Source organism: Phocoena phocoena, chromosome 6, assembly GCF_963924675.1.
Source record: "Phocoena phocoena chromosome 6, mPhoPho1.1, whole genome shotgun sequence".
Lineage (NCBI taxonomy): Eukaryota > Metazoa > Chordata > Mammalia > Artiodactyla > Phocoenidae > Phocoena > Phocoena phocoena.
The window spans coordinates 66,651,458-67,804,890 of NC_089224.1; the positions used below are offsets into that span (position 1 = coordinate 66,651,458).

The window sequence follows — 1,153,433 nt, forward strand, 5'->3', positions numbered from 1 at the left end:
CAGTCATTGGAAGTTAAGAGAGACACCCCCGCCTAAATCAACAAAAAACAAGAACATGGAAATGAGGAGCTGTTTGGATAAATGCATTCTTTCCACTTACTGTGCACCAAACTCAACTTTAAAAAACAGTTAAAAGATTGAAGCCATTAAAACCTGCCTTAGTTAGAACATTATCAAGAAGCATTTAAAGAATACTTCATTTCTAATACTGTCTTATTGGTAAAGTACCTTTAATTTTGCCAAAGCAATTTCATATCTCTTTCTCACAGGTTTTAATTATAAAAGCTATCTTAACACTTTACACATTTACATACAATTTCCTCCATCACCTAGCCAAGAAAATTTCCACCAACATTGCATTTTTTAACACAATATACATATGGCCATTATTTTTCCTTTTTTTTTTTTTTAATTCTCAAATGTATTTTACATCCTGGTTCCTTTCTTCTGACTCATACTCATTTATAGACTTTCACATTTCTATTCTTTCTAAGACCCATTGTTCTTCCTCTCCTTTCTCACTTGAAAAATATCCATTAATGAGTAGCAAAGAAAAGCATCTTGGTATAGGACAGCCTGGAGGCTTTGGAGCCATGAAGACCTACCTGTACTTGGAAGCTGGCTCCAATGCCTACCTTGGACTAGTGACAGAACACCTGTTTCTATTTCAGCATCTGTAAAGTGGAGATAGTAATGGTATCCGCCTCACAGGGTTGTTATGGGGATTAAATGAGATGATGCACGCTCCAAAACAGAGCCACCCTCACTCCTCCCTTTTTTTGCCAAGTACTCTCAGGATCTTTTTATATTAATATGTTAATACCAGCACTGGTTGAACTCCATACCCTGTGCTCAGTAGATTATATATACTATCTTATTTAATCCTTACAACCACTATATAAGTCCTGGTATCATCTCCAGCTTGCAGAGGAGGTATCTAAGGCTTAAAAAGAAAATCAAGTCACTTGTTTACTCAAAGTTACATAGTGGGTAAGCGGCAGGACTGAGACTTGAGCATCCCCTTTCCTGTTTCAGAGCCCGAGCCCTGGTCTACTGACTGCCTTCTTGCTGAATTTCTGTATCTGACTGACCTCCATATCCTTCTTTTGGAGAGATCATATTTTCCTTCTTGTTTTTAGATATATTTTCTAACTTTGGTTTTATATTGGTCTTATCACCTCAAATATTTTGCCAAGCCAAAATGGATATAAACAAATTTAATACTGAAATTAAATTTATTTTTTGGGTACAAAACCTGTCCCATGAGTTCCCGTCTTTAACTTTGAATTCTGTAGCCACTTTCTAACATTGTAGCAATCTTGCCTGCAAATCCATTGACTCCTTAAATCATCTTTGAGATTGCCTGGCATTTTAAATGTCTTGTATCATCCTTCCCATGATGTTTTCACGCTGTCCTTGTCCGTTGGGTATCTTTTTCTCTCCAGAACCATACTCCCTCCTTACCAATCTTAAAACATAGGCAGTAGAAATTCAGAATTTTCTCTCCCATTCTATCTTTTTCACATGGAAATGGAATAATGGAAAATTATTCTAAATTCATCGGACCTTGTGCAATAGAGCCTGACTGAGTTGTTGATATTTGACTTCTGAGGCTTATAAGCCTCTTCCTCCTGTGCCCCACATCTGGGCAAGTTGACAAGACAGCTCAGGTGCCCCCTCCTTCGATGCCAGCAGGTGGTTCAAACCTCACAAGCCCCTACCCACCTGCAGAAAGCTTCACCCTGACCTCAGCCCCTAACCACAATAAAACCCACACCACTCTCCTCTCCTTGCTCTCAAGTCATTTTGAATAAACTTGGGGCCTCCTCTGCTCTCTCCAGAAAGTCTTGTTATATGAACAATAAACCTTTCCATACCTCTTGCTGTGGTGGAGGCATCATTAATCTTGACATCTGAACCAAATTTGGGGCAGAGGGTCCATTCTGTTCCTGCAGAGTCTCCACAACACCTTGTACTGAAGGAAGCCTTGGTTCTTCTTCCTCTCATGAATCGCCTTCTGAATTTGCTACCTTATAATATTTGGTACCCAGAAATTGCTCGACTGCCTCACTGCTGTTCTAATGGTGACTCTTAAATCTCCCTTGAGCTCAGGGTATCTCCTGATTCTTTTCCCCTTGTTTTCTTAGTGTAGACCAAAAATTCTCACCAACCCATTCCTTATTTTGTACTTCTTTATTACTAATATTATTCCCCCTTTCTTCTGTGTTTATGCTTTTCTACTTTGGGTTGCCTCTTGCTCCAGTTTCTGTACTGTACTCTTTATTCACTTCCCACAAGTATTACCGAATGCCAGACATGATCACACAGAAGCAGACAGATTTACTGGGAAATGAGTATTTCCAGTCATGGTTTCACAATTTTTCAACCAGCAATGACTCTTCTACCTTAACAAACAATGGTTATATATGTAGAGTGAAGGTTACAAATACTGCTTATAATTATTGGAAAGTTATACTTTAAAAGTCATTTATTTTCAATTGGAAAGGTAATATATGTATATGGTACATATATAGTAGACAAGGAAGGCTCCCTCTTACCTCAGAGTTCCCCCCCCCTTCCCCAGAGGCAATCACTGTGACAGTTTATTAGGTATACTTCCAGAAGATTGCAAAGCAAACATTTTATATGTACATATATGTATGTGCATATATGTATGTGTATACGTACATGTGTATATATGTACATATACATACAAGCATATTTTTAAATTATACTTTTATATATACTTATAGATACACTTAAAAAAAACCTCACAAATAGAAATATGTGTTACTAATGTGGACATGAGAATCAGAGAGCTTGTCTATCTTAAATTCTGTGTCCCCAATGCTCAGACACTATCTGGCATTTAGAAGGTACTCAATAAATAGTTTTTGAATGAATGAATAATGCTATTCACAACATCTATCCTGAGAAGTGTCCCATATCACACGTACGTTCTACCTCATTCTTTTTAACAGCAAATTTTATTCCATTTTCTAAATTTGTCATAATGTTTTTAATTGAGGCTGCGTGATGGATATTTAGGTTCTTTCCAACCTTTTCTTTGTAGCAGATTAAATTTATGACAAATAATCTATGCAATGCTTCTCACATGTTGCTTTTACACTCTGATGCTTATAACACTTTTTCAGGAATATGCCATAAAAAACTAATCATCCTATTAGAGGTTTGGGGTTTTCTGTTTTGAAGAAAAGCTGCTTAAACGTGAGAAAAATACCCAATAGAAAATGTGGAACGTGTTGACAAACAGGCAAAGTGGCATCCCTGACTGAAAAAAAGTTTAAGTAGTTTAGAACAAAGCAGTTGCTTAAAATTTTTTAACTTGTAAAAGCTCCCTGGGGCTTCCCTGGTGGCGCAGTGGTTGAGAGGCCGCCTGCCGATGCAGGGGACACGGGTTCGTGCCCTGGTCCGGGAAGATCCCACATGCTGCGGAGCGGCTGGGCCCGTGGGCCATGGCCGCTGAGCCTGCGCGTCCGGAGCCTGTGCTCTGCAACGGGAGAGGCCACAGCAGTGAGAGGCCCGCGTACAGCAAAAAAAAAAAAAAAGCTCCCTGGAATGAACAGATGTTATCTATCTGTGAATTGACCGTAGAAGACAGTGTTTTGTTTGTTTACCAGTTTGCTCTTGGACAATTTACTAGGAATTAAAGATTAATAACTGTAAACAATGAAAGTATTGCTTACATAGCAGAATAGGTATAAACAATTTAAAACAACTCAAATATATTAGATTGAGAGGAACAAAAAAGTCTGGGAGGGAATCCCTGATACATTAAAATTACCACCTGGGTCCCGGACTCCCTCTCATTCTGGAAAAAACAGACCCTAAAAGAACCGTTGGTCAATGTAACATTGCAATGCTGTTTGATTTATAATGGATAAACTAAGTAACACAGTCTAAAAAAATGTGAAATATACTTGGAAGATGCAAAATGGAGAATCTCACCAATGTGCCCTCCGAAGAAGGAAACTTAAGAACTGAGAGATTGATTCCCCATAAATGCCTGATTCACAGAACCGAGATGATCTCCTGACAAACGAACATCCGCCAAGAATCTCTCTCCATCCTCAGGGCAATGAACTCACTGCTTGGACTCTGGCCGGATGCCCCCTCTTTGCACTCCCTGTCCATAAATACAGCCCATCCTAACCCTCAATGGACTGGCCTGTAGCTTGCTGGAGCATGCATTTCCCAAATTGCAGTTCCTCTGCTATTCCTGACTCAATTTCTAGTAATTCAAGTTTGCCTTAGTTTACCTCTTTATTTAGGTTGACAAAGTTATATCATTAGAAGCTAAATTTAAACTAGCTGAGACAAATTAGGCAATTCACTTACACACAATTGGGAAGTACAGGGTGAAACAGGCTCAGCTGTATCGAAGGTTTCACATATCCTCAGGGTTCACTCAGGTTCTGCTTCTGAGCTCTTCATCCTCTGTACGTTTGTTACCTCTTTTTCTCCTGCACACACAGTTTTTTCATGCAGCCAGGAAAGATGGCCCTTCTCCGTCCCAGACTCATACAGTCCAACTTAGCAAATGCAGCAGACAAGCACTTCTTCCCCAACATTGTTGGGGCCAATCTGAATATCTGGGAGAGACAAGGTATGGAAGCCCTCAAAGGATGCGGTTGGGTTGGAGGGATGCTACATGAAGATAAGGTCAAGCTACTAAGAGCTTCGGGGCAAAGACAAGAGTAAACAGAAAGCTGTAATTTCATGATGCTGTGTGCTCAGGAGCCCAGAAGAATGAGCAGCCCAATCTTTGTTTTTAAAAATGGACTCAACCTTCCATGGTTAATAACAGTGTTACCTCATCTGAGTAAATGCAGTCTTTTGACCTTTATACTTCAATTCTCTTAAGTGCAACATTTTCTCATGAAAAACTGTATAGTAGTTTACTCAGCCCCTTTCCCCCCCTTCCTCCCACCCACCACTCCCCCATCTCAAGAAAAGAAAAGAAGCTTATTCTGACTTTCAAATGAGCCACATTTTCTAGTCTATTTCCCCAGAATATGTTGACCTTATTGTTTCCATTGTGTTTCTGTATATGTTATCATCAAGATTTCAAATAGTATTTGGGGGGATGGGGGAGCACAGAAGCACCGGGGAAAAATAAATAAAAGCCAGTTTCAAAAGTAAACTTCAGGCAGCCTCATTTTGAAATGCCTTTTGGAGAACATGTAAACTCTCAGATATTTAAATTGGATGACACAAAATGTAAATATTCAAATGTTGAGACATTCCTTCATGGGATTCTGAAGAGAAAAAAAATGATAAGACTGAAACATGCATAAAGGATGACTCGTTTAGGTAAATTTCTCAGAGGCCAACTGGGATTTCCATGGGTGGTGATAACAGAAAATTAGTTTTTAGCATGCCCAAAGCTGATTACCCAAGACCAGCAGAGAAACACAGAAAGTGATTGTAGGCTTTTAAAAAGTGACTTTGATTTCTATAGAAAAAGAAAACATTTTTAGCTGCTACCAGAGGTACTTAGGAACAGTACCTTTCACGTCAATGCTGATCTCGACCCAGAAAGATAGAGAATAAGCGGTTTAGCATGCATTTATCCCTGGCTCCCTTAAAAATGGGGGAAGTTAGCTGGAATCTTGGGCGGCATAAACACTACATAATGAAATTAATCAGCGCATCCTAGAAAATAATAAAAGCTTGGAGAAGCTACAGACAATTTAGCACTTCCTCTCTGGGAGATCTGTCTATTTATAACTGTTATGCAAAAGAGTAAAAAGTCTGGCCTCGGCAGGGGTCTAAAATCTGCAGGAACCTCTCAGAAAAGACCCCAGTAGAGACAAGGCGCTGAAATCAAGGGGCTAAAGGGAGTAGGGAAGGGCTGGTATCCTGTTGCTTTAGGAAAATGGGGAAATTCTGCCAACACTGATGGTTTGCAGCTAGTAAAAATGCAAAGAAGATACAAGATCCTAAGGTTTCTCCTAGGACTAACAGAGAGCAAGCGTATTCTAAAACTGGTCAAATATGGTTGTTGAGAGCTGGCCACAGAAGAAAACCTGCCTGCTCTGAGTCTCCAGGCGGTGTGGTATTTCTGCCTGAGAACAACACAAAGGTCTCTCAGAATAAGCAAATCGAATTCGGTTTGGCTTTGTTATTACCACTCAAACACAGGGCTGTGGCCCTTTAAATCCTGCTCACATGTGTAACATTTTGCTTAGTTAGTTGCATTTAATAGATTTTTACTTTATGAAAGAACTATAAACGGAATGGAAGATATGTTGGACTCACCCTCCAATTATTTAGGCTCATTGTACCTATTTATAAAATTTACGCAGCCAGAGCTGGCCAGGTTGCATATAGTCTCCACCAAAATACCCATTCTCAGAGGAGAAAGGAGAAAAAAATCTGCAGAGCCTCTACCCAAGACACCCTACTGTCCCTGTTAGGGGACTGCCCTTTGCACTATGCAACAGAATACTTACCATTAGTATCTGAACATCTCACCTACAGAGAAACGTGACAGTGACAGTGGTCTCACTGCACAGGAATCCTCACATGACAAAGAGATCACAGGGCCCCTTGAAAGAAGCATCTCCTCAGATGCTTTTTTATAAACTAAATAACAAGGGAGGCCAACGACAAAGGCAGTGTTCTAAGGCATTGCTGATTAAATATCAATTGAAACCTATGATAAAAAACAAATCTGAAATAATTACTTAAAAATAGGTATATAACCTAAAAGCTTAACCCTAAAAGCTAGTCTTGACCACTAACTTGGTGGCTCTTAACTAACAGACAGGCAGAGCATCTAGAAAGAAACATGCAGCCTTAGCTGTGCCAGGTTTGCATTTCAAACCTATCACAGACTTCACTGAAGTTAAAGAAAAAGGGTGGAAATGGAAACTTCAAAACTCAAGCCTTCAAGAGACATTTATTTTGATTACTTAAAAAATGCAATCCAGTGAGCACCATGTCTCATATTTAAAGCTGGTCTTTAACAAATACTTAAATAAGAAATAGCCTAGAGCCTAGATAAGAGCCTAGCCTAGAGTCTAGAGCCTAGACTTTTTCTGCAAAGAGCCAGATGGGAAATACGGCTTTGTAGGCTGTACAGTCTCTGTCACTAATCCTCAACACTGAAGGTGTGTGACAGCAGCCATAGACAACATGCAAATAAAGTGAGTGGTTGTGTTCCAATAAAACTATTTATGAACACTGACACTTGAATTTTAAATCATTTTCAGGTGTCTGATATAAAATTCTTTTTGATTTCTTCAACCATTTAAAACTGTAGCAGCCATTCTTAGCTTGCTGACTCTATAAAGACGGGCTGTGGATCAGATTTGACCAGGGGCCATAGTTTGCTGACTGCCACACAAACACCACCTGCCCATTCCACTTCACATTCTTTTGTAAACAAAACCTAATGTAAGAAAACGGGACCCACCCATGAGAGAGAAACCAGGTGGTAACCCCTAGGATTAATGGAAGGCCATGTTAATTCTAGGGGTGAGAGATGGAGAGAACAAATATTTCTTGAAAACCTAGTACTGTGTTTAAGTCTTACTGATTTACTGCTCACAACAATACTACTACATTGTGTGTACTAATGTACTACTAATACTATAGTATTACATGTACATGCACACCTTTCATAGTTGAGGAAAGTGAGACTGAGAAAATTTAAGTGCCTTGCCTCCACCTGGTTCCCAGGTAGGGTTTGAACATGCGTTGGTCTTTTCAGAAAACCTTCAACGTGGTATTGTGACCTGGGAAGAACTGAGTTGATAGTGAAGATGGGAAGAACAAAAGCTGCACTCGGAAGAGATGAAGCTTGAGAAGCAAGAGCTTCGATGCCGGGGTGACGAGAGCACAGCAGCTCCAGAGGCCACCCCAAATCAACCCAAACCAACGGGAGGATGTGACCCCCCAGCTTGGCCTGCCATGGTAAGAGAGGCAGCCCAGAAGCAGACCATTAACAAATCGAATTTAATTAAGGCCAGACCATATAACAAGTTAACCCCAGTTGAAGAGCTAGGGCTTTAATGTTGCCGCTTTTTACAACTGTAATCTATATTTACTTTCTAGAAACTTTAGAAAAATACAGATAATATAAAAATTGCCCATCGAGATCATCACGTTTAACATTTTTGTGTAATTTAAATTCTTCTAGCCTTCTTCCTTTATGTTTTAAAGTGGGACTACGCTGTTTGTACCACTTTGCACCAAATACATCAAGAACATGTTTCTGTGTCATTTCTCAAAGTCTAATTTGCAAAACGTCCCCCAAAACAAAGCAAACTGACCATAATCAAACAGGTTTGTGCAATTCTGCAGTGTCAGAACCTCAGATGTTAACAATGCCTGCTTGATTAGAGCAAATGTTTACAAAATTCTCCACTGGAGAAACCTGGTTCACCTTGCCCAGAGTATCCCTTATTTAACTTATTTAATCATGGAATCCTTCTATAATGTAACATTTGGAAAATTAATGTTCTACAGAATATCCTTTGGTGAAAAGCTGTTCTATATCATTTGTAATGGATGCACCATATTCCACTGTTATTTAAAGAGTTCATTTGAGGGGTTCCCTCGTGGCGCAGTGGTTAAGAATCCGCCCACCAATGCAGGGGAGACGGGTTCAAACCCTGGCCCGGAGAGATCCCACATGCTGCGGAGCAACTAAGCCCGTACACCACAACTACTGAGCCGGCACTCTAGAGCCCGAGAATCACAACTACTGAGCCCACGCACCTAGAGCCCGTGCTCAACAAGAGAAGCCACCGCAATGAGAAGCCTGCGCACCGCAATCAAGAGTAGCCCCCACTCGCTGCAACTAGAGAAAGCCGGAGCGCAGCAATGAAGACCCAATGCAGCCAAAAATAAATAAATAAAATAAATAAATTTCTAAAAAAAAAAAGATTCATTAGAACTAAATATTGAGATTGTTTTCAAATTTTCACTATCATAAACAATACCACCATTTACATTTTTGCAACTTAATCTTTGCAGACTTTCATGATAATTCCTTGGACATGCAATTGCTTGGTCAAGGATATGAACATTCTTATAGTTTTTAAGAAATGGATGTTATCATTTATAGAATTTTGTTTTACATGAGAAAGTGAATGCTACATTTCACTTTTATTTCACTAATGATTAATACTTAGACATTTAATCAGGCAAATTTTTACTAGGTGCTTTATATTCTGTGACTATGCTAAAAGCAACATGTATTGATTTTACAGAGCAACTGAAACTCATACACGGCTGATGGCGGCATCTACTAAAATGAATACATGCAAACTCTATGTATTAGTATTCTACCGCTGCATAACAAATTACCACAAACTTAAAAGCAAAATCATTATTAGCTCACAGTTCTGTAGATCAGAAGTCCGACCCAGTGAGGCTGAGTTGTCTGCTCAGGGTATCATAAGGCTGAAATCAAAGCGTTGGGAGGACTGACTGCATCCTCATCTAGAGGCTTTGGGGAGAAAGCCATATCCTATTTGTTGGCAAAATCCAGGTCCTTGAGTTTGTAGGACTGAGGTCCTGTTTCCTTGCTGGCTATCAGCGGAGGGCCACCCTCAGCTCCTAGAGACTACTTTTCAGTCCTTACATGTGGACCCCTGTATCGTCAAGCCCCCAAGGATGCAGCAAGGATCCCTTGCACTTCAAATCTGACGTGCTCTTCTACTCCCGACTGGAGAAAACTCTTGCTTTTAAAGCAGTTGGTGTGATTATATTAGGCCCACCTGGATATCTCCCAATAAAGCCCACCTGGAAAATCTATCATTAGGGCATGGATTCTTGGGGGCTATTTTTAGTATTCTGCTGATGGCCTCCTATGACTTCAGCAGTTCCAGTCTTAGATATATACCCAACAGAAGTGAGTACATATGTTCACCAAAACACATGCACAAGATTGCTAATAGAAGCACTATTCATATTAACCAAAACCTGGAGAAATTATTCAACAACAGTTGTGGAATATTCTTATAATTGAATACAGAAATGAAAGTGAACAAACTACACCTACTTACAATGACATGAATGAATCTAATAAACATAATGTAGAGTAAGTAGATAAATGCGTTTTGTGGGAGCAAATGGATGGGTACCTAACCCAGCCCAAAAAGTCATAGAAAGCTTCCTGGGGGAAGGTACAGCTTTCACTGCAAAGATTGGGGGAGCGATGGAGGAAGGGGAGGAGAGCACTGAATTTTAAATTTAAAGAATAATATGAACAGAAGTAACACATCTGTAAAAATTAGAAGCAGATGGGTATTATGAATGGACGGCAAAATAGTGGGGAAAAAAGGTGTGCCTAGCAAATTTGGCAGGGATCAGAACATAGAGAACCTTGAAAGCCATATTAAGAAGATTGACCTTAATCCTGTAAGTGATGGGGACACGGGTGGTCCTTGTGAAAGTAAGGACATGGACAGTTTATATTTGGGACACTGACACTGCAAAGTGGAAGATGAAGTTAAAAGAGGAAAACATCGAGGAAACTAGACTAGTTAGGAGGCTATTCAAGGAATACAGGTGAGAGATGATGGGAGCCTGAGTTAGCTGGAGGGAAGAGGAAGAGGGACAATATAAGAAGCATGGATGCCTCATACCCACCTCCCTTCCAGACATCTCTTCTTAAAGTCTTAAGAACATTTTTATAGTTTTAAAATTCTTATGGCCCAACTGTTTCCTAGAAAACATGTACCAATCTGGATTCCCACTAACAATATGCCCATCTCCCCCAGTTCTTGACAAAATGGGTGCTTTATATTTTAAATCTTCACTAAATGCATAGGCAAATATAACTGTACCTCATTTTTTTTACATTGTGTTTTTCATTGAAAGCATGGTGAACATTTAAAAATATTTATTGATTTTTTGTCAATAAATAAAGTGTCAATTCATACCATTTGCTGGATTTTTCTAAATATGTTTTTTCATATTGACCTGTAAGAAGTTATATATATTAAAGTACTAACCCTTTTTAAAAAATATTTATTTATTTTTGGCTGCGTTGGGTCTTTGTTGCTGCGCATAGGCTTTCTCTAGTTGCAGCGAGTGGGGGCTACTCTTCGATGCGGTATGCGGGCTTCTCATTGCAGTGGCCTCTCTTGTTGCGGAGCATGGGCTCTAAGCGCGCGGGCTTCAGTAGTTGTGGTTTGCGGACTCTAGAGTGCAGCCTCAGCAGTTGTGGCAAATGGACTTAGTTGCTCTTAGTTGATCTTCCCGGACCAGGGCTCAAACCCATGTGCCCTGAATTGGCAGGCAGATTCTTAACCACTGTGCCACCAGGGAAATCCCAATACTAACCCTTTTGAAGTGCATTTTTCCATATCTATATCTTTTAATTTTGTTTAGGGTAATTTTTCATTTATAATAGTTTCACACTATTAAATAGTTAAATCTATTAATCTTTCTGTTATTGGTTTCTACCTTTAGATTTGTATATTTGAGTTCTCCCCCAAATCATGATATATGAATCTTCACCTATATTTTCAAGTGCTTTAATCATTTTATTTAAAGCTTTAATAGATATAGGAGTTAATTTGGTATATAGTATGATGTACCTTGATTTTTTTTCAGATAATCAACTGGCTAAACACAATGGATATTTCCTGTTTTCCCCTTTGATCTGGAATGTCACTCTTATAAAATATATTAAAGTATTATGTCTTTAAAACAGGCTGTAGTTCCTGGTAGGGCAAATTCTCCCACTTTTCTTTTACAAAATATTCTTGACTATTCTTGTAAGTCAGGGTTAAACTAGCTTCCTACAGTGAATTGAGTCGTTTCCCATCATTTTCTATGCTTTATGTTTTAACAGTTTAAATTCTAAAGAAAATATTGGTTCCCTAAAGATTTGAAAGGTTTTGCCTATAAAATTATCTGGGTGCTGAAATTCTCTGACATTTGTCAACTCCTTTTATAGATTTTGGTCTATACTGTGCTATTCATCAAAATTGTTCTCCTAGGAAAGCCATTTAATCAAAATGTCCAAAATTATTAGATCATTATATCTATAATCTCTCTTTTCATTCGTAATATCATGCATTATTTAGATTTTCTATTTTTCTTGTTTTGCTTTTCAAAATTAACTTTTACTGGTATTTTCAAAGATCCACCTCTTGGGTTTATATGTCAATCTCACTTTAATTTTATTCTCTCCTCATGCTTTTCTCAGATTTTGCTCAATTTCTGGCTTCTTGAATTGATTGTTTTATTTGTTCATGGATAATAATAAAAACATATCAGGCTCTGAATTTTTCTTCTAAGTAAAGCTTTTGGGTATATCTTGGATATACAGTTTTCACTGTTTTTATTGACTTAAATGCTGATTATAATTTGTATTTTCTCTTTGATCTAAGAATTAGGACAAATTTTAATTTCTGGTATTTTAAAAATTATCCTTTTATTGTGAATTGTTCACTTTATTGCCTGGTGGTCAGCAAATGTAGTCTCTAATATGTTACTTACAGTCTTATTATATCATATTTTTGTACACATTCCATGAATATTTGAAAAGAATATGCATATTACCAAAATCCTCTTTTTTGGATAAGACTGTAGTTTTCATGAAATTCTCCTGCTGTTTTTTGTTTGTTTGTTTTTTATTTTTCTTTTTATGTATTTTGATGGAATGTTACTAGCCACTGTTACATCTTCAACACAGAATGTGCCCGTATAAAGTAATCCCCTCTTTCACCCAGTTTTTTTTACATTAAATTCCATTCTTTTTTGTTTTCAGTATGACTACTGCTGAATTATTTTTTGTTGGCCTCTGCCTTGTTTATCTTTACCAGATGAAGATAATCCTTGTCATTTCATTTTAGGTGAGGCTCTAGTGAAATATGCGCACGTGCGTACGCGCACACACACACACTTTCATATTTTGATCCAAACTGAAAAATCTAACTTTAAATAAGGAGATTTAGGTGACACGTGGATTCTAATTTCCTTCTTATTTTGTTTGGTTTTCTTGTGTCTCCTTTCTTTTTCCTATCTTGTGCTGTGTATTGATCAAGGCTGTTTTTGTTTTGTTTTCATTTTCTACAAATTGTGCAATTTGTGATTTTCCACCTCATTTATCTTCTCCCTACCCAACCAGAGGTCTATTTCCACTATTCTAATGTACTATTCCACTATTCTAATAAGTCACCAATAACCTCAAATACCTAAATACTGTGGACACATTTCAGTACTAGTCTTACTCCAGACCCCAGTGACATTCAACGCAATTGATTACTCTGCCTCCCCAACTGCCCCTTATCCTAGGACCCTGCAGTTTTCTAAGTTTTGTTACTTCTTGAGCTAACTTTCTATCTCCCCTCCCCTCTGTTCTAGACTCTAACCCTCTCTCTATTCTACCACAGGTGATCCCATTTCTGTGGCTTCAGTTACCATCAGACATGATTGTGACTTCCAAATCTCCAGTCCACACCACTTTTCTGAGCTCTAAACTAGTATACACAATCGTTGTTCTCTCAACATGTCCACGTGATGTCTGACGGGCACATCAACCTCAACGTGTCCCCGGACGAGTCCATGACTTTCCTTCACACCAGCTTTCTCCTTTCCTCCACCTTATCAAACTTCACTAACCTGTTGCTCAGGCCATAATAACCTGAGGGTCATGACGGGACCTTTTCATCATTCACCCCTGACATCCTAACATCTTCAAGTCCAATGATTCTGCCTCAGAGGGGTTTTTGGAACTATTCACTTCTTCCTACTTCCACTGGTCCAAATAACCATCATTTCTTGCCCGGACAAATGCTAGTCTCCCTGCTTCCACTCTTGCCCCTCTAAACTCCATTTTCCACCCAGCACCCAGAAAGAGCTTCTTGAAATATATATCTGATCATAACCTTCTTCTGCTTGCAAACTTCCATAACACTGCCCGGCCCTGCCCTTAGAATCAAAATCAAACATCACATTGTAACCTGCAATACCAGGCCCCGTGATATGGCCCGTGCCAACCATCCCTACTTCCCATCCCCTCTCATCTTCCTTGTTTATACTCCAGCCACCCCACCTTCCTTGAGTTCCTCCAAAATCCTGATCACCGTCCTGCCGAACTCCTCGTACTGGCTCTCCTCACTCCCTCTACAACTGTAGGCCTGGCTCCTCCGTGTCACCCAGGTCCCAGCTCAAATGTTTAAGTCCCCTCAGGGAGACTCAATCTAAAGGAGCCTTTCCCCAACACTCAAGTCACCCAACTCTATTTCCATCATAATTCTTATCACCATCCAAAATCACATGGATAATTTGTTTACTTGCTTATGTGTTTCCATCCACTAACACATAAACTCCTTGAATGCAGAGAGCTGGTACGTTTTTGTCACCTTCCTGTCCTCAGTGACAACAATGTGTGGCACTAACAGTTGCTCAATAAAATGAGTCAAATGCAAATAACCTGCTGCAGGCATAGACAGATGGAGGGTTGGATTCAGCAGATCCAGATTTAAATATGGTCTATACCACTTACTAGATGTATCTTTTAGCAAGTTAGTAATTTCCTCATCTGAAATATGTGGATAACAATGGTATCTTCTGTAAGGAGCTGTACAGAGCTGCTGAAAAGATAAAATGAGAAAAAAGTCCTAAACACTCGGCACTGTGACTAGCATACAATAAAACCTTAACAAACACTAGCTAGCTAGTATATATCTATACTAGATTATACTACAATGACAGGTTTTAGATTCTCTAGACTAAATTACACACACACACACACACACACACACACACACTTTGGTATTCATCTTCACTTGGTTTAATGGGTCTATGGTTTTGCCTTTGAGACTTCAACTTGTGTGTTCTTATCAATATCATATCTCAAGAGAACAATCCGAGTAATATCCTCTGACTAGTTCCTGGCACACACCAGAACAGTTATGAGCTTTATAAACCTCTTTAAGTGATTTACCTGAAATATAAATATTCCCCTCCAGTATAATAAAGTGATTTCACGTGGCCTCCGTTCCATCTACTTCCTCAGAGGTCTGTGAATAGTAAATACACACAGGTCTACACAAATATCTCACGTGTTGAAAGGAGGCCTAGGGTAAATCATCTTTGCACTCATCACAAGTTAAAGAAGTAACCCCCAATATGACAAAAACATGCCCCTTTTACAACACATAATGGCTGGAACAATTCAATCTTTATCATTTATTATTTTTATTTGGACAACATATATACATATGTACAAAATACCTACTGTCAGAATCCTCTTTTATAATTTCATTTGATTTACAAAAACGGGACAGCAAAATAACTTAGGTCACTAATACTGTACAAAAATAAAACTGATTAAACAGTTGTAAAGATCAGTATCTTACAGTGTTACAGATCATTCATCTGTTGTGAAAGAACATCTCAATCTATCCAGAGTGATGAGTACTGTGCTTAATCTACCTGCAAACTGACAACGAGTCAGTTTCTGTAATTATAACTATACCAAATGTAATTCTCAAAAGAAGCATGATGTAGGGCTACACTTTAAAGCCACGGCATCGTTCCACAGTGGTGAAGGGCTTTCTTCTTCCCTAACCAAGGAGAGGAGTTATCTTAACTCTAAAACTATTAAATTTTCCAGAATATGACAGCTACTTACAGTATTAGATAAAACAATTTTTCTTTCTTTTGAAACACCTGCAACAGTCTTTCAAAAAATTCAGTTTGGTTAAAAAAGTAAACAAAAATTACTATCCTCCACTTGGATTTTTTTAAGTTAAATCCATGGTCTTTTTAATATAAAAAGTAATTGTTTCATAGTTTTAGTGTTCAACGAACTCTAGTAGTCCTATTTGAACCATATCTTGATAGAGTAAATCTAATTAGAATGCTGGTTCCTGTTTTGTGACATGTTAAAACAGGATTTATCACAAGGAATAAAAAGCCTTGAGTTTATACGTTATGTTACTATAACATATAAGAGAATATCAAATGTGTGTTCTTCAACGACTTGAAAAGGCAAGTAGCAACTTTTTTGGGGAAGTAAATTGTGCATTTTTTTTTTAAAACAAGTTGCTGCATTTACAACCATCTAAGTGCTGGACAAAAGCCACATGTAGATTTACTCCTGAAACTACAAAGATTGTCTTTCACTGACTTTGCTTGGTTTTCCTTCATTTCGTTCTGTGAGGGAAAGATGAGTTTGTACAAGTTAGTGGGTTGCTAGGCAACGCCAAACTCCTCACTCACTAAAAGGCAGCATGCAGAGGGTCACAAGCAGAACCATTCCATGAGTTCAGTAAGAAATAGGCAGCCTAACCTATTTCATATGGAAGAACAGATGTCCTTAAAACTTATTTTGGACACAGAAATTAAAATTTGGTTTAAAATAAGCGTTTCAAAAATCTGAAACAGAGGTAGAAAGTGTTCTTTATTTTTCCTGACATGTTTTCCCGTGAGAAAACACTTTCCTTTTTATCCCATGGACTGCTCCCAGTCCCTAATGTTAAAAGCAGTTCTCTTTACAGAACTACTAATACAACTACGCTGGTTAAACAAACAAAAGAAAAACACCGTGCTAGTGATGGCTACTGTACTGGAAGTTGGAGTCAGCTGTGACCCATGCCGGCTGCAGGAGCCCACACTGGTTCTGAACTGGAAACAAGCATGTGTCAGGTGAAATGATGAATTCACCCCAGGTTTACACAACACATCTCATAGCACACGTATAAACTAGAGTGCACCATAACTCCCTGTTTTAAATATCAGATAAAATTGTCAGAAAACGTTGTTTCTGATGAAAAAGAAGAATATGTAAACATTTCCCCCACGATCACTGCTGACTCCCCTATTTGAGGTTTCTTCTCAACGATGAAAACTCGGTTCATTTTTCTGACCACGTAAAGGCCAAAATTAAGTTTTCAGGTAAATGGCATATTATGCATATAGTGGTTGAGGCCATTTTAGACCCCTGGATACGAGATCTTATAGTGGTGAGGCTACTGATGTGAAAGATACAGTGTTGTGTTTTCATTCCTATATGTTCCATGTGCCTTCCTTCTCCAAAAGGGATGATTTTGCGCAGTCTCCTCTGAAATCATCGTGGTATCTTCCCTTAGCGCTCACTACTTACAGGGGTATGTTATTTTTCTTTTCACATTTCAGCTCCCTTTTCCTTTTACGTAACTCTCGCACCTGTTAGTGGAGGTTCTGTAGGAACATGGGACGGTAACCGACAAACCTTTTCCCCAAAGAATAAATGTTTCCAGAGCTAGTTACTGTTATGCACCCGTTCAAATAAAACCGAACAGAGTCAAAGCCCTCGCCCTTTGTGGCATTACGGTACAATAAGAAGAGGTTAATTAAAAGGACCGGAAATTTTGGAAAAGTTAATGGAGTTAAAATTGTTTGTTCTTTTTTAAATTAAAAAATATATATACTACCCTCCTTCTCCTTCAGCATCTGTTGTATATATTCTGCCCTCACATCTCTGCCATGATTTCATAGGGAAACGTGTATACTGTAAAATAAGCAGATTATAGCGTGGTTCCAAACAGAACGTCTGCTTCTATCCTTAAAGCACGTATTTAACTTATTCATCCTCTGCGTTAGAAAATAAAAGTGCAGCTTATGTTCAAAAAGTACAATTCATACAAAGCAAGGTTTGAAAGTTCTGTACTTACAGTAACCTTTCAAAGGTGTGTCTTGATTAGTATAAATTCATACTGCTTACCCATTGGCTATAAGTAACTTTTGTGTTTTCAAGTCTTTAGATGACAGATCATGCTGGAGTAGATGTGCTCTTGCTTGCATAAAGACAGCTGTGCTATGGCGTTTCGTATCTCAAAAGGTAACGTGATTCAAGAGAGTGGTTTTGCTAAAGAAACTGAAGCACACTCGTCATTACATTAAAAGGTAAGAAAACAATTCTGAGAGACAGCAAGCAGAAAGGGCCCAGAATCACCGCGTGATGCTACAAGTCAACTCACCCAGTCAGACATATGTACACCAGTGTTGAATCTTTAAAATTCTACCCCAGTCTTGGCTTTAACCCCCTCCCCACACCTGCCACCCCTCCACCCACCCCCAGAAGAAAATTAAGGAGAGGAAAAAAAAAAAAAAAAAAGCATTTATCTTCCCTCCAACAGTCAGAGACGGTTCAAAGTTGCCTCTGCAAGGGGGACCAAGTGTTGACTTTGATCTTAGGCTACAATGTGCTTTTTAAAAACAACGCAGGGAGAGGAAAATTAGACTAGTGACCAAAGAACAGCGACTTCCTGTGCTGGCAGCGCGCCTCTTCTGGGCCGTGGTTCCCACCTGTCTGTCTGTTCGCTGGGAGTAGTTCGTCCTTCCGGGTCCGTCCCTCCCTGGCTCGGGTGGGCAGCACCTCACAAAGGGTTGGCCAGCGCCTTTTTGGATCGCTTGATCATGCTGGGGTGGAACTCCGTGTGCCGCCGGGCGTGCTTGGTCAGGTGGTCGCTCCTCATGAAGCGCTTCTCACACAGCGGACAGCGGAACTGCTTCTCCCCCGTGTGGGTCCGGTAGTGGCGGGTCAGCTCATCGGAGCGAGAGAACTTTTTAAGGCAGTCTGGCCACGTGCAGGGAAAGGGCCGTTCACCTAAAAGAAGAGAATCAGGGATACAGGTTAAAGAACGTGTAACCGAAATTCTCCAGGCTGGTCCTGGTCAACCATCCCGATGACTCAGAAAATAACTCCTTTGTGTTCTGGGCCGAATTGTGTGCCCCCCATTCATAGGCTGAAGTCCTAACCCCCAGTACCTTAGAATGTGGCTGTATTTGGAGATAGGGTCTTTAAAGAGGTGATTAAGGTTACATGAGGTCATGTAATCTAATGACTGGTGTCTTTATAAGAAGAGGAGATTAGGTCACAGACTCGCAGAGGAAAGGCTGTGTGAAGATGCTGGGAGAAGATGGCCAGCTACAAGCCAGGGAGACGGGCCTCAGAAGAAATTGACTCTGCCAACACCTTAATCTTGGACTCCCAGCCTCCAAAACAGTGAGAAATAAATTTCTATTGTTTAAGCCACCCAGTCTGTGGTACTTTGTCATGGCAGCCCTAACAAAGTAATACCATGAAGAAATTGCTGAGAATCATCTTCTCTAGGTAAATGAGCTTGCTATTTGTACCCAATGGATCCCCAAGAGCCTTGGAAACTATATTTTCCAGTTTTTGTCTACACGGTTGCTGGTTTCACGAGTTCTCTCCGAGGAGTCAAAAACCTTAGCCCTTTGCTAAACTTCCTGGCATTGTACAGATGGAAGAGAACTGGGGCATCTAATCCAACCAACCTCCCAACAGAGGCAGGCATCTCCCCTTAAGCTCCTGAATGTTTGGCCACCCAACCTCTGCCTGAGCAATTCCGGTGGCAGAGCCCCTTAGCTGCCAAGGAAGCCTGCTTGTTTCTGAGCATCCCTGTAATAAACACTCTTATTGATGTGAAACCTGCCTTCCTGCGAAGGCCATATCTTAAGTTATATTGTCTTAACACTAAAAATTAGTTTTTTCCCTCTGCCACATAATAATCCCTTAACTATCTGAAGACTGCTATCGCGCCATTCTCTAATCTTTTCTGGTCTAGTTGAAACAATCCCAGTTTCTTCCATATTTCTCATAAAAGAAGAACTCACATAATTCTAAAATAATAACATAAGCGCAGGCACAGCACTAAGGGTTTCACACGCATTACCTCACTGACTTCCTACAGGACACCCCACGGAGGTGGCCCATTTTACAGAGGAGGCTTAACACTTGTCGGAGTTTCCACATCCCTCCCATTACGGTTGCTCTCCTCAGATTCACGCTATTGTCTCCCCGTCCCACTTAAAACGCAGCTAAGCCCCGCCCTCCAGACATGATCAGGCCAGCACTGGGGGCCTCTTGACCCCTGCATTGGCAGGGGAGAGTCTGTGTCCATGTTTGTTGGGCAGGACACACACAAGCAGAAAGGCAGAAAGAGCTGCTTAAGATCAGAGTCTTGCTTGCTCTTCTTGTGAGTGACTGTCACCACCCACCAGCTCTGAGCACCTGCCTACCTACTCCTCACACCTTTCCAAGCACAGCCCAAAGCAGCTGCTTCACAGACTCAGGACACAGACTCTGGTTTCCACAGAACTCTCCAGACACTCCTTAGGTAGGTGTGAGGAGGGAATCTTTTCTCACTCCTGTTCCCACCTTCCTGGAACCCAGAGAGAGGCTCAAAGGGCCTGGAGCTGCCCAGCGTGGTGCACCTGAGTCATCCAAACATGGTTCTTTTCCCCCAGCTTCTCCTAACCTGTGCCAGAGATGTGAAAACACAGATAATAACAACAAACACCTCTATCACCTTCATGACTAAGGTTTTACTTGCTGTTCTCTAAGCAGAGATATGGCCATCATGCCACGTACAACCTACCTGATCTTATGGGAAACGTGATGTGGGCAAAACAAATTTGTATAAACAGATTCACTATACACAGGTCTAAGTATAAATATTTCCTCACTGAGCTCTAAGCTGAAAAGCTACAGCAGCAAAAGGCAATAGCAAGCCGGTGAACCCTGAGCCCTACCCAAGGTGGATGATGCACAAGGATACTCAGAGGGCCAAAAAGAGAGGGAGAGGAAAAAAGGAGCTTCAGACTGAACCCTCTGAAAAATCCAATGACATGGAGTTGAAAGCTACACTTTTGCAACTTCTGTTGGATTAAAAAGCATTTTTACCCAGTTCAGCAGAACTTTTGAGCAAAAGGCAAAATGCAGGTTATCATAACCCAACAAGGTTAAGCTTTGCTGGGCAAGGACGACATCCCGTCTGACCTCCGTGCTACTTGTGCTGTCAAGCATTTAGTAAAGGCCTCAGCTCTGTGCGTGTGTGCGCGCTGAGTCTGCTCAAACTCCAGGTCACGCAGGTGACCAAATCCTGCTCAGGAGTTCCCAGACCACAGGAATATTTCCGGGCTATTTCTGAATCAGACTGCAGCCAAGTCCTCACTAACCCAAATGAAGAATCTATGGGAGAAGTGTTCTTTAAACATGTTATGTTAAAAAATATAATGAATAGTTAGAATTCATAGCGTGATAAGTTGTAAAAAAAAAAAAAAACAACAGACCCAAAACCCCTGTCTGTTGTCCCTTTCCTGAAGGCCTCTGTCCACTGCTTGATGATTTGGTGGGGAGGAAAGCAATGACAAGGAAAAGTTCTGTGTTTTCTCAACACTTGTTAGGACAGACACCCATCAGATGTTGTTTCCTTGAAGGAGTGGTAACGTGGTTTAGTTATTCACTGGCACATGTTTCTTTCAAGCGAGTCATGAGGGGAGATTAATTTATTTGAACGGATCTGTGTCCATTGTGGGAAAAATGGGTCAGAAGACCACTCTACTGTGTGCTAAGACTGGAAAAGAAATAAGGCACCCCTTGTTTTAACAAGATGGAAGTGATAGTCAGTGGAAAATCGTCATGAAGCCTGAATCAGCTGCATGTACTGGAGATCTATTAAGCATTTATATGCTTATGATTTACAAAGATTTCAAGTGTAATCAGGGTCCATTCCCATTGGGTTCCCTTTCGGTCTAGCTTATGGCTACACACTCTTCACTGCCCCTCACAGTTGGCATGTGATTGTTCTCATTGCTTCTAATCCAGGTGCTGTCATTGACCTAGCATCCTTTTCCCTGAGTGCTTCAGAGACACAGGGCCACCCACAGAGCCCAGAGCAAATAAGAGCCAACCGTAGCCTTTGTTAGATTCATATAACGTGTATAATTCAAGCTTACAGTTTCCAAGCGTTTAAAAATAGACCTATTTGGAAGTGAGCTGCTGGTCTAAAAGCTCTAGGATCATTTTGATTTTTCTCAGATCCTTTGGGAAAGCATTAGGGGCTTTTGGTCAATGATCTAAATCAGGGGTTAGCAAACTATGGACCATAGGTCAAATCTGACCTGCTGGAATAAACACCATTCCTATACTTAGTTTTTACCAAATGGTTGAAAAAAACCGAACAGTAACATTTTGTGGCAGGGGAAAGTTATATGAAATTCAGGTTTTCATGTCCGCATACAGAGTTGCATTGGAACACAATCATACTCATTGTTCATGTATTACCTATGGCTGCTTTTTCACTACAACAGCAGTGTTGAGTAGTGATAAGAGATCGTACGGACCACAAAACCTAGAATATTTACTATCTAGTCCTTTATAGAAAGTTGGCTGACCCCTGATCTCAATCTGCAGGCCTGAATTTCTATCTAGTGTACACCAGAATTTGTAATTCCAAATGTCTTCAGGAGCCAGACACATAAGAAAAGTGGGTGAAATGCCAAGTATATTAGACCATGGATTGTAGAGGAATCTGGGGCCAACTGGGGAGTGCTTTCCACACATAAAGGCATTCAAATTCGACACTTGATGAAACACTGTGCCAGCCAAGCAGTGTGTGTTCAGGGGACCTGGATTCTTCTTGGGGATTGCAATTTGCAGCCCTTTGAAATCATCCACCTCTTTAACCCAGTGGAGAGTTTGCATACAACCTATACTGTAGGATGCATTTCCACATGTTAGTTAATGATAGACACATATTAAGGTATCTAGAAAAAAATACGTGTTTTTTTTTTTGCGGTACGCGGGCCTCTCACCGCTGTGGCCTCTCCCGTTGCGGAGCACAGGCTCCGGACGCGCAGGCTCAGCGGCCATGGCTCACGGGCCCAGCCGCTCCACGGCATGTGGGATCTTCCCGGACCGGGGCATGAACCCGTGTCCCCTGCATCGGCAGGCGGGCTCCCAACCACTGCGCCACCAGGGAAGCCCCAGGCCCTTCCTTTCAGCTCAAGGCTAAGGCCCCCAAAAGAATGGTTAACCTTCTTTATACAGAACAAATCATATGGTAAAGCAACTATCAGTTAAAGAATATTTAAACTTGTCTTTCGTATTAATGAGAGAGTTACCATCCTCCTGGGGGAAAAAAATAAAAAAGAACAGACATGTACTCCTGCTTTATTTCTGGCCTTCACAGGAAAACACACCCAGAGGCAGTGACACAATAAAGTCTGCTTTACTGGAGCAGAGCTGGTAACAGCACAAGTTTCTGTGCATTCTCATTATTTATATACCACTTCCCTTCCCCTTCAGCAACAAGCTCAGCGCCTCTCACTGACAGACTCAGCTCTGAGTATAAAACATACTGGATCAAAACGGCTACTGAACACTCCATCAAACGTGTAAAAGGCTTTCTTTGCAGAGACAGGTCAGGCCTCCAGAACTCTCCTGGGTCTCCAGTGGGTTCAAGAGAAGCAGAGGGGGGGGCCTTCTGGCTATGCACTCGCTAACTTGATGGCTCATTGCTTTTAAGGAGCCTCCACCCTACCCGGTGATTAGTTGATGATGTCAAGTGAAGCTTATTCTTTTCGGTAAAGTCGTGAAGTGAACAGTGGTGAGCTTTCCATATAGAGGGAGAATGAGGACAAGTACGGGGATTACTAACTGGATATATCCAGCTCTGTCCAAGTTCCCCAGAGCTCAGATGGACAGCCATTGCAGTCCTGGCCTAGGGTCTCGACCCTCCCCCTCCCCCCTCTGATCCTCTCTCTTCCCCTCCCACAACTCCATAGAAGAGCCCAAAATGGGCTAAACTTAATTGGGTTTAAGAGGGTTAAAAATACCAACTCTGAAGCTTCCACTGCTTTGAGGAAAAGTAACCCAATCTAGTAAAACAAATCTAAGGGAATTGGGTCTCCTTTTCAAAATAGAACTCTAAAAATGTCAATTAATAATCATAGCTTCGCACAGATGTACAAAATCAAGGCTGTTTCTTGAGGAAAAATAGTGTTTTTCTTAATTACAAAAAAGCAACTAGGATTCCAGAGATAAAAGGATAATTTGATATTGGAAAATCATAATGATATTACATGTCATTTAATAGGTTAAATTCACCCCCACCCACACTCATATCTTGCCTTCATAAATGCAGAACAATATCTGATAAAATTCAACATCCATCCCTAATAAAAGCTTTTAGGAAAACAAAATAGTTCCTTAACAGGATAGAAAATATAGATTCAGACCTTTCCCCAGCAGGGTCAACAGTAAAATGAAGGCCGCATTCCCACGGAAGTCAGGCAAGGCAGGAATGGACTCCTGCCCCAATCACTGTAGCTATTTAACGTTGCTCAGGAAATGCTGGTGAGCGCAACTAGATAACAAATTAAGAAGTAAATTGTGGGAAGGAGGAGGCAAAATAAGAATTACTTGCAACTGATACAACTTCCTATTTGGAAAGTCTAAGGTGACAAAAATTAAAAATGCAGAGCAGAGACTGGCACAGCACTGTAAATCACCTATACTTCAATAAAAAAATTGAAGAAAAAAATGCATTCATAGGTGTAAATATACAAAAGAGCAATGGTTTTCTTATATGCTAAGCATAGTCAGTCAGGATAAGCCCACCAATAAAGTTCAGGGCCTGCATGAAGAAAATCATAAAACTATGATATGAAAGGAAATGAATAAATGGGACATTTCCCATGTCCCATTGATGGCAAGACCCAATGTTCTGAATATGGCAATTCTGTACAAATTCATCTATGAAATTAACACACACCATAGAAATTCTTTTTTCTTGAACGTAACAAAATTATTTCAAAGTTCATTGGGAAGAATAAATACCCTCAACTTGCCAAGACAATTTTGGAATAGAACAATAATAAATGAGCACTTGCAATACCAGTTATTAAAATGTATGATTAAAGCTGCAAAAATTAAGATAGTGCGATACCAGCATAGGAAAAGACAAATCAGTGGGGCAGAGTCAAGTCTGAAGATAAACCCAAGACTACAGGGATGGGCATTTCAAATCAGTGAAGAAAAGAATGTTTAATTCAATAAATGGCATAGATATCTGCTAAAAAAAAAATTAAATCTGGATCCCTACCCTTATACCTTACACTTAAATTCCAAATGGAATTATTTACATTTACTGTACATGTAAATGTAAAAAATAAAACCATAAAGGTAAAAGAAAATATAGGTGAATATTTTTAGAATCCTGGAATAGGGAGAGACTTCCTAAACATGAAATCAAAGGCAGTACCCTATTTGAAGGATAGTTTTAAAATACTTAAAAATGTTAAACTTCTGCATGGTAAGATACATATACATACACATATACACACACACACATAAGTAAAAAAATTTAAGAACCAAAACAGTGAACGAATAAAGGAAATTGCAGCCTATGACAAAAGGTTAAAATCTGTGGTACAGAAAGGACACTAGCAAATCAAAATGAATAGCCCAACTTAATAAAATTGGGCAAGGATGCAAACAAGTAATCTATAAAATAAGAAATACTAACATCCAATTAATAAATATATGAAAATATAGTCAATCTCATAAGTAATCAAAACATGCCAATCAAGACACCAATGAAATACACATCAGGCTGGTAAAAGTGTTAAAAAGTATGTTCATATACCTATCATTGATGGTGGCATGAGGAAATAGGCATGGGTGGAAATTAGAATTGTTCCAGGACCACCTGGTAATACATTTGTCCAGGAATTATTTGTGGTAACAATTAGGGAGGAACACAAAAATATACAAGGATACCAACATTGTTTATAAAAGGTAAAGCTTGGTGACAACCTAAATGTCTAACAATAAAGAACTGGTTTAATACTTTAGTGTTCCATACAGTGGAATAATATGTGCCTGTTAAAAAGGTACTAGATTATTCTATACAGAAGATGTTAGCAATACACGGCTAAGTGAAAAGAGCAGTGCATGATCTGCTGTGTATGTGTGTGAACTTCAAAGGAGAGGAAAAATCCTGGAAGAATATGTGCAAAATATGAACAATAGTTATCTACAGGTGAGGGGATAACCTCTACTTCTTTTTGTAATTTTCCCCTATGTTTTCTGAGTTTTTTAAGCAAGTACAAATTTCTTTTATAACGAGAAGTCAGAAAAGTCTTACACAAAACAAAGGTAACAACTGTTTTGATGCATATGAGTTCAAATTTTTCCACCAATGGATTGATCAAGATCTGATTCCATTCGAGGGGTGGGTAGTTTACACTCTATTGAGAAAGAAACTCCAGTGTCCGAGACCAAAGAAAGGCAAAGAATCCTTCTGCTTCCTTCTCAAACTGTTAGAAAGTGAGAAACTTTCAGAGTAAGCTACATGTGTTTTCTCACTCCTCCCCCACCTCCTCCTCTCCTTTTTCCATATGTGAAAGGAAAACGGCCCTTGAGAAGAGACAGGAATCTCCCTTCAGATACCAAGTGACACAGGCAGCGATGGCAGGGCTGCCCCACCAAGGAGCAGGCTCCTTAGGAAGCAGGGGGAGAAAGAGGCGCAGATACACAAAGCCCAGAGCCCAGCGCAGTGTTCCTGGTGGAGCACCAGCCCACACAGTTGCCGCAACCCGAAGCCATTGACACCGCACTGTCCATTATCATCGGTCCTCCTTCCCCATGGGAAAGCAATGCTAACCTGCAGGTACAAAAATGTGAGCTTTGCTTTACTGCTTTTCATTTCCACACCCAAGTGCAGAAGCACCCATACACTTGCATCGTCTGGGTACAGCCAATTCTACATTTCCCTGCATAAATCATTCCAATTAATATCAAACTCAAAAATCAAGAAATTTAAAAGCCTCCTGTTCGCCAGAAATGTTGCTACTACCTACACAGGTAGATGTCCTAAAAAGATAAAAATTCTTGATAGCTTCAGAAGAATCCTGCCTGAATGCCATCCCATCACATTATGGTTTGCTCTTGGCCTCTCTCTCTGAATCCCTCTTGTGATTTGGTTTCCTTTTACATTTCATTTGTTGATACAACGGACTCACTATAGAGTCTGGATGTGAGATTTTACTTCCTGGTCCCTCTGATTATCTGTGGAAAGCAGCCTGTTTCCATACTTGAGGTTCTGAACTGGGAAGTGGGTGTCCGTAACGTCTGCAATGCAGTACTTCCTCACCGGAAGCTGGTGCCTAGCTATTTGGAAGCAAGCCTGTCTGAATATTGCTTGTACATTCCCAACCTCAACTGATCTGTGAGATGGCACATGTGCCAGGACCTCAGAAAGGAAGACAACAGACAATAGAGTCTTGACTCTTTAGGTTCTCAACCCAGCAAGAGATATATCATCATGCCTTGATGTCTCCATTACCTGGCCCCCAGCTCAGCAACTCTGAAATGGCAGAGACGTAAGGTGACCTACCCACGTCCACACAGCTAGGTCCAGGCCCAGATTAGCCAATTCCCACGACTGCATTCCTCCTCCCACCCCAGCCTGTACTGCCTCTGCCCAGTTCTTTGTGGAAAAGAGAAATAGTAAATAAATAACCTACTAGGCACTAAACATTGAACAGGATATGTAAGTTTGATGGCAAAGCTATGCTGAGAACGTAGATTCTTTGAATCTTTGCATTCTGGGCTATTTTTATGACCACCTTAATTCAAACCCATCCTGTTTCAGATGAAGCCAACTCAGAGAGCCAATGACTCGCCCAAGGACATCCTTAGAACCAGTTTTCAAATTCTAGCTTCAGTTCTGAGCACTGAACAAGATTAGAGGTGAAAGCAGAACACAGGCCTTAACTAAATGTAGAGACAGCCTTTTTCCGTGTTTTTCTAATCCTCTCACTCCCAGGCCCTCCTTTCCAGATGCATTGCCTCGGGGAGGGAAGAGACAGTTTAAAACAAGTAAGTTGCTGCTAAGCTTGAGGTTTCAAAATAGAGTTTTAAAAATGTAAAGCAGACCCTGAAATCCTCAAATTCTCTTAATTTGCCAGAGCTTCGTAGCAAGACCTGAGCTATAGGGAGAGAAACTGGAGGAGCTGTGTTTAGGGAACAGAGGTCTGAGAAGTGCAAGCGTTCTGGACTCTCCTATTAGAAACAGTCTTGGGCAGTCCCAGAGGCTGACCACTGCTGCCTGGCCCACGGCATGCCTGGAGCCTGTCTGAGCCTCTCTAGGGAAGTCGCCACACACACCAGGGCACCTGAGGAGCTGGGTAGCCACGCTGAGAAAAGGGTCTCAAGTGTTTGCCTAAGTTTCCACCCCTCCTAATGTTTCATCTGAGGACCAGGACCCAAGCTGGTATATGGCACCCTGGGGGAGACCAGCAAGGTCAAAGGATGGCACGCAACACGGACAGCCCTTCCATGATGCCGGAAGAAGAGGTGAGGCTCTTGCCCACCAAGTAGATCACTCCCAGGAGAAAGAAAGGCAAAAGGAGAGACATAGAGAACTCTGATTTTGTGACTATGTACCCAAAAGAGAATAAAACTTAACACAAAAGAGACTGAGAGACCCCAAATTGCCAAGATAAAGTTTGTCCACCAACAGCAGAAATGGTGGGGAGGGCAGGGGGGCTCAAGAGAACTCAGTTCTCTTTGGCTCAAAAAAGACAATGAGCAAACCAGGAAGACACAGGAGGCTGTTGTCTGGTTAGTGGATGCCTTCTCTACCTGCCACCCAGGTCACGGCACTCGCAGTGACCCAGAGTGACTAGTGACGGTGCTCCAGCATCAGGTTTCCAGCTGTTTCTCTCTGGGCTCAACCTCTGTACACTGCTGGCACGAGAGGAAGGCTGCGATGACCACAGATCCTACTCACATATGCCACATGCGCCATCAACACATCATTTTTCCAGCTTTTACGGAGTGAGCCACTAATTCATACAGTCTGGTGTTTGTCACCAAAGACCACAAAGAACGGCAGGGTTGAGCTGTCCAGCTCTTACCAAACAGCCCCTGCCTGACTCCCTCAGGCCTCCTGGGGCAGGCGTTCCTGGACAGCGCTTTGAAGTTTGGGAGCAAGCAGGGCACTGAGAAAAAATGACTCAGGTCAGAGGTACAGACTGTGTCTCTTTCACGCTGGGAACCCCCGCTTCGGTGGGTAATGCTCAGCAGACAAGCATCTTGTGGCTGGCCATGGGTATGAATTGCAACACCCAAGGGGGAAAGCAGCTGTTTGGTTGTCATTCTGCTTATTTTCATTAAAACAGCAATGGTACAAAAATACTGTAGAATTATGACAGCATACAGATTTAAGTCATTTTTATATGTTTTTTTAAGTTATTTTTAAGATCTAATTTTTGCCTCTTACGATTTATTGCAGTGTTTTTGTTGGGCATTACGTACACCGAATAGATTTCTGAATCCCATTGGGAACCACCATATAAACAGCTCATCTTTGTAAAGACAAGGCCTCTCTCTATTAGCACACAAGGTGACAAACGTTCATGTAAACACAATTCATTCCTCTGGGCATTAAAATAGACGACTGGAATTAAGACCAAGTGAACGGTGCCACTGATCACATTGTTGCCGCTATACGTGTTCCGTGTGAGGTTTTGGGTACTGGCTCCTAGAACATCCACTGAGCAGGGCCTATGGGGCTGATCCTGACGATAAGAAATACGTGTTGAAATAATCTATCTTTTACAAAGACTATTTAGTATACAGCTATCTTATAGGTTGAACTCCAAAGAGAGTTCAGAGCTCTTTCTCTTCAAAGGGGAGAAAAATGAGAGAAATTGTTGTCATACTAATCTGTCTCTCATTTTGTCAAACTCTGCCTTTGGGAATATCCTGTCTGTAGTTCTAAATGGGTGGATCGAATGAACAGCTGTTGGTTTTGCCTGTCTGGCACCTATTGCCTCTTTGGGGTAATAAACAGCACACCTTGAATTTCCTTTTGGAAACCACTCCTTCCTCACTCTGAGTTTACGTAATTCCAGGTGGGCGACCCCACACCCCAGGCCCAGAGGTTGGATGTGACCCAGCTGTGCCACAGTGACTGAGTTCAGGGACAGGCACAAAATTCTGTGTTCTGAAGCCGGAAGCCTGGGACTTTTGCTGGAATCACTAGGAAAGGGGAACTGTCTTTCCACAGGGCTTGCTGAATTGGCAGGATGGGAGTCCGAACTGCTGGCAGCTATCTTACCACCGGTTCAGAGACAGCCTGCCGGTGAATGAAGCCAAAGCAGAGGAGAGCAAGGCTGGGCCAGGGAGAGAGGAAGGCACTGACCGCCTGTATCCAGAGATCCCTAACACTAGAGTGACCCCAAAGGCGGTGGAAATGGCAACCTATAAAGTTCTCGTTTTTACTAAGCCAGTCCAAGTTTGGGTTCTGTTCCTTACAACCAAGAGGCTTGATTAAAACAGCTGTGGACCCACAACTGGGATCTTTTTCAATTGGAAGGATGAAGGTTCTGGATAGCTACTGGAAAATACAGGATAGGTTTGGCCAGGTCCATGATTTCTGAAGGTATTCCTCACCAAGCTTCATAAAAACAAACCAGAAGCCAGAGCTAGAACCCAAGAGTAGAGACAATGGTGGCTTTGGGGCCAAATCCAAGAGAGCCATGCAAAACACAGGGTCTCTTACTACTGGCAAAAACCCAAGGAGTCCTCGTCAACAACCGTTCATGGTGCAACTCCAAGCACCTAGAAACACAGTAGGAAAACTTCAGAGTAACCTTGGACTAAGTTAACTACCTCCAATTCCTCCCATAAAATGAGAATAAGAGTACCTTCCTATCACATAGGACTTCTGGGAGTTTAAATGTAACAATGTGTGTAAACCATTTGGCTTGGAACGTAATACATGCTGGATGCTTCATTATTATCACTATCAATAGCATTATTACTAGCATTAATAATTTATAATTATTATTACTATCAATACTATTATTATCCACAACATTCACAGTACCTGCTGTCAACATCTAGCACACCTCTTTGCATGTAAGAGTTACTCGATAACAAGTATTTTTTAAATGAATGAGCTGCTGCTGGATTAATGTGGAACTGTAAACAAAAATTCTAAGCACCTCAAGGGCTTCTGGCCAACACATGTAGATTATTTTTAATTGTAATATTTAGTATATGGAGACACTGTGCTAAATGCATTAAATACCTCATCTGAATTCAGTTTCATAAAAACTATGAATATATAATTACTGAACTCCATTTTACAGATGGGAAAACTGAGGCTCAGAGAGTTCTCATAATTAGAAAGTGGCAGAGGCAGGATTCAAACACAGGTAGGAGGGACCCCTAGGCCGGTGTTCTACTGGCTCTACCTACTGCCTCCCTGCTGAAGGTAGAGACCTCTCTGGAGACCCCTCATCTTCAAGTTCCTTAGGGTGGGCTGGTTTCCTTCTCACAGGCCTTACTCTGCTTTTCTGACTGCCTCTGTCCCGTCAAAGCTGGCTCCCTGGAAGGGAGAGATGGTAAAATCTCCATCTCTCTGATGAAAGAGGATCTGTAAGATTCCTTCCAGTTCTTAAATGTCCATAATTCTCAGGCAGAATTCTTGTGCTTTTGTCTATTGCCTGCCTCACTGCCCCACTTCGGTTCAAGTCAGGTCCTCTGGGAGGCACTTCTAAAACAACGGAGACTCGCCATGGAAAAACGTTCACACTTTATTTAATACAAAATACTGCTGCCTGCTTTTCAAATCCTTGTCATTAGTTTTGTATGACTTAAGCTCCAGTCTCTTTATTTTAATCTATTTAAATAAAGTCCTCACTTCAAAAAAAACAAAAAAAGGGCTCCATCAGGGCCGAATTCCATTCTGCTGTTCAAATTTGCGATCATTTTCAATTTTGGTTAAAAAAAAAAATTCACATGCCCGGTGGTCCTGGGCTTAGATGGTGAGCTTACTGGTTCTTGCAGCTCTAGAACCTTTAGATTTCAGATCCAGATGTTCAATTCTCATCTCAAGACTCGAAAGGCTGATAAACTGAGATTACAAGGGAAGCCTGCGGGTGCACCATGCACCGTTGTAAACATGGGCTTTAAGCACAAATAGAAAGGATGCCTTGGAAAATCCCACGGATGAAAAATGGATGCCTCTCACTCCCTTAGTGGGAAAGGCATTCTCTATGAATAATAACTAACGTTAGTCCTATTATTTGCTGAGGGGACCGTGTGAGGCTGGGATAAGACAAATGTCTACTCCTGGCCTTAATGCACCAAAAAGGTATTAAAGTTTCGGGAGGGCTCCAGGAAGGGAGGAGTAGGAAATCCCACAAGCAATGGCCTTGGCCGCTCCCATAATAAAAGGGCAGAGCTCCCCCCCACCCCCACCCCCACCCCGACTGACTCCACCTCTGCCCTTTCACTCCGTTAATTTGGTTAATGCAAAGCAGCTCTTTAAACCAAGGTTAAAACAAAACAAAAAAATGTTAACCAGACTGAAAAATCCTCAGGAGACCATGGGGGAAAGGAATCCAAACCTAAGAACTGCAAAGAATTCAGTGAAGGAAGATCTCCATTTGGCTAAGCTCCAGCCTGGAGCACTTCAACTTCCAAGGACCCCCATGTCCTCATTGTGCTGCTGAGGAAACTGAGGCTCTGGTAGCTTCTACGCTCTGCCCAACGTTATGTGCCTGCCAAGGCAGAGAGCCAGACTTTGAACCCTGGTGGTGTGCTTTCAAACCCTCCAGAGCACCCCCAATGCTTCAATGGAACAATCCTTATCTATCTGAGAGGGTTTAAAAAAAAAAAGTATTCACTTTTTTACAGACAAAATGATGGATGTGATGACCTCTCAAGGTCACTTCCAACATCCAAATTCTATTCTTTTGATACTAACAACTGCTTACACCAAATGCTCTGAGTTGGGCTTAGGCCTGTGACTAACTTCCCAACAAAAAGTGGGCCAGAGCAAGAGGCAGGACTGCTCAAAGACCACAGCAGAGGATCCCATTTCTTTCCCTTTTTAACTGTCTGTGGGCTTTTCTCCTTCCTTTGCCCCTCCTTTTTGCATGTGTTGCATAGAAACAGAAACTGCCTTTGTACCAATTACTAGGCACTAATTTACGCTCTTCAGTGGGCACGGGACTTGCTGGAGAAACATTAGGAAAAGGTGGGAGGGTCGGACGTGGGGGAGGATTCTAGCAGCAGAGGCCTGGAATGCTGCAAGCTCTTTCTCCAAGCCTGAGAACAGACAAGAGGAGGAAAGAAAATTTAAAAAGTAACTGGAAAAAATTTTTGGAAGACTAACAAAATTGACAAAGCTGGCTTTTCTTTTTCTTTTTTTTAAATCAAGTATGCTCACGATCACAAGGCATTCTGAAATCAAGATGATGGTCAAGAAATCCGACTCTAACCAGGGCACGATGTCAGGTTGCTTTAGGGGCTCCTGAACGAGTGAATACTGGGAAATCACCCACCCACTTTTTTTCTCAATGAGCTTATTAAGGAAGACCATTGTCAGCCGCTTTCCCAATATGTCACATGATGTTTCTCCCTGGGAAGTTAAATCGGGGAATTTCCCACAGACATTGCAGAATGACTAGCTCCTAGGATAAGCGTCAACAGTTGAGCCAGGAATGTATATCTGACCCTTATGTTCAGAGTCTCAAGAACTGATTTCCCTCAGGTTACATCTTTGCGTCTGAAGGTAATAGGGTGTTACCATCAAAACAGCACGCTGTGGACTCTGGTACCTCCCTCCCTGACCCAGGCTCCACTTGCATTCCTCCCCTCTCTCTTCTCACCACTCACAGATTTGAGAGGAATATCACGGGAAACAATGGTTTCACTCTGTAATTCTACTCCACTTGTATTTTCTGTTGTGAGACAGTAATCCCGCCAGCAGCAGCAGTTCTTCTAAGGCAACCCCGCTTTGTCTTGCTAGGGCAGCTAGGTGCAGGATGATGAAGGATGGGGCGGGGGAGGGAAGTGAGGAGGGAGCAACTGGTCCTTCCTACCTCCAGGACTAGGAATAACGAGCTGTTAGGCCCCCTCACAGGCCTCAGTCCCCAGAGTGAGATTACAGCAGTGAGCTGGGGCTCAAGCAGCTGTGGGCCATCTTTCCTTGGAAGCAAGGGAGTCTCTAGCCTCTTGTCTGAAACCCAGAAGCAAACCCTGCAGGACATCCTTGCAATTCTTAGACTCCTATCATCCTCCACAGCTAGAGCCCGTTTGCAGTCCTTTGCTCTCATTTTTTCCCCGACAGGTTACATGAGCCTGGGTCTAGACAGTCTCACTGGGGATGGGGACGGGGGTGAAATCGCCCCCACAGGGCAAAGATTGGCTCTTTGGCAGGTTATAAAAGTCTTAAGCTATTACAATGGTTTGTGGCCTTATAAAGGGGCACAGTACATAAGCAGCTCTACAGTATATCTGTGGTACTAAAATGTCACGGAGAGGACAATTATAGGGGAAAAAATGGCTAATCTCCTTAGGGGAGAGAAAGTGGAAGAAAAGGTGGCGAAACGATGATCTATGCAGGCCCCACTCAGACTTAATTGTAAATACATCTTGGATGAAGCATGTCAGGCTATGAAATACCACTCTACATCACTTTGGGAAGCATTATGGAAAGAAGAAGGGGGCAGAGAGGTGGTTTCCTTAAGGACCAAGGCACAGGGCCTCCCTTCTACTCAGGAAGAGAAGAGCAAGTGGGAAAGACTGGGCAGGGGCTAATTCATGGGCTGCCCAGAGGCCATTTCAACACCCTGCCCTGTCCCTCAACCCCTGCCTCCTGGGTAACGGAAGTGGGTCCTTCTCATACCTCTGATGGTACTAGACTCTCCCGAACCAAAAAGTTGACTCCAAAGCTTTTTGTAGCAATTAAGGAAGAAGAGTTCATGAGGCACAGAGCAGGCCTGGCTCCTGTATAAGCAAACTTTTAAAACTTTAGTCTCAGGGAAGGAAATCCGCCTGAGTTAGAGCTAGCCAGTGATGGATGTTGCTAGAGGGGCCAGAAAATCTATTTCCTGTTTGGAGGATAACTTCCATGGTGGGAGCTACCCAGGTCCCCTCCACCAGATATTCTAGGTAGCCCAGAGAAATGTTCAAACAGGATAAAGAGAAACAGAAGCAGCCACTGCTGGCTGCTTTTGCAGCTCTTGTCTTTCCTTGTTTTTCATGAACTTCTTTCTGCCCTATTAAAAAAGTACATTGTTTTAAAATTTTTCCCACAAAACTGGGGTGTGCTGATCGGGATTTAGGGCTTTCTGGTTTGCAGAATCCTGTAAGTAGTGCCCTTAAGCTCAACCCATCGTCACCATTTGGGGACAGCTGATTTAAGTCCCTCCAAAAAGATAGTAAAATTGTACCTGGCATGGAAGTAAGGCCTAAGGTTTCTATCACTGCGATGGCAACCTAGCATGACTCTACATCAGCTGGTTCTGATGACTTCTGAGCTGGAATTTGGATGCTGTTGTTTACCTCTCCAAAAGATACCCCCATGTGTGTATGTGTGTGGGGGTGTGCCTGTGTGCATGAGCAGGGTGACCACAAAGTTAGGAAACTTGGGATAATCCTTTTTTCTTTTTTCTTTTCGTGGTCCTAGAGAGGCTGAGGGGACGTGGGAGAGGGTCTGGGGAGTCAGTGGGTTTGGGTGTGGGTTTGTGGAGGCCAATTTGGGGTGTGTGCTCAGAGGTGGGGGATGGCGTGTGGATGCAGGGTGTGCCAAGATAAACTTAAAGTGGGTTGCATTTTCAAATAATAAGCTCAGTATGTTTTCAGGAAAAGTACTCCAATGGGTCTAATACTTAATCAGAAACAATACACTCTTAAGTGTCCAAAAGGTCTGGAGACAGAAAAGTTCATATTCCTTGTACTTTTTCTCAGATTAACCATGGATCCACTGCTTAAATTTTAGAGGTACATCACCTGAGAAGGTATCTGATCTAGAGGGTGAAGAAAAACAAACTGAACACAGTATTAGAAAATGTAAAGTACTGTACTACTTAAAACTAAGTTTCTTCTATGTTTCCTGATTTTCAGCTCTGCCCAGTACACACAAACTATTATCTTTGCACAAGAATCCAAGTTCAGAGATAGTACCCTATCTTGTGTATTAAGAAACTGAGGCTCAAATAGAGAAGAGACTGCAAACTTAAATGCCAACAGAGACCATGTAAATGATTAAAATAAGGGACACTGCCTCATATAAAGAACGGTCAGTTCAAGCCAATTGTTGCTGGGCAGGAATTCAGACGCAGTATTGCCAGTTCATTCGATTTTTCCAGAGAAGCCAGAAATCTGGATTTGTGTGGAAATCCTGATTTTTCCATGTTAGTAACAAAATCTTTACAAACCCTGTGCTAGTCAAGCCAAACAAATTTGCAAAGCAAATTCAGCAGCAGACCTCTAGTTTACAAACTCTGACTTCAAGGAAGTAGGTTAACATCTCACAACTGGGAAACAGAAGGACAAGTCAGAACCCACCTCAGTCCACCTCAAAGGGGTCTTTTCTCTTAGGATACTCTAGAAATAACTGTGCTGAACTAAACACAATTTTAAGAGGCTCAACTTCTAAAGCCACTGGTTCTGGGACTTCCCAGGTGGTCCAGCGGTTAAGACTCTGCGCTTCGATCCCTGGTCAGGAAAGTAAGATTCCACATGCCATGCAGCGTGGCCAAAACAAATAAATATATAAATAAAGCCACTGGTTCTATAAAAGTGGCATCTGTATGAGACTCTAGGAGGAGAGGAGCAAGCAGCAGGAGGGATTCTGGTTGGGCCACATTGTGCAGGGGGGGTGTGGCTGGAATTTTAGTTCTTAAAAAGTCTTCACAAAATACAGACATTCCAATTGCTATCTCTTGGCCATCTTCTGGGTTTAATACCAGCAAAAAATAGAAAAATTAAAAAAAAATTTTTCAATCAAGATGCTACCCCACCCTAAAGACAATCTAACTGGAAGCTGAATGGGAAACTTCCAAATGCATGAGGCCTCCTACGAGTCTCTTATTTAGAGTATCCCTTGCACACACCTTCTCTAGCAGGATTACACTTCTGACAGTCTTTACAGAGGCTGAGGTTTTTGTCCAACCATGTCCTAGCATTACAGAGCCCCCAAACATAAATAAGACACCTGCAATTACCACATCATTAGTTTCAAAAGACTGACTGTAGCATATAAAATGGGATTAACACTTCACTTCATTTTCCACTCTGGACTGTGTAAAAGGTTCTCCTGAAACAACTGAGCTCACTTGCCTCATGGAGAATTAAAGAGCAGCGTGCGTGCACGCACACATAAGCAGCCATTTCTATATGCCTGAGAAAATCACTCAGCAGAACGGCCCAGAATGCTCTTCTGAGTTGGGCAGACTCAGGGAGCTCACAGAGAAGCTCCGCAGGCCTCCCCAACTGCACAACTGGGCAGCTCCCTGAAGGAGAAAGTGCCTTTGCTCAAGGTGGCAGTGGGTGTCCCTGTGAGCTGAACTCTGGGAACATGGCTGACACAGCCAGGCCCGCCCAACAGCTGTTGGTGAGTAACACCCTCTGGTTAATATACCCCTACCTCACCCTGGGAGCCACGCTAAAGGTCACATCCCCCAAGACAGGCACATCAACCTTACAGACACAAACTTTAAAATGTGCTGTTTTACGGCAACCTAGATGACAACCGCAAAGAGAACCTGATTTTGCATTAACCATGAGGAGGATATTCAGCTTTACTCCTGTGCCAGCAGCCACCTCCACAAGAAGCACTTTCCAAAGGAAATAAAATATGAGATGCAGTTACGTGGCCTCTCTTAAAAAAAGCAAAACCAAACCATACCAGCCAATGATCATTTTGAAACCACAGGCCCAGGGCCTCATCTTAAAAGTACCAACAATTACACCAAAAAACGACAATACTTTCCAAGTAACTCCAACAACCTCCTCTTAAACATGGTGTTATAGGACAGAGGGAAAGGAGTTCATGAGAGGACCAAGCACTGTGCTTCCTTATCAGAACAGCAGCTGTTAAAGGAACCTTACTAAAGATGGGGAGACAGCATGGTCAAGTGTGAATGCTTTCCAACTTTTTCTGAATATGTTAAACAGAACCAACAGAATTGGCTGACCAAGGTTCCTATAAGTCTCCAAAGCCCATTTTATACTGCAGATGTCTTACCAGCCACATGCATCTGATCAGCCCTGCCTTTGGCTCTCCCTGGGAGAGACCCCTCCACGGGGCCTCCAGAACATCCCAACGTTCATTATCAGCCTTGACCTCCGGCAAGAACCACACCTCCTCACCAACTGCTCTATTCTGGGTGGCGGGTGCGACCTAAATCACGTGGGAAAAAATCCACTCTGAAATCTCATTAAAAAAGCTAACTAGTTGTGAAGTTAACCAACCATCACTTGATCAAACTTCTCTGCTGCCTGAAGCAGTGTTATTTTAAACCTCTCTGGGGACTCTTGGCCAAATTTAAAACCACCTTGGCAAGCCCTGAAAAGTAGCAAGCATACAGCTAACCGAGCCCTTAGTCATCCCTAAAAGGTTCCATATAATGTGCGCCGCTTCTCTCCAGGTTTCGGCCACTTCGCGGCAATCCCACAAGACAGTAAAATAAAAGATACGCCATTTGACTGTGCCCCCCAACCCCCGCCAGCGTCTGTCCAAGTGGGGTGGCCCCAGAGTCGCCGGGTGCGGGAGTCCTGGGGGGGGGGCGGGGCGGGACAGGGGAGGGGCGGCACCACTCCCCATGAAGCCACGCACATAGGCTGGCACTGGGCACTCACTCTGCCCGCCAGGTTAAGGCTCTCCGTGGCTTCTAGAGGCTGGGGACGATTAAGGAGTGAGCTTTCCGTCTCTAACCGGTTCAATCATTTTAAAGAGTTAAACAGCATCTCATCCTAAGTATTTGCACCCTTTCGGCCGAGCGTGGTGTCCTTTAACGCCCAGGAAGGCTGCCCGGCCAAAGGTTAACTAACCCGAGAGTTGGGTGGGAGAGGGAGACGCCGCTAACCTGTATGCACTCTGTAATGGGCTTTGAGATGGGAGGATTTTCCATAGACTTTCCCACAGCCACTGTAGGGGCACTTGTGCCTCTTTTCGGAGGCGTGTTTCCCCTTCGCAGCCACTCCAGGGTGGAGGAGGGAGAGCGGGCTGGGCGCGCTGCCAGGATCCTGTCTCTCCTCCGGGCTGTGGGAAGGACTCGACCCAGATTCGGTGGTCACGTCGCTGTCGGATCCCATATCCTCATCTGGACTCTCCAGGCTGTCGCTGCACACCGAGGGGGTCTGGATGGGTCGGTACTTGTTCAGGTCCAACAAGCTCTTGGCGATGGTGACCAGCGTGCAGTAATCCTTCCAGGTGTCCCCCGGGTCACCATGCTCCTTGGTCACCTCGCGCTCAGGTAGTCGCAGCCGCTCGGCGTCCGGAGCGCCCCCATGCTCCGGCACCGCAGCGCGGTTCGAAATGGAAACCAGACACTGGGCAGCCACGAAGTCCATGTAGGCGGCCGCGGACATGGTGCGGGCGACAGCAGCCCCGGAGGCGCGGCCAAACTTGGCGGTGGCTGCGGAGGTTCGGCTCGCCGTGCCCTGGCCTCGGACGACGAGCGCGGCGCGGCGCGGCGCAGCGGCCAAGGGGGCGGGGGCGCGGGGCGCTTCCGACTCGCAGGAGCGCCGAGGCGACCTCAGCCCCTCATCTTTACGTAACCGGCAGCGCCTCCGCACGCAGCATCCACGGCCCCGGGCTCCGCCGCGCTGCCGCCTCTCGCCGCCTCCGGCGCCCAGAGCCGGGCGCAATCCGCCCGACCGGCGCGCAGTCTGCTCCGAGCCGGCTCCCCTGGAAAGATGCCACACGTGGCGGTCGTCGCAAGTTTATTCGACCGAAAACGCCCCGAGGCGCTGGGAGAGGAAACTGCAAGAGAGGTACACGCCCTCGGCCGCCTTTTCAGTCGAGCCAAAGCCCTAGGACATTCACCCAACCACCCGGACGTGGGTGGCAAGGGCCGGACCAAGCGCCAGGTCTAAGAGACACTTTTCCCCCAGTCCACTGACGGCTTCTGAGCCCCTGCTCTTGCCGGTCCGCACCGTTCCGGCATTCTCTCGCTCAGTAACAATTTCGCAGAATCCCATCACGTCACAATCCAAATCCCCTCCAATTGGCCAGTGGGGAGGGTGATTCAACTCTGTTTACTTTCTTCCCCTGCCAGTCAGAACAGCCTTTCGGTGGAGAGGTGCGTCTAGAACTGAGGCGTGCGGCCAATCCGACAGTTCTGTTTCGATGCCTCGTGCTACCTCTACAGCCTCGAACGCTGACATTTAAAAGGGTAACAGCCGGGAGGCTGGAAAGGAGCAGCCGCGCATCTCTGGGAGTGTCTCTCAACCCCTTAGCCGGTCCGGGCCTCTTGGCTCACGTTCCAGCTTGCGGAGCTGTGGGACACACCTTCCCTACTCGGTTGTGTTCCTTCTTACGACAAAAGAGAACTTCAGTTTCATTTTCCAGCTCGCAAACAGTTAAGTGACTTCCTGCAAACGCTACAGTCCCAGCAACCAGTCTTCCAATCAAAAGTAAGTTGGTTGATGTCAGTGACATTGGCTCAGCCAATCAGAAGGGCATTCCGAAGGCCAGCGCTGCACACTTGTAAACGCGAAGAGCTGTAGTGAAACTGAACACATCCTTGTACTTTGTGTTGCTGATGGGAAAGTCGAGATATGTATGGGAGGGCAGTGGTGATAAATAAATGCAAAGTGAGTCAATAATTTAAAAAACAACAACTAAATATGCCAGGCCAAGTTGCTCAAGAATCAACACAAATGAGAAAGCATCAATTCGTTTTTCCATTTCGGGATGCAGCATACTTTGGGGCAGATTTTTAATAATTCTTCCACCCAATACATTAACTATGACTAATTCATCTTAAAAATGCAGAGCTGACAAACGTTCTGTTTTAAAGCATAGTCCTTCTTCTGTCTGGCTAGTCTCACTTTGAAACGCTTCATCTTTTCTTTTGTGATACCTCAATTCCTCTCCTTCCCTCGTGCAATTTATTCTAAGGAAGCTGTTTTTGTTTTGTTTTGACACTATTGCAACCTCCCTAAAATAAATGGAGACAAAAATCCCTGCATAACTTTTAAAACTTTAACAACAACATTCTTAGCTCATTTTCTTTCCACAGACTCCTGTGGGATGTTAGGGCGTGTATCCCTTCCGTCACTTAACAGATACGAAGACTAAGACGCAAGAAAGTGACTTGTGACAGAACTCCATTGAAAACATAAATCTGATTCCTAGCTCTTCGGGCTTCACAACTGAACTCTTTGGTTTTGTGAAATATTAACTCTGCTTAACAGATTCTTAAGAACTGGAACCAGCCAGAGATCCTTAGCCATTGAATATTGTGGCATTACTTGATCAACAATTAGTATGACTCTTAGAGTCTGATTAACTATGTTTGCCTCTCCCTCTGTAGGAATGATGGGGTTGTTTTCCATCTTGATAGCTGAGAAAAGAATCTAGGGCCAATGTCTCTTCCAGGAGGTGTACTATCCGCAGAATTGATTAAAAATACATTTATTTTCCTAAGTGGGTGTGAGGGATACCTGTTTCTATGTGATGTAGATCCAGTGAGGTCTAACCATACCCCCCACTGGCTATTAGCCTTTGTTAAGGTTTGGGAAAGTTACATCAGGTTCTTGGTCTCTAAAGGAAGGGTCTCAAATTTATCCTTCTAGTTTGAAGTCTACTGTAGTTTATTTCGACTTTGCTTCTAAAGTGGTACAGAAAGATCCTGCAGTAGGTGACTACACGGGAAAGGGAAGCTTAGAAAGGGGGTGCTGGTCAACTAAGAATATCATTGTCACCATCCTACTAAGGTAGGTGGTAGGTACATGTAAAGTGAAGCCATCTTAGAGTTCTTGTATTCCAATCCCCTTAATTTTAGAAAAGAATTCACTGAAGCCCAAGGGAGTCTGCCTACTTCATGATTTTTCTGGGACAAACTCTGTCCCCAAGGATACAGTATCAGTTAGAAATTTCACATTTGCTTGCCTCTTTAAGGTCCACCACAAATACCAGCAGGATCTCTCCAGGACTCCCATGAGCACAGCCTATACAGTCTCTCAGATTTGCATTGTAACTGGCATTGCAGTGGGCCCCTTCAGAGAGCAGAAAGCCCTAGAGTTAACATCGGGGTTATTCAAAAAAAGAAGGAAAGTTTGTATCTTTCCTTGAAGATTGTAATCCAGGAACTTGAATAAGTCAATCATCACAGGTTTTTGTGTTTTTTTTCTATATAGACTTACTTCTTGCCCTCTTCTCTTTAACTCCCTTTAATTTTGTTTGGACTGGACATAAACCTTGAACTCTTCCAACTCATTCATTTCAGAGCTATACAAGAAAGTAATAAAATACAACTCAGATTTCATTTACATGAATTTCTCTCACACACTTAAAAACGTAACTACTACTTGATTTAGAATATCTTTTTAAACCCAACAATTCTAGAACTGTAGACTGCTTTCTCCTTTTTCTCCTCTTCCACGTATTCACTCTCCAGATATTTATGTTTCTGTCGGTGAGTTAGGCATGGGGGAATACAGAAATGAAAAGGCAGTCTGTCCTCAATGAGGCTTATATGTTAAAAACAACTATAGATATAGATAGATATAGATATCTCACGAGTAATAATTCCTACATCAGGATTTTTTCTTGTGTTTTCAACAATAGGATTTCCTTTCTGTACTAGAGTGCATATTATAATTTAAACCAATTAATGCTGTTTTGCCAGCATGTGGTTGTCCCAATTAAAATTCTGGCAAAACAAATTATCCCAGATCAATGTGAATCATTCCAAATTGCAATGAATAATTTATAGTAAAGTATATATTATGCCACATAAATATAAGAAGTCTGTTTTCCCCAAGTTAATCTTTGTAAATACACATTTCAAATCCACACAAACCAACCGGGAGGAGCACGGGCATTCGAAGACTAGAACTGTGCTTACAGTTTGTAAGTATGCATTTTCCTCCCTAATTTCTGCCTAAACCTTGGCTTTATTTTCCCAGTTCTCAAGAACAATGGCTTGTAGCAAGAACATCTAAGTCTGATTTTCTGTGCATCCTAAAGTTTTTATTATCATTATCACCCTCCTAAGAGGCAGTGCCTACAGTGAGCTGATTTTCAGCTGATTTTCAGTTTAGGCCAGCAAGGGGCAGGGAAATGGCCTCCAGGGCCTGAGAGTGGCTGTGTGACCTTAGGCAACCTCTTAGAGCTACGTCCTTATCTGAGAATTAATGGGATTAGATGAATATATCTCTGTAGTCCCTTCCAAACTCCAAATACTCCAGGGGTCCTCCCTCCAACCAAAAAATTCTAGGCAAGACTTGGGTTCTTTAAACACCACCTCATCTGCTGTGCATTTACAAATGCAGCTCTTTAGGACAGGGAAGGTGAGAATACCTTAATTCAATATTTAATTGGCTAGCAGACACAAACATAAATTCGTCCCAAATCCCTTAAATCCTTTATTCCTTAATTTCTTGTTATAATGCTGCTTCTTTCTTCAAACCGGTTTGTGGAAAGCGAGTGGGGAGGGGGAGGGGTCACAGAATCCCACCCTTTTTCCTAGGCCAGTTTTCCACCCCAGCTCTTAGTGAGATATTTCCAGGCACACGCAGACCATTCCCAGGCCCCTTCCCTGGAGGTTTTAATTCAAATGGAGGGAGCTAATCACCTGGAGCTTAATCTAAAATGCACATTGCCCAGTCTCACCCTTGCCCAAGGCTCAGGGACTTTTAGGTTAAAATCGCACTCTGTAGGTAGTGGGTTCCAACGCTGGCTTTTCTCCCTCTTTCCTGCTGGGAGGCGTGGACGGTGCTGGGCAGAGCTGCCAGCCTCCCGGTTGGAAGGAAGAAGAACAGATGGCCCGCTGGGGGTAGGGGATCACGTGTCGGACCTCACTCTGGGCTGGATCCAGACTTCTTTCAGGACCCAGGTCCTTCGGCTTCATTGATCCCACCAAGTCATACAGGGCATATTGGGGGGCGGGGGTGCAGGAGGAGAAGCAGTATTTATTTTAGTGAAAGCTGGGTAATTAGGGGAAGGTGGCAAGTTTGGGGAGAAGGGAGGCGGCAAGAGGGGCTGAAGGGATCGGGCTTCCAACAATGGCGGTGTGCCTGGATTTGAAATGCAATCAGGTAAAGCCCTCCCTATCTGTTGTAATGCCCGTGGCCATAACGACAGTTAACACTCAGGTGCTGGAGAGGGAGGGGGCCCTCCGGCCCGCGCGAAAACTTGCACGACGCCCTACTTTGCTCTCGCTCCACTTAGCAGCCTTCCGCAAAACTCCAGGCCTCTCCTTTGCCGAGCCGAAAGGCCACCCGTTCATGCATATGTAGGAGGATAAGTTTAGCTCTCAGCCCCGCGCGCTCGGAGGAGCCCCACGCCGCGCGCACGGTGAATCACCCGAGCTCGGGGGCGGGCGCTCGGCTGGGGCCGCAGACTGGCGGGCGGCGCAGCCACTCGCCGGCCGCGCGCCCCGGCCTGGCGTCGCCCTTTTAAAAAGTCTTCCGCGGGCGGCCGCCGCAGCAGCAGCCGGAGGAGGCGAGTTCATCTGAGGACAGTCCCAGTTCTCAGAAATCCCTTCCCTGCTGGAACATCAAGCTCCCTTTACTGCAGTTGAACAAACTGCCCTAGATTAGGGGATGAGGAACCCGCCCCAAACTCGTGCAAGAAGCTCTGGGCGCCCGCGCCCGCGTGAGCTAACCTTGAAATTAGCCCCTGCACCCGGTCGGGAAGGGGTGGGAGTGGGCGGAGGCTGCTCGTTGGGCCCTCACGGCCCAAGCCCTAGAGTTTGCGCCCTCTGTGCGTATGGCCCCCGTTTCATAACTCTGGCGGGGTTGCATTAAAAAAAAATTCCCTGGGGGAAGACAAGTGTGTGTGTGGGGGTGGACTGGGGGGAGGAGGCACCTTCTCCATCACCCACGCCCGCGAGGAAGAGGAAAACCTGCCCTACGGTCCCCTTGGGAACACTGCGGAGTAGGGTGTCGGATGACATCAGCTTCTAAACATAGCCCGCACCGCACCCCAACTCTGAGCGCCGCGAGCTGGGCTAGCGCGGGGGAGGGGGGGAGAGCGGGGGAGGCGTGTGCTGCCGGCCGCCGGCGGGTGGGGCGGGCCGGCTAGCCAGGCTGTGCGGGAGGAGATGACTTTGCAGGAATCGTGCTCACGGAGTTTGCAGGCAAGCCTTTCCCGCGGTGGTCGGGCCACTGGATGCTGGGGCCACGGGGTTAGGAAACATTCGTGCCATTCCGCGCTCTCCCCTGCCCCACAAAAGCCACACGCACGCACGCACGTACGTAGCCCTTGGATCTAAGCTGCCTTTGTTTATATAAATCAACCCATCCCCCAGCTGTAGCCGTAGCGCCGGGCTGGGTCGGTCCGGGGACCCTCCGCGCCCTCCAGCCCCGCGCCGGCCTCCAGGCTAAGCCTGAGAGGGGGTCGGCGGGCCCTCCCGGTGAGTCAGATGGGCTGTGTTTCCTGTAGTTGTTGTGGAACAGTTTGTCCTTTTTAACCCCCCGCCCTCCTCCCCCGCCCCCCCCCCGCTCGGTCTCCACCCCCTTGGTAAATATAGCGCTCACGTTTCATCATCTCTTTGTCCAACGAGCGCTAGACACCCCGGCCCGCGGCCCCCGCCGCCTCCCTCCTCCTCCCGGCTCGCGGTTACCTCACATAACCCCGCGCGGGCAGGCGGCGGCAGCAGCCTGCCCCGCGGCCCCCGCCAGCCCTGCACCCCAGCGCTTCCCGCCGCAGTACACTCCAACCTCCCTCCCATCCCCTCCCTTGCTTCCAATTCCCACTTAAGTTGTGTCCCCAGGCCCTCGTCCCACCCCCGACCCCCGATACCCCCGTGTCGTGGGGACCGGGTTGAGAAATGTGCATGTGTTGGAAGGGAGACACTCCTTTTCCCATCCCCAGGCGGCACCCCACGCCCAGGCCAGTACTGGATCTTCCACTCACCACCCATCCTCCCCCTTCCCAAGGCCGCCCCCTGTTCCCCTCCTGAGCGCAGGTGACAGCTGCTTAGACAGTGTCTGATTCACCGACAGCTGAACCAGCTACGAGTACTTAGGGGTGGGCGCTTCGTGAACCGTCTCCCTCCCACCCCGTCACCCCAGAGGGGGAGTGGGCTGGTGGGTCAGGAAAGGCAAGGTGGGTGGGTAACAGCCGACGAGCGCTTGCTTACTGTTTGTTCCCTCTCTCCCTTCCCCTCCCAGTTTCATTTCCACATATACAGCCACCCACCGGGGACCGGAGGCGGCTGGTGTTCTCTGAACGCAGGGAACTGGCTCTCTCTGTGGTCTTCTGTTTACTTCCCTCCTCTTCTCCCCCTCCCTCGTCCTCGCCCCGAGCAGCTGGGAAACCTACAGCAAAACACTGCAGTCATGAGACTTCCCTGGACTCGAGCTGCGGCCTGGGTTTGCCCTGCCCTGCCTTGCCCTGTGTCCACTTGGGGCACTTTTTTGTCCTGGAAAGGCTCTTGGGGCTCCCCATCCAGGAATGTGGCAGAGGTCTCCCTCCCTCTTCCTCTCCCCTCTTGGCACCAGGTATCGTCCTGTGGGGGCCCTGCCGGGCTGCCTTTTGGGCCAGGGCTCTGGGCCACTGCCATGAGTGGCCACCTGTCCAGGGACAGGTAGTGAGAGAGCTGACGGTGTGTAGGAATTCGGCATCCAGGATGCCCGCAGAGCTGGCTTACTTGTTATCACAGGCTCTCCCGTTCATGACAGGGTGCCCAAAGTTCCCTGCTGACCAAGGTTTCAGGCAGATGCCCGAAACCTGCTCCCAGGGACACACCCTCCCCATAGGGAATCTGGCAAAACCTTCCCTTTCAAAGCTTGCTTCCCAGCGGGGAAGAATTCAAGCTCTCTCCCTAAGGAAGCTGAATGAACAAAGAGCTCTGAGGAGGCCATGAGGGTTGAGCTCTGGGTGCCGCCTGCCTGAAGTTCACCCCATTTAAAAACCACCGCTTCACCACTGCTCTGCTCCACTACCATGGTTACCAGTTCCCTGTCCTTCCGCAGCACAAATGTTGCACAGAGGCAGAAACAAACGACGGCATTTTAAATGTTCTTTTAAATATCCAAAACACTGCCTTGGTATTTTGGTAGCAGAGAAGAGAGAGTGAAAATCCTGACAGTTCCCTGGTTTCCTTCTGACCCTGTAACCCTGAATAAATCACTCACCCTGGCTGGCCTCTCAGAGCCAAAGGAGGGAAGGGAGCTTATTGAGATACTAGAGAGTAGAATTCAGAAGAGCAGGTCCACCTACACCCAGAGAATTAATACCTGAGTTAGACTAGTTCTGCCCTCCAGCTGTAAACCCCCAGCTGCTCTGAAGTACCTGCCATAAGACCATACCAAGCCCTGCTTGTTGCTATGTTCTGCCACATCTCTCTTGTGCACCACTGCCCCCCCCCCACCTGCCATTCCCGGAGATTCTAGCATCTGACAGCAGAGTTCCGCACCTCCACCTCATTCCTGCTGACATTTTCGGTGAAGTTAGCATCCTTGTAGAATAATGACCCAACTGAAACCCTAGTATCTAAACTGCAACCATATCCCCTTCCACCCTACTGTCATGTGGGTACCCTGGACCTTTGCATCACCAAATAACAGCACCACCGCTGAACTGTTCATTTCTAGCATCCTGTTCCCTGATCAACAGGTCTTTCCCTTCCAGCTTATTTACTCTAATAACCCCATTTGAACAATTCTTTGCCCCCATTTTGACCTCTAATCTACTTTCCCACTGTTCTTCATTGCCCTTATATTCTCATACCTCTCCTTCGCACATTAGGTTTCATAGTCATCACTATATCATCCCTTTGCATACACTCCTCACTTCCTTGTTCCTGGGACTATCACCTGCCAGGCAAAACCCTGATTCTGTCCAGCTTAACACGCTGGACAAAAATAACAGTGTTAACTGTTGTCACTAAATTTATGATCATAAATCTCAAGTGGGCTCTCAACACTGCCCTTCTGCATTTCCCTAGTCAGTTTACTTTCCCACACTCTGAAACGACTGCATTGCACCTCTATCCTCAAATATCAACACCTCTCCCCTTCCCCACTCTGAGCTGAAAAATTTACTTCTCATTTCACTGAGAAAAATAAAAGCAATTTTACAAGAACTACCTCATCTTCCCACCCCATGGCTTCCATCCTACCTGCCTCTGCTCGACTCTGCCTTCCCTCCTGTCTCATGTATGTAGTGTCCCTGCTCTTATCTAAGGCAAGCCCTTCCATTTGGCACCATGGCCCCTTCCCCTCTTGACTATTTAATGACTGCTCCTGAAATTATCTCATCTCCTGCTCATCAACTGTCCTCTCCTAAATAATTCACTTCAACACAAAAATATGGTGTACACCCTCCTGTCTTTATATGTACACATATGTCCCTTTAGCCCCATATTCCCCTCTACTATTACTCTAATTTGCCATTTTTCCTTGGCTGCAAACACCTCAAAGTTGCCTGTATGCCCACACCTCCTATTGTCTCTTGATCTCATGGCAATCAGACTTTCACCCCCATCAGTTCACCAAGACCACTCTTGTCAAGGTCACAAATGACCTCCATCCTATGAAATCTATTGGACAGTTATTTCACTTCATCAAAGAAGAGTGGGCTGCGAAGTAAGAGGAAAACAGGAAAATATGGAATCCTAGAAGCCAAGAGAAATTGTTTCAAGGAAAAGAGTTTAATTAATTCATTCTTAGTCTCCTTAGAGGGACTCTTTTTCAGCTCTTCTCCTGGCTCTCTAAGAACTGGCATGCCCCAGGGCCCTATCCTTTGCCCTTTTCTACATCTATATTCTCTCTTGGTGACTTAATCCACCCTGAAGACATTAATACCTTCTATATGCCAGTGGCTGCCAAATTTTTATCTTCAGTCCAGACCTGTCTCAAACATCACACTTGACTAACCATCTATTCCTCACCTCCACTTGAAGATCTAACAGGCATCTCAAACTTAACATTTTAAAACTGAACTACTGAGTATAGCACAGGGAACTATATACTGAATATCTTATAATAACCTATAATGGAAAATAATCTGAAAAAGTATATATATGTGTATAACTGAATCACTTTCCTGTACACTTGAAACTAACACAACATTGTAAGTTAACTATACTTCAATAAAAAGAAATAAAATTGAACTACTGATTATTTCCCCCCCAAAAGGCTCAATTCAAAGACCCCACCCCCCATCTTAGATAAAGGTACTCCTGTGATTCTGATTGCTCAGGCCAAAAACTAAGGAGTTATTCGGATGCCTCTCTTTAATCTATACCCCACAGCAGATCCATCAGGAACTCTTGTCAGCTGTATTTTCCAAATACAGCCAGAATCTAGCACTGCTATCACCTTCATCTCTTGTATAGATAACTTCAGTGGTCTTCGGCTGGTCTTCCTGCTTCCACCCCTGCCCTGGTTCCTTTTCTCAACACAACTGCTAGAGAGCTCTTTTAAAAACACACGACAGGTCACATCTCTCCTCTGCTCAAAACTCCACAGTGATTCCTGTCTTAGGGTGACTGCCGAAGTCCTCACCATGGGGACAGGGCCCATACCATCCACCTGAAAGGTGGCTGTCTGACCTCCTCTCCTTCTTGCACCCCCTGCTTCATTCCGCTCCAGCCACCCTGCCCACCTTGCTCAGCTGGGAGCTTTCCAGCCACATTCCTGCCTTAAAACATTCGCAATGGCTCTCCCATCCACCTGGACCCTCTTCTCCAAGATCTCTGCCTGCCTCACTCCCTCACCTCCTCCAAGCCTTGGCGCCAATGTCCCCTTCTAAGCAAGGTCTGCCCTGGCTGTCCTATTTGTAGTTGCAACTCCTGCAGTTGCCCTTTTCTACATTGTCTTCCCGTGGCACTTATCATTCCCACATGCTACATACTTTGCTTATTTGTTATATTTGTTGTTTATTATCTGTCTCCTACTAAATACAAGCTGTTTGTTCACTGATGTATTCTTAGTGTCTAGAACAGGGACTGGCAGATAATAAGCTCTCAGTAAATTCTGCTGAATGTAAACAGGGGAGAAACAGCTGTAATTTTGTTTGAACCTTGCTATATACCAGGCACTCCAAAATACACTCTTGTGTGGTCTTAGTACTCCTGGTTTATAGATGAGGAAATTAAGGTTAGGAGAGAATCAATGACAAATCCAGGCTCACACGGTGGCGAAGCTAGGATTTTAACTCAGTACTCTGAATCCAGAGCGCATGCTCTTTAGCACTCTATTATCGTGCCCTTGTATATGTAGAAGCTGTAAGGCAACAGTGAGTTCTTTCAGCTGTGGCGAAGCACATTGTGACGTATGCAGATGTCACCTGAGTGTGTGGCAGCCAGGTGGGTCACACAGGCTCCTCCCCTTACTCTAGACGCGCGTGCTGAAGGAAGGGTGAGGGTGATGGGCAAGGACATGGCCATGTATTTAGCTTGCACTACAATATTTTGGCTACTTATGAAGATGCTGAGCATATTTGTAGAACAGAGGCAGCATGGTGCAATAGATTTGTTTCTTGTTCACCCTGTATTTTGAACAAAGACTGACTGGAGTCTCTTAATTCAGGACCCAGGTTGCTGGAACAGCCACTATTTGGAACATCCAAGTCATAGTTTCTAATTACATCTCATTTGTCACATCTCATCCATAAAGGGAACAAGAAGAACCATAATCCTTCCATGTGCCCAGATGGCAGAGAGCTAGAAATAGTTGTTGGGCCCATGTCCAGTATTACTGACTATGCTTTTTGTTGGACCAACCCTCTTAATAGATACCAACTATAACTCTGGATAAAATATAACTGGATAAAATTACCTGAGGCTCCTGAAGAGTGAACAAAAGCAGGCAGATAGTGGAAGGGAGTTACATTTGGAAGAAGGGAATGACATGAGGAGAATTTCCTGTTTATTATGGCTTTTAGCTTGTGTGTAGGTCCCAATTTGCACCATTTACAGTGGCTAAAATACTGACAGAAAGGCAACAATCTTACTAGCTTAAAGAGCCAGGGGATAAGTTTTGGGGCACCCACAAATGCTGGTAAGTAAGGGAAGAAACTCCAGAAAAGAGAGAGCTAGAGAGGAGGAGCCCCAAATTCTAGGTATAAACTCTGCCCAAATCTCTGGCTGATCGCTGAATCATACATGCATGCGACAGACTACAAGCACCCCAGGTAAAAAGACACAAGTGACCTGAAATCTGAGCAGCCACTCACTGTAGGGGAAATGGAGTTTTGCCGTTTGAGTTCAGCCAAGTTAACTGTTCACTTAAATGAAAAAAATCAATACTCTTTAGAGGAATATAACAGAATCCACAGTCTTTACAACCTGTTATCCACAGTATCCAGGGCATATTCCAAAGTTACTTGACGTATCAAGAAACAGAAAAATATGACCCACTCACATCATAAAAGACAGTCAATGGACAACAACCCCTGGATAACTCAGATGTTGCATATTGCAGATATGGATTTTAAAGCAGCCATTATACTCATGCTCATGGGCAGAAAGAAAAATATGCTTGTAATGAATGGACAGGAGGTCTCAGTAGAGAAATTGAAACAAACAGAAAAAATCAAGTGGAAATTTATAGAATTTAAAAACAGCAGGTAGAAATGACAAGAGCCAGTGAACTTGATGATATCAATAGAAATTACCCAATCAGAAGGCAGAGAGAAAAAAATGGGAAAAAAAGAGCCTCAGGGATCTGTGGGTCAATATCAGAATATCTAATACATGTGTAATTAGAGTCCCAGGAGAAGAAAGAGAGAGAATGGGACAGGCAATATATTGGAAGAAATAATAGTGAGACGTAAATTGACATATTCAAAAAGGTCAGTGAACGGTAAGCAGCATTAATACAAAGAAAGCCACACCTAAGACATCATAGTCAAGCTCCTGAAACATGAACACAAAGAGGAAATCATAAAAGCTGCCAGAAAAAAGTCATATTGTATAAAGAGGAAAAATGATTTGAATGCCACTGACTTCTCATCAGAAGCAACGAAGACTGGAATACAATGAATGACATCTTTGAGGTACTGAAAGAAAAAACTCCAGTCAAACCAGATTTCTACATCTAGTTAAAATATCCTTCAAGAATGAAGGCAAAATAAAGATAATTTCAGATGAAAGGAAACCAAGAGAATTTGCCACCAGCAGGTCAGCACTACAAGAAATGCTAAAGGAAGTTCTCTGGGATGAAGGAAAATCAACTCTGATAGAGACTCAGCTCTTTAGGAAGGAATAAAGAGAATCAGAAATGGCAAATACGTGGGTAGATATGAAAGACTTAAAACATTTCTTTAAAATACATATTAACTATTTCAGGCAAAAATTATAACATTGTCTTGTGAAGTTCACCATAATGTATGTGTGTACTACATACAATAATTATAGCATAAAAGATGGGGGAGGGTAAGTGAAGCTCTATATTACAAGATTTTAAAATTTTATGTGAAGTGGTATAATATTAACTCTAAGTAGATATACTGATGTACAGGAAATTAATGACTACTATGGTATACCTTCCCAAAGAGTTCACAGTATGGTGGAAGAAGACATATGTCCAAAAAATTACAACATAGTGTGGTATGTGCAAACAAAACAGGTTGTACAAAGACAAAGACCTCTGGGATTCCAAGGAATCAGTAATCAGCCCTCCTTGGGGGGTAGATAAGTAAAGGCTTCATGGTAGAAGTTATATTTGAGCTGGGTTGTGAAGGATGATTAAAAGACGAGAGGAAGAAAGGCATCCCACACCTGGCACAGATGTGAGGGCAAGATGGTGCAGAATGTGTTTGGGGCACCAAGAGTCGTCTAATTCTTCCTCTGGGAGTGGCAGGAACTATGAACCTGTCAAGAAGGGCCTCAAAGAGAAAGATAACTGTAGGGTAAATATGGAGGATCAACTGAGGCAGAGAGAACCTGGAGGCAGGAAACTAACTGAGAGGTGATTACAAAGAGAGATGGTCACAAAATAGCATCAGCCAAGCTTAGTAACCAACTGAATATTAGGAGGAGTCCACAGTAAGCCCCAGGCTTATGAATGTGGGGACTGGTGCCATTAACTGAGATAGAAAAAAAACACTGGAGGAGTGAATTTGAACATGGGGGCAGAGACTGGAGTAATTAACTTAGTTTTGACACTTTGAGTGTGATGAGCCTGAGGGCCATTGGGTGTCCACCCAATACCAATTCTCCCATTTCTTGGGAGATGGCAGAGTCTGGAAGATCTTCATGCATTCTGTGACCATGAGGGAAGCCAGCCACAGGGTGAGTCGGACAGACAGAAGTCAGATCAGAGAGTTGGAAAGGAACTGGGGTCTTTGATCCAGTGAGTTAATGACTCAAATTGACCCTAAAACTTATACAACCTGTGAATTTTCATGGTACGTGAACAAATAAGTACTCTATTTTATAAAGCCAGTTTTGTTATGGTGTTTGCAACACAAAGAGCCCAAATGATCTATTTAGACAGAGGTGGCCAGTAGGCATTTGGAAAGATAGGACTGGATCTCAGAAGAGTCTTAGGGTTTACAGAAGTCAATTATACGTCTAGGTTGAGACTGGTGTTATGGTAGTGGATGAGACTGTCCAGGGAGCAAATGTCAAGGGAAAAGAGAAAACGATGGTGTACATGCTGAAGTGGAGAACAGGAGAAACGGTGTGCCTCAAGAGCCAGAGGGGGACTTCCCTGGTGGCGCAGTGGTTGAGAATCCACCTGCCGGTGCAGGGGACGTGGGTCCAATCCCTGGTCCAGGAAGATTCCACATGCCACGGATCAACTAAGCCCGTGCGCCACAACTACTGAGCTGGCGCTCTAGAGCCCGCGAGCCACAACTACTGAAGCCCGCATACCTGCAGCCCATGCTCCACAACAAGAGAAGCCACTGCAGTGAGAGGCCTGCACAAGGCAACGAAGAGTAGACCCTGCTCGCCTCAACTAGAGAGAAAGCCCGCGCACAGCAACGAAGACCCAATGCAGCCAAAAATAAAAATAAATTAAAAAAAAAAAGAGCCAGAGGAAGAGAGGGTCCAGAGAAAGGGAGTTGTTGCCCATGGTCAAATAGGATGGGGACTGGATTTAAAAATTAAGAGGTGATGGGGCACTTTGGAGAGTCAGACACTTCACTTCCTAAACAAAACTACCCCTCCCCTCTCCTTTCTGGCAGAGATCCCTTGATCTCAGAAAAAGCAGGCCTATCTCTGCTCTGGAGGTGGGCATGTGACTTGGTTCTGACAACTGGGTGTAAGGAGGAGAAATTCTGTTCATTGAGGCATTCAGATCCCCTCATACAGTTGTGTGAGGGTAGGATGTTTAGATCTGTTATGACCATGAGAAGAAGGCCAAGAGGATATCTGAGACCAACCCAGAGCCCTGTCATTGGTTAAGTGCTGAACTGCTAGCAGTGACCTACTTCTGGGCCTGTTTATGAGGAAAATCATAGTGTTTGTGTTTAAGCCACTGCCAGTTGGATGCTCTGTTATTTGCAGCCTAACAGACACATTTAGCAAGAAATGTTTCAATAGATTAGGGGCACATGAATCAAACGCAAATGAGCTGAGGTGTGAACTATAGGTAAACACATATCATCAGAGCCTATGGTGTGGTTTTGCAAGAAGTTGGAAGGTTAAGGGGAAAAGCAGATGTAGGGGTATATGGAGGGAAGGAAAGATGATCGGAACATTTTTTCTAGATAGCAAATACTTGAATACGTTTCATCGAGGAGAAGGAGGGAGTGGTTAGGCACAAATTTAAAATATATGAAGGAGGAGATCACCGATCAAACAAGGTACAGAGGGAAAAGTGTCTCGAGAGCCCAGAAGGAAAAAGTAAAGCTCTGTCTTCCTTTGAGGCAGAAAGAAGACTGTGAGCCTGGTTGAAATGCGGAAGTTTAGAGGTGGAAAGAGGAAAGCCCTGGGGAGTTCATGCCTGTTTTCTTTGTGAAGTAGAAACAAGGTAATCTGTGCAAGGGACATGATGGGGAATGTGACAGAGGCCACGGGGAAAGTGGCAAGGGTTTGGAACACCTGTCATCAGAATAAGCCACCTTACTTATATCTCCTCGCACCGTGCCTGGCACATGGCAGGTTCTGTCTGCTGAAAGAATGAATTGACTCAACATGAGTAATAGGATCGTTAAACAGCAACAGCTGCCCAGCTGAGATGGTAAACCATGCATTTGTGGGGCTTTCTTAGTAACTTTTATTTCTTGTTACGCAACGAATGTATTTTCATTGTAAAAGGGTTTAAAAATACAGATAAACTCAAAGAAAAGAAATAAAAATTAATCATACCCCACAAACCCAGAGGTAACCGTGGTTAATATTTCAGTATATATTGGTTTTGTCCTCTTTATGCACAGCTATACATTTAAAAAAAATAAAAGCGAGATCAGGCCATACATATTTTTGTATAACCTGTTCTTCAGCTAACAAGTCAGCTGAACAATTTCAGCTAACAATTCTATGAATGTTTTCCACATTATTTTACATTCTTCTACCTTATTATTTAAAAGAATTATCTTTTGAATAAGTAAGCATTCACATGGTTCAATTTAAAAAGTTTAAAGGGATATGTAATGAAAAAACTCTTCCCCAACCCTGTCCTTCAGCTACCTAGTTACCCTTTCCAGAAGCAACTAAGTTTTTTTTTTTTTTTTAAATCCCTCCGGAGATATTTTATATATATTCAAGAAATACACATATCTTGCCCACATTTTTACACAAATGGTTATATCATAGCAGTGTTCTGCATCTTGCTTTACAAACTTAATAATATATCTTGACGATCACTACAGATCAATACATACAGTTTCCTCACATCTAAGGACTGCCATAGAATTCTAATACAAATGTACCTTAACGAGTCCCCTGCTGCTCAGCATTTAGGTTACTTTGGGTCTTTTGGAATTTCAAAAAAGACTACTTTAAATAACCTTCTTTCACTTTGGAGCAATACACTCGAAGGATAAATTTCTTAGAGTGTAATTCTGGGTTAAAAGCTACGTACGTGCATTTGTAATTTTGATAGATGTCAAACTGCTCTCCCTGGAGTTTGTACCATGTACATGTACAAACTCCGTACAGCAATGTATAAAAGTATAAACTAGCAATGTATAAAAGTGCCTGTTTCTCCACATCTTCATCAATGAGTCGGTTAAAAAGCTGTTTGACCTTTGCCATTCTGATTGATAAAAATGATATTTCAGCCTTTAAATTTTCATTCTCTCATTAGAGGTGAGGTTGAGAACTTTTTCATATGTTTGAGAGCTTTGGATGTTTCCTTTTTTAACCCATAGCTATTGTCCATTTTCTTTTGGACTGTAGGCTTCTTCCCTCTAGAGTCTTTTTATATTAGGATATTAGCCCTTTGTCTTTGGTATGAATCACAAACATTTTTGGCCAATTTGTCATTTGACTTTTATCTTTGCTTACTGTGTTTTTGCCATGCAGAAGTGGTTTTTTTGTTATTGTTGTTATATTTATCAGTTTCTTATACTTCTAGATGTAATTTCATAATTTTAAAGTCCTTCACCATTCATATTATAAAATAATTGTCCCATGGCTTCCTCTAGAGCCCTTATGATTTCATTGATCAATTTTAAATGTTGTTTTTTTTTCTGGTGTACTTTGTGAAGTATGTACCCGATTAAAATTTTTCCAGATGATATCTAGCTATTCCAATCCTATGTTTTGATTTTATTTTTTTAAAGATATAATCATGTCATCTCTGAATAAAGAGTTTTTCTTCCTCTTTTTGAGCTTCATACCTTTTATTTCTTTCTCTTACCTCATTGTACTTGCTAAAAAGTCTAGTAAAATGTTGGCTGAAGTAGGGGGAGTGAGCATCTCTGCCTTGTTCTTGATCTTACCTGAGAGCAAACAGGTAAAGGACGAGCTGGCTCTGTGTTGCCAAACTGCTCTCCACAAAGTTTATGACAATTTGAACTACTTTGCAGTATATGGAGTTGCCTAGGAAACCATAACCATTAAGTATGATGTTAGCTGTAGGTTGTAGATACACTTTATCAGATGGAGAAAGTACCCTTCTGTTCCTAGTTTGTTGAGTTTTTATCATGAATTTTGAAAAGTGCTTTTTCTACATCTATGGTGATCGTGTGCTTTTTTTTGGCCTTTATTCTGTTAATGTGGTGAATTATATTAATTTATTTTTGAATGTTAAGTCAACAGCATTTCTGGAATAAACCACAGTTGGTTATAATTTATTATCTTTTCAAATACTGCTTGGTTCTATTTGTTAGTACTTTGTTAAGGATTTTCATATTATTTTCATGAGGGATATTGATCAGTACCCCTCCTACTGGTCTTTCCCTGTAATGTCCTTGCTATGTATTGATCTGAGATACCTCTTCAGTCATATACTAAATTTCCATAAATGTTTGAGTCCATTTCTGGATTTTATGGTACATTTTGTTTCATTAATATTTGTCTTTCCTACCTCATTATCATTAATGGATGCATTGTTGGATATCTGGGAATTGGCTTTTTCCAGGGTTCTACTACTACAGACAATGCTGTAATAAAGAGTATTTTGGCTAGATCTTTTCCCACTCCATGATTATATACTTAGTATAAGTCCTTAGAGGTAGAATAGCTGGGTCAAGGGGTAGATATAATTTTAAGAATTTAGCTACTTTTCAACCAGTGTCCCATCAGGAAAATAAAAACCATGGTAATTGTTTCCATCAGGGTACCTAATTTAAGGAATAATTATTATTGTTGGAAGGACTGAAGAAGCAAAAAGGGGAAGGTGAGATAACCCCTACATTAGTAACTGCAAGAAGCCACTACCAACACCAGGGTTACAGGAGCAAACAGGAGGAGGTAGTGTTGCCAGAACCCAGGACACTCTCCCTGCGGACACTGATGAAGACTTGTACTTAACTGTTGAAACCACTCACGCTACTGCTAGAATCACTGCAGGATGCAGGAACCACAGTCACCACCACTGCAGCTGCTGGAACCAAGGGATGCTCCACTGCTTCTGGAGATGGAGCCAGAAGCAGAGGGGGATACAAATGCCTTCTTCCTTCCTGCCTTTCAGGTGCCCCTCCCACCCCACCAATGCCTCCCATTGACTGAGCCCAATCAGAAGCAAGATGGCAAAGAAGTCTGGAAAAATAGTTTACAGAGTCCAGCTCCATGTGATACAGAGACACAAGGCCAAGCAAGGTCAGCTTCATGGCCATTCCATCTGTGCAGCTGCACAGGGCTTCATCCTTAGAAGAGCCCCATGCTGTCACTCTATTGAAATTTGTGTTGAACAAACAGTCTAGCAGTTTTGTTTTGCACTGACCCTGCAAATTATGGATTTGGTTCTGCAGAGCCACGGATGGGCAAAAATGGAGCTGACAGCAAAGAGGAAAATGCCAGGACTGCTATGTGTTGCCAAATTGCTCTCCACACGTTTATATCAATTTGAACTTAGTACTGTAAAGAGGTGTCTGGGAAACCAACCATAAATTAGTTACAGCACTGATAGGCAAGTTCCTAAGTTTCCCCTAATAAGTTCCTAACAGTTCCAAAAGCAGAAAAGTTGTCGAACTAGTTCTCTGGCCTCTCAATTCAGAGAGTCAGATTAGTAACCACCTTTGAGATTTGGTATGTAATTTCCCTACCTCACCCCTTCAAGGAGGAAACAGATCTGACTGGGGAATGTGTTGACTGTGATAAAATTCATTATGTAATTGCTTTAGTATTTGCATATCTGGTCTATCATTACATTTACCTTTTATTGCTCTTCTTTCTATGTCTTGGAGCAGAGAAAAGGGTGAGTCAGATACTCAGCAGCAGTTGGGGTTTTGTGAGGCTCAGCAGGCCGACTTCCAGATGCAGAGCCTCTGGACATGCTCCTGGATGCAGACTGCAGTCTGCACATTGGCCCTGAATAACCCAGCAACAGTATGGGAATGGGGGAGGTGGTCAGAGAAGGGCCTTGAGATTTTGGTATGGTGGTTACATTACAGCAATGACCAGAGCGTGCCATGTCACTGAAGGAGGTGGGCAGGTGATGTGGAGAGGAAGTAGAGGGACCTCATAAGGAGCTCAGAACCAATGCTCCAGCCCTTTAGGGACCAAGAAGAGGCCACTTTGGGATAAGACACTTTCAGATATACGCCCCCTATAGTCTCCCCTTGTCTGCAGGGGATACATTCTAAGATCCCCGTGGATGCCTGAAACTGTGGATACTACTAGACACTATATATACTGTATTTTCCTGTGCATACATACCTATGATAAAGTTTAATTTATAAATTAGGCACAGTAAGAGATTAACAATAACTAACAAATCAAGAGAAAAATGATAACAATATACTCTAATAAAACATATGTGAATGTGGCCTCTCTCTCTCTCAACCTATCTTACTATACAACTTTAATGCATTTTCTATCTGAACTAAGCACTTATCAGGCACTGTGGCCGTAACTTTTGCAGTTTGAAGTGCAACAGCAAAACTAGTACAAATTTCTTTTTCCTTCTTCGCAATTTCATGAATACAAGATTCGTTCTCAACCATAGACCTTAGCAACGTCAGCAAACGATTTTTAAAAATCGTATATTTAACTATTAAATCACAAACTTCCACCTTTTCACTTAAAGGAAGCACTTCTGGCTTCTCTTTGGCATATCTGAATGGCCAGCATCACTACTCTTGTGCTTTGGGGCCATTATTAAGTAAAAATAAGGGTGACTTGAACACAAGCACTGAGATACCACGTATGATAACCAAGATGGCAGGATACTCTGGACAAAGGCATGATTCATAAATCAGGTGGGATGGAGCGGGACAGCACAAGATTTCATCACACTACTCAGAATGGCACAGAATTTAAAACTTATGAATTGTTTATTTCTGGAATTTTCCATTTAATATTTTTGGACCCCAGTTTACCGTGGGTAACTGAAACCATGAAAAGCAAAACCTTGGATAACGGGGACTACCGTACCTGCTACAGTTGTCTGAAATGTCCTCCTTAACAATCCATTCCCTGAGCTAGAACATGGAGCCCATAAGTAAGTTTTTACAGTTACTCATAAAGGAAGCAAGTCATTCACTCATCATTCATTCATTTTTCAATAGATTGGGCCTCCATATATGCCAGCATTGGCACAAGGGATATAATGGTGAACAGAACACACATGACTACTGTCTTCCCAATCCTATGTTCTAGAAGTGGGGGAGGTGGGAGAGGGGGATAATCAATTGCAATACAGTGTAATTAATGCTATGACAAGAGGATTAAAGGGTGCTACAAATAAAACATAATAGGGTCCTTCACCTTGTCAGAGCATCAGAGAAGGACTGAGAGCTAAGCTGAGTAGGATTTAGGCAAGCAAGGAGGGGAACTGGGTGGAAGAACGTTCTAGGAAGAAGGAATAGCAAGTATGAAGGTCCTGAAGTGAGAGATCAGGCTACATATAAGGAACTGAAAGTAGTGTAGCCTGAGAAGGCAGGGGTGAAGAGAGGTGAGGCTGGGCAGGACGGCATGGGTCAGATCTTAAATGGCTGTGAATACCCATATGGCTTTTATCCTAAGGGCAATGGCAAGCCATTCAGGTCTCTATCCAGGAAAGAGACATAGACTTGTATTTTAGAAATACCACTCTGCCTGCAGTCTAAAGAATGAATCAAAAGGAACCAAGATTAGAGGAATGGAAATGAGAGTCCAGGGAACAGATGGAAGTAGCATGGAATAGGACCATGGCAAAGGAATGGAGAGAAGTAGGCAGATTCTGGATACAGTTAGGATGAAAAACTAACAAGACTTGGGAACCAGGTTTGGTGGAGAAGGGCAAAGGAGAGGGTAAGGATGTCTCCTAGGTTAACGGATTCAACAACTGTGGAAAGCAGATTTGTAGGTGAGGATAAAGAATTAGGTTTCGGGGGAGCTGACTTTGCAGTGTCTGTGGGACAGTCCAGTGGACAAGCCTAGTAGACAGCTGGCTAATTATTAGCCACTAACTCCTCACCTTAAATTACTTTATTACAGATTAACAACCTAGTTAACTTAAAGTTCTAAAGGAATAGGATACATGTACTTTTGTTTTGCTGAAGGAGAGAGGGCTAAGTAAAAGCCCTGAACTATCTCCTACCTCAAATTCATATGCCCTCCTAGAGTTCATCCTCCTACCTCTGGCTGACCTAAACTTTCTCCTTGAATCTCTAGTATAGCACTCTCTCATTGCTTTCCAAGTTGTCTGTTGACTCACCAGTGTCCTTTATCAGATTATGAGTTTGAAGCAGGATCTCTGTTCAATTCATCTTTGGATTTCCAATGCCTTATAGGGTGCCCTGAACAGGGTATACCCATCTCTCACTCAATGACTTTAATTTGTACTGAAAATTCTGCTACTATGTGAAAAGCTATTACATGAAAAAAAATCTCTATTCATTTTAACGGGAAAAATTGTGTTGTATCCCATCCCAAGATACCAAACAACTTTACAGATAAAGAAAAATGTATCAGTTGAACAATGAAAATAAATTTAGTTAAGTAATAAACAGCAATTTGAAAGCTAAATCAATACAATTTATACATAAAACAATGTATTAAAGGCTTACTGTACTTCTTTATCTTCTTTCTTGTTCAATTTTTCAACACTTTGGAGACTTTTGCACTTACACGGGGTTAAAAATAAAATTATAGCATAGAAAAATACCTCTATGGCAAAATAAAAGTTAAACATGAGAGTGCTTCGAAATATATGGAAATAGTGCATGCACTCAACAGGTCAAAGAGTCATAGATGCTGCGACCTCTTCAGTCCTCTCATTGGGCCCATGTACACAAAACAAAATGTTTGGAGTTTATATAAACATGGCTCACAATTTAAATTGGTTCCAAATAATATTCCCTACAATAAACCTGTGTCAAGAAAATTGGTGAATGGGTTTTTTGCTTGAAACCCCAGTGAAGAAATATTACTTCTTGTTCATTATTTATTTAGTAAGGTTTTGAGTGAAAAAGTTGTTAATATCAAAAATAAAGTGGTATGACCCAGCAATCCTACAGCTGGGCATATACTCAGAGAAAACCATAATTCAAAAAGACACATGCACCCCAATGTTCATTGCAGCACTATTTACAATAGCCAGGTCATGGAAGCAACCTAAATGCCCACTGACAGATGAATGGATAAAGAAGATATGGTACATATATACAATGGAATATTACACAGCCATAAAAAGGAACGAAACTGGGCCATTTGTAGAGACGTGGATGGACCTCGAGACTGTCATACAGAGTGAAGTTAAGTCAGAAAGAGAAAAACAAATATCATATATGTGGAATCTAGAAAAATGGTACAGATGAACTGGTTTGCAAGGCAGAAATAGAGACACAGATATACAGAACAAACGTATGGACACCAAGGGGGAAAATGGCAGGGGGTGGTGGTGGGATGAATTGGGAGACTGGGATTGACATATATACACTAATATGTATAAAATAGATAACTAATAAGAACCTGCTGTGTAAAAAATACATTTAAAAAAGGAAAAATAATAAAGTGGTATAACTTTTCAAAGGCTGGGATGGTGAAAAGTTGTTAATATGTAAAAGAAAACATGGAAGTTGAATCAATAAACGAATAACTGTAAGGCTCTCTGTCAGTAGGAACCCTTGTTGTATGAGAGAAGCCTGAGAAGACTGGGGAGCAGACGATGGTGGAGGAGGTGAAGGAATGCCCAGAGGAACATGGAGAATTCCAGCCACCATTTATTGACCATTTAGTACATGTTAGGTGTAGTGACAAGATGATCTCATTTGAGACTTCATTCTTCCATCTTGTCATTTTGCGGAAAGCTGTATACTGTTCAATCATCGGCCTTTTTCAGTAGTATAATTCCAATGACTCAAATATTTTCTAGGATAGTACTAATTTCAAATATTTTGTTCTATTGTCAGATCATGTGTTTCATACTTTGGAAAATGTGGTGCTCACAGGGAGACTATAAAGACCTGGGACAGGGTAAAATAATTTTTTGGTGTGAATGAAAGAAAGGAAGGAAACAACTGTTGGCTGGTATACTTTGGGGTAGAATATTTAACTGTGGGGTGTCCTTACTGCTATGCACACAGGTTTTTGTGTCTGTTTTAGAATTAACTAGAAATATATGAAGTAAAGAAGACTAAACTCTCAGGCTTTAAACAACATCCTAACCACTGGCTCTTACCTTAAGTCCTGGCCTCCTTGGTTACAAAGTTGGAAAAACGGGAATCTGGGGTGAATGAATGAGTAAGGAATGGAGGGTTCATTCCACCTTATATTTTACTTCATTCATTTATGATGATTCTTCTCCAACTTTTCTACCAAAATATCCTAATAGGCCAGAAGAGTGAACCACTGAGATTCTAAGGGCTTGCCACAAAGAAAAACAGCCATTTCTTGTCATTTCTTTGAAGACTGGTGTTTTATTATAACGACTCAGGAACTTTGTATTGATGCTACATATCTATATGTATTTTAATATAAAATATAAAAGTTTTTTTTTTGTACCCAAATGTAATGGTAAAATTGTCCCCCCAGAGAGACTGGTTACATAGTACTTATTCAGTGGCTTTATGTGTAGTTCCCACAGCCATCACTGCCACATGACCACATACTCCTAATTAGGGTGCATATCCTTATGAGTTCAAGGGTAAATTGATCTTTGGAGTTTTGTTTTAATAATTTAAACATGTGTTTACTTACCAACAGTATGTAAACTCTTTTCTTTGACTGGAAACCTCAGGGAGGATCTCTCTACCAAACAAAGGGATCGTTAAGCAGTGGGGCAGCTGGGGTAAAGCCTGTGATGGCCACTATCACTTCCAATGTTGATCAGGAACACAATTACTGGCAAGGCTAAACAAATGCACTCCCCCCACACACAAATTTAGGGAGAATATGTGGGACAACACCGAAAGTTGTGAGCCTCCAATCATTAAAAACTCTACAAATAAAAAATGTTGAAGAGGATGTGGAGAAAAGGGAACCCTCCTACACTGTTGGTGGGAATGTAAACTGGTGCAGCCACTATGGTAAACAGTATGAGGTTCCTCAGAAAACTAAAAATAGAGCTACCATATGACCCAGCAATCCCACTCCTGGGCATATATCCAGACAAAACTCTAATTCAAAAAGATACATGCACTTCTATGTTCATGGCAGCACTATTCACAACAGCCAAGACATGGAAACAACCTAAATGTCCATCAACAGATGAATGGATAAAGAATATGTGGTATATATATACAATGGAATACTACTCAGACATAAAAAGGAATGAAATAATGCCATTTGCAGCAACCTGGATGCAACTAGAGATTATCATACTAAGTGAAATAAGCCAGAAAGAGAAAGACAAATACCATATGATATCACTTATATGTGGAATCTAAAATATGACACGAACCTATCTACAAAACAGAAACAGATTCACAGACAGAGAGAACAGACTTGTGGTTGCCAAGGGAGAGGGACACAATGGGGGATTGGGGTTAGCAGATGCAAACCATTATATATAGGATGGATAAACAACAAAGTCCTACTGTATAGCACAGAGAACTATATTCAATATCCTATGATAAACCACAATGGAAAAGAATACTAAAAAAAAGAATGTATGTAAATGTATAACCGAATCACTTTGCTATACAGCAGAAATTAGCACAACATTGTAAATCAACTATACTTTGATTTAAAAAAATTTTTTAAAAAGAGCATATGGGATGGGGAAAAATAAAATAATATTCACAAAAAAAAAGCTGCAGGCCTCCAAACACAGATTTTTTTTTTTTTTTTTTTTTCAAACACAGATTTTGAATCAACATTTGGAACAACATCCCTGTCCCTTCCATAAGGGTTAAATTTTTCCATGTAGACAAAGGCTTTTGTGTTTTGAGGCTTGGTATAAGAATTAGCTGGAGAATTCTGTAAAGATTGTATTGTAAGTTCATCCTCCAATCAGCATCTTTGCTCCAATGATACCGATGATAGATAAAAAATAAAATGAGAAAATAAAACTACATAGCCATGCTCAAAGGCAAGATAAACATTTGTTGATCAGAAATGGAGCAGAAAGACAAATAGTGAATAGGCCTGAAGCAGCAGGCCCTGGGTCCAAATCAGGCAGAAGCAGTGAAGAAAGTTTTTGCTTGAAGTGGGGCATTCAGCACACTTAATTAGATGTGAAGAAAGGCTCAAAATAAATATTGTACTTGAGAAAGTAAAGAGAAAATAACAGAGTAAATCCAAAGAAAGTAGAATCAAGAAAATAGTAATTATAAAACTGAAATTAAGTAAGACAGAAAACTAAGAAACAATATAGAGTCTCAACAAAGCCCAAAACTGATTTTTTTTTTTTTTTTTTTTTTTTTTTGGCCACACTGCATGGCATGTAGGATCTTAGTTCCCTGACCAGGGATTGAACCCACGTCCCCTGCATTGGAAGGTGGAGTCTTAACCACTGGACTGCCAGGGAAGTAACCCAAAACTGACTTTTTGAAAAGTTTAATAAAATAGTCAAATTACTGGCAAGATTAATCAAGGGATAAAAGAAAAATGTATAAATAAACAGTATTGTGATCATAGCTATAGACACAGATTTAAAAATTCACAGGTGATGAATATGAGCTAGGTTATGACACTGTATTTTAAAACTTAAATGGAATGGACAATATGCTGGAAAAATATAATGCACCAAAAAGTGAATCAGGAAGAATTATCAGTAACTATTTAAGATACTGGCTTAGTAATTTTAAAAATCTTCACTTAAATGACACTAAACTCAGATAATTTTACAAACAGGTTTTACTAAATCTTTAAGAAACAGATAATTCCTCCTGTACAAATATTTTACAGAACATCAAAAGACAGGAAACTGACTACTTCGTTTCTTAAAACCAGAAAAAATATCTTTAAACCTAATTTCAGAAATGACATACCATCCCATCTGCCACATTACCATTAGAGGTACATCACTAGGTCCAGCCCACACTAACGGAAGGCATTACACAAAGGTGTGAATACCAGGAGGTGAGGATTACTGGGGGCATCTTGGAGGCTGGCTATCACAATCAGAATATAGGAGAAAATGTTCATAATTATCCTAATAAATGAAACAAAAACATTAGTTAAAATTTAAAGTATGTTCATGATAAAAGACTTAAATTAGGAATAGAAGGAAAAGTTTTTACATTAATATAAAGTACATTCCAAAAATCTGTAAGAAACATGATACTTAGTGGTGAAATTCTATAAGTAGCAGGTATACTTTCAACAGACTTACAGAAATCAAATCCTATAAATCATTAGTAATCAGCTAAGATATGTAACACTAAAAGATTCCATTCAAAATATCAAACAAAATTGTAAGGTACTTAAGGTTCAATATATGCGCAAGACTGTTCTAGAGAAATATATAAAATGTGTCAAGAGACATAAAGGAAGATCTGAATAAAAGGAGCGATAAACTGGTTTCATGGATGGAATGACTAAATATTTTAAGGATGCCAATTAGTATAAATTGTTCTATAACTTTAAGCCATTCCAAATAAAATCCCTGAGGTAGCTTTGAACAGTGTCAATTTAGCTAGGCAGGAACTCTGTTACCCAGACTTACCTTCACTGAATGGTCCTAGGTTAGGATGAGCCATAGGAAAAGTCTGCGTGAAGATTGGAAGGTGGAGGTAAAGCAGTAGTAATTTTTTATGCTCTGAAGTTCTGTCTAGGGCCAGGCCCTTTTGCAACTCATGAGGTAGCAGCTGCACCAAGTCTGTTGACAATTCTATGGTGAAGGGTGCCAGCTTATCCTGAAAATCATCTGTATCATGGAGGTTGGGGGCAATGAGAGAAAGACACAGGTTTGCCCTTGTGGTTTCCTAATTGTCTCTGCTCCATCCTATTTTTCTTGTTTCCCTACTACTGGCCTTGTTGACTTCAGGTCCAACACCAGACACAGCCCTAAAAAAAATCCCTATTCTGTATCATTCATAGTGGTTGTGTGTTTCTGATCAATTCCTAATTAATGCAACTCTTAACTAATGCAGTCCCAAAGAGGCATTTCATAGAAATTGACAGGCTGATCTGAAAATTAATTTGGAAGATGAAGAGGCCAAGAACAAGCTAAGAGAATTTTGAAAACTTAAAGAAGGTGGGTGGCGGGAGACTTGCTCTAGCAGATATCAAGACTTATTATACAGCTATTTAATCAAAACAGTATGATACTGGTGGAGTCTAGGCAAAAAGACTAATAGAACAGAACCGAGAGACCTTAAAGACACACAAACATACATGAAAACATAATATATGATAAAGGGGCATTACAAATCAATAGGGAAAATGAACTATTCAACGTTGCTGCTGTGGCATTTGGATATCTTATATGAGAAAGAATTAAAATATATCTCTACATTCCATCATACTAAAAAAATACATTCTAGAATATCTAGAGCTCTAAATATAAAAAGCAAAACTTTAAAAAGAATTATAGTAGACTATCATTTAGGATAAGGAAGAATTTCTTAAACAAAACAAAAATTACAACCATAAATGAAAAATTAATAAACTTAACTATACTAAGAAAAAGAAGAAACTCAGTCTAAGTGATAAAAGACATCAAAAAAACAGAGTAAAAATACAATTATATTTTGGGAGAAGACTTTGCATTACACACAATATACAAAAGATTAGCAAGAAAAAAAAAAAAAAACAACCCCAAAACAAACAAAAAAAATCCCCAAAGGATTAGCATCCAGAATACACAAAGAACTCCCATAAATACCTGAGAAAAAACCTACTAACCAAAGAAAACGGAAAACAAGAAAAGAACACAGACAGGAAATGCATAGAAGATGCTGACCTGAAGGGGAAGATGCTCAGTCTCACCAGTCATCACAGAAATACAAAGTAAAATTAAAATGAGATATTATCTCATACCCATCAACGAAAATTAGAAGTCAACAATTACAGTGAGGGTGTGGAGAAAAAGGAAACCTCACACACTGTTGGTGAACATAAATTGGGAGGACTGTTACAGGAATAATTTGGTAATATCTATGAAAGTTGGAGATATATATACTCTACCACCAAGCATATATCCTAGAGAAACTCTCACGAGGATCTTATTGCAGCGTTGTAGCAGCAAAAAATGAAAACCAAAAGTCTATTAAAAGAAAAATGAATAAAAAAATTGAGGGCTATTCAGATAAGGGAATAGCATACAACAACTAACCGAATAAATTAGACCTGTAAGTAGCAATATAAATGAATCTCAAAAGCATAATGTTTAAATTTTAAAAAGCAAGTTTCAGGATCCTATGTATACTATCTTTTATGCAAAATTTAAAAACACCCTCAAACAATGCCAGCTACTGTTTATGGACGCATATATATGTAGTAAAAAAATAAATAAAAAGATAGATTTAAAGGGTAAACACGATTTTCCTGATTGTGGTTACTTCTCAGGAAACAGGATCAGAGAAGGGTCCAGATAAGTTTCCAAGTGTAGATGTAACATTTAGAATAAAGATTTAAAGCTAATACAGTAAAGTATTAACATTTATTAAGTCTGGGTGGTGGGTACTATGGCTTATATTATACTTTCCTATGGTTTGACATTTTTCATAATTAGAGAAAAACAAATACTAGTGGTGCTACGGACTGAATGTTTGTGTCCCCCCAAAATTCATTATGTTGAAGCCTTATACTCAAGTGTGATGGTATTTGGAGTTAGGAGTCTTGGGGGGGTAATTAGGTCATGAGAGTGCAGCCTTCAGGAATGTGATTAGTGCCCTTACAAGAAGAGAAACAACAGAGACGATCTATTTCTCTGTCAGGTTAAGGATACAGAGAAGGCAGCCATCTGTGAACCAGCAAGAGGGCTCTCACCAGGAATCAAATTGGCCAGCAGGGCAACTTGATCCAGCCTCTAGAACTGTGAGGAAAAAAATGTGTGTTCTTTTTTTAAAAGAGATTTTTATTTTTCAATTTTTAAAATTTTATTTATTTTTGGCTGTGTTGGGTCTTTGCTGCTGCACGCAGGCTTTCTCTAGTTACAGTGAGCAGGGGCTAATCTTTGTTGCAGTGCATGGGCTTCTCATTGTTGTGGCTTCTCTTGCTGCGAAGCATGGGATCTAGGCGCACGGGCTTCAGTAGCTGTGATTCACAGGTTCTAGAGCGCAGGCTCAGTAGTTGTGGCGCACAGGCTCAGTTGCTCCGTGGCATGTGGGATCTTCCCAGACAAGGGATCGAACCTGTGTTCTCTGCATTGGCAGGCGGATTCTTAACCACTGCGCAACCAGGGAAGTCCAAAATGTCTGTTCTTTAAGCCACCCAGTCAGTGGTATTTTGTTATGGCAGCCCGAGCTGACTCAGACAAGTAGACAACCTGTGATTCCCCTACACCTGACTTCTCCCAGAGATGTAAGCTCTGCAGAGAACCCTGGCAGGTGGTCTGATTTTACATCCTGAGGACTTGCTCTGCACACCAGTCCAGAAGGCCTTCATGTGATCTCCCTGTAGCTTCCTTGGCCCAGGGCTGTGTTGCTATGGTCAGCACACAGGCTGACATGACTTTCCTCTCCTTGCAGCCAACAAAACTGCTATAACCTCCCATCTCTATTCCTACTGCCTCAGCTCAAAACAATCTGGAACAGAGAACTGTCTCCTTCTCCACCTACCATCTACCTGGCATGTGGATTCCTTCAAAGGTAGATATCTTATTCTCCCCTCTTTGCCTTTTCTTCTTCTCCCTTCTCTGTTTTTGCATTTGCTTCTCTAGTTTCCACACATGACCTTATTGTTTCACTGTGCATCCACTTTGCTCTCTCTGGTCTGTCCCGGTGCTCCATTTTTTTGGATCTGTTTCCTCTGTGTTTCTGCCCATTTGTTCCCTCTGCAGTTTCCCAATACATGTATGTGAAGACTGGTGAGAGTTTCCCATCCACAAACCAATGGGAAAACCACAGGAATCTCTGAGTATGAGCATTACATGGACAGAAGCAGATCACAATAAATTGCAAAACAACTTCAGCATTGTAGAATCTTAAAACCCCCAAGACAGTAGCCACTGAAATTCCATATATCTAAGTGAAACTTTATTCAAGGCTTTCTTTCTTTTCTCTCTTTTTTCTTTGGCCGCACCGAGTGACATGTGGGATCTTAGTTCCCCGACCAGGGATTGAACCCATGCCCCCTGCAACGGAAGCACAGAGTCTTAACCCCTGGACCGCCAGGGAAGTCCCTCAAGGCTTTCTTAAGCTTTCAGTTCTATCTAAGGCATTCTACTGATCAGGCCTAAGTGTTTCCCTTCAGTTCACTAGGTTAGTGGGAGTTGGGACAAAGATGGAGTAGAAGGCTAATATAGAGGTTCTCCCAGGGATCTACAATGATTATAGGAATCTTCTTTGGATCAGTAAGCAGTGGTCTTCAGCCAGCTCTTAGCTTCTAGCTCCTTGAGTCTAGTGTTTGCAGTTGAAAGGTTTATGACTTTTGCCTTGGAGGCACCTTCCATACTGCAAGATCTATAATGGGGTTTTGGATTTGACTAGAGACTAAAAGAATCAACTAATCAGATAAAATTTTATCTTGGTGTTAGGCTGATTTCAATAAATTATAAATTGAAGTAGCCACAAGTAGGCCATCCATGCAGCCCAAGTTCTATGAACAGTGGTTTAAGATGTCAGTATTCTCATAGTTCATATTTCCATGCTGGATCTAATGGAAATTTTACTCAACACAGCCACTTAAGAGGGAATAGCATGTGAGTTATTTTAAAAAGACAGTCTGTCTTCCCCTAACACTTTTATCACTTTGGTGTTTTATAAGCATCTCTGTCACCTGAAATAGAGGCAAGCATTATCACTCTCATGTCATGGATGAAGAAATGGTGCACAGACATTAATTGACTTTCACCTTGCAGGGCAATGGCTGAGTCATTCAGTGTCACAGGTCTCCTTTTTGCTGCTTATTCTATAGGACAGCATCACCTCGTGGTCAGTGAGTTAAAACTGCTGGGCTCTCCTACAGAGGCAGGCAGTCTGCTGGTGACCTTGAGCGACTTTCATTCTCTCTGGATGCTCATTTTCTTGCTAGAAGTCTGGACAACGAACCCATACTTCTGACTGTATCTTTCTTTTTTAAAATTAGGAATGACGGATTGCCAGTGAATCAGAGGTAAGGGATTCCATACATTTAAGCACAGAACCTCCAGGTTGGAAAAGACCTAGAAAGGGCAGCTGTCAGGGTGGCCCTGAAATTTTGCTTTACAGGGAAATTAGTGAAGGAGTTTAAAAACAAACAAACAAAACAGATTCTTGAGCCCATCCTACTGATATGGAAAATACCAATATGAGGACCAGAATTCTATATTTAAAAAATCACTCCAGGTAGTCTGGTGCAGGTTTAGAAACCATGGCTTAAGTGGAAGCCCTCCAAGTGCACAGGAGAGGGGACACGGTCTGCAGCTGCTGAGGGTCAATGTGCAGTGTAAATAAATAAGCAGGGGATCAGAAATGCGACCCACTTAAAAGCAACTGAGCAGCTGAAAAGATGGACTGGGCAGAGGTGTGGAAAACCCTGGAGTCTGTTTTTGCCAGTAAGTCCTCCAACTTAAGTATGGAAGGAGGCTGAAAAGAGCCCCAAATGGAGTGAGGCTCAGTGTTGACTGGCTGTGTGATATGGGCAAGCCATTCCCCCTCTCTGTGCCTCAGTTTCCTATATGTAAAATGGGTCCATGGACTTGTTGATCTATAAGTTGCTCCTACGACATTTTGAGATTTACCTAATGTCCTTTTCGATGTGAACATGCTAATTCTAAATGTTGTCCAGTATCCTAATCTTTTAATATAATGCTTTGTGGACCCAGTGCTTGTCCCACTGTTTTCAAGTCCTGGGTGTCCCCGAGCAGCTGAATGAAAGCTGTGCTCAGCCTCTGAGTCAGTGCAATTGCCCACAGAACTCAAAGCATTCTAGGATGGCTTTCTGCCACCTTAGGCTGGAAAATCAACCTCCAAGAAGGCAAGTTCCAGGGAAGGGAGGCAGAAGCCTAGACTGCAAAGGCATTTGGAAGAAAAGGTGGTTTGGTTTGGAGGAAGGTAAGTATCCTGCCACACACCTCTGCCTCAGGTGAGGGTAATTCTATCTGCTGCTTGCTGATTCAGAAGGTGACCAGAGAAGGTTCCATCAACTGGCAAAGACTGAATGCTTTCCAGTGACCATGCTCATCTTACCCCTGGGTCATGGCTGCTCTTGGCAGGAAAAGCGTGTAATGGTTATAGTTGCTGGCACCAGTGTTAGCTGCTCAGGCCCAAGCTTGGCCAATGAGAGGAGGCTTAGTAGAGAGAGACTTGCATTAGGAGAAGCATCTTGGTAGGCCAGAAATGATCAAGTGTTCACCCTGACTGGAAAGGAACCAAAAGAGAACAGTTTAGGTAAGAGAACCCAAGGCTGAGGAGGCAAGTGCTAGGTTTTATAGGGTTTTTGTTAGAGTCAACTAAATTCAATGGAGAAAACATCTGTTGGGCATCTACTATGTATCTCAAACTGTGCCAGGATTCAGGAATTCAAAGAGAAACAAGACAAGGTCCCTTTCTTTAGGTGTTGTAGAGAAGTTTGTAGAGAAGTTCTTGTAGAGAACTTGTACCTTGTAGAGAAGTTCTCCATAAGAACAGACACAACATATCATTCTAGTGGTGAAGCCATGGCAAGGGAGGAGCTTATAGGGTCTCAGGCAGCAGGAAATGAAGGCAGATAAGGTGACATCTGAGTAGGACTTTGCTTGGAGAAGGGAGTGGACAGCCTTCTAGGCAGAGACAAAATTAGCAAAGGCAAGAAGGTACAGGGAGCAGGTTGGAGGTGCGGGGGCCCTAGGTACACTCGGGAAAGAGGAGGGTGGAGAGGTACAGCTGTAGACCCAGCTAAGGAGCTGGGCTATGTGTGTGGAGGGGGACTTTAGCAAAGGGGGTCTCTTATCATAGTCATGTTTGTGTTTCAGAAATATTGTTCTGGAAGCAGTACAGAGGATGAGGGGGTGCAGGGCAAGAACAGAACCCGAACACGTATTAGGAGGTCAGGGAAGAAAGGCAGCAGTAGAGAGGCTGCGTCAATTTTGTCCTGGGTCACAGAATGGATCTGGTAGCTGTCTGGATGTGGGCGGTGCATGAGAGGGATGCACAAAGGCTCGTTCTTGGTTTTCTGGCTTGGATAATGGGTTCTGGAGAAACCACTTCTCTCCCTCCTTCCTTCCCTCCCCTCAGTCTGTATCAGTTGGGCTGGGAGGGATCCCACTTTCTGCTTTTATAACAATCATCTAACTCAGAAGCAGGCAGTCAAGGGACACAGTTTAAGGTACAGGGAGTTCTTAGAGGTGCCCATAAGAAGAAAGTACTTAAAAATAAACTTTTGGGGCTTCCCTTGTGGTACAGTGGTTGAGAGTCCGCCTGCCGATGCAGGAGACGCGGGTTCGTGCCCCGGTCCGGGAAGATCCCACATGCCATGGAGTGGCTGGGCCCGTGAGCCATGGCCGCTGAGCCTGCGCGTCCGGAGCCTGTGCTCCACAACGGGAGAGGCCACAACAGTGAGAGGCCCACATACCGCAAAAAAAAAAAAAAAAAAAAAAAAACTTTTGTAAACTGTTTTTAGGGACTGTGCATTATATGGACTATTAATCTTGAAAACAAAATACATAAATAATTGTGAAGCACTCTCACATACTAAGAAGCGTACAAAATAGGAATGAAAACTCTGTGACTGATCACAAAGCAAATTTTGATGCGGCCATCATGCTGGGCAACACTGCCAGCACCCCAGCAGCCCCTTTCATGTCCTCTTGTCCTGCCACCTACCACTCTCCCCTGCAAAGAGAACCACTCTCCTCATGAAAGTACTTTAAAAAAAACCATTTGCAAATTTGCAAATTAATATGACATAAAAGCAAATCTTATTTTCCCTTTTCCAATACAGGTTAATTTTTCTTCACCTTAGTCTGACTGACTTTAGGGGTCCTGAAACAGTTATTTGGTTCAATACCTACAGTAGTTGCAAAATTGTGATCTGGGCTGCCTGCTGCCCTGTGTCTGTATAAGCTAAGCTGTGGTCTTGATCAATTAATCACCTCTGTAACTTTTTGTAGCTGATACAACTGTGAGTTTACACAAAGTCCATTTATCTTGACAGAGGCATTTGCTTCTGTGTAAACAGTGGTGAGTACCAAACCATTTAAAGGGAGGGAGGAGAAAAGAAAAGAAGTCTGGAATCCTAACACTTACTTATTTAGGTCCTGAGTGTCTTTATAGGCTTGAGGAGCTGCTATTTTGTTTTGTTTTGTTTTTTAACAGGCTCTTAGAATTACCGGCTCCAGCCACCGCTGATACATCCGACACTTTCATTCATCGCAGAGGGAGTTTTGTATGGAGAGAGGGTCTACCTAGAGGGAGAGGGTGGATGGCGCAGATCTTTGGTCCACTGGAGCAAGCCAGGTCAGGAAAGGGGCAGGCAGTGGAGCAAGAGGCATTAGGAAGATTTGGAAAGACCCCAGAATTGGCAAGAAGGCAAGCAGCCCCTACCCCTCTGCCATCCTGAAGGCAGGTTGGGCCAACCTCTCCAAGTTCATGTCAAGGTTTACGAGGGTCAGTGTGTTTGTGCTGGCCTGGACATTTTCACAAATTGCTCTGTAGTTGTTTTTATTAGTTTTATTCCAGCTGTTGCTCCAGGGCCCTTCTGGCAACCAGGCCTTCCAGGCTGGCTTGGAATCACTTGTTAATTGACTCAAGTCATGAAAAGGTGCCATCTGCTTTGAACTCTTGCCTGTTCCAAGGCTGGACAAATCCCAGGCATGCACCGTAGGAAAAGCCATGATGAGGCTTACACCTCCAAGTTTGCAGTGCCCAGCTCTGTCTGGTCAGGTGTTAAGTGCAGGGGTGAAATGCGAGCCCAGGGTGATGGGTTTGAAGAGTAAACAGGCCCTGAGACTGTGTTTCCTCCTGGGTCCTAAGCGACACCAGGCTTGGGAGGAGATTTCACAGCATTCCTGTCAAAACCCTGCAGTTAATAGCATCATGATGTCCCAAATAAACTCACAGATATCAGTTACTCCCTGTGTTTTCACTTCACACCAACTCTCCACAGATGCGTCTCCACTTGGGAAAAACTTGGGAAGAGGCCTCAGTGAGATTTTTCCTGTGAAGCTATTTGTTTTATCTCACTTCAGAGAAAATAAGAAAAATCTTAAGGAGGTTTAGAAGAAAGGCCACCTGATGTAAGTGATGTGTACTGCTGTTGAAATACTTTCTCATTTCATATATATGATTTAAAAGTTATGGCAAGGGCAGCATCAATGGACCAAAATATTTATTGACTTTTGTGAAATATCTCCCAATAGTAGCATTTTTAAAAAGTGTTACATCAACTGTAGTGTGAAACTGACTTCTACCTCCTCCAGTACGATGTGTAATCAGACTACCTCTCCTTGATAAATTTTGATGCTTTAAAATGGACCCAAGTTCAAGCATACCTCTTAAAGTTATACCTTAAAGAAGGGGGTCCAGTGTGCTGTTATTTGTTGATCAGGAGAGATGAGTCACTAGTGGAAATCAGAAAATAGAATGTTCACTAAGGTTAGAAAGATTGCCTCAAGATGCACCACTAGTGCAGGGTGTGGCAGGTGGGGAGTAGTGACAGACGGAGGAAGAATGAACAGATTTAGGAGACATATCAACCAAATGCCGTGTGTACACCCTGTGTGGATCCTCATTTGGACAAACCAAGTGTAAAACAAAACATGAGACAATTGGAGGAAATAAGACAGTGACTGGATACTTGATGACGTTAAGGAATTCTTTAAAAAAATTTTAGGCATAAGAATGGTATCATGATTATGTTAAATAAAAAGAGTTCTCAACTTCTCATCTTTTGGAGATATGTATTGAAGTGTATACAAATGAAACGATACGATGTCTGCAATTTCTTTTAAAATAACCCAAAGGGTCAGGGTGAGGGTTAAGTGTATGGTGAAGGAAGGGAGGCAAGCGATGAAATGCAGTTGGCCTTGAGTTGATAATTGTTGAAGATGAGAGATGGATGCAAGAGTTCTGGGTTTACTGTATTATTCTCTCTACTTCTCTATGTTGAACATTTCCATTATGCAAAGTTAAAAGTGAAAGAACTCAGTGGGCTCTTGGCCCTGTTAGCTTTCTTTGGTAGGGGAGGGAAAAGGTATTAAGGATTTCCTCTCTAATTGGACATACAATTTTTACCTTTATTAAATTTAGAGTAAAGAAATCTCATTGGGGGGGACCTTGAAGATGGCGGAAGAGTAAGACGCGGAGATCGCCTTCCTCCCCACGGATACACCAGAAATACATCCACACGTGGAACAACTCCTACAGAACTCCTACTGAAGGCTGGCAGAAGACCTCAGACCTCCCAAAAGGCAAGAAACTCCCCACGTAACTGGGTAGGGCGAAAGAAAAAACAGAGACAAAAGAATAAGGACGGCACCTGCACCAGTGGGAGGGAGCTGTGAAGGAGGAAAAGTTTCCACACACTAGGAAGCCCCTCCGCGGGCGGAGACTGCGGGAGGCAGAGGGGGGAGTTTCGGGACTGCGGAGTAGTGCACAGCGACGGGTGCGGAGGGCAAAGCGGGGAGATTCCCGCACAGACGATCGGTGCCGACCAGCACTCACCAACCCGAGAGGCTTGCTGCTCACCCACCGGGGCGGGCGGGGCTGCGAGCTGAGGCTCGGGTTTTGGTTTTGGACGGAGCTCAGGGAGAGGACTGGGGTTGGCGGCTTGAACATAGCCTGAAGGGGTTAGTGCACCACGACTAGCCGGGAGGGAGTTCGGGGAAAAGCCTGCACCTGCAGAAGAGGCAAGAGACTTTTTCTTCCCTCTTTGTCTCCTGGTGCGCGAGGAGAGGGGTTTAAGAGCGCTGCTTAAAGGAACTCCAGAGACGGGCGCGAGCCGCGGCTGAGGGCGCGAGCCCCCGAGACGGGCGCGAGCCGCGGCTAAAAGCGCAAACCCCAGAGACGGGCGCGAGCCGTGGCTAAAACCGCGAAGCCCAGAGACGGGCGGGAGACGCTAAGGCTGCTGCTGCCGCCACCAAGGGGCCTGTGTGCGAGCACAGGTCACTCTCCACATCCCTCTTCCGCGGAGCCTGTGCAGCCCGCCACTGCCAGGTTCCCGGGATCCAGGGACAACTTCCCCGGGACAGCGCACGGCGGGCCTCAGGCTGGTGCAACGTCACGCCGGCCTCTGCCGCAACGTCACGGTGCCTCTGCCGCCGCAGGCCGGCCCCGCACGCAGTGCCCCTCCTTCCGCCATCCCCCAACCCCCGGCCTGAGTGAGCCGGAGGCCCCGAATCAGCGGCTCCTTTAACCCCGTCCTGTCTGAGCGAAAAAACAGACGCCCTCCAGCGACCTACACGCAGAGGCAGGGCCAAATCCAAAGCTGAGCTCCTGTGAGCTGTGAGAACAAAGAAGAGAAAGGGAAATCTCTCCCAGCAGCCACAGAAGCAGCGGATTAAAGCTCCACAATCAACTTGATATACCCTGCATCTGTGGAATACCTGAATAGACAAGGAATGATCCCAAATTGAAGAGGTGGAATTTAGGAGCGAGATCTATGATTTTTTTCCCTTTTCCTCTTTTGGTGAATGTGTACGTGTATGCTTCTGTGTGACATCTAGTCTGTATACTCTAGCTTCCACCATTTGTCCTAGGGCTCTATCCGTCCATGACTTTTTTTAAAAAATTCCTTTTCTTAATAATTAAGTTTAATTGTAATAACTTTATTATACTTTACCTTCGTTCTTTCTTTCTTTCCTTCCTTCCCTCCCTCCTTTAGACAACGAATCACCCCAAATTGAGGAGGTGGTCTCAGGGAGCAGGATTTATGATTTTTCCCCCTTTACCTCTTTTTGTGAAGGTGTATGTGTATGCTTCTGTGTAAGATTTTCTCTGTATAGCTTTGCTTCCAACATTTGTCCTAAGGTTCTATCCATCCCTTTTTTTTTTTCTAAATATTTTTTAATTCAATAACTATATTATACTTTATTTTATTTTTACTGTATCATCTTTCTTTCTTTTTTTTCCTTCTTTCCCTCCTTCCTTCCTTCCTCCCTCCCTCCCTCCCTCCGTTCTTTCCTTCTTTGCTTCTTTCTTCCTTCCTTCCTTTCCTCCTTTCCCTCTTTCTTTACTCATACTTCTACTAATTCTCCCTACTTTTTCTCCCTTTTATTCTGAGCTGTGTGGATGAAAGGCTCTTGGTGCTCCAGCCAGGAGTCAGGGCTCTGCCTCTGAGGTAGGAGAGCCAACTTCAGGACACTGGTCAACAAGAGACCTCCCAGCTCCACATAATATTAAACGGTGGAAATCTCCCAGAGACCTCCATCTTAACACCAGCACCCAGCTTCACTCAACGACCAGCAAGCCACAGTGCTGGACAACCTATGCCAAACAACTAGCAAAACAGGAACACAACCCCACCCATTAGCAGAGAGGCTGCCTAAAATCATAATAAGGCCACAGACACCCCAAAACACACCACCAGACGTGAACCTGCCCACTAGAGAGACAAGATCCAGCCTCATCCAGCACAACACAGGCACTAGTCCCCTCCACCAGGAAGCCTACACAACCCACTGAAACAACCTTAGCCACTGGAGACAGACATCAAAAACAACGGGAACTACGAACCTGCAGCCTGCAAAAAGGAGACCCCAAACACAGTAAGATAAGCAAAATGAGAAGACAGAAAAACACACAGCAGATGAAGGAGCAAGATAAAAACCCACCAGACCTAACAAATGAAGAGGAAATAGGCAATCTACCTGAAAAAGAATTCAGAATAATGATAGTAAGGATGATCCGAAATCTTGGAAGTAGAATGGACAAAATGCAAGAAACAGTTAACAAGGACCTACAAGAACTAAAGATGAAACAAGCAACGATGAACAATGCAATAAATGAAATTAAAATCACTCTAGATAGGATCAATAGCAGAATAACTGAGGCAGAAGAACGGATAAGTGACCTGGAAGATAAAGTAGTGGAAATAACTACTGCAGAGCAGAATAAAGAAAAAAGAATGAAAAGAACTGAGGACAGTCTCAGAGACCTCTGGGACAACATGAAACGCACCAACATTCGAATTATAGGGGTTCCAGAAGAAGAAGAAAGAAAGAAAGGGACTGAGAAAATATTTGAAGAGATTATAGTTGAAAACTTCCCTAATATGGGAAAGGAAATAGTTAATCAAGTCCAGGAAGCACAGAGGGTCCCATACAGGATAAATACAAGGAGAAACACGCCAAGACACATATTAATCAAACTGTCAAAAATTAAATACAAAGAAAGCATATTAAAAGCAGCAAGGGAAAAACAACAAATAACACACAAGGGAATCCCCATAAGGTTAACAGCTGATCTCTCAGCAGAAACCCTACAAGCCAGAAGGGAGTGGCAGGACATACTGAAAGTGATGAAGGAGAATAGCCTGAAACCAAGACTACTCTACCCAGCAAGGATCTCATTCACATTTGATGGAGAAAATAAAACCTTTACAGACAAGCAAAAGCTGAGAGAGTTCAGCACCACCAAACCAGCTTTACAACAAATGCTAAAGGAACTTCTCTAGACACGAAACACAAGAGAAGGAAATGACCTATAGTAGCGAACCCAAAACAATATATAAAATGGAAATAGGAACATACATATCGATAATTACCTTAAATGTAAATGGACTAAATGCTCCCACCAAAAGACACAGATTGGCTGAATGGATACAAAAACAAGACCCTTATATATGCTGTCTACAAGAGACCCACTTCAGAACTAGAGACACATACAGACTGAAAGTAAGGGGATGGAAAAAGATATTCCATGCAAATGGAAACCAAAAGAAAGCTGGAGTAGCAATTCTCATATCAGACAAAATAGACTTTAAAATAAGGACTATTAAAAGGGACAAAGAAGGACACTACATAATGATCAAGGGATCGATCCAAGAAGAAGATATAACAATTGTAAATATTTATGCACCCAACATAGGAGCACCTCAATACATAAGGCAAATACTAACAACCATAAAAGGGGAGATCAACAGTAACACATTCATAGTAGGGGACTTTAACACCCCACTTTCACCCATGGACAGATCATCCAAAATGAAAATAAATAAGGAAACACAAGCTTTAAATGATACATTAAACAAGATGGACTTAATTGATATTTATAGGACACTCCATCCAAAAACAACAGAATACACATTTTTCTCAAGTGCTCATGGAACATTCTCCAGGATAGATCATATCTTGGGTCACAAATCAAGCCTTGGTAAATTTAAGAAAACTGAAATTGTATCAAGTATCTTTTCCGACCACAACGCCATGAGACTAGATATCAATTACAGGAAAAGATCTGTAAAAAATACAAACACATGGAGGCTAAACAATACACTACTTAATAATGAAGTGATCACTGAAGAAATCAAAGAGGAAATAAAAAAATACCTAGAAACAAATGACAATGGAGACACAACGACCCAAAACCTATGGGATGCAGCAAAAGCAGTCCTAAGGGGGAAGTTTATAGCAATACAAGCCCACCTTAAGAAGCAGGAAACATCTCGAATAAACAACCTAACCTTGCACCTCAAGCAATTAGAGAAAGAAGAACAAAAAAACCCCAAAGCTAGCAGAATGAAAGAAATCATAAAAATCAGATCAGAAATAAATGAAAAAGAAATGAAGGAAACAATAGCAAAGATCAATAAAACTAAAAGCTGGTTCTTTGAGAAGATAAACAAAATAGATAAACCACTAGCCAGACTCATCAAGAAAAAAAGGGAGAAGACTCAAATCAATAGAATTAGAAATGAAAAAGGAGAAGTAACAACTGACACTGCAGAAATAAAAGAAATCATGAGAGATTACTACAAGCAACTCTATGCCAATAAAATGGACAATCTGGAAGAAATGGACAAATTCTTAGAAATGCACAACCTGCCAAGACTGAATCAGGAAGAAATAGAAAATATGAACAGACCAATCACAAGCACTGAAATTGAAACTGTGATTAAAAACCTTCCAACAAACAAAAGCCCAGGACCAGATGGCTTCACAGGTGAATTCTATCAAACGTTTAGAGAAGAGCTAACACCTATCCTTCTCAAACTCTTCCAAAATATAGCAGAGGGAGGAACACTCCCAAATTCCTTCTACGAAGCCACCATCACCTTGATACCAAAACCAGACAAGGATGTCACAAAGAAAGAAAACTACAGGCCAATATCACTGATGAACATAGATGCAAAAATCCTCAACAAAATACTAGCAAACAGAATCCAACAGCACATTAAAAGGATCATACACCATGATCAAGTGGGGTTTATTCCAGGAATGCAAGGATTCTTCAATATACGCAAATCTATCAATGTGATAAACCATATTAACAAATTGAAGGAGAAAAACCATATGATCATCTCAATAGATGCAGAGAAAGCTTTCGACAAAATTCAACACCCATTTATGATAAAAACCCTCCAGAAAGTAGGCATAGAGGGAACTTTCCTAAACATAATAAAAGCCATATATAACAAGCCCACAGCAAACATCATCCTCAATGGTGAAAAACTGAAAGCATTTCCACTAAGATCAGGAACAAGACAAGGTTGCCCACTCTCACCACTCTTATTCAACATAGTTTTGGAAGTTTTAGCCACAGCAATCAGAGAAGAAAAGGAAATAAAAGGAATCCAAATCGGAAAAGAAGAAGTAAAGCTGTCACTGTTTGCAGATGACATGATACTATACATAGAGAATCCTAAAGATGCTACCAGAAAACTACTAGAGCTAATCAATGAATTTGGTAAAGTAGCAGGATACAAAATTAATGCACAGAAATCTCTGGCATTCCTATATACTAATGATGAAAAATCTGAAAGTGAAATCAAGAAAACACTCCCATTTACCATTGCAACAAAAAGAATAAAATATCTAGGAATAAACCTACCTAAGGATACGAAAGACCTGTATGCAGAAAATTATAAGACACTGATGAAAGAAATTAAAGATGATACAAATAGATGGAGAGATATACCATGTTCTTGGATGGGAAGAATCAACATTGTGAAAATGACTCTACTACCCAAAGCAATCTACAGATTCAATGCAATCCCTATCAAACTACCACTGGCATTTTTCACAGAACTAGAACAAAAAATTTCGCAATTTGTATGGAAACACAAAAGACCCCGAATAGCCAAAGCAATCTTTAGAACGAAAAAAGGAGCTGGAGGAATAAGGCTCCCTGACTTCAGACTATATTACAAAGCAACAGTAATCAAGACAGTATGGTACTGGCACAAAAACAGAAAGATAGATCAGTGGAACAGGATAGAAAGCCCAGAGATAAACCCACGCACATATGGACACCTCATCTTTGATAAAGGAGGCAGGAATGTACAGTGGAGAAAGGACAGCCTCTTCAATAAATGGTGCTGGGAAAACTGGACAGGTACATGTAAAAGTATGAGATTAGATCACTCCCTAACACCATACACAAAAATAAGCTCAAAATGGATTAAAGACCTAAATGTAAGGCCAGAAACTATCAAACTCTTAGAAGAAAACATAGGAAGAACACTCTATGACATAAATCACAGCAAGATCCTTTCTGACCCACCTCCTAGAGTAATGGAAATAAAAACAAAAATAAACAAATGGGACCTAATGAAACTTCAAAGCTTTTGCACAGCAAAGGAAACCATAACCAAGACCAAAAGACAACCCTCAGAATGGGAGAAAACATTTGCAAATGAAGCAACTGACAAAGGATTAATCTCCAAAATTTACAAGCAACTCATGCAGCTCAATAACAAAAAAACAAACAACCCCATCCAAAAATGGGCAGAAGACCTAAATAGACATTTCTCCAAAGAAGATATACAGAATGCCAACAAACACATGAAAGAATGCTCAACATCATTAATCATTAGAGAAATGCAAATCAAAACTACAATGAGATATCATCTCACACCAGTCAGAATGGCCATCATCAAAAAATCTAGAAACAATAAATGCTGGAGAGGGTGTGGAGAAAAGGGGACACTCTTGCACTGCTGGTGGGAATGTGAATTGGTTCAGCCACTGTGGAGAACAGTATGGAGGTTCCTTAAAAAACTACAAATAGAATTACCATATGACCCAGCAATCCCACTACTTGGCATATACCCTGAGAAAACCAAAATTCAAAGAGAGTCATGTACCAAAATGTTCATTGCAGCTCTATTTACAATAGCCAGGACATGGAAACAACCTAAGCGCCCATCATCGGATGAATGGATAAAGAAGATGTGGCACATATACACAATGGAATATTACTCAGCCTTAAAAAGAAATGAAATTGAGCTATTTGTAATGAGATGGATAGACCTAGAATCTGTCATACAGAGTGAAGTAAGTCAGAAAGACAAAGACAAATACCGTATGCTAACACATATATATGGAATTTAAGGGAAAAAAATGTCATGAAGAACCTAGGGGTAAGATAGGAATAAAGACGCAGACCTACTGGAGAACGGACTTAAGGATATGGGGAGGGGGAAGGGTGAGTTTTGACAGGGCGAGAGAGAGTCATGGACATATACACACTAACAAACGTAGTAAGGTAGATAGCTGGGGGGAAGCAGCCGCAAGGCACAGGGATATTAGCTCGGTGCTTTGTGACAGCCTGGAAGGGTGGGATGGGGAGAGTGGGAGGGAGGGAGACGCAAGAGGGAAGACATATGGGAACATATGTATATGTATAGCTGATTCACTTTGTTGTAGGGCAGAAACTAACACACCATTGTAAAGCAATTATACCCCAATAAAGATGTTTAAAAAAAAAAAAAAAAAAAAAAGAAATCTCATTGGGGCTCTTCCTAATCTTATGATTCTTTGATGATATGATTCTGTGAGATTGTGATCAGCTGCTACACCGGTCACAGCCGTCATCAGTGGTTGCTCCACACTAGGGTTGGTGGAGGCGGAAAAGGAAGGGATTACTTCCCACTGGGAAGCTGCTGGTTTTTTACTTACAGGAAGTCAGGGACCTTGTGGTGGGGAGATGTGAAATAACAGAATGTTATGCTTTGGGGCACTTATATAAACGTGGGTCAGGAGAATAGTTGTAGCTTGTGTAATAAAGCTCATTTTAAAGAAACACAATATCTTAGGCTCAAAAATAATTCGTACCTTGTAGTGGATTTCCAATGCTATCACAACTGTATCAGTTACCCATGTCACGTAACAAATTCCACCAAAGTTTAGTGGATGAAAGCCACAAACGTTTATTACCTCACAGTTTCTGAGGAATCAGGAATCTGGGCCCCAGAAGACACGCTCTTGTCCCCTAACAGCGCTCAAGCAATGGCTGGTAAGATTGGGTCTATAAATCTCCCAGTCCTCTCATCTCTCAAGTGTTCTGGTGCTCTACTTCTTGGGTTCAGCAGTCTTTCTGAATGAGTCCACCCTATTTCTCTACTTCCTGTTTTCCTTTCAGGGGTCAGCATGTAAGAACTTCTCTGCTTCTAGTCCCTGGTGGGGTATAAACATGCTAGTTACCGCTGGCCAGTCCCAAAATCACTCTGTGCTTGTGGAAAGCTGGACAGACTGTGGCTTGATCTCTGGACATTCATTCATTCAGTAAGCCCTCACTGGACACCTACTATGTGCCTATCTTCATGTTAGGTTTTGTAATAACAAAATGAATGAATGAGTAAATGGCCTCAAAAGTTTTGCTTATTAGAAAGCTATAAATAGCACCTGAGTTTCAGGACATGAACTTTTTGGCTCTCTGCCCTTCATACACAGTTAAACTGAGACTAAAGGAAAGAAAGGCCTTTATTCTTTTACCTGCTGTGTTGTTTTAAAATTTTACCAAATGTACAATGCTCAGAAGAAACCCAGACAGAAAGATATCTATGGTGTCTAAAAATGTACAAATCCATCTCTCTAAGAGCCATGGTCAGGTCAGCAGTCACACCTCCGTCAAGGGTGGGATGCAGACTCTCAACCCTTTAACGTTTTTAAAGCCACCACATATTATGTTTTAGAACGGTTTTACCTACCCAAGAGTAATGCTCACTGGCCCTTCTTCAGAAGTTGTGCAGTCTTCCACGAGAGACATTTAATTTTAGTTAACTGAATCAGCCATTTACTTTGTTTTTCTAAACCCTCCAACACTCTCAGGCAATCTGAAGAAATCTCTCCCCAAAGGAAACCGTACTTTTGGACACTTCATGTAAGCGCTTTCCACTGCTGCATTCAGCAGGTCGGCGGGGGCAAATCTCAGGGGTTTGCTGAATGTCTGGCACAATGGGGTGCATAATAAATGCTCCTAAATTCTTATTTGACTAATGGCTTGATATAAATCTCATTAGGGCTTGGACTGTGCCTGTGTCCCCTGTACCTAGTGCCTCATACCTTTTAGGTGCTCAACCAAAATGCTGAATGAACACATGAGTAAATCTTACTGGGAACTAATGAGCTTTGTAAATCCAAAAGTCTGCTCTTAGGTCAACTCATTTGATTCCTTTCTAGCTCTGGGCAGTAAAATAAAGCAAGGTTATGACTTTAGGGTAATTTTGCTTATGTTCTGCATCCTTTTTGGGAAGAGGGGGAAAAGGTTATCAGGCAGAGGCACTGTTTACCAACCACCAATCTGACCTGCCGCCCATCCTCTATCCTCGGGAAGTGCCACTCCAGCCAAGTCACTGAAGAGAAAAACAAAAACGAAAAAACAAAAAAAAAAACCCCCAGGTTTCATTGTTACTCCTTCCCCTCATGCAAGAGCGCCATGACTCAAAATCCAGAGGAGTGGCCCAAGGGGCTGTAAACAAAGTGAAACTAGAAAGTTAGGACAGAAGACGACTCTGGAAGAAGAGCACCATTTCTGAGCCATTCTTGGGGACCTCCACTGTCACCTGAAGCCTGGCTTGTGTCTTGGCTCATGCTGGGGAATGCTTACTCCCTACTCATGATGTTCCTTCCATGTGGAGGGCCTTTTATTATGGCAACATTCCTGGCCTTTCCATACCCTTTTACTCATCCCTCCCAGGAGAGGCTAGGTGACATAACAGAATGATGAGTTTGAGACAGCGAATTGAGTCTTGTGGCTCAGTTTCTCCCTATCCTTGGGACTGGCCGGCCGGCAGACAGCCCCCATTCTGCTCTGCTCCTGCATCGTCTACATAGAGCAGCCTTCGCCTCGGTCGGGGTTTGTAATCACTCAGTGCTGCCTATGACTGGGTGAGTTAAGTCTGCCTAATTCTGGGATTCAGCATTAGAAAGCTCATTATTACTGCACACCCCAGACATATCTTCCCACCCAGCCTTTCTGAGTAATGTCTTAGTTTCGGCTGCTATAACCAATTATCATAGACATAAATATCAACATTTATTTCTCACAGTTCTGGCGGCTGGGAAGGTCCAAGATTATGGTCAGGTTCTGGTGAGGGCCCTCTTCCTGGTTTGCAGGTGGCTGTCCTTTCTCTGTGTCCTCACATGGCATAGGACAGAGAGAGGAAGCAAGCTCTACCATGTCTCTTCTTATAAGGACACTAATCCCATCTTATATCCCATCCTCATAAGGCCCCGTCTCCAAATACCATCACATTGGGGATTAGGGTTTCAACATGTGAATTTGGGGGGCACACAGTCAGCCTATAGCAAGCAATAAAGATGGTATTTTCATCTCCATCTCCCTAACTCCTCTTTTTCTTGATTGGTTCCAAACTTGGGTGAGGAAGGGATTCCCTCAAATAACAACAGCTGAGGTCTAGTATTTGGGTGTAGGGGTGCTGATGTGGTTGAAAGGACCAGGGACAAGCAGACAATGTTTCTTTGGTTCAGTCTTTAACCAGTTTGCATGGAACAAATCCCAGTTTCTTTCTTTGCGTGCCTGCATCCAAGACTGCTATAGCACATTCCTATAGTTGTCACTCCCTCCCCTACATGAGCTGTAACACTCCACTGTTGCTGTTTTGATGCAGCTGCTGCAGACATTTTTTCCCCAGCATCCACCATATGATAACATGATCAAAGAGAGGGGGGAACTGTAGGAACACAGAGCAGGAAGAATGGGCAAAAGCACTCCAAGGAATAGCCCTCTAGGCATCCTTCTTTAAGGCAAACTGACTCTTCTTCAACAAAGCAGATACTCTGAGACTCATGTTTCATTAGGTTAAATTTTTCCAATAAGGCATCTTGGTTCTACATGCAAATAAAAATCTTCTGGAGCCAATCTCAATAGCTGAACGGGCCACGTCTGAATCTGCTATATATATGCAATAATGCTATATATAATAATATACAATAATGCTATATATACACATATATCTTAGGATTTAACACTACAGGTGAATATACATATGCACAAAGAAATATGTGTGTACACATACATTTGCTACATATAATGTATGACCTGGAGCATCACCCTCCTGCTTCACTACCTGAATTTCACTGCATAGTAAGTATGGTGGAGGCTGTGCTGTATTGGTTCCTTTAGCTCCAAATAGCCAATGATTTATAGGTAGCCAGAAGAAGATATGATTGGAGGGAGAAGGTGGTGAGGTTTAAAGAAATAGGAAATATGACAGTCCTCATTCACTGGAGAGCTATGTGTTATGCAATTGGCAAAGGACAGGGGTTCAGACATTCCAACTGAATGCACTGCCCATCTCATCAATCAGCGCAAGAATGATATAAGAAACTATGGTCAGTTTTGCACCCTTCAAAAGAAAGGCCTTTATAGGTGTGACAGCTGTAAACAGAGTTAGTACTGGGGGGGGGGGGGGCGGGAGAGAGGGAGAGAGGAAGGGAGCGGGGGGGTGGGGGAGAGAAAGTATGGGGGAGGGAGAGAGAGGAGAAAATATGCTGTGTGTGTGTGTTTGGCAGCCTTTTGCATACTGTGAGGGACACAGTGGTGGACCAGCCATGGACCCATCCCAACTGCTTGCCGTCTCCGGCAAGGGAGGTCAGCTATAGGCTCAGGAGAAACCGCTCCCTAAGAGTGGGACAGGTAAAGTGCTATGGAATTTGATAAACTAGAAGTAAAATATAAAACTTCCTTTTTTAGTCAACAAGCATCTACCAGTCAGATTCCTTCAGGGGAGGGCCCTATGTAATTCATGTTTGGTTCTCTCACCTTGCTTATGCCACAGAAGCATGATGAATATTTACTGCATGTACTGGCAGCACACATTACTTACAAAACATTGCACTTGAATCCTGGTTAGGCAGGGACATACTGAGAGAACTTTTTTTTTTTTTTTTTTTTTTGCGGTACGCGGGCCTCTCATTGTTGTGGCCTCTCCCGTTGAGGAGCACAGGCTCCGGATGCGCAGGCTCAGCGGCCATGGCTCACGCGCCCAGCCGCTCCACAGCATGTGGGATCTTCCCAGATCAGGGCACGAACCCACGTCCCCCGCATCAGCAGGCGGACTCTCAACCACTGCGCCACCAGGGATGACCTCAGAGAAGCTTTTGTGCTCATCACAACTCTGTGCTAGAAAGATCTGATTTGAGACGCTTAAACTGCGTTTCTTATGTATTTACCTTGATCCTTTGTGCTTTCTGTTTTCCAGTTCCTACTCATCCAAGCTTTTTCTTTCTCCAAAAACATTCAGATGGCTTAGTTTGATGGAACTGTGACTGTCTTACTAGAAACACAGCACTTTGCAGAGCTTGCACAAAGAAATATGTGTGTACACATACATATAAAATTATATATACATGTACATATTATATATACATAATTGTATATTATATATACATAATATATATATATACACTCTGTTGTGATGTGTTCAGAATCATACATAATATACATAATTATATATACATATACATATATACATGTATAAAATTTCTTTTACTGTCTACCAGTGGCAAACTGACTGTTTCCCAGATACAGGAGTCTAGGCCTTAAGGCTGGAAAGAACATTCTTAAAGTGGGAGAAGCAAAATGGCTCTAGGCTCCTGGTGCACATATTATGCTTTGAGCCATAGCTATTGCTGCTATTATCACTAATTAAAACTACTCATTTAATGTTCATGGCAAATCTCCAAGGTAGGAATTGTGACCTGTAATCTACAAAGGAAGGGACACCCAATTTGATGAAGGTTCTATCACTAATAAAAGGCAGAGCCAGTATTCAGACCAGACTCGAAGATGTTTTCCTTTGTTGAATGAATGATTTAATGAATGGATGACTGGTGATATCACGACATGCACCAGCTGGACTTTCACTAGGAGTTGACCTGATTGTTGATGTTCTGCAATTCTTTTGGTTTCCCCCAAATGTTGGCATGATTCATTATCTAAATTCAAGGTAAGTTATCTGATGGGTCTAAGTCACGATACTCTGGTAAGTTCATGAAGTCGCTTCTTAACTAAGCATTTTAGTGAAAGAGGCACCATCAATCAGTGAACACATTTAACTCTTTGTATGTTGAGACCTAGGTGCCCACCAAGGTGAATTTATGAAAAGTTGGCATTCAGATACTCTCAAATGCTCATTTTCACTGTTCCTTTCCCCATTCTAACATGGATAATATGTAGCAGCACTGAGTAAATTTAAGCTCTCCGGGCTCTCTCCTCACTCATGTGGAATGAATGAGCCCAAGGTGAGCACCCAGGAGGCCATGGGGAAGAAAAAAAGGACTGGGGTGGTTTATATCTTGGAAGTCAATGTTTGAAAAATGAGGAGTAACTTATGACTTTTATTTAGAATTTCCTCATTCTTCCTCTTCTTGTTCTGTCGATTTTAAAGTCCTAGGTGTACTTTGTTGTTTTTCCTGATAATACAGGCAGCTAAAATGTGTATCATCCTTAAGGACTTACAGATGAAACTCTGTGGGAGGTGTCATTACTGTCATTTACAGAGGTTCTAAGAGTCTCGGTGCCCAGTCTGGTCCACTGGCTCCAAGTTCAGGGTTTCTCTAGAGTCGCAGGGTGTTCTCCTGGGAGCCTCTCCTCTCTTCCCTCCACCCTCACTTAGGGACTGTCACTTGCTTTGGAGGAGAACTCTTTTTTTTTTTTTTAATTTTTGGCTGTGCTGGGTCTTTGTTTCTGTTGCAGGGCTTTCTCTAGTTGCGGCGAGCGGGGGCCATTCTTCATCGCGGTGCGCGGGTCTCTCATTGTCGCGGCCTCTCTTGTTGCGGAGCACAGACTCCAGACGCGCAGGCTCAGTAGTTGTGGCTCACGGGCCCAGTTGCTCCGCGGCATGGGGGATCTTCCCAGACCAGGGCTCGAACCAGTGTCCCCTGCACTGGCAGGCAGACTCTCAACCACTGCACCACCAGGGAAGCCCTGGAGGAGAATTCTTACGTAGAGTTCCTAAAGCTTTGGATTTTCCAGACTGTTCCACAGCCTCTGAGATCAGATCACAAGAGTTTGCCCTGAAACACACACAGTGATTTCTGTGCTAGATACTGACTTTTTGGTATTTCCTGCTGGAGCTCTGTCTGGGTGGAGTTCTTTTTGGAAGCACCAGAGTTTTCCTGTCTGTGCAGTTGATTTTGAAAGCCTTAAATAAACTCTGTTGTGATGTGTTCAGAATCATAACAACTCATCAACTATTTATTAAGCACCTACTATGAGCCTGCCACTGTTGTAGCAGCTGGGGATACACTGGTGACCTCAGCAGACCCTGCTTTCAAAGAGCTTTCAGTCGGGTCCAGGACACAGATTAGTAAACAGGCATTTGCCCTCCACGTGGTGAGTGCCATGAAGGACAAAGTCCAGGGTGCTGGAGGTGGGAGGTGCGGTGCAAATAGCAGGGGCTGCGAACCCAGCCTTGGGAGTGGCAGGGCTGGGAGGGGCGGGGGACGGGGGTTGGGGGGGGGTGGGGTGCCAGAGGCTTCGCAGAGCCGGAGCTGGCTAAACTGTATCCTAAATATAAGAAATCAATTTTTATAGAATCTGTTCTCAATTATCTGCATGCAAATAGATGATTCCACTTGGTTTGCAAGAAAACTTTTTTCAAGCCTGCTTTTCAATGGCTTGAGTATCTCAGCTCCCTCTAGGTACACTGCATGTTAACACAGAGGCACCAAATCTCACAAGGTAGAGGCACCCACTGAGAGAGAACTTGTCTGAAGGAAGGTTTGGGCCCAGGTGAAACACTGCATTTCCTGCTTGGAATGAGGAGAAGGGAGAAGGGAGGTCAGGCAGGGAAAGTGAAGTGCTTTCCAAGCTTCCAACAATTCAGGTCTTTATAGGGAACTTCATTATTTCACCTGAATTGTATTTTCAGGAGGCCAAGCAGGCATATCTCTATTCAAATACCAGATAGGCAACAAAACACATTCTAGAGCCACCAGATGTAAATGATTCGTGGATTATCCCCTTTTTAGATTCTCTGGGCCATTGTTCCCCTCCATTGGTGCAAATAATAATGACCAACTTCTTGCCAAAAGAAAAAAATGGGGAGGGGGTGGCAGATGGGGAGCAGTACAAAGGCATCTGCATGTCTGGCCACATGGAGGTCCCTGAGACTGGTCTTGGATCTACTTCTGATCCCTTGGTCAGGCAATAAAACGCCTATTTGATTTTGAATAAACTTTACTAAGGTATAATTTACATGCAGTAAAACACACCCATTTTAAGTATACCACTCTGTGAGTTTTGACAAATGTATACACTGGTGTAATCAAGACATGGGACATTTTCAACTCCTAAAAGTTTCCTCACGCCTTTCTGCAGCTGCCCCAGCCCCTGCCCCAGACCCTGCCCCAGGCAATCGCTGACCGGCTTTCTGTCACCACAGATTAATTTTGCCTGTTATATAATTTCCAACATACGAAATCATACCATACACATTCTTTTGCGTCTGCTTTTTTCACCCAGGATAATAGTTCTGAGATTCATTCTTGTTAGTGTATCCATAGTTCATTCCTTTTTATTTAAAATGCCGCTTTTTGAAGTAGCAAACAATTGTTCGGTGTACCACTTAGGAAGATGAGCAGAGCTAGGAAGTCCCTCTGGTATAAAAATTCTATCAACTTGTCCGGGTAACGCAGCCCTGAGAATTGCATCAGCCTGGTACAGATCTCATTTAAGAAGTAGCCAGGCACGTAAATTTTCAGGAGTCCAGAAGGACAGGGAGAGATGCAGCCTCAGTGAATGATGGGACGTATTACAGAGGATGACGGGGCTATTTGTTCAGTTCTATTATGAGCTCAGCGAAATGTGACAATCCTGGGAAATATAAATATATAGTGCTATATTTATACATGTGTTTGTCTCGGGAGACCTGGCGGGGAGTGGTGGGTGGTAGTGCTTCCTTCGGGATTGGAGCAGGCAGAGATGACTGGGCAGAGTAAGCCTGTTCCAGGCCACATCAATGCCTAGTTAATAAACAAGACTTACAAGGAGAGTATTTACTGAGCACTTACTATGTGTCAGGCACTAAGCTCTGTTCCTTATATGCGTTGCTTCCTTTAACCTGTGCCTGTATCCTGTGTGGCAAAGGCTGCCAGTGCTCTGCCCGCATCCCTTCACAGCCTTTCCCCGTATTCCTGCACACTTATCACCATGTGCTATGCTCCCAGGAGCCAGCACCCTGGCTCTGTGTTGGGGGACAGTCCTTGAGCTACTGGAGCCACTCTTGCTTCCCAGCCCAGAGAGCAGAAGTGCCTAGGATTTTACTGGTAACGAAACAGTGCAGGGGGACAAGTGCCCCAGCTCCCAGTGGCACCTATCTTGTCTCCAGTTCTCCCCTCCGTGGCATTTTGCTTCCTTCTCAACCTTGCTTGGCCTCCTTCCTTTCATGTTCCCGTTCTTCAGCTTCTCTAGCAGTTTCCCCTGGGGACACTTCCCAATAAACCATGTTCACATGAGTCCTTATCTCAGGATCTGCTTTTGGGGACCCCAAACTTAGACTGTAAAACTTACTACCACTGTTTTATGAATGAAGAAACAGACTGTCACATACACACACACCATCCACACTCCTTTCCTGCTCTCCCTCCTTGCCTCCCTCCCTTCCTCTCCCTCCCCTCCTCACTTCACCCCCCTTCTTTCTGTTTCTCTTCTCTCTCTCTCTCTCTCTCTCTCTCTCTCTCTCTCTCTCTCTCTCTCTCTCGTAGCTATCTCCTACTTATCCTTGAGCTGAAGCCTTGAACTTCACATTCTCAGGCAGCCTTCCTGGCTCCCCAGTCTCAGTGAAGTTCCCTGCTTATGCTCTCAGAACCATCCTTTGTAGCACTTATCTTGATTCTCAGTTTACAATGATCTGTGTGATTATTTCACTAATGACCACCTCCCCTGCCAAACTGCTGGCTCCAGGTCAGGGGCCCTGTCTCTGGTGCTCTTAGTTTTATCTCCAGCACCCTAGCAGAGTTTCTAGAACATAATAATGGTCCAATGAATATTTACTGAATGAATGAATGAGTTGAAGTTCCTTTCAGATGCTACCTGGCCTCTCAGATACTGCTCATCCTCCTAATGGGCCAGAAAAGCATAATGTATAACGTTAAGAGTGACGAAGGTCTCCTGCCCAATTCTGTTCTTCTGGGTAGTGAGGGAAGAGCCATATCCAGAACAAGGTGAGAGTACTTTGCTCTAGGGGACCAAAATTTAGCACCAACTGTAGAGCTGAATCTAGAGGTGGGCCTGGAAGGCTAGGTAGAATTTGAATGGATTATTCAGAGGAAATTTGAATACTATTTTAAAGAAACACAACGTCATTTAAAAACACACACATTCTTGGATCTCTGTACTTCTTAACAAAAGTACAGTTAGTCCCGAGTTCTCATTAGGAAGCCGATAAGCATCTATTTCCTTCTACTCCAGCAGTGATGATTCCCCTGCTACATAAAATTTGCAAACTGCTTTTGGAAGCATTTATGGAGAAAGGTGCCATATGAATGTATGAGATTATTGAAATAATTGCTGATTTAGAGATTTCCCATGTGGATACTTAAAATATACCCAGGCACACACATACACTCACACCCCACACTCAGGGTACTTTCTGCTCTGATCAGCAGGGATAAATTCTCCTACCTGACAGGTGACTGTAAATCAAGAAGTGTGTTTTAACAGTCACCAGCTCTCTGCTTCTGTGTGCTGCTGTCTCAGGCAATCCTTCACCTCCTGGGACATAGGACCTGAAGGATCTTGGCACTTCTCTGCACGGCACATGGGGAGGGGGTGCTTAGCAGCCAGGTAAATATTGACATGCTGTACATGAGCAGTGAATATAAACAACTCAGGATATCCTTAGAAAAGTTCATCTCTGGATCCACCTTCTGTCTCACCAATAGGTAAGAAAACAGAAAATCATGAGTTCCCCAGTTTTTTTCGCCAAATTAAAACAAAATAGTTTTGCAACAATATAAAAGCTGGAAAGTATCTGAGAGTCAATAAATGCTGAAGAAATAGTTTTGACAGTAAACACATGTCCTTATTTCCACAAACACTGACAACTGGATTAGATTACTGGACTTGCCCCCTCTCACCCTATCCCTCAAAATCCTACCCATCAATGTTTGCTTGGATTAGTGCCAATAAACCAGGCTGTTCTTGTCCAGTACCTTTGCACCTGCTGCTCTCTGTGACTGGACTGGAACACTTTTCATTAATCCAGGTGGGCTGGGGACACTTTCTGATATTTCAACACCTGGCCCCAGATTAAAGGATCACCTTTAATCTCCTTTATGAAGCTCTTCTTGACAAACTCTCCCACAGCTAGAATTGCCACTTTATCCTGTACAAATGTGACTGCACATATCTATTTAACACAAACACGACTGGGCTCGCTTCAGAAGTTCTGGCTCACACTCTGCACGGTTTGAGGCCATAATCAACACTTCATTGCTACTCAATTGCCCCCTTGTGACCACGCAAGTCACCTCCCAAAGTATTTTGAGTAATGTATATTTTACAGAAATGCTCACAAGGGAGAAAAGTGGAGGGCTTACATTGAACACCATATGGTGAAACTTCATAAATATCCCCATTAAAAATCTCCGTCATTCCCAAAGCCTTTTCTTGCGTTGCCAGCTGCCTTATCCCCTCTATCTCCTCCACTTCCATGCTCCTCCCACTCCTGGATTCCTCACCACCATCCCAATTCCGGTTAGCAGACTAGCCATTTCAGCCCTTTCTGCTTCATAAATGCACATCCTTGACATTTTAGATCCTATTCATCAAACAAAGTATCTCTTTGAGATCAATTCTCTTAAAAGGCAATGGTAAAAAACCAAACACATTTCTTCTTCCACTAAAGACTTACAGGTGGGAATCAAGCCTTATCTACCTTTGCAATTTCTATGCAAAATATTTAAAATATTTGTGAAATGAAAGAATATAGCCATAGATTAAAATCCAGAAAGTTCCACTGTAATCATGGTTTTTCTCCTGTTTAAAGATTTTTTCATGGCTTCTCAAAGCAATGCTTTGGCCAACTGTCATTTCCCCCTGACTTGAGCACTCTGCCCAGCTGTGATGGGCCCTTTCCCCTCAAGCCCACCCGCATTCTCGCCTTCAGGCACTCATTCGGTGGTCTCTCCAGGCCTGGAATTACCTATGCAGTTCATGAGCGTGACTAGTGGTGCATTACCCTCACCCTATTGAAGGCCAAGGTGGATGCAACTGGTCTGCTCCTGTGGGTCCATCCAAGGCCTTCACTCTTCAAGGTTCAATGCAGGCCTTCACTTCCTAAGGATACGTCACTGAGGTCTCTGGTCCAGGCATAATACTCTCTTGAGTCCTTAGGACATGGCTTGAATGCATCCGTGCCAATGGCACTTCATCTTTCAGGCTTTCATTGTTTGGAATTTGGGGCATGAAGCATTAAGGCCATCCCTCTTCCTAGAATGTGGTCATTAACAGGTCTATATACCAGATTTTTCAGGTTTTTCTCCATTTCCAGACTCGTGGTAGGTTTGTACTTATCTAACCTCTGAAGTTATGTGTGGCTGTTTAATTTGCTTTGGCTAAAGAAATATGAGCAGAACTGACATGAGCCCCTTTAGGGAAGAAGCTCTCAGAGGAAGAAGCAGTAAGAGCTGGTGACTGGTCTTCCCCCCGACACTGGTGGCTGGCAATGACTGAGATATCTAGTGGACTGTCATGGAAGTCTGATAGAGGACCCAGCTGATTCACAATGGGTATGTGGTGTAAGAACTAAACTTTGACTGTGTTATGCCATTTAGATTCAGAGGTTGTTTGAATAATTAATAACATAAATAAAAATTAAATAATTGTGTGTTACTGCAGCACAATCTATCCAATCCAGACTATGAGTTCCTTGAAGGCAGCGCTCATGCATAACTCAGCTTTCTATCCCCCAGAGAGCACAGCACAATGCCCAATGCATGTTCAATAATTATTGCTGACTGATTACATACACTGAGATAAAGTAAAATATCAGAGGTTGGACAGTAGGACTTGGCGTCAGAACTTGGAGACTTCCGTCTCTGAAAAACCAAAATCAATGTACACGATGCTTCCAACAGTGTTCTAAAAAGATCCTTGCATACAGGGAGGCAGACTAGTATAATGAAGGGAACCTGGGCTTTCAAGCTGGACAAACCTGGGTTCGAGTGTGAGCTCTACCATATACTTGACTGCATGACCTTGGGCCAGTTATTCAAGCTCTTTGACTCTGGGATAACATCACTAACTAGCACACAGGGTTATTATGGGGATTAAATGAGAGAATGTGTGTAAAGCACCTGGCATATAATAAATGGTCAACTAATGTCACTCTCTTAGGCTCTCCTCCCATCAAGTATGTGTGGGTGGGTATGAACTTGGAACCACTTCCCTTCACTTCTTCTGTCTGAGATCTTGGTTACTTGCCTAAGTCCCTGGATTGATTTAGCTTGGTCTAACTCAGATCCTCAGGGTTTTGCTTTTGCTGTCCCACGCACACTCTGCCCTTCTGAGAAAGTCCATCTGCAACTGGCTGGAGTTGGCAGGAGCCCTTGGCAAAGGAAGTCCAATGGGGGGAAGTGTTTTTGTGACAGGCTGTCTGCTGCGAAAATGTTAAACAGGACCCTTGGTGAGGTGGGTATAGTCAGGGAGGTGATCTCTGTGGGGGAGAGAGAATTCAAGACATCATGGTACGCAGTTCCAGGGAAGCCCCACCTTGGCCTGGGCCTGGCTCTAATGTCAGATGATTCTTCTACTGAGCCCTGGGATTGTTTCAGTGATGGCAGCAGGGAAGTCTGTGAAATGATCTGCAATGACTGACTCCTTCCCCACGCCGGGGCTCTGCTGTGGTGCTCAAGGGCTTGCGTTTTCTTGAACTCCTGGCTCAATGAGCCTTGTGTTTACAGGTTTATGCACTGCACCTGACTGAGTCCTTGAGGCCACCCCCTCCCCCGCATCCCCAAGCAGAAGCCGTGATGTGGCATGACCAACCACCCCAAAGGTGCTTGTGTAACTTGTTGTTCAAAGTCTTGGCAGGAGCTCTGGTCCTGAAGTGAGAAAGGGTGTTTACATTCTGGAAGAGCAGTCTCGAGAAATGTCTTGCATCAAGGCTATTCCCGACCAATCCCTGCCCCCCAGCAGCTTTCTCTGTGGGATGGCTGTGACAGCCACAGAGGTGGTCTGGGACATGGAAGACATGAGCCTGAACATGAAGGAAGGTCAGCTGTGAGGAAGCATCCATCAAGCCCCACGGCAGCCACTGCCCTGTGTAAACTCCATCCCTGGTCAGGGGAGGAAGCTTCCTGAAGACAAGTCTTTTCTTGGCCCGGTGCCTGCTGCAGTGCCTAACACAGAGCACAGTGCTGGGTACAGGTGCTCAACAGACACCCAGTAAGTCAATAAATTGTGAACTACGTGGGCAAGAAAACATTCGAGAGGACACATTGGTGGAAGTTCTCAACTGACACCCCAGTTAACAGCTTTCTCTGAACAGTACTTAAATTAATAATAACAATGGTTACTATTTATTAAATACCTACTCTATGCCAAGCAAAGGCATATATTGTTTCCTTAAATTCTACAATAGTCAATAGTTCTACGAAACAGGGATTTCTCTCCCCGGTTAACACCTGAGGGAGGGCACAGTGGAGGAGACTCACAGGCACAAAGTCTGAGAATCTCATCTGAGACCACAGAGACAGTAAGCCAGGATTCCAAATCCCTCACATGCACGGAAGCCCCTGCATTCCCACTTGCCATTTCTCTATGCTTCTCCCCCCTACCCCTGCCCAGTTCCCCATCTCCGGGTCCTGCAGCGTCTGCAGGAAAGGGTGACTTTAAAGGAGGCGTGGGGCAGCGATTCTACTCCCCTGCTGCAGGCAGTTGTGCATTCTCTGTTTCTTCCTCTAGCAAATAGGTTGAATCCAGCATGGAAGGAGCACTGGGTTAGCAGCCCCATTCCAGATGTCTGTTTCATCATCCTGAAGAACACCCACCCACGTTCAGGGCCTTCTAGTACCTCAGTCCCTCAGCCCTCCTGGAGAACCCCCTCTCCTCCCCTCCCACCTTCCACTGCTGGCACATACAGCTTCTCTTTCCTTCCTCCGCTGACTGGCTTCAAGGCCAGGTTTTCACTTCACGAGAACAACCTTGCTACAGGTATAATTCTGTAGACAGTCCCTGGCACCAAATATGCACTCAATAAATATCTACTGAATTGCATGCTAAATTCTAGACAAAAGAAGAAAAGGCTGCAGATCCAGAAAGAAAACTGAAAAGCTGAGGGGGTGGGGGAGGGGTGCAAACACCAACTTGACTCTTTCCTTTCGTCGCCTCCCTCCCCCTTAGTAGGGAAGCAGCCACGTTATTTAGTGTTAATGCTGCCATTTGATTACAGTAACATCCAAACAGATTGAAAAGCTCCAATCAATGCCAGAGCAGAAGTGCACACTCAGGGGCCTGTTTCCTTGGAAATGTTTCAGCTATAATAACTCTCCAAAGAGAAATATCCAAACAACTTTCCTGACCCTCTGGAGAGAAGAAATAACAATTGGACAGAAAGTCGTGTGTGTGTGTTTGGGGGGCGGGGGGCGCATGCATGTGTGGCTGCACCTTCTGCGTGTCCTGTCCACGGGGTGCCTTTAACAGCCTGTCTATTCAAACGCTGGGGCCATAGGCTGGCGGCGCAGTGCCTGCCGCGGTGGCTGAGATCACGCTGTTGATTTTGTTTTACAGAGAGCAGCCCAGCCTGTTGTGAAGAGTACAGAATGTTCTCTTCTGTGAACTGAGCTTGAACTTTTCCAACCCACTTTGTTTGAGGAATCATACAGACACAGAGGGGAAAAAACAGGGAAGATAACCCCCAAATTGTTGAAATCATTGTGTTCTCTCTGATTTTGGCCCTGATCATTTGCTTTTCACTGCTCAAAATGAAAAATCCCAAGCATTACAGTTCTCGGAAGAACAAGATGCCTGTGATGTCCTTTCTCTGAGTCAGTACTCCAGCTTCCACTTTGGAAAGGAACAAGTCTGTCACCATCTCTCCTAGATTTCTTTCTTTCTTTCTTTTTTTCCTCTTAGGCATTCAAGGGACAACAACAATAAAAGATATTTTCCTGTAGGGAAAGGAAAGGCCTCCTATGCCTGTGACTTCTTTCAGGTGTTCAGGCTATCATGATGTTACAAACAGTGGTCCCCAACTTACTGCATGGCCTGAGAGAATTGATAGTAAGGGTTCTGAGTCATCTGCCTCCACGTAAATCACCAACTTGAGACACAACCAATGCTTGGTAAGGTGGTCTGAAATTTCTCTTTGAAAACAATCTTTGCCTAGTCTTAGGGCCGAGCCTCAAATTTGGGGGCACACTGATAAATGGTTTAGGGGGTCTGCTTGGAGGATCTGAATGTGAGACCTCTATAGGATAGGCAGCAGTTTTCCAACTTACTTTTTTTTAATAGTAGTAGATTCCTTTCTTTATACTATAATTAACCAAAACTCACTGGTAAAGCAGAAGAGTACAATTCTGTGAGAGCTGCGTGTCTGAGTCTTCTACTTATGTGTGCACATGTGATACTGGTCAAGTCATGCCTTGTAAAACTCAGCTGGTGAAAGGGGCTTGTCTTGTGTACTTACAGAGTCATTCCTAAGTGTCCAGTGCTACACTGCTATGCCAATCAAAGACGTTCTCTTGCATTCACAGCTCCACCTCCTACCTCATAGCTGAGGGGCTGCTGTCTTGTAGCTCTTACTCACTGCTCACTGCTGGCAACTGGGAGATTCCTACAAGAATGTCTTTATTTCTGAAATGATGCTAGTTCCTGGAGGGTCCCTGTGATCTTTTTTTTTTTAAAGTCAACATGCCATCAGAATTTTGGTTGATTAGTTCATACATTCTATAAACTCCCATTGAATACTTGGTATGTTTAAGTTATTAGATGGGACTTAGGGGTTGGGAGATGGATATGTTCACTGCCTTCAGAGAGTTTGTTGTCCACTGGAAGAGGCAGAAATACACACACATGCACACACACACACACGCACATAATACTGTATACGTATGTAATACAGAGGAGGTTGATGTTATGTCCAGCGGAAGGACAAGGCTATAAACTGTGAATGTAGAGCATCACAGGAACAAGATGAGGATTCTAATAGGTGGAAGTTGGGTCATGTGCAGTCTAGACAGCAAAAGAATGAAATCATGGATTATCAAGTAAGAAATGATGATAGGATACGGTTCAAGATGGCAGAGTAGAAGGACGTGGGCTCACTCCCTCCTGCGAGAGCACCAGAATCACAACTAACTGCTGAACAATCATCGACAGGAAGACACTGGAACTCACCAAAAAAGAGACCCCACATCCAAAGACAAAGGAGAAGCCACAATGAGATGGTAGGAGGGGCACAATCACGATAAAATCAAATCCCATAACCACTGGGTGGGTAACGCAAAACTTGGAGAACAATTATACCACAGAAATCCACCCACTGGAGGGAAGGTTCTAAGCGCCATGCCAGGCTTCCTAACCTGGGGATCCGGCAACAGGAGGAGGAATTCCCAGAGAATCAGACTTTGAAGCCTAGTGGGATTTGATTGCAGGACTTCGACAGGACTGGGGGTAACAGAGACTTCACTCTTGGAGGGCACACACAAAGTAGTGTGTGAATGAGGACCCAGGATGAAGGAGCAGTGGCCCCATAGGAGACTGAACCAGACCTACATGCTAGTGTTGAAGGGTCTCCTGCAGAGGTGGGGGGTGGCTGTGGTCACCGCGGGGACAAGGACACTGGCAGCAGAAGTTCTGGGAAGTACTCCTTGGTGTAAACCCTCCAGGAGTCCGCCATTAGCCCCACCAAAGAGCCTGTAGGCTTCCAGTGCTGGGTCACTTCAGGCCAAACAACCAACAGAGAGGGAACCCAGCCCCACCCAATCAGCAGACAAGCAGATTAAAGTTTTACTGGGCTCTGCCCACCAGAGCAACACCCAGCTCTACCCACTACCAGTCCCTCCCATCAGGAAACTTGCACAAGCCTCTTAGATAGCCTCATCCACCAGAGGACAGACAGCAGAAGCAAGAAGAACTACAATCCTGCAGCCTGTGGAACAAAAACCACATTCACAGAAAGATGGACAAGATGAAAAGACAGAGGACTATGTACCAGATGAAGGAACAAGATAAAGCCCCAGAAAAACAACTAAATGAAGTGGAGATAGGCAACCTTCCAGAAAAAGAATTCAGAATAATGATAGTGAAGGTGATCCAGGACCTTGGAAAAAGAATGGAGGCAAAGATCGAGAAGATGCAAGAAATGTTTAACAAAGACCTAGAAGAATTACGGAACAAACACCAAGAAGAATTTAAGAACAAACAAACAGAGATGAACAATACAATAACTGAAATGAAAAATACACAAGAAGTAATCAATAGCAGAATAACTGAGGCAGAAGAACGGATAAGTGACCCTGAAGACAGAATGGTGGAATTCACTAACACAGAACAAAATAAAGAAAAAGAATGAAAAGAAATGAAGACAGCCTAAAAGACTTCCGGGACAACATTAAACGCAACAACATTCACATTAAAGGGGTCCCAGAAGAAGAAGAAAGAAAGGACCCGAGAAAATATATGAAGAGATTATAGTTGAAAACTTCCCTAACATGGGAAAGGAAATAGCCACGCAAGTCCAGGAAGCACAGAGAGTCCCAGGCAAGATAAACCCAAGGATAAATATGCCAAGACACACAGTAATCAAATTGACAAAAATTAAAGACAAAAATTATTAAAAGCAACAAGGGAAAAATGACAAATAACATATAAGGGAACTCCCATAAGGTTAACAGCTGATTTCTCAGTAGAAACTCTACAAGCCAGAAAGGAGTGGCATGATATATTTAAAGTGATGAAAGGGAAGAACTTAGAACCAAGATTACTCTACCTGGCAAGGATCTCATTCAGATTCAGCAGAGAAATCAAAAGCTTTACAGGGCTTCCCTGGTGGCACAGTGGTTAAGAGTCTGTCTGCCGATGCAGCGGACATGGGTTCGTGCCCCGGTCCGGGAGGATCCCACATGCCACGGAGCGGCTGGGCCCGTGAGCCATGGCTGCTAAGCCTGTGCATCCGGAGCCTGTGCTCCGCAGCAGGAGAGGCCACAACAATGAGAGGCCTATGTACCACAAAATAAAAAAAAAAAAAGCTTTAGAGACAAGCAAAAGCTAAGAGAATTCAGCACCACCAAACCAGCTCTACGACAAATGCTAAAGGAACTTCTCTAAGTGGGATACACAAGAGAAGAAAAGGACCTACAAGAACAAACCCAAAACAATTAAGAAAATGGTAATAGGAACATACCTATTGATAATTACCTTAAATGTGAATGGATTAAATGCTCCAACCAAAAGACACAGGCTGGCTGAATGGATACAAAAACAAGACCCATATATATGCTGTCTATAAGAGACCCACTTCAGACCCAGGGACCCATACAGACTGAAAGTGAGGGGATGGAAAAAATATTCCGTGCAAATGGAAATCAAAAGAAAGCTGGAGTAGCAATACTCTTATCAGATAAAATGGACTTTAAAATAAAGAATGTCACAAAAGACAAGGAAGGTCACTACATAATGATCAGGGGATCAATCCAAGAAAAAGATATAACAATTATAAATATATATGCACCCAACATAGAAGCACCTCACTACATAAGGCAAATGCTAACAGCTACAAAAGAGGAAATCGACAGTAACACAATAAAAGTTGGGGACTTTAACACCTCACTTACACCAATGGACAGATCATCCAGACAGAAAATTAATAAGGAAACACAAGCTTTAAATGACACAAAAGACCAGATAGATTTAATTGATATTTATAGGACATTCCATCCGAAAACAGATAACACTTTCTTCTCAAGTGCACACAGAACATTCTCCAGTATAGGTCACATCTTGGGTCACAAATCAAGCTGTGGTAAATTTAAGAAAATTGAAATCATATCAACCATCTTTCTTTTGACCACAATGTTATGAGATTAGAAATCAATTACAGGAAAAAAAACGTAAAATACACAAACACATGGAGGCTAAATAATACATTACTAAATAACCAAGAGATCACTGAAGAAATCAAAGAGGAAATCAAAAAATACCTAGAGTCTGTCATACAGAGTAAAGTAAGTCAGAAAGAGAAAAAATTACTGTATGCTAACACATATAAATGGAATCTAAAAAAAAAAAAAGGTTCTGAAGAACCTAGGGGCAGGACAGGAAAAAAGATGCATACGTAGAGAATGGACTTAAGGACACAGGAAGGGAGAAGGGTAAGCAGGGACGAAGTGAGAGAGTGGCATGGACATATATACACTACCAAATGTAAAACAGGTAGCTAGTGGGAAGCAGCCACATAGCACAGGGAGATCAGCTTGGTGCTTTGTGACCACTTAGAGCAGTGGGATAGGGAGGGTGGGAGAGAGACACAAGAGGGAGGAGATATGGGGATATATGTATATGTATAGCTGATTCACTTTGTTATAAAGCTGAAACTAACACACTATTGTAAAGCAATTATACTCCAATAAAGATGTTAAAAAAAAATACCTGGAGACAAATGACAGTGAAAAGACAACGATCCAAAACCTGTGGGATGCAGCAAAAGCAGTTCTAAGAGGGAAGTTTATAGCAATACAATCCTACCTCAAGAAACAAGAAAAATCTCAAATAAACATCTACCCTTACATCTAAAGGAACTAGAGAAACAAGAACAAACAAAACCCAAAGTTAGTAGAAGGAAAGAAATCATAAAGATCAGAGCAGAAATAAATGGAAACAAAGAAAACAATAGCAAAGATCAATAAAACTAAAACCTGGTTCTTTGAGAAGATAAACAAAATTGATAAACCTTTAGCCAGACTCTTCAAGAAAAAGAGGGAGAGAACTCAGATCAATAAACTTAGAAATGAAAAAGGAGAAGTTACAACAGACACCACAGAAATACAAAGCATCCTAAGAGACTACTACAAGCAACTCTAGGCTAATAAAATGGACAACCTGGAAGAAATGGACAAATTCTTAGAGAGGTATAGCCTTCCAAGACTGAACCAGGAAGAAATAGAAAATATGAACAGACCAATCACAAGTAATGAAATTGAAATTGTGATTAAATATCTTCCAACAAACAGAAGTCCAGAACCAGATAGCTTCACAGTTGAATTATATCAAACACTTAGGGAAGAGCTAACACCTATCCTTCTCAAACTCTTCCAAAAAATTGCAGAGGAAGGAACACTCCCAAACTCATTCTACGAGGCCACCATCGCCCTGATACCACACGCAGACAAAGGTACTACAAAAAAAGAAAATACAGACTGACATCACTGACGAAATAGATGCAAAAATCCTCAGCAAAATACTAGCAAACAGAATCCAACAACACATTAAAAGGATCATACACCATGATCAAGAGGGATTTATCCCAGGGATGCAAAGATTCTTCAATATATGCAAATCAATCAATGTGATACACCATATTAACAACCTGAAGAAGAAAAACCATATGATCATCTCAATAGATGCAGGAAAAGCTTTTGACAAAATTCAACACCCATTTATGAAAAAAACTCTCCAGAAAGTGGGCATAGAGGGAACCTACCTCAACATAAGAAAGGCCATATATGACAAACCCAAAGCAAACATCATTCTCAATGGTGAAAAACAGAAAGCATTTCCTCTAAGATCAGGAACAAGATAAGGATGTCCACTCTCACCACTATTATTCAACATAGTTTTGGAACTCCTAGCCACGGCAATCAGAGAAGAAAAAGATATAAAAGGAAAACAAATTGGAAAAGAAGAAGTAAAACTGTCACTGTTTGCAGATGACATGACACTATATATACAGAATCCTAAAGATGCCACCAGAAAACTACTAGAGCTAATCAGTGAATGTGGTAAAGTTTCAGGATACAAAATTAATGTACAGAAATCTCTTGCATTCCTCTACACTAATAACCAAAGATCAGAAAGAGAAATTAAGGAAACAATCCCATTCACCACTGCAACAAAAAGAATAAAATACCTAGGAATAAACCTACCTAAGGAGGTAAAAGACCTGTACTCAGAAAACTATAAGACACTGATGAAAGAAGTCAAAGAAGACACAAACAGATGGGAGAGATATACCATGTTCTTGGATTGAAAGAATCAATGTTGTGAAAATGACTATACTACCCAAAGCAATCTACAGATTCAATGCAATCCCTATCAAATTACCAGTGGCATTTTTTACAGAACTAGAACAAAGACTTAAAATTTGTATGGAGACACAAAAGACCCCGACTAGCCAAAGCAGTCTTGAGGGAAAAAAACGGAGCTGGAGGAATCAGACTCCCTAACTTCAGACTATACTACAAAGCTACAGTAATCAAGACAATATGGTACTGGCACAAAAACAGAAATACAGATCAATGGAACAGGATCGAAAGCCCAGAGATAAACCCACATACCTATGGTCAAGTAATCTATGACAAAGGAGGCAAGGATATACAATGGAGAAAAGACAGTCTCTTCAATAAATAGTGCTGAGAAAACTGGACAGCTACACATAAAAGAATGAAATTAGAACACTCCCTAACAGCATACACAAAAATTAACTCCAAATGGATTAAGACCTAAACGTAAGACTGGACACTATGAAACTCTTAGAGGAAAACATAGAAAGAACACTCTTTGACATAAATCACAGCGAGATCTTTTTGACCCACCTCCTAGAGTAATGGAAATAAAAACAAAAATAAACAAATGGGACCTAATCAAACTTCAAAGCTTTTGCACAGCAAAGGAAACTATAAATAAAATAAAAAGACAACCCTCAGAATGGGAGAAAATATTTTCAAATGAATCAATGGACAAAGGATTAATCTCCAAAATATATAAACAGCTCATGCAGCTCAATATTAAAAAAACAAACAACCTAATCCAAAAATGGGCAAAAGACTTAAATAGACATTTCTCCAAAGAAGACATACAGATGGCCAAGAGGCACAGGAAAAGCTGCTCAACATCACTAATTATTAGAGAAATGCAGAGCAAAACTACAATGAGGTATCACCTCACACCAGTTAGAATGGGCGTCATCAGAAAATCTAACAATAAATGCTGGAGAGGGTGTGGAGAAAAGGGAACCCTCTTGCACTGTTGGTGGGAATGTAAATTGATACGGCCACTATGGAGCACAGCATATAGCTTCCTTAAAAAACTAAAAACAGAATTACCATATGACTCAGCAATCCCACTACTGTCATATACCCAGAGAAAACCATAATTCAAAAAGGCACATGCACCCCAATGTTCACCGCAGCACTATTTACAATAGCCAGGTCATGCAAGCAACCCAAATGCCCACTGACAGATGAATGGATAAAGAAGATGTGGTACATATATACAATGGAATATTACTCAGCCGCAAAAAGGAATGAAATTGTGTCATTTGTAGAGACATGGATGGACCTAGAGACTGTCATACAGAGTGAAGTAATTCAGAAAGAGAAAAACAAATATCGTATATTAATGCAAATATGTGGAATCTAGAAAAATGGTACAGATGAACTGGTTTGCAAGGCAGAAATAGAGACACAGATGTAGAGAACAAACATATGGACACCAAAGGGGGAAAGTGGGGCGTGGGGTGGTGGTGTTGGTAGGAGGAACTGGGAGATTGGGATTGACATAAACATAATAATATGTAGAAAATAGATAACTAATAAGATTCTGCTATATAAAAAAATTAATTAATTTTTAAAAAGAAACAAATCATGAAAAGGGAAGGTCTTTGTGGTTAATTGAATTGTGTACGCTATTTGGGTAGTAATGAGTAGTTCTTGTGGCTGAGCAGTTATTGCTAGAGTATGTATGAAGAAGCAAAAAAAAAAAATAGATTAAGCCTAGATTGGGGATGTCTACTTTTTCATCTCATGCCCACAGCTAGTCTTTCTTGCTGAGTCTGTATGAAGCCTCAGAATCTTTCTCAGTGCAATTCTCCAAAAAGCCACCACTCATCAGCTGGGATAAAACCATCTGTCATTCTTTGCTTGGGCCTTAAATCCTATCCTTACACATCTGCATTTTATTTTGTTGTTCTTGGGAAGTTATTGCGTGTTTCTAAGAATCAAGAATCAAGATGATATGAGTGAATGACATGATTCAACCTGGGTTTTTGTAAGGTAGCTGATGGCCATGGGAAGGATCCATGGGAAAGGTGAGACTAGAAACCATAGGAGATCAGTAAGAAGACTACACAAATCATCTAGAATGGTGTGAGTGGGAGGGAAAAGTGGGTTGGACAGATGAAACACTGGGGAGGTAGAAGTGATAGGACTTGGTGATGATAGAGGAAGGAAAGAAGACTTGACAATACTGAGTTTTCTCATTTGGGTTACTGAGAGGCAAGAGGCTGCTATGGTCTGAATGTGTCCCCCAAGATCCATATGTTGAAATACTAGCTTTCAAAAATGATGGTGTTAGGAGATGGGGTCTTAAGCCATGAGGGTGGAGCCCTCATGAATGAGATCAGTCCCTTAGAAAAGTGACCACCACCAAGAGGGCTCCCTAGCCCTTTCCATCTTATGAGGATACAAGAAGTCTGAGACTTGGAAGAGGGCCCTCACCCAATCATGCTGGCACCATGACCTTGGACTTCCAGCCTCCAGAGCTGTGAGAAATCTATTTCTGTTATTTATAAACTATTCAACCTGTGATATTTTGTTATAGCAGCCTGAACAGACTAAGACTAAGACAGGGGCCAAGAGAAGAAATACAGGAAGAGCTTTTTACTTTTTTTTTTTAATAAAGGGAAGATGATACACTATGCTTCAGATAGGTTGAATATGAGGGATATGGGACATCTTATGGAGAGAACTCGAGCCATCATTTGGAAATACATGTCTGGAGTTAAAAGCTAAAGAAGTAATTCAGGATTCAGCCACACTAAAGGAACCACTGAAAGCCTTGGGAGTTGATGTTATCACCTAGAAAAAGAGCTATGCAGGTCACTTACAGACCTGTGGAAAAGAGGGCCTGATTATACCTTGAGAGATGCTTACACCAGCGGAAAAGCATCCAAGAAATAACACAAGTTTTTTTTTTTTTATTCCATTAGTCTTTTATTTTAAACATCTTTATTGGAGTATAATTGCTTTACAATGGTGTGTTTAGTTTCTGCTTTATAACACAGGTTTTTAACAATATGGGGCACCATTCGTTTAATCTTCTACTTGTGTATCTGATTCTTCTTTAATATAGAAAAGTGACTCACCTGGATGTTACCTGTTTGGTGTCTGTCTGAGAATTAAAGAAAAAAGGTAGTTTTCTCTTGCATATCCTTTAAGGCAGTGTTTCTTATGCTACCGTTGGCTGATCATGTCCCACAATAAGAAATACATTTTACACATACATACTTAATTATGTAACTAAAACAAAGGGCTTTATGGAACAATATCTGCCTGAATCTTCTGCAATTAATGCCATTTTCAATTTTATTCTATTCCATTAAAAAAAAAAGGCTGGTTGGGTCCCAGTAAGTTGATATCACAACTGCTAATATATGGCTAACTGCACTGTGAAAGACACGGGGATTAAGGGGCTATGGTTTCTAGAAATCCACTCTCCCTCTAGTGGTTGGCATCTTTCAGGAGAGAAAAGAGCGTACTAGTCTCAGCTCAGCCTGAAGACCCCTGGAGAAAAGCTTAACTCCATCTCCAAAGGCCTCCCTTTCCTGTAAGGATTTTTAGCTTTGGGAGGAAGCCTATGGTGAGTTCTACCAGCAGTGTTGCTTGTTTGGTTCCCAGATGCAAATACGACTATTACTACTGCTGCTGCTGCTGCTGCTGTTGCTAATAATAATAATGACATTTGAAAAAAAATAAATTTATTTATTTTATTTATTTTTGGCTGTGTTGGGTCTTCGTTGCTGCATGAAGACTTTCTCTAGTTGTGGCGAGCGGGGGCGATTCTTCCTTGTGGTGCGTGGGCTTCTCTTGTTGCAGAGCACGGGCTCTAGGCGCGTGGGCTTCCGTAGTTGTGGCACGTGGGCTCAGAAGTTGTGGCTCGCAGACTCCAGAGTGCAGGCTCAGTAGTTGTGGCACACAGGCTTAGTTGCTCTGTGGCATGTGGGATCTTCCCAGACCAGGGTTCGAACCTGTGTCCCTTGCATTGGCAGGCAGATTCTTAACCACTGTACCACCAGGGAAGCCCAATAATGACATTTATTGAGTCAGGCACTTTACATAACATTGTTAACACAATTCTCATAATAAGCCTCTGAGGAAAGTACAATTGTTACCTCCATTTTACAGATGAGAAATACTGAGGCTAAGGGACATATGCCCCAGATATGCCCCTGATCATCCAGCCAGTGAATGGTGAAGCTGAGATCCAAACTCAGCTTGCAGAATAGCAAGTGACAGTAAGCTATACCTTCTTTGGTCTACCTGGGCCTCCATGTCATCGCCATCAGTCCCTTGTGTGGCAGGGCTTGGTCTTTTCTCACGGCACTTGTTACTCCTTCTCTCAGTGGAGCCTCCATGTGTTTAAAAATTTCTTGAATATAATCAAACATCTGACATGCATTCAGGAAGTGGAGGCAGGAAAGGTAGCAAGAGAGAAAGAGGAAGGGTGGAGCAGGTTGATGAATGGACTTCTGAGGCTGGGTTGCAAACAGCTATCTGAAAGGGTAGAGGCCAGATCTTCATCACCTTTACCTGGTGACAGTGTCTGGACTAATTTCCCGCTTCCATCTTCACCTCTGACAATCCCTCCACCCTCCCCATCTCCACCAGGCTTATCTTTCCAAAGCAGCACTGTCATCCTGCTTCATGCTTCCTGCTGACACTGCCAGCTCATCCTGTCCCAAACTGAATGCTTCCTCCCTCCCTTCAGTGCTACCCTTCAATGCTAACCCTTCTCACCCCACCCTGTGTCTACTCTGCAGATGGCCAGTCCAGACTTGCACCTGGCCCCACCCACTATTTCCCCACACAAAGCTCAGTCTGGCAAGTTGTCTCTCTGTCCCTGGATGCGCGGGGCTTGTCTGATCTCAGTGGCTGTGCCCCCATTGTGCCCCTGCCTGGAATGCACCTCTACCTCTCCCCCTCTCTATACCTATCCATCCTTCACGACCCAGTTCAGATCTTGCCTCTACCCCCGATCTCTTCTTTTATCTTTGCATCTTTGCTTTTGTATCATCCATTTAGGAACACCACTAAATACTGTAGACTATTTAAATGATTCATGTTTATACTGTTATCCAGATTCATTCATTTATTCATTTTAAAACTATTTATTATTGAATTGCCTATTAAGTTTCAGACACAGGAAATTCAATGACAATGAAGGTCAGAAGAGGTGTCATAACTCTAGCATCCACAAACAGGGCCAGCAGAGTATAGTCCAGAGTTGTTGTTTTTGATACTCAGCTTCCATTCACCTTCTAGGAAAATACTCCAATTATCTTTTGGGCACCTGCTTAAGTATTGGTCCATGTTGGATGAGCAGGGCTGACCTCCCCACCTTGAATGAGGAGTAGGCATATGACAGAGGCCAGTCCAGGCCAGTGAGAGAACTGCATTTCCCTGGTCATAGCTATTGGTTCAGAGATGGTATGTAACTCTGGCTAGGCCACTGGAAATTAACCCCAGGTTTTTGCTAGAACTATCCAAGGATACTAAGCTGGTTGAACCTGAGCCAGGAACTTCAGGCAATTATTACTGTCACCACTTGTAGAGGGCATGTCTGAAGATGAAGCCAACATGGAGGAAATCAGAGTGGAGGGATGGAAAGCGATTGATTCTGGATGACATCTCTGAGGTACTTAGATCCAGCCACTACTGTACCTTAACATAATACACTATCTCGTTTAGGTCGGTTTCTGTTAAGATTCTGTAACCTACAACTAAAAAGGTTTCCCTAATTAGCCTAGACTGATTCCCATTCCAGATTAGGTTGGGTTGAGGGTCAGATCAAAGTGAATCTATTGATTTAGCAAGACTAAATGGGTATAGAGGAGCACTGCCTTTTTTCCTGTATAAATCCTTCCCTCATCCCAAGGCAAAAGAAATAAAAGCAATAATAAGCAAATGGGACCTAATCAAATGTAGAAGCTTTTGCACAGCAAAGGAAACCATCAACAAAATGAAAAAACAACCTACAGAATGGGAGAAAATATTTGCAAACGACATGACCAACAAGTGGTTAATATGCAAACTATACAAATGTCTCATACATACACACATACATACACAGGAATATTACTGAGCCATAAAAAAGAATGAAATTCTGCCATTTGCAACAATGTGGATGGACCTAGAAGTTATATGCTTAGTAAAATAAGTCAGATAAAGACAAATACTCTATGTTATCACTTACATGTGGAATCTGAAAAATAAAACAAATGAATGTATATAACAAAACAGAAACAGCCTTACAGGTAAAGAGAACAAACTAGCAGTTACCAGCAGGGAGAGGGAAGAGGGGAGGGACAAGATTGGGGTATGGGATTAAGAGATACAAACTAGGGCTTCCCTGGTGGCGCAGTGGTTGGGAGTCCGCCTGCCGATGCAGGGGACACGGGTTCGTGCCCTGGTCTGGGAGAATCCCACATGCCGCGGAGCAGCTGGGCCCGTGAGCCATGGCCGCTGAGCCTGCGCGTCCGGAGCCTGTGCTCCGCAATGGGAGAGGCCACAGCAGTGAGAGGCCCGCGTATCACAAAAAAAAAAAACAAAAACAAAAACAAACTACTGTGTATAAAATAAATAAGCAACAAGGATATATTGATAGCCAGTATTTTGTAATAACTTTAAATGGAGTATAATCTTAAAAAATTAAACACTATGCTGTATACCTGAAACTAATATAATACTGTAAATCAACTATACTTCAATTTTTAAAAAGCAAAAAAAAAAACCCAAACAACTTTCCAAGTATTTATAATGTGCTGTAGTTTGTATGATCTGACCAGGTCCAGGAAAAAAAAAAAAGCTAAATCCAGTCTGTTTAAACAGGTTATCATTGCTTAGAATTTACTTTCTATATGCCATAGAATATGATTTTATAATAAAGAAATTTGGAAAAACTTTGTGTTTTTTTGAATTGTCATGGGAGGGGGGACATCTTCACCTTGCCCATTCCACAGGACTGCTGTGTAGCCTAAGTGAGATTATGAAGCAGTGGCGGTGCGGGGAGCAGTGCTCTGTAAACCGGGACTTGCAACCTCACACACCTGCCTGGGGCTGGGGAAAGGCAGGTAAGTGCCAGCGAAGCGCAGGATACCAGGCAGCCAGGAGCACAGGCCTGGGCTGAGGCAGGAGTCCTTTCTCAAGGGAAACACTGACCCCACTCTGGCTGATTAATGACAAGTGAACCTGGTCTTAATGTTGCCACAACTTTGGGAGAGAATATACACATTAATATTTGTATGCAGAATCTCTCAGTGTTAAGAACACTGAATGCCAAAAGGCACATTTGAGGACCAGATCATCATTTTATGAACTCTGAAACTGTACAGAGATGGGAATCTGTTTAAAATCAGGTTTCTTGTTTTTTAGTAAATCACTCCATTTCTACAACTTACTTTTATTCCCATCATTTTATGGATTGACTCCTCTATAGGCTGCTTTGCTAGGGGAATAAGCATTCTCTATTCTCACAGGCACTAGAAAACATATTAGTTTGTTCTTTGGGAGTTTCCTAAGCTTTAAGGAGTTGACATGCTAGGTGGGGAAGATGGCCTGGGCAAGAGCTCTGAGCTGGAAGGAATCGTACCTGCTGTATTAAGTGGTTTTCAGTAGTCTGGCAAACCTCTGAACCAAGCTGGCTGGTCCAGGGTCAGGGTCCCTGGGATGGGTCTTGAGGCAAAAGGGAGGAGGGGAGTGTCATGGAGGAACACGGGTCCTGCTCACAATGGTCCTGCTTGTGTCCGGTAAACAGTATCAAGAGAGGCACGAGGGGGCTTCCCTGGTGGCGCAGTGGTTGAGAATCCGCCTGCCAATGCAGGGGACACAGGTTCAATCCCTGGTCGGGGAAGATCCCACATGCCGCCGAGCAGCTAAGCCCGTGCGTCACAACTACTGAACCTGTGCTCTAGAACCTGCGAACCACAACTACTGAAGCCCACGCTCCTAGAGCCCGTGCTCCGCAACAAGAAAAGCCACCGCAATGAGAAGGCCGCGCACCGCAACGAAGAGTGGCCCCCGCTCGCTGCAACTAGAGAAAGCCCACACACAGCAATGAAGACACAATGCAACCAAAAATTAATTAATTAATTAATTTAAAAAAGAAAAGAGAGGCACCAGGTAGAGAATATTTAAAGTCAAAGGTAGGAGATCACTGAGAGGAGACTGGAGTTTTGTCATGGGAAAAGGAGGTGCTGAGAGTTAGATCTGAGTGAGACTCATTTGTCTTCATGCTTTTAGAAGCTGCTAGATTTTGAGATGAAATTTTGCCTGTGGAACCAGTTGATAAACCTACGGTGCTCCCTCATTCTTATGACTTTGGAGCATGCAGAGGGAAAGGAGAAAACCACTGTTTGGACATAAATGTCCTTAATAGAGTTCAGGAGTGATATGAGAAGCTATTAAAACATACAAATGTTAAGCTGATTTATACTGAACTGAACCACACCTTCTGAAGCTTGTTTTCCCACACTTTCTTTGAAAGTATCCTTAGTTCCTTCCCATACACATTGCACAAGACCGCCTGTAAGCCCTCTCGAGTGTGGAGAAACAGCAGAACTCCTCAAACAAAAACCAAAGAAATATCAAAAGGTTGTAAAAGCAATTTCTTCAAGCTTAAGACATCATATCATCATAACATCTAGAAATTAACAGAAATCAGGAAAGAGGATTTACTGTGGTTAATCCCTTTGTAAAGCAAATGTATCAGTAGCATGTGTAGTCTCACCTAAGTTTTTGTGTTTTGTGGATCTGCTTTTGGGTTTGCTTAAGGTAGGACACACCTGTGTCCTATCAACACCTCTCCCCCAAAGTGAAGTGACTTTGAAATGAATGAACACGAGTAATTAATTACCACCATCATCAAATTTCCTTTCGACACCATACTATGTGGGTTTTCTATTTTGTGTTTGGAGTCAAATAGAGTCATAGCACATTAGAGTAGAAAGGGACTGTTGATATCCTTCATTCTGTCCTCTTCAATTTGCAGACAAGGACACGGAGGCCCAAAGAGTTAGAGAGATACGCCCAGGGTCACATGATCAAGTAGTGGCTATAATGACACTCTTGGTCTTACCCAACATCCAGTCCCTACTTCTTTCTTTTCAACAGAATTCCAGTTTTGGCATCTATCCTTCCCCAGTGTGACTCAGGGATCACCAACGTGACACCATTTCCAGATCCAGGGTAGATCCTGGTTAGTCTAAACCAATCAATGCATGGCATGCTCCTGGCAACCACTACTAATCCAGAGGGGAGTACATGACCTATGGTGCACCAGTAAGACTGAAGGAGAGAAATTATGTCGTTTGCTTGGCGGAGAAGACTCCTCCTGCATGGAGCCTCCATTACCATTGAAAGGCAACTTCTCACCATCAGGGATCAATCTGATGCAGGTGTCCAAGCACAATTAGAGCACGGCTCAACCTCTACTAAGTGAGTCTGTTCATTATACCACACAATTGCCTCACAATTAACTAGTAGCTTAGGCTGCTCTGCTGGCATCTGGGCAAAAGGAATTTTTCCAACTTTTCCAGGCTGCTGAGTAGAGGTGGTGAGTAGCCAAAGAATGGCACTGAGGGAATTTCTGTAGTTCAGTCTTTGGCCACTGAAACCTTATGCCGGTCCCCAGTGCTGTGAATGGCACTGTCTGCATTTGCATATGGCTAAGGGACAAAAGAGGAAAAAACTACCTGACCTAGGCAAGATATTTTAGTTGCAAGTGACAGATAATGCAATTCAAGCTGTCTAAATAATAAAAGAAATACATGGGCTTAAGTAAAAAGGATCTTGGGCGTGTGACTCACCTACAGGCTCAAATGCTGCCACTAGGACCCTGCCTCTAGTCACTTTTTGGCTGTCCTATCACTCACACTGTCTTTATTTATTCCCACATTCCACACGGGGGTAAGACTGCAGCCAAAACCCCCAGGCACACCTTCTCGCCTGCTCAGGACCAACAGAAAAGAGATGGGTCTTTCTCCAGTCTCAGGTGAGGCAAATGTCTTAAAAGTTGGAGTGCCCAGTGCGAGGTAGGAACCCTTCGCTCCTCAAGGAGAAGCTCCGGGTTTTGAGTTCCTCAAGGAGAAGCTCCGGCGGGTCGCGGCGCTAGGGGGTGGGGGTGGGATTTATGGCGAGATTGTGTTTCAGCGTTTCCTACCTGCTTCCAGGCGAGTTTCCTCTCATTTGCCCGATGTGAAGGGGTCGCTCCGCCAGTTTTTAAGTTTTTCTCAGAGGAAATCCTTCCAAACTTCGAATTTGGTGGGTCCCCGACGAGCTCAGGTCTTCTCGCTTCGCCATCTTAAACCCAACCCCTATGCAAATATATTCTTGACTCTCATTGGCTCTGGTTGGATCACATGCCCTTCCTGAACCAATCACTAGGGCAGTGCCCTGAAGAGCCGGACCTGAGTTACAAGTCTCTCCCTGGATTGAAGAAAGTGGACTGAGAATGGCAGCAGACACCCTGGGGGAAAATTACTGTTCTGTTTACCCAGAAGACATGCGAATAGGTTCTCGCTGAACACCTCAATACCTAGAAGCTTTTCTAAATGTGTAGATTTTTTTTGGTTTATATTGTGCAAAGAGCGGAGAATTTGAAATCAGAAAAATGGAGATTTCAGTCCCGGCTCTCTGAGTCTTTCTGGTCTCCCCAATTGTTAAATGGGAGAGAATACCTTTACCCAATTTGATCCCTGTGTTGTCCTGAGGCTTGAATGAGATCCTGTATAGGAAAGTACTTTTACAATAAATGTTAAGGGCTAAATCCAAATGAGGGATTGTCGTTGTTATTACTATTATCTTTTCTGAATTTTTCCCACTCATGCTCTGATGATGCAATGCTCTTTCAGGCAAGGCGTGGAAAGTAAATGCATCATCAGCAACTAGAAAGAATTTGGCCAGGGTTGCTATAAGCATATATACAATCTCTGTGAGAATCAGAAATAGACCCTTTCCTCCATCTCTGAGTGGTGCAGTTTCCAGGGAACATGGCTTGGCAGGAGAATAGGATCTTCATGCAGAGAAAAAGCCACCCCTTCCCCTAGGTAGACACCTGCATGCTAGGTTGCATGGCTTGGTGAGGGGAAAGCACACTGGATTTCAACTGTCCCTGCCCCGTTGACAGGAGCGGGGGCAGGCAAGGGTGGAGGGTTGTTCTGTGCAGCGCACAACCTGCACAACTGTACCCTGTGGACCTGACTTTGGTGATGAACCATTGAGGAGGCTGAGCTCTGAAAGCCTAACTCATTTTCCTGGCAAAGTTCACCTAACCCTCTAAGACCATTTATCAATTTCCCCTTTTCTGCACATTTTCACTTCATGCTGAATGCAGCAGTCTGTGCTGTCTCTTTTAGTTAACTACCCACTAGCAATCCAGATTCTGCTGGCTTTTCAGATGCTCACCGCATCCCACTCCAACTGCAAGGAAGAGAATCCTTCCTTTTAAACCGTCCTGATGAGTGATGTTGCAGAGGATAGCTAAGCCTTTAAAGTGAGCACAGCACATTCTTTGCCCACAGTTGTTTGTTGCTGGAAAGTCAGATGCTGATTTCTCCGAATTGCTCAGGAAGACGGGATGCAAACACAGGCAGCTTCACCTAGATTGACCACCCCTGTTTGCTATTCTAAATCCTCCTGGTAACAGCAACTCCGGAAAGAAATTATTTGAACTAGATCCAGCCAGCCTCCAGGGAGCCGGGGAATGCCTTTGTGTTACTATGAGTGAAGGTCTTCCTATTCTAAAAGATTATCTTTCTCTTGTGTGAAAGACGGATAGTTAGAGCCAGCATGAGCTTGCAATGTTGTTGTGACCGTGTTGCCCCTTTCACTTCATCCTTGGTATCTTTTGGGGCACCTGAAATTACAGAAACTTTCCAACGCGATGTGAGCCAGGAGTAACTGGTCACCATGACATCGGTGATGTGGTTTAGGTAAATTGGGTCTCAGTTTAAAGCATGCTCAGGTGTCTTTTGCCTAGAAAACACCTTTGCTTGACACTGCTGTTCTTCCCTCATCCCTCTTCTTTTTTACCCAGAAAATAGCCTGGTGCGCTGCCATTTTCTCACTGTCTCCTTGCCTCTTTTACTTCCTCCTTCCTCCAAGTAGATGGTTTTTCCATTTGTCTCCCTCTCTCCACAGATCCATTCTCTGCCCCTCTTGGGCTCCTCTGCTCTGGGGTTTCTGGTTGGTTCACCCAATGGGAGGCATGGCAGGAAACTGGAGGGTGTGAGGGCTGTGGGATGAGGTGTGGGCTGCCTCTGACCCTCCATGGCAGCCTCATGAAGGCTCTGGTAGAGGCTGTGTCCCTCTGCAGCCCCAGTTCCTGGTGGGAGGGGTTCCTCCACGGCTCCAGTGTCACCACCCCCTCTCCTGCTCCTTCAGGCACAAGGATGGAAACAGCTTCCAGCAATCATGAGTCTCTGGGTGACTCATTATCTCTTTCTGGCTCCTTTAATCCTGCCTACACCTTATAAAGCCCCTTCGTGAAATTCTTTAGAGTCCAACTTTTTTGAGTGTCCATCTGTTTCCTGCCAGGACACTAACTATACAGCCTTCGTCCTCGCCACTCTTCCAGAAGAGCTCCCTGGCTGGTCACCAGGGACACTCAAAACAGGTACCCAAGAAAACCTCCCTGCTCTTCTCTTCTTTTTAACCCCTTGTGCTTAGGTTATTTCTTCCTCTTTATCCTCTCCTCTCCTAGATGCTACCCTATCCTCCTTTTCTTCTACCTTTCCACTCATTCTCTGATAAGAACTACTCTAATTGTTTCTTAAGTGGTCCTCTAATTTCCATTCCATCCTGCCCTATCTGGAACATCACCATTAAAAAATAATATTCCCAAAACCCCTGGAAACAATTTATGCAGCAGTCTCACTCGGGATGGAGACGTTCTGGAGAGCTTCCATTTGCCCCTCTTGATCAATTCCTCCTTCTCCTTCGTGCTCTGAGTCCTGGGAGACAGACCTTTAGGGAGGTAGCAAAGGGCTCCCTTGTCCTCTAGCCTTTCACTGGGCTCAGCCAGTTAAGAATCACTGGCAAGGACTCTAAGGGCAGGAGGAAGATAAGGTTGCGGTATTCATCTCCCAGGCTGCCTCCCAGATGGCCAGATGGTCAGCAGTGGCTACATTTCGCTCACATAGACCACAGGCCCCTGCTGGGTAGCCCTTTCTACAGCCACACCTACTTTCTCGCCTTTGGACCTCTGGATGCTAGCATCTCCCTGCTACTTGCTAGGCTTAACTTGCCCACCACTTGTAAATAGTCCTGTCCTATTAAACTCTCTTAAATTACCTCCATTTGAATGTACCATGTGCTTCCTGCTGGGACCCTGACTGGTCCTGAGGCCCCAGTCACTGCTGTCAGTCAAGCTCTGCAGACTTTCCCTCTCCTATCACTGAGGGAGCTCTCATTGTGTCCTGGTCATTTCAATTTATCACCACTTAGGTCCAGTCTGGTTAGAAATTTAACCTCATCTCTGACTTAATTCTCATCTCTTCTCTTCCCCTCAGGAATAGGGACCTGAGGGGGAAGGCATGGTGTACTCTTTCCCTTCCTGCCGCCTCTACCAGGCATCTCCTGTATGCAGGTGCTGGAGGAAGGATGAGGAAAAGGTACGGGTCTCTCTTTTCATAACCAACTGCTGAGATAGTTTGGTCTTTCTGCCAGTGTCTCTGGCTAATGGAGGCTGTCTATGGAGCAAGAGTTCACATGCTGATTCTTGCAGGTTGGGCTAGGTTATGCTGTGGTAACACATCATTCCCAAATTTAGTAACTTACATCATTAACGGCTTACTTCTCTTTCCTGCTACATGTCCACTGCAGGCCACGAGAAGCTCTGCTCACCCGATCACTCAGACGCAGGCTCATGGGACAGCCCTCACCTCCAACACTGTCAGAGCCTACGACGGGAACAAGAGCTTGCAGAAGATCTTACACCAGGACTGAATCCGGAGGCCTGGAATGACTTCTACTTGCATCTCATTAGCCAGGACTGGTCATGTGGCCCCACCCAACCAGAATGGGAACAGGAAGTACAATCTTACCACGTGCCCAAAAGGAGTGCCCTGAACATTTGCACATTTGGGAGCAGCACTGATGATTACAACAGGGCACCCGTGTGAGTTCTCTAGAAGATTCAGCATGGCCTCCTTCTCTGGCAAGGAGGGTCAAACTCCTGGCTGAAGACCACCGTCCCTCCCCTCACATTACTGGAAGTATTACGTTCCATGGCATCTTCCTTCTGGATCTCCTCTCCTCACAGGCAGCCCTGGGTGACTGACAAGATGGCTGAAGCCCAGCTACTGTTTTTTAAAGAAAAGTATTGTGGTCAAATATACAACATGAAATATGCCAATTTATTTTAAAGTATACAAGTGAGTGGTATTTAGTACATTCATAGTGTCGTGCAACCATCACCACTATCTAGTTCCCAAACCTTTTTTTTAAGCATCTTTATTGGAGTATAATTGCTTTACAATGTTGTGTTAGTTTCTGCTGTATAACAAAGCGAATCAGCTATATGTATACATATATCCCCATATCCCCTCCCTCTTGCGTCTCCCTCCCACCTTCCCTATCCCACCCCTCTAGGTGATCACAAAGCACCGAGCTGATCTCCCTGTGCTATGCAGCTGCTTCCCACTAGCTATCTATTTCACATTTGGTAGTGTATATATGTCCATGCCACTCTCTCACTTCGTCCCAGCTTCCCCTTCCCTCCTCCCCTGTGTCCTCAAGTCCATTCTCTACATCTGCATCTTTATTCCTGTCCTGCCCCTGGGTTCTTCAGAACCATTTTTTTTAGATTCCATATATATGTGTTAGCATACGGTATTTGTTTCTCTCTTTCTGACTTACTTCACTCTGTATGACAGACTCTAGCTCCATCCACCTCGCTACAAATAACTCAATTTCATTTCTTTATATGGCTGAGTAATATTCCATTGTATATATGTGCCACATCTTCTTTATCCACTCATCTGTTGGTGGACACTTAGGGTGCTTCCATGTCTTGGCTATTGTATATAGTGCAGTGAACATTGTGGTCCATGACTCTTTTTGAATTATGGTTTTCTCAGGCTATATGCCCAGTAGTGGGATTGCTGGGTCATATGGTAGTTCTATTTTTAGTTTTTTAGTTCCATACTGTTCTCCATAGTGGCTGTCAATTTACATTCCCACCAACAGTGCAAGAGGGTTCCCTTTTCTCCACACCCTCTCCAGCATTTATTATTCGTAGATTTTTTGATGATGGTCATTCTGACCAGTGTGAGGTGATACCTCATTGTAGTTTTGATTTGCAGTTCTCTAATGACTAGTGATGTTGAGCATCCTTTCATGTGTTTGTTGGCAATCTGTATATCTTCTTTGGAGAAATGTCTATTTTGGTCTTCTGCCCATTTCTGGGTTTTTTTTTGATATTGAGCTGCATGAGCTGCCTGTATATTTTGGAGATGAATCCTTTGTCAGTTGCTTCGTTTACAAATATTTCCTCCCATTCTGAGTGTTGTCTTTTCATCTTTTTATGATTTCTTTTGCCGTGGTTCCCGAACCTTTTAATCACCCCAAAAGTAGACCCTGTACCCATTAAGCAGTTACTCCCTATTTCTCATATCCTCTAGTTGGTAACCACTAATCTGCTCTCTATGAATTTGCCTATTCTGGGTATTTCACATACATGGAACCATACACTACGTGACCTTCTGTGTCTTAAGCACAGCTACTTTTGGAGGTGTCCTGGTGACCACGGGAAGCCCAGGCAGAACTGTGGTACTAAATGGTGGCCGTGCAGGTGCCCCACAGCTGCCTTCTCTCTCCACCTGCTGTCACTCAGATTTCCTTTTCCCTGGCTCAGAGGGAGAGCAGCACCCTGCTGCCTAAGCAGGCAAAGGATGGCTGCCTCCCCATCTTCCAAGTGCCTCAGTCTCTATGGGAATCCCTCCCAGACACCGGTGGGAGGTGGGGCGGGGAAGAAGGCGTGTCCCTGCTACACGGAGGAGGCAAAGCCACTGTGTCCGCATCCCTCCTGACCCCCAGCCCCTCCCCAGTGGAAGTGCTTATACAGCTCTTCAAAGTGGGGGGGATTAGAGTGGAGCCACAGTTAATCAGTTGCGGAAGAGTGTGGTATCTGGCCCATCTTTTTCCTTTATTTTTCACAATATGTGTTACTTAACTGCTGTTGTTTTCAGCTGTGGTCCGAGGCCAATCCTGCTGCAACAAGAAAGGCCCTAGTCTGATATCTTCTTATACATCATTTTGATAATGTTCCTCTCGCTCCTCGAACTTCCATATCTCACTATTATGAATGGAGAAATTCCAAAGGCTTGTCTTGGCATTCAAGGCTCTCTTTACCCCCCCACCCTTGCCCCTCTGCCCCAGTTATCCTCAATAGGATAGGTCAAAAAGCAGCCCCAGCCCAGAGTGTATTCCTCCTTGGCAAACTCCTCTGTGTGCTGTGCCCAGCTTTGTTTTTGTGTTTCTGGTTTAGTTTGTTTCAGTGGGAGGGACTGACTTGTGCCTTGGAGGAATTATTCCCAGCCCTGGAGAAATGCCTAGCCCAGACCTATGGCCACATCCCAGTGCAGTCTGACCTTTCTCAGGATGGCCTAGAGCCACCCTAGACCAGAAATTGCCCTTGGTCATGCAGGGACTTGGAAGTGGGCATGCCTGGTGCCTGCTGCCCCACAGCCTGCAGGGGCCAGGTGCACTCTGTCTCCTTTTAGGGTTCCAACTAGCCAACTAGGTCTCCCTACGTCAGACCAGGCTGGCAGCATTCTGTGTTGAGGCACTCTGACTTTTGCAAATCCCTTGCTCCCCTAAAAGTGAAGGCAGAGGCTAGAGGCACAAGGTGTTTCAAGAAAGTTCGCCACACTCCAGGCTTCCGTAAGGCCTATGACTTGGCTTGCATCCAGGTGAGGGTGGCCCACTGCCCTCTGTTGTCTAAACATTATCTCTTCACTTCAATAATGCTAAACATTATTCCCCTTCACAAAGACTTCTCACCTAGACCTCTATGGCAACTCTCCAAGAAGCGCTCTTCCTCTAAATTCTCCCCTCCAATCCATTCTCTCTGTGGCTGCTAGATTCATTTTGCTAAAGCCCTGTCATATCTTGTCATTCCTCCACTCAAAAACCATCAGTGGTTCTTATATCCTGTGGTATAAATAATTAGTTTGTGTAATCAAGGTATCCCGTGCTTAACTCCAGAGGGTACAAACCCCATAAATTCTGCCACCCCTCCCTGAGTGCAGGCCTGGGAGCTGAGGAGAAGGAGGGACAATATGTCATATCCCACTCCCAGTTCTGAGGGGTGCCACTTGGGGTGCTGGTTCTGGGATGCTCCTGCCAGTGCCAAACACCCTTTACATTTGGGACCCCCTCTTATCCTAGACTTTCCATCAGGCCCTCTAACAACATGACTTATATGTACCAAAAAAGGGAAGTTCTAGATGAGATAAGAGTAAGCCGGTGATGGCTAGTTCTTGGCACACATGCTATCACATTTCTCCTCCCCTACCGATAGCAGATGTGACTAATCCACATTTGCCCAGTGAGTCCAATGGAGGCCTCAAAAAACCTTTTCAACACTACTGTACGCAGCCCCTACCAATCAACTGAACTTAGCAAGTGAGATGCAATCTGTTACCCCTACACCCAGCTCTTCCAGGGAGTGAAACTTTAAACCTTGTCAAGATGGATACAAAAGACACAGACAGGCCGCTAAAGTGGACCCACAAGTGGCCAGGGGCTCACTATTGTGGGATAATTGTATTATTTTGAGTTCTAACCACAGTTTTCCCCCTCATTTCATTATGCCCCTAGTCCTTCCCTGAATTCAGGCTAATGACATTCTGCTTCTAGTCTCTTGGTGAATGAATGACTCTGAAAAGAGTCTAAACAGACTTTTGAAACTCCTGGCAGAGATGGTACTTTGAGAAAAAAAAAAGAGAAAAGCTTAAGTTTTGGAGTTTCAAAAGCATGTGTCATAAGGGGACTCAGAGCACAGAGAATATATGATGAGTAGAAAAAAAGAATGAAAACAGGCAAAAAGGGAAAAGCTCTTCAAGAGTGGAAGTCAGAGTGGGGAGAAGAAATATGGGGAGAGGTGGGCCTTTGGGAAGAATTTCTGTGCCCTGCATGGCCTTGGCCCAAGTCTGGGGGAGGAATGATGGCACCCCAGGTAGTTTTGAGAAACTGAGGCACAGGGCATGAAGGTTGAGCCCAAGGAAGTGCCCTGCAGAGTATGGAATGTGAAGGTCCTCAGACAAACCCTCTGAGTCTCTTGAAGCCCAGGATAGGGTGAGAACTGCAGCCTGGACCCTGTGCTTCTGAGAGTAGCATAGACGAAGCTCAGGGAGCCAGTGAGCAGGGGGGACCAGAACAATATGGCAGAAGATGGTGGGGGTGGGGACCCCTCTGTGATGCCAGCATGGTGGATGATGACACGGAGGACCTGGCGACACCTTCCCCTGAAATCCTGGGAGCCCTAAAGGAATGCGGATCTCCAGGAATCCTGAACTTACTGAGATTAAAGTCTTGCCATTGGGCAGAGTGGGAGCTGAAAAGGGGAACTTAATCACAGAAAGGAGAGTTATTATACACTGTGGGCACAGTTTAGCTGCTATCTGTATGCGTTACACATAGAAAGGCTCTCCTCAAACAATGAGGAGGAGGTGACATTCTCTGGCTCTTGACTGTGGCCTGGGAAACATACCAGTGGTCTCTGGTAGGAAGCGTCCAGCTCACGGCAAGGCTCCCCTGTATCTGTAGTACTGGCTGTGGATCTGGTCCTGCACTCCAGGAAGGAACGGCTGTACAGCCTTGGAGAAGACGCAGGGATGGGCAGCGGTGAGAGAAGCAGGAAAGTTGGTGGGGACAGTGCTGACTCCCAATACAGCTGTGTAGTTATGACTGTGGCCTGGAATGCACGGCACTGATAGGAGATTTAATCAGAGTCGGCAAGGTGAGGATTTAATCCATGAGGGCCCCATGGATTGGTCGTGAATTCCTGGAGCACTGTAGATATATAAACCAGGCCGACTAAATAAGATTGGAGGGAAGGAAAGATTTTATGGCTCACAGAAGGTAGTATATTTCTGGGCCTGTTAGCCCTGTAAGAATAGGCAGGTTGGAAATATAAATATTTTAAAGAAGGGGCTAAGTTAGGGCTTCTCCACCTTGGCATTATTGGCATTCTGAGTCCGGGAATTCTTTGTTCGGGGTGGGGATTCTCGTCCTGAGCATTGGAAGATGTTCAGCAGCGTATCTGGCCTCTGCCCATCAGAGGACAGGCGCTCCTCCCCCACCCACCCCTGTTCTGATAACCAGGAATGTGTTCCTCTGCCCATCAGAGGACAGGCGCTCCTCCCCCACCCACCCCTGTTCTGATAACCAGGAATGTGTTCCTCTGCCCATCAGAGGACAGGCGCTCCTCCCCCACCCACCCCTGTTCTGATAACCAGGAATGTGTTCAGATAGTGCCATATGTCTCCTAACATGCAAAATTGCCCCCAGTGGATTAGTTTAATGTTCTCCTCAAATGCAGCATAGACTAGGGGGTCATACAAAAAGAAAGTGGGGTCTATAGTCCAGTAAGTCTGGAAATGCTGAATGAAAACAAGCTAAACAGAGCATTTTATTTGTAGGGCTTCTCAGGTCTGCAATATGCTGTCGGATACATTAAATCTCCAAGAGGGAAGATGTGGCATTAGCGTGCATTCAATACATGCTGGGCATTGCTTTTAGGTACGTTCATGGGCTGTAAACACAAGGGTTAATAACAACAAACGTGTCATTAGTGCTTTACAAGTTAAGTGTTTGCCAAATAGATTTTGCATTTTCCTTATCACAATTCTCCAAGGTAGGTATAATTATCCCTTCTCAGAGGAGAGAGAATTGGGACTCTCTCGATTAAAGTATTTGCCCATGGCCACCCAGCCAAGAGATGGGGAGACTGGGGCTGGAACAGATTTAGATTCTCAGTTCCATATTCTTAACAGGGCTCTGTGCGGCCTCAGGGGCACGGCCCTGCGTTCCTGAAATGAATGTTTAGCCAGGGTCAAAGCACATCCTCACTCTTGGGGACACGGACTCCTTTATATTACAGTTCTCCTGAGAGACATTGTTAGCTGCATCCACATTTATGCGGGCAAACAGGGGCTTGATGGAAAAATACTGGCTTATCTGTACGGTGAAGAAAGTTTCTTTTCATTCCAATTCCTATGTAAAACTTTTTTCTCCTTTCTGAAAATGAGAATTATATAACTGTGTTGTTTTATTTTTCCTTGGTTGCCAGGAAGCTCAGATTCAAACTTTCCATCTTGTCTGACAGTCTTGTGCCCTTTGCCTTTGCTTCTATTAATCATGTATTGTATGTACTTTTCTTTTTTTTTTTTTTTTTTTTGGCTGTGTTGGGTCTTCGTTTCTGTGCGTGGGCTTTCTCTAGTTGCGGTGAGTGGGGGCCACTCTTCCTCGTGGTGCATGGGCCTCTCACTGTCGCCGCCTCTCTTGTTGCGGAGCATAAGCTCCAGACGCACAGGCTCAGTAGTTGTGGCTCACGGGCCCAATCGCTCCGCGGCATGTGGGATCCTCCCAGACCAGGGCTCGAACCCGCGTCCCCCGCATTGGCAGGCAAACTCTCAACCACTGCGCCACCAGGGAAGGCCCTGTATGTAGTTTTATATGGTATGAACACTAACTCAAAGGCTTTGTGGATAAGAAGGGATATAGTAATACATATAATTAATAAATGGAAACTTTTCAAAATATCCACCCCTTAAAAAAAACCCCACATTCTTTAAAAATGGTTCCACCTGATTTTATTTTCCTATTATATTGGAAAGCCCATGTGTGGATTGCAGCTAGGAGCAGTTACACTTGAGTGAAAGATAAGTAGCCATCTATATGGGATGATTAGTTTTTTTAAAAAAAAATCAAGCTGTTATTTGCATAGTGTTCTGGGTTTACAAAGCCTTTGCATAGACATTCTCTTATTTGATCTCATCACCTGGCTTCTCTGAGAGCTGCAGCAGTACCATTAATGACTACTCTCATTTGACTGCTGATGAATAAACCCTGGCTCAAATATTTTAGGTGACTTATTTTTGCTTTCTAATGTTACTGGCCCGGACCAGCTAGTGGAAGAGTTTAGGAGTAGATCTGGGTCTTTTGCCTCCAAATGGGCTTGGTCTTGAGCAGGGGTGGCAAATCTGTTATGTGTAATCCACGCATCCCTCCCTTCCCTCTGTCCCCGCCCAGACACACTCCAGGGGCCGAGAGGTGGCAGTTGCAGCCCCAATTGATCTCAGCTCTCTTTTCCCATTGAGCTCAACCCTAACCAGAGTCCTCAACACAGTGCCCCAAACATACCACCAGTGACATGATACAATACATCCCAGGACTAGACATTTTTTTAGAATTTTGTTAAACTCAAAAAATTCTCCAGTTGTATGATTGTATACTAGATTAGAAACCCAAGATCATCAAACATGATGGATTTATCTGTAGCATCTGCATGACAACTTTAAAAGTAGCAGTGTGTTAGTCTGCTTGGGCTGCCATAACAAAATACCATAGACTGGGTGGTTTAAACAACAGAAATTTACCTCTCATAGTTCTGGAGACTAGAAGGCCAAAATCTGGGTATTGGCCAACTTGGTTTCTGGTAAGGGCCCTCTTCCTGACTGGCAGACAGCCCAGATTCTCGCTGTTCTCACGTGGCCTTTCCTTAGTGTGTGGGCATGGAGAGACAGAGAGAGAAAGATTTCCCTTTTCCTCTTCTTATAACTCCACAGTCCTATTGGATTAGGACCCTAACTTTATCACCTCTTTTAAACTTATCACCTCCTAAAAGCCCAATCTCCAAGCACAGTCACATTGGGGGTTATGGCTTCAACATACGAACATAGGCAGACAGTTTAGTCCATAGCAAGCAGATATGTCATTTAGGAGTAATTTTTATTCCCAAGGTTCATTCCAGTCTGGATGTGCTAACTTTTAAATCAGCCATTACTAATGGACTAAAAATAGCATAGCCAAACACCTTGAGCAAGTATTATACCTTAAAAAAAATCTGGTTGCTTCAGCTACATGGCACTGAATTCCCTTCTTAGCTGAGACTTGGAATCCTACACTCACAGTAACTGCAAGTCTCGCTCTGGGTCCAAGATTGTGACATAGGCCAATATTACAGGATAGTAGCTATAGAAGCTGTTTGGGAAGAAGGAAAAATGTCTTCTTAAAGGATGACTCAAGCAGAACCCAGTTCTCTGTCCTCATGTACTCCACAATGTCAGGATTTTGGTTTAAAAACAAACCATTCATTTCTCCAAAGCCTTGCCTTGTGTCTGACTTGCAGAATAAATTAAGAGCGATTAAAATCAACATCCTCCTCATTGCATTGTATTGTTCATCATAAATTTGCTTCCTTTACTCTGGTTATAGATGATATAAGATCTCTATTATCATTGATGAAATCACAGCCTAGTGTTCTTCATCTAAGGATTGTTTGTTATTTAAGGCCACGTTCTTGTTCTTTTTGATCCCATTTTCTTAATTTCATATACATGTGCTAGAAAATGACCAAATGAAAAAGGAATCTTTGGACCATTGATTGACAATCATGGATCATCCTGTTTCCAACCTTTCTCTCTTTCTCTCTCTCTCTCTCTCTCCCTCTAAGTATAAGGGATCCTGAGCCTTGCACGATAAAGTCACAAATGGAACTAAATTATGCTGAGCAAAAATAACTTCTTTTACTGAGAATTTCCCAGGAGTTTTGATATTTTTGACTCTTACTCACTAAATATGGAAAACATTGAGACACCATGAGAAGCAGGGGAGCTGTTCTGCTTTTTTTAGTCCTTCTTTTAAGAAATCATTTCATCCCTTTAATGCTGTGTTCACAATATATCAGAAATCCCGTCCCTGTACAAAAGTCACAGCCCTTGGCATGGTCACAGTTTCTGGAGATGCTCTCTGAGCTTCCTTTTTTTTTTTTTTTTTTGCGGTACGCGGGCCTTTCACTGTTGTGGCCTCTCCCGTTGCGGAGCACAGGCTCCAGACATGCAGGCTCAGCGGCCATGGCTCACGGGCCCAGCCGCTCCGCGGCATGTGGGATCCTCCCGAACCCGTGTCCCCTGCATCGGCAGGCAGACTCTCAACCACTGCGCCACTAGGGAAGCCCTGAGCTTCCATTTTTATATAAAGAGTATATATTTTTATATATATTTTATACAAAGGATTTATATACTTTTATATAAAGAATATATATGAATTATAATTTATATTTTCTAATGGTCTGGGTGTTGTCCAACACATGGAAATGATAGAAATGGACATTTCACAGCATCTTTCTTCTTTAAGGAATCAGGTCCCTTTGGACATAATCTCCTCTGTCTCCCATTCAACACAGGTTCAAAGTATTATCCAAATTCAGGGGGTGCATCAGTGGAAATATGGTGGAAAGTGTATATATATATATATATATATATATATATACACTTGTGTATAAGGGCTAGGGAGGGAATTTTGTCCTTCCTCATGCTTGTGTAAGATGCTTCCTTATGAAAGAAAGACATGATCAGAAACTTCAGGGTTTATTTTGAGGATATGATTGTGGAAGTCAAGAAGAGGTGGAGCAATGTGAGCAGTTAGGTGGCTCAGCTTCACTGAAAATGGACACACTGTCAATAATCCTTAGGACTCATTAAGAGTTTTAGCAGTTTGACAGAGATGTCAATCTAAGAGCAACCTAGTAACCTGCAATACTCCTGTTTCACATCTTCCCCTGGTGCCATTTAATGCATTTCTCTATCCCTTGTGGCGCATGGTGCGTGCAAATTTATAGTTAGACACAGACATTTGAGTAGATTTTCCTCCTGCCCCCTCCCCCACGGCCCCCACTCTTCCTCCTCTTCCTTTTCTTGGCTAAGACTTCAGAATTGTTCTTGTATTTCTGTTTGGTTATTTCTCCCTTAGGGTTTGAGCCATTGATATTGATTGCCTGGATACATGAATTCATTGGGGTTGCAAGATGGTAGCAGTCTAATTTTATCCTTCTTTACTGGCTGGAACACATCTATGAAGAGAAACTTTCCCACGTCAACTATTTGGTTGCCTTGACATACAGCTCCTTTGGAAAGCAGAAAAAATGCTTGATTCTTTCCTTCTATTTGTTATTTTTCAAGATAATGAGTTGGCTCATTAGCATCTTCCAAAAGTAATCAATGATGATGTTTAAAAAAAAGTCACTATGAAAATATAGATATAAACATATTTGTTGTGTTTTCAATCTCTTAGTATCTTTATCTTTATTGATTGCCAAGTTCTCCCATTTTTGACCAATAGGCTGGTCCTGAGTCTTTGGTATCCCAGTGATCTTTGGGAAATTCCTTGCTTTCAGGTATGACAAAATGTTCTAGGCTCATCTTGTACACTTCTGGCTTCAGACCAGAATCAGCAATTTCTCTAAGTCAGCCTGGTTCCTTATAGTGGAAAATGATCTTTAGACTTCACCGTCAGGGGTGCCAGAGGAGTTCGTTAACACTGGCCTGGTCATTGTTTCAAAGTTTTTTAAGAGACAGAGATAGGGAATTTTAATTTCTGTTTTAAAGACACATTATGAATTCAAAGTGAAATTTCAAATTTAAATTCAGTTCTACAGGGTTTTAATTTATCAGCCTTATGTCTGTATCTCCTTTCTCTCATGTTAAAAATTATGATTTCTAATGATACAATATAACTGCTAAATTGCTTTATTCTTGCCCCTCTCAGTCTAAAAATAAAAATACCAACACCACAACCAATAATTTATAATGACTAAAATAGGGTCTTTCTTTTTTTTGCAGTTCTATATCATGAAATGATTTAGATTAGTTCATCTCTATGTGGTTCTGCCACCAACTAGACATATGGTTAGGTTTATTTGCTTTATTCTGCTTCTGACTTCTCAGGTTGTTTTTGTATTATATTAACTTTGTTGTAATTATACAAAATAGTAAATAGTTCCAAAGTTAAATCTACAAAACAAAGGTATATTCAAGGAAGTCTAGCCTTTTTCCTGTTCCCTCTACCTATTTCTTCCTCTGTCTATAGGTAACATTAAAAACTTGTTTTATTATTCCATTAAAAATTATAAGCAAAAAAAATTATAAGCAATGTGCATATATCTACTTATATCCTCCTACTTCTTAGATAAATGAAGTCTACCATACACACTTTTTCCCCTTCTTGTTTTTTTTTTTTTTGTATTTAACAATCTATCTTGAAGATTATCCTGAGTAGCATATAGAGATATTCCACATTCCTAAAAGGGCATATTTTTCACTGTATTCATGTACTAACCAAATCTTAACAGTCTTCAGGACCACAAAGGAAAAAACAAGACCCTATTAGAAGAACCTTCCATACACAATTGCTGGAACTGTCAATTGTTGCAACCACTTTGAAAGGCAATTTGACAAAATCCGAAACAGACAAAAGTGTTCTGGCTATAACTCAGCAATTCTCTCTCTAGAGAAACTTAGTGTTGAAGGTGTACAACATCGTTCATACTAGTGTGAATAAAAAAAGAAAACCCTCGGCTTCCCTGGTGGCGCAGTGGTTGGGAGTCCACCTACCGATGCAGGGAACGCGGGTTCGTGCCCTAGTCCGGGAGGATCCTGCGTGCCGCGGAGCGGCTGGGCCTGTGAGCTGTGGCCACTGAGCCTGCGTGTCTGGAGCCTGTGCTCCACGGCGGGAGAGGCCACAGCAGTGAGAGGCCCACGTACCGCAAAAAAAGAAAACCCTAAATGTCCATCAAAAGGAGAATGGCTAAATTAAATCATGATATATTTAAGTGATAGAAAACTATATAGCAATGAAAAGGAATGAATTAGTTCAATAACAACCATACAAAATCTATGGGATGCAGCAAAAGTAGTTCTTAGTGGGAAGTTCATAGTGATACAGGCCTTCCTCAAAAAACAAGAAAAACCTCAAATAAACAACCTAAACTACCACCTAAAAGAATGAGAAAAAGAACAACAAGCAAAACCTAAAGTCAGAAAAGGGAAGGAAATAATAAAGATCAGAGAGGAAATAAATAAAATAGAGGTTAAGAAAACAATAGAAAAAAATCAATAAAACCAAGAGCTAGTTCTTTGAAAGGGTAAACAAAATTGACAATTCTCTGGCCAGGCTCACCAAGAAGAAAAGAGAGAGGACCCAAATTAGGTCAATATAGAACAACAAAGATTTCAAAAACATAACATTAAATTTAAAAAAAACATGATAGAATCAATCCAGTAACATCATTTATGAAAAATTAAAATCTATGAAATAGTACTGTACGTCATGTATGGCTACATAAATAGATAGTAACAGTATTAAAACATGAACAAACATCTTTTTCTTCCATGAAAGAAGGGAACAGAGAGTTGTACTTTGTAAATTAAAGTGGTTTTATAGTGTTTTTCTCTCTGTTTCTCTGCTTATTGCTCTGCCTTGCCTTTCAGCTTTCCCTGATGATTTAGGATTGACTGATTGATATTTTCACTTTGACTCATCTGTGCCAATGGGCACCAAGAAAAAAGTATTGACCGTGCTGGGCAGCAATGCACCCTGGGGGACCAGGGGGAGGAAACAATGGTAGCTAAAGTAAGACAGAACCCCAAGGCCATAATTACTTGGTTACCTCTGCAACTTTCCAGAAGGAAGAATATTCTTGTATCAACATGTCAGATCTGTCAAAAGTACACCAAATCAGCTCCTGAAATTGTGAAATATCAGTTACAGTGTTATGTGTTCTATGACAGTGTAAAGTGCAAATTTTCATCATTGTAGAAGACAGAAGCAAAAACTGAGCCCTGGGCAATGTTAGGCAGGAGCCACAGTGTTTTGGGTTGGGGGAAACAGTCTTACTTACACCATGAGAAATGTGATTCAGAGCTACAGGACACAAACTGGCAGCCCACAGACATTTTTTGTTGAAACTGATTTCGAAAAAATAATTTGTTGAATTTTACTGAAAAATATAAAAAAATGTATTATTGAAAAATTTGTGAACATTTAAGTATTAGAGAAGTAGGTGAGGGAGATTAAGAGGTACAAACTTCCAGTTGCAAAATAAATGAGTCATGGGGATGAAATGTACAGGGTGGGGAATATCGTCAATAAGTATATAGTACCTTTGTATGGTGACAGATGGTAACTAGACTTATCATGGCGATCATTTTGAAATATTATCTAGAAATATCAAATCACTATGTTGTGTACCAGGAACTAACACGATGTTGTAGGTCAATCATACTTCAAAAACAAAGAAACAAGCTCATAGAAAAAGAGATCAAATTTGTGGTTACAAGAGGTAGGGGGTGAAAGAGGAAAGGGGGAATTGGATGAAGGTGGTCAAAAGGTACAAACTTACAGTTATAGGATAACTAAGTACTAGGAATGTAATGTACAACATGATAAACATAATTAATACTGTCGTATGTTATATATGAAAGTTGTTGAGTGTAAATCCTAAGAGGAAAAAATCATCACAAGGAAAAACTATTTTTTTCTATTTCTTTAATTTTGTATCTATATGAGATGATGGGTGTTCACTAAACTTACTGTGGTCATCATTTCATGATGTATGTAAGTCATATCATTATGCCATACACCTTAAACTTACACAGTGCTATATGGCAATTATATCTCAATAAAACTGAAAGAAAAAATATTATTTGAAAATGTATAAACATCTGTTTTGGAAGATTTCACATAAAAAAAAATTCCAGATTTCTAGAATTTATTGAAAAGAAAGATTTAAGAGAAAAGCTTTGGTACCACGGGGCCCAGGGTATAGTGAAGTGGAGAGCCGTTGCCTGGAGGTGCTGCCCCTTTTAGGTGGAACATGTGCTCTCCTGCTAACCACAGTCCCCACCTGACAGTGCCACTTATTTACATTACCTGCCTGATTATCAGATTGGTAATGCCTAGTTTAGGGCAGTAGACAATGGCATTTGTATTTTCCTCCTAACACCTTTTCCTCCCTCTTAACATTTTAGTCATGTGTTTCCAAACTAAATTCAAATTGAAACTCAAAGGGTGTGCAAGACAGGGCACCTAGGGCCTCACGATCCTTCCTTAGGTCTTTGTGTTTGGGGGAGGGGGCGTTGGACAGTGTGATTCAATTAAAATTACGATCGGAAGGTCCTAGAAACCCTGCTTCCTCAGTGGCAGGAATATGACCTTAGAGCTCATTCTTGGTCCTATGTAGCTGTGAAAGATGAGTAGGAATAGCAGGGTGCACCAGGCCGCCAAAAATAATTTTCACAATTCAGAATGCAGACCACTCTCTAATATTTATAACACCCACAGAAACAATTCCCAACGAACTAAGTCAAATTAAGGATTCCTGCTCATCTAGTGAGAAAATAGATTAGAATGCGTCCCAGACTCCGTCCATGCCTATGGCATGGGGATGGGGCGGTGGGAGGGTGAGGGCTCCCCAGGTGGTCTCTGTCAGGAGAAAGGGAGGCCCAACAATAGGCTCAGATAGGTCATTCAACCAAGGGACTCATTTCTCCAGGGCAATCTCTCAGAAGATTTCCTATTCTATGCTGTGGGCGGAGGTGGGTTCACATGAGTCAGTGCAGATTGAAAGACCCAGATATGGCTGGACTAAGTAGAACACTTGTAACTATAGCTAGACTTTTTCCAAAAAGTGGTCGCATGCATTACGTGAACCTAAGGATGTCGGGAAGAGATGATCCAAGGAATATCCACCACCACCACCAGGTTTCAAATTTCACTTTCTATCTCTGCTTCCTTGCCTGCCCGACATCCCATCATTAGAGTCATTCTTTGTATTCAGGCACTATCCCTAGGCATATCTCTTCTTATATAAATATCTTTTGGAGAGGCATTTAAAAAGCTTTAAAAAAAATTACTGCATGTGCCAGGCTGCTTCTTATGCATAAATTCATGCTCAAGGTTACATAGCTAGTAAGCGGTCACCAGGATTGGAGCTCCTCTAACTCCAAGTTTATTGCTCCATGCAGTGATTTTCAGTGTATGATCCTGGGACATCTGGGGGTCCTGGAGACTATTTCTGTTGATCTGTGTAATCAGAACTATTTTCTCTTTTTAAATTATACTTTTTAAAATTTTTATTTAATTAATTTATTTTTTGGCTGCGTTGGGTCTTTGTTACTGTGCACGGGCTTTCTCTAGTCGCGGCGGGCGGGGGCTACTCTTCGCTGTGGTGCGCGGGCTTCTCCTTGTGGTGCCTTCTCTTGTTGCGGAGCACGGGCTCTAGGCGCGTGGGCTTCAGTAGTTGTGGCACGCAGGCTCAGTAGTTCTGGCTCGCAGGCTCTAGAGCACAGGCTCAGTAGTTGTGGCTCATGGGCTTAGTTGCTCTGCAGCATGTGGGATCTTCCTGGACCAGGGCTAGAACCCGTGTCCCCTGCATTGGCAGGCGGATTCTTAACCACTGCGTCACCAGGGAAGTCCCAGAACTATTTTCATAGTAATATTAAGACAGTATTTGCCTTTTTTACTCTCATTCTCTCATGATTGTATGGTGGAGTTTTCCAGAGGCTACATGATAGGTGATATCACAGTGAATCAAATGCAGAAGCAGATTTGAGAATCCAGTTGCCTTCTCTTAAGCCAGACATGAAAGAGGTTTGCAAACATAAAACAATGCTGTTTTTCTTTCTTTCTTTTTTTTTTTTTTTTTTGGTTTTTTTCACTTTGGAGCTTTTTGGAGTCCTCAGCAATTTTGAAGAGCATAAAGCATCCTGAGATCAAACTATCTGAGAACCACTGCTCTGTGGCATAGCTGGTGTGGTGCCTAGCCATCTTCATCAGAGTGTTGGCTGAATTCCTTTTTCCTGAGATAGCAGTAAGAAAGGCACTGGGTGTGGGAGTGGGGTGGGGAGAAGGATGGCCTTTGTCCAGGGAGGATGCAGACTTAGAAATGAGAAGATAGCATGAAGGTCTTCAGGAGAAGGAGCGGGTGCAGAGAGGGGAGTCAGGAAGAGCTAGGAACGAGACTTTGTCCTTGCGTGGGACTGATCGTTGGTTATTGTGATGCAGTGGCAGGAATCAAGACCTGGTTCAGAAGACTTGCTGGAGCAAAGCCACTTAGAAGCGGTGTGACCTGGGCAAATCACTTATCTTCACTGGGGCTTTAATTTGCTTGGCTGTTGGTTGAACTAGATCAGGATTTTCAACCCAGGATTACTATAGAATAATAGATAATAATATGTATAGCAGTAATTAAAGATAAAATAAGAAAGTTGCAAAGTTTGTACACATTTACTTAATAAAAAAATGAAAGCAGATTTAGCACTGTCTCCTATCATAATGTCACTCAACTCATTGGAGTTCTGATGTGCTCTCCTGAATGAGACTACTGCTGGCACAGAATGGCTTAGCCCAGGGAGCATAAGTCATCATAGCAGAGAAGAGAGGCAAAGAGCCATCGAAAGAGGATAGCTTAGTAAGTTTCTCTTTCAGCTCAAAGTCTCCAGAGGCTAAAACAGTGTTTGATGCCCATCCTGTTGACACATGTTCTTAAAGAACAGAAGAGGGACATACTTAGAAGGAGGGTCAGGAGTTATCGGACTACTAGTCACACAGACCTGGGATTATTTCTCAACTCTGTTATGTGATATCTGCGTGACCTTGAGCAAGAGATATAATCTCTCTAAAAGGGGGATAATAATGCCCACCTCCTAGGGCTGTGGTAGCTGTTCAATGTGAACATGTGTCAAACTGGCTGGCTCAGAGCCAGCACTCAGTAAACACTGGCCCTCTTCTCTTTTATTGAGAGTAGGCAAACAGAGAACTGAAAGACAGCACATGGAAAGTTTGTCTTTTTTCGGTGTCTCTTGATGAGAGGGGGTGCTGCCTCAGAGGAGTGAGATTAGAGGACTCAGATGCTGAGTAAGAGGGGAAGCAATCTGGCAATGCTGTATCCTGAAGCTGCGCAGGTATGGAGATGCCATGTTGGTGGCCGCTTCCTTCCTGGCGGCCACATGGGAGGTCTCCTCACTCATATCTGCCCCCCTGAGTCTCACTTCCTGGGAGACATCATGGATGAACCACAGCCAGCAAAGACTCTGCTCCCCATTTATCAACTCTGGCTTGCTTAGTGGAGCCATTTGCTTTCCAACAGGTGAGTTGGATGAAATGGATTACATATTGTCAAAATAGAAAGCAATGAGATGTTCTGGTCATTCTTTTGTGATGTGGAAGTGGGAAACATTTAAGCATTTCACCTTAGCTTCACAGCAAGCTCAGGAAATAGATATTCATGACTCCAGGCCTCTCTCCCATTTTACTTATTGACTTTAACACAAAAAGTGCCTTATTCAGGTGTTTTAAAAAAACGACTTTCTTGGCACAGAAGTATTTAGAGAAGATAAACACTGACTAAAACTAAACATCATTTTACAGTACTTTATATAAATATATGGTAGGCAGCGATCTGAGAAGTGGTCTGATCTGGGCCAGACATCTGAGGCTGTGCAGGGCCAGTGTTCAACAGTGACACCCTGTGACAACAAGAAGTCATGGCAGCGGCAGACTGATCAGACCTAATTCTCACCTCACTTGAGTGTGAAAGTAGGACTGATCCTTTGGATTGAGTAATTCTGGAGGGAGGGAGGGTGCATTTTGCAATCCGCTATGTAATAATTGATTCAGTCAAGGGCTGTATCAATGGTTACTAAAACCATTAGGTGAAAGGTCGGTGGGGGAACAGCACATTCACGTGTTAGCTAAGTATCACCCCACAGGTTGCTCACGAATTGTGGAGGTAAAATATATCTTTACATTGGAGAGATCTGGTGGTCAAACTTAGCACTACTATTCCTAGCAGAAACACCTGGCATTATGCGTTTCCTGGTGTGGTGTGAAAGTATGTAAGATACTTGTGAAGTATTCCTGCCATAAATGTTTAACCTGAATCTGATAAAGTCTTTAGACCAAGCTTTCAGTTTCCAGGAAATAAAGGGGACAGAGGAGCATGAACAGGACAAAAGGAAATAATCATACAAATTTAGAGTGTGGGGCGTTCTGTAAGACAATTGGCCGGGACTCTTTGAAAAGTCATTGTCGTGAAAAATTAGTGTTTGCTGGGGCCTTGCTCTAGGCTAAAAGGCTAAAGAGATATGTCAACCAAATGTTATGATTTGGGGAATAAAAATTAGCCACAGAAGTAATTTGGAAACAATTGGGGAAATTTGAATATGGACCAGATATTAGATGGCATTAAGGATTATTGCTAATTTTCTTAGGCCTGATAATGGCATTGTGGTTATGGAGGAGAATATCAGTATTCTTAGGACGTACATTTTGAAGTGTGTGTAAGTAAGTGTTTCAATTATTGCAACTTACTTTCATCCAGTTTTGGAAAATAATATATACAGAGAGAAAGCACATAGAGCAAAAGGTCAATAATCATTGAACATAGGTAAAGGGTATGAAAGTCTTCACTGTCCTGTACTTTCAATGTTTCTGTATGTTTGAAAATTTTCATAGTTAAGAGTTAGAGGGAAAAAAGAGGGAGTGGGAGACTCAAGAGTTGTAACTTGTCTCAGCTAACAAGATGTGAGGGTTCAAAGAGATATGACAATAGTTGTACTGCATGTTTGTGGAACAGCAGCTCATACCGCTTTAAAAAAAATAGCAGACGAAGCCTGTTCACTTAGAATACCCGACAGAGAGGAAATCTAGTTACGTGTCAACTCCATAAAGTCACGATGAGAAAGGCTGGGTGCTTAGATAGGGGTGGCTTTCTCATCAGCAGACAGTTCTTCATGAGGTGGAGGCAGGAAGCCTGATCTCAAGACATACTGAGGTAACTGAGGAGACCATTGGTGAACCCTCATTTGCAGGCAGAGCTTCCAGTTGGAGGGCTGGGGAATCTGTGGTTTGCCGGAGACTTGAAAGTGCACAGATGGCTTGCACTGCCTTCATCAGGAATAGATTGACTGACTTAATTCGGGATCTTTCTGTATCGACTTCAGTGCATTTGTTCAGCAGCTGTGGGGGAGGACGGGTGAGCGCCTGACGCTTGCATTATGGCTCATCCAGCTGTCAGCCTGATTTCTTCTGCAGACAGATGTTTCAAAATGACCCTGTGCTCTCTGCTTTGCCAGGCTCCATGGAGTCTCAGAACTCTAGAGCTGGAGAGACATTTGGTTCTTAACCTGGGTTTCAGAGAGTCTTCCCTTGGTGACTCTGGGTGGCTTTCAGGGCTTCCAGGAGCCCCTTTAAACAGTCTCCCAAATCTAAGCTTTTTTCCCTAAGAAGGGTTCCTAGCTTTCAATAGATCCCATAAGTGGTTATAATTCAAGAAATTTAAGAGCCACTGATCTGGTCCAACTTCTAAGCTCCACATAACAGACAAAGAAACCGAGAGAACAAATTAGGAAAAGAAGCAGTTATTAAAATTTTTGGAATGTCTGTATACTTTATAGGACTGACCTGGTTTTCTCCCACTGCAGACTGAGCTAATGGCCCGGTAAAATTGGTTGAATGAAACAGAGCCACTAGGGAGCTTTTGCTGTCAGCATAGAAACCCCAAATAGCAGAGACAAGTCTGGTCGAAAACCTTAAGAAGGCAACATAATTTAGGAGCAGCTCCTGCAGTCTCTGGAAGCCAGAGTCATGGGGGGAGACCAGTTAGGTTCTTTTGTGTGGATTACATTTGATCTCTGAGAGAAACTAACATTAAGAAAGATCTCTGTCAACAAATTCCATCCCTCCACCCACCTCCTTTCCCACATGACCCCTCCACCCACTGTCTTAAAAAAATGTGGGTCCCTTGGCAGGATTGACATAAAAGAGGCAAAAGAAAGCTTGATTTTCCTTTTCTTTTTTTGGCTGCACTGCCACGTGGCATGTGGGATCTTAGTTCCCTGACCAGGGACTGAACCTGTGCCCCTTGCAGTGGAAGGGCAGAGCCCTAACCACTGGACCGCCAGGGAAGTCCCTCAGTTTTCTTTCTGAAACAGAGACAGCACTCTATTTGATGAAGCACTGCTGTGCTTACCAAATAAGACAGAAAGTTTCTTAATTAAACACTGAGAAGGATAGGGGTGTGTGTGTTGGGGGGGGAATTATTGGAGAATAATTATAACTAAGAGCAATGTCATTTAAGTAATTTTTGAAAGGCTTCAAGCATCTGGGTCCTGGATAGAAGGGCCTGGTGGGTCCTGAGGCTGCCTCATCTCCCCATCTCAAGATCCTTAACTTAATCACATCTGCAAAGCCTCTTTTGCCATATTAGGTAATATGCATAGGTTCTGGGGATTAGGACGTGAGCATCTTGGAGAGACCACTATTTAGCCTACCACACGAGGAATTTAAAGACACTGATGTTTCTAGACCCCAAAGGTGAACTACAGTCATGTCCCAGGAAGAGTCTAGAATTTTTCTGTTTTCCATAATTGCTTCTGTCTCTGTATTCCTTGTTTCTGTCTTTCTCCTCAGACTGACTTCCTCTGCAGCTCAGCCATATGTTGGAACATGATGGTAGACAATTCCCGAGTCTGTAAGTTATGGTTTCACTAGCCAGAGACTGTCCCCACCCCTACCTCTATTCCAAGTTCCCAAGGAAAAAGCTCTGATTGGCACTCTTGGGTCAATGTCACCTTTCGCCAAAGATGTAGCCAAAACTGTGGCTGAGGGAAAGGGTACAGCTCTTCCACATTGTATAAAACAACTGCCAGCAAGGAGGCATCTCAAAGGATGCTCAGCTGGGCACACAGTAAAAAAGAATCCTCTGGAAAGGATGACTAGTTATTCACCGGGGAATTAAGTTAGAGGTTGACATTTCAAACAGAATGTGCCAGCACTTGGTCAAGTGTTTTTCAAATAGTGAGTATCCATGAAATGTTTCTGGAATTAGGAAGAGTTGTGAAATTTCTTCAAAGTGTCTTTTTATCCAGGGGGTTTTATCTCCTTTTGCCTGGAATCCTGCAGTTCTTCTGACTGTACCTGTCCTTCCTCGGCCATGCCATATCTTTACATGTCACATTTTCGCCCAGAATTCTTCAGTCACTTTCTTTTTTATCTCAGAATAAAGTCCAAACTCTAACCTGGCATTTATGTATAAAATGCCGAGTCACCTTTTCCCCATTTGGGACAGGAGAATAATAATGCCAGATTCACTGATGAACTGAGAAGATTAAGTGAATATTAGGGATTGTTATCCTTTCCCACAAATCTCCAGCGTGAACCCTCTGCCCTTTCAGGTTGGCTGCCCAGGGCTCTCCCAGTGAGTCTTATGTGTTCTCATGGCTATGCGTTTGTTTTGCCTGGGACTCCAGCCCTGGAAATACCTGACCCTCACCTCCTATCTTTTCAGTCCTGCATATTACTTTGGGCCCTGCTAGGCTACAAATACTCGTTCTTACCTCTTACTTCTAAGGGCATCTCTCCTCTATTCTGTGCAGAGTGTCAGAGTACATTACGTAGCCCAATAGCCCAATTTCCTGCCCAAATGTGAAAAACATCCACACGTTGCCTTCCTGGTGGCCATGGTGCTTCTACATGAACACTTTTAGTGTTGATGAGCTAAACTTGGGCTGCTCATCCCGTTTTTTCAGCAGCTCTAATTAAATAACTGCAATGTGTAATTATCTTTTTAGTCACGACAGTCTTGCCTTTTTAATAAAATTTTCAGTTCTTCCAGAGGAACAAAGTACCAGCTGGAAAGGCATTGATTGTACTTGTGCCTACAATTTCATGACATTAGTAGTTAAACCATTGCTACCACTTTTCTTTTCTTTCACCTTCACCATTTCTTGCAGGGAGAGGACTTGCCATTACAGGGCTTGTGATTATTGTGACCATGCCTAGAGCAGAAATAAGGCAAAGAAAACCCTCTTGATTGACGTCTATTTTTTTTTTTTTTTTTTTTTTTTTGGCCACAGTGCACGGCATGTGGAATCTTACTTCCCTGACCAGGGATCGATCCCACTCCCCCTGCATTGGAAGCATGGAGTCTTAACCACTGGACCACCAGGGAAGTCCCTGGTTGATGTCTATTGATATTTAAACCAACTTCACTTAGGCCACTTTAGATTAAACAGTATTTGAATTCTTGAAAAAAAAAATTCTACTGCAAAACTTTTACTACTTTCTCTCCCTTTTGGTGTATTCTTCCAGTCTTTTTACTATTTATATACAAATATATCCATATCTATACACTTGGTTTAGTTTTTATAAAAACTGGGATTACACTCTACATGCTGCTTTGTATTTCCTTTTAAAAAGACTTAACAATATACCAATGACACTTTTTCATGTCAATGTACAAAGATTTAATTATTTTTAATGGCTCCATGCGGTGGCACAATTGATCTATATTTTTCTCCTATTGATCAACATATTTCCAATTGATTCTTGAATTCTGATCTCTTTACCTTAAAAGATATTAAAAAAGATAGGTGTGTGTGATAGTGTGACCATCACAGTCCTATTCACAAATTCACCCAGTGTTAAGGGTTAAATTTTGCCACCCCAAAAATTTATACGTTGAAATCTTAGCCTCTAGCACCTCAGAATTTGACCTTATTAGGGAATAGGGTCATTGTGCACACAATTAGTTGAGATAAGGCCATACTGGGGCGGGATGGGCCCCATACTGGTGTCCTTCTAGAAAGGGAATATTTGAATACAGACCACAGGGAGAACATTCTGTGAGGATGAAAGTAAAGGTCAGGGTGATGCTTCTATCAGCCGAGGAATATGCCAAAGATTGCCAGAAACTCACCAGAAGCAGGAGAGAGGCCTGGAACAGATTCTCCCTCACAGCCCTCAGAAGGAACCTATTCTGCCAATACCAGATCTTGGACTTCCAGCCTCCAGGTCTAGTTTCAATACATTTCGGTTGTTTAAGCCACCCAGTTTGTGCTGTTCTGTTAGGGCAGTCCTAGCAGATTAATACAGTCTGTAAAAAAAAAAATTGTTTAGTGCCTGAGGTAAAGAATATTGGGGCAACAGTTCATGAATTTGAGTGAAGGCCTTTCTAGGGTGTCTGCATTGTGTCATCATGTCTATCCGATGATATATTGTAAGATAATGACTGTGACACAGCCCAAGGCTTCTGGGAAACGGTTCATACTATAAAAAAGTAATGTGCTGTACGTTAGGGCAGGGGCCAAGTTAACGACCAGGAATCAGCCATGATGAAAAGGAAATAATTACTGAGAACTTTCCACAGACAAGGGTGTGGTAATCCAGACCTTTCTATGGTAAGCTGTCTTCCGGCTTTTAATCTAATTGGGTAATGTAAAAAAGGAAATGATGATATATTATCTCTAGAGAATTTAGTCTTTTTCTACCTCCATTAACACGTCCTTCAAGGAAGCCCCACGTTGGTCTAAATTGGAGATTTTGGCAGCAAATGATGGTTGACCTGATTTTACAGGAAATCTGAGGGCACGTGATTGAATGTTGTATGTGTTACATAAATGTGCAGAAAGCTATGCCAGCCATTCCATTTTCAAAAAATTGACTAGACAGAGCCAGTGGGAAATGTAAAGATAAAGGTGCTCACTGGAACAAAGCCTCATTCTCAACATCAGGGTCCATGCTGGAGGTGCAGCCCGTGAAGCTGGGGCTGCTTAGAGGTTCTAACCAGGATGAACCACTGTAACATTTGGGTGCTCATCAAGTTAACGCTCCCCTTACCTTTAAAAATTGTGAATCACTATATTGTACGCCTGCAGCTCATACAACAGTGTACAGTAACTGTGCTTCAATGAAAAAGTAATGTCCCCCTCCTCCTACCGACTAGTTAAACTCCCCTTGTTCTTCAGGGCACATTCTGGTGTAGCCTACCCCATAGGGCCTTCCTTGCCCTGAGCCACAGAGCACTGTCACTCCTCTGAACCTATAGATTCTTACTTTTCATGCTCTATTTCTTAGGCGGCGAAATGGTAATTACAAAACAATATATAATTACACTTTATTACAGTTAGATTTAAAACTCCACAGGGGCAGGGCCTTTGCCTGCTTTAGTCACCTCGGCACACTACTGGGCACGGAGTAGGTGCTCAGCAAATATTTTTTAAAATAAAAGACTGTACATATATGTGTTCTGCAATTTCTTTTCCCACTATTATTTGAAGTGAAAATATTTGTGCTGGACAACAACACCCCTTCTCTGCTGGCTAGATATGACCCACAGACCACCAGTTGCAGCCTCTGCTCTACAAGTAATTTATGGAGCCCACGGCAATTGTCTCTCTGTACCCCAACAATTCTTGGCATGAGAATGGTCGAGATCACATGGCGGCAAATAAATGCACAAGGAAGTCCAAGTCATGTTTTGAACTACTGAGTTTTTTTTTTTTATTGCAAAACATTTGTTACAGATATTTCAGAAAGTTTCTCCTGTAGTATCTGCCAACCTTTGCTTTGAATTATATATCTAAATGAACAAGCTCAAAGTGCACTGTGAATCCAATAAGAGACCTTTAAAAAAGAACAATTCCTCTAAGGATTTATATATATTTATAATGTCGATAGATATGCAAACCACTGTCTATCTATACACAAAGAACGAAAAGATGTATATATCTTTAAGAAACCCAACTGCAAAATTGTTTATAGGAGTTCATTTAAAAATGATATTTGAATAATTTTCCCCATTATAAACTATGGTTAGAACGTTTACAAATGAGAGTCTAAGTTCTGTGTTATGAAACGGCTGTGAGTACAGTACACTGCATGGACTGTTCTACACAGCAGGAGCAGCAATAAAAACTCAGGTCAGACACTGAAGTGACAGGAAGCGGACAAGCCTCGATACAATGCTACGGTACTCTTCTTCTGAATCTCCCTCACAAAGATCCTGAGTTTAGGTACAGAATGATGCAGCTAGCAAATATACATGCACATATCATTTGGGAGAACAGAAAGAACCCTGAGTAGGGTGAGTTTCTTTCCCTCCCGCCTCCATTCTCAGTGTATTTTGTGTATATACTCACTAAATTGGAATCAAGAATATGATCCTGGTTGGCTCTGATTCAGAGGTCCCAAACTATTGCCTCTGGGACTGAAAGCTGCTGGCAGACACGTTTGTTTGGCTACCACAGTGTTTGCACATCTGAAAGTGAATGTCTTTGCAGCAGGACACATGTTCTCCCGTGCCCTACAAACCCAACTCCTTCCTGTTGTCTTTCGCCAGCCCAGTTGACACATTCGTGTTCTGGATCCAGTCCCGCCACATATTTGAGTTTGCAACCCCACAATCTAGATGCAGATGGCTGGTGCTGATGACATGTGAGAAGCTGGGGTGAAGATGTGAGGGTTGGGATTCAGACAGGCAAAGAACGGATGAGGCTGATGCAAACACCAGCCAAGTTAGGAGCATGTGGGGTAGAGCTGCGGGGAGGATGAAAAGTCACTGGGAAGGTGAGGGCTGGACAAAGTCTGAATGTCTGTAACCACTGTTTCAGTTTACTGTGCCAGTGTCCAGAGGGTATTGAGGTAATAGAAGCAAGAGTCAACTGGTCTGGCAAAAAACACCTCGTGCTGGGCCAAGAGAAAGGAAGAAAGTTAAGGGGGTGAAGAAGGCTATGCATCCAGGCACAAGGCTGAACACCCCTCTGTGTCCCACAGCTCTCAGCAGCCTGCCTGCTCCAGAGGAAGGCCTGGGTCAAGGTTGGCATTGATGCTCATCAGAAAGCCTATGGCCTTCTGGCCACACATGTCCTTTTCACTTCCCAGCACACAACACTGTGTAAATAGGCAATAGCCTGAAGGTTTAATGGGGCCAGCAGACTAGGTAAGTTAGGGGAGGGAAAATTCACCTCACTCTTACCACCGTCGGGATTACTTGGCCACCGAATTCCTCTCTTAGATGACATGTAGAAACGGTCATGTGTTGATTTCATTATCAGCGATCAGTGCAAGGAATTCATCAGAGAAAAGGTAACACAACTACATTCTCAAACGAATTACAAAAGAAAAGGAAAAAAAATCTTGTTTTCCTTAAATCAGAACCAACCCCTCATTTGGTTGACTCTAATCTGAGAAAGAGACTGTTTGACAGGTAAAAAGAAGCGAAAGCTTAGGCCAGTGCAGGCTGAGAGAAAAGTTCTCTCTACTCGTTGAGAAGCCATCATTTATAAGATGTGTAAATTGTGCAAATTGGTCCCTCTCTTGTCCAGATGTTGAATGGCTTCTAACAATGAAATAGTGATTTCCTTACAAGGCAAACTCTTCAGAGTCACCCAGTGCTCAATCACACACCCAGTCACCCATCTCCTGCCCTCCCCTGGGCCAGGCTCACATAGAAGGTGAAAAAAGCCCCAAGGCAGGAGCGTGGTCATATGTTGTCCACTGGATTCATTCATACTGATATGTGGATTTCTACACTGTCGCGAATGGACTTCTCCCTCTCATCCCTGTTTTAGCAATTTGCACCTAATGGCTCTAAAGAATCAGAAACATGTCTTTCATATATCACAGATGCACCAACACCTAGACCGTGGTAAACCCAAGTGGTATTGGCTAGCTATATCCAGGTCTCGCATAGCTATAGGCCCTGTGGTTAATACTTTAGTCCATATTATTTGTTCAGAGCTTAAAAAAATAATAAAAAATCCTTGGTTGCTTTTTTGTTTTCAATTAAAAAAAACTGGACATAATCCCCAAACAGTGTAAGAAGCCCGATATTTTGAGTGAGTTCCTAAGTGGTTTAAGTGTCACAGCAGGCAACAGTAAAATGCTAAGTGCCTTTAAAAAGTCAAAAGAAAGGCATAAAGCAGTGCATGCATTTTGTTGCCACAAAATTAAGACTGGATTTGGAGCGGGATTACTTCATTTAAGTCACATTACTATTATTAAAGAATAGTGAGCTATAATGCAATATCTAGAACAAGGATATAACCACCTACACACTAGCATCACTTTACCTAGAAACAAACATATCAGTGTTACTACATGAACATATTTATAAAATACTGTACACTGCTTCCACGTTGGGTTAGCAGATGTAAACAAACACCTAATTCAACTGGAGCTTAAAATACTATTTTCAGTTCATTTGTCATATAGTCTTTTGTATAACATGCCAGTTTGTCTTTCACAGAATCACAACTTGCCTACCACAGCTCACAGGGCTGGTTAGAAGATGCACATCAGCTTATACAAATATTTTACAGTGGTCTACGGGAATGTGAAAAACATAAAGCAGATCAGGAACAAAAGTGCCCATTTCATGAGGATGCTAAATAACATGGAATTGGGAACATCATTAATCCTTGCAACATGTGCTTCTTTATTGAATGTTACAGATTTGTAAATGATTATAAAGCTGTCCTGTAACGTTCATTAATACAACCACATGCTACAACTATGCTGAGTTAAACACAGGTTACATATATGTTTACATGTGTTTTATAATACAGCATTGCCCCACACACACTGAATGGTATAGCCTATAGATATAGCATGATCGATGACTGGATAATATTTATTATCATTACAGAAGTTAAACAGCCTAAACATTCAGAAAGATTAGACTGTACAGCCTCAGAAACTAGAATAAATGTGCTATCCAGTTATCTACCATAATATTATCTATAGAAACCATCTTTTAGAATACATTTGAAACATTCAGAAGAAACACATTTTGTGTTCTTGCAAGTACATTTTTCTCATTCGATTATTCTGATATATATTTTTTAAAGGGGAAACTTTCAAAGTGCTATATAATATCCTAGACCTGGAAGCTTAGACTTAAAAAAAAATCCAGTTCTGTAAAGTGCTGCATTCTGACCCCTAATACACCTTCTGGCTGGAGAAATACTCAAACTAGTCACGGCAATTACACTCAAGCTTTCCAGCTTCACTGAAATCCATTAAGGAGGGGGTTTCTAAGTATAAGTATAAAGTATGTTGGTTAATCAGGAATTTCCATGGTCATTTTCATTAAACATCCTTACTTTTTTTCTTTTTCAAAAGGACTGAGTAATTTAGAACAAATCATGACATATAGTAGTATACAAAAATTGGCACCTTAGAAGCACATGATTAAACCAAAGCTATTTACTTCCTTGAGCGCTCTATGACTTTATTTACATTCCTCAATAACTTGCTGCTCACGGGCTGCTTAATTCACAGAGACAGGTAATTAACGTCCCCTCGATCAGGGACATGGTGAAATAAATGAGCTGGACACAAGCTGACTGTACAAGGCCACAGAATCAATGCCACATCGGTGTGCAGAACACCCAGAAATGGAAAGAAATGGATGGAAGCATAATACACATGTAAGTGCACAGGAAAGAAATGGCTCATGAAAGTTACACAGGTTGTGTTTAAAGTCACTTAAATTTGGCTTATATATTTCACACACTTCACAAAAGATGTAAGAACTTCATTTTCATGCACAACAAAAGGACCAGGTAGTCACAAGGTCAGGGCTGTTAAATACTTTGTTTCCCAGGTTCTGCTCGGTTCTCTCCAGAAATCACGATGAATGGAAACACTCATGCTCATAATTTCTTTCCCCTACTTTCAATCTGGTCCAGAATGAGGCCCTGGAGGTGCTGGGATATCCTGCTCTGTGGTCAAAGAGTAACGATTTCACCTCCTTCTTAGATTCCTCTACAGATTTAGAGAGGCTTCTGGCTTTGTAAATGTGCTCCATACGTAAAACCATCAAAGTGTTAGGATGTAAGTACATCAAACTAGCAAAAGCTCATCTAAGGAACAAAAATAACAAAATCTTGGTTCAAACTCTGGTGCTGAGACTTGGCCTTCCCGAGAGTCACCGAGGAATGGTCTTGAAATGTCAAGTGCCTATTACAACTGCGTTGATTATGAACAAACATGGTTCCTCCTCCTCATTATCAATCAATATGGAACCAGGGGTGCATGAACCCTTTAAGGTATATTGCAACTTTGCATGTATGTACATTTTTTTCTGGGAAGCGGGCCCAGAGCTTTCATTAGACCCTCATAGAGATTCGTGACTCAAGGAAGTTTAAGGGCAACTGATCTATTCTCAAATGTGTGTTCGCTGAGGGGGAAATAGCCAATATGGAGTTCAATAAAAATTTAAGTGTTTCTAGAGCAATTATATATGAGGGACTCTGGTGACTTATTTCTTATTCACTTAAATCCAAGGAGTGAAGAAGGAATTCTTTAATTCTTTATATGTGGCCACATCATTATCTCTACAACTGAAAAGCTTGTTCAGAAGGTTTTGGGTTTTGTTTAAATATTTAAAGGCTAGAGATTTTGTCCATGTACTTACTTGATTTCACATAATGAGACAATTTGGAGTTCATAACTACAGAGAAACAAAAGAGCCAGGTAGTATTTGGGGTCAGAGACATTAAGTCCTTTTCCTTAAAGATCTTTGTTCACTTTGAAATCAGTGATCCAAATAGGAATCCAAAGATTTCTTTATCCCACTTTAAATCCAGATTCGGATCTAGAAACGTATGCCTATATTCTCGAGTCCATAATACTATCTGGCTTAGACTGGCTTGTCTATTCTGATTGTACTTGGCATAATCGCTTTGTGTAGGAGAAACCAGACTAAATGAGACGTCATGACAGCAAGTGCTTCCGCACAAAAAGGGGCAGAGGGAAGATGGTGAGTCATGTTCTAGTTTGGTACAAGGAAAAGCTGAGGTCATAGGGATTTAAAAAATTCATAATTTCAACATCTGTCAAAATTTAACATAATGAACTCTTTCAATGGAACTCCTTGGATATTAAAAAATCCTGGTTATATCTCAAGGTGATAGAAAAGTCCAAGCCTTTTAAGAAAGCTCTATATGACTGTTTATATACTATATATTAACATGTCTCCCTGGGTAAATGCATATATATGTATATAAGCAGCATATACTACAGAACTCTTTACATGTTTATTTGTTTTCTATTTTAGTCTACTGTATCTTTTTTATAACTCTGTGTATAAGAAAAATATTCATGGTATGCCTGCAACTGATGGCTTGGGTTGATACCAAACTCCCAGTCAATTCTAAGGTTATTTATGGTTTTGAAACTTCCTTAAAAAGTGCTTTGGAACATCCCATAAAAAAGATACCAGCCCTTGAAAAACTCCAATTAAATTTATGCTGAGCTCAGATTAAATGGCAAAACTCTAGGTATGAAAATATCTACATGTAACCAGATATTCATATACAAAATGCTCGCGTGATGAGTGGTGCGGAAAATTGGCAGTTACATCCTGGAGACATTCAGAAGACATGGTAGACTCATACAAATGATGAAGGTCACACAGCAGCATCACACATGACATGGATGATGAGAAGATAACAGTATCCCATATGGCAGTTTTAGGTGAGTTCTGCCTACTATTTTTTTAAGTTCACTATTACATATTCAGTGAGTGGCTTCACTGATGACAGGTGAGATACAAAATAAATTAAAATATATAAAATTATTTAATTACATTCATCCTGAGCTTGCTTGACTACACTTGAATGCCCACTGTTTATAATAAACCACTTGACATCTGTTTTTAACATCAATTCTTCTTTCATTTTGATTGCAATACAAAAAGGCATTTCTTTTCCCTTTATTTTCTTCAAAAAAGATAAAAGTTGTGGCACCAGAAACGAATATATAAGAGACAGGTGAACTATGACTGTTACCTTGTTTTTTCTTTATAATGATCAATTACAGAAGTGTTGGCATGAGAAGGATGTGGGACGTTAGGTAGAACTGCTTGCTGCCGGCTTATACTGAATAAAAAGGATGCTCTTCATCAGTCACCAGTGATGGAGCCAATGTGAAAAGAAAACAGAATTGAAAGTTTAGAATATCTCATTTGTATGCTGGCTATTCTATTTTATTTTTGCAATTTAGCCCTGCATCCTAAAACTCTTGATAACGGTCAGAAATGGAAAGATGACTCCTGGCACGGACAGTGCTTGAAGCCCCATTCATTCCCAGAACTCATGGCTTTCTGAAGTGACTAGTGATACACATTCATCTCAACCCTTCTTCTCCCTCTTTCCCCTCCCTGTCCATCAAGTGTGAACATGACTTAAATCCCATGTTTGGCACTGGGCCAGAACAAATGCTTTCTTGATCTCTGCCCAGAAGTCACCTTTGAATTAACACCTCCCAAAGCAATATTTGTTTTGCTCAGCTAAGGATAAAGCAGATAAGTTTCAAGAAACGGGAACAGGTGAATTTTGGGGAGAATTTTAGGGCTGGATTCTTGAGCCTCCTGCAAAGCTTACTGGAAGGTTTAGTTGTGTTTGCTTTCAAAGCTGTGGAAAGCGGATGTTCTGGAGAGTCTCCTCATGGACAGACTGTCCCCTCGGCCCTCTGGCTTGGAGGACTTACTCCTCTGGAAGGGATTTCTCAGGCTTGCTGCGTTCCGCTGCCTGTCGAGCTTGTCACTGATGGAGAAGCTCTTCCTGGTGTGTGCATATGGCACACTTGGCTCCTCTGCTGAGTAGCTGCTGGCACGCTCTAGCTTGGGAACTGTGATGTTGTTGGACAGGGTTCTGTCTGAATAATCACCCTCCTGGGGGCGTATTGCAATGGTGGCTCTCCGGCCCTTGGCCTCATTCTCCTCACTGTCAGAGCTGGGGTGACTCAGTTCTGCTTCTCGTTCGGGATGGCAGCATGATGAGTCCTCCACTTTTCCTCCAAGATCTCCTGGGAAGGTGGCTCTGTCAGCAATCACTTGAGGGGCATTGACACACCTTGTGTCAATACAGTCTGTAATACTTGTGTATTCTGCTGTTTTCACAGGCACCCCAATGTTGGCATAATAGCTCCTCAAAGGAGAAAACATAAAGCTGTGAGATTTCACGATGGGGGCCTCTTCTAGAAGGAAGGGGGTGGTGGCTAGGTAGCGGCTACTTTTGGAACGCTCGATGGTGTGGTACATTGGAGGGTCAGTGTCCCACAGGTTTTGGCATTCTGGGTGGTGGGTATAGTCTGAAGAAAAAGATTTAGTGTCCATGGAGGTGATGTCCTCGAAATCAGTGTTCCGGCTTGGAGGTCCGTCTGTGGGTGCAACAGTTGCATAGGCACTACTTGAAGGAGCTGTGGAAGATACTGGAGCCGAAAAGCTTGGCTCTCCCAGCCCAAGGATGTTCATGGAATTGTCCAGAGGGTCTACATCACAGTGGAGCTCATCCATGGCAGAGACATAGATGTCTATACATGAAGACGGTCTCCTGGAATCAGGAACAATGGCCAAGGTGTTTGCAGGGGCTGCAGGAGCTTTGGATTCTTTTGCTACAGAGTGGGAACTAGTAGCCCGGTGTAGGCTCAGGGACCTTTCTTTAAGAAGACTCTCCAACTTTTCTATCCCACCTTTGTCTTTCATACTGACTGAATAGAAAGAATGGCTTCGCATACGGGGCATTAGGGTTGGAGAAGTTGGGGACAAGGTCTCCTCACCTGCAGGATCTATACTCTCTTGGAGCTTGAAGGTGTTCCCCTCCTGGCTGTTGAAGCTGCTCTGGCGGACAATGTAGGCTGCGTCTGTGCAGTCTGAGGAGGTCCGCGAACGGATTTTGTTGGACTCGGCCCGCTCCAGACCCGTCAGGCGCTCCAGGGCTGTAGCCATGCGCCCGATGAGGTCCTCGAGCTGCGCCAGCCGGATGTCCACGGTCTGGAGCGAGGCCCTCATGCAGTGTTCCCTCTCGTTGACTTCCTCCAGCCGCATGGACATGTTCTCCACCCTGGGAGGGAAAAGAAAGCCAGTCACTTGGGGCTGGTTTCTCTGCGGGAGGCTGGAGAGCACAGAGGGGATCAGAGTTGCGCCCGGACTCGGTGCCCTCGCTGTCCCACTGGAGGGAAACTAGGGGGGTGGGGACGAGAGGACGGCAGTGACCCTGTCACTGAGAATGACAGAATCTCCACCTTCTGGAGCTGGAAGAGGCTTTAGAGATTATTGAATCCAGCTGTTTTTAGCTACTAAACCCCTTTTCCCTCAGTGAAAATTAATGCTCAATCCCAATAAATAAACACCAAAGTTGAGTAGTAGTTCTTGAAGTAAAGTGGGCCAAAGTCCCACCTTTTCCCACCCTCCTGGCTTCGCTGTGGCTTGGGGCAGGGTTCAATGACCTAAATAAGTATTAGGGTGTTGGCTTATCAGTCACAAACAAAATGAGAATGTTACATTTGGATAACTTTACCCAGACTTTTGTAGTAGAATTGCAGAATGTAGCTATTCTTACTGCAGTGTACATTTAAATTTGTATTCTATGGACTGGGATTATGTTTATTTTGCATTTATATAATAATCTTTTGCTGTTGTTGTTATTCAAAACAATCCTTTTAGAATGTAGTGCCTCCAAAGGAACTGATATAGTACTGTCACTGGGTCACCTGGAGCTGATCTAATTTAACCGAATCCTTTCATTAATAAAGGAAAATCAAACATCAAGAAATTCAGCCAAGATTACATAGAGTAATTTACGGTAAATTACTCTGGAGTGGCTATCAATAAATAAATAGTCCTATTCCTCTGTCTCTGTCTCTCTGGGTCACAGATGCTTTATATTACAGTTATTTCTCCAGGTCTTGACCCTCCCCACTGGAAATTCTTAGGTGTGTGACCTGTCTCATATTCCTGTTCCCATTTCTGTGTTGCCAGCCCAATACATGCCAGGTGTCAATAAAGGGTCACTGAGTCAATCACCGTGATGAACTTGATTTCAACTGTCCAATAGGTTGCCTGGCCATTTATTTATAAAGACAGAGACCACACATTTAAAATAAAATTGTGCCATATTTTCACCTGCTCAGATTAACTTGGAAAGGACAAACCAAAGCCAAGTTTTGGTTTGAGCTCAAACTTTCACTTTTAGATGCCCAAAGGCAAATCTTTTGGAGAATCTAAATAAGATCCATTCACAACTTTTTTGGGGGGCATAAAGATACTTTTCCAATACTTCCAATATGCACAGCTAATCACTGACTGCTGACCCTTAAAAGGAACATGGCTGCATGCTTTACGAAGAGCGGTGGGCATCAGAGCTGGGTCCCTCCAGCTGGTGTAGTGGTGGTAGTGATGGCGATGGTGGGTTGACAGTAGCAGTGCCTCTATCAGAGAAGACTGTACGTTTCAGTGCCAGAATGAAATGTGAGGCATGTGGTCCCCCTCACTGAGGAACCTGAGGCCTTTTAAAAGCCTCCTCCTCTGCTGCTGTAGCCTTGGGGCCCATTTCTGCCTCTCTTAGCAACAACCTCCCAACTCACTCTACCTACTCTGCTCTTTTACCTCTCAGCTTCCCTTCACTGGTCCAAGGTTCTAGACTGCTCTCGAGAGCCCTGCTTTGGGAACATTTTTTTCTTTTGCTCCTTCCTGCTGCTCCATAGCCAATCCAGAGCCTCCCGGGGTCCAGGCACACTCTGCCATCATGTCCAGGTGTATTTCCAGCAGACTTATAAATCAAGCAATTCTGTGTCTGGCAAACACAATGCTATTCATCCAGCTAACACAGATGATTCAGAAGGAAAATTCAACTTTCCTCTGTTTCACTTTGTTTTGTGGTATAAACATAGCTTGAGAAACAAATTACTTACAATAATAAGTTTGTGTGTCTTACAGACTTACAATTCACTTCTTCACCATCTAGCCCATGGAGTTTTCAAGTATTACAATTTCATTTTTTTTTGTAATTCAATAAGCTTTGTGTAAGTGGACAAAAATACTTCTTCATTAAAGTCAGGAGAAGGACAGATGGTACATTTCTATAGAATGAGGAGTTTTGTTTGGCATACCCTAGGTACTGGGTCCACCTAGCTTTCTAGTGTTGGCAGAGTAACCAAAGGCAGTATAGTTTTCTTCCTCCCTCTCCTGCCCTTTCCTGGAGCCTGGTGTATACAAGGTCGGTATGGAAAGAGATAAAGATGCTCTCTGAGCATAACTGCGTGCGATCATTAGTTTGAGCATGGTGAGCTATCTCCCTGCACTGTGGGGACCCTCCCCTCCCTGCATCCCACCTCGCTTTAGCACCAAGATCCAATACTGCAGAGAAAACTAGCAGGTGAGAGGTCAAGCTAAGGCACCAAGAGGCAATTGAAGACTAAGGACTTGGTTGTGGGGAATAAACGGAACCCAGAAACTAAGGAGCCCAAGAGGATGGGAGGAAGAGAGGGGAGGTACAAGGAGGAAGAGGGTCGTCCAGGAAAGCAAGGAGGTGCCCAGTAGAGCCTCAAGAGCAAAGATAAAGAAGCATGGCTCCAGGGGATGGAAGTAGGGGAGGAAAGCCTGCTAGAACAGAGCCAAGGAGCTATTCTTCACCAAATCTTAATTCTCCTGTGGGCTCTGAGGTGCTTTGGAATGTAAGATTTGAATTTAAAAAAAGAAAAAAAAAAAGGACTGTTTGATCCATTTCCTTTCAGAATTCTAGATGTGTTTAACCACCTAATTATATCATCAATTAGAGCACGGATATAACTGATAGGGGTTTAATGTAGGAGTTATAAAAGAATAAACGTTCCTAGAGTCAAGTTTACATATGCTTGTTCCATAAATAGAGTACTTCTCTTAATCTTTAAAAAAGAATTCTTGAAAAGTTATTTGCAAATGGGCATGCATCACAGATAAAAATAGGTCTGAGGAACAAACCAAGAGTTTCAAGTCATGATTGCAGTTTCTAGGAGCTGACTCTGGTCAAATAAATCAGGAGATAAAATGGAGATAAGAATTATAAGAACTTAAGGATCAGTAAGAATTCTTAAGGAGATAGATATGGGAAGTGACTAAGTAAGAAAAGAAAAAGGAACTGTGGAAAGGAAGATGTTGTATGAAGGAACACTTTATTTTTCTTTCCTTCTTTCAACTCTCCAGACCTTGCATGGCTTATTTCAGAATAACTCACAAGGCAATCACAATAGGGACCCAGCAGAACCCTGGAAAGATGTGAGGTGGCTCCTGTTCCCAGGAGGCCAAGAAAGTGACAGCCAGGAGCCCATTAGAGAGGACACAATAGGCTGGTGAAACAAACAAACAAAAACCAGGTAGTAAAACAACCAGCCTCTAACAGCCAATGTGATAAGGAAAAGGGCATTCAAAAGAAGATTCTGGTGGCACAGAAAATTTCAACTTCAATATGTAATTTCTTAAGGATTATTGTATTACCTTCTAGAAAGTCATCTTCTTTTCTGATAACCTCAAAATGTAGTTAAAGGAAATATGGTAAAAGGAAAAAGAGAACTGGCAGACCATGCCTGCTCTAAATTTCAAATATTCCCTGGAGTGCCAGCAGTAGAATGGGTGTAGGATGAAGAGCAAAAACAATCCCAGAACACATGAGCCCAACTGTGGAGACTCTTGCGGGGCGGAGGGGGGCAGCGGGGAGGGTATACTGACACACGTTTTCAGATCAAAGGCAATGATGCAGAGCAGCTAAAGCAAACTCTTGCTTATCCACAGACTGATACCTAATTTGTGAATTATTTAAGTCCTTTAGGGTCACCTACCCTTCCCTTTGGGCCAGTTATCCTTCTCACTAACTCTGGGACCAAAAAAAGGGAGAAAAGTTTAAATTTGGTTCTATCAATGGAGATATCAAAGATCAGTTTTAGAAAAAGTCATGGTGGCAAGTGGGTGAATTTCATTTTTTTTTGGCTTACATTATTTTTTGGATTATTTATAAATTTCATATATCCTAAGTTATTCCTCTCTCTTTGTTATGAAAAATTATAAGTTGTATATGCTATTAATAGTCATTGTCTAATACGTTTTAGATCCAGGTGAAGTGAAAAAAGGGCATAGAGCCCATTGGTTTGGGAAAGATAATGTTAGATTAAAAGATGACAGCAAGGAATAATGTATATCCAGTAGATTAAAAGATGACAGCAAGGAATAATGTATATCCCAGTTGCTCCAATTGTTACTGTCAAGGAGAAAATTCAAACTGAAACTTCTGACAGGTGCGGCCCTGCGGGTGGGGTGATGGTGAGGATAAACTGGAAGCTCTAAGTTAGGGGTCTGAGAATCAAATGCCTATAGAAGGGTAGATCAAGTGAGTAGGTGAAGCAGGCAAGGCGTAAGAGAACAGAGGCAAGGAGTCTGTGTCAGCAGAGAGCACACGCAGTCCAAAGGCATTTGGAGTGAATTTTAACAATCATTGCAAGCTCAACACAACAGCCCTCTGTGGGCAGATGCTGCCCATGAGCAATCAGTTTGCAAATTCTGCTTTAAATGAGTTAAAGGAACCAGAAAAGAACTTCCATCTCTGATCAACAGAAAATGTACGTGACCCTTAAAAACCAAAGGGAAGTAAAAAGAAATGCCAGGGACTTCCCTGGTGGTGCAGTGGTTAAGAATCCACCTGCCAATTCAGGGGACATGGGTTCGAGCCCTGGTCTGGGAAAATGCCACATGCCGTGGAGCAACTAAGCCCGTGGGCCACAACTACTGAGGCTGCACTCTAGAGCCCGCAAGCCACAACTACTGAGACCGCGTGCTACAACTACTAAAGCCTGTGAGCCTAGAGCCCATGCTCCATAACAAGAGAAGCCACTGCAATGAGAAACCTGCAAACTGCAATGAAGAGTAGACCCCTGCTCACAGCAACTAGAGAAAGCCCGCGTGCAGCAACGAAGACCCAACGTAGCCAAAATAAACAAATTAATAAAAAAAAAAAAGAAAAGAAATTCCAGGAGACTGCAGATAGGAAATGTTTTTTCCTGACATTCAACATTCCTGGATTCTAGGAATTATGGGAGTTTGACATCAATTGTAGGCAGCATTACTGAATGGCTTAGTCGCAGGTAATTAAGCAGATGGTATCTTTTGAGTACTTTAAAGAGATAGGATTAGTTAACACGCAACTACATGGGCTCAATGTTAATCTTGTCTCTCTTTTGATAGTCTAGACTAATAGAGAGAGACAGATGTATAATACTTTTGACGAAGTACATTGTGATTTTGGCAGGGAGGATGACACACTGGAGTGACTAGAGAAATATGGACACCTGGCTGGCTGATTAACCGATGGGCCGATGTCATGATGAGAGGTAGTTTTTGGAGTCATGCAATATCTTAGTTCTGTCTTGGTTCGCCTGATCTGTGCTGGTGACATTTTGGTGGATTATGTTGAAGGCATAGTAGGTATGCTTAGCAAGCAAACAATGATAGAAAAAGAATAGGATGAAAAATTAATAGACTGATGATAAAATCAGGATCCAAAATTGTCCTTAAAATGCGAGAATAATGAGCCAAAGGGGGAACAACTTAAAGAAAAATTTCACAGCGATGAATGTTAAGTCTTGATTTTAGGTTGAAAACAAACATTTCACAAGAAGAGGTTTGAGGATATTTGAATTAGCTCACGTGAAAAAGCCCTGGTTTTAATTAACTGTAGTCTCGCTCTGAACCAAAGACGTGACTTGGCTGCTATGACTGTAATGCAATCTCATAGCAAATAAAATGTATGGATCAAACAATAACTACCAGTTACTGAAAGCATAATATCTCATATATGTTATCTCAATAACTTTTAAGATTCTACAGTTAGGTATTAATACTTCATTTTACAGATGGGGACATAGGTTCAGAGGAGTTAAGTAACTTGTTCAAGGTCACACAGCTAGTTACTGCAGAATTAGTATTAAAATCTTTCCATTATACTGTGTTCTTTCTCTTGTAACATGAAAAGAACTGCTTGTTCTATTGTACTCTATGATTATTAGCCTAGCATATAGCAGATGACAAAAACAGTAAATGAATGAATAAAGGAATTGAATCTAGGCTCTAACTAAAACACAGAATTAAGTTCCATTTAGAGACCACATTTAAAGGGTGACGTTGACAATTTAAAGTGCATACTGAGAAAGTGAGCAGGGTAGTGGGAGACCTGCTGTATGCATGGTAAGTGGTTAAAAGATCTTGGGATATTTAGTTTAGAAAAGACAAAGCAAAGTGGGGAGATGATAGTGATCTTCACCTATGTAAAATACTTTCTCAGAGAGAAATGAACTTAATTTTTTTCTGTATTTATTCATAAGGCTGGTATCTAAGGCAATTTCTCCTCTTTCTAGGAGGTGCTCAAATAGAGGCTGAGTGTAACGACTATGCATTCTTTCAAAGCAAAGTCCTTATATCCCCACCCCTAACCCAGGCCCTGTTCAGTACCTGCTTGTCAAAGTGCTGTTGGTCAGGTGTGGGGGAGAAACACTGCTTTGGGTACAAGTAATCTGTATTCACTGACCTCCCGAACTTATTGTGAATGTAAGGTGCTGAATTTTGTATGTTCCACAGTGAATAATTTTGCACCGTCCTCTCCTACTTTAACTTTTATCTTGTCCATCGTATTCTATTCGTGGTCCCCAAAGTGTGGTCCAGAACCAGCATCAGCATCACCTGGGAACTTGTTAGAAATGCAAATTCTCAGGCCCCACCTTAGACATAGTGAATCAGAAACCCAGAGTGGGGACGGATGCCCAGCAACCTATGTAGTAACAAGCCTTCCAGATGATTTTCAGGCCTTCTAAAGTTTGACAACACTGAGTTAGATGTTTCTGGTTGTTCCTGCCTTGGTGTACACTGGAACTCAATGAGACTGTGTTTTCTGAGGACAGGGCCCTGCCTTATTGCCCTTACAGTAAAGGTCCAGTATGCATGTACTGAAACAGAACTGAACTAGTTAAAGGATGATGAGCACAGAATTTGATGGAACAAACTCCAAGGATTGGTTATCTTCAGCCAATAGTCAAAAAATCCTCAGAAAAGAAGCCAGTCACCAATGTTGCTTAATAGCTTAGAAATTTGGTTATTTTAATATAATTATCACCAGCTAGATATTGTCCCAAATAAGTGAGGGCACTGGTTACAATCAATTAGCTCATTATATTCTGGAACTGTATTGCTTTAGATACATCATGGTCATTGCTATATAAAAATGGGAAAGTCAAGGATTTTTCAGGATCAAGTTCCTCCAAGGTGTTAATGATCTCCTGAATATTGTATTGAACCCTATACATACCATTTGGTGACAAAAATATGATTTAATAATGATCCATTTAAATAGACAATTATGGAAGTATCTTTGGATTTCTAAAAAGATTCATGCAAATAGAACATGTATAAATAAATTGTATTTTAAAGGTAGTAGCAGGGGGAGAAGCATGGGGCTCACTATGTGAAAAAACCCTTTTCCCAAGTTTTTAGTAGAGCAAAGAACCAGCTCTTAATTTTTCTGATTTCAAATCTCTGTATTGAGGTTATCTAATATGAAGAGAAAATTATAAAATATTTTATTTACTATATAGAATGTGCACAGTTAACTTATGTAAATTTAACATATGTATTCAAATGTGTGTTTATACATATTTATCTATTTATCACTCTATCCACCTATCTATCCATCTAGCTAGCTAGCTAATGTACAACAGGACAGGTGATTTCACATGCCACTCCACTTAGAAAGGACATGGCCTAGAGAATGTGTGAGATTGGTAACATGGACCCACTCTTCCCTTGGTTGATTCCCTTATGCACCTCGTGGTGCTTCTATTGTGCTGAGTATAATCCTAGTGTTTAAAGATGTTATTTTTGGGTACATTTACAAATGCAAAACAAACCAAAACTACCACCACCAACAACAAAAGCAAAACCTCAAATAAACACAGACAGAAGCAACAGAAGCAGAATGAGGCCCGGGTTTAAGTTCACTTCTCTGGCACCTGGGCTTGGCCGAGAACTCGTCCTGGTCCTCTAGGCCAGTGTTACTCCAGGAGATCAGCTAACGCCTGGGACACAGGGAGGGTGGGCCTGCACGCTGTCCTGATTTCTGGGAATTGTTCATCTTGGTCATGCTCTGAAGGGTGGGGCTCTGTAACCACCCACAGAAGAATAGGGCCTTGGGGAAGAAGTCTCCTGGAAGCGTTTGTAGGTGTGGGGTGAGAGCCTCAGTTGGAGGTGCTATATAGCTCCTTTATGTTTCCATCCAAAAGGAATTGGTGACAAGGTCACAGTTTACATGCCCTGGTGTCTGTAACTCTCATTCTAGTTCCCCAGAAAGAAAGACAAAGACTTCCTTGCATCTTAACACTCCTTCCCCTACCTTTCTTTCCTCCCAGGTCTGTAGTTTTCTGAATCCAAAAAGCATTTCAAACATATGCTTTGGAAATATGTCTGAGCAATGGACAATGTGCCCACAGGGCACAATTTTCTGGGAACCACATGGCTATATGTCCATTAATAAATAGCTTTTTCAAGGCCTCAGCATGAGAGAGATCTTTAGATTTGCAGCTCCTTCCTCTGTTTGCTGGAAAATTGCTTCGTACCATATCATCATAAAATGCTCTATTTTGCAATGACAGATGTGTATAAAATCTGTGCATGGCTTTAAACTTTATTAATATTGGCTGAGTACCTATGGATACAATCACTCAATAGCATATGTGTATATACTCACTTATATAGACTGCATTCTTTAAAGAAATAAAGGGCCAGTGACAGAAAAATGCCATTTGTGTAATTTCTACAGAGCCACTAGAGAAAATGTATGACATGGGTAAGCAGATAAAATGTCATTTCATGAAAACTAGAGGCAACTGACTCAAAACTTAGAAGTCTGAGTCATATATCATCTGAAGTCATGAGTATATCATCCTTTTCCCATTATTTATAATTTGCTTCTGCCATCTTTGTATTGAAAGTGCTTAAAATTTAAAGTTACACTAATGCTTTGTAACACTTGGGGTGCTCTTTAGAAGAGTAGTTCCTAAATGCTGGGTTTTGAGCGCCAGCCTGGAATGAAGTTTGTATTAGTCTACAGCAAAATGGGGAAAATAAGAAAATGTAAGTTCATTTACATAAACTTAGATTTATTAACCTTAAAGGATTCTCTTCTCTTCATTTTAAGATTTTTTTTCTTACAGCCCTACTGGTCTACAAAACTATTTGGCCAATGAGATCTAAAATTATATAGTAAGTAAGTAAAAAATCTGCCTTTATTTCTTTGCTTTTATCTTGTTCTATAAGAAGAAAAAACAAAACAATTGAAAAAAAAAAAACCCTCAACCATTATTCTATCTAATTCACAAGTCTCTTGCTATTGTTTATTCAGAAGGTATTGGGCACCTATATAAGCCAGGCACTAGGACCATCCTCACCTCTGGAGAAGATGCTCAGTGATCTACATGAAACACAAACTTGATGGAGAGCCTTGAGTTGGGCTGGGTCTCTCTTGGTTTATGTCTGAGTCAGAACTTTCCAATTTCTGGTCTGAGCCAGCAACTCTTGCCCTGTCCTGGACTCAACAATCTCTAGTGTCCAGGAAGGCGGCTACTACTGCCTGCTGGAGAAGTCTAGGGTCTATAAGTCTGGGACTTTGATCTACAGACATTTCAGACAACATTCTGTTCTCTCATAAGCTCGATGATTTCTTGGACAATAAAAATAAGCACAACGGGGTCTCTGTTTTTTTGTGGCCCTGCAAACAAAATCAATTGATAAGGCATGCCATGGTATAAAACAACCCCAGGAGGCATGTACCCATGGGAACACACCTTTCTGAAGTCACTCGTATCCTCTCATCATTGGACGAGTTGAATCGGTCATCCTTTTCTCTGAAATATTCCTCTATGCACTGCTCTTCAAAATCATGTACTTTCTTGAGCTCATCATCAGTTATGAAGAGCTCTGTGGAAAAGAAATGAGAGATATGAGGCAGAGAAGTAAAAGCGATGGCACCTGACTTGTGGGTCAAATGACATTCCTAATCTAACTCAAGGTTAGGGAATGGGGCCCAGATTCTTCACTGAGTCTCAAACTAAATCCAAATCTGGCAACTTGTGTCACTGTCCTCTTTCTCTGTGTTAGATTCATTATGGGTCTCTGAAGCTCACCTGAGTACACCTGGTTTACTGCAGAGACCGGTTAGAATTATATATATTTTAAGGACAAAAATTAGCTAAATAAAGGAAAGGGAAGCTATGCAGAGAATGGAGGTTTCTTAAAAACTCAACTTCTGGGCTGAGGAGTGTGGCAGACAGACATTGTTCATTCACCTTACTAAAAGCCCTTTGCAACCCAAGTTCCCTTTTCCCTCTTCCCACAACTGAGACTGGAAAGCCAAATACACATTTCCAGTGTCCGTTCAAGCTAGCAACAACCATGAGACCCAGTTTGGCTCAAGGAACAAAAAAAACCTGCTGCAGGAAAGGGTTGTGTATTGAGAAGAGATTTTGCTTTCCTGATAAACTATAAGTATGTGGCTGCTTCTTTCTACCTTTTTTCCCCTTCATGCTTCTTTCTGCCCTGAACATGAATGTGATGACTGGAAGTGCAGCAGCTATTTTGCTACCATGAGACAAGACAGTGTGACAAGGAATAGCTGACTTGGGGTCTTTGACCTCAGTGAGTCATTGTTGAGCTCTGGGCTATTTATTTACCTTTTCACTTTTTGTTGTGTGAGAAAAGTAAAACGTTACATATTTGTGTTACTGTTAGTCTGGTTTTCTATTTATAGCTGGTAAACAAATTCATAACTGATTCAGTGGTAGAAAGAGCCCAGTGGAAATCTGAACCTTTTCTCCCCCTGAGCTTTCTACTTGCCTAAATGGGTGTTTCAAATGGAAATAGTGAATTTTGGAATTCTTAACCCCTCTCCAACTTTCCAATTTTAATGTCTCGAAAGAAGTCAGGCATTGCTGTGTCAGAGAAGTTGTTAAAAGTTTCAGACTTAGAGAAGCAGTTGATTATTAAGTGGCTTTGGTTTCAAACTTTAGTTGCACTAGTGATCACCTGGAGGTAATTCTTGGGCCACAATCCTAGAGGCTCTGGTTCAGTAGATTTAGTGTAGGTGGTCTATCTGACACACTTTGAGAAACCACGGTAGGTTGCTTGTATGGGGGCTGGATTCCCAATGGTTCTTAACTGTGGGTGGTACCCAGGGGATATTTAGGAATCTGCAGGAGCTATTAGTATTCAATGTGTGGAGGCCTGATGTGCTAAATCTCCTGCAATATGTGGAACAATCCTATATAATGAAGAATTATTCCACCCCAATGTCAATCTAATCTCCTTCCAGAAACACTGGGCTAGAAGGTGGTTGGTGGAGGGTCTTTTTTTTTTGTCCTTGGAATCATGGAAAGCAGGACTGGTTTCCTCATGAAGCCATATAGGCATAACCCTTAAGGCTTGGGAAATGTTTAAGACCTAAAAACATGATAGATCCAAAAATGACCATGGAAAATCAAACTTAGTCACCTACAACTCAACTCATGTCAGGATGCTTAAATTATATATACTGCAGCATTGGGAGCATATTAACATGGTTGATATATCTTGTGGTGGGATGTCTGTAAAGTAAGAAGCTTAGAACCTATGAAGGTGCTAAAACAGCCCTGCTGGAGCCTGGTTTTCTCTCACTAAGAAAGGTGTGAGGCTAAGAGTGCTCGCTTTAAGCCTCTCCTGTCTCCCTTCCAGCACCATTTCTCATCATGCATACCCTCCCATCCCTCCCAAGTCTTTGGAGCTGTGGGCAGGAAGCAGGAGGACCCAGGTGCCCAGTGGTCCTGCACGACCACCTATAGACGTGGTGGGGATTTCTGCTCTGCAGTTGCGGGGGGTTGTCACTCAAAGCTTACTCAGGCCATAGTCCCTTTCATCTGGGTCACTCTCGTGTTTTCTCCATCGGCAACACAGGTGCTGGAATATCATGGTCATGTGGCTGAATATGATCAGAGGTGGGGGCAGAACAGGCCTTTCATGGAAAGTCATGATGAGCTGATACCTCTGAAACTTCCACACTTGGTTGGATATTGATTTTACCTCAAAAAATGTATTGCTGAAATAGAGACCAGAGAGAATCAAGTGAGGAAAACCCCTGCTTTCTGGAGCGTCATGCCCCGCTCCTGCCTCAGTCTCCCTACTTCATTCCAAGGGCTCTGAAGGACCCTCTTACTTAAAGACAGCGATGAGGAGGTTGACCAGCAGGATGTTTGCCACTAGGAGGTAGCAGGCCATGATGGCCGGCACGATCCAGGCTCCTGTCTTGCAGGGAGGCAGTTGGATTATTTTACCATCCTCTCGAGTCTCATTCTGTCCACAGGGAGCTGGAGGAAGCAGCACAGGTAAGATGTCAGAAATCGTGTGGCTCTGTGATAGAAACCACAGACTGAGTTGAAGGAGGGGTTTTTACATGAAGGAATAATACAGCCATCTCAAAACAAACAGAAAAAGGAATTCCAGAAAAGCCAAAACAAACAAACGAAAGCTTCATGAATATCTCTAGGGGCTGTCTCTGCAGAGGGGAGTTGGTTCTGCCAGTCTCCCAAGTTGTCATCTGACACGAAAGAGGTGGGTGGAGCCCCCTGCTGGCTTGCCGAGTCCCTGGGGCACTTGGTGTCCCCCCCCCAGGAAGCCTGGTGAAGGCCTTCCCAGGGCGTACAGAAGGGGCAGAGTCTCACTGCCCCATCAAGTTACTTTCAAAATGTGCTGTGGAGGCCAGAAGCCGACAGCTGTAAGAGCAGCAGCCTCGAGGGCCTATTGACTTGGAATTAACACGGGGCAGCTGTTAATTGCTTCAAGAAACAACCCAGGGACTCTGAGTTAACGATTTGCTGTCTCAGTGTGGAAGGAACGAAACACGGCAGCACCTCGGGAAGTATTTAGGGACTGTTGCTCAGTGCTCCTGATGGATGGCATTTCATGGGGAGGGGCAATGAGGGGAGATGGGCCAGGACCCTGGAGCCTGTAGCCACCTGCTTTTTTTCCTGCAGCATTTCCATTCCAAAAATGTGCTTCCAGGGCACAGGGAACAAAACCCAACTGCATTGAATAAATGGGCAAATAGAGAAAAATAAAACATCTGACTGCACAGGGACCATGTGGGGATCTTTAAAAACTGCCAATGCCCAGCTCCACCCCAGTCAATTGAAACAGAATCTTTGAGGGTGGCCCCGGCATCAACATTTCTTTCAAAATTTCCCAGGTAATTCTCAGGTGCCACTAACATGAGTCTACTGAACTAGAATTAGTCTAGAAACATTATGTGATTTTTGACATGCTCTGAAGTCCAAAATACATCTCAATTTATGAGGGTTTTAGTAATATCAGGACACCAAGACTCTGTTTTTATAGCCAGAAAAAGATGGCCAAAGTGCTTCCTTTGGACCAGCCTGTAAGATGATCAGGTGTTGATGGACTCAGATGTTCTCAAGGAGCCGGCATCTTTTTTGTTGTTGGCAGCTGTGGCACTATGCACCCAAGACAGCCCTGTGAGAGGTTCTGATCATTTCCTCCTTTGGAAGGAAAACCCAACGATAGAGCCCGCATTGGCTCCAGGATGAAGTCCAAGCTCTGAGGGCAGCTAACCTGGTGCCATCTCTTGCTACTTCCCACCTCTCCCTCTGAGCACAAACTGGACCAAGTTTCTTGCAGTTCCTAGAACTGTCATGCCCTCTCTTACTTCCTGAATTTTTTTTTTTTTTTTTTGCGGTACACGGGCCTCTTACTGCTGTGGCCTCTCCCGTTGTGGAGCACAGGCTCCAGACATGCAGGCTCAGCGGCCATGGCTCACGGGCCCAGCCACTCCGCGGCATGTGGGATCCTCCTGAACCCGTGTCCCCTGCATCGGCAGGCAGACTCTCAACCACTGCGCCACCAGGGAAGCCCTACTTCCTGATTTTGAGCCATGCTTCCTCTTTCGCTTCCCAAAGGCCCCCTGACACCTTGCTCCCCCCACTCCCATGCTTCACCTGGATGAATCCTATTCACTTTTCAGTGCTTACTTAGCTTTCAGCTAAATTTCTGCTCCTTTCCAGCTGGGACTGGGATAGGTATTGACAAAGATCCTCTGCTTGACCAAACTCCACTCAGGCAGGCTCTTCTGAGCTCTTTTGTGGCCTCAACTTGTGGACTTCCATGCTTGTCTCTGCATGAATCCTGCTAAGTACGTTTAGCCAGAATCCCCATCCTCAATTTCTAATCACCATCGATATCTAATCAGTTTCCTCATTCTCCACTATCCTCCATCTGAAGTCTGATCACACTGGTCTGTCTTCAGTAAGAATCCATTACGTCAGGTAAGCCAGAACCCCCCTTACTCCTGATGTTTCCTCTTAGTGAACTTCTATCCACTGACCCACACCCAGCTCATGGCTATAAATTTCCTTTTTTTTAATTTCTTCACTCAGAGTCGAGCCCAATCTCTCTCTCCTATTACAGAACACCACTGCAGTAGTCCCCCTTGAACAAAGTCTTCCTTACCATTTTTACCAAATGTCATGAATAATTTTTTCTTTAACAAATAATCTTTTCTTTAGTAATTTTGTCTTCCATGTAATCCCAGAACTCCCTTTGCTTGCCCCTTTGGGGGGTTTCTCAGCACCGTATCACTGCTGCCAACTTACTGGGCTCTGTGTCCTACATAAGATTTCCAGTGGTAACATGTCTCTTCATGGTTTCCAATTACCTGGCTCAGTGCATACACATAGCACATCTACACATATCCACACATGAGAACTGTTGAGTGAATAAAGATCATTAAACACAGTTTGGTTGTTGAGCACTAACATTCCCCACAGCTCTGCAAGCCTACTCATGATGGACAGTTCTAGCTCTAAGCAGTTGCTGGCTCCTTCCTTAGGTTCTTCCCAGAAATCCTGCCCTTGGTCTGGCAAGAAGGCTTCTCAGGCTCAACCAGATACCTGGGTCTCTGACACCCACTTGGCTGCAGGCCTCATGGAATGGCTTACTTTGCTTTTCTCTCCTCATGAAGCTTGCCCAGCCACCCTACCCCCTTCCTCCTGACTTGACCTCCCTTGGGGTTGTCACTCCTGCGCTGCCCTTTTCTTTGGTTCCTGCTCAGATCTCTATGGGGAAGCCGACAAAGAGCAGGAGAAAGAACTGCTTGGGGTAGGGTACAAAGTGCACACAGTTCTTACAGGTGTGATCCCTGGTTTCCATTTAATAATGTCATTCTGAGATTTCTCTTTACATTCTGGGAGAACGTAAAATAAATTTGTGAGGGGCAGAGCTCATCCAGCTTTTGACGCTGTATTTAGTGAAGATGCAGACACTTCCTCCACTAGAGAAGAAACCTTCTTCCAGCCTAGAGAAAAACCCAGGGAGAATAGTAGGTGCTCGCTAGTTTCAAGTGGCCCATGCGCATTTCCATGGGTCTTCAGATAGTGTCATTAACATGTCTCTAGATCTCTGCTTTATTCCCCTACTAGTTGGAAAATTGGACCAACTCATTACCTTTATACAAGATTTGATTTGATTTGATGTCATCATGATTGGCTCTGGGAACTCTCTGCCAATTCTTTGGGTATTAATTTATTCCACCTTCCCCCACCTTTTTTTCATCCTGCTTTTATAGAAGTAGTATTACTTTAGTGGTTAGGAACATGCATTATAATCCGGCAGACCTGGGTTCAAATCCCAATTCCACCATTTTCAAATGATGCGGCATTAGCTTACTCCATGAATTTCAGCCTCCTCATCTGTAAAATGGGGTAGTATTAGTATATATGGGGGGAGATTGTCAAGATCATTAAATGAGAATGCATGGAAAGCACTTGGCTCAGTATCTAGCATACAGCACTTAATTAACATTAGTTGGTGTCATGACTGGTATTGTTATTTTGTAATTAATAGACTTGAAGCGTCTCAAGGTTAGGGACTATGTCTTATTCCTCTTTACTTTACAATCACTAAGCATAGCACTTATTCTACAAACATTCATTGAGTGGTTATAATACGCTGGGTACAGGAGATGCTGGGGATTAAAGAGACAGTCCCTGTTGCTAAGGAACTCACAGTTTAGTAGGGGCACAGAAAGGGAATAGAACATTGCATTTAACGGGTGACGTGAGCTCTGCTGGGGGCTCTGAAGAAGCACAGCAGAACTGCTGCAGTCCTTCTAGCCTCGGTCACACTGAGCAGGCTGGTACTCAGGATGAGCCTTGAGGACTACCATCTAGACTCTACAGCAACACGTGCAGTATAAGTGAATTAGATGACCCTTGTGATAATGAAAATAAAAACGAATCAGTAAGAAACAGCCTTCATTTGGTAATATCAGCAAAGAGGCAGTGAACATTATAGGCAGCAGTTAGTGCAAAACATTGCTTTGTAATGGCTCTTAGTCGTGTCCTTGCTCAGAGCATTTATCTGCACTAGAAAGTGCTATGACTCAAACTTACAGATGTCTACCCCTGATGGAGATGAACTGGGGGCCTTAAAGCCCTGACAAGCAGATTTTGGGATAAGTTATCTGTTATAACTTATATAAGTTATAGTACCAACCAGTATCTGGGGGTTCATATTCCCAGGGAAATACTCCAGGGCACACAAACCCAAGATGGCCCACAGGTGGATGTTTAGGAATGTGTGGGCTGGTGGCTGCCGTTGCGCCTCCTCCTTCCCTGCTTTGGAACCTAACACGAGTGGTTTTTCTCCCAACCCTCTTGCAAGAAGTAAATGCACAGTCACCACCACCCTCATACCAAGTGACATGTTGTCACCTCCCTCAGTGCAGAGTGCCTCTGGTGGATGTTTGGTGGTTCCACCTGCCTAGTATATACATTTCCCCTTCCTCTGCTAAGAGCATCCTGGTTTCCCTTTGTGGAGCTATTCCTCCCTACTCTCAGTCCATGAAGTTTGGGTGAAATGAGCTGCATGCAGTTCCATATTGAGGAAATTAATCAGTGTATTTTATCTCCTGATTGCAGTGATTAGTTCAGGGATGGACATGTGATCCTAGCCTGACCAATCAGAGCCAATGAGCATAAACCTTGGGACTTTTGCTAGAACTTGTATTAAAGAGAAGCTCTTTTTACAATGCGATATAAGTCTACCAAGCAAAGAGAGCCTGCCCAGGAGTGACTCCATCACAGAGAAGAGAAACAGATTCCTGATCCAGCCATGCCTAAAACCAGAATTCTTCAGTTATATGAACCATAAAATTCCTTTTTTCCTTAAGTCAATTTGAATTGACTTAAGGAAAAAATCAAGGTTGAATCACAGTTTCAGGGTTTCAGGAGCCAGAGGCTCTGTTGCTGTTTTTCTTCCCCAAACATAGAAGAACTTAAGGGGTCTACCACTGCTCAATACAGTCACCCTTGCCTCCCTGTCCCCTGTCCACAGTCATTAAGGATGTTGATATTTTGTTTATACCGCTCCTGGGAGGCAACATCTGGAGCCTTGGAGTAGCATGAAGAGATTGGAAGAGGCAACTGGCAATGTGAAATCTGAACTGACATCAAGGTTGAATCACAGTTTCAGGGTTTCAGGAGCCAGAGGCTCTGTTGCTGTTTTTCTTCCCCAAACATAGAAGAACTTAAGGGGTCTACCACTGCTCAAAGCTCAATTGTCCTCTGACTCAGAAACTAATGATACAGATTATCAAGTCAGTAGGGTAAACACACTTGGGAAACTGGCCAAAGTTTCCAGCTACTCCCAAAGTGAAGAAAACCTTGCTCTAGAAGCTGATCATAGATAGATGAGGCCAAAGAAGCCCCGGTGTGTGTGGGGGTGCGGGTACAGAGTGTAAAGGCTACATCTATGCAATTATGGCCAAATGAGAAGGGATCAAACATTTGTTAATGCAGATTCTCTACAGTTTATCTACGTGGGTCACAATGACACATCACAAGGCAGAAAGTTGGAAGTGCATTAACGAGTAGAAGTGAAATGGATGACTGGGCTCTAGAACAATGATAGGTTGTGCAGTTATAATCCAGCCAGGTTATGCAGATCAGAGTAAGAAAGTCCTCCCTTTTCTGTACATGTTCTGGAGAGCAGCCTTCCAATGGCTGAAATTTTTTTTATCATAAATTTTTTTAATAACTAAAATAAGGGTCAACAGAATCCCTCACTAGAACGTAAGCTTCATGTGGAAAAGCATTTTTGTGTGTTTTGTTCACTAAAGAAACAACAGCTATAACACTGCCGGGAACATAGCAGATGCTCAATAAATATTTGCCAAATGAATGCAGGCAGGAATATCACATACTGTACATTTGACCTGCAATGTCAGGCATTTCTGTAAAGGTTATATTCGATCAATTTCACTGGGTCAGTGTTTGTTTTCCTATTTACTTCAAGATCTTAAGTGCCACCATGACCTGCTAATATGAGATGGTTCCTGTAAGAGCAAAAATCTGAAAGAGGGGAAAAAATAGATTCTTGATTATTTGTTTTTGCAATTAACTTGCAAAGGAACATGCCTGGCTTCGGTAAAGGCTATAGAAAATCTCCCTTCTGAATGCTGTTGCATAAATCTCCATGGCACACCAGACACAACACCCCATCTTAAACTCACAGCAGACATTTGGTAATCAATCATTACACTCTTCTGTCAGGTTGTACCTTAGAATCCTTTTTACGACAAAACTCCCCAAAGCACGACTAATCAACTGAAGTTGATGCAAGAGATGGAAACTTTCTCTTAGTTCTTTCAAAAATGAGAACATGAGGTCTTGGTGAAAGATAATTTCTATACCTCTTTTCAGGATCCTCCTTATGCCCGCATGGCCTGGCCTTTGCCCAACCTATACTACCTTGAAGTTGCCCAGGAACGAAAATGGGTCAAATTAGACATCCTGCTTTTCTTAGACCCTGACACTTTTTTTTTTTTTTTTTTTTTTTTTTTTTTTTGCGGTACGCGGGCCTCTCACTGTTGTGGCCTCTCCCGTTGCGGAGCACAGGCTCCGGACGCGGAGGCTCAGCGGCCATGGCTCACGGGCCCAGCCGCTCCGCGGCACGTGGGATCCTCCCGGACCGGGGCACGAACCCGTGTCCCCTGCATCGGCAGGCGGACTCTCAACCACTGCGCCACCAGGGAAGCCCGACCCTGACACTTTTGATGAAGGGCCACCTACATAAGTCCTGGGCTCCTGGACACTGCCCACTGCCCATTTTAAAAGTTACCTTTTAAAATGGATACTTCTGGGACTTCCCTGGTGGTGCAGTGGTTAAGAATCCTCCTGCCAGGGCTTCCCTGGTGGCGCAGTGGTTGGGAGTCCGCCTGCTGATGCGGGGGACGCGGGTTTGTGCCCCACTCTGGGAAGATCCCACATGCCGTGGAGTGGCTGGGCCCGTGAGCCGTGGCCGCTGGGCCTGTGCGTCCTGAGCCTGTGCTCCGTAGCGGGAGGGGCCACAGCAGTGAGAGGCCCGCGTACCGGGGAAAAAAAAAAAAAAAAAAAAGGCTCGAGAAGAATCCTCCTGCCAATGCAGGGGGCATGGATTCAATCCCTGGTCCGGGAAGACTCTACCTGCTGTGGGGCAACTAAGCCCATGCACCACAACCACTGAGCCTGCAGTCTAGAGCCCACAAGACACAACAATTGAGCCCGTGGGCCACAACTACTGAAGCCCGTGTGCCTAGAGCCCACGCACCGCAATGAAGAGTAGCCCCTGCTTGCTGCAACTAGAGAAAGCCCACGTGCAGCAACAGAGACCCAACACAGCCAAAAAAACAAAACTAAATTAAAATGTATACTTCTAGTGGAACTGCTAATCCTAGTTTGTTATCCACTAAAGTGAAGGACAATAGAGATTTGGAATAAACAACTGTGGAAAGCATAGCGTGTGGCAGTCTCCGTGCTGTGTACTTCACACCAGCCATTGCACTTAAGCTTCCTTGCAACTCCATAACAAATGTATTATCCTTGCTTCATAGTTGTAGAAACATGCACTGAGGGGTGCAATGCCTTATCTAAGATCACACAACTAATAAGGGAATATGCCCGAACCATTCATTCATCCATCCAAAAAATAATGAGTTTCTGCTACGTGCCAGTGGGAATTGGCTCTGGAGATGCACTTATGAATGAAGCAGAAATGGGTCCTCCTCCCCTCTGACCCCAAAGCCTGTACGTATGCCTCTCTATCTCATACAGCCTTTCCAATGTAATATTGCTACTACCTATCACAAGCTTCAGTGTAAGGCCCTGTGCTATGAGCCTTACCTATATCACCTTATTTTAATCTTTATAATACTTTGACATGGTGGATTTTATTGCCCCATTTAAAGGTGAAGAAGTGAGGCTCAGAAAATTTTAGTATCTCTGTCAGTTATTTCAGAGACGGTAAGAACAGAATCAGGATGTCCACGCAAACCTGTTCAACTGTAAAGTATCTTTTCTCTCTGTGCCCCTCTGAAGGAAGAGCCAACATGGGGTTGAGAGGAATCTCAACTATGAACAAATGTAAAGACAGATTGATAGACATCTGCATTTTTCTTGTTTCCATCAACACGAATAAAGTCTGAGCTGTTCAGATCATGTACAAATGTATAGAACACTAAAATTCGAAGTGTGGAGAAAGAAATTTGATTCATATAATAGGTACCAGCTGTAGGCACCCACATCCCAAAGATTAAGACACTTGCCCTTTTGATTTTATCCTACAAGGCACGGGGAAAAGAAACATTTGTTTACTTAATACACATACCATACTGTTTCCAAAAAGCATGAGAGATTAAAAATGAAACACTAATATGTGATATAATGAGCATCATCTTTAAAAATATGAAGAAGGATATTTCCAGAAGATCATCTCTTCCTCACCTGGCTGAAGAAACGTCTCAATAGCTTATTCCAAATCACAGGCAATGGAATAAAGTGCTTAGTTAAACATATGACTACATTTATCCTATTTTTTTTAAACAAAGGATTTTCAACTAAAAATCCATCCTGAAAAGTTAAGGAGACAAAGAGGATTTCCCCACCTCATTTTGAAAATCCATACAGTTTGCCATGGAGGATTTAGAATGCCATTACACAGCTCCTATGGCTTACTCCAAGGAACCAGATAGCTCTGCCTTTTTGGCCTTTTTCCTGACACACTGCTTTCCCTGGCAAGAGAACTGGAGATGCCTCCTTTTGTATGGCTATATCTATTTAGAAGCTCCTGATCTAAGAGTCCTGGATAACAGTACATCCAGGCAGAAGTCTTCTTTATGTAAGTAAGGGGGTCTTTCTGTTTCTTTTAATAGTCAATGTCCTCTAGAAATGGAGGTCAGGAAGAACAGAGGTAATTGAATACCAGGTAAGCTCCAACTTTGTAGAGTCAAAAGCACCACCCACCACCTCTTTTACTTCTTTTGTGGTTCATTTCTTTTCCCTTCCCCTGCCCTAAGTGTTGGGCAAGATGCAAGTTGGTAGTGACATGGTACAAAGGCAACCATGAGAAAGGAGTAAGAGGTCTCAGTTCCTCCATCTGTGAATGGAGGGGCTTGGACTATTGATATCCCCTACAGTGCACTGCCCACACAACTCAGGAAGTCCAAGATGATTGTGGGATACAGGAACAGCTCACTAAGTAGCACTGAATTGGATAGTGAGAAAGTGATGACCTTTTCAAGCCTCTTTCCATCTTCCTGACTCCATCAGAGAGAATGCGTCAGTTTGAGGATAATATTTCTTTAACACTTCCTTCACATCTGCTAAACTTCCTTTTTAGTAGAGACTGGGCAGGCTGAAGGCTCAAGCATCTGGACAGAATTTCCTAACAATGCGGTGTTTTCATTCTGTTTATTTTATGCTCATTTTCTATTACATCAAATCACTCTGATTTTTCAACTTACGGCCATGATGTAAATTTTTTTCTTTTTCTTTTTTTTTTTTTTTGCGGTACACAGGCCTCTCACTGTTGTGGCCTCTCCTGTTGCGGAGCAGAGGCTCCAGACGCGCAGTCTCAGTGGCCATGGCTCACGGGCCCAGCCGCTCCGTGGCATGTGGAATCTTCCCAGACCGGGGCACGAACCCGTGTCCCCTGCATCAGCAGGTGGACTCAACCACTGCGCCACCAGGGAAGCCCAATGATGTAAATTTTTTAAAATAGATTAATTTAGGTTTTAAAATTGAGCCAACTGAACTAAAAACATTAAAGAGTGGACAGATGTTACAAAACAGTGAATGGTTTATGTGACTAACTAAAGGTTGGGAAATGCTAGATGATCTCTAAGCCCCATCTAGTCCAGACATTTTATTACTCTATGAATCTAAGAAGAGGAGCAGAAGACCAGAATAAGCCCCAGGCTGGATTATCTATCCCAGGAGCTAACTGTAGGGCACCTATAAAAGCTGTATTCTTTTTATTCCTGTCAGAAAAGCAAACAAATACCTAGCCCCCACTGCACAACAGAGAACCCAGCCACCACCAAGGGGGAAAAAACTCACCAATGACAGAGCCTCTAACTCTTCACAGGGTTAGGGTTACACATGCTCAGCTTTCAGCTATTTAGGAAACACAATTAAATTAATAAGCTTTGTTTTTTAATCTAGTGAATCAGAAAGCAGGATGTACAACTACTGAAGCCTGCATGCCTAGAGCCCGTGCTCTGCAATGAGAGAAGCCACCACAAGGAGAAGCCTGGCATCGCAACAAAGAGAAGCCCCTGCTCACCGCAACTAGAGAAAGCCTGCACGCGGTAACAAACACCCAATGCAGCCGCTCCCCACCCCAAAAAAAGAAATACATATATATATATATATATATATATATATATATATATATATATATATATATATATATATATATGAAGCAGGATGTTATAAGCCTAGATATGTTGTGTGTGAATTGTGGGCGGGGGAGGGGGGAAGGGGAGAACATCCAATTCCCTCTGTTATCTTGGTTCTGTGTTTTAGTTATTCTTAACTTCTAGCTTTACCTAGAGACAAACATGTCATTTATTTGCTGTTATTTGAGAAGGATTCAAAGTTCCAACCTTGGTAGTTCATTATTTGGGATCAGGAGTTAGTATCAGTAAGATCCTATACAAATTTTGCCGGCGAAGGATGTGTATCTATACTAGCCTGTTGTACGTGTCAGTGAATTTGTTGCCATGATGCAGCAGATTGATTGCATTTAATAGCTCCAATTTCTCTCTCTGTATCCAACCTCCTTTGCCATGTGAGTTGAGAGTTTCATTTCTTTCAGTAAACAGATAGGATCTATTTCCTTGCCCCTTGGTTCTGAGTTTAGCCATGTGAGTTTCTCTGGCAATGGGGATGTTAGCAAGTGTGACCCATATAGAAGCCTGGAAAAAACCTTGAGTGTTTTTGTTTCCACTCTTCCACTTCAGCCATCACCACGAGGAACATGCTTGAGCTAGTCTTCTGGAGGATGAAACACGGGAGCCTCTGCTCCCAGTCATTTCTGTTGTGGGAGCTAAGGTTGTTTTGGATCAGCTGACAGCCAGCTGACTCCCTGGCATGTGCCCAAGCCCAGCCAAGACAGCAGAACCATCCAGGCAACCCACAGGCTCCTGAGCTCAATAAATGCTTACAGCGTTAAGCCACTGCCTTCTGGGGTGTGTGTCAAAGATACCTGATATACATGCTCCACTTCCCTTGACCTGCTCACAGCTAGAAGAGGTAGCCCTAGGTCACACAGGTTAACAAACCCTTTCCTAATTTCTTCATCTTCCCCCCTCAATTCAGATCAAATCCCATCATTACCCAAGGAGCGAGGAGCAAATCCATTGAATGACCAATGGCGAATCAGACTTGGTTTTTAGAAATTAAACTGAGATGCAGAGACTTTAATTAGGTGATGGCAGGTACTTAATTGAAGATCATATAGAATCAGACCAAGTTAGGTCACTTAAAAGTAAAGCCAGGGACTTCCTTGGTGGCGCAGTGCTTAGGAGTCCGCCTGCCAATGCAGGGGACATGGGTTCAATCCCTGGTCTAGGAAGATCCCACATGCCACGGAGCACCTAAGCCCATGCGCCACAACTGCTGAGCCTGCGCTCTAGAGCCCGCAAACCACAACTACTGAGCCCATGTGCCACAACTACTGAAGCTCGCACGTCCTAGAGCCCATGCGCTGAAACTACTGAGCCCACATGCTGCAACTACTAAAGCCCGCTTGCTCTAGGGCCTGCGTGCCACAACTACTGAGCCCGCATGCTGCAACTACTGAAGCCTGCACGCCTGGAGTTTGTGCTCCACAACGAGAGAAGCCACCGCAAGGAGAAGCCCATGCACCACAACGAAGAGTAGCCCCCACTTGCTGCAACTAGAGAAAGCCTGCAGGCAGCAACAAAGATCCAACACTGCCAAGAAAAAAAAAAAAAAGGAAAGCAAGCCATCTGAGAGAGGAAAGGGGAAGGAAGGGAAGGAAAGCAGACAGAGAGCTAGAGAGCAAGAGAGAATGAGAGAGATGATTGATTGATTGAGCCTGGAAAGAAGTAGAAAGAAGAGCAGACGAGTGGTCATGTCTTCAGATTCTGGCTTCCCAAAACAACTTCCAGCTTCATTTCCAGTCAGTTTATGTCATGCTTTGTTTCCTGTCTTTGAATGTTTTTGAGGTTTCCTCTTAGACACTTACAGTCAATCTTTATTTAATCTAGTTTGAGTGGGTTTTGTTTTCTTGCAAGCAACGTTTCTCTAGTTGAGGGCACAGCCATTAACACCTTAGAGAGAATCAGCTTCTCAGGTTGGTAGTTTCATCAGAGCAGGCCAAGATCCAGCAGGCTGGGAACTTATGGCAATTAGGGAGGGGGCCGGGGGAAAGGGGCCCAGGGAAGGGTCGGAAAGGTGGGAATAAAAAGCATTTAACTTACAATTTTACAGAGGGCTCATCTCATTCCTTTTGATATTTGCCTAAGCAAAATAGGATTAGATAAGCTTTTTTCTGCTTCAAACCAAAAACAAAAACATTCAGAGAAGAAGTGAAATAAATGATTTACTCTCCCAGATTTTGTGCTATGTCCACTTCCACTGTAACTCTTGACTGTGACGCTCTTGTACCAACTACTCATGTTGGAAGAATACACTCTCCAGAGCTACAAGGGCAGAAACAGGTGTCCCTTCCATCCCAGGTGCAGGGAGTGTGATTCCCTTCTCATTGCCTTAACCGGGAAAGGCTTCCCCTGTGGGTCCATTCTACCTGAGCCACCACGCCTCACGTTAAGGAACACGCTTCTTGTTTTTGTTTAAAAAGGGACTGCATAATTTTTCAGAAACCCATATATCTGTCCTGCTGGCTGTATGAAGAGGGAGGAGCCAGGGCCTTCTGTGAGAGGGAGTGTCTCATGAAAAGAAACTAGCAAGCTGACCTCAGGGCTCTTTGCACTGAGAAGGATCAGTCTAGCGAGCCAGGCTATGCATATCTCTGTGCGGATGTACATCAGGGAAACTAGGCTGGACCAGCTCCATGGAAATGATCCACAGCTCCTGCCAGCTCCCATCGGATTGCACCCCCGGGATTACAGGACATAAAGGGAAACAATCAATGTGGCCCCTAATATTCAGGAATGTGCTTGTAAGCAAACACAAGCTCCTGCTGACATTATTTACAAATCCCCTGGTAAGTGACAGATAATGCAGGAAATCCATGTGTACTCAGAACTCACGCTCCTGGCTCAGCCTCCTGGCACACAGCCCTCTTGGGGTCTCTCCTCCCCTTACTGCCCCCTCCAGAACCCAGGCTCTGTTCTCCCTACCCTCTCTCTTTTTACTTTAAGGCCCCTCTGCCCACTTGTCTCTGTTTACTGCTAACACTTCAACTCCTGCTCTTCAAACAGCAAAGAATCCGGACCATAGTCAGTTTGTGTTCTACTTAAACCTCAACTGCTATGGGCGGGCTCAGATTCCAGGGCCCATCACTTGCTGTCATGCTGTGAATAGGAGTCCAGCCGTATGCAGAATATAAACATTACTATTATTATAACAAACGATTGGGTGACAGTACACCCTCGTACAGTGGACTGCCAACCTTTTTCTTTCCCAGAGCAACGCTAGTACACGTCAGTGAAAATAAAATAAACACTTCTACCTTGAAAGATTTATCTGTTAAAAATAAGAAAATCAGATGCCAATTAAGTGGAGAAGCAGGGTGGGAGGAATAGAAAGGAGCAAGATGGGAAAGGCACTTCGCTGCTAATTGTGGTTTGAATATTTTAAATAATCTCCTTGTTGTACATTTCCTGTTTGGGGATCTATCCATAAGTGACCCATCTTATTAAATCACTCTTTGAAGTCACTAGACACAAGCTACTAATCTTGGTGAGCTCAGTTTGAGTCCTAGACCTGACATTTGCCATCTATGCACATCATAGAGTACGTCAATTAAAATGTCTAAGCCGGATAAAATAACAGTAATGTTAACAGAATATAGTAGTAATAGAAATAATATTAATAATGATGATGATACATGCCCAGACTCCCTCATCATTCATTCAACAAGTATTTATGGACCCCCTATGATGTGCCAGACACTGTTCTAAGTGTTTGGGATACACCAGTGAATGATGCATCAAAGATTCCCGGTCTTCTTCAGCCTGCATTGGGAGAGGTAGGTGGACAGAAAATAAACAGCAGCATCAAAAATAAGTAAACTAAGTGGTGTGTTAGAAGGTGATAAGTGCTGTAGAAAAAAAGAAAAGTAAGGCAGGCCAAAAAGGATCAGGCAGGCGTGTGGGTGCCTGGGAACAGGCTCCCGTCTTGGATGAGGGAGTTAACCAAGCAGCAATCTGGGGAAAGGGTGTTTGAAGCTGCTGGCAGGGCTAAAGCAAAGGCCCTGGGGCAGAAGTGCTCCTGTTGTGTTCTGTGTCTGCCCTAATGCAGAGGAGAGCAGAGAAGAGAAAAGAGTGCTGAGGGGTGGAGGGAAGTCGAACTTCATGTGGGGCCTATGGAAGGACCTCCCAGGATCCAGTCAGATAATAAGGCATTGCTATTTACTGTAATCCTTATTGGCTTTATTAAAGAAGCTGAGTAATTCCCCTTCATCCATTCCGGCTCCTGTTGGACGGTTTTTTGATTTACTCAGTAAGCCCTCTCTTCGTTATTTCTGTTTTTCCCAATAGACTCCCGATGCCCTTAAATGAAATAGGGACCAACCCTCTGTCCCCAGGTGGTGAACTGAAGGCAGCTGAATCCTGGCCCTCCACAATCTGCAATGAACGGTAGCTCTCAGACTCCCTCTGCGTTCACCTACCATGAAGGGATGGAAAGCTAATGCGAACAGGTGCCTGGGCTCACCCTTTCTCTCAATCCTACCCACGTCAACAGCTATCCTCCCTTTATCGGTCAAACAAGCAGCCTGCTGAGGGAAAGCTGATTTCTAATCTAATTTGAGCAAAATCAACTTTTATAAATAGGAGAAGTCCTCACAGTATGACGCTTGGGAGAGGGAACAAGGTTCTCACTAATGACTTCAGAGCACAATCCAGCTTTTCTCATTGCTGCTAAACTCCTCAGTGGTTGCTGCTTAGTGCAAACTATTTGCTGTACCTGGTGTGTCAAAGAACAATAAGCTTGGGGACAGGCAAAGCCCCTTTGTTCCTTAAGTATCCTAACCTTTCCCCGAGGCAGGAAACCTAACCAAAGGCTGTAGTCAGCAGTTAGTCTGAAAAACTTCTAGGCAGTTTTATTCAACAGTGTGCCTACCCACCACAAAGTATATGCAGAGAAAGGGTGGATTTAAATTCTCATTTCTTTTCTTTGTGAAGATACGAAGGTTGTTACTTCTTTTTAAAGTGAAATAGATGGTTTATATAAAATCTGTATTTTTCTCCTGTACCTGGACAAAACTCACACATACAAAGATGTTGCTTTTTTCCACAAATGATCAACTGAGTTGACCGTGTTGATTCATGTATTTGAAAATTGGATGGCTTCACTTTGTCACTGCACAAAGTACAAACTAGTGACATGTGAGAGCCGACACACACACACACACACACACACATTTTTTAAAAGTCTTTCCCAATTTTAATAAGCTTATGCCTCACACAGCTCTACTCTAAGCAATGCTGTGCAGTGGCATTTCCTTTGGCCAAGTTGGTCTCAATAGACCTGTGGGAAACTCTGAAAACTAAACCAAAAAGCAGTATAAAATTGGCTAGTTTCTGGGTCCTACACAGAAAGGAAACAAGTTGGGCTTTTTCCACTGTATCCCTTGCCTAATTGTGAAACAAAGGCTGTTCTCTGGGCTCTGGTGGACCAGCTTGTGGGTTGCAAACTTGGGGAGTTTGTAAGTGAATGTTCTGTCTTTCTTTTTCCGTATCTTATACAACTATTTAGTAAAAAGAGGATGGTTAACATGCAGGCTCTGGGCTGCATGCTCAATGTTGACAGCAGGAGAGAGAGTGGAGAGAAAAGGAAGAAAAGCTAAAAGAAAGTTATGGGGTAAAATCCAGCTTGATTGCTAAGTTAGCTAACAAGATGTAAAGGAACAGTCTCCTACATGCATTTAATGTATGACCTGGCTACAATCAAGTCCCAGTGCAAGATGCAATTCTACTTAAGATGACGTAAAACCAATGTCCGGTGGATTGAGTGTGATCATTGTTCCTTGGGGCCACAACAGGACATGTGGACTTGGACAGACATAAGGCAGATGGCCAGGTTTTTCACTACAACTTTGCAAAGAACAGGGTTGATATGGATCTGATGAAACAAGTTTCAAACTCAAGTACAACAAGCATTTATAATTATACAGCAAACAACTGTGGTTACAAACACCCTAGAGATGGGTGTATCAGATTCTATGCTAGATGCCTTCATATATATTAGCTCATTTGTCATGATAACAAACACATTTTTTAAAAGATTATTAAGATTATGGAGGCTGATCATAAGACAAAGTGGTGGAAACCCTGCAAGAAACACATTAGAATTTCCCGCCCATTCATTTATTTTTTAGAAATTTCATTTGACAATCAATTAATAAAACACTTGCTATATTTTAGGCATTATTCTGCATGCTTTATAACTTTCAGCTCACAAAAATACGAGAAAAAAATAAGGTGGTGTCTTAGCTCAAACAGCCATAAAACAAAATACCATAAACTGGGTGGTTTATATAACAGACATTTCTCACAATTCTGGAGGCTAGGAAGTCCAAGATCAAACAGCCAGCTGATCTCTCACTGATCCCCAGTGACAGTCCTCAGCTTGGCTTCAGATGGCTACCTTCTCTCTGTGTCCTCATAAGGCAGAGAGAGAGGAAGAAAGCTCTCTGCTGTCTCTTCTTATAAGGGTCCCACCCTTGTGATCTCATCTTATTACCTTCCAAAGGCCCCATCACAGTCACACTGCAGGTTAGGGATTCAACACAAGAATTTTGGGGGGACACAATTTAGTCCATAACAGGTGGATTCTATTATGTCCATTTTATAGGTGAGTAAACTGAGGCGCAAATAGGCAAGTAACTTGCCCAATGACACACAGCTAGTAAGAGAAAGAGACCTCAGAGCCTGGATTCAAACCTAAGATTCCATCATCTTAACTACAGCATTGTGCTATTTCTCACGGTGAGGGAGTTGAAAGTTACATTAGAGTCATGAAGGTTTGAATGTCCAGACATCTGTATTTAGACTATCCTTGTGTTTCATTCTTTTGTCTGGGTCAGTGGCTCTCAAGTGGTGATGTCCATAAGTAATACTCTTTCCATGTTATAAAGACTTTTGAGAGTAAGTTGGACCAGAAGTGACTTTTGGCCAACATGCTTACTTTAGAACCACATCTGTGTGGATAATACATTCAGTGTAAATGGAAAATGTATATTTATCACCACAAATATAATGAAAGAAATTTAAAAGCCCAGTTTTTATTTTATTTATTGTCCAGTGGTGCCTTTGAAAATAAGTAAACTAATATTCTTTGGAAGGGGTATGAATAATTCCAGGCCAGGAAATATCATTTTGAGTGCCCTGGGCAAGGCGCTTCATCCCACAGGCTTGAAGACTCGATTTAAGCCCTTCTTGGGCCTCACTTATCCCAGTTAACTGTGTAAACAGTCTGTTTTTAACCCATGGAAACAGAGATTTCTCCATTTCACTAGAGTGTGTAGATGGGCCCAAGAATAAGCTGTTTGCTTAGGCATAGCTGTTTACACCCACCATGACTGATAGCTTCATTTAACATAGTAGTGTTGGGTTTGCAGTAGAATCTCTGTTGAGAAGAAGCTGAGGACCAAAATAGTGTACAATCAAGGAACAAAACCAAATCTTGTTTTGCTATGTGTTATAAAGAATAGACTATTATTTCATATTACTAGGTGAGTGAAGGAATTGGCTATACTGATGGTTGCCATGGATATACACTGCTCCAGCTGATACAACAGGAATCAGTGATGTCGAGTTGAGGACTATCAAATGAAGGGATTTGGCTTTACTAACTGGTGGAAGTCTGTGTGTCAGCATCTGAGACCAACAGAGGTGTTCACAGTCATGTTTATGTGCTTCAAAATACAAGAGAATTGCCACTGTTATGGCAGGTACACAGGGCCAAGTGGGCAGAGTGGTGCCAATAATAATACAGTCCTTGCAGTCTCTTTCATTTAATTAAATGTTCACATGAATTAGTTAATAATTTTTTTATACTTATGCCTTGTTTAGGCCTGGCTCTAGTCTAAGTTATATTTCTGCAGAACTGACCCAGAATATTGACCCACAAACAATGGTTCATGGGACTTAATTTACTCTATTTTGAGATTTAAAGAGATAAAGTTAAGGATGTTTCCATATTTTTGTAGATTTGGTGATCTGAATTATTTAATGCTCAAGATTTAAATTACTTTAGATTCTTAGACTCTTTATTCGTGTGGAATCGTCTTGCTAGGCAATCCATAGCTAGCCTAATTTAAGATATTGTACATGTAAAAATAATAAAACAGAATTTTAAAATATTCTGTAATTCAGATTTTTTTTTTTTTTTTTTTGCTAATTTGATTCATCTGATAGTTAAACTTAATAGAGTTGTAGGTCATATTATTAAACGATACTTTAAAAAGTTAACTTGCTGGGGCTTCCCTGTTGGCACAGTGGTTGAGAGTCCGCCTGCCGATGCAGGGGACACGGGTTCGTGGCCCGGTCCGGGAAGATCCCACATGCCGCGGAGCGGATGGGCCCGTGAGCCATGGCCGCTGAGCCTGTGCGTCCGGAGCCTGTGCTCCGCAACGGGAGAGACCACAACAGTGAGAGGCCCGTGTACCGCAAAAAAAAAAAAAGTTAATTTGCTGAAGAGCAACATTTGGGTACTTTTTTCTTCTCTGCCTAAGAGAATCTGGGTGTAAATTAAGTAGACCGAACATCGGGCCATTATGACATGACTACTAACTGTTTGATAGAGTAGATCCAAGCACCAAATGTCCACTGAATGGCCAGCCAATCATTTAAGAGTAGGAAGAAGCTAGCCACTTGCAAATAAAATACTTGATTCCAAATATCTCCAGCATAGAAACATCTGAAATACCTTCTGTAGTCCATCTTCCAATCCTTCACATTATGTTTCTCTCCTTCTGTTCCATTATCATTCATTCTCTCTTTTACTTCCTTATTTTTGAAGAGATTATGAGGTCAATTTTCTATTCCATCAGAATAACAATGTCATTCATTTTGAGCCGGCCAGAAAATACAATGTCTCCTTCTTGTGTGTCCTTCCAATGCAAAGCCCCTAGCAGCTGTACCGAGGTTTGACAGGAAAAGACTCTCCTCTCCAGATTATTGGGTGATTATCATACCTACCCTCAAGAGTATTGATGCAAAGATAAATGAGTTGTTGATAAATGTAAGACTTTAGACAGTGCCAGGTACACAGTGTGCGTTCAGTAAGTGCTGGTCATGTCTATAAGAGGCCCTCTAGCTGGTAGTCTTCCAGTCTAGACTCCTGACCCAGCTGCCAGGGTTCAAAGTTCAGCTCTGCCTCTCAAAATAGCCATACACTTTAGGCAAGTTACTTATTCGGTCAGACCATATGAACTTTCTGAGAGTAGATCATTTTTGACCTACAATAATGGCAGCTTCACAGGGCTGAACCTAACATGAACATAATATTCTCTGTGCCTCAGTTTCCTTACCCATTAAAAACAGAGGCAATGGGCTTCCCTGGTGGCACAGTGGTTAAGAATCTGCCTGCCAATGCAGGGGACATGGGTTCAATCCCTGGTCTGGAAAGATCCCACATGCCACGGAGCAACTAATCCCGTGTGCCACAACTACTGAGGCTGCACTCTAGAGCCTCCAAGTCACAGCTACTGAAGCCCCACATGTCACAACTACTGAAGCCCGCATGCCTAGAGCCCATGCTCCGCAACAAGAGAAGCCACCGCAATGAGAAGCCACCGCAATGAGAAACCCGTGCACCGCAACGAAGAGTAGCCCCCGCTCGCCGCAACTAGAGAAAGCCCGTGCATAGCAACGAAGACCCAATGCAGCCATAAATAAATTAATTAATTAATTAATTTTAAAAAGAGGCAATAACCCTACCTCATAGGATTGTTATGGGGAATACATGAGTAAGCATTCATAAAACACGTGGGACAATGCCTGATTACAGAAAGTGCTATTTAAGTATTTACTATTATTATTTTTATTACCCTCACATCTCATTACTGCTTGACACAAACTTTTCCCAAGAATAGCCTGCTTCTGTCAATCAGCCTTTCTGTCTTGCCTGCAATGCCCCTCTCCCTCCTTCAAAGCTTGGTCTCAATTCATGTGATCGACCCCCCCACTCTATTCCATTTCTGCCATGTCTCTTGGCATTTGTTTATTCACTAAGGACAAGTTATTTTACATCAGCTGACAGTGGTTCCCACGTTGTCTTTTTCTTCTTCATATATTGACCCCGGAGTGTGGGGGTCCAGGAAGGTTATGACATTTCTCCTGTTTTAATTGTATCTTTTCATGTGATGATTATTTTATATCTTTAGAAAAATTAAGTGATCTTTTTTTTTTTTTTTTTTTTTTCCTGGTACGGGGGCCTCTCACTGTTGTGGCCTCTCCCGTTGCGGAGCACAAGCTCCAGACGCGCAGGCTCAGCGGCCATGGCTCACAGGCCCAGCCGCTCCGCGGCATGTGGGATCTTCCCGGACCGGGGCACGAACCCGCGTCCCCTGCATCGGCAGGCGGACTCTCAATCACTGCGCCGCCAGGGAAGCCCTTAAGTGATCTTTAAATGTGGGACCCCTAATGTCTTCCTATGTTTTTTAAAGAAGACTTAAAAAAAACCTTGAATAATGGACATCCACATGCCAAAAGAAATAAACATTGACCTAAATCTCACATCTTATGAAAAATTAATTCAAAATGGGTCACAGATCTAAATGTAAAATGTAAAACCATAAAACTTTTAGAAGAAAACACAGGAGAAAATCTCTGTGACCTTGGATTGGGCAAAGATTTCTTAGAAATGACACCAAAAGCACAACCCATAAAAGAAAAAAAAACTGTTAAACTAAACTTCATAAAATGTAGAACTCTTCTCTAAGAAAGACATGGGTAGGAGAATGGAAAGACTACCCACAGACTGGGAGAAAATATTTGCAGAGATAGATCTGATAAAGGACCTGTGTCCAGAATATATAAAGAACTCTTACAACTCAACAACAAGAGGGCAAACAAGTCAATTTAAAATGGGCAAAAGATTTGCAGTCACTTCACCAAAGAAGACCTATGGGTGGCAAATAAGCACATGCAAAGATGCTCAACATCACTAGACACTAGAAAAATGCAAATTAAGACTATAACGAGATATCACCACAAGCCTATCAGAATGGCCAAAATAAAAATGAAACGAAGAGGAAGAAGAACAACAAAAGTGACAATACCAAAGAGGATGCAGAACAATCAGAACTCTCATACATTGTTGGTGGGAATGTAAAATGGTACGATCACTGGGAAAACAGTTCGGCAGTTACTCAAAAAGTTAAACATAGAATTACCACATGACCCAGAAATCTCGGTCCTAGGCATTTATCCCAGAGAAATAAAAATTTATGTTCACACAAAAACTTACACATGAATGTTTACAGCAGCGCTATTCATAACTGCCCCAAACTGGAAGCCACCAGAATATCCATCAACAGGTGGATGTGATACAAGCAAATTGTGATACATCTATACAATGGAATCCTATTCAGCAATAAAAAGGAATGAACTAATAATACAAATTATTGATATGCAACACCATGGTTTTACTTTCAAGGGCATTTTGCTGAGTGAAAACAGCCAGTCTCAAAAGGTTACACACTATACGACTCCATTTATGTGATATTCTGGAATATAGTTGTCAGGGATTGGGGTCAGGGGGAGTCTGATACAAAGGAGTTTTTTGGGGGTAATGGAATGACTCTGTATCCTCATTGTGGTGCTGGTTACAGAAATCTATGCATGTATTAAGACCCACAGACCTGTATACAATCACCACTACCAAAAGCAAATTTTATTTATTATACACAGATTAAAAAAATATAGCTCCTTGCTTATTTTGATCCCTAGATCTACCTTGGTCAATAAAGCAGAAACCTGAAAAAAAAACTTGAATAATTTTAGGTTTATAGAAAAGTTGCAAAGGTAGTACAGAAAATTCCTGTGTACCCTTTACTCAGTCTCCTTTAATGTTAAGGTCTTACTCAACTATTGTGCATTTGCTGAAATGAAGAAATTTATATACATTGGTATATTACTGTTAACTAAACTCCAGACTTGAGTCAATACTTGATCAGTTTTCCACTAATGTCCTTTTTCTCTTCCAGGACCCCATCCAGGATGCTACGTTGCATCTGGTCATCAAGTCTCCTTAGTCTCGTGGTTTGTGACAATTTCTCAGTCTTCCTTGTTTTTCATGATCTTGACAAAGTTTTGAGGAGTACTGGTCAGGTGTTTTGAAGAATATCACTCAATTTGTGTTTGTCGTATTTCTTTCCCCTCATGATTAGACTGGGGTTATGAAATTTAGGGAAGAATACCACAAAGGTCAAATGTCTGTCTCATCATATTCTACTGAGGGTAAATGACACCCACATGACTTCTCACTGGTGATGTCAACCTTGATACCTCCCTGGGTTATTTAACAAAGTAAAATTTTTACACAGAACTCTCGACATATTAAAGTTCCCAAGAGACTCTTCAAAGATAGTAAGTAGCAAAATTCCTAAGATCATAGTATTTTGAATTACCAAACATGCTTGTTCAGTTGTTATCAATCTTATCAGACCCAACACCTCTTTTTTATAATAAGTATTTTCTACTGCCTCCTTTACTGCTCTGAAATGAAATTTATTGATGGCATAATTTACCTGTATGCATAATCAGAAAAACCAGAAAAATCAATATAATGTCCTAATTTTAAAATAAAGGGAAAATAAAAAGGCAAGTGATTTATAATATAATAATAAATATTTCAATATATAAATGCTCAGGTCTGACTATTCCACAAGCCACAGTGAAGTGGTCAGATGCTTACACCTACATGAAGAATCTCCACGTATGAGACAGACACAAATGTAGACTGACAGACGACTCAAGTATAATGGGCAGGATTGTCACTGGTGAGTTGATTTTCTAAAAGGGTGAACAACCTTTGGGAAAGTTCCAAAGCAAACAAAATACCACTGCCGTCAATCTTCATGGTAGTTTCATTTCTGGAAAAATTTACTGCTTATTAAAAACATGCAAAAATATTGTATCTTTAAATGTAAAACAGAGCTAGGCTCAGATAATCATAACCAGGTTTTTCACCTACATGAATGCCTGCAGGAACTCTGGAAAACTGTGTGGGACAGAGAACAATGCTTGATTGTGGGAGTGTCCTGTATATTGCAGGACAGGGGCCCTCCCTGGCCTCCACCTACTGAATGCCAGTGCTCCCTCCCCATCAGGGAGGGCAAACAAAAACACTCCTCGAGGGCTTCCCTGGTGGCGCAGTGGTTGAGAGTCCGCCTGCCAATGCAGAGGACACAGGTTCGTGCCCCGGTCTGGGAAGATCCCACATGCTGCGGAGCGGCTGGGCCCGTGAGCCATGGCCGCTGAGCCTGCGTGTCCAGAGCCTGTGCTCCACAACGGGAGAGGCCACAACAGTGAGAGGCCCGCGTACCGGGGGGGGAAAAAAAAAAAAAAGCCAAAAAAAAACACTCCTCGAGGGGCTTCCCTGGTGGCGCAGTGGTTGAGAGTCCGCCTGCCGATGCAGGGAACACGGGTTCGTGCCCCGGTCTGGGAGGATCCCACATGCCGCAGAGGGGCTGGGCCTGTGAGCCATGGCCGTTGAGTCTGTGCATCTGGAGCCTGTGCTCCACAACGGGAGAGGCCACAACAGTGAGAGGCCCACGTACCGCAAAAAAAAAAAAAAACAAAAAAAAAAAACAAAAAAAAAAAAACAAAAAAAAAACAAAAAAAAAAACAAAAAGAAAATATGGAGGCCATGCTGCCCTGTCAAGACCACCACTCATCTAGTTTAAGTCCAATCAATTCAGTCCACAGCAAGGGGCTGGGTTTAGGTCCACGTAGCCAGCATACGAGGGCAAAACAGCCTGAAATTCAGGTCTGTGCTCCTGTTCTGCATGATCTGGTGCTTGCTGAGCCCTCAACAGTACCCATGGTAACTGCTGGATTGATGCTGATTGATCGAATCATGCAATTCACGTCACACACACAAACACACACTTACATAAGCATGCACACATATATACACCACCACAACCACCACTATCATTACACTATAGCTAAATTCCTGTACCAAACCCTTCAAAGATTTTCCATTAAATGCAAGAGAAAACTCATATCCTTACACTGGCCTAGAAGGCCCTGGACAACTTGACCTTCATTTGCTCTTCAGTTTTTTTTCAAACTATATCTTCCCCTGAATGTTATGCTTCTACCATGCTGGTCTTCTCCCAGTTACTGACAAGAATGACCTCCTTCCTACCTCAGGGCCTTGGCACAGACTATTCCCCCTCCCTGGGTTCTTCTCCTGCTCGTTGCTTGGCAAACTCCTACTTATTCTGCATAGCTTACCTCAAAAAGTCACTTCCTCAGAAAGCCTTTCCCTGAGTCTCCGTGTCTGATGTTCTCATATTACCTCTATTTCTTGAACACACACTTAACAGAGCTTATGATTAAGTATCTGTGTGATTCTATGTTTGTTATCTGATGCCCCCACTCAGATTTTACTCATTACTGTACCCCCAGCACCCATCATAACGCCTGGAACAGAGTAGGTTCTAAACATATGCTGAATCCATGAATGGATGAGAAATTGTGTTAGCTGTCCAAAATGACTTTTGGGTTGGCTAGAAGGCAGACACGATAGGGCAAACAAGATCGTGGTTTTTCATTATGATCAGTAACAACAGAACCTTGGTTCTATTTTGCTGTAAAGAGAGACAGGCATACTATTATTTGAGACAGATTGTTTTGGCTTAACTGTTTCAATGGGCTTTGTTTGAAAAGAACACAGTGGAATAGAGGATGCTGGAAAGCACCTTGTTGTTTGGATGACTCAAGGCTCCTGCACCTATTTAGAGCTGGCTTCCCTGCTGGAAGGGAACAGAGGCTCAAGCAACAGATTTGCAAACTTTGGCTTTATAGGACTCAACCCTACAAGCAACCACACTTCATCCTTTCCCTGTTTACTACCAATAACACCTTATCTCTGATTAGTCCTTGGTACTGTGCCTTTTAAAGTACAAATTTTGGGACTTCCCTGGTGGTGCAGTGGTTAAGAATCCACCTGCCAATGCAGGGGACATGGGTTCGAGCCCTGGTCCAGGAAGATCCCACATGCCGCGGAGCAATTAAGCCCATGCGCCACAACTACTGAGCCTGCACTCTAGAGCCTGCAGGCCACAACTACTGAAGCCCGTGCACCTAGAGCCCATGCTCCGCAACAAAGAGAAGCCACCGCAATGAGAAGCCCGCGCACCGCAACGAAGAGTAGCCCCCGCGCGCTTCAACTAGAGAAAGCCTGTGAGCAGCAACGAAGACCCAACGCAGCCAAAAATAAATAAGTAAATAAATAAAGTGTAAATTTTGTTTCATTCTTTCCCAAACTTCCAGTCCTTTGGGTATCTCCTTCATTAATTTGGCACATCTGCACCTCACCAGGGTTATTATTCATTAATGTTTTCTTTGAACACACCACACCTTGACATTGATGCAGATTTTAGCTTCATCATAAACACTAATATGCATGAACTCCTGTATTTCTTGGGCTTATTATACTCATTGGGGAAAGACTGCTCTTTTTCTTAACAGTGTTCCTGGGGGGAGGTTTACCAAGCCAGACCTCCTTACTGTCCTTAATTTGTTAGGAATACTGAAGCATAGAGAAGTTCACTAACTTGCTCAAGGTCACAGAGTTATCAGAGGTGACAGAACTGGGATTCAGAGTGCCTGGTTATTGGTTCCATCATGGGCTGTCCCTGCTACAGTAACTCAAACCATTCTTAACTGAGTTCTACACGCATACCAGGCACTCATGTGTAAATGTGAACTGCTATGGGACTAATGATCACTCCCCAAAGCAAACTTTTCTGTAAGACTTTTTTCCCTGAGTATGTTATACCCAGTGCACAGTGCTGGTATCTCAGGGCTAACACTTTTAGCTGCCTCTTCCCAGTTTGTAATCTTCTGACCCATCTGTGAACACGTCTCATTTACAAGTGCTGTATTCTTGTTTACATTACTAAGATGTTCACAGTTCTGATGATGGATGCTATCTGAGATACTCATAGTGACAGGTCGATATCCTCTTTGGAGGTACAATGTGTTATTCATGTGGGTGTCTAATTCATCCACGATGGGTGCTTCTGACAGTGTCCAAAGTATCACCATCCCAGTGTCGAAGCAACCCTTCAGTGAGGCCAAAGGATGGCTCCAACAGTGGAGGCAGCTCCCTTCCTGATCCCGGAAGCCACCAGCTTCTGGAAGATTCCTTACCCTCCTATCAGCACATGGTGGAGTGCTGTTTCCTGAATGACTGCAGAGTTGCTGATCTGTTCTTAAATCCAGTCCCTAACTTAGAATTAAGCCACACATTTGAACCCAGGATTTCCAATATGGCATGTTATACCAAACTGAGCTGCTTTAGATCTTAAACTCTAGTCACACTGGCATTCTTTCTGATCCTAGTTAAGCACAACTAATAGATCATTTTTACCACATGTCTTTTGTCCTTGCTGTTCCCTCTGTCTGGAATGTTCTTTCTCCAGTTCTTGCCACACTTGCTTTCATCATTCATATTTCAATACAACCTTATCACTTCAAGGTCTTCCCCTGACCATTCTATGTAAAATTGTACCCTAATTCCTCACCCCAATGACTCCCTAGCCTACTACTTGGATTTATTCTCTTTATGGAACCTATTACTATCCCAAAGTATCTTATTTGTTTACTAATTGTCTACCACCCTCCTGCCCCCAAGAGACTATAACTCCCACTAAGGGAAAGGTGAGGTCTCTCCTGTGTACAACTTGCTCTCCAGGGCCAAGTAGAGCACTTGATAAGCGGTTGCTAAGTAAATGAATGCATAACTGTGGTCCCGTCACTGGAGCAAGGTGCAGGGGAGAAAAGGGGCCTGTGGAATCAGATGGAAGCAGCCTTCTGTTACAAGGTAGAAATGAGGGCACTGACTTAGCAGTTAGACAGGTCTGGGTTCCAATTCCGCCTCTGCAACCCTGGCTGTGTGCCGTAAGGAAGTTATTTAATCTCTGCTCTTTCTGTACATCAACAGTAAATCAGGATTAAGTGGGTTGCAGTATATCCTGTGCCTGGTCTGGTGCCAGCCACTGTAATAGGATCTCAACAAATGTTAATTGACTTCCCTTCACCTAGAAATGCCAGAAGAAACCCATGATACTCATGACACAGCCTTTGTAACACACCTGACAGCTAATAAAGCACTCAGGCATCCTTATATTTAGTACAATCTGCTTAAGTGCAACTGCCGTGTATTTTTCAAAAAGCAGTGACATTTTCGACATTTGGTTATCTTATGTAGACTCCTGACAGGTTGTATAATCTTAAATCCACTGAAAAGAATCTAGTCTTTTAGTGCCTGACCTGTTTGATGGAGACGTCCCCCACCCTGTATATTCAATTACTCGCTGTATAATAGAACCGCATGCGCCATACACAGTCCCTCCGGTCATTGAACACTACGTTCCTCAGGTGGCATCCGTGACTTTGAAGTACTTGTCAGCAACTGGCTTTCCTGCAACCGTACTGCAACCACTTAGTTCACAGTGGCGTTTTACTTCTAAAGCCCTTGTTCAGAATATTAAAAAGGGCATGCCACACACTCTATTCCTTTGCTTTAAGGACTGTGATTTTGTAAAGCTGGATCCTGTGGTCTACTCAGGAGAGAGTCACTGGCTCCAGCACAATGTTTAAAAATGGTTTTGGGTTTGGTCCAGTGGTGTTAAGTTGGTCAGTAACTGTAACTACTGAGTCTGATCATGGGGAGTGTGGTTCTCCTTCCTGCTTCATCTCGGATGATGAGCTAGACTGATTGAACTGGACAATTTCACAGGACTTCTGAGGTCACTGAAGCCACTTTCTCTGGTCATGCAGGATGATCCTTTCCTATTAAAAAATCACTGACATCTCTCAGATAAAAACTTGGGAAGTGTTGAAGTTTGCTAGATTTTACCTGGATCAGCAAAACAGGTGGTGAATTCTGAATGATAAGAACTCTGGGTTCTCCTCATTCTTCACTGCAATGGTAGCTGGGTTTATTCCATCCAAAACTGGTCCCCAAGAACAGGTGATGGGACCTACTGGTGTTTGCTAAAAGTGGCTTGTCATGTTGACCATTCTGACACCATAATTGCATGATGTCCTAACTTGGTCTTTGGTCTGAAGATCAAATGAGTGAGCAGAGTGGAGAGAGATGTGAAACTCTGTAAGCAATGGCAGATGGGGGCCTAGAACACTGTTCCTGGCATCAGGTTGTAAGGACTTGGGATCTTTTCAGATCTGTCCTTTAGGACTTTGCAGATGTTGACGGCAACTACCTTGTGCCATTTTTTTTTTGAGAAGCAACAATAAGTTGAATTTTGGATTCTAATAGACCAGGTTTTCTCAACCTCAGCACTACTGACATTTTGGGTTGGAAGATTTTTTTGCTTGGGAAGTTGTCCTGTGTAGTAGCATCCCTGGCCTCTACCACTAGATGCCAGTAGCATCTTTCGAGTTGTGGCAAACAAAAATACTTCTAAGCAGTGCTAAATGTCCCCTGGGGGTGGGGCTGAGGGCAAAATTGCCCCCAGTTGAGAACCAGTGAGGCAGACCTAACTGTGGGAGATCCTGCGGTCACAAGAAAACTTCTTTGAAGGTATTCCAGCTTCTGTTGGCTTTCCCGGGGCTTTTTTAGACATTTGAGTTTCCTGGGAAATAGATTTTTAATGGACCTGAAGATAAATAAAGGATGAACTAAAGGAAAAGGTGAGAGAGGGTGGTACCTGAATGCATGTGACTCCTCTCCTCTGTCTTCCTCTCTCTCTTTTGCATCTGTTAGTCTCCTAGCAGGGAGAGGTGGGGTGTAGGTGAGGAGAAACCTGGCTGAACTGGAGAAGCAGGAGTTGGGAACTCCAGCACCTGCAGCCTGAACTGGGGGGAGCCTGAGGCTTTTGGAACTTCAAGTAGTCCTGATATTTAAATTCAGGCATCAGCAATTTATTGCAGACAGCAGAGAAGATGGTTTTTGGAGGTAAGCCGGGCATCTGCCAGGGCCCTTGGCCAAACTGCAAGGTAGGCATAGCTGTTTCTGCCACCAGCTCTCTTTCCGAGCCTTCCACACACCCCGCCTCACTTTCCCTGCCCTCCAGGCACACAGTCGCCTCGTGGTGCCCTCTGGGTGCTCAAGGTCTGCCTCGCCCTGCGTTGGAGCCATCTGCTTCCTTCCTTACCTGCCCCCATTTTAACTTTCCTCCCCTGAATGCTGATTTCAGCTTTTTTGGGGGGTTAAGATGAAAGATTCAAATACTTCACACTAAGGGGAGAAGAGTCAGTAGGTTTAACCCATTCAGGGGATGTTCTGACTCTTCGAAACGTGCTATTTCTCTTTTAAAAGACATTTTGGAACAAAGGGCTTTTCTACGGCTCACCGAGCTTCCCTGAAATGAGCATCATGGTTGTATACTTTCCAGCCACAATATCCCCACTGGCATTCACAACCTGCGAATTCCATAAACTACAGCCTTAACTTAGAAATGAGCTCCACACAAGGTAAGCTGTGCATTTCCCATAAGAAAAGATTCAAATTCCTTAGCCTGTCATACAAAGGCTTTACAATCTACCTTTCTAACCTCTTCTCCATTCATTCACTCAAATATGGTGAAAAAGATGGACACGAACCCCGGCCTTCACCCTCCCAAAATGCATATAGTCCAGTGGGGGATACACATAAGAAACCAGAAAAAACCAATATGGTGCCATGTGTTAACCCAGGGTAGGTAAAGGAGGCTTGGGAGCACCTTGTAACGGGGATTAACCCTAACTGACCGGTCCAGGGAGGGAGTCTCACTTCTCTGCTATCTCCACAAGCCTACACCTGGCATACCTTGTCACCTCTCTCTAGCTTTGTGCATGATGGTCCCTCTGTCTAGAACGCCCTCTTATGATCTGTCTGGGAAACTCTTAATACCCTTTATGATCCAGCTTAACTGTTACCTCCAGGAGAATTTTTCTGGCTGTACTTTGTCTTCTCTTGTTTTTCTGCTTCAACACGTCCCCCTCACCCCACCCCCCCTCAAATAAAAGTATGTTCTTTCCTTTGAGCTAAGTCCTTATACATCACATCTATGGAAATATATATCATACTGATTTGTTTACTTGTCAATCATCCCTATTAAACATTTTTCGAAGCCAAGGCAATAATGTATGTTTCTTTTTAATCCCCAGCTCCTCGCACAGTGCCTGGCACACAGAAGCGCTCAGTACATGTCACTGAATGAATGAATCCATTCTAACTAGAATCTAGAAAATGTGATAGCAGCCTGTCTGTTTTATTCCTTTTTATATTACATTGTGAGATATATCATATATACAGAAGAGTCCATAAAACATATATGTCCAGTGTAAAATGAAAACCCATGTAACGACAACCCAGGTCAAGAAATAGCCCCTCAGGGCTTCCCTGGTGGTGCAGTGGTTGAGAGTCCGCCTGCCGATGCAGGGGACACGGGTTTGTGGCCCAGTCCGGGAAGAGCGCACATGCCGCGGAGCGGCTGGGCCCGTGAGCTATGGCCTCTGAGCCTGCGCGTCCGGAGCCTGTGCTCCGCAACGGGAGAGGCCACAGCAGTGAGAGGCCCGCGTACCGCAAAAAAAAAAACAACAAAAAAAAACCAACAACAAAAAGAAATAGCCCCTCAGGTTTTAACTCATCAGTGGATGTCATCTACTTGAACTGGGTGTGTCACCATGGCAAGGACTCAAAATTCTATACCTGATCTGAAGTTACTGGGGTCTTCTGCCAAGCATGCCCTCATCTTGAACCCCAGGCCTGATACTCTAGACACCAAATATCTGGCTGAAGGCCAAGCGATTCAGTCAAATGTCACTTGCCAGACAGAGTCTGAAATCTAGCAGCAGGAAGCTCTTCACTCCACTGGACAGTATCTTGTAAAAGATCCTGAGCACCTAACTTCCCCTCCTCACTGAGGCTGCAGGCTTATTTGGATTCTTGTCACATCTGAGAAAAAACAATTAACATGTGAATCTTGCTGGCCCTGTCTGTTAATAGTTAACCTGTGTGGAGGTCAGTCTATTTTTTGGTTGCTGTTGATACAGATCAGTTAAAATCTTGCCACGTTATCAGAAGGGATGTACTCTGCTCTGCTTTGAGTGGAAATCAGCCATCTGCCTCGTTGCGTTTGGTCAGGACACTGTGCCTGTGGAAAGGCCCGTAGTTACAGGATGCATGGCAACCACCTCCAGTGTGGCACAATGTGGAGCTGGCAGGGCTCTCTGTTTGGGTCTCATCCAGCCCCACTGCTGGGCTCACACAGCTCTCTCTTCCTTCCTCAGCTGCCCTCAACAACCAAATGCCTACCCTCTCTCCCTCCCTTCTTTCCATCCTCCCTCCCTCCCTCCATCCCTCCTCCCTTCTCTCCCTCTCTTCCTTCCTCTCTTCTAGCTACCCAACAATCAGTCTCTGCACAGAGTCTAGAATGATGACTTGTTCAATAAATATTTCTTGAATGTGGCTGTAATTCTCTTCTTGAATACAAATTCAGCTAAACTGCAGGAAGTTATCAACTCTAGGATCCCATTTGAGTTCACTTTTCTCTGTGTGTGTGTTTGAAGCATGAATCCATGATCACTACATTAAACTTAACCCAAATTTTAAATTCCTTTATAATAAACTTTTCATCCTTTCAATTGAAAATTTTCAAATTCCTTTATATGTATCATTGAAATCTTTTTTTTAATTATGTAAAGCAGGTAACAACCTTACTTTCTTTCTATTCCTTACGTCAAGGGGTTTATTTCATGCACCAACTATTTTCTGAGCACATACTTTGTGCCAGACAGTTTGAGATGCTGAGGCTACAGTAGGGAACAAGACAGATGTGTTTCCAGCTCTCACAGAGCTGCTGTTCTGAAGGATTTTTATATACTAGAACTGAGCTGTCCCATAGGGTAGCAATTAGCAATGAGCAGCCCTTTAAATTAAAACTTCAATTAATTAAAATTAAAGAAAAATTCAGTTTCTCATTCACACCGGCCGCATTTCAAGGGCCCGCTAGCCACGTGTGACTAAAAGTGCAGGACTAGATCAGTTCCACCATCACAGAAGATTCTACTGGACAGGGTTATTCTAGAAGAACTTGCAAGACCTACTACCATTCTGAGACTTTAGGAAATCCCTGCAGCAACACCATGAGACGATTTATTATGATTCCTACACATTTCCTTTGAAACACAGAGATTACATCTAGCATGCCTGGCGCCAATAAGTTTATTTTATTTGGGACATCCTGTTTTTACTTACAAGATGGTTAAATCAGTGTGGTGGGATAGCATTATGAAATACTCATTCACATTTCCCGCTTGTTTTGCAAGCAGGTAATGGCTCTGTATCAGGGAAGGAGGGGTCGCAAGCCACAACCCAGAGACAGCCTTTGAGTCTCTGGCTGCTTCTGTGGTCCGGATGTAGCAGCTCTCAGGACTTTCAAGCATTTGTAGAAGGGGTAACAGAGAGAGGAATTTGGGGAATAGATGAAATTACGCTGGCGGGAGCAAGACTGGAGGGGAGAGGAAAGAAATGTGTGTCTGTGTGTACGTGTGAGGGTGTCTGGGAGTGAACGCCAGCTTGCATGTGCTTTGTGGGCGCAGGCTGCGTGGTTTTCCTGGCAGTTCTTTTGTGGGTAGCAGGACCCCAGAGGGAGCAACTGTCTAGGGTTTGGGACTGTGGGGAGACCTCATAAGTCAGCTACACTTGGAGGGTCACACTGACAGGCATAATGGACATTTTAGCAGCAAACTGTGTGGACAGATTACTCAAAACTACAACGTGCTCCCACCCCCAACATTAACCCACCTCAGGGAAGGTAGAGAGGGCTGAGCCTGAGGTCATGATTCTTCCCCAGCATAAGGGGTAGGTGTTCAAAAGAGAAATAAGCAGAATTATAATAAAAAATAAAGTTGATTTTCTGGCAGCCTCTCCATCTGTGATCTGGGAGCCACACCCATTCCTCAGGCACCAGAGCAATCTGTCCCCAACACAATCTTGGAAGCCTGAGCAATGGCCACTCTAGTCTGCCTCTGAGACCTAGATCTCATCAGCCTCCTCTGGCCTCTTATGCTACTAGGGCTCCAGTCTCCAGCTGCCTCAAAACTAAGGAAAAGTTATTCCCACCATACCTTTCTTACCTATGATCCTCTATATCTGCAATGCAAACTCCCCTGGTTAACTATCCTGCCTTATGCTACTGTCCTCATGTGATGTTGTGCTTTCTGCCCACTGAATTTTCCCATTTCTCCCTTTCCCCAGAGCCTTCTGGAAAACACTTACCACTGAACACAAACTCCTCTGCTTTCTTACACTTATCGTAAGAACAATACCCCATATTCTTGGCTTAGCTAAACCCATTTTGTAGGAAGACACCACCTCCCTGTAACCTTCTCAAATGGAAATCCCACATTTCCGCTCATCTGCCAGTGTGGTTCCCATAAGTAGTGTGTGCATTCTCGCTGACACTCTTTGCCTCTTCTAGACCACTGTTGTTCACTGCTGTGCAAAAAGCCCTTTCTCCTTTGGGTTTCAGATCATCCTGCTCAAAGTCTTCCCGTCCACCCCCTCTCTTGTCATTATCATGGACACTTCAATATCTGTAAGTGACAAACACAGAAGAACCTAGCTTCACGATGTGGGACCCTGATTCCAGCATATCCTAGAACCCATTCTTATAGCCACTCCTGGACCTTCTCATTATCCTAAATTGTTCCACCTCTCCATTTTGAATGCCCGTCTACCATTCTCTGACCACAGCACGTTATCATCACTACTCTCAGGATCCTTAGTCCTCAGTGCCCTTGGTGTTCAGGTTAGAATTCTAGTCCTTTGATTATTCTTTTTTCCTCCTAGGTACTTACCAACATTGTACCTTTATTTTCTTCATCCTCCATCCTAGACCTTATAATGCATAACTTTAAGAACCCTTGCAAGCCTCTTCAAAATCCCTAGGCCCCTTTCTTTCTGCTGTAATGGCACAACAAATCTTCAATCTTGACTTAATCCAACTATTTGTCTTTCCTGATCTGGGCTGCTGAGTCTTGACTGAGAAAACAGACAACCTAACTATGCAAAGAGGCAGCCCTAAGCAATTCTTTGATATGTATGGGTCAGTGACTTTCCTGAGGGGTGATTACAAAACAATACTCTTCTTTTCCAAGCCTCACTGCATGGACACTCCCGGGCCATACATATACAACACTTCTCTCCCTCCCTTTTCCCTGGTAAATGCTTTGCCTTGCTACTCATTTACTCTTAAATCACTGTAATTGATTTTTGCACTCCCCACTGAAATGCAAATTCTCTGGCCAAAGTCACCAGTGACTTTCTAAAGGTCAAACTGAATGGACTCTTTCAAATATTCACCTAGTTGCACTCTTCTCTTGCATTTGATACTGCTGACTCCTCCATTCTCAGTGTTCTGCTCTGGCCTTCTCTTCTCTCTCTACTTGTGCTCTCTGGGAAGCTCACCCATTCCCATGGCTTTGACTGGTGGTAATATTCTTGAACCCCAAATCTGTATCTCCAGTCCAGCTTTTTCTACTTAGCTCCAGAGTTCTATATACAAAATAGTCTTCTTCATAATTTTTTTGGAATTCCAATGGAAACTTCAAGCTCCATCCAAGGCCAAATGAACAAGTCCCCTTCCCCCCACAGTTAATCCTTCCTGCTCCTCTATCTCAGTAGATGACAGCACTGTTTAGACTGAGCCAGAAACCTTGGAGTGAACTTCATCTCCTCCATCTTAAATCCTCTTCCACTTCCCGCACTCCCACCTTCTGCACCATCTGACTTCCATCCAGGTCCTTCTGACTTTACCTTCCTGAAGTTTTATGCTGCCTATCTTCTCCATTCCAACTGCTACCACATTAGCTAATGTCCTCCCACCTTCCATCTCCATCCCTTTTATGGACCCTTTACATTTTGCTTGATAGCTCCAACTAAAACATGTATCATATCATGGTACTACCCTGAGCAGGGAGTATAACTCCGCTAAGATCTATACTCCTGTCTCTCTTCAGACCCATCTGTCCTGCTTCCTGCCTCCTGCCTCTCACCCTGCAGTCAGCCATATTAAACTACCTGCTGTGCCTGGAACTTTCCATGCTAAGTCTCGGTTTGGAATGTCATTCTTCTCCTTCACACCCCCCCTGCTCCCATCTGTCTAGCAAATATCTACTTAAATTTCAGGGCTCAGCTCAACCTTCCCACTCTTTGCAAGGCTTCATCTACTGTGCTCCTCCTTTCACCCCAGGAAGAACTGACTACTTTCTTTCTGGGGCTCCATCTCCACATATATGGACCACGTCAGTCTGTCTCTCCTGGACTGTAAATTCCTTGAAGACAATGTCTCTGTCACATGCATCTCTGTACCTCGATGTTCAGCTCATAGTAGGAACAAAATAAATATTCATTGACTGAGAAATGAACAAATTAAAAATGGAGCCTCACCTGTGAGCAAAGGCTAAAATCAGCATGATGACAGTGGAACAAATGTTGGTTACAATAGTGAAAGGAATCGTCACAACGGCCTGTCTGCAGATAGTTCTGCTGTTTGTAAGCCCGCTAACCCTCAGGTTGCATTAGTAAACAAGTTGGGTGGGGATTCTCTAGAGTGTAAGCTGACTTTCAGGGACAGAAAATGGGGGTGGTGCCTCATATTGGCTTACTTCCTTAGCAATTTGCAAAAACAAAACCCAGCAAAACAATACCCCCTTTCCCAAAAGTTGGCACAGGCTCGAGTTTGTCTTTTCCAAAATACTTTCCTTCGTCAGGGAACACTCCCCACGCCACAGCTGTCAGGCATAGTGTGCTCTGAATCCATTAGAGAAGGTCAGTCCTGAATACCAAACAGATGCAGAGCCCTGAGTTTCCAGAACTGGAGTCTATGGCTTGAAATGCATAACAATAGTCATCTTCTGTGTTCTTGCTGTTCTAAGCTTCACCGTAAGTAGGCATATTTTAGAGACCGGCCTTGAGCTATCCTCATTTCCACACCTGAAGTGAGCAACAAATGATTTGAGACAGAAAAGTAATACAGGAGAATGTCTGAGCTTTACATGCCCATGCATGCTCCTTGTTTCCTGACAAAAACAACACTTTAAATCCAGTCAACATCACAGAGACAACAAGCCTATAGAGTTTTTGAACCGCAAAACTTCAGTACTAAATAAACAAATGAGCAAAACCAAATCAAACCAAACAACAACACAAATATCCCTCTTACTCCAGATAACCTATTAATTTCAGACGGAAAGGCCCTAGGCAATAAGGGAAATAAAATGTGATCCATGCACTAGGTAGGTTGGATAGTTAATTTAGGGAGAATAGAAACGGCTAAATAATAAGTTGTCATGGTAGAAAGTAAGTTTTGGACATTCTGCTTCCACATTACTAACCAAACTTGTGAAAATACTCAAGAGAGACAGAAAAAAAGGACTAAATTTAGATGCTGATTTAATGTATTCAAGAGCATGATTCATTTTCCCCCTGCCCTGGTACAGCCTGGGGAATCTGTGTGTATGGCAGGCAACGCAAAGATGCCCTGTAAATAAAGGGAAGTCTCATTCATTCAGAGGCTCGAGGAAGCTAGAGACACCCCGTTTTCTCTGCCAACAGAGGTGAACTTCCAAGCACCTCACACACAAAAACGTAGAACCAGATTTCTCAGCTGGCGAAAATCCATTTAATTTTAGCTTTGCCCCCACCTTGGCATGAATGTGCTGGAAATTTATTCTGCTGCTCCTCTACTCTTAAGTGGCTTTTTTCCCCTCAGGCTCCAGTGGGATCCTGACCAGCTCTCAGAAGCCATGCAACATGGGTCATTTAATGAGATGCCCAGAAGGATATCATCATTCAGTAGCAATGCTTTTAGCAACCTGGAGCCCAAATCCCCTCACGGTAGCCCAGGGATTGGGTCTTAGAGAGCTAGTATATATAACATAAATATCTGAGATAATTTTGGGCTATTTGAAAAAAACAAAAACCAGAAACCCACCAATCAGACAATGACAGCAGGTTCAATTCCCATCCATTAATCAGGGTGTTAGGCAAAGTGTCTAGAAGAGCAGATCATCACTGTTCCTTCCTGAGCTTCATTATCTGCTATTTCCAAACACATTCTTGCACTCACTTCTGCTCCCAACACCAAAGCAAATGTTTTAGCCTCTACAGATAATTAAGATTAAGGCTAGACTATCGTTTGTGTTAACCCAACTTGGCTTAGAGGTCAAAGTATATGTCATTTTGTAAATTTACATTCTTTTTTTTTTCTTTTTTCCTTTTGCTTTTAGTCTTTAAGCACATTTGGAAAGTAACCTTAGAAGTCTCATTCTAGCTTTTTTGGCCTTATTGATAGTCTCTGGGTTTAGGACTAACTACAAGAAAAAAATGGAATGTATATTAAAAGTCTGTAGTTGGGTAATATTGCCTCCCAGAAGTGAGGGCATTAAAGCTGTCCTCCCTTCTGAGGTGTGAGACAGATGTTAATAACCCACCCTGAGGGCCCCATTATACAGCCATATACACTCATCTTAATTAAGAAAGATTATTTCTGCAAACATGAAATGGGTTTGACAATTTTGCAGCTAAAAACAAGAAGAGTTAGACATGGAGCGCGTGCGTTACGTTAGCAATGAGCTGCTCTGAGAAGGTGTGCGAGGATGGGCAGCACTTGGAGAGGTCCCCACTGGGCACATCCACACGATGAGGCTGGTGGACCCTGGGCAGGGCTGTGGGTCCAGGGGGATATGAGATCCAATCAGCCTGAACACATGCTTCACAAACCAACCTGCACACGGCACAGAAAGGAGGCAAGACACCGCAGGGCAGCATAAACGATTTGTACCTTTCTCAAATAGCTCGGTACTTGGGTCTCCGGGGCAGTTCTGAATGTCCGGGCAGGGCCATCACCCAATCCCCCTTTGGCCCACTCAGTGCCATGACATGAAGACCAAATCATTTAGAGGACAGGGATGTTCAATGACTTTGGCCAAGTGTAATGACAGGTTTGGGGGCAGCGTCCTATACCCATTTGAGAAAGGACAAATACTCTTTAACACTCTAGACAGAAAACTGGCTGATTTAGCTTAGAACAGTGGCCACCATTGCAGCCAATTTCAGAATATCAGAAAGGAAGGTAAGTGGTCGGGGGGGAAGGGTGTCATGAAGGTTACATCCATCCAAGGCTGAGTTGGCTACATACTGGGATACGTGGGATATGGGATAGAATTTATTCTCACACACAAAGAGCACCACAGATCTAATTAACAATGTGGGAAATCTCTATTCATACTTCACTCACACAAAACACTGCACTTCCATCTCCAGGGTTTTTTCAAGTTCTAAACTACAATCAGCCCTTCTTTTAAAATAACAATAATAGAATCTCTGATTCAGCCAGATGGTGGTGTTTGTTGCACTAGGCTGGGTTCACAGTACAACATCAATAAATGGCCACTTGTAGACGGACGGACGGACAGAATCCCACTCATAAAGCACACCTACACCACCCTCCTTCTCCCATCCCAAAATGTTGCACTGTCAAAAGACCCATAGGGGCTTAATTTCATTTGGGGAAAGAAAGGAAAGATAGAAAAAGTAAAATAATGTAAGTGGAAAAGCAATTTCTTGGGGAAAAATAGTACATTTAATCTCTGAGGAGAACGATCATAGGTGGGCTTTTTAAGTGTTGCTTTGCCTTTAGGGACCATTTGAAAAAAGGAATTCAAAAGAGTTTTCCCCAGTCCCTGGAAAGCTGTCTTGGTGAAGGCTGCACATTGTCAAAGATATTCCAACTGGGAGATGGAGTTAAAATTCTTGCTCAGTGAGATGGCTAAGTCTCATGAAATGAGTATTTGTTCCAATTAGGTGTTCCAAAAAACCTTCTTGCCTCAGATAACTCACTGTGAGAAGGAAAGAGTATTTGTTCAAAACCCGTCATGGAAGGGAAAATGAGAGACTGGTGTGTTCTGTGGCCAGCGTACACATGCTCTTCACAGGCCTGTAGGACTCACACTTTTTGGTGCTTTGTCCTTACTTTCCTGGTCTCAGTCCTACCTGGGACTGGCGGGGAGAGGGTGGGGCGGGGGAGATGCTGACTAGTTTCTGTTCCTGTTCTTAATAAGCTATACTACCTAGTTATATAATCCTAATCCATGTCCATAGTCCAGAGCTCAGATGGCTGGCCTGTCAGCAAAAAATGTTAGAAAAATGTTAATTCAACAATGTTGGAAGGATGTTATTTCTAGAGCTAAACTCCTCAGGGAAAATGAGAAATGGCTGCTCCTGGGATTCAACTCCTCCACACTGAAAGATATTTCTTTCCTGATGCTTTCTTCCCAAATAATTTCCCAGTGCCTGGTGTGCCCTGACATTTGATCCAAATAAAATGCTGGAACAGACTCCTAGGACACAACTATCTTCAAACTCTATACAAGAAGGGTGTTTATTACAGAGAATCAGCATCTATTAGGGCATGAAACATCGGGGGCCTGCTGGCACTCGCTCCTCACAATGAATCACTTCATGATATAGATACTATATTTTTTTCTGGCATTTACAAGCAAGCAACTCATTTTATAACCTAAGGCATTTTCCATACTTTGAGGCAATGAATACTAGCTTTTGAGTCTCAATAGCACATAATTTAAGACAGTGGGAAAAGGAGCTGGAGAATAGTTTCCAGTGCAAGGAAAACACCATGCAGATGTTTGCCCTCTTGAATTCTGATGGCGAAATCGAGAATTGTTTATTTGTTCTGAAGTCAAACCCAAGGAATTTATTTTTTAAAGGCTGGGGGCTGGGGTAGGGTGGGGAGTAGTGACATAATATACTCCTAATATTGAAATATTCAACACACGGCCCTAGGATTTTGAATCCCCAAAGAATTTAGACCTTTTTAAATGGTTCATTCTTGATCAAATTTGGCACAACAGATGTCACAGAAAGGACATACCTGAAAAAAACACCCGAGAACTACTTTGCTAAAATTGTATATTCACCTTCTGTAATTGTTTTTTTTCCTCCAAGATAGCAAACTAGGAATCAGTCCTCTATCTTGAGCCATTTATTGAAAACAAACAAATAAACTTGGAAAAGATATGACCCAAATGAAGTTAAATACCTGACTTTGGTGTATGAGAATCATAAACTTGCTTACGGTCTATCTGGTCTGCAAACACTTCCCCATAAATCATCCAATAGGGCATGTAGAAGATGTTCTTGGCCAATTTCCATGATGGCTCCTCGTTGGGAAACAGGATGGCTTGCCTGGCGACCCCAAAACTCATCAGCACCACCAGCATGATGATAACAAAGTACATCATGTCTATCATCTGGAAGGGTGGGAAAGCAGAGGGAGAAACAAAAGAAAACCAGAATGACTGAGTATTCCTGTGGTGCTGACATTGAAGGAAACCTTTGAAGGAGGTGCACTTTTGAGACTGCTGATAAGGGATGTTGACATAGGGAGCTGTGTTCAGGTAAGAGAACACTTGGCCTTTTGAAGCCAACGTCCATACAAGCTTGTAACTCAAAAATCATTTAAAAAAAAAAAGAAAGCACATGCACAGTAGAACCCCTCCATCTTCCATTGTTTTCTGTGGGACCTAGTCAAGACTAGGCATGAGAGTCATATAACACAGAGGCTTGAGTCTTTATATTAATGCAGTACTAACTTTTTTTCTGCTCCTGGGAAAGGCAAATGCCCTTGCTGGGTCTCTTTCTTCTTAGCAAAGCTGGAATTGAGATAGTTGAACTATTTCAACAACTATTGCAATGCTGTAAATTCCCTAAATTCTGAAAGGCTTATGGAGGGCTGAAAAGCTCAAGAAAATAATCATTTGTTAACAAGGCTAGGACAACCCAAATATCCAACTTATACCATCTTATTCTTGTGGCCCCTACCTCATTGCATGGTATTCTATCACAAACCAGTCTCTCAGAGAACCACTTCTGTGCTTTCTTCTGCAGTGCACCCTATCAGTTATGGAGGGTGTTTTTGTAGGCATTAGAATCAGGTAGCCTAATGGCCCATTCCTGTGTTTGCTGCTGAAATGTTGGATTTTCATCTCGACATGTTTATAAAATTCTCGACTCCATTCAAGTACAATGTTATCTCTTGTTCCTCTTTATTCCTTTCTTTTTTTGCTTGTTTTCATGATACATGTTATCTGGGATCTGTTTCTCACATGCCAAATTACTTTCCTTTTATCACTGAAAGTAGATGAGGATGTACTAACTATTATTTTGCCTGGCCAGAACCCACTGCCTCCTTCTTTCAGAAACAGTTCCCACCCACTTTGGCCCTAAAGGTAGGTGTCTTTTCCAGGCTGGGTTAATCATGGTACCTTGCCCTCTGGCAACAGTGACAGGAGGTAGGCATGTGACACAGACATGCCAACCAGAATTCCTTCTTTGGATTTTTTTTTTTTTTAACTGAAGCAGGAGAGAGAAGCTCCCTTACTCTCTCTGTAATGATGTGAATTCAGTGTGTCTGAGGCTGAGTCTCCCACTAGAGAAACTGACCAGAGTGAATGAAGCCACTATTCCAGAGAGAAAGAGTGTGCTGTGATGGTAGTTGGGGGCCTGGCTGCAGTAGCTTTTAAGCCCAGTTCCATCATGCCCTGCTGTAAATCAATCTACCCCTCCTGGGCTTAAGCTAGTTGGAGATTGGTTTCTATCCCTTACATAAAACCACCTAATACAAAAGACTATCTTCCCTTGGATACCAAATTTCCTGAAGGAATGTCCATCCACAAAGAAAGACTGATGATAATTTTATCAATAGTAATGAAGGCTTTAAATTAGTTTTAAAATTTTATTTTGCAAGAATACGTTTCATGGTGCTGGTTATCGGAATTAAAACATTACAGCCTTCCTGTATGCCTTAGGACACTGGGGGCTCAATACATTTTAGGCCAGTTAATCAACTTTCAAGGCAACTTAAAAATCTCTCAAGTATTGTCTGACTTTGAAACTAAATAAGAATCTCTCAAAATTTGATGTTCATTTGTATTTGTTCACTGTCCTTAAAAATATGTGCTGGTTAATTATTCTTTTCACAACTTAGTGGCCTCAGAACTCTCTTAAAAGTAAACAAGCCAGCTGTGCTGAAACAGTTTTATAGGGAATGTGGGTCAATTTCTCATCCTCTCTCTCTCTTATAAAATTCTTTCATCATTTATTTACAAAAAGTTCTATTAGTGAGAAAACACAAATGGGTCCTTCATGTTATATTTATTTAGACTGATGAAAAGGTGGGTGGGGAGAGGAAGGTGTATACTTATGAGACTTAGGAACTAGTCTGACCCAAGAAAACTCAGCCAGTAAATACAGCAACTGTTCTAATTTCTCAGGACTGTTCTCATTCAGCTTGATTGTAATATCTATTCAAAGGGTCAAAACAACCAAAGAAACATTGTTCCCAAACACTCAACTTCATACATTTCAAAAGCGTCTTAGCTTCCATACAAAAACTGGTATCTGTTGGAGTGAACTGCAGAAACAGGACATTATTAGTGAGAACTGGGTCTGGCTACCTCTATTTTTATTTTTTATTTATTTTTAAATTTACTTATTTAATTTATTTATTTTTGGCTGTGTTGGGTCTTCATTGCTGCGTGCAGGCTTTTTCTAGTTGCAGTGAGCGGGGGCTACTCTTCGTTGCAATGCGTGGGCTTCTCATTGCGGTGGCTTCTCTTGTCGTGGAGCACAGGCTCTAGGTGTGCGAGCTTCAGTAGTTGCAGCACACGGGGTCAGTAGTTGTGGCTGATGGGCTTTAGAGCACAGGCTCAGTAGTTGCTGTGCACGGGCTTAGTTGCTCCGCGGCATGTGGGATCTTCCCGGACCAGGGATCAAACCCGTGTCCCCTGCATTGGCAGGCGGATTCTCAACCACTGCGCCACCAGGGAAGCCCTGGCTACCTCTGTTTTTAAAGCTAAATTGTCCAATTGGTTCAATATGAAGAGAGCTGATTGTGTCTCATTCTTTCAAATATCCTTTGGTTGGTTTCTATAGAGGAGAGTATATACTGTAGCGGTTAAGTATGTGTCCTCAGGTGTCAGAATACCTGAGTTTTCACCTTGACTCTGGTAGTAAAAACAACTAGGTGATCTTGGCACGTTGCTTGGTCTTGTTTATTTGTAAAGTGGGGATAATAATAATAATGCATATTATTTTTGTAAGGATTAAATGAGATAATGTGTGAAACACTTAATGTGGGTAGTTCTCAGTGCAAGTTTATTATTAGAATTGAAAGGAGGTCAGGCTGTGGAGTCAGATAGATAGGAGTCTGAATCCTTCCTTTGTTCCTTGCCTAGTTTCAGTTTGTTCAATTATGAAATGAAGATACTAAAACCTATTTCATGGGGTTGTAATGATGATTGACAAGTCTGACATGGTATTTGGCACATAGTAAATGAAACCTATTATTGTTGTTTTTATTCCACATTATATAAGTGAGCTTAGTGCTAGGCTTAGAGACCCATTGAGAAGTGGAATATGAAGAAAAGGGTTGGAATTCCATTAAGTGATTCTGGATCTGAAGATTAATTGGAATCATACTTGATCAGTATTGAGTCCAGGTACTTCAGCAGCCTGCAGTCCCTAGACCACAGGGCACAGTGAGTTACTTGGCTGTTTAGTACTTAACAGGGGCTCTCTAATGTTGGGGGCTTTCGGTATAACCACATCTGGGCATATTTTGTTAAGCTTCCATCCTGGCAGTCCATCCAGCTCACTGATAATTTCCATAGGCAGTTTACCTACCTTCTGGATCAGTGACTCTATTACTGAACTAATTATCTTAAAAGCCCCATGAAAGCAAACAAAGCCCCCCAATATACTCATTTTCTACTTATGAATGACTTCACTAATCAGTCAAGAATAAGTTAGAATGTAGAAAAACTGCAGTACAATCTCTCTTGCTCACTCCACGGTAAGGTTTCATTCTCATCAAAACTGGGGATAATTATGCCATTATTAAAAAGATAGATATGAATTTGAAAATAATCTTACTGCATTAGTGTGACTAGTTATTTCAAGTATTTAAATGTGACTCAACCTCTTAAAACTAATATATCTGGCTTGTTTGGGTCTTTCCCAATTTTATTTATTGAAATAAGAAAAGGTAATGATCAATTAAGAAAAACAACCAATCAGATAATGTATTCACCTAATGTACTGGTTCTCTACAGAGGGCAATTTGCTCCACAGGGGACATACAGCAATATCTGGAGATGTTTTTGTTGTTGTGAGTGTTTGTGTGTGTGTGTGTGTGTGTGCGTGCACGCTCATGCACACACGTTACTGGCATCCAGTGGGTAGAGGCCAGGGATGCTGCTAAACATCCTATGATGCAAAGGACAGTCCCCCGCCCCCCAATGAAGAATTATCTAGTCCAAAATAGCAATAGTGTCAAGAATGAGAAAACTTGGCTTAATTTTGCAGCTGTTATAGTCCTTCACTTTCATTGGGTCCATTTGAGAATATATTTGAGAATTTCACATTTGAGAATCTCATAGATGTCTGTCCCCTCTGTCCAGAAAATTCATACATCTACACATTTTTATACATAAATTGTGTGGAAAGCCAACAGTTCCTCTCTCCTAAACCTCTTCTATAGACTAAGTGGAGACTCTGCTTTTAGATGTGGAAATTTTCACCACCATCTCAAATTCATTACTAAAGTACAAAGATGATGTAAGAGGTAGTGTTATACAGTAAGATACACATTTGTTTCCTACTCAAAAACCCCCCAAATGAACTGGGATTCAGCTTTGGGTAAGTAACTCAAGCTTATTGAATTCAAGTTTTTCCACTCTAGAGTGGGCTTTGTGATATTTTCCCTAAACAATGCTGGTTTTATAAACACCAAGCTTTTGTACAAAAGGATTAGGAATAGAGCAAATAAGTATGCTCACCGATTTTTCCTTTTTCCATTGTACTTTAACAATGGTAACAGATATAATTTATCAACTACCTACTGTGAGCCAGACACTGTTGACCACTTAACCTGTGTTATTTCTAACTATCACCACAACCTGAAAAGATATGCATTTATTATTACTACTTGGAAATGAGTAAACTGCATCTCAAAGAGGTTAAATAAATTGCTCAAGGTATTATAACCCTTTCCTTTTAGATTCAAAGTCTCCCTCTCTTCGTAAGAGTTTGCCAGTGCTTTTGTAGGAAGAGTTTTTGTTATTTAAGACTCATTTTAGTAAAGTTACATACATACACACACACAAAATAATAATAAATATTGATTTGCTGACTGAAAGGTAAGCAGTTAATGATGTAAATAGTAAAACCTGAGTGAGAATGATGAAGGATATCTGTTGACCAACTGTTCAACTGTTTCAAGAGCTGATACAATGGGAGTGGAGTGGAGGACATTAGGAATGAGATTTTTCAGTAAGAGCTGTTTGCCATAGTAAAATGGATGTACTTGGCTTTTCCATATATGCCCTGTAAAGGTTAAGTAAGGGGACACACTTAGAAAATTGGGTAACTGATAAAAAGCACTGAGCATCAGACTCTGATTCTTCCTCTAGTTTGGAGAGGGGGCTGATTTACTTGTGCATTCCCAGGGTTACACCGATGCTGTCCCGTGAGGGCTCAGTCTTTATGGAGAAAGTCTGGAAACTAGTGTATGGTCCAGGAATACCAGAACAAGTCCACAGCCATATGTGGGAAGCATATTAACTTGGCACTTGGGATTCTTTTTTTAAAAGAATAAGATAAGTAGGAGCATCATTCTGGAACCTAGTTTTCAACAGATATCATTCTCCAGTAATGTAACAAAACACAAAATATATTGACAGAACTTAATGTTCAAATCAAACTCAACCTAACTCAACTCAAATAAACTATGTTTTTTTCCCTCTCTGTGTAGAGAAAGATGTTTTTCTAGAACTTCATTAAGAAAAAAGGAATCTAGGGCTTCCCTGGTGGCGCAGTGGTTGAGAGTCCGCCTGCCGATGCAGGGGACACGGGTTCGTGCCCCGGTCCGGGAAGATCCCACATGCCGCGGAGCGGCTGGGCCCGTGAGCCATGGCTGCTGAGCCTGCGCGTCTGGAGCCTGTGCTCCGCAACGGGAGAGGCCACAACAGTGAGAGGCCCGTGTACCTCATTAAAAAAAAAAAAAAAAAAAGAAAAAGAAAAAAGGAATCTGTTAAAAATTTACAGTGGAGATCCATACCTTCTCTGATATAAAATGTTAACTTCTGTGTGAAGGCTTCCCTGACCAACCGTCTCTTTTCTATGCTCCTGAGGTATTTTATATATAACTCTGTTACAGCATTCTCACACTGTATGGTAATCACTTCTCTCTTTCTCTCATCATCTACCTTATTAAATGAGTGTCCTTATATACCCAACTCCTACCCAGGTGCCTGGCACAAAATAGATGATGTTTATAAATATTTGTCAGTAAGTGAATGAGTACGTGATAGTTAATCCTCCAGTTATGAATTAATAATATATAGATGTAATCAAACTTCTGAACACTCAAAAGGAATTAAAAAATAAAACACCCCCAGGGCCATCTCAGACATTGAAAGCTGACCCAAATGAATTATTTCTCTCTTCCTATGATAACCACTCCTTCTCTGAGAACTTATAACATGGAATCAGAGGACCCTGCTTACCATTTTTCCAATCATCATTACATATGGGCCCAAATACTTGTTCACGCCGAAGATGTCTAATAGACGAATGTACCAATAAATGATGTTCACACAATAGATGACCCTCCCGTCACTCCTGAAGGGCTGGTCTTGGAGACGAAGGATCATTCCAACAGAGAACAGAAGGATGGCTATGAGGTCTGTGACATTCCAGTACTCTTGCAGCCACACCTTTACTTTTTGTAGCAATTTCCCTGGCTCTGACATCAAAATCTAAAAGTCAGGAAAGAGAGTGGGGTTAGGTTTGATTTCTGTCTATATTTTCAGCCCAGTTGCAAAGTGCTTGGTCTGTTAGCTGACATCAGTAGCTTGTTTTGTCTACCTGTATCTACTCATCTGGATGGCCTAAGCTTAGCTCAGTTGTATATAAGCAATTAAGTTTGTTCCTTTGGGATGCCTTACAATTCTAAGACATGCATTAGGGTTTTGCTATAAAATTATTGATTCCTAATACCCTGCAAATCTCCAAAATCCTCCTTCATCTCAGTAAACGGTATCACCATATTGAGCTACTCAGGCCACTAACTTAGGAGGACTCCTTCATTCCTCTTTCATACCCATATCCTCTGCATCAACATGTCCTATTCCCTATATTTCCAAATACGACCTAGTCCAACCACTTCTCACCACCTTCACTGTTGCCACTCTATCCTAAGCCCCATTACATTGCCCAGATGATTGCAACAGCCTTCCAACTGGTATCCCTGCCACCACTGTTGCCTGACCAGCCTCAATGTATTCTCTGAGCAGCACACAGAAAGACCTTTAAAAGCCTAAGCCGTGAGCTGGGTGGTGATTACACAGTTGTATGGGTAGGTAAAAACTCATCAAGCTGTACCCTTATGAGTTGTTCATTTTCTTACTGGTGAATTATACCTCAATTTAAAAAAGAGAGAGACTTGAGAGACATATGAACAACAGCAGAACTAAAGCAAATTGTGATAACTGAATATTTAAGCCTTCTGATGGCTTCCATTACGAATACAGAAAGATCCAAACTCCTTACGGTGGCCTCATTTCACGTCCCACCATATCCTCCCCGTTCACTACCCTGAGGCCATAGTGGTTTGCTCTTAAGCATAACAAATCCATTCTATACTCAGGACATTTGCACTTGTTCCTTCTGTTGGGCATTTTCTTCTCCCTGATTTTTACATGTCTGGGTTCTCCTTATACTCAAGGTCTCCACTCAAATTCCCCCTTCTTAGAAAGAACTTCCTTGACCACCTCCCTGCAGTGGTCTCCACACGCCCAAGCCACTAATACATTATCCTACTCTATTTTTTGAAGATTTTTATCACTATATGGAAATCTTCTGCATGCATGTATACGTGTGCGTACATGTACGCATGCCAGTCTAGCTAGCTAGCTATCATCTATCCATGCATCCCTCTCAACATCCATCCATCTCTCCTCTCATCTGTAACTGTAAACTTTGAGGACAGACCCTTTGTTTCCCAGGCCCTGCTACATAACAGACACTCAAGAAATATGTGTTGACTGTTGCAGAGACACCTCATAGCAATTCCCCACTCCCTTGTATATCTTAACTGCTGGGTGGTGCTCTGAATTATCTTAAATCTAGAGGGGCTTTTTGCTGCTCCACACTCTATGAAATGAACAGTTGGATAGCAGGAGTTGACACCCATTCTGCACCACAGGATGTGAGGAACCTGGTGAGGCTATACAGTAGGGCTACCTTCACGAATCACTTGTGTTTGCCTCTGAGACTTCCACCTCTTCAAGCCATGACCCACCCCTTTCCCGACTCAGGACCTCTCAAAGGAGAGGAGTGCAAAGACTGGGGCCAGGTCTAATCTACAGCTATTTATTTGAATCCTCACGGTGCCTTTAATAGCTTGCCCTGGCCTGAAACATTAAGGAAGGGAGGTTTTAGTGAGTCAGGACTGGGGCTTGGAAGGCTGAGCAAGATACCAGAAGCCACGTGGCAGCCTCATTCTTCATCCTCTAGTGCCTCATTCCTAAACCCTATACCTTAGCATGCATCGGAATCACCTGGAGGGCTGGTGAAAACACGGTTGCCTGGGCCCCAGCCCTGGAGTTTCTGCTTCAGTATGCCTGTGTGGGGCTTGAGGATTTACATTTCTAAAAGCTCCCAGGTCATGCTGGTGACCACAGGTTGGGAGCCACTGTCCTACCCATGAAGAATTCCTGCAGCAGCTATTGTCCTGATGGCTTCCCACCCAGGCTCCATCTTAACTAGGGGAAAAAACCTGTCTGAGCACAAGCGTATGTGCTGAGGTGGGGAATGCCTTAGAGTTTCTCTAACCCTTTGCCCACACTCGCCTAAGGTTTATAGTATATATGTATATATATTTTAAATGAAGTATTTTTCTGAAATCTCAACATAAAAAGAGATAAAAGCAGAGTGGCTGGGGTGAGGTCTCTCTTAGGATCCCAAGGATCCGGGGAGCGTCTCAGTTTGCAACCTCGCGGGGAGTGGAAAGAGCCGTGGGCCTAGGGCCGTGTCAGTCGGGTTTAAGACCCAGCTCTCCTCTCCAGCTGTGGGATGCAGAAAAATTGCTCAATCCCTGGGTCTTGGTTCCCATACCTGTGCAGTGGAGATGTCTTCACAGCGCGCCATCTCCCTCACGAGTCGCGGGGAGGAGGCCCCACGTGAGAAGCTGTCTACCCGCAGCCGGGGGCAGTTACGCGCTATTACGTGATGACCGGGCTTGTTTGGCTGACTGCGCGCAGAAGTACGTATGCCGGAAGGGGCGGGCCCCGGAAGAAACCACAGAGCCCGCCTATGTCCCCGGAGGCGCGGGAGCCTACAGACTTTCCCCTGTTTTCAGACTCCTGCGTCTGAGGTCTAGAGGGCCCGCGTGCTGTGAGGAGGCACCAGGCGGGACGCTCGGCGCCTGAGCATGTCCTTAATGGGTTCAGGGACGTGGGGTGAGGGGCCAGGGCGCAACCTCATTGGGCCGAAGGGAAGGTCAGATACTTCGGTGGTCAGTGCCTCCCGCCCCACTGCTTCCTCGGAAACAAGGACTCTTGGTTGACCCCCCGCTGACCCCAGGCTCCAAAGCCTGCTCTCCCCGCTGTTATATGCCGCCTCAGGAGAAATGGATAGCCAGCCTGGAGATTCCTGGCAGCCCGCCGGCTTGGCAGCCTCTTCCAGAACAGCCCGTGGAGTACAGACTGCTCCCTGTCTTCTTCCAGTCTAGCCCCTGGAGAGATTCCAGTCTCCCTGCTCAAGTCTCTCCCTTTTCTGCTTGTCCTGGGGGAAGGAATAGGCATCTGGGCTTTAAATCACAAAGCCAGTGAGCTGGCGCTGCACAGCAACAGAGCCCTCAGCAGTTGCGGCCTCAGTTCTCAGAGAGCTACACAAAGACCATAGCGAATTTATTACTGTTTTCAGTTTACAAATGGGAAATGCACAACAGTGGTCAGGAAGTGGAAGGCATTATGAATGGGAAAGCCTAAGAGTAGACAACTAGTTGGAATGAGGCAAAGGCAGCCACTTTAAAAAAAAAAAAAATCCAGTCCCTTATAAAATGGGACTCTCAGGATAGGGGCATGCTGGTTAGAATTTAAATATCCCCAAAGCAGTTAAAAAACCCAAGGAAGGGCTCTAAATATTTATACATGTTTGCTTTTTTAAAAAAAATGATCCCACTTTTTCTCTGGAGGAGAACATTCTAGAGCTACGCCCTAAGATAGTAAGGCCCTTTTAACCTGTCTTAGTAATGAAGGCAAGGGTGAATTTGTGGGTTTGTAGGAATCCTTTTTTCTATGGAGCTCAATATATTTTCCTACTCACTGTAGTACAGCAAGTAGGGTTGTTCCAGAGCTCTCGAGAATGCAATGGACTTGACAGGGAGTAAGAAATGCAGAGGAATCGTTATAACTTACAAGCCTGCCTCCCCAGTGGGCTTGGGAATGGGCTTTGGGAGCTTGTTGGGCAGAGTTGCAGAGCCCTCTGGTGGATTATTGCTTGACTACATTTATTCTAATGGCTCTGAATCTGATGACCCGAGGCTAGCTTTGACTTCAAGTCACAGGAGGGTGGCATTTTGATGGCTCCTTTTATGCGATGGCGTTGGGGGGAGAAGAGAGGGACCCACATCCTCAACCTGAAGGACAAGAAATATGCTCAATTCACTTAGGGCTGGTAGAGAGGCTGGTGCCCAGCAGGGACATAATAAATGTTGAGAAGGAATAAACCAGGGAATAAATTAATGAATGAAAGCATAGTTCCTCCTAGAGCTGCTGAAATGCATTTGCAGAATCATAGGTATTGGTGGACTGTGTCCAAAGAGACACAGAGTAAGGGGTTGCAATGGGAGTTAAAAGTGGAAAATTTAAAGATTAAAAAAAACTTTCTTAAAGTAGAAAAAATTTTAAGTCATGTTTATCAGGACGAGGAAAGAGAGGTGTAAACAGTGTTGAAGACAACTGGAGGGTTTCTTGGGGTAAGAGATAACTCTAGCAGAAAATAGACTAGATCCCAAGCATGCATGGACTGACAACCCTATAAACACACACTGAAGCCTCCCAGGTCTGTCAGCAGCTGTGGAAGCCAAGTCCTTTATTTCTGTGGCAGTGTTAGAAAAATAGTTTCTGGATCCCGAGTGTTCCATGATCCCCTCTATCCACAGATGTAACTAACCACTGTCTTTCTCCTCTGTTCTCTTTTATGAAAGCAGTTACCTCTCTCATCTTTTCTATTCCCAGGGTGAAAATATAGGAAATGACGATCCATTCCTGGGTGGAAGGCCAGCGCTCCATCTTCACTAACACGATATAGTTGAAGAGCATCAAGTATCCGATGTACGCCAGCTGTAAGGAAACACAATACAGTGCTCTGGCTGCGAAGACCTGGGAGCCCTGCCCTTGCGCCAGGCCACTGTGAGTCAGGACACAACAAGGTCAGCAAGCAGGACTAGGAATTCACGACGACATGAACTTCTAGGCTCTAAACGATCAAAAGAATTTTAAAAGACTGTGATTTTGAAATAATTCGATATACAATCTTCCTTTTGATCCCTGCGTGTCTCTGTGTCCCAGTACTTTGCTTGTACCTACGTGTCATGATGCACCATTTTGTTTTGCAATTCCCTGTTTCTTGTATTTTCTTGGCTAAAAATGGAACCTCTTCTCTCAGGAGCTGCTCTTGCTCATGCATGAGCCTTGGGTCCTTCAACTAGGACAGCACAGTGAATTTTTGCCTAATGAATGCCAGGTAGATTAAATGTCTGTAAGAAGGAAAGGCAGACACATGCTATACATGTAAATTGGTCAAACCGACATAAATAATAGCCCGGAATTTCTTGGAGCCCCACTTTAATTCTCTTCTATGTTAATGTCTTCTTTTTTTCTCCTATCTTAATGTGCTTGGTTTGGCGGTGCCCTGGGAAGGTTTTACCTCTTATCCCAGGCACTGCTTTCCTGCCCTATCCAAGCTGGGATATTCCTTCCTGGTTTCTGCTTCTTTGAACAAAACAAGAGAAGACAAGCAATTTATAGGAAAGAATGAGTCTGTAAGGCCGACTGTGGCCTGGAGTAAGGTTTAATCCTCAGGAGGCACTAGCACTGCAGGTTGAGCCCTTATGGAACTAGCTGAGTTGCTGGATGTCCCAGGAAAACTCCTCAGCGTTCAGGTTTGGTGAATGTCACTGGACAACTCAGGTATGTCTAGATGAGTGGAGTATAGGAGGGCTAGTGAGGTTCTTACATAAGGGGCTGAGGAGCCTCTGGAGAAAAATACTCATCCTAGGGGCAATGGCATAGAAGTTAAGCCTTTTCTATGCAAGGCTTCAGGTCAAGTAAAGTACTTGCTGCCTTTAGGGGCCTCAGGGGCTGTGAACAGGAACTAAGAATGAATTTATTGAAATCTGCACTCTTTGGAGCTTAGGTAGCAAAGAATAGGATATAGTGTGGGCAAAAGGATTGAGACCTTGAGAATTTTGGAGATACCGCATGATTCTGGAGCCCTGGAGGCAGCTTAGAAGGTGGAGAAAGATGCAGCCTGGCTGGGAGACGGGAACGGGCGGCCCTGCAGAGCTAGAGAAACATTGCTTTCTCTACTAACGGACCTCTTTCCTTCCCTTTTTCTTTTTTCTTCCGCTTTTTTTCCTTTTTTCTTTTCCCCCCTTTTCTTTTTCTCTCCCCTTTTCTCCCTCTTTTTTCTTCTTCCTGTTTTTAATCCCTTTTTCTTTTCTTCTCTCCTTTTTCTTCCTGTTTTATTCCCTTTTCCTTTTTTCTTTTTATCCTCTCCCCTTTTTTTACCCTCCCCTTTTCCTTTTTTCCTCCCTCTTTCCTTTTTTCTTCCTTCTTCTTCCCTTTTCTTTTTTCCTCCGTTTCCTTCTTTTTTCTCCCTTTTCTTTTTTCTCCCTTTTCCTTTTTATCATCCCCCCCCTTTTTTTCTTCTTTTTCTTATTTCTTCCCCCTTTCCCTTTTTTTTCCCTTCTCATTTAAAAAATAAATGAATACATAGGTCCTTAATATGAGTCAAAGGTACTTTCTGAGACACTATTACATTGACGGATTTATAGACACAGCAATATAACTTTTCATCTCTTGAAGGGTGGGCATATATCAGAGTTGAATTGAGATCACGTATGAAAGTGAGAGGGCAGCTGCATAGATGCTGGAGTATCAGCAGGCCTCCTCCCCCTCCTGAGAGATTCACTTTGGTATACACCCCCCCACCCCACCCAAGGACCACCATTTATAACCATGCCTCAGTTCCTACCCCACCCCCTTCGGGATCATTAGCATGTTGTGAAAAACCTCACCTGAAAAGAGTCTACTCAATGTGAAATCGTGTAGGATGGTGTTTAGAGTGTAATTCGTTTCATATGGTTCCTGTTTACCATTATACACTGGCATCCACTCTCTAGTCCCTGTGAGTTCTGTATTTTACAAAACACAAGGAAAGGACTTCAGTGGATAAACGGTGAAATATGCTCTTAGCCTCCTTCTGACCTGAAATCCTTCTGTCTCTCTAGTTGCTTCCTTCTCCTTGTTGGACCAAATTCCACTGCTTCCAGTAGGCCTTGTTAACTGCCCAGGTTTTGTCATTTTACTCAGTTCATTACAAAACATTCCAAAGCATTATCTTCTCTTGTCACAGGTAGGCCCAGTGACACACACACAACTCTTCCAGAACCTCTTCATTTTAGTACTTAAATAACTCCTTCAATCTGCCTCTCTCCTCTGAACACAGGTCTAATGTACTTGTTTGGCAGAAGGACTAGTGTTTGGTGGAAGGAATGTAGACGCAAAGTCAGTGAAACTTGGATTTAAATCCTGGCTCAAGTACATCCCAGCTGTATCTTTTTGTGTAAAATCACTTCGCCTGCCTGGGCCTCCCTTCTGTGAAATGGAGATGTTTGCTACCGACCCTGTAGAGCTTTCAGAAGAATGGGGGAGGGGAATATGCATCTACCTCCTGATACAGTAATAGAGGCCCAATGAATGATGACTGATATTATTATACACCTCTTTTTTCAAGAAACTTCTGTGCCTCTCGCCTCCTCTTACCTCAGTCCTTCCTTCCTTTTTTACCCCCACTTAACTACTCCTACCTCTCTTCTTTTTTCTTTTTTAAATTGACCTCATTGCTTATGCCTCCTCCACGAACATCCTTTTTAGCTCCTGCCTATTTTTTAAATGAGTTACTCTACAATGCTTTTCTTTCCATAAACAAGCTACAATATAATATTTTGGGACAACTCTCAAAACACGGACTTCAAACATGTTTCAGTGGTACAACAGAGGACTGGATGCTGCCTTGGAAGAAACCTATCTTAGAACTGCTAACATTCATGGGGCCTTGCTGCAGATAACCCTAACATGACATGCTTTAATGTGTGTGTGTGTGTGTGTGTGTGTGTGTGTGTGTGAATATATAGTCACATATATACACACATATATATTCTGTAAGCTTTCACAAGCTGTGTGTAGAATGCCATAGCTTTGAAAAGAAACAGAACCTTGTGATTCTTAAGTTAGTGGGAATCCTATAAGAATTTGTATTTTATTTGCTTATATATTTTATAAATTTACCATTAACCAAGGTGCATGACTCCTCAAGTATGAAATGCAAGCACCAAAGCCTGCTGAAGCTGCCTGGGGATCCCTGGTGGGGCCTGGCCATTCCTCGCTTCTTCCCAGGCCTTTTCCTACTGCCACTAGAGCGTGGAGGGGCCCATCGTGTTAGCAGAGGAAGGAGTCTGTTCCTGCTGGAGAAGCCCAGAGCACACCCGGTGCCCTCTGACCTGGCACCACTTTGCACCTTGAATTGGCATCCTCTCCAGCTGGGCACTTGAAAGAGGCCCTCACCACAAACTGGTCTGGGAGCCAGTTGGATCCCTGCCTCCTTTCTTCTTGGAACAGAAGAGGACTCAACCTGCTCCTCTGGAAACTTGCTAAGACACCGAAGTGAGGTTATGTGGAAGTGAGGTGTGTCCTACCTTTCAGAACCTTGGGAGTGTAGAAGGGGATACTTTGGGAGATCAAGTTGGGAACTACTCTTATAGAAAAAAACACAACCAAAAGCAAATTGGCCCTTTGATCTAAAGCTGCATTTTACTGTTAAGCATCTCTGGGGACTTTAAAGATTGACATTCCGCATCTCCATTTACTTCTTTGAGGCTTTGTCAATACCTACGGATTTCTGAAAATCATTGTGGAAACACAATCAGACATGACTGGAGCATCCAGTCTGATGGGTTTGTGGAGGGTAACCCAGTCAGCCATGCAGAAGGGAGCTGGACACGTGGGCCCCACTTCTCAAAGGGACAGCCTTACAACCTGCAGTATATGGTACAAGAAAAGCAGTATGCCCCAAGCTTCCCAGACCACAAGACTCACCTGGGAAGCTTGTTAAACACAAACGCTCGGGCTCCTCCCTGGAGATTTCATTTAGTGGGTCTGTGATGGGGCCAGGAATTTGCATTTCTAACACAATCCCTTATCATCATGGAAGTTTTGGAAATACCAGGCTGAAAACTCAGCCCTTTGTCTAGGGCAGTGGTTCTCATCCCTGGCTACTCATTATAACCACTTGGGAGCTTTGAAATATCCTGATGTCCTGGCTGTGCCCCAGAACAATGTCAACAGGATCTCCGGGAAAAGAACCCAGGCATCTTTCTAAGTAGATAAACGTATAGATTAAATATAACTCAGGTTGTCTTTTTTTTTAAGCACTCCAGGTGATTCTAATGCGTAGCCAAGGCTCAGAACCACTGGCAAGGCATCTGTGATTTAAAAACATTCTTGGCTAATAAATTGCCTCAGCTAAGTAAATGGGGACTAGAGGAATCAAGGAAGTAAAATTAATACTGAACTCAGACAAAGAAAAAAAGAGATGCCTTGGAAGGGTAAGAGATGCTAGTATTCTATTTGTAAAGGTGATAGATAATTCTTGATACTACTACTGGTTTCTTTCATGCTCTAGATCAGGAGTCTGTAAACATTTTCTGTAAAGGGCCAGATAATTTTTAAGGCTTTGTGGGCCAGATGGTCTCTATTGCAAGTAATCAACTCAACAGTTGTAGCACAAAAGCACCCAGACTATAGGTAAATGAATGAGTTTGGCTGTATTCCAGGAAAACTTTTTTATGGACAGGCGAATTACATGTGAATTTCATGTAATTTTCACGTGTCACAAATTAGTCTTCAGTAGATTTTATTTCAACTCTTTAAAAATGTAAAAAACTTTCTTAGCTCACGGGCCACAATAATGGGCAGTGGGCTGGGTCTGGCCTGTGAGCTGTAGTTTGCCAGGCTCTGTCCTAGACAATTAAAGCAGTCTAATATAAGAGAAAGGTAGGTATTCAATAAATGATAGTTTAACATTGTTGCCTGGGTGGCTGAATAAAACACTGACCTTTGCTCTGCAATGGGACCAGCCTAGGAATAACAAGTTACATTTATATTGTGCTTACGTGTTCCAGGCCCTGTTCTAAGTGCTTTACATATTTTAACACATTTAATCTTTACCAAACCTTATAAAGTAGGTACTATTACTATCCCCATCTTAAGAAAACTGGGAACGTAGTGCTAAAGTAACTTGCTTAAGGTGACACAATAATAAAGAGGCCCAGACGGGATTTCTACTTAGGCTGTCTGACTCTAAAGTCCATGCTTGCCACCACTCTGTTGTTTTCTGCAAGGTAAAAATAGTGTATATCTGCATAGATAAATAGAAATGATTTCTGCATGCCTTAGTTATTTTTTGGGGGGGTGGGAAGGAATTTTTTTAATGCTAATAAATTTAAACTTTAAATTTTTACTTCACTGAAAAGATCATATTTGTATTTTAATAATTTCCCATCCTCTTTGAAGACCAAACTTTAAAGTATTGGTTTTCAACTTGTGGCAGTTTTACCCCACAAGGAGACATTTGGCAATGTCTGGAGACATTTTGGTTGTCCTACTTGGGGGCTGGAGACTGCTACTGGCATCTAGTGGACAGAGGCCGGGGATGCTGCTGCACATGGACAGCCCTCCTCAACAAAGAATTATTCCGCCCCACATGTCAATCGTGCAGAGGCTGGGAAAGCCTGGCTTAAAGCCAGTGTTGAGTGTTAGCATACAGGACCACACAAAAAGGACCTCATCTGGTCATTTGCGTCATCTCAGCCTCAGACTCAGATTATCCTGTTGCTGACTCAAGTGACTGGTGTGGAGCTGGTTGTGAAAAAGGCCAAAAACACAGATGCACTATCTTTCATCTGGCACAGCTCCACCATTGGCTGGAGAGCAGCACAGACGACCTGGGTCAAAGCTCACCTTAAGCTTAAAATATCATGAAAACCAGGGGCAGACGGGCCATTTCTCCCATATGAGGAGGCTATTTCAGGGATAATCTTTTATCTTGTGGGCAGAAAATATTTGCAGGGTGTGCTTACTGGACAGTATTTGCTGTGATTCTAGGTTGCTTTGCATGTTTTTTGCTGCTTTGGTTTGCATGGTGTTTAACGGTGTCAGAGCAAGAAAGGTTGTTTGATGACATACCGGATTGGGAGTAATTACACACTTCTGATCCCCATCTTTAGTGGTTTTCCTTTTAACACTCTGCTCAGCCCTTACCCACCAAATGTCCCCACAAACCCAGGGCTGGTGTCTAAAATGGGCAACTCTGATCCATTGCTCACCCATCCAGAAAAGGGAAGCGTTTTGTAGAAGGACCTCTACTTCCCTTCTAGACTAGACTCATATTCATCTCACCTCTATTCTGCTAGTTCTCACTTTTACCATTTCCTTTCTTTTCTGCAAGGAGGAGAAATGTAGAAGCTGTGGAAGCTGCCTCACAAACTCCACAAATCTTGCAAAGCTACAGGAAAAAGCAAGGTCACAGAGCCATTATTCCTGCCTGTATGGTCTTTATATAATGACTTGTAGAAGAAACCACCCAGGTGTGTGAGAAACTGACATTGGCTCTTTGTGGCCTTTTCTCCTTTAATAAAAGGAGAAAAGGAAAGATGCTTACAGTGTAGAACCAGAACTTCACAATGGGTGCATTGTAGAATTCATAGATTTTTCTGCCCAGGGGGATTAACCGGTGTCTGCTCTGAACTTCCTCTTCATCCTTCTTCCTGGAGGACTCCCCGTTGTTTCGTCCCAACATTGCCTACAGTGGAAGAGAACCAATACCATCACAGCAGGGTTCTGCAGAACATGTTTCAACATGTATCTCATTTTATAGATGGGGAAAGTGTGTTCATAGAACCTAACAGCTTTGTTCAGGGCCCCCAGAGATTTAGAGATTGTGCCTTCCCTAAGTGTGCATTTGCATTATACATAGAATCTATGTATCCTTTCCCTGGGATGGAAGGCCTTAGGGATATTTCTTGACCATTCTCTTCTCTTCCAACCTGGAACCACTGGAAGATGAGCTGTTGGAAGATACCCAGAGTTCTGAGAGACAGAAAGAGCGTAACCTGGAAAGGCCAGGAATCTATCATTCCTCCCAACCCCTCTCCCCCTTTATATATCGTGAAACAGGCAGGTCTGGGTTCTCTACTCATGCTAACGACTCTTAAGTCAAGGGTAAATTGGACTAGTAATACCTTATTTATCCAAAGGCGTTGAATATTCAAGAGGTTAAGTTATCTGTAGTGCCTGAACTTAGGAATGTCTACCCAACTCCTAGGCATATGCCTCAGTTCCCTGATTTCAAACCCTGTAAAGCCTGAATTACTGCTGGTGCTAGTTTGGTGATTCCTGGGCACACTGCCTTCCTCTGTGTGGCAGAGTCAACCAGATGGGACTGGAAGTCAGGGCTGACCAGAAAAGGCCCTCATCTCCCAAGTTATTACAGGTCTCCTTAAGAATTCACTATTTCCTTCTCATTTCTGACAGGAGAAGCAGCAACAACACTTAAACATCACAAAAAAGGCAGAACTTGAGAAAAAGCGGACACAGAAAGGGACTGGGTCCTACCCTGGACACTTAGAATCTGTGGCACCTTGGGCAACTCTTTTAACCTCTCTGGCACCTTGGGCAACTCTTTTAACCTCTCTGAGACTTAGTTTCTTTAACTGTAAAATAAGGGTAGTAACAGCACCTGATAGAGGGTTGGTTTACAAATCAATCGGCATCTGGAACGTAATAAGTGCTCGGTAAAGATTAGCTGGTCTTTAAAGTGAACTAAGACTTTCTCGGGTACTCGTGACTGAAATGATCTAGTTGGGATCTCTCACAAGAAAAAAAAAGTACGATATTAGGCACCTATTACAGCACAATTTCTTGGCTTTAATTCTTTCCATATTGTTCTAAGCAAGGTTAGTTCTACAATGTTTGGGAAATGAAATTTTTATTAAGTGTGAGAACAGGGTAAAACCTTATAACTACTGAAGACAGATAAGGATTTGGGAGAAGAAAAAGTATAGGAATATGGGTTTAAAGTTGCAGATCTAATTACCAAAATAATTTACCTTGAAGTTGATAACAGAGACAACAACTAGATAATTCTGGTTTCAAACTACCTTACCCACAATATAGATATATTAGTTTCAACTATTTTTGTCATTGCCTCAAATATCCACTTTACTCAAATATGTAACAATCAACAAATGATTTACCTGTAACCATAGGATTTCAGGAAAGGGTAACATCCGTTCCTTTATGGACTCTCTGGCTGGAAAAGTACCTTGAACTAATGAATAGGTAAGATTCCATACTATGGCCCATCTAAGAATTTATTTTGATCAGTGAGCTGAGTCAATCTTTGTGATGGATATAGCACACTAGACAGCAATAGGGTTCTATACATATCGATCATCGACCTCAGGAAACTCTGAAGTTACATGATATTTCTCTTCTATAATTTATAATATATGTAACATAATTATCCTACTTCTATTCTGCTTATTTATATGCTCAATAATACAAGACCATTTGGGTACACAATTAGATGAGAGTAAAGGCAGCTTGGAGGGTTTTAGGCAAATTGGAGAATGGCATCTTGGGGTAACCTCTAGGGACGGTGGCTTTCCCAACAGAGTTGTAACAATGCCCTGGGTCCGTGGATGTGTTGCTTTATTAGGAAAAATTCAAGACACTTACCTAGCAAGGCAGGTAAAACAAAGTGAAAAACAGATCAATCTATTTTGCCTTTATTGTTCAAAAATATTTCAAAGTGAGTGCATTTTTAAGAGGCTTGTCTTTCATGGTTTAAGTAAAGCATTTTCGACATTTCATTAATTCCAGCTTAAGCAGCGTAACTTGCTGATTTTGTTGATTTCTTTTCCCAGTAGTCAAACATTTCCTTAGCCTACATTTCTTAAAGCAGATTGTAACAGGGTCAAATACAGACATGACTACACGATATGGATTTCAGAATCTTTGCTGGCTAGACACAGATGTCAAGTCTGGGAAAGATCCTTTGAGGTGAGCTAAGCTATTAAAGGCTACTAAAGTGAAGCAAACTTAGGCTGATATTTCATGTATAATTTTGGAAGAGCCAAGGGAAAAGGTTCCATTCCAAGAGAGGATATATTGGTTTAACACAGAAGCTCAAATATCAATGCTATGAAGGGAGTGGAGTTGTCAACAAGCTGTATTCTCCAATCCTGTCTGGGGTGAGCTGAGACCAGTGGTCCAGCAGTAACAGAATTTGTCATTAGGGTCAAAGAAAGTGCCACCTTAAAAACAAGTGCTGTCCAACCCTGACTTTGCCAGCCCATAAGTCCTTTCCTTCCTTTCCTTCTCCCTGCTGTTTCAGCCTGTGGAGACTCAGCGCAGGCAGTAATGCTGTTGTGATGTCTTCTACTTGGGTTCTCAGTAGACAATGGCAGGGGCTATTTGGGAAGTAGACTGCTCTTAGTCTAGAGATGCATCTTTTATTGTGGCTTCTTGAAAGATCAGATCCTCAAAACTCTGGACTGAGCAGGACAGGCAGCTGCCTCTTTTGTTACCTTCCTTCAGACCCACCAGAAACATACTGCTTTAGCTTCTGGCTACTTTCCTAGGTTCCTTCTTTGAGCCTTCCTAGGATGTACACCAATGTCAAGGCCATGTCATACTTGACACAGGAGGCCCATGCATCCCTACTGGATTCTTTCTACTACGTGGTGGACCAAACCAGCTGAACTCCTACATTTGAGACTAGGAAGAAATTCTTTGCATCCCTTAGCTTTATCAGGTAAAAGCATGGCCAGTGGAGTCTGCATGCCTGGGTTCTAATCCTGGCTTTGCAACTAATTAGGTGGGTAACCTTGGACCATTTAACCTCTCTTGAGTCTCAGCTTCCTCATCTATAAAATGGTATAACAATAGTACCTACCTTGTGGGCTTGTTGTGAGGATTCCATGAGTAAGTATATGGTTAAGCATTTAGCACCATTATAGCAATATTAGCAAACCTCTACCATATGCTAGGCACCAGTCTACATTAGTTACATGTACACTTGTTACATAGTTTACATGTACCTGTGAGCTAGTAATAATAATAATGTCATTATTCCCATGTTAGAGGTTAAGAAACTGTGCCCAAGGTCCCACAGTGAGTAGGTGACAGGGCAGGATTCTGGCTCCAGAGCGCACACTCTTTACCCCTCTGCTGAAGCATTCAATAAAGATTTGGTATTACTACTACCAACGTTTCTGCTAATGATCAAGATATCATTTCCTATCCTTGAAGGGGTTCAGAGGCAAAAATTATGGTAAGTTCTTTAGGCAAGACAGCCATTTGATCCTGTCATAGAGGAAAGCAGACTCCTCCACTAATTTATATAAGGATCCTGAAACTGACAGCAAACATAGGACTTGAACTCAGTGAGTCAAAAGCAGTGAATGATTAATCAATCCAAAGAGTGGTCCGATGCATAGCCTCTGTTGTACTTGGGTCTGGGAATGTGCCTGCAAATAGATCTTTAGGAAGGACCTACTGAAGGAAATAGTGTTTATCTGGAGGAAAATCAATTCGCAGGGTGGTCCCACTTAGGATAATAATGCCAAGCCCTTTTGTCACCTGAGCAAAACCAATTTTTGTTTTTTCCCCAAACAGCTTCTTCTGGCTCGTCACAGTAATTGGTCAGGGTGGTGGGGAGGGTGGGGGCTATCTAGGAAGTCCTGTGGAGCTGTTGCCTTATGTCTCCAAAGCTCTGAAGCCTTGTTTGTCCCTTTAATAGCATGTGATGTTTTTAGACTTTGGATACAATCCAGTGGTAGTCATGCTGCTCCAGCAGGGGTTGCAGGAAGCTGTCCCATGCCCAGCTGCCCCATTCCCCCTACAGAACAAACCATCCATGCTCTATAATTATACCAGGAAGAGCTAATAAGAGCCTTCCATACAAACCCCAAAATTCAATTAGTGCTGTATTTGTGAGCCTGACCTCGAAGACAGATAAAGGCTTAGCTTCTGATCAGCACAACGGCTCCAGCTCAGTGGAGCCAGCTGCTCCCAAATCAGATTCCCTTTCCTTTTTCGTGTGCTAAGACTGCCACATCACCTGTTGTTTATAAAGTATCGCCTGTTTGGAAAATTCAGGGTGTCTTGCTTCTGAATTTCATTGGGTTGTTGAGTGCCACTTACCTGGATGAAGGATTAGAATCAGTCCCTTTAGTTATGTTACTTGTGCACAGAAAGGACACTTATTTTTTCTTGGCTGCACCATGCGGCATGTGGGACCTTATTAGTTCCCCGACCAGGGATCAAACCCTTGCCCCTGCATTGGAAGCACAGAGTCTTAACCACTGGACCGCCAGGGAAGTCCCCAAGAGGACACTTTTGTAATAACTTGGTCTCAATACTTAAATGAAAGTACCTGGTGGGAGGCTGACCTCAACAGTTATTAAATCTTAAGCCATATCCATGGGAGAGGTGGATTAGGGGTTCTCCCCTCTGACAATAACTGAATAGTTTTTTTTCTTACTGTCAGTTCCATGTCCTCTTCGTCTTTTTCCTTCGTGGGCTTCTCTGGTTCTTCTTGCTCCTTCTCTTGGAGGTGAATTTCCTGGGCCTGAGTCATATAGGGCATGTCATCTTTGTTCTTGAACTCCAAGCTGAGAATTGAAGGAGGAAGTAGAATTCCCAGAATTACCTAAAGTAATAATAATGATAATAATAATAATCACATTTAAAGGATTCAGATAAGGGTGGTTGCTTAGAATCAGAGAGCCTGGGGGGTGGGGTCTGTGTGTGTGTGATGTGAGGGTGTATGAGTGTTGGGTGTGCCCACAGTGGGGACCTGAATAACAAAGAAGATCCATGCTAAGAGGGTCACTTCTGCCCACATGACTGGGAACTGTTAACTGTTAACTCACAGTAGCTCAGTCTGATCTTGGAGAAACAGAGCATCTTACCCAAATAAATCTTATCCAATTAACACCTACTTTGCATGAGGGAAAAAGAGGAAAAAGATTCTACCTAAGGCAAAAATGGGAAAAAATTCAGATTCCCATTTAGTCACTTGATGGCACTTTGTGAAATCAGTTCATACTTATGTCCATTGGCATTTATTTATTAATATGCCAAGTGGAATTGATTATGTGTCATCTGGTTATCTCTGTAAAAAATACTGTCCTAAGCTGACCTTGAGGAAGTCCATGTAGGAAAACTGTATTCATTTTAGAGCATCCCCCAGCATTTGCTACTATCCAACAGAACCCCCCGCACGTGGGCTCTGTATCACTATGAGAAGCCCTCTGCACAAATGCCCCAGGAGGCTCAGCACTGTATTTCTCTCATTATAAACCACATGCTTAAATCTCCACGTGATGACACTAAATTCACTGGCTTTTCTCATGAGAGGGCAATAATTTCATTCTCTATTTCCAGGGACCAAGTTTCTGAATGATAATACTGACATCTGATTTGTGTTTCCTAAATCTTCTCTCACCTCTTTCCTCAGTCCTAAAATGGTTCTGTGTACAAGGCTTCTGAATACAACCCTCCCTGAAGAAAGTATACCAAGGTGAGGGGCTAAGAGAGGCCATGAAGGATAAGTAAAAATGATTCTCAAGTAATGAGGCAGGGACAGTCTGTGCTCGAGTGCCCAGGGACTTGAGAGCAGCTAAGGGAAAGGGGAGAGTGGTGACCCTGACTAAGGGTGCCTGGCAGGCCTGGGAACGCTCAGGTGGCATGCCTGGCAGTCTTCAGGGGACATGACACCCTGTCCTCAGAGCTGAGAGCCAGGCTTGGCATTGTTTGCAGTGTAGTGATGGAAGGCCCATGACCCACTTCATGGAACCCTTCTGTGACCCTGGGCCAAGAGCCCACAGAAAGGGTGGAGTGGGGGAGGGTTGCTGGTTCAATCAGGGTGGCCTCAGCAGATTGCTCTGGTCTGGTGGCCCTTTTGATTTGGGCTGACCTCAGAGTTACCTAGAGCAGGTAGTTCTAGGTAAGTATAAGCCTGGCTGGCTTCAGTTGTAACAGCCACAGACTCTAAACAGATAAAGCATTTTAAAACATTCTTTCCATCTTCCCTTCCCATTTTTTTGGTCTTTTAAAAAATTCTCTCAGTTTAATGTTTTGCTTGTAAAACACTGAAGAAAACAAAAAATCAAAAGCCATTTATTATCCTATTTCTTATACTTTCAACCCCAGGGATAACCACTACAAACAATTTACTGTGTATCCTTTCTATTTTTTTAATAAAAAGATGAAGTTGTACAAATAGAACTATACAGGTACATGCTTTAAAAAAACCAAAGAAATGGACTCAGAAATTGGTCTGCAACTTGTTTTCCTTCAATGAAGAACAGATCAGGATTATTTAGCAACATCTTTACATATAAATCTATCTCATTTTTATTTCATTTAAAAATTTTCTAAAGTACAGATGATAAGAGCCAATGTCTCTTTATGGTGCCAAGGAGGGGCCAAGGCGTTCAGGCTCACATGGAGATGAAAGGTTGCCTAAGTAAGTGTCTCCTGGTGCAGCATGGCTTGTGACAGAGCAAATGATACCTCCTATGGTACCTCTGTGTGACCATCACCTTGGATCTTCTGAGAATATTACTGTCTAGGCATGCCATCTCTAAAGGTTCTGATTTAGCAGAACTTGGGGTAGGCCCTCGTCTCTGTATTCAAAAAAAACAACCCATTATACAGAAGATTCTGATGCACAGTTGGGGCTTAGAACCACCCTCCTGAGTTAAAAGAATGCCCACTACCACTGCAGATTTGGCTTGGAAAGCTCCCACCAGCCCTCTGGCCCTCATAGCCAACAGGGCCTTCTGGACTCACTGACCTTGAGGCCTGAGTTCTTGCGCATCCGGAGCCGACCCATCCACATGTCCGTGAGCAACATCTGGCTGCATGTGTGTGCGATGAAGTCACGGTGCTTGGCAGCTACTGCGAGCTGCAGGCATGTGGCGTTGCTCCAGTTCTTCAGCTCATACGTCAGCAGTTTCATGGCCAGCTGCTCATCCTGCTTGTAGGACTGGTCTAGGAGCTCCACGGCCAGTTGGCCAAAGTCCCTGAATGAGAGAATGTGAGGAACTGTCTTTTGGCCATCTTGGAGACTTAGATGATGAAAGTGGGGACCCACTGGCCAAGCCACAAAGGGTGGTTGCTGAGTGGTCTAGTTGTTCCTTATGGGGTCTAGTCTGTTCATTCATTCATTCAGCCAACACCCATTAAGCATCTACTGTGTGCCAGATACCATGTTTAGAACTGGGGGTGTAAGTCAAATGAAGCACAATCCCTGCACTCAAGGCCCCCAGTTCAAGGCACATGGATGTGGAAGGCAGACCCAAAACTCAGAGTGCAGTATATCTTCTTAAATGTGACAGACCTCAGTTCAGAGCTGGGCCTTGTCAACCACAAGTGTGTGATCTTGGACAGGTTACTTAAATTCTCTGAGTCTCATTTTCTTCAGGTGTAAAGTATGCATCATAAGGGACCCACCTCTTGAGGCAGTTGAGAGGATGAAATGAAATCTATGTATCTGTATGTACCTCTGTATCTAGCACTGTGCACTGTAGATGTTAACTGTTTGTGTCCGCCCTCTGTGTGCACCATTGGGTTGATTCTGTCTCCCCTTGAAGTATTGGACAGCTCAAAAAACCTGTATCTGGGGACCACCTTCCCTTCTCCTCCCCTGACCATGCCATTTGCTAGGCCGTCCAACCTGGAGTTGTGGTTCAGCTCCTGGGAGATGTCATCAACCATGTCGTTCTCGGAAGCCTCGTGGGCCATGGCTTTGCAGAGCTTACAGGCCACCAAGGCCTTGGCCATGGCCTCCTCGCCGTGCTGCCAGAAGAACAGGGCCATCTTCTGCCGCTTCATCAGGACGGCCCACACCATCAGCTCATGAAAAGGGAAAGGGAAGTGGTTGATCTCAGGGTCATCCAAGTCAATGTCCACCTCTTCTTCACGCTTCTTGGTTGTCTTTCTTCCTCGCCTCAAGGGAACATCATCCTGTAATTTTAGGGAAAAAACACAGAGATGGAGTTAGAAATGAATCCACTCAATTCAGTAAATAGTTCTTGTATGTCTTCTACTGGCCCAGCTCTGGAATAGATACAGAAAAAATGAACTGTCTTTTTCCTAGCTTCTATTCTAAAAGAACTCACAAGGCCCTGAATGCCTAACTTTAAAACAAGTTATAATAAATGCATAAGCACAGTCCTATGGGAACATGTCAGTGTTATACTTTAATTTTAGAACAGTATTTTTTAATGGGCCTTTTTCTTTTTAACTTTTGTCCATTCTTTTCCTCTACAAGTAGGGTTATTTGTACCTCATGATGGACAGCACTACCCTTTCCACTGAAAGGACAAGGACATCCTGTACTTGCAATTGGATATACGATAATAACCACATGAACAGAAGATGGGAGACAGATAATCTATCTTGAGTTTCTGAATACTTCATTAGATGCATTTGTGAAGAGTTTCTGGTCTTTGGATCTGTTGCCATTTGTAAACATCCATGAATACATTTCACTTACTGGAATTTATATGCTTTCTTGGTTTTCAAGTCAGTATTTAAAATAGGATTTATTTTTTTGTTTGCAATGCTAATATAACCCCAAGATAGAATTTTCAAAGCTACCGTGACCTGCCCCCTCAACACTGGAAAAAATTTCACCTCCTTATTTTAGAATCATGTACTAAGCCCTACCACTGGAATGACCTTATATGTATATATTTTGAAATGTGTAATAAAGAGAATAAACAATTGACACTAATAATTTGAGCAAACACTTACCTCCATTCCCAGCAGTTTCAAGGCTTTGGGCTGTTAAAAAAAATGTTATGCACATAGTTAGATTTCTTTATAGAGGTAAGAAAAGAATCCTAATGTATCTTAAACAGGTAATGGAACAAATCTATTGTACCATACAGCATGTATTCATTTCACTAAATAAAACACCACAGGGGAACTCTTTATAGAAATTCTAAGAGAATTAGGGATTTAGTGATTTTGGTGAATTACAGAAAATTAGGAAACTGGAGAGGCATAATGAGATTGCCCAAAGGTAGAGCCTGCAGGTTTATAATCTCTTTTGTGGACCAAGATTTCTTCCATCATCCTAAAACCATCCCGCTAGGCCGACCTCTCCATGACATCAAGCACTTGAGTGAACAATGAGACATTCAGTCAAACTATGAGATGTTTCCCAAACCTCTGAAAGACCTCTATTATCTGGAGACTTGGGATATTATTCAGAAATACTATATGTTGAGATGCTTCATGCTGGCTATCTCTCTTTGCTGCTGTCCAGTAGAGCAAGGGTGAGTGGGACCAGAGGGGCATGTGCTGGCGGCAAAAGGCACTCATGGCATGGAAAGTGTAAGCACACACGGTAGCACCACTGGTGATGCTGGGGATGTGCAAAACAGGCACAGACCAAGACGGAAGAGAAGGCAACTCAGCAAATTATAGAACCAGATGGAACTCATATAGATAAAAAGCTTTGGGGGGGTCCTCAATAATTTTTTATAAATAGATCCCAAGAGCAAAAACCTTGAAAAGTGATGTGGTAGATAATAAGATTATTTGAATATAATTACTATTCTCTGATCATTAAGGTTCACTTTTTTTTTTTTTTTTTTTTTGCGGTACACGGGCCTCTCTCTGTTGTGGCCTCTCCCGTTGCGGAGCACAGGCTCCGGACGCACAGGCTCAGCGGCCATGGCTCACGGGCCCAGCCGCTCTGCGGCATGTGGGATCTTCCCGGACCGGGGCACGAACCCGTGTCCCCTGCATCGGCAGGCAGACTCTCAACCACTGCACCACCAGGGAAGCCCAAGTTTCACTTTTTTTAAATGAGAAAAATTACTTTTTTAATATACAAAATGACTTATTTAGAAGTTGAGCATGTCATCTCAATTCATAGCATGTAGAAAAGCTAAAAAAGGATCACTTTCAATGCCAGTTTCTGGTTTGAATTGGATCTAGTGAGGAAAAGAAAGAAGTGTAACACCCAGTATATTCCTTTTTTTCTTTTTTAAACAGATTTGATGGCAGAGGGAAGAAGAGGCAGGGCAATTGCCTTGTCATCTGATCTCCCCCTTGGAGATGACAAAGCAGCCACACTCCAAATCTACTGCACACTAGTCCTCCCCAGAGTCCAGGAAATGGAATTTGCTGCCAGCCTCACCCTCTTGGGGCCAAAGAGATTGTGGTAGAGCGTCCGGAAGCGCTTTCGCGTGTAGTTGCAGCGATAAGCCCCTCCCATCAGGTACTCGATCACCAGGCCGATGTCTATCAGGCTGATTCTGTAGTCTGGGGGCAGGTTCCCCTATCACGGAAGAATGGAACAAACAGACACATCCAAAAGACAGCATGGTTTACTAGGGATTCTATTCCATGTGTTCTGTAACTATTTTACAGTAAAATAATAATAATAATTTAAAAAGAAACATATGAATGTATTATTATTCTGGTTAATCAATTCACCTTAAAATAGATCCAACCGAAACCTGGATATTCTCGCTTGGAAAGAAGACATAAGTTAAATAAGAAGATGCAGTAATCGTCGGCAATAACAGAAAATCAAAATATTTATTCAAGTCTTCAGCTGGGGAGAAAAAAACACCAGTGTAGCAGAAAGAAACACAAGGCTAGATATGGCAAATTCTACCACTCCCAGCCACTAGGAACTATGTCCCCCAGATACTCCCCCTGGACCCCCTCGCTGCTCTGCCTCTGACCCAGGCCTGTTACTGTCCTCTTGCTGATCATTTATTTCTTCACACTCACTGAATGAAGACTCCTTCCAGAAGACAATTGTGATTACCAGGGACTGCATCAGGTGAAATATGCTGAGAGCTCAAATATCCTTTATACAAAACTTCTATTAAACTTTTTAAAAAATTGACACCTTTTCAATAAAAGGACAGCAAGATGGATGTCATGACAAAGTCCTTTATGAACATCCCCTGTGTTTAAAGAGAAAGAGGGGTGAAATAAGAGAAGTTTTATCAACAGAATATTTATTTTCTCAGAATTAAAGAGGTTTTTCATATTTTCTTTCAGAGAATGGTGCTTCTTAAGGACCTAGAGCTATGGTATAAGTTTAATGTTGTACATATAGATGCAAAAACAAGCGTTTTTATTATTATCTGCTCATTACTGGTTTCTACTTCAAAAGGGAGCTCTATAGGGTCTGAGGAAAATCCTTATTTTGTTAGGTCAAGGAAGAATTAGTTCTGTTTGTGGGAAATTCTGAGCTCACAGTGAGTTCCAAGGGGTACAAATGATCAAGTCTCACTGTCTGGTTTAGTTACCTTATGCAGAAGTGTGCTCTATACCATGAATGGCAGGGGTACCACACCGTGTTGGAAGCCTGGCACACTGCATTCTTAGATACATTTTGGAGGGGCCTGAGGGCTTTGTCCACTTTGGGGTTTGTCTTTAATGGAGGATCCATCCAGGATGCTGTGTGAGATTCCTGCCACTTCACAGAAGTGGTTCATAATAGTGGTGGTTTTCCAACTTTGTGGCACCTGAACCATCTGAGGAACTTGGTGACAATGCAAAGGTCTGGACCCTATCCTGCTTCGAGTATGAGACTCTACGCACTTTATGAGCTGTCCACGTGATTCTGAGGTCTACTAAGTAAAGTTCAGGTGGGATTATACAGCAGAATTGGGAAATTCATAGTATATGAAGATATCATTATCTCTAGGAAATTAGCTTATGTAGTTTTATTAACTGAAGGTAGGTTTTCAGTTATCCTTATCAGCTTTCCTATGGTCAACAGCAATCACTTGAAAGGGCAGGATTACAGGTGGCTCACTGTATCCTGCCATCAAACCTATAACTTCATATTTTTAATTGTTTTATTTATCTTTGTATTCCCAATGCCTGGTGTATGGTAGGCATTCAATTTTTTTTTTTTTTTGGTCAAAAATGTGAATAAGTAAAACACTGAAATTAATGTATTTGGGATCAAGCCTCAGTTTGGGGTTCTTCAGTATTATGTTCTCAGTAACAACTAACTAGTTACAGTTTATGAGTCACTCCTGGGTGGGAAATCCCCAGATATCCTCTGGTTATCAAGAAAGACCAATTGTCTGACTTCTTTAAAAGGGAACTTAGAGAAAGATTTATTTTAAGGTAGTAACTTTTTATGTATTGTCCTTTCCATAAACATTAAACTGAATCTAAAAACATTACCTGTGCAACACTTTTTCTCCATTATTTTGGGCAGGTTAACAAGACTGCACTTTCTGTATTGTCTGGCTCTTACTGGACGGTTAGGCGAGGCTATTATTTCAAGAGTAGAAGAGCCCCAGAGCTTCTCTGGGCACATCTGGGTCAGCCTCATCTCCTGTGCATATGGCTCCTACACGGATGACCTCCAGAGGAGGCTCACCTCATCTGTGCTATTTTCCTTGGCACTGTGAAGCTGGCTGCGAGTCAGTTGCTCTGGACTCTGTCCATCCTTCACAAATCATCTACTTTCCCTCAAGCCCTCAGTTTTCTTGCCAGTAAAAGGGGCTGAACTCCATGCCCTTTATGGTTTGTAATGCTCAAGTACCAGGTTTCAGAAAAATCCCCAAAAGGTTTATTGCGATGCTACTGAACAACAATCATAGTGGGTCTATGAATTTGTGCCTATTTTTAGTCTTGTAACAATTTTCCAAATTTAAAACGTGGGTAATAGTGAGCCTAACACCTGTATATTTCCTTTTGAGAAACCTATGTGTGAACATCAGTTTGAATTCTAAGAACAAGAACCAATATTGCCTGAAGACCAATACTGAATGGCAATATTTATGCTTTTGAGGTCTCTGTAAGCGTGGGTTGTCAGGAAAGTGATAATAGTAAAATTCAAAATAAACAAAAATTTTAGAGGGGCAACACTTTTTACAAATGTTCTGCAAACATTGGCAACATTGTTTTGCAAAATTTTATGCAAATTCATAAAGGGCTGATAGGCTTACATACTACCAAAGAAGGTGCTAGAATCTTCTTTTCCTAGAAATTTCTTATATAAAGCTTGATTATTTTGGAGTGATTTTTGTATGATCTGGTCTGAAGTAGGAGAAAAGATTCTGTGAGCTTTGAGTGATGGCCTGAAAGGAACTGGCCTGATTTCTGTTTGACTACAAGGGGGCGATGGTCACCTAATACAAGGCAATGAGGGTTCTCTCTCTGTACTTCAATTCATGCTCTGAAAACAGGCAATGTGGACATAGTTACTTCTAAGGTCCTGTCTGTTTCTAAAGGTCCAGTTGTTTGATCACTACCTGGAAGGCTGCTCTTATTTCTATGCTGCCAGGTCACTGGGCAAAGACCCCTGTCCAGAGCTTCCAGAGTTGATGCAGTTTCTAATAATCTGCTGGAATTTGGTTAGTAGAGATGGAGGCTTAGAGAAAAGGGAGGGTAAAGGGTTAGACAGGGATGGGCTTGTGCTCATAACATCCACCTCCTTTAAAAAAAAGCAGAGAAAAATGCCTCCTCATATTCCACAGGTAATGTCCAAAAGCCTCTGGAGGAGTCTTCCTTTGCTTGTCTCCTTTTCGAATAGGAAGTCAATATACTGCAGTAATATTCATTCTGCCTGCTGTTTCTGTTATTCCCTGCTCCCCGTTTTTGGTAATTACTTTGGTAACTGGTAAAGTCTGAACACTTATTTCCCATTTCATGCCTTAACAACACATAGCAAGCCACAGGATTCAAATAATTTGATCCACAGAGTAAAATAGAGAGGCTTGGATCCATGGGTAAGTAAATTTTACAACTTGAAAACATTGTCTCCTTTTTTTTCATGCCATAAGATACTACTCTGAGGCTAAATTTTAATCCATGCCATGCCTAAGGATGTCTTTTAATTAAAAGAATAACTTAAATTCACTTATTAGATCTGTTCTTCTAAATGCACTCTGGTTTTCAGATGTCAGCTCATGATATCACTATCAGATTTCAGCTGTTTAGGAAACTTTTTTTTTTTTCTTTGAAACTCATAACAAGCCTTCAAAGAATACTGTTTCCTTCTGATGTATGCAAGGTATAAAATGATAGCTGGTTGTAAGATTTACCAAGGGAGAGTGGGGAAAAGACCAACCTGGTGAAAATTCATGAGAAAAGAGGACATTCCCTCAGTGTTCGGCATGGCAGTAGACTGGGCAACCAATCTTTTAAAAATTAAGAATTTTGAAAATTTGCATGAATTCAGCAGATGGAGTTATGAAAATGTCCTTTTTTTCCCCCAAAGTGTGTCCGAAATGCTTTTTCTTTAAAATTCGGCAAAGCTCTGGGTCTTGATTTCCATATAACTGAATTTTAAGTTATCATAATTTCACCACTACTCTTAATAATACTCAAATATCACCCTTCTTTGGTAGGGAGGGATAATTGAGGCAATCTGAAGTATTAGTACATTTAAGAAAGAAAAACTACTACTTTAAAACATACAGAGGCACAAATTGAGCAGACAGTTAGCTACTAAAATGGCAAGTTAGATTTCATGGAAAGCGGACAGACTCAGGCCACTCTGGTTTAATATGAGAGCATTGGTACATCCAATGGATTTATGCACAAGAAAGGTTCAGGGAACTGGGTTGGCTGATATTTTAAATTTCTGACTGATACTAACTCTACCTCATTGCTCCTAGATTGCTCCCTTGATATAAATAATTTAAGGTTTTGAAACTAGCTTGGGAGTAATTCTCCACGTTCAGTTCTGTTGGTTTCAAAGGATAGTTGGACTTGGAGATATGCTGGTTAACTTAATGATGGTCTGATAATTCCTAACTGCATTCTCTGGGTTCATTAGTTATTTACATTTTATTTTACAGACATATTATCAAACACTACGTTTAAGGTCCCGAACTGTGTTTCTAATTTTTGAACAGCATTCGTTTCATACTAGGGCTTATCACTTACTGATTAATTTTTGTCATAGATTAAATCAATTAACATGTACATAAAGTCCTATAACCATAAAGCACAAAGCACATGCTAATTATTATGTTCCTTAATTTTGAAAACCGTTTAAACTGCCCAAGATTTTCTTAGCATTTTAAATCTAGTTTTTGTAGATTTTGCATATCTTATTGGCATAAACTGTGAGGAAGATGTTTACCAATATTAATTTCTCTCTCATTCACTTCTTAAAAAAAACACAAACAAAAAAACCTCATTTTTAGCTACTTTCATCCATAAAACATAGACACTTACAGCTCCTTTGGCTACCATTGTTATTCTTTCTTGCTCTCCAATAGTCAGACACTCACCTTTATCATAGAAATAAATGGAGTCTGCATTTCCTGCCCCTATTTCTTCCCAAGGGAAGAAACTAAACATAGGCTTTTGTTTCTCCCAACCATATTAGCAGTCTCTTTTCTCAAGAAAAAGAATAAATTTTTCCTAAGCCATTTCAGTACTCTCCTGAATGATTTGTTATTTTTTTCCCGCTACTAAATTAGTAAGTAGATGAATCCTCGTATAACTATATTCTTGCTCTGGTATTTGGATCACACTTGAAAGAAAAATAAAACTGCTCCTAACTGATAGTCCTCCCAAATTCTTACCATCCTGTCCTGTCTTGTTAGTCTATATTATTTTTGAGGTATACCTTTAGCCAAGAAGTTAAAGAAAACCCTACCTTAAAAATACTCTACATGCCTTCCACTAAATGTAAGCAAATGTAAGAGGCAGCTAATGGAACTTCAGAAAAAAGAAACTGATATGCAAAGCAAAGTCCTACGAGGAAGAGAACCTATTAGGAGAGATTTCAATCATTTATATTCATTAAAATCTAACTGCAAAAATCTCTTTGAAAATCAGGCAAGACATTGAGAAGCTTGGTGATGGAGGTAGATGAGTGACTTTATATGAAGGCTTGGCCTGCCCAGTGGCTGGGACTAAGGGACAAAGGCACACAGCTGTCTCTTCAGAAAGCCTCATAATTCCTTCAGTGACACAGACTAGATTAAGGTGAGGGGGATATTTTACTTATTATTTTAGAAAACCTCAAAACATTTTGAGTTTTGAACATGAGCAACAAGTACCTTGGCAAAGAATACATGTTTGGTGTGTACATCTAATCTTCTGAGATACTTCTGTTTAGTTTCCAGGAAATTTTATGCCAAGATAAATTAAACAAAATAGGAAGACGTGAGGAAAAGAGAAGTGGGTTTGTTGAGGGCAGGTATGTTTGTGGCTTGAAATGAGGCAGACCATGGAAAGGTGTGATCTTGGTAAAATATACAGATGGCATAGCATCTATTTCCCTTGCTTTGAAAGAACTACAGGCTTCACTCACTCACACGGATGAGAAATTTTTCAGTAAGGTTGTGCAGAGATGGGAGTAAAGTTCCCAAGGGCCTACAGAAGGAGGTTTTTTAGTACTCTTAACTCATTATCAGCAAAGGTCCAGCTGGTTAATAGGTACATTATAATCAGCCCCAGGGCCTTTCGAAGGAAAAATTAGTAAGTGGCTACAGGACACCTAAAGGGTAGTTCTAGCCTATGACTTCCTATGAGATGAAGGAATGGCACTCTACTTTTTACCTCACTTTGTAGCTTTCTCCGAGTATGTCCTATGGAATTTGGCAAAGAATTGCTACCAACTGGTAGGTGGATATACCTGTGTATGTGTGTGCGTGTGTACATGTGTATGTGGTAGGGGAAGCGTCACCATTTATTTTATCCTTTGGTGTTAAAACATCACTTTCTGGGAACACTGCCAAGTGTTCAGAACTGAAGCTACCTCGGAAAGAGATTTTATGGGGCAGAACAAGCACTTGGTTAAGATGAGATGTAACCTCCCTTTGCCTCATTTTTTCTCATCTATAAATGGGGATAACACTATATAGTAAAAAAAAAATAAAATAACAACTCTACTTCATGTATTTGTTGTGAAGATGAAATGAGCTAAGACACATAGAAGGATTAGTGTCACATACCTAGTCATCACTAAATCCTAGGTACCATTACTTATGATTATGATTATTCAAGGATTTGAGTTCTAATTCTAGCTCCTTACCAACCACTCAGTACAGTTCTCACCTCCTTGTGTTTCAACCTCCTCATTTTTAAATTGGGCATAAATCTACTAGATCCAAACCAACTGGCTTTTTCCCCCATCAAATTTGATGATGAATGTGAAAAAATATATTGGAGAAAATAAAGTGTTAGCAGAATGGAACGTATATATATGTTGTAGTCTCTGTTTCTCTGAGACTTTTTGAGCTACGCTTACTATATGCTCTGTGTCATGCTAGATGTGGCGGTGATACACTGTATCAGGAGCTAGTAAATAAATATACCTTTCATGGTCAGCTGGATAGCATGGAAACGAGTTCCCCAAATAGTGAGGAGCACATGAAAAAATACAGGTAATGGCATAAATCCACAAGGCATGGGGGGAAAGCCTAGGGTTCCACTACCCGAAAGCATTATGTCCAATGAAAGCATCTAAAACCACGGAGACTGGCGATAAAACTGCAGCTGCATCATAAGCAGAGATGTCAAAGTTAAACGACATACACACACACTGTGTCCTGAAATGAGAGGGTCTGGCAGGGACAGGAATACTCTGGCAGCTCATGCAAAACAGGCACTTTCTAATCACAGGAAGCAGTCAAGACAGGGCCTCCGACCTGCAGTCGCGAGGGTTCTTACCTTTTTGACATCCCTGACCAAGTGGTACAATGTGTTTGAGGGCCCATGTCTCTGAAAACAATAAAGAAGAATCAAATGGTTTTGCTAGTCAGGGGCTCTCATTGGCAAGGCAACAAGGATCTGGAAGGAAGGGTTCTGGCTGGCGGAGGGGAAGTTCATTAAGATGAACCTTGTTCTAGTTGCTCAGTTGTATCTGTCTTTTCTAAACAAACACAGTGGCAGGTTTTTGGATTGTGGCTCCTCAAGAAAAAGCATTTGAGGTTCTAGATTCAAACTTTGCAAAAGAGGCCATCAACTCTGTTGACAGCTGGGCTAAAACATCATTCAAGAGGCTAGCTGTAGGGGGAAGCAGCCGCAAGGCACAGGGATATTAGCTCGGGGCTTTGGGACAGCCTGGAGGGGTGGGAGGGGGAGAGTGGGAGGGAGGGAGATGCAAGAGGGAAGACACATGGGAGCACATGTGTATGTATAGCTGATTCACTTTGTTATAAATCAGAAACTAACACACCATTGTAAAGCAATTATACCCCAATAAAGATGTTAAAAAAAAAAAAAAAAAAAGAGGCTAGCTGTGCAGCAGGGGGAGACAAAAGGGCCAGTTTACTGCATTAGAACTACAATTTGGCACAGTGCCAATCACAACTTGTTTATTACCCATAATGAATGAGAAACTGGCTAAAGCAGGGTTTGGCAGAATTTTTCTGTAAATAGCTAGATGGTTAGTATCTTAGACTTTGTGGGCCATACAGTCTTCATCGCAACTGTTCAACTCTGACATTGTGCAAAAGATCCTTACCGTTGCTTAAGGTAAGAATAAAGTGAAGTGGTTTGCCATTCTCTTGTCTTTCAGGAACAGGAATATCAGATGAAACACAGGATGCCTAGTTAAATCTGAATTCCAGACAGCCAATGAATAACTTCTTTTTTTGTTTTAATTTTCATTCATTTTATTAATTCTTAATGTTGAACATTTATTTGTCATATTGATGGCTTTTTATTTTTTTAATTTGTTTTTACTTTTGGCTGTGTTGGGTCTTTGTTGCTGTGTGCAGGCTTTCTCCAGTTGCAGCGAGTGGTGGCTACTCTTAGTTGCGGTGCATGGGCTTCTCACTGTCGTGGCTTCTTTTGCTGCAGAGCATGGGCTCTAGGCACACTGGCTTCAGTACTTGTGGCACGCGGGCTCTAGCGCACAGGCTCAGTAGTTGTGGTGCACGGGCTTAGTGGCTCCGCAGCATATGGGATCTTCCTGGGCCAGGGATCGAACCCCTGTCCCCTGCATTGGAAGGCGGATTCTTAACCACTGTGCCACCAGGGAAGCCCTGATGGCCTATTTTGTATTTCTTTTTAGTATTCATGTATTTTTTATGTATCAAATTAAAAGTTTTAAATGTAACTATATCTCTTAATCTTTTGATTTACAGCTTCTTTTGCTTTTATGTTTCCTCATCTTTTTTAAATTGAGGTATAATTGACATATGTTAGTTCCAGGTGTACAACATAGTGATTCGATATTTGTATATATGGCAAAATGATCATTACAATAAGTCTATTTAATATCTGTCACCATACGTAGTTCTTAGATTTTTTTCTTGTGATAAGGACCTTAAAGATCTATTCTCTCAGCAACTTTCAAATATGCAATACAATATTATTAACTATAGTCACTGTGCTGTATATTACATCCTCATGACATTTATTTTATAAATAAATTTGGAATTTTGTACATTTTGACCAATAACAATGAATAATTTTGAGTATGTCTTGTGCAATATGTGAGACATACTAAAAATTATTTGTTCTTTATCTGAAATTCAAACCTAACTGGGAATTCTGTATTTTTGTTTGCTAAATCTGGTGACTGTATTGGAAGCTCTTGAACAGTGATGGCAAATCCTTAAGCACTGCTGGAACACATTCAAGTATTCAAGACAATCCCTGTGTACCGCCTCAACTACTGGCCCCTTCAGGCGGACATACTCATCAGAACTCTTTTTCCACTAGGGATGCAGTATTGTGTAGGGATTAAACAAGCAAACTCTGGAGTTAGAATGCCTGGCTCCAAACCTGACCCTGCTGCTTACCAGCTGTGACCATGGGCAAGCTGCTTAACTGTGACTCAGTCTTACTATCTATAAAATAAGGATAATACCACCACTTATCTGGTAGGGCTGTTGTGAGGATTAAATGATGAAATGTTTATAAAACTATTAAAATAGTGCTTAGAAAATGTTAGCTATTCTTATCACTGAGGCCATTCACTGTTCCATATTCCTTTTCAACAGAGTACTCTAGGGAACGCTGATTAGACTTGACTGGAGTGATGAAATCTATTGGCCTTTCTTGATCTATAACTTTCCTACTTACTTCTTTCCAATCATTGGAATAAATCACTCTACTCCCTTGATTCTCTAATTTATATGAAGGTCATTCAACTCTGTGTTTTCATTTACTTATTTTACTGAAAACCCCATTATTATTTTTTCCCCAGTTTTATTGAGATAAAATTGACATGTAACATTGTGTAAGTTTAAGGTGTACAGTGTGATGATTTGATGCTCGTATATATTGTGAAATGTCTACCACAATAAGGTTAGTTAACGTATCCTTCACCTCACTTAATAATCATTTTGCTGTTGTTATGGTGAGAACATTAAAGCTCTGATCTCATAGTAACTTGCAAGTGTACAATATAGTACTGTTAACTACAGTCACAATGCTGTATATTAGATCCCTGAAACATATTCATCTTATAACTGAAAGTTTGTATCCTTTGTCCAACATCTCCCCATTTCCCCCGCCCCTCGGCCCCAATTTTTTTGAGGAACCTCCATATTGTTTCCTATATTTTGTTCCCTTGTCTAATATTAGTTAACTGTATATGCATGAGTTTATTGCTGGGCTCTTGATTCTGTTCCATTGGTCTATGTGTCTGTTTTTATGATGATACCGTACTATTTCGATTACTGTATCTTTGTGATATAGTTTGAAATCAAGAAGTGTGATGTCTCCACCTTTGTTCTTCTTTCTCATGATTTCTTTGGCTATTCAGGGTCTTTGGTGTTTCAATGCAAATTTTAGGAATGTTTTTTTCTATTTCTGTGAAAAATGCCACCAGAATTGCATTGAATCTATAGATGGTTTTGGGTAGCATGAACATTTTAACAATATTAATACTTCCAGTTCACGAACATGAGATATCTTTCCATTTATTTGTGCCTTCTTCAATTTCTTTTATAAATGTCATAGTTTTTGATATATAGATCTTTCACTTCTTTGGTTAAGTTTATTCCTAGGTATTTTATTGTTTTTGGTGCTGTTATAAATGGAATTGTTTTATTTCTTTTTCAGATAGTTCATTGTTAGCATACATAAATGCAATTTATTTTTGTATGTTGCTTCTGTATACTGAAACTTACTGAATTTATTAGTTCTAACAGATTTTTTGGTGGAGTCTTTAGGATTTTCTGTATACAAGATGCTGTTATCAGCAAACAGAGACAATTTTCTTTCTTCCTTTTCAATTTGGATAAAAAATTTTTATTGCTTTTTCTCCTTTTATTTTGGTCTAATTTCTCTGGCTACGACTTCCAGTACCATGTTGAATAGGAGTGGTAAGAGTGGGCCCAATTTTCTTGTTCCTGATCTCAGAAGGAAAGCTTTCAATCTGTCACCATTGAGTATGATGTTAGCTATGGGTTTGTCATATATGGCCTTTATTACATTGAGGTGTGTTATTTTTATACTCAATTTGTTGAGAGTTTTTACCATGAAAGGATGTTGAATTTTGTCAAATATCTTTTCTGCATCCACTGAGATGATCATGATTTTTGTCTTTCATTCTATTAATGTGATGTATCACATTTATTAATTTGTATATGTTGAACCATCCTTGCATCTAGGAAGACTCCCACTTGATCATGGTATACCATCTTTTTAATGTGCTTCAATTTGGTTTGCTAGTATTTTGTTGAGAATTTTTGCATCTATATTCATCAGGAATATTGACCTGTAGTTTTCTTTTCTTGCAGTGTCCTTATCTGGCTTTGCTATTATGGTAATTCTGGCCTCCTAAAATAAGTTTGGGAACATTCTCTCCTCTTCAATTTTTTTTGAAGAATTGGAAAAGAATTGGAGTTAATTCTTTAAAAGTTTGGTAGAATTCACCTGTGAAGCCATCTGGTCCTGGGCTTTTCTTTGTTGGGAGGTATTTGATTCCTGATTCAATCTCCTTACTTGCTATTGGTCCACATGCAGCCTTTGCTGATGGAGTGTACTCATGTAGCTGCAGGGTCTTGCAGTTCTAGGGTCTTGCATTTCCACAGCCGTGGCGGTGTGTGTCAGGCCAGCAGTGTACAGGTGCACAGCCAGAGGTGCTAGCTTTCAGAGTGTGCACAGCAGTGGAGGTCAGCCATGGGGGTCTAGGCTGGGTTCGTGCAATTGTGTAGCCACAGAGGCCTGGGCTGGCTGCTGGTGTGGACCCCAGGCGCCAGCAGGGGTGAGGGGAGAGGGAGTGGTGAGGGGCTTGGGTGACTGGTGTCTATGAACGCAAGTATCTGTAGAGCAAAAGCCAGTGAAATCTGCAGGGCTCTGTGGCAGCTGTGCTGGCTATTGGTTTCTTCACTGGTGAAAAATGCCGGGGTCCTCTGCAGAGCAGGTCCCTGGGAACCGTGGTTACTCAGCCGTCAGCCTGGCTCATACTGTGTTGCTAGCTATCACAGTATGTCTCAGCTTTGCAGGTCTCTGGGCGGGGTGAAACTGAAGTGTGTCCTTTGTACAGTGCCCTGAAAGGCTCACTGGCTCTCTCTTTTCCAGTGAGGGGAACTATTTCTAGCTGAGGAGCTTCCTCTTGGCACAGAGCTGTGCTGCCTCAGGGGACAGGGTGATACAGACACAATGAAGCTGTTCTTCCTCTCTTTTTTGTGTGGTTATTTTCAGATATTTTTTGTTCCACTGTTTTGCTGAAGTTTCTTAATTGAACTCCTGAGCTCTCCTAGAGCTGTCTTTGTCTGTGGATAGCTGTCTAATTGTTGATCTTTGTCGGGGGGGCGGGGGATAGAGGCTGGGTCTAACACTCTGCCATTCTGGCCTATTATTACTGAAAGCCTTAGTATGCGGAACTGAGAAAAATCTGCAGAGAAAACAGAAACGTGGGGTCATTCCACTAACTTGTTTTCTACTTCCAGCAGTGGGAATGTTACAGAGCCAGGGTGGCACCAGCTAATACCTATCACTGGCTGGGGACAGGCCAACAAGCTCCATCTCATTAGTGCTGTGGGTGGTGGGACAAAGAGGCACTGTGACAAATGAGGGGAAAACAGTTTCTGAGAAAGAAGCTTTGGTTCAGTACTGGCTTCTTTCTTTACTTAGAAATTTTGTTATCTTGAATAAGCCAATTCTCTTCTTGGCCTCAGTTTCCTCATCTGTAAAATGGGGGAAAACAATATCTACTCTTTAAACTTCATTGTATTTTAGTGAGTATCAGCTCAGAGCTGATGTACTTAACTCACTGGATACTCTCAACAACTTCATAAAGAGTAGGTTTTCTTTTGATTACTTCTTGGTATCCCTAGTGAATGAATTAACAAATCATTATAAAACAAAACAAAAAAAATCTTTCTGGGTAACTCCAAACAAGAGGTTTTTACATTTTATCCTATTATAGTGGAATGAATGAACTTTATAGCTCTGAGGATAACAAGATGGTGCAGGATAATCAGCCTCCTTTGATGCTTGGAGTTAAATCAATCCTCCTCTGCTGATTGCCTCAAACACCCTCTGGGCTTACAGAATAAAGTGTGTTCTAATTTCCAGAGCCGTATGCTTTTGTGCAAGAACCTGAGAACATTACCCTTTTGGTGATCACGTAACTTTCTGCTTCTTAGATGCTGACAACTGAGCAGTTAAAACAAGTGGATTCTTGGTGACTTGGTGTTTGTTGTCTATACAGGTCTAAGGGAGCATTTGTGGAAAATGATCCATGCATTTGGAGGGGAGGGCAGGGACTCACAGACATGTGGGGGGCAGGAGAAGGTAAAACAAACACACACAAAAAGTAGAGAAAATAAAATGTGCCTTAGCTTGGTCCTACCGTATTGTACAATTCCTCTAGTCTGGAGATGGTGAGAAAACGGTGCATGCTTACTCCATTCTCTATGAGTAATTTCACAAAATCCACTCTGTCCAGAACTAGGGCATCCAACATGGCTTGCTCCAGAGACCCCACCTGCAAATCAAGTCAGAGTTAGTCTGACCCAGGGTCTAAGGATGCAGTTCTCTGGCATTCTCCTGAATAGTTTAGAAATGGATGCCTTTGACATCTGGTAAACCTTCAGCACCCCCAAGAACATGCTGGCAAGAGTTTCCCAAACCCACTTCTGGGACAGTCACACTCTCTCCTATGTTCTGGGGCTTGTCTTTGCAAACAGAACACAAGGATCTCTAGTTCCAAAAGCTACTTCTTCCTTGAATCTCTTTTTTTGTTCTAGATTCTGAGAAGGTGCAAGGGTTTACAAGGCTTTCCCTCTTCCAACTTTCTGACCAAACTTCTACAAAACCAGTGAAGTGCCAGAGTGAGTACTTTACTGTCTTCACTGTCATCTTCCTTAGGCTCTAAATTGGACTCCTGGCTGACCTGAGAGGAGGGATCCTAGTAAACAGACCAGAAAGAAGGCTGTTCTTTTTTTTGTTAGTTAAGTGATACTACCTTGTCTCCACCTCGCCCATTTCTACACAGAGGCCCAGTAACTATTTAGGTCATTTGGTCTGTTTACTAGGGTTTTATTTAACTTCTTTCACAAAAATTTCCCGGTGTCCAGATTCCTTGACAAATCTTTCCACACTAGTAATTCATTTGCACTAAATGAAGCCAGGGTTTCAATCCTAGGCAGAAGCTCTCTGGGGCAGAGGAAGGGTTAAAAAAGACCTGTACATGAAGGTGTTGTCCTGCAGTGATTCCAGGCACAGAAGTCAAATCCCAGACTGTTGGCTGCCTCCTGGGCATACAAGCATACACCACCCAATGGCCAATTTTCCAAGTTTTTATTTTTGGTAGAGCCAGTTGACGGAAACAAACCAAGAACAGTTATATAAAGCTTTCGTTGACTCTGTATTGTTCTTGAGTTCAGGGAGGACCTGTGCTCAGCCTCCAGGACCAGATGGCACCGGCACGTGGAAGCCTGCTAATTCTGTATCCTAAGGTGCGACCCAGCCCCACACCAGCATGGGGTGCCACCACATGGCAGCAGAAACCTCCGGGACAACCAGAAACAAACTGCTAACTCTGCTCCTTACTTAGTTTTAATTAACACAATTTTGTCTTATATATATTTTTTCAGGCATATAAAAGAAATGGCATTAGTTGCAGCTAAACATAGCTATCAAAGGCCACTCAGAGAGATGGAAATGTTTGGAACATTTGGAGCTGTGCTTTGCCATATCTTCCACCAGATGACAGTGTTTTCCTAAATATAAGAAAGGGAGCTGAGAATGAGGACAGCTACAAAGGAACATTTCCACCCTAAAGAAAAAGCAGCGGTTTCCTGAGCCGCTCTCAGAGATTCCTTAAACAAATACCCTTGCCCAAGCAAGTGGGCTTTTCAGGGGTGACAACGTATACTCTACCGGCCACTGTTGCCCATAAATAAAGATCTGGCTGCGGGCGATGTCGACTCTGTTCCAGGCTAAAGCTAAGCTCAGTTGGTCTGGGGCCGAGGCATTGGCTCCTGTGTGTAGATAAGTAGGAGAAAAGAATGAGAGAGAGAAAACAGCACTCAGTTATTATACCAAGAAGACCCACTCCATCGCTCTCCCATCCACCCCCTCTTCCTGGAGAGCAGACCAGGCTGTACAGCAGGGGTTCTTATACTTGGCCCTACTGCCATTTTGAGCAGGATAATTATCATGTCCTATATATTGTAGAATATTTAGCAGCATCTCAGGACCCAGTAGATGCCAACAGCACCTCCCCCACCAAGCCATGACAACCAAAAATATCTCCAGACATTGCCAAACGTCCCCAGGAGTGAAGGGAGACAATATTAACCCAACTACTGCTCTACAGCTTTGCTAGTCAAGGTGTGGTTCACAGGGCAGCAGCGGCAGCATCACCTGGGCACTTATTAGAAAGGCAGAATCCCAGGCCTCACCCCAGACCTACTAAATCAGAATCTGTATTTCAACAAGATCCCAGGTGATTCCTATACATGTTGAAGTTTGAGAAGCCTGCTCTACAACACATTTTGTTTCTGCTGGCCAATCACTGGTTTCAAGGCATCATTTGAATTATATATTGCATGGTGATGGTGCCCTTGTCAAGAAAATGAGCCAGCTTTAACACTCTATTGAAAAAGAGTTAAGAGGATCTTTTAAGACAAAGGCAAACAAGTGGCTGAGGTTTACTTTGATTTGTGAGTAGAAACCACTGAACAATTTTTCAGTTTCCCATTATTCTCCAGACTCTGTCACTAGATCTGCACTGTCTACATGTGGCTATTTAAATCTAAACTAATTAAAATTAAAACTTTAATTCCTCACTCATAGTAGCCACATTTCAAGTGCTCAATAGTCGCATGTGGCTGGTGGCCTTTGAATTGGACAGTGCAAGTAGAGAACAGTTCCATCATCACAGAGATGGTTTACTGGGACAGAGCTGGTCTAAATCAATGTATCCTGTCCATAAATGCAACCTGCCAAGCAGCGGGATGTGAGATTGAGAATGAAGAGAAAAATGGGCTACAGTCAGAGGATCTGAGTCTGCCATTTCACTGCTGTGTGGCACTGGACCTCTCTAAGCCACTGTTTTATCATCTGTAAAATGGGGACAATAAAAGTTATCCTGTTGGGCTTCCCTGGTGGCGCAGTGGTTGAGAGTCCACCTGCCAATGCAAGGGACGCGGGTTCATGCCCCGGTCTGGGAAGATCCCACATGCCGCGGAGCGGCTGGGACCATGAGCCATGGCCGCTGAGCCTGCGCGTCCGGAGCCTGTACTCTGCAACGGGAGAGGCCACAACAGTAAGAGGCCCGCGTACCGCAAAAAAAAAAAAAATAATAAAGTTATCCTGTTTACCCAGCTGAGATGTGAGACTGAAATGGGATTATATAAATGAACTCACACGTGAACAGGGTTATTTCAATTCATCAATATCCTTGGTGCAATGAGCAAGACACATCCCTAAATATTTGCCAGACTTCATGCTGCTGGATGTCCCACCTCCAGGGGAGCAGGATAAAGAGATGACACTCTTTCCTGCATCAGATGTTTTCGAATGGCAAAGTATTAGGCACATCCACATGTTATCATATGTAATGTCCCAAATAATCCTGGGAATTTGGTCTTACTGTCTCCATTTGACAGATGATACTGAGGTCCAGAGAGGTTAAAGATCAAACAGCTACTAACAGAGGGTAAACAGAATAAGCATTCATTATGCCAGAGGTGAGATTCAGACTCAGTGAGTTTTCCCTTCATTTTGTCCCTGCTGATTCTGATGTTTGTGAAGGAAGGAGGGATGGAAAATGCTGATGCTGCCCATTCCTCTGGGTTCTTCATCAGCGGAAGCCCAAAGCAAGGAGCTGGGGATATGGCTGCTGTATCAGTGATTCCCAATCTCTGCTGTACATTAGAATCACCTGGGAAGGTTTTAAAATATCCCTGTGCCCTGGTTGCACCTCAAACCAATGGTATCAAGGTGCCTTGGGTGGCGAGCCAGGCGCAGATAGTTTTTAAGATCTCCAGTGTTTTCGATGTGCAGCCGAGTTGGGCCACTGTGCCACACGTTTCTTTCCTCCGCTTACCCTTACCTCTTCTCTCTGGGCTTTGAGATAATGATGTGAAGAATTAGGTAAGTGAAGTGTTCTCTAGATGACCCCTTCTCAAATTTGAGCATGCATAAGAATAATCTGGAGAGGTTTTTAAAACACAGATTCTTGGGCCCCACCTCCAAAGATTCTGATTAAGTACGTCTGGGGTGGGACCTGAGTCTCTGTATTTCTAACAAGCTCCCAGGCGATGCTGAGGCTGATGATCTAGGGCCACCCTTTGAAAAACAAGGCCCTAGAGAGCTGCAGTGCTATGTTCCCTTCATAGGTCAAAGGGTCAAAGAGCATTTCTATTCTGGTGTCCAGATATTGATGGGTTCAGTATAAATCACATACTTGTAGTAAATTAATTAGGAATTAGATTAATTGGAATGATAAATATTAATTCAGTTTACATAGGGATTTTTCCATTAAGAAAAGTATTTCTTGTCTCCTCAGATAACAGCAGGGACTGCAAGCTCATACCAGGGTAACTGACATGCATAAGTGATAAATAGGAATGTGTCAGAACGTACTGTCAACATTTTGAAGGAGAATGAAAAATGAAGGCTCAATGGAGTTGCATTGGGAAAGGTAGCACTTTATGCTAACTTCCAGCTAAGGAAGCTTAGCTGCCCTATTGGTCCTTGCTGACCTGCTGTAATGGTTTAATCATTCCCTTGCCATTTGTATGCCACAAATTTGTATGTCACCCAAGTCAATAGTAGCCACACAAATCTGAACAAGAACACATAGCAGAAAGCAGTCATTGAGGTCAACGTGAACTGCCTGAATGTAATCAGGTAAGTGTCAAATGAAAGCATGAAACTGATGAGTCTTGACTTTTCAAAAATTGAAAATATATCACTCAAGATTGGTGCTGGGTGACAGTTGGAATCAGTGGTTCTCAGCTAGGGTAACCAACCATTCTAGTTTGCCTGGTACAGTCACAGTGTTAGCACTGAAATTTCTGAATCCTGGGAGACCCCTCAGTCCTGCACAAACCTGGATGGCTGGTCACCCTATTCTCAACTGTGGTTGAACACTGAAATTTCCTGGAGAGTTTAAAATATACTCATGCCTGGGATGTATCCTCAGAGATTCTGATTTAACTGGTCCTGAGCACTGCAGTTTTAAAAGTTTCTTAACAGCTTTTAAGAACTAGAGGTTCTTAACGTCATTTACACGTTAGAATTGTGAAGACAAGGTTAAGAACCTCGAGTCTAGATATTATATGGTCATTCATTCACTCATTTATTTATTTATGTATCAATTCAAAGATATTGACCTCATGCCTTCTCATATGGCAGGCACTATGCCAGTATGAAGACCAAGGTGAATAAGACAAAATCCTTTGTCTTTTGAGAGCTTACATTCTAGAGAAGGAGAGAGGTCTGTAATTAAATACACTATTTCATGCAATCATTCATTTATCTGCTCAATAGATATTTACTGAATACCTTTGGTGCCAGGAACTGTTTTAGCACTGAATGTCTGGTGGTGAACAAGATATCTAAGGTTACTCTTTTCACATAGCTTACTACTTACTTCTAGTGGAGGAGTGGCACCCAGAAAATAAATGAATAAATGAATTAATAAAGAGTGTGTGTAAATGCCATGAAGGAGCAGAACGTTCAGAACGTGTAAGTGCTATGAAGGAGCAGTGTCATTCCCAGGATATATAGGACCTGTGTCTATATAAAAAATTTGAGTCATTCCAAATCAAAGTGGCAGCAACATTCTGGTAACCCATTTCATATGATCCCAGGACAAAAGTATTGTGCCAGTCAGCCGGAGTGATCTGCTGGCCAGGCTGCCCTCCTGAAACCAAGGCTGGACATGGAGTCATTGGATAACCTCATAGCACAAGTCTGGGAGTACTTTGGGGCATCTGGTTGATCCTGTATGGGAAACAGAAGTTTCAAAAATGCCCTGAAGTATTGAAATGGATCTGGGGTCTATGCAGGTCCTGATGTCAGCTCAGTCCCTACCCTCCCCACCGTATGGTACTATAGCCCTAGCTGGTGCGGGATCCCTGGTGGCCATGGAGAAGGCCCTTGAAAGCACAGGTCTAAGGATAGTACTGATAATGATCAGGGTGGTGGAGCTGCTCTGTTAAAATGAGTGAACAGGAGACCCGCCGGAGAGTAACACTTGAATTGAGACCTAAATGATTAGTAAAAGCCATCACGTGAAGAATTGGGGGGAAAACATTCTGGGAAGAGGAAACATCAAGTGCAAAGGTCCTGACATAGAAATGAAAACAAGTAGGTATAAGACATTAAAATATGGTTTTATTATTTCCTCTTTCTGCAGGTAATCTTCCCTGCATAAGTAATAGCCACACCTGGTTTTAAGGGATTAGTTCACTAGACAAATGAGAGGAAGAAAAGTGTTCTAGCAAAGCGAATCATGTATGCAAAGATTGGGGAGTTAAATAACTCAGTGAATTTGGAAAATTCATGGGATTTTCATTGAAGATGAACATTGAAGATTCAATGCTTGGGGTATAGTGTGAGTTAGAAGCAGAGAGAGATGAAGCTAGAATAGAAAGACATAAATAATGTGGAGGAGTTTTGTTTTATCCTGAAGTCATGGAGAAACCACTGGAGGACTCTGTCTCAGAAACAACGCAGTCAGATTTATGACTTAGGAAAATCACTGGAGCAGTGTGAGGATGGATTGGAAGAGCAGTGGACTGGAGAAGCAGTTAGGAAAGTTTTGCAGCATTCTAGGAAAGGGATAATGAGAACCTGAAGAAGCAGCTTTGATGGAGGGATATTTAGAAAGCAAAATTGATAGGCTTGGGTAAGATTTTAAGTGGGGAGCAAGAGAGAAAGAGAAGTCAAATATGTTCCCCTGTCTCCAGCTTGGGAACCCAACTGAGATTGGCAATGCAAGATAAAACAAGCATTTGGGGGCAGAAGAATTTCATTCTTTAAGATGTTGAGCTTAAATGCCTGTGGTATGTCCAGGTGGGAATGACCAGAGGCCACTAGATACTGAGGTCTGCGGCAGGGGAGGGGTCAGGCCTGGAGATACAGATTTGGGAAACATTAGCATGAAGGTGACAAGAAGAAGACAGCAGAAGATGGGTAACTGAAAAACCAATACTTAAAAAGTATGAAAGTAAAGCAAATGTTTAGAAAGAAAGCACACACACACACACACAAACAGAGAGATAGGAAGAGAACTGGAGATCATGGTGTCCTAAACTATGGAAAGAGAAGTTCTCAAGAAAGAGGGGATGGTCATTAGGGCAAATTCTGCAAAGAGAGCAAGTGAAAAGACTGGTCTTCCTTCTTCACAACTCTTCTCATTACTGAGCACTAGCTTATGCATCTATTAGTTTATTACTTACTTCCTTCACCAGAATGTAAACTGCAAGAGGTCAGGGACTGAGTCTTCTTTATTCACTGTTGTATTCTTAGAGTCCAAAACAGTGCTTGGCACATAATAGGTGTTTAATAACTATTTTTTGAATGAGTAAATGAACCCAAACGTGTGCACTGAATTTGGCAATTAAGAAGTCCTTGATGAAATCAGTGTGTGCACTGTCAGCAGAGTATGGGAATGGAAGCATGTCTCCTAACTCTTCCCTCAAGGAAATTATGATCTAATAAGAATGGAGGTGGAATGGAATAAAGGAGAGATATGACAAGTATACAAATCTCTGTATCAAAGAACAAAGCGGTAAGTTCTGTAAAAGCTATACAAATAAGTCTAGAGCACTTCTTGTCAGTTAAGTCAGAGCAACTTTAAGGAGGAAGTAGAATTTTCTGAGAGATGGGGAAGGATGACGGAGACCTGAACAAATGGAGTTTGTGGTAGGCTGAGTGATGCCCCCATCTCTCAAAGATGTCAACGTCCTGATCCTGGGAACCAGTGAAGCTGTTACTTTATATGGCAGAAAAATTTTGTTGCTGTAATTAAGATTTTGAAATGGGGAGATTGTCCTGGATTATCTGATGGGCCTTATGCAATGTAATCACAAGAGTCCTTAGAATAGGAACATAGGGGGATCATAGTAGTAGGACATGTGAAAATGAAAGCAACAGTGTGGATTGATACAAGGTAAGAGCCACAGTCAAGCAATGTAGGCAGCCTCTGGAAGCTGAAAATGGCAAGGACATGATTCTCCTCTGAAGCCTCTAGAAGGAATATAACCCTGCTAACACCTTAATTTTAGACTTCTGGCCTCCAGAATTACGAGTATATTTTTGTTATTTTAAGCCACTAAGTTTGTGGTAATTTGTTATGGTACCAATTCTCAAACTTTAATGTGCATATGATTTAGCTGGGGATCTTGTTTAAATGGTGATTCTGATTCAGTTGGTCTGGGGTGGGCTCCTAATTATGTTTCTCTAGACAGCAAGCATTAATTAGTTTTCTATTGCAATCATGATAAAATTAGTGCATGGACCCTTTCTCCCTTTCCTTTCCTCCACCATTCAGTTTTACAATAAGATTGTATTTTTAGTGTTTTACTCTGTGCTGTCAAATACGCTTATATTTCTTTTACTAATACTTGAATTGTGTCTTAAATTATGTTCCTTAGGCAAAAGGCATAGATATAATAATGGGCAAAAAGCCTACCAACTTTACCTTCACCCTTTTTCCTCCTGTTAATTTTTTTTGTTGTTATGTAAATGGAAAGTAACATTTACATTCTGTTCTGTTACTCAAATTCCCATTTTTATTTTTAATCTTAGTTCTATTAGATTCTAGTATCAATGCTCACAATTAGTGATTTTACCAACCAAGCATCTCTTGGTTGGTAGCTTGAATTCTCCAATAGTTTTTTTTAAGAGGAACTTAAGGGAACAATACTTCCAGGGTTCTAGACCGTTTTAAACTGTTTTGTTTTGCTTTTTCAGTAGTCATTGTAGTTGAATGACATTGGTTCAATATAAAATCTATTCCTCTATGGACTCCTGGCATTGAATGTTACTGTAAGAAGGTCTGAGGCCAGCTTGATTTTCACCTCATAAAAGACTTGATTACTTTTCCTGGTGGCCCAAAGTATCTTTTATTTTTCTTTGACGTTCAGTAACTTTACTAGGATTTTAAGTGTGGGTGTTGAGGATTCTGAATCCATTTTTTCCCTAGCATAACACGGCCCTTTCAATATCCAGGTCAAAGTTTTAAAAATTTTGAATAAAAAAATTCTTAAATTATATTTTTAAATTAAGTAATTATATTTCAAAATATTTGTTCTGATCCGTTATTTTGGTTGTCTTCTTTGGAGTCACCAAGTATGTTTATGTTGGATCTCTTTTCTATCTTCTATAAATATTTTCCTCATTTCTATTCTTTGTGTCCTGCACTGGGGTTTTCACAATGTGTATCTGATCTTGTACCATTTTCCATTTCTTCTGCAATTCTGTGATAATTTTATTTTTTTCCCCCTTTACTTTATTCCTGAGTGCTATTCACATTTTATCTCCTCTTGCTGCCTCACCTACTCTTACCTGAATTTTGGTATTCCAACTCTGAAGTATTTCTTCATAGATAAGTGCTTCATTGAGATTTAATTTTTTTAAAGTTCATGGTAAAGTATTTACTCATAATGTTCATCTGTTCCCTGGAAACATTTTTATAGAATATTAGTCTTCTGTGAATACATTTTGCTCTTTTGTTATTTTTTTCTTAGAATAAATCTGTATGCTAATTCCTTTTTTATTATTTATCATTTAGTGAGTTGGGTTATAATGGGCCCAGGGTAGCATTCCAGGCCAGTTATTACTCACAGCTGGAAGGTTTTCTTCCCAGCTACCATGAAGGAAAACTCTCTCCTGCAAACATGGCTTATCTGAATAATTCCATATGTGGCTCACCTCCTCTACTTATATGTACTAAGTCAGGAACAGGAGGGTCTCCTGCCACCATCCAACTCCATCTTGTTCTTGCACATGCTGTTCCAGACAAAGGAGAGAACTTTGTACCTTAGGGTGTTCCTCACATCTAGGAATTACATTTTTGTTGGTGCTTTCTGAGGACTGTCACTGCTGGTTTCTCTCTCCTCAGCTTTCACCCTTTCCTCCTACAAATGTCCCACATATACAAATATTTTGGAATTTTTCCTAGTTTACCAAAAATGGAGTTTGTTTGCTGTTGTCTTCCTTTTTCATTATTGATTTTTGAAGCTTTCTAGGAAGATAATGATAAATTTATGTTGCCAGGTCTATACTGGAAGTCCTGAAGGATTTTGTAGGTAGAAGAGTGTTTTGATCAGATCTTTGCACTAGTAGTATTCCTCTAACTGAAGCATAGCAGATGGATAGGAATATGTTCAACAAGAAGCAGGAAGATCCCTTAAGAGGCCATTGCAATAATTCAGATAAAAAGTCCTGAAGGCCTAATGATACTGACTGAGCAAGGAGGGAAAAGAAGGGATAGACATAAAGGAAATTATGATGGTAAAAATGTCCAGAATTAACAAGAATTTGCTCGAACAAAGGGAGGAAGAACTTGATGAAGGCTCTGAACCTCGATAGCCAAAAGGATGGCTGTTATATGAACATAAATGGTAGAAATTAGCTTTTTGGGCAAAGAATTTATTTTCATTTATTTATATTTATTTTTATGATAATTAATTTGATTGAATTTGACTACCAAGGGAGCAGGGAGGGAAGCTAGGGTTGGAGGTGAGTCTGGAGGTTATTCATGCAGATGTGCTGTTTAAAGTTATGGTACTTTTAAAGTTTGACAGAGGCAGAGTGAAGAAGTAAGAGGGTTTAATGAAAGAAACAAAGGAGTAGTCAGAAAGGCAGAATATTCAGTATCTCTGACACCAATGAAAAATAAAAATAACTGCCATCATATATACAATTACATGCTAGGCATTTTATATATACTATCTCATTTAATGCTCACAAAGATCTGTACAGTGAATATCCTTATCCCCAGTTTGCAGATCAGAAAACGGAGGCTCAAAAATTTTGTAAATAGAATATGTAGCTAAGCTTTTTGAGATTTTCAGAACTATAGTACTTACTTTTTAAGGAATTAAGAGGGCTCCTGGAAGTTGTAAAAAAAACAAGAAAGCAGAAAATGGCTGTCTTCCCCATATCGAGAACTTTAGAAAACATCTTGTCAACATGTAGCTTCATGTCATGAAATGAACATATTTCCAACAAAATTGGAGAAGGTAGGTGCAGAACTGTGTTGAGTATTTGTCCACTCTTTCTTACCTTGATTTTGAAGGATCTCTACTCACTAAATGTTATTCATAGTACTTACTACTAAAATCATTTTTAATTTATTTTTTAAAATAGATTTTCTTACTTTGGGGGAAGGGAAACAAGACGACCTTGTTATATTTATGATATGACAGTGAAAAAAGCTTTTTCAAGTATACTCAAATAGATTTATTTTATTCAAATTTTTATCCCCAGTCCAAAACACTTTGTGAGCCCCTCTTATGGGTCAAGAACTGTTGGTTGAACTAAACTGAACACAATGTATTAACCCTCAAAAATTCCATCCCTCTTTCTTTAGGACATACCATATAAACCACCCGAGAAAATGAAGACATGATGCTGTTCAGCCTTTGGAATAATTTTGAATCTGTCAATGTCAGTATGAGCGGAAAACAAAACATGGTGTAACATGTTTTAAGATTTATTATAAGTCCTGTGTTAACAGTTTGTGTGTCTGCTGCTCTGATTTTAAAACACATATGTATATAGATAGAGAAGTTGGCATAAATTTTGTTAAATAGAGCAACTATAAAATTTTAAAAAAAGAAAATAGAGGCTCAGAGAGGTGGATTAACTTGTAGAACTAGGCTTTAAATTGAGGCCTTCCCTCAAAATGGAAAAGAGTTGCAGTAAGAAGAGGATAAAGACGACATCATCAAGTCACTGAAAGCTGTGTGAATAAATTGGCTGGGATAGAATATGGAATGTAAGAATCTGCAGAGTGAGTAAGTCAAGAATTTAGAGTGAGTGGAGGGTGAGGAATGCTAGTAGAAAGGCAGGCTACCTTTCAGAGTTTGATGGTTAAATGAGAAAAGTAGGATGCTTCCTTGAGGGTCCTGGTGCAGAGGAGCCAGGTCTTCTTAGGTGACAAGTACCCGGAGCGTGTTTATATCAGAAGGGAAAAAGCCACTGGTGAGGGAGGCATTGAAAATGTAAGAGGAAAGAGCAAGTGTGTGATAGTTGAGATCCTGGAGAATGGACGCCAGGGAGTAGTTGGTTTTAGCAAAGAGAGGTCTTCAGGGAGAGGAGGAAAAGCAATGAGGCTGAGTGAAGAAACATATTCATGAGAGGAAAAGAAGAGAGCTTAGATGAACCTAAATACTGTAAGTTAAGTAAGAGGGGATAACATCTGCTGTGAGTGAGAGGAAGTGGGGACTTGAAGAGAAGGAAGGAACATGGAGAATGTGTCTGAGGCTGAGGCTTAAAGAATGAAGCAGTTTTGGAGCAGAGTTAGAGCCCACTTGAGGTAAGGCATCCCAAATATGTCATGGCACCAATGGGTACGTGTTGCAGGCAATATTTATTTAGGGACTTGAGCATCACTATTAGGGAAAGTTTTGTTTTGTTTTTTATTACCCTGAGGGTCACTAAACACTTCAATGGGTTGTAAATAGAGCTGTGGACTCTCTTTGGGAGAGTTTCCAAATAAAAATGTTGGGTGAGTCATTTGACCTGGATAGTTAAGCATGGATAGCTGATGGACTGGGTGGTGGTGGGAGAGGGCAGGAGGTACTGACCTTGCAAGGTCTTAGTAGTGCATTGATTCTGTGATATATAGGATGATGCCGCCCATCCCTATATTAATTGAGGAACATTTCTTCTTGCTGGGATCTTTGGGCCTTTCCTTGTCTTATCTAAAGAATCTTGTCTGGATTAAATATTCTTCCCAGGAATTCTATTCATTTCTATCAATTTACTTTACTGGTAAGTTTTGCAAGTAAATGCAGTAAGTCAGTGAAAACCCATCCATCCATTCATTTAAAGACTTCAGATTCTCTACCTACATGAAAACCACAAAGGTGGAAGAAAAGTAGTTGAAAGGCCCTGCCATGTGACTTGGTTGCTAGGATACACCTTCAGTTATCTCTCAGAGTAGAGACATGACCTAGCCTTGTGAGCCTCTCTTAGGAATGCAGCTGCTATGTTGAGAAAAAACAAATTAAAGGCTTGAAACACACACATATAAAGTATGTGAGGTCTGTGGATAATTATTCTTTGCTCTATTTTCTTGCCTTGAATGATAACTATCTCCTCTTGGTAAAAAAAACTTCAGGTAGACTCCCAGGAGAAAGTTAAAAGGAATCAGGAAAAATTGGATTAACTTTAGCTGAAGAAATTCAGATTTGGCTTGTAAGAGAAAACCCAGACAGCTGAGTGAAAGAGCCCTTTGTGGGGAGATGGAGTTTTCTTTCTTGGTTTATCTTTAGTAAGTAAGAAAGATAATAATAACTAATATTTCTTTCATGCTTAGCTTGTGCCAGGCACTGTTTCTAAGTGTTAATGTATTGAATTCTCACAACAAGCTCTGAGGTGCCATTATCCTCATTTTACAGATGAGGAAACTGAGGCACAGAAACTTGTCCAAAGTGAGATGGCTAAGAGGTTCAGAGACGAGATTCAAACTCAGGCAATCTGGTTTTAAGAGCTGAAATTTTCTTTTTTCTGATTCATAGAAATTTAGAACATCATACCTACAACAAAAAGGGAAGTAGGCAAACAGGTTTTTGCTTCCTTTATCACAAAATAACCCACATTGCATTAATGAAGTAAGCCAGAATATTCTCTAATGCCCTATGATTAGGTCCAAAATTGACAGTAAAATGTTACTTAAAATTCACAAATCAGCTTCTTTAATTATTATTATTATTATTATTAGTCAAGCCATTTGGGCTTGAGGTTTTATTTATTAAAAACATCTTCCCCCAGTTTTAATGAGATATAATTGACATAAAATGTTGTACTAGTTTTAGGTGTACAATATAAATTTTGTTAACATCTATCACCTCACATAGTTACAAATTTTTTTCTTGTGATGAGAACTTTTAAGATCTATTCTATTAGCAACTTTCAGATATAAAATACAGCATTGTTAACTAAAGTCACCATGCTATACATTACCTCCCAAGAACTTACTTATAACTGGAAGTTTGTACCTTTTGACCACATTCACCCATTTCACCTACCCCCATCTCCCACTCCTTGCTGAAATTCTTGATGTCTTCATTTCACTGCCTTTAAGGGCTGACTTTAGAGAAGAGAGCTGGATCCCCAGCTGTTTTCATTTACTCAACAGATTTTTATTGAATTGCAATTCTCCATCAGCCTTTCTTTTAGGCCCTGGGGAAAACAAGGTTGAACCAAAGTTTCTACTCTCAAAGGGAAAAATATATATATATATATATATATATATATATAATAAATATAAATAAAATAAATATATATGTAATCTCCTGAGTCCTCCTTTGGATTCTATTATTGAGTCTCTTATTTTGGATAGAGTCCTCAGAAGACTACCTAAGAGTCATGCCAGTTTTTGAAGTGACCCAAAATGAATTCAGTGTTCTTCATTTCCTTTGGAACAGAAAGGATTGGTCCGCAATTGGGCTCCAACCACTCTACCCTACCAGCTCCATTCATTTCAATTATCCCACCTCTACTGCCACCCCTTCCTGATAGTCATAAATAGGAGTTCTCCATTTGAAAGTCTCATGCTGAAACGGAGCAGGACCCTATGGTCCTTTCCCCACCATGTCCACTGCCTGCCTTTCGTCTGTAGAAAAACTTTAGTCAAAGAATAAATTTAATCAGAGAAGTGAGAAAATGCAGAAGCAAAGGAAAACAAACAGGACAAAATAATACAAGTTTAGTCATTAAGGGACTTCCCTGGTGGCACAGTGGTTAAGAATCCGCCTGCCAATGCAGGGGACACGGGTTCGAGCCCTGGTCTGGGAAGATCCCACATGCCGCGGAGCAACTAAGCCCATGTGCCACAACTACTAAGCCTGCACTCTAGAGCCCGTGAGCCACAAATACTGAGCCCGCGAGCCACAAATACTGAGCCTGCATGCCACAACTACTGAAGCCCACGCGCCTAGAGCCCATGTTCCGCAACAGAGAAGCCACCGCAATGAGAAGCCTGCACATCGCCACAAAGAGTAGACACCGCTCGCCGCAACTAGAGAAAGCCCACGCACAGCAACAAAGACCCAAAGTAGCCAAAAGTAAATAAATAAATTAAAAAAAAAAAGTTTAGTCATTAAGCAAAGTCAAGGACCTTTATTTTAGTTCCTCCTCAAGGGCTATAAATAATATTCTGAGCCATATCCTGTGAGCTGTTTTGTAGATACTGAAACCCCCACCAGGTAGAAGAAGTGAACTACATGATGACTGGACTGTAGCCATGACATACGCTGCCACAATTCTGAGAATTGGGCTCAAAGAAATGGAAACAAACTGACCAGGAACTGAAGACTAACTTTACTGAAAACATCAAGATGACACGGATCAGACCACAGCATGACCAACTTCAAGAGGACTGGCAGAACTGACTGTGCTGTTTCAGCATGTGGCCCCCTCCCTCCGCCCATAAAAGCTCTTGCCCCCTGATTGTCAGTTGCAGGGAGTCGGCCTTTGGGCAGGACTCCACCCTACCCCACAGTTGCTGGCCTCTGAAATAAAGCAAACTTTCCTTTCCACCAGCCTTGCCTCTTTATTGGCTTCAGAGGGACAAGCAGCCTGACCCCACTTTTGGATGAATACTTATAGAACAGTGACTTAGATGATATTTTTGTAAAAGGATTCTCTTTTGCAAAAGGGCTTATTCTTTCCTTAATTAGGAATGTACAAGTGTGTCTAAAGTATGATACAGTTCAAAAGATACAATTTACAAATACATTGTAAGGAAGGTACTGATTGGATAAAATGTTGCACACCTGTACAGGCAAAAGAAACCCTGTTTGGACATTCTTATATCCTGTTTATTTGGAGGCTCTGATTTTCAGTCTTAATAAGATTTTTAAAAAAGTATCTTCTTCTTATAGACTCACAGACTTGGAGAGCAAACTTGTTGTTGCCACGGGGGAAGGGCGGGGGGTACGGATGGTAGTTTGGCATTGACATGTACACACTGCTATATTTAAAATAGGTAGCCAACGGGGACCTACTGTATAGCACAGGGAACGCTGCTCAATGTTCTGTGATAACCACAATGGGAAAATAATTTGAAAAAGGAAAAAAAAAACTATCTTGATTTTAAATTCCTCTGAAAAAATAATTGGCATACTATTTATTTTGCTGTTTATTCAATATAATAGGCTTAGTATTCTGAACTGAAGAGGCGCATTTCAAATGCTGCCTCTATAATAAAACTTCCCCTGAACCCGCAGTCTCTTTCATTTGTACTTTTATAGCATTTTGTTTACATTTTACATTGGGGTGTGTACTCTACCGTATTTTAAGACTTTGAAGACTTCGTAGCACTTAAGATAATGCCTTATAGTAGGTGCCCCAGTGATTAGGCTGTTTATCCCTGATATAACCTGGGGGGCTTGGAAATGTTACTTATCCTCCCAAGACCGAGTTTCTTCATGTTAAACAAGGTCAACAATATCTCCCTCAAGGGATTGAGGATTAAATAGAATAACAGATGAAAAAATTGTTTTGTTAAAGCACTGTGCAAATATTTTGAGTGTCTTACATGTTCCTAACAATAAATTTACCAGGTTAATAATAATATTTTAATAATTTTATCAGGTTAATAATACCATTGCCATGTAGACACTCCTGGATGGAGAACAATTACCACACAGAATACCAACTGTATAGTGAAACAGTAATTCTCAGAATTAAGTACTGAGGTCCCTAAATTATCAAGGGCTTACATATATGTCAGAGTTGCCAATGGGTGTTAGGAGTGGTTTTACAAAAAAGGATCTTCCAGTCTCCTCACTGGAGGATGAAGACGCCAGCCACCAGCATGCTAGGAACCAAGTGGAGGGTGAAGGGCTGGGGTCTCAGCATCCAATATCTATTAATTTATTTAGCACCCCCATTGTCAGTTCTATAGCCTAGCCCTCACCTTGCACCTGGTATCTCCTGGTGCAGAGAACATGTTTTACCCTCTTCAGAGAATAAATCTTTGATTTTTGATTGGAGAGGGTTTTGGAGTGTAGGGGAGTCTAGGGGAGCGGATATGGCATTCTGGCTACTTCTTTAAAAAGGCTCTGTGTGCCCCACTTTTCTGGGCCTTTTGAAGTGTAAGTCAGCTTGGTATTAGCTTAGTATTCAGTTTTCTTTGGTGTGTTATTTTCCATTCTTACATTAGCTTTTCATCTTCCAGGTCTAGAAATGGCTTACACCACTTCTGATCACATCCCTTTGGTTGAAGCACAGTCACATGGTCCCGACCTCTCTCGAAGGAAGGCTAGGATATTTAATCTTCAGTGTGCAAGAAGAGAAATCAGTGTGGTGAACACAGAATATTGTTCTGCTCCAATGCTTTTAATAAATAACCAGGGCTTCCCTGGTGGCGCAGTGGTTGAGAGTCTGCCTGCCGATGCAGGGGACATGGGTTCATACCCCGGTCCGGGAAGATCCCACATGCCGCAGAGCGGCTGGGCCCGTAAGCCATGGCCGCTGAGCCTGCGCGTCCGGAGCCTCTACTCCGCAACGCGAGAGGCCACAACAGTGAGAGGCCCGCGTACCGCAAAAGTAATAAATAAATAAATAACCATTTACTCTTGTTTTAGAGGGATTCAGTGGAGACTAATAATAGTAGATCCACGTATTCAGTGGACCATATTTAACTAGGAATCTGTATTTTTTTTATACATCAAGGAAAGTTTAGCCACCATTTATTGTTCAGAACATGTAAAAAATGGGGGTAGTCCTTAATATCTGATCCTGGCCATAGAGGCTTAGGATGCAGAGCAAGTGTTCTGGACTCAAATAACTTGAGTTCATGTCCAGACTCCATCAATTTCTAGCTGTGTGACCTTGGCCAAGGCAGCCTGCTTGTGCCTCAGTTTCCTCAAGTGTAAAATGGCTAATACTGATAGTACCTGCCCCACTGTAGTAGTGTGAGAATTAAATTAGTTAATGCTTGTACTATAGTAAGTGCCATATTAGTTGTTATTGTTGCATGTTTTACTATTGTTATCACTATTACTTTTGTTATTAATGTAAACTATTCATTTTGGAATCATGCTCTTACCAATCTGCATGGTTATATAATTCAGAATATTCAATAAGTGATTTAACTAATGGCTGATTCATTGCTCTCAGGCAAGTCAAGGAAGAAAAGGTATAATTCTACAGTACTGCTGGGCAGTCGGCAGTGATGATGTCTTCACAAGCTGAGAGCTGCTCAGGAGCTTTGGGTTTGCAATTAGCTTAATGTGCACGTGGCTTTGTTCCCGTGCCAATCCTGATGCATGAGGGAGCTGCAGAGTGAAAGGTGTTTACCTTTTGTGTAACAAGAGGCCAAGGATGACATGTGCCTCCAGAACTGGCTGCATGATGCAGAGAAGGAGTAACAGACCCGGACATCTGCAGACCTGGATCCCAGTTCCCCTTTGTCTGAACATCAGCAGAGGGCTCTCCCTATCCTAGACCTTTACGGTTCTATCCAGCTTTGTAGTTCTACAATGAGACAATATTACGGACACGGTCATAATCTTGAAAATCTGCTACAAATGGCCTGCCACAGCTGCAGACCTGGGGGCCGATGTTCACAGTTCTTGCAAGCATTTGAGCCTACTACACATTGTAACTTGTACTGCTGGTGATTATGGCCCTGGAGCAAAGAACATCGTACTCTCATCTTCTGATTAGAGACTTAAGTCCAGGCCCCACTCTCTCACTTACTACCTACATCAAAGGAGCCGAAGAAATCACTCTCTCCTATGAGTTGGCACCAGAACTCTGCTTAGGAAGGAGGCTGTCTTTGTTTGTAAAAATACCCTGCAAAGCTGCTTAGGGTAGATGAGCCCTTCAGGGCCAGGGCCAAAATGTCAGAGAACAGGGATGAAATGCTCTGTTTGAAGGACTTTGTTTTACTCTTAGAAGGGAGCATGAAGAAGAGAACAGTGGGAGAAGAGGGGGAGAAGACTGTGAGACAGTGTGACATTGGGGAAGTCAAGGGTGAAGGATCCATGGAAAGTCCCTGTGTGAAATAGCCAAAGGATGTCAACATTGGAGATGCCTGCTGTGCATTATTGAGAACTTCTCTTCCATCCCTACCTACTTTTTTAGAAAAGTCTACTATGTCTGTTAAAAGCTTTGTGTAAGTGAATTTTGCTTTTTGTTTTGAAACTGTGGCAAGGCTGAGTTTTACATTTTGCCTTCTGTGATGAGAAACAGAAATAACACATGTGGAATCAGGAACCTGAAGGCAGGGGTGACCAAGAGAACTCACATCTTTCAGGAATTTGCAAAAATCCTGGGGAGGATGTGGAGTTTGCATTTCTGTGGATCACTGAGTTGAAAGGTTGGAGTCCACTTCAATGAACTTTCAAGGGGTAAGGAGGCCCAGTTTATGTCTAGGTTGTTTATATGACTTTGGCCAGTGACTGATGGGCTTGGGACTAAACTTCACTTCTTTCAATCAGTGGACATTTATTGAATGCTGAGTGTATGTCAAGCATTCTTCCTGGTATTGGGATATGAAGGCAAAGAAGACATAATACTTTTCTTCCGGAAACTTCCTAATTGGAAGGTGGGTGTTGTAATCAGGATGATCACTCTTCCCAGTTTAACCTGGACATTCTTGGTTCATTCTGCTTGTTCTGTCATAATTATCTATACCTCCCACTTTCATGCCCCAGAAGGCCCAGTTTGGAGATAAATAAACTGGCAACCATTCCACAGAGTTGTTATAAAGATTAGATGATAAAACATGCGAAAATGCTTTGTGAATTGTAAAACGTTACACAAATAAAAAGATTAAGAGATTTAAGTTCTTTTATTGCATTCTCCTATTAGAGACAAACAGAAATGTCCCAAATTGCTATCTACCATGGTCTCTATTATTGCTCTGAGATCTACTTGGATATGCAAGAAAATAAACTTGCCAGAAAATTAACTTCATTTTAAGGCAGCTTAGCATGTGCTCAACCATTTTCAAGATTAAATTTCTTTTGTGGTCTGTTCTGGTTATTTACATGTATGCTCAAGGGTGTTGTTTTTTCAAATTTATGTGTCCTTTCACAATTAACATATTATGATTCTGTTGGATTTTGGACATGGGGGACATCCTAATCCCCTAGGAATTTTTAAAGCCTGTTTTAGAAGGGGAAGAGTATCAACGCATTAAGTGTTCAGTATTTACCATGAAGAAGGCAGAGTGCCTGCCCTCAAAGAGCTTCCACTGTAACCATCTCATGCATCCCTTTTAAACCAACCCACACGAGAAAGGTACAATTTCCCTTTTCACAGTTAAGGGAACTGAGGCATACAGAGGCTAAATAATGTGGTCAATTCTACAGCCAGCAAAGAACTAGGAGATATATATATATATATATATATATATAAACTTATCCCAAAGCCTGTTGATCATTTATTCACGCATCCAACAAATATAACATACTGAATACTGACGGTGTGCCAGGCGCTGTGTATATGTGTATATCGTCATGAGTAAAACAGATGCGGTCCCTGTCCTCATTTCTAGTTTGGCATCATCATCATCATGACCTGTCCGACCATCTTTTATTAAACAGAACTTTCCAGGTACTGTTAAGTGCTTTACTTGCATTATTAATTACAATTGTTACAATGACTGTAAGTGAGGTATGATAATTATCTCAATTTTACAGATTGGGAAACCAAGCCTCAATGAAGTAAAGCAATTTGTTCAATCAGGGAGTAGCGATGCTTTGAGTATGGCTGTAATTCTTACCATTATAAGGCCCTTTACTGGTGGTCTCACTGTGGTAAGTACTATTCTGAGGGGTTGGGGTGGTAGTGGAGGATGGGGTGGATGGTGTCTAGTGGGGAAAGCCTGGGACGATTTGGTCTTCCCAGAATCATTTTTTCCTAAGGGACAGACTTTGGTCTTGGGGAAAAAGTGTTAAGAATCTAATCTCCTTTAAAATTTTTGGCAGAAATAATCAAGTACAGACAATTAAAACTGAAAAGGTTATAATGATTAGAGTAATAAATAACAATATATAGTAAATAATATTCATAAATTGCATATTTAGGTCTACCTGAAGTGAACTGCATGAGAATGCCTTGGGAGAATGTCTGAACCCTGATTAGTATTCATTCGACCTAGTTTCCATTTTTGTCTACTGAGTGAAGAATTTATTCTACTAAGGTGCATGAGGTGCTTGCATGTGAGGTAAATATGACACTCTTTGACCCTCAGTACTTCTTTTAATACAACTGCAGAGACGTGTATATTTTTTAGTTGCTTTTGGTCTTCTCAGCACTCTTTCCTCCTCTACTTTCTGGCTACAGAACCTCTTTTTTGTGTTGCTGGGAATCTATAACTCTGAGACTCAGATGAAGCTGATCCCATCTTGTATTTCATGCTTACAGGGATTCTCCCATCTTATTTGCCACGGTGATGAATTCAGGGATGGGCACTGAACCAAGGCAAGCAAATCCAAATGCTCCCTGGGACTTCTCATTGTAAGTACGAGGAAAGATGGCTCTTTTGAATTGGGGTTTGCTCAGTGGATTGGATGTGAGCTTGGCACTACTGATCGCTGTTTTGCATAACAAGTGTACAGACTAACGTCTAAGAAATGGAGTATAGACCCTGATGACACCAGTTGAGTCCTGCATGCTACTCTGCCTGAACTCACTTCACCCTCAGACTTCCTGGCTGTGTGAACCCTTTTATTTCTTTTTGTTTGAACTAGGTTGAACTGTGTTTCTATCACATGTAACTAAAAAAATTCCTGGTTAAGTCAATATTTCACCAGAGGTCTAATCTTTAAAAATAAAACAAGTGTCAGACTATACTTTTTCTTCCATTACATTAGGTTAAATTGTGGGCATTCTAGTTTCATCATGAAGATACTGTGCGTGCAGCTAAGATCATCTGGCAGCTGAGGGCCCTGGTAGGTGTTCTGAGAGTTTTAAGGAAGTAGATGTCCTGATCTGTTATCACTCGGATACCCCTGGAGTCAAAGGGGCAAATGCCTGAAATCTCTGTGGCAGTGTAGAGCCAAGAAATCCTGGATGCCCCAAAGACTCATACATGTTTGTAAACAAAACAATAGAAGTGAGGAGACCTGAGTTTAAGGCTTGGCTCTGCCACTGATTTGCCTAATGATCTTGAATGTCTTTTAGACTCTTTGGCCTCAATTTCCAAGTTTGTAAAATGCAAGGGAGTAGCAAGGTGAAAGAGGGTATTGTGGCTTCAGGGTGGCTTTGGGATGAAGTAATAATAAGAGGCCAGTCGCAGACATAGGTCTGGGGGGCCCATGCTAAGGTTCTAATGATCATGGCCAATCTGCTCCGTGACATCTAAGTTAAAGATTTGGCTAAAGAGGTAAAATGAACCATCAGGAAACAAGTGCATTTTGGGGAGCCTGATTTACAGTCAAAGGACACAAGGAAGATTAAAAGTGGTCTCATACAGAGAAGGGCTTAATAATACTTTTGTTAAGAATCCACACTGTAAAAAATACTGGGTGAATTTCATCTCTACCTGAAATATTTCACTGTTCTCCCACAGTTTACCCCCATGCCCTTTTAAACCTAAAATAAATATGCCACACATTTTGACTTTGGAGATATCTGGGACAAAATTTCATCTATTTCCATTGCGTAATATTTAATAACTTTGCATTGCATATAAATGATGAAAGTGTCAACATGAATGTCTTTTTTGGCCTTAATAAAGCTATCTAAACAGTTCTGGGTTAAAAAAAACAATATTAAAAAGAAAGCAATCATGCATGTGTTGTATTAAGCTGCCTACACACAGAAAAAAGGGTGGGAAAGATGGAACACATAATTAGAAATAATTTTTTAATTTTCAAAGCAGAGCCACAGTAAATTCCCATAAAACCTATTCATTAATCATCCAATTTTAAGCAAAGACAGTTTCTCAGTAAACATTCTAGGGTGTTAGTTACTTACGAAATATATCTGGTGCAGAGAATTATTGGACAGAAACTACTTTAGAATATATGTCAAAATTTTTGTTTTAACAAGGATTAATTAAGCCATTTAAAAATGAGTTATTTAGCAAGACTAATTGTGTATATCAGTACTAGTTTGTGAAAATAATTCTGCATTTTCTAGTTAATAGAGTTGGAGGGGCATGCATTCAAAAGTAGTTTTAAAACATTAGATTTTACCCACCTTTATTTCAAATTTAGAGTTTTTTTTTAAAGTACAGTTTTAAAGCAAAATGACTCTGAAAACAGTGATTTTCATTGTTTCGTATGATCTAATCTAATCAATAGCATTCTTACTAGAAATTTTTTCTAAAGTTAGAACATATTGACTATTTCTTTTGGCATTTGAATTTTTATTTTAAACTTTCTTCTTTATAGTCTGAACAAATTAACAAATACATACCTTAAAAAGAGTTCTTTCTCTGCTTAAGAATAGGTAAGTAATTAATTAGTTTATTAATTACTGATAGCAGTACTTATGTCTGAAGAAGTGAACTGTATAAAATAAAATGGTAATTATCTCTGAAATGATTGTATAAGTCCACAGGACATTTGATTTCCTACAAATTGTTTTCTGTTAGTTCTGTATTCATTACATGTCTTACTTAGATTCCCCAGTGGTTTTTTTTTTTTTTTTTTGCTGTACGCGGGCCTCTCACCACTGTGGCCTCTCCCGTTGCGGAGCACAGGCTCCGGACACGCAGGCTCAGCGGCCATGGCTCACGGGCCCAGCCGCTCCACGGCATGTGGGATCTTCCCGGACCGGGGCACGAACCCGTGTCCCCTGTATCGGCAGGCAGACTCTCAACCACTGTGCCACCAGGGAAGCCCTACATTAGCCTTTTAATTCATATATTTTTATGATTGAATGGACACGGATGAACTGTAGTACACTTAAATTTTATGAAATTGAGTCACACTGTAACAGGTCTATTATAGGGGAATTTAATAGCATTAAGAATGTCTTATAACAGAAGCCCTTATGTTATCAATAATTGGATGTGTCATGGTATCATTTGGAATTATATCCACTCTTAGGAGACATAAGGTTGCTGTGTTAATCCATTTAAATTATTTTTGCATTCTCTGGACGTAGAAACTCTTTACCTTTAAGCAAAGCTGTCAGGATGGCTAAATCAATGTCCTGGTGTCCTTCTGATCCCATCCGAAATACTGTAATCTGAAATTTGAGACAAGGTGACCATTAGCAATGCATTTTTTCTCTCAAGAGAAATTAAATCAATGAGACCATATTTGAACACAGACTATCTTAATATCTATAAGGTAGATTCTTAACCACAGGAAAAGCATGCATACCAAGAATTCAATTAGAGGGGTCTGCAACTCATTAAGAGGGAGATGCCTCAGTAGCCTCCAAACAGAAACCAACTTAAGATAACTCATTGATTATGGTTACAATCTCTGAAACCAGAGACCAAAGAAAATGTCCCCTTCTACCATTTCAGTTTTAAAATTAAAACTTTCCAGATTTGAAAAAAATGTGTAAGCTATAATTTAAACTATGAGTTGAGAAATTAAGTGTTTAAAAATAGCTAGTTAGTATGCCCTTCAGTAAGTGGCCCCACTATGTATGCATGTGTGTGTGCCCCTGTGTGTTTTTGTGTATATACACGTGTGCAATACAGCCATCACTACACTCTCTCCTCAGCAATAGTTATTCAAGGGTTTCAATATTGTGATGCCTCTAGATCCTTCAATCCTCTCAATAGCCTTAAACTTTCTTGAGAATGACTTAGTATCCAGGTTGTAAGAATGAAAAAGCACACAATAAAATAACATTTTTTCCTCTTAATTCTGGTAAGAAAAGTATTCTCTGGGGATGAATGATGGGGAGGAGAGTACAGATGTAGCAGTGAAGGGTTAATACAAGTTGGGTTAATATGAAGTCCCCACATCATGCTTAACAATAATGAAGATTTTTTTTCCAAGTCAGATGGAAGCTACTTAAGGAAGCCAAAAGGTTATTTGAATATATACATTGGTTGAATTACTACTGTGCTCAACTGCTTTAGACTTCGTTTCTTTATCTGTAAACTGGGAAAATAACGGGGCTTCCCTGTTTCTAACCACATAGGAAGTAAACTTCGTAGGATTTGCTAATGTATAATTCTAAGTTTTGCCACCATGATGAAGAGAACAGGTACCTAGAATCACGGTTAAACTGTCAGTTGCCTTAGAAATCCTCTAGTCCACTATCCAGAGACAGAGTATCAGCATCAAGTTAGAAGAACAGCTGTGACTGGAACCAAGAGCAGAGATGAGAGGTAGTTCTTCTCTGTTCTGAATTCAGAAGTGCCTTAATTGGGAAGAAAACTTCAGGTCCACTGGAGAAAGAACCAAGGAGCAGAAGTGGAATTTTGGCTAAATCTTCAACTCTTTAAGCCAGGGCTGGCTAGGGTTTGAAAGGTATTACCGTGTGCTGAGCTGGTAGCAAGCTGTGGACTACCAGGATAACATCTCTCATTGTTTTAAAAGAATTCAGAAATTAGGCACCAAACGGAATTCCTTAAACATCTGACCTACTTGTTCTGCAGATGCCTAAATTTCACTGCCTAATTAGAGATCCCATTTTAGATGCAAATTCTTCCAAGGTAGCAAATAGATAAATTTACCCTGAAATATAAGAGTATCAGGTTTTCTTAGGAACAGCTTTGAGGAGGGGAAAGGAAGGTTTATAGTGTGGAGCTGCTAAAGGATTTCAGGGTGGGGGTGGTGGAGATGTAGATATGTGTGCTGTTGTTTGTCCAGGAGCCTGAAATAGCATTGTACTCTGGGGCTTCACAGATTTTCTGGAAAACTGGTGTGGAGGGGATGGCTGTCCACCTGTCTGTGGCACCCCATCCCCATGGTGTGCTTAGACTGAAGTACCTAAGGATCCTAGAAAGAGGGAGAGGAAGCACCAAAGGGAGGCTGGAGGATCCAAAGATGAAATTTATTTCATAATTTTCCCTTGCGTTGACCTGAGATATTATGTCTCCATTACTCTAAACTTTTTTTTTTTTTTTTTGCGGTACGCGGGCCTCTCACTGTTCTGGCCTCTCGCGTTGCAGAGCACAGGCTCCGGACGTGCAGGCTCAGCGGCCATGGCTCACGGGCCCAGCTGCTCCGCGGCACGTGGGATCTTCCCGGACTGGGGCACGAACCCATGTCCCCTGCATCGGCAGGCGGACTCTCAACCACTGCGCCACCAGGGAAGCCCTACTCTAAACTTTTTAATTTGAAATTAAAATTTAAAAAATATCAATTACTCAATTTATATGTCTTTCTCAGGAAAAAAAGAGAAGTCAAACAAAAAAACCAGAGTCGTCTTCTCCTACCACCCCTGGTGTTGGCAAAGATTCAGAAAACCAGGTGTTCTTATTCTTGGTGGGGATGTGAATCGAAATAGTAGTTTGGAGTATGATAGATTGATATAAAATTCCTTGGTTTTTATGTATTATTCTTTAACAGCAATTAGCAAAATATTATTTGCTAATATTTTATTTAGCATCTTTTCAACTATGTAAGTGAGGTTGGTACATGTCACCATTCTTGCCTAGTTTTGGTATTAGAGTTGCACTAACTTTTCAGTATGAATTGGTAATCTTTTAAAATTTACTTATGCCCTAGAACGGTTAGCGTAACAAAGGAATTCTCCTTCCGGCATGTTTAGTAGGATGAAGCATTTTTAAGGATAGATCACTGATCATCTTTATAAATTTTTCAACAGTTACTAATCAGTTTAGATTTTCTGCTTCTCCTGGACTCAATTTCATATATTCTCCTATGTAATCAAACATTTCATCTAGATTTTCAAATTTATTGGTATACAGTTGTACACAGAATTCTCTTATTACTTAAAAAATCTCTTTTATGTATAGCATTATATGGCAGCTTTTTTGATTCCTCTTTTTCACTCCATCAAAATCATTGTCATATCAAAGAATCAGGTTTTCATTTTATTTTTTTATGATCATAACATACTTTATCTACTGTTCTTTTTTGATTTGTATTTTATTTTTTATACAGTACTTTATTAGTTATCTATTTTATACATATTAGTGTATACATGTCAATCCCAATCTCCCAGTTCATTCCCCCCCTCCCCCCACACTTTCCCCCCTTGGTGTCCGTACGTTTGCTCTCTACATCTGTGTCTTTATTTCTGCCTTGCAAATCGGTTCATCTGTTCCATTTTTCTAGATTCCACATATATGCGGTAATGTACAATATCTGTTTTTCTCTTTCTGACTTAACTTCACTCTGTATGACAGTCTCCAGGTCCATCCACGTTTCTACAAATGACCCAATTTCATTCCTTTTTATAGATGAGTAACATTCCATTGTATATATGTACCACAACTTGTTTATTCATTCATCTGTCGAGGGGCATTTAGGTTGCTTCTATGACCTGGCTATTTTAAATAGTGCTGCAATGAACACTGGGGTGCATGTGTCTTTTTCGATTATAGTTTTCTCTGGGTATATGCCCAGTAGTGGAATTGCTGGGTCATATGGTAATTCTATTTTTAGTTTTTTTAAGGAACCTCCATACTGTTCTCCATAGTGGCTGAATCAATTTACATTCCCACCAACAGTGCAAGAGGGTTCCCTTTCCTCCACTCTCTCCAGCATCTGTTTTTTGTAGATTTTCTGATGATGCCCATTCTAACCAGTGTGAGGTGATACCTCATTGTAGTTTTGATTTGCATTTCTCTAATAATTAGTGATGTTGAGCAGCTTGTCAAGTGCCTCTTGGCCATCTGTATGTCTTCTTTGGAGAAATGTCTATTTAGGTCTTCTGCCCATTTTTTGATTGGGTTGTTTTTTTAATATTGAGCTGTATGAGCTGTTTATATATTTTGGAGATTAATTCTTTGTCCATTGCAAATATTTTCTCCCATTCTGAGGGTTGTCTTTTTGTCTTGTTTTCTTCTTCTTTTTTTAAAAATTTATTTTATTATCTTTGGCTGCCTTGGGTCTTCATTGCTGTGAGCGGGCTTTCTCTAGTTGCAGCAAGGGGGAGTTCCCTGTGCTGCAGTGCGCGGACTTCTCATTGTGGTGGCTTCTCTTGTTGCAAAGCATGGGCTCTAAGCACTTGGGCTCAGTAGTTGTGGCACACAGGCTTCAGTAGTTGTGGCTCGTGGGCTCTAGAACACAGGCTCGGTAGTTGTGGCACACGGGATTAGTTGCTCCACGGCATTTGGGATTCTCCTGGACCAGGGCTCAAACCCATGTCCCCTGCATTGGCAGGCAGATTCTTAACCACTATGCCACCAGGGAAGCCCCTCGTCTTGTTTATAGTTTCCTTTGCTGTGCAAAAGCTTTTAAGTTTCATTAAGTCCCATTTGTTTATTTTTGTTTTTATTTCCTCTACTCTAGGAGGTGGGTCAAAAGGGTTTTCATTTTATTGACCAATATTATTATTTAAATTTGAAGTTACTATTCCCTGCTCATTCATTTCTTCTACTTTTGCTTCCTTAAGTGCTCTTTTCCTAGAAGTTGACTTCTTGGTCAATTTATTTTCATTCTTTCTTATTTCTAACAAATACATTTAAGATTATGTATCTCACATGTTTTCATATGCATTATGTAATTTTCATTCACTTTTAAATATATGTAATTTATTTTCTCTTACTTAAAATTGTTTTTAATATTAGAGTGTATATGTACATATATATGTAACATTTTGTAAATGTATTTTTTTTTTGAAAAAAGTGTTTATTCTCTATTTGTTGGGTACAGAGTTCAATAGTATATATAGATTAATTTTTGATTCAAATACTCTACATATTTACTTCTTATTTCTGAGAGGCATGTTAAAATCTCCTATTTTGATTATACATGTCACAATTACTCCTTGAAAGCAAACACTCTTTGCTTTGTATGTTTTGAAGCTTCTTATAAATGTATAAAAGGTTTGTGACAATCTGTTCTTGGTAGACTGAACTTTTAATCAGCATATAATATCTCCTCTTCCTATTTAATGCTGTTGCTTTGTATTATATTTTGTTTTATATTAATATTGTAATTGTCACACATACACTTATGGAGGATTAGGATTTGTCTGGTATATTATTCCATCTGGTTATTTGTCACTTTTCTGTGATCACTTTGTTTTAGGTGTGTATCTTATAAACAGCAAAGCTAGATGTTTTTTCTAAAGTTCAAATAAAATCTCTCTCTGAAAGGCAGAAAAGAATTCAGCTACGTTTAATATGATTATTGACTTTTTTGTCTTATTTCTTCCATCTTTATGTTTTCTGTTTTCTAGATTTTCTTATCATTTCCCTTCTACCCCTTTCTTTTCCTTTAAAAATATCATATATTGGGCTTCCCTGGTGGTGCAGTTTAAGCATCCGCCTGTCAATGCAGGGACATGGGTTCAATCTCTGGTCTGGGAAGATCCTATGTGCTGCAGAGCAACTAAGCCCGTGCGCCACAACTACTGAGCCTGCGCTCTAGAGCCTGTGAGCCACAAATACAGAGCCTACATGCCACAACTACTGAAGCCCACGTGCCTAGAGCCCATGCTCCACCAACAAGAGAAGCCACTGAAATGAGAAGCCCATGCACCACAATGAAGAGTAGCCCCTGCTGCGGCAACTAGAGAAAGCCCGTGTGCAGCTATGAACACTCAATGTAGCCAAAAATAAAAAAAATTAAATAAATTTAAAAAATCATATATCTGCATAGACAATACATACACATGGCAAAAAAAATCCCAAGAGTATAAAGAGATATATGGTGAAAATTAAGTATATCACTTCTGTCTTCAGTTTTCCAGTACCCCTTGACAAAGGCAACCAGTATTATTAGCTGTAGAGATGCTCTACACATATATGGACAGAAATGCATATGCCTCCCTTTCAAACAAGTGGTGGCAAGCTTTACATAGTAGTTTATACTTTGCTCTTTTACACCTGACAATCTATCCTGGAGACCATTCCATTGAACCATGAAGAGATGTGCACCCTTATCTGCTTAGTGCCTAATGTTTCACTACATACCTGTACTTCTATTAATGAACATGTGGGTTGTTTCCAATCTGCTGTCATTATTAACACCACTGCAGGGGATACCCTTGTGCACACATGGCTGAGTATACCTGTAGGATAAAGTTTGTAGATATAGAATTTCTTGGCCCAGTTAATCTGAGAGAAGCTCTTTAATTCATTACTCTGATTCTGCTCCCAGGCCTCTCCTGTTTTCTACCTTTATTTTGATCCTGTATGGTAAGTGAAATAACTTTCAACTTCAAAGTATATATTTTTTCCTATAATTGGAAACTCTAGTTTCTATACCACCTTCTTTTATTTTTAATTAGACTATAGAGTTTATTTGGATTTCACCAGTTTTTTTAAACAAATTTATTGCAGTATAATTGCTTTAAAATGGTGTGTTAGTTTCTGCTTTATAAAAAACTGAACCAGCTATACATATACATATACCCCATATCGCCTCCCTCTTTTGTCTCCCTCCCACCCTCCCTATCCCAACACTCTAGGTGGTCACAAAGCACTGAGCTGATCTCCCTGTGCTATGTGGCTGCTTCCCACTAGCTATCTGTTTTACATTTGTAGTATAAGTCCCTGCCATTCTCTCACTTCATCCCAGCTTAGCCTTTCCCCTCCCCATGTCCTCAAGTCCATTCTCTACATCTGCGTCTTTATTCCTGCCCTGCCCCTAGGTTCTTCGTAACGTTTTTTTTTTTTTCTTTTTACATTCCATATATATGTGTTAGCATATGGGATTTGTTTTTCCCTTTCTGACTTACTTCACTCTGTATGACACACTCTAGGTCTATCCACCTCACTACAAATAACTCAATTTCGTTTCTTTTTATGGCTGAGTAATATTCCATTGTACATATGTGCCACATCTTCTTTATCCATTCATCTGTTCATGGACACTTAGGTTGCTTCCATGTCCTGGCTATTGTAAATAAAGCTGCAATGAACATTGTGGTACATGACTCTTTTTGAATTATGGTTTACTCAGGGTATATGCCCAGTGGTGGGATTGCTGGGTTATATGGTAGTTCTATTTTAAGTTTTTCAAGGAACGTCCATACTGTTCTCCATAGTGGCTGTATCAATTTACATTCCCACCAACAGTGCAAGAGGGTTCCCCTTTCTCCACACCCTCTCCAGCATTTATTGTTTGTAGAGTTTTTGATGATGGCCATTTTGACTGGTGTGAGGTGATACCTCATTGTACTTTTGATTTGCATTTCTCTAATAATAAGTGATGTTGAGCAGCTTTTCATGTGTTTGTTAGCAATCAGTATATCTTCTTTGGAGAAATGACTATTTTGGTGTTCTGACCATTTTTGGACTGGGTTGTTTGTTTTATTGATATTGAGCTGCATGAGCTACTTGTAAATTTTGGAGATTAATACTTTGTCAGTTGCTTAATTTGCAAATATTTTCTCCCATTCTGAGGGTTGTCTTTTCGTCTTGTTTATGGTTTCCTCTGCTGTGCAAAAGGTTTTCACTTTCATTAGGTCGCAATTGTTTATTTTTATTTCCATTTCTCTAGGAGGTGGGTCAAAAAGGATCTTTCTGTGATGTATGTCATAGAGTGTTCTGCCTATGTTTTCCTCTAAGAGTTTGATAGTGTCTGGCCTTACATTTAGGTCTTTCATCCATTTTGAGTTTATTTTTGTGTATGGTGTTAGCGAGTTAGGGAGTTCATTCTTTTACATGTAGCTGTGCAGTTTTCCCAGCACCACTTATTGAAGAGGCTGTATATTTTTCTCTCCTTTATCAAAAATAAGGTGACCATATGTGCGTGGGTTTATCTCTGGGCTTTCTATACTGTTCCATTGTTCTGTATTTCGGTTTTTGTGCCAGTACCATACTGTCTTGATTACTGTAGCTTTGTAATATAGTCTGAAGTCAGGGAGCCTGATTCCTCCAACTCCGTCTTTCTTTCTCAAGATTGCTTTGGCTATTCAGGGTCTTTTGTGTTTCCATAAAAATTGTGAAATTTTTTGTTCTAGCTCTGTGAAAAATGCCATTGGTAGTTTCACAGGGATTGCATTGAATCTGTAGATTGCTTTGGGTAGTACAGTCATTTTCACAATGTTGATTCTTCCAATCCAAGAACACGGTATATCTCTCCAACTGTTTGTATCATCTTTAATTTCTTTCATCAGTGTCTTATCGTTTTCTGCATACAGGCTTTTTGTCTCCTTTGGTAGGTTTATTCCTAGGTATTTTTTTCTTTTTGTTGCAGTGGTAAATGGGAGTGTTTCCTTAATTTCACTTTCAGATTTTTCATCATTAGTGTATAGGAATACAACAGATTTCTGTGCATTACTTTTGTACCCTGCTGCTTTACCAAATTCATTGATTAGCTCTAGTAGTTTTCTGGTAGCATCTTTAGGATTCTCTATGTATAGTATCATGTCATCTGCAAACAGTGACAGTTTTACTTCTTCTTTTCCGATTTGGATTCCTTTTCTTTTTCTTCTCTGATTGCTATGGCTAAAACTTCCAAAACTATGTTGAATAAGAGTGGTGAGAGTGGGCAACCTAGTCTTGTTCCTGACACTAGAGGAAATGGTTTCAGTTTTTCACCATTGAGAACAATGTTGGCTGTGGGTTTGTCATATATGGCCTGTATTATGTTGCGGTAAGTTCCCTCTATGCCTGCTTTCTGGAGGGTTTTTATCATAAATGGGTATTGAATTTTGTCAAAAGCTTTTTCTGCATCTATTGAGATGATAATATGGTTTTTCTCCTTCAATTTGTTAATATGGTGTATCACATTCCTTGCATTCCTGGGATAAACCCCACTTGATCATGGTGTATGGCCCTTTTAATGCACTCTTGGATTCTGTTTGCTAGTAATTTGTTGAGGATTTTTGCATCTATGTTCATCAGTGATATCGGCCTGTAGATTTCCTTCTCTGTAACATCTTTGGTTTTGATATCAGGGTGATGGTGGCCTCACAGAATGAGTTTGGGAGTGTTCCTCCCTGTGCTATATTTTGGAAGAGTTAGAGAAGGACAGGTGTTAGCTCTTCCCGAAATGTTTGACAGAATTTGCCTGTGAAGCAATTTGGTCCTGGGCTTTTGCTGGAAGATTTTTAACCACAGTCTTAATTTCAGTGCTTGTGACTGGTCTCTTTATATTTTCTATTTCTTTCTGGCTCAGTCTCGGAAGGTTGTGCTTTTCTAAGAATGTGTCCATTTCTTCCATTTTATTGGCATATAGCTGTTTGTAGTAATCTCTCATAATCCTTTGTACTTCTGCAGTGTCAGTTGTTACTCCTCCTTTTTCATTTCTAATTCTATTGATTTCAGTCTTCTCCCTTTTTTTCTTGATGAGTCTGGTTAATGGTTTATCAATTTTGTTTATCTTCTCAAAGAACCAGCTTATAGTTTTATTGATCTTTGTGACTGTTTCCACTGGTGAAAGTGGGGTGTGAAAGTCCCCTACTATGATTGTGTTGCTGCCGATTTCCCCTTTTATGGCTGTTAGCATTTGCCTTATGTATTGAGGTGCTCCTATGTTGGGTGCATATATATTTACAATTTTATATATTCTTGGATTGATCCCTTGATCATTATGTAGTGTCCTTCTTTGTCTCTTGTAATAGTCTATATTCTAAAGTCTCTTTTGTCTGATATAAGAATTGCTACTCCAGCTTTCTTCTGATTTCCATTTGCATGGAATATCTTTCTCCATCCCCTCACTTTCAGTCTGTATGTGTCCCTAGGTCTGAAATGGGTCTCTTGTAGACAGCATTTATATGGGTCTTGTTTTTATCCACTCAGCCAGTCTATGTCTTTTGTTGGAGCATTTAATCCATTTACATTTAACGTAATTATCGATATGTATGTTCCCATTACAATTTTCTTAATTGTGTCGGGTTTGTTATTGTAAGTCTTTTCCTTCTCTTGTGTTTCCTGCCTAGAGAAGTTCCTTTAGCATTTGCTGTAAAGTTGGTTTGGTGGTGCTGAACTCTCTCAGCTTTTGCTTGTCTGTTAAGGTTTTGATTTCTCCGTCAAATCTGAATGACATCCTTGCTGGGTAGAATAAACTTGGTTGTCGGTTTTTCCCTTTCATCAGTTTAAATATGTCCTGAGTTTCTGCTGAAAGATCAGCTGTTAACCTCATGGGGATTCCCTTGTGTGTTATTTGTTGTTCTTCCCTTGCTGCTTTTAATATTTTTTCTTTGCATTTAATTTCTTTTTTATTAATTAATTAATTTATTTTTGGCTGTGTTGGGTCCTCGTTTCTGTGGGAGGGCTTTCTCTAGTTGTGGCAAGCAGGGGCCACTCTTCATCGTGGTGCGTGGGCCTCTCACTATCGCAGCCTCACTTGTTGCAGAGCACAGGCTCCAGACGTGCAGGCTCAGTACTTGTGGCTCATGGGCCTAGTTGCTTTGCAGCATGTGTGATCTTCCAAAACCAGGGCTCGAATCCATGTCCCCTGCAGTAGCAGGCAGATTCTCAACCACTGCGCCACCAGGGACGCCCTGTATTTAATTTTTGATAGTTTGATTATTGTGTGTTGGCATGTTTCTCCTTGGATTTATCCTGTATGGGACTCCCTGTGCTTCCTGGACTTGATTAACTGTTTCCTTTCCCACATTAGGGAAGTTTTTAACTATAATCTCTTCAAATATTTTCTCAGTCTCTTTCTTTTTCTCTTCTTCTTCTGGGACCCCTATAATTTAAATGTTGGTGTGTTTAATGTTGTCTCTGAGGTCTCTGAGACTGTCCTCAATTCTTTTCATTCTTTTTTCTTTATTCTGCTCTGCAGTAGTTATTTCCATTATTTTATCTTCCAGGTCACTTATCTGTTCTTCTGCCTCAGTTATTCTGCTATTGATTTCTTTTAGAGAACTTTTAATTTCATTTATTGTGTTGTACATTATTGTTTGTTTGCTCTTTAGTTCTTCTAGGTCCTAGCGAAAGCTCTCCCAGAGAACTCCATCTCAATGCTAAGACCTAGCTCCGCTCAGTGCCCAGCAAGCTACAGTGCTGGACACCCTATGCCAAACAACTAGCAAGACAGGAACACAACCCACCCATTAGCAGAGAGGCTGCCTAAAATCATAATAAGGCCACAGACACCCCCAAACATGGACCTGCCCACCAGAAAGACAAGATCCAGCCTCATCCACCAGAACACAGGCAAGAGTCCCTTCCACCAGGAAGCCTACACAACCCACTGAACCAACTTTAGCCACTGGGGACAGACATCAAAAACAACGGGAGCTACGAACCTGCAGCCTGCAAAAAGGAGACCCCAAACAGTAAGATAAGCAAAATGAGAAGACAGAAAAACACATAGCAGATGAAGGAGCAAGATAAAAACCCACCAGACCTAACAAATGAAGAGGAAATAGGCAGTCTACCTGAAAAAGAATTCAGAATAATGATAGTAAAGATGACCCAAAATCTTGGAAATACAATAGAGAAAATGCAAGAAACATTTAACAAGGACCTAGAAGAACTAAAGATGAAACAAGCAATGATGAAAAACACAATAAATGAAATTAAAAATACTCTAGAAGGGATCAATAGCAGAATAACTGAGGCAGAAGAACGGATAAGTGACCTGGAAGATAAAATAGTGGAAATAACTACTGCAGAGAAGAATAAAGAAAAAAGAATGAAAAGAACAGAGGACAGCCTCAGAGACCTCTGGGACAACATTAAATGCACCAACATTCGAATTATAGGGGTTCCAGAAGAAGAAGAGAAAAAGAAAGGGACTGAGAAAATATTTGAAGAAATTATAGTTGAAAACTTCCCTAATATGGGAAAGGAAATAGTTAAGTGCAGGAAGCACAGAGAGTCCCATACAGGATAAATCCAAGGAGAAACACGCCAAGACACATATTAATCTAACTGTCAAAAATTAATTACAAAGAAAACATATTAAAAGCAGCAAGGGAAAAACAACAAATAACACACAAGGGAATCCCCATAAGGTTAACAGTTGACCTTTCAGCAGAAACTCTGCAAGCCAGAAGGAACAGGCAGGACATATTCAAAGTGATGAAGGAGAAAAACCTACAACCAAGATTACTGTACCCAGCAAGGATCTCATTCAGATTTGATGGAGAAATTAAAAACTTTACAGACAAGCAAAAAGTGAGAGAGTTCAGCACCACCAAACCAGCTCTACAAAACATGTTAAAGGATCTTCTCTAGGCAAGAAACACAAGAGAAGGAAAAGACCTACAACAACAAACCCAAAACAATTAAGAAAATGGGAATAGGGACATACATATCGATAATTACCTTAAATGTAAATGGATTAAATGCTCCCACCGAAAGACACAGATTGGCTGAATGGATACAAAAACAAGACCCATATACATGCTGTCTACAAGAGACCCACTTCAGACCTAGAGACACATACAGACTGAAAGTAAGGGGATGGAAAAAAATATTCCATGCAAATGGAAACCAAGAGAAAGTGGAGTAGCAATTCTCATATCAGACAAAATAGACTTTAAAATAAAGACTATTAGAAGAGACAAAGAAGGCCAGTACATAATGATCAAGGGATCGATCCAAGAAGAAGATATAACAATTGTAAATATTTATGCACCCAACATAGGAGCACCTCAATACATAAGGCAAATACTAACGGAAATCGACAGTAACACATTCATAGTAAGGGACTTTAACACCCCACTTTCACCAATGGACAGATCATCCAAAATGAAAATAAATAAGGAAACACAAGCTTTAAATGATACATTAAACAAGATGGACTTAACTGATATTTATAGGACATTCCATCCAAAAACAAAAGCATACACACAAGTGCTCATGGAACTTTCTCCAGGATAGATCATATCTTGGGTCACAAATCAAGCCTTGGTAAACTGAAGAAAATTGAAATTGTATCAGGTATCTTTTCCAACCACAATGCTATGAGACTAGGTATCAATTACAGGAAAAGATCTGTAAAAAATACAAACACATGGAGGCTAAACAATACACTACTTAATAATGAAGTGATCACTGAAGAAATCAAAAAATACCTAGAAACAAATGACAGTGGAGACACGACCACCCCAACCTATGGGATGCAGCAAAAGCAGTTCTAAGAGGGAAGTTCATAGCAATACAATCCTACCTTAAGAAACAGGAAACATCTCAAATAAACAACCTAACCTTGCACCTAAAGCAATTACAGAAAGAAGAACAAAAAAACCCCAAAGTTAGCAGAAGGAAAGAAATCATAAAGATCAGATCAGAAATAAATGAAAAAGAAATGAAGGAAATGATAGCAAAGATCAACAAAACTAAAAGCTGGTTTTTTGAGAAGATAAACAAAATTGATAAACCATTAGCCAGACTCATCAAGAAAAAAAAGGGAGAAGACTCAAATCAATAGAATTAGAAATGAAAAAGGAGAAGTAGCAACTGACACTGCAGAAATAGAAAAGATCATGAGAGATTACTACAAGCAACTCTATGCCAATAAAATGGACAACCTGGAAGAAATGGACAAATTTTTAGAAATGCACAACCTGCCAAGACTGAATCAGGAAGAAATAGAAAATATGAACAGACCAATCACAAGCACTGAAATTAAAACTGTGATTAAAAATCTTCCAACAAACAAAAGCTCAGGACCAGATGGCTTCATAGCCTAATTCTATCAAACATTTAGAGAAGAGCTAACACCTATCCTTCTCAAACTCTTCCAAAATATAGCAGAGGGAGGAACACTCCCAAACTAATTCTTTGAGGCCACCATCACCCTGATACCAAAAGCAGACAAGGATGCCACAAAGAAAGAAAACTACAGGCCAATATCACTGATGAACATAGATGCAAAAATCCTCAACAAAATACTAGCAGACAGAATCCAACAGCACATTAAGAGGATCATACACCATGATCAAGTGGGGTTTATTCCAGGAATGCAAGGATTCTTCAATATATGCAAGTCAATAAATGTGATACACCATATTAACAAATTGAAGGAGAAAAACCATATGGTCATCTCAATAGATGCAGAGAAAGCTTTTGACAAAATTCAACACCCATTTATGATAAAAACCCTCCAGGGCTTCCCTGGTGGCGCAGTGGTTGAGAGTCCGCCTGCCGATGCAGGAGACACGGGTTCATGGCCCGGTCTGGGAAGATCCCACATGCCGCAGAGTGGCTAGGCCCATGAGCCATGGCTGCTGAGCCTGCGTGTCTGGAGCCTGTGCTCCGCAACGGGAGAGGCCACAGCAGTAAGAGGCCCGTGTACCACAAAAAAAAAAAAAAAAAAAAAAAACCCTCCAGAAAGTAGGCACAGAGTGAACTTTCCTTAACATAATAAAGGCCATATATGACAAACCCACAGCCAACATCACCCTCAATGGTGAAAAACTGAAAGCATTTCCACTAAGATCAGGAATAAGACAAGGTTGCCCACTCTCACCACTCTTATTCAACATCGTTTTGGAAGTTTTAGCCACAGCAATCAGAGAAGAAAAGGAAATAAAAGGAATCCAAATCGGAAAAGAAGAAGTAAAGCTGTCACTGTTTGCAGATGACATGATACTATACACAGAGAATCCTAAAGATGCTACCAGATAACTACTAGAGCTAATCAATGAATTTGGCAAAGTAGCAGGATACAAAATTAATGCACAGAAATCTCTGGCATTCCTATATACTAATGATGAAAAATCTGAAAGTGAAATCAAGAAAACACTCCCATTTACTACTGCAACAAAAAGAATAAAATACCTAGGAATAAACCTACCTAAGGAGACAAAAGACCTGTATGCAGAAAATTATAAGATACTGATGAAAGAAATTAAAGATGATACAAACAGATGGAGAGATATACCATGTTCTTGGATTGGAAGAATCAACATTGTGAAAATGACTGTACTACCCAAAGCAATCTACAGATTCAATGCAATCCCTATGAAACTACTAATGGCATTTTGCACAGAGCTAGAACAAAAAGTTTCACAATTTGTATGGAAACACAAAAGACCCTGAATCGCCAATGTATTCTTGAGAAAGAAAAATGGAGCTGGAAGAATCAGGCTCCCTGACTTCAGACTGTACTACCAAGCTACAGTAATCAAGACAGCATGGTACTGGCACAAAAACAGAAATACAGATCAATGGAACAGGAGAGAAAGCCCAGAGATAAACTCATGCACATATGGCCACTTTATCTTTGATAAAGGAGGCAAGCATATACAATGGAGAGAAAACAGCCTCTTCAATGAGTGGTGCTGGGAAAACTGGACAGCTACATGTAAAAGAATGAACTCTCTAACTCCCTAACACCATACACAAAAATAAACTCAAAATGGATTAAAGAGCTAAATGTAAGGCCAGACACTATAAAACTCTTAGAGGAAAACATAGGCAGAACACTCTGACATAAATCACAGCACGTTCCTTTGGACCCACCTCCTAGAGAAACTGAAATAAAAATAAACAATTGCGACCTAATGAAACCTAAAAGCTTTTGCACAGCAGAGGAAACCATAAACAAGACGAAAAGACAACCCTCAGAATGGGAGAAAATATTTGCAAATTAAGCAACTGACAAAGGATTAATCTCCAAAATATAGAAGCAGCTCATGCAGCTCAATATCAAAAAAAGAAACAACCCAGTCTAAAAATGGGCAGAACACCTAAACAGACGTATTTCCAAAGAAGATATACAGATTGCTAATAAACACATGAAAGGATGCTCAACATCACTAAACATTAGAGAAATGCAAATCAAAACTAATGAGGTATCACCTCACACCAGTCAGAATGGCCATCATCAAAAAATCTACAAACAAGTGCTGGAGAGGGTGTGGAGAAAGGGGAACCCTCTTGCACTGTTGGTGGGAATGTAAATTGATACAGCCACTATGGAGAACAGTATGGAGGTTCCTTAAAAAATTAAAAATAGAACTACCATATGACCCAGCAATCTCACTACTGGGCATATACCCTGAGAAAACCATAATTCAAAAAGAGTCATGTACCAAAATGTTCATTGCAGCTCTATTTACAATAGCCCAGAGATGGAAACAACCTAAGTGTCCATCATCGGATGAATGGATAAAGAAGATGTGGCACATATATACAATGGAATATTACTCAGCCATAAAAAGAAACGAAATTGAGCTATTTGTAATGAGGTGGATAGACCTAGAGTCTGTCATACAGAGTGAAGTAACTCAGAAAGAGAGAGACAAATACCATATGCTAACACATATATATGGAATTTAAGAAAAAAAAATGTCATGAAAAACCTAGGGGTGAAACAGGAATAAAGACACAGACTTACTAGAGAATGGACTTGAGGCTATGAGGGTAAACGGTGACAAAGCGAGAGAGAGGCATGGACATATATACACTACCAAACGTAAGGTAGATAGCTAGTGGGAAGCAGCCGCATAGCACAGGGAGATCAGCTCGGTGCTTTGTGACCACCTGGAGGGGTGGGATAGGGAGGGTGGGAGGGAGGGAGACGCAAGCAGGAAGAGATATGGGAACATATGTATATATATAACTGATTCATTTTGTTGTGAAGCTGAAACTAACATACCATTGTAAAGCAATTATACTCCAATAAAGATGTTAAAATGAAAAAAACAAAGTAGAACTACCATATGACCCAGCAATCCCACTGCTGGGTATATACCCTGAGAAAACCATAATTCACATAGAGTCATGTACCACAATGTTCACTGCAGCACTATTTACAATAGCCAGGACATGGAAGCAACCTAAGTGTTCATGAACAGATGAATGGATAAAGAAGATGTGACACATATATACTATGGAATATTACTCAGCTATAAAAAGAAACAAAATTGAGTTATTTGTAGTGAGGTAGATGGACCTAGAGTCTGTCATACAGAGTGAAGTAAGTCATAAAGAGAAAAATAAATACCGTTTGCTAACACATATATATGGAATCAAAAAAAGAAAAACAGTTCTGATGAACCTAGGGGCAGGGCAAGGATAATGACACAGACCTAGAGAATGGACTTGAGGACACGTGGAGGGGGAAGGGTAAGCTGGAACGAAGTGAGAGAGTAGCACTGACATAGCTAGTGGGAAGCAGCTGCGTAATAGACGGAGATCAGCTCAGTGCTGTGTGACCACCCAGAGGGGTGGGATAGGGATGGTGGGAGGGAGAGGCAAGAGGGAGGGGATATGGGGATACATGTATATGTACAGTTGATTCACTTTGTTATACAACAGAAACTAGCACAACATTGTAAAGCAATTATACTCCAATAAAGATGTTAACTTTAAAAAAAAGAAAAAAGAAAATGGTATAAAATATGTATAAGCACTGTATAAATGTAGGTTATTGTTTTCCTTGCTACTCCTTTCTTTGAGGATAAATATTACATCCGTCACCTGTTCTGAGGCAAATTGACAAAGACAGTTTTCTTGCCAAGACTAAAAATAAGACACAAGAGAGACTTGGTGTTGCCCAGGAGAACACATATGGCTATTTAAGTTTGCACTTTCCGAGAAAGCTAATAAAATGAAATAAGTACTTAAAAAAAAAAAGTATTACATATTCATTTGGCTGGAGCACTGTAAAGGGAAGGTAACTAGTGAAGGAAGGTTGGGGCCGAGTTGTGAACCGTCTTCAGTGTTAAGGAATTTGGACATAATTCACTATGTACTAGGCTTTGTGCCAAGCACTTTATATATATTACCTTGTGAATCTTCACATCAATGCTGTGAGGCTCTGTGAGATTAGATTAGTACCCAACAGCACTTAGCTGGTAAATGGCAGAGTCAAGATTAGATCTCAGATCTGCTCAGCTCTAAAGGCTATGCTCTTAGCCTGCTAGGCTATCTTGCTGAAGTCAAATACTGCTGGATGCAAATTAATCTCAGGGTACAAACTGGAGGTGAGGCCCAGCTTCAGGGCTGTTGCAGCAGGTTTAAGGTGAAGTAACAAGGGCCTGGATTAGGATATGGCTGTGTGATGGAGAAGAGGCGCTGTGTGAGGAACATCAAGAAGGATCACAAGGTGGGTTGATTTTCAGGGGTCAAGAGACAGGAAGAAATCAAAGATGACTCTTAATTTTTCAGCCTTGGTGCTGAGAGCATGGGGCTGATCTTAAGAGAAACAGAAAAGCCAGGGAAAGTGAAGAGTTTTCCATAACTTCTATTCTTTTTGATTCAGAAGTTGAGTATTGGCCAGGGCAGCACACTACAAGGTAGGGGGTGATTTTAGACAGCGCTCTGCCGGGCAGTGAAACCAAAATGAGTAGAATCTCTGCTGCCCACATGCCCTCGAAATCTTCCCACTGTAAGCCAAAAGATGAGCTCTTGGTTAAAATGCCTTTGACTAGAGCTACACCAAAGCCCTGGGGAGATTCTGAAGAGTAGGGAAAGGGAAGGATTTGGCAAAACTTGAGGCTATCAAGAGCTTTGCAGGTTATAACTGCCACAGAGCAATGTGTATGTATGTGGAGATACCCAGGACTGAGAAAACAGAAGCTCTCATCAGGTTGCTCTCTTTAGAGAGCAAAATTGGAGGCATGTTTTACTTACATTCTATCACGACAGTAAGGAGATATGTGCACGTGCACACACATACACACACACACAGTGGTTTTGCGAGTCACATGACTTGGCAATATTAAATATGCTAACTGCCGCCCCAGAAAACAACTCTGTACAATTTAAGTGTGGTTCTCTTGGATGGAAGAATGTACCTTTCAACCAGCATCGCCTTTCCCACAAATAACCCTCAGAAAAATGTTCAGCTTTACATTTACCACTTTCATCAAATGCTTGCAGTTTTTACATATTCCTGTTACACTGATTGTACAGTTATATGATGATGTCTATCTTATTTGGAGATATTAAAGAATGATGAATTGTTCTATAGAGGTGAATTTTCTAGTTAAGTATGGGTTATTGCTTGACACCAAATGAAAACAAGTTAGTTCTCTTGGATGGAAACTTTTCTAAAATGGAACAGACACATTTGTCTTCTTAGACAACATTAAATAAAATGAAAATCCATTTATTTTTGGTGTGGCTTTGTGATGCTCTCATTGACTGTCAGGAAGGTAGCACTACTTCGTCCTATCGAAATGACCTCAGACTGTTCATGTTCAGAGTTCATGTATCTGCTATTTATTGGTTCCTCACTCCACAGTCTAACTCTTCTCAGAACCATCCTTGAGGCATAAAGGGCAGGAGAACCAGACCAAAACTGAACCGAAGAATGGTGGTTTCTGTGGCATTTAGTGCTTTTGACTGTGTGGGACTTAGTGCAGACTGTCTGATATTAATGACAGCATTCAAATAACTCTCTTTTTTCATTTCTTATTTCCTGGTTCTGCATAGTTGAGGATTCTGTATAAGAGATCTTCAGATAAATTAGACTTTGTCATACTTTTAGCAGGAAATTTTTCTAATTAATTTTATTTGAACTATTTCTGCTAATCCCTACTAGGGAGTTAAGAATTGAACACGTCTAGCCTCTTAAGGAGAGCAGTTGCTAAGTGACATTAGCACATCTGCCTAAGGTAAGAATAGAAGAAAGCTCTTAATCATAATACTAGCAGTTGTAGTGTGTAAGCACTCCTCTAAACATTGTACATGTACAACTCACTAATCTTCCCAATGACCCTCAGTATTATTATTCTTGTTTTCCAGTAGAGATCCCTGAAGCTTAGAAAGGTAAAGTAACTTATTCAAAGTCACATAGCTGGAATTCTCATGGTGTGTGCTCAGACACTACTGTTGAAGGCCTCGCCGCTCATTCTGCTGGACGATTCATCAGAGTTCCCTGGATTTTATGGAGGGACAGAAAGAGAATGAATGGAAGCTGCACTGAGGTCAGAGGTAGTGTCCATATTTGATGTTGATGAAAGAGACAGCATTACTATTCAGTCTTGAACCTCCTCTCTGTTGCTTCAGCAAGAGCACTTACTGATTGTCAGCTATGCAAACAGATTTTTATCATTTATCATCAGCTCTTTTAGACTTTGCTTTTTAAATAGAGAATTTCCTAGATGCCCCAAAGTAGAAACAACATGGAATAAAGCAAGCTGCTAAAGAAAGTCAAGTTCCCAAAAATAGGCTTGATAGAACAGCATGGAAAGGCATATATTTTTAGCTAGCAATTATAAAGCTACTGCATTAAACTGAAGTAACAGTGGTGCAAAGTAGAATGTAATTATTTTCTGTCTAGCACCTGTCTTTGAGTCTGTCACTTCGTTATTCATTTCTGGACATCAGTGAGAGATATTTCTCTCCTTTTTAATCTCTTCCTTATCAGTCAATTGCAGCAGAACATCCCTTAGCTTGAAAGTTATGTATGGAGAGATGCATGGGAACATTCAAGAAACATTCAAATGCTGAGTCCCTCTCTCATGCAAACACTGCATTTCTTTCAGTTATGTTTTTAGCCTCCCCTTCTCCTTTCTTCCTCATTCCTTCTCTCCTTTCCTTCCAAAAATATTAACTAGGAGCCTTTAAAGGGCCAGGCACTGTGCAGGGACACACACACACACACACACACACACACAGACACACACACACACACCACATACACACATATTTTCTAGATATTTGTTTCTATGGAATAGGAACTGTAGCTAGGTGAAGCTCAGTTCAAAATTTATAACCTTAAATACGGCATCATAAGAGTAATTTTATTAGTTAAAAAAGCAAATATAGTTCTTAGATGATGAGAAAAGTGCACCTGGGAGTTTTTCTGGCCATAGTTGTTTAAAATAAGAAACAATATAACATATTAGCAGCTAAATGAAGCTAAATTTAGATGTGTGAAAAAATTACACAATTATGTACTACTCAGTGGGTCCCTGAAATTGTGAATAAAAAGGAAATCAGTGGGTTTATAACCAGGTACAATGGATAATTCTAATCCCTTGAAAAGAAAGCAGGTTGTATTTTTATTCACACTTCAGAAAAGAAAAACCTAGTTTTAACTAAATAGTAGAGTGTGTTTGAGGGAATGACACCATTAGTGGCTCTCCATAATTATGTCAATAATCTGAAAAAGCACGTAAGGCCAAGTTTACCCCATATACAGATACCATAATTCTAAGGGTCTAAGACTTGATAGAACTGTGGCAGCCCTAAAATAAATTGGGCAACAGGAAGAATTTTTTTTTTCCAAAAGAAGAAATATAATGTGAATGACAAATCCTTTAGTTATTCAAGACAATATTTTATCAAGTATCTCACCATCTTTTAAAAAAGGCCACCAGAAACATGACCACCATGCTACCAGGAACTAATGAGGAAGACAGCCCACAGCCACCAGCATGCCTGATGTTGCAAAGGAGGGGCAGCTCAGGAACATTTCTCCAGGTTGCTTGGTTTTTTGAGTCTATCTGTCAGGCTAGTTCAATTCCTCCAAGAATTCCCAGATGTGACAGGCAGTCACCAGCTTTGCTGGGCATGACAAGTTCCATTTCAAGGAGTTCAGTGTGTATTTTCAAGTAGACTGGCTGCTGTTATGGGCCCAGTCAACTTCAGGCTTCAATTGCTTTTCAAGCACTGCTTCACTGAGCACACTCAGCAATCACAGAACCACCCAGACCAGTGTGACAAAGGCTGGCAGAGAACTGGAAAGTCCCTTAAAGGAAAAGCATATTTTAGCAGCTTTCTAAATCAAGCACCCTAAACATACCTTTTTACAGTGACTGATCCTATACCTTCTGATATGGACAAGGAAAGGAGGCATTTCTGGAACTGGGATAAAATCCAGGGAGAAGACGTCCTCCTTGTCTTTGGTGACTTACTTATGCTGACTTGTGAGAGAATATTAGACATTTCTGCTCTCTATCTCAAATTTTTATTAGGCTTTACCTACAGTTTCTAAAATAGCCAGGTTTTAAAAATTTACAAATGTTTTTACTCGGCATCAAACAAAAGAGGTTGAAAAATGGCATCCTACATTTTACACTCACACGAAGTACACATATTAAACACACACACTCACTATGCAAATGGAATTTTCCAGAACTGTCCCTATTTCAAATGTTCTGCCCAGTTTATAGCTCACATCCAAGGCCACCCTGTCTAGATTTTAGTTCTGAAAATATGGTTTCTGGACCCATATTATCCACTATTACGACTCCAAGAGAGAAAGTCAGATATTGAGTCAACAGATATTTTCTGAACACCTTCTTCAGATGCAAGGTTGGTGTTTTAATTCAATATCTAGTGAAATCAGAAGACTTCTATTACGTGGGATATGGCATATTATTTTTTCCTGGTTTTCCTTACCAGCACATAATGGACTAATTGCAACCCTCTTTAGTGAAAAACAAAATGCATAGAACCTTGCAGGAAAATGGATTTTTGTAAGTTTCAACATATAATAACATTTATTATTATGTAACATCATTGTATTGTGACATTTGACAGTTATCATATAAATAACGTTATAGACAATGTAATATAATGATATACACCCACATAATATATTAGGCCACTTAACTGGCTCTGTGGCTTCAAGCAAGTCATCTAACTTTTACAAAACAACAACACTAAAAATATCATCTTCATAGGTTGTTGTGGGAAAAGTGAATTAACACGTGTAAAGCAGTCAGAAAAGAACTTGGCATATTCTTGGAGAAACTGAACTGGCTTTACAGGTGAGCTAAAAAAACCAAACCAATAAAAAGGTAAGTGCTCAGTAAATGCTGTTGCTATTATTGTTATTATTTAAAGTCCTAGTTTCCTCATCTGTAAACTGGATGGGTGGATTTAATCTTGACGATCCCTACAGTTTCTTTGTTTTGGTGACCTCTGTTAAAGTCCTTCAATTTTCTATGGAGGGACCAATATCCTAAATCAGTGGATCAGGTTAACATTTAACACAAATGAAAATTTACCCTGAGGTATTAAGAGCTCATGGCAGCAAATGGAAGCATAAGAATAACTGTTTTGGGGCTTCCCTGGTGGCTTAGTGGTTGAGAGTCCGCCTGCCAATGCAGGGAACACGGGTTCGTGCCCCGGTCCGGGAAGATCCCACATGCCGCGGAGCGGCTGGGCCCGTGAGCCATGGCCGCTGAGCCTACACATCCGGAGCCTGTGCTCTGCAATGGGAGAGGCCACAACAGTGAGAGGCCTGCGTACCGCAAAAAAAAAAAAAAAAAAAAAAAAAAGAATAACTGTTTTGTCTTGCTCCATGCAAATAACTTCTGTTTGTTTTTTTATAATGCCAGAATGATGAAATGATATTAAGCAGGTAATTTCTCCTGGGGGCTTAAAAACTTGTCCTAGCTTTGAATGCTTTGGGATCCAGGAGGAGACAGGCCCAGCTCAGCTTTAACAGGGAGTAGAACAGCTTGTCAACTGGTTGTTTTAGCTCCCTGGAGGCTCGCTTGTGCTGATACAGTAATTTTATGTTATAAATCTGGGAGAATGTTTGGACAGGCTGATGGCCAGTTGTTCCAACAACTGCTACTGTAAATCCTTCATTCCCCCAAATGGTTGCTCTCTTTCTCAAGTATCTTCCTAAGCAGAATAAATGCTAGTCATGGGGGCTATAAACTGCTTAAAATTAGGCTTTGAGCTAGTGAGTATGTCCTCTTTTGAAAAAGAGATTTTTTTACCTTACATTACCCTGTATTTAGGCTCCACCAAAATCCAAGGGCTATATTTATTGCACCCAAATGCATTAAAAAAAAGTATTAAAAAATCCTGGTGAGAGACAAAGCAGTCAGGAAGGTACAATTTTTCTAGGGAACAATAGTCCAGAGAAGAAAAAAAAAGTTGCTATTCATCAGTAGTTTGATTTCAATGGCATTTTACAAAATCAACCACTTCCAATCAGACATAGATTTACTGGAAATACCCCTTTCAAAAACAAAAGGAAAAGAAAGACAAAAAGATAAATAGAGCATATATGAGAGAAAGAATGAAAGAGGACTCTCTTTGGTGGTTCAAACTGGTTTCTAACATTGTCCCTGATACAGCTTTCATTGAACATAAAGCATATACTGCACAGTGACCCAAGACCTCTTCAATAATAGGTCACTGTTTTGTTGGTCAATAGCTGGTATGTAAGTAAGCTTGCTGGCTGTATTATACCCAGGAAACAGGAAGCTTACAATGGAACTTTTACCAGGGCCAGCATTATAGCCACATTCACGGAGAATGCAAAATCAAACAAGGTAGGACTGGCAGGGGTACATCAGTGAAAGGCTGCATTCACCACAGATGTCAAGTACAAGCTGGGTCTTCATATTTCTTTTTGTCACGCCATTTCTTGTTATGCTGTGGCTCCTTCACATGGACTGTCTATTTAGGGGACAAAAGTTCTCTAGTAGGTTATATTCCATAATGTCTAAGAATCCATGACACTCGCCAAGTCTGCAAATTGCCCAATAAACTGTTTGGACATTAAGTGGATTCAAATTAATTGTATTATATAAACTTCACAAGTGAAAAGGGACAAGTAGTAAAGGTCGTCTCTACATTATCCTCTGTTCAAATGCTGGAATATTCAGTACATGCTCATAAACAGCATTCATGTGCAATGTTAATGCTTAGGAAGGGCTTTGTTAAGCAGAGGTGGGGTTGGCATGTTTCTTAATCCAGAAGATTTTTCAAGTGTTCTCAGCAGGGTCATAACACTGATTAACAGGATGACCCCAAAATTTATACTTGCCAAGGTGGATCCCCTACTCAAAGTAGTTTTGAGAATCATGGTGGAGAACCATGGTAGAAGAAGCTGCTAGTAGTACTGAGTCATGTATCCTTATAACCAGACACCTATTCTTTTCTAATAGCATGGCTGGGGGACTTAAGTGCACTATCCATATCTTTTCCCAATAAAACCTAACCTAATGTTTTCAGTGGGGAAATCTCACTGTAACATAATGAATAATTTAATTCTAAAAATGTATACTTATGAATGGTATGAGAAATGCCAATATTTTAATGTTAAATGAAAAATTTTACTTTAGAAATATATGCTTAATTACAACTGTATTTGAAACAAAATAAATCTAAAAATTTACACATAGAAAAAACATAGAAGGAAACAATAAAAGTCACTGGTGCTTGTGGGGCTGTGGGTGATAGTTTTCCTCCTTTCATTTTTTGGTGGTCTCTAAATTTTCTATAAAAAACATATTTTCAATCAGCAGATATTACTTTCACAATGGAAGAAATAAAATCAAAACTACATTAAAAATTAAGTTTAAGATGATTGTTCACTGAGAGATGTAAAATTAATTTGTAAAAAATAAAAGAATTTGAAATATGAAAAAGTCTTTCTTTGTAAATGAATCATAGAATTAAAAAAAAGCAGTGCCAGAGGGACCTAGAGATCATCTAGATTGTGTGTTCCATCTGATCAGGTCATTTTAAGGTGAGACTTTTAGGCTGGAGAGTTGAAAGTCTGTTCTTCTCACATTAGAAGAGAGAAGAAGAAAAAACACAAGATTTTTATTCAAACAAGTCTGGATTCAAATCTTAATGCTGTTCCATAACTCTGTGTGCCTTGGGCAAATTACTTAACCTCTCTCAACTTCAGAGAGGGAAGGTGACAATAATGTCAACCTCTGTGTTTTTCAGATTTAAATGAGAGGAAAATATATATACACACATGTATATAACTGCTTAATCATTAAAGCACCCTCAAAATGGCAGCTTTTAACATTATCATTATTATTTGACTTCTTTGATTCCTCGGTGGCCCCCAGGCCATAAGTATTTTGATGCCATTTCTCTTGGGTTTAGAAGAGAATGAAGATAAGTACTGAAATCTCTGTCCTGTGTCTCCGGTACTGGATAGGATAAATATTTAAGGTCATGGAATATTTTTTTAATGGACAAGTTATTGTGATATCATCTCTTGATCTCCATTGTCCTCCAGCTTCTTCCCCACTTTTTCTTTTCCCTTATTTCAAAATTCCTCACATAGCAGTTTCTACTCACTGTCTCATTCCTTTCAGTCTCATTCTTTTTTTTTTGCGGTAGGCGGGCCTCTCACTGACGTGGCCTCTCCCGTTGTGGAGCACAGGATCCGGACGCACAGGCTCAGCGGCCATGGCTCACGGGCCCAGCCGCTCTGCGGCATGTGGGATCTTCCCGGACCGGGGCACGAACCCGTGTCCCCTGCATCGGCAGGCGGACTCTCAACCACTGCACCACCAGGGAAGCCCTCATTCTCTCTTGAATGTACCCTATTCATAGGATTTTTGCCCACAACGTCACCAAAACCATGCTCCTTAAGGCCACCAGTGTACTCCATCTTGCTAAATCTGGTGGCAGACTTTTAATACTTATAGTACTTGATGCGTTAAATGCACAAGATCATACATTTATTATAATATATATTTCCATGTCTTTATTTTATTTTGTCACCAGCAAAGCCCATAAACAAGTCCCCGGAAATAAAAACAGAATCTGGGTAATAAAGTCTAACCTTTTTTTCCTTTGTGCTTAGTCTAGTGTCACTTGCTCATAGGGTGCCGCCGGCAGAGGCCTTGCGCCTGGCCCTTCAGGCCAGAGTTCCTAGCGCCGAACGTCGGGGCTGACACCTCAGCTGGGCAGGCTGTGTGCAGAGGCGCTGCGCCCGACACTGCAATTCAAGATGGCGGCAGTGGGCTGTGTGCAGAGGCGCTGCGCCCAGCACTGCTATCTGGAGCCAGAACAGCACAGCCCCGCCCACCTACCAGAACTCCGCTCCCTCCCAGATGAGACGATCCCTATAAAGGAGTTCCACCCACAGCCTGTCAAAAGACCGTGTATTCTAGAGCGTGAGCTCACGCCTCTCCATTCTCTGATCAAAGAATAAAACTTTGCTTTGCTTCTGCACTGAACACGGTCTCAATTGTATTGGCTCAAATGACATTGGGCAGGAGGACCTTTGTTGGGGCCAGACTCGAAAGGGTCAGTACCAATTTCTTTACTATTTCTTCCCCACTGGAATGTAGGCTGAAATGAGGACAGGTACTGTTGTATCCCTAGCCCCTAGAATAGTGCCTGGCATGTGGCAAGCATACAATAAAGGTTTGTGGAATGAATGACTGCAAAAGTAGTCTGTTGAGCAAAAATCTATTGCAGGTAACAACAGACTGCCTTTCCCTGAAGGAGACCCTGAGGAGAATGTGAATGTATGTTCCAAGCTGAAGTCCACCCCATGGATGCCGTGGGCAGTTCCTGAGCACATTCTGGACTTCTGTTCAGTGCTTATAATTTGTTGGTATGTGTAATGATTTGGCTTTAAGAGGTGCATTTCCCACTTGGATTTTTCTGCAGTGAGCTTCAGTTGCAAATGCCCATGTTTATGTGTATATGATGTATGCTGTGCCTGGCATCTGCTCTGCTTCCTGCCCCTCCGTGTGCCTGTGCCCACAGGGCATCTGGGAGCTGACTGGCATGTTACAAGGGTTAGAAATTCTCCTCTCTGAGCTCTCTGGTTTATTCTATTGGGGATGAGAAAGCTACCAAGTATTCCTAAGCTGGCAGAGTGACAGAATCAACCCACACAAGGAGATAAAACAGCTGTAGTGGAAATGGAGAGCTTCCGAGGACCAATGAAAGAGGAAGACAAAGAGCTTATGGCTCATGGATGGCAGATGGTTGAGGTCTGGTTAGGAAATGAGTTGTTGAGAAACATTTTATCTTAGGCTGAATTGGAACATGGGCATTTAAAGCTATGCATAGGCTAGTGACAGTCCTAGCAATCTCAAAGTTTATCTGTGTCAGGATTGGGGTCCTCTCCTTCAACACCCTGATCCGTTTTTTTTTTTTTTTTTGTCCACAGTAGAACTTGCAAGTTGGTTCTTGCAAGCCCTGAGTTTTGGGGATGCTGGTGGGGGTGTTATCTGGGCCCTGTACCCTTTCCCCAGAGCACTCAGCCCTTCCAAGGGCATCTCTCTGAAGCTGCAGGGGCTGAGTATGGTGCGTTGAGGTCTGCTGCATTGAGGCTCTAGAAATATAGGTACTAAAAGAGGAGATTTCCATGACTGGAAAAGGAGCTTGCCATTCAAAGTGGCTTTCTGACTTCAGTGTTTCTAAAGGCACTATCTGGAACAGGGATTACTTCCCTGTGTCTCCTGTCAATGGATGTGCATGTTTTTGGCAATGTGAAATGGGGGCATGGGGGGAAGGAATGAACAAATAAAAGGAGAGGAAGAAAGATAAACGAGAAGCACTGTTGTTCAATTCTTTGGAAAGATTATTCATCCACCCCAATAATCCCTCTTTTTTCCTTAGAGATAGTGTCACAGAGTGAAAAGAGCAAAAGCTTTGGAATTAGATACATCTGTGCTTGAATCCTGACTGTTTCATTATGATGCTGGCTTAGGCAAGAAACCTAATTTCTCAAACCTTAATTTCTTAATCTGTAAAATTGGAGAAATAGTATCTATCACATAGGATTGTTTTGAGTCTTAAATGAAATATGAGCAAAGTGCCTAGCATAGGGTTTGAAATAGAGCCCACCGTAAATAAGTTTAAAAAATTATAAAAAAGGGTGGGGGGAGAAAATACAGCATCAGACATGGCAGATGCAGGCGTTGTTTGCTAATGTATTCAGCAAACATTTAAATGGAGCATCTACGTTGTATCTAAAAATGTGTGACTCGCTGGGCAAGATGGATATGCCTTCATCGAGGCTAAAGTTGCAGATAGACAAAAACACATGCAAACATAAATAAATGAGAGAACTGTCAAGTGTGATAAATGCTAACAGGAAACAAATAGCGGAATGAAAGGGGGAACTGCTTTATACAGGGTGTTCGGGGAAGGCTTCCTGGAGGAGGTGATGGTCAAGCTGAGAATGAAGAATAAGAAAGCACCAGCCACACGAAGACTGGAGGGAAAGGTTTCAGGCAAAAGGAAGGATATAAGCAAATGTGTTGAGACCAAAGAAGACACAGGGGTACTGAAAGAAGACCAGAGTGGCTGAGATGAGAGACCAGTGCTAGAGCAAGGAGAGAAAAACAGGGTGAAAATATTGGTAGTCATTCCTCCGGAAAATCTTTTTTGAGAGTTGGCCACCTCCTGCCCCTAAAGACTGTGTTGTAAGAGATTTCTCCCTTTGGTTATCATTCTGTCCTCTACAAGTATGGAAACGAAACGATGCCATTTGGTTGAAGTGCAAGTTTGCCCAAATGTTTGAATCATTAGTATTTGACTGTTTCTTAGTGTCGTTAGATGAGAGGATGGTGGGGTTTTGTTAATACTCTATGCTCTGCTGCTCTCCACAACAACCAAAACTGTCCCCCCATTAGCTCAATAACAGAATTCCTCCAGCCCATTTCCTGGGGAAGCCTGGCAAAAGGACTCATACTCCAGACTTTGCATTCATGTAGCACCTGCTGGAACCTGCTTGGTGGAATTTGTTTTTCCCCTGACTCAGGTCCCCTTGGAGGCCAACCACTGCCACAAAAACTCAAACTCCATTTCTTGGCTCCCAAGTCAGCCTGCCTCTACCCAGAGGGCTGAGAGCTGTAATGCTCCTCCCCCTGGGTGGAGGCTGCCCCTCCTCCCACCTGGAACTTTATTTCACTCAGATCTGGAGGCTCTGTGTTCCCTGACCTTCAAAACCAGAGCAGTAGACTTTGAACAGGTGACGACAGTAAGGTAGGAGTGGTAGGAGGAAGCCTGATCAGACCACTTGCTAGCTGAGTGACCTCTAGTCACTCCAAGCAACTTTTCTGTCTGTAAAAATAGGGATGGCATTATTTGCCTCTGCTGTAGGGAAGATAAAATTGCAAAAAGCAACTGGCAAGCTAGGGATGAATTACTCCCTTTCCTCCCTCCTCTTCCACTTCCCTCCTTTCTTCCCTTCCCTCCACCAGTCGGCGACGCCTTGAGCCTCTTGTCTTTTATCACTGAATGGCTCGTCGCTGGCATGTGCAGACAGCCCATGATGTGGTGTGAGACCCCAACAGTCATTCTCACCACTGTTATTAGTCATGGCCGAGCGCATGGAGGAGGATGTGATCACAACATCTAAAATCAAGTCAGTTTGGGGCCAGTTTTACTTAATAATTTTCTCTTTCTCTGCCCAGCCCCCCACCAGGCCTGCTCTCATTGTCTCAGGATACTTCATTTGCTGGTATCTTTGAAAAAGGAGGAGTTTCACATAAGGCAACTTTTAATTTATTTCACAGGGGTGGGGTCCAGACATCAGCAGTTTTTAAAACTCCCCAGTTTTGATTCTAATGTGCAACCAAGGTTGAGAATCACTATTAAGTGGTTTCTTAACACCCCAAGCCTCTATGCTTCTGTGAACTATGTATCTCTGTTTCTATGAATTAAAAACGAGAAGAAGTAGGGTAAGGAAACTAACGTGGCTGCCATGGGCCAATGCTAAGGCCCACAAGGACAGGGGAAGTGTTAGTCACATCGCTAGGGAATGAAGATGACAGACCAGCTCCAGAACAAGGCCTGAGCACTGGCCCTACAGTTGATAGCCATGTGCTGACAACAAACAGTAGAAGTGGGCTGAGAATAAAGAAAATACGAAGGCCAAATGAGAAGGAAAAAGAAAGGAAGTATTATTTAATGTAAAGGAGGAGATTAGTGGGTAAAATATTTAAATTCCCTTTAAGGGAGAAGATGGTCAAGTAAAAACCCAAAGATAAATGATAGAGATAATAGTAGAGTGCTCTTTATGCAGTGTATGTTTGTCTTCTGATTGGGAAAAATTTTCTCAGGTCAAGGTTTGGGTTTGGGGAAGGCAGATCATGAATTGGGAGAATGATATATTGGGCAACATGTGATCAACACCAGGCTAATGGCCCTGCCTGAAACCTTGGAATTTGATGAATGTATTCATTTACTGAGCCTCACATCTAATAAGAAGCATAAATACTAATATAGAAGAAAGTGTGGGTGAATGAGATCAAATGGTAGAAGGTATTTTATACACATTGATTAGCATGGAAGAGAAAGCAGAAAGTATTTGGTTTCAGAAACCTGGTTTACAAATAATCCACACATATAAATAGCCTCTCTAGCTCCTTCCCATTTATCCCCCCCACCCCGCAACCCTCCACTCCCCTCTTCCTCCTGCAAACACTGTGGGTCAAAACCAAAACTTACATGTTTGAGTAAAATCGTGGAATCAGAAGTAGAGGAAGTGTCTTACACTGTTGGTGGGAGTATAAATTGGTGCAGCCACTATGGAAAACATTATGGAGGGTCTTCAAAAAACTAAAAATAGAGTTGCCATTTGATCCAGCAATCCCACTCCTGGGCATATAGCTGGACAAAACTATAGTTTGAAAAGACATACGCACCCCTATGTTCATAGCAGCACTATTTACAATAGCCAAGACATGGAAGTAACCTAAGTGTCCATCAACAGATTAATGGATAAAGAAGATGTGGTATATATATATATACAATAGAATATTATTCAGCCATAAAAAAGAATGAAATAATGCCATTTGAAGCAACATGGATGGACTTAGAGATTGTCATATTGAGTGAAGTTAAGTCAGAAAAAGACAAATACCATATGATATCGCTTATATGTGGAATCTAAAATATGACTCAAATGAACATATCTACGAAACAGATACAGACTCACAGACATGCAGAACAGACTTGTGGTTGCCAAGGGGGATGTGGGGTGGGGAAGGGAAAGATTGGGAGTTTGGGGTTAGCAGATGCAAATTATTATACATAAGATGGATAAACAACGAGGACCTACTGTATAGCACAGGGGACTATATGCTATATCCTGTGATAAACCATAATGAAAAAGTATATAAACTGAGTCACTTTGCTGTACAGCAGAAATTAACACATTGTAAATCAACTATATTTCAATAAACTTTTAAAAAAAGAGCTGTGACAAAAAAAGAAGTGGAGAAAGGGAATAAGCTGGGAAACACCTATTTTGGAGAAGTGATTTTCAAACTTTAGTCCTATGATCTTTAGTTGAATGAACTGTTACTGGAGAAGGGTTACAGAACTAAGATGAATTTAAAACAGAGAAAGGGTGGGCTGGTGTCTGTCATATTCAGCATGTTTTTTATTCTTGCCTTTACGCATCATGAAGATGCTGTAGGAAGCAGAGTTTGGAAATGGTTTGAATATGACAGTTGACATCAGAAGATTTCAAAAAAAGACTCAACATCCTACCTCTTCATTACCCTTCCCACCTGTATTTCCCCCTTCATTTGTTATAGTACCTTAAAGTCCCCTAATCAATAATTCCTTTGGTTCAATAAGTTTCCTCTATTGGAAGCTCAAGTATGTTACGGAGGTCAAAGAGCTATCATTCCTGCTGCTGGGATTCCAGGTTCCCAGACAAGATGCTCTGCAGGGAGGACTTGGAATTGTAGGAGGTGGGAGATGGGTCACAATGGAGGAACAAGATGGGGATGTCCCAAAGAAGGGAATGACAATCTTTTCCTTCTTTCCTACTACATTTCTTGGTTTCTTGTTCTCAGACTCTTTATAGCAAACCAGAATTTTGCTAAATTATTTACATTGCTTTATGAGAAAATGGATTCTGGGTTGTAAATAGATCCTTGGATCACAGCCCATTTATAAGCTGATGACTTCCTGAGATGCATGATTGACTGTTTTGCATGGAAGAAATTACATGTACAAACTCTTATTGAGAAATGTGGAGGTTCACACATTTAAAAATTTCTCAGAGTTTAAATGTTTATCCAAATGGGATTATCTCTGAGGAACTAAAAGGAATGTGAGACAATGTTTATGGCTCCCATGATTCTAATTTGGTTGCTGCCATGGAGAGGTCTCTAATGTAGTGGTTCTTAACTCTTTGGGTTATTTGTACCTTGGGGAATCTGAGAATTGAATGCATTCTTTCCATGAAAGGCGTACACACACACAGAGAATCTTATGTGTATTTTCAGGGGATTCGCAGAACTCCCTAGAGACTTCTAGTTGTTCTTAAACACTAGGCTAAGAATTGTTAGCCTATTGAACTCAGGGAAAACACTAGCCCATGTATTCCTATTTACAACAGAAAAAATCCTATTTGGGAATAGGCTGTAGGGTAGGGGTGAAGAATCCATCCTGGTGCTTGTAGAGCCTACTGCATTTAACATTTGAGAGAGGATTCAAGAGCTTGCACAAAATACAGAAAGATGTATAAGGCACAGTCTTTTTCCTCAAAGAAAATTAGGTATGGAGAGGCTAGAGTATAAGGGACAAGAGTAGTAGTACTGGTAGCTGTGCCTGGAAAGGAGGACTAGATCTGGATCACGGAGGATCCTGAATTCTAGGTTAAGAAACTGCACCTTAATTCTGAAAGCCAGTATGTTCCAGCCTACAGTCATCCTTGTACAATCTTCATCTTTTGGCCATATCTATATCCCAACATGACAATTAGATCTTTTTTTCAAACTGATTCCCCTTTAAAACTTATATTTTTAAAGGCTTAATATATACTTATATTTTGCATTTTATTGTAATCATTTCAAATACATATGCAAAAAACTATATCTCCTAAAATAAAAATATGAATTTGCATTCTACCTAAAATGATCTCATGCAATCAGCAGTAGGTATTCTTCACTTTGGGAAACACTAGAGAGTGCGATGGGGACTTCTGAGTGGGTGGGAGGTTATGTTATGAGAGATGCTCTGTAAAAGGAATCCTTCAGCAGTTGAGTGTCAGTTGGAATGGAGAGCCTGGCGGTGGTGAGACCAAGTAGACACCAGCCTTAATGTATATTCATCTGAATTCATTCATTCACTCACTCATCCATTAAACAAAGATTTATTGAGCATCTGCTACATATATGCTATGCTACTAAGTACAGCTAGGGATGAGTGAGAATAACGAATTGAACAGAGATTCTGCTCTTAAGAGTTTACATGGGAAGTTAGAGATACACATAAATAACTTAAGGTATAAATGATAAGTACCACAAGAGAGTTGCAAATAAAAGAGTGAGGTGTCTTCTAGGTGTGTGTGTGCACGTGTGCATGTACATGCATGTATTTGCATGTGTTTGGCAACTGGTTACGTCTAAAGAGAGGGTTCTAAACTTGAACAAATTCAGGGAAGTAGGAAATAAAAAAATGACTGCAAGATTAGTTTGGTTAGTGTAAGGGGTCCATAAAAAAGTGATGGAATGTAAGGCTGGAACTATAAGCAAAACGTTATACTTCATATTCGAATGATTGATGTGATTGGTTCTCTGCTCCAGCAAGAGTACCTGGCATTACTATATAGCAGGGGGTCAGCAAACCACAGCTTGTGGGTCAAATTTGGTCCATGGCCTGTTTTTCTGTGGCCAGTAAGCTGAGAATGGTTTTTATCTTTTAAAGGTTTGTTTAAAAACAAATAAGCAAACAAACAGAAAAATTATATGACAGAACTGCATGTAGTACACAAAACCTAACATACTTACCATCTGCCTCTTTACAGAAAAGTTTACCAACCTCTGCAGTGTATAAAATGGATTGTTGGTGGGATACTGGATTAGGGGAAACCATGTTAATAGGGAAGAGTGATAGGAAAGGAAGAAAGGGAATGTCTGAGAGCATGGACTTTGGAAATGAAGGAGCCTAGAGGAAGACAAGGCTTAATATGTGTAATTTGGGAATTGTCTCAAAATGATAACTGAAGTCAGAATAAGGAATGAAAGCGGAAAGAGCCAAGAACTGATCTTTTTATTTTTTTGCGTTACGTGGGCCTCACTGTTGTGGCCTCTCCCATTGCGGAGCACAGGCTCTGGACGCACAGGCTCAGTGGCCATGGCTCACGGGCCCAGCCGCTCCGCGGCACGTGGGATCTTCCCAGAACGGAGCACGAACCCGTGTCCCCTGCATTGGCAGGCAGACTCTCAACCACTGCGCCACCAGGGAAGCCCCAAGAACTGATCTTTGATAAACATCTTTTTATAGTGTGGGGAGGAAGAAGGGGAACTAGCAATAGAAAGATATATGAACTGTAAGAGAAATGGCAAGGAAACAGAATCTACAGAGTCTAACATCACTGACTCCTCAGGAATATAACTTAGAAGAGGGAAGGGGAGTTAACAGCATCAAATGCTACAGAGAAGTTACTGAAAAGGACACAAACCTGATGGCCTAATATCTTTGCTTCAGTTTATTCCATTAGCACATTTCTATGTCCTTGGCTTTTCCTTGCCTTGAGGTGCCCTACCCAAGTGAGAATGTGATGATATTGAGATGCTATAGCTTCAGCTGCTAGGACATAAGAGTGACCTATTCCTTAAATTTAGCTTCTCAGGTTGCACGTGTCCATCATTTTCCAAAGAAAGGTAGGTAGCAGGTCCCCTCCAACTCTCCCCAAACTACCTCTTCTCTATACCTGTAGACATCCTTGGTAGATTCTTGACATCTGATGTCTTTAAAAAATCAGTTTATCTTCATTCTTGTACATCCGGAATTGACTAGAGATGAATAAAGAGGTTGCCCAGTATGACTGAAGACCTAACTGAATTAGAACCAATGACTCAGCTTTGGGAGTGACGGCTTGGACTCTCAACTAGGAGCAGGACAAAGAAAACCACACTTCAAAATATGCTTCCACATGGATGATCTCAAGAATTTGATCTCAGACTAGCAAATTATGGAAAAGCTTGGCATTCAAGTTTGATATGAATAAAGTGACGGTGGTGGGGGGAGGGGAGGGTGACTGTATTCGGAGGTGGGAATGGAATTTAAAGTCTTGGATTTTAGAGCAGCATCAGGCTTGAGTGGAGACATGATCCTCGGGTGTGACTGGGAAGTGGTGGCCAGACGAACAGCACTGGCCCCTAGCAGGTCCAACGGCTGGGAGAGAAGGGTAGCAAATTAGAGGAGCCATCAGTGTGTAAGTGGAAGTAGTGAACTAGGAGCCAGGCGGGTGCCATCCTCCACCATGACTTGTTTAGGGCCACACTTACCATGGGGCTTACACTGCTGAGTCTGACCGAGTACCCCATCACTATGGAGTGTCAGGAGCAAAGGTACTGCCCAGCCTGGGACTGGTGGGTTGGAAGTGGTGATGGGGGGAGGTTTCTGCAGGAGCTCCAAGAGGCAGGAGGTGGCACTGTCCTCTGGAACTAAAAGGCTCTGTGGTTTCTACACACGCAATCAGCCTCAGAGTACGCTATGCCACTTTTCCTGTCCTCATGTTCTTTATGACCAGATCCCTCTTGAGAGGAAGGAGGTGGAGGGCCACTGATCCCTTACATTTGCCCCCAAATTACTATACTGGCTGGGGACAGTTTTTATTGCTTTGCTTTAAATTTTTTCCTGAATAACAATGATGGAATTTCGCTCATGGCTTGGTTTCTAGGGGGATATATCTTCCCAGAAGGTGATAGGATTTCAGGTGTTTTGACCCAAGTTGGGAAGTAAGCAGAGGAGAAGTGAACTTCTTCAAGAACAATATGAAGTTAGTAGAAAGCACTCACACAAAGGGCCCATCAATGCATATTTTCCATAAGGTCACACAACCCAGAGGCCTGGGTTTCACAAGCATCTATAGTGCAGATCTTTATGACATAGTTAATAGGATGCTGGGATGAGAAAGATGTACGATCAGCTCTAGAACCAAATCCCTAAGTTGAACTTGGCAATGAATGGTTAGGTTGACCTCAGGATATGACATCCCACTTCATTTGTAAAGGAAATCAAAAGAAACTTGAAGAGGAACCTTCCTTCACTATCGGTGGAAATGTAAACTGGTGCAGCCACTATGGAGAACAGTAAGGAGGTTCCTTAAAAAACTAAAAATAGAACTACCATAGGATCCAGCAATCCCACTCCTGGGCATATATACCCGGAAAAGACAAAAACACTAATTCAAAAAGAAACATGCACCCCAATGTTCACAGCAGCATTATTTATAATAGCCAAGACATGGAAGCAACCTAAGTATGCCAAAGAAGATGTGGTATATATATATATATATATATATATATATATATACACAACGGAATATTGCTCAGCCATAAAAAAAGAAAGAAATAATGCCATTTGCAGCAACATGGACAGACCTAGAGAATAACATACTAAGTGAAGTAGGTCAGTCAGAGAAAGACCAATGTCATATGCTACCACTTATACATGGAATTTTAAAAAATGATACAAAGGAACTTATTTAAAAACAAAATAGACTCACAGACATAGAAAACAAACTTATGGTTACCAAAGAGGAAAGGGGAGGAGGGATAAATTAGTGATTTGGGACTAACAGATATACACGACTATATATAAAATAGATAACCAACAAGGACCTACTGTATAGCACAGGGAGCTATATTCAATATCTTGTAATAACGTATAATGGAAAAGAATCTGAAAATTATATATATATATATATATATATATATATATATATATAAAAACTGAATCATTTTGCTGTACACCTGAAACATTGAAAATCAACTGTACTTCAATTAAAAAAAAAGTTGCAAAGAAACTCTGTACCTAATACTTGATGGATTAAATCTCCAGTGGGGGAATAAAAACTCTAGACTACCTGAGAAAAGAAAAGAAAAAAAAAAGCAACTTGCAGGAGGTAAAAGTGAAGAGGAGCTCCCTGTGCAATGCTGCTGTGTGTGCTAAACCAGGCGGCCTGGAGAAGGTACCTGGGCTCTGCAGCAGGACAGACCTAGTGTGGCTCTTCCTGGCTGTGCGCACATCTCCTCACCTCCCCAGCCTCAGTTCCCTCCCCTGTTTCTTTCTTTCCCTCCCTGAGAAAAATAATGCCTACCTCCTTCCACCTCCTTTCTAGAGCATCTAGTACTGTCCACACACATAGTCCTTCAAAAATGGAAATTATTTAAATTACATTTATGATTTTAAAAATCCTAATTTCTGTCCAGATGTGGATGGAAATCAGGACAACTTACTGCTTGTTAAGATCACATGTCCTTAGCCTAGAGCTAGGGATACCTCACGTTTCTTAGAATAAATATCTCGCATGAAAATGCAGCTGACCTTACAGCAGGGGTCATGATTAAGCAACAACATAATTATCGGACAGAAAGAATCCCAGGGAACAGCCCTGTAAAATACCCAGAAAAGTACATTCAGCCTCATTTGATTTTATGACTTCTAACTGGTTCCTAGAATTTTGAGCCTGACTGCCTTTCTAGGAAACTTGCAGGACTGCTGAAATGCATAGCTCTGGTAAGCTTTCACAGTCATTGGCCTTACCATTGGAAAATCCTTAATCCTCAGTTAGGAGAAAATCCCTGCTGCAAGCATGCAGAAGCTCAGTTCCATGCCCTCCTTGGGAGTGCAGGAAGCACATGGGCTGAAGTGCTGTGAGCTAACTGCCTCCGAGATGGGAGGACGCCAGTGGCACTTTCAGGATTGGCAGAGGCTCTGCTGGGACACCAGCGGTCATGACTGTGAACCCAGTCTGCACGTGGGCTTCTCTCTGCAGGGCGGCCAGACTACTTAGATTGGATACTCAAGGATTAGAGGTGTTGCCCCATCCTCCTCACCTCACTCCTCTCCTCCCAAACCTAGAAGCTGCTGAAAGGCTTTTCACAAAGGCTGTGTGATGCTTTCTGGAGTTGGATCTTGTTTATTTGAATCAAATCTTTCTTTTCCTAAATATTTAGTTCCTTAAACTCAGAAACTGCCTCCTTCCCTCCGTCCTGGCAGCCTCAGTGAGCACCTGTGCGTGCCAGCCACCGTCACATACACAGGGACACCATCGTGAGCAAGACAGTTCCAGCCCAGGCCCAGGGAGCTATAGTCTAGTGGGGAGCTGCTTGCAGGCAGCTCTCTCTAGTTCTTCTCCTCACCACCTACCTGCCTGTGGTTGAGCCTTTTAGGGTCTGGCCCTGGTGCCCCTCTGGAGGAGCTGTGCCCCCCTACGTCTCCGGAGATAATCACTCCAGGATGCCTACGCAGACTTTGAGATCGTCAAAGCCTGAGTGAGGCTACTGCTCAGGTCTGAACTGCTCCTTCGCCTCCCATCAGCAGGTGGGCTCACATGGCCTTTGAGAATAGTCTCCTCTCACTGAGGCCTACCTCAAATCGACCCAGAGTGGGTGATTCACTGCATTTGCTTCAATGAGACAATTTCTGAATAAAAATACTTCCCACAGAGATGAAATACCAATGATTTTTTTTTTTTTTTTTTGGCGGTACGCGGGCCTCTCACTGTTGTGGCCTCTCCCGTTGCGGAGCACAGGCTCCGGACACGCAGGCTCAGCGGCCATGGCTCACGGGCCCAGGCCCTCCGCGGCATGTGGGATCCTCCCGGACTGGGGCACGAACCCGTGTCCCCTGCATCGGCAGGCGGACTCCCAACCACTGCGCCACCAGGGAAGCCCACCAATGGTTTTTAGTCTAGTTCCTTATTTATCAGGTGACTTTAGGCTTCTGTAAGGTGAGGATAATAACTGTACCTCTCACATTGGGACAGTCACCCAGATCACGTGAGCTAATACATGGAAAGATCTGGCACCCCGCCTACTCCTTCAGTGTTAGCTCAGGTTATTTCTGTGCACCGTAACAGAAGGTCTCTGTGCTGACACACTTCTAAGACATTTTCCCCAGATGTAAGAAATGTTTCAGTAGTTATTGAAGGACACTTCGGAAATTACAGAAATTCCCACCCTTCCTTGGCTACGTTTCTCCATTTTCCACCTGTACAGATGAACAGATCAGCCTGGACCCTGTGTCACTAAGATCATTGATACTAAGCACATCAGTGATTCATGACTCACAAGTCAAGTGAAACTCCAAACCTAACAGAGTATCAACTGAAGCATTTTCCAAGAGGAAAACCCATGTTCTCTCTTCACCTCATTGGGTTGAGGCAATCGGAGCATTCAGGTGAGCTTCAGTAGCAAATGATGCTAGAACCCTGCTGCCCACACTTCATTAGATCCAGGCAGAAAAGTTTCTTAGCTACTGAAGGGAGGAAGCTACAGGGGCCAGTGGAGGCTGAGGATGGTGGTGAGCTTGGCCGGAAAGGAGAAACAGTGGGTGTGTGATTCAAGAAAATGGTTAAACAGACAGAGGGAATGTGGGGAGGTCTCTGCCACCCATGGACACAATGTTACCTACCAATTCCTTCTTCTTCATGCACTCCATGAGGATGATGAACAGGTGCTGAGCTTGGGTTCGAGTGTATGTGAAAGTCTTCTGGATGGTCACCAATAGCTGGTCTCTCAAAGATTCGTTTATAAGTCTGCAGTGAAAAAATGTTGAAAGCGGGTTAACTCAGCTCCTATTTAGTACATATTTCTGACAAATATAGAACACGAGAAAGCATTATGAGGATTTACTTTAGATAGGAGTTATTTCTTCCCATATTTTTCTTCTATAGCAGTTATTTTCATTGTGATAATTTTTTTTTAAAGTGCGTTTAAAAATAAATCCATTTCAACATCTCAGTACCTAAATGAGTAAAGGAAGAAGATGGATTTAGCTCTTTTTTGGCTCTCCCTTTTTTCTTTCATATGGCATATGTCTAATTCCCTCTTGCTCAAGTGTTGTTATCAAAAAAATACCTTCAATTAATCCTTTGCATCTTGGTAAAAATTTACTATTAATATATTACTTATTTGAAGGAGATTTAAATTTCACCTTCAGGTCTAACTGTGGAAAGAAAAATTTTGTCTCAGTAAGGGATTTCTGAGTATCAGTGAGGAGAAATAGGACTTATGTTTCCTCTAAAATCATTCCGTGAAGGTAGTAGCTGATCTGGCCCACAATTCAGGTCCTCACTATTTATGTTGAACTTTTGCTGTGTTGTGTGCCAACAACAGTCTGACCCATAAAGAGGTATTATATTGACTACTTTATTTAAAGATAGTTTTCGTATTATAGAAGAGTGAATTAAAACAAGGAAGGTGCATCATATCAAGTTAAAGCTCAATTATCTCTTGCATGTGGACGAATCGCAATTAATTTTAACTCCTTTACCACGAGCCTGGTGAGAACTGGTCTATCTCCATCAGCCATCAAATAGCAGGAAAGAAAATTCACTTTGTATTAACAGATACTATTCAAAATCAGGAAGATAAAACTTCTCTTAAGGACTAATTTGCCTAGTACTTTACAGTTTACAAATTGTCTTCACACATGAAGCAACAACAACTCCTAGATAAAATAGTATACTATAATTATTATCTCATTTGGCGCCTACAGAAATTTGATAGACAAGAGATCTGTCCAATTCAGAAGGGAAGGATATTTTAGCCAGAAAGAGCCAGATGCTTAAGGTCACTCAGAAAACAAGTGGCACAGTCAAAACCAGAACCTAGTTCTTCTGATTCCTCGTCCGGTGCTCTTTCCACTACACCATGCTGTCTTGTATTACACCTCGCAATACACCACTGCCTCTCTTTATCACTGTGGCTACTTGAGCAGGAAATTATAAAATTTCCTTGTTTCTTGAAAGAAAGCAAGATGAGAGGCTTGAGAATGTCTTCATATCACTGACCTGCTGTGCCCCAGGATTGTGTGAAGATTCACCTAGACCCACGAGGCTGGATATTATGGTGGCCCTACTTTGAGGCAGCTGCACTCCCCATGATAGAATTATACCAAGGATCCTGGAATGTCACTCACCCTGATGGAGGATTCGGTTACCCTTTTGGCCCCCCAGGAAGATTTATATCATGAACATATACATTCAGAAAAAGAGAATGATCCAGATAAAGTTGAAAAATGATACCAAATCCTCTCAAGATTACTGAATTATTCTGGAGAACTCTGTACTCTTAGTTGTGAACCACTCTGAAACCATCCATTCATTCATTCATTCAACAATTGCTTAGTGATGTCTATTTAGTGCCAGACACTGTGGTGCATGCCAGGGCTACAGGGATAGATGAGATATACACGCTCACAGCCTTCAATGGGCTTACACACCAGTGGAGTAGAAAGACACGATCCAGCAATTCAACTATAACTTACAGTGGTCAAGAAGCAGAGAAGTTTGTGACAGTTGAATACAATCTAATCTAAGGGGTTCGGGGCAGACTTCTTTGAGGAAGTGCTCTTTTATCTGAGACTTGAAGAATGGAGGAGCATTTAGCACTTGAAGTGGGTGGGATGGGGGTGGGGCTGGGGGCTAGGTAAGAGCATATTTGGCAAACAAAACCGCATGAATAGGACTAGTTTGGAGAAAATAAAGAAGGCCAGTATGGCTAGAGAACAGAGAGCAAAAGAAAGAATGGAACAAGATGAGGCTGCAGAAGGGGTAAGCAAGGGCAAGATCATGGGAAATTTTCAAGACTGTGTTAGAGATTTGGATTTTTATCCCGCAGGCAAGGAGAACCATTGAAGGATTTAAGTTGGAGAGTAACATGATTACATTTGTGTTGCCAATTAATTTTCTGTAAGAGTCAAGACATGAGCACTCATACCTGGGCATGTGTCTACTTGACAGTCTAGAGGTTTTTGCAATATCAAGTGCACATAAATGTTGTACATGATTAACAACAGAAAAGACTCTCCTGATTAGCCACTTGATAGATCCAATCACTCATCTGCAGGTGTTTAATTTTGACAACAACTCAAAATTTGTTTTCTATTGCCAAACATCTGTAATGAAATCCCAGTTCCCTGAGGTCATTAACGGTTTGAGGGATCTGTCTGTCACTTGTACCCAGTCTGTCACTTTGTAACAATTCAGAAATGATGTACAACTCAGCTGACTGTGGGCTTCAGTGGCTAGGAGAGCTGAAAGACACTAAGCATCTTATACATTTTAGTCCAATTTTGCAACTGACTGAAATTGTGGCTTTGGTTAAATCATTTAGCAACAAAAACCATGGATTCTACTTCTAGAAGTACAAGAATTCTCTAGGTTGGTGTTTTCCAGAGTGTAGGAAAACTGTCACTGCTGGAGCTGAGATGAATTTAGGTGGAACAAAGGTGATTTGGTCCTTTCAAAGCATTAGGTTATACTCAGTAAATATTAAATAACTGTTATTCCTGGTTTACTTCTTTTTCTGTCCTGATTGCATCAAGACGAAAATTTCATTTTTGATGCTTCTTTGCCTTTCACAGCTCACAAACACAAATCCCCCCTTTTGACAGAGAAATGACAGGTTTTAGGTCCCACACTCTTTGCAGAGAGTTTAATAATATTGTTTTTAAAAAGATACTGTATAATGGTTTGATGTGTTCATAGTGCAGCAGTGTTTATGACACACAATGGGCGTCACAGAGATAATCTTATTTGCTCTTCGTAACAATCTGTGAGAAAAGCAGGTATTAATTCCATTTTGCAGAAGAGGAGACTGTGGCCCAAAGAGGTGAAATGATGTGTGCAAAGTCACAAAGCTTGCTCATCCCAGTGCTTCAGTTGGGTCTACTGAATTCAGCCTTCCTTCCATGGTGTTGCTTTTCCTGATTGTAATCTATAAATATGCCTTTCACTTTCCTACTCATCCGCACTGGAGGTAGACATTTGCGTGTATATGGTGTAGGAAATTGCTTTTTCTTTTAGTTACACAGAAAATATCTGAAGGAAATCAGACACGTTTGGAGAAGATAAGGGGAAACTGGTAAATGAGGATAGCGAAAAAATGCATTTAGTGCACTGAAGATTACATTTGCTTCTTATTTTCTATGCTGACCTAGATTATTTCCATTTGGCACAAATTCTTACTGTCTTCTCCACTACACCTTTCTTATTTTGTGACTATACTCCTTATGATACTGGGAGGCCTACTTTCTTGAAATTATTACTTTCCTAGCTCTTCTCATATTTTTTTCTGCACAACACTGGAATGATTTAAAAATCTTGACTGTTATATTTAATCATGAACAAAAAATAGAAATAAGCTCATTTTAGATTTCTTTTTATGGCACTAAAATAGTGACTGAAAATTTCTTGACACCAAAACATGGTCATAGTATTATGTAAAGTTTTAGTTTTAGAATTGGGTCTTTGACAAAGGGGTGCCTATTTATGGAAACTGTTAATTTGTGGTTCCATATGTACTGATGCTATTTTTGGTACACTTCAAATTAGAAGGCTTTCTGATTATGAAGTGTAGTCATTGAAGTGAGGAAAATCTCTACACTACAGCATTCGTGTCTCCATTTAAATGCTGTACTTGTGATCTGAAGCTTTTCAGATGAGTCACAGAGTTATCTGAAATAGGTCAGTGTTCATCCAGTGCTCAGAGTAACCAAAACTTCCCACAGTTTGCTACTAATATTCTGTTCAAATGCTGGCAATTCAACCCACATGTACATATTTTTCTCAAAATGAATTTATCTGCAATATCAGAGTTTTGTTCCTAGATTTAAAAATTGGAAAACGCATTCAGAATTCAATGGGACTCAAACAGCTAGGCTTAGGCTAATGGCTTTTGAGGAGAGGAGCCCTTCTTATGCCCCCACAGACACTCTCTCTTAACCTATTCAGATACAATGTGAGAAAATTTTACTTGTATAAATAAAAACGACTGTTAATAATACCACTGTTTGGTACTTACAAAACATCATTTCCCATGGAATCTCTAATGGTCTAAAAAAAAGAAATTTGCTTCAAACCAAAGCAAAGTACTAAATACAACATTAGGGCACAGAAAGTCTACATGTCTTGTCTAAGGTCACAGAGACTGGTATTTTTCTTTTTTTCTCTTCCCTTTCTCCTTCTCTTTCTTCTTTAGTAAAAGTTATCAGTTCTTCCCAAATGGCTGAGGTCACAAGTAGCAGCATGACTCTTCCCAGAGAGGCAGGAGAGCATCATGAATAAAAGCCTCATGGTCACCAGGGCCAGGATGTCTGGAGCTCAAATGTCACTTCTAGCTGTGTGATCTTGTGCAAATTACTTAGTATTTCCAAGTCATATTTTTTGTATATGTAAAATAGGAATTATAATAGTACTTATAGACTTGTGAATGTTAAATGGATTAATCTTTGCAAAATGCTTAGAAAAGTGCCTGACACACAGCAAGTCCTATGTAAACGTTTACTATTATTAGAGCTCAGTCCTACAATGCTCCTTAGGAAAGCGTCACTGACCAGCCCTTCTTGTCAAGTAGCACAACCAGTGGCCAGGGCCTCTGTGTGTAATGCAGAGCTCTCCCCTGGGATCAACAGTGCTCTGCATACCTGGAGAGCCCAGCGGTATAAGGACACTCCAATCCTTATACCACTGGGCTCGCCAGGTGTGCAGTCAGAGAAATAACTTTCTGACTTCAGAGAGGTCAGAGATCACCATTCTTTCTTACATTTGAGACAGAGATACTTAGATTTGGAGGTTTAATTATAATGGAGCCTTGCAAACATCCCATGCAGGCAGCACCTAAACACTCGTTCACTCATTCATTCAACGAACAATATTGTGTTTACTATGTGCCAGGCACTATGCTAGAGGTAGAGAGATGAACACTATTCAGTCCTAGCCTCAAGGAACTCACAGGATCGTGTGTCAACATACTCTGGTCATTTAGTAATAGGTAACACACCCCAACCTTAGCAATGTAAAACAATATTTATTTATTGTGTTGATAATCTTGTGGGCCAAGGATTCAGGCAGAGGTGACTCATGCAAATGGTACTAACAGATCACTAATTGGTTTCTTCCCTATGTCCTCTACTATATTCCCCACCGTGTTGATTGAATGGTTCTCTTACAAGGCAAATAAGATTCTATCATATCCTTCTTAAAACCCTGCAATAGCTTCCCATCACTAGCAAGATAACACCTCAACTTGCATATGGCATTTAAGGCTTCTCATGGCCTCTCTCCCAGCGAGGCTCATCCCCTGCAACTCTCTCACACATATTCTATAAAATGCTATTATCGCCCAAACACACCAGACTCTTGCATGCTTCTATGCCCTTGAACTTGCTGTACCTGCTGCTTGCAATGCTCTCTACATCTGATCCTGTCACTCAGGCTCATCATTCATAATTCAGCTCCAAGTCCACCTCCTGTGTGAAAGTCTCTGATTACCACTCTCTTGATGTTCCCATAGCACTGGATACATATTAATTACTACTATTATTATATTGTATGGGAATCATTTATTTACATGTATGTCTCCCTCCAGTAGATTATGAACTCCTTGAAGGAGTGAATGCATCTTCACACTTCCTGTACCTAAGCTCTAGAAGAGTACATAGTTCATTGTTGGTTCTAGAAGCATATCTGTGGACTGACTGAGTGAATGTGTAGCTGCCTACTCATTAGCTACTCTGTGACAGCTAACCAGGTGGTCTTCCCCATTCCCCTTTGCTCCTCATGCTGGGATGGACTTCAAACCTATTTGGGAGAATGAGAGAAGTGGCACAGGGTTTTGCCCCTCGTCCCCCAACAATCTGATTTTCTTGATCGTTTTTCATTCAATCAGATCCATCTCTAAGAAATATTCTAGTTTTTCTTTAAACACAAAGGGTATTTAGAAATGAATTGGCCACCAAACTCAATAATCTATATTTGGTTCTACTTCTGGAGACTGTTTTCCCCATTTGAATTGCTATGTAGCTCATCAGGAGGAGATGCATATTCACTGTGTCTCCCCCATAATGCTTAGGGCAATGTCTTGCCCATAAAAGTGCTCAATAACTATTTAAAGACTTTAAGGATTTCAGTGATATCAAGATAATTCCTTCACATAGATCTTGGTGTTTTTTTATGGAAGTAATTGTATCACATAAAAATCAACTCACTGTGATAAACTATAATGGAAAAGAACATGAAAAAGAATGATTATATATAACTAAATCACTTTGCTGTACAGTAGAAATTAAAACAAATTGTAAAGCAACTATACTACAATAAAATAAACTAAAATTAAAAAGATCAACTCAACATACATCTACAGTTTTTCAACTAATTCCATGTCATACATAGAAGGCGTGAGATCAGTTTTGCAATATTCTATAGAAGATGGAATGTTATAATTAAAGCACTATGATATGGTGCCTTTGGTTGGAATCCAGTTCTTTCATTTACTAGTTGAGGGACCTGAGGCAGGTTATTCAATCTCTTTAAGCCTCCATCTCCTTATCTGTTGAAAGCGGGTAGAATGTCTTTGTAGGTTGATGTATTTGGAAAAAGATAAGGCATAGAAAGCACCTAGCACTGTTCTTGGTACATAGTAGGTGTTCAGTAATAAGCAGTTTTTTCTTATTATTAAATACCCCAGGGGCTTTCGCACCTGCAGGGAATCCCAATGATGTGCCCAGCTCAGGGCTGAAGCAAGGTATTGCATATGCAAATTAGCTGGAGGAGACCAATTCTATGGAGGAGGGAAAAACTGCAGTATTTCTATAAAAGTTGGATGGAGCAGGTCTGTGAATGGGATGGAAAAGGCTAAAATTTTTTTAAATTAATTAATTTTATCTTATTTTATTTATTTATTGGCTGCGTCGGGTCTTCGTTGCTGCGCGCGGGCTTTCCCTAGGTGTGGCAAGCGGGGGCTACTTTTCGTTGCGGTGTGTGGGCTTCTCATCGTGGTGGCTTCTCTTGTTGTGGAGCATGGACTCTAGGCACACAGGCTTCAGTAGTTGTGGCATGCGGGCTCAGTATTTGTGGCTTGCAGTTTCTAGAGCGCAGGCTCAGTAGTTGTCGCACACAAGCTTAGTTGTTCCGCAGCATGTGGGATCTTCCTGGACCAGGGCTTGAACCCGTGTCCCCTGCACTGGCAGGTGGATTCCTAACCACTGCACTACCAGGGAAGCCCAAGGCTATAATTCAAAACCACTTAGAAGGGTATCAATGAAGAGAGTTCATTAGCTCTTGTATTATGTTCATCAATGTCATGTAAAAACAAACAACTGATGCTAAGATAACCTAAAACCACTACTCTAGATAATTTTATGTCATCTTGAAGTCAAACTGCTGTTAGTATCAGAACTGTTACTTGACTATGACCTCCTCCTGAAGCTTATATTTTGATATTTCTAGAGTCTGTGTGTTCTAGGAAAAGTGCTAATCCGAAAATTCTATTGAGGAATTTGAAGTTCAGGATAAAGGAATGATACAACTTCAGAACAACCACTTTACAGATGAAGAATCTGAAGCCTGAACAGGTAAACTGACTTGTTAAAGATTACATAGCTGAAAGCATCAGAGCTGGGCTTAGAGAACAAGAGAACAAGAAGGAATAATCTTTGAAAATGAATTATACTAACCTAAATACATAGGCTCAGCTCAGTGTAGTAAAGTTAGTGATTTGTTTAAACGATTGGATACAAGAGGAGATTTCTTCTGTTTTATCCCTGAGACAGGATGTTATGTATCTTATATGTGAGAAGACTGAGTAATGTGATTTCAAGGGTCCACTACTTTCTCAGAGTTACTCCCTTAACTTAGCAGATGTCCCAAGTTCCTTTTAAAATTAATTAAAAGGCAAATAACTATTTTGCTCAACAATTAGAAGGCCTAACGTGATATTTCATGTTAAACTACTTAGCTATAATTGACTGATGTTGATGTTTTTCAGGAAGCACTAGTTGGATAGAAAGTTGGGGAAGATGTGAATGGAATGTAGAAAAGTGACCAAACTACTTTGCCCAAGTTTTACTGTGGATCAACTCCAGGTACAAATGGCCTTTATTAGCTAAGACATGTTAGAAATAGTACCTCTCATCTTGTTTGAGCATCTGGCCTAGAAAAGTTGTTCACCTGGGCTTTTCCTGAGGGTTTCCATCTAGCAACGTGAGGTAGTTAGACGGATCTTAGAGAAGCTGCTTATAATTGGGCAAGATGCACATACATTGATGGTACAGTCTGCTCTCTGGCAAATTTCACCTACCATTAACCATAGAGTGATGTGTCTTACATTCCTTTCTTTCTACTTACCTTCCGACCTACCTACCTATTATCTATCTACCTACCTACCTATCTAATATCTATCTACTTTTTAAAACCCACTCTACAATCCTGAGCCAGATATAGTAAAACAGAAGGCTTAGATACACATACAAAAGGAAACAGAAGGTAGGTGGTGAGGTAGGGTTGAGAGTGGTGCTAAGAGAGGCAGTTAACACCTATTATAAGACAAGCTTTGTGCTGTGCATCTTGTATTTGGCATTTCATAAAGAAAGACAGATTAACCTAAGAAAATCCTAACTCTAACTCCTCGGATGCATGGACTACATGTTATATTACTTACGTACTCCTTCTCTTAGTGTTCACGGACGTGCTGTAGACAGAGGCTTTTCCTCTGCCTCCTTATCTTGATTCCCCTCACCCTTCTCCTTTTCCCCATAGTGTATCACCTTCTAAAATGTTCTACAAGCTTATTTATTATGTGTATTACTTATTATCTATCTAACCGTGCTAAAATTTACAATGTAAGCTCCACAACAGAAGAAATGTTTGTCTATTTGGCTCACAGGTGTGTTTTTGCCCACACCTAGAATAGTGCCTGGAACATGGTAGGTGTCCAAAAATATTGAATGACTGAGTACATAATGTTGGTTGGATGAAAGAATGTAATTTAAAAATGAAGGGAACAATTTCTAATAACATTGGAAATCTGTCAGACCTTCAAGGGTTCCTAGTGTGGTAGAATCCCATTACAGAAATGCCAGAGCTGTGCGAGCTATTAGCCACACGTGGCAATTCAAATTTAAATTTATTACAATTAAATAAAATTTAAAATTCAATTCCTTAGTCACTCTAGCCACAATTCAAGAGCTCACTGCCTATCTGATTGGACGGCAGAGATACAGAACATATCCATCATCACACAAAGTTCTATTGGATAGCGCTGCTCTTAAGACAGAGGTACAAAATCCTCAACCTTAGGGACTAGCAGGACATTAGGTGAGAAATCCTGAACAGTGTTGGCTGCATCTCTCCAGTTCCTATTCTTCTCTTTGCCTTTGGTTATGAATGTGCCCAAGAGTAGAAACTGAATTGTTGCCAGAGGATATGGGGACTGCCACATGGTCAGGTAGCTTCTCTGCTGCCAAAACTGTAAGGAAAACACATCCTCTGATTTCATTCCAAGTGAAATCCCATCAGTGAATATTGCACATAGCCAGGCAAGAGGAATAATCAAACTTTTGTTGTTTTAGGCCCTGTATGAGAGACAGAATCAGAGCTGGACTGAGATGTGTAGGCTCCTCGGGCAGGCAAAAAAAAACTCTGGCACCTCTTCAACTGACATGCTTTAAACGTTGGTCCAACATTTAATTCAAAGGAGAAGTTAACCAGCATGTGAAACAAGAAGGAGAAGATGGAAGCTGGGTGCAGCTTCCTCTGTTGCTCGGAGTAACTCAGCTCTGGGGCAAGTAAACCTCCTGCAGTTCCTGGGGCCCATTTTCCTAGGAGGCAACATGGTACAGCTGCTACGAGCAGAGTTTCCAGCCCTAATCTTCCTAGGCAGACCACTCTCTAGCTGTGCGATACTGAACTTTCCTAACCTTTCTCTACTCAATTTCCTCATTTATAAAATTGAGATAATTATCATAGCTACCTCACAGCATTTATGAAATAAAGTGTCTAGATCAGGCTCTTGCATGTAGAAGCTTTAAAAAATAGTAGTTTCAACTCCTCAAGTATGCTATTGGGGGGAGGGTCAGGGGTGTGGAGGAAAAGGGAGTGGTAAATATCACTTCTCTTTCAAAGTCCTTTGTCAAAGTATTCCTTCTAACCCTATATCTTACTCTATGAGATGTTGGGGCAAATATAATTTTCTCTCTTTTTGTATGTATTCTGTGATGAATTAGTTCCTAACTTTTTGAAAAAGTTATTCTTTTTTCTAATACATTATGCATTGGCAATTGCACTTTGTCCCTCAGTCTGGCTCCAAACAGCACCACCCCACAATAAAGAGCTTCTTGTCCCTCATATCCTATGCATTATGCTTGTGTGAAAAGGCTCATATCATCAGATAATTTAAAGACTGATGTGATTCACAGTGTTGATAAAAAAACTGAGTATTTCTTAAGTATCTTTTAGGCAGATAAGGTTCTTATTTTTCCCCTGGTTTCATAATTCAATGTGCTACTTGATGCGTGCCTGGTAGCGATATACGCAGGCTAGCTAAAAGATTTTGTTTTTATTCAAGAATAAGAATAGACATCCATGGTATTTGGACTATAAATTTCCTTCTTTGCATCATTGCTAATTTACCACAGTAATCTTTCCAGAGTCCAGATGTGGCCTCAGAATCACTCTCAACACATCATCCTAGGAAGCCACTACTGGTTGATTATTGTTGACACTCAAGATGAAAACTTGTCATCCCTCTACCAGAGATAATAAATCTCAAATATACTGTCAAATGGTGAAAACCAATAAGACCATAGGGTCAAAGAGCTCCAAATTTTAGGCCTGTCTCTAAGACACTGAACTGTAGTTTCCATGGAGTTAGAAGAACTGATTCTTTATTGCTTACTTAAGACCTTTAGGGGGTCACTGCTCATGGACAGACACTTCATTTACATTGAATAAACCCAGAAAACACAATGAACATGTATATTAACTCTAGGATGGTTGTCCAGCAATTAGGACAATAAAGGACAGGCTTTACTGAAACTGAATGGAGACTTTTCTAGTTTGTACTTTTCAGAAGTACAAACTTGAGTTAACCTTGAAGTCCTACTTTAATGCATCTTTAGTGTTTCTCTGGATGAAGAAGCTTTTATAAGCAGGTAGTTACCGCTGTAAATAGTTTTCATAAATCCTGTGGCTCATAATCAACATCTGAGAATTGCATGGGGAATCTGAGTGAAATCCATTAAGAACATTCCAAACATTATCTATTATTAATGATCACTGGGTGAGATGTTAATACACTGTATTTTTAGCAGCTGCAGGTTCTAATGTCAGCCAGGTTGATTCAGAATTCATTTCCTCTAAGGTAGAGGGATTAAATACCAGGAGAGTTTATTATCTGCACCTCACCCAGATAAGTTTTAAATGTATTTGTGGGTTTTAAAGCTCTCATGAGAGAGAAACTATGCATTGGACTTCACAAAGAAAAATTTCCTAGAAATTAAGTGGGTAAAGAAATGTACATGGACATCTCATGCTAAGGCAGAGAGGCCTATGGCAGCAAGCTGTGCTTGGAGAGCAGTGCAGGGGGACAGTTCAGCTGGGTTTCAGGTAAATGGAAGTTTCACTGAGATGGCTCTAGAGGGACGCTGGGGCCAGAATGCAAAGAGTCCTGAGTTTAAGTAAAGGAATGTGGACTTAACCTGTAGATTAATGGTCTTCAACTGGGTTCTACAAAGAAGCCCCTGGAATTTTGAGGATGAGCTCCAGAGCTGCTTCAGAACTGCTTTAGTGGGTGAGAACCAGGCAGAGAGAAGGAGGCTAAGCCAGAGATTCTCAAAGTATGGACCCTGGGCCAACAGTACCCATATCTCCTGGGTGCTCCTTTGAAATGCAAATCACATGGCCCCAACCAGACTTACTGAATTAGAAAATCTGTGGTGGGGCCTGGCAATTCATTCTAAGAAGCCCTCTGGGTAGTTTTTTTTAATGCTAATGGTTTTTTAATCTTTTTTTTTTTGGCTGCACCAGGTCTTAGTTGCAGCACCGGGGATTCGCTGTGGCATGCTGGATCTTTTTTTAGTTGTGGCATGCAGACTCTAAGAAGCCCTCTGGGTAATTCTGATGCAAGGTAAAAGTTGAGAACCAGTGGTCTAGGCCTTCCACCCCAGCTTCAACAGAGTAAACCTGTGTCTTGTCTGTTTTATAAATGGCACTTGTACCACAGATTTCATTTGAGAAGGGGTCCAGGGGCTTTAAAGAAGTGAAAATCGGGACTTCCCTGGTGGTGCAGTGGTTGAGAGTCCGCCTGCTGATGCAGGGGACACCGGTTCGTGCCCCAGTCCGGGAGGATCCCACATGCCGCGGAGCGGCTGGGCCCGTGAGCCATGGCTGCTGAGCCTGTGCGTCCGGAGCCTGTGCTCCACAGCAGGAGAGGCCACAATAGTGAGAGGCCCGTGTACCGCAAAAAAAAAAAAAAAAAAAAAAAAAGAAGTGAAAATCAATACTAGAGGCAAGTGGGAAATTGGGACTCTTAAATGGTTATCCATTGCAATTGTCAAGTTAAAGGAAAGTGAGGTAATACCTTTTAATTCTGAAGTTAGTGGCCCCAGTGACTGTCAGTGGCTTCTCAAACATCTGAGAGCCATCATTCACAACCAACTAGCATCACTTCACTTTTAAGTACTATTGCTTTTCTCATCTGCTTTTCTTTCTCTTTTTAAATTGTTCATACCTTTTGAACTACTCAGAAAATAATTTTCAAGAGAAATAGGGAGGTGAGCTGAATAGCTTTAAGAAATCCATATAAATAAAAATACTAACAGAGAAGTCTCCCAGTCCTGTCTAAATGCACATTTTTATGCTGTATGAAGAGCTATAGCTTGCTCTTCAAGGGAAGAATTTTCAAGTCTGACAGATGTTTGGAACCAAGAACAGCTGTGATAAAGAACGAAATGAGGAGATTCATGCTAAATACACTTTTCAAGTCAATTGGGTTCCAAAGACAAAGTTTGGCAGAGAGTACAAAGTGCTTGTGGTAACAATGCAATGACTTGTGTGAGTAGAATGCACATGAGGCATAGAAAGTGAAGAAGCTGTTTTTGGAAACACCAGAGAAATATAAAGAGAAATCTAATTTTTATAAACTTTAAAAGAGCTTCTGCAGCCTCACAGATATTGAGAACAGACTTGTGGTTGCCAAGGCGGGGGATGGGGGAGGGATGGAATGGGAGTTTGGGATTAGCAGATGCAAATTATTATATATAGGATGGATAAACAACAAAGTCCTACTGTGTAGCACAGGGAACTATATTCAGTATCCTGTAAATAAGCCGTAATGGAGGAGAATATGAAAAAGAATGTATATACATATGTATAACCGAATCACTTTGCTGTACAGCAGAAATTAACACAACACTGTTAGTCAACTATACTTCAATGAAATAAATTTTTAAAAAGTTTCTGAAAGTGTGGTCCATGGACCACTCTTATTGGAATCATCTGGGGTTTTGGTTTCAAATACAGTTTCCGGCACCCCAGCCCAGCTACTTTTTCTTTCACTCTCCAGATGATTCTCAGGCATGCTGGAATGTGATAACCACATGCTTATTCTGAAAGTTTTCTATATAACAAGTGGCCGAGAGTTAGCTAAGCAAATCTCAGGGGAACACAACTGGTACCTCTGAAGTCTTCACTTTCATTGATGGGGTATCTAAAAGTTCTGGGCAGTGATTCCCTAAAAAGGATTTCTTTGCGGTAATGGATTACCCAGCTCTGTGTTTTTCTCATGTTTGCTCCTTATGTTCAAGACCACATTTTCCCAACTTGGAGTTGAGCAATTCTAAAGTAAATTTAATCAATGTAGAGAACTTATCGGCCAATTTATATCAATAAAAGTTTTCACCAGTACTTTCCTCCATGAACTATCTAGATTTTTTTTTAAGTCAATGCTTCATTCTCTCCATGTTGGCACACATGGAGGGACCAAATTGCAAACTCTAAGGCAAAAACATTTATTTTATTTTGCACTTTCCTAAATAAATGAAGCTACTCTAGCCTTGTGGAACTTGGACACAATGACTTAAGTATCCATATAACTATATATTTATATATTCCACAGAGGGAAAAATCGCAGTAATACTCTCTTTATGAAACTTTCTCCATCTACTCCAACCTCTGCCTCTTTCTGCCTTTTAGAATTCAGTAACTAACAACTAGTTGAAAATTATTTTCTATTATATTATTTCAAATGAGATTATACCTCTCCAGGAAAGGCCTAAAACAAGCATTCAAAAAATACCTGGTGACTGATTGATTTGAAAAGTGAGGTTATCAGTCCTACATGTAAGTTTTCACTTAAAATTTAAACACACACATACATACACATATTATTATCATTTATATATAAGTATATATACTTAATTATATAAAATTAAATTTTATAGTATTAAATTAATATATCAATTAATTTCATTACATTGAATTTGAGTATATATAAATTCAGTTTAATAATATCTATCTATACACACACACCACCACACAAAACACCATACTGTCTCATATAATTTGTCCCTTTACCAGCTTTCCTTCAATCCTACTCAGATTGATTCTTTTTTCTGTGTTGACATGCATAAAAGAGGTTCGTATGTTAGCTTTTCCTTGATCATTCATACTGACCCTCACTTTATAGTTTTTGATGGAAAAGGGGAAGAGAAGCAATAGAGTTATTACATTGCCATTTTGGGGACAATTAACAAAAATGTTTCCACTGAATAGATTCTCATGAGGAATGCCACACTCAAGTGCTCTGTGCTCTGGTAACACTTTATACATTTATCATAGCATACATGACCTTCTAGCTATCTGTACTCATGCCTGTGTTGGATATCTCCATTTAATCTCCAAAGTCCTCGACAGTGCCACGTCCTGCCCGTCCTCTAACAGTTAAATGTTAACTTGGAAAACAGTTTACAAAACCAGCACTTTTTTATAAATAAAGCCACCAGTAATCTGTGCCTGTACAAGATGTTTCCAATTTTTCTTACTTCCCTTCTGAGGTCACAAAACAGAATCCAGTTTTGACATGCTTTTTATAGAAAATTCTAGAAAAGAGACAAGGCAAGATGAAATTAACAACAAATAAAATGGACACTTGAAGTTGGCATGCCTGCTATTGGTTTCCTTCCTTCTCACTTGACATTCCCATTATGTCTAAATCATGCTGGAATACAAACCATCGAGATCAATTACTTTCTTTCAGCAGATCTTACAGAGACAAATGATAGGCCTGCGGCATCCTTCAGCTTTAGCTGGAAATCTCTTGAGCAGCAGAAGGAAAGAGTGGCCACCACACAGAATGATATGCCCTAGGGAATACAGTCTACACCTGGGGTTCTATTTTTTTTTTTTTTTTTTCTGGTACACGGGCCTCTCACTGCTGTGGCCTCTCCCGTTGCAGAGCACAGGCTCCGGACATGCAGGCTCAGTGGCCATGGCTCACGGGCCCAGCCGCTCCGCAGCATGTGGATCTTCCCGGACTGGGGCACGAACCCGTGTCCCCTGCAACGGCAGGCAGACTCCCAACCACTGCGCCACCAGGGAAGCCCAACACCTGGGGTTCTAAAATGACTAGTTTTCTGGTGACTTTCTCCTGTCCTTGGTCATTTTGATGTGTATTTGGAGAGAAACAAACTTGTCACATCTCTGGTAGGATACAGTTATATAACCTGAAGCCATGCAGCAAAATTTTCCTTCTTCATTTCTACTTTGTGTTCCATTTATGCCTTTATTTCAGCTAATCCAAAAATGTAGGGACCCTATTAAGCTCCCTTTAAACAGGTAAATCAGACTTTTATGTCAAATACAATATTTATCTCCCGTATTCAAGAGCAAGGCTTTGCTCATTTATTCTTCACAATACCTGATGCAAATTCCACTGGCACATAAGGATGTGACGTCTATTGGTGTTTGCCCCATTAATAACTTTCCAAGTGTTATGACTACTTAAAACTTTAAGGCTTTCTGTTACTGCAAGTTCTGCTTCTTGCCTAGGGTATCTAAAAATGGTAAATCCGGAAGATTATTTTTGGGACAAACTTGTCAAAATAAACATAAGCACTGATAATACAATTTGGATGAATGGGGGTAATCATCTCAGGACTCACATTCATTCAGATGTCTTTTTCATGCTGATGTTTTTCATCTGTGGGTCATTGCTCACTAATTGATAAATGAGGGGCTAGACCACATTTCTCTGCAATCTGAGACTTGGGTTGACAATTATCAAGCAAAGTAATCTCTGACTTCAACTTCAGAAACCTACAGCCGGAAAGGTGCTCCTGACTATGGGTAATGCTGGTCATCTTGGTTAGTCAACACAGCAAAAAACGGGAATCCTAGTATTTAAACACTGAGGTACGGCCTCCCTGGTGGCGCAGTGGTTGAGAGTCCGCCTGCCGATGCAGGGGACACGGGTTCGTGCCCCGGTCCGGGAAGATCCCACATGCCAGAGGAGTGGCTAGGCCCGTGAGCCATGGCCGCTGAGCCTGCGCGTCCGGAGCCTGTGCTCCGCAATGGGAGAGGCCACAACAGTGAGAGGCCCGCATAAGGCAAAAAAAGAAAAAGAAAAAAAAAAAAAACCTGAGGTAACTGAATCTAACGCTACTTAGATAGCATCAATCTATTTATGTCTGCAGTGTTGAGTCATTTGTGATTCAGAAATAATATTTGATAATATTTCTAAAGCAATGAAATTAGGTAGGGAAAGTGACTTGTGACTCATTCTAAACTATGACAGATGAGAAATAGAAAATCCAATATGTCAATAAGGAAAAAAACAAAATTTGACCATTTCTTTCTGGTAGTATAGTCCACAGAACAGAGGTGGGGAGAAAAGATAAAAATAAGAATTTAATTGCAATTGTCTCCTAGTCTATCCAAACCCATTTGCATTGGGAGAGATACAGTCTGACTTTTTCTGCCTCACGTAATCTCATCGACACAAGTTAATCAGTATTTCCAATGATAATTTGCTTCTAGAGTGATTCCCTTTCAAATTCATATTCTTGGAAGGTAGTTAATAACAGGGAATTTAAAGTCAAAATATCAAGTTCACAAAAGTTAAACTACAGGGCTTCCCTGGTGGCGCAGTGGTTGGGAGTCCGCCTGCTGATGCAGGGGACGCAGGTTAGTGCCCCAGTCCGGGAGGATCCTGCATGCCGCGGAGCGGCTGGGCCCATGGGCCATGGCTGCTGGGCCTGCGCCTCCGGAGCCTGTGCTCTGGGACGGGAAAAAAAAGTTAAACTACAAAGTGTGTAAATTCTATTCACTCCTCTAGGATTATAAAATTGAAAAGCTTTATAGCTGAATATAAAAATTTATGGTGCTTGGGCCTATACTATTTAACAACTTATAAATGAACTTAAAATTTAAAAAATCATATTTAAATTACCAAAGTAACTGAAAAATAAGTCAAATCCTGATTCATGTTTAATAAACAGGGTATGTATATTTCCTATGTTCAATAGTATATGTACGATCACACACATTTATTTATATAGACTTGTTTATATGAACATATAGTTATGCGCTTATATTTATTTGCAGTGAAGCATGTCTCAACTCTGTTGGACTTTGTTGAAAATCAAAGAAGAAATCCTTATTGATGAATGAAGTCCAGGTGGGCCATTTTTCCGGAGCATATAATAAAGCACACTAATGATTTTTTTTTTTTTTTTTTTTTTTTTTTTTTGCTGTATGTGGGCCTCTCACTGTTGTGGCCTCTCCCATTGCAGAACACAGGCTCACGAGCCACGGCTCACGGGCCCAGCCGCTCCGCGGCATGTGGGATCTTCCCGGACCGGGGCACGAACCCGCGTCCCCTACATCGGCAGGCGGACTCTCAACCACTGCGCCACCAGGGAAGCCCACACTAATGATTTTTAAAATTGGCTGCACGTGTGTGGCTGCACAACTTCTTACCAAGGTAAATAAACATGATTAATTCTGGCAGTTATTCAGAAGGCACACAGAAACATTCTGAATGCATTTGATCATGTTAAACTTATAACTGCTTTCCTGAAGCAGAGCGTATTTTAATCATAACTTTAAAATATATACATATATATTTAGACTGGCAAATATAATACTCTTTTTAGTCTTCTATATTCTTAATAACCATTTCTAAATGTTTCTGAAAATTACTGAAGTTTTAATTTTAATAATTCCAAAGATATAAAATTATGTCTTAACTCTTTATCTTCACACTAGTTACACGCATGAAAGGGCATGGTATTTCTGACTCTAAATTTTGGAGTTGAAGTATGATGGTCTGGGTGTGAGAAAGAAAAGAATCTACATGATGTAGAGTTGATCAGCTTGGATGTTGGGTTACAACCAGAAATACATTGATTTTACCTTTTTTTGAATATACAGAATAATAAAAAAATTAAATTATAACAGAAAGAGGAAACTGAAGGCAGCTTAAGTATACCTATATATTTAAAAGACAGTATCACTGAAGTACTATATGAGAAACACTAGGGCACATACCACAAAACACATTTCAGTGAATTTTTATAATACACCAGAAATGGCCTGGGATCATGGGCTGTGTGGCCTTGGGAAAGCACTTAATTTCTCTGTGTATCTCTCCCCTAGGTTAAATAATATATAGAGTCTTACCCAGCTCTAAAATGTATAACATTTCTCCTATATTAAAACAGAATCAGGAAAAGCAACTTATCAGAGATTTTAATATTTTTCAAGGTACCCAACCCTAGAGAATGACAAAAAACAAGCACTAGGTCCAGACTTTCATTGTATATAGACCTGGAAACCTGAAATGCTGAGGTTTCTGAAAACGAAACGTGCATTCTGAGTGCAAACTTGTATCTACTTTTTAGGGATACAGCAAAATAATTGCAAGCACTAAAAAGAAAAGCAGCAAAGCTAAAAACAGTGTACATTCTCTAACCTATTTCTGAATAAAGAACCAATTGCTATATTTAAATCAATGAGAACTATGGCTAAAAGCAAAGCATAGTTGAGGATCTCGAACTCTTTTTGGTAACAGATATGCGGACACATAGGCAAATGTGACTGATATTCACTATTAAAGAAGAAGATAACAGTAACTTCATTGAATTTGCCAGTAAGCAAACTCCAACTTGGTGCGTACAAAAATTAGCTTTTTTTCTTTTAGTATCAAAAGCTTTAACAGGGCCTAAAGTCACGGTCAATGTTTGCAATGTTAAGCTGAGAGTCTTATGTCTCCAACCGTCTTCCTTTCGCATGTCTAAGTTCATGTACTAACCAGGGAAGTGTGCTGTTTTAATGGCTCACCCAGAGTGCTGGGCTGCTGGCAAAGACAAGAGGAGGACTGGGGACAGAGAGGGTATTAAGCTGCCATGCCGAGTCTATTTTAAGTCAGGCTGGGTGACAGAGAGGTGGAGGAGGGAGTGGCCTGAGTAGGCAAGCTCACCTGTTATTACTATTATTATAATGATATGCTTGTCTACTTACAAGACTTGCTATGAACTCTTTGGGGGTAGGAATAGCTTGTTATTCTTTTTCTTATCTTAGTGCTTGGCACCCAGTAGACACTGTATATTTATGAAAGGAATGAATAAAAGACCCCCAACTCCTTCGGGGTTTCTTTCTCCCACTACTTTCGTGTGTTAGGAGAACTGATTAGGTTACGAAGTTCCTTATTTAAAACTTCAATTGCTCCCTTGAGTTTTCTTCCTTAAAGTCATTCACACCTTCAGATGAATTACTTTGATCTAATCACCTGCACGAGTGCCTGCACTTCAGGATTCACTGAGGGGGATCTCAGATTTGGGGGGGAGGGCCATGAAAGGAAGTCCTCCATGGGGTTGGGTACTTTGTACTGTTGAGAGCAGCATCGGGGGTTGCTAGACCAAGGAAAGTGCGCGAGGGGCTCAAGAGCAGGTTACACAGGACAGAGTGGTTACCATTACAGAGAATCTACTTTCCAAGCCAGTCTAGAGGGATCTGATGGGACAGGCCACCAAATGCTTTTGTAAACATTTAGCATTTGTACACACATGGCAGCTTGGGGAAGGTGGTATTTGGAGGTCAAGCCTGGAAGCTGCACATCCTATAGCTTCTCTAGAGTTACTAACCTGTACTGTATGGTCCAGGTTAGCTGTGCTTCATGTGTTAAAACCCAATTCCTGTTTCTCCTCAGTGGGAGGAGGACAAGAGAGAAGGAAAATGAAGAGAACAGAAAGGAGACCACATCCTATGACCCCTCCATTCCCCTAGTTCTCTGTATCATCAGTGTGGACTAGTAGAGCTGTCATGGAATTGCCCACTTCACAGGACATGTAGAATATGTTTCCCTGTTCTTCCCCACCTCCCTCTCATGCCAAATGATCAATCAACTCACACCCTCTCTTGCAAGCTTGGAACACAAGCTTAGCACTCACAGGTCAACTCTGGGGCCTAGAAAATTACCTACCCGCCTTCTTCTGAATATTTATGCCCAAATGCCAAGATGTCGGATGCCCGTCCACTCCCATCACAGACAACAACTGGCACGGGAGGGGTATCTCGAAGGTATTCCAAGACAATTGAGATCACATTGGGTCCTCCTTCCACAATGAGTGCCACCACTGGAACGCCTTGACCGATTCCTGCATTAAAAAAGGAAAAGAAAAGGAAAAAAAGAGAAAAGAACACAAAGCCAGCAAACCAAAGAAACAAAAAGAGAAACAAAAAGCACAAACTAAAATTACTGAGCATGGGGGAGGGTAACAACATATGAAGGGCTAACATACAGAGCGAAAATGTACAGAAAACCCTTCAGCAGAATTTTCCCACTAGAAAGTCCATTCGACTCTGCCCTCTTCCCGCAACTCCCAGGGCGCCGGGGTTTTAAAGAGCTGATGACTATACCTCACAGGGGAGGCGTAGAGTGAGGAGGGTGGGAAAGGAACTGGTTAGTAGAAGAACTGCTGGGCCAGCAGCCAAAAGACTGGAAGCTAAATGTGATCTTAAGCAAGTCTCATATGGATCCAAGGGTCAGTTTCCTATATGAAAAATGGGAAGTTAAAAAAATGCCACCTCCCTGAAGTCATCACAGTGCTAAGAAAATGCCTAAATGGTTCTTATTATTAAAGACTACCAAAATCAGCTGGGGGCATATTTTAACTTGTTGAATCAACCAGTGGCAAAATTAGGGGTCTATCTATTTCTGACCATAGGTGATAAGCTTGATTATGGATTCTTAACACTAGAATAGTTATAATAAATTACTCAGGAGATATGGCATCTGCCCTCTGCCATTACTGTGTCCTTCACTACTGAGGAAGGTGCCAGGCACACGATGGGCAAACATTTTCTGAATTCAGTTGAATTAAGGGATCTCAGCTATTTATGCTGAGCCATAGACATTGCTGTTTTCAAGTAAAAAGTGCCCTAACATCAACACTTATGTATGTTCAACCTAACAGAGTAAAGAGAAGTATTAAAAACAAATGTCCATGAGAGACATGATGAGAAAGAAATTAAATTAGTTTTCAAGTGACATCTCAAGTATCATCGTTCATTGAATAAGTTTTTTTGCTCAATTTGGTACCACATTGTATTTTCTCACTCTATCCTCTCAGAATAGTTAGGAAATTGGGCAGTGTCATAAAAATGAAAGGGTTTTATAAGGTACACAAAGCAGTTATCTTAAAAAAATAGAGTCAAGATTCTGTACCACTTCTGTAAATATGAACTGAAAAAAGCCCTTAATCACCTCAGTTCTTCCTTCCTCTTCCCCCTTCTGTTATGGTTTTATCTTTTATCTAGAAACTGCTTCCCTATGAGAAATAACAGTTTGGCGTTTGATTTCTTGCTCCATTAGTAAGAGATTTTATTAGACTTGTGTGACCTGTTTTACTTCTAAAGTATAAGTACATCAGTCTCCTAGGGCCTTATCTCTTATAAGTCAGTGTTTTTCATGGTTTGATTTTCATCTGTAAAGAATGGTCCAAAATGCCAGTTACACAAAAAAAGAGTGCTGTTTTAAATCTACATTTAAAAAATGTAAGAAAATAACAACTGTTGATTAAGGCAAGAAGCCAAGATTTTTTTTTTGTTCCCCAGAAGGAACTGGGAGAGAGGGATGACCTGTAGCCCCATCAGAGTTTTCTGTGAATGGGGAGTTTTTGAGAATTACTCCTTCAAACCCAAGGAGACGGAAGTAAAAGGTCATGCTGTTCTCCTTTGACCCAGAAGCTCTAATGACTCAGACAAAAGGCCACTTTAAAGCTCTGTTGGGGTGTCTATGAAGGAGACACTTTCCCACTGCTATTGTTTATGAGGATTAAGTAAGTTCCTGTTGAAAGGCACGTTAAAGATTAAGGGCTAACTTGAAATGTTAATACAGCACACTTCTTTTGGAGGAGAATTTTCTGACATAAAAAATACCCACCCCTATATGGATTTATGTTCTAATGTGCCTTGGAAAAGAGAATCTTTTCCAAGGCACATTGAAAGTTATTTTATAAAGTATTTTATGTTTAAAGTTTAAACATACACTTAAATGTTTAAAGTGATTTTATAAGGTATTTCCAAAATACTATGCTTTTTAGTTTTTCCCTTTGCTTTTCTTTAGCACATGCTCTCATATTGTTTCATGTCAAGGAACAATATGCTATACCTACTGTTTTATACCAAAGGATATCATTTAGACTATTTCTAGGATCTTCTAAGAGAGGCCTTGGCCAAATTCTGATTCTTGAGCACTGATTCTATCAGTGGATCTTTACTCCTACTCACAGACCAACTGTGACCCACTCATGAAGGAAGAAGTCATAGAATGGATCTTCTAGAATGTTCCAGTGATCCAGAGTCTACCAGACAATAGGCAAGATGGCCGGAAAACTCTCCTCTCTTTGAGAGGAAACACAGGTGCAAAGGATCAATTTTCATAGGAAGATTTGAGAGCAATAAGCTGTCAGTTATATTTATCAATAAATCAAATTGTTATAACCTCTAGAAATACAGAAGCATTTAGATGGTCAGATTTCCTATATTTGGAATGAAGCTGTAATTAACTGAAATGATGAAAAGAACTACATTAATTCAGATATATATTCCAGAGCTAAAAACTGGATGGAGTAAAGTATCAAAATATCATCTATTTTTTCATAAACTGAATATATCCAATATATCTATGCCTCTAAATTCTCTCCCATTTCCTTTAGTGATAATATATGGAAATTTGTTCCACAGACAATGAAAAACCCTTATAGCCTAAAACGTAAGCATTTTTTATTTTCTTAGTTATAGGTGGTAGAGAATCAGGCCGTGCCTAAAAATATGCTTTGTGTAAATTAAACATGCCAATATATGGATATATGGTAACATTAAGCCTTTTTGTCAACACACACACACACACACACACACACACACCCATCACACATATTACCTTTTTTCTGAGAAAAGAAAATGATATCAAATAATTAGTAATGACCTAAAGCAATGGTTCTTAGCCTATTTTTTGGAGACAAGAATCTTTGAAAACTTTTGTGAATCTGATGAAAGCTAATGATCCTTTTCCCAGAAAAATAAATGCTCATAAGGACAATCACAAAAATGTTTCTATGCATTTCAAAAGTTCATGGATTCCTGAAGCCTATTCGTAAAAATCTTGCTAATGGACCCTTACAAAGCCCCACCCTAAATTAAGAACACTGATATACAGGTGGCCCTCTGTATCTGTGGGTTCCACATCCACAAATTCAACCAGCTGCGAAGCGAAAATATTTGAAAAAAATTCCAGAAAGATCCAGAAAGCAAAACTTGAATTTGCCGGGCGCTGGCAACTATTTACATAGCATTTATGTTGTATTAAGTATTATAAGTAATCTAGAGAAGATTTAAAGTGTACAGGAGGATGTGTGTAGGCTACAATGCAAATACTGCACCATTTTATAGAAGGGACTTGAGCATCCACCATTTTGGTATCTGTGGGGGTGGGGCTGGAACCAATCCCCCAAGGATACTGAGGGACCACTATATATGCAAAGAGCATCAGTTTGTGTTCTTTTATGAAGCCCACTGAGGCCTCTGAGACAGGTTCTAGAATGGGTTTTCAAACAAAACTCTATGTCCAGGGAAACTATATCACATTCTTACTACCCAGTTACAGTGACTGGCCAAAGTTTCCAAGGTGAAGCACTGTCTATAGGTTATTTCTCCTCCCATCCTTCATTCCTTTCTCTCTTCCTTGTTTTTCTTTATCTCTTCTGTTCACATTTTCTTTTCTAAATTACATTTTAGACGTAGGATATTAAAAAAAATCTCTAGAGAAAACCACAAATTTACAAATCTGTAGCATATGACATCATTAGTAAAGAAAAAGCATTTTAAAAGACAAGAATGGTATATTCTTTATTAGTGAAATAAACATTTTGGGAATTCACTGCAGATCCAGCTGGATTCATAAGGACCACTACCATTTTCTTTATGCCCACAAAAAAATTTAACATAAATTCCTTTGAAGAGCCTCACAAGTGTAAGTCTTGCTCAGCTGAAACTACTGACCATTCATAAAAAGTAGTTTAGATTTATAGTTTTAAAAAAATATGACTTCTATTATCACCAAAACGTTCTCATTTTATCTAGGCCCCTCAGAGATCTTTTTGGTCAATACTTGTTCTTTTGGTTTTGGGGAAAGTAGGCTAATTCCTTAGTTGATTGCAATAATTTTTCATTTTCTACTATAACCAAAAACTTCTTAGAGATTTCCATTAGAATTTAATTTTAGAGCAACGCAGAGTTGCTCCCTCAGGAAGAGGCAAGATGTTTGCCACACTTTTTAGTTTTTGTAATTTTGGAACTGGAAGCATTATAGCCTACAAAAATGTGAGCTTGAGTAACGGACTTAGCAACTACATTCTAGAGGATTCCAAGTTGACCTCGGGCTTTCAAATTATAAATTGAACCCCAGTTAATGGTTCTTTGCAGAAGATAACCTCTTAGACGTTTGTCCCATTTTGTTATGACCACTATGCAGTTAAGCCTGGGCTTCCAATAATTCAAATATTGTCAAAATTGGCGTAAACAAAGATTGGGTTGGGTGGTGTAAAGAAGGAGGTGGCAGGGAGAGAAGAATGTCTTAAAATTCTGAAAGACCTTTTTCTTCTCTCTCTTTCTGCCAACACGAGACTATAATCTACGATCAGTTCAGCCACTTGTAAAAATATTTGGTGTATTGTAGTGAAATGCTTGGATAAATAGATTTTTTTTTTTTTTTTTTTTTTGCAGTACGTGGGTCTCTCACTGTTGTGGCCTCTCCCGCTGCAGAGCACAGGCTCCAGACACGCAGGCTCAGCGGCCATGGCTCACGGGCCTAGCCGCTCCGCGGCATGTGGGATCTTCCCGGACCGGGGCACGAACCCGTGTCCCCTGCAACGGCAGGCAGACTCTCAACCACTGCACCACCGGGGAAGCCCCGGATAAATAGAATTTTGATCAAACCAAATTAATCCTTTGGTTTACTGTCAACATCATTATATATGATCTAAAATGCCAGTGGGCCTAAGGAATACTTTTTTTGCTGTCGGAAAACGGTTTGTATTTACATGGAGATGGAGCACAGAAGATTGATATTCAGCTAAATCTTAATGACCAAAGCCACAGATCACGTGATTATTGCAGTACAGGTCATTTAGAAAGGAGGCTTCAAACATTACGTGAGCAATGACTTCTTGAAGATCTTAATCACTTTGAGAATGAGTGTGTCAGTGATGGGTAGGTATTTCTGTTTACCAGCTAAAGCTCTTTAGCAATGACATGAACACAGTTAACACACTGGCCTTGCCAGTTCTGGGATTATGCGATTCTTGATGATTTAGAAGTTTGTTTGGAGAATGCATATGCTTTCAAAGTGTGCATACAGTGAGAATTTGTCAATATATTTTATGTTGCAAAATTTTAAATTTATATTATTAAAATGCGTATATTATTAAAAAGCACTGGGCTTCCTTGGTGGCGCAGTGGTTGAGAGTCCGCCTGCCGTTGCAGGGGACACGGGTTTGTGCCCCGGTCCGGGAGGATCCCACATGCCGCGGAGCGGCTAGGCCCGTGAGCCACGGCCGCTGAGCCTGCACATCCGAAGCCTGTGCTCCGCAATGGGAGAGGCCACAGCAGTGAGAGGCCTGCGTACCGCAAAAAAAAAAAAAAAAAAAAGCACTGAACATGTCCCCTTTATCCCGTTTCTCATTTGAATAGTCTGGTCTTTGATTCAATGGTTGACTCGACCAATAAATATACTGGTCACCATCTCCTGTATTTGGACTAGAATGGGGCCATAAAAACTCACTAACCCCTTAAGATCTTATATTTTACAAAAAGAACTTTATACAGACCTGGGGGGCATTAACAATTACTGTAGTGATGGGAGAAGAAGCAGTCAAGTTATTTACCTCATTTTAATGGGCACCCGTTTACTCTCTACTTGAGAAATAGTGGCTGAAGTTTGCATAATACCACGGCTTTTCACAAATAGTTTGAGAATTAGGTTCTTGCTCCCCTTAATGAATCTCTTCTATGGTCTGCAAATTGTGGGATGGATTTATGAAAATTAAATAAAGCTGGTAATCAGCTGTGTTTAACTGACAACACTCGATACTATTCTTATTTATTAAGTTTAAGGCGCTTCTTATAATTAGGAAGATTCCCAGAACATGAATATTCAGGTACAACTGTAGAATATTACTGTATAGAAAGACAATATTTTAATATGCTTTATTTTGGCAAAAAGAAACGTGATTGGAAATCTTAGAGCTACTAAGGAACAGAGTGAGCCCAAGAAAATATCAAGGAATGACATAAGAAAAAAAAATGCATCTCATTTTAACTAGAATGTCTCTTCAGCCTTCAATGGAAGCAGATGTTTTAGATATTGCCTTCATGTTTTAGAGATAGAATACATTATCTATTCAAGACAACAGAACTATTACTGGAATGTGCCTGATCCCACTTGGAAATGGGTAATAAACCCATTCATTTTAGCAAATCCTGATGATGTATTCAATTGGTAAATGCCAACCCCAGTTCAAACCAATTATGTATATCCTTACTACATTTTTTTTGCCACTATAATTCTGCCCCTAAATGGATTAGAAAAGCATTTGGAAATATAAAATACTGCACAAATTATTAAGCAGTCAAAAGGAAACCACATGCAACAAGATGCTTCAGTTTTAGACACTTTTGGTTCTCTAGTGGGGAAGAAATTCCTTGAAAAAGGACAGGGGTCTTTCCCTGAGGCATAAATTTCCAACTCATTGGAGGACTAGGCAGGGGTAAAAATAAGGCAAATTGCTTAAATGTCTTTTCCTATCATCACCAATCCCTATGGCAACTCCCTTGTCGATATTGAACTTAACAGACCCCATCCATACACAATCTTTCCATATTTAAAGCTAGTGCCAATATTCCAGAATAAACATACATGTATATTTTATCTTGGCAGTTAAAATCTCAGTAAATTTGGCTGAAGATATGAGGTTGTCAAGACGTTGAAGATATAGAGTTTGAATTCATGGAAACACCTCTCTGAGACAATGATAAAAGACCGAAAACAGATGGTGCATAGCATTTCTTACCCTGGGGACTAAGAATGTTAAATCTACTGAATTAATATGGCCCATCCCCTTTTTTTCTGTTTGTTTTCAATGCATTTTTTTCTGTTGTTGAACCAATCTATTTTTCGCATTATCAATGCTGCAGGTATTTTCTTAGGAATTCAGTACCAGCCCCCACCAGAGGACTATAATTTTGGACACTGCCTTCTTGCTTTGCTTTCCCATGTAGCGATTGAAGGCCAAAGGCCAGAACTGGGGGAGTGGATTGAATGTAAAAATCTTGAAAGCCAACCAAAGAGGTCACTGTGGCATGTGTACTGGCAACTCCCATCATGTCCTCTCTATCCATACCCGCCTATCAGAGAACTGAACTGTCCGCAGCACAGAAGGGCAGGCTTACTTGGCATCTTTCAAAGCTGATTGGAATGGAGGTAGATTCCAGACCTGCAGTGGGCCAGATTTGCCTTCCTGCACTTTGAATGGAGACCTTGAACCTCAGGTGAGTAACTGGGAGGGACTGGGAGGGCATGAGTACTTGGGGAGTAAGCCTCTATTAGTGGTGGCTCTGATGGGACCATGTCAGGGTGAATAAACAAGCAAAGAAGTCTGTGTGCAGGAAGAAAAGAAGGGAACTGAGTGCATCACAGAGGAGAGATCACGTGGCCTGAGTGAGAGGGAGGGAGAGAGTGTGTGTGTTTGGGGGTGAGAGAGAGTGAGAGTGGGAGAGAGAGACGGATTTATTGCCTGGATTATTAGCGACTTTTCAGTTCAAGATACAGTCACTTGGCTGTAGTTCGTAGAGTCCCCTATAGATCAAAGGTAGAAAAGTTTTTTCTGTAAGGGGCTATATAGTAAATATTTTAGGCTTTGTAGGACAATGGGCAAAATAGAGGACATCATGCAGGTACTTATATAACGAGAGAAAACAAATTATACAGAATGTTTATGGACGAATTGCAAAACACAATTGAATACATTCTTTTTTTGTACTACAGGTCTACTAACGAGAAAAATGGAATTTTCAGATGGAGGCTGAAATTTGAATTTGATGTAGTTTTCATATGTTACAAAACTATTCTTTTATTTTCAAACATTTAAAAATGAAAAAAACATTCTTAGCCCATAAGCCATGTGAAAACAGGGTGGGCCATAGTTTGCAAACCTTCCTCTAAACACATTTCTCTTTATCAAAAATACTCCTTTATATATTTTGAGTGAGTTTCTCTTTATTGCCACCAAACATTCCCCTCCCTAGCCTCACCTCTGCTGACTCCAAGGAAGTCTTCACCTGTCCTTAACAACATGGAAAGTCCTCAGATGCTCTTTTCTCAGCCTGAGGACCCTCGCAAGGAGACAGTAGTTGAGGGCTCTTTGTAAGAGAAAAATGGAGGATAGCAGAGATTTTTTTTTTTTTTTGAGGTAGGGCTTTTCTTCTTTTAAATTTATTTTATTTGTTTTATTTTTGGCTGCACTGGGTCTTTGTTGTTGTGCGTGGGCTTTTCTCTAGTTGAGGTGAGCAGGAGCTACTCTTCGTTGCAGTGCACGGGCTTCTCATTGTGGTGGCTTCACTTGTTGTGGAGCACGGGCTCTAGGCGTGCTGGCTCAGTAGTTGTGGCACACAGGCTCTAGAGTGCAGGCTCAGTAGTTGTGGTGCATGGGCTTAGTTGCTCCGCAGCATGTGGGATCTTCTGGGACCAGGAGTCGAACCCGTGTCCCCTGCATTGGCAGGCGGATTCTTAACCACTGCACCACCAGGGAAGCCCTGAGGTAGGGCTTTAAGAGGCAATATTCAGTTCTAAACTGGGTGTAAGCCTACCATCTACACAGTGTCAGGCAGGCCTTGATTTTGGAGCTTAACTGATGCTCATGTGGGAAACCTGGTTACCAGTCATGGTGAGCTGCTCTGCTTCTCTCAAAGAGAAGAGGACTCACTCATGTGGTCGATCAAGGAACTTCACTCAGACAGCAGAAGGGATTCAGATGGTCTTCAGAGAGCTCTAAGCCCAAGAGCAGAGAGAGCAATCGTCCTCTGTGAATACCCTTGGCTCCTGGAGAGTGGCACCCTCTTCTATAAGCCAGCCAGCCTGGGACATGTGCTTGCTCCCCCCCTGGCAATGTGGGCCCCAAGACTGGGGTTTTGCCTTGATTTCAGTGGACTTTTCTGGAAGCACTTCTTCATGCAACACCACGACCATCTCTGCCCTATACTCTGGAAGCCTGGACCTGTCTCACTCAGATGATGACTCTTTTCTTTAGATCATGGGCTGCCTGGCTGGAACTGGGCTGAACCTGTCCTGTCCTGATCTCTGACTCTGATTCCCAGTTCCATGACTGTCTCTACCTTCATTTATCTGCTGCTTCCTGTTGACCCCTACTTTTTAACTCAGCATGGGTCACTCTAGTCTATTGTACCTCCTTGCTACTGTAAACTCTGACAGCATGTCTAGACATTGTACTACTAACATGGTAGCTGGAACTATGCACATCCTAGAAAGGCGTAAATACATCTTGATATGACTTGATAAACAAACAATATATTTTAGAATTCTACACAGTGTCTAATACACAGAGTTGGCACACAATTCATAGCACTGTTTTGAGTAATGAGTTATTTGTCAAGTACTTAGAACAGAGTCTGGCACTTACTGAGAACTATATGGTTAAACAAATATAAAGATTCTTATATATATTTATTAGGTTTGTAAAAGGTTTCTATTTTAACTGCATAAATGATTCATGACGACAAATGCATTTTATGGATTTAAACCAAAAGTATGCTCTGACAAATAAATAATTTGTTACACACTTTTCCAAAGTTTGAATATTCTCTCATGCAGACCAGTAATATGCTTAGGAAGGCACCTTTATCTCCTATCCAAAACACTAAAACTTTCTGCTTTGGGGTAGGTGATCTTTTTGTCACTCCCCCGATGTCTTCTACCGAGGGGCCTCTCCTCAGTGCTTCAATCAGCTTAAGTCTTTTGAATTCTGTGGGTTGGACAAAGATGTAAATGCCAAATAACAAAACTCATAAGTTGACTCCAAGTATATTACATGCTAGTAAACAAACTTAGCTTTTGACTTAATCAATGGAAAACAGTTATTCCCTCATGGCCAGACAGCTCTGATTAAAATGTTCTGCTATTAACGTCCGTATGTTTCTAGGACATCCAAGCAACAATCCACGTGAATCGTTTCAAAAGAAAGGGAACGGCCAATGGCATGGGCTGTAAGGCAAGTATTACTCTCAGAAAAGGAAAGAGCCAGCGTTTTTTTCTTTGGGGCCATTGTTTGCAGGCTGAATGTTTTAATATAATTGATCTAAGTCTACAAGAAAACTCGCCCAAACAAAGCTACAGTCTTCTTAGTTTCTGCTCTGTTCAAAACCCACATCAAAAGGCATCCTTGCCTTCTCAAATGTAAGGTAATCAAAGTGATTCTAACTCATTTTACTTTATAATTCCTTCCCCACACTCCCCTATAAATGTGCCAGGATCTAGGTCCACAGCTCGTACAAGATTCTTTGGCTCCTTGGCAGAATTAGTAAGCAGCAGAGCAGCCAGGGGAATTATGATTTGGAAAGACCTAGCCCACAGTGCAGGGCACGGCTGGGTAGGAGAGGTAAATGGTAAGAGGGAAATGTTGCTGGTAATGGCAAAATTGTATATTAATTTGCCCTTCCAAAATAATTAAAAAAAAAAAAATCTCTGCGTCATTTGAAGGAGACTGCAATTACTTCTCCCTGCACCAAATGTGAAAAATTCTATTCCCTCTTTAAGGCATGTTCTTTTTGACTTACTCTTTCTGGAGAACTTACATGCATCCTGCAGTTCCCAGGCTCAAAGTCTTCCTTAGGCCCCTCCCTTTCACCCCCACCAGGCAGAATTAACTATTCTCACTTCTGTGTTCTTATAGCATTTGCTTGTCTTAAAAGCCCATGCCAATGAATATACTTTATAAATTTGTCAATCAACTACTATGATATCAAGGAAAAAATTCTCATAGTATCTTACATATCTCTTGAAGTTTTCTCTCATTAATTTACATGTTTGGACATCTCTTTTCTCTGTAGGTAGGTTTATCTTTGTATCCCCAGCATATCATAGAGTGTTCTACATGTAGTTCACTAAAATTTGGGGTACAGAAGGAAGGCAAGATACTGAATCACCTCAAGTATATCCTGATTGCTCATAGGTTATATGACAATGTACTTATTTCTATAGAAATTTTCAAATGTTTTATGACATAAGCAATTTTCCCTTAATCAACTGACCTGAGGTCCAAGGCACTTAGATCTGATTTAAATTCTCCTGAAATCAGGAATGATGCCAAATGCCCAGTTTCTGTGCTCACTGGTTTTCCTGTGGGCTACTGAGATTGCTTCCTAACTGATTTCTCTGCCTCTACAACAATCATCACATAACTGCTAGTTATCATCTGTAAATACAGTCTTCTCTGTAACAATATTTAGTGGGTTCCCATTGCTTATAGATAACAGCCCAAATAATTTTGCATGAGACAAGGCTCCCCATGTTCTGGACCCAACCTTTATTCACAGCCTCATCCCTCTCTCCAGAACTTTCTGTTCATTCTGATTCTAGTCTCATCCAGACTATCTTCCTTATCCTCCATCTAGGACTATTTTTAAATTTCCCTTTAGCCATCCTAATTTTCAGAGAGGAGTATCTTTCCCTACTCTTGGTTTCATGAGGAGGAATTTTTCCTAAGAAGATCCTTGGGTTTTCTTTGTTTTTACTCCTTGGTAGATTTGAGAATAATAACTGGATTTGCCCACTCAGTCTCGCTCTTCTTTCTCTTGGCATCTTCCTGCCTGCAGGAAGCCTGACATCTCCCAAATCCTCCAGGGCCCTGTCCCTGCGGGTGTATGTGGTGGGATGGGGAATGAAGGCTTACTGTGGAATTCTGCCTAATTCTGGGGAGTCAATAATCCCACTTGGTCAACAGTCTAAAATCCATGTCTGCTAACTTGTCCCCCAACTAAAAATGATATTCTGAGTTCCATCAACTACTTCTTTTATTTCTCAAAGTGTTTAGAACTTGGATGAGGAAAAGAGGTGCTATTTCTTGTAGCCCCTCAGAAACCCTAACTCAATCTGCAAAGTCCAGTTCAAATGTTACTAATTCCTGAGGCCCTTCCTAACTCCCTCAGGCAGTATTAATTATTCAATCCTTTGTAGCCCCATTATTTATTTATTTTTCTATATATCCTTTGGCAGTTTTTAAATTCTGCCTTGCTTTAATGAAAGTTTCATCCACTACATTGTAAACTCTTTGGGACAGAAACACCCACACCCCTCTTAGACAACATTCTGGTTTCCATAGTGCCTCATACTTAGAAGGTAGTTCAAATAAATGCTTGTGAAGTAAAATTAGAAGGTACAATGCCTAGGGTCTATACCTTGGGACTAGCACAGCTGAAATGACATGAATAGATGTTATAAGGGGACTAAGTATCATACCTCAATACTACTGATGCAAACTGCTGAAAGTGGAGATGACAGCCATTTAAGTGGTCCCTGGTATCCTTTTACAGGCCTTCACTACTGGCCTTAGTGGTGGTCAGAGACCAAGAAAAGAACACGCTGAGTGACCTGGGTGGGTGCTCACACATTGCCTTGTCCATCTGGATTAAGTCTGCAAGAGTCCAGATTCTTAGGAACTTGAATAGCCAATTACAGTTCAGCTGTCTTGTACTTTTAAATTGAAGCCTTATTATTTCTCAGAATTTGACCCAGCTGCAGTGACAACGTGTCCTGGACACCGGGGAGAAAGACGCGAACAAAGGTTTACACTCTTCCCCTTGCTGGAAGGATGTCCGTGAAAGCTATTATTTCCTCCAGTTGAAATAAATAGGGAACTATATGACTGAAGTAGAAACCTAATTCTGTTCTCTCTGAGGTGATGGATACGTTTTAGCAGCTAACTTGCTGTAGGCCAGGAGTGACCTTCATTCATCACAAAGGTTATTAAAGTTATTAAAATAACTGACTGCCATTATCATGTATGAGACAAAGGAAGGGTACTGATTATTTGGGAGCTGGTAATGGTATTTAATCCAATTTCTGATCAGCAGTTGGGAAAAGCGATACATTTTTATTTGATTACCTGGCATCTTTTCCAAAAGATAATGTGTCCAATCTGATCAAATTTTCACTGTTACTAAATCTTCAGTGAGAAATATGGTGACAATGTCATGGGAAACCTTCTTTCCTCTGGTGTCAAATTTCCATGTGGAGGGCTCCATTAATGTGACACATCTAGCCCCTTGTCCTTCTCTTGTCTCTATATATAGAATTGAGTAACCTGGTTGGTGGTGACTAATGTCCATGTTCCTTGATTGGATAGGACGAGTCTACTAAAAGTCTCTCAGTGAGGAGGATTTAGCATCCTTTTTCATTTTCCTCTATGGACCAGTGCCAGTCAGTAATATTAGTAAAACTGTTTCTGTAGACCCAAATTTCTCCTCTGGTTGGCTGTCTTGAGGGCTGAGGTAAGCAGGCAAACCCATTTGGCCCTCACAATAAGTCATTATGTTCAACTACTTCATCATTAATAAAGTGATATTTTGAGCTCCATCTGCCTAACTCCAGTGTTCAACTCTTGGTCAATTTGAATATTGTCCTGTCAAGAGTGAGTTATAATTTACTCGACTTCCTCAAGCTCCAACACCATGAATTACAGTGCAGTCACTTCTGTTTCTGGCATTCATTTTGCAGCAGCATCTAACGAACTTGAACCTCTGGTTCAAGTTTGTGAACGTGATCTTATTTTTTAGACGCAAATATGGCCTCTTCTGAAAGACAGTTTTTTCTTAATGTCTTTACAGCTCCTTGAAAGGAAACAACAATTGCCACAGATTTTAAAAAAGCTTATTAAAAATGGAACCCAAACAAGGGGGCTTATGAATTTCTGGGCTGCAGTGAATGATTTCATGTAGTGAAATCCACTCGGCCAACTGACTGAAGACAGTTTCTTATTCCTGTAGGGGAAGTAGCGGCTACGAAGCACCCACCAGGTGCTGGGCACTCAGCCAGGCGAGTTGTATATGCTCACTTAATCTGCTCACCAACCCTATGATAGAGATATTATCATCCCCATTTTACAGTTAAGTAAATTGAGGCACTGAGAGTAAATCACATGTCTGAACAGGGTTTCAGAGACCTATTAGGAAATTCAGAGCCTGCACTCTGCACTCCACTGGCTTGTCTCTCACTAGGGTGACCAGGTGATTTATCATACAAAAACCAGGACATTCTTGCAAGTGAAGAGGTCATCATTAATAATTACTCTGGGATGACAAGGATCAATATAAACCAGAATTATTTAGTTTTGGACAAACCTGTACATATGATCACTCTAGGGTCTCAAACTCGTTTCTAGCAGATTTTTAAAAATAGATGCTAATTCTGGATATTTAGAAAGGGGCCTGAGTTTGTTCACTGTTCCTTTGTTCACCTATTCATGGCTTAAAAAGACTAAGACTCACTTGTTGCCCCTCTCTGATTCTTGAGATCCAGTTTCTAGCTCCATCTAAATAAATCACAGCTGTTTGTTATCAGAGATATTTCTTCTTCTAGCCACACAGAGGCATGAAGCTCCAGGGAAGGATTAGATCATTAAGCAAAGGAAAATAGCAACAACAATACAACAGCACCTGCATAAATCCTGTAGGGGGAAAAGATCAATTTAAAGTTTTTCTCATGTTCTAGCATATCCTTGATGGAGTTGGATATAAATGCCTTCTACTTTTCTCTCTTATAAATAAATGTCTCATTACATTCTATCACTTAAGCACACTGGAGTGTCATGATGAAGAATCAGAGACAGTCAAGGCCCAGGGGCATGGGGGTGGTTACCCTCATTACCCTGCTCTGTTGAGTTGGTGTGAAACAGCTACTTGAGTTATTCCTACTGCTGCCACCAACAGTCATTTGACATCAATACTCAGTGGTAATACTATCATTCTCGTAAATGGGTTATCCTAATGTTACAGGAAGAGTGTGGCACTCTAAGGACTGCTCTTAAAATCCTGATTCTAACGTGCAAAGAACTAGTTTGTGCATTGAAAATTATCACAAGAAGCGGTGTGTGGAAATGCCCATTTCCAGTTCTCAGCTCTTCTTACCAGTGTGTGCTCTAGTGGGATGGCTCTCAAGCCTAGCATCCTCCAGAATCACCTGAAGGATCAGCTAAAATACACACTGCTGGGCCCCACCCTCAGAGCTTCTGATCAGTAGGTCTAGAATGGGACTTGAGAATGTGCATTTCTAACAAGTTCCTGGATGATGCTATTGTTGCTGGTCCACGGACCACACTCGGAGAACCAACACCCTAGCATAAAGCTGTAGGGAGTGGAGACTTTGCACCTGTGAAAAGAAGTGAAATCTAAGACGTGTCCCCTGGAATAAATTAAGATGAAAGCCCATGGTGTAGGACTGAAATGTCCCTGTTATACTTCTCATAGTCTATTGAAGTCTGACTAGGAGTCAGCAAACATTTTCTGTAAGAGGCCAGACAGTAAATATCTTCAGCTTTGCAGGCTAGATGATCTCTGCTGCAAGTTCTCAACTCTGCCACTGTAGCATGAAAGCAGCCAGAGACGGTGCATGAAAGATGGAGCGTGGACATGGCTATATTCCAATAAAGCTTTATTTACAAAGACGAATAATGCACTGGATTTGGCCCACAGGCCATAATTTGCCAACCTTTGAGTCTAACTAATGTGATAAATATGATTCATATATTGCAACATCTGTTAGTATGTTGAGCCCAAGTATGCCTATGATCAATGAGAAACCAACCAAGCTGGAAACCTGTGTCAGCCATGCACTGACACCTGTTTTAGCTGCATGTGATTGGTTGACTATTGCCCACACCGGAAGATATGCACTCTTCTTGCAATTCAACACCTACAACCGTTTAAAAACCAATGGCTCAAAAAAAAACCAATGGCTCACCACTTCATCCTAATTCAACAGGGGTTTCACTGCACTGCTGGAAATTATGTATATTTAATTTACTCTCTACTTGGTACTTTGCCTAAAAGTCAATAATATCTTCCTGTGTAGCGGGATCATTGATTATCAGTTAATTCATATTTCATTTTAAATTTGTTTTTTCTTCTCCTTATTTCCAAAAGGCCCACTGGGCTGTCTTTTCTCACAGGAGGTTTACGCTGGTGGCCTGAAGATAAGCTCTCATGATGGTTTTTGTTAAAGAACTAAGCTCGCTGATGCCCTGAAGAGGAGGAGGAAAAAGACAAGTGTATTTGAGGGGGAGAGGTTGAAGCGGATGAGATGGGGAGGAAATTATCCAACTCCTGGAACAGGCAGAAAAGACTCTCAACATCCCTGATGGTCAGTTCCCGGGTCTCTCCTTACTTGTCCTGTCAGCAGCATTTGACACAGTTGGCCACTCCTTCCTCTTGGAAATATGTTCTTTGCTTGGCTTCCAGAGAGCATTCTCCTCTGGTTTCCCTCTCACTTCACTAGCTGCTCCTTCTTTATCTCCTTTGCTGGTCTCTCCTCTGATAGAAGGACCGTCTCGAAGCTCAGTTCTTGGTTCTCTCCTGTCCTGTCCTCTCCTCATACACTACCTTGGTGATCTCATCCACTCACATGGTTTCATATACTGTTGACACACAGACAACTTCCATGTTTATAATTCGAGGCCAAATATCTCCACCGAACTTCAGTCTCACATGACCGTGCCCCTCTCGACGTCTCCACGCGTGCTCTGAGGCCTCTCAAATCTGACATGTCCAAAGCTAAGCTCCTGACATTGTCCCATCCCTGCCATCCCCATCCCCACAGTCTTCTCCAGACTGGAAAATGGAAACTCCATTCTTCTACTGATCAGCCTCCAAAATCTGGAACCATACCCCATATCCAATTTGATGGTAAATCTTGCCTGGTCTACCTTCATATCATAGTTCAAAGTTGACTACTTCTCACCTCCTCAACTGCTACCACCCCTAGTCTAGTTACCATCAGCTTTGCCAGCTTTGCCTGGATTAGTGCCATTTTCTCTTGACTGGCATCTCTGTTTTCATTCCTGCTCCCAATCTGGACGACTCTCAACTCAGCAGGCACCGCGAGTCTATTGAAACATACAAGACCACTCATTCCTTTGCTCAGAACTCCACAAGCTTCCACCTCCCACAGAGTGAATGTGAAAGTCAGAGGCCTTACAGTCCTGCCTGGCCCTGGCCCTTGTTTCCTCTCTGGCCTCCTCCGCACTCCTCTCCTACTCTTCCGTCCACGTGGTCACACAGGCCTCCTGATGCTCCTCAAACATGCTGCCCACATTCCCACCTCAGCGCCTTTTTAATGTTGTTTCCCCTGCTGGAAATGGTCTCCTCCAAAACATCACACAACTTGCTCCCTCATTTCCTCCAAGTCTTTACTCAGATGTCCCCTCTTCAGGGAGTCCTCCCCCTACTCTACTGAAAATTGCAGCCCCTTCCCTGCACTTGCCTTTCTGCCTTCTTTGCTTTTTCTCTCTCACCAGCACTTATCACTATGCAATACACTATGTATTTTACTTGTTTGTTCTCTGTCTCCTTCCACTCAAATGTAAGCTCCTTAAGGGTGGGATTAGCACAGGCATCTGGTCTGAGGGGGCTGCTGTGAAGTGCCTTTGGGGTGCTGAGTCGGGGCTGCAGAGCCCTGGCCACGGGGATGCCAGCTGCAGTAAAGATACAGCTGGCTTTACTCAGCCAGGCAGCACCAGAGCCTTCCACCCTGGAGGGACCAAGCAGGCTTGGGCAGTTGTTTTTATCAGTGGTCACCCTGGCTGAGGGAGGTTAAAAGGCTCTTATTCAGTTTTCCAGGTACACCATAAGCATGAGAGAGGAGGGTAGGGAGAGAGAGAGGACAGTGGGGTGGGGAGAGAAGAGAGGAGAGGAAAGAGGGAGAGAGGTGGGAGGAGAGGAGAGGAAGGGGGGGGGAGAAAGAGAGAGAGAGGAAGAGAGGGGGGAGGGAGGGAGCGAAGGAGGGAGGAGGGGAGGGGAGAGAAGGGGAGAGGAGAGAGGAATATGGGGAGAGAGGAGAGGAAGAGGGAGAGAAGAAGAATGACAGAGAGAGGGAGGGAGAGGGAAGGAGGGAGGGGGAGGAAGGGAGAAAGAGAGAGAGAGAGAGAGAGAGAGAGAGAGAGAGAGAGAGAGAGAGAGAGAGGGAGAGGGTGGGAGAGACCTAATAGATAAAGATTGAATTTACCAAAACTAGATGGAAAGGGGGCTTGGAATTGGATTTATTTGAATTAAGGAAAATTGTTACTATGTGACATTTCCTACATACCTAAGTTTATGAACAATAATTCATACTCATAACAACGGTTCTTATTACTTGAATAATGGAAATAAATAAATCAATGGAATAAAACAAACCCTGCTCCACTCAAACCAAGAAAACAGGACAGAAAAATGGAAATACAGGGTGTAATGAACTTTCCACTTCTCCCCAAACTCCACCATGATTTCATAATAAATTCTGATGTGAACCAGAGTCAATATGCACTTCCTGTGTTCTCCCTTTGGGTGGACGAAATGCTGCTAATGAGGAAGGGTTCAGCTCAGATCTTTCTGATGACCAGGAAAGCTGACTCTTCAATCCTCAGCCCTCTGTTTTAGCAAAGGTGCACCTGTTTTTCCACCCTGCCTCATTCTACCAGGAATTGCCCACAGAACTCCATGTGGACCCAGAGACGTCAAGGCTCATTAGCCAACAGACCTGTTGATTCCTCTGCCTGGGATTTAGGACTTGAGTGTTTGCCTGCAGGGTTGCAGGCATGTGGGACTCTGCGAGGCTTGTGAAATCTGGCCTCCTTGCAGAACAGGGACAGCCTGTTCAGTAAGGGTAAGAGTGCTTGTTGCTTCAGTGATGGATGCCAAAAAAAAAAAAAAAGAAAAAAAAAAGCTGCATGCTTATTTGGCCAGTATTAGGGCATAACATCTCTATTTTTCTCCTATTTCTCCGGGCTTAATGATCTTAAGCTGAGGGTTCAAGTTAAAAGATTTTTATTCTGTTAAAACTTATGACAACTTTATTACTGACATTTTGGGAGCACTACTTCTAGTCATTTTCCTAGCCTATATGAAATATAGGCTTACTTCCACTAGTTTAAATGGCTTGAAATGATCCAAACAGTATTTTCAAAGGATGGGCAAATTATTTTAAATCCTGGGAAGGGGCTTTGAAGGGCCCTATGACAATTGCCCTGGTCTGACACATCTCCAGTGAATTAAAATCTCAGCCTGCTTTTTTAAAAGACCCCTAGAGAATGAGATACCTTATCATCTCCAAATATATCCTACTGTAAAATTGTTGATTATGGCAGAAAAGTACTCAGTCAGCACAAGTTTTCCCATCTATTTTATGTTTGTCTAACTTTCTAAAGTTAGCTATGCACTTCTACTGAATGGCTGATCCTAATGTAGACTGTAAAGCAGCCATGGGCACTTATCACTTTAGATAAGTGCAGAAAAATCAATACTTATTTCTTTTTCTGTGTAAATGGAAATAATGAAGCCATGATGGCATTTGCTGCTACAAAAATGTATATCCTAGACTCTCTAAATCCACAAGATAGAAATGATTTGATAACAAGCACAAGTCAACAGAAATGCAGTCAAATTTCCAGAATAAACGTTTTTATGGCCATGACAGTTGGAAGTATGCATGATGGTCTTTGCCTGTACACGTTCCTATTTATTTATCCTCCCTGAATCTATGTATTATTGTTTTATTATGTGTCCTTTCTATATAACTTTTAGTTTCTAAACTCTTCTATTACATTTTTACATCAGGCTGGAAATGAGAGTTAAAAATAAGGCCAGAAAACCAAATATTGATGTTTACAATAAAAATTTATTGAGCACCTACCTACCTGCATGTGCCAGGCACTGTGCTAGATTTTCAGGATGACAAAAGTGAGTATGCCTCAGGCTCTGCTCACATGGAGCTCACAATCTACAGGTGATGAGGGAGAAGGTGCAGGCAGACAACCGCTCTACCAAAGAGGCAATGCTACAACACAGGTTTATACAGAGTGCTGTGGGAACGGGGGTTATGTGGTGAATAACTGAGCCTAAGAGGATCTCGTGTGTGTGTGTGTGTGTGTGTGTGTGTGTGTGTGTGTGTGTGTGTGTGTGTGTGTGTGTGTGTGTGTATGGTTTCTGGTAGTATTTCAGAAAAAAGATTTTCAAGCTGAGACTTAAGAGTGTAGGTTTTTGCCAGTAAGTAGAGTTAGGTGAGGTTGGAATTTCAGCAAATGTCAAAATGGGACAAAAACACATCGAACAGGGCATGTCCTTTAAGAGAAACTGCAAGTAGCTTGGAATGGGTGGGACATAAGGTCCACAGGCATTAGGAAGGAGAGGAAAGCTAGATAAACAACAAATGAGAAGATATGGAAGGTCTTCCGGTTAGTGAAACAAGGAAGAGACTGAGTCCCACCAAGAAAGTTGCCATCAGAAGGACCTATTAGTTCTGACCAGCAACTGAGACCAAAATGCCAGTCAAACATTTGCAACCCAAATCTTTCTAATCTGAAAGGAGATCTCAGCATTCTTCCCTACGTGTAAAAGAACCTAAGTCTTATCAGAATGGTGGACAGTTACCTGTTTCAGACTCATTTGTTTACAGGAACTGTCCCAGTCCCTGAACAGAGAGTTCCAATGTGGAATGGGGTTTCTTCCTAAAAAAGAGAGAGCTCCTAGCTTGAATTGGAAAATAAGTCAGATAAACAAGACAGGCAAATACCAAGAAACAGGTTTCATTAAATTTGTTCTACTCCTTCAATATTATTCTTTTGACTCCGTTATCTTCTTGATTGACAAGGTGACTTTTCATTAACAAGCGTGGCAAACAGTTCAGTGTCACAGCCAACTTCTGTCAAGCCACTTTATAAAATGAAGAGAGGGCAGATGTTTAAACTGTAACTGTCTTCTTCACACAACCTATCCTTTGAAGGGAAAATTCTTTAAAAGGCAGAAAAACTTCAAACAACACATTCAGTTGAGAGCATCTGGAAAATGGCAAGTTATCACAGTCCAAAGTTAACGGATCATGAATTTGATATTTGTATTTTGGATGGTCTTCTACTTGATTGGTTGATTCTACCAGTAGTAAAAAGTCTGAATGATTAGGCTGAACATGTTACAGCATCCAAGGAAGACAATGAGATGTTCCTGATATACATGTAACCTGCCCAGAGGAAGTTTAACATCCTTTCCAGGTCACTTGATTTGAATCCAGGGCTGTCAGTCTCTGAGAATATAAATTCACTGTTTCTTACTTCCAGGGCTCCCTGGATGAAGCTCTGCTATGACCTTTAACTTACAGAGTTGTTATTTATCTCATGGAACAGTTATGAGCTCAATGATGGAAAACTTCAGGTCATGGTTACCCCAATGCATTGGATGATGGTGCAATGATCAAAAAGATGCCAGTGATGACAATTGAACGTCCCTTTGCCTTCCCAGCCTCCTTCATATATTCTCAGGCATAGGATGACAAAGGGAAGTCCACGAGTCACATGAAGAAAGACTGTAGCCATGGGCACACGATCAGGAGCTCCTCTGTTTGTCTTCACCCCTACCGCCCATGCCACCACCCTGTCCTACTTCCTCCTCCTCTTGTTCCTGTGAATTCCTCTACCATCTTGCCACTAACCACTGTCCTCCACCCAAAGTTCTGCTGACGATTATTCCCAGCTGAACCAATACTCAACCCGTGTCTGACACAGAGTTTGTGTTCAAATAGCTGTTGAATGAAATAATGACCCCCAAACCCTCAAAGGTAACAAAATTTTAGCGGAGTGTCTTTTTGAATGAAATAATGCTTCCTTATGTGGGGTGAAAAGAGCAAGGGTTTTGGAATCTTATCAGCCTAGGTTTGTACCTGTCTGTACCACTAACTGGATATAAAACAAGGGCTTAACTACTCTGAGATGCCATTTCATCTACTATAAAGAAGGAAGATAATAATTCCTACTTTGAAGGGTTTTTGTGACTATTGAAAGAGACAGTATATATGAAAATGCTAGCACAGTGCCTGGGATATACTTGGACCTCAATAAACGCTCATTTCTCTCTTCTCTGTCTTATGTGGTATTATTAAGATGATAAATAATAGGGAGTAATTAATCTCTGGTGTGGTTGGATGTCTTAGAAGAGATAAACAGCAGTCACAGGGAGAGATAGTGTTAGGAATTTGTAAAGGAAATGATTATTTCTATGGTTAATTTTCTTGGTTGGGGTTTAAGAGGAAATTCATGTTGTCCATTAATTATACTTACCAATTGGGTCTAATTGGCAACTACCCCAAAATGAATAAAACAAGCGGGAATCAAGAGAGAAAAACGGCAGGCATCCTGTCAAAAAATAAAATCTTTGAAATTTCTACAACCCAATGGTTGGATTCACATTTTATTAAAGCAGACCAATCTCCCAATTTATAAATTTACACATGTGATGGCAACCCAACTGCATATTCAGACCTATGCAAAGCATCAAACAGCACTCTGTACCAGCTATGCCTTGTCTCAGGGCTCCCTCAGATAAACGGGTCCTTAAAATCAACATTCCCTTTGCTGGAGGACACAGCCTTCATTATTCTGTTTCAGCCTAGATAACTGTTGTAGTGGTTAAAGGGTTAAATGAGTTAATCCATGTTAAGTGCTTGTAACAATGCTTGGCACTTACTAAATCCTCAAGAAATGTTTGTTTTTGTTATACTAATTATAACAATAATTATGCCTTCCAAGGCTGAATAAATACTGGACTCCTCCCTCCCTCCCTTTAAAAACTTTTTTTTTTCTGATTTCTAGAGATACATGTCTTATTCTCAGGTAATTAGCTACTTCTGACCTAAAAGAAGTACTTTTTCAGAGGCTAATGTACTTTTCTTTTTAAAAGGGAATTGAAACCAATGCCAATGTGTCACTCAACATAGCTCATGTTATTTACTGAAGAGATCCCCACATTTCCCTCTCTTCTCTCATGGGCCAAGAAAATGACTAATTAGATAGACAGATAGATAGAACCATATATATATCTATATCTATCTGTCACATATTATCTCTATCATATACCTCTATCTATCTATCTATCTATGTATCTATCTACCTACCTACCTACCTTTCTATCTATCTTCCAAAAAAAAGTCGTCAAAGACATTTCATTATAACAGGTTTCCTACCAATTCTGGCTATTCTATCCCAAACTGGGAGAGAAATTTAATGGTAAATAATGTCTCTGGAGTTGTTAACTTACTAACAAGCTAGTTTTAGGCTAGATGACTCAGGCAGGATCTCATTTCAAATCTAGGCCTCAGGAGAATCTGCCTCTGCCCCTTTTTGCTCCTTCCCTAAAATAGCATTTACAGAGGGGCCCAGATCCTTGAGTTAGGTCTTCTAGCCCTAGTGTCCTAGAATCAAGCCAGACTTCTAGAGCAGCCACAGCTTGGGGTGGTAGTTGTTGGTTGTTGGTTGGGCAGGGGATAGCTGGTTGGTGAGAGGCATAGTAGTGTCTCACCCCATTTTTCATAAAACATCACTTGGTAATTTCCTCAGTGCCCATAACTTGGCAGGGCTGCCTCTTCATAAGAATGTACTCATTGGGGAAAACACAAAGCAATATCACTTGAAGCACAAAATATAAGGGTTGTTTCTTTTGGATTATCAATAGTTTGCAAAATAAGCCAAGGAGGGTCTAGGTCCTGGCAGCCGAAGAGTGTGGTAGGTAATCGTCGTCAGCGCAAGGGTCATTTCGTCACTGGGAAGGGACAGCCCTTGCCCACAGTGATGGTGGCTAGCAAGATGAACAAAGATGCGCAGATGAGAGAAGCAATTAACCAAAAGTTGATAGAAACTGGAGAAAGAGAATGCCTCAAAGAGTGGCTGAGAGCTAAATTAACTGAATGTGGCTGGAAGGATCAGTTGAAGGCACACTGTAAAGAGGTAATTAAAGAAAAAGGACTAGAACACATTACTGTTGATGACTTGGTGGCTGAAATCACACCAAAAGGCAGAGCCCTGGTACCTGACAGTGTAAAGAAGGAGCTCCTACAAAGAATAAGAACATTCCTTGCTCAGCATGCCAGCCTTTAAGATTGAATTAGATTGTGTTGTTTTGTGGTTTTATTTCTGAAAGTAAAACTTGCCAGACTTCCCTGGGGGCACAGTGGTTGGGAATCCGCCTGCCAATGCAGGGGACACGGGTTCGATCCCTGGTCAGGGAAGATCCTGTATGCCGCGGAGCAGCTAGGCCCATGCGCCATAACTGCTGAGCCTGTGTGCCTAGAGCCCGTGCTCTGCAGCGGGAGAGGCCACTGCAATGAGAAGCCCGCGCATCACAATGAAGTGTAGCCCCCACTTGCCACAACTAGAGAAAGCCTGCACGCAGCAACGAAGACCCAACGCAGCGGTGGGGTGGGGGGGGAACTTGCCATCAATTAGGAATCGATTTCCCAAAATAAAATCCTTTTTTGTATGATGGTATACAGTTTTCAGTAATGATGCATACAATTGTATTGATTTTTCCCCTAAATGTGTTATTTTAATAAATATCTCATAAATTAAAAAAAAAAAAAGTAACAAGCCAAGAGTAACTACTGTACATTTTCCAGAAAGTTACTAATTAGCACCTTCCTGAGAACATAAATTCAGTTTGGGAGCACACACCTCCCCAGGCCACTCCACCACTTTGTGCAACAATTAGACAGCTTGTTAAATATTAGGAGCAAAACCTCAAAGAGCTGATGACACAAACCCTCCTGGAAATTTACCACAAAAGCGCTTGTTTAAGGAACCAAGCACAAAATCGGCTTAGCTGTGTCTTTCTTGCAGACTGAACAGCACACTGGTATTTTTAGTTTCTTGCTTTCCCCCCACAGTTACCAAGTCCTAATGAACAAAAGTTAAATGACATTTTAGTGCAGATCAACCAGATTTTTGCCTATTTGTTGCATGGCTAAAAATGGAAATGTCTGAACATCCAGTGTCTGTAGATTGTGATTCCAATTCTCTTGATACTTCCTTGCTTACCCTTCAAGATGCAGTGGAGAAATGGTCTCAAGGGGAAAAACTGGAGAAGAAAGGGCTAAGGATTTTGCATCAAATACGTTGATATCCTAAGTGCCCTGCTTTTATTCCTTGCTCAGGTGCCTGGAGAACCTTTTCCTATTTGAGTTCCCCTGGTGCTCTGTTAAACAATAAGAGAAGTACCTCCCAAACTAAGGTAATGACAATGCTGAGCAAAGAGTAGCAGTTAGGAGTTTGGAGTCGTGAGTTCAGGTAAAAGCTGCGCCAGTTAATTCACTGTATGAATTTAGGTAGGACACTTGATTGACCTTTTCCAAGTGGGCTTTCCTATCTGGAAAATGAAGGCAATGAACTAGGTGAAATATATATATATATATATATATATATATATATAAAACCAATGATAATATATAGTTATGGATATATAGAATCCCATGAGTATGAATAGCTCTGCTTCTGCCCCATCTATATATCTATATCTATGTATACACAATAATGTTCCATTTACCATATTACACTATATTCTACCTTTACATCATTCTATTAAGGGGGGTCAATAAAAGGGAAACAATGAAACATCTATATCTTATCCTTATGATTTTGATGATCACGTTTCCTAAAAAAACAAACTAAGCCTAGTTCGCATATAGACCTTATTTATATTTGCAGCTGAAATTTTGCTTATGAAGATAGGAAAAACAATTTAATGACAGCAAAATAAACGTATTTAGACCACATGCTGTGCACTACCTTTCTAAATGTTGAAAGCTTTCACCCGCATGGCTTGCAATCCATTGCCCACATTCCATCTGTCAAAATCTTCCTGAGAATACCTTGACTACACCGCCCCCATGAACATTCCATCCAGAAATGCTTTCTGTCTGAATTCCTGTTGTATTTCGTATCATTCAAGGGCATTTGACACTTGCTGCTGTTTAATGCAGCCCTTTGCATATGAGAGCCCGTGGAGCACAACAGTTGAGGCATGGATGCAGGCAGACTTCTTGGGTCTGCCACTTTTTAGCAGTCTGACCTTGGGGGCTATTACTTGACCTCCTTTGTGCCTCAGTTTTCTTTTTGGCCAATGGGAATAATAATGGTACTCACTTCATAGGGTCGTTGTAAGGATTGAATCAGTTATTCCTTGTAAAGTTTTAGAATAGCACTCAATAGCTAGTTATTGCTAACTTATTTGTAAAACTCTAAGTTCTTCAAGTGCACAATTATGTCTTATTTATCTTGCCACCTCTATAGTACTTTATATATTGTAGGCACACAAGCAAATACTGGTGGAGTAACAGAAGAACTATCAAGGGGAAAATAACAGAGGGAGCGATCACTACTTATTTTAGATGACAGATATTTTGAGTTCTCGTTCCTGCCATATTTTGAAAAGCTGACGAACTTCTGACATGTATTTTGGCTCCATACAGAGCATCTAAAGAGTACAATGGAGTCAAGAATATAGTGGGAGCCATTTTTTCCAGTGTGAGTATCACAGACAATACTCAACATGAAATGGCTGTTGAATGAGCTGTGTGTGAGCCTACTCCATCACAGGGAGTAGGATCCAGGGAGAGGGGAGCTGGACTTTGGGGTGCCCAAGAGCCTAATAAAAGGAAAATGAACAATTTAGCTCTACTGAATTGTGCTCATGGTAGAGGTATAGAAGTAGGGCATTTTCAGGAGCCCCATTATACTAGGCTACCTGGTTATGGCTAAGGATTGGGAATAAATTTAGGCTATTTTGTCATTTACCAACTCCAAACAGGGAAGATAATTTTGGCTCTGATTCCAGCCACTATCAAATATAAGATTCAAACCTGTTATGTTGTCTTATTGGTTTATACACATCCTTTATATGATTTGAGAATATTATTCTCCATGGCATGTCTTTAACCAGCCTCTTCCATTAGGTCTCCTGACTTGACTCTTTCCTTTTGTCTTAGATGAAGCAAAGAATTGCCAGCAGACTCAGTGAGCAAGAGAAATCAAGGTGTGTCAAACACAGCTGGTCAAGAATGATAAACATACACTTGTGGGAAGAAAGTACTGAACATGGATAGGCTGACTACTTCCAAAAAGTTTTCTTCCTTCATCCATCCTTCCTCCCCCCTCCCTCTCTCCATTCCTCCTTTTCTCTCTCCCTCCCTCCTTCCCTTCCTTCCTTCCTTTTATAAAAGCTATATTTGGTCATTGTCAAAAAACAACACTGAGAGGTTTTTAAAAGGTATTTAGCGGAAAATGTCAGTTCTCATCTTACTTCCCTTACCTCAAGTCTCATTCTCTAGAAGCTATAATTGTTCATCTGTGTCCTTTAAGATATTTTGTAAGCATATATACACACACACACATAATTTAAAATAACATAAATGTGATCATAAACACACAGTTCTACTGTTGTACAATAGGATTTAACTTAAAAAAAGGACATAAAAACTACCATTGGGTATCTTTCAATAGGAGCCCAAACAGAGCTACTGCATTATTTATAATAACTTCACAGTCTTTCACTGTATGTCTACATATAATTTAATTAGTCACTTATTGGTGAATCTTTGAATTATTTCCATTTTTATTACCATAAACAATATGGCAATAAATATGCATAAAATAAATCCCTAGAAGTAAAATTACAGGGCCAAAAGGTATGTGCACTTAAAATTTAATAGGGGTAGCCAAATTATCTTCCAGATAAGGTTGCCCACACTTGCACACCCTCCCGTACAGATTTCCATACACACTTATTGACACCAGATATTTTTAAATTCTGTTTTTTGTCAATTTGATAGGTTAAAAAAATTTCATTGTTAAAAAAAAAAAATTTCATTGTTGTCTTAGCTTTCATTTCTTTAATTTTTTTTTTTTTTTTTGTGGTACGTGGGCCTCTCACTGTTGTGGCCTCTCCCGTTGCGGAGCACAGGCTCCGGATGCGCAGGCTCAGCGGCCATGACTCATGGGCCTAGCCGCTCCGCGGCATGTGGGATCTTCCCGGACCGGGGCACAAGCCCGTGTACCCTGCATTGGCAGGCGGACTCTCAACCACTGCGCCACCAGGGAAGCCCCATTTCTTTAATTTTCAGTGAGGTTGAGCATTTGTATTTTCTTCCCCAAGATTTTCCTCTTGATATACTTTGCCCATTTTCTTACAGGATTCTCCTTTAGGATTTGTAGATGCCCTTTGCTTATTATGTAAATAAGCTCTTTGTCATGGTTGCAAATATTTTCTTTGCTTTCCCAATTGTTCTTTGAATTTATTTATACTATTTTCTAATGGGGTTTCTAAACATTGACTCTATTTTCTACAGAAACTTAGTTTGTCTGAATGGAAAAGTCACAATAGCTCTGAGTTTGGTACTATAAAAAGATGAGGGAAAAAGGTATAGGCAAGGCAGAAACAAGGCCAAGAAACTGTTCTATTCAAAGAATACCCAGAGAGGAAAGGCAAGGTTTATTTTTAAAGTGCCGGCCTGTGGTTTCATTAAATCTGTATGGCAATAGATCCTCGTAGGCTTTATTCACTTAAGATAGAAAAGAAACCCCAACTGCTTTTAGCTCTATCTTTTTGGTTTTACTGAGGAACATAAGCTAAAATCAAAAGAAAAACTAACTAGGGGTGGATCAGTAATACACATGTATCTCAGTCTCTAAAACAAGGTGACCCAGCTCACCATTGTTAAGAGAAGTTCTACTAATTAATCTTTTTATAACTGTCAGTGTCAGGAAATACTCTTAATTATATATTTATAGGCATTCAGAAGGTTTCAAGAGCCTTTCAGCTGTATCTTGCCAAATTATTACTTATCGCTTAGGGGTTATAAAATGTAGGAATGTCAAACTGGATAACTGGTATAAAACAGCTTTAAATCCCTCACAAATGCATCTGCTTTCCAGGTCTCCTCAAACGTTTCCTCAACAGAGTCGGAGGATGCGCTGCTGCTTTTACTCCCTAAGATGGGTTTCTCGTCCTTTTTCCCCAACTGGGCCAAGGCCCAGTTACAACCTTTCCCCCTCAGGAAGGATTTGAGAGGCGAGCAATCTCCATTCTCCTGCCTGTTACCAAGAGTACAGTCCTGTGTAGGTCACATGAGAATTATTTCCTAGGATTTATCTTTGAAAAATTAATATTAAGTACAATATCACAGAAACACGGAACTGAATCTCTTCTATTTATTTTTAATATTTAGGCATTTAAAGGTTACAAATGATGTGCAAGAAAACATGTGGCTATGGATCCATTATGGAATGTGTACAAATTATGCATAGTAGAGCCTATGCAATTACTTTGAGGCTAGGAGGATCTGTTTGAGTTAACCTAAAAAGTTAACTAAACCAGGATGGTCTAAAGTAATGTATATAATTTTAGACAGCTAGTCTCAATCCCATTTCAAGGGGAAATTACAATTTCCAGAACCAGTGGAAGACTCTTCAGCTACATATCACTAAGAAACACACACATGAAGAGTGAAAGGGCATGATATGAAGCATATGCTACAGGAGTCATTTATGGACAAAGCTACTCAATGAACACACTAGAACATGTAGGTGTACCTTATTTATGAATGGCAGGTATGTTTTACCTCATGTGCCAACTCCAGCCAATTCTTAATAACCATCTGTAATGCTATGCTGGAAAGGTGTGACAAAAAGTGCTGGCTGTACCCTAATATCTATTTTCCTCCTTCATAGTGATAGAATTTTAGCTGTATGCCCAGGATAAAGACTACATTTTTGAAGCCCCCTTTTGCTAGGTGTAAATATGTGACCAAATATTGGCACATAGGATGTAAGCCAAAATCCTGTATATGACTTCCTCATTGTGCCTTTAAGGGAAGAGGTTATGACTTTTTCCTGATTCCTTCTGAGCAGAATGTAGATGTGACAGTGAGTTCCCGCAGACCATGAAAACAGGGATGTGCAGAGCAAAAGAAAGAAGAAATCTGAGTCCTCAACATTGTGAGGCTACCACAAAAGGCCTGGACTCATGTTCAGAATAACACACGCATAAGGAATAAACTCCTGTCTCATTGAGGCATCCATTGTTTTGAGTCATTGTTACAGCAGCAGAACCTGTGTCTTAATGAATGCAAAATGGTCCTGAGCTATAACAAGGCTCAGTGGGAAAAGTGTCCCGCTAGGTCTGCAATGTCAATAGTGGGCAAGGGACCCGAAGGTTCCATGCCAACTCTAACCTCTTACTGTATGGCTATCCAACTTACTCCAAAATGGAAAACTTTCCAAGGAAACTCTGATGTGACTCATACCTTAGACTTTCCCTTTGTCATATGCCTCCCTCTCTGTGCTATTGTTGACACTTAGGCTTCGTCTCTCTGTATTTGGTATAAATACAAAGAAATGAGACATACTTAACAGTCATAATAAGAATAAAATTTATGTAGTATTTATGATACAAATTATTTATTTATATATAAATGACTACAATCCTTTAAAATAGCCTCCCAGGAAGCTACCTGCTTATTTCAATAATGCCGCTGTTGCTAAAATATTTTTGGAATTTTTTGGAAACTGTAAATTCACACATTTCTTATAATAATATGACTGGGTCAAAATCACTAAAATTTGTTTCATGCCAAATCAGCAACTCTTTATTGAGCACTTACTATGCATGACATTAACTCTAGTTTCGGTGTCGGAGAGGTTGGTAAATAGTAAGGATTTAATAGTAAGGATGTCAGTAGTATTCTTTAGATAATCTATGTCAAATTTCCAGGGTAAGTTGGCTTCATAATTTAACAAGAGAAAAATACTAATACGTATAAGGGGTCTATTACAGTCCAGGGAAATGAGAGACATATACTAGAAATGAAATGTGAATTTTTAAAAAGCACTGCTTTATGGCATTTTACATCATGAATTTATTCATTCACTCAAGATTTATATTACTGCCCTGCTCCCTTATTTCCAACATAATTCTCAGTAATATATAGATTAAAAATTAGAGGTCTCTTTGTATTCAGTTTCAAACGCTTTATTCTCCTAGAACCTTGGTTTATTAAAATATTCCCTTGGCAATGAATTCTAGTTAGTAGGCTCTCCAGGGGCCTGCAGGTAAAGCAACCACATTTCTGGGCTTCTGTTTCTACCCCCAAATCAGCTAATAACAGTGGACTGTAGGATTTCTCTGAACATCAAGGACAGTAGAGCCCCCAGCATTGGGCACATTTCTGGAGTCACTGAGCCTGAAACATACAAAGCAGTGGTGCTAAGAGCAGGTGCTGCCGAAATGGAAATTCTGATTTACTTCTTGAGTCAGTTCTGCCTGTTAAGCAGGTCAGTGTGTCTCTTCAAATGAAAAACTTCCTTACAGCCATTATGGCAGAAAGGTCAATTCAAGTCCATTTACAGTTTTCAAATAAGCTGAGAGCTCTAACACAGACGATGACTTTGGTCCTCACCCAGAAGAGAACTGATTCAGAGCAAATGAAGTTGGATATAAGGGAGAACTTCCCAACAGCAAGGGATGTTAGGATCTGAAGGACATGTCAGGGCTGACATCCAGCCTATGATGTGGATTGAGGACATTAAAGTCTTCACAGGTTGTTCAATATTTTAAATCTCACTGCTGGCTCACGATTGCCGCTTTTTCTACGTCTTTAGACTAGGACAGAGTATCTTGGAAGTGTGTGGCCCTGCCACATCAGGTGTGGGCTATTGGAAAGATTTGGGGGAAAAAAAAAGAAAAACAAAACTCAAGGAAACATACAGGGTAGTGTTTCCTAAGGGATGGATTGGCATTTGGTCCAGGCAATTCTTCATATGAAACCGTCCTGCACAAGGTAGAATATTAACATTCCCTCCTCCTCTCTGTGTCATTTGGGAGCACCAGAAATTGTATCAACCAAACCCCTCTGATATTTTAAAATACCTCCTACGGGACGCAGTGTCACCTTAGTTGAAAACTACCACAGCCATGTTTAAGAATTATCACCAAAAAATGGTGGTAATGGAACAAGGATACAGTCATGAGTATTTTTTCTGATTATGGAAATTTCACTGAAACAAAATGCTGTAAATTGATGAGTGTCACATCACAAAGATGATCTTTTTAAAATAAAATGTCCTGGAACCCAGAAGACTTTATCACTCTATGGATTAGCCTGTTCATGGGACCCCTATACCAAACAACTCAGTGGAAATCAGAAACATCTGTTCCCATCATAAAGCATAACTTATCAGGGATGACATTCGGTGCTACTGGGTGACATTATTATCGTTATTATTTTTTGTTAATTTGTGTGAGTAAGCACACAGTCATATATAAATTGGTGTACTGGCTGAGGGACTGCATAACAAAACACCTGTTCTTTTTTCCCAGAGAATTCTAAATAGCAATATCCTCAAATACCAGATTTGATTGTGTTTTATGAATTCTGTGATCATTTCCGCTACTTGTTTGCTTAGAACTGCCAAGCAGATTTTAATCTACTGCTTTAGAGAAAGTATTCTTTGTGGCTTCATTAGATGAGGCTATGCTCAAATGTCAGTTGTTACTCTGGGGCAAAGAAAATGCAGAGCATCAAATTCTCTTTCAAGGAAACCCTGACAGTGGCAAAAGCAATGGTTACAAAAATCTAAACCTACTCAGACATCCCCATTCATTAGTACTGCAGAATGGGTGTATCTATAATGACTACCATGGGGACAGAGTCTCTTAGACTAGATTTAGTCTGACATAGATTTCACTTTATAGTATGAAGATGACAAAGTTGGAAAATTCTAGCCTCATAATGAAATTTCCTACAAAGTTAATGTTCACAAATTAATTAAGATATGTAATCCAAATAAAACTTTGCATTTAGCCAAACCTAAAATAAAATTCAAACACAATGGAGTATAACACTTTCATCAATTAGAGCCCAAAACAAACTAGATTTCTGTCCTCTTCCTCCAATCTGCTTTTTAAACAAAACAGTAAATTATAAGAAGGAAATCTGATATTGGCCCAAATCTAAACTTGACATATAAATCTTATCTTATATATTCGGGACCAATTCATATTTAGCCCAAATTCTAACACCTCCACCAGAGTTCTCTGCAAACTTAACTGACATTCATAATGATTGCTCCAAGACACTAGAATAGCTTGACTCTCTAAAGAAATATGAAATTTTCTCCATTATATTCTTCACTCAAGCAAGAGGAACAACTACAGTTTAGAATATATTTTCAACAATAATGAAAAAACATGAGTTTTCTGTTTATTGCTGCAATGATCAAGACTTTAAATCAACTACTCTTTAAGAAGTAATGTTAATAGAGGCTTGATAATATGTTTCAGAATATAATTTTGAGTCTCATTTTTTTTCTTTGGACCCTTTCTGTAACCCCAGAGATCCATGGCTTTTCCCTAACAAGCAGAGACAGGTTCGCTTTGTGGTAAAGATATTCTGACAGACATCCTAGACTCTGATGGGCTTCGAATGAAGGTCTGGATCTCAGGTTGGAATCTATGGCAGCCCATCAGGCTATATCAACACAGAACATGGTTTCCCACTAGGGGACCGCTGTGCCACCGAGAAGGCAGGAAGGGATTCAGTGTTTCTGAACTGCCACATGCCAGAATCCTTTCATAGTTGACTCATTTAATCACCACACTGTGAAAAATTATCATCCCTGGTTCACAGACACAGAAACAAAGTCTGAGAGAAATACGGTAATTTACCTAAGGTCACAGAGCCATGAAGATCTGAACCCCCAGGTCTCCCTGTTTCTCTCAGCTTATACCACTGGCAAGAGGCAAAGCCTTCCTTTTTTCCCAAAAGTTATGTTCTTCCCTTTAAACGCTTCCAAGAAAGCCACAATTGCTGGGGGTTTTTCTAATCTCCCTTTTTAAGAACTGCAAGGTAATGTTTTAAATATTTTTTGGCCAGCTTAGTGTAGAATTTGGGATAAGAAAAAATGATTATCAAAATTTTAGATAAATTTTAACATGTGATAACATAGTTCTTAATTTTTATTTTTTTGAAAGAATTGTTAAAGGATACCTGGATCAGTATTTTCCATTATGTTGCTACTAAGTTAAGGAAATACTTTAAAAATCTACCTTGTGTGTGGGCCACGCCAAGTTAAAGAAATGCTTTGGTGCTGAAATATTTATAGATGAAGTGATACACTGTTTGGATTTCTTTCAAACTTACCCAGTGGAAGATGTAGGTGGTTATATACATAGAGGAAACAAGATTGGCTACGGGATGATAAATGTAGAGTCTGGGTGATAGTTACGGGGGTTATTATAATATTCTCTAATTTTTTTGGAAATTTTTTAAAAGCAAAAATGTATGCAGAAAATATGCTTGGGATTTTATAGGTTCATCAGGCTACTTACACGTTACTTTCTGGAGCAGTCCCTTGGTATTCAGTCTTTCTGGAGCAGTCCCTTGGTATTCAGTCTTTCAGGTAACACGTGTTTATTGAACAGCTACTACGTTCCCAGCATTGTGCTAACTTGATTCAACTTATATGAATATGTAAACAATAAAATAAATATGAGGAACTGCTTATTATGAACCTTTGTTTACTTAAATGGTTTGAACTTAACATATGTAATGCTTGGCAATAGTAACTAAAGGTGTGGGTCACCTTTGATAATTCTCTTAATCACTTCTCTGCACCTTATTCTGATCTTTTGGATGAATGATTTTATGTTCTCGTGAATGGGCACAGATGTGGGTGGGAAAGCACTGCTTTCATCCAGACACTGACAATACTCCTGGGATATAGGTATAAAGAGTACATATAGCCTCACTCCCTTGCCTCTCTCTTCCTCTTTTCTACTTGCTTAGCAAAATCCCAACAGGCTCTCAACCCAAGTCTCTGCCTATTCTACTACTCAAGGTGAACATGCCTGGAAAAAAACACACATCCCTGATGATTCACACCACTGCAAATTTATGACCACAAATATCAAGTGGGCAGTCCTACATTTCCCTAGTCAGCTCACTCTCCCAGGCTCTACACTTGTTTTTTCTTTTTTCTCCCTAATCTTCTACACCTCTTCCCTTTCCACACTCTTAGCCAATGACCTCCTGTATTATTTTCTTCAGATATAGAAAGCATCTATAAAGAACTACCTGATCTTCCCAGCAGAAAATGTTCCATCCCACCTACATCTGCGCACATAAACTCTGCCTTCCCTCCTGCTACCCAGGATGAAACTCTTCCTGTTCTACCTATGGCCATGTTCTTCATTTGTGCACTGAATCTCATCGTCTCCCTCCTTCTCAAGGACTTTGTCTCAACTCCCCAGAGATTAGTCCTCAACTCCCTTTTCTGTAAAAACTTACTCCTTAGGGGCTCCCACTAGCCCCATTCTTTGAAGAATATACTCGTGTCTGTAAGGATGACTGTTCAGCATCCTTGATGTGTCTATTCCTCCCCCTGAATGCTCAACTCAGTAGCAAGTTCTCTTGAGCTCTACCTTCAAAATGTATCTTAGGACCAATATCGTATGATTCTACTTATGTGAGGTACCTAGAACAAATTCATAAAGACATGAAGTTGAATCATGGTTACGGGGGCTGAAGGGAGGGAATAAAAGTGTTTAATGTGTACAGAGTTTCAGTTTGGAATGATGAAAAGTTCTGGGGATGGACAGTGGTGATCATTACGTAACAATGTAAACGTACTTCATAGCACTGAACGGTATACTTAAAAATGGTTAAACTGATAAATTTTATGCTATATATATTTTACCACATTAAAAGAAAGATCAGTTAAGAAAACAGATATGTATAAATTTGAATCCAACTGCTTTTTATTACTTTTATTGCTGTCACCCTAATTCAAAACACTGTCATCTCTCACCTGCATTACGGCAATAGCCTACTGAAACATCTACCTGCTTTTAATCTTGCCCCCTGCGTCAGTTGGATCTCTACACACAACAGCAGAGTGATGTTTTAAACCACAAGGGAGATCCTATAACTTGCCAGATCAAAACTCGGTCAGAATAAAGTTCAACTCTTTACAAAGGTCATACTCTTCATCAAATACCTGGGTCTTTGTTCCTGCTTTCACTCCCTCCAGAATGCTCTTTTCAGAGCTGGCTCCCTCACTTCATTCAGGTCTCTGCTCATATATTACACCATACCCAATCATCTAATCTAAACTATCCTCCCATCACACACATGTGCCTGCATGCAGACATGTGCACCCATGACACATACATATATCCCTTCCTCTGCTTTATTTTTCTTAACAGCTCTCTTACTACATATATTTGCCTATTTACTTATTACTCTGTCCCTCTTGACGTAAGCTCAATGAATTATCCACTGCTGCTTTTCTAGACCTTAACCATGACTGGTACATAATAGGAGTTCAAGAAATATTTGTTTGCTAAAGGCATGATGGGGATTGTTTGAGGCTTTGCATGTTAAATTTGAAGTTTAGAAAATTTCAGATGGAAGAGTGTTCCTAAGTGGCTCACGTCGGAAAGGATTCTCCTTTAACAGCAAAGAAGTCCTTCAGTAACCAATGACAACGCTTCAGTAAGGACTGTTAACAGCAAGAATGAGTGGAGGGAGGGGAGAGTTGAGATAATGGATGCCAGAGTGCTGAGAAAAGTCTAAGATGCTGGTGCTTATAATATTTTATTATTCATAATTGTCATGTTGATGAGAAAGGGCTTAAAGTTCTCTTGAAAATATTCTTCAGAAGATTATGCTATTTATGCAAGAAATAGACTTGTGGAAAGAATCCTATGGTATGCATGTCATCCCTAAGTGATGAAGAGGAATGGCACTTTAATGAGTAAAATGCTGAGTGTATTCAGACACCTCCAGGGTCGTGCTAAGTGTAATAGGTGGTGATAGTATTATTGTGGTATCCTGGTGGAGGGTCTAATTTCAGGAGGCTAAATTGGGGTTTCCCAAAATTGAGTTCCCCTGTTGTATTTTAGATTTCTTAGACTTTTCAAGAGGGAAATTAAGAAGTAGGTGAGATTTTTAGAATTGCTATAGAATAAAATTTTATTTTAATAAGAAGAATTACATTATCACTAATTATGATATAAAGAAAAAAACAGTGTTCAGATTAGAACAGAGAGTTACATTAAAGGTCTATGTTCTTAGTTCTGCTGTTTCTTATTTTAACCAGGTCAACTTTTCCTCCTTTTTTCTCAGTCAGCCCTATTCTGGAGACTTCCAGGTTCTCAGTGGGCACTTCGCTTTACTGCTAACTGAATGGAGATCTCAAGGTCCTGCTCTACTTCCGGAGCCTGGGCCACTCCTTAAGCTCTGAGGCCCTCGCTGCTCCTTCCCTGCTTTGTGGGGTGAATGCAGTAAAAAGAGAAGTAGAACTAATGACTTCTGCGTCTGACTTGGAGGGCGACCTGCAATCTCCATGTGCCTGTGATGGAGGGGGCCCAGGGACATGGGACTTTCAATGCTAAATCTGAGAAAGTCCCTGGGAAACTGGGACAAGTTGGTCACCCTCCCACTACTAAGTTCAAGGATAGAACTGGTAGAAGAGCTAAGGCATGGCATCATTCACTACAGCTTGTGGCAAATTCTTGGCCCTGAGCTTATAACTTCCTGTGACCTCAGGGATCTCCTCTGGGCATCTTTAACCTTCTTCTTCTTATTTAACTATTTGTACTGAATGGGAGTCTGTGGATTCCTATTAAGCCTCAAATACAGTCCCCAAAACAAAGAGGAAAATTGTGTTTATAAATTATGACGATTGCAATGACTATTTGCCTCTCTCTGCCGCCATCCTGTTCCAGCTACTATCACTTAACCCAACCTAGGGGCTCAGCCTCTACCCCAGATCCAAGGCCTAATCCTGTTTGTAGACTCGGAACATTTTAGGAGTCTCAAGCCAGCTTCTCTGGCCTGGTGCTTCAGCTTGGAACCTGGGTCTGTGTTTATCCCCTACATTGTGCCCTAGACCCTTGACTGGGATTTCACTTGGCAACGTGTTTGCATGCCACTACCTGCCTTGATGTGCTAGCAAGGGTCCAGTGTCACACGAGTGGCATGAGGCATGTGCCTGGGGTCCTGGCTCCTCCAGCATCCCTGATGACCTGACCACCAGCCTTGGCCTTCTCCTGGACTCTATGCTGCTAGGCTCTGCTCCTCACGGAGGCCCGGCCACTGTCTATGAGCCTCCCCTTCAGGGCAATCCCCACGCATAGCAACTCTGTGAGCTTTGGAGACAGGTGCTTCCCCAGGCACAAAGGTTACAAAACAATGTCCCCTCTGGGATGACTAATTAGAAAAGAGTATCCTTTCCTTGGGCACCTATAAGGCACAGGGCTTGGCAGACAGAGCCCTGGCTGGGTTTTAACTCCTGCTGGCACCATCAGAGCTGGGTGTTTAAACTTACAACCACACACCTAGCTCTCCTCCTAACACTAACAAATACCTGGCCCAGCTGCCACCAGGACCTGGCACAATGGCATGCTTTGTGTGTCTGGACAAATTTGGTCTCACTATTGAGCACTGAACTTGACCCTGCATTTGCTCTTTGTCTACCCTGCTCCCATCTTCTTCAGCTTTCAGGTTACTCCTATTTAGGCTCATTCTTAACCTGCTGGTGTAAAACAAGTAATGCTGTAGCCTATAAAAACCTAAATGGATAATATTAATGATATGAGTTTTGTCCTTCCTGTCAAATATTATAATAAAATTCAATTTTAGTTTAACAAAACCTACCACCCATTGGCTATAGTGCTTTGTTACTTTGGATCTCTGCTGGTTTCTGGATGGATTTTCTACTCTTTTTTCCCCAAAACATGTTTACCTTTGGGTAATCCTGTGTTTTCTCTTTCCAAAGATAGTTGAAGATTCTTAGAAGAGAGTTTTCTAATACAATGTTGACTTCAGGCCTACACCAAAACCTATTATTCCAGAATTCTCTGTGAAAAAGATGAAGGTATGAAACTTGACTGCTTCAACAGCAGTAGCTCCTAAAACGTGGAACCAGAGAAGAGAGTACAGGAAAGAGAAGTTGTGGTCTGATAGGTTGGACATCCTAGCTCTGGGAGGAAGGTGGCAAGAGCAAGGAAAATCCATTTGGGACAGATGCAGAGAAAAGACTGGAGATGAGAAAAGCCATTTGGACAGGCTGAATCATATTACACTGAATTTTTGAAAGCTTATCAAGCCAAAGAGAATCTTTTGTTGCTTGGAATTGCAGGCTTTGAAAGTTTAATCAATTAAATCCAAGTTTCCCTGATGGAACATACAATTACCAGAAAGCTTGAGCCTGCCGCGAAGCCATGTGTTACTTTGTGAAAACAAATTGAATTTTATTTTGTGAGGAAGGTCAGTAGATTATTTTCATACCTCTACCACATTTAAATGCAAGCCACTGAGTGTTCTGGGGAGCGTTGCTGTTTTTACAATGCTACCTTCTCATAGTTAAATGGGTACACAATAAATACTGCATAGAACACATAAGTACTTAATAGATAATTTCAGTGTAACTATGGGCTAAGTATTATGTGGTACCCATAAATACACACATATATCTAAATATATAGGTATCTAGAGACAGTGAATGAATACATACATAAAATTAAGAGACAGAATTAAAGTTTTATCAACATGGTTACACATTATGCTTTAGTTTAGACAATGTCAGTTCCCTTGAAATGCCTTCGCACAGCCAGATCTATGCTAAGATCAAAACCTGTTTTTTTTTCTTTTCTTTAGCCACCAAAAATAGCTTAATAAATAGAAAAAAAATTCTCCAGGGTGCTTTTCCTCCTTCGAGTATTGTGTAAAAGATGTAGAAAAAAGTTTGGAAGGAAAAGCTTATCTGCATTTATAAACCCCAGACAGGGTTGAATTTTTCACACATAATAAATGAGCTTGAGTCCACTAATTGTGTAAACACTTATTGCGCCTCCAATCATCCTCCTCTAGATGACTTCCTCTAATTCTAACCACTGGCCCAGTAGAAAGTGATCTGTGTTCAAAATCTGCTCAAGTTTTCTCACTTTCAGCCTATTTGAAGGCTGAGTGGGAACAGTAGCCAACTTACTTGTATTTATCTTCTGGAGTGAAATATGCTTTTCCAGTTGTCTCCTAAGTTTCACCTCTGCTCCGTACTTTCCGGTGGTCCCATTGTCGGCCAGAATGAAGTGAGAATGCATGCTGTTGAGAACAGTGAGCTTGCTCATGGGATTGGACATGGTCTGATATGGCCGGACAACCTGCAGAATTTCAAAAAAAGGGGCAAAAGTCAGAGAAAAGAGTGAAAAATATGAAAAGGAGAACCAGACAGACAGGAATGAGAGAGAGAGAAGGGAAATCAATTCTTTGGTACAGTGAAAGGATAGTCTACATCCTCCTCCTAATACTGCTTTGGGTAGAAGCAAGATTTACAGTAAGTGTTCCATGAATTTTCTGGATTCATACAGAAATGAGAGTTTGTGCTTTCACTGTACTCAAAAACTGGCAAGTGAATGTCTGTTTCATTTTGAAGTTGACTGCTTATATGCTGATGAACCAAAAATAATTTTTAAATTTAGCTATTTTGTTTCTTTCTTTCTCCTCTCCTTCATGTCCATACATCTAATAGGCAGAGAAGAGCAACCATGATTCTGGAGTACAGTGGAGGGTGGGGAGTGGAGGGTGGAGAATGGGGTCGGGGTGATCTTCTTTGTCAAGCCCATTCAGCAATCTGAAGGTCTGTTATTTAAACAGACCTTAAGACACCTTAAGGTGTCTTATTAGACACCTTAAGTGGAAATGCTGAATGTAAAATAACTGTATCATGATATAAATAAAAATCAGGCTCACAATGTTCATCTCTGTCTTAAATTTTTGTTGTGTTATTTTAATTTCATGGTGAATCAGACTACCTGAAACAGAACAATTCTTAGTATGGTCTTTCAGACTTTTGATCTGAAAAGAAAAACAAAACCTATTGTGTACCAGTTGCTTTATATACATTATCTATACTCCTTGCAACAATCCTGCAAAGTAGATGTTGTTATGTTTATTTTGTAGATGAAGGAACAGAGATGGAGATTAAGTAGGTTTTACAAGAGTTTACCACGCTCAGAACCAGAAATCACAACCAGGTCTGCCTGATTCCAAAATCTATGCTTATTCATTCCCCTTTCCCAAACTGCTTAGACACAATGGAAACAAGATGATGTGTTGGAAATCTACTCCTAAAACATTTAGGCAGAAATTTCACTCAAGACTATGAAAAGGAACATTTAACCAACTCACTGTTACACGGTGTCCATACAGTTATTTCTGTACTGTATCACTGAAATTGACAAGACAGAAATAAATGCTAAGGGACTTTTACTTCTGTGCCTTTATGCAGTGTATACATTAATTATAGAGTTGAGATGCACTTGTTCATTTTAAGTATATAATAACTCATCAGGCAAAGCTGTAGTAAGATTAAGTAGTTTGCTAAAGGAATTACAAAGTGATTCAGTAAAGACAGCATCAGTAGAAAAGATCTCATAAAAGTCATATTTTACACCTTGATGCTGATTCAAAACCCCACATTTCTGTATGCCTGGCAAACAGAATCTACTCAATGAATAGTGAATGGATTAATTCAAAAGACTTGAGACAGACATGCTTTTATTAAAAGTTGAAAAATAAAAACCCCCTCTTATCTGAATTGTTTGGGAATTGATCTAATCTAAATTTAAAATGGGTAATTCTGAGCTTTTGAAATATCTTTCAGACCTTTTAATAAATGTCCCTATTTGTTAATATACCATTAATATACCATTAATTCACAGCTTATTCTAGATGGCTCTCATTTATAAAGGAAGCCTATAAATTTGTGATTATTGTTTCCAGTAATCACATGGAGCAGTGTTCAATTACCCCTTTGTCTAGATGAGTGAATGAGAGTACCCCCTGAACTACAGAGAGAGTGGTTGGCTAACCCCATCCTGAGTTCTTTATCACTGGAAGAGTAGGTTGCTTGTGGTTAAAATTCCCATTTTGCTATTACGCATTTTTGATCATAAAACATTCATTCTATAACAGAGTGCAAGTTAATAAATATTAATGCTTTGTTGAAAAAGGCTTAGCAGAAAGACTTTCTCCTATTCTTAAAGTACCTCTGCACTGTACTTTTGGATAAAAGAAAAAGCTTTAGGTTACTGTTTTCTCTTTCCTAACAGCAGTTCCCCAAGGCTCCATGCCAAGAAGAAGGGAACCCCAAAGCAGTTCTCTGAGGGACATGGGACAGTGGATTTTCTAGAGGTTAAACTATTTGTGATGGAGAACTCCAGACACTTGTTCTAGATGAGATACGGGGCACGTTTTCGAATTCTTGGGAGCTTAATTAAAGACCACCAGTGAAAGTGATGTTTTCAAACAAATAAAGGAGTGAAAATGATTCTGGGTCAACCTGACTTAATCACCACAATCTGAGAATAAAAGAACATAATTAAATCATCTGACTATATTCTATATATCTGTTTCCCCCACCACAGGATTCTAAGGACATTGGTGCTTCAGCCTTCTGAGTTTTGACCTTCGTTTCTTGTGAAACACAGTGCACCAGCTCTTTGGGAATACGGTACATTTGAATTAATCATGATAAGAGGATCAAGTTTACAGTGTCACTCATGAATTTTAATTTCTTCATCTTACTGCTCCCCATTTCTTTGGATCTTATGTTAAAGTAAGTTAAAGGTAGTTATATTTTGCCAGGGATTTTTTCTGCCGAATAATGGAGGATATAAATCCAAAAAATAAGTTAAATGTCCTAAATTATTTTCCAGTCATCATTGGAGGAAGGTATGTTGAATCCTGGGACAATCATGAACGTTTGAGGCATGGAAATCTCTTTGAATCCCAGTTCTGTCAATGGCTGTGTGAATCTGAGTCTCACATTTTTAATCTGTAAAAGAGAAATGATAAAACCACTTACCTCATGGGGGTTAGATGAGATTATATGTGCAAAGTACCTGGCACCATGCCTGGCTCCTAGTGGGCAATCTACAAATGTGAATTTCTTCTCAAGTCCTGCTTTATCTTAACAACTATAAACTGATTTTCCAGTTGCAAACTAGTGGCCAAAATGAAACGATGGGAGACAATTCAGTCACTTTTGTTTTTACACAGGGATTTAAATCAATCAATATGAGTAAAGAAAACAAATTTATCAGTTGCCAAAATATGCAAAGTGGTTTTTTTTGCATGTCCTCCTAGGTCATTTAAGACGGTGATATTCTGGAAATATTTGTTGATTAACTGCAAAATAACTTCCCAAATACTTCAGAGGAATGCATTTTGGTCTAACTTGTCTACAAAATACACTTAATATTCTTCATAACAAACATACCAGCAGTCTATTTTTGTTCAAGTTACAATTTGCATTTCTACAAAAGATTTGCTGATCTTCCTGTTAAGTTTTTCAAATAGAAAAAAATAATGCCTTTGTATCACATGAATACAAATGAATTTTTCCTTCTGACAAAATTTTAGAGGTAATGTAAAACTTTTATTGTTAAGAGCAAACATAAAAAGGACTTTTTTGGAAATGTGTGTGTGTGTGTGTGTGTGTGTGTGTGTGTGTGCATGTTTGCATAGCAAAAACAATTGTGACCTGTAGGTATACAGATTACTCTAGCACGTTTCTCAGCCAGTGTTTCCTGGGAGAATCAAGCCCTAATGCTCTGCAGTATTCATTGTATGTAATGGATCACCTTCTCTCCTAAGAATATAGGATGGTCCACGTTATGTACCATCCTTGAGAGAACTGAGAAGAGAGTCATTCAAATAATTTTCTGTGTTTTGTAGCTCAAATGAGGAATCTGGGTCGGAAAAGACTGAATTGTGTCTGAAAGGACTACATATCAAGTGATCTTTCATGATTGGTAACTACATTGGTATCTATACCTAGAAGGGAAATCTGCTTAGAAATGGATTTTAGATACTTAGTATTTCACTCATTAATCTATTGTACACGCTTTGTATTGGCTGACTGGTAAAGCTCTGGTTCTAAGGCCTCTGTGTACCTTGACTTTGCAACAAAGAGGGAATGTAATAGAAGCTGTTCAAGAAGTTAATGAGGTGGAGGGCCTTTATATAAGATATTTGTAGGGCCATTATCATTGCCAGGAGAGAACCGATCTAGAGACACTGTGGAGAAACTGAACATCATTCGTGTGTTGGTGCAGCGTGCTGCGTTTATTTTACTTGGATGGGCTGAAATCGATCATTTGGGTGCTGATCTAGGACATCTGCTGGAGTTTTCCTAGCTATTTTCATGCATGTTCTGGTCTCACCCAGGAGTACTTAGTAGGCAGTCAGGAGATGGGACTTCAAGTTCTAGTTCCCCTAGTTACTTTTGTGAACTTGGGCAAGTCTTCAAATTTATTCATTCATTCGTTCACACACCCATTCAGAATTTCTCTAGGAAATGTACGTGATAAGTATTGGACTGGCTTGAGGAGACATATAATCTTGCATCTCAGTAATATCTCAAATAAATATTCAAAATATATTAATCAAAAGAAACTTTTTGGAGGGTGGTTTTCTCATCTGTAAGGTAGAGGATTTGACTATAAATTCTGAAGGCTTTCTACCTCTAAAATTGAGTCTGTACAGTCTGTATTAAAAAATACATTTGCCTTTTCCAAGTTAGCACAGAACAATGACCTTCTGTGTGTGCTGGCCACAAAAAAATTAGTTCGCTCATATCTTGGGGTCTCCTCCATTTTGTGGTGCTTTCCACGACGCAAGGGCAGTTTGGGTATCTGTGACTTCTTTCCTGAACAGAATTGAATTGAGTTAAATCAGGTTTCTGAGTCATCAATCACAGGCCTTCTGCAATCCCAGACATTATTACCTGGTGAGGTGTATGTCAACCTGCTCCAGGCAATACCAGGATAGGGGATGTGTAGCCCACTGAGTCATTCTTTCCCTCCTGATAGCACCATGATTATAATTTAGGCAGGAAGAAAAAGCATTCTTTGACTACTTACTATATGCCAGGCACTGTGATAGACACTTTTACATGGATTAATCCATTTCTTGCTTATTTTAAAGACAAAACTATAGAGGCTCAGAGAAGTAAAGCGTCTTGACAAGATCTGCCCCACTAACCTCACTGTTTCCTATAAATTGCATGTAGACCTTAAATTCCTTTACAGGGCAGGGGACATTTAGAGGAAAGACAGAGGATCCAGCCTGATTTTAAATTTATAAAGGATATTATGGTTGGTTTTGCTGCTGGACATTTTTGTCAGTGACTCAGCCGGGCATTAACATCCTGCTGACAGCTGATCAGATTATTTCCAGATGAGTTCTCCAGAACTGTATAGTAGACAGAGGTCAGGAAAGGCACCAGCAGGCAGCAAAATGGGGTTTGTGCTTTGGAGAGAGACACACAAAAGGAGTAGCAAGGTACTCTTCAGATCAGGCATGTGTTTCTGGGAGGGATGAGGGTATACTGCAGAGAAGTGGGAAACAACCTGTGTCTGAGGTAAAGAAACAAGGGGACTGAGAGAATGAAATAAAAAAAAGAAAGGCACTGTGTATCCTCAAAATCATAGCAAGGCCTGAGCTAGAGAGAACACTGGCTTGTTGTTTCCTATTCAGGCAGCTCAGCTGCAAGTCTAGGTATGAGGCAGGGTCATATTGAAACCCAGATGCTGACTCTCAGCTCAGCAATCCAAACAAGAAACCAGCAAACCCAGGGATCCATCTCTAAAGAATGCCCAGATACTTTAGCTGCATGACTCCCACTCAAATCCACAGGAAAACAACTGCATCTTTTTGCAGCACTTTGAAAATGTGTTCTTCACCTCACGGGCTGTAGAGCTGCCCCGTCCACATTTCAGGCTTTCTGCTCGAATAGGCTCGCCTCCCTCTGCCCTGTCCTGAGGTGAACTGTGTACCATTCAGATACAGGGCCTACTGTGGGAAAAGGCCTTGAGTTCTGAAAGGGGTTACTTGCTTTAGAAATCACCATGTATCAGTGGGGTGATTTTAAAATTTGTTCAGAAATTCTTTGAAAACCTTCCTTTAGTCTGGCTGGATTCAGTGACACATTTCTAAGCAGAATAAAACAGAAGTGATGGTGTGTGGCTTCCAAAACTAGGTCATAAGAGGGTTCCTCTTCACTCTCTCTTGGATCACCTACTCTGGGGGGAGCCAGTTGCCATGTTAATAAGGCAGCCTCCTGGAGAGATCCACATGGTGAAAACTCCTCCCAATAGCCACGTGAGTGAGTCATCTTGGAAGAAGGTACTGTAACCCCATTCAATCCTTCAGATGATGCAGCCCCAACTGACATCCTGACTGTGACCTTATGAGAGACCCCAAGCCAGAACTACCCAGCTAAGCCACTCACAAATTCCTGATCCGCAGAAACGGTGATATAATGAATGTTTAAAGTCGTTAAGTTTTGGGGTAATCTGTTATATGGTGATAGATAACTAATATAATACTGCATTATTATTATCTTCTTGGAGACTTCAAAACATATTCTCTTCCCTCTACTCTGGATTCACTGATGCATCATAATTTCATGACCTCCATTCTGCCCCATTCTGGTCCTCTAAGCTGCCTGGCATTCCATCCCTAGGCTCTGATCAGGTCTGCTTCCTATTCTACACTGGGGCTATGACTACCATCCTCCACGTTCCTCATACGTCTGACCCCAAACACTATCTCTCCTCATTTGGCAGATGATCTGACTCCTGTGTTTACACATTTGCCAGCTGGATGACCCAAGGCAGGTTATTTACCTTCTGGTCTCAGTGTCTCCATTTGTAAATGGAGATTAATAATGATTATAACTACCTCACTGAGTCATTTTTAGGATTCAATGAGATATAAAACTCATGAAATGATCCACATATGAACTTAAAAAAATGACAGTTGCTCTTATATGGAGAAGTAATATTGCATAATAGGTAAGAATGATCTGGGGAACTGGATGGCCTAGGTTTACATCCCAGCTACATAATTTATTAGTTATATAACATTGGGCAAGTTACTTAATCTCATTGTGTTTAGTTTCACCATCAGTAAAATGGGAAGGATGAAAAAAAAAAAAATGGGAAGGATGATAGTGATACTAAAAATAGCAACTTCTGAGTGCCATTATGAGGATTAAATGACTATCTGTGTAAAGTGCTTAGATGGATGCCGATACTTATTAAACTCTACAATTGTGTTGATATTATCATTGTTATTATTATTTCAGTGATAAATGATAAACCTCCAGCTAAACTTCAAAATCCTGCCATCAACTCTGCCTACATATTCTTTCGTCGTCTCCTTCGGTTACAAGGGTACAGGTGGTTAATCTCCCCTTTAGCTCTGGACCCCATCACCTCAGGGCCACTCTAGGACTTATTTCATTAATTATCTCCTCTCCAACCCTAACTCCATTTCTACCATAAACTTATAAACAAACTCAGGTCTCTCCAATCTTGAAGAAAAAAATCCCTCAAATTATGGCTCCCTTTGGCTACTCATGTCCCTTCTCTGCATCCCAGACAAACCTCTAAAAGGTAGTTTCTACTTGCCATCTCTACTTCTTTTTTTCCTCCTCAACCCATTGAAATATGGCTTGATCCTCCATCATGCTTCTGAAACAGCTCTGACCAGTGATACCAATGATGTCTGTCTTGATCAACTCGATGAACACTTCTAAGTCCTTCTCTCCCTTAGACTCTCAGTTGTACTTGGCATTGCCCTTCACTCAGTCCTTCTAAAACACAGTCTTCCCTTGGCTTCTAAAACACTCTCTGGTTTTGCTCCTCCCTCTTAGCCCTTTCTCTGGTCTCCTTCGCAGGCTGCTTTTCCTCTGCTCAACCGTTAAATATTGGCTATCACCAGGATCCGGGATACCATCAGGCCCTCCTTTTCATCACTCTACATACTCTGCTGTATGTAGTGATCCATCCACTGCAGTGGCTTTAATTATCATCTATATGCAGACATCTTCTGAATCTAAGCGGGTAACCAGATCTTTCTCACTATCCTGCTGGACATTTTCACATAGATATTTCAAAGGAACTTTGAAATCAACATGTCCAAATCCAAACTCAACACTGTGTTTACTGAAACTGTATTACCCATGCAACTGAATGTAGCCCTGAACCTGAGTGTGGTCCAGGTTTAGCTAGCATTGGCTCCTTCATGACTGTAAAGACTTGGGTGGGTCTCCCTGTCTCAACTTCTCCTCTCACATCCTCTGAATATATCGTATCTAACCTAGTCATAGAAGTCTAATAAACTCCATGTAATAACACTCCTGGGAGGTTTTCTGAGCTTACAGTATGAAGTCACATTTGGCTTGCATCTGAAGTAAATGAAAAATGTACTGAGTTGAAAATGACACTAGAATTATCAATTGCATTATTAAACTTGATTTTTCTTGGCTTAAAATATAAAAATGACATCAAAAGAACATTTGCCAATTAAATGTAACAACTCTTAAAGGTTATAAAATTCTGAGAATATATCTATACCTTAGGGAAGACAGAAGATATTGAACGTCAAGGTAATTTAATAACCACATAAGATGATGCTTTGGAAATCTACCTTGTGTTTTCATCCCCAGGCTAAAATGAAAAGTGCTTTTTCTTGTGATCATGCCTAGATTTTTCATTTGCCATGTGTTTTGTTAATCTAAATTTGGGAAAAGACAAATCATAAAGGCTTCAGAAACTGTTCAATTACTTGAAACAATTCTGGTCAGATTGTTTTCTAAAGCAAGAATCTAAGTCTGAAATGAGTCATATAAAAATCACAGTTCATTGGAATTTCTTTCTTGACTTAACACTGGTGACACTTTCATAATCATCATTCCAGATTGAGAGTATTTAGGGACAAAGAAAAGGGCTCAGGTCACTCTCATTGAGTCTACTTTTGAGTTTAATTTACAGGCATAAGATATCTGCCAGTATCTCAACTAACAATAAAAACATAATATCATTAAATATTTTCTTATATATCACTTGGCATACTATTGGGTTGGCCAAAAAGTTCATTCGGGGTTTCCCATAAGATTTTATGGGAAACCCCGAATGAACTTTTTGGCCAACCCAATACTAGTTAAGAGTACGGGCTTTGGAGACAGTGGATCTTGGCTTAGTTTTTTTTTTTTTTTTTTTTTTTATGGAATAAAACATATCTCAGCAGGCTAATATATACAATCACAGAGAGCTTCCTCAAATACGAGCTCAATAAATTACAATTCCTATTATGATTATGCTCATCGAAGTTGTATAAAATAGAGCAAATGTTTTTCAACTTAGAGATGAAGAAATCAAATCTTATAGAGTTTAAGTGACATGTCAAGGCCTTATGTTCATGCAAAGTATTATGTTAGTGGTTACCATCAAACAAAGAAAACAATTTAATCCCTATTTTTGAGGAGTTTTTAATTAAGTTGGGGAAAAAGACAGTTGTGGGAGAACTACCATCAGGCATACGATATTGTGGGTGAAGTCAGGGAAGCTGTCTTGGTGGAAGGGAGCCTTGAGCTTAGTTTGATGGAAGTACAGGATTATGGGTTGCCATAGAAGAGAACAGCAGTAGGAATAATATGGAGACATCACAGAGGTAGAGTTAACCTTAAGAGCTGAACAATATTCGTTTTCAGGTCTAATGGCAGGGCAAAAGATTGTTACTATCTCAGTATTCATAGCATTATTCTTCACCAAAGTCTGTTGTTTTTAACTATTAATTGAAAGATTTGGTTAAACAGAGTTGAAGGTATTTAAATTTAAAGAATCAAGGCTAGTTCTATCACTGAGTTGGGAGGATCATGCATCTTTCAAAGGGGTTACAGAAGAGCCTCTTCTCATTCCACATTTCTTTGTCTCCATCCCCAATGTGTAGAGGCTTCACCATCCACCTCCCAACTTGAGCTGCTACATAAGAAAATAGTTTTATATTCAGATACTTGGTTAAAAAATCCCTCGACTATAGTTACTATAGTATGATCAAGCTCTGTAATACGAGTAGAGGTTAAGTTGTGGTAAAGTTGTGAACCAGATATAATTTATCATTATATTTTTTCCATAATGTTTATTTTCCCTGAAGCCTGAATTTCATCATGGTCAATCCATCTCCTCAATATTTATTGAGTACCTACTATGTGTGTGGCTCTAAGTTGAACTCAGAATCCAAAGATACATGCCTTATATCTTTAAAGTCTAGTTAAGAGATCAGATTTGAAGGGAAGTACATTTTTCAGAATATCTAGAAGCACACCCTAGGACAAATTAATCTTTCTTCTTTATTTTTAGGGCTAGTATTTGCCTTTATGGTGTCATTCCAAAGGTATATTCAAATTCTAAGATGAATAGCAACTGTGATGTCTACTACTTCTATCAATAAAATAACTCTAGTAGTACTTGAATTTTCAGCTTCTAAAAGTGCTCATCTGAGAGCCAGCCCCACAGAAATAAAATGATCTATATTTTCTATTGGTTTGGATATAAATCTACTGTAATAAAATATCTGGCATAAGATATAGAGCCTTTCTTTTATCCTTATTTTTTTATTTATTTCAAGTAAATTTCCTGGATTTCCCTTGACATTTACTTTGTGCCACTTCAATCTTATTCTGGAACATAGACACAGACTTGACCAAAAATGCAACAATCCTATTTTTTCAAATGATTGCATTTTGATAGAATTCTGAAGTGGTCAGGATTTTTAATAATATGTTGGTTGTTTTTCTCTGCTACCTGATGTCTGATCCTGTAAGGTTTCCTTTTTGATGTTTATTACATGTGTGTTTGTTTATATAAAATGGAAGAAAAAGGATAGAAGGTATTAAATCAAGCTAGCTATGGAAATTATTGTAACTACTTAAGAAGCTTACCAGACAACACTTCTGTTTTAATGAATTTTAGGGAGATTTTTACCAGTGACTACATATTTCATTCAAATATTTCTTTTTATGACAGCCTAACATCATATTCCTTTTAAATTATCATTTAAATTATACATTAGAATAATAAACACATATTTAAATGTCCCTCAAACTATGTCATAAATCCTGTATATCAAAAACAGCACTTTTGGGAATTCCCTGGCAGTCCAGTGGTTAGGACTCTTTGCTTTCACTGCCGAGGGCCTGGGTTCAATCCCTGGACAGAGAACTGAGATCCCACAAGCCACGTGGTGCAGCTAAATAAATAAATAAATAAATAGAAAAGAGGAAAGAATCTATAGGAAAGAGAAAATCACGATTGGAAAGTGAATCACCTAAATAGGTCAGTACACAGATTAAAAAAAAAAATTAAATTAAAAAAAACTCACAAAAAACAGCACTTTTGCTCCAAATAATTTACAACTTGAAAAACAAACTCTTATTATATAAGAGTCTGAGAAGTCCTATGTGTATTGTGGTTTCCCAATTTTGGGGGAAAAGCATGCCAGAGTGGTTGAAATTCAATAGATCTTGGTCAAAGATTTACTAAAAAATGAAAATACAATTGTTTTTCCTGTGCTCTCTACAACCTGCCAATTTTACTTCCTCTTCTCGGTCTCTCCACAAGTTCACTTGGATCTTTGTGAGCCATGGCTTGCCTTTATTAGACCCCTGTGAGCAGGGACAATGAATGTGCACATTTTATTGAACTTATAAGTGGCTTTTTCGGCTCCCTGAACTTGGATCAAGACTAGTTTTGAAATCAGACAATGTAAGTAAGTCCCGTTGGCAAAGGCATATGTAAGTTCCTATTGGCATAGAACAGGTAAGAAATACAGGGAGAAAGAAAAGAAGAATGAAAAAGAGGAGCACATGAGGAGGTGAAAGCAGAGAAAAAAAGCTAGAATTGGAGGAAAATGAATTAGGGGTGATTCACCCAACCCAGCAAGGCAAGTAAATACAATATAAGTATTGTCTTTCCACAATCATACAGAAATACAAGACAAACAAAATGACACAGAAAGGCAGTAGGCCAGCATTCTCTGCAAATGATTAGGCAACTGAGGTAATTATATGGTTACTCTATCTTGAATAAAGAAATAATCAGCCTTCATTTATTCATAGTTCATCTGCATGAGAAAGTTCCAGAACGGTTTTCCCCCCACAAAATTGAATAATAACAACTCAGGTTTACAAGAGAGATGCTGAAACTATGAACATTTAAAAATGACTTCTGAATCATCACGACATTTTAAATAGTTAATTCATTTGTTAATAAAATGAACTATTAGATGCTCTTGGTATTAGGGGGCATTTTAGCATATTCTAATTCTTTAAGAACTGTATTTGTTCTAGTTCGCAACTGATATATACTTAAAAGCCAACTTGGAATCTAAGGCAAATATTAACCCAAATACATTCCATCAAAGACTAGTCCCAGATACTTTGAAAAAATTAGTATTACTTTTCCAGTCGGTTCTGCCAACATAACACTTTGGGAATTGCTGCTTGAGATATTCAATTTTTGTATGATACAAAACAGCAAGTACATTTTAGTTAAGAGAATATTACACTGATAAAACTATCTCATTCCTTATTCTACATATTCTGGATAAATTCGTGTTTCTACATGTAATTTGGTAGCATAGATATGGACATTTCTTATCACTTAAAATAAAGTTATTTATCACTTAAATAAAGTTCTGAAGGATTCAAAGAGTGTTTATTTACTGCTTCCATTTCATGATCTTTGATTTTTAAATTCAAAGTATTTTGCATTGCATTTTTAAAAATTGCACTTACTGTGTTGCACTGAAATAAGATGGTTTCATTATACTGCAACACAATAGAAGAAGCAGTTTAGGACCAGTTTGATTAAAAAAAAAAAATTTTTTTTTTTTTTTTTTTTTTTTGACTCAGACAGACTTCATGTTACTTAGAGAGAACTGCGAAGCACATTTATTACTCTATGCCAGGCCTTGATTGGGAATGGAGGATTGTATTGATCTGATATAGAGAAGCATTGATAAATAATTAATTGCTAAAATTACTGGGGACAAAAGAAATAAATAATGCATGGCAATCTGTGTACACAGTCTAACTCATACCAGTGGAATTTTGGAAAGTATTACATAGGGGAAAAAGTCTGGTTGTTAGTAGGAGAGAAAAACCCTAGAAGGTAGGTGGGGAATGACCTGTTTGTGGTTTTAAACAAACGAAAAAGAGACCCTGGAAATAAGACAGTGGCTCAGAAAAAATAGGACCAAATTCTCTCTGGCAAAACTGTTGATTGATTGGTCAGTGTGTGGCTCCTGACATCAGAACAGGAAAGAGAGGTTAACAACCTGCTGAGTTTGGTCAAGGGCTTCTGAGTAGCTCCAGAGCAGGAAATAAAGATCCCAACTGTGCCACTCCTCACCCAAGCATTTAGCAAAAGAAAGGCCAACCAGGGAAGCCACAAGTTTGAATGGAAAGAATCTCCCTCTGTAGCCTCCTGTCCTAGGTGAAGGGCACTCAAATAAAGAAGTTGGAGACCTGGGATGAGGAAAGTCCTCATTTTATGTATCAGTCAATGAATTCATGCTGTTAATTAATCTTCACATAACTGTGCCAAGAACACTTACAAAATTTGATGGGTGATAAAAGACCATTGCTTGATTCAAACCAAGAGGGTAGTTGATAAGTCTTACTTAGGACCTTTCCTAATCCTAAGAACTGACACGGACTTCACATAGATAGATTCTGGAAAATAAATAGTCTCCCATAACTATTCCTAACATCAGTTTCATTTTGGGAGGTGGGGACTGCCAGAGTAATCCAGTATGCAAAGTTTGAATTCTAATTTTATTTTACTCTTTTGATATCACCTCTATGAGAAGTCACATACAGGGAGCTCCCAGGACTTACATCTCTTCCAATCAGGTCCTCCTGGTTTTCCACAATTCCCCAAGGGGCGATACCTATGGTACATATCTTCCCTCGAGACTTAGATGCATGATCCTTCAAGGCATCTCCAACATGACGAATAACACCTAAGAGGAAAAAGAGAAGTATTACTCTTGCCTTTTAAAGCAATTACTTTCCATTGATCTAAAGGAAATTGTGGTAGCTGTTTTTCCTAAGATTAAATGCACTGAATATAAAGTTTTGACACATTTCTACACGAACTACACGTGTTCAGGAGAGAACATAAACTTGCAGCTCTAATGCCAGATACATTTGCTGGACTTGTATATGAACTCTAGTAATACATTTCTTATTCTATCTCATATGGAAAAAAAGATGTATACAATATCTATAAAAAAAATAAATACAGGACTTCCCTGGTGGTCCAGTGGTTAGGGCTCTGCACTTCCACTGCAAGGGCCATGGGTTCGATCCCTGGTCAGGGAACTAAGATCCTGCAAGCCACGTGGCCAAAATAATAATAAAACTTCATTTATAAAAAAAGAATAAATACGATACTTTAAACTTAGAGAATCTTTTCTTGTATTATAAGTATAATGACATGTTACTATGACTAAGTACTAATACCGTGACAATATCCTATAAAAAGCATCATAAATAATATTATATTAAATCTATACCACAGTTTGTGTATGAGTTAGAGTCAGCAAATATTGTAATTACTTAGCTCAGATTTTGTTAATCTTGATTTCAACTTCTTATTTATGGACACATAATGTGGAGACCCTGCTTGTAAAGAAAATGTTGACATATTCTGTGGAAAATTTATGTTAAAAATACATAAATACACCTTTTTAGACATCATTCTAATTATTTTCCTCTTCTGTCATGATGGCCTTCCCATCACCACGCCTTTCCTCACCATAGTTAAGAGTGAGAAAATTCAGTTTACAAGATGGTAGGGAACTACCTTTTATCTTTTAATAAACCATTTAAATAAGATATAACTTCTAATCTTTTAACTTCTCTCTCAAGTGATCATTTTTATAGAAGATATAAAATACATTCTCTAAGAAAAGATGCTTCCATTTATACTTTAAGGAAAATTCCACCCATTCTTCAAGGAAAAACTCACACCTAGTTCCATCTCCTATATGAAAGCTGAGTTGAATTTGATTTCTTCTCCATTTGAACAGGGTTGCAGTTTGTATATTTTGAATAGTTCAGTATGTCACTGAACATATTCTTCTTTGGTTCATAATCACATGTGAGGATGTCTCTGCTCAGAGTAAACTCATTTAGGGGAAGGTTGGAGATCAGCGTCTTACTCTCTTCAGGTGCCAGCACAGAGCGAGGGCTCAGGAACTGGGCACCACTGAACTAACTAAGCACACAAAACACACCAGGCAATTTAATCACAGGAGACAACAGACATGTGTGAACAACTCAATTCTGAAATATTCATAAGATCAAACAGAAAGAGCCTCCTTTAAAAAAAATCAAATAACAGAGTAGTGTAAATAGCCACGAATCCATGCGGAGCTGTGCTGGGAGCATTGGGAAGCATATCAATTTCACTTACTATCTCATCTATGGATCTTCTAAGAGAAAGTACTGATAAAGAAAACCAAATACAAGAGTAAAGGTGTGAATATTAGTGTTAAGTTTTTTCCTATTTATATGCAAAACTCATTTGGGGTCCAGTCCTGGACAAGAAGGTTAACTTCATGGTAGCCCCTCCCTCCATCTGCCACAATTCCACCTTCACCTTTTACCCAAGCTGAGTGTTCAATCGAACACACTTTGAGTGTTGGATTGAACGCTATGCCTGGAGAGAGGCAGAGGTGAACTCTTTGGTTTACAACATTTACGCTGTTAATTCTTCCTTTGATATTGGATGCATTTCACAAAAGAAGAAAAACAATAAACAATGTTCCAAGTTCCCCCAAACAGAAGATTGGTAAGCATTTCTTTTAGAAACCTTTGAGTTGATCTCCACAGGAGATGCAGGTTATGCCAGGAAAGCAAAAGACTGAATAATTATAGGCGAATGATGCCTGTTAAACTGTGAGTTAAAGTTGGAGCTTAAAGCCTGAACAGCCACGAAAGAAAACTGCTCTGTAGATATTTGATCATCACAAAGTAAACAGTAAAGAGCCGGCTGAGCAGGTCATTCTAAGATCATGTCACTATACAGACTGAGTCAGGGTTTCACATGACAACGATGGGCACGGCCAATATGCAGATTTCGCTGTGTAAATGAACCTATATTGTTGTGAGCTGAATGTTCACAACTTCTAGGTATGGAGGAGAATTCTGAGTGCAGGTCTCACTCAGACATCATCTAAACTACAAACAAATGAATAAACAACATTGAGATACATTTTATTTAAAACTAGTTGGTCCAGGGTTATGTTCAGCATGTCCCACTAACTTCAAATGTGTCCACGTGTGCAGACTTTGAGTCTTGAAACAAGTCTGAATTAATTTACTGCAGCATTACCTGTCTCTTCCAATTGGCTCTTCTGACTCAGGCTGGGGAAATATATCAAAACATTTACGGCATCCATTCCATTATCTGCTGCACATTCCTAATGCTCTGCAGATAAGCACTTAACTCTAAGTGGGTTTGTAAGAATTGATTTGACAGCCTGCCTGGATCACAATATAGAAACTCATTTGGCAGGTAGAAAAAACTGCTCGGAGTTCAGAGTGGGGTGTGTCTTCTGTTGGTGCAGAGTTGATTCAATGAAATACTTTAAATAGTAAACACGTGTTACTCCAGACTTTGCTGTCACCCCAGATGGAAAGGGCATTCTGCAAACTCTAAAGCTATTTGCATCAAACTTAAAATCACTTAAAGAACAGAGTCTCCAATTTACAGCAAAAGTTATTCCTTAAAAAATTACTGGATGCCTATTTGTCAAATTGAGGTATTGAAAATATCCTGTGAAATTCCACTAGTGGTGTTTATAAATTCTGTAGTCGAGTATTAAATATCCCAATCTGTTTCTTAAGTGTAAATAATTCTTCTTGGTTGAGAAATGACAGTACAGTTATCATTTAGGTAGAGGAAGGAGAGAGACTCAGTGAAAGGAGCAATAACCAGCAGGTGTGGACACACAGGTGTAGGGGCTGAGGTGGGGGAATGTAAATATATTTAACCTCAGGAGAAAATGACCTTAGTCACAACATTCTCGTGGCCTTATGTTGTCCTTCTCTGTCCCACTTCCAATTACCTGTGTTAACACCTCCAGTGAATATCCATGCTCCAGTTGTCATGGCTGCTTTGATGAGACCTTTCCCAAAGACTTGCTTGAGTTTTGGCTGGAGTTCAAAGTTCTGTAGGCCCCCATGAACTGAGATGAGAAGCTTGGGAAGCTCCAACTGCCATTCCTTGGTCATCAGGTGTAGGAGGAGATCAGGTTTTGTATCGAAAGATACTCGTACGTACTAGAAGAAGGACGACCATTGATTAGGGAGACAGGGCAGGGCTGACTGTGGCTGCTTATCTTTACTGATTGCAATGATATGTATAGTTACTTGAAGAAAACGTCTTATAAAAACTAGATTTTTTAAAAGGGGCAAATCAATTGCTTTACCAAAAGAGCCTTCTAGACAAAGGGATTCACCATTTTAAAAGGTTTACTTGAAATTCTGAATGACTACAAATTTTTAAATTATTTAACTTTCTAAAATGCAGTGTAAACACAACTTTCCCTGGGATGGGTTCTTTGCTCAAAGGAAATCGTATTTATATTTTACCAACCTTAAAATCTGTGCAACAGTTCAAATGTTGCTAACATTTTCAATATAAATAATCCCTCTATACCAACTGGACCTAGATATGACTGTTTCTGTGACCCTATTATTTTGAGAGGTTTTGAAAAATTCTACAGTTCTACATAATGTAACAAGAACTTTAAAATATGGTAACAGCTGATTATATTTATTTAAATCTAAAAATAACTGCATACCAAATGTTTTCTTTATCTTTCAAAGAAAAGTGACAGAAGTCATTCCAATTATTTTTGTAGAATAGTTGAAAAAAATTGAAGTGCATAGCAGATACCAAGGTATTACCAGATGCAACTGGAAATAAAGTTATGATAAGTATATATAAATAAAATGCTATAAATACATATAATGATAAACATCTATATAACTATATATATATATATATATATATATATATATATATATACACACACACATACTCATTTAGGTCTTTAATTATATAAATATTCCATTTCTAGCTGGAAACAACTAGAATATTGGGCAAATGCACCTGAAAGCCTTTTGAAATGTATTGCTGAGCTGGCATGAAAAGAGAGAATATTCAGATACCTAAACAAAGTAGAAGCTGGAATCTCAGGAGCTAAGGAAATACCAAAGCAAGCTTTGGCCTTGAGGCTTTCTCCTGAATCCTGGAGGACCATGAGCATCTGCTTTGGTAGCTTAATGCAGTATGGGGGTGCCTAAGGAGAGACCCCACATAAAGCTGGGATACTTCAAAGGGCTCCACTCTCAAGTGTAAGGAAGAAAAATAAATAAGGCTGATGGTCAGAAGAATAGAGCAAGGAAACTTGCCTGCCTCAACCTTGATTCTCAGCAGATGGGAAAAAAAAATTCTCCTCTGGTTATTTATAAACAAAAGTGGGTCCTCATACAGGTTCTGGTCCACATTCACACTCTCAGTGTGGTTTGAGAAACATCAGAGTATTTAATATAAGATGGTGCTGGTGGGGTAATGGCTCCAGATAACTCTCAGAAGTAAATGCAAATTCTCTGTGGAGGAATACATCATCAATCCAGGTCTCAAATAATTCCCATGGGAAAATAAGCATTTCATTGTAAAAAAATAAAATTACAAAAGGAAGTAAAGCAACATGAATGAGAACCAAAAGACAATGGATAGCAGAAGATCCTCAAAGATACTGAAATGTTCAGAGAGAGAATATGAAATAGTTACATTTAATATGTTAAAAAACATAAATGAGAAAATTGAACATATGAATAAAGAACAAGTGATTATAAAAAATGATCACATACATTTGAAAAAGAGTAAAAAAGAACTTCTAGAAATTAAAATATAACATTTTAAATGAAAAATACAGGGGATAAATGAAACTACAGATCAGACATGTTAACTATAGATCCAGAGAAATAAGCCAGATGCAGCCTAGAAAAATAGAGGAATTGAAAACATAGAAGAAAATTTGAGAATTTTAGAAGACGTAATCAGAATTCTAGATAGAAATAAAAGAGATAATGTGGAAGAGGCAATACTTGAAGAAATATTGGTTGGGAATATCTCAGAATTACTAATTCTCAGATTCAAGAAGCTCACTGAATCCCAAGCAAGATAAATAAAAAGAAACCCCACGCACAGATACCTTATAGAGAACACCAAAGGGTAGGGGGAAAAGCCTTCAAAAGGAGCTAGAAAAAGACAGATTACCTACAAAGAAACAGTCATTAGACTGATGGCTTACTTTCAGCAGCAACAATGGATGCCAGAACAGTGTCTTCAATTTGCAAAGAGAAATTATCTGTCAGTGTAGAATTCAGCAAAAATGTCTTTCCAAAATGAGAGCACATTATAGACATTTTTAGACTACCAAAACTGAGAATTTACTTCTAGCAGACTTCACTGAAGGAAATTTTAAGATATATGTAGCAGGCAGAAGTTACATGATCCCAGATGGATGATCTGAGATACAAGAAAGAACGGTAAACAAAGATATTAGCACATACAGGGTAAATCTTAAAAAGCACTGGTTGTAAAATATAAAATGATAATAGTGTCTAATATATGGTGGAAAGGGATAGAACTAAAGCACTGGATAATATAGCATATAAATTAGGGAGTAGTAATTAGAGTCAAAGCATTCTAAAGTTTATATATTATGTGGGAGAGAAAAGTTTTAATTTTTGGAATTTGTGAAGTATTAATGTTGAAGTTACATAACCACAAAAAGAACAGACTTGCATGTAATCATACAAACATATGCTTTTGGATGTATAAATAAAAAAGGTTATGCAGGAGATGACAATTTATTGTAATATTTTTTGGATCGGGGAGACCCCACTGTTGCAAAAACCTTAAAAATTATATGTCAATTCTTTTGTTAAAGTATATTTTAAATATATTTAGCAGAAATGTGAGGCACAGACATACAAAATATCAAAGTAGCTTGATAAATTAAGCTGCATAATCAAGAAATACAAAAGAGCTAACGTTTCTCATATATATATACTAGAAATCCAAAGAAGTGTTAGAATCTAACAAGCTGGTTCTATATTGATTTAATCTACTCGGCAAAAATCAATTCCAGAATGGAAAGAGTAAAGGTTGGCAATTTTAGCTAAGTACATTATATCAAAAGAATTATATCACTTATTTTACATTTGGTAGTGTATAAAATAAGTGATATAATAGCTAGTGGGAAGCAGTTGCATAGCACAGGGAGATCAGCTCGGTGCTTTGTGACCACCTAGAGGGGTGGGATAGGGAGGGTGGGAGGGAGGTGCAAGAGGGAGGGGATATGGGGATATCTGTATACATACAGCTGATTCACTCTGTTATACAGCAGAAACTAAGACACCATTGCAAAGCAATTATACTCCAATAAAGATGTTAAAAAAAAGAATTATATTACTTATATCAATAGAATTTAACTAGAGTTTACAATGTGGGGAACCACATATTTTGTACACAAACTCTCATGTAGAGGGCAAGAACTTTCAGATATCAGCAGAAATCTTCAACAACAACATGTGCTTTTTTTGGAATTTGTGAAGTATTAATGTTGAAGTTGCATAACCACAAAAAGAATAGACTTGCATGTAATCATACAAACATATGCTTTCGGATGTATAAATAAAAAAGGTTATGCAGGAGATGACAATTTATCATCCAGCCTTGGGGCTGGAGAAAGGGTACTGCAGTGGTAGAAGCAAACACAAGGGTTTCTTAAATAAAAGCTTTTAAAATTATCTATTGTTATATTTATTATCCATTGAGTGACTGTTTATAAGGAAGCTATCTGTATAATGAACGCTATAAAATAAAAGAATAAAGTGTTTTCTGTGCCCCTACACTGAACTTATGCTACTTAAGTAATTAAAATTTGGTAGCTTTACTAGATTAAATTTATACCATTTTGAATAATTCTAGAAAGGGATATTTAGTAAAATAAACTAGAACTGAGACTCACAAGGCTTCCAAACTATACAAACCAAGAATGTTCATTGTGGAAGATGCTAAGAAACTGCTTCTCAAATTATTCAGTAACTTTATTTCAGTATCACTTTCTTATTCCTTCAAAAAACCCCAACTAAATAAGAATCCATATTCTTCTAAGGTGAGATATAAATTACACTTCTAAATATAGAAAAACATCTAAAGTATAAAAATCCTCCTAAAATTAAAAAATCCTTCTAAAATCCCCTTGCAAGCCTAGATAGTGGTTCCTAAAATTTCTGAAGAACTGTAAAGCTGTAGTCCCAATGATTAGAGAAGGCTTACATGAGAATAGTAAAATGTTTTGAAAAACAAGAAAAGTAGTGTGATTATGGCTTTTGGAACTTCAAGATGCCTCACTGAGCAATCCTACCTGCACGTTTCATTTAGCCAGGTAAATAATGTGAGATTCTGAGCCACAGGTAGTGTCTGGGAACCGACACACATACATTACTAATTAACTCAATGTGAAGAGATATGGCAATCATACTAAATCACTACAGAGATTGTGTAATAATTTTAGTATGTGTAACCTAGCTAAATAACATATCATGGGGACTTCCCTGTGATCTAGTGGGTAAGACTCCACACTCCCAAAGCAGGGGGCCTGGGTTTGATCCCTGGTCGGGGAACTAGATCCCACATGCATGCTGCAACTAAGAGTTCACATGCCACAACTAAGAAGCCCGCATGCCACAACTAAAGATTCCACATGCTAGCAATGAAGATATTGCACACATCGCAACTAAGACCTGGCACAGCCAAAATAAAATTAAAGAAAGAAAAAAAGAATATTAAAAAATAACATATTATGGAGTTCAATTATTTATGGTAATTAGTAATAATAATCTTAATGCATTTTTAGGAATAAGTCTCACTTGGTAAATAATTCCCTTTGGGGCTTTTAAAGTTACAACTTACCAATAAGGAACCCAATTTACTGATCATGTAAGCAGTTCACTGGAAAGTGACCAACGAATCTAGTGAATATGTTAAAATTCCTTTTGAACTAGCTTCATCTTTTTCCTAGCTAGAAAACGAAGAAAAGCTTGCTGGTGATCACGAAACACTTGTTACTCAGTTAATAAGTGCTCCAGTGGGGGAATGAATGAATGACCTTAGATCACCTTGTCCCTGGTTCTCTGTCTTACAGATGAACAAACAGAGGTATTCAGGGTCTGGCCTGTGTAAGGTCATGTTGCTCATAGGCTCTCTGTGCATATTTCTCTCTACTCTCAATTTCTTAACTACTGAGAAAAAACCCCAAACCTACAATCAAATCCCTTGTGTTCCAGGTACATACATACTGTGTGCTTTACATGCATCATTTCATGGACTCCTCCCAATTACGAGGTTGGTGGCATCCACATTTACGGGGGACAGGAAAGAACAGTAAGTTCAACAGCTGTTAAGTGGTGATGACAGGATTCACACCCCAGGTCTGTCTGACTCCAGGTCCTTGCTCTTGACCTCAAAAACATAAATGCCTCCTCTCTCCTTACTTCTCCTTTTCCTTCACTTACAACCAAGCAGTCTGCGAGTCCTAACGATCCATTTCTCAAATGGTGTTCTCATCCAGGCCTTTCCTTCTATTGCTTCAGTTGTTATTTTAAGAATAAATAAGAATGTTCTTTATTAGGATGTCATTTGGGGTTGTGGAAACAGTCCTACTGGTTCCTCTAACCCTGTGTTCTCAATGAGACACCAACAGGCAGATTTCTTTCCCCAATTCCTTTTTGATCATATTATTTCTCAATTCAAATAGTTACATCATACATAAACTCCCATTCTGCCTGTCACGGTCCCCACAATTTGGCCTTACCCTACTTATTTAAGAGGTGTTCCCCCGCTTCTCTCTGTATTTGGCTAATGTTATTCCCCAAGTCCTAGAAAACCCAGTCCCTCCCCTTTCATCTACATAAACCATTCTTGTCTTTCAAAGGCTCTTATTGACTGCTCCTTGGAATGCAAGCTCATGTTGACTCAATATAACTCTCAGTCAAACTCAGTCTAATATATATTTTTTTCCTGTTGTTTCTTGTTTGTGTCAGTTTTATCTCCCATTTGCAAGATCTTTGAGTGGAGGGATCATGTTTGGTCTGACCTACGATTTTGGATAAGCCTTTCAGTACTGGCTATGATGTAGTTACAATCTTAGAAATAAAAGGGAGTTTAGAAATATCTTAGCAATCATGGGAACTAGAAATACTCTATTTCAGTTTTTCTGCTTTACAGATGACACTGAGACCCAGGGAAGGTGAGTGACTGGGAGTCAGAATTAGTTATCTAGTAATTAACCACTCACCTAACCCATTATTAATGCTACTGTTACACTGAAAACTCTAGGTTGAGCTGTGCTTCTCAAACTTTAACATGCAAAACTCACCCAGGGGACCTCAAAAATGCAGGTTCTGATTCAGTAGGTATGAGGTGGGACTTGAGGTTTTGCATTTCTAACTAGCTCCCCAGGGACCACAGGAGTAGCAAGGATTACAATTCTTCCCCAGACCAAAGATTCTAAGTGGTGTGTCTAGCGTTTATCACTGGGTCCAAGGGAAGAAAGAACACTCAATATTTTACACAAAAATCAAAGAGAAGAATGGAGGAAATAATGGAAAATTACTCAGGCCATGAGAAGTAGGAAAGTGCAGCCACTGATAAGCTACTCAATTTCAACTACCTAATTTTTTTTCACCAGGACTAATTCTTATACAAAGGAACACATGATTAATGACAGCCCACCCCTGATACCCAGAAACTGATAAATAACATAAATACTGGGTGTCCCTGTTCCTTTAATGTTGGCCATTATTTTAGATTTATTTTTTCCTTCCCTTGGAGAATAAAAGATTTTTTAAAAAAGGAAGCATTTAAATGAATCAATTTGTTACTTTTTGTATGTTATTGTTTAGCAGCTCAAGGAAACAGTTTAGGGATAAGAGGATAATTAAAACTACGGGATAAAATGACACTTTATGATTACCTGGAGATTTCAGTTTTTAAATTATATTCTTATACCCATAAGAATCAGGTTATTCAGTAATTCTCCCAGTGCTTGTAATATAACAGTTAACTCAGGTGCTGAATCAGCAGCTTCAAGGTCATAAATGGTTGTACCCAGAGCAATTAATCAATTCCTGCTCAAAGGTCAATGTGATTTGAAATTAGGAGCTATTCTGGTTGTCAAGATAAGCAATTTTGACTGTCCACTTGTGAGCTCATTAATTGCCAAGGGATCACCTTACAAATAACAAGAAATCTTCCTAATGTGTATATTAAATTTTGTTACCTGGGCAGTACTCTGATGTGGTGATGTGTGCTCCAATTTACAGGTTTCCCAATCACGTGTGGCATCACACTCTAGCAACAGTTACAGTACTGGCACTGTAAGTCATTTGATCAGTTTGAGACCCTCTCTTGTAAAATAAGGGTGATCCTGACCACCACACCGAACACTAAAGATTAAATTCTGGGAAATGCCTGGAACGGCAGAAAAATCAATATATGTAAATTGGATAAGAGTTGCAAGCACTCACATTATAAATGACTTCTGCATACAACAGGATCCAGATAACTTGCCGTTAGCTCTTTAATGTCCCCTTCAAAGTAGCCCTTTGTTTCTCAACTCTGAGCTATCTGACGAATGACTGGTGCAAGTTATAAAAAGTACCTGTCCAGAGGGGAAATGTTACCTCTGTCTGGCTACCTATCCTATCCTTCTCCCTCATGCCCTTAGCTCCTTAATTTTAATTTCTAGAAATAAATTGAGCTCAAATGAGTTACCCATGCCTGCACTGCCACCATTAGTGCCCCTGGCTGGCAGCAGAAAGCCTGTGTGATGAGCTAATGAGATTCAGAGGAGCATCTAAAGAATGTACTGTATAAAACAGAAGTTAGCTCTACTTGAAATAGTACTATTTGATCTATTCTTAGGTGCTTTGGAGGCCAATGCATACAAGCATGATTTTCACAAAAACACGTACTTTGAATTCCAAACCACAAACTTACAAATGAAATTTTGCAAGTGAGACTGTAAGAGCAAACTAGAGCTTTTCTTTTGTTCGAATGGCAGAGGGCTTTGGTAGCTAAAACTCTTGAGTTTTTGCTTTTTCCAGTTGCTAAATTTACTTTTGTTTAGCAGGTGATTTCACTGCAGTTTCTTCTAAAGCCACTCTAACCTGCATCATCATTAGAAATGTTACTATTCACTTGTCAAAGTAGAACTCAACTTTACTATGGCCTCACTGCATTAAAATTGAACTGGTAGAGAGGTGTCACAAACCAGACAGTATCCTTCCCTTTACAACATCCAGGGCGGGTGAAGGCTGGAAAGTGGAGAAGCAGCCATCACTACTTAGAATAGGCTGGGGTTGTTTAATTTAAAATAATAATAATCTTCCTTTGGTATTCTGATCTTGACTTGCTGTGGAGCAATTTGTCTCTGATAATTACTCTCACATTTTCAGCCCTAAATTTTTACTCACATCATTTTGCCGAGCTTTTTAAATGAAAAGGGAAGATATTTACAGAACAATAAATCTGGTTGCACTCTAGGAAATGGTAAATGACAAATCTTTCTAACTCTCACTGTGAAGCCATCTTTAATTTGGGGAAATAACCAAATTTATTTTAACAGTATTTTCAATGCCTTTCTTCCAAGCCTGTAGTGGGAATTTGTCCCATTTTCCTTTCTGTTGAGATCTGTGACAAGCATCATTTCATTTTCTAATTCTCTGTAGCCCCATTTTAAATGAGTATTTTAAATTAAAGTTGTGGCCAAGGAGAATATGTTGCATCAGACTGCTGAGACCATTTTGCTGATATCAGCTTTCCAAGACCATGGAGCCGTTGGTTTTGCACCAAATGTTTAAATGTTATGGTGGTTTAATGTATGCAAAATTTCCCTAGAAAGAAAATATGTGGGATGCAAATGTAAGGTGTCACTGTTATTGGATTCCTAGTTTGATGACCTACAAAACTTTGGGAGTGAAAATGCCATTGTAATTTATTCTATATTGTTTTTGTGGTTCTTCAATGTTAGATAACAGGTGGTTCCAGGTGATGGATGCTGATAAGCCAAAGCTAAAGGTTTAGAAATAATATAAAACTTCACTGCGCATATGACCTAGTTGCAGGGGTACTCTGTGAATTTTCTGCCAGAATTGCTTTTGTATAAAATTTTCTAGAACAAGATGAGTTTCTTGAGGAATGTCGGTTCTTCCTTCCCTATAGGTCTGTGACTGAGATCAGAAGTTTAAGTGATATTGATACATTCTAGTTTTATTCCCAGCTTCAGAAAGGCTTTCCAAAGGTACTGCCAGTCTAATGGTCTAGAGATTTCAAGGTGGCAACTGGAAAGCAACAGAGCAATTACAAAACCCCTCAAAAACCATACCATGCTATATAAAGCTTCTTAGTTAGCTATAGTCCAGTGATTAGCTATTTTGTTTTGTGAACTGGGATTTATTTAATGTATTTTGTGCATGTCAGTCAGTGATTCCCAGATCAAATCTGCATAATGCAAAGAAAGATAATTTTTAAAAAATCAGATTTAATCCTAAAGCATTTTAAGAGTTATAAGGTTGTAGATGTCATGCAGCTGACAGTCTCCCCACCCGCCTGAGTATCTCCTCAGTTTTACCTACTCTCTCTCACACACTCTCTGGTAATGCTCAGAAAAGAAGGCTTACATCCCGGCTGACTCAACAGTTACAGCTCTAAGTGTGAAAATGAAGTACAGGGATAATTCTCTAAATTATACAAAAACTGTAATAAGGGGCTCAACCTGATCTAATAAGCTGAGTAAACAGCAAGGGAAAACCCAAAGAGAATTATGTGGGTGACTTGAGAAGTTTAAATACAAGTCCTTAATTAGGTTATACTTACCTGGTCTCTAAGTCAGCTCAGCATTAACTGGAAGAGATGATTAGTAAGCAAATAAGAGTCTGTCTAATTAAGTCCAGCACTGCTTACTTTTCTAAATAATTTAATAGACTCAGCCCCAGATAAAGAAGAGTCTTTGAGAAAGGACCCAACAATGTCTGCGGTTGGGCCATTTTGGTATTGCTCTCTCAGTCAGTTTTAAAAGTTACCTGGAACCCAGTCTAGTAAGAAAATGCCTAAACCAGAGCTTTAGTGTCTTAGTACCTTCTTCCTTGGTCCTCATGTTCTGGTTTTTATGAGGCATCTGCATGAACTGCCAGCTTGTTTAACAGCCCAGGAATGGATTTGGGGGGGCATGAATTTTTTGGTAAGATGTGGCTTGGTATAGAGAAGAGAGAGGAAAGAGAATCCTTCACTTACTGTCAGCTCTGAATGTCTCTGTTCTGTCACAACTTCTTTCTCCGTCAAGTGTGAGAGACGCTGGTTTCACTGCTATCTCACTGGGGTTTGTCAAGTCTGAGAACTGAGGACAGAATACCACAGAGTCCTGGGAAGGGCTCAGAAAATGGCTCCATTAACCTAGGATATAATTTTACAGAGAGCTCTTCCTGCTCACAGTTTTTGAGTGTAATTAACCTCATCAAATACTACTGATTTTATATTTCTATTAGAAAGTTTTCAAAACCCTTATAAAGAGTTAGAAACATAATAGTAATTAGCTTCCTTTCAAAACATCTATTATAAGCTGCACCAGGAATACATGACAGAGAAGAAACAGAACTGATGGAGAGTGCTAAGGATCCTGAGTTTGAGAACTATCTTTGTCAAATAATTGGGTGACTCTCAGAAAATAATTTAACGTCTCTGGGCTCGAGTTGCCTCATCTATAAAATAGGTAGAGAGATTGGGATTATTCAGTATTTTTTAAGCCTGGCTGAACAGTAGATTAACCGGGCTAACTTTTCAAACACTTTGGGGACTTCCCTGGTGGTGCAGTGCTTAAGCATCTGCTTGCCAATGCAGGGGACACAGGTTCCAGCCCTGGTCTGGGAAGATCCCACGTGCCGCGGAGCAACTAAGCCTGTGCACCACAACTACTGAGCCTGTGCTCTAGAGCCTGTGAGCTACAACTACTGAGGCCGCAGGCCACAACTACTGAAGCCTGTGCACCTAGAGCCTGTGCTCTGCAACAAGAGAAGCCACCGCAATGAGAAGCCCACGCACCGTAAAGAACAGTAGCCCCTGCTCACCGCAACTAGAGAAAACCTGCGCACAACAACAAACACCCAATGCAGCCAAAAATAAATAAATAAAATAAATAAATAAAAACACTTTGGATGTCCAGGTTCTATATCAGACCAATGAAGGAGACTCTCTGGGAATGACTCCTGGGCATGGGCATTGGCAGTAGCCCCACAGGTTACTGTGAGCCTCCAAGTAGAGAACCACTGCATTGATCCCTCAAGGGTCTTTGGTGATCAAAGTCCTGTGACATCATGCTGTACTGTCTATGTGGTAACAGAGATACATATGTGAGATATGGTTCTCACATAGCCCACCACATTTTAATAATGAGTCCCTTTTCTCCAACTGTATCTTCTACCAAACTACGGCAGATTCTGCCTCAAACTGTGTCCAGATCACATTGGCATTTTGAAGACCTAAGTGCTTTATTTTGGGCTGTCTTGAGGGGAAAAGTTAATGTTATATCTTATTTTTTAAAAAATTAATGAAGGTCAAAGTTAATCTGCCCTCTAGAATTTTTTGACCACTTTGTTAAAAATCATTTCAACTTTCAAATATTCTTGTCAGGAGAAGGGGACCAAAGACATATTAAGTTAGTTGACCTGTTTCACTTCAGTCTTGGTGAATATTTAACCATGGCTTCCCCATCTAGACACTGGCACTCTTTAACAGACAGTAGTTGCTGATTTTTCCCTTTGATGAACTGCATGTTGGTTTGTTGGAGAGAACAAGAGGTAAAGAAGGCACAGGTTGGCACAAAATGACTGTCCTGCCTGATAAAACAAGTCATCTGTCCTATGGATAACTCCACCCCTTTGTCTAGACAGGAGAATCGGAATAATTCAAGGCCAAGTATCCAAAGTGGACCAAATGCTCATTGTGCCTAGATGAACAGTGGGGACTCCCACTTGTTAAATATTGGGTTGTAATAAAAAAGAAAAAGTGGTCCTCATTTGGCAGGTTAGACTCAGAAACAAAGGTTTCCCCTTGAAGTGACTGCTCTGAGACCACCCAGGGCAGGCGAGACCTAGCCTCAGTGCCAGCTTCATGGTCGTGCCACCAGCCCAGTCACACTGCTCAGAAGGGCAGTGTTCAGGGTTTAATGTTCTGCACTTGCTGTCTTGAAATTCTTGACAAATTTACCCTTGAATCCGTGTTTTGTTAAGTGAAGGCTGATGGGACAGTGGGGCATGTGCAGAGGGCCTGGAGCCTCGGCTCACACGTCATTCACAGTCGCACGTCCTACCTCCTGCTGCCTCGCCAGAATGGGATTTCATTCATACCTGCTCCTGCCTTTAGTGTCCCTGCCAGCCTAGCCTCCCCTCCCCAGCCCTGCCTGGGGCAGCTGACAGGGCTGTGTTCCATCATTACCCTCCATCTCTGGCTGGGACCTGGGTACAGGCAAGGGCAGGGGCAGGGTCGGGCATGTGGCCTGTAGCACTGGAGGGCAGGGTAAGGATGTCCTTGCCTTGGCCTGGCGGTGCCACAGTGGGTGTTGTGGGCAACTTTGTGGGGAGCCTCCCCCACTGGATACTGAGCACTTCCCAGTGTGGAGATGGCAATCCATTGACGGGTTGGGGCTGTAGTCATGGGAAAGGAGCATGGATTTCCCTACTCCTGCTGAGGGCCTATATTTTCATTTTATACTGGGCTCCACAAATCATGTAGTTGACCTTGCCTAACCTGACTGCCAACAGACAGCTCTGGGCTGGACAGAACTATGTGGGGCCTGGGGAGGGCTGTCAAGGTTCAATGTCCTAATGTGTTCACTCTTCTGGAACAGAGCGAAAGATCTAGCTGTCTCTTCAAGTTTTTCCTCTACCATTAGATACCATAATATACACATATCATATAGTAGCTGTGTGACGTAGGGAAAATTACTTAACTTTTCTGTGCCTTAGTATGTTATTCTGTCATGCAGGAATAATAATGCTAGTGTCATAAACATGAAATATACAAACACAGATAAGTACTTGGTACAGTGCTGGGCACACAGTAGATGTTTAATAAGTTTTAGTTGCCATTATTATTGCGACTGTCATTATTATTTGCTACAGACCCTGAAAACAGTTGCAAAAGTATCTTGATTGATACTCTGAAGGACACATGTTCTAGTAAATTTATTTGGAGATTCAATCTCCAGGGCTCTTAAAAATTTCAAATTCACTAGAAATTTTTAGGAGGGGAAAAATTTCAGGTAGAAGAAAATTGTATAATGAGAAGGAATCTTGGCTTTGTCCATCATAAAAGGCACAAATGCCACACCCACAGTAGCTGTCTAATTTTTGAAGTCTACAGTGAGTAGAGAGGATACCAGGTAACAGCTCATTTTCCATTTTGCTAGAATAAGTGGATACAGGAGCTTGACTCAATGCAGAAGTCAAAGTGTATAATGTGGTGGTTTACAAGCCACATGTCTCCAGTCACTGATGAGCTGGTGTCCACAGTGGTAGCCTCCAATTAGTGACTGTCACTAACACCAGTGTATGCAGCCTGGTACTCCTGTGGAAATATGTTAACATATCTTCGGATTCCTAGGAAGTAAACAAAGCTGCTTCACTGTGCCGTTACTATGATTTTCATAAATATATTGAGCACTAGCTGTATACCGGTGATTTTATATTCTCTCTAATCCTTGTAACCATCTCATAAGGAAAACATGCCCACTTTATAAATAAGAAATCTTGAGGCTCAGCTAAGTTAATTGGTTTAGCCAAGACTTTTTTTTTGCGGTACACGGGCCTATCACTGTTGTGGCCTCTCCCGTTGCGGAGCACAGGTTCCGGACACGCAGGCTCAGCGGCCATGGCTCACGGGCCCAGCTGCTCCGTGGCATGTGGGATCTTCCTAGACCAGGGCACGAACCCATGTCCCCTGCATTGGCAGGCGGACTCTCAACCACTGCGCCACTAGGGAAGCCCTAACCAAGACTTTTTAACTGGCAGAGAGAGTGAGTGTTTAGACACAGTTCTATATGACTTCAAGATTATGCATTTTATTTTAATTGATTGCAAAGCCTCTCCTGTAACTACAGTAAGTGAACACTTAGTGGAAGTGATAACATAACAAACATTAACTTAGCTTTAACACCAGGTACTCTTCTAAGCACTTAATATATATTGACTCACTTAATCCCTGCTACAGCCCTATAAAGCAGGAATTACTATCCTCATTTTGCAGATGAGTAAACTGAGGCACTGGGAAGTTAAATAAACTGGGCCAGATTTTAAACCAGTAAGTGACAGGCCAGACTATAAACAAAGCAATGTGGCTTCAGATTTGGGGCTTAAGAACTAGGTGAAGAAATCAGAACTTCTTGAATTATTATTATTATTTTTAAAATTTTTTAAAGGAATTCCTTTATTTTTATTATTTATTTTTGGCTGTGTTGGGTCTTTGTTTCCGTGAGAGGGCTTTCTCTAGTTGCGGCAAGCGGGGGCCACTCTTCATCGCGGTGCGCGGGCCTCTCACTATCGTGGCCTCTCTTGTTGTGGAGCACAGGCTCCAGACGCGCAGGCTCAGTAGTTGTGGCTCACGGGCCTAGTTGCTCCGTGGCATGTGGGATCTTCCCAGACCAGGGCTCGAACCCGTGTCCCCTGCATTGGCAGGCAGATTCTCAACCACTGCGCCACCAGGGAAGCCCCTCTTGAATTATTTCAAAGGGTTAACTGAAAAATTATGACTTGACTTTCTAAAATAATATACCAAGATATGCACCCAAATGTATGTCCTTCAGAGTATTAATCAAAATATTTAAAAAAATTTTCAAAGCCTGAAGCAAACAATAATGATGACAGTAGTACAAATAGCAGTTAAAATTAATTTTACATCTATTATGTGTCCTGGCACTGTGTCAGATGACTTACATATGCCATCTATTTAACATTTATAATGGTAGTATTATTATTCCTAGATAACAGAATAAATTATTGAGGCCCAGAGAATTTAATTGATGTTTCTCATGTCACACAGCAAATATATGATGGTTCTGGGATAAACTTAGACTCTCCGCATCCAAAACCCACGTTCTTCACTTCCAAACTAGTACTCCATTCTTTCAGAATTTTTAGTGGTGGAAAACTTTATCTTCTGAGAACAGACCTGATTTTTAAAAACTAGCAGAAGCTGTTTGTGACAAAGCCCTAAGTTTTTTGAATTTTAGGTACTCAGGATTAACTTCTGATCAAAAACATCATTTGAAGAAAATACAGAGTGCTTTTCTCTTGTGATCTATAAATTGTCTGAAAGCAGTCCCCAAAACTCGTTCTGTGCACTCGTGCATCACGGTAATTAGAATCTCCCTAGGTGATGACTTTGGAGGAATGCTCTACTTAAGACCAAATTTATGCTCTATATTTGACAGACACTGCATAGTAATGAAGGAAATAATGGCTAAAAGTTCACCATATGCCTCTGGGCTTGTGGCACCATGCTTACAGGCATCATTTAAGCACCCTATGAAGTCACTGGGTATACTACTCTATAATGATTATTGACCGCTAAACCACTTCTTCATCTGCAGCACTTTTCTTATAGGGAGAACTTTCGTGACTTTTAATTAATGCACGGTTCCAGAGGATCCACACTGCATATGGTTCAGTCTCATACTGTGAATGGGGACTGTATTGAATTGGGAACCCTTAAGGATCTTGTGTGGGCATATCCAACTCTCAAGTGGATGAGGTAGTTACCAAATCTTCATTTCCCTTGGTTCTGTCCAGGTCAAGACTACCTAACCCTTTCTTTGTTTTCCCCAGGCCTTTCTGGGGGTTGCACATAGCATCCTCCTTTTCAGTATATTGCTCAGAATTAATTTTCTTAGGGAAGAACTGTGAGAATAGCTTGGTCAGCTATTCTTGGTGAAGAAAATACTGCAGTGGGAAGGGGGGGATGGGGGAAAGGGGAGAGAAGAGGAAAGAGACAAGAGAGGTGGCTTTATTGCACATTTTTAGACTGTAACTGGTGTGAAATGACTTCCCCTGCATTTTGCAGTATGCTTCTCTAAGAAAAATGTCCTCTCCAAACTCAGAGAACTCCATGGCATGCCTGAGAACAGTCACCTCCAACTGCTCCACCCTCAACTAACTAACTCTCTCTCAAAAGTTAGAAGCAAGCTTGTTGGAATACAGCATTTCTAGAATTTCCAAAAACACATGGTAGACTTTTCTCCTGGCAAAATCTGTCAGCCAAGTAGGGAGAGGTCCATGATGAAAGCTAAAATTTAGAAGCAACAGGGCTTCCCTGGTGGCACAGTGGTTGAGAGTCCGCCTGCCAATGCAGGGGACACAGGTTTGTGTCCCGGTCCAGGAAGATCCCACATGCCGCGGAGCGGCTGGGCCTGTGAGCCATGGCTGCTAAGCCTGCGCGTCCGGAGCCTGTGCTCCGCAGTGGGAGAGGCCACAGCAGTGAGAGGCCTGCGTACTGCAAAAAAAAAAAAAATTTAGAAGCAACAACTCTTAGAAGTAAAATTTGTATACTTCCTAATGCCTCCTTTCCAAAAAAAAAAAAAAAAAATGCTTTTCATATGGAGCTGTTCTATTGAGAACATTATTGAACGCAGCTGCTTGAAGAAAAAGCACTCAATTTGGATGACAAGATCTCTGTTAGAACAGGGAAGGAAATAGTCTGGGATGATAATTTCTACCTTGAATTGAGAGAAATGCTAGTTACCAACAGAATGAAACAGAGACCTAAAGTTAAGATATTTTTTACCAAAGGAGTTAGAAAAACATGTCTCAATGGATGAGACCCAGAAAATAAAATAATGAACAGTGGATAACTGTAGAAAAACAAGAGTCACTGTGTCTGATCTCATACTAATCATTTCAAAACTCCTGAGAGGAAGGTTTGCCCCATTTGACAGAGGAAAAGCAGAGAGGCACAGGAGCAACACAGTTAGAGCAGGTCACCCAGCCAGGAACTGGCAAAGCTGGGATTCGGCCCAAAGACTAAATCTCCAGCTCTTCACCATTCCTTTGCAGGACTTGAGATAGAATCTGAGAAGTGACTGAATGGTTTCTGATTACCATGGCTTTGTTGGAATGGCCGCCTCCTTGGAACTCAATGGTCCCAAAAGCATCTGTGGGGCTGAGTTGAGTGTGCTTGCTGATGGACCACTTCTCAGACTGGATGTCATTTCGGGAGAGGCGACTTTCATTTTTCTCATTCTGAAGAACTGAGATACTGGGAGTGAGGCCGACATGCTGGCCTATTAAACGCCCGCAGCAACACCTATAACATAAGAGGTCAAAGTGAACCCCTTGTATTAGTGACAACTGTAATACACATTGAAGGCAACCTGCTGGAGAAACCTACAAACCGTAGCAAGCCAGCAAGTCAGTTTTCAGGTGGAAACCATAATGTGTCCATACCTGGCAAATGGTGAACTCGGGATTTACTTGACATACATTTCTTTTCTTTTCTGGCCCCTCCACATTTTCCTCTAGCTGTATAGGCTGTAACATGCCTCCCATCCTTCTGCACCTACCACCTTTCACATCTGCCACACTGTTCAGGATTGGAACGAAAAGAACGAATGCCATGTAGATTTTTCTACTTCTCATTCCTCCCATCTATCAAATCTTGCACGAAGGACATTGAACAGCTTTGAGGGAAGAATTTTAACAGGTACATTTAAATAAGGACTCTCAATCATATGTGAGTCACAACCTAACTTGTCTTTTCCCAATTGACACTCTCTGGCATATATCCAATTCTGAGAATGAAGATCTGCAGCTGAAGTGTTGTTGAAGAAACAATAAAAAAAGTATTCACAAGGTATTTGAAAACAAAATTCGCCCCTCATATCATGAAAATGTCCTTCATACTTTACTACTAGCACTGTTATGACTATTAGCAATAATACTGATACAGAGCTATCATTTATTAAATACTAACAATGTGACATTCATTTTATGGGTAAAATATTATAGTTTTGAAGGGTAGGTAATTTGTTCAAGGTTATACAGCTGGTCTATATGATTCCAGAGTTTATATTTTAAACTACTCCATTATACTGCCTTTTCATAAGGGCATTTCCAGACATTCATATGTTACTTTATCCCAAATGCTTCCCACTTTATATACTGTTGTTCTTCAGGAAGGTAAGTAGAATATTGGATAGAAATCTATCCAGTGATTGGATAGAAATCTGAAGGTCTGCAGTCTAATTAGTAATCTGCTAGGAGTATTTCCTTTAAAAGTCTCTTTTTCACTGTAGCAGAACATTTTGGTAAAAAGTAAGCATTTTGATGAAATGCTGGAAAGGGAAAACCGGTAACCACACTAAATATATATATATATATATATATATATATATATATATGTATATGTGTATATATATATCCCATTCATATATTTTTTATATATATATATATATATATATCCCATTCCTATAGACAGTGATGAATTCCCTTCCCTATGGTGTAGCTTTTATTTTGTACAGGCTCTCAGAAAATTAACTGCAGGCGTGGCATATTACATGGTGTGTATGTATGAGATTGCTTCAAAGATGTCCAGCAACAATTAAAAAATGATCTTTTAACATTTGTTCTCTTGCAATGGATAGTGACTGCTATCATATTTTTGTTCCCATAATTGCTACTTCAAGTTCTTGCTACATTACAGAGACAGCAAGATTACCTATGGGGGTCTTTGGTGCTGGGTATGATGTGAACACATTCTCTTTTATAAAATGCTCTTTCTATCCAGGACTTCTGAGCCTGAAAAAAAACAACAAAAAAAGAAGAAAGGTGAACATAACATTTAACCATTTTTGACTAGAAAGCAAAATTTCATAATCACTTAAGAGACTAGTGTCTCATAAACTGAATTGAAATTGTGGTTACTTCACACATAAACACTGCATATAACAAAATCAATTATTACCAGAATCTGCTGGTTAGGTTATTTAACATTATAATATGAGAGTTAAAGGAAATGACCATAATAAAAAATGTTAGTAATGAAACTATATACAAGTTCATAGTGACTTTTGAAGAACAGAAAAATAATGCTATTTACAGAGAAAATGAAAGCCATGGAGCAGGCTGTATAACCCTTTAGTTAACAAGTATTCAGTGGTAGGAAGAAATATATCTAAATAAGCATACGGTTTTCATGGCTGACACTTCCATTATATTTTCCTTATAGAAAGAGAGAAAAACGGAGAGGAAATTACATAATTCGAGCCCTAATCCATCACCATGCTTTTACTAAAATCCAAATTAGCAGTGCTTGAATATGGAGGGGAAGAAAGGAAATGGAAACATAGGAAGATAAATGTCTTCATCACAGTCCAAAATTTCACAGGTAATGCCTTTGGAAGGAAGATACCACATATTTTGGCAACCGACATGCCTTTCAGCATAGCAAACATGGCTTCTTAGAATGAACACTGTTGGGACTGTCCACCCATAAGCCTGGCCACTGAGATTGGGCTCCCAGAAGGATAAAGGAAGTTTCAACAAACTGTACCATCTTTGTTCCAAAGCAGTGTCCATCCTTCATCCCTTAACCCCTTTTTTTAGCAGGATTTGAAACAGTAGAGGAGCCTCCTACGAAATCCAGTAAGCTACTCAGAAGATTCCTTCTCTAAGCGCGTGTTTAAGACAGAAGTTGCTAGAGTAACGTGTAATGTTATATCTACAAGGTATCGTCTTCTCTCTAACCCAGCATCAGGACCAAATTCCTACTTTTAAAATATACAGGACCAAAGCACAACTAAGCTGTTTACCTGGCCTGTCCCAGTGACCAGTTAACTGTTACAAGCCCCTGCTAGTTGGCTGTAATTGATATTGACTCTGCCAGGGACCCAAATGTCTGTATAAGTTGTGCTAAGGTCTGGTTTGCCCTCAACACCTTAATATTGCACCTGCCTCCTCTCTCACAGTGGAGTCTATGCAAGCATGTAGCACAGAAGGAAGAAGTTGTCTTATATTCATGACAAAGCACATTTTAAAAGTAGCAACGCGGGGGATGCTTGAGGGATACAAAGGACCTACATCCTGTTTCAGTCATGGTTACAATCAGGTTGCATAATTTCTGAGTGTATAAACATTGTCCACGTGAAAAGGAGCACCCACCCTGCCAGAGAGACCCCTGGGTCCAGGTAGCCCTCTGCACCCTCACACCACAAAACTAACATTTGCAGTCATTTGTCATCTAGGCGTGGAAAAAGCCCCAGTGTCTATTCTTAAAGATTTTTCTTCTCAAATACATAGGAAAAACTAGTGGGTTCATCTTTGCAGCAGAAATGAGCTTAGCAGCATAGATAACCAGTCTTTATCTTCGTAAAAAGCCTGTAAGTTAAACTATTCATAGGCTGTGATTTTTCCTAGAAACTGAATACTTTCTTTGATAACATCTCTTGGCAGATAGATGGTAAAAATATTCCTCACTGGACATCTGAAACCAACTTTTCCTTCACCTTGGGGAGCAGAAAAGGGAGAGCATACTTTCCCTTTTTTTGTGGCCCACGATCTGGGAATTTCAGGGAGTGCTGATCAATACTCATTGAGAGAAAGCAGGAGTGGCAGTATCATGTGTAGACAATGACGTTTGCAGTTAGAAAATGTTGTCGTGAATGGGATTCTGCAGCTTGGACAAAGTCATACAATTTCTCTGATCCTTGGTTTTCCTCATCTATAAAATGGGCACAAACATAATGCCTGACACAGAGTTGTTATCATTATTTAGGTACCAAGTTTTCACCTCAAGAACAGGGACCAGTCCTAGGTTGGTCTGGTACTACAAGTTCAGATAAAGGGTTAGATGATATTACTATGAAACTGCTGTAGCAGATCTGACCTACATTGATTTCACTTTGCACTGCAGATGATATGCTCCCAGAAGGCCTGGCTGGCCACAAACAAGGTATACAGAAAAGTTATTTAACTTTCCTAAGCTTTTTCTATAACATGAGGGTACCACAGCTACTTTGGAGAGTTGTTGTATTAATCAAAGCAAATGATTCAGAGAAAGCACCTGGCACATAGTAGGCACTCAGTAGGTAATAACAACGCTTAACCTTTATTACAGGTTCATCACGTACCTGGAATTGCGCTGTATACGTATTATCTCCATGGAGCCACACAAGAAGCCCATGAGGGAAGTACTACTATTATGTCCATTTTACCAATGAAAAAATTGAGTCAGAGATGCAGCAGATTAGAAGACAGAGTTTGAACGTGAGCAGTCTGACTCCAGAGTTCACACTCTTACCCACTCTACTCAACTGCCTCTCCAAATTAGGTGTTATTGGTATTAAATACCCTAGATCTGGGCAGTGCCATCTGGGCTTGCCTGGGAGTGCCTTCTAGAGGCATGTCTGGGAACCAGTTCATACCTGCACCTTTCCCCTCCTTATTTCCCCCTTCCAGTCCCCACAAGTGGGGTAATGAACACTCTGCTCTCTGTTCCTCTCTCCTTGGGGTCAAGGATAGAGGTGGGACATTAGGCAGACATCAGAATATAAGAAAGACGTAAAAGAAGGGGGGGATCATTATAACGGCTACCCCAAAGAAGTGTAATCACACAGGACTCCCAACTTGAGAATCTGGGGGCCACAACAAATAGATTAGACTTTCCAAGGGCACCTCCATTATTTCTCTCACTCATGGATCCTGGTTTCAACTTGGAAGGCCCTGGAAGGTGTGTAATAAGAATGACTGCATATGGATTGCCAACTTGTTTGTTAGCCTTTAAGTAATCTGACTTATGTACAGTTTAGCAACTTAATCACCTTCTCAAAGGTGAAAAGCTACCTCACTGTCAGCAAAGGGATTGAGGGTCGGTTTTTATTTCTTATTATTAGCAAACTAACAGTTTCTCTTGCAAAGGCATAGAAGATTGGAGGGGGGAAAATGTAAAAAAATCTTTCCATCATTCATAATTGAGTTGGATTCTCTTTTTGAGAAGAAAAGCATAATATATAATAGGAAGAGTGCACGTATAGCACATGAATTAGGAATTCTACCAAATATCATGCACAATTTACTATGATTTATTGTGGGCTTTGCTTTATTGTGCTTTTATTCAGTCTTCAGTGTGGATGGATATTAGATTTTTAAAATCATTTTCTTGGAGAAGGCATATTCGATGTATAATCATGATTTAACTTGTTCCCTAAACTAATTCCCTTTTCTTTTGTTCAAAGGCTTTGAACTACTCTGTGTGAAGCTTTATAGTTGGTTGCAACATCCAGCTAAGTTAGCACAGAATGGCTATCCTTATTGTTAGAAAGAATGAAACAGTTTTGACATGCCATATTTCTAGCTGACCCTTTAATTCTCTTCTAACGCAAAACTTCAGCAGCATGCCTTAAAATCTCTTCTTTCTAAACATGCTTTGGAGGGCTCATGTACTCTTAGAAAAGGTGGCTTCTATCAGCTCTTAGAAAATCTTTTCTAAAGGTAGAACAGTCACATCACCATGACTGAGTTTGCGAAGGGCTATTTTCTTTCTTGTCTTTCTGCATTATCAGTCATGTGTGATGTGTAATAGGGAACTGTTTTTCAAAGGCTAATAATTAAAGGACATCTTATTCAAAACAAAAATGAGAACATTCACATTTCAAGAAAAGTATAATAATAACTCTCAAAGAATAAAGTACGTATGAATTTTGAAAGTCAAATGTACAGTCAATAAAGCATCAAAATAATTGGAACTGAAAAAAATATTGTTTCATTTAACCAGGTTTCAACTCTTTTTCACAAAGACTCTGCTACAAACATTAGTCTCTCAAACTTCTTTGACTCTTCTTACCACCCACTCCCCATTAGCTACAGAATTAAGACCTTCTCCGGGCAACAACGACAAGTACTTACATAGAGTATGTATTAAATCTGTCTACAGAAAGTCTCAGAAACTGCTACTGCAATCTACCTTTAGCAGGGCAACTTAACAGGACACCAATCCAGTCCGGTAATTGCAACATTAGAAAAAAAGAGTCCACTAACTTTATAGGAACAAATTACAAGCAAAACTTTACTACATCCCTCATTTTGAGACTCTCAGGTTTAAAAGGTACACTCTGCCCTAATCAGAACAAAACACCAAAGACCCCAAGGTACTGAACGCCTGTGTTCATTTTTACCTTTTGCTTTCCCTCAACATCTCCCTGGCATTCCCTGGGTCTTCCTCTAGATCCCCAGATCCAGTATTGGGAAGTTGAACAAGAAGAAAATGAGCTGAAATCATTTTACCTGAGCATTGACTCTGGGTGGTGGCAAAGGCAGTCCCACGAGCGGCTCTTGTTGCTTTCATTTTGCTGTGTCTGGGGCTGGTCATCCCGTTAATAATGCTCTTATGACCGCCCACTGGAAAAAAAGTCACTTGCCCGGCTCTTCCCCCAAGAGACGTTTCAAGTAAGCAATGAATTTGGGCAGATTAGCCCCTTGGAATGTGCTGCTTTGGGATTAGCCTCACTAAGAATCCCATGGACATTCCCTCGCAGCCCTCAAACACTGCTTGATTTGAACATCTAATCTGACGCCAGAAGAAAAACAAATCCCCGGAGAGATCGGATTTAACTGGCACAAGTCCTGACAGGCTCTCCCCCCTTTTCTTTTTCCATTTTCAGAGAGAAGGCTTGTGAAAGTGTGATAAGGTGTTCTGAGTTCTGAAAAGTTCAACTTTGGAAAGCAAATCCTTCTAAAGAAACAGTATATTAATGCTCCGAGTGGTTTGAACACACAAGCGGCATTGTTCATTCCTTCCCAAAGGATGGAATGATAGCATTTCTTTAAAGAGGAACTGCTAAAAACTCTGAATGTTTCAAAAGGATAGCTGGGTCCCTGAATGTGAGCCCAAGGAGAATAAAGCTGGGGTCTGTCAGTAACCTTCCACAACTTCTGAGATGTCAATAAATAATAATAATAAAACTGATCACACTTCTTATCCTGCAGCCCCTCCCCCACTACTGTAAATGTGTGACTAGAAACCTACACTCCCCTGTTCCCCTATTAAAAAAAGATGAGCTGGGACTATTACAGCACATGGATGCAGGCTGAAAGCAGTGGCATTGTGATGTGTTTATCTGGGGCGGGTGGAGGGCAACTTAGAGGTTTTGGCTCACACAACACAAAAGGGCTCTTTCAAATATCTTGCAAGAGTAAGTTTTTTAGATAATAGTAGTTCTTAGCTAGATAAGTGAACGAACTGGGGAAGAAGAGAGCTCAACTTTCAACAAGGCAAAAATACTTTTAAAGAAGTGACTATGTGAACACTTCATCTCCAAAAGACTTTTCTTGCAGATGGAAGTCAGAGCTGAGAGGTGTGTTCATCATCAACTCTGCGGGCTGTGAACCTCTGAGGGCAGTGTCGTTTTGAGCTTCATTTTCCCACAATCTCCTGTCAAAGCACCTAGTATGTGTTATGTGGGCACTCCCTGAGAGTCACAGTGGGAACTGGGTGACTTATTTCTAGCTTGGATCAGATCCATAGCCTTCTCCCTGCCTCTCTGCTGTTTCCAGGATGGATCTCTTTCAAACTCTCCCATCTTCTGGCCTCTCACTTACCAAGGTTTCCCCGGAGACAAGGGGCAACAAACTACTTAGTGACTTTCAAGTGAGGAAACATTACAATAAGCAAAATGCAAATGAATCATCATCAGACTGAGCATTAGCATTAAACATGAGATGGAGAAGTCCCTTTGACGGTCTTCAGGAGCTGGCTGCAGAATAATACGTAGTGACGGCCTTAGTAATGAGGATACCCATCCTTCTATGCAGCTGTAACACTCCTATGCATTTATTCTTAGGGAATCAACAGAGATGTGAACACACAAAGATGTTCACTGCAGCATTATTTATAATTCAGAAAAACTGGAAAAAAATGAAAATTAATGGGAGGCTAATTAAACTATGGTTCATGCTGTTTGATGACCACAATCAGGTTTCAGAAGACTATTTAATTACAAAGAGAAATATACATTTTCACATTGTTATGTGAGAAAAGCAGGACAAAATTGTAAGTAGAGAACAATTACAAATTTTAAATAGATACAGAGATAACTGGGAATATACTAAAGTGGAAACTGTAGCTAATTTTTATTTTCTTCCTCTTGCTTTTTTATATTTTCCAAAGTTTTCTTCTGTAACCATATACTTATAGTCATGAAACGAGATTCTATGTGGTCAGAAGATTTCCAGATTTTTTTTCCAGCTGTTAAGCTCGACCTTATGATAATGGGAAGTCACTAGGAAAGAGTAGTTCAGGAAGTGACTTAGGAAGAGCTCAGTTAAAAGAGGGCTCAGTGGGTAATATTTGGAAAGGGACGTTCTGTAATGTACAGGGTGAGTTTCCTAGGGTATAAAGGCAGGAGAGAGCGAGCGAGCGGAGCAGGCAACGGAACAGAGAAGAGGAGGAGGAGATGGAAGAAGACCGGGGTGGGGGGGGCGGGGCTGGCTGACAGGCAGGCATCTGAGAGATACTGACCTAGTAGTTTAAGAAATATTTGAAAAATCCAGCTTTCTCATCTTCCTTCTTCACTAGATACTACTTCAGTTCCTCATCTGACTTACTTTAAATCTTGAGTTCAATCAGATCCATACTGAGTCTTTTAAATATTGACCATGTATATTTTTTTAGCCTTATTCTTGCTAGTCTTACTCATTTTTTGTTGCTGTTTTCCTTTTTGCTTATTTTTCCTTCCCAGAGAGAAATATCTGATAGGGAAAAGAATATGAGGCACCTTCTATGAACTTTACACCAAAGACAAAAATACTGTCACCAGAACCACGAGCATTCTATGTCTATGTGAACAAGGAAGCCTGAGGTAAAATCAGCACAGCATTTCTTTCATATGAGGTCACAGATGATCTTCAGGACTCTTTGATTTAAGAAGGTAATTAGTTCCAAAGAGACTTGTAGCTCTGGGCCACACTGTCCACACAGATCTTTTAAACTCCTATGCATTACCCAACAATGCAACTCCAACTCCTGACAGGATATATCACCATCTTGTTTCAGATGTAGTTTAGAAAGAATATATTTTGAATACTAACAAGAGGAAACCACAGTGTAATGCGAACTGTGGTTATTCTTCACTCCTATCTTCATGTAATGGCAGATTACCTTATTCTTCCAATTCATCGTTAAGAAAAAAAGATCACACTTGAATAGAATATACTAAAAAGTTCCCACTAGTACACAACTCAATTTTAAAAAATAAAATCAGATTTTCTACAAGTAGAAACTAGACTTTGACATGGATGATTTGTATTCATTTTTATAAAGATGTCCAAAGCATTCCTTTCTGTGATGTCCACATTTAATAACAACAATGACAACAAGAGCATGATATAGAGGAGGGGTCAGTGAACATTTTCTGTAAAGTGCCAGATGGTAAATAGTTTAGGCTCTCTGTGGGTCACATGGTCTCCATCACAACATTCAACTCTGCTGTTGCAGCACAAAAGCGCTCATAGGCCAGATATAAACAAATGAGCATTGCTGCATTCCAATAAAACAGGCAGTGGGCTGGAACTGGTGTGTACTGGTCAGCCCTTGCTGTAGAGAAAGGGGGTATGTCTGATGGGGCAGCAGTGGCGGGGGGTGATGGTCCTAAAAACCAGGCTTCCATGGCACCACCACTAGCTTGTCTTGGCTCTTCCTTAAGCATGTCAGGCAAGTTCTCAGGTACTTTTACTTCTGTTGTTCCTTCTACCTGGACAGCTCCATCCTCAGATTGCCCACAACTTGCTCCATCAGCACATTAGGAACACTGACAGGCCCAGACACCCCATCTGAAGGCACACCTGTGTCATCATTCTCTACTCTGTAACTTCCCTCTCTTTTCCTCACAGCTCTTCACATTACCTAGCACTATGCCATGTGTTCATGTATTTATTTTTTGTCTATTTCCTCCACTAGAATGTAAGCTCCTGAGGGCAGCGATTTTATTTTGTTACTGCTGTCACCCCAGCACCTAGAACTGTGTTTGGGATGTGGTCAGCATACATAGGTGACTTAGGGACAACATTTGATTTACTTGTACATCAATTCCTCACCTGTAAGATGATGACATCAGATGGACCTGTGTTTCCTAAAAGTGGTACCCAGATGCATTTTTCTTTTAACAGTTGGATTTATAATAATATATAATATTTAAGCAATTGCTAAACCTGTAATTTAATAAATATTACTGCTTGGTGACATACATTTTCTTTTGTGGAATTATGAAAAAATGAATCCATCAAAAAATTTAATAAATTAGATTAAAAATGATTTGCAGATAATGATGGTACCACGTAAGCAAATGAAGTTTGGGAAACACAGGACCAATTCCTCTTAAATGTCCCTTTGGCTCCTTGTTTTTATTCTAATGCATGAAAGTAGATGTATTGTGTTCTCTAATATTCAGAATTGCCCTTGACCTATAAAGTAAAACAATGCCAGTGGAACATGACAAAGCCAGCTGCCTCTGGAGCATAATACCACCAACATGGTTTTCCTAAAACAGTCAATCAGGACACCCCCTGGTCAATACCCTTCTTTGGCTCCCCAACCCCAACAAGATCAGATCAGTTCAGTATTTAAAACCTTTCAGGATCTGCCTCTGAAACTATCTGTTCAAATCTCTCAATCTCCCTCTAAATCTTTAAATACATTATGCTCCAGTACACTAGATTATTGATTCTTTCCCTAATGCACCATGCTGTGCCATACTCCTCAACCTTTGAATATGCTGTCCCATTTGCCTGGAATGCTAGGTTCCTCCTTCTGTACTTAGTAAACACCTGTTTGTTCTTCCTAACTCTGCACAAAATATTGTATTCTTTGACAAGCTCGGTTGGCCACTGCCAGACAAAATGAATCACCACAACTACTGATCTACTTCCATACCTAGCTCACACTTCCATTAGGAGAAAAATCATATAATTTTATAATTATTTGTTTTCATTTCAAGATTTATAATCACCCACTGCCAATTTCTGCTGCAAACACACAGTACTCTGGGTCTATCATGGCGTAACTAGAGTTTCATAGCCTTGCCTAGGACACTCTCCTTCTTTTTCTATTTTTAACATTGTTTCTGCAGAAATATCAATTTCTCATTCCTAGTTAGTCATCTTTGGGGAATAATTCTTTGTGGGTTATTTATACTAAATTATTTTAATTACTATAATTAGTATATAAATTATTATACAAATTATTTGTACTAAAATCCTCCTTATAGCCCCTAAACTTAAATCATATACACCTTAACATAAAGTTAAATTAGATTATATTTTTATCACTAGACTTGCAAAAAATTCAATAAACTATGCTTTATAATTATAACTGAAACATCTTTTTTCAGTAGGTCATGCTGTGTAAATTACACTTAAATACAGGCAGAATTTTATACAGATGTACTATGAATATATACAAATGTTAACCTCATAGAATATTTGTAAACAATTTAAAAATATATTTCATGTTTCTTTGGAAAATTGTTTCTTCATTATGAATCAGTTAATTATTGCTTGGCAATAATATATTACATTTATAAAGTATTCTACAGTTCACAAATGCTTCCAAACATAGTATTTTATGCAATACTCACAATAACTCTGTAAGGTAGGTATTATAAAATTCCATTATGCAAATTAAAAACTGGGGTCTACAGAGGTTTAGTCTCATTCCTAAGTTGTACATCAGCTATTGGCTTAGCCTGATAGAGCCAAAGCACTTGTACTTCCATAGGGTACAGTGGGTACAGAGAACCCTGCATCCTCTATATTCTATGACTAACCTTATGAATGCTGAGTCATCTTTTTCTTCTTTGTGGTGGGATAGGTGCATTTTAATCATTATGATCTTAATAGAAATATACACACTTCATCAAGCCTAAAAGACTACTGAAAAATTGAAATGAGGACACAGGCTTCTATTTCAAAAGTATCCTAATTATGATCAAGGATTAGACATCTGTTTGAATATAATAGCTATTTCCATACATGGTGACATAAAAACTTAAAAGCTCCACACATACTTTTAGCGACTTCACTGCCTTCATTGACCAAAAAACATACCTACATTGGAGCCAGCTCTATAAAACCGGTGTACATCTTAAGAAGATAATAATAGGATAAACTTCACCCAGAGAAGGAGGAAATGAAAGACAAAATTATGACTAACAAAATTATAAGACTGAGATTTGACATGTTCAAGAGCTAGGAAGTTTAAAATGATGGATCATTTGTTAGAAAGCAGCAACAGTGTGACAATGCCAGCAAAGAGCAAGTCACCAGGAGGGCTTTTTATATTCCTGGAGGCCACATACATGGGAAATACAACCTTCTTTTCTGTCAAATAAATGTGGAGCTGGGGCAATGTAATGTCATCCTTTAAGTCCTTAATTCTGTTTAGCTTTCACAATTCATTCCCGCATCATTCCGATTTTGTCAGGAACCAAAGAAATGTGCTGAGTCATGAAATTGGAACATTCTATGTTATGTTGAAACGTGGAGTTTATGTGACAAATGATATCATAGATTCAGAGGCTGATTTTTATTTTGTTTGCCTCTTTTGCCCTGGAAGGATGAAGATGCTAAGAAGAAGGGGACAATGGATAAGTAGCTGTACTTTTATTTGTAATAGAGTTCTCATATGAGGATTAACTACTTAGGAAATCAATGTCTCTCTCTCGCTCTCTCTCTCTCTGTCATTTTTATTATTTTTAGTTTCTTTATCATCAGTCTTAATTACCTTAAAGTATTTTGGGTACAGAAACAGACTCATCTTAATCAATGAGTGATTAGTTCAGTTCAAACTCTTTATCCTCACAAAGTATAGACTTAAATTTGGTGCAGGATTTTATTTCTGAAATCCTGATTTTCTTTAACCATTCAAAGGCAGAGCCTAGTGGAAGCATGACTGATTAGGGGGTCCCAAAATATGCATCCTAGCCATGTCTTGTTGACACCTAGTCGTGTAAACTTGGGGGAGGACTTAATCTTGGTGATCTCATGGTCAACCCCAGCTCTCAGAGCTGAGGATTCTGGGAATCAGAACCTGACAGCTTTGTCATTAGCTCCTCATTAATGTGTACAAAATAGATGTAGAGGTTTTTTTTTTTTTTAAATAAGAGGGAGGGGCTTCCCTGGTGGCACAGTGGTTGAGAATCTGCCTGCTAATGCAGGGGACACGGGTTCGAGCCCTGGTCTGGGAGGATCCCACATGCCGCAAAGCAACTAAGCCCGTGAGCCACAACTACTGAGCCTGTGCGTCTGGAGCCTGTGCTCTGCAACGAGAGGCTGCAATAGTGAGAGGCCTGCGCACCGTGATGAAGAGTGGCCCCCGCTTGCCACAACTGGAGAAAGCCCTCGCACAGAAACGAAGACCCAGCACAGCCAAAATAAATTTTTAAAAGAATAATAATTTTTAAAAAAAATTTTTAAATATATTAAAAAATAATAAAAAAAGAGGGTATTTTAATTTTTCCAAATTCATGAAACCACTATTCTTTTGACAACAAATGAAAATGTAGCAGAGCACACAGTTTTGTGCTTACTGAGCACAAAGCACATAAGGAGATTTGAATTAATAAGTAATCCCTGAAAGAATTCTCCCCAGACTCCAACCATTCTTTTTTTTTTTTTTTTTTTTTTTTTGCAGTACACGGGCCTCTCACTGCTGTGGCCTCTCCCGCTGCAGAGCACAGGCTCTGGACGCGCAGGCCCAGCGGCCACGGCTCACGGGCCCAGCCGCTCTGCGGCATGTGGGATCCTCCTGGACCGGGGCACAAACCCATATCCCCTGCATCGGCAGGCGGACTCCCAACCAGTGCGCCACCAGGGAAGCCCCCAACCATTCTTAAGAATGCCCCTGGTTTAGCAATCTGGCACACGTGTCAAGTCCTAATTCTGTTTCAATAAGACTTCAAGTATTATTAAGACATTACTGCAATTAATTAATAACTTGACATTTCTATTTCTGCTATTGAGAGAGTTTTCAAGACCAGAACTTGGTGTTCTCTTGCCCTGATTCCCAACCAAACGATAAATCAAATCTTGATGGTCATTCCGGTCAGAATATGCAGAGTCTGCCCATGATTTGTAATTTTTTTTTAACCTAACAATCAAGAATTACTGAACTGGAGAAACTGAGGCCAAATCAATACCATTTTTATCATCAGAAGTAAGTTATAAGCAGATAGGTCCAGCGATGTAACTGTAAAGCTATTCCTCTCTCTCTCTGGAAATGAAAAATTATTAGGTATTAAGGTAATGCAGCATAAATGTATTTCTGTCTGATAGTCATCTTTCTCTGTCAAATTACTAGATTGTTAGGTAGAAAATAAAGCCATCCACATAAATTCAGCCTCTGGTTATGTTGTACTAATATGACAGTTTTAAAGTGGTTCAAGGTTATTAGCTTCCATATATTGTCTATGCCTTTCCTTACATACTCCCTACCAAAGCCTATATCTTTTTGATTTATTCTTACCTTAGTATGTTAATACAAAAAATTTCTCTGAAAGATTTCAGGTCCTGGAAGATACTAATACATTTATTAGCTTTCTTTAAATGTATTAATTTAAATTTGATGCACATAGAAATGAACAAAAATTCAGAAGTAGGTATAAAAAATGTTAGTAGGTAGTGCAAAAATATAGATTTAGTTTCCAAGTTGTATTCCATTGGATGGCAACATGATATTTTCCTCCTGTTTTCTTACCACCTCACCCTTACTCTGATGTAAAGAATTCCATTCTTTGGATATTTGATGCCAAAATGAAATTCTGATAGCAAAATTCTTCTGAAGGAAGCTATATTAGTAAAGCTATTTTAAAAAATGGACTGTGCTGGCTTTCTAATTGGTCCCTTTAATTCATTCTCCACCCAGCAACAAGAGTGTTCATTTTTTTTCTTAATTAATAGACTTTATTTCTTAGAGAAGTTTTAGGTTTAAAGAAAAATTGACCAGAAGTATAAAGAGTTCCCAAATATCCCCTCCCTCTACTTATCCCCATGGTTTCCCATATTATTTAACTCCTTGCACTGCTGTGCTACATCTATTCCAAATGACGACCCGATACTGATATATTTCCATTAACTAAAATCCACAGTTTACGTTAGGGTTCACTCTCTGTGTTGTACAGTTCTATGGTTTTGCCAAATGCATAATATCATGTATCCATCATAGCAGTATAATATAGAATAGTTTTACTGATGATCATTTAAAATGATGTATTAGCTCGTGGCATTCCATCTCCCTTACTCCAAATCACTCAGTGACTCCCAGAATAAAATCGAGATTCCTTAGCAGGCCTCAGAGGCCTTGCACAGTCACATCCCAACTCACTACCTCCAGACATACCAGCCTTCTTTCAGATCTGCAACTTCTCCACATAAAAGAGATGGAAGAGTAAAAATGTCATGATAGAATTTACTCTTTAATTTGAATACTACTTTTTGAGGGGATACAAATAACATTCATGATCTGGGTGGAGGGGGTTGTGGATCATCTGATGTCTGCATTTCGAATGTAAATTTTCGTAACACAGATTTGTTTAATTTGATAATGTAGTTTATTTTAAGATTCCTGTTTGGCACATGAGAGATAAGTAGATAATGATTTTGGAAGTCATTAGTAAAGACGTTAATCACTGGAAAATCATGGAGCAGAGACCAAGTATCCTGATTCATCTATTAACTTAAACTTCAAACCCTAAGTTTGCAAGAGATCTTAGGTCCTTTCTCCAATATTTAGTAGAAAACTAAGTAAGTTCTTCTGGTGAATGACACCTTGTTTCTAGCTGGTGAGATAACTGCAAAGGAAAATCATAAATACACACACTCACATGAAATTCCTGACTCTGGGATGCGATCCCTTTCATTAGAATACTGTCTATGACCAGTCATTAAAACTGCCACTACAGGTAAAGTCATAAAATATACTGTAATACTGACTTTCACTCACACACACACAAAATAATAATATATTTTTGCTCAAACAGGTATTTCTTTTCCCTTTTACTTTTTTCTTTGACATACTAATATGTATACTACTGTTAAATACTGCTCTACCTGAGGCCATTGTAGATGAAGAAAAAGGACGAAATATGAGACTCACATTAACATACGTGTGTATGTGTTCTGTCTCTCTTCAGATCCTAATGTTATTTAAAAGTCAGTTAGTATGAACGTGGGCATGTATTTCTACAAATGTACAAATCTAATATTTCACAGGGAGAACCAAGTAGAGAAAACACCTTCCTGTGCTTACAGTTCTAACACAGAAGTCTTTAAACAATCATTAAGCATAAGATGTAAACAGAAGCTTAGTCATACAACTGCTAACTGTACTTCATTAAAGTTGATGCTACCTGGAGCTCTGACTCCAGCCATTACATGGACAATTTGAAAATGGGCAATCAGAGTTGTAGTCCCTTATTTTTAAATGAATTCTCACAAGCATTCAAGAATATCTGTTGAACACGAACCTTGTACAAAGTTCTTTTAGTTGATGAGGTGGTACAAAACTTTACAAAGACCTCTTATCTGTTTTTAAGTTTATGCTGTGTTCTAGAGCAAAGCTTCTCAAATGATTTGTGGTGAAGGACCATTTTAAAATCTTTTTTCGATCTGTTACAAACTCATAGTTTTGTAAAATGCCATGAATCGATTATGCACTTGGATTTTGTGGCAGTGGCAAGTTGCTCTAAAAGTTTCCAGATGTTTACTCTCAATTTCGCTCCTCTCATCATTCACAAACAGCTCGTGGGCCAGCATCAGTTTGTGTACCATAAGGCACTACTCAATGAGTTGTCCATGGACCAGCAGCATCAGGGAACCTGTCAGAAATGCAGATTCTTAGGCCCCACCCCAGACCTACCGAATCTGCATCTGCATTTTAATAAGACCCACAGGGGAAAAGCACTGTTCTGCAGGGAAATCAATCAGACGAATGAAAGATTACAATAACATTTAATAATAGCAATAACAGCAAACAGGTTTATAGCCCTTACCCTAAGTATGCATACACTGGTCTAATTATTATCATATATCATCAACTAATCTGATCCTCATAACAAACCTGTGAAGTTAAGTGCTTTTATTATGCTCATTTTGCAGGTAAGGACACCAGATAGAGTTTAACCATCTAGTTCAATGTCACACAGCTAGGAAGCAGAATGTAGGAATGAGAATAGCTTCAGGGACATGAGAGAAGTTGAGACTGACTGACAGGGTGCTCAGATGTGGGAAGGATCAACTTTGGACAGGACAGGTATCTGAGCTGGGTCCGGCACATATCTGGCATTCCTAGCATACAGTAGGCACTTAAATGATTTTGGTTGCATTTCACTGAGTTACATAACTTTTGTCCTTCCCTATTTCCATAGTTTCAGGGAGGTGGTTTCAATTTAATTACCTGTTCGCATAACTCTACACTTTTTAAGATTCAGCTCAAATTTTTCTTTCTTCTCCTACTTCCCCTGTATCCAACTCTACAGTGAAAGTGTTTGTTTCCTTCCTTGAGCTTCCCTATACTTTGTTCCTTCCTGGCCCATTAACACCTTCTGTCCTGATTAACGATGTGCAGCTAGCCTATGTCCTCAGGCTCATGTAGGGAAGGGACCACATCTATTTACATTTTTACCTTCCTTCTTTCTTTCCTTTCTTTCTTTTCTTTTCTTTTCCTTCCTTCCTTCCTTCCTTCCTCCCTCCCTCCCTCCCTCCCTCCCTCCCTCCCTCTCTTTCTTTCTTTCTTTCTTTCTTTCTTTCTTTCTTTCTTTCTTTCTTTCTTTCTTTCTTTCCTCCTTCCTTTCTCCCTTCCTTCCTTCCTTCCTTTCAACATCTTTATTGGAGTATAATTGCTTTACAATGGTGTTAATTTCTGCTTTATAACAAAGTGAATCAGTTATACATATACATATGTTCCCATATCTCTTCCCTCTTGCGTCTCCCTCCCTCCCACCCCTCTAGGTGGTCACAAAGCACCGAGCTGATCTCCCTGTGCTATGCCGCTGCTTCCCACTAGCTAGCTATTTTACATTTGGTAGTGTATATATGTCCATGCCACTCTCTCACTTTGTCACAGCTTACCCTTCTTCCTCCCCATATCCTCAAGTCCATTCTCTAGTAGGTCTGTGTCTTTATTCCTGTCTTACCCCTAGGTTCTTCATGACCTTTTTTTTTTTTTTCCCTTAGATTCCATATATATGTGTTAGCATACGGTATTTGTTTTTCTCTTTCTGACCTACTTTACTCTGTATGACAGACTCTAGGTCCATCCACCTCAGTACAAATAACTCAATTTCATTTCTTTTTATGGCTGAGTAATATTCCATTGTATATATATGGGCCACATCTTCTTTATCCATTCATCTGTCGATGGACACTTAGGTTGCTTCCATGTCCTGGCTATTGTAAATAGAGCTGCAATGAACATTGTGGTACATGACTCTTTTTGAATTATGCTTTTCTCAGGGTATATGCCCAGTAGTGGGATTCCTGGGTCGTATGGTAGTTCTATCTGTAGTTTTTTGAGGAACCTCCATACTGTTCTCTGCATAGTGGCTGTATCAATTTACATTCCCACCAACAGTGCAAGAGTGTTCCCTTTTCTCCACACCCTCTCCAGCATTTATTGTTTCTAGATTTTTTGATGATGGCCATTCTGACTGGTGTGAGATGATATCTCATTGTAGTTTTGATTTGCATCTCTCTTCTTCTTGAATCCCAAGTGCCTGGTACCTCAATAAACCTTTGTTAAAATAATATAAAGTTACCAAGAAAATAGATCGTTCAGCTGCAGGTGGAACATTCTTTTAGATATTCATTGCTCTCTATTTTCCTAACACGTTCTGCACCAGAACCTTAACATGAACTGTCAAACCTTAAAATACTAGCAAAATATAACTGTCAGACGTAAAGCATTGCCACTGAGTTGACTGATTACACTGATCACATGCCCATACACACGGTGTTTGTGCACAGAAACACACACACACACTTTTTTTCTGTTGGAATCTGGTAGGCATGCACCAAGTTCTACTTTTACCAGTTCTATATTACAAAAACATGCTGGAAAGCACTGTAAAGGGAGAAATATATAAAAATGTAAGTCATCTCCACCCTTCCTTTTGTTGGCATTATAGCTTGTTAGTGCATTTTAAGGACAATGGGTTCATAGATCATTCTTGAATGCTTGGACCTTCAAATTAATATTCTGTAGTCTAAGGATAAAAATCTTAGAAAAGTTCTGGATTGTCAAATGCTATTTTGGGGTTGCGTAGTCTTTTCTTAATGTCAGTAGATGTCATTATTTAAATTCAGCCATTTGTTAAACAGTATAATTGCCCATCAATTATATTTTACCACTGAATTTAGACATGTTATACCTCCCCTCTGCTCAAAAATTTTCAAGTCTTAGAAACTACAGGCTGATGAAGATGATCTGAAAAATAATTTTAGTCAGCATAATTCAAAATAATAGAGAGGATCAGAACTTTTACTACCTAGGTAGCTTTTAAATGATAGTCCTTGCTAGATTCTGTTTTACCCAGATAGAAAATTCTGCATTTTATACCTTAAAAAAATAAAACCGTGCCAGCAGAATCCTAAATGGATAGATTTTAGTTGGCATTTGCGTGTGTGTGCCCTGGACAGGCTTAAATGATTAATTAGTCCATAAAATTGAGGACAAAATCCTGAAATGCTTTGTTCAGTTTATTTTATGGCTCCCTTTCCTTGTTCTTAGGTGCACAAATCCTACCCTCATCTGTACTGCACTGCTCATTATTTAACATTTAAGAATTAACTGATGAGTTCCTCATGGCATTGTTACTATCAACTTGAGCTTCTGTGCCAGATATCAATACAAATCACTTGGAGAATATCTATGTGAATCCTAAACCACTCAATTAGTGATTCTGTTCTAACAGTCCTCCTTTACCTGGACTGCTTAGAAAAAGAAAGAGGAATGAAATGGTAGCCTGCTGGTGTTCCCTTCTATGACTGGGGACAAAGCATTCCATTGCCTCCGTTTCTCCTTTTGCAAACCTAAAGAATACTTCTCTTATTACCTCGCAAGGGACTGTGGTCTGGATTGATAACATGATGACAACCTTGGATTCTTTAAATGTCATATGAAGACTTGTTACACAGAATGCTGGCTTGCTGTATGCAGGATAGAACTTTCTTTTTAAGCTTTCTTTTTATGGTAATAGGTGGTTGAATTTAAGCAGTTCTAAATTACATTCTTGCTTGACTTATACCTAAATGTCAATTTTCTCTGGATTAAAAAAAGCACTATATGAATTCATGTGACAAAACACACAGACACAACACACACAACCAACTATTAGGAATTTTCTAAGATTTAAGTAACATGGAATTTGATTACACAGTGCATTCTGGGGCTCAGCCACAGCAGGCTACAGACACCAGGCAGGCTGATTACGACTTAAGCATTGTTTCAATGTGATTTTGCAAAGGATTTCATTTAATGCAGATTAGTAAGTTTATTAAGCTGTTGATAATTGAAGCCTCTTAGGTTCAGTAGGTACCATCCAGCGAGGCATATTAGTGGGGTTTAATTTGTTGCTCTCAAATAGCAAACAAAGACTTAGCAGAATAATTACATCTCCTCTGTGGACTAATAAAAGGCGACATCACATTGGTGCTTTTGGCCATTTCTGCATTTTTGCAGTCTCTTTTAGAGCACTGCCTTTGGAGTTTCCTGCATCTCTCTCAAGTGACACCAAAACCCATCACCTGTGAATTATGTTACTTAGAAATTAAGATTAGTTACATGAAATGTAAGCCATGAATGGAAAGATTCACGTTAGAGCAAGTTGTGCTCTCTCTACCTTAAGTCAGAACTTTTCCACTATTTCCTAAAATTTTCTGTCTATTCCCTTGTCCAGATTGTAAGTACCTCAAGGGTGGGGGCCGTGTCTCTCATCTGATTCCTTAGCAATTAGTACCATATCTGGCATATCGAGGCACTCAGTCTGTTTGCCTAAAAAACAATGAATTATCTTAAATAATCCAAAGTATGCTCTAAAAATAACATTATCACCAAGTTTTCGAGTTCTAGGAAGTTAGTCTTAGCCAGAGTATAAAGTTGCTGTGTTAGCCAAAAGACTAAGAGTCAACATATGAAAGAGATTGTACGAAAGAGTAAAATGATGATTTATTACCCAATAGATTCTTGGACACACAGAGCATTCAGCCTGTTAGTCGACTAAATAAATTAACTTAGTGTCTTGACATGACCCAGTCCTCACTTTACTTGATTTGGTTACACGCGTTTGGTGTCATCACAACATGAAGAGACAGAGGCCTCATTCCTCTGGGACTCCTAGGTCTGCCATATTTCTAACAGAGTCACAAACCAGACAGTGAAAAATGCTACACTGGGGGAAGGTGATATAAATAACATTTCTTAACAGGAAATGCCAAAGCTGTTTGGAATGGTTAGAAATAAGTTTCTAGAAATAATTTTGGTATTCTTTCTCTTCCATTCCTGGCTATCAGATTATTAGCAAGACTGCAGGTGTGGAGACTCAGGCCTTAGGAATCACTGCTGGTTTCTGTTTTCTCCATTGGCTTTATAGCTACTTTATTTTTTCAGAATGATACCTGAACTTCAAAGTTAGTGAGACATTTTGAGTATTCTGGAACATAGCACCTTCCTCAAAATTAGTTTTAAACTTAATCCCATTCCTATGTCTCCCACTTCATACGATTGATCATGTGAGGTCTACCTTGACTTACTGGTAAGGTTCTCCCTTGCAAGTGACTTTGCAAGGATGTTTGGCTGCAGGTCATGGCGACTGTTCCCAATGACTTCACAACATCATAAAGGGCAGAGAAGAATGAAACCTGATTCTGGTCCTTCATTTGAGTGAGCGGTGATTTTGTTTTAGACTGGGTACCGTTTAAACCATGGACCCATTCCTCAAGACAACATCACTAGACATATATGTTCCCTATAACACTTAATATGATAGTAACAAACCTCAAAAGGATAGATATATAAGAGTGCTAAAGCATGGATTATAAAGAAGTGCTCAAACCAGTGTGCTTCCTAGAGATCTCAGTTAGTGCCTGCCTGTCCATATGTAGCCATTTTTATCATGATACCATATCCTCACCTACCCCCCCACCCACCATGGTCATAACTAAATAGACCAGTGGTGGTGCCTGACATCACAGCAAAAAAGTCATAGGCTGGCCACTACCTTTGACTTATGAAGGACCTCAAAGGGAAGCTGATCAATCATAGTCCTTTTCTTAGAAATATGAACTTAGAAACTCAGAGAAAATGAAGCCAGGAACCATAGGGAACTAATGCAGAAAAGTCTTGAGGCAGAGAAAGCTCCAACTAGGTAACAACACTTAGGTATAAGCAGAAATTCAGAGAGGGAAACACGTGCATTATCAGAGTACTCCACAGTGCCTGTGCAGTTAGAAGTAGAAACGCTGTGTATGAGAGAGAAACAAGGTAGCCTAGGAAAGACAGAGAGATGGGGAGAGTAGTCCTGCTTCCTGAAGATTTTCCCATTCCAATTCTAGTCAATTTCTAGGCTCACAATAATTTCTTCTTCCCTAACATGACTTGAGTGATTCTCATTAGAACAGCTAGGAGAGGTAACAATAAAATCTTATGAGCCAAAAGATACCAAAAAACCTTATTTTTTCATAGTTCACAGATCCAGCTCTCAAGGGCTGTATCTCATTTGCTCTACCTGAGCTCCATGGTGGGAGAAACTGACATTCAGAGAGGGAGATATGACTTGCTCAAGGTCACACCACTAGCAACTAGCAAAGGCAGAACTAAAGCCAGTTCTTCTGATCCAGACACCTGTGCAATCCAGTCCCATCACACTACCCCCTCCACATGGAAGGCAGAGTCAGCTGGCATCTAAAACAGAGTATTTTCATCTCTGAAAAGGGGCTGATTTGTAGGACAAGTAGAGAGAGGCTGACACATTCTGCTTGTATCAAGGACAAAATTCTAGTTGTTATTTTGCTTTTGGAAACAGTTACAGTGTTAGCTCTGACAACCATGAGTCTTGGATGTCCCAACATTTCCCTTAATGGGATTCAGCTAAAGGAACTTAATGGGTGGGCCAAAATGTGCCTTCGGTATTTTAAATAAAAAGAAAAGACACATTTCTCATTTTCACCAAGAACTTTATTGAACAACGTATTCACCCTTTTGTTCCACTACCTTCTGCCATTTTTCAGGCAACTTCATAATTCCATCTTCCCAAAACTTTTTATCTTTTTGAGCAAAGAACTGTTCCAGGTGCCTTTTACAGTCTTCCTGGGAATTGAAATTTTTTCCATTAAGATAATTTTGTAAAGACCGAAATAAATGGAAATCCGAAGGTGCAATGTCTGGTGAATACAGCGGATGAATCAGAACTTCTCAGCCAAGCTGTAACAGTTTTTGCCTGGTCATCAAAGAAACATGCAGTCTTGCGTTATCCTGATGGAAGATTATGCATTTTCTATTGACTAATTCTGGACATTTTTCGTTGAGTGCTGCTTTCAGTTGGTCTAATTGGGAGCAGTACTTGTTCAAATTAATTGTCTGGTTTTCTGGAAGGAGCTCATAATATAGGACTCCCTTCCAATCCCACCATATACAAAACATCACCTTCTTTGGATGAAGACCGGCCTTTGGTGTGGTTGGTGGTGCTTCATTTCACTTGCCCACAATCTCTTCCGTTCCACATTATTGTACAGTATCCACTTCTCATTGCCTGTCACAATTTGTTTTAAAAATGGAACATTTTCATTACATGTAAGTAGAGAATTGCATGTGGAAATACAGTCAAGAGGGTTTTTTTTTTGCTTATATGGAACCCAAACATCAAAGCGATTCACATAACCAAGCTGGGGCAAATGATTTTCAACACTTGATTTGGACATTTTGAGTATGTCGTCTATCTCCTGCGTAGTATAATGTTGACTGAGCTCAATTAATGTCTTAATTTGATCACTGTCAACTTCAACTGATCTACCCAACTGTGGCGGTTCATCCAGCGAGAAATTTCCAGCACGAAACTTCGCAAACCACTTTTGACGTGTTTGATCAGTCACAGCACCTTCTCCATATACTGCACAAATCTTTTTTTTGCGTTTCAGCTGCGTTTTTGCCTTTCTTGAAATAATAGAGAATAGGCCAAAAATGTTGTTTTTCTTTCATCTTCAATATTAAAATGGTTACATAAAAATTCACCAATTTTGATGTCTTTTTTAAAATGCACGCTGATATGACAGCTGTCACATACAACCTAACAAAATTGCTTCGAATGAAGTTAAAGATAACTAAGTGCTACTAAAGCCATCTTATGGGAAAAAACCAACGAACCTTTTGGCCAACCCAATAATTTTCGGCATTTGGGTAGTTGTTTTCTTGGCTATATTGAAAAACATATTTTGGGGATCTTAAGAAATCTAGGGACATGTATTTACAGTGAGATTCATCCCCTTTCAGTCTCCATCCTTTGCTGTTGTTCATAATGAAGAGCTTCCTAGGGTGTTTTCCTGTATTAGGGGTTGTTTACAGTGATCACTTGCAGGGACAATGCCCACATGCAAACTCTTTAATTTGCTTTTTTACAACTTATTTTATACATTCTTTCTGTCTTACAAAAGTTGTGCTAATTCACTGAGGGTCCTTTGGAAAACAGTTACACAAAGAGAAGAAAATATACTGTTACCTCTAATCTTGACTCCCACCCACAGAGAACTCTGATAACATGTTGGCATATGTTCTTGGTGGAAAAGTATAGGATACCCCAGAAGCCTACAAGGCAAATGTCTGATTTCTCCCTGGGATACAGTGACCTGGTGAAAGCATGCAGAACTGAATTAAGCATTCATCTGAGAATGTGCTGACCAGGCATGTGAGGGCAGAACTAGTGATGGCCCCAGTATGGGGCAGAGTGTGCAAGTGGCATGCAGCAAAGGTGCCCCTTATTACAGGAGAGATGTGGCATTTTATACAAATAGTTCCTGTATACAGAGGACATAGCTATGCCTTTGTTTTTGCAATATCCTAAATATGCCTGATTTATGCCCCTGCTTCACAGAGCTGGGGGACACGTATTTTGCTAATTTAAGTGATGAAAAAAACTAGGATAATCTTGGAGATAATTATAAGCATTCTGATGTATTAGAAAACAAGTTTAAGAATCAATGAAGTGGGGGCTTCCCTGGTGGCGCAGTGGTTGAGAGTCCGCCTCCCGATGCAGGGGACGCGGGTTCGTGCCCCGGTCCGGGAAGATCCCACATGCCGCGGAGCGGCTGGGCCCGTGAGCCATGGCCGCTGAGCCTGCGCATCCGGAGCCTGTGCTCCTCAACGGGAGAGGCCACGACAGAGAGAGGCCCGTGTACAGCAAAAAAAAAAAAAAAAGAATCAATGAAGTGGAGCTCCTGCTAAAAATTATTCCAGGAGTTTGTGAAAAATGTACATTATGGTCCCTTGTTCATAGATTATGCATCTGTAGGTGACAGTGGGTCTCCAGCATCCCAATTTTAAAATAATAACCACAGTTAATTCCGTGAACTACTGTCTGAGCAACACTAAGATTTCCTCTCGGCCACTGGTTGGAATCTGAGTTTCTCGAAGTCGGCTATTTATGTTTATTTGCAAGATGCCAAACCCACTGCCACTGCCTTGGTTAAGTCCTCTCTCTCACTCCAACACCATTACTCTAGGTTTCCTAACAGGCCTCTCTGTTCCCCACTCCCTCACCCTCTTCCATCCTTCACAGTGCCATAAGAAATATCTTCTTAAACCAGAATTCTTTAACCTCAGTAGTGTTGACACATGGGGCTTAATAATTCTTTGCTGGGTGTGGGTACTGTCCTGTCCTTGTAGGATGTTTAGCAACATCTATGGGCTGTACTCACTAGAAACCAGTAACATCCCCATCCCTGGTTGTAACAACCAAAATTGTCTCCAGTCATTGCCAAATATCCCTTTGGGGAAAAGCAGACCGTGGTTGAAAACCAATGCTCTTAAACCTTAGGTCTCTTCTTCTATTGTCTAAATGTTTTACCATGGCATTCAAATACCTATGTGATCTGCCTCCAAAACATGTTTCCAGCCGTGCCTACTGCTAAACTAGTCAATGATCCTTGCTCTCCACCAAACTAGGCCATTCTAGTTTACCCGATATCAAGAACCATTGATATTCACAACTCTGTACATTAGCTTCTGCTTTTTCTCAAGCCTTAAGCATCCTTTTCTTTTTTTGCTTGCTTTCCCAGGAAAACCTGATATCTTCAAAGCTTAGCTCAAAATCCACCTTCTCCAAAGTTTTCTTGATTTTCCTAATTATCTCTACTCCTTCCTTGTGTGTACTAGTTTTTTTTTTTTCTTTTTGCCTCTATCTAGAGCTTATTTATTCAGACTTGTCCCACAGCCAATTTTTTGCCCTTCTCTTCCCCTCCCAATTGCAAAGACCAGAATGTATTTCTTCCCAAGTCATAAGCACTGAGCATAGGGAAAGCACAAGTTGGCCCTTAATAACTGCACAAATGAATAAAAGTGACATTTAAAGCACACCACAGAGAATAAAAGTTTTTTAATCTATATGTTATAACTGACTCACCAAGAATGATGGAAACGAAATTAAATGTGTGTGCTATAGACCTACAGCATTACATTTTTAGTCAGGATATTATCCATCAACATTTTAGAATATTTAATTTGCAGTAAGCCCTTAACTAAAGTTAAAATCAGTAAGAAAAAGTAACCAAACTACTCATAAGCAGCCCAAAATTAAACAAAACCAGTCCCAGACAAACCCATGAGCAATGCTCACTTTAGTGTTTTCCTGCTTTTAATAGATATAAATTATACCTGAAATCACCTTTGAAAAGCACTGATTCAGTAGGTGCTACGTTAGCATCTTTGGTAGAATTATTACAAAGGGAACACCCAAGAAGTTCTAGGTTTTAGGAATTACTCTATTAATGGATTAACAATCACAGTAATTTACAACAATTAGCTTGTCTCCATTCTCCCCTCATTGCCCTGTGTCCTTACTTTATGTTGTATAACAAATACATCTAGTTGATCCTAAACACCCAATCTCAGCCCAGATCTAAAGTGCCTATTTTGACCACCTTAGCTACCCTGAACTCAGAAGGAGGAGATGGGGACAACAGCTCAAGGGTGAAATGAAGACTACTGAGGAAGATGGTGGTGGTGGAGGTCCTTTGAGAGTTTTTCTTTTTACCTGTAAGGTGTCTTTATTTATCACTAATAACTGGGAGAAGACAAAACCAAAACAAAGTTTTAAAGGAGAGTCATTCTTCTAAATGGAAATCTGTAACTGCATTCTGCCTAAGTTTACCAATATATACTACCTAACTCCTAAGCCATTTGGAGTTCTTTCATATCACCTATGCCCAACTGATCGGGCTCCTGCTTAGAAAGAAAGGGGTCTGAGGATATGAATTCAGGTGACTTAGTTTACATTGTTCCAGGTCTTATTAAGTCCAAATTGTGTCACATCTATACACAGTCTTCCTCCTAATTTCAATGTTGAAGTTACAAAAGGAAAACTGAAGATTATTTAAGTGTTGGGAAGATCTTCAAAGAGCTAATTATTCACTGTCTACACTGTTACTCATCTAAAGTGCTAATAAAACTTAGTGGGAATCAATATAAGGAATATAAACATAAAAATGCTTTCTCTTCCATTTTTAGAGCATTTTAGAATATACAGTGATACAAATCTAACAGGTATAATTTTATACTATAATATTCATGTCAGTATAAATGCCTTCTTTTTATGAATTATTACAGAAGAGAGTTTCCCTGAATATCTGAAATGACAAGAATAAACTTCTGGCAGGAAACTATAAGTTTCCCATTTCAGTAGTTATAATTCTTCTCATTTACGTTACATGTGGGTGAGTGAGGCAGCTCATACAAATCTCATATTTTATTGATATCTGGTTTTCTGTGTGTTTCAACATCTGTTTTTCAACTATCAATCCATTTATTCCTTACCACCAGACACTGGTTTCCTCCATTATATCTATGTACATAAACACAACATATTTAACTCTCATATGCAAGAAGACTTACATTTGGGCAGAAGCACAGATATTGTAAAGGTCTATAAAGTACCGTGTTCCTTTCCCATAACCATTATATGATGAAAAATAATGTCAACAACTGTGCAACTGCAGTATGGGAAGTGTGAATGCCCTAACTGGTCAACTGGACCAGAATGATGAGTTGTTATTTTTTTTTTAAACCAATGTCACTTCTAATCTATTACAATGGTAATGAACAGCCAAGCAGCCTATTTCCCACGGATATCTTCAAAGCTCTACAGATTGCCATTTGAACCATTCTTTAATTGCATCTGGCACAGATTGTAGCATGCTCCATAGAACCAAGAAGGCATATTATTAAGATTTGCCTTTCCCCAAATCACTATAATGATGAGGCTTTATATCACTAAAGGAAGCTTAGCTTCAATCTTTACTATGAACTATTATAACCACTTAGCACATAGTAGTTGCCTGAAAACTTGAATTTTTATAACAATATTTTCATTTTTAAAAATTTCTTATTGGGCTAATAGGAGTTGAGAGAGTACGTTTTGCTTTTGTGTGTGTGTGTGTGTGTGTGTGTGTGTGTGTGTGTGTGTGCGGTTTATCCAATCTTAGATGTAAAATTTTCTGGATAATTAAGATAAAACTAGAAATAACCAGATAGTATATATTCTCCAAAATTTTGCTCAGAAAATTTCTCTCTGATTAGGAGATTTTATTTTTGAATTTATTTTGCCATTGACAAATACATGTTTTGCTTTCAACTTTTGCTTGTCTTACCTCCACTGTTAATGTACATTACATACCATTTTAAACAATTTCTGTGATAATTGGAAGGGCTGGATGTACCTTACCCTCCCCTTCTGAGGTTGTGACAATCCACTAATATTTTTGTCTAGCTACTTTGGCTCAGCAGAGACACTGACTTGACTCCTGGGCCTAGGATGAGAAGAGGAAGGAGATATGGTTCCCTTGTGCTGACCTTTGCTTAAGTTAAGGAGTGATGATGTCTGTTCTGGAATGGGAAGAGACTGATCAAACATGGAAGATTGAATATATGCAGTTTTCCTGGTTCTTCTTAAATATTCTCCTACAATGACAGTAAAGGAACAACAACAAAGGCATAGTCTATGAGGACAGGAGCATGGAGAAGGAACTGGGAACACATGAAGGATGTCAACAACATTTTTGGAAGCTTCAAAGTAGATGAGTGATAACTGATTTAGCTGACGAGGGACTCTTCCAAGCTAAGGGACTGGAAAGCGTGGCATAAGCCAACAACAAAGAAGCTGATTCACCCTGCTGAACCTCAAACAAGCTTAGAAATAGAGACATTGGGGTATTTTTGAAGGCTGGGATGTGGGTGGGGTTGTGAAGCCAAGCCCACAGGGATAATTGGTTGAAAATATTTAAAAGAAGGAGCCAAATTTCCTCCTCCACTCCACAGAGCCAGGAAACTGCCCCTGTCCTACCCAGGCAGAAGACCAGAGGTATATCTTTTGAGAAGTTGAACCTCAGAGGATTGGGTTCTGGGGCACAGCTGAAACAAGGCATGAGGCACCAGATTGAAAACAAAAATATTGAGTGAAAGTCTACAGACAGACCAGTGAGATCCCAGAAGTTCCTTACCTCTCTCAGCTACACATGGGCAGACTGGCTGAATATCCTCACCACCCTCCCTGATCACTCTTACTCCATTCTGTACCCACTTTTAGGCAGGACATTGGAGGACTTTCCTTTGGAAATACTAAAGAGCACCAAACAGAGACCTAATGATCTTGATTTTGGGGGGTCTCTCCCAACAAAATATTGGGTACCCACTGAAAAGGCCATCAGTCAAAAAAATCCCACCTCAGTACAAATAATTTCCAATTTGCATTTTAGTGCCTCAGTGTTAAATATAATAACAGCCAGGGGTTACCAGGACTTGAAGAAAGCCTCTAATATGAAAGACAGAGACCATCAAAATCAACAAAGGAAACAGTGCTGAGAACAAGGGGAATGGGTATAAACAATAGTCTCAGAGAGATAAAGAAGCCCCATGCATGAAAGGAGAGAGATGATAACAAAGGGCATTTCAAAAACATCAAGGGATTATTAGAAGCTAAAGATATGACAAAAAACCTTAAAAAAAAACCTAAATAGAAGTGCTGGAAGATAAAGGTAAGGTTATTTCTTAGTAAACAGAACAAGAGGAAACAGGAGAAAAAAATAAGAAGATCAGAGAATCAGTAGTGAAGGTTTGCAGAAAAAAATAGAGAACACTAAAGGAGAAAATTATCAAAAATCAATATAAGAAAAGCTTCCAGAATTGCAGAACATAAATTTCCAAACTGAAGGAGCCACTGTGAATGAAAATGGACCTACACCACAGTATAACACTGTAGAATTTCCAAAGACTGAGAAAAAGAGAAGGTTCTATAAGCCTCCTGACAGGGGAAAGTGAGTTTCATAAATAAGATCAAGAGTCTGAAATCTAGAAAGTGGTGGGAGTTACCTCAAAATTGTGAGTGAAAGTAATTCTTAATCAAGTGTAAGAATAGAATAAAGGAATTTTAGGATCTAAACTATCTCAAAATTTAACCTGCTATGTACCCTTTCTTAGAAAGCTACTGGAAAATATGCTCCATAAATATGAGGAAACATGGTATGAAAGAAACAGGGGACCAAACATGGGATAGGAGCAGAGTGAAGTGAGAGGAGGATGGAAAAATCAAGGGCCAGGTTGAAAAGACAGCTACACAGCACATACAGGACCAACCATTCCAGACTAGGGCAGAAGGACAGATGGGGAAAACTGGATCCAGACATTTTACAAAGCTGCTGAGGGTACTGGAAAACCTGGCTAGAAGTACAAAGAAAATCATGCATATGAAAACAACAACAACAAAAACAAACAAACACATATAACCTTAAATACTGTTCAGGAAACAAGGTTTCATAATCTTGCTTGTCTCGGCAGTGAACAAAGTTTGCATATTCATAAAAAACACTGAATATGGATTGTAAAAAAATTTATCAGTGGTCTTTTGGGAGTAAGGGGGAAGAGGAAGTGTATGTTGGGGAAGGAGAGTAAAATAGCTAAATCCTATCTTTCAGGGTAAAAATATCTACTATGAAAAATAAAAAATGTAGACATATAAGCATGTTATTTACAAACAAAGATAAATATCAGGAAAAGACGCTAAAAGAGTGGAAAGTGAATGGGAAGCACAAATGTGGAGTGGGAAAGGGACTCAGTTTTGGGGTTAAAGATCTTGTAGTTCTATTTTATTTTTTAAGCTATGTAATAAAATTATGTAATAAGAATTAAATGAACAACTACAACAAAACTTGAGTAGGAGGTTGGATTGTTAGTTATCCTTCCAGCTCCCCCAGGGTCATTATTAAAACAAACCGGTATTATCTATTACAAGCCCCTGTGTTAGGCAGTCTCTTAGGCACTATTTCATTCAATGCTAATGACAATTCCATGAGGCAGGCATTTTTGTCCCCACATCCCAGATAAGAGAACTCAGGCTGAGTTCCAAAGGCTTGTCCAAGGTCAGAGGGCTAGCAAAGTCACACCCTACCATAAGCCTTTTTCACCCTGAGTTCCATGCTCTCATCATATTCTGAAGTTACATTTAATTATATATGGAAGCTTGATTCTAAGAAATTGTTATGGACTGCATGTTTCTTCTAGCCTTCATAGCGTTTCATAATAAAGTGGACATCTAGATGATAACTTTAATCCTTCTTTGGGGGAATTTCTTTATAAAGGAAGAGGGAAAAAAAAGCAAGATGTGAGAGGATTCTTTATTTTCAGAATGTATTATCCACACTATTTTAACATCTTGTGCCTTAAACTTTTGAAAGACTATATTTAGAAATTAATTTTTCATGGGAGTAGAGAATTTACTTTTTTAGCCAACAGGGTAGTATACACTATAAAAAGTAAAATGAATTAATAATACTTAATAACTTAAGTTATAGAAGCCACTATTATTGTCAGACATTAAGCTAAGCATCTATAAATTGGTGGAAATACCTACAAATAGGGTAATTTGCTTTCCTTCCTTTACATTAATGGGGTCAAACCTTGAATTCTGAGATTAAAGATAAAGCCAATTTCTGATATTTGATTAATTTCTGGGCAATAGTCTTAGCTATTACTGAGATTGTGTCACTTTTTATTTTTTAAATAATTTTAAATAATTTTAAATAATTTTAATTTATTTTTTAAATAATTACCTTCAAAGAAATTCTATGGTTCAATTCAATTCTGGTTACTTCAATCCTTTATGCTTTTGAAATGAAAAAAAAAATCCCAAATTAATCCACTGTTCCTTCTTCTTTAGATTCAAGCTTTGTATTGGCCTATTTGGCCTCAAAAAAAGGGATCAAAAAATTAGCCTATCTGTAAACATTTATGAAAAACTATCATGTTCATGGATGGGAATCTATTCAAGAGATCTATTAAACTTAGAGAATCTATTTCTGCATGTAGGTCAAGGGTTTCCAATTAAAGAGATTCTTCTAACTCTTAGTCAATACCAAGATATAAGTGGTTAAAACTGGTAATTGTCATTCCAACCATAGTGTGTGGTGGAACAGAAAAAGGAGACAAGGGAACCCTCCTACACTGTTAGTGGGAATGTGAATTTGTGCAGCCACTATGGAAAACAGTATGGAGGTTCCTCAAAAAACTAAAAATAGAGTTGCCATTGGATCCAGCAATCCCACTCCTGGCATATATCCAGAAAAAAACTATAATTCAAAAAAGATACACCCCTATGTTCACAGCAGCACTATTTACAATAGCCAAGACATGGAAACAACCTAAATGTCCATTGACAGATGAATGAATAAAGAAGATGAGGTACATATATACAATGGAATACTACTCAGCCATTAAAAGAATTAAATAATGCCATTTACAGCAACACAGGTGAACCTAGAGATTATCATAATAAGTGAAGTAAGTCAGAAAGAGAAAGAGAAAGAGAAAGAGAAAGACAAATATCATATGATATGTGGAATCTAAAATACAATACAAATGAACATATCTATGAAACAGAAACAGACTCACAGATATAGAGAACAGACTTGCGGTTGCCAAGGGGGAGAGGGGTGGGGGAGGGAAGGATTGGCAGTTTGGAATTAGCAGATGCAAACTATTATATATAGGATGGCTAAACAACAAGGTCCTACTTTATAGCATAGGGAACTATATTCAATGTTCCATGATAAACCACAATGGAAAAGAATATGAAAACGAATATATACATGTATAACTGAATCACTTTGCTGTACAGAAGAAATTAAAACATTGTAAATCAACTATACTTCAATAAAATTTGAAAAAAAGAAAATAACTCAAACAACAAAAAAGAATACTATAGTTTTCTTGTTCTGATGTTACCTTCACATACCTAGAAAAGTCACTTAATTACATGACCATATATGTCAATAAATAAAATTGAGAAAATACCACCCACTGCAACTACTTACAAGGTTATTAATATGCTGCAACATGAGATGGCATTTTAAACAAACACAGGGCACCATCTCTGCACAACCTATTCTGAAAAAGAGGCAACACTGATGATCTATTTCCCCAAAGGACAGTTTCCTGTACCAGATCGCTATTACAATATATTGATGCAGATATTGCCTGGGATAGCAGTAACACATTGGCTAATGAAACTACTCCCCATAGGTCCTCCAAATTGGAAGGGCTGCATAACCATACTGTCGATATTTGCTTGGTGAAGTCACTTAGACCATACCAGCAGCTTGGGTCAAAGAGCTGGCTTTGTGACAAGCAACCTTGGTCAACTTTCCTAGCCCAAATTTTCTCATCCATAAAAAGAGATCCCTGTTTGCATCACAAGGTTTTTGTTAGGGTCAAATTAATAAAGAATATGAATGTGTCCTGTACAGGAAGCTCTTTTATAAATGGTAAGGTACCAGAGAAATATAAGTTATAATGATATGACTAATACAAATAATAATAGCACAGCATAAATATCAAGATGCCCCATGGTGACCACCAGCAGCTTATGGTATATTATGGATATTTTCATATCCATATGAAATAACTTTGACATTAAAAGTACACCTCTTAGACGTGGAACAGTTTTGATAACTTTGGGATTAAAAGTACACCTCTTAGACGTGGAACAGTTAGGGCCCTATAAACTTATTTACTGAAAAGGGAAAAGTAATTCATGCAGCTGGAGTCACATTACTGTGCTAGCAAAGCCACCAGCACCACCCCAAATCCCACACGTGGTCAGATTAAAGGGCTAATGGTAATTAAAGACTGACACACAGTGAATAAGATTAATATTAGAAAAGGATTACATCAAAAAAGATTTACATCAAAGGATTCTTTCTTTTTTCTCCCAGAAAGGCCTGGGATATGAAAGAAGTCTTACGCAAAGCATTCTAAGCCTCTCAGTTATTTTAAAAGAAGCTGAAAAATATGACAAGGTAAGCACAATTTTTCTTCTACTGGAAAATACCAGAAGTTATAATGTGTGTAAGGCTTTATCTCACATATAGGAAATAGCACTATATTGGAGGGAAAATTGGGTCATGGCTACGAACTTGGGAATCTTGTTTCGAACAGGTAGAGGACAACACATACAGCAGACAGAATGAAAAAGTGTTCATAAGCCATCCCACCAAATTTCAACACTGATATGTACTCCTTGTTGAGCTACAAAGATGTAAGTTTTCTTGTATGGTATCATGTGCAAATGAAGTGGATGCATGTCTATGTTTGCACGTTAACAGTCATCCAACTATGATGTATAGCTTTAGAATACACACACACGTCAATCAGGAATATCCAAAACCAAAATAAAAAAGATATGCAGAAAATTACCATAGAAAAAGTCTACTTTGCTTTACAGTAGCTTAAAAGTTGGGAAGTAACTTCATGATAGATAAGCACAGGTCTCTAATTTAAAAGTGAGGAAAGAGTGGTTCTTCAGAATCACAGCACCAGAATGGGAAAGGAGTTTACAGACCAAGGAGCTTGGTAAGCTGCAGGGACCCAGGATTTTCCTTCCAGAGTTGTTTTGAGGCTCAGACGCCATGTATGTGAAGACGCTTTGGTAACTGTTACACAAACAAACAAAAGGGAACATTTTCAGTGGCGCTGTCCAGTGACACTGTCAGCTAGGAGCAGTCAAGCTTAGGACCCAGCTGAGTTTTGCCCTGAGCTATAGGGTGAATGGATACCTGGGCAAGGGGGACCACGGGACACCAACTGGGCTTCCTGGGACTGAACCACTTTGGTTTGCTATATTCAGTGTTTGCAACTCATGGAATATCTCTCTATAAATCAAGGTCTGTGCCTTTGGTACAAGAGCCAGGGATACTGTCATCACTTTTCATCCATTTATTTATTCAACAAATGTTCCTTGTGCATCTACCATGTACCACACACCATTTCAGGAACTTGGTTATATAGTATTGACCAAGAAAACGTTGAACATGAGAATAAAATACAAGGTTAGGTGCACTTGAGAATTCTGTAAAGAATAGAAAATGTGGTATTAGGCCTCTCCAGGGCCCTGACCTATTATCTGTTTGGGCCATCATATAGAATTGTGATAACATTACTAACATTTAAATAAGAGTACTTGACATTTTGCTACATAAATGTTAGAAACATCATGTCAATACTACTTCCTAAAATAGACCTTCTTGAGGGTCTATATCTTCAAGAAGCTTACATCTCAGGGCTACACTGGTTTAACAGGACCCATGAGAATCCTAAATGAGAAAAAGAGCACAAATTTTAGAGTCGCAGACAACATCGGCTTGAGTGCTGCCTCTACTGGGTGCTAGGGCCAGGCCTCGGGGAAAGCCTTATCTTTTCAGAGCATCTCCTCCTGAGTCCAGGGAAGATGACAAGAGTCCCCAGCTCTAAGGTGAACTGAACATCAGATGAGATATTAAAGTGTCAGGTGCTATATAAACATTAGTAGTACTATGACAATTCTGTATGCCAGTCCAAACACAGGCAGATCTGAGCTTTGCAGAGATCCAGGGCTGCATTTTCTTCTTTATGGAATTCTGAAGTGTACACCACCTTGAATTGTGTTCCTATGTTTTGTTTTTGTTTTTGTTTCTGTTTTTGTTTTTTGCGGTATGCGGGCCTCTCACTGTTGTGGCCTCTCCTGCTGCGGAGCACAGCCTCTGGATGCGCAGGCTCCGTGGCATGTGGCATCCTCCCAGACCGGGGCATGAACCCATGTCCCCTGCATCGGCAGGTGGACTCTCAACCACTGTGCCACCAGGGAAGCCCTGTTCCTATGTTTAATGCTTATTAACTCTGCAAAAGCTTTTTAAAATCCATAATATTTTCTACAACTGGGCAGGACCAACCACCTGGCCCACTCTGAATAGGCCCCTCTATCTACTAAATAGCTTATGTGCCACGGAAAATCTAGAGGAACATATTAACTGCCCAAGCTACTTGAAATGAAACTACATAATTAATATCTGGATGGAATTCTAATTTTTCTTCTCCTTCACATCTGATATTTTAATTAGAATGATCTAATACTACAAACATATCAGTTAGAGATGACTTATGATAACTCCCAGTGTTTATATAAACAAATGGATTACAGAAAATTCCCTGAATTTTTTAGGCAATTTTCTACTGAATATTATATATGTATTATATACATGTTGTATATATCATACATATGACATGTGTTATATATTCTAATATGTATTTTTATATAATATATGTGTTATATATATTCTAATATGTATTTTAAAAACACTATTTGTGGATAAAATATGTCTAGGATAGTTTCAAAATAATATTAGGAAGGGAGAAAGTGGGTGGTGGAGTCACTGAAGCAAGATTGGCCATGAATTGGTAAGACTGAAGCTGGGTGATGGATAAATAGGGGCTTATTGAATATAGTATAATCCTTTCTATACTTCTGTGTATGTTTAAATTGTGCTAACCTCTACATTTTTAGGAAAAACTCACCATTTTCAATGAATTTACCACACTACAAGCTATTTTGGGGGAATCTGCACTGAGGATATATTTTAAAGATAGAGAAGAAACTTAGAAAGTTAAATAATATTTATACCTTACAAAAAGAGACAGACCATAGACTAGCCCTCAAAATGCCCCAGAAACTAAAAGGGATAATCTTATAAGAAACACATCTGGAAGTGATAGCAAATTTGAGTAGAGACAGCAAAAGTATTAGATAACCCTAAATTAAGAATGAAGGGATTATCCGGAGAGTGGCTCTGGTGAAATTTCATCACATAGGGAAAACATCCCCTCTTATAAAATGCATTACTGGTCAAATGGGTCAGACAGCAGGCGGCCTAAATGATCAAAAAGAAACTAAAACAATTATAATTGATGAGTCACAAGAAAGATAATTAGAAATTAAGAATACTTTTGGAGAGAAAGATGAGATGAAGGTCAATACCTATAAAAAGAGATAAAGATTAGAACAGCAGCATTTCATAAAAAGGTTTAGGGTTCAAAAAGTACAAACTTCCAGTTATAAGACAGTTAAATACTATGGATGTAATATACAACAAGATGACTATAGCTAACTCACCTCTATGATACATAAGAAAGTTTTTATCCTGAATTCTAAGAGTTCTCATCCCAGAGAAAAGTTTTTTCCTTTCTTCCTTTTCTTTTCTTTTTATTGTAGCTTTATCAGAAGATGGATGCTAGCTGAACCTATTGTGGTTATCATTTCATAATATATGTAAATCAAACCATTATGCTGTATGCCTTAAATTTATACTGTGATATATGTCAATCGGTTATTTCTCAATAAAACTGGAAAAAAAGATATAGTTAAGAAAAAAGGTTTAGGGTGTTATCTTTTGTTTTGTGCTAACCTCTATACTTTTGGGAAAAACTCCCCATTTTCAATGAATTTACCACACTACAATGTTTTTGCCGTGTAAGGTGTCTGCACAGTGGCAAATTTTAGGGATGTGTACTTCTATCTGCTTGTCATGCCTTGCTGGAGTAGGCTACACAGGATAGTTCTATAGCCTAGTGGAAAGTGGTGATTTAATCTTACAAATTTATTTAGCTAAATTGATCACTCAAAGGCTAAAACCCTTCACAATATACCAGGGTCTGGATGAATTTCCTACTTCAGCTACACATACTGATTACATTAATTAGATAGCTGCCGTAGCTTCAATTTCTTTTATAAGATACAGACAGTCACAGAAAATAAAGAACCAGATGCTAGAAGACAAAAGGACTCAAAAGTGAATGTACATGAATTATTACACAAAAGTACTAATCGATTTGTGAATGGATAGAGACAATGAGTACTTTCAATAATAAAAAACAAGAAAACCCCACAGAGCTGTTTAATCACTACTGATGTTCATTGTGCAGTAAGATATTTGAACATTTATTAATAAAAGCCTAACATGTTCATTGTATGTCATTCTTGGATTGAATTAGGCAGATTTTAATTAAAAGATTACCACTAACAAACAACAATGATGAGATTTGTAGGGACTAATGCCTAAATCACAAGATTTATGTTTTATTAAAACCAATTCCTCTAGCTTACAATAGTGCTCTACGTGCCAGAGCAGTGTAAAGAACTTCCTAACACCAAAGAGCATTCTAGAGCTAAGCAGACCTTCTAATTTTTTTTGACAGGTGAGAAAACTGAGGTGCACAAGGGAGAGGGTCTAGTTCCAAACCTGATATCCATTGAATTTTTTTTTAACAATTCCTTATGAAGGTCTTTGATTATATTGGACAGTTGCTCCAGAAAGCTCCAGCAAGTCTTGGGGTTAAAAGCTCCAAAAAGTCTAGGCTGAGTTTTGAAGAGGAAATTATTTTCCCAGAGGTAAATTCCTAGAAAAGTTAGATAATCTGTAGGTAAATGTCTCCAAATAGGAGAAAGAACTGATTATATTTAGTGAAGGGAAGACTCAGAGTATGTTAATGGTTTGTAAAATTAAACAATGGTTTCTAAAGACAATTCTCTTTATTACTGTGCACCAGCTCACTGGCCATTAATAGCATCTCTTATGAAGGTCAAGGAGAGTCAGATCAATTACAGCAAGGCTGAAGCTGTCTAGGTAGTTGTCATTAAACCAGAGATAATTCAAGACAAAATAAAGCACCACTCCAATTTCTGGAGCTTTTCTAGCTCTGGGGATACCCCTCTTGAATAAGATCCCTGACAAGTGCTACAAATTGAGCAACTCATTAGAACAGTCTTTATTTTGGTATTGAAGGAACCCGAATTCTCACTCAACAGCTCCCAATAAGTTTAAAAGTAAATGTTTTTGAAAGATTTACTTGTTTTTTCCTCTACTTCTACCAATTTGAAAGCAGCCTGAGGAGAACAGAAGCTTCTGAGAATTTGGACTGACTTACTAGGAATGAAGGTGGTCCAAATGTCTTTGGGAAATGTGTGCCTAACTGGCAAGCTTGTTACCAATATGCAGCTTGGACAATAGAAATAAATGCACTATCCCTCTGTAGGAAACAGTCAGAGAAAGGAACAGAGCCAAGGCCAGTGCCTGTGTAAAGTGTTCAGAGAACCTGAAATTTGATGCTTCCAGAGAAAGGAGCAGGGCAGGGAAGACAAGAGCAAAGACAGAGACATCAGTGGTACTGGAACGGAAAGCAATAGGGCAACCAAAATTGAAAGAGGGAAAGAAAGAGGGAAAGAAAGATTTAATTTTAAAGCATAATGCAAACTACCATCACTGAGTGTAAACCTGTTACCACATTTTGTTGTAGCCTTAAAAGATGACTTGTCATTCCTGGAGGTAATCTTACAGTTACTGTTTATTTATTAAAACAGGGTCTCTCAGGCGATCTGATCAGATTCTTCAACAGATCCTCATTGCCTACGGATTTGTGTCCAAACTTCTTATCATTTGAGCTCTCTTCCATCTCTTTCTTTCCTCACCTTCCACTCAGTCTCCACTTCACACCTCACACTTGAGCCACAGAACCACTTCCAAAACCCTAAACTGCTTATATTGGTTCATGTTCCTTGGTTTTTCTTGTATTGTTTGCTGTGCCCAAACTGCTTTTTGTCCCTTCCCCTGCCCCCTTATGAAACTACTGTCTTGCAAAACTCAAATATGCTATACAGTAGGTCCTTGTTGCTAACAACCTAGTTGGGAAAAAAATTTGTAAAATAGATACATGTATATATGTAACTGAATCACTTTGTTGTACACCTGAAACTAATACAACATTGTTAATCAACTATACTCCAATATAAAATAAAAAGTTTAAAAAAACTCAGCTAAATCATTATCTCATCTATGAAGATTTTCCTTACCTATACCTCAGGGAGAACTGATCACACACTCTTTTGTGCCCCAATGCACCCTATAGATGCTTAGACCATAGTAATGATTCCACTTTATGGCATTTGCTTAATTGTGTGTTTATATCTACAAGACTGTGAACTTCTCTGGGTTAGGAACCCTCTTTGCTTTATCACTGTAGAAATAGTTCTTAGCATCCTGTTTGCATATAGATAAGTCACTTAATGTTTGAAGAATATATGAATGAATGGATCAATCAACCAATCACTGGATAAATGTATACTTGAAGAGGCTGGTTTTAATTATACTACTGCAGCATGAAAATTGCTTTAAAATGTCTGCAAAGAATATAAAAACTAGCGCTGAATAAACTCTCATTATCCTTTTTTCCTGGACAGAAGAAATATTTCAGAGAATCTCAGGGGTGGAAGGACCCTTAATAAATTCATCAAAAAAGAAAAAATCCAGTTCCAATATGGAAATCATAACTTTAATGATATAGATAAAATCAAACTTATTGGAGGTCAAGAAATAAATTTCTAGAAAATCAAATGATATAAGGTACAAGCATGGGTCATGGTTCAAAGATTTCTTGCAGAGATTAAGAAAGTAAAAGGAAAAAACAACAGAGTAGCGAAATTTGGAATTCAAGGGCACAAACAAGGAATAACAGAAGAAAATGGACACAAGCATTATAAAAATAGGTTATTAAAATTAAAAAGAGAAGCAAATTAAATACTTTACCTCAAAAAGCACATTCTATATGTTATACCAAAAAATTGGGGAAGTATCCACAAATATCTTTTAGCAAGAATTTCTAGTGTTTTCCCACTATAAGTGGATCATTCACTTGGATCAACCTTTATGCAAACACTCTTCTCATTTTTCTCCAAGTCAAAGTTACTATACAATCTGACAGGGATTCTGATTCTGCTCTAAATTGTGGTCATGGTCATAGGCCTGATAATGAGTGAGAAGGGTCAATCTAGAGGAAGAATCTGTGTCTGGCCTCACAGGCAGGCAACCACGCTACTTTCATAAGGGAGGTTTCCCTTCTGGGCCAGAGACTCTATGAATACTTATGTCTTTGAAGTTTATAAAGAGCTTTTAAAATTATTTTCTATGATATTCTCAGGGAGAAGTAGAGGACAACTTTTCCCGCATCTGTGTTCAACAGAAATCACTGATTGGTTTGCCTTAACTGTCCTTTGTTTCAGTACTATATACATACTTCCTTGTTCCACAAGGAACAGGATAGACTAAAATGAAAGTGGCATGAAAAAAGAAAGAAAAATAAGGGTGGAGACCTAAAATGTAACCAGGAATTAGGCAAAAATGCATAGTATAATGACCTACACAATTGTTATGAGTGTGGATATGGTAACACAAATTAAAACCAAAGGAAACACCCTTGATCATTGAGCTCAAAGGGCACATTCATTAATGACCCCATAAGCATTTCCAGATACTACAGAGTCAGTCCTTAGAGAGAAAATCCCCTTGAGGCAGCTCCAAACACCATCAAATAATATGAAGAGGAGGCATGTTTACTTTGTATGAATAAAATTATCAAGATGTAACATTCAGCTTTTTTTTTTTCCTTAACAAGGTAGGTTAAAAAATTTGACTTCGGTTAACAACATGGTAGATGTTGTGTCCATGGTGGTAAAACATTTTATGGAATTTGAAATATACCGTGAAAAGAACATACTTAGGAATTTTATTATATATCCAGAAATATATTCAACAAATAAATTGAAAATAAAATTTAAGCATTAAAAATTTAAAAAATTAGTTGTTTATAATAGGAGAGGAGCAGCAATATGTGGAGCTGTGAATAATTATTAGACTTTGACAAGTTAAAACATTTGAAGCATCAAAGGTTTAATGTTACTTAATGGCACAGAAGAACAAAAAGAAGGCGAGTTTTGTTTCTAAGTTATTAACTTCCAAGTTACTATTAATTAATGAATGACCCCAGAGAACAATTTATAAGCAAGTTCATGAGAGCATATATTTGTAAATTTTAAACCAGCTGAGGATGTTCATCATCATAATTATGTTTCTATTAAATGTCATTTATTGTGCGTGTCGTAGAATTAGGAAAGATGACATGGGCAGACACCCGTAGCCACACAAAGCAGTCTTTATGTTCTGACATTCTTTTTTTTTGGTCGGGGGGTACGCGGGCCTCTCACTGCTGTGGCCTCTCCTGTTGCGGAGCACAGGCTACGGACGCGCAGGCTCAGCAGCCATGGCTTACGGGCCCAGCCGCTCCGCGGCATGTGGGATCTTCCCGGACCGGGGCACGAACCCGTGTCCCCTGCATCGGCAGGTAGACTCTCAACCACTGCGCCATCAGGGAAGCCCTGTTCTGACATTCTTGTTCTTCGGTGGTTAGGGGAGGAGTCACATAGAATGTGAGAGTCCACATTGAATATCTAGCCAGCAACACACAGCAATTTTTACGTAATTCTCCTTTACAAGGCCTGCTTCTCTCCAATATGTCTAGCTAATAAGAAACAAAATTCACCCCACTGGTGAGCAAATAACACATAGCAAAGGCAGGATGAGAGAAGTTCCAGAAGCAAATAAGCAGATTCTTGCAAGGCTGGTCATGGCTCCAGCTCCAGTTCAGGCATGCCCCTTCATCTCAACATCCCTCACACTCTGCGAAGCTGTGGTTATGCTTGACCTCACTGCACTCAAGATCTGGGATGCCTCATTTCTTTTGTGCCTGATACTGTACATATTCAATAAATGCTGACGACTGAATGGGAACTGGTTACGATCTATTTTGTTACTCTGTGGGCCACTTATTTTAATCTCGGGGAGCATAAGGGAGGGACACAGATTTCAAATTCTGCACAAGACACAAATTCATTGCATCTGCATGAGACAAGTTAGGGTTATAGCTCAGTTCTTCTTCCAATCTTTCACCTATTATTTGAATAAGAATCATGTCAGCTGCTTTCTTCCTTCTTCCAGAGAAGTTACAATAAGCAAAACGCAGGCCATTCACTCGTTGATTCAGTTTTTGAGGACATTTTCAGCCCCAGGCATTATACTAGGTGCTGGGAGTTCTAGATGAATGAATGAACAAGTGAATAAATATGTACCTGTGACTTGCACTAGTGATCTTTCAGGGGAAGAGAAAGTTGTTGGCTTGACTGTTATTAGAATAAGTCACAGAACCTTTTGAAAGAGCTCACGGTGTCATGGACAAATAGCAGAGTGACATAACCTTGTTCCAGCCTCCAGTTTACAGTCTGGGCAGAGGTTGCCCAAGCACATAAGATGGTTGTAATACAAGCATAGTGTGTCCTGCTGTAAATGTAAAAGAGGAAACGAAGTGGAGGGGGATGTGAAGATGTTATCCACGTAGCTGGCCAGGGGAAAATTACAGCCGGAACTCTTTCCCAGGAAGGAATTCAGAAACCAAATCCACTACAAAGGAAAGATGACTCCGTGTTGGTTTGTACCTTACTGTCCTTTCCTGTGTTGAAACGTTAACATTTTCAGATATAATGGGTCCTTTTTCCAGGTCATGAAGCACAGACAATGTGCCGGAGGCCTGAACAAAGTTGGCGTATCAGCAGGGTTTTGCGCTTAAAACAAAGATCTGAGCTTTCCTGGTTGTTTAAATGAGAGCTGGGGCATTAATACGCAGTGAAATGACTGACACATTTTGTGTGGGGATTAGCTCCATTATATGGAAATGCCACGTTGGCACTCCTACACTAACATCCTGGACCTCGTAAAGTGTGAATGGAGGCTTCATCCACCTCCCCCAAAAGATAATTTCCCTTAAAGTACTCTGTTAAACGTGTTCCTATTAAAAGGGTACTATTTTAAAAAAAAAAGGGAATTTGGCAAAAAGAAAGAGATCACAATGAGGAATCAACATACTTTTTTCCTTAACAAGGGAACTGAAAGACATTTACTTTTTTTGTTGTTTATTTATCATGAAGAAAATGAAAAAGCAAAATGGTGCATATAAAATACTAAAGAGTGATTTAAGGTAAACTCTACCTACAGAATATTGTTTATTAGCTAAAACTACTAGACAGGGCAAGGATCTATTAAAGTTTGCCATGGTTTTGGTTGTATTGCTTGCAAACAGCAGGGTTCTTCATATATAAGAGGTACATGATAAATGAGTTTGTTTAAATATTGTTCAATTAAAAGTCCATTGTGTATACTCAAGAATAGAAAGAACATGTTTTCTCTGAGATACAGAATTATGTAGGATTTGAAGTTATCATATATTTTCTTTTTTGCTTATTTTTGAAATTAATTAATAAAAATATAAAGATTCTTTACTTTTCTGGCAAACCTGACCATCCAAAACACAGTCCCAAGCCATAATAATATTTGTTGGCTGAATGAATACATGTTTGATAAAAAATAAACTAAGAAAGTTTTCTGAAAAGTTACTTCTTTCTGATCAACAAAGTGCAAATTAGGTGCTCAAGGGCCCACCTTCTCTAATTTACTACTTAAACCAACAAGTGTAATACATATTGTGGTTTCCAAAAGCCCAGCAGATTAGAAACAGCCCAGGGAAGAATGTGAAGGAGGAAGAGGGGTAAGAAGGACGGAACTCAGAGGCAGATAAGAAGTAATCTCAGAAAGCGGAGCAACCTGGGCCCATCTAGGGATGGGGTAAACGGCCAGCATATATTAATGGGCCTGGAGCAGCAATGCCTTTCAACACAAAATGTCACAAAATGACACAGCCCTCAAGGAAGGGCTAAATTGGGTTTCACATACTCAGTTTGAAAACACATATTCACAGGGTAATCGAATAGACTATCTTCTCTTCAAAGGTGTTGAAATGAAGTTTTGCTAATTTAAAGACATTTTAAAAGAAGACTTAGAGAGCTTTTAATTGACAATTGGCTTTTTTTGAGATTAACAAAATTTGAAAGTAGCTTTTCTAAAATTTTTGCTTATATTCCAGAGTTTAAATTTTTCTTATGGCTGGGGAACCTTTCCTTGTAATGAATGATCCCTGAATCTCATAATATCTGCTTCATTCACAGTGTGGTTTAATGAAGTAGGTAAGCAAAAACTCAATTGTTTTGGTAGGTTTCAGGATATCCTGGGGAGGTGCTAATAATCCTGAAAAGCCATCTCGAGAGCATCGATAACAAACAGACATGGTTCCTGCCAATCACTAATTATCCATTTTCCTCCACTAGAATTTCTAAGTCTACAAAAATAATGTAGGTCATATTCTAGAGTAGTATTTTCAAATTTATGCCTTTTATAGCATTATTCCCACAAGTTGTTTCTTAAAATGGTTCTGAAGTTAAGTATGTTCAAGATTGCAGTACACTGTAATCTCCTTCTGGAGATGCCCAATACACGTGGACATATTAAAGAGCATAAGTGCTGCAGTAAACAAGCTGTTTAACTTTGTTTAAATCAACATTTCCGAAACAAATTAAAAGTCCCTCTCCTCTTTGTTTACAGACCAGTAGCAACTCTTAATATCTTGCAGAAGGTACCAAAATGCCTGTGTTGGAATTTTCACTAAGTGTCATTAAAACCAGCTGAAGGGAATGGCCTCTATTTAACTGTAACTATACTATTTTCTCTCAATAAAGTATATTTAATTACTAGGAAGAGTAACATACCACTGTGCAAATAGACCAACAAGATTTATAGCCATAAATAGAAGCTACAACATTTTATAAATACCTGGACATTAAAAATGCAATGAATAAGCATTTGTCATCTTTGTGATTAATAAATATACCCAAGGGATGATCAATACCAAGACAAAGCATCCTCTACTTCCTGGACCTAGCTTCTGATAAAGGAATCATTTTTTGTTGGAGAATCCTCTGACTTCTCTCATCACAAACAAACTAACAATAACAGCTCACAGGAAGACAGAATACAATTGTGACTTTGTTCTTCCTTCATAACGTAAAGAATCTTTTTTTCTGAATATTTATTTCTGTAATAATATTTAGGGGGAAAGGTCTTGTGAATCAGCAGCTCTTTCCTATTGTATAAAAAGAATCCCAGGTAGTAGCCAGGGATTTTGGAGTTTACATCTATCACAGAAAAGAGATGAAGAGGTACAAAAGAAAAGAAAATCTTAAAATGGGAATGACACATAGTTTCATTTTCTGCCATGAGCCTGTGAGGGGGCCAGCTGCATGATTCTTCACTTGGCCTGGGCTCTGAGGAGAGGGTGGAAATCAAAGGTGAAGAGGGCTGGTGACCTCTGGCAGGTGAAGCTAGTGCCATCCCTTTGTTAAGTTTCAGGGAAGTAAATGCCAGAAGTGTTTGGGGGAGTTTCTGGAAGTTTGGGGAAGAATCCTCCAGGTTGAGAAATGGTTAGATGGGGATTTTATATATTCAGTTACAGTGGATAAGAATGATGCTTTAAAAAAGTTCAGATACAAGACAGGAAAGGTAGGGTAACTCTGGGATAAATAATGAATTCAATTGGACTAAAACATACCCAAATGTATGAGTTCTGTATACATTTACTATTTACTTTTGAAATTTATATTTCTTTAATTATAGCAGAGCTTTTGAAAACAATAAAATTTTACTCAGATAAATACAGTTGATTCTTGTTAGTCATGGATTCTGTATTTTTTAATTAGCCTACCTATGATAATTTATTTGTAACTCCAAATCAGTACCCATGGCACGTGTTCACAGTCATTCCTGTGCAGAGGGGCAAACACTTTGACTTGCCTGACATGTGTGTTCCCAGCTGAGGTTGAACAAGATGACTCTTGGCTTCCTGTTTCAGCTCTCATACTGTATACTTTTCACGGTCTATTTAGACACTTTTTTTACATTTTTGTGCTTTTTGCTGGTGATTTCTTTATTTAAAATATTCCTCTAACATTATTCCTAAGTGTCTTCTAGTGTTCTTGAGTATGCAAAGGCTGTGATTTGCCTTACAGAGAAACTGTGTATTAGATAAGCTTCATTCAGATATAAGTTATAGTGCTTTGGCTGTGAATTCAATGTTAATGAATAAGCAATATATATTAAATAAGATGTCTTTAAACAGAAACACACATAAATCAAGGTTATGTACTGATCAGTTGATGAAAATGTTATGAGCAGAGGCTCACAGGAAACTAACACTGTATTTCCCCTAGGAGCAATGATCCCATATTTGCTAATTCAGTGTTCCTGGTGACTTTACAGAAAATAATTACAGATAATGAGAATCAACTGATTAAATAATATTTAATTATTTAATACAGATAGGGAGAGTTTCACTTCAGGCAACACTCCCACCAAGAACAACTATATGAACTGGACAAAATATACATCAAGTTTTGAAGGCACTGGAAAGCTGTGAAGGTAACAAGGACTTGTGGCGCCAAGGTCCAGGACAAAAGGGAAGCCCATAGAAGCAAGCACAACAATACTGAAAGAAACTAAAGACCTAAACAAATGGAGGGATACTCCATGTTCACAGACTGGATGATACAAACTTGTGGAAATGTTGAGTCTCCCCAAGCTGATTTGTATTCAATGTGATTTCAATTAAAATCCCAGGGCTCCAAATAGTCAAAACAAGCTTGAAGAAGAACAAATTTGGAGTATCCACACTAGCATATATGAACACTCATTATAAAGTTACAGTAATTAAGGCAATGTGGTACTGGCTCAAGCATAGACAAATAGACCAATGGAATAGAACAGAGGTCCAGACACAGACCCTCACATATGTTGACACTTAATATATGACCAACATGACACCTCAGAGAAGTAGATAAAGGACAAATGATGCTGTGTTAACCACATATCAATATGGGAAAAAAAATACCCTGATCTCACATCATCAAATGACAATCTCAGCTGGATTGTAGATAAAAATGTGAAATGTGAAATAAAGCTTTGAGAAGACAGTCAAGTACCTTTATATCTTTGGAGTAAGCAAAGATTTCTTCGAACACAGATCATAAACCACAAGCAAGACTGATTCATTAAAATACATTGAAAATATGAACTTCTGTTAATCAAAAAACTCCATTATAAGAAGTCACGTAATGAAGAAGATATCTGTAATACACATAACCAATTAAGTTTACATATATAAACTCTTTTAAATCAATAATCCAGTTTCCCTAAAATCAACCCTGAGGGAAAAACAAGATAATGCTTTATTGGGGGGTTATAAGTCCAGGGCAGCAAGAGTAAAGGAAAATAGGGAAGAGAGGCAGGGAAAAAGGGAAAGCAAATACCTAGCTACCCCACAGCCTCATAAGAAAACCTAGCTGACTGCTCAGTTTCCAGAGAGGACATAAATACCTAGAGTATGGAAAGGAGGGAAGGAGAAGAATTTGCATGCTGGTTTCCTTCTAGCTCATGTCTTTCACTGTCAAATTTTTATATTTCCAGATTAATTCACTTGGCCTTTCTAGGGAACCCCTAGGGAGGTGGTGGGAGAAGCCAGATCCTCCATAGTTTGGTAGGGTTGGGATTGGGAACCAGAATTGCTGTAGCCCCAGGCAAGGTGGGCATGAGGGAGGCCATGCTGAAGCCCAGCCCTTATTCTGGGGAAGCCCTAGGCAGTCTGTGGTGTTAAGAAAAAAAAGCAACAGCATTGGCAGCTTGGGCTGTCCACTGATCAAGTAGCTAAGGGCCCAAAAAGTTGGGGTTAGAAGGAGTGAACTGAGTGGAGGGCAGATAAATTGGGTTCAATATACAATCTAATAGGAAAGGTGGCAAAGGACTTGATGAGGTCCTGTGAAGATATCCAAATGGCCAATAAATATTAAAATATATTCAACCTCATTTGTCATTAGGAAAATGAAAATTAAAACCACAATGAAATACCAGTATATTCCCACCCTATGGCTAAAAGTAAAAAGATGGACAATATAGAGTGATGATGATGATATGAGAATGAAACCCTTGTATGCTGGGTAGAGTATAAATTGCTACAATTTTGAGTGTAAATTGATATAACTACTTGGAATTTCTACTAATTTTGAATATATGTATTCCCTATGACCCAGCTATTCCATTTCTAGGCTAATAGCAACAGAAATGCATACACATGGTCACCAAGGTATGTATAAATCAATGTATACAGTATCATTATTCATAATAGCCCTAAACTGGAAACAACTCCAATTTCTATTAATTAAATTAATTGTGGCATGCTGGCACAACAAAATACTATACAGCAGTGAAAAAGAATAAACTACTACATGCAGTATGGTTGACTCTCACCAATATAATGTTAAACAAAATAAGTCTTATGGAAAAGAATACACGATTCCACTTATACAAAGTTAGAAGACAAGTAAAACTAATCACGGTATTCGAAGTCAGGATATGGTTATCTTCAGGAAAACGGGTATGGATAGTAACTGGGAAGAGGCAAAAATAGAACTTTTAGTGTGCTGTCTGCACCTGGTTGGTAGTTACTTGGGTGTGTTCACTTTGTGTCAATTTATTGAGATAATATACTTTTAGTTTATGTGCTTTTCTACTTGTTATACTTTAATTTTAAAAATTTCTAAAAATAGGGCTTCCCTGGTGGCGCAGTGGTTGAGAGTCCGCCTGCCGATGCAGGGGACGCGGGTTCGTGCCCCGGTCCGGGAAGATCCCACATGCCGCGGAGCGGCTGGACCCGTGAGCCATGGCCGCTGAGCCTGCGCGTCCGGAGCCTGTGCTCCGCAACGGGAGAGGCCACAACAGTGAGAGGCCCGCGTACCGCAAAAAAAAAAAAAAAAAAAAAAAAAAAATTTCTAAAAATAAAACTTGGTAAAATTATAATTGGAAAAATACACCTTAGAAGCTGAATCTTTATCACTTTTATCACTTTCTACTCACTTTTTAACTTCTAGAAATAAAGATTCTGCCATAAAATGCAACCAAAATTGCCAAGCTAAGAATAAGAGTTACCAAATAATAGCTGCTCTCAGCAGTTTGCATACACTTTCTATTTCTATCTTTAAGAAAGTTCTACAAAGTAATTAATAGTATTGTCTGAGCTCTTAACCACTGCAGTCACTGCCAAATGCAATAGATGGCTCTCAGCCCTAACCTGTCCTTGATTTTGTTGCAGCAATGGGAACAGATGACATCCCCCTCCTTGGTGTTCTCATATGTAGACTTCTATTACACTACCTCTGAAGTGTGTTTCAGGAATGGTAGTAGTTGTAGTGAATGTTAATGAGATGTACTGTGTCTGAAAAGTGCTCTGTGGCCCAACACGTTAAGAAATTCCTAGATTATATAACTTGAACAATTTTCCTTACGAGAAGACTCCTTAGATGGGGACTCTTCCAGGAAAGAATATATCCTGCAGCATTTGCAAACTTATTTGACAAATGAACCCCATTTGACATCAAATCATAGGAGTACTGTCCAGCAGCAATACTTTGGGGAGCATTTTATTAGATCAGTTACTCTTGGTTTTTCTGGCCATTCTTTATTGGTTTCCTTTGCAAGGTCCTGTTTTTCTGACCACCTTTGAAACACTGGTGTTCCCTAAGGCTCCCCTGGATGCCAATAGTCTCCCCTCTGTTGTTTACTTTTCCACTCACCACCTAAAAGTCACCTAGTCCTACTGATTCTAGTTTTAATTAATTAATTAATTTAAATTTTATTCTTTCTTTTTTTTTTTTTGGCTGTGTTGGGTCTTCATTGCCGCGCACGGGCTTTCTCTAGTTGCAGCAAGCGGGGGCTACTCTTTGCCGCGGTGCGCAGGCTTCTCATTGCAGTGGCTTCTCTTGTTGTGGAGCATGGGCTCTAGGTGTGCAGGCTTCAGTAGTTGTGGCAGGTGGGCTTAGTAGTTGTGGCACACAGGCTTAGTTGCTCTGCAACATGTGGGATCCTCCTGGACCATGGCTTGAACCCATGTCCCCTGCACTGGCAGGCGGATTCTTAACCACTGCACCACCAGGGAAGTCCTGATTCTAGTTTTTCAATTTGTCATGAATCTGTCCTCTCCTTTTGGTTCCCATTGCCAATGCAACTGTTTTAGTTCATACCTTCATCTCTTCTTCCTGCAGAACAGCAACAGCCTCCTAGCAAGCCTCATCAAGTCCCATCATCCCATCTCCTCATTTGCTTCCCTATGACTAACAGGTATCTCCTGAATACCCCTCACCACCCTCACCATCCCTTTTATCCCTTCTGGCCATGGCTAGACCTAGCTTGGAGGGACAAGGGCTGAGTAGCCATGAATGAGGATTGAGATACAAAAATAAAGGAGTTGGCTTGGACTTGAGGAAACAGAATGATGTCTAAACAAAGAGAAGAGTTAGAATAGAGTCAGAATAGTCAAAGTGGATTCCTCCATGACTGTCTCAATCAGAAGGACAATCTTTATGGACAATATAGGCAGGAAAAGTCAAAGAGAGGAAGAGGAGGCAAATAAATATTTAAAAGGATTAATGCAATCTTCCCTGAGAATCATTATATTAATTTTTAGTTTTCCAGGAACTTTTAAATTCTCACTTAGTATTTTTTATCCCAAAGGTTAAAAGTTAAGAATGTTTTCTAGAGGTTAAACAGTTTCTCAAAGTTAAAACCACAAAACAAAACAACTCTTTCATGGGTAAAATATTATGTTTGGAAAAAACATTGGTACCTGTTAAAGAATTAAAAACAGCAATTCTAAGGTGTTCTACGAAATTCTAAATAGTTGCCTCGACAGGCTTGATAGAGCAAAGTAACCTCAAACAGCTAAAACAAATTGGAATTTCTTAGTCTAATTCCTTAGATAGAATAGATAGTGGGTGAAGAGAGTGAGGAGAGACCAGGGCAGCCCAGCAGAGTAAATGTAAAAACATGTTTGGGCTGCTTATCTGAAAATCAACAGAAGTATTCAGAAAATACTGCTCAGTGAAAGGAGCAGCTGATGGGAAGCCAAAACAAATGTGGACATTGCCCCCTAACAAGTGTTTGAGATCGCAAACTTGGAATGAAAGCCTGGAAAAAACAATAAATAATGGGAAGGAAAAACAAGCTGAAATGCAATGGGCACCAACTCTGCGGCAGTCACCCATTATGCAAGGTATTTTAGGTTTGCCTCTCTGTCTCTCTTTCTGTCTGTTTCTTTCTCCCTCTCTCTCTCTCAATCTACTTTTCAGGTTTACAAAGTAATTGCAATAGCACACCACAGCTAGAGAGAAGCCCACGCACCACAACAAAGAGCACGCGTGCCGCAACGAAAGATCCTGCATGCCTCAACAAAGATCCCATTACCGCAGCTAAGACCAGAAGCAGCCAAAAATAAATAAATAAAATAAATAAATAAAAAAAAAATAAATCTTTGAAAAAAACCCAAAGTAATTGCAATACAATTGACATTGAATAAACTACACATATATGAAATGGGTTTTGACATATATATACAAGCATGACACCATTACCATAATTATGATAACATACACTTAACCATTCTCCAAAGTTTCCTTCTCTTCCTTTATAATCCATCCCTTCCCAGGCAACCACTTGTATACATGGGTATCCTACTTATGAGAAGGCATCCTGTAAAATAAAATCTGGGTGGGTAACCTATAAATGTAGAGTAGATATATGTTTACCCTCCCAATGGTGAAATTGTCAAACCCAAAACAAAATGGTAGAAACAGCCATTTTTTCCCCTTTTCAAAATTTGTGAATGAGTCACTTCCATGTATTTGGTTTTTTTCTCCAGGCCTCTGTTTCTTAGACATGTTTCAGAGGTATGAACTATAAACTTCACCTGTACACAGAGGTGTCCCAATAGTCTTATTTGGTTTACGTAGAAATGATTTACTGTATTCTCTGAGGTTAAAAGTCTTTGGGGGTCAAAAGTCAGTGCTAGAACTAGTACAGAGTATAGTGACCTCCTTTTCCCTGGATTGGTGAAGATCACCCCTGGATTTCACATTTTTCACATCACCACCACTAAGAGTGGGTTAGAGGGAGATATTAAGTAGGAAAAAAGGTCATCAAGTTCATGTACATTTATTTACAATATTCAAATTCAAAGGAAAAGAGGAAAATAGCCACTGCTAAAATTTCCATGATTTTCTATAGCAGAAAAAGACACAAATGGGCTTCCCTGGTGGCGCAGTGGTTGAGAGTCTGCCTGCCGATGCAGGGGACACGGGTTCGTGTCCCGGTCTGGGAAGATCCCATATGCCGCGGAGTGGCTGGGCCCATGAGCCATGGCCGCTGAGCCTGTGCGTCTGGAGCCTGTGCTCCTCAACGGGAGAGGCCACAGCAGTGAGAGGCCCGCGTACCGCAAAAAAAAAAAAAAAAAAAAAAAAAAAAAGAAAGAAAAAGACACAAATAACTAATAATCAATGATTTAAAAAAATGAATAGCTTAGTGTTATCGAGTATTAACTATTCTAAAGCAGGAGGCATAACTCTCCCAGACTTCAGACAATACTACAAAGCTACAGTAATCAAAACAGCATGGTACTGGCACAAAAAAAGACATATGGATCAATGGAACAGAATAGAGAGCCTGGAAATAAACCCACACACCTATGGTCAATTAATCTTCAACAAAGGAGGCAAGAATATACAATGGGAAAAAGACAGTCTCTTCAGCAAGTGGTGCTGGGAAAGTTGGACAGCCACATGTAAATCAATTTAATTATAATACACACTCTCACCATATAAAAAAAATAAACTCAAAATGGCTTAAAGACTTAAACATAAGACATGACACCATAAAATTCCTAGAACACAGCTTAGGCAAAACATTCTCTGACATAAATCGTACCAATGTTTTCTTATGTCAGTCTCCCAAGGCAATAGAAATAAAAAGAAAAATAAACAAATGGGACCTAATAAAACTAACAAGCTTTTGCACAGCCAAGGAAACCATAAACAAAATGAAAAGACAACCTACAGAATGGGAGAAAATATTTGCAAATGATACAACCGACAAGGGCTTAATTTCCAAAATATACAAAGAGCTCATACAACTCAATAACAAAAAAACAACCCAATCGAAAAATGGGCAGCAGATCTAAATAGATATTTATCCAAACAAGAAATACAAGTGGCCAATAAGCACATGAAAAGATGTTCAACATCTCTAATTATTAGAGAAATGTGAATCAAAACGACAATGAGGTACCACCTCACACCGGTCAGAATGGCCATCATTAAAAACTCTACAAATAATAAATGCTGGAAAGGATGTGGAGAAAAGGGAACCCTCCTACACTGTTGGTGGGAATGCAAGTTGGTACAGCCACTATGTAAAACAGTATGGAGGCTCCTCAGAAAACTAAAAATAGAGCTAACATATGACTCAGCAATCTCACTCCTGGGCATATATCCAGACAAAACTCTAATGCAAAAAGATACATGCACCCCTATGTTCATAGCAGCACTATTTACAATAACCAAGACATGGAAACAACCTAAATGTCCATCAACAGATGAATTGATAAAGAACATGTGGTACATATATACAATGGAATATTCAGCCACAAAAAGAACGAAATAATGCCATTTGCAGCAATATGGATGCGACCAGAAATTATCATACTAAGTAAAGTAAGCCAGACAGGGAAAGACAAATACCATATGATATCACTTACATGTGCAATCTAACATATGACACAAAGGAACCTAGCTATGAAACAGAAACAGACTCACGGAGACAGAGAACAGGCTTGTGGTTGCCAAGAGGCAGAAGGTTGGGGGAGGGATGAAGTGGGAGGTTGGGGTTAGCAGATGTAACCTATTATATATAGAATGGATAAACAACAAGGTCCTACTGTATAGTACAGGGAACTATATTCAATATCCTATGATAAACCATAATGGAAAACAATATTTAAAAAAGAATGTATACATATGTATAACTGAATCACTTTGCTGTACAGCAAAAATTAACACTTTGTAAATCAACTATACTTCAATAAACAAAGTATTAACTGTTCTAGAGTAGAATGTGTGGTGTCCAGTAGCACCAGCATAAAGACAATAGGCTGTTACTAGACCAATGGATGAATCAGGCTCTTTTAGGTTTAAATCTGATTTCCTAAGTCTCTGTGGTATTCTGAGTATCTAATTGTCTCTCCCAAATTTCCCAGGAGTAAAATATTGACTTGTCTATCAGTCTTAAAAACATAAAACATGTCAAGCTTACAAGTTCTTGCTTTCCTCTATGTGATGGCCAGTGACCACATCTAGACCCCAGTGCACCAACATGTTCTATTGCGCCTGAGAAAGACCAGGTCAAAGAATAGAGAAATAAAGTTACAGATTTCTCACCATGTTCCCTGGGTAAAATAACTTAGATCACAGTCTTTAATGATGGCTGCTAAACACCATAATCTGTATCTCTTAGTCACTGGAGGTATAATGAGAAAAAAGCGGTGTCAAAATAAACTTCCTATAGAGACAGATGCTGAAGCAGAATAGACATGTGCAGTGTGATGATGAAAGGGCAGGGATCAAGCTGCGGTTACAACTAAATAATGACTATGCTTTTAAAAGTGTGTAAGAATGACTTTACATATTTCTTTGTAATTTTCAAAACATTTAGACCCTCAAGAAAGGAAATGCCATTAGAATATATTTTAACGATTTCTAGTCTTGAAGAAAGTGGTACATCTACAAAAACACCTCTGTTTCAAGTTAAATGGGGCTTGCGTTTGTTTTGAAATCTTCATTCCATTTTGTTGGAACTGACCACCACTACTCAAGCATTTAAGTGACTGTCACTTGCTTTGTTCTAGGACTTGGATATGGATGAGCCTGTGATTCTTCCTTCTTGTATATGTTTTCATCCATCCCTCATCCCCAGAATAAAATAGAAACCCTTTATTTTAAAGGCAGATCAGTGCAGTAAAACCCTTAGTCTTGAGCTAATGAAGGAGCACATTGGCTTGGGCATTGTACAAACATAAAATGATGCCATTTGGGGGATGCTCAGAGAGGAGCACCTACTGGATAAAGAGAAAATCAAATATTTCGAGAGAAAAATCAGCTTTGGGTGTACAGATTATTCATTTGGGCAGTTTTGAGTTTAAAGAATAAATTTCCTAGGTCCCCACTTAAAAATTATGGTGACACATGCCGCGGAGCGGCTGCGCCCATGAGCCATGGCCGCTGAGCCTGCGCATCCGGAGCCTGTGCTCCGCAACGGGAGAAGCCACACAGTGAGAGGCCCACGTACCGCAAAAAAAAAAAAAAAAAAAAATTATGGTGACAAATATGTAATAATTGTTGTATAGTAAGATGATGCTCATGTTTTTCATATGAAGCAGATTTATATTGTTCTACCCAAATTAATGTAGCATTTTCTACAGAAAACCTAAAAACTGTATTATAGATTCAATCCACAATTCATTCAGTCTCTTTGTTCCTTTCCACTTCCATTGCTATTCATTAAATATGAGCCTTCATTGCCTCTTTCTTGGGTGGTTACAATAGTCTCTCAATGGAGCTGACAATAGTTTCTCAAGGGAGCTGTCTGTCTGTCTCTCCACTGCCTTCCCCTTTCCAATTCATCCTACAAACTATCCTTCCCAAAGAGTAACTTTCCTAAAGCACCAGGTTATCACACTCTCAGTGAAAAATCCCTTAATAGCTACTCGAGTATCTGCTAAGAAATAAGTCCGAACTGCTCAGCATGGCAACCAAGGCTCTCCATCATCAGGTTGGAATCTGCTCTCCCAGCCTGACCAGTCACTTTTCTTCAGGAACCTGATGCCACAGTCAAACTGAGCCCTGCTCTAGAAACATGCCCGGCCTCGGCAAGTGACTTCATCATGGGACAAACCCTGTCCTGGCCTGGAAGGTCTCTTACCCTCCACCCAAACCTCATTATGTATGTTTGTTAGCTTCTTGAAGGCTAGCTCAAGTAGAATTATTTTCATCACTTTCCTCAGCCAGAATTAATCTTACACCTGCCTGCATTCCTGTGCTATTTTGTTCATTTCCCTATTATAGTACTTATATTCTACCTAATCTTTTATTTATGTATGTCCATGACTGATATTTAGTTGTAAAGGTCTAACTTGATGTTCATTTGTCCATCAACTAATGCAGATATTTTTGTGTATATGGGGTCAAAAGTACAGAACGGGCTCTCCCCAGGTTTGACTAAATTGACTTCAAGAATACAGTTTGCTTTCTCTAATCTGTCACATCAAGTCCAAGGTTAAAAAAACCTGATATAATAGACAAAGATATTTACTGTGGATAATAAATTATCCCATGTTCATCATTTGGTGATTACTCAAGAAGGGTAAGGAGCATGTCTTTTTTATTACTTCGTTCCTAGTACCTGTTATAAGAGAATTCAATTCTTGTTAGTGAGAAATCAATAAACTTGGGATAAAAGCTTTTCTTCCCCATTGACTACAAGCTTCTTGAAGGCAAAAATTGTGCCCTGTTCTTATTTGTAGCCCTCGCAATGCCTATGTGCCTTGCACATAGTAGGTGGTTACTAAAATTTTGTTTCATCATTTAGTGAGTGGGGTCAAGGCTTTGAAAAGTCTATTAGTTTTATGCAGTGGTAATGAAATAGGAATAATGGAAATAATGAAATGTGGTAATAGAATAGAAACAAAAAATAATGGAAAATGACAGACCATTTTAAAATGTCAATAATTTTGGAATTTTAAGTCTCCTCTATCAAACTTCTGGCCAGAACTCTAACAAGGAGCTAAAACAGCTGATTTTGGCTTCTCTATATTTTCCTAAAACTACATATTTGTTAATATCAAAAGAGTGATGAAATACACCATCAAAAAAAAATCTCTGAAGGTTAAGAGTAAAACACATGAAACCTCCAATCTAAATAATCAGACATCTATCCTCAACAGTTTCATAAATAAGAGGAAATATTTATATTCCCAAATATAAAAAATGCCAGAGTATATTTATTTATACTGAATAAATATGAAATGCTTACTATAACATCTTTACTTCTTATTCCATCCTGAACTGATGAAAATTTTGCTGTAGACCAATACTAGGGATTCATTTTTAGCAGACCCCTTAAATACAGGTTGCACACTCTTAGTTCAATATTCCTATTCTCTGTGGACAGAGAAGTGTTGCTGTTAAGAGAAAAATAGGCATCAAACACAGATCCAAATCACCTTTTCTTAGTTCTTCCAAATGTTTGATTGCCTTCCCTACTGATTTTCTATTAACAAGTAGATTCATTTCTCTTACATCTGTGTCCTCATCATTCTTTGCCTATTTTATTATTAATTGAACGAATGATTATACTCTTCTATACAAGATATTCTAGTCTCTCTCTTCCAGTTTTATCACAGTTCTCATTTTAAATTATGTTTTCCACAATGCACTTAAATAAAATTTTATAATCTGCTTCTCTATTCTATGCTACCTCTAGATTAAAAGGTAGCAGGATATTAAAAGTGAGTACTTCCTGCCTCAGTTTTGCTGAGCTCTAAATGCTGAATTATAAATAACTGCCAACTTCCTTCACATTGTATAGCAAAATGCTAGCTCATCAGTACAGCATTTGCAAAGAAGCAAGCTCCAGATTGGTACTGTCAGCAATTATCCAGGCCTCCCACTCTCACAATCTACGTAGATCAATATTAAACAGTCCAAGAAACAAAATATTTGTGGGGAGGGTGTTGAGGTGCTTTGACAATTCTCCACTGGGAAAAGAAGGTTGCTTTTTCCTTAGCCAAGTGATAGATCCAAGTGGTTCAATGAGCAGCCCCCTAGGAGAGTTTGGTAAGTGTCTCTTGGAAGGAAGGCTGGACAGAGAGGGACTGTTTCAAACACTAGCAGAGCCAAGGTCTTCTTGCTCTGTCTTTCTCTCTCTGGTTCTTCTCTCTTGCTTTCTCTGATGAAGCAAGCTGCCATGTTGTGAGTAGCCATGAGGCAAGACCCATATGGCAAGGAACTGAGAGCGGCCTTTGTGCAACAGTCAGCATGAAACTGAATCTTGCCAACAACTACTTGAAAGAGCTTGGATGAGGTTCCCTTCCCAATAAGGCTTTAAGATGAGACAGCAGCCCCAGCCAACACCTTGACTGTGGTTTTGTGGGAGACTCTGAGCCAGAGAAATCAGCAAAGTCATACCTGGAGTCTGGAACCACAGAAACTGTGAGATAATAAGTGCTATTGTTTTAAACAACTAAGTTCCAAGATAATTTGTTACATAGCTGTAGATAACAAATACACTTGGGAACCAACTCTGGACCCCATGAATGGGATCTGGTCTGAGAGTGTCTTAAAAAGGGATCTCCTTGCAGAAGAGCATCTGGATTGATGAGTGAAACCCCCCAGGAGAGGGATGAACAGTGGAAGAACAAGATACTAGCAGGGAATCTTAAGTAGGCAGCCAGAGGAGGAAAGACACTGCCTGAAGCAAAGGAGTTGGAGAGGACCTTGGTAAGTTGGGGTGGAGGGTATGCTGTAAAGAAACAGCAAAAGTATCCCATGAATGAAAAAGTCTGTATTGTCCAAGCATTATACCAGAGAGCACTGATGCCAAATTGCAACTGTACCAGTCACGTAATTCCCTGGCCACCTGGGCTTGACTGTAACGGGTGTAGAAACAGCAGCTCAGGGACCAGAAAGCTAGGCAAGATAGGAGGGAAGAATCCTCTAACCATGCCCCTTTCCTGCTGCAGGTTTCCAGCAGGCCTGAGCTACTACATGGGAAAAATGTTCACTCCAAATAAGCTTTTAAGTTTTGATACTTGACCAGATGAAACTGGAATTATCTGATAATTTGCTTAGGGTGAATCCTTAAGTGCTTGAAAATGACCACAGGACTTTTTATTACCATAAAATGACTGATGAGAAGGTATGTATCCTGCCTGACACTTTGTCCATGGTGGGGACCAGCAGATGCATGAACTGAGTTTACAGTCTTGGCACTGTTGATGGTTTGGGCAGAATAAGTCTTTGTTGTGTGTATGGGGGGCTGGGGAAAATATCCTGTGCAACGTGAGATGTTTAGTAGCATCCCTAACCTCCACCTACTAGATGTCAATAGCATCCCCCCTGTTGCGATAGCCAATAATGATTGGAGACACTGTTAAATGTTCCCTAAGATGGGGTGCAGGATCATCCTTAGCTGAGCACCACTGGTTTAAAAGAAAGGAGCAAAAAAAATAATTTCTGTACTTCTACCTTGCCAAGCCCAGTTTGATCAATAAGCTGGTTATGGGAATCAGATGGAGAAAGTAGAGGGTAACTCACTGGCTCTACAGGACCTTGCCTCAAGGAAGTTCTTAGGAAGTGGATTTGCCATCTGGCAATAAGAACTCATAGAAGATACATGTCTATGCATGGATTGAAAAAATGTTTTCTGACATATAACTCTTAAAAGCTAAGCAACCTTTCCCCTTTGCATTAACTACATTCCTTTATAGTCAGTTCTTGGCAAAAGAGACTCAATTCTGAATACATACCACCTCTCCAAATCCTGGCCTCAATCACACACATGTGTGATGCATCATGTTATTAAGGTTTGACTTGGACAATAAAATATTAGGTCTCAAAAAGAAGTTCAATTGGTGTGCTGACTGCACAGTTCTGCACATTTCCTAAAAATTATTGAACAGCCACTTAAAATGAATTAATTTAATGTTAGGTAAATTATACTTTGATAAAGCTGTTAAGGGGTTTAAATAGCAGGAAGTCAGCCCTTATATTTTTGCATCTCTGCAGGTCTTCTAGGTATTTATTCGTTCTACTGTATTTGACGATACGTAATACTTTGCCTTGATTACCATTTTTTCCACTAAATCACTGCTTTCAGAATTTATTACAACTCCTTGAACTTAGCTTGTGGCTAAACCCTCACACACTGATACTGCACTGCTGAGAAAATTTCATTTTGAAGAATTGGAAAGGGAACCGGTCTGCTCATTTTTATTTGATTTCAGTTATTGCTGGGCTGCTAGGTGGTCTCAGGCTCGTTTTTTCTCCACATATTGAGCTTAGATCTCCAAAAGGTTATTTTTCAAAGGGAGATTTTGCAGGTAACCAGCATGTTATATAGAATGTAATATTTGGGGCCTGAGGAAAGAGCATCGACTCTGTAAACACATTCCACAAAAGCTCACCTTCTACGAGCTCAGCTGAAACAGTGCAAATGATCTGCTTGGCAAAGATCATGTCCACCAAGAATAAAAGTGATTGGTCTTTCTGACTTTGGCTTTCTAAATGGATTAGACAATTCAGCCTATGATAATCTATGTTACCTATCCAGGAACAATTAACTGGAGCCTAAAAATTTCTTATTAATTTGACAATTTGAGTAAACTAATTAATGAAAAAGAAGCCAGGAAAACCTGAAGGTAAGTGTTATTAAGATAACGACGTGTTTTCATTTTCATGGCATTTTAAACTTTTCAGTACATGTTCATATTTACTATGGCAATTATGCAGGTTTTGTCCGATTTTAAGATGATGGAAGGGACACAAAGAGCAGATGAATTCATCAGGATTACATCAGGAAAACACTAGCCAGGATTCAAGCATTTGCTTCCTGGTCTGCTCCAAGGGTTTCTTAAAACACATTTACTTTTTCTGATAACAAATTAATTCATGTTAATTGTAGAAAAATATGTAAAATATAGAAAGTGCAAAGAAAAAAAAGTTACTCATCATCACCTGTCAGTGATGAGAACTCAGTCTCTTATGCCAAGAAATGACCATAAAGTAATGTAGCTAGTACAAAGGGAAAAGGCCTAAGTTCCTAAAGGTCATATGTCAGAAAATCTTTGTTTTCAATCTGTGCATAGATATGTATCTCCTATGAGTTTTTCTTGCCAGATGTCCAATCCACTTCCCAAGAACTTCCTTTAGGCAAAATCCTGGAGAGCCAGTGAGTTACTCTCCACTTCCTCCATTTGATTCCTATAACCAGTTTAATGATCAAACTGGGCTTAGTGTATGTACAAGCACAGAAATAACTTTGTAATGTTTTTACTACTTGTCGTTAAACCAATGGTTCTCAACCAAGGGTGATTTTTGGCTCTCAAAGGACATTTGGCAATGTCTGAAGACATTTTTGGTTACATCTGGGGGAAGTTCTACTATCGTATCCAGTGGATAGAGGTCAGGGATGCTGCTAAATATCCTCCAACATAGAGGACAGTCTCCCAAAATCCACAACAAAGAATTATATAGTCAACAATGTCAACAGTGTTGATGGTGTTAACAGAGATAACTGCTGTTGACATCTCACTGAGTGTCCATCAATATCTTTTTTCCTCTCTTGATCCCTTCTTTTCTTTTTCCTTCCAAAAATTATAATCACGCTGGTCATTCACATTCAAATCCCGTATTTTTTTACTTATAATTAAATTATAAATATTTCCTCATATCATTATTCTTCAAAATGGGATGTTTAATGCTGCACACTATTCTATCATGGGACTTACTCCTTACTGATATTCATCAGTTTGCATTTGCAGTATTTCAACATCATAAATAATGTTAGTACGAATGTTCTTGACCATAAATCTATTTCCACGTCTCTAATGATCTTCTTTGGATGGATTCCTAGAAGCACAATTACTGAGTCAAACTAGATGAATGTTTTTAAAGCTCTTCCTCTTCTTGCCAAATTGCTTTCCCAATTAACAGTCTCTCCAGCAGTGTATCAGAATACTCAACAGGCCTGCTCTGCTTCTACTGCATCTTGCTGAATTAAAATTTGATATGCTAACACTAACACTTATATCTTATACTCTAATGTGACTTAGAGGGTACAAAGCACTTTAACAACTATTCTTTCAGCTGACTAATGTAAGGTAGGAAGCTTACGTACTACTACTCACACACCCCAAGACCCATATAAGGAGCTCTTATTTTAAAGAAGTGATCTCAAGGTTACATGGATTAAACAAAAACAAAACCACCAAAAAAACAAAAACAAAAAAAAGATGAAGAAGGCTGAACCAGAACCAAAATCCTATTTTCACTCTGTGCTCTTTCCACTGAACCATAAAACGTCATTATCATTGAAATACCACAATTGCCAGTTCAAAAGATGAATTATTTGAACATGGATATGCATACACTTGAGCCAGTCAGGGATTTTGGTCTTCAGATTCTCCAACACTTGGCTAACATGTGTTTCCCTACCTGTCCCCTTCCAGCAGATGGTGCTGTCTTTCCAACATTTAAATTTGCTACACAGCAAATTTATAACTTGACTGATTTGAGCAGGCCTGCGTAAGGCTGTTCAATGAAGTCTACTTTGCGCACTGATATTATTGAAATTGCTCACAGGTCCAAAACTGAACCTGAAAATAAGACAGCAGACTTCAAATACAAAACCAGTCTTTGCTCAGTGTTTAAAGAAATGTGTTTTCGGGGGTACTGAGGGCAAATAAACGATGACTCACCACCTCATAGCAATGATGTATTAAACCAAACCTTTTTCCTAAAGACACATAGGTAAATGTTTTTGGGGAGGCAGTGGGAGTCAGAGGTGGGTCTTAAACAGGGTAGTTATAAAAAGATTACGAGTCATTATACAGACTGTATTTTTCTTATGATAGCTTCACAGAAATGTTGGTGGAATATGGACTGGATGGCTGGGATATTAGCAGTGACTCATTTTCCAAAATAATTTAATGTTAACATGGAAGAAGCAGCACAATATGTCCTTTTAGGCAGCACAATGGAGATAAATTTCTTACTGTCAATACAGGTTAGAAGTTCTCTTCAACACAGTTAGGATTTGGAGGAGAACAGCACCTTTCCTGTTTAGTGTGGAACCAAGGCCAGTCTCATTTCTCTGAAAACAGCGTCAGTTTAGGTGAGGGATCAGTTTCAGTTAGGCATTTTATGATCCTCTCATAACTAGAAAAGAAAAAGGCTTTGAAAAAAATGAAACAGCTTAAAGCTCCCCCCACCTTTAAAAATCAATCTATAAACAGCATATCTCAAACAACTATTATTAATACACACAGAAAAGTCATCCTTCTTTCAAGGAGACCAAAAATGGTCCATAGGCTGCTGGTATACAGACTGCCGACCAATAATATTGACAAGAGATCACCTATAATGGTTTCCTTCTCAAATCTGTAACTTGACAAGAAATGGAAATAAATTACAAATGTGGGTTTGGGGGCTTGTGTGATCTTCAGAGTGAGGTGTCCCCAAGACCAAAGTGAGACAAAGCATTTGTAAAATATTTCAAGTCTAGCCCAAACTAATGTATTTGTTCATGAAGTTATCTGTATTTATTTGTAAAGGCTTGTGGTTATATAATTCAGAGATACTACTGTATGTACCATATTCTTTTGCAAAATCACATGACTACATGTGATTCCATAGAGAGACTCACCAGAAGATGAAAGGTAGGCTCTCCCAAAAGGCAGCATTTGAAAAACAGGCAGGTAGACAGCAAAGGCAGAGCTACGTTTTAGATCTTAAAACACCCTGGAAAAAAAGCTACAACTTTTTCTTCATGTAGTACTGCTTCAAAGAAACATAGAGGCACTTTTTAACTCACCTCACATCCTGGTCTGGGACTTCAATAATAGAAGTTAACAACCAGAACCATTTTTCTATGACCTATTATTTTTAAGCAGCTTTTGAAATTTTTGTCGTAATTTACTTAGTCTTCTGCACATCCATCTGATGCTGTGTTGCTCCTAAACACACTATAACTGGTGGGAAATATCAGTCCCAAGTGTGCTTAGGGAAGGCATTTTAAGGACTAGATTTTCAAAGTTGTCAGCATCCTTGCAGATTTGAGATCGCAAATACGCACACTGCAAGAACATGTCAACAAAATCTTCCAACCAGAGGAGACCTGTGTTGACAGCTCTCCCTACTGCAGGCAGTGGATTTAATTGGAAAATTTCCAGCTTAAAGGTTAAGTGCTAACCTGAAAATGCACCACATCTAAGGAAATTACATTTCAGGTAACATGAAAATTTATTCTAGTAGTCTCCACGACTGTCATAGTTGAAGGGCTCAGCCTTACTTATCAGGGTTTTATACTATAAGTTATTACTGACATACTGAAACATTTTCCTGTTCATCATCACTTTGTATCTGAATTTATTGTACTCTAGTTCTTTTCAAGGGATGTTGAGGGGGCCAAAGAAAAGTTCTCTTATTTGGAAGCTTGAGAAAGAATGTCTCCTTACATTTTATGGAAATTCAGATGTACTTTCATGCTATTATGCTCTGCACATAAGAGGTGAAAATACATTACGCGGCACATAAGACATTACTGAATGCTCCCTGAATGATACTGGTAAATGCCATCCACAAAGTAACTGTCGGACAGTTCTGTAGGCCAACAGACAACACTTAATGAAATTCATAGCATGAGAAAAGGTAAAGGAATCTTAATGAAACTAGGAAAAGCTTAAAGGCATCCAAATCTTCAGTTTTAATTTTGTAACTTAGAAAAGTACATTAAGGTTTTCTCATGGAGATAAAAGAAAATATGTTTATTATATACTTTCTTGGGCTGCCAGCTTCCAATGGTTGGTTTAATGATCTCTGCTATTCGCAAGGACTTTCTGAATACTTTCCTCCTGTATTCTTCCTTTCAGTGTTTCTCCAAGGCTTGGGCACAGAGTCTGAGGTGCCCCATTTTATACATAAAAGGGAGATCTGGCAATGTCACAGCACCTGATAGGACCTGCCAGCCAGAGGGCTTTAGGGCAAAACCCTGAAAGCAGGCACAATCAAGTGGGTCTCTTGTCTCCTTTTGGGTATCGTCCATTCCCCCCTAATTTACACTATTTTGTCTATTTTTAGCTTGGGAGCAGCTTTCTCACCTCCCACTAATTAACAGTTTCTAATAGCATTTAAATGCAGTATTTTTCTTTTTATGAGGAGCTTTCCTGAGACATCTCTTAATTCCAAGATAATGAATACACTGCTTGGAAGTGTAGGAACTATTTTGGAGCCTTTAATTCTTTCTGAGTTCTTATGACTTCAAACAAATTGCTCCCATTTTTGTGGGTTATCTGGATATTTAGCTGTTAAGGCAAAATTGGAAGAACGTGAGCTTCGGGGTCAGCGAGATACAACTGGGATGAAATGCCTTTTTTTTTTTTTTTTTGTAACTTACTAGGTATGTGACATTAGGAAGGAGCTTTAATATCTTGGAGCCTCCGTTTCTTCACCTGTGAACTGCAGATAATGCTATCTGCAGGATTGCAGGCTGAAGCTCTATTAGAGATATTCGGACTTGTCTGAATAAACCAGGTCTCCTCACCCCTTTTAAAAAATCACCTTCTCTCTTCAATTCTTACTAAAAGGGTGATCCTAGGAACAGCTGGATTTCATACAGGTGATCTCGACCCTCTGGCCAAAGTGAGTGGAAACCTGACACCAGGAGAATGCACCTAGGGATTAAGTACGGCCTATTACAGAGTCTTTCTTGAAAATTCAATCTAAAACACACATGCCAAATATAGTTGAGACAATATGGAGCACTGGAACTCTGTGACACTGACTATCAAGTGGGGTTGCCTCTCTATTTACTTCACTGGGTCTGGCAGCTGGATCCAAAGGAAACAAGGCAAACCTGAGCCACGGATGACAGGAGGCTCTGAAAAACATGATCTCAGAGAGATGTGGGAGAACAAAGCAGGTACGTGGCAAGATGATGAAGCGAGGATCATGCACCCTCATGAGAGACCTGGCTGACCTTTGCTCCTTGCTCTTGGGTATCTGAGAGGTTGCCCTGACACTTAACCATCCCCACAGGATCTAGCTTGAATGTGTTTCAGTAGCTTGCAACCAAGCTGTCCCTAAGAAAAGCCCTCAGTTCCTGTTCTGGCACAGCACAATATATGATAAAAATTACTATGATTCCTAGTTGGCCAGCCAACAATGGCTTCCTCCACATTCCAGGAAAGACCCAGCACATGTACAGGAAAGAAAGGATTCTACATCCTTGTGGTTTTTCTAGCCATATTCACAAATGGTAGAAAGTAGCCTCTTGGTTTACTTAGTTGATATCTGATAAGTTCCAAGAGTCTTCAAGCATTGCCTTCTTTTTTGCATCATCTCTTAAATATAATTCTTCCTCATACTTTTTCATGTCTTTGGAGGCTAAGTTATACGATAATAGTGTTTTACAAAATCACAGGTTCTGGATGGCCCTTGAAGACAGTTCTAGCCAAAAGCGTATGTTCCACTGGGTCCTGGCTGAGTTGCTATGGCTGGCAATGATAACTGGGAAGTCTATTGTTAATACGGTCAGGGAAAAATTGCTTCCTCCCACGGTTTTCTGGCACAGAACCCATATCTTACCAAGAGCTTCTCCAAGGGCTTGAACATGCTTAAAGAATTTTTTGTGTTTTTTTTTCCTTAGGACGCGCTTTTGCTGTCCTCCTCCCCAGCCCCTCGGTCTAGCCTTTCTTCCCTGTATACAATCAGAATTAGCCCTCAATATTTCAGCTCTTCAGTCTGTCTGGTACAAGAGAAATTGTGGAAACTTAAGTATCAACCAGTGGGTGTACATATGATTTGCTCTTCACAACAATTTTTTGAGGTAGATATTTTTATTCTCATTTCACCTGTGCAGCAACTGAGGCTTAGACAACGTAAAAAGAGAAAGTACAGATTCTGAACATAGTAAACGGTGGAGTTGGGATGCAGTATCCTTGGTTTTCCACAGTTTCTCTTTCTACATTTGTTTAAGGGTTGTGGGAGAAATGAAGAGATCCACAGGAGACAATGCAGGACAGGGGTGGGGTGAGAAAGAACAAATTAATAGATAGAAATATAGTCACATTTGTAAAGTACCTAGCATAATGCCTTACACTGAAAGCATACAGAAAATGGTAGCTATTTAGTATTATCTTTTTCAAAACTATAGTTCAAGAATTTGTCCATGTTGTCACTTAATGCAGATTATGTAAGTTCCTATGTGAGGATTCAGCAATGCCATGGAAATTGTTTCTCTGAGTGAATTTTTATACTTTCCTTTATCATCATTATGTTTTTCTTACAATTGTTTTTTGATTATTAAAAAATAACATGTATATGATTGACTTATTTCATTTATTTAAATCTTAACATTTAAGCCACAGTGTGTTAATATTTGAATCCACAATAAACAAAAAGTTAAGGATAGAGCAGAGCAGCACACATTCTTATTAACATTACATTAGGAGGTGTTAAGGAATGAAATGCAGGATTATCAAGGAGCGATGAGGTCCTGTGACATAACTGCGTGGCTGTTTTCTTGTAATGAAATATGATTTCAACTCAATTAACTTAACTATTGAAAGTGGTTTCCATAAATACTTTGGCAAAAGCAAGAAAACTGTTCATTTTAAACAGTCACTAAAACCAAGACAAAATCTTGCCAATGTGTTTGGTTGAGATGTGGGAGTTGGGAGCAGGAAAAGCAGAATAAAGGAAACTAGCTGCAGGAAAAATACAACACACACATTTATATGTATCATATGCAATAGTCAAAGCAGAAAAAATGTAGATAACTTTGAATATTGGGGCTCCAATAACCATATTTTCCAAGCTCTGGATTGGATAAAGAAGCATAATATTCACTTTGCCCCAAAAGTAATTTTTTTAATGTAAAGAATTGTTTTCTGCCTTTTATGAGTTTTATAAGGATAATAATAAGCAAGGCAGCTTTGGGAAGACAATGTTCAGTCTCTGAAGAAACTTATACTCAATAGGGTTTCTGGTGTAATGATAATTATAGTAAATGCATTTAAATGCATGTATAAGTTATACATTTTAAGAATAATTAGAAATGCATTTGAAAAAACTGTAAGAGTAAATTTTAAAAACTCCTATTTTGTGATTGCACTCAAGAAATATAAAAATGCAAAGGTTATGTAATTTTAAGACAGTGTATTCAGAATCCATTAAGAAAATGCACAAAGAAAACAAGTCCATAATTAAGAAATAAGAATGGCTTCATAAATGTGAGCTCTTGATGACTAAAACTGATTGGAGACAGAACCCAGAATATAGAGCTATAACAACAATAAGAGCAATAACAACAATAAAATGAAGTCTGAAGAATACATTTCATTTAAAGACGTGAAAGGCAGGATTGATCACTATTTCACTCTTTTTGTTTTCTGTGCTATAGTTTTTTTTTTTTTTGCAGCATAGAGAATGATCAGAAAGAAATGGAAAAATGAGCTCTCTAAAGAAATGTGTATTTTCTCCAAATGACAAACCTTTTAATATTTTCACCAATGCTTTTTAGATTTGTAAAAAAACCTTAAAATCAAATTTTTGTAATAAACCTTGAAGCTTGTCTATCCCATATATTTGGGAGTTTCTAGGATAACGAGCATTAAATTGAACATTCTACTTGATGCATAAACCTTTTTTTTTTAAAGCTTTTTAAAAATATTTATTTATTTTTGGCTGCATTGGGTCTTTGTTGCTGTGCACAGGCTCTCTCTAGTTGTGGCGAGTGGGGGCCACTCTTTGTTGCGGTGCACAGGCTTCTCATTGCGGCGGGCTTTCCTGTTGCAGAGCATGGGCTCTAGGCGCACGGGCTTCAGTAGTTGTGGCTTGCAGGCTCAGAAGTTGCGGCTCTCGGGCTCTAGAGCGCAGGTTTGGTAGTCGGGCGCACGGGCTTAGTTGCTCCGCCACATGTGGGATCTTCCTGGACCAGGACTTGAACCCATGTGCCCTGCATGGCAGGCAGATTCTTAACCACTGTGCCACCAGGGAAGCCCGCATAAACTCTTTTACTAAATTTAATTCCTAAAGTTACGGAAGCTACAAAACTGCATTCGCCGGCTTCCACTGCTGTACCAACATGCTGGGTAATAAAAAAACTTCCCCTGGCTGTCCAAAACATGTATTTGTCAAAATCTTTTTAAAAGTGTACCAAAATCCTTGGAATACACAAAGCAGTATCAAGATGTGCTGAGTCCCAGGTAGACTCAGGAATAAAAAAGAAGGCACAGTTGAAAAATCTACAATATGGAAGGATAATGAGAGGATTTGTCAAGAAAACATAACATTTGATGATTCTAGGATTATGCCTGGGAAAATCAAAGAGCATTTCTGGTTTGCTTTATAAGCATAAGTGACAATATTAAGGAAAAAAATAGGTGTTGGAATCAGCTAGACTTGGGTTCAAACCCCAGTTCTATCATAAGCAATTTATTTAGTCTTTCTTAGCTTCAGTTTCCTCATCACTAAATAGGAATAAAGTATGATCTCAGGGCTTCCCTGGTGGCGCAGTGGTTGAGAGTCCGCCTGCCGATGCAGGGGACACGGGTTCATGCCCCGGTCCGGGAAGATCCCACATGCCGCGGAGCGGCTGGGCCCATGAGCCATGGCCACTGAGCCTGCGCGTCCGGAGCCTGTGCTCCGCAACGGGAGAGGCCACAACAGTAAGAGGCCCGTGTACCGCAAAAAAAAAAAAAAAAGCTCTCATATGGTTGTGAAGATTAAAATAAACAATACATGAAATATATATGATGTATGCATTAAATGTACTTGCAATACACTTGTAATATGTTAAGTGTAACTTGCAAAGTTATTATGATGGTAAATTTGGGCTATTTAACTACTCTGAGTATCAGTTTTCTCAACTTCTTCATCCTAAAAATGAGGTATTAATAATACCTACCACCATAGACTTGGAAGAATCAAACAGGATAATGCAGGTAAAATGACTACTACAATAAAATTCCTCTTTCCCTCAGAATAAATGTCAAATATCTTTGTTTCTTTTGCCTGTGTGTGTCTGTAATGAGGAGGTGTGCCGCTGAAGTACATGGGAAATGTAATTTACATGTAACTAGTGGGAAATTTAACCTGAGCTTTTATGAATTGTGGCATACAATGAATGACCAGAGAAAACAACTGGGTAATCATGGGCTTATATAAATTTTGTAGGAGAGACACTGGCAGTCTAGAAGACCTTTCCCAAGGTATCAAGTTCTCGGAAAATGAAATGCAAATCCTTACAAAATCCTTCATAGTTGGACCCCAATGTACTTCATCACCTCATCTTCCATCACTTTCCTATGCCCTACTTTGCAACTACACCACAGTCCCCATCCCATCCCTTTCCACCCACTGCTTCTCTTATCTACCTCATTAACTCCCACCCACTCAATGGAAATATGCTTTCCTATGAAGATTTCTCCAGGCAGATATCTTTTCTAGGCTTATAGAACACTGACATTTTGAACATACCCCCATTTTAATACTTACTGGGTTGTATTTAATTAGTCTGTTAATTGATTTGCCTTCCCCACCAGACTTTGAGCATCTCAGGGGTAAAGGATTCAATCCATTTTTGGAACCACGTTAGTGCTTACTCCAGGCTAGGTACCATGGTGCTCAATAAATGTCAGATGAAGTAAAGAATGAATCCTGGGGATAGTTTTAATGGCAAGGCTGACTTGCACAATTATCTAACATATATATATATATATATATGAAAAAGATACCATCTAAACAGAAAGTTGTTTACACTTTACAGGTTGCCTGTAAATATACCTAAACTTTGGCCTGTGCATACTGAAAATGCATGATGTTATTCATCACCACTTTGCTGCACCTACTTTGCATCTTTCCCTCACCAATGTGTGTCCTACATATTTGTCTGGGTCACTGGCCACTAGGAACTCTGACAGACTAATTATATCTCATAGTCTGATTCCAAGAGTGGGTAGACACTTAAATGGTTTCTGGATGAGACTCAAACATAATCTTGTTTATATTTGTGAACTTTTTAAAAAGAAAAAGATTTTCCCCCCAAGCATGATAAACGCTCCACATCCTAGTATCTTTAGGTATGCTGCTCATTCAAATCAGTAACCCATTTCCAAATTTCCTCCAGCGTGCTTCAAAGCTACAAAGATTAGGAAAAGGAGTATTAGCGGTCCAGTTATTGACAGAACAAAAGGCCTGCAAATACTTGTGCATTTATGCACTTCCCTTCCTTCAAAAGCTTTCTGATAATGCCAAAGACACCTGGCATTGCTTTAGCAATAGGATTAACTTTGGCTGCAAAGACATAGGAGAGAGAGCTTTCTTGGGGCGACTGCGCCATGGAAGTAACTTTATAATTTCCAGTCTTCAGCCTCCAAGGGTTTAAAACTTGATTGTATGGCATAAATGTACTGTAAGTTCAATAAATGCAGTAAATGAGTAAGTAAATAAATGCCTAACTGTACCAACCTTCAAATGTGAACAACAGTATTGCTTTGCTTTGATTCGATATTTAGGAACTTCTAAAACAAAGCAAAACAAAAACTTCACTCAACCCCATTCACTAAAATCTGTATGAAGACCTCCAGCCACAGAATTTTCCATTGAGGGAGAGAATTATGTCCATCCTCTGTGAAATTTGGCAAAGAATGAAATTCTGTACCCTATAGCTCTTGACAGAATGTTTAATTAATCCTTTGGGATCAGACAAGGAAATTCAGGTTGAACTGGTAGAAATGGGACACCTCAGCGGGAAAGCAACTGATATATTCAGAGACCACTAATGGGTTAGCGGAGGAGTGGAAATCAGAACTGATAATAGTGTGATCACTACTAGGCTGCTGGGTGATTTGCCTAATGGTTCAGATGAACTGAAAGCTACAACCTTTACCCCTCAAAAGTATTCGTGAGACTTCTGTATCACACAAGTCTCCTCCTATGCTTAGAGTTCTGTTGACTCAGTAAACAGATTTTCATTATGACTCAATGAGATACACAGTCCACCCTCATTATCCGAGAGTTTCATGTCTGCGGATTCAACCAACTGCAAACTGGGTAGGTTGAATATGTGGATGCAGAACAGGGGGATATAGGACCAGCAGACACAGAGGGCCAACTGTATTCATAGTACTACGTAAGCCGTTTTATATAGAAGACTTGAGCATCCACAGATTTTGGTACCAATCTGTGGGGGATTGGCTTCTGGAACCCATCCCCCACGGATACCGAGGGATGACTATGCTCTTTGCTCAGGACGACAGTTGTTCTTATAGGTGAAGTAAACTAAGACCAACCTCATTTGTACTCAGCTCAGCTAACTCCAGACTTTAGCATCTAAGAGGAAATTTAAGTAGGATTTCTGTGCCATAACTCATATGTCAAGATCTTCCAGCCTTTAGCTTCCCAGACCATACAAAAGATACATGTCTTATCACCAGTTTTTAATCTCTACTATCTCAAAAGCCTTCGGAAACAAATCAGCCTGTGGCATCAATTACCATACTTTTGTTCAATATTAACACAATGAGGAAATATGTCATGAGCTGAAAATAGTTTTAAAAGAATTAATGAACTTGTTTTATTATACATTTTGATGAAACTTCACCACATGGCATGAGTTGATGAGATAACTTCATAATTATACATTTCAAAATGAAAAAGTTTTAAAAGTGGTTAGTTAAAAGTGGATAGATAGGCATAGAAACAGGCACTAAGCTTGGAATCAGACTTAGTTTTCATGTTATTCTCTCGTTTCTCTTCTCAGCTTGGCCACAAACTATCATCTTTGGGCAAATCTGTTAGGTACCTCTCCCTCAGCGTAGCCATCTCTAAATGACAAGATTTATTTATGACTTTAAAATCAATCTTTTGAGGATCTAAATTGTAGGAACTATACTGGAATCAGTAAACATGGTAATTTTTTATATTCTGTTATTCCATGACATCTTATGGAAAAACCCGAATGAACCTTTTGGCCAACACAATATTTAATTTCATTCTTGCTAAAATAACTTTGCAACATATTACAGACAGAAATGTCCAAAGTTACTGGGACATTACAAATTTTCCTGCGAACAAAGAAACCAAACCAACCAAACAAAAAACCCTTAAAAAAATTCACTAACAACATTCTTGAGTTAAAAGAAACTGAATACATAGCATAGTCCATTGACTCTTTTGTACAGAAACTTCACCAGAAAAGAAGCCTCAAAGTGTGACTGACTGAAAATGTGGCCATCTCTAAACAGAAATTTGAATGTTTACCAGGTGGACTGTGAAATCCTCTTTCAAAGTTCCTGGGGCAGGAGGGCTCCAGCAATTGTATCCGTGAGTCCTTGTCACTCTCGCAGGTCCTGCAGAAATCAGCTGAGAACCTAACTAGACTCTCAGACTAAAAGCTATCAATGTTTTGGGAGGGGGTTGCTTCTAAAGAACTCCCTTTACAATTTAATAAAGTTCAGAAATTTGACCTCTTAGTTGATTTCTGAGGATTTGTTCTCGAATATGCTACTTTCCTATGAGAAACCTCTTCTATGATAATTTCTCAGTATATTCTGTCCAGTAAGTAAGCAGAAATTGGAGACCACTTTCTGGACTTCTAAATGTTCTGGAGTGGGGAAGAGGACCTGGGGCTGCATCACTATAATGGTGTAAGGGAGGGCTGGGCAGAGGGGCTAAAGTGCTCTGTGATTTTTGTTGTGAGTTTTGAATTGATGGGTGAGGGTGCATCAAAAAATAGAGATCTGGACAGATTCTAAAACAGCAATTCAAACATGTAGTAACCATGTCATCCCCACTTCCTCAGGTTCTGCTCCCTTCTCAGTTTACTGAGCCCTGAGCCCACTCTACTCAAGGCACCTATGACTCTCTGTTGCTAACTCCTGCATGCTTTATGGGAGTTACCTTCTATGAGCCCTCCTCACATCTGCCCCTGCTAACCGCAACTTCCTCCTGGGTGCTCTCTCTACCTTTGGTAAATATGTCTCCATTTAATCATGCTTTTCCTTCTATCTCTCTGCTGATTCTTTCTCATTCTTTGCAGATTACCTGGCCTCTGAACATTCTTTAAATAGTGATGCTGCCCATTTTCAGCCCCCTTCATATCATGAAATGTTGCCAATTATCAGTAATATTACTCCTTTCTCCCTCTACCAAGGTGTCTCAGCAGCTGAAATTCCACCATTAGGCATTTGTTTCTTTATGGTTTACCTTGTGTAATGCAATAACTTATGCAAGAGATACCTTATTAAACTACTAATGGGTTAAAGTACACCTGCTTTTCAGAGCCATTCTCCTCTGTGAAAGGTGGAGGCATCACAAATAATGGCTATTTCAAAGCAACTAAGTAAGAAGGGGAAGTGAAGAGTGAAAGGGTGGCACAGAACACTAAAATGAGTTTTGTTTCCTTTACAGTTTTGTTACCAAAATTCTCACCAAAGTTATTGTCTTGATGATAGAACTTTTCAAAGTGAGCAAGAGTTTCCACCTCCTCCTGCTTTGCTAATTACCCAAGAGTCCCTGAAACTTCTCTCAGAACTTGATAGTACTTCCCCCCCTTTTCTCACATACGTTAATTATTCAGCAAGAGTAATGAGTTATCACTTGATTTCAGCAGCAGAGCAAATATTAGTCAGCCCAATTGCTTAAAGAAATACAGGATCTGAAAAGCTGCAGAGAGATTTACTTTAATGATTCAAGGAACAGTTTCTTAAGATAAATCAACAAATCCCTAATTGGGTTATAGTGATCAGACACACCCACAAGGGTTGATTTTGCCAGTGAAAGACTGGAAATAAGCTCAAAATGGATTAAAGACCTAAATGTAAGGCCAGAAACTATCAAACTCTCAGAGGAAAACATAGGCAGAACACTCTATGACATAAATCACAGCAAGATCCTTTTTGACCCACCTCCTAGAGAAATGGAAATAAAAACAAAAATAAACAAATGGGACCTAATGAAACTTCAAAGCTTTTGCACAGCAAAGGAAACCATAAACAAGACCAAAAGACAACCCTCAGAATGGGAGAAAATATTTGCAAATGAAGCAATTGACAAAGGATTAATCTCCAAAATTTATAAGCAGCTCATGCAGCTCAACAGCAAAAAAAAAAACAACCCAATCCAAAAATGGGCAGAAGACCTAAATAGACATTTCTCCAAAGAAGATATACAGACTGCCAACAAACACATGAAAGAATGCTCAACTTCATTAATCATTAGAGAAATGCAAATCAAAACTACAATGAGATATCATCTCACATCAGTCAGAATGGCCATCATCAAAAAATCTAGAAACAATAAATGCTGGAGAGGGTGTGAAGAAAAGGGAACACTCCCACTGCGGGTGGGAATGTGAATTGGTACAGCCACTATGGAGAACAGTATGGTGCTTCCTTAAAAAACTACAAATAGAGCTACCATATGATCCAGCAATCCCACTACTGGGCATATACCCTGAGAAAACCATAATTCAAAAGAGTCATGTACCAAAATGTTCATTGCAGCTCTACTTACAATACTCCGGAGATGGAAACAACCTAAGTGTCCATCATCAGATGAATGGATAAAGAAGATGTGGCACATATATACAATGGAATATTACTCAGCCATAAAAAGAAACGAAATTGAGCTATTTGTAATGAGGTGGATAGACCTAGAGTCTGTCATACAGAGTGAAGTAAGTCAGAAAGAGAAAGACAAATACCGTATGCTAACACATATATATGGAATTTAAGAAAAAAAAATGTCATGAAGAACCTAGGGGTAAGACAGGAATAAAGACACAGACCTACTAGAGAATGGACTTGAGGATATGGGGAGGGGGAAGGGTAAGCTGTGACAAAGCGAGAGAGAGGCATGGACATATATACACTACCAAACGTAAGGTAGATAGCTAGTGGGAAGCAGCCGCATAGCACAGGGAGATCAGCTTGGTGCTTTGTGACCACCTAGAGAGGTGAGATAGGGAGGGTGGGAGGGAGGGAGACGCAAGAGAGAAGAGATATGGGAACATATGTATATGTATAACTGATTCACTTTGTTATAAAGCAGAAACTAACACACCATTGTAAAGCAATTATACTCCAATAAAGATGTTAAAAAAAAAAAGAGAAAGAAAGATTGGAAAGAGAAATTTCCTAAGATAAATCCAACTAAAATTTATATTGAGAGAGAGAACAGGAAATCTAAATGAGGGACAGCTCAATCATTTGAATTGAGTGGTGAATTATGAAACAGAGCTGCTATAACCTTTTCCAAGCACCTTTATTATTCACTCTTTCTATGGCCCTGGGGAGTCTCTTCTCCTCAATGTACCCATCTATTAAGTAAAATTAATTAATACTGCTAATGACGTAAGATGTTGTTATGTCCTTTAGAATTCAGCTTGATGAGGCAGATTCTCCATTATAATTACAGTCAGCTGCTCCAGCTAAAGTTAAGAAGCTAAAGTGAGGAATCCAGATGATATCTCAGTATTTAAAACACACAACACAGGTTCTCAGTTGGGTGGTTTCAACCTTCCTATCATCAATTCAGAATTCCTGCAGGTGCTGGAACCCCGCCCTGTATGGAGCTTTTGAAACTATTCTGGCCAGAATTTATCTGCCAGCTACTATTTTAAAAAGCATATAACGTGTCAACTTGTGTAAGACTCATTACAACCTTCTGAATTAGATACAAGTATTATCTTCAGTATATAGAGAGGAAACTTAGACACAAAAAGGTAAAATATTTTGCCTAAGTTCACCAACCTATAAAGTGACAAAGCTGGCATTTAAGCTTGTGTTTTTCATCAGCAAGTTACATTATCTAAGTTTCTTTGAAACTCTGTTAGGATTCCATTGGAATATAAAAACAGCATGATTAGAGAATACTCGGTAGGGAATGGAGACAAGAAAGTGGCTCAATCTCAATCTCTTAGTTTTGGTGGTACATCAATTCAAAATTTCTTGAACTATGTGCGAAGTGTGACGCTAGGCGGGGGGTGTTCCTTGCCCTTATGGGGTTTATGGTATGGTGGGGAAACAAAGACATATATAACAAAGGCGGTAAACAAAAATATATAAGAGTATACAATATAAATGGTGTGAAGGAAACAACTGTGAAGCAAATAGAAGACCAAGGCACAGACAGACCTGTTTTTATAAGGTGGCCAGGAAAGGCTTCTCGGAGGAGGTGGCAGAGGAGCTAAGGCTGAAGGATGAGTTAGCAATGAGAAGTTTGGGGACGGAGATGGAGAGTGGAGGGAAGGGAGTGTTTCATGCTGAAGGAGCATGTGTGCAAGGGCTTGAGGAGAGAAGTAGTTTGTATTTGAAAAAATGGAGTACAACCAGCATTGCTGTGTCTTAGTGAGGGACAAAATTAACTCTCTATTTAGAAATCATTGCAGCTTACGTATTAATTAAGATTCTTCTTTAAAATAATAAATATTTTATGATTTTTAACAGTTTGCATATAAGAAGGCAAGAATGGAATTTGAAAACCATTGTGTAGGGTGGGGCAAAATGTGAAGAGGGTATCAGTGTGGTATCTGCCCTGGGTGGATTTTGTCGATGCACAGGCTGATTCAGCAAGGCAAGGGGCACTTCATTAAAGGTGGCAAACTGTCAGCTTTCTATTTACACTGCAAAAGACCCAGAGGGAGTGAATTGTACCAAATGAGCATTTGGATAAGATTTTGTTCCCTTGAATCTCAGGCACCTTCTGAGAACTCATTGGACTCTTTGGAAAATAGATCTGATTACTGTTTATCTTGACTCCACAATTCAGCAAGTACTTTCTATCCCCAAATCTGTTACGTGAAAAAAAATAATAACCAGTCTCTATCGGTTCCAAAAACAATCAGTAGAGGCCCTTATATTTTGTTCTAAACCTGTAAGTTTTTTCCTCTTAAATCTTACCACATACTGTTTCCAACTTCTCTTTGGATGCCATTTGATTTTTATCTGAGAGACAAATAAATCATGCAGCTCAGTTTGGCAGGCACTAGCAGGAGCAACTGGCCAACCTTTAACTGAGATAGTTTCCAGCAACAGACTTTTGAAAGAGGAGAGACAATCTTCCTTCTTAAAAATCTACCCCAGGACCATTTTTTGACATTCTTTTTAGAGTTAAACTTGGGAATCTCACACAGGCTGTTATGTAGGTTTGTACACACACACACATACATACACAGACAAATGAATTAACCATTCAGGTTAGAGAGTCTCAGGCGAAGTAGAGATTGGCAAACACATTTAGGCCAAAAAATGTACAGAAGTCCAATAGGAGAGGCAAAAGAAAAGGATGGCAAGATTCAGGAAGAAGAGGTGAGCATCTCGACCTTCAACAACCATATTGGCACAATGCACAGATTATTTACAAATCAACTTTGGCTCTTGGAGATCAAAACCTTGTTGGAAAATTCACTGGGCAGGGATTTTCTTCTTTATCAGTGATATCATTTTTTCCACCTTCTTCAGAAATAAAGACTGGTTCTAGGTAGCATATGCCTTCCTTGCCTTCTATCTCCACTGGCATCCCACTGCAATTTCAGAAGCAATGATTTGGGATCAGACTGGGGTTGAGTCCTGGCTCCCATCTGGAGCTCCACCAATGGCTCCAGCATTGCCTTTGGGCAAATTATTGTACTAACCTCTGTAGATCATCTCTAATATGGATGGCTTTGACCAGTGTTTCTCAAATTTCAGTGGAGCTAATGAAGAACACAGAGGTCAAACTAATTAAAGGAGAACAAAGCCTGGGCATTTGTAGTTTCATCAAGTTCTCAGGTGATCCTCATAGTCACCAAAGTTTGAGAACCACTGATTTTGGAGATTAAAGACCAGCTAATGTAACAAGTACCTGGCCCACTATAAATGTTTTTTAACTAGGATCATGTGGTAAAATGGAAAGGAGTTTTTTGTCTTTGTGGAGCCCAAGATCTGAGTCCCTATGTGGGTTCTACTGCCTACTAACTGTGGGAATTTTCCTGAGTCACTTAAGTTATGTGACCCATAGTGTCCTCATTTGTTAAACAGGGATGATAATGCCCACATCAAGGGGTCATGAGTTGGATGAGACAAGGTGGCTCATAGGAGGTGACTGACAGATATTGGCTGAAGAAGAAATCTCTTACCACATTTGGATTTCTTTACATATTTAGAAACTTCTAGACACAAAACTTACATGGCTTAACTCCACGAAAACTTTCTCAAGACTTAGATCACAAATACTATGAATGTAGAAATTGAAAATATGACTGCCACTGCATTTACCCATGACACTCAGTAAAACTTCTGACACAAAATGCTTTGATTACATAACACATAGTTCCTGTATGGTTGGTTTCTTACACCCATTCAATAACCTGAGTTAACTTTCCCTAAAAGACTGAGGGAATATTTGTTTTACTGGGTTAGGAGTTATTTTTATTGACTGTGTGCAAATCCTCTTAACTTACGACCAAAATCCTAGCTAATGGCAAACAAAGGTCATTGTTACTAACCTATGCTTCCAAGTTAAGCCATTTTTTCATTCTATTAAACTCAAAAAAAAACCCCTTACCATTTGGTTAAAAGATTTTGTATAGGCCTCAAAGTCTCTAAAAATGTCTGATACTGAATAATAATGTTATTGTGCATGAGTAATTACAATGGTGATGATGATTTCAAAGTAATTTTTTTCGTAAAAAAATTGACTCCACAGAGTTATACAAGTACCAGAGAAGAAAGCTCAATCTGGCCTCTGCTCTAGTTGGCAGTACAGAAAAGGAAGTAGTTGGAGGGCTAGAGGTGGATGAATGAAAAGCAGAGAAGAGAAAACATGGAGCAGCATCATGAATGACCACCCTGCTTGAACAATCCTGCCTTCATTAAGAAAAAAGAGAGCCACAAGCCTAAGTGAAAAGCAGCCTTGGAGCAAGGCGTGTGTTTCTCTAACATACCTTTATTTTGTCTTCTGACTTCTGAGTCGGCTCCATCACGTTAGACCACAGAGTCCCCATCCCTCCTTCATTTCCACACTCTCACTTTCCTTATTTTCTCATTCCTTTCCTTCCTTTTTCTCCTTCTCTTTTTCTCTTATCTCTTTTTTTCTTCAAGGAATGAGATCATAAAGGAAGGGTTATTCTAGATTCTCCCTGTAAAGACTTGCCCTTTTCATTCTCCACAAACACCCCTCATACCTTAATGGGTAAAGGTGGATGATAATGTCTTTTGACACCAATTCAAATTCCTCCATATGGACAGCTTATACCAGCAGTAGATTAAGAGACACTTAGTAGAAAAATTATAACATAACTTCATATTTCCCTTCAGTCTTTTCAAAGATTTCTTGATTAAAATGTTCAGGAAGATGACATTAAGCCCTTGAACTTTAAACTTTTAACAATAATCTTTTGTGGTTTGCAAGGAAATGTTTATGCTCATTTATGTTTGGAAGGTTTTATCTTCTTCCATTGCATAGAGACAGATTACTCTGCTCATGGGGGAAAAACCAACAGAAAAGCCTCAATAAAAACGAGGTGAGGGATCAGAAATCAATGTAGGCATGTTCATGTTTTGTATTAAATTGAAAGCATCAACAGAAGCAAGTGCTGTCACTCTTTGGGCCTCATTCGTTTTTTGCTTTAAAAGGTATTACGCCTAATTAAAAAGTCTTTCTGCAGGTGAAGCACGGACAGAGGTACTTTTTTAAAAGCTCGTAGTGTATTCTAACGTGCAGCCAAAGTGGAGAAACACTGTTTACAAGAAAGTGAGAAGGCCCAGGAGACTCTGCCTTTGAATTTCTCAGGACAAAATAGAGTTCCTGCCCCAGCCTTGCTGGTCTCTTTCTATCTTACCATTCTGTTTTATTCCTTTTTCATAGCATTAACTTACCATTTAAATTATCTTTATATACTTGTCTTGTGTGTTATTTGTGTACGATCACTCTCCTCTCTCAGGAATGTAAGATCTTGTGGACCCAGAACAATATTTGGTACAGGGTAGTTACTCTCTATATATTTGTCAAATAAATACATTTAAATACATTAAACATCAGCTTTCTCATCTTACGATGAGCAAAATACTACCTACCCAGCTAGACTGCTGTGATGATTCAGTGAAATCATAGCCACATAAACTAATGTGGATAACGTAAAATGCCAAGAAACGTTATTCTTATTACTACAAAACACTACCCAACCCCAAATGTTTTCCTGTATAGCTCCTGGCTTGAAATTTTCAACATTAGGTTCCTTTATTTGGCTGTGACTGACTATTGTTAAAATGTAAATTCCTTGTTTGGTGGAATAATATTACTTAGATGAGTTATTATCACTTGGCAACCATTAGCAACCCTAAAATATAGAACAAGGTAATTCTGAATTAAATTTAAAATTGAGGGAGGTTCTGTACTATTCAGGCAGGGCAGCCCTAGTTGGTAAGAACTGCCTGGAGGGGTACAGAGGAAGAGAGAAATGGAGCAGAGTGTTGAGGACACGGGGTCCAATGGGACCAGAAAAGGGAGAGGGAAGTATGTGAATAATAAACTTTGTTGACCCAGAACTAGGAAGATCTTGGGTCAACTCTGGTCAGGAAGGTGGAGCAGACATGCTTTTAGTTAACGTTAGTTAAACACCTTGTGAGCTAGACAAATGTCATATACATTTGGCCCTCTTCAGAGGGTTCTGTGGCCACAGACTCAACCAATCATGGATTTGATCCTTGGCTGGTTGAATCCACGGATGCGGAGGCCAACCGTAAGGGACTTGGGCATCCATATATTTTGGTATCTGCAGGGGGTCACCCGCAAATACCGAGGAATGACTATATTACATCAAATGATAAGTTACTTAATCCTTAGTGCAACTTTTGATGTATTATTATGCTGACATTATAAAAGGGAAAATGGTAGTTCATAGATATTAAGCGCCTCCGGAAGCAGAGCAGTGTAGTGGTAAGAACACTGAATTTGTAGAGAGGCAGGCAGAATCGGAAACCCAGCTCCAACATGGACCAGCCACGGGGTCTCTGGCAGGTTACATACATTTCCATGCATCAGTTTCCTCTTCTGTAAAACCGGGGTGATAATAATCATAATTATCTTCCAGGGTGATGATTAAATGCATCACTATTTATAAAGCTCTCAGAATACTGGCACAAGGGTGGGTACTAATCATATACAAGGATGCATAGCTAGTTATTGGGGGCACTAGAATTTCTAAAAGCTATTAAAATTTATGTATAGCTTGATAGATTTCCCCACACTGAAAACACTCATGTAACCAGCATCCGAACCACGGAACAGATGACCAGCACCCGAATGCTCCGCTCATGCTCCCTTCCAGTCATATCCCCAAACCCTTCACTACTGACTGTCTGACTTCTAACACACAGAAGAGTCTTTCTTGTTTTTGTAATTTATATAAAAGGAATCATACAATGTATAACCTTTTGTATCTGGCCTCTTCTACTAAACTTTGTATTTGTTGTTGTATGTGGATAAAAATCCTTTATTCTTATGGTTGTATGTTATTTTATCTGTAAATTTACCCCAACTAATATATCCAATCTACTGCTGATCCACATTTGAATAGTTCCTAAATTTAAGCTATTACTAATAGTACTGCTATAAACCTTTCAACAATGCTTTTTGGTGAACATGTATACACATTTTTATTTGGTATATATCTACAAGTGGAATTTCTGGCTCATAAGGTATTAATATAGTCAGCTTTAGAATACAGCGTAAAACAGAGATTAGTTGTAAATAAGTACTCCCCGTGAGTAGAATATGGAAAGTCTACTTTGTCTTCTTCATTGCAGCCATTCTCGAGGGGTAGAGTGGTATCTCATCGTGGATTTACTTTGCATTTCCTTGATGACTAATGAAATTAAACACCTATTTATTGGGTATTTGGATATCTTGTATAAAGCAACACCAAGATTTAAACCGAGGTTTTTCTAAGTCAAAAGCCTGTGCTCTCTCTTTTCTATTTTATAAATAACTATCCCCACCCTTCATTTTACAAATAACTGCCTCTCTCCAAAGCTTTTCAAAGAATTATAAGTTCCAATTTAGAAATCAAGCGCATTCACTATTTTTATTCTGTATTCACTTTTTTTTTCTTTTGTAATTTAGAGAACTATCCTCTGGTAATGGAGGGGAGGAAGGGGGTCTTTTATAAAAGACTGTCTTGCACTTCCTTTTGTTTCCACTCAAAGTGGAATTAGAAAATTATCTTGGTTCTGCAGGCCTGCTCAGCGTTTGGAGGGGGGGAGGGGAAGACAGTAAGGAAGGGTGACCTACTTCTGGAGGCTCCATGACATCGTTTTTAGTGACTGCAAGGTGTTTTCATGACATTTATGTTTGAAACTGAGCCAGGGGTGCGTGGGGGACAGGAAGATTGGGTGTATGTGTGAGAATAATGACAGTACAGCATGTCTGTGAGTATTCTGCAGGAGAATGCATGATTGTAGCTTGGGTTTTAAGTTTTACTTTTACTGTTAGCACATACAGGTATACCTAAGTCTCCCATACTTCCTCCAAAGCCTTTTGTAGGGACAGTAAATAGGGAAAAATTACTATTATAAGATATATCTCTTGTAAACACTTAAGTTGTTCCTGCTTTTCTTTATGAGAATGCACAGAAACACCACCAAACTCCTTAACATAACTTGATTTTATAAATAACAGTATTAGAGCTTCCCCGGTGGCGCAGTGGTTGAGAGTCCACCTGCCGATGCACGGAACATGGGTTCGTGCCCTGGTCCGGGCAGATCCCACATGCCACGGAGCGGCTGGGCCCGTGAGCCATGGCCACTGAGCCTGCGCGTCTGGAGCCTGTGCTCCGCAACGGGAGAGGCCACAACAGGGAGAGGCCCGCGTACCGCAAAAATAAATAAATAAATAACAGTATTAGTATTATCCAGGATACAGCTCCTACATATTTATTCTCAGCCTCAAAAGCCTTTCTTGCCTTCAGATAGAACACTAAACTGTTCTTCATTGTCATAAAAGGGTTCCAGCTAATGAATATACCTTCTTGGCTTACGTTCAAATCACAAACAGTTTTTCCTCTCCTGGATTTGAAAGAATATTCTTCCTTTAGAATCCTTCTCAAATATAAATTATTTAAAAGAATTTTTTTATCTTGGTAAACACTAGAGAGGTACATTTTTGAATCATTTGTGCCAATGTGAACACTGCAGAAAATAAAATATACTTTAACAGTTCCAACTGTATGCATTCCTTGTTTTTTTCTCTAATGAAACACTAAGCTTGAAAAATAAAGAGGCTTTTGACGACTGAAGTAGGTTTTTTTTAACATGCTTTCTGGTTTGGTTATGTCGATAAAAAATTGAAACTGTGACCAGTGGGCTGGGTTGCAGGTTAAAGATGAATGAATCTATTAACAATTGAAGAGACTGTCTTCAAAAACATGGCTTGGGTAGTTGAGAGACTATTAAAAAAACATGACCCTGTTAGGAATTTACAAGCAGCAAAGAGTATTTCTGCTGCTCTCAGCAGGTGGTATTCTAGCCACTACTCACCGTAAGTGGCCAGCCCAAAAGATAATCCCTGCTTCCAGTGAATTCACAACATGACATTGGACCTGGAGCCACTTTTGACACAGATTTCCCTGAACTACTTAAACCATCTGCCCTATTGCCAAGAGTGGTAACTAATGCAGGAAGATGCTGACTTTTTTGCTTCAAAGGTATGATCATATTATATCCTTACTACAGACTGATCTACTGTTTTGCTGATTCTGGAATTTTTCTCTATGTTGTGGTTTTACGGAAAGAAACTGTAATGCTCTTAGCTTAAATTTTCATGACATCTACCTGACTCAGCAATTATACTCAAAGTTATTTGTTCTTCAATTAGTATTTAAATATCTACCATAGGCTGAGCATGGAATCAAACCCTGCGCAAGCAGTGTTCTATAAAATAGACATGACCTATGGATTCATGGAGCTCATAGGCCACTGGGGGTGAAGGAGGCAGTAATAAATATGTAGACCATCAGATGTATATTTTATAAGAACTTTGGTGCTTTGAACGAAATGCACTGCAAGCAATGATAATAAATAACAGAGGTAGGGATTAAGTTAGATACAGTAGTCAGGGAAGGACTTTCTGAGTCTGTAGAATTAACAAGAAGCACATGTAGCAGGAGTACAGTGTCCAAAGAGAAAAGAACAAATTGAAGATGGGTATTTATCATAAGGCAATAAATAGATAATTGTACAAAAACAATTGCACAAAGCTATTTATTGTGGCATTGTTTATCATACTGAATGCTAGAAAAATAGCTTCCATGTCCAACAATAAGGGAACTGTTAAATAAAGTTCATGCTTACAATTTTAAATTGTGCATCCATAAAAATAAGATTGAAGATGGATGATAGTGTCGTCCAGTGGTTCTAGACATAAATTTAGACCAAAACTGTCTAGGCTCAAACTGAGGTTCAGCTACTTAGTAGCTATGTGACCTTGGGCAAGTTACATAATTTCTCTGTATTTTAGTTACCCATAAAATGAAGATAATGACAATCTACAATAGGGCTGTTTTGAAATTTACATGAGTTGATATATGTAAAAGACTTAGAAAAGTATCTTTTCACATTAAGGACTATTTTCATCATCATCTACATTTATTGACTGAGAAAGTAGGCCATAATGAAGTCTAAAATGAAGGTTACACAACTACACAAATAGCATATCTAATATATTCTCTAAAAATACCTTTGCATTAAAAAGGACAGAGAATATAATAGAGAATATTAATGGTGGCTATATCTGGATAATTTTTATTTTCTTTTTATTTTCAGTATTATTTGTATTACATTTCTACAACTAGCCTGTATTACTTTTATAATCAAATAAACTAAAAAACTCAATTCACCTTTATAAAAATACATTTTTGTATTTCTATTTTCAAAATCTTCCACTGAAGTGTGATCTTATTTTTTATATGTGGAATTAAAAGAAACAGAACAATGACAGCAAAAAACCAACCCCGTAGATACAGAGAACAGACTTGTGGTTGTCAGAGATGGGGGTGGGGCATTTGGAAGGTGGGTAAAATGAGGGGGTCAAAAGGTACACACTTCCAGTTATAAAATAAACAAACTGTGGGGACTGAAATTTGCCAAGAGAATAGAACTTAAATGTTCTCACCAAAAAAAAAAAAAAAAAAAAAAAGATAAATATGTGAGGTAATGGATAGGTTAATTAACTAGATGGGGGGAGTTCTTTCAAAATGTGTTTTTAGAAAGAAGTGTTTTTCTAATGTGCTGTGCTGAACATGATGCTGAACACTGAGAATACAGTGATAAATAAGATGACATTTCTTCCCATAAATAGCTTACAATCTAGTTGAATTAAACAGAAAAGTAATAGTTATATTACTTTAGTCCTGTAGGTGCCAAAAGTGGTCCAATATGTCTGAAAGGCTTCATGGAGGAGGTAACTCATGAGGTGAGTCTGGATAAATAGGTAGGGACAAATGGAATGGTTTAGGTAGGGTGGCAGGCACAGTGTTCTAAGAAGATATAGCCACATTTGGAGAGCGTGGTGAGTGTGGACACACACAAGATTCATATGGCTGCAGCTTCAGGGAGAGGGAGTGAGCTAGACTACAGAGGTTGGGGGTGGGAGATGCCATCCTGGAAGGACTTGGACTTCACCATGACAGGGAGTTTGAACTTAACCCTAAAGACAATGAAGGGGAGCCAATGAAGGATTTTAAGGAAATATATTATGAAGATGATATGATGGATGTTCATAAATAAAAAACAAAAACAGACTCACAGACATAGAAAACGAACTTATGGATATTAAAGGAGAAAGTGGTGGGGGGATAAACTGGGAGTCTGGGAGTAACAGATACACATGACTATATATAAAACAGATAGCCATTCTGACTGGTGTGAGATGATAGCTCATTGTAGTTTTGATTTGCATTTCCCTAATGCTTAATGATGTTGAGCATTCTTTCATGTGTTTGTTGGCAGTCTGTATATCTTCTTTGGGGAAATGTCTATTTAGGTCTTCTGCCCATTTTTGGATTGGGTTGTTTGTTTTTTGTTATTGAGCTGCTTGTAAATTTTGGAAATTAATCCTTTGTCAGTTGCTTCATTTGCAAATATTTTCTCCCATTCTGAGGGTTGTCTTTTGGTCTTGTTTATGGTTTCCTTTGCTGTGCAGAAGCTTTGAAGTTTCATCATCAAAAAATCTAGAAACAATAAATGCTGGAGAGGGTGTGGAGAAAAGGGAACACTCTTGCACTGCTGGTGGGAATGTGAATTGGTTCAGCCACTATGGAGAACAGTATGGAGGTTCCTTAAAAAACTACAAATAGAACTACCATATGACCCAGCAATCCCACTACTGGGCATATACCCTGAGTAAACCATAATTCAAAAAGACTCATGTACCATAATGTTCATTGCAGCTCTATTTACAATAGCCAGGAGATGGAAACAACCTAAGTGCCCACCATCGGATGAATGGATAAAGAAGATGTGGCACATATATACAATGGAATATTACTCAGCCATAAAAAGAAACGAAATTGAGCTATTTGTAATGAGGTGGATAGACCTAGAGTCTGTCATACAGAGTGAAGTCAGTCAGAAAGAGAAAGACAAGTACCGTATGCTAACACATATATATGGAATTTAAGAAAAAAATGTCATGAAGAACCTAGGGGTAAGACAGGAATAAAGACACAGACCTACTGGAGAACGGACTTGAGGATATGGGGAGCGGGAAGGGTGAGCTGTGACAAAGCGAGAGAGAGGCATGGACATATATACACTACCAAACGTACGGTAGATAGCTAGTGGGAAGCAGCCGCATAGCACAGGGAGATCAGCTTGGTGCTTTGTGACCGCCTGGAGGGGTGGGATAGGGAGGGTGGGAGGGAGGGAGCCACAAGAGGGAAGAGATATGGGAACATATGTATATGTATAACTGATTCACTTTGTTATAAAGCAGAAACTAACACACCATTGTAAAGCAATTATACCCCAATAAAGATGTTAAAAAAAAAACAAAACAGATAAACAACAAGGACCTACTGTAGAGCACAGGGAACTGTATTCAATAGCTTGTAATAAGCCTATAATGGAAAAGAATGTGAAAAAGAATATATAAATACATATATAAAACTGAATCACTTTGCTATACACCTGGAACTAACATAACATTGTAAATCAATGACAATTCAATTTTTTTAAAAAAAAGTGAAAAAAAGAGCATGATGCACGTTTCCAGAAGTTCAACATTCTCTTATTTCTAGTAATGGGACTCATCTCCTTCATTTGTGACATGGGAGTCACTACCTTGGCCAAGCGAGGTCTGCTTTTCTTTCCCGTGCCTAAGCTATAGGACAAACTGACTCCTGTTACGGAGTCCATGTGACACGTGGAAGCTCCCCAAAGGCTAACTTGGCACTGCAGTTGGGAAGGATACTAATGCAATTCACTTTGGCCTGACTGATGAGTTGTTCATATGTTGTTTACTAAGATTTGGAAAAAAAAAAATCTGAAATGCTCCCTGTGCAGTCATTGTCTTTCTCTTAAATAGAGATGGCAAAGTCTATGTGGCATTGCAATTTCTATCAAAACCTTCTTAAAGCTGCCTTATTTAAACAATTTAGAAAGCATTTAACTAGCAAAACGGCTTTCTTTTTAAGTAATGCCACAGTACAGATGTATTTAAATTCACACCAGAACATGATTTGTAGCTTCAAAAAACCTTTCAAAGAACTCTATTTGCTCTTAATAAAGCGTTGTCACACACTCGTGGTGTTATTTTTCAAGTGGCTGTGGTAACATTTTTAACTTGGTCCATCAAAAATTGATGGTCAAACCTCCTCAATATTTTCATGGATTTGGGTGATATATTAATTGTAGGCTCCTGACAGTATCACAGAAGGAAAAATAAGCTGGTTGAGAACAAAGAGAACTGAGACCACCTGTTATTACATGGGAATCCTTTGGAAAAGGCATCCTTTTCAGGGAACAGGATTCTTTGAGTTGAAGCACTGAGAATGGGGGTTCCTCCACAGTTACCAGACAGACACGTTCTAAAGCAAATGGAATTAACCAAGATGAAGAGAGGAGGAGAAAGCCAACAGCATGACCCATGAATTGACTGAAATTAAAAATCTGAAAAGGCCTATTAAATCTTATGCAGCCTCTCCAGACTGCACTGAAGTTTGTTCTCATAGCACATATACCTTGTGGTTTATTTAATTTATTTTTCAATTATTCAGGCTTCAAGTTCTCCTGATCTCTTATAAGAACATATTTTGGAGGTTCCCTGGTGGCGCAGTGGTTGAGAGTCTGCCTGCCGATGCAGGGGACACGGGTTCGTGCCCCGGTCTGGGAAGATCCCACATGCCGCGGAGCGGCTGGGCCCGTGAGCCATGGCCGCTGAGCCTGCGCACCCAGAGCCTGTGCTCCGCAATGGGAGAGGCCACAACAGTGAGAGGCCCACGTACCGCAAAAAAAAAAAAAAAACAAACATATTATGATTTAACCAACTTAGCTTGTGGAAACAATGACTAGATATTGCATCTCAGGATTCATCCTTAGTAGATGCTTAATGAAGAATTATGTTTGAATAGGTGGAAAGAATGTCAACAAATAATGATGATAAACATCTTGAGTAATTTTCAGTTGAATATAAGTAACTCTCTAAATTGGTGAACCATATGACCAAGGTAATCAAAAAAAAAAGTACACTTGACAACATTCTATTATGCTGTAAATAATCAAATTATGGATTAGAGGAGTTTGGCATGAAATATATATTATGTATGTAAAAGATCAAAGAAAATATAGGTACAACATTAAGAGGTAAACTAAATCTTTTAAAATATAACATATTCTATTTTATTTTATTACATTACTAGCTTCTCCTCACTAAACACACTCTGTAAATCAGGCATATTAAACCATTATGATCCTTCTAGAATTTGAGAAATAGGACAGAATGTGAGTACTGTTGCTTACATACTGAAGGGCAGTGAAGCTCATTGATAATATTTCCATTATACAGTCTGTTCTTGAGTCTCTGCAGTAACTTCCAGGGATATACAGATTTTGCAGAGCTAAAGGAATGTCTTCTGGAAGGGCTGCTTGTTCTTTTCTGTTTCCTAATAGCACTCAACATGACAAATGTTTTGGTAATGAGGATGGAATTCTATTTAAACAAGCAAAACAACCAATACACATTCAAAGAAGCTGTGACTTGTTTCACTGCACTTCAGCCTTCTAGAATTACTGATCAGTTGAACAAAGCTTTCCCCTAAACCTATGGGCTGACTCTGTACTAAAAATGGCTGCTCTAGGGCAGACCAGACCAAAATGCTCAAGGTCAGGAGGCTCCCTGGGATCCACAACCCAAGAAGCCTTGATTCTACCTCCAGAAAACAAATGCAATGCCCTGAAAAGAAAAGCATCATCTCCTAACCATCAATGAGCCCAGATTGCTTCCTTAAAAGATTTGCTCACAGTCTTTCAACTAAGATTCTAATATTTGATGGAACTTGTGGCACTAATGAAAGCACACTTTTCTTTAGCAGCAAAGTTCTATTGCTCATCTTATAGCCTGAACCCATAGACAGGGGATGGTCTCACTCCTACAACTACAATTTGTTGAATTCTTAAATGGTGTGTTAGGACACATTTTTTTTTTTTTTTTTTGCGGTACGTGGGCCTCTCACTGTTGTGGCCTCTCCCGCCGCAGAGCACAGGCTCCGGATGCACAGGCTCAGCGGCCATGGCTCACGGGCCTAGCCGCTCCGCGGCACGTGGGATCCTCCCGGACCGGGGCACGAACCTGTGTCCCCTGCATCGGCAGGCGGACTCTCAACCACTGCGCCACCAGGGAAGCCCAGGACACATTTTTATATGTGGAATTCATAATACAGCTCTTAATAGGGACTTTGGTAATGAAGAGATTCTTGCTAGTGAGATGTCACGGAAATTAAATGAGCAATTTCTAGTAATTGTTCACATTACCTAAGCAGAAGACTCTTGAAAATGTACAATCATAAAGTTCATTTCAGATACACTGATTGTTTTCGAGCACCTCTGATGTACCTATTTTCTGATAGGCACCAGGAATTTGGAGATGAATAGGACATGGCCAATTTATGGAGGCACTTAAAGTCTGCTCTCCTGAAGGTTAAGTAGCAATTCATCTGAAAGATGAAGGGAGGGAGGGGATTAGGGGAGATAGGAAGCTAGACAGAGGGGTTAGCAGGTGACCATGAGTGTCGGAGGAAATGACAATAGCTTCGTCAGGCTGTAGTGGAGCTGCAGCCTGTGGGAGGTCACTGGAAGATGAATCTGGATAGGCAAGGAGGAACCAGTTACTGAAAGTCCTAGTCAAGTCATGTGAAAAAATCTGAACTTTATCCAGAAAATAAGGGAGAGCCACTGAAGGAATTTTAAAGCAAAGAAGTGACAAAGTTGAACTAAACTCAGCAAAGAACTGATAAAGGATTCAAACCATTTTTCCTGCAACCATGCCAAGTAGTAAAAAAAAATGGTTTCTCTACTGACCCAAATAACAGAAATAACCTCAAAAATGGGTGCTTCTTTTCTGGTTAAAAGGATATATTGGCTAAAATTGAATACTGGTCCATAGCTCTGGGACCCCAAATGTTTCATGCTTCATTGCTGCTCAACAGAACTTCTATGGCACAAATAAAAGAGAAGGTCTATGACAGACCCCCAAATATTCTCTTTTCTTTTCCCATGGTGGGGAGTTTGCCTGACAATGTTTCATGCAATGGTCACCCAGTTTCAAAGTGCTTTGCTTCTCAAGGTCACCTAACCAGCTTAGGCTCTGATGAGAAGGCTGTCATGTTAGCATTTATGATTGGGGCAGGGTGTCCATAGATATTCTTCCAAAGTGAAACCTAGTTCAGAGTGAACCAATCAGCCCTTGAGAAGATTATTGCAGGTAATAATCTTCTTCTGGTCTCAAAAAAAAAAAAAAAATCAAAGTAGGACACAATACCATTTCCAGAAAAATCTGTGACATTATCAAGCATTTTAAAATGTTTCATCATGAGTACATATATACTCTTTTCAGAAATCAGGAAATACATTTTTTGAAAATCCTGATTGTTAGGAAAATAGTTCTATATATGTAGTTTTTTTCAACCCTGTTAGCTGCACAGGGTAGGCCTTGGGCCTAGAATACATTCTTACTGAAAATTAAAAAATCCTCAAAGCCTGTGCTGGACTTAAGAAAGAAGAGCATCTTTCTCTGTTTCAGACTCAGTGTGAACTCCTTTGTTCTGCTTAAGTGTATGTGTTATATGGCACCTGGTCAGCTCCACAGCTCTACCTGTCCCTTACAGGGAGGGGACGGGGTTTCTGTTCTGTGTCACAACTGGGATGCATGCAGGCACCATGGGTGATGGATGCCCAACTACTGAAGCTGGTATTGCTCTGTCTCTTCTTTATTAAGTAAAACACTATTCCATCCAGTACTTGACATCATTGTGTTTTCCCTGGCAACTCTAATATCAAAATGCAGTAGGCAGAAGTGTTTGGACTTCTACTTCTGCTAACAGGCAACATATGCCAGGTGCTCAACACTGATTATATGCTAAAATACTTAAAATTACTTTCTAGGCAATAAACATGGCATTATTCAATGCAAAGTGAGATCACCACAGAATCTGGCCGAGAGTCCAAGAATCTAGGTCATAAATTGGCCATCGCTCTTTACCAGGTTCCAAAGGAAATTTATATACATATAACCACTAAACTCCAATGCAGAACTCTCCAGTGAGGTGGAAGAGGCCCTGGGTAGAACCACTATGGCCTAAACAAGGTGGATTGAAAAGACCACAAGCCAGAGTAGAGGGCGCCACTGGGCCCAAGCGCAAATCTCAGCCACACCACTGCAAAGGCTCTCATCCAGGGCCAGTCCAAGAGCTCAAAGAGGAAGATGGAGGAAACATTTTCTGAAACGCCTATAGTAGATTTAGTTTAGAGAAACTTCAGTAGGTCTTCTGAGGCTGGGGCATCAGGAACATCCCTGAAAAAATAGCATCCTAAAAAGAAATACACAGAGAAGACCAGGCTTCTTCCAGGAGGAAATGGGCCACCTCTACCCTGGTCACATGGGGACAAAGGTCAGAAGAGAGCAGAAGGAAACCAGAGAGAAAGAGACAACTAGGTACTTCTCCCTAGCATAATGTAAGGAAGTCCATGTACGGAGAGACTGTGACACTCCCCGGTCCCCCTTCCTTCTCTGCCCAGGACAGTGACATTCTCTCCATTACCCCTATAGCTCAATAACCAATGATATATCCTTGAGCATGTCCACCAGGCCTCTTTAGTGGAAGAAGAAAATGCCTTGATCCTGACCCAATTTGATTAAAGGATCAGTTGTCAGTGTGTAGAAGGATGTGAGAAGGATAAGGGATTTCCAACTTCCTCCCACTAGAACCGCCCCCCCCAATATCACAGTAACATCCTATTTCCTTATCTCTGAGACTAATCTCTGTACTATGAACAACAGTGACTTGGGAGGGGGCAAGTCTTCCATTGGATGTGTACTTTTTATGTTGCTTTTTTTTGTTTTTGAAAAGCTTTTATTAAATTAATGGTGCAACTCCTAATTGTTGGAAACTTAGAACTGTGGCAATAGTATAACATATGAGAGAGTATAGAAATAGTCTAGTTTCTCACTCTCAAATAATTCTGATTTAACATTTGAGATCCTTGCTTTCTAACTCTAGTCTTTTCATGCAAGTGTTATTAAAGAAATGGCTTTGAAGAGCAGGAGTGTGTCAGCTTGTGTTGTCAACTGCACATCACTCCCATCCTTGGGGAGAAGCCTGGTACCCACACTTCCTGGGATCCCTCGCCCTTTAGGTTCCAATTTGAATTATGCCAGTGGGAATCCTTGCAGGAAAGCTGGAGCACAGAAGAGGAGAAGCCTGCATTCTCCAGCAGCAGCAGCCAGGCGAACACTGACAGATGCCTAGAGCAGATTTTGCCTGGGGCTTATTACGTGAGCAGTGGCAAGTCACTCGGGAATTGCCGGCAATTAAAGATCATCAGTAACAGCTTCTCTGTGTTTCCTGCACTTCTGGAGTTCCTGAAAACCAGCGGCATTCTCCCCCTGACCTTTGCTTCTGCAGCCCTTCCAATTCAGCCTCTAATTCCCTATATTACATTCTTTTTTGCTTGGAGTGATTGAAAACAAGTGACAATCACATTCTTCTTTTTCCCATGTAACACCCCTCTGCCTTTAGCTATCAAAATTTTTTTAAAGTTAGGGAGTAGTCTTTTTTTGGAGGCTGTTTCTGCACTGCAGAAGACATTACAGGAAGAATGAGGAATATTCTTTGGCTTATTTAGTTCCCTTACCTCATCTAATTATCTTTATTTATATTTATACTTCATACTCCTGTCTTTAGATATCTTCATTATTCCACATGGCTACATAATTATAGTAGCAGTAGCAGTTAACATCTCTCTTGTTCTTAACACTTTTAAATTCATATTCATATATTTTATTTCACTTGATCTTCATGGTACTTTTATACCTACAATGGAATGGCATTATATCTTCCTAGTTAACAGGTGGGAAACTTGAAACCCAGAGAAGTGATTTATTTAAGGTCACACAGAAAATCAGGGATTATGCTAGAACCAGAATCCATGATTTCTGACCACTACTATTCCAGGGTGTCTGATAGTACTCTACTAGCTCACTAAGATGGTGACTCTGCATATATCTTTCATGACTGGTGAAAATTTCCTATAGAATGAGGCCCGTGGATTCTGATTTACCATGTTTCTTTTCTGTGAATAGTCTTTGTCAATTCTTCGAGTCTCATTTTTCAAATTAATATAACAAGCTCAATGGGTAACTGCAAGATCATTGGGAGGCAGCTCCATGATTATTAATTGGCATCTAATATATTTGGTATACTGGAAAAGTATAACAATAGTGAGAGTAACAGTATATCATTATCTCTGACAACCTTTCAGTGGCCAATGCCAATTAGTCACTAGTCTAATATCTACTGAATGAGTTTTCATATCAGAGGCACTCCCAGGATTCTAATTGTACTAATTGGCAGCATTACTTGAAGGGCATCCAACTGAGAATCAGAAAGATATACATATTTGCTTACTCCAAGATAAGCTTTTCAGAATAAAAAGATAAAGAAATTGTGCAATATTGAGAATAGCATAGCACATAATATACTTAATATATAAATAAATGCAGAATTTGGACAGCTTTTAGGATTTAATCTTATTTTTTAGTTACATGAATAAATATAGCCAAGACTCTACTTAGAGAAACACACATTTTTCACCTCAGAAAGGTTTGTTAATTAATTCAACATTTCTACCTAAGGATAGTAAATTTTAAATAGAAAAAAATAAGAAAAAATAAATTTGCGGGCTTCCCTAGTGGCGCAGTGGTTAAGAATCCGCCTGCCAATGCAGGGGACAACGGTTTGAGCCCTGGTCTGGGAAGATCCCACATGCTGAGCAGCAACTAAGCCCGTGTGCCACAACTACTGCGCCTGCACTCTAGAGCCACAAGCCACAACTACTGAGCCCGCATGCTGCAACTACTAAAGCCCGTGCGCCTGGAGCCCGTGCTCCACAAGAGAAGCCACCGCAATGAGAAGCCCGCGCACCGCAAGGAAGAGTAGCCCCCATTCCCCACAACTAGAGAAAAGCCCGTGCGCAGCAACAGAGACCCAAAAAATAAGCAACATATTAGCAAGGCAAATGGAATAGTTGTAGCAAGCTTTTAATGCAAAGATAAAGATGTTGAAAATCTCTAAGAACTTAGCACTGACTAAAGATAGGGATGTATTGATATGTATATGCATTTATATGTATATCATATCTAAATGAATGAAAGTTTTAATGGTTTACTTCTTACATTAAAAATGCTTCTAACTTTTGAAGTTTTATTTTTAAACTGCACTTGTGTATAACTGCAATGACATCAATTTAAGAGCAGAACACCTGGCCTGTTTAGACCAGTAAGCACTTAGGAAGTACAGGAACACCTGGCTTCACAGATACTGTGTGTTTTACAAATTGAAGGCTTGTGGCAATGCTGCATTGAGTAAGTTTATCTGCACCATTTTTCCAACAGCATTGGTTCACTTTGTGTCTCTGTGTCACATTTGTTAATTCTTGCAATATTTCAGACTTTTTCATTATTATTATATTTGTTATGATGATCTGTGATCAGTGACTTTGATGTTACTGTTGTAACTGTTTTGGGGCGTGGAAACCGCGCAAATACGGCAGCAACTTTAATCCATAAATGTTGAGTGTGTTCTGACTGCTCCACCAACTGGCTGTTTCCCCCATCTATCCCCCACTCCTTGGGTCTCTACTTCCTGAGATACTACTATTTTGAAATTAGGCCAATTAGTAATCCTACAATGGCCTCTATGTGTACAAGTGAAAGGAAGAGTCACATGTCTCTCACTTTAAATCAAAAGCTAGAAATGATTAAGCTTAGTGATCAAAAGCTGAGAGGCTGAAAGCTAGGTCTCTTGCGCCAAACACTTAGCCAAGTTGTGAAGGCAAAGGAAAAGTTCTTGGAGGAAATTATAAGTATTACCCCAGTAAACACACAGATGATAAGAAAGTGAAACAGCCTTATTGCTGATATGGAGAAAGTTCTAATGATCTGGGTAGAAGAGCAAACCAGCCACAGCCACATCATTCCCTGAAGCCAAAGCCTAATCCAGAGCAAGGCCCTAATCCTCTTCGATTCTATGAAGGCTGAGAGAGGTAAGGAAGCTACAGAAGAACAGTTTGGAGCTGCTAGAGGTTGGTTCCTGAGATTTAAGGAAAGAAGCTACTTCCACAACACAAAAGTGCAACATGAAGCAGCAAGTACTGATGTAGAAGCTGAAAGTTATCCACAAGATCTGGCTAAGATCATTAATGAAGGTGGTTACACTAAACAAGATTGTTAATGTAGATGAAACAACCTTCTATTGGAAAAAAGATGCCATCTAGGACTTTCATAGCTAAAGAGGCGAAGTCAATGCCTGGCTTCAACGCTTCAAAGGACAGGCTGACTCTCTTGTTAGAGGCTAATGTAGCTGGTGACTTTAAGTTGAAATCAATGCTCATTTACTATTCTGAAAATCCTCATGGGCGCTTAAGAATTATGATCATTCTACTCTGCCTGTGCTCTACAAATGGAACAACAAAACCTGAATGACAGCACATCTGTTTACAACATGGTTTGCTGAACATTTTAAGCTTGCTGTTGATATATACTGCTCAAAAAAAACAGATTCCTGTCAAAATATTCCTGCCTGTTGACAATGCACCTACTCACCCAAGAGCTCTGATGGAGATGTACAGTGAGATTAATGTTGTTTTCATGCCTGCTAACATCATGGAGTCATTTCAACTTTCAAGTCTTTTTATTTAACAAATACTTTTTGTAAGGCTATAGCTGCCATAGATAGTGATTCCTCTGACGGATCTGGGCAAAGTCTATTGGAAACCTCCTGGGATGGATTTACCATCCTAGAACATTTACAATTCATGGAAGAGATCAAAATATCAACATCAACAAGAGTCTGGAAGAACTTGATTCCAACCCTTATGGATGCCTTGGAGGGGTTCAAGACTTCAGTGGAGAAAATAACTGCAGATGTGGTGGAAATAGCAAGAGAACTAGAATTAGAAGTGGAGCCTGAAGATGTGACTGAATTGCTGCAATCTCATGGTAAAACTTTTAACAGATGAGTAGATGCTTCTTGGATGAGCAAAGAAAGTGGTTTCCTGAGATGGAATCTACTCCTGGCGAAGATGCTGTGAAGATTGTTGAAATGACAACAAAGTATTTAGAACAGTACATAAACTTCATTGATAAAACAGTGGCACGGTTTGAGAGGACCGATCCCAATTTTGAAAGAAGTTCTACTGTGGCTAAAAAGCTCTGTAGTATTTCAGGCTACAGAGGAAATCATTTGCGAAAGGAATGGTCCATCAATGTGGCAGACTTCACTGTTGTCTTATTTTAAGAAATTTCCACAGTCACTCCAGCCTTCGGTAACCACCACACCCTGATCGTTGAGGAGCCGTCAACTTCACGGCAAGCCCCTCTATCAGCGAAAAAGATTACAACTTCCTGAAGGCTCAGATGATGGGTAGCATTTTTTAGGAATAAAATATTATTTTTAAATTAAGGTATATACATTGTTTTTTTTTTTAGATATAATACTATTGCACACAGTAAAGCATAGTGTAAGCATAACTTTAACATGCCCTGGGAAACCAAAAAATTCATGTGACTTGCTTTATTGCAGTCATCTGGAACTGAACACACATCTCAGAGGTAGGCCTGAGTGTATTACCACTACTCAAGGTGTTTACACTGTTGAGGTGGAAAGCCCTCTGGCAGGACCAAATTTAAACTCCAGCTTTGTCACTCAGTGGTTGTGGAACAATAATGTATTTGGGTAATTTCTTGCAAATCCTTAGTTTCCATATCTGTAAACCTCATATTTTGTTTTAAGATTAAATGAAATGAATATTTAAATTATTTAGCAGAGGCTCACAGTTCATCAATAAATACTCCTCTCAGTTTCTCTAAATCCCACAATAATTCAAATACTTGGCCCAAAGTCTTCAAGCCTAGCAGCTACCCTGCTCCCCCTTCCTCCAACTTCCCCAAACATCAACTGGTCCATGGTGTCCACATAAATATAATCAGTAAGAAGAGGCAGAACTTTTTCCATTTAGGAAACAGACTTTCCTCTACTACGATATAAAAGTTCCCCTCTAGTTCTTCAGCGCTCTTGCCAAGCTTTAGTCTCTGTAAAGGGATGTTACGTAAAAAAGATGGTGGTTTGCTTTCTGAACCCATTTCCATGGAGATATTCTCTGAGTGCACAGGGAAGAGGATTTAACAACCAGAAAATTCGGAATACCATGTATGAGACACCTAACTAGATATGGAGCCTGCAACTTCCCAATGAAGCACAGAAAGGGACATTGGGTGGCAGGAGAGCACCGACTTGAGGTCACCTTCCCCTTGGGGTCTCTCCTGATTACCACAGTGGCTACCACCTAATGTCAGTGACTCCAAGGCCATGGTCCTCTTCTGTCTTTTGCCTCTCTCACTGCGGAGCACAGGCTCCGGACACGCAGGCTCAGCAGCCACGGCTCACGGGCCCAGCCACTCCGTGGCATGTGGGATCCTCCCGAACCGGGGCACAAACCTGTGTCCCCTGCATCGGCCGGCGGACTCTCAACCACTGCGCCACCAGGGAAGCCCTCCTCTTCTGTCTTATACTCCAAGCATGGGAAATGGGTTCAAAAAGGATAGGTTGCTACTGCTTTGTAGTTTGTTTGGTTTTGCTGTATGAGGTGAGGAACTCTTTAAAGGTGGCAAACACGTGCATGAATTCACTAGAGGTCATCGCTCTTGAAAATAATAACACTCCCACACTGAGTTTTTAAGTACAAATGCCTTATTATGTTGTGTAGTCACTAGTTGTTTATGCATATGTTTCTATCAATCTAGTATATGTCTAATACTCCAGACCCTGAGTCTTACAATTTCATGCAATATAACAATAATGATGATAATAATAATAATAAACACATCCCTGGACGTATCCTCCTTGGGACCCCATTCTGAATTCTGAGTACTCTTGATGACTGAAGGGCAAGATGTTCTTGAATGAAGAAAATGGGAAGTATCCCTTTTTTCTTTTTTAAAGGAAAAAGAACCAAATAAAAAAAGAGGCATATTCAGTTAGCAGCCAAGGAATACATTCTCCTTAAAAAGCATCCCTCTGCCAAGTTTCTGGCTTCTGTTTGCTGTTGTTTAAAAGGTAAACGCAATTAAGAAAGAAAACAGCAAGTCTTTAAAAGCAATGCTGAATATTTATGTTTTCCCTCGGAGACTTCTGGGCTTATTTCTGAGGATCTTTCTTTGCTATTGAACATCATAATGGTTAAAAGCCACCAAAATAACTCTGCTATACCATTCAGCCTTGGGAAGGGGGAACATGTTCACTTCATAACATCCATCCCTTTCAGATTGTGTTGTAATTCCTCAAAGTCTGAATACCAACAATATAATTTTCTCTCCCGTTGCTGAAAACACCCTTTTGTTCCAAAAATTCCATGTTATCAAGTCTTACTAGGCAGTTGGGTGCAGCTATCTGACACCATCTTAATTGCTTTACCCTAAATAAGCAACTACACTGATGACAGGACCCCCAAATGAGTTAAACCATTTGGGCTTGCTCACTCCTGAATTATCTGAATTTGTTTGGCCAGAGAGGCAACTCCAGCCTTTGCCTGTATGTCAGTGAGAATTCTAAAAATTTCTCGGGCTGCTGCAAGTATGCTAATTCATTTGATGCTTGGGATTTGGGGATTTTTCTGTTTTTGCCTAATTTCAAACCCGTGTAGAGCCATAGTTACAGCTAATTCCAATAAAGCAGTGTCTGAACAAAAACTCACTGTGTGTGACAACTTATTTCAAATTCTGGACAATATAGAGAGGGAAAACAATAGAGAGGCAAGTTAATGAATAGAATCTCAACTCTGCTCTGAACACCATTCAGACTTCCTGTTCATCAGATCACTTCTCCTGGCTGCCACTATGTGACAGTCCCTGCCACCCCAGGAAACAGTCTCTCTGGGAGATCACTGCAGCTTGTATAATAGCCCATCACAGACTACTTTTTAAAAGATCTTCTTAAAGTAGGGAAACCCCCTTGGGAACACCTGGATGGTTGTCTGGAGAGGTAACTCCCAGCTCTCTGAATGTCCCATATTTTGAAGTATAATGACAATTACTTAGAAACCAAAATCCTTGCATATCACCCATGCTCTAACAGGAATACTGGGAGACAGGAAGAGGTGCATGTCTCCTCGGGTGGCCGCTTTCCCATGGCTAGGCAAATATCCATTTGGAACAAGCTTAGGCAGTGTTCACAAGTACAAGTGTAGACGGACATATGGGTGGTCTGTCACACCCACACATGACTGACATACAGACAGGCAAAGATGACACACCACATGCACACTGTCCAGTGACTGACTCAGCACTCTCTGCACTGGTCTCCTTATCTCTAACCACTTTTCTAACCACTGCTCTGCCTTTTACTCTGTGCTTTGCTCATGTCACTTCCCAGATTGAAATGTTCAATGGTTTCACATCGCACCAGGTAAACTTCAAAGCCTATCACTTAAAAACCTCTTCAGCATGGTGCTGAGCGAAATCTACAGAATAATGCCTCCCCCCACCACCACCCACAGATGTCCGGGTTCTACCCCCCAGATCCTGTGATCATGTTATCTCACCCCGCAAAAGAAATCTTGCACATGTGATTCAGTTAGTGTAGAGATGATACACTTAGAGATAAGCCTGGACAGTTCCAGAGGGCCTAACATAATCACAGGGCCCTTATAAAAGGAAGGCAGGAGGGTCAGAGTCAGAGAAGGAGATGTGATGACATAAACAAAAGCTGGAAAACAGAAGTTGGAATAATATGCTCTGAAGACGGAGAAAGGGGCCAGGAGCCAAGGAAAAGCCAAGGAAACAGATTCTACCCTCGAGTCTACAGAAGGAATGCAGCTCTGCTGACACCCTGATTTTAGCCAAAGACCTATTTTGGACTTCCGACCTGCAGACTTTTACATAATACATTTGTGTTATCTGAAGCCACCAAGTTTGCGGTCATTTGTTACAGCAGCAATAGGAAACAAATGCACTCAACCTTCTACCCTCTCTCTTCTCGTCTTCCTGAATCCTTGAGTAAAGCCATGTTTATCAGCCAGGGTGTTTTACAGTCATTCTGCAGATCCTGTTCATGTTCTAGGAGCACCTTCAATCCCACTGCTTGACAGACAGAATGGACTTGAGGACATGGAGAGGGGGGAGGGTAAACTGGGACGAAATGAGAGAGTGGCATGGAAATATATACACTACCAAATGTAAAATAGATAGCTAGTGGGAAGCAGCCACATAGCACAGGGAGATCAGCTCGGTCCCTTGTGACCACCTAGAGGGGTGGCATAGGGAGGGTGGGAGGGAGATGCAAGAGGGAGGAGATATGGGGATATATGTTTATGTACAGCTGATTCACTTTGTTATAAAAGCAGAAACTAACACAACATTGTAAAGCAATTATACTCCAGTAAAGATGTTAAAAAAAAAAAATCCCACTGCTTTTCTGACCATGTGATTCCTGCTTTCTCTGAACATCTGTGGTAATTATTCTGAGACCACCTTAAACGTCCTCTTACTCATAGGCACTATTGTTAACATTTCTACTACTGCTTTGAACTAACATTTAACTTTCTGTGATTACACCTTTGTCCTCTTCCCCAACTGAATTTCAAGCACTCTGAGGATGGGGCTTATGTCATATAATTTTTTGTTTTTACCCCCCTAGAATAGTATCGTGCACAAAAAAAAATACGAAATAAGTATTGGTTTGACATATTAAATAATGCTGTAAGAAATTTATTACAAAACGTCTTACCAGCAACTTCACAGGATTAAACCTGGCAGTGGGTTTTTACAGGGGCTCTCTAAATTCCTGAAGTAGCATCACGAATGACTCTATAGGGCTGTGATTATTGGTCAATAATGGAAAATAAAGAAATAGGTAAATAGATAAAAAGAAGGAAATGGTAGTAGAACTAGAGAGGGCACTAAAATCCCCAAAAGCACTTTCCTAGATAACATGACATGTTCTAGTGCAGGGGTAACACAATAAACATAGATTTAGGCCTTAAATTTTAGGGCTTTTCATGAGGCATATGTGGCCTGTGTCTTCCAAACTCTGTTCACTGAGGACATTTCCTCGTAAGGTTAGAGGGGAGAATGTAAAACACTTTATTATTTTTTCAACCAAATCTCTCCAATAAGTTGAAATCTACATGTGATAACTTTTCCCAAAGAAGTACAGTAAAAATGACAGGATCTGTTTGTACCAGGGCCCTGCACATCAGCAGCTAGCCAACATTCTGGAGATGAACTGCCTAGGTTGAAATCCTAACTCCATCTCCTAGAGGCTGGGTAAACTTTCAAGTCTTTCTGGCTTCAGTACCTCATCTCTACAATGGGGATAATAGGAATACCTTCCTCATTTGGCTGTGGTGGGATTAGATGAGATAAAGTATGTGAAGTGATCAGTAGAGGGCCTGGCACATAATGAGTCTTTAGGAAAAACTACTTATAACTATTGTTCTCTCTGAAAACCTGCTTGGGTCACTTCTACAAGCTTCTGGTGCACAAACCAATTGAGCTCATTTGGAGACTAATGGAGAAGGAACAGCTACTCCACACGAGGAAATGGCATCAGGAAAAGAAGAATTAACTGCCAAGATAAAGGTTCATGTTTTAACTGTAGATCTTAAGGCAAGGTCAGGTCTATCAGACGCTTCCAAATCCATCCCATCCTTGTCACTAGCATTTCTGCATGTTCACCTTGCTGCTTGTGAACATGGAACTAGGGAGGATAAACCACTCCCCTTTTCTCCCAACTAGTTGGTAGCCACGTACTTTCCATGCTGCAAAATTCCAATATCATTATCGTAACCACAGTATGAGGTACGTATGATTTCCCCCATTTTACAGATACAGAAATGTGCCTCTGTGAAAGAAGCCAGACACCAAACAATACATATGATTTGATCCTATATACACATAAAGTTTTAAAAAAGGAAGTACGACACTAAATTGTAGTGTAAGAAGTTAAAAGACTGGTTACTTTAGAGAGGAGAGAGGGGAAGTGATTGGAGGTGGCCTGAGGGGGGATTCTGATGGGCTGGCAATGGCCCACATCTTGGTTTGCCTGGCTACACAGATTTCTTTTGGAGATAATTCATTGAGCTGTATATTGATATTTTGCACATTTTGTGTGTCAACTAAAAGGCTTATAAAAATGAGGTTCTGAGTGGTTAAATAATCTGTCCATGTCCACATGGAAAACGTGTGGAAGAGTACAGATTCACACACTTGTTTCTCAGTGTGGGCACCAAAATCCAGTCTTCCCCAAGGTCTGCTGCCCTTAAAGAATGAATAAAATATGAATCTTTTGCATCAATAGTAGGCCATGCTTTGGTCTAGAAAGTTTCTGTCCGGGGTCAGAAAGAAATGTTTTAAAGCAAGATTCTTTTGGTGTTTTTTTAGCTAATGAGGGACAATTATGACATTTAACATCCTGTTAATTTTATATTCTTTCCTTGGAAAATGTGTTTTCTCTGGCAGTGTCTTTTTTGGGTTAGAGACCTTTCTAATCTTTGTTTTAAATGTCACAAGTGCTTTACTGGCAAATCAGTGAGTACAAATCAATATAATACAGTGATTTCTCAAAGGAAGGTGAATTTTCTGTTCACCTAGACCTGTCATACTGAAGTATTCACAATCATTATTTTTAGTCTTATTATTTATCCCAATTATGATTTTATATATATTTTTTCTTGTTTTTTGGCTCTTCTGCTAGACCACAAACCCTAGGATGGCAGAGTGTATACCTAGTACTTGGAACAAAGAATAGGCTCAAAGAAGAGGTTTTGAGTGAATGAATGAATGCTTAAATTAATGAATGAGCTAACAGAGGGGAGACAGAATAAAGTGAGTTTAAAAACTATGAGGCATTCTAGTAAATGACAGAAGTGCATTTCTTAAGTCAAGGCAACGATCTTGCTATCATTGTTTTTTCCTTGTGGTTCCTAATTATTTTTTGGGTTTTGTTTTTTAAATTGAAATACAGTTGACATACAATATTATGTTTGTTTCAGGTATACTACATAGTGATTTGACATTTACATACATTATGAAATGATCACCATGATGAGTCTAATTACCATCTGTCCCCATATGAAGTTATTTACATTATTATTGACCATATTCCTTATACATCCCTGTGGGTTATTTATTTTTTAACTAGAAGTTTGTACTTCTTAATCCCCTTCACTTCTTTTGCCCAACCTCACTCTCCTCCTCTCTGGCAATCACCTCTTTGTTCTCTGTATGTACGAGTCTGTTTTCATTTTGTTTTCTTTGTCTGTTTTTGTTTTTTAGGTTCCACATATAATACATGAGATACTGCACTGTCTTTCTCTGACTTATTTCACTTATTCACTTATTCACATAGATGGAACCCTCTAGATCCATCTATGTTGTTCCAAGTGGCAAGATTTCATTATTTTTTATGGCTGAGTAATATTCCAATATATGTATATGTATATATTTGCACATCTTCTTTATCCATTCATCTATCGATGGGCACTTAAGCTGCTTCCATCTCTCTCATTCTGTTTTATTTACCCACATGACTAATCTGGAGAGCAAGTATTCTGTTCCAGTTACTGTGTAGTTACTACATTCCAGGCTCTGTACGTGCGGTGGGAATAATGTGGTTGAGGAACTCATAGATAAATTTCCAGTTATATTCTGAACTGATCTGTATTATTATAAATAACTACCAGTTTAAGTCAGAGCCACAGGTGTAATTGTTATCCTTGACTAATTTTCATAAATCATAATTTGAATTTGACTAATGGTATTTTGATTAACCACAGGATTTCAAATAAATCACCCTTTGTGTTCCAAAGATTCTACTTAGGTGGCTAGTTCTATTTTAGAGAAGCATGAGAATTTTCAAAATCAAACCTCTTCACTTTCCTATTATATGAAGGCACAGAAATTTACATCAATCTTTATTTCTCTGCCTAATTTAATTTTCTCTCTGTAGACTGAGCACCACATTTAGCTTGTGGTTGTTCTTAAGTTAGTACAGTAAACTAGTGCCTGACATAATCTTTTTGTACCTACACCCCGGTGTGGCTGATCACTCGTTCATCCTCTCCTACCTAACTCCAGCTTCTCCAAGGACAGCTACAGTGCCACACCCTCAAGCTATCCTTTATTTTTTAAAATTCATAGTAGAAGCAGGTCATGGGCATTTTCCTTTAGCACAGATTACATTTCCATTGGTGCATTAGTCAGAGGGCCAAAGGATGGCTCTCTTGCAAGAGCAGCACTGAGCATATTTAGGACATTTTAAACAGAGTAAACACTGTACTTTAATTTCACAACTTTAATAAAAGGGGTCCCCAATAATAAGTAAGGTGCTAAATTTCAATTAGGAATGTTGCACTTCGTCACTTTTTTTAAAAAAGTGATTCTGCATAGAGACTCACAAATTTCCATACAGCTGGGAAGTGTTACAAATTAAAATCAATCAAGGACTCACACAGGAAGAAGAGTCATTATTTTTTGCAGGTGTATTTTTAAAAAAAGATATATGAGAAATTTAAATGTAAATCCATGTCCAAGTTCAGAAGACTCAAACTGAATATCTGTTTTTGGTAAATAAAATTTTTGTAACTGTGTACTCAGGATTGGATCACAAAGAAGAAAGCAAGAAAGTTAGTTTCCCCTTGTGAATTTCTTCCCAATGCCAATGAGGAAATGTTGCCTTTTGTTTTAAAACTGTGGCTTTCTCACAAATTTCAACCTATTCCTATTCGGCTCCATCAAATGCAGAACATTTTAATTCCGCATAATTCTAGTTTCTTAGAGACGACTCTGAAGCCCCAGTTCCTTGAGGACAATCAGTGCTGAGACAGGGCAGAGAACAGAGGGATCCCTGTGGGCTAGAGGGGAGGGAGGCTTGGGAAGATTCTGTGAAAGAGAGAAACCTTGACCAGGATTTGAGCGCCTTGAATTTGGATGGCAAGACATAACCCTAAAATTTATTTTTATTTAAAAAATATTCAAGTGGGCAAAGCCCACTTGAATGAGAAGCTAAAGTCAGACACATGTTCTGATCCAAACAAACTCTGTGTTTACTCTGTGAACTTATACTAGTTGTACAAAATAATGTGAGTGATCGTATCACTTTATACCAGTATACAAAGGACTTTCATTTGTATCAGCATCTCTCACACTGTGTCCCATGGAAGTTTAGGATGTTAACAGATAAACTCTGGAAAAAGAGGTTCTGTGGTCAAAATATTGGGGAAACCCCTGAGTTAAACAAGGTTCAACCATTTCTTTTTAACCTTAAGTAGTTCTCAGCATCATTACAATGTGGATGTACATTGAGAACCTATAAAAGAAAAATATAGTCAGGGTTTTTCAAATTTCTTTTAGCATAAAACCAATTCTCTTGAGATATTTCAAGAGTCTAGTAGTTCCTAAAATGCACCGTGGAGAATGCTGATCCACGTTATGTCATGTGAACTACACAGAAAACAAGTTGGTATCTTTATCCCTTAAATATCTACCTACAGCTATATCTATATAAAGTTTCTTAGAATAGTGCTTGATACATAGTGATGGTAACTATTACCACTACTACTATTATTACTATTCCAAGCTTGAATAGCTAGTATATAATAAGCTTAATTTGAAGCTAGGTCTGCAGGTCTCTACACTATACAGTAAAATCAGTATTCACGTGCTAAACCAGGGTCTCAGTTAAACAGGCATCCTGAACAACAGAAAGAACATAAGCTCTAGCATCAGACAGAACTGTGTCTAATCCCAGTGGAACAGATCTTTCACTGTGTAAGTTGGGTTAAGTCAGGTAAACTCTCCAGATCTCAATTTCCTCATCCATTATATGGAGATGTTAAGACCTGTATTTTTTCATTAAAAGGCTGTTATGAATATTAGGACTAATTTACGTAAAATGTCCCGATCACAGTGATTTTTACAAAATGGTAATCTTCACTAACGAAAACAAATGATGCTGGTTAGGGTCACATTCAGGAAGAGATTGGTTAAGACCCAGTACCTTGAATCCAAATCCTGAGCATTTTTCATGCATCAAAGCTGCATCAGAATTCCTTTAAGCAAAAGGAAAATTAAGATTAATTCCTCCATTAAGTCCACAAAGGCTGCCGGTCACTCCTTCTATATGCCTGTGCTCATTTATTACCATTCAAGGTGTTCCAAAGACAGCTTTAGTACAGCTGATAGGTTTTTTTCCCCTTGAGGGGTGGGTAGCAATTTCCTTATACTGCTTTAGTCTACTTCTTCCCTGCTCCTCTCCTCTCTGTAGTGATTTCTTTCTCCTTTTTGAGCTCACATTATTATCCTGAGCAGCATTTGCTCATCATCTTATGTTCCAACTATATTCACTGTCGTAAGACTGAAGTTAAAAAGAAAGCTGGGAGGAAATGAGGCTACAGTGAATGCTTTTAAGCAGCAAAGCTGATCTGCCTGGCAAATCACTTACAAAATATGCACCGGCTAGAAAGAATGTTGGCACATGGGAAGCATCCTCATCTTCATCCTCATCATCACTAGCCTTGCTGAATAGTCTCAGCAAAAGAGAACACTGGAAGAGTGGTTTATCACCTACAGATCTCATATTTCCACAATACAACATTCAGAATAAAAAAAAAAAAAAACCAAAAATAGGAAGTTGTTTTCCTAACGCATTTGACAAGACTAAATAATCGATATAAAGCTATTTAGAGTTTTCTTCCCCCTTCATGTTATATACTTTTGATGCTGTATTTGCTTATGGGATGCTGCCTCACCCTACCTGGGTATTATATTGTATATAATACGTGACACACCTACTGTAATATGTTCTAAAATCGGAAAAATACTTAATTATAAAACGTATCTGCCCCAAAGTATTGTGGATCTGTATAACCAAAACACTGTAACTTTGTATATTTAAAAGTAGGCTTCCTTCCCCCTTCCACTGACCAATCTCTCCACAACCTAATCTCTCCCCCACTGTATTGAGCTGACCTATAAGACCCTTTCTGCTACCTCAACTGTTGTCAACATGTTGGAATAGTTGAAGCTCGTCATCATAGTGTTCTTGGTCTCCCCTTTTGTGCCTTTCTTTTATTCATTTGGTGATTCTTATTTTTTGCTATTCAGGTATGTGGGCTCTCTACTCACTCCTAGGACCACTCTCCATCCATTACTCTACCAAAACTTGCTTAGAATAATGGTATGGAAAATGGTACCAGAATTTCAATTAGGGAGAAACCTTTTTGTGGGGTAGGGGAATACATTCTTGCAGAAAAGCAAGTGAGAAACCATGAGGAACTCAAGTAAGGAAATGAAGAAGTTAAGCTGTGCTACATGAGAAAATGAGACATTTGTGTTTCGGTTCTCAAGAGCCTGGAGAGAAGTACAGGGGAGAGAGAGAGGAACTGAACAAAGAAAAAAACCACTTAGAAACTGCATCATACTGGGACAATTAACAGTGAATATCCCTTGGCCAAAAAACCTCTGGAGGTTAGAGATGTCTAAAATGTGATTTTAGGTTGTTTGTCTGATATATGATGTGACTATTAAAATTTCTGTGAAGTATACTATCCTGGGGATGTTTTATACAAGAGGAGTTTAGGTGTATGTGTGTGGATCTCTGTGTGTGTGTGTGTGTGTGTGTGTGTGTGTGTGCGCGCATGTGTGTAGAAATCAAGGAAGGGCCTGGTTTTCCTGTGTGTCAATATGAGAACAGAGACACTATGTGCAGAAGTAGGAACCTGAGGGTAGAGTTACCATAAAAGCATCAGTGCCACAGCACACAGAAAAATTAACTCAGTTAACTCAAAACTGACCTAAGACCTAAATGTAAGAACTCTTAGAAGAAAACACAGAGGTCAATCTTTGTGACCCTGGATTAAGCAATGCTTTCTCAGATATCTATCTCAGATATTTAGATAACTAAAGCACAGGTGACAAAAGAAAAAATATATAATTTTGGACTTCATCAAATTTAAAAACTTTTGTGCACCAAAGCACACCATCAAGACAGTGAAAAGACACCCACAGAATGATGGAAAATATCTTCAAATCATACATCTGATTAGGAACTCGTATCCACAATATATAAAGAAACTTTACAACTCGGTAATAAAAAGACAAATAATCCAATGAAACATGGTAAAAGGACTTGATAGACACTTCTCTGAAGAAGATTTACAAATGACCAATAAATACATGAAAAGGTGCTCAACATCATTAGTCATTAGAGAAATACCCATCAAAACCACATTAAGATACCACTTCACAGCCACTAGGATGGCTATAATGAAAAAGATGGACAATAACAATTGATGGTGAGGATGTGGAGATATTGAAATCCACATACATTGTTGGTGGGAATGTAAAATAGTCCAGCTGCTTTGGAGGCAGTTCCTCAAAATGCTAAAGAGAGTTAACCATATGGCCCAACAATTCCTTTCCTAGGTATATGCCCAAGAGAATTGAAAATATATGTTCACATAAAAAAAGTGTACATGGATGTTCATACCAGTATTATTCATTATACAAAATGGAAACAATCCAAAGGCCCATCAGTTGATGTGGTATACCATACAATGGAATTATTCAGCCATAAAAAGGAATGAAGATGTGATACATGCTACAATATGGATGAATCTTGAAAACATTATGGTAAAGTAAAAAAGGCCAGACATAAAAAACCACATATAATTCCATTTATGTTCACAATAGGCAAATCTACAGAGACATAAAGTAGATTAGTGTTTGTCAGGGGTAGGATGAGGGGAAATGGGAACTGACTGCTAACTGGTACAGGGTTTCTTTTGGAAATGATGAAAATGTTCCGGATTTAAATAGTGGTGATGGATATACAACTCTGTGAATACACTAAAATCTATTTAACTGTACACTTTTAAAAGGTGAACTGGGACTTCCCTGGCAGTCCAGTGGTTAGGATGCCTTGCTTCCACTGGAGTAGGCATGGGATTGATCCTTGGTTGGGGAACTAATATCCTGCATGCCTCACGGTGCGGCCCAAAAAAGGAAAAAAAAAAAGATGAACTTTTTGGTATGTGAATAATATCTCAACAAAGCTGTTATTTTAAAAGTGCTTTAGGAATTTTTTTAGATTCTTGAAGAGGGCTTTGGACTTGTATCAGTGCAGAATTTTTTTCTACATCCCAAGGGGCAAGAAACCCCAGATAGTATCTGGCTTATAGTAGTTGTAAGGTTTCATCTGGTAAGCATTATTCAGCTGGGGGCCCAGTATGACCCACCACTATTATTATTTTCTGTGGAAGCTATGATATCGAAAGGATTGGGAGCATGGACTGAGGTTACGTATGATCTGCCTTCTCACGTCCTCACTTTAAAAATCTAACCCCTACATAAGATGCCTCATCATTCATATAATGCCTTTGGTTTTTAAAGCACCTTGGTATTTATGCTGTCAATAATTATTATTTCCAATATAAAGATGAAACAATTGGGGCCTAAATGAGATTTTAAGTGACATAGATAGAAAGATGTGGACAGATTCCATACATGGAATGTGAGTCTGCTGAATCATAGTCTAGTCCTCTTTACATCTAACTGTGTACAATTATTTCTTAATTCAAAGGACTGACTTTATCACATCAATGACAGGTTGTGGGTGGTTAATACTAGCAGAGATCTTTTTTCCCTAGTCTTCTTATCATACTGACAAGGACACTGCTTACTTTGATTATTTAAGCTGAGTTAGCCCAAGTGCAAGGAGGTCTCATTCATTTGTGAAAGCATTTAATTTCTAGTAAAAGTGACTCATTCTTATGTAGTTTTCCTACTGGTTTTTGTTTATATAAGATTTCAAACCTTATCAACTATACCTACATGAGAAGGTAGTAACTATCTGGCAACTAATATCCTCCATTTCATGAGACACTTTTTTTTTAAACATTATCTAGGAATTTAGGTCATTCTCACTAAACTCAAATTTATAGCATCTTTAAGATAAGATATAAAAAGACCACACTCACAGGAGCTGCTTGTTAGCATTTCTTCCCAATTCCACATCGTGACACCAAATCAGCCATGGTTTTACACCACAGGAATTGGCCAATGACACAAATTAAGGTCTTAATCCCTTCCCCCAACCTGGTTGTTAAACATCATCCATCTGGTTATTAAACATTTACAGCACACCACTGGGTCAAAACTATCTCCCATTGGAAAAAAATCGAAAATTCAGACTAAAGTCACTGAAAAAAGGACTATCAACTGTAACAAAAACTTCACTGAATACAAATTTTAAGATAAAGTTCTTCAAATTGCATAGCCTAGAATTGGTCAATTTCAAAGCTGTGATAAAGTTCGTCACTAACAGGGAATTTTATAAAGTAGTTGATGCCTAAAAGGACAACATTCTGAATAAGTTAGGCGAGTTACTATTCACAAAATGCCTGGCGCATAGTAAGTGAAGTATAAGTATACTTACACACTTCATAAGTAAAAAGGAATGATACTTACAAAGGCTATTAACTGCCTACCATCAGAGAAACCAGCAGGCTAATCCTGAAAAGTAATCCAGTCACCATGGTTTGAAAGCAAATTCTTTCTCTTTGTACAGCATGATAAATTTCCTGAAACATTTTCACATGCGTAATTTTTCTGATGCATATAATAATTTCCAGATATAAATGAGAAAGGTTTGTTTTTAATAGGAGAAACGTGAAATTTACAAAGGTTAAGAAATGTACATAAAGACAAAAATTCAAAATTGATTACAGTTCCATGAGAAAGAAAGACCATTAATTTCTTCAGGAAGCTAAAGATAACTTCTGCAAAGGAGTTGCTGAGTAGAGCCATCGTATAGTATCATGTTACTCCTATTTCAAAATGTATTTTAAGAGTAAGAGATAAGAGATGAATAAAGGATTCTTTAAAGGAAAAAGAGCTTGTTACTTGTACCACAGCCATCCCTAGGAAATACCTAGGGGAAAAACCTTTTGTACATCTACAATGTTACGAACACCTCTATGTGCCTTAGAGCACATACGTAATACTACCCAGGGCCTTAAGCCAGAATGCATTTTGATTCACATCAGTAAAAAAATAAGTGTTTATATGTACACTTATCTAACATTGAATAGTCACAATTTCTAAAGAAGATTCTCTAATTAGTTGCAGTAGATAAATACCACGTAGACCTTAGGCCCGGAGAACCTCTCAGGTTCAGCTCAAAGGTTAAAGATGTAAGCTGCATGTTAGGATCACCTAGGAGCTTACTTCAGCTAGCCACCTGCATTATCTTGGCCAGCATGGTATCATGGAAGGAACACACTCTCTGGAATCAGATAGGTCAGAACCTTTTAGGTGAACAAACTTGGGCACGTTACCTAACTTCTCTGTGCCAAGGGTCCTCATCTGTAAGAATGTAGGTAACGGGTACCTTGAAGATCATAGACCCAAATGATCAAGCACAGTGCCTAGGACACATATTTTAGTGTCCCTTCTTTCCATCCCTGCTCTCTAAAGCCTGATCTCCATTCCCAGCCTTAGAATCCAAGGGGACTCTCATTTCACTGTATTCGACATGCACTTTCATTGCAATCACTTCATGAGAATCAGTCTGCTTCCAGTGTAGAGAAGACTATCCATGGTGAAATTTCCTGGACAATAATAGGAAGGTGAACACAGATACGCTCTTCACTCCTGGTGCAGAACAACTCAGCATGAGGCATTGTCAAGAAGGAGCAAGGTGAACTGAATATTATGTCATGAGCTGAAACCTCAGGAAGTGAAGGGTTTGTTTACCGTGAAAGAAAACACAAAACAGGGAAGCTCAACTTCTCCTGCCTAGGAGGTCACGCAGCTAGTGATTTCTCCACCTGATTTGCCAACATCCACACCCAGGTGAATGTTCTCATGAGGCCAGGTCACTAGGCAGAATACACAAAGTACACACTGAAATCAAGAGCTTCAAAAGCACCCCAGCCCATCGCAGGTACCACTTATCCAGAGAGAGCAGAGGTGTTCTAAAGCATCGGGCCCAGCCACAAGCACCTGAACATAAAAGATTTCTGGGCCCCAGCCCACACCTTCTGAGTCAGAGGGTTCCTGGAGATTCTTATGTATACTATAATTTGAGAACATCTTCTAAAAGCTCATTTCCTGGGAATTCCCTGGTGGTCCAGTGGTTAGGGCTCCACGCTTCCACTGCAGGGGTTACAGGTTCAATCTCTGGCAGGGGAACTAAGATACTGCATGCTGTGTGGCATGGCCAAAAATCAATCAATCAATTAAAGCTCATTCCTTTGAAAGTGCTTATGTCTTTAAAAAGGCAGTCTGTGCACTGGTTAAGGGCAAAGAACCTGAGAACCAGATTGCCTGCATTTAACGCTTGGATCCTCACCTTAGTAGCTGTGTGACCTTGGGTGAGTCTCTTAACCACTCTATGCTTCAATTTTCTCTCTGTAAAAAGGTACAAATAATAGTTTTTACCTCACTGGATTATTGCGAGGATTAAATGAGATAATGCATCACTCTACTGGATTCTAGTAAGTCCTTTGTAAATAATAGTTATTAATAATAAAAATTCCTGCCTGAGAATGAAGAAACCTGGGTGCAGCCACAGATGGACAATGGGCAAGTCTCTGAAAGATTCTTCTGAGTCATGATTTTCTTATTTGTGAATCACCATGATGTGATTGTCCTTTAATTCCAGGGACTTTTTTTTAAGAGAAAGGCACAGCATTACTTTATATGAAGGTCAAAAAAAATTTTTTTTCTTCCCATCTGCTTCTCAGCTACACCTGAGAGTATAACTTCAGAAAGGATGGATAACTGAATTTTATAACATGGAGAAACTTAAACTGTTTCTGGTCAAAAAATATTTAACAAATGCATGTGACTAATGTGCACAGGTGAAATGAAAAATGTCTTGGATGCTTCTCAGGGCAGCTGCCTGCTTGGATATATATGTCTAGTGACCAAAGCAAATGCAATTCAGCCCACTGAGTGTAAGAAAAACCAGCCCCGTGCATACTCCACAATCTGTCAGTATAGTGTATTTTACTCTTTTGCAGTCAGTTGAAATTGCTCAGAAAATCCCTTTACAGGTTTCTCCCTTCCCAAAACTTATGTTTTTTCTCTTTTTCCAGCAACAATCCTATTTATTTCATGCATCTACGAGAGATGCTTTTAATGCTTTAGAGAGATCATCAGGATTCAAGTTATTTCCGATGCCATGGCTTGCATCGTAAGTTCCTGAAACACTGCCTCCACGAGGAAATACTGTAGTTCCCATCATGGGGTAAGGCATTTAGCTTAGTGTTAATTTGCCATCAGCATAATTTAAACAACTTCATAAAACATAAATGGCATGAATGGAAACACATTTGTTTTGGTGTCAGACGGCTCTGTTTTATATGAGGAAGTTTGTCTCCTGGCTACATGCTCACTGGGTGCCCTGCCAGTGTCCTCAACATAAAACCTCGAGGTTGGATGCCATCCATATTCCAGGAAAATGAACATAATTGTTCCAAAATGCCACACTCATACCTTTTCCGCAAATGCCAGAGAGAAACAAGTTAAAATGAGACTTTTTCCTCCCTAAGGAAGAAAGAAAATTGGAAGATTGAATGTTATTGCCCTGGTGGATATCTTGAGATGAGTCATCTTAAAGGAATACCTTTCTAGAGCAGAAAAGAATTCCAACTAATAAAACTACTGCTAAGATTAGGTGTGTAGTACTTCTTGAAACCAGTGATAGGTCAACATACCAAGTCCCCTTTGGGCCAAATGGCTGTTTTTTCAAGCCCACGCCTTTCACTTGGCTTTCCTTTTCTCCTGTTACACCTCTCCATTTGCTATTCCATTGCTCAGACTTGGGGAGATGTGGGTATGGTAATTTCATTCATCCATTTATCAAATATTTATCATTTGCTTATGTACCATGGATTTTCTACTCATGGTGACTGCAAAGATGAATATGACGTATTGTTAACTTTCTAATTTTAACCCCAGTCATCCTACTGCATTCTGAGGCATCTCTATGAAACATATGATAACCAGTAAAAATCATCATCTTTTGTCAAAAGGATTGTCCCAGGTCTCTCATATCTGCCTGGATTGGTGAAATCAAGGAAGCTAGCCTGTGCTAGCGCGTGGAATTTTCTATTTCTCTTACTTTTGACATCTACTGATAGCACTTCAGTTGAAGCTGCCTTTTGCAAGAGGCTTTCTCTCACATTTCACACTAACTCAGAACTCTTGGTCTGCCCCCCATAACCCTGCTCCCCTCTCAGACTTCCCTACCTCAGTTGATGGCTACTCCACTTTTGTGATTCCTTGAGCAAAAAACCTCGAAGTGGGTCCCTGACTCTTCTTCTCTTTCGCTCACACCTCAGGTCCAATCTGCCAGGAAATCTCACTTGTCTCTGCCTTCCAAATGTATCTAGAATCTGATCTCTGCTTCCAACCTCTCTGTTACCTCCCTGGCCCAAACTATCATCTTGAGCCCAGATTATGACAGTAGCTTCCCATAAGTCTCCCTCCTTCTACCGTTGCCCTCCTACAGTCTATTTTCAACAAGGCAACCAGAGCATCAGTTTAAAATGCAAGTCAGATCACATCAGTCCTCTTCCCAAATACCTATAATAGGTCACCACCACTGCAGTCAGAGTAAAAGCCAAGTCCTTAGGAAGACTGAGGCCCCTTTCCCTCTCTGACCTTACCTCCTACACCCCGCTACACACACAGCCAAGCCCCTCTCCACTCCATTCTGTCATACCAGCAGCCTCTTTGCTGGCCCTGAACATGCCCGGTGTGCATTTGCTCTGGCATTAGCGGTTCCTTCTGTTCATTTACCCAGAATGCTCTTCCCCCTGGTATCTGCATGGTTGACTCCTTCATCTCTTTTAAGTCTCTGCTGGAAAGTCATCTTCTACCTTAGGTCTTCCCCGACCATCCTGTCTAAATTGACAACCTTCCTCCCTTTCTCCTCTACCCAGTACATCCCATCCTCCTTATCTGCTCCATGTTTTCTTTCTGCATCACACTCATCCCTTTCTTACATATTATATAACTTATTTCCTATGTCTTTTGTTTAATATATGATACCCCCATGGTTGTGCCATGTAACTAGTTTTTGACAATAAGCTGTGAGCCGAAATGCAATGTGTCACTTTCAGGTTAGAGCATTTAACTGCCGATGTGAGACACTCTAGAACTCTCTTGCCTCTATATGGAGATCAGCAATGTTTGTGGATGGTGACTTTGGTCTTTGAGTTACTCCAATGAGCAGGACCTTCTCACCCCTTCACACCATGATAAATATAAAGCATGAGCAAGAAATCAGCCTTTGTCGTCTTAAGTCACTGAGATTTTGGGGTTGTTAAGCTAGCACACCATCACCCAAGCTACTTTGACTGATACATGAAAGATGGAGAAATTGCTTGCCTGATGTCACACAGCTAGGAAGTCCAGATATTCCTCTCTGGCACACATAACAAATTTCTGAAAGTGTGTTGGAAACACAATGGTATGAAAGTCAAACAATACATCGAAAGCCTTTCTTGCACCAGATTCTGTATTACATATATCAATGAGCAAGTGCTGATTCCTAACTCTTGCAGGGTGCTGGCCATGTAGGGGGAGAGGAAGGACCCAGGCTCAACATCCTCCCTCCCACCTCCATCCCTACCCATATCCCCCAACCCCCATGAAAACCAAAAGGGTCCTAAGGTCAGGAACGAGGACCTGGAACCCTTCCTTCCCCCAGGACCACACATCCTCCTAACTCACATCCCTATGCAAAACCTTAAATAAGTCTAAATGGAATAGGCCATACACCTTGTCACCCAAACCTGGACACTTGGGTGAGAAAGGAGGAGGCTATTGACAAATGTCAGGGACAGCAGACACAAGCCAGGGAATGTCCTGAGCAAATGGGGATGTATGATTACCCCAACTATAAATCCAGAGACTACACTTGAGAACTAGTGGATTTAACAATAAGCAGCCCAACATCAACTCTTTCGAAAAAGAAAAAACAAACTATATTTATATTAGAGAAAGAATTTAGGGGGTAAGAATTTGATATTTCCAAATCAAATTAGTCATCATGGAAAAAGAACTTTCTTGTACCTCTTCTATGGTTTTGAGTTGGGGTAATCATACATCCCCATTTGCTCAGGACATTCCTGGCTTGTGTCTGCTGTCCTGACATTTGTCAATAGCTCCTCCTTTCTCACAAGTGTCCAGGTTTGGGTGACAAGGTGTATGGCTATTCCATTTAGACTTATTTACATTTTTGATTTACATATGAGAAGAGGTTCTACAATGGTTCCAGGGTTCAGGGCCTCAGGGGTTTTAATCCCACCCAGGTCGCAGTGCTGTGGCGAGGAGAGGGCATAGGGATGTGAGTTAGGAGGATGTGTGGTCCTGGGGGAGGAAAGAGTTCCAGGTCCTCGTTCCTGACCTTAGGACCCCTTTTGGTTTTCATGGGGGTTGGGGGATATGGGTAGGGATGGAGGTGGGAGGGAGGATGTTGAGCCTGGGCTCTCTTCCTCTCCCCCTAACTGGCCAGCACCCTGCAAGAGTTAGGAATCAGCATTGCTCATTGATATATGTAATACAGAATCTGGTGCAAGAAAGGCTTTTGAGGTGCTGATGTATCATGTAGGAAAAAAAGATGCAAGAAAATGGAAGGTCTTAATAGTGCCCCTCCTCTCGACCCTTGTAATGGGAAAAGAACCAGAATTAGTGTTCCTGCTAAATGGCCAATGCCATTTTACATTCCAGGCTGTCTCTGAATGAAGTCTTATAGAGGGCAAACGTGCTTTTTTGCCAACCTTGCTAATACTCTTTTCTGAGGTCCATGTTGCTAGATTGGAGTATCTAATGATTAAAAAGGGTGAGTTCGCAGGGGCACATTTATTCCTCACATGAGGAGAGCCCCACAGGGACCACCCTCTTTCTGAGTCAGAGGGAAGGATCCCTTGATGTAAATTACCATGTGGGTGTGCTGGCCCAGGGAGGAGAATGAAGCATCCTCCCTCCACCTGCTTTTAACAGCAACTAATTACTTTCAGGCTTCTCCTAGGCAGTTTTTCAGCACAATAATTACGGTAGTAGGGAAAGCGCTTTTTTAGCTAAGCTGCCATCTAATACCTACTTCTTGATAACTGCCAGTGTCCTTACTTGAAATAATTTATCTGTGTTGAGTTCTACAACTAAAAATGCATACAGCTGGCTACACCTTTAATTTAATAGAAATGCTATAGAGTGTGAAATATCTACATCTAATTGGCAAAGCCTCTCAATTTTCTGGGGTATTAGATAACTTTATTCCAACCTTGTCCTGTAAAATCCAGAGGTTCCAGTACAGGCATACTTTAGAGATATTCCGGGTTTGGTTCCAGACCACAGCAATGAAGTGAACATTGCAATAAAGCAAGTCACATGAGATTTTTAGTTTTCTAGCGAATATAAAAGTTATGTTTATACTTTATATTGTAGTCTACTAAGTGTACAATAGCACTGTCTAAAAAGATAATGTACATACCTTAATTAAAAATACTTTATTGCTAAAAACCACTAACCATCATCTGAGCTTTCATTGAGTCATAGTAATAACATTAAAGATTACTGATCACAGATCACCATAACAAATATAATAATAATGAAAATGTCTGAAATATTGCGGGAATTTACCAAAATGTGACACAACGACACAAAGTGAGCAAATGCTGTTGGAAAAATGGTGCCAAGAGACTTATTCGACAAGGACTGCCACAAACCTTCAATTTGCAAAAAAAAAAAAAAAAGAAGTATCTCTGAAGTGCAGTAAAGCCAAGTGTGATATAACAAAGAATACCTGTATTGCTATATCTGGGTCCTTGGTTTCAGGTAAACAGGAATTTAGGGGAGGGGGGAGCCAAACGGATACATAAAGAAAAATAGGCAGAAGACATTTGTCATTTCTGTATTAAAAGAAACAGCAAAAATTTACTGGTATTTATTAGGTACTGGCGTCACATAAACACTTTGTTATGTGTTAAATTGTACAGTTAAATTGACAATCCTTGCCTTATGGGAGTTTTATTCTAACAATGGATGACCTAAATTCAACTAACAGTCTTCACAACTGCCGCTACCCACACACACTGCCATAGACTGCTTGGGCTGCCATGACAAAATACAGCAGACTGGGTGGTGTAAACAACAGACATTTTTTTTTTCACAGTTCTGAAGGACAAAGAGTCCAAGATCAAGGTTCAGGCAGGATTCAGGTTCTAGTGAGGGTTCTCTTCCTGGCTTGCAGACTGCCTCCTTCTTGCCGTGTCTTCATGGGGTAGCAGGGCGTGAGGGGTGCGGGATTGGTTGGGCAGAGGATGGGACGTCTCTCTTCCTCTTCTTTAAGGCCAAAATCCTATCAGATTAGGACCCCACCCACATGACCTCACTAAACCTTAATTATCTCCTAAGGACCCTATCTCTAATACAGTCACATGGGGGCTAGGGCTTCAACATATGAATTGGTGGGGTAGGCAGTTCAGTCCATAGCACTGGCACGTGCTCATGCACACACAGCACACTAAGCCAAGAGCTAATGCTGTGGTGAGGGCACCTGTCATTAAATATTTACACTGAGGGTAACCTTCTTAAATCAGGCCTTGCAGTGTTCTCTGCCGGACTGCTGGAGGGAGGAGAAGTCAGCGTGACCTCTTTTCATTTATCCAGGAAAGGCTTTATGGAGGAACTGGGATTTCTGGACATCTTTGGAGGGCAGAAAGAAAGATTTGAGTGATAACACAGGATAATAAGACCAGAGGGAGCGGTAGCATGAGAGAGATCAGTGTTAGAAGGAAGAAAGATGGGGGGCAGTCTGGGAGACTTTTCGTATTTTCCCTTTGCTTTTCTGAAGTGGTTTTAAGGTGGTTTTCCTTCATGTTCCTGAGGAGGGAAGCTAATCAATGTTGGTTCTAAGGCATCTGTTTCATGTTCTTCTTTTGCTCCAGTCTCTATCAAGCTGACTGATTAACTCATCCCTCTACACACACTCATCTTGTTTCCATCTCCTTTACTTCCCACATCCAATTTATTTGTTCGCTAGCATCCTGGCCCCTGCCAACACATACCCCCTTCAACTGCCTTACCTTGAGCTTCTCTCTAAAAAAAAGTGGGCAGAAGTGATTAAAAATCAACTGAACTATTTTTTAAATGTGGGAACTCAATCTTTGGGTACTTTGTGCTGTTTTTGCCTAAACTTCGAACTAGATGTTTCACCAGAGATAGGCACACTGCTGTGGCCTCTTCTCTCCTTTTTCCATCCTCCCGTATGTTTTAGGACTCAGGAAATGCATTATATTCATTTGTTTTAAGAAATCTATCTCACCAAAAAGAAAAAAAAAAAAACCTATAAGAAACAGAAAAGATAAATATATGAGGTGATGGAAAAGGTGTGTTAATAAACTAGATGGGTGGAGGGGTAATCCTTTTAAAATGCCTACATACATCAAATTATCACAATGTACACTTCAAATATCTTACAACTTTATCAATCATACCTCAATAAAGCTGAAATTTTAAAAAACAAAAAATAAATCTAAAGCAATTTCAATACACACATATGTGCGTGCACACACACATGCATGCACACACAAGATGCCTCTTTCCTTGGGTGACTGGAAGCTCAAGAGTCACATCAAATCAGTTGCTTCCTAATTAGCATAAGCTTTGATGAACCTACAATCTGAGTCACCTCTCTGCTCTCCCATCCCCACAGACCTGCTCACTTTTACTGAGAAAGATGACAATGTGATTTGGTCCAGAGCAACAGGAGTCTTGATTTTAGGGCCCTAGTGAATGAAAACAGTAGTTACCTCTTCTGCAGTTTGACAGCAAAGAATGACTTGAAAATGGGAGAGCAAAAGCACCATTAGAGCGATCTCACTGATTTAGGCCAGTGTCTCCAGAAAGTTTCCTAATAAATAATGAATACAATGTCTGGGAGTACATGATTAACCCATTAGCAAAGAATGTTTTATTGCCTTACTTGGAAAAGAGATAGAAGCTGTGCCATCTTGGGGAGGTGGGAGTTGTTAGGCAAGGTCTGAGAAAGTAAAGCTGGAAGAGAACCAGGAATTTCCTGAAGATCACTTTCACTGACATCACAATTTTGCCTGAGAAGGTCCTGGGTTCTGGTCCTGACTTCATCATTTCCCAGTAGGGGGACCTCCGGCAAGTCACCTAGCCTCTATAAACCTTAGTTTCCTTGATTGTAAGATGGAGATAAGAATGCTATCTAAATTACATGGTTGTTGGGAGGATGGAGTGTGGAAATGTAGGCAAATATGTAGCACAGTGTCCGGCTTATTGTAAATACTCAAATCATGCTAATAATTATTATTATGTGAGGATGATAGCATCTCTTTCCCCATTCCATTTGAAGCTCGTGCATCTAAGATGTGTAATACAAATTTCAAAAAAGTAATACAAAAGCACAGAAACATCCTAATCTTAGAAAATATTATCTTTATATTATTTCCAAACAAATTGGACTTCACCCAATAAAGCACTAAAAGTATCCTTAGATTTATAAAACACTAATCACTAATTTATAAAACACAAGAGGACATATGCTAAAGTGCCTTGATATACTGGTGTGACTTGAGCAAACCTTGCAAAGCTTCTTGTTCTTCCTGAAACCTTGGAAGACTGGGGCTATTTCACCATCTAAACCTCACCAATCCTCAGTTCTGGGTTATATACACTCTCCAGACTAATTTCACCTCACCCATCATGAATATTCTCTTTTTCCTCTCAGCCCAGCATGGAATCTTTCTGGTGATTATTTCCTCCAAGTCAGTTATTCTGTACAACCTCATATTCTTGGATCAATTTACTGATGTGACAAAAAAATCAAGATTATAAACTTCAAATGGGCCTTCAACTATGCCTAGCATTTTCCCATCATTTCCCTAGTAAACTACCTTGCCTAATTTCCACAGTGACTATTTGAAATATTTCCAATATCATTATATATTTTTCAGAAAATCAAAGATTTCCCAAGGAACTCACCTGAAAATGACAAACCCACTGACCTAGTCAACAGCCCTCATCTTCTTTCCTTTTAGATTAAAGGAGTTCTTCCTTTTTATTGCCTTTGCCTAAGCTTTAATCTCTCTCCAGTCTCCTCAGGAACCTGACATATGACTATTCATTTTCCCCTCGCATATAATCAACCAATACCTTTCAAACAAATCCTTCTTGTCAGCATCTAAACATGCGCAAACCTTATATATTTTCAAGTAACCCTCTCTGATCCTCACATTCTACCTCAGCCCCCAGCACATTTTCATCCCCCCTCTTCACAGCCAAACTTGTTGAAAGTTCTTTAAAGTTTTGGTCTTTCTTTCCTCATCTCTCTTTCTATTCAATCTCCACCAGTCTGGAATCCAGGCTATCACAGTAGCATTTCTGCTAGGAGCACACTGACCTCCATGGTGCTAAATCCACTCAACTCTCATCAGCATTAGATGCTGTTGATCAACTCCTGAAAGCTCTCTTCCCTTGACATCCACGACCTCATGGCCCTTGTTTTTCTCCTATTCCCTTCTCATCCTTTCATACTCTTCTGCAGGCTGATACTGCTTTTTCCAACCATTAGACGTGGGAGTTCCTCCAGGATCGGTTCTAATACCTCATATCTTCTCACTTTGTATATTTCTCTAGGCAACTTTATCCACCCTTCATAGCTTAGGCCCTGCAGACCAATAAGTCGAAGTGCCTACTTAACACATGTATTTTGATACTTCAAAAGCATCAAACACATCCTATCCAAGATTCATTTTCTTTCATTTCAGCACTTTCTCTCTCATTGAAAGATACCTCTGTGGAAAGAAACAAAAAGACGACTCAAATGAGAGCAAGCAAAGACTATTTATTCACAAAATGGGAGTCAGCCACCATCACCGGTGTTTGGCAGAGACTCAAAGGCAGGGAGAGGAGTGGGGATGCTTTACAGTCAAGAAAAAAGGGCTCCAGGTATGCCCTGATTAGAAGCTGTTGGCATGGGAAAGCTGGACGTGGGCTAACTAGAAGTGGGCCTCCTAATGTGATTGGTTAGAGGTATGTATTTGGATTCCTCCAGTTGGAGAAAATATAAATGGGAGGTTCACTTCCTGGGCTGGTTGCTGCAGATTATGGGTCAGAGTTCTATTTTATATATGGTCTAGCCATTGTCCATTTGTATATTCAGTCTCTCAACTCCCTCAGTCCGGTCTCGTAAACCAGAAACTAAGGAGGCAATATAGCATGATAATAAGAATGTGAGCTCTGGAATCATACTGTGTTTATATTTCATAGGTCTACCACACATGAGCTCTGTAACTCTGGACAAGGTACTTAAATTTTGTTTTAATTTTCATTTACTTAACCTAAAAATCAGTAGAATGGGAGACTTATCTGACATCGACACAGTTATTGCCTACTCAACAGCCATTACCCACACTTTTCTGAAGTGTTAAAAACGTTTAACTACTGGCTATGTTCTTGGTCCAATGATAATCAGGAATGGTGCATTATAAGTAACAGACCCTAAAAATGAGAATTTGATTGAAGGACGAAAGGAGATGGAGGGTGTTGAGAATTCCGCTATACCTAGATTGGAAGTTGATAAGCTTTGTCATTCAAGGTCAAAATGCTTGGTTTAGTTATTGCATTACTGCCTTGTAATGAAGACAATTTTACTAACAAGGCTGACGGTAATATAAGGAAAATTCAGCCTACTCATATGTGTTAGCTACAGCCCCGCAGAATTCAGTATAGTATTTTAAGAGTCAAACTTGCTAAGAGAAGCTCTCTGTGCCAATAGCCTGAAATTAAAATTAACCAAGACTTCTATAATTTGAAGTCTTGCAATAATGGAATTCTCAAACCTGAATTAAATAGAGAGAGAGAGGTAGGATATACACTTGAGAAAACAGTGGACCTGGCATCTTAGTCATTCTCTGCTTGACAAAGGGGAAAAGACTGATGGCAAAAATAAGCTTAAAGGAGGTGTGTTCCCATATCACTGAAGATGCTATTCCATATTTTAACATTAAAATCAAAGCTCTGGGTTTAGCAGAGGAAATGCGCCAGTGACCAGAAGACAGATATTCTTAAGGATTATGTACAAGGAGATTGTTGGCGCTGGTTTTACAATATGGAGCTGCCTGTGGGGAAAAAAAACAGAATGGAAAGCTAGTAATTTTTTATTTCTGAGTACTACACTGCTAAATTTACAACTTGCTTGGCTAAAAATAATCTGTAACAAACCTTACAGTGATTTTGGGGCCCTACAACTCACACTTACAAGAATTATAGTGCTAAAACAATTGGCTCAAAGGAAGGACATTCTACCCAATAAATGTCTCAGATGTCACTCAGAATGACAACAGATAAGAAAGATCCTTCCTTAGGGCAGAACCAGAGATGACCAGAATGACTGACTGATCTCTATCAGAGAGTCCTGACCTTTCCTGTGTAACAGGATATAATATATGCCATATTTCAGTGGGTGTGTTATTTCTCATTTTCCCCCTTTTCTTTGTTTTAATCTTTTAATTTATTTTTTAACATCTTTATTGGAGTATAATTGCTTTACAATGGTGTGTTAGTTTCTGCTGTATAACAAAGTGAATCAGCTATACATAAACATATATCCCTTTATCTCTTCCCTCTTGCGTCTCCCCCCCACCCTCCCAAAGATGAACTAAATAAATGGGGAGATATTCAGGGAGAGGAAGACTCAGTATTTTCAAGATGTCAGTTTTTCCAACTTGATTTATAAATTTGATGTAATCCCAATAAAAATCTTAGCAAGTTAATATGTGGATCCTAAAGTTTATATGGAGAGGCAGAAGTCCCAGAATAGCCAACACAGTACTGAAGGAGAAATACCAACCTGGTAGACTGAAACTGCTGGACTCCAAGACTTACTACAAAGAGGCAGGAATCAAGACAGTATAGTGTTGGTGAAAGAATAGACAAATAGATCAATGAAACAGAAGAGACAGCTCAGAAAGACCTACATACTGTCAACTGATCTTTGACAAAGGAACAAAGGCAATACAATACAGCAAAGACAGTCTTTTCAGCAAATGGTGCTAGAAAGACTGACCATCCAAATGCAAAAAAAATTGAATCTAGACACAGACCTTACAACTTCCACAAAATTAAATCAAATGGATCAAATACCTAAAGTAAAATGCAAAACTATAAAATGCTTAGAAGATAACACAGGAGAAAACTTAGATAACCTTGGGTATGGTGATGGCTTTTTAGATTCAACACCAAAGGCACAGTTCATGAAAGAAATAACTGATAAGTACACTTAATTAAATACAAAACATATGGGTATGCTCTGAAAAAGACACTATCAAAAGAATGAGAAGACAAGTCACAGACTGGGAGAAAATATCTGCAAAAGACACATCTTATAAAGGACAAAATATTCAAAGAATTCTTAAAACTCAACAATAAGAAAATAAACAACCTGATTAAAAAATGGGCCAAAGACACCTCAACAAAGAAGATATATGGATGACAAATAAGCACATGAAAAGATGCTCTACATGATATATCATCAGGGAAATTCAAATTAAAACAACAATGAAATACCATAACACACCCCAAGTATGGCCAGAATCCAGAACACTGATAATGTCAAATACTGGTGATGGTGTGGAACAACAGGAACTCTCATCCATTGCTGGTCAGAATGCAAAATAGAAGCCACTAAGGAAGACAATCTGGCAGTTTCTCACAAAACTAAATATGTTCTTACCATATGATCCAGCGATCATTCTCCTTGGTACTTACCCAAAGAATTTGAGAACATGTCCACACACAAACCTGCACACAAATGTTTATAGCAACTTTTTTCACAATTGTCAAAACTTGGAAGCAACCAAGATGACCTTTAGTAGGTGAACAGATGAACTGTGGTACATCACGTGATGGAATATTATTTAGTGATAAAGAGAAATAAGCCATGAAAAGAATGGAGGAATCTTAAATATATATTACTAAGTGAAAGAAGCCAATCTGAAAAGGCTATATGCTGTATGATTCCAACTATGTGACATCCTGGAAAAGGCAAAACTATGGAGACAGTAAAAAGATCAGTGGTTGCTGGGGACTGGGGGTGGAGGGGAGTACAGAGGATTTTCAGAGCAGTGAACTACTCCACGTGATACTATAATGGTGGATTCATGTCATTTTACCAAAGCCACAGAATGTACAACACCAAGAGTGAATTGTCATGTAAACTACGACTTTCAGTGATTACAATGTGTCAGTGGAGGTTCATCAATTGTAACAAATGTACCACTTTGGTAGAGAATGTTGATAACGGGGGAGGCTATGCATGAGTTGAGGGCAAGAGATAGATGGGAAATCTCTGTACTTTTCTCTCAATTTTGCTGTGAACCTAAAACTGCTCTAAAGAAAAAAAAAGTCTTTTTTAAAGAATGAAATAATGCCATTTGCAGCAACATGGATGGACCTAGAGATTGTCATACTGAATAAAGTCAGACAAAGAAAGACAAATATTATATGATATTGCTTATATGTGGAATTTTTAAAAAGGGTACAAATGAACTTATCTACAAAACAGAAATAAGGGGCTTCCCTGGTGGCGCAGTGGTTGAGAATCTGCCTGCCAATGCAGGGGACACGGGTTCGAGCCCTGGTCTGGGAAGATCCCACATGCCGCGGAGCAACTAGGCCCGTGTGCCACAACTACTGAGCCTGTGGTCTAGAGCCCACGAGCCACAACTGCTAAGCTCAAGTGCCACAACTACTGTGCTCTGCAACAAGAGAAGCCACCACAATGAGAAGCCCTGAGAAGCCTGCAAACTGCAACAAAGAGTAGCCCCTGCTCACCACAACTAGAGAAAGCCCGCGTGCAGCAACAAAAACCCAAAGCAGCCAAGAAATAAAATAAATAACTAAAATGCCCAGCTGGATGGTTTAAAAAAACAGAAATAGCGTTACAGATGTAGAAAATAAACTTATGGTTATGAAGGGATAAGGTGGGGGAGGGATAAATTGGGAGATTAGGATTGACATATACACACTACTACATATAAAATAGGTAACTAATAAGTACCTACTGTATAGCACAGAACTCAACTCAATACTCTGTAATGGCCTATATGGGAAAAGAATCTTAAAAAAGAGTGGATATATGTATATATGTAACTGATTCACTTTGCTGTACACCTGAAACTACCACAACATTGTAAATCAACTATACTCCAATAAAAATTCTTAAAATCTTTTTAAAAAAAGTATACCTGAGCAAATAGAAAGATATACCATGTTTTTGGAAAGAAAGACTCAATATCAAAAAGATGTCGACTCTCAGAAGTCAGTTTATGTATGTAATAAAATTCTAACAGAAGTACCATTTGATTTTTTTCCTGGAGCCAGATAAGTCAGCTACAAAGTAATTTGGAAGAATTAGCAAGCTAAATTTCCGAGAAAACTTTAAAAAAATCAATGTTGGGAAGGGGGACAGGGGTGGCTAACATATTAAAATATTATATAAGCTTCTACAATTAAAATAGTATGCACTGGTACATGAAGACAGATACAAACCAATAGAACAGGAGAGAAAATTCACAGATAGATCCAAGTACACTCGATAATTTAGAATACTTAAAGACAACTTCTCAAATCAGTGATGTGAAGTGAAATGATGGACTTTTTATCAAGTTGAGACAACTGAGTAGAAGTATGGAAAAAGATAAAATGGGGTGGGTTTCTCACACTGTACACCAAGATAAATTCCACCTAGAGTGTGTCAAAATAGGAAAAACATTTGCAAATTAAATTACAAACAGCTAAATCTGTAATCTATAAAAGCTTCCTCAAAATTTAGAAGAGACCAACAACCCAGTAGAAAAACAAGTAAATGATAGGACCACACTGCTCACAGAACAAATAGTCCTAAACATACTAAAAGATGTTCGGCCATACTTTTAACAAGATAGATGTAAAATTAAATATAATGTGATTCTACTTTTCATCTATCAGATTTTCAAAAACCTAAAGTCTGACAATAATCGTCACTGGCCAGGCCAACACAAAACAAACAGCCTTATATGTTGCTAGTGGGGAGGCAAAGAGGTACAGCATACACTATGGAGGGGATTTTGGTGTTTACTGCTGAAATTACACTGTATTTACCCTTTAACAGAGCAATCCATCTTCTGGGAATCTATTTTGAAGATACACAGGAAGAAATATGAAATGACATGTATGAACAGTTCACTCAATATAATACTACTTGTAATAGCAAAGACTAGAAGGTATCTAAATGTCTATCAATGAGGAATTAGCTGAATAAATTCTACTACAGCCATAAACTTAGTGCCATGTACCTCTAAAAATGAGTGAGGAAGATCTTTTTACATTAGTGATCTTTGGGATATACTGTTAAGCAATAAAAATCTATGGGTAGAAGAGTGTGTATAGCATTCTATCCTTTGTAAGAAAAGAGGAAATAAATACATCTACATATTTGTTTTTATTTTCAGAAGGAAACAGTGTGAGAATAACCTCCAAACTAAAACACATGCCTACCTGAAGAGGAAAGAAGGTAACAGAAGGAGACAGGGATGGAAAGTTTTTCCTTTTGGACATAGCTGTATGAATAGTGATGGCTGGAGCTGCTGCAGCCAGCTTGCAACCAGGAGGGGGGCTACCCAAAGCACTATGGTATGCACAGAGATGACAGAATGAACACACAGAATGAACCTGGGTCCCAGATAACATTAGAGCTGATGAATTAATTCAACATCAAAACTGCCCAACCTGCAGACTTTCATTCTACAACATAAGAACATGTTAAGCTGGCATTTCTGTCACCTGAAGCTAAAAGTATACTATGTTACTGTTTAGTTACTGTGAAAAATGAGATAATCCACAAAAAAGTTATTTACCAACACATCTCGCACACAGTATTTAATAAACGTTAGCTAATGTTATTATCCACCTCCCTATTTCCCAACCTATCACCAAAGTCTTCCCATCATCATCTCCTCAGTACCACTGACACCTTTTCTCTTTTCTCCATCCTCACTGCTATCAGTTACCATAGTATCTCCTCTGCACTATGCAGGAAAATACTCACTGCTAATCTTATCATACAGTGAACCTGTCTTTCTGCTTCACCCAACTAAAAACCTTTCCTGGCTTTGTTTTTGGGATGAAGATAGAAATCTTTAGCATGGCCTACAACAGTCTTTCATGGCCTCTGCTTAGCTCTTCTGCCTTATTTTCCATTACATTTTCTCTTGCTCCCCGTACTCCAACCATGCTTACCTTATTTCAGTTCCTGGAATAAACTTTGCTCCTTCTCACCACAGAACCTTTTGCACATACTGTCCCCACCATCTATGTGGAATGCATCCGAACCATCCCTCCTCCTTCTGAGTTCACTCCTACTCATCCTTTAGCTAAAGTATGGTATTGTCAGGGAAGCCTTTCCAAAAACCCCTGTCCAGATCAAGTTTTTTTGTTATGTGCTAGAATAGAAAGTTTCTTCCATCCTTATATTTACTATACATCATTGTAAACAATGATCTCAACAAGACAGAAGTTTTTTGTCTATTCTGACATAGATACATGGCAGATCATTCTTTCTTCCCTACTTCACATTAAAAAAGAAGGGGGTTGTCAGGGGCTTCCCTGGTGGCGCAGTGGTTGAGGGTCCGCCTGCCGATGCAGGAGACACGGGTTCGTGCCCTTGTCCGGGAGGATCCCACATGCCGCGTATCAGCTAGGCCCATGAGCCATGGCCGCTGAGCCTGTGCTCCGCGGCAGGAGAGGCCACAACGGTGAGAGGCCCGTGTACCGCAAAAAAAAAAAAAAAAAAAAAAAAAAAGAAGGGGGTTGTCAATGTAGCACTTTATTTCCTAAAAGATTCCTCGCCTCTAAAGGCATAAATGTTTTAGTCCCTGGAGGCTGCATAGCAGAGTAGTATAGGGAACATGGACTTTAAAGTAAGATCTTGATTCGTGCCCTGCTCCTGCTGCTGATGAGCTGCATGATCCCGGGGAGTCACCTCTGAGCCTCAGCATTTTTCCTATACAATGGGGACAATGCAGGTTGTAAGGATTTGCCACTATTTGTGTAGAGGGCCTAACAGAGTACCTAGCAGGTGCTATTATGGTTGTTCTTCCTCTCTTCCGTATTATATCCTTCCTTTATTTAAAGTCTATTTCCAGGCAATCCTCAGAAAAATTTCCCCAAATAGCTCCATTCATACTTCAACTCCTTGAATAGCAAGGATTCATGAGACCCCCTCATAGGATTCTTATAACTGCTCCTTCAAAGCACAGTAATGTTCTGCAGCCCTTAGGTGCATGATAAATACTGGTTATGTGGTTAATGGCATCTCTCAAAACAACCTTACCTCATGCTTAAAACTCCCTTGATTCTGAAATTTCCTTTTGAAACTAGAAAAAGACTTCAGAAAGTGGCCTTTTGAAAACTGTTCTCTTATGACGTCATACTTTATCTGTTACTGGTATCCACATTGCCACTTTTTTTTTTTTGGTATCAAACTGACATCTTAAAAATAAAGGAGAATAACACTTAGAGTAAGTAGAAAGGAGACATGATGCAGTGTGAAACAGAAGCTTCCTTTTCTGTTTTTCCTGTTTTGACCTCCTGGATCAACTTTCCCTTAAAACATTACAAATAAAGCTCTTGCGCATATAACATATAATCTGCTTTGGCAGGCATAATAGCATTAATGTACTGGTGCATTTGAGGGGTCATTTTTCTTGCCTGATCCTTCTTATAAATTATGACTCACACACCCGCTTTCTGCCCCAGATTCTAAAACAGTCAATTCAGGTAAGTCATGTCACCTTATTTGTAAAAGAAAAGAGGTTGCTGCTTGGAGATGCAAAACTCCATAAGAACAGCATTTACTTAGTGCCTTATAATTAATAAAGACTTCAGATAAGTTGTGTTCCGTGATCAGACATTTGTTTCCTACTTCCACATATTTTTGATGGTGTACAATTGAACTGCCTATATGTAGTAGGCTGAATAATGTCTCCTCTCCCTGTCCTCCCCCAGAAAAGATGTCCACGTGCTAATCCCTGGAACCTGGAAATCTACTACCTTACATGGCGAAAGGGACTTTATAGTGTTAAGAATCTTAGGATGGTGAGATTATTTTGAATTATTTGGGTAAGCCAACATAAACACAAGGGTTCTTATAAGAGGGAGGCAAAAGGGTCAATGGAACAGAAAGTGATGTGACAACAAAAGCAGAAAATGGAGTGAGGAATCCACGGGGCAAAATATGCCAACCCCCCCTAAAAGCTGGAAGAGGCAGGGAACAACATTCCATGGAGCCTCCAGAAGGAAAAAGCCTTGCCGACTTGTTGATTTTAGCTGCTTAAGACTCCTTTTGGAGTTCTGACTTCCCGAATTGTAAGAGAATATATTGTATTGTTTTAAGCCACTAAATTTGTGGTAATTTGCCGAAGAAACAATAGGAGGCTAATATGTCATCCACTGTCTCATTTACCTACAGATTATTTGGGGTCATGTGGAGCTTCCTGCACCTGTATCCTAGGTTCCAGCTTTCTGCTGTTGGGTTCTTTATCTCAGATTAAATACACTTTAAGATGTAGATGTAAACAATACCCAGCAGATGGCATGGAGTGCCAAAGAACAGATGGGAAAAAAGAAGAAAAAAGTAAAATGAAATGAGATCACGAAGGTCTAATTATGGCATTATTATCTATAGGGCTTAGGGACAGCTTACTGTGGCAGAGGCTGTTGGGGCCAGTACCAGACATTCCTTAAGCTGAAAATGTCATCAGTAACCCTAATATCCAGTGCTGACTAATTTAAGACCTCCGTTGTCCAGTGTCTGGGAAAGAATTTTTTCTTAAAGAGAGATGGATGAAGAGAGGACCTTTCCTTCCCTCCCTTCCTGCTTGGTGTGCCTGATGTCCGGACATGTATACTGAATTTCTGCAGCCATTTTGGAACCATGAGGAAGAGGCCAAGAGAATTCTAAAGAGGGTAACCCAGTGCTCTTACAGCACTGAGACTCTGAACCAGCCCTGGGGATGCACATTTCCAAACTTTTTGTACAAGCAATGAAATGTCTGTATTTGTTTTTAGCCAGGAATTTATTCTATTACTTTTGGTCAAAAGTATTATAACTAAAATGCTACTTAAAAAATGAAATTTGGCTTCTAAATCCATCTAAAGTACTTGCTAGTAATCTCAGCTCGAGTCAAGTGTTTTCTGAGAACTGACTTTTTCCAGTATTGGGCTCTGATGGGTATAAAAGTGGGCCAGATATGATCCCTATACTCAAGGAACCTATAATCTAAGAGGGAAAGAGAAACATACTCTATTTGCAATATTATAATTTTATTACTTATATTTTAATAAATACCCAAAACCCAAAACTTAACTACACATTCATCTCAAGAGAAAGTTTGTTATGATTCAGAATTATCTGGTGCTTTGAGATGTTTTCCCCTTGAACTATATAAATCAAGTCAGACAATTTCCATGTGAGGTCAATATTATGATCCTATTTCACAGGTGAGGAAAGAGAGACCTACAGATGTGTGGTGACTGGTCTGTGGTAGGCAGCATTCACAAGTGAATTAACCAGATTTTGAAGCAGCACTATTTTTCTTCTACTATATTACTCTGCCTCTTTCTTTAACATTTGTGATTTCCCAAAAATGTAGGCAAATAGAATACAGGCAAATGTGCAAAAACAGATGTTTAATCTGGTGGAGCCTCTTCAGATCTCTGGTTTTAGAAAACTCTTCAAAAGAGCACAGGTCACATCAGTCTCTTATTATCTGTAGTTAACCTTCTAGGAGCATCATTTATCCAATGATGGGTCACAGTATATTCCAACAGAGATTTCTGGATGATGGAAATGTTCTATATTTCTGCTGCATCTTTCCAATATGGTAGCCTCTAGCCACATGTGGCTCTTGGGCCTGTGAAATGCAACTAGTGTGACTGAGGAACTGGATTTTTAATTTTATTTAATTCTAGTTAATTTACATTTAATTTATTGAATAGTACAGGAACAGATTACAGATCTCATTAATCTTTTTCAGGATGGATGGGTAAAGAAAATGTGGTATATATACAATGGAATCTTATTCAGCCATAAAAAAGAAGGAAATCCTGCCATTTGTGACAACATGGGTGGACCTAGAGGGCATTACGCTAAGAGAAAACAGTCATACAGAGAAAGATATATACTGTACGATCTCACTTGTATGTGGAATAAAAAAAAAAAACCCACAGAGGTGGGTTGGGGGAGGGGAGGAGTGGGCGAAATGGGTGAAGGTGGAAGTTTAATGAGAAAAAGAAAAATGTAAGGGTTTGCAACCTTTGTTAATGTAAACCTAGCAAGAATTCCCAAGCACCCAGTTGCCTTATCAACAAAGCTGAAATATACTATTTCAGCTTCCATAAAGCTGTTTCCCAAAGACACTTATTTAAAACAGTGATGGGAATACATGTGGACGCTTCCTTTTTATTTTTAAATTCTCAGCTCATCTCTTCTTCCTTCATCTGCCTCCTTTTCCTACTTTTTCAAATTTAGTTGCATTCAGCTTAAACATCACCATGTCTGTGACTCCCTCAGTCAGTCACAGATAGAAATCCAACTCAAAGAGCTTTAAAAAGTCCTACAAGAGAATAGTATCATAATGTCCATTAAACTCCATCAGTGTAATCACATGGACTCAGCAAAATCAACACAACAATGATGACACAACAACAACAAAAGCAAAAAACAAAAACCAACATATGTTTTTAAAACGCAAAATGGGCCCCAAACTTAAGCCAAATACTTGAACTAGTGCTTAACTGAAGAAAGTATGATCTGTTCTATCCCTTTATTTGGTTTCAAAGGTAATTTTGATTTTATGTAATTTTTGCATTTCCTGCTAAATTCTGAACACAGGCTCTGAGTAAGATGCAACTTTCATGTGCTACATTTGATGTAGATGGTAATTGTAATATACTCACTGTTTGGAAAATTCTTCTTAATTCTTCCATTTCTTGTGTCCTTTTCTAAGATCTCTAAAATCTATTATATTCCCCAATATTTTAAGAACCAATATTATTTCTGATGTGGAATGATCAATTTGTTGCCATAGAGATTATGTCCAATGACTAATTCTGGTATTTTTGAAACCTGAAAGCCAGAGACAAGTATATGTGATACAATAACTGTCACTAATAAGTCAGAATATATATTTGCACATATATGGTTATATGTGGGTAAACACCCACATATATTAGTTATGTGTTTTACAAGCAATGAAAATTCTTTGGGAAAAGAACGTATGAAAACAAGATCAGAGAGGCTCTTGCTGTCATATTATCATCCTGAGGCTATAGTCATACATACAGAATAAAATATTGTTAATCTAGTAATCAGCTGGAACTTTCCATTAAGTAGTCCTTCTGCACATCAACCAAACAACAAAGATTAATTCTCTGTTGGTTCCTGAAATGTCTTCGGAGTGTTAAAATTTTTTAACACTATATTAAAATATTCCTATGTTTTAAACTACAGTAAAATTTTATTTCATGGATAATTAATGACTCGTATGTTATGTAAAAAACTAATTTAAAAATACTCCAACTATGGTATAGAACAGTGGTTCCCAAATGCCAGACCGGGGATTAGTAAGTAAATTTCATGACAATTTTGTTATCATTCTATGGAGAAGTGTGAAAAATAAGGACCTAAGAGATTATCTCTTATTCTGTATGTTCTTCTAAATTTTTCAGGGTTAAAATATCTGTTCTTCATGTAGGCAAGCTTGTGTTAGCCACTGAGATTCTTTGGAATCTCTGGGAAACACTGCTATAGAGCAAGATTTCTTGAATAGTAACTCTAGACCATGATCTAGAGAATCAGAATATCTGGGAGGATGGTCTAGAAATTAACATGTTTAACCAGTTTTCCTTGACTCAAATACATCCTAATGTTTGAGAACCACTAGTATGGAGTAAAGTGTACAAACGTTGAATCAAAATACTCGAAAGTTTGAAATTTTGCCTTGCCATTTACTAGCTGGGTGCCCTAAGATACTTTTAAAGTCTGGCAGCCTTCATTGTCTCCCCTGTAAAATGATTGGGCTTTTAGGAGAATGAAAACATTAATCAGTATAAAGTTTCCAACAGCACTTGGTCCAGAAAAGAAACCCAAGAAAATCAGTTCTCCACCATACCCTCGTACATGCTAGTTAAGTATTCACCATGCTACTTAAGTGTCCATTATATACCTTGCATATGTATTTTTGGATAGGCAGCATTTTAAGATGGTCCTCTCCAAATTCCCAACCACCAGTTATTCAGTTAAACACAAATCTAGGTATTTCTGTATAGGGATTTTGCTTATGTAATTAAAGTCCCAAATCAGTTGATCTTAAGATGGAAAGATTATTCTGGTGGGTCTGACCTAACTACATGAACCCTTTAAAAACAGAGAGATTTTTCTTGCTGGCTGTCCCACAGGAAGTCAGAGAGATGCACTTAGGCAGCCCTGGAAGAAGACCAACATCCATGTTGTGAACTGCCTATGGGGCCACATGGCAAGGACCTGAGAGTAGTTGCTGAGATCAGTCCCCAACTGTCAACCTCAGTGCTACGACTGCAAGGAAATGAAATCTGAAACAACCTAAAGGAGCAAAGGGGGAGATCCTTCCCTAGAGGAGCCTCCAGAGGAGCATGCAGCTGGCCGACATCCTGATATCATCTTTGCCACACCCTGAACAGAGAACCCAGCCATGCTGTGCCAGACTTCTGACCTATAGAACTGCAAGATAATAAAGTGTTCTTTTAAATCTCTAAGTTTGTGATAATTTGTTAGATGACAATAAATATATATATATATATATATAACAGAATTGTATTATTGTTTTTAAAAGTTAACATTATTTGAAGAACAAATTCCTCCTCTTGCCTTTTCCACCATACACCTATGCTTGTATCTGTAACAGAAATAAGAAGTGACAGTTCTTATCTTCCAAGGGCCAAATGGAAGGAGAAACAACATATTCACTATTTTGACATAGTACCAAGGACTACATAAATGCACATCTCTTTCACTCCATCTCCTTTAGTTTGTTATAAATGCCCTACAGTGAAATAATGTTCCCATCTTGCCCACAGGCTTAGCTAAGAATCTAGAAGTGACAGGAACTGAACTTTGAACTTGAAGAAACAGCAATTCCCAAAGGTTTACAACTGTGAAGAGCTTCCTTCCTTGTTATTGTTGTTGAATTTTCATTTTCTTAGTCCTTCTATATGGTTGGGGGAAGGGAATTGGTAGTTTTGGCCGTCTGATCTGATCAAGAAGATCAAGATTTTTTTTTGAAAGTCTTGGGACTTCAGTAAGAACACGCAGCTTTATATGTTCTTCAAACTAAATCTCAATTGGTTTGGATTATTTAGACAGGAACTTAGACATTCAACCAAACTCTACCTTCTAAAGTATTTCAAATAAAAATAAATCATGTCTCCAATCTCAATGAGGTCAGATCTAATAGGAGAATAATGATCTCTTTTCCCCTTTTTATAACCTGAAGCAGGTGTATGTAGGAATTTCTACTTGTGTAGGAAACATGTGTACATTTCCCATGTAGACAATAATACACAACATTTATTAAGCAATTGTATGCCAGATCCTGTGTGGGCACTCTAAGGGTATTAATCTAACTGTCATAACATCTCTTCCAGAAAGGTAGCATAAGTTCTAACATTATGCCTTTTGTACAATGCAGAAACTATATATAGAATATTTAAATAATTTGCCCAAGATCATATAGCTAATAAGCGGAGAAGCTGGAACTCAGAAATTCTGGCTCTTGAGTTGTGTCTATAATGCTTACTCTATTTTGAGATGAGATGTATTACTTCTCTTAGCCGACAAATCTACTGCATGCAAAGTGCAGCCTTCAGCAGAAGACGCAGGACCTTCGGGTCAAAGAATGTTGCCTCTGCTTGGAGAGGCAAAATGCACAGGCGTGAAACAAGGAAACATCTAAAAACCAGTAACTGATTCCAGACCTTTCCCTCTCCTTCACTACTGCTCTTGGCAAGAAAAATGAAGGATACAAAAGCCTACTTTAAAGCTTCTGCCTAGAACCTAAAAAATTCAATAAGGCACCATAAAACAGATAGTATACTTTAATAGTTTATAACAAGATAGAAGCTTTTAGTTCAAGTTATGAGATGAACAGGTCTTGAAGGTGACTCCCTGGATCCCTGTTCCTTTATAACATGTTCTTGGCCCAAAATACCCTGTGCTTGAAATGCTTGTGTTGAAATGAAGGAAGGCACAATTCACCTCTCTTGGTCCTGGGCTTTTGTTACTGTCACGGAAATAAGGATATTAAGCAGTGTGTGTGTGTGTGTGTGTGTGTGTGTGTGTGTGTGTGTACGTGCACACACATGTTGAAAAACAAAACAAAGGCATAAAATGCACAGAAGGGATCTTTTTGCTGGAATCACAATTTAGAACTACTCAGTTTTCTTCCCACCATGTTAGAAATGAGCTTTGAAAAATAGAACTAGCAGAGACCTTCAAGATGGTGGAGGAATAAGACGTGGAGGTCACCTTCCTCCCCACAAATACATCATAAATACATCTACATGCAGAACAACTCCTACAGAGCACCTACTGAATGCTGGCAGAAAAACTCAGACTTCCCAAAAGGCAAGAAAATCCTCACGTACCTGGGTAGGGCAAAAGAAAAAAGAGAGACAAAAGAATAGGGACAGGACCTGCCCATTTGGGAGGGAGCTGTGAAGGAGGAAATGTTTCCACACAATAGGGAGTCCCTTCACTGGTGGAGACAGGGGGGTTGGGGTGGGTGGGTGGCGGGGGGGAAGTTTTGGAGCAACGGAGGAGAGCGCAGTTAACGGGTGCAGAGGGCAAAGCGGAGAGATTCCCACACAGAGGATCGGTGCCGACCAGCACTCACCAGCCTGAGAGGCTTGTCTGCTCACCCAGCGGGATGGGCGTGGGCTGGGAGCTGAGGCTCAGGCTTCAGAGATTGGTGAAATGGTGAAATACTGAAACCATTTCCTCTAAGACCAGGAGCAAGACAAGGTTGCCCAATCTCACCGCTAGTATTCAACATAGTTTTGGAAGTATTAGCCACAGAAATCAGAGAAGAAAAAGAAATAAAAGGAATCCAAATCGGAAAAGAAGAAGTAAAACTGTCACTGTTTGCAGATGACATGATACTATACGTAGAGAATCCTAAAGATGCTACCAGAAGACCACTAGAGCTGATCGATGAATTTGGTAAAGTAACAGGATACATAAAATCCTGTTCACAAAATGAATGCACAGAAATCTCTTGCATTCCTATACACTAATGATGAAAAATCTGAAAGAGAAATGAAGGAAACACTCCCATTTACCATTGCAACAAAAAGAATAAAATACCTAGGAATAAACCTACCTAGGGAGACAAAAGACCTGTATGCAGAAAACTATAAGACACTGATGAAAGAAATTAAAGATGATACAAACAGATGGAGAGATATACCATGTTCTTGGACTGGAAGAATCAACATTGTGAAAATGACTATATTACCCAAAGCAATCTACAGATTCAATGCAATCCCTATCAAACTACCAACGGCATTTTTCACAGAACTAGAACAAAAAATTTCAAAATTTGTATGGGAACACAAAAGACCCCAAATAGCCAAAGCAATCTTGAGAAAGAAAAACAGAGCTGGAGAAATCACACTCTCTGACTTCAGACTATATGGCAAAGCTACAGTAATCAAGACAGTATGGTACTGGCAAAAAGACAGAAATATAGATCAATGGAACAGGATAGAAGGCCCACAGATAAACCCACGCGCAAATGGTCACCTTATCTTTGATAAAGGAGGCAAGAAAACACAATGGAGAAAAGACAGGCTCTTCAATAAATGGTGCTGGGAAAACTGGACAGCTACATGTAAAAGAATGAAATTAGAACATTTCCTAACACCATATCTAAAAATAAACTCCAAATGGATTAAAGACGTAAATGTAAGGCCAGATACTACAAAACTCTTAGAGGAAAACACAGGTAGAACACTCTATGACATAAATCACAGCAAGATCCTTTTTGACCCACCTCCTAGAGAAACAGAAATAAAAACAAAAATAAACAAATGGGACCTAATGAAACTTAAAAGCTTTTGCACAACAAAGGAAACCACAAACAAGACAAAAAGACCACTCTCAGAATGGGAGAAAATATTTGCAAATGAAGCAACTGACAAAGGATTATCTCCAAAATATACAAGCAGCTCATGCAGCTCAATATCAAAAAACAAACAACTCAATCCAAAAATGGATGGAAGACCTAAATAGACATTTCTCCAAAGAAGACATACAGACTGCCAACAAACACATGAAAGGATGCTCAACATCACTATCATTAGAGAAATGCAAATCAAAACCACAATGAGGTATCACCTCACACCAGTCAGAATTGCCATCATCAAGAAATCTACAAAAATAAGTGCTGCAGAGGGTGTGGAGAAAAGGGAAACCTCTTGCACTGTTGGTGGGAATGTAAGTTGATACAGCCACCATGGAGAACAGTATGGAGGTTCCTTTAAAAACTAAAAATAGAATTACCATATGATCCAGCAATCCCACTACTGGGCATATACCCTGAGCAAACCATAATTCAAAAAGAGTCATGTACCACAATGTTTGTTGCAGTTCTATTTACAACAGCCAGAACATGGAAGCACCTAACTGTCATCAACAGATGAATGGATAAAGAAGATACGGCACACATATACCATGGAATATTACTCAGCCATTAAAAGAAACAAAATTGAGTTATTTGTAGTGAGGTGGATGGACCTAGAGTCTGTCATACAGAGTGAAGTAAGTCAGAAAGAGAAAAACAAATGCCATATGCTAACACATATATATGGAATCTAAAAGAAAAAAAATGGTTCTGATGAACCTAGGGGCAGGGTAGGCATAAAGACACAGATGTAGAGAATGGACTTGAGGACATGGGGAGGGGGAAGGGTAAGCTGGTACAAAGTGAGAGAGTAGCATTGATATATATACACTACCAAATGTAAAATAGCTAGTGGGAAACAGCTGCATAGCACAGGGAAGATCAGCCTGCTGCTCTGTGACCACCTATAGGGGTGGGATAGGGCGGGTGGGAGGGAGATGCAAGAAGGAGGTGATATAGGGATATATGTATTCATATAGGTGATTCACTTTGTTATACAGCAGAAAATAGTACAACGCTGTAAAGCAATTACATTCCAATAAAGATGTTTAAAAAAATAGAAAATAGCACTAGTATAACTTTATCTCTCCAGAAATACTGTGTCTCTGAAATTACATATCTCAAAGTTAACATAAAGTAAATCTTAAATAAGGTAAGGGGGAGCCTATTTATAAGGGACTTGTGATGTATCATTTCTAATAGAAAAATTACCCTTTAAATGATCTATTTTGGAAGTGAATTTGTGCCACATCTGTTTTAGAGGAATTGCTCCCTTCAAGCTTCCTCATCTCTCACTGAACTATGGTAATATCTTTCTAACTGCTTTCCCTGTCTCATCACAAGCCTCACATTGACCCTTATTCTTTCTCACCCCCAAGTTTATTCTCCGTATCACCTATAATAGGGGCTCTATATCTGGACCCATGGATAGAATTCAGTGGTCCATAAACTAGGATAAAGTATCTTTTTTTTTCACTAATCTCAAACCGAAATTTAGCATTTCCTTCTACGATGAAACAAATTTCAGTATTATTTGTAGTAGACGTAAGCTAGTCGCCAAACAAAACCACAGACATTTTCAAATCTCACTACAGTTACAGCAAATATCCCCAATAGCATGTAAGTGCACCACCATTCAAAATTATCTTAGTTATTAGACCTCCTCCTAGATCTTATTATTTAGTGCATTTAATAAAGAAGCACATATATAGCTGTATTACAGATTTGTTTCTTTTTTATATTTTGATCACTGTGTTTCAATGTAATTGGTCTCCTTTGAAATTCTATAGGTCTATTTAAAAACCACTTCTGAGAAGGGATCTCTAGGCTTTCCCAGACAGTTAAAGCAGTCCATGGCACACATACAAGTATTAAGAACCTCTGCTCTGAAAGGATCTTTCTAACATTTTCATAATGTTACTCCCTTAACTTAAACTTCTTCAGTGGCACCAAGCCATCTCCCTAATAGCATCCAAATCCTTTGTGGTTCACAGAAGACCTTCCATGATCTATACGTCTCCTTCCACTGCCTCGCTGCCTGTGTGTTGATCCTTGTACTCTGCTTTCTATCTGTTCCAAACTGTTTCAAGTTTCCAGATGCACTGAACCATCACAGTTCTCTTTTATCTCTGGGCACACTGTTATCTCTGATAAAAAGTCTTTCCCTAATTGACTGCTGGTAAATTCAAGACCCAGCTCAAGGGTGACAAATTAAGAGTTCAGTTTTGGATATGCCAAGTATAAAATACCTATGAGACATCCAAGTGGAAATGTCATGTCTGGAATTCTAATGAAAGGTCAGAACTGTGAATGTGGGTTTGGGAGGCAGCAGCACAGAAATGGTCTTTGAAGCTGAGAGACTTGATGAAATCATCTGTGGCATGAGCCCAGACAGAAAAGAGAAAGTGCTCCAGGAGGGCTGGGTATGCTGACCAGCACCTGCACAGTGGTTATTCTCTTTAGATTAGGATCACTTCTCTTTGGGGCAAAATGTGCAAATTCCAAGGGCCTAACCATCAGTGACCCAAAGTTCACACCACAGAGGTGTACTCTTGAGTTTTGCACTGAGCAAATGGCTACAGTCAGGGAGGGGGAGAACCAACAGTTACTAGCTGTGTCACCCTGGAAGATTAGTAATAGCTCCTCTATTTCACAGAGAATGTAACTGGTATACAAACAGTCATACAGAGCTGAGTTAAAATCCTGACTCCACTCTTTATTGGCTGCATAACCTTGGACAAGATACTTAATGTCTCCCAAATTTCATCAGTAAGTGAAGCTGTAAGGAGAATTAAGTAAAATAATGGATACAAGTCCAATGCCTAACATATAATGAATGCCCAAAATGCATTAGCTGTTGATATGAAATACCTTGGTCAGTGTTACTAATTCCGTTACTGTGCCTAAGAAATTTACCCAGGCGTATGCAACTCCAAAGCTTGTGATCATTCCGCTGTGCCATGCCACGACTTCTGTGCTTGACAACTACCTGATTTTGGCTCTATCTCTTCTTTCTCTGTTTACTTCTCTAATGCTCCCTAAGAATAATTTTTTAATTTAATTCATTTTTTTTTTAATTGGAAAGTGCTGCTTCCAGAAACTGGCTCTGCCTACTGCTCTCTGGCAGGAAGGATGTAATTTCACATGGCCTTTGTAAATGTGTGCCCAGGGAAACCCAATGTTTCCCCTTTTCCTCCTCCCAGCCCACCTTACTCTCCAGGGGAACCTCACCAGCTTACTCAGCATGCAGGGCTTGCCAGCAAGGCATACAAGCACTGCTCTTTTCCCAGACTGCAGTGAAACGTGTGGATTAGCTACATTCCTGCTGACTCTGCTTTTGTTGTGCATTTTATTTAATAAATCTTCAACCACTGTGGATATGAGAAACAAAAAAGATGGGAGACAGTTAATTTATCCCTGAAGATCAATTAGAAACATGGACCCAGTCTAGCATGATCATCTTCAAAACACCTTTTCTTGCTTTCTGCAGAGTGTGCTCTCCAGCCCACTTTGTATTTGTACAGGTGATTCATTGGATCCAGGTGGATGCTCCTAATGAACCACCACCACCGTCAAGGCAGGTACAGAGGACTCTTGCAGAAATCAGAGCATGTAGGTTTCCACAATTCCTGCTTCCTCCTTTGTATGAGTGTAAATGTGTATGCGTGTTTGTGTGTAACCTCATCACATTTTTCTGTCTTACGTTTGGTTGAAAATTGGTCTAGGAGTCTTTATAGTGCAATACATGGGTGCTGACCATTTTTTAAAGTCATTTTCTAAGGTTAAGGAATCTACTTAACTCTCTTTGAACTGTCCTCATCAGGGTTTCCTAAAAGGATCTACTAAAAAAATACATTTAAATCAGCAGTTCAAGCATATTTTCTCTAGATCAGGGCAGATGAAAAGTGGAAGAGAGATGGATCACTTACTGCTTTTAACTCTTATCTTTGCAAAAGTGTACAGGTTAGATTATTCCTTTTTTAAAAAAATCATCAACTTAATCTCCAAGCCCAACACGCTGGTTCCATTTTTCTTTATATCTCCTTTTGTTTTAGCATTTGTCATCCCTGCCCATCAAGTGTCCTTGTAGCAATTAAGAAAGACATCTGCTAGGATTTCTGACATTTTTCTTCCATTAGTGTGGCAGAAACTGCTAACGAACAGTGCGATGTCGTTTGCCTAGCCATTCGTAATGCCACAACAAGAGCCATTTGTTTTAATTAGCTAGGTCAGAGGTTCCTAGCATCTTTCCAGATGTGTGGGCAAGATGATGAATAAATGTAGCATTCCAGGCTCTTAAAAATTAATTGCTCAAAATAAAGCCCTGCAAAACCCAACTGCTGTCTGCTTCTACGCACACTGATTTACACACATGCATACTGTTGGACTCATTTACTTAACTGTTCTATCTTGGTGTCCCAACTTTGGTTCCTAATTGCCATAATTTTATGCCATTTCAGGAAGACACTCTAATCTTGTCCCTTTTTTCTCTGTAATTCTCTGGATCCATTAGCTCTACGCATGTCTTTACCACATCTTTGAAATTGGCTGGGGCTTGTTCACCCCAGTGGACTGAAAACTGCTTAAGGGCAACTACTGTCATATTTACTTTTGTAATCACAGAATCTAGTGTCTTATACATTGAAGGTACTACAATATATTGTTGGATTAATGAAAGGCCCTTCTTAACTTTGGCAGATGAATGGCCAATGATACATTCTCCTTAGAAAAACTAAACACATATCCATAGAAACGGAACCCTGCCTACCATTTGAAGGGATTAAGAACTTTGATCTATAGACACAAACTCACCTTGCTCAGTCTATCTAGAGAGTGAAGTCCTAGGTGGTGAAACGCATAGATCCAATACTGTTGAAAGTCACGGGGAATCTGATAGAGGAATTCTGTCCTCTTGTTCCCTGCTCCACAATGACACCAAAGAACTTGGGCCATCTATGTCTACTGTAAACAAATCCTGATAGTCCAACCAAGTGAACAAGATACCCAGGAGCATTTGTTATGTTGGCTTATGAACGACTGAGCAAACAGGGATGGTAAATATATGGCTCCACTTACATCTACATTCCATGGCCAGAGCACTCAGATTGTATGCAAGGCTAACAATGAATCACTGGCCAAGTCACAACATTAAATCACACTAATTTCTCACATTTAGGTCAGCCCATTGGGTCATTCCTAGTGTACTGAATACTATCTGCTTTAATAGTTTATTTGGGATTTCCTTTTCTTTTCACCTTAACAGTAGCCTCAAGTTTTCTTTTGTTGGGTCGGGTAAATTATCCAGTTAAACTGCCTCCAAAAGATTTAACATGTAGTACCTAGTATCTCAAAGTAACGAGAAATTTGGATTAAATTTCTTCTCATGTTATTTGGCACCCATGACCAGGTAAATGGGAAGAACACTTTTTAGATCTCGGGAGTTGTGGGAAGGTTTGCCTTTTTTTCATAAATGAGAGTAAACTTATAATCAGTCATAAATATACCTTTAATGGGGGTTTATGACTCCTGTGGGCCATATTAGGGTTTCTTCTGCCTTAATCTCTTTAATGCTCTATTGAGTATGGTTTGTTGTCTACACCTTAAGAAGGGCTAGATGGACAACATATTTTCCAATTACAGAGCTCAAAACTGTTTTATACCTTCAGTAATGTATATACCCTTTTCTTTTCTTTTTTTCTCCCCTGTGTCACATTTTTATACTCATTAACCTGAATGCTTTCTTTGGCTTCCTTCCACCTTTTCAAAATCTGATTCTTGCACAGTCTTTCCCAGACTATCATTTCCAATCTGTTTGGAATCTAGTCAATCAGAGTAGATTTTCACCTTCCCCTTAAGAAGGAAGGCTAGCTTCTTTTGAAGGCCACATCATTGATGTCTAGCTCCAGATGATCTTCAGAACACACACACTGTATAGTTAATCTGACAGAATCTTCAGTGTTCACGGTTCCTGGGTATCAATGTTAATTATAATCCACTGTGGATTTCTACTAGTTGTTTTCTTTTCTTTTCTTTTCTTTTTTTTTACATTTCTTGGATGAACTGTTGTGCCCTTTCTGATATGCTCTGTCTACCTCCTCTGAATTGAGAGTCTTTTATAAGTCTCAACACTGCTCTAATACCGATTTACACAGCACCCAACAAGATCTCCCAAAGACTCACAATAGAATATCCCACACCCCACAGCCCACACAATAACAAGAATACCTTGCCCAGGAATTCAACCAAGATGGCAGAGTAGAAGGACATGCTCTCACTTCCTCTTGCGAGAACACCAGAATCACAACTAGCTGCTGGACAGTCATCAACAGGAAGACACTGAAACTCACCAAAAAAGATAAACCACATCCAAAGACAAATGAGAGGCCACAGTGAGACGGGAGGAGGGGTGAAATCACAGTAAAATCAAATCCCATAACTGCTGGGTGGGTGACTCACAGACTAGAGAACACTTATACCACAGAAGTCTGCCCACTGGAGTGAAGGTCCTGAGCCCCAAATCAGGCTTCCCAACATGGGGGTTGGGCAATGGGAAGAGGAATTCCTAGAGAATCAGACTTTGAAGGCTAGTGGGATTTGTATGCAGGACTTAGACAGGACTGGGGGAAACAGAGACTCCACTCTTGGAGAGCACACACCAAGTAGTGTGTGCATCAGGACCCAGGGGGAGGTAGCAGTGACCCCACAGGAGACTGTATCAGACCTACCTGCTAGTGTTGGAGGGTCTCCTGCAGAGGTGGGGGGCAGCTGTGGCTCACCGTGGGGACAAGGACACTGGCAGCAGAAGTTCTGGGAAGTACTTCTTGGTGTGAACCCTCCCAGAGTCCACCATTAGCCCCACCAAGAGCCAAGGTAGGCTCCAGCATTGGGTTGCCTCAGGTCAAACAACCAACAGGGAGGGAACCCAGCCCCACCCATCAGCAGTCAAGCGGATCAAAATTTTACTCAGCTCTACCCACCACCAGTCCCTCCCATCAGGAAACTTGCACAAGCCTCTTAGATAGCCTCATCCACCAGAGGGCAGACAGCAGAAGCAAGAAAAACTACAATCCTGCAGCCTGTGGAACAGAAACCACATTCAGAAAGATAGATAAGATGAAAAGGCAGAGGGCTATGTACCAGATGAGGGAACAAGATAAAACCCCAGAAAAACAACTAAATGAAGTGGAGATAGACAACCTTCCAGAAAAAGAATTCAGATTAATGATAGTGAAGATGATCCAGGACGTCGGAAAAAGAAGAAGATGCAAGAAATGTTTAACAAAGACCTAGAAGAATTAAAGAACAAACAAACAGAGATGAACAATACAATTACTGAAATGAAAAATACACTAGAAGGAATCAATAGCAGAATAACTGAGGCAGAAGAACAGATAAGTGACCTGGAAGACAGAATGGTGGAATTCACTGCCACTGAACAGAATAAAGAAAAAAGAATGAAAAGAAATGAAGACAGCCTAAGAGACCTCTGGGACAACATTAAACACAACAACATTCGCTTTATAGGGGTCCCAGAAGGAGAAGAGAGAGAGAAAGGACCAGAGAAAATATGTGAAGAGATTGTAGTCAAAAACTTCCCTAACATGGGAAAGGAAACAGCCACCCAAGTCCAGGAAGTGGAGAGAGTCCCATACAGGATAAACCCAAGGAAAAACACCCCAAGACACAGAGTAATCAAATTGGCAAAAATTAAAGACAAAGAAAAACTATTGAAAGCAGCAAGGGAAAAACGACAAATAACATACAAGGGAACTCCCATAAGGTTAACAGCTGATTTCTCAGCAGAAACTCTACAAGCCAGAAGGGAGTGGCATGATATACTTAAAGTGATGAAAGGGAAGAAACTACAACCAAGATTACTCTACCCGGCAAGGATCTCATTCAGATTCAATGAAGAAATCAAAAGCTTCACAGATAAGAAAAAGTTAAGAGAATTCAGCACCACCAAACCAGCTCTACAACAAATGCTAAAGGAACTTCTCTAAGTGGGAAACACAAAAGAAAAGGACCTACAAAAACAAACCCTAAACAATTAAGAAAATGGTTATAGAAACATACATATCAATAATTACCTTAAACGTGAATGGATTAAATGCTCCAACCAAAAGACACAGGCTTGCTGAATGGATACAAAAACAAAACCCATATATATGCTGTCTACAAGAGACCCACTTCAGACCTAGGGACACAGACAGACTGAAAGTGAGGGGATGGAAAAAGATATTCTATGCAAATGGAAATCAAAAGAAAGGTGGAGTAGCAATACTCATATCAGATAAAATAGACTTTAAAATAAAGAATATGGGCTTCCCTGGTGGCACAGTGGTTGAGAGTCCACCTGCCGATGCAGGGGACACGGGTTTGTGCCCCGGTCCGGGAAGATCCCACATGCCATGGAGTGGCTAGGCCTGTGAGCCATGGCCACTGAGCCTGCGTGTCTGGAGCCTGTGCTCTGCAACAGGAGAGGCCACAACAGTGAGAGGCCCGTGTACTGCAAAACAAAATAAAATAAAATAAAATAAAGAATATTACAAGAGACACGGAAGGACACTACATAATGGTCAAGGGATCAATCCAAGAAGAAGATATAACAATTATAAATATATATGCACCCAACATAGGACCACCTCAATATATAAGGCAATTGCTAACAGCTATAAAAGGGGAAATCAACAGTAACACAGTAATAGTGGGGGACATTAAAATCTCACTTACACCAGTGGACAGATCATCCAAAATGAAAATAAATGAGGAAACAGAAGCTTTAAATGAAACAACAGACCAGATAGATTTAATTGATATTTATAGGACATTCCATCCAAAAACAGCGGATGGCACTTTCTTCTCAAGTGCACACGGAACGTTCTCCAGGATAGATCACATCTTGGGTCACAAATCAAGCCTCAGTAAAGTTAACAAAATTGAAATCATATCAAGCATCTTTTCTGACAATACTATGTGATTAGAAATGAATTAAGGTAAAAAAAACGTAAGAAACACAAACACATGGAGGCTAAACAGTACGTTACTAAATAACCAAGAGATAACTGAAGAAATCAAAGAGGAAATCAAAAAATACCTAGAGACAGAAAACACAACGATCCAAAACCTATGGGATGCAGCAAAAGCAGTTCTATGAGGAAAGTTTATCGCTATACAAGACTATCTCAAGAAACAAGAAAAATCTCAAATAAACAATCTAACCTTACACCTAAAGGAACTAGAGAAAGAAAAACAAACAAAACCCAAAGTTAGCAGAAGGAAAGAAATAATAACGATCAGAGCAGAGATAAATGAAATAGAAAAAAAGAAAACAATAGCAAAGATCAATAAAACTAAAAGCTGGTTCTTTGAGAAGATAAACAAAATTGATAAACCATTAGTCACACTCATCAAGAAAAAGAGAGGACTCAAATCAATAAAATGAGAAATGAAAAAGGAGAAGTTACAACATACACCACAGAAATACAAAGGCATCCTAAGAGACGACTACAAGCAACTCTATGCCAATAAAATGGACAACCTGGAAGAAATGGACAAATTCTTAGAAAGGTATAAACATCCAAGACTGTACCAGGAAGAAATAGAAAATAGGAACAGACCAATCACAAGTAATGAAGTTGAAACTGTGATTAAAAGTCTTCCAACAAACAAAAGTCCAGGACCAAATGGCTTCACAGGTGAATTCTATCAAACATTTAGAAAAGAGCTAACACCCATCCTTCTCAAACTCTTCCAAAAAATTGCAGAGGAAGGAACACTCCCAAACTCATTCTATGAGGCCACCATTACCCTGATACCAAAACCAGACAAAGATGCTACAACAAAAGAAAATTACAGACCAATACCACTGATGAATATAGATGCAAAAATCCTCAATAAAATACTAGCAAACAGAATCCAACAACACATTAAAAGGATCAGACACCATGATCAAGTGGGATTTATCCCAGGGAGGCAAGGATTCTTCAATATATGCAAATCAATCAATGTGATAAACCATATTAACAAATTGAAGAATAAAAAGCATATGATCATCTCAATAGATGCAGAAAAAGCTTTTGACAAAATTCAACACCCATTTATGATAAAAACTCTCCAGAAAGTGGGCATAGAGAGAACCTACCTCAACATAATAAAGGCCATATATGACAAACCCACAGCAAACATCATTCTCAATGGTGAAAAACTGAAAGCATTTCCTCTAAGATCAGGAACAAGATAAGGATGTCCACTCTAACCACTATTATTCAACATAGTTTTGGAAGTCCTAGCCACGGCAATCAGAGAAGAAAAAGAAATAAAAGGAATACAAATTGGAAAAGAAGTAAAACTGTCACTGTTTGTAGATGATATGATACTATACATAGAGTATCCTAAAGATGCCACCAGAAAACTACTAGAGCTAATCAATGAATTTGGTAAAGTTGCAAGATACAAAATTAATGCACAGAAATCTCTTGCATTCCTATACACTAATGATGAAAAATCTGAAAGAGAAATTAAGAAAACACTCCCATTTACCACTGCAACAAAAAGAATAAAATACCTAGGAATAAACCTACCTAGGGAAACAAAAGACCTGTATGCAGAAAACTATAAGACACTGATGAAAGAAATTAACAATGATACCAACAAATGGAGAGATATACCATGTTCTTGGATTGGAAGAATCAATATTGTGAAAATGACTATACTACCCAAAGCAATCTACAGATTCAATCAATCCCTATCAAATGCCCTACCAATGGCATTTTTTACGGAACTAGAACAAAAAGTCTCAAAATTTGTATGGAGACACAAAAGACCCCGAATAACCAAAGCAGTCTTGAGGGAAAAAAATGGAGCTGGAGGAATCAGACTCCCTGACTTCAGGCTATACTACAAAGCTACAGTAGTCAAGACAATATGGTACTGGCATAAAAACAGAAACACAGATCAATGGAACAGGATAGAAAGCCCAGAGATAAACCCACGCACCTATGGTCAACTAATCTATGACAAAGGAGGCAAGGATATATAATGGAGAAAAGACAGTCTCTTCAATAAGTGGTGCTGAGAAAACTGGACAGCTACATGTAAAAGAATGAAATTAGAACACTCCCTAACACCATACACAAAAATAAACTCAAAATGGATTCGAGACGTAAATGTAAGACCGGACACTATAAAACTCTCAGAGGAAAACATAGGCAGAACACTCTTTGACATAAATCACAGAAAGATCTTTTTTGATCCACCTCCTAGAGAAATGGAAATAAAAACAAAAATAAACAAATGGGACCTAATGAAACTTCAAAGCTTTTACACAGCAAAGGAAACCATAAACAAGACGAAAAGACAACCCTCAGAATGAGAGAAAATATTTGCAAACGAATCAGTGGACAAAGGATTAATCTCCAAAATATATAAACAGCTCATGCAGCTCAATATTAAAAAAACAAACAACCCAATCCAAAAATGGGCAGAAGACCTAAATAGACATTTCTCCAAAGAAGACATACAGATGGCCAAGAAGCACATGAAAAGCTGCTCAACAACACTAATTATTAGAGAAATGCAAATCAAAACTACAATGAGGTATCACCTCACACCAGTTAGAATGGGCATCATCAGAAAATCTACAAATGACAAATGCTGGAGAGGGTGTGGAGAAAAGGGAACCCCCTTGCACTGTTGGTGGGAATGTAAATTGATACAGTGTCTATGGAGAACAGTACGGAGGTTCCTTAAAAAACTAAAAATAGAATTACCGTATGATCCAGTAATCCCACTACTGGGCATATACCCAAAGAAAACTATAATTCAAAAAGACACATGCACCCCAATGTTCACTGCAGCACTATTTTCAATAGCCAGGTCATGGAAGCAACCTAAATGCCCCTGGACAGACGAATGGATAAAGAAGATGTGGTACATATATACAATGGAATATTACTCAGCCATTAAAAGGAACGAAATTGGGTCATATGCTGAGATGTGGATGGATCTAGAGACTGTCATACAGAGTGAAATAAGTCAGAAAGAGAAAAACAAATATTGTATATTAAGACATATATGTGGAATGTAGAAAAATGGTACTGATGAACCAGTTTGCAGGGCAGAAGTTGAGACACAGAAGTAGAGAACAAACATATGGACACCAAGGGGGAAAGCAGCAGGGGGTGGGGTTGGGGGTGTGATGAATTGGGTGATTGGGATTGACATGTATACACTGATGTGTATAAAATGGATGACTAATAAAAACCTGCTGTATAAAAAAATAAATTAAATAAAATTAAAAAAAAAAAGAAATTCCTTTCCCATATGCCTTCAAGCTTGTTTCTATTGTTTTCAGGTTATCGCTGTTGCTAAAAAATTGTTTTTAATTTTATTCTCTATATAATCCATATATTATGCTTCAATTCTACTTCTTAGTTTCAGTTTTTTACTTACCCTGATGTAACCACTTTTACTGAATTTTACTTGTATCAATATCACTATTTTTTAGTTGTTTTCTAGTACGTGTTCTTTCACCACTAGTGACTTCTCCCACGAATAGGATACATTATTTACTCTTAGAACTCAGATTACAACACAAACAGTTTCACTAGCGTGGTTTTAGAAGTCCTGGAACTGCATTTCCATTTATTTTGCAATGATGGTCTTCACATCTTCTTTAAACTTTTACTTTCTACCCCTTTGTCCCCTGCAGTACTACACAGTGCACTCCTTATTTTCATACTTTCCAGAATTTTTTGTTCCACACTTGCTAGATATAAGGCACTGTGATGGAAGGTAGGCACATTTATGATACATGATTGTAGCAAAGCCACTTATTTCTGCCTATTGACAGTCACTGCCTTGTGGCTCCTTGGTCACTTCCCATTTCACCTCAAGATGAGTTTTCCATTTTCCTTCAATTCCAGTTGCCTTTCAGAGAAGGGAGCACGCTGGCATGAAAGCACTCAGTAAAGATGAGTCAGAGTATCTGGCCTATCTCCCACAAGGCCTCACTAGAAAGAAAGAATTATGAAGGCATTGACCTGGTAATATGCTGTCGATCACACCTGAAGTAGACTGGATGTGTGCTTTCAATTGAATTGATTTTTCCAGCTGTATGAATGGGGCGGTCTTTGGATGTTTACACTTCTTTATTTGGACTCCTTCTGGCAGTGGTTCATGCCAGAACTTTAGCATCATACTTAGAATTTAGCGGGACAGTGATCAGAAATAATAAGCAGAAGTGGTGATACTACCCTGGATGAAACCAGAAAAACTCTTCACTTCTTTTCAAAGGCAAAAGGGTAAACAGTTAGGTAGGTAATATCAGGGGAAATGAAAGACTGGAAATCCCATTAATAATTATTCCTCTACAATAATGCTTCTTGGCTACCACAAGTAGTATCATGGATTCGGCATACTTTAATTGCCTGTTATTTTCGGCAAGGTGGCATTTTAAGTTTTTGTTCCCTAACTGCAGAATGGATAAATACTGCATCAGACTAATATGCTAATCCAGGATTATTTTTACTCTCCAGCACCTTCCAATGTCACACCAGAGAGAGGGGCAACTCTCTCTGGGCAATCCTCCTACAGATGGTCTAAAATATCCATGCAGGACAGCATTCCTAATGACTTTCAGGAGCATCTGAAACAATCCACAGTGTGGTTCAGGAGAAGTCACTTTGGGGAAATGTGTCCCTTTTCTGTGACTTCAGCATTCGGGCCGCACTTAAAGCCCTCTGCAAGGGAGGGGCGGGGCTGTGCCAAGCCTTTGGCTTCATATCTTGCGACAGCTTGGTGCTTTCCTGACCTCATCCTGAGAAAGCTGTCAGAGGCGGCCCCTGCAGAGACAGCTGGCCCAACTTACGGCTCCTTTCAGGGCAGGGAAGCCCCTCTAGGACAGACAGGAAGCGATCTTTCAGCATAACATATTCCCATTGGGAGCAAGCAAATAGCTTACTTTTCAGTTCAAAGCAGTGAATTCAAGGCACATAAGTTAGTTTTGGCTCCATGTGACCCTAAAATCAAGTCAAATGGAATGAGTTTACAATTTAGAGCCTTAAGATTCTGTTTGGCTGAAGACTGAGGTTAAAGTGTTGAATTCCATCTCATTGTAGTTATTATTTTTTCTTTAGCCATTTCCAAAGTACTGCTAAGTTTTGGAAATAAAATAAAGAAAGTGCTAAATTGGTTTTCAGATCCATGACCGGGCTTTCCTGGTGTAAAAATAATCCCCTGAGCTGTGGTGCTTACATGAAAAATAAATTTTAAAGTGTATATATAAAACCCAAATAAAATTTCAATCTAGTTGGGATCCAGAGAAATTTAGATTTTCCTTTTTAATTTATTTGACTTTCCTCTTCCAGCTGTCAAACTTATCTAGTTTTATTACTTTTAGAGCTAATTAAACACAGTTCGCTGATTAAATCACATAATCACCTGCCATCATAAAGGAACAGGATCTTGCCCTTTACCTCATTAACCTAGACCCCTCACACAGTTCATGAGAAGCTGACAATAAAGTGCGCACCTGCTATTTAGTCCACAGGATTGACAACACCCTGAAAAGGGACGTGGGCTGTTTCTCCAGTTCTTTTCATTAGTATGAACAGAATAAAAATCTTCACAGAATCAAGATAAATTATAATCATACTGCAATTTATCAGTCCTGCCACTTTCATAGCAGAAACTGATATTAGTCTGATAAGTTTTGTTCCTATAAATATAATTCTAGCTAGAAAACAAACAAAATACCTTTTCTTATTAGAAGGGTCTCAACAAATTACATGCAGAATGCAAAGTAATGATTTGGCCTGCTGAATTTCCTCAGTTCTACCTAATTGCCTTCCACTCCAATAGATGAAACATTGGTGTAGAACATATGTGAATGGTGGTTGGTGGATGGGTTATTGAGTGAATTCTGATTATTAGTGCTGTTGGAACCCAAAGCCAGTTCTGAGCCACTCCAGTGCCAGGACCTGGGAGTCCAGACTGTGGTAGGTGGTGTGGTATGAGAACCCTTGGGTCTTCCCAAAAGCAATCCCAATCTGGGGGTTATGTCTATAACCAATTCAGCAGTCACTGTGCCTTTTAATTAATTTTATCAACCCTAGGATAACTAACACATAGAGATAAAGAAAAAAATATATACACACATGTCATTTTCCCTTCGATTTTTACATTTGTTTTTTCCATTAAGGTCATTTTAAGCTTAAATATATCTCAGCAAACCTAAGATTTCTGTTACCTCATAGTTCTAGTTTCAAAAGTTATGATATTCTTCCTGATCTACATGATTTTGGAACAGGCATACTGAGTTACTTCTAAATGCCTTGGTGCCATGCAATGTCCATTAAGGACAAAAAAGCCAGGAACAATAGAGACATTGTAAAGAATAAAACCAAACACTCTCCTCTTTTTTTGTTCTCCTATAAAAACAGCAAGTCCCTAACCCTGAAAAATTAGCCTTTTTGATGTAGAATCCAAAGCAAAACATCATTCTAATGAGAGGAGGACTGCATTGTTGATCCCCATGTGTCTAGGCAGCTATTTTGATTTCTAACCCAAGAGGGAGTATGAGACACATGGCATCTATTGTGTGTTGGTAGTAACTCGAAACTTATTCGCTTGTTTCCCCTTTGCTACTCAGTTGGCAGGGGCATATGTGAAAGAGATGGGAGCTGCTCAGGATGGTTCTGTACAACCCCAAGGAAGAAAGGAAACACCTTTGGAATGGCACACAGGCCACAGACCAGGTATTGGGTCTTGGGAGCCCCCTTGTGGTTGACAAGCTAATAGAGATGGAGGAATGAACAATGAAGGGGTGGGAGATGAGGGTTGCAACCTTGTTTCTTACATTCATCTTTTCCGTTACCGTGCTCCAGGCATACTGACCTTCTCTTAGTTCCCAAATGCACCATTCCCCTAGTTTTTGTTCTTTGTACATGCTGTTCCCTGTGCTTAGAATACTTTCATCTATCCCATTTGCCTAGTTAACTCTTATCACTCTTCAAAGTTCACCTTTGACATCAATTCAAGGAAGCATTCCCTGACTCCAAGTACTAAGTCATTTTATGTACTATATGCCGTAAGCTATCATCAGTTGCTAGAAATACTTCTCTTCACTGAAACTGGAGCCAGTGGTTTTAGCTTTCAAACTTTAAAAAGGAATCTCAGTCTCCAGGAAACCATCTAATACAAGGGACTACATTTCTTTTTAATGAGAGGTCTCAGAGAAAATGAAGACCAACTTTTTAGACACACAACACAATTATTCTACACTGAGGTTTTCACTATAACTTCATCCATCGTGTTGATCGTTTTTCTGCTTTGACTCTTTTCTCCTTTCATTATACATATCTATTCTCTACCACACCTCAGACACAACAGGCATTCCATGAAGGCTTATTTGGTTAGGATGACCAATTTATTACCATTTAACATTACTTGAATGTAAGCTCAAATTCCAATGAACTACAAAGTAAGTAAATGGTATAGCTCTAATTTAAATTATTTTTTATCGTGGACATCCCTTTTGTCCCTCAACTTTTTACTTGAAAAATTTCAAGTCTGATTTTGAGTTGAAATAATAGTATAATGAGCACCTCTATACCTTCAGCTAGATCTGTTCTCCACATATATCCTTTAGAATTACTTGAATGCAAGTTGCAGATATCATTACACTTCATCCCCAAACACTTCAGCATGTATCACTTAACAACAAGAATGTTTTCCTACATAACCACAATACCAATATCTCAACCAAGAAATTTAACATGGAAAAGTATGATTTAATATATAGTCTATATTCAAGTTTTCCAAAGACGTCTTTAATAATTGTTGTTGTTGGATCCAGGACTCATTAAAGGATTACTTAACAGCATTTGGTTGTCAAGTCTCTCTAGTCCCTCTTTTTCTTTTTTTTTGGCGGTACGCGGGCCTCTCACTGTTGTGGCCTCTCCCATTGCAGAGCACAGGCTCCGGACGCGCAGGCTCAGCGGCCATGGCTCACGGGCCTAGCCACTCCACGGCATGTGGGATCTTCCCGGACCGGGGCACGAACCCGTGTCCCCTGCACCGGCAGGCGGACTCTCAACCATCTAGTCCCTCTTTTAATCTAGAATAAGTCTATTACCTTCATATTTCTTTTTCTGGTTATTCATTATACTGACATTTTCAAAGAGTCCTAGGGTTAGTTATCTTTAATGATTTTTCCACAAACTGACTTGTCTAACTACACTTTCAAGTCTAGATTTAGTTTAAATATTTTGAATCCTTTGAATCTTGCTTTTTTTTCCCACTTGACAGTATATCCTGGAAATCATTCCATAGCAGTTCAAGGACATTTTCCTCATTCTTTGTGTTTTCTTATGTTCAGAGTACTTCAGAGTACTATGAGAGTGTCCCCTTACCATTACACTCTGGAGTTTATCATTTGGGGTCTTTTACATTTGTGTTTTCTATCAATTAAATCAGAGCTTTCCTTATGAAAATCTGCTAAGCAAGAAAGAAAGCCAATGAACCAGAGTAGTTTAGTTTAATTCAGTAGTTTTGGGTCTATTTTTGTTTTGAATGGAATATCCATGTGTCACACTGAGGAGCAGGTTTTGGACAGTTCCCTACATACTTGCTTCAGAGTAATAATAATAAATCACGAGGGAGGTAAAGAAAATCTGACGACATTGCCAAACGTGAGTATACTGCAGATCTCATCAACATCTCTTTTATAAACTGTGGTAAAATATACATAACATAAAATGTACCTTTTTAACCATTTTTAAGTGTACAGTTCAGTGGCATTAAGTACATTCACACTGTTCCACAACTATTACCAACATCCATCTCTAGAACTTTTATCACCCTCCCAAACTGACACCCTGTACTATGTGACTAAAAGAAATATATTAACTAGAAAAGAACCTAAAAATACATTTTTAGGATTAGTAAGTGAAATCATTTAGTTCATTGGCCAAAGGTCAATATACAAAAATCAATTTATTTCTGTATTTCATCAACAGCTAAAAATGAAAATTTAAAGAGTTTCTGTTTATATCAAAAATCTTCAAATACCTAGCAATAATTCTAACAAAAGAAGTAAAAGAAGTGTAAGAACCCAGAAAACTGAAAAAAATATATTGAGAGGAGGTTTTTAAAGAATTAAATAATTGGGGGGATATATATCAGATTCATGGGTTGGAATATTGATATTGTAAAGATGTCATATCTCTGCAAATTGATCTATAAACGTCAAAATCCCAAGAGAAGTTTTTTAAATGATAATCTGATTCTAAAATTTACATGGAAATTCAAAGGGCCAAGAATAGCCAAAACAATCGTAAACTGGAAGGATTAAACAACCACATTTCAAGAATCAGTAAAAAGCTAAAGTGTGTGCTGGTACAAAGATAGGGAAATAGAACAATGTAACAGAATAGAGGGGCAGAAACAGACCCACACATCTATGGACACTTGATTACGACTAAGATTTTACTGCAGAACTTTGGGAAAAGGATGGCCTTTTAAAGAAATTGAACCAAATTAGTGGATATTTATATGGGAAAAATATATTTTGAATCCTACCTCACACCATACACAAAAATTAATTTCAGTAAGTCTAAATATGAAAGGTAAAACAATAAAGCTTCTAGATGAAAATATTATGCAATATTTCTATAAACTTGGGTTAGGCAAATACGTTTTAAAAGGGCCAAAAAACACTAACCAAAACAGAAAAGATTAACTGGATAACATTACAATTTTTTTTGCTCATTTAGACAGTTTTAAAAAAGTGAAAAGCCATAGAATTAACAAAAATAGATTCAAAACCAGAATATTTAAAGAACTAGCCAAAAAATATGAAAAACTATTCAACCTCATTATTCATCAGGAAAATGCAAATTAAAATTACAATGAGGTAAAAACATCTACTCACCAAACTGGGTAAAATTAAAATAACTGCCAAGACTAATCGTTAGTGAAGAAATTGATCAAGTAGAATTCTCATACATGTTAGTGAGATTACAAACTTAGAAATACTGTTTAGCAGTATTCATTATACTTGAAAATATTCATATTCTATAACACAGTAATTATACTCCTAACATATGACCAACAGCAAGTTTGTATGTATATACTCAAAGACAGGTAAAAGAAGATTTAAAGAAGCATATCCACAATAGCCAAACTGGAAAAAAATGCCCAATCACAGCTGGAATAAAGACATTGTGGTATTTTACTATAAAAACTACTTTACAGCAACAAAAATAAAAGAATTATTGCTGAATGCAACCACAAAGATGTCTCTCACAAACTTAATGTTAAGTAAAAGAAGCCAGACCAAAAGATTAATATTGTATCTCTCAATTTATATCAAATCCAAAATCAAATAAGACAAATACATATAGTGTTTGAAGTCAGGAAAATGACTGGAGAAGGACAAGTGATGACTGGGGTGGTGCAAACAAGGTTTTGGGGGTACCGCTAATGTTCTATTTATTGTGAAAATATATCAGGCTATACAGTTATAATCTTTGCTTTTTATGTATGCATATCCTTCAGTAAGAAAATTTATTCCAAAAAGATTGATAATATGCAACTCAAGGAATAATAAAAAATGCATCATCCAAGTGTGAAGTAATCTAAAAGGTGACTTAATTTTGACGATGGTGGGGAGAGTCTATTCAACTTGGTATTAGGAACATTTATAATGGGAATGGTCCATAGGGCTATTTGGCAGAGTCAAGAAATTTATGATGAAATATTTACAGTTTTAAAAAGCTAATAATATCTACTGATTTTCAACTTTTCAAATCAGACTAAAGAAATAAGACAATTATCATTCATTACAAAACAGAATGAAAATGTTGAAAAGTTCAACAATTGATAAGATAACATGAGGTGAAAGAGTTGGGGGAGCAGTACTGTCATCTAACAAAGAGGCAAGTCAAGAGAAGAAGGTTCAGGTATGTCTTTTTAAGGTACACAAATGACCAGTGAACAAACTAAAACTAGTGGCTTAACAATAGCAAAAGGTAGGAGGGAGAGGGAGTAGGGATTGATTTAAGTGAGCTAAGACACTATATATTATAGCAAAAAGTAATGCAAAGCATCGAAAAGTTGATAAATCAAGAGGTAGCAATATATACTATTAAGAAATAAAGGGTAAACCACCAAAAGAAACTAAAATGCAATTACTCATAGATGCTGCCTCCAGGAGGTTGGAATAAGAATGTAAGTGGAGCATGGGCTGTTGTTTTTCATTATAAATTAACATCATAAATTAAATATTAAATAGTTAAAGCAAATTTGAAAAGGACTAAAGTGGGAGGAATCACTCTACCCAAAATCAAGTCTTACTATATGGCTACATTACTCAAGACAATATGGTATTTGTAAAGGGATGTGCACATAGATTAATGGAACTGAATAAAGAACCCAGAAATAGACCCCCACAAATATATCCAACTGATTTTTGACAAGGGTGCAAAAGCAATTTATCAGAAAAGATAGCTTTTCCAAGAAATGATACTAGAGCAATTGGAATCCATAGGCAAAATGAATAAATAAATAGGTGAACCTCAACCTAAACTCACACGTCATATAAAAATTAACACAAAATAGATTATAAACTTAAATTGCAAAACATAAAACTATAAAAATTGTAGAAAAGAAAACTGAGAAATACCACTGAGATCTAGGGCTAGGTAAAGAATTCTTAGTCTTGATACCAACAGCACGATCCCTAAAAGGAAAAATTGATAATTTGGACCTTATCAAAATTTTTAAATTTTGTTCTTTGAAATACTCTGCTACATGATAAAAACACAAGCTACAGAATTGAAGAAAGTATCTGCAAACTACATATCTAGCAAAAGACTATTACTTAGAATACATAAAGATCTGCCAAAACTCAACAGTAAAAAAAAAAAAAAACCCAATTAGAAAATTAGCAAAAGAGGTGAACAGACATTTCACAGAAGCAGAAATAAAGATGGCAAATAGGCACATAAAAAGTTGTTCAACATAATTAGACATCAGGAAAATGCAAATTAAAACCACAATGAGCTGTAATTATACACCTATCAGAATCACAAAAATTAAAAATAGTAACAGTACTAGATGCTGGTGAGAATGGGGAGAAACCTGGCTCAGTCATTTACCGCTACTGGGAATATTAAATGATAGAGTCACTCTGGAAAACAATTTAGCAGTTTCTTGTAGAACTAAGCATCAGCTACCATATAACCCAATAATATTCTTGGACATTTATCCTAGAGAAATAAAAACTTATGTTTACACAAAGATCTGTGTGTGAATGCTCAAAGCAGCCTTATTCATAACAGCCCAAAGTGGAAACAACCCAGACGTCCTTCAACAGGTGAACTGTTAGACCAACTGTGGAATACTACTCAGCAATAAAAAGGAACGATTTTTTGATACATGCAACAACTTGGAAGAGTTTCCAACGTATTACAGTAAGTGAAAGAAGCCACTCCCCCAAGATTACATATATTAATTTCATTTATAATAAACATTTGGAAGGACAAAATTTAAGAAATGGAGAACAGGATAGTGGTTGCCAAGGTTTAGGAACAGGGAAGGAGAGGTACAGGAGGAAGACGGCGTGGTTATAAAAAGGGCAACACAAAGGATCCTTGTGGTGATAGAACTCTTCCATATCTTGACTATGGTTCAGACACATGAACAGACCCATGTGACAGAACTGTACAGAACTAAGTATACACACACACACACACATACACACAAATGAGTAAAGTAACACTTGGGAAATGTGAATAAGATTGGTGGATTGGATAATGTCAATATCCTGGTTGTGATATTATACTGTGGTTTTGCAAGATGTTACTATGGGGGGAAACCAGATAAAGGATACACAGGATCTCTCTGTATTATTTCTTACAACTGTATGTAAATTTACATTTATCTCAAAACAAAAATGTTTAATTAATTATTGAACACAAAAATATATCTCAGCTATAAACTCAAAGAAAGAATATAGATGTAATGGATGGACCTAGAGGGCATTATGCTAAGTGAAATAAGTCAGAGAAAGACAAATACCATATGATTTCACTTACATGTGGAATCTAAAAAATAAAACAAATGAACAAACATAACAAAACAGAAACAAAGATACAGAGAACAAACAAGTGGTTGCCAGAGGGGTGGGGGGGGTGAGGGGGGGTAGAAACAGGTTTCTTTCCTGAGGGAGATTAAGAGATAGAAACTTCCAGCTACAAAATAAATGAGTCATGGGTATGAACTTTACAGTGTGGGGAACACAGTGGATAATTATGTAATGTCTTTGTAGAGTGACAGATGGTAACTAGACTTATAGTGGTGATCATTTTGAAGTGTATAGAAATGCCACATCACTATGCTGTACACCAGGAACTAACATAATGTTGTAGGAAAATTATACTTCAAAAACAAACAAACAAATTCATAGAAAAAGAGATCAGATTTGTGGTGTTGGTGAGGGGAGGGGAACTGGATGAATGCCGTCAAAAGGTACAAACTTCCAGTACAGCACTGGACATGATAAACATGATTCACATTGCTGTAGGCTATACATAAAAGTTGTTAAGAGAACAAATCCTAAGAGTTCTCATCAAAAGAAAAACATTCTTTTCTATTTCTTTAATTTTGCATTTATATGAAATGATGTTCACTGAACTTACTTTGGTAGTAATTTCACGATGTTATGTAAGTCAAACCATTATGCTGTACACCTTAACTTTACATAGTACTGCATGTCAATTACATCTCAATAAAACTGGAATAAAGACAAAAAACACGCACACACACAACACACACACAGGACAGAGGTGCAGAGTATCAAAAACTGAGCCGTTATCATTTTCTGGAAAAGAAAAATCAAATTGGATACAGGGTATCAGAGAGGTAGAAGTAACTACTGGTTAAGACTGAAACTGAGATTTTAAGGAGGTAACAAGCTTCTACTTAACTAGGGATGAAAATCCAGGGCAAGTATTTCATGGTGCCTTCTTGAACAGAATACACCCAAAATATACAGTAGAATATAACTGTTGAGTATGAGCTCTAAACTTGACTGCCTGAGACCCAAAATCAACTCTGTCAATTATTAGCAGGATGACCCTTGGCAAGTTATTGAAACCTCTCTATGCCTCAGGTTCCTTATAATATATGAATCCTATAAGCCTATTATGAGGGCCAAATAAATTAATGTGTATAAAAATCTTACAAGAGTGCCTGATATTCAGTCTTAGCTGATTGTATCATTACCTGATCACAGGGCAACATAAGCTATAATTTTCCTGTGTCTTTCTTATTACTTACTGTGTTTTGATACTTCTACTAACTGAGCTTATGCCACAGTAGCTGGGGAAATTGACACCTCTGCATCTCTGATTTCTAAAGTTGTTTGAAAGCAGGCCAGAGAAGCACAGTATTGTGTAGGCGGCCGCGTACCCATCCAAGTATAAACAATGTTACTTGGAGAGGGAAACCAGTTCAATACATCTCCCTCAAACCTGTCCCCCTTTTCCTGACTGATTTCCAATAATATCTTTGTTTTGTGAGTCCAGCCCAAATTAGAGATAATTCTGCGGTTTCTTCACCTTCTCAGCACCAAGCAACCTATTTATTCTCTGACAAAGTACAATGCATCACAAGTAATGAAACACTCATTCCCCAAAGAGAAACTGTAATCATCATTTTCCAGCCCTGCTGGTAAAATTTTTTCCTTATTTTGCAACCCTCCTGACTGATGAAGATTGGCAGGGAGCAATGATCTAGACTGAACTTGTTGGCTCTAAATCCCCTACAGATAGACTTGCTCTGAGTAGTGCAGAAGGAGCTGCTGAAGTAGCCCTGAAGCCTACAGGATGACAGCTGTGAGAATTCCACTCTACGAGAGCCTGAGCTTTACGGGCAAGAATACATGATGCACAGAAAAGGAATAAATATTTATGGGCATGAACTATATGAGGCTCATATTTTCTAATGAACCAGGATACGATCATTTGCAGGGAAAATACCAAGTTGGTGGTATTGGCACATTTCTTCTTTAATAAGGACAGGCACTGACTTAGCAGCCACCGCTGTTGGCATACCATACAGCGGTGAAACATGCAGCCAGAGAAACATGCAGCCAGAGAAACAAAAACAACCACACAGCGGGAACACCAGAATACAGTCCAATTGTATGGCTCCTGTTAATGTCACTGAAGGGTATTTTGTCACATGCAGTGGTTGTCCTGTCTAGTTTAATAAGCATGTGGGTTTATCATTTTAACATTCCCTTAATGAAATCCCATTGGAAAGCCACTATTCACACACTCAACTGTTTTCAGCCCCCCTTTTTTGTTTATATTGATGAATACCACCATTGGAGACTACCAGTTCCATATGTTTATTACTTGCAGTATATAGTGATTCTGTCATTTATTTTTATTCAAATTCTTGAATCAAATCCCTTTTAAGAGTTCTGTGTTGGGCTTCCCTGGTGGCGCAGTGGTTGAGAGTCCGCCTGCAGATGGGTTCGTGCCCCGGTCCGGGAAGATCCCACATGCCACGGAGCGGCTGGGCCCGTGAGCCATGGCCGCTGAGCCTGCACGTCCGGAGCCTGTGCTCCGCAACGGGAGAGGCCACAACAGTAAGAGGCCCACGTACCGCAAAAAAAAAAAAAGAGTTCTGTGTTCAAGAATTTGGTTAACAGAGCCATCTCCATCTTGTTTATAATCTTCAAATTTTTACAGGCCTTGCATTTGTTCAGTCCTCACTTCCTCAAATCAAGGGATATATCCATCCGCTGATCATTTTAGTTACCACTCACTCAGCTTCCTCCATATTCTTCATTCTTTTGTGGAAGTACAGGATCCAGAAATATACCTCTGGCAAGAGTGTATAATGATAATCAGCACAGGATTTTTTTTTTTCCTTCTGGAAATTTTCCCAGCTTTGCAAGGGTGGGGATGAGTGGGAAAGGGGAAGCATCTCTGGCTGCAGACACTACTACACTTTGGGAAACAGTCAACCACAGCTTCTAGATTTAAGTCCTCTTTCTAGAACTATATTCTGCAAATTTACTACCTTTCCTTATGAAAGCACATCTGCCATGTCTTACTAGGCCTTCTTGAAATGATCCTTATTAATCTGGCAGCTCATCACCTGGATGAAATTAGCATCATGTATAAATAGAAATATAAGAAATTTCCTCTTCTAGATCGTCTGGGATCACCCTTGTTTACTCTTCTCCTTCTATCGTTTAATCATTCCCTTTTGTTTGTTTTGAAGTTTCTTTCTTATCCAGTTCTTCCAAGTTCTATAGTCACTTTTTAAGTATGAAAACTAATCAAAAGATATTTTTGAAGTCTAAGTACCAAGAAAGATACTTACGCTGTGTGTTGGTATATAATCCTAATGTTTGGAAGAGTAAAATAAATAGGTGAAAGATACAGTCGCATCATCAAAATAGTTTTTCGTGCATAAACTACATCTATTTACAAAGAAAACCTATTATATTGAAATACTAAAACACTAAATATTGTTGTTGAAAAATTAAAGACAGATATTTGTTATAAAAATATGCAAGCCCTTATTAATATGCTAAATATCAAGATCTAGCAGGTCTAATAACTTCCATAATTTCTAAGTAGTGATGAATGTAATATTTTAAGATATCTATAGCAACTATAAAGTGACATGAAAATATCTGTGAGTTTCAGTGGTGACAAAGTCAGATATTGCTAACAGTACTGTGGTTTGTTGTCTACATTTATAATTGAAGAAACTGCTAAATTTTAGTCAGAGGTTAGTGAATATGAATATGTATATGTTTTTCTATACAAGTTCACAGACCTTATGAATTAAATCCTTGAACCCTTGGGAGTCTGAGGATTCTAGGTAAAGAACTCCCGACCTATAAAATGGCCATCATCAAAAAATCTACAAACAATAAATGCTGGAGAGGGTGTGCAGAAAAGGGAACCCTCCTACACTGTTGGTGGGAATGTAAATTGTTGAGAACAGTATGGAGGTTCTTTAAAAAAATAAAAATAGAGCTACCATATGATCCAGCAATCTCACTCCTGGGCATATATCCAGAGAAAACCATAATCCGAAAAGATACATGCACCCTAATGTTCACTGCAGCTCTATTTACAATAGCCAGGACATGGAAGCAACCTAAATGTCCATCAGCAGAGGAATGGATAAAGAAAACGTGGTACATACATACAATAGAATATTACTCAGCCATAAAAAGAACAAAATAATGCCGTTTGCAGCAACATGGATGGACCTAGAGATGGTCATATTGAGTGAAGTCAGACAGAGAAAGACAAATACCATATGATAATCACTTACATGTGGAATCTAAAAAAAAAGGCTACTAATGAACTTATCTACAGAACAGAGATAGAGTTACAGATGTAAAAATAAACTTATGGTTACCAGGGGGTAAGCTGGGGGAGAGAGATAAATTGGAAGATTGGGATTGACATATACACACTACTACATATAAAATACATAACTACTAAGGACCTATTGTATAGCACAGGGAACTCTACTCAATACTCTGTAATGGCCTATATGTGAAAAGAACCTAAAAAAGAATGGATATATGTATATATATAACAGATTCACTTTGCTGTACACCTGAAACACAACATTAAAAAAAAAACTCCTGACCTATAATAAGACCAAAATATTCTCATAAAGAGAGAGTGAAAAATAAAATGCTATCAGAAATTAGCTTAATACTTATGAGGAATTTTTAACATGTTCTATGTATTCATAGATTTCTAGAGCCAAAGATATACAAAATTCAGTATGGAGTAAAAGCTACATACTGAAAGGTGACCAAAATATAAAATGACATCAAATAAAGATGTAAATATTCATCAATAAAAAGTTCAAGATTTACCCATTCCAAATTCAATTACTACGTGAAGATTATTAATAAAGGAAGAGAAATATCATAATACAGTTTAGACAATCTAAGCTTATGACCAAAAAAAGGAAAATCAACAGATTTTTCATGCATGTATTCTGGGGAACAGTCTTTCAGGAATTAGAAAGTCTTTAAGAATTAAGGTATATAATGATGTGTTATGAGAGACCTTCAGCAAAAAAACTACATTGGTCACTCCATATCCTTACATAGATATGCATTCAAATGTCAATAGATACTATAGATATTGATAATAAACAATAGTCAGACAGATAACTGGAATTCAGAAGAGAATATTTAGTAGGAAAATTAGAGTAGAATTAGGGCTATGACATTACTTTGGTGGGCTGCTTTTATCATTTGAGTCATGTACCAGGATACAAACTGAACTCTCAGCTCAAAGAAGCTACTCCAGGGGTCCAAAAGCCTGAAATTACATGCTGAAGCTTTCTATAAAGACAAGAATGTCTGATTCATGTTCCCTTTCTACTGACTCACTTATCTATAAATAAAGTATAAAGTTTCTTAGCAAACACAAACAAATGTTAATGAACATTCACTGTGGTCACCTAAGGCTAAGGAAGTATAATTATTTTTAAATTTTTGATATTTTCTAAAGTTTGTTCAGTAAACATATTTTATAGTTAGGGAAAGTTAATAGAATTATTTAAAAATAATCTGCCATGGGACTTCCCCAGTGGTCCAATGGTAAAGAATCCACCTTCTAATGCAGGGGACATGGGTTTGATTCCTGGTCAGGGAACTAAGATCCCACATGCCACAGGGCAACTAAGCCCACGCATCACTACTACTGAGCTCGTGCGCCTCAACGAGAGAGCCCGCGTGCCCCAAACTACAGAGCCCACGCGCCCTGGAGCCCACACACCACAATTACAGAGCCCATGTGCCCTGGAGCCTGCGCGCCACAACTAGAGAGAGAAAACCTGCACGCCACAACTAGAGAGAAGCTGGCACACCCCAACGAAGAGCCCACGCACTGCAATGATAAAGATCCCGCATGCCTCAACGAAGATCCCGCGTGCTGCAACTAAGCCACAACACAGCCAAAAAAATAAATATTTAAAAAAAAATCTGCCATGATTTTGTTTTCAGAGGTAACAGATGCCTTCTTTGACAAGATGCATTCAATTTCCTTCTAATGACAGAAGCATAAATTTTAATGAAGCTTAGATGGCTAAAATGACACTCAGGTTTTCCTTGACCAATCGGGCTAAATGGCATTTTAAAAACACAAAACATTATTTTAGTGTAGACAAGATTACTCATTTTGGAATCTTGTGCAGCAATGCGAGCTTGGACATAAAGGGTATATTAAGTTGTAATAGCAAATTCATGAATTCAATGTCCAGGATGTAGTCAATGCTATTTGGTAGTTTTATCTGGGTTATAAAGACTGAATGAATCTGAAGCTATTTCTCCTAGAGATTTTAATTCTTGCATTTATTATGCTGATACTGACATGAAACATATGAAAAGAAATTATATAGGCACAGGGTATTTATTGATCACCATAGAAATTATTTGAGTTAAAGTTTGAACTGTTGAACTCATTAAAATTTTTAATTTATTTCAGCATCTCTGTAGTCTTTCATAGATTACATTTGGGGGCTCCTACTGCTGCATGCTGAGCACTAAAATGCTGCAACCACACTAAGTCATATGGCCTCATTAAATGTCTGAAAAGTTTAACAAAAATTTTTAACATTATAATTCTCACTTTCAGACGGAAAAAAATACGACAGCTAACAAGAATTTAAATGAGAGATTTCATTTATTCTTTCAACTCACACATATAGATTGAATGCCAAGCAAATTATTATGTGCTAGGGATAGAATGATGAGCACAACCAACATGGTCTCTGCCCTTTCAGAGCTTAAAATCAGATGGCCATAGTAGTAAGAGAGCAGAATTATGGTCAGCTTGATCTGAGTTTGAATATTGGTTCTCCCTCATATTTCTCTCTAAACTTTTCTAAGCTTCAATTTCTTCATTTATAAAAACAGGATAGTGATAACTCCTTTGTCAAGTTTCTCTCAAGAATGAATGCAACGGTGGTGCAGTGGTTAAGAATCCACCTGACAATGCAGGGGACACAGGTTGAAGCCCTGGTCTGGGAAGATCCCACATGCTGCGGAGCAACTAAGCCCGTGTGCCACCACTACTGAGCTTGCACTCTACAGCCCATGAGCCACAACTACTGAAGTCCGTGTGCCACAACTACTGAAGCCCATGCGCCTAGAGCCCATGCTCCGCAACAAGAGAAACCACTGCAGTGAGAAGCCCACCTACTGTAGCGAAGAGTAGCCCCCACTTGCCGCAACTAGAGAAAGCCTGCGGGCAGCAACGAAGACCCAACGCAGCCAAAAATAAATAAATTAATTAATTAAAAAAAAAAAAGAATGAATGCAATACATATGAAATACCTAGTATATACTCAGCACATAGTGATACTTAAGAAAGTCAGATGCCTGGCACAATGTAGATACTTTAAGAAAGCAAACTCACTATTACTATTTTTGTGGCTGTTGTTGATATTTTTAGTCAGATTACAAAATACCATGCCAAGTTATAGTCCACTAGGGCCTTGAAACATTCAATTTCTGAGATTCTGAGACATTTACACACTCCCTTTTCATACGTAAACATCTTAACTTCAGGGCCAAGGCTGGAGACACTGGGCTAATCCTACTCTGAATATGTTTAGCTACTGATTCTTTCATAAAATATATTTCACGAACCATCATTTGAAAACCAGTGAAATTTGACACTTCCTAAATATTAACCTAGACGAAGATATTGGGACCCATCCTTGATGTATTTACTAACACCAAGGTTTTTAAAAATAAATATCAGGTTATAAACCCACCATTAATTTCAACATATTACTGAAATACAGTCTGAATATTGCAGAAGTAAAACAAGCTAATAGGACAAGAGAAAGAAGAGATTGCAGAAATGAGGGGTAGGATAAAAAGATAGTCATTCTAAGTCTCCATAAATGTAATAACATTTTAACTAAATAAAGATGATGTAGGGCTTCCCTGGTGGCGCAGTGGTTGAGAGTCCGCCTGCCGATGCAGGGGACACGGGTTCGTGCCCCGGTCCGGGAAGATCCCACATGCCGCAGAGCGGCTGGGCCCGTGAGCCATGGCCGCTGAGCCTGTGCGTCCGGAGCCTGTGCTCCGCAACGGGAGAGGCCACAACAGTGAGAGGCCCGCATACCGCAAATAAAATAAAATAAAATAAAATAAAATAAAATAAAATAAAATAAAATAAAATAAAATAAAAAGATGATGTAAAAGCATGACCCATAGATTGAAACAACAACCATCTGTGTCCAATTAACCTCACATCTGAAAATATGGCATTTTTTTTTCTACCACAACACCAAGGGGTATGTGTATGAGTGTGTGTGTTTTAAATCTGTTTTATAGCAGTTTTTCCATGAAGATTCCTCCTGTGTAGTACATAGCTATTCATAGCATCAACGGTTCTCAGTGTGTATCCCTCTATTAACTTCCTTCCTCTCAGAAGCACTTTGCTTATTTGGATTAAATGTAACCTTTCTTTTAGAATTATACTCTATTACTTCCTGGACTCCGTTTAGCTATCTATTTATCACCGTCCTATTTACCTTGATTAAACTCCCTGCTTTACTTAGTGCCAATTATTGATGCTAAGCAGAGTCAAACAATCAGATCCTATTTCCATCTGACACTTTTGGCACCCATCTGGTACTCCATTCATGAGCCATATCTCCATCTCAAGCAGGCTGGGGCTTGCAGTCTCTGAAGCAAGAGGGAACACAGGAAATAAGGAGAAGGGGTCCTAAACTGCTAGGAAGCCAAACAGACAGAGTTGTTCAAAGAAGCAGGTTGTGGCTGAGAGCAACGTCACTGGGAGGCTGACTTTAATATCTTCAAAGCCAGGACTCTGAAGCTGCTCTTTCTGGTTGTCATGGTGGCCACGACCCAGCTCTGCTTGGAATAGCAGAGATCCAGTCAGCACTCAGCTTGGTCAGTAAGTTTGGGTCATCAGCAAAATGACAGAAGGTTTGGTGAGGGCTTTATGCTGACAGATATCATTTATCAAGTGAATGTGTTTCACCAAAATGAGTTTATTATTCCCATGAAGTGGCAAGCCTCATTGTTCTGTTTAGTTGCCTGAAACATGGGAAAAGAAAGGCAAATATTTCATCCTTCCAGTTTAGATACTTTCGTACTGGTTTTTGGGTCACACCTCTATATATGATTCACAGGATTCAATGTCTGAGATATTAGAAGTTAAATGGTATACTGGGGCCGAGTGTGCAGTGGTTTGTTTGAGCTGGTTTGCTTCAGTGTAAGAGCTGATTGTGCACATCTCTTTGTGCACAACAAGAAGAAGCTAGAAACTACTTTTAGAGACTTAGCATATTTCAAGAACAGGCATTAGGAGACACAAATTTGCGAATTCATAAAACAGTATAAAAATTTACTCCTGCATCAAACTTTATGGGGGCCTGCTATAATTAGGATTTCTCAAAGAAAAAACTCCAGTATCAACACTTGAAGAACTCATCATCTAGTTGGCAGCAGATCACAGATTATAATATTTATTAAATAGAGATAAGTAAGTATACAGAAGGTTTTATACAGAAATCAGAAAAAAAAAGAAAAAAAAATCAGAAATCTATTCTAACTAAATTTATTGTATACCATGTTAAAACTCAACTTGGTGATGGAAATATTTTTTAAACAATTTTGGGATTTTTTTTTTTTTTTCAGTTTCTGTAAGAGAGAAAACAAAAATAACCACTAACACTAATTTTATGATCTGGAAAGAGGTTTCAGACTGAATTTTTAAAGTCTCCATCTTCTAAGAAGTTAGATTTCCCTCTTTGCCACATTACCTTTTCACAACTATGGACATTAATTTATTAACCCTCAGCTGATTGAAGGAGTCAGCTAAATACAATACCTTATTCCCTAACCAAACCAACAACCTGAAGCGTAACTGTAATTGCTTCTTATCCAGAAGCAATTTCAGTGACTGCTTTACTTAATTAGGATGCATGAAGCAGGGACCTCCAGGTCACATCTCTGTAAATTATGCCTCTTCAATTTTCTTGAGAAAGCACTTATGTCTCAGGCACCCTGACATGGTTTTTACTAAGACCATATAAACCCAGTGCAACCAAATTTCACTTATTTGTGGGTATATTATCTACACTGCCTTGTGGCTTTTCCACAGACCCCAGTTCATTTAAATTACTTATTTTTCATTTGATGAGCATTAACTAAAAAGTTAACAGTACAAAGGCTTCACTACACATTTGTTGGCACACTATTTTTGAAGGAACAGGTGAATGCATGAGGGAACTCCCTCAATTTACTTTGCCTGAGGGGAACTCTTCGAAACAGAAGTTTTTGGCCCTATGCCCAAATATAGAGAATTTTTGAAAGAAGGCTAAGTTTGCATTAGTTTGAAGTAGCTGCCTACTATTATGAAGCAACTTATAAGAATGGCAGCATGGGGAACTTGACAACTCCTTTGTGCCTTGGGGATGTCATTAGGTGGTTCAACAGGAGTTGAGGGACAATAGACACTCAAATATGAGTGAAAACACACATTTCAAAATTAACACAGAATGATCATTTTTAAATTATGCAAAATTTAGGACAATCTAGTACAATATGACTATAAGCATTAAGCATCGATGATGACAGAAAGCTATGATTGAGATACCAAGAAATATGAGACAGAGTTGCTATACTCAGCTCATGACCAATGACAGCAGCAACAAGAGAAGCATCAGCAATAATGAAAAACTTTAAAAAGCGTCCCACGTGAAAAGGTATGCTATAAACTCTATTTATTTTTTTGGTAGGGGTGTTAATTGAGAATTAACTGTATCTTGATCATCCAGCCGTGTTCAAGTCTTATCATGATTATTATCAACTTACAATAGTGAGGAGAATTCAACACTTGGATACTTAGGTATGTAAGACTAGCCTAGTTTAAACAATTAGTAGCTACCCCCTAAACCTCAGAGTACATTTTGGTATCATGGGAAATACTACATTTAAAGTTTGAATATGTAACACAAATCCAGTGTTTTGACTGGATTTAACTTTACTGGGTAGAATCCAAGTGTTTCCTAAAACTCCGTGGAGTCTCATGTGTTCATAAACATTTGTATGTATATACATCATATGTGTGCATAAAATGTATGGCTTCAAGTGAGACAAGCTGATACATACGTGTGTGTGTGTGCACAGGCAGAAAAGTGGCCCTTGCCCACTGACTCAGCATAACTTGTCCATTATGAAGTTACAAAACTGCACTTCTTGCTTATTCAAGTCTTCCCACCTTAGTTGACTGTGTGGTTTACCTCATTTCTCAGCTAGCAGCCTGCAGAACATCGGTATGATGTGGCAGGCATATGCAGAAGCCTCTCAGTGAAATGGATCACCTCAGATCTAATCAGTAATGTACAGAGCCCACTACTTGTTAAATACAAGCCAGTCTGCTGTTCTTCCCTCCTGCCCACCCACACAGTCCCATCAAGCATGGATGCCACAGGAGAATCCTAATCAAGAAAAATCTGGATAACATCAGTCGTCCTAGAAAATGACATTCATGCATTCAAATAAATGGTGCAGCCTATCATTCTTGCTGCTAATGCTTTTACATGCTGTTTCGGTCTTTTTCAGTCAAAATATAGTAGTGCTTACAGATTACAAGGGAAAAGAAATCGACGAACTGATTTTAATGACCCTACTGAATTTTCAATAGTCTTAGACAGCTTAGTGAGATAAAAGCTGGAGTGACAGAGCACAAAGTGTTTTCAAACAGATTTGTATTGTTCAAGGCCGTGGGCTGTTTTAGTCTTTGGGGAGTTGGAGGAGAAGTGGAGAAGTGCATATCAGGCATTTGAGAATACTTATCCACTAACAATTGCAATTCTGGAGAATGACAGAGTTTGAAGAGATCTGAGATGCCTCCTGTCTTCAAGTTCAAATCCTGATTTTACTGATGAGGAATTAGAGGTTCAGAGAGGGGAAATAATATATTCAATGCTATGGAACAAGTGAATAAAGGGGCATCTGAATTCATCTCTACTGGCCTTAGGTCCAGGAAGTTTTTGCATTACAACATGCTTATTGTATAACCTGAATGAGAATTTTTCTCTTTCCTCCCCTCTCTGCCTTCCTCTCTCTCTCTCCCCTTCCCTCTTGTCTCTTTCTCTTTAACAATAGTCCTCCCTCCTTCCTTTCCTCTCCACCTCTTTCCCCTTGTCTTTTTCATTTCCCTCTTTCTCTTTCATCCACCCATCCATCCATCTATTTAACAATTATTTACTGAGCAGCTATTATGTGCCAGGCATAGGGTTAGGGACTAGGGCTTCAGTTGCGTCACTGACCTCATGGAACTTATAGTCTAGTCGGGCACATGGACAGGTCAGGAGAAGCTTTCTGGTGAAGTCATATTCACACTGAGACCTAGGGATAGGAGACAGCCTGTCACAGAACGGGGGTATATAACATTCCAGGCAGAGGACATGGTTTGTGCTAATGTCCCACAGCAGAAAGCTGCCAGAAGAGGCCACTGGAGGATCTCAGCAGAACTGACACATCAGGCAATGGCAGAAGAGTATTATCTGTCTTCAATGTCATGGGCCCAATTCCCAGCCCAAAATTTCCTCTAAAATATTTTCATTTCTGTATAATTTTGAACTTTGCATTAATAAATCAGGAACAAAAATTTTGAAGAAAACTTAAAAAAAAAGAAATAGAGGAAAATGTGCCTTGCATCATGTTAAAACCCTGTCACCTCAACCATGCAACGTTGGTCTTTTTCTTACCCACACATCCCTGCACCCTTATGAAAGCCAGTGTTGTCAGGGTACTATATGGATTGTGGACTCTGAAATCAGACAAATCATGGAATTTAATCCTGACTCCGAACTTTCTGGTATTTTGTTCTTGAGCAAATCTTTCTATCTCTAAGTTACAGCTTTCTCATGTGCAGAATCAGAATTAAAAACTACCCTCCAGGAAGTATGGAACCAGGTGGTTATACATGTAAAGAGCCCAGCATAGTGCCAGGCATATTAAGTATTCAACAAATATTTAATAAGTGGGTAAAAAGGTATATAACATTTTAAAAGTAAAAGTTTTAAATCATAATATCAATAGATGTTCTTTAATAATATCAACAATTTACAAAAATGTAAATCTATAGTCTCTAGCTAGATACTGCCAGGAATGAAAGAATGTGCTATTTCAAGAAAACATATTGGGTCTGGAAATGCCGCATGTGGCCATAAAAGTAGAAAATATCAGTGAGCCTCTTTGGGCCACAGGTATGGTCAACTCAATCTCAAGACTATTCTCATTAACACAAATAAACAAAGATAGGTTCTAATTCTCAGGATTTATGAGTAGGACTCACAAACACTGGAAACGAAATGAAGAGCACTTAACTCTCTGTCTCAGTTTTGTCTTCTGTAAATGGGGATATCACCTCAGAGAGTGGTTTTGGATTAAATGAGAATATACAGACTATTAGTATACCCTGTACCTGGGGCATAATAAGTGATCAATAGATGTCATACTTTTTTATTCATGGTATACAAAGATCACATTTCAAAATACAATATTTGAAATGCTAATACTTAATAATTTTATTATAAGGGCAATAATTTAAAAGTGGATGAACTTTTTTCTCTTCCAATACATCTCACAGGTACTATGAGCATTAATTTTTTGCTATAATTTTCAAGTAAGGGGAAAAGGGAGCAGGAGTCCCTATGCAGGAAAGAGAAAGCCTGTAGCTGTTACAAACAAGCCTTTAAAGGCTTCTAATCTGCTTTCAGTCATTTACAAAATAAGTTTATTGCTTGAGTAAAAGCAAAAGACAAAAAATTCTTTATGTCTTGAAGCAGAAACAAGTCCTGGTGGCCAGAGCTAGAATTCTTCATAAAAATAGTTTATCTCAAAGCACATGATATTTCTCAATATATTTTATAGATAAACATTAGTGGACAAAGCTTTCTCTATAACAGAAACTTTGAAATGCATAGCTGTTCATCAGCCTGATATTACTTCCCAGACTTTCTCAGCAGTGCTATCCCCACAACATTAACAGTCACAGCTGGGTGTTAGGGATGTTTCCTCATGCTGTATAAAAAACATTATTTCAGGGTGGCATTCTGTAAACTAGAGGCATTCACATAGAGTAGCATCTCTCTGATTACATAATTTTTTAAAATTGCTTTTGACGTGGACTTTAAAAAGCCATCATTTGGCAGCCATCATGGTTATAACTGATTAAAAAAAGTCATCAATGGATGCTAAAACAAGTAGTATAAACTTCGATTAGTAACAGGATATTTACATAATTGCAAAGTGAAGCAGAGGCAAACAGGAGAAACCTAGTAGGTACTGCCTTAACCTACTGATGAAAATGAACATCACCAGCAATGAGAAACAGGCATCAGGTGCCTCCAGATATGATGCACAGGGAAGGACACAATGACACGTCTGTGACAAAAATGTATAACCTGCATATAATCACAAGGAGATATCAGGCAAGATCAAAGATTGAGAGAGTCAGCAAAATAAGTGTCCTAAACTCTTCAAAGTGTCAAGGTCAGGAAAGACAAGGGAAGACTGAGGCACTTCCCCAGGAAGAAGGAAAAATATGGCAAAATCTGAATAAGGTATGTGGATTAGATAATGTTGTACTTGTGTTAATTTCCTGAATTAGATCATTGTCCTATTGTTATGAAAGAGAATGCCCTTGTTAGGGGAAAATACATTGAAGTATTAAAGGGTAAAGTATTTAAGTGTGCCACTACACACACACACACACACACACACACACAGAATCTAAGTTAACTCATGCATCTTCTGTGAGATAGGCATTATTGTTCCCATTTTAGAGCTCAGAAAACTGAAGATCAAAAGTTAAGACAAATTTTTATTTGTCTGGCTTTGTCCTTTCCATTCTCACTTCCTAAAGTATACACCCTAGAATGTTGAAGTTGTTATTTGAAAAAAAAGGGGGAGAGTATAATGGTCAAATATGTTTCAGATACATTGCATTAAATGAAATTAATCAACTCAGCCTCTACTGTGCTAACTTATGTCACTACTCTTCTGTTATGCATTATACAGCATTCCCCACATAATGTATACCATGCCACTCAAAAGCCACTTAAAAAAAATTGTAGCTATTTTATGTAATTTTGTTTAGTCGCCCAAAGATAGTATTTACTTGAAGAACTCGATGTACCTTACATTTCAGTTTCTTTTACATGTTAAGCAAATAGTAGATATTCAATAAATATCCCATGATTACTGGCAGGGACACACTAAGCCTCTTATACTGTTTCTTTTCTTCTTACAGTATCTCGTGGTATTGAATTTTCATCCCTCCAAGTTCCTCTATCTAAGCTAATATTTACATCCAAACTAAGTGACCTTTGGGTGTCCTGAAGCTGACTTCTAATCATTAATAGAAGCTTCAGGCTTCTGACAGCCTGTGATTACATTTGTGTAACTCTTCATTCTCTTCTTACCCAGGTAAGAGTCAATTTTGCAAAGAGGAGAGTCCTTAAAAGGTTTTGAATAGGAGATGAAAAATTTAAGGAAGCATTACATACCTGGCAGTTGGGAAAAATCAAAGGGCCATAAACAGTTCATCAGGAAGCACCATGGTGTTTTAAATTATAAGTAATAAAATCATAGTGTCATGCAGGAAACCACTACACAGACTTTGAAATGACTTTTCTAAACTATGAGAGTTGCATTCTTATTTCTTGGGATTACACACGAGCATGACTGTATTTGGTCCAAAGCACAGGCTTTCTGCCAAGTTCTTGCAGTTTTCTGAGAAACAGAAAATTTGATATCTTTGCAAAACAGATCTTGAGCTTTTAAGCACATAAATGTAAGGATGCACACACTGCGGCATTTTCAAGGCTAAAGTGATGTCTGACATATTCTCCTTATCTTTTAATAGCTAAACTCTTTGCAGACAGCCTCAAACCTAGCTATCCCCCAACTTTGGTAGTTGAGGTAATTGTCACACAACTGGTATATTTTGGACATAAGATGGAATTCGGGGGCAGTTTCTGGCAAGAAGAGATGGAGGAGTTTAGGACTACACGTAAGGCTACATTTAAGAAGTCTTCGCTACTAGAGCAAGGAGAAAGAAATGGCTATTGGTTAACTTCAGCGTATAGCTAGTCCCTGAGAACCTAATATACATAAGCTACCGTGCTGGATGCTATGGGAGGAAAATTTAGCCCACAGTCTACTGCCCTTCCCCATCTTCTTTTCATAGGCAAGTATTCTGAACTTGCTTCCATTTGCCACATAGACATCTAGATTATCTTTTATTCCCTTATTCTCTTGCATCTGTTACAATCCTCCATCACTCTATTACAGTGATTCTCGACATATGGTTCCTGGACTAGCACATCTGCACCAGCATCAGCTGGAAATCTGTTAGAAGTGGAAATTTCCGGCCTCACTGTAGATCTACAAAAATTGAAATTTTGGCAGAGAGTGGTTAGGGAAGAGAACTGAACAGCCATCTCTGCTGTAACCAGCCTTTCAAGAGATTCCAACGCACACCACAGTCACAACACTGCCCTCTTGGAACCACTCTCTCAAAGTTCAGTAAGGATCTCTAATTCACCAAACCTAGGGGTCTTACCCTAGCCCCGATCCTTCTTCATCCCTGTACCATTTCACTTCACTGCTTGAGACTTTCTCCTCCCTTGCTTTCTGTGGTTGTATTACCCTGACTAATTCTCTTTTTACCTCACACAATTCCTTTATCTCTTTCATTGACATTTTTCCCTATTATCTGGAGTTTTCCATAGTTAAACCTTGCCTCCTTTCACTTCGTACTTCCTTCCATGAGAATCTGATGCATCGCTATGATCTCAATCATTCATTTTAGCCACAGGACTTTAAAATTTTTGTCTTTTATGCAATCTTAACGAAGTCTCCAAGTTTACCTTTCCAATTGCTTGATTAGAAATGCCATCCCTGTGTCCCATGGCTTCTTATAAGGAACACATCAAAACCCAAACACCCGGTCCTTACCACCCCCAAAAGCCCCTGCTCTTCAGCTTTCCTATCTCTCTCCCCAGACTCTGACAAGAAGGCTCAGAGACTCAGACTCATCCTTGTTTTTCAGTCACTCCACAACTGATTACTTGCCAAGTCTTGTTGAGTCTGTTTATATTATTTGCATTTCCATCAACTTCTCAGTAGACCCAGCCTCTAGTCATCTTTCACCTGAGTTTTTTTCTAGTAATTGCTACTAAGTTAATCTCAAGGTTTTGATTGTATCATTATAAAGACATTCAATGATTCTCTAATACTTGTCACTACCTCACATATAAAATCTTCATTCATTAGCTTGACACGTGAGATTATCTACTACATTACATAACTCCAAACTTCCTTTCCAGGCTTAGTTCATACTGCTCCCTGTTAGAGTCTAGCCAAGTTGGGAGACTCTCCATTTAAGACTCTCTGAGCTTCATCACTATTTTGAATATTTCTGTAATTTTATTTTTTAATGCTTTCACTCAACCTAGAATACCATTTCAGTTATCCTCCATGTTTCCTTCTTAGGTAGCCCCCGTTAGGACATTATCTTTTCTCTATTTTCACTTTCTTTATACCCTTCTTATCGCAGGTGACACATCTGTAAGTTATTATGATAATGTGTACAACGGCTTCTCTTCTTCGCTCGACTGTAAACTCCTTAAAGACAGGTACTGAGCTGGTACTCAGTACCTGTCTCACCTGAGACAGTACCTCAGGTGAGAAATAAAAAAGAAAGTTTTTCTTTCTCACCTGAGTATCTGAGTACCTAGTGTACAATGTGTCATGCTGTAGGTGCTTAATAAATATTTTTGAATTGAATAAATTCTGTCTAAAATTTGCCCATGAGATGACTGATGGGTCTTATAAAAGAAGCAACCAAAGAGGAAGGTGGAGGAACAGATAAGGCATAAAGCAAGCAGACAAGAAGTCTTATGACCTAGAGAAACAAAGACTAGAGTATCCTCCAGCAGAGCTCTAAGGAAGTAATGTGGATTTGTTTTCAATTGTGGAGAGTGCTAACTGCAGGCTAAGGGACTCTTAGGGAAGAATACTTGACAAGGGTGCTTCCCATAGAATTTAGCATACTTTGCACAACATTAGTTCTGACTAACATGAGTAACTGCTTGCTATTTAAATTGGGGGTTCTATGGTCAAATAATTGAAGAAAATCTGACACACAAAAATGAAAAGGATTCTTTATTGTACCACTTCTTAAATCTTTCATTTACTAATGTATGACTTTCCAGGAGAACCTGCAGCTTGTAGTATTTCCTGCACTTACGTGACCAGACATTCTTTTATCATAGAGCATCTTGTAAGAACAGCATTTCTGAGGAACTCATGCTGGGAAACACTACATGACTGACCCTCTGCAATTTGATATTTTGTGATCTTTTAAATAAGAAACTGGCAATTCTAATATTCAGTACCTTAGAAATGGAAAAAATAAATTAGCTGGCCCATAAAATGGCAAAAAGGGCACTTCTCTTTCAAGCATCCAAATAATGTTATCTGCTCCACAGTCCCCTCTCCTGAGGATTTCTCAGACTATCAGTTATTTGTTGCCTGTTTCCAGCTCTATCCTCCACCAACCACCGCTCTTCCCTTTTCCCACTTTGTGAAACATGTTTTTTTTTTTGGAGGGATTTTCTTAGCAATCCAAACAAGGTGGGAAAAAGAAAATTAACTACACATACAACTCTCAGAATCATAATTTAAAATAGGTTTACCACAACTTGAAAGTGTTGCTAGAGCAACATATATATCGAATAGATATTTTGCCTGGGGGCACAGAATAAAAAAACTGATCAGAATGGAATAGAGTTAATATTCTATCTGGTCTTTGATATTTCAGAGTTGTGGTCCATTTTTTTTCCTAAATGCCATGACATTTACTTATAATACTTTATAAGTATTATAGGTCCTGTGGCTATAACAATACTTTAAATTAATAAGCACCAAATACCACATGACTTTCACACATATGCCAAAATAGGCTTACCCTTGTAATCCCTAAGAACTGTCCCTTGGAATATTTTAAAGGCCAAACGCAAGCTGCATTTGCAGTGTTTAAGGATAATGAATTCCTCAAAACTGTTCTTGTAGGGAAAGAAATCTGTGTGTGTGTGTGTGTGTGTGTGTGTGTGTGTGTAAAATCCATTTAATGAAATGCTTTTCCAATAGATGAAGAGGGTCCCAAATTAACCCAAGATAAAAGTTCATATGTGGATATCTTCTGGCAATTTAGAAGATAAATTAATAGGAATTACTATATACTGATTATGCAGATGTATAAATATGGTATAATCTTTAATCATTCATGGACTTTCAATTATTTTTCTATTATTCCAGTTTTTGTTGGTTTTCTTCTAAACATTCAAATGTTCTAGCCTGAACTGATCATCAGGTAAAAACATTTTAATTTTTTTTTTTTTTCCTGAAAGCCTTAGGATATACTTTACCTGAATGCCCCAGAAACAGGATCCACCATTAAGAACCTAGGCACAGCACAAATAATGTTGGAAAGAATTCAATCAGTAGCTTGATTTTGTGTAGGGGCTGAAATCTTCTGATACAAAGGAGGCTGTCCCAAACTCCTGCAACTTTGGCTATCCTCTGGATAACTCAACACCTTGATCATCTGATTATTTCACTTGAAGAGTATCTGGAGAAGACAGGACCTGGTCTTCTGGTTCACCACATGCAAAAAACTCATTCTTTCATGATCAGTGAAAGCTGACAATGGCTAAATCTGCCCCACAGACAAACTATACAACTGCAAGTTTACAGATATTCAATCACCAGAGAAAATCATTGCTTTCAAAATGCAAGCCTACTGGTTGCATTCCTCCAGAACAAAAGGGTGTCAAGGACAGAGAATCTGACTTTCATTCACCAATGATTCACCAATGCTTTGTGGAGTGCCTGGAACACGGTTATGTGCTTAGTATTTGTCGAGTGAATAAATGATTTCGTATTTTCTACTCTTGCCATCTCATCATTCAACTCTAGTATAGATATTTAATCTAATATGTTACTGACACTTTTTTCGAAAGGTGAGGAGTAGTATTTTCATTACCCCATCCGCAACAGAGCCTAGACTGGTGTTCTGCTCAGAATAGGTGCTCAGTATATTTGTTAAATGAAAGAATGGCTAAAACTATCTTTTAACTTTTTAGAGCATTTAGTTATTGAATCACCTATCTCACTTTATGCCAAAGAACTAAGTAATTCCTCTAGCCTCAACTGCCCAGAAGGTCAGCTCCCATTTAGGGGCAGGCCTACTGGCCTCAGATCTTTATATCTTTGGGGACAGTTTACTCACTAGCCATCCATGAAGTACCCAACCTTCCCCAAGCAGGAAAGCTTGTCGGAGTGTGCTTTCAGCAACAATACTATGGTTCTCACCTACCATAAAATCAGGACAATTCCCTTTGGGTTCTGTTTCCTCTCCAGGTACTTTATGGCTCCAGTCAGCGGGGAGAGCCTTGTCTTGCTCACCTCATTCAATTCTGTGACATGAATCTACTGTGTTTTAGGTATGGGTTAGAATCTGAGCCTTGCACTGGGGCAGGGATGGACAACTGCAGGCAGTCACACCCACGCACAGAAACTGGGTGACTGAAAAGCAGTGGCCAATTTTTGAGACGGCCACAGACAGCAAAAATCTCACTTTGATGCTGCTGTGACAGGAATGTCAAGACAGATTTCCATGGGGCATTAAGTAACGAAAGGGACTGAAAATCCCTCACTGCTAATGTGAAGGAGACATATGATTTTTCATCAGGACCCTGAGCTATGGGTCCATTCTGGCCCACACTAGCCATTATGAGATGAAATCAGATGAAAATTACTCATTTCCTTCAAATCCATATTATTCAATGCCATTTTATAAAATAAAATAGCTTTGACATGATCTTTTACTTCCAGGGAAATAACAATAAATGAATCTTTCCCCAGAGCAGGCCGAAGACCCTCACTTTCTTCACCACATCTTTGCTGCACTAACACTTTTAGCACCATTCTTGCTGATGTGTCACAGTCGTTGTCAATGACTCCATCTCACTTATCCTTTTTATCACAAGGCACACCTTGGTTCCCTCCCTCCGAGGCTATGCTGACCTGCCTTAATGACTCGATCCTCCTCCAGGCACGTAGCTCCTGTCTTGTACCCAATGACAGCCACGTCAGCCAAAATGCTCAGTCATAACCAGAGTTAAGTACTCATCTTTCAGGGCACGACAAAACTCTGTAAAATGATGCTCTGGCATGTCCCAATCTGAAATGTGAGTTTTAGTTTCTAAAAACATCATTTTATATGCAGAAACCAAGTTAACCAACTTTTACTTGGTTCATGAGAGGAAAAAGGAAAGGGTGGCCCCAAGGAGCCCAAGCCAGTAAGGAGGCATATGTGTTACCTGGGTTTGAGAGAGGAAGGGAAGAAGTGGCCAAATGAGAGGGTCCTTGAAGTGACTGGCCCTTAGCCAGTTCTACTTTTCCTGGTCATTATAGGTAGATTGTATCCGCCCAGCTGGACTGTTGCTCTTTGAAGGCAGAGGTGGCACTGTGGTGTAATGGAAAAGAGGATAGGTTCTAGAGTTCCAACAGCCCAGGTTAAAAATCCCATTTCCCCCACTTTCCAGCTGTGTGAGTCTGGGAAAATTATTTCACTCTCTGAGACTCAGTTCCCTTATCTGTGACCCAGGGGTTAATAATAACTTCCCTTCAGATCTTCTGTAAAACATTGTACCTAGAGTCAACAATAATGTATTGTACACTTAAAATTTGTTAAGCGAGTAGAGCTCATATACAATGGAATATTACTCAGCCATAAAAAGTGAAACAATGCCATTTGCAGCATCACGGATGGACCTAGAGATTGTCATACTGAGTGAAGTAAGTCAGACAGAGAAAGACAAATATATGACATCACTTATATGTGGAATCCAAAAAAAATGGTACAAATGAACCTATTTACAACACAGAAATAGACTCACAGATGTAGAAAACAAACATGGCCAAGGGGGAAAGGGGGTGAAGGGATAAATTGGGAGATTGGGATTGAAATATACACACTAATATATACAAAACAGATAACTAATAAGGACCTATTGTTTAGCACGGACTCTACTCAATACTCTGTAATGACCTATATGGGAATAGAATCTAAAAAAGAGTGGATATATGTATATGTATAGCTGATTCACTTTGCTGTACAGCAGAAACTAACACAACACTGTAAATCAACTATAGTCCAATAAAAATTTATTTTAAAAAAGAGGGTATAGCTCTTGTTAAATGTTCTTACCACAATATAAAATAAAAGCAAACAAAAACAAATCTCCGTCCAGATTTTGTGAGGCTTAAATGGAATACTGTAAAGTAAAATAACGACTGGACTTGGAACACAGAAGGTGCCCAAGAGCCTTAGTAAGTGTAGCCTATAACTATTAATTGTGCCTCCCTCAGTGTCATGCAAATACTAGGAAAACAATGCATATAGGAAATTGTTATATGGGAATTGTGACATTTTCATTATTGTTTTGCTGGTGTAGAGCATGGTGCTTGGGACCTAGGAAGCTCTCAACTAATATTTAGGCACATAAATTAGATTCATCAATTATTTTTTGTGAGACTCATGTAGGTCTCAGATACACCTTGGTAACAGATAAATTAAAAAATAAATAGAAAAAAGTACAATTTGTACCTTTCGGCAGGACGGGGATAAGGCACAATGTTGCTGACAGAAATGGAAGTGTTTCTCAGATGAGTCCTGAAGTTCCTGCCACGTCAGACAGCAAAAACTTGGCTTTCCATAATAAGATCTTCTTTGAACAAAGTATTATACTATAAAGAATCTACTAGGATGGTGATCTTAGCCTCTACTGCTTAACTGATTGGCATTCATTCAGCATGTCTTTGAGCATCCCTACTAAGACTCTAAAACGTGTTTAAGTGCTTTGCAGTTTACAAAATGCATTACTAAATTCATTATCTCATGTCAACACTGCTGTGAGGTCGATAACATCATTCTCCTCCATTATGAAGATCAGGAAGCTGGGAAGCCATGTATCCAAAGATACACAGGTAGTCAGTTACGGAGCTGACACCCGAGCACAAGTATTCTGAGTCCCAAGCCTAGTGTCCCTCCCCCACCTGGGGGGAGCACACTGCCTCACCCACATACCTGCTCAGACTATACTACACAAAAGAAGAGAGAAAGGGAAATGGAGGATTGTTCAGTCTTACTCTGCATTCCAAATGTGCTCCGAATATTGAGGCCAATATGTTGTTTGGCTGTTTCTTTTTTACTGTCACCATGGATTACTGAAGAACACAGTTTTGGTGTTCATTTCAGTCTCATCATTATCTAGGGGATAGGAGAGGAAAATCCATTATCATTTAATTTCATCCTCATTAGTGTTCAGGTCTGGCATGTCTTACCTGCTTCTGTACTATATCTCTTAATCAAACATATTCCTGGCATTGGAAGAACTGTATCAGAAAGAGAAGAAAAGCAGGCAGGGTGGAGGAGAAAGTTTAAAGACAGTAAATGGTTGGTTCTGTATCATGGGGGAGAGTGAAAATTTAGGGCACAACGTGGCTTCATGTTAAGGAACCATGTTTATATGTTCATGGTACATATTATTATCTCCATTTAATACTAAAGGAATGAGATAAGTTAAGAAACTTGGCCAAGGTCACACAGCTAGTAAATGGCAGATCAAGAATTCATACTCATTAATGCAAATCAAGCTAAATTAACTATGTTGTATTTAGAACCCCTATCTATTTCTTGGATGCCCACAGGGATGAATCTCGGAATAGCAATTGGGTTTTAGGTGCTAGATCATTCTCATTAGATGATAGCAACTTCCTGAATTGTTGTGCTGAGAAAGGATTCTGAGGTCTTGATCCAAGTCAGGAAAGAGTGCCAGTTCCATCAGTTATGTCTACAAAGGGTGTGCACGCCAGAGTGAGGCCACGAGTGCTCCATGCTTCAGGACCTTCACTCCACCTATTGACAGCAGAAAATAACTAGTGCTCATCATAATTATTTTACAGTAATTTTAACCTTATAGGTCATACTGAAGGCTTGTTTCCACCTCTATTCACTAGCTGAGCCAAAACACATATAACCTTCTAAAAACACCTACAACTCCAGGTATCTAAGAGTTTGCTGCAAATGGCCAAGGTACCATCATTTGCTTCCTTCAGCGCACAAAGCAAAACTCAGTTTCACCAGATAAAATGAACTTCCCATAAGTTCATGTGAGGTAGTTATTTCTCTTTTTTACTGAAATGACCGTCAGAAGCTGTACTTTCATGGCAAAAACATCACACTATTACAAAAATACAATAACAAAACAATATTTACACCTACCCAAAGTGCATCTCAGTAACTCTCTTGGCATCAGCGAGGCATCTGGAGTTTTATAACACAGAGAAAACTAACGTATCTTTTTTATAGAACCATGCTATGAAAAAGAAAAAAAACTGAGCAGAGAGAGAAGAGGGAAAGTATCTTCCAGTCTAGCAGTAAATCTTGCAATTAAACAACCTGGAAGGGAGCTCAAGATCATCTATTTCCAATCCCTGCTGAAGAAAAGTCTCTTCAAAGCTTGAGCCACACTGACCTCTGCAGATGTCTGTGCAATGCTGGGCCTTTCAAGCTAACTCTTCCTGCCTCATTATCCTCACAATATACAGTGCTGTCCACTCATTTCCTTTCGCATTCATTTAAGTACCTCTTATATCACTCCAGAGACTGTGAAGGGAAAGTGTCCCAGAAGTAAAAAGATTTATTGTTAAATACACACACACAGTTTGTGGCCCTGAGAATTTCAGGTCTTCTTTCAAGGTCATGGTGGCAGAAGATGAGGGTCAACCTGCTGATTGTGTATGAAAACAAGATTATAAAAGAGGTGCAGATGTCACCTACAATTCCACTACCCAATTTTGAAAAATGTGTTATTTTTCAGTTCTTTTAGAGAGGTTATCTGACAATCTGAAAATATTTGAAATTTGAAATATGTAAAATTTTAATTTAAGTATCGAATCGCCTCTCAGTGACATGACCTTGGCAAAAGAAGCTCTGTTCTACTGTCTGCTCTGCCTGCACACCCTCCCCAGCCAGCAGCCCTCAGCAGATGTGAGCCAGACAAGGCTGCATGATGGCTGAGATCCCTCCAGCAGGTCCCGCATGGGCTAGAAGTACAAAAATCATTACCAAACATCACAAAACAAGAGTAAAGGATCCTCAGACAAGGGAGTGTAAGAGCCTCCAACCAACTCAGAGTCAGAGAGAACATGTGGGAGATTCACTGAATTTTAGAGATGCAAGGGGACTTAAAATAGTAGCATTAAGGCTTTAAATTCAGTTAGTTGGCTTAAACCCTAGCTTCGCTCATACTAGCTGTGCTAGTATGTCATGGTAGCTGTTACTATCTCCACCAGCCCCTCTGCATTAGAGATGAGGAACTTGGTCAAAGAGGTGAAGTCTTGCTCAAGACAACCCAGTAAGTTGAGTGGATGCTAAGCAAACAAAATGGTCCCCAGGAGGGCAGCAGCCTGATTTTGTTGACTGGCCAAGATGTTTCCCCATGTGCAGAGTTCTGCATCTTCAGTTATTCAGGATGCCTGATATGAAACTTTATTCCCTCTCAGAGGAGGCCACGCATGAGCAATGTTCTTTTATAGGTATGAACTCATAAAGTTCACAGAATCTGTTTATTCTGCCCTCGAGGCAGACTGAGGTAGTTGTGCAGTGAAATGAAATTTAATTCAGCTCAGCTTTTGTTTATGTTTACAGTAGCACTGCATACCACTTTTTTACTTTTGTTTTAGGCTTTATCTGAAATCATCTGTTCTGTCCACTCATTCAAACAGGTATTGAGTATCTGTTATGAGGCTAACACTATGCTAGATCTTATGAGCACCAAATATATATATATATAAATATATACACACACACACATACATACATATAGTGGCATCTCCACGGTCCCTATAATAAAGGAACTTACAATTTTAACTAGTGGAGATGCTTCAGATGTACCTTAAAGGTCTGACTGGCAGATGTGAAGAAACAGCATTTGGGGCAGAAGGCAGGCTTTGGAGTCAGGTAAACCCAGCTCCATCACTGCTAGTTGTGTGACCTGGGGAAAGCCACTTAACCTCCTTGGCCCCACTTCCAGCCTATAAAATAAAGATAATAACAGTATCTTACAAATATTTCTTATAGAGTTACTGTGGTAATTTAAAAATACATATAAATCACTCCACACAATGCTTGGTAGATACTAAGCACTCGTATCTACAAATGTTTGCTACATATGTAGTTTAAGTAGTGAGTTCAGAACAGATTTGGAGATTCCAGTTCATTTGAAACACAAGTTAGGAGGTAAGGTGCTGTTTAGTTATGTTGAAGCCAGAGATTAGGTTGTGCTTAAACCATTTTGGAGGCAGTCTGCTAACTAAATATTCACTTTTTCAAGTGCTGGGTTGAAGAGAGTCACATTTTAAGAAACTTAATCGGGTAAGTGGATGGATTGGAGAGGAAAGAGAATAAAGTCAAGGAGACTAGTTATAAAAATAATAATCTTGTCAAGAATTAGTGAGAACTTAAGGTAAAGTCCGTACAACAGACATATAAAAATAACAAGGAAGCAGTCTAAGGATAATTAGACACCATTGGAAATAGAGAATAAAATGGAGGAAATTACAGGTGTCTACAAGATTTTCAAATATAGTGCTTAGAAAAGTAGAGTATTCAGGGTGAGCAACAGAATCAAGAGGGGAAAGACAAAGGGTCCAATTCCCTACTTTTCAGCAAATATTTTTAAAGTCAGGGCTTGTGAGTAGCAGGAAAACATTCAGTACACATCCTTTCTTATATCCAAGTGGACCATTTTTCCAAAAAGGCAGCTTCAGATGAATCAGAATGCAAATGCATGCATGTCCAGGCTGTATCACTTACTGCTTTGTGCTATCTGCTCTGACACCTATCATATAATCTCTAGCCTGGCTGCTTGCTCTCTTAAAGGAACGGATAATGTAGATAGAAGTCATAAGGATTCAGATCTTTATGCCAATTCCTTGAAGATAATATTACATGTGCTGAAGCCACTAGAGTTCAATGTGAGCATGTCCTTCTGAGCTTGTGAATGATTGTTGATTTTAATGAATGATTTGGTAGTAATCCAGAATAGCTTTTGTTCTTGACAGAGAGCATGAGTTGAAGGGGACCGCACCTTCCTTTTTAGTTCTTCCTAATCCGACAGCTAAGAATCCACCCTCCTTTCTATATACCCTGTATACAAATAACCCTTAGAGCTTTACTTCATGTATTGAGCACCTGCTGTATGCCAGGCATTGTACAAAGCACTTTAGAACCATTATCTCCTGTTATCCCCTTAGCCTCCCTATCAGGTAATTATCATCCCCATTCTACACAGCAATAGACTGTGACCCAGATGGGCAAAATTGCCCAACGCCACTCCAGCAGCTAGTGGCAGAGCCATGATTCATATCAAACTTAAAGATATATTAAAATAACATGTCTGGGAGTAGAATTGGGACTAGAAAAATTGAAGAAGAATAAATTATATTCCAGTGTTTACAAAGTACTCATTAGCTGTGAAGGGAAATTAAGATACCAATTACAGTGTGCTGCCTCTTGTTGTAATCTTTTCGTAACGTGTTGAAACGATATCTGATTTTATTAATTTTAAAACTTCAGAGAAGGATGATTATTCAACTCTAATCTTTAGGAAACACTGCAGAGATACAGATAATTAGACACTCTTCATTGAAATGAAGATGAAGCTTGTGGTCTAGTCAGCAGGTCATACTGTGTGAATTATTTTCTTCCAGGAGCAGTTAACAAACATGTGTATGGGCAGAGTTGTGTCTCCCCAAATTCACACACTGAAGTCCTAACCCTCAGTATCACAGAACGTGACTATATTTGGAGATGGGGCCTTACAGAGGTACTTAAGGTACAATGAGGTCATGAGGGAGGACGATAATCCAGTATGACTGGTGTCTTTACAAGAATAGGAAATTTGGGCACAGACAAGCACAAAGTGAAGACACAGGGAGAACACGTACATCTGCAAGCCAAGGAGAGAGGCCTCAGAAGAAACTAACCCTGCTGACACCTTGACCTCAGAATTATAGCCTCCAGAAGAGTGAGAAAATAAATTTCTGTGTTTAAGCCACCCAGTCTGTGGTACTTTGTTACAGCAACCCTAGCAAACTAATATAGCATCCTTGGGTTCATCCACACTCCAGAACCTGACCTCCCTTGTGAGGAAAAGCTTATTAGTGCATTGACTAAGATGGACAAAACAATGACAAGGAAATGCTTTGGAGGCTTGGGAGTTTAGTGACAAAGTGTCCTATTTTAGGTTTCAACAAAATAGAGGAAGAGGATAAACGATTCAGTCTGTAGTGTTGTTTTCATTTTACTGTCTCCAGACACCCACGTAATGAGCTCATGAGACCCCTGATGCAGAACTGGATCTCCATGCCCCTCTCACTGCTCCTCCGCTGGACCAGAGGGTCCACGTCACTTTCTCCCTTTCCTCTGAAGGGCCAGAGAGCTGTCAGTCCTTCCTCTCTGAACTTTTAACTGAAAAATCTTTCATGACACTTTCTATACCACTGAGTCTACTTCTGTACAGAGTCTAGCCTGGCCTCCCCAATTGTGTCTTCATGTTCTACTTTTGTATCTGAAGCTAGTGTCAGATAATGAAGTGCTCTAAACACACTCAAATGAACTACTACACTGATGCAGTCTCACAACTTAAATAGTTTTCTGTCTTTATGTCTTATGCTAGATCTCTAGCCTTTGATCTCATCTTTTTGATAATTGTGCCATTTTCTTCTAACAGATCTAAAATACTAAAAGCAATAATTTCTATTTATGGAGTACCTATGATGAGCCTGGCACTTCGTATTATTAGCTCTAATCCTCAAACCTATCCTAAAGGTTAAGTATTAACATTTCCATTTTATCGATGAGACACAAAAGACCATAAAGAGGCCATAATGGAACTTATATCAGAACAAAGGTCGGATAGTGAAGCCCAGACATTACTCATTGGACATGTGTTTTCTAATTGTGGTCATTCTCATGTCACTATCATAACTTTTACCATATCTATATACTATCTGTATTATTACCTATTGAACAGTTTTCTTTAAATAGCCTCAAATTTTTACCTTAATGTTGTCTTAAGCAGTATGCAACAGCTATACTTTTATATAGCTCAGTGAGACAACGATACTTTTAAAATAAGCATTAAAATATATGAATATGAATATAACCTTACAACACATTTCACAAGAATATATACTAAAATAAATAAGCACACAAGTCTAGAATAAAATATGATCATCCTTGTACCACCTAAAATTATCTGTGAGTCACCAATAGTATGGGTATCATAGTCTGTGAAATACTGTACTACAAACTGATACCACTTATGAACAAAATAACCCAGGGCATAGCCCAGTGCAAGCCTTGATGCTTTTCCAGAAGCTACTATATATATGTTTTAAGCAAGTTCTGCAGCCACCTGGCAGTAGCTTCAAATCCAGAGCTCTGACTGATGGGTACTGCAGGCTACAATATTTTTGAAGTAACGTGCTCTTTTCTCCTGCTGATTTGTCAGCTGCTCAGTCCCTCTTAATATTAATATGGGAATTAGAAAACCAACCCGGGGCCAGAGGCAGCACAGCTGCCTAGATGTAGGAGGGCTGGCCTTGCAAGGCTAACCGAGTGCACACAGTTCTCGCAGAGGTCAGCCTCCTGACCTCCTTCACAGCCTCCTGACAGGGACAGTGAAGAGATGTCAGGAATGGAGAGCAGCTGGTCCACCTGATGGATCTTGTGCCTGTTTCCAAAAATATCTCCCTCCCTGCCTGCCTCTGGAGCCTGAAGCTCTGCTGCAATAAATACATTGCTATGACTTTTTTTTTTCAAATTTCAAGAGTCATCTATTAGGCTATAAATAACCTACAGGAGAAATAACACTGTAAGTTACTATTAACTAGTGTTATGCTACTAGCTTCTGGGTGGCAGTTAGGGACATGTGAACAGAAGGGTTGGTTGGGAGATGAAGGGTATATTAAAGGCTACTGGAAACAAAGTAGGACTGTGTCAAAGAACACTATCTCCTTCCCTCCTCCAGGTTCCTTGACAGAATCCCTCCCTCCCCCCACTTCCTCTGATCTGGGGTTTTCCTTTGTTGTCAGGCACCCTCTTACCTGGACCAGGAGCTTCTGCAGCAGGGTCCATGCCTCCTGCATGCAAAGGTAGCAGATATGTTTAGCACAAACAAGTCTGTGTGGCCTGACTATTTTTTAAAAATTTAATAAAATCTTAGACCACATTAACACAAAAGTAGTTTTCAGATCCAGGGAGCTAACATCCTCCCGTGTTGGACTCTAGTCAGAGCGAATGTTTCATGCTCAGTTCTGGCATCATAGTTTAAGTATATCATCTGTGATAGTTACTTTTATGGCAACTTGGTTAGATGACAGTGCCCAGTTATTTCATCAGACACTACTTAGGCATCGCTGTGAAGGTATTTTATAGATGTGGTTACCTTTAAGCAGCTCACCGTTGATAATGTAGGTGGGTGGGCCTCATCTAATCAAGTGAAGGCCTTCAGAGCAAAAACTGAGGTTTCCCAGGAAGAAGAGATTCTGCCTCCAGACTGCAGCATCAGCTCCTGCCTGAGCTTCCTGCTGGGGCCTGCTCTACAGATTCTGGACTTGCCAGCGCTGGCAACTGCATGGGCCAATTCCTTAAAATATATACATACTGGTTCTGCTTCTCTGAAGAACCCTGACTGATATACCACCCAAACGGAGCATGTGTGGGGAGGGAAGCAGCCAAGACTTCAAGCAATCTGGAAACCAGGAAGGTCTGGAAATGACAGTATGTGAGGAGAGGTTGAAGGCACTACAGATATTCAGTCTGGAAGAAGAAGGTCTAAGTGGGATCTGACAGCTGCCTTCATATATTTGAAGGTCCGAAATGCAGAAGAGAGATAGCCGTGTTCTGTGTTGCCCCAGAATACAAAACTGGATCCTAAGGTTAGAAGTTACAGTGGGCAGACGGGCAATCAACAAACACAAGAACTGAACCAATTGAACTGGATCAGCTCCCAGGGACCAGCTTTCTAAAAGGACTGTGATACGTGGCAGGAGATTAAAAAAGATTCTTCTTGGTTAGGTGAGAGGAGAGAGTATGACCTGGAGGCTCCTATCCAGCTTGACAGTTCCCTGATCAAAGCCACCATTTACTGAGTCCTCCCTGCGTGCCAGACACTGTGCTCAGCACTTAGATATCTGATTTCACAACGTCATCCTCCCAACTTCTAAGGTGGGCTTAGTGCCCTCACTTTAAAGACAAGAAAAATAAGTCTCTTGGAAGCTCAGTAACTGGCCCAAAGTCATCCAGTAAGTAGATTTCAAAGTTAGGTTTCAAACCCAGGCCCACCTGACTCCCCAGACTCCCCTGGGAAGCCACTGTGTAGAGGGCAACTCTCTGTGGAAACACTCTCCTTACCCTGTGATAGAAGGACTCAAAATCTTATGCATGAGGCGCAAGTCATTGTCTGTTCAATCCTTAGTACATGCACCCTAATTATATGTTTATCTGCCTTGAGTCCAATGTAGTGAATTCATCTATGATGGGGCCATGCTTTATTTTTCAGAGCATTAAAAGTGAAAGAATTGTATTCTTTCATTAAACAAATGCTGGTTGTTCAAAGGTACTAGTCATCCAGGAATACAGCAACAAACAAGACAGATACGATCCCAGCCCCATCAGATACATACATCTACAGAGAAGGTAAATATTAAATTAAAATGTATTGATGGACCTCCCTGGTGGTACAGTGGTTAAGAATCCACCGGCCAATGCAGGGGACATGGGTTCAAGCCCTGGTCTGGGAAGATCCCACATGCCACAGACCAACTAAGCCCATGCGCCACAACTACCAAGCCTGCGCTATAGAGCCCGTGAGCCCACAACTACTGAGCCTGAGAGCCACAACTACTGAAGCCCATGAGCCTTCAGCCCGTGCTCTTCAACAAGAGAGGCCACCGCAATAAGAAGCCCACGCACTGCAATGAAGAGTAGCCCCTGCTCGGTGCAACTAGCAAAAGCCCCAGTGCAGCAACGAAGGCCCAATGCAGCCAAAAATAAATAAATTAATAAATTAAAAAAAAAACTTACCATTTAAAAAAATGTATTGGTAAGTATTTAATTACAATTGTCATCAATGCTGAGAAAGAGAACAGAGTGCTCAGAGAGTAACAAGTGGGTCCTTATTTCATCTGGAGGGTCAGCGAAGACATCCCTCAATAAGTAATTGCCAGGGTAAGAGCTGAAGGATGTACAGTGCTCAGCCAGGTGCAGTGTATAGCAAGGCCCTGAAATAGGAAACCACTTGGAGCACTGAAGAACTGAAAGAAAGCCAGGGTGCCTGACTTATTAATAAAGAGGGCAGTGGCATCAGATGTAGCTAGAGAGCTGGACAGAAGCCACTTCATGCAAGGCCATGTAGAATATGTAATTTTCTAAATGAACAAATGAATGCATAAGGACAGAGATAACTTGGTGGCTTGGGACATCCCAATCACATAGTCCTCAATGCGGTTGCACATGGAGGTTGGGTGGTATGTACAAACAGCACAGCAGACCTGAGACTGCTATGCCTAAAAGTCCTGTTTGCAAGGTTGGCCCTTGGCTGGCAATAGGACACCTGGATATTGAGAAGATTCCCACCCTTTCCAGAACTGATGAGAGTGGCTCACTGTGTCTAAACTGTACAAACAATATGGTTTTTGCTGAACACCTGCTTTCTTTCTGGGAGTCTGGAATTCTGGTATGTGCTAGGCAGAGGGTGCCTACATGACTAGTCCGCAGTAAAAACCCTGGGCACTGAGAGTCTAATAAGCTTACATGGTAGACAGTATTTCACAAACATTTTCACAACTACTGCTGGGGGGATTAAGCATGTCCTGTATGACTCTACTGGGAGAAAGCACAGAAGCTTATATTTAGTTTTCTTTAGACTTTACCCCATGCATCTCATCCTGTTGTTGATTTTGCTTTGTGTCCTTTCCCTGTAACACATCTTAGCCATGAGGATGACTGTATAAGTCTTTTGAGTGTCCCTAGTGAATCACCAAACCTAGTGGGGCAGGGGAGGATGGTCTTGGAGACCCCTGATACAGGGCTTGTGACCTTGCTGACCCCAAAGCCTATAGTGACCATGCCATCAAAGCTTCCCCTCCAAACACTGAAGGGCTTACAAAGGTGGGTTAGAATGGGCAACTCTCACCTCTGCAGTTGCTTCACGACTCTAAGGTCTGGAAACGTCTACAGTGAGCCACAGCTGGGTAATGAAAATTTAAAGACATATACTAACTTCCAACAAAGATTAATAATAAATATTAAACAACCACCTGCAATCCCCAGTGCCACTGCCCTGCATTTGCCCAGGAACATGGCATCTTACCTTCAGGAGTTCAGAAAACCAATTTCATAATGCTCTATAGCTTTAATTTATCTGCCTTTATTAAAATGCAGGTTGTGCCAATGAGTGTAATAAGGTCATTTTCATTTTATATCTTTATATTAAGCCAGTCAACGTTACGGTCTGAATGGCCTCTTTCTCTTCTATTTTCAAGTTATTATTCAAAACCTAGGAAACTTAGTCATTTCTTTGTACTTTATATTCTGTTAATTGCAAGAACTATCAATACAAACATACTAGAAAGCCACAAAGGCAAATTTTACAAAATATATGCCAACTTAGAGCAATGCTTAAAACTGGATATTGCTTACTCAATACTTTTGTTTCTTTGAGTAAATGAAAATCCAATATACTTACTCTTCCATTCTCAGGAGAGGAAAACAGCAAATAAAATATTGATGAGATAAGAACTGGCATGGAAGACAAATATTGCTTTCTAAAGTAAACAACCAAACAACACTACTGGTCTTCTTTCTCTGGAATCCAGCCATCTTGCTCACATTATCAAAGCAAGTATAAATTCCTATCACAGCACTTACTCTCCTCCCATGAACTTCCACTTGGAAGAGTCAGAAAGCTCTCAAACTTGACATCTCTGAGGAGCCTGGCACGCTATTCCTATGGAGATTCTCACTGATATAGATCTATAGAATGCCTTCACCTTTGCTGAGTACAGTTAGAATCCTTTTATGAAATCAATATTTACTGGGCACTTACGTCATGCAAAACATGTGCTGTGTCCTGAAAGTGACATAGTCCTTGATATCTAGAAACCATCAGCCTTAGGTGTGTAATCACACATTGCAATACAATGAAACAATATAGAAAGGCTATGTTGTTAAGTAAGAAATGCAGATTACTATTATGAGTTCAGAAAGGAAAGGACCCTCTGAGGATGTAAACATCTTCACAGGAAGGATCTACACTGAAATATGAAGTCTGGTGGTACAGAATGCTCCAAGGTGGGAGATCATTTCCGATGGAGTTGATAACGTGCATAGATGCACATTCAGGAGACAATGAGTAGACTAAGGTGGCTGAGGGGAGACTGTGTTTAAGGGAATAACGCACAATAAGGCTGGGTAGGCAGCTGGAGCCAGGCTGAGGACAGTCTAGAATGCAGTCTAAGAAGGCTGGCATTCCTCTTGCTGGTGAGGGAAGACCATCAAAGGTGTCTGTAGAGCAGAGTACTTCTGCTTTCAATGTGGCATTTGTGGATGCTTCGTCTGGAGGTGTGGTATAAGAAAGACAAAACTGAAGAGAGGTATGAAAGAGGCTGTAAGTCACTGAAACAGAAATCTGGAGAAGGCCTGGAATGGAAGGGCAGCAGAGCATGCCTACTGAAATAAGAAGAGGTCGAATTAGTTTGCAAACATGGGAAACAGAAAAAAAGAAATGGATATGAGAGGCTAAATGACAGCACAGCCAATAAGCACTGGAGACACTTCATGATATGGAGGTCCCATAAACGAAGTTTTAAAAAGTTGGTTTTAATACTACACTCATATAATGTGCTAAAACTCTAATTCATAGCCTTCATTATAATTGTAACAAAATAATTATTAGTGTAATTTGACTTACTGTTATTCTTTTATAGCCCATAAATTTCTGTAGGCTGTGAGTGTCTCAAGTACCTGGGGTAGGGCGTGGCATACTGCAGTTGTTCAAAAACTGGAATTAATATATAGGCATATTAGGATGAGGGGATAACTTGAAAAAAATATATGATAAATCAAATTTTAAGCAAGGTGAATTAGAGGTGAAATGTCTAGCAGGAGTAGCTTATTTATAACACATTCAACTACATTTAGGTGGTAAGGCTTGTAAGCAATTGATATATCAGATCTTACATGATATTTTGCAGGTGACATTTGTATAAATCTCTGTAATAATGAACTGTACCATATGAATGAGTTTTATTGTCAAAGGTAATAGTTGTTGAAGAATCTCAAAGCTAATAGATGAAGAAAACATGTTCAAGTAGGATTGTCAAGTAAGGGTGATTTTTCATGATAAATTATTGAAATTGCTTCTAACTGGCTTCAATTGCTTTCAACATTATATGTCTTTGAAGCCCCGTTCCCTCTTAAGTCTCCATAGCTTTGAAATCATTCTACACACAAGTATAAAATTAATCCTTCTTAAACTACCACTTTGACGAATGAATGAATGAATGAGAGCTCTGACCCCTGGGAGATTTAGGAGACCATCAGTGATGCTACTGATGGGCTGCTGCTGACTGGCTAAGTCTTAGGCCGCAATCACCAACACAGAATTCTGTGACTCCCGCCACTCACTCCACCTTTCTAAACAATGGGACCACTAACCTCTTCTAAATACTTTGAGAGCATATCATTAAGGGAATTTATTGAAAAAACATTAAAATATCTATTGCTGCTCATAGCAAAATATCACTTATCTAAAAAACATTTGTCTAATCACCTCAACTACCTAAAGCAATCCTGGAACCGAGGAGATTAAGGAAAGTCATCAAAATTCATACAACATGTCTGTGACTGGCACACTGGTAAGAGGAAGAAATGGTATCTGGAAGTGGGATGGATAGTAAGCGAAGAGATCACAAATTCAAACGCAGACACGCAAACTGACCCAGGAAGGCAGTCTGGGACTTACATGCAAGGGGAAACTGCTACCTATGCACCAATGCTTTCTGAGAATTATCAATTGCATGTACAGTGGTGACCCCCTAGCCACCCAGAGTACAGTGCTTTGTTTCAAAAGGGACAGAAATGTATCAAATATTTGAGAAATGTTCCTCCCATGTGTTTAAAGTTAGAGAAAGTAGCCTTAACACCTTAAAGTTATGAAACTCAGTCTTCTGAAAAAACTTACCGAACTGAAATACTTTATATCCTGAAGACAGTAATATCTAAGCAAGACTTGACTCTGTGAACTTTATTACTAAAATATTGGCAACCTTGCTTATGGTGCAGCTTGACACTAGAGAAATGTTACGTTTCCTGAAAGACTAAGGTAGGGTCTGATTCTCATACCAATAGATACAGTTTAAAGAAATGAATTCCGTGTAGGTTTTCCAAGGAATTATCCATTAATTTGAGACTTGAAACTGAAACAAACTCCATGACACAGACCTTCCCAGCCATAAATCTATTCTAAAAATGTTTTGTAAATGGCGTGTTGGCAGATAGGGTGCCATCTTTAAGCTGTGCTGACACTCTTTAGTGACAGCAAGGAACAGAGAGGGTTCCCGATGGCCTTATATGCAGAGCAGGCCATATTTCATGCTGCTCTATCTATAATTAACCACTCTGAGTTTTGGCATAACAGACACACACTGATAGATCATTCCTGAATAGCACTGAAGGCTGTTGCATATTAAATCCCTTTTTTTTTTTTAAAGGTGTGGAAATCAGGGCTGAACATCATTTATTCTTCAGACCACCTATTCCTGTGTGGCTTATCCTAAAGCTTTCCCCTCTGCCAGTCTCTCCTGGCCCCTGTTCCCCCTTTTCATTTAATCTCACCATCATGTCCAGTCTTTGTTTACCTCTCTGTACACAAAAGTTAACTCCTACCATTCATCCATTCATAGTGTCCTCTGGATAATGTTTGAAGGAAAACTGTTTCCTTTTAGGGGTTGGTGCTATGGTGCCATATTTCAACCCAGGAAAGCATTAGAGCAGTTCTGTCAGCCCTTGAAACTCCCACTGTACAAAAGCACTCTGAATATAGACAAGAATACACCCCAGAGGCCCAAAACCTGACAGCAAATGTCTATAGAAGGATCCCTTTCAATGGTTTGAGACAAAAAAGGGGGCAATGAACTTCTGGGTTTCTTATACTGTGTATAGTATCTTTTAAATAATATTTATTTTCTTTTTGACTATCAAAGTGGCAGATATACTTTGCAGAAAACTGGGAAAACAGAAAAGCACCAAGCAAAAATAAAATTGCATACTGGAGAACTCAGAGATAACTACTGTGGACGTTTTAGTGTATAACCATCTTGTCGTTTATCACTGAAAGCGTCTCAATGGTGTTTCTTCATTCTAGGGCTCATGTTGAAGTGCAGAAGTTCCCGGGAACAGAGCCAAGATTACCTTCTCTCACGTCTCATGAAAATGTGGATCTGTAAATGATTTGGTGCTCATTCTCCCAGCTGACATTCATCATCATTTCAAAGAAAGAAATGGCATAGCGTAATGATGAACATGGTTGTGGAACCAAACTGCTGGACTTTAAATCCTAGCAGATAAATTAATTTCTTTGTACTTTCTTTTCCTCATAAATAAAATGGGATGATAAGAACAACAACATATTGAATTACTTTTTTTTAAGGTGGGGAAAATCACAGCTGAACATCATTTATTCTTCTGACCACCTTTTCCTATGTGGCTTATCGTAAAGCTTTCCCGCTGCCCAGTCTTTCCTGGTCCCTGTCCCCCTTTTCATCTAAATCTCACCATCACGTCCAGTCTTTGTTTCCCTCTCTGTACTCAAAAGTTAACTCCTACAATTCATCCATTCTTAGGGTTCTTTATGCAGTGATTATGAGACTCAAATGAGCTAATATGTAAAGTACTTGGAACAGTGGCTAGCACAAAGTAAGCCGTCAATTAGCATTTTCTATTACAAAGACTACAAGTCCTGGCAATGGTATGCTCCTTGCCAAGGGGTCTTACTAAGCCACCTTCATATGCTGTTTTCAAAGTCTTGGAGATATCAATCACCAGATACGAAGATTCCCATATTCTGGCCCCATCCCTGCCACAAATAATTATGTGACCTTGGAATTGCAGTTCTTTGCATCATTGTTTCATCATTGGTAAAATGAAGGTGCTAGGCTATACGGGTGGTCCTTAATCATTCTGAGAAGATCAGAAACTCCTTTGACACAGTACTTTATGATTTTGTGGGGTTTACTGACCTCTGGAAGTTAAAGGGTCCATTCTAGAGGCTCCATGTTAAGAATCCTCATGTTACATGACCTCTCATGGTTCTTCAAGCTCTGGCATTCTGTCGTGGTCAGTCCTACAGAAATGGTCTCATTCTTATAATTCCTGACCTGACTATGGTGGAAACAAGAAAGACGTGAAAGGTAAGTTCAGGAAGCAGTTCTTCCTCACTGAAGATTTCTCTGTTTTCTGTCTCATTGGAGATTCTAAGAGTTTCCTAATTAAATCCTTTGCACATATTTTCAATTCCTGGTGCACTCAGGATTTAGGACTCCAGCAGCACCTATTTATATGCTAATTTGCTACAGAGAACTAAAGTCTTTCTCAATCCCAAAGGCACAAGAGATATTCAGTCTCATGCTTTGCTGCACCCACTAGCACCTAAGGCAGCCTGCACAGCCAGGGCGCAAAGTGAGCTGGAGAACAAAGCCCAGCCCAAAGCACCACAGGGAACCAGGTGGCAATGGGATCAGGGAATGCTTCTGACTACCAAGCATGATGCTGTACACAAATACTATACACACCCAGGGACTATCTACAGCTGCGTGTTAGGGATAGCTGTGTGGCTCAGGGATCGCTGCCGCCAGCCATCTGGAGTATATGTTCAAATGAGTATTGCCGACCAGAACCTCTATGTTCCACTCTATGTGAATGGCCATGATGGAGTTGGGCTACCTGGGAGAGCTGTGTTCCAGCAACTCACCCCAGACATGCTCATGAGAACTTATGAGAGTGCCGCCCAGGAGTGTGCATTCTCAAAGGCGGCAAATGATTCTCTTGTACTCTGAAGTTGAGAACCTCTGGCATAGGAAAACGTACTTGTGAGCATGTGAAGGAAGGAGATTTTCTTAAGAATAGCCAATATTTAAGAACCGATACTATTGCTTCCACCATGGTGATGTAATATGAATCCACCTACAAAACCCTGGAAGATAGACATCACCGTGGAAGCACTGTAGAAGCTCCTAGAGCCTTGGTTTTCTCTGAAAATCCAGATTAATAATGCCTACTTTAGAGCTGAGGATTTAACTAAACAATGCTCCTCAGACTGGTAAATAAACTCTGACAGATCCACAAAATAGAAACGATGCAACTCTATGAAAGAATGATGAAGCTGTCTATGTACTCATATCAAAAGCTCTCTAAGACGTCTTATGCAAGAAAAACAAAGTACACCACAGTATATATAGTACGGTATATATTAGGTTGGCCAAAAGGTTCGTTCGGGTTTATGAACCTTTTAGCCAACCCAATATATACCTTTTATATAAGAATGGCAGGGGAGCATGTATTTGCATTTATATGTAAATGCATAAAGACAGTAATAAGAATGGTTACTACAGGACCTCACACGGTGGGGAGAGATAGGTAGGTAGGAACAGGAAGACCTGTTTACCAAAATTAATTTTTTTAAAAAAGCATGCCTCTTAGTCTCTTCCCCTAACATAAATGTATTCTAAGCAAAGAAAAGTGGATTTAAAGTCACCAGTCTAGTAACTTAATATGCTGTGTTATCATTTTTAATTTCAATTTTAATGAGTGTTGACCATACAATGATTATATTTCGCTCTAACAGTTGCCAAAACTCTCATCACTCAAATCAACTTCCAAATTAAGAGGAAACATATCGGGATGAAGTGTTATGATTAAAATGTATCAGTAATTTGCTCCTGAGATGGGAGGGGGTAATGTCCTAGATCAGCAGAAAACAAAATGGAGACGTCTATAACCTATTGGTGAACTTATTCATGCAGTGGATTTCTGCACTGATTGTTATGCACTCTGTCTACTCCATCAGGTCATGAATGATGCATGGTGCTACAAGAAGTTCAGCCATACAGCTCTGTACTCGGAATGAAACAGAGAAGACCGTTAGAAAGCAGAGAAATATGCTTCACTTTGCTTTTAGCTTTGCACCAGCTTGTGGAACAAATCCATTGCAATTTCTGTAAGCTTTGTTCTCTAAACTCTCTGGGGCCAGATTTCTTATCAGATGTATTTTCTTTTTTTAAAAAAAAAATCAAAGCAAAACAAAACCACAGCAAGATATTTTAGAAGGACAACGTTTGCAAAACTCTGAGTTGCCAGATACGCACTGTCAACTGATACCCATGCAAATAACAACATATTCACCTTTTTTTTAATAATGAGGTTTGGAGAGGGAGAGAAGAAGAGATATCCAACTCTGAAATTATCTTTGCAGTGTAGTTATTGCCTTTTTATGATACAAATATAAATCTTCGTGTCTAGTTAATATGAACACAAATCTCATTCTCCCCGTCTCACATGCAGCACTCTTCATCCTGGGGAGGGGCTGGACATTTTTCCAACTCAGCTGATGGGCCTGTGGTATACAGACTTTTACATATGTCAAAACCGTAACTGTTGCTTTAAAAGATTTCTTTCCGGCTCTAAAGCTGACATAGCCCTATGCTGGCAGGGCTCCAGGGGAAAAAATTGAATGGGTAAGGTGAGGCGTCATCACAGAGGGCACTGGAATCTAGGTCAGCTTCAATAACAGAGACAGTGAGGAGTCTCAGGGGTTCTTTAGTCGGGGGTGATGAGTCAGAGACCACTGATTGTGCCCCAGTATATATTTTCTTTTCCTTCTTTTAGCATAGAATATCTATCCCCACAGTCACTTGGTTAGAGGGTTCTCTAGTTTTGTAGCTAGCTTTGTTGTATTAATTAGTCTGAGCCAATAAGATGTGAGTGGCAGTAACATGTGCCATTTCTGGGCTATCTCCTTGCCTTGGCCTACCTCTTTCCCACTTTCTTGGAAAGACGCAACATTCAAAGCAATGTTTTGAGCAGAGCTGCTTGCTAGCCCTGGATTGCTACATGAGACAGAAATAAACTCTTTTGCTTGACACACTATGGTTTTGGGTCTCTGGGTTATAAAAGCATAGCCTGACCTCATATAGGAGAGTGTTTTTGGAAATTAGCTTAGCTAATGAGTAATCAAGAATCGGTAGGGTCACAAAGAATAAAGGATGAGAGGTTGTTAGAAGATTGTAGCCACAGAACTTCAATCATGACAATGAAATAAGCGATATTAAACTACCCAGGAAAACCTCTCTTCAAAAATTGACAACACAAGGGACTTCCCTGGCGGCCCAGTGGATAAGACTCTGTGCTCCCAATGCAGGGGGCCCAGGTTCGATCCCTGGTAAGGAAACTAGATCCCACATGCATGCCGCAACTAAGAGTTCACATGCCACAACTAAGGAGCCCGTGTGCCACAATTAAGGAGATGGTGAACCACGACTAAGGAGCCCTGGAGCTGCAACTAAGGAGCCCGCCTGCTGCAACTAAGACCCAGCGCAACCAAATAGATAAATACATAATATATATTTTTTTAATGTTTAAAATTTTACAACATGAATTGTAACCCAAACTGTACAACCACTGCAACTGATTCCTAATTAAGCAAGACTTAATTAACGCATTAGAGCTATATCTTTATCCACAGACTCTGGTAGAGTGATTAGATATATAGCATAGGCTGTATCCATAAGAGAATGGGTTTTAGCACCATACAGACCAGGGTTTGAATCCAACTCTGTCACTCACTAAATGTAAGATTTTGGGACATACACTTAAGTCCTCTGAACCTGCAATGTAAGCATGGATATTAATACCTGCTTGCAGCATGAGGATGCAGGCTAGAGCTTCTAGTAGATAACCTGGTTCATACAGAGGGAATCAACAAATGTCAGGTGTATTTTTCTTTCTTCTACTCCTTCAAAGGACATCACAGAGATCTCAGCGCCAGGAAAGCAAGAATGAAGGAGGCAAGAAGAAAGAATGGAAAGTGGGATTCCAATTTTTTTTTTTTTGGCATTTGATCTCTTGATTAGGTACGATTAATCTCTTAATAATGTAGTAATCTTAGGATTTTGGGCCCAGAATTACAAGACGTAACTTCAGAGAGGAACTAATTGACACTAATGTCACAAAACATATCCCCATCTGACTTTGGAGACCCAAACGTTTCAGATCTAGTTTCCAGTAGTTTATGGAATGCCTTCATTGATGACAATGTCTACATTGTTTGAGATTTCTCTATTTGCTGTTACAGTTGGTAAGTATCAGGGCGACATTTTGTTTTCAGGGTCACCTTCAGTTAATTTTCTTTTAAGTTCAGGTAGTTAAACCTATCATCATTTCTACAAAGCATTTTATCTTATATTTGCCTATTTCTCTTCCACCTAGAGCACGTCTGTCCATCCATCGCTTCAACAGCTAACACTTACTGAAAAGTTACCATGTGCCAGACTCCCTTCTAAAGCACTGAACATATATTAACCCATTTAATCCTTACAGTAACCCTAGGAGTCGGGTATCATAATTACACAATTCTACAGATGAGAAAAACAAATGACAGATGAATTCAGTTGTTTGCCTAAGATCGCACAGCTCTTGAGTGGCCGAGTCAAGATCTGGTCCCAGGCAGTCCTACTCCAGGGCTCATAAAGTTACACTGTCTCTTCAAGGATTCAGAATAATTTGCAAAAACTAAAACAAAACATAGTATAATGCATAGAAACGAGAAAAAAGTAAAACTATGAACTGAAGACTAAAAAGGGAAATCGAAATAATAAGGATGAAAATGAAGGAGTGGAGGGAAGGTGAGGCTTAACAGTCAAAAATGTAGGCTTAACGCAAGATCCTGTATTTGAGCCAAACTTGTGCCTCTGAACTTCTTGTAGATCAAGACAAAAAGGAAAATTAAATACATGACATGGTTCTCACTATATGGTAAAAGGAAGATTCAGTTTTCAAAAAGAAACATGCTGTATCTTACTATATCCTCAGCTCTGCATTTAATTTCCCGGTTCCAAGCTTGAGAAAGTACAGAGGTCTCATCAGTAATTAGCCTCTGACACTGTCTAATTGCTTTAATTTTGCTGGCCAGAGATGCAGCTTCAACTAATGCCCATGTTCTAATATACCCATTTGTATTTTCTTGAATTCTATTTTAAAGTAAAATGTAATGTGTTTCCCTATTCCACTCCACCAATCGTCAATGAACAATAAACCAATTTATTTGGAAAATCTTATTTCTTGTATCACATAATGTTAAAGGAGAGAGCTTTGCTTTTCAAGCTGGCAGCTTACATATGGCAGGGACTCCACGATGCACAAATTTAATATATTAAATACTGCTGAGATAATGTTGAAAAAGGAATGCTGAATTTTATAGTGACACAAAGGCACTTATCATTATCTTGATTTCATTTCCCTAAGAAGCTGTTAAAAAGTTGGAAAGTCACTAACCTAAGGAGAAAAATACACTTCCAGCGTACAAATCTACTCTAATTTAAACTTTCTTTGCTGTACCATTTTTCTTCTATGTAAAGAATACATCTTTTGATTCTATTAATTTGGAGCTTTTAAATAATAATAAATAACTTTAAGAACTACAACATGCTTTTTTTCTTCACCTAACAGGCTAGCAGCACCATGATTACTGTTAACAATATAATTCAATAGCCTGAAATTAATTCTATTTTAGTAACTACCAGAGCAGGCAAGGTATATATAGTTAGCTCTTGTTTAAGTTACTGTCCAAATATTATACAATATTTTTCTGCTTATGGGGCAAGCAGTCTGTGCAGCCATTTCTTGCAGCATTTTAAACTCTGATTAATATGTGAATAAGCCAGTTATTAGGGAGAGGATTTCCCGGTATTGATATTTATTAACTCCTGTTAATATAATATTCATCTTATGTTTTAAAGTAGATAAAAATATAACTTTTGGTCACTTCGCCATTAGAATTTGAGGCATTAAGCATTTTAATATTTCTTGGCTGTTATGTCACTGGTAAACACTGGCAGCAGGCTCTGGCATCAGATTACCTGTGTCTGCTTCCCCTCCTTAGAAAGTTACTTGCCAGCCTCTCAATTCAGTTACTTCATATCTAAAATGCTGTTAATAAATGTTTCTACCTCACAGGGTTGTTGTAAGGATTAAAAGAGATGACACTTGTGAAGTACTCAGAATAGCATATAGGCATAGAATAGTACATAGCATATTCTCAATAATTATTATTGTTGTCCTTATTACCAAAAAAGTAGGGACCTGGCAAGTTCTGGATTGAATTCAGGAGTACATCATTATGGTTATTTAAGGATTACCATTACCTGGAAAAGGCTGACTTGAAATGACCCTAATTAAAGCAGGAAAAAACATTTCATTATAAATAATGAGGGTGAGGGCTTCCCTGGTGGCGCAGTGGTTGAGAGTCCGCCTGCCGATGCAGGGGACACGATTTCGTGCCCCGGTCTGGGAAGATCCTACATGCCGCGGAGCGGCTGGGCCCGTGAGCCATGGCCGCTGAGTCTGCGCGTCTGGAGCCTGTGCTCCGCAACGGGAGAGGCCACAACCGTGAGAGGCCCGTGTACCGCAAAAAAAAAAAATTTAAAAAAAAAAAATAATAATGAGGGTGAAGTTTGAATGGAAACTTACCCAGGAAAAATGACATCAAATTTTGGCAAATTTTGATAAATTCATAAAAATTATTAAAATAACATATGTTATACGTCAAAAAACTAAATTATAATTGCACCCACTGGGTACTGTTGTACACAGTGAATTAGGTTATTGTTTCTAAGAACAAGTGGCTCTACTGTAATTGTTCTTGTTTTCTGGGGTTTTTTTTTTTATTTTTGGTGGACGGGAATATAGCTAACTTTCCTAACAAAATTACACGATACTTTGTAGCACCATAATTAACAGAGCCATTTTAGCAAAAATGTCTATCATCAACTTTTGCAGAGGTCTCTCTCAATATTTTGATGTTGAATAATTCACTTCTGAAAAACCTATCCTGTCTTCATCTTCAGATTTCTTTTCTACTTCACCTCTCGATTCAGATGACTCAATCAGATCACCATTTGTTTACGGCTCTGCACAAGATTCAAGCCATTCACAAGCCAACACTGCCTTCAAAGAAATTCCTCATATTAAAGGATTTCCAATGCACTTTGAAGCCAGTTTGCATTGCATTTTGTTCAATGTTTAAATAGATAAGATGTCAAGTGGAGAGGGTGGTTTGAATGGGGGCTAATTTTATAAGTGGTCAGTTCATTTGTGACTATTTCTATGATATGTTCAACTTTGCTCCCCTATGCAACCTTAATTCCCTTAGAGATTTGGATAATAAATGCTCAAAAAGCAACCACTCGCTCTCCCATACTACTTGATAGACTTAATTTAAAAATACATCTGTTTTATTTTTTTAAATCTGTAAAACTTCCACATTATAAGACAACCTCATAAAGCCATCTAATGAGTGTCTTGTGGGTCATAAATAAACCATAAGTAATATCTAGGCCATTTATTTAAATTTTGAAAAGAAGCAAATATTAAAACAAAATTTGTTTCTGCTTTAAGGAAAACTAGTTCTTTTGGCATAAGCTTTATAACAAGATGTCTCAGAACAAAAATATTGTACACTATTTTTAATTGTGATGTTCATGTCAATGAAGAGTCTTCAAAGGTCATATTAACTAGCAAGAAGATTAAGTTGTCCCTATAAATGAAAAAAAAACAGGGCAGAGATGGAAATCACTGGCACAACTTTAGCCTCAATACTTCATTTTGGTTTTTGTTTTATTGTATAATTGATATATCACTTATATACAATAAAGTGTCAACTGTACATTTATGTGAAAGAAACTATCAAAAATAGAAAATGATTGGCATGCAGAGGGGTGGAGGAAAGATACATCTAGTGGTGTGCTGGCTTCTAACTGCTCAGGATTGCTACTTGTTCCGCTTTCAGGAACCTTGCAAGTGAGGTGTTTAACTGCTGTCAGCTTGAAATCAGCCATGGGAGAGTATTTACACTATGAAATTAGCACACACTACCAGTTGCGGATTCTGTTTTCTTTCCAGAGCCGGTTGTTAAACATTCACTAGCACATCACAAAATCTTACAATAAAAACAATGGACTAATTTGCTACTGGGTCAAGCAGCCATTCTTAGGAAGAGGAGAAAAGCTTTTATCTGCTCTCAGATGCTTGGACTGGGTGGGGAGTTCCCTGCATCAACCATCAGCTGGAAAAGGGACAGTAGCTCCACACATGGGAAAATCCTCAGGAAATCACTGAAGATCATAGCCCTGCTGCTCTTAGAGTTCTCCATCTCTTAGTACGATGAACAAAACACTCTCTCTCCTCATCTCAAAAATTTTTGACAGTACTAGCATCTTTTCTTACACCAGAAATCCAGGAGGAGAGGGGAACTAAGTTGGGAAAGGAGAAACACTGGAGAGAGGTTACTGTTCCCTCTTCAACCTCATGCAAATTTAGACAGGGTTCTTAATACTTTCACTGTTGAGAATCGCCTGGAGACCTTTAAAAGATATCAATGCTTGAGTCCCATCCTGGAACCAGGGGATCACAGCCAAGAACGGACCAGGCACTAGGTGCAGTGTGATTGAGAATCACTTACCAGAATCATTGAATAGAGTAAAAACCAGAATATGAACTCAAAGACAGCAGGGACCTATCTTGTTTACCATCCTGTCCCCAGGAACAGAGGATTCGTACCTTCCACTGCTCCAAAAAGAGGAGACTGCCCTTTTCTGAAATATAAATAAGCATTCCATACATTACAATCACTTGACTTAAAGAAGTGTTTTTTACACCATCAACAGGTTACATATAGTCTTTCTCCCCTTTCACCCAAGGCTATGAAGTGCAACCCTGTAGTAGTTCCCAGCCCTGGCTAAATATCAGAATCACATACATACATTATGCACTTGGACAGGAAAACAGAAATTTCTTATCAAATCTCCAGTATTAGAGCCAGGAATGTGCATTTCTAAAATTTCCAAATGACTGTGAAGAACTTCCAAGTTTGAGAACCACTGATTTAAAGGAAGCACTACCAAGCCCACCCGCCCTCTCTAAGACCAGCCAAGGCATTTGGGACAAACATCATAACCTCCTGGGCAGACTGTAGAATTGTGTGACTCCAAGCTTCATCACTCAAGTATTCAGACACTCCTCAATTCCATTTCAGGACACCTCTTTCTCACGGAGATATACACACCCCACTTGAATTCATTTTTCTTTCTACTCTGTCTTCCAACTCTTTCCTTTTTTATCTCAGGAAAACCTTTCCCTCTGATTCATTCCATGAATTACAAAACCAAGGGAGTGCAGAGGACAAAAAAGTAGAAGTTAGGATGGATTGGCTAGCTCCGAAAACCCCTGAAAGTTTCCAGAGAAACAGCCAGTACTTTTCAGAATCTCCACAGACCTTTTCATCTTCCTCTAACCAAACCTAGTAGTCTTCAAGTGCAGGCATTCATGGTAAGCTACTCATTTAAATTGACTTGTTTTGTCTTTTGCTTAATTACCTGATCTTACCAGAATATTACTGCCTTCTTTAACCACATATGCACAATTTTTCTGCTACACTGTGGGTGAGATTGCTTTTATATGGTTTAGGAATTGAAACAATTTATGGCAATGTTTCTGTGAGGAAAGGTCCTCTATGCTCCAGATGGACTTAAAACCAACTTCTGGAATTCAACCCATGGTTAAACAGGCAGCAGCCCGTAAATCAGTTCTTCCTGAATTGTACATAAATTCTATAGGCTGAAGCAGAAAGATATCTGAGGTACAAAAAAGTACTATAAACATGAGCCCTCTCCCCACCAACCCCACACCTATCTTAAACCTTCTCACCTGTGCTTCTCTAACACCTGTGCTTTCACCCACAACTGCCTACACTACTGGACTGGGGACCCCGTCAAGGTAAGACAAGCATGCAGCCTTACTCACCTGTGTCCACTTTCCTTCCCATGACCTCCAGCTCCTTCTCATCCACCTGACACTGCTCAGTACACAACAGGCACAAGTGTTTGATAAACTGAACTAAACTACGTATTGTTTTTAGATTCCATTTAAATTACTATTTCCTTTATGCTTTTAGTAGACTATATTAATTCAATTCATAGTCATCTACTTTGGTTTTATATCTGTCTTCTTCTATTCAATCACGGTTTTTCAAATGCTAACCAGTCACACAAACTTCTTAGAGTGTTTGGAAACACTTATCACAATTTTTAAGTGCATGTATCTTTCGAGCCAGCAACTCTACCTCTAGAAAATCACGTTACACATGTATGTACATATGTGGGCAAAAACATAGTCATGAGGTTTTTTACAGTGTTGTTTGTAATTGCAAATATCTAGAAAGCATCCTCTTTAGATGATTTGCTACATAAACTAAAATACATCTTTGAAATGGAAATATATGTAGATGTTAAAAAATGAGATCTATTTGTGCTGATAGGTAGCTATCTCCTAGATATAATTTTACATGGAAAAAAAGCAAGATGCAGAATAATATGTAAAGTATCTTCTCAAGTGTATAAACACACACTTTTGTTTATATGTAGCAAATTTCTAGAAAGATACAGAAGGAATTCTTAACAGTAATTGCCTCTTGGGATGGAGAATTTGGAATTAATTATTGGTGATGAGATGTCACAATATTTTTTATTGCATGCTTTCTTGTACTCTTTAAAATTTTTGCCATAAGCTATATTACTTCTTCAATTAATAATTTTTAAAAACAGAAATCACCATAACTAAAAAGAGTTTTAAAGTAGTTAGACTTACATGCATATATGTAGGTATAACATTTTGTTAAATAAAAGTTTGCAATGTTAAGATTATCAGTAGGCTTTTCCCCTAATCATCTTGCTTCTTTAAATATATGCTGAGAGGATTTCTGCTGGCAGGGCCTAAGGGAGGAGCCCATTATGAAAGCTCATCAATGAGCTTAGAATTTCAGCTAAAGTATCTTCCAATAGCACATCAAATTATAGTATAATAAATCCAGGAAGAAATCCAGAATAAGCACAGAAGCTAATACAAAGCAAATAGGTGGCAGAACTACCACCCTTTTTGCCCTGGCACCGGGAAGCCACTACCAAAGGCCAAGCAAGGTACACTTTCCCACTGAGCCCCTGGGTCAGCTTCAGAATCCTCAAGGTGCTCACTGCCAGTTGAGTAGAATGAAAACCAGTTTTTCCACATGAGGCCTCAACAGTGTACCTTCTCATCCACCTTGAACTCTTGGGGAGGCAGAGAGGAGAAGCCTCTGTGCTGGCCTGCCTAGGGCTCTCTCTGTATAACCCAAATATCTCAAAGAAGAGGAAAGATTTTACTGTGTCCATCAGAGTTGGTGATGGGTTTGTGGGTGTTGTTTGATACTGTAAACAAAGAATGTTGCCTGCCATTCCGGTAAACAACCAATGTTACCTGTCATCAGCGGCCCACTATGGTGTGCCCTGAGGGTAATTCAGGATGGAGAGAACAGGATACCGGACCTAGATAGTTAAGATGCAAATCAAAGTAGTAATTTCAATGAGCCCAGACTCTTGCATCTTCTCATATATAGAAAAGCAATAAAATCATTAACTTGAAATGTCTGGGGTTTTTTTGGTGTAAATTAGCAGTTATCTTTTGATGTTCAACTATATGTTCTTTTTTCCAACAAAAATGCCTATGTATCCTGTCTCATCCCTTACCTCTTTGGAACAGTCCCTCAGAGCTATCTGAAAGGCTGATTCTCTGGGCTACAGCCCTCAGCAAAGTACCCAAATAAAACATAACTCTCAGCTTCTAAGTTGTGCATTTTTTTCAGTCGACAGTAGGATTTCAAATCCACTTGTTTTTTATGACAAAAAACTCTAGACTCATTTTTAAAATAAGTTGTTTTTAAGAGTAAAGTTGTTTTGGTCTAAAAATGAAGTTGTTTTTATAAGTTGTTTTGATATAAAAGTGAAGTTGCATGTGGGGATGTTGTCATACACACGTGTGGTTGCTGACGAGCACTCAGTAGCTCAGCTGCTGGGGGTGCCACTGGGGCTTATTAATAAGAACATACACAGAGGCAAGTATGGTGATGGGACATTTAGACTATAAATACTCAGAGTTTCTGAGGACCAACTGAGAGTCTTCCATCTGGGCAAGGCGGCTCTTTGTTGTTGCTGATCTAATAGCTCTGGGAAGACCTTGGGGCATTAGCTCCTGCCTTGGTAAAGTCCACTCTTTTACTGGCAGTGGTGAAAGCTGTGCAGTTGCCCCGTGAAGGAGATCATCTCCCCCAAACCAGCACCATCACTCCCTAGCAACGTGCTCCAACAACAGGGGACTTTCGTTTTTGCCAGCAGCTGGACATCAGCTGATGATTGACTAAGCTGCCTCCCCATTGTACTAACTCATAAAAAGGTACACCTCAACTAAATTTGGACTTTATTTCTGTCACCTCCCCTTGTCTAGAAGAACAGTGTAATTATCATCGTTTTAGGGTATGTTACTTCTTTATTGGCTTGTTAAGAGACATTTTCCTGTATGCTATTGGCCTGTGAAATTATAATTTGTACACTGAATCTTTGTTAAATAAAATACTGGCAATAAAATCTCAGTCTCTGAATATAATTTGCCCTGAAACAAAACATTGGATAGAACACCTGAAAAATGCACAAGGTGAAAAAAGAATGTGCTCTCTGGGGAAGGAAAAGCTTATCATCTGTGGACACTGACAAGTTGGGGTTTGGAGTGAAGGAATGATTGAGAGGGTAGCACTCTGAACTGTTCCCTCAGGTTGGCTTCTGTCTACAAAAACTTGTGCTAGATTTCGAGGGAAAGGTGCGCTGTGTTAAAGACCAGGCCGAATGAAAACTGTATCTCTGGAGGACTGTGACCTTAGGTAAGTCAAGGCACCTCCCCAGGCCTCACTTTTCTCTTTGGTAAAGTGCCTGGCTGGGAAGGGATGATTTCAAAAGTCCCATTCAGTCTGCACATTCAGGACTGTACCATTTGGAGATAAGCTGGAAAGTAAATGGTTCTTTATTAAAAATGTATGAGAGTCTTCCCAATAGAGAGTGTAAAGCTTGCTTAGTAGTCAACAATGTTTCTCAGTGAGTCCAGTGGACGTGAAGACTCTCTGCCATCATAAAGTGGTACAAGTCATCTTTCTGTTGGGTTGCACAGGCTTGTCTACCCTCAAATGGACTTTCCATAGTGCCCTCATTACCCGCAGTGGTCCTCTGGTCACCTTGCGAGAGTTCATAAAGACACAAAGGAAATGCTTTGACCTCAAAGATTTGCCATCTAGTCATTGGGATGAGACAACAATACCTCAAAAGATGCTATCATCCTAACAGTGGAAGGAGTAAAAGACAACTTAGACAGGCTTCAGCCATATTCTTCATCAGCTCTGACCCTTAAGTCAAACCAAATTAACAGGTATAAAGAACCAGCTTCATGGGTCTGGTCTGCAACCAGTGCTCTAAAGGGGGGCCTACCCTTGGGGGTTAACTCTGCAGCTGCCATCTTGAAATTCTTAGTACTTTTATTTTGAATTTGTGTTCTGTGAGGTCTGATGAGACAATGAAGGATGTGCTGGGCCTTCAGAGCCTAGGTTCAACCATGGTCTCATCTCCCACTGCCTCCTTGGAGCGGACTCTTGGTCATCCCCAACCACAACCCCACTCAGCCACTGCCCTCTCCCCAACTCCCTCCTGCAGGGGCCCTAGGTGCATTCGCTTAGTGAGTTCCCCATGCCTGAGGGAGCACAACATTAAATAACAAATAAAAACCACCATGACAGGTTGAGAGAGAGACCACAGTAGAAAGGAATAAACTTTTTCCTGCTTTTTGAGTAAAAGGTCATACATTTTTATTTTGCACTAGACCTAGCAAGTTATGTAACTGGCCTTGTATTTTCACAGTAGGCATGGAAGTCCCTAAAGTCCCTTCTCTCACAGGGTGGCTAAACCCCTTGTATATACACATTCTGGAGTCAATCCTGCACCTGCAAAGGATAAAACCAAGGACCAGGAGCAAGTGAGGGAAGAGACGAGAAATGCCAGGTGGTTGGAGACAAGACTGGCCCTTCCAGCTTGGCCCTCAGAAAGTCCAGGACACTTCCTCTACTCTTACCCTTCTGGGCATGAAGCTAAACTGGTCTTTACCAAACAAAATCCACTCTGCCTTTAAGAGTATAGGGCTTCCCTGGTGGCACGCAGTGGTTGAGAGTCTGCCTGCCGATGCAGGGGACGTGGGTTCGTGCCCTGGTCCGGGAAGATCCCACATGCCGCGGAGCGGCTGGGCCCGTGAGCCATGGCCACTGAGCCTGCGCATCTGGAGCCTGTGCTCCACAATGCGAGAGGCCACAACAGTGAGAAGCCCGCGTACCGCAAAAAAAAAAAAAAAAAAAAGAGTATAAAGAGGAACAGTGCCTATAAAGCATTAACAAACTACCTGGAAAGATATGATATAATGTCCCAGAGAATGGTAATTAATAGTGAACAAGTGAGGCAATCTACAGAAGTAATTAGGAAGGCACTGCCTGGATTCCACTCCTGCCTCATCTTTCACAGGCTGTGTGACTCTGGACAAGCTGACCTCTTATTTCAGTGTTTTCATCTTTAAACATAGGATAATTAGAATAACTTCTTTAGTAACTGTTGGAAGGATTAAATGCTTAGAACAGTACTCAACACACAAAACTGCTTCACTAGTGTTAAATATAAGGGTTCAAACAAGGGAAGTTTTTGAGGGACTCATGATAATCGAGGAAGGATTTGTAAGGTGCCAAGACAAAAGTCCTTTATTGAAAATTTGTATGCCATTGCTAAGAAAGAACTGTGAGCTTAACATAAGAACTTTTGTTAAGAAGGATCTTTGGGGGCTTCCCTGGTGGCGCAGTGGTTGAGAGTCCGCCTGCCGATGCAGGGGACACGGGTTCGTGCCCCGGTCCGGGAAGATCCCACATGCTGCGGAGCAGCTGGGGCCGTGAGCCATGGCTGCTGAGCCTGCGCGTCGGGAGCCTGTGCTCTGCAACGGGAGAGGCCACAACAGTGAGAGGCCCACGTACCGCAAAAAAAAAAAAAAAAAAAAAAAAAAAAGAAGGATCTTTGGTAGAATATCTAGATGAAAATGCCTTACGTCATTTTTATTTGAAAACACACAAACACACAAACACACACACACACACACACACAGAGGAGCACTTAGAAATAAGAGACTTAGTTTAACTACATGCTTTGTAAGCTATTTCTGAAATGATTACCAATGGTTTTTCCAAACTCAGAGTCTTGATTTGGTATCAAGCAGTTCTAATAAAAGTGTAAAATCTGTCTTACATTCTGGCTCTTCCTTTAGCTGTACTACCACACTGACTTATTGGAGTTATAGTTTCAGATGATTCTGAGTAAGATAACAGCCACATCTGCCTACCCACCAATCTTTTAATTTTTCTCCTAGCAGAACCTTATGTCTGCACAGATGTAACAACATCAACAGATGTTTTAAAATAAATCGTATTGGAAAGAATGCAGCAACAGTGCATCTATCGGGCTTTGAATGTTTTACATGTAATAGACAGTGTTCCTGAAATACCAATATAGTTAACTGTGTGTTAACAGTTGTATACTCTCAACTAATCCCAGCTCCAATCTCAAGGATCACAGAAATATATCGAATATGTTAAGGGAAATTCCCTTGGTGTTTACTGATGATCATTTGGTTGCTTTGGATTTATAAGTGCTCGCTCCTAATAGTATATGTACAGACTGCCAAACAGCTGATGTCGAAAATAAAAGTTAGGAAACCATTCAAATGACACCAATTTTCCTGACATCGATGGAATGTTACCTTATTAACAAGGCTGCATAATTTTACTGTTCTATCATGTCTTCTCATGTAATACCTACCAAGACAAGGAACAAAGAGAGGATGACCATAAAGGTATGTTAGAGCCATGTTCTAATTTCATTCCAGGTAATTAAAGAGAATCTTTGTTTGGTTTCAAGACATAAATCTCAGACATTGAATGATAGTTCACAAGGTGCCTTAACTTCTCAAAACTTCCCTTTTATCCTGTATATAAAGAACAAAGTGAACTAGATAATCTATAAAATGCCTTCCAGCTCTAATGGTCTATGATTCTTAGTGGATTACGTGACCTTACATGGCCTGATACCCTGTCAAATCAAGGAAGAAAGAACAGGTTGTTACTGGAATTAAAATGATCTGTGTCACATGCCGTGGAGCGGCTAGGCCCGTGAGCCATGGCCGCTGAGCCTGCGCGTCCGGAGCCTGTGTTCCGCAACGGGAGTGGCCACAACAGTGAGAGGTCCGCGTACCGCAAAAATAAATAAATAAATTTTTAAAAATGATCTGTGTCAGGGAAAAGAAGTCAAAGGTTAATAATGTAATCACTGAGAGTGTGCTTAACAAGAAGAGTATCTCTGTGGTAGTAAAGGCAAGAAGAGTCATACAAAAACACAGGTACTAAATTTTACTTCTGTTGTACGAGATCTGGGGATAGCAGGAAGGAACTGAACAGGCAGGAACAGGACAGATAACATCTTAGAAGAAAATCTGAAAACATTCTTTCCATGAAGATTTCATATGGAGATGTCTAGCTTGTCCTGAATAGGGAAATCTTACAAATGTCTCTATGTATGTGTTCCAAAGAACAGCCTTCATTTGGATGATATGACAGGTACTGCATTTCATAGAATTCACTGAACACATAAAGGAGGTATGAGTCTGAATTCCAAGTAAATCCCTTAGAATATACATGGATTGAAGTGGCTGACTGATTGTGTGAGACAGAAATTATTTCCTAAAACTGTAATCAATGTCATTTATTGTTACCACTTATTGAGTGCCAACCATGGATCAGAAACTACACTGGATGATTTACATATATCATCTCATCTAATACTTATAGAATTGCAGGGGGGCAATTTAATATTTTAAACAAATATTCAGAACAGTAAGCCACCTGCTCAAGGTCACAGGGCTGGTAGATAGGAGATTTAAACCCAAGCCTTACTGATTTAAAGCCCATGCTCTTTCCCATTCTGCATCCTGCATCTCTCTGAATCTTACTGGGTGAGCCAATCTTAAGAGCTACATATTCTGACGTTGTAAACATCACAATGCTCTGCACACGGCACTTTTTTTGATGCATGGGAACGTACATAAAAATGTTAACGTAGCCCTGTGTTTAATGATTATGACTTTACATACTATGTGCTGTTTTTGGACTCAGTAGACTTGTACATTGAAGGGCATGCACGTGTATGTGTATGTGTGTGTGTGTGTGTGTATATATATATATATATATTTTTTTTTTTTTAACCAACTTTCCTTCTATGTGGTGGGGTACAATATAATAAACCAATCAATTAATTGCCAGGCATAGGATATTCAAATAATACTTTAGAAAAATTATCTTAGCAGTGGAATTTTGAAGTTGAGTGATGTGGGCCCAGTCTGTGGGGGAGAGAGTGATTCTACAGAGGAAGGAGATTTTTGAGAGAGGGGAAGAAAATGAGCCAGTATTTGACTGAGGACCTACAATGTGCCAATGTTGTGCTAGGTGCTTCCTGAATATCTCCTTTGTTTCTCATGGGTGAGAAACAGGCTGACTGACTGTAGAATGGATAGTCATATGCAGTGTACACTAATTTTAACAATGGACCACTCAGTATATTTATAAAATGAAAACTGCTCTAAGAATCTGTGATTGTACAAGGCATCACAACAGGCAATCGATAATGAACAAGGAGTAACATGAAGGGATCTTGACCATAAATGAGCAAATGTTCTGTGTCACCTACTTCTTGGTTTTAAAAAAGAAGAGATTCATTCTAATTTTCTCCTCCTCTTCTCAGCAACCTTACAAATGGGCCACTGACACAAATTCTCAGCAACCTTACAAATGGGCCGAAGGTCTAGATTACCCTAATGGACCCACTGACACAAATTCACGGCTCAGAGTGCGGTGCTCCTCACCATTCAGTCGGTGTCCTTTTCTCTACCTCAGACTGAGAATCTAAATTAAAGAGTTCAAAATGAAAAGACCTGGGTGTCATTATGCATATCCTGTCAGGATAAATGGGAGCTTCAGGCTCATGGAGGTAAGACCTTCTTCTTCTAATTGGCCTGGTTCAGTGTAATATCTCATTGCAGTGCAACTTTTCTATGTGAATTAGCCTTCCTCTCCCCTTACAGAAACTGAAAATGGTGGCCCAAGGAAAGAATCCAGTAGACCACTTTGAAAGTAGACCACTTTGAAACTCATAGGAAGCGAGTTCTCACAGGAAATGTCACGAGTATCTTTTACAGTAATGCCAATTTAATATTCCAGACAGTGTCAGAACTAGATTAAGGTGAGAGAGGTACAATTTCATGTACTTTCACGGCCCTAAGAATGGGTGCCTCCTATAAATTTACACCCTACTCACCTCACATGCTCTGCCCTGGTACCAGCACTTACTTGAGAAGAGGTGAGTAATGTCTGGGCATTTTATTTCCTTATGAAGATTATCAAGTTTCCTCCTACTTATAAATTCTCTGGACACTGGCTCTGATGCCTCTGATTCTTGAAAACTTTTAAACATCACAGCTTGTCTCTTCTTTTCTTTGCCTTAAAAACTTTCATTTTCTCCCTGCTGCCTGGGAAATTAAAGCAAGATGCTCACCTCTTACCAAGAACTTCTGACCCAAATCTGACTTTCCAGTCTTATCTGATACCCCATCTCCACTCCTATATCCCATCTGCCAAAGAATAGCTTTTAACCTTGCTGCTTCCAGCCTTTTGACCAAGACATTTCTTCCTCTTGGAAGTTTCCTTCAGACTGCTTATACTGTACAATGTTTATATCATGAACTTCAAAGCTTGATTCAAATGCCCCTTCCTCTGAAAGACCTTTTCAGATCCCACCCATGGCAATTAATTTTGTCCTTCCTTGTTCTACCCCTCTTTCTGTTCACAACATTGAGAGAGCATGTATCTCAGGGATCCTTTATGAAAAACATTATTTACAGTTATATCTGTTCTGTGAATACCGTTCAGACTCCTGGAGGGAAGTGTCCATTTTATTCGTCTCTGTACTCCCACAGAATCCAGCACATGGTGGGCACTCAATATATTTACACTTTACTGCATGACCGGGTACATTCTTTAGTAAAATAAGTGTACATGGATTAATAAGCTTTGGGGGAGAGCAAGCAAGCAAGTATAAGCTCATTTCCTTCTTTTAATCAGCAAAGTAGATTTTAAACATAGGCTGTTGCATGTTTAGGCCAATTCTACTGGGTATAAAGACTAGGAAAACACTTATAACTAATAAATGACTTCAGGGTGAGTACATGGACTAATTGTATTTTGAAAATTACAAACTGCATAAATACAAAGCAAATAAGTATTGGAAGCTCAAATATTTGAAAAGCTCAAAAAACTGTACACATGCTGTTCCGTTTTTTTAAATCGAGGTAACATTGGTTTCTAAGATTACATAAGTTCCATGTGTACAACATTATATTTCAACTTCTGTATACTCTACAGTATGTTCACCGTTGAAGGTTTAGTTTTCATCCATCACCATAGGGTTGACTCCCTTTACCCATTTCACCTTTCCCCCACCTTACCTCCCTGCTCTATTCTCTGTATCTATGTGTTTGTTTTTGTTTTACTTGTTTATTATATTTATGTTTATTATATTCTACATGTGAGTGAAATCATATGGTATTTGTCTTTCTCCACTTACTTCACTTAGCTTAATACCCTCAAGGTCTATCCAAGTTGCCACAAATGGCAAGATTTCATCTTTTTTTTCCATTATGTATATATATGCATGTATATCCCATTTTCTTTAGGACATGATGTTCTTTGGATTTAAATGTTGCCAGAAAGCAATTGCATCTATGGCTGTAGACCTGCCTTAACCCTTATACTGTTATTCATTCTTTAATCAAGAGGTTACTATGTATCTCCATTATGCTTGAGATTGGACTAGTTGCTAGAAATAAAATAAGACCAAAACATGTTCTTCAGTAAGCTCCTGTCAACAATGAGATACAGTTATACCTATCAGGTTACAGTGACTCCATAGTCAATTGTGGAAGAAAAGTAGCTTGAGACAAGTGTTGGTAGAGAGAAGCATTTATGAACCCATGTTATACAGAAGATAGAACATTTGGTTATAGCTGAAAAGAGAAAATGGATTTCAGGATAGAAGCTGTTCAAACAGATTCTGAGTGGGACCTTTAGAAAGCAAGGGAGGAACTTCACTCTATGAAATAAGAACAGAAATATATGGAGTTCTGAATGGGTTTGATATACCCCAAAATCTATTATATCATATTTTAAAGACTGATATAAAATATCTTTGGAAGGCAACATAATATACAGATATAATCTAATTATAGCTTATTATACAAACTAAACTGTATATATATGGTTATCAAAATGTTTCCAAATATATCAACAATGTTTTCCTCTTGTTCTAGACTCAAGCTAACTACCATTACATAATTTCAGAAAGTCCAAAATTTTCTGTGCTAACCAGAAAGCCAAGTGACACTTCTAGGTATAAGCAGCAGAATTTCCAAGGCATAATGAGGTTTCCTCATTTTCACCTAGCCCAAGGTAACATAATTGGTATGTGGTTGTTGGCAAGGCACTAAATATCCACAACACCACTTCACACAATTTTCCTCTCTTTGAAAGATTTTTTATGCTCTCTTGATTTTGGAACTCACTCCATTCAAACTTGTTATCTGCACTAGTACACTGAGACCAGATGATAAGATTTGTAAGTAGAGAGGTGGAAAGAAAGTGGGAAGAAGGTGTAATGGAAACTTGAGGGGGAAGGAGACAGCTGCTGATACACACTGTTCCCTTCTTTCTCTAGTTCATCCTTTCTGAAAAATAATCCCAGCACTATTTCAGCTGCCTTCCAGGGTAAAAGGCAACCTCAAATATCAAGGCAAGTTTATACATCACTGTAAGTGTGTATATGTGTGTGGATAATATACATATGCATTGTATATATACATGTATACATATATAATGTATATATGTATGGTTATATATATGTTATATATACAAACATTTGCTTATAGGTATGTATAGTTTCTATATAACTATAAAATGAAATGATTTTTGCAGAAGGGTTTTATAACTCTAAACATGCTATACACAGATACAGCATACATGCAAGAATACATAAATACAGGGCTTCTCTGGTGGCGCAGTGGTTGAGAATCTGCCTGCTAATGCAGGGGACACGGGTTCGAGCCCTGGTCTGGGAGGATCCCACATGCTGCGGAGCAACTAGGCCTGTGAGCCACAACTACTGAGCCTGCGCGTCTGGAGCCTGTGCTCCGCAACAAGAGAGGCCGCGATAGTGAGAGGCCGCGCACGGCAATGAAGAGTGGCCCCCGCTTGCCACAACTAGAGAAAGCCCTCGCACAGAAACGAAGACCCAACACAGCAAAAATAAATTAATTAATTAAAAAAAAAAGAATACATAAATACAATACATACTTTTCCTAATATAGCATTTATAGCTCCATATAACTTATATAGATCTACTTAGGGATAGATAAAAGTAACAGACTATGGCTATGTTATCTGTATCTTCCTTTATATTGATATGACCTGAAAATATTTCTGTCTAGCTAGAGACATCTAGATACTTAAGAGCCAGAAATTCATTTAGGATTTTTTTTGTTGTCAGATGCATAAAGTCATGTTTCAACAATGATGTGAAAAAAATAAAAAATAAGTGTAAAATTATGCCATAAATATCATAGAATATTAGAATAAATGAGGTCTTGGAAGCGGTTTCATGTGCCTCCCACTGAATGCAGGGATTTATCCCCGTAATCACTGTCTTCAGCACTCGTTGAAGACGGTTAGGAACGGGAGCTCCCATCTCACCGACCAGGCCGTCTCAGGAGGTGTCCTGAGCATCTGCTGCATGCAAGGCCAGATGGGGCACTCTAGAAAGGTTCATGGATGAGGCTGGCAAAGCACTCGTCCTCAAAGAGCTTAAGGCTCAAGTCAGAGATAAGAGCTCTACATTAATAAAGCACCGCACAAGCTCCTAAGGCAAGTGTCTTAGTGCTCTGGGAGTTACTGGAAGGAGATACCTCACTTTGATGGCAGTGGTAAAGGCAATCAAGCAAGGTCTTGTGGAATAAATGGCATTTTAAGCTTTCAAGGATGGGTTGTATTTAGACATGTAAAGAGAATGGAGAAGCACTGTAGACAGAAGTAACAGAATATGCCAATGGGTAACTGCTAAGAAGTCTTACCTTATCTGCAAACTGTCTTTCTGAAACATCCAACAACCATTCTATGCACGGTAAGTATAATTCCATATCTGCGAGCCAGTTCTCACAAGTAGAATGGTACAAACTGAATGTGTATCCCCAAAATTCATATGTTAAAACACTAAACCCAGCGTGAGAGTATTTGGAGATGATGGCGTCTTTGGGAGGTTATTAGGTCATGAGAGTGAAGCCGTCACGATGGGATCAGTGCCCTTATATGAAGAGACATGAGAGAGCTTGCTTCCTCTCTCTCTGTTCTCTACCATGTGAGGACACAGAGAAAGGACAGCCATCTGGGAACCAGGAAGAGGATCCTCACCAGAACTCTGCTGGCACCCTAACCTCAAACCTCTAGACTTTAGAATTGTGAGAAATAAACATTTATTATTTAGGCCTCCTAGTCTATGGTAATTTGTTATAACAGCCTCAACTAAGACAGAGGCAAAGTCATCATGTCCTTTTTCCTCGATATGAACCTTCTCATCTGCCAATTTCCAAAATCATCACCATCTTGGCCATCTTCTATACCATGCCTTCATGTTTAGGAAGGTCTCCTCTAAAATACGCACTTCTCCAAGCCTGAGCATCTTCATTTATAAAATGAGGATACCTACCTACTTCATGGGATTCCTAAGAAGATTAAGTGAGGATTAAAAGTATTTAGCATAATGTCAGGCATGTAGTAAGTACCAAATACACGTTAGGTACTACTAGTATTACAGACCTAACTGTGCAATGATTTTAAAAGCTCCAGTAAAACTTTCAAATTCTTGATTTACATCTATAGTAGGAATTTTTTAACACCCCCTCACCCCGTTCTTTTAACAAGTCATAAAAATTTACTGTCACTTTTTACTTTCTAAATTAATTTTTGCTTCATGGCTCTTGACCCCACCTTTTGACTCTGGCTTGATAAGAAATACCTTGAAATATCAAAACTTAAAAATGCTATGCTTGCCATTCCCTTGTAGACAGGACATCTCATTCTTTAGCATACTGGCAGCTTTTATTACAAAACTTGTGTTGATTGTGGTAAAGGATAGATAAAGAAGGTCGATTTTCTCTTTGTGGCCTGTGTGATTGACATCTATTGTTCCAGAATTCCTTTCACCCCACTTCTGGTAATTGAAACTCAAACTTCTGAGGAACCACCCCTCTCTCTGAGTCTCAGTCACTAGTCTTCAGCTGGAAAATCCACCCCAGTTCAGGGTTGGAGCGTGTAATGTAGGTGTAAGCTGGTCAGAGCATCACACTCCCCTTGCAACAATGGTTGGTTTGGATTTGCCATAGGATCTGATCACAGCCTTTGAAACATGATCACATTAAGTCCAGAACTGTTGCCACCATCTTGGGCCACAAGAGAATGGAAACAACCCAGAGTAAGTGTAATAAAAGATGGAACAACGGAAACCAAATACTAGCGACATTGTCTACTTGAAGCCAAATAGCTCCTTGGATTTTCAGTTACAAGACCCCAAAAATTTACTTTGTGCTTTAAACTGGTTGGCATTGCATTTTCTGTGATTTTCAGCTCACAAAGAGCCACAGCTGATACAAATGAAACCACTCGTTACATGTACTGCTAAAGAAAATCAAGGATATAAACCCTAGAAAAAGGCCAGTTTCCAAGCATCTTCTGGTACTAGAAAGCCCCTGGGAAGAGGGAGTTTTAGCTATTGCGAATGGCAAGGATGTATCTGAGGGATGAAGAATTTTGTATGGATGACCCAATTTTAAAATATCATAATAACCTTGATTTGTAGCTATCCAAGCATAAGCATGTATTATATGTATCTCTATACATCTATACCTCTGTACCTGTACCACTTAACCATCAATCATGTCTATCTGTAGATAAAGATACTATCACATCAGTTTAGTATTTTTCATTCTGACAGATGGTAAATGTCTTTTAGAGATCATGTCCTACTTATCTGCAAGGTTCTAGCCTAAAATTTGACATAGGTATTCAATAAATGCTGAAATAAACTATCACATCACACAAATATGAAAAAAATCCCTGGATAAATTGATTGTTTTTGCAAATAGGAATCTATTTAGGTTAGGCCTAAATCATCTATATGGACAGAAGGAATGGCAGGGCTGCCAATGGTTGTGAAACTACAGCACCCCTTTAGCCCAGAGCACCATTCACATAGATTCACTGCACTGGGAACGATGCCCTCTGGAGTTGTGCAGTGAAGCAACTTGAGCAAGCTTTTTAAATTATAGAAAATAAAATAACACTGATTATCTATCTTCACCATAAACATGAGGAGATAATGGATTTATTTAAATTTCAATGTGATTTGTCACAAATTTGTTCCCCTAATGGAAATAAGACCAACTTCTTCACTTACCAAGTATAGACTTTTCTGCTTTCCCTTAACATTTTATAAATCATAAAATAGACTCAATTTGAAATTTCAGGATCTGATTAGGAAGTTATCCACAAATAATGTCAGTATATTTCTTAAGACTGTAATACTGACTTAAGAATAACAAGGGGGCTTCCCTGGTGGCGCAGCGGTTGAGAGTCCGCCTGCCGATGCAGGGGACACGGGTTTGTGCCCTGGTCCAGGAAGATCCCACATGTCACGGAGCGGCTGGGCCCGTGAGCCATGGACGCTGAGCCTGCGCGTCTGGAGCCTGTGCTCCACAACGGGAGTAGGCCACTCCCGTTGTGAGAGGCCTGCGTACCGCAAGAAACAAGAACAAAAAAACAGAAACAAACAAAAAAAAAGAATAACAAGGGCAAAATAAGTTTTCTACTTCTTTCTACTTCTTTCTGCCCTGATTCTAAATTTCGGAATCTTTAAGACCAATACAGAAGCATTTATCTGAATTGATAAAATCAATGTCCTCGGCTCCTTGAACGTTATTATAATGTATCTTTTACATTAAACACTGTGATAAATTTAATATAAACATTAATTTATTTTAAAATATTTGGTTGCCTCCATTTGCCAAACACTGTACTAGGTGCTAGGGATGCAAGAATGAAAAAAAAAAAAAAAAGACAAGGTTCTTACTGTTGTATAAACCATCTCTGACAAACATTTAAGACTGGAAAATTGCATCTTCTTCCAGGCCTGCGTATTCTCATTTTATTAGCTTGACTGCTTCTCTATTTCTCTTCCATTTCTAAGTATTATGCTTTACTCTTTTTAGAGAATCCATAGTATTTCATGGAAGAGACAGAAGAGCAAAGCAAGAGGAATATAATAGGAGGAAATCAGTTAGTAGTTAACAGCACAGACCAGGTTCAAACCTCAGCTACCATTTCCTAGCAGTATGATATCTAATGCTCTAAGCTGTATGTAGAAAGAATGATCTTTTGTCACAGGTGTGTTGGGAAAATGAGAGAGATAAATGTATGAAAGGTAGTAAGCACCATGCCTGTCATACAGTAATTGTTCTGTGATACATTAGATGTTGCTATCAAGGCACATTCTAAAGATCAAACTTTGCCTCTGGTTTAATTATATATATTGTTAAAGAAAAAAATCCATCCTCATAAAGAAGATGTGACATATATATGGAATACTACTCAGCCATAAAAAGGAATGAAATAATGCCATTTGCAGCAACATGGATGAACCTAGAGATTATCACACTAAGTGAAGGAAGGTAGAAAAAGAAAGACAAATACCATATATCACTTATATGTGGAAACTAAAATATGACACAAATGAACTTATCTATGAAACAGGAACACACTCACAGGCAAAGAGAAGAGACATGTTGTTGCCAAGGGGGAAGGGAGGTGGGGAAGGGATGGAGTGGGAGGTTGGGGTTAGTAGATGCAAACTATTATATGTAGAATGGATAAACAACAAGGTCTTTCTGTATAGCACAGGGAACTATATTTGGTATCTGGTGATAAACCATAATGGAAAAGAACATAAAAAAGAATGTATATATGTGTGTGTATGTGTGTGTGTGTGTATATATATAAAACTGAATCACTTTGGTGTACACCAGAAATTAACACAACACTATAAATCAACTATACTTCAAAAAAAAAAAAAAAAAGAGAAAAATCCATCCTCAGAATAGAACATATACTTGCAACTCAAAAATGTAACATTGATCTCAATGGATATAGTCAGGGTTTACAGGGAGGACCAGGAAAAGGACAGCCATAAAACTCTCAAGTTTCGGAAGTACACACAGCTCCAGCCAGTAAGGTCCTAAGTCCTCTTAGCATACTCCATCCAAAACAACTACTTCGTATTCAAAAGAGGAACTATATCATCCCTACAGATGAGTATCTACAACATGGACTGTAATCCAAGCCCTGGGAAATGCCTTGGCTTTTATCTGGAGTAGGGCTCAAAGGACATACTACTTTTTCCTTTTTTGCTTCTTGGACTGAGTTTCTGATTACATTTGGCTGTTAAAATTCATGTGAACAAAAACTCTCCTATTTTCACTAACAAAAGATTTGCTTATTAAATGAGTACAGAAGGGGTCAAACTGACTCCATCATCGTGTATAAGAGATAGAACCATTTTCCAGATTCCCTTCTTTTTCTTCTCTCATAAAAGAACATGGAATTGGAGGGAGGTATGATGTGGGGCATGAAGGAAGAACACTTTACTTATGCTCTTGGACTGTTTCTTATAAGTTCTTAACCACAAATTAAAACAAGCAGAAGACAAAAGTAACTCCCAATGCAGGAGAATGAGAATTTTCCATTTAAGTTTATTCTCTTCTAATAGTTATGAGGATATTTCCACTGCTCACTTAGATAGCTGCCAGAGATTTGGAATGGACACCTGAGATTTTCATTAGCATAACTTCTCAAGGAATTACAACTCTCCTCTTCCATTTTCAGATAGATCAGTCATAAAAATTAAAGTGGGCCTATGTTTTTCTTTTCTGGAGACCACCATGGCTTTATCCAGTTAAGAGTTTTTAAACAGGTATTTATCCAAGCAGGATAACTTTCCAAGATTAGCTTTCTTGATTCTGGAGGACCAAATCTGATTTTAAGTCAAGTTAATGTTTCAAAAATAAGTTCATTTGCTCCAATCTAAAAATAGATCGGTGGTTTGAAAAAAATGTAAATTCCAAATAATGTTATAAATGCTATGCTTCTATCAGAATCAAAACATCAGAGTGTGGTAAACTCTTATTGCAACTGATTTTTAGATACAGTTGCTTTTCTCTTTCTTCACTAAAAATTGATGTAACTACCCTGCTAGGATCTAAAGGAAGACAACAGTCATATCCATGATCAAATTTCTAACTGAAAATCATTAGCGTAACCTCAATCAGGAAACCTGTGAAAAAGCAAAGACTACATACTACATTACCTCTGGGCTCTATGGAACTCTTCCAGAGGTTAAGAGTGAAAACGGGACCCAGCAGATGAGAAGCTTGCAGGATCTCCCACTGATTGTTGGAACCCCCATCCCCTGTGTGCACACACACCCGATTAAATAAAATGGAGGAGTACCGGAATCCACAATGGCAGTGGCAGATTTTATTTACCTGGAGTGCTGCAATCATTATCTGTAAAAAGAACAGTCCTTCATAACTAAATGCTAAATTTCAAAACAGCTGGTAGTCAACTTAATTTGTTTCTGGAGTTTCTGTGAGTGAACTCTCTGGAACTATTTGAGAGGAAATACAAATTTAGAATTCAAACATAAGCAGACTTTGTCTCTAGAAGAGAGGCTGGAGTAATCTGTTTGGTTATACCATCTCAGTCACCTCACTGATCACATACATCGTTTTGTCTCAAAACGGCTGGGACCTCAAAGAAGGAGATGGGAGTGGGGATGGGGGGTGGGGACCAACTCCTGTGACCTATTTGGCCAGAGCCCAGGGAACATTTGCAATTTCTATGTCCTTCCTGACTCTGGCAGCTTTTACGGTGTGCTGTCAAAAAGACTCCAAGCATGGATTTGCTTTACAATGTTTGGTTGTTCCTTTTTATAAAAGGCCTCCAAGCTCAGTTAAAACTTTGAAAAGCCCAGAAAATATATAAGAAAATATATATTTTCTGTAATTCTGTCATATAGTAATATTATGAACACTTTCAGATATACATACATATACAACTGGCCAACACTTTTTGTACACACAGCCACATATATATACAAATGTATGCATGGTGTAAATGAGGGTATGTTTAATTTGTATGTCTGTATGGTATTTGTTTATACTTAGTATTATGGACACAAAATAAATTTATATATATATATATACTTTTTAGTTTCTTGGTTCCAAACTTTTCTGAGCTTAAAAAACACCACAGAGAACTTTCTGACTCTTCTAACGCTGTATTCTCTTTATTCTCAATGCCACCACTGAATATCCTAGAACCAAATATACACCCCATAGGAAAATCAAATTTCCCATTATTCAAGCTTGTGTGCCTCTGCATTTTAGGGCCTAAAAAGAAACAGAGGTCAAAGTGCCCAAAGGTGCCATATATAAAGGAAATGATTATTCCAACATAACAGGTGACAAAATAACCATTTATGGTTTTGAAAGACATTACTGATAGATAAAATACTTCCAGCTTCATTCAAACCAACAGATGCTGGGGCCAAGGAGTATTCTGGATATACCAGCAGCTGCCAAATATCACAGATGGCATGAAGTTAGAGATGAAGGGAAAGGAAGGGGCATATGATTAAATCAGTCCAGGAAGGGAAAGATGCAGAGAAGATAGCTCCTCAAACCATCCAGGACTCTCAGGAGCATTCTTCTATAAAGAGGAAGAAAAGAAAATGCAAAAATTCACCCAATACCAGCACGGCCTCTTTGATTTGTGCTCAGGCCATGAGCGTTTCATTGTGTAATGATCGCTCTGTAGTCAACACCAGAATATCTGTAATATGTTTACTCATCTCCTATTAGCCCCTTTAATAGGGCCATGGATCATGCAGATGTCCTCACTCTACCAACACAATCCCAAACCAAAAAGTAATGAAAAAGAATAAAAGCAACAACTAAAACAACGGGGTAGAAATCAACAGTTCTCAGTGAACAGAGTGGCACCTCAACACTAATTGATTTAGTGTGTAGGAGTTAAGGAAGTCTGTTTTCACATGATCAGTTAGCTAGCAACCGTTAAAGAGACATAAAGGAGCAGATACATGTGGGGAAACAAACCAAGCAGGCTGCCTGGCTGTTCATACTGGTGTTTTCTGGTTTAATGCAATCACTCTCATATATGTTTAGCTCACTCACACTTTTCATAACGTTAGTAAGTAATGGACATATGCAGTGGTGAATACTCCCCTGTCACTCAAACTTTGTTACACAGATTCTTATGGCAGGTGATCGTGGGAACATTACTTAGGCTCTCTGGACCACAGATTAAAGGATAAAACTGAACCAGATGACCGGTTACATTCTTCTCAGCTCTAGAATTCTACATAATTCCTATTCCACTGACCACAATGGCCTGGAAGTTGTAAATGTATGGATATAATTTAGCTCAGTTCTCTGTCTCTAACGTCAACCAAAGGATTTCTAATTCTCCTCAAGTCTTATCCAAAGATGTCTTGGACTCCCCTGGAGATTTCAGTGGCCAGGTGAAACCGATGATGGCATCTCACAAGTGTCACCACCTCCAGACCTACCATTCAGGAAGTGATACCCATGTCTCCCTGGGCATCCCTACTTCCTGCTCTCCCAGAGCTGTCAGAGTGGTGCTGCTGCAGGCACCAGGCTGGGCTGCTCAGCTGAGGGGGAAAGTGCTGTTCCCTACTCCTTAGGCCTCATGCCATGACACTGAAGCCAAACCAATGTTAGCTGGTGCTTCCAATATCTCAGGCACTTTATAGAAAAGAACTCTCCCATCTCCCCACTATATTTCATTCATAATCCTTGTCTCCTGAAATGCACAGGGTAGGTACAATGCTGTATACCACAACCAACCCTCCTCTCTGGTGTGGGGCCTTTTCAATGATCCAAGCGTATGTATGACTGTACCTCTAGATGAGTTCTTTCCCAAAAAGCCTGGGGCAAGCCCACTGTACCCATTACATACATGCCAGGATAGAAAATGCAACTTGAACTCCAGGAGATCCATGCTGTATTTGTCTTATGACTCTAAGCCCCCTTTCCCTCATTCAACATCAAATAGTAATTGTTAGTATTTATTGAACATTTACTATGTGTAAAGCCTTAAGTAAGTGCTTTATGTGCATTACTTTATTTAATATTAATAACAACCCTAGGAAGGAGGTATCATCTATTTCCTTTACAGATGAGGAAACTGAGGTTTAAAGAGATTAAGTAATTTACCCAAAGTTTCCAGTGACCGAGATGAGATTTGGACCCAAACAATGCCTATGATATCCTGCATCTCTGTTGATGTATACTGAGCCTATTATGTGATGGACAGTGCACTGTAGCCTTGTCCATTATTTTTAACACTGGAAGAAGTTTTATGTGCCTTTATTTTAGAAATTTTACCTGACATAGCAGAGCCTCAGATCTTATTGAGGCTCTGCTCAAGGGACTGGTATATGTCTATGTTTTATAAAAATTAATTCCTGGGCTTCCCTGGTGGCGCAGTGGTTGAGAGTCCACCTGCCAATGCAGGGGACACAGGTTCATGCCCTGGTCTGGGAAGATCCCACATGCCGCGGAGCGGCTGGGCCCGTGAGCCATGGCTGCTGAGCCTGCGCATCTGGAGCCTGTGCTCTGCAACGGGAGAGGCCACAACAGTGAGAGACCCGCGTACCACAAAAAAAAAAAAAAAAAAAATTAATTCCTTTCTGACTTTCAATTCCTAAGTTTCATATCCTAAATTTTAACTTCTTTGATTTAACTTCTTTTTTTTTTTTTTTTGCGGTACGCGGGCCCCTCACTGCTGTGGCCTCTCCCATTGCAAAGCACAGGCTCCAGACGCGCAGGCTCACTGGCCATGGCTCATAGGCCCAGCCGCTCCGCGGCATGTGGGATCCCCCCGGACCGGGACACGAACACGTGTCCCCTGCATCGGCAGGCGGACTCTCAACCACTGCGCCACCAGGGAAGCCCTGATTTAACTTCTTTGATTAACACATCAGTTAACAAGCAGCCAACTGACTACGATAATCCAAGCATTTTGCTAGCCACTGAAGGAAATTCAAATCTTGAATTTGAAGGAAATTCAAATTCAAGTCTTCATGCTTAATGAATACATAATCCATATAGCAAGATCCACATAAGCATAAGAAAATAAGAAACCACTGGAAAATTAAAAGCAAAGGATACTCAAGCCTCCAGCCTCATTCCCTTGCCATCAGGAAGCAGTGACCTCTGGAGGCAGAGTCCCAAAGTTCAAGTCCTAGCTCAGCTACAACTGTTCCCTACGTCTAGACTATAAGGTTAAGTTTTGTTTCCTTAACTACAAATGACCAAAATACTACCCCCCACTCACAGTGTAGGCTTATGAGTAAGGATTAAATGAAATAATATATGAAAGTACATGACACCTGGCATAGAGCGATCATTTCCTAAATCTTTACTACAATTATCTTAGATGATTAGATCTTTTAAGAGTTTCCAACTTCCTTTTATTCTCCATCAAAATTTTTGTACCTTGAGCCAATCTTTTTTATGTCTTAGAAGATGAAGTGTCTTTACTCACCCATTGATTCATTCAACAAATATTTATTGTGTGTCCACTGTTAGACTTCTCAGCTCCAAGGAAAACTCCTGGCCTGATATTGACTCATCTTTTCTTCTTAAATCATCCTTGAATTCTAAATCTTTTCTTTTCTTGCTTTCTGTCATGTATCTAAAAGCTAAATACACCTTTCTTTTGGGACCATGTAACCACCTGAAGCCAACTCAATATGTTTCCTCTCCTCCACTGCTTATCTTCTTGAAATAGTATACCCACTGCCTCTACTTCCCACTTGTTCATTTACTGATCCATTCAGGAAACATACAAGCATCTGTGACTTCAGTGTAGGTGTTGTGCAAAGAAACATGAACCAGGTATGGTTTCTGCTCTTGAGATGGTTGTGGGTATTTTGCCCCTTGAACACCCTGCCATAGATTCTGACTGAGTCACCCTGAACCCTCCAAATCGCTCAACCCAAGCGTCTTTTCTTAGTCCTCACTGACACTCTCCTTCCAAGGATGCTGACGTAAGAAAACTGCTGAAGCAGTCTCAAACAATTGTTAAGACTGTTTCTAATGTCTGAAGGGAGGGCTGAATTGTGTGTGTATGTGTAACTGAGACAGATATAGAAAAGTGGAGAACACAGGTAGCAAGGGATAAGTAATTCCCAAGGAATTAGTTCAAACTCAGTTAAGAAAATCTAAAAATTGGTGCAGGGCTATACTTTCAAAGATGAATATTGTAAAACACTTGTTCCATCAAAAGCAATTTGTAAAGGAAATACAATTATTTTCTTCACGGTAATGAAGGCCCAAGACATTACTTTCTATGAGAGAGAGAAGACTGTAAATGCACTCTCTGCAGGCATTCTGACCCAGTTTAGTGACTAGTTTAATATTCAAAGGGTAGATGTGTCCTCTTCACTTTAGGAAGTTTGATGTTCAAAGACAATTTAGGTCACTGGCTCCTGTGGCAGCATTTCCCCTGTGAGAAAGGTACATTTAAGCACCCATCTCTTGTATTATTGATAACAAAACTGGTTAAAAGCCTGCGAAGCCCAACAGCTCTCTCTCTCTGGGCCTTTCAGAAGAAGCAATTAAATCAAGACTCCAGCTTTCCTTTTAGGGGGATATGTGTGTGTTTTGAGCCAAAATCTGTGAAAGTGGAGTTCTAGTATAAATTTTTCTTTTCAAATGTATTTTAAGCATCCCCTCCATGCCAAAGCAAAATCAGAAACGACATTACTGATTTATTAAGCTTTTGGTTCATAACCTGAACATTTTTGTCTTGGTAGTGAGTGGTATGTGTCCTTTCAAAGGTAAAGCAAAACAAGCACCTTCCCTTCTGCTCCCAACTCTCTTCCCATGAGGTAAGAGAACCACCTATCCTTGAGTCAACCACATTACTTCTATGTCGGTCTAGCTCTACTTGGGATTTCTCAGCACTGGGAATGAATTCTTATTCATTACTGTATTCCTAGTGCCTAGTTCAGACTCTGCCACACAGCTGATTTCTGTAAATATTTGTTGAATACATTTTCCCCTAAGAACATTTTAGAAACAAGTTCAGATGTAAAATCCAAGCTACTGAACACTGCACCATGAAAACCTTCTCATTTCCTGCCCTAGTTCCTTCTGCAAGGCCTCCTTTTCCCTCCAGCCCACTTTGCTCAGATACACTGATCAACTTCAAATCACTGATCAACTTCAAGTCACCACACATGCCATGCTCACTCACACCACGATGCTTTTCCACATATTCTTTTCTCCACCCGGAATGTCCTTGCCCTCCTTAAAAGATGTTGAAATCAACTTTTAAGATTCATATGAGCCCAATATAACCCATTTTTGATGCCTTTTTCTTCAGGAGAAATTAGTTATTTTGCACAGTGTTCTCTTTTAATACATAGAACATTTTTCTATTATATTTTTTATTAGAAAGCATTATGGTTGAACGTTCATGTGGATTTCTCCCATAAGTTGTTCAGAGCCTAGAATGTATAGAGTATGTCATTTTCATCTTCATATTGCTTACACTCAGCATGGAGCGTGGAACATAGGAAATGCTCAACAATATTTACTGAATTGACTTGAAATTATGAGAACAGCACATATGCTTTGCCCCTTCTGACAAACTAGGACATTTCTCCCCCCTCCCAATATTTGTGTTTTAACAGAATTCTGAGGTATAACTAAAAAATTTTAAAACTAGCCAAAGAAGATTTTAGTTTTAAGTAAAGATATTATTACCTCAAATCCTCTTTGACGTAAGAGGAATGTAAGTAAGTAAAGAGGATAACAGCTTTGGTCATTTCAAAGTACCTATCCCTAATAAATCACATGCTGAATTGCACTGTTTGAAGTTTTCTCAAACACTTGTATTATTTTTTCCATTGAATCTTGATTGTAACCGATGTAAATACCCCTATTAAATTTTATTACAAAATGAGAATTACTGAAAAGAAAAAGTGAAATAGGAACCTTAGAACAAACTGATGAGTATCTTCTCTCTTATCACCTGAGTATCCTATGAAAACTAGTCTTTCAAGCTGCCGAGGTCAAAATATGGTTATTTGAGAAGCCTTCCAAATAAGGTGAGATTTCAGAAGTCAAAGTTGAATAAAAAATTATGAAATACTGGTACAGTCATTTGTGTCACTGCAATCTTTGATATTTATTTACAGGGACCTCAAAACAAAACCAGAAACAAAAACAAAAGCAAAAGCCTGCCCCAAACACAAAGATCTTTCTAACTGCAGAGTCTTGGAAGCTGTTAAGTCTTCAAAAGCACCTGACATGGTCTAAATGTAACTGATTAAGGAACTAGATGTGATGGGCTGGGAAAATAGAGTATGGAAAGATAGTATTTTCTTCTCTTCAGCTCCATGAAATGTAACTATAATCACTATACAAGTTTGTATTTCCAGCACTCAGTATCACATCCCATGTGTAGGAGGCACCTGACAAGTTTGGTGGAAGCAGTGAACACATCACTCAACTAATGACATCCTATGCCCTCTTTCTGAAACATGGACACTCTCCATCCAAACCAAGCTACGTGGAATAACTATAGCTCAGAATAATCAGACCCATTCAGCAACTCTTCAAGGGTGACCATCACTACTAATATTGAGACATCCCTAATAGAACAGCCAACATTGTATGAAACTTCCTCATGTTGACTTCAGATGTGTAGATCTATAGCCTACCACATCCTGACTTTCCTTAAAAACCACAAACTAATTGGTTGTTATTTACAATTTGTAGCATTATGTTTCAAAACAGCAAAAACATACTGAGTGCTTCTCATATGCCAAGCACTATTCTCAGTACTTGAGAGTATACAACACAATGTGTATAAATGTGTATGATTCATTTATTTCTTCCAACTACATTGCAAAGTAATTAATATTACAACTATCCCTGCTTTATCTAATGTCTCTTAATCATAAATTCCTTGCCTGAAAACTGGAGATAATACCTCATTAAAGATTAAATGACAAGATATAAATCATGCATCATGGTTTCTAGCCACAATAATAACTCAATAAAAATTATTTTTCCTCCCCTTTCCCTAGGTTTATCATACATTTTTTGCTATTGTAATTATTTTTTAATATGTTTACACGTGAAATTTAACATCACATTACTCAGCAGGGAGATGAGAACTATGATACAGTAAGATACAACTATACACCCAACAGAATGGCTAAATTTAAAAGAAAGACAATGCTAATTTTGGTGAGAATATGCAGCAACTGAAACTCTTGTATATTGTGTAAAAGGGAGTATAAAATGGTATGGCCATTCTGAAAAACCCTTTGGCAGTTTCTACTAAGGTCAAATATATGCCTACACTATAACCCAGCAACTCCAATCTTAGTATATAGCCAACACAAATGAGTGCATAGGTTCACAAGAATGTTTACAGCACCTTTATCCACAGGAACTCAAAGTGGGAAAGAACCCAAATGTCCATTAACAAGAAAAAGGATAAACCAGTTATAGTATTCATACAATGTGATATTACACAGAATTATAGACAAAACAAAATGGATGAATCTCAGAAACACTATGTTGAGTGGAAGAAACCAGACACAAGAGTACACACTGTATGATTCCACTTATTCAAAATTCTAAGTCAGGCAAAACTAATAATAGAGTGATAAAAGCTTTACAGTGGTTACCTTGGGTAGTGCTGGTTGTAATGGTATTAACTGGGAAAGAGCACCAAGAATTCTTTAGAGTGATGTAAACTAACATGCCTTGATAAGGGTAGTGCTCACACAGGTGATTACATTTCCAAAAAATTATTGAGCTTAGAATGAAAACTCATGAATTTTACTGTATGTAAGTTTACCTCAACTTTAGAAAGTCTTCTGATGATATTTAACTGTTCACTTGAGTAGTTCACCTGGTAGAGGCTTTTATAGGATGATGGAGGATGACTGAAATCCCAGAGTAGTCAGTTTAGATTTAAACAGTCTTGATGTCCAGAGTTCACTTGTTTGCTAAATGGGGACACATCTGAAGGCACACCTACTCTCTCTACTCAGTGATATGCCATTATTGACAACTACACAGTAAGCTCATTATCCCCTGTGCCTAACATTTTATAGCTGTCCAGAGCAAAAGAAAGATGTTCTGTATCATAGCTTTTGTTTACTATAATTTTCATAAGGCCATTATCACTCTGGATGAAGACATTTTAAAATGTATAAAACAGGACAAAACATTTCTCCATGATGAGGCAAAGTGAGTTTGCCGGGGCACAAAAAAAAGGAAGAAGGAAAAGAAAAATGAAGAGCTCTCCTACAGTGTAACACTCTTAATAGAGCATCCTGCAGCTGCTGAACAATTCCTACATTTAATGATTAATGAATCTGAGTTCGCCTCTGCATTTGCGCAGCTGGGGGCAGTGGTACTATCTACAGAGCTTCTTTGAGGCAGAGGGTGAGGAGGTGGCAGCTTGCACTTCAATGTGAGCAGCCTAAACTGGGCAGACTGTCAAATGAGTATGAGCTGTACACGCCAGAGCAATATAAATACACCCCACACCCACCACCAGAAGTAGTCCCTTAGCTACATGGCACTCTTTTTGGCCCACTTCTCTCCATGATAATCCCTTTACACTTGATACTTCAGCTTCCCTCACGGGAGTGCTCTCCATGAGCTATACTCTCCAGGATCACCTTGCCTTTGTACATGTTACTCTTATCTATCTGGAATATGCTTTCTACCCAACTTCCCATAGGTATCTCTTCCAATATTCAGTTCAGGAGTTACCTTTTCTAGTACCTTCCAGGCTATTATTTGGTGCCCCTTATCTATGTTCACCAATTATCAAACCACAGAATCCCTTCCAATTTGCTTGTCTGTCTCCCTAACTTCATTTTATCACCTTTTGATGGGGAGCCTAGTATTCTCCCTCTCTGAATTTCTAATACCTTTGCACGTTTCTGACACATAGTAATAGATAATTGTAGAATCAATAAGAGTGTGAAGAATGAATAAATGAATGGGGAAAAAGCTAATTTTATATTCCTGTTTTGATTTGTGAATTGCTTGCTGTACACCTAGAAACAAAACAATACTCACTTTGACAGCATTAAATATCTATGAACTTTTCCCCTTCAAATGAACACTGAGGAAAACAAGAATATTCTGATTAAAACACTAATCTCTCAGACTAAATTTCTTTAGCATGGTTAATTTTTTTAAAGCATAAAACTTTTCTCATAGTTAGTTCACCATCATGTTACTACTTCTAAACAATGTGCTATTTTGCTTTTCTCAGGGATATACATTTGGGATGGTGCAATTTCATTCAGTCAGAAGAGCTGACAAACCCCATTAAAAGCTCCATAGGACCTTTCAGCAGTGGTGAAACCCTGAAAAATGGGAGAACTCAAGGAGGCATTTAAGGGGACATTGGAGCCCCTCATGCCATCTTGTAGTGGACTCTAAAAAGCATTTCTTCTTGATTCTAATGGAGGAGAGCCTACTATTTTCCCTGGTTCTCTAAGCCCCTTCCTCAGAAATATTGTCTTTATAGTACACATAAAATCAGGTTCTATAATTGGAATCCATTTCCTCCTGTTACATATTAGTGAAAAGGTGCAGATTGTTTATCTGCACTTGCAGAATGAAATTTTAGTTTTGGATTGCTTGTTGTAACTTTTGGGCCTGGATGGCTTCCAGAAACATTAAGCTATTGTGTGTGTAGGGGATTCATGCTAACTGAATTATCCTTGCTAAGAGAATCTGCCCCCTGCCCACATCACCTACTAGAAGAATGTATCTAGGTGGCCATATTTATATCAGGTGATTCAATTTCCTTGACCAAAGATATGTAGGCAAGGATGGATATCTGACCAAACCTGAGTCAGGGAGATTCCTCAGGAGAATGGGAGAGACAAATTGGTAAGATGTAAGGAATGCAACAGCAAGATCATATAGAACTACACACTGTGGCAAGTATGAGAGAAATACAGAGTGATAGAGGAAGCTAGTCTACAAAGAAAAATGGGAATACAGAATAGATGGGCTAAGAGAAGCCAAAATGAGAGATTCTAGGGCCCCATTACAGTGAAGCTTGGGTCCCTGTGTTGTCTGGATGTATTTCCATTCCAGTTGCTAGATATCCCAGAGATTAGCCTTAGAAGAAAATCTTTATTTAAGTTAGCATGAGTGGATTTCTGTTATTTGCAAGCAAAGTACAGTTGACCCTTGAACAATAATACAGGAGTTAGGGGCAATGACTCTCCACAAAGTTGAAAATCCACATGTAACTTTAAAGCCAGCCGTCTATATCCACAGTTCCACATCTTTGAATTCAATCAACCTCAGATCACGTAGTACTACAGTATATATTTATTGAAAAAAAATCCACATATAAATGGACCTGCACAGTTCAAGCCCATGTTGTTACATCTAAAATAATAACTTTAACTGTAACAATGATCTATGCAATGGCCAATTTTATGTGTCAACTTGTCTAGGCCACCGTGCTCTGATATTTGGTTGAACATTATTGTGGATATTTCTATAAGGGTGTGTTTGGCTGAGATTTACATTTAAATCAATGCTATTTGAGTAAAGCAGACTGCCCCCCATAATGTGAGTGGGCTTCATGTAGTTGGTTGAAGGCCTGAATAGAACAAAAGGCTGACCCTCCCCCAAACAGGATGGAATTCTCCAGAAGACTGACTTTGAAATTCATCAGCAACATCAGTGATTCCTGGTTCTACAGAAGACTGCCTTTGGACTAAAACTGCAGGCCCTTCCTGAGTCTCCAGCCTGCCAGTGTCCATCATCAGATTTTGGACTTGCCAAGCTTCCACAATCATGTAAGCCAATTCCTTAAAATAAATCTTTTTATTCACTCACACACACACACACACACACACACACACATAGATGCTTCTGTTTCTTTGGAGAACCCTAACTAATACAACCTACAATAACTACAACGTGTAATTAGCTGCACGTGAATAGTATGTATTACCTAAGCCCAAATTATTACAAAAGACATCCTGAATTTTGTTCATTTGCACTGCACCATTTCTGTTTTATTAGGCTGGAAGGGAGGAACTCATATTAACTGAATACTGGCTATAGAGTATGCCGACACCAAACAGATTAATTTCTGAACATAAAGCAATATTTTTATTTAATTTATAATTAAGGAAATTAAAATTTGGAGAAGTTTTCCTATTTTGTCAATGATCATTTTGAGAATATGTCATTTAATTATTTTGGTAGCAAGTACCCAAATGTTCTGCTTGTGTGTATTATCAATGCATGAGTAACGCTATCATCTAGCTGGGTTTCAGATGCAGAGAGAGTGAAGGCGGTGGGGATGGGGCAGACGTAAGGAGCGCGCAACAGAGGGAATTCTGAGCTCGGGAACAGCAAAGTCCAATGATGTGGGTAACCTAGGTGGGTCAATTCTTCAGCTCGAAAGAGGGATAGCCGTGTTTTCTATACTTGTGTCACAGGGTTGCTATGAAGTTCAGTTTGTATGATGTAAAGCAAAGAACTCTGTAAACTGAAAAGGATTTTTTAAATGTTAAGTTTTAATATCATTTCACTTGTAGTCTCTGCACCTTTCAAAATAGTTTGTGAATAATGACATCTTCTGAAGGACAGAGACATTCAGATTGCTGGAGATAGAAAACAAGCATTCCCTACTAAAATTTACTAAATGTGAGCTACATCACGAGATAGTAAGTCTACTCCACACCACTCTCCAGTCAGCATGAGATAACGTTATTATAATAAATGATTTACTCTCAGCTCTTTCAAATATCAAACTCATTTTAAAATAAATAGGAGCATGAAATGGCTTTCTATTATTATGAATTAATCTAAGAATATTAGAGCTATAAGGGAACTTAACAATCATCTCATGATTGGCAAACTGCACGCCACAGGCCCATTACCACCTGCCCTCTGTGTATAGCCAATAAACTAACAATAGTTTTTACATTTAAACCTGGTTGAAAAAATGAAAACAAGAATAATATTTCATGACATGTGACAATTACATGAAATTCAAATTTCAATCTGTCTTAGTCTGTTCAGGCCATTATAACAAAATACCACAGACTGGGCAGGTTATAAACAGCAGAAATTTATTGCTCACAATTCTGGAGGCTGGAAGCTCAAGATCAGGGTTCTACCATGGTCAGGGTAGGGCCCTCTTCTAGGGCACAGACTTCTCTTTGCTGGAAGGGGATAGTGAGCTCTCTGGAGCCTCTTTTACAAGGCACCAATACCATTCATAAGGTTTCCACCCTCGTGACTGAAGTACCTCCCGAATGCCCCACCTACTTATACCATCACCTTTGGGGTTAGAATTTCAATATGTGGACTTTCAGCACATGAACACTCAGACCATAGCACAGTGTTCATAAGTAAGTTTAACTGGAACACAACTACATTCATTTGTTATGTATTGTATGTGGCTGCTTTCTCAAACTACAATGGCAAAGCTGAACAGTTGTGACAGACAGGGTAACAATATGACCCACAAAGCCACTTTACCATCTGGCCTTTTATAGAAAAAGTTTGCCAACCCTTGTCTAACCCAATCCTGTCATTCTATAGAGGAGAAAACTAAAGATAAAACTATTTACTCTAGGTAACTCAGCTAGGATATTAATTAATCAGAATTAGGGCTAAAACCTAGTATTTCTGTCCATTTGATCATGCGCAATTTAATGATTAAAAATTAGCTTTAATTATACTCACCTTTAAATTATGTAGCCTCCTTGTGCTAATGACTAGATTTATCTCAGAATCCTTGCTCACATAAGCTAACATTATACAAAAAATTCGTCTTGATGAAGTAAAATATTTTCTTCATTTATTCATTGAAATGAATTTTATATTGTATTATTCTTAAATAGTTCTAAGTAGAAGTTACTGTAGAATAAAATAATGTTAAAAATAAATATTTTGCTTAACACATCAATCAACTGACACATGCTCTGCTTGTAATTCATTAAGCAGTAATATATGGAAATTCAAACACTTTCAGACAAACTAGCCACATTCAACTTTCTTACAAGAGGTGACTGCCAACAAGATGAGAAAATAATCCCTTAGCCTTTCTGTGTTTAGTGACTAGAACTTGACCCGCTAATTTCCCAAATATAAATTGGGATTTAAATGTAAATGTAAATTTCAGTCTTTTATAAAATGAAAAAGGAAGTGTGTCTAAAGTTAAAGCATCCCTTTTACATCACTAGGATGTATCTGTTGGGTTTCCAGTGTAATCAATTACCTATCCTCCATCTTTAAGAGGAAATGTTTAAAAGCAGCACTTCTCAACTGGGGATGATTTTGCCCCCAAAAGGAGATTTGACCATGTGCATAGACATTTTTGGGTGTCACATGGGATAAACTAAAACTTCTATTTTATACCAGCTATCCGTGATACCTGATATAATAAAATATTTCTATCCATGATATCTGATACAGTTAAATAACCTAATGCTAACAGAAAAACAAATCGTAAGCCACATTTGCCTTTAAATGAAAATGACAAAATACTTCAATATAATTGCCTACATAATTATCTCTAGACATTAGCCAATGGCATATTTAAAAATTAAATCAAGAATAGCCTGAGTTTAACAGTGTAGTTTTTCTTCTAACAGTACTTTCTCTAATTCACAGTGTAACCCAGACAACATTATTGAAAGTAACATATTAAAGTCTCTTAGATCACTAAATTAAGGAATGCCCTTTCTCCAACATAAGCAATAGATGAAGTAATTTCAACATCTCACTTTCACTTTCAGTAAATATTTTCAAAGCAGACATCTGGTGCTACCTACTTACAGTTTCTTCCTTGAGTACATATTTTACTCTGCATCACTTTTACTGAGTAATAATTATTACTTCAATTCCCTAACTAACTTTCCAATTTGGGGAACATATGAATTATATCAACTCAAGCTCAATGTATCCTTTAATTAAACAAAATGCCAAGACCCTATAAAACCATTTGGTTTTTCTAAGCAGTGACTTCAGAGCACTGCATCAAGAGCACAGTTATCCATGCTTTCCAACATTTACCTACTCATCTAGCACCCTAATTATCCTGTGCTTTCTGCTAAATGAGGTACACGGGAGATTGTCTAAGATATGGTTGCTAATTTTAAGAAGCTCCTCAGAGTGAGGTGAAAGAGCTAATAATGCTACAACATGCTAAAAGCAAAGACAGAAATACCCACTGATTTTTATGAATTTTTTTATGAATAAAAGAAGAGCCTAGGGCTTCCCTGGTGGTGCAGTGGTTGAGAGTCCATCTGCCGGTGCAGGGGACATGGGTTCGTGCCCCGGTCTGGGAAGATCCCACATGCCGCGGAGTGGCTGGGCCCATGAGCCATGGCCGCTGAGCCTGCGTGTCCGGAGCCTGTGCTCCGCAACAGGAGAGGCCACAACAGTGAGAGGCCTGTGTACCGCAAAAAAAAAAAGAAGAGCCTAATCTGGCTTTAGAGATTCAAGAAATTCTTCTTGAACTCATCCAACTCACTTGAGTTGAGTATTAAAATATGGGCAGGAGTCATGTAGGAGAAGATGTGGTTCAGATTTTCCAGGCAATGGAAATAGCTTGTGCAAAAAGCCCAGCTAAAAGGAATTTCATGATATGAGAAAGGGAAAAACAAAGTATAAAGGCAGAGAAGTAGGCAGAGCACAGATCACAGAGGGTCTTATATACCAATCCAAGGAGCTTAGGATTTTATTCTACAAGAAATGTCAAACATGGCAGTATCCTGGTCTTACCTGCATTTTAAGTGGACCATTCTGGTGGCTATAGAAAGGATCAATTTGAAGTAGACAGCTGTAGTATTTTGGGCCCAAGAAAAAGAGAGACTGGTCTTGGGAACTAGGAATAGGCAGAAGCAGGTGGATCAGAGACATATTTATGAGAAAACGTAGCAGAACTGATTGGCTGATTATGTAAGGGATGAGAGCAAACAAAGCAAAAGGCATAAGCCCAAGTTTTCCAGTTTGGGCAACCTGGTGAATGGGTAATTCTAGCAATTGGGAGAAAACAGAGGAAAAGGAGCAGGTGTGAGGGAGCTTGCTTATTTCAGCAATGGCTGAATGATTAGGGAAAAAGTTAGACTCAGTCAGACTTACAACAGGCAGTCTTAGACCACACTTTGAGAAACACTCCTAACTTCCTTCCTTCCATCTATCTATCTATCTTTCTATTTGTCTATCACCTATCTATCATCTAACTATCACCTATCTGTCTGTCTCTCTAAATATTAAACTTTGAAATTCTTTAATTATTTGGGGGAAAAGAAGCAAAAGTTATCAATGCTATCCCTAATCTGCAAACTTCTATGCATGTGCCTCTGAAAATGGAAGTAGAGAAGAGCCAATGGCTGGAACCAAATGCTTTAAACATAAATTTTATGTGAGACAAATGTAAAAATTAAACATCTCCGTCTTAGAGGTTTTGTTATACCTGCCCCCACCTTACCCTAGCAATTATATTATTGTATCTTTCTCATAGTGCTCAGGAGCCAAGAAAATTTTGTTCAGCTCAATTTTCCACACTTAATATTTAATACCGGGCATCATTTAAAAAATTCAAATATAAAATTAATTTTAAGTTTGAACATTCTTTTTCTTTTTCTTTTTTTTCGGTATGCGGGCCTCTCACTGCTGTGGCCTCTCCCGTTGCGGAGCACAGGCTCCGGACGCACAGGCTCAGTGGCCATGGCTCACAGGCCCAGCCGCTCCGCGGCATGTGGGATCTTCCCGGACCGGGGCACGAACCCGTGTCCCCTGCATCGGCAGGCGGACTCTCAACCACTGCGCCACCAGGGAAGCCCCTGAACATTCTTTTTCAAATGAAAGCCCTGGATGTTCTATTCCTCCCCCTCCCTGTCCAGAACCTCTTCCTTAGTTTTAGAAGGACGTAGGGTAGAGCAGACAGGGGGCAGGGGTGGGGGTATTATCTCTACTAATGTAGTCATCAGTTATGGCTGCTTTGGCCTTGGTCCCCAAGTGAACAGACCACTGCTCAGTTGGTACTATCACATATTACTGGAATCTAAGGGACATGCACTTGAGGGACCACTGCAATTCCAAGTACCATCATAGGGAAGTTTAAAGGGGGCATAAGCAGGATGCTCCAGAATCTTGACGATGGACACTACCTTTGGGAGCTCTGGTTCACAATCATATCTCTATATAAATTCAGTAGGATAGAAAAATCTAAAATTGTATGTCACGTGCCTGAAAAACATCATGAAAATAATACACAGAGAAATCTCAAATAGATAAATGAAAAAAAAAAGAATAGGGACAAACATTCCTTCACTTTATGATGTTATATCATCTACAAACCAAGACGGGGCAGCTGAACTCAATTACTTCTCTAGATAAATGATATTTCATGATTAAAAATTTTGAAAACCTGTGAACTGTTCACTTAAAACCCTTTGCTCCCACTGTTAACTAACACATAATCTGTTCTGCCCAGATGCCAGCAAAAGAGAGAGGGCATTTAATTGAGTTTCCCTCCAGCTCAGTTGAATCTACAGCAGTTTTTCTCAGTGTGCGGTCCTTCTAAGGGGTGTTCATACCAGAATCACTAAGAGAGCTTGTTAAAATGAAAATTCCTGGGCCCACAACCTACCTACTGAGTCAGCACCCACAAGGGGTGGACATGAATATCTGCTTTGCTCACAAGCTCCCCAAGTGATTCCTAAGCATTCTTAGCATGTCATGTATCATTCACATGTTCCTTCATTCATTTATTTTTCAATAAAATTTATTGAATACATTTTGTGAGCCACAGTCTTTAAAACTTTTTCATGTTAGCTAATGGAAATGGAGAAAGGATATGATCTAGTTGTCCGCAGATGAGCTTGGAGCCAGTTGAGATTATACCAGCAGACTAAGAGAGGGGGAGGAATGTAAAGCCACTGCTGGAGAGGCAGTGTTCCCGCCACCCACCCCCCGCCCATGCCTCCCCACCTGCTCCCTGTAGGAAGTCATCTACAGGGAAGGCAGAACCCTTTTCCTTGACACAGACCTTGTCCCACTTTACTGTGACTCCACAAGTCATCCCAGAACCAGATGGTCCTGAGCTTGGACATCCCAGCTATGCCCTTCCTCATTCTGCAGTGACCACACACTTTCATTCTTTACTCCACAATAGTGGGCATCAGAAGACAAAGCTCTCCAGAGAGACAGGTTTCTTGTTGCCTCAGGAATTTCCTTCAGGCCGCCCCAGGAACATTTCACAAAAAGGCAAATCACATGGTCACTGTTCAGCAGTCTGAGTTGAAGCCACCACTTGAAACACACCAGACAGATTTTGTCTCTCCTGGGTTTTAGTTTGGGCACATTTTCTTTTCTTTTTCTTATTTTCTTAAAGGGAATCTGAGGCTGGCATACTGAGATGGAAAGACAGAAGTTTCTTTATTAGTAGCCCTTAAAATTTGCCTAACCACACACTGCATTTTCCTAAAAGCAATTTATTCTTCAAGCTTCCCATCTTTAAGGTGCTTAGTGGAATTGGTCCATAACAAGTTCCCTGACCTCACTTACCACCATTCATAAACATATCTAGATATAATAGGTGTATGTTTCCTCTCTTCCTGTGGGAACTTAATGGCTACTCACCAGCATGTGGTTTAGGAGTGCCTTGTCCTCACTAAGGAAAAGCTCTGCTGTATTAATATTATTCTACCTGCCATGTAAAGATTCAGAATTTTAGATGTGAAAAGAAGACATTAAAACTAATAAATTTAACACACAAATTGAAATGAATCTCAACATAATTGTTTTCTAAGAGTTTGAGAATAGCAAAGGGAAGTCAGTTTCTGGAATGCCTGGCATCAACTGTAGAAGGCAGACCCAACTTATTTTGTCATCAGGATCTTGCTATGCTTCAGGGACAATACAATGGATATTGGTTACCATGACACGAAATTACAGGAGTAGAAAACATTGGTACTTGGGCAGAATTTGTGATCTGGTAGCCTAACTTGATCACTGCTCTTTCAATTATTTCTCTTGTGTCATACCCAGTTCACCTTCACTTATCCCTCTTTTGCATAATAACATAAAAGAGGGAAGAGTTCTGCTATCAGGCATCCAATGGGACTCTTACTCATCAATGACATGAAGTTACATTCCTTACTTTTGTCTTAGTCCCACTAGAATTAGTAACTGGCATACTCTTTCTAGCTCACCAAAGAACCACCAATCAAGAAGTTCTGTCTTTCCTTCTCAGGACCTTTATTCTCAGACACTGGAAACACCACCACTGGGACCATCAGACAGCAAAGTAGGATATCTGAAGGTATCCTAGATTCTTTCTTCCACCACAACTGATTGATTTAACAAGTCCCTATTTATTTTACCTTCATTACTTTTGCCTTAGCCCTGGTCCTCATGAACTCGTCAGGCCTCTAATTTAATCTCTCAGCTTCCAATCCTACCATCTCCCATCCACTCTAGACACTACAGCCAAAGCAATCTATTTAATAGCTGAATCTAGCAATCGCTTCTCTGCTAAGACCCCTTTAATGGCCCTCCCTCATTTTCAGGATCATTGTCAATTGCCTTGGCTTAGCAGACAAGGCCCTTTATGATCTAAACTCTGCCGACTGTTCTAGTTCTTCCAGTTTAATGTTCAATCCAGATTAACTACTTTTAGCCTCAATAGACTATGTTCTTCCATGCCCACAGAGCATGGCAGCCTTCACCACAGGGAATCATAGCACTGAATCTAAGTCAAGACCTAAACTCTTCATTTTAAAGAGAAGGACACCAAGTTACAGAGAGGTTAAGTAATTTCCCAAGGTCACACAGGTGATTAGGAACATGAAGGAATTAGGACCCAGTGTTTAGGCCTAACTGTCCAAAGTATAATTTATTTAATCTCTTTCTGACATTACTCAAAGTGGCAAAGTCATACTCTTTCTTTGAAAATCATAAAATGATACAGACCATTTGGTCTTCATTAAGAAACTGGCTTAAACATGTGTATCCAAAGTCTGTTACAAGTGCAGAGTTTCCTTTTCCCCAAAGCAATCCACTTTTCAGAAACCCCTTTACTAAGTCTACCAAGACGTCAATACAAAGAAAGCTCTCTGCTCTAAAATTGATATTCAAATTCAACAGAAGTAACCAAAATAAAATCTCCCAAATAAAACGTCAGAGACAGACCTTACAATGAATATAAAATATGCTAAGAACATTCTATCACTGAAATAAATTAGACTTTTGGAGATTAATAATAAGATGAAATCTTGAAACACATAAGAATGAAGCAAATGACAACTGAAGAGAAACATTTTGGAAAGGGTCCCATTTGAAATGTATCCGTTTGAAAACAGCCTCTGACTTTTGGCTACCATGGTCATGTGCCTGTTCAAAAATTCATTTTCAAATGATATTTCTGAATACAATCCCAAATTCAAAATGTGAGTTGGTTGCCATGTTCAAAATTTTCTCTGAGACGGACAAAACAACAAATGAGATGTTTTCAGAAGGAATAATAAGTATATTCCAACACTCATTGGGTTTAATTCATGCTTCAGATGCTGGCCTTTCCCTTCTAATTCTTTAGTATCCCGTTTTCATTAGGAAATGGGAAATACAGGAAACAGGATTATGAAGCCATTTCTAAACATCAGCATGGTACTGAAGTAAGTTAGCAAAGAAACACACATTTTCAAGGAAAGGATAGGGAGGGAAATTGGCTTGAGCCCAGTCTGACAGAAATGGTGAGCGATCTGAGTTTAGTTAAATCTAATCATGCCATCATGTCCTAAACTGCATTTACTGACAAGTCAGGGCATTGGAAAGGGCATATCACACCAGAAAAAGCTTGAAAGAGGAACAAACATTACCTATTGAATAGGAGGACTGGGTTTATTCACTTCCAATTTCAACAGACTCCAGAGAATCCATCCACTATACTACCACGGTTGGGGTAGTGTGGGGGACAGAATAAGAGACTGAGAGAGAAGGAGGAGAGGCAGAGAACCAGCAGAAAGTACGGAAAGAACAGTAGGACTGTGGTTATTAAATATTTAATTTATAGACTAAACCAGGAAGAACACTGAGCAACAGTTGCAAATGATTACCCAGAAACTTCCTTTCTACTCAAAATGTAAAAGCAGAGCAAGAATACACAGGGACTAGGAAAGCAAAGACAATGACAGCAACAATCCAGAGGGGAAAAAATTACATGGCATTCATATCCAGAATGTTGATAATACAATAACTCATATACAAAAGCAGCTTTTATTTCTTTCCAAATATTGCTGAAAGAATTTGGTAGCACTTTTTTTTTCTAGTTTGAAAAGTGCTCAATATCTGAAGTCTCCTAGGATAGGTATAATCTTTCAAAAAATACAGATGTCATTTGGAAAGAAAGTTCTCAGGTAAAACAAATCCTATCTTTCAGATATTGAGAGAATTGGAAGGATACTCATGAATGCACTTTATTAGAATGAATTGTTATAAAGCACCATGTTAATAAACCATGGTAAGACCGAGCTGTATGCCAACCATGGTATTGGTGTAGTACTGACAATGTCTGCTGGTATATAGCATGGATGGTACTCTCACCTAAAAAAGATGACAGCTCTTCTAAAAATAAGTAATATACCTCAAAGAGATACTTCCCTGCTGGTTCTGTGACTAGCAAATGATAAATAACATTTCCATTAAAAAATGAGAGTATTAATGAATAATATATTGAAGGTGGTATATACACACCTATTTAAAAAATCATTATGTAAGTTAAAAAGCATTACTTTGGGGTAAAGCCAATGAATGATTTAACTGAAAAATGCTTCTTATCGCACATGGAATTGCTAAAGTCAATTTTCTCAGTCATAGTTAGGTTTGACAAGACACTCTTCACCCCAGACCCTGGATTCAGGAGTAATTCTGGAAGAAAATTTACATTTGTTTGTTGGTTCCCTGGCCTCATTCTTTTTCATGCCCTATCACGCATGTTGTTCCAATACAGCAAAAGCCCTTATATCCAAGGAAACCTCTCTCCCACTCTCAAACCTGCTTTTCCTCCAAAATACTCTTTTAGAAAGGAAGCAAACCACCATCATAACAACAATATGATGGGTGTTTGAACAGTACGTGAGGGTAGCCTTTGAGAAAGTTAATCTCAGTTTGTGCTGAACAGAATAAAGGAAACTCAGACAAGGTAAATACTCCATTGTAAGAAGCCACTTAGCTGTACAGAACTAATTTTCCACATCATATTTGACCCAACTAGAACACAGCCTCAGAAAAAAAAAATGTTCCAAGTGTAATTTATTCAGGGTTAACTTATTAATCCTCTATTGTGACACTGGACTCAAAGTCCAGTGGTCATTATATCACAGTATCATATTAATATGGAAAAGAGAATTAAGAACTTCACCTTGCCTTTTTAACTTCACATGGATGTGGGAGGAACATCCAGAGATATGCACTTTTCCCAAATAAGTATTACCACATTCTCTTTTCTGAGGGAAAATAATACTTGTTTTCTGCACCTTTTAACTTTTACTTGTATTTCCTTCCCTACAAGGCAGATGATGAAGATGAATTATTATGAAGTTGTGGGGAATTTCTCAGTATCTTTAATGTATTTGCTTCTAGAAAGAGGAGTGCTGCAGACACCAGGTAGCATCCTAGCTCAGGTATATTACCATTCTTTTGTGTAACTCAGCTAGAGAGAAAGCTAGAGGCACACACTCGGTATATATTTAACAATAATTTCCCACTACCGACTTCACTTAAGAGACTAAAATTATCATGCCTTTAAAAAAACAAAAAGTCACCAAAAAAGTCACAATCTGATGAGGCTTGTTCTTTGTCTTTATCTGAGAGACCACCTAAGGACACAGGGCTTTTAAACTAATAAGGAGAATCCTTTGTTCTCCCAGGTTCCATTTAAAGGAAAACTGGGTCGAAAGGCTTCCCCAGGGAGGGAAAAGAATCCAGGAGCCAAACACACAGGAGTAAGAGATTTCACTCCCACCACTGTTCCCACCCTCCCAAAGAAGTTAATTATCTCTATTTTAGGGATTTGGGGTGGGGAGCACTCAGGCAGTCCCTTCTATACCACCACAATCTCATTCTCAAATGTGGCTCAGACCATCCTCCCTCCCTGACACCATGGGGTGAGGGGCGTTTAGAACCTCTCTCCAGCCATGGGCAGCAGAGCCAGTACTACAAGGCATCTATACTCCCCAAAAGGTGTGTCCCAGCCCAAGTGCAAAGTTGGGTATTTAGACCTGCAAAGCACAATGAGAGCCATTCAAAGCAGCAAGTTACAGTACCTTAAGAAGTCTGACAGATGGGAGAAAGGCTGCGTGGCACAGCTTCCGGATGGTCCAGTTTAGGGGTCGAGGAGCATCAGTTTGATTCATGACCCCGTCCAAATTCCACCGGGAAAACCAGAAGCCGCAAACCTGAGCAGTGCCTAGAAAATAAACGGTCCCCCACAGCCCTGGCATCCCATGGTCATCTCCACACCTGAGAATTCCATCAGGGCAAAGGCTTCCTGCAACTTGGGAGACTAGTCAAGTGGCGCTGCCTGAGCCACTGAACCTTCTTAAGAAAGCCACCTCCCCTCTCCCTGCAGCCGTGCTCATGCATACCAAACGTGGCTGAATGGAGGCACACTGCCTGCTGCTTCGGGGAGGGGATGCACGGTTTTGAAGGAGAGGGACAGCCTGCACGGAACAGCCAGCGGTCGGAGTCAGAGCAGCCTGCTCAGAATGTGCGCTCCCTCTCCTGCTCTCCTCCCAGTAAACGCAGGTCAGGCATTGGGGGAAAACCCTGGCCATTTGTTCTGCTCACTTGGTTTCGGGGGGAGCCAGGAGGAGAGCAAAAGGAAACATCAATAAAGCCAGAACGGGGAACTTGCACTTTCTGGTACAAAGCATCTCTGAGGGACTGGAAACTGGCACGGGGGGAGGGGCTAGGACACAGAAGGAGAAGGGAATGCCTCCGAATGATAAGATAAATACTTTTGATTTATGTGACACAATAAATTGAGAGCTATTGTAAAATGGATCTACAATAAAAGGGATCTCTGTCATGTTCTGGGTTTTTTATTAACTGTGACTGACAGTCCTCACCCTGATATATACATTATATAGATTAGAAGAGGCAGACGGCAGAGGGAAGCAAACTAACACACACAGTGGGAGCGGTGAGTTATTCCTTTCATAGAAAGCAGTGTAAACTAATGTATCTTTGGCTTACCTTTTAGAAACGGCAGTTTCTAAGCTGGGGGTTATCCCATCCTGAAAAGCCACTTGATACTCTATCTGCAACAAAAGTTTAACCCTTAAGGTGCCACATGGAATGCTTTCTATAAAAGATGGAGTTTCCTGAATTGGGGATACCCACCCCCACCATTTCCTACGGGTAGCTTTAAGAGAGAGTTGCTGCGGTGGTGTGAACAGTCTTTAGGGATCCTGTGGTGAGAAAGCATAAAGGGGAACTCTCCCAGTTGAAGGCAGTGAGGTGGGTGGGAAGAGGAAGTCACCAGCCCCACGTAAACACCCCCATCCCGAGGAATCGGATGTCAGTGAGTGCAGCTGACTGACGGCTGCCCAGGAGAACCCTCATATCCTTAGAGCATTTCCATCTTATTCTTCCTCTTTATGTCCCTCCCTATGACTGTACTGATTTTCAATTTTTAATTAACTAGAAGAGAATGGTAAATCCCAGCTCCATGACTATTATGCACTCTGAAGCAGAAACAGGAGATGTGAGAGCAGATGTGATACACGGAGACGCTGCTGTAATTCAGAATTTGGAGCAACATGGATCCTCCCTGGAGTGTAATATACCTGACACACCACATTACAACTGTATTTCCCTCACAATGGTCCTGTGTTACAGATCTAAGGACACTAAGGATTTTTTTTATAGAAAATCTAGTCCATGGGTAGAATCCAGACTATTGACTTGCCTTGTGTAATAAAATTCATGCATCTGATTTCCTTCTATTAACCAATATCACTTTATAGATCCCACACACACACAGTTGGTTCACTATCTGCCACCATTCTATTTCCACCAAAGATTAAAGGCAGCTTAAAACAGTAACAGCTAACATGTCTGTGTCAAGCATTGTGCTAGGCGCTCTAAATGCATTACGTTAAGTTCACATCAACAATAACTCTATGTAGTACATGCTACTATCATATCCACATTTCACAGATTGAGCAACTGAGGTCTTGAGAAATTCGTAATGAGTAATTAAGAATTAGTAATGACAAGGGGCTTCCCTGGTGGCGCAGTGGTTGAGAGTCCGCCTGCCAATGCAGGGGACATGGGTTCGTGCCCCAGTCCGGGAGGATCCCACATGCTGCGGAGCGGCTGGGCCCGTGAGCCATGGCCACTGGGCCTGCGCGTTCGGAGCCTGTGCTCCACAACGGGAGAGGCCACAACGGTGAGAGGCCCGCATACCGCAAAAAAAAAAAAAAGTAATGACATAACTAACAAAACTGGGATTTAGACTGAAACCAGTCTACAAGACTATAAAGACAAGCTTATCTTCTTTCCTATTTCTTTCATAGTTATGGCAGCCACAGCATTTAAGCTACTGCTTCAGTTTTCTGGTGATTTAACCCTATCCTACATAAGAGTTGAGCTAAAAGACCATGAAGAAAAAATGCTCAGCATTTGTTTCAAATTATTTCTTTGGTTTGACGTTGATATAGTAAATATCATGAATTCTAGAATCAGGCTGCATGGTTCAAACTCTAATTCTGACCCTGGCCTTGGGTAATTTACCGGCCTACTCTGCGCCTTAGAGTCCTCATCTGTAAAATGGAGATAAAAATGAACCACACACCTAAGGCTGTGAAGACTAAGTCAGCTAAGAGATCAGTAAAGCACTCAGAACAGTGCCTGGCGTATACTGAGTCTCCTATACCATGATTTATCTTCCAGGTAGCAAGCACTGATGCTGAGGTGGGAACCTGCTGATGATGCCCTTAAGCATGCACAAGTGTATATACACTTTTAGTACCAGGTAATGAAGTCAAGCAAGGCAGATTAAACCTGACAGCTCCTTATGAGTTACCATGAGATTAATAAATGGGGTAAAGAGAAAAGTGGGAAACTAAGACAGCAGTGTGGATTTCCTCATGCTATACTGCAGAGTGGTATTCATCAGATTGCAAGATGTTGCCTTTGGTTAGGCTACCAGGCACCAACCCTAAGCTATTAAATGCTATTAAGTGGTTGGTTAAAATGCTGAAACACTGCAGTTGACTCTCCCCTGCTCCAACTGTTCCTCACTGTTAAGGGACCCCACAAAAAGGACAGCATCGGGGCTTCCCTGGTGGAGCAGTGGTTGAGAGTCCGCCTGCCGATGCAGGGGACACGGGTTCGTGCCCCAGTCCGGGAGGATCCCACGTGCCATGGAGCGGCTGGGCCCGTGAGCCATGGCCGCTAAGCCTGCGCGTCCGGAGCCTGTGCTCCACAGCGGGAGAGGCCACAACAGTGAGAGGCCCGCGTACAGCAAAAAAAAAAAGGACAGCATCATTCTGAAAACACACAGCCTTTGATCCTCCTAGCCCCCTTAATTTTTACTAAATAACTTTGGTCAAAGAGAATAGTTTGGAACTCTGCGGAATGGAGAAGTAGGAGGATTCACAGCCCTCTCTAATGGCAATTAGAAGAGCGAGCACAAAACCTCTAGAGAATTGGAGACTACACAAAAGTAAAGATCAAAGAAGAATGACAGTGCATGAGAGGAGGTTTTTCTTCCATTGTTGGAATAGTTTGGACCACAACTGTTTGCTATCACAACATCTGAAGCAGTTTTCAGGATCCCACCCTGCTTCAAGAAATGATATTTTCACATGGAATGATGTCTTCCTGGCTTTTAGAGAGGAGTCTAATGAGGAAAGAGCAGAGGGGAGCAAGCCCAGCCCCAGACGTCTGCCTCTCATAAATCCAAAATGCTTGTTTACCAATTTTATGAATGTAGATGTTTACAAAGCTACACAATAAATTCCAACAGACTTAAAAGCCTGACATGACCACATCAGCTTTCAGTGTCTCCCAAAATAGCAAGCCCAGCGCATCAAATCTCTGCTCTCTGAAGCCTGCCTTTGAACTAATTTTCTCCTATGCTATGTAAGCCCACTTCCCACTGATCATCTTTGTGTTTTACTTCCTGTCTTAATGATGCTAAATTTAAGAATTATGATAAGATTTGAGCTGTCACAATGCTGACGACGAGCCACAGTACAGACAGGCTGCCTGCCTTCCTTTTGAAAACCACATTCCCTCTCTTTAAAAAAATCATGGCATCCTCTACATAGCATTGCTCCACTTTGCACACTGTCTTCCGTTATATTTCTTAGATATACAAGAGGCTGATCCATGGAAACCTAAGAAAACAGAAAGGAAACGACACAGTATACGGGTGGTTCAGTGTTCCAAATCTGCCGCCTAAAATGTGTTTTTAAAAAAATGCTCCAATGTAATTTTTCACAATGTTGTTAAAACACGGAAATTCATAGGTATCTGACGTTAAATGAACAGATATTTCGAGGCTCTCACAGTGAATGTAGTGTACCTAGTTCAGAAGGACGATACTCAAGCATCCCAGTGAAATAGCAGAAACCAGTCCAAGGGTAAGCTTTTGCAAGATAGCTTCATTTGCCTTAATATTTTGTAATTTCAATATCATCATCCTATTTGTTGTGTCTGATAATTCATCACTTTTATCAGAAAAACATTTGTGTTGTGAGCACTGGCAATTTATCATTTTTATCAAAAAACCATGCTTTTCCTCTCTCTTCGCTTTAACCGCACTCATAAAATTTTTAGAAATTTTAGATCCTTCAACAATATTTTCTAAGGTATTAAATCTCTTTATAGATTCCATTGATACAGAACAGTTCTTAATTTAGTTTAAATATGTTTTCCAAATAGATTAATTTTTTTCTACATTTATTTTTCCCCTTTTGGTATCTTTTATAGATAATAGATTCTAACATACATTAAAATCTATTAAAACCCATGACTCACTCAGTTAAGTAGCTTAAACATTTATGCTGTATAAAATTAAAAGGTCTCAAAATTAGAATAGTTGTCTACTCCACTTCTCCCCGGCTCCTTGAGTGCTATCCCCCCCTCTGCATGCAGTGGCAGGGAGTGGGTGTGTTTCTAAGGCATCCCATTCCACGGGTGGACAGCTCTAGTTGAGAGGAAGTTCTTCCTACAACTAAGATAAAACGTGTCTCCCTGGAACTTCCCAGTCAAGTTTCTCTTCCAGAGAATGTTCTCCCAAAGTATAAAGACAGGCAACAAGCTCCACTCAAACCTCTTCTCCATACTGGACATCTTGGACCTTTGATCCTTCTTCACATGATGGAGTAGCATTATGTAAAAACCCTCTTCATGGTTATAGTCAATATTATGTCATAGGGCACTTTAAGTATAATGGTGTCTAATCCTCTTATGTCCCTTCAATTACTTCTCATAAAAGTCCTGTAGGGAGCTCTGAGGGCAAACTCACTAATAATTTAGTTTCTTTAAAAATTTTTCTTCATGAATTAGTTTACTCAACCTATAGTTTAATAACTGACTCCCCCCCCCCTAAGTGAAGTGTGCCATATAGAACCTGTTACAAACCGACCTCCACTGTATCTGAAGCCTGAAATGCATGTAATTTCCTCTTTTTTGCCCCTGTAATGGAGGTACTGATAAGCTCCAGCTAATGAGAAGCCATGTTATCTAGAAATGGGTAGGGATTAGTCTGTGTTTCCTTCTCCCTGTCTTTATTTGCTAGCTTTGCAGTCAGATTTAATTCAAACTCAAGTCTTAACCTCTCACAGCTGTGTAGCCCTGGGCCGGTTAACCTCCCAGAGTCTTAGTTTCCATGTTGTAAAATGGGGTCTACAGCAGTTTCCACCTCAAGATGTTTGTGAAAATTAAAATCAATTGGCACAGTGCTTATATAGTAAACATACATTTAAGTGTAATTATGATGAATAATGATGATGATTGTTACCTCTTTCACTGAAACCACTGGCATAGTGCTTAAGAGCACAGGCCATACAGCCAATGGCCTGGATTTGAACCCCAGCTTTACCATTTCATGTAGCTTTGGGAAGTTTCTTAACCTTACCATGCTTTAGTTTTTCCATCTGTAACTTGGGGATAATACTACTACCTATGTCAAAGGAATATTGTGAAGTTAATTAGCTAATATATGCAGAACCCTCAAAAGAGGAACCAGCACATGGTAAAGGCTCAAAAAATATTAGTAATTGATTATTAATAATATGACGTCAAATGTACTGTCTTTCCCAAAGCTGCTGCTCTAGGAAAAGCAAAGCAAAGCGCCTTCACTTCCTCCTTTGCTTGTTCCAGTAAGAGGATAAGCTTCAGAAAACACAGAAGAAAACCACACCTGCCTTTACTTACTGCTTTCCTTTCTGCAGCTGGGAGGGGATCATATATTCCACTAACAGAGTACAAAGCTTTAATATATAAAATGTTTCAGTTGGAAAACATTAAGGTATATAAGCAGTTTCTGTTTCATCAAAAATAGAAATCACACACACACACACACACACACACACACACACACACACAAACGTATAACAAGTATTCAAAGGCCAAGAGCTAAAATACACCCTCATGCAAGCTTTGAAACCCTAATACTTTCATTAACAAAGGGGATTGCTTTTTTGTACAATTCCAAAAATTTTAATGAGTCCATGGAGGCTTATTAAAACTACAGGAATCTGAGATGTGCATTTCTAAACCACTTAATATTTGCATTCTTTTAATACTTGCAATGCTACTGATTATTGCAGATATTCTCTATTCTGAGCCTAGACATCTCACATACACATATACAAACACACACTCAAGTGCACCACATACAGAGAGAATATAGGTATTTTAGAGAATCCTCCATTATGAAAACCACAAATCTGGCCAACTTGGTACAAAACTTGTGAATGAATATCTTTTGGGAGGGGGATTTAAGCAGTGAATCTCCAATTACTGCTTGAATAAACTATGTGAATTGGAGGGAAGCTCACTATTTCCTTGCTAACAGTGCAGCATAAATCTGATCTTTTGACTAACTGGAAGCTCAAATAAGATACAAGTTCAAGCTCATGCCTCACATATACCTTCTCAAACACCATCTGACTCCCACCCATGAGAGCAGAGAAACTGCCTGAGCTGCACACTCCACCTTGTGCATCTGGGCTTCTGACACTAATGGCTACCACTGTGTTGAACCATAAGGTCTGCTCACCTGGGAAACACGTGCTGTGATCTGGAAAATCCTCAAAGCAGTAGATCTGCACAAAAGAGGATTTTAACAAAGAAAGCTAATGAAAACCATACTTGCTATCTACTTTTGTCAGCCTACCATAAAATGTATCACTGTTGATGTTTATTCTGAAATCACATCTTTAACAACCATGAGCCTTTCATTTTTATTTTAATTAACAATAGTGGTGGGGATTACACGATTCTAGTGTTTGAGGGACTGGTCCAGTTTTTGTTTTGTTTGTTTTGCTTTTCTTATGAGACACCATAAAATCAATGCAAACATGGATTTCGAAATCAGGAAGAACTGGGTTTGAATCCACATTAAGTCACTGGGCAATTTATACAACTTTTATGAATCCTCATCTTTAAAATAAACATACTAGTTAATTATAATAATGTTAAGATGATGATTGACAACTTTGAGCACTTATTATATGCTCAAGTGTGTTAATCCTTCTAAGTGCCTAGCTCATTTGGTTTTCACAACAAACCTATGAGATTTGTAGCGTTACTATCTTCATTTTACAGATGGGGAAATAGTCTCAGAAAACCAAAAGCTCAAAAAAGTTAAGAAACTTGCAGTAAGTCATAATACAAGAAATTTTCACATATTGAGATACAGGGAACTCCCTCTGACTTATACATGAGTTAATTTGAATTTTATGCTAACTAAAATAGCCTGTGTGTGGCCTATCAAACATACATTGTACATCTGCTTTAATGAAAGAAAAGGGCACATTGACCAGAAATAAAGAATGTCCATGTTAAAAATAAAGATTAAATGCCCCTCTTCCTAGAACGCCAATGCTGGTACTCCTCTGATGATAAGGCTACCTTACCAGGTGCCAAGGCCATACTGACTCACTGTGTACATGCTGGTCTGTTCTTTTTTTTTTGAAACCCTGAAGAAATGTAACCCCTGAAGAAATGTTTAATGTTCTTTGTTCTGACAAGATATAAAACTGTACTGAAAACCCTGCTTCTCTGGAGCGGGTTCTCAGAGTAATCTGGGAAGCGGGCTTCCAGGCTAGTTCTCAGTTTGGCTCAAATAAAACCCTTTCCTATTCTTATTACTATTTACTATTTTTGTCAACAGTCACATGGGTAGTAAATGGACTTGAATCCAGGTCTGATTCTAAAATCTGTGCATCTGGTTCTATAATCTGTGCTGTTCACACTACACCACTACAATTAAAAACAAAAAGATATATACAAGTTTTTGGTTGCATTCCAAAAGGAAGGTGGTATTTGATCACTGACACAATCTGAAAACAGAAAAAGTAACTTGTGCATCTAACCTTAACGTAAGAATCCTGCAGAGCACAGGAGGACCAATGGTTCTCCCAACAGCTCTGGGTTTCTTTTTTTTAATTAATTAGCTTATTTTTATTTATTTATTTTTGGCTGCTTTGGGTCTTTGTTGCTCCACATGGGCTTTCTCTAGTTGTGGCAAGCAGGGGCTACTCTTCGTTGCGGTGTGCGGGCTTCTCATGGTGGTGGCTTCTCTTGTTGTGGAGCACAAGCTCTAGGCACGAAGGCTTCAGTAGTTGTGGCACGCGGGCTCAGCAGTTGTGGCTCATGGGCTCTAGAGCGTGGGCTCAGTAGTTGTGGTGCACGGGCTTAGCTGCTCCGCAGCATGTGGGATCTTCCCGGCTCTGGGTTTCTTATGTTCTTACTGCTAACATCCACATTCCTTCTCTACTCTCCTGTTCCATCTGGCTGGGGCAGCCTGTCCTGGGCTAGAAGCTCAGGCCTCTCTGGTGAGACAATGATTTCTCCTTATTCATTTGGTATGCCAATATTTTTAACACAAGGCCCGGGACACAGTAGTTATTAAGCAGAAAAATGAATTTTTCTGAAGGATTCACATGATTCTTGCAAATGTGGGGTAAGTTCTCCATATACTGAATATATATACATATACATATATGAACTCATTTAATTCTCATTACTATCCTACTTTTATCCCCACATGCATTTTCTAGATGAGAAAATGGAGGCACAGAAAGGTTAAATACTTATTCAAGTTCACACAGTAAGTTTCAGAGCCATGGTTTTAATTCAAATATAAACTCTTGAGATATTATGTAATGTTTTATAATATATAAATTAAAAATAAAATCTATTTTTAAGACAATAGAATTAGTTTCATATACTTTAGTTAGATAGCTCATAAAACCAGCAGTCTTCATGACTGAAAGACAATATTCTAGATACTTACTAGGGTAACAAGAAGTTTCAATTATACAAAAAATACACTTGGCCTGATAACTATCATAGTAAGTAAATACCAAAGGTATCTGTGTAATCATATAAAATTATGGTGATTATTCAAAGTTACTTGACCCTTGTATGAAATGTACAAAAGCATCTGGGGAGAGAACAAAATAATACCAAAACTTTACTACTGACCTGAAGCTGTTAAACTAGAAAATTAGGTAGCAAAGAAAAATTTGACTTAACAATAGCTTCTAAATTGGCTAATAAATCAGATTCCGACTGCTGTTATTCTAAATCTAGCCAAAGCCATCCACAGGAGCCTAAACAATACATGTGCTGGCGTGGGGTATCTGGCTGACTGCATGAGACCCCCAGGTGTTCCTGGGAAGCCTTCCCCAATAAGGAAGTGGAGGGATGATAATAGAGGAAAGAACTATAATGTCCTATAGTACCTGAAATTATCTCAAAGCGAAAATCTTAAACTATTATTTTAGAAAATAGGTAGATAGGGACTTCCCTGGTGGTGTAGTGGTTAAGAATCTGCCTGCCAATGCAGTGGACACGGGTTCGATCCCTGGTCCAGGAAGATCCCACATGCCATGGAGTAACTAAGCCCGTGTGTTACAACTACTGAGCCTGTGCTCTAGAGCTCGCGAGCCACAACTACTGAGCCTGTGCACCACAACTACTGAAGCCCACACGCCCTAGGGCCTGTGAACCACAACTACTGAGCCCACGCACCGCAACTACTGAAGCCCGTGCACTCCAGGGCCCGCGTGCCGCAACTACTGAGCCCACGTGCTCCAACTACTGAAGCTCACGCACCTAGAGCCGATTCTCCGCAACAAGAGAAGCCACTGCAATGAGAAGCCTGTGCACCGCAATGAAGAGTAGCCCCCACTCAACGCAACTAGAGAAAGCCTGCACACAGCAATGAAGTCCCAACACAGCCAAAAATAAATTTAAAAAAAAATTTTTAATAAATAAAAACAAGTGACCATTAAAAAAAAAAGAAAATAAGTAGATAAGGCTTTAATATGTGTAAGTTTTCTTTGCTTCTTAATTAAATTCTTTGCAATTAAACGGTTCGTTACAGATCTGATGAGAGAATGATCAGTTCGATTTTATGAAAACAATCAGGATTAAAACAGATTAAGGCACCCCCATGAGTAAAACCATCCAGTTCTCCCCAGGGAGTTAGGATAGAGCCCAAAGTCTTCATCTCAGTCTGATCTGATCCTGCTTATTAACTCTCCGTCTTCAACTATGGACCTTTCCGTATTTATCGTGTGCCAGCCATATTGATTTTTTTTTTAGTTCCTGTATTTCTTGTCACAGGGTATTTACACATAGTGCTTCTTCTCCTCCTAATGCTCTTTTCTCCAGCTCTTCCCAAGATTAGCTCCTTCTCATGCTTCAGGTCTTGCTTAAGTGTAGTCTCCCTGGAGATTCCTTTCTTGATTTCTCTAGCCTTACACTCCATCACCCATTGCAGTTTTTGTTTGAATTCTTTTTACTCTTATCAGAATCTGTAACTATTTAATGATTTGTTTATATTTTTTCTTCGTCTCCTACTTGATTGTATTTCTATTAGGACGATTACCAACTATATCCCAGGTCTTACAGAACATCTAGAACATGATGGAAACTCAATCAAAATTTGGTGACTGTACAATGAATAAATAATGAATGAATGACCTAGACATGTTTGTTGTATCCTTTATTTCTAAAGTTATTTCATGGTGCTTATCTGCAAACTGGGTTGAACATTTATTGGGTTTCACTGGCTTTTTGTTTCCCCAAATCTTAACTCCATTCCCTTGAAAAGTCTAAGAATTACTTATTAGATATCAAAAAAGTTAATGAAGGGAGTACATTCTTATACTCTAACCTGCTAGTAGAGACCAAGCTCTAAATGTAGAGGGATTTGGAAAAGAGAAAGAGGAAAGGGGGAAAGTATAGATATCAGGACCTGAATCTGAAAATAACTCATGCTAGAGAATTCAATCATTTACCACTTGTGACAGTCTGGTCCATTCTCAAACATCTCCCATGATAGCAATTTATTAGGGCTTAACTTAATGTCAGAATATACCTTTACGAAGGCAGTCCTCTATTTCACAAAAAGGCAAATCTCCTTTTGAAGGAGATAGGTACACTGACCTACACATCAGCAATAATAATCATACTCACAATAATAATTAAGACAGAAACTGATACACATGCTTCACAAAGTGGTTTAACAAGCATATTCTAATTTGTTATCCATAATGATGCTGAAGTATAGGTAAGGAAAATGTTATTTTTAACCTCATCTTAGAGATGAGCAAACTGAGAATCAGAAGATGTAGATGACTTATCCAGACTCTCCAGCCTCAGTATTTCTTCTTTTCATTATGCCCCATCACCTCTTCACCCCTGGGTTAATTCTTGGAGTGAACCACATACTGAATATTCTTTCAAAATAAAATCCTTAGAACAAAAAAATGGCATATATAAGCAGCATGGATCTCAAAATGATATATGAAATTCTAGAGAGGACAAACAACAGTGACAGAAAGAACAGAGACTACCAGTAATTGTTTGAGGATAGAATTGACTGCAAAAGGACATGAGGAATTTTTTAGGGTGATGAAAATGTTCTATATCTTGAATGTAATGCCAGTTACTCAACTGCATATAATTACTGCAATTCATCAAACCATACAATTAGTGAATTTTTTGTATGTAATAAAGCTGGGGAAAATATATTTTTTCCCTGATTATAAAAAAGAACTTTTCAATACAAGATTTTTTTAATTCATAGGAGCATCAAAAATTAAAAATGCCTATAATTTCACTACCCATAAATAACTATTGATGTGACTTAAAAAATTTTATCAAGTTTTTAGGAATTATACTTGATATATAACTTAATATGATGATATCATAAATTGACCTCCATGTTATCAAATATTCTTAGAAATTATAATATTAAATTGGTATATAGAATTTTTTTTTTAACTTTTTATTTATTTTTTTGCGGTACTCGGGCCTCTCACTGCTGTGGCCTCTCCTGCTGCGGAGCACAGGCTCCGGACGCGCAGGCTCAGCGGCCATGGCTCACGGGCCCAGCCACTCTGCGGCATGCGGGATCCTCCCGGACCGGGGCACGAACGCGTATCCCCTGCATCGGCAGGCGGACTCCTAACCACTGCGCCACCAGGGAAGCCCTATTGTGTTATTTTATTCACTGCAAGTTATCAGCCTGGTTCCATTTTCATTGTAATAAATAATTCTATCTATATATAAACTTGCTCATACATTTTTGTGCACATCTCTGATCATTTCCTTAAGATACAATTAGGTTGAAGGATACCTGGTTCGTAAGTGATGAATATTTTTTTAGGTTCTTGATAGGTATTTCCAAATTGTTATTCAGAAAAATGGACCATTTTACATGCCCTTCAGCAATAGATAAAAATGTCGTTATTACTGAATCATTTACAAGACCAGGTATATCATTAATATACCAAGTCGATCACAGAAAAAGAAGTGTATTGTGCACTCACTGAGTAACTTATAAAGCTCCATTTTTCCTGTTGCCAATTGTAATTCTTCTAGTAAATTGCTTCTTCTTTGTAATAGAGTTTTATTTTTCCTCTTAATCCATAACAGCTCTTTTTATACTAAAGGTATTAACCCGTCATCAGATGAGTTATTATTTTTACAGTTTTCCACTTTTTTTAAAAAAATATATTTTGGCTGTGCTGCGAGGCATGTGGGATCTTAGTGCCCTGATGAGGGTACGAACCCGCACCCCCCTGCAGTGGAAGCATGTAGTCTTAACCACTGGACAGCCAGGGAAGTCCCTCCACTTGTCTTTTAATTTTGTTTATGTTCTTTTTGTTAACTTATAAAATTTTTTTAACATTTATACATTCAAATCTAGCAGTCATTTCCTTTGTAGCTCCCATCATACACGTTAAGCTAAAGGAAGGCCATCCCTGACCCAGGTTCCAATAAATACTCATTTATACATTTTTATAGTTGTTCCATAGTCCGTTAGCATCTCAACACCATCTCTGGTCCATTCACCTTCCTTTGTGACCTCATTATTTTGCGTACTATTTATAAAAGTCTGTGTGTGTGTGTGCACGTGCACACACACATGCACGTCTGTCTCAAATTCTTTCTTTCTCATTATATTTAAACTATTTGGAGTAACATTTCTTTGCTGCTACTTAACCAAACTGCAATCCTATATCACTCTTTTTATTAGAGGCCCATCCAAATGGTATGATAAAATTCCTTAAACAGCAACTGTGACTAAAGGGATCTTCTGTTCTATGATATAATCCACAATCTGTTCTAAATGAAGTTTATTGCTTCATATTTTCAAATAGTATTAAGGCTTCTTTTCTCTCCCACAATCACTATCTCCATAGAATAAAAGGATCCAAATGCCATGAAATCTCTGTCATCTCAGTCTCTGATAGATGCAATCCTGCAGATTCAATGTGGCTATGATCTCTGCCACAAAAATGACTGGTAAAAGCAATGAGTGAATTGAATGTACCTTATTGGCTGGCTACTGAATAAATGTAACATGGATTTCTGAGGTTGCCAGAACTTAAGCCACTAGAGACTTCGAGGATCAGAGTCAATACCTCAAACTAAGCTCTCTGGACTAGTAGCCAGAAAATGGAGAACATCTGTTTCTAAGAGCTGCCAACTGGTAGCAAACCAGTTGGGGAAAAATCCAACTTGAAAACTCACTAAACCTTAACAATAGGAAAGATGGGCAAGAGGCAAAATGACAAAGAAGAAAGTCAAGAAAAGGAACTCATCGTAACACAACCTTATAAAAACATACTTAGCTAAATCCAAAATTTCTGAAATTATCAATTATGACAATTTTTAGTCTCTTCGAATTATGTGACTCCTTAAGCATTCATCTGTAAGGTCATCTTCTGTTGGCATCTTTCCCATACACTGGACAGCAAATTTCCAGTCACCCTTTAGCTCCCTATTTCCCTCTGCAACACAAATCTGCCATCTGTCACCTCCAGTTCTGATTGGGGTTAGAGAGGAGGGTGAGAAGCAGAAGCCACAGAGACGTGATTACGTAGAACGGGAGTAGTATGGAAGCCAAGGCAGCTGGATTCTTCTCCAGGCTGTATCACTAAGTAGGAGTGGGGAATTTTGTGATGGCACCCCCCTCCTCTGGATCCAGGATAATGGTATAAAATAACAGTGACGTTCATGAAAAGATGTTCGACATTGCTAACTATTAGAGAAATGCAAATAAAAATTACAATGAGGTACCACTTAGCACCAGTCAGAATGGCCATCATTAAAAAAATCTACAAAGAACAAATGCTGGAGAGGGTGTGGAGAAAAGCAAACCCTTCTACATTGTTGGTGGGAATGTAAATTGGTGCAGCCATTATGGAAAACAGAATGATAGCTCCGCAAAAAAACAAAACTAGAGTTGCCATATGATTCAGCAATCTCACTCCTGGGCACATACCTGGACAAAACTATAATTCAAAAAGGTACACGCACCACTATGTTCATAGCAGCACTATTTACAACAGCCAAGACATGGAAGCAACTTAAATGTCCATGAATGGATAAAGAAGATGTGGTACTTATATACAATGGAGTATTACTCAGCCATAAAAAAGAATGAAATAATGCCATTTGCAGCTACAGGGATGGACCTAGAGATTATCATACTAAGTGAAGTAAGTCAGACAGAGAAAGACAAATACCATACAATATCACTTATATATGGAATCTAAAATATGACACAAATGAACTTATCTGTGAAACAGAAAAAGACTCACAGACATAGAGAACAGACTTGTGGTTGCCAAGGGGGAGGGTGGATGGTAGAGGGATGGGTTGGTAGTTTGGGATTAGCAGATACAAACTATTATATATAGAATGTATAAACAACAAGGTCCTACTATGTAGCACAGGGGAGTACATTCAATATCCTGTGATAAACCGTAATGGAAAAGAATATGGAAAACAATGTATATACTTATGTATAACTGAATCACTTTGCTATACAGCAGAAATTAATACAACATTGTAAATCAACCATACTTCAATAAAATAAATTTTAAAATATAATAAGAGTGATGTTGATGCTCTGCTGAGTTTTTTCCAGAGCTAACATTTTAGATTTTAATACTAATTCCTTCCTAGATAGTTTCCATCTATTTCATTGTGCCACAAATCAATCATTTTCAGCATTACCCATTTTGAATAAAAAGTGAATACTGCCTAACACTTACTATAGGGTCTGTGTAATAGGACAGCCTCATAAACTCACCCAGAGCCAACTGGCATCACAGATATAATTGGAGAGTTTTATTCTACTGGAGTTTATGCTATGAAATATCTGGGCTGGATATACCTCAGCATATGCTTATCTTCAGGAAAAAAGAAAAACATCAACAAATTTTAGATGTCTTAATTTTTCTCAGTAAAATAGAGCAGAATTTTAAGGGCTGTTAACATAATACAAATACTACATATTGTTTGCTGAGGAATTACATAAATATCTATCCCTAGGTCTAGAATTTGTTTGGTGCCACATTTGCAGCCTAACCCTGAATTTAAGATTTTAGCAAATTTATGAAGACACCATTTAAAAGTGATATAATTAACATTTACCAACTCACTGGACAGATTTGTTAATCTAACCACCCTCTGAATGTCTGCTATGTGCCCAGAACTATGCCAGGTGCTGAGGATATAAAACGATTAGTATATAGTCCACACAATGATGGAACACATAAGCACATTACTTGAGACAACAAGCAGTTCACATAGCATGGTAAGTGCCAGACTAAAGGCAAGACCAGACAGAGACAGCCTCCTAGACAAACTCAAGACATAATTTCTTTACGTAGTGGCTCAAGAAGGGCTAATCATTTAAACCTTACTTTGGAGTAAGGTGAGTGTCACGTGGGAATGATTTAAGATTGCTAGGCCCAGCCTCTCCTCTATTGCCCTGATTTGTTCAGCTCTAACACCAAATATGGATACTCCATCTGGTAACGCAAAAGTGTCACAGGTAACTAGACTCATATACCTGAGAAGGTAGTTTGGGACTAGGACCACTTTGTGATTGTAATCTACTTCCTGGGGATTTTTATTCTTCAACCCTACTTACTTTTCAATCAAATCTTCCCAACCACATACCTTAGTCTCCTTAAAAGGAGCTCTAATAAATGTCCTCCTCCTTGGGACATTTCCAGTGTTATGTATGTCTAAGGAAATCAAATGCCCATTACAGAACAGGGACCAGGTAGGTACTCCCAGGTTTGCTCCTTAATCCAGATCTAGATAGGGTTACACACAAAATGCTAAAGGGAGCATCTCGGGGTGGCCTCTCAGTCTGGAGCACAGAGAGAAACGCAATTTCTGGAAGCAAAAGAGTTTGGCAAATTTAGCCACAGATATGAGAGTAAGATAGCACTCTGGTAAAGGCAAAGAAGTAAGAGGCCCCATGGTACTTTCTGAATATAAGAAGTGTTGTATAGCACAACAATAGGCTGGGGGTGGATGGGGACAGTTTGAACTAAGATGTTTGAACTGTATCATTAAATTGGATGGGGTGGGAGAGGTTTTAAGGTTTTGTGATCAGGATTGTGTTTTAGAAAATGACTCTACTATCCGTAGAAAACAGATCAGAGTTGGGCAAAACAAGAGGAAGGAAAGCAAACCATGTCAATTATAGAAAATTATTAATTCTTCAGTTTTTAGTGGTTGATACCAAATTTTCCTTTAACGTCTAGACCCAAAGGTAAAATTTTCTTATAGAATGGAGGTAAACATAATGTTCCAAGCATGTGCTTCATAATGCAAAAAGTTATTTTTTATGTTGTGGCTTTTCCTTAAAACTTAATTTAAAAAACTACTGAAATTCACACAAAATAGACAAAGATATTACTTCAAAGAAATAAAGATGAAATGCCCCCATTTTCACAGCTTCAGACTAAGGCAAAATTCTATTACATCTGATATAGCTTCTCCTCTGTTAAAAAAAAAAAACAAGTATCAAATAAAAATCTAATAGTCTAACAAATATCAAGTGAATAGATGACCTTAAGCACTTAAGTAAATACTTAAGACAAGCCTGTCTGAGCATAACACAGTAACATAAAGAAATGATAACTGAGTTTTGAAGATTCATTAGTGGGATTACAGACAATATACATATTTGGCAACTGTGTCAACATAAACTTTGGTAAAATGGCTAAGCAATTCCAATTATTTTAATCCTTTTTTTAAAAAGATGGTTATCTTATTTCTCTTTAATTTTCCACGTGGAGAAGCATATGACTTTGAGCTGTAATCCTCATCAGTTCCTTACTTTTGACATGTCACTGAAGGACTCATATGCAAAAGATTCAAGTTCTGCAAAATGTCCAAAAGGAAGCTTTAGGCTTGGATGACACATTTCAAGTATTATTTTTAGGAAAGTAACCTTTTTACATCATTTAAACAGTTGAAAATCTATGTTCAAGGAACTTTTGCAATTAGAAATAGACAACGAAACTTTGGAAAGAGGGAGTATTAGAAATCAAGAAAAAATAAAAATGAAGCATGGCAACAAAAACCTCCTTTCTCAAACTCACACACCTGGTTCCACATCAAAGGTCTCTCCTATTTCCTTCTCCTCCCAGCTTTCTCTGTCTTAGTTTATATTTGTTTCCAGTCATCTGAGGAGAAAAACTAGTGCTTTTCTGTTCCCAGGCAGGTGATCCTGTGCTAACACTAAGGTTGCCTGAACTCAGGATACAGAGAATGATGCAATGCATAAATATTACTTTTAATCTGTCCTGGGGTTTTAAATGAAAAATTTGTCTTCCAATTGATTTTTTAGTACTTACATAAACTTCTAATTGGAAATCAGCATTTTCCAAGCATTCTCTCTTTACCTTTTATCTTTTTTTTTTTTCAGTTTGCTTCACTTAAAAATAATAAAATGAACCACTGAACTTCAAATGGGTGAATTTTATGGTATAAAAATTATATCTTAATAAAACTGTTTTTAAAAAAGAAACAATACAGCATACAAATAATAACAGGTCTGGGTTTTAGTGCCATTTTTCTAATACTTCAACCATTTATTAAATGGAAATCACATCAGGTTTCCCTGGGGAGATACTCTCCCTCTAATTGGGCTTCTGATCCTTCCGTATACCTGTGACATATATTTCAAATAGTCATGTATGTTTCTGCTTGCTCCAATATAAAAATTGATTTTTAAAATGTGATTATTTGCTTTTCTACTTAGAAACATGAAAAATACTATTGTTCAAGGCTTCTGACTTTGCAAGTTATACTAGTATATAACTTGTTTAATATAAAAGACTAGTAAGATTAGGACATTGAAAGAGGTCTCCTAATTTGCTAGCATAAAAACTGTGATGTAGATTTTATTACTTTCATCTTTCTGTCTCTTCTCTAGAGGTCATTTTTCATTTTTGTTTGTTTTGTTAACCTCTTTGGTATTCTTACTTGATTCCCTGAATACATGCTATTTAATCTTCCCCAAATGCTGTCCTCTCTTACTACAATTCATGTTGTAACTGAAATAAGTGATGTCCTCAAAGATTAAATTGATGAGAATAGCATATAACATGAATTTTCCCATCAGCTAAACAGTCCACATAGAAATGGCTGTGTGGCAAGTTATTACCTCAAGAGGTTCTCTGCAATGAAAATTTTATTAGTTGTGAAGCTCTGAGGTAAAATTTAACCTTAATTCCTGAGGATATTAAAAATAATTAAAACAAAAGTTTCCACTCAACTGATATGTTAGAAAAACCACTGTTTACATTTCAGTCTTGAAAACAGGAAAAAATGACTTCTCTTAGTTGGCAATTTACACAAATCAGAGTAGGGGTGTGATAAAGAAAGGGTAGGGGTAGGGATAATACTAAGAGGAGAACAATAGTAATGTCTGAGTTTGTAAATAATTTATAAAAATAATTGTAAGTGGTAGAAAGGAGTCTATATTCCCTTGGAAAACCTTTAATAATACTGGATTTATTCTCTTCAATGCATTCCAGAGTAGTTATAATAACTGTAATATGTATCAAATAAGTATTCAATAATAACAATAATAATAGTAATAATAACAACATCAAATCTGTGCCAGGCATGGTGCTAAGCAGTAATAATCCTTACAACAAAAGTGACATATACTCTTGGCTGGCAAGTCAGTTCCCATTCTTAACCACTTTCTTATTTGTCCTTCTGCTGGAAAGGCTAAGAAAAAGATACTTGTTTTCTAAGCCTCCCTCACCTTTAGTTCTCGTCAAAAAGGGAAAGAACTGACGTGCGTGTTAGGGGAAAGATTTCCCTTTATGAAAAACAAGAAAGGCACCAAGTTCTCTTGCAGCCCCTATGCCAAGCCACTTACTGTCCCTCTACTTGTTCCCTACCTTTGCAATGCTGTCATTTGAGAAGGGGAGGCCTGGAGCTATAACAATCATCTTGAAGCCATGAGTGAGAGGTCAAAAGACAGACAGACATGGCATCCAGGGCCTTCATATCCTGAGCTGTTGAGCCAACCTACAATCTACTACCTCTGAGACTTCTACTTATACTATATAATTAAGTGCCTTTAGTATTTAAGCAGCTAGTAAGTCTTCTGTTACTTGCAGCTTTATGCATTAGAATAAACAGCCCTATGAAGCAAATTATGGATGAAGAGACGGAAGGACAGAAAAGCTGACCTCCCCAAAGTCACACAGCTAGGAAGTGGCAGAGACATGATTTCAACCCAGGCACTTTGTCTCCAGTGTCTTAAATCCCTGCTCTACAACACCTTTCATTTCCAAAGGAAACTGCATGGTGTTTGAAAACAGAGTTACTTCCCTCTTCTTCTTCATCCTCCTAATATTTTCCAATTCTACCTCTTTTAATCTCCTCTTCCTCAATATGGCATCCTAACATCTACTCAAGTTTGGTCCTTTGTGCCACCCTAGAATAAAGTTTGAAAGTATTTTAATGTTATGGTACCTTTAAAGCCAACAGGCACATAACGCTCCTCAATGACTGCTCTAAATTAGCATATTTTTCATTCTTTCATTCATCCATCCATCAATCCACCCAAACATTTACTGACCTTCCACTATGTGCCTGGCCCTGAGATACGAGTAACAGGACTAGTGTCTAACAATTGAATCATACATGCACTTATACAGGAAAATACTGTATTTTAACATATTGTATAAACAGATTACAATGAAAAGCATAATAAAATAAATGTAAATAAGCTATGATTTTAGCAGAGGAATAAAGCAACTGGCTCTGTCTGCGGTCATCTCAGGGGTTCAAGAGGGTGTGCTTGAGCTGGACTATATCATATTCAAATGTAATTAGTTTCTATGCTCATAAGTATGCAGATTACACCCTTGATGTCGAACTCATTTGTCACGTGTTCAGTAATGTTTAAATGTAAAAATTATATATATCCCATTTTTACCTTTTTATATTTACAAGATCCAAAATCAAGTACACTGAACATGACACATTTAACTTTGACATGTAAAATTAAATTTTCCACAGAAACCTAAGAAAGCTAGACTATTAGCATGTTCTTAAGCTTCTGGTTCTTAATCTGCTACTTTCAACAATTTAATTAGTTGTATTAAAAGTACTAAAATTTACCAATGCACTTAGCTTCAGACATCTTTATAAATAGCATCTAGTTGACTGGGATTCTGATATCGTCGCACATTTTACAAATACTTTGAGTACTTAATATAAACACAAAAAATACTAAAACTCATATTTAAGATGGATTTTCATGTTCAAAATGATTGTAACAAACTGTGAACACCTAGTTTTTAATTTGGCGATGGATATAACTCTGCCTTTTGACCTCTGATTCTGATTCTATTCTTTTTCCGATGATTTCAAGTAGGTCTTTCTTCACTCATGTTTTAGTTCCAAGACATCCTTTTTTTCCATGCATTATTTATTGAGTTAAAGGGACTTTTCAAACACAAACCTGGAATATTCTGATTTAATGAGATTACTTGGACAACACCTGACTGTCTGAATCTGCAATAAAACATGACAGTGTTTGAAGCATACCTGTGAGGTCTTGAACAATGGAATTAATAATATTACTACCACTTACAATAAATTTTTATTATATTTCATAGGCTGACTACATTTTTTTATATTCCATTTTCACTCACGTTTGTAATTCTGTTAGTTGCTCTCCTGCAAAATCCCAATTATGTTGGCATGACCTTTTGATTTCCCATGAAATGAAGCTGCTTCATCCACAATAACATCTTTAATACCCTGTTACTATACTTGTATTTTGATGGTTTCTGATATTCCATTCACTGGGTCTGTAATACAGTCAAGGTCCCTATCTGTGAAGGATATCATCAAAAACACCAGTATATAATAACTGAATATTTTCAAAACTGAACAGACAAGGTTTTGTTACCACTGCAGGATTTCTATATTAAGCTTTACCTTTGTTTTATATATATATATATATATATATATATACATATAAACTTAATGTTGACTAGTGTCAAAACACTAAATTTGGAGTCCAAAGGGTAGAATTCTTTCTTTAATGTTTGTGACACTGGACCAGGCATCAATCTCTCTAGACCTCCAGTTTCCTATTTCTCAAGAGAAGAGCTTAAGCTGGGAAATTTCTTGACAGCACATCTCTAAAATGCCTTTGGACATGGTGACCACTTGTTCTGAAATGTCTTAAATATTTGAGGTTGAACTCCCTCCAAAACAAACCCTGGAACAAGAATTTGAGCCCAAGCAGTTTGTTTGGTAGTTATCCCAGGAAACAAAGAAGGAAAGAAGGAATTGAAACCAGTTAGGGGAAAGACAATGAGGATGTTAAGTTACCACAGTGAGTACCTGGAGCTTCATTTCACTGGGATGCTTTGTATGATGTCGAACCTGCTTCCCAGAGTTATCCTACCCAAAGGCTGAGGGAGCCAGGGCATTTGTACACCAACGCCTGTCAGTCACTGGTTGGGGGCTACTGAGGGGGGAGGGTTCTATTCACCAGCACTTCCATACTGCCATGCAGGACTCTAGAAGCCAGCATTATCAAGCAAAGAGATACAGATGTGAGGAATTTTATGCTGAGGCAAAGTGCACTGAAAATGGGTTGAAAGGACATAGGTGGAATCTACTACACCACTCCTTCCCATGCTCCTCTCCCAATCTACCTGGCAGACTTGTAATCATCCTCTGAACTAGCTCAAATGTTATATCATCTGTGCACAGCTTCCCTTGACTCCAGAGCTCTGTCGTACCACATACATCATTATAGGAATGATTGTACTGCATGCCTATCTCCACTAAACTCTAAGTTCTTCCTATCTCTAGCTTAGTAGTCTACATACATCTATTTGAGCAATGCTATTGGGTAAGCCTGTGGTTCTTTTGTAAAAATTTAGCATTCACCAAGCTGTCTCTTACCTCATTTCTGTGAGGAAACAGAGCATGCAGAAATTACTACAGTTGCTTACACCAAATACCCATCCCTGTCTGTAACTCAAATTATTTAGACATTGAAACAGTGGAACAGTTTATGCTGACATTTTAATGTTGCTATCAAATTCATAACACCAAAAACTTGGTGAGCCACGCTGGAAAATTCATCCAGCAGTAGCAGCTCCAACAAGCATATATTGAATGTCTACCTAATATGTTTAAGGCTCTGTGCTGCTTAAGACTTTTCCATTTTTCTATATATTTTATATGTATAATTTAACCTGAGATCAAATCAGATGTTTAAATTTTAATATTAAAATCAGATTATCAAAAAACACCAACCAAGTTAATTTGAGCACACTAACTTTAACAAAGGTAACATTCTCAGATTTAGTTTTCACTGATAATTTATAAAAAAGAAGCTTGCCTTGCAATTTATATTAAAGTTGCCTCTTCTGCCTATGTGAAGATGCATTTTTCACGCACTGTCAGATTCTGTTACTTTATATAAATAGTACACAATCTTCAAAGCAGTTTTGTATTTTTCCACTGGTAGAACCTTGTCCCATTAGCTATTATATTAGTTAATAGAGCTGGCTTTAAAAAATATGTATTCTAAACTTCTTTTCATATTTGTCAGTTATCAAACAAAATGTATATTTTCTCTGTTATGTTTCACCAAAATATCCCTTACTTTATGGCCAACCCTGTGGGGAAAAAAAAGTACAAAAATGAGTTATGTTCTAAATTTCATAACGTTCATGATTTTTAAACTTCCGTGTACCTAGCAGCAGTATGTTTTATCCAAGCAAGTTACTTCAACAAAATTTCATCTGATCATTTTAATTTTAGTCTTACGCAATCTTGGTCTACTCAAACAAACTAAAAAAACCTTTCCCAATTCTTTTTATCTAACTCTTTGCTCCTGGGCAACCTGACCTATACTGTTTCCACCTACCCATCCATTCACTCTCTTTCCCCTACTTTCTTAGGTATCAATGTGTTTTTTGGACTCCCCTGGTGGTCAAGTGGTTAAGATTCTGTGTTCCCAACGCAGGGGGCATGGGTTCGAATACTGGTCACGGAACTAAGATCCCACGTGCCGCATGGCACCGCCAAAACAAACAAAAAAACCCAAAAAATATAATTGTTTCAATGTGTTTTTTGCTTCTAGTCTGTTTTTAGTAATTGTTATTGTGCCCTTAAAAGGCAAAGCACAGGGAGATTTGCTGACTTTTTTTAGGGCGAGCTAGGGTTTTATTTTTTTCCCCCTCTGGGTCAATTAAATTTCTATGAGCTCCCTAGTGAGTTGGTCTGACACATTATAATAAGCATTATTCTGAGGGTTATATATAGACCTGACTTGACATATCAGCCAGAGAAAGGAAAGGCAGCAAAAGTCAACCTAGACTGCTGATCAGTCATTTTGACACAAAGTTTAAACTGTGCCCTTTGGCAATATAATGTCTTTAGAGGAAAAAAAAATCAAAAGAAAAACAAGGAGCAATATGCTTAATAAAATAACCTTAGTGAAAACGAAAATGAACCGCAATTACAGCAGCAGTTTTTTGGATTACACTACATTACATACTAAAAATAAACAGGTAGTTTTGTAATAAATGTATGAAGTAAGTTTCTTCATGTATGTATGCATGACAACCTACATTTACGTTTTTGAGTTTCAAATAGCTATGTTACCAGGAATATGTAAATTATTTAAAACACTGTAATAAGATAAAATTATGTTTCCATAAACATCCATTAGCTAATAGTCCAGCAAAAAATCTTTACAGCAAATCAAAATTATGAAAAGTTTTGATTATCATTCTTAATGAGAAACTAGAAAAGCTGTTTAATATCATAATTATAATGAAGACCAAAGAGTCAAGGGTCACATATCCTTCAGACTACTGTGAAGTCAAAAAGGATATGAAAATATGAGAAAATGTAAATGCTATCTTAGATACCAGATGGAACTCATTTGGAAATCTGATAGGGCAACTTCCCTAGAGGTGATACACTCCAGAGGAGAATAACAATAGAAAAATGACTGAATGTGGGCATTCAGGCAAGGACTTCTGCTACTCTTTCCTTTTTCCAGTAAGAGATGTAGGTTCCTTTAGATATGGGACTTTGAGAATGGATTCTGGAATACTCTATAAGTTAAGAAAGCACTAAATACCACGTCATGATTTTGTTATTTTCTCAGCCAACTTTGAGAGCCCTAATAAACTGCTGTGAAGCCTGGAGGTGACCTGCAGGAAAAAAACTGCATTTCTGGGAAAAGAAAATAGACATAATATGAAGAATGGACAGAACGAGCATTCCAAAGTCTAGTTTTTCATGTAAAATCCTAATTTTAGTTTTGTGTAATCAAAAAGGAAAAGTATACTACTGTTAATATATTATTGTGAGTAACATACCAAAAAAAGCATTGAAAGAAACATAGCTTAAAATATGGAACTTAGGGCTTCCCTGGTGGCACACTGGTAGAGAATTCGCCTGCCAATGCAGGGGACACAGGTTCGAGCCCTGGTCCGGGAAGATCCCACGTGGCGTGGAGCAACTAAGGCCGTGTGCCACAACTACTGAGCCTGCACTCTAGAGCCTGGGAGCCACAACTGCTGAGCCCACGTGCCACAACTACTGAAGCCTAAGCACCTGGAGCCCATGCTCTGCAACAAGAGAAGCCACTGCCACGAGAAGCCCTCGCACCACTACAAAGTATAGCCCCCGCTTGCCACAACTAGAGAAAGCCTGCGTACAACAACAAAGACTCAATGCAGCCAAAATTAAATTAATTAATTTAAAAAATATGGAATTTAAATTTCAGATTAAAATTTTCTAACAGAGGAAGAATTAATATTGTTAGAATGGCCATACTATCCAAAGCAAGATAGATTTAATGTGATCTCTATCAAATTACCCATGACTGGAATTCCCTGGTGGTGCAGTGGTTGGGAATCTGCCTGCCAATGCAGGGGACACAGGTTCGAGCCCTGGTCCAGGAAGATCCCACATGTCGCAGAGCAACTAAGCCCGTGCACCACAACTACTGAGCCTGCCCTCTGGAGCCCCCAAGCCACAACTGCTGAAGCCCACACACCTAGAGCCTATACTCCGCAACAAGAGAAAGCCACCACAATAAGAGGCCCGTGCACTGCAACAGAGTGGCCCCCACTCGCCACAACTGGAGAAAGCCCGCGTACAGCAATGAAGACCCAATGCAGCCAAAAATAAATAAATAAACTAATTAAAAAAAATTACCCATGACACTTTTCACAGAACTAAAACAAATAATCCTAAAATTTATATGGAGCCATAAAAGACCCAGAATTGCCAAAGAAATCATGAAGAAAAACAACAAATCAAGACGCATAACCCTCCCAGATTTCAGACAATACTACAAAGCTACAGTAATCAAAACAGCATGATACTGGCACAAAACCAGACATATGGATCAATGGAACAGAAAAGAGACCCCATAAATAAACCCATACACCTATGGTCAATTAATCTTCGACAAAGGAGGCAAAAATATACAATGGGGAAAAGGCAGTCTCTTCAGCAAGTGGCATTAGGAAATTTGGACAGCCATATGTAAATCAATTAAGTTAGATCATACCCTCACACCATACACAATAATAAACTCAAAATGGCTTTAAGACTTAAATATAAGACATGACACCATAAAACTCCTAGAAGAGAACACAGGCAAAACATCTTCTGACACAGGATACAATATTTTCAACAAGGAGATAACCCCATGATTTCTTGTTTAATACTCAATAGAGCTTAAAAACAAGAAATTCATTAAATGATTCTCCTTATAAGACATTACAATGTTGCAGATAGAGCAAAAGTTTCCCTTGCCCACTCCAACATCCACCATATCCATTTTTATCAGTTTAGTCTGTATCCTCAGAACTCCTTTTTCTTCATGTTTACAAAGAGAAGATGGAGAGAGAGAGGGTAAATGGATAGATGGATTAATGAATAGGTAGATATATAGCCTCTTCTATAGATGTAGGTATAAAAATAATAGATTGATGAGTGGATATGTGGGTAAATGAATAGACACAGAAGTAGTTTATATATAGTTCAAAATAATTGGATCCTTTTATGTATGGTTGTATGTGTTTGCATCATGTTCCACTTGCTTATCAATACATTGTAGTGCTCCTTTAAGTGTAAGGATATATTGATCCATCTGTTTTTAAATGCTAAATAGTTCCACTGAAGTGGATGTATCATCATTCATCTATGGATGAATTTTTTTTTCTTTTATAATCCTATGGATTTCTTTTCTTTTCTCTTTTACAATCTACACAATGATACAATAACAACCAACCCCAGGCCTTTCAAACGCAGCATGTGACTTATATATACCCTAGAGGACACTGCTGATTATAGGAAATGAGGCATCACCCATGTCCTTGGAAACTTGAAAGCACATGCTTTCTCTTGAAGATCTCAGCAGCTGGAAGCCTTGCATAATTTATTAATATTCCTTCATAATGAACAAACATTTGTTTCATTACTGTCTCATGCAACACACTGTTCCTAACTCTCAGATAGAAAAACTGAGTAGACTTATTTCATGCCTTTAAGGAGTTCATAGTTTATTGAAAACAATAATTGTGAGAGGAATATATATCACATACACATAATTATTGACAAATTATTATATGTCAGGCACTTTGCGAAGTCCTTTACCTATGTTACCTCATTTAATCTTCATAAGGACCCTTCACATCATTCCCATTTTACAGATCAGATTCAGAGCCTAATGTCACACAGTTAATAAGGCTCAGAGATGCAATTTGTCTCTAATCCCTCTGTCCACAAATCATAAGTTTATAAACATTTCATAAACTACACCTAGAATAAATGAAAATTTTAAAATTTTCTTGTATTGAGTGAGAACTGATTAGAAAGTAAAGGTGCAGCAAGAAGGACATGCCACAGGCCTGACTTATTAATGCTGGTCACAGGGAGGCCACAGACTTTGGGTAATGTATATTGGATGCTTAAGAATCCCTAACTCCAGGAAATGCCAAACACGCCACAGAGCCCCCACTTAGTTCCATGTACTTCCCAAAGTTCCCATGGATTTGGTCTCTGTAGACAACTGCTTCCATGGATTCTTGGAATATACGGGAGGTATTTTATATATCTGTGTTTCTCCAATTCACAATGCTCAACAAATGTTTGTTGAATAAAATAAAGAATTAAAATATGTAACATTCCTTTAGCTGTACCTTAGGAAACAGAAAAGCCTAGAAATTACTGTAAAGATTCACAGTGAATTGCAAGGCATGGGTTAATTTGCTCCTGCTTTAAAATCTTCATGTGTTAAAAACAGACCTTGGAACCTTTAGAACAGAAATTCCATACGGAAACTACTAAAATAGTAGTTCAGATACTAAACAGGAGTTCAGATAACTATTTTTCTTTAAAACAAAATACACACCTGTCATTAAATACTCCCCCTGACCTCCCCACACACACCCAGAACAATAAAAATTCTGCTGGCTGGTTAATGGAAAGCAAATTCAACTGTTTTTCCTCATAATGGAACTTTTTCCCAGAGCTTCTCTGAAGTCCTAGGCCCATACTTGACAGAAACCCTCAAGAGATCTGAATTGAGAATCACTTAGTGATTCTTTTCAACCAACCTCCAGTCTGAATGGAAATCAGGTTAAGATAGCATTTTGGAATTTAGCCTGTTTCAAGTGCTCTAATCACATAATTGACTGAAAAAACAACTTTGTTTGCTGCCAATCCTGCTGATTCAAGTTCTCAGAGACAGAAAATGCTGCCTCTGGACAAAGGTAGGTACACAACTCATATCTTAGACCAGCTGGAAAAAGTGGCAACCCTATGAACAGGGCCCTTACAAGCGGTACTAATTATGTGGCACTTTCTGACCAACACTTCATTTTCCAGGGACCTACAAATATGCTCCCTTTCCCTTGACAAAAATCTATACAGGTCCAGAGTCACCTCATCAAGAAGCTTGCCTTAAAAAATTTAGTCCAACAATGTTCCCTCTCCTTCTCCCTACCATATTTCATTTGGTACTAAATTACCAATTCTCAAACAGAAATGACAGGGAGTGGTGGAACTGTCTAATGTTTAAAAATCTTCTCAAGTAAATATGACATTTGTACTCCCATTTGAGAAAAACTGTTATAGGCAGAAGCACCGTATTTTTCTTGAGTCCTTAGGATATAAGTAATTTCACAGAACTAAACTTTTTAATCAGCTAAAATTACCAGATGTTTAAAATATTAGACTAATATAATTAATACTAATTAATATAATTAATCAGTAGAGGGATATTTATAAACAAATTTACATTTGCCTGAATTTTTATAAATAACATTGAAAGTAATTTACATTTTTCTTAACACCCTGCGACATGGTAATGTATATCATTATCACATGACATGCTACAATAATGTTTTTAAATACAACTGAGGTGTACTGGATGTTGTTTTGAAATGCTTTGCTATGGAGGGGATTTATTTTAGATTTTTATGATTTTTAAAAATCTCCTCTCTTGTCCTTCTGTCAACTGTTCACACAATTCTCCGGAGCAGAATATATAACTAGCACATAGTACAGTGATATCTGGGAAGATCTTAGGAAAAGCATGAACCAAGAATTTTACTCCCAACTAAGCAATCATTTGAGTATAAAGGCCACAGAAAAACACTCCTGAACATATAAGAACTCAGAGATCATTGTTCCAAGAAAGCTTTCTTGAAGGAGTTTGAAATTTCTTGAAAGTCAGAAGCTAAATTGCAGCTGAAGAAGAGGAAAATGGAGTAAGAACAGCATATGCAGAGGCTACTGAAGCCATCTAATTCTAGGATAAAGAAAAAATGCAACCCTGTGGCCATTATGGTAATAGAAATATGAAATGTAAAAATAATATAACTACCAAAACTTAAATGAGAAAGAAGAAGACTGTAGTAGATGTATGCTGATATTCTCTCTTTTTAGAGCTGGAGATTCAAAATGCATCATGTACAGCTGATAAATCAAATAACAGAAAGAGAAGATATTCAAAGATATAATTTAAATTTCAGGACTAGTAAAAATGTAATCACCCAAAATTGTGAAGGGAAAGACAGGAGGGAAGGCAAGTGAGACAAAGTGAAAGTATACTAATTTAAAGACCACATACAGAGGAGGGCCAATAAATTGTCTAAAGAAATAGAAGGAGCACATATAGCACTAAATATAGTGACAGAATCAGGCCACACAAATTGGTCTTATATATAATTATAAAAAGAATTTCCTTGTCTATTGAAAGATAGATATTCTTGAAAGCAAAACAGCTATATGTGGTACACAAGAGATATACTTAAAACAAGGTGATGAGGGATGGTTGAAAATGAAAGGGTGAGCAAAGGTATTTGAAGAAATGTAAACAAAAGAGGTTTAAGGGTTTATGAACTAGTACCAAGCAGATTAAATTCAGGGCCATAAACATTAAATAAAAACAAAGAAAGCATTCAATGATGGTGATAATGATTTCAACCAACTGAAGGTTTACAGCTATGATATCTGTGAATCAAATAACATTAAAATTCATAAAGCAAAGACTAGTGGAAACAAAGAGATATAGATGGAATCACATCAGTGATAGGGAATTTGAATTCCTTTTCCCCACTTACAAAAGAGCAAGTAGAACAGAAATAAACAAGGTCTTCTTATACCTAAGGGACAAAATTAACAAGGTAATTGATATAAATTTCTATAATCTTTAAACAAACAAAATAACTTCTTTTGAAGTAATAACAGAATAGCCACAAAAAAATTAACCAAGTATTAGGCCATTTAGAAAACCTAAATAAATCTCCCCAAAATATAATTAGTACAGATACATGTGAGTTAAAGAGGAAATAAATTAAAAATTATACAATACTTAACAAACACAGATAATGAAATTTATCTTAAAAATGGCAAGAAATAGCTAAAGTCAGGTTTAAGAGAAAAATTTAGTCTTAAAATGTTTATGTAATAATGAAAAAGAAAATTACTGAATAATAATTATCCAGGTAATACATAAGAATTTTCAAACAGAAGAGGAAAATGAAACTAAGCAATACAAAAAAGAAAAATAAAACACAGTAAAGAGAAATGAAAACCAAATAATTAGAATACAGAAATGTTGTAGAATTTAAAATACAAAAGATGAGTCTTTTTTAAAAATACAATTGAATAAACAATAACACAAGCAAGGAAAAGTGGGAGATGTAGACACACACATACATACATACATGCACACGGTGAAAGGGGAAATAATCCCAACAGAGGAAATTAGAATGAGAGACTGCTATTATTTTCAGCAATTTGAAAATGAATTTGAAAATCTGTATAAAATGTATGGTTAACTAGGAAAATATAATTTTATAAAAATGGAGCTAGAGTGGTAAGAGATGAATAGGTAGAGCCCAGAGGATTTTAGGGCAGTGAAAATACTCTGTGTAATATTATGATGAATACATGTCATTATACATTTGTCCAAACCCACTGAAATGTACAGCACCAAGAACCCTAAGGTGAACTACAATGATGTATCAATGTAGCTTCATCCTTGGTGAAAAAATGTACCATTCTGGTGAATGATCTTGTCAACAGGTGAGGCTATGTGTGTATGAGAGCAGAGGGTTTCTATACCATCCTCTCGATTTTATTGTAAAATTAAAACTGCTCTAAAAAAAATAAAGCCTTTATAAAACCACTGACCTAAATAAGCAGAATATATAAATATCTTAATTGGTGAAAATAAAATCAAGGAAACACAGAAGAGTGATTCCTCTACCCCCTCTTATACCTTTAAGCACAAGTCTCAGATTTTCCCAGGAGAAAAAAGTCTATAAAGAGTAAATAGCTCTGATACCATATCAAATTTGAAAGTACAGATACCTCCAAAACTATTGAAACAGTTCCAAAGCATTAAAAAATAAAATCTTTTAATTTATATGAATTTAGTATAACATGGATGCCAAAATCCAATGAAATAGCCTCCCACTAAAATCACAAATGAATAACACTTAAGAAAATAGATGTACAAATCTTAAATACAACTGCAACATATTTTTTAGACCTATACCAAGCTGTTTATTTAATTCATGTGGAAAATAAATGTGTACAAAAAGGAAATTTTTAGAAAAGAATTCTAATGAAGAAGAGGGGGTGGAATGAAAACTAGTTTTATTATAAATCTACTGCTTCTAAAATATTGTGATGAAAGAAAGAAAGATGGAACAGAACAGAGTCTAGACATAGAACCAAATAAATGTGGGACTTTAGTTTATTATGTAAGTGGCATGTAGGAGAACTAGATTAAAAATTGAGACAACTAGGAAATCATATGGGAAAAACTAAGGTTGGATATCTATCTCATAACAAAATAAATTCCAGATAAAACCCTACAAACATATAAGAGAGAGAAAGAGAGTGAGTGAGGTGGGAAGGGAGGGAGGGAGGGGGAGAGAGAGAGAGAGAGAGACACAGAGAGAGAGAGAGACACAGAGAGAGAGAGAGAGAGAGAGAGAGAGAGAGGTTATGTGTGTGTTGGGGGGGGGAGAATTTGCAATGAGAAGTCATCAAATTAAAGATTCATAAATTGAATAGGTAATAAAGAATCTAAATTTTCTTCATGACAAAACATATCACTAAATTGCTTCAAGACAAATGACAAATGAGGAAAAATAATATTTGCAAACCCTATCACAAAGGCATAGGTTTTCCAATATGGAAAGAGTTTCAACAAATCAGAAAAGAACAATCTAAGATTTAAAAAAAGAACAGAAAATATACAGAGTGTTCATAGAAAATGAAACATAAATAACTTCAAATGCTCTTATTTGTAACAAGAGCTCTGTAAATTAAACGTGTTCAGATACCATTTTTCACCCATCAGGTTGGTAAAGATCTAAAAGCTTGATGTGAAGAATTATGTATCTTCTCAAACCCCTGATGAGAGTGTAAATTAATACAACTTCTATGAAAGACAATTTGGCTGTCTTTATCAAAAATAAAAAATGCAATAAAATGTGCAATTTTACTGCTAGGTATTTATTCTACAGAGTATTCACCCAAACACTCAATGATATGGACACAGACATTCTTTGCATCACTGTTTATAGCAGCAAAAGTTTGGAAACAGCATAAATTTCCATCCATAGGAGAATGGTTGACTACATTATATAAATCCAAATAAAAGGAATTTAGTATCCCTTAAAAAGTAAAAGGCAATTCTATACACACTAATATGGAATGGGCTCCCAGTGGGAAAAAAAAAAAGGTTGAAAACAACCATGCTTCCGTTATTACAAAATTATGTGTTAAACTCTCGTGTGACTGTTCTGAGGTTTTTGCTTCAACTATCTGCCATCAACAACTGAAAAATGTACATTATAAAAACCACTCTGTGATAAATCTGCCTTTCCTTTCAAAAGAGCTATAAGAACTATGGCTTGTTGGCTTCCCTGGTGGCGCAGTGTAACTTGGAGATTTATTTCTCAAGTCAGGGCCACAGCTAAAAACCAAGTCACTTTAGAGGGTATATGTTACGTATTCTCAAAAAAGGGGCTGGATGTTGACTGCCTTGTACCTTGCTCCTCAGGACTTAACGACCTAACAAATTTCTTTATAACAGTATTGTACTTACATGAGTAAATCATTATTAAAAGGTTTCAATCTCAAGGAAATACTTAAATGGGAGAGCAAATACACCTTTAACACACCCCCGCACAAAAAAGTTCTATTTTCCAGGCTTCCCTGGTGGCGCAGTGGTTGAGAGTCCGCCTGCCGATGCAGGGGATACGGGTTCGTGCCCCGGTCCGGGAAGATCCCACATGCTGCGGAGCGGCTGAGCCCGTGAGCCATGGCCGCTGAGCCTGTGTGTCCGGAGCCTGTGCTCCGTAACGGGAGAGGCCACAACAGTGAGAGGCCCGTGTACCGCAAAAAAAAACCCAAAAAAACAAAAGTTCTATTTTCCATTTAACTGGATCATTAATGTCCAATGAAAGTAATATAAACAAGTGAGAACTTTATTTTATGAATTCCAACCCATTATATTGCCGATGAACAGAAATACAGAGGGGAGAGCCAGCAGAATTAGATACAGTCTGTCCTCACAATGGAGTGATCACCACTGACTCTTCCTGACCTTACTGCTGCCCAAGAAGGTTGAGGCCATCTGGGGAGTAGAATTGGTACTCAACTCTCTTTTATTAGCTCATCTGTCCTATTAGGACAGAGATTAGAGCTCTCAAAATGATAACAAGATACCCAGTTAAGTAACTTTTAGATGACTGTATACATTCATTTGAACTCTTCAAAAAGGACCTATTCCACATCAGGCACTTACTTGGTAGACTCAAAGAATAAAACAGTGCAATGACCTTACCCTGCAGAAAGTCTAGTAAAAGAGATATCAGGTTGATAAGGAAGTCAACATAATACTAAACTTAGAGACCTGAGAAAGAGCTCCTGTCACAATGGCCAATGACTACCATTTATACAGTCATAGCAGCATTTTACCCCATGGAATCTTTATAACGCCCTTGTGAAGTTGGCATTATCAGGGCGGTCACTGGCAATACTGAGCCCACAGAAAGTAGAACCATCAGATCATCTTGGTAATATGCCTCAGGTGCAGGTATCAGTAACAATACTTGTCACATGGTAGCTTCCTGTTTTAATTACTCTTTCTTGCTAATTAGGTACTAAGCTCAGTGCATATGCTGTCAATATGCAAAGGTTACATTATTTTAAATGACATCATTAAAATTTCAATTTTTAAAAGGTTTGTACTCCCTTAACATTGGTGCCTTGGGACACACCCTTCCCTGTTTAGTTCACTTCACTGTACTTTTTATCTCAGGGTAATTTTGCAGCTAAGCCAAAGGCGGGTCAGGGATATTCTGTCACTTGCCCTAGAGCCCTGGCTCGTGAGCAGTAGTGAGACTTGTACCCTGTTAGACCTGACTGAAGTCTGTGCTTTTTCACTACATTCCCATAGGAGTTGGAATTCTATACCACTAAAATGGGACCCACCAAGTATAATAAGCACCTTCATTTTTTCTTGTAATTTAGCAACCTGATTTACTTGCACATAGTCAAATAAAATATTTTCTTTCAAATTCCTTTAATGTTTCACAATTTGAGGTTTATGTAGCCATTTTTCTGTAAGGCCAATGTTAAAAACACCAGGAGTAAATTTAGTTTGGCACTGTGAGAGTGAACCTGAGGGAAGCTACAATGGCAAAGTTCAAGTCTTAAACAGCAAAAACAAAAACAAAAAGAAACTTTGGAGCTTATTTTCCTTGAATTCTCCAAGTAAATGTTATTCTATTTTAGATAGATCCACAGAAAAACTTTAGCTTCAAATTGGCACTTCAAATGATTGCTTATGCCTTAGATCTCTTATCCAGTGATATTTTGCATTTATATTATACATATATAATTATTAATATATTTAAAACATGTATTTTTAGCCTTTATACGTACAAAGCAAAACACTTCTCGAAAAAACACCAAAAGATACAAGAGCAAACCTTTCACTACATTTGCTAGAAAGGCACAGCATGTAGCTACACTGCAATTACTGAGGGAAGACAGAGTTCCACACTTACTTCTCCTATTTGGGCCCCAGTTTCCCTGATGTAAAATAAAGTGATTGAACTAAACGGTACGTAAGTCGTCTTCACATTTAAAAATTCTTAAGTCTATTGCTACTTTGCAAGCTAACAAACTTTATAATCAGCAGCAGGTCAAAAGATACTTGCATGGGATGAAACCCAACTGACCTCCCTCCTTCAAAATATTCTAACTGAAGAAAACTTCCCCATCTCACATTAAGTACTAAGCCAATGTCAATCAAGAAGTGAGCTTTCTTTTATATTATTCTAAGAACTTGCTTCAGCGGTTTCTAAGAACTGCCATCCTGAATAAGCAGACAAAGGCCAAGAGTTATGAGGTATTTTAATTACTCCCTGTTATCCAAGTTCCCATTTTTAGAAACTCAACTTTCCCAAATATCAATAGTTTTATTTTATCCAAAGAATATTGTGCCAAGGTTATCAAAGAAAAGAATGATACAGTCTAGAATTCAAAATCAAGATTCCCTTCAAAATGGTACAGACTTGCAGAACTACATCCAGTGTACTAATCACATACTCGAAAAGCATTACCTTAGACTTTTATTTTCGCTGGATAGTCTAAAAAACTAGACTTGCTACGTATCAGAGATGTCAATTTATTGTAAAACACAATTAATATTTTCCAGAAACATGGTTTTATCATCAAGTAAGAGTCACAATCCCAGCTACGAATGAAGGCTTTATCAAATCACCTTTATTTTAAACTGAATTCAGAATACCTCTACCTGTGTACCAGGTGTGTTCTTTTTCCAGTTATCTAGGAAGTAAGGTACACAGAATTTGTGTTCAAAGTTGGGAGAGTCAGTTTAGCTTATAAACAGATGGACTAATCAAAAATCTATGCTAAATTTTCACCGTTCATTCATTCATTCAACAGACATTTATTGAGTACTTACTCTATGCCAAACTCCACTCCTTGTGCTACGGACAGACACATGTTAAAACAAGACAGACAAGATCTCTGTTTACATTTTGCAAGGAAGCCAACAAAAAACAAATGAAAATAAGACAATTTCAGGAAATTAAAGTGTTTTAATGAAAACCTTTAAAAACAATGAGATAAAAAATCAGGGGAGGTATTTTGGGAGACACTCACAGTCTCTCAGAAGGAACTACAGAGTGGAAACCTTAATAAAGAGAAGAAACCATCCAGGCAAAGCTTCAAAGTATTGCAGGCCAACTGCAAAGACCCTGAGGCTAAAATGAGCTTGGCTCATCCTGAGATTTAACATTTGTAGTTAATACAACTGATTGTATATTTTATTTTAATTAATAGTTCAAATATATTAAAAATTAAACTTGAAACAAAATTGAAGTATTTCCACTGAACGCTGCTGTCTTACAAGACACAGTCTGCCCTAAATAAATGCATCTATATCTCGGCTACACATTAACATCAATTATAGGGCAATTAAAAAAAAAAATACCAGGGGCTTCCCTGGTGGCGCAGTGGTTGAGAGTCCGCCTGCCGATGCAGGGGACACGGGTTCGTGCCCCGGTCTGGGAAGATCCCACATGCCGCAGAGTGGCTGGGCCCGTGAGCCATGGCCGCTGAGCCTGCGCGTCCGGAGCCTGTCCTCCGCAACGGGAGAGGCCACAACAGTGAGAGGCCCGCGTAACGCATAAAAAAAAAAAAAAAAAAAAAAAATACCAGTGTCCAGGTCCCACCCAAGACCAATTGAATCAGAATCTCAGGATGTTTTAAAATTGCGCAGATAATTTTAATACAAAATGAGAGTTGAAAGCCATTGTTCTAAGTTAATCTAGAAACTGCCATATTCTAGTAACCAGACTGTGTGTTGGCATTCTTCTCCCTAGTGGTCAACCCTAGGCTGATGTTTGTTAGTTCAGGTACATTGGGAGTTTGAGAAAGGCCATGGCGTCTGCTGGTTGAGGCCCTGAATTCTGCAGTCAGATCATTCCTGGTTTGAATACTGTCATCAGACTTGGGCAAGTCATTAAATTCTTAAGCCTTTGTTTCTTTATACAGAATATAAGTATACCACCAGTGTATACATTGTTCATCAGCTTATCACTGCACCAGATACACAGTAACTGATCAGTATATACCAACTATGATTATTAATAATTAAATGATTAGCCTAGTCTTTTAATCTACTTTTTTTTTTAAAGCAAGTCAAATTTCTTGCTCTCTTTTATAGATTTAAATGAGAAGAACTGATTGTGCTTAGGTTGCTGCCCATATAATCCCATATGATGTTATTAAATGCTTTTCAAGTTATGAGACAGACAAAAATGTACTTAAATTTCTAAATTACTCATCACCGTACTTAAGAAAACTTGCTATAATAAGCATTCTTCAGGATTCTTAAGAGACTTGTAGACTTATTCTTAATATAGGATCAGGAAAGCTTCACCCCGTTAAAAATTTGCAAACCCTCATGCAAGAATACTAGATGCCACTTGTGAACGCATTCCAAATTGCTTTGGAAAGAAAAATGATCACAGCTTGATGTCATAATAAGCATCTTCAAGACAATCATTCTCCAAGGCCAAATCACCTGAAAGTGCTCTAAGTCATAACCCTTATTACAAAGGGGCTTCCATGAAAATTGTGTCCAAGAATGTCAAAGTCCAGTATAATTTCCATAAAGCATATGTGATCAAATATTTAAATGTTTGACTTCTGCCTGCTTCCCACACACATGGATGAGTGAGGGCTTCCCTGACTGCAATAATCCACATTGGACACACACTTTCTTAGACTCCAGGTTTATTTTCCAAATATAAATAGAAGATGAATAATAGCACATTATAAACAAAAAGCATAACACCTACACAATGCTGAGGGAACATTTTGGTTTGCTGAGCTAACAAATGTTCCAGTTCTGAAGGCAAAGAATATTTTGCCTAAACAAATAGCAAAGTATCACAACTTAAAAATATCAGAAGCAAATTACCATAAATGTGTCTATAATACTATCTAAACATCTTTAAAAGTATTACCTTTTACTTCAAAAAGTTTTAAAGGCTATAGCTATTAATTTCAAAAAAGGTTAGTTTCTACTACTTTCTATCCTACAGTCACCTACAGTATCCTACAGTATCATTTACCCAACTCTTGCCTCTTTCATAGTCAGAGCAAGGTAAAATTAAACCAAGGGTACCCTCTAAGGAATCTTATTACACGACAAAGATAATATCAATTAAAATCTATCAATTAAAATCTATAAGTCAAAATCTATAAGTCAAATGTATTAATGGAATACATATATGTCTATATGTATTCCATTAATGCATTTTTTCAGAAACTTAAAACTCTAATCAAAGTTCAGTAATTGGCCAAGCTATTAGCTTACAAATGCTTTGCTACATCATTCTTGTTTTTAAGTATGACCAGGACACAAGAACTATAGATCTGTGATGGCCTAATATTTAAGCAACAACATTTGAGGGTAGATAGCAAGTAATAAAGGAATTGGGTTAAAGATATGCTATTTTTAGTTATTCTTTCATGGATAGGAGGAATCAAGTAGTTTAGTAAGAGAAGACCTAAGCTGAAGAGCACACAGATTGTTGAAACTGAAATAATTAAATTATTTCAAAAACCATGAGGACAGATTGTCAAAAAAATTTTGCATTTGGTATCACAGAACATTTGACTGGGTTAAATGAGGTTAACACAACTTGCCATGCAAGACTGGTTGTGAACTTTTCTAATTGAAACCTAATTATAGTATTACACAGGGAGCAATACATGCAATCTTAAAGTTGTGACACAGCTTGGACTATTAATCCTTGATATAAAAATACGCTCTGCCAACCACACAAAGAAAAGGTCTTACATTCAACTAGCAAAAACGGAAAGCTTACTTAGTCCAAAATATGCCCTTATTCAATTCTGCCAACAACTCTGCAAGGTAGCCATGAATCCTCACTTTATAGATCAGGAAATAAAAGCTCAACACTGTACAGTAACTTGACCGAAGTCATACCATTCATAGAGGGAAGGTAGCATTTGAATCCAGGACTTTTAAATGCCTACTACCTAAATTAGTCTAGGATACCATATCTGGCAGAGACAAACACCCAGTAGCTACTACCCTATTAACAATTTATTCCTTCTCCGGACTCTAGCTACATATGGTTCAAAGGGAATTAAAAAGAAGATGACAATTCAATCATGTGGAATTTACAAAGGATTTGGGGTCAGAGCAATATGAACTAATATTACAGCACCACAACAAATAGACTGTTAACTTGGGCAGAATTATTTTACCTCTGTAAGCTTCAGGTAACTCTTGAAAATTTCACTAAAAATCTCTGTCTTATAGAGTCATTGTAAGGATAGGAAATAAAGTATGGTGCAAACAGTAGTGAACACAATGGGCCAGAGAGGGCCATTAACACAAAAACTATGTTTTTGTACATCCTTGCTGTAGATAGAGTCACGTGAAGAAATAAGGCTTGACTACATCATCTCTGTTAATTAAAGAGGAAACCCAAATGTCATTATGTTGAATAAAACATATCAAGCATGGGCTTCTCTGGTGGCGCAGTGGTTGAGAGTCCACCTGCTGATGCAGGGGACAAGGGTTCGTGCCCCGGTCTGGGAAGATCCCACATGCCGTGGAGCGGCTGGGCCCATGAGCCATGGCCGCTGAGCCTGTGCGTCCGGAGCCTGTGCTCCACAACGGGAGAGGCCGCAACAGTAAGAGGCTCGTGTACCGCAAAAAAAAAAAACCCAACATATCAAGCATGCATACTTCAATATCTGGCCAAAAAAAATACATATACGCTTTTTTAAAAATCCTAATGAACCTAAAACCTGTAAACATATTTTCTCTCCATCTTTCATTTTTAAGAAACTTATTAACGGAATTTTCTTTTTTTTTTTTTTCTTTCTTTTTGTCTGAGCTGCTTGGCACGCGGGATCTCAGTTCCCCAACCAAGGATGGAAGCTGCGCTCCCTGCAGTGGAAGAGTGGAGTCTTAACCACTAGACCGCCAGGGAAGTCCCAAGAAACTTATTTCATAATTACCGTCTTTCTTTCTAAAAATTCCCTTTGAATATATATATATATTTTTTTGTTTTGTTTTGTTTTGTTTTTGCGGTATGCGGGCCTCTCACTGTTGCGGCCTCTCCCGTTGCGGAGCACAGGCTCCGGACACGCAGGCTCAGCGGCCATGGCTCACGGGCCCAGCCGCTCCAAGGCGTGTGGGACCTTCCCGGAACGGCGCACGAACCGGTGTCCCCTGCATCGGCAGGCGGACTCTCAACCACTGCGCCACCAGGCAAGCCCCCCTTTGAATATTTTTGAAGTCAAAATTTTCCAATGAAAAATAACTCCTACCTGTTATATCGAAGGCAACACGGGAGTGCCTCAGAGCCCGGTATTTTTTCCATAAGCTTCTTTGCCGTAAATGTTTACCTCAAGCATTTTGCCGTAAAACTAATTGGCCGTAAGGCAATTTTGCCGTGAAAGATACAATTGGTTGACAGTTTTTGGTTCAACAGTTTGGTTTCAACTGGTTGAAATACATTAGCATTTCTTCCAGTTAGCGACGTTACTGATGGCTTTGTCCAGCTGACAGATAAGGATGATTTGCCTCAAGAGTCGGTTTCTTATTTTGAAACACACTACATTGGAGGAGAAAGAGGCCAGGGCCTCAAAGGTGCAGAGTTGAATGCAGATTCCTACAGGACTTTAGAATGTCAACGGACATGTGACAATATGCCAAGAACAAACAACAGTGTAGGAGGCTTTCACAATGCAATACAAAGCTCAGGTACAAATATACATCCTAGTATTTGTAAACTGATACCTCTCAATGAAAATTTTGGCAAAAAAGAAAAAGTGTGATGCCAGATAAGGACATGAATCAACAAGCAAAAAAAAAAAAAAAAATGCATTAAATACTAGGAGAAAATACTTGGAAGACAAGTGCTTAGGTACAACCCACAAAATAAAATCAGTTATTTATGCAGAACTGCCATGAATCAACACATTTTAAATGTATTCAAATATTTTATATTTCACAAGTTTTTAAATTTTGTTATTCATTTCTCATATTTCATTATGTCCTTTTAAATGTCCCTCTTTTATTTTTTGTTACTGTATCTTTTATGGAAAAACTGCCTTACAGCCAATTAGTTATGTGGTGAAAATGTTTGCAGCAAAGATGCTTGCAGCAAAAGTATTTAGAACGATGTCAATCATGGGGAACATGTAACAATCAGAAGTACTGCTTCCTTACTATTTGAAGTCTAGCAAAATCATCTCCCTTCCAGAGATCTGTATGGTTGAGTCAAAAAATGTGAAATAAAATAGACTATGTTGATTCCATACACTGTGCTATGAATAGATGAATCACTACATCCCTTCCAGGGAACATTGCCTCCATGTTTTCTTTGAGATTCCAAAACTGTGGAACTGTTAGAGTGTTTGGGGAAAATATTGGCAGAGGAAGCAAGAAAGGTCCTAAACCTTCGATTAGACCCTATAGTACACATCCCCACCTGCATCACACACCACTTTACCTGACTGTGTCTTCTACTTCTCTCCTCTGCACTCAGCTCCAGTTACACTGGTGTCCAAGTCATCCCTTGAACAAACCAAGCACACTTTGGCCTCATCGCTCTCTTCCTGGAGCATTCTCCCCTAAGATATCTGAATGTTTCTCTCCCTAATCCCTTTCCAGGCTTTGCTCAAAGGTCACTTTCTCAGTGAATTATGCTTGGACCACCCAATTTAAAACGTTAACTTGCGTCCTAAAAGGCACTACAATCCCCCTTACTCTGCTTTATTTTTTCTTTTTTTAAAAATCACATTATCACTTATCAAATCCTTTATAACTTTCCTATTATGATTATGGCTTATCATTCTCTCTCTCCACTTGCACATAGTAAGTGCTCAAGGTTTGCTGAATGTGGGATGCAGAGCATGTTCTGCCACATAGGGCATTTCCTTACCGTGCATCCTGACACCTCTGCGCCAACCCAAGGAGCCTATTCACCACTCTCCTTGCTCTCCCTAACTTCTGTGTTTTCCCTCTGAACATATTTTAACTACAGTGGTCTCCGTACTTCACTTCCACTTGTCAGAATCCAACTGTCTTCAAAGCCTGCTCAAGTTCTACCTCCTCTGTGAAGTCTTCCCAGATTCCACTAGGGAGGATCAAATCCTCTTTTCTTCTTTCCCATTAAAACTGGACCTTAGTTACAGCGTTCACCACAGTTATTTGTGCATCTCTTTTTCAAGCTGTTCAAGAAGCTCTAGTCTTCTAAAAATTGTCTATATATTCCTCTTAGAGCCTAGCATAGTGCCTGACCCTTTACAGTCACTCAACTATATGTATGAGAGTGAACTGGCCATAACTTTCTGGTTTTGTTTTTTTACTAGACAAAATATTAGATATAAGTAAGCCTTATACTTTGTAGAGAAAGGTACTTAACTACTGCCAACTCAGTGCAAATAGATTCGGTCTGCTGAAATATGAGATTTCCAACTTAGTGGCATTTTACTGAGCAAAGAGGCAACACTAGGAACTCATTATTTCCCCCGTGATGCTTATACAAAATTATATTTACCTTCCCCATAAAATAAATGGGAATTTTACTTTCTGGCTTGGTAGTCTTGGTTTTATAAATATCCTTCGATTTAGTTATCATGAGTTTTAATGCTTCCTTAGGAAGAAATCACAACTGCTTTCATGGAATCCAAGTCCTTCTCCATCTCTTGGTTACCTCTGGTTTGGCCTCATCTTCTACCATGTCCTAACACAACATCCTTCACTCCAGCCATAATCAAACCTGATTTCAGAGCTAATCTGAGTTCCATGGACCCAGGAGAGTCAATGAAATCCTTTTAGAGCTCTATGACTCCCTGAACTTTTAACGTTTGTGAGTATATGAGTATGTGCATTTTCCTTGAGAGAGGACTACATCAGATTCTCAAGGGGCCCACAATTCCAAGGAGATGAAGAAACACTCACTCTACTTCCTGTTTCCTGCTGTATTATACCCTTAAATAAACCCTTGGCTTTGCAGAGAATATATTAGGGGCTTTGGTGGCTTGAAAATCCTCTAAATGTGGTAAAACTGAAAGGAAGAAGAGTTTCAAGGATGTAGACTCAAGAAACAGTCACTGAGAACTTGCTGAGTATCTGGTACCATGCTAAGGAGAAGGTGAATAGGGGAGCCTCTGATTACTCAGCCTCTAGGGGAAAGGGAGACTGTTTTAGGAAAAAGGCTTAGACTTTAAGAAAGATACTATATTCCAGGAAATGATTTCAAAAGGAAATTCTTAGTAATTTAATATGCTGTACAGAGATGAGTGAAATACCTAAAAGTTTGCTATATTCACGTTACTGAGTATATGCAGATGTCAGAAGATCTTTTAAAACAATGTTATTAGAAGGAAGTAGCTGCATTGGGGATTAGAGCAAGATTAGTTCATAATAAAATATAATACTTCTGACTTTCTCATGACCTACAGGTTCCTTATCTACTGTATAATAATAATTGACAGTCATAACAATGAATAAAGGACAGAAAAACAATGTAGACTGAATCATTTGGACTACAATATTTTGTAGCACGTATTTTATTATACTCTTATTCAATAGAATGGGCATACTTTACATGGCATAACTAGCTTTACACAATATTAATTGAAATATGTAATTAGCAAGAATGCAACTGCCCTCCAAACATGCAAAAGAGTATTTTAAAATAGAAATAACATTACGTAAATGAAATTGTTCAGAGGAACCACTTGTATTTTTAAATAAGAAAAATTCTTCTGTTTTAATTTTCTTATTATATTTCACCCATTCATTAATATATTAATCATTTAATAAACAATTATTGATTACCTCCTATGTACTGAGCTAGGTTTGGGGGAGATAAAGTAAATAGGTTTGGACTTAGTGTAAGAGACAGAAAAGTAAATAGACTATTCCAGAAGGGTATGATAAGCATTAAGGCAGAGATATATGTGTATTCGAGGCTGTAGGAACACAAAGGAAGAGCATCTATGTTAAGCTGAGGGGTCAGAGAAGGTTTCCTTGGGGAGGTGATGCTTCACATGGGTCTTACAAACAGGTGAGAAACATTAAGGTACATGGCACATTTAGGAAATGCCATGTTTGCTATTGCTGGAGTGATGAATACATGTTAGAAGGCAAAAGAATAAATGTTAGAGAGCTAAGCAGAGGCTAGGTTACAAGGTTTCATGTTACGTGTTACCAGGTTACATGTTCATGCTAATGAGATAACTCTTTGTTTTAAAGGGAATGGACATCAATGACAAGGTTTACCCAGGGAAGTGATATGATCAGAACAGCACCTCAGAAGCTCCCTCCAAGGCCACAGTATGAAGGACAGATTGAAGGGAGGTAAGACTGGAAAGAAAATAATTATTCAGAAACAGTTGTAATGATTTGGGAGAGAAAAGATGCAGCTCTGCACTAAGGCAGGAGCAATGGTGATGAAAAAGAAAGATAGAGGGGGAAAAGAAGAGGGAGAAGCAAAGAGGGAGAGAGTGGTTGATGCTGACTTAGAAGGTGGAAATGGTAGGATGTGGTGAAGAAGGTGGAAATGGTAGGATCTGGTGACTGAATGGGATGACAGAGAAGGCTGGGTAGAGTGGGTAAACAGTGGTGCCATTTACCAGATGGGCAATGTCGAAGAGGAAAATTTGGATGATGATGAGTTTGAAGTGCTTGTGAAATAACCAAATTAAAACGAGTGAACAGTTGTTACGTGTCTAGAGACCAGTAGAGAGGCCAAAACAAGAGATAGAAATTTGCGGATTTTAAGTAGAGATGTATCAGTTGAAGTCATGGGCATGGATAAGCATGTTTAAGAATGTAAGGTAGGGACTTCCCTGGTGGTCCAGTGGTTAAGACTCTGCTTCCAATGCAGAGGGCCCAGGTTCGATCCCTGGTCAGGGAACTAGATCCCACATGCTGCAACTAAGAGCCCGCATGCCACAATTAAAGATCCCACATGCTGCAACTAAAAGAAAGATGCCACATGCTGCAACCAAAAAGATCTCACATGCCGCAACGAAGATCTCGCAAGCGGCAACAAAGATCCTGCGTGCCGCAACTGAGGCCCAGCGCAGCCGGATAAGTAAATAAATAAATAAATAAATTTAAAAAATAGAATGTAAGGTAAGGTAACTAGAGGGTCAGAGCCTGAGTCCTGAAGAAACACATTATTAAAGGGAGTGGGTGGCTAAAGATAGATTTGTAAAGATGACAGAAATAGCAGTTTATTTAAAAAATAAATTTTTATTTATTATTAAAAGAGAAACCACAAATCCTGGAAAGAAGGATTCTGGAAAACAAAGAAAAAGGTTTTAAGTAGCGGAGAATGTTCAACATTGCAAAAATCAATAGGATTATCAGGAAGTATAATGACAGAATTGTAGCTACTGGATTTGGCCATATGGAGGTCAATAGTCTCTGTGACCAGAGGAATCTCACCAGAGAATCCAAAATCCAGCACTAAGCTAACCATAACCGTAACTCTAACCCTAATCCTAACCCCATCAGTGTGTATCTACAATATAATATACATATTAAAAAGTCCAGGTTTATACTGAGCAAGACAAGTGCACAGACCACAAGTGATCATAGGAACTCTGAAAACAGGAGAGCCAGATGGCCCCAGAGTTTTCTGCTTCTGCCACTCCCAACAGACCTGCTCAGAGACTAGCTGAACTAAGGTTCAAAGCAGTCAGGGTTCTTGCCATCAAGTCACAGAGGCCAACCAGCTTAAGCACAAAGCATGCTGGGATAGGTCATGGTATCAAAGGACAAGCTGAACAACCAGAAAGGCAGGAACCAGGGCAGCCTCAGGGCCAATATCTCAAAAGACAATTCACCATTTTACCAGCTGACTGAATGGCCACTTCATTTAAGGCTGGATTGCTGAAAGTCAATCCACCAAATAACAAGTTCACTGAATCTACTTGTTTCTTTTTCCTCTTTTAAATTGGAGTGTAGTTGCTTTACAATGTTGTGTTAGTTTCTGCAGTACAACAAAGTAAATCAGCTATATGTATACATATATCCTCTCCCTCTTGGACCTCCCTCCCACCCCACTCTGCCATCCCACCCATCTAGGTCACCACAGAGCACCAAGCAGAGCTCCCTGTGCTATACAGCAGGTTCCCACCAGCTATCCGTTTTACACATGGCAGTGCACATACGTCAATCCCATTCTCCCTATTCATTCCCCCCTCCCCTCCCCACGTCCACACATCCATTCTCTACATCTGCGTTCTCTATTCCTTCCCTGCAAATAGGTTCATCTGTACCATTTTTCTAGATTCCACATATATGAATATACGATATTTGTATGGTACATTTATACATTGGAATATTACTCAGCCATAAAAAGGAACGAAATTGGGTCATTTGTAGAGACGTGGATGGACCTAGAGTCTGTCATACAGAGTGAAGTAAGTCAGAAAGGGAAATACTTGCTTCTTTTAACAATTTGAAATGGTTTACAGAAATGTGTATTGGATGGGGTAGAGATAAGAGCTTGTGAAAAATTTATGCCATGTTTTAGCTGACCAGTTTTCTTTCTTTTTCTCCATTAGAGCATTGTCAAGAGAGTTGAATTTGCCCCAGATACCCATTGTTAGAACTGCAGGGAGCTGGCCAGAGAAGGGGTAGAGGGCAAAGAACGCACAGCAGGAAGAGAGCAGAGAGGAGACTCAGTGCACCTCAGAGCTGGTGCAGTGGACAGACTGAGGGGAAAATGAGTGGGTGGAGAACGAGGGGCAGAGCTGGAGACAGAGGAGGAGAGGAAAGGGGAGTATGAGAGATATGGTCTGAAAAGCATCTGTTTAAATCTGGGAGAAGATCATCAGTGATTTTAAGGAGATGCAAGGCGAGAACAATGGACTTCATAGTTCTGAACTCTGATTTTTATTTTCTTACCAACAAAGAGATACCAGATAGTGTCTGAGACTAGATAACCAATACGGTTTGAACTTTTTAAACTTACTTTTACAAACATATCTAATATATTCAGGGAGAGTCACTCATTAAGCAACTGTTCCGACTCATCTTTAGAAGGAATTGTTTTAATGTTCTCAATTCTTTCGGGACTAATTTTTGCTTATATTTAATCTATAAAGTTTCATATTCACTGAGTTCAACAATAATTTATGAAGTTGCATGCATAAATAATAATCTGATTTTTCTCTTAAGTAAAATAATTCACTTAAATTAAAATTTAATATGTTCCTTCACATACTAAATCAGACTGAGCAAATTATCCGTTTCTAATTAACTTTACCAACACCTGTTCACAGTAAGGCCATATGCTTGTGACGAGGACAGTCAGTATTGATAAACCTCAGAGGCAGGCTGCATGGGTTCCAACCCCGGCTTCATCGCTTATCAGCTGTGTGACTTTCGGCAAGTTACTCAACCACTCCATAACCTATTTTCACAAGCTAAATTGCAGCAATAACAATACCGGCCTCGTAGGGTTTGTGAGGATTAAATGCATAAATATATATAAATCTTTTAGAACAGTGCCTGACCTAAAAAGTAAGCACCATTTACTCTTTTTACTATTATTATTACCATTTTGATATCAATTTTATTGTTAAAGTGGTAGTTAGAAGGGATGAAAAAGCTGCAATATATGGTTTCTGCCTCAAAGTAGCTTAAAATTCATGGAAGAGAGAGACTGTCACACACACACACACACACACACACACCCTAACAGCATGTTGAGAGGGACCTTTTATATTACAGGGAGGGAGCAATATTATACTAACAACAAGCCCCCCAGATATGTTCCTCTTCTCAGAGAGGCAGAAGCAGATACCAGAGCCCCCATTCACTAACTTTTTCTCTGTCCTCTATTCCCCCAAGTGCATAGATGAACGATCCTGAGGGTCAGCCTTAGACTTAATGGCTATGCGCTCTTTGTGGTTAGAGGTTACTCATGCCTGTCCCAACCGTAAGAGAAAGGCAAGAATAATTTTTTGCTAAAGCCAAGCATGTCAGGGGAGGAGGAGACTCATGTACAGCAGTCGGTGAGGAAACCTGGCTGGCTGATTCCTGAGCTGGAGTTGAGAACCGTGAGAAAGTTCTCAGGTGAGGTCAATATCCACCCCCTGAAATGTAGGATAATAATAAATACAGAACCTGGTGCCCATTTCTGGGCTAGGGTTGTCCGAAAGCAGAAAGGTCTTCAGAGTAGTGTACTGTCAGCAAGTCTTAAAAGGACTAATGTCCATTACACTTGTGAAGAAAAATGGTGGGGCAGCCCCTTCTAAGTTCCCAGAGGCCATCAGAGGGGACAGAAGAAGCCTCCTATGACTCCTGTGGCCCCATATGAAGGAGCAAGGAAGACAGGAAGGGCAGAGACAGATGAGGAAGTACCAGAAGGAACTGGGAACATGGCCTTCTGGAAGCACTCAAGGGAAACTAGCTGTCTTTCTCTGCAGGAGTTGTCAGCAATAGAGGTCATCAAAAGGAGGATGAACAAAGCCCTCACTCCCCCACCCCCACCCAAATGTAACATCTACACGAAGACCATTCTCTGAGTAGATCACAGATGGAATCAGAGCAGCTTAGTTACAGACAAGCTTTGCTTCCACTATTCCTCTCTCTCCCTCTTTCAAGAGATTGGACCTTGAAAAGGAAGAGGTAATGAAGATCTAAAAGGCAGACCCTCCTACTCTCCAAAGTCCAAGCAGCCAAGATCACAATCTGCAGCTGGGGGGAGGGAAGAAAACAATGAAATCAGATATGATATTGGAAGTTAAACAGGATTAGACTAATTATAATAAACCAAAGTGACCAGAAAGTGATGGTGACTGGCCAAAATGGACTGGAAGGAAACAGGAAATTCAACAAACACAGTAGGTTGACAGCTGTGGCTAAAGAAATAAAAATATAATGTTTCCATGTTAGTACATTCTTTCTTTCTTTCTTTCTTTCTTTCTTTATTTTTGGCTGCATTGGGTCTTCGTTGCTGAGCGCGGGTTTTCTCTAGTTGCGGCGAGCGGGGACTACTCTTCGTTGTGGTGCGCGGGCTTCTCATTGTCCTGGCTTCTCTTGTTGCAGAGCACCGGCTCTAAGTGTGCAGGCTTCAGTAGTTGTGGCACACAGGCTTAGTTGCTCCGTGGCATGTGGGACCTTCCCCGGCCAGGGCTCAAACCCGTGTCCCCTGCATTGGCAGGCGGATTCTTAACCACTGTGCCATGAGGGAAGCCCTGTATATTCTTTAAAACAGTGTTTTGAAGAGAAGAATTAAAAGGACTCACGGACCATCAACGTATAGGCGCAAAAGTGAAACTTAAATATATCCTTCATCATAAAAAAGTAAATTTAGCCATGCTATCAAGCATAAAATATTTGGAAATTGACTATTTAAGACAGCAACAATGTAAAATAATGTGTTGCACAGATTGAAGGTTCATACAAATGACTGGAATCATACACTGATTAATTTAAATTGATTAAAGGAATTATGGTGAATAACATGGAAATACTCCAGGTACTGTCCACATCACTTTAATCTCTTCTCATCATCTTGTTTGAGAAAAATGAGGTAAATTGCAGAAGGGATTCAAGAATTCCATTGAATATTCCAATATTATACCAAGTAAGTATCACAGTTGGTCTCTAAAATATAATTTGTCCACATTTTTTCTTTAAATGTTTTATGCTGTTTCAATGATTTTTTTTTCAAGTTTCCCCCTTATATCAGAGAGATCATCATTTTACGCTCTTATGCCAAACTATATTTCTCAACCAATACATAGGTACTAGGCTCTCTCAAATATCTGGCACCACAAGGATAAAACAAATCTAAAATAAAAAGAAAAGCAAAAATAAAATTTATTTATTACAGCCATTATTTCAAAAATTTGAATCAAATGAAAGACATTATTTGGGCTAGTCAGTGGTTGTTATAAAGTCACTGATTAAAAGGCAGTAGAACAATATCCAGATAATTCTGAAAAAAGATGTATTCATTTCAGTCTGACCTACCTGGATGATTTCCTCATTTATTTATCTTACCTCCCTCACGTGTTTTTCCTCAAGAACACTGAGTATGGTAAAAAGATGTTATCTTTTATTTAAAATTCATTGTTATTTTTCTCTGCTATCCCCATATTTTATTCTAGAACACAAGAGTGAACTTACCAGAATAATACCTCCTTTGTCCATAAAACCAATGAAAGAACCAATTATCTCCTGCCCCTCCCGCCAAAAAAATAAAACAAACAAAAAACATACACACACTTCTTTCTCTCATGACACATTTCATTTTGGATTATTTATAGATATCACTTTTCCACATAGTGACAATACATTCCTAAATTCAATATAGTCTTCTACTCCATGCAGAAGTTAATTTTGAACCTAATTAGCAGTTTTCAGAATTCTGAGAACTATACGCTCATGGTTGAGGTTTCAATTAAAACTCCCTAGTAACTTCACCCCTTGCACAAGTTGAGTTGAGTAAGAGTTTTTTGTTTTTGTTTTTTTAATGTCTTCCCTGCTGAGCTATGAGATATTTACCCAAACTTTCCCAATAAGCTAATTATGGAGGGAATCATGACAGCATTTTTTAAAACTCTAACAACATTCTAGCTTCACTCTGCAGAAGAAAAAATTGAGAAATTAGAAGGGGTAAGTGGAGGGCAGGATGTGGGAGAATGGAGGAAATAAAACAATACTTTTTATTAGGTACGTGGTTATCGCACCAACAGCTGCACAATACCATGACAAACAGACTGCTATGGAATTGTTTTTGTTGAAGCTAAAAATAAGTGCACTATGACATACTCATTTAGAAGAAAAAATATTGTTATCATCTTACAGAGAATACAAAAATAGATTGCCAAAAATGGTATTTTAATGGGCAAAGCAAACCAAATTATCAGCTACCACCCATCACTGTATACTATTTATTGGTGTTGTTTATATGGCTTTGAAGCCACCAAGACACTTCTGCTTCCAAATGGCATACAGACTACAATGATTCTGAAAATAAAACTTATGTGCTGTCTTCGCTGTGGTCTAGTTTTCACTCACTTGGATTTCTAAGTATCCAGAGGGTAAATTAAGACAGATCCTACGCTATCTGCCCTCTCCCAATCCAGGCCCCATATTCCACTTGTGTGGAGAGGATGAGACAGCAGTGGGTATTACACAGGGATCTAGAGTTGCAAGAGTTTAAGTCAGAGCCTTGCTTCACTGTTGTCTGCCACTTCAACATCTCCAACACCTTTCTTTAACCCTGACCTTCTTTCTACATGGATTCTCCTATGCCATTGGCAATGAGTTACTTCCTGGAATGTTGTTATTATTTTAATAATATCGTTCTTTTTATTTTTCAAGGGTCACAGAATATGTGTACAAGAACAAGAAAGTAACTTAAATGAGTGAAGATGCCTGGTTAAAGTTCCACAAACACATTTTTTTTTGCATTTGATATATAAAAATATGTGTCACTGGCACAAAGAAATAAGCTACTTCCACTTTTTGCATGAAATAAACTGCCCTCTCCAGTCATTTTTCATGTCCCTATAATTGACAAAACCAGGGATACAAGGAAGTATTTCTCCACAATAAGAGAATACAGTGGAAGAGCAGAGATGCATTGGACCTCCACATTAGGGAGACAATGAAGAGTGGTGACGACTGTGGTCTATGGGGAGTGGATATCTGTATAAATGAAGTAATTGTTACTAAGCCCCACTGATTTTTACCATGTCGTAAAGCAGATCATCTGTTGGATTTCAAAACAAGTTTTAAGGAAAACTTGTAAAGTTGAATTCTTATGTGAAATCTTCCAATTTCATTTGTTAAATAAAAAACCATTTTTCCAAGTAGTATGCTTTCTAAATAAAGCACATCTGCAGGTCAAAGTCCCCAGTTTGCAAGGCTTGCTCTTCATGTTCACCAGTGGCTGGAAACAGGACCCCCCAGATCTCTTCTATGTAAGAGAAAATTGGAAACGCAGACTTGAAAGGGGAGAGTATGTAGGTGAATGTTGTTTATATGCAATAGACAAATGATGTGCAGAATGAGGCCACACATACTGATCAAGGGTGGATTAGGAAAGTCACCTAAAAACTATTTCTAAAAATATTTTTAACCTATTTAAGAGGCATGCACCCTAATCACCCAGGCATGCACCCTGTTAGACAAACAGATTTGATATCTAATTGATATTACTAAACCTATGGATTTTTCTTCTCTGCCTTCCTCCCAATTGGGGAGGAAGGCAGAGAAGAAAAATATACAGTGATATAAAAATCTAATTTCAACCTTTATTGCTGAATTTCTAACTTTTGGTGGCAAGTGTGGAGGAGGAGGGGAGAGATGCACAACAGAAGTAAGAGGGGGAAAGACCTGGAGGAGAAACTGGAGTTGGTAGAGCTTTCAAAAGATTCTCCAGTACTTGTTCCATAAAGTTAATGAGTCAGGGGAATAAGGTGATAATGGCCAATGAACAAGATTACAGCAGATAGAGAAAGGGACGGGGAATAGATGGGGTCAGAAGGGTACAAGGCTCTTAGAAAATGGAAACCCTGGTATTTTGGATCAGGAGTCAGAATTGGGGAGAAAGTCTGGACTGCTACACCTATGAGTCAGGATATGTAACAACAGTGAGTTAAGCATAGGTCTTTAGAGACATCATTAAGGTATGAATTTTACAAAGAGGTTCCATTCAACTTCTTTCTTTCCTTTTCACTAATAAAATAAACCTTTACTCTGTAATTACTATGGGTGGAGAATTAAGTTACAGTTTCTGTCTCTAAAATACTTACAGTGTGTTAGGGGACAGAATCATAAATAGAAAGGAACAATAATGTAATAGTTGAGGCACAGGGTACTATGGGAGAAGCACCCAAGGCTGCTGTGTACTGCTGCTCAGGCTGTGAGCTGCGTAAATCCGGGAGGTGGCACTCACATAGACTGGAAGTAAATGGCGTCCCCTGGAACTGCATAACGTGGCAGCTTCTAACATCAGAATGAGAATAGTATGGCATCATAGAAGGCTTTTTTGAGGAAGCTGCTTCTGGACTAAGTCTTGAAAGTATCAGAAGAGGGGCTTCCCTGGTGGCGCAGTGGTCGAGAGTCCGCCTGCCGATGTAGGGGACACGGGTTCATGCCCCGGTCTGGGAGGATCCCACGTGCCGTGGAGCGGCTGGGCCCATGCGCCATGGCCGCTGGGCCTGTGAGTCTGGAGCCTGTGCATCCGCAGCCTGTGCATCCGGAGCCTGTGCTCCACAACAGGGAGAAGCCACAACAGTGAGAGGCCGCGTACCGCAAAAAAAAAAAAAATGTATCAGAAGAATTTAGCTACACAGATACTTGTTGGGAGAGAGACGGAGGGGAACAGGGATGACCTCATTCCTGTGAGATGAATGTGTTAAAAAAAAAAAATAGACTACAAGTCCTTAAGAGTTTCATCATTGTTATGCTTAAAGGACATTTGCCACCAAATAACAAGTCATATCTTTAGTTGTGAGGTCTCAGAGAGGAACAATCAAAGCTTTCTCGTTGTAGCCCAGATTTACTGAATGTGATGTACGTAAAAGAACTCCCCAAACAGAATAGCTAAGTAGGTTCTTCTCATTGAACTAAAGCAGATTGAATCAGGGTACAGCATAAGAAACACAAAAACTAAAGATGGTGTAAAGTTTCGCAAGGACATCATACATGGAAAACAGAGGTATCTAAAGGGCAAAGGTATTTACAAAATATTAATACGTGACAAAGTAGAAAGTCACATAGATGTGGGAAGGAAGGAACAGCTGGTAGACATGGTTTTTCTGCAAACCATGTCTTCCTCCTCTGAACACATTTTGACTGGACCACCCACTTGTCAATGATACCCAATTGCTTTTATAATTGTTGTTCTCTCTTCATAACTAGACTTGTAAGTGCCTTGTCTCATAACTGCATTTTCCATAGTGCCTCGAGCATCAACCCGTGCCTTGAATATATGTTGATGATGAATATGAATAGAAAACAATGGCATCACAACTGCTTTCTGCTATGCGAGTTGTGTAACACCACCCTATGCAACCACCACCATGCAGTCTTTAGGAGTGCCATCAGTGTGTAGGAATCTTTGCATTTCCAGAAAGAATCTACTTACACTGAAAAGGATTAGTGATCAAAGTTGACTTTCCTGAACATATTATAGTGTAACTGGAGAAAGGCATTGTGTCTTATTCCCTATAGCCCACTTCCTAAATCCTCATTTCACACGTTCCTTTTCCTCCAGTCCCTTCACCCAGCCTCCTACTAGGGTTTCCCATACTGGAGGAATATACCAGGGCAATATATTTATCATTTTTCCCTGATCTTCCTTCTCTGCCCCTAATACTGCTACCACTTTCTTATGCATCGCAATTTAACTTTGCCCCAGATTCTTCAAATTTCCATACAAACACTTTGGAACAGTTTAAAAGGACTTTCCTGTTCCAAACACCCATTTTCCTTGGTAGAGTCTTTTTTTTTTTTTTTTTTTTTGCGGTACCCGGGCCTCTCACTGCTGTGGCCTCTCCCGCTATGGAGCACAGGCTCCGGACGCGCAGGCTCAGCGGCCATGGCTCACGGGTCCAGCCACTCCATGGCATGTGGGATCTTCCCGGACCGGGGCATGAACCCGTGTCCCCTGCACTGGCAGGCGGACTCTCAACCACTGCGCCACCAGGGAAGCCCCCTTGGTAGAGTCTTATAAGTAAGTTTTCCTAATTACAGAAAAATAAGGACAGCTAGAGAAACAAAGAATGCAGGAGGTAAACTGTAAATGATGGGGTTCAGTACATACTATCCCAAAATATGTCACCTTAGTATGTTGAATACTGTAAGCTGAGGGAGTTTAAGAAAACAGTAGAAGCAGGAAGGTCACTCTGACCTTTCCCTACAACTTCTCCCCTGAAACAGGTTATGACTACAGAACCTCACATGTGAGAGGTATAGATGAGGATGGTATAGATAAGGATGCTCCTCTATATCAGGAAAGGAGCATCCTTATCTCTGGAGACAAAGGATGCCCAGAAGAATCCGAACAAACAGGTCTTGCTAATTTTTCCCCAGATTACTACACTTACCTCATACTCTTTGACCTATCATATCTCTCTACGTCTGACCACTCTTCATCAAACCTAGCATAAAAATACTCAGGGCTAATTGTTTCTTTGGGTCTCTATTTCCTTATGAAGGCTCCCATGTCACATAAAACTTACATTAAATAAATGTGCATGCTTTTCTCCTGTTAATCTGTCTTTGCCAGTTTAATATTCAGATCTAGCCAGGAACCCTAAGAGAAAAGAGGAAAACTTTTTCCCCTCCTATGGAACATATATGGAAAGACAGTATATTTACCTTAGAATCTTACAGTTGGTGGTGATGAAAGAAACAAGTTATACTTTGCAAAAATGCTATTCCTTAAAACGTAGTTGGCAAGTATCTCCCTACATTTGGGAGAAGGTAGGTCTATGGCTGTGCACTGATGGAGGTGTCTGGGTTCTTTATGGAAAATTCCATGGGGTGCTGAGGGGAGAGACAGATTACTACCTGCCTGTAAACCAGCTTTGGAGACAAGCGTGTCACAAATTGTCCAAATGTTTTTTTTCTACCTTCATTCAAGGTAAGAATGATATTGAAACAGCTGGAGGACAGCATGAGTCAACTTTTAATTTGTTTTTAGATGTACTACCTAGGAAGACCAATTTATTTCCGGAAATTACTGTTCTTACTTGTGAGTTTTTAACTTGTAAAAATACAATGAATTTGATCAGCAAATAACTGACATGATCTGGGCAGTGCATTACATTATAAATTGCTAAAAATAAAATCATTCTACATTCACTGTACTCCAAGATAAACCAGACCACAATAATCATCTGCAATACAATGTACTTCCTATGAAGGAAAATATTTCATAATCTACAGAAGTGATAACTGAGTCTGCATACGAGTATTTTGGCACCAAGTCAAAAGAGTATGATTCCGCTAGTATTATATTTCTTCCCTCAAAAATTAAAATAAAATAAATTTGGAAATGAAAAGCCATTTAGAAAAAAATGTCAAAGGGGAAAGGCTTTGGAAAAAGATAACTGATTAACTTTTAGACAAGCTAAATGGAAGCAATCATAGGAAAATTAAGTTGGAATGTCCAGTAGGCCTTTGAAAACAGAGTTGTAATTCTAGAGAGAGATCTGTGTGGAGACATATCTTGGGGCATCATGAAAATACAGTTGATAGTTGGAACTGGGGAATGCCAAGCAAAGAACCAGGAGGGAAAAGTATCAAGGATAAACTTTTAAAAAAATATATTTATATTTAAAGTCTAAAGGGTAAAAAGGAGCTATCAGGTAACAGGAGGAAAACAGGGCAGGACTATATATTGGGCAGAATCTGGATAAAGCAAGTTTAGAAGTCAGAGTCCGAGAACATTAAGAGATGCTGCTGATGAAGGTGATGCAGCCATGAAGTGAGGACCACACATTCTAACAGCTCAACAGAAGGAACAAAGCCATGTTTGAGTACTAAGATTAGAGAGCGAGGCCAAGGAAAACACATTTGGCTGTTTTGTTTTCAGATACTGAGGGCTAATCTTGCTTAAAAGTAGAAGAGGAGCAGCTGGGGCTACTGGGATTGAATGAGAGACCGAGAGCCTTGAAGCAGTCATTAAGAGAATGGCAGGTGGGCCAAATACCATGGGGGCAGGGAGTTTAGGGAGAAGATGACTGGGAGGAAGGACGCAACCGATGGAGGTAAACATGATGGAAGATACAGAGCAGCTCCTGCCAGACTGTAATGATCTTAGCCATGAATTTGGAAGTGAGGGAAGGCAGGATTGGGATTCAAAGAAGAGAAAAAATGTCACAAGTAGCCTCTGGGAGAGTAAGGTTAGGATTGCACAGAATAGAAGTAAATGTCTTGCAGAGCTGCAATGATAGTCAAACTGCATTTGTGTGAACCTGTAATAGGCTCGGCCTGTACAATTCTATGCTTCTCTCCCATCAAGCCTGGCAGTTGAGGAGCAGAAGAGCAGAGAATATAAGCTGAAACAGTTGCAGGTGTTATCAGTGCATTTGGGAAACAATGAGGCAGACCAAGGGAAATGTGGGTAGAAAAAATAAATTTCTAATATAATGAAGACTAGAGGTAAAAGAGAGGGAGAAAAAAAAAAAAAAAGAGAGAGGGAGGAGTGTGATGAGCTGGCAGGCAGCCAGTGATGTAGATGTGACAGGCAGGCTGGTCTCAGTGGTGGTAGGCTGTGAGGATGGTATAACAGGGAAAGAAAGAGGACCAAGAAGAGATCTCTGAAGCAAAGCAATACTCATTGTACTTAGGGTCTGGGCTGCTGCCAAGTAGCTGTGCTATCAAAGAAGGCATAAAGCCAGGTGATGGAGGAATCAAATGGCTTTTAACATAGAAATTGAAATCATCAAAAGGTAAAGGACACAGATAGGAGAGGCATTAAAAATCTAAGCCATGAGGAGAAATACCAGAAGGTATGAAAAGCAATCAGCACACTGAACACCCAAGTTTTCACACACATAGACAGGATTCAGTGTCATTCATGCATTAGGAGACTCAGCTATTGCCACACACAAATACTCAACTTAAAAAAGACCCAAACGATATTATAAATATTCTTAAAGTTACTAAACCCGGACCCCAAATGTCACTGGGTTTTTAGACTTTTAGCTCTTGCCTCCTCTGCCTCTGGGACTAGCACACTAAGGCTTAGTTTTTAGTCATATGGAAGCACCACATAGGGTTATCCTAATTGACTTTTATGAGGTTTTCATTTTTTGTTTGCCTTAAGTTCCTTAAGCTAGCTAACAGGGAGATTGTATTTTTGTACCACAATGGAAAGGATAGTTTGGAACAAAAATGCTTCTAACGAACCTGCCTTTGCTAACAGAAAATGTTTTATATTAAACCAAGGTATGATCTTAAACTCAGTATAAGAATTATTCAGCTTGGTAATTTTTGGAATTCATTTTCCTCTAGATAAGATTTTTATCATATAGCCACACTGTAGAAAGAGTGCAATAAACCTACACATGGCAAATGTAGCAATGGGTAATATATGATTTACAGTGTATTATTGCAGTTATATTGATAAGACTTGCAAGGAGGAATTCTTATGCATGTGTTATACATATTTACAGCTTAAAATACAACAGAGTGGAGAATATTACAGAAAGTGGGTATGTAAATTCAATATGTTTTATTTTAGGTAGTATAAACATAACAATATGTTTCTCATAGTAGTTTAATATAAAAGCTTCTGTATAGAGTAGGTTACACACCCAGGCAATTTATAGTGAAATGAGGAAAAATAGATGGTAACTATGTGATGGGGGTAGAGGTGGTAACTAACCTATGATGGTAATCATTTTGCAACATTTACATGTATCAAATCAATATGTATACCTTAAGCTTACATAATGTTATGTGTCAATTATATGTCAATAATGCTGGAAATAAATAAAATCAAAAGGAGTGTAAAAACAAAATATAATTTCTCTCACTCTGTAAGACCGTAGGCACCTTTTCTTTTTAGACATTATGTTACTGGTATTTAGAAGATAGTATTTAAAGAAATAATCACTTAAGAGTAGGCAAATTATAAGATGAAAATATGCATGAAGAGGAAATAGCAATTTTATAAGATTTATTCAGTTTCTAAGAATATTTCCCAAATAAATACAAGACATAAATATTATAGCATCCATAACTATATCAGAGTCATCATCCCTTTGTCCTTGCTATTCCAAGCTGCTGTTAAAAACGCCTTCATCCTTCACTCTGAAACCCTGACAGGCAGAGGCTGCTTTCTTATTTCAAAGGAATTACTTCTAGGAAGTCAAGGTAATTAACCTATTTTATTCCCTCAGTGACACCATAGCTGCCGTGGAGCCTAGATTCTAAAAATTAACTTTTGTTTAAAAATATTTTAAGAAGACAGTTTAAACTTTTATTAATAGAAATTTCATACATTAGAATGATGAACTAGATAAAGGAGAACTTCCAGAAAATATTGAACCTTGATTTTCCTTAGCTCTTAATCCCAGCATTTCCCCTGCTTTCAAGGAATTGATAACCCAGTTTAGGAGAAAAAGCGAACACACTTGAAACAGAGAACAATTTGATGTGAAATGCAGTGTGCCAGCTAACCATGCGTTGTTAGTTCCAAAGTGAGGGCCTGGACTGGACTAGTTAGACTGAGCCTAGAAGAAGTGATAGGATGAGCCTATCATCAAGAGGGAAAGGGAAAGGCAGGGGCCATCACCATTCATGATTCTAAAGGGAGTTATTCGACATCAAACATTTATTTGTCCAGCAAAATAGCAAAATGTATACCACATTCAAAGTTGCAGGCAAAGAGAGTGCCCCATATTCCTGTTTTTTGTTCTTGATGTTGCTTTGCTTTATTAAGAACCAAATCCCAATGCATACTATGTGAAATAAAATGGAGGATCTGCTAATTTTTGGTGAATTTGATCAGTTTAGATAATTTTGAACAAGTCAGTTTTTAAAGGCATCTACTTAGTAAATACTGAGACCATAAAACAAAATTGTCCTGAAGGAGGCAAGGCAGTAAGGAAACCAGACTCTACACTTTTTCCGAAGGGGCAGGATGCTGACTTAGCTGAAGACAGCTGTGATTTGTAGTGATCCAGAAGTGCTTTACTTGTCATACCAATTAAACATCACCAACATATATTCCCGTTTGGGGAATTTTTTTTTCCATAAGCATCCTGTGTAAACAAAATTTTTAAATCATAATGAGACTTCCTAATCAAATCTGCCTCCCAGAATAGGAAGTAAATTTTAGTGGCTCACCTGGCCATAGCAGCAGGACTCACCATATGGCATTAATGTGTGTGGGATGCTGGTGTTCGTCGTTGTAGGAGATTGCTTTGTTGGAACTACCATGTTGGAAATCATCTCTCTCTCAATAGAATATAATAGATTTTACATTACACAACAGAAGGGGAGATCCTTATCATCCATCTTTCTTAGAAAGGGACATCATTTCCAATGTACTTCAAATTCAGTTCATCTGAATAGGAATTTAACCTGGATATAATTCCTTAAGGTGTGTGGGCCATGACCTGACCCCATTTCTATCAATAGAAAGAAACTTATACTCTGTTAAGTACTACACTTAGTGAGAAATGTGAGTTGCAATACCTCACATGGGAATCCGTAACAGACATTCTAAGGTCAGATTAATTTCTGAAAACATGTCCTATTGGATATAAAGGAAGGAGGCGGAGTGGCTATATGCTCCCCACTAAAACTAGTAGTGAGTGGCAGATGTCCTAGACCACGTGTTCTCTTTGTTGCCTAACGAATTCTGAAAATTTTTACCAAAAAGAAGAAAGCATAAATCCCTAGGAATTTCTCTCTTGTGTAAAATAAGATTTGACCCCAGCTAAAACGTCTAAATCCCAAGATTAGGCAGTTAGAGTAAATAAAAGACTAATAGTTCTTTTAGAGAGGCCTTTCATCTCCCCCCAAATTCTGGCATATTGGATTTTCTAATTATAGGATAAAAGTACTCTTTAAAGGTTTGGCCTTTCAGTCCTCTGTGAATTAAGCTGCTAGAATAGAAGCAAGCAGTTCATAAAGGCTCTAGTGTTTACTTCTATCATGCTAATTTAGTCACAGGGGGTTGACAAGGCTGCCCTTACCTGAGGACCCAGATGCTTCAGAAATTGGATTCATTTCCATTAAAATTAATGTAATATGCCTTTTTTTTTTAATACTCCTACTTTATAGAGCAAGAAAGAGCTTGTGATCTTCCTGAGAACAAAGGCATTATCCCAGTCATTCACCATTCAGACTATCTAAGGTTCTCTTTTAAATTGGATGGAAACTGATCTTCTATTACCACATCCCTCTACAACTTTGACCCCTATAAGTAAAAGCATGTAAGCATTTTTTCTACTCCAACTCCTGTTTTAATCAAAATACTTTTGTTATTTTTCAAAAGAATAATGGAGTCAGTAACTGCTATTTTCTTTTGATGCAGAAAAAACCTAGCTCTTCAAAACACAAGATGACCAACAAGCTCTTAGGTCAACTTACTTTACTAAAAATAAAACAGAGAATAGGAAATGCATAGCCTAAATAATAATTAAACGATAACAAGAAGAATATATCGTGTTTATTAAACCTAGTATTAGAAATTATGTGAAATATTATATGAAGTATTTTACAATCACTATCATGTTTAATCCTCCCTATGAGATAAACACTATAATATTGCATTTCTACAGATAAGTTTTTCTTTCTGAAACTTACAAACGAAATGTCAAACTTACCATTGTCCTTTAGCAATAAGAGGTCATTTTTCACTTCTATATTCTTGTATCTTGCCATACACACTCACTCACGTGGGGTTGCTATAGCTGAACTAGCTGCTGAGTAATCCTTAGATATAACTTTTGCTCAAATGTCTGGCCCCAGGTAACAATTTAAAGATTATCTCACAGTGGTCAACATAAAGCACAGGTTTAAGATTACCCTCTCAGTGTCTCCTGTACCACCTGCATCATAATCACCCAATGTGTTTATAAAAGTACAAATTCCTGAGCCACTTCATACAGAACCAGAATCAATGGTGGCATGGAGATCTGCATGTTTGACAAGCCCCACAGGCCATTTTTAAGCACACTGAATGATGAAATCCACAACATCTACATGATTCATGCCCTGTACTCTCTTTTGCCTATCATCCTCAGCTTTCCTGTTTCTTTTTTATATGGACCATATTTTACCAGACTCAGACAAGCATATAACAGGCACTTTGAGTGTGTGTTAAATAAACGTTCATTTGTTTTTCTTTCCACACCTAAATATAATTTGGTACTAAGATTTCAGAGATGATTAAGTTGAAGTCATAGCAGAGAATAGGAAAGAAAACAACTATTAGGGGGATTGTGTGATAAATATTGCTAATCTATCAGGCCACACATAATAGTGATGTAAATACTTCCGGTCTCATCGAATTTCCCTCCTCAAAAGATAGTCACAGGAGGAAGAGTAGCTCTCCAGGATTCCAAGGCTTTGAAAGGAATCTGGATTCCTCTGAGTCTTTAAATATTTCTACATGGCCAAGTAAAATCTCATCCTTTTTTTAAATTTATCTTAACATGGCAAGTAAACCTCAATGAAGAAAATGGTCCTAAATTTATACATATCTATCAAAAACATAAAGGAGTCAATTTGTCCTAAAAGATATTTTTAGCAACTCTGAAGCTTATTTGATCGAATTAAACATAACAAACCACAAAATAGTATAATGGCTTACTTATATGACCAAAAATGCTCACTACTGAAAAGTTTTAAAACAAGCAGTTCATTCTATCAAGGAATTGAATGATTTTACGCATTCCTCAAGTGGGATAAAAAAAGACATTTATTTATCTGGTGATATTACAGATAGAATGTACCTGGCAAGGCAATAAATAGGGAATTTAGTAAATAGAAGGATATTTTATGAGATTATCCATCACTCAACACTTGGGTGACCCAAAATCAAATAAGTATTCATGATCCAGGACCTATTAATGTGTACCTGAATTAGATCGGCACAGTCCACCAGCCCTGCAAGGTCAAGTCCAAGGCATTTACTGTGCTTTCTCATTCTCAGCACCACCTGTTCATCTTCTCCCAGATTCTTTAAGCATAATAAAAGTAGGCAAGGGCTTCCCTGGTGGCACAGTGGTTGAGAGTCCACCTGCTGATGCAGGGGACGCGGGTTCGTGCCCTGGTCCGGGAGGATCCCACATGCCGCAGAGCAGCTGGACCCGTGAGCCGTGGCCGCTGAGCCTGCGCGTCCGGAGCCTGTGCTCCGCAATGGGAGAGGCCACAACAGTGAGAGGCCCGCGTACCGCAAAAAAAAAAAAAAAAGGAGGCAAATAGAGAAGAAAAACATCTCACTTGAACCAGATCTTTCTCTTGGAAGTTCTCCTCAGCTGGAGGCATTTCTCCCTTTTGCCATCCAGCCCCTTTGAAAGTGCCTTTCCTCTTTTGCTCTTTAATTTCCTGTCTTATTACAATTATTGGCTTCTTCTCCAGCAATTACTCTGAAAACAGTCCTAGCCAAGCACAGTTGCATTGCATAATATTTTTCATTATATACCAACCTATTCTTTTCTAAGCTTTGCTTATCAATTTCATGCTAATTCCAGAATTTATATTTAATATGATTTATCTAGAGCACTTTCACATCAAAATACACACAGCTAGGAAAACCTTCCCCTCTAGAGTTTCTATCCTATCACTACAGCTAATAACACTGCTTACTGAACACACTAATAACATGAATGATAGAAGTGGTATAATTTTCTCAGTGTCTTCTGTTCCTTAACAAGTATATCTATCACAGTGTAACCTATGGGGGCATTAGAAATAAAAAGCGTTGGGATGTTTCCACTATGCGGAATACAGGCTATGGAATAGAAGAAGAACATACAATTAACAGCTTTCAGGCCTCACTCATACACCCATTACTGTACACAGAGTAGATAATTCAACAGCAATTCAGTCAGGGCCCCACTGACAAATAGTGAGCAATAGTATCACAGCTCTGCCACATCCTGTCTCATACCCTTGTCAGGAATCGTCAGTTCCTACCATTAGCTCAGCCAAAATCACGACAGGTTTCCAGCTACACAGGTAGCCAGTTTTTTTTTTTGTTTTTTTGGTTTTTTTTGCAGTACGCGGGCCTCTCACTGTTGTGGCCTCTCCTGTTGCGGAGCACAGGCTCCGGACACGCAGGCTCAGCGACCATGGCTCACGGGCCCAGCCGCTCTGTGGCATGTGGGATCCTCCCAGACCGGGGCACGAACCCATGTCCCCTGCATCGGCAGGCGGACTCTCAACCACTGCGACACCAGGGAAGCCCCTCCTGTCTTGCTGACCCAATCTTTATCCTTATGCTTACTTCAGTCTCTGATCCATTAAAAAAAATCACTAGTGCAAGTAAGGATCTGACACCAGCTTTTGCATGCTCATCCAATTAATTCCATGCATTGCACATTCCCGAAGAATCTACACTTAGGTTCTATTTCTAATGAAGAAGTTTGTTTCATTCACACACACACACACACACACAAAGTGGAGAAAGTAAAAGACTGTCAACACACACACACACACACACACACAAACAGACACACAGAGATTACAACAGCAGTTATCAAGATACAGGATGACTGCCTTAAGATTTGTTGGTCTTTCATAACAAGTAGATATGAAAGTACATACACTGATGGGTAAACAAATGTTCAGAGAAACCAAGTGACTTTTCAAAGACTGTGCTCTCGAACGAACCACAGGGAACTTTTAGGGGTGGAAAACTTGCTGTGGGGACGCTACAACTACAGTAATAAAAATTCATTGTACAACTGGTACATGTAAGGAAAGAGGAGACATTATGAAAGAAATCAATTCAGAGCAACCCTGGGTACAAAACTTAGAACCACCACAGCTGTTTCATTTCTACCCTTTACTTCTCTGCTTCTCACCACTGAAAGCATAATCCTATCCGACCTAAAGCAAAGATATTAACCTGTAGAAATTCCAAAAGTATCTATATATTTTATGTGGAATGACCACCGCCACCACCAACAACAAAAAACAGAAACAACAACAACAACACAAAACCCAAAGAAGCTTGTTTTAGAAGTACAGATAGACCCTCTACACTTCCTGCTAAGCTGTTTGGACCAGTGGGGAATAAACACAATCACTGACATAGACCTGGCTTCTCTTACTCAGACACTAATTAGGACAGACTTCAGACAAAGGCTCTTGGGGAGTAACCTTCTGCCCTGCACAACTCACAGAGAGGGAATGCACGAGAATTCACATGTACCTCTGAAGCATCCATCATGTGCCAGGCTCCATCCTCCGTGTTACATGTGTGGACTAATATGCCATTAGGTATTAGTCTTAATATTTTACAGATTAGGACACTGAGGCTCATAGAGGTAAGGTAACTCATCCCCAGGATCACTAACCACTCTGAGTATCAGGAAAACTTTGCATAGAAAACAGCACGTGCATGTGAAAAGCATCACAATCTCGCATTCATGGGAAAATCATTCTAATTAAATGCTTTAGTTCCTAGGTTATTTACTATATTAACAACATTGCAGAGATTAACCAATGAATTTAAACTATTTTCTAACTGCAAACTTAGAAAAATCTAAGTAATTATATTATAAAGGCCACCCAAGCCTCTACTTCTCCTTAAATTCATATCCTCTCTGTCTTTAGACTGTATGTTTTTTGAGGGCAAGTTCTTTGCCTACCTTAACTTCCTATCTCCAAGGCATTTTGTTTGCAAATCATCCCTCAGAAAGGCAACTGATTAATGTCCAATGATGAACTATGTCTGACTGAGCGAATATATAAATGAATCATGGAACTATGTGGTCAGCCCAGACCAAGATTAGGAATGAGATCTATTAAAATCCTATAAAAATTTGTAATATTCCTAAATGGAAATATATTAAGGGCAGAATTTGCTATTAATTGGTATACTTAGCTCCTTTTAAAAATAATAGATTTGAATGTCTATAAAATCTTCAAGCCTTTCTTGCATGCACTGCTGCTTGACTAATGTTTTGTATAAGAAAATGAGCTAGCAAAAGTCTAACCATCTCATTCTACCTCAGCTGGGTCTACGAGCAAATCTGAGAATGCCACAGGGTTTTTAACACATCTCATAAACATGTTTTCCCCTATCAGTTAAAAACTCTTCTTAAAAATCATCTGCAATAGTGCATAATACTTTATCATGCGAGCATACAGTTCTGGGCCAGTTTTAATTAAAAGATAAGGTTGATTTATAATTACTAGTACCTTTGCATACCAATAATTAGCTCACTTAATTGTTAACAGTTCTATAGAGCAGATAAAACAAGCCTTTGGCTATCTTTATAACAGTACTATTGTGCTCGGCAAATCTCTTCTCATAGATCAAATAAAGTTAAACTTTAGTTCAATTTAAGTTAAATTATTCCCTCATTTCTAATTAGTCAATCTACATGCTAGAGGTTATATGCTGGCATCACAATCTTTGTTTCCACATAGTTTGCTCCAACTGAACTACCTTTCAACACACAGTATGAAGTTTCCTCTTCCCTCCAGGAAATTCCCAGTCACAACAGCAACAAATTCTTGCTCACCTCTTATTTCACCTCTTATTGTTCTAGGCCTACAGGCTAGAAGAAGGAAGGAAGGAGAAGGAGGAAAGATGTGCTCTCTTGGTCATCCTAACCAGGCATATATACACATTGTACCACTCAAGTGGGAAACACAGAATCGTCTTAGGGAGAAAATCATAACAAAATCAAGTGACATTTTTAAACCTAATGTTCATTTTTATTAAAAAAAAAAACAAAACACCATGCTCTTCATAAAGTTAAAATACTCAAATGATACAGAAGAATATTATGCAAAACTTAAAAGCTCCCCTCCCTGCTTCCCCATTACCCAAAGCGGACCACTCCTAATTTTGTTATTTCTTCAGGCATTTTCCAAGAATATAAGATCATACAAGGGCACATACTTTTTACACCACAAAAAGGAATATACTTTATATGTTATTCTACAATACCCTCTTCTCTGAACATACCATCTCTCCTCATGTCCATATACACACAAACCTTTACATATATATAGACAGAGATATGGTTAAGTTAACCAGTATTCAATTATATAGTTATAATAATTTAACATTTCTCTCTCAATGAACATTTAGTTTGTTTCCATTTTTTCTATTATAAACCACTGCAATCAACATCTGTATACAACTTCCTTTGGACACAAATGCAAGTATACCTATACAATAGCTTTCTAGAAAAGGAAGTACTGAATAAAGTTTTGCACCATTTTAATTTTAATGGGAAACCTCTAAAGCTATGCCAGTTTACACTCCTGGCAGCACAGTGTGAGAGTGCACGTTCCCCCACATCCTTGCCCATACCAGGTACCATCAACATCTTCATCTTTTCCAATCTGATCAGGAAAAGGGAAGTTCTTAATTTAAAACATCCTATCGACACAACAGCAGGGCCCTCTATAGTTGACATGCATAGGCCAACCATGTCCCTCGATAGGTTTCTATCCCTGTAACAAAACTGTACAAGCAATTTCATATTTTCTCTCCTTGTTTAATCTGCTAGATGATACTTTTGATGTTACCATGTGATATTTATTATTATAACGCTGCATAGTAGAAACTCCTAATTGTAGACTTTGAAGTATGCTGGGAGACAGGATCTTAGAGAGCCCAGGAGCTAGGGGAAAAGTGCCTGTCTCTCAAACACCTACAGAACTGCGCTCAGCCCACCTCTGAGCACGGTCCGCAGACACACCAGTATATTCCGTCATGACCCAGGAGCCACCATGCTACCTCACCTGCACATGAATCTATGTCGCTACTCACTAGCTTTGTGCCAGTGAACAAGCTACTCAACATCCCTACGCTTTGCTTTTTTCTTCTGTAAACTATAGATAATAAATGATACTTATCTCTTAAAATTTATGTTAAATTATATAAATAATGTATACAAAGTAATAGGCACAGCACTTAGCATACAGTAAATGTATAAAATTTATATTTTTATATTACTGTGCTTTTTTTGCACACATGTCCATCAAGAAAAAAAGGACCTATTTTACAAATTCAAGAAAGGAAGAGACTGATTGCTCTCTTCCCCAAACTTTGAGCATGTAATACCTAGAAGTGGTTTTTTTTGTTGTTTTTTTGGCTGTGTCACGTGGAATGTGGGATCTTACCCTGACCAGGGATCAAACCTGTGACCCCTGCAGTGGAAGCACTGAGTCTTAACCACTGGACAGCCAGGGAAGTCCCCTAGAAGTGGTTTTAAATCAATCTGTGCCAACACCATGCCAGTAAGGATGCTTCCAAAACTCAGGTAATCAGCAACAGCCTCTCTCTGGTGTCCAGGATTTCTGGGATTCCTGGGGTGTCCAGGATTTTTAAATCTTTTATCTCCAAGAGTTTACATATCAACAGACATATATAGTGCTTCCACTCACATGCACTATTCATATAAAAATCCATCCGTGGCCCAAAATAACTAGGAAAGAATTTGCAAAATCAGCAGAGGATTTTTTTCTCCTCTTGACTGATTTTGGTGTCATTTTTATACACTTTAACTTACAAATTGATTTCCCCAATGGCCATAAGGGATGTAAGAATTTGAAAGAGTAAATCTAACACCTTGCCCTTTGCCTTGACTTTTGTATTAAAGGTACATGGGCTTGGCTGTGTTGACAGTTCAGTACATAAAGCAGGAGCAGTAATCACATCATGTCATTTTGCACAGTTGCTCAATATAAACAAGGCAGCAGTGGCACTGAAATCCCGTTTCACTTGGGATCTACAAGTGATATCTAATATGCTGAACAAAGCAGCTCAGTCCAGCTTACCTCTAAAGAACTTGCACAAATATCAAAGTACTAAGCATTCAGTTAATATCTGTTGAGTAAACGCCCATCCTTTTCATATTCTCACCAATGAAGGTACTCCCACACATATCTGAGTATCAAACTGAAGAAACTCTTGCCACAGAGATTTAATGGAATTAGCTCAAAGACAACAATCCTCTTTGCACATCCAATTATTTTATTTATTGTATGAAATATCTGAAAACACTCAAGACTTCCAGGCATCTGAGACCTCTCTATAAGAGGGGATGGGTAGGATAATAAAGGACTGGGTAAAGGGAATGTTCAACAGTTTATAAACTCCTACAGGTAACGTCGTATGTTCCATACATTTATAACATGCACTTCCTTATGAAGTCTCCACATCTACCTAAACACAGAAGACCACAATATCATTTTTCTGGGACATCAAGCTTGAAAAGAAGCCACCCAGCCAGCCACCTTGCCCCTCTGATCTAGTCCACCTGTTATAAACCACAGTGATCATGATATTCCCTAGGCAAGACTCTCCACAACCTATAGAACATGCCCAAATTCCCAGACTGGCATTGAAACCCTTTCACAGATTGTCTCCCAACCAAGCACCTGGATACATTTCTTACTATTCCACTAAATACAAGCTTCAATCCAGGGAAGAGCAATTCTTATTTACTGAGCTCTTATTACATACACACCCTGCACTGTTTAATAGCTGAGATAAATCTTCTCATTTATTCTTCTCATTTATTCCTTACAACTGCCCTGCGAGGGAGCCTTTTTCTTTTTTTTATATATATTTAGAGATGAGGAAACTTAAGCCTAAAATGATAAGGTAACTTTTCTAAGGCCATACAGAACAAAAATAACATTGCCAGTGTTTGAATACTTATTCCAAGCCTTCTTAAACCTAAAGCTGTATTGAATAGGCCTGTAATTTCTGACTTCAACACTTGTCTCTGTCCTCAGTGACAGCGTGGTGTAGGGTACATAGTAGTCACTCAATAGATTTTTGTTGAATAAATAAAACAAGATCCTGTGGGTTTTGTCTGTTTGCTTTTTGACTATGTTGGAAATGCCCATCTACCTACCTACAACCTTCAACCCCTTTCTCAAGTTCACATTCTTCCATAATGCTTTCCATAATGCTTAGCAGCTCACCTCAATCTCTCCTTAATTCATGGTCTATACTAGAAAATCATAATTAATACACAAATTCCCTGTAACATTTATGTATTTGTTGTCCTTCTGTTTCACTTATTTTTATTCTCATGGTCTCATTAATTCTTAAACTTTGAATTCTTTACACCATCTAGCTTAATGTCTGGCCCCCAGTGATAACTGATACAGGCATTTTCTGTGCTGGACTACTTGCCTGTAATACTATGAGATAAAAACTGTTAAGTATTGCTGTTTTGACAATTTGGAGCACTTCTTTTTCACATGTAAACATTGTATCCTTTATTATGGACAAACTATTATTTTAACTTTAATCTGTATTTGTTTCCTTAAGAAACAACTGAATAGCAAATTTCTGAACCCACCACATCATCAAGGATCGGAGAACTGAAGTGTGAATTCAGCCGCTGGGAGCCTTGGCCTCAGGGTAATACAGTATCTGTGAGACACAGTACCTTTCCCTTTTCTGACCTGGAGGGCTGGTGAGAAGGTGCCTTTGACTGCTTTATTCCCTCACATAGAAATGAATGCAACATTCTGATAGATTTGTTACTTTATTGTGCTGACTTTTCAGTAGTGGAATAAAAAAAATTTTTTTAAGAAAAATGTATTTAATATACGGTAACATTTATTTCTAAGCTAAAGGAAGACACTATCTTAAATCTATTTTTTAATCTTTATGTAAATATAGCAAAAGCACAAATTATTGAACAGAAATTCCAGTGGGTATCATGGCGATTCTCTCCTTTTTAGAGCATTTTTAATGCTCTCTTCTTCCAAATCTAGGCTTCAGGGTGGGGATGGGGCTGAAATAAGGCATGAGGTTTCTGTCTCTGAAAGCAATTTGGCAGTTTAAGGTCCAGGCTAAAGGAGACTAGTAAATGAATGAAAGTTTCTTTAAAAGAATTTATAACAGATGGCCAATAGGCACATGAAAAGATGCTCAATACTGCTTATTATTAGAGAAATGCAAATCAAAACTACAAAGAGGTATCACCTCATACAAGTCAGAATGGCCATCATCAGAAAGTCTACAAACAAGAAATACTGGGGAGGGTATGAAGAAAAAGGAATCCTCCTCCACTGTTGATGGGAATGTAAACTGATACAGCCACTATGGAGAACAGTATGGAGGTTCCTTAAAGAACTAGAAAGGGAGTTACCATATGATCCAGCAATCCCATTTCTGGGTATATATCTGGAGAAAACCATGGTTCAAAAGGATACATGCACCCCAATGTTCATTGCAGTGCTGTTTATTATAGCCAAGACATGGAAGCAACCTAAATGTCCATTGACAGATGAATAGATAAAGAAGATGTGGTACATATATACGATGGAATAATACTCAGTCATTAAAAAGAATGAAATAATGCTATTTGCAGCAACATGGATGGATCTGGAGATTACCATACTAAGTGAAGTCAGACAGAGAAAGACAAAAACCATATGATATCACTTATATGCAGAATCTAAAATAATGATACAAATGAACTTATTTACAAAACAGACATAGAAAACAAACTTAGGGGAAAGGGGGGGAGGATAAATTAGGAATTCATTATTAACAGATACACATTACTACATATAAAAAAGATAACCAAAAAGGACCTACTGTATAGTACAGGGAACTATATTCAATATCTTACAATAACCTATAATAGAAAAGACTGTGAAAAAGAATAGATAGATACATTTTACAAGTATAGTTGATGCTGAAATTGTCTCATTTTATTGAAGGGGTGATATTTTTTGCAATTTTTGTAACTTGGTAGTTGTAATTTTGTGATTTTTGTAACCGGTAGCTTGAATCAGGTTCCCCTCTCCCTCACTTTGTTTCTGCTAAATAAGAAAATTGAACTTACAATTACAGATCACGGAAATTTTTAGTAAGTGATTATTGGCTCTAATAGTTCAGGATTTCTCATGGGAAGGGGGTGAGAATGTTCCATGTATGGGAGGAAGAGTGAAATAGAGATATGGTGACCAAGAGGATCAATGGTGACAGAGACTATGTGCTCACTAAATCCTTCTCTTCTTCCTTAACAGACACACAGCTACACCATGTTTCCCAACCTCCTGTTAGGTGTGGCCCTGTTGCTGAATTCTAGCTAACAGAATTGGGCAAAAGAATGCATTCTACTTCCAAACCCTGTTAGTCCATGAAAACCCCCTTCAGGCGATTGGCTGGTTGGAGTGAATATGGCCCCCAAGGTGAGCCTTGGTGTCAAACTGATGACAGTGAAATCACAGGACAGAGAGAGCCTGGGCCCTGAATTACTGTTTGGAGAAGAGGTACCCAACCAGGGACACCCTCACTGAACTCTGACACGTGTGAGACAAACTCCTATTGTGCTAAACCACTAAATTTATCTGCCACATCAGCAAGCTTTACCTTAACTAATATACATGCATTAGAAAATATTTTTAGAGTAGGACCAGTTGTATATGGATCATATTAAAAGTATATAGTTGGAAGTGTGCTGAAGTTACTTAGAAAAAAAAGAAAACACTTTGATTTCAATTAGTTCTGAGAACTCAGCTAGACTTGAAAAGGGGATCAAATGTTACCAAACTGTATACAACAATATCAAAAAAAAAAAACCCAAAACAACAAACAAAAACCACCAAGAATAATCACCCTGAACCAATTTCTAAGCAGGTAATTCACTAGGAGCAATGACATGTATATTACCCATAGAAACATTGACACCCTATGTGTTATTTCATTGAGTTAACTAAAAAGAAGCAATGTATAATAGGCACCGACTGTCACTTTAAAGACTACTATAAAAGGTACATGCATTTAAAAAATTCCCACAAAATAGTGTTCTGTATCTTATTTGCTCTACTTGTGGTGTATTTATTTGGCTTCCCAATTTCTTGATCTTTAATATATGTTTCTTTCTTTTATTTTATTTTTTAATTGTTTTCTTTCCCTTCTTATTTTTTTTTTTTTTTTTTTTTTTTTTGCTGTACGCGGGCCTCTCCCTGCTGTGGCCCCTCCCGTTGCGGAGCACAGGCTCCGGACGCTCAGTCTCAGCGGCCATGGCTCAGGGGCCCAGCCGCTCCACGGCATGTGGGATCTTCCCGGACCAGGCCATGAACCCGCGTCCCCTGCATCGGCAGGCAGACTCGCAACCACTGCGCCGCCAGGGAAGCCCTCCCTTCCCTTCTTTTTTAATACTTCATTTCAGATAGTATTGAAATAACAGAAAGCAAAAAAAAAAAAACAAAAAAAACCATTACTTCATACTCACATCCTCAATTGCATTGTTGAAAATCTTTATCATCCTTTGGTCCTTGTTCATGTGCATATTTGATATTTACATTTTTACCCTAGTATCATAGGTGGAATTTTATAGTCTACATTTTCTGTTTACAAATGTCATGTGTATTTCACCAGATTGTCTCCTTTTTCCCTATATATTGACCTATCCTGCTCCTGTCACCTCACCCCACCTCCACCCCAAATCATCCCCAGTATTTGGTTTCCTCATTGACAGCTGGCAATTAAATTCCTGCTAAACCAAGTATCAGATGCATTAAGAGGGAGCTTTTCTCTTCTTTAAATTTTATTTAATAATACTTATAAGACTTTTATATATTTCTAAAGAAAACTAAGATATGAACAGGGGATTAAACCATTGTTTATGCATACACGTGACACTGCACAGCACTTTGTTATGAGGCAGGATGGATCACAGGTTAGGTCCTTGTGTATATCTCACAAGAGAACTCGATTATTAACATTTTAAAAGGATCTTGTTATAGAGATTTCCAGCACAGACTTCATAGGCAGATAGAAATCCCAGGCTGTTATTTTTAACACTTTCTGACTTTTGCTTTGTGCTTGCTCTGAGTGTCTTTCCAGGTATAGCGTGGCAGGTACATATAAGCCTCATGGGGAAGACTAATGGGCCCAGGTACTCAGCTGGACAATGTAGGATTATGTGTCAGTTCTTGGTTGTAACACTTTAGCAAAGAATCATTTTTAAGAGCTCAGACTGTGCAGCCAGACTGCTCAGATCTGAATGCCAACTATGCCACTGACAATGTCCTTTCCTCCTTTGTACCCTCATTTGTGAGATGAACCTAATGGTATAGCCGACCTCATAAATGTGTTGTGAGTGTTAAATTAGAAAATGTATGTGAATAGCTTAAAACAGTGTCTGATACATAATAGGTATTCGAAAAATGTTCTCTAAGTAAGGACATTATAAATATTGAATTACGCATTTCTTTCTGTAAAAGAGAAATCCCCAAATAGGCAAGTAATACTGTGGTAGGCCCACTGCAGTGACTGTATGAAAACAGTATCAACTATTTAAGGCCAAGTTACAAATTGGTGGCCTGCAGGTTGGCCCCCAGAAGTGTTTGGTTTAGCCAGTATAGATATATAGCTGGTTCTGCTTCTCTGGTTGACACTGATACATACTCTCTGAGGAAGGTCTAGTTCCAGAGAAGCAGAAAGCTTTGGAGCAGGACTGAGCTGTTTAGAATGCTGGCTTCACCACTTTAATGTCACTCTGGGCACATTTATTAACCTTTCTTGGCTTCCTTCTCCCTTATCTGCAAATCTGAAAAATACCCCCTTACTGGACCATCGTGGCTCATAATGCATATTCAGTATTATTGTTACCCCCACCTTTCCCTTTCAACATGTTTCAGTAAGCTGCAGCCAAACCTACCATTCCTAATTTTGTACCAAAATGCAACAGACACAAATTCCAGTCCATGTGTTTATCTTCTCATGTGTTTATTCAGCCAAAATTATGTCTCAAAGTCTCAGTAGGGGCTGGGTAAAACTGAGTGCTAATGACATTAGAAAGGGAGAATAACCCTGAAGACAGATTGTCTGGTTTGAAATCCCAACTCTGCTATCAACTATATTAGCTGTGTGACCTTGGGCATGTTGCTTGACCTCTCTGTGTCCCAGTTTCCTCATCTGTAAAACAGCAATTATAGTTGTGTCTACCTCTGAGGGTTGTTGTGTGATTAAGGGAATTAATACACCTATGGTACTTTGGATAGTGCTTGGTACAGTGTGAAGAGCATTATGAAAGTATCAGCTAACATCAACTATCATCATCTTAAATGCAATTTGGTGCCACAGATAGCAGTAGAATTGTTACTAATACCATTTCAAAGATTTGAGTATAAAAGGAGGAAAAAGATCACCTCTATGAAAATACATATTAGTCTTTATTCTCAAAGCTTAAAAACAAAGCTACTCATTGAGTTCAAAATGAATTTAACTTGTTCTACTTTGCTTGAATTTATGAGTGCCCTGCCCAGGTTTTTCTTAGTGGGGTAGACAGTGGTTGAGGAGGAATAGGGCTGGACAGGAGGGTGAGGAAGATGGAATGGCACCCATGTCGTTTGTCGCGCAAACACTTTTAAAATAAAATTATATGCAATGCTGTGTGAAACGTTAAAACACAGTAGGGATTGTTTGAGGACAAAATAAAGGTATATTACTAATTATGCATTTTCTTAAAAAATATGCTGATACATTTTGAACTGTATACTATGTAGTTTGAATGATATCAGCTCAAGAAGTAATTACTCATCCTTCTCAAATTCACATTTCATGTAGCATTAAAAGTGATTCATTCACGTGAATTAACAAATATCTCTTACCTAAGACTGCAAATGAACAAACTGAACCATCTCCTGGTAGTTTCCATGAGAAATGACAGGAATCCTTGTGTTTGCGCACTACGGTTTCAGTAAAAATAAGAGTGTGAAAGAGTTACCTCAGCGGAAGGAAACAGCAAACGAAGCCCTGGCTTCCATTCTAAGAACACTCTTTCAGGAACTTGAAAGGAAAATGGAGTTTTAAGATGAAGGATACTGGACAGCTGGGGTAAAGAGAAAGCTTACCAAGTAAAATAAATGCAATAGTCTCCCCCTTACCCACTGTTTCACTTTCTGCATTTTCAGTTATCCATGGTCAACTGAGATCCAAAAATATTTAGTGGAAAATTCCAGAAATAAACAATTCATAAGCTTTAAGTTGCGCACTGTTCTGAGGAGCAGTGCTGAAATCTTGCGCAGTCACACTCCGTCATGCCCGGGATGTGAAATCATCTCTTTGTCCAGCCTATTCCTCCCATTAGTCACTTAGTAGCCACTTCGGTTATCAGATCCATTGTCACAGCATCACAGTACCTGTGTTCAAGTCACCCTTATTTCACTTAATAACGGCCCCAAAGCGCAAGAGTAGTGATGCTGGCAATTCGGATATGCCAAAGAGAAGCAGTAAAGTGCTTCCTTTAAGTGAAAAGGTGGAAGTTCCTGATTTAATAAGGAAAGAAAAAAAATCGTATGCTGAGGTTGCTAAGAACTAGGGTCAGAATGAATCTTCTATCTGTGAAATTGTGCTAGTTTTGCTGTCACACCTCAAGGGAAAAGAAATTTGTGCTAGTTTTGCTGTCACACCTCAAACTACAAGTTACAGCCACAGTGTGTGATTAAGTGCTTAGTTAAGATGGAAAACGCATTAAATTTGTATGATAAGATATTCTGAAAGACAGAGAGAGAGAGATCACATTCACAAACTTCTATTACAGTATATTGTTATGATGGTTCTATTTTATTATTAGTTCAGTGTTCAGGAGTCACCTGTATAGAGTTGGGTACTATGTGCAGTTTCAGGCATCCGCTGGGGGTCCTGGACCATATCCCCTGCAGATAAGGGGGAACTAATGTACACAAGTTTGCCAAAAGCCTTGTAGGGCAAAAATGGTTTATGTAGGTACCAAAAGGTTTTTCTAACTCACCTCAAAGAATAATTCATGACTCCGAAGCTATCTCAAAGATGGCCTTACTGGGATGTTCTTCTTTTCAGCAGTTGAAATGGGTACAGAAGTTAAACAAGAAGACTGAAGAAGTAGCTACCAGTATAAAATAAAGTGTTGATCTTTTAAATCCACGCTATATACTTGGAAAATGATTAGGAATGATAGTTTCCTTCCTTGAAATTTTATGGAATAAGCAGCTGATTTCTACTAAAACTTCTTTTTCTTAAGTGAAAGGATTAAGACACTATAAAGACATCTAGCATGCTATTAACAATTACAGACCTACTTTCTGGAATAAATAATACATCTCTTATGTATCTTACCTCTTTTAAATGAAAAAAATATACTGAGATTCTTCAATAGTGTGCCCAATTAAGTCAAATCGGTCATTATTCCCTAAACTGATTTTTGGCATAAAAGATAAATGTGAAATATTCAACATATATTTTGTAATAAATATTACATACCATTTGGTTAATTCTTCAGTGGGAAATTCAGCACTTTATAGTGTGGTACTATAAAATTTCCATACAGTAATGGATAGTGTAATCACAGAAACTCCCTGAATCAGTTACTGTTCAAAATGAGAATGAACTTTAAAGTATTTTTAAATATGTCACAGAAAACCCGTTGGTCTATTTTAATGCCTTTCAACAGATCTTCATTGCCCTTTTGAAAAAAATCAATATGAAAGAACAAAAAGAGTTGATGCATGTCAAGTGTTTTAAATTTTCATCAGTTCTCCAATATAGCTTAAATTTTTATTTTTCCTTAATTGCTCCAAAATTATGCCGATCCATTCTTTGATAGGAATTGTTTCCTTATTACCAAAGCCTCCCTTTCTTAGGTCCACACTTGACCAATAGAGTAAGGCATCTTATATCAGAAGGGATAAGGAGGAGGGAGGGCAGTTAACAAAACAGGAAAAGGCCAAAATTATTTCAATTTTGTTCTTCCATTTCTAGCCCTGAAAAGGACAAGGAATGAGCTCCTGAAAAAAGAATTTTGGTGTTTTTCCAGAAAAACGGAGTAGACACAACACATTTGTATTTTAAGCTAATTAATTTGATCTGGCGTGCCTATCCAACCAGTAATTGACATTGACCTTTGCTGGAACTGACCACTGAATAATAGCACAAAATGATATTGCTGGGGTAAGGGGAAAGGTGAGAACACAACTTACTGTTGCAGTTTAAAATTTTCATTTTAAACAAAACATTCACAAAATATAGCAATAATTTAGGTATTAAAAAGTTTTGGAAACACTGAGTGAAATGCTAGACCTTGACTTTCATCCTTTACCTAAAACCTGGAATAAAAGTCAATAGAAAACATTACTGCAGTAGAAGATATACAAACATTTGGTGGTGGTGGTGTGTCGTGTATTAAGAATAAATAGTTCAAATTGTTTTATAAAGGCCTAATTTGGTTTGCATTCATTAACACTGACTGTGAGGTCAGTTTCCAAGAAAGAACCAAGAATTTACTTGGGTCTTTGAAGTCAATCAAATTGATTAATCCTATAATTAACATGAAAAAAATTTTAATTATCTCATCAGAAATACTTACCATCATAGAAGTACATCTCATGGTCAAAATAACATCTCTAAATATTTTTACGATATCTGCTAAACTAGGCACTATAGTTCTCCCTTTATTGTCCTATTTTCCAAGGTAAAAATTGAAATGGCCAGGAAAATATAAACATAAATGTAACCCTCAGTGATTTAAAAGTTCCTATGAAGTTTTATTACATATCTTGGAAACCCTAGTAAACCTAAAATCTGTCCAGTTGTGAAAATATCAAGATTTTTAGTAGTGGTCCCTGAAACTATTTTCTTGTGAAGAATTTAAATGCATATATCTTAGCCCATCCAGACATAACGTAAATCATGAAACTTCAATCCTTTTAATTATTCATATGCCATAGCTAGAAAGTGAATTCTAGCTGATGTTAGAGTGGGAAAGAATAATTAGCAAATTGATGCCCCATTTCTATTTTGCATAATGGTTGCTAAAACTAACCGCTTGCTTTTTTAAGGAGTAAGCTTATAATTTCTCAGTATTAGGAAGTGAACATTCACATTTTCATAAGCAAAGTTTATTCATTTCTTAAGTTTTAACTCTTGTCTAAGGGAGCCAGTTCCAAAAGTAATTTTTTGAGTTAAAACATCTAACCAAATCAAGGGAATTTAAACTGGAGAAACAGAGATAGAGTTAGGGACAGAGATAGAGGATAAAGACGGAGAGAGGAGAGGAAGAGAATTTGACACTCTTGACCAAGAGAATCAAGAACACATTGTCTTCCTGTCAATCTCAAGAACACATTGTCTCCGCTAACATGAATATAAATCGACTGGACAAAAAGAAAAAAGCTTTTTCAAAATAATCTCAAGCAAAACAGTACCTGGTAGTGGAGCCCATCTTATTTGCTCCCCTACATCTACCAAATATGTACTGTTGGCGCACAAAGAACAATAGTGAGCTTGGCAAAAGCTGTGGGAGAGGCTAAGTACACCTGTTGATGGAGGAAGAGGGGAACTGTCCATGGTGGGGAGGCAAACTGCTGCCTACAGGCCCGATCCCACTCACTGTCTGGTTTTGTATGCACATGAGATAAGAATGAGTTTTACATTCTAAAATGGTTGAAAAGCATCAAATAAAGAATACTTCACAACACAAACATTGCATGAAATTTAAATGTCAGTGTCCATCAATAAAGTTTTATAGGAGCACAGCCATGTAAATCTGTTAACATTTTGTCTCTGGCCGCTTTTGCACTACAATGGCAAAGTTTAACAGTTATGACCAAGATTGTGTGGTGCACAAATCCTAAAATATTTCCTAGCTGAGCCTTTACAGATAAAAGTTTGACGACCACTAAACTAGATATTCACTTTATTTCTTTCTTTGTTTTATTACATTTAAGCTCAGAATAAATAACTATTATAAACATGAATTATAAACTCTTATAAACATAAAGGAATATGACACAGATGGGAAACATCAGTTCTTGAGGCTACTAGGAAGTGGGAGTGCATTCAAGAGATATTACAAAGATCTCCAACTTTTAAATTCTGACCAGAAGTCAAGAACGCCTCATTTTTTCCGACACCACAAACACACAATGGAACCTGTTTGCCACAGTAGAGCCTGATGCAAATTTATATTTACTTTGAAAACTTAAGTCTTGTTAAAAAGGAGACAGCAGGCCCCAAATGGAGTCACTTGTGCTAAATCCCACATTAGCAAACAAAGACTTAATATCTAACCTAACTGCAGTCCCTCCCATTATGTAACATTTAACCCATCAACCTGGAATTACCTAGTCAGCGCTAGTAAGGATAATCTGTTCCCCTTTGGAGGGTGACCTTCTCTGAAAGAATTCATTCCTTGCTAATAACTTCCTATTTTTCAACCTCTTTCCACCTTTAAAAACCTTTCCTTTTCTACAGCTTGGCCTCTTCATGACTGTCATAAGTCTATCATTGTTTATGACAGATTTTATTGTTATTTATCTGTCCACTGTTGCCAACAACAACAACACACACACACACACACACACACACACACACACACACACACACGAAACCTTCAAAACTGTAAGCTCCATGAGGATAGGAAATATGCCTTATTCATGCTTAATACAGATGCCTGACAAAAAGTTGTGGTTCATAAAGTATCTGCTGAATGACTAATATCCCTGAACATAGCTCATATTTTCATTAGAAAGCAACATTTTTTTAAAAACCTTACTTCTTAATGTATCTTAAGACAGTGAATTTGGCTTGCATTGGAGACAATTGAAAAGTAGTCATTTCAAACAAGCATGCCAATAAACCAACAGTGAAGACAAATACCATTGTTTCCTGGCATCTGTTTGTATTATTACAATAGGCATTCTCTGTCACCTCCTCTGTGAAAGCCTCCAAAGTTAAGTTAGACTGGGGGCTCCGCTTTGCAATTCATTTTTGCCCAGGATCACGAGTTTAATGCTAGGATTCATGGAATTACAGAACTTTTTAACGCCTCTTATTTTTCAGCTTAAGAGATTCCTTCAAGAAGCAATCAGTTAATTTTTTTTTTTTGCTTTGATCTTGTCTTAACTAAATGTATTATTGGACCACTACCAATGGATGCACTAACTTTTCTTGACGTTCAAATAGTAGTCCAAAGCAAGACTACTATTAAGAAATTGGCAAAAAAAAAAAAAAAAAAAAAAGAAATAGAAAAAGAAATTGGCAAATTTAAGAGGCAGGTTTACTTAAGTGTGAAATAAAATTGAATGGAATCTCTAAAGTACTCAGTTCCACTTTGGGAAAGAACTGAAGACTTTTGTTTGGTGGTTTTAATTGCATAAGGCACTTGCTCATGTACTGTTTAATAGAGTTTTCCATGGCTTTTCTTTTTTTTATTTTTAATGTCAGGATGAATAGGCATTTCAGTGCAAAACAAAGGAAGTTAATATCGCTAAGTAGCAGGGACACCCCAAAGTTATTTACAACATATGGGAATGTCTACCCCTGGTGGGCTCACAGGATGGGAGAGTAGAGGCACATGTTATACTGAGGATGGATCAGAAGTTAATAGGCTGAAGCCAGCAGAGGTCTGCAAAAACGGGTCCAGTGGGCATCTATCGTGAAAGCTAATAATTTGATTGCTTTAAGTGAGAACTTATACCTTGACTGTAACTGAAGCATAAAATTACTGACAGAATTTTGCTCTCAGCTAAGGGGACCTGTAAAAATTCTTGGTTGTTTAATAACAGATGTGATTTTATTAAAAGGTAATTACTACAAACAATTAACTTACAATACTAATCATTCTTCTACTCATTTGTGCACATCTTAGAATGAGTTGATCTCACAGATACCTGTCAAACAGATTAAAATGGATTCCGAGGTATTTATGCTTATTTGTCTCATATTTGTCTAGTTCTTGGTGAGTTACAGTAAACGAATCAAAGATTATAAATCACTTTCATATTGCAATTGCCTAAAAGGGCTAATCCAATTATTATACTTTAATCTACATAAAATAATAAATATAGCTCTTTTCTTTGGCACAAGGCTTGAAATTATGCTTTGGACCTTTGTGTTCACATTCCAGTACACAGGCCCATAATGCCTTTTAGACACGTGTACAGGGAAAGGTAACTAATGTGTTAATTATTCTATAGGGCTGAATGGAAAGTGAAGAGCTAAGCAAAGAACATGTTTGCATTGAACCCAGTATACATGGAATATTTAAATTTAGTTAGATCCTCTTCCCTGTAAATTCTTTTAAAGAAATGATGAATCTCTATCTTACTAGGAGCTCAATACTTGTCTGTAGCATTGAACTGAATATGAGCTTTCTAGCCTTACCCCTTGGGGAAGAGCAAATACTTCCACACTGACACCCAAGAAAATTTACTTCATGAAAATATTCAATAAGCACACCCTAGCTGTACTTTGTGAGATCAGCTTTGTGCATGCATATTCTTTGGGCCTCTCTTAGAACACTGTCTCTCCTATGGACTCTAGACAGTGTAACGCAGTTCATGGTCATACTTTTAACAAAGACATGCCACGCAACAGTCATCCTGTTACACTTTTACAGGCACTAAAGAATGTGTGTGTCAAGGGTAGGGAGAGAAAACTGAGGAATGTTTCATATGTGTCCTCTATGGTCAAGTAAAGGGTTAAGCAGAGCAGTCTTCTGCCCAGACACCTTCATCACTCCTCTCTGAAGTCAGAATTTATGTCCATGGTATTTTGTACATTATTATTCTTATAATATGCATAATACACATTTATTGATTAATTAATGCCATTTAATAACATATCAGGCTAAGGATGAATGGAAAACCTGTGACATCTAAAGGTTTAAAGCAATGGTTTTGAGGTTTAGATTAAAATCTAGCTCTCCTAACTAAATGCAATGTTCTTTGGGCCAGATCATTCTGCTTCCCAAGCCAGACAGCTCACTTGGGAACGAAGCCAGCACACTTGGCGTCAGAGGAACAATGCTTTAAGCAGCAGTGTGTCCCAACCACAGTGTCCTCTCCAGGGCTCTTCTGCTGGACTGTACTTGACAGCAGCCCCTCTACCACCTAACTTATAACCCTGGATCCACTAGAACCTGGAAAAGGAGGAACCACTGTTTCCATCCATACATTTCCTTTCCGAACTACAAATTAGTCCACTTGGATCACAGACTGTTGGAATTATTTATAAATAAATTTTTCCAATAAGAACAGGATGGCTTTGCTTAACTGATTTTCATCATCTATTAACAAATTTTATATAAGGCAAAATAAGAGAAGAGATACGTGGTTATTTACATTTCATTTACATTTCTAACTTTCCCCATCCACATAATCCCACTGTATCCAGGGAATTTTGAGAAGTGGAACAGGGCATGTGAATTGTCTGTTCATTCCTCGTCACTGCAAATATACATAGACTTAATACTAACGACAAAAAGAACACACATATAGTACTTCTTACATGTCAGCACTCTACAAATATTGACTCATTTAATCAAACAGTTACATAACCAATACCATGTATAAGGTAGATATACTTTTATAACCATTTCCAGATAAATAGATTGAAATGTAGTGTAGTTAAATAACTCACCTAAGGTCACCCAGCTAGTAAGCAGTAGTGTCAGGCTTTGCACCCAATCTAGCTCCTGAGTCCCTGTTTATAACCACTAAGTTATACTGCTAAAGCTCTTCTTCATCTATAAAATTTGCCAAGGAATATCACCAACAGTGAATTTTAATTCCCAGCATAGATATTTCAGTGTTTCATTTGGCTACCTGATATGACCATTCTCTTTTGGTCCTTCTTATAGACATTTACCCATTCTCTCATTCATTAAACACACATTTGTTGAGCACATACTATACACAAGCGTTGTGCTTAGAGTTGGGGATACAAGGATGGACAACACTGTTTGTAATCTACTGGGAAAGGCAGGCTCATAATTCCAATACATGCTGCATAATCTGTTCAAAGTGCTATAGGAGCACAGAAGACGGTGACTGTTTGCCAAGGCAAGGAAACTTTTACACAGTGAGTGATAATTTAATCAAGTCTAAAAGGATGAGAAACATTGACTGGTGGTTTCCTGGCTATGTTATGACTTCACTCAAAACTTTCCAGGGAGAACAGGCTGTATTTCTATTTCTTTGCAGTGGATTTATTTAAAAGAACCAAGTCAAAAAAATGTTGGTAAGAGAGTAAATTAATTCATGGGTCTGAATTACCGTTATTTAAGCACCTTCCAAAATGTTTAGAGCATGCATACAGTGCCATCAACTTAACACAAAATAGCACACATCAGTGTATTCTCTAATCTCTAAAACTGCGTACATATTTCTGATGTTCTTTATAGTTAGCTATAGCGGGGTTTGATGATACTCTGTGCTATTTAAATCTATAGCTTAAGTTTTCAAGGGATACGTTAAGCCAGCCTAGTCATTCTTAAAATATTTATATCACTGACAGAGAAAAGTAGCTGCCATCCAAGAAACCAATAAAATTGTCCTGAATTGAGAAAAGAAACTGTTGTCATCTACTACTAACTGAGGATAACTAAAAATCACGTACTCTTGCACACTTATTTTTCCATCATGCTTCTTGACACAAGTATTTAAGCATATGCTACAAGATATCACATACATTTTTCCAGTCTCAACAACTGTGTCTTAGATTCTGAAATATGTGAACAACATTAGTGTGGGAGTTGGGAACCAGGGAATCTTGGGTAAATTTAAGCAACTCAGTTTGCCCAACAGAGGATGTGGGACAATGAACACACATCAGAGCGTCTTAAATTTCCATCTATGGGTGGCCTTCAAGGATCTATAAACTGCCTGATATTGTGTACAAAACTGTGTGTAAGTGGTCAAAGCTACATTTGTCCAGGACTGAGTTTTATTAAAATCTTTGTATTTCCTTTCTCCACCTCCCCCCAAAGGTTTAAAAACCATCAGGCTAACAGTTATCACTAGTGAGAAAGAAGGTGATATCAGGTCTCCATTGTTTCAGAATTCATTGCTTATTGTATATATTTTTGCCTGGTTCACTGTACAATAAAATGTACACATGAAGTTCCCTATTTGAAAGCTTCTCCAGTATTGCTTTAAAAAAACAGGAAAAAAAACCCCAAAACTGAACACAAAAGGTCAACCATCGTTTAAGAAGAATCACTAATCTCACATTTGACACCAGCCACCATATACCAAGGCCATGTCTACACTATGCGAGATTAGAAAATCCTGCCCTGGGGATATTAAGAGAATTGATAGTAGATATCATTACTTTCTTCTTTGTCCACTGTCCTGAATATTATCATGCAGTGCTTTTTAATTTTGAGAAAGTCTGTTTTTTTTTGGTACTCAGTTTACCAACTGACCTAAATAGGTAAGTTAAGGAAGAAAAAGTGATCCCACACCACCTGCTCCCAATAGCCTTTAATTTATTAGCTAACTCAAGGGCCAACTGAAATTTTCTTAGTTTATGCCCTGTTCTGAGATTTCAACACAACTTCAGACATTTAGGACCATCACAGGAAGCAGTACAACTTAGCAACAAAAGAATATGAGCTTTGGTCTCAGACAGCCCCAGTTCCTACCCCAGCTCTGCCTCTCACAAACCATGTTCCTTTGAACAACGCATTCGTTAGCCTTTCTCAGCCACTCTCTCCTTATAAAATGGTCTTAATAACATACTTCACAGGTTTTGAAGAGTAAATAAGATAATATGTGTTTGCACACAAAAATCTGTGATTACCCATCAAAATCAAAAAGTGCTCTCAAGGGAAAGCTAACAAACTTATTGGCACTGCCCTGTGCCCACACCACATCCTTCTGTGCTCCCACAGCACTGCTATCTGGCCATTTACTGAAAAAGTTGGTTGACCTCTGTCCTAGAGCAGGGCAACAGAAACACAGTGTAATTTTCAATTTTAAATGTTATATAATATAGGTATTATATAAACATACATAATTTTACATTTTTACTAGCCATATTAAAAAAGTAAAACAGACTTTAATATTTTATTTAATCCAACATATTTAAAAGCATTAAACATTATTAGTGAGAGATTTTACTTTCTTTTGAACCAGCCACATTGCCAGTACTCGGTAGCCACGTGTGGCTGCCATATTGCACAGTTCCATTCTAAAGGTCCACATGTGCCAGGAGCATCATGAGGATAAAAGTGGCTGCGTGATCAGACTTTGGCCACGTCGCTGATCTCAACATAGGCAGATTACCTCAGCGAACCCCGTCAGGCAATGGATAACTCGGGAGACACTGTGAGATAAATCAGGGAACAAAAACCCGGCAAGATTAAAAGCAAGCAAGTTAGAATATGCCTGAGGGAAAAGGATGAAGGGACATAATAGCCCCAGAAGACAAAGCTGCCCAGAGCTGCAACAAGTAAGTGTGTATGCACAGTTGCTTGCAGTTTAATAAAATGTCCACTTCCCTACCACTTAGGTTTGAAATAATTCTTACATCTGTTATATCCTTAAAGGATCGTTAGCTTCTGAAAGGAAAAAGCTATGTTACATTCATCTTCTTATGTGATGATGGTACCCACCACAGTGCTTGGCCCTTAGTTTGTGCTTGAAATATATTAGTTGAAGCAGTATACTGTCGATAAATGGATAGTGAATAAAAAACTGTCTGCATGAATGACTTAAAATATAATAATGAACCAGTTTTCAGTGACTGATAACAGTTTCAATCTCCCCAGGATGCTTAGAGTTTAATAAGTATCAGAGTCCAAAAGCTAAAGAAATCAAGTTCCATTGACTAAAAGCAAACATTCTGTTAACTGAAGTCACCCTTTACTCTTTTGGTTGGTTGTTTTGGGAGGGGCAGAGGGGAGTCCTGACCATAAGTCACCCATATGTATTATTTCCAATAATTAAGACAGGCAATTATAGCAAAGTAACTTAATACAAAGGTGCTTCTAGACCAACTCAGCCCATTTCTGTCCCAAGTTTTGCTCAAAAAGTTGACTTGGCTGAGACTGCTCATGCTCTTACTCTGAGTAAATTAGGGGCCTGATCAGCATAGCTTTCAGGCAGTGAGATTCAAAATTGGACATGAACTGAAGACAACCTAAGGGTACAGCCAAGCTTCCAAGATCTGGGGGATTGCAAATGCAGTCCTGTCACTTCTCAAGCCTAGTGTCTCTAAAGCACATATTTCTGTTTTGGCTTCTGTGTTGTCTTTCTTCCACATTTGAAAGGCAAACTTCAAACTGCTCATATCACAGGAAAGTATTTGTTGCCGAACAGGAGAAAATATTTATTTATTGCTTTCCAGTTTTACTAGATTTCAGAGCCACAGTTTAAGCTAAACTGTATTAGCTAAATTTATTTTATTATTTAGCCAGTATTAGCTAAATTTCCCCAAGAGTGACACAGGGTAAAAAGCAGTGTTCTTCTACGGAATATGGCAGCTACTTAACCTCTCCAGTGTGGAGGCGTTTGATCAGGACATTACATTGTAATGGGTAATTAAAATATATTAAGATAGAATATGATGGTTAGGTGTCAACTTGACTGGGCTACTGGGCCACCTAGACGTTTGGTCAAACATGATTCTGGTGGTATCTGTCAGTGTGTTTCTGGAAAAGATCAACATTTAAATCTGTAGGCCTGAATGGAACAGAACGAGAGTTCCTTCCACCTGACTGCTTTCAGTGGGCTGCGGTAGGCTGAATAGTGGCCCACCAAAGGGACCCATGTCCTCATCCCCAGAACCTGTAAATATGTTACTCTACATGACAAAAGAAGTTTCGCAGGTGTGATGAAGTTAAGGATCTTGAGATGAGTGGATGAGCCTGGATTTTTCAAGTAGACCTAATGTAATCACAAGGGTTCTTATTACAGGAAAGCAGGAGGGTCAGAGTCAGAGAAGGAGATGGGATGATAGAAGCGGAGAGGTAGAGAGTGTGAGAGAGAAAGAGGTAGAGAGTGAGATTAGAAGATGCTGTCACCTCTGTTTGAAGATGGAGGGTAGATCTGTGAGCCAAGAAATTGAAGCAGTTGCTAGAAGATAGAAAAGGCAAGGAAACAGATTCTCCTCTAGAGCCTCCAGAAGGAACATGACCCTGCCAACTTATTTTAGGATTTCTGGCCTCCAGAACTGCAAGAGAATAATGTGTGCTTTGTTAAGCCATTAAGTTGGTGGTCAAACAGCAGAGACAGGAAACTAATACATACATATTATATAAACACAATTACATTTGAATAATAGATTTTAAAATCAGGTATTATTTAAATGTTACATTTATAGTAGTCCTTTCAAGGAGCTCAACTCAAAGTACTCCAAAGGCACTGTGTTCCACTGGAAACTTAAAAGATGTCTGTTAGTTATAAGCTACCATATTTTACAAATTAAAAATAAATAGCCTTAGAGAACAGGATTTCAAGCAAATGTTGATACCAAGTGGAGTGGATGCTAAGAAGGAAAAGAATATAGCAAATATAAAGAATCTGAGCTTCCAATCTAGAATAAGACTAGAACCAGCATTGTTTGTACTTCTTGCATGTTAGTCTGGCCTGTGCTAGGTATCTTGTTGCACTAGTATAACAACCTGCCAAGATCACACTATTGATTGGTAAAGTGTGGAACCAGAGGTTAAAGTGAAGCTGATATGACTCCAATGTGCATGTTATCAATGCTCTACCATCCTGCTTCCCATGTACTCACCACGAGAAGATTGCCTGTTCATTTTCCTTACCCTGTCCAATTCCTGATGCATATTCTAATGCATTTATAAATTGGATTCAGTGTCAAGGTACCTATTCTTTAACTTGTGCCATCTCTCTTCCTGGCCTACAACTTAAGTTTGTCTCTTCTCCCTGCACTGTAGTGTCTTTGCCCTTCTGCTTTGGTGTGCTAACTCTCTAGCCCCCATTATCACACCACTGTATTGGGGGAACATGGGGTTCACCTTGCTTCCATGAGCAGACTCTATCAGCTGTCTGTCTTCAGCCTCTATCAAGGAGTGACCTGCCTCCAGCCCCAGACTCTGTCTGGGGTTACATGTGTAAGTGCCATATGTAGCCCAGAAAAGGCAAGCCAGAGTCTTCATTTTACCATCCTGCTTTACTTTCCAACAGTATACATAATCCTTACCTAAAAGAGCACAGGACAACTGAATTAACAAACCTAGTAAATCTATAAAACCTAGATAAGAGGGCATATCCTTTCAAATCAAATCAATTTTATTTCCTTCTTTTAAAATTCAAAGGGAGCATGTCAAACCCACAGCCAACATCGTTCTCAATGGGGAAAAACAAACCAGTTCTTCAAAGATCAGGAACAAGACAAGGTTGCCCACTCTCACCACTATTATTCAACATAGTTTTGGAAGTTTTAGCCACAGCAATCAGAGAAGAAAAAGAAATAAAAGGAATCCAAATTGGAAAAGAAGAAGTAAAGCTGTCACTGCTTGCAGATGACATGACAGTGTACATAGAGAATCCTAAAGATGCTACCAGAAAACTACTAGAGCTAATCAATGAATTTGGTAGAGTAGCAGGATACAAACTTAATTCACAGAAATCTCTTGCATTCCTATACACTAATTATGAAATATCTGAAAGAGAAATTAAGGAAACACTCTCATTTACCATTGCAACAAAAAGAATAAAATACCTAGGAATAAACCTACCTAAGGAGGCAAAAGACCTGTATGCAGAAAACGATAAGACACTGATGAAAGAAATGAAAGATAATACAAACAGATCGAGAGATATACCATGTTCTTGGATTGGAAGAATCAACATTGTGAAAATGACTATACTATCCAATGACTATACTACAGATTCAATGCAATCCCTATCAAACTACCACTGGCATTTTGCACAGAACTAGAACAAAAAATTGCACAATTTGTATGGAAACACAAAAGACCCCGAATAGCCAAAGCAATCTTGAGGAAGAAAAACAGAGCTGGAGGAATCATGCTCCCTGACTTCAGACTATACTATAAACCTACAATAACCAAGACAGTGTGGTACTGGCACAAAAACAGACATATAGATCAATGGAACAGGATAGAAAGCCCAGAGATAAACCCACACACATATGGTCACCTTACTTTTGATAAAGGAGGCAAGAATATACAATGGAGAAAAGACAGCCTCTTCAAATAAGTGGTGCTAGGAAAACTGGACAGCTCTATGTATAAGAGTGAAATTAGAACACTCCCTAACACCATACACAAAAATAAACTCAAAATGGATTAAAGACCTAAATGTAAGGCCAGACACTATCAAACTCTTAGAGGAAAACACAGGCAGAACACTCTATGACATAAATCACAGCAAGATCCTTTTTGACCCACCTCCTAGAGAAATGGAAATAAAAAAAAAAAATGGGACCTAATGAAACTTAAAAGCTTTTGCACAGCAAAGGAAACCATAAACAAGATGAAAAGACAACCCTCAGAATGGGAGAAAAAATTTGCAAATGAAACAACTGCCAAATGATTAATCACCAAAGTTTACAAGCAACTCATGTAGCTCAATATGAAAAAAAAAAAAACAACCCAATCAAAAACTGGGCAGAAGACCAAAATAGACTTGTCTCCAAAGAAGATATACAGATTGCCAACAAACACATGAAAGGATGCTCAACATCACTAATCATTAGGGAAATGCAAATCAAAACTAGAATGAGGTAACATCTCATACCAGTCAGAATGGACATCATCAAAATATCTACAAACAATAAATGCTGGAGAGGCTGTGGAGAAACGGGAACCCTCTTGCACTGCTGGTGAGAATGTAAATTGATACAGCCACTGTGGAGAACAGTATGGAGGTTCCTTAAAAAACTAAAAATAGAACTACCATATGACCCAGCAATCCCACTGCTGGGCATATACCCTGAGAAAACCATAATTCAAAAAGATACATGTACCACAATGTTCACTGCAGCACTATTGACAATAGCCAGGACATGGAAGCAACCTAAATGCCCATCGACAGACGAATGGATAAAGAAGATGTGGTACATATATACAATGGAATATTACTCAGCCATAAAAAGAAACGAAATTGAGTTATTTGTAGTGAGGCAGATGGACCTAGAGTCTGTTATACAGAATGAAGAAAGTCAGAAAGAGAAAAACAAATACCATATGCTAACACATATATATGGAATCTAAAAAAAAAAAATGGTTCTGATGAACCTAGGGGCAGGACAGAAATAAAGAACACAGACGTAGAGAATGGACTTGAAGACATGGGGAGGGGGAAGTGTAAGCTGGGACGAAGTGAGAGAGTAACATTGACATATATACAGTACCAAATGTAAAATAGATCACTAGTGGGAAGCAGCTGCATGGCACAGGGAGATCAGCTCGGTGCTTTGCCATGACCTATAGGGATGGGATAAGGAGGGTGGGAGGGAGACGCAAGAGGGAGGGGATATAGGGATATACGTATGCATATAGCGGATTCACTTTGTTATACAGCAGAAACTAACACAACACTGTAAAGCAATTATACTCCAATAAAGATGTTTAAAAAAATTCAAAAGGAGCATTATCAATCCATATTAACTTTATCAGACTCCATGCTTTCATTTTACAAAAGCTGCAATCACTTATAGCCAACAGACATCTCATTTGTCTCCAAATTACACTTTGATAATTCAGGTTGAGTTTCAATACCAAATACTCATATTTCAATCAACATATCTGCTTTAATTATATGCAGATATCTTCATTTGCTCCTTTCTTGGTATAAGTAGTATATGCAAAAGTAAAAGGCATGTTAAAATGGGAGAGAGTCTTATTTTACTTTGCAAAGGCATCATTTATGCCATAAAAACAAAACCATCATCTTATACATCATCCCATGGGAAAGCAGCTTTGATAATTTTGGCAAAGCACTATGCAAATTCTAGGAAATCGCAGAAATAATTGCCACCTTCCAAATTAAACTAAACTCATGTGAACATGTGTTTTAAATTACAGGTAATACACTGTAGGTGTTATTATTAGCATTAGAAGGTCTTTCAGAGTTTTTAAGAACCTCAACTTTCAAGACCCTAGCCAAATATTCAGTTAGCCCTTTTAAATGTCATTCTAGGCTTCGGATTTCTTTTGCAGTGAAGCTCAAAAGTCTTTTCCTTTAATTCAGACTGAATGAAAACCCCACTGATCAACTTTGAAATTCGCAAGAAGGAATATGGCTATCTTGGTGAGTCCTTTCTCCTTTAATTATTATACTAATTACCTATCATTATGTAATAAATTACCTTCAGATTTGCAGATATAAATAAAAAGAAGTAACTGGAAAAGTTTAGGAAGAGCAGTGGTATATAAGCAAATAATCTTATTTCACTTAATAAGAATCAAAAGAAAGGTACTATTCATTCTTCAACTGCTGTTCCCAATTCATCCCTAGAAGATTTTCTGGAAGTTATCACACTTCATGTCATAAGAGTAGTCATACAATACACAATTCAATTGATGGTTCAATTGGAGGAAAATAAGCAGCACTCTTAATTCTGTTAAAACAAAGGCAGGTGTCATTCAATTAGCTATGATGACTTTCATAATTTGAACTCTCCACATATATGACATCCTAGTCACAAACACTAATTAAGTCCCCTCAGGATAGAGGCAGGATCATATATCTTATGTCTTATAGCAATTACCTAACTAGAATGCTGAATAATTGTTCACAATATGCCAATGTGTTTCTCCCTACAGCAAGTTTTGTGCAAAACTTTTCATACATTCCGAGCAAAAAAAAAAAAATTCTGTACATAAAAGTTGCTAAATGTTCAAATAGTTTAATTTTGAGCTATACCAGAAATGGATACAATTAGGCTGTGTGGTTTTCACACTTCCTGATTCACAAACTTGACCTATCTAAAGCCTTCTTAGTATATTCATGAATCAAACATTCTTTGCTTTTCTCTGAATGAGGTGATGATAGTGTGAACATAGTTCTAGAGCATGTCCAATATGACTTTGACATTTGTCTAAATCATATCCTTTCAAAATACTTCCCTCTTGGGATTTTAGGTAGTATTTCTTCATCCAGGTACACTGTTTCAGAAACCTGCTTCAATTTCTTACAAAGCGGCTGGGGGAGGAGGTATGGGTAGCAATAGAAAGCCCAAATTTTATACTTTTATTTATTAGGTGGTCTGGAAGATGAACTCCATTGTAAAGTCTTTAGGCACTTCTGATAGGATTTAATTCTTTAGGTTTTGATGCCATTTTCAATATAAAGGTGAATCTCCCAAGCAAAAGATTAGAAGACTACCAAAGAGTGATTGGCAGATCTTTCACCTTCATATTCCCCATTGGGACATGTAGGTTATACCTATCAAATTTCTAATGGCTCATTACAATAAAGGGTTAGCAGAAATTCAACATGTTTTTCAAAGTAACACATTTTCTGCATTTCCATAATACATTTCTATGAAAAATAAAAGCAGTAGCAGCATTAAATTATTAATATAACCATTTTCTCCTCAGTAAACCTACTTTTATTCCATCTCACATGGATCATGAACAATGTCTGCCAAAGATGATGTCCAGTATTTCAGGAAGTCAGTCTGACTTCCTTCTCCATATATCATTCCCTAAAGTCAGGTAAAATGACAACTATCTCTCCCCATACAAGTGTTACACAATGATGTAAATTAAATTATCAGCTCAACCACAGGAAAAACATTCAAAGTGAAACCAGGCTCTGATGTCCTCCTTGATTTTGTCCTCAGTTAATTCTGACCATTTTGCGCCTTTATTTCTCGGGTTTCAGTTCTTAAGTTCCCATGCTCCAATATCTACTGACTGTTTAAGGAAGCCCTCTTTCTGGAGTTATGAATATAAAATTTGGCATTACACATCTTTATTCTTCAAGGGCCGTTTACTCATAAACTCAATGTACCTCTAATCAGTAGAACTTTAAGCAATGAGAGTATGTGAGATTGTCAAGAAAACTTAGGGAAAGGCAGATCTTCTTGGTGCTACTTAAATCACAACTCACAGTCATCTACTCTTCCTTGTAGAAGGGTATTGGGCTCTCTTTTTCCCTAGCACACCTCAAAAATATTAACATTACTTTTGAAGAACACTTTTGAAAAACTTCCAACCATTGTTCTAAGAGATATTAATATTCTCTTTGACATGGCCCCCTACCAACTGTACAATGTGGTACAAAATATCTCAGATTAGAATATTCTAAAATATATATGGTTGTATTGTGTCAAATGCACTTCTCTTCTTGAGATGGCCTTCCCTACCTCCTTCCCTTGAAGAAGGGAAAAAATGACAGAATTTTACAAATCTTGTGCTACAAATCCAATGTGGAATTTTTAACATTTCTTGCAGTAAAATTTAACCATATTAATACGGTTTTATTTATAGCATTTCTCATACCAGAATGGCAGAATAGGTTTACTACCACTAATATTAGTATATTTTGAAAAGTTTCTCACAGATAAACATTTCAAAGTGCACAGCTCTTGCAATTCAAACATCTTCAGGGCACTTCTAAATCACTGAAATATTAAATTACAATCACTATAGTTCAATGTTGTATAGGAAAACATACAACTACATTGATCCATGAATTTGTCATTCAAAAATCATCAAATAAATATTTTGAAGAAAATAAACTTCACTAAAAAGTAGCATAAATTTAAAACAAAATCACCTTTCTACATCAAAAGTCATGAATCAAAAGAGGGATTGAATTAGTTACAGGAAGTATTTGCATGTTTCCTTTGATATAAACTCAGAATATAATTCAACAGGAAATATAATATACTTATTCATTCTTTAGAATGATAATATACTATGCATTTCTTAGAATAAGTTATTGATGGCCTGTTTTTTTCTTTTTAGTTAAATGGGAAAGAGGAAAATATGTTTTCATACAATTATCAACTCAAAGTCCTTAAATATGCCAAATATAAAAGTTATGCACGGAAACTATATAATATCACCAAGATTCAGCCTCATGGATTGGGGTTTTCAAAGATTACTTTGCCTATTTAGATCTTTGTTAGAAGAGGGATTTCATTGTATTTAGAAAATGGAATTAATTAGGGCAGCCTGTGGAATTTATTCACATTTGCTATGTAAGAATTTATTCGCTTAAAAGGTTTCATTCTTTTGTCAAGGATTAGCTGAAGAGAACTTTATAGCATCTAAATATAGCTCAGAGGAACAATTTAGTGCATCTTGAAATCCATTACATAAATGTAAAGTTTTTTCCCCATTGGAACTGGATGAGCCTTACATATACCAATTTTTGCACCTGTTTCAGATTCTTTTTTGGAAATTTATTTTGTAAATTTAAAAATAATTTTCTACATAGACACTGAATAATTATTTGGATTCTTTTAGGGAAATGTTAAGTTATTGTCATACTCTTCAAAATAACCATCAGGGGAAAAGAGAGTGGCCAGATTACAAATTCCTGGAGGGCAAGAATTAGGTCATAGTCATCTTTTTATCCCTGGCATCCCATTTACCGAGTAAGCAATAACAAGTGTTATCTTGAATGAGTGAACGAATAAATGCATTGTAAATCTAGCCATGACTTTTAGCCAATGGGATGCATTATTTTTACCATACGACTTTACCCATTAGTTTAACATCTTTTATCTAAGTCTACATTTACTCTAATATAGATAGTTTCTGAAAGTGTCAATATAAGTTTAAATGTTTGCATTAAACACCCAGAATTAAACAACAACAACAACAAGTGTATTTTTTCATTTTTGGAACCAAAAATAAATTTGAAACAAAACAATTTCTTGTGCTTAATGCTTTTACAAAAACATATTTAGTGTTTAAGGTAGAGTTGGAGAAGGAATATAGGAAAGAAAAAAGAGAGAGAAAGGACACAAGAGTGAGAGAGGGAGGGAGGAATACCAACATTTTTGAGAAAAAGCAAAATAAAACAAAACAGAAGTCTGTAGTCTACCCACTGTAGGATTAGGTCTGCTACAAGGAATTCATAGTAGTATCTAGGTCATGCCAGGAATAACATTTTAATTGAACATTTTTGGTTCCTAGAAGGATACCAAATTTTCTGGGTTGAAAATTTCCTACAATGTAGATTCTGCTTTATATTATTAGTTGATCATTAGAACTTTTCTGAACATTGTGTCTTTGTTAAACTATTTCTTTTATTTCCAAAGATATAAAAAGCTTTTAAAATGCTCTAAGTTTCTTAGATTCCAAGAGAAATGCAAATGGAGGAAAATACCTCAAAATGATTGCTTTGTAAGATTTAAAGTTAATAGCAGAATACATTCCTTCACCTACATGCACAGTTCTTCAAACAGACCTTGAACCTCAGGCAATCACACACTCACCAGTTCTCTTGTTTCACACCTTTAAATTTAAAATCCTCTTCAGTGGTAATGATGGCAAAGCTGCTAGAGCTCTTTCCGCTTATACCCTCATAGCTCTTTTCACTATAGTTCTGGTGGCCTTTTCTTAACTGTATCTAGCCAAAAAATTCAATTGGTTCAACACTTTAAAAATAATTCTGGTTTGAAGCCTGGGTTCATGTAAAAACGCTTTACAGAATATACTGGAATTCTATTATGCAATGTATGAATGCCTCATAAGCTTACTAATTTGATATGCTATGAAATCTAAACTCAACTGGAAAAAAACAAGTTATAGAAATAAACATTATGTATGCAGACTCATTTTAAAAGTAAAGGTTTAAGAAATGGACTTTGTGCAAATTAGTGTTGATTTAAAATATTCTTAAGCGAAAATCCATCTCATGTGACTTTATTCAGGACATTCATTTCATCAGACATCCAGCAGCAATGCTCATTTCAACACTGAGCACACAGAATCAGGATGACTCAGATATACATTGCTTTTGGAAGGAGACTTTAAGACAAAAGCATCTCTCACATTTGCATATGTGTCAACTTGGGAAATCACTGCCTCTCAACAGCTCTAAATAGTTTTTTTGTGGCAGACAGATGTGGAAAGCAATATTTCAGGCATAAGTTTCCATTGTCCTTCAGCAGCACAAGGTACTGGGCTATGTACAGAGGGTGGCTGTGATACAGACTAGAAGCCACAAAGAAATCGAGGCATCTCCAGCTTAGGTCACTAAATCCTCAGAGGCAGTTTGTTCACTGGCAAATGATCCACAGGATCCACAGGATGAGTTTCAGCTCTAAAAGGCTGACCCTGTGAAATGATCAGTTAGCTGAGGAAGTGTATGATTCCCCGTAGCCAAACACCCTCTATAACTGTATAGCCCTGCTCTGAAAAGTCTAGATCCTTAATGGGTTAAATAGAGAAAATGACCTGTTCATTTAACATTGACTTTTGTTAACAGAACAACATTTCAATGAAGGAATTTAGATTTTGATGCAATTCCATTCCTGGGTATATATCCAAAAGAAATGAAAACGCTAATTCGAAAAGATATATGCACCCCAATGTTCACAGCAGCACTATTCACAATAGCCAAGATGTGGAAGAACCTAAATGTTCATCAGACAGATGAACGGATAAAGATGATGTGGTGTACACACACACACACACACACACACACACACACACACACACACACACACACAGAGGAATATTACACAGCCATAAAAGAGAATGAAATTCTGCCATTTGCAGCAACATGGATGGACCTAGAGAATATTATGGTTAGTGAAGTAAGTCAAACAGAGAAAGACAAATGCTGTATGATATCACTTATATGTGGAATCTAAAAAGTAATGCAAATGAATTTATATAGGAAAATAGAAATAGACTCACAGATATAGAAAACAAACTAGTGGTTACCAGTGGGGAGAGGGAAGGGGGGCAGGGGCAAGACAGGGGGATGAAATTAAGAGATACAAACTACTGTATATAAAACAGATAAGCAACAAGGATATATTGTACAGCACAGGGAATCACAGCTATTATCTTGTAATAACTTTTATTTTTTTGTAATAACTTTCAAAGGAATGTAAACTGTAAAAGCACTGAATCACTACGCTGTACACCTGCAATTAATATTGTAAATCAACTATACTTCAATAAAAACAGAAATCAATTTAAGTTGGCTACCTAAAAATTTAATTCTACAGTATTCAATTCAGAACCTGACAAAGAAAGATAATTTTATATTATCATTGCTGTTATTTATTGCTCTTATTACTGATACTAATGCTGATGTTACTTTTTATAATTATTATTAGTTCTACTTCTATTACTATGACCATTGTTATCATTACCACAACCACTCTTTGCCTGGGCCTTCTGTAATAGCCTCCCCACTAATTTTACTAGCTCTACTCTAATACTTTCATTATCCATCATTGCCTTCATCACTTTTATCATTCATACTGCAACCAGACTGAGCTTTCAAAAGTATGAATGAGACCTAATTCAAAAAGACGCAAGCACCCCAATGTTCATTGCAGCACTATTTACAATAGTCAGGTCATGGAAGCAACCTAAATGCCCATCGACAGAAGAATGGATAAAGAAGATGTGGTTCATGTATACAATGGAATACTACTCAGCCGTAAAAAGGAACAAAATTGGGTCATTTGTAGAGATGTGGATGGATCTAGAGACTGTCATACAGATGAAGTAAGTCAGAAAGAGAAAAACAAATATCATATATTAACACATATATGTAGAATCTAGAAAAATGGTACAGATGAACCAGTTTGCAGGGCAGATGTAGAGAACAAATGTATGGACACCAAGGGGGGAAAGTGGTGGGGGTAGGGGTGGTGGTGTGATGAATTGGGAGATTGGGATTGACATATATACACTAATATGTATAAAATGGATAACTAATAAGAACCTGCTGTGTAAAAAAATAAATTAAATTCAAAAAAAATTAAAAAGTATGAATGAGACCTTATCACACCTCTGCTGAAAGTCCTCCAGTAATTGCCCATCTGCTCAAAGTAAAATGCAAGCTGCTGATCCTGTTAACTATGAATAATCTTGTCCCTGTTTACCAATATCATACCACACTAGTGTAGCTGGGGTACAGGGGAAGGCACAGCTCATTGTACACTGGCCCTCAATGCCCCCAATCTTACTGAACTAATTTGGGTCCCAGAGCCTTTGCACCTGCTGTTCCCACCACCTGGAATTCTCACGCCCCAGCCTTTGTGTGGAGCTTCCTGACAGCTACTGTCATTTCCATGGTTCAACTGTCACCTCCTGATGGAGTGCTTTCCTGGATGCCCAGTGCTGTGCTATCACTCTCTAGATTATCATCTCATCTTTTTATTGCTTTTGGCATAACTTGCAATTTTTCTGTTCAAGTTTTCACTGTCTCTCTAAGATGTAAACTTCATGAGGGCAGGAATCTTGTCTGTTTTCACATAAAATTGTCATCAATCCATTGTAAGTACTCAATAAAAATATTTTGAACAAACAAATGGAGGAATAAATTATTATTAATGGGAGCTTGTATTTACTGATCACTTACTAAGAACCAATGTGCTGTGATTACATTATCATAATTAATCTGCAGTGTCAGACTGTAAGGGAAGAAGTGTTAATTATCTCAGTTTTATAGCCTATAACATATGCAAGGCTTAGGGAGGAAGACAAATGGGGACCCAGACACTTTGAGTCCAAATACTCAAAAGTTATAAACCAAGCTAATAAACTGTTACATAAAATACATTCTCTACCCTTATCTTGGCAATATAACATCATAAAACACGTAAGATCAGGCTTGAATTTTTTAATTCCTCAGATTCCACACAAGGATGCAGAGATATGGGAAAAGATCATTCTGGACCCCCAACCCCCAGCCTACCTCCCTTATCTCCCACCCTAGGCCATGTCCCATACTGCAAGGGTCTGTGGACAGCCCAGCTCCCATGTCCAAGCTCAGTCCCTGCCCCATCAAATAGCTCTCCCTGGAGGACACTTTGTTCCTGTGGTCTATCCATGGGAAGACAGGTGAGGAGAGAGGCCTTTGCAGGACCTGGAAGTGGGTACAAGGCCATGTGCATAAAAGGCCTCAGGAATCCAGAAGCATGTTCTAAAAGTGGAGATACAGGCTCCAGGTAAGAACATCCTTTTGGTGGCATGAACTTCATCTTGTGAAGAAAGGTGTGGCCAGAGGAAAAGCAGAGCTTTCTAAAGCAGGGACCCCTTTCACCCGAGTCTAAAACTAAAACTAAGACTCAAAAGTTGGAGCCTTAAAAGAATGAGTGGCAGTTTGATTTCAAATCCAGCCATTCTGATTGCAATACCCATGCTTTTAAGCACTCTGACAACCATTTCAAATCACAGTTAACATAGAAAATGACAATGTTTGTAATGCATATTGGGGTAAATCATTCAAGGTACCCTAAGCCCTGTCATGCTGCCTTGAATGCTAAGACGATCAGTATTTAGACATATCAAAGATCATTTGAGGCAAACCAGTGTATTGAACACTAGAAAGTTGAACACTGTGCTTTACTTTTCATTGTAAATGCCATGAAATTATAAAGATCACATCAAAATGTAAGCCAGACTATTTGAATAACAGGTAATTTCATTCCAGCAAATGTTACTGAGTTCTTGCTTTGTACAAAACACTCTGCTAAGTGCTTGGGGCAGGGAAGTGAGAATAGCTACAAAGATAAATCAGATATAGTCACCATCTTCAAAAGATGTGTCATTTGTGGAGGAAAATACAAATGTACTATTGGATACAATAAAAAGCAGCATAAGTGAAGTGATTTGATAGCACTATAAGAAATTTAGTTTAGGAGTACAGGGAATGTTGGGTTAATTCTCAACGAAGGATCAAGAGAAGGAGTTTATGAAACTCCAGATGGCATTTGAAGTGGATTTTGAAAGGTAAGTAGGACTTCAGTAGTTCAGGTTGGTGGGGAGGACTTCCTGGGTTGCTAGAACAACATGAGCAGAGGCAGGACAGTCAGAGTGACTGGTACATCGTGGGCAAGTCCAAGGTGGGTAGAATGAAGAATACTCTGGGAGAAGATGTTGGAAAAGTAGTTTTATGTCAGACTAAGCAAGAGTATGAATGAAATGTGAAGACATCTGAATTTTATCTTTAGACCACAGGGAGGCACTGATGAATTTTGTTGAGGCAAGGAGTAACGTAATTTTAATTGTTTTGAGAACATAGCTGAAGGAATTCGTAAGAAGAATAAATTAGTAGTGCCAAGGATGTGCAGATGAGCTGGGTTTTACACAGGGCAGTAGTGGTGGAAATGCAAAGAATTTGATAGAATTATGGAGAAGTCGAATAAACTGGGATGAGTAATCACTTGATAAGGGGCTCCCAATAGGGGCTGACAATGATTTGGAAGTGTGTAGCCTGGACAACTAGAAGGATAGTGGCTAAAGGCTCGGGAGACAGGAATAAATGTTATCAAATACATGGGTTTGGAGTTTATGTTGGAAAAGAGGAGGGCTCAACTTCCCCAGAGAGGGAAAGAATGGAAAAGAGATTTACAGAAAATAAGTGGTAAGGACATCTCATGAAGTTAATAAAGAATGGCTCGTATTTTCTCAGTGAAGCAGAATCCAAGATCATCAGTTGAGAAGGAAGGGATTAGAGTAGGGCTGGGGTTTTAAATAGTTTTAAAACTTTTAAAATTATGGGACTTGAATGAGGGTTTGGGAAATGGATTGCTGAATAATTTGGACCCTTATTTGGTTGCCTAATGTACCCTTTACTTGATCCACTGATATGTGGAGAAGTAAATTCAATAAAAGTTCTAACACTAAAATGGTTTTGCCGGAATGTTTTATGTTCTTCTCTAGAGTTTGTAGATACTTAAATGATTTTTTTTTTAAATTTCAAAGTATTTATATTTTAGAAACAATTAGAAAAAAGGCATGTTTGTCATGTCTGCAAATAAGACTGATCATATTTTGGATTTGTGAATGGATGAAATCAATGAAAACGAGTAGAACAGTGAACAGAGAGTTGTGTACAAACTAAATAAAATTACTTAAGGTGCTTCCCCTTTACACGTTTTAGCATATGGTTCTGGAAAATGAGATGTTTTCCCAAGCCCTTCAGTCTTGGCAATAATATAAAATGGATTGAGATTTTCAACTAAAAGGAAAAAAAGAAGAGTAAACAATGGCTTTAATGAAAAGCACCCAGAATTGAATTGGCCCTATTTAAGAGCCATTTAGACAAATAGCTGGTTTCACAAAATTAACTGACATTTGCCTACAATACTATCAATCTAATTTTAGGGAGTAAATAATAATGGGATTTATTCTGTCATCTCAAAATTGGCCCCTGTAAATTCACACAGTTCTAATTTATCTACCCTAATATAAGGCAGATTTAATTGTAAGACACTTTAATTAGTGCTCACTCTGTATTTGGTAGTTAGTTGCTACCATTTCAGCCTCTTCAGGTTTTATGTGCATCCTGCAATTCTAGTGTACTGCAAAGCAAATATAGATCACCAAAAGGTTACCTCTCAGAATACTTAATAAAGATAAAAAATAGCAAAATAGAAACTCTATTTCAAATGCCAGACTACTGCACAACTCGATTAAAGGAACATAATCTGAGCTCCAAGAACCTAAAATTATTTCAGTACGAGACAACAGTGGCAGCAGGAAGGAATGAGTGATACCTGAGGAGAAGAATAGAAATTGGCACCTCACTGCATGTGGGGGTCAAAGTCCAAAGTGTCCAGCCCAGGTTACCTGGAGAAGGACTGGGATGACAGAGCTCAAGGAGTCAGGAAAGAAAAGAATCAAAAACACTAGCGGAGGAAATAGGAAGGGAGGAGAGGTATTCCATACTTGAAAATGAGAGGGAAGGAGGAGAGACTCAGAAATGACAAAAGGAGGATCAACCTATGAGCTGACCTTTATTTTCTCAGGGATACAAGGTAATCAGCCCAGTGTGAGGGAACAGCTGCTGTGGGAAACGGGCTAGTGGAATACAGGATAGATTCCCTTCTCCTGCCTGATAATTACTGATGGTCTAGAATCACCATTCCTGGCAGAAATATGAAATCCAACATTTATGAACTAGGGTTTAAAACAAGGAGGCCCAGAACCCCAAGTCTTCATTTTATAAATACTCTATTTTACTAGCTAGAGTGAAGATTTTAAAGCTGATATAATAGCGAAATATTTGAGGGAATAAATAGGAGACCAGTTTTTCCTGAGCTGACAGCACAATCTCAAAGGCTAATGGATCATCATTCCCAAAGGGTCCATGAGCCAAGAACATTACAACTACTGAGATTTTAAGCAAACTCTCCCTCTTATCTGATTACTGAATTTTTCCAAGCTCTCCCACACCTCCACCAAGTGAGAAAAAGGTAGGACACCAGAAATTATTGGTTGTCTACACTAAGCCCATCCACCCTTCTTGTCTGTTTCTCACTGGAAAATTCTCCCCTCCACTATGTGACTCAGTGGTAAACTAAATAGTCTGAGCCATCATGGAAATCAAATTGCTTTGCAGAGGAAATAGCAGGAATGGATTGGTTCAGAAAGGAGTATACATACAAGTTCTGGCCAATGAGACCTGAGGGAGTTGCCTGCAGGACCTCTGGGTATGGTTAAACATTATCTTTTTTTCTCTGGACATTCTGGTGTTTGAATGTGGCTTCTGGAAAGATACAATCATCTATTAACCGTGAGGGGACAAGCCAGAAGACAATGCTGACAGGTTGCGAATGCGAGAAGGGGAAGACAGAAAGGGTATCTGTCAGGTTCTATGTTAACCAACCCTGGAAACATCACACCTCAGCCCTCTCTTCTATATGAGATAACACATTTTTCTTACATGTTACTTAAAGTTTTTGTTTGTTGTTAGTTGAAGCAAATCCCATCTTAACTGATTTAAAGGGGTGGGGCATAGGAGAAAGCTCCTATTCTCAGCTAATTACCAACGTCTCTCATTTTCTGATTGATTCTCCCATTCAGCAAAGGTACTTTTAAAACTTATTATTATTATTTTTTTTTAATTTAGTTTTGGCTGCATTGGGTCTTCGCTGCTCCGCGCGGGCTTTCTCTAGTTGTGGTGCGTGGGCTTCTGGTTGCAGTGGTTTCTCTTGTTCTGGAGCACTGGCTCTAGGTGCATAGGCTTCAGCAGCTGTGGTGCACGAGCTTAGTTGCTCTGCGGCATGTTGGATCTTCCTGGACCAGTGATCAAACCTGTGTCCCCTGCAGTGGCAGGCGGATTCCTAACCACTGCACCACCAGGGAAGTCCCCAAGGCACTTTTAACAGAGCCCTGGTCTGTGTTATAATGCACATCCAATTATTGTTATGCACTTACATAGCTCCCTAGGGTTGTCAACTTCCCTAAACACCAACATTTTGAAAGAGCCCTCAAGATCATAAATACAAGTTCTGTGAATTGTGGAAAAAAAGAGCCTTATAGCACAAAGTACAAAGAAAAGCCATTTGAGGATACACAGATAAAATCTTCATGAGGGAAGAATATGAAAACAGATTTATTTCAAAGCAGATCAACACTAATGAGCTTTAAGATGTTTATGATTTGCTTTTAAACAGTAGGCAATGCAAATAATGTTTCATGTGGAATACACTCTCTGACTTAAAAACAGCATTTGCAAAACTTGGTCATTTATTTGCAAACTGCTGGTTAATAGCTAAACTTATCTGGAGCATCTTTTTTTTTTTAACATAAATCTTTATTGGAGTAAAATTGCTTCACAATACTGTGTTAGTTTTTGTTGTACGCTGAAGTGAATCAGCCACATGCATACACATGTCCCCATACCCCCTCCCTCTTGAGCCTCCCTCCCATCCTCCCTGTCCCACCCCTCTAGGTCATCACAAAGCACCAAGCTGATCTCCCTGTGCCATGCTGCTGCTTCCCACTAGCTATTTTACATTCGGTATAGTGTATACATGTTGATGCTACTCTCACTTCGCCCCAGCTTCTCCCTCCCACTCCGTGTCCCCAAGTCCATTCTCTATGTCTACATCTTTACTCCTGACCAGCAACTAGGTTCATCAGTACCATTTTCTTTTTAGATTCCATACATATGTGTTAACATACAGTATTTGTTTTTCTCTTTCTGACTTACTTCACTTTGTATGACAGACTCTAGGTCCATCCACCTCACTACAAATAACTCAATTTCGTTTCTTTTTTTTTTTTTTTTTTGGCGGTACGTGGGCCTCTCACTGTTGTGGCCTCTCCCGTTGCGGAGCACAGGCTCCGGACGCGCAGGCTCAGCAGCCATGGCTCACGGGCCAAGCCGCTCCACGGCATGTGGGATCTTCCTGGACCGGGGCACAAACCCGTGTCCCCTGCATCGGCAGGCGGGCTCTCAACCATGGCACCACCAGGGAAGCCCCTCGTTTCTTTTTATGGCTGAGCAATATTCCATTGTATATATGTGTCACATCTTCTTTATTCATTTATCTGTCAATGGGCATCTAGGTTGGTTCCATGTCCTGGCTATTGTAAATAGTGCTGCAGTGAACATTGTGGCACATGTCTCTTTCTGAACTATGGTTTTCTCTGGGTATATGTCCAGTAGTGGGATTGCTGGGTCATATGGCAGTTCTATTTTTAGTTTTTTAAGGAACCTCCATATTGTTTTCCATAGCAGTTGTATCAATTTACATTCCCAACAGTGCAGGAGGGTTCCCTTTTCTCCACACCCTTTCCAGCATTTAGTACTTCTAGATTTTTTGATAATGGCCTTTCTGACTGACGTGAGGTGATACCTCATTGTAGTTTTGATATGCATTTCTCTAATAATCACTGATGCTGACCATCTTTTCATGTGCCTCTTGGCCATCTGTATGTCTCCTTGGTGAAATGTCTATTTAGGTCTTCTGCCCATTTTTTAATTGGATTGTTTGTTTTTTAATACTGAGCTCCATGAGCTGTTTGTATATTTTGGAGATTAATCCTTTGTCTGTTGTTTCACTTGCAAATATTTTCTCTCATTCTGAGGGTTGTCTTTTGTCTTTTTTATGGTTTCCTTTGCTGTGCAAAAGCTTTTAAGTTTGATTAAGTCCCATTTGTTTATTTTTGTTTTTATTTTCGTTACTCTAGGAGGTGGGTCTAAAAAGATCTTGCTGTGGTTTATGTCAAAGAGTGTTTTTCCTATGTTTTCCTCTAAGAGTTTTATAGTGTCTGGTCTTACATTTAGGTCTTTAATCCATTTGGAGTTTACTTTTGTGAAAGGTGTTAGGTAGTGTCCTAATAACATTCTTTTATACGTAGCTGTCCAGCTTTCCCAGCACCACTTATTGAAGAGGCTGTCTTTCCTCCATTGTATACTCTGGCCTCCTTTATCGTAAATTAGGTGACCATATGTGTGTGAGTTTATCTCTGGGCACTCTATCCTGTACTATTGATCTATATTTCTGTTTTCGTGCCAGTACCATCCTGTCTCGATTACTGTAGCTTTGTAGTATAGTTTGAAGTCAGGAAGCCTGATTCCTCCAACTCTGTTTTTCTTTCTCAAGATTGCATTGGCTTTTCATGGTCTTTTGTGTTTCCATACAAATTGTAAAATTTTTTGTTCTAATTCTGTGAAGAATGACATTGGTAGTTTGATAGGGATTGCACTGAATCTGTAGATTGCTTTGGGTAGTATAGTCATCTTCACAATATTGATTCTTCCAATCCAAGAACATGGTATATTTCTCCATCTGTTTATGTCATCTTTGATTTCTTTCATCAGTGTTTTATAGTTTTCTGAGTACAAGTCTTTCACCTCCTTAGGCAGGTGTATTCCTAGGTATTTTATTCTTTTTGTTGCAGTGGTATATGGGAGTGTTTCCTTAATTTCTCTTTCTGATTTTTCATTGTTGGTGTATAGGAATGCCAGAGATTTCTGTGCATTAACTTTGTATCCTGCAATCTTACGAAATTCATTGATTAGTTCTAGTAGCTTTCTGGTGGCATCTTTAGGATTTTCTATTTATAGTATCATGTCATCAGCGAACAGTGAAAGTTTTATTTCTTCTTTTCCAATTTCTATTCCTTTTATTTCTTTTTCTTCTCTGACTGCTGTGGCTAGGACTTCCAAAACTATGTTGAATAAGAGTGGCGAGAGTGGACATCCTTGTCTTGTTCCTGATCTTAGTGGAAATGCTTTCAGTTTTTCACCATTGAGTATGACGTGTGCTTTGCATTTGTCATATATGGCCTTTATTATGTTGAGATAGGTTCCCTCTATGCCAATTTTCTGGAGAGTTTTTATCATAAATGGGTGTTGAATTTGGTTTGAAGTTTTTCTGCATCTATTGAGATGATCATATGGTTTTTATTCCTTAATTTGTTAATGTGGTGTATCACACTGATTGATTTGCGTATACTGAAGAATCCTCTCATCCCTGGTATAAATCCCACTTGCTCATGGTATATGATCCTTTTAATGTGTTGTTGGATTTTGTTTGCTAGTATTTTGTTCAGGATTTTTGCATCTATGTTCATCAGTGACATTGGTCTATAATTTTCTTTTTATGTGATATCTTTTCCTGGTTTTGGTATCAGGATGATGGTGGCTTCATAGAATGAATTTGAGAATGTTTCTCCCTCTGCAATTTTTTTGGAAGAGTTTGACAAGGATGGGTGTTAGTTCTCTAAATGTTTGATAGAATTCGCCTGTGAAGCCATCTGGTCCTGGACTTTTGTTTGTTGGAAGATTTTTTTTTTTTTTTCGGTACGCGGGCTTCTCACTGTTGTGGCCTCTCCCGCTGAGGAGCACAGTCTCCAGATGCGCAGGCTCAAAGGCCATGGCTCACGGGCCCAGCCGCTCCGCGGCATGTGGGATCTTCCCAGCCCGGGGCACGAACCCGTGTCCCCTGCATCGGCAGGCGGACTCTCAACCACTGTGCCACCAGGGAAGCCCTGCTGGAAGATTTTTAATTACAGTTTCTATTTCATTGATTGTGATAGGTCTGTTTATATTTTCTATTTCTTCCTGGTTCAGTCTTGTAAAATTGTACATTTACAAGAATATGTCCATTTCAGCTAGGTTGTCCATTTTATTGGCATATAGTTGCTTGTAGTAGACTCTTATAATCCTTTGTATTTTTGTGGTGTCAGTTGTGATTTCTCCTTTTTCAATTCTAATTTTATTGATTTGTGTCCTCTCCCTTATTTTCTTGATGAGTCTGGCTAAGGGTTTATCAATTTTGTTTATCTTCTCAAAGAACCAGCTTTTAGTTTTATTGATTATTGATCTTTGCTATTGTTTTCTTCATTTCTATTTCATTTATTTCTGCTCTGATCTTTATGATTTCTTTCCTTCTACTGACTTTGGGTTTTCTTTGTTTTTCTTTCTCTAGTTCTTTTAAGTGTAGGGTTAGATTGTTTATTTGAGATTTTTCTTGTTTCTTGAGGTGAGATTGAATTGCTATAAACTTCCCTCTTAGAACTGCTTTTGCTGCATCCCATAGGTTTTGTGTCATTGTGCTTTTATTGTCATTTGTTTCTATGTATTTTTTAATTTCTTCTTTGATTTCTTCAGTGATCTCTTGGTTATTTAGTAGCGTATTGTTTAGCCTCCACCTGTTTATATTCTTTACAGTTTTTTTCCTGTAATTGATATCTAGTCTCATAGCACTGTGGTCGGAAAAGATACTTGACATGATTTCAGTTTTCTCAAATTAACCAAGGCTTGATTTGTGATCCAAGATGTGATCTATCCTGGAGAATGTTGCTTGTACACTTGAGAAGAAGTGTATTCTGCCACTTTTGGTTGGAATATTCTATCAATATCAATTAAATCTATCTGGTCTATTGTGTCATTTAAAGCTTGTGTTTCCTTATTTATTTCCTGCTTGGATGATCTGTCCATTGGTGTAAGTGGGGTGTTAAAGTCCCCTACTATTATTGTGTTACTGTCGATTTCTCCTTTCATGGTTGTTAGCATTTGCCTTATGTGTTGAGGTGCTCCTATGTTGGGTGCATAAACATTTATAATTGTTGTATCTTCTTCTTGGGTTGATTCTTTGATCATTATGTAGTGTCCCTCCTTATCTCTTGTAACAGTCTTTATTTTAAATTCTATTTTATCTGTTACGAGTATTGCTACTCCAGCTTTCTTTTGATTTCCATTTTCATGGAATATCTTTTTCCATCCCCTCACCTTCAGTCTGTATGTGTCCCTAGGTCTAAAGTGGGTCTCTTGTAGACAGCATATATAGGGGTCTTGTTTTTGTATCCATTCAGCCAGTCCGTGTCTTTTGGTTGGGGCATTTAATCCACTTACATTCAAGGTTATTATCAATATGTATATTCCTATTACCATTTTCTTAATTGTTTTGGGTTTGTTTTTGTGGGTCTTTTTCTTCTCTTGTGTTTCCTGCCTAGAGAAGTTTCTTCAGCATTTGTTGTAAAGCTGGTTGGTGATGCTGAATTCTCTTAGCTTTTGCTTGTCTGAAAAGGTTTTGACTTCTCCATCAAATCTGAATGAGATCCTTGCTGGGTAGAGTAATCTTGGTTGTAGATTTTTCTCTTTCATCACTTTATGTATCTCCTGCCACTCCCTTTTGGCCTGCAAAGTTTCTGCTGAAAAATCAGCTGATAACCTTATGGGAATTCCTTTGCATGTTATCTTTTGCTTTTCCCTTGCTGCTTTTACTATTTTTTCTTTGAATTTAATTTTTGTTAGTTTGATTAATATGTGTCTTGGTGTGTTTTTCCTAGGGTTTATCCTGTATGGGACTCTCTGTGCTTCCTGGACTTGGTGACTATTTCCTTTCCCATGTTAGGGAAGTTTTCGACTATAATCCCTTCAAATATTTTCTCAGTCCCTTTCTTTTTCTCTTCTTCTTCTGGGACCCCTATAATTCAAATGTTGGTGTGTTTAGTGTTGTCCCAGAGGTGTCTGAGATTGTCTTCAATTCTTTTCATTCTTTTTCTTCATTCTGCTCCTTGACAGTTATTTCCACCATCTTGTCTTCCAGATCACTTATTCATTCTTCTGCCTCAGTTATTCTGTTATTGATTCTTTCTAGTGCATTTTTCATTTCAGTTATTGTGTTATTCATCTCTGTTAGTTTGTTCTTTAGTTCTCGTCTAGATCTTTGTTAAACATTTCTTGTATTTTCTCAATCCATGCCTCCATTCTATTTCTGAGATTGTGGATCATCTTTACTATCATTACTCTGAATTCTTTTTCAGGTAGATTGCCTATTTTTTCTTCATTTATTTGGTCTTGTAGGCTTTTACCTTGCCTACAAGGTAGGCATTCAGATGCTCCTTCACCTGTGACATCTTTTTTGCCATCTCATTTTTTTTTTTTTTTTTTTTTAATGAGTGGGATTGTGTTCCTGTCTTACTGGCTGTTTGGCCTGAGGCTTTCAACACTGGAGTTTGTAGGCTGTTGGGTAGAGCTGGGTCTTCGTGCTGAGATGAGGACCCCCATGAGACCTCACTCTGATGGATATTCCCTGCGGTATGAGGTTCTCTGTTAGTCCAGTGGTTTGGACTCAGAGCTCCCACTGCAGGAGCTTCGGCCTGAGCCCTGGCTCAAGAACCAAGATCCCACAAGCCGTGTGGGGTAGCAAAAAAAAAAAAGAGAGGGGCTTCCCTGGTGGCGCAGTGGTTGAGAGTCCACCTGCCGATGCAGGGAACACGGGTTTGTGCCCCGGTCTGGGAGGATCCCACATGCCGCGGAGCGGCTGGGCCTGTGAGCCATGGCCGCTGAGCCTGCACGTCTGGAGCCTGTGCTCCGCAGCAGGAGAGGCCACAACGGTGAGAGGCCCGCGTACCGCAAAAAAAAAAAAGAGAGAGAGAGAGAGAATAACAAAGAAAAACTAAAATTAAACTAGGAAACTAACAGATATGTTAGAAAGAATATAAAAATAAAAATATAGACGAATCAACAACTGGAAGGTACAACAGTACCACCATAGTAAAAAAGAGGAGGAGGGAGAAGAAAAAAAATGGGGGGTGGGATAAAAAGGCCTTGGCTGTGGAGAGCAGGGCCTAAGCAAGGACAGTGGGTGGGGCCAATGCTCAGGACCCACAGGGCTGGAAAAGGCCCTGGGGGCTGTGGAGGGTGGGGCTTAGGCTCAAGAACAGAAGGGGCCCAGGCGTGCCCCCCACCCCTGGTCTCAAATGGCAGGGTACCTCACCTGGGAGCCCAGCAGGCTTCCTTAGCTCGAGTGGGTGGGGCAAATGCCCTCCTCTCCTCTCCTGTGGAGTACCTTTAAAATGCTTGAAAGAGTGACCCCTGAAAGTATGATACCCCAAAGCTTCACTTTATATAATGGCCTTATGAGAATTTTGGTTGACAAGTCAAATATGTTAACGAGAAAATATCCTGAGAGGAAAAATTACCAGCCCTTAAAAATACATACACGCACACACACACACACACACACAGATATACATACTTTAAAAGGTTAATTTGCCTGCAAACACTATAAAATCAAAGTCTAAATTACACTGGAATGCTGATGTAGTTCTACATTTTACCCTAATTTTTTTTTGAATCAGGAATTTTTAATAGGCCAAAGAGGTGTAAACAGTCTATATTTTCCTATGAAGGGCAGAGCTTAAAGCCTCTATATGGAATCATAATATTATAGTTCAAAAATGTGATGCTATTGTACAAGCCAATCCTAAAGCCTTTCAACAAAAACATCATTTGCTCACACACATTTTTTCCATTATAAATATGCATGTGTGTGTGTATATATGTATATATATATAATTTTCTCATAATGTTTAAAGAATCCTATGCAGCTTTCTGTTGCCTTTAAAATAGAAGAAAAAAATTCTTCTTTAAAGTACATTTTAAACAATTAGAGTGGAAATTTTTCACAATGAATATCATTCAAAGGAATGTCCTACAGACCTTCTCTTTAGGGATATATGCATGACTAGCATTGCACGTGGGAGTCCATGTGATAGGGAAGAACTGCAGGAGGAAAGCGGTGCAGACAGGGAACACAAAAGGAATCAAGATGAGTGGGTCAAGAGTTCTTGAAAACAATGAAGAGATGCCATCAAGTGGCTGAAGAAAGAATTCTTTTTGAAGTGGGAAAGTTTTCCCATACACTGCCATCTGGTGGCCAATATTGAGAATCATTTTAGACTGATAAAACTATACAATGTGAATACCGGTCTTTCACGTGGTCCATAGTTTAAGGCTTGGTAACTCCCCACTGCCATTAACAGAGTAAATCCCATTAACAACACTGATTATTTAACTTAGAGTAATGACAGATTCATAAGGAATATTAATAATGGATTATCAGCCGCAATTCTATGGTGGAGAGGGAGTATGTTTAAAATTATTACATCTGGTTTAATAAATGATGTTTAAGGAATTTTACCATAATAAATTCAAATTGAGAAGATGATTACATGTATTTAACCTTGAAGCTATACTTTTTAAAAATTGACTCATCAAATGTTTACTTTTCCTTCCCATACCTATTGGCAAGCTATTGGTAGGATCATATGTTTTTATTATTGCCCTTGTTTTCCTTTTTTGCTTTTCACCTGAACTAGACCTTGATTAATTCATTTCCATCTTTAAAAAAATATTTCTTTAAAATCTTCATTGAACTGGGCACTGATCTAGGTAATGGTTATACGACGGTGACCAAAACAGACATTTATCCTGCCCTTAAGAAGCTTATATGTAATCTAGTGTAGGGATAAACACTTGAAGAGATGTATTTGTCTACGCATTCAAAGTATACACTATTTCTTGTGCCTTGTTCAAGGATATATTAGTGAACAAAATAGACAAGGATCCTACTTTCACGTAATGCTTTGAAGTATAATGGAGGAAGTGAATAAATGTAAATAAGGACCTTTTCTAGGCAGTGACATTTAAGCTGTGATGTAAAACATGAGAAGGAGCCAGCAGAGTGCCGTGCGGGAACCAAGAGCAGAGGGACAGAACTGAAGGTGCATATGAAATGGTCCTAAGATAGGGAAAAAGGCAGAATAACTGGAAGGAAGAATGGGAGGCAAGAGAGGATATTCTTGCATTTTTAGAGGAAGCTTCCTGTTACTGTTTTGTTTGAAGAGAAAACTGAATTTGAGAACAATCTACTAAAACCATATCACAGCTTTCTGCCAGCTTTATTAATACTAGAGGATGACACTTTTTTTTTGGCGGTACGCAGGCCTCTCACTGTTGTGGCCTCTCCTGTTGCAGAGCACAGCCTCCGGACGCGCAGGCTCAGCGGCCATGGCTCAAGGGCCCAGCCACTCCGCGGCACGTGGGATCCTCCCGGACCGGGGCACGAACCCGTGTACCCTGCATCGGCAGGCAGACTCTCAACCACTGCGCCACCAGGGAAGCCCAAGGATGACACTTTTGACCTGCAAATATTCCTGATATATATTATTGTGCTCAGGAAATCAGAAAGACAAAGGGTTGATGCTCGTTTTTCTTCATTTACCAGTTATAATTCTTCACTTTCTCATCTGAACTCCCCTATTACAGCACTAATCTTACCTTCTGATGACTTAGCCTGGTTAGTTAGTGCTCATCTTCCCTACAAGATGATAAGTGCTTGAGAGTAAACACTGTCTTCTTCATTGTTTACAGTCCCACAATACTGTCCTTTATACTTGGTAGCTATACAATAAATACTTAACTAAATAAAATTTTACATATAATACTAATTCATTGTAACATAGAAATTTAATTTTTAAAATTAGAACGTTCGCCTCCGCAAAGAAAAACTCAGATACAAGCTAATTTTATTTTGAGTTTCTTTATTCTGTTAGCTTTTCTAACTTAAAAGAAAAACATTATTCTTTCACATATTCTAATTATAGTCAATAGAGGTAGAACACATGATTTTTCATTAACTCTACTGCTCAGCTCTTTAAACAAGGGAAACACAGTATTTTAGGGTAACAATAGTTTTTCTTGGGAATTTATGTGACATTCTGAGTTCAGTTCATTGTCTTTAAAGTGATGACACTGCCTGAGGTTGACTTTGCTTATTTCACATTTCTCAAAATGATGAAAGTCTGTGATATCGACCACCTCTGTCACGATGACTCACCACATCAACACAGAACAGTGCTGTGAAAGTCGCACACCAGGACCAACTTCTTCCAGCATAAAATTGTGCAATTTTATTGGGAGCAGGTTCTTATAACTAAAATCAATGACTTTCCTGCATCTATGGGGCTAAGAGGGGCCTCACCTCCCAGGGAATGTATCTAACACAGGAGAAACAGCTCTGAAATAATCCAGAGATGCCTTTCATCACAGAAGTTCCCTGAGTTTTTCACTCCGAACTTGGTTCTGCATTCTTGGAGCTTGCGTGGCACCACGGACTTACCTCTACAAAATTACACTCGAACCCTATACAGTAATGATTTATTTCATATACCTGTCTTCCTTACCACAATGTAAGTCCAGAAGGGCAATTTCTTATTTATTTTTGTATCCCCAGGATCTGATTAATTGTAAGATGTTCAACACATGTGTGATGGATAAAGAAAAAGAGATTTCAGCACTAATTGAACGTTTCCTGACTCAAAGGCAAGTTTTTACTTCATAGTAAGCAGGAAACAATACATTGTGCTTTAGGTCAGTAATTTTCAACCTGGGGCAATTTTGGCCTCCAGGGGGCATCTGCCAATATCTGGAGATATTTTTAGTTGTCACAACTGGGCGGGCCAGGGGTTGTGTTACTGTCATCTAGTTGGTAGAGGACAGAAATGTTGCTAAACATTACGCAATGCACAGAACAGCCGCCTACAACAATGCATTATATAGTCCAAAATGTCAATAGTGCCAAGATTGAGACATCCTCCTTTAGGTTAAAGTCTCAATTACTTTTCACACATATTAAAATGAAACAGCAGCCACCAAATTTATCCTCCTAGAAGCTGCTTTGGTTTTACCCAAAGTCTTATGATCTATCAAAACAGTATTTTTAAGAGGTTGAACGCAAAAGCACTTTAGCATTCTGGCCTTGTATACCCTTAGATAGTTTGTAAAGCTTTATGTGTGGATGGTGCTTAAGTAAAATACAGGGTGGGATAGGGAGGGTGGGAGGGAGGGAGACGCAAGAGGGAGGAGATATGGGAACATAGGTATATATGTGACTGATTCACTTTGTTGTGGAGCGGAAGCTAACACCATTGTAAAGCAATTATACTCCAATAAAGATGTAAAATAAATAAATAAATAAAGTAAAATATAAAGTGGAGACTCAACTCGAAAATCCCCTGAGCAGACAAACCATTTAAGCCACGTAAGCAAAACTAAATCATAAGCAAAATTTAATTTAGGTAAACACTGGTAAATGTTTCTGGCAATCATAAAAGAAATTAAAGTCGTCTTCCTTAAAGTATAAGATAAACACTTTTAACCAATCTCCTTCCTTCTAGAAATTCCCACTGTAATAGCCAATCTTTATAAAGGTTAACCAACTTCCTCATTTTCACTTTACAAGCCATTCTGTAAGCTTCTCATCAGTTTGGGGTTTGAAAGCTCCCAGTTCATGAACTCTTCTTATGTGCACAATAAATTATTAACAAATACTATTTTGCTGATCTGGTTTTAATTTTTACTGTTGCTGGATTTGATCTAACAATGGTAAGATCAAATCTCATGCAGCCTCTAAAGTGCAGAGGAGGTAAGGGCAAGGAGAAAAGATAAACTATCCCTCCTACCTCTCCTTCAGATAAGGTTGGCCGAAGCTTCCCAAGTATCAAAAGAAAGCCCCTCCCTCCTTCATAGATAGCCCTCATCCTGGCAAGGGCACACCCTGGTGGCTGATTTCGGTAGACCTGGAGTTGTGCCCTTCCTTTAGCCAGCCCAACTGAGTCCACAAAAGGATTACGTCAAAGTCCTTACAGCTACCACCAATCCATCTCTGGGCCTGCTCTAAGCAAACACGACCAGAAGCTACTACTGTGACCATCTCTGTTCACGTCTGTCTTCCCATTGCCTCATCTCTCAGTTAACCTGCTTCCATAAATGGTAAAGTTTTCTGTTGTTTTTTAACAAAATTTTAAATGCTCACTTTAAAGAAAATGCTAAGTGGTGAGTCAATAATATGTGGTCTTCTGTACTAGGAAATGAAAACGAATGAAAATTTAAGAAGAATGCTTTAGATTCATCTTGCAAAACTTTTACAAGATGGTGATCCACCATCACCCCCAATGGCTGGCCAAGCATTTGCCCACCCTGCCCCAATTTACAAACACCACCCGTCTCTTCCTAAATCATTCCTTAATACCCTCTCCATGTATCTCTGTAAAACATCAGTTAGTGTAAAAATTACTTAAGAGACGTATGCTCTACACAAATGAAAGGTAAAGAGACAAAAGCTTGACAATATGATTTTGCCTGCTGATCTTAAAGTCTACTTTGCTTTATTTCTCTAGTCTTATGTGAGTTGTATTTTTAAACATGACTAAAAACATACCTTTGCAACTTAGAAAAAGTAACTTTTTGGTTCTTGTGACCCTGGGCAAGTCTTTTACCCTGTTCCAGCATCATTTTCTTCCATGTAATAATATGGGTTCTATTTGCCCCTTTTAATTGTAAAAACTCTAATGTTATTATTCTGAGTAAATTTACTCTCTGAATATACTTTGTCCTGAGATAAAGCTAACCCTGCTATTTGCTTCTTACAGAGAGCTGTTGCCACAATTATCTTGATTTCAAAAATGAATGATCTATATAGCTAAGCAAGAGTGAGTGGTTAAATCAAAAGGGGGGAAACCCTATTTATTGTTTCTCCTTTGATCTCTTTCCAAGATCTGAGATGTGACATATTCAATAATGATTCCAGCCTCTCTGAAGGCCATTCTGTTCTTTTCTCTTTTATTCAGAGATATGGTGATCAGGAAAGCAGAAAAAAAGTAGGAAGTAACCTTCAATGTTACAAATGCTTACCATTTGATTTGAGGACATCGTTGTTAGTAGACAAAGGCACTGCTATTCAGATGCTGTTTCTGCTGAAAATGTTTTCATGTCTGAAGTTGCCAAGTATTAATCAGCAAACACAGTCTTGCCTCTGTGATTTCATTAGAGTCTTAACTTGATTACACTGTATGTCTCTCCTCTGACAATAGGGTGTCCATTTACCTCTACAGAAGCACCATTCCTTTTCTTACTCAGCATCAATCATGGACCAGATGCCAGGACACAGGATCAAAGAATACTGACCATTAAGGAACCCCTAGTCTGGTACAGAAGGGGGACTATATACAAATATTTTATTTTTAATAAAATTTGATTAGAACTACAAGAGAGATAAGTACCAGCAACTATGGAGGAGAAAGAGACTGACTGCTTGGGTCGGTCCAGGAACATTTACAGAGTAGGTGTCATTTGTACCCCATCCCTCATCTTGAAGGATAAAGAGGAGTGCATCCAGCAGACAAGGTAAGAGAAAATATTTCAGGTAGAGAGAGAGCAGTGCATGTAAGGCATAACAATACACAGGACATTGGGTCTAAATATAGTTTGACAGGATCAGAACAAAAAGTGTATGTGCAAGAGCAGTAAATGGAGCTAAGGTGATACCAGGAGGCTGACCGTAGAAGTTCTTATAAGTTATGTTAAGGAATTTGTGCTTTATCTTACAGGTTAATGCGGATTTGGAGAGGCAAATAAAATGGTATTTCACAAAGTCCATTCTGAAGGACATCAGCCCTCTCTGTACTATACCCCAGCCCCCCTCCAAAAAGTTTTTGGTCAGTACAGTTTAGGAAAAATTACACATTAAAACACCATTTTGGGGACTTCCCTGGTGGTCCAGTGGTCAAGACTCTGCACTTCCACTGCAGGAGGCGTGGGTTTGATACCTGGTCAGGGAATTAAGATCCCACATGCCACAAGGCCAAAAATTTTTTTGAATTAAATTAAAATAAAAAATTTTTTAAAAACACCCTTTGGATATCATAATGTATAAATCCCCAAAGTCCTGATAAGTCTTACGATGAAGAATCATGTTTCAACATGATTTAACCTAGAATTTCCCAAATGTAACATCTTTAACATCCTTCAGAACGAATATGTGCAGAGCAATATGGGAAGTGTCTGGCACTGTAACTAAATCTGCATTTTAGAAGAGTTGCTTTAAGGTCATCTTCTAAAGTAATTTATTAGACACTAGAGAAAGAAACAGGTAGGAAAGTGCTATAATGGTACAGATGAAGACGACAAGTTCTTTAATAGGATAGCAAAAGATTTAGGCGAGAGACTTCTGAGAGTGTGGTAACTGACTGGATGGGAGGCGGGTACTGTGTAAGGAAGATGAGGAGAAGATAGACCCTGTGTTATCAAACAGGGTAACTTAATACATGGTGGGGTCATCTGATAAAAGAGGGAAATAAGAGCCAGTTGGGAGCAAATAATGATCTTGTGCTGATGTGGTGAAAACCTTCATGCCATGGGCTCAATGGCTGGTCAATAATACCACGTGACAGTGATGACTAAATTATTACATATGAAATATGTTTCATCATAATAGCAAAGGTATGGGTCTGATTGAGCTATTTGAGACATATTTTCTTTACATATTTATATATACAAACTTATCTAAATGGAGTTGACTTACACCAAGAGAAATTATTTATAGAAATCCTCAGGAAAATACTTTCATAAAACCTGTAATCACAAATGAATGCATTTGTACTAAGTCTGCACCTGAATGCTTGCTGATTTTTAAATCTGAGATAAGCAGAGTGCTGGTGAGTCTTCTGATAATATCATTTGACAGTCAATATTCCTCCATTCCAGTTAATATCCTAGCAACTGAGTGAACTGTTTTAATATTCATCCAGAGGTCTTATGGCTTCACTTCTGAGAATGAAGCGTTATTTCTTTATAAGAGACATAAAATTGGGGGTAGTGTAATATGGTCACTATGTGTTAAACTGCTCTATGGAATGACTTGCTTATACTCATTCAATAAGTATTTACACCTCGAGAACACACATCTGAAGATGTTCACCATCTAAAAGCATTAAGGCTTACATTTTCCAAGAATGATATTTTATTTTATTAATACCGTAAGTGGTTTCTTATCCAATCAAAACTGGATGAATGGCTAAAATTATGGAAACAAACTTATAATAAGGCTTAAAACTTCATAATCACATTTTCTAAGTAAATTACATGGCACTCATTAATGTACCAAGTGCTGCTGTCGGATCTTCGCACGTATTGACTCATTTAATTCCTACCATAACAGTATCAAGTAGGCGCTGTTATTAATCCTGCTCTATAGATGGTGAAACTGAAGTTAGGTAGGGTGTCCAAGTTCATGCAGCAAAGTTGGGACTTGAACCCAGGCAAACTGGCTAAGAGTTTGAGCTCTTGACCCCCTGGCCATCACTTATTTGTACTTGTCTAGCATTAACCTTTCAAGCAGGTGTCCCCACTGTTCCCATGAATTCTTTTTATTGTAGGAAATCTATCCATCTAGATTTTGTATCTATCCATGATCTGGATTTTTTACACAGAGAAAAAGTTTCCTCTTATTTCTTATTTTCTTATTCAAAAATAAATGACTTTCATGATAACGATAAATTGGTATTTACCTTGCAGAACTTTCACTTTGAATTTCTATCCCTTGAAGTAATGTTTTTATGTTTTAATTAATTACATCAATACTTCTAAATATACCAACTCATTAAGATCTTTGTGTGATTGCTGACTGCCAGGTACCATGGTAATTGCATTACATGCATCATCATATTTAATCTTCCCAACATCCACAGATTATTTTACAGATGAGAAATCTGAGAATCAAAGGGGTAAAGAAACTTTCCCTGGTCTCAGCATCCAGAAAGTTGTCCTCTTAAAAAATTACAGCAGCACTATTTACAATAGTCAAAACATGGAAGCAACCCAAGCGCCCATAAACAGACGATTGGCTTAAGAAGATGTGGTGTATGTGTGTGTGTATGTATATAAAATGGAGTATTACTCAGCCATAAAAAAGAAATATGCCATTTGCAGCAAGGTGGATGGACCTAGAGAATATTAGGCTTAGTGAAATAAGTCATATACAAAGACAAATACTACATGATATCACTTGTATGTGGAATCTAAAAATAATACAAATTAATCTATATACAAAACAGAAATTCACAGTCATAGAAAACAAACTTATGATTACCAAAGGGGAGAGTGAGGGGAAGAAGAGACAGATTAGGAGTATGGGATTTACAGATACAAACTACTATATATAAAATAGACAATAAGCAACAAGGATTTACTGTGTAGCACAGAGAATTCTATCTAACATCTTGTAATAACCTATAATGGAATATAATCTGCAAAGAAAAATGAATCACTATGCTGTACACGTGTACACCTGAATCATTATGCTGTACACAATATTGTAAACAAAATATACTGCAATTTTTAAAAATTACAGACTTCTTACTATTTTAGGGATCAAGGTGGCTTTGTAAACTTATTTCCTGGTGATACTTGTAGTTGGGTACCTGACCTCCTCAATTTTATTTTAAAACTACATTTGTAGGAACTTTAGTGGACTTAAGGAAAACAGGAAAAAACTAAAAATCACTATAATCCTACATTTCACACTGACTAGCATTGTCTTTTTTCTCTTCTTTCTAAAACTATAATATTGATTTCACTTAACATTATGTCATGTGTTTTTATAATTATCATTTTTAATGGGTACATCTTATTTCACTTAGTCGACATTATAACTTAACTTTCTTCCAAACATCTGGACTTAGTTTGTTCACAATTAAAAAATACTTTAAAAAAGTTACAGTAGCTGGAGGACCTTCAAAGTGGCGGAGGAATATGACATGGAGATCACCTTCCTCCCCACAGATACATCAAAAATACACCTACATGTGGAACAACTCCTACAGAACACCTACTGAACGCTGGCAGAAGACCTCAGACTTCCCAAAAGGCAAGAAAATCCCCAGGTACCTGGGTAGGGCAAAAGAAAAAAGAACAAACAGAGACAAAAGAATAGGGACAGGACCTGCACCTCTGGGAGGGAGCCGTGAAGAAGGAAAGGTTTCCACACACTAGGAAGCACCTTCACTGGCGGAGATGGGGGTGGCAAGGGGGAAAGCTTCAGAGCCATGGAGGAAAGCGCAGCAACAGGGGTTCAGAGGGCAAAGCGGAGAGATTCCCGCACAGAGGACGGGTGCCGACCAGCACACCAGCCCGAGAGGCTTGTCTGCTCACCTGCCGGGGCGGGCGGGGCTGGAAGCTGAGGCTCGGGCTTCGGTCGGACTCCAGGGAGAGGACCGGGGTTGGCGGTGTGAACACAGCCTGAAAGGGGCTACTGCACCACAGCTAGCCGGGAGGGAGTCTGGGAGAAAGTGTGGAGCTGCTGAAGAGGCAGGAGGCCATGGTTTCGGGGTGCGCGAGGAGAGGAGATTCAGAGCACCGCCTAAACGAGCTTCAGAGACAGGTGCAAGCCACGGCTATCAGCGCGGACCCCAGAGACGGGCATGAAATGCTAAGGCTGCTAAGCAGCCACCAAGAATCCTGTGTGCGAGCACAGGTCACTATCCACACACACCTTCTGGGGAGCCTGTGCAGCCCGCCACTGCCAGGGTCCCGTGATCCAGGAACAACTTCCCCAGGAGAATACACGGTGCGCCTCAGGCTGGTGCAACGTCACGCTGGCCTCTGCCGCTGCAAGCTCGCCCCACATTCCATACCCCACCCTCCCCCCAGCCTGAGTGAACCAGAGCTCCCCAATCAGCTGCTCCTTTAACCCCGTCCTGTCTGAGCAAAGAACAGACGCCCTCCGGCAACCCACACGCAGAGGCGGAGCCAAATCCAAAGCTGAGCCCTGGGAGCTGTGCGAACGAAGAAGAGAAAGGGAAATCTCTCCCAGCAGCCTCAGGAGCAGTATATTAAAGGTCCACAATCAACTTGATGTACCCTGCATCTGTGGAATACCTGAATAGACAACGAATCACCCCAAAACTGAGGTGGTGGATTTTGGGAGCAACTGGAGACTTGGGGTTTGCTGTATGCAACTGACTAGTTTCTGACTTATATGTTTATCTTAGTTTAGTTTTTAGCACCTATTATCATTGGTGGATTTGTTTATTGGTTTGGTTTCTCTCTTTTTTTATTACTTTTTTATTTTAATAATATTTTTTAAATTTTTTATTTTAATTATTTTATTTTACTTTATTTTTCCTTCTTCTTTTTTGTCCATTTTGTTCTGAGCCGTGTGGCTGACAGGGTCCTGGTGCTCCAGCTGGGTATTAGGCCTGAGTCTCACAGGTGGGAGAGCCAAGTTCAGGACATAGGACCACCAGAGATCTCCTGGCCCCACGTAATATCAATCAGCGAGACCTCTCCCAGAGATCTCTGTCTCAATGCTAAGACCCAGCTCCACTCAACAACCAGCAAGCTCCAGTGCTGGACACCTTATGCCAAACAACTAGCATGACAGGAACACAACACCACACATTAGCAGAGAGGCTGCTTAAAATCATAATAAGGCCACAGACACCTCAAAACACACCACCCGACTCGGTCCTGCCCACCAGAAAGACAATATCCAGCCTCATCCAACAGAACACAGGCACCAGTCCCCTCTACCAGGAAGTTTACACAACCCACTTAACCAACCTTACCCACTGGGGGCAGACACCAAAACCAATAGGAACTACAAACCTGTAGCCTGTGAAAAGGAGACCTCAAACACAGTAAGTTAAGCAAAATGAGAAGACAGAGAAATACACAGCAGATGAAGGAGCAAGGTAAAAACCCACCAGACCAAACAAATGAAGAGGAAATAGGCAGTCTACCTAAAAAACAATTCAGAGTAATGATAGAAAAGATGATCCAAAATCTTGATAATAGAATGGAGAAAATACAAGAATCATTTAACAAGGACCTAGAAGAATTAAAGAGGTAACAAACAATGATGAACAACACAATAAATGAAATTTAAAATTCTCTAGAAGAAATCAATAGCAGAATATCTGAGGTAGAAGAACAGATAAGTGACCAGGAAGATAAAATAGTGGAAATTACTACTGCAGAGCACAATAAAGAAAAAAGAATGAAAAGAATTGAGGACAGTCTCAGAGACCTCTCGATAACATTAAAGGCACCAACATTTGAATTACAGGGGTCCCAGAAGAAGAAGAGAAAAAGAAACGGACTGAGAAAATATTTGAAGAGATTATAGTTGAAAACTTCCCTAATATGGGAAAGGAAATAGTCAATCAAGTCCAGGAAGCACAGAGTCCCATGAGGATAAATACAAGGAGAAACACACCAAGCCACATATTAATCAAACTATCAAAAATTAAATACAAAGAAAAACTATTAACAGCAGCAAGGGAAAAACAACAAATAACATACAAGGGAATCCCCATAAGGTCAACAGCTGCTCTTTCAGCAGACACTCTGCAAGCCATAAGGGAGTGGCAGGACATATTTAAAGTGATGAAAGGGAAAAGCCTACAACCAAGATTATCCAGCAAGGGTCTCATTCAGATTTGATGGAGAAATTAAAAACTTTTCAGACAAGCAAAAGTTAAGAGAATTCAGCACCACCAAACCAGCTCTACAACAAATGCTAAAGGAACTTCTCTAGGCAAGAAACACAAGAGAAGGAAAAAGACCTACAAAAACAAACCCAAAACAATTCAGAAAATGGTATTAGGAACATACATATCGATAATTACCTTAAACGTAAATCGATTGAATGCTCCAACCAAAAGACACAGACTGGCTGAATGGATACAAAAAGAAGATCCCTATATATGCTGTCTACAAGAGACCCACTTCAGACCTAGGGACACATACAGACTGAAAGTGAGGGGGTGTAAAAAGATATTCCATGCAAATGGAAATCAGAAGAAAGCTGGAGTAGCAATTCTCATATCAGACAAAATAAACTTTAAAATAAAGACTATTACAAGAGACAAAGGAGGACACTACATAATGATCAAGGGATCAATCCAAGAAGAAGATATAACAATTGTAAAAATTTATGCAGCCAACATAGGAGCACCTCAATACATAGGCAAATGCTAACAGCTATAAAAGGGGAAATCAACAGTAACACAATAATAGTATTGTGTTAAATAATAGTTTAAGTGGGGACTTAAACACCCCACTTTCACCAATGGACAGATCATCCAAAATGAAAATAAATAAGGAAACACAAGCTTTAAATGACACATTAAACAAGATTGACTTAATTGATATTTATAGGACATTACAACCAAAAACAGCATAATACACTTTCTTCTCAAGTGCACAAGGAACATTCGCCAGGATATATCATATCTTGGGTCACAAATCAAGGCTTGGTAAATTTAAGAAAATTAATGTTGTATCAAGTATCTTTTCTGACCACAATGCTATGAGACTAGGTATCAATTACAGGAAAAAAACTGTAAAAAATACAAACACATGGCTGAACAATATGCTAATAAATAACCAAGAGATCACTGAAGAAATCAAAGAGGAAATCAAAAAATACGTAGAAACAAATGACAATGAATACACGATGACCCAAAACCTATGGGAGGCAGCAAAAGCAGTTCTAAGAGGGAAGTTTATAGCAATACAATCCTACCTCAAGAAACAAGAAAAATCTCAAATAAACAACCTAACCTTACATATAAAGCAATTAGAGAAAGAAGAACAAAAAAACACCAAAGTTAGCAGAAGGAAAGAAATCATAAAGATCAGACCAGATATAAATGAAAAAGAAATAAAGGAAACAGTAGCAAAAATCAATAAAACTAAAAGCTGGTTCTTTGAGAAGATAAACAAAATTGATAACCCATTAGCCAGACTCATCAAGAAAAAAAGGAGAAGGCTCAAATCAACAGAATTAGAAATGAAAAAGGAGAAGTAACAACTGACACTGCAGAAATACAAAGGATCATGAGAGATTACTACAAGCAACTCTATGCCAATGAAGTGGACAACCTGGAAGAAAAGGACAAATTCTTAGAAAAGCACAGCCTTCTGAGACTGAACAAGGAAGAGACAGAAAATATAACCAGACCAATCACAAGCACTGAAATTGAAACTGTGATTAAAAATCTTCCAACAGACAAAACCCCAGGACCAGATGACTTCACAGGCTAATTCTATCAAACATTTAGAGAAGAGCTAACACATATCCTTCTTAAACTCTTCCAAAATATAGCAGAGGGAGGAACACTCCCAGTGTCATTCTATGAGGCCACCATCACCCTGATACCAAAATCAGAGACAGATGTCACAAAAAAAGAAAACTACAGGCCAATATAACTGATGAACAGAGATGTGAAAATCCACAACAAAATACCAGCAAATAGAATTCAGCAGCACATTAAAAGGATCATAAACCATGATTAAGTGGGGTCTATCCCAGGAATGCAAGGATTCTTCAACATATGCAAATCAATCAATGTGATACACCATATTAACAAACTGAAGGAGAAAAACCACATGATCATCTCAATAGATGCAGAAAAAGCTTTTGACAAAATTCAACACACATTTATGATAAAAACTCTCTAGAAAGTAGGCATAGAGAGAAGCTACCTCAACATAATAAAGGCCATATATGACAAACTCACAGCCAACATCGTTATCAATGGAGCAACACTGAAACCATTTCCACTAAGATCAGGAACAAAACAAGGTTGTCCACTCTCACCACTATTATTCAACATAGTTTTGGAAGTTTTAGCCATAGCAATCAGAGATGAAAAAGAAATAAAAGGAATCCAAATCAGAAAAGAAGAAATAAAACTGTCACTGTTTGCAGATGACATGACACTATACACACAGAATCCTAAAGATGCTACCAGAAAACTACTAGAGTTAATCAATGAATTTTGTTAAGTAGCAGGATACAAAATTAATTTACAGAAATCTCTTGCATTCCTATACACTAATGGTGAAAAATCTGAAAGAGAAATTAAGGAAACATTCCCATTTACCATTGCAACAAAAAGAATAAAATACCTAGGAATAAACCTACCAAAGGAGACAAAAGACCTATAGGCAGAAAACTATAAGAAACTGATGAAAGAAATTAAAGATGATACAAATAGATGGAGAGATATACCATGGTCTTGGATTGGAAGAATCAGTATTGTGAAAATGACTATACTACCCAAAGCAATCTACAGATTCAATGCAATCCCTATCAAACTACCAATGGCATTTTTCACAGAACTACAACAAAAAACTGTACAATTTGTATGGAAACACAAAAGACCCTGAATAGCCAAAGCAATCTTGAAAAAGAAAAACGGAGCTGGCGGATTCAGGCTCCCGGACTTCAGACTATACTACAAAGCTACAGTAATCAAGACAGTATGGTACTGGCATAAAAACAGAAATATAGATCAATGGAACAGGATAGAAAGCCCAGAGATAAAGCCACACACACATGGTCACGTTATCTTTGATAAAGGAGACCAGAGTATACAATGGAGAAAAGACAGCCTCTTCAATAAGTGGTGCTGGGAAAACTGGATAGCTACATGTAAAAGAATGAAACTGGAACACTCCCTAACACCATACACAAAAATAAACTCAAAATGGATTAAAGACCTAAATGTAAGGCCAGACACTATAAAACTCTTAGAGGAAAACATCGGCAGAACACTCTATGACATAAATCACAGTAAGGTCCTTTTTGACCCACCTCCTAGAGAAAGGGAAATAAAAACAAAAATAAACAAATGGGACCTAATGAAACTTAAGAGCACAGCAAAGGAAACCATAAACAAGATGAAAAGACAACCCTCAGAATGGGAGAAAGTATTTGCAAATGAAGCAACTACCAAAGGATTAATCTCCAAAATTTACAAGCAGCTCATACAGCTCAATATCAAAAAAACAACCCATTCCAAAAATGGGCAGAAGACCTAAATAGACATTTCTCCAAAGAAGATATACAGATTGCCAACAAACACATGAAAGGATGCTCAACATCACTAATCATTAGAGAAATGCAAATCAAAACTACAATGAGGTATCATCTCACACCAGTCAGAATGGCCATCATCAAAAAATCTAGAAACAATAAATGCTGGAGAGGGTGTGGAGAAAAGGGAACCCTCTTGCACTGTTGGTGGGAATGTAAATTGGTACAGCCACTGTGGAGAACAGTGTGGAGGTTCCTTAAAAACTAAAAATGGAACTACCATATGACCCAGCAATCCCACTGCTGGGCATATACCCTGAGAAAACCATAATTCAAAAAGAGTCATGTACCAAAATGTTCATTGCAGCACTATTTACAGTAGCCAGGATATGGAAGCAACCTAAGTGTCCATCGACAGATGAATGGATAAAGAAGATGTGGCACATATATACAATGGAATATTACTCAGCTATAAAAAGAAACAAAATTGTTATTTGTAGTGAGGTGGATGGACCTAGAGTCTGTCCTACAGAGTGAAGTAAGTCAGAAAGAGAAAAACAAATACCATATGCTTACACATATATATGGAATCTAAAAAAAAAAAAAAAGGTTCTCATGAACCTAGGGGCAGGACAGGAATAAAGACGCAGACCTAGAGAATGGACTTGAACATATGGGGAGGGGGAAGGGTAAGCTGGGACAAAGTGAGAGAGTGGCATGGATATATATACACTATCAAATGTAAAATAGATAGCTAGTGGGAAGCAGCTGCATAGCACAGGGAGATGAGCCGGTGCTTTGTGACCACCTAGATGTGTCGCTTAGGGCCTGGGAGGGAGATGCAAGAGGGAGGGGATATGGGGATATATGTATACGTATAGCTGATTCACTTTGTTATACAGCAGAAACTAACACAACAATGTAAAGCAATTATACTCCAATAAAGATGTTTAAAAAAATTTTTTAATAAAAAATAAAAGTTACAGTAACTAAATCTATGCATATTTTTTTCTTCTTTGGGGTTAATTCTATAAAATTAAACTTTAAAAATGAGCAGGAGATGATGCAGTCAAAAGACTGCATATTTTGCTTGAAATTTACTTCCAAGAGCATGAGAAAAAAAAGTCCCAAAAGATAAGATGACTTCTGGGCCTACAACTATCTATTTCATCTTTCAATTCTTTGAGCCATAATTCTCATGGCTCTTATCACAGATCTCCATGGCACTGTCAGTTAACATGTATGCCTGTGATGACACATTCCTTAGGCTAAGTGATCTTGTCTTATTTACCTTCTCTAATACTCTTAGCACTTAGATTATTCTGCATAGAAGAGATAAGCAAAGCTGTGTGTTAATTCTGGCATAATCACAGTGAGTCCAGAAATACTGTGCCCATGAATATCTACAAGGGTGACAGAACCAGCCAAGGAAATAACCACCCCAGATCTCAAACATGCAACCCTCTCCCCCTGTTCAAATTTGAACTAATCCCTAACTCCTTGTTCTGGCTCACACAATTAATGCTGTTACCTTTGACCCAACTGTTAAGATTCTGAAGTAACAGGAGAAGGGAAAGGAAACAAAAGTGAGAAAGAAAAGGGTAAAGAGCTGAATAAGGAAACAACAGTGTGGGATGGTATCTCGGTCTAGAGGGTAGAGAGGAGAACTCATATTGCTAAAAGTGGGCTTGACCTCCCTTACCTTCTCTACTGCCTGCTATCCCCAGGAAACAACAAAGTGAATGCTGTTTCCACAGTCACATTAAGTGATCCAAAGGAAAGTCCCCAAATCAGCATAGGAATAGCCCTCCTCTTAGAAGAAAATAATTGATGAGGCTTACAGTAATGAGGCTGTACCATGTGCAGTCTCTATGTGAGCTTTGCATTCACTTATTTGATCCTTACAAAACCCCTATGAGGGGAGAACCACTATCACCCATTTTGCAGATGTGGAAACTGAGGCTAGGAGAGTTTGGGTGACTTGTTCAAGGTTGCCCTTGAATGGAGCCTCAGTAAGAATCCAGACAAGTGTACTTCAGACCTGCACACATATCCATCGTGCCTCTCTGCCTTTCCTTAAGCTTCATTTCTGTCTTCCTTTCTTCCCACATTATAGAAGTGTTCCATCTTCTAGCCTTTGTGTCCCAAAGCAGAGATTTCTATGGTAAGGTATATTTTGAAAATCCACTTAATTCCAAATTAAAAAAAAAAATTCTTAGAAGTATGTTGGTTGTGTGTGGGCGTATCATTTCCATTAATACTAGAGAAAAGAATGTTTAAATCTTACCACAAGGTGTTTTAACAAAGAAATACATTTAATTTGGATGATAGCAAAGAAAGATATTTTTATAATATGCAACACTCACACCCACTCGGCTCTCTTAAATCCAAGTGTGGGATCTTTATTATTTCAATATGAATTAAGGGAAAACATGAATTAGAACTTCTCTGACACAAAGAAAAAGGTTAATAAAGCCATTCTCATATGCTACTTATAAAATGTCTTTTTAAAATATAAAAAATTATTTTGTAATTTTAAATTTTCTTTGAGCATAATGATACCGAGATGTCCTATGGTAGTCACACAGACTATCATCCTGGGTTATCTTTCTGACATTAACTTCCTCATGCAGCTTATTAAACTTGTTTTCTCTCACATCCTTTAGAAGAGAGAATCATTTGGATAAGAGATGGAACTATAAATTAGTAAGACTGACTTTTAAAAGCCTTCTTTGAAATGGGTGACATTTGGGGAGGTGTAGGTGAACGTGTGTGCTAAATAGCTATGGCTTTATTGTCCTGAGTACATACATCAAGTTAACTGAGTTCAAGACACCTTTGATTTCAGTTTCACTAATTTTCTAATCCCTCCTCACCTACCTCATATGTTTTCAAACATGTTTTTAAAAGATGCTCAAAGCTCTTTAACTGATTTCACTCCTCCATGATATGTAGCCTAGGGCTATTCATAAGTTTATTACAAGTGCTCAAGCATCAAGGACAAATCCCCTTGGTATTAAAAAACAACATCTTTTGTGTATTCACATTTTTCTTTCTAATGCCCAACAGTTGGCTGAGTTAATTGGCTATTTACTGCTGTAGTTCTTCCTTTACACGGTCACCTCTCCTAACCAGTGACTATTCTCTTCCTCTCTCACCATTTTTTCCCCATATGCTAAATTCAAGTGACCCACTCAATTAAAATTCAAAACTGTTGCGGTTATTATCAACTTATGTTGCACCGTGATTTCTCTTTGAATATAAGTAACTTATCATACCATTCAGTATCAACCAAGTTGCTGTGCTTGTCCCCTCTCAGGCTAGAGAAAAGGGAATGGTTGTCTCTCAATAGTGCCAACACTGTGAGTGCTTGAGGCCTATCAGGCCTCTCAAACCTAGGGACTCTACTGCAGCCAAACACAGAATCCTAAGATATTTGCTATTTCCTGGACATTTTCATATCCTAGCTCACCCCTTTGAATTTCACTGACAGGACTAGCGAACTGAAGCCCATCTAGAGCCCTGCCTCCATTTTGTCCTGCTCTCAAAATTATGTGATCTGGGCACTAAAACCTGGAGAATAATTTATCTGAAGATGTCAAAATAAAGTTGAGGGCTGTAAACACAGACTAACCTTGTAACTTTTATATCACGAAGGAATGAGAAAAAATAGTGATCTAAACCTTGATGTTCCAGCAAGAAAGGACAAAATCATTTTTTAATAGCTGATACAAACAATGCACCACTCTATTCATATTTTATCCTGCTATTTTCTCTTTCTCTGGCTTTGTCTCTCCAGTAATTCCTTCTAGGAGTCCTCTCCTTCCTTTTATCTCTCTTTCTTTCCCTTCCTAACTCTCTCCATAAATCGCAGAATGAGCACAGAGGCATAAACAAAAATTGTTTTAGTGTGTTCTGTATTTTTATTAATGAACAAAATTTGAATCCTTTGAATATCATATCTTTCTCCCTCCCCAAAAAAAGTCATGTCAAAAGTAAATTTTACTTCCACATAACTCAAACTTTAGAAAAAAGCAAGAAACCTAACTCTGTCCATCTTTTATGGCAAAGTCATCCACGGAGAGTGCCCGAGGGGCTGTTCTACCCACCTGGAGCTTGATCTCTCCCCCATCCTGGCCTACTTGTCCTTCTCCCCATGTCCCATTCTCTTTGCCTGACTACCTTACCCTTTAAAATTCAACTTAACTGTCACCTCCTTAGGAAGGCCTCCTAAGGGCCCCCACTAGGTTAACACCCTGGGCTTCCCTGGTGGCGCAGTGGTTGAGAGTCTGTCTGCCGATGCAGGGGACACGGGTTCGTGCCCCAGTCCGGGAAGATCCCACATGCCACGAAGCGGCTGGGTCCGGAGCCTGTGCTCCGCAACGGGAGAGGCCACAGCAGTGAGAGGCCCGCGTACCGCAAAAAGTTAACACCCTAACCACTACTACATGCTCTAACAACCCAGAATGTTACTTTATGGTATTTATCAAAAGGATAGTAGACAAATTATTCATGTAATCATGTGTGTCTTCCCTTCTAGACTGGAAGCAACATGAGGGTAATATGCTTCTGTCTCATTTATCACTGTACCCAGCACAGTGACTTCACATAGAGAGAGCTCCATAGATGATTGCTGAATTCATGAATAAACACATACACAGATAAGTAAACACATGATAATTTCCCTAAGGACTCTGTACTGCAGCTGCTTCCTGTCACTCCCCCAGGCACAGAGAAATTCAAAAGTCCCAGGGAGGCGCCTCACTCAGACTCTACTCATCATCTCTGCCATTCCTCCCCTCAGAGGACCTAAAACTCCACAGCCCGTATCCCACTTTAAACGCCAAGGCTCACTCTTTCTGTGTGATTAATTATACTTACTTTTTAGAATGCCCAGAGATGTGAGTCGGCATTTGTTTACTGCCACATAATCTAAATAAATGGACATGACAGAAGATGAACTTGCGAGTATCACGTTTGATAATGTTCCCAGTGGGTGATAAATGATGATATGAGAACAATCATCACACAAATAATATGAGCCTCTGATCTTCCTGACTGTTGCTACCAAAGCTTGTAGGGTGTATAAGAAAAGTCAGGAATTACTTTCCATCTTAGTGGATTTAAAATCCCTTGAGATCAGTCACCCTGAAGTTGTTCCTTTTCTTGAAGCTGTTACAAGATTCTGATGAGCAAAGGACACAGAAGCATATTTGCTTGATAACACTGAAATACTTTATATTGATTACTTAAAATGATTTTGGGCTGACTGGTTAAGATAAATATTTATGAGCCTATGATACATCAGAGACTATGAATTGAATTACGTCATTAAGCAATTATGGTACTTAGAACTAAATGCTCTTTGCAGAGACCTGAATGTCCTAGCATGGGTTTATGGTGGGAATTGGAGATAGATCTGCTTATAGGGATCAGAGAAGGCTTCTCAGGGGAAGTGATATTTGTATTGAACTTTGAAAGAGAAATATAAATTCATGACAGAAGTAAGGTTAGAGGACATTTCAGGCAGAGCAAACCACAGGAACAAGGAGTGAAGACAGCCAAGTACACGGCATACTTATCGGTGACTAACAGCATAGGGTGTAGGGTGTGGGCACAGGTGGAGAGTGAATCAAGATATGGGTTTTCAGTTCTACAATGCAGGTACATTCCAACTGTTAGAAATATTTAAATAATAAAGACACGCAAAATTTAGTAGATTTGTATTTGAGGAGCTGGTACATTATATGCAAGTCAAATGTTCCTGTTCTTAAGTAAAAAGAAGGAAATGTAAGCAGTGAAGAGATAAGAATGTCACATCAAACCATTAGACCTGGAGCAAAGGTTAATTTTGTGTACATAATCAGGATCAGAGACTATGAACTTTTTTTTTTTTTTTTTGCAGTACGCGGGCCTCTCACTGCTGTGGCCTCTCTCCCGTTGCGGAGCACAGGCTCCTGACGCGCAGGCTCAGCGGCCATGGCTCACGGGCCCAGCTGCTCCACGGCATGTGGGATCTTCCCGGACCGGGGCACAAACCCGTGTCCCCTGCATCGGCAGGCGGACTCTCAATCACTGCACCGCCAGGGAAGCCCCGACTATGAACATTTTCATGTGCATAAAATACATTCTATTACTGTTGAAATGTTTTGAGGGGCATGGCAGGTAGTTAAGAGAAAAACTGTATACATCCCTCCTCCAAGTCAGTGAACCATGGCCAGAATCTCAGCACCTGCACAGAGCAACAGAGCAGAATAATCTCATTTAAAATAAAATGCTGCGTTTTCTCTGTAGGTTAGAACCACCTTCTAAAGGGCAAGACATCACTGGCCAGTGCACTGAGAGGGTGGGGCATGATGTCAAGAGAAGAAAGAGCTATTCTTTTATGTCTGAAGTGAATTTTCTAAAAATGAGAACATTTTTAGAAAATTTTCCTGCTTTTTAACAGCACGAAAAAGAACTGGAAAAATCAGAGTGAATGACATTCTATCTGGCAAACAAAGGGGAAAACACCCAACTGCTTCAGCAGGAATTCAACCTGACCTTTGAAACATTTATACAATACCTCAATAGGTATACTCCTGCCTGAAATTCTCTGTGGGTTTTGGTTCCTATAAATGGTCGGGGTCAAAAGTACAGCCTCCTTTTGATGACAGAATAGAGAGTTTGGGCTAATTCAGAGACGCTCACATTTTATGCTTAAATCTCTGGATCAATTTTGTTCTATTACTCAACAGAGTCGAATAAATACACGTCACATCTTTGATGCATTTGCACAGTATGACCATCAAGAGTCAAAGTCGAAAGTCTTAGTCTAACTCGTTCTCTTTAGTATTACAATTTTTCAGGGCCAATTCAGTTTTTCAAAGTGTACTTTTGTTCAACACATACTCATGTGATTTGGTTATTCCTCTGCTTAAAACCTGCCAACAATTTCTCCCCACATTCAGAATATATTCCAAACCCCTGTAAGGTCCTATGTAATCTGGCCCTTGTTCTTTGGACTCATCTTATGCAACTCTCCCATTTACTCAATCTAGCCTTGTATCTATTCCTTGAAAATACCAAGTATTCTCTGCCTCAGTGTCATACGAACTGTTGCTCCTGCCAGCTGGAATGCCCTCCCCCTGAGCATTCGTCTAACAGATTTTTTCTAATTATTCTGGCCTGAGTTCAGCTATCCCTTCCTGTGGTAACCAACATCCAAAATGTCCCCCCACCCCACAAATGATCCTCACATCCTGGTATTCACACCTTTATAGCATTAAACTGTGTGACCAACAGCACAGAAAGTGGTATCATGCGACTTCCAAGGCTAAGAAATATATCGCTACTCTGCTTTGCCCTCTTGGATCATTTGTTTGGGGAAAATCAGTCAACATGTCACAAGAACACTCATGTGCTCTTATGGAAGGATCCACAGGGGAAGGAACTGAGGCCTCCTGCCAACAGTAGTGGGAGTGAGCTATCTTGGAAGCAGATTCTCTAGCCCCAGTCAAGTTTTCAGATGGTTGCAATCTCCTAAGAGACCCTGAGATAGAACTACCCATTTTAGTCATCACTGAATTCCTGTCTAACAAAAATCATGTGATACAATAAATGTTTTTAAGCTATTAGATGTGGGGTGATATGTTACACAGCAATAATAACTATTATGTCTTCTCATATAGGTCTCCCCTGACATATAATCCAAGACTCTACACATTATAAGACCCTGTCACATTTTATGAAATTACTCCATTTTATTTTCTTTCTTCCACTTATCTATAGTTTATTGTCTTGTTCATTTTTATTTTGTTTAGTGTTTGTCTCCCCATCACTGGAATGTAAGGGTTTTTTTTTTTGGGTGGGTGGGGGCACGCCACGCAGCATGAGGGATCTTAGTTCCCCTACTAGGGGTCGAACCTACGCCCCCTGCACTGGAAGCGGGAGTCTTAACCACTGGACCACCAGGGAAGTCCTGGAATGTAAGCTTCTTGAAGGCAGAAACTTTATCTGCCCGATTTACCAATGTTTATGCCAAGAATTGGGTCAACTAGAGTAGATGCTCCATAGATACCTGTGGAGAGAATAACTTACCCCTCTGTGAAAATTTGATTTCACTTTTTTCTCCAAAGGCATATAAGAGGTTGGTGAGTTGAATCCTTCTCCCAACCTATGTGGTGGCTCAGATTCCAACCAAGAGTGAGAAGTATTTGAACCCAGCCAAGAAGAGGAACCAGGGGCTCAGTTACCCCTCGAGCAAAACTGCACGTTCTGAACTGCAGAAAGGGTAAAATTTTTTGTTTTGTCTTATTTTGTGTGATAGCCACTATTTAGGGAAGATTTTAGGGCAGAGAATATGGAGATCTAGTAGAAATGTACATGATGTAGAGAAGAAGGTTTTTTTTAAGCAAGAACCAACTGGGGAAAATATTAGAGGACCAGAGTTAAGGTAGAAGAGATGATCATCAGAAAAAAAAAGAAAAAAGGAAAAAGAAAAATATGATGAGGTGGAAAACAAGTCAAACAAATGTAATAGAGGTAATCTTTTGGCTGTCTTTAGACCTTCTAAAAGATTTGTACCCAAGTTGTCCAAAGCAGTTTCAAAGAGGCAAGGCAGGGAAAACTGCTCTATATCCAGCCACTTTCTCTGTTAAATAAAACATCCTTTTTTAAACTTCTACATAATATGTATATGATTTAAGACTTCACCAGTAGGTAGTAGGTGTGGCATATACAATTCCACGACCAAAAATAGGGGTAAAAGATCTACACACATCCAGCATGCATGCACATGCAAATAGCATGTACTTTCATGTGGTTTTCCCCAAACTTTCAGTGGAGAAAACTAGATCTGTTTCTTGGCTTCATTTTAGAAAGCGCTTTCAGCCTCTCTGGTTTAGTCCTGCCATCTGTACAAAGTCACAGCCACAGAACGTGTCTATTTAATCAGAGCTCTCAAAAATGAAGCAACATTATACCCCCCTCACACCCTCACATACTTGCAATGCATTCCTGTGTGTGTGACTTCCCAATCGTGCTGCAGTGGGAAGTATAATGGCATTCGGGTACCTACAAAGACACAAACCATCCAGTGTGTCTAATTCCAATCAAAATTTTAAGAGGAAATAAAATACAGTTCTCCTAAATTTGATGTGCAGAGTATTTTCCATGTAGTTAAGAGAGAAATTTTGCAGGGAGTGGAGCTATTGGAGTTTTGAATAAACATATTAACCCTATAATTTACAATAAGTGCTAGTAATAAAATGAGTCCCAGTTGACAAGTATAAAAAAGTATGAGTATTTTTCCCTTTTTCCTACCTAAGAACAAAATTGACAAAGAATTTCCCTATATTCAAAATTATTAAGCCTATTTTAGTTCCAAAACTTAACTACTGAATTAAGAGAATCACAGCTGGAAAGGGTCTCTTATCTTTTGACTTAATATATTTTCTGGATTTCTCCACCATGGATGCAACTTAGCACCAGCTTATCATGGTCATGGGTAAAGGAAATGTAGGTCATTCTTACAACAAGGAAAAGGAGAGTGGGCTTCTGAGAGACCATGATAAGTGAGGAACACAAGTTCCACTTAAGAGGCAGAAGAAGAGTGTCTGGTTGTGGAAAAAACAAAAGCAAAAGTTAAAAATAAAATAAAAGAATCAGAAGGGGCTCCCAGAGGGACCTGGTTTGATTTGGAAAATGACTAAACAGGCAAACACACCTCTCAATGGGAGATGTCACTATTGTCTCCAGGAGCCCTAGAAACGAAGTCCCAAACACACTGAGTCATTTTTCCACTTGATGAAGAGTAACAGAAGCTGTCTCCTTCAATCAAAAGACATCAGAGAAAGGAGTGAACAGGAGTGTGATGGGAGGAGGAAAAGGATAAAGATCTATTCATTCTCTATCCCTGGGGGGCCAAACTAGTGGCTCTCATCCGTTGTCTTATGAAGAGCAGACCTGTACCACTTATCCCAGCCTTGTTTTGCCAGCTGGATCATCTGAGACATAATTTTGGGTAACAGAGGGAATACCTTTTAATTCACAACTTAGAAAGCTAAGAGCTGTGCTTCAAAGGAATCTTGGCAAATGAACCCTGCAGGTAGTAAACTGAATGAGAGAGCATCCTATTCAAACAGTGCCTGGGTATGGATGAGAAGTGTTTGATTTTTCTCTCTCTCTCTTTTTTAATTTTCAGTGATGAAGACATCAAGAAAGTAGAAGTGGCATAGAAAGAAACTGACATTTCTAAAAGGTGATTACAACTTCACACAGTTAGATTCTAAACAATAACAAAAAAATTTTAAGTTAAAAATACAAAACCTTGTACACTGATGTAAGGGGTAAAATAATGAAAGTCTATTTGGCAATATAGTGCACAAAGCCCAAATAAGCCAATATGTACTAACCACTTTTCCTAGAGAAATACCAAGTATTTACGTACTTATGTATTAGCTCATTTATTAATTTACTAACTCATCCATGTATTTATTCATTCAATAAGTACTTAAGGAGCTTGGGAAGTACAAAAATGAAACAGACTCAGAAGTGTATAATGTAATGAAAAGATTAAATGCACCTGTATCCAGCAGACCAAGCTCACATGCTTGGTCTACTTGGTTAGACTTTATTCCTCAAGTCTAATGCTGTGAAATTAGCCCATTTGTAATAGGAATCATACAAGTTTAAAATTTCATATTATATATTTTATATGATCATCTATTATAGAGTCATAGTATTTATTCATAATTATGCTCTATGTAGAGAGAGCTCAGATGTACATTTCTAGGAAAGCAAAGAGTCAGGATCTAAAAAATTTACATGAATTTATAAGATAGAAATGATATTGAAGCATGTTTAATTCCCTAACAATAATTTTACATGACCACAATCTTAAAGTTAAAAGGGAAAAATCAAAATCTGACTTGTTCTATGTCCCCCTTCACCATCAGAGACATGTTCAGTTCCATCTATACAGTCCTTCAACAGTGGTTACTAGAGCAAAGCCACAATCACTGCACTGTGGTATTGACAACAAACATGACAACACGTTATCAGAAGAAAGGAAGGACCGCCCTGCCATCTGACTTCTCACCACCAATCCTGTTTTCCTGTCTTCTATTCCCTTTCATCTCTTATCACAGGAACAGGGAGATAGCATTGGCAAGCCAAGTTGATATCAATAAATGATAACTTGATAAAGTATCACTATGCCTTGCATTTTTCCCTGTTAGCATTGTCATTAGGATGTCAGTAAAGTTATACATTAAAAGTTTACAATATCAAAAGGAAGACTTTATGTAATTCTGGGAACTTTACAATGTTTACTATTAATCTACTCTCTAAAGTGCCAATTAAGCATGTTGTGCCCATAATGGATTTGGAACTCTTGGGGGAGATGATGAATCTCTAAAAAAACATTTCAAGTTTCTGCATCTTTTTCATGTTTGTGCCCAGAGCAAAGCCTGGCTTACTCTGCCCAAGAGGCACGTCCACTAGCCACGATGAAACGTTTTCTAGGCCAACCAGCATCCCAGTTATAGCCTACACATTGTTCCCCGAGATGCTCCCCACTGAGTTAACCTGTGTGTCTCAACTCTAGTTCCTGACAATATAGGATATGCCATCTCTTATCTCTGAGCAATTGTGTAAGAATAACACATGCCCATGGCTACAATCGACATATTTCTTCATCTGTAACCAATGGTTTCTGTATAATGTTCATTCTCTCCTTCCCTGGAGCTGTGAATAAACTATCTCCCTTGTCCATATTCACCCAAGCAACAGGCTGCTCCTGTGACTCAGGGCACTTTCACTGAGACAGGGGTGTGTCAACCAGAGGTGCTCCTAGATTTGCTATGCCTGGGGTTGACTTCTAAAGCCTCCAAGTGGATTTCAGGAGGATGAATGTCTACTACACATAAAGCCTTCTTTATGTCAGGACCAGCACCATGTATTCTGTTTTTATTTGGGATGGAACTGAGTGGTTTTACTGAGTGAGACTTCAGAGGCTCTGGTTTTTTTTCTTTTTTTTAGAATGAGACATTTGTGTAGTACAATTATCCTGTTTTTTTTTCTATCACTTACACTTACCTAGTAAAGTACTGGTAAAAGAGCAACCAGGACCCTCATATACTTATTGGGACAGTTAAATGGAACTGCAAGCACCCTGTCACCTTCCTTCCTCCAGGAAATGCTGCAATGACTAGTTAATCTGTCACCCACTGTGTTGCTCTCTAATAGGGAGAATTTTTGCAAAGGAATTCCTTAAGAAATTGTCCACTGAGAGAGCTGGAAAATGCTCTGACGATATTTTCCTCACTGGAAAAAGTGTCATTTTCTTGAATCTATTCACTATGTAGTGGGAATGTACCTTAGTCTACAAACTTAGATGTACAAGAAATAACATCATTTTATTTTTCTCTGATAGAAATTAATTTTTACTTTAAGGTCCTAATATGCTTTGTGGAAGAAATATAAATTTAAGCTGGCATTCTCTCCTTTGCCTCCAGTGATTTATCTCAACTTAGGGGCCTACACAATATTAAGATCTAGCGCAGACAGAGAGAGCCCATCTGATTCTCAATGTTGAAATACTGAAAGTATCTCTTGAGTTTGCAAAGAAAGGCAAAGATGCATGTTATCACCCCTTCTGTTTGTCCTTGTTCTTAAGTTCTTAGCAGTAAGGCAAGGAAAAAATAAAGGCATAAGAATTAGAAAAGGAAAAACAAAATTATCTTTATTCACCATGATATGATAATGGTTGTAGACAATAAAAAAAAGATTCAAACAACAAATTACTGACTTTTAACACACTTAGCAAAATTACTGGATATAAAAATCAGTGCACACAAACAAACTTGAATTTCTATTCACTGGCAACAAAATTTAGAAAATGACAACTTAAAAATAAGTCACCACTTAGAGTAGCATAAAAAATCACATGCAAAATCTCTATGGTGAAATTATAATATTTTATTGAAAGACATGAAAGAATAATTTTAAAAGTAGAAATATTATATTAACAGACTGGAATACTCAGTATTGCAAAAATATTATTTGATCAAAAATTTATCTATAAATTCAATTCCAATCAAAATCTCAACTTTGGGTGTGTGTGTGTGTGTGTGTGTGTTTTATATGTGACACTTGAAAAACTGATTCTAAAATATATAAGGAACTTCAAGGTTCCAATAATTGCTAATATACTAATGAAGAAGAGGAATAGTATCATGGGACTTGACTACCAGATACTAAATTTTATTATAAAGCCATATTAATAAAGGTAGTCAAGTATTGGAACAGGGATTAACAAATAGAGCAACCAACCAAAATAGAGAGCCTGGAAATACAATGATGACTGCACAGTCAAAATATATGACTGAGATTATAATACAGATCAGTGGAGAAAGAATGAACTTTTTAAAATAAATTGTACTGGGACAACTGACTACATATGTGGGAAGAAAAAAAATCCCCTTCTAGGCCATACAGATAAATCAATTCCTGATGAATTAAGCACTTAAATGTAAAAGACAAGATTTTAGAAGTAATTTAGGAAAGATTTATTTTTTCTTTACCTTAGGAGATAGAAAATTATTCCTTAAACAAGGCACAGAATGGGCAAATTATGAAGGGAAAAAATTGGTAAATACAATTATATTTTTAAAAGAAATACAAGATTTAATTAATATAAAATATATATAAATATATAAATATAAGAATAAAATAATGTAAATAAATATACAAGCTATAAATTTGGATAAGACACTTAAAACACGTAATCAAAGGGTTACTATGCAGTGTATATAAAGAACTCTATGAATTAATAAGACAAAGTCAAACAACACTATTGAAAAATGGGAAAGAGGAATGAACATGAATTCAAAATAGAAGAAACAAATGGCCCCAAAGCGTACTGAAAGATATTAACCTTTTCAATAATCAAGGGAGTGTAAATTAAAAGCACAATGAGATACAATTCATGCCCACAAGGTTGGCAAAAATGTAAATGTAGGGTAATACTAAGTGTTGCCATGAATATACACAGAGGATTCTCATCCATTGAAACTAGGTACGATAATGGGTAAAACTACTTTGGAAAATCATGTAGGAAAGTTGAACTTGTTGCCTAGCCTATGATTCAGAAAATTCATTAGTAGGTATTTACCCTGGAAAAAATTCTCACACATGTGCACCAGGAATTACGTATATTTACAATTATGCTGCTTGAAATAGCAATAAAACTGGAAAACCCCTGTGTTCCTCAAAAGAAAATGGAAAAATAGTTGTGATATATCCATACTATGAAATACTATGTTGCCATGAAAAAGAAAGAATGTAAGTTGCATTCATCAAATAGATAAATTTCAAAAATATAATGTTGACTGATAGAATCAAATCACCTAAAACTTCATGTGGTATGATTTTATTGTAATTACCTAAATTACAAAACCAGATAACTAAATAATATAATATGTCAGAATTCCTAGAAAGGTTGTTTTCTAAAAGTTATCAAGAAAAGGGAATAATTAACACAATAGTATTCAGGATAATGACCCTCCCCACAAAGGCCTGCACAGAAAAAAGATGAGAGTAAGATGGAAATGGTAAATAAATTTCTTGCTTTGAGTAAAGTATATAGAGATATGCATTTTTTTATTGATTTAAACTTCATGTTTTCCTGTGCCTTTTCATATGTAGTCATTATTCCTCAATAACAAACTTTAAAAATTTTTGCCTTCTAAAAAGAGTTTATTTGTAAAGCAATTATACTGCAATAAAGATGTGAAAAAATTAATTAAAATAAAATTAAAATAAATAAATAAATAAAAAGAGTTTATGATTAACTATTTATACTTGATGTAAAAGACAACATTTATGAGAGGAAAGTTTTGGAAAAGTTAGTGTGATAAATCAAAGTAGCATGAGTGGAGTTGGTGATTTTTTTTTTTTTCACACAGGCTTCAAAAAGAAAGATGTGGTCAGCAAAGAACAGTACAAAGTGGGAAATTCTTAAGTCTATGAATGAGGTTAATGGCCTACAATATGTTTATGATCAGGTAAAATGCAGAGCATCTCCCCAAATAGAAAATGCCTACAGTCCAGCCTACAATATGTTTATGATCAGGTAAAATGCAGAGCATCTCCCCAAATAGAAAATGCCTACAGTCCAGCCTGAATACAATGATATGACTCTTCTAATTACATTTTTTTCAACAAACATCTAGCCTATATTTAAGTAAAATGAAGAGTAAAATATTCAAATAGGAAAACACTTCATCATGGTGTAATACACATGCACATGAAATAGTTAAACATTGCACTCAACAGATGGGTTTCAGGAAAAGGATGTAGAGACAAGATCAGAGACTAGAAATGTAAGGAAGGAGGTTATTTTGAAAATATAAAAAGGAAAATAAATTAGAAGGAAAGAAAAAGGAAGAGAGATCTAATTAGAAAGAGTGTAGGATCACAATGCAATTCAGCACATTTTGTTCTCATGGTCCTATTACGTGTATCAGTGCTGCGCTGAAAAGGCTACTTGTGTGTATATCACGTCAGCTATAAAAATAACGACTCTATTCCTTGATCCGTGGGAAACTCCTGCTCAAGTAGTTTAATTCAGGTAAAAGGAAAATTAATTGGAAATTTATTATGAGGCAACCAGTATCTTAGATCCTAGGACTTGGAAGTAAACAAAATGTGGTCACAGATTGGAGGTGGAGAAATCAACAAGTAAATTTCAGGGGAGAAGGATATACATAGTCCCACCAAAGCACAGAACATTAGCACCAAACCAAGCTAAGGGGGTCAGAGGAGGCTTCCCAGAGGGGGCAACTCCTAAGCTGAAGTTAAACAGGGTTAAGGAAGGGTATGAACACCACTGTATTAGAACAAAAGCAAAAGGCACCAAATCAGATAAAAGCAGTCCATGTTAGAAGAGAGAGTTTTTAACACACTAAGGAGTAATAATGTACTTATTTTCAAAAAAACACAATTTTTAAAGGTTATTAGGCATGAGGAAAAAAGTACATATGAAACAATATAATCTGGGGTGAGTACAAACTCTAAGTCATAAGCTATTTAGGTTGAACCATTTGTAATTTCTACATTATTTTTTAACCATGTTTGAAGTACAGAAACAGCAACAGCATATGGTTCAACTTGATATAAATAGACAGATCTGACCAGAAATAAGAACCTGGAAACATATACAACAAGAGCATTAATGATTACATACTAACATATCCATATGTGACATATATAGAAATCTTACTTATCAATAAGAAAAGTAAAGCCTCAAAAGAAAAACGGCTAAGAGACAAGAAGAAGCTATGCACAACAAGTAAACCTAGATAGTTCATCTCAATAGTAATCAAAGAAATGCAAGTTAAAACAGTAAGATGCTACTTTTTGGACATCAGATTGGCAAAGATTACACTTATTTCTCGATTTTTCTTCTCACTAAACTTATCCCGCTTCAGCACAAAAAAAACCCCGATGACCATTTCTGCGTATTATTTTCTTCCAGTTTCTCCAAATTGCTGAGTACCCCACAGTGGAAATGAAAGGAAGTAACTTAGTTTCTTTAAAAGATTGTCCTTTACCACAAGTATTTCCTTTGCCCCAGCTACTAAGCTCAAAATGTTCACACAGGCAGAAGAGGGCAACCCCTTCCTGTGAAAGTATCAACAGCTGGAGTGTTACCCACTGGGTAAAAAATATACTATGGAAAAAAAAAAGAAAACCCCAAATATGGACAGTTACACAACAGAGCTCAAAGGTATGTTGGCTAATTGAGATTTACCAAGGCAATTCAGAGTGTAGTTAAATATTTGTCTACCTGGAACTTTAGAAAAATGCAGTATTTTTAAAGGAAAAACAAAATCTAGACTTAAAAGGAAAACTTTAACTGAAAAAAATTAAAATTGTCTCTTTTTACCAAACATGTGTGTTGGTGACCAGTGTCTCAGAAGGGCGTCAAGCCTCTGAGGAGGTCTGGTATGACACGGGAGACTGATGGGGACTCTGTGACTTCCTAGGAAGAACAGCGGTGGGAACATTTGGAAGTATTGGTCGCCCCGATGCTCAGAAAACAAATCTCTGAGAACAGAGTCTAGGTGGTGGGACTCAAGCTAGACAGGGAGAGGTGGTTCTGGGAGCAGTGCTGATTCATACTTTGTCAAATGCACCAATACCCAGCATGGATGGAAATAACCCCCAAGTTCCTGAAAGAGGGGTGTGTAGGAAAAAGTAAATAATGGAGTCAAATAAGGCTTTACCATCAGGTTTGCTTTAAGAGACAGATTCAGGGCACTCAGTATTCCAATTCCAACTCAGTCCTGCCAAAGCTTTCGTGCAGATCCGTGAAGGCGCCGGATTTTACTCCCCTTGGCTAAGGGACTTTGTACGTGGTGTTCTCACGGCCTGAAAAGCAACCCTCCATCTTCCCCTCACACAAATACACAAACACATAAGTTAAAAGGCTGATTCCTTTCCTTCTTCCAATCTCAGGATAAACGGTACATTTTCTAGGAGGAGTCCCCTGACCACCATGTCTTATTATTCTCTATTTCAGAAGTCTCTTTGCTTCCTTCATAGAACTTATCCGATTCACTTGAGTGTTTACATGTTTATGTTGTTTGTTTCTCTTCCCCCTATCCAGACAATAAGCTCCATGCAGGCAAGGACCATGTATGTCTTACCACTGTACCCCCAAGCACCTGGCACAGTGCCTGACATATAATGTGTTCTCAATATAGATCTGCTGAAATGATCAGTGAATACACTGGGGGAAGAAGCACCACTACAGACAAAATCAGGACCCCAAAAGAGAAATTGAGAGGTGTATCAATATGATAAAGACCTATCCTGGCTTGTTGTAACCTTACCAGGTTAACCTACACCATAGACGAAGCCAAGAAGGCAGCAGCAATTCAGGACACAGGGGACAGAGGAGAGGCAAACTTCAGCAGGGACAGTGATAGAACCAGAATGACCTTTAAAAAGAGTACAAAAGCACCCTGAGGGGCTTCCCTGGTGGCACAGTGGTTGAGAGTCTGCCTGCCAATGCAGGGGACACGGGTTCGAGCCTTGGTCTGGGAGGGCCCCACATGCCACGGAGCAACTGGGCCCGTGAGCCACAACTACTGAGCCTGCGCGTCAGGAGCCTGTACTCCACAATGAGAGGCCGCGACAGTGAGAGGCCCGTGCACCGCGATGAAGAGTGGGCCCCACTCACCGCAAATGAAGAAAGCCCTCGCACAGAAACGAAGACCCAACACAGCCAAAAGTAATAAATAAATTAATTAAATAAAATAAAAAAGCTGATGCAGCCACAGATAAAATAAAAATAAATTAAAAAAATAAAAAGCACCCTGAGACTCTTAAAGGATCAGGAACAAACTTGGGTCCCCTTATCTCCAAAACACTCACCTCCACCTAGCATACTATCCATTATTTACCTATTTTATTTTCTAGAATAAAGCTCCAGGGGAATGCATTTCTCCATTGCTGTCTCCCCACATAGATAACTGGTATGTACTCAAATATTTAATGATTGCATGAATTCTCCTGCTGGGGGTTTTAAAAAAAGTCTTTTTAAATTGTCACTTTTGTTATCTACATCTCTTTGATTGTAGTTTTCTAAGCTGGGGAAGTGTGCTTTTCATATTATTCTAGAATTTGCTGGATCTATGAGCCATCATATTGTTCATATCCCGTTAAAGCGATTAAAAAGACAGGAAAACCACGTTTAAGTGTACATGAACATTCTCAACCATAGTAAGGTACATCTAAATGTGAAAAGGGTAATTATACAGAGTTCCGCTCACCCCAAGGGGTTGAGAGTGTGGTACTATTTTTAAAACAAGAGGTATGCCAAAGCACTACAAAGTCTGTGTGTATTTGTGTTTGAAGCCTCAAGTAGAGTTGTGATTTTTAGAAGTCTGTTGCTTGGAAACATCTGTTAGCACCATCTGTATAGGAATTCAACATCAAAAGTAGCAGCCCGCTCTTTCTTGTTTGAGGCTCACCAACAGGATAACTTATATCCTGTTGTATGAGTGTTCTTATCTAAGGAATACTAACACCCTGTCCCCACCCCCTGTGAAGTAACTCAGGTACTTCAGACTGAGCCTAAGACTCCGTCTGATTATAGGGTATAATCAGACTCTAAATGTGGCTGATGTGACCAGACACCTTTAGGTCACTTTCAGGTGTTCTTATTCAAGGAGGCAGTGTGTGGTGTGTTGGACGGCCAGCACTGCCATCTGCCCTCAGCTGCTGAGAGTGTCTGTTCCCTCCCCCGGGGCACTGCCAGACAGCAGCCCTCCCACCCCACTGACCATTCCTTTGTAGTGTCACTTTCAGGCCACCTTTCCTCTTCTCTGGTGTTCCCTAAGCTTCCACATTCTGACCCTTCCACTTTTAGCAAGAATTCCTATCTTAGAAATTGTATCTACTCCTATATATAGATTTTTAACATCTTTATTGGAGTATAATTGCTTTACAATGGTGTGTTAGTTTCTGCTTTATAACAAAGCAAATCAGCTATACATATACATACATCTCCATATCTCCTCACTCTTGCTTCTCAGTCCCTCCCACCCTCCCTATCCCACCCCTCTAGGTGGTCACAAAGCACTGAGCTGATCTCCCTGTGCTATGCGGCTGCTTCCCACTAGCTATCTATTTTACGTTTGGTAGTGTATATATGTCCATGCCACTCTCTCACTTCGTCCCAGCTTACCCTACCCCCTCCCTGTGTCCTCAAGTCCATGATCTAGTGTGTCTGTGTCTTTATTCCCGTCTTACCCCTAGGTACTTCATAACCTTTTTTTTTCCCCTTGGATTCCATATATATGTTTTAGCATACGGTATTTGTTTTTCTCTTTCTGACTTACTTCACTCTGTATGACAGACCCTAGGTCTATCCACCTCATTACAAATAGCTCAATTTCGTTTCTTTTTATGGCTGAGTAATATTCCATTGTATATATGTGCCACATCTTCTTTATCCATTCATCTGTTGATGGACACTTAGGTTGCTTCCATGTCCTGGCTATTGTAAATAGAGCTGCAATGAACATTTTGGTACATGACTCTTTTTGAATTGTGGTTTTCTCATACTCCTATATTTTTAAAATTTAATTTTTATTGAGGTATCACTGGTTTATGACATTACGTAAGTTGCATGGGCATAACAGTATGTCTCTACTTCTGTATACATTACAGAGTGCTCATCACCAAAAATTTAGTTTTCATTTGTCACCATACAGCTGATCCCCTTTACCCATTTTGCCCTCTCCCACCCCACCCCTTTCCTTCTGGTAACCACTACTCTGTTCTCTGTATCTATGTGTTTGTTTTTGTTTGGTTTGTTCATTTATTTGGGAGTTATGTTTGTTTTTTTACATTCCACATACGAGTGAAATCATACAGTATTTGTCTTTCTCCGTCTGACTTACTTCACCCTGGCGTAATACCCTCAAGGTCCATCCATGTTGTCACAGATGGCAAGGTTTCATCTTTTTTTTTATGGCTGTCTACTCCATTTTTAACTACCACCACTATTCAGAGGTTTAAGATTCCAAGCTGAGTGCACTTTCTAATACACCAACATCTATGTGAGTACAGTTATTGTCTTCCGAAGTTTGTGTTTTATAATCCAATCTGTATTCCTTCTTTTTTAATGCATTAATCTGTCACATGCTCCAGTGGGTTCCTCAAAGTCTTCTGACAGGGAGAGAATATATCAGGAAGCCAGACTGCCTGGGTATGAGCCCTGGTCTGCCACTTGCTAGCTAAATTACCCTGGGCAATTTCTTTAACCTTTACGGCCCTTAGTTTTCTCATCTGCAGTACACCAGCCTCAATGGGTTGTCGTAAGGATAAAAGGGAAATAATACACGAGAAGCATAAGCACTATAGTAATACACAGACCAGTGCCTGATATATTAAAAACCAAACAAAAAGGCTAGCCATTATTACCTTAGACTTTAAATTGGAATACATTATCTTTGAGAAAATAAAATCAACTTATATTTCTATATAAAAATAGCTAGTGATTCTGGTTAAAAGTCCAGGGTTTTTAATACTTCAGGTAGCTTGCCTCAATGTTTATGAAGACAGAGAAGTTCAATTTAAGTTTTTCTTTAAAACCAGCCATCCTTACATGTGAAGAAAACATGAAGAACACAACTCCTGACCTGTCTAATGGAAAAGGAGACTGGACGAGACGGCCTTACAAGTTCTTTTTCGGCTCTTGTCTCTCTGAATCTGATTCCAAAAAACTCTGTACTGTTTTATTAGTCTATGGTCCTTTTGAGTGGTGAGACTGCATATTTCGGGCGATAAAGAAGCACATTATATGCTTAAAACCCATTCACAAATTCAACTATTTGAAAAAGGAAACTTATCTATAAATCATTATCTAGGAGCTTTTTAGTATAGAAAACTCTGTGACTTAGTAACTTTACTTGGCACTTTAATTTTTAAGAAAGAGCTTGCAATTGAGCACAAAACCACAAATCTATATCCCCTTTAATTCAAGGAAACAGTCAAAACTGGATTGCTTATTTTGTTTCAGAAAATGGACTTTTTAAGGCCCTAGTTTGAGTGAGAAATGTCTTTCGTTAATGTTTTTGCACTTCAAGACTGAATCAATCTTATTCCATTGTACTTGGCAGGTTCTGGCTCCCACTTTTCAGATCTTCAAGCCAATTTGCAAATTCCAACATTTCTGCTTATGAGATTCATCTATTTCTAGAGTTACCAATGGATAAGCAAAGTTGAATATGCTGATCACTAAAATACTCTCCTCAGGTTAATAAAGGCAAAGTTATGTACTAACCTTTACTAACTTTGTACTTTACCATACTCAAGTAAGATTTTATAGGTTAAAGACTAATGTGTTATACATTACTTAGCACATATAGTTCTGAACTCAGCTAGGGAATAGAAGAATAGTCATTCTGAGAAATGCTATAAAGGCTGGATTAACTAATTCTAAGAAAGAAAGAATTAAGTCTGAATTTTGTATTGTATTTAAAAACGGTATTATAATTTTGTCCAAACTTTTATAGACTAAAAAGCTGTAATTCCCAAACATTTAAAAATATATATTCTCCATAATTTATATTTTATTTAAAATCAGCAAAAACAGAATCCAGTAAATACAGAGGTGGATCTACCATGAATTTCATGAGGTTTAGGTGATAAGGGAGGAATCCTAGTTGTGTTTACATGTTTGCCGGTTTTTGTAAAACTTAAATAAGATATTTTGCATTTTTTTCTAAAAGGGGCCCGTAAGTTGTATAAGCTTTAGGCCCCACTAACCCAAACCCAATCCTGCCTGGGTATGCATCATTTATCTGAAGGCTAGAAATAATCCTATTTTTCCAGACTTGCAGTTCAAATTACCTGCATACTTACCATCACCCACTAGAGGGCGCCAGCTACATTATGTAAAAAGAGGCTCCGTGCCTCTTGTCTTTCTATTCTTTTTTTGTGTACCCAGACAAGCAAGGAAACACTGAGCAAACAGTCTAACTCTCAGAGTTGAAAAGGTGCCTATTAGACCGTACTGCGTACAGCTGCCATCAAGAGATTGATGTGGCAGAAATGTCTTGCTCTGTTCTGCAGCTGCCAACCCTGTCCTTGGCAAACTCAGAGTGAAGCAAGGCCCAGCATGCCCTTAAGTTTAACAAAGTTGAATGAAAGGCCATTTCATCCCAGGGCTACTTAGTCAAAATCAAATAATGCCAGTGCTGTTTGGTCCAAATCTCTCAAGTGCTCAGACATCATACGAGGCTCTCTCTGCTGAGAACAAGCGCCAACACCACCAGTTTCTATGCACATTTACCTTGCTCCTGCTGCTTTCTGTAGCCTAACTTCCCAGCTGGGGTTTGTACCAAATTTCAAAATCAAGTCTCACGGAGCAATGCCAACTAGACGCCCTTTGACAGTCACCCTGCAGGTGCAAATTACCATTATGCCCATAATTTCAAAATAGTAATCATATCCATTTTACAAAAGCAGAAGATTGATAATGCCACAGACAAAATTATTCATATTTGCTTGCAATTTTCCTTCAAATACTTATTTCTTCCAATGCAAAAAGCCATGCGACTGTCAGAAAAGAATGGCCCTATGTCAACACTTCTAGAGACCTATAAGCCACAAGACCAAGGGCCCTGCATCTATGAGAAGGTTATGAGAAGGTTTAATGATGTCCCCTAAGCTCCTAAGAATCCCCTTTCATAAGCTCTTCCTATGAGTAGGAAGGTGTGGTAACCACTGAAATGCTGTGTCATCAGATTAGAGATAGTTTAATAGCTTCACAATCAACTTGTTGATAAATCATGATTAACAGTTCAGGAAACTCATATTAGACAATAGTAATTCAAATTAAGCTAAGCCAAGGGAGGACATGTAATTTATTCAGATTTGTGATCTGTTTATTGCAAGAAGCCAGAATCTTGCTGTGATCTGCCCTTCATGTGCAAAGCTCACTTTTCAGAGGGAAAATCTCTTCCCAGAGAATCCAGACCTTAATACATTTAATCCTTAATCCCTTACTAATCAAACTAGCTTTTGTGGCCATTTGAGTTATGAGTGTGGAAGGCTGAGACAGGAAAAGAGACTTTCACTGGCATAGATAGCTTAAGCAAAGGGAATAGCAGGAAGTTTACAGGGAGAAGAAACAAAATGAAACAGAAGTCAATATGGTAAATCCTATTCAATTGCACCTGGAATACTGTTAGTAAAAATCACGTATTAAATGATCCAGCTCTGGTCAGCTTCTCAGATTTCATATAGTACCAGTCTATGCGCCTTGTTTGTTATGTTCCAGCTACAATGGCCTTCTTCTTGTTTTTCAAAATGCCAACCTCTTTCCCCTGCCTGATTGTTCTTCTCTCATATCCTCACATGCTTGGCTTCTCCTCATTGTTTAACTCAAAGCTCGAATATCACCTCTTACCAAGGCCTTCCCTCCACCTTAGCCAAAGTGATCCTTCCCATCCCACATCCATTAATGACTGCGTAGCACTTACCACTATTTATAATCCATTGTAATTTACTTGTTTATTTTCCAGTCTCTCTTAAGCAGATGTAAATTCCATGAGAACAGGGCCTTGTATCTCTTGTTCACTGACATACATACCCTAGGACCTAGAACTTTTCTTTTAGGTGCTTTTTTTTTTTTTTTAGGTACTTAATTAATACTTGTTAAATGAATGAATTAGGGATATGATTATTCTCAAAAACTTAATATATATTGAATAATTAACATAAGAAAACCATTTCAGGATACCCACCCACTAGAGATTTACCACCTAATTGGAGAAATACAGTACTGAGAAAAACAATACCTGGATGCATTGTACAAACGTCAAGAGGAAGAATTATAGGCATTCAGGGAAGAGACGATGACTTGCTTTTCCCTCCTGAGTCTCAGAAATCTTGGAATATGCACCATTGTGCTTTCGTGGCTGCATATCAAACAGATTTTAAAACTGGAAGTCACTATAGGGTTGGCACACAAACTCCACCTTATGTGGAGTATAGAAAAAACACTAACCTGGGTACAAAAATCTACATGTGCTCCTGGTAATAGACAAGATGTTTTTGAATGCTGATCAACCTCAGAAAAGTGGGAACATGACAAGTGTAGCTTCTCAATTTGGGGGATAGGCAGGAAGGCCTTCAAAATTCAGTTGTTGGATTTCAGTGCATAAAAAGGCTAAAATTTCAGAATCATAGAACATGTTGTCACTGACTCAGAAAAATTAGACTGGCCTATTAATACGTTACATTAATCACAAATGTATATCCAACTGAATAAACTATTTGATTTCTCACAGCAGCTATATGAGACAGACACATTTATTATTTTCATTAAATTCATTTAATAAATGAGGAAATGGTGGTTAGAGAGGTTAAGAAAGGCATCCAATGTCACCTGTATAATAAGAACTGGCATTTTAACTCTAGAAGCCAGCTCTGCAGGCAAGGTCACATTTCTGAGAAGTCCTCTGCCAGTTTGCTTATTTACAGGTACTGCCAAGGACGGGTACCTATGGCCCTGAACTTAAACTTTCTAGCAGATAGAAGGCCTATGTTAACTGTCTGTTTTCTGTGACCAAGTCCAATCCTAAGTATTTGTTAAATTGGCTTATCCTTTGTTGGCTGGATGGAAACTTTATAAGATTTGCTATTTCCTGAAAATGAAGGGTTTTTTCCCCCCCATCATTCCTCATTCTAAATGCCTGAAATTTTATCTAAATTATGACATCAAAAAGAGAGATACCTTGGGGATAGGAGAAGACATGTTAGCACAGGAACAACTTCTAAATCTACAATGCCATCCATAGTATATGTTATTTTCTGTATGTAGAGCTAAAATTGTTTGATTATTAGCAAAATAAAAATTTATGATGCTATTTATCCATAGCTTTAAATTGTTTAACATATATTTGTATATGTTAAACACATGTATATGCAGAGAGACACAAACACACAGACAATAAAAATAAAGCTCATCTGAATATAAAAAGAAGTTCTCCAGTGAAAACTATGCACATTTACCTTCCAGTAGTATGGCAGGCTAGTTTTAAACACACACACAGACATCTTTATAATACAGAACTAAAAATGATAGATTTTTAAAAATTAATTTCAATGCAGGGCTGAGTTGATGGAGAAATGAAGAGAATTCATTGGAGGAGAGAAATGACAAGAAAGGATGAATTCAGAGAGGTAAGATAGCACTGAAGCCAGCGTTTACTCTGGGAGTATCAGCCAAACCATAGTTCCCCAGAGCCTGGTTTTTTGAAGATTGCATGACCAGAAAATACAGGGGAAAAGCTTAAGGCCTAAGTGGATGGGAGGTCAGACAGAAGACCAGTGTACACATAGCTGGAATCTAAGTGTTTGAGAGAAAAATAAAACCTCCTGCAGAGGGCAACAGTGGGTATCATCCCTTCATGCTCTTAACTACAGGTGGGAATGAGAGAAACACTTTTCCCTGCAACTTTCTAATCCCACATCCTGTTGTACAACCTGATTCGCTCAAGAATCCCTAATGTATACATTTACTTTAAAGAGGGACGGATGAGTAGTGTCTCTAACACCACACACAAAGCAAACTCAAATCCTCTCTAGAGGAACACACTGTAAAATCAGGCCTGAGAGAATTTCCACAGTTGAAGTTCCAAGGAACAGGAAGCTCATAAGAAAAAAGTTAACAAAACATGTAAGGCAGCAGTAGACTCAAATAGTCAGCAGAAAACACAAACTGCAGGGGCAGTCCTGTAAAACCCAGAAATATTTAGCATCTATAAATGCTTTCAGTGCAACAAATAGAAGATGACACTGAGAGTATCTCAAAGGAAAAAGAGACCTTCAAAAATGAACCACAGAGGTCTTCCCTTGCAGCACAGTGGTTAAGAATCCGCCTGCCAATGCAAGGGACACGGGTTCAAGCCATGGTCAGGGAAGATCCCACATGCCGCAGAGCAACTAAGCCTGTGTGCCACAACTACTGAGTCTGCACTCTAGAGCCCATGTGCCACAACTACTGAAGCCCACGCACCTAGAGCCCGTGCTCCACAACAGGAGAAGCCACTGTAATGAGAAGCCCGCGCACCACAATGAAGAATAGTCCCCACTCGTTGCAACTAGAGAAAGCCCACGCACAGCAACAAAGACCCAACACAGCCAAATAAATAAATAAATTTATTTTTTTAAAAAACAATTAACCACAGAGTTTTGCAAAAGAAAGCAATAAAACTCCTAGAGATAAAAACCTATAATAGAAATCAAAACCTTAATAAATGAGTTTAACAGGAGGTTGAGCAAAGCTGACAAAAAATTTGTGAAACTAAAAGATAAATCTAAAGAAATTACTCTAATGTAGCACTGAGGGGCAAAATATAAAAGAGGCTAAAAGGCTAGAGAATAGAATGAGAAACAGCAACACAGATCTATTCAAAGTTCACAAAAAAGAAGAAAGACGAAATGGGACAGAGGAAATATTTGAAGAGATAATAACTTAGTATTTCTAAGATAGTGATTTATATATTTAAGAAGTTCAAGATATCCCATGAATAAACAAGAGATACATACTTAAATATGTCATAGTGAAATTTCAGAATACCATAAACAAAGAAAATAGATTCAAAATAAAAATCTACATTGAATGATGATTTTTACATGCAATAGTGGAAACCAGTAGTTGGAATAATACTTTCAAAATACTTAGAGAGAAAAAGTCAACCAAGAACGTCCAGTGTAATGAGGGTGGAATAAAGATTTACAGACCAATCGATAGAAACAGTGTTTAGAATCAAGAGACTCTCTCTATAGGCCCTTCTAAAGCTTATATGTTAGAAAAAAGAAAAGGATCTCAAAAGGAATATATAAGATTCAAGAAATGATGAAGAAAGGAAATTTGCAAACATATGTGTGACACTGTATATAATAATAATAATGATAATACACGCCTTAAAAAAAGGAAGAATCAAAATACTGATCCCTTTAAAAAATAAATTAATTAAGCTAGTGAAAAAAAATGCATGCCTTATTTCTGGTGTTAAAAGAATCAAAATATAGATAAAAGCTAGGACAATTATACAAGTCAGAAAGAAAATACTAACTAAATCATTCTAAAATCCTTTTATTATTTGGGTGGATAATAAAATATGGATTAACATTAGACTCTGATAAATATGCATTTAAAGTGTACTGACCTAAAAGAATAGACAAAGCATACATAAATTCTAAACTCAAGGAAGAGAATAATGGAATGAGAAAATAATTCTGGAAAAAAAAGACAAGTGAAAAAATATACACAAACACAAGTAATATGTTAGAAATGAAGACAAATACACCTGAAATATTCAACATAAATGAACTAAATCTCCAATTAATAAAAAATATCAGATGATTCAAAAAAGATAAAATTTACATATGTGTTTACAAAGACATAAAAAGTTAAAAGAAAAAAGGCAACAAAAGTTATATTAGTAAAATACTAAGCTTGAACCAAGCTAATGCAATTTATTATTACTAATCATAATAGACTAAGGTAAAATCTTAGCAGAGGTAAAAGTTTGTCACTATCTATTGGTAAGTTGTTTAACTTACCAAGAATATGTAACAATTCCAAATTTCTATGAAACTCAAAAACACAAAAGGAAAAATACAGAAAATGACAAATCTGCCATGATAGTGGGAAGTTCTGATATACTTCACTTAATAACTGATACTATAAAGGAATATTAACAAAATTGGTGAAAACAGTAAAGCTCTGAATAACATAATTAGAACCCTGATCTGATGGACAATCATTAATTGAAGAGTATGTATTCTCGAGTTCACATGAGGCATTTAAGGAAAACTGATCACAATGTAGGACAAAGAAAATCTCACCATATTTCAGAGGATCAGTGTCATATAGATCATGTTCTCTTACTATAAACAAGGTAGAAACAAATAATAGAAGGGATAAAAAGAGGTGGAAGACAAAAAGAGCAAATAGAATAAGGAGGAGAAAGAAAAATAGAAATTAAAGAAACACACTTCTAAATAGCACATGTATAAAATAAAGCATAATGAAAATAAAGAAATCCTTAAAACTCAAAGATGATAAAAATACAATGTATCAAAACTTATAAAGTACACTTAGAAGGAAAAGTATAGAATGCATATATGTACACATATACATGGTTAAAATAGGCTAAGGAATTTAAGAAGTTGTAAAAAAGGGAAGTCATTTTTTTAAAGCTGGCAGTAAAAAAACAACATAATTAAAAGCAGAAATAGAAAATAAAGAATGGAAAATAGAAAAAAAAGATACAGTAGAAAGGATTAGAGAAGTCAAATTTTTTAGTTTTTAATGGCTAATAAAACTGAGTAATCTCCAGAAAAAGACAGATTTTTTAAGAAAGAAAGGCACAAATAAACAATTTTAGGACTAAAACAATTTAAAAGATAAGAGGACATTATAAACAACAAAATACAATTAAATATGAAAACAAAGTAGAAAGGACAAAGTCTTAGAACTGTACAAATTATTAGTCCTGAGTCAAGAAGAGAGAAAATTTGAATGCTAATAACACTTTAAAAAAAAAAAAAGACAGCTATAAAAAAAAAATCTTCTTTTCAAGAAAACATTATACCCAGAGCATTTTAAAAGCAAGTTCTACAAATCCTCAAGGAATCAATAATCTCGTATTTATTAATCTTAGGTAATAGAAAGCAAAGAAACAATCTCCAAATAATTTTATGAGTAACTTTTGACACTGAAACCAGATAAGCAGATAGGAGAGAAAAATATCAGACCAATGATAATTGTAGAAATAAAAGTATTCTAGAGATTACCATACTAAGTGAAGTCAGACAGAAAAAGATAAATATCATGTGATATCACTTATATATGGAATCTAAAAAAAGATGATACAAATGAACTTATTTACAAGACAAAAGTAGACTCACAGACATAGAAAACATGGTTACCAAAGCGGAAAGGGCAAAGAGGGATAAATTGGGAATTTGAGATTAACAGATACACACTACTACATAAAATAGATAAACAAGGACCTACTGTATAGCACAGGGAACCATATTCAATATCTTGTAATAATCTATAATGGAAAAGAATATATACACACATATATATATACACACAAACATATATATATAAAACTGAATCACTTTGTTGTAAACCTTAATCATTGTAAATCAACTATACTCCAGTAACTAAATAAATAATAAAAGTATTTAAAATAGTATAACAAACACAGCAATGCACAGAAAAACCCTAAATTTTTATGACCAGATTGTGTTTATCTCAAGAATGTAAAGTTGGTTGCACATTAGAAATCAGAAACATACTTCATATTAACAGTTCAAAGGGAAAAAATCTACATATTCATCTTGATTAACGGGTAAAAGCACTCTATAAAATTCAGCATCCCTTCATAATAAATTATTTAAAAACTAGAAATCAAATAACTTTCTTATCTTGAAAAGTATACCTACAAAAAAATTCGAGCAAACATCTTATTCAGTGGTAAAATATCAAAATCATTCCTTTTGAATTTACATTAAAAAAATGCCCACTATCACTTCTATTCAACAGTATCTTTGATTTTTGAATCAGTGGAATAAAAAAATAAACATACAAATGATTTGTAAATTAAGAAATAAAACTTCTATTATTTCAGGATAACATCATTGTATGTATAGAAAACTTAAGCATTTCCTAATTATCAAAATTAATAAAAGTACATTGCTTTTTAATAGAACAAATTAGAAAATACAATTTGAAAACACATCATTTACAAATCCAAAAGATGAGGTACCTAGAAAAAATTTTAATATAAAGATGTGCAAATTCTTTATGTAGAAAGTACAAACCTTTATTGAAAAACCCTAAGGGAGAGCTAAATAAATGGAGAGAGATGCTATTTTTATGGATAGAAATACCCAATGTTGTAAAGGTATCAACCCCCTTCCCCAAATTGATCTACACTTTCAATGCAATTTCAATAAAAATCCCAATGGGACGTTTTATAGGACTTGACAGAATGATTCTAAATATTCTCTGATAAAAAAAAGGTTAGCCCTACCAGTTATTAAGACTTATTATAAAGCTAGAGCAATTTTAAAACTATAGCATTATCCCAGGGATAGACAAATAGGCCAACAAAATGAGAATGAGAGCTCAGAAACAAACTCATGCATAATTGGAGACTTGATATATGATAGAGGTGGTAATGCACATCTGTGGGAAATGTACACATTATTCAATAAATTATGCCTGAATAATTACAAATTCACATGAAAATACAAGATTCCTTCCTTGGAATTCATACAAAAATCTATTCAAGGACTTTAATGTGAAGAGTTAAACATTAAGGGTTTTTGGAAAAGGTAGGAGAATATCTTTATTACATCAATATGGAGAATGTTGTATGTGCCAATTTTTAGAAAAGGAAAATACCGGTAAATTCAACGATATTAAAAATTTAAATTCTGTTTATCAAAAGGAATCATGAAATGACAATCCAAATAATTGGGAAAAGGTGTTTGTTGTACATATGACAGACAAAGTCGTACCTAGAATATGTAAAAAGAACTCATAAATCAATAAGACAAATACAAAAAAAACACCCACAAATAAACATTTCTTAGAAGAGAAAATGGGAATGTCAAATAAATATATGTAAAGATGATCAGTGACTTTAGTAAGCAAAGAAATGCAAATTAAAGTCTCAAGGAGATACCATTTCACACCTGCCAAACTGGCAAAACTTGAAAGCCTGACAGTCTTCCTGACAATGTTCAGGAAGACAGAAAGCCCCGTGAATTTTTGTGTACCACTGGAGGGAAATGTAACTTGATATAATCACTTTGGAAAGCAAGTTGGTATTACACAGGAGAGCTGAATATGAGAATATCCTATGACAGCGTCATCCAATTCTAGGTATAAACCTTAGAAAAACCCTTGCACACATGTACTAACAAGCATAAGAAATTGTCCACAGCAACCCTGTTCATAATAGCAAATAACTGTAAACAGTTCAAATCAACAAGATGGGGGAGAAATAAATTGTGATTTATTCACACAATGGAATTCTGTACTAAAGTGAGCCTGACTGAATCACAGTTGTATTCATCAACATGGATGAATTTCAAACACATAATATAAAGTGAAAAAGCAAGTCACCAAACAATATATACAGTATGATTCCATTTGTATGAAGTGAACAAAAATAGGCAGAACTAAACTTATATTGTTTAGGGATATAAAGGAAAGCAAAGAAATGATTATTACCAAATTCTGTAAATAGAGGGGGGTACACAGGGAATGTCAATGGTACTGATCATGTTCTATTTTTATAACCTGGATGGTGAATAAAGATGCTTATTTGTTATTGTTTAAACTATATATATATATATGTGTATATATGTATATAAATGCTCATGTTACACACGTTTGTACATATGATATATCTCAACACTTTTCATTGTGTACAATTTGATCAGTAACATAGGTACCTGAATATGAATCTTGCTAATTCAGTATGCAAATAACATGAAGCACAGAAGGGTAGAATATGGATTAGGTATGGAAAATGATACATAATTATGGTCAGCGCTTTCAGCTTGGAAATAAAAAATTTTAATTACATTAGGATTTAAAGTAGACTGAGTATAACACTATAGAATGAGAACTCATTCCAAATGTTGGATTGTAGAAGAGGTGAAAAAATATAGATGATTAGCTATATCTTAAACATTTTAAATGATTACAGGATAATGAATTAATTCCATCATAGGTTCAAATCTGTTCTTGTTGTTTCCTTCCTCTTTAAAAAGAATTATTTGTATGGAGTATGAAATATATATAATGTCTCTTAAAACTTAAATGCTGAATAAATTTTACCATAGAAGTTGGTGACATAGTGAGAGACATCCTGGACCTGACTCTGCTTCTTTGCACCCTCCAGATATTAGGGGGAAGGGGAGTCTCTCGAGCCTCTTTCTCAGTACCTCTGAGGGGACAGAACAGGAAAATGAGGAAGTGGCATAAAAATACTAAGGAATACTAAGGGCAGATACTAAGCAGCTTCCATCTGCTAAGTACTGAATTCAGCTGCTTTATGTGTAGTTTCTCTTTTAACCTTCAAAACAAGCTTGTGAGATGGGTACCATTAGACCCTCAAGCAAAACTTCATTCAGTCATTAAATATATACTTAAATGGAAATAATAAAATTTATTCTAAATGCCCATGAACAAGACTTGCAAGATCTCTACCCCCGTGCAGCTTTACTTTCTGGTTGAAGGATGGAAAAATAAACACATAAACAAAATTAAAAATTCAGATAGTGTGTTGGGGGCTACTACAGTGATGGCAGATTGCCTTTCTGAGAAGGTAACACTGGACTCAGACCAGAATAGAGAGAAGGAACCAGGCTTAAAAAAATCTGTGGAATGAATACTGTACGCAAAAAGAACATCAAATACAAAAGACCAAGGTAAGAACAAACTTTCTGTGTTTCACCAGGATGTCCAAAGCACTGGGAATGAAGGGGATGAGATTAGGGAGGCAGCTAGGGACTCTGAAGATCATGGTTAGATGTCTGGATTTTATTCTAATGCAATGGGGCCCTAGGCAAATTATTTGATGTAAGCTTTAAATAAGCACTCTAGTTGCTACTGATAAAGGGACTATGGGGGATCACAAATCATTAGATGGTTATTGCAGGATTCCAGGGAAGAGATGGTGGTGGCTTGCACTGTGTTAATATTAATAAATATCTCAAAAGAACAGGTTTTGAGATATAATTTGAAGGATATTTTGAAGCTAGAGGACAAAGAACTTACTAATTGGCCTCCTAAGTTTGGGGCCTGCACTACTGACTGAAGGCTAATGCCATTTATTGAGATGGCAAACACTATGGAGAGGAGAAATTTTAAGGAGATAAAAATTTAACAATGCGTGAACCTGAGATAAAACTCTTTCCATTCCTTCTCAATATCTCCAGGAGAGAAGTCCGCAGGTTCCCTTAGCAATCATCACTATCATCATAGTAGTAGTAACGTTTGTTGAAAACTTATTATGTACCAGGCTCTGCTCCTGGTCTGAGCCCTACAATGTAGGTACTATCATCATGTCCATTTAACTGATGATAGAAAATGAAGCACTGAGCTTCTTAACTTGTCCCAGTTCTCAAGGCGAGTAAGTGGCAGAGGCAGGGCTTGAATTTTGAATCCAAGCAGTTTGGTTCCATTATCTTTATTCTGGACCACTTGACTGCAACAATTTCATGGTTTACTTAGCATGCCCAGAATGTAATTGACCCTCATATATAATAAAAGGTGAAAGGCATAGCTCAGCAGACTTACAGAGCTGGCTACCAACTCATCTGATCTCGAATTATTTTTTGGAAACATAGCATCGAAATGTTTACAGTTGGGATTTAGAAATACTCTAGTCCAGAGTGGTCAGTCCATGGTATGTCAATGAACTGTGTCACCAAAAAAGTTCTTTTAAGACAGTGAGTAAAATAAATCTATCTTTACTGAAGGATACTTTGAGTCTCTAATATAATAATGTGTATTATGAATCTCTAAGAGGAATATAGGATGTATTATATGCTGAACTTATTTGATCTAGAATAAAGGATTTGTTTGGTTTTGTTGCTTGTTTATTTTGCATGATATCAGTAAATATAATCCGTAGACCCAGCTGGATCAATCCAACAGATCAGGAAACTCATGCACTGAGCTAAGTGACCTTTCTAAGCCCCGGGGGTAGAATATGAGTTTATGGCCCTGTGGACAATAAATTTGATCCTCCAAATTATCATGGAACAAGAAAGGACTTTAGAAATAATCTGATCATATATTTTTTTCTTACTTAGATGAGGAAATCAGGGTTCCCAGTTTTAAGTTTGTTCAGCAGCAGTAATGCTTAGTATGGTACTTCACTAATCCTGACACCATCATCTACTCCTTTTTGTTTTAGTTTTGTTTCTCTCAATATTAGGAATTCAAAGCCTAAATAGATACCCTATCTCTGCTTGGCGAGGGCCCAAGACCAAACTGCAGGTAGCAACACAGGAAAGACCTTCCAATGTCACCTCTACGATCTTTCTACACTTCCCTCTAGCTCAAAACAGGCCACCTTCAGGGTATTTGCGTCACTAAAGCAAGGTGTTTCCACCTGCAGAATAAATATGAGTATTTTTATAGAACCCTCCCTTTTAAGGAAAAAAAGACAGAAGCAAAAAGCAATATGGGAATAAGAATCAATTCAAATTATAGCCCACATTGTCCTACTTTTCTAGGTAAGGCAAACAACTCAGTATTTTATTCTTCCCATTTTCACAAATGTAATACCAGATAAATCTTTGTCCAAAGATAAGTAAAAAATAAAAAGCACTATTGGATTTGATTTCTTAATGTCCTCCTTGAACTTAGAAAACTTGTTTCTATTCATGACTGGTACTTCGTAATGCACACCTTCTGAAGGATGAAAACCACTGATTTTGCTTGCAGAGTAGAGGAAAGGCTGATGAGAGAGACTCAAAATATCTGACTTCAAGTTTTCACATTGCCACTAACTAGCTGAACTACCTTAAGCAAGTTAACCAACACTAGGACTCTTAAGACTATTAGGGCTCTCAGATTCTAAGTCTGTATCTGTTTTGACTGAGATGATGTTAATTTTAAGAACAAATATCACTGTGCTTAATTTAATCACCAAAACTTCACTGCATACTTACCATGTGCCAGGCACTGTGCTAAGTGCCAGTACATGTTAATTTAATTTCAACAACTCTCTTAATATATATTAGGTACTAATATTATCCCAACCTTATAGATAAGGAATTTGAAACCTAGAAATGTAATAAGCATGAATGGTACTACTTCTTCATTTTAAGGTCAGAAAAATGATTTTGAAGGACTGTGCCTGCCATACCTTGCCATGGAGTTTGAATTTTAATTTTTGACCAGACATTTGAAAAGTTTTTTGGTTTGCAGCACTCTTAGTGTCAGTACTTTTTTTCATTGAGACTCTAGGCCAAAAGAGATAAATAACAGTTCTCTTTAAGTAGTTATGTCTAAAAAAACCCAATAAATAGTTATGTCCTAAAACTTAGTAGCCATTTGAAAACATAATACACATAAATTTAAAAGAAAATTAACATTTTTATTTCATCCTTAAGTAGCCACATTACTTACCAATGGGACATTCTTGCTTGGGCACTGCACATCTTCACAGATTTTGGAATCAGATTGAACACTGCCACCTTTTTTGTTTTACATTGTTTTTTTACACAATGCTTGTTTTACATCACAGCAACCACTGAAAACTCAGCTTTGTAAAATATGACATCATCAAAAGGAATGGAGCCAATCTAATGTTGAAACTGAACTACCTCGAGCTATTACAGAGGGTGTTTAAGGGATAGATTGCTTTGTTTCCCACAAATATTTAAAATATCCCATGGTACTGATGTGAGTTAACTGCCATGTCTGGGGTGCCCTAGCACACAGTTTGGGAACCACGGCTATAGTCAATGAGGAACCATGGAAAGATGTGAAGCAGGAGAATGACATGATTCCTATGTACTCTCTAAAAATATCACCCTGGCAGCTGGCTGGAGAAAGGATGGAGATGCCAAAACTGGAGACAAAGGGAATAGTTCAGATATGGCTTCAGTATTCCAGGAGTAAATTCTGGGTGATATTAAATCACAGAAAATCTCTGAAACAGCCTCTTTAATGGAATTATTATATTAGAGAAATTTTTTAAAAAATCATTCATAAAAATTCACTATCAGAGTGTAAATAAGGATAAGTGGTAGAGGGAAAGAAAGAGGATGTGGGCTGAGGTTATTTCACTGTATCCTTGTGAAACATGCATTTTTGGGCTTCCCTGGTGATGCAGTGGTTAAGAATCCACCTGCCAGTGCAGGGGACACGGGTTCGAGCCCTGGTCCAGGAAGATCCCACATGCCATGGAGCAACTAAGCCCGTGCACCACAACTACTGAGCCTGAGCTCTAGAGCCCGCGAGCCACAACTACTGAGCCCATGTGTCACAACTACTGAAACCTGTGTGCTTAGAGCCTATGCTCCACGACAAGAGAAGCCACCACAATGAGAAGCCTGTGCATTGCAACGAAGAGTAGCCCCAATCGCCGCAACTAGAGAAAGCCCACGTGCAGCAATGAAGACCCAAGGCAGCCAAAAATAAATAAATAAATTTATTTTTTTTAAATGCATTACTGGGCTTCCCTGGTGGCACAGTGGTTGAGAGTCTGCCTGCTGATGCAGGGGACACGGGTTCGTGCCCTGGTCCGGGAAGATCCCCCATACCACGGAGCAGCTGGGCCTGTGAGCCATGGCCGCTGAGCCAGCGCGTCCGGAGCCTGTGCTCCACAACGGGAGAGGCTACAACAGTGAGAGGACCGTGTACCGCAAAAAAACACAAAAACAAACCAAAAAAATGCATTATTTTCACTGATACAAGACAGTCCTATTACACAGTAGTGCTTGACAGGTATTGCAATAGAGGGTTGGTGTACATGAAAAATACAAAAGAAAGAGTTTTTATAAATACACCACTGTTATGTAACATGTTAACTTTAGGGGAAGCTAGATGGATTGTATATGGAAATTCTTTATACTATTTTTATGACTTGTCTATAAATCTAAAACTATACCAAAATAAAAGTGCAAAAAGTGAAAGAGTAAAACATATAAAAAGATGATAGGAAAGGAAGGAAATGGGAAGGAAAGAGAAGAACCACAAAGTAGGGGGAATAAGGGAGAGAAAAGAGAAAAAGAAAAAGGAAGGAAGCAAAAAAGGAAGGAAGGACTACAGTAATGGAGAAATTATTTCAATTTTCCAACTATAACATTATTCACATATTAGTTTTAGTGTAAAATGTGCCTCTCAGTTCTCAGAAAAAAAAAAAACCAAATAACACTTTCCACCTAGAAAGTTCTTGGAGTTGTGACTAAGACTGCATGCCTTCCCTTAAAATGGTATTGAACACATTTATAAACATAAAAACTGGAAAAAAAATTGTGAAAAAATATAACTATTAAGGAGCAAACTCTAGATAAGTGGGCAAAGATCATCTGAATTCAAAGAGATATGTCACACTGCAACGTAAAGGAAAGGGAAAATGGGATAAAAATCCCCAAGAAGGGCACATTTATATAGGAGAGATTTGTGGTAGAGGTCATTCTAGGAAAGTCTAATAAAATTAGCTAGGCACAAACAGATTCCAACAGCACATTAAAAGGATCATACTGGGGCTTCCCTGGTGGCGCAGTGGTTGAGAGTCCGCCTGCCGATGCCGGGGACACGGGTTTGAGCCCTGGTACAGGAAGATCCCACATGCCGCGGAGCAGCTAGGCCTGTGTGCCACAACTACTGAGGCCCGCGTGTCTGGAACCCGTGCTCCGCAACAAGAGAAGCCACTGCCGTGAGAAGCCCACGCACCACAAGGAAGAGCAGCCCCTGCTCGCCACAACTGGAGAAAGCCCGTGCACAGCAACGAAGACCCAACGCAGCCAGAGAATAAATAAATAAAATAAATAAATTTATAAAAAAGAAATGGCTTGTGTGTTTCTGCCCTTCTTTACTATGAACCATTAGAGATAATTGCCATAGCTTTGGAATAATAGAACAAATTCCAAATATATATTTATTTTTGTTTTATATATATAATTTAGTGTCACAATGAACTCCTACACAGTAGGTTTTTAAATTGCTTTCTATGTAACTGTAGTTTTAAAAACCTACACAGTTAAAAAATAAACCATAGTTGTTTAAATCACACAGTGAGAATAAGGGTCATTGCAGATACTCCTTAATATGTCTGGGATCACAGAAATTTGCCAATAAATATTAGTAAATATTTTATGCATCCTCATTACATACTATTTTATGATCAAATTGAAAAGCCAACAGACTATTTGAGTAAATAGGGCTATCTAATTGATATGAAAGTCCAAACCCACCAGAATAGTCTCTGAAACAATACTGGACAAAATCATTATGTAAGATCTGCAGGACATAAGCTTATTTGAAGTAGTAATATCAAATAATTCCGAAATGTTATTTGATATAATTTCATTTATTTAATTATTGCTAACCCTTAGTCTGTGCTCCCTGAAGCTGAGGTATCGGTTGGTTCAGGAGAAAGGCAGAATCCAGCAGAGAAAATAAAATTATACTCTACTTTTGAATTCCAAAAAAGGCTCTTAATGTCCATTTTAAAGATGACACTTGTGAGAGCAAAAGCTTTTATTTTGTAAGAGCCAGGCATTGTTGCAAGGATGCATTCAGAGGACCAATGAGTCAAAGCGGAATATTCAACACAGAGATAAATAAGGTCAACTGCAGAATACGGAAAAAAAAAAATTTTTTTTAACCAAAAAAAGGTATTTTTAAAGCTGTTTACAAGCTGTATTGCAGAATGAAGAGAGTGTAAAATGAGAAGTCTAGCATTAAGATACTGCCTGTGTCCCTGAGAAACCCTGGCTGGGGTGAAGATGACGGTCCAAGGGGAAATTGTATAAACTACAGATAGATTGAAGGGGAAGTTAGAGAGGGATTGTGCCCTGGCTCCTATCTGGGGCCCTGAGAGGAGAATACCTGGTGGCCACAGTGAAGTTAAAGTAGACGCTTACAGAGTTGCTGAACTTTGAGGCCTGATTCTATCACAGACTCCAGGGACACTAGCAGTGGTGCTGACCACTACTCAGAGGTGAATAAATCTGGTTACCTCACCCACAGTGGCCAGAAGGAGACTCAAGACATCCTGAACACTCCACCCATTCCATCTCACTACTATAAGGTTCAATAAGCTTTCCCCTCTTTCTCAAGACAAGGAAAGAGAAAGGGGATGGTAGGAAACAATCCAGGACCCACTGCCTTATCTAAAGACAAAATTGTATAAAGGAAGAAAACAAATTATTTTGAAAAAGTAAAAGTTTATTTTCCCCCACCATCAGCAGAAATGGGAGCTCATGATCAAATCGAGTTCAATTACAGAAAACAAAGTCAAGTTTCTGTACATGTACATCCTACAGTGTAAATCCCAATAGATGACAGTGCTTTCCTAGGCGTTAACTTTTGAACACTGGCGAAAGAGAGTAGCAGAAATGTTCAGTAAGAATCTCTAGAGAAGTAGAAGGTTGGCAAGAAGCCCAGTGGATACATATAAAAGATGTGGGGACTGTCCTCATCCAGGGGTCTTAATCCCATGTGTTTTTTGGCATATCACTATTAAGTTTTTAGCTCAGCAGTGAGAAGAGATGAGCTCCTTGAGGAAGAGAGGAGAGGAATGGTCACCCTATAGAAGAAAGCTCAACCCTTACCTAGAGTTGGGCAAAATTAAATCTAAGAGCCTAACTTGTTTCACTAGCTTATTAAAATAAAAAGAGACAGAAATTTTTATTATCAAGACCAAGAGAAAAGGTAGAATATAACGATTTTTATATTATTTTAAATGGGTTCTTAACAGAAATACTGAAGGAAAGCAAAAGTATGCTTTATGGTCATTATACTACAATGATTATTCAAGGGTTGTTTCTGTGCATTATAAAAACAACCAAACAAAATGCTCACAGATCTATACAAAAACACACACATCAAAACACCTGTAAAGACTGAGACACACACATTTTGGGAACCACTATAGAAAATTCCTAACTTGAAGAAACTGAACACATAATTGATGCAACAAGTTGAGCCTAATGGACTTAAACTAAACTATACATTTACATAATGATATTATATAGTTATATAATCATATCATAACCTTGTTAAATTAACATATCAAGATAAGAATAATTAGAGTTCTCCAGGTATGGTTTTGATTTTGGTTTTGCTTTTTCACATGGACTTTATTTCTTCCAAACTAGCACTGACTTCGAAAAACTACAGTAGCCTGCTTGGTGCACCCACTTCATTCAATGGAGGGTAAAGTTCCAAAACCCTTTTTGTTCAGGGAAATGAGAAGTCTGTATTGCAAGGACTGGTTTAAGCTGTAAATAAGCACAGTCTCACAAGGCATCAGCCATATGATCATTAGAATGAAGATTTACAAACTTCAAAGAAATCCGTCCTAGCTTTTATTGTGACGGTAATCCTTTAATTAAATCAAGTTCCATTTTTAATTAAGCCTAAATGAATTATTGCCAAGAATCCACATTAAAAATAGTGCCTAATAGACATATCACGCCACCATGTAAAAATGAAAGACAGTACTAAAAACTAGGTCAACAATCATATTTGCACAAGTTATATTTTTTAGAGCAGGACTCTGACCTGCAATGTTCTCCACTGACACATTTTAATACTTTAGAATAAAGTACAAAAGTAATGTAGACATGTGGTGAATTCATGCGTAGACACAATGGAGTTACATATGATTTGTTTGATTTGTTTCTGTGGCTTGGGTGAATATCCAGTTTTGATCATGGCATCCTCTCCCCACACAGAGGATTCCAAGAGCTTCTTAGACCCCATCAACACCACAAAAAACAGCTCCCACTTATAGAGCACTTTTTAGCAGGCACTATGCTGGGGACTTGGGCCTCCTCATATCTGATCTTGCAATATCCTTGTGAGACAGGGATTATTCCTAACCATTTCTTTACAGATAAGAAAACTAAGGCTGGGAGTGACCAAGTAATTTGCCCAACCTACTCTGCTAGTAATAGTAATACAGATATGTCTGTGAAGGCCTTGCTCTTCTTAACACACTAGCAAGAGAGGCATGAACATTTGGTACAGTGAGAAAGCCAATGTACATACCTGTTTTAAAAGGTATAATTATGATTAAAATACATTCAGGAGGATCTGAATGTATTCTGCAGGATCAGGTCAAGAACCAAGATTTGGGAACTCCTAAGGTTCACTGGGTTTGAAGATGCTCTTTAGACATTTTTGGTAAAAATAACCTTTCCAGGAATGGCGAGCCTCATAAAATGATGACTGAATTTATCATACCAGGGGAGTATAATGCAGAGAACTGCCCATAAAGATCTAATTTATTTTAGGCCTGCTTATGCTGTGGTTGCTATTTTTCTTCAATTTAAGGGTCTGGTAAATAAAATTACAGGAAAATATAATGAAAAATATCAGCAAAGATGGAGCTCTTTGAAGCTCACTGATACAGCTAGGAGTAACTAAAGTGACATATTTGATACAAATATAGTTTTGTTTAACAAAATTAAATTGCCACATAATTTAATGGGCTCCAATGTAACTAAGAGCACAACCCCCCAAAATACTTTAGTCTGTTAAAAAAAAAAAAAGGTTCACAGTGGATTTGAGAGTTATTATTTAGCCTGCTAGGGAAGCCGAGGTTAATGAAGTAGCTAACAGCTGAGCTCAGAGAAAAGGCAACCTCTGCCCAGAGCAGCCATGCTATCTAGAGTCGTACACTGTAATCATCAAAGCAGTGGTCTTCAAAGTATGGTTCCAAAACCAGTAGCATCAGCATCCCCTGGGAACCTGTTGGAAATGTAAATTCTTAGGCTTACTCAATCATAAATTCTAGCAGTGGGACCCAGCAATCTCCAACAGGCTTTGCAGGTGATGTTGATGCAGGCCAAAATTTGAGAACCACTAACCTGGGGAGATTTGAAAATATAACAAGACCAGGTTCCACCCGTGGAGCATCAGATTTAATTAGTCTGGGGTGGGAGTTGGGGGTCCAAGCATTCAGCCTCTCACCTTGAAGTTGCCTAGGATTTTTTGATGTCTCAGCCATAGCTGGGAATCACTGGCCTGTTTCTTTTAAGATTTGTTCCAAATGGTAGCCTTCCCAGAAAATAATACAGAAAAAATATCTGGCTGAACTGAATATACTTATGCTTTCCCTCTCTCAGTAATTCTGACCTCCAGAGAGTTCAATTACTAGGTCCATGCCTGACAAATGGCAGCTCCAGTAAGTAACATCATAATAACAAGGAAATCATAAGCAGCTTCCAGGATGGGCCTCATGATTCAACTGTCTTAGAAGATAACACCAGATACACAAAGACAAGGAAAAGACAGACACCACACTTTCAACCAGACAATCCAAGAACCCGTATTTGGACTATATGAGGTACGGGCTCTGGGGTTCCCCAGTCACCATCCCCGTCAACATGCCAGGAAGTTTGGAAGTGCAGAAACGGCTTCCATCCCCGTCAACATGCCAGGAAGTTTGGAAGTGCAGAAACGGCTTCCATTGATTGCCACAGAAAACTTAAAGGATAAGGATCTCAAGTGGCTTCTACAACTGTCAATTAATAGAACCTGAAGATCAGTGCTGGCCCTATGAAGAAATACTTTACAATATTTATTCAACATTTGTATTTTATTTTATTCAAAGGAGAACTCTAACACACACACCAAAAGAACATCATTTCCCACTATCAGAGACAAAGGTACAAAAATAGGTTAGTGGGAAAATGAGAATTAAAGATCCTAGACCTAAGGATCCAAACTGTAGTTCCCAGACCAGCAGCAATCAACACCAGCAGGGAACTTGTTTGAAATGTTAATTCTCAGGTCCCATTCCACACCTACTGATCAAAAGCTCTGGGGGTGGGCCTGGCAATCTGTGTTTTAACAAATCATCCCAGATGATTCTGATGTGCACTGAAGTTTGAGAACCACTGCTCTCCAGATATAACATCAATCTTTTGTCTAGCCAACCAAAGGAGAACATATTTTTCTCCCCAAATTCTCTCCAAGAACCAACTTGGTGAAAAGGCCATATGGCAGATTATGTGAGCTGTTTAGATCATGGTGGTAACAAGAGGAAGACAAGATTTCCATATCAACAAGCCACAGGATGAGTCAACAGTGCAAAGATCTGTTCCAACGCCTCAGACCTGACTGATGTTAGTTCCTACAGTTCTCATCTTCCCCACTAAGCCCTGCCAGAGTCTATAGAATATGCCTGCCCCTGGTAAGAGCTGATTTAATGTTACTATAGAGTCACTCATTATCAAATCTCTTTGGCCAGTAGTCTAAATCTGACCACATGCCTTAAGTCTAGTGCCTTGACCTTATTTTTGAGACAAGGCATCTTTTGTAACTGAATCCGGACCCTGCTTATTTTATAGCCAATAACAAATTCTTTCTGAAATGATGCAATAAGGTCAACTGCTTATGCAGCCTCAATAGATTTGCCTTAGACCAAAACATATGAACTGCTACCCTGCTGGCCAGATTTAGTCTGTGAGCAGAAAAAGCTCACAGATGTGTTCTTTGGCTTGCAATGTTGATGTACACTGAGTTTTTTTTTTTAATTGAATTGCCAATATATAAATACTGAGTGACTTCATACGCAAATCTGAATCTCTGTCTTCTGAAATATCCGAAAAATATGGCAATGATTGGATCTACATTACTGCATGGTAACCAAAGGCCAAGGTTGAAGAGCAGCTGCCATGGTATAGTCTACAAATGTTGATTGTCTTTTATTATCACCCTAGTGCTAGGTTTTCATACAATAAAGTAAAAAGTGAAATATTTCGTGTGCTGAGCTCTATCAAAATTGGCCAAACCAAAGATAGGCCCAAGCCAAAAACAGACCCAAATGTATTTTAATAAAAACACAGGAAAACTTTTTTTTTTTTTTTTTTTGGCAGGGGGCTGGGTAGAAGAACAAAGCATTCCTATACATTTAATATGTAAGCAAATTGTTGGCTTCGAAAAAATACTACTGAAGACACAATTATGAAAAAAAAACCTGGTCAGCTTTACTCATTCGCACTACCTATCAGGACCCCATAGATATTTCATAAAATAGGGGTTGCAAATAAACATAACTGTCTTAAACCACTGACACTTCATTAAGGCACTGGTTCTCAGCCTTGGCTGCATATTGACATCCCTTGTGGAGATTTAAAAATAATGATGCCTGGGTCCACCTCCAGAGATTCCATTTTAATTGCTCTGTCATGGCCTGGGTGTCAGGAATTCTTAAGCACTCTAAGGTGACGCTCATGTGCAGTCAGGCTTGAGACTCATTCTACAGAATACGTGAGAAGGACATAGAATATGAGCTCTCAGACTAGGTTTTAGAAATTCCAAAGAGCTAGTGTGGTCCTGCTTTCTCTCTTTCTTCAGAGCATGGTGACTCTTCTTCACAGCTGTATCATCTTATTACGAGGATTTACCTTATTTATGTATGCCAGAATTATTTCTTTTGGAAATTTCTTTATGCAATCATGGCTTATTCCTGATCAGAATGTTTCTTTGCAATTTTCTCTAACTGTAAGGAGAACATCCAAGAAAAGTGCCTCATGTATACTAGATATTCCCATTCTGCATTTCAAGTTGATAGTTTAATCCTCTTGTAGGGCTTTATGCTTGCCATTAATAAAAAGGATGTTTGATTGTCATGCATATACATAATTGTTTTAAGTGCATAGTCTCTTAAGCAAAAAGGCACAGGGGCCTTGCTTTGCTACTTGCTATTACCATAAACATATTTGGTCCGTTATAGTTTAGAAGGTGGAAAGAAACATTTTGGTTACTGAGATCTTATCATAATCCTGCAGTCTAAATTCTGGACTGAACAGGAAATCCATGCAGATCTGTTAACTTTCCAGTTACATGACTGGACCATCTCTCCTTTCTTACAAGTTCTTGCTAGACTCAACAGCCATGACTTCTGTTGGCCTCCAGGGCCTACATTTGTAACTGGCACCACTCGGCAGCAAAAACCCTACCTGAATTGAATGAGGAACATCCATATGAACACTTTTTTTCGTTTTTTGCTCTTAGTTTCATATTTTTATAAGTAATAAACAGACACAGTCAATTTGAAAAGTTTCCCTTTTTCTCTCAATTTAAAGTTTATTCTTTTTATATTACAAAATCCAATTTGGCAAACAGAGTGGGATATATATATACACACTATTCTACTATCTATTAAGTTTTCTCTATATTTTTTTTCAAATATAGAGATAGTTAAAAAAACTTCAAGTATCTGTTCAAGGATATTTTGATATTCTCTATATTGTATCATTGTCACTGTCCATAAAAGACTCCCTTGACATTACAATGAAACATAATTTAACAATTCATTTATTGTTCACTAGTTTGCTACCAATATTCTTACTAGAATAAATGTTGCTGTGCTAAACATTTCATGCATCTTTAAGCCTAATGATTTTAGCTTTATCATCATTTAGATTAATCTGGGATGCCAGAGTGGGATTACTGGGTCAAAGGCTATGCACACTTCGGTGAATATTGATAATTGTTGAAGTTAGTTTTATGTGGACTGGTTGCAGCAGTACATGGGACTAGTGGTTTCATGGCAACCTCATCAGGAGAAACCATTTTCTTCTTAGTTTTTAAAAAAATTTCTTTTAGCTTTGTTCTTTTAATTTTTCCTAATGCTTTGATCTTTCTGTTTTCATGTTTATTTTTCAATATAGCCCCTCTTTTATGAATCTTATGTTAGACTTGGCCCTTTATCTACTTGATTAAATACTTTTCTTACCAAATTAGATATTTACATAATACATTTATTTTATAAATACATTATATATTTATATATTACTAATATAAATATATTGTCTTTTGAAAAAATCTATTTGCTCTTAACATTTATCAAGTATTGTACTTAGTTACCTAATTATTTTGGTTCCTTAGGGTGCCTACCTTTTTTAAAAAGTTATTTAATTAAATTTGTTAATTTTTTTCCTTTTAAACTTCTTCTGGCACTTTTAAATTCAGATTATTTTTTCAACTAAGAGCTAACACTCAATTTTATTATTTTTTCTTATTTATGTATTTATTTTAATTCTTTGGAAATTATTGTAGTAAATTGTACAAAATGTGCATCTAACTAAATTTGTCACCCAAACTGACCACCATTTATTTAAAACTGTTTTTATCTAAAACTTTTACTCAAATTTTAATAATTAAATGCTTAAGGTTTATGTAAGCCTCAATATACTTTAACATCCTTGCCTCTCAAAATCAATAAAAATAATTTATACTTAGTCTATATGAAAGTACGATAACTGAGAAATATTTATCTCAGAAAAAAAAAGATTACTTGTTTTTACACATTGTCACCATCTCAGCATAGAGAATTATTTGAGATTTTCTCAGCATGAATCCAGGAGAACCGAGGGGAAGATTAATAAGGTTGTTTAGACATATAATTTAAACACCGATATGTGATTACTACATTTATCTGGTCTTATTAGCACATTCAGTCAGAATGTATAGTTGTCAAAACTATTTAATGATCAGTTATTTCATTAAAATTCCTCTCCTAAAGGTAGTACTTAACACCCTTAAATTAAAGAACCTAGTCATTTTATTTTCTGAGGCCAAGTTGGAGATTAGGTAGGACTTGTTCTGGCTCAGAATAAAAATTATTTTACACTTCAGCAAAGTAATGGGGGGCTTTGACATAAACAGTACTTCTGTGCTCTGTAACTGAAGCTCAAAGACAGACCATGAAACCACAGAAGCAGAAAACCAAGGTAAACTTTCAATGAAAAGATATACAGACCAATGGGCTTCAGACCGATTTTCCCAGTCTTTAGGAACATAAGATTATGAAGCCAATTCTAATGAACTGAGATCTTGTACTGTTATTAAATTATATACTTCCCTAAATATTTCTCTTTCAAGTTTACCAGAGACTATTTTGTTCTAGCATCAAGCGACATCATACTATAAGATTGACTGGCACTCTTGTCTGGTCAATATTTGAAGATCCTGCTACATGTTCCAAAGCATCACAGGAGTCACCTTATGAAACAGAACTTAGTGTGAGAGATAGAAACATCAACATCTGAAACTCACTTTTAATTTTTTAATGGGCATTGAATAACATAGCTTCTTCAGATTATGTATCCTTTTCAAAAGGACTCACAACAAACACTCTAGGCTATTGCCCATTTCCTTACAGCTATAATTTTAGGACATCTAAACTTTTTGAGGTGAGTTTAATGAATATTCCACTTTTGTGTTATATTCGTGGCAAAATTTCTATTTGTTTCATGAACAGTCTTAATACAAACAGGCTCAAAGTAATAATAAACATTTTTCATATTTTTTCCAGAAAGATACCAATGTAATACTTTCATTTTCAATGAATGCAAAATAGACATTTCCCAGCACAAATGGTTAAAGACAAATTCATTTTAATTACTTAGTAGACACAAAGTATTCCAGCCATCACTGTAAACACGTATCACTCAAAAATAAAGTATGCTTGGCAAGATCCACCAAACTTCATTTTTCGAATGCTGGATCTGTCACTATTTTCTTGATTTTACAGCTCTAATTCTGAAATAATGTACAAAGGAATAACAAACACACTGTATTTAATAATACTTCAGGGGAAAACACAACTTGAATATTTAATTCACTGTTTCGATTTTCTTAGAATGACATTCTTCCTACAACCTTTATACTGACATGTTAATTTGCAACTAAAATATACATTCATTTTCATCAAAATATCATGAAAATATCATGGCAGAGTTGACAAATATTACAGCAAAAAATTCCCTCAGCATACTTTTTTACTTTCTGAAGGTGATTTACGGAATTTAAAATTGAATGAAGGATTTCTATCATTCAGCCCATAAACCAAATTATGAAAGAACTTTATAATGGAGAACAAAACTTTAAAAAGAATTTCTTTCATAAAAGAAAGAGTATAACATATATTAAGGTAGATAGCAAAAATGCTATACTACTGATATTTTTAACTATAAAAATAAAATATAAAATTAAAATTCAGATCATAGGTATAATCTATCATTCAATATGCTACAGGGAAACAAGAAAAAGCCAAAAGAATAAGGCAGAACCCTAAATCAAAGTATGGCAATCTCTGAAATTAACGGAGGTAAGAATCAACATACAATAGCTGGAATTCATTGCAAACTATACCATTATTTTCAAATAGTTTATTTTTTAGAGGAAGATCTGTCTCCAGGAGTCAGCAGAACTAACTCATAGTAAAATTAAACAAATGCGAAACATACTATAATCTTGGAAAAAGAAACCAACATTTCATGAAGGATGATTTCATGACAGTATGTTTCAGTAACCTTACACAATCTAGAGAAAGGAGAGGTAGGTCAAAAAAAAATTTAAGGAAAGATCTGAGCAACATCTCTTATTATAATAGAAAAATTCCTAGAGGGGCAAAGGGCAAATTATCAGGCTCCTCTAGCAGGAAAGAAATATCTATTAATATTCAATTCCCATTGGTCTAATTTCATAGCCTCCAAGAAAGTTTCCTATCTATAGTTTGGCCACTAGAGTACATCTACTCACCCAAAGGGAGTGTCTTTTATAACTGATCCAGTTATTGTACTAAATGTAGCTCCCACTGTAAATTAATGAGTGGGCATTAAGACTTATAAATCAGTCTCTTGTGACTTTGGCTAATACAAATCAATCTTTCAGGCTGTATCACCTCTGGCTGAACAGACATGCTCTGAGATTTCAAGCATAGAACAATATTTTGAATAACTTTCTTTACCAAAATGTTGGCACCAAGGAAGGCTAAACCTGCAACAGCTTGATGTGTTTATCTTTAACACAGAGCCAATCAAATAAGAGGTGAAATAAGAGATACAATTTTCAAAATTTTAAGAAATTATAATAAATCATTGAAACAGTTTCTAATCTGATATTGATTTAACTTCTCAATCTGTTCCTCAATTGAGTTTTATTCTTCAATATAAATTTCTACTAAAAATTATTAGAAAAATTACTCTAGAACTGTGGTGAACAGAAACCACAATGTTATACTTTTTCTTTCTTCATCTCTTTTTCCTTACATACTTTTTGGAGAGTGACTTTTAAAGAAAACACACACACACACACAAAAGAAAATATAATGTCATTTTGATAATTATTTCATGTCTATCCTTGCACAAATGAGTAGTTTAAAACTTGTATACAAATATGTATAGTGAAACCAAATTGTCACTAGGAAAGTGTATTTTTCTGTAAATTCATTTTTTCAACACAATTTAAGCTCTTTAGGATATTAGAACTAATTTCAGCATTAGAGAAACATGTTCTTAAGAACAATTATGTTTTAGAAAATATGTATCACAGTCAAGTAAAAAAAACTCTAATACCTTCTTTTAGTTTCAAAGTAGTATCTCTTCAAGACACTGTGGTACTAGTGAAAGAACAGACAAATCAACCCGTGGAAGAGAACAGAGAGCCCAGAGATATGCATAAATATAGTCAAATTTGCATAAATATAGTCAACTGGTCTTTGACAAGAGGAAAGGCAATACAATGGAGAAAAGATAGTCTCTTCAGAAAATGGTGCTGGAACAATTGGACATCCACATGCAATAAAATGTATCTAGACACAGACCTTATACCTTACACAAAAATTAATTCAATGTGGATCATAGACCTAAATGTAAAATGCAAAACCATAAGGCACCTAGAAAATAACATAGGAGAGAATGTAGATGACCTTAAGTACAGCGATGATCTTTTAGATACAACATCAAAGGCACGACCCATGAAAGAAATAATTGATAAGCTGGGCTTCATAAAAACTTCTGTTATGTGAAAGACACTGCTAAGAGAATGAGAAGACAAGCTACAAACTGGGAGAAAATATTTGCAAAAGACATATCTGATCAAAGGCCATTATCCAAAATACACAAAAAACTCTTAAAAGTCAACAATAAGAGAACAAACAATCCAATTAAAAATGGGCCAAAGGTCTGGACACCTCATCAAAGAAGATATAGCGATGACAAAAAGCTTATTGAAAAGATGCACCAAGTCATATGTCAATTAAGAACTTCAAGTTAAAACGCACTTAACAGAATGGCCAAAATCCAACACATGGACACCACCAAATGCTGATGAGGATGTGGAGCAACAGGAACCCTCATTCACTGTTGGTGAGAATGCAAGATGATACAGTCACTTAGGAAGACAGTTTGTCGGTTTCTTATAAAACCAAATATAGTCTTACTATATGATCCAGTGATCATGCTCCATGGAATTTACCTAGAAGGTTTGAAAACTTACATCTACACAAAAACCTGCACACATTTATAGCAGCTTTTTTTAAAATTACCAAAACTCAGAAGCAACCAAGATGACTTTCAGTAGGTGAACAAACAAAAAAACTGTGCTCCATCCAGACAATGGAATATTATTCAGCGCCAAGAAGAAACAAGCTATCAAAGATGAAAAGACATGGAACAAACTTAAGTGCACATTACTAAGTGCAAGAATTAATGTGAAAAGGCTACATGCTGTATGATTTCAATTATATAACATTCTGTAAAAGGCAAAGCTATGGAGACAGTAAAAAGGTCAGTGTTTGCCAAGGGTTAAAGAAAGGGAGCAATGAATAGGCAGAGCACAGAGGATTTTTAGGGCAGTGAAACTCTTCTCTGCATACAATAATGGTAGATACATATCATTATATATATGTACAACACCCAGATTGAACCCTAATGTAAACTATGGACTCTGGGTAATAATGTTGTGTCAATTTAGGTTTATCGATTGTAACAAATGTACCACTCTGGTGTGGGATGATGATGGTGGGGAGAGGGAGGTTGTATTTATGTGGGGGAAAGGGGTATAAAGAAACATGGGAACTCTCTGTACTTCCTGTTCAATTTTGTTGTGAGCCTAAAACTGCTCTGACAAAGTCTATTTAAAAGAAATAAAACACTAAGAATTTAAAAAGTAATATATTTATGAATTTACATAATCTAACTCATTGCTTACTGATGTTAATCCCTAAATATAGTACTTTAATAGCTTTAAAAAGGATGAACTGACACCTGATAGCTGGTTTCCAAATTTCTACATGACCTGTGTGGTTCTCTAGACAGAGCTAATATTATATCAAAGGAAATTACAAAAAGTAGAACATAGCAAATGCATTAACATACTATTCATATTTTACTTCAAAATTATATAATTGACTTATGATTGTTTCTACAAACATTTTAATGTCTAAAACATGTGCCTTATATGATTCTTGACATGCCTTTTCTTGATTCATTATAGTTGAAAAATTGTTGCACAACTTTGCTTATTATTTTTTCCTACTGTTAAAATAACATGATAATTAGGTGTACAGTCACCATCTGATTTCTACTAGCTTTAATCTAAACAGAAGGATCACTGAATCAATTAACTTGCAGTAATATTAAGTCTCATCTGGCCAGGAAGATCTTTTGTTTCCTCACTGGTCACTTGAGAATACTCATAAAATCTTCTGCTTTTTTTTTTTCTCATCATGGAAACTTATTTGTTTTTCTGCTTGTAAGTGTTGGAAAAAATACAATGAAGCAGAAAAAAAAAAAACCCAGCAATAAACCAGAATTCCCCAGGCAAACACTGTTAACATTTAAGCAGTTATGTTTAGAATTTTATGCAATTTCATAATTAAGAAAAATCATATCCCCAACTTTCCATCTTGTTTTTAAAATATTACTGTGAAGGTTTTTTGTTGTATCACTATTAACTCTTTATAAACATCAGTGTTAAAGACTGAGGATATCACATTGAGGTACAATCATTTTCTTGTTGCTGGGCATTATGATGTAATCAACACCTTTTCACAGTAAAGCCTGCCTATATTTTAAGTTCCCCCATAGGTGATTTTCTAAATGATACCATACTGGCCTTAAAGATAAAATATATCTGTGATAAATACACCATGAACACAATTATATTATTTTTTATCACATACAAAGATCACATAGATCTGCATCCTTTTCATCAAACATATTTTCCACATATTCCTTCCTTCCTTACTCCACAACACGTAAGAGGTTTTTATCCCCTTTCAGTAGCCTGTGTGATAATTCCTTTTATTCTCTAGTTTCAACTTCAGTCCACATTATTGAAGTTCTTTTAAAATAAGGAAAAATGATTTGGGCCTCACATTCTATCCTGTTAACCCCTGATGAGTATAAGGAAGGGAGCAACAGATAGGGAAGCAGGAGTCCTCCGAGAAATCGCATTTGAGTCAATAAGACAGGAAGATCCGAGCTGAAGTATAACCATGCCCTGTCACCATGCAGAGAGCATGGCTGACTTCAAAGTCCATCTGTTCCTGGAGAAGATTCATAACTTGGAAGTGAGGCCTTCGGTTAAAGGAGTAGATGGCTCACACAACTATAACAAGAATGGCTCCTTGACTCGAAGGCTTTTCTGATCTGGGGCCCAGGGATACTTTGGGGAATCCTGTAAACCTGTCAGTGTCACCGGTTTTGAGGGAGCTGCCTTTCTTTTCGGTACACAGTGCCTTCTATTTAAGGAGAGGAATCAGAAAAATGGGTCTCAAGGTTCAGGAAGGAAGCATAGAGACAATGAGAAGAACAAACCTTTGGAGTCAAGTGTACGTGAGTTCAAGTCAGGCTTTATTGCCTAGGTTATGTTTGACAAAATTCTTGGCCACTGTAAGTTTCATTTCTCTTTCTTGGATAATAACTAAAGTTGTGGCAATGCGTGTAAAGCATGAAGCAGTGTACCTAGTACACAGTTGGTGGTAAGAAGCATTCATTCCCTTCCCTGCCTCCAGTGGCCTCGACTTCACTCAATCTTTCCCATTTCTCCTCCAAGGTTCAAGGAAGAGTGAAATCAAGCAAAGTCTGGACTCTTTCTAGGTGTCTAGCCCACTCCAGGAGGTGGAATAAGAGAATTATACAAGTAAATATGGTGTTAATTTACAACTACATAGAGTTAACTTTAAAAAACAGACCAAATAGTTCTACTGCACAGTTCAGCTATTTGTTATATGTAAAACCAGTTTTTCCTTATAAACATCAGAGAGGATTTTTTAAACGTTCTACATATTTAAAGCTGAGGAATTTCCCATGACAAACAAAATTATCTTCCCACTCTGTCTGGATCTCTGCTTTACTCACCTGTCACTGATTTTATAGCCTGAGCTCTACATTTCAAACTACAATTAATTTTAAGACCATCAAATCTAGCTATATTTACAGCTATCTATTAGATTCAATTGAATACTAATTTTATCCAGCCCATTTATTAAAATCAATTTTAAAAAAGAAAAATACAGTTTGAAAGGATTCTGTAAGGAATTAAAGGTATTTAATCAACTAAAACAAAAAGAAGTGTTTTTAAAAGATTATCCAGCAGTGTTTTTAAAAGATTCCTGAAGTATAATCTGCCTTTCCTTATCAACTGAGTTTTATGAAAACTGGAATATTTTTGTTTTGCTAATTTAAAAGCTAGAACTAATCTTGCACTCCTATTGATGTTCACATATCAGTTTTATCTATTTAAGTAAAAAACATCTTCTAAATGTTTAATCTTCTTTATCTTTAATACATCCTAAGCAAGAAACTCTAGGTTTAAAAATGGTGTTAACCTAGCTTTTCTTTTACACTAATAATTGTCAACTCATTCTCATAAATGTTTGCTACAGAACTTCAAGTACCTAAGTGATGGAGTTGTATCTGCTACCAGATTAAAAAACAGATGACAGAACAGGCCCATTCGTGTAATTAGCTTATTTAAATATTGACTGAACAAAGAGGATTGCTTTTTACGTGCAAAGTGTGGCAACTCCTAACTCAAAGTGCTATCCTGATGCCTGATTTTCTATCTGTTGATAATTTTTTTCGTTTGTTGACTCTTCTGTTGAAGACCACACCAACAGATACTCTCCAAAACATATCCATTAATTCAATCTCTCCCTGCCCTTGGTTTAGTCCCTAACTGTTCTAGAATTTCACCCATATGGGAGGCAGAATAATGGCCTCCCAAAGATGTCTATGCCCTGATCCTTGAAACCTGTGACTATGCTACTTTTAGTTGCAAAGGTGACTCTGCAGATGCAACTAAGGTTGAGGACCTTGAGAAAGGGAGATTATCCTAAATTATGCAGGTGGGCTCAAGCCTAATCACATGACTCCTTAAAAGAACATTTCTGGCTGAGATAAGAGTCAGAGGTTACAGAGAAATTCTATCTTGCTATTTTTGAAGATGGAGGGAGGAGGACATGAGCCAAGGAATACAGGGCAGCTCTCTAGAAGCTGAAAAGGGCAAGGAAATGGATACTCCCCTAGAGCCTCTAGAAGGAAACACAGCATTGCTAACACCTTGGTTTTAGCCCAGCAAGACCTGCATCAGACTTCTGACCTACAGAACCCTAAGGTAATAAGTTTTTATTGTTTTAAGCCACTAAGATAGTGGGAGTTTGTTATGGCAGCAACAGAAAACTGATACAAACTCAAAAGCTTTTGCACAGCAAAGGAAACCATAAACAAAATGAAAAGACAACCCACAGAATGCGAGAAAATATTTGCAAACGATGCAACCACTAAGGTTGCGACCCACTGATATGTTAAATGAATGTTGGCCTGTGAATTTGTCCAGATATTTCACATCTGGAGAAATCATTCAAATGATTCAGACAATCAGATGATCATGTCATAGTTGTTGGGATGAAATATTGTTATTCAAAATATTTCTTGTAAGATGGCAGTAAATTTGTTAAGCATTTTCATATATAACTAGCTAGTCAACCTGATACATTAGCCTACAAATGACATCTCAGCCAGTCATATTACCTCTGGTTACAGCAGAGTTAGGCTATGCCAGCATGTTCTGTGTGAGTGAGGTGGTTACAATGAAAATGTCAAGTCCTCCCTCATGAACAACACTTTAGGAACAAGCCATAAAAAAAGCAGTTAGTTTTTTCCAATTTATATTTTATGAGGTCAATGGAGACGATTAAAAAATAAACTACACTAGATAGACATTTAGCCCAGGATTTCATGTAAAAGCACCATATCAACCAGTTAATTATTTTTTGTTTATTTTTTGGCTGATCTCTGAGTTCTGACATATTTTCTAAATGATGAGTTGCACAGTTAAGCAATTCTTCCTAGATTCCATCATTTCCAAAGTAAACAAAAAACAAACAAAAAAAGCCAAAAAACAACAAAAAAAATTTTCTTAAGGCAAACCACAAATTAAGTACATTGACTTGATAAAAAGAAGTATTTAGTTCAAGTTAATAGTTCATCTAAAAAAGTTTGTTTGCTGACAGAAAGATCTGCCACTCCATTCACATTTTTTGCAATATTTCTAACTCTTTTTTGCCTTTTATAATAAAAAAAAGGTGATACATTCTAAATGTCAAGATTGGATGGATATTAAATATATTTCAACATTTGGGAACACAGTTATTTTTTCTCCTCTGCAGTTCAAGCTAATTTGTCCTGTTTTCACACTGCAGTAATTTAAACACACTGTGGTCTCTATTCATTCTTCAGAGATACCATTTCATCAGCCTTCATGTCTTATAGCACGATTGGGACCTAAGTCCTTGAAATGAGTTGGAGTGGATGTAAAGGGGAATAGCTGTAGATTCAGGAATACTAGCTGCCAAATACTTCAACTTACCCAATATCCATTAACACCTGAACAGAAGTCTTTACACTTATCAATATTTGATTTTGATTCTCACATTATACTTTGAAGGAAGTAGTGTTATCCACATTTTTTCAGATGACAAAATTTATCTGAATCTTATCCAAGTTTACTAAACTAGTAAGGGTTTTACTAGATATGGTTTGCTGTCTGTACCCTTCCCAACAAAAACTACTAAACTGACCAGGCATGGATATTTGACCCCAAACAACCCATGCGATTGTCTTGAGAATCTGAACCAAGATACAAAGAGACTGTTGTCAGTTGGATGAGGCATCAAAAATCAAAGGCCACACTGTAGTCTGAAGGATGAAAAAATGACTTTGTTAAGCCATATCAGATATGAGCAAGCCAAAGAAAATGGTTAAGAAAATAAAATGAAGTTGACAGACTGAGATCAGAGAGAAAACATGAAAGGAACCATTCAACTTGGAAGAGATAAAGAATCTTGTACCTGGCTTTCCAATTCTGATTCCCATGAGGTCTGGCTGTACTTTACTTCCTGATCTTGGATGACAATGAAATTGACTACTAGAGACAATGAATGCCTTTGCTTAAGCTAGCTAGAGTGGGCTCTGTCACAATCCAAACTGCCTTGACTAAAAAACAGAGACCTAACTGGAACCATCATGCTCTGGATTTTATTCCCACAGCTCTTTGTCATGCACAAAATTGTGAATTTGCTCTTCCTTATGGAATCTATTTCTTTGATAGCCTTAAATAGTGTCAGAATGTGCTCACTGGTATAACTTTCTATTCAATTTCTATATAGAGATATATAGATTTATTGTTGTTTTATTTATTAATATAATAGAATTATTATATATATAAATAATTAGGAAAATAATAATCGGGAAATAATTAGGGAAAATACGTAAATGAAAAGAGTCTTGGAAAACACAGGTCTCTTGAATATGTGACCCAAACTCATGGAATTTTCTGCAACCCAAACCATAAATGCAGACCTTCCCTAGCACAAAATTTTAAAACAGGCTTCCACATGACTGTGAAACAGGACTAATATCAACAGAAGCCAATTTCTACATTTAGAGCTGTGAAATAAAAATTCATAGTTTATGGCAAGACAAGAAAAATTCAAACAAAAAATTTTCTCTGCCCTTTGGGCTCCTCTCTCCCTTTCACTGTGCGTCGCATATCTGTGTTATGCATCGACCAAACTTACCGATCAGCAGAAATACCTGCTCAACCATAAAGAGCAACATTCTCCTAGCACCAACAAGACAACTCCTTTAAAGATAATGTTCCTTCTTGATCTTGTAAGTGGTCACATGACCTACCACTTTGTACTTGCGGATCTGGATTGTGTGAACTGTCAATAATACGTCATTTAACGTACAGTCCTCCGTCTCGAAAAACTTATATAACTGTGCTTTGACTTCTAACGGGTAGAATAGTTCTTGGAGCTTTCTGAGAGGCTCTTCCCGGGTTATAATCCTCAATTTGGCTCAAATAAAATTTTCTATTTTTTTCTTAGATCGACGGATTAATTTTTCATCGACAGAGCTGATATGGTAAGAAAAGGTGTTGACGTGTCTTCGAGCACCAGTTTATTATCACATGTCATCTTTGAAGGCTACTGGCATATGTGTGACCTTTTTTTCCCACATATATGCTTGTTAAGTCCTCACAAAAATCTTGGGAGGAAAGTGTCCCCCCATTTCATAGGTGAGGAAATTAAGGCTCAGAGAGAGCAAATGTCAAGTCTAGAATCACAGAAATTTTAAGTTATAAAACTAAGAATTGAAGAAACCATCACATAACTTCAAATACATCTTTGCCCGTATGTGAGAGAGGACAAGACACATTTTTGAAGAACTGCCTTTCACATAACAGGTAATTAAGTTTGTTAATGAATGAAAGAATTGCTTAGGCAGAAAGATCATGGCAATAACCAAGTCAACAAAGCTGCAACTTCTCCCTTCTTTGTTCTCAAAGATGCCAGCCATATTCTCATATTCTCTCTCTCTCTCTCTCTCTCACACACACACACACGCATGCACACACACATGCACACAGTGATCCAGATGCTGCCACATACTTCATTAAATGGGCATGGTAACTTGATTTTCCTTGGGGATTTTATTTCTCTCACTCTGCTTATATTTTTAATTGCTAACCATAACCAAATTCACTTAGGGATTTTAAACATTTGTGGCCAGCTTGGGCAGAATCTAAGACTATCATTTCAGAAGATATTTCTACTATAGCAGAAGTCCATTCTAAAGATCGGATTCCAGCCATATGATAAATATTGCATGGTACTTGACTTATATATTTCCTTCAATTCAATAGTACTTGCCCATGTGAGAAAATATCTCTACTTCTCAGGTTTTAAAGTGTTAAAATATAGTCATTGTATTTTATTACCATAATATTGTTGTTCAAGTATTTGGTAACTGTAGGCAAGAGCACATGTAGTAATTGAACCAACAAATTGAGGCTATCAAACAAAATATTCTGCATTCCTAAGAATGACATTTATTAATAACAGGTCAGAAGGAATCAGGGAACATCCAACTAGAGAAGAACCAAGAAACCATTTTATACAACGTTTCCATTTTAGATGAGGAAACTAAAGCTTTCCCAGGTGACCGGCAGGTTGGTAATGCTTACCGGGTGCTCTTTACATTGCCATTATTTCTTTAGCTGACTATGAGATTGAGACTATGCATTTCACTCATTTTGTATCCAAAGCACCCAACAACTTACTTGGCTCAGCATGAGTGTGCTATTAAGTATTGTTTGAATGAGTCAAGAATCTGTAAAATGCAACTCAAACTCCTCAAGCATGAGTTATAGCAAAGGCAAATAAGGAGATGATTGTTATTTTAATGCAATTTTTACCATGGTTGATGCTGTCATGGTGTGTTCCTGATTGGCTGGCAAAGCAGCCCAAGAACACTCTTTTGTGACAGGGAAGATCAACAGGAGAAATAGACAACTGGAGCTTTCCCAAACCCAGAAATATCTTCACATCCTTAGTAACTCTGTGCCCTGGTAATGGATGAGGGTCCCCTCTCATGACCTCCTCTGACCCAGCAGACAAGAAACAGGGCTAGTGTCCCTGGTGTGGCTCCCAAGTCCTGGTCCTCCTGAGGGCACACAGTAGGAAAACAAGCTATCTACAACTCTCTCACTCCAGGTGCCCAACACACTGATGATGAATTCACCTGGCATGATGACATCAGGACTGCCTCTCTAGATAAGGCTGCATGGCCAGACCAATTGTGTGTGCTATTGGCAGAGCATCTACTACTATGGAAAACTCTCCTCAGTTACAGATCCAAGATTTTACACTTAGACTAGGACCTGCTGTTTGCAGTTATGTTACTACTTCATCTTCCTTGGACCACAGCATTTGCTTTCTTGTGGTACTGAGGCTGGAGGTCTCAGCTTTTATTAAGGGGATGCCGAATATTTGATATCAAAGTTGGGATTTTGTTTAAATGTTACAAGGGTCAAAAGATCATTGAAAAAAAGGTGAGTGTGGAGAGCAATGGACAACCATCCAATGGTAGTACTTCTGGGGATGTCTAAGCACCTAGCATGCTAGAACAAGCTAACTGATCAGCCACACCATACACTCTGCCTCCCCAGCTAATGTTGCCTCCAGCAGAGATGTATTGGCTTTCCAGGGATACAGAAGGATTTTTATCCGCAATAAGAGTCACACATTTACAGCTTCTGAGACAAAATTCACCAGGTAAATATGAAATATGATATTAACACTATAACCAAATGGAAGAGTGCAGAACAAGTCACCCACTGGTTTCCAAACCAAAAGCTATAAATCAGTGTTTCAAAAGGTTTAAATAATGTAGCCTGGTTTTTAATTCTGTGTATCTTAAAGAAAACACATACTAGTTCCTAGGTTCCCTCAACTCTTCTTTTATCTCTCCAACAACCTCTAAATTCCCATCAGAAGTTAGCTTTGCTTTGGAAACAATCTGCACCTACTAACATCTTCCTAAGAGGTTCTACCAATGTTTTTAAAATGCTGTAATGTATTAATCATTATCTCTTCCCTGCTTCCAAAAAAGGATGTAAGGGGAATCAGTTCATGAGTGTCAGCTACGTGTGGTATTTAACATTAAGTAGCACAATGGGAATGCAGCCCTTCAAGGAGCAGTCCTCCTGTCTGAAGCTGTGATGGCTGCTCTACAGCACTGCTGAGGTGGATTTATTTGGGAGTGATGATGAGTCTCTGAATATCAAAAAGAGTGGGAATGACTACAGATGCATTAGCCAAGGAAAAGATATGCTTTGCTGAGTAAAAACTACCTAAGTGACCAGAATGAAGAGGCCAAAGGGTCCTCAATCCCCTATCTATATTCTGGCTTCTCTTTCATCTTCGTTACCTCTCTGGAAGCCCAACTTGTCAGGTTTGTGAGTAGGGTGTCTAACTAGGACACCTCATATTTCACCCTGATCTTCTCCTCACCTCTATCAGGCCATGGGGTATCAAATGATCAAGAGCTCAACATGTGACTGAGATGGAGCATCTCTGAAATTCTGAGCCAAGGGGAAAAATCTTTTTAACTAATTTACTAATATTCAAGAACTGATTGACCACAAGAGTCTGAAGATTGCCAGTAACTACTACTGGCTGGGTGACTGCAATTAGGTTTCATGCAAGCAGGTTTTGAATTCCTCTACAATTGCTAATGGGGAAGAATATGATCAAATAATTAAGAGGTTCAAGTTTAATTCCAGGAGAATTTGAAAGATTACTTAAAAAAAATGAAAAATAGGTATGAATCAAATATCCATGTCCAAGCAATTAATGTTAAATTCCCACCCAGTACTCCTTTGACAAACATGAATCATTGTTACAGACTGAAAATTGCTGTTAGTAAAAATATTCAGGCAGTCCACAAAAATATCCATTTTTTACTCTGTCTCCCAATTCTGAAGAAAACCTTGGTGGATAGGAGTCCAGGATACTGATTTCTATTGCTAGATCTATTCCTAGCCCTGTAACCTAGGACAAGTCATTTAAGATCTTTTGGTATATTTCCTCATCTTTCCAATGTGCATAGCAATACCTGTTACAACATTAGCTTATCATGAAAAATTCATATCTATGATAATGTATATAAAGCTGCTTTCAAAATGCAAAAGATTATTCAGCTGATTTGTTATTTTTATTATGTCTCATGCATTGCATTATAGCACAGATCTCATTTATATTTTAACGCTACCTTGAATGCTGTCAGACTAAGAAATGCATCCCTATCGCCATGCCCCAGAGGCCAAGACCTTCCATACTCACATATGGACAACTCTAAATGCCAGCAAAGTGTAACTATCAATAGTTTGAACACAGCAGGTTTTAAAACTCAGCTCTGGTGCATATGGGCAAGGCATTAACCTCTCTGATCCTCAGTTTCCTCATATGTAAAAGAGAGGTGACAACAGAGCTGTTATGAGGATAAAACAGGTTAAGGCAAGAAAAGTACCTGACACTACTGAATAAAAGTTAACCACTATTTGTTATCTTGGGTTTTGCAGCATCCATGAAGAGTATCAACAGCAAGAACCCCCAGAACTGTAATAAAGTTATTCTTAATTTCTACTGCTTTGATTTTTCACCCTTATTTCATGTATGTTTATCTCATCTCTTAAGTTAGCATCTGGAGAAACATGACTGGGTCTTATTTTCTATATTTTGTACAGCATCTAATATGAGTTAAAGCATACAATAGTCAGAATAAAAAAGTTTTAATTATCTGATGATTCTTCAATATGTCAATTGGTCAAGAAGAGTTGGGTACATAGTCTCCCAAAGCCATATAGCTGAGCTGAGCCTTGGGGATACAGCAAAGGGCTCAAAGTGGCCAAGGAGATTCAACTCCAGAAGCTTTATTTTATATGCTTTATAACTTGGAGATCTGAATGGAATTGAAATTGGGTAAAAGGGGAAGAATTAAAGAGGAGTTGAAAACCATTGCCATGGGTAATCAAAATGATATGCCACCTTAAAGACAAATCAATGCACACCTTAGATATCTTGCATCAAACCACTTATCTCTAAATACTAGAGTGATCTTCATCTATACTCTTCCTGCATTCTGAGGAAAAGAGATATATGCACGGGGCTTCCCTGGTGGCGCAGTGATTGAGAGTCCGCCTGCCGATGCAGGGGGCGCGGGTTCGTGCCCCGGTCCGGGAGGATCCCGCATGCCGCGGAGTGGCTGGGCCCGTGGGCTGTGGCCGCTGGCCCTGCGCGTCCGGAGCCTGTGCTCTGCGGCGGGAGAGGCTACGGCGGTGAGATGCCCGCGTACCGCAAGAAAAAAAAAAAAAAGAGATATATGCACGACCCCAGAATTTGGGGGATACTGTCTCCCTACATAAAAAGGTAAAAATGTGTTTCATAGTCCTGAATTTTTTAAACGAGCATTCCTGAGCACCTACTATGTGCTGATAATCCAACATCTCAAACACAAGTATTCATAAACCTTTATACACATATAGAAAACTTTTTGGAAGCATCATATTCCGAGTTTCAATTTGAAGAAGTTGTTGGAGGTAAGCTGGCACACCAGGAAAAAATAGTGAGAAAAAAAGACCCATATTTAGAAAGACAATAGAAGAAAGCTAACCCCTCACAAATCATAGCCTGGTAGCAGCTGTAGCACAGTTCCCAACATAGCACCCAAAAATACATTCTTTATGCACAGTCCTAGTGCATTCTTCATGCAGGCAACTCACATCCGTCAGACCACAAACAGGAACATCTCACTAATGTTGGCTAATCAGAGCAATAATTGCAGTCTGGATTTCTGAAAAACTAAATTGCAGAATTTTTTTATGTTATGTAGTTTAATTACTTAAGGACACACAGTAACTCAATTAGTCTAACAAAAGGTTTTTAGTTCGGTGTGGGACCTGCTTTAATGAGAGAAAAGTGTTTTTTATAGTCATTGTATTAATTCATACATAAATGGCATTCCCAAAATTCAGAATCTTATACTAATTAGTTGCACTAATAGAAGGATAATGAGCATTATTTACTGAATACCAGTCACTTACCAAGTAATATATTACTAATGATCACAACATCCCTGAAATCTTAGAATTTATTATTGCCAATATTTTTGTAACACTGGGAAATTCTCAATATGGTGTAATAAAAAGAGCCCAGAATACATTTCTGATTTCTCCATCTCATAGAAGCAGGAACAAAGGTGACGGGTATCTCGAAAGCTAACACTGAGACATGTGCTAAAGGCTGCAGTGGATACAAGGATGTGGAGGGGAAGTGTGAGAAGAAAGAAAACCATCCCAACTGTCCATCCAAATAGGCGAATTTATAAAACTTCTTATAAAAACAAATATATTCAGATTGGAAAAGGGAAATCTGAGAATAGGATTCCGCCTGTATTAGAAGTATTGATTGACGAGATAATAACACACCTATTTGAACACCAGAGTACCAGCAAGTCTTCAACTTTTAATAGGTGGGCTTCTAAAATTTCAACTCTAAGCTAGCATTTAGAACATACTTTACTGTAGCAAAGGACTATAAATGGCAGTTGGATTCCCATATCCACGTACAAATGCCTGTCACTAATTATCTGCCATTTCAGATAGAACTCGAGAGTTTCAACCAGGAGGCTGCTAATACCCCCAGTTCTAGTGGTGGCCTCCTCCTGAGGGGCTTTTTATGAGTGTCAGGAGGAGGTTAGCATGAAAGACGGGATGAGGCAAATTCTTTTGGGTACCAGGTTCCTTAACCACATGGCACATCTATAGATAATACAATAAAGCCATTTCCATATTGGAGTGGTAAATGGAGTGAAATAAAAACAAATACTATGCAACAGAAATGTATCAAAAAAAGTTATACTGTGAACTCTTAAAATATCTATGTTTAAAAGCACAATAACCTTTTCATTAATGTTCAGATAAACTAGCCACATATTTATTTTGATGCATAAGTAATAAATATCCTTGAAGAATACAGACTTGTAATAAATATGATTAACTAACATTTGATTTGCTAACATTGTTGCTACATATAACTGCCACAATTCTCTACTAAATTCTACCCAGAGGGGGGATAAATACCTAAGAGGAATCTCAGGATATCTAAGCATATGTTTTATGTTTCTTATCATTAAAGTAATATCCTAAAAATAGTAATAAATAAACATGGTAAATAAAATAAGTATTTAGATAAGTTACTGTGTAGACACAGTGTTTATAAAATAAACTCTACAGGTCAGGGAATAGCAAATTCTGGTTAATTGAATATGGTAGTCAGGTAACATAATAATACATCTGGGTAACTGATAATCTCTTCAAGGTATAAACTATACTATGAATATTAAATCTTAGAGATTAAAAAAGACACTTCAGAAGCTTGCTGCACCTTCGAGTTTGTATTTTAAATATGCCGCTCCACTATATCTTTTATTCTAAATGGCTATTTTATGATTTTGTTTAGGAATAATACAGCTTTTACTGGAAATCTCTCTTGCTAAAGTTTCTTTAACCTAAAAGAAAATTATTCCACATCAGTAGCTTTGAATGTTGTTTGTTTATGCTTTTTAGTAGTGAAACTCTTTGCTCAAGTGAATTCTTACACAGTACTGTAATTGAGCTAAAAGTGGCATTTTATTAACCTAAGTTCATGTTTTAAAAAATTTACTTATAAAGTCACTGAAAATACATTGATACATTGATCTGATAAACCCAAAAATGTGAAATCAGAGTATTAAACTTACAGTGTTATATCAACTTCATCATCAATTTATTAATATATTTTAGTTGCACAATTTCATGAAGAGCTTGCTTCATACCATTCTACCTAAATGCTTCATACCACTGAGCATTCATGCAGAACTTCACAGAACTTTTTAAAAAAAAATCAGTGCAGTGTCACAAGCTTCTAATTAATAACACATTTAGAATACTTAAAAATGTATGAGCAAATGAAGCTTTACTGGTTTCTAAGTGTGACAACTTTTACTAAATACCTCTAGTAGGTTTACTTAAACAGTTTTTAAATTATTGAAATATCTGTATTAATAAAGTTTAATTCAAAATTTGGAGAATACCTAAAGAACTTCTGAAAAACTAAGTGGTATATTTTAAACAACTAGTCTATATTAAATCTGGTCCTTTTCAAATCTACTATTCTGACTTCATGTGGTTATTTTGTCTCCACAGAGCAGAGAAGGGAAGAATTTGGAACTGTGGAAAACACCTCTACAAAAAAGATTGTGATTCCTGTTTAATGTCATTGTCACTAACTCAACTGCATGTAGAATCCCACTAGGGAACATAAAAAGGTTAAGGGGACTGGACGAGGTCAGCTCTGGACCAGAGAGTTCATGACCCACTCATAAGGAGCCCGTTGCGACTCAGCTCTAACACATGCCTGTATTGTGAAAACTCATGAACAGGAAGCAATGGATGACTTTTAAAACAGCTCATGACAGCATTCATTCCCTTGGGTAATGCCCTCCCTTTGAGCGTGGGCTGGACATAGTGACTTGTGTCCAATGGGGAAAAAAAAAAAAGCAAAAGTGTCTGGATGGGGCTTCCCTGGTGGCGCAGTGGTTGAGAGTCCGCCTGCCGATGCAGGGGACACGAGCCCGGGAAGATCCCACATGCCGCGGGGTGGCTGGGCGCGTGAGCCATGGCCGCTGAGCCTGCGCGTCCGGAGCCTGTGCTCCGCAACGGGAGAGGCCACAACAGTGAGAGGCCCGCGTACCGCAAAAAAAAAAAAAAAAAAAAAAGTGTCTGGATGGCATTTCCAAGATTAGGTTACAAAAGATGGTGACTTTAGTCCTGCTGGTACTCTCTCTGTCTCTTCTCAAAAGATGGTGACTTTAGTCCCGCAGGTACTCTCTCTGTCTCTTCTCATTTTTGTTCTGACGAAGCAAACTGCCGTGTGATGAGCTGCCCTATGGAGATGCCCACATGAAAAGGAACCGAGGGAGGCCTTAAACCTACATCCCCTGAGGAGCTCAATGCTTCCAACCACCTTGGCAGTGAGCCTGGATGATCCATCCTCCCAGTGGAATCTTAACAATGGCTGCAATCCGAGTACACACCTTGAGTACAGCTTCGTGAGAGGCCCTGAGCCAGAGGGGCCAGTCAAGCTGCACCTGGATTCCTGACCCACAGAAACTGACATAACACTGTTGCGTTAAACAGCTAATGCAGAGTGTCACCAGATTTTCCAATTTTTCCAAAGTAGCTGGAAATTCAGATTCATGTGTGTGAAATCTCCTAACTTTTAAAACTTGAAAACCAATTCATTTAGTAGATAAATATGTAGCCACATCTGAATGCTAGAGGGGATTACAAATTTCCAGTTTCTGATACACTAACAAGGGAAATGCCAGAGATGATGACCAAAAGTGAACACGCATTGATAAGACCTTAAATTAATCAAAGCTCTAATATTAAAGCTGCTTAAAATTTGGCTCATGTGTTTCTACTGAATGGTAATAAGCAAGCAGCAAAGTAAACCCAAGGGATTATTTTTTCCTTTTTAAATTTAAAAACCTATACTATGGTTAATATACATGAGTTCCTAACTGCTAGGAAAAAGAGGCCAATTTCTAATATAAAAATGTACTCAGGGATATAAGTCATACTAAAATATTTTAAGACAGAATGTTTCTATAAATTTGTGCCACAGAATGTTTCTATAAATATGTGCCACAGAATTACCATAGCATCATCTGCTTTCATATGGATGATGGTTAATCCCATTTTACTCACTTTCAACATTTCATCTATCACTTCGATGAGCATGAATCCCAAATATGCATTTCATCCCTGGCCAGATCCTTAAACTACAATCCTTTATCTCGAATTGTATTTTCTCTTAGCTATTCTATTTCTTATTCAACACTCATTTTTCTCCTCAAATTGTCTCCCCATTGCACTACTCCACCATAGCCATTTTCATCCAGTTACCAAGTCAAATTATTCTTTATTTTATTTCTTTAATCTAATTATCTTAAACATTACTGCCTTTATATTTCTATAAGAATGACAGCGGGTTCAAACCCTCACCAACTAACACCCTAATTACTATGTCATTTTCTTCTATTCATCTTTTTCTTTCCAACTGTTCACCCTTTTATTAATTTATACTATACATACATACATACCAATATCGAACTCTTTAAAATGTCACTGAATATCAATTGTTGATAATATAATAGAATTTTGCCCCATATTACAAAATGCAATCACAACTGAATTTTTAACCACCATAACAGGATGAAATGAACTATAAGATATTAGGAAGGAGATTAAAAATTATGGATAACAGCAACTATAATCAATTTTAGTGACATGAAAGCATATTAATAAGTTTGCAGACATGAGTCATAGTCATGGCTCACTGGGGACTTGTAGTTAGCTCTGCTTTTTGGCAAAGTTTGCTATATAGCATAGATTATCACAGATTTCAGTGAACCTAAACCCTCCCCTAAAACCCTGGGTAGAAGTTTGGCAAATCAATCTCTTTTTCTTTTTCGGGGGGGGGGGGCTGTACGCGGGCCTCTCACTGCTGTGGCCTCTCCCATTGCGGAGCACAGGCTCCGAACGCGCAGGCTCAGTGGCCATGGCTCACGGGCCCAGCCACTCTGCGGCATGTGGGATCTTCCCGGACCGGGGCACGAACCCGTGTCCCCTGCATCGGCAGGCGGACTCTCAACCACTGCGCCACCAGGGAAGCCCAGAACACACCTTTTATAATTTTCCCATTATATGACTCATACCAACACTTTATAACTTGATGATGCTGCATATGAAAGTATCTCCTCACCACTGACATGAAACAATTCTGAAGACAATTGCCAAAATTAAATTCACCACTTTTCCATTTGAAATAATGAGAAAGAAATCATAAGTTCGTCTGTATTATGCTCTAGGACCAATAAAGTGGGTTACTTGAAAGAACAAGCAAATAACCATTTTTTAAATGAGTTTCTCTCTTACAGACATACCATATACTTTCCAAGTCTTCACATTAAATTTATAAACATGAGGGACATCTTGGAAAGGTCTATTATCAAGTAGAAGCTAACAAGTACAACATTCATAAACTAGTTTGGGGTTGCAGTACAAAATATCTTTAACCCTATTAGAAGTGGCAAGATATGGTACTCTTTGACTTCAGATTCTGCATATAAACAACATAAAATCAAGAGAGGGGTTTACCAAAGTCAGGCAAATTACCATGGGTTCAGTGAGACTGATCAGTACAGGAGAAAACAGTCAAGGTAGTTACTCCTCAAAACCACCAATCAGGGCTTCCCTGGTAGCACAGTAGTTGAGAGTCCGTCTGCCAATGCAGGGGACACGGGTTCGTGCCCCGGTCTGGGAAGATCCCACATGCCGCGGAGCGGCTAGGCCCGTAAGCCATGGCCGCTGAGCCTGTGCCTCCGGAGCCTGTGCTCTACGACGGGACAGGCCACAACAGTGAGAGGCCCGTGTACCGCAAAAAAAAAAAAAAACAACTACCAATCAATTCATTAAAAACAGCCAAACTTAGTTGCAGCACGCGGACTTCTTAGTTGCAACATGTGGGCTTCTTAGTTGCAGCATGCAAACTCTTAGTTGTGGCATGCATGCGGGATCTAGTTCCCCGACCAGGGACCACAGGCCGCAACTAAGACCCGGCACAGCCAAAATGTAAATAAGTAAATAATTTTAAAAAAACAAAAACAAAAAAACAGCCAAACTGTTGGCTTATTACCACACTCCAAGAAGACTACTTCTGGCAATCTAGCTTTGAAAAATGACCAGAAAATAATAAAAGTCATTTCTCACACCTAGGAAGTACCAATAAAATAGGTAGGGAAGTGTGGTAAAATGGAACAAGCACACACTGTGGAGTTAATTCCACTGGGATTAATCTTGGTTCTGTACTTCTGGATTCAAGTAATGGCAGAGTCATTGTATCAGGCTATATTGTATCCAGCCGATAACGATAAAAAAACTAAGTAAAATATTTTTAACGTGTTTGGAGGTACTGGAAAGTGGCTGAAAAATAGATAGGAACTGGACAGAATCCATCCCTTGAAAAAAGAAATGACACTGAATGAGATCCACATGAATACAGCTTTTCCTCTGCAAGCACAGTCCATTCTTTCCAGAGCAAGGGCTAGAACTCAAGCAGAAAACGGTAATCTTAATGAAGTGAAGAGTCCAATGTCAGAGTTTGGGGTTGCCAGAAAAACTATAAATCAAGGAGGAAACTCCCTGAGAGGAGGGAGCTAAAATGTAGTGAGTCCCAAAATCTGCATAAAATTTTCTCAAAAAAAAAAAAAAAGAAATTTTCTCTCAAGATGTTTGGGTGACTTCTAACTGCACTGTACATGATTAAAGGCAAGACCCCAAACAGCCCAAGGAAAAAAAAAAAAAACACAGAATACTGAAAGAACTACTATTCTAAGTCAGAGGGGCTTAGTAAACACCTCAGTCATTCCACTGAAGGTCTCAGTTTACCTGAGGAGTATAGATCATATTCCATGACTAAGACGTTTCTTAGATTAAGGGAAACACTGATATAGGGCCACTCCAACAAAACCTGAAACCAAGCCTCCAGAAAATAAAGGTGATCTGCCAGTAATGTAAGGGCTTGCGAGAACAACCCTCAACACTCTTCAGAGGGATATGACAGAACCCAAATCTCTTCAGTGTGTCATATGTAATGCCCTGTATATTATCAGAGAAAAAAATATGACTCCTGGTCAAGAGAAAAAAGGTCAATATAAAGAGATCCACTGACAAGGCAGACTTTGGAATTAACATACAAGAATTAGAAAACAAAAAAGAACATTTGATCAATGTTAAACTCCAAGAAAAGATGAATTTATGAGTAAAGAGATGGGGATTTCAGGAGAGAGATGAAAACTATAAAAGAAACCAATGGAAATCCTAGAACTGAAAAAAAAGTACTGTCTGAAATAAAATATTTAATTGGTAGCCAAAAAGCCTTTGAAAATATTCAACAGTTATTTCTAATAAAACCCTTGATGAAGAATGGATGCTTTCTTACACACACACACACACACACACACACACACACACACACCCATCCCTACCTCAGTCTTGGAGTCAGCATTTTACTTGATGAGGAAACAGCATAAACATTAAGATCAATAACAGAGCAAGGATTCTAATACCCACTATCTCCAAAACTATTTAACATTGTACTGGATGTATTAACTAATGCAATTAGACAAGAGAAAAGAAGAGATAAAACTATCTTTATTTGTAAGTAACATACCACTATACCAAGAAACACCTAGAGAATCAATGTTACGACTAGCTCAAATTATAAAAGAATTATACAAGGTAGCAGATACAAAATTAGCAAGCAAAAATCAATATCCTTTATATAACAAATAATAACTAAGAACATAAAATGGAAGAGAAAACAATTCACAGTAGCAACAATAAAGATAAATACTCGGAAATGAACTTAGCCAGTTAACTTCAAAACCTTTATGAAGTAAATTATAAAAACACCCAAAAAACATATAAACAGAGACTTGTGTAAATGGAAAACATCCCTTTTATTGGTTTTAAAGTCTTAATAGCATCAGGATGTAAGTTTTCTCAAAGTTAACTCATAAACTTAATTTGATCACAATAAAAATCTTTTTTTCCTGGAGCTAGACAAGTTGACACTACAGTTTAAGTGGAAAAAATAGATATGCAATAAAAACTGGGAAAACAGTGAAAAAAAAGAGCTCTGAGGAAAATCTAGCTCTACCTGATATTTAGGCATACTACAAAGCCTCCAAAATTAAAGCAGTGTGTGTACTGGTGCATGAACAGACAAACCAATAAAACAGAACAGAAAGCCTTGAAATAGACCTAACAACTTATGGAAATTTAGCATATTATAAAGGTTGCATCTCAAACCACTGGGGCAAAACATACTCAAGTAAATAGTATTGGGATTATTGTATAGACATCCCTGGCACCAAAATGTCTTATCTTACTTATTTCTAATTTATCTTCTGTTATAATCACCACCAAGAGAACACACATATCCTACACAAAACGCTCCAGTTAGGTAAAAGATGTCATTTTTATTTCTGCCCCTATGCTCACAAAAGCCCTGATTCACTTCCTTCCATGAGGTGGCAGACATAGGTAGAAATGCAGAGGCATCAAACTACTGAAACTATAAATAATATCTTTGTGTTCTTTTCCCAAATAGTATCCCTCTGCTATTCATACATTCTTAGCAGGTCAGGCTATTTGGTTAACGTCCATAGTCAAGTCTTAGTTCTTTGAGCTGCTAACCTTTCTTAAACTCCTAGCTATTTCTGAAAAGAAGTGTCTCCTCTTCAAATTTCAAAGAGCGGTGCAGCCATCACTAGTGCCCTTTGCCATAAATTTCCATATCTCTTCCTTTCTAACCTCATGGTCTAATTGTACTTCATGGCCCTTGTTGAGGGTTGAATTTATCCTCCCAAAAGATATGTCCAAATCCAATCCCTAGTACCTGTGAATGTGACTATTTGGAAAAAGCATCTCTGCAGAAGTAATACTGGATTAGGGTGGGCACTAATCCACTGACTACTGTTCTTATAAGAAAAGGGAAATTTAGACACAGATTCTGGACCCACACAGGGAAGAATCCCATGTGAAGACAGAGGCAGAGATTAGAGTGATGTTTCTACAAGCCAAGAAGATTGTTGGTGACCACCAAAAGCTAGGAGGCATGGAGCAGATTCTTACTCAGACCTTCTAAAGAAACCAATCCTAACAACACCTGGATTTCAGACTTCTAGCCGAAATCTGTGAGAGTAAACTGCTCTTTCTTTAAGCCACCTAGTTTGTAGTAATTGTTATGGCAGCTGTAGGAAACTAATATGGCCCTTTTATGGCTATTTGGGGCTATGTGACTATTTTTCTCCAATAAGCTATAAGGAGAAGTACATGTATTACTTACAGGAAAAGCAATTTACTGCTGATGTAAGACCCTCCAGAATCTCTCATTCCCTCATACAATGGGTCCCTAAAATCCTACAATGGACATGGACACACAGCATGAGCTAAACAAAACCTTTGTCTCTGCAAACCACTTATAGTTAGGATATTTTTATCACAGCATAATGCAGGTTATCCTGGTTTTCCTAGGGGCTACACTTACTATAAGCCTTTGAAAGGAGAGAATACACTGAAAAAAAATTAAGATTTTTAATGGAGAGCTAACACATTAAAGTCCAAATGATCTAAACTACGGCACTTAGAAAAAGCACACTTTAGGAAAAACAAAATCTGCCAGTTAGTAGCTCATTAGGCAGCAATGTGTTCTCACTCCTGGAGAAAACCCCTAATTGTGAAATTTCAGGCAATAACCAGCAAGTGGGTCTCTCTGCCACACATGAAATCATGTCAAGTAAGTGACTACCCATTCAGCCAATGAAAACAGCTACACTGGCCCAGAAGATCATGTACTTTTAACTGAACTCTTTTCATGGGAGGTCTGTGACCCAGAAAATTCAGAGGTTAATGTGTCTATACCATAGGATAGTAGCATAGAGAAGTGATTAGGAAGATGTACTTGAATTCAAATCTCAGGTTCTTTCCACCTTTATGGGCATGTTACTTCACTTGGCTAGACCTCAGTTTTCACAGCTATAGAATGGGGATAACAATTTCATTAGGTTGCTATGGGAATTAAATGAGATAATCCATGGGAACTGCTTGAGTCAGTGTCCAGCACGTAGTAGATTCTCAGTCAATGCTTGAGATGCTCAATTGTTACTTATGAACAATGTAACTTTTTGACATAGCACAAAACCCAGAGACTTTCTACCACTTTGTTTATTATGCATATTTATTTCTTAATCTTTCTTATTCCTTCTGTATCCCAACCCTGAGCCCTAAGGAGAGAGGCTAGTGGAAGGGCAGGAACCACATGATTGGACCAAATGGAGACAAGAAAATTCTTCCAGAGCAGTTGGCAAACCATGTTGTTGATGGCACCCGTGAAAAACAAAATAGTGAACAGGGACAACAGGATGTATATGAACAGAGAGCCCACCCTCCACCATACCACTGCACTTAGGACTACCACAATGCTAGGTTTGCTATGGAAGGAAATTGTTTGTTTTTTTGCGGTACGGGCCCAGCCGCTCCGCAGCACGTGGGATCTTCCCAACCGGGGCACGAACCTGCGCCCCCCACATCGGCAGGCGGACTCTCAACCACTGCGCCACCAGGGAAGCCCAGGGTGGCCGCTGGGCCTGCGCGTCCGGAGCCTGTGCTCCGCGGCGGGAGAGGCCACAACAGTGAGAGGCCCGCGTACCGCAAAAAAAAAAAAAAAAAAAAAATGAACACACTACTCAGTTAAAATTGATTTCTTTGACTCATTTTCAAACATCGCAAGCTTTACTTCTTGCTGCATTACCAATATTTTCTGTGTAGTCTGTTATTTCTAAAGAAGCAAATGGTACATGTAAAGATACAATTTCATGTCATTTATCTTCAAACCAAAATGTAATATTTCCTAAAAAGCATGTTCACGTTCTTCAAGTGCCAGTTGCTCAGTGAGAGATGTGTAACAGGACAATGAACCAAGCTCAGGAGTTCCAAATGCAAAGCTAAGCAGACACGTTTTATTGTGCTGACATTCATAACAACTCTGTCACTCACAAAGACAGCACTACTGTGCGCTCACTTTGGCTTGAATTTGCATCCATCAACATTTTCTGGCCTAGTCTCTAACAACAGCATGCACTTGCCAGCTGTTTTGTTGGAACTGGGAACACTGTCTGTATTGCGATGTCACACACCAAAACTGACTGACCTTCTCTGAAATACAAATCATGCCCTCCGTTCACTGGAACTAGGCTCAAAGCAGGCTTAACTGCTTCATACTCAAGTGATATGCTAACTTTGAAAGAAAAAAAAATTTTTTTAATCATTATAAAGAGATCCAGAGTCAAATAACTATTCAGTTCTAAAGCTTTTCCCATGAACCTGTGATGAAGGAAAGTGATTCCAAAAGCATTTGGAAAGCAGATAATACTCTGTTGCAAACAAATTTCAGTTTATCAAAATGGGCTAGATTACTCACTCTACATTTCTGTCCCATATCCTAACGCAACAAGGGCCTTGGGGAGTAGGAAAAAGTGTAGAAACAAATGAATACACTGGAGGTAAAATATTTGTTGTATTTTAAGAGAATACAATACTTCCTCAACAGAACCTAATTACTGACAAGAAGGTAGCAGGCATTTTATCTTCAATAAACTAGATAAATTTGGGCTCAAATCTCACTTTTGGCAAAACGGTCTGAAAGTTCAGTAATTACCAGAACATCCATTTAATTTGTTATTAAACATTATAATTCCCAACAGTGTTTGTTGTTATTGTTGTTTTCTCTTTTTCTTCTTTTCTTTATCTAAACAATTCACTCATTGGTAGGGATTAATGAGGCCAAGGTTATAGGCTCAATCCCCACATGGTTCTGTTAACTCTACATCACTTTCAATAGCACAGACACTTAAGCCTAAAACAATCTTTTAGAAAATGTGCATTATCTGTCCCGCAGGGCCAAGTGAGATGCACAGCTAGACGAACACAACCCACCACCAGTAAGGCAAAACAACTAAAGGAGACATATACACTATTGATACTATGTATAAAATAGGTAACTAATGAGAACCTATTGTATAGCACAGGGAACTCTGCTCAATGCTCTGTGGTGACCTAAATGGGAAGGAAATCCAAAAAAGAAGGGATATATGTATACATATAGCTGATTCATTTTGCTGTACAGTAGAAACTAACATAACATTGTAAGTCAACTATATTCCAAAAAAAATTAATTAAAATAAACTAAAGGAGTCTACTCTAGAGCTTGTGGGTTAGAATATACTCCAAAATGAAGGGCTCCAAGCATCCCTATTTGCTCAAGCTTTCTGTTCTCTTCAGATTAAATGGACCATCAACAGAAATGTTTTACAATCTACTGACAATCCCTCTAATTACAAGATATTTCAAATTTCAGATCCGAAATGTAAAGGTACTGAAAATAGAAAATAGGGTGTGGTCAGAAGACCAGAAAGAACAGATAACAAAGCAAGGTGAATGGGGAAGTCAGCAGAAGTTTTAAAACTGGGATGTGACATCTCTCTTTTACCAAGTATCTGATCATAGGGGAAGGAAATAAAACTGACAGATCTAGAATTTTTTTTCATGGAAGAACAAAGTTTTTAATACAGAGATAAAACAATTTTTCAAAGAGGAGTAAACGCAGAAGACTTTCCCTATCATATGTGAAGTCATATAACACAGAACTTACAAGAGCACAGTTCTGGAACAATAACAGATAAATAGAACAAGGAAATATAGTACAGAATACAGAAACAGAAGCATTTACACAGGAACTTAGAATGTGTCAATCTGGAAAGAATGAACTATTTAGTAAATAGTGTTGGGGAAATTAGTTCTATATATAGAAGAACATAAAATTAGATTAATACTACATATCAAATTCAAAAGTTAAATCCAAATAGACCAAAGAAATAAATGTGGAAGGGGGAAAAAAATCATTAAAACTACTAGAAGAAAATGTAGGAGAATATATTTGTGACTTTGGTGTCACAAAGACTTCTTCAAGCAGACCTGTAATGCACAAGTCATTAAGAAGAACATTTATAGGTTATGTTTTATGGAAATTGCAAACCTTTGGGAATTATCATGGCTTGTAACACACAGATGCTACTGCTAAAGGAATGTACAGATATAGCCTGTAATTCCCAAACTTTTTGCCAGCAGCAGTTATACCTCAGGCCTTTTAAATTTTTCTAAAAATAATTTATGACTTTTATACATCAAAATAAATTTAAATCACTCTATTGACCATTTGTTTAAGAATTCAGTCATATTTCTTTTGATGATATGGTGCCTCATTGAGCCTTGAAACGAAGGCTAGGTCATTTACCTAAATGTTAAGAACTGGGGTTAGGGGAGGATGAATTATATCAATTATCCTATTCTACCCAAAGAAAGAGAATTAGGGGATAACAATCAATATGCAGAAGAAAGAGGAGGCTTAGTGCTTGAATGTGAGGCAATAAATCTGTTAGAATTTAAACAATCCATTTGGTGAAGAGTCAAGAAATGGTTAGTAAGGAAAAAGGGAAACATGCCTGTTTTGTGAGCTATACCTGTGATCAAGTATAGCTGCACCCATGAAGAAAGGAAATCTTGAACAGAAGTCACTGAAACCTTGACAGAAAATTCTGAAATGCACCTAAGTAAATGCTATTATTCTAAGATATAAATAATTTTAAACCCACTGCATTAACTTGTCAATTTAATTGCTGGAGACAAATTTTATGGTTAACCTCCCATAGTTCTTATTATGCCAATATTTAAATTTTTAACTTGTATATTCTTAATAATTTTCTCTTTCGGTGCATATTTCCATCCTAGAGTTTCACATTAAGAAGAAAATTTCATTATTTTCAGGACTCAGGCGAATAGAAGGGGCACACAGGGAGTATTTCTTGGTTCCTAAGCAAGAGTGTCAAGATGGCTCATGAGGGGCTTCCCTGGTGGCGCAGTGGTTGAGAGTCCGCCTGCCGATGCAGGGCACACGGGTTCGTGCCCTGGTCCGGGAGGATCCCACATGCTGCGGAGTGGCGGGGCCCGTGAGTCATGGCAGCTGGGCCTGCGCGTCCGGAGACTGTGCTCCGCGGCGGGTGAGGCCACAACAGTGAGAGGCCCGCGTACCGCAGAAAAAAAAAAAAAGATGTCTCATGAAAGATGTTAAAATTTTAAATTAGGCACCACCCTCGATTTTGGTCACAACACAAATGCCTTCGATGTCTTAATGGTTTTAATCCACTTCAGAACTCTTCATGGCTATTTCTACCCATGGATTCTTCCATAGAAGCCTTTGTAATTTAGGGCCTTGGAAACCCAACTTAATGTCCTTAACACTTGTATTTAATAGCTCACACTAAGGAGGGAAACTACCCTTACTCTGTATGAAGCCTTTAATAGGGAAACAAACCTAACTTTCGATTCTGAAGGCCTTTGTTTTACTTTTTAAATTCAAACATCTCATCAGTTGGCATATTTTCTAGGCACACTATAAGAAAATGCTTTTGTTGTTAAAAGCAAATTCTTAATTTCCATGTTGTCAATTTCTGGCTGCTTTAATTCATTTCTTTGGCTGGTTACTAAGTCTCTCGCGTTCTGATATATTCTTGATGAGTAAGTACTAGAAATATGCTAAATTTCTTATTTCCTACTTTCTTCTCCCATAGGAGAGCTATCTTTTAGAAATTAAAAAAAAGTACTTAAAATGTGGTAATGATATTTTAAGACGTCCATTTTCCTTCCCTCTAAATCCAATTTTATATTGACTGACTTAGGGCATCTCAGCTGGGCAGCTCAAAGATTGATCCCAAGGAAAAAAGCTGCTCAGATTTTGAAAGAAGCCAGCACTCTGTGTTACCATCAGAAAAATCGTAATTGAGGATCTTACATAACATACCAATGACTGAACAAGTATGGAGATACAACTGTCCCCTTGCCTCCAAAAGAAGTTCCCTGGAAACAGGTTGAATCACAAGGATATAAAATCTGTTTGCCATCCATGTTTCACTTTTTAGAAAAAGTTAAGAACTTCAGTAAGAAATGCAGAACTAGAGGTGCGGCATAGCAGAGGGATCACAAATAAAGGCTTTGGAGCTCAATATGGAGACGATAGGGCATGATGCTTATAATAATGGTTTCTGAAACCAAACCATCTGTATTCAGATTCTGCATGTTACGTCCTACCTGTGTGACCTGGAGTTTAAGATACTTCAACTCTCTGTGACTCAATTTCCCCAACAATAAAATGGGGAAAATAAAGAGTAGCTATCTGTAAAGTTGCTGTATAAATTCAAATAGAATGATCTATATAGAATACTACTACAAGATAAGATGCATGAGAGCAGGGATTTGGGGCTTTACTTATTGCTACATTCCAGCAGCTAGAACAGTACCTGGCACTTAGTAGGAATTCAATACACATTTATTAAATAAAGGAAAAAGAATGAACAATGTTGGTGGAAAAGTAGCTGACACATAGCTAGAATAATTGTTGGTTGTTATTTTCATCAGTATTGTTCTTATCATCATATTTGTCCTAATCTTAACTTTCTAGCTGTGTAACCATAAGGTAGTTATTTAACCTCTAATTTCCCACTGGATTTTAGAAAGCACTATGAGATAGTGGTAAATGTCCTGGCCTAAGAGTCAGGGACCAGGAGTCCAGTTCTAACTCAACCACATACAATTATTTAAGTCTCTACCATTTTGGTAATCAATGAACTGATAGAATGGTATGATAAATATCACAGTTTTGCTATTAACATTTCTGGGTACAAAGATCACAAGAGCTAAAACAATGAATAAAAATGTTATGAATTTCAAAATGGTATCTTAATTTCACTGAAATCAGCTTTAAAATAAATTAGAATTTCACCATAAATTGTTGGATTAGGTATTATAGTTGGATGTAAAAGGGTAACAAAAGCTCATTCAATTTCTAAATTTCTAAGGTATTCTAATCTAAATTGAAAACCACAATCGAAATACTGTGAACTCACTTTAAAAAAAAAAAAAAAGAAAGCTTCTCTCACAAACTTGCATTCTAGTAGATGATTCACTAATAGGATAGTTTCATATACCAACTCTGAGAGACTGTATGATTGCATAGCATCATCATAACATCATCTCTTTGGAATCAGACAACACAGCCTAGTTGTAGTTTTCTGTACATTCAGAGTTTTTCTAATTTAGAAGAATTTCTAATTTAGGAGATTCAATAGCCAGAGCCCAGCACAACATCATTTTATATCACAACACTTTTAACTGTAGCAGTGGAGTTTGTAGGAAAATGCTCCAGAAAAATAGTCAGGAAGAAAGCAAATTGCCAACATGTTTAAAATTGTGGAAGCTAGAGGATAGATATGTGAGGAGTAATTATACTATCTTCTTTTGGGTATATTAGAAATTTTTCATAATAATTTTTTTAAAAATAGACATTGATAAATCTTAACTCTAATGTAACTTTGAAATGAGCCTTGCATTTCCAAAAACTATAAATATATGAAAATGTCCCTATGATGTTTTGAAAGATCACAGAATAATAAATTTAACTCTCAATCAAAGATCTTCAGCAAAATGAAAGGGACAAGTTAGAGACAGAGGAAACAAAAGGGACAGGAAAAATTTATCCAAAAACACTACCTCCCTGAGGTGGAAATACTTATGGCAGGAATTGGTTCATGTGCAGTCCTTGTGGTTGACCATACCAAAATTGTTGATTAGACAGTGGTAGCTATAGAAGTTTTACGTACGAGGGGCTCAGGTATAGCAAGCTAGCTGGAAAAGAGAGCAAGTTTTTCTCTTACATATGTGTTGCACCCAAGCTCACTCTTTTGACCAGATTGCTTACTTATTGGTGGTTATTCCTATGGCACTGCCACAGCAATGGAGAAATTCTGGTATGTAAAAATGGCTTTGTTTCTAGTGACTATGAATTATTCTTTATGAAATTCTTCCAATTTTTTTCAAAGTCTACACTACTCTACAACTTCTACCCAAAAGCTGACACTAATTAAACTGGATTTATTGTTGAGTTGAAAGACTAGTCATTTCTCCCTAATCAGTTTCAAATATATATGAAAAATAAAACATTTTCATTGTTTTTTTTCCTGCAGTCCAATGGAAGCAAGTGTGCAAAAAGACATGAAAGCGATTACAGAATCACAGGATGTTCAAGTTGAAGCTTTTTCATTTTGCCGGCAAAAGATCCAAGGTTCAGCTAGGAGGTGATTTGCTTCAAAATCATCACACCTTACTTAAAGCCACATTGGGATGGGGCCTTGGACAAACTCCCCTAGTGCTCTTCACCGCATGAATGATGCCCATGGATAAGGCCACACACGTATACATGGGTGGCTGGAGAAACTTCAGGCAAGGTTCCTCCATCCCCCGTCTAGGCCTGTTCACAGCCTGAACATCTTTCATTTCAGAGAAGGCTTCTTAAAGGTTGCCTTGTTCAGGAATAAAGAATTACAAACCCAGTTCCCCCTGGGAGGAGGTGTGCCCATAGCCATTAAGTTAGCCCAGAACAAAGGATACTGACCTTGGGAAGGGCAGGGTCCAGTGAATAGGAAGTCAAAAGTGCTCACTTCAGGGCTTTCTTCAGAACAGCAAGAAGAGTTGTGGAACAGGAAGCTGTGACTGGATCCAAGAAAAACTGTCAACTTGACTATTTCCCCTGCGGCTGGCCCTGAAGGACTTTACTCTTATCTATTTAAAGCAAATTTCAGCAACGGTAGCCCTTGTACTCACACATTCTAAAAATACGAGTTGAAATTAAAGTTTCAAACTACCAACATCCAGAATGATCCTCTCTCTTTAATATTACTGCCTGTCTCTATGACTACAGATAAACCTCCTGAACATAATGGATAACAATTCTTGAAACTTAATTAAACACATTTTCTTTAACATAATAAATTAGATCTAAAGTTTCAAATTAAACAGTACCTGTATCTACTAAAGCTGAGTGAATTGGGAACACAGATTATGGCTCTAGTTAACAACTGCATAAAATTTAGGCCAGAATTTATAAAGATAATAATAATAACCATCTTAGGAATTAAGCTTAGTAAGCATGGATTTGGGAAAACACACTGGCATTTCATTGGAATTGCTTAAGATCATAAAGAGCAATTCTTTCATTTAAAACAAGCAAGCTAAAAAAGCAAAATCTTCTTCAGAACAATAGTTTGAAAACAAGAAGCCTTGCCAGTACGATTGAGAAACCAGAAATGTCGATTTTATTCATTTTACTACCTGTACTACTTACTCCTGAGGGATCATTCTGATAAAATTTTCATATGGCAAAATTTCTGCATGTGGGTTCTGATAGAACTTAAATAACTACTGGAAAGTTATATCAAGGGAAACACTCAGCTAAATGAGAGGATACCTGTCATCACTCCCAGGTTAATAACACCATTCTACCATCCTTTCCTGGTATGATCATGGAATAACTAATTTTGTCTTAAGTCCTGTCTATACTAGATATATAAGCAGTCCACCAGCCAATAGACCTGGGGTTGTGCTTTTTATTTTTATGTTACAAACCAAATTGAGAGATTATAGTTACCATTAATTGAGCCCTTGCTCTATGCTAAGCATGTAGTATATGCTTACATTATCTTAATTGACCCAGAAATTACTATCAGATGGCTATTATTATTATAATAATTATTACCGTAGAGATGGGGAAAGAGAGGGTTGGTGATATTTACTTGTACAAGCTAGTATGTAGCAGGGCCAGAACTAGAACAGTCAGGGTAACTCTGAAATCTTGGTGCCCCCAGCACTATAGTGACTGCTTCTCATGCAGATGCCCATACATATTGCTTAAATGTAATGTGCCATGAAAATGCTCTCCACAGAATTTAGATTAAGAGCTTGTTAAATAAATACTCTTGATTCCATCAAGTTCATCTATTTTTAAATTAAAGGAATAAAACACAGAACTCCAAAGTTGTGCTCCAGAAAACCACATAGCAATGACGACTCCAAAATGTTGGCATAGGTTCTTAAGTCCAATAAGAACATATAAAATTCACTGTGTTTGTAAAGCTAACTTCATTTGTATTCACTACTAACTGAAGAAAATTTCAATGATCATCACCATCTTTCCTGGCTTGGGTAATTTTATCCTTAAAAAAAGGTGCCCATGCCATGTCATGAATAAGAGAGCAAAAATGATCACTCAAATCAAATGCCTTTCAGTTGACTAATTTGCTCACCCTACTTGCAAATGTTTAATGTGATAGATTGCTTTGAGTCCTGAATCAGTAACAAAAATGATACCATGTAGACAAGAGCTACTGTATGCTGATACTTTATACCTCATTATTATATCCAAACAAACCCTAGGTAGAGAAGAGAAAACTGAGGGTTGGCATAGTTAACTAATGTGTCCAGGGACACACAATTAATAAACAGCAGAGGTACGATTTGAACCCAAGCCCCCATCATTTTAATGTCATTCCATTTTCATGTCACCACACTGCCCCATGTGGTTTCATTATCTGTTTTATTTTTTCAACTTGAGTTGCTTTTCGTTTGAAACAACTCTTCTGTCCCTAGCCATCTTCATAAAATACATTTGTCAGAACTAGAAGCTCATAAGCATAAAAAGTAAAAATGTATTTTTGTAACAATCTCTTTTTCTAAGCTAACTTATTCTCACCCATCACTTCTCAGCCTACAACATACCTCCTCTAGAAATTCTTTCCTGATCCCTGAACAGGACCCCGACACATGTTCCCATAGCTCCCATGCACTACCAGAATACATCACACTAGAATTAACTGCTACTCTCTGTGAGAGTAGACTCTGAACACGGCTTAGACCCCACTGTGTGCCCAGGCCTAGCACATACAATAATGTACAAAAATATTTATGAAATAAATGGATGAAATAATATGCCAACCTTGTGGTACTGAAGTTCATTTGAATCCTGAAAGCTGTTTATTTGTTAATGCCAACGAGGAAAAATAATAGGACTGGAAAAAAGATTTAGTGCTATCTCGTAGTAGGATAGTAAGACATCTTTATGCAAAAAATAAATAAATAAATAAGAAGCAGAGCACATGGAATATGACCAAGAAAAAATAAAGTATTGGGCTCCCATATACAAAGAGAACATCGTCCATTCCTGGAGCAGCCTTAATATTTCTGTTCACCACTATTAAAATACATCAATTCCAAAAACAATATTGAAAACTAATTCCTTAATCACTTAAGGAAACCTGAGCACTCAAAGATATGAGACACATGCAGTCATCACTTATCTTTGCCTAATTAAATGGGATATTTTTCTGAACATTTTCAGCCACTAATTGGTCAGGGTAAAACGTGTGTGGTGGGCAGATTACCTTAACACATCTGCCTTTGGCAGTGTCAGTGCAAAAGGGAGAGAGTCATTAGAAGAAGCTTGGCTAATTTGTTTGCTTATTGCAGAACCGACTGCTTATTCCTAAGGACTATAACAATTATAAATCCTCTTAGAATTTAACATGAGGTTCAGAGCTAAACTGGGACAAAGAAGTGATTTTAAAATCTTCACAAATCCTAGGAGAGGGGAGGTGGTAAGGATCCTATGGATGAGACAATAAAAGAATATTTATACCTACAGCTTGAGAGTAGTGTGTGTGTCTCATTAAATAAAATGTCTTTTACCATCCTGGGTGACTGAAGTTACTGACCCAGGGTACTAAAAGTGACGACAGAGAAGGCTACAAAACCATGAACTGTGAATCACTAAAGATCTACTCAGACACAGGAATACATCCCTCTTCTTTTTAACTGAATAATCACATGAATGTTCATAGACATTTGCCTGGGGGAAAAGAATCTATTTTTCAGAAAAGAAATAGAATAATAAGATACAATCTTATTTCTCACTAGAATCTGCTCATTTTAACAATGTAGACCTACTGACAAAAAAAGAAAGACCTGGTATTAGTGACACCAGGTCAGAAAGGAAAAGGAAAAGAAAAAAGGCACAGAAGGAAATAAGCTAACTGATAGGGGATATAAGAGAAGAAGAGCTGATTACTCCTTGAGGTCACTGCAGACAACAGGCAAAGACCCCTCTTCCCACTCCATTCCATGACCCTGGGTCCCTGGAATAAATGAGCAAATGGAGTCTACCAAAAATGTCCCACCACTGGTTCCTAATGAATTGCTTTTTTACATTAAATCACATAATAGCATGGTTTGGTTTTTTTAACGTTTTTATTGGAGTATGATTGCTTTACAATGGTGTGTTAGTTTCTGCTTTGTAACAAAGTGAATCAGTTATACATATACATATATCCCTGTATCTCTTCCTTCTTGCATCTCCTCCCTCCCACGCTCCCTATTCCACCCTTCTAGCTGGTCACAAAGCATCGAGCTGATCTCCCTGTGCTATGTGACTGCGTCCCACTAGCTATCTGTTTTACGTTTGGTAGTGTTTATATGTCCATATATACACTACCACTCTCTCACTTTGTCCCAGCTTACCCTTACCCCTCCCCGTGTCCTCAAGTCCAGTCTCTAGTAGGTCTGCGTCTTCATTCCCATCTTGCCCCTAGGTTCTTCATGACTTTTTTTTTCTTTTAGATTCCATATATATATGTATTAGCATACGGTATTTTTCTCTTTCCAATCAACTTCACTCTGTATGACAGACTCTAGGTCTATCCACCTCACTACAAATAACTCAATTTCGTTTCTTTTTATGGCTGAGTAATATTCCATTGTATATATGTGCCACATCTTCTTTATCCATTCATCTGTCGATGGACAATTAGGTTGCTTCCATGTCCTGGCTATTGTAAATAGAGCTGCAATGAACACTGTGGTACATGACTCTTTTTGAATTATGGTTTTCTCAGGGTATATGCCCAGTAGTGGGATTGCTGGGTCATACAGTAGTTCTATTTTTAGTTTTTTAAAGAACCTCCATACTGTTCTCCATAGTGGCTGTATCAATTTACATTCCCACCAACAGTGCAAGAGGGTTCCCTTTTCTCCACACGCTCTCCAGCATTTACTGTTTGTAGATTTTTTGATGATGGCCATTCTGACTGGTGTGAGATGATACCTCATTGTAGTTTTGATTTGCATTTCTCTAATGATTAGTGATGTTGAGCATTCTTTCATGTGCTTGTTGGCAATCTGTATATCTTCTTTGGAGAAATGTCTATTTAGGTCTTCTGCCCATTTTTGAATTGGGTTGTTTGTTTTTTTGATATTGAGCTGCATAAGCTGCTTGTAAATTTTGGAGATTAATCCTTTGGTAGTTGTTTCACTTGCAAATATTTTCTCCCATTCTGAGGGTGTCTTTTCATCTTGTTTATGGTTTCCTTTGCTGTGCAAAAGCTTTTCAGTTTCATTAGGTCCCATTTGTTTATTTTTGTTTTTATTTCCATTTCTCTAGGAGGTGGGTCAAAAAGGATCTTGCTGTGATTTATGTCATAGAATGTTCTGCCTATGTTTTCCTCTAAGAGTTTGATAGTGTCTGGCCTTACATTTAGGTCTTTAATCCATTTTAAGTTTATTTTTGTGTATGGTGTTAGGGAGTGTTCTAATTTCATTCTTTTACATGTAGCTGTCCAGTTTTCCCAGCACCACTTACTGAAGAGGCTGTCTTTTCTCCACTGTATACTCTTGCCTCCTTTATCAAAGATAAGGTGACCATATGTGCGTGGGTTTCTCTGTGCTTTCTATCCTGTTCCATTGGTCTATATTTCTGTTTTGGTGCCAGTACCATACTGTCTTGATTACTGTAGCTTTGTAGTATAGTCTGAAGTCCGGGAGCCTGTTTCCTCCAGTTCCGTTTTTCTTTCTTGAGAAATAGCATGGTTTTGAGTTTTGTTTTCCTACTAAGCAAACCCCAGACCCCATGTAGAGGCCATAGGGATATTTTTTCTATTTTCAATGTCCAGGTGACATACTGATCTTCGTATTATTTCTCTCATCCTGTAATGTTACTTTTCACTTCATTTCACTCAAGACATCACTTTAGAGTCTAAAATTCCCCCAATAGAAACATGAACTGGGCTAGCTATACGAGTAGAATTGATAACAACCTAAGCATTATGATTTTAGGGATTCTGAACAGTGTGACTTAACAAAGAACTGTCTCTTGAAGAGCTAGTGGCATCTGCCATTTATTTAGTTAGGATCCCTCCTTGGTATGTGGGGGTGGGAAAAGTTGCACCGTGATGTAAATAAGACATGAAGGATTTGGGCCCAAACAAGCCTAGATTCCCACCCATTTCTATGCACTTTCTAAGTGTGTGACTTTGAGCTCATTTTTCAAAGACCAGTCTTTTTCAACTGTGGAAACAGGGATAATGTCCAACTTCATTCAACAAATATCCATGTAATACCTATTGTTATAAATACAGGGAAATGGCAGCAAACAAAACAAAGGTCATACCCTCATGGGACTACCATTTTAGTTGATGTGACAGAATATTAACAAACATATGATCAATATTGGATATAACACCAATGTGATAAATGATATAAAACATAATGAAATAGAAAAGGGGGATAAAGGGTGCCATGCTATCTGAAATCTTTTGGAAAGTCTTCTGGAGGTTACACTGGAACTATAATGTGACTAAAGTGAGGTGAAAGCTGTTAAAAGATCTTTCCAAAGATTAACCATTACACAAATTTTTACAAATAAAGAAACTAGTACATCAATGCTTAGCACCTAGTAAGCACTCACAGTAGGTGTCATAACAAAACTGTAAGTTTATTTCTTTTCTATTAAGGCCCATGTTATTAAAATACACAAGTGTTATTACTTGTACAAAAGCGCACACAAGCACCTTACCATGGACAGCTTTATCCTCTTACTGTTTCCTTGCAAAACAGGAGAAATGGAGTTAGAGAACCTAAAGGAATGACACTTTGTGATGGTACCGGGGAGAAGAGCAGGGAGGTGGATGGGGCTTGAGACACACACTGGCCAAGGAAGGGAAGGGCCATGTTAGGCTCAGCAGCTCAGCAGACAGCCTGAAGTCTCGTGGAACAAGCATGAAGAGAGGCTGAGGTGGTGTGGGGAGGAGAGAAGGAAATATGGGGTCCACACCTGAGCCCACCTATGTGACCAACTTGCTTAGGACTTGACCTTATAGAGTCACTGTAATTCCCTTTGTATTTTAAGGGCACAGGGCCAGGTGCTGTCTTAAAATATTATCTCCAAGAGAGCATTCTCCTACTAATAATTTATTCCATAGGGCAGTGGGTCATGAGAAGAAGAGTTTCTTTCTAATACAGATTAGATTACTCTCTAGTAGAAATAATTTGGCAGTGGTGAATCTGCACATTCTGAAATTTAAAAGATCATTACAAATTCAAATAGACTTCTTATAGATGAGATTCCACCAACTGAAAGAAGTGGAAGATTTTTACAAGGCGAATGAACCTATTTAAGTGACTGTTTCAAAGTGCCAGGCAGACAGAGGGCATTAACTTGTATATGATGAATAGAATTCATAAGCGATTTCCTGCAGATTTTTTTTTAGAACTGTCTTGTTCTAACAAGATGGATAAACGAAATAAAGTGATCATAAGAAAAACATTCAGTGCAATCTCAGAATCAAATTTTCTTCCTTAAAACAACAGTTTGAAAAATCTGGGGATATTAGCAATGCTTCACCCCAGGCTAAGAGCACAATTCGAAAAGGATGTATATAAACAATGAAAAGAGACTACACACAGTAAAGCATTTTGGAACATGTTGCATAATAACAGCTGACCCCTCTAGAGTGTTTGCCTCTGTTCGAGGTGCTGGGGATAAGGCCATTAATCCTCAGGAGAACTCAATGATGAAGATTTTATTTTCATCTCCATTTGGAAGATAGGGAAATGGAGATTTTCTGAAGTTCAACAAGCTGTCTATAGTTTACACAATAAAAGTTTATAACATTTTGTGACGTTTTGATCAGAGACAGTCATGTAGCAGAAAAACAGTAATAGGAGGAAAAAGAAGACCTGAGCTCTAGTTACAGTTTCACTACTCTCCCCCAGCCTGTTTTCTCATCCGAAAAGATCTAGTGCAGGTACAAACTCACCAAAACCATTAAATAAAAGGATAAAGGCAAAAGTGCTCTGTAGGGCTTCCCTGGTGGCACAGTGGTTGAGAGTCTGCCTGCCGATGCAGGGAACACGGGTTCGTGCCCCGGTACGGGAAGATCCCACATGCCGCGGAAGGGTTGGGCCCGTGAGCCATGGCCGCTGAGCCTGCGCGTCTGGAGCCTGTGCTCCGCAACGGGAGATGTCACAACAGTGAGAGGCCCGCGTACGGAAAAAAAAAAAAAAAAAGTGCTCTATAAACAGATGAGAACAGACATGAGGAATTAGCAATTTCTCCATGTTGCTAAGTTACTGGCAGAATACCCATGGGGAATTTGTCACATCTCCTGGGGAATATGTGCTATTAGTGTCTGCCCAGGTCCTGGGCAAATGTTCAGTTACTCTTAGGATGGTCTGAGGTTGCTTTTTTAACATCCTCCTAATAGATATGTTTCTCCTACTTTGAATGTCTTAAATACCTGGTCTTCCTACTTGCTGTCATAGTATCTTCCTCTGAGTGTGTGTGTGTGGGTGTCTGTGTGTGTGTTAGGTTAACTGACTAAAGAACTATCCGTAACCAGGGATGGATCTGCAACCATTAAAGAGAGGACCAAGATTTTAGATGTGCCACTCTGACCTTAAAATAATTTTCTTTGGTACAATGTGATGAAGATTCCCAACAGCGCTATTCCCTCTAATTGTGAGTACAACTGTAGAAGCTGATTTAGACCTTCTGATTTATTGTTTGACAGCTACAGAGTTTATCCATTAGCTCAGGGGAGCTACTGCTACCTTGAAACTTTTACTGACAAACTGAGGATTAGAATAATCCTCAGTCACCTGGCCAAACTCCAGGCCTGAACTCCCATGTGAACCCTAGTGAGAGCAAGGAAATTTTTATCCCAAAGTCTTATCCCAAGGCCTATTGGGAAAAAGTTCCATGATTGGATTTTTTTTTTTTTTTTGGTACCTAAGGAGTAAAGCAGTGCCCCAACCAGTAGATGGAAAGCCCTAACGACAAGGACCCCATCTATCTTGTTTAATTGTGTTTGCCCAGCGCGGAGCAGAAGGCCTACATTTAGTGATGTGGTCTGGGAAATGTTTATTAAATTAATAAATGAATAGACCTGTAATAAAATGTGTATGTATATCTAGGGGAAGGGTCCTTTGCATCTATACTATACAGAGCTCCTGAAAGTGCCTAAGTTGAGTCTAAAAAAAAAAAAAAAAAGGAAAAAAGAGGAAAGAAGGCAAAGAAATATTATAGCTAGAGTCCCATATGTACTCTAGGGTAATTCATAAATAACACATGAATATTTTTATTATCTATGCCATGACTTTTTCCAATAAAGTTTAGAGACACAAATCATAGGAATTCCTACAACTCTCAATTGTCCTAAGTTCTGTGTGTCCTGGAGTTTCCTGCTTAATAGCATTAATCAAATCACATAATGTTGTAACCTACTACAATGGGAAGCATGAGTATTTACACTGCATATCGCAGACATGATGTGCATCTTTAGCAAGAGGTGCCACAAAATATACACATATATGGCCCTGTGTACTTTAAACCACACTGTTGGTTTAACTGACTCACTTATTTTTTCTTCTTTTCACTTTCACTTTCATTTTCTCTTTGAAATGAATTTCAGTAGCTAAATTTGCTGGTTGGTTACCTTGCCAGTTCATTGGCTATCTAGATAATGCCTGATTGCAGTAGTCACAGGAATACAATCTAATGGCAGCCAGAGAATAAAAACCTATATAACCATATTTATAACCATATTCTCATGTAAATAAAGGTTTTAAAATTTCATATTTGTAGACTTCAGGTAGTATTTACTAATCTACTGTCCTTTAAAAAAGGGAAATAAGGTCAGACAAAATTTTTTTTTTACCCATTAATTACTAGGATCTTAAAGCTAGAAGAAAATTTAAAGTTAAAAGAGGTTTGGGCTTCCCTGGTGGCGCAGTGGTTGAGAGTCTGCCTGCCGATGCGGGGGACACGGGTTCGTGCCCTGGTCCGGGAGGATCCCGCATGCCGCGGAGCGGCTGGGCCCGTGAGCCACGGCTGCTGGGCCTGCGCGTCTGGAGCCTGTGCTCCACAGCGGGAGAGGCCACAACAGTGAGAGGCCCGCGTACCGCAAGAAAAAAAAAAAAAAAAGTTAAAAGAGGTTTAAGAATCACAAGTTCAACTAACCGAAGCCATTTCATCATGAAGAAACCAACTCACTACAACACAACAAAGTAAAATCATAGTTGGTCACCCCAATAAGTGCTTTGGAAAAAGTAACACAGTATGAGGATTATAAGGTCCCACCTCCCACTTTCATACATGCTAAATACAAGCTAAAGTGTTTTATTTCATGGAAGCCTTCTCTTATTTTAATGGAATCTCTAATTTTAAGAAATTTCCTCCTCCCCTGCAAAAAAAACCCACTGAGCCTACAGTACAACCTGCATAGACATATCAGTAAGTCCCTTTAACAACTTATAACAAAAAGTTCCAATAATTTCAAGCTAAGAGAAAAGAAGGCATAATTATCAAATTCTAAAGACGTTCGGTTTGGTAATACAGTACAAATAAACATCACATTTTTTAAAATAAAAAGGATTTTCATTTACTCAAATAGCAACTTTTAAAATTCCCGTATACTTTATTATCTCATATACCTAGAGTATTGCTTTGGGAACATTCACAAATTCCTCACCAGGAACTGGAAAATGCACTACATGCAGCTGTTATAGGAATATCCATATACCTGTTTTTAGAGTCTTATCACTTTACCCTGTTGTAGGGATCCTCTGATTTTTCTTCCTAACAATGATGTTATTCTTCATTGTAGGCACTGTATACTTTAGGTCAAAATATATAATATGATACTAGATTTTGAGTCAAGATTTTAGGTTACCTTTAAGATTTTTCTTACTATTGAAATGCTACTGCCTCATAAAAATTGTTAAACTATCCTTTGATATGTAGAAATATAAGATCATGACTCACCAATTACTGTTATTATTGATCCTCTGAAGCATTTAATATAACTTTCAACACTCTGTCTTTCTGGGCCAAAAGTTTCACTTAATTAGTAAAATTTAAATAGCACTTTAAAGATGACATATTAATTTTAATCTATGTTTTTCCAGATGTCATAGCATTGAAATAAAGTTTCTTTCTGGTCCCTTATAAATTAAATTTCATTAGTACCCTAAGCAGAGCTCCAAATACCCACCAATTTCAATATCAGGCTAAAATGAGCTTAATCTTCCATTATTCCATATTAGTATTAAGGTTCTAAAACAACAAATCAAAATAGGTAATGTAATGCTTAATATGTGGTATTATTTATAATACCTTTGTTGTATAATTGTCTCTAGCTTTAATATAATTGCTTCGAATAATTTTAGTGATTTACTGTTCTGAAATGTTCTTTCACATCTAAGTTTAGGCAATAAACAAAATGCTTTGGCTCTGGTTCATGAAAAGAATCAAATATTTCCTATATGATCCATAACAAAACAACCAGATAAATACTAAAACAAGCAAGCTAGACAATTTGTAATAATGGACTTCTGTTGAATCCACTCAATTTTTCAGAATAAAATATTAAGTGATAATAAAATGTATGACAAGCAGAAATTCTCCCCCAAAAAAACAGGTCAATAAAGAAATCACAACAGAAATTTAAAAATTGGTAAACTGAATAATAAAAATAGGACATACCAAAACATGTAGGATATAGAAAAAACCATGCTTACTGGGGATATAGTCTTAAAAATATGTATATTACCAAAATAGCTGAAAATCAATAAACTATCCATCTTAACTTAGAAAAAGAAATACAAATTAAATCCTTTAAAAAGGTAAAAGGAAAAAAATAATGAAAATGAAAGCAGAGAACACAGATGAATGAAATGAGGATAAACATATAAAAAGAGAAATTAACTTTGTTTTTCTGAAAGATCTAATAAAATTTCTAGTAATGCTGATCAAAAGACAAAGAGGGAAAATACTAAGTGTAATACCAGGAATTTAAAAAGGGATAATACTCTATACATTTAAAAAATAAGAGGCTATTATGATCTTTATGCCAATATACTTGAAAATATAAATAAAAGGACACATTTGTTTAAAAAATCAAAACTTAGAGAAACTAAATGAAGACAGACAATATACTAGTGCTACATCTAGGGGGATATACTAGTGCTACATCTAGAGTAGGCTAGTGGGGGATTTCTGACTTGCTGATAATGGTCTTGATTGGGGTTATGGTTACACAAATGTGTTCTTTGTGAATATTCAATCAGTCTCTACACCTATAATTTGTTGTTTGTTCACATATATTATACTGCAATAAAACATTTCTTTAAAAAATTATATAACTAGATACTTCCTGACAAGAGTGCAATCTCTTTCCCCAAACTCACAGATAGTAATTTCTAACACTGAGTGGTGAGGGGGTGGGAGTTATAGTAAAAAATCTGAACTAAACTAAATGAAATCTGGAAAAAATAAACTTTTATATTTCATTTTCATTTAGGATTATGGGAGATCAGACAAAATACAACAGAATTCTAAGGCCAACTCTTGCAACTTTGAGGAAACAACTTTCCCCTCCAAGTGATTTACATGAAACTCCTTAATAGAGTAAGATTTAAAATCTACAACACTGTTTCATAATTATCATTAAATGGCTACATAAGCAATTTTCCAAAAGTTCTATATTTATAGCATGTTTTAAATGATGTCTTAACTTTACTCATTTCTTGTCAGTACAGTAGGAATATAAATGTTCTATTTCACCCAAGTTGTTAGGATTAAATAGGAAAATGCATATAGAACTAATAAAACAGTCCCTGCCACATAGTAAGGGCTCAATAATTGCTTGCTATTTTATCATCATCATTATCACCTTTATCATTAGAATCATAACTCCTTTTTTCCATATTTAAATGCATACATCCAGGTTCTAGTCATCAAAAATAGGTAATATGATTTACATTCAGTGCTATTTGAATTTAATGACATGCTAAGAAAACCGAAAATTTTGAAATTCTGTGTTTCTATTCACAAAGGCACAGTGAATCGTGGATTGAAAATTTATATATCTAATATTTAAGTTAAATTTGAAAGTGTTTTCTATTTTCAATGCTATTTATGAAATGTAATCTTCATCTATATCACTGCAATTAAGATTCTCTCAAAGAATGGAATTTAAAATTCAAAAGTCTATAAAAATTGCATAATAGCTACCAATTATCATGTATCTACTATTTGCTATGAAGGTGTTTCTCTGAGTACTACACAACTGAAAAATGGCTCAAATAATTAAGGAAATTACACAAATGCGAACAACTGATACATGACAGAAATGAGTTTCAAACCACTTTTTGGAGATGCCAAGTCATTTTTTTATTTCCACCCTGCTATACTGCCTTGTACTGATAAAATATTTAAATATAATAGCCATTTGTTAGAAATTCCTATTAACCAAAGATATTTTGGTAACAGATTATTATAATAAACCTGAGATATATGGGCATTAAAACATTCTAATTATTCTTTAACCTCAGAGATGGAGTATTAACCACTATCCAAAGATTATCATTTGAGTCATTTGACAAGAAGGAAATAATCATATGGAGGTTCTCATCTAAGTTTCTTTAGACCAAATCTCAAGTTTAAGCTTAATATGAAATATTGGTTCCATTGAATTGCTTGTATTCAGTAGCCAAAATTTTGATGTGACCCTGACCAGAACCAGCTCATCATAAGGTAGATCTATAATAAATCACCATGCCCATTACTTTTCATCTGTTAGAGTTTCTATTTTTGATATATTATCCTTCTATAAGTGGGGTTAGTGTGTACCTCTTTTATGTAAAGTTTTTATTGAAGTATAACATACATATAGAAAAGCATACATATATACAGAAAAGTATACAAATCATTAGAGTATAAGATTTTTAACTAAGTAAACACACCAACATGACCAATATTTATGTGAACAACACCTAGATATAAAAGCAGAACATTACTAGTCTCCCATTGATTACTTTTGCCTGTTTGCATTGTATCAGACCATTTATATAACATTCACATACTATTTTGTATCTGGCTTCCTTCACTCAACATTTTGTTTGTGAGACACAGCTACTGAGTTGGCCAAAAAGTGCCTTCAGTTTTTAAGTAAAAATAAAAGACACATTTTTCATTTTCACCAAGAACTTTATTGAACAACGTATTCACCCTTTTGCTCTACTACCTTCTGCCATTTTTCAGGCAACTGCATAACTCCATCTTCCCAAAACTTTTTACCTTTTTGAGCAAAGAACTGTTCCAGGTGCCTTTTACAGTCTTCCAGGGAATTGAAATTTTTTCCATTAAGAAAATTTTGTAAAGACTGAAATAAATGGAAATCCAAAGGTGCAATGTCTGGTGAGTATGGCAGATGAATCAGAACTTCCCATCCAAGCTGTAACAGTTTTTGCCTGGTCGTCAAAGAAACATGTGGTCTTGAGTTATCCTGATGGAAGATTATGCATTTTCTGTTGACTAATTCTGGACATTTTTTGTCGAGTGCTGCTTTTAGTTGGTCTAATTGGGAGCAGTACTTGTTGGAATTAATCATTTGGTTTTCTGGTAAGACCTCATAATACAGGACTCCCTTCCAATCCCACCACATACACAATATCACCTTCTTTGGATGAAGACCGGCCTTGGCGGTGGTGCTTCATTTTGCTTGCCCCACTATCTCTTCCATTCCACATTATTGTACAGTATCCACTTTTCATCGCCCGTCACAATTTTAAAAACGGAACGTTTTCATTACATTTTAGTAGAGAATTGCATGCAAAAATACAGTCAAGAAGGTTTTTTCGCTGAACTTACGTGGAACCCAAACATCAAAGCAATTAACATAACCAAGCTGGTGCAAATGATTTTCAACACTTGATTTGGATATTTTGAGTATGTCGGCTATCTCCCAAGGTATAATGTTGATTGTTCTCAATTTGATGGCTATCAACTTCAAATGGTCTATCCGACCGTGGAACATTGTCCAGTGAGAAATCTCCAGTACAAAACTTCACAAACCACTTTTGACATGTTCGATCAGTCACAGCACCTTCTTCATACACTGCACGAATCTTTTCTTGTGTTTCAGTTGCATTTTTACGTTTCTTGAAATAATAAAGCATAATATGCTGAAAATGTTGCTTTTCTTCTTCCATCTTCAATATTAAAATGGCTACACAAAAATTCACCAATTTCAATGTCTTTTTTTAAATGCACGCTGATATGACAGCTGTTGCATACAATCTAACAAAATTATTTCGAATGAAATTAAAGACAAGTAAGTGCTACTAGAGCCATCTTATGGAAAAATACCGAATGAACCTTTTGGCCAACCCAGTATGTTGTCCATGTAGCTGCAGCCCTTTTTTTTCATTGCTATATAATATTCAACTGTATGAAATTACCACAATATATTTATCCATTCTATTATTAATGGATATTTGGATTGTCAAGTGACATTATTCAAAAAATAAAAAGCAAGCTTCACAGTGGGTGAACATATTTGCCATACACAGGTCTAAATGACTCATATCCAGAATATATGAATAACTCAAATCAAAAATAAAAAGATAGGGTTTCCCTGGTGGCGCAGTGGTTGAGAGTCCGCCTGCCGATGCAGGGGACACGGGTTCATGCCCCAGTCTGGGAAGATCCCACATGCCGCAGAGCAGCTGGGCCCGTGAGCCATGGCCACTGAGCCTGTGCGTCCAGAGCCTGTGCTCCGCCTCGGGAGAGGCCACAAAAGTGAGAGGCCTGCGTACCGCAAAAAAAAGATAACCTTATAGAAATACGAACAAAAGATTTAAAACAGGTACTTCAAAAAATATGCAAATAGTCAATAAACATGTCAAAAGGACTTATAGTTTCACTAAGCATCAGGGTGATACAAATTAAAACATAATAAGGTATTACTATACACAGACTGAAATGGCTAAAGTGGAAAAAAACTGAAAATACCAAGCACTGGCAAGAAAATGGAACAATTAGAATTTAGGCACACTGCTGATACAACCACTTTGTAAATTGGTGTAACTACTTTAAAAAACTATTTAGCAAAAGTGTTCATAGTAGCACCATCTGTAATATTCATTATTTAATAATGCTATATTTAGAGCCATCCAAGGCACTGAAAACCTTTGCCATAATTTTCTTGATTTGGGCAAAATGGAAATGCTATTCAGTCAAACACTGAATACCTAACAAGTCGTAGACATTGTACCAGGTTCTGAGGATATAAGACTCCAACTTAGTTCTTCCCTCATATTTTCATGCTGAGATGCTTCCTCTTGCTGCCCTTTGGAAACTTCGGGCGATGTTTCTATGTTGTCACTATTCAAATTATCAAAACATTAGACTATAACTTTAACGATGCCCTTTTGAGTGAATATCTTCAAATACCATCTGTGTAAAATTTTAACAAGCTGTTTGTTAAAAAATTCCCTTTGCTAGAACCTACGCATGTCCATCTTTGCTTTAGATACTATTACAGCATTAGATATTACTGAATAATAATATACAGTGTGTACAACTATCGCTGAAACACAGTCAATGGTGTAATTTAGATACATCTTTGTTCTTAAAAGTCTAATGATAGTAAAATTAGAACTGCTATGTGATATGAATGTGAAGATATTAATATTAAAGGAGCATAAATTTTAAGTAGCAAAAATAATTGTCTTATTTTTTAAATTCCATTTTAGGTAGAGTATTGCATCACAGAAATTTACAACTACTTGGGGTGACTTAAAGGACATGGAAATAAGACCATGTTTCTCTTTCTTTATCATATAGTACTTAAATAATATTTTGACTTTTTAATTTTTTTCAAAATGTTGGAGTTTTGTTTTGTTTTTTAATCACTAAGCACATTATTTTTTCTTTTCTTTTTTTTTATTGGAGTAAAATTGCTTTACAATGTTATGTTTCTGCTGTACAATGAAGTGAATCAGCTATATGTATACCTATATCCCCTCCCTCTTGGACCTCCCTCCGTCCCACCCCACACATCTAGGTCAGCAGAGCACCAAGCTGAGCTCCCTGTGCTATACTGCAGGTTCCCACTAGTTATTTTACACATGGTAGTGTATTTATGTCAAACCTAATCTCCTGATTCATCCCACCCTCCACATCCCCACCTTGTCCACATGCCCGTTCTCTATGTCTACATCCCTATTCCTGCCCGGCAAATAGGTTCATCTGTACCATTTTTCTAGATTCCATATATATGTGTTAATATATGATATTCGGTTTTCTCTTTCTGGCTTACTTCACTCTGTATGACAGACTCTAGGTCCATCCACATCTTTACAAATGACACAATTTTGTTCCTTATTATGGCTGAGTAATATTACATTGTATATATGCACCACATCTTCTTGATCCATTCATCTATCATTGGACATTTAGGTTGTTTCCATGTCCTGGCTATTGTAAATAGTGCTGCAATGAACGTTGAGGTACATGTCTTTTTGAATTATGGTTTTGCCATATGCATATGCCCAGCAGTGGGACTGCTGGGTCATATGGTAGTTCTATTTTTAGTTTAAGGAAACTCCATACTGTTCTCCATAGTGGCTGTATCAATTTAGATAAATGTAAAATATCAAGTGGCATATTTATGAGAATATAAATGATATAAATGCTTAAGCATATCTTTATGACATGACAGAACAGATCTTCATTATTCAAGCAGGTCTTATGCAAATATAAAGAGCATTATTTGGAATAATATTTTAAATATTATCAATTTTTCTAAGACAAGATTTCACAATCCTTCAACATAGTCAATTTATTAATATGTGTAGATTCAAGAAGTACAAATCTTTTTTTTTTTTTTTGCGGTACACGGGCCTCTCACTCTTGTGGCCTCTCCCGAGGCGGAGCACAGGCTCCAGATGCGCAGGCTCAGCGGCCATGGCTCATGGGCCCAGCCGCTCCGCAGCATGTGGGATCTTCACGGACTGGGGCACGAACCTGTGTCCCCTGCATCGGCAGGTGGACTCTCAACCACTGCGCCACCAGGGAAGCCCAAGAAGTACAAATCTTGATTTAAAAGGTTAGTGTCCAACACTCCCAAAATTAGAAGGGACTGTCATTTTTCCTCAATGTGCAGTGGTCTTCTTGGTTATTTGCCTAGGGAAATTCTTCTTTCCAGGAAAAGACAGGGTTATAAAATGTCATTGATGTTCTTTGTGCTTCACACAGTAAGTCCCTGGCCATTCCAATCCCAAAGGATAATACATACAAGGCAGAAGAAGAATATATGAAATAGCACGTAAACACTTTAAATCTTGTCCTATGTTATGAGAAATTATGCATGCTTGTGATTTTGTAATATTATCAACTAGAAGACAAAGAATCCCAACTCTCAGCACCACAATTAAGAATGGAAAAGTTCAAACTTTATTTCATCTTTGTCAATCATTTCATTGCCTAAGGAGGGAGGCAGGTCATTCTGACCCTGGAGAAGCAGTAACCAACTTCAGTTCACAGGGCTGAACCATGGATCAACCTCCCTAAAGCACCCCCTTCTAAGAAAGACAATTCTTCCCAGGGAAAGAACCTTCATCAGCAAGGAGCTGAGAAACCAGTACTGTATGGCCAATATCTGGTTATTATTATTGAACATTCTATTACATAAAAAATAAGTGACTTTACTAAAAAAAAAAATCCATTCTTCCTGAGTTTTTTTTTTTTTTTTTTTTTTTTTTTGGGTGGTACGTGGGCCTCTCACTGCTGTGGCTTCTCCCGTTGTGGAGCACAGGCTCCGGATGTGCAGGCTCAACGGCCATGGCTCACAGGCCCAGCCGCTCCACGGCATGTGGGATCTTCCCGGACCGGGGCACGAACCCGTGTCCCCTGCATCGGCAGGCAGACTCTCAACCACTGCGCCACCAGGGAAGCCCTCTTCCTGAGTTTTGTCTCTTGGATTTCTAAATTTTTCCCTCACTACATCATAAATAAAACCTACTTAGTAACTTAGGGCCTGACAGGGAGAATGCACTCCCCTGATCTTTGGCCAAGATGACTCTGAAGCACTCAACATCTCAACTCAGAACTGCTTAAAACTTACAAGGGAAGAAGTTATTATGCATCTTGCCCCTAGGTACGAGGGAATAGAAGATTGAAGAATGAAAAGCTGGAACTATCTTGTAACCCACTGGCAAGACGTTACACACACAGGTTTAGATAAGTAGAGTCAGGTCAGTCCCCAGGTTGAAATAAGGACCAACCATGACTAAAGAAATGTAAGACATAATCACCGCCCTTAAGCCTCATGCATATGGAATGATACCAGATGACCTCAGACAGCATAAAATAGTGTTGCATTATGTGGTAGAGACTAGAACACTCAGCCATCAATAAACACTAGAGCATAGAAAAAAATTCTTAGAAGAATGAAAGTTGGAATTAAATCTTAAAGAGCTAGTAACAGTCAGATGGGGGAACAGAGAAGATGATCATCCCAGACATAAGGATGAATATTATCAAAACCACAGAGGTAGAAGAGAGCAGGTGAGTACATCCCCGAAGAAAACAGAGTAGGAAGAAATAGGAGTCCTGTAAGTATGGTCAAGTCAGAACCTGGCCATTTCAATGACTAGGTAAGGCCCCATGTGTCATTTAGTACTCTCAGTGATTAAGTGGGACTCTAGGCAACTACCAAGTTCAAAGTTGAAAAAATATTTGTGGCTGAATTGAAAAATATATGGCACTGAAGTATTATTATTATTGAATGTTTCATATTTGTCAGCATACAAGTGCTCAGGACAACATAATGATGTAGCCGCTATTAACCACAACTTACAGGTAAGGAAACTGAGGCTCACAGAAACAAGCAAATTCACTCTAACAAGCAAATTAAAATGTGAAAGTAGGTATGTCTATTTCAGAGCCCACGCAATTCATTATGTTACACGGTTTTCTCTAACATTGGGATGGCTTTAGTTCTTGGACAGAGGGATTATTAAATATTCTAAGTTCCTCATCCTTCCTATTTGTCCCCAACAACTAGAGAAGAGGCTGGGTTCAGTAAATGCTGAGTGATTCTACAGTTTTTGAGCACCTCCTCTCTACTTAGACCTGACCTCACAGTGCTGACAGATCCCACGGGAGAGAGGAGAAAATAAACAATCACAGTATTCTGTGACGCATGCCACGGTTGATTGAATAAATGAATGGATGGATAAATAAATGTGTGCCCTTTAACACAATTAAGTATTTGAAACTGGTTTTGGTTAAGAACATTGCTTTAGTGTCTGACTTTATTTTGAATCCCACTTCTGTCATTTATTACCTATGCAGCCTTGTGTAAGTAATTTCTCAAAACTCCAGTTTATTCATCCATAAAATGAGGATCAAAAAGCCTAGGAGTTACAGGGTCCCTATTCAGGTTAAGTGAAGTCATGTATGTAAAGCACTCAGTGCAGTATCTGACATTGAGTAAGCACTCAATAAATTGCTGTCATTCTGGTGTTAGAAGTGGTGGTGTCCTGTGGTCTAAAGTCTAGACAGACCTGCGTTTCCGTGCCACTAGGCACAAGCACTAACAAGTTTGAACATGAACAAATGTCTACCTTTCTCACTGTTCATGAATGTATACAATTACCACACTGGTCAGCGAATTCAAGAAAACCAATTCATAGTTTCTATAGACTTGGAACTCGAAATACTTGTGTAAGTTTACAAGAAGCTAAGTATGTATAACTCATGGAGCCAATCTAAAGATTCAGTTATTAAACTGAGTCCTTGAAAGGAACTACTTGCTTCACACCTAGGGGGAAATGAGTCATGGACTAGAAAAGTCAATGAGAATTTTAGTTAATTAAACTTTTGAAATGGTTGCTTCTCTAACCCTCCACAAAAACCTGACTGAGTGCTTAACTGATAAATAAAAAAATATAGGGTTTACTGTGCAGCAGCTGCATGTGAAAAACCTTTCCATTTATTATTTTCTTCTAAGTTCACATTTTACAGATAAGGAAACTGAGGCACTAATGTTAAAAATCCAAACCACTCTACTAGAAAATGGTAAAACCAAGATGTGAATTTGTGTTTTTGTTCTTTTTACTCTAAGTACCGTATTTAGAATTGAATTTAAACAGTAAGAGAGGGGAAAAAAAAATCCACACATAAGACTATATAAGGGAGAACTAACAGAAAATGCTTGCCTTGCGTAGACCCAGCAAAAGCACCAGATGAACCCTGAAATGAGTGATATCCTGATTTTTTTTGTTTGAAAATCTTAAAAAAAAACCCACCTCAAAACAGTTATAGAACTTTTATGTCTGTAAAGCCATAATTTTTGCAGTTTATCCCATATTGCTTTTAATGTCCTTTAGTCTCTCGAATACACATTTTTCTTTCTCAATTAAATCTTTAGCTCTTTAAAGGACAGAGCAATGTTTCATACTTCCTTTTTCACCTTTACTCAGAAATGACCATATGCATTTTATTTATCAATTCACTGAGAGTTGATATTATATATTGTCTCAAAGTAGAGAACAAACATGAAAATAGTGTCTGATAATCCTTTTCAGTTCTACAGTACTGATCTTTAAAAAAGGGGACTTTTTTAGCTTACTTTGTATAAACCCCAAATAATATTGTATATTATATGTGGATACTGGATAAATGACTATCAACGATGAAATAGAACTCATTTTAAAAAGACATTCGTCAATATTCTGTATTACTATTCAGTTTTGCTTTTTTTAAAAAAAAAAAAACAGAGCATAAAAAGATTTCTCTAACATTTTACATCAATATTTACAACACTATTAACCCAAACTACTATACATACACGTATGTTGTGATATTTTTAAATCAAGCTAATTTTTATTCTTGACACTTTTAAATGTCTCACTTCTGGTAGTGCTGGATATCTTGTATTTGCCCCTCCAGATTCATTTTCCACCCTTCTTTTCCCTGTCAATTCCTTGGCAATTGACCTTCAGAGACTATTTGCTTCTTTTGCCTTCTGACCTCTGTTGGGATCAGCCGATGGGAAACACGAATGAGAGATTGAGAAGGGTGGAAAATGCGTTCGGGGTGTTTACTCTCAGCCCCTGCTCTGTTAGGCTGCTCCAAGTTAGTTATCTGTGTCCCTCTACAAAAGTGCAGCAGCTCCTCTCTCCAAGTTCTGGGATTGCCTTCTTGTCCTGGTTAGCCTAAATGCTTCCAGCTAGTACCAGCCCAGAGAATACTATCCCTTTTTCCTCAACCCTGTTTACAGTTTCATAAATTTTACATTTCCTCACTAATACAAACAAATCAATCTTACCAAGCAGGTCTCAAAAAATGGTTACACAAGCATCTGCCCGTGAAATGAAAACAAAATGTGTTCACCAAGTGTTTTAAACCTTAGGCATAAAGCCAGTGTTTATTTCTATGGTTGAATCGATCCTTAACTAACACTATGTATATGAGTCCTTAATTATGCACACAACACACTAACCGCATGATCTGTTTCCCTAGTGCTTACATTAGAGATTACAAAATGCAGCAACAAGGAAAATTCGCCAAGAGCTCTTAGAAATCAAAGCATAAGAACTTGAGTAGTAATTAGTCTTGAGCATTCTTTTATTCTATGACTGCTGTAATAAATCCTGTCTCTCTGATACAACAGGAAGAAAGCTTTCATACATCATGCATTCTGGCTGTTGATTTATGTTCAGAAACATAAGTTAAATAACTGTAGTTATTTTCACATTTGGAGGCACTGCTCTCTGAAATAAATGTTGAAATTTAAAAGTAAATACATTTGAAAAATTTGTACTCTTTGGGTTCTTTATCTCAGACATGCTGCCAAAGGAGTTATTTGTACGTCAGTAACCCCTTTTGTAATACCAATATTCAAGAATGTTACTTTCTCAAATATTGGAACAAATGGAATTCCTTATTTTGACTATGTATTTTTTAGGGAAATAATATAGAAAAATATATTGATTTGGCAAGGATTTTCTTCTAAAATAACCCAACAGGCTTTTAAAACAAAATCTCATGAGTGTACATTTCCCCATTCACAGTGCTGTCGTCATGGAGACCAATCTCTGGCACATTTGATGGTGTAGCGTACACATCTTTTTAGCCCGAAAATTCCGTTGTTGCCATGGAAACTGCCAGTCACTAGCCTTTCTATTCCTTGACTCTCCCATAGATACCACTGAATTTTCCGCTATGATTTTCTTAGGCTTTAGCAGTCTTAGGGCTTTCTGGCAATGCCAGAAAGAAAAAAAAATAAAAAGAAAACAAAGAAAAAACACTGTTGGTATCTTGTACCTAAATGTAACAATTTTAGTCATTGAATGCTGTGCAATGAACACAGTATGAGCAAGAATTCATTTTAATACAATCCCAGGTGAGCCTTAAAACTGCTCAGGAGCTCTCAATATTGTTAAATAAAAGATTTATAATGTCATTTAAGAAGAATCAACAGTTATAAAAGGCATTAATTCTTCAGTTAATAAAAAGCTCTTAAATAATGGAGAAGAAAAGTTGATATAATAGAATTTGAAGTCTAACCCCTTTGGCAAAATGTAACCAAGGAATTATAAAATTTTGAATCTCTTGAGATAATGGGGACATAGTTATCGCTCATTCCATTTTGAGAGTGAAACTAAACTCTTCCTTTGATAAAAGGAAAGACAAAGAAAATATCTAAAAACTTTGAGCAGCACACGGAGAGCCCTAAATTTGGATTATGGAAGTTTGTCCTTGAAGTCCCAGAGAATGGTTCCAGAATATAAGGAGGTAGAATATTATCTCCACATTTGTCTCTGCAGTATTCTCAAAATATCAATCTAGAAAAATCAATTTTTCTGAAAAAGAAGTTATTTCTTTAATAACTATTTAGGAAAAAACCCAATTTGAATGTATATGAAACATAGTACCCAACATGATCTATATGCATAGATCTAAAGGTGGCAACCCAGAGGGTAAACTGGATTTACAGAGTTTATTAACTAGCCTGGCATATTCTTTATTTAAACTAGAAGCTTACATTTAAAAATCAGGAGTTGACACAAAGATTCAGATTTCCAGCTTCTCTTAAAATACTGGAATATCTGAAAACTCGGAGTCTGCACTTCTGCATGGCTACTATTCAGTTTGCCACAATCCCTGCCATTCCCAATCACTTTACAACCAAACTGTGATGCTCAAGTTAAATGACTAGCCCTATCTACAATAAAAACATACTAGTCACTACACTGACATTCACAGATTATCTGTTATTTTTAAGTAATTCTTAGAATATATAGGCATATAAATCAGTAAGAAATGGTGGCTGATTGGACTACCACCACTTGGAACTTACAAGGGAAAGAGGGGAACTAAGAATGACTGAGATTTCTGAGTTGGTGGGGATAAAGGGGAAGAGTGGTACACTACTACCTAAAATAGAGAATACAGGAAGAGGATACATTCAGAGGGGCAGAGGTAACAAAATTAATGAGCATAAATCTAGAATCATTGGCTTTATAGTACCTGTGCAATATTGAGGTTCAGATATATCAGGTAGCCAATTGGATATTGGGAGTGTGTGTATATATAGCTAACCTTTATTAATTTTCATGCTGCTAGGAATGGTAATCCCTAGAAAATTATACTACATAATATTGTTCATCTTGATACTATCACTCAATATATACTTGGCCTGTAACTTAAGCCATGGATAAGGACTCAGTTTATAGGAATAACTTAAATATTTTAAAACCTGGGAACTTACAGAATTTCTGAAGAAAATGACAATAGAAAATTTATAGAAAATATTCTATAAATTCAATTTGATTCTTAGTTGACCATGTGGCTTGACTGACAGACATATACACAAAGTAAAAACGTTTACTTTTCTAGTGAGAGCACCATTTCTCCAGTGGCACTGAGAGCACACAGCTGAATAACAATCAGAATACTGGAAAATGTACTTGTAGGCTGCTTTTCCCAGAGAGAGCATTTACTCAAGTGATGGTTCCTACACTCATTAAGGTTACCTTACACATCAGAATGACTAGTGTTGGAGGAGGTCATCAAGAGGACGTGACTACTGGTTGACCCACGAGCTGGACTCTGGCAATCGAGGCTCCTCACCCCATCACTTGTCCTTGGGATATATATTCCTACTGTTCCCATGCTAGCAGCCATTTCAAGGACATAGCCTTGAAAGAATAAGGTGTTGCTGAGACCATCTGGGTTGAATATATGACTAAACTCAGTTCAGAAGCTTCCTAAACAGCTTCAGCAACCACTGAATTGTAGACCACCAGAGACCAAAGAGCTGGCAGTTGCCAAACATGATGCTAAACATGATTCTGAATTCTAAGTCTTCATGGTCACATGAAATCAGATATTAGAACTTAATCTTTGATTGATAACAAATAATCTGTGGGGGATATCTATCAGGGAAGGACCCAGTGTGGGCAGATCCAAAGATAAGTAGAAGTGACAGGGTTCTAAATACCATCTTTATTTTTACCAATAACCATGGTATTTTACATCCATAAATTGAGTCTATGAAGGGGGTTCTTAAACTACAAGGAAATAGGATAGACTTTGAATCCTTATGAAAAGTAATGTTAGTGCCACAACTTTCCAAGTTAAATATTTGATAACTATATAAATCACTTTTAGTATAGTTGGAAAAATAGGGAAAAGAAAAAGGAAGCATTCTTTAGAAACATTAATTTTTATTGTTTTCATTAAATATTACTTGTGTCTTATTAAAATATGTATAATATCACAAAATATGAGAAGTGAAATAATTTAGATAAGGCCTAACAATGCCTGACACATAGTAGTCAAGACTACCTACCAGTAGCTACTTCTACTATAAAAGTTTTCTAAAAACCAAAGCACCGTCTCCAGAAATAACCGCTACTAGCACTGAAATGCACATGCAGGCACACACATACAAACACATATAACTCTTCTCTCATTGGATAAAAATAAGATCATACTTTAGATACTATGTTGTAGAATGTTTTTCCACTCAATCCTACATTGTAAACATATTTTCCATATATATAACATACACATATATATTCACCTATATTCTCCAAAAACTTTTCCATTGCCAAATAATATTTTTTGGACAGCTCCAGTTCTAAGAAGTTGAAGGATTCTTTTCCTTTCTTCAAAGAAGCCACAGAAATCAAGGGCTCATTAGTCAGCGATTTCTGTGCCATTGTGTGGAAGATTTTGGCAGCACCCATCTTACATAGCTAGAAGAGAAGACGACGACCCACCTTCTACATGAAGAACCAGGAGGGGAAAACCTTGTCTTTGGGCTTGTTTTGTCATACTTTTAATTTTTACAAGCTTACACAGAAACACATATAGGTACACAAAATTTAGAGGAATAAAAAAAGTCAAAGTGCATCATCTTTTTTCAAGAAAAGTATAAAATCTGGCTATTTAAATATGTCTGTCTGAGAGAATCAAATTAAGTCTGGGCTATGAGAAAGACTTAAAATAAAAATTGAACAAATGAGAAGGAAAGCTTGCCACAAATCCCTCCCCACAAAATTTCTGAGATAAAACCTTAGAGTACATACATGGCACTTGGTATATTATCTTGGCCTCATAATATGGGATATGTGTAGGAAAGCCAATGGCAGTATGAAAAATCCCTTAAGAAACATGTAAGTCATTTGCCGCTGAAGCAGAAATTAATCCAGGCTCCTGCCCCATCCACCTATTTCAGCCTAGAGAATAGCTGGCACAGTATATTAGGGTCTACAGGCACATTTTACTAGCCTCTAAATTCTCCACATATACCAGTCAAGGGAGACTTTATCTTCAGAGCAAAGTCATTTAAAACTCAAGAAAAAAAAAAGAATTTGTGTCTTTAATTTCCCTAATGTGGCTTCAGCTCCCCAGGAGAGATTACTCTTAACAGTTTGAGGAAATGCACATTTGCAGTCCAGAGCCCAGGGATCAACAGTCTACTGTTTTTCAGAGAAATCAAAATGAGGATTCTGGGGACTTGAACTGCTGTGAATAGATTTGGCCACTTGAAAAGTCTTATCGTGCTGTAAGAACTATAGCAAAGCAACAGCTTCTTAGAGCAAAAAAGGAGAACAAATGTTATGTGATAAAAATAAGAGATAATCTCAGCCCTATATAAAATTCAAACAACCCATCTAGAAGACTTAATATTTTAGACAAGACAGCATTGACTATATATACACACACACAGATAGACATGTATACACACACAGATAGGCATGTATACACACATACATACACTGGCACATAGAAGAGAACAAGAGGTAAAACTATTAGGAGCCCATTTATTTAAAGGAAGAAAGGAAATGAGAGGGAGAAAGGAATGAGTGTCCTGGAGAAAGGAATGAGTGTACTATGTCGAGAGTATTAAGTTTCCCTTGTTTATGTGCATAACAAACAACTAAATAACTTTCTTCATCTCAATCAACAATTGAACTTGGCTGTTGTCATCTGAGCAGCACTTATATTTCTAGGAGTTGTCTAAATTTCAGCTTCAGTCACTTGCATATCTTTAAATTCTGACCATTCGAAATGCAGAACACAATCATTGGTTTGGCTTTCTACCAGCTCCATAAATAAGAATCAGTAGTCCTCTTTTAGACACAGTTTAAGCTGGCAAATTACCTTGAGGTGACCACCTAACAGACTCTTCCTCCATCCTGATTGTACATGCACCACTTTAGATCTAGACATTCACTAATTAGATGTCAGTCATGGATTCTGCAAACATACACTAAACCCTACCCTACTATGGACCAGGTACCATGCTTGGCCCTGTAGTGATGGTGGTAAATTAAACTGACATGGTCATGGTATTGGAGATTTAAATCTAGTGAAGGAGGAGATAATAAACACTAAAGTACATGGTTGCTTTTCACTGCAGTTGTGGTTACATGCTACGAGGGAGAAAGCAGAGTCCTGGGAGAACTGTCCTCATGAGTATGGGGAAGACTATAGTTCGAGCAAAGATTAAAAGATAACCTCGAGTTGGCTAGAACAGAGGGAAGAGCAGTATAATGAAGAGGTAAAAGGTGTTGAACACAAGGCCAGAGAGATTAGGCAGATCCAAATGAGTAACATATGAATAAATAAAAAAGCAAACATTCTCCATAGCCTTGATGACTACAAATTACCCTCATTTATCATCAACATGCTCCCTAAGACCATCCCTGCCTGAAGATCAAAAGGAAGGAAACCAACATGAGCATCTATTACATGCTAGGCACCATCCTTGGCCTCTTGATGTATATTCTCTTATTTGATCCTCCCAACAAACCTGTGAGGGGTATTATTACCATTATTTCTATTTCATACAGTAGAAAACTGAGGTTAAAAAGATGAAGTGACTTGTTCAGAACCCGAAATCAAGTTCAGATAACTGATTCTACAATAATACAAAAGCAACTACATCTATCTACCTCTTTATTTCTTGAAGAAAAAAAATTTATACATAGGTGAAATATATATAGTGATTCTCCTATGATATTACCTTTTCTCAAAACTTTTCCTATTATAAGTATAGGTTAATAATGGTTATTATTCATATACTTAGATTAAAATGACTTTTTAAAATTCTAATTCATGAATATAATGGTCAAGCTTTATTAAATGTTACTGGAATTTTTCCACATGAGGGATGATAAATAAATCAACTTATACAATTAAAAAATTCATTTTAGGAAGTTTCATAAGTTTGCAAATTTAAAAATCAAATTTGATTTTTCTTATGTTGAACTGTTTGAAATTGTTACTATTCAACCATTTGGACCAACACAAATAACAATTTCATATGGTTCAACCTAATATTTGTTGCACTCATGCTGAATGTAAGGCATTCTTGTGGCATGAAGAACTTGTAAAACATTTCTAGCTCCTACATACCCAGTGCTGAAGATACTGGGTATAATAGTTAAACATCTTTGCAAATTTAATCATTAAATCCATAGACATTTTAAAGCAGTACCTAATTTCCAACTGAAGGAGATAAAACAGTAAGTTCAGAGAAGGAAGAGAATTTAAAGATATAAGTCATTTCCATGGGCTAGAGTGATTTGGAAAATCATTAAAGAAAAAATCAGTGGGATTTGAACAAGTTCATAGGGATTGCAAACTCAAATGCTGACAAGGGCCTGGGTGGGAACTAAAAGGAAAAGCCTTTTTAAAAAAGTATGACGAGAGAATTTAGGGGAACTGCAGTGAATGAGAGCATATGTGCCCCACATTCAGGCATTCAAATTTAATTTAAAAACAAACATTGTACCTGCTAAACAAGACATATCTTCAGAAGTGAGTCAGGACCTGTAACTGATAGTCTGAACTTTGGTTATGGAGAAAATGGGAAAGAGCCTACTAACAGAAACACAAAGGCAAAGACATGAAGACAGGGAAATCAAGGCATTTGTCATAGGATAAAGTATAGGCCAATTTCGTTAGAACAAAGAGTGCATTTAAGGAAATGAAAGGAGTTAACCAGAAAGAAGGTTGAGCCAAGGTCTGGAAGGCCCTCAATCCAAGACTAAGTTTAAACTACAACTTGAATTTCCCCAAATGTGCCTTGGCTCAGTGTCAGTCTTTATTCTTATTCTCCCTGTTTTCAAAGCCTATTGCCCCATTTCTCCCTCATCTATATCCCATTCATTCTTTCAGTTCTGGCTTTAACAAGACTTCCTGACTTCTCTCAGTCAGAGGGAAACATCAGCACTCTCCTCTCAAATTCACTATAACTTTCTACCTCTCAAAATTTAGAGCACCTTCTATCTAGCATTATAGTTAACTATGCACATCTTGGTTTTCCTAGTGAACCATTTCTTGAGTGACTATATCTATATCACATTTGTACGCTATACAGCATGGAGAAAGGCATTTAAGACATGTTAGTTGAATAATTATTCACTTGAAAGCACTTTACCCTCTAGGAAATGGGAAAGCCATTAAGCGTTTTAGAGTACATGTGTAATGTGGACAAAGTAATATTCTAGAACATGATTTGGTAGGAATATAGAATACAGAAAGGAACCCAATCTAGGACATAAATTATTGTCCTGGATTAGGCCAGTAGTAGTCAGAATTAAAAGGAGGAAGTGGTTTGTTTTCTAGGAGGAATTAGGATACCATAGTTCTGAACGGCCAGTGAGATGAAGGTGTCGAAGATGACTGGGCAGTTGAGTCTGGGGGGACTGAAATAATGTAGCAGTAAGAAAAGGAGAGACAGATTCAAGCCAAGGGAGTGAGATAAATGAATTAATTTTTAAATCTGTTAAAGTTTCTATGGCAATAAAACAGCCAAGGGGAAGCACAGAGTTAAGTTTGAGAACACCACTTTCTAGGTATTTCTATAGATACAGAATAGCATAATATGGGGTGAAATGCTCCACGTATTGAGAAAATGGTATCCATTTTCATTTTTGTGTTCCAGAATTTGGCCTAGGTTGAAAAGAATAAAACAGATGAGATTGTGATGGGGCAAGAAATGAAAAAGGAGATGCTGGTAAGTGCTACTTAAGGGTGCTTGAGGGGGAGAGTTGCAATAGAGCTTAACTTAAGGATGCAATGTCAAACAAAAGGAACAAAAACACCTGAAGGAAAAGTGGGAAGTCACCAACAAAAATCTGGGTACTACCCAATTCTGCAGCAAATAAGCAGTGCTCAGAGAAAAAGCCTTATCTCTAGACTCTTTGGAAATGTGGACTTCAGTTCTTCCTACGTTAATAACTTAGAGACTCTTCATATCCCTTCCAACACTACACAGCCAGTTCCATCAATAAACAGGGTCTGGTACAACGGCCTGGAAAAAGCGAACTCTAGATGGCCTCAGGGTTCAGAACAGTTGGCAATAGCACACCACACAGCACACTCATGTCATTAAGTTCCACTGAGACCACCAAGTGACAGACATCTCAACAGTGGCATTCATTCTTCCCCTGACATTTCCCGCATTTGAGAGAAAGTTTATGCTGAAAAATAGGAGTTTGTAATCCAATATCTATATTTCCTTAAAGGACCCACAGAGAGTCTTCAGGTGGTCTAGAAATTTTCTGAGCATATACATATATGCCTTTTTTTGAGGGGAGATCCACTGACTTCCTTAGGCCTTCAAAGAAATGTAGGATGCAAGAAATTAAGAACCATTGCTAAAAGAAAAAAAAAATCAATGACACCTACTTGCCAGGATTCACTTAACATGAGAGGTTTCATAGAACTGATAATAGACAAAATGTACTACAACTGACTCAATCATTCATATTAAATATTCTATTGATGCATGACAAATATGCTTATGAAGAGTTCAATATATATGTAAAATACTTTCATCAGAACTTAAGTGGGAAAAAAGCAGGAAACTACATTTTGTGTATGAACCATAGAAAACATTGAGAAAATATCCCTCATTATTGAGGTTATAATTTTTAGTTTTTTCTTCCCCACAATGTTTGGTGTCCTCTAAATTTTCTTAAGTAAGCATGTATTGCTTTATCCTTTTTAGACTCTATCTGTATATGTGTACATAATTTATAAAGATACATGGAGAGTACAGGCTTCCAGAATTAAAAGTGAAGATATTTTCCCTGTGTAGGTATATCAGTCAGCCAAAAATGATTAGTCCCAAAACTCACCAATTTCAGAAAATTATATTTTATTGGTGCCTATGTTGTCCTCACACATCCCAGTCTTTTAAATTATGTATGATCTACCTATCTCACACATGATTTTCTCTAACCTAAAAGAAGGTTTCTCCTGGATGACTGAAAAACTCATTTCAAAATAACTTTAAGAGAAAAATCCAACCTATCCTTTAAAAATACTCAAGTCTACACCTTCTAAAATATGTTACAGTGTGAATAAATAAACCTCTACTTCCTGTTACTTGGCATCATAAACCCTGCCTTTGAAAGCCAAAATCAGGACCATCCATAAGAGGATGGCATGTTCCACAGTGGTTCCCAATCAAGGGCAGCACAGCACCCATGCAAGTGTTTTGGACCTGTGTAGGGTATTTTGATTACACTGTAACTGGAATACTGCTGTCATTTAGTACCCAAGGACCAGGGATGCTAAATATCCTGCAATGACCAGAGCAGTCCCTCATGATGAAGAGCCGTAACTGCCAAAATGCCAACAGCACTTCTACTGAGAAACACTAAGCCTTTGTCTGTGTTCTTCCCATACGCTCTTATTCTCCTATGGGGCTCAAGTCCAAATCCATATTCTCTATGGAACTTCCCCCAAACACTTCATTCGCATCCCTTCTCTGTATCTCCATCTCTTGTACTCAGTTTGGTACTTATGTTTTTTATATAAGGATTAACAACTTCATATATAAATGCTTTGCATTCCTCAACAGAACCTTGAGGTCCTGAGTGTGTGGTCACCTAGGAAAATTCTGAGTACTATCATCTAGGAAATGCTAAGCTCTATGTCAACAAATCAGAATACGTTATATAGAAAAAGGTCAAATATTGCAAAAACTTCAGACTTTCTAGGAAGAGTTATTTTTAAAGAAACAAGCACATGCTGAGCTGAATCGTTAACCTTAACTTGGTATAACTGACAATAGCAGTACTGTGCTGAGGTAATAGTGGTACCACAGTAGATGATCAAACATTAACTATTTCCCTTTCTGATTTTTTAGCTGCTAGAAAATTAATGAAAGCTTACTTCAACATTTGGATTAGACATCTTGACTAAGGTCTTAAACTCTAGGTTAGTTCATGCTTTATCATTATGATCAGAAGAACTTATTAGGTTCATGTGCTGGGCAAGCTTCATACCAATTAAAATTGACCTAAGGTTTTTTAGTAGGGGGTCAAGGAGAGAGAGCCTTGAAGCAAAAGATGGGAACAAAGAAGAAATTGCATGCTTTGGAAAAGACACAGCTGGAGGGAAAAGTAATGCCCCTCTTTAACTGGTAAAGATTTAGTGGGAGAAATGGAATTACAGAATTAATGTAAATTTTTAGAAGCTGACAGTCTGAAAGCAGGGGGAACAATTTCCACTGGGTGTGAATTTGGGGAATGAACAAGGGTAAGAGTGGGAACCAAAAATCAAGTGAAAAAAATGTTCAGGAAAACCACCTAGAAAAGAAAAAATGGAAAAAAAAAGAAAATAGGAAAAGTTAACAAAAGTAAGAGGATTACGTTGAAGAAGAGTTTGGTAATTTGGTCTTAATTCCATGACCAGTGGAAAACAACTCCTAGAGCCATAAAATGGATTCAAGCAGGCTGGTAATAGAAATAACTTTGCAAATTGTTTTCTGCTCTGGCTCATGATATTTAGAATTAATCACAGACTATTTAGCAGATATACTTTTCCTATATTTAACTTTATACATTGTTTTTAAGAACTATTGTTTAAAAAGATACTCTTGGTGTACACGTTTATACATCAGTAATGATTATGGTTATCAAAGCACAGTTTTATTTAACAACTTTTAAGAGTCCAGAGAGTGATACAGTTTGGTCTTAAACAGCTGTAAAACAATCATAATTTACAGAAACTTTGATTTCGTTTTCATTTAAAGCAATAGGTTTGTTGCTACGGGACAGAATATTTTAAAGTCAGAGGGCCAGTTTTATATGTGAGTCATCCTATTATGCCCTTACACTTGGGAAATTCCAATCATAGGAGTATGAGCTCAGAAGATAGATGTTTAAGAACCATGTCTAGGAAATTAAAATCAATCTTTGGAACAAAATCCTTCTGTAAGAAAAAGAATACAACATATACAGTTGAATAAAAACATACACAAGCTCTGTTTTGCCAATGTTTACATCTAATTTATGTTAATTAGGCAGGAAAAATAGTCTCAGATCACAAATAAAATAGAAACTGTGTCTCCAATGTAGAAAATTCAGTAATATTCATGTAGTACAGTAAGATATTTCTAAATAAAATAGTACAGTTGGTAACCAGGATAAAACCATGCTCGTCCAACGATGAAATGTGTCTCAATTTAGAGAAGGACCACTTTGCAAGCTACTATTATTTCCTTTACAGCCAGAAGAGTACAGCCTTTATCTGGAGGGTATTGGCCAGGGATAATAGGTTTTATTTATAAGGCATATATTTTCTAATACTATTCTACTGTCTGTTTTTTAAGACCTTTAAGTATAACCACTCTTCGATTTTTGCTTCTCCTTTTTACTCTATAGTCTTTCTGAATCAAATAATCTTATAAACCATACCTTAATAACTGTGATTTCTGATACCCTAAGGTCTGTTGATTATTACATACAACATCACAATGAATGTTTGTTAGATTAAACCTAAAAAAAAAAAAAAACCCTCTGTCCCCCATAGTTCTCTGATACCGTTTTTCAGAAGCACAAGGAATGACAAAGAGTTAAATCCCTGGCATTAAACATCTGCCCAGGGCCTTCCCTGGTGGCGCAGTGATTAAGAATCCACCTGCCAATGCAGGGGACACAGGTTCAAGCCCTGGTCCAGGAAGATCCCCACATGCGGTGGAGCAACTAAGGCCGTGCAACACAACTACAGAGCCTGCGCCCTAGAGCCCGTAAGCCACAACTACTGAGCCCACGTGCCACAACTACTGAAGCCGGCGCACCTAGAGCCCGTGCTCCGCAACAAGAGAAACCACCGCAATGAGAAGCTTGCGCACTGCAACGAAAGAATAGCCCCCGCTCGCCGCAACTAGCCAAAGCCCACGCACAGCAACGAAGACCCAACAAGCCAAAATTAAATAAATTTAAAAAAAAAATCTGCCCACCTAAATCAGAGTTTGAAATGAAATTGTGGAAGAGGATTATGCAATTTGAAATGCAGTGACCTGAACTCATGAGTCTAATATTACAATGCATTTTTAGAACTCATTTTTACATCATAAAGAAAAAGACTGAAAAAGATGAAGAACCTATAAGATATACTCCAGAATACTGAGTCCATCAAACCTCATCAACTCCACATTAGAGATTCTTTAAATTGGCAAAAATTGCTTTCAAATGTAGGTCTGAACATTGCCTGATAAATAGAATGGATTCTTTACTAAGACAAACTCCCATCCAAACAGGTTAGATTTTCAATCAAAACATGCATGCTCCCAGCAACTTTATCCAGTTTATCCAACATAGACTCTGCCCATTTATTTACTCAGCAACCATGTATGAAGTGCATCACCTGTGTCAGGCACTGGCATAAGACTGTTGAGTTAACCAACACTGGTCTGTGTCGTGATAAGCTTCATGATACATTTCATTACACTTGATACTCTCACATAGTATTAATTTTTCTTTACAAGTTCAAGGATCTCTCCTTTGAAAAGGTTTTCTTTAGGCCAGAGTACTGTTGAGGGAAAAGCTTTAGGATAACAGTAAAAAGGCACGTTCTGGTCCCAGCTGCATCTGTTAGCCCATTACCCAGAGCAAGCAGTTTAGCTTTTTGAGTCTCTCTTCGTATATAAAATAAGGCTCATACATGGCCCTATTCTCCAAGAAGGTTGTTACAATGAGTAAATAAGGTGCTATGTGTACAGATCTTTGACTTAAGATGGGGTTACATCCCAATAAGCTCATCATAAATTGAAAATAAAGTCAAAAAAGCATTTAATACACTTACCTACTGAACATCACACCTTAGCCTGGCCTACCTTAAAGGCACTCAGAACACTTAAATTAGGCTACAGTTGGGCAAAAATCATCCAACACAAAGCTCATTTTATAATAAACTGTTGATTATCGAAAGTAATCTAGCGAATGCTATACTGAAAGGGAAAAACTGAATTTTTTTTTATAGTAATGAATCTTTATTTATTTATTTTATTTTTGGCTGCGTTGGGTCTTCGTTGCTGCACACAGGCTTCTCACTGCAGTGGCTTCTCTTGTTGTGAAGCACGGGCTCTAGGTGTGCAGGCTTCAGTAGTTGTGGCGCACAGGCTCAGTAGTTGTGGCATGCGGGCTTAGTTGCTCCATGGTATGTGGGATCTTCCAGGACCAGGGAACGAACCCGTGTCCCTGCACTGACAGGTGGATTCTTAACCACTGGGCCACCAGGGAAGTCCCTGAATGGTTCTAAATATCAGTTGTTGACCTCATGATAGCACTGGCTAACTGGAAGCTGCATTGTACCTCAGACTGCTAGCCTGAAAAAAAGATCGAAATCCAAAATCTGAAGTACGGTTTCTACTCAATGCGCATCACTTTCTCACTACAGTAAAGTCAAAAAACTAAGTCAAAACATCGTAAGCCAGGGACCATCTGTACTTTGAGTCTGTAAATCACTACACAAATGTAAAGTGAGAAATGTGAGGAACGTCCTCATAAAACAAAGGCCACATGGCATGAACAGGTAACTGATAATATAATCCATAAATGTTAGGAAACTGTTCAATTTCATAAATAAGAGAAATGAAGGCTTTAAAATTCTCCTTTTATTCATTAAACAGAAAGAGAACAATCTCAAAAGTGATAATATTTATCAAGGGCATTAACAATACCCATAATTTGGCTTTAAATAGAAGAATTTTGGCCATATGCTTTGCCTCAATTCTAAAACAATAATATTTACCATTTAAGAACACCCAAATATGTACAGAAACATGTGTTCAAGAAGCTTCATAGCAGCAATTTTATAAGGAAAAATATGGCAACAACCTAAATGCACAAAAACAGGGGATGTTAAAATAATATAGTATAATTGTAAGCAGGAATATAATGAAGCCATTAACCATCAGGACTTCGAAGACTATTTAATGTGGAAATAAGCAGAGGGGATTGTCCTTGTCAACACCCAGCATACAGCTGAGAATTTTCAAAGCACTGGGAGCTGAGTGGAGAGTAACAGACAAACTCCCTGCTTCAAGGAGCTTAGAGTCGAAGTGGAAATAACTAGATAAATTGTAGATTTCATATGGTTACAGTGATTGTAGTTATGTTATGTATTATATGTATTCAAATAAAGAATACAAGGAAATCTAAAGTGAGAACAATGTTATCTTCAGATAATTAGAAAACAGGTGTTAATTTTACTCCTATACTTTATTTGCCAGAGCTCTTAACAAGGAAAAAGACAAACTTTTTTTTTTTTTTTTTTTTAAAAGACAAACTTTATAACCTGGTGGCGCAGTGGTTGGGAGTCCACCTGCCAGTGCAGGGGATACGGGTTTGTGCCCCGGTCCAGGAGGATCCCACATGCCGCGGAGCGGCTGGGCCCATGAGCCATGGCCGCTGAGCCTGCACGTCCAGAGCCTGTGCTCCGCAACGGGAGAGGCCACAGCAGTGAGAGGCCCGTGTACGGCAAAAAAAAAAAAAAAAAAGAAAAAACATTCAAAGAAGGGGTTTTTAATTTTCATTAAAAAAAAAGATCACATATTCATTAAGAATCAATGATATAGCCACTAACCTCTGCTTTCAAGGAACTTAGAGTTCCATTTAATTGAAACAAATGGACATAGAGTAGGATAAAGATGAGGAAAGGATATCAGAGTAGGCTGGAGTAGTTAGGGGATGTGGGGAACTGGAGGGGTTCAGAGGGCACCCAGGATTCATACGAGCAGACAGAGAAAAGGCAAGCAGATGGGGGACATGGTTTTGGCAGGCCTAAGGGACAGTAAATAATTCATCTGTTGGGAATAGTGGGGTTTTTTTAAAAACAACTTTATTTATTATACCTTCTACATATAAATATTATATTATTTAAGGTATATAACAATGTTTTGATATATGCATACATTGTGCAAAGATCACAATCAAGCTAAATAACTTATTACCTCTACATAGTTACAACTGTGTGTGTGTGTGTTTTCCAGTATACAATACAGTACTGTTAACTATTTTCACCATGCTGTATGCTAGATCTCCAGAACTCATTCCTCTTGAGTAACTTTGTACCTTATTTTCTCTTTTCCCCACCAGCCCTGGCAACTACCATTCTACCCTCTACTTCTATGAGTTAGACAAGAGATATCTGCACTCCATGTTCACTGCAGCATTATTTCCCAATAGCTGAGATATAAAAATAGTGCTTTAAGTTAGATGAAAGAGAAAATTGAGGGTTGGACAGACAGGATGGAGCTAGATTTTAGTAGTCTTAAAAGCAGAGTTGAGGGCTTCCCTGGTGGCACAGTGGTTGAGAGTCTGCCTGCCGATGCAGGGGACACGGGTTCATGCCCAGGTCTGGGAAGATCCCACATGCCACGGAGCGGCTGGGCCCATGAGCCATGGCCGCTGAGCCTGCGTGTCCGGAGCCTGTGCTCTGCAACGGGAGAGGCCACAACAGTGAGAGGCCAGCATACTGCAAAAAATTAATTAATTAATTAATTATTTTAAAAAAGGCAGAGTTGAAGAGTTTGCTCTTGATGATGTGCATAGCAAGGATTCATTGAATATTCTGGAACAGATAATGATATCCTGAAAGCAGAAGTAATACACAGGGTGGTTAGAGAGTAATCAGAGAATGGGAAATGAGCTGTAAGGCTGAAGTGCTAAAGAGATGAACTTGAGTGATGACAGCTATAATGGGGAGGAAGGCAAAGCCCCTGTTTGTCATTTCAAAACAGTCTTTGAAAAGATTGACACAGCCTAAGATTCCTTAGGCTAAGTCAAAATAAAGCTTAGACTCAAATCTGACCACAGACAATTGAATAACTGAAGAATTATTTCAAGTAAATGATTTATTCAGCTGAACAGCCGTTAGGAGGAAGAGGCAAAAATCGAAATTTCAAGTTAATATTATCTCCTCAGATCACTCTCATGAGTTACTAGGAGAAAGAGTTCTAAAAGGGCACACCCTTCATGATCAATATGTAAGCAATAAAGTTATGGCTAGCCTACATACCAGAATTGTTTCAGCCACCTTTTAACCAGCAAGGTTGAAATGGAGAAATGAACACTCATATTGTCATCAACTGCTTATCACAAATTAGAATCAGCATGCAAGTCTACATAGTCTGGCACTTTGCTGCTTACATATGCCAAAATAAATTTAAATCCAAAGCTATTTTAGATATTGGATTCATTTTTATGTGTCAAGATAACTTAATGAAAATTTGAAAAGATGCCACAAAACCTTGCTGCTTCAGTAGTCAACAATAAGAAATGTACACAATCTCCTGAAACTGGAGATGATAGAAAATTATCAAATTTAAGATATCTGGTTTGCCATCTTCTCCAGATAATTCTTTGATAATTTTGGTAACCTCTATCTTTAATCTCCTCCCTACTCTGCTATGTTGAAGATGCCCTAAGGGCTTGTATGGATGTATCAAAGGTCCATGGTATTTCTTCTACCTAAGAAATTCAATAATCTTATAGGACAGGTACTTCCAAAGCATACAATCAACCCTCACTTTCCAAATTTTTCCCCACATCATTAAATTTAAAATTGCACTTAACTGAATCACCCCATTACTAAGAAATGAACAAACAGTTTTTATTAAATTGTTTCACTTCAATGGCTTCTAAAAGTTGTACTCTTTTATAGGGAAAACACTTTAAAGCAAACAGAAAGGAGTGGTATATGCCAATTTCATGTTATCTATAAGACAGAGAGGCCATGCCTTTTGAAAGTATGAGCCATGCTGATTTGGCCTCAATTTGAACCTTACACTAATCTTATCAGGTTAGGCCAGATTTTGTAAAGAGCAAATGAATCACAAAGTCAGTGCACAGCATCTTGTTAATGAGATTCATCCATTTCCACAAGAAACATTAATGAGACTTCTCTGCCCTTGGAAAGGTATAAAAAGCCAGAAAAGACAAGATGTAATCCCTGCTCTCACATTTCTCAGTCTTATGAGAGACAGAGAGACAAATAATTTCCTGAAGGTAAAGAATGCTTGGTTACAGGTAGCATGAGTGGGTAAAGGCTCATCTAGAAGAGCACCCACCTCAGACTGGGAGCTTCCAGAGAACTTCCCAGAAAGGGGGTTGGCAAAATATGCCTGCAAGTAAAACCAACTCACTTGTTTTGTGAGAAAGCTTTATTGGAACATAGCCTCAATTATTCCTTCGATTACTGTCATGTCTGCTTTCATGGTACAATGGCAGCATTAAGTAATTGCTATGGATACCACATACCACACCCTAAAATAGGCCCTGTCTGGCCCTTTGCAAGAAACAAAAACAAAAAAAACTTGCCAACTCTTGTTCTAGAGAAAGAGGCAATGGAGGATTTGGAGATAGGATTTGGCCATCCTGGAAGGGAACCACGTGCAAAGATAGCAGAGTGACAAAAAAAATTGGTTGTTTCAAAGGAAACTGTTTGTGGCTCAGAGTAGCTAGAACACAGAGTGTGCTTGGGGAGTGGGGAGGAATGTGGCTAGAGGGATAACCATGGACCAGATTTCAAAGCACTTCATGCGTAGGTAGTTGAAAAAGATGTTAATAATGACTATCATTTTTTAGTGTTTGCTTTTTGCCAGGTACTACTCTACTAATCCTTTCACATTCATTACCTCATTTAAGTTTCACAACAGTCCTGTGAAGTAAAACTATAACCTTCATTTGATAAGTGAGTAAATGGATGCAGAGAGAACGGAAGTGAGGTTACATAGCTAATGAATGACAGAGGAGAGGTCTGAACCCAGGCGGTATAACTCCTATGCTCTATACCACTAGTAAGGCAAGTATGAAGCAGTTATCTCCACAAAGTCTTCAGGAGATGCGATCCAAAGAGGTAGGACTTATGGAACCCCACAGACTCCTATAGGATAAAGGACACGTGCATTTTCCTAATGAGAATTAGGAACCCACAGGAATAAGACTTAAAGGAATTTAGAGCATGTCAGCAAATTGGTGCTTCCTAATGACCAACTGGGAATATTTCTCCTTTCAAAATCCTGAAAATGCAGGGTATATGAAATTCTGACATAGAGAAGCAGAGTAAGCTAATGAAAAGAACAGTTTTAGAATCAGAAATGTCCAGTTTTTGTTCAACTAGTAAACCTCTTATAAGTTCAATTACACAGAAAACTAGATATCAGAGTTTCAGCATCCTCATATATAAAATTAGGACCAAAATACACACATCCCAGGGTGACTGTGAGCATGATAGAAACATCTGATATCTAAGATATCTAGATAGAAACATCTAAGTGTGCAGCACCATGCCTAACACAAAGTAGTAGCTCAATAATGCTAGTTTTTCTTATTGGATTTTTAAGGATTAAAGAGTGTCCAACACATAAGAAATAAACAGGTGTTCAATGATTGTTTGTTACATTAATAGACTTTCATTAGGAAATAAATTTAGCTAATATCAACCTTAATCAGATGCATTCCACTTGAGCAACGTAGCATAACATGGGAATATTCTGAATGTGAAATTATTCCAGTTGCCTTTCTCTTACCCATCTTTCATCACTCCCTTTCCTACAATTCAATTACTCACCAATTTCTTTCAAAGCTACCTTATGAAATCTTAAATCTCTCCTCCCTTTCTTGTCCTTATGTCAGGTAGATCCTGGTCATCTCTTGACTGGACTGGTGCTATCACCTTATGAAGGCTTTAGCTGTATCAGTCTCTTCCTCTCCTCCAGCCTGTTCTCGAAACTGACCAATGGGTGTCTTAAAATGATGCCACTGGTCGTCTTAGAACCTCCAATGGCTCCTCGTTGTATGGAGACTGAATTCTGAACTTTTTCACACAACCCCCAAGATGCATCCTTACCTGGCTCCCATCTAACTACCCTGCCTCAATTTTTGCCACCTCCCCACAAAACAGATTCATCGGCCCTTGTCGTGTTCGACACCTAGAAAATCTTTCTAGGCCTAAACCAAATATCTCTGTGCTTTGTAAGGCCCTCCAACTTATCCAGGCAGCATTGGTACATGACCCTACCAGCTCTTGCAGTACTTTGTACATATCTACATGTTGGTATTCCTGTACTGTACTATAATTAACATGCATGGGTCACACCTAAACTGTGGGTACCTCTAAATTGGAGGTTTCTTTTCATTTGACTTCATATCCTCCACACTTGGTATATTTATCTAATTACTAGTAAATATCTGTCGACTGGCAAATGCAGTGATAATTACTCCTTGTCTTACTGTCTCCATAGATTCTACCATCATATAAAAACAACTTCATTCTGAGTCTACTAGAAATTAGCACTTCCCTACCATATGTATGGCCCTCTCCTGTGCCCAGTGGAATATACAAAGTCAAAAAGAAATAGGATCTTTCCTCCTGTGCTAAATTCTAGGAATTTAGGAAAGGGCACAAATAATCATTAGACATTGGGTTTAGATTAGGTGGAGACACAAACCAGCTGCTCACATCCTCCCAATTCCCAGAGGTAGTTCAACAGGAGTAGATAATTGGTAGGTTTTCTTTCCATGTAAACAAGATCTTATCCTGAAACTTCAATCATAAACATGGATTTTTCTTCCTGCTTGTCAATGTTATACAAATAGATTTGTGTCTTTTCCTTTTGGAAAATGAGAGGAGGACAAAAGTAAGCTTAAACCACTCTAACCACCGTAAGTTCAGAGAGCTCTGTTGGAAAAATTTTGTTTGCTTTGTACATACTGAGATCTAATTATAATTGCTTTATAACAAAAATGTCCTTTTATGCATTTCATCTCCTTCTGATGATTCCTTTTTTCACAGTGCTATGCAAAATTATCAACTCTATTTGTCTTTATTCTCTGTACCAGGCATGCTTCAAAGAACAGTAATTAATAGTTGGCAGATGACAACTAATACATATTCAAGATGAAAATATATTTTAAAGGATGCCAAAGGCTAAGAAAACATCTCTGTACCTATTCTTCATTGCCTCACACCTAAGTGCATAAATACTCAAAAGGAAAACAAGAAAAATAAAGCCTTCCATTACTGACTACAGTGTCATTATTTTAACACAGTAAGAAGTGGTAAATAGCTCCCCTTATAAAAAAAAAAGATCCAACCTTGTCTATTTTGTTTACTGTAGTATTCCTAGCACCTAGCACAATGCCTGGGATATAGGCAGTGTTTACTATTTGTTGAATTAAAGAGATGAATGTAGAGCATGGAAGAAGGCACACAATATGGCCTCTGTCTAGAGATATAGTTTGTAGAAAAGAAAAATGTAAGTAAAAGTAGACCAAAATTTTCCTCAAGGAATAAGAGGACATTCAGATATAATGGGTAACTCCAAGGGAAGAAAACATCAGAGAATTAACTTAAACATTTCCAACATCAGCATTTAGCTAGAGCCTGCCTTCCTAAATAAGAAAACCATTTACATCAATTTACCAAGGGAAAAATACAACACACATCACACATAAATACACATACACAGGAAGCAAAAATTAGTTTTGTTTTGACATAGAGAAAATGGAAATTCTATCCATGGAAAAAATGTAGCTGAAACTTCTCCAGATATTTAGAGTGACCTGAAATCAACACAACCCAAATGTGCTTGTTTTGTTCCACCGTTTTTGTTACAGTCATGTCATTTGTGTCACTACCTTTATGAACCATAACAAACAGTTTCCATTGGATTAGGGGACTTTGTTTCGAGGTATTTAGTCCTCTTTAAAAACGGAAATAATGGTATTGATTGAGGGATCAAGGACTGAACTCAAAGACAACAAAGTGGTCTGGAGTTTTAGAACTCAGACTTTAGGGCTGCAGGTTTAGAGTAATGATTAGGTTTGATGTGAGGAACTTGAGGGCCAGTTTGGAAGTTAAAAAGAAGCTCTGATCCACACTGAAGATAAAACTTTTGTTGGTCATATGCATTGAATATGGCCTACTTATTAATTTGTATGAGTGTGGTCATGGCTTAAATTCATCAAACTGGCTATTATCTCCTATATGGTTTATATCTAGTTCAGACCCTGAAAATCAGTAATTCATATTGTTAAACATTTAGTATGTGCCAGTCCTAAGTGCTTCTTACAGTTCATCTAACTTAACTATTATAAGTATGAGATAATTTCTATTTCTTTTTTATAGATGAGAAGAAAATAGACTTTGGTAGCTGAGATTAAATAATTTTCTCAAGGTCATAAAATTAGTAAGTAGTCACAATGTGATTTGTATGCATATGGGCAGGCCCCCCAAACTACACCCTTAACAAGCCTCTCAACCTTGTAGAGGCTCTTTATATTTGCTCAATGGATGAATGAATAGTGCATACTCTTCACTGGCTTGTATACTGTCTACTCACTTTTCACTCTTCTGTACTTCACCACACCTCATCGATGGACACTATTCTAAAAATGTCTTCCCAAGAATGACCCTTTGCTTTGTAATATTCATAAGGCTAAACTAAAATATAACCTTTTAATTTTGCTGTGTAAAAATAAAATTTAATTTGTCCTATTGTACTGCAATTGTTGTAGCTCCATTCTTTATGATGTATAGGGTAGCTCTGACCTCTCACACAGAAGCAGCATGTTCTGTGGCCTACAAGGCTAAAAGATATTGTTAAAATGAAAAAATATATTAATCATTTGAGGAAAGACGTCAGCATCTAAGTGAAACCATGGAAATGAAATTTTAATATGATGGATTTTTTTCCTACATCAATGCCTTATTACAAGAATCATTTCATCATAACAAAAGGCTGTTATCATTTTATGTTGTGAAACAGACTTGATATTGACACTCTTAACAGCTTATTCATTGATTACCTTTTTACTTCCTTTCCCAAAGTGAAAAAAAACAGAAGTGGGATATGGTGAACTAGCTTTAAAAAACTGAAATGCCGTTATTCTCTTGAACAGATACTTTTAAAAGTTCTACTCTATCAGATGGTCTGTATACAGCAATCACATTTTCTGAATCAAAAATTTAGCATGTAATAAACACATTGGTTAACAACAGGACTGAATATTTTAAATTAATACTATCAGTGAAATTCTCAGGTTCACAATACACAGCATAGTATCACATAGGTCTTGTGCTCAAAATCTTTACTACTGTAATGGAGACACAGGACACTAACTCATAAGGCAGAGAAAACCTAAGATTCTTCTGATTATTGTAAATGACAACAAACAGTGTCTTATACAACAGAAATAGTCTTTTTTGGGGTAAATAAGTAATATATTTAAACTACTAAATGTGTAGGAAAGACCATATGTGCTTTGAAATGACAGGAAAAAGAGCAATATAATCGGCATAGCAAGCTTCATTTTTTAGGTCTTTGCAGTAGCCTGAATAATGACATTCAAAGATATGAGGTCCTAATTAATCTCTGGAATCTGTACATGATACCTCATTTGAAAAAAGGGTCTTTGCAGATGTGATTCTGGATTATCTGAGTGGGCCCTAAATGAAGTCACAAGTCTGTCTAGGTCAGAGGGAAATCTGACCTAGACAGAAGAGAACATGGCCATGGAAGCAAGGATTGGAGTGATGTGGCCACAAGCCAAGGAATGCCTAGAGCCACCAAAACCTGGAAAAGACAAGGAACAGATGCTCCTATAAAGACTTTGCAGGGAGTATGGCCCTGTTGACACCTTGATTTCAGCTAGTGATACTAATTTCAGATTTCTGGTCGCCAGAACTACAAGAAAATTAATTTCTGTTGTCTTTGTGGTTGTTATATTAGCCACAAGAAACTGATACAGTCATAATTAAGTTTCAATATGATATAATTATCTAATTATTATTCTTCAAATATATATAAAAATATTTTTCTACTTATCTAGACCTGTTAAAGACAACCTAATAAGAAAAACTCTTTTTCCTAAATTATAAATAGAAGTATTAAGGGTGCTACCAAAATATGCTTTTAAGGAGGTAAACACTCAAGTTTCAGAACTATTAAAAAAATGCAAACAGACTTAAATTATAAACTTCCACTGCTATGTATGGCCATTAAACTCTTAATGTGGAAGTTGACTGACTCCAGCTTACAAAATACTTCACCTACTTTCTACTGCTGCCTCACTGGGAGAGTTTTCTATACCCTGCCTCTCCCAAATGGGTATCCAAGAGACTCTTTGTGAGGTTCTCACCTATAATAGCCTCTCTAGATTTATAGTGAATGGATTTTTAAAAATATAAGCACTAAAAATGAAATCATGTTAGAAAAGTAAAAATTTAAAGGAATTGTGAGGAGACTGTTTCCTGAAAAACTTACTTTGAAATTGCATTAAAAGAACAGATGGTAGAACACTGAATTTCTATTATTACCTGAGGCCTCAGGAAAACATTTAATAATCTTGTTATAATATCCCAATGATTTTTTTTTGCTAAGGTATTACTTTCTATTAGTTGACAGGAAGGCTGAGTATCACCATACCAATAAATGAGTTTTTAATATGCTTTTATTTCACAAAGAAAGAACCTAGTCATTTTACCTACAGAATCAAAGTATTGCTTGGGATTTGTTTGGCACCTGTTAAAAGATACAAGTCCATGGAGATGATTTCACAACACATAACTTAAAGCAGGTGTTTAAGAAAGCAGGGGAGAAATTAACACATGGTTTCTCACAATTTTAATAAAACATAATAAAATATTGAGTTAAGTATGTTAAAATTATCATTTTATATTTGATAAATGAGTTTGGATTGGTTGACAATTTATTACCACCTAGCATAAATTTTTTTGCTGTTGCTGTTTTAACATTTTTCCCCCAAACTAGTAGCACAAGCTACTTAAAGATATGAGGACTTGTCTAACTCTTGTTCCGTAATAAGAGATTATTTAATAGTGGAAAATATATTTGGTTTCTTGGATAATTTCCCCATCCTATATCATTGTAAATAGATGGGAATTTTGATTTAAAATTCTCAAAAAAGCACTATACTTTCAAAAATATAACAATTAAGTGCCTTGTGATGTTTCCATTTTAATCAGTCATATTTCAAATTGGCTTGTAAAACAAAAAGACAGTATCCACCTACATTTTGCCAGTGTTATTGAGGTATAACTTACATACAATAAAATGCACTCATTTTAAAAGTACATGTCAATGAGTTTTAACAAAATTATACACCTGGGAAACTACCACTGTGAGATACAAAACATTTCTACCACCCCCACGAGCTTCCTTGTGCCCCCTTCCCAAACACCTTAACTCCCACCCCTAGGCAACCCCTGCTCTGCTATAGATTTTTTTTTTTCTGCAATCTCATTTAAGTGAGAGCATACGATATGTACTCTTCTGTTCTTTCCTTCTTTCACTCAACATATTTTTAGGATTTAACCATGCAATTTTATATATCAGTTCATTTCTTTTTATTGCTGAATATTCTATTATATGGATGTACCACAATTTGTTTATTAATTCACCTATTAGTGGACATTTGGGAGTGTTTCCAGTTTAAGGCTCTTATAAATAAAGCTTCTATGAACATTCAAGTGATAGTCTTTGGGGGGTGATATTTTTGTAGGGAAGACAGCAAAATATGGTAAGTGTATGTTTAATTTTATGAGAAACTGTCAAACTGTTTTCTGAAGTGCTGTATCTGTTTATATTCTCAGTAACAAATATGGGAGTTTCACTTGCTTTATGTCCTTACCAAAATTGGGTACTGTCAATCTTAATTTAGTCATTCTGTTTGGTGTGTAGTTGTATCTCATTGCGGTTTTAATTTACATTTTCCGGATAAACTAGTGATAATGAGCATCTTTTCGTGTGTTTATTGGCCATTTCTATATCTTCCTTTGTGAAGTCCCTGTTCAAATCTTTCAGTGAATAGTCCATTTGTTGAAAGATATCTACCCACACTAACACAATTCCCACCCCATAAACACTCAATAGTGACTGAATAAATGACTTGGTATTCCAAAGTATTACCTCATAATCCTATGACATTAATGTCCTAATCTAAGTTAGTGGATAAAGAATCTACAGGAAACAGGTATTAGAAACACATGCGAGAGGGCATAAAAGAAGTAAAGTGCCAACAAAATGGAAATATTAAAGAACACAGCATGCTGGGTTCTTTTATCTCACATAGACATGTAAACAAGAAGTACTCTAAGAAAATGACTTCATAGTTTAGGAGGAGACATGATTACTTTGAAATCCAAATATCAAACAATTTCACACCCATCTCTATCTAACCATTGGCTTACCTCAACTTTGAGGTAAGATTTTTAAAATTTTCAATTCAAAACACATTATTTGCCTGCACTAGATGAACCATTTCTCTTTATCATGCTCTGTTACTGTCAGCAAAGGGCCCGAAGAAAAAAAAAATTTTAAGTTTCTAAAAAGACTAAAAACTTTTCTTTGGTGAGAAGGGCATATGGAAAGGGGGAAAAGGAGTGGGAATAAACATTAAAGTAATTGGAAATCTTTTTTTAAAAGGATAAGCAATTGTTTTAATTAGCTTTAATAATATGCTTTAAAAGAACCAATATTTGATGGAACATCATGAGGGAATATTTGGGTCCAAGCAATGATTTCTACCACACTGACACTGGGAATGATCTTGTGTTGGTTTTGGGGTGGCAAGCAACAGAAAGAGATTCCAGCAAACTCAAACTAAAGGGAATTTATTGAAAGGATATCAGGGACTCCCAGAGTCTCCAGGAGGCTTCAGAACCTGGAAAAGAGGAAGCAAGGCCACTTCAGATTGAGGAAACTGGAAGCTCTGCAGTGCTCTCAGCAGGAACAGTCAAATCAAGACATGCCTCTGCTGAGATGGAGTAACCTCAGCCTCTAGCGATCTCATTGTTCATGCTGCAAAAAGGGAGCCTCTAACCGCCTGTGCTTTAGGTCTCATACCTGCCCCCACGACCAGGTATTGGTGGGCCCCTCACTACAGCCCTAGGTGACTGTATCTAGGGGGAAAGCGTATTCATGTGTTGTTAGGAAATAGAAAAAGGTCCTGAGAATTCAGGAACTAATCAATCTCCCCTAATGACCTCAGGCAAGTTAAATATCTCAATCTATAAAACCCTGAGCATGGCCCCTCTTCCCCAACTGAAAGTTTTCTAAAAGGCTCTAATAATACAATATATGTACATAAGTGCTTTGAAAACCACAGGCACCTAGCAAATGTTAACATTTCGTTACACTGATATGAACTTAAAGAGGACATATGAAAATACATAGCAGTGAATGTAAACCTAAGGTAAATAAAACTAAAAAGCTATCATAAAATGTAAAACCTCAGAGCTATTATGGGTTTTGCTCATCTTAATATAGCATCTACTTCCTAGGGCAATTTTTCTTCCAAAGTAATTTATAGAACTCATAATAGAAAAGGCCTTATTGACAGGATTTAATGCAGTACAATCATTATTTATGGTAGTAGTAATGTGTGGATATTTGTATTATAAAAAGACTTTGAATTTAAAAATTTCTCCCAAAGGACCAAGAAATCCAATGACAGTTTAGATAAGATTGAGAAATGTCCAATGTATACACCAGTGGTGTTTTTGTTTGTTTGTATGTTGGTAGGCTTCTCTGCACCTGAGGAATAATTTATTTCTGAGCATGTTGAAAAAATCAGTCAGGTATCAAGTCAGTTAATTTATTTTGGCCATAAATCTTGAATTCTCTTAATTTTCATAATTGGATAATAGCAAAAGAGATCAAAACATTTGCAATAAAAATTTATAACCAGAAATACAGTCACAAAACGTGTTTCCTTAAAAGTTCTAATATAACAATGTGAAGGTAGTTAATGTCATTGAACTGTACACTTAAAAGTGACAAAATGATAAATTTTATGTTATATATTTTACCACAATAAAAAAACATTAAAAAGTTGATATAAAAAAATCTCACTTTGGCTTATTTCCTTTCCATAATATGTGAGACTAATGGTTTCTGTTCTATAATGAAGGTCAGAATAAAGGTAACAAATGCTCGTATCTTGGTTCAGATACATATTTAAGATATAATTCTGATACTCACTGAACATTAAACCTCCTAAGTTTCAATGAAATCCAACAAAACTATTCTTTTAAATCAAATTATGAATTGTTATTAATAGTCAATCAATCACTGGGACTTCCCACAGGTACTCCATGCTTCCAATGCAGGGGGCATGGGTTCAATCCCTGGTAGGGGAACTAAGATCCCACATGCCATGTGGCACAGCCAAAATATAAAATTAAAAAAAAAAATAGTCAACCAATCACAGTCCAATTGGTCATACATTCTTACATTTAAAATGTTCTGCTACATGGAAAGATGCTCAACATCACTAATTATTAGAAATGCAAATCAAAACTACAATGAGGTATCACTTCATAACAGTAAGAATAGCCATCATCCAAAAGTCTACAAACAGTAAATGCTGGAGAGGATGTGGAGAAAAGGGAACCCTCCTACACTGTTGGTGAGGATGTAAATTGGTACAACCACTATGGAGAACAGTATGGAGGTTCCTTAAACTAAAAATAGAACTATCGTATGATCCAGCAATCCCACTCCTGGGCGTATATACAAAGAAAACCATAATTCAAAAAGATACATGCACCCTAATGTTCATTGCAGCACTATTTACAATAGCCAAGACATGGAAGCAACCTAAATGTCCATAGATAGAGGAATGGATAAAGATGTGGTACATATATATAATGGAATATTACTCAGCCATTAAAAAGAATGAAATAATGCCATTTGCAGTAACATGGATGGGCCTACAGATTACCATACTAAATAAAGACAGAGAAAGACAAATATCATATGATATCACTTATATGTGGAATCTAAAAAGATGGTACAAATGAACCTATTTACAAAACAGAAATATAGAGTCACAGATGTAGAAAACAAACTTATGGTTACCTAGGGGGAAAGAGGGGGGAGGGATAAATTGGGAGACTGGGATTGACATATACACAGTACTATGTATAAAATAGATAACTAATAAGGACCTACTGTATAGCATAGAGAACTCTACTCAGTACTCTGTAATGAACTTTATGGGAATAGAATCTAAAAAAGATTGGATATATGTATTGGGTTGGCCAAAAACTTCGTTCAGGTTTTTCTGTAACAGCCTACAGCAAAACACGAATGAACTTTCTGGCCAACCCGATATAACCTATCCATTTGGCTGTACAGCAGAGACTAACACAACATTGTAAATCAACTATACTCCAATAAAAATTTTTTTTAAAGTAGGACTTTCCTGGTGGTGCAGTGGTTAAAAATCCGCCTGCCAACACAGGGGACACGGGTTTGAGCCCTGGTCTGGGAAGATCCCACATGCTGCAGAGCAACTAAGCCCCCACGCCACAACTACTGAAGCCTGTGTGCCTAGACCTCATGCTCCGCACGCAACAAGAGAAGCCACTGCGATGAGAAGCCCACGCACCACAATAAAGAGCAGCCCCCGCTCGCCGCAACTAGAGAAAGCCCACACACAGCAATGAAGACCCAATGCAGCCAAAAATAAAATAAAATAAATTTATTTTTTTAAAAAGTAGATAACCAACAAGGACCTACTGTATAGCACAGGGAACTCTACTCAATATTCTGTAATAACCTCTATGGGAAAAGAATGTGAAAAAGAATGTATAACTGAATCACTTTGCTGTACACCTGAAACTAACACAACATTGTAAATTAACTATACTCTAATATAAAATAAAAATTAAATTAAAAAGAATAAAATAAAGTGTTCTGCTGCATGTCATTTTAAATAACAGTTTTCATAGTTTCCATATTTAAAATCTTTATAAACATTAGCTACCATCTTTGTCTTACATTACTCTTCATAACGAGGAGAGAACCTGCAGGAATCTGAGACATCACCAGGTGGGTGGTGTGGGTGGGAAGTCTGGTAAGGAGGGGACTGGAAAAGGAGAGAATTAGAGAGGTAAATGAAGGAAAACCAAGGACAGGAATGCTACATGGACTTGCTCTGTTGCCCACTTCCTCCCGTAAAGGGCCACCTAATTAACTGAACAAATGTGTCTTATATAAACCCCTTTTTCTTTCAGGATGATGTTTAGAGCAAATATGTCAAGCACAGACTCTGAAGGGAATACTGGAGCAAATATCACAGAGGTATGATAATACGACTACTAACTTAGGAAGGAACCATGACCATTCTGACATCATACTAAAAGGAAAATATGAAAAAAAGGAATCAGTATCTCAGATGCTGAAGGAAAATGTGGCAGATTATCTACACACTTATAAATAGACACTCACAGCAAGCAATGCCATCTGTATGTATTATTTAAGGCAACGGTTTTCCATCCTTTTGACTTGGGTCACCTTCTGCCTATGAGACCCCTCAATCTGTGTTCACTACTGGACCCAGTAGCAAAAGTTACGACCACTTGACCACACGCCTAGTTCCAAGGAATTCCAACAGACATTTTATGAAAACCTGGGATTTCACCAAGTAGTTTGAAAAAAAAAAATCACTGTTTCCTTATACTTTAGGTAACATAATTTGAAGATTTTTCTAGTAGCATATCTCCAAAGGCTTCAAGGGAGCTAAAAACATTTCCATGATCACTGAAATTAAAAAGGGAGTCCAAATGAGACACATTTGGCTGAACCCATGTCATATTGCTATGCTTGGCTTCTCACAAACAGTTAGCTTTTGAAGATTATTCAGCTGATAAAATACATTAATTTTCCAGTATCTCCGAATCTTTGAGACAACTACATATTATAGCAACTCATAAGTTTTTGTTCAGTGGAGATTTAAGAATAATTTTTAAACCTTTGGTTTTATCAGCTCACCCCACATACCCAGTGATATGGGTAATCTTTGAAGTGCCCCCCACATTCATTACCACATCAATATGCAATATCTACAAAGCAAAAACTGCTCTAATTCCTATCCCAGTAAACTGAACAAATGAATTCTATGACAATCCTCTATATAGCTGATTAAGAGTTTCCTTCAGTTTCTAGCACTTTCATTTCAGTCTCTCATCACTTGCTCACCAAAGCAGAAAACCTGGAGCAGAACTCCATTCCCTGCTGTGAGCAAGTCGCTTTCATTACCATTAAACTTACTTCTCCTGTTCATAGAAAATTTTCACTCTTTGACAGACGAAATTATACGAAATAAACAGGAAAGATCCAGTAAGGATGGCCATAAAACTCTTTCAATAGGATTTTTTAAATTTTCTATTTATTATTATAATTTTTTTTTTTTTTTTTTTTTTTACAAACTACCCTTTAAAAACCAATTGGAATTTGCCATTTTGTTTTCAAGATTCATCCTTTCAGACTATTTGGGAATGTGACCAGAACACAGGAGAAGCAAACACTGCACCTAAGCAATAAATAAACCTGGCATTTTTGAGTAACCATTCCTTTGTTCTCTAGGAGTTATTTATTGTCACCATTCTCTATAAAACAGTCTTCCAGAACTAAAGCCTGGCACCATAAAAGTAGTTTAAGTCTGTTTTCTCTCAATATTTTATTTTATGCTCGTTACTGAGCTTTTGTGAATAGAAAACAGTATCATGTTCTTCTAGAAATAAAAACAATGTTTTTGCTTTTAATGTTTTGTTTTTTATATTTTGGCTATGGAATTTAAAAAGTATATATTTGAAAAAATATCAAAGGATAATTCAGGATGTTAACAGTATAGAGCAATGACAGCCTTGCCTAAGCCATTGAATAATATTTTTCTGCTATTTCTGACAGTTTTTCTTCCTAAATCTTAGCCTCAGCCCCCAATTTCTTAACCCAGAGAAACAATGTTTTTTTTCTGATGAGGCTAAAATTATTAAAATGTCAACCAAGGATGTAATTAACCTACTTCCTTCATCGGCCTTTCTTCCAAATCCAGTAATGTTTCCACCTTGTCTGGGACAAGGTGACAGAAAGGGCTGCATTAAATCAGGCTGGCTGAGCTTCTGGACCTTGAGTGCTCCCAGTGAGAGTAAGTAGAGCTCAACGGTTTTCCAGCTTTCCAGGGTCTGCCGTTTGGTTTCCACCCAGAGCTCATATCATTTGCATTCTTAATGAGGCCTTATAGACCACCATCAACTTTACAACATCATAAGGTTTCTTATAGATAATTCAATACAGTCTTCCGTGAAGAAATCTCATTTCTTTACTCTTTTTTATCCCAATTCAGCACCCCTAGGTCTGATATGCATTTGCGCTCCTTCCTATACTGTTCAGAAACAGTCATTTTGTGCCTTATGGCAAACCATCTACCAATTCTTAAGATAGCTGGTTCAAATTTCCATTTTTTTCCCACTACAACATCTTAGAAAACTCATCTGGATGACACTTAAGCCAAGATACTGTGTAAGAGGTCAGGTAAATTAGGCATGTTCTCTTTCTCTGGGAGCTGACAAACCAAGGAGAGAAAAAAATATACAAAACAGGTTAAATAATCCAAATACAAGCAATATCATAAGGTAGGACATAGTTCAAATGTTAGGTTTACCCAGCTGGCCACTTATTCTCAGTGAGTCACTCTGCTTTTTTGCATAATTTTATAGATCCCCTCAGCCTTCTCTATGACTTTGTGTTTAACAAGCATCCCTTCTCTCCATCATTATTCTTTCCCTCTATGTGGTATCATTCCTGTCAGCACACAAACATGCCCTGGTATTATTCATCCTAAAAGAAAAAAGAAAAGTACCTTGACTGCACATACCGTAGTAAATGCCCATCCCCCTTTTTTCCCACTCCTTTGTACATTAAACTTCTCAAAATATTGAGTATACACCCTGTCTCCACTACTTCACACCTCATTCCTCAGCCTACTCCACTCTGGCTCCTGTCCCCATTACTGTAACAAAACTGCTCTTAGCAAATTCACAACAATCTAAATTGCCAAGCCAAATATAATGGGCTCTTTGGTATCCTCATCTTCCTTGACCAATCTCTGCAGCATTCAAGCCTCTTGGTCACTTCTCGCTTCCTGAAAGATCTTCTCTTGGCCTCTGTAACATAAGACGTTATATACATCTCTGGTTGTTCTGTTTCCTTGGATGGTCCCTCTACTAAATAGATCCACAGGGGTCTTTTCTGGACTCCCTTATCTATGTACTGTCATGCTACTCATCATTCATTCCCAGGGCTTTAATATTGATACCATCTATAAACAGATAACACCTGGATTATCTCTAATTCTGACCTCTCCTCTAAACTCCAGTCACATATATTCAACTAACCAACTTGATACCCTCATCTCAAAATCACCATGTTCAAAACTGGACTTCTCACTCTCCTCCAAAGCCTGTTTTCCTCCAGGTCTTCATGATTTCTGGAATATTACCATCCACCAAGTTGCCCAAGCACAAAACCTGGGATCCATTCTTGATTCATCTGTCTCTCTTCACACTCACACAAATCCCAATTGCAAATTCAATTGCTCCTACCACCAGAATACATTAGAAAATCAATTTCTTCCTACCTCCACTGTCACAAACCTAGTCCATGCCATTAACATTTCTCACTGGGTTTTGCACAATAGCCTCACACTTCCTCTTCTGTCCCTCTTCCAACTATTGTATGCAAAGCATCTGGAGATATTTTAGCAATATCCATCAGCACACATCATTTCCGTACTTAAAAGTCTTCAATGGTTTCCCATCACACTTAGAATAAAATCCAGACTTCTGACTCTCACCCACAAAGGGCTACGTTCCGGTCCTATGTTCCTCCCCAATTTCATCTCCTACCGCTCTCTACCTCATTCTCTAGTAGTCTTACTGGTCTTCTTTCAGTTCCTGAAACACACCAAAGTCTTTCCTGCTTAAGAAGCTTTGCACGTGTTGCTCTCTCCAACTTGACTTCTCTTCCCCCTAACTAGATTTTCCTCACCTGTAGATTGTAGCAGTTGCAATGCCACCTCTTCAGAGAGGCTTTCCCTGGCCTCCCTCCAAGGCCATACCTCTTGTGCCAGTTATTTTCTTCCATCGCACTTCGCATTTCACAATTATGTTTTCGTCTACTTTACTGGCCGTGTCTCCCACTAGACTGTGACCTGCACAAACACCAGCACCTAGGACGCTGCCTAGCACTTTATAAGCAGTCAACAAATCTCTAATGAATTTGTCAGTTTTATAAGAATATGAGAAATGACATACTCATACTGGTGAGATCAATAATCTCTCCAGTCCTACCAACTCTTTTTTTTATTTAGAATTTTTAAAAATTGTCTGCCCTATGCCATGTGCTGCCATAGAGAGTTTCATCTGTTCCCTAACTTGTTTTTCTCAATGGATTTTCAAAGTAGGGATTATTCAACAAACTGTACATATCAAGAAACTGGGGAGCAAAAGTATATCCCTCAAAATGACACAGTGTCAGGGATGGAATTCAAATCTAGCTCTAACTCCAAATCTCTTGAAGCCCCTTTGACTCTATACCCAGAGCTGGCTTCATGGATGTGAGACCGGGTTAGTCTCACAGGGTCCCACACTTCGTTTAATACTTTCCTGTTGCAGTCTTGAAATCTTAGTAATTTCTGATCATGGGTCTCACATTTTCGTTTTGCACTGGGCTCCACAAATATGCAGCTGCTCCTGCCTGTACCACAGATTTTGTTGTGAAGAGATTCCTAAATTTATTTCTACTAGCTTGGCATTTTCTTACTGGGAAGAATTTAGGATCTAAGTACACTGAGTGATTTACCACGGCATTCACAGTTGTAAGACATTTACTAGCATTAAAGAAAAGAAATTCCCAGACCTACTGCCAAAGGTAATTCACTATTTTGTTTTCTGTGTCTTTAAAAATGCTTGCTAATCTCCTTTTCACGTCTGTCGTTAAATCTGATCTCATCCTTGAAAAAAAGATTTCCTTCGCACATCCACTTTTTCCAATTCCATGAAACTAGATTGTTTTAGAAATTCTTAGTCTTTGGCTTATAAATTATATTTTCCTTGTTAAGCCATTATTCACAAACTTACTAAAACCACAAACAACTGAATTGGTTGAATATACCTCAGAGCAATAACGTTGCCTTACTGACCATATTTTTTTTATTTTTAAGGTCACTGATTCTATCCCATACCATGAAGTCTTCCAGATCCCATTAATGAAAGTCATATTGCTTACCTGTCCGGCTGTCACCCACATCCTACTCTGAAGTTCTTATAAGTTATGGCTCCAAAAGTGCAATGCCCAGACCAGCAGCTGCCATTACATCTGGGAGCTTGTTCAAAATGCAAGTTCTCAGACCACGCCTCAGGTCTATTTATTTAGAAACACCGGAAGTTAACGCCCGCTGGAAGTTACAGCCCACCGGAAGGTGGTTTAACAAGCCCTCCAGGTGATTCTGATATGTGCTAACATTGAGACCCACCATCACAGATAATACTTATAAAAATAGTAGTATCCAAATATGGGTTATCATGTGAGGATCTCATCAAATTATTGTTTTTCCAGCCTTGTCACAGAGATGGAAAGCCCACAGGCAAGGTGTGGCCAGTCTAGCAGTCTACAGTTTCAAACAGTTCGCAGATGATCCTAATGGCCAGCAGATTTGGGAACACGTCTCCAATGCTGTGGCTATTTACAATCAGTTACACATTTCAATGAACTGCTTTCCTATTTCACAGTTAAGTTCCTTCAGAATTCCTGGATAGATTTTTTGTTTGTTTTAAATCTCACTGATGTATCTCTACAGAGCTTTTGACAAATTTAATCTAAAACTACTTGTTCTGATGCTTCTGGCATGTTTCAGCAGCCAATTTACAAGAGAAACAAGCCTAAAAGTCTTGCTCAGTGAAAAACACAAAACAGAGACACACACACAAAAAACAAAAGCAATAATGAAAACAAATTTATACTGTCTCATGGTTTCTTTTAACCCTTGAGCACATATTTAATACATTATAATCATCCAATTGCCCCAGGTTTCAATGATTGGCTTCTTCATTTAATATAAAGATTATTTTTAAAAAAAGAAAAAATAATAATAAAGAATATTTTGAAGCAGATTTAATGAGCTCTTTATTGAGGACAACTATGTGCACAGTACTGTACCTCACTGGCTAATCACCTTTTCACCCTAGCCAAAAGCCAGAGGAAAACTGACATGAGAAAATACTTTGACTAATGTGTATCTTCACCATCCTCCCCAACTGATTCTGCCCAAACTTCCTTTTATATTCTTCAGAAGGATAAGAGTAAACTTTGTTTCTGATAGGTCATCTGTCAATCTTTGTTCCATACTTCAGGAAAGTGATGGGAGAAGATTTTAAAAAGAATTTTTTAAATTGCTCCACGTTTTCTTTCAATCTCACCATTCTTTAAGAGTACAGAATACAGAGCCAGGCATCCTGATTTCAAACCTAAATTCCATGGCATTGGGCAAGTTACTGTGTATCTCTGTGCCTTGGTTTCCTCTTCCATAAAATGGGTACAATGAGGTTGTTATATGGAGGAAATTATTCAATACATGTAAGTCTCACAGAACAGTTCCTGGCACATGAAGTTCAACACGTGTAACTGTTATTAACATTCCCATGTCAATGCTCTTTTCATTTTAATCTGCTCTTTGTAGTTTGAACCTGCAAGCCCACATTTATGTGTATCCTAGAGCCCAAGTCCATGTCATTCTGCCTCCAACAAAACATCTTGCTGTCCTATTCTTGATTTTCTACAATAGTTACAGTCCATACTATAAAATCTCAAATTGTTTTCAATTTCCTGTGTCATTTTCTAGTGCTACACATCTTCCCAATTCATGGTGTGACAGGAATGTTGTGGACATCAGTTTGGAGTCAGATAGACCTGGGTTCAAATCAGATTTTATCTCCTTCCCCTTTCGTCCTGGCTCATTCTGCTCCAGCGTCTTTGGTTGAACACATCAGACATTCCTCTGCCTCAGGACACTTGTACCTGCTGTTCCCTCTGCCTGGAATGTTCTTCCCCAGGTATCTCCATGGCTTGTTTCCTCACTCCATCTTGACATCTGCCTAAGAGCACCAATCAGAGAGGCTTCCCCTCTAGCTAAAATAGCACCCTCACTCATTCTTTACCTCCTGGCCTTGTTTTATTTTTTCCTCATAGTACGTATAATCACTAGACATTTTATTACATATTTACATGCTTGTTTGTGTATCTTCTGTCAGCCCTCACTAGAATATAAGCTCCAGGAGGGATGCTTACCTAATCAGGTTGTTGTGTGGACTGAATGAGATAGCATGTATAAAGTATAAAGCCTTCATGAATATTAAAAAAAAAAAAGTCTAACGAAGTGCTGAACATACAGCAAATGTTCATTTTCTCCCTTTCTTCATGATAACAAGCAAAGAGGGTGGGCACATTGCCTCTCTTGTATCTCTACCACCACCATCATCCCCCACAATCAGTATCCCAGAGACTTGAGAAGAATGGATGGAAACTTCAATTTTATGGTCATTATTTAGATTTACAACAAATGTCTGCATATCCTAATTAGATTTTAAACACCCTTGGTTGTGAAAATATAGGCATATACTTCTTACACACACACAGAGTAAGATTAAATAAGAATGCTTGTGAAAAGGGTTCTTTTGATTGTTTTTTTCCTAGTTAATCAACAACTCATTTTCTGTCACCCATTTTTATTGAACATCTCTCTTCCTGATCTTAACGCAGCTTATTGCCTTAGTAAGTAGGAAGCACGGAACACAAACCCATCTTTCTCTTATGTCTGAGTACAACACCTTGGCTCAGGGTCATTATTATGGACACCAATTCCATTTGATTTAAGATATTAACGATTCAATATATTGGCCTGACTCTACTCTGACCTCAAGACAAAACCAAGGTAATTACTTTCTCAAATTAAACTCCCAGGAAAGGTTCTTATTTATCTCTTATTTGTCACATTTTTCTAACACACACACACACACACACACACACACACACACACACACACACACACAGAACGTATTTAACAAGGGTTCTATACTCAAGTTTCACTTGAAATTATAGTTTTCTAAATCTGGTTCTGTTTGACATCACAAAAATGAAATAACCAGACTTTATTTAAAACTTGAAAGAATAAGTAAATGAGTCAACATATTTTGGAAAATAAAGGAAATAAAGTATCACAATCATGTAAATGCAACTATATTGCCCTATTCTCACCCAATAACAGTAAGAGAAGTAGCAACAATAACAAGTTACCATGTTTTTGCTTTTCCATTCAATAGTTTATACCTGGGACTAAGCTTGTTGGCAGGACTGTTAACAATACAGTTTAATTGCTTTCATTATTCAGTGCTGCTCTTAGTCTCACTACCCATAGTGACCTTTAAGCCACCTCCAAGAACAAATCACCCTTGTGAGGGAAGAGACATACATAAACTTTGTTTATGCTTTTCAAATCATCCTATCCCTAACTCACAAGTCAGCAGAGTATTGAAAAAAAATTAATGGATGGTTGCATTTGAATTCTATGTCTACCATTTCCCAGTTACCCTGGTAAGAACTGACTTGACTTCTTTGAAATTCTGTTTCTTCATCTGTGCTTTGGGCATCCAAATCAATCCTACATCAGAATAATGTACAGAAGATTACATAAGAGATCACTGAAAGTGCCTGGTATTTGAAAATACCAAAATAATGTTTATTTTTCTTCCTTTCTTCACCCTTTTTCTGTCCAACGTATGAAACACCTAAGTCTAGAGCATTTTCACTATGTTCTCTCATTTACTCCACATACAAGTACTGAGTTTCCACAACATGCCAGGCACTGTGGAAAATGTGGGGCTACACTGGTAAATAAAATACAAACCTCATCCTTAAGGAGATCCTAAACAAAAGGACTACATTATACTCTAGGTACATTTAAGATTATATTTGACAATCAGACATTTTCCCCAGGAAGAAGAAATAATTCCCAGCTATCCAAAGGTTTTACAATGTGTAGGATTCACAAACTATGCAGTAATACAATATCCTGTGAATTACCTCACTGCCCAGATCAATGCAGGATCGTGATGTTATCATACCAGCTTAGTCGTCTATCTCCATCAGTGGACCCAAAGGCACCAGTTATACAAGGTACAGTATAGTCACACATTTTTTTCCCTCCCCTCCCCTAAGTGTACTTAATGGGTAATGAGACAAAAGTAGGACTTAGCCATTATTTATCACTGGTTCCTTCTGCATTCATTTTTCAAAGTCTATTCACCTGGAGTATGTGATTTTCATAACATGATTTAAGCTCTTCTTTTAGTTACTGTTACCACTGCATTCTATAGTTACATCCGATAACGTGATGCACCTTTCAAACAATGAGCTCGTTTTGTATCTGTAATCCAAATCATTCCCACTTTGTCCTAGGCTCTAGTAATTTGAATCATTATTGTTTATCTTTTAAAGAAAACTAATTTCATTTAGTGCTAGGGTATCTAATACTTTTAAATACTTAAAAACCCATATTCCCACAAAATGGCTGCCAATAACTCCGAAAAAAGAAAAGCAATTTTAAACTTTATCTTTTTGTTAAAAATGTGTCTTTACATGGGGGGTCAACTTTGTGATATAAAGTCCAAACAAATGGAAATAGATCTGATTCTGAAACTGGCACCCACATTGGACAATGGCCTGGTGACAAATGTCTGTCAGGTCCAATTCTGCTACTTCCCCTCAATAATTCCTGAAGATTTTATTTTATGACAAACTTTATAAAGTCAAGAAAAAGGGAATAAAAGGGAGTTTACTCACCAATATTACCTTAAACCTAATCACACATATAAGTTGTAATCATTAATAGTAACAATAATACGTAGCTATAACCACAGGAAAACCCTTAGTTAGGAATGATAGAAGGAAATGTCTTTATCTTGAGTCAAGGTCCAGATCTTTTGTCTTCATCTTGGTCCTTTTGCCTTTTACAGTGATCATATAACAATATATAAATGTATCAAATTAACATGTTGTATACCTTAAATGTACCCAAGGTTATAGTCAAATATATTTCAATAAAAATAGAAATAGGAACATTTTTAGAAAGACTCAATTTCTCACCCTATTTGACCTTAGCATTTTGAAGACTCTACCTATTGCTATGTCCTCACATGGTGCTAATTATTCATCCTTCTTTCTTTTCTATTAACAGTGATTTATAATAATTATCTATTGTTACAATGATTATTGAATAAAGGAGACAAGCACTTATATGAATAATCAGATGTACTCAAATAACGGGAAAAAACATTAAGAGCCCTATTTAAAAAGTAGTTGTAACTCAAAATTTCAAGTTAAGGGTTATTTTCATTCCTTAAAAAAAATCAATAAACTATTTACAAACTAGTAAAAACTGCTTTTCGAAACATCTACATAGAAAAAATTTTGCCATTTTCAGCAACCTGGATGGACTTGGAGGGTATTATGCTAAGTGAAATGTCAGACATAAAGATAAATACTGTATGATATCGCTTATATGTGGAATCTAAAAAATACAACAAACTAGTAAATATAACATAAAAGGAGCAGACTCACAGAGCTAGAGAACAAACTAGTGGTTATGGGGGGCGGCTGGGGGGGGCGGAATACAAAGGTAGGGAAGTGGGAGGTACAAACTACTGGGTATTAGACAGGCTCAAGAATGTATTGTACAACATGGGGAATATAGCCAATATTCTGTAATAACTGTAAGTGGAAAGTAACCTTTAAAAATTGTATAAAAGTTTAAAATAAATTTTTAAAGAAAATACTAATTAAAGATATCCCCCAAATCATTTTACCTGTACAGCTTCAAGTCTGTGGATCAAAAACTGAAAGTTCCACCATGGGTCCAATCAACTGATTTTCTCAACCATTTGACAAGTCTTACCAAGCTTTTTAGCAGACTAATAATATAATTAAGGCAATTTTAATATACTCATGAGTAATAGTCATAATATATCATTTATGTATAATTGCTAACTATATACCTAATATGTTACAGTAAATATATCATGTTATATGCCAACTTATAGTTTCATCCCTCCCACCAATCACAAGTAAGTCTTCCAGAAGTCTTTTTCACATTTCTTTCTCCTGTAGCATTTGAGGCTTTATCTTGTAACAAGTGGGTGCTCATTAAAACGTATGTCAAAACAAAACATTCATATCCCCAAATGTACTGAATATCCACTGGTAGGAAAGGTAATTTTCACTTCTATAGTTTTCACTGTGAATTCAACATTCAGAAAACAAAAGAGTATAAGTTTCAGTTATGCAGGATGAATAAGCTCTGGAAATCTAATGTGCAGCAGGGTGCCTATGGTTAACAATACTGCATTACATACTTGAAATTTGCTAAGAGAGTAGATCTGAAATGTTCGCACCATAAAAACAGGTAACTATGTGAAGTGACGGATATGTTAACTAGCTTGATTGTGGTCATCATTTCACAATGATGTATACTATATCAAAACATCATGTTATATACTTTAAATATATATAATGTTTGTCAAAAGAGAGGGTCAGAGAAAGCACTGTGATGATAGAAGCAGGGGTCAATGACAAGACAACTTTGCTGCCTTTGATATGAAAGAGAAAGGAGCCAGGAGCCAAGGAATGTTGTCATCTGCTAGAAGCTGGAAAGGGCAAGGAAATGGACGCTCCCCTTGAGACTACAGAAAGGAACACAGCCCTGTCAATACCTTGATTTTGGTCTAGAGAAACCCATATCATACTTCCGAACTACATAACTGTAAGATAATATAAATTCATGTCGCTTTAAGCCACTAAGTTTGTAGTAATTTTTTATGGCGGCAGCAGAAACCTAACACAATGCCCAGGGTTTTTTTAAATACTGAGAGCAAAAGCCTTAACACAGAAACAGTTTGACAATATGTTTTTACATATTCCATTTCTTAATGACAGTTTAATTGGCCTCCATAATAAAGGGCCAAGTATTTTCTGATGGTTAACCGAACACAGTGACCCAATTAAAATCTAAGGCTTGACAGTAAACTAAGAGATCAATGCCACCACATAGCTCCTATTATTATTACTAGCTCAGCTTTTTAAAAACTGTCTCTCCCAAATATTTACCTTGACTTTATGGTATGAATTATAACTCAAAGTAAGCAAATCGTTGATGCAGTGGTTCCTATCTATAAAATTTCAGCTAATAAATGAAAAAGGAAAGATAGAATTGTATATTATCATTTTGCAATGCCCTAATAAAGCAATGGATCTTAGTCAGGGATCAACAAACTCCAGCTAAGGGCCAGATCCAGTCTGTGGCTTGTTTTTTTCTTAGCCTGTGAGCTAAGAATGATTTTTATATTCTTAAATGGTTAAAAAAATTAAAAGAAGAATAATATTTCATGGCATGTAAAATAATATATGAAATTCAAATTTCAGTGTTTATTTATAAAGTTGCATGGGAACACAGCCATGTCCACTTATTTATATAATGTCTATGGCTCCTTTGGGGCTATAATAGCAGGGTTGAGTAGTTCTAAGAGACCTTATGGTGCACAAAACCTAAAATGTTCACTATTTGGATTTTACATAAAATGTCTGCCAACACCTGCTCTAGACAATGATCATCGATGGTAGCTAATACCTAAAATGAGAGGCAACCAGAATATCTATGCAGGATCCTCGCCAAAAAAGTCAAAACCGATCAAGGCTCCTGATCAAACTACCAGTTCACAGGAAATACAATGGACAGAGGAAAATGTAAGATTAACACCATTGGGATGTATTCTGAAAAATATATAATGTAGGAAACTCTACAGGACAAATAAATTTCTTTGAAAAATAATTTTCAACAGAAAAATAGGAGACCTGGACAGGAAACTTATAGACTGAAAAACACAAATAACCGTAATGTGTACATTACAGCTGTATTCTGATTCAAACAAACCATGAGTAGAAAACAGAATTATGAGATCATTAAGGAAATGTGATCCCAATTTAATATATGTGGGTATTAGGAAAGTATTAATTTGTTTAAACTTCATAATGGTATTGCAGTTTTGTTTTGATAAGGGGTCCTTATTTTTAGATATTTATTAGAAGTAATATGATATCTGGAATTTGCAAATAATCTAGTGAAGAGGGAAAAAACAGGAAATAGGGGTATACAAATGAAATACGACTTGTCATGTTTTGATAATTGTTGAAGCTGGATTATGGGTAAATGTGGTTATTACACTATTCCCTCTAGTGTTGTACATGTTTGGATTTTCCTTAATAAAGGTATTTTAAAAAGCATTCTTTCCCAAAAATCTTGAGGTTCATGAAGATAACAATTTTATAATCATAATTTGTTTCAAAACATAAAGAACCCAATGGTAAAAATACCAAAAGCAAAGAGTATCCTGTATTTCAATATGGTACAGATTTCACATTTTATTTCTAAAAATGTCAATAAATTTACCTTCAGTAAAAACACAGAATAATGGACATTTCAAGGACCAGAATCCACTGTGGAAAACAATCATCTTGGAGAAGACAAGCTGACTTTATTTTCCGAAGCACTTTCAAAACCAGAAGCCCAATACAAATGATCATTAGCCTTATATTCTCTTGTCTGTAACCAACATTTTAATTTCAAAAGAATTAAAGATTATAAACACTTCCCCATCAAACAAAGTCTTATTTGTTGTAAGACCTCTGATTAATACCAAGAGTTAGGTAACATCCATTTAACAAGTAGCTCTTGCAGACACTGAAATAGCTACACACGTCAATACACTTAACATTCACAATTCATCCTGGAGACAGGCATTCCCATCCTCATTTTACGATAAAGGACTGAGACACAGAAAGATAAAGCTGCAAAACCAGTTAATGACCTGAGCCAGACTGGAAATCAAGTCTGTCTGATCTGAATGTCAATCCAGTATTAAAGAAGGCCAGCACCATTCCCCTTCAACTCCTTGCAAATTCTGGATCTGTTCAGAGATAAGGAGCTGCACAAGCTTGACCTTTCTCTAGGGAAGAAGCCCTGGTCCTTATATCTTCCAAAGAGCAAGGTCAGTTCCTGAGTTTATATCCTGTTTTTGCAAGTTAAGGACCAAAGAGACAAGTACAAAGATTTTCATTGAATATTGTTTGTAATAGCCGAAAAAAATAAGGAAATAAACTAAAATTTTGCCAGTAGAGAAATGACTAAATTACCTGTGGTACAAACATACTGAAATAATATGCAACATCTATTTCTAACTCCTTGATATACCTCAAAAAATACAATGTTGAATGAAAAAAAGCAAATTGCAAAAGTATACTACACATTCACGTAAAAGTTTTTAAACATACAGAACCATACTATTTACATAGTTATGAATAAATATGTAGTAGAGATTTTTTAAAATAAACCTATACGAGAAGAATGAACCTCAAGTTCAGAATAATTCTTACCTTCGGGAAAGGAATCAAGAGAATGGTAAGCGGATATTTTAGCTGTGTCTGTAGCAGTTTACTCTTAAAAAGATATAAAGAATATACGGCAAATTGTTAACCTTGGTCTAACGTGTATTATGAGTATGTGAGTTCTTTTCATAGTATTTTCTATTTTTGCCTATTTGGGCCAATTTAAATTTTAAATAAATACAATAATTACTTTTTCTTTATTAGGAAAAAAAAAAGAACACGAGTGAATCTTAAACAGTGGGAAAGGAAGAAGGAATCCTCCTGATAGAACTGGGGAGAAAACTGAGAGAGGCCAGGGTTCCAATCTAGATCTGCTTGCTTCCAAAGCCACCATACTGTTCTCTAAAATCAATTCAGATTGTCCATAGAACTTTCCAAGTAGAGATGAACTGCATTCAAATTGAGCCTGTTGGGAACACTTACCCAAAAGAGTTGTCCCTCCTAATCTCACCATTATAAAGTTCATCCCCAAGGAAATCCTAGAAAAATCAACGCTTGTGGAGGACAAAACCTACTAATTATCACTGTGAATGTGTTCCGTTTTGTGTGACTATTTTGTGGTTGAAGTTCTGGTATTCTACAGAGGTGTTTTAAATAAATATACAATCCCATGACATTGTATGCAGGGATTGGCAGCTTGCCATGTCAACTCAACTAAGATAACCATCCTCAGGAAAACTGATGTACTGATTCCCACTTTGTTGAGATCTGAGGAATTTCCCACATCTCTTGAGGTATTTGGTGAGATCAAAGAATTCAGGTACTTAGGTCAAAGATACACAGTAGCATTTCAGCAATCTATTAATTATTAACAAACAATAGTTTCCCAGAAATACATATATTTGCGTGATAATTCTGAATTATTCACTAACACTATAGACTAAATATGTACTAAGTAAAACCTGCAAAATAATCAACAATCGGGTCCAATTTCCACCAGGCAAGTCCCTAAGACAAAGAGGGTAGAGCCAGGATTGAACATGAGGGAAAACAGATCTTTAACCCTCCCATTAAGCAAATCCCAACTCCTCCAAATGTATAAACTAGTTTCATCGCTTTTCTCTCTTCCTACTTGTTTAAACCCTCCTTCTCTAATAGGTTCTTCACCCAGCAAACAGAAAGCTCAAATTTCTCCCATCTGGAAAAAAAAAGAAAAATTGCCTGTATTTCTTTTTTCCTTCATAGCTAAGAACCTAAAGTCTACCTCATATTAATCAAAAAGCACCATTTTACAATTAATTGGTCACTTTATTCATTGAACAAATATTTGAGTGCTTAGTATATACCAGGCACTATTCAAGGCATCTGGATAAATCAGTGAACAAAACAAAGACCCCCACTTTTGCTTACAGTCTAGCTGAAGTCAGGCAATAGATAATAAATTCTGTGATGCCTGGCACGTACTGAGTACTACCTATGTGTTTTGCGTTGTTGCTGTGTCATCGCTGTTACTTCTCTGTCTCATCTGCTGTGCAGTCAGGCATCGACCCTCATGAGTCTGTTAAAATGACTGAGAAAGGAATTATTGCCCTCTTTCCAAACTGCCAAAGCCAAACAACTCTTTTTCTTCCTCATCTTTTGAGAATCAGGCACCAAGTCTAGGATGCTTCTTATCTAAATTTTCCATCACCATCCATTAAGAGGCATTGACTACTTTAATCTTTGCTCCACTGTATTCTGACCATGAAGCTAGTCTATGTATAACCCTGTCTCGTTGCTTTGCATATCTCTGTCTTGTGTTAAACCATTAGTTCTATTGAGGAAGTTGTTCAGTACCTACCATGGTGCCTAACACTTCCTAAGTACTCAATGAATGTTAGAGGAATAAAAGTTTCTTTAAACATTGTTCTCTATAATCCTTTCATATTTGCTCTACCAGCCCCCCATTTGGCTTTGCAAATGAAAGAAACAAAAAGTAAAGCCAATGCACAGACCAGCACAGCTGGTCAGAACAAATGAATATGTTTTGCTACTATTTATAAATGATTTTTAATGATTCAATTCTTTTTCAAGATCTCAATAAATAATGGCAGAAGAAACTGCTGTAATATATTTGGGAATAACTGAAAACATGTTTAAAACCATCCCCATACAAGGATATTTTTCCTCCTCAAAACTTAAAATATTTGAATTACCTGCCACCTAATACCATGGCCCTCAAATTAAAGATGAAACTAAATTAAATTAAATTTTTAATTCACTGTGATTGATGAGAAAAATCTTGTTAGTTATATTAATTACTAGAAAAAGAATTCAGAAATGCTTAAACAAAATAGACGATTATCAGAAAATGGCTTTTTTTCCCCAACAAAAAATCACAATAACAAGAACATACAGCCATATTCCTAAGTGATACAACATTGTCCCTTTTTTTTATTTTTTCAACACAGGGAGTAAAAGGCAGTAGACAAAAATCAACCTGTCAAGAAATGGTTTATTCAGTAATGGACTCACTACAGGGGATTTGTTCTGCTTTCACCAGCGAGCCCTTTGTGTAACAAGAACAAACTATTAAGGGTCTAATGACACTGCAATAGCATATTAGACACTGAAAAAGGAAATGAGGATTCTTTTCACCAAGTTGCTGTTGTTTCTACGGCCACCATGGGATCTACCATTCACACAACCCTCAAATGGTCAATCGATTGGGAAATGAGCTTTTCTGACTTTAGCCTTGCCTTTGACTCAGCTTTCTCTCATTTATTTTAAGATCTTGTAGAACCCAGCTTTCGGCAGGAACAACTGGAAGTCACTTGCTCCAAAAGAGACAAGTCAGCCTCAGAAACGGAACCAGGTTTGTTCATGGAATCCCCCCTGCGCACACAGCATCTCAAACAGCTGTGGGAGTAGTGAATGTGGTACCAGCTGAACGGGTCTCGTCTACTTCTCAGGACTACTGTTTCATAGACTCACTGCTGCTTCTATACGCTCTTAGCTGCCCTCTTGTCTGCACAAGGTGTGATGTTCTGTGGTGGGCACCTGCTGATGAGGGTAATTATAGCATTAGTGGAAGCAAGCATGACATCTAAGATTGAAAAACAACTCCATCATTTGACTCCCTCAGAACTGCTTCTTTTTCTTTTGCAAGAGGTTACTCAGAGATTAAATTAAATCTGCCTCTATTTGAAAACAAGCCTTTAAATAGTTGTATAAATGGACTAGAGGAGGAAATCGCCTTTCAAAATTAAAAGTACTATTATATGCGCAGGTGAACATTTGATATTGTAACACCAGACGGCACTTGCTGACTCAGCTTTCAATAGATTTCCATATATTTCTGTGTGGGTGGAATTAAAACAAATAATAGGAATAACAAGAACAATACTTCAAGGGGAAATATGAAATCCAGATCTTATAGAATGGAGGCAAAGAAGTTTTAAATTACTTTTATGCTTATTAACCAATTCAACAGACATAACATAAAACATTAATATCCAGAAACTTCATTTCATATCCAAAATTCAAATATATAACTTTCATATTAATTTAACTGTAAACTTGATATAAAATTCCTTTACATTTACTAAAAAAAAAACCCAGTATTTTTAGATTTTAAAAAATAATCCATGATGCACTTTCAGAGAGGAACAAATTCCAAGGAATGAATATGATTAAATCCTGCTTCACTCTATCAGAATTTTATGATTTGGGGTATATTTTGAGTATTGTAGATTACTGGATTAAAGCTTTCATTGTCAACCATGAAGTCTAAAAATAAGTGGAGAGGAAAGTGTTTCTTGAATTAGAAAAATGAAAAAAAAAAAAACGTTTCAAATCAGCAAGGATTGATTTGTCTGACACACCCAGGACTGTGGCCCAGAAATTGAAAACATGCCCTTTAAATGCCACTGTTAGGACTCAGAACGGCTGCCTGTTCCTCCAGCTATTGCACAGGGTAGTGCTGCTTCTACAGAATAGAAGCAGACCTCAGAGAGCTGAGGCAGGGGTGGCACACACTGTCCTAATGTGGGCCTGCCGTACTCTGTAAAGACTATCAGGAGACCATTTTCTGAGTACCAAAGGGATTGCCAGGAATGTGACTTTTTGATTTCTAATAGCAGCATTAAAATCATGGGACCAGCCCAGCCTCTAAGATATTTCTAAGAAAACCCCAACATATTTAGTGATAGGTAGGAAATCTAACTGCCAAGGTTGATTCAAACACACCTCCTCTATACTTCACACACAAAATCACCATGACTCAGATCACAGAAGAAAAGTACTTCTGGATAACCAAGAATATAGCAGACCTCTCTTTGCTGAAGAAAATCTCCCCCATTATCCATGATGTATGCCTGCTTTGTTGTTAGTGAAAATGAAAAATAATGCAATCATTCCCACTGGGGACAGAGTCACAGGCTGTATCATTCCCTGGGAACAACTTTAACTGGAAGTAATTTCAAGACTCTAACTAAAGCAGAGAAGAGAGTAACAAAGGCCACATTATTAAAACAACTATATAATCATTTTACATTCTCAAAAGAAAGAAGACAGAAAGATGTTAGAAAGCTTCCATGTTTTATCAACTAATTTTTTTCACATTTATCTATTTTGTCTTCAAAGGAAAGACAATAATCCTTATACGATTTTTATCAGGATGGATGCCACAATATTTCTGCGTACAACACAAAATGAATAAGATCCAAAGCCACATCACAGAATATCTTATTTATTCATAAGAATAAATAAAAAGCAGTATTAATTAAATTAACTGCTTTAATCTCTTCCTAATATCTATAATTTGAGCTATTTTTTACATGAAATACAGTGAAAGTTGAAAATAGCACCAGCTCACTTTAAGAGGGAGTCAAACATCTTACCTTAAAGATTAAAAACTTTTATAAGCATATCTGTTGCAAACATTATTATTGCTTCCCTCCTGTTTGCATAAATAAGTTGGATGTCTTACTTACAAATGAAGTAGAAAGTCTTTGTTATGAATTAATGGAATCAAACCTTGGTTAAAAAACATCATCCCAGCTCCAACATTTACAAAACCTCATTATATTTGTTTTTAAAAATTCTGATCATTAAAATCACAGCTAGGAGCACTTATTAGACTTTTTTAGAACAAAATCAATATCAAACTTGCCATGCAATGTGAGAATAAGCACAGGCTTTTGCCATATCTGATTTTTAGCTGAATTACTAATGTTGCAATTAACAAGTACTACAGAGAAATATAGCATCATCATCACCCTTAGTAGACATGGTTACTTTTCCAGATGTCTTCTGGTTGTCATGGTATCTATTATGTCCTCTTTCTCTCACATTTTTATTCTAGCTAACAGACCTGCAAGCTATTTAATCTAACTTACAGTTTTATGAAGATTTTATATGTTCCTGATATAGACTCTGAATGTATCTGTTGAACAAAATCAAAGAAGTTACTTAAATTGATATTTAGACTTTCTATTAAAAAGGGGATAAAATTAATTCTTAGTTCACATAATTGATAGAAACCAAAATCAATTAATTTTATATGTTCTACATAATTTATTTCAGAAAAAACCTATCTTCAGAATATTTTCCTTTTAAAAATATTTTCAAGTCTACATTTCTAGAAAAATAATATTTTAATGGCTGAAATAAAATTAATTGCATTTTAAGTGTTCTATATCCATATTTTTATAAAAAACCTACCCATTCAACATACTAAATATTAAAATAGTTCAAATAAATATCTAATAACATTTTCTGCTAGTAGTTTTTGTGAACAAGCAAACAACATAAACACAAATACCAAAAAATGGTATGTATTTATATTTTACTCTTTTGAAGGAATATTTTAGACATCCTGCTTTTTAGGGATTAATTTTTGTCCTGCAATGATGACCTTTCAAAAACAGAACAGGATAACATTATTCGTGCTATACAGTGTTTATGTACCATCCTTTTTTAAAAAAATGAATTCAATTTCTCTTCACTATACAATCTCTGCTGTCAACTCCTCTGGATGTAAAACATAAATACACACACCCTGATGTTCTCAGTGATGTCTTGGAAGTTAAAGTGGTGTACCCTTCTTCCCTAGGAGCAACAGGAGGGCTCCGCACTCTCTTCTAGAACAGAGTTCTCTCCCTCTAGGCTGAAGGAAAACATAATATTTAAATACTAAAAATGCAAATGCGGCTGAAGTTTTTATCAACTGTACTTTTCTACACACATACGATGCCTATATTAATTTCGCTTGAGTGCTTTTATTGCACTCATTAGACACTGAAAAGGAGCTGGCACATGGGAAAACTTTTCTGAACGCTGTATATGTTAACAGTCGGAGTATAAACACCTGGGATATTCTTGCTATTCTCTGCGTGTAAATGACTCTGCAAACAACTAAACGCACCTATTAACATAGTGGGGGTGTGTGATGGAAAAGAGCAAGTGTTAAGAGTAAAAATATGGCATGCCCTTCTTATTCCGCCCTCATTCAGCGGATGCCTAGTAACCTTTGAACACGCTGCACAGGCAGACCCTCGGGACGTATGCGAGTCACAACAACACACTCGACAACATCTCCCACGTCCCATTAATTGCAAAACTCTAATGATCTCACAGTGAGCCCTCGCCTCTCGAACAGGTTTTCCATTTTTTGCAGAGACACCAGAGATGTCAGGAGACCCTCCCCTAGCTGAGGAAAGGGAAGTCTTTCCTTCTTGCCCCTCCTCACAGACCCCAACACTTTCATCAGAAGCGGCTCCACAAGTTCCTGGCTTGAGCCGCTAAGGAGGCAAGTTCAGCACCATGGAAAGGGCTCGAGTCGCGTGCAGAGGGGGAAGACACCAGGGGCTCTCCCCCAGCCACTCACCGGCGTCTGCTGCGACGGGAGTCCCGAGCGCTTGGTGGATCCCTGCTTGGAACTTAACCTTTTCCACGACTCGGCAAACCTGCCCCGGCTGGCGCTCCGGCTGCGCCTGCGGCTCTCCGCGCTGTCCTCGCGGTCCTCGCAGCCCCGCTCCATTTCGGCCGCGTCTCTCCACTTCTTCCCCATGCTAAGTTCGCCTCGCTCGGCCGGGCAACACCCCGGCGCCGAGCGCTCTCGCTCGCTCCTCAAGCCGCCGGGTCGCACTCCCGCCTGCACGTAGCTCACTGTTGGCGCCGCCTTTTTGCCTCCGCCGGCTCCGGCCACAGCCCTGCTGCACTCCGTTACCGCCGCCGCTGCCACCAGGCTGCGCTTGAGCCCGCGATTGGCCAAACTGGGGGCTGGGGCTGCGAGCGCCACCTGCGCCCGAGACAGCTTCCTTTTGCGCCCCCCAAACTGCTCTCCACCCGCGGCCGCCGCCTTCCCTGGGGGGAGGCGGGGGCACGGCCCACACCTGGGGCTATTGATGCGCCGCTGGGTAGCTACCTCCGGTCACCCCGCCCCGCCCAGTCCCCCAGGCCTGGAGATCAACCTCACCCCACCACGAGCTGCAGGTGCAAGCCTGGGTTACCCACACTGGGTGGGTGGAGACTCCAGTTGGCTTGGAGAAAGACTGGAAACGTATAACTTTGTTCTTCCTTTTCTCTTTCTTCCCCTTCTCCCCTGTGCAGCAACAACTGTCTCCCAAGTATCCCTGGGGAAAGTAAAGCTTCGTCTCCTTGTCAGACGCCGCGCTAATTCCTTCTCACGCCTGGTCAGACTAACCTACTTGTTCTCAAACTTGGCTGCACACTGGAGTTTACCTAAGGAAAAAAAAAATTTTTATGCTGATATTCCTCAGACTCTAATTTAATTGGCCTGGCTGTAGCCTGGGAATCAGGATAGTTAAAAGCTCCCCGGGTGATTCTTGCTGTTCTAACCGCAATTAAGAGCCTTCAAGGACCTGAGCTATAGGGACAGGGCAGAGGAGGATCCTTGGAAGGGATAGAGGGTTGATACTTCTTAAATCAACACACTTCTCTCTCGAGGTAGGAATGGGTATTCAGTTTACCCTTTCACTCCTGGGGCAAGGGTGGTACAGCCCTTAAGCAGTGAGGATGATGTTTAAGCTTCTGTTTGTTGTACATTCTTTGACACCTCCACCTCTGCCTGTGTTCATGCGTCTGCCTCTGCTCATCAGAAGGAAAGCCGGCAGTCTCTCATCAGTTTTGTGTTAGTTATTTTACCAGATTGAGCTGTCCTCATATTCAGAAATGTCCTTGATCAGATGAGAGAAGGCCGTAGGGGGCATCATAAATTTACAAAAACTGAAACAATGACCTTACTCATTACTAAAGGGAAGGAGACCTAAACTCGCTCCTAGTTGAAAAGGGCTGTCTGGTTGCTTAACTGTTGCAACAGCAACAGATGTATTTTCATTTCTTTCTGAAATCAAGCATTCTCCCTCCTATTTGAGTAATTACAGGTCTTCCCAGGAGGAAAAGGTGAAAAGGGAATAAGAGGGAAGGAGAGAGAGTAAGAAATGCTGTGGGAAAATTGGTGTTGTGGTGCCAGTTATGAAAAGCATAATTTGATTTGTCAGTGGTCAGTCTGATTAAGCAGAGGTTTTGGAATTGGCTAGTTCACAGGAATGGAATACAGAGCCCTAATATCCCACAGCTGTGCACCTGTATGTAGTGTTACATTAATATTAATCTTGTCATTTTAAGCAAAGGGACTCACAGAGCATACTTTCTACCTTTTTAAACAATCCTCTGTGTCCAGAAATCACACACCCATATTAAATAAAATGAGACTCTAAACAATGTTTGCAACACACAATGCCATTTAATGAGAAAACCACAGGCTCCATTCTGTGTTTTCACACTTCCTATCTAGGTTCATGGATTTGAAATTATTAGTGACATTTCATGGAAATATAATAATTCAGCCCAGATTCCTCCCCCTGACAAAAATAAATCAAAATGATTATGCATAGTTTACAAATTAGACAAGTATGAGAACTAAATACCAATTAGGGAGTAGAATAAAAGTCAATAAATTATGATAAAGTAAATATTTACCTTTTCCTTTAGTTGTCAATGAGGGGAAATATAGGTGAGAACGCCCTAGAAGATGAAAAGCCTGTGTGCCAACTTGGATGACTTGAAAGTTCATTCTTTAGGTGTAATGATAAAATCCCTGAAAAGGAGCTACGAGGGGCCTTCACAGATATATCAAGGCACATAAAATCCAAGAATGCTCACCTCACAGAGCCACAAGCCCCTGGCTCACCTGCATCTGCCTATTAAGGGGAAAATAACCCTGCTATCAATCAATGGTATCTGTCATGAACGATGGTACCAGCACATCCATGAGCATTCAGAGCAACTGATGAGTTTTTTAAATACACTTAGAAAAATTTAATGATGAGTTTTGATTGCATATGTCATTTTTTTTAGCCGTTTGGTCTGAAAATGAGCTTTCAATTGCCCTTATCTTAGAGCAATTTTTTTTTTTTTTTTTTTTTTTTGCGGTACGCGGGCCTCTCACTGTTGTGGCCTCTCCCATTGCGGAGCACAGGCTCCGGACGTTTAGGCTCAGTGGCCATGGCTCACAGGCCCAGCCGCTCCGCAGCATGTGGATCTTCCCGGACCGGGGCACGAACCCGTATCCCATGCATCGGCAGGTGGACTCTTAGAGCAATATTTTTAAAGCCTTGTTTGAAGACCATCTCTGCATTTCTTTTTGCACTTGACAAGGACCAAAAATGTCTGGGAACTGTACAAGAGGCTAAATTAGACATGATTATAAACAAGCAGAAAATCGACCCCTTCCTCTTCTGATGTTCATTTGTCTTTTTTCAAGTTCCCTAATAGCCAGGAACTGGAAAACTAGGTTAAATGTCTATCATATTTCTCACAAACTTAGCAGAGCATAGCAGCATCAAAACTAAGAACACGTTTAAAATCACCAGCATTGAAATTTTGGGAGCAGGCTTAGAAGCCATTTCCAGAGCACCTTAACTTTCTCAGAAGAGTCACCACAATTACAAAGGTGGATGTTAATACATTAAAAAGGTAAACGGGAAGTATGACATAAACCTTTTTTTCTCCATTGTTTCTTGGCATTAAAGAATGTGAATATAAATGAAGATTAAGGCAAAATTACTTATATTGTTAAATAATAGATTTTCTACATAAAATTTTAAAATTTTTATGCATGAATCAATCAAAATATAATATTGTGAAGTGTTCTGGAAAGTGAACTTCAAGTAGGACTCAAAAAATTTTTTTTCAAGAAAATATTAGATGCCAAAGGTCATCTGTTAGCCCTAGATACTCTATGAACACACATGGTCCTAATAGCCTGTTGAGTCTATTATGAGTCTATAATCAGAAGAAACTCTCTCCAAATCCCATTTGCTCTGGGTCACATGGCCATGCACTGTATTGCAGGAGAGTTAACAGTAAATATATTTTCCTTTTGTTATTTCTAGTACATGTAAACCCACAGGCATGCCCTGGGACTAACTAGATCAAGCAAAGTGTGAGAGGGGAGAGTAAACATAGAGAAAGTGACGAAAACTACAAAGCCATGTTTGGTCCACAATTTCTCCTCACAAAATAAGAGAATATGAAACACATTTCATCAATTTTAACACTCTCAATTTTTTACATTTTAACCTCTCTGAAATCGGGATGCTTTTTATAATAGACGGTATCTCAAATTCAGACTAATACGTTTTACTGAATCATAGAGATTTACAGTGAGATAGACACTTAGAGGTCTGTCCTTAGAAACCCAACAAGCTATCATTCATCCTCTGCCTAAACATTCAGTCTGCAGCATTAGATATCTTCTTTCTCATAAGCAGGACATTTCCTTACTAAACAATTTTAAGCATTAGAAGCTCATCCTTACAAACTAAGCTGAAACCCATGCCTTCTACCCTTATTTCAAATTCTAGAGTCACCCTAATTTAACATATGTTCTTTTCCTCATGATAGTCATCAGGTCCTTGAAGATGGCCTTTACAAGCTGCCTAACTTTTATCTTCTCTTAAGTTAAACAATGTCTGGTTCCTTTTGTCACATCCTCACACACATGGAGGAGCAAAGTCAGAGCTCGCATTCTAGCATACTAAGAAATTTGAAAATGGTGAGTGTGAAATGAATTTGGAGCCAACTGCTTTGTGAATTCACTAAAAGCTTAATCACTATGACTAGACTCACAGTGAAGTGGGATTAGTCAATACCCATGAAGCAGGAGATAGGATGTGTTTAGTTATGATTAGATTCCCTTCAGTAGATATGAGGCTGATTCTCACACAAGCCAAACAAATGTGAGAGCTGACACAATTACTCCTGTAATTCGAGCAAAACGATCTCCCAAAGCCCACGACTGTTAATGAAGAAAAGGAGCAGTAGGGTTATCCTGGTTATATAAGTTTGCCATCTATGTGGATGAAATTCTCTGGGGATCCCCTCCTGAAAACAATGTCATACCTTTCCTGAAATACCAGCTGATACAGCTGGTACACACCCAAGTCCTCCCTGCAGGAGTCATTGCAGGTCAGAGAATCTAGCTGCATATCTGCACTGTTTCTTTTCTTTCTTTCCTTCCTTCCTCCCTCCCTCCCTTCCTTCCTTTCTTCTTTCTCCTCTCTCTCTCTCTCTTCCACTCTCCTTTCCCCCTTCTTTCCTATTTTTAATTTTTCTGTAGACCATTCCCTCAACATAAAACAAAATCCTCCAATTGCCCACTAAACACATTATGATTTGTAGAAATTTTTAGTATAAACCCTCTTTATCTTTCATTGATGTATTTGCATAAAAACACTTTTCCCTCTTTCTCAATCTACACGGTTTTTTAAAATTTTATTTCAAAATTAAAAGATCATGACTAAAGTAAGTTGTATAAGAATTATAAAAATAAATTAATAGAATTGAAAATAATTTAATGATTAAAACTGGGGAAAAAGGGAGAGAGAACAAAAAAAGGAAAGCGTAAGTGAACTAAATTCTTATCTATTATAAAATAATGTCTAAGATTTTTAAATATTAATATAATACTAGCAACAGAATGGCGAAAATTCTGTAGATAGAAAATTTAAGCAGACAAAAAAATACCAAGTGTTGCCAAGGATGTGGAGCAACTGGAACCCTCACACTGCTGGTGGGAGTATACTGGTACAACTATTTTGGAGAACTATTCTGCACTGTCTACCAAAGCTGATGATATACATACTATGACCCTGCAATTCTACTCCAAGGTATATACCCAACAGAAATGCATGCACACGATCAATAAAATACTGAAAAAACAGTCACAGCAGCACTATTTGTAAAAGTCCCAAACTAGAAACTACACAAATGCCCATCAGCATAAATATGGATATATAAGTTTGGGAATAGTATACAGTAACAAGAATGAATGAATCACTGTTACATGCAAAACCATGGATGAAGTAATAAGAATAATGTAGTGTAGACAAATGTAAAAATAAGAATAATAAAGTAGAAAAAATACAAAAGTTCACTTCCACCAGATTGCTCTACAGTTATCACTAATACCTCTATTTTAAAGAAATGAAACTGGAAATTAGATGCTACATGATGGATGTGGTTTATGTAAAGAGGTAAATCAGAGGTTCAATGACTAGTACCATTGTCAAAGAAAAGACTTTATCCTTATATCAAAAACAGTAAATAAATATAATGTTTTAAGTTAAAATACGTTGTTTAAGCTTAACTGACTTTTCAACTGATATAGGATTCAGCTATCCCCAGGAGGAACTGGTCTTGCTGACAGTCAAAGAAATTGGTTGCTACCCATCTAGAAGGGACACATGTTTTCTCAAACTGCTTTTCTGACATCATGGATACCTGAACTTTTGTAATTCCACTACTTTTCTTCTTTAAAAATGCCACTCCTTCTTCAATGAGTAATCCTTTAAATTTTATCACTCATTAGCACCTTTCTAAAGTCAAGATTTTTTTAGGTGTGTAGCAAGAACTCCAGGAGACTGGGAGAGGATACACAGATGTGGTAAGGTGAGGTACAGAATGCAGCACCTGCAGGTTTCTAAAGGGAAACTATTGTTTCCTTCCTCCTCCTGAGTTAGACCACTAAAACAGAAGGCAATCATTTCTTCTAAAGTCCAGTTATTTCTGTTTGTCCAGTATAAAGAGCAAGAAAACATCAAAGGTCAGCTTCAAAACGAACACAGGGTCTAATCACTAGAGGAAGACTTTACTTTTTCTCATTTTGAATTTTTAAGAAAGTATGAATATCTAAAAGCACCACACAGGTCAATAAAACTATTCAGTAATGTCCTACACAGTTAGGTCCAGCACTTAAACACGTTTAGTTTCCTAAATGTAAGTGTATTAAATGGCTTTATGAAACTAAAATTTTAAACTGCCCACTGGAATAATTTTGTGCAATTTTGTCCTTTTCTGCAAAAGGACAAGTAGTGTCATCTACTCCGATACAAAACAGAGTGAAAAGGGAACATGTAAGTGACCATGCAAAACTCCCATATTTCTTAAAGTCACAATTTCTATTCACACTGGAAAAGAATTATTCAAATGTGATTTTTGAATTTGAGCATATTAATTAGAATCCTATTAAGCATTTTTCACTACTCAAAACAGAACAAATTTGTGCATTTTCCCCCCCAAAGTATAAAGGTGAATGAAGTGAAAGCAATTAGTTAAACAAGAAACAGCAGCTTAGTAACCTTTTCATCTTTGATGTATTTCAAAGTTAATTTCCTCCAACTCATGCAAAATCATTATGGGGGCTTGAGAAGAGTCTGAAGGCAGAGGCTCAATGAACAAACTAAAACTCTCAAGTGCTTCACATTTCTCCTTTGACTTCCACAAAAGAAACAAAGCCAACAAGATGCTAAAAATGAGACAAGCTATTGTCATTGACACAATGTATTCCATTACAAATTATCTTTGCCTGGTGAATGGGCTCTTAAGAGGTTCAGTAGATACTCCAATGCCTACTATAACACTTGAGACTAAAAGATGGTTTGTATTAATTTGGGTTAAAAGAAATACATGTACCAAATAATGTAGAGTTATGCCATTTAGCTGGAAAGAAAGTTGGTCTGATTGTCTGAAAGGTATGAAGTATGTTGCAAAAATGAAAGAACTTACATGTCCAGTTTGGTGGCTTGAAAACAAAATTCATCACTGTTGAAACTACAATAAGATGTAAAGCAATGCCAAACTGGTTAAAATAAAAACTTAACCAAAATGAGAATGCAAATGGGAAAGTCATAGTGCTCTAAACGCTTCTTTTCTGTTAAGGCTTTATTGGCAAATGTTTCTTCTACCTAAAGGTGAACATTTAAGTGACTTTTAAGATCTCTAACAACAAGGTGCCTCAGTATTTGTTCACTGGTTAGTTAGCTTCACTTCTTACTTTCTACCAGTATTTTTCAACCAGACCTAACGTGGAGTCATGGCAAACACATGAAGCACTCCTGTTCATTACTTCCATCATACCCACTAATACAGATGGATGCTATGAACTGTTCACCTGTGTGAACAACTTTGCAAGATGGTTGAAAGTTTCCAGCCAGCTTTTCTATGCATGTATAGAAATCTATGTATCTGTCATGACCACATTCTTTCCAAATTACTTTATGAAGTAAAGTAAGCACACTGATTTAGATCATGGCAGTAATTTTAGTTTCAAGTGTCAACAATTTATTCATGTAGTATTCAAAAGTGTCCGTAAAACTCCAAGTAGGATACGAGAAACTAAAACATTAATAACAATCGTATTAAAATGGTTAACATTTATTAAGCACTTACTATGTGCCAGGTTTTTAGGGACAGGGACTTTAACATCTCACTTACACCAATAGACAGATCATCCAAACAGAAAATTAATAAGGAAACACAAGCTTTAAATGACACAATAGACTAGACAGCTTTAATTGATATTTATAGCACATTCCATCCAAAAACAGCAGGTAAAACTTTCAAGTGCACACAGAACATTCTCCAGGATATATCACATTTTGGGTCACAAATCAAGCCTCGGTAAATTTAAGAAAATTGAAATCATATCAAGCACCTTTTCTGACCACAACACTATGAGATTAGAAATCAATTACAGGGAAAAAAACGTAAAAAGCACAAACACATGGAAGCTAAACAATACATTACTAGATAACCAAGAGATCACTGAAGAAATCAAAGAGGAAATCAAAAAATACCTAGAGACAAATTACAACAAAAACACGACGATCCAAAACCTATGGGATGCAGCAAAAGCAGTTCTAAGAGGGAAGTTTATAGCAATACAAGCCGACCAAGCCTACAAGAAACAAGAAAAATCTCAAATAAACAATCTAACCTTACACCTAAAGAAAGCAGAGAAAGAGCAAACAAAACCCAAAGTTAACAGAAGGAAAGAAATCATAAAGATCAGAGCAGAAATAAATGAAATAGAAACAAAGAAGGCAATAGCAAAGATCAATAAAACTAAAATCTAGTTCTTTCAAAAGATAAACAAAATTGATAAACCTTTAGCCAGACTCATCAAAAAAAACAGGGAGAGGACTCAAATCAATAAAATGAGAAATAAAAAAGGAGAAGTTACAACGGACACCGCAGAAATACAAAGCACCCTAAGAGACTACTACAAGCAACTCTATGCCAGTAAAATGGACAACCTGGAAAAAATGGACAAATTCTTAGAAAGCTATAACCTTCCAAGACTGAACCAGGAAGAAATAGAAAATATGAACAGACCAATCACAAGTAATGAAATTGAAACTGTGTTTAAACATCTCCCAACAAACAAAAGTCAAGGACCAGATGGCTTCACAGGTGAATTCTATCAAACATTGAGAGAAGAGCTAACACTCATCCTTCTCAAACTCTTCCAAAAAAATTGCAGAGGAATGAACGCTCCCAAACTCATTCGATGAGGCCAGCATCACCCTGATACCAAAGCCAGACAAAGACACTACAACAAAAGAAAATGACAGACCAATATCATTGACGAACATAGATGCAAAAATCCTCAACAAAATACTAGCAAACAGAATCCAACAACACATTAAAAGGATCATACACCATGATCAAGTGGGATTTATCCGAGGGATTCAAGGATTCTTCAATATATGCAAATCAATTAATTTGATACACCATATTAACAAATTGAAGAATAAAAACCATATGATCATCTCAATAGATGCAGAAAAAGCTATTGACAAAATTCAACACCCACTTATGATAAAAACTCACCAGAAAGTGCACATAGAGCAAACCTACCTCAACATAATAAAGGCCATATATGACAAATCCACAGCAAACATCATTCTCAATGCTGAAAAACTGAAAGCATTTCCTCTAAGATCAGGAACAAGACAAGGATGTCCACTCCCACCACTATTATTCAACATAGTTTCGGAAGTTCTAGCCATGGCAATCAGAGAATAAAAAGAAATAAAAGGAACACAAATTAGAAAAGAAGTAAAGCTGTCACTGTTTGCAGATGACATGATATTATACATAGAGAATCCTAAAGATGCCACCAGAAAACTACTAGAGCTAATCAATGAATTTGGTAAAGTTGCAGGATACAAAATTAGTGCACAGAAACCTCTTGCATTCCTATACACTAATGATGAAAAATCTGAAAGAGAAATTACGGAAATACTCCCATTTACCACTGCAACAAAAAGAATAAAATACCTAGGAATAAACCTATCCAGGGAGACAAAACACCTGTATGCAGAAAACTATAAGACACCGTTGAAAGAAATTAAAGATGATACCAACAGATGGAGAGATATACCATGTCCTTGGATTGGAAGAATCAATATTGTGAAAATGACTATACTACCTGAAGCAATCTACAGATTCAGTGCAATCCCTATCAAATTACCAACAGCACTTTTTACAGAACTAGAACAAAAAAATCTTAAAATTTCTATGTAGACACAAAAGACTCCGAATAGCCAAAGCAGTCTTAAGGGAAAAAAATGGAGCTGGAGGAATCAGACTCCCTGACTTCAGACTTTACTACAAAGCTACAGTAATCAAGACAATATGGTACTGGCACAAAAACAGAAATACAGATGAATGGAACAGGACAGAAAACCCAGAAATAAACCCACGCACCTATGGTCGACTAATCTATGACAAAGGAGACGAGGATATACAGTGGAGAAAAGACAGTCTCTTCAATAAGTGGTGCTGGGAAAACTGGACAGCTACACGTAAAAGAATGAAATTAGAACACTCCCTAACACCATAAACAAAAATAAACTCAAAGTGGATTAGAGACCTAAATGTAAGACCGGACACCATAAAACTCTTAGAGGAAAGCATAGGAAGAACAGTCTTTGACATAAATCACAGCAAGATCTTTGATCCACCTCCTAGAGTAATGGAAATAAAAACAAAAATAAACAAATGGGACCTAACGAAGCTTAAAAGCTTTTTGAAAGCAAAGGAAACTACAAACAAGACAAAAAGACAACCCTCAGAATGGGAAAAAATATTTGCAAATGAATCATCGGACAAAGGATTAATCTCCAAAATATACAAACAGCTCATGCAGCTCAATATTAAAAAGACAACCCAATCAAAAAATGGGCAGAAAACCTAAATAGACATTTCTCCAAAGAGGACATACAGATGGCCAAGAAGCACACGAAAAGCTGCCCAACATCACTAATTATTAGAGAAATGGAAATCAAAACTACAATGAGGTATCACCTCATACCAGTTAGAATGGGCATCATCAGAAAACCTACAAACACAAATGCTGGAGAGGGTGTGGGGAAAGGGAACCCTCTTGCACTGTTGGTGACAATGTAAATTGATACAGCCACTGTGGAGTACAGTATGGAGGCTCCTTAAAAAATTAAAAAAAGAATTACCATATGACCCAGCAATCCCACTACTGGGCATATACCTAGAGAAAACCATAATTCAAAAAGACACATGCACCCCAGTGTTCATCGCAGCACTATTTACAATAACCAGGTCATGGAAGCAGCCTAAATGCCCATCAACGGACGAATGGATAAAGAAGATGTGGTACATATATACAATGGAGTATTACTCAGCCATGAAAAGGAACGAAATTGGGTCGTTTGTAGAGACGTGCATGGATCTACAGATTGTCATGCAGAGTGAAGTATGTTAGAAAGAGAAAAACAAATATCGCACAGTAACACATATATGTGGAGCCTAGATAAATGGTACAGATGAACTGGTTTGCAGGGAAGAAATAGAGACCCAGATGTAGAGAACAAGCATATGGACACCAAGTGGGGAAAGCAGTGGGGGGTGGTGGTGGGGTTGGTGGTGTGCTGAATTGGGAGATTGGGATTGACATGTGTACACTGATGTGTATAAGATGGATGACTAATAAGAACCTGCTGTATAAATAAATAAATAAAATTCAAAAACAATTATGAGGTACAGAAAATAGTACAATTCAGGAGTCTTGGTATTTGCTAGAGAGATAAGGAACTTGGGCCAATTATCCTGCACATTCTCCCTTCTCCTCTACTTTGATATCAGAATGCTGAAAAAAATCCAGCTAAAACAAATTTAAAACATGAAAAGAAGTAAAAAACTGGTGATGTTTACCCCACCACATGGCTTGGTTGTGGTGGAGGCAAGGAAATTGTGGGTTGAGGTACAGTAAGAGCCCTCAGTTATTTTAAAAAATAATCATTGGTGGGTAGAGCTGCCACCTCCCCACCAACTGCCTCCATGACTCATGGCCCATTCCCCATCAGCCCTGGGGAGCAAGTATGGGGGTGGCTGGGTGATAGACCTCATGTAGTATTCAGTTGTTAGCTTACAAGTTTGGCTAGCAATCCAGCTGGTGAGAAGTGTTTCCCAAAGCACTGAAATGCCTGATAATGTCATCCTGGATTAGGCCAAAATCAAACAGCAGATAAAATAGTAGAAACTTATACAAATAAGCATATTATCATCATTATCATTCATAACCCCTAGCACCATCACTGCTGTTGTACTGGAAATGAGAAATCAAGAACTGGGTGGCTTTTCTCCATTAAATAAATTGCCAGCATTTGCCTTACAGCAGTTTCAATGTGTATATTTATATCTGTTGCAACTATTTTCCGCCATACTCTCACAGGGCTATTGGGAAAATTTTAAATTGATTATGTAAGCAAAAAGGGAAACAATATACAGGTGCCAGACTTTACTTTAAAATGTGGAGATTGGTTCAAGACTGGAGAGTAGAAGGACGTGTGCTCACTCCCTCTTGCAAGGGCACCCGAATCACAACTAGCTGCTGAACAGTCATCAACAGTAAGACACCGGAACTCACCAAAAAAGATACCCCACATCCAAAGACAAAGGAGAAGCACAATGAGACAGTAGGAGGGGCGCACTCACAATAAAATCAAATCTCATAACCACTGGGTGGGTGACTCACAAAATGGAGAAGAATTATACCACAGAAGTTCACCCCCGGGAGTGAAGGTTCTGAGCCCCACACATCAGGCTTCCCAACCTGGGGGTCCGGCAACGGAAGGAGGAATTCCCAGAGAATCAGATTTTGAAGGCTAGTGGGATTTGATTGCAGGACTTCAACAGCACTGAGGGAAATAGAGACTCCACTCTTGGAGGGCACACACAAAGTAGTGTGCACATCGGGACCCAGGGGGAAGGAGCAGTGACCCCACAGGAGACAAAACTAGACCTACCTGCTAGTGTTGGAGGGTCTCCTGCGGAGGTGGGGGGTGGCTGTGTCTCACCGTGAGGACAAGGACACTGTCAGCAGAAGTTCTGGGAAGTACTCTTTGCCGTGAGCCCTCCCGGAGTCTGCCATTAGCCCCACCAAAGAGACTGTAGCTTCCATTGCTGGGTCGCCTCAGCCAAACAGCCAACCAGGAGGGAACTCAGCCCCACCCATGAGCGGGCAAGCAGATTAAAGTTTTACTAAGCTCTACCTAAGAGAGCAACACCCAGCTCTACCCACCACCAGTCCCTCCCATCAGGAAATGTGCACAAGCCTCTTAGATAATCTCATTCACCAGAGGGCAGAAAGCAGAAGCAATAAGAACTAAAATCCTGCAGCCTATGGAATGAAAACCACATTCACAGAAAGATTCAAAAAAATGAAAGAGCAGAGGACTGTGTACCAGATGAAAGAACAAGATAAAACCCCAGAAAAACAATAAAATGAAGCGGAGATAGGCAATCTTCCAGAAAAAGAGTTCAGAATAATAATAGTGAAGATGATCCAGGACCTCAGAAAAAGAATGCAGGTAAAGATTGAGAAGATGCAAGAAATGTTGAACAAAGGCCTAGAAGAATTAAAGAACAAACAGAGATGAACAACACAATAACTAAAATGAAAAATATACTAGCAGGAATCAGTAGCAGAAGAACAGAGAAGTGACCTGAAAGACAGAATGGTGGAATTCATTGCCATGGAACAGAATAAAGAAAAAGAATGGAAAGAAATGAAGACAGCCTAAGAGACCTCTGGGACAACATTAAATGCACCAACATTCGCATTATAGGGGTACCAGAAGGAGAAGAGAGAAAGGACACGAAAAAATATTTGAAGAGAGTATAGTTAAAAACTTCCCTGTGTGTCCTCGGAAAGTTGCTGAGGCTCTCCAAACTGCAGTTTCTTACTCTTTAATACAGATGAGAGGATGAGATTAAGTGTGTGCTCAGCTGTGCTTTGCACGGTGCCTGGTTACATAGGAAATACTCCAGAAATATTAGTTGTTTACTATTGTTATTTTTTTGTTTGAATTTTTCAATTTTGTTTATTTTTTTATACAGCAGGTTCTTATTAATTCTCCATTTTATACATATTAGTGTATACATGTCATTCCCAATCTCCCAGTTCACCACACCACCACCACTGCCCCCGCGACTTTCCCCCTTTGGTGTCCATATGTTTGTTCTCTACATCTGTGTCTCTATTTCTTCCCTGCAAACCAGTTCATCTGTACCATTTATCTAGGCTCCACATATATGTGTTACTGTGCGATATTTGTTTTTCTCTAACATACTTCACTCTGCATGACAATCTGTAGATCCATGCACGTCTCTACAAACGACCCAATTTCGTTCCTTTTCATGGCTGAGTAATACTCCATTGTATATATGTACCACATCTTCTTTATCCATTCGTCCGTTGATGGGCATTTAGGCTGCTTCCATGACCTGGTTATTGTAAATAGTGCTGCGATGAACACTGGGGTGCATGTGTCTTTTTGAATTATGGTTTTCTCTAGGTATATGCCCAGTAGTGGGATTGCTGGGTCATATGGTAATTCTTTTTTTAATTTTTTAAGGAGCCTCCATACTGTACTCCACAGTGGCTGTATCAATTTACATTGTCACCAACAGTGCAAGAGGGTTCCCTTTCCCCACACCCTCTCCAGCATTTGTGTTTGTAGGTTTTCTGATGATGCCCATTCTAACTGGTATGAGGTGATACCTCATTGTAGTTTTGATTTCCATTTCTCTAATAATTAGTGATGTTGGGCAGCTTTTCGTGTGCTTCTTGGCCATCTGTATGTCCTCTTTGGAGAAATGTCTATTTAGGTTTTCTGCCCATTTTTTGATTGGGTTGTCTTTTTAATATTGAGCTGCATGAGCTGTTTGTATATTTTGGAGATTAATCCTTTGTCCGATGATTCATTTGCAAATATTTTTTCCCATTCTGAGGGTTGTCTTTTTGTCTTGTTTGTAGTTTCCTTTGCTTTCAAAAAGCTTTTAAGCTTCGTTAGGTCCCATTTGTTTATTTTTGTTTTTATTTCCATTACTCTAGGAGGTGGATCAAAGATCTTGCTGTGATTTATGTCAAAGACTGTTCTTCCTATGCTTTCCTCTAAGAGTTTTATGGTGTCCGGTCTTACATTTAGGTCTCTAATCCACTTTGAGTTTATTTTTGTTTATGGTGTTAGGGAGTGTTCTAATTTCATTCTTTTACGTGTAGCTGTCCAGTTTTCCCAGCACCACTTATTGAAGAGACTGTCTTTTCTCCACTGTATATCCTCGTCTCCTTTGTCATAGATTAGTCGACCATAGGTGCGTGGGTTTATTTCTGGGTTTTCTGTCCTGTTCCATTCATCTGTATTTCTGTTTTTGTGCCAGTACCATATTGTCTTGATTACTGTAGCTTTGTAGTAAAGTCTGAAGTCAGGGAGTCTGATTCCTCCAGCTCCATTTTTTTCCCTTAAGACTGCTTTGGCTATTCGGAGTCTTTTGTGTCTACATAGAAATTTTAAGATTTTTTTGTTCTAGTTCTGTAAAAAGTGCTGTTGGTAATTTGATAGGGATTGCACTGAATCTGTAGATTGCTTCAGGTAGTATAGTCATTTTCACAATATTGATTCTTCCAATCCAAGGACATGGTATATCTCTCCATCTGTTGGTATCATCTTTAATTTCTTTCAACGGTGTCTTATAGTTTTCTGCATACAGGTGTTTTGTCTCCCTGGATAGGTTTATTCCTAGGTATTTTATTCTTTTTGTTGCAGTGGTAAATGGGAGTATTTCCGTAATTTCTCTTTCAGATTTTTCATCATTAGTGTATAGGAATGCAAGAGGTTTCTGTGCACTAATTTTGTATCCTGCAACTTTACCAAATTCATTGATTAGCTCTAGTAGTTTTCTGGTGGCATCTTTAGGATTCTCTATGTATAATATCATGTCATCTGCAAACAGTGACAGCTTTACTTCTTTTCTAATTTGTGTTCCTTTTATTTCTTTTTATTCTCTGATTGCCATGGCTAGAACTTCCGAAACTATGTTGAATAATAGTGGTGGGAGTGGACATCCTTGTCTTGTTCCTGATCTTAGAGGAAATGCTTTCAGTTTTTCAGCATTGAGAATGATGTTTGCTGTGGATTTGTCATATATGGCCTTTATTATGTTGAGGTAGGTTTGCTCTATGTGCACTTTCTGGTGAGTTTTTATCATAAGTGGGTGTTGAATTTTGTCAATAGCTTTTTCTGCATCTATTGAGATGATCATATGGTTTTTATTCTTCAATTTGTTGTATGTTGTATGGTGTATCACACTGAGTGATTTGTATATATTAAAGAATCCTTGCATTCCTGGGATAAACCCCACTTGAGCATAGGGTATGATCCTTTTAATGTGCTGTTGGATTCTGTTTGTGCCTAGCTAATTTTATTAGACTTTCCTAGAATGACCTCTACCACAAATTATTATGATGTGTGAATCATGAATAAACCCAATGAATTTCTTCAGGTTTATCCTGTTAAAGGTTTGTTCAACTTTTTAAAATAGCTTTATTGAGATATAATTCACATACCATAAAATTCACCCATTTAAAGTGTAAAATGAGTGATTTTTAATGTATTCACAGACTTGTGCAACTTTCACCACAATCTAACTTTAGAATAATTTCACCACCTCAGAAAGGAACCCCAGGCCCATTAGCAGTCACTCTCCATCCTGCTTCTCCTTCCCCAGCCCAGGCAACCATTAAACTACTTTCTGTCTCTATAGATGTGTCTTTTCTGGACATTTCATATAAACAGAATTATAAAATATGCAGTCTTTTGTGCTTGGCTTCTTTCCCTTAGCATAATGCTTTCAAAGTTCATCCCTGTTGTAGCGTATACCAATACTTTATTTCTTTTTATTGCCAAAAGATATTCATTGTATAGATATACCACAAATTATTTAGCCATTCGTCAGCACATGGACATTTGGTTTGTTACCATTTGGGGGCTAGTATGAGTAAGGCTGCTAGGAATGTTTGTGTACAAGTTTTTGTTTGCATGTAGTTTCCACTTCTCTTGGGTAGTAAAATTTCTGGATCATATAATAACTCTACGTCCTATATTTTGAAGAACTGATAAGTGGTTTTTCGAAACATCTGTTTCATTTTACATTCCCACCAACAATGTATGAAGGTACCAATTTCTGCACATCTGTGTCAACACCTGTTATTATCTTTTCTTTTTTACCATAGCTATCCTGATGGGAGCAAAGTGGCATCTCATAGTGATCTGGAATTACATTTCCTTGATGAATAATGATGTTGAGGATTTTTACATGTGGTTATTGTATATCTTCTTTAAAGAAATGTTTATTGTAATACTTAGTCCACTGATTATTGATTTTTGTTTATTTTTATAATTGAGTTGTAAGAGTTATTTATATATTTTAGATAAAGGTCTCCGTTCAGATATATGGTTTGTAAATACTTTCTCCCACTGTATGGGTTGTCTTCGTGGTTGTATCCTTTGAAGAATAAAAAATTAATTATGATGAAGTTCAATTTATGTATTTTTCTTTGTTCGCTTGTGCTTTGGTGCAGTAACTTAAAAAACTATTGTCTAATTCAAGGCCATGAAGATTACCCTTATGTTTTCATCTAAGAGTTTAATAGTTCTTACATTTAGTTTGATGATACATTTTGAGTTAATTTGTGTGGTGTAAGAAGGAAATCCGAACTTCATGTTTTTGCATGTGGATATACAGTTGTCCTAGCACCACTTATTGAAAAGATGATTCTTTCTCACATTGAATTTTCTTGATAACTGTTTTGAAAAATCAATTGATCAAAACTGTAAGGGTTTACTTGTGGACTCTCAATTCTATTCCATTGTTCTTTCAGTCTATTCTCATGCACTTTCAAACTATCTTAATTACTGTCACTTTGTAATGAGTTTTTAAATAGAGAAATGTGAATCCTCCAAATCTGTTCTTTCTTAAGGTTATTTTGACTATTCAGGGTCCCTTGCAATTCCACACAAATTTTAAGGTCAGCTTTTCCACTTCTGGGGGAAAAAAAAAAAAAAGACCACTGGGATTTTGATGGAGATTGCATCAAGTCTGTAGACCAATTTGAGAATATTGCTATCCTAAAAATATCCTAATAAGACTACCAATCCATGTATGTGAGATTTCTATTTATTTAGATCTTTAATCTCTTTCAACAATGTTTTACCATTTTCAGTGTACAAGTTTTTTATGTAGCTGGCTAAATTTATTCCTAAGTACTTGATTCTTTTTGATGCTATTTTAAATGTAATTGTTTTCATAATTTCATATTTTGATTGCTCATTGCTAGTGTATAAAAATATAATTAGGGCTTTCCTGGTGGCACAGTCGTTGAGAGTCCGCCTGCCGATGCAGGGGACGCGGGTTCGTGCCCCGGTCCAGGAGGATCCCACATGCCGTGGAGCGGCTGGGCCCGTAAGCCATGGCCGCTGAGCCTGTGCGTCCGAAGCCTGTGCTCCACGGCGGGAGAGGCCACAACAGTGAGAGTTCCGTGCAAAAAAAAAAAAAATATATATATATATATATATATATATAATTGATTTTTGTATATTGATCTTATAGCCTATAACCTTACAGAATGTATTTATCAGTTTTAATAGATATTTAACTGGATTCCTTAGAACTTTCTATATACAAGATTATGTTATCTGCAAATAGAGATTGTTTTTCTGCTTCCTTTCCAATCTGGATGATTTTTCTTTTTCTTGCCTAACTGCCCTGATGAGAACCTCCAGTACAATGTTTAATAGTAGTGGTAAGAGAGGACATCCTTTTATTTTCCCTGATATTAAGGGGAAAGCATCCAGTCTTTCACCATTAAGTACGCTGTTAGCTGTGGGTTTTTTGTAGATGCCCTTTATCATATTAAGGAAATTTCCATCTATTCCTAGTTTGTTGAGTGTTTTTAATCACAAAGGGGTACTAGATTTTGCCAGGTGCTTCTTCTGCAACTATTGAGATCATCATGTGTCTTTTAAACTTTATTCTATTGATATGTAGTTGATTTTCAGGTACTGAACTAACCTCACATTTCTGAGATAAATCCCATTTAAACATGGTGTACAACCTTTTTTAAATGACTTATGGATTCACTTTGCTATTTCGTCAAGGATTTTTGCATCAGTATTCATAAAATATATTGGTCTGTAGTTTTCTGCTCTCATGATAATCTGTATCTGGTTTTGGTATCAGAGTAGTATCTATTTCATAGAACATGTTGGGAAATATTCTATTTTTTGGAAGTTTCTAAAGAATTGGTATTAATTCTCCTTTAAATGTATGGGAGAATTCACCAATGAAGCCACCTGAGCCTGGGCACTCCTTCGTGGGATTTTTAAAAATTATTAATTTAATTTCTTTACTTGTTAAAGATCTATTCAGATTTTCTATTTCTTTTGAGTTCGTTTCCATAGTTTTTGTCTTTCTAGGAATTAATCATTTCATCTAAGGTATCTAACTTGTTGGTATACAGTTGTTCACAGTATTCCCCTGAAATCCTTTTTTACTTCTGTAAGGTCAGAAGTGATGTTCCTTCTTTCATTTCTGATTTTAACAATGTGAGTCTTATCTACTCTTTTTCTTGGTCAGTCTAATGAAAAGCTTGATAATTTTGTTGATATTTCCAAAGAATCAACTTTTAGTTTTATTGGTTTCTGTCTACCATTCTTCTACTCTTATTTCATTAATATCCATGCTAATATTTATTATTTTCTTCCCTCTTCTTACTTTCGATTCAGTTTTCTCTTCTTGTTCCAGTGTCTGAAGGTGGAGGATTAGGTTATCAATTGGGATCTTTCTTCATTTTTTTTCATTGAAGAATAATTGACTTACAATATTATATTAGTTTCAGGTGTATAACATAGTTATTCAATATTTTTATACATTACAAGATAATCACCGTAATAAGTTTAGTTACCATTTGCCACCAAAGTTATTACAATGTTATTGACAATATTCCTTATGCTGTACATTACATCCTCTTGACTTATTTATTTTATACCTGGGAGTTTGTACCGCCTAATCTTCTTCACCTGTTTTGCCTATGTCCCCACCCCCCTTCCCTCTGGCAACTACCAGTTTGTTCTCCATTATCTGTGAGTCTGTTTTTGCTTTGTTATGCTTATTCATTTGTTTTGTTTTTTAGATTCCACATATAAGTGAAATTGTACAGTATTTCTCTGACTTATTTCACTTAGTATAATGCCCTTGAGGACCATCCATGTTGTCATAAATGGCAATATTTCATTCTTTTTTATAGCTAAGTAAAGTTACCATATCTTGGCTTCTATAAATAATGCTGAAATGAACGTCGAGGTGCATATATCTTCTTGAATTAATGTTTTCATTTTCTTTGGATAAACATCCAGAAGTAGAATTTCTGGGTCATATGGTAGTTCTATTTTTAGTTCTTTGAGGAACCTGCATACTGCCTCCATACTTGCTCCACAGTGGCAACATAAATTTATATTTCCACCAACAGTGCACGAGGGTTCCCTTTTCTCCATATCCTCGCCAACACTTGTTATTTCTTGTTTTTCATAATAGCCATTTTAACAGGTGTGAGGTTATATCTCATCGTGGTTTTGATCTGCATTTCCCTGATGATTAGTGATGTTGAGCATCTTTTCATGTACATTTTGGGACAATGTAAATTCAGGTCTTCAGCCCATTTTTAAATAAGGTTGTTTGGCTTTTTTCGATGTTGAGTTGTATAAGTTCTTTGTAGATTTTGGACATTTAGCCCCTTACCAAACATATGATTTGCAAATATTTTCTCCCACTCAGTAGGTTGCCTTTTTATTTCATTGACAGTTTCCTTCACTGTGCAAAAGCAGTCCCATTTTTAATTTTTGCTTTTGTTTTCCTTGACTGAGGAGATCTAAAAATATATATATATTGCTAAGCTCAAAGAGCTTACTGCTTACAGACAAGCCTTTTGCCAAATTTGGGAAGTTTTCTGCCATTATTTATTTGAATACTTTTTTACCTCCACCTTCCTTCCCCTCTCTTCTGCGACTCTGATGACATGAATGTTAGCTTAGTTATTTTATTCTCATTGGTTCTCAAGGGTCTATTTTTTTTCAGTCTATTTTGGCTCTGTGGTTCAGATTAGGGAATGTTTTTTTTCTTTGCTACTTTCAGGTTTCCTGATTATTTCTTCCATCCCTTCTATTCCGCCATTGAACCCATCTAATGAGCTTTTTATTTTGGTTATTGTCTTTTCAGTTCGAAAATTTCCACTGGTTCCTATTTATGTCTTCAGTTTCTTTGTTGAGACTTTTTATTTTTCCACTTGTTTCAAGAATATTCATAATTGCTTATTGGAGCATTTTTATAATATCTGCCTTGTCAGATAATTCCAACACCTATGTCATATTGAAGTTTCTGTCTGTTGACTGCCTTTTCTCATTCAAATTGTGATTTTCCTTTCTCTTGGTATGATGTGATTTTCAATTGTATAATTGTATATCAGTTGTGTATTATATAAATCTGTTTTAGCAAGCCTCTTGTAACTCAATGCAGGTTGGGGAAAGGGGGCTCTAACTCACTACTTCCAAATGGGAGTGAAAATCCAAGTTCCTCATTCACTCGCCCCTAGGCAGGGATGAAAGTCTTGACTCCTAATTAGTCTTTCATGGGTGGAGGGGATGAGGGGAACCTCATTACAGCTGATGAGGCTGGAGGTCTATGCTCCCCACTCAGCCTTTGCTGACAAGAGTAGAAGTGGCATTATTATGGTTTTTCCCATGGTGATTGGATAAAGTAGAGTGGCCACTGTCTAAAAGTTTTCTGTCTCACTAGGCTGCCCTTTTCTGGTCCTTTGGTTAGAAACAGGAAGCTCTCCTTGGGGCTTTTTTTGTCTGCTCACAGTGACATTGTAAGTGCTCCTCCAGCACTCAGTCCAAGATATATGAGGCAAAAAGATAACCCATATTGACATGTTGTTCCTCAGGTCTCCAGGACCACAGCCAACCTGTCTTCTCTCTCCACTTTCAGAGTCTTCTGTTTGTTTTATATTTAACATCCTGGGTTTTTAGCTGTACTTAGTGGGAGGAATAGGGGAAAGTACGTCTACTCCATCTTGGTCCAGAACTGAAGCCCATTGTTACTTTTTGAGATTTGCATACAGCTAGTTGTCCACTAGCAGAATAAAAATTTTCTTCATCTGGATAAACTTACTGTTTCAGTTCCTATTAGTCAAGGAAGAATTAACGGCTCTGGTGTCCCTTACTTTGGGAATCTTCATTTTAATAAGGAACTCGCAAGGACTGAAAATAAAGCAACAACTAAGTGAATTCTCTTCTGAGAGTATAATTTTAGGTGCTCTTTCTAGCCAATGGAGATTACTTGTTCACACTAAATAGCCACGAAACACTGTAACTCATTCAAATTCAGTCCTCGATCTTGGCATGTAGAAATTAAAATAGAGTCTCATGAACTGTTCCAGGTGTAGATTACATTTTTTAAAAATTTTTTTTCAAATTTATTTAAACTAAAAAACAAAACAAAACCAATACACCATTTATTCCACCTCCACACCCTCTGCCTGTGGCAACCACCAATCTGTTCTCTGTATCTATGAAATTTGGATATATATGTAAAATAGATAATATTAAATATATAACACATATATTTAAATTTCACATATAAGAGAGATCATACAGTATTTGTCTTTCTCTGTGTGACTTGTTTCACTTAGCATAATGCCCTCAAGGTCCATTCATGTTCTCACAAATGGCCAGATATCGTTCTTTTATATGGCTGAATAATATTCCATTATATATACATGCCACATCTTCTCTTTCCATTTAATCATTGATGGACACTTACGTGGTTTCCATATCTTGGATATTGTAAATAATGCTGCAATGAACGTTGGGGGTGCATGTATCTTTTTGAGTTAGTGTTTTTGTTTTCTTTGGATAAATACCCAGGGTTGGAATTGCTGGATCATATAGTAGTTTTATTTTTAATTTTTTGAGGAACCTCCATACTGTTTTCCATAGTGGCTGCATGAACTTACATTCCTACCAACAGTGTACAAGGGCTTCCTTTTCTCTACCTCCTTGTCAACATTTGTTATTTCTAGTCTTAGATAACAGCTATTCTAATAGGTGTGAGGTGATAGTTCATTGTGGTTTTGGTCTGCATTTCCCTGATGATTAATGATATAAAGCATATTTTCATATACTTGTTGGCCATATGTATGTCTTCTTTGGGAAAATGTCTAATTAGATCTTCTGTCCTTTTTAAATCAGATAGTTTATGTTTTGGTATTGAGTTGTATGAGTTCTTTATATATTTTGGATATTAGTCCCTTATCAGATATATGATTTGCAAATATTTTCTCCCATAAAGTAGGCTGAATTTTCATTGCATTCCTTTGCTGTGCAGAAGGTTTTTAGTTTAATGTAGTCCCACTTGTTTATTTTTGCTTTTGTTGCCTTTGCTTTTGGTATCAGATTCAAAAAATCATCACCAAGACCTATGTCAAAGAGATTACCACCTGTGTTTTCTTCTAGGAGTTTTACGGTTTCAGGTCTTATGTTCAGTCTCTAATCCATTTTGATTTAATATTCATGTATGGTGTAACATAGCAGTCCAGTTTCATTCTTCTACATGTGGCTGTCCAATTTCCCCAACACTATTTACTGAAGAGAATATCTTTTCCTCATAGTATATTCTTGGCTCCTTTGTGGCAAATTAATTGACCACAAATGAGTGGGCTTACTTCTGGACTCTCTGTTCTGTTCCATTGATCTATGTGTCTGTTTTTATACCAATACCATACTGTTTTAATTACAACAGCTTTGTAATATAGTTTGAAATCAGGGCACATGATGCCTCCAGCTTTGTTCTTCTTTCTCAAGATTGTTTTGGCTATTCAGGGTCTTTATAGTTCCATACAAATGTTAGAATTGTTTGTTCTATTTCTGTGAAAAAATGTTGTTGAAATTTTGGTAAGGATTTCATTGAATCTGTAGATTTATTTGGGTAGTATGGACATTTTAACAATATTAATTCTTCCAATTCTTTTTTTTTTAATTAATTTATTTATTTATTTTTGGCTGTATTGGGTCTTCATTACTGTGCGAGGGCTTCCTCTAGTTGTGGCAAGCAGGGGTCACTCTTCATCACGGTGCGCGGGCCTCTCACTATCACGGCCTCTCTTGTTGCAGAGCACAGGCTCCAGACGCGCAGGCTCAGTAGTTGTGGCTCACAGGCCTAGTTGCTCCACGGCATGTGGGATCTTCCCAGACCAGGGCTCGAACCCGTGTCCCCTGTATTAGCAGGCAGATTCTCAACCACTGCACCACCAGGGAAGCCCAAATCTTCCAATTCATGAGCATGGAATATCTTTCCATTTACTTGTGTCTTCTTCAATTTCTTTCATTAATGTCTTGTAGCTTTCAATATACAGGTCTTTCACCTCTTTGGTTAAATTTATTCCTAGGTATTTTATTCTTTTTAATGCAATTGTAAATGGGATTGCTTTCTTATTTTTTCAGATAGTTTGTTATTAGCATATAGAAATGCAATAAATTCTTGTGTATTGATTTTGTATTCTGCAACTTTGCTGAATTCGTTTATTAGTTCTAACAGTTTTAATCATAATTTCTTTTTTTATTTTATTTTATTTATTTATGTTTGGCTGCATCAGGTCTTCGTTGCTATGCATGGGCTTTCTCTAGTTGCGACGAGCAGGGGCTACTCTACACTGTGGTGCACAGGCTTCTCATTGTGGTGGCTTCTCTTGTTGCGGAGCACGGGCTCTAGACGCATGGGCTTCAGTAGTTGTGGCACGTGGGCTCAGTAGCTGTAGCTCACCAGCTCTAGAGCGCAGGCTCAATAGTTGTGGTGCATGGGCTTAGCTGCTCCGTGGCATGTGGGATCTTCCCAGATCAGGGATCGAACCCATGTGCCCTGCATTGGCAGGCGGTTTCTTAACCACTGCACCACCAGGGAAATCCCATGATTTCTTTTTTATAGCATTTATTTAGATGTATGCCATGCAAATCTGAGTGTGCTAAAATAAAACAGACATATAACTAAAGAGATATGTAGTAAGAGAACTTTCCGTTGTGCAATTTGTTGCTGAAAGTCTCAAGAAAAAAAAATGTAACAGAACATACTGATTTTAAATTGCCTATAACACCTTTCATCTGAAGCTTTCAAAGCATGTTACAAATTTATCTATCCCACAAATAATCATGGGTAGGAAGAGAAATGAGAAAAATAGATGCAGATCCAGGACTTTTGCCCTTTTCCCATTATATTATCATTTCTTGGATGACACAGCAGTAATCTGATCAACCTCAAGAAAAAAAATTCCCCAAAAGACTGTCATGCTGAAGTGTAAAAGATGACGACAGCTATTTTATAATGGGAACTTGAGGGCAAAGAACATATGAATTTTTTAAGGAGCTCTCAGAAAGTTAACTACTTCACGAAACGTCTCCATACTTTTATTATTCCTATTGCTACTGATAATGTTGTTGCTTTAAATTGTAATACCTTGCTCTACAGTTTAAAAAGAATTCTCAAATACATTTTTACTTAATCCTGAGAACAATCTTATGTGGTATGTGGGCAGGTATTACCTTCATTGGATGGATGGAAAAACTAGAGTTTAAAGGAGTTGTATCCCTTGCCTAGAAGCACATACCTAACAGTAAGTGAGAAAACAATTTTAAACTACTCAGTAGAATGTAATTGTTGTGTACATAGGTTCAGGAATCAGGCTGCCTGAGTTCAATCCTCAACTCTGCCACTTGATAAGTCAACCTCGACAAGTTACTGAATATCTCAGTATCTCAGTTTCCTCATATAAAAAGTAAGTATAATGAAAGGATTGTTATTAAGGTTAAATTTAAAGTATATAAAGCAGCATGTAGCATATGGCAGATACTCAAAGAAGTTAGCTCTTTTTATATTCTAATAACTCATTTTTGCTCTAGATTTTTTTAGCCTTCATGCCTGTGGTGTCACAAATTCCTTCTAAAGGGCACAGCCCTACTTACCCATAGCCCCAGCACTGGGAAGCCATCGATGAATGATGGATTAGACAAGGATAAAGGCACTTGACATAAATACAACAAGTCCACTGTACACAGATGAGCTGGGCCAATCTTATTCTCAGGCAATTTGTATTCTGGAAATGGTGAACAAATTAAGTAGTTTGAAGATAGGCCAATTTTTTTTTTAATGTCATGAAGGGGAGAAGTAGAGTTGGAATTATGAGGGATAAAGGCACCATGAGATATAAGGAAAGAGTTTGGGCTTATCTTCTTGGTTCCTAACTTCTCATCTCCATTCTATTTAAAGTTTTAAAATACTTTCCAATATGGTTTTCCAAAGGCATGTGGGTCAAGTGCAGCCCTCATCTCAGTCCTTTTAAGACATTTGAGGCCAGTTACTCTTTTTAGCAGTGTCTATGTTTTCCTAAGTCTACTCCACTCAGCTCTCTCATCTACTGACTTCATTGTTTCCATTTTACTTACTGTATGCCTTTTACTTCTGAATCATAATTTCTGTCACTTCATAACTCCATCTTGTCTCATAAGCACCAAAAACTTTGTCTTATTAACATTCAATTATTGAAGGAATGAATGAATAAATTAATTTATTATGTATGTTTATTTAGAGCACCCCACTCTTATGAACACCAAAGGCAGTGCTTGTGTGGTCTGGTAACAGGGATATTGAGAAGGATCCCCTATCCTTCCTCCCGTGACCCTCCATCTGGGAGAATAAATTTTGTCTTCTACAAAGTTATAAGGTGCTTTCCTGAGAGCAGATTTTGAAAACTGAATGGCATTAGAGATCCAAAGAAGACAACGCAGTGTGAAGAGAGCTACTAGAAGAAAAGATAAACTGAAGGCCCTTCAAGGCACCATATACCTGCTGATAGTTCTCCTCCATCATGTGTTGCTAAGTGAGTAAACTGTCTTCCATTCAGCTCTGTGTCTCCGATTTTTGAGTTTTTGGTTGTTAGGTCAGAAACGTGTTATTACTTTGTAGCAAATAATTTAGCAAGGAATAATTTTGGTTTTAGAAGTTCAGTGTTATAGAGCAATAGTTATAGAGAAAAATCTATTTTTGCAATTTAAAGGCTCTGCAGTAAGTATTCATTAAAAATTTCCTATCCAAAATATTTGCTTTTGCATGAGAAATGAACCACTCAAGTGCAGGGGTCTCTACAGGGAATCAGGGAAGTCAAGTCAGGCAGTGTGGATTATATATTATGAATTATTTGTCATTTCATTTATTCATGTATTGAATACCTACCATAAGCAGGTCAACATGCTAGTTGCTTAATTACTAGGAATGGTATGAAGAGAAGGTCCCCACTGCCAGCCTATAAGATTCTTGAAACCAGAATTTGTATATTGTATCCCCAGGACCTAGCACAGTGCCTGGTGGAGGGTTGGAATTCTTTATATATTTTCTGAAAAGAAGGAGGTATGTAATAAAGGCAGACCACACTCCTGAGAATTATATGAACTACACAGCCCATCATTTTATTCAAAATGGTAGAAAGAGGAGAATCTTACCAAGTCCATTTGGTTGACGAGGCTAATTTTCCTATAAGCTGTATATTTTCCTGCTACCCCAATCTCCATCAGAGTGTGCAGAGGTAGTCTCTGAGCACTGGCCACCCATCATTCTTAGCCCAGAGAGGATTGCCATCTTATTGATGACTGCCCTGAATGTTCTGAAGGCTCATTTTCTATACTGGTGCTTTCAAAAGTAATGTTTAAGTTTACCATTTTAAAAGAAGAATATTTGCAAGCCCAGATGAGGCTTTTTCTGAAGATGCAATGAGCCACTTGGATGAATATTATATGTGAATTCAGTTAAGTGTTCAAAGAAAATCACTCCCTGAAGAATCAAGCTAAGTTGATCTTCCAGCCATCCTTCATGTAGATGAGCCGTATGTGGCTTTTCCTTGCCCCTATTTACTTTTTAAGCCTATACAACTGAACAATTCCCAAATTAGTGTGCTTCTTAAAAAAGAATGGTCAGGTCTAGGGAGCAGCTCATGTTGTACTGAAGCTAATAAATTAGGGCTCTGTTTAAGTAGTGCACTCATTCTTTACATCAGAGATATGAAATGATAAAATGAAAATGATGGATATTTTTAATATTTTTAATAATAAATTTTGATCTTATAAGATGGTTTAAAATCCTCTCCCTAAGTAAGTACTGACTAAATAAATGAGGCATTGACTCAACAACTCAGTACGCAGACAGACTATCAATGATCTAGAAAACTACAAATGGATTATAAAAATTGTGCCATCATCACTTTATAAGTCTCCATGATTTCTTACTAATAACCTTAAAATATTTATAAATTTGGTTAAAGATTATTTACCTGACTTCTATTCTATCATTACCATTGTTAAGTCTCTTGTCTGGTCTACTGTAATAACTCCCTGATTACATCTACATATATACACCCACACACATGCATACTTTCTATCCAGTCATATTTCAGTAATTGACTATACCATGACCCATTTGCACAATTTAGAAACTTGCAAGTCATCTTTGACGCCTCCCTTTTCTCCATCCCATATATCCTATCAATCCCCAAATCCTGACAATCTCATCTATCTGCTTTAATCTATCCCCACCTGACTGGATTATTACCACAGCCTCTGAATAGATCTCCTTACTTCCATTTTTAGTCCCTTCCAACCCATTCTGCTCACTAAAGCAAGATTAAAGCTTCTAAAATGAAAATCTGATCATACAGTTTCTCTGCTTGAACCCATGATGATGCCCTTTTCGCCTTTTGATAAAGTTAAAATTTTTAACATGCCTATAATGTGTTTCTGCCTACTCCTCCACATTACTCCTTTCCACTCTCTCCTTTTTCATTCTATACTCCAGCTATATTGAATGTTTTCTGGGTCCTGGTGGGCTCAGTGAATGGTACTGGTCACTTCTGGTTGTCTGTACATGTCATTCTCTTGCCTACAACACTCTGCCCTCTTATTTGCCCTGGTAATGCCTATACATCCCTTAAGTCTCAGCTGAAATGTAAGTCCTCTAGTAAGTCTCTGATATTTTCCCTGACCTCAGAGAAGGTTGTTCTCCCTTGTCATGGGTTCTGTGTCTCCTTCCACTGTACATATTTCATTGAGTTGTATTTCCTTGTTTAATTAGCTGCCATCTTTGCCAGGTTACAAGCTTTGAAGAGCAGAGGCATCTTCCATCTCTCTTTCCATTTTAACCCCTTCATCAAACACATAGCCAGGCACTTAATAATGTTACATAAGTGAACACATGCCTGCCAGAATAGCTCTCCCAGAGTACAGCTTTCCCTTCAACAAAAGCATTTTAGCAGATTCAGAAGACCCAACAGATTTAACCTAGGCTATTGCCTTTAAGCCACCTCATATACTGTGTTTCTAGAAAATTCTACGTTCCCCACACCTAATCTTCACTTTTCTGCTTATTTCCTTTTCTTATGCTGAAATACTAGTCCTGAGCATCTCTAGCTGTTAAATCCTATCCATCATTCAGCAGCTAACCAAGGACTATTCACATTTTCAATTATTATTATTTCCTCCTCCTACAAGTTCAATCTCTTGTCACTCCATGCAAGACTAACTCTCTCTCCTATAACACTTAGTACATTTTTGATAATATATGCCACATTCTGCTTTGCACTGTAGTTAATTGTCTGTACATTTGCTATAGAAATAAACCGTAAGTTCCCTGTAGCATATTTTTTTTTCTGTACATCTGTCTTCTCTAACAAATGAGATCCTTAGAGAAGGAACGATGCCTCTTTCATTCATATCCTCTAAATAGCTAGTATAGTGCCTGGGGCATTGTACAGGTAGTGGGAGAGTAGAAAGTGAAGGCATTTCAGAGTCAGACATATTTGGATATTTGATATTGATCATGTTACTTAATATATGTCAACCTTGGTTTTCTCATTTGTAAAATGGGGATTAAAGGGCTGCTGTGAGTTAAATGAAGTAATATTTCTAAATGCTTTATCATTTAATAAATATTGAGAATTTATTATGCATCATTAATTTCTTCAACAAATATTAATAAAGCACCTACCACGTGGCAGGCACTGCTGTGGGTGCTTGAGAGGCATCATTGAACAAAAGAGACAAAGATCTCCACACTTGTGAAGCTTACATTCTAATGGGAGAAAAGACAATAAACATAATAAATCAGTAAATTTCATGGTATATTAAATGGTGATAAATGCCATAGAACAAATAGCACAGAGGAGGGGAGAAGGAGTTCAGAAATGCTAGGGATGGGTGGGAGTCATTATAACAATAAATAGGGCAGCCCAGATAGACCTTACTGAGAAGGTAATAGAGACAAATTTGAGCAAAGACTCAAAAATGTGAAGAAGGTGAGTGAGAGAGTGATCTATGTGGATATATGGAGAAATAGTGTTCCAGGCAAAGTGAACGAACAGCCAATATAAAGGCCTATGTGCAAACATGATGAGTATATTGCAGCAAGAGCAAGTGATTGTGTGGACATGGCAAAGCAAGGAGGAGAGGAACAAGACATGAGGCCAGAGAGGCAACGAGAAGTCACCTCTTACAGGGTTTTGCAGTCCACTGTACTCAAAATAGTGTTGAACCAAAGAGTCACATGGCCTGATTTATATTTTTGCAGGATCCCTTTAGCTACTATGTTGAAAACAGACAGTAGGGGACAGGACTGGAAGCATGGATGAGACAACTGGCCATAACTCAAGAGAGGTTAGACAGAGTATGTTGAATCAGGGTGGTAGGAGTGAAAGTGGCCAGAGTCTGGATATAGGTTAAAGACACAGGTAACAGCATTTCTAACAGATTGGATGAGGGGTATGGGAGAAAGAAAGAAGTCAAAGATGACCCACTATTTTTTTACTTGAACGTCTGGAAGGATTTGTTCAGCATTAGTTGAGATGGGAATACTGAAAGTAGAGTAGGTTAGGGGAGATTAAAAGTTCAATTTCAACATGTTAAGTTTGAGATGTGTCTTTTAGACATCTGTATGGAGGTGTTGAGTGGCTATATGAGTCTGAAGTTAGGAACTGTTGTCTGGGCTGAAAATACAGATTTAGAATTGTGGGCATATAATGGTATTTAAAGCCACAAGCCACAGGAATGATATGGTGGCAAATGAAAAGCTTCTGCAGGTGGGAAGCTTATAGTCTAGGGACGGAACATAGTAACTGCTCACAGAGTATCTGTCCTTTTCCCCAAACAGTGCTCCTCAGTGTATGCTTTGTAGAGCATTAGCATTAGCACTCCCTGGGGACACTGTTAAAAATATAGATTTCTGGGCCTCATTCCTAATCCAATGAATTAGAAATTCTGAGGGTGGATCCTGAGAACACTTTACATAAGCCTTTCAGGTGATACTTCCATGTGATATTTGAGAACTACCCTAATGGGACCTTAAATATTTACTGAATTCATTCACATTTTTAGGTTTTAATTTCTATTTAATGACAATGTGACACTCATCAGCTCAATGTGATTTCATTTCTAATCATAATTGTGAGGCTGAATTTCAATCCATATCTTACATATTAGTGCTAATATTTCCAAGCTGTTGAGTATCACACTGTGAAAGCTCAAATGATGGATGGCAGGGAAAAAACCCAAGTGGTTCCCTGATCCTAACTTCCTCTGCTAGCATGGGGAGAGAACACCGGCATTATACAGTGTGCCAGCAAGAGGGAAGAGAATCAGGGTTCGGTTTTTTGTTTTTCTTTTCCTTGTTTTCTTTGTCCTGGGCTCTCCATGGGAGGCAAGGCCAAATGATTTCTCAGAGGTCCTCCCCGTTATATCATTCCATGATTTCCTCCCCTGAGGTTTCTACAAGGAGCACTGTGGAAAGCATCACCTACAGCCAAGGGTGATCACTCACACAAGCACACATTTTCAATTTCCAGTCCAGGGCATTCAGACACAGTCTGTAGTTAAGTGGGCAATCCCAGGGGCTTCATGCAGCCACCACCAGACACAAATAGCCTGGCCACAGCCTGTTGCTGGCCCTTCAAAGAAAATGCTAAGTATTTTTCCAAGAAACCTGTGAATATGTGAGCCAGGAGGACAGAATAAGAGAGTAGAGGATCAGAGGTATTTTGAACTGAAGTTGGTTACGCTTTACCAAAGAGTTTGTGTTAATGCAACCAGCATCTCAGTCCCTACCTTGCCAAGCTCTATTCAGCTTGAAGAGTGAAAACTTTTTATCTTCAGCGTTAGTTCCAACCTAATTCATATCTGATCAGGAATAAGTTTTGCTCCTCCAGGAAGTGAACCCTAGTTACCTACAGGTCCACAGAATTGCAAGTTTCCCTTACCCTCTTTTTACTTTGCCCCAATTTATGATGGGATTCTGGTATAATTAGCATCCCCATTCCCTCAAAGGACAAGAACCCTGTCTCCAAAGTCAGTTGGTATGGAGGGGATAGGGAAAGGAAGGATAGAGCCAAGCCTGCCATGCTGCCTATCTTTTGTCCCAGCCTTCTCTCCTGGAAGGTTAGACCTCGTCCTCAATACCTCTGGCTGATGGCTAGAAGCCTCTGCTGTATTTGCCAATCCCCTGGAACCACAGTGTTTCACTCATCAGCTTTGATCATCACTCCCTTGCTGAAAATGACTCTATTATGTCCCACTAAAGCAACAGTTCTAAACTTGGGGGTACATCAGAATCACCTGGAATGCTTGAGAAAACACAGGTTACTAGGCCCCACCCCCAGTGTTTCTGACTTAGTAGGTATGAGAAGAGCTAGAGGGGCTGCGTTTTGAGCAAGATGCCAGTGATTTCAGTCTGAGGACACACTTTGAGAACATCTGCATAGAGAACTAGATCACGTAAATCTGAAAAGAAGCCTATGTGTAGCTTGTGTTTGAGGGCATAGATAGATAATAAAGTTAATATTTATTAAGGGTATTGTGCTAAATATTTGACACTTTTCACTTACCTCACAACCACCCTATAAATTGAGTATTGTTATTATTAATAATACAATATTAATGTTCCCATATTACTTGGGAATTTTGGCTTAGCAAGTTCATATACACAGTAGATGGTGGAGTTTGGTCCTGACTCCTCAGATGTCACTTTTTTGGTAACAACTACATGTATTTCCCTACATGTTGTACTTCTGCTACTCTCTGCTGGTCAATGCTACAGTCAGGAGCCAAGGTAAGCCCCCCAATCCTGCTCGCTCACCAGTTCCTCCCCTCCTCAACCATCAGTGCTGTCAAGGTCTCAACATGCCTCAAAGACAGACTCACCCAAGTTATGACCATGCTCTGTTCTTCAGGATCTCCACAGCAACAAAATAATCAATAAACATGCCCACAATGCAAATCATTTAATTTAGTTACCACACATTAAACCACTGAATGAACCAATATAACTTAATATTAGCCATAGTTGTATGAATGTAGTAACTGCTCCATTGACAGACCTCTGGCATACTGCCTGTCTTTGGGGTACATGCTATAGTTCAGCAGCTGGAAGCGTAGACATTCCTCATCTTGACTGCCCAGTTCCTTTGAGTGTTGAACACACAGCCCTATCCATTGTAAGCTACATGTATTTAAACCTACCAAAATATAATAGCAAATTAAAGAACAGAGGCTGCTAGGGAGGCACCCAGGAGGAGAGGAGGGAATCTCCAGGTCAAGCAAAACATGATGGAGAGGGGGAGGCAACCATGTTATTCTTCAAAGGAATCTATCATAATGAAAGTGTATATTAAGGATCTGAGATGAAATTATTATAGTTTGAGCCCAAGTAGATTTAAATATGGTGAAATTGTCAACTTGTACTTTTTTGAGGACAGAATCTGTGTTTGAGTCACCTCTCCCTCTACAATCTTGAATTATGTTTGCACATATTAGGCAAGTAAAAATCTAGTGAGTGAAGAAGGTAAGGGAAGAAAATGAAAGGGAAGGGAAGGAAAGAGAAGAAAAAAAAGAGAGGAAAAAAAGAAAATGGAAGACAGAAAGGATATTGTTGTAGCCATTGGCAAGGTTTTCATTAAATCACCGAAGTAAAAAACACTTCTCCAAAATTACCTTGACACCAAAACCAGGTAAGGACACCACAAAAAAAGAAAATTACAGGCCAATATCCCTAATGAACATAGTTTCAAAAATCTGTAACAAAATATTAGCAAACCAAATTCAACAATACATTAAAAAGATTGATCATACACTACGATCAAGTGGGATTTATTCCAGAGATGTAAAGATGTTTCAAAATCTGTAAATCAATGTGATACATCACATTAACAAAACAAAGGATAAAATCATGTGGTCATCTCAATAGACGCAGAAAAAGTATTTAACAAAATTCAACAGCCATTTATGATAAAAATTCTCAAAAAGTAGATATAGAAGGAACATGCCTCAACACAATATAGGCCCTATAGGACAAGACCACAGCTAACATTATACTCAATGATGAAAATCTGAAAGCTTTTCTTCTAAGATCAGGAACAAGACAGCGATGCCCACTTTTATTCAACATAGTATTGGAAGTCCTAGCCAGAGGAATAAGACAAGAAAAAGAAATAAAAATCATTCAAATTGGAAAGGAAGAAGTAAAACTATCACTATTTGCAGATGACATGATTTTACATACAAAAAACTAAAAAGACTCCACCAAAAAACTTTTGAACTAATAAACAATTTTGGTAAAGTTTCACAACACAAAATCAATATACAAAAAGTTGTCACATTTCTGTACAACTAATAACAAACTACCTGAGAGGGAAATTTTTTAAATTCCATTTACAAGTGCATCAAAAAGAATAAAATACCTAGGAATAAATTTAATCAAGGAGTTAAAAGGCTTGTACTCTGAAAACTATAAGAAAATGAAGAAGGAAACTGAAGATAATACAAATAAATGGAGAGATATTCTGTATTCATGAACTGGAAGAATTTATATTGTTCAAGTGTCCATACTACCCAAAGTGATCTACAGATTCAGTGCAATCACTATCAAAATTTCACATGCATTTTTCAGAGAAACAGAGCAAACAATCCTAAGATTTGTATGGAACCACAAAAGACCCTGAACAGCCAAAGCAATCTTGTGAAAGAAGAACAAAGCTGGTGGTATCATGCTCCCTGATTTCAAACTATATTATAAAGCTATTATAATTAAAACAGTATGGCACTGGCATAAAAACAGACACGTAGCTCAATGGAACAGAATAGGAGCTCAGAAATAAACCCATGCATATATGGTCACCTAAGTTACAACAAAGGAGCCAAGAATATACAACAGGAAAAGGAAAGTCTCTTCAATAAATGGCTTTGGGAAAACTGAATAGCCAAATGCAGGAGAGAATGAAACTAGGCCACTATCTTACACCATTCACAAAAATTAACTCAAAGTGGATTAAGGGCTTGTATGTAAGATCTGAAACCATAAGACTCCTAGAAGAAAGCATAGGCAGTAAACTCCTTGACACAGGTCTTGGCAGTGATCTTTTGAATCTGACTCTAAAAGAAAAAGCAACAAGTGCAAAAATAAATAAGTGAGACTACATCAAACTGAAAAGCTCCTGCACAACAAAGGAACTCTTCAAAAAAAATGAAAAGTCAACCTACTCAATGGGAGAAAATATTTGCAAATCATATATCTGATAAGGGGCTAATACCCAAAATATATAGCTGGTCCCCAACTTACGATGGTTCAACTTACAATTTTTCATTTTTATGATGGTGTGAAAGCAATATGCATTCAGTACAAACCATACTTCGAATTTTGAATTTTTATCTTTTCCCAAGCTAGCAATATGTAGTATGATATTATCTCATGATGCTGGGCAAAGAAAGCAAGCTGCAGCTCCCAGTTAGCCATGCAATCACAAGGGTAAACAACTGACACAGTTACAACCATTGTGAATGCATGCAATCATTCTGCTTTTTACATTCAGTACAGTATTCTATAATTTACATGAGATATTCAACATTATTATAAAACAGGCTTTGTGTTAGATGATTTTACCCAACTATAGGCTAATGTAAGTGTTCTGAGCACATTTAAGGTAGGCTAGGCTAGGTTAAGGTATGATGATCAGTAGGTTAGGTGTATCAAATGCATTTTCAACTTAGAATATTTTCACCTTACCATGGGTTTATCAGACGTAACCCTATCATAAGTCGAGGTAGAGCTGTATAAATATTTATATATATATACGTATATATATGAATATATATATACATATATATGTATATATATAATGGAACATTAGTTATAGAGAAGAAGGAAATCTTGCCATTTGTGACAACATGGATGGATCTCAAGGGCATTATGATAAGTGAAGTAAGTCAGACAGTGAAAGACAAATACTGTATGATTTCACTATATATGAAATCTGAAAAACAAAACAAATGAAATGAAACTCATAGATACAGACAGCAGACTGGTGGTTGCCAGAGGGGAGAGGGGTAGGGAGGGTGGGAAAAATGGGTGAAGAGGGTCAAGAGGTACAAACTTCCAGTTATAAAATAAATACACATGGGGATGTAATGTACAGCATGGCGACTATAATCAGTAAGATGATATTGCACATTTGAAAGTTGCTGAGAGTAAATCTTAAAAGTTCTCATCACAAGACAAAAAATACTGTAATTTGGTATCATGACAGATGGTAACTAGACTTATTGTGGTGATCATTTCACAATGTATACAGATATCAAATCATTATGTTGCATACATGAAACTAATGCAATGTTGTATGTCAATTATACTTCAATAAAAATGTAAACAAAAGAAAACACAACACTGCCTCTTCTAAACCATCCTGACTCCTTTTTGCCTATGCTGATTATGTCTCTCCTTTTCAAGATTTATACTATAGAAAAGGTTTTCTTTCCTCTAATACACCTAACCAACTTCTATTTCAGTCAATTAGATTAAAGTTGTATATTCAGAGCCTGTCTTCATCACTTTTAACAAAAAATAGATACTATTCATCTCTGGATACACTGTAAAGCACGTCTTTTACCCTTGCCATCTCTCAGCAGCCTACCACTGCTCTCTACTTTTCTACCATTGCAATCCCTGAAAAATGTTCATTACATAGAATACTAGGTATAGGTCAATGTAGTTCTCCAGGAAGAGAAGCAAAAAAAAAGAAACCTTACTTCTTGTTAAATGCTTGTTAGTGTGAAAGCACAATAGATTTGTTGAGTTCTTTGGTTTTGTTTTGTTTTTTAATAAACCAGAGGTAAGTTCAGCCTACACTGGATGTGAATTTGTTTTCTAACCAAGTAATGAGTCACTCTAAATAGGAACATTAATTTATTCGCACTTATCAGGGTGAGAGGATGGGGACAGGTGTATCGCCTAAAAGTAATGATCAGGAGGAACTTCTATGAAAAAGTTAATACAGGCAATCCTGCCTTATAACTTTGTCAGAAATAAAAATTCAGGAATTTTGTGTCACATGTGAATGGAGAAAATTGCATTATAATGTAACTCACTTCTTGTTTTATTTATACCTAACACAATAAATGGCTCCCCTGAGGATGGTGAACCAGAGCAACAGCATCACTGGGGAACTTGTTAGAAACGCAGATTCTCAGAGCCCACCTCATACCTACCAGATCAGAAACTCTGGGGAGGAGGAGACTCAGCACTCTGTGTTTTACCAAACCCTCCGAGCCATCCTGATTCATCCTGAAGTTTAAGAAGCACTGCTTAACGAGTTCTACTTTTATAAAGAATGAAGTATCAATCAACCTTAATGTGAGTTAATTAGTGTGTGCGGCTTTATCTGTCTGGCTAGTGTTAGCAGCTCTGTTGATTCTTAATAAAGGATGTACAGACCAGGAGGTGATCTAGCTAGAAAGCTCTGTGATGGAGCCAAGGCCATTGAGTTCAACAATATGACCGGCCACCAGATGGCTGTTTCAGCCTTCCAACTTCATCTGACAACATCCATGACCCAGGACTGAGGAACTCTAAGAAACATTTTCACATGTGGGCTGACTGCCAGCCACCTGGTTTTGATTTTGCCATGGAATAAAAATGAAGCAATTAGCTTCCTGTTGCTAAATGGACTTCTCCTGATGCTTCTTACCCATGTATTTTTCCCCTGTTGAGCCTTGCTGTGATTAATTTGGAGTTTTATTTTCCCACCCTGCATTCTACATTCTTAATAAATACAAAGATGGCTCTGCTGGAAGGATCTGAAGCTACAAACACCACACAACCCGATATCTGTCCAACACTGAGCTGCCCAGATCTAATATCACAGCCCACAAAACTCACAAAAATAAATCTCTCTCAAGTTCTTTTCCATTTATTTATTTAGATACTTCTCCCAGATATTAATTCTTTCTAATCTGTTTTATTTATGTTATGATAAAGAAATCATTCTTGCTGAAGAAGAGACTGATATTTATTTCTTCAATAAGATAGAGGATTGGCAAAATACGGATACAGGCTTTTACTTCTTTATATCTATTTCTCTACTTTTAACCATAACATGGAGAAGTAAAAATATTATCAACATACCATTGTGGGGATAACCTGTAAAAATATTAATTCCATAAAATATTACCCTTGGTCCTCAAATATGCATTGATTTCATCCACCTCTGGCATTTTCAGACATACCTCTTTTTCCCAACATTTTTACTCTTAGATTCTGACCCTTCCTGCCTTTGCAGCATATTTCAATGCAAAGTCATAACTCTAAAATGATAAAAATAAGTTTCATGCTTGACTGTGAAATCAGCCTCAGTATTTCAGAGTCGTAACTCCTATGTACACATATCTATGTCTTTGTATAGCAATATTCTCCAAGTAAATCATGTTTCCATTAGTTTCTATGGAGTGTGTGTGTGTTTATGAGGATAATTCCCCAAACAGGCAGCCCTATGATGTCCCAATTCAAGCACTTTTCACAAGGGCTAAAAGTAGTAACAACATAGCCCTACTCTTCTACTCTTGAAGAATTCATGTCATCGGCACATTCAGGTACAAGAGGACTCTTTCCTGAGAAAACTGGGCAGCTAATTTTCTGAGATTGTGGTGCTGGGAATCATCTATAACCAAAACGTTTGATTAAACTAATGCCTAAATGAATTAAGAATATTTGAATGAAGTGATGAATAAATGGAATACTGGCAGCTGAATTTGTTGCTATGGGCAGAGGCCTCCCAGGACAGTATCTTGAAATAGTTTGAGTATTTTCTTGCACTTCTAACAGTGCTGTCCTGCTTCATAATACCTAACTCACAGCGCTCCCAGGGTTGGCTGCTCAGAACTCTCACTCTCTCCTAAACCCCCGCCCCCTTCTGCTGCAGTGCCTTTCCAGGGGCAGCCTTCCTTAGAGTAAACACAAGCGTCAAGTAATGTATAAAGTTCAAGACATTCTATGACACCTAATCCAGACCAAGCCTGACTCCTGCCTCTGAGCCATAGGATGCCAAGGATCAGTCAGGTATAAAAGAATATCTTCCTCCCCAGGACATTTAGGAGAAAGTTACTTTTAAAGAAGAAATTCCCTTCACCTTAGTTGATGGGTACAAAATGGAAACAACTGAGAGGAAGTGAAGGCAGGGAATAAAAATGTCTTCATTCTGCCATGGGAGAGATTAAAAGACTAAAATGATGGGGAGAAAAGTGTGAGAATGAATTACGTTACCTTGGAGGCCAAAGACAAATAGCCTACCAGAAAGGTACTTAGAATTTGGCTACAGAAAACCAAATAAAACAATATTAAAATAGATTCCCATAAAAATCTTTTGATTTCATTTTTGTTCTTGGTGTATAAACCAGTATTTACATGTTATAAAAACACGTGTATTAAAAGGTTCAAAATTAAGAGGTTCTGGGCTTCCCTGGTGGCGCAGTGGTTGAGAGTCCGCCTGCCGATGCAGGGGACACGGGTTTGTACCCCGGTCCGGGAAGATCCCACATGCCGCGGAGTGGCTGGGCCTGTGAGCCATGGCTGTTGAGCCTGCGCGTCCGGAGCCTGTGCTCCGCAACGGGAGAGGCCACAACAGTAAGAGGCCCGCGTACCGCAAAAAAAAAATTAAGAGGTTCTGAATTATCAATTCCTTGAAACAGAAGAACAATTTCCTTTCAAGTTTAAAGTAATACAGTAAAACCTAGAACCCACCAGAAATACCTTATTAATATCAAATGTCATGTTACCGAATATTCACTTGGAGATGCTGTTCCTTTTAAAATCTTTCAGATGAGAAAAGGACAGAAACCCAGACTTAGAGAGAAACTGAAAATAAAGATTTTTGTTCCAAAGTAGCAGAGTTGACACTCTTGTGATGGTGGTCTTTTGACTTCAACAGATCATAATAAAGTCCTGTCATCTTTACCCCATCTCCATAACTCTGCTCAAGTCAGTGAGCAAAGAAATCATGTAAAAAGTGCATGAGAAATAAGCTGAGAGCATCAGCTGTGACGTTTATCTGGACCCCTCCAGGGATTTTGGTCATGGCTTTCTCCACCTAATCTTAACACAGGTCTAATGATCCTAAGAAGAGAGGCTCTAGGCAAGTTGTCACTTTTAATCCGCTTTCAGGCAGAGAAGTTCCTATAAAATATTATTACTGTTTTCATTTCTGGTTCCCAGTGAAAAATAATGCAAGACTGGTTTTCTCTGCACATTCTTCCAAAACATGCAAGACGTAAGAACTTTCACATGTTCTAGACTACGAATTCTTAAAATACATACTTATAAATACCTATATATTATGTAGACAACATGGAAATGCGTGGAGAACATTGTTGTTGGAGACCAAAACACTGGGTCTGGGTACCAGCTCCAGCGCCGTATGATGGGAGTGAATCTTTGACTTCTCTGAGCTTTAGTTTTCAGATTTATAGGAATGCCTCCCATTCCCACTTGGCTTGGTTGTCACAAGGCTCTAATAGTGAGGAATAACCTGTGAAATCACTTCATACCCTATAGAATGTATAGAAATCACAGTATTACTATGCTTACTTCTCACTTGTGTTCATGTTTTGTTCACGTAAGAGTGTCAGGATTTTTTATAGTACTTGTGTCTCTATGACATATGTCTTTTGTTGTTGGTTAAACTATTTAAGATCCTCACATTAGAATATATGATCAATTAATCAAACCCTTTGGTAAATCCTTTATAAAGCATTTGCTTGGTTTTAAATCTAGTTTTTCTCACAGTCTGCTTAATGCAGGATAATCTAAGATTTATTATTAAAGCAGGTTTCCTCAACCTCAGCACTACTGACATTTTGGGCTAGATCATTCTTTGTTGTAGGGACTGTCCTGTGCATTGTACAATGTTCAACAGCATCCCTGGCTTCTACCCAGGAGATGCCAGTAGCAACCCCCCCTGTGCACACACACACACACACACACACACACACACATTCAGTTGTGACAACTGAAAACATCTCCAGACATCGCCAAAGGGCACACCTGGGAAGCAACACCGCCCGTTTGAGAACCACAGCTCTGGAAGCAGAGTATGTAGAGAAAGGAGGGGAAAAGATTTGAAGAGGATTTAGGAATCCTGGATTCTAACCCAACCCCAGCCCTGCCTCTGGCTCTGCAAGCTTGAGCAACTTACTAACTTTTCTGAGCATGTTTCCACATCTGCATGAAGCAGTTGGACAGATAACCTTTAAGAGACCTCCCAGCTCCAATGTTCTATACCTTTTGTGTATTCATTTACTGATTTTCTCCATGAATAGATTTGTCTTTTCAAGAAACTGAGACTTTATGTCTTCTATGTTACAAGAAGGACAGCTTCAATGTTATTAATGTACACTTCATAAAGGCTTTTTATTTGGCTGGCATAATTAGGTTTCCACAATTCCATGTTTGTGTTCCACAGTTCCTACAGCTGGCACCTCATCTAATCCACTGCATTTCTAAGAAAAGAGGAGGAACCCACATAAGTAGACCTGGAAGGAGAGTGATCTCCTAGGTAACTATATACTTCTTGTCTGGTTATTAACTGTGCTTCTTTTTATCTAAAACATCCATTTGTTGCTAGCTGTGAGTCAAACTTCTAAAGAAAAGATTATATTCTGCATCACTTGGAACCAATTCTTTTCTCCAAAAGAATATACCAAAATAAACAAACAACTTTGCTGGTTGACTTCAGGGGCAATACGAAAAAGGTCTAACATTTTTTTTCCCACTCAAAGATAATGCTCAAAAATGAGAGACACGTAGTCCCCACCTTAAAGTGCTAAGACTTTATGAATTACCCACAGTGAATCTCCCACAATGGTCCTACTTCAATGACAATAAAACCCTTCTCCAGTTTGACCTCAGAATCTGCTGTTAATGGGGTCTCGGTCCTTCTTTCCCTTCTCTAAGCTTGTCCCTCATTGCCACAGCCCCATTCTCTGCAGGAACACTACCCCAGTAAGAATTAGAAGGCCATGGAGTGATAAACCTCCAGCCCAAGGAACCTGTGGTGAGTTAGGATTGAGAGTCCTGGGCTCTCGATAATACAGAGATCCAAGGACATGTGGCAGGGTGATTAGGGTTGATTTGGTCTGGGCTACATTGTGGGTTCCATCACGTCTGATGAAGGGACTTAAGAACCTAACTTCTATTTACATCATTTTGTCTATGAGTATAGTTATTCAAAGTTCTAAACTACCTACTGATATTAGAATTTTAAAAATCTATGAAGATTTAAATAAGAATGGAATTGATCAAATAATAATAGGATTTACATTTTTTAATCCATAAAGAAAAATTGGGCTTTAACCTACAAATAAGTTTGGAAGATCTTTGTGTCTCTCAAAAATGAGACAAAGATCTTCTACTTTCAAAATAGCTTCTAAAAATATACCACTGGTATATATTAAAAAAAACAAGAAAAAGAAAATGCATTCCTCCCATTTCCCCTCCATGAAAAGCTAATGTTATTTTCCTTTCTAAAGTGTAATTGAAATGTTCTCAAGACCAGTCACTTCATTGGACAGTTTCCTTTTACAGTTAAGACCATTCCCTCAGATTAATCTTGAGAAAACTTGGTTTATTTTCATGTGCAATGACAATTACACCTTACTGTGCTTTTGAGATGTACTTTATGAAGCAAAGAGGCCATAGTGAATGTCCATTTTCAAATGGAATAACAATTCCATTTTGCCCAGGTTTTACCAGATTATTAGGCATTGTGTCTACCATGAATCATTACCACAAACTTTGCCATATTAGGTAGGGACCAGTGACTGGAAGGCCCTCTAACGATGTCCCCTCCCTGATGTTCTGGATAAAATCTACTCCAGACCTGTGACTCCTCTCAGTGGAATCAAGCCTTACTACTCACAAATAATATAAGGGTCACCTGGGGGAAAAAATTCATTCTAGGTTCTCACTGGCATCTGCTGTGACCTGCAGTCCTGCACTCTCCTCTTCATGCTTCAGTTGTTAATTATGATCTCCTCTGACCTCTTTAAATATATCAGCACTACATGTGTGAATTTTAGCAAAAGCATCCCTAACATTAAAGGGTTTCCCTTGTTTCTAGATTATGTCTCTTATGCTAATATAAGCAGATCACATGGCACCTCACAAAGAAAATAAAGACAATTTCATTTCATTCCACTGCAGCGTGGTAGGCAAGAATAGCACTAGGTAAAATTATGAGATAGATAAATATCTTTAATTCCTGCTACCCTTCCACACCTATGTTCCTTTTGTAAGCGATTCCTGCCTTTAGCATCTCAGGGTTCTCAGTTAATCCTGGTCCTTCTGCTACAAAGAAGCTGATTAGTGCACTCATATTGAATCATCCTGTATATTTGAGGATTCAACCACAGTTGAAAGTTTTAAATACAAAGGAATGAATTGGTAATGGTGGAATTTCAACTCTAAACTACATATTACTTGAGGAGATTTAGATTTCACCATCTAGACTGCACCTCCACATAAGTGTAGCAATGGTTTTAAGATGCAGGCAGGCTTCCCAAAGAGGATCTAAGGCAGCTTTCAAGATTTCTTCTCATCCTACTAAATTCAGTAGCCAGAAACAGTCAGGAGCCTATGTCAGTCTCATTCCTCCCTGTCCAGACCTAAAAGCTGAGTGGGATCTGAGAATGATAGGAAGGGTGATATAATTCTGGTTCGTATCATGTTTTCAACTGCAAGAACTCCATACTGCAGTCCCCCTTAGATAGAGTTGGACAATCCTGGGAACAACCATCATATGACTAAAGGGCCTCCTGGAGAAGATAGCATGTGTGCAGGACTCTGCTAGCTGGAAGAACATAATTCCATGGCAGGAGAGAAGATGGCTGTAACTGTTACCAATGATGGGATGAGTGAGGAAAGGTGTGAGAATTAGGGGAAAAGACCTTTTATGCCAATCTTCAGCTTTCAAACAGTAGAAGATCTGGGCATTTCAGGCCAGCTGGATGCCTTCTACACCCAGATTACACTAACACATACCTCATCTTTCAAGAGCAGGGAGACAATAATGGAGTGGGGGACTGGACCATTCCTTCCTGCCAATGAAGAAAGCCACTGAGGACATGGCCTGCCCCAGCACTCAGTGTCCCTCTATGCCAGGGCAATGCCAGGGCAAGTTTTGCTAACTCAGGGTATTTCTTCCTCATTTTGGTAACAGAAAACTGACTGTAGAACTGACTGTATCTTCCTATTGTTTTGGCTGACCAGAGAATTTAAACCAAGTTGTTAGTTTAATCATAGCAAGTAACCAAGATTTTATACATTTTTTATTTGTACTATTTTCTCTCAATCTTGACTTCTTACTCAAATTGTTTTTAAATCTTCCTTACTTTTTATTGTTTGCTTGTTTATAATATGTTATTTTTAAATCTATTTTTATCTTAAGCTATTTCTACTTCAAGTCTTTTGTGTAATAAACCAGGGGATACATCCTGACACCAAGATGGTAAGACATGTCACCCTGTATCTATGTGAGACAGTTCTGCTCTTTATCACAAAGGTCCAATGATGTCTATATCAAAGCGTGAGCTCATGACCACCTTAAAAAGAATCCCCTGTGGGATTTACTTTAAATGTTGATTTTCAGTCTCGTTCAAGATATACTGAATCAGAAACTCTAAGGTGGGTCCTGGGGATCTAAAGTTTTAATAAGCAGCCTTGAATATACTTATTATCAATTCAAGTTAGAGAACCAATGATATGAGGGAAAAACATCTTTCTCTCCTGCATGCATAGTATGTCACAGACAAAAGTTAAAGAACGTTAGTATTAGGAACATGAATTGAAATTTGGAGGACTGGTTGTGCCTTACATTGCTTTACCATCCAAGTATCATGGGATTCCTTAATATAAGTTTAATTAGATCTCCAGCGTCTACAAATTCTGTATCCCAACTAGCATTAAGATATTCATAAGGATGCAAGGGTTAGTTGAATGTTTCAACAACTTATAAAATTGAAATGACTCATTTTGTAACCTGTCAGTGAAGAGTACCTGTATGTTTACAAAAAATTCAAGAGATCACAATGTTCCTGGCCAGAGTATAACCCTTTCCACTGTTGGCAGGTATAGATCATCTGCCAATGTTCTTCCTATCTCCAAAAGCATTTCTCCCTAGGGAACCATGCCCATGCTTCATTTGCATGATGCCACATCAAATTAGTTCCAATGGTGGTGATGGTCTGGTACCATTATTTGCAAACCAAGTGGTTTCTGCTTACCTGTTTTATAAAGACAATGAATTTCTGAAATTAGAATTAACAGACTGGGACAACCTACCAAGAACTGAATATTTATACTAATTATGTCTTTATTTTCATTTGGTGTTTAGGTAACATGAGTGAGAAAATGTTTATTTGCTCCCAAATAGAGACACAAACACTAATTAAAGAGGAAAAGGTGAAATGTTATTTCAGTCAAAGGATGATTTAGTCTAATAACATTTAGGGCATTTGTAGCCAATGGAAATATCTCAGACTAAGAATGCTATTACTTTAAAATCATTTAATGCTCTTATCTGCCGATCATTCATTCATTTGTACTCTGTTATCACCAACTTGATGATCCCATTCAAAGCCAGTTGAATCTGTGTCTTGCACATTATGCCAGAAAATTCATTGTAATCCAGTATGCTAAACTTATTCATACTGCTAGATCATCAGTCTGGTAAAAGTCAAACCTTAAGTGAAATGGCAGACTAGAGTTTATTACTTCATGAGTCTCCTCTATAAGCTATCAAGGTCATTTTCAGGCTTTCCTCAAGCAGCAGAGTAGAATGCAGTAACTGGGTAAAATTTGATGTGCTAAATGGAATTCATTGGACCCTTAATTTATCCAAGAGTCCTTATGTGAACTTATCAGCCTCTTCACAGACTGAATGGTGAGAAATAACTGCAATGTCGGCTAAAGGTATCCTACTTGGAAAAAAATTTTCTGTGTTCTGTCCCTCTCCACTCCTACTTGTGCAATTTCTATTCTTCCACTCTATTAATTTTACTCATTTTCTTGGCAATTTGGCTTCAGAAAATTCAGCATACAGGTTGGCCTAACGAAGAATAATTGCACTAATAACTAATATTTGGGCCCCCAAATGAAGACAAATGCAGCTAATCTGAGCCCAACACACAGTGAAAAGCCAAGCTCAATCAGACCTACGGCTTGAAACAGTTACCCAGCCAAGTTCAGCCTTGATCATACGACTCCCAGCCAACTCACAGACGTGAGAATTAGTGAAAGCTTTTAGGTTTTAGCATTCAGGTTTATTACACAGCAATAGCTGACTGATACAGGGATCGTCTATGAAGTATGGCAATTTGCCTAACAGTAGACTTCCCAATAGACATGATGGCATTTGGCTTCAACCAGCATCATCTGTTAATTCACAATATATGATGGCCAGAGGGAAAAGGAGTTTGCTGAACATGTAAGGACCCTCCCTGGACCAAACGGTTTGAGTCACATCTGGCTGAGACGCAAGCAATGGTCCCCAAACTGTAATAATGGCTATAATTAAATATCCAAGAACATGTGAAAATTTTGTCATCACTGAGCTATCACTATAAAGATAGGAAAATATCTCACAATAGGCAGTGTAATCACTTAACCTCTCTGGGTCACTTTTTTTCAACTTCAAAATGAGATCAACAATAATACCTACCTTAGAGGATTGTTATAAAACACATTTCATGAAGTTAAACATACAACTACTATATAACCTAGTCATACCACTTTTAGGTATTTATCCAAGAAAAATAAAAATATATATCCATACAAAGATTTGTACACGAAAGTTCATAGCAACTTTCTTTGTAAAAGCCAAAAACTGGAAGCAACCCAAGTGCCCATCAACAGATGAATAAAGAAATTGTATTATATCATACAATAGAATATTACTTAGCAATGAAAAAGAATGACATACAACAACACAGATAAATCTCAAAGTAATTATGCTAGGTGAAAAAAGCCAGACTGACAAAGTACATATTGTATGATTGCATGTATATAAAGCTCTAGAAAATGCACTAATCATAGTGACAGAAAGCAGATCAATGGTTGCATGGGGATAGGGTTGGGGGAAGGGCTGAGGGGAGGAGTGTGAAAAAGGTATTACAAAAGGGCAGGAGGAAACTTAAGTGCTAATAGGAAAATGTGATGGAACAATGGTAAATTTTGCCTACTAGCCAGGACTAGTGCTTCTCAGTCTTTAACAGTGTACACAAGTCACTTGGGTATCTTCTTAAAATGCAGATTCTGATTCAGTAGACCTGGGGTGGGGCTGCCCACACTGCTATCGAGGTGGGTGAGTGGACAGATGGATGGATGTCCATGCTGCTATCGGGGGATCCAAGCTGGAGTAGCAAGGCTCTAGAACCACTTCTCAATGTGGTTGTCTATTATATTCACCTGTGGAGTTTCAAAAAAAAAATCACTGATGCCTGAAGATTCTGATTTAACTGATTTGGGGTGATTCCAGGAAATTGGTATTGCTTCAGAAGTTTCCTAGGTAATTCTAATATACAGCTCAAGTAAAAAACCACTGGCTTAGGCTGTGATTGAAGCTATACAGATGGCATCTCCATGAGCTAAACGGTGTGCAAAAGAGGCACATATCACTTTCCTCAGAGGTTAATAGCCCTGATAATTATAATAACAGTATGCTTGAAACAAGACTATTGTTTACAAAACCAAATCTGGCTCATATCTATTAGGTATTCCTATAATGCCACCCAGCTCCGTGGTTACAAAGGAATTTTTCTTCATAGCTACCCCAGGGAACTCCATGGCACAGCATGACTCTGTTTTCCTTCCTCTTTCTTCCCCTTTACTCCCAGAGCCTCCTGTTGTCTCACCATCCTTAGGGCTCCCTGTTGTGGCCTCGTATCAGTGCCAAGCTGATCATTTATCCCAATATTCCTTCTTCAAATAAAATGAACATTTCTAGCACTTCAGCTGACAGGAATTCTTCTGTGTATCAATCAGAATTCAGTCATTAAAACTGCAGCCACTCCACATTTTCCAAATTTGGAAATAGAGACATACATAGCCAGCGGAAGTGTTGAGAGAACAAAGGGGTAGGAAAGCTGCCACCAATGAGCTCAACCTATGGCCCTTTTGTTGGAAAGTGGCTGTGAATGTCCAAAACTTCTGAAATGCTCCCACCAGCTTTCTCAGCCTTTGCCATGAAGTGGGTGGTTCTCAAGGAATTACCTAGAAGCTGCTTGGAACTGCTTGTTGGGGCACACATCTGTCCACTGCTGCATAGGGAAAAGAATGGTCTCTCCTTCTCCTCTTCCTTCTAACCTCCCACAAGTGGCTTTCATTGGCAGACCCTAACTAAGATCCCTATGACAAAGGGGATTCTGGGAAACATGGTTCCTTGCATTTAGAAGTGGTGGGGATACTGACTTGATAACATATAATGCAGCACATGCTGAATATTTTCCATCTGTGTCCTCAGATCCAATGTCCACGCTTATCTACTTACCCTAAGCCCTTGGAGGCTCCCTTGTCTCTGGCTACTGGTTGGACTTGGCTAATTGGAAGTACCAGAAAAAGTAGGAAGACAGCGAAGCCAGGGAATGTCTTGCCCAGGATCCCTCCCTGTCAAGCTGTCACAGGTTGGATGTGTCCCTCTCCACGAGGTCACAGCTCCTGTCAGAAGGCTGCCTCTATACAGCAACTATGGGTAACAGGTAAATGCTTCCTCCCATTGCTCCTTCAGTCAAAGGAAGGTAAGACACTTTTTGGTTTCCCTAAGCCCTTTTTCCTTTTATTAAATGCTCTTCAGTTACTCCACATGTTTCTTGCTAGGTCTCTGACTCACAGATTAAAGGCTAGAAAAATGAATGAGGAAGGAGGGGAGGGGGAGTGAGGGGGTCTTTCCCAACTTAAGAGGAGGGGCATCAAAACACCCTTCCAGGGGGCTTCCCTGGTGGCGCAGTGGTTGAGAGTCTGCCTGCCGATGCAGGGACGCAGGTTCGTGCCCCAGTCCGGGAGGATCCCACATGCCATGGAGCGGCTGGGCCTGTGGGCCATGGCCGCTGAGCCTGCGCGTCCAGAGCCTGTGCTCCGCAACGGGAGAGGCCACAGCAGTGAGAGGCCCGTGTACCACAAAGAAAAAAAAAAAAACACCCTTCCATCAGAGATAAAGGCATCAAGATTGGACATGCCAACTCTTATGTGACAGCAACAAATTTCTCTAGGAGAGAATGCTCATTGCTTATCTTTGTTTTAGTTTTCCATCTTATCAAAAGAACAAACAAAAAACATGGTTTAAAAAAAAAGAACCGTGACTTACGCTTCCAAATTTAGGTAGCAATATTCATCTTTCAGCTTCTATCAGATTTCTGACAGTTAATAATTCATGTATTCCTCAGTTTCTTTTTTTTTTTTTTTTGCTGTACGCGGGCCTCTCACTGTTGTGGCCTCTCCCGTTGCGGAGCACAGGCTCCTGACGCACAGGCTCAGTGGCCATGGCTCACGGGCCCAGCCGCTCCGCGGCATGTGGGATCTTCCCAGACTGGGGCACGAACCCGTGTCCCCTGCATCGGCAGGCGGACTCTCAACCACTGCGCCACCAGGGAAGCCCTATTCCTCAGTTTCATCAGGACTGCATTGTGATATGAGAGCAAAATAATCTGGGGTTCGCAGAAGCTTATACAAAGTATACAAATTATTAATTTTACATAATTTGATTAAATGATACTTTAAACATCATTTCCGGTCATATGTATAACATGGTATTTTACACATTGAAAACATTCAACAAATGGTTATTAGAAAAATTAGTATGAGTCAATATATTAGTAAAAAAATGATGTCCATAACTGTAATGGCTCCAAAGTACGAGATATTATGTTATCTTCTGAATAATCGAAGAAGGGCCAAACATATGTTCCACTAATCAAGATATTTATTCTCAGAGCATCTTACTTTCTAACCATGGCTATTACAGAGAAATTGCTATATATAGAATTTTGTAGTAATGAACAAAATATACTTGGGGGCAGAAAAATCAGATGAATAGTAGTACTGACAAATAAAAAATACCTCATATTTACAAAATGTCTTTTTTTTGTTGTCCTGAATCATCACCCTTGTTATAGGAAGCAAACTGACTTAGACATATGATGATGTTAAAAACTCCTCTATTTCAGCATATTCTCTGGAACATTTACTATCTATAATTACAGTGCAGAGAAGTCATCTGCCCTGACTTATGGGCTCATTAGAAACCAGCAGTAATGGCTCCAGAGTTGAATCCCTTTGATTCATTATTTAGTATTGGTATATTTTGGTATAAAGAATCATAGGCATTTGAAACCTCTCTTTGAAATGAAAAATACCCAGAGTTTTTACAAGTGTTCAGCCATCTATTCAAATGTGTGCCCTTCTTAAGAGATTTAAAAGTAACCTATGTAAATGAAAAATAATATTTTTTTTCTCTTTGGATTATGTTTTGTTAGGAAGATCCTTTGGATACTGAATTTGTTACTGGTCTTTAGCATACTCTGTTCCAACTACTTAACTCAAAAAGCACATCCTCGGGCTTCCCTGGTGGCACAGTGGTTGAGAGTCTGCCTGCCGATGCAGGGGACACGGGTTCGTGCGCTGGTCAGGGAAGATCCCACATGCCGCGGAGCAGCTGGGCCCATGAGCCATGGCCGCTGAGCCTGCGCGTCTGGAACCTGTGCTCCGCAACGGGAGAGGCCACAGTGGTGAGAAGCCCGCATACCGCAAAAAAACAACTGATAAACTAGACCACAGAAGTTCTATAACATGGAAATAATATTGCTACCATATTTTTCAATGGATTAAAATAGTAAGTCAAATAGGGCCTGGGAGTCAATTAACATCAAGTGCCAATATGTAAACACTGTTATAGGCCAAAATGGGAAAATAGGCAATGCCGTCTTGCTTTCAACAAATAGATACTTGCTTTCATGAAAATCGTATTTTTTTTCTTTAAATAATATACACATTGACAATAACTTTGACTCACTCACTATCATTAAGATATATATTTGGAATGTCCAAAGATAGATAATTTTATAGGTGATCAAATAATCATTTTGTAGATAAGCACAAGGGAAAAAAATAAATCAACCCAAGAGCCAAGGCTTGATTACTATTTTTCCTCTTGGTATTGAAAACTTTATTAAAATGAAATTCTATTTGGTTATCTGAAAATGAGTGATATTCATGTCCAAGGAAATATACTAGTAAAGAACTCATTAGTCATGTTTAAATGTGACTAAAAGAAGGCATAGGGTAGGAGTGGACACTTGAAGGAAGAAAACAGAAATGAGCTTCCTGATTTTTAAAGGCTTTAGTTTAAGGGCAGGTCCCTTCCATCATCATGCTGATAGAAACCTGCAGTTTTACTGGCTTGATAAAGAGAGAGATTTCAGGGCAACCACAGTAGCTGGAAAGTGAGGAGAGACGTTCCAGAAAGAAGAGAACCAGAAAAGAGATAGCCCCAAATTTGGTATAAAAACTCTGCCCAAATCTCTCACTGACCTATAAAATTCTAATAATCTGGGAAGACTCCAAGCAGCTCAGCTAAAGCTAATAAAACTAACCTGAGACTTAGCTTCTGCCCACACAGGGGAAGCTGAGTTGAAAATATGAGTTCAGTCCATTTAAATGTCTGCTAGAACAAAATGGAAAAAGAATAAACAAACAAAAAACACTGCAGAGAAACATAATAAAATGTAGAGTCTCTGTAACATACAACCACAATTTGCTGGATACAATCCATAATCACTAGATTTATGAAGAATCCAAAAAATACGGCCCATATTCAAGGGAAAAGGTAATCACTAAAGACAGATCTCCAAATAATCCAGATATTCGAATTAGCAGAAAGGGTTTTGAAAACAGCTCTTCTAACTATCCTCAAAAACTAAAATCTATCAATCAAGACAATAAACTATCAAATAAAATTTGTTTATCTCCTCTCTTGAGAAAAATAACTTTGCTATGATCTGAAAGACCGGATTCAGGTTTAGAATTCTTGAACTCCTTGAAGTTTTAGTCCAGAATGCAACAGCCAACCCCTGGAGAGCATGGCAACACCCTGGCTGCATTCATGCAGCTTCCTTCTTTTCACCCTCAGTTTCATCCCACAACTCAAGGTGCCCCATCTCCTTACTGTGTACACACCACCTTATGAGTCCACTTGGGGTTTGCACACCACGGATAGTCCATGCTCAGGAGGATACACTGGGGATAAATCTAAGCAAGTTTGGGAAGCTGGCTGGGGACTCTGAATGCAGAGAATTCCAAGGCCCTGAGTACCCAGTCTGTAGTGTAGAAGAGGTTACAGGCTCTGGGTGAGCATGTCCCCTTTGCTCCTCAGGCTCTTGCCTCTTAGGAAAGGACACAGCCAAAGGAGGGTCAGAAGAGATCCTTTTAAGGGTAAGATGAAGGGCAAGGGCCCATGGGCCCAGGCGGAAAAGTGGTACTGGTCATAGAAGACCTTGGGCTTTGGATTAAGACAGACAAGTTTCCAGCTCTGGACCGTCTACTTGCTAGTTACATGACCTTGAGCAATTAATTTAATCTCTACAACTCCACATCCAAAAAACAGGAATAATAAACACCCAAGTGCTTTGCAAATATTAAATAAGATCATGTTCTCTGTGCACAAAATAAACTTTCAGTTAATTTTGGCTATCATTGTTTTTGTTTTTCTCATGGTTATTGCTATTATAATTTATTATTGTATTTCCACAGATCTGTATAAATTACATATCTGAATGGTTTTAAAGTATAAGCTGTTAATTTATAAGACTTATATAACATCTTTTTTAAATTTAAGAACTACTGTGGTATTTGAACTGAAAGTGAGCCTTTCAAATTCTTCTTAGCTACCAGATAATGAATAATGCACAAGTTCTTGCAATCATCCATAATGAATGAGAATGCTTACATCCACTGAATGTCTATTAAATGCCAGGCTTTGGGCATAAACCTCTAGATAGAGTATTTCATTTAATGTCCTTAATAAATGAAACAGGAATTTTCCCCATCTTACAGATAAGCAAACTGAGGTTCAGAGAGGTTTAACATACCCATGGTCCCACTGTTAATAAGTAGGCATATTGAGATTCAAATCAAGCAGCCTCCATGATTTTTGATTCAAGTCATTTGAAAATTGCTACCTGTTTTTAGAAATGCCCTTTATCACACACACAATCTAAGGAAAGTAAAGCTATTCTGTTTTCAGATCCTTTCAGGTCATGCTCTCAAGTTCACAGAGCATGAGTAAATAATTTCCTTTTATACATTATGTGAAGATATTAATTACCTTTAAATGCACAGCATAACTCTATTTCTTCCTATGTGCACATGGATAAGGTCCAAAGACAATCTTCAGAAATCAGCAAATCATGAAAAGAGAAGTGATGTCATCAAAATGGTGACACAGTTTGTTCCTGACTTCAATCTCTCTCACAGAAGGTCAACTAGCAACTCTTCACAGGCAAGGCACCACTGTGGGGACTTCCCTGGTGGCGCAGTGGTTAAGACTCCGCACTCCCAATACAGGGGGCCCAGATTTGATCCCTGGTCTAAGAACTAGATCCCACATGCATGCCACAACTAAGGAGCCCACGAGCCGCAACTAAGGAGCCCACCTGCCTCAACTAAGACATAAATAAATAGATTAGATAGACACCAGTGTGAAAATCCCAGAACCTGGGGCCCCCAGGACCACAGAGTCAGAGAAGGACTGCATTAGAAAGGTAAGAGGAGTGTACTTTGACTGCACCACCTCTGTCCCAGACTAGCACAGTGCCATATGAGGGAAACCCCACCTCAACCCTGGCCTAAGGTCTCTCTAGTGGAGAAAGAGAGCCCAAAGTGGACAACCAGGTTCCCCTCCTGGGGTGCTTCCCAGGAGGCCCATTCAGGACTCACCTCACAGGGAACACTAGGGGAATCTATGGAGCTCAACACTGGTGATCAGATAGAGACAGAGAAGGGGCCAAAGCTTACAGCAACTAGCGCTCAGACTATGATGGACAACCTTCCCGCTTGCAGCGGTGCCAAAGCAGACTTCCCAGCCAGTGATTCTGCCCATCTGCAGAGTTGAGCTGGTGGCCCTCTCTGGTCAGGGAGCTCAGTTGGCAGTTCTGCCTGACTTGGATCCCCAGCCAATGAGCTGTACCAACTATGGAGCCACCCAGCAGCCAGCAGCCCTGCCCATCTGTTGAGGGTAACCTCTGGTCTCACCCAATCAGCAAGCCTGAACAGTGGTGCTGACTAGCTTTAGAACCCAGCCTACAAACCCTATCCAGCAGCAGAACCCAGCCTATGGCCATGCCTGATTGCTGTGCACAGCCTGTGGCTTTGCCAAGCAGGTAAGCCAGAGAGTGAACCCACCCAGTTGCAGAGCATAGCCTGAAGTCCCACTCAACCAGGGAGTGCGGACACTGACCCAGCCTGACAACAGAGCAGTCTCCAGCCCTACCCAACTGGAGGGTACAGTCAGAGGCCCTACCCAACCAGAGAGCCCAGCCAGCAATATTTCCCAACAGTGGAGCACAGCCTGTGGCCCTGCCTGATCACACAGAGTACAGCCTAAGGCCCTGTCTGACTGAGAAGCTTGGCCTGTGACCCTGCCTGAACACGGAGTCCAGTAAGCAGCACCATCTAGTTGAGGAGCACAGCCTGATGCCCCAGTTGACCATGAGTAATTATGGAGCATATCCTGCAGTCCTGCCAAACTGCAGAATCCAAAGAGTGGCACTGCCCTGCTAGGAAACACTGCCTGACCAGAAGTGATTGCAGAGCCCAGCTAGTGGCTCCACCTGACCATAGAACACCGTCAGCAGCCCCATCGAACTAGGGAATCCATCAGCATCTACTTGAATAGGCCCAACCAACCACAGAGCAGAGCCAGTGGCAACCCCCACTGACCTCCAAGCATGAGCAGTGACCTTACCCAACTAGAAACCCTGATAGCAAGCCCTGCCTATCCATGAACACTATAAGCTGACCTATCCAGTACACCAAACTGAGATGACTGGTGAAGGTCTTTCCCTGATGAAGTGAGCCTGCAAGTTCTAAAAATACTCAAGAATACTCAACAGAGAATACTATACCTGGAAAAACTGTCCTTCAAGTATGGAGAAATAAACACTTTCTCAAACAAACGAAAACTGAGGGAATTAATCACCACTAAACAAGCCTTACAAGAAATGCTAAGGGAAGATCTTCAAGCTGAAATGAAAAGATAATTAACATGGTAAAAACATATGCATGTGTAAAACTCACCAGTAAAGGTAAATACGTAGTGAAAGTTACATTCTCTAATATTGTAATAATGGTGAATGAATCACAATTCTAGTTTAAAAGTTAAAAAACAAACATGTTAAAAACTATATATTAATTATTTATTGGATACACAATATAAATTAAAAAAATATTGTAACATCAAACCTTAAATGTGAGGGGGGAGAGAAGAAAAAATATTGTTTCTGTATGCTATCAAAGTTAAGTTATTGTCAACTTAAAACAGCAAGTTATAACTATAAAATATTTTATGTAAGTTTCATGATAACCACAAAGGAAAAACCTGTAGTAAATACATAAAAGATTATGATAAAGAAATCAAAGCATACTACCCCCAAAGTCATCAAATCACAAAGGAAGACAGCAAGAGAAGAAGCAAGGAACAAAGGATCAGAAAACAATGAAAATGGCAATAGCAAGTTCTTACCTATCAATAATTACCTTAAATGTAAATCAATTAAATTCTCTAATCAAAAGACACAGAATGGCTGAACAGGTTTTTTTAATTTAAAAATTAAAAAACAAGATCCAATGATTTGCTGCCTACAAGAGACTTTAGCTTTAAGGATACACACAGGCTGAGAGTGAAGGGATGGAAAATGATATTCCAAGCAAGTGGTAACCAAAAGACAGCAGGGGTGGCCATGCTTATATCAGAAAAAAATAGACTTTAAGCTAAAAGTGGTCACAAGAGTCAAAAAAGTCATAATATAATGATAAAGGGATCAATTCAGCAAGAAGATACAATAATTGTAAATATATATGCACTCAACATCAGTACATCTATGTATATAAAGCAAATACTAACAACTAAGAGGAGAAATAAATAGCAATACCATAGTAATTGGAGACTTTGATACCCCACTCTCAACAATGGACAGATCATCTGGACAGAATCAATAAGGGAACAGCAGATCTGAACAACACTATACCAAATGGGCTTAACAGACATACAAAGAACATCCAACAGCAGCAGAATACATACCCTTCTGGTGAGTGCATGAAACATGTTCTAGGATAGATCATATGTTAGGCCACAAAACAAGTATCAACAAATTCAAGAAGATAAAAATTATATCAAGTATCTGTTTTGACCACATGGTATGAAAGTAAAAATCTATAACAAAAAGAAAGCTGGGGGCTTCCCTGGTGGCGCAGTGGTTGAGAGTCCAACTGCCGATGCAGGGGACACGGGTTTGTGCTCTGGTCCAGGAGGATCCCACATGCCACAGAGCGGCTGGGCCCGTGGGCCATGGCCGCTGGGCCTGCGCGTCCGGAGCCTGTGCTCTGCAACAGGAGAGGCCACAACAGTGACAGGCCCACGTACCACAAAAAAAAAAAAGCTGGAAAATACACAAAGGCATGGAAATTAAACAACATTCCTGAACAACCAATGATCAAAGAAGAAATCAAAAGGGAAATTTAAAAAATCTTAACAAGATAAACAAATAAAAACGGAACAGAGCATAACAAAACTTATGGGATACAGCAAAAGCAGTTACAAGAGGAAAGTTTATAGCTATAAACACATACATCAAGAAAAAAGAAAGACCTCAAATAAACAACCTGACATTATACCTCAAGGAATTAAAAAAAGAACAAAGTAAGTCCAAAATCAGCAGAAATAAGGAAATAAAAAAGATTAGAGCAGAAATTAGTGGAATAAAGAATAGGAAAAAAATAGAAAAGATTAACAAAATTAAAAATTGGTTCTTTGAAAATATAAACAAAATTAACAAATCTTAGGTAGACTAACCAAGAGAAAAAGAGAGGGCCCAAAAGAGGAGACATTACAATTGATTCCACACAAATACAAATGATCATAAGAGACTACTATGAACAATTATGCAGCAACAAATTAGACAACCTAGAAGAAATGGATACTTTCATAGAAACGTACAAGCTACCAAGACTGATTCATGAAGAAAAAGAAAATCTGAACAGATCAATAACAAGCAAGGAGATCAAATCAGTATCAAAAAAACTCCCAACAACAAAAAAAGCCCAGAACCAGATGGTTTCACTGGTGAATTCTACTAAATACTTGAAAAAGACTTAACACCAATTCTTCTCAAACACTTCCAAAAAACTGAAGAGAAGGGAACACTCCCAAACTCATTTAGAAGGCCAGAATTACTCTGATACCAAAGCTAGATAAGGACAGTACAAGAAAAGAAAACAAGCCAATATCCCTGATAAATACAGATGCAAATTTTCTCAACAAAATGAACAATAAATGCTGGAGAGGGTGTGGAGAAAAGGGAACCCTCCTATACTGTTGGTGGGAATGTAAATTGGTACAGCCACTATGGAGAACAGTATGGAGGTTCCTTAAAAAACTAAAAATAGAACTACCATATAATCCAGCAATTCCACTCCTGGGCATATATCTGGAGAAAACCATGGTTCAAAAGTATACATGCACCCCAGTGTTAATTACCGTGCTGTTTACAATAGCCAAGACATTGAAGCAACCTAAATGCCCATCTATAGACGAATGGATGAAGAAGATGTGATACATATATACAATGGAATATCACTCAGCCATTAAAAAGAATGAAATAATGCCATTTGCAGCAACATGGATGGACCTGGAGATTATCATACTAAGTGAAGTAAGTCAGACAGAGAAAGACAAATATCATATAATATCATTTATATGCAGAATCTTAAAAAAATGATACAAATGAACTTATTTACAAAACAGACTCACAGATGTAGAGAACAAACTTATGGTTACGGGGGGGGGAAGGGTGAGGAAGAAGGATAGATTGGGAGTTTGGGATTGACATGTACACACTGCTATATTTAAAATAGATAACCAACAAGGACCTACTATATAGTACAGGGAACTCTGCTCAATATTCTATAATAACCTAAATGGGAAAAGAATTTGAAAAAGAATAGATACATGTATCAGTATATGTATAACTGAATCACTCTGCTGTACACCTGAAACTAAGACAACATTGTTAATCAACTATACTCCAATATAAAATAAAAATTAAAAAATTAAATAAGCTACAAGGATATATTATACAGCACAGGAAATACAGCCAATATTTTATAATCACTATAAGTGGAATATAACATTTAAAAATTGTAAATCATTATATTGTACATCTGTAACATATAATATTGTACATCAACTATATTTCAATAAAATAAATAAGGAAAAATAAATGATACATCACATTAACAAAATGAAAAATAAAAATCACATGATCATCTCAAGAGAAGCAGAAAAAGTGTTTGACCAAATTCAACACCCTTTCATGATAAAAGCTCTCAACAAATTGATTATAGAAAGAACATCCCCAACATAATAAAGACCATATACAACAAGCCCACAGCTAACATCATACTCAATGGTGAAACTCTGTAAAATTTTCCTGTAAGATTAGGAATAAGACAAGAATGCCACTTTCACCACTCCTATTCAACATAGTACTGGAAGTCCTAGCCACAGCAATCAGGCAAGAAAAGGAAATAAAGGCATCCAAATCATAAAGGAAGAACTAAAATGGTCTCTGTTTGCAGAAGGCATGATCTTATATATAAAAAACCCTAAAGACCCCACCAAAAAACTGTTAGAACTAATCAATTCTGTAAAGTTGCAGGATACAACATCAACATACAATAATCAGTAGTGTTTCTATATAAAAATAACAAACTATCTGAAATAGAAATAAAGAAAATTCTATTCACAATATCATCAAAAATAATAAAATACTTAAGAATAAATTTAACCAAAGAGGTGAAAGATCTGTATAGTGAAAACTATGACACTGATGAAAGAAACTAAAGATTCAAATAAATGGAAAGATATCCCAAGTTCATGGATTGAAAGAATTAATAATGTTAAAATATCCATATTATCCAAAGGCATCCTTAGGTTCAATGCAATCCCTATCAAATTTTTAAGAGCATTTTTCACAGAAACAGAAATGACAATCCTAAAATTTGTATGGAACAACAAAACTCCCTGAATAGCCAAAACAATCCTAAGAAAGAAGAACAGTTAGAGGCATCCCACTTCCTGACTTCAAACTAAACTACAAAGCTATAGTTATCAAGACATTATCATACCGTCATAAAAACAGACAGTCCATAGATCAATAGAACGGAATCAAGAGCCCAGAAATAAATCCACTCATATACAGTCAACTAATATTTGACTAGGGATCCGATAATACTCAGTGGGGAAAAGATTAATGTTGAAATTGGGATTGGTGTTCAATTAATGTTGAAATTGGGATTGGTGTTGGAAAATATGGATATTTGCAGCAGTAAAGAGAGGAAAGGTCCAGAACACTCCAAAGTTCTAACTGTCCAGAAGTACAGAGTACACTCAGGGCCTGCATTAAACTCCCCTTTATTTATCTGCCTCACTCTGTCTCTAAAACACAATAGGCACCATATCACATCTATTAGTCTTATGACTTGTCTGTTACATGCTGTCTAACAATTTAATACAGCTTGTCCTGTTTGTTTCTTTTTTGGTTTTTGGTTTGCACATCTTGCTAGTCTAACTAGAATACAGGCCTCCTATTGCAAGTACTTTGACCCAAACCGCCCTTGTGCCATGTATGGTTTCTTCATATGCCCACTGAATAGTGGAGCTAACAGTCAAAAAATCCAATTGAGAAAAGCACTTAGCCAAATAAGAAATCAAAAGCAACTCCATCTGGGGACTTCCCCGGTGGTCCAATCCCTGGTCAGGGAGCTAAGATCCCACATGCCTCAGGGCCAAAAAACCAAAACATAAAACAGAAGCAATATTGTAACAAATTCAACAAACACTTTAAAAATGGTCCACAATTAAAAAAAAAAAAAAAAAGCAACTGCATCTGATCTACTTTCCTATGCCTCTTGGCTTCCTGATTTTCTCAGAATTCTATGCTTACTCACTTCCTTGCTTACTTATTTATATCCTTTCTCTCCCACCAGATTTTATGCTCTAGGAAGAAAGAGATAGGTCTATTTTGTTCACCACTGTTTTCTCAGAATATAACAGAGTGACCTAGTTCAAAGTGAGCACTGATCACATATTTGTTGAATTAAGAGAATGGATGGATAAAAGGGCTCTGATGTCATTTTCTGTATGCAAATTTCTGAATTCCCTTAAGCCCAACAATAGGGGCATACTAGAAGGAATGTGATCTCTTATTCTGCCAGCTGTGATTGTGGCTTATGGGAATTTTTCAGATGCAAGGGTATTTAAGAACTATTTTGGGGGTTATAGGGAATGAGAAAGAGTGGGCTGGGATAATGACCTGACAGTTGGGCACCAGTATATTCAACAGAGACCTTACTTCAAACTATGCATTTACTAAACCACTTGTGCTGAAATTTGGCTTGTGAGGCCTTGAGTGAATTTTTTCCTCTTCCTACATTTTTTTAAACTTGTTTAATGCATGTGCTTTTTGAACTGGAGAAAAAAGGTCATAATTGTTCAGAGTATTACTGAGCACCTACTACATGCTCAGTTCGGTGACAGGCAGAATTGGGAAGACAAAGAAAGTAAGAGGCATGGCTCCTGCCAAAAAGGAACTCACAATTTAGTTCTAGCCTTAGAATGGTCCAAGGCTATATTTAGTTGTTTGTATTGCTGAGATCTCTGCAGGGCTTTCTCCTCTTTTTATATCAGCATTGGTCTAAAATTGATTCAAACTCAGTTTGGTAGTGTAGAAGCTGCAGAACCCAGGCAAATAGCCAAGAAGTCTCTCATATTTGCAAAACTGAAAGGCAGACTACTCAGATTTGTAAAGAAAATCTGGGGCATATTATTTGCAGATCCTAGGAGCAAAGAGAATTCTTGAAAAGGGATTATGATGATTAATGTTTTTTTTAAAGATATGACTGCTTTCTGGTTTAAAAAATGTTCTTTGAGTGATATCCTCATTTTTCAAGTGAAACTTCATGTTAATTCATATTGAATTGGCAGCTTTAAAATCTACGGCTCATTTGATAAGAAAGCTGTTCCATCTGTAGCAGCTCTGTCTTTGAGTAGCAGAAACCCAAGGGTTTCTAAGGAGTGACAGGATAATACATTGTTACTTGGAGAGAAGGAAATACAGTTGGAGAAAGAGCAGTGCAGCCATGACAGTGAGCTTTCTGCTTGCCAGTGGTGAGTGAAAAATTAGATGCCAGCAACCTTAAACTGTTGTTATTATAGGGGACAGGATGCTTCTCCTGCAGCTGCAAACTAATGCTTCAGAAGGCTACATTGCTTTGATTGGATAATAACTGCTAAAAATAGAAAGATGTGAAATATCATAAATGATGACAAAAACAGCTATGGAGGGGCTTCCCTGGTGGCGCAGTGGTTGAGAGTCCGCCTGCCGATGCAGGGGACACGGGTTCGTGCCCCGGTCTGGGAGGATCCCACATGCCGTGGAGCGGCTGGCTGCGTGAGCCACGGCCGCTGAGCCTGCGCGTCCGGAGCCTGCGCGTCCGGAGCCTGTGCTCCGCAACGGGAGAGGCCACAACAGTGAGAGGCCCGCGTAACGCAAAAAAAAAAAAAAAAAAAAAAAAAAAACAGCTATGGAGCATCCTACAGAGTTGAGAGGTGATGCTGACATAGCAGTTTACATCTTTTGAAGTTGTAAGTGTAAATAAGAGTCTTCTTTCTGTGAAAAAAAATATCTATAAAGGTAGAACAGTAGGAAATGTAGGCTTTTCTTTCCTTAGCAATGGAAGAAGTCTGTTTTATACAACTCTCCCTGTGGGTCCTCAAGGAAGCTGAGCAGAGGTAGGACTGTGATGTAGGTGAAGAATGAAGGACACTGAGAAATGGAATATCCCTGACCCTACACATCTGCTAGGATGTGTTAAGCCAGTTTTTCCTTTTATTCTTGAAACTAACTATGACAGTACTATTTGAATCCAAATATTTGTAGACTCCAGTGATGGAAATGAGCAATTTAATTGAAATACCTTTAAACAATAGAAGCATAAGTGCACGTGTGTCTAAAGGACGTTTTCATCATATGATAGCACATTATGACAGAAAGCCACGCCCTTATCACAGAGAAGGAATCAGGCCTTCTTGTTTGCAATGACAACAGGACCCATCTGTGGGTCAAAAACAGAATCAGGACATTTAGGTATACTTGTGGAAGACCTTTACATCTGGCATATCAAGAATTCAATCTATTTTGATTCTCCTAACGCTGTTAAAAATGCAGGTTTTCATAAGCATTAACAGCTAAAGCTCAAACATTACAGCCAACTTCAGTTAAAATAATAATTAAAATAAATTATTTTATTTAGTAAGATAAAATTTTTAGAATGAAATTTTGCCATTTGCAGCAACATGGATGGACTTGGAAGGCATTACACTAAGTGGAATAAGTCAGACAGAGAAAGACAAATACTGTATGTTATCACTTATATGCAGAATCTAAAAAAATACAATAAACTAGTGAATATAACAAAAAAGAAGCAGACTCACAGATATAGAGAACAAATTAGTGGTTACCAATGGAGAGAGGGGAAGGAGGAGGGGCAAGATAGGGGTAGGGGATTAAGAGGTACGAACTATTAGGTATTGTAAAGTAAGTTATAAGGATATATTGTACAACATGGGAATATAGTCAATATTTAATAATAACTATAAATGAAGTATAATCTTAAAAAATTGTGAATCACTATATTCTACATCTGTAACTTATATAATATTGTACAGCAACTATACACTTCAATAAAAATAATAATAAAATAAAGACCTATTTAAACTGTAAAAAAATTTTTTTTATTAAAAGCCATGTTAGATACATTAAACCTGTAAACAGAATTGTGGTTTTCTTTCTTGCTTTTGTCTCATAAAATGTGAGGACAATAGTTAATGACAGAAAGGATTCACCTAAAACATATTCTCTTCATTTTTAAATTATTAGACTCACAATAAGAGACAAGGAAGGATTGTTTTTGTTTTGTTGCTGTTGTTCAGTTGCTTAGTGTTTTGATTTAGTTTAATTTGAAAAGCGGTTAAGAGGAGAAAATATAAGTGAGTTTTGGATCCCTAAAAACATATGAATGTTGCCTTGTTTGGTTGGTATAGGGAGAACCTCTGATCCCTCTAATCCCAAGAAATAAATTAGCACTTGTCAAAACAAAAATGAAGGCCTTCCTACCCCCAGAGTATTTGACCACACAGCCTCCCTCAGCACTTGTTTCTAGAAATGATATACCTATTTTCATGTCTGCAAATCTCTACTGAGAGACCCAGTCCAAATAATTCAGATATTCAAATGTCAGCTCTTGGGGGACGCGAAAGGAACTGTTTTCATTTTCAGTTTCCACTGCGCATTTGTCCTCCACTCAACCTTTTTGAGATCAGTAGGCAGTCTGCAGGGTACAATCAGAAATGAAAACCCATCCAGAACATGGAGAAATGCATGTTGGACCAAGGAAACAGCACAGGGACTATCTACTGAATTCTCCAGCATTTAGCATGTGTAATTTTTCAGTAAGGAATGTGCATTAGGGAATGTGGAAGGCCAGAATTTCTCCCTCTATACTCCCTCTTTTTTTAAACCATAAACAGAGTTCTCTTTGACTGAGTTTAGAGGGGCTTCAAGAACAGAGGCCATAGGAGGCCAGTGTTGGCTCCAAATTCTAACCATAAGGATTGTCCAACATTTGCATTCACTCAGCCTCACTTGAAATCTCTGGTTCTGGAAAGAAAAAAGAACTTGACAATCTGGTTAACATCTGGTTTTCTGGCAGCAACTTAAAACTTTGCTGCAGCTCTCAGTTTTAAGACATTGTGGAACTCCCTGTAGATAGTGCCTGATCTTGGAAAGTTTAATGAAGCAGATGGCTCTCTTAAATAGAAAAATCTAACTGCAGGAGGCAAACACCCAACAAGCTCCCTCAAAGGAGCAATTGTTCTATTCTCCAACACCCACTCTGCCAACACCATAGGAAATCACTTTACAACTTGTTACCAACTTTCTAAAAAATGAAATAATATTAAAGACCAAAGTAGTCAATTACAGCCTTTTATCTCATTTCTCAATCTCTTGGTCATCAGCATCTTCTATAACTTTTTCTTAAAGAAATTCAAATTTCTTCCTCATCTAGAGTCTTTCCCCATCCAGGATAAAGATTTTATTTAATATTATTTTCCTTCAAAACAAGGGAGCACCCATTTAAACTTCTGTTCCTCAGAACCACCTTCTATTCTAAGGTTTTATATCATTTCAATCAATTATTTTCATTAATACATCAACAAATCCCTCATGGTTTACGATGCACACATCAGGAAGTGCCTCATAATAAGATGTTGTGTAGTAAATAAATGCCTCTCTGTTCACAACTCCTTCTAGAACCTCAAAGGAACAACTTAGCAACTGTGACTAATACCTTAAATCAACCACAAATACTCTGAACACCATATTTTTCTCCTGTACGGAGGAGAAGAGAAGACATATGCCTTCCCACTTGGCATAAGAATGAAATTCTAGTACCTACAGCATGAGAAAAACTACCTGTAGTCCCTTAGAATGTCAGCTTCCGGTTGTTTCAATATTTACTGAGAACCTACGTGGCAGAACTGTGCTTATTGCTGGACATACAAATAGTGAATGAGAAAACATGGATCATGCCTCACACAGCTTATAGTCTAATGATTTCCCAATCCTTCAACCACATTCTACTGTGAAAATATGATAGATGAAGCACACATGTGTCACACACTGTCAGAGGTGAATTCAAAATTATAGGCAATTCTCACTGTGCTATCCCAAACTCCACCTATTTTCTTCCCACTAAGGAAAATGTTGAAATTCAAATGAATAAGAGTGACATCTTTATAAACATAACTTTGAATGTACTCTTAAATTTTAAAAGGGCTTCATAAACATTGGATCTTTATGATTAATAATGAATTACTGGCAACAAATAATTAACCCCTCACAAATTATGATGGGATTCCAGGGTATCTACATTGGGCTTGAGAACCACAGCTCTAGTTACTACTTCTTTAAAACTACTTTAGGGCTTCCCTGGTGGCGCAGTGGTTGGGAGTCTGCCTGCCGATGTGGGGGACGCCGGTTCATGCCCTGGTCTGGGAAGATCCCACATGCTGCGGAGTGGCTGGGCCTGTGACCCATGGCCGCTGAGCCTGCGCGTCTGGAGCCTGTGCTCCACAGTGGGAGAGGCCCGTGTACTGAAAAAAAAAAAAAAAAAAAAATACTGCTTTATAGGTTAAAATCAGTTTTACTCCCAACATCTCATTCAACTTTTATAAACATCTTGTAAGATAAGTGGGGCATGCATTATTAGCCCCATTTTATTGATAAGGAAATTATGGCTCAAGTCACTCAACTAGACAGTAGCTAATTCTCTTGTAAGGTCTTGTGGCTCCAGATGACATGCTCTTATACTAATGTGAGAGTTAGCCATATATATCTTCCAGGTAACAAAAAAATACATAGTGAGGGCTTTACAAGCATGAATAACTACAACTGAAACACTGACATCAGAGAAAGTGGAGAACAGAACTCTGAGAAATTTGATAGTTGTCTCCATGCTGTATAAACTAGGTCTAGAGCATATGTATGGTGCCCAACTTCGTCCAGATTAATACATCTACAAAACAAGTCAATCATTTCCTCTCTTTTGCCCCCTTCAATGTTAGAGAATGCCCACATCCTCCTCTCAGGTCATCACTTAGCCCATTCCTGCTGCAGAGATAGCAAGCTTCTCTGAGCACTGCTAGTTGGACCAGAGTAGAAATGGGACCCAAGCTAGGCCAATCAGATTCTCATTCTCTGAAATTTGACTGTTGGATATGTAAGACATGTAAAGTCAGGGCTGAAGTGGCCATGCTTAAGATATGAATGATGATGAGCAAACGGAAAATCAGACTATAAAGAGAAACAGAGAAGGATAAAATAGAAACACACACAAAAAGAGAGGAGTCCAGAGAGAGAAAATAATAGCAAAAAATAAATAAATGTTTCACTCGCTGTACATTCCCATATGAGGCACTAGTCCTCTGTGAGTCCAAACAGTATGTCTTGTCCTTTGAGACACTCCTGTATCCTTCCAGTAAATTTCCTTTTCTTCTTCTCCTTCTCCTCCTCCTCCTTTTTTTAACTTCATTCAGTTGAAGTAGATGTCTGTTTCTTGTAACTAAGAAATAGTTAAGGCTATCTATAAATGCCTGTTTTCCAGACCAGCAAGGCTAGAATACTTTCTTTCATTCTCAGGTTGCAAACTTTGGGGAAGACCAAGGCCATTTGTAAGTAGAGTCCATACCCACTCTTTGGTTTAAGATAAATCTGCCCTCCCCAAAAATTCTGCCCCCCTCCAAATTTTGTTGCTCTACATTCTATAATCCCAGAAATCTATTATTCATACTTCCTAGGTTTACAGCCTAGGTCAGCCTCCTCATCAAACATTTGTGATGAACCCAAATCTTTTTTTCCAATAGCTTATTACTGTCTTTTTCCCTTCTTAATTTTAAACTTTACCAGTTTCATTCTTTCATTCTTTCCTACTGCCAATTTCTGTAGGGGATATGGGGCACCATTTACTCTGTCTCATATCATTATATTTCTTCTTATTTCATTAAACAGCCTTCAAAATTGTCAAAATCAACATTGACTTTTGGCCAATATAAAGTAGAACTTCCCTAGTACATAGGGCAGGTGTAACTATGACACTATATTAGTCACTATATTTTTTGCTACCAAAAATAGAAGTCCTACTCAAATTGATTAAGGAAAGGGAGGAACTTATTGGCTCACATGACTATGGAAAAGACAGTAAACAAAGTGCCAGTAGGACTTCTTCATTTTCTTTTAATTTTTTTTTTTTGATGTGGACCATTTTTTTAAAGTCTTTGCTGAATGTGTTACAATATTGCTTCTGTTTTATGTTTTGGTTTTTTGGCCGTGAGGCATGTGGGATCTTAGCTCCCCGACCAGGGATTAAACCTGCACCCGCTGCATTAGAAGGCAAAGTCTTAACCACTGGACCACTAGGGAAGTCCCTAGAAGGATTTTTTCATTTTTAATCACTACTATTTTTCTGCCTGATGTTTTCATTTTCTCCTCTCACAGAAGGGTCTTCTCCACATGACAAAGCACCTAGCCACTGAGAGCAACTAAGCTTCACAGTTTCCCCTATGCAGAAGGCTGAATTATTTTCTGCACTTGGAAACCTCCCAGGAAAGAACTCTTATTGGCTTCGTTTGGATCAGGTATTCACCTGTCAGCCAACTGTGACAAAGAAAGGCATGGTGCTGACTGGATTGGTGGCTTCCATCAGAACCACATGGTTTGAATAGGGATAGGGGCAGTACTCCTCAAAGAAGAGGCAGTACTCCTCAAAGAAGAGGAAGTATGCCAGCAATTCCACTTCTGGGTATGGACCCAAAAGAACTGAAAGCAGGGTCTTGAAGTGATAGTTGCACACCCCTGTTCATAGCAGTATTATCAACAATAGCCAAAAGTCGGAAGCAATGTAAGTGCCCACTGATGAATGAATAGAAAAATAGAATGTGGTCTATACATACAATGGAATATTATTCAACCTTAAAAAGGAAGGAAATTCTGACACATGGTACAACACAGATGAATCTTGAGGACATTTTGCTAAGTGAAATGTCAGTCACAAAAATATAAATACTGTGTGATTCCACTTACATGAAGTACCTAGAGTGGTCAGATTCATAGAGATAGAAACTAGAATGGTGACTGCCAGGGACTGGGAGGACAAGGGGATGGGAAGTTGTTGTTTAATGGATATGGAGTTTCAGTTTGCAAGATAAAAAGAGCTCTGACAATAATATGAACATACTTAAACTACCACTATATTCTTTAAAATGGTTAAGATGGTAAATTTTAAACAATTTTTAAATTTATTTTTTTAACTGATAAAACATACTTAATATAAAATTTACCATCTTAACCATTTTAAAGAGTACAGTTTAGTGGTAGTTTAAGTATGTTTAAAAAAATGTTTAAAAAGAAGAGGAAGTACTATTCCCAGAAGGACAGGGTGACAGTCAGATGAAACAACCTAGGCCACTGCAGTTAGAGGTGGGGAGGAAGACTGTTTATCCTAGCAGTAATGGGAAAGATTGCAGGGATGAGTGAGCAAAGGAACCATGGTGTTACCCTAAGGAATGAAAAGAATCTTGTCTAGAATAATCACACACAACCAGAATGGACAGGAAAGAAAAATGCAGCAAAGCTACCAACAACAGCTTCATAGAGATCTACAGCTTATAACTATAAGCCAGGGACCATTTTTCTGGCATGCGGGGGGTGGGGGGAAAAGAATTTAACATAAGTTCCAATTGCATTCACAAGTTTGATTTGACTTCTTTAAAATACACTTTTAAAAAACTGAATAAAAACCAAATGCAGGATAGCAATATTAAGAAAAGCTGAAGATATCCTAACTCTACAACTCAGTAATTCCACTCCTAAATATATATCTTAGAAAAACTCTTACCCATAATTACCAGACAACATGATCCAGGAATCTCTCTAGCAATGTTACTTGCAATAAGAAAACATGAAATCAACTCAAAGTGTCCCTTGACAGAATGGTTAAATGAATAGTGGAGAGTTTTTTTTCATACAATGGAATACTATGTAGTAGTGAAAATGAACGAACTGCAAGCTACCCACATTTACATGAAGCACAATGTTGAGCAAAATAAACAGAATACATATTGATTTATATAAAGTTCAAATCCTGCATGCTCAAAAATCGTTTATGGAAACACGCAGATATAAAGTAAAGCTTTAAATCCCACTACTGGGCATATACCCTGAGAAAACCATAATTCAAAAAGAGTCATATACCACAATGCTCATTGTAGCTCTATCTACAATAGCCAAGACATGGAAGCAACCTAAGTGTCCATCGACAGATGAATGGATAAAGAAGATGTGGTACATATATACAATGGAATATTACTCAGTTATAAAAAGAAATGAAATTGAGTTATTTGTAGTGAGGTGGATGGACCTAGAGTCTGTCATACAGAGTGAAGTAAGTCAGAAAGAGAAAAACAAATACCATATGCCAGCACATATATATGGAATCTAAAAAAACAAAAAAATGGTTCTGAAGAAACTACGGGCAGGACAGGAATAAAGACGCAGACATAGAGAATGGACTTGAGGACACGGGGAGGGGGAAGGATAAGCTGGGACAAAGTGAGAGAGTGGCATGGACATATATACACTACCAAACGTAAAATAGATAGCTAGTGGGAAGCAGCCACATAGCACAGGGAGATCAGCTCAGTGCTTTGTGACCACCTCGAGGGGTGGGATAGGGAGGGTGGGAGGGAGACGCAAGAGGGAGGAGATATGGGGACATATGTATATGTATAGCTGATTCACTCTGTTATAAAGCAGAAACTAACACACCATTGTAAAGCAATTATACTCTAATAAAAGTGTTATAAATAAAGCTTTAAAGAAAAGCAAGAGATGGTAATAGCTTTCAGAATAGAAGCTATCTCTGAGTAGATGGATGGGAGGGGTTTTAAGAAAGGACATGCAAAGGACTTAGAAGGTACTGATCTATTTCTTAAGCTAGTTGGTGATTACACAGGTGTTCAATTTATTATTAGTCTAAATGGTACATAAACGTTACACATACACATTATACGACCTTTTAGGATACAGTTTATAGCAAAATGTGGTCTCAGAAAGCTAAATAAAGAGAATTCTTTTTCACATGTCTCACTGTGCTGACGCTGTAGGACCAAATTACTATTTAAAAGACACTGGACTACAGGGTGTGTTTGAAATCAGCTACCCAATATTGAAATGTGCAACAAACAAGGATAGAATTTATTTTGCATTCGTCTCTTCAATGCATTTGTGTTTTTATATTATCTTCTGAGACTCAGAAGACAGAAGAAGAAAAAACATAATGGAAAAAATTATCTGGGAGGAAAAGTTAACATTTAAACATATTGCCCAATAGGCAGGTAGAATTATGCATCTGCACAATTCACAATAAAGTTCTACATGAGCAGCTGAGAAAAAAGAAACAAATATGGAGCTGGAGATCTGATAAAAATACATCCTCATTTCAATGCTTTATGCTTGCAAAGGGTGGTTCAAATCACAGCTCCTCGTAGGTTATATAAAGCCTTACCCCATGAGTGAAAATATTTCTGATTAGAACACTCCCCAGGTTACCTACTGTGTTCTGTTTATTCAGCTTATTTCAAACATTTGCAGGGGAGGGGGCACAACATTTACACAGAGAAAGAGGACGAAAGCTGTGACGTGGACTTCTGGCTTGACCTGGCAAATTGGAACAGGCCCATGGATATAATACCCAGATATTAAAGTTCATGGACACTGAATTTGTCTCTTTCAACCAAGTAGGGTGATTAATCACTGCTGAGATTTTTGACATATGGTCCTGGACTAGTTGACCTTTGCTGGAACTTAATATGTGTTTCAAAAGGTCTCCACATAAGGGGATTAAAAAATAAGTAAACTAGTGGCTATTCAGAGTGATGGGGATCTAGAAAATGTTCTTTACCAACCTCTGAGCAGCAAGAGACTTTATCAATCATTCCATTTGAAAAGGAGCATTCTCTCCCACAATAGAGGTAGGACAGATTTCATAAATAGTCTCTGGGCATTTAAAAGAAAAGGTTTCATACACAAGAGCTGTCATCTGTTTTCTCTTTCAAAAGAATATAAGTGGGAAAACATGCGGGGGATACGGTTTATACAACATCTGTTCCCTCTGAGTCTCTCTGAGGCCACAGAAAATTATCCAAGAATATTGGATACCAAAGGGAAAACAACATTGGTGACCTCACACAACCCAAAATAAAGACAGAACATGTACAAAATAGTATCTGTAGGAAAAACTAACTTGAAGTCTATGTTCTTTTTGGCAGGGCCACAGATATGAACGATAGCACAGGAAAAAATTACTCAGAACTATATAAATGAACTTCACTGTACACAGCTTTAAAAAAAGTTCCAACAGTTGCAAAACAAAACAAAAAGCAATTCAAACATTGTCCAAGACCACAGTCCCCAATCATCAAATCTGCCCAAAGAGAAGAGGCCAATATGGAAACATTGTGTGGGTTAGATTATAGGACCTTCCTTTTGGAATATCTCCTCAATACCTATTCAACACTCAGGCAACATTTATTATTTGCTCCTAAATACAGTTTTCTGAAGTTAAGCTCTCTAATGAGTTGTCCTATTAAACTACCTAGAAACATATTTGTACACAGATGACAGAGAGGACCTTTTAAATTTAGCAAGATGTATTTTATCTTTGTATGTCACACTTCACACAAGAGAGGAAACTGCAAACAGATTCTACTTAACAGTACCTTTCTTTGGATGAAATGAGCTCATCCATTTGGAAGCTCTGATCAAGGTGAAAACAGGAAGTGACGTCCTTTAAAATACCTTAGAAATGATTATAAATAACAGTGATCTGAGAGGGTCAGAAAAGAGAAGTTTTCCTAATCAATAAGTAATTAGAAATTATGATCCTAACAAGGTTCCAATGTGATTTTTTATGCCAGTGTGCTACCCAGCAGAGACCTTCCCTGGAACCTAAAAGTGCTATGAAATGGTGGAAACTAATGGGGTGAATATTTTTAATTACATAATTTTTTTTTACAGCCCCTCAGCTCTCCTTTCTATTGGAATTAGAACACAGAGAGATACAAGGCACCTGTGCAGAGGTAGTTTAGAGACAAATTGTGAATTGTCACTGTCCCAACACTTATTTTTGTTGTATATAATTTTTCTTTAACACTCCACTCTTCTACAGTCAGAAAGACATCCTCTTTCCCCAACTCCCTACATTTACCAAAAGGTAAGTGCTCTAATGACCCCCTACTGATGGCTTTCTGATATATCAACTTTATAAACTACTTAACCCAACTCAATCCATGCACTGATAGCAAATTGACTTTGTCCCAAGGTCCTATTCTAATTAATTGGTAATGCCTCCTGTAGCATGTAATGGCAAAGATTCTAAGGCCCAATTGAGATTCAGTGGCAAAGAATACCACAGCTGATTTGCAGGAGTAGAGGATGGTTACCATATATGCCATGCATTTGTCATCCTTATGCAAACGTTACTCCTCCCAGATGCTACAATTTTATAACTTTCTTTTAACACAGTTTCACCAGACAAGTTCTTTATCCAAAAGCATAATTCTGGAAGGAGAGAGCTCAGTCCTGTAGCTACTTGACGGAGGAGAATATATGGGGTGGACTCAACTTTGCAGAACTTCTCAGTTCACCTTACATAGAAAGCAACTGCAGTGAGTTAAGAAACAAGGAAGTATAGGGCTTCCCTGGTGACACAGTGGTTAAGAATCCACCTGCCAATGCAGGGGACACAGGTTTGAGCCCTGGTCCAGGAAGATCCCACATGCCACGGAGCAACTAAGCCCGTGCACCACAACTACTGAGCCTGCGCTCTAGAGCCCGTGAGCCACAACTACTGAGCCCGTGTGCCACAACTACTGAAGCCCACAGGCCTAGAGCCTATGCTCTGCAACAAGAGAAGCCACCTCAATGAGAAGCCTGCACACCGCAATGAAGACTAGCCCCCACTCGCCTCAACTAGAGAAAGCCCACGCCCGGCAACGAAGACCCAATGCAGGCAAAAATAAAATAAATAAAATAAATAAATTTATTTTTTTTAAAAAAAGGAAGTATAAAAGGCACACTTCTTATATGTTTGTTTTAAATAATAGTCCTCTTCCGCTAATGGTGGCCTGAAAGGAAACCAACAACAGTCTAGGCAGCATTGTAATGTGGTAGAAGACAGCCGTGTTGACCTTACATATGCATAAAGGCATGTAAGGTTTGGAGTACAAGATATAGTCTAGTGCCAATAAAAACATGGATACATAAAACAGCACTTCTCTTTATATAAAAGTATTTTTAAAGGTGAGATGACTATGCCCCTTGTAAATGGGGCCTCTCTAATAAAACAAAGATAGAGTCAGACCAAATCATTGCCATGAGTTTAGAAGTAAATGGACTCAGAACCAAGGAACAGCCAGTTTGCCTCAGAACTGTGCAGTGCTTTCAGAAGGGAGGGGGCCTTCCTACTTCCTCCACCTCCCCTCCATCCCCTATTCCCTGTAATACAAAGCATTTACAAAGACAAGTGGAAATGTGGATTTGCTGCCTGTTGTAAACTTTAAATGGCCTTGGCTCACTTCTAGTATGTCCTAAAATATTCTAGATAGTCTAGAAGATGTTCCAGCCAATCTCTCTCAGTAGCTGCAAGTTTTTCTTTTGGCTAAGGACTATTTTTAACCTCTTAATACATATCCAGCTCTTCTTTCAGGTTCTATGGCTAAACTTTCCTCTCCCCCATATCCCATAATCAGTATTTCTCTCCTTCTATATAATGTTGTCTCTAATAAAAAATGAGAGTCAGGCTAAAATTACTCTGGTATCCTTCATCCATTCTATTGGATATCTGAAGACCATCAGATTTCTTAAAGGCTAGAGACCGCCTTCCAAAGCTTAGGGTAGGGAAGGTTAACAGAATTGAGAAGCACCCATGTTCCTCTTTCTTGATCCTTTTTCTCTTAAACTTCATAAAAACTTACATGGAAACTGATAAGACAAAGCCCTTCCAACGTGTCAGAGAGCTAGGATGTTTTCTTTCCTATTACTTTGAAAATGTACACCCACCCTTATCCTAGAAGATCCTTAAGAATAATTCTAATCATGGTCTCAGGCTCAGGGATTGAGAAAGTATTTTTGGTTAGGTAGGTCCTTCTGTAATATCAGATTACTCCAAAAGGAAGGTGTTTTCTCCACCATCTCTGAGATCAGCCCATCGTTAAATATTTTCAGAACTTTACAGTGGAAGACAGTGAGCCTCAGCAGAGTCAGGAAATTCAAAAAGGATCTCAAAAAATGTGACCCAGTACTGTTTTTTTAAGGACAGCCATTCAGACAGAAATCTAAATGCTCTGGTAAACTGATGCTGCATATATGTCACACTGAAAGGAAGACAGGCAGAATTCAATTACTATTCACCAAAATCCTCTAATGAGATAAATGTAAAAGGGGTCTATCCAAGTAGGGAAAGGCAGGAGACGGTTTTTTTAGAAAAAGATCAAACAACTTTCTATGACTTAAAAATCCCTCATGACCTTGTCACTGTCTACCTTGATCTCCCTATCTGCCAACACTCTTCCATATACATCACACACAGGATTCTAGTGGTTCTGTTCTCTCAGGACTCTGAATCTTTGCAGATTCTGTTCCTCTTCTTTGGGCAGCTCCCACTTCCAGCTAACTGCCAGTCATTCAAGGACCAAGGAGCACATTCACAGGGAAACCTTCCTGACCTTCTTTTCTTTTCAGGCCTGGCCTTTGAACATGCATTCCTAGTGCTCTCTAGTAATTTGGAGAGTATTGAGTGTCTTTTCTCACCAAACTTAAAATCTTGATGGTAGGAAGCATTCATTTTTTTTCTTTCCAGCCATAACCCACAACTAAGCACCTAAGAGACCTGAAATAATATTTATTGAGGAAAAACAGTGTAACTATTTAACAGATGTAAGAATGAATGTTTAAGTAAATAGCTGAATCCAAAGGACAAAATAATGGAAGATGTTTTTACGGCAAGTTGGGCTGCAATGCAGAGAAGTGGGTTCAGAAAACTAGTATTGGATTTAATTATATATAAGGAGTTTGCAGGAAGACAACCTAGTTCCTGGCAGAGCTGGGGCATTAAGCAGGGCTTCAGTCAAAAAATGACATGGCAGAAACTGGAGTCCTCAGTAACCAGAGAAGGGGAGTAAAAAGAAGTTGATCATAAAGTTAGAAGTGGTCAGGCTGTTGTCACCCTACAGAACAGGACAAGGAGTCAGTCATAGTGAACCAATAATAAGCAGTCATAGCAGGAACTCAATAAATGGAGAATTAGGCTACCAAGTTTGGAGTGAGACCAAGAACAAGACTGACTTGATGCTGTACTGGTAAATTATGCACAGTGGGCTTCCTATGTGACCCTCACCTTTCTAAGATTAAAAGGAGGGCTGCCCTCTAGAGCCTGAAGTGGAACTGCAGTCAGAAATGTGCACCAACCACGCTCAACCTCCTAGGACTGAGGGATTTAAAAGGACAGAGAGTGAAGAGGGCATTAATGCTTTTATCATTGTTTATTTTATAAATATCTGCCATACCCATCCCTATTAGCCCAGAATACTATTAGTGCTTTTATTTCTTTTCTAGTGGATATTCATCATCATAATCCCATTTTGGAAACGGTTCTTCCTCTACCTCAAAGAGCCTTGCTTCCACCAGAATGAAGGTGAACATGTGACCCAGACTGGGCAATCAGATTACATCATCCCTCTAGGCAAAGTGGTTATTCAAAGATGGGCACCAAATCCAGGTAAAGCTGATCAGAGTTCCTCTACTAGCTTTTGCTGAAATTCCTAGCGGAAAGAATAATGTAAGCCTAGATCAGTCACTGGCCAGCCATCTTTGCCTCTTCATGGAAAGAGTCTTCTTAAACACGAAGCTAACACAGAGAAAACCAGAGTTGAGACAGACCAATTCTCATTGGCATCAATTGTACCCCAGCATCCAGTTGTGCCTCAATCTTGGATTACTATATTTACTTAAATACTTTATTTTTGCTTAAAATAAGCTGTTTTGAGTTCTTGTTACCTGCTACCAGAAAACAAAAACACTTATTGAACTTTCTCCAATAAAATAACATGCAAAACATCTAGCAGAGTGTCTGGCCCAGAATAGCCGTCATATTAGTTCCCTTTCCCCCATTCACAAAATCCTCATGCCCACTTTTCTTCCTTCAGCTTAGGGTATCCTTTTATCAACAATATATCTGTGTTCAGAACTCTCTTGTACATGAAAAACAGAAATATTTTTAGAAAAGAATTCTCAGCTCTCTCAAGGAATTTGTATTTTCTTAGATGATGAAGAACTCCATAGTCAGAGTTTATCCCAGGCATCTAGATTTCATGAGGAAAAGATAAGAAACTGATTATTCTCCTGGAACAAAATGTTCCTTCAACATTTTTATCAATACTAGGCATACATTCTCCTTTAACCTTTCAAATGTTTCAGGTATTTGTTTCACCGAAAAAGGGATAATTTTCTTGTTCAGATTATTTTGGGGGTTGCTGTCTGAAGCAGATGAGTTAAGATAAGAACTCTAAAAGGTAATCACATCTTCAGGATCCAAGGTTTAGTAACAATTAATAGACTCAGGTGGAAAAGATTTTTATTAATGTATTCCATAGTCTAGTCTTCATTTTTAAGATAAGTTTACTATATACAAGTAAATATATAGCCACTAGAAAAGCTGGATTTGTTTATATGGCTAAGTAAAATATAAGACTATAAATAGAATAAGCTAAATCACAATACTAACCCAATATTTGGGAAGTCACTACCACATGGTCTTTTACTTCTTAAAATATGACCCTTTTATAAATAAGGATAATATTTCTTCTGACAGGAAATTCTGTTATAAAGAAAAAAAATCAGAGCAAAATTAGAGCAGGACAAAGAACTCTGGTAAGTGCCACAGAAAGAAAAAGAATCTATAAACAGCTTTAAAATAATAATACAAGAGAATTGTAATACTAGATACATAATACCAGGAATGTCACATGATCCTTTACAAATAAACCATACAATAATAATGTAGCAATAGTGTTAGCTAACACATATTATTAATATATGTCAGGCACTGTTTTGAGAACTTTACATAAATAAATTCATTTTATCCTCACAATAGCTCTATGGGATAGGTACTTTTGTTATTCTCATTCACAGATGAGGAAACTAAGGTACAAAGAAGTTAAATAACTTTCCCAAGGTCACACAGATAATTGGTGTCAGAGTTAGTGTTTGAAACTAGGCTAAGAACGTAAACTGAAACTTTAGAAAGGGAGAAATCTCCATAGGTCTGAGTAGTTTAAGAGACATAATGGAGGGGAAGAACATGAGACAGTCCTCAAAGGATAAACAGGATATGGCAAGAAGGCATTAGAAAATGCCACGGGGAAGGAAAAGTGCATTGCATGCTTAGAGAACAGTGATTTGACCTGGTTGCCTGGAGCAACAGCATCACAAGATCACAAGCAATGGGAGGGCAGGGACCAACCATTCCTTACCAGTCCATGGCACATGATAGATGCCTACTAAATATTTTTGAATGAATGAATGAATAATACTAGATGCAGGGAAGTAGTTGGCATGAAGGCAAAAGGTTAAATTAGGGTCATCTTTTAGAATCTCTTTGAAGGAAATCTAGCCTAGCAGTTACATTCATAGTCTCTGGAATCAGGTAAATCAGCTTCAAATCCCAGCTCTACCATTTATGTGCTGTGTGATCTTCAGACTATTACTCAAACTCTCTGAGCTTCTTTTTCCTTCTCTATAAAAGGGGGACAATGGTATCTACCATATAGGATTATTGTGAGGAATAAATAGAACAATGTACATACACAGCCCTTAGTATCTGGTAAATACTGAATAAATAGTAGCTACTTTTGATTGGTAAGCTAAGTAGTTTACCTATCAACTACTGGTAAAATGAGTCACTGAGCCACTGAAGGGGTGTAAATGATGAAGCAGGCACTCAAAAGAGATTAATCTGAAGAGGCAGAATGAAGTGGAGGGGGGACACATGGAAACAGAGACTGCTTAATGGGTTATTACAAGAGTCCAATGAAATAAGTGTCTGAATCTAGTCAGTGGCAGCAGAAATAGAAAGAAAAACTGGAACAAAACTCATGGTTAAAACAATTTTATGTAATTTCCCCTGTTGTGTATTGAATTAACATTCTAGTTTATTAAGTTAGGACTTCTATGAGAAATATATGTTAAAAACTCATTGTAACCATTAATATTAAGTGCTAAGTTGATAGCAAAAAAAAGATAGGTGGAGAAATCCTACACAAATATTAATATCTAATGTGCCAATCCACCTTTTCCATTTGTAGACTCATCTATTTCAGTCAAATTACACTACTTGTACCCAATCCTTCACCTTTTGATAGCATGCAAAATTGTGACAGTTGTTTACCTTCTAATGGTGTATGTATTAGTTTAGAAGGTCTTATGGACTTTTGTGAAAAATTACTAGTTTGGGAGCTGAAGAAAAATTTTTGAAGCCTGACACCGTGGGTTAAATCTGTGCCAGAGTACATTTTAATTATAATGCAGTTAGTTTTAGGTTACCTACGGTAGCAGTGTCATCATAATTAGCTCTGTCAAATGTTCAAAAATAATTTTTGTAAATTACTCATTTAACTGTTTTCATCTTGCATATAGAGACATTCTTTAATTAGGCATGAGTCAACTAACTGTTTCACAGGCTAATTTGCTGATATGAGTAGAGTTTATACAAGAAGCAGAGTGCAACCCTGGAAGATGCTTTTTATAAAGCTTCCAGCCTTGCGGAAATGCTCTTGAGTGTTGCCTTCTTCAGCATGAACGCGAGTTCCACATGTGGTGAACTACTCTTGTCAAAGTCAAACAGAATAATATATGGGAAGGTGCCATTTCCAACTAAGAATCTACAAAAATATAAGCCACTTTTTGTAGATTTTATTGTCAAATACCAAAGGTACATTAGCATTGCTGACCTGATCAGAGAGAACTTACTTTTTCAGAAGCATCCAGAGATATAGACTAAGAATTGGGTTAAGAATTCCTATTTGCCCAAAAATAAGCTTGCCTCTATGTTTATGTAATTACAATGTTCATGTCTATGATAACCCCTTTGTACAGGTGAGCAAGCCACCACAAAAAGCAGCCCCACCTGGCCCTCCGTACCCTTTCTTGTTCCAAAGCAGCAGGCCCTTTTCTTGAACCTATTCTTTTATGTTTCCTTCCTTCAAGTTCCCAGAACTGGACAAAACTCACCAGTTTCATTTTTTCTAGTTTAAGAATTGCAAAGAAGACTAAATGGATCATTCCCATCATAATTTTCTTTCCTGTGTAAACCTGATTTTATTCTTCTGTGCATTGACCAGAAACACTGATGTCCAACTTCCTCAAGAAATTTTTCAATCACCTTCCTTTTTGTTCATCTCTATCATTGTATTAAGATTCACTGAAGAACAAAATAAGACAAAACAGTAATCTTTTAGGTACAAGGAAAAATTTGCCAATCTAATAAAGATCTAATTAGATTGACAACCATGGCTTGGGTATAAATTCTAATATCCTATGAATAGAAACTTATCTCATGGCCTCATCCAAAGCCTTCATGTTGCACCAAATATTAAAGCAATTTACTTTCCTACTGTTAAGAAAAAATGTCGTCACAAAAAAAAAATTTTTTTTTAAAAAGAGAAAGGAAAGAAATGTACCTCATAGTTACCAAATAGGAAATAAAGGGGGGAAAGTGTATATGCTTTGGAATAAATTGCCCTTACCAAGTTTCCCAGAAATAAGTAGACTCGAGCCCTGACAAACCCAAGCACAAATGAAGTGTCTGGACCAGGACATTTGAGTTGCCTGACTGGACAAGAAGGTGGGGTCTTCCTTTCAGGTACCTTCTCTAGCATGGGATTTCTTCATTTGAAGAGACACTGGGCCCACAGTGGGTCCACATGTGTGGAACAGGAAGGCTGCATTTGAAAATACATGACAGCCACTGTGGATGACACAGCAACTGTGAGGCAGGAGGCCAGGACAGTGAACATCATGAAGCTTCAATGCAAACACTTCAAATGGTCTTCAAAGACTATTGCTAAAAAAAAATCATTAAAACTATGTACCATCTATACTTTTAAGTTAATATTTAAACATCGTTATATGTTTAATAGTCGCCTCAGGTGTAATTCATGGCGTATATTAAAATGCATATGACTTAAATATTTGTTTTTTCAAAACCTCAGAACTGAATATTTAGCTCATTTGATTTAGAGAAAATATGTCATATTAACCTGATAGGTAACGTCGGTCCTCATTGTCAAATCCATCAGCCAAATCAGATTATTTTTCATCCTAAAAAGCCAGGTTTCATTTTCATTTTAAATAAGTGTATTACTACACATGCCTGTGACAACCAGGTCACTTCTGAATTCCTATTCTAAGATAGAGAGTGAGAGAGAGAAGCCACAGGGACTCGCCATGAGTTTACTGCATGAATGAACTAAGGTGCCACTGCCTCACCACCTATTTCTTACTGAAAACGTCTTTGCCTTACTCTATTTATTCCCTATGGAGTTATGGATTCTCAACCGTCCCTTTATTTGATATCCAGAAATCTACCCAACTTAGGGTCATTCACCACAGTAAGAATCAGCATGGGGAAGAGGTTTGCCTTCCTTTCATAAAATGAGAGAAGTGTAATGTGACCATACAATGCAGTTTTATCCAAAATAACCCCAGTTCACACTTGCTGCCTCACCATAATTATTAAAATAGTTCCCTCATTCACTCTCAAAAGTGTTCCAGTTTGAATGATAATTACATGGTAACCCAAGAAAGGGCAATCGTGGAGGGCAGGATTGTAGAAATCCAACAAACCTCAGGCCCACCGGTATTAGGGGAAAGTACATATGAATGTTAAGAGTCTGGGATGTCTTCATGCTCCCCCAGTGTGTGTGAACCCCCATGTGAAGACAGCTACCTTGGAACACTGTTCTACCTGACCAGAACTTTTGATCTGAAATTTTTCTACACCAGACCTAAAATTATAAACAAAGTACAACTGTAACCCAAGCCAATGCCAAGGCCCATTATTTATTGAGAATCACTTGGAAGTCACTCTGTTGTTATCCCTGAGATGAAATAACACCCAAAGTCTTTTGCCAGAACCCAAGGATGACAGAGTCACTCAAGACCCAAACACCTCCTACTCAATAATGCTATCCATAATGACTAAGTAGGCACTCCCTGCACATTTGTTTTTAAACTGTTTCTAGTCAGAGTCCACTGCCAAAATCCACATGGATCCACCTCCCTAGAGATCAAGGCTCCTCACAGGCACACACTGCAGGAGCATAAGTCTTCTGTGTGCAGAGAGAACATTCAGCATCTGTAAGCACTGGTGTCAAAATGGAGGCAGGCAGAAAAGAAACGCTGACGAGGAGTCCAAACCAATGTCAGCGTATCTTGGTTTGGAGTTTCTTCATCTTTGCCACAGAGAAAATGGGCCCCCTAGAAGAGATGATGATACTAGAAAAGCAACTTCCTATCCAGAATGGTCTTCCATGACCCTATAAGCCATCACAACTTACATATACATTGCCACAGGCCACGCGCTCACCCCAGCACATCCATTCTGCCCGTGACCAAAGAGTGATCAACAAGTCAGAACACACACCTCCTCCCAACACACAAAAATACAAGCACACATTGTTATAGAGGGGGGTGCTGTGGTATTATAAAAAAACACCATCAAGCTGGAATCCCAGAGAAGCAGAAATGTGCTCTGGCCGTGCCCCTGGCTGGCTGGCTGTCTTTGGGAGACGGAGCTAGCCTCTCGGACTATCAGTTCCCCCATCAGTGGCAGAGGTGTAGTCATGCCCATTTTGGAGGGTGTTGTGTGGTGTCCATGAAGTGGTTTGTAGGCAAGTACTCTGCAGTCTGAGCAAGACGGCATAATTCCAGAGTTTTCTTAATCATGCACGTGACTCCTTCTGGCTCCATCAGAGCATGCCTCCTGCCTTTGATGAGTGGTGGACAGTCGCTGGTTGGTTAGTGACCTCTTTGTTCGCTGAAATATGTTTTGGAAAAGCTCTAACTCAAATAGGATGGACTTAAGAACATTATGCAATGGACTAATTTGCAAAAGCCACCATGAGGCTCTTCACTGAATGTACAGATTTGAGGACCCTGTAAGAAGTTCCTGGGATACCCCTGACCTATTACTTTTGACTTTAGTTATGGGCTTTCATATTGGAGACATTTTGTGGGTGATACTCTGCTAGAACAATGTTTTACTATAAGGAAATTCTGCATCATAATAAATATAATACCCCAGAACAGATACAAAAATCCCCAGGCCCTACCTTAGAGCTTCTGATTCTAAAAACATAAAAAGGAGAGTGGTAATCTGTATTTACAGTGTATTTACAGACACTGTTATTCCTAACAACAGGCAAATTGGACATATATTGCCCTAGGGAATGGCAAATTAAAATAGTCACACTGAAACCTGTGGTGGGTGACTTTAGGTGGGTGACTAAATTTGGCTAATGTAAAATAGCAAAACATGAAAGAGAAAAGTCAAGTCACCAACTGGTCCTCAATGAAAGGTCTGAGATCATCTATCATAGTTAACTAGGAATGAGATAGAGAAGCATCAGGAATGGCTGTCCAGTTAATGTTTCCTCTAACAGCAACTGCATGGATCACTCTGGTGTGGTATTGAATAAAAAAAAAAAACTTCAAACAAATATTCATCATAACCATATTTCATGAGCTCCAAATGTTGCTTGAGAAGAGGAGTAACATATACTAGGCCAACAGATACAGCTGTCCAAGTTATACACTGCACAATTTAAGGGTTGCCATTCACTTTGATAATGGTAGAATGAAATCCCTCATACAATCCCTAGAGTTACATGGTGCAAAATCTGTACAAGCCTACTTAGTAACCCTGCATGAAGTGGGAGAGTACCATGAAACCCACACATTTCTAGAACCTGAAGACAAAAGTGTCACGCTTATTTTGCACTGACTAATTTTTATGTAGAATATTTAAAATATCATTTTTTAATTTGTAAATTTGCTTTCAAACTGATACTTCAAAGCTACGGGATATCAATAATAGAAGGAAATAAAATTGAAAAAAATTCTTAAACAATGTACCTGCTTTACTTGAAGAGTGAACTAAAAGGAAATTTAGAATCTGAGTTACCTAGTTGAAGACAGCATTGGTTGGAGAAAGGTGTCTAGATGTTGACCAGACAGGAAAGCTACAGATGTAAGAATCATTGGTGGTGCCTGGCACATAGTGGGGGCTCCATCCACTCATTCAAGTGTTTATGTTCTCAATAAACTGGTTTGTGAGCATGTATTTTGTGTTCCTGGCTTTCCTCTCTGATGCACTGCAGCTCCTCGTCCTTGGCCAGAAGCATGCACAGAGTACCTTCAGCCTTTACTTGAACCCTTAAGCCTCCCTTCCTACTTTCAGCTTTATGGACAGCCTTCCTGTCTATTCCAGTTTCAAAGGCAGGACCCCAAATAAAGCATTATGGAACCACTTGAAGCCTAAAAGAAATAAAGATAAACTCCAAAGAAGGAATACTAGTTACATTATAAAACTGCAACAACCACACAGGCATAGCCATCAGAAGCAGAAGCCTATGAAATTTTAGTAGGTTGATACTTCATAGCTATTTGCAAGACTATATTGTAGTATTATAGCACATTTTCCCATCTGCTCTTAGCACCACAGTGTGAAAGCCTACATAACCACAAGGCAGAGCCCCTAGATATAATCAAAGCTAAATTTGAGCTCAAAGAAAAAAAGGCCACAGTAACTGATTTTACATTAGAAAGAAGTCTTAAATGAAAATTGTCTGCTGATAATTCTTGGCAGACTCTGATTTTGTGCATGCATTTATACAATTATACAGCCTCTGATTATTAATGAAAAAATTTGTTTTACACGAAAATATCATTATGCCTTCCTGTTAGTTTAAAATGGTGATTCTATTTACGGGTGAACAAATATTTCAAAATGTCTTTAATCTAACGCTACACAGTTTATTTAATTGAACTACCAAAGACCTGATTCTATGTCATTGTTTTCAATATCTACATTAGGAAGTCCATGGAATTTTGAAATCAGAAAATGACAGTCTGTCATCAGTATTTAGAACACAACTACTAGAGAGAGAGCTGTGAAGCCTGGGATATATTTAAGATCAGGGTTGGGAGCAATGAAAAGAAGATTGGGAATGACCAAGAAACAGAAGACAGAATCCCTGACAAATATATGTGAAATCTAGCTATAGACCCAGACCACCAAGTCATGAAGCAGCACATGTGCAGTACAATCATAACTACTAGTATTCATTAATGTCATACAGAAGAGAGGTGTGGCTCTAAGGTGTAAACAGCAACAACAGGGAGCAGCAGGCACTGTTTACATGTGGTAACTGACAATCTTAACTCACAATGTATAGTTGAGGAAACAAAAGCTCAGAAAGCCAAGTATCAATATGTAAATGGCTGTTAAAATTTTAACCAAGTCTGCCTGACTTCACTGCTTATGCTCTGTCCACTAGACAATACTACCTACCCAAAAGATGAGTGAATTGTAACCAGGTATTAAAGGAATTAATGCACAGGCAGAGCCCACAGAAGGCAGAAGAACAGACAAATTGGTTTATGTGATACAGAAGTTTGGGGGAGGTAGGCTGCCGCAGCTGATTGGCAGGGACTGTTACTGCAATCAAGCAGAGGGCACTGCGTAACACTTACAGCTGCCCTGCTTATCACAGTCTTCACACATTCTCTCAATGTCTATTCACAGCCCTGCTGGGCATGATATCCACAGCCTTGGCTGTACACTTGGAATCACCTGGAAAGGAAAACTTTTTAAAACTATAAATGCCTGAATAAAACACCCAAGAATTCTCAATAAATCCAGCTGGGGTGAATCCCAGGTATTGATGTGATTTTTAAAAATTGTTCAGGTGATTCTGATACACATCCAAGGTTGAGACACACTGACCTCAGCATAACGTTTTTAAACTATGGTTCAAAACACTGGTGTTCAAAAGAAGGGAAAGGATAGCTTTCAACCCAATTTTCAAAGGGAAGCAATGGGATAATGAGTAAAACATTACTAAGTCAATCTCTCATGAGTTTTCTTCACCCTTTGGTTGCTGCTACCACTTGTTTATAATATAATCTCATATGAGATTATGTGTGATTGAGCTCCAAAGAAACGTTTAATAATTCTAAGTTTGTTTTATTGTTATTATGCTGTGCCACAAAGAACTCTCCAGTGTTCAGGTCCTCAGCCACCTGAATAAGTTTGGGAGCCAGCACTGCAGCACCTTGCAGGTAGGAGGAGGCTATGAGGAGGCTAAATTGTGGAAATGGTGGGGGGATGGTCTGTACACAAAAGACAAAGGAGAAGGATACAAAACTGAACTAGTACACCTTACAACTCTCAGGAAATCACTATGAATATCAGAAGTTCAGAGTGCCATTTGGTTGCTCACCTCTCAAAAGAGATTCTTCCACAAAATGCCTAAATGGCACCACTCAATTCACCAAGAGTTGTCAGGTCTTTCATAAGGGAATTCTCATAATGAGGTGAATGAAAAAGAGAATAGAATTGTGTGATTTTATGGCTCAATGGCTAAAGATTGATGCAAAGACCCACACTTAAAAGGATATATTTTGCTTCTGCTCATACTACCTTTACGTCAATTCTAGGAAACTCAGTTTCTGTAAGCGTATGCCAAAGCAATAATTTTATCTGTAGATTCTGACGGTATGTCTGACTGATTAGAAGCTTCATTCTCAATGCTAAAAATAATGTAGATGGGAAAGGGCACTAAAAGTAGTAACAGCCACAAAGGCTAAGGAAAGAAATAAAGAGAGAAACCACAGAGTTACTCGTTTCTTGCTAAAATATTACACATTTTTCTTTTTGCCTTTACAACATCAGCCTGCTTTTGTGGTTCTGTGTGCTTCATATCATTGACTTAATAAATATAGAAAGTATTTGCCCAATGACTGACAGGGAACTGACATTTCTTTTTTTTTTCTTTCCTCTGAAGCTTGATAAATGTCACATGCAATGCTTTGACCATATTATACTCACTTATCTTTCAAGAAAGATATTTCTCAGTATTCTGTGCTCTACATTAATAAGAAAGGTCTCATAAGTGAAGGAGATTCTGCCAATTAAAGGACTGTTTTCTAGCTTCCACTACCAGAGATCTCTATGGTCTTTTTAACCACATGCTTCATACAGTATCTTTTGAGAAAAAGTAAGATGATATTTCCCATCACTTCTCTATTGTGCTGTTTAGCATTTACCATTTTATAAAAGTCCCCACTTCAACTTGAACAGAAATTAAACTTGCAATTTTAATATACCTCCATTAGGCAAGGCTGCCTCCATCATATAATTCAAATCACATGGTAAAGTGGTCTACCACAAATATGGAAGACTCTAGTCAGATCTCCCTCATTAAAGGATAGGTTTTTTTTACTTGTTAAAATATAAAATTTGGCAAATTAAAAAAAATTTTTATTAAATGAGCATCATTTTAAAATTGGTATTAGAAAGCAATTTTTAAAGAAGTTTAACCATCAGAAAAATGTAAATCAAAACCACAATGAGCTATCACCCCACACCTGTCAGAATGGCTATCATCAAAAAGTCTACAAATAGGGGGCTTCCCTGGTGGCGCAGTGATTGAGAGTCCGCCTGCCGATGCAGGGGACACGGGTTCGTGCCCCGGTCTGGGAAGATCCCACATGCCACGGAGCGGCTGGGCCCGTGGGCCATGGCCGCTGAGCCTGCGCGTCCGGAGCCTGTGCTCCGCAACGCGAGAGGCCACTATAGCGGGAGGCCACAACAGTGAGAGGCCCACGTACCGCCAAAAAAAAAAAAAAAAAAAGTCTACAAATAATAAATGTTGGCAAGGATGTGAAGAAAAGGGAACCCTAGTACACTGTTGGTGGGAATGTCAATTGGTGCAGCCACTATGGAAAACAGAATGGAGATTCCTCAAAAAACTAAAAATAGAACTACCATATGATTCAACAATTCTACTCCTGGGTATATATCCAAAGAAAAAGAAACCACTAACTTGAAAAGATACATGCACCCCAATGTTCATAGCAGCATTATTTACAATACCCAAGATATGGAAGCAACCTAACTGTCCATCAGCAGATGAATGGATAAAGAAGACATGGTATATAAATACAGTGGAATATTACTCAGCCATAAAAAAAATGAAATTCTGCCTTTGCAACAACATGGATGAACCTAGAGAGTTAGTGAAATAAGTCAAACAAGGAAAGGCAAATAATGTATGTTATCACTTATATGCGGAATTAAAAAAATAAAACGAATGAATATAGCAAAACTGAAACAGACTTACAGATATAAAGAGCAAACTAGTGGTCACCAGTGAGGAGAAGGAAGAGGGAGGGGCAAGACAGGAGTACAGGATTAAAAGGTACAAACTACTATACATAAAATAAATAAGCTACAAGGATATATTGTACAGCACAGGGAATATTGGCAATATATAATAACTTTAAATGGAGTATAATCTATAAAAATATTGAATCACTATGTTGTACACCTGAAACTAATATAATATTGTACATCAACTATACTTCAATACAAAAATAAAATGAAATACAGTTTTTTAAATAAAGAAGTTTAATATGCTTCTCATTGGTACATAAGGTTTCCTTTAACCACACACACTCTGAGCTTTTCTTAGCTTGTAGTGAAATGCTCTTCCAGGAAGTTGGTCCTAAACTTTCAGTGAGGTTTAAATCAGTTGACCTCAAGCTGCCTCTCACTCTCAGCCAAGTTTCTCTTCAATGAGCAGTTAAAAGTCTAAGCGCTTCACCTAGGTTACATACTTAAAATGTAAAACCTTACTTACCTTTCCCCTGTTTGCGAATTCTGTTTTTTATTTATTTCCTTTCTAGGTATTGAAGAAAAAATGGCCATGAGATAAATAATTAAAGAGAACCCAACCAACCCCCTCAATATCACCAGCTTTCCTGAAAAGGACACATAATATTGTTAGCAGCCACATCCACCATCTATTCGACTTTTCAAAAATCTCAAACTATCTTTTATAATAGCTGTACTTCTGTGACACCATTTCCCATTTGCAAAAGCTGCAACTCGACACCCTTCAACGTAATTTCCAGAGTTTTTGCTTAAAGGCTTATATGCATGTTAAACAGCATTGTTACAGGCTTTTTATCAAAGCCCCAAATGATTTCACTGCTACTTCTATAGTATTTACAGACAGGAAGAAAGTGAGAAAATCAATATATCCAAAGCCACAGACTAAAGTCAAACTAAACCCAGAGAAAAAATCACCTAAAAAATACCTTTTTCCAAGGTCAGTTGTCAAGAGGATTAACAATAATCATGTTATACAAACCTTTCTTGAACACATAGTATCTATAAGCAGCTCTAGGGTTATCTGTTCTGGCATACTTTCCAGAACCTCCCCAGGTCAAGTTTAGAACTCTGCCTACCTTCTCTCCTAACATGTGTGTGCCAAATGGTATTTATCATATCATACTGTTATTGTGGGGTTACTAACAGTTGTGAAGCTACTTGATGTTAGGAACCCTAAAATCATAACAATTTGCTTTCTCTGCCCTCCCGGAACACTATTAAATACTGTTTCCTTTGCAAATCACTCACTTCTCTACATACATATGACTTAATTCACACAGTTTATTTTATCCATAAATATACATATTTTTAAGTCTCAAATCAGCAGAATTTAATAGCTTATGACTCTTCTAGCTATTATTTATCTTAGTTTATTGTTTTCAGTAGCTTACCAAGATGACATGTGATATGTTTACTTGTGAGTGTCAATATATTTAACCATTCTTTTGCCTTGTGCACAAACAAAATTTTAGTTGAAAAACATAAACATAGGTACAAATGATTGAATTTTATATTATTAGATTTTATCACTGACTTATTTACATACAAATATTTCTTTGCTATAAATTATCAGCTCTAGGTCAAGATCTTCCCCACAATCTGGAAACCATTTATACCTCTTAGCTCAACTTTAAAAGCACAATGCTGTGGGCTTCCCTGGTGGTGCAGTGGTTGAGAGTCTGCCTGCTGGTGCAGGGGACGTGGGTTCGTGCCCCGGTCCGGGAGGATCCCACATGCTGTGGAGCAACTAAGCCTGTGCGCCACAACTACTGAGCCTGTGCATCTGGAGCCTGTGCTCCGCAATGGGAGAGGCCACAACAGTGAAAGGCCTGCATACTGCAAAAAAAATAAAAATAAAATTAAAAAAAAAAAGCACAATGCTTTGAATTGCCTTTGTTAATGATGACAATAATGACAATGACCAACAATAATATTGAAGAACTGATGATCTCTTATTTTCAAAACTCAGGAAATGTCCTAAAAATTTTCCTCCATAGCTATTATACCTACATTCATCATTTAGTATTACTAGACCAGTCATATTACATATCAGTTCTGCATTAACCTGGGTGCACTGGATAAACTAAACTAGACAGTCGAATCTTAGCCATCCAGGTTAATTTCTTCCACATGAAACTCTTTGTAAAATACCAAGTAAAAAAAATCTACTGCATGAAGGTGAGGAGTGGGAGGAAGGTGTATTTCATCTCCTTTCAAAGTATCTGAAGCACAAAGTGATGACTCCTGAAACAGCTAAAGCAATGATTCTCAAAGTTTACCTGGAGATGCCTGTTGCAAGGGCATCCTAGGGCCTTACCTCCAGCAATTATTATTTTGCTCCCACTTTGATAAAAACTGATAGAGACAAGCTGCAAAATGAGATTGGAGCAGGAGGGGATCTACATAAGTTACAAACTAAATCAGCCACCTTAAAAAAAGTGTCCATCAACAGATGAATGGATAAAGATGTGGCACATATACACAATGGAATATTACTCAGCCATAAAAAGAAATGAAATTGAGTTATTTGTAGTGAGGTGGATGGACCTAGAGTCTGTCATACAAAATAAAGTAAGTCAGAAAGAGAAAAAAAAATACCGTATGCTAACACATATATATGGAATCTAAAAAAAAAAAAATGGTTCTGAAGAACCTAGGGGCAGGACAGGAATAAAGGCACACATGTAAAGAATGGACTTGAGGACACAGGGAGGGGAAGGGTAAGCTGGGACGAAGTGAGAGAGTGGCATGGACTTACATATACACTACCAAATGTAAAATAGATAGCTAGTGGGAAGCAGCCACATAGCACAGGGAGATCAGCTCGGTGCTTTGTGACCACCTAGAGGGGTGGGATAGGAAGGGTGGGAGAGACACGCAAGAGAGAGGAGATGTGGGGATATATGTATATGTATAGCTGATTCACGTTGTTATAAAGCAGAAACTAACACACCATTGTAAAGCAATTATACTCCAATAAAGATGTTAAAAATAAATAAATAAAATAAACAATGTCCTAACTGGGAAGCTGCCTGAGAATCAAAAAAAAAAAAGAAAGAAAGAAAAAGTGAAAGGATGGCTCAATCCCACAATCAATTTTAACTTTCCTATTTGGTATAAATTCTATAAAAGGTAAGGTCATGACAGACAAATGACAAGAAATGAAAATCTGGTCTGGATAAAACAGTAGCCATGGTTTAGCAGATTATGCAACACCACCCAACAGGGCTTGCTATAAATCAATAATCTCAAAGGGATTTTCTCTTCAAATGCCACCAGATCAAATGGCACTCAGAAAATAGTTTGCCTGTGAAATTTTAGCCTCTCTGCAACAATACTGATTTCCACATTTGCCAAACTGTCAATTTAAAACTGGCAAGGTCTCCCAAAGTTTACAAAAAAGGTTTTATTAATGAATTTTAGCACACATCAACTGCATCCAAAGAAACTAACAGAAATGGAATTGACCTACAAAGAATACAGGAATGAGAAAATAATTTGGACATTTTCCCAAAAAATTCCCAACTCAAATCTATACATAATCCAGGGTTCTACACAATTCATATCCTTTTAATTATGCAAGTCAGGAACTTTTCTCCAGTTCTTTGGAAACTTATTAAAAGAAAAAGATATCCTTGGTGTATGTTTTATTTTCTGTGTACTAAAACAAAACTACATTGTTATTTTAGCAACTGTGACTGAAAGAACAACCTAAATCAGTTCCTATTCTATTTGCTTCCTGAATCATCATCACTTCCAAATATCTGTTCTTTGGATAGCTACGTATCTGAAAATTTTGCTTTCAAGGAGATGCTTAGGAACTTTGAGGTAAAGAAGCAGCACACCCAGACACTCGTGTCTACAAGGAGTGAATATGCTATGAAAACAATTGTGTGCTAGTGCTCAGGTTGCATAGATTCCTATCTTTCCACACCTACTCCAGGCCACTGTCAACAACCCATTCTCTCAAAACTACAATGAGATACCACCTAACCCTGGTCAGAATGGCCATCATCAAAAAGTCTACAAATAACAAATGATGGAGAGGGTGTGGAGAAAAGGGAACCCTCCTACATTGTTGGTGGGAGTGTAAATTGGTACAACCGCTATGGAGAACAGTATGGAGGTTCCTCAAAAAACTAAGAATAGAGTCGCATATGATTCAGCAATCCTACTCCTGGGCATTTATCCGGACAAAACTATAATTCAAAAAGATACATGCACCCCTATGATCACAGCATCTCTATTCACAATAGCCAAGACATGGAAACAACCTAAATGTCCATCAACAGATCAATGGATAAAGAAGATGTGGTATATGTATATATATATATATACTGGAATACTACTCAGTCATAGAAAATAATGAAATAATGCCATTTGCAACAATATGGATGGACCTAGAGATTATCATACTAAATGAAGTCAGAAAGAGAAGGACAAATACCATATGATATCTCTTATATGTGGAATCTAAAATATGACATAAACAAACTTATCTACGAAACAGAAACAGACTCAAAGACATAGAGAACAGACTTGTGGTTGCCCAGGGGGAGGGGAAGTGGAGGAAGAATGGACTGGGAGTTTGGGGTTAGCAGATCCAAGCTAATGTATAGAGAATGGGCAAACAACAAGGTCCTACTGTATAGCACAGAGAACTATAGTCAACATCCTGTAATAAACTTAATGGAAAAGAATATAAAAAAGAATGTATATATATGTATAACCTAATTACTTTGCTGTATAGCGGAAATTAACACAATACTGTAAATCAACTATACATTAATAAAATAATTTTTTAAAAAAACTTATCCTCCTAAGGCTTTAAAAAAAAATTAAGGCAACTACTCCCATTAGGCTCAAATAGTTACAGTATTTAGCCGAAGATGCTCAAGCTATTTGTTATGTTTATGTGATTTTAACTTCACATAGAAATCTAAATTGAGAACAAAGCCTCAATGGTAGTGACCATGGCCTAAACATTCGAAATGGGTTTATACTATTTCTTTTGTTTTAGAAATTATGGAATCTCTAGTAGGAAAAATTTCATGGCAAACTGCTTCATTGATTTACCTAAAAATGAAACTTAAGGTTGCAATGCAGAGGCCTGTTATAAATTGAGGTTTACGAGTGTGCACAGTTTAAACATATCATTTAATAACTTAAGTTTTCATCTCCTACCTGTGTGAAAATTTTCCCCATCATCTGATCCAGGACAAACATCACATCTCCTATTCCGCACTCAACACAATTTTCTATATTCGGGGTGGCTGATTTAACATGAAGTCAATTTCCTAAATAGAGTTTTGTTCCTTAAACATCTAATGCCCCTGATTACGTTGCATTCCTTTTTCCTCTAAATTGTAAGAGAGAGAGTTTAAGGATGATTTTACTTTTCTAAGACTACTTAAATCCAAAGAGAAAAGGCAAATTTATTGCAAAACCAAAGAGAAGTAAAGCCCTAAGTTTTTGATTGTGTTTTCACAATTAAAATACCGTGGAGATAAATCTTGAGAGTCCCCAATGACAACAAGCCAAAATGGCATTAGATATGGAATACCACCTTAATATGCAAAGATATTTCCTTAGTTGTCAGTTGTAAGAAATAGTTATTAATCTAAGAGCACCAAGATAAAACTAGTCAGCTTGTAAGCCTAATGTGTGTGTGTGAGACCTTTACCCAAATCCAAATTAAGTTACTTTCAAAAATATCCTCCTCCCAAATTTGCTTTTGTTTGCAGATTCTAAGAGCCATTTAAAATATTATTAAATTCTAATTTATAGGGTATGTATCAAATAAAAAATATAACTGTCAGAAATTAGCATGAAATGAATTCTGATTTGATATTTTTAAATATCCCAACAACTTGTGTATTTATACAAAAAAAAGTGTCAAATCTACTTGTTTCATTAGTTTTTCTGTAATGGTTTGCTCTATTATGTATACATTTCACATTTAACTTAATATTCTCTGAAGACAAAGCTTTTGTATTGTCTTTGACCTTTTAAAGTATGCACATATACACACAAACACATGCAGAAATTTTTATGCACTAAGACAAAATATTGGGTATGTCATATGACTCTTAAGAGTCATAATTACTCACATTATGACCTGTCATATACTTTTTTAAAAAGTATGTAATGAGTGAGATCACCAATGACAGGTAGAGAAAAGGGCTACACGGAAAAGCCTTTAAGACTAAAGATTATTTTAAATTACTGGGACAGGCACAATAATGTAGAGAATGCCTTCAGCTCATCTTCCAATGATTTAAAAACTGCTGATGCCTCAAAGAAATATTCAGAACAATATTGTGCTTGGAGGGGGTTTTATTTTATTTTTCATTTTGTACTGCATCCATCTGGAACAAATCTCCCTGGGTGTGTTACATCTTGAAAACACAATTAAAAACATTAATCAGATCTGGCCCACCAGATCACATAACCTTGGTTGCCCAGCACTCTCTGACATTCTCTAACTAGAGCAAGGGGGAAAATTGTTGAGATTATAAGAGTTGTTTCAGGTGTGGTTTTGGGTATGGCTATTCCAGGAAGGAAGAAATTCTCGGTGACTAAGCAATCCTTGTCTCTTTACCACAATACCTAACCAACCTGTGTGTGATAAACTAAAAGGTGACTGTCACTGAGACTTCAATTCAAAAGGAAAATAGAACTATCGACATCTTCTCATTAGATACCTTCACTAAGTAAGAAAAAGCAAATAAAAGGAGAGGCACGAAAGATCCCAATTATATTGTTGGCACACAAATGAATACAAAACTTTTTTAGTTGTTTTTCTCTTCTTAGTTAAGGATAATTTTCATTTTTTTCATTATTATCGATAAATATTATATACAGATTATTTTTAAGTCAAACAAAAATCACTCACAATCCCATGATCTCAGCATACAGAGGATAGCCAGATTATCTTCCTTCTGGTATTTTTAAAATATATCTGTTACCTAACAGAATTGCACTCAATTTCAATAAAAAAAAGAATTCAGCCAGGTGTTTGCCGACAGACAAGGAGGCAAGGAGACTTTCCCTTGACCTCACTCTTGGTCAACTGGGCTCTGGTCACATTCCTTTCTCAGTTTTGCTGCTGGAACGTAGACTGATTCGCACAGCTCCCATCCCAATTCCCAGGGTCTAGTCACATTTGCACCATGGTTCTGCTGGCCTTGGTATTTCTCCTACCTACACAGCCTGGGTTTCTGATGATCTAAAGATAAGGCCACCACTAGGACATACAAGGTCTTTGTATGAAACACAAACACACACACACGCACAACTACACAATTTCAAAAAGGCACTGTTCCTTTTTGAGACAGCCTCCATCTGCCCTGTTCATTTGGGGCACAAACTGCACTGCCCAGCTCAGGTAGCCCTGGCTGAAGAGATAGAGTAACACCCTCAACTCCATAAGTACTGCTCCTGGGCTTCTCCCAGTCTCTCAGCCTGCCTGCAAAGCTTTACTGAGTGATGCAGGCCACCACCAACATCGTCAATGTTCCATCCTCTTTCTCCACAGTTTTTTATGTGGTCTACCACCTCTGACAATTTTAGAAAGAGAAATACTAATATTTGGGAGAGGCAAAGACAGAGTACTTTGGCTTCCTCAAAAGCAGCACCCAGTAAAGAGATGGAAACCCAGTTCCCTGTTTAGTATAGACAGGGAGGTTGAAAATTAACAGTCAAATACAAGAAAAAGTATGAAGTGGATTTCTTCCTATTTTCTGGTCACACTGAACCTTGTGTTTCAGATATTTTCTAGCTCAATGAAATTTCTCCCAGATCCTAGCAATAGGTTGACTGTCAGCAGTGGTCTTTGGAAGTATAATGAATTCATCCTTTAAAGTACCTTCCTAAGAATTTTAGTGTGAGCTAGGAAACTGTTGCGTCAGGGACTGCTAGCCAAATGTTAATTTAAGCTAGTAGCTAATAATTAATATTTAAAAATCCATCATCCCCTGCTAATTTTATAACCCACCTAAAACCATAGACCTCAGCTGACACTACTATTGCTATATTAGAGGTAGTAGTATCAGAAGTACCTTGAGAATTTTAATAAAGACAAATATCCCTCTTGCTTGCAAATATACAAGTGGGAGGAAAAGTGTTCTAAATTATTTGTAAAGGAGACTCTTTGCAAGGTGCTCCCTTGATGTATTAATGGCATATTAAGTCTTTTAAATGAATCTTTGTAGAACTCAATCAATATATTAGCTAAAATAATAGGTGTTTCCAATGCTTATCACTAAAATTAAAATGAAGGTGTTGAAATCACTCAAAGAGCCTCTTTTATCCATTTCCAAATGAAACATTCCATTTTGAGAAGTGAAAACACATTTGTAGAAGAGGGAAGAGCCAGTGTTTTCAATACTGCATTGTACCAAGGAAATCCTGTTGTATCCACTTACTATAAAAGGAACCTTTAAATGTCAACAAATGAATATTTTAAAGAATTATGGCTTATCCATTTAACAGGCTATCATATATTAACTTAAAAATAGCCAAGAGTGCTTAAAAATAATTAATGTTTTATGGGAAAAATCAAAATATAGTTTGTACACATTATGACTCCACTTTTTAAATTATACATGCTTTATAATAATAAATACACCATAATATTTAATAGTTCTCTCTGCCTATTGAGACTGACTGGTTTTTATAATTGTTTTTGTACTTTTCTACATCTTCTAATTTAACTACAATGAACATGTACCATGTTTAAAAATTTTTTTCCAAAAGTAACATGTATTTTACTTTGAATTAAAAGACATCTTGATGAAGTTTCCAACTCCAAAGTACCTTGTGAAATACATACCCCAGTCAATGTCTAATGAAATTAACTAGAGGCTTTATTTTACAAATTGGATGGCTTTACTTTATAAATGTGAATTAAAAGACGAAAACTTAAACATATACCATTGGGTACTGAAATAAGAAAAAGGGTAGCATTTTACATAGAAGGCCAAAGATGGACAATCACAGTTTCTTTCCAACAGTCAAATCATATGCCAATTACCAAATTAAAATGTTTGTGAATTACTCCTCAAATTTGAGGAGAAACAAATAAAATGGCTTTTTGATGAATAGGTATAAACTGTTTTTAAAGTTTCATTTCCAGAAATTCTATACACATAGTTTAAAAACTAGAGTTTCTCTTGCAATTAGATGTGTACACGTATTCACTTGCCTTCTGTTGGAGAACCAACCAATGCTATAGCTCAGCACTTTTACAAGAACTTGAAAGTATACCTGAATGAGGACCTCATTTGTAATTCCCCTCGTAAGTTGCCTGGTATGAAGATGAAATGAAAACCTACCTTTGGGGGATCCTGTCCTCAAACCTACCTTTTATGGAGCTAACGTCTTAGAGGCTAAGAAAATGAAAATCAGGTCAACGGAAGAAAAAAATACATCAAGGAGGTTAGGACTTATTGGAGGAAGACATCAATATCCATGGTCAACTGTGATTTAGAATTATGATGATGACAGGAGTGTTTGATGTTCAACCTTTATACATTATTTAATTCAAGAGCTTCTTCCACACTCAATTCCTCCTTCCCCCACCTCAGCAAGTCCCTTAAAGCTGTCAAAGGAAGATTCAAACTTGACCAAAATGACAAATTATTAAATAGTTCTCAATTAAATTTGTGGATTAAAATGATTTCAGGTGGAAATTAATTTTCAGATATATTATTTTAACCAGAAAACAAAGTTAACTGAAAGCAACTAATCAGTTTAGAGAATAGAAAAAAAAAAAAAACTCAGAATAATCAAGATAGATTTTTTTCATGCTTACAAACATCATCAACAACAATCGAAATGTACCATAGAACACATTTGCCATGTTAGTTCTATCCCTTTAGCATATTCAAAATTTTTCTGATGCAAAATAGAGAAGTGAGAGGGATCAAGAAGTCATTTAAAGCATGTCAAATTAAAGAAAAATAACTTTAAAGTACAAACCAGCCATTTCCCAATTCTGGTCAAAATAAAATTAAAACTGCAACTTAAAAAATATAATGTTTATGATTTTTGTGTTCAGAAAATTGGAATATTCAAATACTATCACTTACTTTTTCTATTGCAATCTACAATGAGTAATTTTACATTCTTTTACAAATAAATAGAAATTTTAAGAAAATTAACAACTGCTAAGGTACTGATAGAAATAATTAACCATTTTTTTGCCCCAATCACTGGAATCTAAGCTATTTAAAAAACTGCAACGTACACTGAAAAGAATATGCCAGTTATTTTCCCTTCGCAATGTCTTTATATTTTAAGACATAACTTCAAATTTGGAAACTGAGATTAATCTTCATCTCACACCAAGTACAGAAATTACTGAATGCTTTGTAACACATCTTTGTTTCTCGCTACAAAATTGACAATTAATAGGCAATCAATCATATAACCTTATCATTCTATTAAATAAATATTTTCAACCATGCCCTTGACACCTACCACCCGAAACAGAAATACAACCTCAGGGCTCACTGCACTAACACATTCTCCACAGGATCATCAATGAGGACACTTAATGAACTTTTCACAGTTCAAACGAGTTTAATAGACCTAATCCTCTTCTGCAACTTCCTTCTAAAGTTTTCTAACAAATCTCCATCAAGGATCAAGCCAGGAAGAACACTTTGGTGTCCTAAATTTAAAAGGCTCCTTTGATCTCCTACACCACTTAGCAGCTGCATTTCTGTACACTTAAAAGAAACACGAAACTCACCAGATTTGTTGGTTTGTTTTTCATTTGGGCAACCTTCAAACAGAGGAAACTACAGTGACTCCAGCTGTCTCCTCATATCCTTCTGCCAAATCCAGGAGGTGTGACAGGTGCAGGCGAGCGCAGCCGGCGTGTGGAGCAGGACTGAGGGGTCCGGAGCCGCCAGGGCGGGGCAGGGGGGAAAGCCCAGGCAGGAGCCTGCCACAGGTTGGGGCAGCGATTGGCTTTGGGCGGCTCTGTCTTCTAGCTTTGCCTCCAGTGGCGTGGTGAGTTAGCAAATGACGGCTAACTCCTGTGCTCCGAGGGCTGACTCCTAGTGAAAGCCCCAGTACTCCTGTGTCCACTGTGGAGCTGAATCAATGCAAAGAGGAAAACCTGGATTAATCAAACATTCCTTCATGCAGTCACACAAAAGGCCACCTACAACAAAGGAAATCATTTCTTTGTTTCCTAACGGGATGATAATGACTCCAGCCCTCACCTTACACCATCTGTGTAGTGCATTGATTATTAATACTCCACAAAATGTTTTCTGACCCAGGTCCTATTTATAGCAGAAGTCTCCTTTGTTTACAGCGCCTTGTGGGATCAGGAGGGAATATACCATTTACCCTGCAGAGCTGGGGCTTTGCCTCCGGAAGGCTCATCTCTTAAACTAAATATAAATATGAACCATGATGCTTCATATTAGTAATAAAGTGCAATAAAATGAATAGTGGCTGCATCCTTGTTCACTTTTCTCTTTTATGCATGAGTGAGTGCACAGATTAAGATGAACCTGATGAACCACCAGCATCCTGATGCTGATGAGGTGCTACCTTCTGACGTAAGAGTCGCACTTGGGGAATGTACACAGTTCTCTCCAGAGGTGCTAAAAGTTTGTTGTTTTCCTATATTGTGCAATGCTCCAGAAATAGAGACAGGGCTCACATCTAATCCAACTTTCACATTCCTGAAATGTTTCTGAAAATAAAATTCTCATTTCCTTTTTTGTGACTTTAGCTATGTTTTGCTTCTCAATTTCACAATGAAATTTCTGAAAAGCAATGATGATCCTCATACAATTTTTTAAGCGCCTTTCTCAAATTAGACCTCTTCTTGCCTTCTTAAATTAAAATCCGAGGGTGCTGATTTTAATGGACTTTTTTGGAGGCGAGGAGGGGAGGATGATAATACCAAAACTAAATAAATGAAGTAAGTGGGCCAGATTAAAATATATGATGATAATATGCAGTATATTTGATAGGGGTAAAAATCCTATAGCAAATTAACATCAACATTAGCCAGGAGGTGTTAGTATCAAGACCTTAAAGAGATCTTGAACAGGCCATCACGTCACATATGAGGTCACTGAAGCCCCCAAAGGTTGTATGACTTGCTTGATGCCCCATAGCAAGTTCACTTGTTCATGAGGAATGAACCCACGTATCCTATGTTCCAGAGCTGTGCTCTTTCCATAACATTGTGGTTTGTACTTGTTAAGTATTGTATTCATTTTCTTTTGTTGCAAAAGAAGTTACCACAAAGGTAATGGCTTAAAACAACAGACATTTCTTATCTCATACAAGTTTCTATGGGTCTGGAGTCCACGCAATGCCTAGCTGGATCCTCTGTCCAGAGTCTCAGAGGTGTCAGCCAGCCTGCATTTCTTTTTGGAGCTCAGGTTTTTCTTCCAAGTGCATGTGGTTGTTGGCAGAATTTATCTCCTTGTGGTTGCAGAACTGAAGGCCCTATTTTTCTTGATAACTGTCAGCTGGGGACCACTCTTAGCAACTAGAGGCCACCCACAGCTGTGGCACTCTCACAACTGGCAACTTACTCCTCCATATGGACCAGCAAGAGAATCTCTCCCCAGTCCACTAAGACAGAGTCTTATGTAATGTAATGCAATCATGTGACTGACTATCCCATCACCTTTGCCATAATCTATTGGCTAGAAGCAAGTCCCAAGTTTTGCCTCCATTCAAGCGGATAGGATTATGCAAGGCCATGACTCATAGGGGGTCATCTTAGAATCTTGCCTACCACAAGCATAATTTAAGAAGTAAAAGCACCGGGGCTTCCCTGGTGGCACAGTGGTTGAGAGTCTGCCTGCTGATGGAGGGGACACGGGTTCGAGCCCTGGTCCGGGAGGATCCCACATGCCGCGGAGCAACTGGGACCGTGAGCCACAAGTACTGAGCCTGCACGTCTGGAGCCTGTGCTCCGCAACAAGACAGGCTGCGACGGTGAGAGGCCCATGCACCACCATGAACAGTGGCCCCCGCTTGCCACAACTGGAGAAAGCCCTCTCACAGAAGCGAAGACCCAACACAGCAAAAATAATAAAATTAATTAATTAATAAAAAAAGACTTTGTTTAAAAACATGGTCTCAGAACTTTAAAAAAAAAAAAAGAAGTAAAAGCACCGACATATATGTGCAACAGTCCTGCCACTTCCTATTAGCTACTGTTACAAGACTAGTTGCATCAAGGATTTCTCTTCATTGTTTGCACCTTCACCTTAGTCTGCTCAGGCTGCTGTAACAAAATACCACAGACTGGGCAAGTTAAACAACAACGGTTTACTTCTCACAATTCTGGAGGCTGGGAAGTCCAAGAACAAGGTGCCAGCAGATTCAGTGTCTGGTGAGGGCCCTTTTCCTGGCTTCTAGCTGTACTCTCACATGGTAGAGAGAGAATGCTTCTGTCTCTTCCTCTTTTTATAAGAGCATTAATTACATCATGAGGGCCCCACTCTCATGACCTAATCTAACTCTAATTACCTCTCAAAAAACCCACCTCCAAATGCTATCACATTGGAGGTTAGGGATTCAACATATGAATTTTGGGAGGACACAAACACTCAGCCTATATCAACCTTACAGTTTGGTTCTTTTTCTGTTTCTTTCACCGTAGTAGCCTGAAGCTGTGAGGTCTTTTTATTTTTGTCAGTTGTCTTATTTCTTTAGCTCACAGGCTGAGAAAATTCTTGATCATGGACTATCTTAAGGATCAGCCTATTTTACTTGAAACAGGAGGCATCTAATAGGGCTGAGTCTTCTTTTGATGCCATACATTTGGGAAGTACCCAAATGATTTCACAAATGGATAGCATTTAGCCAAGCAGAGATTGGGAAAAAATAAATGGTATGTTGACAACCAGAGGAGAAATTTTCACTATTTGGTATGAGCAGCTTTACAGACATCCATGGCTAGGACTTGGATGAGTGTTGAGTTTTTGGAAGGAGCTAGGAAAACACTTGCTTAGCAGCATTTGTGATACAATAGAAAGGGAAAAAAATGGAATTTGAGATTAAGGTCTGGATTAAGTGTCACAACTAGCTCTATGACTTTTGGCAAGTCAATGAAGACCTCTGATTCCTTCTTCCACATACTGTATATAAATACAGGGATAATAATATCTTTTCAGGCTACTGATGAGAAGCAGATGAGAATATGAATGAGAAAACAGCATCTTAGCAATCACTTTAGCATAAGGAGAATAAATTCACTTTGGGATAAGATCAGAATTTGGTTTAGGTTATGTTGGCCACAGGCCAGGGTTGATATGTTATTTGATTGAGTCAGATTTGTAGAATCTAAAAGTTATACATATGTAAGGTATTACATACTATTTAAATTTATTTGGTGTGTTATAAATTGCAAAATTCATTCAAGCTTAGTATAAGAATTAAAACAACGCATAATAAAAGGATAAAGATGTAATCCCATCCTTGTTCCATTCCCACCTCCTAAAATATGCAATATTAAGACTAGTATGTACTTTTCCATGCCTATTCCCTTGCCCATGTCTGTGTATAAATATATACATATATGTGTAGAAACATATACACACAAATATAAGTGATTATTTACTTGTTTTAACAAAAACAGAATCATATTATACAAAGCACTCTGTAAATTAAAACTTGACAGAGTATCATCGGCCATTCATATAAGGCAGTATACATAAAACTACATTTATTCTCTTTCCCCCTAATTTCTGTATGTGAATTTGTGTGTGTTTATTTGGATATTGCACATCTACTTTTTAGTCTACATATTTTTATCCTTGCTTTCCATCTATCATCTTTCCTTTGCCCCCAAACCTATCACCACCCCTCCAGGTAACCCATGTTAAAATTTACTGTGTATCTCTCTAATCATATATACACACATACACCCAGTCACTTATATGGGAGAGTCGTTACTGTTTTATAAGAATTAGATTGTATTATACATATTTCTCCAAATCTTTGTTTGCTTAGTCAACAGTATTTCCTAGAAATCCATCCATCCAAGATGACTGATACAGGTCTAGTTCATTCCTTTTAATAGATGAATAACTTTCCATGCTGTGGGTTTGTCATAATTTACTTAACTATTATGAACAATATGACAATAAATATTATTTATATTTCCTTTTGTAGTTGACATTTTATTTCCATGGAATACATTTCTATAAGAGGAATTGCTAAGACAACAGATATGTATATTTTTCTTTAATTTTAGTAGGCCTTGCCACATCTCTTTCCAAAAGGATGTCACAAATCCTATCATCAGCACATGAATGTACTCTTTCATGTGTGTGTCCCCCAAGACAGAACTTTACATTTCCATGTTTGTTTAATTTTATCAGTCTAAGGTCAGTAAATTGATATATCAACTTTTCATGCATTTACTGAGCACATATTTTTTCCATATTTCTACTAGTTTATTTGTCTTAACCAAGTTTTAAGTGATGTGTGTATAATTATGGATATAAACCCTTTGTCTTTTGTATTACTTTTTCTAAATGTATCATTTATTACTTTGATTATGCTATCACATATCATAACTGTTAAGTTTTTTTTTTAATTTATTTATTTATTTTTGGCTGCTTTGGGTCTTCGTTGCTGGGTGCTGGCGTTCTTTTTTTTTTTTTTTTTTTTTAAAACATCTTTATTGGGGTATAATTGCTTTACAATCGTGTGTTAGTTTCTGCTTTATAACAAAGTGAATCAGCTATACATATACATACGTTCCCATATGTCTTCCCTCTTGCGTCTCCCTCCCTCCCACTCTCCCCATCCCACCCCTCCAGGCTGTCACAAAGCACCGAGCTAATATCCCTGTGCCTTGCGGCTGCTTCCCCCCAGCTATCTACCTTACTAGGTTTGTTAGTGTGTATATGTCCATGACTCTCTCTCACCCTGTCAAAACTCACCCTTCCCCCTCCCCATATCCTCAAGTCCGTTCTCCAGTAGGTCTGCGTCTTTATTCCTGTCTTACCCCTAGGTTCTTCATGACATTTTTTTCCCTTAAATTCCATATATATGTGTTAGCATACGGTATTTGTCTTTTTCTTTCTGACTTACTTCACTCTGTATGACAGACTCTAGGTCTATCCATCTCATTACAAATAGCTCAATTTCATTTCTTTTTAAGGCTGAGAAATATTCCATTGTGTATATGTGCCACATCTTCTTTATCCATTCATCCGATGATGGGTGCTTAGGTTGTTTCCATCTCCGGGCTATTGTAAATAGAGCTGCAATGAACATTTTGGTACATGACTCTTTTTGAATTTTGGTTTTCTCAGGGTATATGCCCAGTAGTGGGATTGCTGGGTCATATGGTAATTCTATTTGTAGTTTTTGAAGGAACCTCCATACTGTTCTCCATAGTGGCTGAACCAATTCACATTCCCACCAGCAGTGCAAGAGTGTCCCCTTTTCTCCACACCCTCTCCAGCATTTATTGCTTCTAGATTTTTTGATGATGGCCATTCTGACTGGTGTGAGATGATATCTCATTGTAGTTTTGATTTGCATTTCTCTAATGATTAATGATGTTGAGCATTCTTTCATGTGTTTGTTGGCATTCTGTATATCTTCTTTGGAGAAATGTCTATTTAGGTCTTCTGCCCATTTTTGGATGGGGTTGTTTGTTTTTTTGTTATTGAGCTGCATGAGCTGCTTGTAAATTTTGGAGATTAATCCTTTGTCAGTTGCTTCATTTGCAAATGTTTTCTCCCATTCTGAGGGTTGTCTTTTGGTCTTGGTTATGGTTTCCTTTGCTGTGCAAAAGCTTTGAAGTTTCATTAGGTCCCATTTGTTTATTTTTGTTTTTATTTCCATTACTCTAGGAGGTGGGTCAGAAAGGATCTTGCTGTGATTTATGTCATAGAATGTTCTTCCTATGTTTTCCTCTAAGAGTTTGATAGTGTCTGGCCTTACATTTAGGTCTTTAATCCATTTGGAGTTTATTTTTGTGTATGGTGTTAGGGAGTGTTCTAATTTCATTCTTTTACATGTAGTTGTCTAGTTTTCCCAGCACCACTTATTGAGGGGACTTTGTTTGTATGAATATTTGCATTCCCATCTTTAATCATCATAGCGACCTAGCTTCTGATTTCTAAATTCATTCTGATTACTAGGACAAATTCCTAAAACCAAACATTCAGTGTTGGACTGATGCATTTTTCTCCTTTCTACAAGCCTGACAGAAATCTTACAGTTCTGATTGTCTGATGTTTTACCCTCATTTTCAATACATTCAAAACAGTCATTTCTAAAACTCTTTCATTGGGTTTAAGTTAAGTGATTAAAGTGTAATTCAAAATTTTTCTTTCCATCATATCATGGCATAAATATAATAACTGCTTTCATTTATTCACTGCACAGAAGGATAATGTATTGAGATATTAAAATGGGCTTTGTTTTTGCTGCAGCAGAACACAAGAGGTGCCCCATAGAAAGTATAAATATTCTGATATCAGTCTCCCTTCCTGGCTTTTATTCTTAAAATGTGAACTTCCTGAGATTATGTTGGGTTGTTCCAGAGGAGGATGGGGGGTGGAGGAGAAGGTGCATCACTGGGTGAGGAAGGGGAGACACAGAGTCATCTGCCAGGCTGCGCGTTTAGTGAGACTGGACCCTACCCGCTGCCTCCGTGTAGGGAATCTGGGCTGGAAGCTCCCAAGTTCTAGTGTCAGTCAACAAAGTCCCCAAGCCTAGACATAGCACAGAGTCATGTGAAATGGCCATTTGAGAGTGGCATGAACTTCCAAATATTTTAGCAATTAAGGGCCTCCAACCCTAACCCTTTCTTTACCCTAGGCAAAAAGAAGGAAATCCATGACTGAGGCTGGAGTTTGAACAAATTTGACCGAAGAAGAAAGCTCCAAAGAGATTAATACCAGCTTAAAAAACAATACTGTGGCCCTTATTTATACTTTTTAATTTCTTGAGGTATGCCAAGTTCTTTACATAAATGAAGTCTTCTTTAAAGGTGATAACCCTGTGAGTATGGTACTGTTCTTCTCCAGATGAAGAAATTTATATTAGTTCATCCAATATCGTATTGCTGGTGCGTGGCTGAATTATAGTCAAAACCCAGATTTAAAGTGTGGACTTTTAACCATTTTTCTCTACTGCTTCAAGATGACATAAATAAAAGCATTTTGTAAACTATAAAGCTTTATATAAATATAACACAAATGCAATATAACTTTTAACTACAAATGTAGTAGGATATTTTTTATATTAAATTTCCTTCCCTACCTGCCCTTATCCACCTCTCTTCTTTGAACTTGTTATCCTTTCCACCAGTAAAGCTGAGCCATGAACACAAGGCTAACTTCCCTGGATAAAGGGAAGACAGATACCTCCTATAACAAAGAAGTTATTGCTTGGCTTTGAGTTTCAAATAAAATGTTTTTATACCCAGAGGAAAAATAATCCTCCAAAAGCCAAAATGCTTTTGATTAGTCAGAGCTAGGCACTAAAGTTAAAGGAGGTTATATTTTGAATTGCAAAAAAGACCAAGTTTAGAGCACTGAGCTCAAAGAGTTTGCAAAATTAGGTCATAAAGTAGAGAAGGAAGAGAAGGATTTAATTGATGTGAGACCGGGGTGGGTCACTGAGACGAGTTTCCAACACCCTATTCTCTGAGCCTTAGCTGCAGGGAGTGTGAAATAATAGGACACCCAAGGAGGCTTGGCAGAATAACAAAGAAAGTCAGCTGGGCCCGGCTTTCCAGGGAATATCCTGGAAAGAGTATAAGCTGCCTCAAGGGAGCTTGGCATTCAGCCTGCCAATGCAAGGACATGGTGCTTAGGTGATAAAAATAGCACCTGTGGATTGGCCCAGGGGAGCCTGAGGGATGCACACATTCTGAGGTGGTGCAGAGAAGGCAGCCAAAGTTTTCTGGGCTTTGTAGAGGCCAGGATTTCTTGTGAACCAGAAAAGACCCAAGTTTGAGATAAGGAAGCTACAAAATGTAAGATCCTCAAGATGACAAGCATGGCAGAACCTGGACATCATCAAGGCTTCCAGCTGATGCTCAGCAACCCACACAGGTGCCAAACAGGATAACCATGGCCAGGCAGGACCGCAGTGGGATCCAGGGGTCAGAAGATGGCGGCAAAGCAGATGCTCCCCTCCTCGTAAGAAACAGCACTCAAACCACCCAAATATAGACCACCCTCTCCATGAAAAAGGAAAGCTTTCTTTCCTCAAAGAGACTGAGTTAACATGGAAGAGACTAAGTCGTAAACGGAAAATTGCTGAGTGACCTTTAAAAGCCAAGTAAGGGCACAACAGTCCACTGTAAATCGAGTGTCACTTGATTTATATCACTCAATATCACTTGATATTTGAGTCACAATGTGAATATTCAGATCTGACTAAACTACATTTCCTATTAAATAACCATTTCCTGTTGTAGTGTCTTTGAGGACTATAACAGAAGATACTCTGTCACCAATGGAAGCATCCACCTTTGGCTCACTGTAATGAAAGCTGTAACCTCTCTTTTGCAATCTAATTCCAAAACAGTTAATCATTCCTTAAATATATATTGAGTGCCTATGTGCCAGGCTCTGTAGTCATACTGAAGATACAGTGGTGACAAGACAGAAATGATTGTTTCCCTCATGGAGCTTACAAACCAGCAGGAAGAAATAAAAGATGCTTAGTGGTCCAGTGTGGTAACTGTTACAATGGGAGGGCACCAGCAGCTATGAAAAAGCATAAACAGGCCAGTTTGAGCACAGGATAGGTATAAGGCAGTAAGGGAGCTCTTGGCTGAGCCCTAGAGGGAAAATCAGTCCCTGATAGGAGGTGATATGGGGGTGTGGGTAGGGGGGCTGCTCTGGCAGTAAAAACAGCAGATGCAAGGGCTGGAACTATATACGAACATGTGATACTCAGTTTGGCTAGAACATATCTATGTGTCCAGATTTTTCTTTCTTTTAAATGGCATCTTTGCAGATGAATCACTAAAATCTTAAAGCTCCACTCTCCAGGATCCATAAATGTTACCTTGAGCTTCTTAGGCAAGGCTTCTCCTATTCTCTTGACATTATTCCAACTGCACAGTCCTCATAGCCCAACCTTGAGTTCAGTCATTCTAAGATCAAAATGGGATAATGGAGGGCAGGAAGTTAGCTGTCAAGACATTAAAGAATTGACCTCCCCAGGTATGCTCTATAAATATGGCCATGGTGAATAATAATATAAATAATGCCTATTGTCAGAGGTTCAAAAATGTTCTCAATTCATGGAGTCCTTAGTGTCTTTGGAATTTTTTCATGGCTCCTCTAGGCAGAGACATATCTAAAAATTCCACTTACTAAAGTAGTTAGGACACAGAAACTGCCAAGATATCAAAAAGGAATGTAGCACAATCTAATGTTGAATCTGTGAACTACCTTGAGCTAGTATTGCATGTGGTGTCCAACAGATATCAAGTATTGCTGTGTTAACCTCAAAAAATTTAAAATATCCTGCAATGTCTCTGTGAGTTTGCTGCAGCACTCTGCAATACCTTGCTGCAGATCTAACACAACACATATGTGCCTCAGATCCACAGCTTGCCTTTCTCCAGCTCTGCTCAGTCTTTCAGAAGAGCTGACTTCTTTAGGTGCCCTTATCAACTGACTTACAGCAAGGGAGACTGGACTGTCTACTTTGGAGTGGGGCAGAGTGGGGAAGAAGCAGGTTATTCTCCCATTCTCTCTATGCTCATGTAGCAGAGAGTTTGGTAGCAAAAGAGTCTTCTCCACAACCCCACCTCTGACCAGACAGCTTACTGTGGTTCTAGCTCCTGTCAGGTGAAAGCTGGTCCACCAGGCTCTTGTGAGACTTGCCCCCTCCCTCTGTCTTCCAGACTAGCAGTATGTGGTAGGCAGCTTCTAAAACAGCCTCCAATGATATTCACTGCTATAGGTTGACTTGTGTCCCCCACAAAACAGATGTATTCAACTCCTAACCCTCAGAGCCTGTGAATGTGACCTTATTTGAAGATAAGGGTTTGCAGATATAGTCAAGTTGAGATCATCAGGGTGGACCCTAATCCAATACAACTGCCATCCTTATAAAAAAGCAAAAATATAGAGAAAGACAAACACAAACACAGGGAGAACATCATGTGAAGATGAAGGCAGAAATTGGCGTGATGCATCTACAAGATAAGAGTGCTAAAGATTGCCAGCAAATCACCAAAAGCTAGGAGAGTAGCATGGAACTGATTCTCCCTCACAGCCCCCAGAAGGAAACAACCCTGCTGACACCTTGATCTCAGACTTCTACACTCCAGAAATGAGACAATAAGCTTCTGTTAAACCACCCAGTTTGTAGTATTGTACTTTGTTACCGCAGCCCTAGCAAACTAATATACATACTTCTAGTATTCTCACACTTGTATAATCCTCCCCCACTTTGAGTGTGGGCTGGACTTTGTGACTCACTTATAATAAATAGAAAACAGCAGAAGTGATGGGATATCATTTCAGATATAAAAAGACTGGGGCATGAGTGAAATAGGTGAGGGAGATTAAAAGGTACCAACTTCCAGTTACAAAATAAATTAGGGGAATGAAGTGTACAGCATGGGGAATATAGTCAATAACATTGTAATGTCTTTATATGGCAAAAGATGGTAACTAGATTTACCATGGTGATGATTTTGTAATGTATAGAAATATCAAAACACTATGTTGTGTGCCTGGAACTAACATACTGTTGTAGGTCAATTATACCTCAATAAATATATTTTTTAAAAGACTGGGACTCTATCTTGAGTGTACTCTTTCCCTCTCATAGACCACTTGCTTTAGGGGAAGCCAGCTGCTGTGACATAAGGGAACCCGGTGGAGAGACTCACATGGCAAGAGACTGGAGCCTACCAACCTTCACCTAAGTGAACGTGGAAGTGGATGCCTCATCTTAGTCAAGCACCCATAGGTAAGACAGCAACCCCAGCTAATAACTTGACTGTAAGTTCATGAGGGAATCTGAGCCAGAGGTAAACATCTAAACCACACTAATATTCCCAGCCCTCAAAACTGTATGAGATAATAATTTTGTGGTAACTTTATGGATAATTTGTTACACAGCAACAGATAATTAATATAGGATGGTAATGACTTCCTGCTGTTAATTCCTAGATTACCTAAGTGTCCCCCATTTGGTTTCTCAGCTTTTCTATCACCTGTTTAGCCAATCTGGTATTAAATCTCCTGTTTTAAACTCAGAATAGTTTCTATTTGGAGCCTGGCTGATACTTATACACAATATCACACATTCTAAGGTACAGAAATAATATAGCTGCTAAACAGTATCCATATTTGTTTTATACAGACGAAGGTAAGCTTCATCTGAGAATTTTAATGAACATTCCAATAAATCAGAACACAACAGCCCCTGCTCTTTTTCTTGTAGCCAATAGCCTGAAGGTAGTGTTTCATGGTAAAGAATGTTAATTTCCACCTTGATTCATCAAAAACGTCTTGAAATAACTGTCAGTGAGACAGTGAGGTCATCCCAGGCTCTTGGACATAGATGAAGTGAACATTTATTATTTATGTACTGTCACAGCTATGTAGTCATAAGCAATAGCTGACATTCCACATGTCAATTCTGAATTCCAAAGAGCTTAATAGAAAACTCACAACTTAACGCCAACTCCAATTCCCTTAATTTCTAGAGTAGCAGTTTCTATTTAGCAGGTTTCCTAACAATTTGAAATAAAGAAGAAAAAGATTTTGTTTTGTCTGTATTATTCATCTAAAAAGGTATTGAGGGACATTTATCTCCTCTTCAAAATCCTTATGTCTAAGAGCTTGCATGGGGACTCTGCAAACTGTACTGCTTTCTGAAATATTTCTGTGGGCTATGCATCTGGCTATGATCACTCTTGTTCATTTTCTCAGACTCCCAATCTGTGTGCTTCAATTCCTGGGGAGTCTGACTACAAGTCAGAATATTGCATTACACATGCAGGGGTCACAATTAGAAAGTTTTCTCAATTATAATTAATTATCTGTTTGCATTTTATCATAGAAGCCACCAGACCACATTCTTGGTTCTATGGGCCTATATATATAATAGTTGGTTGAAACTGTGTGTTTGGGGAGGGTTCTGAAGAGTAGGTGATGGTTGTGGTGGTGATTTTTTAGGACAATTTATACATCTGAGGGCCTTGAAAATATCTGCAGGTGTGGGGTATTTGTGGGCAAACCTTGGGAGCAAAGAACCCTCTACTAGCTATTCCTGCTTTACATAAAAATTATGCCTTCTCACTGAGCCACAATGAGTGCAATGTGATGCTCTGATATGTTCAAATGATAAGCTACCTAAGAATGAAATAAGCTGTGGGCACAATAGCCTCCAGAGATAAGAGGAACGTGATTCGCTATTTACAATAGCCAGGACGTGGAAGCAACCTAAGTATCCATCAACAGATGAATGGATAAAGAAGATGTGGCACATATATACAATGGAATATTACTCAGCCATAAAAGGAAACGAAATTGAGTTATTTGTAGTGAGGTGGATGGACCCAGAGTCTGTCATACGAGTGAAGTAAGTCAGAAAAGAGAAAAACAAATACCGTATGCTAACACATATATATGGAATCTAAAAAAAATGGTTCTGATGAACCTAGGGGCAGGACAGGAATAAAGACGCAGACGTAGAGAATGGACTTGAGGACATGGGGAGGGGGAAGGCTAAGCTGGGATGAAGTGAGAGAGTGGCACTGATATATATACACTACCAAATGTAAAACAGATAGCTAGTGGGAAGCAGCTGCATAGCACAGGGAGATCAGCTCGGTGCTTTGTGACCACCTAGAGGGGTGGGATTGGGAGGGTGGGAGGGAGGCGCAAGAGGGAGGGGATATGGGGATATACGTATACATATAGCTGATTCACTTTGTTATACAGCAGAAACTAACACAACATTGTAAAGCAATTATACTCCAATAAAGATGTAAAAAAAATTTTTTTTAATAAAAAGAGGAATGTGATTTGAAACTCAGAAAAATCAGTGAGGAAAAATGAGCTGCTCCTATACCTCTATTATTGCTCGTTTTTCACTAAGAATGGCTTCTGGTACTATTTGTGTGCCTTTAGCCACTTGGGATCCAGAATCTCCCTCAACATTTTAGAAAGCCCACAGCTAGCAGCAGCATCTCAGCAGAGGTAAGGACTGACTAGTTTATATTGCTTGTTCATGAGATTTTTTTCTACCTCTTTTGTAGGCATCAAAGAGATTGAAATGATTTCGGCTAATTCATTTTCAAAAGGTAAACATTAGCATAGTTAGTCCATTCAGCTATGTGTCCATTCCAGGCTGGCTCCCAGAAAGACAGGAACACTTTGGTCATTCTTTACAGGTACTCTCAAACAAACAGACAAGAAAATAGTGAATTTTAACAAATAAGTAGCCTCTCACATATATGAAGTATCACTCAAATTTAACATGTGTTTTGCAAGGATAGAGCACAACCATGATATCTTTAAGGGAGAAAAGTATGTTGGAAATAAATAAATGAAACTCAAGGGTAGTGTATAATATTTTTGTTTATCCCAAAGCTTTTTACTAGTGGCAAAAATTATCATTGCTTTCATATTCTTTATGCCATCATCATGTAATCTGCATATAATAAAGGCAATAGAAAAAATAATGAATTTGGAGCACCACTCTGTTTAATGCATCATGGTTAAAAGTTGTGAATTTTAAAGACATTAATTTTAAGATCTTAGTTGTTTACCTAAGTTTTTCCAATACTTTGAAGGCAAAGAGAAGATTACCTGTATTTAAATGATGGTTAAAAACAATTGTGCTTATGGATTCTGTTGCCTCAAGTAAAGCAAGAGCTATAAGGTATATAAAAGCAATTACCACTCTGCCCTAAGGAAGTCATAGGTCAGCAAGGTAGAAGAGTCCAGAATTGCTATAAGTGGACACTTTTTAATCAGTCTCAGAAGCAATGCTGAAAGCTCAGCAGAAAGAGAGGATAAGGAAATGAAAAAGCCTCGCCTCTTAAATTCATATTACCCCCAGTTGGAAATAATACTGTGAATTTCCACATCACATGACCACACATTATACAAGCAAAGTTGTGGGAGTTAGACCAACTGGGTTTCTAATGTGCATTACATGAATTTTTATGTCTGTCCTTGAGCAAGTTACTTAACTTCTCCCAGCCACAGTTTCCACATCTGTAGAATGATGATAATGTAATAATCCTCCCATGGAAATCTCAAGACTACATTAAAGACTACACATACAGCGTTTAACCCTGGAAGCTAAAAACTGTTGTTTGTATAATAAATAAAACTATTTTCCAATAGAAATACAAAAACAAAACATTCAGCAGCGTATATGATTTTCATATTGCCCAATATTTGGATATTATCACACTTTTGCTCATCTCCATTAACATTGATAATTAAAAGTTACATTTACAGTTTAAAAGTTGCAAAAATGCATAACCTTTAAATCCTCTTTGAAATAAGGAACTTAATGATATGCATCCCACTCATCAATATTTTTATGTATATAGTAACCAAGTCATACCACCTACACAAATAATCTCACAGTTAGCATGCCACAGGTCATCCACGTGTGATGAGAAAAAAAATCAAATTAAATCTATAAATTACTGCCATCTTTAAATAGATTGTATTTTGCAACATCAAAGTATCACTTCTGATGTGATACTTCTGAAAAGAGGGAAATACTGGCCTGAGGAAGCAGGTCCTTCTCCTTCTGGCCATAAACTAGATTCATAAGTAAAATAAGACATCTGCACTCTGATGCTTTAAAAACATATAATTGGCTAAAAAATCAAAAAGAGGTCAAGGGCTTCCCTGGTGGCACAGTGGTTAAGAATCCGCCTGCCAATGTAGGGGACACAGGTTTGAGCCCTGGTCCGGGAAGATCCCACATGCCATGGAGCAACTAAGCCCGTGCACCACAACTACTGAGCCTGCACTCTAGAGCCCGTGAGCCACAACCACTGAGCCCGCATGCCACAACTACTGAAGTCCGCGTGCCTAGAGCCCATGCTCTGCAACAAGAGAAGCCACCGCAATGAGAAGCCCGCACACCGCAATGAGGAGTAGCCCCCGCTCACTGCAACTAGATAAAGCCTGCATGCAGCAATGAAGACCCAACCACAGCCAAAAATAAATAATTAAAAAAAAAAAAAAGAAAAGAGGTCAAAAGCCTCCCACTCAACCAATAAAACTAGTATAAAACTGGGGGAAAAAAATCCAAAACAATCACCTCTGGCCTCTGGAAATTAACTAAAGGCAGACAACAAATTAAGAAGCATTTATTCATGAAAATCAGCTGAACTTTGGGTAAGAGAAGTGGAATTATGCAGCCTTTTTGCCTAGGGCTGCTCCCATTCCATTTCTGAATCCCCCAGTTTGTCAATGCAGTAGGATTACAAAAGCAAGGCTGACCTTGAAAACCAGCAATTTTCTGCCAGTGCAGGAAGATTTGATTTGGGACAGAAGTTAAAAACCCACACCCAGAAAGGCTGTTAGTAAAAGAGGCAAATGCAGTAGAAAAAAAATAGGGCAAATCTACAGCTCTGCTAGCTTGAGACTGAAGTACAGTTGGGGGAAGCAGCAGACCAACCAGAAAGTTAATAGGGAAAATCTGAAAATGAGAGAGCCATACAAGAGCTAGATAAGCTCTCCACACATCTCTAGGTGACTACGAAACTAAACGTGTGCAAGGGAAATTTGAGATAGTCTCGTGGTAAATAAAAGTTAAGGCAGATAATAATTACCTGAACTTTGAACATGCTACCAGACATACATACTGATCCATCAGCAGAGGGTGGAAGATAATGGGGTTAAGGTGTTTGAGTACAACCTCAGCCCAAATCATTGGCTATCAACTGAGACATGAAGACACAGGGACAGCCATTAGGAAGCTAGACTAGAAATAAAAATAAGAACTTAAAAACGGCCACATACCACAGGAAAGATTCTGCAGATCAAGTCCAAGTTACAAAATAAAGCTTTTTGTCAATGGAAAAAATGAAAATACAGAGGTGCTTCAAAATATTATCCAAAGTGTCCAGTTTTCAACAAAAAATTACAAGATATGCAAATAAACAGGAAAGTAGGACCCATACTCAGGTCAGAAAAAGAACAGTGAAAAAGAAAATAAACTAAGTCTATATTTGTCTACAAATAAACTGTCTAAATTTGTCCTTGTCATGAGAACTCAGGATTTACTCTCTTAACAACTTTCCTACATAACATACAACAGCATTAATCATATTTATCATGTTGTACTGTACATCCCTAGTACTTATTTACCTTGTAACTGGAAATTTGTACCTTTTGACTGTCTTCATCCAGGTCCTGCACCCCACTCTGCACTTTTGGTAACCACAAATCTGATCTCTTTTTCTATGAGTTTATTTGTTTGTTTGTTTTTGAAATATAATTGACCTACAATACTATGTTAGTTCCTGGTACACAACATATTGATTCAATATTTCTATGCATCTCAAAATTATCACTGCAATAAGTCTAGTTACCATTTGACATCATAGAAAGATATTACATAATTATTGACTATAGACTATATTCCCCATACTGCACATTTCATATCCATGACTCATTTATTTTGCCACTAGAAATTTGTACCTCTTAAACCTGTTTCTCTCCTCCCCTCTGGTAACCACCTGTTTGTCTTCTGTATCTATGACTCTGTTCCTATTGTCATTTGTTTTATTTTTTAGATTTCACATAAAAGTGAAGTCATATGGTATTTGTCTTTCTCTGTCTGATTTTGTTTACCATAATACACTCTGGGTCCACACATGTTGTCTCAAATGGCAAGATTTCTTTTTTTTTTTTTTCCGGTACGTGGGCCTCTCACCGTTGTGGCCTCTCCCATTGCGGAGCACAGGCTCCGGACGTGCAGGCTCAGCGGCCATGGCTCACGGACCCAGCCACTCCACAGCATGTGGGATCTTCCCAGACCAGGGCACAAATCCGTGTCCCCTGCATCGGCAGGCGGACTCTCAACCACTGCGCCACCAGGGAAGCCCAGATTTCACGATTTTTTATGGCTGATTAATATTCCATTATATATAAATATGTGTGCGTGTGTGTATATATATATATATATCACATCTTTGTCCATTCATCTATTGACGGTCATTTAGGTTAGCAGACTAGAACTTTGAAGCAGCTAATATAAATATTTCAAAGTATTAAGGAAACCATGTTTAAAGAATTAAAGGAGAATATGATGAGAATGACTCAACAAACAAGTAATCTCAGTAGAGAAGTAGAAACAATAAAAAGAACCAAATGGAAATTTTAAAGTTGAAATGAATGACTGAAATGAAACATTCAGTAGACAGGCTCAACAGCATATTTGAGATGACAGAATTAAAAAATCAGTGAACTTAAAGAAAAGTCAATGGAAATTATCCAATCTGAGGAATAAAAAACAAAAGAGGAAAAATGATTAAAATCTCAGAAACTTGTGGGACAACACCAAGTGTACAACATATGTATAAGATAAGTCACAGAAGAAGAAGAGAGAGAGAGATGGAATAAAAAATTATTTGAAGAAATGAGTGAAACTTCCTTAATTTGATTTTTAAAAATAACATTAATCTAACAATCCAAGAAGCTCAATGAACACCAAGTACTATTAACACAGAGATCTACATCTTGACATGTCACAGTCAAAATGCTGAAAGTCAAAGACAAACATAAAAATATCCAAAACAGTAGGAGAAAAATGACTCATCACATACAGAGAAGAACAATACAACTAACGGCTGACTTCTGATCAGAAATAAGATAGCCCACAGGGCAATGGAATGACATAATCAATATACTGAAATAAAAAAACTGTCAACCAAGAAATCTATATCTAGTAAAACTATCCTTCAAAAATGAATAAACACATTCCAAGGAAATAAAGACGTTCCAAGATAAATAAAAATTCAGAAAAACTGTTGCTAGTAAACCTGCCTTATAAGAAATGCTAAATGTTGCCATGTTGTCATTTGCAGCAACATGGATGAACCTGGAGGGTATTATGCTAAGTGAAATAAGTCAGACAGAGAAAGACAAATACTGTATGATATCACTTATATGTGGAATCTAAAAAGTACAGCAAACTAGTGAAAATAACCAAAAAGAACCAGACTTACAAACTAGTGGTTAACAGTGGGAAGAGGGAGAGGAGGTGCAATATAGGGGTGGGGAATGGAGGTTCAAACTACTGGGTGTAAGACAGGCTACAAGGATCTATTGTCCAACACAGGGAATATAGCCAATATTTTGTAATAACTGTAAATGGAGTGTAACCTTTAAAAATTGTATAAAAAATAAAATAAAATAATAAAACTTCAGAACAAAAATTTTTTAATCCTAAAGGTAATCTTTTACACTGAAAGCAAATGACACCAGAGATAACTGAAATATGCTGGAATAAATAAAGAGTACTAGAATTGATAAATACGTATGATAAGAACAAAAGGCTATATGAGGAATTCCCTGGCAGTCCAGTGCTTAGGACTCCATGTTTCCACTGCAGGGGTCATGGGTTCAATCCCTGGTCGGGGAACTAAGATCCCACAAGCTGCATGGTGCAGCCAAAAAAAAAAAAAAGAAAAGGCTAAATATATTTTTTATTTTCCTCTCAATTTATTTTGAAAACATAAGATTATATAAAGCAGTAATAATAGCACTGCATTATAGGGATTAATGTATAACATATATGACAATATTAGGCTTTGTTGGAACAAAGTTTCTACATTTTACCAGTACTGAGTCAGTATTAACCTGAGTAGACTGTGGTAAGTTCAGATGCATGTTGTAATCCCTAGAGTAACAACTAAGAATATAACTCAAAAAAAATTTAATTAACAGAGAAGTTGCAATGGTACACAAAAAGCTTTGTTTAACACAAAAGAAGACATTAAAGAGAAACAAAAAAACAAAACAACATGAGACATATGCAAAACAAATAGCAAAATGGAAGATGTAAATCCAAATATATCGATAATTACATTAAATGTGAATAAACTAAATACTTTAATCAAAAGACAGAGATTGTCAGACAGGACAAAAACCAAGATCCAATGAGATGCTGTCTACAGGAGACAAACTTTACATTCAAATCCACAAGCAGGTTGAAAATAAAAGGATGAAAAAAAGATACACCATACAAGTAGTAACTTTAGAAGAGCTGGAGTGACTATATGAATATCAGACAAACATTAAAACAATGAATATTACTAAAGCTAAAGAGGAACATTTAATAATGATAAAAGAGTCAATACATCAAGAAGATATAAATGTATACACACCTAAAAACACATAGTAATGAAAGAAAGAAACAAGTATAGAAATTTCAAGGTAGCCTCACTTAAGTGATTCCTTACATTTTCTGCTCTCTGAGTTCAGGGACTAAATTAATACAGTTTTGAAATATAAATTCACAGGGAGTTACACAGATAGTACAGAGACATCTTGTGTACTCTTCACCTAGTTCCCCCATAGGTTAGATCTTACTCAATTATAGTACAATATCAAAACCAGGAAATTGATATAGGTATAACGTGTGTTTATAATTCTATGTCATTTCATCACATGACTAGAACTGTGTAACCACTGCCACAATCAAAATAAAAGACTATTCCATCACCACAAGTATCCCCCTCATGCTACCCCTTAAGGCCATACCTACTCCCTTCTCCCCACCAACCCTAACCCCTAACAACCATCAACTGGTTCTCCACCTTTATAATTTTGTCACTTTAAGAATTTTATATGAATAAAATCATACAGTGTGAGAAATTTTGAGACTGGCTTTCTTTTATTCAGCATGAGATACTTCCAAGTTGTTGTATCACTAGCTTGTTCCTTTTTCATTGAGTAATATTCATGGTATAGATATATCAGAGTTTGTTTAATGATTCATGTATTGTAAGACATTTTGTTTCCAGTTTGGGGCTATTACAAATAAATCTACTATGAACCACTGTATACAATTTTTTTCTAAGGACAAAAATTTTCATTTAACTGGTAAAATACGCACAAATGTGATTACTGGATTATATAGTAAGGGTATATTTCATTTTTTCAAGAAACTACCAAACTATTTCCAGAATGGCTATACCATATTACATTCTCAACAGTGATTTAGAGTCCAGTTTGTTAGTATCCTTGCCAGCGTTTGGTGTTCTTACAATTTTTTATTTCAGCTGTTCTAATGGGTATGGAGTAATATCTCACTGTGGTCTTAATGTTCATTTCCTTAACAGCAAAGGATGTTTTACATCTTTTCATGTGCTGATTTGCCATTTGTTTATCCTCTTAGGTGAAATGACTCTTCATGGTTTTTGCCCACATTCTAATCAAATTTCTTGTTTTCTATTATTGCTGAATTTTGAGAGTCCATTACAAATTCTAGATATGACTCCTTTATCAGATATGTAGTTTGCAAATATTTAAATGTAAAATATAAAACTTTTGGAAGAAAACATGAGAGAAAATCTTAGGGATTGATCAAGAGCTCTTGGACATACCAAAAAGCACCATTTGCTTTGTGACCACCTAGAGGGGTGGGATAGGGAGGAGATATGGGGATGTATGTGTATGTATAGCTGATTCACTTTGTATACAGCAGAAACTAACACACCATTGTAAAGCAGTTATACTCTAATAAAGATGTTAAAAAAATGTTTTAAGCATCATTAATAAAAGAAAAAAATCAATAAATTTTCACCAAAATTTTTAAATGTTGCTTTGTGAAAGACCCTGTTAAGAGAAATGTTAAGAAAATGGAATGGGAATGCTGTGAGAAGCAGGTATGAAATACCATGTGCTGTGTACATTTAAGTTTATGATCTATTTTGAGTTAATTTTTGTATAACATATAAGATTTAGGTTGATTTTTTTTGACTATTGACATCCAGTTGTTCTAACAATACAAAAAACTATCATTCCTCCATCTAAGTGCTTTTGTACACTTGTTAAAAATCAGTTGAGCATACTTTTGTTTGGGTATATTTCTGGGTTCTCTGTTCCATTCCATTGGTCTAAGTATCTATCCCTCTGCCAACCACACAGTCGTGATTACTTTAAAATGTCTTAAAATAAAGTAGGATGATTCCCCCCACTTTGTTCTTATTTTTCAAATTTTTTTTAGCTATTTTAGTTCCTTTGCCTCTCCATATAAAACGTAGAATGACCTTGTCTATTTCTATAAAATACCTTGCCAGTTAATACAGTTCTAGGGGCTAGAATACAGTCCCTTGTACAGTTAATACAGTTCATTAAGTGCATATAGGATTCATCAAGGGCTCCTTCTGCCTAAGTAGTCATGCCTATGTGACCCCATACCCAACTGTTTGAAATCTGGAGTGAACACCTGATTCAGAGGTAAACCCTATATTGACTGACTGTAACTTAAAGCCTAGAACAAAAAGCGAAAATCTGGCCAATTGGGATCATCTTCTTGGTATTTGAATTAGGAAATAAAAATGCTGTGGTCAGCTGCAGAAGTTGAAGAGAAAAAAAATGAAGGTTAGTGTGAGATGGAGTTGGCATGCTGCAGCCAAAACCATGGACAAGACAATCTTATGGTAAAGAAGAATGACAACACTCTGAGTAACCAAAAAAGTCACTTTAAGGAAAGTGAGAAGAAAAAAAGAACAGGATTGATGTGACAAGCAAGGATGAGATACCAGATAATGTAAATTGAATGCTGTACCCCCAAAAGATATGTTTAAATATTAACCCCTGGTACCTCTGAACGTGACCTTATTTGGGAATAGGGTCTTTGCAGATGTAATCAAGTTAAGTCAAAGTCATATTGGATTAGAGTGGGTCCTAATCTGGTTTGGTGATTTTATATAAGAAGAGGTAAATTTGGTTTTTTGTTTTGTTTGTTTAATTTTATTTCTGGCTGTGTTGGGTCTTTGTTGCTGCATGCGGGCTTTCTCTAGCTGCGGTGAGTGGGGGCTACTCTTCGTTGCGGTGTGTGGGCTTCTCATTGCGGTGGCTTCTCTTGTTGTGGAGCATGGGCTCTAGGCGTATGGGCTTCAGTAGTTGCAGCACGCAAGCTTCAGTAGTTGTGGTGCATAAGCTCAGTAGTTGTGGCTCGCGGGCTCTAGAGCACAGGCTCAGTAGTTGTGGTGCACTGGCTTAGTTGCTCTGCAGCATGTGGGATCTTCCCAGAACAGGATCAAACCTGTGCCCCCTGCATTGGCAGGCAGATTCTTAACCACTGCGCCACCAGGGAAGTCCCAGGCCAGTACACTTTAAAGCAGGGCTGGTAAATTACAGCCTATGGGCCAAATTTGGCCATAACCTGTTTTTATATGGCCCTCACACCTAAGTACAGTCTTTACATTTTTAAATGTCTAAAAAAAAAGTAAGAAGAAGAATGTTTTGCGACACATGAAATTATGTGAATTTCACATTTCAGTGCCCATAAATAAAATCCTATGGGAACACAGCCACACTTATTCATTTACATATTGTCTATGGATGCTTTTACGCTCTAACGGCAGAGTTGAGTAGTTGTGATAGATACCATAGAACCCACAAAGCCAAAAATATTCACTATCTGGCCCTTTATAGAAAGTTGGCCAAGTCTTATTTTAGAGAATTCAGTTAGATAGTAAGTTTGCTTGATTTTAATCTTTACATTATGAGGGTTTTACCCATCCATACTTTGGTTGAATAGGAGTAGTTGCAGAAGGAACTCATTCCAGTAGACATGTGGTTCCAAGTTACAGCCATGCCTGCCATTATATGTGTATTTGCACCTTGAACAAAAACTCAGTCCCCCTAAGAGCTAAAAAGGTTATTTTACAGTGATTTGTCTTAAATCTACTGAGTATACAAATTACTATTTCGCCTGTCATCATGTTTTCTTCTTTTTTAAAATGGTATAAAAGAGCATGGCTTATTTTGATATATCTCACATACAATCATGTTATCAAACAAAACTGCCCCACTGATCATTTTTGTGACATAATTGTGTCATTGCTTTTGAAATACAACTACAACATCTTTCTGGGACACAACAGACCTTCAGAACAAAGACAGATGTGGATGTAGACCACAAGGTGAATTAGTAAAAAAGGTACAGTAAATCATTAATATTTTTAAATATACGCCCATGTTTAAGCTTCCACATCTTCCTTCCAAAAACCAAATATTTTCACCGCATTTAATATGACAGTCTCGTACTTTAAAAATCTGACTGTGTATAATTAAGAAAATCTTTCTACTATTCTTGCCCCTCAATACGATGAAGTTTTCATACAATATTCATTACTTGTATTTTCTTCTTATAGACTCCTTTTATTACCAATCAACTTTGGTATTTCCCACAAGCTTTCTTTTTCTTCCTCTAAAGCTCAAATAACAGTAAATGATAAATGTAACGATAAACGATAAATTATCATAAAATGATAATTGTTGCTCCTGGCACCATTTGCCTAATTCAAAACAAATACCCAGTTGTACTTTTAAAATTCAGGCCCCCAAACAAAAACTACTGAAAGAGTTTCAGAATTCTTTATTAATGAAAAAAATTTCAAATGCTCCTGGGGGACTATAATATTGAGCCAGATACCCAGTCTCCTTATACTTGAATCCCAAATATCCAAACTATCAAATTATAGAAACGAAAAGCTATATATGGTTTTTACTACGTATGGCTATATATGGCTCTTACTGGTTATTTACTTGGCTACAGTTGAGAGAGATTTCTTTTATTTCAATTTACCATGAGCATTTCTTCTTAAAATAAGAAAACGAAATTTAATGGAACTAAATTTGGCACAGTTCCTAGCATATAATAGGCACACGATATATATTTTTTCAATGAGCAAAAGTAATTGTAATAAATTATTATTTAGTAGTTTTTTATCTCTCTAAAGCATTTTTCCATTTTCACACTTTACCTATCCCTGAGAGATACACAGGTAGGTTTTCTCAAAGATTACACAGGTAGATACCTCAAAAAATATACCTGCCAGACCTTTGTCAAAGCCCCATAGGGCTGTTTCATTAGACACAGTCTGGTGAATATTAGAAGCTACAATTTCAAATGTCTGGCAAAAGAGTAGGCTCGAATGTGTCAATTACCTAAGAAGGAAAAGGAACTGGACCTTCTGGAAGAGGTCTGGGTCCATGAAGCTACTAAATGCCCCGAAGTACCATTTTTATTCTAGGGAAACTAAATAAACATATTAATGCAACAGATGGCAAGTTGGCAAGTAATATAACAATTCACCTCAGTAATTAATCTTGAGCCAGTATCAGGAATAGAGATAGCCATGATTACCTACCCCTGATTTCACACACATCACCCCCCTCCTTAGAGAAGAATCTGCCACCTAAATCCCTGGGAAGTGCAGCCCTATGTATAAAGGCATCTTGTTTCACTGGCCATAGACGATTGGTTTAGGGATGGATATCTGACTCAAAATGGATTGTTCATATTCATTCAAACATGAGGAACTGGGACACTGAGTATTGTGACCATTTGGTTTTGGCTTTTTGGGCTGCCCAGAATCTAAATACCCTTTCTTGGGTTTGAGGAATTTCCCACCTTATGAGACATGGTGGAAGGGACAGCCTTCTTTTTACTATAGAGCCTGAAAGTTCCTGATACTTGCTTTCCCAGCCTCCTGTGCAGCCAAGGAATTGGCACATGACCTAGGCTTGACCAATCAGAAGTACCTGCCCTGGATTTTGAATTAGAAGCTAGTGATGCACAGTTGTAGGGACACTAGAGAATCTTACTTCAAGGGGGCCAGGATGGGCAGCAGTAGAAGTAGCAATACAGTTAAGTCCCCTACAAACATTCAAGTTGCAACTTTCAAAGATGCGAACCTGCCCCTGGATGCCAGCTGCTGTACTGTACTACTGTGCTTTTCAAGGTACTGTACTGCAAGATTAAAAATGTTTTATTTTTTGTGTTTGTTTTTTATGTATTTGTGTGAAAAGTATTATAAACCTATTACAGTACAGCACCATAGAGCCTATTGTGTTAGTTGGGTACCTAGGCTAACTTTGTTGGACTTAACGAACACGCTCTCGGAATGGAACTCGCTCATATGCAGGGGACTTACTGTATTGAATCCAGTGCCCCCAGGGTCAGTGGTCTAAGCACTAGTCAGGTCTAGTACTTGGCAGCAGTAGTGTCCTCACAGGGCCTGCTCTGTGGCTCTGGTTCTGGCTATGACGTACCCTGTTTCCTGCCCATTTGCCAACAGTTTCCAACAATTCTGTGAGCTCCCCAGTATCCCCCAGTAAATTCTTTTTCTGCTTAAATTAGCCATGGGGGTTTCTGATGCTTACAATTAAGAAGAGTGATTGATATACAGAGTCCAGGTCAGCTGGCTGCCAACATGAGACTATAAAATAGGGAAATTTTAGAACTGAAGCTGCCGTTTGGAGATGGCCATGATAGGCTATGCCAGCAGCACAAGACAGTCTACAGCTGCTCCAAGAAAAGCAGACAGCAAATACAATGATGTTCCAGAAAGAAAAGTACAGACAAAGAGAGTTTGCACCCTGACAATATTTCCAAATCCCTGTCCCATAAGAACAGGCCACACTTTATTTCCTACCTGTGGACTGCCTTGAAATCCCCTGTTGTATCCTTAAAATGAATCCTTCATTTTTTTTTAAGCTGATTCATTTTACTCAGTTTTATTCCTTGCAACCAAATGTACCCTGATTGAGTTAGCCAGATAAGTAGTAGATTGTAATTATCTAGGAATATGGAAAATAGCACAACTGGGACATGGAGGAACTTAGGGGACAAACCATAAGAGGAATCTCTCTCCCTTTCTACTCACAGTAGTTATTGATGACTCTACCTTCAATTCAGGGGTGCTGCAAACATCATGTGCATGTATTGTTGTACTCAAACTTATGAATTAGCAGGTTTTTATACTACTCAGTATACATGAAAATCACTAGGTCATAGCTATATACTGCCCAAAATAACAGAGAAAGATTTAACTAAAATGTTAACTATAAATTGAGGGCTGAGAAAGCTTCTCCTAAAACAAAAACAATTATAACATCACGTAAGAACCATCTGTCAAGATAGGGCCTGAATTACAGAGAAGATTGTGGCAAGGCCTGCTGACAGATGGAGAATCAGACCCACCCTGGGAGGATTGTGGAGAGCTGGCTCTTATAGCCCAGGCTTCTGGCCATCCCTCACACATCACGACTACATTATGACTACTCCCAAACATGAACAAAAACTTTGAGAAAGCCACCCAAGATGGGCTGACTGCAGCTTAGAATCCTATGGGAGACAATACCACAGTCCATTCACTGCCTGAACCAGAAAATGCTCAATTCTGTCCTATCCCAGGGAGGGTGTCAGAAACCAAAGACAGGTAATCTGCTCTCCCCCTCTACCATCTGCCCTTTTCTGCCTTCTGATCTTTTATTCATTTTCCAGGTTAACTAACTTGGGAAATGATGAAAACCCTCTAGAGAAGCCACGTTGCTCTTGTTCTCAGAGTATTCCTAAGGGACTTTAAGCAAAGTTGCCTCCTATCAAGGAAAGCTAAAGAATGATCATTCCAGTTTTGAAAATCAAAGCAAAAATACCAATGTTGTGGGAAATTCATAAGAATGACAGTGACAAGACCTAAAGCCTGAGCAAACCACAGATCTCTATAAGTCAGTTTTTTCTCACTGGTAAAAATCTGTAAAATACTTCCAATTTGGAGATTCTGGGAATCCAAGATTAACTGTTGAAACTTTGGAAAATCTCATAATGTCTCTGTACAACTAACATAAAAATAGCTCTTTTTACCTCAATGGTTTGTTGCCAGAATCAAATGAATTAAGTGTGAGAGTGGTTTCAAAGATGTGTAGTACTAAACAGTCACAAAGCATTATCATTACAGGGCTAGTGCTAATATTTGTAGACATAGTTACCACTATCGATATCTTTATCAAATTATCAGAATCTAGGACCTGATCTTTGTAGATCATAATTAAATGCTTCCATTTACGTAATGCACTTAGAACCAGTGTTCCATGGTAAGTACTCTCTAAGCATGAACTCTTTTATTAGGATGATGATTACCAGGAGTAGTAGCGGTGATGGTTACCTTAATTCTTATCATTATTTGAAAATAATGAAGTAATGGGATGGAGTCTTTGGCTTTATGGTACTATATAACTTTCTTATAATAGTAACTCAAGTGTTTGGGAATTATCAATCCCCTAATGCTGTCAGCTGTGATTACCTTTACTGGCATTTTATACCCAAGAGGGCACTGTCTCACTACCGCCTTGAGACCCAGATTCAACACAGCTACTGCCAGCAGACCAATGACTACTGCTACATTTGGTTAAGAACCCTTCTCAAAGTTTATTTTACATCAGCCTCTCCTAACAGCCCCAAGGTCATATATTTCTTTTAAATTAAAATGAAAGAAAATTTTTGCAGAATTTCACGGCAGCTCTAAGGCATCACTAAACCCAACTGGGGGAATCACTGCCTAATAATTAAGTAATATTGAAGACAGTCAGAAAGCTTTCTCATGTCATCCTAGAAAGTCTCACAGCACAGTCTACATACATAACAAGTGATAAATTTTATACTCCATCATAGCCACAAAACTAACCCATATCACAGCCTGCTACAGCAAAAAGTCACTTCATGGGTGTCCCAGGGCCCAGCCACTGAAACAAGTCCAAAGTTAGCTTTGCCTGATGGCAATACTAGCATTCAACTGTCACCCTCTCCTTATATTAGCATGCTGTGATTATTCCCAGCAGTGGACCTGGGCCTCCATGGTAACGCTCTTCAGGGAGCTGGGGAAGCTCTTTAATTATTAAAATGAATAATTCTTACCAACACATTTAATTGGGAAATATTACATTAAAGGGGCACTAATGGAACAGCTCTGAGAATCGAGCGGTATGACAGAGGATGCTTTTTGATGTGAATTTTAGCAATACTCTCCTTATCCCATCACACCATGCATTATTTAGTTGCTTTAAAAAAAAAATCTATCGTTTCATTTCTAAGTGGAGATGGAATTATTGAACCTGCAAAAGCAAAGCTTTGAATTACTCCCATGTGTCTGAACCATTACCAACCCACAAAAATCAGACACAGTGAAGCATCATGTTATCTCTGACTCTAGGAAATCAACCAAAAAATACCCTGAACATTACATCAGCCAGTTAATACAGAGTCAGGTTAGCTTTACAGAAGGATAGCTGTAGTATTTCCTTTCTTGACAAAAAAAAATTCAGATATTGAAAGTATTCATCTAATGTCACCATGGAAATCTTAAGCATTTTGCCATATTTATACACTGTCATCTCAATGTGTATTTCTCTGTGTATTATGTATTCTCAGAGAAATGAGACTCACCCCAGAGAGAGATAGAACTCAATCTTATTATTAACTTGTCACATGAAAAGACAGATAATTTAAGCCTTCTGACATGTTTCCCTTAATGTTCTTTATAAAGGAAGTTTTCATCATTGAAGAAGAAAAGAAAAATACAGGATGAGAATTCTCATTCAATCTCTTCATTTTGAGTAGATCACAAAGCTGTTTCTATGAGGGAGAAAATGATAAAAGATAATAACCGTGGAAAACTAAAGAATGGAAGGCAAACATATTTATCCACTGGCAAGAAGCTGTGTAATCAACAGAAATTTCACCCTTGAACTTGTAAGCATATTCTCTGGAAGTAGGATGTTGCTGATACTAGGCTTAAGGATTCCAAGAATTTTTTTTTTTTTAAGCTAAAAGAAGCAACTTCGGTTCGGGAACTCTATTTAGAGCTTTTTGTACATTCAGTTTAATTAATGTTAAGATTTCATAAGCTTTGAGTGATGATAAATATCTCACATGCTGCCTACAAGAAAGATGATGCTATACATCTTCCTAAAGCTCCAAGGGTCACTGGCACACCACCCTTGGGCCCTCAGAGAGCTAGAAAGATCTCATGGGAGAATGATGAGAGCGGCTGTTAGTGTTCCCCTGACCTTGGCTGGTTCTCCTGCCCACCTCCTGCCCACCAGTACACATCTGTGGGTCCTGGGATTCTTGCTCCTCGTCTCCATTCTCATCCCACACCAGTTTGCCCCCGATGAATTTCCACTTAGCGATTAAAAAGCATGACCCAATGCACTCTTCAGATGATACAAATATCAAATTACATGCTGTCTCCAAATTCCCTAGCCAGATTTCCAGATTCTCTAGCTTTCTAAACCACCCTTCTTGCTTCGCTGTCTCTGTCAGGCTGCCTGGTCCCCTAATGCTGGAGGAAAATCAAAGAGCTGCTTGACTGGAAAGGGGTAATTACTATCAGTGACATTTCCATTAGGAAGTTTCCTACTGAGCTGTTCTCATCTTAATACCAAATACTCATATTAATGTCCCTCCCCAACTCAGCTCCCTACACTAATTTTTAAAATTAAAATTCTAATGATTTATAATGAATGACTGCTCACTGTCAGGCTGTAAAACCAATGACTCAAGGGCACGTAAATGACATGTGTGTCTAACCACCTAGACTTCCATGTGCCTCATCTTAACTGTTTGGTCCATATCACACCTCACTGTTCGATATACATCATATGATAGCCTTCAGCAGTTGTCAGTTGTTTAATAGTACACGCAGCATAGGATACATGTAAGCAAATAGAACGGTGGTTTCAAACTTGCTTTATCAGCAACCCTACTTTCAGATGAAATCTTACATTAAATAAGTATAAAGGCATTATTTATTAACATAAATTCATTAGCATAAATTTGATGTATAAGATGATATACATAACAATTTTATTAAGTCAGTAAGTTTATTTTAATGAAAAGAAAAAAAAGCAGAAATTGGGGCTTAAATGAGAATTAAATTATACATTAACCTCAACATTCAATTATCTGCATAATTTTTTTGCTTCTTTGCATAGATAAACTATTTCTGATAGTTTGCGTTGTGTTCTGAAGCTATTCTTCAATTTGACAGAAATGGCAATGGTTTCATTCCAAGGCCTACAGGGCATCAAGATAACCTGGCACTCTAAGTTGTTTTTTTAAGTTGGCCTTAATGTATTAAAATTTGGTATATAACACACATGAGTTATTTCATGTGGCTTGTTTACGTGTTATTTTATTATAGTTTTAATAGTTGAACTGTATTTTTAAATGAAATCTGGAGCACACATTTAAGAAATCACTAAAACACAGCCATGGAACACTAGGGCTCTGTAGAACACAGTTTGAAAACACCACTGACACAAATTTGATCGAGGTTTACGAAGAAACAAGTAACTAAAGAGATAAGGAAAAGGTTAACTTGGAGAAGGCTGTGGCAGTTACTAATGGTAACCTCTTAACTCCCTCAGCACTTTCTTGTATTCCTATCCCAGTGCTGATTCCACTCTCCTTGCATTGCAAGAAGTTGAGTATGTCTGTCCCCCTCCAGGAGATGACACACAACTGAAGGTAGAGGACTGCTGATATGGACTGGATTGTGTTGCTTTAAAATTCGTACATTGAATCCTGAACCCCCATGTGACTATATTTGAGATAAGGCCTTTAAGAAGGTAATTAAAGTTAAATGAGGTCATAAGGGTGGGGCCGTAATCCAATAAGGCTAGTGTCCTTATAAGAAGAGGAAGAGACACCAGATCTCTCTCTCTCTCTCCCTTTCTCTCCTTTTCTCTCTTTCTCTTTTTCTTTCTTTCTCTCTGTTGTACTTGCAGAGGACAGGTCATGTGAGGCTACAGCTATAAGTCAGCCATCTACAAGCCAGGAAGAAAGGCTTCCCAAGAAACAAATATTGCTAGCACCTTGACCTTGGACTTTCAGCCTCCATAAGTTTGGGAAAATAAATTTCTGTTGTTTAAGTCATCCAGCCTGTGGTATTGCGACATGGCAGCCCAAGCAGACTAACACAATCATGAAACAAACATCCAGAAAAAATATTGTTAAAATGAACACAATAAAGGAAATGTCCTTTCTATCATTGTGAAGTCATCTAAATTTGATGCACTACAAAATGCTCAGTAGGATCACTCCGTAAGGACTGTCTATATTCTTCTGCCTGAGTAAAAGTCAAGCTTTTGGCATTCAGGATTTAAAGCATGGGTATCCATGGATTTGAAGGAATCCCGGCTTTATCTAATAGTTCTTTGTCCCCAGAGCTCATAGTACAGGGTTTTGTACATACTTTTAAGCAAGTTACATGTTAAATTGGAAAAAGACATCTTAGACTTTTCAAAACTAATCCATTTAGTTTTTACATCATTGCTTATCCTAGTTTCCTTATTTTTATTCTTATTATTCTTCTAATAAGAACCTGCTGTATAGCATAGAGAACTCCAGTTCACTGTAGAGTAGAAACTAATACAACACTGTAAAACAACTATACCCCAATTAGAAAAAAAAGAATTTGAACCCAGACCCCATACTCTTTTTTTTTTTAATAAATTCATTTATTTATTTTTGGCTGCCTTGGGTCCTCATTGCTGTGCGCAGGCTTCCTCTATTTGCAGCGAGCAGGGGATGCTCTTCGTTGCGGTGCACGGGCTTCTCATTGCGGTGGCTTCTCTTGTTGCGGAGCACAGGCTCCAGGCGCACAGGCTTCAGTAGTTGTGGAATGCAGGCTCAGTAGTTGTGGCACACAGGCTTAGTTGCTCCATGGCATATGAGATCTTCCCAGACCAGGGCTCGAACCCGTGTACTCTGCATTGGCAGGTGGATTCTTAACCACTGTGCCACCAGGGAAGTCCTCTCCATACACATTTTGAGGATGATGAGATTTCTTCTTTGGACGCTACTCTAGGTGATTCTTCAAAGCTCCGCCCTTCCTCTGAGTCTGCCGGCTGCAACTGCCTCTCCCTTATTCTGCCAGGCTTCTTCCTAGACTTTGTGTATGTGAATTATCTCTACTCAACCATAGTCCAGGGATGGTCTGCCTGGGCTTGGTATTGTCAGTGGGGAGGCTGCACACAATGACTCATGGTCCTGCTCTCTAGCCACTCCTGCCCAGCCTCAGTCCAGTCCCTGATTTCACTCTAGCAAGCATAAAGGAGCAATATTTGGTATTATCTGCTCTGGGCTTTTTAGTTTCCCTTTTCAGGCTGCAGTCAGACACAAACCCTTCAGGTTTATGTCTTGGGGTAGGACAACTACAGGAGAACAACAAAGAAGAGTCCTGTCTCAGCTCTCTCCGTAAGGAGATCTAAAGCTCTCAGCACAGGAAATACATTGACAGGGATGCTTCTGAGTCTCAAAAACTGGGTTTTAAGGACCAAGAAGCAAAGTTTATCTTATAAATAATAGATGACTTAAAAGCCAGTTCTCAGGCTCAAGTTTGATTTAAAAAACAAAGTAAAAGTAAGAAAGTTAAGCCCTGCTAAGTGTCCCCTACAAGTGCCCACCTCTCTTGGGACAGATCTCAGGAGAGGGACAGTAAACTCCCAGAATACAGTGGGGCTTCAAAAGCAGAAAGGACCCTAAAGCTGTACCCCAAGACTCTTACACAAGTCTGTGGTGGTATGAGAGAACTAAAATTTTCCTGTATTCCCAAAAGGATGTCAAAGTGGTTAAAAAAGGCTTGCAGACTGAGCGGCTCCTTGCAAACAGGAACAAGTGTACCCTGAATGTCCTGACACTGACATTCACTGAATGACACTGAAGGTCAGTGGGCACAGATGTGAAAGGCAAAAGTCCAAATGGGATGAGTTAAATCTCCTATCAATCAAAGGGACAGCTGCCAATACCAGGGGACAGGACTCCCCCCAACCCCACCACAGTAAGCCCCTGGATTTAAACCCTTGGAACTGAGAAAAGAAGAGAGAAGATAAACTCGACTTTGTGGTGTTGGGGGTCAGGGAGAAGTTAGAAGACAAGAATTGTCTGGATTGAAACCTGAAATAACCGAAATTAGCAAAAAATGACGGAGATTAAGTGCTCTGTCATTAGGCAGACACATCTTTTAATAAAGACAAGACGTGTTACAGAAAAACTGAACAGTTATTTGCACACCTAGTTAAAGATTCAAACTCCCTCATAAGTTTTGGGGGTGGGTCTAGGTCTGTGTGGTACAAGGATATCTTCCTGTTATCCCCATATTATGTTCTCTGATATATATATATATTTATATATATACACCAGTATTTCTGGTACTATACCAGAAATAGTACATGAACTCCCAACATACAAGGCTAAGTTCTTTCCCTCTGACTCACACCCATGCCACCAAACAGACAGACTAGCAGTTCTATTTGAAAGGCCCTGCCAGCATACACTGTACCTCTTTAGAGGTCAGGCTCTGCCTAAAGAGAGAGAGAGAGACATGGCACAAAGTGGGCTTAGGAGGGCTGCTTCTAGCCCACTAAGCACTTTTTCTTTGCAAATTAGAAAAAAGATGCCTGCTATGCCAGGTACCCTTGTGCAGTAAACAACCTGCCCAACTGTACACAGTGGTTGGAAAGTGAGATATTTAATCTATTTTCTTCACAAACAAGAGCTAGAAGGAGAGATGCTCATTTACTGGTTGTATTAGCCCTGGCACTACAAATAAGGAGCAAATGTGGAAGAAACATGATATGTTTTTCTGCCTTTTTGTCAGATCGTCTTTCTTTTATGAAGTAGCATCATAGTAGAACGTGCTAATTTTTTTTAATTCAATTAATCCATCTGCAGATGTCTCTTAATTAACATCAATTCCTGGCCAGATACTGGGTTTAGTTGTTCTTGATAAATGCAGATGTTTTGGCCACAGAAACCCTATGCAGATGGCATTCAGACTCAACGTGTCCCTTACCTCTCTCCACAGAGCTTCTAGCTCCTAAGCTAAGTCAGCAGAGACAAATAGAGAGGCTAAATTACCACTGTGCTCTCCCACAGTCCTTCTAGTGTTTTGCAGATGCTGTATGTACTGATTCTTAAAGCTGTTTTTAGTATTTTCTGGAGATCCAGCATGCATGTAAAATAGCCCCAGGTGGCCATCCCTAAGCAAATTATGTAAATTCACCAAGCCTCAGATTGCTCATAATCAAAATGGGGCTTACAATATCCACCCTGTAAGATTTTGTGAGGTTTTGTGACCTGGCACATGTGAGAACATTTAGTACAATGCCTGGCACAGTGAATGTGTATGTACCTTAGTGTCATGAGCCTGTGATTACGATGAGGTCACACTGCCAATGAGAATGCAAATTTCCCTGGCACATGCCACATCTGTGTCATGCAGGAGCTGCAGATCCATTTCAGAGATGTGTGTGGTTAATTGTGGGAAATCCTGGAGGCGTCCCTGTGATTACATTTAGCATTCATATAATTTCCATCAGGGATTCCTCACTTAAGCCTGTTACTTGCAGAGTCCCTTAAGAGCTGGACCTCCCCACAGCCTCTATTGTAGATTCCACCGGAATTATATTGGTATCAGTGCTCCTGAAACAACAAGCCATCATGGGCTAAAGTAAGCACTGTATTCCTACTGCCTACTGAGCAAAAGAAGGCCATCCTATCACCAGTTTCATTGTACCTTCTTCACAAAGCAACTCCTACAGTTTGCAGGGATACCAACTGCCCTTGTTTCCTCAGGACTATCCTAGGATTGGCTTTGAAAACCCCACATCCCCTGGAAACCCTCAGTTCCAGGCAAACTGGAACCATCAGTCATCCTAAGTTTCAGACATCAGACCCATGAAGCCCTCAAGGAAACAGACACCATTCTCTCTTCTCCAACCTCCTCCTGCCCCAGCTCCATTCCATCTATGTTTGCTCCTAATAAACAAACATAAACCAGTATTAGTTTCCTATTAATGCCTAACAAATTGCCATGAGCTTAGTGGTATAAAACAATACGCATTCATTATCTCATTGTTTCTGTAGATCAGGAATCTGAGTGTCTCCCTTGGGATCTCTGCTCAGGGTCTTCTGTAGTGGAAATCAAGGCATCAGCCAGTCTGAGTTCTCATCTGAAGGCTCTGGGGGAAAATCCACTTGTAAGCTCATTCAGGTTGTTAGCAAAATTCAGTTCTTTGTGGTTACAGGACTGAGGTCTCCATTTCCTTGATGGTTGTCGGTTGAGAGCCACTCTCAGCTCCTAGAAGCCACCTGTATTCCTTGCCATGTGGCCCCGTCCATATTAAAAGCCCCCAATAGGAATCTCCCTTGCATCAAATCCCTCACACTTCCAATCTCTTCATGGAGAACCTAGTCCCTTCCAAGGGCTCATGTGAATAAGTGGGGTCCACCCAGGATTTCCCCTTCTCAAAGTCAAGTGAGACATATAACTCATATAACATATAACTCAATCATGGAGTAATATCTCATCATATTTAAAGGTTTCACCCACTCTCAGGGAAAGGAGGTTATACGAGGGTGAGGGTCAGCTGGATTCATCTTAGGATTCTGCCCACCACACCTCCTTTCCCCAAGTATATCAGAAGTTGCAAAGAGATGCTGGATGAGAGCAAGGCCCCAGCAACTCACCAGATACATCCAGACAGTCTCATTTGAGATTCTTAAGCTCAACCATGTCTTTGAAACATTCATGTATCCCTTCTCATGGAACGAATACTTATTGAAGGGCTATTATGAGCTTGGCACTGTGTCAAGTGCTGGAGATCCATGATGAACGAGAGATATATGATCCTTGCCCTTGTCTAGTGGGGAAAAATTAATCAAATAAACATAAAATGTGAAATTGTGTGTTTGACCAGTGTGAAAAATGTGAGGTATATAGTGCTATGAGATCCTATAAAAGGAGGACTTTACCTCATCCAGATAAAAGAGCAGGGACATCGATTGCTGGTTGCCCACCAAAATCCACTCTCAATTTCTATCACAGAAGAAGGCACAGGGCTATCCAACTGCACTGCATTCCCCAGGTTTTTTTCACCATTAGGGGTGGCAATGTAACAAAGTTCTCCAATGAGTACAAGTCAATGGTGCCACTTTCAGGCCTGGGCCATTAAACTCATTGTCATTCCTACAAGTGACAAAAGCATGACCCAGAGCAACCACAAGTCACGTGTTGGGGATGGCAGAGCCACAGTCAGCCTAAGTCCTTGAATGACTGCATGGAGAGAATCTACCCCCACCACCTGATCACTACCACTATCACCATTAAAACCACTCTGGACTGTTATGTGGGAAGGAAAAAAACTTCTCTTTTTTTGAGCCGTTACTTTTAGGTCTATTGTTTCAGCAGTTTAGCTTTCCCCTAGTAATACAGAACTACATGCTGCAGGTAAAATAAAACATAACACTTTCTTATCTTACATTCATATAAAGTGTCTCTGAAAGGCTTTCACATCTAGTAGGAGATTTAATTCTCTCAATAACCCTGTAAGACAAGTAACAGGACATCTATTACTATACCACCTGCCAGATGAGGCAGAGGAATTAGTGACTTAGAGAGGCTCCCATACCTCATTAGTCACTTCTGGGATCTCTGCCTCTGGCTCACCATTTGGATTTGGACAAGCCATCCCTTTCTTTCTTCATTTGTAGGATATGGTTATTCCTGTTTTCCCAACTCAGAGGAAAAAATTCCATGTGCCCTGTGTGTAAAATACTCTAGCAGAAAGACAACACAAATATGATACTCAGTTCCATAAGTCAGGTATGCAGGAGAGATACCGACAATTCCTTCTTAATTATTTACTCTTCAATATCTTGAGTCCACTGGAAACAAATTGCTATGCAAAACTATAGGCTACTAAGTTACTCTTGGTCTTTGATCCCTAAATTTTAACATCTGAGGTAATTGCATCCTTGGTCTGATTTTTGGTGGAGTCCTTTTGATTTCATTTACTTACCTGTATACATTATCAGAAAATATACCTTTCAAAATCTTTCATTCACTCATGTTCACAAAAATTTACAAGCATTTACTGTGCAAAAGTCACTGCGCTAGGCAATGGGTATCCAATAGTAAAAACTGCAGGCACAGTCCCTGCCCTCAAGAAGATTAGTCTAGGGCTTCCCTGGTGGCGCAGTGGTTGAGAGTCCGCCTACCGATGCAGGGGACACGGGTTCGTGCCCCGGTCTGGGAAGATCCCACATGCCACGGAGAGGCTGGGCCCGTGAGCCATGGCCGCTGAGCCTGCGCGTCTGGAGCCTGTGCTCCGCAACAGGAGAGGCCACAACAGTGAGAGGCCCGCGTATCACAAAAAAAAAAAAAAAAAAAAAAAAAAGATTAGTCTAATCAAGATAGAAGATAAGAAACCAGAAAAGATGCAATTTTATATGATTACAAATAGTTGTAGATGCAAAAAAGGAACTGAGCAATAAAGATGATGAGAACTGAAACTGAGTCTACTGAACAAGCCACGGTTAGGATTATTCACAAAAGTATTATTTCCAAGCTGCTAAGATAGCCTATTTTTGGCTCCTGGACGCTTGAGTAGTTTTGCTTTGCTTCTAGGAAGTTTAGAGCTACAGTACATTTGGTACATTGCTATAGTAAATGGCCAAACTAGGGTTCCTAATTCAGGTATTTTTCTACTCCTTTTAAATTGTTTCTGCTTTATTTCCTTTTTCTGGTGGCAAAGGATAGAAGGAAAGAGGGAGGGAGGGAGGGAGGGAGAGAGTGAAGAAGAAAGGAAGGGAGGAAGGAAGGGAACACTGTTATAAGTGAGAATCTTGCTCTTTTGCACCCAACATTCTGATCACCTGTCATCAGGCCCTGACTGGAAGACTAGATGTGATGTGGGCACTGAGCCAAACTGAGAGATACTTCTGTTCAAGGTCAAGGATGCCCCAGAATTATTATAATTTGAGAAAACTATGTCCTTGCCCTGAAAGCTGAAGTAGAAATAGTGGCCCTGCTACCACAGTTCTGCTTCCACAAAACCTGCTCTATGTCCCCAAACAAGATGGCAGAAGAGTTGGTAAAATCTGAGGGCCAGGATGAGGAGGGAAATAATTTTAGCAAAGGAAAAGAGGAGAACATTTATTGAGTGTTTATTACATGCTTATTATATGTTCTAAGTGTTTTCATGACCATTCTGTCATTAAATCCTCACAACCTTACGGGTCCACAGTCTTCTCTGAGCATCCCCCCAGCCTGCACCTCCCAGCCCAGAAAGGTTAGGGTCTAACGCCATGCTTCCCCATAAAGTTCCCTGCATCTCTAAACCCAAAAGGCAGAGGTAAGCCCCCCATATAGCTAGCCTGGTCATTTTACACACACCAATTCCCACATTTAATTAATGAAAAGCTTACCAGAAATTAGGCTGAAATTTTTGCCAGATCATAGGCTCAGAGCCATATGGCAATGAGAATAAAACCACAGGGCTACACATTTTAATCCCAATCTTTTTTGCAATCTCCTGCTCATGCAATTTTTTAAGCCAGAAGATATAGCTTTGATGTCCCTGGCTCCCTACACATCTATGAGACACACCAGCATAAAGGTGAAACCTTGAGGGAACTTAGACCCAAAACATTTAACAACAGAACATATGGCTTTCCTGAAGCAGAGTGGCACCGTGACATGTGTCATTACAAACTTAACAGGCTGTAATCTGCTACAGCTGCTATAGAACAGCCTGTCTCTCTTGGCTTTTGACATCCTCTGTTCATGAATTAACTATTCAGGGGGATTTAGGTATGGAAACCTGACAGCTTCTGAAGTGAAAGAGGCTTCTTAAGGAAAACTAAAAAGCAGATGCTGGGCTGAGTACTCATTATATTTAGCTATTTTGTTGGTTAATATAAGAGTCATTTCTTTATCAGTCATAGAAACATCAGTATATCTATACTGAAGGATCACAACTTTGTATATACAGTTTTGGGGGGAAATACTTTCTCGTCTGGGGAGGAATCTCCAGATATACAGCTAGGAAAAGCGTGGTTCCTCAGCAGTTATATGCTTCTCTCCACCACCACCATCACATCACTACCACCACCCCCTTCACCTCTCACCAAGGTCTGTTTTAGATGCTTTTGGGTGCTCCTATAACAATGGCCTATCATAGTATTTTCACTCTGTTGTAACTCCCTCTTTATTTGCCACTACCCTTGCTAATATGGAAGGTCAGTGAAGACAGAAGTCACATTAATATTGCTGACCACTGTATTCCCAACACCTCTCACAGAACCTGACATATAACAGACCCTCCATGAGGATTTGTTGAATGGAAAATAAATTCCTTCTACTCTTACAGCAGATTTCTTCTTTCCTTTTGCACACTTTCCCCAGCCTTGGTGTGTGCTTCCTGGCCTCAGACTTTATTGTCCCCAGTTGGTACCTCACAAATGAATTTTGTCAAAATCCATATTTGCTTCATACATGCGTTAACTGCAAAAGAAGCACACTTGCAATGCACGTGCAATAGAAGAGTGGGTTTGTTCATCACAGCCTGGGTGGAAGGAAGATTCCTCTGTCCTTGAGACCATAGAGAAACAGCAATATTTTAGAATCAGCTAACATCTTAAAACATTATTGTTCCAAGGACTTTTTCCTCTGCCTAAATCACACTGCTAAATTCCTTCTCCTTATGACTTTTTCTAAGTTTTATTTTATGATATAAAAGTAGCTACTGCTCATTGTTAGAAGAAAAAAGATACAAAAAGTGAAAACAAGGAGAATACTGAAACTTCCCCTGGTGCCAATGTCCACACGGGCACTATTAGCATGTTTCCCTCTGACTTTTTACTCTGTTCTTTCGCGGTACAGTTATATAATGTAATACCTGTCCCTTAAATATTGTGGGTTTTTCCTAGGATTCTGTCATCTTTTCCCTCTTTTCTCATTTTACATACTGTCCCTGTCTTCTCTATTTACTACCAAGGCTTCAGGTACCCTACTTGTTATTTAAACACACTCAGAGTTGAGTTGAACTGAACTGAATTGAATTGCCACTCTCCCCTCCTTCTCTTTAAGACTTAGCCAATGGAGTATGCACACAGAGATCACTGGCCAAATAAAACTTGCTGTTTACTATGGCATTAGCAAAGCAGAGCTCTAGTGAAAGCTAGAATGGGAAATACAGCTCAGGCTCAAGGTCATAGTGAGACCCACTGCTTCCCAGCCTTGAGACCTAAGACTCAGCTATGCCTGGAGTTAGTAAGCAATAAAGGCCAGCACTGCACAGCAACCCCACATCCACTTACATATCTACTCACATGGATGAGAATCAGAGAGAGGCCTGCCTCATCAGCCCCAACACAGATGAACAGAGAGACAGCCACAGACAGAGCAAGCTCAACTTGAAAGCTTTTTTCTGAGCTTACCTGAGTTTGCAGTCCCCCACCTGACAACCAGTCTGACCCATGGGGGAAGATCAGAGAAAGGGAATAACCATACTTCACACAAGGGGAAAGTCCTTGACAATCTAACCTGCCAGCAGCAAGGACGCAGAAAGCAAATGAAAGAAGAGGACTTGCCATTAATAACATTCACCACTAATACAGTGGCTCAGCCCACAGTTAAAATGCAGTCCATTAACTTCAAATTCTGAGCTACTGATGAACCTTTTCTCCCTCCCTTAGTGAGGAGTAAACAAAGGGATGTAAGAAGAGACAAAGCACCCTCCCTAGTACCTCCTCAAATAGTCCAATTATCTATGGGCTACAGCTACAGTAAACAGAGAACAGTGCTTCCCAAAATGCACCTGGCACATAGTAAATACTCCATAGATATTTCTTGACTAAATAAATAAATGACTCCTGCATCTGCATCTGCATCTCCAGTCCAGATCCTTGTCATGAACTCCAGACCTACATATAGCCATATGGCCTATAGCCATCCCACCTTAATAAATGGAACCATTATTCAAGTCATCATCTTTCAACTCTGCATAACTCTCTCTCTCCATTAAGCATGGATCACCTGAAAAAGAAATTAATTTTATTACCCAGTAGTTATTCATATGCTCTCTCTCTCTCTCTCTCTCTCTCTCTCTCTCATCCCCACTCCCTTTTCCTCTCTCTAGAGAGAGAATACTATCTAGTAGTCAGTCTCTCTCTCTCACTGTCTCTTTCACGTTTCTAAGGACAAGCAGGCAAAAAGAAATTTGGCTTATTCAAAGGAATTTATCTATACTTTTGGTGTCCAAGAAACATTCCTTGAAGACAACAAAGGTTGAGCTCACTTCTTATTGCCTTCACTGTATTCCCTTACTTGACGGGTAATTTGCCTGCAAACTTTCCTCTTCATATCTTATGAATTACCTTTGTCAGATATTTAATTCAAGTATATAAAATTATCTTTTTTATGAAGACCCCAGCCAAAAAATACCTCCTTAGATGTTGTTTCTTACATACACTGCATTTCTTAAGCAAACTGAAATTACTCTGCAACTGTTTCTAGTATTAAACTGGTTAAAATCATCTCCCATTGCCTTATTGTTCCACGTATTTTTTCTTGGCTTTAAAATATTGGAAATCATCATTAACTACTGAATTATCAATCAAGAAAAAGCACTATTTTCTCTGTGATATGAAACTTTAAAAGGAATGTTAATAACTTTTTTTATACAATATAAAAACATCTCATTTCCTCTACAAGTCCTCTGAAAATAGCCAAAACTCAAAGTATCAACATGAAAGACCCATATCAACACCAATATCTTCATCATACTTTATACACATATTTTTTAATTTGCCAACCAGTGCTCATCTTAGCAAGAGTCTGGACAACTATTTAAGTTCACTGGTCTGATTTTGCTAGAAGTGGTTCACAAATGTGTAGCATGACAAGGAATTCAAATAAAACAATTAGGTATGGTATCAAACAGTGCGTGAACTGAAAGAAAACAGGTATGAAACCAAGGCCTGACTGTAAAAATAAATTAACAAATGAAATGTGTAGAGAATGTAGAAACAAAATGTTGGCCCTACTATAAGACTATTGTGGAAGGGGACATAACATTCATGTATTTCTTCTTGATTATTAGAGAAGAATACGATTTCTGCCCAGGAAGGACCTCAGAATATTCCTCCACTGGCTCACAGCAATACTGCCCTGCATTTTATTTTAACTAGAATATCTGAATAACCAAAAATATTCCATCTATCTACATTATGGAAATTAATAATTTTTACTCTGTAAACTAGTTCTTGGCATTTTCAGGTATTATCCCTCTTTTTTTATTATCTGGCCTACATAAAACTATTAAAGTAATTCTTTTCAGGATTGGGTATTTTTTCTGAAGAAAGTATCTGTAATGACTTCTTTTTAACTTATGAATTTATTCAAATTAAATATAGGCAGGCAGGGTCATCTCTGGAATATGAAGTGCTTGAAAAGTTCATATTCTATGGAGTTAGAGATCTGTCTTCCAGTTGTGAATCTACCACTTCTCAGCTGGGTGACCTTGAGTAAATCCTGTTTTCTGACCTGCAATTTTTCAGTTGCAAAATAGAGATGATGATAATATCTACCTCATAAAATTTTGGTGAAAATTTAATAAAATTATAAATGTAATGAGGCAAACACAGCTCCGAGCACATGTAGACATCCAATAAATGTTATTTTCAAAGAAAATACAGATGAATAATTTTACATCTTCAAATAAGGAATGCATTTCCATGCTTAGTGCAAAGTCAGAAACTATGAATGAAAACATTGAAATTTTATTAGTTCATATTATTAGTGTAAATATTAATTATGAAAACAATTATGTTTTATTTTCATAAAACATAAAGATTTTTTAATAACAAAAAGATTTCAATCAAGGCTATAAGAAAACACCTAGAGAAAAATGTTTGCAACATATGTACCAGGAAAAGGGTAAATATGCATAGTGCATCAAGTTCTTATAAATCAGCACAAAACAGAAAGAAAAATGGGTAAAGAATATGAATAGGCATCAAAAAAAAATAGGGCCAATAAACATATGAACAGATGTTCAGCCTCACTGGTAATCAAAGAAAGGCAAATAAAACAACAGATTGGCTATAATTTAAAAGATGGGCAAAACCCAGTATTTGTGTTTAGGTGGTAGGCTTCTCTCATACATGTCTGGTAAGTATGTTGATTGACTGAATCTTTTTGAAGAGCTCTTTGGTGATATGTATCAAAATTTAAAGGACTATTCTTTGTTTTTGTGTTTTTTTGGATATGCTATATAGGTATTTCCACAATCAGACCCAAAAAAGAAGCTATTTTCATTTTTTAAAATTAAAATACAGTTGACCTTTGAATAACGCAGGGGTTAGGGGCACTGACCCCAACACAGTCGAAAATCCATGTTTAACTTCACAGTCAGCCCTCTGTATCCACAGTTCCTTATCCATGCATTCAACCAACCACAGATTGTGTAGTACTGTAGTACACACTTATTGAAAAAAATCCACATATAAGTGAACCCGAGCATCTCAAACCCAAGTTGTTCAAGGGTCAACTTTCTTCCCTTCTTCTCAGGATTGTTATGAGAATGAAATTACATTCTCTTCTAAATAAGATGTCAGACAGTCTTACAGGGAGCGGTCAAAGCAGTAATGACTACTGACATCCATGTAGTACCTCATGGATTGCAAACTACTGCCACTTATCTTAATTCTCACAACTGCTGGACGTAAAGATAGCTGAAACTACCACTGCTCCATTATGAATAGTTAGGAGCCTTGAGACACTTTTTATCCCCAAGTGGCATCAGGCATTGCCCCACAGACTGTCGAAAAGTGGAAAGGGGGCCAAAATTCTGGATCCTGGAACCACCTTCTCCACTGGCCACCCCCTAGGGGGTGCTCAACTGTCAGTAAATTAGTACCTGCACAGCATTTTCAGGCCCTTTTGCCTATGATTCCTTCGCCTACTGCAATAAATTACATAAAAGAGACTGTTTGCCATCTGTTGACTATTGAAGAGACTCTCTCTCCTGACGGTAAGTTTGTGACATTAGTCTTTTTTTTTTCAAGCTCCTTATCAGACCTGTCCATGGAATGTAAGAATTGCCCCTTCTCCCCATAAGGTCCAAATTTTACACTCTTATCTATGACCACATCAGAAATTGTGATGCACAAAACTATGATTGGGCGAACTGCCCTGTAGTGATCCCAGACCCCAAATTCATAAAACCTCTACCCCTGCCCCCACATTCCCTCACTCCCTTCACCCTCCCACCCCTGCCACCATACCAACCCCCCAACCTCCCCCATGACACTTGTCAGGCCACCTTCCTATATTAGGTACCCAACATCATTATCCTCTCCCCCTCAAACAACATTTTTTAAGAAAGAATCAGAGAAAAAAATTCACAAGCCTTCTGAAACTCATTCGCCATAGGATAAATGATGCTAACAACTACAGCATTTCATAACCATGGACTCCAAAGGTAAAATAATAAGGTCACTTTAAGTAGGATTTCACAGTATTCAAGTATTGGAAAAATATTAAGGCAAGAAGCTATTTTCTGACATCACATTAATAATGGTGGTGCCGACGGGAATAAAGACGCAGACATAGAGAATGGACTTGAGGACACAGGGAGGGGGAAGGGTAAGCTGGGACGAAGTGAGAGAGTGGCATGGACATATATACACTACCAAATGTAAAATAGATAGCTAGTGGGAAGCAGCTGCATAGCACAGGGAGATCAGCTCGGTGCTTTGTGACCACCTAGAGGGGTGGGATAGGGAGGGTAAGAGGGAGATACAAGAGGGAGGAGATATGGGGACATATGTATATGTATAGCTGATTCACTTTGTAATAAAGCAGGAACTAACACACCATTGTAAAACAATTATACTCCAGTAAAGATGTTAAAAATAATAATAATAATGGTGGTGCTGATTAACATATGTCCAGAGCACCTGGGCCCAGATTTAACCAGATACAGGTACCTGAATACTGTTTATCAGTATGTCCTGAAGGTTAGGAAATTTTTCTGAAATACATTATAAACTTCTATGTGGGACCTTAAACCTCACTAGCAATTGTTTGACTGTTAAGGCTGATATGACCATTACATTTGCCTAGAATATTCCGGAAAGCCTTAAGAGACTTAAAATTTTTTTTAGAGGCTTAGAAAAGAATATGCCAGGTGGCCAAGATGGTGGAGTAGGAAGACCCTGAGCTCACCTCCTCCCACAAGCACACCAAAATTACAACTATTTCAGAGCAACTATCTATGAGAACAACCTGAAGATCAGCAGGAAATTTTTCTACAACTAAAATATCTACAATTTGCAGGAAAATTTTCTACATATAAAGAAGGAACCACAGTAAGACTGGCAGGAGGGGCAGAGATGCAGTATAGTCAAGACTTGTACCCCTAGGTAAGTGACACACAAATGGGAAGATAATCACAATTGAAAATGTTCTCCCCAAGGAACAAGGGGTTTGAGCCCCACACTGGGGTCCCCAACCCAGAGGTCCTGCACCAGGAAGATAAGACTCCAGAATGGCTGGCCCTGCATACATGAGAGCCACAAGAAACACAGACTCAGCTCTTAAAAGGCACATGCAAAATCTCACATGCTCTGAGTCCCAGCACAAAGACTGGGACTTTGAAAGGAGCCTGGTTCGGATCCAGTTGCTGATCTTGGAGAGCCTCCCAGAGAGGCAGAAGGCAACTGTTACTCCTCTGGGGACATAGACACCTGCAGCAGCCATTTGAGGGAGCTTATTCTACCATGAGGACACTGGTGCTGACAAGGGCCAATTTGGATTCTTCCCTCTAGCTTATTCATGCTGGAGGATTACCCATCCACCACTAGGCCAGCACCAGGTCTAGGACCCCTCAGGCCATGCAGCCAGCCATGCTGGAGAATGTCCAACCCACCAGTGGGCTGGCAGCCACAACAAGAGGCAGGGCCTGGCAGCCAACTGGGCTGGGGGTTAGCCCTGCCTACCAGTGCACCCAGAGTATTCAGCCCTGCCACAACAAAAGGGTTCATGAAGCCCACAAAGGGGACACCCCTAAAGCATAAAGCTCTGTTGACTAGAGGGGAATGCGTTGCTGGGCCCCATAGGATGTTTTGTACACAGTGTCACCTCTCCAACAATCAGAAAATGTAACTGATCCACCTAACACATAGAAATAAAATAGACAGACATAAAGAACAAAGTGATGGTTATCAGTGGTGAGAGAGAAGGGGACGGGGTAGGGATTAAGAGGTACAAACTATTATTATGTATAAAATAAACAAGCTATAAGGATATACTGTACAGCACAGGGAATATAGCCAATATTTTATAATAACTAAAAAAATAAATAAAATAAATAAACAGAGAATTAGGCAAAATGAGGAGACAGAGATATATATCTCAAAAGAAGAAACAAGATAAAATCACAAAAGAACTAAGTGAAATGGAAATAAGCAATCTACCCAATAAAGAGTTCAAGGTGATGATCATAAATATGCTCAATGAACTCACAAGAATGGACGAACACAGTGAGAAATTTAACAAAGAATTACAAAATATAAAGAACTGAACAGTGATGAAGAATACAATAACTGAAATTAAAAATACACTAGAAGGAATCAACAATAGTCTAAATGAGGGAATTCCCTGGCAGTCCAGTGGTTACGACTCCATGCTTCCACTGCAGGGGGCCCAGGTTCACTCGCTAGTAAGGGAACTAAGATCCTGCAAGCCGTGTGGAAAAAAAAAAAAAATAGACTAAATGATACAGATAAACAGATCAGTGAACTAGAAGACATAGTAGTAGAAATCACCCAAGCTGAGCAGAAAGAAGAAAAAAAGAATCTTTCTAAATTAGGATAGTTTAAGATTTTAAGATCTACAAAAAAGATTTTTTTTTTCTGGGACAATATCAAACCTACTAATATTTACATTATAGTGGTCCCAGAAGAAAAGAGAGACAGAAATGGGCAGAGAACTAATTTAAAGATGATAGATAAAAACTTCCCTGACCTGGAAAAAGAAACAGACATCCAGGTCCAGGAAACACAGAGAGTCCCAAACAAGATCAATCCAAAGAGGCCCACACCAAGACATATTATAATTAAAATGGTGAAAATTAAAGATAAAAGAATCTTAAAAGCAGCAAGAGAAAAGTAACAAGTTCTTCACAAGGGAACTACCATAAGGCCATCAGCTGACTTTTTAGCAGAAATTTTGCAGGCCAGAAGGTAGTGGCACAATATACTCAAAGTAATGAAAGGAAAACAAACCTACAGCCAAGAATACTCCACCCAACAAGGCTATCATTCAGATGTGAAGGAGAAATAATCTTACAGCCAAGCAAAAGCTAAAAGAATTCAGCACCACTAAACTGGCTTTACAAGAAATGTTAAAGGGACTTCTCTAAGCAGAAAACAAATGACCACAACTACAATTATGAAAATTACAAAAGAAAAAAATCTCAATGGTAAAGGCAAATATATAGTAAAGACAGTAGATCAACCACTAATAAAACTAGTAGGGAGGTTAAAAGACAAAAGTAGTAAACTCATCTATATCCATAATATCCACATACATTCATAAATATATATGTTCTTATATATGAACTTCATGGTAACCACAAACCAAAAACCTATGATAGATACAGACACACAACAGAGACAGGAATCCAAAAATAACACTAAAAATCATCATCAAATTACAAGAGAGCAAAAGAAGAAAAAAGGAACAAAGAAGAACTACCAAAACAACCTGAAAACAATTAACAAAATAGCAATAAGTACATACTTATCAATAATGACTTATATGTAAATGGACTAAATGCTCCAATCAAAAGACACAGAGTGGCTGAATGGATAAAAAAACAAGGCCCATATGTGTAATGCCTACAAGAGTGTCACTTCAGATCTAAAGACAGGCACAGACTGAAAGTGAGAGGCTGGAAAAAAATATTCTATGCAAATGGAAATGAAAAGAAGGCTGGGGCACCAATATTTATATCAGACAAAATAGACTTTAAAACAAAGACTATAACAAGAGACAAAGAAATATACTACATAATGATCAAGGGATCAATCCAATAATAAGTCATAACAATTATAAATACATATGCATCCAACATAGGGACATCTAAATACATAAAGCAAATATTAACAGGAATAAGTGAGAAACTGACAGTAACACAATAATAGTAAAGGACTTTAACACCTCACTGACATCAATGAACAGATAACCAACACAGAAACTCAATAAAGAAACACTGGCCTTAAATAACACATTAGATGAGATGGAAATATATATATGTATGTATATGTATACGTATGGGATGTGTACATACATTCCAGCCACAGGCAGCAGAATACACATTCTTTTCAAGTACACACGGGACATTCTCCAGAATATGCTAGGACACAAAACAATCCTCAGTAAATTTAAGAAAATTTAAATCATATCAAGCATCTTTTCTAACCACAAGGCTATGAAACTAGAAATCAACTACAAGAAAAACAGCAAAACACACACACACGTGGAGGCTAAACAATGTGCTACTAAACAAACAGTGGGTCACTGAAAAATTCAAGAGGAAATGAAAAAATAACTGGAGGGACTGCAGTGTCATTCACCCCACTTATGTACACAGCCCACCTGAGCTGAGGTGTTGGCAGCAGCCATTCTGCACTAGGAACTCCAGTCGGAGGAGCCGGAAGTGAGGCCTCTGCACATGGCCCTCTGTGAGCAAGTGAAACCCAACTAAGCAAAAGGAACAAAAAAGAAAAAAGGCCATCTCAAGCTGTGACTATTTTCAAGGCTACTGTTTTTCTCTGTGGAACACTGCCTTTGGGGCAAAACAAGGAAGAAGCAGATGACTGTAATGTGCAGTGCAGAAGGAGAGCCACTGCAGGCCAGCTTCTCCAACTCTGAAGGCACTCCAGCTGTGTGGCTGATGGGGTCTTGGTGCTCCCACGCAATGACAGGCCTAAGCCTCTGAGGTGGGAGAGCTAAGTTCAGGACATTGGACCACCAGAGACCTCCTGGCTCCACGGAATACCAATCCGCAAGAGTATTCCCAGAGATCTCCATCTCAATGCTAAGACCAATTCCACTCAACAACCAGCAAGCTCCAGTGCTGGAAACCCGATGCCAAACAACTAGCAAGAAGGGAACACAACCACACCCATCAGCGGAGAGGCTGCCTAAAATCATACTAACTTCACAGACACCCCAAAACACACCACAGGATGCGGTCCAGCCCACCAGAAAGAAAGGATCCAGCACCGCCCACCAGGACACAGGCACCACTCCCCTCAACCAGGAAGCCTACACAGCCCACTGAACCAACCTTACCCACTGGGGGCAGACACAAAAAACAACGGGAACTACGAACCTGCAGTCTGTGAAAAAGAGACCCCAAACATGGTAAGTTAAACAAAATGAGAGGACACAGAAATATGCAGCAGATGAAGGAGCAAGGTAAAAACCCACCAGAACAAACAAATGAAGAGGAAATAGGCAGTCTATCTGAAAAAGAATTCAGAGTAATGACAGTAAAGATGATCCAAAGTCGTGGAAATAGAATGGAGAAAATACAAGACACGTTTAACAAGGACCTAGAAGACCTAAAGAGAAAACAAACAACAATGAACAACGCGATAAATGAAATTTAAAATTCTCTAGAAGGAATCAATAGCAGAATAACTGAGGCAGAAGAACGGATAAGTGATCTGGAAGATAAAATAGTGGAAATAACTACCACAGAGCAGAATAAAGAAAAAAGAATAAAAAGAATTGAGGATGGTCTCAGGGACCTCTGGGACAACATTAAACATCCCAACATTCGATATTATAGGGGTCCCAGAAGAAGAAGAGAAAAAGAAAAGGACTGAGAAAATATTTGAAGAGATTATATTTGAAAACTTCCCTAATATGGGAAAGGAAATACTCAAGTCCAGGAAGTGTAGAGAATCCCACACAGGATAAATCCAAGGAGAAACATGCCAAGACACATATTAATCAAGCTATCAAAAATTAAATACAAAGAAAAACAATTAAAACCAGCAAGGGAAAAGCAACAAATAACATACAAGGGAATCCCCATAAGATTAACAACTGATCGTTCAGCAGAAACTCTGCAAGCCAGAAGGGAGTGGCAGGATATATTTAAAGTGATGAAAGGGAAAAAACTAAAATGAAGATTACTCTACCTAGCAAGGATCTCATTCAGATTGGACAGACAAATTAAAACCTTTACAGACAAGCAAAAGTTAAGAGAATTCAGCACCACCAGAGCAGCTTTACAACAAATGCTAAAGGAACTTCTCTAGGCAGGAAACACAAGAAAAGGAAAACACCTAAAAAAACAAACCCAAAACAGTTAAGAAAAAGGTAAAAGGAACATACACATCGATAATTACCTTAAATGTAAATGGATTAAACGCTCCAACCAAAAGACACAGACTGGCTGAATGGATACAAAAACAGGACCCCTATATATGCTGTCTACAAGAGACCCACTTCAGTCCTAGGGACACATACAGACTGAAAGCCAGGGGATGGAAAAAGAAATTCCATGCAAATAGAAATCAAAAGAAAGCTGGAGTAGCAATTCTCATATCAGACAAAAAAGACTTTAAAATAAAGACTATTACAAAAGACAAAGGACACTACATAATGATCAATGGATCAATCCAAGAAGAAGACATAACAACTATAAATATTTATGCACCCAACATAAGAGCACCTCAATACATAAAGCAAATGTTAACAGCCATAAAAGGGGAAATCGACAGTAACACAACAATAGTAGGGGACATTAACACCCCACTTTCACCAATGGCCAGATCAACCAAAATGAAAATAAATAAGGAAACAAAAGTTTTAAATGATACACTAAACAAGATGGACTTAATTGATATTTATACAATATTCCATCCAAAAACAACAGACTACACTTCCTTCTCAAGGGCTCATGGAACATTCTCCAGGACAGATGGTATCTTGGGTCAGAAATCAAGCCTTGGTAAATTTAAGACAATTGAAATCATATTAAGTATCTTTTCTGACCACAACACTATGAGACTAGATAGCAATTACAGGAAAAAACTTTAAAAATACAAACACATGGAGGCAAAACAGTATGCTACTAAATAACCAAGAGATCCCTAAAGGAATCAAAGAGGAAATCAAAAAATATGTAGAAACAAATGACAATGGGGCTTCCCTGGTGGTGCAGTGGTTGAGAGTCCACCTGCCAATGCAGGGGACACAGGTTCGTGCCCCGGTCCGGGAAGATCCCACATGCCGCAGAGCGGCTGGACCCGTGAGCCATGGTCGCTGAACCTGCGTGTCCAGAGCCTGTGCTCCGCAACGAGAGAGGCCACAACAGTGAGAGGCTTGCGTACCGCAAAAAAAAAAAAAAAAGACAATGAAAACACGATGGCCCAAAACCTATGGGACGCAGCAAAAGCAGTTCCAAGAGGGAAGTATATAGCAATACAATCTTACCTCAGGAAACAAGAAAAATCTCAAATAAACAACTTAACCTTACAGCTAAAGCAATTAGAGAAAGAAGAACAACAACAACAAAAAAAACCCAAAGTTAGCAGAAGGAAAGAAATCATAAACATCAAATCAGAAATAAATGAAAAAGAAATGAAGGAAACAACAGCAAATATCAATAAAACTAAAAGCTGCTTCTTTAAGAAGATAAAATTGATAAATCATTAGCCAGACTCATCAAGAAAAAAAGGGAGGAGACTCAAGTCTACAGAATAAGAAATGAAAAAGAAGAACTAACAACTGACACTACAGAAATACAAAGGATCATGAGAGCTTACTACAAGTAACTGTATGCCAATAAAATAGACAACCACAACCTGGAAGAAACAGACAAATTTTTAGAAAAGCACAACCTTCTGAGACTGAACCAGGAAGAAATAGAAAATATAATCAGGTCAATCACAAGTATTGAAATTGGGATTGTGATTAAAAATCTTCCAACAAACATAAGCCCAGGGCCAGGTGGCTTCACAGGCGAATTCTATCAAACATTTAGAGAAGTGCTAACACCTATCCTTCCCAAACTCTTCCAAAATATAGCAGAGGGAGGAACATTCCCAGTCATTCTATGAGGCCACCATCACCCTGATACCAAAACCAGACAGAGATGTCACAAAGAAAGAAAACTACAGCTCAATATCACTGATGAACATAAATGCAAAAATCCTCAACAAAATACTGGTAAACAGAATCCAACAGCACATTAAAAGGCTCATACATCATGATCAAGTGGGGTTTATCCCAGGAAAGCAAGGATTCTTCAACATATGCAAATCAATCAATGTGACACACCATATTAACAAACTGAAGGATAAAAACCATATGATAATCTCAATAGATGCAGGAAAAGCTTTTGTCAAAATACAACACCCATTTATGATAAAAACTCTCCAGAAAGTAGGCATAGAGGGAACCTACCTCAGCATAATAAAGGCCATAAATAACAAACCCACAGCCAGCATCATTCTCAATGGTGAAAAACTGAAACCACTTCCGCTAAGATCAGGAACAAGACAAGGTTGCCCACTCTCATCACTATTATTCAACACAGTTTTGAAAGTTTTAGCCACAGCAATCAGAGACAAAAAAGAAGTAAAAGGAATCCAAATCAGAAAAGAAGAAGTAAAACTGTCACTGTTTGCAGATGACATGATACTACACATAGAGAATCTTAGAGATGCTACCAGAAAAACTAGAGGTAATCAATGAATTTGGTAAAGTAGCAGGATACAAAATTAATGCACAGAAATCTGTTGCATTCCTATACACTAATGATGAGAAATCTGAAAGAGAAATTATGGAAACACTCCCATTTACCACTGCAACAAAAACAATAAAATACCTAGGAATAAATCGACCTAGGGAGACAAAAGACCTGTGTGCAGAAAACTATAAGACACTGATGAAAGAAATTAAAGATGATACAAACAGACGGAGAGATGTACCATGTTGTTAGATTGGAAGAATCAACATTGTGAAAATGACTATACTACCCAAAGCAATCTGCAGATTCAATGCAATCCCTATCGAACTACCAATGGCATTTTTCACAGAACTAGAACAAAAAATTCACAATTTGTATGGAAATAGGAAAGACCCCAAATAGCCAAAGCAATCTTGAGAAAGAAAAATGGAGCTGGAGGAATTAGGCTCCCTGACTTCAGACTATACTACAAAGCTACAGTAATCAAGACAGTATGGTACTGGAACAAAAATAAAAATATAGATCAATGGAACAGGATAGAAAGCCCAGGGATAAACCCACGCACATATTGTCATGGTCAGCCTATCTTTGATAAAGGAGGCAAGAGTATACAATGGAGAAAAGACAGCCTGTTCAATAAGTGGTGCTGGGAAAACTGGACAGCTACATGTAAAAGAATGAAATTAGAACACTTCCTAACACCATACACAAAAATAAACTCAAAATGTATTAAAGACCTAACTGTAAGGCCAGACACTATCAAACTCTTAGAGGAAAACATAGGCAGAACACTCCATGACACAGATCACAGCAAGATCCTTTTTGACCCACCTCCTAGAGAAATGGAAAAAAAAACAAAAATAAATGAATGGGACCTAATGACAGTTAAAAGCTTTTAAACAGCAAAGGAAACCATAAACAAGACGAAAAGACAACCCTCAGAATGGGAGAAAATATTTGCAAGTGAAACAACTACCAAAGGATTAATCTCCAAAATATACAAACAGCTCATGCAGCTCAATATCAAATAAAACAAACAACCCAATCCAAAAATGGGCAGAAGACCTAAACAGACATTTCTCAAAAGAAGAATATACAGACTGCCAACACACACATGAAAGGATGCTCAACCACACAAATCACTAGAGAAATGCAAATCAAAACTACAATGAGGTATCACCTCACACCAGTCAGAATGGCCATCACCAAAAAATATACAAACAATAAATGCTGGAGAGGGTGTGGAGAAAAAGGAACCCTCTTACACTGTTGGTGGAATGTAAATTGATACAGCCACTATGGAGGACAGTATGCAGGTTCCTTAAAAAACTAAAAATAGAATTACCATACGACCCAGCAATCCCACTACTGGGCACATACCCTGAGAAAACCATAATTCAAAAAGAGTCATGTACCACAATGTTCACTGCAGCACTATTTACAATAGCCAGGAGATGGAAGCAACCTAAGTGTCCTTCGAAAGATGAATGGTTAAAGAAGATGTGGCACATATATACAATGGAATATTACTCAGCCATAAAAAGAAATGAAATTGAGTTATTTGTAGTGAGGTGGATGGACCTAGAGTCTGTCATACAGAGTGAAGTAAGTCAGAAAGAGAAAAAGAAACACCATATGCTAACACATGTATATGGAATCTAAAAAAAAAATGTTTCTGAAGAACCTAGGGGCAGGACAGGAATAAAGACACAGATGTAGAGAATGGACTTGAGGACACAGAGAGGGGGGCGGGTAAGCTGGGACGAAGTGAGAGAGTGGCACAGACAAATATACACTACCAAATGTAAAGTAGATAGCTAGTGGGAAGCATCCGCATAGCACAGGGAGATCAGCTTGTGCTTTGTGATCACCTAGAGGGATGGGGTAGGGAGGCTGGGAGGGAGAGGCAAGAGGGAGGGGATATGGGGATATATGTACATGTATAGCTGATTCACTTTGTTATACAGCAGCAACTAACACAACAATGTAAAGCAATTATACTCTAATAAAGATGTTAAAAGAAAAATACCTGGAGGCAAATGAAAATGGAAACACAATGATCCAAAATCTATGGGGTGCAGCAAAAGCAGCTCTAAGAGGGAAGTTTATAGCCATACGAGCCTATCTCAGGAAACAAGAAAAATACCAAATAAACAACGAAACCTTACACCTAAAGGAACTAGAGAAAGAAGAACAAACAAAACCCAAAATTAGTAGAGGAAAGAAATAATACAGAAAATAGCAGAAATAAAACAGAGACTAAAAAAAAATAGAAATGATCAGTGAAACTAAAAGCTGGTTCCTTAAAAAGATAAATAAAACTGATAAACATATAGCCAGACTCATTACAAAAAGAGAGGATCCAAAAAATAATATCAGGGGCTTCCCTGGTGATGCAGTGGTTGAGAATCTGCCTGCTAATGCAGGGGACACAGGTTCGAGCCCTGGTCTGGGAGGATCCCACATGCCGCGGAGCAACTAGGCCCGTGAGCCACAACTACTGAGCCTGCATGTCTGGAGCCTGTGCTCCACAACAAGAGAGGCAGCTATAGTGAGAGGCCCGTGCACCACGATGAAGAGTGGCCCCCGCCTGCCACAACTGGAGAAAGCCCTTGCACAGAAACGAAGACCCAACACAGCAAAAATAAATAAATAAATTTAAAACAAAAACAAAAAATAATATCAGAAATACAAAAAGGAGAAGTTACAAATGACACCACAGAAATAAAAAAAGATCATGAGAGATTATTATGAACAATTATATGTCAATACAGTGGACAACCTAGAAGAAATGGATATGTTTTTAGAAATGTACAATATCGGGCTTCCCTGGTGGCGCAGTGGTTGAGCGTCCGCCTGCCGATGCAGGGGACACGGGTTCGTGCCCCGGTCCGGGAGGATCCCACATGCCGCGGAGCGGCTGGGCCCGTGAGCCATGGCCGCTGAGCCTGCGCGTCCGGGGCCTGTGCTCCGCAACGGGAGAGGCCACAACAGTGAGAGGCCCGTGTACCGCAAAAAAAAAAAAAAAAAGAAATGTACAATATCCCTAAACTAAATCAGGATGAAATAGAAAATATAAACAGATGAATTACTAGTAATGAAATTGAATCAGTAATTAAAAAGGAAAAAACTTCCCAAGAAACAACAGTCCAGAACCAGACAGCTGCACAGGTAAATTCTACCAAACATTTAAAGAACAGTTAACACCTATCCTTTTCAAACTATTCCAAAAAATTGAAGAGAAAGGAATGTTTCTGAACTCATTCTATGAGGCCAGCATCACCCTGATACCAAAACAAGACAAAGACACCACACAAAAAAGAAAACTACAGGCCTATATCACTGATGAACACAGAAGCAAAAATCCTTAACAAAATATTAGCAAACTGAATTCAGCAATACCTTAAAAGGATCATACCATGATCAACTGGGATTTATCCCACAGATGCAAGGATTTTTCAATATCCACAAATCAATCAATATGATATACCACATTAACAAATTAAAGAATAAAAATCACACGATAATCTCAATAGAAGCACAAAACGCTTCTGACAAAATTCAACATCCATTTATGATAAAAAACCTCTCAACGAAGTGGGTATAGAGGGAATATACCTCAACACAATAAAGACCATATAAGACAAACCTACATTCAACATCATACTCAATGTTAAAAAGCTAAAAGCATTTCCTCTAAGATCAGGAACAAGATAAGGATGCCCACTCTCACCACTTTTATTCAGCATAATATTGGAGTTCCTAGCCAATAGCAATCAGAAAAGAAAAAGAAATAAAAGGAATCCAAATTGGAAAGGAAGAAGTAAAACTGTCACTGTTTGCAGATGACATGATACTATATACATAGACTATCCTAAAGATACCACCCAAAAACTATTAGAATTAATAAATTAATTCAGTAAAGTTGCAGGATACAAAATTGAAATACAGAAAATGTTGCATTTCCATACACTAACAATAAACTATCTGAAAGAGAAATAGAGTTTACAACTCCATCCAAAAGAATAAAATACCTAATAATAAATCTAACCATGTAGGTAAAAGATCTTTATACTGAAAACTATAAGACACTGATAAAAATAATTAAGATGACACAAACAAATGGAAAGATACACTGTGCTTATGCACTGGAAGAATTAATATTGTTAAAATGACCATACTACCCAAGGCAACGTACAGATCCAATGCAACCACTATCAAAATACCAATGGCATTTTTCACAGAACTAGAACAAATAACTCTAAAATTTGTATGGAAACACAAAAGACCACAAATAGCCAAAATAATCTTGAGAAAGAAGAGAAAAACTGGAGGTATCGGGACTTCCCTGGTGGTCCAGTGGTTAAAACTACACACTTCCAATGAAGTGGGGGGGCATAGATTCAATCGCTGGTCAGGGAACTAAGATCCCACATGCCACATGGTGCAGTAAAAAAATAACCCAAAAAACAAACAAAAAAAAATGGAGGTATCATGATGCCTGACTTCAGACTATACTAAAAAGCTACAGTTATCAAAACAGTATGGGGACTTCCCTGGTGGTCCAGTGGTTGAGAATTCACCTTTCAGTGTGGGGGGTGTGGGTTTGATCCCTGGTTAGGGAGTTAAGATCCCACATGCCTCACAGCCAAAAAACCAAAACATAAAACAGAAGCAGTATTGTAACAAATTCAATAAAGACTTTAAAAAAATGATCCACATCAAAAAAATCATCTAAACAAACAAACAAAAATGGTATGAAACTGACATAAAACCAGACACATAGATCAATGGGACTGAATAGAGAGCCCAGAAATGAACCCACACTTATATGGACAATTAATCTACAACAAAGGAGGCAAGAACATACAATGGGTAAAAGACAGTTTCTTCAATAAGTGGTGTTGGGAAAACCAGACAGCTACATGCAAAAGAATCACACTGGACTACTTTCTCACAATATATACAAAAGTAAATTCAAAATTGACTAAAGACTTAAATGTAAGATCTGAAACCATAAAACTCCTAGAAGAAAATATAGGTAGTACGCTCTTTGACATGCATCTTCGTAATATTTTTTTGGAATGTCTCCTCAGGCAAGGGAAACAAAAACAAAAATAAACAAATGGGACTAGATCAAACTAAAAAGGTTTTGCACAGCAAAGGAAAATATCAACAAAATGAAAAGGCAACCTACTGAATGGGAGAAGATACTTGCAAATGACATATCTGATAAAAGGGTAATATCCAAAATACATGAAAAACTCAGACAACTCAACATCAAAAAACAAACAACCCAATTAAAAATGGGTAGAAGACCTGAATGAGCACTTTTCCAAAGAAGACATACAGATGGCCAACAGACACATGAAATGATGCTCAACACTGCTAATCATCAATGAAATGCAAATCAAAACCACAATGAGATATTACCTCACACCTCTCAGAATAATTATTATCAAAAAAACAAATTACAAGTGTTGGTGAGCGTGTGGAGAAAAGGGAACCCTTGTGCATGTTGGTGGGAATGTAAGTTGGTACAGCCACTATGGAAAATTATATGGAGGTTTCTCAAAAAATTAAAAATGAAACTAGTATGTGATCCAGTAATTCCACTTCCAGGTATTTTTTCCAAAAAACAAAAAACACTAATTTGAAAAGGTATATGCGTCCCTATGTTCACTGCAGCATTATTTACAATAGCCAAAATACGGAAGCAACTTAAGTTCCATTGATAGATGAACGGATAAAGAAGATGTGGTGTATATACATATACAATGGAATATTACCCAGCCATTAAAAAAATGAAATCTTGCTATTTGTAACAACATGGATGGAACTAGAGGGTATTATGCTAAGTGAAATAAGTCAGACAGAGGAAGGCAAATACCATTATTATTTCACTTACATGTGGAATTTAAAAAACAAAAGAAATGAGAAAACATAAAATTGAAACAGACTCATGGATACAGAGAACAAACTAGTGGTTGCCAGAGGGGATGGGAGCGGGGGGATGAGGGAAATAGGTGAGGGAGATTAAGAGGTACAAACATCCAGTTATAAAGTAAGTCACAAACATGTAATGTACAGCATAGGGAATGTTGTCAATAATAATATACTAACTTTGTACAGTGACAAATGGTAACTAGACTTTTTGTGGTGATCATTTTGTAATGTATAAAAGTACTGAATCACTAGGCTGTATACCTAAAACTAATATAATATTGTAAGTCAATTACACTGCAATAAAAAATAATAACTACAATATTAAAAAGGAATTTAAAACTGAAAATAATATGCTACAGGACAGGGGTAGCAATTTTTTGGCCTGAAATAAATCATAGCAACTACTATGAACTCTATTATAAAAGAGGTCTATTAATTAAATTATTTTCTATATCAACAAAGGAAGGTCGAATCTACTATAGTCGAACAGCATGAGGTCATTAAGAATGACAATACAGATTTATATTTGAGGAGACAGAAAGCTGTTTATGACATTATTTTTTAACTAGGTTACAAAAGAGTATGACTAGTATAGCACCATTTTGTAAATGTACATAATAGGGTTTTATTTTTGAGGAGGAAGAATTAAACCAATGTATTTTCATTCTCAATAATCCATAGTTCCAAGTTATCCTATGGCTCCAATGTCAAGATCTCTGTTGGATGGCCTCAGAGAGGTTCTGCCATACTGCAGAGAGGACACTAATTCCAACAGTAGGAATCTATCCTGAGGCTGCCCCTTCCAGAATTGGGTTAAAGAAAGAATAAGGGAAATAAGGTAGAGGATGCTGTTTGCCCAAGCATCCTTTCTCAGGACTGACGGCTCAGAATTGAGGAGGTAGGAGCCCATCTGGGACGTTAGATGAAGAGAATGGCCTAAGGCAGAGTGAATTTTGCCCTGCTTCCCTTAAGCAACCCTGAATTGTCACTCGGTTTTTCTCTGTACTTAACAGGCATCACAAAGGAAGTAAACACACTGCTGGAAAATTTAAAAGATATATAGTCTGGGCTTCCCTGCTGGCTCAGTGGTTGAGAGTCTGCCTGCTGGTGCAGGGGACGTGGGTTCGTGGCCCGGTCCGGGAGGGTCCCACGTGCTGTGGAGCGGCTGGGCCCATGAGCCGTGGCCACTGAGCCTGCACATCCGGAGCCTGTACGTCCGGAGCCTGTGCTCCGCAATGGGATAGGCCACAACAGTGAGAGACCCGCATACCGCAAAAAAAAAAAAGATATATAGTCCCCATTGTATCCCCATATCATTCACACAAAAATAAACACAATTGTGTGTGAGGTTGGGGAAGGGGGCCCGGGGGGCGGGGGGCGGGAATGATATCTCTTGCCTAGTAAGATGACAGAAGTAGGAGGTAGGTAAATAATGTGGCATGTGACTTAGAGCAGGCATTCTTCCATCCTGATCTGGCAGCAAACCTTTGTCCCTCATGATAAGTGCAGGCTCCATCCTGCTTTCAAGCCCGGGCCACTTTGGGCCACTAGAAACTGAACAGTTCTCCAAACTAGACAATAAACCAACTACTGCTTTCAATTACTCATTAAAAGTGCACTGTTAAGTAGAAAGAGTATGTTCAGTGACTGACCCAAAGAAGAATCTTCCCTAAGGAAATTCTGAATAGGATTTTCTAACAGCACAGCCAAAGAGAAGTTCTAGGCAAAGCAGGCTGTGATTAGCAAAAAAAAAAAAAAGAAGGAGGAAAATCTCATGGTTTGGGTTTCAAAACTGTCTATGTGCCATTTAATACAATAACATATTGCCAAAAGCAGTCAGGCTATGGAAAGCATGACCTGTAATCATTAAAAACAGAGATTATGTCTTCTCCATTCTCAACAAATTTAAATTTAGGACAGATGACATGACTAGCCTCATCCCAGCCAAGTTAGAGAGGCTTTGTCTTTCCCCTCTCATTATTCCTAGAGTATGATTTTCTAGGAACTAAAATCTTTACAAATGTAATTGATCCAACCAATCAGAGTTGCCAACTGGTTCTGAGCCGAAGGCCATGTCCAGGGAGTTCCATAAACTTTGTGTAGTGCCAAATACATGATTCTGGTCTCTAAACGTTCACAGTATGCTTTGACAATGGCAAGACAAAGGGAAAATTGTTATTCTAGTTAAAGCAATTGTTCCATGGAGCCCGAGGCTTGTGGAAGAACGATGACTAGATGGAAAAACATAGATTCTGACTTCTTGGGTATGACATGGACCAAGGCACTATACGGGGCACAACAAACAGCTTTCAAGGCATTCTGCCTGCTGAGCAAATGGAACAAAGCTACAGAACCATGAAGCTGGGAGTCAAGACTCACAAATTAATTCTGGTATCATATTTGATTCACTCCTGCCAAGTTTTGCTAAACATCACCATCCAATACCACATAAATGTTTGGAAATGCTTTAATTAATATGTCCTGTGACTATATATTTTCCCCTTTTTTTGGAAACGCCAAAAGAGCTTAGTCACCAATATTGTTGGAAAGGAACAAAAGTTGGAATGCTAAAACAGAAAATACTTCAAATATCATTGTGTGGCTGTTTAAGCCAAGCTTGGTCTTCTATGTTTTGTCCAAGTTAATATTAAATGCAGTTTCTTTTTTCTGAGCACATGGTCTAATGGAGAGGCAATCTTAAAAAGAAGTATTAATTGAGAACCATGGAGCGATGTAGTACCATGCCTACCTTGCAAAGTAAAAATAGGCAAATGAGATTTAGCACGTGCCTTTGTGAATGTGTGATTCCTATATTCAAGTTAAATGTATTTAGCATATATGATAGGACAAGAGAGCCACAATCCTTGACTTCACAGGGCACACAGAATAGTGGAAATGACTAATTAAACAAGCTATTACAAAGCACTGTTATATGTGTCATGCGAGAAGAAGACAGGGATGGTGTGGGAGCACAAATGGGCACCTAACAGGAGCTTAGAAAGTCAGGAAAGACTTCCTAGAAGAAGCTGAAGCCTGAACAATAAATAGCCTTTTTGAGATAAAACAGGAATACTCCCAGTTTTAGAGAAGATTACACTGATGAGGGTAGGTGTGTGTTTGTGGTTTGTTATTATTCATCCACCAATTCTGCAAGTATTTATTGAATGCACACTGCATTTCAGGTATATAGTAAAAGACATTCCCTTCTTAATTTTATTATAATAGTAGTAGTATCAAAGATAACTATCTAATAAGTTATAGATGATGTGTTTATTAATTTTGTCTTTCATTCAACAAACACTAGGTTGAATGCCTAGGACAGATAGCTAACATTTCTCAGGTTGTTGATATAAACGGAAGTCAAAATCAGGCAAAGCTTCTGCCTACATCTGAAGTCAGTTCAACTGGCTAGATATTTATTCATTGTACTTCAATCCTTTGTGCTATTGAAGCATGGTGATTTTAAAATACAGTTACGAAGTTCTGTCAGGGATCTATGATTCTACTCACTCCATTCATACAGAATACTAACTGTGTAACATAATATTAATAATTTTTGTGGGGTCTATATATAGTTTAGTCTATATATAGTTCATTCCCTACAGCCCCTTAATTAAGAGATAGATGTATTTGGCCTGAACAGTATTTTTAGAAATAGAAATTTCACATAATTTTCTCTTGATAACATTGGGTTTCTCTTGAAAGACTTGAAAATCTAGCAATATTTGTCTGTTTTCACAAGGCAACAAGTGGCTGGTGTTGAGAAGCAGCTACCCCTTTAAAATGCTAATGTGCCACAGCTGCAACCCCTCCCTATTGTCTTACACGTGGCCCACTTCTATCATTTACATGACTTGGCTGGTACCTCTGGGCAGGTAAGTTTGTGACCTATGTCCTACATCTATGCTACTCAAAATAAAGTCCACAGACAAGCAGAATCAGTGATACCTAGAAGTATGGGATAAATGTAAATTCTCAAGCCTTACTACAGACCTACTGAATCAGAATCTCTGAGAATGGGGTCCAGGAATCTGTGTCTTAACATAGTCTCTTATTCGTATTTATGTCCTATGTGAAACTCTATGTTAGCAGTTGCTTTTAGAATTTACTTAGCTACCAGAAAGCTCAGATACTAAGCTTGTGGATCTTTCCTAAGGTAACTGTATGGTCCACACACCTCTATTCTATTCCCCCTTATCACTCACTGCCCCCTTGCTTTTTACCTCCTATTGAAACTTATTGTTTTCTGGGCACCTGCATTCTGGGGTTTTTTAATATCGAAATTTTATTGATATTTGTTTCTTTTATTGTATATATTTCTTGAAAACAATCTGAAATCCATTATATAGTGAAATGAAGGTATAAATAGATAAACTGGTTCTGAAGTTTGACTGCCTTGGTTTAAATCTTTGCTCTTCCATGTACTGGCCATGTGACCACAGATGAATCACTTAATGATTCTGAGCTTTCATAATCTCTTAAATGGGAGTAATATTTGTACTTCATAGGATAGGGCTGTTTTTGGAGTTATATCAGATCATTCATGAAAAGCAAGTAGCATGCTGCCAGCAAGTAGCATATGTCAGCTGCATATAACAAAAACTCTATGCAGGAATTACCAAACAAGAATTTACTGTCCCTCAAAAAACATCAACTTGAGGTGGTCCAAGGCAACATCTCCACAGTGTCATTGGTTGTCCCAAGTTAGTTCTTTTTCTCTGCTCTGCCAGCCTCAGTGAGTGGGGCCCTCAACCTCATTGTCTCCCTGTGGCCTCAAGATGTAACTCTACCTCTATCCTCATCTGAACCTTCTGATCAAAACGCAGAACAAGGAAGTGACAAGAAGAAAGAGGAAGCAGCACTATTATGAAAGGAAAACTTTTCCAGAAATCACCCAAGACATCTACTTTCTTTTCCTTGGTCAGAGCTGTGTCACATCACCACTTCTAGCTGCAAGAATGCTAGTTTTTAGCAGGGCACATTAGTATTTTGTCAGGAAAATGGGAGAAAAGATATTGTGTCGAGGGACTTCCCTGGTGGCGCAGTGGTTGAGAATCCGCCTGTCAATGCAGAGGACATGGGTTTGATCCCTGGTCCAGGAAGATCCCACATGCCACGGAGCAACTAAGCCCATGCGCCACAACTACTGAGCCTGCGCTCTAGAGCCCGCGAGCCACAACTACTGAGCCCACATGCTGCAACTACTGAAGCCCACGCGCCTAGAGCCTGTGCTCCGCAACAAGAGAAGCCACCACAATGAAAAACCTGTGCACCACAATGAAGAGTAGCCCCTGCTCGCCGCAACTAGAGAAAGCCTGCATGCAGCAGCAAAGACCCAATGCAGCCAAAAAAGAAAAAAAAAAAAGATACTGTGTTGATAACCAGCATTCTCTGTCATATAAAGGTTCAATATATGTTAATTATTTTATTTACAAACACACAAAACTAAGAGATCAATTATATACACCTGAAAAAGCTCTCCAGTTGAATGTTCCTATGCAGTCTTACATTGTTCAGGATACTTATAAAATCACCAGTAATAATAGTAATAGCTACTGGGTATGTCCAGGCACTAAAATATTTTTATACATTATTACATTTAATCTTGACAATATTTTTACAGACAGCTATTCATACATATACCCATTATACTGATGTGGAAACCCATGTTTCAAAAAGATAATAACTTGCCCAAACTTAGATAGGCAGTAAACGGAATAGTCAGAATTTGGACTCAAGTCAGACTCAATTCAAAAACCTCTGTTCTAAATTCCTCTTTCTAAAGGTCATTTCTTTTCCTTCCAAAAAGAATATTTACTATTTCTTAACAAAGTGAGCCAGACCATCATTACCCCCTGAGCAGTTTTTTGCCCAAACATTTCTCTCCTAGGCAGAATACATTTCTCATTAAAATATGGTCCACAGTTCCTCCTCACTGCCTGAACAATGTTCCTGAGTAGGTGTGGGTTTTTTCATGTTTCTTTTTCAGGCATTGAAACATACAGTCACCCCTTAGCTCTTGGCCTTAGCCAAATACCACGTCGCTCCTATTAGAGACACTGAAGCTCACAGAGATGCATTTTAATACTATTTTTGCAGAACTATTGTAGATCTTTTTTCAACCCTCAGACCTAAGAAGAATGTGAGAAAATGGCATGTGGGAGGACAAGAGCCCCTTGCAGTTTATTTGGGAAGACAAATTGCTTTTTCACAGAAGATGAAAAGATTACCAGAAAACAGCATTCACTGCTAAACACACTTCAATGTTAGGATGGTTACAGAGGAACTGGCATACCACTGGAAAAACAAATTCCAGAAGGACCACAGAGGGAAACAAGTGGTTACAGCCTGTCAACCTGTGCTATGATTTTCTCCTTGCTGTGAAAGCAATAACAAAGTCCTGAGCTATTCAACTAGATCTTAGAGAACTGAGAAACATACATAGGCTTGAAAAAAGAAAAAGAGCTAGAGTTTCAACCTAGTTTTCCTCTCCCATAGCCAGTTTTCCCTTAAGGATCCTTACAAAGGATGGCTTATCCTTATAGTCAGCAAATGAGGCATTCAGGTCCAATAACATACTTCTAATGGGTAGCTCCTTAAAATAGAAGGATGATACTTTTGTGTGTCTCTCATAGAATGAAGTTAGAATAATGAATTGTTTCCCCACAGAGACTCAGTTAATAACTCTAGATTATATTCCCCAAATAGAGGGTCTTTCTGAGTATTTAAACTGGGTAACAAAAGACCAGACTGACAATCTTACATATTTAAGTCTTCAGTTATTTTTCATTAGACTTCATGGAAGCTGCAGAAGATACTACAGATTGGTACACTCAACACCCACCTCAGGTTCTTTCTAGTATGCACCTTCATGTGCTAAAAAGCTAATAACTACATCAGCCAGGTTCTCTTGTAGAAATTTACAAGATTCTCTTATAGAAATATATTTCAAAGATTTGAAATATATAACAAATTTTTTGGTACCAATTTTAAATACAATTTTATTTAAGGCATTGCATTTTCCACTTATAAAACAGTGCTTATGAAGTGCAATGTTATTTCCTTTCCCGGTGCATATTTTCCATATTCAAGTATCAAGAATGCCCTGTTATTTACTATAGCAGCTGAAATTTAAAACTGCCATGGAATTTGCTACAAATTTGGGTCCTGCAATGTTCTGTGTTGAACAATGCTAAATCTATGCTCAGGTTGGCTTATTCAACCTCTTCAATGGTGGGCCTAGAGGAGGCATCACCAGATGGAGAAGCTCCACCACCAAGGAAACCCCCAGGCATTCCTCCTAGCATGCCTCCTGCACTCTGGTACAGCTTGGTAATGATGGGGTTGCAGACTTTTTCCAGCTCTTTCTGCTGATGTTCAAATTCCTCCTTCTCTGCAGTCTAGTTCTTATCAAGCCAGCTGATGATTTCACACTTGTCAAGAATCTTCTATTTGTCCTTATTGTTGATCTTGCCTTGAAATTTTTCACCTTCAACAGTTGCTTTCATGTTGAATACATAGGATTCAAGCGAATTCTTGGAAGATACCTTGTCCTGCTTCTTGTAGAAGAAAATGTTACAACATTCTTTGTAGAAATACCTTTTAGAGACTTGTAATGCATAACCAACAGTAGGTGGCAGCCCCAAAGGGAGATCAGAACTTTTGACAAGAAGAGGCATTTGGCTTTCCTGCAGTAACTGTGGCTGAGGTTCTACTCTCATGCCACTAATATCATAAATGTCAAGGAGCATGCAACAGCAACAGGAAAGTTTCCATTAAAACAATCCCAAGCCCCAGGCAAAGCCCCTTAAAAATCCCTGGGAGATAGAAATAGAATCTGGGTAATAAAGTGAAGTATAACCTTTTTAAAAAAAAAAGAAAAAAAACAATCCCAAGGTGGTTTAGAGTTTCTCTACACTTATGTTTTTCCTGATTGTACAGTATATCCAAACTTAGCTCCCTGGCCCTCCTACAAATTTGGCATGTTACATAATGCTCTAAAATTAATCACTTTCTGTATAAACAACTTAAAGTAGATTCTGTTGTCTGCAACTAATAATACTGGTCCATATGGGAATTTGTACCGGAAATGCTTACAAAAAGTGGATCCTTTAAGGAAATGGGAATTTAATGTTGGTTATTGTGTTAGCCTGCTTCAGTTGCCATAATAAAATACCAAAAACTGGGTGTTTAAACAACAGATTTATGTTCTCCAAGTTCTAGAATTTGGAAGGTCCAAGATCAAGGTGCCAGCCAATTTGGTTCCTTGGTGAAGGCCCTCTTCCTGGCTTGCAGAGAGCTTGTCTCACTGTGTCCTCACATGGCAGAGAGAGAGAGACAGCAAGAGAGAAAGATCTGGTCCTTCTTCTTATAAGAACACTAATCCCATCATGGCAACTCCACCCTCATGACCTCATCTAAAACTAATTACGGTCCAAAAACCCCACCTCCAAATAACATCCACACTGGGATTAGGGCTTCAACACATGAGTTTTTTTGTTTGTTTGTTTGTTTGAGAGGGAGGGAGGGAGGGAATATAAACATTCAGTCCATATCAGTTATCTATTCTAATTAGGTGTGAAGTCAGTCAGTGCTGGTTAGCATTAGAGGTTGGAGCACTAATTATCTAATGAGTTTCCATGGAATTCAGGGTCAAATTGTCACTATGGTCCCCATGAATGAAGAAACTACTAAAGGCTTTCATGGGCCAGGTTACTGCTATGAAAAGCTATTCTGAAGAACATCGTGCATACAATGATCGTGTTGGAAGTAGGCTAGCTATTTCTAACTGTGCTGGAGAGCTTTAACAAAGAAAATGACATGCTTGGGCTTTTAAATTCTTGGCCAAAGGCACAGTCAGAGAAACATGACTTCCCTAATACGGACATTACCTCTTGCAGCTGCTGGGCAGATGTAGTCCAGGAACTGCAAGGTCTGACCCTATTGATTGCTAAATTATAATATAAGGTCAATTCCAACCTCACTCAAAAATCTTATATGAGAGTTAGGGCACTAATTTGCAAAGAGTAAGACCTCAAAAATAGTAAGAGGGAAATGGGAGGAATTTGGAAGACTTCAAGTTACCCATTCTCTTAAACCCCACTGAGTCTCTCTTATCAGCAAAAGTAGCCTTTACTGAATAAGACTTCTGCTGCCTCACTTGAAGACTTTATCATGTTACTTTAAAAGGAGTTGTCTGAAGTCAGGGAGCATGATTCCTTCAGCTCCGACTTCTTTTTCAAGACTGTTTTGGCTATTCAGAGTCTTTTGTGTTTCCAAACAAATTTTAGAATTTTGTTCTCTGTACTACAAAGCTACAGTAATCAAAACAATATGGTACTGCCACAGAAACAGACATATAGATCAATGAAACAGAAGAGAAAACCCAGAAATAAACCCACACTTATGATCAATCTACAGTTAATCAACAACAAAGGAGGCAAGAATATACAATGGAGAAAAGACAGTCTTTCAAATAAGTGGTGCTGGGAAAACTGGACAGCTACACATAAAAGAAAGACAAATACCATATGCTAACACATATACATGGAATTTAAGAACAAAAAATGTCATGAAGAACCTAGTGGTAAGACAGGAATAAAGACACAGACCTACTAGAGAATGGACTTCAGGATATGGGGAGGGGGAAGGGTAAGCTGTGACAAAGCAAGAGAGTGGCATGAACATATATACACTACCAAACGTAAGGTAGATAGCTAGTGGGAAGCAGCCGCATGGCACAGGGAGATCAGCTCGGTGCTTTGTGACCACCTAGAGGGGTGGGATAGGGAGGGTGGGAGGGAGGGAGATGCAAAAGGGAAGAGATATGGGAACATATATATATGTATAACTGATTCACTTTGTTATAAAGCAGAAACTAACACACCATTGTAAACCAATTATACTCCAATAAAGATGTAAAAAAAAAAAAAGGAATTGACAGAAAAAAAAAGAATGAAATTAGAAATTCTCTAACACCATGTACAAAAATAAACTCAAAATGGATTAAAGACCTAAAGTTCAAACCCATGTCATTCAAGGGTCAACTATAGTTGTAGGGCAAAGAATTCTGCCAACTGACTCTTGGAGGGCTCACACCAAGGAGTACTTCCCAGAACTTCTGCTGCCCGTATCCTTGTCCCACGGTGAGCCACAGGAGACCCTCTAACACTAGCAGACATGTGTATGACATAATCTTTGTGCTCCAGCCTGGTGTCTGAGGCTCTGAGGTGGGAGAGCCGAGTTCAGGACATTGGACCACCAGAGACCTCCTGGCCCCATCTAATATTAATCAGCAAGAGCTCTCCCAGAGATCTCCATCTCAACACTAAGACCCAGCTCCACCCAACGGCCAGCAAGCTCCAGTGCTAGACGCCCCATGCCAAACAACTAGCAAGACAGGAACACAACCCCACCCATTAGCAGAGAGGCTGCCTAAAATCATAATAAGCTCACAGACACCCCAAAACATACCACCGGACGCAGCCCTGCCCACCAGAGACACAAGATCCGGCCCCACCCACCAGAACACAGACACCAGTCCCCTCCACCATGAAGCCTACACAAGCCACTGAACCAACCTCACCACCCGGGAAGACAACAAAACCAATGCGAACTATGAACCTGCAGCCTGCGAAAGAGACCCCTAAAACAGTAAGTTAAACAAAATGAGAAGACAGAGAAATATGCCGCAGATGAAGGAGCAAGGTAAAAACCTACCAGACCAAACAAATGAAGAGGAAATAGGCTGTCTACCTGAAAAAGATTTCAGAGTAAAGAGAGTAAAGATGATCCAAAATCTTGTAAATAGATAGGAGAAAATACAAGAAATGTTTAACAAGGACTTAGAAGAACTAAACAGCAAACAATGATGAACACCACAATAAATGAAAGTAAAAGTTCTCTAGAAGGAATCAATAGCAGAATAACTGAGGCAGAAGAACGGATAAGTGACCTGGAAGATAAAATAGTGGAAATAACGACTACAGAGCAGAAAAAAGAATGAAAAAAACTGAGGACAGTCTCAGAGACCTCTAGGATAACATTAAATGCACCAACATTACAATTATAGGGGACCCAGAAGAAGAAGAGAAAAAGAAAGGGTCTGAGAAAATATTTTAAGAGATTATAGTTTAAAAATTCCCTAATATGGGAAAGGAAATAGTCAATCAAGTCCAGGAAGCGCAGAGAGTCCCATATAGGCTAAATCCAAGGAGAAACATGCCAAGACATATATTAATCAAGCTATAAAAATTAGATACAAAGAACAAATATTAAAAGCAGCAAGGGAAAAGCAACAAATAACACACAAGGGACTCCTCATAGGTTAACAGCTGATCTTTCAGCAGAAACTCTGCAAGCCAGAAGGGAGTTTTGGCGTGTCGTGTTTTCATTATCATTCAGTGGCATGATATTTAAAGTGATGAAAGGGAAAAACCTACAATGAAGTTTACTCTACCCAGCAAGGATCTCATTCAGATTCAACTGAGGAATTAAAACCTTTACAGACAAGAAAAAGTTAGAACTCAGCACCACCAAACCAGCTTTACAACAAATGCTAAAGGAACTTCTCTAGGCAGGAAACACAAGAGAAGGGAAAGACCTGCAAAAACAAACCCCAAACAATTAAGAAAATGGGAATAGGAACATACATATTGATAATTACCTTAAATGTAAATGGATTAAATGCTCCAACCAAAAGACACAGACTGGCTGAATGGATACAAAAACAGGACCCCTATATATGCTGTCTACAAGAGACCCACTTCAAACCTAGGGACACATACAGACTGAAAGTGAAGGGATGGAAAAAGATATTCCAGGCAAATGGAAATCAAAAGAAAGCTGGAGTAGCAATTCTCATATCAGACAAAAGAGTCTTTAAAATAAAGACTATTACAAGAGACAAAGAAGGACAATACATAATGATCAAGGGATCAATTCTAGAAGAAGATATAACAATTGTAAATATTTATGCACCGAGCATAAGAGCACCTCAATACTTAAGGCAAATGCTAACAGCCATAAAAGGGGAAATTGACAGTAACACAATAATAGTAGGGAACTTTAACACCCCACTTTACCAATAGACAGATCATACAAAATGAAAATAAATAAGGAAACACAAGCTTTAAATGACACATTAAACAACATGGACTTGATTGATATTTATAGGACATTCCATCCAAAAACAACAGAATACACTTTCTTCTCGAGTGCTCATGGAACATTCTCCAGGATAGATCATATCTTGGGTCACAAATCAAGCCTTGGTAAATTTAAGATAATTGAAATCATATCAAGTATCCTTTCCAACCACAAGGCTATAAGACTAGATATCAATTACAGGATAGAACTGTAAAAAATACAAACACATGGAAGCTAAACAATATGCTACTAAATAACCAAGAGATCACTGAAGAAATCAAAGAGGAAATCAAAAAATACGTAGAAACAAATGATAATGAAAACACGACACGCCAAAACCTATGGGATGCAACAAAAGCAGTTCTAAGATGGAAGTTTATAGCAATACAATCCTACCTCAAGAAACAAGAAAAATCTCAAATAAACAACCTAATCTTACACCTATAGCAATAAGAAAAAGAAGAATAAAAAAAAAACAAAGTTAGCAGAAGGAAGAAATCATAAAGATCAGAAATAAATGAAAAAGAAATAAAGGAAACAATAGCAAAGATCAATAAAACTAAAAGCTGCTTCTTTAAGAAGATAAACAAAATTGATAAACCATTAGCTAGACTCATCAAGAAAAAAAGGGAGAAGACTCAAATCAACAAAATAAGAAATGAAAAAGGAGAACTAACAACTGACACTGCAGAAATACAAACGATCATGAGAGCTTACTACAAGCAACTATATGCGAATAAAATGGACAACCTGGAAGAAATGGACAAATTCTTAGAAAAGCACAACCTTCTGAGACTGAACCAGGAAGAAATAGAAAATATAAACAGACAAATCACAGGCACTGAAACTGAAACTGTGAATAAAAATCTTCCAACAAGCAAAAGCCCAGGACCAGGTGGCTTCACAGGCGAATTCTATCAAACATTTAGAGAAGAGCTAACACCTATCCTTCTCAGACTCTTCCAAAATATAGCAGAGGGAGGAACACTCCCAAACTCATTCTACGAGGCCACCATCACCCTGATACCAAAGCCAGACAAAGATGTCACAAAAAGAGAAAACTACAGGCCAATATCATTGATGAACAAAGACGCAAAAATCCTCAACAAAATACTAGCAAACAGAATCCAACAGCACATTAAAAAGATCATACATCATGATCAAGTGGTGTTTATCCCAGGAATGCAAGGATTCTTCAATATATGTAAATCAATCAATGTGATATACCATATTAACAAATTAAAGGACAAAAGCCATATGATAATCTCAATAGATGCAGGAAAAGCTTCTGACAAAATTCAATACCCAATTATGATAAAAACTCTCCAGAAAGTAAGCATAGAGGGAAACTACCTCAACATAATAAAGGCCATATATGACAAAACCACAGCCAACATCATTCTCAATGGTGAAAAACTGAAACCATTTCCTCTAAGATCAGGAACAAGACAAGGTTGCCCACTCTCACCGTTATTATTCAAAACAGTTTTGGAAGTTTTAGCCACAGCAGTCAGAGAAGAAAAAGAAATAAAAGGATTCCAAATTGGAAGAAAAGAAGTAAAACTGTCACTGTTTGCAGATGACATGTTACTATACACAGAGAATCCTAAAGATGCTACCAGAAAACTACTAGAGCTAATCAATGAATTTGGTAAAGTAGCAGGATACAAAATTAATGCACAGAAATCTGTTGCATTCCTATACACTAAAGACAAAAATCTGAAAGAGAAATTAAGGAAACACTCCCATTTACCATTGCAACAAAAAGAGTAAAATACCTAGGAATAAACCTACCTAGGGAGACAATAGACCTGTATGCAGAAAACTATAAGACACTGATGAAAGAAATTCAAGACAACACAAACAGATGGAGAGGTATACCATGTCTCGGATTGGAAGAATCAACACTGTGAAAATGACTATACTACCCAAAGCAATCTAGAGATTCAATGCAATCTCTATCAAACTATCATTTGGCATTTTTCACAGAACTAGTACAAAAAATTTCACAATTGTATGGAAACACAAAAGACCCTGAATATCCCAAGCAATCTTGGGAAAGAAAAACAGAGCTGGAGGAATCAGGCTGCCTAACTTCAGACTATACTATAAAGCTACATTAATCAAGACAGTATGGTACTGACACAAAAACAGAAATATAGATCAATGGAACAGGACAGAAAGCCCAGAGATAAACCCACACACATATGGTCACCTTATCTTTGATAAAGGAGGCAAGAATATACAATGGAGAAAAGACAGCCTCTTCAATAAGTGGTGCTAGGAAAACTGGGCAGATATATGTATAAGAATGAAATTAGAACACTCCCTAACACCATACACAAAAATAAACTCAAAACGGATTAAAGACCTAAATGTAACGCCAGACACTATAAACTCTTAGAGGAAAATGTAGGCAGAACACTCTATGACATAAATCACAGCAAGATCCTTTTTGACCCACCTCCTAGAGAAACGGCAATAAAAATAAACAAATGGAACCTAATGAAACTTAAAAGCTTTTGCACAGCAAAGGAAACCATAAACAAGACGAAAGGACAACCCTCAGAATGGGAGAAAATGTTTGCAAATGAAGTAATCAACAAAGAATTAATCTCCAAAATATACAAGCAGCTCATGCAGCTCAGTATGAAAAAAACAAACCCAATCCAGAAATGGGCAGAAGACCTAACACACATTTCTCCAAAGAAGATATACAGACTGCCAACAAACATGAAAGGATGCTCAACATCACTAATCATTAGAGAAATGCAAATCAAAACTACAATGAGGTATCACCTCATACCAGTCAGAATGGCCATCATCAAAAAATCTACAAACAATAAATCCTGGAGAGGGTGTGGAGAAAAGGGAACCCTCTTGCACTGTTGGTGGGAATGTAAATTGATACAGCCACTATGGAGAACCGTATGGAGGTTCCTTAAAAAACTAAAAATAGAATTATCATATGACCCAGCAATCCCACTACTGGGCATATACCCTGAGAAAACCATAATTTAAAAAGAGTCATGTACCACAATGTTCATTGCAGCACTATTTACAACAGCCAGGACATGGAAGCAACCTAAGTGTCTATCAACAGATGAATGGATAAAGAAGATGTGGCACATATATACAATGGAATATTACTCAAGCATAAAAAGAAATGAAACTGAGTTATTTGTACTGAGGTGGATGGACCTAGAGTCTGTCATACGGAGTGAAGTAAGTCAGAAAGAGAAAAACAAATACCATATGCTAACACATAACTATGGAATCTAAAAAAAAAAATGGTTTTGATGAACCTAGGGGCAGCTAGGGGCAGGATAGGAATAAAGACGCATATTTAGGACGTCCCTGGTGGTGCAGTGGTTGAGAGTCTGCCTGCCGATGCAGGGGACGCGGGTTCATGCCCCGGTCCAGGGGGATTCTGCGTGCTGCCGAGCAGCTGGGCCTGTGAGCCATGGCCGCTGGAACTGCACGTCCGGAGCCTGTGCTCCACAACGGGGAAGTCCGCAGCAGTGGGAGGCCCGTGTACCACAAAAAAAAAAAAAAAAAAAAAAGACACAGATGTAGAGAATGGACCTGAAGACACAGGGAGGGGGAAGGATAAGCTGGGACAAAGTGAGAGAGTGGCATGGACATATATACACTACCAAATGTAAAATAGCTAGCTAGTGGGAAGCAGCTACATCACACAGGGAGACCAGCTCAGTGCTCTATGACCACCTAGAGGGGTGAGATAGGGAGGGTGGGAGGGAGACGCAGAGGGAGGGGATATGGGAATATATGTATACATATAGCTGATTCACTTTGTCATACAGCAGAAATAACACAACACTGTAAAGCAATTATACTCCAATAAAGATGTTTAAAAAAAAAGAGCCAAAAAAAAAAAAAACCACAAGCAAAGAATTCTGCCAATTGGCCTGTATGAACCAACAAATTCAAAGATGCTTAAAACATCTATCATAAACCAGGATGTTTTGTGGTAATTGAAGCAAGTTTAAAAAGAAGGATCACAGTATAAGCTTTTTGGAATTTGGATAAAAAACATGAACTTTTTAGCAAATTACTATTTTCCTTCTAAAATAAAATTCCTGACTTGGTCCTGGACCCTGAGAACATGGATAATGAAACACAAAGTAACCATGAGATCTGAAATACATACGATGAATTGGGGTTATTGATCCACCAAGCCATAAACTTGAGTGTGCCCAGCATCACCTCATAATCAATGAAGTTTTATATTTAATATCAGGCTCAAGTATGTCATGAAAGCACAAATAAGTTGCATGAACATACATTTTTATATAAATACTTCTTATATGCCTACTTCTCCTACACTGCCACATATATGACCTGGTGGGAAGCTGCCTTTCAGAAGTTTATCAAGGAGGGGGAAAAAAAAATATTAGCTTGACTCACAAATGGTCTTGTTCAATATACTGGCATCAGCCATAAATGGACTATCGCGTAATCACAGCCTTAATCAGGCCTGGCCCTAAGGACAGCAGATGGAAAATGCCTACAGGACAAATGCCTGGGGACTCAGATCTACAATAATTCACAGAAGGTTGTGGCTAATGGTTTGTCTGGATGGTCATGGACTTAAATTAATGACTAGGTATCAGGAAATAAGTACATATATGATATTTTCAGAATGAACCAAGTATTATTACATATATATATAGCAATACTCATCCGAAATCCCCTCCTTATAGCATTGAACAATAATTATGTGGACAAGATGACTTACTCTGTGGATGTCAGTTGGCATCTTTATCCAGACACTTTTCAATAGGCTCATTTATCAAGTAACAATAGTGGCAAGAATGGAAAGCATGCACTGGTATAACAACACCAAGGTTTATCTGGCTAATACCACTGATGACTATCCAAAATTCCAATCACAGAAACCAGCTGCTAGCACCATACCTCTGGGAGATCAGCCAGGCACCTGGTGGAGTGGAGGAAGTAATTTGTCTTCTCTGAAATAGACATTTATCCTGGATATGGATTTGCCTTCCCTGCCACCCATGCTTATGCCAACACCACCACCCTTGGACTCTCTCATTAAAGGAGACCACAAAATATTGCTTCTGACTAATGAATTCAATCTTAGAGCAAAAGAACTAAAGCAATGGGTGCCACTCACAGGAGTCACTAATCTTATGATGTCCTCCATCACTCAAAAGCAATTGATTTTATTAAGTAGTGGAATTGCCTACTAAAGAGTCATAACATTAGCTGGGAGTTTGGGTTGCTCTTCTACAGTTTGTTCTAAACAAGTAAATAATATATGGCACTGTTTCATCCATAGCCAAAATATATGGGCTGCCATCATAATGTAACATAGACTGGGTGGCTTAAACAACAGAAATTTATTTTCTTGTAGTGCTGGAGGTTAGAAGTCTGAGATCAAGGTGTTGGCAGGGTTGGTTCCTTCTGAGGGCCATGAGAAAAGGATCTGTTCCAGAGCTCTATCACTGACTTGTAGATGGCTGTTTTATCCCCGTGTCATCACATCATTTTCCTTCTATATGTGACTGTGTCCAAATTTCCTCTTCTTATAAGGACACCCATCATCTTGGATTAATACACACCTTAATGAATTCATTTTAACTTGATTTCCTCTGTAAAGATCCTCTTTCCAAATACAGTCACATTCTGAGGTACTAGGGGTTAGGATTTCAACATATAAATGTTTGAGGGGACACAATTCAGCCCATAACAAGGGTTAGAGGGGTAAAAGTTTGAATGAAATTTCTCAACACTACCTCTAATAAACTCCTGACAAAATTTTTGTTTTCCATTCTTGTGTCTTTGGGCTCAGTTTGTGTAGCCATCTTAGCACTTAAGGGAAGGACAACTTTTGCTGGCAAATAGTTCCACTGATCAAGAAGGTAAGAATGCTACCTGATCATTTTGAGCTCCTCAGTCTCCACAATGTGTTGGAGAAAGGGCTGGGGGAATACTTTGTTGGTTGAGGTAACAGACCCTAATAATCAAAAGGGAAGAAGGTTGTTTCTCTACAATGTAAACAAAGAAGCACATGTCTAGAAGCCAATGATTCCTTTGGATCCTCCTAGTACTGCCACGTTCAGCAGTAATAGTCAATGAGCAACTACAACAACTGCATAGAGACAGGACCACTGACGTGCAGACCCTGAAAAATGAAAGCATGGGTTATTCTGCCAGGGGTATTATATCCTCACTGAGGGTAAAAGAATGGGAAATGAGAAAAAGAAATTGTTAATGTGTTGTAGAAATGATGACCATAGCATACACTCATATTGCTCAAATATGTTAACTAAGCTTTTCTTTTTAAAAAAATTTCCCTTTCCCCTTTTATTTCATATGTGGTGCATTCATGGTAATTACTTTAACAATTTAGTTATGGGATATCAAGACAGGATTACAATTAGCTAGAATAGGGGTCAGCAAACTTTTTCTGTAAAGACTCCAACAGTGAATATTTCAGGCTCTGCAAGTCATACTATATCAACAGCAATTATTCAACTCGGCTATTGGAGCACAAAAGCAGCCACAGACAATATTTAAACAAATGAGTATGGCTGTGTTCCAATAAAATTTTATTTACAAAAAAAAATGAGTGGTGGCTGAATTTAACCTGGAAGCTGTAGTTTGCCAAATCCTGAACTAAAGGACAAATGTACATCAAAATATTTGCATTAGGGACTTCCCTAGTGGTGCAGTGGTTAAGAATCCGCCTGCCAACGCGGGGGTGACAGTTTCGATCCCTGGTCAGGGAAGATCCCGCATGCTGCAGAGCAACTAAGCCCATGTGCCACAATTAATGAGCCTGCACTCTAGAGCCCACAAGCCACAACTACTGAGCCTGCGTGCCACAACTACTGAAGCCCGTATACCTAGAGCCCGTGCTCCACAACAAGAGAGGCTACTGCAATGAGAAGCCCATGCACCACAACGAACAGTAGCCCCCGCTCACCGCAACTAGAGAAAGCCCGCACACAGCAACAAAGACCAAATGCAGCCAAAAGATTAATTAGTTAATTAATTTTTAAAAAGGTATTAAAAAAGATATTTGCATTAAACTGGTGAGACTTTGATTCCCCCCTTTGGGAGGAGGGTAAGAAATAGTTGCATTACGTTTTTCAAGAAAGTGTTCTTGTTGCCTTTATTGTTTTGAAGTTTAATTATAGGTCTTTGTGGACCTAGCCAATGAGGTAGACTGTGGAAGGTATTACAAACTTGCTCACTAAATTCCTAATGCCAACCCCTTTATCATGCTTTTCTGTATAACACAGGGTAGAAAGCTAACACTTCATTTCTATGAATCCCTTTTACCTGGGGCTTTACATGTGACCTAAGTTCTACCAAGAAGACACATTCATTCAAGATCTGGAGTAGAAATGAGTAAAGGTAAGTACACAGTACTCAAGAAGATTAGATATTCAGACAAGCACAGCAGCAGGACTGTTTGGTTTTCTTAGGGCTAAAATGGTGAAGATTTTACTGTGTGGTCCCAGAATCACTGGAGTTGAGCAGAAAGCAGCAATGGAGGAAAACTGTACTAGAATCGTTTTTGGCAGGATCCGAGGTTTCTTTAGACTGCATTCTTTCCGACTATTAGCATCCAAGGTTACTTTACTGCCTTCCAGGAAAGAAGAATACTAAAAAATAATAGTTATTATATGAATCTCTCCTCTTCTGAATCAGAACTCTGTTTTAATAATTTTTTATTTCCCAGAAATTTGTATAATGACTAACACACAGTTGGCATATATTAAATTGTAGTGAATTGAAATTAGTGTCTCATTTTTTACTTTTTATTTTTTTGCGGTACACAGGCCTCTCACTGTTGTGGCCTCTCCCGTTACGGAGCACAGGCTCGGGACGTGCAGGCTCAGCGGCCATGGCTCATGGGCCCAGCCACTCCGTGGCATGTGGGATCTTCCCGGACCGGGGCACAAACCCGCGTCCCCTGCATCGGCCGGTGGACTCCCAACCACTGCGCCACCAGGGAAGCCCTAGTGCCTCATTATTATCCTAAATAGAAGGGATTCTTGCCTGAAGCATGTAGGGCTGAAGAACACTGTAGTGGTATGCCAACTTTCTTCTCCCCATACCAACCAACTTCTGGGACTTTGGCAAGGGACACTAATGACACAAAAACTTTTGAAATAAGGCTCAAAAGTAGAAGGCACAGATTTTGTTAGGTTAAAACTCCACCTTTCACAAACAAAACAGATCTCTAGAGGTAGCAGTGGATATCCACACAACAACACAGAGCCTGATACATAGTAGGCCCTCAGTAACTATTTCTTGAATGAATGAATGAATGGATAGATGCATGAATGACTACCCTGTGCCAGGAATATTGCTAAACACTTTACCTTAATTATCTCATTCAATCCTCACAACAAACCTATGAGTTATGTATGTCCCTATTTTTAATCCCCATTTTGCAAATAAGGAAGCTGAAGAGCAGAAATATAATAACTTGCCAAGGTTTACATATATAGTGAGTGACAGAGCTGAGATCAAAGTCTGGTAACTTTCCACTACACCATATTGCTATTACTATGTATTTCAATTAGCATCTTCAGATAGATTTTTATTACCCTTCACATGAAAGTGAAGAATAGGCACTTTAAGACAAGCAAACAATCACAAACATCATTTTATCACATGTGAAGGCTGCTACAGATGGATAAAAACACAGTATCAGGGTCAGACTTGAGACTGTTTTCACACTTTTATGATAGGAGGCAAAACCTGGGTATTGCAGAAAACAAACTTTGCACTGTTTGAACTTTAGAAATAGCTCAATAAATCCTACTGTATACACTGAACTTCTATAACACCATAATTTAAAAGAGTGGTCATTTTAGGCTTTTGCAAAAAAAAAAAAGTCACTAAATAAAATGCTATAAATAGATGAGTGTTTTCCATAGAGTTTTGCTTTTCTGGGAAATTATCTTCACAAATTCCATCATCTCGATTACTTACTTATAAATTAACTTTTATTTATGAATATGTATATATTCAGACAGGATTTTATGTAAATGCATAAATGTAGGATGTTTTTGTTGTTGTTTGACTTTTTCAAGCTTTCATCTTCCCTCTATACATACCAGCCCTTGTTCCCACCCCAAGGAAATTCACTTTTAAAACTTAGTCCATATCCTTTCATATATTATTTATGCTCACATAATTCTACTCAATCATATATATATTTATACATACACATCTATACATCATAATGACAAGTTTGGGGGGCATTGTTTTACAAGAGGGAGTGCACATTATTTATGCTTTTTTGCAAGCTGCTTTTCTTCCTCAGCTCCTCATGGAAATCCCTCCCAAGTCAACTGGGATTGCTCTAATTCATTCGTACATAGTGAAGTAAGTCAGAAAGAGAAAAACAAATACCATATGCTAACACATATATACGAAATCTAAAAAAAAAAAAAAATGGCTCTGAAAAACCTAGGGGCAGGATGGAATAAAGATGCAGACGTAGCGAATGGACTTGCGGACACGGGGAGGGGAAGGGGAAGAGAGAGTGGCACTGACATATATACACTACCAAATGTAAAATAGATAGCTAGCTAGTGGGAAGCAGCCGCATAGCACAGGGAGATCAGCTCAGTGCTCTGTGACCACCTAGAGGGGTGGGATAGGGAGGGTGGGAGGGAGACGCAAGAAGGAGGGGATATGGGGATATATGTATGCATACAGCTGATTCATTTTGTTATACAAAAGCAACTAACACAACATTGTAAAGCAGTTATACTCCAATAAAGATGTTTAAAAAATAATAATAGAAAAATAAAATTAAATGGCTGCATCGTATTCCACGGTCTGCATCTATTGTATAGTGTATTCAGTCCCACTCCTATCGATAAGAAATGTTCTTTTCCTACTGGCCACTAGAGAGCACCAGTGAAGCAGTGTCAAGTTCAGCAGTCTAGTTTGGGGTGGAGATTTGGGGAGAGACTTGTTATTAAATTTGCCTCTTTATTCTCACTGTCCTGATCAAGGTTTTATTCATCCTCAGCTCAGGGAGGGAACCCAGAACTCTCTGGCTGTCTCCAAGTAGTATCTTACCATTCCACCCCAGGGGATGTAACAAATTCACCAGGATTCTTTTTCAGATTCCGTGCAGTTGTTCACAGGCCCAGAGCGAAAACACTGCAGAAATACTATAATCGGCATAACCATCAAATATAGCCACTATCACTGTTGTCACTGCAATTACTACAATTTATGGAAAGCAAATAATTGGCAATAATCAGGCTAAGACCTTGACACATTATCTCACTTTATCTTCACAGCAATCCTATGAAGTAAGCACAACTGTTATCCCATTATACAGATGAAGGGTGGGTATAGAGATGACACACACACATATCCAGACCCTTCAGAGAACCCAGGGATTTTCCTCATGCCTGTGTATTGAGTCTGTCACTGGGTGTCCCCTCCTGGATCTCTGTCTTCAACTGCTGGCACCAACGATCTCAAACCAAATCCAATCCAAATTACCTACAGCTTTCCAAAGACTGGAGCATTCCTTTGAATTTGCATTTGCTATTACTGCTGTCCTGTAAGCCTTCCTCAGCTTCGCGAGGGGCATCACTGGACCCCAGTCAACCCCTTATCTTCAATGCAAACTTCTCCTCCTAAAAAGGAGCCAGACTACATTTTGCCCTGTCTGGGGAGCTTCCCCAGGTAGACTTAAAAAGGCTCCTTGTACCTCAAGATAATGGAAAAAGTTACTTATCTAATTCCCCTTCTAGAAAGAAAGTTCTAAAGCCGAGTTTTACTGTTCTTAGTAACCCTGTGCCTGGCACATTGGCTGGCACGTAGCAGGTGTTCAGTATATGTTCATAAATGAATAAATGCATGATCTGTAAGGGTTCTCTCTTAAAAAACTAGAGTCAAGCCCAATTCTTAGCAGCATTAAATAAATAAATAAAAGCCAACAGACTTGGGTCACTTCCTTTCAGGGAGGATTTCTGTGACAAATCCATTTACCAAGCCAATCAGTATCAAATAAAGAGCCCCTGGCTTTTGTTCTGCAGCTGAGCTTGCAATGCTTCTTTGCCTGTGGATCTAGACAGTTAAAACTGAAGAAAGAAAGAGTGTGTCAGGCTATTCACATATGCCGAGGTTCTACTATTAGTTGCTGCTGAGAGATAAGGTGCAATTTTTATTAGAACAGAAGCACTTCAAGCTCCAGAATTACAAAGCAGTTGTTGGGAGTGGGGGGCAGAGAGAAAATTCATCTTTCATCAGAAAAATTTGTGGTCAAAGTGGGTATTATTTTTCTCTTAAGAACACATGCAGAAACTGGCTTGGTTGCTCTATTTCCTCTTGCAAAAGACTTACCAGTCCTCCTGGGGAAAGAAATGAAGACCTAGCAATGTGAAAGTCACTGGGACCGCTATTAGAAATGTTCCTTTTCATCCTTTTCACCCAATTATTACATCTATTGACCAGTGGCAGTGCTCTTTGCTGCCCAATAATACAGCCTTCTCTGGCAGCTCATTCTAATGAGAAACTGGGTTATTGCAGGATTCTTTATCCAGGAATACAGTTGGGAAGTTACAGTCTAAGTTGAACTTGCAGCCACAAATGCATACATTCAGAAGTATTACAAGGAGACGTCTAGAGTTTTTTGCATGTTTCAAGTCAAATCAAGTAGAAATACATATACAGTATTTTTCCTTTTTGTACCTCCAATTTTTAAATGCATTTTTAATATCACAGAATCAGAGATTTGGAATAGGAGCTCTAAACATTATCTGCCCCCCACACGCAAAACTCTACTTAACTCATCAATGGAAGCAAACCACCCACCCTTTCCTCAGGAATATCTCAAAGGGACATCATACACTGGGGCATCCTGCTATCTCTTGGCACAATTTGCTTCCTTGAGGCTCAAATACCATTGTCTTCATTTCCTCTATAGTTCAAGTAGGAGCTTATCTTTTCCACTGCTTTCATTTCCTCTTCTGCTCAAGTAGAAGCTTTGTTTTTTTCATCGCCTCCAGAGTCACTGTGGGCTTTTAGACTGTAGAGAGAGCTGTCTATAGACAGGTCCCTTGTACACTTTGTGCTGTTTTATGTCTCTGTGTCTTTGTATATACTGTGCCATCTGCCTGGAAATCCTCTCTTTACTTATGATTCACCCTCTCCCACATTAAGCGCTCCTATTGAACTTGCAAGACCCAGGTCCTTTGTGAAGGGCCTCCTCGTATGCATGTTATGCCACTACCCAGTCTAGGATATTAATTACTAGTTCTGATGCTGAAAACGGCCTCTGTGCACCAGTGCTGAATCGAATCTCAGAGACAGAGTTTTGGGTGAAGTAGAAAAGAACAGCTTTTATTGCTTTGCCAGGCAAAGGGGGACACAGCAGGCTCCTGCCCTCAAAAACTGTGTGCCCCCAACCCGGGAGGATTTGGTGAGGAATTTTATAGCAGTGGTTCAAGGCCGGGATTGCTAAGAAGGATTAGGGTGTGTGAAGGGCTTGCACTCCTTTAATCTGGCTTCAGGCAGTCTCTTGAAGAGCTTCCCTGGTTCTTTTAATCTGAAATTAAGAATGCTAACATCTTCCATTTTGGGGGGGTTTTAGTTCTGTAAAGAATTCAAAGATATTGTTATGTGTATCCCTTGAGGCAGAACCAGGACCTGCCCCAAGGCTGCACTCTTGTTTCTTGGCTGCTCCTCTCTTGTCTCTGCATCCCCTCCCTTCCCTGATTAGCAACTGTTTGAACCTGCCCTTTTGGGACTCAGGGAAGGTCATGGAGGCTGGAATCTATTCCCTACAAATAAGAAACGAAGGACACAGAAAGGCTTCTGTGCCCAGGAGCCACATAGGGTCCTGCTCAATTTCAGTTCCTGGGTGCTACCAACAGCTCTTCTAAAACTGTGCTATTCAAAATGTGGTCCTTAGACCAGTGGGAGTAGCATCACTTGGGAGATTATTAAAACCAAGCCTTCATAGGCCCCACTTCTGACCTACTGAATCATTATATCTAGAGCTGGGCGCTGGGAATCTGGGTTTCGACAAGCTTGCTTAAATTTAAGAAGCACTATTCTACAGTAGTTTAATCTCAGATAAACTTTGGCAATTGTGGATTTAATATTCTTCATCGACCAGAAGAAGGTCCATGACATGGAATTATCATTTTACTGAACAAAACTGGAACAGAAGCCTGTGGAGGTCATTTAGTGAAAAGGAATCTATAAAAGCCCAGGCTCTACGTCTTGCTGAAATTGTTGCTCTTCACTCTCGATTACAAACATATTTCGGGGGTGGGGGGATTATATGGAAAATTTGGAAAGCCACAGATACCTCTCTTGAGAATTCCAAGGGGCAACACTTTTGCCCTTTTGACATTATATTGGGATTATTCCTTTGCACATTTGTATATTGGGATTATTCCTTTGCACATTTGTCTCATTTCAGCCATAAAGTCTAGATCCATCTCTCATTCATTTCAGAATGAATATGCACAGGCCCTGACACATATATAACATTTAAGACATTAATTCAAACAGTGAATGAATGAATGTCCTCATGAAGCATTTCTTTCTGAAACTTCACTGTCTATTTTGGAAAACACAGCCGCCAAACTCAGTTTTGGTTTGGTGGCTGCAAATAGTTTTGGCTTATGCTACTGTTTTTCAAACTGAGGTCCCTGGACTGACCAGCTGCATCAGCATATGGGATGTATATCCTGTGCAGATTACTAGACCTACCCTATAATACTGTATCTGAATCTCCAGTTTGTGGGATCTAAAATCCCAGGTGATTCTTATGTAGACAAAGTTAGAGAACCAATGGATTATGTGGTTACCCTAACTTGCAGCACTCTAATATTGGTCACTAACCATGAAATAAGGAAAACACATCCCTAACCAGAAGGTTCATTATCTAAATTCAGCATAGGAGGAGTCCTAATGGGATAGGGAAGAAAGCAAAAATCCCACAGAGAAACTTCATTATGCAAAGATTCCAAACAGTCCCATGAGATCCACTGTATGTTTGGATTGAAATCCATACCTTTGTCAACAGTTGCTTTGGGAAGTGGGAAAAGAGTTTAAGAAGTTTCTTTTGCTAAGCCACCTCTTACATAAAAAAAAAAAACAGTGAAATATACTCCCACGAATTCAAATCAAGGAAGGAAAACAAGTGGAGGAAGTAGGGGAATTGTTTAAAAAAAAAAAGAAAGAAAAGAAAAAGAACTAAACATAGAGTTATATATTCTTCCCAAGCCCCCTTTCTCAAAAGAGTCTGATGCACAGGCCCAATAAATACCAATTTACCATGGTATGATTTCAAGGGGTTGAAAACTCGATACCTGCTCCCTGAGAGCTCTGGAGATGTGTTTTCCTGTTCTGTAATTTGAGATAATACCTAAAACATAAATATCCTGAAAAATAATACACTGGCTTAAATTCAAAATAGAATATAGGAAGATAGTGGTGAGAGAGTATAGTTTTTTAATCTCCCTGAATCACCCCATAAAAACAGAGCCAAAAAAAAAAAAAAAAAAAAACAGAGCCAAACCAAAAAGCCACAGACAATACCTATAAGTTAAGGAATAAATTATTCTCATGAACCCAAAATAGGAATAAGTGCGAACAAATCACAGACCCATATAGTATCAGCATCTATACAGGAAGAAGCCAAGGAAAGTAAGGAGGCATCTATTCTCATGAATGCAAAATAGGAATAAGTGCGACAAGTCACAGACCCATATAGTATCAGCATCTATACCGGAAGAAGCCAAGGAAAGTACGAAGGCATCTAACAGATCTGAGAACAAAATAACTCCAAAATTGCCAACATATATTGACTGGAAAGCATAGGTAGCCAATTTGAGGACTGCAGCTGAATTGGAAGGGGTGTTTGTAGGTAAGTGCGCTGGGATGGCAGTAAGAGTTTAAGAGGCTGGATTAATCTGAGACTTACAAACTGTGGAAATGAATTTGCCAAAGTGTTCTTCCAGAGCAAAGCTCTACACGAGGAAGAAACTACTGGGACTAGAACGTAAATTGACCAAGAGAGGGAAGAAAAGAGCAGGTCCAAAGAAAGTGGAGATGAGGAACAAAACCAGGAGGTATCCAAAAGTATGAGACCATGTTTTTGAACAAAAACAATAATTAACAGAAAGACAGAACTCCACAGCAATGGAGCTAGAAAAGTTATCCTAACTCATCCCTTCTTCCTAAAAGTTGAGGCAAACTAATCTCATGTAAAAAATAAGCAACAGAAAAGAAACATAGTTGAATTCTATACAATATTTTTATAAGAAATAGAAAATGAGGTGCAAGAAAACATCCCTATAGATGATTAAAGCACTCCAGAAAAGTGACCACAGAACAGATGAAAGCTGTAACTTAATATTTTTCAAATTAACTAATAGAAATTTTTTAATGATAAATTATATGAAATAACAGCATAAATCAGAATTAGAAAAACTCAGAAATTCAGTGATAGAACTAAGGACAAAATAAGAAATTTTTTTTAAACCATTTCAAAATATAACATGAATCACATCACAAAAGATATCCAAATGACCAATAATAATATGAAAAAAAGCTCAGTGTCACTCGTCATCAGAGAGGCAAATTTAAACCACGAGCTATCCCTACATACCCATTAGAATGCTTAAAATTGAAAAGACTGATAATACCAAGTTCTAGCAAGGATGTAGAGCAACTGGAACTCTTATACACTGCTGGTGGGAATATAAACTGTTACAGCTGCTTTAGAAAACTGTCTGACAATTTCTAATACAGGTAAAAACGCATCTGCCCTATGATCCAACAATTTGGATCCTAGACATTTTCTAAGATAAATGAATGCATATGTTCTCTCAAAGGTTGATATAAGAATGTTCATCACAGCTATAATTTATAACAGCCAAAATCTGGAAACAACACAATGTCTATCAACAGAAGAAAGAATAAATTATGGTACATATATATATGAACTGCTGATGTACACTACAATAGATATTCTATTGGATATTTTGGATATATTGGATTTTTTAATGCATTTCAAAAAACATTACCTTGAATGAAAGAAGTCAAACATGAGAATCATACTATTATGGTTCCATTGATTTGAAATTCAAGAACAGGCAAAAGCAATCTATGGCAATAGAAGTCAGAAAAATGGTTAGCTCTTTTTGGAAGTAATAATGGTTAGCTCTTTTTGGATGTAAGGGTTTTTACTGCAAAGAAGCATGAGGAAACTTTTTGGAATGATAGGAATGTTCTATATCTTGATCTGACTGATAGTTACACAGGTGTAAACATATGTGAGTCAGGGGGCCACAAGACCACTCTCAGTTCAATGATTTGCCAGGAGGACTCGGAGGACTCAGCATAAAGTTAGACTCATGCCTGTCACTTATCACAGGAAAAAAAGACGAAAAGTAAAAGCAGAGAAAAAGCACATGAAGCAAAGTTCAGAGTAAACCAGGAGCAAGCTTCTAAGAGTCCTCTTCCAGTAATGTCACACAGGATGTTCATTCCTGCAGCAATGAACTATGAAATTCATTTCATAGGCTATGTTGTCGCCCAGGAAAACCCATTAGAGATTCAGTGCCAGGGATTTTACTGGGAGCTAGTCAGAGAGGCAGCTTCTGCAGAGCATGTACCAAAACTTCAGACTCCCAGAAAAAAAGTCAAGTGTTCAGCATAAATCTTATTGTTTGCATACACACACAGTGAACCATTCTCATCAGGGAAACAACACAAACCTTCCTGAAATTGAAGTTCCTAGATGCCAGATGAGGGCCAACCTTACAAGCAGGGCTTTCTAAGGATAGAATTCAGGCCCACTATGTTAACTCTTTACTGCACAATATGTAGGAAAAAAACGCCAAGCTGTACATTTAAGATTTTGGCGTTTTACCGCATGTAGATTATGTATCAATTTTCTTAATTTAAAAATATAGATAATATGAATGAGGGGTCCACAGATTCTCTTCTATGAGCAGGTTGTCATGAGTAGTTAAAGTAGTTAAAGTTAAACCACAGCAACTTTTGAGGCCTTCCAACAGAGTGAAGTAAAGAGGCACAACCTCCCCCAACTTGTTACAGCTCAATCCTCTACGGGGCATAATGAGTAGTTCCTGTTCCTGTTCTTAAGCTGCACAATGTTAACAGAAAGAACATGGACTTTAGCATCAGACCAAACTGGTTTTAAAATCTGTCTCCATCATTTGCTACCTGGGAGATAACAGTTAAGATAGTTCACTTCTCTGAGCTCCAGTCTCTTCGTCAGCAAGATGACAATGTTCATATTTATCATGGAAACGTTTTAAGGATTAAATGAAATAGCACACGCAGCTAGCACTCAGAAAACATCAAGTTCCTTACAACAAGAGCTAAACCTCTAGAAGATAAGATATATATATATATGAAAAATTATAAGAGAAAAATGTGTAAGAGCCATGAGGGTTGTTCAAAGGTTCAACATCTATAGGAGGCCACATGGAGAAGTTCCTGATGGCCTGAAATAGAAATTTATGAAAAAGGCAAAATCTGAACTGGTGGTTAGATATTTGGTAGGATTTCGATATTCAGAGATGAAGAGGAGGGCATTTTAGGACCAAGGAAGGGTACATTCAAATTAGCAAGTTGGATTTGTCTTGGGCTTTTGCCATCTCAAAATTTGCTGAAAGAACTAGTATTTATTTTATTTACCTACATGACTTGCCATGACCAGGCCATTATGGGTATCAAATAATGCCATGCTGAATGGGGTGACACAGTGGGATCTTCCAGTCTGGATCTAAGGCAGATGCTACTTTTTGTCTCTTGACACACAGCAACATGGAGCCTGAGTATGACCTCAAGAAGGAACACTACTGAATCCACAAAGCAAAATGATGTCTTCTAGAGAAACATCAAATACATGCACAATTGTCCCTTTGTTTGTTACAGTCTGGTCAGACTCTACCTTTTTTTTTTTTTTTTTTCATTAACTCAATAGATATTTATTGAATGTGTAGTCTGTGCTAGGCATTGCTACACCCCAATGATGAAATATATGGGTCCCAGCCCCAAGAACTTCACAGACTGGTCAGAAAAGCTACATGCAAATGCATGGATTTCACTACAGAACAGTAGGAGCTTTAGGTGAGAGATGAACAAAGGACTTCAGGATCACACAGGATAAGACTGAGCCCTAGTTTGATGCATCTGGTTTCTACTTTGACAATATACTCACTGCTGACTGTTAAACTGAAGAATGTATATGATAAGCTAGCTCTTTTCCAAAACTGGGCAAATGAAAAAACACTGGGCTCTAGGTAAGGCCAGAGTGCCCTCTGCTGAAACAGAAAGCTGGAATTAGAAGACAAACTATTCTGAGTTGGTCTATGTAAAAACACTCTCCATACCATTTTATTTGAAGAAATGAATAAATACCTTCCTCTCCTAACAGTAATCCATCTTGAGCCTTGTTGGATTCTTATGTTTATTGAGTTGGGAGGCAATAAAAGAGAACCAAACAACATCAAACAGTTCTGAACATCCCAAGGGCAAAAACAGACAGGCAAACAGGAATACAAAAACTTTCCAGGTTGACTGGTGGGTTATCAAAATCCAAGGTGTGTTAGCCTAAGGTGTTTTCACAGAATGACCACAACACTGGAGGCCCAACTCCTGGAAAGCTACCACGTGTTTTCATTCTCCCCACCCCAACACAAAAAGAAATGTTTACATGAATAAAAAGAAACTCAGCCAGGAAAGACATGAAGGAAAATTAACTTCAAATTACTAAGTGATAGAAGCCGATGTGAAAAGGCTACATACCATTTTACATTCTGAAAAAGGTAAAATCATGGAGACAGTAAAAAGGTCAGTGGTTGCCAGGGGTTGGGGGAGAGGGAGAGATGAATAGGTGGAACACAGAGAAATTTTAGGGCAGTGAACACTACTTTGTGTGACATTATAATGATGGATACATTTGTCCAAACCCATAGAATGTACAACACCAATAGTGAACCCTAGTGTAAACTATAGACTCTGGGTGATAATGATGAGTCAATGTAGGTTCACTGACTGTAACAAATGTACCACTCCAGTGCAGGATGTTGATAGTCAGGGAGGAGGCTACGTGGCAGTGGGTCTAGGGGTATGTACATGGGAACTCTGTGCTTTCTGCTAAATTTTGTTGTGAATATTGCTCTAAAAGAAAATCTATTAAAAAATTAATTCTGGCTAAATTCATTCTAAAGGCAGGTCTCAGAAGGCAAAAGAGGTAATCTGTCTTGCCGTATAAAGGGGCTGTAGACAGGGAGAGAGGATGTGTGTGTGTGATGGAATGTATGGTAGTATGAGCTTCGAAGCAACCCACCTTACTTCTTTCCTCTTGCCCAACCTCCCTACAAAGCAGCAAGTCCCAGAGATAATGACCATCATTACATGTGGTTTAAATTCCAACTCATTTAGAAGAAATGGAAGCATTCGCTCCAAAGTCACAAGGATTATAATCTTAACTTTTATTTTTAACTTACATCTCAAACTGTAGAACTCAAACCAACATTCAGATTAAAATGTGACACCAAAAGAAAAGAGACTTGTTTAAGGACCCACCTCCAACAACCTGGGAGTGCCTGGGAGGCCCCAGTGATTGGCATGTGCTAACTATACAACATCCATGTAACAGAAAAGAAGGGGCAATCCTGTGCCTTATAAAAGTAGAAGATCTACAATAAGTGACTCTTCAGCAAATGAGTTACCTTATAGCAGCAACAGGGGCTACTAAATGTCAATATCTTTCCTTTGGGTTGGATTATTTCGTCTGAAGTCCTTTTTCTACTCTAAATTAACTTGCTAAAGTGGATCTCATATTTTGAAACAGTGTGATTAATAACTCTTCAAAAATATCCCAGGAGGAGCTCTATAGTCATTTACTTAACTGGCTTTTAGAGTAAAGTAATTAACAGTTTTAGAAATTTTCGTAGCCTCTTTAATTATGTTGTGAGACTAAATATTTCATCACTCCTGCATGATTAACATGCTAGAGCACATGAAAAGGTAAGGGGGTGGGGAGGTCTCTTTGGACAGGTGTTGAATACCCTACTTGCAATAAACATCTCCAGCCAGTTTGGATATCTGGTTGAGATTCTGTAGTGCTGAAAATCTAGAATTCAATTTGCTACATGTAATAGAAACTCCTTCCGTGAAAAAAAAACAAATCAAACGAACAAAAAAAAACCTCTTCTTTATTCAAAGTAATTTGCAATCTCTTAAAATCCACTCACACCCCCAACCCAGCACCTTGGAAAAAAAAAGTCTCCACAATGAAAACCCTAGGAATTTCTTGGCTTTGCAAAATGGTAACTTAATGCAGTTCAAGCAAGGTTATTCCAGTTCTTTCTCCCTCATTTCAATCCATTGATGAGCTCTGGCTTTATAATTTAAGTGATCCCTTACAACACTTCAGCTTCATTAGTCGATGCTGCCATCTATTCCATAGCCTGTGGATTCAACAATACGTATGAAGACGTGTTAAGAGGTGTGGGGAAGAAAGGCAGCAGGGAGTTTATTTGTGTTTACTGCGTACAATGTTCTTCTTCCTGTGGAAAGGGGGTTTTGTGACGGTTCTTTTCATATAGTTCATTAGACTGCTTGCTCCACTGCAAATGACTGCTACCAATAAACACCCTTACTTTCATTTATGAGACCCAACCACCATTTCCGGAGATAAAGATGGCTTAGATTTCAGCACAATGTAAAACATATTCCAAGACATTTCTTCAATGGAGTCAGGATATTTAAAGAAAACCTAACAGACAGACCTTAGATAAGATGGCTCTTCCTCTTTTATTTTTTGCCATCCTCAAATGCAGGGCAAACACACCTCCAGAAATCAAGAAGGAGCCTGGACATAACGTCAGCCTCTTCTTCAATCTCAAGGGTGACAGGTTGCCCCACAGGATGAAAGGCTAGAAGCTGACATTTAGATCCTGATTGTGTCTTTCCCAATCCTTTCTAAACTTGGCCTATGGGCAGTTTCATTTGCAATATAAGCCAAAAAGTACTTCTCAGGATGATTTCCTCCTCCATTGAAACAGATCCCAAAAGGAAACGTTAACTCTGACTCTTCCCTCAATTATTCATATTCAGCATTTCATTTCCTACCATCACTAACACCCATCTCATTAAATGGGAACTGTCCTCAGTTACAGCTGTTACAAAAATTTTATGTTCCATTCTTTCATCTATTTCTCCTTGTAACAACTTTTCTCTTTAGAGCTAAAATATCAGATTCAATCTACCAAAGCCCTTATTATTTTTTAAATAATTGAAACATGAATTAATTGCCTGTGAAAAACATGTTCAATCCAGAAAAACACAACCCTGCAATTGGAACCTTTTGAAATGGAAAGTCATATGGGAAATATACAATATGGGAACATTTCTCTAAGTCGGTACCAGATGAGCTTCCTGTAGTCTTTAGCTTTAAAACAAAATGAAATCTTTACTCAGTCCTTGGCTGAGTAAAGGAGGACTTGTGGTGGTGGGCATTGTATACATATTAGATTGGGAACATATGTTTTTAAGGAAAAGAACCCTGACACAGTGAAACCTTTTCACATGACAAAGGAAGGAAATCGATCTGAGTGTCTTGTCTGTAACGTGCCATTTGCTGTGATCAGTCTCTCATCCAACCCTGATCTCTGGTGTCCCTGTTTGTATTGGAGCCATTTCCTGAGTGATAGTACATTCCTGTTTGACACACCATGCCTGGGAAAAGGCAGTATCACTTACCCCCACCCAGCAAGCACAAGCTGTAAGACGTCATCAACCCTCTCTGTTTCCGTTGCTGGGCGTGGGTTATTCTGCAGGGTTTGCATCTTTCTCTATTTACTTCCTGCTCAGTTAAGGGAAAACTATAGAAGTGTCCAAAACTTGGTTTCAAAATGAATTGACAAAGCTCAGAAAAGGAAGGTGAGAAGGAGGAGGAAATATATTTCAAGGTTCGAGATTTTATAATCAGAATTTTTAAGCCTATAGAATTTATCTCTTCCTTGCTACTCAGATATGATCCATGGACCAGCAACATCAGAATCACATGGCTGCTTATTACAAATGCAAAACCTCAGACCCCACCGAAGACCTGCTAAACCAGAATCTGCCTTTTAACAAGATACTCAAGTAATTCATGTGCATGCTGAAGTTTGAGATGCATTGATCTAGTTCAACCCTTTTATTTATAGATAAAGAAACTGAGTCTCAAGTAAGCAGCTTGTGCCAAACCACACAAATGTACATCAGAGTGGCTAGGACTAAAACCTTAATATGAATGTTCTGTCTAGTCTATTTTCATTGTTTATGAAAAGAAGACATGCAGATCAAATGCCCAGGGATAACATTCCTTCAAATTGGTCATCATCTTTCAACCCACAGGCCAAACCAATTTCTCCTGACCCATCAGAGCCTCCTCACTTCTCTCCTCATCCATCTCAGATTCCACTACAATCCTTCTCCTGTAAACTCCTGGACCTCCCTAGGACCCTTGTCTCAAAGTACCACCCTGAGTGAGTTCAACCATCCACTTGCCCCATTCCTGCACCCAAACAGCTGAGCAAAGCTAGAGAAAAATCATTCAGCTTTATAGATTGCTATCACTTTACATTTATAATCAGCAACATCAACTGAGCCCTCAACAGTGCCCATTAATCTTATTATTTTTCTCTAGTAGTAGCTTTTCTATTTTATACCTTTTCAATTTCCTCAAACTCCCACACCCATTCTCTAGTGATGACTTGTCTCCAACTTCCCTGAGATAATAAAAGTAATTAGCTATCAAACCCCTCAACTTCCTATCACTGATTCTAAATATACATACCATCCTGCATCTACCTGCACCCACCTTCTCCTTTTTCCCCCTTTTACAATAAATCACCTACCTCCTAATAAAGTCTAGTTCCAAATGGGCTGTGAAACTCATTAACTCTCCTCTTCTCTGGAAGGGACCTTGATCCATAGATCATCTCCCTAAATATGCCACATGCACACATCCTTGCTTCTAAATCCATTTCATCTACATTCAGATATATTCTAGTACCTCTCTTGTTAAACAATAAGCAAACTAGCAAAGTTTTAGAGAAAACCTCCCTGGTTTCATGATACTTCAATTCTCACCTTCATAGTTAGCTTCTTGGGAGAGCATGTTCTCTACACATGTAGTATGCATTTTTTCATCTCCCATTTATTATTTTTCAGAATGACTTCATTTTCCATGATTTTTTTTTATGTGAGCAACAGGGGAAAAGAATGAAAGAATAAAGAAAAAATCACCAGAACTCTCACAACCCCAAAATAATCATCTCTTTTCTCTTTATAACATTTTTTCTATTACTATATACCAACAAGAGGGTGGATACATAGGGGGAAAAGAATGTAAAATAGAATTGTATTCTAAATGCTGTTTTTTAAGTAAAATTTAATTGTTCTTGAATTTAACAGAAGAAATGTTTAGACTGAATGAACTTAAAAAGACTGACTCTATACTTTGAACAATAAGGAAGTTATTAGCTTTTTATAATTCCCTTCACATTCTTAGTTTTATGAGTTATATTGTGGTTTTAATGTTGTCAAGATTTTTAATACTTAAAATTTCTTTTGTAATTATAATCCTCCAAGTGTTTACCCTTAGTTTTCTATTTAAATGTACTTGGTCCTCAACACTGATCATTTTTACCATAGGTTTTCCATTCCTGAGTATATTCAACAAATATATTTGAGGCATCCAGACACTGGGGAGATAAGACTGAAAAACAGGTAAGATTCTTACACTCATGGAGCTTACCTTCTAAAGGAGTAGAGAAAAAATAAAATACGTAAGAAAAAAGCCCAAGATAGTTTTCAGATTGTGTGTGATTGGTGCTATGTACATAAGGACACATGGTAAATAAGTGGGGAAAAGGCTATTTTAACCGAGAAAGACCTCTCTTTAGATGTGACATGTGAGCTGAGTCCTTGAATGATTAAAAAAAGTCAGAAAAAAAGTCAGAAAACTTCTTTAAGGGGTAACATTCTGCATAGAAGGAACAGAAGATGCCTCAGGCAAAAATAAGTGTAGCATGTTTGAGTACCAGAAAGCAAGCCAATGTGGCTAGAGTTTACTGGAGATTAGGAGAGGACAGTATATGGCTGGAGAGGTAGACAGAGTCATTTCACACAGGGAATTTTAGGCCAACATATGAGACTGAGACTTCATTCAAAATATAATGTAAAGACTTTAGAAGGTATAAGCAAGAGGAGGAGAGAAGGACATGAACTAGTTTACATTTTTAGAAGACCAAATTTTGATTCCTGTGTACAGAATGAATTGAAAAAGATGGTGGAGTGAAGAAGTAGAAGTAGGAAGTCCAGTTAGGAGATTACTGTAGTAATCCAGGCAAGAGATGATGATGGCTTGGACTAGAGCAATAACAGCGAAGACAAAGAAGAGTAGCAGATTTGGGATACACGTTACAAGCAGAGAAGAAGGGACTTCCTAGTGAGATGGAATTCGAGGTGGAGGAATGAGAAAACTGCAACCAAGGACAAATTCTAGTGTGTGTTTGGTTGGTTGGTTGGTTTTGTTTTACTCGAGCAACAAGTTAAAATTAGTGCCACTTATTTTTTTTTTTAGTATCTTTATTAGAGTATAATTGCTTTACAATGGTGTGTTAGTTTCTGCTATATAACAAAGTGAATCAGTTATACATATACATATGTCCCCATATCTCTTCCCTCTTGCGTCTCCCTCCCTCCCACCCTCCCTATTCCACCCCTCTAGGTGGTCACAAAGCACCAAGCTGATCTCCCTGTGCTATGCGGCTGCTTCCCACTAGCCATCTATTTACATTTGGTAGTGTCTATATGTCAATAGTGCCACTTATTGAGAGGGGGGAAAGGCTGGAGAAGTAATAGGTTGGATTGGGAACAGGAGTTTAGGAATGTCTCATTTGAGATATCTATTAGAAATCCAGTAGACAGAGCTATCGATATCTAGAGTTCAGCGGAGAGAGAAATTTAGGAATAGTCAACATATGGATGGAATTAATACCAAGGGGGAAATCACCTTGGGTAGAGAGTGGTCCTTAGTCCTCACTCTGCAACAAAACCACCTGAGATGCTTTAAGAAATACTTGTGCCCAGTTCCCTACCCCCAAATAAATCAGCACATGTGAGGATGGGATGTGGCATCAGTGTAGGTAGAGAAGTGGACTCAGGACCAAGCCTTTGCATACACTCACATCTGAAGTGGAAGGAGGAGAATCCAGTAAAGAAGACTGAGAGAGAGTAGCAGGGAGGGATGAGGAGAACTAGCAAAGCCCTAGAACAGAAAGTGTTTCACGAAGGATGGAGAGGCCACTCTGCTGCTGAGACACTGAGAAAGATAAGGACTGTGCAAATATGAAGGAGGAAGTCAAGTCACCATCTGTTTGCTTTTATCGGTCATGTAAAGAGAAAACATCAGCTAAGAGAGTGCAGAAAAAGAGGGATACTGAAGGTTGGAGGAGAGAAAATGTGTAAAGGTTATTTTGAAGAATCAGAGAGTGAAAAGAACACACAAGAAAAGCCAGGAAGTATCAAGTGCTCTTTTGAAAATTATGAGCACAAATTTACAGTGGGACTAGTCATTCCATTTGTATTAGTAATTCCAACACCATTCAAGTGCTCAAAGTAGAAGATAGTTGGGTTTAATCATGCAGGGTTTTTGTTTTGAGTTTTAATTTTTGTTTGTTTATTCGTTTTGCCAAATGAATATAATGAAGGGAGAAGAGGGGAAAGGGAGTGAAACTCCTGGTTTCCCAGGGGTTGACTGCAGCAACAGACCATAAAATCAAAGCTTTCAATATGTGAAATCTTTTGCTCTAAACCAAGCACCATCCATAACAGAAGGACTGTCATTCCAGTGGGAATTTGCCAAAAAACAAAATAAAAAGCATTATTCAGATTTTCAAGGAATGTGTTTTTAAGTAAATCTAATCTGGATAAAGAGGAAATAAGGCTACACAGCTTGACGAATAATGAAAAGTGGTAGGATCAATGGACTGGGGATCCCAATGAGGTAGAATTCGTAGAGTGTGAACATGAGCATGAGGAGAGGACCAGTGGCAGTGAGACTCTTGTTCTAATTGCTTTCAACTCTTGCATTTTTCCTCTGTGCTCACTATGATTTCCTCCAGCTTTTTCTCTGTGTAAATAATTTGATTTTCAGCTGTGTGTACTCTGTTCTTTGTTGTCTCTAATTTATGTATAAGTTTGGTAATGATGTTGTTTCGGTTCTTAATTTGTTCCCTTAGCTCTGAAATCTTCCACACTTCAGGCTGTTGTTTTGTACCATTCTATCCTTGAATTCTTATTTCTTATAACCCTGTTCTTAATAAGGAATTCCTGTTCTTAATTCTTTTATGACCCATACCACTCATAGAAATATGGACTGAACTATTCATCTGTGTTTTGCCCAGTATGTTCCCACTTCCTTCCCTCCTTCACCCTCTTCTTTCCTTCCTTTTCTTCTAGTCTGCCTTTTCCTTCCATCCCCCCTCCCTTGCTCTTTCCTGCTCTTCCTCCTTCCCCTTCCTTCCCTCCCTCCTCTCTTCCTTTCTTCCCCTTTCCTTCTTTCTTTCCCTATTATCAATCTAACATCACGGATTTTTTTTTTTTTTTACACAAGCTTAAGGTAGACAACTCTAACCAAACCTCTCTTTGCTCTGACAGAACACAAGTCAATTCTTGGTGACACTATTTGCAGCTCATCTGAACCTGCATGGTTTTCTCCTCTGAGCTACAGGTTAAAGAGTGATTATTGTATTAGATTCATTTTCTATAGCCTGTGGTGCAAGGGGAAGGGGGAAGCTCTGCTGGGGCTCTGGGCAATAGCCCAGAACTCACGGGCTATTGAGTGAGTTCTATTTCTTCAGAGATTCTCTTAATATCTTATCTGAGAATTCACATCACATAGTTGTGGGTGCTATTCCTCTAAAAATATTCCCATGGGTCAAGGGTGCCCAGGGTCTTCAGATTATTGCTCATTTGAAGCCCTGGAAAATGTAAAGCTCTGGGAGCCCTTCTTTTCTCTACTGAAACCCTGTAATGATAGTTAAGGGTTTCTCTTGACTTTTTCCAAAGCTGCCTTTGCTACTAGCTTTGCTAGCCTACTGCTAGCTGCCTACATGCTAGAACCTTCTGATTTTCTTTGGCTACCAGGTTTTCACAGTTAGAGAGTGAGACTGTAACTATTTCCTTGTTTGACTGCTGGCGGTGAACTTATTGCTGGTTTCAACTATATTTGCTGTTTGAGAGACAGATTTTTGTGATCCTCTTTCACACTACGGTCTAACCAGGGAGCACCAAAAATGAAGTGTCTGTCTTCATAGAGCTCACATTCTAGTGGAGGGAGACAGACATTAAATAAATACGTAAACCGGCAAGTTTCCAAATATTTCAACAGAAATAAAATGCAGAGAAAATAGCACTCTTTAGAATCCTCTCACTAATTTTAACCTCTGTTACTCCCTGGATCTATACTTCATAGGGATCTAGCCCTACAAAGAGCACATTAAAGGCAGTTCCTTTGGCTGAATGCACTGAAGCTTTAAGTGAGGCTGCTCTTAAGTGAGTTGTGATGTAACATTTAATTGAAACTTTGTTATTTGGGATAATCAATGGGAGGAATGACAGGTCAGACACACTAAACCAGTTCTGTAAACTGGCTCTCCACAGGTGGAGGGAGCCCTCACTTACAGTGTTCGCAAATTCCTGTGATAAAAGTACTTAACACCATGCAATTTCAAACTACTAACAACTTAATAATCAGCTTGTAAAGTCCTGAATATTTAACAATGGGCTCTTGAGAGCCAATACAAAACAGGAAAAGGCAAACCTTTCAACCTGTGACCACGAGGGCTGCTGCTCCCCAATCCAAGCTCCAGTCCTTATTTTCCGAGTGGCCTTGAACAAGTTATTTAGTCTTGTTCAAAGTCTCCATACTTTCTTTATTAAAGGATCAATGATATTTAACTGATGGGAATTTGTGAAGGTTAAATCAGATAATGTTTAGTCCATAAAATCTTCCTAATTCATCAAGCACATACATTGGGGGTCTACTGTGAGCTGAGCTCTGAACCAGACATTTTGAGAAGCCTCGTAACAACTGAAGACAAGTTTCTGCACTCAGTCTCTATATAACTCAGTGGCAAGGGTGCATTCCCTTCTCTTGGGCCCTCTTTCTCATACACATAAATATCCAGTTTAAGCCTCCTGAATGTCCAGTGGTAGAAACTCAGCTTTTAGTGCTGACTTCCCTGGGGACTTTAGACAAGTTATTCTGGCTCTTGGCCCTACCACCTCCCCACGTGGAAGGGGAAGCTCATTCTTAGCACTCATACCCACAGACTCACAGAGAAACTTTCCATGGTAGGTGGTATTAAGTAAAAATGTTTACCTCCCTCCATAGCCTCTGGTCCATTATTATATGTGACCCTGTGAATCCTTTTCCTCAAAAACTCCCTAATAGGGAAATCTGCAAAAGGCAACCAAGAGGACAGGAGGGAAATGTGTCTTGGCTGTTGTGGCCCAATGGAGGACAAGCCCTGTCTGTGCATTACCTAGAGAGCCAAGCTCTGTCCCTCGAGGCAATAAACCTCCTTCCTGGAAGGCAGAAAGCACTAGGTTTGAATCCAGCAGATCTGGCTTTTAAAAAGGGCTTGGTTTTTCTCATCAGTAACCTGGGCATAATAATTATATAGACTTCATAGTGTTATATAAACATTAACTGAGAGCATGAATGTAAAATACTCAGTATAATACTGGGTGCCCCTAATGCTCATAAATGTTCGCTAAAATTATTATGATTAAGTGTAGCTTCTTATTATTAAGGATATCTTTCCAGTCTTTGAGAAGTTCTGCCTATAACTTTCTTAAAACATGTGCCCTTAAGTAAATTTCAAACTTGCTGTTTCAGGACTTGTTTCACTATATTGCTACTTTTTAATTTATCCAAAAAAATATTCCGTGATCCTTTATGTCATTTTTACCTGATAGGAATTTTTCTGTCTTTCCTTTACATGTCAGTTTTTTGTTTGTTTGGTTGGTTTTTTTGCAGTATGCGGGCCTCTCACTGTCGTGGCCTCTCCCGTTGCAGAGAGGCTCAGCGACCTCTAGCAACCAGGGTGGCTTCTGGCACATTGTATCTGGTCCATCAATAAATGCATGTTCAACACAATTGAAGTCAAGGGCAGAAAGACGTTCAAATAAGAGGAAATAATCAACTCTATGAACTACTTCCAAGAAGCCAACTCAAGACATTATACTTACAAACATCAGTTGGCACATTCTTGGCAAGAGAACTTAGTGGACTAAGAGGGGCAGCAACCAAACCACCATGGAAGTGGATTGAGACAGTAGCAAAAGGAAAAGTAGATCTCTCCTTCAAGAAGTTTGACAGTGAAGCATTATGTTACCTCATGTAATAGATGGTCAGGAAAGGATTTTCACCATAATGGCTCTTCACTTAGCAATAAAGTTTTCAAAAATGAATTGAAGTTGTTGAGGGAGGAGTAGACGTAGTGGAAATGAAAGGATCAAGGGGGATTTTTTTTTTTAAGTTAGAAGATAGTTAAGCATAATTACATACCAAAAGGAAACAAAAACACATAGGAGAGAATAAAGACACAGGAGCCAGAGGCACCTATGATAAAGTGATATTCTGAGAAAGTAAAAGGAAAGGAGGTCCAGAACACGGATGGATGAATTAAAGTAGAAGAAAGGCCGTTGTACTCACAGAAACTAAGGGGAATAGAGAGAATAAAGGCTTCAGATTCAGATCTGTGGGTCAGGAGAAAGACAGGGAGAAGCTCAGGGAGGAATGCCTACTGACCTCTTTTTCCCTGATTAAATGCTGGAAGGTATCATCTGCTGAGAGTTTGGGTGCTGCTGAGGAAGGCTGGATACTGGTGAAGGTTTGGGTAGTTATTGTGGACAAGCCAGAGGCTGCTAATTGGAAATGTGCAGAAACATTACTGGACATTTGTATGTAAAAGATACTGCCGGCTTGAAGCTGCTAACAGCTGACTACTACCTATGGGCTCCTGTTGCTGGAGTTCTTCATGTTTTCACAGCATCTATATGAATAAAAGAGTTGATTTTGGGGGATGGGGGGAATGAGGAAGAATCTTCTGTGTGTAACTGGTTTATAATAATTATGTATATGAGGGAAAGAACACATTTTTTTCACATATTTTTTACCCATGTTCTATAACCTAAATAAAAATACATGACAGATTATCTTTTTAAAATCCAAGTATCCAAATATCCAAGTACTTACCACCTATATTGAACAAAAGTTATTTTTGCCATATTTTCACCATTTGTTTTAAGAAATAAACACGACGTGGTGGTTACCAGGGGCTGGGGAGTGGGGGAAATGGGGAGATACTGATCAAAGGGTAAAAACTTCCAGTTATAAGATTAACAAGTTCTGGGGATCTAATATACAGCATGGTGATTATAGCTAATAATACTGTATTATACACTTGAAACTTGCTTAGAGAATAGATCTTAAATGGTTCCACCACAAAAAAAAAGGTAATTATATGATAGGATGCAGGTGTTAGCTAATGCTAAGGTGGTAATCATTTTGCAAAATATAAGTCAAATCAACATACACATGTACACCTTAAACTTACACAGTTATATGTCAACTATATCTCAATAAAGCTAAAAACGAAAGTAAGAAATATGACAGATATCATTGAAGACTCTTGTTACCTCTCACTTCCTCTCTCCCCAGAAATCACCAGATTCTTTGACTACCCTCCATGTTTTCATAATTTATCACCATGGCACGTTATGTATAAGTAATATTGATATTTACTTGATACCACGGTTTCTGGTAAAAAAAACATATGGAATACATATGGCACTGTTTTGAATGTTTTGTTTAAATAAGTGTCATCTTACTGTACATATTCACCAATTTGCTTTTTTCACTTTACTTTTTGTTTTTGAGATTTACCATGTTAATACATGTAACTGGAAAATCAGATTCAGCATTACAGTTTTAAGTTAATGTTAGAAGCACTAATTTATCTTACTTGAAAATAATCTTTTTGGGCTTCCCTGGTGGCGCAGTGGTTGAGAGTCCGCCTGCCGATGCAGGGGACACGGGTTTGTGCCCCAGTCTGGGAAGATCCCACATGCCGCGGAGCGGCTAGGCCCGTGAACCATGGCCGCTGAGCCTGCACGTCCGGAGCCTGTGCTCCGCAACGGGAGAGGCCACAACAGTGAGAGGCCTGCGTACCGCAAAAAAAATCTTTTTGCAGGGAGGAAGGTTTTAATTACACTTTCCTAATTTAACTGAGCAGTTTTTATATACTGGTTGTATTAATTAAAACAAGAACAGAACGACTAACATAGTTTATTTCTTTCAGTAATAAACGTAATTCTCTATTACAAATATTTGAACAAATATAGTTTCTTAAACAGACATTGTCTCGTTTACAAGTCAACAGTCTTTGGACAATAACTATTAAATAAACTTTTGCATATTATAGGAAAGTTCTTTGCCCTTTTAAGTAAACAGACTTATGTAGAGACAATTCTATGATAACAAAATACAAAAAAAGTGTAGATTAATTTTAAAATATGATTACTGGAATGTAAATATTATTCAGCCTTCTGTGTTATCATTCTAATCTTCACAAAGAATAATGGCTAACCCAGTGCTTTGGATTCTCAAAATCACTTACGTCAATACATTTCATTGAAGTTTCTTATTTATCACTGAAACATTATAGTTTCTACTGTAGTATTAACTGATGCTGATTCAAGGTGTTTGGGGTTAATAATGTTGTATAATATAAAACATTAAAGAATCTGTAGGTAGAATTTATCTCTGCATAGTACCAATTAATTCTAATTCTTTGGAGTACTCCATTTTATGAAGATCCTACATTTTTATCACTCCCTAGTGAAAGAATTAGGTTATTTCCAGCTTTTCATTATCACAAGCAATGCTTCCAGAACATTTATGCACACACCTCTGTACACACATACATGCAAGAGTTCCTCTGGGTTCCTCGTAAGCAAAACTGCTGGGTCACAGAGAATGTGCATCTTTACTTTGATATAACATGAGGATTATATCCTTACTAAATACAGTCAAATTGTTCTCTAAGGATTGTTATCAATGCACTCTCTCACCACCTGTGTGTGAGACTTCTGTCTTGTTTCTTCACTTTCCCCACTCACATTTAGAATTATGAGACTTTTAAGTTTTCACCAGATTATCTGTTGGGTATGAATCCATGTCTTAATTTTGTATTCCCCTGGTTAGTGGTGAGACTAAGCACTTTTCACACGCTTACTTGGGCATACTGCTTTACTTTTTTGTGAATTGCCTTCATATCCGTTGCAAATGTTCTCAGGTTTTGTCTTTTTGTTTTAGATGTTTGCAAAAGTTCTTAATATAGTCTGGACATAAACTCTTTTTCAGTTCTATGTGTTGCAAAGACTGTCTTTCTGTCTATGGGTTTAAGTTCTACCATTTAAACTTTTGCTTACCAATCTGTTTTTCCTCCTTATTCTCTTATGTTTTCTCCTAGCCTGCCTTCTGTTGTACTGTAATTTTTTAACCTATGATTTTAAAGTTATACATAGTTTCTATTCTATTATCGGTCACCCTTAATTTTTTGACCTACAGAGTCAGCTACGATATTTTTCTAATCAAGTCTGGAGGACTGGTTCTAAAAGTGTGGACTCCACACTATGCCAGCACCATAGGCATCCTCTGGTAATTATTAGAAATGCAAATTCTCAGGTCTCACAGACCTAATGAATCAGAAACTCTGGGGATGGGACCTACAACCTGTGTGCACCAAGCGATTCTGATAGATGCCACAGTTTGAGAAACACTGGCCTAGAATTATTTAACATCTCTATCCACCTCCTAAACAACCAAAGTCTTCTTTTTCTACCCAATGAAAAGACCTTGACTCCCACTTCTGCCTCCACCCTCTTTCTTGGTATTCTTATCTAGAATTTTGAGGGGGGGGGGGAGGGAGAGAGAGAGTGTGTGTGTGTGTGTGTGAACAATGTCAATGGTTAATTAAAGATAACAGCACTTTAAGAATAACAGTTTCTCTTATTTTTTGCATCTTGATCCTTGCATATGTGTTCATGGTTCTTTCATTGAGGATCTTAAGTGGTAAATTTTTCTAATGTCTGAAACTGTCTTTATAAGGTCCTTATTTTTGAGTCATAGCTTAACTGGATTTAGAATTCAATGTTTGCAGTTATTTGCTATTAGCACCTTGAAAACATCTGCTGTAATTTGGCGTCTGTTGCAGATGAAGAGTCTGTTGTTCATCTATGGGTATTCATTAACAGGAATTCTGTTTTTCTGTCTTGTGGCTTTTAAGACCTTTCTCTTTATGCTTAGAGTTCTGCAGTATTACCATCTTGGATCTACATGTGAACTTATTTCTATTTTTCCTTTTCATTATTCTTTGTGCTCTTTAAAATGTGAAGATTTGTGAATTTCTTTAAACTCTGAAATGTCTTCACTCTCCTTTGAATATTTTTTTCACCATCCCTTTTTTCTTTTGAACTTCCTGTTGGATGTATGCTGACACCTCTCAATCTACATCTTCCAGGTCTCTTCCCTGCTTTTCCATATTTTTTCTCTTATTCTCTTTGTGCTGCATTCTTGTGGAATTGCTAATACAACTGTCCAGAGCACTATATTTTCTTCAACTGTGTCGGCCTAGAATATATTGTGTCTCTTGTTCCACTGCCTACATTTGTCATGTACAAGATTTTTATTTCATATGCATCTTTTTGTTTCATTTCTGCCTGTATGAAAGTTTTTCTTTCATTTACTACTCTGATGATCCTAAACACATGTATCTAAAGACTTTTTTATATTAATCTATTATTTTAATTGTACCTAAAATGAATGTCTCAAATTGCTGGCTGTCCTTCTTCATATGTTTTAGAGTTTGTAGTTCAAGCTCATTTTGGTAAAATGTCTATTTTTTCCTTCCTTTCCAGCCACTCCCAGGTATAGTGGCAAACAGCAACTGCTTCTCTTCCCCTGTGTCCCTGATGGTATTGCAGATATTAAAGATTTGCCATTGTGTGGGGCTTGCCTCATTTTCAGGTTGTGAATGTGTACAAAGTATCTTTCTTTCCTGGGCACTAAGTTCACAGAAGTGACAGCCCTAAGGAGCTCTCCAGCCTCCTTTCTTAACCAGGAGAACCCCACTCAAGGTCCTAGTTTGAAGAAGCTTCTGCCTGCTTTCAGACATACCTCTCAGCATGGTCCAGCACTAACCCCCAATGATAGCTTCGTTGTTCTGTTGTGCTTCTGGTACAGGGAAATGTTATTCTTTTTTATTAGTATATCTATTACTTTCATTTTCTCTTTTTAAACTGCTATATGTTTCAATCAAAGGTGGAACTTCAAAAAGTAAATTTATAATGCCTCCTTGACACACAAGATCTGACAAGGAATCTGCTTTGTTATCTTTTTAAGACCCAGTAAAGTATACAGAATGATGTGGACTTAAAGTCTCTGGTCCAGCGTGTAAAGAGTTTGAAAGTTGCCATACCATCCTAACAAGTAAAATGCTAAAGTAAAATAAAAATTGACAATTCTTCTTATATTTATCAGAGAAGTGAGGTCACAGGGCAAACCACTGCCCCCAAACTGGAGAGACAGACAGGTAGATACAAAGAAATCACAACTTAACCAGAGCAAAAACCCCACAGGAACCAATACCAGGGTAGGAAAACCTAAGCTGTAATTGAAAAATTGCTGGAGGCTCAGTCTGGACAAGTCTGAGAGTTAAACCTCCAAGGGCACCCAGTCATCAGGAGGGCCTAACACTTCTGTGAGTTCTACCTACCAGGTTCTCACAGTGAATACTGGAGAAAAATTCTCTCATGCTTCCAGGGAGGGGAAAGGGAGCCATTCTGAAATACTCTGTTCTTTTCTTAACAAGGCTGCCCTCAAGAGAAACTATTTGACCAGAGCCTAACAAATTGGGAGAAGGGAAATATCCAACTCCAGCCTACTCTGGCTGTCCTGTCCCACCTATGGGGTAGAGTTGGGGAACTGAGAAGCACTTGTGAAGTTCACAGTCCAGAGGCACAAGCTCACTAAAAGACTGAGACTTGGGCTTCACTGGTGGTGCAGTAGTTGAGAGTCCGCCTGCCGATGCGGGGGACACAGGTTCGTGCCCCGGTCTGGGAAGATCCCACATGCCGCGGAGCGGCTGGGCCCGTGAGCCATGGCTGCTGAGCCTGCGCATCCGGAGCCTGTGCTCCGCAACAGGAGAGGCCACAACAGTGAGAGGCCCGCGTACCGCATTAAAAAAAAAAAAAATAGATGAGTAACATAAGCAGAGAGAGTTGATTCTAAGAAAGAATCAAAAATAAATGCTAGCAATCATAAACACTGTAACAGAAATGGAGAATGCCTCCAATAAGCTCATCAGTTGACTGGACATGGCTGAGGAAAAACAATCTCTGAGCTTGAGCATATGTCAATAGGAACTTCAAAATCTGAAGCAAAGAGAATAAATACCAGAAAAAATAATAATAATATCCAAGGACTGCAGAACAATTACAAAAAGTAACACAAGTGGAATGGGAATACCAGAAGCAGAATAATGTATAATAATCAAGTTTGCATTTATATGACCAATCAAATTTCATCTTCTAAGCAGTTCTCTAGGAAGATAAGACAAGTACTCTCACTGCAATTCTTTGTGAAATTTCTTCATAACTAAGTTATAAGCCATCCAAGAAAAGCATCCTTGAAGTCACATCTCATGCAGCAGGGACCAATATAGAAACCGTAAAGACCGTAAGTGTAAAGTAGTTTTCATAAGGTGTAAACAAGTGTCGGCAAACGCTCAGCATACACACCATGGCTGATCTAGGTAATTAATTACTGTACTCTTCCCCACTGTGCCTCGGCAGTACCTCATGACCATTCTCAATGCAATGCACTGGGCAGTCACTTCCAATTTCCTGGAGTTAGCATGCAAAATGAATTCTGTTCACCAACATTTCTTAAGGTGTTTATGGGCAACTTCCTTCTATAAAACATTAATTGGTGAGAATAATAAGGTCAAATGAATTTTAAAATACTGAATCAAAATTATACAAGTTTTTTTTTCTCAGACTTAACACTATACATTATAAATTTCTATTTTCTGAACTTCCTAAACCAGGAACAGCTCACAGAATTAGTGTTCCCTGAAACATACTTTGAGAAATAGGGCTCCAGGAATATTCATGGACATACTGTTTAGGGGAAGGTAGAAAAGTTTAGCGGTAGAGAAGGGATCGGCAAATTTTCTCTGTAAAATGCCAGATAGTAAATATTTGGGACTTCGCAGGCCAGATGGTCTCTGTCACAACCACTCACCTCTGCTGTAGTAGCAAAAAAGCAGCCATGCTCAACACTGACTGTAGCCATATTCCAATAAAACTTCATTTCGAAAAAGAGGCCTTTGGCTATAGTTTGCCAACCCCTACTATAGAGGAAAATGAAGATGCTTTGCCACAAAACATTCCTTCATTCAACAAATACTAACTGAGTGCCTACCATGTGTGTTCTAGGTCCATAAATATTGTTGGATGCCATAGTGTTTAGGGCACAGAGACTACAGAGTCCTGGAACCTTCATAGCTTACATTTACATGTGGTTTTTCACTTGACTTTTTTTTTTTAATCAGTATTTTTAGTATCACCATTGCACAGAGGAGGACACTGAGAACTTCTTTTGGTGGCTGAGCCAGAGATGGCATCTAGGAATGGTAGGTGCATAGGCATACCCTCAGTATGGCATTTCTAAGTCACTTATGCTTCCTGTGTCAACTTGACATTGCACCCAACTTATAGTGTAAGTCCTGAACTACTGAACCACAATAAAAACATGAAATATTAATTAGCTTTTTCCTTAGGCAGTAGAAATCAATCCAACCCTGCAGTGTTTTATGTTCCAGGATAGGACAGATTCTTGAACTGCTCAAAGAAACTGATTGCATCTTTGAGCAATCCAACTCACTACTCCTCTAACTGAATCCAAAACCTGGCCAGAAGCAAGGAAAGATAGAGGCACCCTCTGCTTTTTTCAATGTTTTGTTTTAAAATCCTGATAGAAAAGCTTTATTTAGATATGGCTAGCCTGCAAACTTTCCAAACAAAGGCTTCACAGCTTGGTTCTTTTCCAGGTTCTGTTGACTCCTGTAAATCAAGTTAACTTCAGGCGTGTTTGGGCTTTGTTCAAATCACCAGCAGCCTCCACGTCCATGCCTGTTTCCCATGCCAGCTGTTTGGACTACAGCATTCAAATATCTGCTTCCCCCCGTTACAGTCTGCCCTTCCTAAGAAAAGAGAACCCAAGAATATTCAAGCATTTAGCATCTGACAACTACAGAAGCAAGGAAAAGGAAGCAGTTTATAGTGAAAAGAGAGTTTGGCGCCCATGATCACTTTCTCAAGCTCTGTTCCACAATCTTTTCTAATTGTAACCTTAGAATAAATAAATGTAATAAATGCTAGCCTGTATTTGACAAAAGAAAACACTGATGTCCCCACAGCACTGTATATCAAGTTGCTGATGTGAAACAACTAGCATTATGTCCAGACATAGGACTCCAAATTTAAAAAGAGCTATGCTCCTTGAAATTCCTTAGGTTTGGCTGCCCTGCTGGCCACAGACCCAGCCACTGGAATGTTTAATAGAGCAAATGTTGCTCTCTGCCTAAGCCATTTGTTTCTCTTCCTAGGCTCCCTATGGAAATTTTCCTATGAAACAGATTTGAGAGACAGGATGAACAAAGAACCTCCTTTTGAACAATTGACTCCCACTCCCCCACCCCCAGTCACACCAGATGAAAGCAAAAAATGTTCTCAGATTGCACAAGTGAAATTTGGGCCTTACAGGACTTATAAAAGCTAGAAAAAGTGGGGGCCACTCTTCACTGGGTTCAAATGTCTGATCTACATGAAAGCAAATTTCTGGGATTCCCTTTCAGCTGGCATCATTCAGTATAGCTGGTTCCCAAATAAATGTACTGCTACTACATCTGCTTACAGGGATTGTCACCACTCATAAACATCTGTAGATTTAACTCACACCAGAGCTCTGAAGAGTGGGAAATCAGGCATTAATTATTTCCATAAAACAAACCTACCTTGACCCAACAAGGGACAAAAACAAAGCAAAGCAAAACGAAATGACAAGAGACAGGTGTGACTAATGGAAGGCAGAATACAGAGACAAGGGAGAGGGTTTGTTCTTGGAAATGTGTAATAGACAGTAAATGCCTGACCAGCTTTTAGAACCATGCCTTCTTTTAAAGCCACTGAACAAGGAGACCATTAGGCCAAGATGGTTCTAATGCTCTGGTGACCTATAGAAGCAAACCAAATCTAAGCCTATATTTGCCTCAAGGTTACAAAATCAAAATGCTAAGGACAACCAATCACAAATGGCCAACTAGGCTTTAAGCTATAGCCAATCAGTAATTTCCTTACTTTGCTTCCACGTTTTCTCTATGAAAGCCTCTCCCAGTTCCTGTCAGTGGAGCACTTCTAACCACTTCTGGTTTGGCACTGCTTGATTTAAATAATTATTTGCTCAAATAAACTCTTAAAATTTTTAATATGCCTCAGTTTATCTTATAACAGTTCTGATGTCAGAAGAGGGGACTAAAGGAGCTCCCCCACCCCACAGTGTCTAGGGAGCAATGGGCAATGAGGCGGAGATACCTGCTGAGTCCCTTCAGCTTGCTGCTTTCTCGCTGCCTCTGGAGGTGGTGGGTAAGTCCCTTTCGGATCCTAACATCACGCTTTTTGCATTATGAGCTTTCGAACTTTATTTGACCGCTTCCTTTTCTGAACTGGGTCTGACTGAGAAATCAGGCTGAATCTGGGGTCAGACTGAAACCTAGCAGGACTCTGCAGGGCCCTCCCAAGGACAAGTCCCTCCATGTCCCCAGCTTCTTATTTGGCCTTCCCAAGAAGCAAGGGAACACAGAAACAAAGGAAAAGGAGTCGAGCAAGAAAAGTAATGATAGCTTAAACAACAGTTCAGCAATAAAACAGAGTCACAGGACTCCTAGTTCATCCTCAAGGAATATACATGACCGTCTGACCCGTATCTTTGAGTAGTTCTGCAGAAACTAAGATCTCCATCCAGGTGGAGGATGGTGACTACATGCTGACCACAAGCACGTAGACCCCGGACTAGTTGGAACCAGAAGGTTGATGATTAAGATTCCTGAAACATCACCTGTTACCTCACCAACAAGCAACCAGAAGAATGTCCATGAGCTGATCACACACCCTGCAACCCTTACCCCTAATGTTATCTTTAAAAACCCTTGCCTGAAAGTCATCAGGGAGTTCGGGTCTTTTGAGCATGAGATGCCCATTCCCCTTGCTTGGCAACCTGCAATAAATGCTGTACCTTCCTTCACTATAACCCAGTTGTCAGTAGATTGACTTTGTTGCACATCCAATGAGTAGACCCAAGTTCAGTTCAGTAACGGAAGTGGCTCTTGGTCTTGGTGTTAGGGGAAACATTGACTGAAACTGCCCACCCTGGCCAGGCAAAGACAGTAACAATTTGCATGAGTTATTTTACGACAGGAGCTCCTGGAAGTAACAGAGAACTAACAAGCCACCACCAACCAGAAGAGTACAGGAAAGGTCAAAAAGAGAGAGAAAACGCCAGTCCACATGTCCTAGCAACCACCCAGAATCCTCCTCACTGGAATCCATCTTGGCTGAGTGGTTGCACGCACCACCAGAAAGGACCCTGAGTCAGAATGATTGGCCAGAGACAACCCGAAAACTAATCCCATCACCATAAAACCCGAGACTGCAAGCCATGTGGCAGAGCAGTCCTCCTGGGTTCCCTTACCCTCGTGCTCTCCACCTGGGCGCCCCTTCCCAATAAAGTCTCTTGCTTTGTCAGTACGTGTGTCTCCTCAGACAATTCATTCTGAATGTTAGACAAGAGCCCACTCTCGGGCCCTGGAAGGGATCCCCCTTCCTCCAACATTTCGAGGATAGTATCTTCAGTACTTCTTTGGGAAATGCCTCTTTCATTCATGAGGTTGTTCAACACTCCCAGGTATACTTATTGTTTGTCCTGGCTTAAGTCTGACAAGATATTCAAAAAGATTTTTTTTTAAGTAGTTCTATAGCAAAAGTTAGCCAAATTGGAAACTGATATTCAGAGCCTGAGAGGAAGTTCTTTTTTAGGCCTTCTCCCCTAAACTAAATGAAACTATGTACCCAGAGAGAAAGAAAAACATTCCGAAGACAAACAGCTCTAAATCTAGAACATAGGAATCTTTTGATTTCCATCTTAGTTGAAGCTCTCCCTTATATAAAAAAAGCAAATTAAAAATTATGTAGTTGAATGAATCAGTCAGCCTTGCTACCATTCAGGTTGCAATTCAATTCTTCAAGGAATTAAAAACAACTGTACTTGCCTTACAAATCTAGTCTTTACAAGAACATAAGTTGCCCACCTAACCTTTCTACTAATCCCAAAACCTCCCCATTCACTTCAGAATTCTTGTAGGTATTTCAAAATTCTGGATTAGGAAACAAAAGTCCTTCTTGGAGGAACCTGCATTCTTTCCTGTGCCTCTGAGATGTAAATGTTCTATCCAGTCTTCTCTAGGAGCTGTGGAACATCTTTCTGATATGCAAATTTCAAGAGGTAATCCTTATCAGAAGGGAAGAAAAAGAAAAAATGGGGAAAGACTATTTGAAAACTAGACAAATGAAAAATCTTAACGAAAGCTGAAAGATCTCTGTTTTCATCTGTCTGTATATTTGTGTGTGTCTGTGTACACGTTATGGATGTGTTATATTTTTCTACCTCTGGATGGTATTGCCAAGACTAATTTACTGTTTTTGTTCTTTTAATTTTTGTTTTATATTGGAGTATAGTTGATTAACAATGTTGTATTAGTTTCAGGTGTACAGCAAAGTTATTCAGCTATACATGTATCTATTCTTTTTCAAGTTCTTTTCCCATCTAGGTTATTACAGAATATTGAGCAGAGTTCCCTGTGCTATACAGTAGGTCCTTGTTGGTTATCTATTTTAAATATAGCAGTGTGTACATGTCAATTCCAAACTCCCAATCTATCCCTCCCTGCAACCCTTCCCCGCTGGTAACCATAAGTTCATTCTCTAAGTCTGTGAGTCTGTTTCTGTTAATTTTTAAAGAGCTCTATTTGTTAGGGAACCATCGAATGAAACCACCTGTTTCAGCCAGGTATGATAATAACCACTGGCAAGAGTTGTCTCACAAAAGGAGGTCCCAATAAGGAACACAGGGCTGCCACGGACAACTAACCAGGAGAAATCATGAGGGACCAAAAGGAGGCAGGAGACTCCAGCCCATAATATGACCTGCCAACCTTCTAGAAACCCTCACACTAGAATCCATCTTGGCTGAGAGATGCGTGTGCCACCAGGAATGACCCTTGAGTCAAATCAAACAAAGGCAAGATGACTGGCCAGAGACAACCCAGAAACTAACCCCATCACCATAAAACCTGAGACTGCGAGCCATGTAGCACAGCAGTTCTCCTGGGTTCCCTTACCCTACTGCTCTCTGCCCGGGCACCCCTTCCCGATAAAGCCTTTTGCTTTGTCAGTACGTGTGTCTCCTCAGACAATTCATTTCCAAGTGTTAGACAAGTGCCTACTCTCGGGCCATGGAAGGGGTCCCCCTTCCTGCAACTTATTTAATTGGCTTAAAGTCAAACAAATGTTATGTAAATTAAGTATGCTCTCAGAACTATAAACACTAACCCAAACGTTTTTCAAGTGCATGTGATCCAGGATAATATTCAGTAAATAAAAGCTAGTTTCAGTTTGTTGCTTTAATTAAAACAAGCATGTCTTCAGAATTACCAGCATTAAATTTAATGCAGACATGCAACTTTTATTCTCCCCGGATTTACTAGTCAAATAAGTTATCTGTTACAAAATGTGCCAGCAAGAAAATAACTTTTTTAAAAAGATGAGAGTTTGCTCTTTAACATCTGGTAGAATTTTCTTGACTAATGTAAACATGATTGTTGCGAACGTGTAAATCAAATAGATGTAAGTGGAGTAAAAGTTTATAAAACTTTTCAACAGTGATGAGATTTTATAAAATATGTCTACTTAAAAATAGTTTCTAAAGTCTTTTGGTAACTTGGAAGCTTAGCGTTTCACCAAGTTAAGTGATGGAAATTCACTAACTCTCTAGGTCATTTTCAAATAAGATAAACATACTGAAACATTGATTAATCAATATAGGTTTATCTACTTCTGGCTCCCTATTACAGAAAAAAGAGTGGTTATAATTAAGTTTGAGGTTTATTTGAAAATTTTGATTACCTACTTCTGTAAAAATTTTAATTTGCATATTTCAGCAATTCTAAGGTACACTTTTTTTCAAATTTAATACATTGAACTTGGATTTTCTTACAATCCAAGGAGTTGCATTCACAATCCCTGCCAGCGAGGCAGCGTCACAACTGAGCTGTCATTGCTGGCATATGCCCCATTGGTCACAGTTGTTCATATGAATGTCATCACCTCTGTTGAGTTATATGCAATCTGGCACTACAGTACTGAATTTAACTGCTTTCTAAACGTTTTCAAAAATCTTTCACTACGATTCTGCATTTAAACAAAATGTTTGGAGAATGCAGAAAGGCACAGAAACACAGCAGAGGAATATAAATTTGACATGAATGAAACAAACAGTCTATTGTGTATGCAGAAAGACATGGAAACTAAGCAGAAAATATTCCTTGTAGGAAGAATGACCACGCTTCCATATTTTCTTATAAAGGAATAACTGAGTGCTTTATAGGAACTAAGAAAAAAGATGTTTACAAGTAGATAATGTCGTATTTCATTACTGAAATGTGTGCAAAGGACTAGCTGTCACAAGTCAGTGAATACCAATGGAAGCAGGAGAAATTGCCACTCAGAAAAGCTGAGACATTTCAAAGCAATAACTGGCTTCTGAACCAATTCATATGGAGTTGTTCCGTTCTTTTTTAGTTGTACATAAAATAATGGTGAATCTTGCAATTGATGGAATCCTAAAGTTGATGAACTATATCTTCATCATGGCTGAGTATCAAGTAAACCTTGATAAGAGTTTGAAGTAATATGTTGTACTGTACTTAGGACTCACGCACAGAATCTCTTCCTCTTCTTCAAGACCTCCAGGCCTACAAACCCTCAGAGCCATAACACACTGTCCAATCTTGCAAACCATGTGAAGGGACAGTGTGCAAAGCATATCTATGCCTAGCCAGCTACATGGGGAATTGTGTGTTGCCTTTCATGCCTCAGGCCTAGTGAGCTTCTAGAAAACAGGTTCAAGTCATCAACCAGGTTTACTTACTTAATGCAAGAGATCAGTAGGAGAACATATCCACCCCATAGCATAGCCTAAAAGTCAGCCTGGAAGAGCATTAGGTGCTACAAGTGAATTCCCCAACCTCACAAATCAGATTAATCACTCTTACTCCTGTGCAGAGAGTGGCGTAACTGGAAATATTATTCTAATGCTGTTCCCTCTTGAGAAGTGGAGCACAAGTCTAATATTAATTTTCTAGGACTACTATTAGAAATTACCACCAGTTTAGTGTCTTAAAACAACAGTAATCTGGCAGCGTGGGCGGAAAGAGGCAAGCAATTGGCACAGCGCCAGAGGAAGTGGAGCGCTCAGGCCCAGAGGGTGGCAAGAAGGAGGAAGCCATGTCCAGCTCTGGCTCAGGTCTCTCGCGCGCCCAGACCCAGGGCCCTTGCATCACACCATGGCCCGGCCACCGGTGCCCAGCTCAAAGGGTCGCAAGAGGGGCAGGGGAGGGCTTCTGGGTGACCCTGGTGGACAGGGCGACGTGTACAACTGGGAGGTGGCCATTTTCGGGCCCAACACCTACCACGAGGGCAGCTACTTCAAGGCGCGCCTCAAGTTTCCCGACTACTACCTAACTCCCGCAACCACCGCCGGACTTTCGTTTCCTGACCAAGGTGACATCTACAGCGATATCTACAAGACGGTGACATGCGCGTCTCCAGGCTCCACACACCGTGTCGGGTAAGGAGCCCCGGGCGGGCAGCTGCCCTCGAAACATCGGAACCGCACCTGAGCCTCAGGACCACCCTCCTGCGCGTCACCTCCCTCCTCAACAACCCGACACCTCCTCACCAGCCGTCATGATGTGCAGGAAGTGGAAAGAGAGCAAAGGCAAGGAGCTGGAGCACAGAGACTGAATCATCCCGAAGCACATCCTATGACCAAGATGGACGCGGAGCGCGGCAGCACGAAAGTCTCCGTCACGCGGCCGGCGAGCGGGGCGTGAAGAGCAAGGCGCAGGCGCAGGCGCAGTCGCAAGCGCAGGCGCAGGAGGAGGCTTTGAGCTCTTACGCCCGCCCCGCTGCTGCGAGGACCGCGAGGCCGAGGCCAGGCCCAAGGCTGCTAACGGAAGGATGACGATAACTACACAACCAGGAGTCCTGACTCTGAGTCCTCCACCGAATAAACTTACAAGCTTTACCTAAAACAAATGAAACAACAAACAGAAATGTACTTTGAAAGTTCTAGAGTCCAGAAGTCCAAAATCAAGGTGTCAGCAGCATTGGTACCTTCTGGAGGCTCTGAAAGAGAATCCATTCCTTACCTTTTTACTACTTTTTTCATGGTTGATAGCAATCCTTGGCATTCCTCAACTTGTAATTACATAACTCTAGTCCCTGCTGGCATCTTCACATGGCTTCCCCCTGTAACCCTGTGCCAAACCTCCCTCCCCTTTCTCCTACAAGGATACCAGTCATTGGATTCATAGCCTATCCTAAATCTTAGATAATCACATCCCAATATCTTTAATTTAATTACATCTGCAAAGATCCTATTTCAAAATAAGATCACATTCACAGGTACACATTCACAAGTCACAAAGACTTGGACAGATCTTTTGGGGGAATACTAAACAATCCTTATGAAAGCATGAGAACAGGATTCTCCCCCTACCTCTCTTTTATTCCAGGAACTGGGCCAGGTACCAGAGATCCATAAATGAGTAAAATCAATTTAGTCCCTGTCCTCATTCTTCACCTTCCCTACTGCCAATGGTCTATTAGAATGGTCTCCTAATTTTTCTCCCAGCCTCAAGTCTAACTGATCTGTCAGATCTGAAATAAAATGAAGCAAGACAAAGAAACCCTATAATAGCAGAAACAGTCAAGATTTTGCTACAATAACCACTGTATCTCAGTGTCTTATAACAACAAAGATTTGTATCTTATTCATGTCTGTGACAAATAGCTGAGGGTTTTCTTTATGTCATTCTCACTCAAGGACCAAGGGTCATGCTTCCATAAGACCTAAGGCAGGAAAAGACTCAGTGGCAAATCAGATAGTGTCTCTTAAAGTTTCCGTGCAGATGTGGCATACATTAGCATTAGTCAAAGTAAGTTGTGGCCATGCCTAGATTCAAAGGCAGATGGGGAAGTACAATCCTAATATAGGCTTAGAAGTGGGAAGAACTGAAAATATTTGGTGAATAGCTCAAATAACTACCATAATAATTCTACCGTTTAAATATTTTTAATGGATTTATCTCACCTACCAGCTCAAGTTTACACTCTTTAGCGTGGCATTCCAGGCTCTGTAGAGGGATCCCAATCTCGATTTTCAGCCTCATTTCTCCCTCCTTCACAGCCACATATATATGCTCCAGCTACACTAAATCTGACTACTCACAATTCCCTGCCATGCCATGCTCTCTCTAGTCTCCAGGCATTTTTTCACACTGTTCCCTTTACCTGGAACAACCTTTGCCTTAATTCATTCTCCAAGTTTTTTCTTAAAGGTGTCTTCCTCTTTGAAGCTGTCTCCTTAGGTAGAATTAATCCCTCCATCTGCGAACACATTTCATTTTTACTTATCTCATTCCTTCACTGATTTATTTACTCAAGAAGTAAATCATGTGCCAGGCACTGTGCTGCAATAAGAGAAAAGTACATAGCTCCAGTCCTGGAACAGTTATCATGTAGTGGGGGAGAAAGAAAAGTAACAGGCACTTACAACTCAAA

At 39.2% G+C, this 1,153,433-nt stretch overlaps 2 protein-coding genes, 1 non-coding gene and 1 pseudogene across 16 annotated transcripts; 2 read left to right on the forward strand and 2 right to left on the reverse strand.

Moving 5' to 3' along the window:
* Nucleotides 1–16,036: 16,036 nt before the first annotated feature.
* KLF9 (KLF transcription factor 9) lies at nucleotides 16,037–39,763 on the reverse strand. The gene is made up of 2 exons (XM_065879172.1): nucleotides 38,686–39,763; nucleotides 16,037–18,586 (listed from the first exon to the last, which is right to left on the reverse strand). Exons 1-2 carry the CDS (start codon nucleotides 39,188–39,190, stop codon nucleotides 18,357–18,359), a joined length of 735 nt encoding a protein of 244 aa, XP_065735244.1. The 5' UTR covers nucleotides 39,191–39,763; the 3' UTR covers nucleotides 16,037–18,356.
* Nucleotides 39,764–150,112: 110,349 nt separating this feature from the next.
* TRPM3 (transient receptor potential cation channel subfamily M member 3) lies at nucleotides 150,113–937,951 on the reverse strand. Of its 14 annotated transcripts, XM_065879761.1 has the most exons (28): nucleotides 658,348–658,524; nucleotides 407,694–407,773; nucleotides 406,079–406,283; nucleotides 388,918–389,131; nucleotides 385,679–385,803; nucleotides 371,918–372,089; nucleotides 354,164–354,238; nucleotides 331,720–331,894; nucleotides 310,874–310,997; nucleotides 271,005–271,077; nucleotides 248,605–248,705; nucleotides 247,073–247,207; nucleotides 240,985–241,035; nucleotides 233,806–233,841; nucleotides 233,507–233,647; nucleotides 232,111–232,140; nucleotides 231,029–231,318; nucleotides 230,147–230,375; nucleotides 227,828–227,995; nucleotides 222,941–223,081; nucleotides 216,151–216,279; nucleotides 211,438–211,689; nucleotides 204,948–205,122; nucleotides 164,272–164,422; nucleotides 163,955–164,154; nucleotides 161,873–162,005; nucleotides 151,799–152,082; nucleotides 150,113–150,135 (listed from the first exon to the last, which is right to left on the reverse strand). In XM_065879761.1, the coding sequence occupies exons 1-28, from the start codon at nucleotides 658,522–658,524 to the stop codon at nucleotides 150,113–150,115; spliced, it is 4,089 nt and encodes a 1,362-aa protein (XP_065735833.1). The 14 variants fall into 14 exon arrangements, with proteins under 14 accessions (XP_065735833.1, XP_065735834.1, XP_065735820.1 ...); XM_065879762.1 differs by lacking the exon at nucleotides 354,164–354,238; XM_065879748.1 differs by lacking the exon at nucleotides 150,113–150,135 and having other exon boundaries at nucleotides 150,630–152,082.
* On the forward strand, nucleotides 355,670–355,975 carry LOC136124741 (transcription and mRNA export factor ENY2 pseudogene; annotated as a pseudogene).
* TRNAW-CCA (transfer RNA tryptophan (anticodon CCA)) lies at nucleotides 703,604–703,674 on the forward strand. The gene has a single exon. It is a non-coding gene; the product is annotated as a tRNA-Trp (tRNA).
* Nucleotides 937,952–1,153,433: the final 215,482 nt, after the last annotated feature.

Coding starts and splice junctions, on each gene's coding strand:
- KLF9 (XM_065879172.1), bottom strand. CDS start 39,190: ATGTCCGCGGCCGCCTACATGGACTTCGTGGCTGCCCAGTGTCTGGTT. Junction 18,587..38,685: donor CCATTACAGAGTGCATACAG/GTTAGCGGCGTC, acceptor CTCTTCTTTTAG/GTGAACGGCCCTTTCCCTGC.
- TRPM3 (XM_065879748.1), bottom strand. CDS start 658,524: ATGCCAGGGCTGTGGGGGACCGTTTATTTTCTAGGCACTGCTCAGGTT. Junction 247,208..248,604: donor TTTATGGGCAACAGTGGCCG/GTAGAGTATACG, acceptor CTTGATTTGCAG/GTGGGGTCTCTGGAGCAAGC. Junction 162,006..163,954: donor TGAAAGGGACTATGGCCTGA/GTAAGCTTTGAG, acceptor TCTTTTCCACAG/AGCTCTTCATAACTGATGAT.